The 1,153,433-nt window shown below is 40.7% G+C and overlaps 5 protein-coding genes, 9 long non-coding RNA genes, 2 other non-coding genes and 7 pseudogenes across 37 annotated transcripts, besides 64 other annotated features; 9 read left to right on the forward strand and 14 right to left on the reverse strand.

Annotated features, from left to right (window-relative positions):
- Positions 555-624: an enhancer, noted in NCBI's record as "active region_10778". NCBI's record gives its function as "activates an Ori minimal core promoter by ATAC-STARR-seq in GM12878 lymphoblastoid cells {active_cell/tissue: GM12878}" and the evidence as "EXISTENCE:reporter gene assay evidence [ECO:0000049][PMID:35858748]".
- Positions 9,420-9,714: an enhancer, noted in NCBI's record as "tiled region #14543; K562 Activating DNase unmatched - State 9:DNaseU". NCBI's record gives its function as "activates a minimal TATA promoter and a strong SV40 promoter by Sharpr-MPRA in K562 cells {active_cell/tissue: K562}" and the evidence as "EXISTENCE:reporter gene assay evidence [ECO:0000049][PMID:27701403]".
- Positions 14,070-14,199: an enhancer, noted in NCBI's record as "active region_10779". NCBI's record gives its function as "activates an Ori minimal core promoter by ATAC-STARR-seq in GM12878 lymphoblastoid cells {active_cell/tissue: GM12878}" and the evidence as "EXISTENCE:reporter gene assay evidence [ECO:0000049][PMID:35858748]".
- Positions 18,829-19,435: an enhancer, noted in NCBI's record as "H3K27ac hESC enhancer chr16:46903238-46903844 (GRCh37/hg19 assembly coordinates)". NCBI's record gives its function as "activates a minimal SCP1, AML or CMV promoter by ChIP-STARR-seq in naive H9 embryonic stem cells {active_cell/tissue: H9 hESC(naive)}" and the evidence as "EXISTENCE:reporter gene assay evidence [ECO:0000049][PMID:30033119]".
- Positions 19,436-20,041: an enhancer, noted in NCBI's record as "H3K27ac hESC enhancer chr16:46903845-46904450 (GRCh37/hg19 assembly coordinates)". NCBI's record gives its function as "activates a minimal SCP1, AML or CMV promoter by ChIP-STARR-seq in naive H9 embryonic stem cells {active_cell/tissue: H9 hESC(naive)}" and the evidence as "EXISTENCE:reporter gene assay evidence [ECO:0000049][PMID:30033119]".
- Positions 33,262-33,854: an enhancer, noted in NCBI's record as "H3K27ac hESC enhancer chr16:46917671-46918263 (GRCh37/hg19 assembly coordinates)". NCBI's record gives its function as "activates a minimal SCP1, AML or CMV promoter by ChIP-STARR-seq in primed H9 embryonic stem cells {active_cell/tissue: H9 hESC(primed)}" and the evidence as "EXISTENCE:reporter gene assay evidence [ECO:0000049][PMID:30033119]".
- Positions 33,262-34,103: a biological region, named in NCBI's record as "H3K27ac hESC enhancer GRCh37_chr16:46917671-46918263".
- Positions 33,414-33,483: an enhancer, noted in NCBI's record as "active region_10780". NCBI's record gives its function as "activates an Ori minimal core promoter by ATAC-STARR-seq in GM12878 lymphoblastoid cells {active_cell/tissue: GM12878}" and the evidence as "EXISTENCE:reporter gene assay evidence [ECO:0000049][PMID:35858748]".
- Positions 33,534-34,103: a silencer, noted in NCBI's record as "silent region_7436". NCBI's record gives its function as "represses an Ori minimal core promoter by ATAC-STARR-seq in GM12878 lymphoblastoid cells {active_cell/tissue: GM12878}" and the evidence as "EXISTENCE:reporter gene assay evidence [ECO:0000049][PMID:35858748]".
- Positions 33,865-80,792, forward strand: GPT2 (glutamic--pyruvic transaminase 2). Of its 8 annotated transcripts, none has more exons than XM_047434812.1 (12): positions 33,865-33,970; positions 34,197-34,461; positions 47,151-47,240; positions 50,185-50,386; positions 56,345-56,478; positions 59,187-59,430; positions 66,131-66,210; positions 68,124-68,260; positions 71,745-71,919; positions 73,892-74,047; positions 76,428-76,540; positions 78,410-80,792. In XM_047434812.1, exons 2-12 carry the CDS (start codon positions 34,219-34,221, stop codon positions 78,498-78,500), a joined length of 1,665 nt encoding a protein of 554 aa, XP_047290768.1. In that variant the 5' UTR covers positions 33,865-33,970; positions 34,197-34,218; the 3' UTR covers positions 78,501-80,792. The 8 variants fall into 8 exon arrangements, with proteins under 8 accessions (XP_047290768.1, NP_597700.1, NP_001135938.1 ...); NM_133443.4 differs by having other exon boundaries at positions 50,185-50,293; NM_001142466.3 differs by lacking the exon at positions 33,865-33,970 and adding an exon at positions 34,970-35,080 and having other exon boundaries at positions 34,182-34,834; positions 50,185-50,293.
- Positions 35,924-35,977, reverse strand: SNORD148 (small nucleolar RNA, C/D box 148). Its single transcript, NR_145840.1, has one exon. It is a non-coding gene; the product is annotated as a small nucleolar RNA, C/D box 148 (small nucleolar RNA).
- Positions 45,520-45,814: an enhancer, noted in NCBI's record as "tiled region #10353; HepG2 Activating DNase matched - State 5:Enh, and K562 Activating non-DNase unmatched - State 7:EnhWF". NCBI's record gives its function as "activates a minimal TATA promoter and a strong SV40 promoter by Sharpr-MPRA in HepG2 and K562 cells {active_cell/tissue: HepG2 | K562}" and the evidence as "EXISTENCE:reporter gene assay evidence [ECO:0000049][PMID:27701403]".
- Positions 46,802-47,474: an enhancer, noted in NCBI's record as "H3K27ac-H3K4me1 hESC enhancer chr16:46931211-46931883 (GRCh37/hg19 assembly coordinates)". NCBI's record gives its function as "activates a minimal SCP1, AML or CMV promoter by ChIP-STARR-seq in primed H9 embryonic stem cells {active_cell/tissue: H9 hESC(primed)}" and the evidence as "EXISTENCE:reporter gene assay evidence [ECO:0000049][PMID:30033119]".
- Positions 48,999-49,938: an enhancer, noted in NCBI's record as "H3K4me1 hESC enhancer chr16:46933408-46934347 (GRCh37/hg19 assembly coordinates)". NCBI's record gives its function as "activates a minimal SCP1, AML or CMV promoter by ChIP-STARR-seq in primed H9 embryonic stem cells {active_cell/tissue: H9 hESC(primed)}" and the evidence as "EXISTENCE:reporter gene assay evidence [ECO:0000049][PMID:30033119]".
- Positions 59,851-59,900: a silencer, noted in NCBI's record as "silent region_7437". NCBI's record gives its function as "represses an Ori minimal core promoter by ATAC-STARR-seq in GM12878 lymphoblastoid cells {active_cell/tissue: GM12878}" and the evidence as "EXISTENCE:reporter gene assay evidence [ECO:0000049][PMID:35858748]".
- Positions 68,097-68,196: an enhancer, noted in NCBI's record as "active region_10781". NCBI's record gives its function as "activates an Ori minimal core promoter by ATAC-STARR-seq in GM12878 lymphoblastoid cells {active_cell/tissue: GM12878}" and the evidence as "EXISTENCE:reporter gene assay evidence [ECO:0000049][PMID:35858748]".
- Positions 69,100-69,394: an enhancer, noted in NCBI's record as "tiled region #12922; K562 Activating DNase matched - State 8:EnhW". NCBI's record gives its function as "activates a minimal TATA promoter and a strong SV40 promoter by Sharpr-MPRA in K562 cells {active_cell/tissue: K562}" and the evidence as "EXISTENCE:reporter gene assay evidence [ECO:0000049][PMID:27701403]".
- Positions 79,086-79,625: an enhancer, noted in NCBI's record as "H3K27ac-H3K4me1 hESC enhancer chr16:46963495-46964034 (GRCh37/hg19 assembly coordinates)". NCBI's record gives its function as "activates a minimal SCP1, AML or CMV promoter by ChIP-STARR-seq in primed H9 embryonic stem cells {active_cell/tissue: H9 hESC(primed)}" and the evidence as "EXISTENCE:reporter gene assay evidence [ECO:0000049][PMID:30033119]".
- Positions 79,284-79,483: a silencer, noted in NCBI's record as "silent region_7438". NCBI's record gives its function as "represses an Ori minimal core promoter by ATAC-STARR-seq in GM12878 lymphoblastoid cells {active_cell/tissue: GM12878}" and the evidence as "EXISTENCE:reporter gene assay evidence [ECO:0000049][PMID:35858748]".
- Positions 79,626-80,163: an enhancer, noted in NCBI's record as "H3K4me1 hESC enhancer chr16:46964035-46964572 (GRCh37/hg19 assembly coordinates)". NCBI's record gives its function as "activates a minimal SCP1, AML or CMV promoter by ChIP-STARR-seq in naive and primed H9 embryonic stem cells {active_cell/tissue: H9 hESC(naive and primed)}" and the evidence as "EXISTENCE:reporter gene assay evidence [ECO:0000049][PMID:30033119]".
- Positions 104,865-123,177, reverse strand: DNAJA2 (DnaJ heat shock protein family (Hsp40) member A2). Its single transcript, NM_005880.4, has 9 exons — positions 122,998-123,177; positions 121,399-121,458; positions 120,852-121,075; positions 117,587-117,667; positions 117,016-117,149; positions 114,114-114,310; positions 108,778-108,922; positions 108,506-108,633; positions 104,865-106,723 (listed from the first exon to the last, which is right to left on the reverse strand). The coding sequence occupies exons 1-9, from the start codon at positions 123,073-123,075 to the stop codon at positions 106,532-106,534; spliced, it is 1,239 nt and encodes a 412-aa protein (NP_005871.1). The 5' UTR covers positions 123,076-123,177; the 3' UTR covers positions 104,865-106,531.
- Positions 109,453-110,119: an enhancer, noted in NCBI's record as "NANOG-H3K27ac-H3K4me1 hESC enhancer chr16:46993862-46994528 (GRCh37/hg19 assembly coordinates)". NCBI's record gives its function as "activates a minimal SCP1, AML or CMV promoter by ChIP-STARR-seq in primed H9 embryonic stem cells {active_cell/tissue: H9 hESC(primed)}" and the evidence as "EXISTENCE:reporter gene assay evidence [ECO:0000049][PMID:30033119]".
- Positions 114,679-115,404: an enhancer, noted in NCBI's record as "H3K4me1 hESC enhancer chr16:46999088-46999813 (GRCh37/hg19 assembly coordinates)". NCBI's record gives its function as "activates a minimal SCP1, AML or CMV promoter by ChIP-STARR-seq in primed H9 embryonic stem cells {active_cell/tissue: H9 hESC(primed)}" and the evidence as "EXISTENCE:reporter gene assay evidence [ECO:0000049][PMID:30033119]".
- Positions 122,049-122,128: a silencer, noted in NCBI's record as "silent region_7439". NCBI's record gives its function as "represses an Ori minimal core promoter by ATAC-STARR-seq in GM12878 lymphoblastoid cells {active_cell/tissue: GM12878}" and the evidence as "EXISTENCE:reporter gene assay evidence [ECO:0000049][PMID:35858748]".
- Positions 122,479-122,548: a silencer, noted in NCBI's record as "silent region_7440". NCBI's record gives its function as "represses an Ori minimal core promoter by ATAC-STARR-seq in GM12878 lymphoblastoid cells {active_cell/tissue: GM12878}" and the evidence as "EXISTENCE:reporter gene assay evidence [ECO:0000049][PMID:35858748]".
- Positions 122,579-122,628: a silencer, noted in NCBI's record as "silent region_7441". NCBI's record gives its function as "represses an Ori minimal core promoter by ATAC-STARR-seq in GM12878 lymphoblastoid cells {active_cell/tissue: GM12878}" and the evidence as "EXISTENCE:reporter gene assay evidence [ECO:0000049][PMID:35858748]".
- Positions 122,779-122,858: a silencer, noted in NCBI's record as "silent region_7442". NCBI's record gives its function as "represses an Ori minimal core promoter by ATAC-STARR-seq in GM12878 lymphoblastoid cells {active_cell/tissue: GM12878}" and the evidence as "EXISTENCE:reporter gene assay evidence [ECO:0000049][PMID:35858748]".
- Positions 122,889-122,938: a silencer, noted in NCBI's record as "silent region_7443". NCBI's record gives its function as "represses an Ori minimal core promoter by ATAC-STARR-seq in GM12878 lymphoblastoid cells {active_cell/tissue: GM12878}" and the evidence as "EXISTENCE:reporter gene assay evidence [ECO:0000049][PMID:35858748]".
- DNAJA2-DT (DNAJA2 divergent transcript) lies at positions 123,275-128,486 on the forward strand. Its single transcript, NR_186372.1, has 2 exons — positions 123,275-123,628; positions 128,108-128,486. It is a non-coding gene; the product is annotated as a DNAJA2 divergent transcript (long non-coding RNA).
- Positions 123,369-123,438: an enhancer, noted in NCBI's record as "active region_10782". NCBI's record gives its function as "activates an Ori minimal core promoter by ATAC-STARR-seq in GM12878 lymphoblastoid cells {active_cell/tissue: GM12878}" and the evidence as "EXISTENCE:reporter gene assay evidence [ECO:0000049][PMID:35858748]".
- Positions 123,499-123,588: an enhancer, noted in NCBI's record as "active region_10783". NCBI's record gives its function as "activates an Ori minimal core promoter by ATAC-STARR-seq in GM12878 lymphoblastoid cells {active_cell/tissue: GM12878}" and the evidence as "EXISTENCE:reporter gene assay evidence [ECO:0000049][PMID:35858748]".
- Positions 141,580-142,080: an enhancer, noted in NCBI's record as "H3K4me1 hESC enhancer chr16:47025988-47026488 (GRCh37/hg19 assembly coordinates)". NCBI's record gives its function as "activates a minimal SCP1, AML or CMV promoter by ChIP-STARR-seq in naive H9 embryonic stem cells {active_cell/tissue: H9 hESC(naive)}" and the evidence as "EXISTENCE:reporter gene assay evidence [ECO:0000049][PMID:30033119]".
- Positions 187,163-187,352: a silencer, noted in NCBI's record as "silent region_7444". NCBI's record gives its function as "represses an Ori minimal core promoter by ATAC-STARR-seq in GM12878 lymphoblastoid cells {active_cell/tissue: GM12878}" and the evidence as "EXISTENCE:reporter gene assay evidence [ECO:0000049][PMID:35858748]".
- Positions 187,363-187,592: a silencer, noted in NCBI's record as "silent region_7445". NCBI's record gives its function as "represses an Ori minimal core promoter by ATAC-STARR-seq in GM12878 lymphoblastoid cells {active_cell/tissue: GM12878}" and the evidence as "EXISTENCE:reporter gene assay evidence [ECO:0000049][PMID:35858748]".
- Positions 196,438-196,517: an enhancer, noted in NCBI's record as "active region_10784". NCBI's record gives its function as "activates an Ori minimal core promoter by ATAC-STARR-seq in GM12878 lymphoblastoid cells {active_cell/tissue: GM12878}" and the evidence as "EXISTENCE:reporter gene assay evidence [ECO:0000049][PMID:35858748]".
- Positions 196,528-196,577: an enhancer, noted in NCBI's record as "active region_10785". NCBI's record gives its function as "activates an Ori minimal core promoter by ATAC-STARR-seq in GM12878 lymphoblastoid cells {active_cell/tissue: GM12878}" and the evidence as "EXISTENCE:reporter gene assay evidence [ECO:0000049][PMID:35858748]".
- Positions 202,287-202,487: a silencer, noted in NCBI's record as "peak2576 fragment used in MPRA reporter construct". NCBI's record gives its function as "represses an SCP1 promoter by STARR-seq MPRAs in K562 erythroleukemia cells {active_cell/tissue: K562}" and the evidence as "EXISTENCE:reporter gene assay evidence [ECO:0000049][PMID:32103011]".
- On the reverse strand, positions 227,206-293,448 carry NETO2 (neuropilin and tolloid like 2). 7 transcript variants are annotated; one of them, NM_001201477.2, is made up of 9 exons: positions 293,082-293,448; positions 281,472-281,528; positions 278,727-278,867; positions 277,828-278,076; positions 272,392-272,415; positions 272,160-272,287; positions 258,986-259,214; positions 235,729-235,842; positions 227,206-233,304 (listed from the first exon to the last, which is right to left on the reverse strand). In NM_001201477.2, the coding sequence occupies exons 1-9, from the start codon at positions 293,113-293,115 to the stop codon at positions 232,724-232,726; spliced, it is 1,557 nt and encodes a 518-aa protein (NP_001188406.1). In that variant the 5' UTR covers positions 293,116-293,448; the 3' UTR covers positions 227,206-232,723. The 7 variants fall into 7 exon arrangements, with proteins under 7 accessions (NP_001188406.1, NP_060562.3, XP_016879229.1 ...); NM_018092.5 differs by having other exon boundaries at positions 272,371-272,415; XM_017023740.2 differs by lacking the exon at positions 293,082-293,448 and adding an exon at positions 283,573-283,738 and having other exon boundaries at positions 272,371-272,415.
- Positions 228,349-229,113: an enhancer, noted in NCBI's record as "H3K4me1 hESC enhancer chr16:47112757-47113521 (GRCh37/hg19 assembly coordinates)". NCBI's record gives its function as "activates a minimal SCP1, AML or CMV promoter by ChIP-STARR-seq in primed H9 embryonic stem cells {active_cell/tissue: H9 hESC(primed)}" and the evidence as "EXISTENCE:reporter gene assay evidence [ECO:0000049][PMID:30033119]".
- LOC124903806 (small nucleolar RNA U13) lies at positions 270,422-270,524 on the reverse strand. Its single transcript, XR_007065250.1, has one exon. It is a non-coding gene; the product is annotated as a small nucleolar RNA U13 (small nucleolar RNA).
- Positions 291,452-291,541: a silencer, noted in NCBI's record as "silent region_7446". NCBI's record gives its function as "represses an Ori minimal core promoter by ATAC-STARR-seq in GM12878 lymphoblastoid cells {active_cell/tissue: GM12878}" and the evidence as "EXISTENCE:reporter gene assay evidence [ECO:0000049][PMID:35858748]".
- Positions 291,552-291,601: a silencer, noted in NCBI's record as "silent region_7447". NCBI's record gives its function as "represses an Ori minimal core promoter by ATAC-STARR-seq in GM12878 lymphoblastoid cells {active_cell/tissue: GM12878}" and the evidence as "EXISTENCE:reporter gene assay evidence [ECO:0000049][PMID:35858748]".
- Positions 292,429-292,578: a silencer, noted in NCBI's record as "silent region_7448". NCBI's record gives its function as "represses an Ori minimal core promoter by ATAC-STARR-seq in GM12878 lymphoblastoid cells {active_cell/tissue: GM12878}" and the evidence as "EXISTENCE:reporter gene assay evidence [ECO:0000049][PMID:35858748]".
- Positions 292,749-293,588: a silencer, noted in NCBI's record as "silent region_7449". NCBI's record gives its function as "represses an Ori minimal core promoter by ATAC-STARR-seq in GM12878 lymphoblastoid cells {active_cell/tissue: GM12878}" and the evidence as "EXISTENCE:reporter gene assay evidence [ECO:0000049][PMID:35858748]".
- On the forward strand, positions 293,571-312,250 carry ITFG1-AS1 (ITFG1 antisense RNA 1). 2 transcript variants are annotated; one of them, NR_110903.1, is made up of 5 exons: positions 293,571-293,997; positions 303,135-303,299; positions 307,058-307,107; positions 311,052-311,093; positions 312,054-312,250. It is a non-coding gene; the product is annotated as an ITFG1 antisense RNA 1 (long non-coding RNA). The 2 variants fall into 2 exon arrangements; NR_110904.1 differs by lacking the exon at positions 303,135-303,299.
- Positions 293,649-293,978: a silencer, noted in NCBI's record as "silent region_7450". NCBI's record gives its function as "represses an Ori minimal core promoter by ATAC-STARR-seq in GM12878 lymphoblastoid cells {active_cell/tissue: GM12878}" and the evidence as "EXISTENCE:reporter gene assay evidence [ECO:0000049][PMID:35858748]".
- RPL23AP72 (ribosomal protein L23a pseudogene 72) lies at positions 299,592-300,083 on the reverse strand (annotated as a pseudogene).
- ITFG1 (integrin alpha FG-GAP repeat containing 1) lies at positions 303,894-610,749 on the reverse strand. Of its 2 annotated transcripts, none has more exons than NM_001305002.2 (18): positions 610,618-610,749; positions 608,606-608,678; positions 603,516-603,661; positions 602,236-602,293; positions 600,899-600,973; positions 578,307-578,401; positions 525,379-525,443; positions 515,291-515,372; positions 463,232-463,326; positions 460,743-460,915; positions 410,048-410,198; positions 408,135-408,243; positions 387,468-387,511; positions 368,371-368,449; positions 312,043-312,167; positions 311,253-311,335; positions 308,376-308,437; positions 303,894-305,281 (listed from the first exon to the last, which is right to left on the reverse strand). In NM_001305002.2, the coding sequence occupies exons 3-18, from the start codon at positions 603,601-603,603 to the stop codon at positions 305,271-305,273; spliced, it is 1,395 nt and encodes a 464-aa protein (NP_001291931.1). In that variant the 5' UTR covers positions 603,604-603,661; positions 608,606-608,678; positions 610,618-610,749; the 3' UTR covers positions 303,894-305,270. The 2 variants fall into 2 exon arrangements, with proteins under 2 accessions (NP_001291931.1, NP_110417.2); NM_030790.5 differs by lacking the exon at positions 610,618-610,749 and adding an exon at positions 610,341-610,566 and having other exon boundaries at positions 308,376-308,493.
- Positions 316,419-317,348: an enhancer, noted in NCBI's record as "OCT4-NANOG hESC enhancer chr16:47200827-47201756 (GRCh37/hg19 assembly coordinates)". NCBI's record gives its function as "activates a minimal SCP1, AML or CMV promoter by ChIP-STARR-seq in naive and primed H9 embryonic stem cells {active_cell/tissue: H9 hESC(naive and primed)}" and the evidence as "EXISTENCE:reporter gene assay evidence [ECO:0000049][PMID:30033119]".
- Positions 329,545-330,096: an enhancer, noted in NCBI's record as "H3K4me1 hESC enhancer chr16:47213953-47214504 (GRCh37/hg19 assembly coordinates)". NCBI's record gives its function as "activates a minimal SCP1, AML or CMV promoter by ChIP-STARR-seq in naive H9 embryonic stem cells {active_cell/tissue: H9 hESC(naive)}" and the evidence as "EXISTENCE:reporter gene assay evidence [ECO:0000049][PMID:30033119]".
- Positions 330,097-330,648: an enhancer, noted in NCBI's record as "H3K27ac-H3K4me1 hESC enhancer chr16:47214505-47215056 (GRCh37/hg19 assembly coordinates)". NCBI's record gives its function as "activates a minimal SCP1, AML or CMV promoter by ChIP-STARR-seq in primed H9 embryonic stem cells {active_cell/tissue: H9 hESC(primed)}" and the evidence as "EXISTENCE:reporter gene assay evidence [ECO:0000049][PMID:30033119]".
- Positions 330,649-331,200: an enhancer, noted in NCBI's record as "H3K27ac hESC enhancer chr16:47215057-47215608 (GRCh37/hg19 assembly coordinates)". NCBI's record gives its function as "activates a minimal SCP1, AML or CMV promoter by ChIP-STARR-seq in primed H9 embryonic stem cells {active_cell/tissue: H9 hESC(primed)}" and the evidence as "EXISTENCE:reporter gene assay evidence [ECO:0000049][PMID:30033119]".
- Positions 379,928-380,128: a silencer, noted in NCBI's record as "peak2577 fragment used in MPRA reporter construct". NCBI's record gives its function as "represses an SCP1 promoter by STARR-seq MPRAs in K562 erythroleukemia cells {active_cell/tissue: K562}" and the evidence as "EXISTENCE:reporter gene assay evidence [ECO:0000049][PMID:32103011]".
- LOC100422275 (proteasome 20S subunit beta 5 pseudogene) lies at positions 412,201-413,223 on the forward strand (annotated as a pseudogene).
- ITFG1-AS2 (ITFG1 antisense RNA 2) lies at positions 422,475-482,821 on the forward strand. Of its 2 annotated transcripts, none has more exons than XR_007065056.1 (3): positions 422,475-449,451; positions 462,142-462,243; positions 482,751-482,821. It is a non-coding gene; the product is annotated as an ITFG1 antisense RNA 2 (long non-coding RNA). The 2 variants fall into 2 exon arrangements; XR_007065057.1 differs by lacking the exon at positions 482,751-482,821 and adding an exon at positions 463,155-463,237.
- Positions 515,629-516,372: an enhancer, noted in NCBI's record as "OCT4-NANOG-H3K27ac hESC enhancer chr16:47400037-47400780 (GRCh37/hg19 assembly coordinates)". NCBI's record gives its function as "activates a minimal SCP1, AML or CMV promoter by ChIP-STARR-seq in naive and primed H9 embryonic stem cells {active_cell/tissue: H9 hESC(naive and primed)}" and the evidence as "EXISTENCE:reporter gene assay evidence [ECO:0000049][PMID:30033119]".
- Positions 536,081-536,581: an enhancer, noted in NCBI's record as "H3K27ac hESC enhancer chr16:47420489-47420989 (GRCh37/hg19 assembly coordinates)". NCBI's record gives its function as "activates a minimal SCP1, AML or CMV promoter by ChIP-STARR-seq in naive H9 embryonic stem cells {active_cell/tissue: H9 hESC(naive)}" and the evidence as "EXISTENCE:reporter gene assay evidence [ECO:0000049][PMID:30033119]".
- Positions 574,156-574,656: an enhancer, noted in NCBI's record as "H3K4me1 hESC enhancer chr16:47458564-47459064 (GRCh37/hg19 assembly coordinates)". NCBI's record gives its function as "activates a minimal SCP1, AML or CMV promoter by ChIP-STARR-seq in primed H9 embryonic stem cells {active_cell/tissue: H9 hESC(primed)}" and the evidence as "EXISTENCE:reporter gene assay evidence [ECO:0000049][PMID:30033119]".
- Positions 599,850-599,964, reverse strand: RNA5SP424 (RNA, 5S ribosomal pseudogene 424; annotated as a pseudogene).
- Positions 610,475-610,944: a silencer, noted in NCBI's record as "silent region_7451". NCBI's record gives its function as "represses an Ori minimal core promoter by ATAC-STARR-seq in GM12878 lymphoblastoid cells {active_cell/tissue: GM12878}" and the evidence as "EXISTENCE:reporter gene assay evidence [ECO:0000049][PMID:35858748]".
- PHKB (phosphorylase kinase regulatory subunit beta) lies at positions 610,802-851,026 on the forward strand. Of its 3 annotated transcripts, NM_001031835.3 has the most exons (32): positions 610,834-610,929; positions 613,385-613,496; positions 646,902-646,991; positions 649,259-649,397; positions 652,494-652,593; positions 661,168-661,275; positions 665,024-665,104; positions 696,936-697,051; positions 729,798-729,861; positions 737,171-737,266; positions 738,408-738,605; positions 743,003-743,060; positions 743,640-743,717; positions 745,876-746,034; positions 760,329-760,423; positions 790,538-790,593; positions 791,102-791,195; positions 798,036-798,119; positions 798,603-798,707; positions 800,047-800,129; positions 800,334-800,424; positions 810,009-810,070; positions 810,160-810,322; positions 811,222-811,303; positions 813,180-813,237; positions 815,445-815,535; positions 818,718-818,920; positions 838,544-838,678; positions 842,881-843,010; positions 845,884-845,991; positions 847,951-848,091; positions 848,732-851,026. In NM_001031835.3, the coding sequence occupies exons 2-32, from the start codon at positions 613,442-613,444 to the stop codon at positions 848,867-848,869; spliced, it is 3,261 nt and encodes a 1,086-aa protein (NP_001027005.1). In that variant the 5' UTR covers positions 610,834-610,929; positions 613,385-613,441; the 3' UTR covers positions 848,870-851,026. The 3 variants fall into 3 exon arrangements, with proteins under 3 accessions (NP_001350766.1, NP_001027005.1, NP_000284.1); NM_001363837.1 differs by lacking the exon at positions 613,385-613,496 and having other exon boundaries at positions 610,802-610,929; NM_000293.3 differs by lacking the exons at positions 613,385-613,496; positions 815,445-815,535 and adding an exon at positions 814,388-814,478.
- Positions 641,606-642,128: an enhancer, noted in NCBI's record as "H3K4me1 hESC enhancer chr16:47526014-47526536 (GRCh37/hg19 assembly coordinates)". NCBI's record gives its function as "activates a minimal SCP1, AML or CMV promoter by ChIP-STARR-seq in naive H9 embryonic stem cells {active_cell/tissue: H9 hESC(naive)}" and the evidence as "EXISTENCE:reporter gene assay evidence [ECO:0000049][PMID:30033119]".
- Positions 642,420-642,489: an enhancer, noted in NCBI's record as "active region_10786". NCBI's record gives its function as "activates an Ori minimal core promoter by ATAC-STARR-seq in GM12878 lymphoblastoid cells {active_cell/tissue: GM12878}" and the evidence as "EXISTENCE:reporter gene assay evidence [ECO:0000049][PMID:35858748]".
- Positions 649,161-649,455: an enhancer, noted in NCBI's record as "tiled region #10524; HepG2 Activating DNase matched - State 5:Enh". NCBI's record gives its function as "activates a minimal TATA promoter and a strong SV40 promoter by Sharpr-MPRA in HepG2 cells {active_cell/tissue: HepG2}" and the evidence as "EXISTENCE:reporter gene assay evidence [ECO:0000049][PMID:27701403]".
- Positions 649,580-649,747: a silencer, noted in NCBI's record as "fragment chr16:47533988-47534155 (GRCh37/hg19 assembly coordinates)". NCBI's record gives its function as "represses an EF-1alpha promoter that drives an FKBP-Casp9 reporter gene in an ReSE screen in K562 erythroleukemia cells {active_cell/tissue: K562}" and the evidence as "EXISTENCE:reporter gene assay evidence [ECO:0000049][PMID:32094911]".
- On the forward strand, positions 654,935-655,046 carry RNA5SP425 (RNA, 5S ribosomal pseudogene 425; annotated as a pseudogene).
- LOC100420642 (Rho GTPase activating protein 20 pseudogene) lies at positions 710,894-712,069 on the reverse strand (annotated as a pseudogene).
- EIF4BP5 (eukaryotic translation initiation factor 4B pseudogene 5) lies at positions 714,479-716,457 on the reverse strand (annotated as a pseudogene).
- NDUFA5P11 (NADH:ubiquinone oxidoreductase subunit A5 pseudogene 11) lies at positions 747,196-748,524 on the reverse strand (annotated as a pseudogene).
- Positions 775,643-776,144: an enhancer, noted in NCBI's record as "NANOG hESC enhancer chr16:47660051-47660552 (GRCh37/hg19 assembly coordinates)". NCBI's record gives its function as "activates a minimal SCP1, AML or CMV promoter by ChIP-STARR-seq in naive H9 embryonic stem cells {active_cell/tissue: H9 hESC(naive)}" and the evidence as "EXISTENCE:reporter gene assay evidence [ECO:0000049][PMID:30033119]".
- Positions 867,937-868,437: an enhancer, noted in NCBI's record as "H3K4me1 hESC enhancer chr16:47752345-47752845 (GRCh37/hg19 assembly coordinates)". NCBI's record gives its function as "activates a minimal SCP1, AML or CMV promoter by ChIP-STARR-seq in naive H9 embryonic stem cells {active_cell/tissue: H9 hESC(naive)}" and the evidence as "EXISTENCE:reporter gene assay evidence [ECO:0000049][PMID:30033119]".
- Positions 883,217-884,416: an enhancer, noted in NCBI's record as "CDK7 strongly-dependent group 2 enhancer chr16:47767625-47768824 (GRCh37/hg19 assembly coordinates)". NCBI's record gives its function as "activates an origin of replication core promoter dependent on BRD2, BRD4, P300/CBP, MED14 and CDK7 cofactors, with strong dependence on CDK7, by STARR-seq in HCT116 cells {active_cell/tissue: HCT116}" and the evidence as "EXISTENCE:reporter gene assay evidence [ECO:0000049][PMID:35650434]".
- Positions 893,673-903,305, reverse strand: LOC105371236 (uncharacterized). 4 transcript variants are annotated; one of them, XR_007065060.1, is made up of 6 exons: positions 903,190-903,305; positions 901,051-901,165; positions 897,918-898,081; positions 897,126-897,444; positions 896,358-896,692; positions 893,673-893,759 (listed from the first exon to the last, which is right to left on the reverse strand). It is a non-coding gene; the product is annotated as an uncharacterized LOC105371236 (long non-coding RNA). The 4 variants fall into 4 exon arrangements; XR_007065058.1 differs by having other exon boundaries at positions 897,918-898,105; XR_007065059.1 differs by lacking the exon at positions 903,190-903,305 and adding an exon at positions 902,332-902,415 and having other exon boundaries at positions 897,918-898,105.
- Positions 929,000-929,089: an enhancer, noted in NCBI's record as "active region_10787". NCBI's record gives its function as "activates an Ori minimal core promoter by ATAC-STARR-seq in GM12878 lymphoblastoid cells {active_cell/tissue: GM12878}" and the evidence as "EXISTENCE:reporter gene assay evidence [ECO:0000049][PMID:35858748]".
- Positions 929,150-929,499: an enhancer, noted in NCBI's record as "active region_10788". NCBI's record gives its function as "activates an Ori minimal core promoter by ATAC-STARR-seq in GM12878 lymphoblastoid cells {active_cell/tissue: GM12878}" and the evidence as "EXISTENCE:reporter gene assay evidence [ECO:0000049][PMID:35858748]".
- Positions 998,006-998,698: an enhancer, noted in NCBI's record as "NANOG hESC enhancer chr16:47882414-47883106 (GRCh37/hg19 assembly coordinates)". NCBI's record gives its function as "activates a minimal SCP1, AML or CMV promoter by ChIP-STARR-seq in primed H9 embryonic stem cells {active_cell/tissue: H9 hESC(primed)}" and the evidence as "EXISTENCE:reporter gene assay evidence [ECO:0000049][PMID:30033119]".
- LINC02192 (long intergenic non-protein coding RNA 2192) lies at positions 998,817-1,036,633 on the reverse strand. The gene is made up of 2 exons (NR_110649.1): positions 1,035,944-1,036,633; positions 998,817-999,451 (listed from the first exon to the last, which is right to left on the reverse strand). It is a non-coding gene; the product is annotated as a long intergenic non-protein coding RNA 2192 (long non-coding RNA).
- On the forward strand, positions 1,008,084-1,057,934 carry LINC02133 (long intergenic non-protein coding RNA 2133). Its single transcript, NR_110650.1, has 6 exons — positions 1,008,084-1,009,432; positions 1,012,949-1,013,102; positions 1,028,702-1,028,938; positions 1,029,567-1,029,654; positions 1,056,642-1,056,794; positions 1,057,292-1,057,934. It is a non-coding gene; the product is annotated as a long intergenic non-protein coding RNA 2133 (long non-coding RNA).
- Positions 1,014,011-1,014,971: an enhancer, noted in NCBI's record as "OCT4-NANOG-H3K27ac hESC enhancer chr16:47898419-47899379 (GRCh37/hg19 assembly coordinates)". NCBI's record gives its function as "activates a minimal SCP1, AML or CMV promoter by ChIP-STARR-seq in primed H9 embryonic stem cells {active_cell/tissue: H9 hESC(primed)}" and the evidence as "EXISTENCE:reporter gene assay evidence [ECO:0000049][PMID:30033119]".
- Positions 1,036,377-1,037,576: an enhancer, noted in NCBI's record as "BRD4-independent group 4 enhancer chr16:47920785-47921984 (GRCh37/hg19 assembly coordinates)". NCBI's record gives its function as "activates an origin of replication core promoter dependent on BRD2, P300/CBP, MED14 and CDK7 cofactors, and independent of BRD4, by STARR-seq in HCT116 cells {active_cell/tissue: HCT116}" and the evidence as "EXISTENCE:reporter gene assay evidence [ECO:0000049][PMID:35650434]".
- Positions 1,036,377-1,037,931: a biological region, named in NCBI's record as "BRD4-independent group 4 enhancer GRCh37_chr16:47920785-47921984".
- Positions 1,037,117-1,037,931: an enhancer, noted in NCBI's record as "NANOG-H3K27ac hESC enhancer chr16:47921525-47922339 (GRCh37/hg19 assembly coordinates)". NCBI's record gives its function as "activates a minimal SCP1, AML or CMV promoter by ChIP-STARR-seq in naive H9 embryonic stem cells {active_cell/tissue: H9 hESC(naive)}" and the evidence as "EXISTENCE:reporter gene assay evidence [ECO:0000049][PMID:30033119]".
- Positions 1,037,932-1,038,745: an enhancer, noted in NCBI's record as "NANOG-H3K27ac hESC enhancer chr16:47922340-47923153 (GRCh37/hg19 assembly coordinates)". NCBI's record gives its function as "activates a minimal SCP1, AML or CMV promoter by ChIP-STARR-seq in naive and primed H9 embryonic stem cells {active_cell/tissue: H9 hESC(naive and primed)}" and the evidence as "EXISTENCE:reporter gene assay evidence [ECO:0000049][PMID:30033119]".
- Positions 1,053,429-1,053,930: an enhancer, noted in NCBI's record as "H3K4me1 hESC enhancer chr16:47937837-47938338 (GRCh37/hg19 assembly coordinates)". NCBI's record gives its function as "activates a minimal SCP1, AML or CMV promoter by ChIP-STARR-seq in primed H9 embryonic stem cells {active_cell/tissue: H9 hESC(primed)}" and the evidence as "EXISTENCE:reporter gene assay evidence [ECO:0000049][PMID:30033119]".
- LOC124903685 (uncharacterized) lies at positions 1,056,993-1,069,628 on the reverse strand. Its single transcript, XR_007065061.1, has 2 exons — positions 1,069,510-1,069,628; positions 1,056,993-1,057,417 (listed from the first exon to the last, which is right to left on the reverse strand). It is a non-coding gene; the product is annotated as an uncharacterized LOC124903685 (long non-coding RNA).
- Positions 1,069,629-1,102,541: 32,913 nt separating this feature from the next.
- Positions 1,102,542-1,114,939, reverse strand: LOC105371237 (uncharacterized). The gene is made up of 4 exons (XR_933513.2): positions 1,114,783-1,114,939; positions 1,111,337-1,111,387; positions 1,108,773-1,108,928; positions 1,102,542-1,102,606 (listed from the first exon to the last, which is right to left on the reverse strand). It is a non-coding gene; the product is annotated as an uncharacterized LOC105371237 (long non-coding RNA).
- A 252-nt stretch (positions 1,114,940-1,115,191) lies between these two features.
- LINC02134 (long intergenic non-protein coding RNA 2134) lies at positions 1,115,192-1,121,190 on the forward strand. Its single transcript, NR_146502.1, has 2 exons — positions 1,115,192-1,115,513; positions 1,120,866-1,121,190. It is a non-coding gene; the product is annotated as a long intergenic non-protein coding RNA 2134 (long non-coding RNA).
- Positions 1,121,191-1,153,433: the final 32,243 nt, after the last annotated feature.

Below are 1,153,433 nucleotides of genomic sequence, written 5' to 3' on the forward strand. Positions count from 1 at the left end.
GCCTGGGAGTTTGAGGCTGCAGTGAGCTGTTTGTGCCACTGCACCTGAGCCTATGCAACAGAGAAAGACCCTGTCTCAAAAAACAAAACAAAACCAAAAACACAAACACTTGCCATTCAGCTGCAAGGAGCGTAGTTAGTTACCAGCCTCCAGCTGTACCACCTTTAGGATTCATGCCTGGCTCAGTCAGCCACCAGCCAATGACCAGACATAGCAAAGTGTACCAGGGCCTGGTCATTTTTGCCTAATGCATGACTGTTGTAATAGGTAATCTTTGCTCCAGAGCTCGGCAGATAATGTAAGATCTGATTGTGTTCTGAGCCTCTCCCTGCCCAACCCTACTTCCTCCTCCTTTATCCTTCACAGCTCTTGCCCTTTCCCCCAAACACACCTCTGATACTTCAAACTCCATCTCTGCATCTTCCTTCCAGACACACTACACCTCACTGGTCCCCCATCCCCACTCACAGCAGCTTTCCTGGCTTTACCCATATTCCTTTGGATCTCTGTATGCTTTTCAGTTGCTCTGTAGAGTATAGCAGGCTAGTCAACCTTGTGGGCTGGTCAGAGGCATCTGCAACAGTTGTGACAGCTGCGGAAAAAAATGGATGCAAATTCTACAGCCTCAGAAGAAATGAGTGAAATTTTCCATGCTTGGTTTATTAGAGCTATTTCTGAAGTAAGACTTTTAGGACTTATAAAACCTACCAAATAGAAGACTGACCATTTGGCAAGGCTAACATGGGGCGGCTGCTAGAAAGCAAATGAGTGAAGCCAGAATATCATGTTGAGTTTAAGAGAAAAAGGAGGCCCGTCATATTTACATACCACTTACAGGAGCAGTTTTGGTGAGAAGAGAAATGTGTAATCCCTTGTGATGTTTAACCAGAAAGTATGTTGCTAACCCCAAACAGGTGTCTATCAAAACACCTGTGGAGTACTTTAGAATTCAACAAATAACATACATTATAATTAAAACCTCTCACACATTATTGCTGTACTTCTCACAAAGTCATTATTAAATTATGAGTAAAAATTTTTTTTTTCTTTGAGATGGAGTCTTGCTCTGTCATCCAGGCCAGAGTGCAGTGGCATGATCGCAACTCACTGCAACCTCTGCCTCCCAGGTTCAAGTGATTCTCCTGCCTCAGCTTCCCCAGTAGCTGGGATTACAGGTGCCCACCACCACACCCTGCTAATTTGTGTATTTTTAGTAGAGTTGGGGTTTCACCATGTTGGGCAGGCTGGTCTCGAACTCCTAGCCTCAACTGATCCGCCCATCTCAGCCTCCCAAAGTGCTGGGGTTACAGGCATGAGCCACCACGCCCAGCCTATAAGTAAATCATTCTTGAAGATACTTGGTTCAACCCAACATGCAAAAAGTCAAAGTGCCTGGGATGACTCCCCCACTTCTCCTCCTGCCCTCCCATTTGATCAATGACTGATAGGTCAGGAGTTCGATGCCAAGCTCTTGGCCTGCAGTCAGACCTCCTGAAACAACTTCCCCTTCAGAGTTGCCCTGCAGGTCAAGCTGGAGCTACCTCCACAGGTATGCCTGCGGTCACACCTGCTGGCTTCCTCTCCTCTGCCCTGCTCCCTGCTACTCCATTTTCCCTCTCCCCTGGGAGCACTCCTTAACGAGTCAGTCTCACCTGAATCCACATCTTAGGGAGTACTTCTCCAAACCCAACCAAGAACCAGCCCCTGGGGTTGGTGCCTGTGCAGGAGCTCTGGCCTACGGAGCCATCCTGCTGAGCTCCTGCCCTCTTCCTGTCCCATCAGTTCTGGAGGGTGGAAGCAGCTTCCTCCAATCACTGACCCTGGCCTGCTTCCCTGGACTTTGATTGTTTCCTTTGGTCCCTTCTCACACCTTTGTTAGTAGCCTATCATTAAACTCTCCCCAGGCATCCCTTTGTAGTGTACTACTGAAACCGCCTTTGCAAAATTTATAACTGAGGAAATTATGACAGTGAAAGAGATCAGACTTAATCCACTCTATCTTGCTTCTAACCTTTAAGCTCTCCTTTTTTTTTTTTTTTTTGAGATGGAGTCTCACTCTGTTGCCCAGGCTAGAGTGCAGTGGCACAATCTCAGCTCACTGCAACCTCTGCCTCCCAGGTTCAAGCAATTCTCCTGCCTCAGCCTCCCGAGAAGCTGGGATCACAGGTGCCCACCACCATGCCCGGTTAATTTTTGTATTTTTAGTAGAGACTGGGTTTCACCATGTTGCCCAGGCTGGTCTCGAACTCCTGACCTCAGGTGATCTGCCCATCTTGGCCTCCCAAAGTGCTAGGATTACAGGCGTGAGCCACCTCGCCCAGCCTAAGCTGTTCTTACTCATTCCTGGGTGTAGGCCGAACTAACCTTGGGAAGGAATTCAGTTTCATGGTTTGACTCTGAAACAAAATTGATAATAGCCCTTTCCTGAAAAGACCCCTTTTTGCCTGGGGCCCAGTCTGCCTTTGCCAGACTAACAAATTAGCTACAATATTAGAAATTGTGGTTTAGGGGTCATGCAGACTCTGGCTCCAAAGAGTCTGAACCTCTCCAAATTGCTCCTGGGGATAACATCACCATGTAAAACCTAAGATCAGTGCTTGAGATATTTTGCAGACCCTGCACTTGATGGATCAGCTGACACCACCAAGACCCGTAATCTGGCTCAACCAGTTCTGCCATCCCACCCAGGAACAGAAGACAGAAAGAAAACCTCACTTCGACCCCCTGCGATTCTATCTCCAACCTCAACCATCAGCACTCCCCACTTCCCAAGCCCCTATCTCCCAAATTATCTTCAAAAACTTCGATCCCTGAATGCTCTGATTTGAGTAATCATAAAACTTCAGTCCCCTGCACAGCCGGTTCTGCATGAATTACTCTTTCTCCATTGCAATTCCCCTGTCTAGGCAGGTCTAGGCAGTGGGAAAGGTGAACCCACTGGGCAGTTACACTACCTGCCTATTTTCTGCCAGAAACCTGAATCATAAATAGGACCATTACAGGATTTATTTTTAAAATATCCATCTATCCATCTTTTAAAAAAATCCATCTTTTTTTTTTTTTAAAGAGACAGGTCTCACTCTGTGGCCCAGGCTGGAGTGTGCAGTGGTGCTATCATAGCTCACTGCAGCCTCAAACTCCAGGGTTCAAGCAACTCAGCCTCACGAGTAGCTGGGACCACAGGGATGCACCACCATCTTTTGTAGAGACGAGCTTGCTATATTGCCCAGGCTGGCCTCAAACTCCTGGACTCAAGTGATCTCCGGGTCTCAGCCCCCAAGGTGCTGGGATTACAGACATGAGCCACCATGCCTGCCCTTAAATGTCTGTCTGTCTATCTATCTATCTAATCAATCTATCATAACACTCTAGAGATTTGGAATGAAACAGAAATTAATGTTGTGCAATGATTGCCCATTTTTGTCATCTAGTCAATTTGGCTCTGGGACTATATGTATAATAATCTGATTTAGAGATAATACTGAAAGTCTGATTTGAAGGTTCTTCCTGAATATGAAGGTAGAGGTACTGACCTACCCATTTCCCCCCAGATTGGCCCTCAGAAAGGCCTTTCAGCTGGAAACAGCCAGTAAACAATTTGCAAAAGCCGGCATCCGGCGCTAGATGGCAGCTGTGACCCACTGGTGTTGTTGCTCACTGAGGCCCATTAACAATTCCAGCTTGCCTGGCCCAGCAGGTTCACCATTTGCAGTCCAGCAAAAGCCAGCTCTCCTGCTGGCTCTCCACTCTCAAATCAGGGTTAGTCCACATTCCTCCAATGCAGAGGCAGTTCGTGATTTTCCAGCACTTTGGGTACCTGGAACTCCCTGCCCTGTCAGGGCCTGGGAAGGTTCCTATTGGTATCTCTCTCCAACCACCCTCCCTCAGTGCACCTGTTGCTAGACACTCAAACAAATGGAAACCCAAGGGTCAGGGTCTCTGAGGAGAAGACCAGAATACAGACACTTAGGGGGAACTCTCCTGGTGCAGGAAAGATTGCTGTGTTTGGGCTCTCCCTGGCTGGATGACCTCCATAATCGCTTTAGCTGGCCTCCCTTACCCTCTTTGGACTTAGCAAATGAGTGCCATTGGTCTTGCAAGTACCTGAAGCCCTGTGCAAACTAGCCTAAGCCATATAAAAAGATGGGATAGTTATTTAGTTAATAGCTTTTTTTTTTTTTTTGAGACATCCAGGCTAGAGTGCAGTGGTACTATCATGGCTCACTGCAGCCTCAACTTCCTAGGCTCAAGTAATCCTCCCACATCAGCCTCCTGAGTAGCTGGGACTACAGGTGCTCACCATGTTTTTGTTTTGTTTTGTTTTGTTTTGTTTTTGTTTTTGTTTTTTGTTTTTTGTTTTTGGTAGAGACGAGGTCTTCCTATGTTGCCTAGGCTGGAAACTCCTGGGCTCAAGCAATCCTCTGACCTCAGCCTCACAAAGTGCTGGGATTACAGGCATGAGCTACTTCACCCAGCCTAGTTAATAGCTTTAAAAGTCATAGGTGTGTTAATTTAGACACAACTGTAGCCACACGAGTTTCAGGTATGGCTGGATCCAGGTGCTCAAAAAAAATCAGAAATCAATTTGTCTTCATCTATCTCTACCCTTCTCTTTCAAGCACAATATCCAAAGTGCTGAAAGAAATGCAGGTCTTTCTTCCTAGTTATGCCAAGAATCCCAGACTTGACTTAAATTCAAACTCATTCCTAAATTAATCACATGGGAGGAGCCCTGGTAGATGACATACTCAATTTGGCTAGGTCAAGTGCCCATTATTAGAAAGAGGGGTAGGTCAGGATGAGAATGAGGGAGGCTTGGATCCTCCAAAAATCAGGGTCCTGCCACCTGGAGAAGACACAAGACAAACCAATTCATCGATGCCCACGATGACCAGAGAGCGAGTTTCCATCCCCCTCCCACTCACTTTCATCAGTTTACTCATTCGGTACACTTCAGGACGTCCTGAAAGCACTTCCAGCCCTCCCTCTCCCTTCTTCCCAGATAAAAGTCCTGCTTATCCAATCTCTGGGCGCTCCTATCAGACAGTCTCCTAACATTCTGTTTTTTTCCTTCAAAGCATTCTGTTTTTTCCCTTTATCAGTTCAAGATAATATTGTGATATGTGTGATTATTAACCTAGTGTGTAACTTTCCACTAGACCATAAACTTCAAAGGGACAAGGTCTTGGTGTCCCCAGACCCTCATACAGTAACTGGCACATAGAGGGTATTCAGGAAATGTACATTTGTTCATTCATTTGATAATTGTCTATTAGAAACTGAGGAAAATAAGTTCAATCTGACATAGTCCCTTTCTGGCCTCTACCTTAATGATGGAGGCAGACTAGTAAATCAATGATCACTGTCCAGTTGCAATGCTTTCTCCAAGAATGGTGAACTCAAGGGAGCCTGGGGAAGGAATATCAAAATCAGAGGGCTCCAACAGTGTTTCCCAGCAGAGTCATGACATTGGCCTAACTTTAGAAAAATGAGAAGGCATTAGAGAGATGAAGGAGAGGAAGAAGATTCCCTCTGAAGCGTATTCGAAAACATGGACATGTAACATAGCCTGATGTATTCTGGTGGGACTTGATGACCTTAGTCTCATTGTATTAACTCTCTAGAACAGGAAGTAACTATCTAGGAACTAGGTCCTTTAGATAAGCCAATGCCTTTTTTAAAACAGTAGAAAATAAAGGGGCAGACTGGGCTTGGTGGCTCACACCTGTAATCCCAGCACTTTGGGAGGCTGAGGTGTGAGCATTCCTTGAGGCCAGGAGATTGAGACCAGCCTGGGCAACACAGCAAGACCCCATCTCTTTAAATTTTTTTTTTAATTAGCTGGACATGTTGGCATGTGCCTGTAGTCCCAGCTACTTCAAAGGCTGAAGCAGGAGGACTACTTGAGCCTAAGAGTTTGAGGCTGCAGTGAGCTATGATCACATGGCTGCACTTCAGCCTGGTGACAGAGTGAGGCCCTGCCTAAAAAAACAACAGTAACAACAACAGAAAGGAGATTTATCAAAAGTAGTTTTTTTTTTCTTCTTTTCTTTTCTTTTTTTTTTTTTTTTAAGATAGAGTCTCACTCTGTCACCCAGGCTGGAGCACAATGGCACGATCTCGGCTCACTGCAACCTCCACCTCCCAGGTTCAAGTGATTCTCCTGCCTCAGCCTCCTGAGTAGCTGGGACTACAGGCGCACGACACCACACCTGGCTAATTTTTGTATTTTTAGTAGAGACAGGGTTTCACTATGTTGGCCAGGCTGGTCTCGAACTCCTGACCTTGTGATCCGCCCACCTCGGCCTCCCAAAGTGCTGGGATTACAGACGTGAGCCACTGCGCCCGGCCAAAAGTAGAATGTTTGTGGAAAAAGACTGGATACATAGCTGGGCGCGGTGGCTCACGCCTGTAATCCCAGCACTTTGGGAGGCTGAAGCGGGTGGATAACCTGAAGTCGGGAGTTCGAGACCAGCCTGACCAATATGGTGAAACCCCGTCTCTATTAAAAATACAAAAATTAGCCGTGCATGGTGGCCGGCGCCTGTAGTCCCAGCTACTCTCAGGAGGCTGAGGCAGGAGAATTGCTTGAACCTGGGAGGCGGAGGTTGCAGTGAGCCGAGATCGTGCCACTGCGCTCCAGCCTGGGAGACAGAGCGAGACTCCGTCTCAAAAAAAAAAAAAAAGACTGGATACAAAGAATATGGAGACAGTCTCTGATGATATCAGTGCCTGGTAGTAGGACCTTAGTAAACATGCAAATGCCTGGATAAAAGTAATTGGCATCGATATGGTTTGCTTTAAGCAGAGAACAAGCCAGCCAGGGATCTAGCCCATTAAGAATTCAAGCAGACTCCTAAAGGCACACAAAAGAAATAAAGGGTAAAAGAAATCACTTTAAAACAGGAAGATTTATATAACCCTGTCTGTGTAGAAGAAAAATGTTCCCAGTTTCGCATGCCATTCGCTGCCAGGATCTGAGATTGTTACTAAGAAAGAGATGGGAGGAGGGTGTTGAGGGAAATAAGATGCCAGGCCAGGACACAGGCACAGAGAATTTGACATTTAGGGTTTGAAAAGACCTGGAACAGAAGCCTCTTTTGCTTTTAAGGCTTCTCTTAATTGCCACATTTGAGGCCTGGGATTTATGAAGAAAGCACTTTTCAAAAGGACAATTTACACTTCATTATAGAGAAAGTTCAAGTGCAGTCCCCAATTTCCCCTCTAGTTGCAATCCTGAGCCATTTGTGGAGCAGCTGTGTCAAGTGGGGAGGAGAGCTATAAATGGTTTATAAATCAGTGCACGACGTCACAGATGGAAGCAGTTGCTGCTGCACCGGCTGGCAGCGAAATTGTGAATCAGTCTAAAGTTCTAGAACAATGTGAATCAAACCTCACAGTGAAATGCCCTTAATGGTATTCAACAGCTATGCCCTCACCCCCAGACCAGCCTCAAGGCAAACCACAACAGCCATGCCCTCACCCCCAGACCAGCCTCAAAGCAAACTACACCCCAGTGTGTGTGGGGGCCAAGGAGACTTTTACTTCACCCTTGGAAGGTTCACTGAAAAATCAGCTCACAAAAGGTAGGTTAATTGGAGAAGAAGCATGACATGTATACACAGGAGACTTCCAAATGAAGACCCAAAGATGCAGGGGAAGTTGTCCATTTTTGCGCTTAGATTCGACAAAGTCTGGACAGCCATGTAGAAATAGGATTGGGCAAAAAGGGTCTGCGCTAACGCTCGCTAATAGACAGAGTGGGGAAACCCAGCAAGATCTGTCGGTCTGGATTCTTCTTGGCCTCTCCAAGCAGCATTCCTTCCCTCTAGGTATGGGGCAGGATCCTCTTTCCAATAGGGATCTTATGACCTACAGTCAAACAGGGTAGGCCAGTTTTTTCACAGAATATTTTTAGGTTTTATGGCTGGCTTGGGGGAAAAAGGGTTTTGGTGTCTATGATCTGCCTTGAGGAAGAGGGATTCTAGTTTCTATAACTAGTTCCTGGGGAGAATGGGCCTAAAAGACAGGAGGGCAGAAGGTCAGTGAAAACCTTTAGCCTCTGAGGCTGCTTCTGCAGCCTTCGTCTTGGGGTATCATTTTCTGAGCTCCAACACATGCAAAGGGGTGATATCTGGAAGTTGCTCATTGCAGACTAAGATGGGTAAACTGATGAAAGGAGTCACTTCAAGCCACAGCATCACTGTCCTAGGCCAAAGGAACACTGCCCTTTGTTGAAAACTTGCTGCATTAGGAATTTCCCCTATTCTCTCCTAAGGATCATGAAATCTCAATAATGGCAAAGATATCTAGATCTTGTTGCATGCCAGTCAGAGTTCTAAGTATTTTATATATATTAAATCAATTTTATGTCAATAATTTTATGAAGGTGAGGCCATTATCTCCCATTGTACAGGTGAGGAAACTGAGGCACAGAGATTGGTAACTTACCCAAGGTCACATACCCTAAATGGTAAAGCCATTGTTAGAACCAAGGTGGTTTGGCACCACAGTACACACCCTCAACCACTGTGACATGCTGCCTCTTGGCACCGCAGTACACACTTTCAACCACTGTGACATGCTGCCTCTTTTTGTTATTGTCGTTAATTCAATTTTTTAAAAAATTGAGGCGGGGGCTAGAAGCGGTGGCTTATGCCTGTAATCCCAGCACTTCGGGAGGCCAAGGTGGGCATATCACTTGAGGTCAGGAGTTCAAGACCAGCCTGGCCAACATGGCAAAACCCCATCTCTACTAAAAAATACAAAAATTAGCTGGGTGCGGTGGTGGGTGCCTGTAATCCCAGCTACTCAGGAGGCTGAGGCAGGAGAATCGCTTGAACTGGGAGATGGAGGTTGCAGTGAGCTGAGATCGCGCCACTGCACTCCAGCCTGGGCGAAAGAACGACACTCTCCCTTAAAAAAAAAAAAAATGAGATGGGGTCTTGCTACATTGCCTAGGCTGGTCTCAACTCCTGGGCTCAAGAAATCCTCCCACTTCTACCTTCCAAAGTGCTGGGATTACAGGTGTGAACCACCATGCCTGGCCCTGTGTGTGTGTGTGAGACAGGGTCTCACTGTCGCCCAGGCTGGAGTACAGTGGTGCAATCTCGGCTCACTGAAACCTCTCCCTCCTGGGTTCAAGTAATTCTTGTGCCTCAGCCTCCCGAGTAGCTGGGATTACAGGTTCCTGCCACCACGCCCAGCTGATTTTTGTATTTTTAGTACAGACGGGGTTTCACCTTGTTGGCCAGGCTGGTCTTGAACTCCTGACCTCAGATGATCCGCAAGCCTTGGCCTCCCAAAGTGCTGGGATTATAGGTGTGAGTCACTGTGCCCTGCCCTTTTTTTTTTTTTTCAAATTGAGGCTGCTGCCTTTCAGAGGGGGTGCCATCTGAGCTATGCTGAGCTATCCCTTGTCACATCCCCCCTCCCTTCCTCTTCATTCAAGGAATTCTGATGAGGCTGCCATCTTCATTGGTAACCAGCAGTGGAGACTTTGACTAGGTATGAGCCAGTCGGACATCAGCCTTGCCCTGACCTCAGTGATGTGGGCGGGACCCAGGCTGGGGCTGTGATGCAGTGAGAACCAGTGAGTCACGATGAGACTTTTCCTGAGGCCTCTGAAGTTCTCTGTTCTCTGCTGATTTTGGATGGCAGGGAGTTCAGCAAGGATCTACTGGAGCCCTTTCACTACATGAGGGGAAGCTGCCTGAAGGGAAGTCGACAAAAACAGAGAAAATAGCAAAAAGGGGACCTGGGCTGCAGACCAGGACCCACAGCAGTGACTGGGGCATCACCAAGAGCACATAGTGTTGGACTCATGTCACATAATATAAATGGGCCCTGAGACTGGGAAGGGCAATATTGCCATCACCTCATTTGAATCCTGAATCCAGCCACTCCTGAAGTGTCAAATACCTCCACACTCCATGAGCCAATGTATATGTTTTTAAAAGGCAATATGAGTGGGGTTTTCTGCCACTTGAATAATAATGCATCCTAATCAAAACAATCTCAATGAGCCTAGCAAAAACCGAGCCAGAAAGCCCATTAGTTACCAATGCTGGGATGGAACAGTAAGTCTGTCAGTCAAAAATGAAACTGTGAATCAAGGTCCTCACCATGCTAAACAACAGAGAAAGAGCCAGGAACATGTTTCTAAAATCCTCAACCATTCTCAAGCTTTACATTTTTGTACAAATGGAGAATGGCAACAGCACAGATAATCCCTCACAACTGCATTAAAGGATTCACTTTCATGATTGCATTTCACTCTGGTTAATGTTAAAATGACTATGTCCCATCCTCAGCAGACTCCGGTGCATGGTCCTCAGCCCTGCTGAGATGGCATTTAAGTCAGCCAGGCATCCAAAGGGAACCCAGAGACAAGGGGACTTTAGCCTCATCTATGTGTTCATCTCTTATGAAGGAAGGTCATATAATTGAAAGTTATCTTTAAAAAGTTGAAGTCAGGGGCTGGGCATGGTGGCTCACGCTTGTAAATCCCAGCACTTTTGGGAGACCGAGATGGGAAGATCACTTGAGCTCCGGAGTTCAAGACCAGAGGCTTGGCAAAATAATGAGACCACATCTCTACAAACATGAAAAATAAAAAAATTATCCAGGTGTGGTGGCGTGTGCCTGTAATCCCAGCTACTCAGGAGGCTGAGGCAGGAGGATCACTTGAACCCAGAGGTCAAGGCTGCAGTGAGTTGTGATCACACCACTGCACTCTAGCCTGGACAACACAATGAGACCCTGTCTCAAAATTAAAAATAAAAATAGGCCAAGCATGCTGGCTCACACCTGTAATCCCAGCACTTTGGGAGGCCGAGACAGGCGGATCATCCGAGGTCAGCAGTTCAAGACCAGCCTGACCAACACAGAGAAACCCCGTCTCTACTAAAAACAAAAAAAATTAGCCAGGCATGATGACATATGCCTATAATCCCAGCTACTCAAGAGGCTGAGGTAGGGGAATCACTTGAACCCAGGAGGCAGAGGTTGCGGTGAGCCAAGATCACACCATTGCGCTCCAGCCTGGGCAACAAGAGCTAAACTCCATCTCAAAAATAAATAAATAAATAAATAATAAAAATAAAAATAAAAAGTTTGAGTTAAAGAACAAGTCATATAATTACACTATCTTAGATGAATGTTTTTATACTTTTTTTTAAAGTAGTGGAACCCTCAAATAAAACCTGATATGAAACACTGTAATAAACATGTGTTATGTTTTGCCTTCTTTGGGTGTAGAATCTAATATAAGGTAGCTTGCTTCCTGGGAACCACATCCTATTCACATCTGAGTGTGGTTCCAGCACATGGTCCTGGCCTGGCCATGGGGGCAAATATAATAATTTGCTTCCTGAGCTCTCATGGTTCTTTTTCCCTTCATAATTCTGGAAAGACACAGCAGTGGTATAGTTTTTTGATCTCCTAGAATCCACCTTGCAGGAAAAAAAAAAAAAAAAAAAAAGGCAGAGCAACTAGATGGTAAAACCAAAAACCTATGAAGAGCATTTTCAACAAAGCCAGATTATAAGGTATCCCCATGAACTGTAAAAGGTAAGAGCATGACGACAACAATTCCCACCACTATAAGATCTATATGATATTCGCATTTATATAGAATAATGCAGAGGGAAGAGATAGGGCACCTCAGGGGCCAGCAAACAGGTCTTCGCAGGAGGGCAGAGTGAGCCAAACTGAGAAAAGCAGCTAAAGTGGGAGGTGTTCTGCATGCTTCAATATGGGTGAGTACAAGGAGTCTCTGATAAGACTGGAGGGGTTGGAGCAATTGAGGCAACATCAACTTTTTTTTTTTTTTTTTTTTTGAGACGGAGTATTACTCTGTCACCCAGGCTGGAGTGCAGTGGCGCAGTCTCGGCTCACTGCAAGCTCCGCCTCCCTGGTTCACCATTCTCCTGCCTCAGCCTCCCGAGTAGCTGGGACTACAGGTGCCCGCCAACATGCCCGGCTAATTTTTTTAATTATTATTATTTTTAGTAGAGATGGGGTTTCACCGTGTTAGCCAGGATGGTCTCAATCTCCTGACCTTGTGATCCACCCGCCTCAGCCTCCCAAAGTACTGGGATTACAGGCATGAGCCACCGCGCCCGGCCGCAACATCAACTTTTAAAGCAATTGTCTTAGTCCTTTTGTGTTGCTATGAAGAAAGACCTGAGGCTGAGTAATTTATTAAGAAAAGAGGTTTATTTGGCTCACAGCTCTGCAGACTGTATAAGAAGCATGACGCCAGCATCTGCTTCTGGTGAGGCCTTAGGAAGCTTCCACTCATGGCTGAAGGGGAAGGGCAGCCAGCATGGGCAGAGATCACATGATGAGAGAGAGCAGCAAGAAGAGAGAGGAGGAGGCACCAGGCTCTTTATAACAACCTACTTTCTTGGGAACTAGTAGAGTAAGAACTTACTCATTACCACAAAGAGGTCACCAAGACATTCATGAGGGATCCACCCCCATAACCCAAACACCTCCTGTTAGGCCTTGCTGCCAACGCTGGGGATCAGATATCTTTTTTTTTTTTTTGAGACGGAGTCTCGCTCTTTTGCCCAGGCAGGAGTACACGGCACAATCTCGGCTCAAGTGATTCTCCTCCCTCGGCTTACTGAGTAGGTGGGATTACAAGTGTGAGCCACCACGCCCAGCTAACTTTTGTATTTTTAGTAGAGACAGGGTTTCACCATGTTGGCCAGGCTGGTCTCAAACTCCTGGCCTCAAGTGGCCTCCTAAAGTGTTAAGATTACAGGCGTGAGCCACTGCCCGGCTGGGGATCAAATTTCAACATGAAGTTTGGAGGTTTAAATATTCAAGCTACAGCACTAATCAACCAAGCTCCCTTCCACAAAACAGATAAACAGTATAAACTAGTATTTTGAAACTAGCTAAAAGACATTTTGAAAGATACAAAGAACAACATACATACGTAAATCAGAACTAGAAAAATATAGCAATTAGGTGATAAAACTCAAGGAAAAAATAGTAATAAATAAAAAATTTATTTCAGAAATGAAACTAAACCAGAAGGAAAACAAAAGTAAATAAATAAGCTGGGCACAGTGGCTCACACCTGTAATCCCAGCACTTTGGGAGGCTGAGGCAGGAAGATTGCTTGAGCTCAGGAGTTTGAGCAACATAGTGAAACCCCATCTCTACCAAACATTAAAAAAAATTAGCCCGGCATGATGGTGTGTGCCAATAATCCCAGCTATTCCGGTGGCTTAGGTGGGAGGATCACTTAAGCACAGACTTCAGTGAGCTGTGATTGTGCCACTGTACTACAGACATAGTGAGGCCCTGTCTCAACAACAACAACAAAAAAGTAGATAAATGCTACAAGTATTGCCTGATAAGAAATAGAAGGTGAAAAAAATTAAAATTGAAAATAAGGAAAAAAGAAAACAAAAAGTATGTGCAAAAAAGTGACAAATATTGAAGCCATGCAAATAAGATCTCTGAAAATAATTAAAAATCTAAGCTATTGGAACTCTAAATTATTTTGAGCCTTAGAGGAATGTTACCTGACAGGCAACTGTAACTTAGGCAGCTGTAACCCTTTGCTTCTGATTATAGATTAGTCTTATTACTTACCTACATTGTTTTGTAAAATGTTTCAAATGACTAAAGGGCATCAGGAAAGACTCTTCACTGTTGATCTTCATTATAGATTGACTTCCCTCTTACCTTTCTCACATAGACTTTTTGGCCATCACATTGTCATAAAATGGAATGCTAAATACCTTAAATTGGAAAGGAGGGCCAGGAGGTGGCTCACACCTGTAATTTCAGCACCTTGGGAAGCCTAGGTGAGAGGATTTTTTGAGGCCAGGAGTTTGAGACCAGCCTGCTCAACAGTGAGATCCTATTTCTTCTTATTATTTTTTTAAAAATTAACCAGACATGGCGGCAAGCACCTGTAGTCCCAGCTACTCAGGAAGCTCAGGTGGGAGGATCCCTTGAACCTGGGAGGTCAAGGCTGCAATGAGTCATGTTTGCACCATTGTACTCCACCCTGGACGAAAGAGGAACATCCTGTCTCAAAAATAAATAACTATGTAGGAAAGGAAATGAAAACCAGTTGTAAAGAAAAGAAACCAAGCCATATAGAAAAGGAAAGAAGCTGTAACTAAATGGTTGTTAACTCATGAACCAGCCTCATATAGAAAATGATCCTACTTCTTTGTTTTCTGCCTACTTAAGCAAGAACTTAACTCTCAACTTCAGAACACTGACCCCATTTCCCTACACGCTGTGTCTCCCAGATAGTCATTCCCAACATTTTGCTTTAATAAACTCTTTAAAACTGGATTCTGGGCGGGGCACGGTGGCTCACGCCTGTAATCCCAGCACTTTGGGAGGCCGAGGCAGGCGGATCACGAGGTCAGGAGATTGAGACCATCCTGGCTAACATGGTGAAACCCCATCTCTACTAAAAATACAAAAAAATTAGCTGGGCGTGGTGGTGGGCGCCTGTAGTTCCTGCTACTCGGGAGGCTAAGGCAGGAGAATGGCGTGATCCTGGGAGGCGGAGTTTGCAGTGAGCTGAGATAGTGCCACTGCACTCCAGCCTGGGTGATAGAGTGAGACCCGTCTCAAAAAAAAAAAAAAAAAAAAACTGGATTCTGATCCTTTTGATTATTTCAGATTGGCAGTTCCAACATATTATAAATAGAAGTAACTGCAAAAGAAAACCAGATTAAAGGAACAATGTGGCAAATACCAAAAACTATAATTGGTTTTGTTTGTTTGTTTGTTTTTTGAGACACAGTCTCACTGTATTGCCCAGGCTGGAGTGCAGTGGTGTGATCTTGGCTCACTGCAACCTCCACCTCCCAGGTTCAAGCGATTTTCCTGCCTCAGCCTCCCAAGTAGCTGAGATTACAGGTGTGTCCCACCACACCCAGCTAATTTTTATATTTTTAGTAGAGACAGGGTTTCACTATGTTGGCCAGGCTGGTCTTGAACTCCTGATTTAAGTGATGCCCCAGCCTCAGCCTCCCAAAGTGCCAAGATTACAGGCATGAGCCACCATACCCAGCTCAAAACCTATAATTCAAGACAACTTTCTTAAAGATTACATATTGGCTGGGCATGGTGGCTCATGCCTGTAATCCCAGCACTTTGGGAAGCCAAGGCAGGTGGATCACTTGAGCTCAGGAGTTGGAGACCAGCCTGGGCAACATGGTGAAAACCCATCTCTACAAAAAATACAAAAAGTAGGTGGGTGTTGGGGCACACACCTGTAGTCCCAGCTACTCAGGAGGCTGAGGCAGGAGGATTGCTTGATCCTGGGAGGTTGAGGCTGCAGTGAGCTTATTGCACCATTCCCTCCAGCCTAGGTGACAGAGTAAGACCCTGTCTCCAAAGAAAGGAAAGTGTGAGCCAAGATTTTGTATCTGAGTATAAGGGACACAAACACTAACAACCTCTCAACGTGCAAAAACTCAGGCATCTTGCTTATAATCATGGTCACTTTGAGGGAGGGATGGTTATGATTGGGATGTGGTATGTGGATAGTTTCAGAGGTAGCTGGAAGTTCTATCTCTAGTCCTGAGTTGTAGCTGTAAGGGTGTTCATTTTTAATAATTTACCATATGTATGTTTGGTGTTTTTTAAATATCTGTGTTATGTTATATAATAAAAAGTTTAAAAAATAATGATGAAATAAAATATATAATAATTACATTAGGGAAACTTGAATATGGACTGGGGTAGTATTATGAAACTATTGTTAAATGTGTACATATAATATAATGGTATTGTAGTTATGGAGTAGAATGTTCTTATTTTTGGAGATACATATTGAAGAATTTACTATAATTTATTTTAAAGGCTGGGCATGGTGACACATGCCTATAATCCCAACTACTCAGGATGCTGAGGCTAGAGGATGGCTGGAGCTCAGAAGGTTGAGGCTGCAGTGACCCCTGATTGCATCACTGCACTCCAGTCTGGGCAACAGAGCGAGACTCTGCCTCAAACAAACAAACAAAGAAACAAGCTTGGAGTGTCACCAGCAAGATGGTGGACTAGAAAGCTTCAGGTCCTTGTTTCCACTATGGAAACATTAAATGAACAACTAGAAACTGGCTAAAATAACTTAATAGGGACTGTGGAAATCAATAAAAAGACCAGCAACTGAGTGAATGCACATCTAAGAAAAAGCCACATTAAAAATGGAAGGAGCCTGGCATGATGGCTCAGGTCTGTAATCCCAGCACTTTGGGAAGCCGAGGTGGGCGGCTGACTTGAGCCTATGAGTTTGAGACCAGCCTGGCCAATATAGTGAAACTCCATCTCTACTAAAAATACAAAAACTAGCCAGGCATGGTGGCACATGCCTGTAGTCCCAGTTACTCAGGAGGCTGAGGCAGGAGAATGCTCAAGCCTGGGAGGTAAGAGGTTGCAGTGAGCTGAGATCACACCACTGTGCTCCAGCCTGGGCAACACAGCTAGACTCTGTCTCAAAAAAAAAAAAAAAAAAAAAGGAAGGAAGTTTCATGTTTTGTTTACTGTATTAGTTTGTTTACACATTGCTAATAGAGACATACCCAAGACTAGGTAATTTATAAAGAAAGGAGGTTTAATAGACTCATAGTTCAGCATGGCTGGGGAAGCCTCAGGAAATTTACAATCATGGCAGAAGGGGAAACAAACACATCCTTCTTCACATAGCAGCAGCAAGGAGAAGTGTAGAGCAAAGGGGGCGGAAAGCCCCCTGTAACACCATCAGATCTCGGCCGGGCACAGTGGCTCACACCTGTAATCCCAGCACTTTGGGAGGCCAAGGTGGGTGAATCATGAGGTCAGGAGCTCAAGACCAGCCTGGCCAACATGGTGAAACCCCATCTCTCCTAAAAATACAAAAAATTAGCTGGGCGTAGTGGCGGGCGCCTGTAATCCCAGCTACTCAGGAGGCTGAGGCAGGAGAATCACTTGAACCTGGGAGGTGGAGGTTGCAGTGAGCCAAGATTGCGCCACTGCACTCCAGTCCAGGCAACAGGGTGAGACTCCATCTCAAAATAAATAGACAAGTAAATAAATAAATAAATAAATCCATTAGATCTTGTGATAACTCACTCACTATCATGAGAACAGCATGGAGGTAACCACCCCCATGATTTAATTACCTCCCACTGAGTTCCTCCTACGACACATGGGGATTATGGGAACTACAGTTCAAGATGAGATGTGGGTGGGGACAAAGTCAAACCATATCATTCTGCCCCTGGCCCCTCCCAAATTTCATGTCCTCACTTTCAAAATGCAATCATGCCTTCCCAACAGTCCCTCAAAGTCTTGACCCATTCCAGCATTAACTCAAAAGTCCAAGTCCAAAGCCTCATCTGAGACAAGGCAAGTCCTTTCTGCCTATGAGCCTGTAAAACCAAAAGCAAGTTAGTTACTTCCTAGATACAATGGAGGTAGAGGCATTGGGTAAATACACCCATTCCAAATGGGAGAAATTAGCCAAAACAAAGGGACTACAGGCCCCATGCAAGTCCAAAATCCAACAGGGCAGTCACTAAACCTTAAAGTTCCAAAAGATCTCCTTTAGCTCCATGTCTCACATCCAGGTTATGCTGATGCAAGGGGTGAGTTCCTACCACCTTGGGCAGCTCCACTTTTTTGGCTTTGCAGGGCACAGCCCCCTCCCGGCTACTTTCATGGGCTGGTGTTGAGTGTCTGCAGCTTTTCCAGGTGCATGGTGTAAGCTGTCGGTGGATCTACCATTCTGGGGTCTGGAGGATGGTGGCCCTATTCTCACAGCTCCATTAGGCAGTGCCCCAGTGGAGACTCTGTGTGGGGGCTCCAACCCCACATTTCCCTTCCACACTGCCCTAGCCGAGGGTCTCCATGAGGGCTCTACCCCTGCAGCAAAATTCTGCCTGGACATTCAGGTGTTTCCATACATTCTCTGAAATCTAGGCAGAGGTTCCCAAACCTCAATTCTTGACTTCTGTGCACCCACAGACTCAACACCATGCAGAAGCTGCCAAGGCTTTGGCTTGCACCCTCTGAAGCCATGGCCCAAGCTGTACCTTAACCCCTTTTAGCCATAGCTAGAGTGACTGGGATGCTGGGCACCAAGTCTTGAGGCTGCACGCAGTAGGGGGGCTCTGGACCCAGCCTAGGAAACCATTTTTTTCTCCTAGGCCTCCTTCCAGGCCTGTGATGGAAGGAGCTGCCATGAAGGTCTCCGACATGCCCTGGAGACATTTTCCCCATTGTCTTGGTCATTAACATTTGGCTCCTTGTTACTTATGCAAATTTCTGCAGCAGGCTTGAATTTCTCCTCAGAAAATGGGTTTTTCTTTTCTACTGCATCCTCAGGCTGGAAAATTTTCAAACTTTTATGCTCTGCTTCCTCTTGAACACTTTGCTGCTTAGAAATTTCTTCCACCAGATACACTAAATCATCTCTCAAGTTCAAAGTTCCACAGATCTCTAGGGCAGAGGCAAAATGCTGCCGGTCTCTTTGCATAGTAACAGTGACCTTTGCTCCAGTTCCCAACAAGTTCCTCATCTCCATCTGATCACACCTCAGCCTGGACTTCATGGTCCATATCACTATCAGCATGTTGATCAAAGCCACTCAACAAGTCTCTAGGAAGTTCCAAACTTTCCTACATCTTCCTGTCTTCTGAGCCTTCCAAGTCTCTATGAAGTTCCAAACTTTCCCACATTTTTCTGTCTTCTTCTGAGCCCTCCAAACTGTTCCAACTTCTGCCTGTTACCCAGTTCCAAAGTCGCTTCCACATTTTTGGGTATCTTTACAGCAGCGCCCCACTCTCTGTGGTACCAATTTATTGTATTAGTCTGCTCTCATGCTGCTAATAAAGACATACCTAAGACTGAGTAATTTATAAAGAAAAGAGGTTTAGAGGCTAGGTGCAGTGGCTTCATGCCTGTAATCCCAACACTTTGGGAGGCTGAGGCGGGTGTATCATGAGGTCAGGAGTTCAAGACCAACCTGACCAACATGGCAAAACCTTGTCTCTACTAAAAATACAAAATTAGCCAGGCTTAGTGGTGGACACCTGTAATCCCAGCTACTCAGGAGACTGAGGCAGGACAATCGCTTGAACCCAGGAGGTGGAGGTTGCAGTGAGCGGAGATCATGCCATTGCACTCCACCCTGGGCAACAAGAGCAAGACTCCATCGGCAAGGCAAAGCGTTTAGGTCAGGCACGGTGGCTCACGACTGTAATCTTAGCACTTTGGGAGGCTGAGGCAGGCAGATCACAAGGTCAGGAGATCGAGATCACACTGGCCAACATGGTGAAACCCCCGTCTCTACTAAAAATACAAAAAAAATTAGCTGGGTGTGGTGGTACATGGCTGTAGTCCCAGCTACTCAGGAGGCTGAGGCAGGAGAATTGCTTGAACCCGGGAGGCAGGAGAATTGCTTGAACCCGGGAGGCAGAAGTTGCAGTGAGCCTAGATCGTGCCATTGCACTCCAGCATGGCGATGGAGCAAGACTCCATCTCAAAAAAAAAAAAAAAAAAAAAGAGGTTTAATTGACTCACTGTTCAGCATGTCTGGAGAAGCCCCTCAGGAAACATACAAGCATGGTGGAAGGGGAAGCAAACACGTCCTTCTTCACATGGTGGCAGCAAGGAGAACTACAGAGCAGAGCAGGGGAAAAGCCCCTTATAAAACCATCAAATCTCGTGAGAACTCACTTACTATCATTAGAACGGCATGGAGATAACCACCCCCATGATTCAATTACCTCCCACTGGGTCCCTCCCATAACATGTGGGGATTATGGGAGCTACAGTTCAAGATAAGATTTGGGTGGGGACACAGCCAAACCATATCACTTGCCCTACCTGTGTTTATGCCACCGAACTCCAGCTTGGGTGACAGAGTGAGACCCTGTCTCAAAAAAAAAAAAAAAAAAAACCAAGAGCAACAACAACAAACCCTCAAACAATGGAATTGGCTGGAGCATTTCTTCATCTCTGAGAGGCTCTGACCATAATAGGGTTCTGGATACTCTAGACTAGTACAAGATTGTCAGGTCTTTGTAAAATTTGTATTTTTCTCATATTTTTTGGTATACTCTGTTTCCCCAAACTGTTCAAAAGCTGAGATCCTCTGCTCTCTGTGTCCCGAGGCAACAAGAAAGGAGAGCTCTGCATTGGTGGCCAAACTGTCTAACCAAGTATCTAATCCAGCAAGCTGAGTACCTGAGTCTAAGGCAAAAAAGAAAAGCTAAGGCTGGGTGTGGTGGCTCACACCTGTAATCCCAACACTTTGGGAGGGTGAGGCAGACAGATCACGTGAGGTCAGGAGTTTGCAACCAGCCTAGTCAACATGATGAAGCCTCATCTCTACTAAAACTACAAAAAATTAGCTGGGCATGGTGGCACGTACCTGTAGTCCCAGCTACTCGGGAGGCTGAGGTGGGAGAATGGCGTGAACCAGGGAGGCGGAGCTTGCAGTGAGCCGAGATCATGCCACTGCATTCCAGCCTGGGTGACACAGGGAGACTCCATCAAAAAAGAAAGAAAGAAAGAAAGAAAGAAAGAAAGAAAGGAAGGAAGGAAGGAAGGAAGGAAGGAAGGAAGGAAGGAAGGAAGGAAGGAAGGAAGGAAGGGAAAGAAAGAAAAGCTGGGAGCTGGAACCAGAGCCTTGCAGCTAGATGAACACATCCAGCTCATCCCCAGCTTATGAGCTGGCACTTTTCTTTGCACTTGTAGGGAAGGAGCCTGTGGCCAGCAGCCCCTGGCCTCATCTGTCTGGGGCTTGCTTGCATCACTGCCGTATCATCTATCACAAACAGTCCTCAAAAGCCTATCCTTGGCTGGGTGTGGTGGCTCATGCCTGTAACCCCAGCACTTTGGGAGGGTGAGGCAGGCCAATTACCTAAGGTCGGGAGATCAAGACCAGTCTGACCAACATGGAGAAACCCCGTCTCTACTAAAAATACAAAATTAGCCAGGTGTGGTGGCTCATGCCTGTAATCCCGGTTACTCAGGAGGCTGAGGCAGGAGAATTGCTTGGACCAGGGAGGTAGAGGTTGCAATGAGCCGAGAAAACACCATTGCACTCCAGCCTGGGCAACAAGAGCGAAACTCTGTCTCAAAAAAAAAAAAGCCTATCCTCCTCTCCTGTCCTGGAATCTGGCTCTATGTTGGCCCCTTTCAGCCACGCTGGGACGCAGGGCACCAAGTCCCTAGTCTGCACACAGCACGGGGACCCTGGGCCTGGCCCACCAAACCATTTTCTCCTAGCCCTCCGGGCCTGTGATGGGAGGGGCTTCCATGAAGGCCTCTGACATGCCCTGGAGACATGTTCCGCATTGTCTTGGGGGTTAACGTTTGGCTCCTACTTACTTATGCAAATTTCTGCAGCCGGCTTGAATTTCTCCTTGGAAAATGGGTTTTTCTTTTCTATTACATGGTCACTGCAAATTTTCCAAACTTGAATGCTCTGCTTCCACTATAAAACTGAATGCCTTTAACAGAACCCATCTCACTTCTTGAATGCTTTGCTGCTTAGAAAATTCTTCTGCCAGATACCCTAAATCATCTCTCTTTGGAGTTCAAAGTTCCACAAATCTCTAGGGCAGGGGCAAAATGCCGCCAGTCTCTTTGCTAAAACATAACGAGAGTCACCTTTGCTCCAGTTCCCAACAAGTTTCTCATCTCCATCTGAGACCACCTCAGCCTGGACCTTATTGTCCATATTGCTATCAGGCTTTTGGTCAAAGCCATTCAACAAGTTTCTAGGAAGCTCCAAACTTTCCCACATTTTCCTTTCTTCTTCTGAGCCCTCCAAACTGTTCCAACCTCTGCCTGTTACCCAGTTCCGAAGTTGCTTTCACATTTTCGGGTATCTTTTCAGCAACGCCCCACTCTACTGGTACCAATTTACTGTATTAGTCCATTTTCATGCTGCTGATAAAGACATACCTGAGACTGGGAAGAAAAGTAAGTTGTTTTTTTTTTTTGAGACGGAGTGTTTCTCTTTTGCAAAGTAAAAATATGGTATTATAATCTTATGAGATCACCATTGTATACATGCTCTGTCATTGAAACGTTGTTATATGGCACACAATTGTATGTAAGGTGCTGAAAGAGAAAACCTGTCACTGATAATTCTACACCCAGCAAAACTGTTCTTCAAAAACAAAGAAGAGACTGGGCACAGTAACTCACACGTGTAATCCCAGCATTTTGGGAGACTGAGGCAGGTGGATTACTTGAGCCCAGGAGTTCAAGACCAGCTTGGACAACATGGTGAGACACCGTCTCTAAAAAATAATAATAATAATTGGCCGGATACAGTGGCTCACGCCTGTAATCCCAGCACTTTGGGAGGCCAAGGTGGGCGGATCACCTGAGGTCAGGACGAGACCAGCCTGGACAACATGATGAAACCCTGTCTCTGCTGAAAATACAAAAAATTAGCCAGGCGTGGTAGCAGATGCCTGTAATCCCAGCTAATCGGGAGGCTGAAGCAGGAGAATCGCTTGAATTTGGGAGAGCCGAGATCGCACCACTGGGCGACAGAGTGAGACTTTGTCTCAAAAATAAATAAATAAATAAATAAATAATAATATTAAAAATGAAACACAAAGGAGAAAATAGACATTTCTAAATAAACAAAAGCTGAGGAAATTTGTTATCACTAGACTCACCCTACAAGAAATGCTAAAGGGAATCCTTCAAGTTGAAATGCGATGACACCAGACAGTAACTCAAAGCCACATGAAAATATAAATTTCCATAGCAAAGGTAAATAGACAAATATGAAAACCAGTATTACTGTAATTTCTGTTTGTAACTATACTTAGGGGATGCTGAACACATCAATGTAGTGGGAGGGTGGCATGCTCAAGAGAGGGCATGGAAGCTCTGTGCCCCTCCCAGCCTCCCACGCCTTGTTCTTTGGCTGTTCTTGTTTTATTCTTTAAAACAAAACTGTAATAATGATTATAGCACTTTCCTGAGTTGTGTGAGTAATTCTAGTGAATTATTGAATACAGGGGGTAAGTCATGGGAACTCCCGAATTTTTAACCAGCTGGGCAGAAGTGTGGGTGCCCTGGGGACCCCACTTGTGGCTGGTGTCTGAAGTGGGGGCAGTCTTGTGAGACTGAGCACTGAACCCATGGAGTCCTAAGTTCAAGTCTTAGCTTTGCCACCCTAGCTATGTGATTTTTTTTTTTTTTTTTTTTTTTTTTTGCTCTGTTGCCCAGGCTGAAGTACAGTGGCATGATCACAGCTCACTGCAGCTTCGGCCTCCCAGGCTCAAGGGTATCCTCCCACCTCAGGCCCCTAAGAAGCTGGGACCACAAGTGTATGCCATCATGTCGGCTAATTTTTTTATGTTTTGGTAGAGATGAGGTCTTGCTATGTTGCCCATGCTGGTCTCGAACTCCTGGGCTCAAGCCTCCCAAAGTGCTGGGATTACAGACATGAGCCACTGTGCCCAGTCTAGCTATGTAATCTTGATAAGTAGCCCAACCTCTCTGAACATCAGTTTTCCTATCTGTATAATGGCGATAACGGTGGTATGTCATAGGGTTCTTCTAAGGCATCTATGAGATGATGCATTAAAGCACTTGGGGCAGTATCCAGCACATTAAAAATATCCAATAAGGCTGGGTGTGGTGGCTCAATGCCTGTATATAATCCCAGCACTTTGGGAGGCCGAGGAGGGTGGACCACTTGAGGTCAGGAGTTTGAGACCAGCCTGGCCAACATGGCGAGACTCCATCTCTGCTAAAAATACCAAAATTAGCCAGGCATGGTGTCAGGGCACCTGTAATCCCAGCTACTTGGGAGGCTGAGACACAAGAATCGCTTCAGGCCGGGCGCGGTGGCTCACGCCTGTAATCCCAGCACTTTGGGAGGCCGAGACGGGCGGATCACGAGGTCAGGAGATGGAGACCATCCTGGCAAACAAGGTGAAACCCCATCTCTACTAAAAATACAAAAAAATTAGCCAGGCGTCGTGGCAGGCGCCTGTAGTCCTAGCTACTCGGGAGGCTGAGGCAGGAGAATGGCGTGAACCCGGGAGGCGGAGCCTTCAGTGAGCCCAGATTGCGTCACTGCACTCCATCCTGGGCGACAGAGCCAGACTCCATCTCAAACACAAACAAACAAACAAAAGAATCGCTTCAACTGGGGAGGTGGAGGCTGCAGTGAACCAAGATCATGCCATTGCACTCCAGCCTGGGCAACAGAGCACGACTGTCTCAAAAAAAAAAAAAAAAAAGTCCAAAAGTCCAGGTGCAGTGGCTCAATGCCTGTATGTAATCCCAGCACTTTGGGAGGCCAAGGCAGGAGGATGGCTTAAAGCTCAGGAGTTTGAGACCAGCCTGGGCAACATGGCAAAACCCCATTTCTATTAAGAAAATATATTTTAAAAGTCTAATAAATATTACCTATAAATGTTATATAATATTATTATTAATAAAGCTGGGGGTGGGATGGAAAGAGAGCATAAGGAGGAATAGCTAATGGATGCTGGGCTTAACACCTAGGTGATGGGTTGATCTGTGCAGCAAACAACCATGGCACATGTTTACCTATATAACAAACCTGCACGTCCTGCACATGTACCCCAGAACTTAAAATAAAAGTTGAAGGAAAAAAAAAAAAAAGAAAGCTTTGTGCCAGGCCTACCTGGTGCTAAACCCAAATCATAGATAATACTCTAGGTAAATAGTTCTGCCCGTTTCTTCTGAAGAATGAATAAGAACTAGAATTCACACTTTAGGAGACTGAGGCGGGAGTATCACTTGAGCCTAGGAGTTTGAAACCAACCTGGGCAACATGGCAAGACCCTGTCTCTAAAAATTAAACATAAAAAATCAGCCAGGTATGGTGGCAAACTCCTATAGTGCCAGCTACTCAGGAGGCTGAGATAGGAGAATTGCTTGGGCCCAGGAGTTCGAGGCTGCAGGGAGCCAGGATCATGTCACTGCTCCAGCCTGGGCAACAGAGCAAGACCCTACCTCTAAAAAAAAACAAAAAATAGAGGCCGGGTGCAGTGGTTCACGCCTGTAATCCCAGCACTTCGGGCAGCCGAGGCGGGTGGATCACGAGGTCAGGAATTCAAGACCAGCCTGGCCAACATGGTGAAACCCTGTCTCTACTAAAAATACAAAAATTAGCTGGATGTGGTGGTGCGTGCCTATAATCCCAGCTACTCAAGAGGCTGAGGCAGGAGAATTGCTTGACCCGGGAGGCGGAGGTTGCAGTGAGCCGAGATCATGCCACTGCACTCCAGCCTAGGCAACAGAGCAAGACTCCATCTAAAACAAAAAGAAAAAGAAAAAAAGAAAGCAAAGAAAAGAAAAGATACCAAAAAAACTAGAATTCAAAAAAATAAAAGTATAGGCCGGGCGCAGTGGCTCACGCCTATAATCCCAGCACTTTGGGAGGCCGAGGTGGGTGGATCACTTAAGGTCAGGAGTTCGAGACCAGCCTGGCCAACATGGTGAAACCCCGTCTCTATTGAAAGAACACAAAAATTAGCTGGGCATGGTGGTGGGCACCTGTAATCCCAACTACTCAGGAGGCTGAGGCAGGAGAATCACCTGACTCCAGGAGGCAGAGGTTGCAATGAGCCGAGATCGCACCATCGCATTCCAACCTGAGCGACACAGTGAGACTGTGTCTCAAAAATAACAAAAACAAAAAGAATAAATGAGAACTACAAAGCATAGGGCTTATGGTATTGTATGATTATTTTTTTCTCCTGTTTCTAGGTCCCAAAACTATTTTGTGAGCTTCTCTAGTTGAAAAATTCTGTGGCTTTATGAAAATATCTAGGAAAACTAGATAAGTAAACCTTTTGGAAATACTGATTTGAGCCATTGCTTAATATTTTGTCTGTGTTTTAGCACATTCAACAGCTGAAATCACTTGAGTTTGCAGATAAGGATTCTATTAGTCCCTTGGGGTGTTTCTGAAATTGTTTCCATATGTCTTCCATGGCGCAAATAAGAGTCCTCAGATCCCTAAAGATCAGGAAGCAAGAAATCAAGGAATATGGAACAACAAACACCCTCTGAATGAAAGGTTTTATTTGCTCATGAAGCTTATACAATTGTTCATTCGCTACAGCTCTTCCAGCCTCTCCTCATTCTCCGAAACCACCTGGATTTGGTTGAGTGCACTGCCAAGACCGAAACGTGCCTGCCAGTGCTTTGAAATGTTATCAATGCAGTACTGAATTGTAAACACCACTTTTGTAAAATGTCTTTACTCAGTTTTAACCTCTGTAAGTTACATAAGAATGTGTCCCTTGTTTGTGTATAGCTTAGCTTAGTATCATAAGTTTATCTTTAATCCACTTTGAACGTCATGGTGAGAGCATTGGGATACATGTGTCCCGGCTATTAGCTCACCTAAACTAATATTTGCTTGTTAGAGGCAATGATTTGCTTCAAGGAGACTCAGAGCAAGTAGGATCTCAACGAAATTTCCCTGACCATCCCCTAAAAACTTGAGCCTGACTTAAATTAAAAAAAAAAAAAAAGAAGGCCGGGCACAGTGGCTCACACCTGTAATCCCAGCACTTTGGGAGGCAAAGGCGGGCGGATCCCTTGAGTCCAGGAGTTCAAGACCAGCCTGGGCAACATGGCAAAAACTTGTCTCTATGTAAAAACAAACAAACAAAAAAAAATGAGGCCTTCATTTAGAAAGAAAAACATGGGCCAGGCGTGGTGGCTCATGCCTGTCATCCCAGCACTTTGGGAGGCTGAGGCGGGCAGATCATGAGGTCAGGAGATCAAGACCATCCTGGCTAACACGATGAAACCCCATCTCTACTAAAAATACAAAAAATTAGCTGGGTGTGTTGGCGGCACCTGTAGTCCCAGCTACTTGGGAGGCTAAGGCAGGAGAATGGCGTGAACCGGGGAGGCGGAGCTTGCAGTAAGCCAAGATTGGGCCACTGCACTCCAGCCTGGGCGACAGAGCGAGACTCCATCTCAAAAAAAAGAAAAACACGAAGGACAAGGATTAAAGCTAACTAAAATGTAGGAGTTGGAGGGAGATTCCAAGCAAATACCCAAATACCTTCTAACACCCCCAGAAACTGCTCAGTCGCCATCTCTGAAAAAGGCCACAAACACTCTAAGATTTACACTCTTTCTCTTTTTAAATTATCTTCCATCACACAGGAAATCCTTATTCATATTATAATATGGTAAGATGTACATAAAATTTTCTATTTTAACTATTTGGGGGTGTACAGTTCAGTGACATTATATACATCCACATTATGCAACCATAACCACTGTTCATCTCCAGAACGTTTTCATGTTGCAAACTGAAACTATGTACTCATTAAACAGTAACTCCCAGCAGGGTGCGGTGGCTCATGCCTGTGATACCAGCACTTTGGGAGGCTGAGGCAGGCGGATCACAAGTTCAGGAGATGGAGACCATCCTGGCTAACATGGTGAAACCCCGTCTCCACTAAAAATACAAAAAATTACCCAGGCATGGTGGCATGCACCTGTAGTCCCATTTACTTCGGACGGAGGAGAATCACTTGAACCCAGGAGGCGGAGGTTGCAGTGAGCCCAGATTGTGCCACTGCACTCCAGCCTGGGCGACAGAGCGAGACTCTGTCTCAAAAAAAAAAACAAAAAAACAAAAAAAAAACACAAGAAACAGTAACTCCCCATTCCGCCTCCCCCCAGCCCTTGGTAACCTCTATTTTAATTTATTATTTATTTACTTTATTTTTGGTAGAGATAGGTTCTTACTATTTTGCCCAGGCTGATATCAAACTCCTGGGCTCAAGGGATCTGTCTGCTGTGGCCTCCCTAAGTGCTGGGATTACAGGTGTGAGTCACCACACCTGGCTGGTAACCTATATTTAAATTTCTGTCTCTATGTATTTGCCTATTCTGGGTACCTCAAATAAGTGGAATCATACATACTTATCCTTTTATATCTGGTGTATTTCACTTTACATAATGTCTTTAAGTTTCATCTGTGTTGTGGTATGTGTCACAATTTCCTTCCTTTTTAAGGCTGATTAATATTTCTTTTTTTTTTTTTTTTTTGAGACAGAGTCTTGCTCTGTCGCCCAGGCTGGAGTGCAGTGGCACAATCTTGGCTCACTGCAACCTCCACCTCCCGAGTTCAAGCAATTCTCCTGCCTCAGCCTCCCGAGTAGCTGGGATTACAGGCATGCGCTACCATGCCTGGCTAATTTTTGTATTTTTAGTAGAGACGAGGTTTCACCATGTTGGCCAGGCTGGTCTTGAACTTCTGACCTCGTGATCCGCCTGCCTCAGCCTCCCAAAGTACTGGTATTACAGGTGTGAGCCACCACATCAGGCCTGACTAATATTTCTTGTGTATATATACCACATTTTGTTCACCCATTCATCTGTCAATGGACATTTGGGTTGTTTCCACCTTTTAGCAGTTGCCATAATGCCATAATGAGCATTAGTTTATAATTATCTGTTCAAGTCTCAGCTTTCAATTCTTTCGTGATATACCCAGAAATGGAATTGCTAGATCATATGACCATTCTAGGTTTCTTTTTTAAAATTTATTTATTATTTTAAAAATTTCTTAAAACGTTGAAAGTACATTAAACAAAAAGAAAAATTAGTTACCAATAATCCCACCACTCAAAGATAACCACCATTAACAACAGTCAGGCATGGTGTCATGCAGCTGTAGACCCAGCTACTTGGGAGGCTGAGGAGGGTTAATGGCTTGAGTCCAGGAGTTTGAGGATCTAGTAAGATGATCATGCCACTGCACTTTAGCCTGGATGATAGAGGGAGACCCCATCTCAAAACACACACACAAACACACACACACAACAATAGAGTGTTGATGCTTTCAGACTTCCTAATCTACCCAAACATCCATAAGAAAAATAAAAAGTTAAAATATCATCTCTAATTTTCTCAGCAACACTTTGAGGCAGGTACTGTGGTCACTCTCACTGGCAGGTGAGGAAACAGAGGCTCAATGAATACAGGCAGGGGCTGTGACTCGAGGAGTCAGTTGAGTTGGAAGGGGAGGCTGTAACATCTTCAAGCTTCCTCAGAAGAGCAAGTGACTAGAAGTCGGGCAGAAGTGTAGGCAGTGCTGCAGAAGAAGCAAAGGCTACAAGGTGAGGATAGAACTGGCTCCAGGTCATACCGGAGATTATTAACAAATTTGGAATCAGAATTCAGACCTCCCTGATCTGGATTTTTCCCAAAGAAACACACCCTGCACCTGGTCCTGCACCTGGATTTCTCAAACTTTAGTGCATATCAGAATCCTAATTACAGGAAAATTCCTGGGCCAACCCACCCCTGGAATTTCAGAATCAGCAAGTCTGGGGCAAGACTCTGGAATCCACATTTTAAGCAAATACTCAGGTGATCCTTGGACACTTTAGAATCACTACCCTGGACCATAAGCCAAGGCATTTGATTAATTACACACTAATTTTTTTTTTTTTTTTGGAGACAAGTTCTTGCTCTGTTACTCAGGCTAAAGTGCAGTGGCACAATCATGCCCACTGCAGCCTAGAACTTCTGGGTAGAAGCGATTCCCCTGCCTCAGCCTCCTGTATAGCTAGAACTATAGGTGCACACCACCACGCCCAGCTAATTTTTTAATTTGTAGAGATGGGTCTCGTTATGTTGCCCAGGCTGATCTCCAACTCCAGGCTTCAGTGATCCTCCTGCCTGGGCATCCCAAAGCACTGGGATTACAGGTGTGAGCCACCACAACTGGCTGAGAGCACTAACTTCCATCAGGCTCCCTCGAGAGCAAGAGACTAAGAGTTACCTTTGAAAGAGTTCCCCAAGCCTCCAGACCAGGCATGATCTGGCATTCTGGGAGATTAGCTGTCCCTCCTTGCAGCCCCACAGTGCCCACCTGATCTTCTCCAAAGATTCTCTCACTTTCTGTTCTGCTCTGTGGTTATTTATGAACAGCCCTCACTGCCTCCAAGGATGGGGTAGCCTGCATTCTTGGGGGCTGCCCTTAGCATACTTACCTACGCCACTCAGCTCCTGCTGGACTGCAGATATCTGGAGAGCATGGACCGTACAGAATCTACTTCAACATCCATTCAACATTTTACTGAAGACCTGTGTGTCAGGTAATATGCTGGGTGTTGGGGATACAGAAGAACCTAGCCACTTCCCATCCCCCACACCCTGGTCCAGGCCAACGTTGGACCTTGTTGGAGCCACAATTAATCCTCCTGCAACCTCCCTTGCACACCTCCAATCCATCCTCCATGCAACAGAATTTAAAATAGAAATCTGATCATGTCACTCCCCTGCTTTAAGCCTTCCAGAGGCTTCCATTTTTTCTTAGGATGAAGACCAAAATTCTTACATTCAGGACCTGGCCTGCCTGTCTTGACACAGCTCACCTCACTGATTCCCATTTTGCTTAATTGTTTGCCCTGCAGTCACTATGGCCTTCTTAGAGTTCCTCAGGGTCTTCAGTGGTCCCAGACCGGGAAGCTGTCCATCTCACCACTGACACTGAGATGGGGTGTAAGGAGCAAGATGGGTATTAGGGATCAACTCTTGCAAGAGGAAGTGGGAGAAAGTAGGAATGGGCAGGGAATGAAAAATAGGCCTGACAAAGCCTCAGGTAACCTGCTGGGGAAGCCCTGGAGCTATGGAAACGGCTGGATTCTTATATGCTGAGTACCTGCCTCTTCACTTAGGGTGCCACAGCAATCCCAGGCTAGGCGCATCTCCACACTGGCCAGGAGTAATGTCTCTTATCAACCTTCCAGGGCTGGGGTGGGAGCAGCTCATGGGACACCTCATTTGGGAAATCTTTGTGCAGACCTCTGAACTCTCAGAAAACTCCATCCTTTTTATCCCGAGGAGTTATCACAGTTTGTAATCACGTGTGATGACCTCCGCCTTCCCTAAGAAACTGTATGTTCTACACAGGTAGGAACAGTCAGCTTGACTCTTTGTAGTCCCAGAACTCAGCCTCATGCCTGGCACAGGGTAAGTGCCCAAGAAGAATTTGTTAAATTATGGAATAAAGACGGGTATTATGTCTTGCAAACATATGACTCTCCAGCTATGTGGGTTGATAGGAGGTTGCTGTGTATTTGAAGCTCTCATTTAGCTTATAGGGAGGGCTTTAATGATCATTTCAATCAGGTTTTAGCTTTAATATTTAGGAGCCAGATCCTATCCATCCCCACCTGGTCTAGAGGGCAAAATAAAAGCAAATCACTAGTCCGGGTGAGGTGACTCACCCCTGTAATCCCAGCATTTTGGGAGGCTAAGGTGTGTGGATCACTTGAGGTCAGGAGTTTGAGACCAGCCTGGCCAATATCGGGACACCTTCTCTCTACTAAAAATACACCCCCCTCTACCCTCAAAAAAAATTAGCTAGGCATGGTGATGCATGCCTGTAGTCTCAGCTACTCAGGAGGCTGAGGCAGAAGAATCGCTTGAACCCAGGAGGCAGAGGTTGCAATGAGATGAGATCATGCCACTGCATTCCAGCCTTGGTGACAGAAACAAGACTCTGTCTCAAAAAATAAAAATAAAAATAAAATAAAAAAATCAGATGAGAACAACAAAACAAAATGAACACACACACACGCAAGCTTTTGGACTGGGTTAGCTGTGTACAAAAATAAAAAATAAAAGCAAAGTTCATGCTATTGCCACCATCGTCATCACAACCACCACCCAGAAATTTTTCAAAGGCTCTGTGCATTGTAACAGCAAGCTTGAATTTCCAAACCCAGCGAGCTACACATGAATGGTCCCTGCATGCGTGGGCTGTAGCACTGGGTTAGAAATCACAATTCCTGCTCTCCTTTTAGCTGTACCACCTGAACAAGTCACCTAACCTCTCTGAGCCTCATCTATAAAGTGGGAATAATACTGCCTGTGCTTTTGGGTAAGAAAGTGCTTTGCAAATTGTACAGTGGTTCACAAGAAATCAATGAAGCTTTTTTCCTCATGCAATCTCAGAGAGACGGGTTGGCAGAGGGCATATTAGGCACTCGACTTGTTTTTCACAGTGATGACGTGGGAGCACACATAAGAAGGCTGTGTGCTTGTTGTTCTCAGTTGTGGAAATAGATTTGTGATCACCTCTCTAAGCCCCTCCTCCCCTGTCCCTACTGATCAGAGACAGAGATAACAGAAGAGCATAGTACACTGACACGTGGGTGGACAGCAAGGGACTGCATGGACATTACATGCAAGTCAAGGTCAAGCGTGTTTTGGAGGTGGAGGGTTATGTTTGTGTCTCAACTGGGCAGTTGATAACGACGACACTGAAGGAGGAGCTAAGCTCACTGGGGAAGACTTTTACCTAGAGACTGAATACCTGGCCATCAAGACCTAGTGTAGACAAAGGTGCGGGGGTGGAACCAGTACATGAGAGCCCAAATAACTTTCCAGCGCCTTTGGTGGACCAAGCCAGTTTGCAGACATAGGAATACTCAAAGATATCTTCGGTTTCTGTTGTTCTCCCCACCTACTTTCCTCTTTTATTGGCAACCAATGTATTTAATCACAGTATGAGGTAGGTGTTACCCTGACTTTACGCATGGGGAAACTAGGCTTTACGAAGACGAGGTAGTACAAACTCAGTTAAGCAGTGCACGGCTGTATGCAACTGTGGATATTCCGACTCAGGTCTACCTTCTCCCCTACACTGCTGCCCCAACTTTCATAAACCTAATGTGAGTGTGTGTGTGTTGGGATGTGGGAGCTCTGGGCTGTTTTTCTGGTTGAAAACACCCAGACTCACAGAATTTCCAAGGGGAAGGACCTTAGAGGGTATTTAACTCATTTTGCACATGGAGAATCTGGGACCTAGACGGGATTTTGTAGATTCTGTATTTGTATTTTTGATTTTGTAGATTTTGGTGTCTCCATTAGACCCCGAGTCTTCCAGAACTCCCTTTGCGCCACCCTACGCCACCTCCTAGTCTTGCCCTGCTCTTGCTCTGGGCAAGCCAGGGAGCCTTTCGCCAGCAGACACCGTTACCAAACATAATAGCCCCCTTGTGCTGGGCATTCATTCTTCAACAAATATTTACTGAGTGGCTCCTCTGTGGCGGGAACTGTTAGAGGTGCTGCGAATGCCATGAACAAGAAAGACACTGCCTCTGCCCCTCTGGAGCTCGCACGGTTAGTCGGGGGAGGTAAACCATAAGCCAGTAAAAAGTAACCGAAGATAATTTCAGATGGTAGGCAGAAAATAAAACGGAAGTGATGGAGGTCTGAGGTCAGATGGAGTGGTCGGGAAAACCTGACCACTTGGCAGATGGTCCTTGAAGTCTCACAACAACCCTCAGAGGCCGTGGGCAGATCCCCGTTTTGCTGAGAAGGAAGCTGGCGTTCGGTAGTCAGGGCGGCGTGGCCAAGTCCCAGACTCCTCACCCGCCTTCCTGCCAGCTCTGGTGGGCAGCCGCAGGCACCGTGTGGCCTTGGATGATGAAACTCGGGGCGATGACTGCACCATCCAGCAGCCTGCGTCCTCGCAGGTGCGGGCAGTGAGGGCGGTAGGGGGGCGGACGCGCCACTGGGGACAGGCTGCCAACAGCTCTAGCTTCGCAGACGCGACAGAGAGCACGGCCCCTGCCCCGCCCCTCCAGGCTCTCCAGCCCCTCAACTGGGACAAAGAGCCCGCCCAGCCCCGGCCACGTTCGGACGAACGCTCCCGCCTACTGTCCGGTCCCGGTCCGGCCCGGCGCGGGGCGCTGTGGGACTTGTAGTTCGCGTCACTCTCCGCAGCCGCTCCGGAGCAGCCAGGGGAACTACAGGGCCCAGGAGGCAGCGCACAGGCCCGGGGCGGCCCCGACGGTGGTGGGTGTGCGAGCGCAGGGGCCGGGCGGCGCGGGCGCCGGGCGCGGGGATGCGGCTGTGGGCGCCGGGGCCGGGTAGCTGCTCCAGGCGCGCGAGCTAACCGAGTGCGGCGAGGGCCTACCAGGGGCGACAGGCACGTTGCATGCATGCCTTGGGCGCAGCCTTTGCGAAAGCCGGTTGGGTGTGCGTTGGTGCTTCAGCGGCGCCGTGGAGGGTCCGGGTCGCCGGGGGATGGGCACCAGCGCCGAAGCCAGGCTGGCACCGCTCGCTGAAAGAGCCCTTGGCTGGGCTTGTGTGGGGGAGTGCTGCACGCCTGGGCAGTGCGCGACGTGTTTGTTCTTTTTCTCTTTTTGTGCCAGGGTTTCTCTCCGCAAGCGCGCGATGCAGCGGGCGGCGGCGCTGGTCCGGCGGGGCTGTGGTCCCCGGACCCCCAGCTCCTGGGGCCGCAGCCAGAGCAGCGCGGCCGCCGAGGCCTCGGCGGTGCTCAAGGTGCGGCCCGAGCGCAGCCGGCGCGAGCGCATCCTCACGCTGGAGTCCATGAACCCGCAGGTGAAGGCGGTGGAGTACGCCGTGCGGGGACCCATCGTGCTCAAGGCCGGCGAGATCGAGCTCGAGCTGCAGCGGGTGAGCGCGCGCTGGGCCCCGGGGAGGCTGGGGCCGCTGAGCAAGGGAAAAACCGCAGCAGCCCCAGCTGGGGTCCTTCCCACGACGTCCACCCCCATGGCCAGCTCCTCAGTCAGCCAAGCCTGGCTAAAACGAGAGAATGCCCCCTCCCGCCCGTTCACTTACTGGTGCCCAGCACCGGGCACTCAGTGAGGCCTTGCAATACGGTTCACTTGTTGAATTGAATTCGTCAATTGTTGAGCGGGCCGTGCTGCCAGGCACCGCACGTTGTGTGTCTGCCCTACTCTCGTGGAACCAAGGTCCAGTGGAGAGAGGAACATAAGCGAATGAAGAAAGAAGCAATAGAGTCTCAGTGATAAGTTCTTGGAAAAAAGTAAAACGGAAGAGGGTTGGGATGGGGGCGGTGGGAGGGAAACCATTTTAGGTAGGAGGGGAGACGGGGTGGGGGGGGCTCTGCGGAAAGTTGGTTCTGTTCCCCAGTCTCTTTCTCCGTGTCTTTGGCCTTTAGGGTCTTTGCCAATCCTGATTCCCGGAAGAGAGTCGGCAGAATTCCTTCCTTTAGGCCCCTCTGGAGCCTTGGCCGACCAGCCACTTCTGTGGTCTGGGGACAGTCACCGAGGTGGGGAACCAGAGAGTTGGGCCTGTCGGGCTTTGGTAAGGGGGCCCTGGGACTTTCTTCATCTTGGTGGTCGGCCGGCTGGCTAGGATCTTGGCTTGAGTTTATAGCTTCATGTAAGGTGAGCCCACAGCCAGGAAGGATTTCTGCCTCCCCACAACCAGGATGTCTGGGGTGGGTGATAGAGGGGTCCCTAGGACCTAGGAGAGAGTTATAGCCTGGGTGGAATTCAGGAGGCAGAGCCAGGAGGGGTTATCTTAAAAAGTAAATACTCCTAAGATTTGTAAGAAGCTAATAATCACCTAGCTGCTTGCTAGAGAGAGTCTGACTGAGAATAGAAGTGGGAAGGAGGGTTCCTTGATCTTGCCCTCACCCGGGTCACTAGTGTCCCATGAATGCATGGCAGTAAGCTTCAGGGGGATCATGACACTTGGTCCCATTCCAGTGGGGACTTGGGGGTTTTAATGAGCTCCTGGGCCTCCTGAGACCTTGTTGAGACACTCAGTTCTGCTGACTCAAAACAGTGAGCTGGACAAGTCAGAGTCCAGTCTCCTGCGGACTCCTTGCAGGGCTAAGTTTAAAGCTGGCCGGGAGGAGGCTGGCTTTGTTTCTGTGCCTCCCTGGCCCAGAGGTGGGCCGGGCAGAGAACACAGGCTGTTGATGTCTGGCAGGCTGGAGCTGGCCCTCCTTGACGCAACAGCCTCCCTGCTAAAACACAGCTGGGATTAACGCGTTCCTGGTTTATCACGTTACAGCTGATTTCTCTGGTTCCTGAGCTGGCAGGGGTTCCAGGAATTACCTCTGCCTTTTGCTAAATAGCAACTCCTGTGCTGGCTCCATGAGGCTTGAGGATGATGAGGACAGAAGGGCACTGTCTTTGCCTTGAGGAATCTGACTGCCACGTTGTTCTCTGAGCCTGAGTCCCCTTCCCCGGATTCTTTAAGAATGTGTTGGGATTTTTTAGCAGGCAGAATACGTGAGAGCCTTCCAAGTGGGAGCAGTGCTGTGAGCAACCGCAGGAAGTTGGGGAGTTCTGGGCATTTGGGGAAGGGGGCTGGTGCTGTAGTGGAACACTAACAGAGGGATGTGGGAGGTGAATGAGACAGAAAAGGTGGACTGGAGTCTTGTGTGCTGGGATTAGGATGTCATGGTGCGTTTTGGCTGGAGTTGGGAACCAGGAAGGGTTTCCAGCAGGGGTGTGTATTGATGATTGCAGGTGGGCAAATTTCTTGGTCACTGGGCCAGGGACATCTCTGATTTCTGAGACAGAAGCTCCACACCCCCATATCCTACTCCTGAGTTAGTTGAGTTTTTTTGGCCACCTACATTCTGTGGTAGTTTCATTCAAGCGCATCCCTTCTCATTCTCTTCTCACTGTGAGTCTCAGTTCCCCGGCTGTGGGTGCTGGCCAGACCAGCTTAGATAGCCTCATTGAAACCCTTCCTTCTTGGGAGACAGCCTTGCTTCCCCTTGCCAGCTTAAACAGTGCCCTTCTTGCGAGAGCCACATTTCCCCAGTCCTTTCTTTTTATTTCTGGCTTGCCTTCTCCTTGTGCAGCTTTGGTTTTTCTGCTTCTGTTTTGAACTGTCGTGATCAAAACTGGTTGGTTAGAGGCCGGCCACGGTGGCTCACGCCTGTAATCTCAGCACTTTGGGAAGCCAAAGTGGGTGGATCACCTGAGGCAGGAGTTCGAGACCAGCCTGGCCAACATGGGGAAACCCTGTCTCTACTAAAAGCACAAAAATTAGCCGGGCATGGTGGTACACGCTTGTAACTCCAGCTACTCGGCAGGCTAAGGCAGGAGAATCGCTTGAACCCGGAAGGTGGAGGTGGCAGTGAGCCGAGATGCACTCCAGCCTCGGCAACAGAGCTCAGAGCGAGACTCCATCTCAAAAAACAAACAAAAACTGATTGGTTAGAGATGGGATGGGCTAGGATTTGTAGGGAGTAGGGTGACTTGGGGTGAATCCTGGGCCTCAGGTTCCCTAGAGTATAAACAGATGTGGCCTGGCTGGGCCTGGCTGGGCCAGGGTTTCCCCTGCCCTCAGTTTTATACCTCCTTGTCCATTCAAAACTGTCCTTGGGGACTCAGGGTGACTCGTGACTCTTGGTGGTACCAAGGCCTTCATGCTGTCTATGGAATTCTTTCACCAGGTGTTCTGCAAACAATGTGGGCCGTTTGGCTGGACATGTGGCTCTGGTGTTTGACTTTGGGTGGCTGGCCAAGCTGAGTCCCTATCCTTTTTGCTTCTCTGGTAGTGGAGCCTGAAGGAGGTGGGGAGGTCGGCTAAGGGCTGTGAAAGGGGCCATTCTCCTGCAGCCCCAGCTCTGTGCTCTTAGAGGGGCCTTGCTTCTCCCTGACAGCAGCTCCAAAGGGGAGAACCTATCTTAGCTTTTCAGATCCTGGTGTTCACTGCGAGCAGCACTTAAAAATAAGCTGCAATTAAAAGGAGTTTTGAAAAGATCTGACAGTTCTTCCTCAACCTACTTTTTCCCTTGCTTTATTGGGGGATGGGGGTTGGGGATTGGTACAAGTGGAGACAGGAATGGCTTTGCTTCTGGTTGTAAGGCAACAGTCAGGGCAGACATTCAGAACTGAGGGGAAGACTGACAATTACTGGTTACATCAGTGTGTGTTGCATCCAAACAAAGGTAAAAGCAGAGGGTGCTAAGGCACATGGCTATAGTTAGCTAAGAACTAAGATTGGAAACCCTGTGTGTGCCAAGCACATGTGTTGAATCTCAGTCATTGTTTTCTGTGGCATTTAGATGCTACTTTATTTATTTATTGAGACTGCGTCTAATTCTGTCACCCAGGCTGGAGTGCAGTGATGCGATCTCATCTCACTGCAACCTCCGCCTCCCGGGTTGAAGTGATCCTCCTTCCTCAGCCTCCCGAGTAGCTGGGATTACAGGTGCCCGCCGCCACACCCAGCTAAATTTTTTGTATTTTTAGTAGAGATTGGGTTTCACTGTGTTGGCCAGGCTGGTCTTGAACTCCTGACTTTGTGATCTGTCTGCCTCAGCCTCCCAAAGTGCTGGGATTACAAGCGTGAGCCACCGCACCCGGCCAGATGCTACTTTATTTTTTTAAAGACAGGGTCTCGCTCTATTGCCTAGGCTGGAATGCAGTGGCACAATCATGACTCACTGCAGCCTTGAACTCCTGGGCTCAAGCCATCCTCCTACCTCAGTCTCCTGAGCAGCTTGGACTACAGGTGTGCACCACCATGCCCGGCTAATTTTTAAATTTTTTATAGAGACTAGGTCTTCTTATGTTGCCCAGGGTGGTCTCAAACTTCTGGCTTCAAGTAATCCTCCCACCTTGGCCTCCCAAAGTGCTGGGTGGGTAGGTATGAGCCACCACACCCAGCTACTTTTTCCTTTGTAATTATTATTAAATAATAATACTAATTGTTAATTATAGCTGTTCAGCCAAACAGCCCATACTGTTTGCAGAGCACCTGGCGAAAGGATTCCATAGCTCTGTCACCCAGGCAGGAGTGCAGTGGCGCAATCTCAGCTCACTGCAGCCTCAACTTCCTGGGCTCAAGCGATCCTTACACTTCAGCCTCTTGAGTAGCTGGGACCACAAGGCGTATGCCACCACGTCTGGCTAATTTTTGCATTTTTTTGTAGAGACAGGGTTTGCCATGTTGCCCAGGCTGTTAATTTTTTTTTTTTTTTTTTTTTTTTTTAAAGAGACAGAGCCTTGTTCTTTCTCCTAGGCTGGAGTGCAGTGGTGCAGTTATAGCTCACTGTGGCCTCAAATTCCTGGGCTCAAGTGATCCTCCTGCCTCAGCCTCTTCAGAAGCTAGGACTACAGGTGTGTGCCACCATGCTGGCTAATTTCCTTTTTTGTAGAGATGGGATCTCGCTTATGTTGTCCAGGCTGGTCTCAGACTGCTAGCCTTGGGTGATCCTCCCACCTCAGCCTCCCAAAGCGCCAGGATTACCTGTGTGAGCCACTGTGCTTGGCCTAGATGCTACTTTAAAACTTGTAGTGCAGGCTTCCAATAGGATGAACCCTCCGCCTACCCAGCCTGCCCAAGTCAGTCACCACACATACGCTGGGCTCTGCCTTTGTGTGCTATGGGCCTTAGACAAGTCATTCAGCCTTGGTTTACTCTTCTGCAAAATGTGACCAGTTTATTTCTCTGAAAGACTAGTTTGAGATGTTAATGATAATGCTTTGAACAGCTGTGAAGCTAATTAGACCTGCCAAGTCTTCCTTCTGAAGCTAATGAGAGTGGTCTGGGGATAAGAAGTGCTGAAGGTCGCTTGTCTTTCCCACTTCCTGAGGCTCTGGGTCTGGGAAGTGTTCTGTGGGGCTTGCTCTTTCCTCCTGGGCCTCTGCCTTGCTGTCTTGAGCAACTCGCACTATCCTGTTTGGAGTTTATTCAGCTTTCACCCCTGCTTCTGCCTTGGAATCTGGGCTTCTATAGTTGACCACCCCACGGATGCCCAGAGTTCAGGGGCCTACACCCTGTCTTCCCTGCCTCAGTGATCTGGCAGCTCAGCCCTGGAGGCTCTTGCCTGCACTCTCAGTCACAGACGTGTGTAGCTGCAGCTCCGGTTTCTTCTGGTTTCACTTGTCTTTCTGTTTTGGGACCAGATCTTGTGCTGAGCCTCAGCTGTGAAATGGACCTGTTTTCTGGGACTGTGGGGTCTAGTTGGTGTTTGTCTTTGGGGCCTCTTGCTGGAGCTTTCTGCCCGCCCTAGCCCCAGTCAGTGCCCTTTTTGGGATCAGGAGCCCGGGAGCATTTTCACATTGTGCTCCTAGGCCTGGGACCTGCGGGTCCTCTCTCCCACACCCTGCCATTCTCCTTCCCTGCACCCCCTTCTTATTCTTCACCAGCCTGGGCTCAGGAGGGTGGCGGTCTCATCTGTGCTACTCATGGCTGTCACTGGGGCATGGGTGACCAGTATTTGTTGAATTGGAGGAAAGTTCTCTGCCATCCTTTCTGCCCACAGGCCATGTGAAGTGACCAGAGCCATCCCTTGCATAAGGAAACAGCCTTGTGCCTGTTTTTTTCTCCCCATTTTTATTGAGGGGGAGACAAATATAATTGACAAAGAAAAATTGTATATATTCAAGGGACACAGTGTGGTGGTTTAACATTTATATACATTCTATATGTAATATGATATGGAAATGATTATCACAGTCAATTATTAATACTCCATCCTTTACCACACATAGTCACCATCTGTGAGTGTGCGCCTGAGACACTTAAGTCCTGTTCTCAGCAAATTTCAAGTAAAAAATACAGGTTTTTTGTTTTGGCTTTTTTTGTTGTTGTTTGTTTTGTTTTTGAGATGGAGTTTCGCTCTTGTTGCCCAGGCTGGAGTGCAATGGTGTGATCTCGGCTCACCCCAACCTCTGCTTCCCGGGTTCAAGCAATTCTCCTGCCTCAGCCTCCCGCGTAGCTGGGATTACAGGCATGCGCCACCACACCCAGCTAATTTTGTATTTTTAGTAGAGATGGGGTTTCTCCATGTTAGTCAGGCGGGTCTCGACCTCCCAACCTCAGGTGATCCACCCGCCATGGCCTCCTAAAGTGCTGGGATTACAGGCATGAGCCACTGTGCATGGCCGAAAAATACAGTATTATTAATTATAGTCACCATGCTGTACATTAGATCCCCATAACTTATTCATATTTTTTTAAATTACTATTTTTTTGAGACGGAGTCTCGCTCTGTTGCCCAGGCTAGAGTGCAATGGTGCAATCTTAGCTCACTGCAACCTCCGTCTCCCGGGTTCAGGTGATTCTCTTGCCTCAGCTTCCTGAGTAGCTGGGATTACAGGCACCTGCCACCACACCAGGCTAATTTTTTTTTTTGAGATGGAGTTTCGCTCTTGTTGCCCAGGCTTGAGTGTAGTGGCGCAATCTCAGCTCACTGCAATCTCCACCTCCTGACTTCAAGGGATTACCCTGCCTCAGCCTCCCGAGTAGCTGGGATGACAGGCACACACCACCATGCCTAGCTAATATTTCCTGACCTTGTGATCCGCCTGTCTCGGCCTCCCAAAGTGCTGGGATTACAGGTGTGAGCCACCGCGCCCGGGCAGTAGATGTATTATTTATGAGGTACATGAGATATTTTGGTACAGGCATGTAGTGTGTAATAATCACATCAGGGTAAATGAGGTATCCATCCCCTCCAGCATTTGTCCTTGTCTTACAAACAATCCAATTATATATACTCTTTTAGCTTTTTTTTTTTCAATGTACAATTATTATTGACTATAGTCACCCTGTTGTGGTGTCAAATACTAGATAATTCCTTCTACTTTTTGGTACCCATTAACCATCCCCACTTCTCCCCACCCACCCCTACTGCCCTTCCCAGACTCTGGGAACCATCCTTCTATGCTCCATCTTCACGAGTTCAGTTTTTAAAATTTTTTAGCTCCCACAAATAAGTTACAACTTGCAAAATGTGTCATCTTACAACTGAAAGTTTGTACCCTTTGACCAACATTGCCACATATGCACTCCCCCAACCCCACTGCTGGCAGCTATCACCTCTGCTTTTATTAGTTCAACTTTTTTAGACTAGTTTAACTTTTTTAGATTCCACATATGAGTGAGATCATACAGTGTTTGTCTTTCTGTGTCTGGCTTTTTTCACTTCACATAGTGTCCTCCAGGTTCATCCATAATTTTGCAAATGGCTGGATTTTCTTATTTTTTAAATGGCTGAATAATAGTCCATTGTGTATATGTACCATATCTTTATCCATTCATCTACTGATGGACACTTAGGTTGGTTCCATATCTTGGCTCTTAGGAATAGTGCTGCAGTGAACAAGGGAGTGCGGACATCTCTTCAAGACAATGATTTCATTTCCTTCAGATCTCTACCCAGCAGTGGGACTGCTGGATCCTAGGGTAGTTCTATTTTTAATTTTTCGAGGAACCTCCATACTGTTTTCCATAATGGCTATACCAATTTACATTCCCACCAGTGGCGTGCAGGGTTCCCTTTCCCCACACCCTCACCAACACTGATCTTTGAACTTTTTATAATAACCATGCTAACAAGTATGAGATGATATCTCATTGTGGCTTTGAATTGTGTTTGATTAGATGTTTTGCATCTTTTTCATGTATCTGTTGACGATTTGTGTGTCTTTTGTGGAAAGACTCTTCACATCCTTTGTTCATTTTTACATCAGGTTTAATCAGTTTTTTTTCTTGAGTTGTATGAATTCCTTATTTGCATATATTTGATATTTGGATATAAGGATCCCATTATCAGATATTTTGTTTACAAATACAGTTGTCTCTCAGTATCCAAGGAGGCCTTCCCTCGGATACCTAAATCCAAGGATGCTCATATAAATGGCGTAGTATTTGCATATGACCTATGCACATCCTCCCGTATAATTAAATCATCTTTACAGCCTCTATAGATTACATATAATACGTAGTACATATTGTGTAAATAATGGTTCAACTCTATTGTTTAGGGAACAATGACAAGAAAAGTCTGTATGTTTGTGTTTAGTACAGGTGCAGGGTTTTTCCTGAATTTTTTGTTTGTTTGTTTGTTTTTTGTTTTTTGAGTCGGAGTCTTGCTCTGTCACCCAGGCTGGAGTGCAGTGGCGCAATCTCGGCTCACTGCAGGCTCCGCCTCCCGGGTTCACACCATTCTCCTACCTCAGCCTCCCAAATAGCTGGGACTACAGGCGCGTGCCACCACGCCTGGCAAATTTTTTTGTATTTTTAGTAGAGACGGGGTTTCACCGTGTTAGCCAGGATGGTCTCGATCTGCTGACCTCGTGATCTACCCGCCTCAGCCTCCCAAAGTGCTGGGAATACAGGCTTGAATCACCGTGCCTGACCCTTTCCTGAATATTTTTGATCCACGGTTGGTTGAGTCCGCAGATGCTGGAGCCACGGATGCGGAGGCTGACGGTGTTCCCTTCCGTGGGCCGCCTTTTTGTTGATTGTTTCCTTTGCTGTGCCTTGTTAGAATATCCATCCGCCCCTGACCCTCATGCTGGTGCGAGGCCTGTGGGTTGGGGAGGACAGTTATTCTCCCTGCTAACACCCTATGAAATATGCCGTCCCTAGAGCTGGGGGGTTGGTGCCCTCCCCTGATCCCTGCTTGAGCCAAAGCGGCGGGAGGGGAGCCCTCCCTGGGAAGGACCTTCCGTGCATCTGTGCCGCACAGGGGAGGTGGCTCTGGGAGGGATATGTGCAGGTGGATTCGAAGGTGGCTCTAGAATGCCGTGAGAGGAATCAGGATGCTGCGGCTCCTTAGTCCCTCTGAGCTGGCAGGGCCCTGAGGGCAGGGCAGGGGCGAGGTTCCCATGGGTGCTGTGCCTGTGGGCTCTGGACCAGTCACTCTGGGAGTCTACCCCAGGGCTCTTGGTATTTCCCATCCCATGTAGACCTTGAGTTCCCGGATGCAGGAGTGTGCTCAGAACAGTTTCTTCTGCATGGTGGCCCTTGGCTGGGTGGGCTGGTTTCTTCACCCATTCAGGGTAGCCAGTGTCCTGACCCCCAGCTCATCCATCATAGCAAAGTGTCCAGGATCTGCAGGCACCAAGACCCAAGAATGGAGGTGCTGTGTTCCCAGGCTTCGCGGCAGCGGCCCTGCATTGGTCGAGCAGTGCGGGGGGAGGGCACGGGAAAGGAACATTCAGGGCTCTGTTCCAGGCGTTATTCTCTCCCTGTGTTGGGCTGGCCCAGGGCCCACAGCTGTGTGTTGGTTCCTGGGCCTCACAACTGTGACAGATTTACTCCCTGTGAAGAATGGGCTGTATCCACATCCCAGAAATCACCCAGGTTCAGCGAGCTAGACCTGGGGTCTGCAACAATTCAGTCAGGCTGAGCAAGGACCCCATGCCAGGAGCCCAGGCCAGTGCCAAGCAGTGGATCGGGCCCGTCCCTTTGCACACAGAGGCTTGGGTAACTGCCCACACCCTCAACCTTTTGGGATCCTGGCTGTGGGATGAGTGTGGGGGCTGCACACCCCTGCAGCCAGAGCCTCTCCAGAGTGCCTGTACCCCCATGCAGTGGGCAGTGCTGCCCTGGCTCTCCAGACACAGTGGCTGCGTCTGGATGCCACTGGGAATCTTTTTTTTTTTTTTGAGACGGAGTCTCGCTCTGTCGCCCAGGCTGGAGTGCAGTGGCGAAATCTCGGCTCACTGCAAGCTCCGCCTCCCAGCTTCATGCCATTCTCCTGCCTCAGCGTCCCGAGTAGCTGGGACTACAGGCGCCCGCCCCCACGCCTGGCTAAGTTTTTGTATTTTTAGTAGAGACGGGGTTTCACTGTGTTAGCCAGGATGGTCTCGATCTGCTGACCTCGTGATCCGCTCGCCTCAGCCTCCCAAAGTGCTGGGATTACAGGCGTGAGCCACCGCACCTGGCCGCCACTGAGAATCCTTATCCATGTTGGCCAGACACTGAAGAACTCAGCAGATGGGCCACAAGGGGCTTAGAGGACCCCCTTCCCCGAGAAACATAGCTTGTAGGACTTACGCCCTGTTTATGATGGTCCAGAGCCACTTCCGGGGCATCTTCAGTCCCCCATGCCTCCTTGCTTAGGGCTTAGGGGTGGCACACTAGGGCCAGAAAAACATGTTTAGCTGCTGCTTTTGTCTCTCAAGCCTGCTGGTTTGTTGTTGTTGTTTTTAGGAGACAGGGTCAGGCCAGGCGAGGTGGCTCACACTTGTAATCACAGCACTTTGGGAGGCTGAGGTGGGCCAATCATTTGTGCTCAGGAGTTCAAGACCAGCTTGGGAAACATGATGAAATCCCATCTCCATTAAAAATACAAAAATTAGCCGGGTGTGGTGATGCTTATCTGTAGTCCCAGCCACTTGGGAGGCTGAGGCATGAGAAATGCTTGAACCCGGGAGGTGGAGGTTGCAGTGAACCGAGATCACACCATTGCACTCCAGTCTGGGTGACAGAGGGAAACCCTGTCTCAAAAAAAAAACAACAAAAAAAAGGGTCTCACTCTGATGCCCAGGCTGGAGAGTAGTGACGTAATCATAGCTCACTGCAACCTTGAACTCCTGGGCTCAAGTGTGATACTCCCACTTCAGCCTCCCCAGTAGCTGGGGCTATAGGCATGTGCCACCATGCCTGGCTAATTTTAATTTTTTGTAGAGACAAGGTCTTGGGCAACTTGAAAGTGTTGCCCAGGCTGTTGTTGAACTCCTGGCCTCAAGGGATCCTCCTGCCTTGGCCTCCCAAAGTGCTGGAATTACAGGTGTGAGCCACCACGTCCAGCCACTGGTTTTTACTTAAGGTGTACATTACTGATTTTGAAAAGGCCATGTCTTCTAAAGTTGCTTTTATTCACACATTGCATGAAAAGGAGAAAAGACAAGTGTCACAAGCACAGAGTTATATCTGTAAAATTTGTATTTGGGGTACCTTTGGGGAAGGGGCAGCTGGAGACAGGACAAAGGCCAGGCCCTCCCACCCGGGCTGTGGCCACCACCTTGCTGAGCCCGTTTTTCCTCCCACTGTGACCCTGGTGACCTTGTTCCTGGGCCGGCTTTTGTAAGATGATATTTGTACTCTGCTAAGGGCTTTCACACTGTTTGTTTCAGGTAATCCTTTCAGCTGCCCTGGGAAGTCCTTGAACCTGTTGTTGACTGCATTTCTCCCAGTGGCTGATTGGGTTTATCAGGGAAATGTGCAGGATTCCCACGTTTCCAGGTCCCTGTAATTCTCTATGTCAAGCTCTGCTTTCGCCTTTGCAGCAGCCATGGTGTCCTTCTGTCACCTCCCCAGTGATGTCACAAGGGTCTTGGACTTCTCTCTGTGATCTCTCTTCTGTGCTACACACATTGCTCAGGCAGTGGCCTCAATTTGCTCTTCAGTCAGTCTTTTTAATCCCTGATGCTTTTTTTTTTTTAATGTGAAAATCAGCCCAGATTTTTCATTCTGCAAAGAATGGGTTGCAAGAAAATGACCCTGAGGATTCCCTGCTGATCCATGTCTTCCGATGGGGAGGGTGTCCTCAGTGTCCCTGGCTAGTCATTTAGACCATTGCGGTAGAGCTGCGCCTGGGGCAGGATGCAGAGGAGTCTGGGACCCTGTGTGCCTGACATTTGGCATGTTCTGCTGCTGACCCCTGCCTCCCTCCCACACATCTGGCCCGGAGCTGCCTTTTAGACTTCCCTGTGTGGTGGCAGTCAGGCAGCGGAGCAGCAGCTGTTCGGGATGCTTGGGCAGCCAGAAAAGCTCTTCCAGCCCTTCTGGAAAGTGGGAGGCAGAGGAGGAGCATAGTGGTTAAGAAGAGTGACCTTGGAATCCGTCTTCCTGTACTTATATTCATTCCCAGCACTTACATTAATCAGTTATGTGGCTGGGCACAGTGGTTCACCCCTGTAACCCCAACACTTTGGGAGGCCAAGGCGGAGGATCGCCTGAGCCCAGAAGGTCGGGGATGCAGTGAACCATGATCACACCACTGCACTTCAGCCTGAGTGACAGAGTGAGACCCTGTCTCTACAAAATAGTAACAATAAGTAATAAATAAAATTATGTTGGTCAGGCGCAATGGCTCACGCCTGTAATCCTAGCACTTTGGGAGGCTGCGGTGGGTGGATCACATGAGTTGGAGACCAGCCTGGCCAACACGTTGAAATCCTGTCTCTACTAAATACAAAAATTAGCCGGGTGTGGTGGTGCACGTCTGTAATCCCAGCTACTCGGGAGGCTGAGGCACGAGAATTGCTTGAACCCAGGAGGTAGAGGTTGCAGTGAGCTGAGATGGCACTACTGTACTCCATCTTGGGCAAGAGAGCAAGCCTCTGTCTCAAAAAAATAAAATTATGTGACCTTGAGGAAGTTTCTACCCTTTAAGAGCCTTGATTTCCTCATCTGTCAAATGGGATTAATACTAGTTCTTCCTCATGGGGTGGCTGTGAAGGTTAAATGAGACCAGGCATGTCAAAGGCCTGGCACCAAGTCAGATACTTGGTAAGCCTCAAAATAGGGCTGTTTATTAATATCCTGCGGGAACCTTGCCTGGCCTCTGGAATCCAGGGTTTAAGAGTTTCTAAGTAACCACCTGTTGCTTTCTCTCTGCCCAGGGTATCAAAAAGCCATTCACAGAGGTCATCCGAGCCAACATCGGGGACGCCCAGGCTATGGGGCAGCAGCCAATCACCTTCCTCCGGCAGGTGAGCCGCCCCCAGGAGCAGAGGCTGCAGGAGGGCAGGGCCCTGGGCTGGGCGGGCCGTCATAGGGGCCGTCCTCTGCCCCCTCGATGTCCAGGCCCTCCCAGCCTGATACCCTCTGGCTGTCTCCCTTAGCCTCCTTCCTGCCTTTCTGAGGTTGTTGAAAATTCCCAGACCTGTTTTGGGGTTGCTCTGGTGTAGGAGCCTCCCAGGGAGACTCTTCCACAAGGCGGGGTCCTGGGAGCTGAGTTAGGAACTTGGTGGGCAAAGGCAGTGGTGGGGTAGGCGGCAGCCCAGAGGACAGGGAAAGGCTGGCTGGGCTGGGAGGAGGCGTCGGGGGGCAGCAGGAGGTGTCATGGTGGGGGCAGGATGTGGCTTCCCACTTGAGACCCTCCTGGGTGTGAGTGTGGGCTCTGCTGCGTACCAGTTGGGTGGCTTTGGGCAGGTGGAAGTTGGCAGAGCGCCGCCTCGGGAGATTGCCGGGCCTTGGTGAGGCGATGAGTGCAGAGGCCTCCTGGGGCCCAGCACAGGAGCTCCAGATTGGGGACGGCCACTGTGAGCCGCTGCACCCCTGGCTGCCTCTGCAGTGACCCAGCTCCCTCCTCAGGCTCCAGGAGAAGGCGGCTTCCATGTTTCAGTCTGAGCACTAACCTCGAGAGTGCTGCCTGGGCCGGGATTGTGGGATTATGGGATTGGTGGGCTGGAGGCGGTGGGGTGGGAGATGCCCCAGGGCAGGACAGAGGCGGGAGACCCAGTGTGTGACAGCTTTTTCTAGAAGGACTGAGGCCTGTTTTGTTTTATTTAGGTTTTGTTTTTGTTTTTGTTTTGTCGCCCAGGTTTGTTTTTGTTTTGTTGCCCAGGTTGCAGTACAGTGGTATGCTCTCGGCTCACAGCAACCTCCACCTCCTGGGTTCAAGCAACTTTCCTGCCTCAGCCTCCTGAGTAGCTGGGATTACAGGCATGCACCACCACGCCTGGCTGATTTTTGTATTTTTGGTAGAGATGGGGTTTCTCCATGTTGGCCAGGCTGGTTTCAAACTCCTAACTTCAAATGATCCGCCTGCCTCGGCCTCCCAAAGTGCTGCGATTACAGGCGTGAGCCACCATACCTGGCCTGTTTTATTTATATTTATATACATATATATATATATATACGTATATATATACACATATATATACACACACATATATATGTGTATATATATACACACACATATATGTGTATATATATACACACACACATATATATATATATATAACACACATATATATATATATATATATATATATATATATATATATTTTTTTTTTTTTAGAGACAGAGTCTTGCTCTGTTGCCCAGGCTGGAGTGCGATTGTCATGATCACTGCTCTCTGTAACCTCAAACTCCTGGGCTGAAGCAATCCTCCTGCCTCAGCCTCCTGAGTATCTGGGACTACAGGTGTATGCCACCACACCCAGCTAATTTTTAAAATTTTTGGTAGAGACAGGGTCTTGCTGTGTTGCCCAGGCTGGTCTCGAATTCCTGGACCCAAGTAATCCTTTCCTGCCTCAACCTCCTGAGCCACACTGGGATTGAGGCCCATTTTGGATCAAAATGCAGTGCTGTGTGTGGTTAAGGTTCATGGGCTAGGGCCATCAGGGAGGTTGAGCCCCAAGAACACCAGTTCCCTGTTCCCTGCCTTGTTCTCTGGGGCAGAGGGCTGGGGAGGGGCTGGGAGGGCTCAGCCCACAGCCCCTGAGGGAGTTGTCACAGGGCAGTGAGGGAGAGGAGCTGAGGCTGGCCCTGGTCTGAGGGGCGCTCACTGGGCCTCCCTCCCACAGCCACTGCTGCTGACCCTTGGAGCAGGCCAGCAGCCCTGGATGTTAGAGTCCCCATGCTGGGCCCAGGAAGGGGAAATGAATCAGACCACACAGAGTGGCTCTGCCAGGGAAATGAGGTGGGAGGAGGCCAGAGGGCCCTGACTTCCCTGGAGCGTGAGCTTTGAAGGGGAGGGCCAAGTGAGAGTGGCCTCTCAGGAGAGGTCCCCTCATGGGCCTGGGTTTAAGTTGTGGCAGGCTTCAGAACAGGCCTTACTCAGCCTTATTTGCTGGAGACGTGTTCCCAGGTCCAGCCCTGCCACTGTGCATGGCAGGCCCAGCCTCTCCAGCCTGGTGCCAGCTGCCTCTAGCCTTCACACATCTCCTCTGACCTGCGCAGGTGCACCTGGGAGGCGGGCAGGCCAGCTCAGTGCCCATTGTGCAGATGAAGAGAAGCTGGGCTCCATGAAGCCAGGCGCTCGCTGAAGTCACCCCACTGGTGTCAGAGCCACAAGTCCTGACCCCCTCAGTGCACCTGGCTTGGCTCCTCAGTGCCAGCCTCAACTTGCCGGGCGAGCTGGGGTTACCAGCACTTTTGTACACATTTGCTTGCTTAATCCTCTTAATTTGTGGGGTTGGGGTGATGTTCTCTGTTACAGAGAAGAGAAAGCTGGTCCAGTTTTCATCTAGGGAGGAAAGGGGGTGATGAGGAATGCAGGGGGAGGGGGCCTAGGGCGTTGAGGGAGCTCAGGCTGGGAGTAGGGGGTTCTGCAGCCATGCTCCACCCAGCTGGGCATCGCCTGCCCCCTGCTCTGCAAACCCCTGATTGTGCCTTGGGTGTGTGAGCCCACTGTCCCTAGCGGAAGAGCTTGGGCCAGGGGCGAAGTAGCAGCCTCATTCTGATCATTGGCTTCTCTTCCAGCAGCCCAGGTCATAGTGCATCCCAACTCTCAACTTCTCCCCTTCTGCTGCAGAGAGCCCAGCGTCTTCCCCTCCCACTCCCAAGCTCCCACAGGCTGAGTCCTCGCAGAGAGGCTTGCGTCAGCCCCATCCCTGGGAGCTGTCATCCTCCCAGTGGCCTCTGTGCTCCTCCTGGAGCTCTAGGAGTGGGGGTGCTGGGAGCTCAGCCTGTGTCTTGTTCCCCCAGGTGATGGCACTATGCACCTACCCAAACCTGCTGGACAGCCCCAGCTTCCCAGAAGATGCTAAGAAACGTGCCCGGCGGATCCTGCAGGCTTGTGGCGGGAACAGCCTGGGTGAGGCCCCAACTTGCCAGGCCCCTAGGCGTGAAATGAATGAGTGTTCCCAGGCGGCCCCAGCCTCAAGCGGAGGGTCCTGCATGCGAATGGGTGTGTGAACGTGTGTGGGTGGCTGACAGCACACAGAGTAAACAAAAAATAGCGTCCTCTTCCCACTCACACCTTGCTGGCCTCGTTTATTAAGCAGGCGGTGCCGGTGCCACCTTTAGGTGCAAGTGCCTGCATCATGCCGGGTGTGGGTGCTCCTCCTGGGAGCCAGCCTCATTGGACAGCAGCTGAGCCTGCCTTCGTCACAGCAGGTTTCACCCAGCAGCTGGAGGCCAGGTAGAAACGCAGTGCTCAGTTTTGTTCAGCATCCTTGCCTCTCTGTGGCCTCCAGCTCTGAACATGTCTCTGCACTGTCTTGGAGATGGCAGCCAATTGCTAGGGAAGGGAAGCACCTTGGGACCCCTCCAGCCCCTTTCTCTGGCTTTCTTCAGTCTGATGGTGCCAGTACCCCCTGGTACTTCATGGTGTTCCCCTCAAGCCGGCCCTCACTCATCCTTTCAGGGACCCATGCCCCAATGTCTGCATCCTGACGTGGCACCAGGCTCCACAGAGTGGACCTGGAACTTGGCCCCTGTAGATGTGAAGATGATTCTCTCCCTCCCCTGCGGTGATGGAGTTCCAGCCTCTGGGCCTCCAGGTTTTTGTTCTGTCATTTTCTTTCCTCTGTTTATTTCTGCTGGTTCCTTCATGCAGCACCCACGCTGGGAATCCAGCTTCCTTCGCCCTGAGGAAAACTGCTGTTGTTCTTAGAGTCTTCCTAGGATATGAGCCCTGATGTTCCCGAAAGTGGAGCTGAGGGTGGGGACAGATTCCCGTGGCTTGCTCAGCAGGGGAGTGGCCCCCCTTGTTGTCTCCATCTCCCGCCACCCCCGCCAACTTTTTCTGCTCCGTCCCTTATTGACGGCCCTGTGCTTACCCTCCTGGCTGTGGCCCCCCTGCCCTCCCTTTGAGTCTGGACACTGTCTCTCTCAGGAGGGGGCCAGCTGCCCCTTGCTTTCCCACCTGCCAGCCTGGATGGGGTGTGGGCTGGGGCCTTGTGTGCCAAGACCTAAACCACAGGCTGGCAGAAAGCAGCCCTGCAGCCCAGAGGCCCGGCTTCCGGGCTCCTTTCCCCCCTGCACCCTCTGCCTGGCCCCAAGGGCAAAGGTGTTTCCCAAAGACCCCGTGGCCATGGGCCTAAAACTCCTGGAAGCCCCCAACTGAGAGGCAGGGGGAGGGGAATGTGCCTTTTGTGTGTCTGATGCGAGTGTCTGGGGACCAGGTACGGATTTTTGTTCCACGTGCTAAGCCTCATCAACAGGTTTTTGCAACTTCGTGTGAGCCAGAGCTGGGGTAGTGGGGCTGAGAGACTGTGTCCCTGTGAGTTCCCTCGTGGGGTATTACAGCAAAAGACCAGTTGGCCCTCATGGTTTTTGGGACCCACCCTAAGCCCTGTTCCAGGACCTCATAAACAGGTGAGGTAGGAGTCCTTGGAGTCTCTCTCATCCTTCAGCCAGGAAGTACTTTGTACCCACCTCCTCGGCTTGCAAGGAAGGTTCATGTGTGCTAAAGCCCCTTGTTAGCTGTAGACAAGCCCTGCCCATTCCAGGGGGCAGGACAGTGTGGTCCTTCGCGTGACAGGGACATAGTGGTGTCGCTCTCTGTCACCTACGCTCTGGGCAGCCTGAGCACTTTTCTGCCCACAGGAGTAAAAAGAAATGGAGCATGTCACTATGCTCCATGGCCACCCTGACCCACAGGGAGATTATTAAATATGTATACAAAGTCTTGAAGCTCATCCAGAGATTTTATTTATTTTTTTGAAACAGAGTGTCACTCTGTTGCCCAGGCTGGAAGTGCGGTGGCACGATCTTGGTTCACTGCAACCTCTGCCTCCCGGGTTCAAGCGATTCTTCTGCCTCAGCCTCCTGAGTAGCTGGTACTACAGGCACGCGCCACCACGCCTGGGTAATTTTTGTATTTTTAGTAGAGATGAGATTTCACCATATTGGCCAGGCTGGTCTTGAACTCCTAACCTCCTGATCTGCCCACCTTAGCCTCCCAAAGTGCTGGGATTATAGGCGTGAGCCACCGCGCCTGGCCACTCAGGATGTGTTTTTATCATACCCTTTAAAATTATTTCTTGGGCCGGGCGTGGTGGCTCACACCTGTAATCCCAGTACTTTGGGAGGCCAAGGCAGGTTGATCACCTGAGGTCAGGAGTTAGAGATCAGCCTGGCCAACTTGGCGAAACCCTGTCTCTACTAAAAATACAAAAATTAGCCAGGCATTATGGCGGGTGCCTGTAATCCCAGCTACTTGGGAGACTGAGACAGGAGAATTGCTTGAACCCAGGAGGTGGAGGTTGCAGTGAGCTGAGATCATGCCATTGCACTCCAGCCTGGGTGATGAGAGTGAAACTCTGTCCCCTCCAAAAGAAAAAAATATATATTATTTCTTAGCAGGGCTTCATGTTTTTGTTTTTTTTTTCTTTTTTCCTTTTTAAGAGATAGGGTCTTTCCCCGTCACCCAGGCTGGAGTGCAGTGGTGCAATCATAGCTCACTGTAACCTTGACCTCCTGGGCTCAAGCAGTCTTCCTGTATCGGCCTCCCAAGTAGCTGGGACTACAGGCACACACCACCACACTCAGCCAACTTTTATATTTTTTGTAGACATAGGGTCTCACTGTTGTCCAGGCTACTCTTGAACTCCTGGGCTCAAGCAATCATCCTGCCTCAGCCTCCAGAGTAGTTGGGATTACAGGCATAAGCCACCACACCCAGCAACTTCATTTATGTTCTGTTTGACGAGCAATTTGGTTCTCAGGTTTGTCCTGGATCTCAATGGGGTTGAGGTAAAACCTAGCACCTGCCTGGGGTGGGGCAGGAGCTGTGTGCCCTTGTCAAGCCCCTCCCTGAGTACATACCAGGCTGTGTTCTAGACACCAAAGACACTGGTGAGCAAGGTGGGTGGAGCTTCTGTGCTCACAAAGCTATCAGATTTGGGAGAAACAAACATGAAAAAGAATATATACGAATGTGTAATCACTAGTTCTCATGAGATCTCGGAGAGAGCTGCAGGATTATAACGAGGGGCTCTAATGGAGAGGAAGAGCTTAAGGGGAAACGTGGCATTCACGCTCATGGGGAGGATGAGTAAGAACCTGCAAATGCATGCCGGACCAGCGAACAGTGTGTGCAAAGGCCCTAAAGTTGGGACCTCCATGTGACTGAATGAAGGGGCCCTAGGGCAGTGGTGTTCGATGAGGTGGGAGTTTGGCAGTGGGTCCTCAGCAGGGTGTAGTGGAGCACAGCCCGCAGTGGGCAAGGTGCTCCGAGAGAAATGCACAGAAGAAACGGGTAACAGCCCCTGCCCTGGAGGAACCAAGAGTCAAGAGTCAGCGTGGGGAGGGCAGGGCTGCTTCTGTACAAAATAACTGGAGGGGCCAGCACAGTGGCTTACACCTGTAATCCTAGCACTTTGGGAGGCTGAGGTGGGAGAATTGCTCGAGCCCAGGAGTTCAAGGCTGCAGTGAGCTATGATCGTGCCGCTGCACACCAGCCTGAGCAACAAAGTGAGACCTTGTCTCTTAAATAAACTAATACATAATAAAGTAACTGGAGAAATTATAGGCTGAGAGATTGGCTGGAGGTGGAGCAGAATCTTTAGGGCAGGCCTCCGGGAGACAGACTAGAAATGAGCCTAGAAGGATCAGTGTGGTTTGGAGCATAACGTGAGATCTGAAGAAAAAGAAACCCAGGAGCCTCCTTGGAAGGGTAGAAAGTCTGTGACCCGCAGAAGTAACATTCAGAGAAGCAGAGGGCTTGCTAATGGGTGAAGGCCTGGGTGTTCAGGGAAGTGGATGCTCTTAGAGGCAGGAAGAATGGGAGGCCTTGAGGAGGAGAAGGTGGGGCATTGAAAAGGGGTGAAGGGAAGCAAGGAGTCCTAGAAGGTCTCTCTTACAGAAGCTCAGAAATAGCAACTAAATCACCTATTGGGGGAGGGCTCTAACACCAGCATCTGCACCTACCCTTTTTTAAACTTACAAAATACTCCAAATGTATTAGAATACTCAAAATAACATGACAGAAGCCCATGCCCACCACCCAGAGTGACACAAGTTAACGTTTGCCAGTTGGCACCTTAGAGTGTTGGTTTGGCTGTTCCTTTTACAGCTGTGCAGAGCCCAATGCTGCGCAGAGAGGCTGAGGCAGAGCTAGGGGATTCCAGTTCAGGGCTTTTTTTTTTTTTTTTAAAGACCGTCTCAATCTGTCGCCCAGGCTGGAGTACAGTGGCGCAATCTTGGCTCACTGCAACCTCCACCTCCCGGGTTCAAGTGATTCTCCTTTCTCAGTCTCCTGAGTAGCTGGGATTACAGGCACCTGCCACCATACCTGGCTGATTTTTTTTAGAGATGGGGTTTCACCATGTTGGCCAGGCTGGTCTCGAACTCCTGACCTCAGGTGATCTGCCTGCCTCAACCTCCCAAAGTGCTGGGAGTAGAGGCGTGAACCACTGCGCCCGACCCCAGTTCAGAGCATTTGACTGTGTTCCTCCTCGATGCCAGGCCTGGACTGATGCATGCTGAGGCCCCAGAGGAGAATCTGCTACTTCCAGTCGCCATCCTGCCTCCTGGGGGTGGTTTTTGCAGTAACCACAGAAGGAATAGTCTGGTTTTCTTTAAATGCAGTGTAAAATTCAAAAGATCTAAAAGAATATACAATGAAACATCTGCCTTCCACATCTGACCCCCAGCCCCCATGCACTTCCACAGGGAATTCACCTCACCAGTTTGAGTCTTCTTCCAGAGAGATCTTGCACCTGTACAAATACATCTTTCCATTTTATTTTCAAAAACCTAAATAGCGGCCTGACATTTAAAAAAATCTTTTTTATGGAGGTAAAAATGTTAACGTACAGCTGGAATACCTTTCACACATGCACACATCGATGTCTCCCCACCAGGCTCTGGATACGGAGCTGCCAACCCCCTGTACACTCTCTCATGGGTCTTTCTAGTCAATACCCCCACCCCAGAGCAGTTAACCACTGCTCAGCTTCCAGGACCATTCGTTAGTTTTACCTGTTTTTGAACTTAGTATAAATGGCTTTCAACCCTAAATGGCAGCGGGAGGGTATGTTCACATGGGACTGGAGGCTGGAGGATGCCTTGCAGTCCCAGGGTTCTGTGGTTGATGCTGGTCAGAGCCCTGGGTGCCTGGGGCTGGCCAGTGGTGCTAATGTGGGGTTTTTGTTTTTATTTTTATTTATTTTTTTGAGACAGGGTTTCACTCCAGGCTGGAGTGCAGTGGTGTCATCATAGCTCACCGCAGCCTCTACCTCCTGAGCTCAAGCAATCCTCCCAGCTCAGCCTCCAAGTAGCTGGGACTATAGGCGCATGCCACCACACCTGGCTGATTTTGTATTTTTTGTAGAGCTGAGGTTTCACCACATTGACCAGGCTTGTCTCAAACTCCTGGGCTCAAGTCATCCTCCTGCCTGGCCTCCCAAAATGCTGGGATTACTGCGCCCAGCCCAGGGGGTGCTATTTTGGAGCCTAAGTGTTGGCCCACTCTCTCAAGTCCTATGGAACCATGTGTAGGCAACCATGGTAAAGGCATGGGAATCCCAGCTCTAGTGACTGACATTGTCACAGATCACATATAAATCCGAGGAGGGTGGGTGGAACAGTTGTGGACACCATTTGACTGAGTAGAAGCCAGGGCCTAGAATAATGTGTAACGCATAGTAGGTACTCAGTCAGTACTGGGTGAGTGAGTGGATGAGTGGATGGATGTGTGGGTGGATGAGTAGATGGGTGGATGGATAGAGGGGTGGGTGGATGAAGCCAAGACAGGTGGTTAAGCAGTTTCCCACAGTTCCAAAGCAATGGGAGTTGGGCCCCACCCCGAGACCCTCACCCCAAACAGGCATCCCTCTAATTATATGGATGTTAATTATATTGACCCTGTGGAGCCAGACATCCTGCCTCTGTTACTGTCTTGCCTGCTGTCTTACAGGGTCCTACAGTGCTAGCCAGGGTGTCAACTGCATCCGTGAAGATGTGGCTGCCTACATCACCAGGAGGGATGGCGGTGTGCCTGCGGACCCCGACAACATCTACCTGACCACGGGAGCTAGTGACGGCATTTCTGTACGTGTGAGGGTGGCTCGTTGTTATCCGGTGTTTACCCACATGAAGAGCAGCCTTGCCTGTTAGGGCCCAGCATTGGAATTGGCTAGCAGGGAGGGTGGCAGCACGGGTGGCCACCCTCTGGTCCCCCAGCCCTGGCAGCCTGCAGTCTTTGCCTCTTTTAGTCTTCATGAGCCTAGACACTACTGCAGCCTCGATTTCTGTCCGGAGTGCACACCAGCAGGTCCAGCTGCAGAGAAGCCGGGGGACACCCGAGGGTAGCCACTGGCCTTTCTGTGGTTCTGCACGTACTGGTGTTCCTCCTGTGCCAGGTGCTGGGGAGACAATGGGAAACCAAACACATCATTTGGCCTCTGCCTACACAGGCAGAGCAGACCAGCTGATATCACAAAAATAAATGCACATCACAAGCTTTTAGTTTCTCTTCTGCAGTAGAGAAGGACAGGGTGTTATGGGAAGGAGCAGTGGGAACTCCGACCTGGTGGAGCGGGGGCAGGAAGTCTCCAAGGAAGGCCGAGTAGACACCGACCTGAGGGACACACAGGAGTGAACTGGGAGAGGGGGTGTGCTCTGAGCTGAAGGTCACTGTGTGCAGAGGCCTAGAGCTGGCAGGAGTCTGAGTGCTGGGAACTGGAGATGCTGGGGGATGAGTGCACAGCAAGGGTCGGAGTTACCAGGCGTGGGCTGGCAAGGCAGCTGGCACCAGTACAGGGCCTTAGAGGCCATGCTGAGGATTTGGGTCATTGTGCTAAGAACAACAGGGAGCCACTGAAGGGTTTGAAGGAGAAGGAGGTGGAGCAGTTAGATTTCTGTTCCTAAGTTTTAATTTTGGCTGGGAGGGGCACAGGAGGCAAAAGGAGGTATCTCGGGCTGGGGTCAGCTACCGATGGGGTCGGGGAGGGCTGGGGCCAGTGGTTACTTGCAGTCTGGAGTGCAGTGGAGTTACTTGCAGTGGAGTCTACAGTCCTGGGCTTGGGGGACTGGTGGAGCCTGCAGTCCTGGGCTTGGGGGACTGGTAGAGCCTGCAGTCCTGGGTTTGGGGGACCGGTGGAGGTTTCAGTCCTGGGCTTGGGGGACTGGTAGAGCCTGCAGTCCTGGGTTTGGGGGACTGGTAGAGGTTTCAGTCCTGGGTTTGGGAGACCGGTGGAGCCTGCAGTCCTGGGCTTGGGAGACCGGTGGAGCCTGCAGTCCTGTGTTTGGGGGACTGGTGGAGCCTGCAGTCCTGGGCTTGGGGAAGTGGTGGACTACAGTCCTTGCGGGGGACTGGTGGAGCCTGCAGTCCCGGTGGGGGACTGGTGGAGCCTGCAGTCCTGTGTTTGGGGGACTGGTGGGGCCTGCAGTCCTGAGCTTGGGAGACTGATGGAGCCTGCAGTCCTGGGCTTGGGGGACTGGTGGAGTCTGCAGTCCTGGGGTGGGGGGACTGGTTGCCTGCCTATCCCTTTCTGCACACGCCTCCCAGGGCCTGGAATGGTGCTGGGTGCTGTCAACTCATCTGTTCTCAGGGAGCCATGTGCTGTCTGAACGCTTCCTTTAATGGGGCTTTGTTTCCTGACCTGTAAGGCTCTTGTTTGTTGAGTGCTTTTTTCCTTTCCCAAAGCCTTTCTTACACGTTAAGCTCTTATTGGAGCCCATGGGAAATGGAGGCCCAGAGACATTAAGTGGTCTACCTGCCTAGAGTCAGTTCTTGTGACATTTGGGACTCTAACATTGGAGCTCCAGCTACCAATCACATCATCTTCCATTGCCTTCTGCTGTCAAGGCCTCTCTTGAATCCCAGAAATGCCCAGTGTGGGAAGAGGTCCTGGAGGAGGGAAGGGGGCGTGTCCACAAGATTCAGTGGAAAGAATCAAGTCATTGTACTTTAAAATCTCGTGGCATTTTTGTAGCAAGGAACTGAGTCTGAAAAAGGACCTATGCCCGTGTTTAAGGTGGAGACTCTCCCTGCAGAGGGTTTTGTCTAATTAATTCAATGAATTACTGGCACATCCACCAATACCCCAAAGGAATCCCATGGCCTGGTTTCTCAGAAATCTTCAACAAGCATCCTGCTCAGCTTGGAAAACAGGTCAAAGCGCCACCTGGTGGCAGTAGATGGGTATTTTATCCCATTTTAAGAGTCCCCTGTTGGGGTGGGTGTGGGGTGGGGTCTTTCCAACCTTGGGCACTAATACTGATAACACACATTCCTGGGCCCCACCCCTGACATAGGGAATCAGGATTACAGGAGCAGGGTCAGAATAATTCTGAGACAGGGCTAGTGTGGGAACTATTTTAGAAGTATTAAAAATACAAGTATTGAGTCTGTTTAAAAATATATATTTTTAAAAGAAAAATAATATTTTTAAATTTTTAAGTAGGGAGGTGGAGGTCTCACTGTGTTGCCCAGGCTGGTCTCGAACTCTTGGCCTCAAGCGATTTGGCTGCCTCAGTCTCCCAAAGTGCTAGGATTTTAGACGTGAGCCACCGTGCCCAGCCTAAGTACTGAGTCATTAACTACACGTTCTGCACTGTGCTGAGAACTTTAGAATGTTGTATTTTGCTTACTCCTCGCAGCTGCCCTCATTTTACAGATGAGGAAACTGAGACTCGGGGAAGTAAAGCGACTTGCACAGAGTTGGACTGGAGGCATGCAGTGGGGCCACGGGTGAAAGGCTAGGTCAGGGATGGGAAGTAGTGCTGGCTTTCTAGATGTGAATTCTCTGTTGCAGACGATCCTGAAGATCCTCGTCTCCGGGGGCGGCAAGTCACGGACAGGTGTGATGATCCCCATCCCACAATATCCCCTCTATTCAGCTGTCATCTCTGAGCTCGACGCCATCCAGGTGAATTACTACCTGGACGAGGAGAACTGCTGGGCGCTGAATGTGAATGAGCTCCGGCGGGCGGTGCAGGAGGCCAAAGACCACTGTGATCCTAAGGTGCTCTGCATAATCAACCCTGGGAACCCCACAGGTCTGCACTTTACTTCCTCACCAGTTTCGTAGAGGGTGGGGGTGGCTGATACACTGGCTGTCTAGAAACCAGAGTTAAATAATTGGAGGGTCTCTCTGCCCCTAGTTTCCCTTCCAGATTTGCTAACCTAAAGCCATGAAATTTGCCACAGGCCACCTCAAGAGGTGAGTAGGCCAGGTGCGGTGGCCCATGCCTGTAATCCCAGCACTTTGGGAGGCCGAGGCAGATGGATCACATGAGGTCAGAAATTGGAGACCAGCCTGGCCAACATGGCGAAACCCTGTCTCTACTAAAAACACAAAAATTAGCAGGGCATGGTGGTGTGCGCCTGTAGTCCCAGCTGCTCAGGAGGCTGAAGCATGAGATTTGCTTGAACTCCAGAGGCAGAGGTTGCAGTGAGCTGAGATCACGCCACTGCACTCAAGCCTGGGTGACAGAGCGAGACTCTGTCTCAAAAAAAAAAAAAAAAAAAAAAAAAAAACTTAGCCAGGTGTGGTGGTACATGCGGTCCCAGCTACTAGGGAAGCTGAGGTGGAAGGATCGCTTGAACCCAGGAGGCAGAGGTTGCAGTGAGCCAAGATTATGCCACTGCACTCCAGCCTGGGCAATAGAATGAGACCTTGTCTAAAAAGTGAGTAAATGCAGACATTTTCTGGGGCAGTTTGAATAATAATTATTATTTTATAGAGATTGGGTCTTACTCTGTGGCTCCAGGCCTGGCTGAAGTGCAAGTGGTATGATCATAACTCACTGCAGCCTTGAACTCCTGGAGATCTTCCTGTCTCAGCCTCCTGAGTAGCTCAGACTACAGGCAGCACCACCACGCCCAGCTAATATTTTAATTTTTTATTTTTGTAGAGACAGGGTCTTGCTGTGTGTCCCAGGCTGGTCTTAACTCCTGGCCTCAAGTGATCCTCCCAAAGCACTGGGATTATAGGCATGAGCCACTGCACCCAGCCAGGGTTGTATTGTTATTTTTAAGACTGGTTTTTTGGGTGTTTTTTTCCCCTGTTCTTCATTTGCAAAGACTTGCCTCCTTGAGATTATTTACTCACAAACTTACCGTTAATCATAGGCCTCATTTTACCGTCACTCTTCCTTATTTTTCTGAACTGGATTTGAGAATGCTGGTGTGTGTGTTGGTTTTTCTTTGATACAGCACTGCTGTGTACCTTTAAGGCCTGAGAGGAAAATGTCATATTCAAAACAAAAGCAACTAAACCAAAAAAACCACTAATTTCCAGAAGTTGAAAAGCACCCCCAATTTTGCATATTTTTCTTTAAAAAAAAGTCTGCAGTCCTGCCTGTTTTGATCTTTCTGGGCCGCTGCCTTCATATGCCCCCAGTGCTATTTGGACACAGGGAACAAGGGCTCCTCTCTCCTCCTTTGTTGAGATAAATTGGGTCAGGGCCAAAATGCATTGGAGTTGGTTGTGGAATCTGTTTCTCGGGAACATCAAATGATGCTTCAGTCAGCTGAAAACACCCCTTGAATTCCCGAGTGCAGAAAATGGGTGCAGCTGGCGATACCACTGGCTTGTTTACCCCAGCTCCTGGGAGTGTGGGGGATAAAGATTCAGTAGGAAAATAACATAGAGCTGGCTTCTCAATCCTGGTTGTACGTTAGAATCACAAAGGGAACTTTGAAAAATGTCAAAATTGAGGCCACACCCTAGGATCTCTGAGATATCGGTAGCCTGTGCTGCCGAGGCTGAGACCCACTGCCTCAGAAGCATGGTGCCCAAGCTGCGGGGCCCCACTTCAGACACTTGGATGTAATTGGGCCGGGGTATGGTTTGAGAGTTTGCATCTCTAACAAATTCCCAGGTGATACTGATGCCGGGCCCAGGACCACACTTGGGGTAGCAAGTTCTGCAACATCTTGGGAAAGACACTGTACCTAGTCCACATCACAGAGTCAACACATTCTTGGCCAGGTGTTTACATAAATCTTTTCACCTGACTGAGAAGAAGTCATTGTACCAGAGAAGTCTCCTGCTCTGAGTAAAGAGGTCATTTTCTATTAATCTGATATATTGACATAAGTAATTTTTATAAAGAATAACTTTATGAGTGGGCAGGACCTGGCCTTGCTCCCGGGGTCTTCACTGTGTGAGAGTCAGTCAGCTGTGAGAAGAGGGTCTCTGGAAAATAGAAACCCACCTGTGATGACCATATGTCTTGTCTGGACCACACACTGTGACCAGGGTGGCTTAAAGGTGTCAGAGTGGACTGGGTTCTTAAACCAGGACCCTTTTGGTTTCAAGACAGAAACCCAACTTGAGACTGAAGGGATTGGAGGGTGGAACTGTGGAGTGCAGGGTTGAAGCAGTGCGCCTGAGTCAGAGTCCGTGTCACAGGAGCCTCGGTACCCTCCTCAGCTGTACCTTCCTCTGGGTTGCAGTCCTCAGGAAGAATCCATCCTTGGAGTGGCTTCAGCACTTTCAGCCATTGCCATCAGCTGAGCTGCCTTACAGCCGAGCCTCTTCCAGAGTTTCACCATTCCCAAGTTGGGTCACCTGCCCATTCCTGAACCAGTCAAATCCCTGGGACTCTGATTGGCAGCTCTGTGTCCCAGGCCTCCCGCTGGAGTTCCCCATAGGACAGTGGTATTAGGCCATTCTTGCATTGCTATAAAGAAATACCTGAGACTGGGTAATTTTTAAGAAAAGAGGCTTGATTGGTTCACAGTTCTGCAGACTGTACAGGAAGCATGGTGGTATCAGCTTCTGGGGATGCCTCAGGAAGCTTCCAGTCAAAGCGGAAGGTGAAGGGGGAGCACGCACATCGCATGGCAAGAGCAGGAACAAGAGAGAGAATCAGGGCGGGGCAGGGGATGCCGCAGACTTTCAGGGTCTGCTCCCTTGACCCAAACACCTCCCACTAGACCCACCTCCAACATGGGGATTACATTTCAATGTGAGATTTGGGTGGGGACAAACATCCAAACTACGTGAACAGTCGTGATCTGTCACTCAAAGGAGGATGCTCAGTCACCAGCTACAGATGTTCCCATCAGCTTTTGGGGAATTAATTTGGCCCAGCCTCGAAAGGTACTTGGGAGACCCCTCTCCAGCCTTTGGGGCCTGTATCAAAGCCATGTCTCATGTCTCCCCCAGCTGTGCCCTGGCTTCTCTAATGCCATTTATGACATTCCCTTCTCCTGCGCCACTGTTCATGCACTTATCTGTTCACTGGCTCAGCGGGCATGCTCTGAGGCGCTGGAGAGAACTAAGTTCTGCCCTTATCCTCACGCTGTGTGTAACAGCAGTATTATTTGCACACACTGGGTCTCATTTCCTTTACTGGGCTGAAGTCTTTTTAAGGCTCTGGTTCTTGCTTAGTCACTTGTGTTTCCTTTAGCATTTAGTGAACACAGCTTTTCTGGTGCTCAAATCCTGGTTTGCATTCCAACAGGATAAAGTTTGTGGCATCACAAGCATGGAAGGGCAAGACCAGGAGGAATTACAGGCAGGTTCTGCTGTCCTCAGAAACCAGCCCTTCTCTGTCTGTGAGAATAGTGGCTGGTTTCTTATAGAAGCTGGGGCCTGCCACCCTCCTGGCATCCCAGAACCCTGAGCTTTTTAAATAGGAAGCCTAGTTGGTGCTTTCTTGGCAGAAGAAAAGTTGGTCCGTTAGTAAAGGAATTGGTTCATTGCTTAGCTAGTTCAAGATAGAAATTCTAATGGAATCATGCCACAGTCTTACAAGGTACGTGTGTATGTTTTTTCCAGGCATATTTTTTATATTTTTCCATAGACCAGAATATAGGTATTATTAACAAAAAGGTAAGATACTCTATATACTGTTTTGCATATATATATATGTATGTATATATATATGTACACACACACACAGTAATAGGCTGGGTACAGAGGCTCATGCCTGTAATCCCAGCACTTTGGGAAGCTGAGGTTGGTGGATGGCCTGAGCCCAGGAGTTTGAGGCTGCAGTGAGCTAGGATCATGTAACTGCACTCCAGCAAGAGTGACAGAGCAAGACACTGTAAAGAATATACATACATGCATGTATAGAAACATATGTACACACACTTAGATATATATGTAATATACACAGGCATATAGTAAACAAACATAGCCCTTGTTAAGAAGTTAGCAAGCCTGATTATAGTGGTGGTTTTCCAGAGGATATTGTGAGCACATCAGATATTCCCGGTGCCACACTCAAAGCAGGTCTCAGGAAATACCGAGGGAAGGTCCCATTTCTACCTCGTTGCGTTTACTCCTTCCCTCACCTGTACCCATGGCATTTCGTGTGAACGGATGGATCACTATCTTGCTGTTTGCACTCATTTCTCTAAAATGGGGGCTGGGTGCGGTGGCTCACGCCTGTAATCTCAGCACTTTGGGAGGCCGAGGCGGGTGGATCACTTGGGGTCAGGAGTTCAAGACCAGCCTGGGTACATGGTAAAACCTCTTCTCTACAAAAAATAAAAAAGTTAGCTGGGCATGGTGGCTTACGCCTGTAGTTTCAGCTATTCGGGAAGGCTGAGGCAAGAGAATCACTTGAACCCAGGAGGCAGAGGTTGCAGTGAGCTGAGATTGTGCCACTGCACTCCAGCCTGGGTGACAGAGTGAGACTCCATCTCAAAAATTAAAGAGAAATAATAAAATGTGTTGTAAGTGTTCTCTGTTAGCGTTGAGTCCTGCAGCGTGCTCATCTTTAGTGATGCATGGTAGCAGCTGACAGGAGACACCAAAGCTGGTGCCCAGGCCCATTCACTTAGCATTTATTCTGCAGTTATTTTTTGAGCATCTGTTGAGTGCTGTCTTCCAGGGCAGACGATGAGCGGGGAGAGGCCTTGTCCCTGCCTTGTGGAGCTCATGGGTGCCTCTCTGGGGAGAAAGAAGCTAACTCTTCACCCGGTGGCCACAGCCAATGCGAGTCTCTTCACCATCTGCTGCTGGTGTGCAGTAATGGGGGGGAGGGCACAAGCTGATAGATTTAACTCCTGCAGTTGTATTTTCCTGCTCTTTGTTTTATTTTTGAGACAGGGTCTTGCTCTGTCACCCAGGCTGGAGTGCAGTGGCACAGTCATAGCTCACTGCAGCCTCAAACTCCTGAGCTCAAGCAATCCTCCAGTCTCAGCCTCCCAAGTAGCTGGGACTACAGCCATAAGCCACCACACCTGGATAATTTTTATTGTAGAGTTGAGGTGTTGCTGTGTTGCCCATGCGGTCTGGAACTCCTGGGCTCAAGCGGTCCTCCCACCCTGGCCTCCCGAAGCCGCTGGGATTACAGGCGTGAGCCATTGTAGCAGGCCTTTTCTCCCTGCTCCTTATGATGCTTCCATGCCTTTCTGTTCTGCAGCACAGACATACCACACACACACCACATACACACACACCACAGAGACGTACACCACACATAGACACATACTACAAACACTGCACACAGACACCCACACATGCACATGTGTGTGCACACACACACACCACCACACCTACACAAATACCACATAGACACACACCCCACCACACCTACACACACACCAAATACAGACACACACACCCCACCACACCTGCACACACATTACACACCATACACAGACACCCCAACACACCTACACACACACCACACAGACACAAACACACTCTTACACCCCACCACACCTACACACGCAACATATACAGACACACACCCCACCACACCTACACACACACCAAATACAGACACACATACCCCACCACACCTGCACACATTACACACCACACACAGACACACCTCAACACACCTATACACACACCACACACAGATACACACACACTCATACCCCCACCACACCCACACACACACTACAGACTCACACACACACCACATACACACACCCCACACACAGGCTCATATACCCACCACACCTACACACACACCCCCATCACACCTACACACACACCTACACACATACACAGACACATACACCCCACACCACACTACAACTACACACACACCACACAGACACACACACACCCACCACACCTACACACACACACATCCCACCATGCCAACACACCACACACAGACACATGCACATGTGAGTGTATGCGTGCACACACCCCACCACACCTACAAATACCACACCACACCTACACACAAAGCCTTCATAAAAATAAGAGCCGGGCCGGGCGTGGTGGCTCACACCTGTAATTCCAGCACTTTGGGAGGCCGAGGCGGGCGGATCACCTGAGGTTGGCAGTTCAAGACCAGCCTGATCAACATGGAGAAACCCCGTCTCTACTAAAAATACAAAATTGGCCAGGCATGGTGGCGCATGCCTGTAATCCCAGCTACTCGGGAGGCTGAGGCAGGAGAATGGCATGAACTCGGGAGGCGGAGCTTGCAGTGAGCCGAGATTGTGCCACTGCACTCCAGCCTGGGTGACAGAGCGAGACTCCGTCTCAAAAAAATTAAAAAAAAAAAAATAAGAGAGCCAGGTGAGAACCCCTTCTCCCTCGCATAACTGGCTGAGGAGAGTCAGACACACAGGCTGCTCTTCTGGGCGTCCCTGGAGGCCGACTACACCATCATGCATGGCAGCTGGGGAGGGGGGCCTCTGCGGGGAGGGTGTTCTATGGGTCTCAAGGGAACACAGGGCACTGAGTGATTCTGGATGGGCTTCTGACCTGGGGACAATTTAAACAGCATTACAACCGACATTTTGGTTTTCTTGGGGATTTTATAGGCCAGGTACAAAGCAGAAAGTGCATAGAAGATGTGATCCACTTTGCCTGGGAAGAGAAGCTCTTTCTCCTGGCTGATGAGGTAAGAATGTCCCCACTCAGAGGGAGTGGGCACTAGCTTTCTCTTCTAGAGGGAGGGACCCAGCCCCCATTGTTCTGCAGCCAGAGAGAACTGTCTTGGTGTTGGAGGAATGATTCTGGCCTAGGGTGAGGATATTTAGTTTTACAACTTGTGGGACTGTGACTTAATTTACCCCTTTATTGGTTTGTACTCTTGGTTGTAAATTTCAGAAATTCAGCCCAAATCACTTAAGCTCCAAAAGAAAAAGGAAAAAGAAAAAATGCCAGTGGGGTCACAGGTACGCAGCTGGATCCAGGGGCTTGGACCTTATCTTTCAGGTCCTCTTTCCCTTTTCTACCCCTCTGTGTTGGCCTCATACACAGGCCTGTTATCTTTTCAGCCTAGAGATTCCCAGCCTAGAAAGAGGGCTTTTTGCCCTGGTGGTTGCAGCAAGTCTCAGAATTGAGCTTCATTGGTTCAGCCTGAGTCACACGCCCATTGCTGAACCAATCACTGTGATGTAGGGGTTCCAGTATGCAGATTGGCCAGGCCCAGAGCATAGGGTGGGCCCTCTGCTTTCTTCTCCCAAACCTCCAGATAGAGAACCAAGGAGGGTTATTCCTTGAGGGCCAATTGAGGGGGCTCCTACCCAACAAAGGAGGGTGGGTTCCCAGTGGCAGAAATGACTGACGCCCACTCCTCATAAAGCTGCAGTTCTGTGCCTCCCAGCGCTTCTGTATCTACTGTCTCATTTAATTCGCTTACATCTCAGGAAGGGATCTTAACCCGGTACCTGTTGCTTCTTGAACTCCAGTTCTGGAACCAGGGTCTGCTCATTCTTTTTCTGTTTTGTAAGAAAGAAACTGAGGTTCCAGCAAATCCTCTTTTTATTTCCTCTTCATTTCTGCATGGTTTCCGGCGAGCTGCAGCTTCTAGCCCGCTGCCTTCATTTCTTTGCTCCTTGTCACCCCCCCACACATGCCACACACATAAATGCAGACACACACACACGCATACACACACAGACATACACACATATACATATGTACATACAGACACACACAGACACACGTACATAGACACACACACATACATACACACACAGCTTACCCATCAAATTGTTGCCTTAATAGTAGATGGGCCTGATATCTTCATTTCTAAAGGAGAGAAAGGGCAGCAGAGAGACCCATGGGTTTCCTCACAACCTGGTATACAGAACTTCCTTCTGGGTCTGGGAAGAGGAGGACGAGGAGGACAGGGCCTGGCTTGGCAATGGAGCCAGCTTGACCCTCCGACTGATCCCCAGGGCCCCAGAAAGGCTCAGTTTCTCTGATCTCCAAAATAGATGGGGAATTAACCTCAAAGGCCAGGGTGGGTGTCTGCCAGCTGTGAGTGCTGGACTCGGGACTGGAAAGAACCAAACGGGTATAAATGCTGCTCTGGCAGGGAAAAGTGGGTGGAAGAACACAATGATTCCACTCGAGTGGGGGGTTAAGTGTTGCAAAGGAAACCCAACAGGGTTAGCTCTTCAAATAGGAGGTCAGAGGAAAGGGCCACTAATGCCGTCGTCACCAGTGTTGGTAAAGCAAGGAAGCACCGTGCTTTAGGAGGAGAGTCTGCTTGGGAGGATGGGGGTCTCAGCACCATCACTGGTCAGATGGGGTGGAAGGGAAGTCTGGGGATTGGGTGGGGACGAGTGTGAGAGAAATCAAGTGAGCTCCTGAGCTGTCTCAGCATCCAGCCTGAGGCCTTGCCTCCTTGCTTATTCCAGAAAGTTCCTTCAGGCACACTTGGCTCATCCCTGGAATGGCACAGGAGGCTGGGCCGGCTGGGCCTCATGGCCCACAGCACCTGTGCCCTCCCTTGCCTTGGCCACACTGGGCAGCAGCCTCTTTGAGGACCCTTTGGTGACCGTCCCTGCCGTGCCCCCGCAGGTGTACCAGGACAACGTGTACTCTCCAGATTGCAGATTCCACTCCTTCAAGAAGGTGCTGTACGAGATGGGGCCCGAGTACTCCAGCAACGTGGAGCTCGCCTCCTTCCACTCCACCTCCAAGGGCTACATGGGCGAGTACGTGGGCCTCCCTTCCCTCTGCCACTGCTGGGCCTGCCAGATCCTCACGCTGCCGGCTCCTCTGCCCTGCCCCGTGGTCCACCCACTTGGATGGAGAGAAGGCTGCCCTTATCTGTTGCTTCTGCTGCATCTCCCCAGTGGGAGAGCCGTGGTGTGAGAACAGCCCTGGTACAGGGGCTCAAATAAGGGCGTGCTCAGAGAAGCCTGACAACGGACAAATGGAGTGGAAACAGGACTACATGGCAGCTTGCGACACCTGGTGTTTTCTCTGTCACTTGTTCCGAGGTTGACTGATGTCTGAGAGGTCAGGGAGGGCAGATAGAGCAGACAAACAGATGCTGTTAGGCTGACTGGCTGTGCTCTGGGTGCAGGGCTGCCTTAGGCACTGTGTGACCTCAGAGGCTAAAGGGTCAGCTGTAATCCTGTGTCTGTTCATTCAGCTAATGTTTACTGAGCACTTACGATGAGTCCGGCACTGATCTCAGCACCGCGGATGCCGCAGCGAACACCCTCCTGCCGGCACAAAGCGTGGGTTCTAGTGAGGGGGGAGAGCTGTAGGCAAATGAGTAAATCGTGCGTCCCACGGAGAACAGTCATTAGGAGAGAGGTAGGGGTGGGGTCGAAGGCTGAAGTGGTGCAGCCTCACTGAGGAGTTGGCTTCTGAGTTAAACCCCGAAGGAGTGTGGTGGGGAACTGTGCAGATATCTGGGGGAAGAGCATTGCAGGCAGCGGGAGCAGCCTGGGCAAAGACCCTGTGGTAGCAGCACACCTGCTGTGCTGGCAGAACACACCTGCCATGTTGGCGGAACAGCCAGGAGCTGGAAAGGAGGGGGCACGGGGGCAGTGGCAGGAGTGGAGACCTGAGAATTATAGGAGGCCAGGTCACCTGGTCCACTTTGCTGATTGTATTTTTCACTTGTGTTCAGCATGAGATAGGAGCTGTTGGAGGGGGTGTGGCCTTGCTTAGCTGGTGTGTTGCTCCTTCTGGCTGCTGTGTGATGGGGGATGGGGACAGAGGCCAGGAGGCTGTTACAGTCTCCCAGGTGAGATATCGTGCACCAGACAGAGATGGGGAGAGGATCCTGGATGTATTTGAAGGTGGAGTTGATAGGAATTGTGAGTGGAAAAGACAGGTGTGGGAGAGAAGAGTCAAAGATGAATCCTGGCCAGGTGCAGTGGCTCACGCCTGTGATCCAAGAACTTTGGGAGGCCGAGGTGGGAGGATCACTCGAGGCCAGGAGTTTGAGATCAGCCTGGATAATATAGCAAGACCCCTTCTCTACAAAAAAATGTTTTAAAACTCAGCCAGGTTTGGTGGTGCGCGCTTCCAGCTACTCAGGAGGCTGAGATGGGAGGATCGCTTAAGCCCAGGAGTTCCAGGCTGCGGTGAGCTGATGACGCCACTGCATGATGAATCTTTAGTTGTTCAAACAACAGGAAGGATGGTGTTGCAGTCAACAGATGAGGAAGGCTGAGGGTGAAGCAGGTTTAAGGGGAAAGAGCAGGAGTTTGGTTTTGGACCTGTTAAACTGAAACATGCCAGCTTGGCGTCCAGGTGGAGAGAGATGTGTAAGTCTCCAGGCAGGCTGACCTCTGGTGGGTGGTTTAAGTTTGGGAGATGTCCGGGTGTGAATTGTAAGATTGTTGGAGCTCTAAGCCTGGACACATCTCATACGTACATGGAGTGAGGCCTGGGCCTGGGCCCCCACTGCTAGGAGGTTAGGGGAAAGAGGAGGAAGCCACAGAGACTGAGGAGAGACCAGTGGGTTTGCAGCAAAGGGCATGTGTTCCCAACGTGGTGGGGTCCTATTCTGTGCCAGGTGTCGGCATGGGGAGGGCTCTTGGTTGTTAGGCTGGAACAGTGTAAGCGTGAAGCTCAAAGGAATACTTCCGCCAGGTCAAGGGAGCAGTCCCCTTGGGATGGCTGCCAAACTGTTCTTGGGCTTCTTTGATCTGGGCGCAGGCTAACAGGCTGGTCTTTCTGGTCTACCCTGTAGCAGTTCTGGCTCCTTGCTTGACTTCCTTTTGCTCTGTAGCTCTTTTCCTAAACAAATCTGTTCTCGGTGAACTCAGTTTTCAAACTCAAGCATGTTTACCACACACTTATCCATTGCCCCATCTCAGTTATTGATTACACTACCAGTCAGTGCCCTGATGTTGGGATCCTGAGTCGTGCCCGGTGTTCTCAGATCTGGATGAATTAGGGTCTGACTGCTTTACTCATTTTGATTCTCTGCTCATCAGCAAAGGATTAAGCAGAAAGTTCTTTCTTTCCATTTTTGTTACCAGACACTTTTCTGAGATGTTAGAATTTATCTTCCCACCTTGAAACGTCCAGTCCAGGGATCAGATGGGAATCTTTGCCAGTTCCGTTCAGCAGTGTGATCCCAAAAGCATGGTTTTTTTGATTTTTGTTTTGTTGTTTTGAGATGTAATCTCGCTCTGGAGCCCAGGCTGGAGTGCAGAGGCGCGATCTTAGTTCACTGCAACCTCTGCCTCCCGGTCTTGGTTCAAGCAATTCTCCTGCCTCAGCCTCCCAAGTAGCTAGGATTACAGGCATGCACCACCATGCCAAGCTAATTTTTGTGTTTTTAGTAGAGACGGGTTTCACCATGTTGGCCAGGCTAGTCTTGAACTCCTGACCTCAAGTGATCCGTCCACCTCGGCCTCCCAAAGTGCTGTGATTACAGGACTGAGCCACTTCACCCGGCTCCCCCAAAAGCATGTTACTAAGCATCTCATTGTGTCAGGTGCTCTGAGGCTGGGGGTGGGGGATGCATGGAGGAAGGTGACCAGGTTCCTGCCTCCAGGCACCTGCGTTCCTGTGGTCGTTAGTGTGAACGTTTGCAGCCACACACCAGAGAAGGAGATGTATGTTGCTGATTTGGTCTGGAAAGATTTTTTTTTAAAACTCATCATGTGTCCTCAGCTTATTTTCATATGATTTGATTTATAATTTGGCTATAAATTACAGAACTTGGCACGGTGACTCACGCCTGTAATCCCAGCACTTTGGGAAGCTGAGGTGGGAGGATCGCTTGAGGCCAGGAGTTCAAGACCAGACTGGGCAACATAGCAAAACCCTATCTCTACATACATAAAAAGTGAAAAAAATTAGCCAGGCGTGGTGGCACACACCTAAAGGTCCACCTACACACAGGTGTGGCACACACCTACAGTCCCAGCTATTTGTGAGGCTGAAGTGGGACTATTGCTTGAGCCTAGGTGGTTGAGGCTGCAGTGAGCTATGATCATGCCACTGCACTCCAGCCTGGGTGACAGAAAAAGATCCTGTCTCTTAGAAAAAAATAGGAGTTTGTACACAATCATCACTGTTGTTCACCTTCCATTGGCAAGAACTCAGCCACACCTGGCCATTTGGTGTTGGGTGTGGGAATGCTTTCGATTCTGGCTGTCCAAATGGCACTTTGTTGAGGTCTTTCTATAACTGGTGGTCCTCTCCCTCTCTTTGGCCCTCCAGGTGTGGTTACAGAGGAGGCTACATGGAGGTGATCAACCTGCACCCTGAGATCAAGGGCCAGCTGGTGAAGCTGCTGTCGGTGCGCCTGTGCCCCCCAGTGTCTGGGCAGGCCGCCATGGACATTGTCGTGAACCCCCCGGTGGCAGGAGAGGAGTCCTTTGAGCAATTCAGCCGAGTGAGTCCACTGTGATGCGTCTGCACCCCTGTGGCCGGGGTCACGAGAGTTCCTGCTGGGCCAGTGGCCAGCCTGTCTCCAGGTGGCCAGACAGCAGCCTCCTGAGGGTGTGGCCTGCAGGTGCACTCATGGCTCTTCAGAGCCTGAACCACCCCTATGAGTTGAAGTCTGGAAGCGCAGCTGGGCATTGTTTGGAAGTAGGAGGACTGTGAGTGTGTGTGGGCAGGTGAACCCTTCCTCTTCCTCATGGCGAGTGTCGAAGAGGGAAGGGAGCTGTGTCCTGATAACACACTGGGGGGACTCATGAAACTGAAAAGAAGACGAGGAGGTAGAGGGGCGCAGCATCGATCCCAGGCCCCCACCCGCCTCTGCCAACCTGTGTCCTCACAGCTTGACAGGGTCCTCCAGCTCTGACAGCTTTGACCAGTTCAAACAAAGGAATTTATGGGTCAAGTAATCTAGAAGTCAGCTCCCAACTGGTCCAGGCTCACTTCTTTTTTAAAAAATTGTGGTAAAATACACATAAAGTCGACCTTTTTAACCTTTATAAAGTGCTCGGTTTTCTGGCATTCAGGACATTCACAATGTTGTGCGGCCATCACTGCCATCCATCTCCAGAGCCGTTCCATGATCCCACACTGAGCTCTACCTGTTACCCACTAACACCCTACCCTGCCCTCCCCTTAGCCCCAGCAGCCACCCTTCTACCCCCTTCTCTCTGCACTCACCTCCTCGAGATTCCTCATATAAATGGAGTCATGTTGGCCGGGCGTAGCGGCTCATGCCTGTAATCCAAGCACTTTGGGAGGTTGTGGCAGGCGGATCACCTGAGGTCAGGAGTTTGAGACCAGCCCGGCCAACATGGTCAAACCTCATCTCTACTAAAAATACAAAAATCAGCCGGGATGGTACATGCCTGTTATCCCAACTACTCGGGAGGCTGAGGCAGGAGAATCACTTGAACCCAGGAGGCGGAGGTTGCAGTGGGCTGAGATTGCGCCATGGCACTCCAGCCTGGATGACAGAGCAAGACTCCGTTTAAAAACAAAAAAAGTAGAGTCATGTCTTATTTGTCTTTTTGTGACTGGCTTATTTTCCTTATCATGATGTCCTCCAGGTCCATCTGTGTTGTGGCCCGTGTCGTGATTCCAGGCTGAACCATGCTCCCCACGTGGACAGGCCACATAGTGCTTATGCCTCCATCTGCAGCCCACACCTTCCACGCCACTTGGCCGGCGGCACCTGTGGAAGCCCTGGACGGTGACTGTGCTCCAGCCGTGGACATACGCCCAGCTCAGGCCCAGTCACTGACCTTGACTTGCTCTGCCTGGGTCCTGTGCTGCATGCACACCACACAGACAGAGGGTGGGGCGCGCTGGTCCCCCCCAGATGCATTGGTGGGGCCCATCTGCAGAAGAATGGGCATGTGTCCTAGAAGCATGTTCTGAGGAATTCCGTCCAGAGCCAAGTCCATACAGACTGACAGGCAACAACTGGTTTTTCTCATTTTCTGGAAAGACATCCTGGTACGAGAATAGAACCCATGACACAGGCTGCTGGGCTCTACCCTTTGGCCTAGAACTCCCTGGTGTCTGTGTGCCCCACACCCCAGGGCACGTGGCAGCCTCCCAGGGTGAGCGCTGTGGAAGAATTTGTGCCGGGAGATGTGTTCCACCCACCTCCCTGTTTTGCTGTGCTCAGGCTCACACAAGCTCTTCTTTGGTCAGTCTGTCTGATACCCCAGTGTCGAAGGAACAGACCACCCCACCCACTCCGTCTGTGTGGTGTGCATGGGGCATGTGACCCAGGCAGAGCAAATCTGAGTCAACGCATGGGTCAGAGGGGACATGTGTTCAAAGCTGGAGCAAAGTCATCATCTGGGATTTCCGCAAGTGCTGCAGGAAAGATCAGTGGCTGGAGTGAATCTTTATCCAGAGATACTGACTGCTGTGCTGTTTCCATCTCTCATCAGGAGAAGGAGTCGGTCCTGGGTAATCTGGCCAAAAAAGCAAAGCTGACGGAAGACCTGTTTAACCAAGTCCCAGGAATTCACTGCAACCCCTTGCAGGGGGCCATGTACGCCTTCCCTCGGATCTTCATTCCTGCCAAAGCTGTGGAGGCTGCTCAGGTCTGGGGCATGGGCTGGGCTGGCTCTCTCTTACCAGGTTCACCTGAGATGCTGGGTTGGGGGCCCCTGCTTATCTTGGGGAGCAGAAGTGCTGGCCCTGGAGGCTCGGAACTGTATGCACCTCTCGGCCAGAGGGTGTTGACCGTGTAAAGATGACAGGTTCTTGGAGGCCCAGCTGTGTGCTGTGTTGATGGGCAAACATGAGGTGGGCCCCAGGGGAAAGGAGCTGATCTGGACTCTGTGAATGCTGCTGCTCCCAAGGGCGGTGCCCAGGTGAGATGCCTGCGGGGGAAGCAGCAGGAGCTACCACCTCCACCCAGCCACTGCATTCTGGAGCAGCGCTTCCCAAACTTCAGTGTGTGCACCGATCACCTAGGGCCTTTTTTTTTTTCCTTTTTGTGGAGAACGGGTCTCGCTAGATTGCCCAGGCAGGTCTCAAACTCCTGGGCTCAAGCCATCCTCCTGCCTCTGCCTCCCTAAGAGTTGGGATTACCGGCTTGAGCCACTGTGCCTGGCTTGTTTGTTTTGTTTTAATTACATTTTTATAGAGAGAGATGGGGTCTTACTTTGTTGCCCGGGCTGGTTGCAAACTCCTGGGCCTCAAGGGAACCTCCCATTTCAGCCTCCCAAAGTGCTGGAATTGCAGGCGTGAGCCACTGCCTGGCTTGTTTTTTTGTTTTTTGTTTTTTTTTTCTGAGACGGAGTCTTGCTCTGTCGCCCAGGCTGGAGTGCAGTGGTGCGATCGTGGCTCACTGCAAGCTCGGCCTCCCGGGTTCGCTCCATTCTCCTGCCTCAGCCTCCCAAGTAGCTGGGACTATAGGCACCTGCCATAACACCCGGATAATTTTTTGTATTTTTAGTAGAGACGGGGTTTCACCGTGTTAGCCAGGATGGTGTCGATCTCCTGACCTTGTGATCTGCCCACCTCGGCCTCCTGAGTACCTTGTTAAACACCCAAGTCTAGGCCCCATCCTAGACCTACAGAATCAGAATTCCTAGTGTTAGGCTGGGTGCAGTGGCTCACACCTGTGGTCTCAGCACTTTGGGAGGCTGAAGTGGGAGGATCATTTGAGCCCAGGAGTTCGAGACCAGCCTGGGCAACATAGTGAAACCCTCTCTACAAAAAATTTAAAACTTAGCTGGGTGGTGCATGCCTGTGGTCCCAGCTCCTTGGGATGCTGAGGTGGGAGGATCGCCTGAGCCTGGGAGGTTGCGGCTACAGTGAGCTGTGATCATGCTACTGCACTCCAGCCTGGGCGAGAGCAAGATCTCTTCTCTTAAATAAATTTAAAAAAAAAGAATCCCTGGGCCAGGTGTGGTGGCTCATGCCTGTAATCACTTTTGGGAGCCCAAGGTAGGTGGATCACCTGAGATCAGGAGTTCAAGACCAGCTTGGCCAACACGGTGAAACCCCCATCTCTAAAAATATAAAAAAAATTAGCTGGACATGGTGGCCTGCAGTGTAATCCCAGCTACTCTGGAGGCTGAGGCAGGGAGAATCGCTTAAACCCGGGAGCTGGAGGTTGTAGTGAGCCGAGATCACGCCATTGCACTCCATCCTGGGCGACAGAGTGAGACTCTGTCTCAAAAAAAAAAAAAAAAAAAAAGGAATCCGTGGTGTAGTCCGAGCGCGGTGGCTCACGCCTGTAATCCCAGCATTTTGGGAAGCTGAGGCAGGCAGATCCCTTGAGGTCAGGAGTTCGAGACCAGCCTGGCCAACATGGCGAAACCCCATCTCTACTAAAAATACAAAAATTAGCCAGGTGTGGTGGCACATGCCTGTAATTCCAGTTACTCAGGAGGCTGAGGCAGGAGAATTGCTTGAACCCAGGAGGCGGAAGTAGTGGTGAGCTGAGATCATACCACTGCACTCCAGCCTGGGTGACAGAGGGAGACTCTGTTGCAAAAAAAAAAAAAGAATCCCTGATGATAGAACCTGAGAATCTGTAGTTAAGAGGCTCCCCGGGTGGTCATGCAAACCAGTGTGTGGGAAGCAGTGTTGAGAGTGCCTCAGAGAAGCTCGTTCCATGAAAATTGTGTGCAGACCCCAGGGCCCCATTTTCAGAGGATTATGCAGCTTGACCTGCAGGAAGCCACTGCTGATGCCTGTTGAGTGGCTGCCTGGGGATGGGCACTGCCCGATGACGGGCAGGAGGACCACTACCTACACCTGGCTGTCCTGCAGTAGTTTTCAGGTGTCTGTGCCTGGCACCAGCCACCAGCAGTATCCCAGCGTCTGGCCCTGGTCCTCTAGGAGCGGAAGGGGAGAAGGGCACTGCCGTGGGAGAGAGACCTGCCATTTAGATTACATTTGGCTTTGAGGGTTGAATGGTGTGTTTGCAAAGCCAGGAATGATCATGAGCTCTGTCTGCTCCCATAGGCCCATCAAATGGCTCCAGACATGTTCTACTGCATGAAGCTCCTGGAGGAGACTGGCATCTGTGTCGTGCCCGGCAGTGGCTTTGGGCAGAGGGAAGGCACTTACCACTTCAGGTATGACTTCCTCTCCGCACTAGGGGCTGGTCCGGGTCTTGTCCAGGGAAATGTGGACTTCTTGACATGGAGCAGAGGACTACTTCAAAGAGAGAGGTGCGGAGACCCTGTCCTCTCTCGAGTCACCCCTACTCTGTCCTGCTGCAGACCCAAGCTCAGACCCTGCCCAGGGATTAAGAAAATCTGGGTGGTTGTCTGCTCAGGGTTATATTCCCTGAAAGGTCTTCCTTGACTATTCTGTCTCTCCCCTCTGCCATCGGTCCCATCGCTGTCTGAAATGTTCCTAGTAGGGTGTTTTCTTATTTTGCTGTCCGTTTTCAACTCTGCGATGGCAGCACACAGCTGCCAGTGCCTGGAGTGGTGCTGGCATGTGCTTAGTAGCTCCTGGCAGCACCCTGGGCCATGGCACTGCCTGTGATCCCAGAGCCTGCCGAGGAACTGCAGGGGAATTTGCTCCACTCATGCCCAGGGCATACCCCGTTCTGGCCCTGCATGGATGGGAATGCCGGTGCCCAGAGCTGAGCTGGCTGGAGCAGAGGTTTTCCACTGAGGCCAGTTCTCTTCAGAACAACATCTTCCCCATACATGTTGCTCTCAGAGGTCTCCTGCGGCAGATGCTAAAAAAAAGAAATGGCATGAGCTGTTAGCACCCGGAGCCAAGTCTTGACTTAGGCAAGGTTGTGGGTTGTGTCCCCTGATGGACAAACCTTGTCCGGTTGGCCTTCCCACCCCTGGTCAGGCTCATCTCGGTGGTTGATGGCTTGATGAGAAAGTGATTTAAGCAAGAGGGCTGCCAGGAAGGCCAGGGAGCATTTTGGTGCACCAGAGGGAGGTGTTAGTTACTGTGGCAACTTGGAAATTCCTTTGGAGCAGAGTTGTGACTGGAGGGTGTCTCACTGTCAGACTGACTAGAGATAAAAAAGGCCCCTCAGGTAGGAGTGAAATCTCTCTCTCAAACTCTAGGAAAGCCCGAGTCATACTCTAGAGAAAGTTCTGATCAGTGGTCAAAATGTTCCAGAGGGCTGAGTGCAGTGGCTCACACGCTTTGGGAGGCCAAATTCAGGATGGCTTGAGTCCAGGAGTTCAAGACCAGCCTGGGCAACATAGCAAGACCCTGTCTCTACAAAAAATTGTTTAAAAACTAGCCAGGGATGTTGGCGCATGCCCGTAATCCTAGCTACTCGGGAGGCTGAGATGGGAGGATCACCTGAGCCCAAGAGTTTGAGGCTGCAGTGAGCTATGATCACTCTACTGCATTCAAGCTGGGGCAGCAGAGTGAGACCCTATCTCCAAAAAAAAAAATATGGCCAGGTGCAGTGGCTCATGCCTGTAATCCCAGCACTTTGGGAGGCCAAGGTGAGCAGATCATGAGGTCAGGAGTTCGAGACCAGCCTGGTCAACATGGTGAAACCCCGTCTCTTCTAAAAATACAAAAATTAGCTGGGCGTGGTGGCAGGCATCTGTAATCCCAGCTACTCGGGAGGCTGAGGCAGGACAATTGTTTGAACCTGGGAGGTGGAGGTTGCAGTGATCGCGCAATTGCACTCCAGCCTGGGCAACAAGAGCAAAATTCCATCTCAAAAAAAAAAAAAAAAGTGATGCAGGCCTTCTGCAGTAATGGGTGGATATGTCTTAGCCTAAATGCTGCTCCAGTTTATTGCTTTTGTTCACGTGTATTACTTGGGTGAAAAAACCAACATGTGAATGAAGGGGAAAGTGGTCCAAGTGCTGGGTGCTGTCCGGGCTGGAGCTGTCGAAGCAGACCAGGCAGACCTCCCTCTTCCATTCCTAGAGGCAGTTTAGCTGCTGGATTCGTTCCTCTCCCATCTTGCAGAGCAGCCAGGCTGACACTGTTGTCTCTCCTGCCAGGATGACTATCCTCCCTCCAGTGGAGAAGCTGAAAACGGTGCTGCAGAAGGTGAAAGACTTCCACATCAACTTCCTGGAGAAGTACGCGTGAGGACGCCTGAGCCCCAGCGGGAGACCTGTCCTTGGCTCTTCCTCCCAATGCCCGTCAGGCTGAACTCGCCTCCCCCGTGACTCTGCCTCGGGCCTCGCAGAGGCCGCTGGTCACTTCGTCATCATTTTGCCCCTGGAGACGTCTTTCTTTGTGCCTTGATGTTGAGAGCGCCTCTCTTTTGAGCAAACAAGCATTCTATATGCAACCAGAGTAGAGGGGACCTGCTCAGCAGGTGTGACCAGGGTTCTCTGAATCTGTTATTGTTTTTGCTTCTGGAAAGTTCATTTGGGGTTTACAACAACTAGGATGTGTTGGGTGAGATGTTTCAGATCTGGAGAAATGAGCAGGTGTCGGGAAATGTGTGACTTAACCGTGGTGAGGGCTGGAAATCCAAACTCACCACCATGATCTGTGAAATAAAGCCCTTAGCGGTGTGAAGCATCCGGTCCTTTGAACAGAAGGGCCTGGAAGGCCCCTGGGGCTGAGAAAGGGTCCGCCCGGTGGCCTGGAGGCAGGCGCCGGGAGCGCAGTAGCACGTGGACTGGGCAGGATGTTGCACTAGCTTGGGGTAGATGCTGGGGGCTGCGGCCACGGTCAGAGGGCCCCACTGTGAGGCGTGGGTGTGAGCCAGGCTGCAGGAGGAACTGGGCCTCCGCTTCCCAGCAACGCAGCCAGGCCTGAGAATTCTGTGCGCCCGGCGGGCTTTGGGAATGAGGGGTTCCCTTGAACATGCGTAGGCTGGAACCCCGTCTGAGAGGTCTCCCTGAATTTCAGTGACACATAGTGCAGCCCGGCAGTGTCCCACTTCCGTGGAGAGAGCCGCTGGAATGGTGTGGACCCATCCCGCGGGTGACCGGTGCCTGTTCTCCCCTGACCGAGCCTGTGAGCACATCGCCCCCTGCTGGCGACAGCGGGGAAATGAGGGCTGAAAATATCCTCCCCACAAGGGCAATCCCCGGGACCTGCCGAGCAGCCAAGGCCCTGTCCTTTCTTGAATGGTGGCGAGCTGAATCTGGTCGGTTTCCTAGCTTTTAGGTGGTAAAAGTGCCTGGCAGCTTGGCTGCCGTGGAGGAGTCAGTCGTGGTTGGAGGTTCATTGCCGTGCTTTCATGCAGAGTGTTTTGCCTTCATGTTAGCTTCCGGCTCCCCTCCCAGGCTGCAGACTCTGACCTGTGGCATCAGGCTTCTCCCAGTACAGGAGGGTGCCATCCCCCAGCATGCGGCTTCTCTGCCATTAGCAGCCCTGGGCGGGCCGACCACACTCGAGGCTGCGGTGCTACGGGCTTAGCCCTCGCCTCCCTCACTGGGAGCTTCCCCATCCTCCCTGCCTTCCCCAGTGGGAAGTTAGGGAAGCTCAGGAGCCTGGGACCCCGCATGTCCCAAAATGGGATTGGAGAAGCTGGAGAGAAAGCAGAAGAGGCCGAGGAGTGAGGCAGCAGCCTCTATGCTGTGATTTCCACACCGGGTCCGTGCAGAGGAAACAGAAACTCCCAACTGTCCTTACCCACCGACATCACAGCCCCTATGAAGAAAGTAGCCACAATCTCAAATAACAAAAGGGAATGTTCTAAAACTTTTTCTTCCTTAAAAAATGGAGAAAATTGCACTTGTGCTTGCTGTGTGGTATATAAACCAGGATTAGTCCCAGGGTCGTGAGGTTTCTGGTGAAAAGGTTAAATCGTAGAAGCTAGTATATTTTTTATATTTTTGTAACAATTGCTTTTTTCATGGGGGAGGCGGGGTTAGTATTTATAGTCCTAACAAGTCCAGTAATTTTTTATAAATCTTCAGATTATAAACAGCCCCTAAAAACTTTACAACGTTTACACAGTTTTTTAAAAAGAGACTGTATACACTTGATTTGCTTTCAAAATAAATAAGGTCAGCTAGTCTAGGAGGTTAACGTCGGGTAGGAATGCTGATCATGATAGGTTTGGTTTTCTACAGATTCTGTTCCGGTGCCTTTCCTATCCAGGCACCACCTGAGAAAGTTGTCATTTGAGGTCGCACTTGGAAGTTACATCTGTGAAGTTTCTGTCATTCGTCCAGATCTGTGTGTGTAGCATGTGCTGAGGAAGCACGTGCTGGGCTGTGCCTCAGACAGTGCATCACCGGGCACCCAGAGGCTTGCCTGGCTATTCCTGTTCTGGTGTGTGTGGAGTGTTGGGGAGGAACAGATGCAGATCAACCTGTGGCTGTTTTCCCGTCTAGGTTCTCACAGGTATCTCCTGACAGAGGTACTTAACAATGGCTCTGCTGGAAATTTCTATAAATAAAATGTCCAAAATGGTGACTGCGTTTAACTTTCATTGTAGTTTGAATGTAAACATTGAGGACATTACTAACTTTACACCTTCACTCTTTGTAATTTATGTTCCCAGCACAATAATGGACATTTCCCCCAAACATGACAGAACTCCACTCCAGGCACAGCTTCTCAGCTTCCATGTTCTTTTTTTTTTTTTTTTTTTGGAGACCGAGTCTTACCCTGTCACCCAGGGCTCAGGCTGGAGTGCAGTGGCGCGATCCCGGCTCACTGCAACCTCTGCCTCCCAGGTTCAGGCGATTCTCCTGCCTCAGCCTCCCAAGTAGCTGGGATTACAGGCGCGTGCCACCACACCCAGCTAATTTTATATATTTAGTAGAGACATGGTTTCACCATGTTAGCCAGGCTGATCTCGAACTCTCAACCTCCGGTGATCCGCCTGCTTCAGCCTCCCAAAGTGCTGGGATTACAGGCGTGAGCCACGTTGCCCGGCCTCCATGTCATCTTAGGGCTTGATCCTAAGACCCCTGTGCTGCTTTTTTGTTCACTTATGGTGGAGAAACTTCATGGATTCTTTGAAATACAATGTGCTTAAAATGAACACAGACCGTGGCTCCCTGGTGGAAGAGAAATAAGAACAAACAGCCTCTTCCCTGGGGCTGGGGAGGGTGGGCGAGGGAGCACTGGAGGCCCGTGGGCAAAGGGGGAATTGTCTATAAGAGGGAGTTCGTTCATTTCCCATATCGACGTTTGATTTTGATGTGTGATTTTGGAATTCAGGACTTTTTCTCAAAACTCAAATTTCTGTGTCTTCACTAAAGAAAATTTGGTGGCCAGGCGCAGTGGCTCATGCCTATAATCCCAGCACTTTAGGAGGCCAAAGTGGGAGGATTGCTGGAGCCCAGGAGTTCGAGACCAGCCTGGGCAACCAAAAAAGATGCTATCTCTATAAAAATTCAAAAAACTAGCTGAGCATGGTGGTGTGCACCTGTGGCCCTGTCTGCATAGGAGGCTGAGGCAGAAGGATCACGGGCCCAGTAGTTCGAGACCAGCCTGGGCAACATAGACCCTGTCTCTACAAAAAAAAATTGAAAAAATGAGCCAGGTGTTGGGGCACACACCTATAGTCCCAGCTACTTGAGAGGCTGAGGTGGGAGGATCACTTGAGCCCAGGAGGTTGAGGCTATAGTGAGCCTTGATCATGCCACTGCATGCTAGCCTGAGTGACACAGCAAGACCCAGTCTCTTCTTTATTTTTTTTGAGATGGAGTCTTGTTGCCCAGGCTGGAGTGCAGTGGTGTGTTATCAGCTCACCGCAACCTCTGCCTCCTGGGTTCAAGTGATTCTCCTGCCTCAGCCTCCCAAGTAGCTGGGATTACAGGCATGCTCCACCATGCCCAGCTAGTTTTGTATTTTTAGTAGAGACAGGGTTTCTCCATGTTGGTCAGGCTGGTCTCGAACTCCTGACCTCAGGCGATCTGCCCACCTCGGCCTCCCATAGTGTTGGGATTACAGGCGTGAGCCACCGTGCCCGGCCGACTCAGTCTCTTAAAATTTGGAAAATATAGAAAGAAAAAATTACTTCAGTTGGAAGTGATAGAAATCCACTCAGAGTAGCGTCAGCAGAAAGAGGAAGTATGGCCTCGCGCACCTGGGAGGGAAGCCTGCTTCGGTTTTTAAGTTCACTCTGTTAAATGCAGTCTGTCTCGTCCAACTCCACTTGAAAAAATCCCAAGGGAGGATCCTGATTGGCTGCCTGGGCCCATGTGCCTTTCTCTGAGCTCGCCTCTGATCCATGAGAATAAGGAGCTTGGGTGGCCCTGTTCACACAGCAGGAGGAGGTGGAGCCCACTGGGGCCATAACATTGAAGAGGAGACGCTGCTCCCCATAGGAAAGGGAGTTGGATGTGGTGCTGCCCCAGCAAAACCCATTTACCACAGGGCCTTTTCAGAGAGGGATAGAGGAGGGAGGGGTGAGTTCAGGGTGGGTTGAGGGGCTGAGCGTGCTGGCTCACACCTGTAATCCCAGCACTTTGGGAGGCAGAGGCAGGAGGTTTGTTTGAGGCTGGGAGTTCAAAACCATCCTGGGCAACAGTGAGAACCCACCTCTACAAAAACTATTTTTAAAAATTACCCAGGCATGGTTACACATGTCCATGGTCCCAGCTACTCAGGAGGCCAAGGCCAGAGGATCGCTTGATGCCCAGGAGTTCAAGGCTGCAGGGAATCGTGACAGCACCACTGCACGTCAACCTGAGCCACAGAGCAGGACCCAGTCTCTTAAAAAAAAAGTGGGGTGTTGGCGGAGGTGAAAGTGAGCCAAGATTATGTCACTGCACTCCAACCTGGGTGACTGAGCCAAACCTTGTCTCAAAAAAAAAAAAAAAAAAGTGGGTGATGCGTAGAAGGGAGGGGATGATGCTGTTTTCCACTGGTGGGCACCTGACCACTTCTCAGTGCTGTCTGCTGATATCCTGTCACTCTGCCCCCCAAGTGGGGAGAACTCCAAGAAGAAGGAAGATGAACCTTACTGCCAGCCATCCATCAGCTCTCTTCCTTAGGAAGCACAGGTCGGCTGGAGAGTCAGAGAGAGATTTTATTTTCCACTTTAAAAAAAGACATACTGACCTTTTGGCTCTCTCCAATTTCATCTGCCTTTGCTCTGAATGCAAATATTGGGGGCATCCCTCAAAGTCCTTTTGAAGATACTAAATTTTAAAACTTTTTTTTTTTTTGGAGACGGAGTCTCACTCTGTCTCCCAGGCTGGAGTGCAGTGGCGCGATCTCAGCTCACTGCAAGCTCCGCCTCCCAGGCTCACGCTATTCTTCTGCCTCAGCCTCCCCAGTAGCTGGGACTACAGGCGCCCGCCACCACGCCGGCTAATTATTTGGTATTTTTAGTAGAGACAGGGTTTCACCGTGTTAGCCAGGATGGTCTCGATCTCCTGACCTTGTGAACCACCCGCCTCGGACTCCCAAAGTGCTGGGATTACAGGCATGAGCCACCACGCCCAGCCAAAACTTTAAAAATGGATTCATACGCAGCTTAACAAAAACATCAACTATCTCTCTTTAAAAAACTCAGGAGTTTGAGACCAGCCTGGCTAACATAGTGAAAACCCGGCTCTACTAAAAATACAAAAAATCAGCTGGGCGTGGTGGCAGGCACCTGTAATCCCAGCTACTCGGGAGGCTGAGGCAGGAGAATCGCTTGAACCTGGGAGGCAGAGGTTGTAGTGAGCCGAGATTGCACCATTGCACTACAGCCTGGGCGACAAGAACAAAATTTCGTCTCAACAACAACAAAAATAAAACCCAATCCATTTATGCCTGTAATCCCAGAACTTCAGGATGCTGAGGCAGGTGGATTGCTTGAGCCCAGAGTTCAAGACCAGTCTGGGCAATATGGAAAAACCCTGTCTCTACAAAAACACAAAAATTAGGTGTGGTGGCACATGTCTGTAGTCCCAGCTACTCTGAGACTCAGGTGGGAGTATCACTTGAGCCCGGGAGGTTGAGGCTGCAGTGAGTCGAGATCATGCTACTGCTTTTAAGAGAGACCCTATCTCTTAAAAGCAAAAACAAAAAGCAACCCAGAATCCCAGTAATGTTTAGAACAAAGACAGACCATAAAAGTGTATATTACATAAAAGTGTGAAATTCTCAAAAAATATTTTATCAAAGTAAACATGCTTATATGGAAAAACCAGAAAATAAAGAAAATGTGAAACCCACTGTGATCCTCTAACCAGAGTTAATCAAGTCTAACATTCTGGGAATATTTCTTTACTGTTCTTTTCCTGAGAATATTTTTATGTGGTTGACGGGGGTGCATAGTTCTGGGTCCTGTTTCCCCTTGAATGTTACAACATGTTAATAAAAATGCCTGATGAAAAACAAAAATTAGCTGGGTGTGGTGGCAGCCGCCTGTAATCCCAGCTAGTTGGGAGGCTGAGGAAGAAGAATTGCTTTAACCGGGAGGCAGAGGCTGCAATGAGCCGAGATCACGCCATTGCACTCCAGCCTGGGTGACAGAACAAAACTCCATCAAAAAAAAAAAAAAAAAAAAAAAGCCTGGTGGGCAGTTTCTATGGCTGCCTCAGCCATTCCATGGATGGATGACTGTCATTCATGGCACCTCCAGCATTTAGGTTGCGTACAGTTCTTGGTTTCTAAAATAATACCGGCCGGGTGCGGTGGCTCATGTGTGTAATCCCAGCACTTTGGAAGGCTGAGGTGGGCGGATCACGAGGTCAGGAGATCGAGACCATCCTGACTAACACAGTGAAACCCCATCTCTACTATTAACACAAAAAATCAGCCGGCTGTGGTGGCACGCGCCTGTAGTCCCAGCTACTCGGGACGCTGAGGCAGGAGAATTGCTTGAACCCAGGAGGCAGAGGTTGCAGTGAGCCGAGATTGCACCATTGCACTCCAGCCTGGGTAACAGAGTGAGACTCCGTCTCAAAAAATAATAATAAAATAAAATAATGCCGTATAAGGAACGTACTTACATAAAGAGGGTACTTCTCTCTCCCACCCTTGTATTTAGGATCATTGCAGGCCATTCTTAGCAGTTCCATTGTTAGTGGTGGAAGGTGCCAGCACGCCCAGCTAATTTTTGTATTTTTAGTAGAGATGGGGTTTTACTATGTTGGCCAGGATGGTCTCGATCTTTTGACCTCGTGATCCGTCTGCCTTGGCCTCCCAAAGTGCTGGGATTACAGACGTGAGCCACTGTGCCCCGCCCGCCATTTAATGCGGTGCATCTTAATGCACGTGCCCGGGAAGTTGCCTCTCCCTGGTGCCTGCATTCAATTAACACTTTAGGGCAACAGGTGTGGATCATCAGGAAATGGACTCTCCCTGGCATGGGCTCCCAGTTTATCCCTTTTAGAGAGGCAATGTTATCACTCGACATTCCTAACGGGTGGGAGAGAGCACTCTGCTGCGCCACTCAGCCCTAACTACCTGTAACACCATGAACTCTTCCAGGCCAGTGTTCCCTACCAGGGCATGACACCTCTTCTTCACTATGGTCTGGGAGGCAGAACACCAAAGGGACTGTCCCGAGAGCAGCGTCCAGGGTAGGTGGACCATGGCATGCACCTTGGCTCTACCCCTTACCAGCTGTAGGATTACTCAGTGTTAACACTGTAAAACGGGGCTAATACCCACTCATTGGGTAATAGAATAAGTGTGAGTGGCTGGGCACGTGGCTCATGCCTGTACTCCCAGCACTTTAGGAAGCTAAGGCGGGAAGACTGTTTGAGTCCAGGAGTTTGAGACCAACCTGGGCAACATAGTGAGACCCTGTCTCTCCAAAAAATACAAAAATTATCCAGGCATGGTGGCACATGCCTATAGTCCCAGCTACTTGGGAGGCTGAGGTGGGAGGATCCTTTAAGCCGGGGAAGCAGAGGTTGCAGTGAGACAAGATGGCGCCACTGCATGCACTCCAGTCTGGGGGACAGAGCAAGACTCTGTCTCAACATAAAGAAACACAAATAGAATAAATATGAGAATTAAATGGGAGAAAAAAATGCATGTGTGTGTGTGTATGTAACTTAGCATAGTTCCTAGCAAGCAAATATGTTTGTTGAGCACTTTAGCTGATTATCTTTGGTTTAGAGCAGTGCTGATATAAGTGTTCAATATATGTTCCAATTGAAGGAAAAAATATGCCCTTAGTATGCCAAATACATTGTGAAAATGCCATTTCCCAACATTTCCAACACATGAACGTATTCTGCTAGCCAGAGTGTCAGAGGCATTTGAAGCAGAGTGACTCTATCTTGAATAGGGACTGGGTAGAAGAAGGCTGAGACCTACTGGGCTGAGTTCCCAGGAGGTGAGGCATTCTAAGTCACAGGATGAGATAGGAGGTCAGCACAAGGTACAGGACACAAAGACCCCGCTGATAAAACAGGATGCAATAAAGAAGTGGCTAAGGGCCGAGTGCGGTGACTTACACCTGTAATCCTAGCAGTTTGGGAGGCCAAGGCGGGCAGATCACTTGAGATCAGGAGTTCAAAACCAGCCTGGGCAACATGGTGAAACCCCATCTCTACTAAAAATACAAAAAAAAAAAAATTAGCCGGGTGTGGTGGCGGGCACCTGTAATCCCAGCTACTCAGGAGGCTGAGGCAGGAAAATCGCTTGAACCCAGGAGGCGGAGGATGCAATGAGCAGAGATCACGCCACTTCACTCTAGTCTGGGTGATGGAGCAAGACTCTGTCTGAAAAAAAAAGAAAAAAAAGGCTAAAACCCACCAAAACCAACATGGCCATGAAAGTGACTTCTGGTGGTCCTTGCTGCTCATTATATGCTAATTATGATGTATTAACATGCTAACACTCCCACCAGTGCCATGACAGTTACAAATGCCATGGCAACATCAAGAAGTGACCCTATACAGTCTAAAATGGGGAACAACCCTCAGTTCTGGGAATTGTCATCCTTTTCCCAGAAAACTCTTGAATAATCCACCCCTTGTCTAGCATGTAATCAAGAAATATTCATAAAAATAGCCAACCAGCAGCCCTGGGGCTGCTCTGACTATGGAGTAGCCATTCTCTTATTTTTTACTTTCCTAATAAACTTGCTTTCACATTACTCTGTGGATTCACCTTTAATTCTTTCTTGCAGGAGATTCAAGAACCCTCTCTTGAGGCCTGGATCGGGAGGGACCCCTTTCCGGTAAGACAAGTACACAGGTTAGTTATTTTTTTTATTTAGTTATTTAGTTATTTTTTATTTTTTTTGGAGACAGGATCTTGCTGTGTCCCCCAGGCTGCAATCATAGCTCACTGCAGCCTTGACTTCCTGGGCTTAAGTAACTAACCCACCTCAGCCTTCCGAGTATCTGGATCTACAGGCTCATGTCACCACGCTTGGCTAATTTTTAAATTTTCTGTAGAGACAGAGTGTCACCATGTTGCCCAGGCTAGTCTTGAACTCCTGGGCTCAAGCAATCCTCCCGCCTGTGTCTTCCAAAGTGCTAGGATTCAAGCATGAGCCATCTTGCCCGGTCTGCCTTTTTTTTTTTTGGACACAGTTCCTGAAATGAAAAGTGCATTGGATCCAGTTACACTATAATAGCAAAAATCGTGTTCTTAAATTGAACCTACTGGCCATACGCAGTGGCTCATGCCTGTAATCTCAATGCTTTGGGTGACTGAGGTGGGAGGATCACTCGAGGCCAGGAGTTTGAGACAAGACTGGGCAACATAGTGAGACCAAGTCTCTACAAAAATAAAATAATTAGCCGGGCATGGTGGTGCATACTTGTAGTCCTAGCTACCCGAGACTACTTCCTGAGGCAGGAAGATGGTTTGAGCCCAAGAGTTGAAGTCTGCAGTAAGCTATGATCACACCACTGTACTCTAGCCTGGGTAACAGAGCAAGACCACATCTTTAAACCAAATGAAAAAAGAAACCCAAAAATAAATTAATTGGGCCTACCTAATGAAGACTGGTGCCATGGACATTTGTTTTTGGTGCAGATCTATATTGACATGTTGGCTCCAGTTAGGAACTAGGACCATTTGGACTCCTTGGCATTTACACAAGGTAAAGTCCTCCCCCAAAAGACCTTTGTGGGGCTTTGTCCTTTTATGGTTAAGTTAAGCTGCTGTTTGCCATTTCTAAACTAAAGCTTTAAAGCAAAATGCCCCCAGTCTTTCGGGCCAGCATCATGAAATACATTGGGTGTCAAAACCCCACTCATTCAAGGAAATATGGTATATAAGTGTGAGCGGCTGGGCACGTGAACCACTGCACCTGGCTGCCTGGAGTTTAATTTAATGGCCTTATCTTTGTTACCTACCAGGGCATCTGAATGAGTGTTGGCATATTTATAGATATGCTAAAGCCTCATGTTATTCATTCATCAAACACTGGCTTAGCAGCTGTGCACCAGGCACAGGGTTAAGTGATGGGGACACAGCAGTGACTAAGACCTGATCCCATGATTTATAAGGTTGATAATACCCCATGCTGGTAAGAGAGGGGAAGCCAACACTGATACACTGTTAGCAGTGGTGTGACTTTATACAACTTTTTTTTTTTTTTTTTGAGACAGTTTCACTCTTGTTGGCCAGGCTGGAGTGTGATGGCTCAGTCTTGGCTCACTGCAACCTCCACCTCCCAGGTACTGCAGCCTCCACCTCCCAGGTTCAAGCGGTTCTCCTGCCTCATCCTCCCAAGTAGCTGGGATTACAGGTGCCCACCACCACACCTGGCTAATTTACGGGGTTTCATCATGTTGGCAAGGCTGGTCACGAACTCCTGACCTCAGGTGATCCACACACCTTGGCCTCCCAAAGTGCTGGGATTACAGATGTGAGCCACCATGCCCGGCCAAATTTATACAACTTTTTGAGAGAGCATTTTGGTATCATCAGCATTCAATATACATATGCCTGTTCTAGGCCAGGTGCGGTGGCTCATTGCTGTAATTCCAGCACTTTGGGAGGCCAAGGTGAGTTGATCACCTGAGGTCAGAAGTTTGAGACCAGTCTGGACAACATGGCAAAAGTCTGTCTCTACTAAAAGTACGAAAATTAGCCAGGCGTGGTGGTGGGTGCTTGTAATCTCAGCTACTTGGGAGGCTGAGGCGCGAGAATCACTTGAACCTAGGGGCGGAGGTTGCAGTGAGCTGAGATCATGCCACTGCACTCCAGCCTGGGTGACACAGCAAGACTGTGTCTCAAAAACAAAAACAAACAAACAAACAAAAAAACATATGCCTGTTCTAAAACTATAGTAATCATCAGCCAGGCTTGGTGGGTCATGCCTGTAACCCCAGCACTTTGGAACGCCAAGGCTGGTGAATCCTTTGAGCCCAGGAGTTTGAGACCAGCCTGGGCAACATAGCGAAACCCCCGTCTCTACAAAAGACAGAAAAATTAGCCAGGTGTGGTAGCATGCGCCTGTAGCCCCAGCTACTTGGGAGACTGAGGTGAGAGGATCACTTTAGTCTGGGAGGCAGAGGCTGCAATGAGCTGAGATTGTGCTACAGCACTCCAGCCTGGGCGACAGAGTGAGACCCTGTCTCAAAAATAAAATAAATAAAACCATAGTAATCAAGACAGTCTGGTACTGCTGAAAGGGCAGACAAATAATGGAACAGAATAGAGTCCAGAAATAGACTCCCATGCATTTATCACTTTGGCATAAAATAGACCACATACATGTGTTGCATGCAATCACACACACGCATATATCTTTCACACACTTATGTTGACGAGTATGCCAAAGTAAACACAATGGAGAAGGAAAGTCTCTTCAATAAATGGCGCTAAAACACTTGGATGCTAAAGCATCCATATGGGGAAAAAATAAGCCTCAATGCCTACCTCTATATATGCTATATTTTAGATGGATTGCAGACCTAAAATTTAAGAGCTAAAATTGTAAAGCTTCTAGAGGAAAACCTAAGAGAATATCTTTGCAACTTTGAGATCCACAAATATTTCTTTCTTTTTTTTTTTTTTGAGACAGAATCACTCTGTCGCCCAGGCTGGAATGCAGTGGCACCATCTCAGCTCACTGCAACTTCTGCTGCCTGGGTTCAAGTGATTCTTCTGTTTCAGCCTCCCAAGTAGCTGGGATTACAGGTGTGAGCCACCATGTCTGGTTAATTTTTATATTTTTAGTAGAGATGGGGTTTCACCATGTTGGCCAGGCTGGTCTTGAACTCCTGACCTCGAGAGACCCACCTGCCTTGGCCTCCCAAAGTGCTGGGATTATAGGCGTGAGCCACCATGCCCAGCCAGAGACATGGAAATATTTTTTAGGATAAAAAGGCACAAATTGGCTGGGCTCGGTGGCTCACGCCTGTCATACTAGCACTTTGGGAGGCCAAGGCGGGTGGATCGCGAGGTCAGGAGTTTGAGACCAGCCTGGCCGATATGATGAAACCCTGTTTCTACTAAAAATGCAAAAATTAGCCAGGCGTGGTAGCGCGCACCTGTAATCTCAGCTACTTGGAAGGCTGAGGAAGGAGAATTGCTTGAACCTGGGAGGTGGAGGTTGCAGTGTGCTGAGATTCTGCCACTGCACTCCAGCCTGGGTGACAGAGTGAGACTCTGTCTCAAAAAAAAAAAAAAGGCACAAATCATAAATGAAAACATCAATAAATTGGACTTAACCAAAACGACAAACAGAGAGAGGCTCTCTGAAAGAAAAGATACTGGTCTGGGAATAGAGCATTGCCATAGGAATACACAGACCACAGTAAACTATGTACATATGCAGGAAGGTAAAGAAAGTCAAAAGCTTTTAAAGGAAAAAATGTGGAGGATTACTTGTTTTGAAATAATTATCCCTGGCTACAAATATCAATAACAAGGGTGATGCCAGTCTGAGGTTGGACAGGCAGCTGCTAGGTAGACATCCTTGCAGAAGTATTTTTTGTGTAAAACGTGATGGCTTTTGTGCAAGGTTGTGGTTTTTGCTGTCTTCTGTGATAGTTTTTGTTATCAGGCATACCAACATAAAACCCTCTCTTTGTGACTTTCCCTAGCTCCATTTGTCAGGGTTTTTCTTTTTTACTTAAAAATATTTTTTAATTTTTTTTTCAGAAACAAGGGTCTTGCTATCCTGCCCAGGCTGCTCTTGAATTACTAGCCTCAAATAATCCTCTACCTCAGCCTCCTGAGTAGCTGGGATAATAGGCAGGAGGCACCATGCCCTGTTTCTCAGGGATTTTTTTTTCCAAACATTAGTGACTCCATTTTGATTCTGACAGCATTCACAAGTTTATCAAAATTAAGAATTTCTGGCCAGGCACAGTGGCTCACGCCTGTAATCCCAGCACTTTGGGAGGTCAAGGAGGGCAGATCACTTGAGATCAGCAGTTCAAGAGACTAGCCTAGCCAATGTGGTGAAACCCCATCTCTACTAAAAATATAAAAATTAGCTGGGTGTGGTGGCAGATGCCTGTAATCCCAGCCACTCGGGAGGCTGAGGCAGGAGAATCACTTGAGCCTGGGAGGCAGAGGTTGCAGTGAGGCGAGATCAGGCCATCGCACTCCAGCCTGGGTGACGAGAGCGAAACTCCATCTTAAAAAAAAAAGGAATTTCTGATCTTTAAAAGACATCAAGAAAATGAAAAGACAAGCCACGGACTGGGAGAAAACATATTTAGAACATCAATTTGATAAAGAACTTGTATACAGAATACATAAAGAACTTCAACAACTCTGTAACAATAAGAAAAACAACTGTAGAGCCAGGCGCAGTGTTGCAAACCTGTAATCCCAGCACTTTCAGAGGTCAAGGCAGGAGGATTGCTTGAACCCAGGAGTTCAAGACCAGCCTGAGCAATATAGCAAGACCTCATCTCTAGAGAAAACTTTAAAGATTAACCAGGTGTGGTGGTGATGTTACCAAATGGGTTCCAATGCAGACCCCGAGAGAGGGTTCTTAGATCTCATGCAAGAAAGAATTCAGGGCAAGTCCACAAAGTGAAAGCAAGGTTATTAGAGAAGTAAGGAAACAAATGAATGGCTAATCCACAGGTAATGCAGCCCAGAGAGCTGCAGGTTGGCTATTTTTATGGTTATTTCTTGATTTTTTTTTTTTTTGAGTCGGTGTCTCGCTCCGTCTCCTAGGCGCTCGGGCAGTGGTGCAATATCAGCTCACTGGCAGCCTCCACCTCTCAGGTTAAAATGATTCTTGTGCCTCAGCCTCCTGAGTAGCTGGGATTACAGGTGCACACCACCATGCCAGGCTAATTTTTGTATTTTTAGTAGAGACGGGGTTCCACCATGTTGCCCAGTCTGGTCTTGAACTTCTGTCCTGAAGTGATCCACCTGCCTTGACCTCCCAAACTGCTGGGATTACAGGCATGAGCCACCGCGCCTGGCCTATTTCTTGATTACATGCTAGACAAGGGGTCGATTATTCATGAGTTTTCCAGGAAAGGAGTGGGGATTTCCCAGAGCTGGGGGTTCCTCCCCTTTTTATAGGGTAACTTCCTGTTGTTGCTATGGCTTTTGTAAACTGTCACAGCACTGGTGGAAGCGCCTCTTACATGCTAATGTATTATAATTAGGGTATAATGAGCAGTGAGGATGACCAGAGGCCACTTCTGTCACCATCTTGGTTTTGGTGGGTTTTGGCCAGCTTCTTCCCCGCATCCTGTCTTATCAGTAGAGCCCTTATGACCTATGTCTTGTGATACCAGTCTTGCCGACCTCCTGTCTCGTCCTGCAACTAAGAATGCCTAACCTCTTGGGAATGCAGCCAGCAAGTCTCAGCCTCCTGTTACCCAGCCCTCATTCAAGATGGAGTCACTCTAGTTTGAACTCCCCTGACAGTGTTGTGCACCTACAGTCCCAGCTACTCGGGAGGCTGAGGCGGGAGAATCACTTGAGTCCAAGAGTTCGAGGCTGCAGTGAGCTGTGATCGTGCCACTAAACTCCAGCCTCGGCAACAGAGTGAAACCTTATCACTTAAAAAAACAAAACAAAACAGTTTAAAAAAAATAGGGGAAAGGTTTGAACAGACACTTTATAAGAGAAGATGTACACAAGGCCAGTAAGACCGTGGAAATATCTGAGCTTCAAGTCAGGGACATGTAAAAAAATTAAATAGAAGCATGGAAAGATGCTCAACATCAGCAGTCCTGAAAAGGAATGCAAATTCAGAGCACTAGGGAACAGCCAAAATGACCAAAATGAGAAAGCTTGACAATGTTTTTTTGTCCACAAGAATGTGGAGCAATTGAAATACTGGTGGTGGGAATGAAAAAATGATAAATTGGCCAGGTGCAGTGGCCCACACCTGTAATCCCAGCACTTTAGGAGGCCGAGACAGGTGGATCTCTTGAGGTCAGGAGCTTGAGACAAGCCTGGCCAACATGGTGAAACCCCATCTCTACAAAAAAATACAAAAATTAGCTGGGCATGGTGGCACATGCCTGTAGTCCCAGCTACTTGGGAGGCTGAGGCAGGAGAATCACTTGAACCCAGGAGGCAGAGTTTGCAGTGAGCCAAGATTGTGCCACTGCACTCCAGCCTGGGCGACAGAGTGAAATCCTGTCTCAAAAAAAAAAAAAAAAGGAGGAGGAAGAGGAGGAGGAAGAAGAGGAAGAAGAAGAGGCAGAGGAGGAGGAGGAAGAAGAGGAGGAAGAGGAGGAGGAGTAAGAAGAAGGAGGAGGAGGAGAGAGAGAGAGAAGGAAGGAAGGAGGGAGGGAGCGAGGGAAGGAAGGAAGGAAGGTTGTTAAATAGCTGGGCACGGTGGCTCACACCTGTAATCCCAGCACTTTGGGAGGCCAAGGTGGGTGGATCACTTGAGGTCAGGAGTTCAAGACCAACTTGACCAACATGGTGAAACCCTGTCTCTACTAAAAAAATACAAAATTAGCCAGACATGGTGGTGCACACCTGTAATCCCAGCTACTTGGGAGGCTGAGGCAGGAGAATCGCTTGAACCCAGGAGGCAGAGGTTGCAGTGAGCTGAGATCATGCCATTGCACTCCAGCCTGGGCAACGAGAGCGAAACTCCATCTCAAATGGCTAAAAAGTTGCAAGCCTTTATTTGTGTTTAGATCATTGCTAGATTAATCAGATTTGGTATTTAATTGCTTAATGTAACCTGTGTTACCAAGTATGTACATCAGGCCAGGCACGGTGGCTCACCCCTGTAATCCCAGCACTTTGGAAGGCTGAGGTAGGCGGATCACTTGAGGTCAGGAGTTCATGACCAGCCTGGCCAACATGGTGAAACGCCATCTGTACTAAACACAGGAAAATTAGCCTGGTGTGGTGGCATGTGCCTGTACTCCCAGCTACTCGGGAGGCTGAGACAGGAGAATCGCTTGAAGTGGGGACGGGGAGGTTGCTGTGAGCCGAGGTTGTGCCACTGTACTCCAGCCTGGGCGACAGAGTGAGACCCTGTCTCAAAAAAAAAAAAAAAGAAAAGTACATCAAAGAATTTTAATGTCTTAATTGTTGCTTTTATTTTATTTATTTATATATTTATTTATTTGAGACAGGCTCTTGCTCTGTCACCCAGGTTGCAGTACAGTGGCACAATCTCAACTCACTGCAGCCTTGAACTCCCAGGCTCAAGGGATCTTCCCACCTCAGCCTCCTTAATAACTGTAACTACAGGTGCACACTACCAGGTCGGGCTAATTTTTGTATAGATGTTGTTTTTAAATAATATATGTTATGTTTATTGTAAAAAATTAGGAAATGCAGATAAGAAAAAGAAAGGAGAATCATGAAAATGTGAAATAATCCAAGTAGTGCGGAATACGAAGGGTTGTTTATTTTGTTGTATTATAATGACATCAGAAACACATAAGAAATGTCCTTCAAAAAGATGCATGTTGACGTTATGTAGGAATAAAAATCAGTGAGGTGTAGCATTTGTTTTAAAATACTTCCAAGCCAGGGGCCAGTGGCTCACTCCTGTAATCCCAGTGCTTTGGGAGGCCGACACAGGAGGATTGCTTGGACACAGGAGGATTGCTTGGACACAGGAGGATTGCTTGGACACAGGAGGATTGCTTGGACACAGGAGGATTGCTTGAACCCAGGAGTTTGAGACCATCCTGGGCAACATGGCGAAACCCCATCTCTACAAAAAAAATACAAAAATTAGCCAGTGTGGTGGCCCACACCTGTAATGTCAACTACGTGGGAGGCTGAGGTGGGAGAATCCCTTGAGCCCAGGAGTTTGAGGCTGCAGTGAGCCAAGATTGTGCCACTGTACTGTAGCCTGGGCGACAGGTGAGACCTTGTCTCTAAATAAATAACATACTTCAGGAGAGAGGGATCAGTTTGCAAATAATAATAATAATAATAATAAGTAAAACAAGTGTGGCAAAATAAAAAATAATTAATGAATCAGTTGGGGCAATGGCCATATAGAGGTTCATTATATTATTCTCTCTACTTTTGTGTATAATTTTTTTTTTTATGTTTGAGACTGAGTCTCACTCTGTAACCTGAGCTGGAGTACAGTGGCATGATCTCAGCTCACTGCAACCTCCACCTCCCGGTTCAAGCGATTCTCCTGCCTCAGCCTCTCGAGTAGCTGGGACCACAGGCACACTCCACCACACCCAGTTAATTTTTCTATTTTTAGTAGAGACAGGGTTTCACCATGTTGGCCAGGCTGGTCTCAAACTCCTGACTTCAAGTGATCTACCTGCCTTGGCCTCCCAGGATGCTGGGATTGCAGGCGTGAGCCACCGTGCCCAGGCTGTGTATAATTTTATAATAAATTTTTATAATAAAAATGTTTTTAAACACCCATAATCCTCAAACCCAGAGAAAATCATTACTTTCGACTTTGTGCGTATTCCATCAGAACAGTTGTGAACGCATTTTTTTTTTTTTTGAGACGGCGTCTCGCTCTGTCGCCCAGGCTGGAGTGCAGTGGTGCGATCTCTGCTCACTGCAAGCTCCGCCTCCTGGGTTCACGCCATTCTCCTGCCTCAGCCTCCAGAGTATCCGGGACTACAGGTGTGCACCACAACACCCAGCTAAGATTTTTTATTTTTTATAGAGACAGGATCTTGCCATGTTGCCCAGGCTGGTCTCAAACTCCTGGCCTCAAGTGATCCTCCTGCCTCAGCCTCACAAAGTGCTGGGATTACAGTCATGAGCCACCATTCTAGGCCACTGGTCTTTTCTTTCCACTAGAAAAGTTTGAATTAATAGGCTGGATGTGATGGCTCATGCCTGTAATTCCGGCACTTTAGGAGGCCAAGGCAGATGGATTATGAGGTCAGAAGTTCGAGACTAGCCTGGCCAACATGGCAAAACCCCATCTCTACTAAAAATACAAAAAGTACCTGGGCGTGGTGGCAGGCGCCTGTAATCCCAGCTACTCGGGAGTCTGAGGCAGGAGAATCACTTGAACCTGGGAGGTGGATGTTGCAGTGAGCCGAGATCGTGCCATTGCTCTCCAGCTTGGACGACAAGAGCAAGACTCTGTCTCAAAAAAAAAAAAAAGAAAAGTTTGAATTTTGAATTATTTTCTTTTAGCTGTCTTCAAATATATCTCCCGGGTTCAAGTGATTCTCCTGCCTCAGCCTCCTGAGTAGCTGGGATTACAGGCATGTGCCACCATGCCTGGCTAAATTTTTGTATCTTTAGTAGAGACAGGGTTTCACCGTGTTGGCCAGGCTGGTCTTGAACTCTTGACCTCAAGTGATCCCCCTGCCTCGGCCTCCCAAAGTGCTGGGATTACAGGCGTGAGCCACCGCGCCCGGCCCTCCTTGTGGTTTTGATTTGCATTTCCTTGATGACTAGTAATTAGCATTTTTTCATACACCTGTAGGCCATTTGTAGGTTTCTTTTGAGAAATGTCTATTCAGATCTTCCCCCTTCTTAAATAATTTTTTTTTTTTGCAGTTGAGTTATTTGTGTTCCTTATACACTCTGGTTATTAATTCTTTGTCAGATGGACAGTCTGCAATATTTTCTTCCATTCTGAGTTGTCTGTTCACTTACATCTTTATCCATTCAGGCACTCTATGCCTTTTTGTGTTTTTTTTTCACACAGGGTCTCAACCTTGCTTTTTAATAACTACACATTATGCATTGAATGGACATAACAAAATTTAACGGGAGATGTTCAGGTTATTTCCAACTTCTCACCATTATTGACAATGTTTCAATAACCATTCTTGTGTTCAATCTTGTTGCACAGCCATACTTCCCCATGATAAAAGTCTAAAAAGGAAACTTCTGGATGAAAAACTGTTTAAGCACCAGGGGGAGCTGGTCACCTATGTGATCCCCATCTGCAGTGCTGTGGGGTTTAAAAAAAATTTTTTTTGAGACAGGGTTCTCACTCTGCCCAGGCTGGAGTGCACTGGCATGATCTCTGCTCACTGCAACCTCTGCCTCCTGGGTTCAAGCGAACCTCCCGCCTCAGCCTCTCAAGTAGCTGAAACTATAGGTGTGTGCCACCACATCTGGCTAATATTTGTGTTTTTAATAGAGACAGAGTTTCACCATGTTGGCCAGGCTGATCTGGAACTCCTGGCCTCAAGTGATCTGCCTGCCTCGGCCTCCCAAAATGCTGAGATTATAGGCATGAGCCACTGCGCCCAGCTTGTTTTGTTTTTAAGCAAACCCTAGTCCTCCACCTTAGCAGTTTCCGCTTCCTAAGATGAAAGTGCAAAATGTCTGGGGCACACAGCTCGTAAACAGTACCTGGCATCTAGGAATGCTCAACAGAGGCTTTCGTCTTTGAAACCCTACCCCTCCTTGCTGTATTCTTTAATGTGGACAATAGATGTTTCTCCAATGCATAAATTGCTGTGTCCTTCAAGTCCCAAGCCCCTTTTACATGGAAAGGCTGGCACTGCCACTGTCAGATCATTTAGAAGAGAATAGGCCCACCTCAGCCTCATGGTTGGGCATGTGACCCAGGCCCTGCTGTTCAATGCACGATGTGCACCTTAACCACAGTGATTGGTGCAAGGATGGCACAAAACCCACACCAGACCAATAAGACCCTACCCAGGACCTTTGCTGAAGTGTAGAGAAAAGAGTTGCTACTTCTTCAGGGTTTGTTGACTTGGTTGTAAAGCATCGTGTTGAAGCACATGAGCTTTGGAGTTTGGACTTGAATTGGAATCCCCTCTTGATCACTTCCTGGCCATGTGACCTTTCTGAAATTCCTCAATATCTCAGATATTTGGTGTTTGTTTGTTTTGAGACAGAGTCTCACTCTGTCTTGCCCAGGCTGGAGTACAGTGGCACGATCTCAATGCAGCCTCTGCCTCCCTGGCTCAGCCTCCCAAGTAGCTGGGACTACAGACAGGCATGTGCCACCACACCCGGCTAATTTTCTATTTTTAGTAGAGATGGGGTTTCACCATGTTGGCCAGGCTGGTCTCAAACTCCTGACCTCAAGTGATCCACCCACCTCAGCCTCCCAAAGTGCTGGGATTACAGGCGTGAGCCACCGCCCGGCCAATATATCAGATATTTGGCTTCCTCATCTGTAAACTGGGGCAGTAATAATTTCTACCTTACAGAGTGGTCGTGGGTTTTGTGTGACATAACACGTGTAAAACACTAAGTGCTGAGCCTGCTACAGACAAATTATTCCATGATGCTGGTTGGCTGTTGCGACACAGTCCACACCCCGAGATGTGGAGGCAGCCAGTATCCATCTCTTGCTCTACCTGTTAGTCAATAGTGCTACTGCTCCCTCACCAGACACACACACTTGTCATTTTCCGCTGTCAGTACATAAATGAGGCACCACCGGATGGTGACCATAACCTGGCATTTTCTGGGAAACTCCCTATTTCAAATATTTGATTGCATTAGCAGAAAACAAGTTGCAGCTTCTGGGGAAAGGAACATAATTCCTGCCTATCTATGATGCCATTTCTCTGGGCGGGTGTTTTTTTAAGCCAGGCCAGTAGAAAGAGTGATTTCTGCTCAGCCAACCTTGTATCAGGTAGGACTCAACTGGTTGCCAAGTGACAGAAAACCCTACTCAAACAGAAGAGGAAATTTATTAGTGGATAAATTACAGGTTAGTTCTGATTCACAAGGATTGAGAGTCAGTAAGGTTGTGGTCCCTGAGAGCAGAAGTGTTACACCTTTCCTTATAAAGAGCCAGGTAGTAAATATTTTAGGCTTTGCAGAATATATGGTCTTTGTTGCAGCCGCTTGACCCTGCCATCGTAGTATGCAAGCATCATAGTAAATATGTAAAAGAATAAGCATGGCTGTATTCCAATACAATTTATTTACAGAAGCAGGGGGTAGGCTGCATTTGGCCCCTGGACTGTGGTTTGCTGACCCCTGACTTTAGAGGAAAATCAGAATGCAATTACCCAAAGAAAGGGAATTGAATACAGCTGGCAAAAATACAAAAATAACGCCCATGTTAAGCTCCAAATTCTCCTGGCATAGTCTTTTCTGTCCTCTTAAAGCAAACAAAGGGAAATGAGGTGACCAGCCTGGTCTGGGGATCCAGTTTATTTGGGTGGAACAAAGTTCTTTCTCTCTGTGGATCTATTTAGTATATCAGGGGTTTAAGCCCAGGACCTTAAAGATAAGTATGGTACATACTGGGGAGCTCATGTGCTGAGGTTTTACTTCTTCTGTGCCTACTCTAATTTCTTAGGCCAACCTCTGGATTTTTTTTTTTTTTTTTTTTTTGAGATGGAATCTCGCTCTTATCACCCAGGCTGGAGTATGATGGTTTGATCTCGGCTCACTGCAACCTCTGCCTCCCGAGTTCAAGTGATTTTCTTGCCTCAGCCTCCTGTGTTGGGCAAATGTAGTCAGTGGTCCTCTGTGAGTCAATATAAGGAAGATAAGGAAACTCTGTGGACAAAGTCTTTGAGATCTAAGCCACCCTAAAGGTGAGGAGTCAGAGGGTTTCATTTTATCCGGAGGCTGCAGTGAGCCCAGGAGGTCGAGCCTCTGCACTTGGCCTGGGCAACAGAGCAAGAGTGGTAGTTCAAGCCTGTAATCCCAACATTTTGGGAGGCCAAGGCGGGCAGATCCCCTGAGGTCAAGAGTTTGAGACCAGCCTGGCAACATGGTGAAACCTCGTCTCTACTAAAAATACAAAAATTAGCTGGGCATGGTGGCGGGTGCCTGTAATCCCAGCTACTTGGGAGGCTGAGGCTGGAGAATCACTTGAACACAGGAGGCAGAGGTTGCAGTGACCGGAGATCGCGCCATTGCACTCCAGCTTGGGTTACAAGAGCAGAACTCCATCTCAATCAATCAATCAATCATTAATAAAAATTTTTTAAAATGTTGAATCTCCTTTCTTTGATAGCCAGTAATGAAGCATTCAAAGCCTAAACTTCTGTAGTGAAGCCATTGTCATGAACATCTCTAAACTGTCAGGATACACATGGAAGATCCAACACTCTCTCTCTGTTATTCCTGGGAGGATGATTCTGGGTGTCCAGCTACTGACTGATGTCCAGGATCATGCTAGACCTCTCTAGCTCAGAGGTCTCTGGTCCTAAGGTCAGATCTTAGGACCTAGAAGCTAGCGACTTTCAGCCATAAGACATGTCCCTGAGCCAATGAGGTGAGAAAAGATTTGGATGGAGTTTCACCATGTTGTTCTGTCATGCCACTGCTACCCACATTAACAGGCTTGTTTGGAAAGCCTGGGAATCAGGAGGGCTTGGGGCTAGGGACAGGCTATACCTTCAGAGGGAACAGCTCAACTCTCCCAGTGAGCTCTCTGGAATCGAGCTTTAGATGCCTGGGCAAGGCCAGAACATTGTAAATGAGTCCAGCTGGAATCAGTTGCCAACAGGGGAACCCAGCTTCCCAATGACATCAGGATTAGCACATAAAGCTTGGTACTGGGCTGTCTTCGGGTGGATGTTTCCCTACAAGAATACCTGTATTTTTTCAGGAGGTGTCTATACAGGCATTCTCCTTCACTAAATCTTGCGTTCTCTAAAATTAAGTAGATCCCCTTTTAAACATAGATCCCCATTTTATAGGCTTGATTTTGCTGTGAGTCACATCATAGCTTTCAGGACTTAAAATTGTGCCTAAATAGGTAAAAACATTAGCCAGGCATGGCGGCACGTACCTGTGGTCCCAGTGACACAGGAGGCTGAGGCAGGGGGATCACTGGAGCCCAGGAGGTCGAGGCTACAGTAAGCTTTGTTTGTGTCACTGCACTCCAGTCCGGTGAGCATGAGACCCTGTCTCCATTAAAAGAAAAAAAAAAAAAGTAAAAATGTAAGTAATCATTACTTGTTTGCCAAGCAAAATATTCCTGCATGAGGTCCTTGTGGTGAAGAAGTTAAGAAATCAGTGCCCAACCGTGTTGCACTATATTCTTGTAAAATATATTTTGGTTCTGTCCCCTAATCCTCATGTGCTAACAGGGATGTATTGTTTTTTCTAGAGCTCCTTTGCAGGGATTTAGATCATTATTTCAGATCTTCCAGATCTTAGATTTGGTTTAAGAGGTCAAGAAGCACTTCCTTCATTCATAAATATTTATTTAGGTTCTACTATATGCCAGCGTTCTATGCACTAGAAGCTTAACTTTGTAATCTGGTTTGAAGCATTGTGTACAAATGCACAACGACATATGTATGAAGCTGTTACCCACAGCATTGTTTGTAATAACTGGAAACAATTCGAACATCTATCAATAGGTAGGAAATGGTTCATTCAAACAACAGAACTTTAAAATCATTAAAAATAGATCTTTATGTATTACTATGCAAATATGCCAAAGGAATAATAAGACCAAAAGTTGTAAAAATAAGTTATTTTATCCCATTTTTGCATACACACATGTGAGAAATTGGTAAAAATGATTGCATCTGGGAACAGGTTGGAAAATTTAGTTCTATATGTATTAAAAACAAAAAAAAAGACCAAGGCCGGGCGTGGTGGCTCACACCTGTAATCCAGCACTTTGGGAGGCCAAGGCGGGAAGATCACTTGAGGTCAGGAATTAAAGACCAGCCTGGCCAACATAGTGAAAACCCGTCTCTACAAAAACACAAAAATCTAGCCAGCCGTGGTGGCGCATGCCTGTAATCCCAGCGACTCAGGAGGCTGGGCAGGAGAATCGCTGGGACCCAGAAGGCAGAGGTTGCAGTGAGCCAAGACTGCACCACTGCACTCCAGCCTGGGTGACAGAGGGAGACTCCGTCTCAAGAAAAAAACAAAATGAAACAAAACAAAAACAAAAACAAAAAACCAACTTTGTGTTGATAGTCTCATGAGCACATGATTTGGATTGGGGGAGATTAATTTTTTAAAGTCGATAGTTCTATGTTTTTTTAACGATCATGTATTGCTTTCCTAACAGAAAAAAATAATTTGTATACTATTTGTAGATTATGAAAGGGGATACCTATTCACACATAGAATGGTAAGCTTCATCACTGAAGATTCTCAACCCACCACTGGTATAAGCTTTCTCAGGTTCTTTTCTTCCTATAGCTGGGAAGTCAGGTTTTCTTTCTTTTTTTGGGACAAAGTCTCGCTCTGTTGCCCAGGCTGGAGTTCAGGGGTGCAATCTTGGCTCACTGCACCCTCTGCCTCGTGGGTTCAAGCTTCTCCTGCCTCAGCCTCCCAAGTAGCTGGGACCACAGGTGTGTGCCACCATGCCCGGCTAATTTTTTTGTATTTTTAGTAGAGACGGGGTTTCACCGTGTTAGCCAGGATGGTCTCGATCTCCTGTCCTCATGATCCGCCTGCCTGGTCCTCCCAAAGTGCTGGGATTACAGGCGTGAGCCACTGCGCTCAGCAGAAGTCAGGTTTTCTAACGTGTTTAGCTTGACTCACAGTGGCACTGGCTAATGGTTCACTTTGACCAGAGATTTAACTGAACTTCTTTTGGAAATTAAAAATAACCAACCATACTTAAAATGTTCCCTAGAAGTCTGTGCCAGGTGATGTGGGCTTCCTAATTTTACGAAATCTTTTGCAACTGAAGATTATTTACAAGACTTTTGATGGCCGAGCACAGTGGCTCATACCTGTAATCCCAGCATTTTGAGAGGCCAAGGTGGGCAGATAACCTGAGGTCAGTAGATCGAGACCATGCTAGCTAACATGGTGAAACCCCGTCTCTACTAAAAAATACAAAAATTAGCCAGGCGTAGTGGCACGCGCCTGTAGTCCCAGCTACTTGGGAGGCTGAGGCAGGAGAATTGCTTGAACCCGGGAGGTGGAGGTTGCAGTGAGCTGAGATTGCGCCACTGCACTTCAGTCTGGGCAACAGAGCAAGACTCCGTCTCAAAAAAAAAAAAAAAAAATTATGAGATGGGATCTCTATGTTTCCCAGGCTGGTCTTGAACTCTTGGGCTCAAGCTGTCCTTCTGCCTGGGCCTCCCAAAGTACTAGGATTACAGGCACGAGCCACCATGCCCAGCCTCAATTATGATTTTAGAAAAAGGTTTTACAAATGTAGTGTATCCTAAGTGTACAGTGCTTACAATCTCTACAGTAATGGCCTAGGCCTTCACATCCACTCACTGACTCGCCCGAATCAGGACTTCCAGTCCTGCCAACTCTATTCATGGTAAGAGCCCTATCCAAGTGTACCATTTTTTCTTTTTTTTTTTCTTTTGAGACGGAGTCTCACTCTGTTGCCCAGGCTGGAGTGCAGTGGCGTGATCTCGGCTCACTGCAACCTCTGCCTCCAGGGTTCAAGTGATTCTCTGGCCTCAGCCTCCGAGTAGCTGGGATTACAGGCACATGCCACCACACCCGGCAAATTTTCGTGTTTTTAGTAGAGATAGGGCTTCGCCATGTTGGCCAGGCTGGTCTTGAACTCCTGACCTCAGGTGATCCACCCACCTCGGCTTCCCAAAGTGTTGGGATTATAGGCGTGAGCCACCATGCCAGGCCTTTTTCTCATATAAGGTACTTATACTGTACCAAATGGTAAACAGAAAACTGTTTACTTACCATTGTGTTACAACTGCCTATGCTAACAAGCTGTACAGGTTTGTAGTCTAGGAACAATACACTACACCATATAGGTGTATAGTCGGCTACACCACCTAGGTTTGTGGAAGTACACTCTGTTTGCATGATGAAACCGCCTAACCATGCACTTCTCAGAATAGGTCCCTGCTGTTACTGTGCTGATCCATGCTGCCGACAAGGATAAACCCTGAAAACATTAAGCTAAATGAATGCATCACTAAAGGCCACATATTTTGATCTCATTTATACAACATGTCCAAAATAGGCAAATATTTAGAAGCAGAATTAGCCATTAGTGATTACACCAGGAGTTGAGGAGAGAATGGAACAGAAAGTGACTTAATGGATAGAGGGTTTCTTCTTTGATGAAAATGTTCTGAAATTAGTGGAGATGGCTGAATATACTGAAATCAACTGAATTGTGGCAAATTTTTTAAAGTGGTAAATTTTATGGTATGTAAATCATATCTGGAATAAAGCTGTTACAAAAAATTATCTGTGCTGGTGACACTGTATGGTTGGTTCTCTCGACAGGTGCTCTACAAACTAGAGCAAGGAGACCAAGTGAAATAACACACCTTAACAGAAACTCTCTTCCAGTAGTTTTCTTGCCTACAGTCAAAACACCTGGGTAGAAATGAAAGACAGACTACACTGAACAACTGTTTTATAAACCTTTATTGGAAAGGCTACAAACTTTATATTGCCACCACATTTCTTATGTTTAAAGTGGTTGTGGGGAAGTAACCTTGGATACAAAACTACTATGCTGTTGAATCTTACCCAGGCTTGTTGTAAAATATTTTTTGTACAATGGAGGTAGAGTGGATAGGTCAATAATTTAAACCTCACAGGACTTGATTAGTGTCAGCACACCTTTTTTCATTCAGGTTTTCAGGTTCTAGCAGACCTAGAAATAAACTACAAATACTAGATTTAGGCTCAGGGATGGCATTTAATACATTTAAAATTTTTAGTTTTCAGTTTTCCCCATTTGTTCCTTTATAAATGTAAAATTGTGCATCTGATGTCTCTTTCCTCAAATAAGTGTGTTCTAAAAATACCTACTGAGTGAAATGGTAAAAACCAGATGATGGAAAGAGAAACACAACATCCGTTTCATCAATTTTACCTGATTTTTCTCAAACCAGCCTTTTTTTTTTGCTTATTTTTAGTTTGAAATATAAATAACTACAACAATGCATATTTCAGTTGCCTTCATTCTTAAATTCTGAATAAGCATCTTACTTTTCTATAAAACATTACAGAAACTCAAAATAATAATCAATGGCTTCTCCAATTCCAAATATTCAACTTAATGGAGACAGCATCTTTTACATTTAATGAAAACAGAGGATTTGAACACGTTCTATGCAGACATGGTTTTACTATAGATTTGCTGTTACCTTATTTTTTTAAGGGGGTGGTGGTAGGGAGATACAGAAGTCAGGCTAGCCCAGTGCTTGGGAGTTACAGCACTCAAGACACCCTGGCCTCTACAGAGCATCACTGAAGCCACTGAAGACTGTCTCTACCAGCCTTTTGTCTTCCAAGACTATAAGATGGGCATAGGCCTGAGATATAAGCTTCAGGCCAATGGGTTTTTATGGGCTGTTTAAGAACCAGTACTAAGGATACATTCTTTTATGTTTTTCCTTCTAAAAATGTGACACAAAAGAATAATTTACACCAACCGCTTTTTATTATCGAGTTTCAGAAACCTTTCACAAGATGGTAAAAAAAAAAAAAAAGAAAAAAGAAAAAAAAAACAAAACCAAAAACAAAAAAACTTTACAACCACAGCTAATGTAATTTTTTCCATTGTTCCCAGTCAGCTCCAAACCCATTGTGTGCAAAGCCCATTTTTTTCCATGCATCTAAATGATAGATACAGGCTATGAAATTCTTTATTCTATTTGTAGCAGCTTATGCAGGTGCAGCCAAACACAAAGCTTCAGGACAAATTGTACAAACTTTACAATGTGGGATTTAAATTTAAAATATGAAACATAAAAATCTACACAAAACTGATAAAAATCAAGCACAGATACCAGGATTGAAACTTATAATAATCCATGTGTGAAAGGGAGTCTTGTTTCCTTTCAAGTGCTTTATTCTGCTATGGAACAGTCAAAATGAAGATGTAAAGCTTTGTGGTTAGTTTAAATTATACACTCTGTAGATACTATACCAATTTTAAAAGTTATACATAGACCAACAGATGTCCCTCAGTTCATCTGGATTGATAAGACACTCCAGCTGGATTGCTGAGAACAAATCAGGCAAATGTGGAAAGAAAATCCACCTGTGCAATTTGTTTGCAGAGTTTACTGATGGGCACACTGCACTCCAGGTCCATGATGGCTGCTGCTTTCTTCATCAGAGCTATCATTATAGGCTTCACGCCTCTGACCACCTCCTGAGCCTCGAGTGCTATCAAATTCCTGAAGCTCTACCTCCTCTGTTTCTCCAATTATGTTAGGAACTTCCGGTCTAGATGGCAGAAGATCTTCTAGTTCCTTTATTAAAACAAACAAAAACCAGGTTGGTTGTAATATTTTCATCAACTTTCCTTTTGATACATAGAATCCAGTGTCTGTTTAAGAGTTTAAAAAGGGGCTGGGTGTGGTGGTTCATGCTTATAATCCCACCCAGCACTTTGGAAGGCTGAGGCGGGCGGATAATGAGGTCAGGAGATGAGACCAGCCTGGACAACATGGTGAAGCCTTGTCTCTACTAAAAATACAAAAAATTAGCCAGGCATGGTGGTGGGTACCTGTAATCCTAGCTAGTCAGAAGGCTGAGGCAGGAGAATCGCTTGAACCTGGGAGGTGGAAGTTGCAGTAAGCTGAGATTGTGCCACTGCACTCCAGCCTGGGTGACAGAGCAAGACTCCATCTCAAAAAAAAAAAAGTTAAAAAAAGGAATGTGGACTGGACTTTGAACTCTAAGTAAAAGATCACAAACTCATCACTCACAGGCCAAATTCTGCAGACATCTTTTGTGCAACCCATCTATTGCTTTAAGAACCAAAAAAAAGGTCATTATCTGCCAATACTTAAACATTAGAAAGTTTCTACAGGAGACACACCTTCCTGCATCCGGCATGGACACCAGCTTACGATAAAGGGGTAGTGGTCCTGCCCTCTGCAAATGAGGAACCTGTTCTCTCCAGGGAGTGCTACTCCTCATCACCACCCACACCGGGTCTACTTTACTCCTCTACAATTCCCTGCTTGGCCCCATCAACATTTACACCAGCAATACCCCATTTCCTAACAACTAGGAAAGCCTACCAATCACACAAATATACTTTAAAATTGAAAGTAACATGACTATTAAGAAACTTGAAGTCGGCTGGGTGCAGTGGCTCACGACTGCAATCCCAGAACTTCGGGAGGCAGGAGGATTGCTTGAGACCAGTCTGGACAACATAGCAACATCTCTATAAAAAGTTTTAAAAAGCATTAGCCAGGTGTGGTGGTACACACCCGTAGCAAGCCATGATCATGCCACTGCACGCCAGCCTGGGCAACAGAGCGAGACTCTCTTAAAAAGAAAGAAACTTGGCTGGGTGCAGTGGCTCACGCCTGTAATCCCAGCACTTTGGGAGGCCGAGGCAGGTGGATCATGAGGTCAGGAGATCGAGACCATCGATCTAACATGGCTAACATGGTGAAACCCTGTCTCTAACTAAAAATACAAAAACAAAATTAGCGGGGCGTGGTGGCGGGTGCCTGCAGTCCCAGCTACTTGGGAGGCTGAGGCAGGAGAATGGCATGAACCCAGGAGGTGGAGCTTGCAGTGAGCTGAGATCGTGCCACTGCACTCAAGCCTGGGTGACAGAGCAAGACTCCATCTCAAAAAAAAAAACAAAAACAAACAAACAAAAAAACCCCATAAACAAACAAACAACAACAACAACAAACTTACCAGGCATCGTGGCTCATGCCTGTAATCCCAGCTACTTGGGTGGCTAAGGCATGAGAATCACTTGAACCTGGGAGGCGGGGGGTACAGTGAGCCGAGACTACACCACTGCACTCCAGCTTGGGTGACACAGTGAGACTGTGTCTCAAAAAATTTTTTTTAAATTAGCCAGGCATGGCAACACACACCTGTAGTCCCAGCTCCTTGGGGGCTGAGGTGAGAGGATCGCTTCAGCCCAGGAGGTCGAGGCTGCAGTGAGCCACGATCACACCACTACACCCCAGCCTGGGTGACAGAGACCCTGTCTAAAAAACCAAAAACCGAACTCCAAACTTGGAAGTCAACTGTTGTTTAATTTAAAGAACACTTACAGAAAGCTTGTCTGGGTTGATCCAGTTGTTTTCAGGAAACTGCACATCAAACTTTATGTAAAGATCACCTTTTTCAAAGGGATTACGATACTGCGGCATCCCTTCACCTCGAACTACACGAACACACCCTATTATTTAAGAGGAAATGATTAATAATTTTACCCAAAAGAGGTGTTCAATTTTTTTTAGAGTTATGCAGTATAAAAAAATTACAAATTGTAATTTTTTTCAAAAATACTTGAAAACCAGAATCGGACAAAATCAAGATTTACCTGGTTCAATTACTTTGCCAGGGGGGTATTTCACCACAATCTGACGTCCATCAAGGTGCTTAAATGTGAACTGAAATCCACATAGAGCTTCAACAAGTCCTATTTTATATGTCATGTGCAAATCATTCCCATCTCTCTGAAATACCTATAAATAAAGCACAAAAGAAATACATTTTCTTAAAAATTATGGAGGTACACCCTGCAGCATTATGTTCCTTGACTTAATTTCAAAACCTTATTTCTACCACTCACTGCAAATCCAAAGTGCCACTGTCCCTAGTGCCCTAAACCGCATTAGGAAAGCTAGCTATTCCCAAGTAGTATGTGAGAAACTTCCATGAGGAAGGTGTACTGGAACTGGTAAACAATGGCATATATAAGAGCAACAGAACTGAGGCCCTCAAAACAGTGCCAGGTATATTCTGCAACTATTGCCCACTTTCAGACTCTGCCTCTGGTGAAAAAGGTACAGAATGCCCAGAGGGCTCCTACAGAACAGGCTCACCCTGGAGTGCTCCCCAGACATGATCGTAACAGGGAAGGGGGGAGGGTCCAAGATCAACATAAAACCCAACATCAACCAGTTAACACCCAGCCAGCAAAGTCAAGTGGCTCAATTCCGTGCTTCACACACATACCAACAAGTCTCACATCTCACTAAAATGCAAAACTGGCTCATTCAATATTACACTATAAGCCTATGGACTAGGTAATGCAAAAGGTATTGAGAATAAGCACAAAGAATGTTTCTGAGCCTTCAATGTGTAGGAAAAATACATCCAACTTCACACGCCCAACCTGCAATTTTTGCTTAGATTTTACAATGGTCACTCTTCTTGTAAAGAACAATCCTGGCCGGTTCACTTATAGAAAATCTGGTAGACAGGTTCTTTTCCTATGTTACTCTCCTAAATTTACTCATTAAACAAAGTTAAACCATTACCTTAACCAATGATTCTCTAAGTGTGGTTCTGGACCAGCAGCTTCAGGAAACTTGTTAGGAACACATATTCTTGGGCCCCACTTCCATTCCTGCCAGAAACAAGGCAGGCAAGATCCAGCATCTGTAGTCCTAACAAGCCCTCCAGGCAATTCTTGTGTGTGTGCTAAAGTTTGAGATCCAAGAAGGTATGTTATGTATGCACATATATTCAAGTGTTCCTCACAATGGGACCAATAGTTTTTTTAATGCAGGATTTTTCAACGCATTAAAAATGCTAAGTAGGCCAGGTGCAGTGGCTCACACCTGTAATCCCAGCACTTTGGGAGGCCAAGGCAGGCGGATCACAAGGTCAGGAGTTCAAGACCAGCCTGGCCAATATGGTGAAACCCCATCTCTACTAAAAATACAAAAATTAGCCAGGTGTGGTGGCACGCGCCTGTAGTCCCAGCTACTTAGGAGGCTGCGGCAGGAGAATCACTTGAACCTGGGAGGCGGAGGCTGCAGTGAACCAAGATCACACCACTGCACTCCAGCCTGGGCGACACAGCGAGACTCCATCTCAATAAGAAAAAAATAAAAAAATTTAAAAAAGCTAAATATAGGGTCAGAGCTTTGGGAGGCCAGTTCAAAACAGCAACATAGGGAGACAAAAAATTAAAACATAAACTAGGCTAGTTGAGGCAGGACGATCCCTTGAGCCCAGGATTTGGAGCCTGCAGGGGCAGTCCCTCCTCATTAATGATCCAGCCACTGCACTCCAGCCTGGGAGACAGAAGGACATCCTGTCTCTTAAACATAATAATAATAAATTTAAAATAAATGCTAAGTATACTGTAAAATGCCAGTGTTCTAAGAACCATCTTACCAAATATCCTTTGTTAAAGTCATACTATTTTAGGATGCATGCAGTGGCTCATGCCTATAATCCCAGCACTTTGGGAGGCTGAGGCAGGTGGATCACCTGAGGTCCTGGTCATCATGGCGAAATTCTGTCTCTACTAAAAATACAAAAACTAGCTGGGTGTGGTGGCATGAGCCTGTAGTCCCAGCTACTTGGGAGGCTGAGGCAGGAGAATCACTTGAACCCGGGAGGTGGAGGTTGCAGTGAACAGAGATCGCGCCACTGCACTCCAGCCTGGGTGACAGAGTGAGACCCCATTTCAAAAATAAAAACAAAAATAAAAAGTGGGGCAGGGCACGGTGGCTCACACCTATAATCCTAGCACTTTGGGAGGCCGAGGTAGGCAGATCACTTGAGGTCAGGAGTTTGAGACCAGCCTGGGCAACATGATGAAACCCCATCTCTACTAAAAATACAATTGCGCCACTACACTCCAGTCTGGGTGACAGGGCAAGACTGTCTCAAAAAAAAAAAAAAGAAAAGGGAACAGGAAGAGATACACATCACGTTCTTGTACAGGAGAGTTCAACTGAAAGTGATTTCAATAAAAAATGATTATGATTATCAGGATGGTTGTTGCAGCAGAGCGGGGAAGCTAAACAATTTGATGTTAAAAGTTTAAACAGAATAAACAAGCAAGGATGCCAGAGAGTTTCTGAAAAACAAGATTAATGAGGAGGGACCACCAAGCACTAGACCAGAAAACACTTAGAAGTCATATTTCTGAATAACAAAAGTACAGGTTATAGAGGCGTGACTAACATCACCAGGTTCTGTGGTTTGATGCTGTACAAGTGCACTATGGTAACCAGACCACCGAGACACACAAACAGGCACACTGACAAGTGACATGGCAGGATGATGACTATAGATGATACAGCACTCCCAAGAAGGAACGAGACAAACTTCCATTCTAACCTTTACCATCTTCTATTTTCTACTTTAGACAACTAGCTACATCTGCCTTCTGTTGAAAATTCCATGCCAATTCCACTGCTGCCAACAATTTTCAGAGATGAGTTACTTCCCAACACCTCCCCACAGGCCCCAAGAAAGAAGCTTATTCATAATCTCATTTGACTCTTTAATATCCAAAAAGTCCAGGGAAGCCAAAGCTAGTAAACGGGGCCCAGACCTTAAGTCCTTTGCCTCCAAATCCAATGATCTACTTTTAAAAACCCAATTTAATTATGCAGCAACATTAAAAACTAAACTTAGGGATAAAAAAGGTTTTACCATCAGTTTGACATGCCTCAAACCAAAAAAAAGTCATCCTTCCTCTGCAAATAAGCATTCCTTCTTCACTTCCTATCATGCTGCTGCACTGCCAGACATCATTTGACAACGAACCCCAAACGACTCCAAGGATTCTATCAATGAAAATGCCCAGGCACTGTCTGTACCATTTTACAACACAGTCTAACCTCCAAGCAGAATTTCCAATTATTTAGCTGTCTTGCTAGCTTTCTCCCTCATATTCCTGGTATGGTGGTGTGCACAGCAGCAAGACTGAAGGAACAAGGAAGTAGCTAAAATGTTAACAAATAGCAAATCTTGTAAATATTTCATTCTACAAGACCCAAAGGCAGAATTCTAAAAACTACTCTTACTTTTTGACAACCGAGGAGACGTTTGCTATCTGTAGGGTTGGCAATTTCCACAAAAAGCCAAAATACATAATTTGTAGCTTTGCTGAGTCATGAAAGCTGACTAGCATGCCCTGATTGTCCAGGAGATCAAGTCTGACCTTGTGAGGGATTACTACCAAATTCCTAAAACCTGCATCTCAATATGGCTTTGTTGTTCTCTATTGGATTCTTAAAGTGATTTTTAAAATTTACTCTATTTGAAGAAATGATCACCACAGAAGGACGATCTCCTTCTTTATCAAATATAACCTTTAAATTATAAATGATAATCAGCTTGCCCACCTTTTTAGAATTAAAAAGAATAACCTTTCACTGAACATAATACAAATTTACCATTTCTCCGTGTTCATTGGGCTTATGCATAGGAGAAAATTTTAGGGCAAACTAAAAAGGTGGTTAACCTGTGATGTAATGATTTTCAGAGGAACACATGAGTAAATGTGATCAAGTACAAAGCTAGAGTCCTATCAAGTGCTTCTAACATTCAAGAATTTAGGTGATTACTGGAGGGGTTTTTCATGAATAGTTCCAGATTTATTCTTTGAGTAGGGTCTACAGTATACAATATGGACATTAAAAATATACAAGTGCAATGTTAAAATCAAAATAACATACACTAGGCTGGGCACTGTGGCTCACACCTGTAATCCCAGCACTTTGGGAAGTTGAGACAGGAGGATCGCTTGAGCTCAGAAGTTCAAAACCAGCCTGGGCAATATGGCAAGACCCTGTCTCTACTAAAAATACAAAAAAAAAAAAAACCCCAAAAAACAAACAAACAAAAAAATAGATGGGCATGATGGTGCACCAGTTGTCCCAGCTACTTGGGAGGCTGAGATGGGAGGATTGCTTGGGCCCAGGGGCGAAGGTTGCAGTGATCCCAGATCACACCACTGTACTCCAGCCAGGGCGACAGAGCAAGACCATCTCAAAAACAAAAACCCCCCAAAACATACACTAGTGACCACATTCTTCAGAAGCTTCTAAAAAAATATTTTTTTTAAAAAAAATCCCAGAACCCTTTCAAGGATAGCTCACTTGGGTACCCAATAAGTAAAAACCAAATCGACAGAGCAGCAGAGTTTCACAGTGAAAATACAGGCTGCCTTAGATCAACTGGTCCAACACCCAGTGCCCTTATTTTCATAAACAAAGAAACTGAGACAGTAAGATTACCTATGGTTAAAGTGTTAGTCAATGACCAGGCCAGAGGAGAATCGCTTGAACCTGGGAGGTGGAGGCTGCAGTGAGCCAAGATCGTGCCACTGCATTCCAGCCTGGGTAACAAAGCAAGACTCCGTCACACACACACAAAAAAGACCAAGGCCAGGCGCGGTGGCTCCCGCTTTTAATCCCAGCACTTTGGGAGGCTGAGGCAGGCAGATCACCTGAGGTTGGGAGCTTGAGACCAGCCTGACCAACATGGAGAAAGCCTGTCTCTACTAAAAATAAAAATTAGCCAGGAGTGAAGAAGCATGCCTGTAGTCCCAACTACTCGGGAGGCTGAGGCAGGAGAATCACTTGAACCCGGGAGGCAGAGGTTGTAGTGAGCCGAGATCGCACCATTGCACTCCAGCCTGGGCAACAAGAGTGAAACTCCAACTGAGGGGCAGGGGGAAGAAACCAAGCCAGGACTAAAACTGACTCTTACAGTGCTTCTAACTGCACCTGCCTTGTTAGTCTTTCTTACACAAGCCCGTCTTAGGAACTCACCATGATGCCCTTAACTTCACCAGTGTTCAGTGTTGCTCCAGGGACTCCAAACAGATCTAACCTATTTCTCACAAGCAAGAAGTACTTCTGAATAAAACAAAATACAAAAAACTAAAAAAAGGAAAATCACCTCATGTTCTTTCTCCTGTAGCAAAAGAACAATGTCTCCGGGTTCCACTCCTGGGGCCTGGTCTGCTTCCCCAGTGAATGTAATTCTCTGTCCATGTTTCATGCCTTTGTCTACGTGGACTTCAAGAATCTTGACTTCTTTAATCACCTTCTTCCCTTCACATTTTTTACAGCGGTCTTTTTCATTAATTACCTCTCCTGGAAAGAGAAGTCATTGAAACTTTCAGCAAGAGTACTATACTGTACTCTTAATACCCTTATTCTTTAAATATGCTTTCTGGACTTCTTTTAATCACTACCTAAATTTTTATTCAAAGCAGCATTCTGAGGCCAAGCACAGTGGCTCAAGCCTGCAATCCCAGCATTTTGCGAGGTCAGGGTGGTAGGATCACTTGAGCTCAGGATCTGAGACCAGCCTAGCAACACAGTGAGACCTTGCCTCTACTACAAATAAAAAAAGTTAGCCGGCGTGGTAGTGCACACCTGTAATCCTGGCTACTGGGGAGGCTGAGGAGGGAGGACTGCTGGAGTTCGAGGCTGCAGTTAGTTATAATCATGCCACTGCACCCCAGTCTGGGTGACAGTGTGAGGCCATGTCTCAAAACAAAACAAAAAAAAGCACTATTCTGAATAACAAAAACTTACATCTTACTACTGCAGACTGCCTGAAGGACTCAGCTTCCCACTATTTCAGAATGTAATGTATCCATACCATGTTTAGGGCAACACAGCTTTTCTCTTATAATTATGGTATTAAAAAGCAAAACCGTGATTATACATATTATAGTGTGAAAAAACTGCGTCACTTTCTAATGGCTAATTACCAGCACATTTGAAGGCTTAGAAAGAAGTGTATAACTGATTATTTAGGGACTGTTTCTGTAACAGTACTTGTGCAAAGTATGTTCTGCAAAACACGTTCTTCAAAATGGTAATAGTGGCCGGGCATGGTGGCTCACACCTGTAATCCCAGCCCTTTGGGAGGCGAAGGCGGGAGGATCACCTGAGGTCAGGAGTTTGAGACCAGCCTGGCCAACACGGCAAAACCCCGTCTCCACTGAAAATACAAAAATCAGCCGGGCGTGGTGGCAGGCGCCTGTAATCCCAGCTACTCAGGAGGCCGAGGCAGCAGAATCACTTGAACCAGGGAGGCAGAGGCTTCGGTGAGCTGAGATCACGCAACTGCACTCTAGCCTGGGCAACAGAGCAAGACTCCGTCTCACAAAAAAAAAAAAAAAAGAAAAAAGAAAAATGTAATGGTACATGAGAAAGATTTCAGTTAACTTTGGTTTCTTGATAGTGGGAGTTAGCAATTATAATAAAATAAAAGCAGGCCAAGAGTGGTGGCTAACACCTGTAATCCCAGCCCTTTGGGAGGCTGGGGCAGGAGAATTACTTGAACCCAGGAGTTCGAGACCAGCCTGGGCAACGTGGCAAAACCCCATCTCTACAAGAAATACAAAAATTAGCTGGGCGTGGTGGCAAGCACCTATGGTCTCAGCTAATTGTGGGGCGAGGGGCTGAGGTGGAAGGATTGCTTCAGCGTGGGCGGTGGAGGCTGCGGTGAGCCGAGAGTGTGCCACTGCACTCCAGCCCAGGCGACAGCAAGACCCTATCTCCAAAAATAATAATAATTTAAAAAAATAAAGTAAAATGCCAAGACTCTCCAGGAAGGAAATATCATATGTAACTTCTCATAATTATCTCATCACTTCCAATAGCAATTTGGAAAAGGATGCTATTGAACTATACTGTCAAATATGGTAGCCACTATCAACCTGTAGCTACTTGTTTATGTTTAAATTAATTCAAATTTAAAATAGTTCTCCAGTCACACTAGCCACATGTGAAATATGCAGTAGTCACAGGTGATTAATGGCTACTGTACTGGACACTGCAGATACAGAACATTTCCATCATCACAGAAAAAAATTCTATTGGATAGCACTGCTCTAGAATGGCAGGGGTGGGAGGAGCTATGTGTTTTTATAATTAAAATTTTAATCAGAACACAGCCATATCCATGTGTCTGTGGCCATAAAAGCACTAAAAGGTCAGAGATGAGTAGTTGTGACAAAAACTATTTGGCCCACAAAGACTAAATTATTTACTTCTGTAAGGACAGCTTCAATCTCAAGATCAATTCTGAAAAGCTAACTAAAGGTTACAGTGAAATCTTCCACTTATCAGAATAACTAAACAACTACTTGTTTAGTTATTTATTATTTGATTATTTGTCCCTTTGTAGTTTAAAAGGTTCTATGTGATAAAGGAGATAGTCCTCCTATGGTGGTCATTCCTACAGAGAGAGTAAATAAAAGGTTATATTTGATAAAGAAGGAAATAGCAAAGGGACAAATAATCACCTTGCTCCTCTTTTCTGAATTAAAAAGAGTCACCTTTCACTAACACAATACAAATCTACTGTTTCTCTATGTTCACTGGGCTTAGGCATAATGGAGTAATTACTTTCACACTTTTATCTTTTATTTTTTGCAACAGGGTCTTGTTCTGTCACCCTGGCTGAAGTGCACTGGTATGATCACAGATCACTGCTCCCTCGAACTCCTGGGCTCAAGCAATCCTCCCGCCTCAGCCTCCCACGCAGCTGGGACCACAGACATGCCCTGAGCCCCTCATTACATATTTTTCCACACTTTTTTTTCCTATAGTAATGAGGTCTCCCTATATTGCCCAAGCTGGCCTCAAACTCCTGGGCTCGAGCAATCCACCTCTGTCTCCCAAAGTGCTGGAATTATAGGAATGAGCTAACGCACCCGGCCTCCTTTTTCTTTAATAAGATGTATACAAATACCCTTTGAAATAAAAAATTGTAAACCTCTCCAATATCTGCATTCCCAATCCATTCCAACATAAAAGCAGAGAAGTACTGGCACACATACCTTCTCCATTACAATCAGAGCACACAGACTGCATCTGTTGTACCATCCCTGGAGCCAGCTGTCTGATCATGATGCGCACACCTCGACCTCGACAAGCACTACACTTTTGGACAGCTCCAGACTTTCCGCCTTGGCTAAAGCAAGCACAAGTTATGCATTAGGTTTTTGTCCACAAACCACTCCAATAAGCTATGACACACAGAAATTGTGCTTTTACCTTCATCTTCAACCCCAATAACTTGTATTTAAATTGACTTCCAGAAGTATCAGAAAACATTCTGCTAAGATTTTTTTACTTATTTATTGAGATGGAGTCTCACTCTGTCACCCAGGCTGGAGTGCAGTGGCGCAATCTTGGTTCACTGCAACCTTCACCTCTCGGGTTCAAGCGATTCTCCTACCTCAGGTGATCCACCCGACTCGGCCTCCCAAAGTGCTGGGATTTCAGGTGTGAGCCACCGCACCCAGCCGTAAGTTTTAACTTATAACAATTTTTACGTGGTACAGACATTCAGTGTGATACTTAAAAGAACAGACAAAATGTACCCAATAAACCAGAAGACACACTTACCCACTGCATGCACTACAGAGCACATTCTTGCTAAGTTGTAGTTTGGTTGTCTTGCCATTATACAGATCTTCTAAAGATACTCTGGAAAGAAAAGAATCGGCTTCAATCAAATTTTGCCACATTTTGTCAAATACAAGATATAAGTAACAGCTGATACAGCAAATTCGTTATCAACTTTTAAAACAGAATTCAAAAACACCTCATAATCTCACATTAAATCAATTAAACTGAGGCTTATATTATGGCTCAAATTAACAGAAATATTTTATGACTACAGACAGTACATATATGATACCCAAAGCCAGAGCCTATAGCATCAGGCCAACAATTTGCTGTGGTGGAATTTCTGATAAAGCTGATGACTTCGCAAACTCAAATATCACAACCTTCTGTTCTGAGGCATAAGCCCTCCACCTAACTCCTAATAAAAACCCTTCAGAAGAGGTACAATTATTATTCCCATTTTATGTGATAAAACTGAGGCACAGAACAGTCAAGTAACTTGCCCAAGATCACATAGGTATCTGGCTCCAGAGTCCCTGTTTCCTCCATGGACAATTTAGAAAGGCTACAAAGTTATATTTCGGCTTAAGGGAGTCACTTAGATGGCATATGTCTTAAAAAAAATAAAAGTGGCCCTACCTATAGTATGACAGAAAGGAGGGATAGAATAGTTTTTCATGCCAGGTGCAGTGGCTCATGCCTATAATCCCAGCACTTCGGGAGACTGAGGAGGGAGGATTGCTTGAGCCCAGAGTTCAAGACCAGCCTGAGCAACTTAGAGAGACCTCATCTTTACCAAAAAATAAAAAATAATTAGCCAGGTGTAGTGGCATGTCTGAAGTCCCAGCTACCCAGGAGGCTGAGGCAGGGGAATTGCTTAAGCCCTGGAGATTGAGGCTGCAGTGAGCTGAGATCGTACCACTGCACTCCAGCCTGGGGGACAGAGTGAGACAAGTACTTATGTGTGGAGTTTTCTACTTGTGGCATCATGATGGTGCTCAAAAAGTTTCATATTTTGGAGCATTTCAGATTTCAGATTAGTAATGGTCATCCCGTAATGATCTGCTTTAAAATCCTGGGAGTTAGAGGAACAAAAAAATAGTTTAAAGTATTTTACAAAGCACCTATACTATTTTGTGATATTCAAACTTTCTTAAAATTGTTATTCTCAGAAACTTAAAACTGTTGTAGGCAGGATAAGAATACCACACGTATGGACAAAACATTACCAACAACACTGTCAAATAATGACCTATCAACAGCTGAGCTTTAGACCAAAACGCTTGTTGCATCTTGTATACTCTGCATAACAAATCATTTAAAGAAAATCGGCTTTCTTCCCCTACATATTAAATTACAATTGGTATGCACAACCAGTATCCTAAGCCAGAGAAAAATACACATCTCAACAAAGAAGGCCAAGGAAGGAAAAATGCAGGTAATGGTTTGGCAAGGCTGGCACTCTCCACTAGTGGGGCCTAAACTGGCACAATCCCTCTGCAAGGCAATTTAGTTGTATTTATCAGCCTCAAAACACTCATGCCTGCCTGGGAATCTCTGCCAAGGAGAAACAAAGCTCTACATAAAGATACTCATAGCAGCAGTATCTATTACAGAGAAAAAACCTGGGAATACCCTATATAAAAGGTAAATAAATCATAGAATGCAGTATTATAAACATAGTATTTGTAATAACAGGAAAATCTGAAATGTTAAAACAGCAGAAAACTTTCACTATATAGCATAACTTTTTTTTAAACATGAAGAACTATAAAGTACAGACAGCACTCTTTTGACCCTATTTTCTTTTTAGACCATTTCTATATTAAAGAAAAATATAAACGAATTAACCTGCACTGCACAAATATTACCATTGGAATGGTATCCAAATGTTAATTTCTGAGGGTAAATTCTTTTAAAAAACAAATTTAAGGATTCAATGAGACTCAAAGTTAACAGATAACATGACTTCCTCTAATTTACTCAAGTGTATAAACTAGGATATTATGAAATATTTTAAATAAGTACCTGAACTTCGGCCACTGACATTTGCTAATAAAATCATTTATTGGTCCATGAAAAAAAGAATGGGAAAAAAGACCTCCCAGATTTTGCAAAGTGAAACAGCTATTTTCATACTGGAGAGGGCTTGTGGATTCACAGTCTAAGACCAAGGTCAGGCACCATTCATGTGTTGGCAGGTTAAGGTCAGGCTGGAAGCCAGCAAGCTCCATGGAAACCAACTCAGAAGAGTTCACACTGAGGATCAAGTAATGAGTGACTCTAACATGTACACAAAGTAGGCAGACAGTCACTCATTTTTAGTTTTTAAATAAAAGGTAACTTGGAAGATTCATATACTTCAAAGAAAATAGGCTGGGCGCAGTGGCTTATGCCTGTAATCCCAGCACTTTGGGAGGATGAGGCAGGAAGATCACTTGAGTTCAAGACCAGCTTGGCCAACATGGCGAAACCCTGTCTCTACTAAAAAATACAAAAATTAGCCGGGCATGGTGCGGGTGCCTGTAATCCCAGCTACTTGGGGGGCTGAGGCAGGAGAACTTCTTGAACCTGAGAGGAGGGGGATGCAGTGAGCCTAGATGGTGCCACTGCACTCCAACCCGGGCGACAGGGACTCCATTTCAAAAAAAAAAAAAAAAAAAAAAAAAAGGTCGGGCACAGTGGCTCACGCCTGTAATCCCAGCACTTTGGGAGGCCGAGGCAGGCAGATCACCTGAGGTTGGGAGTTCGAGACCAGCATGACCAACATGGAGAAACCCCATCTCTTCTAAAAATACAAAATTAGCCGGGTGTGTTGGCATATGCCTGTAATCCCAGCTACTTGGGAGGCTGAGGCAGGAGAATCGCTTGAACCCAGGAGGCAGAGGTTGCAGTGAGCTGAGATTGTGCCACTGCACTCCATCCTGGACAAGAGCGAAACTCGGTCTCAAAAAAAAAAAAAGAGAGAGAGAGAAAATGATCTTCACAGTTGAAATTTTAAGTCCTATAATAACAAGCAGCCTCAGAACCATATAAAACCACCTTCCTCTCATTAAAAAATATCGACTGTCCTTTTAAGAGCTACAGCGAAATAGAAACATTCAGATAATCAAATTCAATTTAGTCACCAAAAGAAGACAAGGCAAATGGAAGTTTTTCTAATGAAGGACAGAACACTCTATGAGATTTTTCATCTACTGAGTCATTATCCCACTTGACAAAAAGTACTTAATTTTTTAAAACAACAAAACAAGATATTCACTTGAGTGGATGCATCATGTCCTCTCCTCTTCTTCTGCCATTTCGACTTCTACTCTGATTGCCCATGAAGCCGAACAATCCCCCACCAAAAATGTGAGAGAAAATATCATCCATGCCACCACCTCCGCCGCTGCCTTCCCGAAGACCTTGCTCTCCGTATCTGTCATATAACTCACGCTTCTCAGGATTTGATAGTACTTCATATGCAAAACTTATTTCTTTAAACTATAAAGAAAAGGTAAAAATAAAAATAATTGCATTTTCAAGTAGAAGAGTGGGGAGAAGCTACAGGAATCCAGAATCCATTTAATTCTAAAAAAAAAAAAAAAGGGACAAGTTACCTTTGACTTGATTCTGGTTCTATTTACCACCCACCGCTCCTCAGAATGGTAGTACTCTTATTCTAAAACTAAAATACTCTTGACATTATGAAAATGTGGCTGTGTGGGCATAGTTGGATTTTTTTCCTGCAACATTCCTCTTTTTCAAGGAGGGCAATTTAAGTTAAAGCTAAAACCCCCGGAATAAAAAAGGTGCAAATAACTTACTTTGTCTCCTGCATTTGGATTCTTATCAGGATGATATTCCTTGGCTAACTTTCTGTATGCCTTTGAAAATGGATAAAAACAAAAAAGGTTATAACTAAACACCAGTTAAAAGTTTTGTAATAACTTAATATCCACTTTTCTGAGAAGTAATGTTCTAGAGTTATAACCTTTCAAAAATATTTTCTATTCGTAGGGATTCTTCGGCACTTTCTCGCGATACTGTTTACTAATGTAATATAACCAAGTAGACAGCAGCTATACTTGAAAACAGGTTACAGTGACGTGAAAACCAGATAAAACAATGAAGCAATGCCACAGGGAAAAACAAAACGTTCAAACATTATCCATATTTTCCCTATTGTCAAGTGTCTTTGATGGCCAAGTAACCAGACCAAGACGACCCTAATAAATTCGAGATAAATGACTGTTAAGCTTTGCGGACTGCAAAACATTACTATAAATCAAGCTAAAGTCACAATTCCTGCTCCCGATGGCTCACGCCTTCCTTCTAACTGTAACATCATGAAAAAGTAAAGGTGGTCCTAGTTAGCGTCTTTTGGTGTTTTATTTGCACGTGGTGGTTAACTGGGGTCGTGGTGGCAACTTCGGTGGTAGAGAAGTTGCACACACTCTCAACGAGGTGTTTGGGTCCTAAAGCACTTAAATCTTCATTCACGGAGGCTCGTGAATTATATAATACAGACTAGCATTTCCGGTAAGGTAACAGGAAGTCCACTGTACTCTTCTCACTGCCTAAGGAGCATTCTCATTTTTCTCGGCTTACAAATCTGGATGCTCTTAGCCTGGTGAGGATGCTGTGGGGCTTAAATGCCTCGTGTGCTTTGAAATCCTGAGATGAAAGATATCGCAGCATTGCAAATAGCAATAATAAGGCCTTCTATTTATGTTTACTGTACACTCAGGCGTTTGGCTGGGACCACGGCTTATTCCTAAGCAGGTACAGGACATTAGCATTACCTGCCCAAAGAACAATGCATCCAAACACAGACCCAGCTACCTCCGGGTCAATGGGCGAGGGACGCAGAGAGGGAGGAGCTCCCGCAGCCGGCGGCCGCGGAACCCAGGAAACAACCCCATCCGCCCGAGGCGCTCTGTGGGGGCGGCCTCGACCTCCCCGCCGTTCCTCCCCGCGGAGCACCAGACCCGGGGCCGACGGCCGCGGGGCGGACAGCTTCTCTCTCGGGGCCGGGATGCGCTGAGCACCTCGGTCCAACCTGTTTTTCCGGGGTGGTGACCTCGACGCGAAGGACCGGGCGAGCTGCTGCCTCCCGGGGGATACCAGCCCCCGGCGCTCGTTCAAGGAGGGAGGAAGGAAGGGCTCCCATCGTGTTTGCGCAGGAGTGAGTTTTATTTGCTGCATCTGCGGGCGGGCGGGGCCGGCGGCCCCAAGGTCAGCCGAGGCCGGAGTGCGCGGCTCGCGGCGAGGCCGGTCCCGCCGCCGCCGCCGACTCCCAGCCCGGGCCAGTCACGGCCGGCGCCGGCTCGCGGGCAGCCCAGTAGCGCGGCCTGGCTGAAGAAGACATCCCTGGCCGCGCAGGCCCCGCGCCCCTCACACCCGCCCGGCCCGCTCCCAGATACCTTCTTCAGCTCGTTCTCGCTGGCGCCGGGCGGGACGCCCAGGATGTCGTACAGCTTCGTGTCAGCCACGTTAGCCATGGCGGCCGGCCGGGCAGTGCTCGGGGAGAAGGTGGCGAAGCAGACAGAGCGGAGTCGGGCCCACAAGCGGCGTCGGCGGCGGCACAGGCCGAGGGAGACAGCGAGGGGGAAGCGGGGGCGGGGCTGAACTTTGACCCAGCGCACGGTGCGCCGTGACGTCGCTGTGCAGAGCCCGCCCCCGAGCGCCCGAGGCGCGGCCACTGGGGTCGAAGTATTGAAGAGTGGGCCAGGTTCTCTGTTTTCCTCCAGGTCCAGGCGGCTGGGCAGGGCCAACGTAGGAAATGAAGAACTGTGCACGGCGCACCCCAGGAATTCAGCTTCCTCTCAAAAGCCATGGTTGCGAGGTCGCGTGTTTAACCTCGCACTGGCTGCTGAGGGAATTAACAGGCCTGCGCAGCAGCTTCGTTAGCTTCGAAAGAAAATGGGCCCCGGCTCCCGCAGGAGGCCCGCCTGGCGCGCAGATGTCGTTATTAGAATCCGGGACGTCGGTGGACCCTCTGGGTCTGGCTCCCTCGGGGCTTACGATGAAAAAAACTGGGGGGCGCGTGTGTGTGTATGTTGTGTTTTATATTATGAGAATTCTGAAACATTTAGCAGAAGCAGTATATTACTCCCCATAGTGCAGTTAGCTACCTTTTACCTGTTTCATTGGCTCCACCATACATTTCTAGTGTTTTAAGGGAAACCGTTTCATTCATAAATACCCTAAGTGTATATATTTAATATCTAAGAGACAACTTTTAAAGGCATAACGATGTAATCTCATCTAATGAAATTAACAATTCCTTAATCTAATTCCCAGTCCATATTTAGGTTTTTCAGATGATCTCATGTCCTTTTACAATTGGTTTGTGGCATCCGGGTCCAAACCAAGGTCCACATGTTGCATCTGGACCACGTGTTTAAGCCTCTTACTTGATAGCTTTAAAATTAGCTAACACCAGAGGTTTAGATGGTGTAAGGCAAGTCTGGCCACCAGGTGACTTGATTTACATTCGTTTTAGTTTCGCTCAGAAAGTATGCTGTGCATCTACCAAGTGCTATGATGTACAGAGGCCTGGTCCGGGGAGAGGAGTGTTACAAAAGTGCCTGCCTTCAACCCATTTACGGTTTATGGAGACAGAAAAGTAAGGTTTTCTGATCCCTTGGAACCTGAACTGATAGCAAAGACTTCAGCATAAGCATCTCACTCAGGATAATGTTTCTTCCTTGGCGTTCCCTTTGACCTAGTTGTGGAGGGCCTGAATTCCATGACAAGGACTCTGAAATTTAGCTTGAAAACCCTAAGAGTAATCAGTGATAAGTCATTAATAGTCCTTAAACCCTTTTCCTCAAATCCCATCTGAAATCCTGCTCCCTCTGTGAAGTCTTCCTTTACTGGGCACTGGTGAACACTGCTATCTCATTCGAGTTCCCACCACCCTTCGTTTGTACCTTTTGTGGTAGGATCTCGAACTCTTTTGTTTTTTTTTTTTTTTTTTTTTTTTTACTTGAAACAGCGTCTCGTTATGTCGCTCAGGCTGGAGTGCAGTGGCGCCATCTCAGCTCGCTGCAACCTCCACCTCCCGGCTTCAAGTGATTCTCCCACCTCAGCCTCTCGAGTAGCTGGGATTACAGGCGCCCACCACCATGCCCGGCTAATTTTTGTATTTTTAGTAGAGGTGGAGCTTCACCATGTTGACCAGGCTGGTCTCGAACTCCTGATCTCAAATCATCCACCCACCTTGGCCTCCCAAAGTGCTGGGATTGCAGGCCTGAGCCACTGCCTCTGCCAACCGCCATTGCCGTGTAAATGCTGACGTCATCCTCATGCACGGCTGTAAAATCCAATTCTCTACTTTTCACATTTTGAGATGTTCGTAAGAGACGGTGTAAAGTTATGGCGAGGTTAGACTGTGTAGGTTGGTAGTCTGACTCTGCCATTTAGGAACAATGTGACCTTCAGCAAGTTACTTAACTTTTCTGAGGTTTCCTCAGGTGTAAGATGGGGCTTGTTATTTTTTATATCATTGGTTTAAAAGAGTTATACATTTCTATTACTTAGGGCTGGGCGCAGTGGCCTGTAATCCCAGAACTTTGGGAGGCTGAGGCGGGATCACTCCTGCCTCAAGTCCTGATCACTTGAGGTCAGGAGTTCGAGACCAGCCTGGTCAACATGGCAAGACCCCGTCTCTATTAAAAACACAAAAATTAGCTGGGGGTGGTTGCGCACGCCTGTAGTCCCAGCTACTCGGGAGGCTGAGGTGGGAGAATCCCTTGAGCCCAGGAGGTGGGGGTTGCAGTGAGCCAAGATCACACCACTGCACTCCAGCCTGGGTGACAGAGTGAGACCCTGTCTCAAAATAATAATAAATAATTAAAATTTAAAAAATTACTAAGAAGCTAAAAGAAATTAAGTATAAACTATTGTTCTTGGCCCATATGCTTACGTTGTCTTTGCTCATTTAAATTTCTGGCTTTTCTACTGGGATTCCCTGACTTCTTCCATTACCTATGGGGAATGCCCCTCCGTCCCTTTTCATGACCTCATCTTCCCAAATCTCCTTGCTTGTCAGTTATCATTTTCTCTCGTCTCATTTCTCTGTTAGTTCCTGCTCCACGTAAGAATATGAACTGAAAATCTGTCTTTGTTGCAACCTTCATATTAATTTATCTTATTTGTTTCATATTGTTTTATCTTATTTTCCTTCTGCCCATGAACAGTTTAAAAGGGCTGGAGTTTCCTATTTGTTTCAGTTTTACTCAGTTTTTTTTTTTGCAAGAGGAAAAAATTCTCTCTTGATGCCATTTTAGCTTCTGATATTGTAATGAAGAGTAGCTGGGTAAATTCCCTCTTTTGTTCTTGTTATTTTATTTTAGTTTTTTACCTGACTAGACCAGTAACCACAGTAACTATTTTTGAATTTCATTTTCATTTCTTTGCAATATTTTCTCCATTTCTGGGTATTAATTGTAGTCAGCATAATTTGCTAATTTTATAGCTCGAGTTATTTCAGAAGAACTTTGTGTGCTTAAACTGACACAGGGTCTCCTCCCAAGGATCACAGACTGAGATAAACCTGTGTCAGTGTGAGCACTGTAATGTTCCAGCCACTAACTGTTTTGAGGTAGCATATTTATTTTGGCTTCATGTTTAGCCAATGCTGTGAAGGGAAAAGGACCTTTATCTCATTTCATGTCTCAGGCACTGTAAAATGCTGAGTCACAGTACACCTGAGCGCTGCAGTGATCTAAAGTTTGAGGCGGCAGTGATTTCAGATTTCTGCCAGGCTTATATTGGTGTTCAATTCCTTTGCTTTGATTTAGTATGCTTGTGTAACTGTGAAGGGTTGGGATGGAGAGGAGGTGGATATGGACTGGGACGGGGGGTATAGGAACTGTAGTATTTTTGAAGACCATTGATACTGTTCACAAGTAATTGGGAACTGTGTAATCCATTACTTAGACAACTCCAGATATATCATTGAGGCAGTCAGAAAATAGTTTTGCTTTCTGCTTTAACTAGGTTTGAATGTATAGAGTAAGTGATGCAGGTTAAAATATTTTGGGGGGATACAGAAGAAGGTACTGATGGTTCTTGTTATGAGGGTGTCAGGACCACATAATTTGATGATTGTTGGTACTCTGGAAAGAAAAAATTGTGGGACTTGGATCACTGAATAATCTCTGAATTTCTTTCAGTGCTTAAAGTAGATTATTCAGTGATGGGGCAGCACAGTTGTATGTGGTAGGTATTTCTAGCCCCACTGCTGGCCTTTCAAACCCAGTCGTGTCAAACCCTGCCTTATTAATTAGCATTTTCCAAAGGTTCAGTTTGCTTATATAATTGCAGTGGTATAGTAAGCAGAGAAATTGACCCAATAAATTTAGCCATCTAACAATTAGTGTGGGAAAAATAGTGGAGAAGATATGTCTATTGTGATAATATGAGATATGAATATGAATATATATGTTTTCCACATATATGTGTATATATATACACACACCTCATTACCACTGTAATATATATATAATATATACATAATATACATAAAGGCCAGGCGTGGTGGCTTATGCGCGTAATCCCAGCACTTTGGGAGGCCAAGGTGGGTGGATCACGAGGTCAGGAGATCGAGACCATCCTGGCTAACACGGTGAAACCCCGTCTCTACTAGAAATACAAAAAATTAGCCGGGCGTGGTGGTGGGCACCTGTAGTCCCAGCTACTTGGGAGGCTGGGGCAGGAGAATGGCGTGAACCCGGGAGGCCAAGCTTGCAGTGAGCGGAGATCGCACCACTGCACTCCAGCTTGGGCAACAGAGCGAGACTCCATCTCAAAAAAAAAATTCGATTAGCCTGGACAACATAGCAAGACCCGTCTCTACAAAAATTTTTTAAAATTAGCTGGGGCTGGGGAGTGGTGGCTCATACCTGTAATCCCAGCACTTCAAGAGGCCGAGGTGGTAGGATAATTTGAGACCAGCCTGGGCAACATAGCGAGTTGTTTTTTTTTTTTTTTTTTGAGACGGAATCTCACTCTGTCACCCAGGCTGGAGTGCAGTGGCACGATCTTGGCTCACTGCAATCTCTGCCTCCCAGGTTCAAGTGATTATCCTGCCTCAGCCTCCCGAGTAGCTGGAACTACAGGTGTTTGCCACCATGCTGGGCAAATTTTTTGTATTTCTAGTAGAGATGGGGTTTCACCATGTTGGCCAGGCTGGTCTCGAACTCCTGACCTCAAGTGATCTGCCTGCCTCGGCCTCCCAAAGTGCTAAGATTACAGGTGTGAGCCACTATGCCCGGCCCGCAAGATCTTATCTCTAAAAAAAAGAAGAAAGAAAAAATTAGCTGGGTGTTGTGCACCTGTCATCCTAGCTATTTGAGAGGCTCAGGTGGGAGAATCACTTGAGCCCGAGAGTTGAAAGTTACAGTGAACTATGATTGTGCCACTGCCCTCCATCCTGGGTGACAGAGTGAGACCCTATCTTTAAAAAAATATATTTTTAATTATGAGAAGAGAAGGAATTATCTGACCTATCTTGTCTGATTGTAGGTCATGAGACTTCCATTTCTGAAGGGGTCCTGTTCCATATCCTCAAGAAGGGAGTGCTGCACAGAGAGGCCATGAGGAATCTAAGCAGACAGGCCTTGCTGGGTTTCCCCACTCAGTCTGTTAATATTAGATCATACCTTTTTGTCCAGTCACATTTTTACATGGTTGTCAATTATGCCTGTCCAGTAAAGTCTCCATAAAAGGCCCAAGAAGACAGAGTTGGAGTTCCTGGATAGCTGAACATGTGGAGGTTCCTGGAGGGTGGGGCACCTGGGCATAAAAGCTCTGAGCCCCTTCCCTCATACCTTGCTCTGTGCATCCCTCCATCTGTATCCTTTGTAACATTCCTTATAATAAATTGGTAAATGTGTTTCCCAGAGTCCTGTGAGCCACTGTAGCAAAATTAATCAAACCCAAGGAAGGGTTCATGGGAACCCTAATTTCTATTCAGCTGGTCAGAGACACAGGTGAAACAACCTGGGGCTTGCTATTGGTATCAGAAGTGAGGCGACTGAGCCCTCAACCTGTGGGATCTGATGCTACCAAGTAGATAGTGTCAGAATTGAGTTGGAGGTCACCTACCTGGTGTCTACTGTATAATTGATTGCTTGCTTGTTGGTGGGGAGAAATCCCCACATATTTGGTCACAGAAGTCTTCTGTGTTAATTGAGTGCGAGAATCTGAATCTGAGTTTTTTTCACTTATCTATAGATTCATTCATTCAACAAATATGTGTTGTGGACCCTCCTATGTGGCAGGCACTGTTTGGTAGGATAGGGGACAGCCATAAACGAAACAAAATCGCTGCCTTTACAGAATGTACATCTAGTGGGGAAGGCAGGCAGTAAATAAGTAAATACATAGCATATCAGATGGTATTATGTGCTGTAGAGAAAACGAGAGTATTGGGGTTGGGAACAATTTTTATTTAAGGTGTTTGAGGAAGGTGACATTTGAACAGTGATCTAGAGGAAGCAGGGCCTTGAGGATATGTGAGAAAACAATTGCTGAGGCAGTGGGCCTGCAAAGGCCCTAAGGCAGAGCATGCCTGGTTTGTTAGAGGAAGGAGGCCAGTATGACTGGGTAGCAGCAAGGTAGGGAGATCTTGGAAAGAGCTCACATCAGAGAGGTTGTCGGGGACTCAATCAGGTCCACTATAAAGACTTTGATGTTTACTCTGAGTGAGCTGGGAAGCTGTTAAAGGGTTTTGGTTTTTTTGTTTTTTGTTTTTTTTTTTTTGAGATAGAGTCTTGCTCTGTCACCCAGACTGAAGTGCAATGGCGCCATCTCCACTCATTGCACCCTCCACTTCCTGGGCTCAAGTGATTCTCCAGCCTCAGCCTCTTGAGTAGCTGGGACTATAGGCATGTACCACCAATGCCTGGCTAATTTTTATATTTTTTGTAGAGACAGGGTTTTGCCGTGTTGCCCAGGCTGGTCTCGAAACTCCTAAGCTCAAAGTGATCCGCCTGCTTCAGCCCCACAAAATGCTGGGATTACATGTGTTAGCCACCACTCCTGGCTATGCTATTAAAGGATTTTGATTAGAGGAGAGACATAAGTGCATTTTAAACACATCATTCTGTTAGCTGTGTTGAGAACCTATTGTAATAAAACCTAGGTGAGAGGTGACTTGGGCCAAGATAGAAGATGTTGAGTTGGTGAGGAATCGGCTTCTGGATATATTTTCACCTTTGAACTGATAGAATTAGATGTTGGGCAGAAATGAGGGCAGGGTGAAAATAAAAGTTCATGTTAATTTATTAACATTCAAGGAAATATTTTTTAAATTAAATTTATTTTTGAGACAAGGTCTCACTGTATCACTCAGGCTGGAGTACAGTGGCAAGATCAAAGCTCACTGCAGCCTCAAACTCCTTAGCTCAAGCAGTCCTCCCACCTCAACCTCCTGAGTTGTGTGCCAACTCACACTTGGCTAATATTTTTATTTTTTGTAGAGACAGGGTCTTGCTCTGTTGCCCAGGCTGGTCTCAAACTCGTACGGTTTTTTGTTTTGTTTTTTTTTTTTTTATGAGACAGAGTTTCGCTCTTGTCGCCCATGCTGGAGTGGAATGGTGTGGTCTCGGCTCACTGCAACCTCCACCTCCCGGGCTCAAGCGATTCTCCTGCCTCAGCCTCCCAAGTAGTGGGGATTACAGGCACCTGCCACCATGCCTGGCTGATTTTTGTAATTTTTTAGTAGAGATGGGGTTTCACCATGTTGGCCAGGCTGGTCTTGAACTCCAGACCTCAGGTGATTTGCCCACTTCGGCCTCCCAAAGTGCTGGGATACAGGTGTGAGCCACTGTGCCCGGTCCAATGTTTTAATGTATGTATAATATACATTGTGGAATGATTATACCAAACTGACATATCCATCACCTTACATACTTATTTTTTTTGTAGTGAGAACATTTAAAATCTGTTCTTTTAGCAATTTTAAAATATACAATACATTATTGTTGACTACGGTTACCATGTTGTGCAACAGATCTTAAAACATTATCTTCCTGTCAAACTGAAAGTGTACACTTTGGTCAACATCTCCTCATTCCTCCTCTCCTCACAGCCTCTGATAACCACAACTATACTTCCATAAGATTTTTAGATCCCATATGTAAGCAAGATCATGTGGTATTTGTCTTTCTGTGCCTGGCTTATTTCACTTAGCATAATGTTCTCCAGGTTCAATTCTTTTGTTACAAATGACCAAATTTCCCTCTTTTTTGTCCGGGTGTGGTGGCTCACGCCTGTAATCCCAGCACTTTGGGAGGCCAAGGAGGCTGATCACCTGAGGTCAGGAGTTCAAGACCAGCCTGGCCAACACAGTGAAACCCCATCTCTACTAAAAATAAAAAAATTAGGCCGGGTGTAGTGGCTCAGGCTTCTAAACCCAGCACTTTGGGAGGCCGAGGCATGTGGATCACCTGAAGTCAGGAGTTTGTGTCCAGCCTGGCCAACACGGTGAAACCTTGTCTCTACTAAAAATACAAAAATTAGCTGGGCATGGTGGCACACTTCTGTAATCCCAGCTACTCGGGGGGCTGAGGCAGGAGAATCGCTTGAACCTGGCAGAGGTTGCAGTGAGCCGAGATTGCGCCACTGCACTCCAGTCTGGGTGACAGAGCAAGACTCCATCTCAGGAAAAACAAAACAAAACAAAAAAATTATCCGGTTGTGGTGGCATGTGCCTGTAAACCCAGCTACTTGGTAGGCTGAGGCAGGAGAATCGCTTGACCCTGGGAGACAGAGGTTGCAGTGAGCTGTGATTGCATCACTGCGCTCCAGCCTGGGCAACAGAGCAAGACTCCATCTCAAAAACAAGGCAGAATTTCCCTCTTATTAATAACTGAATAGTATTCCAGTGTGTGTGTGTGTGTGTGTGTGTGTGTGTGTGTGTGTGTATCACATTTTCTTTTCCATTCATCCATTGATGGACACTTAGGTTGGTTCCATGTCTTGGCTATTCTGAATAATGCTTCAGTGAACATAGGAGTGCAGACATCTCATTGACATACTGATTTCAGTTCTTTTGGATATACACCCAGAAGTGGGATTACTGGGTCTTATGGTAGTTCTGTTTTTAGTTTTTTGAGGAACATCCATGCTGTTCTCCATAGTGGCTGTACTAATTTACATTCCTACCAACAGTGTGCAAGGGTTTGCTTTTGTCCACATCCTTGCCAACTCGTTATTGGATAAATATTAAGCAGTTTGATTTTTTTTTTCCATTGCCCTGGCTGGAGTACAATGGTGCAATCATAGCTCACCGCAGCCTCAAACTCCTGGGCTCAAGCAGTCCTCCTACCTCGGCCTCCCAAAGTGTTGGGATTACAGCCACTGCACTCAGCCAAGCAGCTGGGCTTGTAAGAATAGAGTTGAAAGGGGCAGGTGTTCAAACTGGAGATGTAAATTTGGGAATCCCCTCAACATATTGCCAGTGTATAAAGAAGTAAGACCTAGGACAGTTCACTGACTGCTCATCAGAACCCCTAGGGGAACTTTTAAAAATGCTATTTTCTGGGTCTGTCCTCCCAGAAATCGTGACCGAATTGATCTGAGGTAAGGTGAGGGCATTGTATTTTTTTAAATAGTCTAAGGTTATCCTATATTTGAACATTTTTGAAAAAAAATTTTGCACATGAAGAACACATGATGTTGTTCTGACATACAGTCTTTAAAATATTTATTTTTTTTTTGAGACGGAGTTTCGCTCTTGCTCAGGCTGGAGTGCAATGGTACGATCTCGGCTCACTGCAACCTCTGCCTCCCAGGTTCAAGCAGTTCTCCTGCCTCAGTCTCCCGAGTAGCTGGGATTACAGGCATGTGCCACCACGCCCTACTAATTTTGTGTTTTTAGTAGAGATGGGGTTTCTCCATGTTGGTCATGCTGGTCTCAAACTCCTGACCTCAGGTGATCCACCCGCCTCGGCCTCCCAAAGTGCTGGGATTACAGGTGTGAGCCACCGTGCCCTGCCTAAAATATTTGTTTTAAAGTCAGAATAGGCTGGGCATGGTGACTCACGCCTGTAATCCCAGCACTTTGGGAGGCTGAGGCAGGCAGATCACTTGAGGCCAGGAGTTCAAGACCAATGTAGTCAACATGGAGAAACCCTGTCTCTACTAAAAATACAAAAATTAGCTGGGTGTGGTGGTGTGCACCTGTAATCCCAGCTACTCAGGAGACTGAGGTATAAGAATCACTTGAACCTGAGAGGTGAAGGTTACATTGAGCCGAGATCGTGCCACTGTACTCCAGCCTGGGTGACAGAGCGAGACCGTGTCTCAAAAAAAAAAAAAAAAAAAAAAAAAAGTCAGAATAAACTTGCTTAATAAAATTTCCATGCCTTAAGCATTAGAACAATCATCTAAATCTGCAGTGACATTTTAAGTGCCAAATCTTTCTCCTAGCTATAACACTAAGAGGTCTCAATATCGCTTAATCAGAAAAAAAGGAAAGATATCATAGCTAAGAAAGAGAAAAAAATGAATGGAATACAGGAAGCTCCTTCACTTCTGAATTAGTCGTGAAGGTAGTCACAATCTGGAGTTCAGTTTTTTTGTATCAGGCACTTTTTCCTTAGTGAATTTTATTGGGTTAAAACAAATCACAGTATCAAAGAGACACAAAATAAAATGTGGGTAAATCAACCATCAAGGAAACAATTAGGAAGCTCAATTGCAGGGGTCCAGATGAAGACAAGAGAGACAGATGAAGATAGACAGCTTAGACTAGGATAGCAAACGTGAAAATGAGGAGGAATAGATGGATTTGGACTATATTTTGGAAGTCTACTAAAGCCTGGAGATGAAATACCTGATCCTTATTGCTGTTTCCAGATATTTCACCCTCTCACATTCCTAAAAACCTATAGCTTTTACTCTCAGGTCACTAGAATATACCACCTACTATCTCTTGTTGCATTGTCAATTTATCAGCTCCCCCAAAGTCACTCCTGCTTTCTCAAAAATACTGGTTTCTGGCTCACTGTCTGTCCAACTCCATTCCTGTCTTAATTCTTGGCTTTTTCAGTGTATATGTAAATGGTCCTTCCAACACCCTCACCTCTCTGTTCCTTCAACTCATATCCAGTGATCGTGTCCTATACTCCTCAGCTATTCACTTCCATGATCATATAACTTTGCCATTGTGAAACCCTCCTTAATCTCATTCTTTGACCTCTACCTCTTATCTTTCCACTCCCTCTAATACTGTGACTCCAGCAATCCTTCAACTACATCAGGATTGGATTTAGTGAAGTGGAGGCCATTGGTGAGAATGAGAACAAGTACTTTTTTTTTTTTTTTTTTTTTTTTTTGAGACGGAGTCTCGCTCTGTCGCCCAGGCCGGATTGCGGACTGCAGTGGCGCAATCTCGGCTCACTGCAAGCTCCGCTTCCCGGGTTCACGCCATTCTCCTGCCTCAGCCTCCCGAGTAGCTGGGACTACAGGCGCCCGCCACCGCGCCCGGCTAATTTTTTGTATTTTTAGTAGAGACGGGGTTTCACCTTGTTAGCCAGGATGGTCTCGATCTCCTGACCTCATGATCCACCCGCCTCGGCCTCCCAAAGGAGAGCAAGTACTTTTGAGAGTGTGAAGGGAACAGATGATAATGTTTGACAGTGGGATTTTAGTGAGAATGTGGTACTATCAATAGATATGGGTCTTGATCCTATAGGACTTGCTGATGGATTTGATGTAGGTGTTGGAAAGGAGAAAAATCAAGATGACTTCCAGATTTTTCACTTGAGGCACCAAGCCAGTGGTAGAGTCATTTATAGAGTTGAAAAAGATTGGAGGAGGAGCAGATTTGGTGGTTGTGTGAATCAAGAATTCTATTTTGGGGCCAGGTGTGGTGGTTGGTGCCTGTAATACCAACACTTTGGGAGGCCGAGGTGGGAGGATCACTTGAGACCAGGAGTTTGAGACCAGCCTGGCCAACATAGGGAGACCCCATATCAACAAAAAATAAAAAATTAGTGGGTGTAGTGGTACACGCCTATAGTCCCAGCTACTGGGGAGGCTGAGGTGGGAGGATTGCTTGAGTCCAGGAGGTTGAGGCTGCAGTGAGCCATGATGGCACCACTGCACTCCAGCCTGGGTAATAGCAAGACCCTGTCTCAAAAAAAAAAAAAAATTCTATGTTGGCAGAGTTAAATTTGAAATTTAGATATCTAAGTAGAGATGTAGATTAAGGAATTGGACCTAATCACTTGGAGCTCAGGGAAGAGGTCAGGGCTGGAAGATAGGTTTTGCAGCACTTACTCTAGGGTGGCATTCAAGGTCTGGGGACTGGCTGAAATCACCCTAATTCTCTGAAGGGTGAATTAAGGTTACAATTTGAGAAGGCTGTAGGTTTCCACTTGAACAGAGAAATTAAGGCTATCAGGATTTTGATAGACAGTGAATTCCAGAGAGCATGGAGCAAGATTTTCAGGCTTGTGATAATTTTGGACGCAGTCTGTAAGGACTATAACTTGTGCTAGTACCAGCCAATGTTGCTTTGAAACAGTTTCAAATCTAGTGTGATCTGGCTGCACAAACCCCAAGGATGACTTATCATAAAACTTTAATTATATTAAAATATATCAGATATTTTTCCAGTTCTAATCTAGTCTTGTCCCAGTGTTTTCTCTCTAAATTTCTGGATCTGAAGGATTTATCAGTTAAATGGAAAAGGAAAGCAAACAAAATACCTTGATTTAATCTACATTAGAAAAATGCCATTAAATGACTTTCAAGATCAACTTATTTTTCATAGTTTTATCTCACCTTGAATATTTCCTAGATCTATGAGCATATGAATCGAGACATCTTGCTTTCAAAGGAAATTAAGATTTTTAAAATTATTTAATTCATTTATGTGATTCAAAAGTCTAAACTATATAAAAATTATACAAAGAGAAATCTTGATCCCACCTCTGTCTTCTCCACCCCTGTTGACCTCACCCTAACTCTTATAGTTCTTGCATAGTTCTTACTTATCCTTCCATTGTTTCTTTTTTGGGGGAATGGGGCGGGGATGGAGTCTCGCTCTGTTGCCTAGGCTGGAGTGCAGTGGCACGATCTCAGCTCACTGTAACCTTCGCCTCCCGGGTTCAAGTGATTTTCCTGCCTCGGACTCCTGAGTAGCTGGGATTACAGGTGCCTGCTACCACGACCAGCTAATTTTTGTATTTTTAGTAGAGACGGGGTTTCACCATGTTGGCCAGGCTAGTTTCGAACTCCCGACCTCAGGTGATCTGCCTGCCTCGGCCTCCCAAAGTGCTGGGATTACCAGTGTGAGCCACAGTGCTCAGCCTTAACATTTATATTCTTATCCCTAATACAAAAGTAGCGTATATACTGTTCTGTTCTGGATTCGTTCACTTAATGAATCTTGAAAATCTTTTCATATCAGTACATATAAATTTTCCTCATTCTTTTTTTTTTGTTGTTATTCACTTAAAAAAAATAGCAACATGCGTTGTGAAGATGTACCATGGTTTATTTAATCTGTTCTTTATTGCTAGGCACTTAGCTTGCTATCTGGTAATTAAGATATGTATCTATGCCAGAGATGAAAATCCCTTAGAAGTTAGTCTTTATCTCCCAGCTTTTAGAAACCAGGATCTAATGCATTGGGGCCTTCTACAAAGCTGAATCAAATTCTGAATTTATTTTTAATAATTTAACTTTTAAAGAAAGTTGCTTTAATAAAAAAATTTTGAATTTTATTCAGAAAAAGAAGGAATTAATTTCAAATTATTGCAGAACTAAAGAGCTCCTAGTGGACTATCTAGTCAGCAGCCATCAGCATCAGTACTTGCCATTTGAGCTCGAAGTCATTAGCTTTCTTCTATGATTCAGGGAAAGATACCTTGAAATCGTAAGAATAGTAGCATTGAATTACAGTTTCTAGGTCAAAGTAATGGAGACATTACTTTAGCTGTGGTTAGCTGTGAACTTGGCTGGCAGATTTTCCCTACTAAAGAAACAAGCTACTCAGGTCCAACTGGAAAAATACACAGAAATCCAGACTGTTGACCTTGGCAATGGAAGCCCTATTTTCTTCTGAAAGAAAGCACAGTAAAATCGTCTTTAGACAGATCTCAGCTGGGCATGGTGACCCATACCTGTCATCCCAGCACTTTGGGATGCTAAAGTGTGCAGATCACTTGAGTCCAGGAGTTCAAGACCAGCCTGGGCAACACAGTGAAACCCTGTCTCTTCAAAAAATACAAAAAATTAGCCAGGCATGATGGTGCACGCCTGTAGTCCCAGCTATTCAGGAGGCTGAGGTGGGAGGATCACATGAGCCCGGGAGGTCAAGGCTGCAGTGAGATGTAATGATGCCACTGCACTCCAGCCTAGTTGACAAAGTGAGACCCTGTCTAAAAAGAAAAAAAAAAAGAAAGATCTCCATGAGGGATGAAGCACAGTGAAATGATTGTAGTGTAAATCTGTCTCTCCTTGGGAAAAAGATCGCATTCTGAAATTTTCTTTCAGCAAACTAAAGCTAAGCCATTTACGTACTCTTTTCCTGCCAGATTAGTGGACTGACTAAGAGGAATGAATAGCGCTCCTTATCTAGAAAACCATTATTTAATGGTGGCCTTAAGTGAAGCAGCATGCCTCAACTTCTGCAAGAATTCCTTATGAGTTTTTGTATCTCTCTTCTCAGCAGGACTAATGAAGTTCTAAATATTAGTTGTGACTACTCTTTTAAATGCCACTCTGGGGAAGGCCACATGTTGTGGCTCTTCTTCTTTGCTGAGCGAGTCAACAACTCACATTTATTATACAATAATAAATTCCCTTTTTGCCAGGTACTGCAGAATAGGCATGGTCTCTTTCCTCCAAGCCCCATGCACAGTGAAGGTAGCTTTCAACACTGCCAATGTTTTACAGCAATTGGATTCCAGATTTGGATAGACATTATGAAGTGAGTGTGGTTTACCACTAATAAGATTTCATTGCTCTTTAGAGATGTGTGATAAACAATACTATAATTGTTAGGTTTTAAGACGGTCTGTAAGGGTATATAGATTTGTGCAGAATTTAGGTTTTTTTTTTTTTTTTTTTTTTTTTTTTTAAGAGACAGTCTTGGCCGGGCGCAGTGGCTCATGCCTGTAATCCCAGCACTTTGGGAGGCCGAGGCGGGTGGATCATGAGGTCAGGAGATCGAGACCATCCTGGCTAACACAGTGAAACCCTGTCTCTACTAAAAATACAAAAATTAGCCGGGCGTGGTGGCGGGCGCCTGTAGTCCCAGCTACTCGGGAGGCTGAGGCAGGAGAATGGCTTGAACCCGGGAGGCGGAGCTTGCAGTGAGCTGAGATTGTGCCACTGCACTCCAGCCTGGGCGACAGAGCGAGACTCTGTCTCAAAAAAAAAAAAAAAAAAAAGGCAGTCTTAGCTCCATCACCCAGGCTGGCATGCAGTGGCACAGTCATAACTCACTGCAACCTCGAACACCTGGACTCAAGTGATCCTCCTACCTCAGCCCCCGAGTAGCTAGGACTACAGGCATGTACCACCATGCCTGGCTAAAGAACTTAGGTTTTTATGTCCTGTTGTGCAGTAAATTTTTTGAGCGTGAAAATGGTTTAAAGATTCATTCTCACTTTTCTGTAAGTTTCATGGAAGTGCAAACTATTTCTCTCTTATTTCCTCTCCTTTAAAAAGTGCTTTGTACATAATAAGCAGTCAGTAAATATCTATGGATTGAATAAATGAATTCCTTGTATAAAGTATTTTTTTGTCCATTTGTTCATTCCACAAATTTATTTATTTATTTATTTTTAGACAGAGTCTCACTCTGTCGCCCAAGCTGGAGTGCAGTGGCACAATCTCAGCTCACTGCAACCTCCGTCTCCTGGGTTCAAGTGATTCTCCTGCCTCAGCCTCCCGAATAGCTGGGATTACAGGCACCTGCCACCATGCCCGGCTAATTTCTTGTATTTTAGTAGAGACAGGGTTTCACCATGTTGCCCGGGGTGGTCTTGAACTCCTGAGCTCAGGCAGTCTGCCTGCCTCGGCTTCCCAGAGTGCTGGGATTACAAGTGTGAGCCACCTCGCCCAGCCCAGGAAATTTATTAAGTTAAATATTTATATAGTTTTAGGCACTTGGTGGAAACATCAGTGAAACACATCTACATTTGATCTCTGCCCTCATGGAGTTTACCAGTAAACAATAAGTATATAATAAGTGAGATAGTGATCAATGCTAAGGGGAAAAATATCAGGAAAGAAGAATAGGAAATGTTGGGGGAGGGATATACAAGTTTATGCATGCTATTGAAATTTTAGATATGGTGGCCAGAGATCTCTCTAAGATGGGACGTTTGAGTAAAGTCCTGGAGGAAGTGAAGGAGGGAGCTTTAAAATATGTGGGGAAAGAGCATGCCAGTCTGAGTGGAAGGAACAACAGGTGAACAGACACTGAGGCAGAAGCAGCCTTCTTGTAAGTAGAGCAGGAGGCGAGGACAGAAAGGTAAGTTAAGGCAGGTCATGTAGAGCTTTCTTTTTATTTTACTTGAGACAGAGTCTCACTCTGTTACTCTGGCTGGAGTTCAGTGGCATGATCTGGGCTCCCTGCAACCTCCACCTCCATGGCTTAAGTGATTCTCCTGCCTCAGCCTCCCCAGTAGCTAGGACTCCAGGTGCGTGCCACCACACCCAACTAATTTTTTGTATTTTTAGTGGAAATGACTTTTTATTATGTTGGCCAGGCTGGTCTTGAACTCCTGACCTCAAGTGATCTGCCCACCTCGGCCTCCCAAAGTGCTAGGAAGTGTGAGCCATCGCGCCCGGACATGTAGAGCTTTCTGTGCATTGTACAGACTTTGTCTTTTACCCAGGGTGAGATGGGAAGACATTGGAGGATTTTGAGCAGTGAAGTAATGTGATGGGATAGACATTTTCAAAGGATTCTCTGACTGCTGCATTGAGAATAGATGGAAGAGCAGTAAGTGCAGAAGTTAGCAAGCTGCTACAATCATCCAGGCAAGAGATGTCCAGGGTGGTAGTGGTACAACATATTTAGCAGTGGCTGGATTCTGAATGTATTCTGAATGCAACACAGAACATAATAGCTTATAGATCTGTTGTGAAAGAAAGACAGGAGTTGAAGGGTGAGGACCAGTGTGGGCAAATGCATGTACGGTTGATATTGAGTTGTATCTGCAAACATACTCAGTATGTTGTATTGAAACACTGTTCGTATATGTAAAGCAAAAATGTAAGACTCCCTGGGAAAAGGTAGTGCAAAGTAGCATGCCCTGTTCAATGTCTTGACTTTTGTACTTGTGCAGCTTAGCACTTCCCACACTGGAATATGTGCAACTTCAGGCTCCTTATGAGTAGGGTTGTGGCTTTAGTCTTTATTTCTCTATTTCCTAGCAAAGTACCTGACACAGAGTAGACACTGAATATATGTTTGCTGAATAAATGAAGTTTTCTGAATATATTATGTTCCCAAGCATTTTCCATATATCAGTTTATTTAAAAATCCTTGTTTGCAAAACAGAAAGGTTTTTAATGTTTAAACACACACACACACACACACACACTGCAAGTGATAATAGGGTTCTGCTCAGAAACGTATGCTTCTGTGCTTTTTATTTTTTCTTTTCTTATGCTTTTAAAATACATATTATAATTCAATAATGATTTCTATTTATTTATTTATTTGAGACAGTCTCTCTCTGTCGCCCAGGCTGGAGTATGGTGGCGCAGTCTCGGCTCACTGCAACCTCTGCCTCCTAGGTTCAACAATTCTCCTGTCTCAGCCTCCTGAGTAGCTGGGATTACAGGCGCACACCACGCCCAGTTAATTCTGTATTTTTGGTAAAGATGGGGTTTCACCATGTTGGCCAGGCTAGTTTTGAACTCCTGACCTTAGGTAATCCGCCCACCTCGGCCTCCCAAAGTGCTGGGATTACAGGCCTGAGACACTGCACCTGGCCTATATTTTCTTTTTAAAAAATGTGGTCTTTTATTTGAAAATCTTCAAGCATATATGTCAAAATAGAATGCACATTTGATCACTTAAGTTATAGTAAAAAGGTCATAATGGATCTTTCTATGCTCAGTATAGATTATACTGTAACGTACTGTATACAGTAGATAGTGTGTACTGGTAATTATACTGTAATCTACTGTATATGGTAATCTATACTGTATACGGTAATGCTGGAAGCTTACAGTTCAGATTTAATCATTGCTTTCTAATACCTGCGTTATAACAGGTTCTTTTGATCTATGATTATGGAGTCATAATTTTTTTAAGCCTCATCAGAATAATGCAGATTTATTTCGAACTACCATCCCTTTCCCAAAGCTCTTGACTTTAGATTTCTTCCCATTTCAAAAGGCAAAATCTCTGGAGAACTTGCATCGAAATATATAAAAACCTCTAATTAACAAACAAGAACACAAATAACCCAATTAAAAATGGGTAAAAAATTTGAACAGATCCTTAACCAGAGAGAGTATACGGATGTCCAAATAAGTGCATAAAAAGATGCTTACATCCTTTGTCATTAGAGAGATACAAGACTGGGCTTGATGGCTCATGCCTCATATCCAGTGTTTCAGGATCTTTGGGGTGTCAGTTTAGGGTGTTGATTTTGGCTTTGGTGGTCAGGTTTCCAGAAAGAATGAGGTACACAGACAAGTGAAGAGTGAACAAGATGAACTTTATTAAGTATTATAACAGCTCAGAGGAGACCCGCAGTGTATACAGCTCCTCTCTGTAGGTAGATCATCTGTGGAGTGTTCAGTTCTCAGCAGGGAGGAGGCCCTGGAGAGGGTAGCTCCTCTCTGCAAGTGGTTGTCTCAGTGCAGTTCTCAGCAGAGAGAGGACCCTGGAAAGAGTGGCTCCTCTCTGCTGGCAGGTCATCTCTGCAGCTCTCAGCAGAGAAAGTAGCTCCTCTCTGCAGCAGGCCCTAGAGAGAGCGGCTACTCTCTGACGGCAGGTCTGCTCTACAGCTCTCAGCAGATAGGGTACTCCTCTCCTTTCTCTTCCTCTGCTGGCCCTTCTCTGCCCTGCTCTTGGCTGAGCCCAGGGCTTTTATGGACCTCAGAGGGTAGGAAGTGCATGCTGATTGGTCCATGGTTGGCCATGGGCGGGCCCAGAAGAGGCACGCAGAGTCCCCACTCTGGTCAGCTGGACTGGCAGCCCAGCCCCCAACCTTCAGGCCCTCCCTAGTCTGAAGATGGGGCCTTACCTGGGATCCACCCCCTTCCACCCAGGCCTGCCGCTGCTATTCAGGGCTCCAACCCAACCCAACCCAACTCCCTGATCAGAGCAGGTGCCGAAAAGGAAAGGGACCAGGCAGTGGAAGCAGACAGCCCAAACCTGCAGAGAAGCGGATAGGGGGCCTTCCCAGCCCGAGGGTGCAGGCTGCAGAGACTCCCCGGTCCTGCAGCTGGGACGGTGGCCGCAGCTACACCCTGGGAGCTCCCGCCCACCAACGTGGAAGTGGGGGGGATTCCTGCTTTTCCCCGGCTCCTGCCTGCTCTGTGGAGTGGGAGGCACAGGTCTGCAGCCGAGGGTCAGGCATTGCAGCTGCACAGAGGAGGGTAGACCCTGCATGCTCCTGGCCCCCTCCAAGAGCACAGGGAGGCTCGGATCCACAGCCATAGTTTGGGTGGCTGTAGCCCCACCCAGGAGTGTGGGATTCCTGCCTGCTCAGTAGAGCAGGAGGCCTGGGTCTGCAGCCTCCCTATGGGTGCCTGCAGCCGCACCCAGCGAGCTCCCACTACACCTTAGAAGGGGTGGGGCTCCCACAGGCTCCATGGAGTGTGCAGCCCCAGCTATGCCTTCCTGCTGCAGCCAGCGTGATGGCAGCAGCTACTGCCATCACTAGCACTTTGGGAGGCCAAAGCAAGTGAATCACTTGAGCCCAAGAGTTGGAGACCAGCCTGGGCAAAATGGCGAAACCCTGTCTGTACAAAAAAAAAAAAAAGCCAAGTGTGGTGGTGTACCCCTGTAATCCCAGCTACTTGAGAGACTGAGGTGGGAGGATCACCTGAGGCTGAAGTCAAGGCTGCAATATGCCTTGATTACACCACTGCACTCCAGCCTGGGCAACAGAGTGATATCCTGTCTCAAAAAAAAAAAAAAAAGAAGAAAGAAAAAAATAGAAAAATACAAGTTAAAACCACGAGATACCAGTACACACCAAAACCAAAACCGTCTCCCAAGAAATCCCCCAAAACAAAAAAGGTAAAAGAGTGACAACACCTTGGCCAGACATGGTGGCTCACGCCTGTAATCCTAGCACTTTAAGAGGCTGAGGCAGGAGGATTGCTTGAGTCCAGGAGTTTGAGACCAGGCTGGGCAACACAGCAAGACCCTGTCTCTACTAAAAATACAAAAATTAGCCAGGCCTGGTGGATGTACCTGTAGTCCCAGCTGCTCGGGGAGCTGAGGTGGGAGGATCACTTGAGCCTAGGAGGTTGAGGCCGCAGTGAGCTGTGGTCATGCCACTGCACTCCGGCCTGGGTGACAGAGTAAGACCCAGTCTCAAAAATAAAATGAAATAAAATAAAATAAAAAGAGTGACAACACCAAGTGCTGGCAAGGATATGGTCCAACTAGAACTCTCATACATTGCTGGTGAAAGTGCAAAATGGTACAAACCCTTTGGATAATGGCTTCCTCTTCATTTAAATCCTCTTCATTTAAATAGGGCGGGCACAGAGTAAATGACTTTGTAACTTCATCTTCTTCATTTACATAGTAACCAATGGAAACCTGTAGAGGGTATTTAAACCTCAGAAAACTCTGTAACTGGGCCCTTGAGCCGCTTGCTCGGGCCGCTCCCACCCTGTGGAGTGTGCTTTTATTTTCAATAAGTCTCTGCTTTTGTTGCTTTATTATTTCCTTGCTTTGTTTATATGTTTTGTCCAATTCTTTCTTCAAAACGCCAAGAACCTGGACACCCTCAACTGGTAACACAGGTGCTTATAGAAGTTGATATCTTATGGCTGGGTGCTGTGGCTCACATCTGGAATCCCAAAGCACTTCGGGAGGTCAAGGCAAGAGGATTGCTCAAGGTTAGGAGTTTGAGATTAGCTTGGGCAACATAGTGAGACTCCGATCTCTTTAAAAAAAGTTTATTGTTTAAACAGCAAATACAAGTGTTTCTAACATAACTGCTTGAAACTGGAAATAATCCACATGTCCTTTAACAGATGAATGAATAAGCGAACTGTGGCACAACCATAAAATAGAATACTGCTCAACAATAAAAACAACCTGCTGACACACACAGCGTGAGTGAATCGGAAATGCATTATGAAAGTAAAAACGTGCTGTTTTTCTTTACTGAAAGCCAGTCTCAAAGGGTTAAATACTGCATAATTCCATTTATATGTTATTCTGGAAAGGCAACAGTATAGGGATGAAGGGCGGATCAGTGTTTGGCAGTGGTTAGGTGGCGGGGAGGGTTTGGCTACAAAGGGGCAGCCTGAGGGAATTTGGGGGGTGATGGACCTTTCCACATCTCGATTGCTATTGTGCTGACATGAATCTGTGCCTGCTTTGGAATGTATAGAACTGTATACCAAAGGAGTCAATTTTTTTTTTTTTTGAGACAGAGTCTCACTCTGTCACCCAGGCTGGAGTGCAACGGTGCGATCTCGGCTCACTGCAACCTCTGCCTCTGGGTTCAAGTGATTCTCCTGCCTCAGCCTCCTGAGTAGCTGGGATTACAGGCACCTGCTAACATGCCCAGCTAATTTTTGTAATTTTTTAGTAGAGACGGGGTTTCACCATGTTGGTCTTGAACTCCTGGTCTGGTCTTGAACTCCTGACCTCAGGTATCTTCCCGCCTTGGCCTCCCAAAGTGCTGGGATTACAGACATGAGCCACCGCACCTGGCCTATATGTCTTTTTTAAAAAAACCAGCAATTGGTGTGTGACATAATTAATAAGGAACAAATATTTGGTCTCTGCCCACCTTTCCTGGCACACTGCTCCTGAAACCCTTGGAATCTCTAAAGTGAGAAGGGCCTTTGTATGCTAATGAGATGACTGGTGGCCTGAAGTTCCTGGAGAGCCTCAACATTGGGGCTGGTGTTCAGGGAACCAACCATGTGATTAGGGTGTGGGAACTTTCAGCATCCCCATCTCTGTAGAGGGGAGGGGGATGAAAGTTGACCACCAATGGCCAGTGATTTAATCAATCATGCCTATGCAATGAAGCCTCCATAAATACCCCAAAGGACTTTAACAGATGAATGGTTAAACTGACTATGGCACAACCATACTATAGAATACTGCTCAACAATAAAACAACAACAACTACTGACACAGCATGAGTGAATCCAAAGTGCATTATGAAAGTAAAAACATACTGTTTTTATGTATGGACAGAAGCCAGTCTCAAAGGGTAAAACAGGGTTTAGAGAGTTCCTTGTCAGTGAACACATCCAAGTTCTGGGAAGGTGGTGCATAGCAACTCCACCGGGACAGAAGCTCCTGCGCCCCGGACCCTTCTGGACCTCGTCCCCTGTACCTCTTCAGCTGGCTGGTCCTCTGTGTCCTTTGTCATATCCTTTATAATAAACCAGTAAACATTACATACGTGTGTCAACTGGGGTTACTGGCTCACACCTGTAATCCCAGCACTTTGGGAGGCACAGGTGGGTGCATCACTTGAGGCCAGGAGTTCGAGACCAGCCTGGGCAACAAAGTGAGATGCCATGTCTACAAAAAAATTAGCTGGGTATGGTAACAGGCACCTGTAGTCCCAGCTACTCGGGAGGCTGAGTTGGGAAGATCGCTTGAGCCCAGGAGGCTGCAGTGAGCTATGATCATGTCATCATAGCAAATGATAAAACTCGAGGAGGGGTTGTTGCGAATCTCTGATTTGTAGCCAAATTGGACAGAAGTGTGGGTAACTGGGAACTGATGTTGTAAGTGAGGGCAGTCTTGTGGGACTGAGCCCTTACCCCATGGGATCTGCTAAGTGCAGGTAGTTGGGGTCATAATTGTATCCTCGGTCACCTGTGTCCAGAGAGTTGGGCAACTGGTTGGGATGGGAAAACCAGCACACAACTGGTATTGGAATTGAAATTCTGGAAGTGTTGGGAATGGTAGTAGAATAGAGAGGAAACACGAGTTTGTTTTTTCTTTTAGATGTATAGGAAATTGGCCTTAAAACATGTGGCAATTTCAAAAAGGCAGAACAGACCCCTACCCTAAATTTGTTTTGGATATCATGACTGATGACATCACGCGCGCACACACACACACACACACACACACTCACACACACCCCAAGAGGGTATGAACATTTTATTGCTCACATAGTAAGTGTTTCTGGAGAGAGCAGGGCAGGCTTCCCAAGATGGTCTGCAAATGACCTGAGAGATCAGAGGCAGGAGGCGGGGCTTGGGGTTTTTCTAATGGTTATGGAGTGGGGCCAGGGTGTCTCCCTGTGGTGTTTGAACCAAGGGAGGGAGGACCTGCTTTCTTAGCTTGCTCAGATGTGGGGTAAGAGGGGAAAACCTTAAAAGATAGCAGCAGCCAAACACAGAAAGTGAAGTCAGACTCTTTCTTACAAAACAAAACAAGCAACATAAAAATATCACAAATCTGCATGACCCTGGCTTCAATTCAGGACCTATGTGGAAGAAAGGAATGCATTTCCAGACTAGAAAGTTAGAGTAGACATTAGAAGACTGTTTTGATTCAAAGGATTGTAAACAATGAACATTATTCATACTTTTTGCCTTTTAACAAATAATACACAAATATTATAAATTATAGTATTGTTGTAAATAATTCAAATAGTACAAAATTTTTAGAGCTCTGGCTGGGTGCAGTGGCTCACACCTGTAATCCCAGCACTTTGGGAGGCTGAGGGAGGAGGATCACTTGAGTCCAGGAGTTCGAGACCAGCCTGGGCAACATGGTGAGATCTCGTCTCTATAAGAAATACAAAAAATTAGCTAGGTGTGGTGGTGCATGCCTGTAGTCCCAGCTACTTGGGAGGGGAGAATCACCTGAGTCTGGGAAGTCAAGGATGTGGTGAGCTGAGATTGCACAACTATACTCCAACCTCAATGACAGAACAAGACCTTGTCTCAAATAAATAAATAAATAATCCTAAAAGTGGAAGTTCCCTCTTCCCCACTCCCTGGCCTCTGCCTCCAGCTTCTTATCATATTGTGACTAATTCCTGAGATAACTACTTTCAGCAGTTTGGTGTGTATCCTTCTGACCTTTCTCCATGTACACAAGAATGCTTGTGCACACAAATATAATTTAGTCTGTTAAAGGCATTATATTCTTTATATTATACCTATATTGTCTTAGTCTGTTTGGGTTGCTATAACAAGATACTTTAGACTGGGTAATTTATTTTTTATTTTTATTTTTCTTGAGACGGAGTCTTGCTCTGCCACCCAGGCTGGAGTGCAGTGGCCCGATCTCGGCTCACTGCAACCTCACCTCCCGGGTTCAAGAGATTCTCCTGCCTCAGCCTCCCGAGTAGCTGGGACTACAGGTGTGCACTACCATGCCTGGCTAATTTTGTGTGTGTGTGTTTTTAGTAGAGATGGGGTTTCGCCACGTTGGCCAGGCTGGTCTTGAACTCCTGACCTCAGATGATCCACCTGCCTCGGTCTCCCAAAAAGCTGGGATTGCAGGCATGAGCCACCATGCCCAGTCATAGACTGGATAATTTATAAACAATAGAAATGTAATCTCAGCCCTAGAGGCTCGGAAGTCCAAGGTCAAGGTGCTGGCAGATTTGGTGTCTGGTGAGGGCTAGTTTCTCCTAGATGGTGGCTTTTATGTGCTCTCACATAATGGAAGCAACAAACAGTTCTCAAACCTCTTTTATAAAAGGGCATGAATCCCATTAATGAGAGCAGAGCCTTTATGACCTCATCACCTCCCAAAGGCCCCACCTCCTAATACTATTGCATTGGTGATTAGGTTTCAACATATGAGTTTGGGTGGGACACAGACATTCAGGCGATTGCGTGTGTTTTGCCATATGCACCTCCACTATTAAAGTATTTTGAAAGGCTTTTAAAAGTTCACTAGCTGGGTTTGATGCATGTTGTTTGCATGAAACATCCTCTGGATTCCATAAGCTCCAGAATGTGACCCGCATGAGTCTGGTGATTCTGGATGTTGGTTGCAAGTCTGAAGTTGAATTATTGTGGCAATATAGCCAACTCGATACACTAAAGAGATTATTTAAAAATAGGCTTAGCATGTAATCCTAGCACTTTGGGAGGCTGAGGCAGGCAGATCACTTGAGGTCAGCAGTTCAAAACCAGCCTGGCCAACATGGTGAAAATCGGTCTCTACTAAAATCTTAGCCGGCTGTAGTGGCGGGTGCCTGTAATCCCAGCTACTCAGGAGGCTGAGGCACAAGAATCACTTGAACCCAGGAGATGGAGGTTGCAGTGAGCCAAGATCGTGCTACTGCACTCCAGCCTTGGGGGGCAGAGCAAGATTCTGTTTCAAAAACAAAAAATTTGGTTTAGCAATGTTTGTCAAAATGAAAGTCGGTCTATAAGAATGTATCAGTTAAAGTGTGGTGGCTCATGCCTGTAATCCTATGTACTTGAGAGGCTGAGGTGGGAGGATCACTTGAGCCCAGGAAACTGAAGTGAGCTATGATCATTGTACTGCACTCCAGCCTGGACGACAGAACAAGACTCTGTCTCAAAAAAAAGAAAAAAAAAAAAAATATATATATATATATATACATACATATATATACACACACACACATATATAAACTATGGCCTGGGTACAGTGGCTCATGCCTGTAATCCTAGCATTTTGGTAGGCCGAGCTTGAGCTCAGGAGTTCAAGGCCAGCCTGACAACATAGTGAGACCTCATCTTTACTAAAAATCAGAAAAATTAGCAGGTGTGGTGGCACACACCCGTAGTCCCAGCTACTTGGGAGGCTGAAGAAGGATGATCACTTGAGCCCAGGAGGTCTAGCCTGGATGACAGAGTCAGATCTTGTCTGAACCAACAACAAAAAACTGTATAAAAAATTATAAAAGTAGGCCAGGCGCAGTGACTCACACCTGTAATCCCAGCACTTTAGGAGGCCAAGGCAGGGGGAGCACTTGAGGACAGGAGTTCAAGACCAGACTGGTCAACATGGTGAAACCCCATCTCTACTAAAAATACAAATATTAGCTGCTGGGCATGGTGGTGTGAGCCTATAGACCCAGCTAGCTATGCAGGAAGCTGAGGCCGGAGAATGGCTTGAACCCGGGAAGCAGAGGTTGCAACGAGCCGAGATCATGCCACTGCACTCCAGACTGGGTGACAGAGTAAGACTCTGTCTCAGAAAAATAAAAAATAAATGGCCCTCTCCTTCTCCCTCTCCCCATGGTCTCCCTCTCCCCATGGTCTCCCTCTCATGCCGAGCCGAAGCTGGACTATACTGCTGCCATCTCGGCTCACTGCAACCTCCCTGCCTGATTCTCCTGCCTCAGCCTGTGGAGTGCCTGCAATTGCAGGCGCGCGCCGCCACGCCTGACTGGTTTTCGTATTTTTTTGGTGGAGACGGGGTTTCGCTGTGTTGGCCGGGCTGGTCTCCAGCTCCTAACTGCGAGTGATCCGCCAGCCTCGGCCTCCCAAGGTGCCGGGATTGCAGACGGAGTCTGGTTCACTCAGTGCTCAATGGCGCCCAGGCTGGAGTGCAGTGGCGTGATCTCGGCTCGCTACAACCTCCACCTCCCAGCCGCCTGCCTTGGCCTCCCAAAGTGCCGAGATTGCAGCCTCTGCCCGGCCGCCACCCCGTCTGGGAAGTGAGGAGCGTCTCTGCCTGGCCGCCCATCGTCTGGGATGTGAGGAGCCCCTCTGCCTGGCTGCCCAGTCTGGAAAGTGAGGAGCGTCTCTGCCCGGCCGCCATCCCATCTGGGAAGTGAGGAGCGCCTCTTCCCGGCCGCCATCACATCTAGGAAGTGAGGAGCGTCTCTGCCCGGCCACCCATCGTCTGGGATGTGGGGAGCGCCTCTGCCCCGCCGCCCCGTCTGGGATGTGAGGAGCGCCTCTGCCCAGCCGCCACCCCGTCTGGGAGGTGAGGAGCGTCTCTGCCCGGCTGCCCCGTCTGAGAAGTGAGGAGACCCTCGCCCGGCAGCCGCCCCGTCTGAGAAGTGAGGAGCCTCTCTGCCCGGCAGCCACCCCGTCTGGGAAGTGAGGAGCATCTCTGCCCGGCAGCCACCCCGTCCGGGAGGGAGGTGGGGGGGGTCAGCCCCCCGCCTGGCCAGCCGCCCTGTCCGGGAGGTGAGGGGCGCCTCTGCCCGGCTGCCCCTACTGGGAAGTGAGGAGCCCCTCTGCCCAGCCAGCCGCCCCGTCCGGGAGGGAGGTGGGGGGGTCAGCCCCCCGCCTGGCCAGCCGCCCAGTCCGGGAGGGAGGTGGGGGGGTCAGCCCCCCGCCCCGCCAGCCGCCCCATCCGGGAGGTGAGGGGCGCCTCTGCCCGGCCGCCCATACTGGGAAGTGAGGAGCCCCTCTGCCCGGCCAGCTGCCCCGTCCGGGAGGGAGGTGGGGGGGTCGGCCAGCCGCCCCGTCCGGGAGGGAGGTGGGGGGGTCAGCCCCCCACCCGGCCAGCCACCCCGTCCGGGAGGTGAGGGGTGCCTCTGCCCGGCCGCCCCTACTGGGAAGTGAGGAGCCCCTCTGCCCGGCCACCACCCCGTCTGGGAGGTGTGCCCAACAGCTCATTGAGAATGGGCCAGGATGACAATGGCGGCTTTGTGGAATAGAAAGGGGGGAAAGGTGGGGAAAAGATTGAGAAATCGGATGGTTGCCGTGTCTGTGTAGAAAGAAGTAGACATGGGAGACTTTTCATTTTGTTCTGTACTAAGAAAAATTTTTCTGCCTTGGGAGCCTGTTGATCTTGTGACCTTACCCCCAACCCTGTGCTCTCTGAAACATGTGCTGTGTCCACTCAGAGTTAAATGGATTAAGGGCGGTGCAAGATGTGCTTTGTTAAACAGATGCTTGAAGGCAGCATGCTCATTAAGAGTCATCACCACTCCCTAATCTCAAGTACCCAGGGACACAAACTGGGAAGGCCACAGGGTCCTCTGCCTAGGAAAACCAGAGACCTTTGTTCACTTGTTTATCTGCTGACTTTCCCTCCACTATTGTCCTATGACCCTGCCAAATCCCCCTCTGTGAGAAACACCCAAGAATGATCAATAAAAAATAATAATAATAATAAATGCTTTGTTTTTTTTCTTTAAAAAACTTTGCCCTGTCTTATGGTGCTGAAAACATAATGTTTTTAAGCAAGAACACCAGAACATAGACCCTGGATGAGTGCTGGCTTCCAGACTGGTCATCTGGGTGGTGTGGGAGTGTGGGGGGTGGGGGAATGTGCATTTGTTTCAGTGGTGCTGATGCTGTTTTTACTTAAAAAGGTATTTGTGTACTGTTTCAAAATGTCCTCAAGAGGCAGTTATCCATGAAAATCAGACTTCAGACTCAGGTTTTTAAAAAAATCCAAAATAGTATTGATTGGCTCAATTATACTTATTTCAGACTGTAAACATAACCAAAATTCTCCATCCCTTCCTATCTTCATCCCTCTTTGCAATGTGACTTTGCAATTCCTCCCATCAAAATGTGGGTTCTGTTTTTTTATCCCTTGAATCTGGGCTGGTCTTCTGTGTTGCTTTGGCCAATAAGATATGGCAGAGTGATGTTCCAGTTCCATGTGTAGCCCTTAAGAAGCCCTGGCATGCTTCTACTTTCGTTTTCTTTCTTTTCTTTTTTTTTTTTTTAAATTTTGAGATGGAGTCTCACTTTGTTGCCCAGGCTGGAGTACAGTGGCATGATCTTGGCTCACTGCAACCTTCGCCTCCCAGGTTTAAGCAATTCTCCTGCCTCAGCCTCCCCAGTAGCTAGGATTCGAGGCACGTGCCAGCATGCCCAACTAATTTTTATATTTTTAGTAAAGACAAGGTTTCACCATATTGGCCAGGCTGGTCTTGAACTCCTCACCTCAGGTGATCTGTCCCCCTCGGCCTCCCAAAGTGCTGGGATTAAAGGCATGAGCCACTGCACCCAGCCTACTTTCTTATTTGGAACCTGCTGAGCTGCCATATGAACAGGTCCAGGCTAGCCTACTAAATAATAAGAGACATATGGCCTTGTCACCCATGTCATCTCAATCAAAAGTTGAGTCAATTCTTAGGCATGTCAATCAGACCTGCCCTCAGACTAACTGCTAGGATTATTAGCTGCAGATTTATGCGCGACCCTGGACAAGACCAGAAGGACCACTCAGCTCAGCCCAGCCTGAATTGCCAATCCACAGAATCATGCACTAGCTATGGCTGTTGTTTGGGGTAGCCACAGTAGATAACTGGTATACCACTGTATACCCCAGTCTTGTCCTGGAATACATTTCGTTTTCTTCAAAAAAATTAACTCTTGGCTGAGCATGGTGGCTCATGCCTGTAATCTCAGCACTTTGGGAGGCCAAGTTAGTGGGATCTCTTGAACCTAGGAGTTCAAGACCAGCTTGGGCAACATAGCAAGACCCCATCTTGAAAGAAAGAAGGAAAGAAGAAAGAAAAAAAAGAAAGAAGAGAAAGAAAGAAAGAAGGAGAGAGAGAGAGAGGGAGGGAGGGAGGGAGGGAGGGAGGAAGAACCCTTTCAATTAACTCTCTCATCCAAGGATAAAGATTTATCAGCTGGAGGCTGGGTGCGATGGCTCACACCTGTAATCCCAGCACTTTGGGAGGCCAAGGTGGGCGGATCACGAGGTCAGGAGATCGAGATCATCCTGGCTAACACGGTGAAACCCCATCCCTACTTAAAAAAACACACACAAAAAATTAGCCGGGCGTGGTGGCGGGCGCCTGTAGTCCTAGCTACTCAGGAGGCTGAGGCAGAAGAATGGCGTGAACCCGGGATGTGGAGCTTGCAGTGAGCTGAGATTGTGCCACTGCATTCCAGCCTGGGAGACAGAACAAGACTGCACCTCAAAAAAAAAAAAAAAGATTTATCAGCTGGATGAGATGGCTAATGCCTGTCATCTCAGCACCTTGGGAGGCCAAGTTGGGAAAATGGCTTGTGTCCAGGAGTTCAAGACTAGCCTGGGCAACACAGTGAGAACCCATCTCTACCAAAAAAAAAAAAAAAAAAAAATTAGCCAGGCCTGGGCACGGTGGCTCATGCCTGTAATCCCAGAACTTTGGGAGGCCAAGGAAGGTAGATCGCTTGAGCCTAGGAGTTTGAGACCAGCCTGGACAATATGGGGAAATCTTGTCTCTACAAAAAACTACAAAAAAAAAAAAAAATTAGCCAGATGTGGTGGCATGTACCTGTAGTCCCAGATCTTTGGGAGGCTGAGGTGGGAGGATCACTTGAGCCCAGGAGGTCAAGGCTTCAGTGAGCTGAGATTGCACCACTGCACTCCAGCCTGGGCAACAGAATGTGACTCTGTCTCAAAAAAAAAAAAAAAAAATCGGCTGGGCACGGTGGCACACGCCTGTAATCCCAGCACTTTGGGAGGCTAAGGCAGGCGGATCACTTGAGGTCAGGAGTTCAAGACCAGCCTGGCCCACAAGGTGAAACTCCGTCTTTACTAAAAACACAAAACTTAGTCAGGCTTGGTTGTGCCTGCCTGTAGTCCCAGCTACTTGGGAGGCTGAGGCATGAGAAGCGCTTGACCTGGGAGGTGGAGGTTGCAGTGAGCCGAGATTGCATCACTGCACTCCAGCCTGGGCAACAGAGTAAGACTCTGCCTCAAAAAAAAAAAAGTAGTCCTAGCTACTTGGGAGGCTAAGGCAGGAAAATCACTTGAGCCTACAAGGTTGAGGCTGCAGTGAACCATGATTGTGCCACTGTACTTCAGCCTGGGTGACAGAGAGAGACCCTGTCTCAAAAAAAGAGAGATTTGGCCAGGTAGGGTGGCTCAAGCCTGTAACCCAGGACTTTGGGAGGCCGAGGTAGGTGGGATCATCTGAGGTCAGGAGTTCAAGACCAGCTTGTCCAACATGGTGAAAAACTATCTCTATAAAAATACAAAAATTAGCCAGGCGTGGTGGTGGGCGCCTGTAACCTTAGCTACTGGGGAGGCTAAGGTGGGAGAATCACTTGAACCTGGGAGACAGAGGTTGTAGTAAGCTGAAATCGCACCATTGCACTCTATCCTTGGCAACAGAATGAGACTCTGTCTCAAAAAAAAAAAAAGACTTATCACCACTAAAGATATTTAAAATAAAATTTAAATAAAGTGATAGGCTCTCAAGAATCTAAAATTGGCACTTTCAGATTGTTTTATAAAAGAACGTTGTTAGCATTAAGTGATTGTCCTAAAATGATTGCTGTGGTTAAGTAAGAGAAGAAGATAATTAGTAATTGGTATGTTTAAGTTCTTGTTTGTTGATGTGCATTTGTGTTGCATTGCTTTGTAGGCACACCTTGTGCTTCCATAGAATTGTCGGCCTCTGCAACAGGAAAGAGCAGCTCTGGGGAAGTCGCTGGTGCTGACAACCTTTGCTCACACCCCTACTGGGTCCCCGTCTGCATCCTCCAACACCCTCATCCTGCTTCCTTTACATAGAGTTCATTCTCAAGGAATCTTTTGGCCTGATAGTGAGGCCTCCTGCAAGGAGAAGGAAAGTCAGTGTCTGAATCTGTTTGGGCGGCTATAACAAACACCACAGACCAGGTAATGTATAAAGAACAGAAGTTTATTTCTTACAGTTCTGGAGGCTGGGAAGTCCAAAGCACTGGCATGTGGTGTCTGTTGAAGGCCTTCTTGCTGCATCCTCCCTCATGTGGTAAAAGAGATTGGAAGGCAAAGAAAACGGCACAGATGCTATGCTCTTACATAGTTTCAGGGCAGAAGAGAGTGAACACCTGCTCTCACCCTTTTATAGGAACCCTAATCCATCCCTGAGGGCTTCATCCTCATGACTTAGTCACCTCCTGAGGCCCCACCTCTCAATACCATCACATTGGCCAGTAAGTCTCAACACATGAATTCTGGCGGACAAAAGTAATTGGCAAAAATCACAATTACTTTTGTACCAAACTAATATCTATCTATATTTAGCTATATATACATATACACACACGTATTTTTAAAGTTATTGTTTTATTATTTATTTTATTTTATTTTTTGAGACAGGGTCTCACTCTGTTGCCCCAGCTGGAGTGTAGTGATACAATCATGGCTCACTGCAGCCTCAAACTCCTGGGCTCAAGTGATCATCCCACCTCAGCTCCCAAAGTAGCTGGGACTACAGGCAGAAAGTTATTGTTTTATATAAGCCATACTGATTCATTATAGAAAAATTGGAAAGTACAGATAGGTTTTTTTTTTTTTTTTTGAGACAAAATCTCGCTCTTGTCCCCAGGCTGGAGTGCAATGGCATGATCTCGGCTCACTGCAACCTCCGCCTCCTAGGTTCGAGCGATTTTGCTGCCTCAACCTCCCGAGTAGCTGGGATTACAGTCACCTGCCACCACCATGCCCGGCTAATTTTTGTATTTTTAGTAGAGACAGGGTTTCACCATGTTGGCCCGGCTGGTCTCAAACTCGTGACCTCAGGTGATCTGCCCACCTCGGCCTCCCAAAGTGCTGTGATTACAGGCGTGAGCCACCACACCCGGCCCAGATAGGTTTTTTAAAAACAAAAATAAATTACGTTGTCATAGTCTTGCATTTGTACTTTATAACCTGAATTTTTACTTTATATATAATGAATTTTTTGGTGTTAATGTAATTCTATTATTTTGAATAATTAATACATTTACATTCTTCAGAATGTAAAATATTTGTAAAGGTACACAGTGAGACATCACTTTCTCACTCTAGCTCCCTGCTCCACCCCACTTCCAATACACTGCATTCCTTCTGAGTTTCTTTATGGATATACCAGAAAATATAAACATACGTATTCTGATTTTTTTCTTTTTTTGCATGAAAGGTAAACACCACGTCTTGTTCTGCACTTAACAATATATTTTGAAGTGCTCCTTGTATCAGAACGTAATGTGTTTCTTCTTCTTCTTCTTCTTTTTTTTTTTTTTTTTTTTTTGAGACAGGTTCTCGCTCTGTTACCCAGGCTGGAGTGCAGATCACAACTCACTGCAACCTCCACCTCCCGGGCTCAAGTGATCCTCCCACCTCAGCCACCTGAGTAGCTGGAAACACAGGCGTGCGCCACCTTTTTTTTTTTTTTTTGTATTTTTGTATTTTTGTAGAGACAGGGTCTCGCCAAGTTGCCCAGGCTGATCTCAAAATCCTGGGCTCATGTGATCCGCCTGCCTCAGCTTCCCAAAGTGCTGGGATTACAGGCGTGAGCCACTGTGTCTGGCCAACACCTATTTTTTTTAAGTTAAAACATACCCCTAGGAAACCCCATCTCTACTAAAAATACCAAAATTAGCTGGGCATACTGGTATGCACCTGTAGTCCCAGCTACTTGGGAGGCTGAGGCAGGAGAATTGCTTGAACCTGGGAGGCGGAGGTTGCAGTGAGCAGAGATCATGCCATGGAACTCCCGTCTGGGTGACAGAGTGAGACCCTGTCTCATAAATAAATAAATAAATAAATAAAATTAAATAAAAAACATAACCTGTCAGGCGAGGTGGCTCACGCCTGTAATCCTAGTACTTTGGGAGGCCATGACAGGCAGATCACTTGAGGTCAGGAGTTCAAAACCAGCCTGGCCAACATGGTGAAACCCCATCTCTACTAAAAATACAAAAAATTAGCAGGATGTAGTGGTGCACGCCTGTAATCCCAGCTACTCAGGAGGCTGAGGCAGGAGAATCGCTTGATCCCAGGAGGTGGAGGTTGCAGTGAGCCAAGATCCAGCCACCGCACTCCAGCCTGGGCGACAGAGTGAGACTCTGTCTCAAAAAAACAAAAAACAAAAAACATATCCCAGCACTTAGAGACATGACTAGAAATATATCCTGAGAAAATAACCATGTATGTGCACAAATATTTAAGTAAAATCATGTATACAGCAGCACTAATTATACTAGCAAAATAGACACAGATGCAATAGGGATTTGTTAAATAAGTAATGGGGTATCCATACAATGAAACATACCCCACTATTTTTTAAAAATGAGGAAACAGGTGAGGCATGGTGGCTCACACCTGTAATCCCAGAACTTTGGGAGGCTGAGCAGGCAGGTCGCTTGAGCCCAGGAGTTCGAGACCAGCCTGGACAACATAGTGAGACCCTGTCTCTACAAAAAGTAAGAAAAAATTAGACAGACATGGTGGCGCATGTTTGTAGTCCCAGCTACTCATGAGGTTGAGGCAGGAAGATCTCTTGAGCCCAGGGGTTTGAGGCTGCAGTGAGCTGTGATCAAGCCACTGTACTCTAGCCTGGGTGACAGAGTGAGACCCTCTCTTAAAAAAAAAAAAGTTTATCAAGTCTATTAGCTATTTTTAAATTGCTTATCCATGTCTTTTGCCCACTTTTCTATTTGGTTGTTTATGTTTTCATACAGATTTATGAGTGTTTATATACAATTAAATATATTAACGCTTTGTCTTATATATCCAATTCTTTTCTCAGTTTATTGCTGGCCTTTTAGTTTTTTTTTTTCATGTTCAGAAATTTTTTGCAGTCAGATCTTTTTATCTTTCCCTTTAATGGTTTTTCACTTTGGTGTCTTGCTTACACAATTGTGAATTTCAGGGATGCTGGTAGAGTGAACCTGAGATCCCATGGTGCATTACAAGCCAATGAAAGTTGATTTAACTGGCCAAAGTAGAGAAGCTAGGCTGGGTGCAGTGACTCGCACCTGTAATCCCAGCACTTTGGGAGGCCGAAGTAGGAGAATTGCTTGAGCCCAGGGGTTCCAGACCAGCCTGGGCAACAGAGTGAGAACCCCTCTCACAAAAAAAAAAAAAAAAAAAAAAAAGGTAGAGAAGCTGTCAAGACATGAGTTTTGCTTTCATTTGTGCTACCTTGGTGTATGTTTTAATTTGGAGGACTCTTAGGAAAATCCCAGCACTTTGGGAAGCTGAGGTGGGCAGATCACTTGAGGTCAAGAGTTCAAGACCAGCATGGCCAACATGGTGAGATCCTGTATCTACTAAAAATACAAAAAAATTAGCCAGGCATGGTGGCACGCACCTGTAATATTCCCAGCTACTGGGGAGGCTGAGGCAAGACAATCGCTTGAACCCAGGAGGCAGAGGTTGCAGTAAGCCGAGATTGCACCACTGTACTCCAGCCTGGTGACAGAGCGAGACCCTGTCTCAAAAATAAAAATAAAAATAAAAGAAAAGAAAAATAAAATATAAAAAGTAATAAAATAATAAAAATAAAAATAAAAGAATGTCTGGAAATGTAAAGTGATAAGGCAGTCAGGGCAGGGAACTCCTGTCTGACTTAACACAAAGGCATTTCCTTGAAGCATTTTTTAATGTTTCTGGTTCAGTTTCACTTTCTTGTAATTAATTGATAAATATCTACTGTGTGTTTGATGGATAAAACAGAGTAAAGGAAAAAAAGCAGGGAGGCAACAGGGACAGTTCTAAGGGATCAAGTGATACCAAACTGATGCAGAGAAGAACCCAGTTGTATGCTGAGGGAGTGAATTCAGCAGGATTTTCTGGACCTACAATGGGTGCTCAACTGTGAAATCAGTCAGTGACATCTCTGTGTAGAAAGGTGTGTGTGGATTTCTCCAAGTTCAGCTGGGCATGTCTAGTCCCTTTTAAGGACTCACCTGATTAGATTAGGCCCACCCAGGATAATTTCAAGCATGCGGTGAGCCCATAAAACCCATTCATGTTGTTTTGCAACTGTTGATCCTGGAACTAATAACTCTGCACCTCTGCATTTCTTAGCTATCCTCTTCTCCTTCTCCGTTTTTTTGTTTTGTTTTGTTTTTGTTTTTGTTTTTGTTTTTGAGACACAGCCTTGCTCTGTCACCTAGGCTGGAGTGCAGTGGCATGATCTCGGCTCACTGCAGCCTCCACTTCCTGGGTTCAAGCAATTCTCCTGCCTCAGCCTCCCGAGTAGCTGGGACTACAGGCACCCACCACCACACCTGGCTAATTTTTGTATGTTTTGTAGAGACAGAGTTTCCTCATGTTGGCCAGGCTGGTCTTGAACTCCTAACCTCAAGTGATCCGCCCACCTTGGCCTCTTGAAGTGCTTGGATTACAAGAGTGAGCCACGGCGCCTGTCCCCCTTTTCTTTCCTGCTTCCTCCACTTCACAGGCGTTACTACCCACTAAGACCTTCAACTAACATATGGCTTTCTATGCCCATCCCCTAGTGACTTTCTAAAAAAAAAAGTATGCATATTTCAGGATATCCCTTTTAAAAATTTTTTATTTAATATTTATTTATTTTTATTTTATTTTATTTATTTATTTATTTTTGAGATGGAGTTTTGCTCTTGTCACCCAGGGTGGAGTGCAATGGCATGATCGCGGCTCACTGCAACTTCCACCTCCCGGGTTCAAGTGATTCTCCTGCCTCAGCCTCCCAAGCAGCTGGGATTACAGGCGCCCACCACCATGCCTGGCTAATTTTTGTATTTTTAGTAGAGACAGGGTTTCACCATGTTGGTCAGGCTGGTTTCGAACTCCTAACCTCATGTGATCCGTCTGTCTTGGCCTCCCAAAGTGCTGGGATTACAGGTGTGAGCCACCACACCTGGCCTACTTTTATTTTTTTGAGACTGAGTCTCACTCTGTCACTCAGACTGGAGTGCAGTGGTGCAATCTTTGCTCACTGCAATATTCACCTCCCCAGTTCAAGCAATTCTCCTGCCTCAGCCTACCGAGTAGCTGGGATTACAGGCACCCATCACCACGCCCAGCTAATTTTTGGTCAGGCTGTCTCAAACTCTTGATCTCAGGTGATCCACCCACCTTGGCTCCCGAAGTGCTGGGATTACAGGCATGAGCCACCGTGCCTGGCCATCAGCTAATTCATATAGGTCTGAGGTTTGGGCACAGTGTAGCTGGGGTGTTTGCTCAGGGTCTCACCTTGCCATCAAGGTGTCAGCCAGCAGCCTTCATCTGGAGGCTCCACTAGGGGAAGATCCACTCCTGGTTTCCCTCAGGTTGTCAGAACTAATATCCTTGCAACTGTAGGACTAAGGCCCCAGTGGTTTTGATAGCTGTTGACTAGGGACCACTCCCAGCTCCTAGAGATCATTCTGTTATATTTGCAATGTGGCCTCTTCTCACACTTTAAATCTCTGACTTCCAAAAGGACTCAGGCCTTTTAAGGGCTCAACTGATTAGGTCAGATCCACCTAAGATAGTTTTTTAAAATTAACTCAAAGTCAACTGATCAGGGACCTTAATCATATCTGCAAAATCCCTCTTTTTGTATAAAGAAACATAATCATTATTGTGATATCTCATTATATTTGTAAGCCCACTCACACTCAGGCTGTGTACAACAGTGGGTGGGAATTTGGGGGCCATCTTAGCATCTGCCTTCTGCAATATAGCATGGCACAGTGGAGTGGCTAATAGAAAGGGCCCTGGGGGAGGCTGCAGGAGTTCAGGGCTGAGCATGATTTACGAGCCATGTGACCTAACCTCTTCATGTCTTGGTTCCTCCATTTGTGAAATGAGGGAGTGATAGGTACCTACCTTGTAGAATTACTAAGTCAATGCAGGTAAATCCCTTGAAAAAATTTCTGATGCTTAATAAGTGTTGACTCTTATTAATACAGTTTACCTAAGCATTTGTAAGAGTTATATATTCTGAGATGTTATTACTTTATCAAAGACTTAAAAGCAAGAAGTACAAACATAGTAGAATAAAGCTGGACACATTGGCTCACACCTGTAATCCCAGCATTCTGGGAAGCCGAGGCAAGAGGATAGCTTGAGCCCAGGATTTCAAGACCAGCCTGGGCAATACAGTGAGACCTCATCTCTTTTATTTTTTTATTTTTTTATTTTATTTTATTTTATTTTTATTTTTTTACTTTTATTTTTTATTATTATTATACTTTAAGTTTTAGGGTACATGTGCACAATGTGCAGGTTAGTGACATGTGTATACATGTGCCATGCTGGTGTGCTGCACCCATTAACTCGTCATTTAGCATTAGGTATATCTCCTAAAGCTATCTCTCCCCCCTCCCCCCACCCCACAACAGTCCCCAGAGTGTGATGTTCCCCTTCCTGTGTCCATGTGTTCTCATTGTTCAATTCCCACCTATGAGTGAGAATATGCAGTGTTTGGTTTTTTGTTCTTGCGATAGTTTACTGAGAATGATGATTTCCAATTTCATCCATGTCCCCACAAAGGACATGAACTCATCATTTTTTATGGCTGCATAGTATTCCATGGTGTATATGTGCCACATTTTCTTAATCCAGTCTATCATTGTTGGACATTTGGGTTGGTTCCAAGTCTTTGCTATTGTGAATAGTGCCACAGTAAACATATGTGTGCATGTGTCTTTATAGCAGCATGATTTACAGTCCTTTGGGTATATACCCAGTAATGGGATGGCTGGGTCAAATGGTATTTCTAGTTCTAGATCCCTGAGGAATTGCCACACTGACTTCCACAATGGTTGAACTAGTTTACAGTCCCACCAACAATGTAAAAGTGTTCCTATTTCTCCACATCCTCTCCAGCACCTGTTGTTTCCTGACTTTTTAATGATTGCCATTCTAACTGGTGTGAGATGGTATCTCATCGTGGTTTTGATTTGCATTTCTCTGATAGTCAGTGATGGTGAGCATTTATTCATGTTTTTTGGCTGCATAAATGTCTTCTTTTGAGAAGTGTCTGTTCATGTCCTTCGCCCACTTTTTGATGGGTTTTTTTTTTTCTTGTAAGTGTGTTTGAGTTCATTGTAGATTCTGGATATTAGCCCTTTGTCAGATGAGTAGGTTGCGAAAATTTTCTCCCATTTTGTAGGTTGCCTGTTCACTCTGATGGTAGTTTCTTTTGCTGTGCAGAAGCTCTTTAGTTACAAAAATTAATTCAAGACAGATTAAAGACTTAAACGTTAGACCTAAAACCATAAAAACCCTAGAAGACCTCATCGCTTTAAAACAAATTATTATTTAAAAAAATAGCAGAATGACATGTAACAACTCTGAGAAGCCATGGAAGAAATGCTAATTAGAGGAAATATCAAATAGTCTGTGAGACTCAAGTGGAACACCAAAATGACATAGAGTGAGAACATTGAAGGAGAAGAATGACTAGAAAAGGAGAGAGTAAAATGTTCTAGGACTAATCAGATGCAAATAATCCACCCACCATTGCTGACCTAGAAACAAGATACATACATCCCAAATTGTCTGTATAAATACGTTCTTCTTGTTCAAAAAAGAAATCTTTCTATATATTTAAGTGTTTCAATGATCATCTTAGTCTATTTTCTATTTTAGAATACCCAAAACTGGGAAATCTAGGAAGAAAAGGAATATTTTTCTTATAGTTATGGAGGCTGAGAAGTCCAAGGCCAAGGGGCTCCATCTGGTGAGGGCCTTCTTGCTAGTGAGGACTCTCTGCAGAGTCCCAAGGTGGCGCAGGGCATCACAGGGTGTGGGGCTGAGTGTGCTTGCTCAGTTCTGTCTTCCTCTTCTTATAACGACACCAGTTCCCATGATAACCCATTCATCCATTAATCCAGTAATGGGTTAATCCACTCACACAAGCAGGGCCCTCATGACCCAATCACCTCTTAAAGGCCTCCCCTCTCAGTACTGCCAAATTATTGGAGATTATATTTCAACATGAGTTTTGGAGGGAACAAATATTCAAACCATAGCAATGACTGGGAGAGTTTTCTTATTTCTTATTTATTTATTTATTGTTATTGTTGAGACAGGGTCTCACTCTATTGCCCAGGCTGGAGTGCAGTGGCACAATCACGGTTCATGGCAACCTCTATATTCCAGGCTCATGTGATCCTCCCACCTCAGCCTCCTGAGCAGCTGGGACTACAGGCAAATGCCACCATGCTGGTCTAACTCTTATGTGTTTTTTGTAGACATGGGGTTTCCCTATGTTTCCCAGGCTGGTCTCAAACTCCTGGGCTAAAGTGATCCTCCTGCCTTTGCCTCCCAAAGTGCTGGGGTTACAGATGTGAGCCATCATGCCCAGCTGGGACATAGGTTTGAGAAAACTTAATCTTCCAAAGCCTACATTTAGCCATTGACAATATACACTGTCCTCTTGGGAATTCGATTCTTGCTCTCCCTGTGGGTGCTTTTTATTTTGTTTACAATAAAATATATCAGAGATCAGCAAACTACAGTCTGTGGGCCAAATCCAGCTTTCTGCCTGTTTTTGTAAATAAAGTTTTATTGGAACACGGCCGTGCCTATTCATTTAGTATTGTCTGTGGTTGCTTACACAGCGCAACAGCAGAGTTGAGTAGTTGTGACAGAGCCCAAAGGCTTGCAAAGCCTAAAATATTTACTAGCTGGCCCTTTACAGAAAACAAATTACCAGACCCTGAAATATATTAATAAGTAAAATGCACCATCATATTAGCAACTATACAGATCTGCCAGAACAGAGCGTATAAGCCACATGATACAGAATTCAGCCCGTCTGTTAGAATTGTGGCCAAGGGAAGGCAGGCAAGAGGCAGCTTTGCAGCCCAGCCACAAAGGGCGAAAAACACAGAGTAAAAAATGAATCCAATTCTTCCTATTGCTAATACGGAAAGCTGGAAGTGCGGGTTGAGACGTCTCGTTTTCAAATCAGACTTCCTTCTCAAAAGATCGAAGACTTTAGTTAGGGCTCTTTGGATGGTAAGGAGCAGAGATCCCCTTGAGCCTACTCGTGTAAAGGTTTTGTTGGACCGCGGCTCACGGCGGTGAGCGGCGTGGAGAAGAAGCGTGGCCCTCTGGCTACCTCCCTTTCTCCAGGCCCCAGGACATCCTCCTTGGTTGGCACCCGCGGCCCCAGGCCTGGGTCCCGCCCGCGCGTCCCGCAGACCCCTGCTCTCAGCGCCTGGATCCTTCCAGGGTCTGTCTATGCTCAGGGCAGCCTGCGTGCAGCGACGCCGCCTCCAGAGCGCACCCCCTGGGCGGGAGCCAGGAGAATAAGGAGAAAACCTGAACAGGGCCTCTGTGGCTAAAGGAGGCCAGAAGGCCCCAGAGAAACCCGCGCCAGAGGAGGGCCCCCCAAGCGCTGAGGCCCACGCGCCGCCGCTGGCCCAGGAACTGGCCGAGTGCATGGAGCAGATGGTGCAGAAGCGCATCCTGAAACAGGGAGAGCAGGCTATTGCGGCAACCGAACCCTGGCAGCGAAGGAACTTCCTGCCCCGGAAGAGACAGGGTCTCCCAGGCTGTAGTGCATTGGTGCCATCTGGGCTCACTGCAGCCTTCACCTCCCGGGTTCAAGCGATTCCCCCACCTAGCCCCCTGAGTAGCTGGGATTACGGGGGTCTGCCACCACGCCGGGCTAATTTTTGTATTTTTAATAGAGATGGGGTTTCACCATGTGAAACCCAAGCTGGTCTTGAACTCCAGGGCTCAAGTGATCTGCCCACCTTGGCCTCCTAGAGTGCTGGGCTTACAGGTGTGAACCACCGACCCCAGCCATGTTCAATTTCTTTTTGTTTTTCCCTTATCCTGGAACGATCCCCCTCCCTCGGGGTGGCCTAGGGGCTTGTCTTGAGCACAGAGCCTTTCCAGGACTTCCCTTGGCAGAGAACCCTGGAGTTGGCCTGTCCCTGGCCAGACCCAGGGTCTGGGATTGTTGGGCAGGTGTGAGACTGTCAGAAGGGCACAAGACTCCATTTATTTGCTAATGAAATGTCCCTGCTGCCAGAAGGAAGAGAGGTATATTTAGAAAAAATACAATAAATTGAAGTGAGTATTCAGTGTGTTGCAGAAAGAATATTGTACTCCATCTTCAGGATTAGATTAAGTAGCTGTTGGTAACAAGGATTAGTGGGGAAGCTATATAATCAAACACTGCTTTTCACTTTTGAAAGGATGCCCTGTCAAATGGTTTAGTGCTTTATGCCATTATGTCACATTGACATAATAAATCTCTATTTTTGATAAAAATGGGATAGGATTTACAAGGTTTGAACTCTGGGATCCAAGACTAGAAAACACCATACTATGGTTGGAAACTTTGTGTCCTCCCCAAATTCACAGGTTGAATCTCTAACCCCCAAGATGATGTTGGGAGATGGGCCCTCTTGAGAGGTGATCAGTACTCTCATACAATTGGCCTGAGGGAGCTCATTCAAACACAGCAAAAAGTCATCATCAATGAATCAGAAACAGGCCCTTGCCAAACACCAGATCTGCTCATGCCTTATCTTGGACTTCCCAGCCTCCAGAAATATGAACAATACATTTCTGTCATTTAGAAGACATCAGTTGATGGTATTTTGTTGTAGCAGCCAAAATGGACTAAGACACATCACCAGGAATCTGGAACCAAAACTGTAGGAGCTGCGTGCCCGCAGTTCTGGCATCCTCCTTTATCCTACTCTTTGCTCATTTGCTTCCTCAGCCTACTTTCCTGATAGTTTTGACCTACAGATGACCTTGGCTTTTTCTTTGGCTAATTGCTGATGTTGCTTTTAAAATTAAAGTAATACATGCATAAGTAGAAAATGATTTCTTCCCCACTCTGGATCCCTAGTCCCCTCCACCAGGAAGCAATTTCTGTTAATAATTGTGTCTTAGACATCATCGCAGGTATTTTCTATGCATATATATCCCCATTCTGTATACAAATAAGGGCATGCAACATACATCTTTCCATTTTCACCAAAGTTTGATAAAAACTGTACCCCAAAACAGACGGGTTTATTATTTTACCTTCTTTGGCCAATGCAGAGTTCATATTAGAAAAAATCCAATAGAACCGTTTATATTTTTTCTGTAGTCTTATTCATTCTTTAGATTTTCTTTTTCTTTTTCCAAATCAGATGATCCCTTGGGAGGCATATTAAAGGGTTTAAAATTTAGATCATAAAATAAACCACTCATTTCCAATAAGTAATACAATACCACGCATTATTCAGACACACTGACCATGGTGTGTGTGGCAGGGAATGTTTTATGACTTAAAATTCACAGTGCTGTCATTCTTGCCCAAAACGAGACCAATTTCTACTTTGTGGTGGATATACAGCTGAGGTGTTCAAGAAATAGAGCATTTTCTATTGTTCTGTAGCCTATTTATTTATTTATTTTTTGAGACAGAGTCTTGCTCTGTTGCCCAGGCTGGAGTGCAGTGGCGCAATCTCGGCTCACTGCAGCCTCCGCCTCCTGGGTTCCAGCAGTTCTGCAGCCTCCGCCTCCCGGGTCGCTAGGATTACAGGGACGGACCACCACACCCAGCTAAGTTTTGTATTTTTTTAGTAGAGATGAGGTTTCACCATGTTTGCGAAGTTGGTCTCAAACTCCTGACCTCAGGTGATTGGCCAGCCTCTGCCTCCCAAAGTGCTAGGATTACAGGCGTGAGCCACCACACCTGGCCTATAACCCAATTTAACTTCTACCCAGGACCCCCAGTTGACTAAGGTTGTGGAAATGTGGCATTCTTCCCTGCCCTGGGGTATTGTCTAAGCCCCAGGGCTTCTGTAATACCAGGAAGTTGGGGTTTGTCCTCTATGTTGCCTACCAGGTGTCCACACAGCCATCCATCCACGTCTGCCTGGTCAGGTCCGGTGGACTGGTCCATGCTGTCGTGAATAGGGTCAGGGCTATTCTTCTGTGGCCTCCATTGCTGTGCACAGGCTTAGGAAGTAACTGTCACCCTCTGTGACCACATTCCCCTAGACGCCTATGTGTTCATTTCCTTTCTGGGGTTTTGCAACTTTCCCACACAGGGGAACACAGGCCTCCTATGCTCTCAGATCCTTTGCTTGCAACGTGTTTTCTTCCACAATGTCTATGGGAAAGCACTGGTTCCCATTATCCACATTCATCACTTTCCCTCTCTTCTCTTTTCTTGCCCCACCCAGTCTGCCAGCCCCTCAATCAAGGCCTCTTTTGCTTTTGTGTGGGATAAATGCAGGCAGGGGGTAGGGAAGGGCAAAGGTGAACCTTCTTCTACTACAGCGTTATTATTCTCTTCGCATTTCTTTTGGTCTTAGTTCTTTTGGTCTTAGTTCTTTTGGTCTTAGTTCTGCCCGGCTGGTCTTCTCCTTCACCTGTATCTGGTCCCATAGCAATTAGCCCTTCCTGTGACATCATGTAAAGAATAATCTAGGCTGGGAGTAGTGGCTCACAGCTGTTATCCCAGCACTTTGGGAGGCTGAGGCAGGTGGATCACCTGAGGTTCAGGAGTTGGAGACCAGCCTGGCCAACATGGTGAAATCCCATCTCTACTAAAAATACAAAAAAATTTGCCGGGTGTGGTGGCATGACCCGTAGTTCCAGCTACTCAGGAGGCTGAGGCACAAGAATCACTTGAAACCAGGAGGCAGAGGTTGCAGTGAGCCGAGATCACGCCACTGCACTCCAGCCTGGGAAACAGAGTGAGTCTCCGTTTTCAAAAACAAACAAACAAAACAAAACAAAAACAGTAAAGAATAATCTAGTAGAAATGCGCTACCTGGTGTGCATTTAATTTTCCTGAGGGCTCTATGTCCTAAAGTTTGATCTTCTTTCTGTCCCATGTCATAAGGTTAGAACGCGCAGGGTTTTGGCAAGCCTGAAGCAGAGGGCATAGATTCTGTTCTTTGTCTGTCCTGAGAAGAGAAGCCCTAAGGAGGGCAGCTCAGATGGCCCAGGTGGGAGGCGGAGCCACCGGGTCCAGAAGGTGGCCTGGATCAAGCCTTTAGTCTCAGGAGATAGAGTAGTTTCAGGTGGGGCATGGGAGGTGCCTGTGTCTCGCAGGCTCACACTGGTCCTCTCTCCCTGCTGGACAACTGGCCTTTGTGATTTCCTGCCTCTGACCCCACTTTCCAGATACTTCTGTACCAACTCCCACTGACCATAGACAGATGGATATAAAAGATCATGAGTCCAAGACATAATGTGTATGGCTCTTGATTTAGGGCTGTAAGATGTCGGGGATAGGGGATAATTTAGAAATACTTAAAACAAAAACAATTTTATTATAATAAATACGGACTAAAGTGGGATATACATTCTATTAGGCTGAAAAAAAATCAGGTCCTTTTTTTGCTGTCTAGTGTTATTACAGATGAAGTTTTTAGGAAAGAAGTGAAAACGTACAGTTTTGCTTAAGGCACAGACGTTAGAAAGTCAGTGTCCAACATAGCCTGAACAGTTGGGATGTGGACGACTACGACACGCTCAGGTGCCACCTGTGGTCAGAATGCAGGAGTGCACTCTCAGTTGTGTTTGTGCCGCTCTGCCTGGAGCAGGCTCTGTCATTTTCGCAGCAAAGTTTCACATCTCTCTAGCTGTGCTGTTACTATGGTGAAGGAGGCAGTAAAGGCACTCATCTGTTTCCCTCTTTCAACACCATTGATCATGCTTCATCATCTGAGAACTGATGTTTTCTAGCCACCATTACACCTCAAATTTAGGAAAACACCAAGCATGTAATTCAAAGTTGCTAAGAGGCTGTGTGGGTGGATCACTTGAGGCCAGGAGTTCGAGACCAGCCTGATCGACATGGCCAGACCCCGTCTCTACTTAAAATACAAAAATTAGCTGGGCGTCTTGGCACACGCCTGTAGTCCCAGCTACTCAGGAGGCTGAGACAGAAGAATTGCTTGAGCATGGGAGGCGGAGGTTGCAGTGAGCCAAGATTGCATCACCGCACTCCAGGCTGGGTGACAGAGCAAGATTGTTAAAAAAAAAAAAAGTTGCTAAGACTTCATAAGACTGGGACCACAGGGACTGGTTGGAAAGTGACTTTGTTTCTTGCCCTGAGTAGTGTTGTATCAAGAACCCCAAATTTTGGCTGACAGCTTCGAGAGTATCATTTTAAAAGTAGAACACTTACAATAAGATGGTGTTGGGCCAGGCGTGGTGGCTCACACCTGTAATCCCAGCAGTTTGGGAGGCCGAGGGAGGTGGATTGCTTAAGGCCAGAAGTTCCAGAGCAGCCTGGGCAACATCGTGAGACTCCCATCTCTACAAAAAAATTTAAAAAATTATTATTTCATTGTAGAAATGTGTAAAGTAATGGCTTTAAGCTTGTTTTATATAAGGTTTGTACAAGGTTCATTTTGCTTCATGTCATTAGTGATTTTCTTTTTCTCTTTATGACATTTTGAAGGAAATCATTTAGACCAAGAAGGTATTTGATATTCTAGATCAGGACTGGGAAATTCGATGCACTGCAGAGAGACACGTGTGGGGCAAGCTGGATGTTGTACAATTTGGATGGAAGAGGACTGTGGTGTTCTGGAGGGCCCATAAGTCAGCTCGATGAGGAACGCTCTTTTCAGGTCCAGCTAGTTGTAGCCATATGGAAATGTGAGCCCCAGGTTGCCAGAACTGCTGTTTCAAGAGAATATAGAAATCCAGATTTTCATGTAAAATTGTTTGATTTTTTTTAAGTTATATGGGACTTACTAAAATAAACCTGTGTGCCCAATTTGGCCTGTGGGTTGCCAGGTTGTGACTTTTATTTTAGACTTTCTGGTTTATACTTCTTTTGTTATAAAAGTGAAAGCATGAGACTCCATAGGTAAGTTTTGGCAGCTTATATCAAATAAATACAGACAGTAGAGAGATTATTTTTAATCCAGTGAGCAATTAAAACTCCTTCCAAATGGTGGCACTGTTGGTATCTTTCTTCAGAGAATAAGCATAGAGCAAACATTTGCGCTGAAAGAAATTTGCACATGGAGAAAATGCCTTTTAGAAAAGGACATGAATGACAAGAGCTGCGGAAGGAGCCTTGGAAAATCAGAATGCATTCCAGGCACTAAATGCAGAGGAAATGCCTCCAAGGGTATTGGTGGGATATGATATTTTTTCTTTTTATTCTTTTTTTTTTTTTTTTTGACATAGAGTCTCACTCTGTTGCCCAGGCTGGAGTGCAGTGGTGCGATCTTGGCTCACTGCAAGCTCCACCTCCCAGGTTCACGCCATTCTCTTACCTCAGCCTCCTGAGTAGCTGGGACTACAGGCACCTGCTACCACACCCTGCTAATTTTGTTTTTGTATTTTTAGTAGAGATGGGGTTTCACCGGGTTAGCCAGGATGGTCTCGATCTCCTGACCTTGTGATCTGCCCGCCTTGGCCTCCCAAAGTGCTGGGATTATAGGCATGCGCCATTGCACTCGGCCAGGATATTTTTTCTTTATAATTTACACTTAATTTAAAACAAGCCTTGGCAAATTAGCAAATGTTCTATTGATTTATTATTAGTCATTTGTTTGTTTGTTTTTGAGACAAAATCTTGCTCTGTAGCCCAGGCTGGAGTGCAGTGGCACAATCTCAGCTCACTGTAACCTCTGCCTCCCAGGTTCAAGCGATTCTCCTGCCTCAGTCTCCGAGTAGCTGGGATTACAAGCATGCACCACCACACCTGGCTAATTTTGTATTTTCAGTAGAGATGGGGTTTCACCATGTTGGTCAGGCTAGTCTTGAACTCCTGACCTCAAGCAATCCATCCTCCTCAGCCTCCCAAAGTGCTGGGATTACAAGTGTGAGCCACCATGCCCGGCCTTTATTATTAGTCTTTTTTTTTTTTTTTTTTTTTTGAGATGGGAGTCTTCTGTTGCACAGGCTAGAGTGCAGTGGCGCGATCTTGGCTTACTGCAACCTCTGCCTCCTGGGTTCAAGCAATTCTCCTGCCTAAGCCTCCTGAGTAGCCGGGATTACAGGCACCTGCCACTGCGCCTGGCTAATTTTTGTATTTTTAGTAGAGATGTGGTTTCACTATGTTGGCCAGGCTGGTCTTGAACTCCTGACCTCATGATCCATCGCCTTGGCTTCCCAAAGTGCTGGGATTATTATTAGTCTTTTTTAGCATACCTTAAACTTGCAGTTGCTTCACAATCATTTTTGTTGTTCTTCAAGAAATGATAAAAATAAGGGATCCTAGATTCCACGTTCTGCTTTTTAAAAATAAAATAATGAATAAAGCGCCAAAGCCTAGAAGACAATGGGATTGTAAATAGCAAACATTAGGACCATGTGACCTTGAACCATTTGAGAGGAATAACATGGCTCTTCTCATTAAAATTACAAAATAGGCTGGGTGCAGTCGCTCACGCCTGTAATCCTGGCTCTTTAGGAGGCCAAGGCAGGAGAATCACTTGAGACCAGGAGTTTGAGATCAGCCTGGGCAACATAGCAAGACCTCCTCTTTACAAAAATTAACAATAATAAAATTTAGAAGGCTGGACATGATGGCTCATGCCTGTAATCCCACACTTTGGGAGGCCAAGGTGGGTGGATCACTTGAGCCCAGGAATTCAAGACCAGCCTGGGCAAAATGGTTAAACCCCATCTCTATTTATTTATTTGAGACGCAGTTTTGCTGTTGTCACCCAGGCTGGAGTGCAATGGCATGATCTCGGCTTGCTGCAACCTCCGCCTCCCGGGTTCAAGTGATTCTCCTGCCTCAGCCTCCCGAGTAGCTTGGAGTACAGGCGCCTGTCACCACACTTGGCTAATTTCTGTATTTTTAGTAGAGACAGGATTTTACCATGTTGGCCAGGCTGGTCCTGAACTCCTGACTTCAGGAGATCCACTCGCCTTGGCCTCCCAAAGTGCTGGGATTACAGGCGTGAACCACCCTGCCCGGCTCTCTATTTATGTAAAAAAAAAAAAATTCTTGTTTTACAATTTTTTTTTTGAGACAGCATCTTGCTCTGTCTCCCAAGCTAGAATGCAATGGTGCTGTCTCAGCTTACTGCAACCTCTGCCTCCTGGGTTCAGGAGATTCTCCTGCCTCAGCCTCCTGAGTAGCTGGTACTAAAGGTGCGTGCCACCACACCCAGCTAATTTTTGTACTTTTTTGGTACAGACGGGGTTTCACTATGTTGGCCAGGCTGGTCTTGAACTCCTGACCTTGTGATCCGCCCACCTCAGCCTCCCAAAGTGCTGGGATTACAGGCGTGAGCCACCGTGTCCGGCCAATTTTTTTTTTTTTTTTTGAGACAAGGTCTCAGTTTGTTGTCCAGGCTAGAGTACAGTGGTGTGATCATGGCTCACTGTAACCTCCACCTCCTGGTTCAAGCGATTCTCATGCCTCAGCCTCCTAAGTAGCTGGGATTACAGGCGCCCACCACCACACCTGACTAATTTTTGTATTTTTGTAGAGATGAGGTTTCACCATGTTGGCCAGGCTGGTCTTGAACTCCTGACCTCAAGTGATCTACCTGCCTTGTCCTCCCAAAGTGCTGGGATTACAGGTATGAGCTACTGTACCTGGCCTATTTTAAAATTATTTTTTTAAAAAAGAAGGAAAATACTAGGTGTGGCCCATATAGGGTGAGATGGAGGTTAAGCTCCACTTCCTGGCGGGGAGCATCAACATGCATTCTTCTTCGAGGAAGATTTGTCTCTTCTATTTATTAATCTTTTCCGTCATAAATAAATTATGATCTTCTGGGACGCAGTGTATGGACGCAAGTGTATTTATGTTATATTTTAGGTTATAGTCCAGTACTATCATTATTTTGTTGCTCAGATTATTCCAGCTTCGGCTGTTGGAGTTCTTTCCGGTTGGCCCTGGGGTCCCTGTGACCTGCCCACACGCCCCGATCTTTTTTGTTTTTTAAGCTCTTTTAAACTTTCTGGCATTGCAAGATGCTCCAGGCTTATCTTGTATTTGCCTTGCTCTACTTCTAGCATCAACCATTTCTCCAAGGAGCCCTGGTTCCTTTCATTGGAGAACACTGTTTAGCAAACAAGACTTGATATTGGCTGTGGTCATCACTACTGAGGCCCGCTCAGTGGGCAGAGCTGGGAAAAATGTACATGCATACCAACCCATGCATGCACACAAATCTATGATTATTTCTGTATCTAGGTGTTTGTGTCTATATTAAGCTAAAAATGAGCTCAGACTCATGTTAACCATCCTGTCTACTGTGTTCCTGTACAACAAGGACGTGAGCTTCCTATTTTCCAACATGGTCAAGGAAAGCAGTGTCCTGGTTCATCAACTCTTCTAGACAAATGAGTTACCAGATGTGACTTTTGTGTATGATCAATTTGCCAATAATTAAACTATAACGTTAAAATAATTTCTTTTATTTATTTATTTTTTTGAGACAGAGTCTCACTCTGTCGCCCAGGCTAGAGTGTGGTGGCTCGATCTTGGCCCACTGCAACCTCCGCCTCCCAGATTCAAGGGATTCTCCTGCCTCAGCCTCCCAAGTAGCTGAGATTACAGGCGCACGCCACCATGCCCGGCCAATTTTTGTATTTTTAGTAGAGACGAGGTTTCACCATGTTGGCCAGGCTGGTCTCAAACTCCTGACCTCAGGTGATCCGCCAGCCTTGGCCTCCCAAAGTGCTGGGATTACAGGCGTGAACCGCCACACCTGGCCTAAAATGATTTCTATGAAAATAGCAAACCTTTATATAGCACCTATTATGTGCCCAGAATGTATATTTATTCACTCATATAATCTTTGCAATCTTTCAAGTAGGTACTGTTATTATTCCAGTTTTACAGCTGAGGAAACTGAGATACAGAGAGGTTAATGTGCCTGCTATAGTTATGCAGCAAGTGGCAGAGCAGCCTGATGTCAGAGTCCACTCACTCCGCCTCCTTGGCAAGCTTCGTCTTTCTTTGAGGATTCAGGAGACACCTCAGAGTCATGATTCTGCGTATCAATTCTAAGTATTCTGCAGATGCATGACCAAGGTTATGGTTTATTGAACATCAAGTAACCAAGAGTTTTACTTTCTTTTTTGTTATATGGAGTTGTCATATTTTCCACAACGGGCACCTATTAATTTTATATTAAGAAAAAATGTAAACATTATACACACATTTAGAATAACAGGAGCTGTCTACTCCTCCCCACCTAGAGGTTCTCCCTCTATTTCCAATACTGGAAGATCAGGGTTTAATTTTATGAAGGTAGGGCAGGGCATGGGAGGTTCACTCGTGTAACTCCAGCACTTTGGGAGGTTGAGACAGGAGGATTGCATGAGCCCAGCAGTTCAGGACCAGCCCGAACAACATAGGGAGATCCTATCTCTACAAAAAAATGTGAAAAATTAGCTGGGTATGGTAGCAGGCGCCTGTGGTCCCAGCTACTTGGGATGCTGAGGCAGGAGGATTGTTGGAGCCAGGAGGTCAAGGCTGCACTGAGCTGTGCTCGTACCACTGCACTTCTGGGCAACAGAGTGAGACCCTGTCTCAAAAAAAAAAAATTGTGCTAAGGTAAAAAGTAAGTTTTTCTTATACTTGACAATATTTTCTTCTTTTGTGTGTGTGTGTGTGTGTGTGTGTGTGTGTGTGTGAAAAAGAACCTTGTATATATCTCATTTCCCTTTGGCTGTCAGGAAGCTCCATGTAACAATTACACGGTTTTTTTTTGGACAGAGTCTTGCTCTGTTGCCCAGGCTGGAGTGCAGTGGTGCAATCTCAGCTCACTGCAACCTCCACTTCCCAGGTTCAAGCAATTCTCCTGCCTCAGCCTCCTGAGTAGCTGGGATTACAGGCGTGTGCCACCACACTCAGCCAATTTTTGTATGTTTAGTAGAGATGGGGTTTCACCATGTTGGCCAGGCTGATCTCGAACTCCTGACCTCTTGATCCACCCACCTTGGCCTCCCAAAGTGCTGAGATTACAGGTGTGAGCCACTGTGCCCAGCCAATTACACAGGTTTTTATGGCCTACTCTAAATTTTTTTTGGTCTTAATTTATACTACTTAAAAAAAATAATGACTCTATGGGTTTCAGAAGATGATACAATGAACTAATGTGGATCCCCCTCTTCCTGCCAATAATAAATTTAAAAATATATTTTTTAGGCCAGGCACGGTGGCTCACGCCTGTAATCCCAGCACTTTGGGTGGCTGAGGTAGGCGGATCACTTGAGGTCAGAAATTAAGACTAGCCTGGCTAATATGGTGAAACCCTGTCTCTACTGAAAATACAAAAATTAGCCAGGTGTGGTGGCATGCACCTGTAATCCCAGCTACTTGGGAGGCTGAGGCAGAGGTTGCAGTGAGCCGAGATTAGGCTACTTGGGAGACAAAGCAATCTAGCCTGGGAGACAAAGCAAGACCCTGTCTTAAAAAAATTATATATATTTAAAAGTTCAAATCCATGGCCAAGCCATAAAGAAGAGAATTTCCCAGGTACCAGCCATGAAGGGCAGCTTGCACCAGAGTGGTACCCATGCGAGCTGGTGCCATGATGGCTTAGGGAGATAGTGGCCTAGATATCGGCCCAGATGGCTTATTAGCCATGGTGGGATAGGAGACCCAGCCTCCAGCGTGCAAATGGTGGGGAGCTGTAACTGGCCTCTGCTAAAATCTGAGGCCTGGAATGGCGGGACCACTGTGTCCAGGGGACTGAAAAACATTGCCTTCCTACCCAAGCATAGGAGTTAATTTTGCCATGGCTCTGGGTGAGAAAAGAAAAAAAGCTTCCTTGAGACTTTGAACCCCCAAACCTGTACCACACAAGGATGTGGAATCCAAATGGACTCTTCCTGCTTGCTGTGGCCATAAGGAGCCAATAAATAAACATGAAAACGAATCATAGTGTGGTGAAATACTGGGGTCCTGAGCAGAAGCAAACCTAGAGCTGCTCTATGGGGCCGTTTCCACATGCCAGAGCTCACGGGACACATGCTTGTGCACACACATGCACACACACGCGCGCATGCACAGGCACGCATGCACCCGCACACGCGCACACGTGCATACACACACGCGCACACACACGCACACATGCACACACACACGTGCTCACGAACACACACGTGCTCGCGAACACACACGCACACACATACACACACACATGCATATACACACTCACACATGAGAAAGATGCACTGGTATGAGAAATGGACCCACCATCAGAGGGGATCAGCAGACACAGCATCAAAAGGATGAGTGCCCTTGAGAATTTGAGATAATTGAACACTGTGAAGAATGACCGTATGGAAAAAGAATAGTCAGGTTTGCTGCAACACAGGAATCTCCGATTGAAGAAGCACTGTGAATGCTGAGTAGAAGGCATAAAACTTGGTGCACCCTTGAGGTATTTGTTTTGTCAATTCAGATTTTAATAAATTGAGTGTTCAAGTGGGGCCCACAGTACACAAATGGTGCTATCTGGAAGGCTTTGAGAACACCTTCGACCAGCCTTGACAAAACAGGTCACTGCTCTCCACAGGCCTGGATGAGGACTCAGGCTGCTGAAACTCCTTCTATCTTGGAGCATTCCCCACAGTCCCTGTTCCCAAGGGCTTGGTGGTCCACTGCATGTGTTCTCCTCCTGGTCTACACAGGACGCTGGATTGAAAGGTGGTGGGTTCACATGGGAGGAAGGAGTAAAGGAGCTGAAAATGAGTACTTGGTGGAGTGACATATCCAAGCTCACATGACAGCTTCCTGCAAGGAGCTGTGGCTGACAATAGGTGGATCATCCTAATGAGGCGGGAGAGAGGCACTCCCAGTCACCACTGCCACCAACAGGCTTCACGGACTGGTCCACCGGGTTAACGAAAGCAAACACTGAAACTGAGAATCGGAAAGTCGAGGGTGTGTGCTGGAGAACTCTTCTGCCAGAAACACTTTCCTCAAGAGGAGATGACTTTTGCAAGCAGACAGAACACCACACCACACAGGCCACACAGCATGTAGTGAAGGGCTGTGCAGCAATTAGCTGGTTGACTCAATACCTGGAGACAGTATGACCTGCCACTTGTTCTCCTGTTCATCCTACAACACACGGCTGCAAAGTCTCCTCCTGTGAAACCTTTCTGCCTGTCCCCGCCTCCAACTCAGTTGTGCCTCTTCCTCAGTGTGTGATTGGTTTATATCCACATAGTATCTGTATGGACTAAAAGGCCACAGTGGCTAAATGCTCCGACAGTGACCCTGAGCATCTTTGGCCCCTGGGGCCAGCAGAGGCCTGGGCCTGGAATAGGGGCTCAGTAAAAGGTGTGGAGATGAGCAAGGCATCAATTCCACATCCCACATGTTACTCAACCAGGGCCAGATGAGCAAGGATTAAGTCAATTGCACTAACCAAACTTGATACACGCATCATCTTGATGCCATTCAGGCAAACCACAATTCAGTGGAAAAGGGTCGAACAGCCTGCCTGCCTGCCTGCCTGCCTGCCTGCCTGCCTGCCTGCCTTCCTTCCTTCCTTCCTTCCTTCCTTCCTTCCTTCCTTCCTTCCTTCCCTCCCTTCCTTTCCTTTCTTTTCTCTCTTTCTTTCTCTCTCTCTTTCTTCTCTCTCTGTTGACCAGCCTGGAGTGCAGTGGTGCCATCTGGGCTCAAGGCAACCTCTGCCTCCCATGTTCAAGCGATTTCTCCTGACTCAGCCTCCCGAGTAGCTGGGATTACAGGCACCTGCCACCACCCCTGGCTAATTTTTGTATTTTTAGTAGAGAAGGGGTTTCACCATGTTGGCCAGGCGGGTCTTGAACTCCTGATCTCAAGTGATCTGCCCGCCTTGGCCTCCCAAAGTCCTGGGATTACAGGCATGAGCCACCGTGGTCAGCCTCTTTCTTTAAAAAAAAAAATTTTTTTTTTGAGATGGCATCTCGCTTTGTTGCCCAGGCTGGAGGACAGTGGCACAATCTTGGCTCACTGCAACCTCTACCTCCTGGGTTCAAGTGATTCTCCTGCCTCGGCCTCCCAAGTAGCTGGGACTACAAGCATGCCACCACACACAGCTAATTTTTTTTTTTTTGGTATTTTTAGTAGAGACGGGGTTTCATCATGTTTACCAGGCTGGTCTCGAACTCCTGACCTCAAGTGATCCACCTGCCTTGGCCTCCCAAAGTGCTGGGATTACAGGTGTGAGCCACTGCACCCAGCCAGCCTTTTTCTTTTTTTAAGTTAAGGTCTTGCTCTCGTCACCCAGGCTGGGGTGCCGTGGTACGATCATAGCTCGCTGCAGCCTGGAACTCCTGGGCTCAAGGGATCCTCCCACCTCAGCCATGCCTGGCTGTTTTCAAATTTTTGTAGGGGAAGTCTTGCTATGTTGCCTGGGGTGGTCTTGAACTCCTGGTCTCAAGCGATTCTCCCAGCTCAGCCTCCTAAAGTGCTGGGACTATAGGAATGAGCTATCATGCCCAACCCAGACAGGTTTCTTAACATGGTGTAGAAGAGTTAATTCATGGAAAGTTCTACTCTTTATTCAATTGTTTTGGCATCATTTATACTGCTGATATTTTATCTGCCTTTTCCAGATTTAAAAATAAATTCTGGCCAGGCATAGTGGCTCACATCTGTAATCCCAGCACTTTGGGAGGCCAAGGCGGGTGGATTACCTGAGATCAGGAGTTCGAGACCAGCCTGGCCAACAGGGTGAAACCCCATCTCTACTAAAAATACAAAAATTACCCAGGCGTGGTGGCAGGTGCCAGTAATTCCAGCTACTTGGGAGGCTGAGGCACGAGAATCGCTTGAATCCAGGAGGCAGAGATTGCAATGAGCCGAGATCATGCCACTGCATGCCAGCCCGGGTGACAGAGTGTCACTCTGCCTAAAAAAAAAAAAAAAACCTTCAAGTCTTAAAAAAAATATCTTTTCTGGCCAACTCAGCAGGAAAGAGGCTCAACAGGAGAGCCAGCCATTTATTTTTAAATGTTTAAGTATGGCTATATAACTATATATATATTTTTATAGAGCATTTAAACATTTACTTTTGCCACTAAGTTATTGCTCCTTAAGGCTTTCTGTGAGCGATAGTTGAACACAATAGGGTTATAGTGTTTTAATAGAGAGAAATACAGTCTTTATGAAATAAGCTACTGTTTAGATAGACTCTTTGGCTTAGTAAAAGTGGTTCTTATCTAAAGCTCAGTTTCTGAATCGGGAAAGGCATTTGTTAGAAGCGTCATCTAGCACGCTTCAGTGCTGGAAACAGAAGCTGGGCAAGAACATAAAAAATCCATTTATAAACTCAATGAGTCTTCTTTTCATAAGTAGCAACTTGTCTCCTGAATTGGTTGAGACTCAGTTCTGACTGTAGACATAGTTCTGCTCTAGAAAGCTCTGACATGATTCCAGTCTATTAGTGCCTTGGAGGGCACAGAACTGTACCTTTAATGCAGCTCTTGGTCTAATCTTCCTGCCAGAAAGGAACCTGCAGAACTCCAGGAACCAAAATTGCTGCTGTAAAATTGGAGGTTGACTAGGAAAATGCCTTTTCCTATCAAGTCACGTGTGCTGGGGTAAGAAACGTATGAAATGTCTTTCTGTGCAGGGTGAGATGATAGGGGCTCAATTTCTGCCTCTAGAAGGTTATAGTGTGAGAAGCGCACAGGGCTGAAGGGGTCTGCAGTGTTCGTAGTCATGGAATAAGTGCTCTTTTAGAATAGAGAGATTTCGTCAGTAAATAAAGGACGTTATATATTGAGGTGCCAAAAGGCTTGATTTGAAATAACATCAGGCATAATTTATGAGTTAGCCACTGACTTGTTAGCCTATTGTATAAAGCCAGAGGTTAAACTGGGCCAAGGCCACAAACAGCCTCATAGGGCCATTTTGTTTGGATTTAGGGAAACAATGGCTTCCTATAAATGGTTCTTAAATGTAGCTGATCTTCAGAGTTGCCCAGGAAACTTTTAAAACACAAATTCTCAGGCCCGTTCCCAGATGTACTGAATGAGGAGTGGGAGGATGAGGTCCAGGAACCCTGAGTTTGGGATTCAGGTCACTGGATGGGACCTTGGAGAAAGAATTTAGGCCAGGCAGATCTGGTTTTCAATCTTGCCTGTGTGACCTTGAGCAACTGTCTTGACTGTTCTGAGCTTCAGAACCTTTAAGAAGAGTAACTTTGGAGTGAGTTGATGAGACAGCACATGTCAAGTGTCTCAGAGGATTGGCATCAAGGATGCTTTGCTCCAGCAAATGATGCCACTGACGCCACCGCCCTTTGGGATTTCTGTGGACATGATGCCCAAGTAAACCATAATCAGATTGCCACATAGCAGGTCAGGCCACTGGCTGAATCTCAGAGAGGAAGTGTTTGACATCCTGGTTCTTTCTGATAACCTCCAATTGAACCTAATTAAATGTGTGTCCACCCACTCAAAAGCCAACAGCAGGCCAGGCATGGTGGCTCAGGCCTGTAATCCCAGCACTTGGGGGGGCCGAGGCAGGCAGATCACTTCAGGTCAGCAGTTCAAGACCAGCCTGGCCAGCAAGGTGAAACCCTGTCTCTACTAAAAATATAAAAACTAGCTGGGTGAAGTGGTGGGCGCCTGTAATCCCAGCTACTCAGGAGGCTGAGGCAGGAGAATTGCTTGAACCCAGGAGGCAGAGGTTGCAGTAAGCCGAGATCGTGTCACTGCACTCCAGCCTGGGTGACAGAGCAAGACTTTGTCTCAAAAAAAAAAAAAAAAAAAAAAAAAAAAAGGCCAAGAGCAGGTGGATGGAACCAGTTGAGCAGCCTGGTGTAGGCCTTGGGGCTTCCAATTCACTTGAGGGACATCTCTTGCCCTGGGTCCCCTAAACATGCGATAATCATGCTTTGTGCTTGTAAGCCTCAATATCTCCAAGGCTCACTGGCTTCTCACTATAATTGGGTGAGGGGATTGCCTGTAGGCGATGTCCCCCAGACAGCTCCTGGCTGGCCTGGATCTTCTTCAGCGATCAGAAACTAAGGGAAATCAGGGGCATTTGGAGGCACAGGTTAAAATGGCTGAGCTTCCTGGATTGACAATTGTACTGGACGCTTGGAAGGAACAGCATTATTCCCTCCATAATAGCTTTTATTTATTTAGTGTTTGCTTTGTGCCAGGCATTTTTTTTTTTTTTTTTTGAGACAGTCACCTTGCTCTGTCACCTAGGCTGGAGTGCAGTGGTGCAATCTCAGCTCACTGCAACCTTCACCTCCCGGGCTCAGGTGATCCTCCCACCTCAGCCTCCTGAGTAGCTGGGACCAAGGCATGTGCCACCAGGCCCAGCTGATTTCTGTATGTTTTTGTAGAGACGGGGTTTCACTATGTGACCCAGGCTGATCTCAAACTCCTGGGCTCAAGCAATCCTCCCATCTCAGCCTCCCAAGTAGCTGGGACTACAGGCGTGTGCCACCAGGCCCAGTTAATTTTTGTATTTTTAGTAGAGATGGGGTTTCACCATGTTGGCCAGGATGGTCTCGATCTCTTGACCTCATGATCTGCCCACCTCAGCCTCCCAAAGTGCTGGGATTACAGGTGTGAGCCACAGCGCCCAGCCCCATTTTTAATTTAACTTTTTATTTATTTATTTTTAATTTTCTTTTGAGACAGAGTCTCACTCTGTCACCCAGGCTGGAGTGCAGTCGTGCTGTCTCGGCTCCCTGCCACCTCTGCCTCCCGGGTTCAAGGGATTCTCCTGCCTCAGCCTCCCAAGTAGCTGGGATTACAGGTGCGCGCCACCATGCCCAGCTATTTTCTTGTATTTTTAGTAGAGATAGGGTTTCACCATTTTGGCTAGGCTGGTGTCGAACTCCTAAACTCAAGTGATCCACCTGCCTTGGCCTTCCAAAGTGCTAGGATTACAAGCATGAGCCACTGCACCCAGCCTAGTTTAAGTTTTTAAATGGAATTTTAAAAATATACACACAGGGAAATTCAGTGAAAGGAATGATACATACACTTCAGAGGGATGAGGGAGCCATCAGTCACTGGCCAAAGGCTGTTGCTGGAGAGTTCTAACTTCCTGGCATCTCCAGTCTGCCTTGCCTAGGAAGAATGGCTTTCCCTGTCTTCCTTGTACAGATCCTGGTGGTTAGGCGTGTGCCAATGCCATGGACAAGGTCAGTCCTGTGGCATGTGGGTCAGGCACCAGCAGCATCTGCTATAGAGGCTGAGGGTGAGGGAAGTGTCTCAAAACAGACACAGGTAGGTGATTGTAGGTTTCTGGGTTTTGCACTGGAAGGTTGGGGAATCCTTCCTTGAGACAGAGAGCACCGGAGGGGTAATCGGGAGGGGCAGGTGGGGGAAGCGCCTGAGTTTGGTTTGAACGTGTTGAGTTGGGCTCATCCACATGGAGATGTCAAGATGGCAGATGGAGTTTTGGGTCTCAGGCTCAGGGAAAAGGTCAGCAGTTTGAGATCAGCCTGGCCAACATAGCAAAACCCTGTCTCTACTAAAAATACAAAAATTAGCCGGGCGTGATGTCGTGCACCTGTAGTCCCAGCTACCTGGGAGGCTGAGGCAGGAGAATCACTTGAACCAGGGAGTCAAAGGTTGCAGTGAGCCAAGATCATGCCACCATACTCCAGCCTGGGCAATAGAGTGAGACTACATAAAAAAAAAAAAAAAAGAAAAAGAAAAAGAAAAAGAAAAAAAGAAACCCTCTGACTCCTCACCTTTAGGGTGGCTTAGATCTCAAAGACTGTCCACAGAGTTTCCTTATCTTCCTTATATTGGCTCACAGAGGACCACTGACTACATTTGCTCAACACAAGATCCCTCAAACTATTTAATATTTGGTCAGCATAAAATCTTTAGAATTCCTTTGCCAATGCTATATTGGCAAAGTTTTTATCTGACCAAGACATTCTAAAGCATGAGTATATAATGGCTCATTAACATTCTGCTAACACTGATCAGTACCTACTTACATCTAAGACATCTTGTGAATCCAGTGAATAAAAGCACGCCCATCATAACAGCAGCGAGGCACATCTGGAAGATGAGGAATCCGTAATGCATTATCTTGTATCATTGAAAGTCCAAGGATCTTGATCCATGGACAATCATAAATCCAGAGGCTGGGCCTGGCACGGTGGCTCACGCCTGTAATCTCAGCACTTTGGGAGGCCGAGGCAGGCAGATCACCTGAGGTCGGGAGTTTGAGACCAGCCTGACCAACATGGAGAAACCCTGTCTCTACTAAAAATACAAAAATTAGCCAGGCGTGGTGGCGCATGCCTGTAATCCCAGCTACTCAGGAGGCCGAGGCAGGAGAATGGCTTGAACCTGGGAGGCAGAGGTTGCAGTGGGCCGAGATCACGCCATTGCACTCCAGCCTGGGCAACAAGGGCGAAACTCTGTCTCAAAAACAAACAAACAAACAAACAAACAAACAAACAAAGCAGAAAGAGGCTACCAGCAGCCTGACAGGTGAGGTGGACACTTCACCCCTTCAGGCCTCTGGGTTTGAACCATCAGGTAGAAGGGAGGCTGGAGCCATCCATTCCCCAGGCTTCTCCTATAAATGAACTCTGGTTCAGCGCTGCCCCCAGTCCTGTCCTGGCCTTGGTAGGAGCAGAGAACAGATGGTCTAAAACCCATCACGGTCAGGCTGACCTCCCACCGCCTCCCTCCACACACATGGCCCCCAGCTGGGGTAGAGGCAGAAGGAGTGGGAGAGAGAGGTTCTAAAATATGTGTACAAACATTGAAATTGTTTTTCCATCCTTATCTCCAGTTTCTGTTTCATGGGTCTTTCTGTGGAAATAAAACTCTAAGTTTACTGGTGGTTATTAAAACAATGAATTTCCTCCTCCAATGGAGACAAGTGCAATGGCTGGACTTTTAGTGTCTAATTACCAGGAGCAGTTAAAGTAGCTTAGTAAGTGGGTGTCCAGATGACTTAGGTGTTCTTGCATATTTCAATATCTATTTAAAGAAAGGGTGCCCAGCCTCCATTAACATCCAGAGATTCTCCTAGAAGCCACCCTATTTCCCATCATTAAGGTCAATCTGAGTTTCCAAACAAAGAGCAGGATAAATGAATTGGACCTGCCAGGCCCAGGAAGCCCTGGGCTCCTCAGCCTAGCAACAGCTCCCAGTGTTGTTCTTTTTCAGTAAAATGAAGGTCAAAGGAATCATGTGGCCTCTGGCTTTGAGAGAAAGAAATCTTCCCAGGGGACTCCTAAGACAGTGAAGGGAACTGTGAGCCCACCACAGGGGAAGCAGGACAGACTCAGGCTGTGAGTCCATCTTGCACTTTCTTTTTCTTCTTTTCTTTTCTTTCTTTTTTTTTTTTTTAGACAAAGTCTTGCTCTGTCCCCCAGGCTGGAGTGCAGTGGCATGATCTCAGCTCACTGCAGCCTTGACTTCCTGGGTTCAAGCGATCCTCCTCCCTTAGCCTCTTGAGTAGCTGGGACTATAGGTACTCACCACCAGGCCCCGGTAAGTTTTTTGTACTTTTTGTAGAGATGGGGTTTTGCCATGTTGTCCAGGCTGGTCTCGAACTCCTGAGCTTAAGCTATCTGCCCGCCTCAGCCTCCCAAAGTGCTGGGATTTCGGGCATGAGCTAACATGCCTGGCCTCTTGCACTTCATGGTTGTACTTCAGATCTTATTGGGCAGAATCTTTCCACTTTCTTTTCTTTCTCTCTCTCTCGTTCTTTTTCTTCTCCTTCTCCTTCTTCTTCTTTTCTTTTTTGAAACAGTCTCTTGCTTTGCTGCCCAGGCTGCAGTACAGTGGTGTGATCATGGCTCCCTGTGGCCTCCAATGCCTAGGCTCAAGCAGTCCTCCTCTCTCTGCCTCCCGAGTAGCTGGGACTACAGCCACATGCCACCAGGCCCGACTTTTTAAAAGTTTTGTAGAGATGGGGTCTTGCTATGTTGCCCAGGCTGGTCTTGAATTCCTGGCCTCAAGGAATCCTCCCACCTCAGCCTCCCAAAATGTTGAGATTACAGACATGAACCATGGCACACAGTCTTTCTACTTTCTTTTGTGCTTAAAAAGAATGCACACATATCAATTATCTCCTAAGCTTTGGTGTGGGCAGGTTGAAGTAATCTGAAAAAAAAAATGGATTGTGTATCGATATTACTCTAAAGCATTTATATGGAAAGTGGAAAAAATGCAGATGAACATGTTCCCTTTGTCATTGTGGAAAATAACACACCTGGCTTGCTAAAAGCTTTTTTCTTTTTTCTTTTTCTTTTATTACAGGCATGAGCCACTGCACCCAGCCTTTTAAAAAACTTTTTGGCCAGGTTGTTTTATAGGCTCATGCCTATAATCCCTGTTCTTTAGGAGGCTGATGCAGGTAGATCCTTTGAGCCCAGGAGTTTGAGACCAGCCTGTGCAACATAGTGAAACCCCGTCTCTACAAAAATATACAAAAATTAGTCAAGCATGGTGGCATGCACCTGTGATCCCAGCTACTGAGGAGGCTGAAGTGGGAGGAGTTCTTGAACCCGGGAGGTCGAAGCTGCAGCATGCTGAGATCACGCCACTGCACTCCAGCCTGGGCAACAGAGCAAGACTCTATCTTGAAAACAAAAACAAAAACAACTTTCAAATCCAGCTCTTTTGGCATGGCAAGGCACAGACTGAGAGATTATTATTTATTATAATTTCATGGCTGTTTTGCTCAGGGGTGATTTTCAATTTGAACATCAAATTTGGCATGAACACCAACCAAAAGCAGCCAATACTATCTATGGTGTTTGGGTGCGCTGGCTGATGGCAGCCCCAGGACTTTCAGCGGGAATTTCCTTTTGTGCTAATGCCTTGCTGTCAACAGCAGGTGAAACGATGCTGGTGAAGAAGCCAAGTGTCAGGTGTGCCTGGCATGTCCTGAGAATCTGATTCCTGGGGGTGGTGCCTCCCTGGCTGCGAGGGCCCAGGGCAGGCCTGCTGCTGTTCTCTCCCTCCTGGTGCAGGAGAACGCAGATGCCGAGAAGTTGGAATCTGAAGATGGATCATCCATAATATAAAAAATGACACTCCAAATCGGTTTCAAATAAAAGGATATTTCATGATGGTGCTGGCACTGATTGTTTCACGTGGCTTCATGCTTCAAATGTTTTTCGGTCAAATTAAGAGGCCTAGTAGCCATCAAACTCTTGTCCAGTGCAATGACCAGAAATCATTATAAATGAGTTCGAATATTGCTAGGGACATAGATGCACAGCAGTGGTCACAGGGAAGTGAGACCAAGAGATTGTTTCACCGAGGAAATGCCATTATCACATCACTCTCAGAGCCCGCGTCTTTGCTCAAGGAAGGGAAAGAAATCCCCCCAGGATGTCTTATAATTGTTACAGGTGCCACCAAATGTGGGAAATAACTAGAATGCAGGAATTCCAGGAGAAAAATTAGTGGAGATACCTATTGCAGTAAGCGCTGTTTAAGCAATAATAATAAAGGTAAGGGCTCACATTTATGCAGCATTTACTATGAGCCAGCCATTGTTTCAGATACATCTATTAACCACCTTATAAGGTACGCTCAGTTATTATTCCCACTTTAGTGATGAGGAAACCGAAGCATGGAGAGGTGCAGCACAAGCAGGCTCCACCTGGGTCACAGCTTTTTCTCTCGAATCAATTCATTTCACACCAAGTATTGATGCCCTCTAGGTGTCATGGGGGAAAGTGTCCCAATTTCTGTGCTTAAGGGTGGGGTTGGGTGATTAATTTGGAGGAAATCTTCCACATGCCCGGTGTGTCCTGCAGATACAATTGTTGGAGAGGCTGGAGAAACCAATATTTTAGCAGAAGCTTGAGGAACAGGCAGTTTTCCTTGTTTTCACCATCCCTAGATGACGTGGCTGTGAGTTCCATGTAAAAACGTGCAGTTTGCATTACTGTTCTCTTCTCCCTGGCCTAAATTGGATTTAGACTCAGCCCTCCTGCCCTGTCCCGGTCTCTCTGAGGACTTCTACCTATTCCCTCATTCCCCTAGCCCCATTTTGCTCAGATGGGTTTTTTATGGCCATGACTCCACCCAGCTAGAGTTGTCAGATTTAGCAAATAAAAATAGAGGTCCGCCAGCGGTGGCTCATCCCTGTAATCCCAGCACTGTGGGAGGCCGAGGTGGGAGGATCACCCGAGCCCAGGAGTTTGAAGCCAGCCTGGGCAACATAACAAGACCTTGTTTCTACAAGAAATAAAAATATTAGCCAGTTTCGTGGTGGTGCATGCCTGTAGTCCCAGCTACTCAGGAGGCTGAGGAGGGAGGATCGTTTGAGCTCAGGAATTTGAGTCTGCAGTGAGCCAAGATAGTGCCACTGCACCACAGCCTGGTGACAGAGTGAGACCCTGTATGAAAAAAAAAAAGGAGGCTGTCAGTTAAAGTTAAATTCAAATTTCAGATAAACAATGGAAAAATTTTAGTGTAAGTATGTACCATGCAGTATTTGAGACATACTTCATTACTATTTAGAAATATATACATATGTAAAATTAAATTTCTATAGAGATGAGGTCTCACCATGTTGCCCAGGCTGGTCCTGAGACTCCTGGGCTCAAGCAATCCTCCCGCCTTGGCCTCCAAAGTGCTGGGACCACAGGCGTGCACCACCGCGCCCGGCCGGGACATACTTACACTAAAAAAAGTACTTGCTGTCTATCTGAAATTCAGATTTGGGTGGGTCGCCCTGTATTTCTCGAGGCAACCCCTCAGCAGCCCTCAGGGGGGACTCCCTCCGCACTCCAGGCCCTCGGGTGGCGCCTTCGCTGGTTTATCTGCGGTTCACTTGCACCTTCTTCAGAAGTGGCCGACAGCCCACAGCGAAGGCGGCCCCGTGCCAGACTCTTCTCTGGGGATGAGGCTCCGGGGAGGAGACTCCGGGGATGCGCCTCTGGCGGGATCTCCCCTGGAAGAATCTGAGTCCAGTGGGGAGAGGAACACGTCCCGCAGCTGCCCCGTTCCACGGTGGGAGGCGTCACGCGGCCGGGAACACAGGGAGGCGGGGGGCTCCGGAGGCGGCGGCTGGGAGGACCCCGCGGGAGGGCGCCGGGGAGGCCGCGAGGACCGCGCCGGGGGGCTGCGCCCAGGCAAGCTGTGTCCCTCCGAGGCGAAGATAGGAAGCTGCCCCGCGGCGCGCGGTCCCCAGGCAGGGTGCTCGCGGGCGGAGTCAACACAGCCTGGCTTCTGCACCGGCTCAGGCCGCCAGAGGGCGCGCGGGTTCGGGAAATGGCTTCCCCCCCCGCAGGAGGAGGGCCGAGCTCCCCGCGGGGCGGGAGGAGGAGGGAAAACCGAGGACAAGCCCCCGCCTTGGCGTCGAGGGTCTCCACCAAAGCCCCACGCGAGAACGGGCCGCGTGTTTCTGGTGAGAGGGGTCTCGATAGTGCCATCCACCGCGAGGCCCGACTCCCAGCGGCGTCCAGGAAGCAAGGGAGGGAGGGCGGGAGCGGGGACGCGGCCGTTCCCACCCGGCTCCTCTCACGAGACCCGTGACAAATCGCTGGTCGGAGAGAGAGTGCACGGCCCCAAGGAAGGGAGGCACTCAGAGCCCTGTCCTTCCAGACATTCAGACTATTAACTGATGGTTGGTCTAGAGGGGACAGGACGGCAGAGAGACAGAGAAAGCTGGCGAAGGACGCGCAGGATTTCAGATGTAATGCGTGACTCAGAGAGATTGCATAACTTCTTCCAGGCCTCAGTTTCGACGTCTGTCAAATGGGAGTACATTTTCCCTCAGCGGGAGGATCGTTTTGAGTCCAGGAGTTTGAGGCTGCTGTGAGCCCAGATCGTGCTACTGCACGACAGCTTGAGGACAGAGTGAGACTGTCCCCCCCGCCAAAAAAGAGGATGTCAAAGTGAAATTCAAATTTCAAATAGACAATAAATTTTTTTATTTATTTTATTTTATTTTTGAAACGGAGTCTTGCTCTGCCCCCCAGGCTGGAGTGCAGTGGCGCAGTCTTGGCTCACTGCAAACTCCACCTCCCGGGTTCAAGTCCTGCCTCAGCCTCCCGAGTAGCTGGGATTACAGGCGTGCACCACCACATCCAGTTAATTTTTGTATTTTTAGTAGAGACAGGGTTTCGCCATGTTGGCCAGGCGGGTCTTGAACTCCTGACATCAAGTGATCCATCTGCCTCAGCCTCCCAAAGTGCAGGGATTACAGGCGTGAGCCACTGTGCCCGGCCAAAAAAACTTTTGGTGTAAGTATGTACCATGAAGTATTTGGGACATACTTCATTACTATTTAAAAATATATACATACATAAAATTACATTTATATAGGGACGAGGTCTCACTATGTTGCCCAGGCTGGTCCTGAACTCCTGGGCTAAAGCCATCCTCCCGCTTCAGCCTCCAAAGTGCTGGAACTACAGGCGAGTGTACCTCAGTGGTCCAATGAGAAAATCCACTCATCATGTGACTGTGTTTGTAAACCGTGAGGTGTGCAAAATGAGGAGCTGTTGCCCTCTCTTTCCTCCCCTTTCACCACTCTCTTTCCTCCCCTTAAAAAACAGGGGAGGTGGCTCACTCCTGTAATCCCAGCACTTCGGGAGGCCAAGATGGAGGGATTACTTGAGCTCAGGAGTTTGAGAACAGCCTGGGCAACATAGTGAGCACCCCCCTTCTCCACTAAAAATCAAAACAATTACCTGGGTGTGGTGGTGCCTGCTCATGGTCCCAACTACTCTTGAGGCTGAGGAGGGAGGATCGCATGACGCAGATCCAGAAGGCAGAGGTTGCACTAAGCCGAGATGGCTCCACTGCACTCCAGCCTGGGCAACAGAGTGAGACCCTGTCTCAAACAAAACAAAACAAAACAAAACAAAAAACCAGGGGAGAGAATATGTGTTGAATAAAAGAAAGGAAGGAAGGAAGAAGGGTGGGAGGAGAAAAGACAAGAGGAACACAGTCAGGGTGGGCTCTGCCTTTCCTCCTTCTCCTCTTCCCTTGTTAAACGTTCCAGAGACACCGGGCCTTTGATTTCCTTATTTTTCAGATGAGAAGATTCATTCATTATTCGGCAAGTATTACCGAGTCCCCAGTGTCTGCCCTCCCAAGAGGATAGAATCTAGCAGGGCCATAGTCCTGTCCACATAACATTCCCTCATGTGTCTACACTGCTTCAGATTTTGCAAAGCATTTTTACAGCCACTTTCTAATTTGTCCTCCAGGAAACCTTGGCCAGGTGCAGAGACAGGATTAATTGAATTTTCCTCCATTTTACAGACAGGAAGCAAGGTTCAGAGACACCAAGCGCTGCCCAAGGTGGCTTAGTAGCATGGGGGTCAATATGGCTTCTTTCCCAACAAATGCTTCACATGTAGTGAGTTGAAAAACATAGCAGGAGGAAGTGACCTTGTTTGTTGAATAAAAGAGCAAACGGTTAAAACTGGAAACAAGCTCCGTGTTCTTCAGCAGGGTGAAAAGGCGGCGGCCCATGGAAGGCTATGCAGCTATGCTTGTGGCTGGCTCATTTTGGAGGTAACAGTCACAGTTTCCATCATTTAGGGCCCTCTCTGAGCTGGATGCTCTGCCAAGCCTCCCATACAGATTATTACTTCACCTTCACAATAGCACCCAAGGTAGGTACTCAGGCAGGAGGGTGACCTCCTCAAGATCACATGGCTGTGGAGCGTGGAGGTGGGCTCTGAGCCCAGGTCTCTCTGCCTCCAGAGCCTGCCCAGCATTGCAGGTGTTTGCAAATGTTTGTGGAAAGGCCAAAACGTCTTAGGCTGACTTGGTTCTCCTCTCAGAGCAAACCTTCATATTGATGAGGCCGCTCTCTACGCACTGGCTTGGAAAAGGCCCATGAAGGCTTGTTGAGTGAGTGAGAAAAAGAAGTATCTGTGTGTGATTAAAAAAAACACAATTTCATATGGGCTCATATTTTTGTCTATGTCCAAGAATAACTCTAAGAGGATGCTAACCTATTTTCAGTGGTCACTTTTCTGTGGAGAGTGGAACTGAAGTCGGGGTGGGTTCAGGGAGAATTTCTGATGTAATTCTATGAACTTGGTTATTGTCTGAATTTCTTGTAACAAGTATGGTGCTTTAAACATCTTGGAGGCTGGGCACAGTGGCTCATGCCTGTAATCCCAGCACTTTGGGAGGCTGAGGCAGAAGGATCACTTGAGTCCAGAAGTTTGAGACCGGCCTGGGCAACACAGTTAGACCCCCGTCTCTACAATAAATTTAAAAAAATATTAGCCCGGCATGGTGGTGTGCACCTATAGTCCTAGCTGTTCAAGAGGCTGAGGTGGGAGGTTGGCTTAAGCCCAATAGTTCAAGGCTGCAGTGAGCTATGATTGCACCACTGCACTCCAGCCTGGGTGACAGAGCAAGACCCTGTCTCTAAAAATAAAGTAAAGTAAAATAAAATAAAACAATGAAAACCTTGGAAGCGCATTATTTGTAATAGTGAAAATTTATAAACCACCTAAATGTTTCCCACCAAACCCATGAATCCTTCCCAGCCCCTCCAGCCTCAGGCTGCCCTCTCAGCTCAACCTGGGGTGGGATTGAGGATTAAGGCACATCCAAGAATGGGAGTTGGGGTAGGTTTGAGTCCAAGGAAAGGGGGCTGGGCATGTGGGCTCACACCTGTAATCCCAGCACTTTGAGAGGCTGAGGCGGGCAGATCACTTGAGGACAGGAGTTCGAGACCAGCTTGGCCAACATGATGAAACCCCATCTCTACTAAAAATACAAAAATTAAGGCTGGGTGCGGTGGCACACACCTGTAATCCCAGCACTTTGGGAGGCCGAGGTGAGTGGATCACTTGAGGTCAGGAGTTTGAGACTAGCCTGGCCAACATAGTGAAACCCCATCTCTATCAAAAAATACAAAAATTAGCTGGTGTGGTACATACCTGTAGTCCTAGCTACTCGGGAGGCTGAGGCATAAGAATTGCTTGAACTCGGGAGGGCGAGGTTGCAGTGAGCTGAGACTGTGCCACTGCACTCTAGCTTGGGCGACAGAGCAAGACTCTGTCTCAAAAAAAAAAAAAAAAAGAAAAGTGGCTGTGCGGCTGTGGCAGGACCGCTCCCTCCCTCAGTGGTTGCTGGACTGAAGATGGAGGTCTGTGTGAGTGTGTGGTCACACTCATACAGACATGTATCCCTCCACCCCGCCCACACACTCCCGTCAGTCTTCTGCTCCACAATCCATGGAGACCCTGCCATGTGCACGGAGGTCTCACCTCCTCCTGGAAGCCTGCTCAAGGCTGAGGGGAGCAGATGTGGTCCTGCCTCCGTCGCTATCCCGAGGACCCTCACAGCTAAACCTTCTCCCTGACCCTGCTGGCAGGGATGAGCTGGGAGAGGGGACACAGGCTGGTTTGGTGTCCTGGAAGATCAAGGCTCCATGCAGCTAGCAGTGGTCCCAAGTTCTCTCTCATTTTCTTTCTCAAGGGGAAGAAAGTCTTCCCCGGCCCTGTGGCCTCCACAGGCCTCCTCTTCTCCGGAGTAGCTCAGGAAGCGTGAGCTCTGTCTACATGGGATCCCAGTTTTGTGGTGAGTATGTTGATATGTGTGGATATGTGACATATGTGGCTATGTCTATAGAGAAACCTTTGGGCTGGGCGCAGTGGCTCACGCCTGTAATCCCAGCACTTTGGCAGGCTGACGTGGGCGGATCACGAGGTCAGGAGATCGAGACCATCCTGACCAACACGATGAAACCCTGTCTCTACTAAAAATACAAAAAATTAGCCGGGCATGGTGGTGGGTGCCTGTAGTCCCAGCTACTCAGGAAGCTGAGGCAGGAGAATGGCGTGAACCTAGGAGGTGGAGCTTGCAGCGAGCCGAGATCGCGCCACAGCATTCCAGCCCTGGCAACAGCGAGACTCTGTCTCAAAAAAAAAAAAAAAAAAAAAAAAAAAGAGAAACCTTTGGGGAGATGCTGACCAAAATGTTCACTGTGGTTATTTCTGGGTGGGGGGATTGTGGGTGATCCTCGCTTTCTTCTTTTCTCATATGCGTGGTGTGCATGTGTTTAGTTTGTTTTCTAAAGTTTGCATACAGCCCCAGAGATAAAATCATCAAGAGAGGAAGAGAGAGAGAGAGATCTGCAAAAAGCCAGCAGGAAAGGCAAAGCAATGAAGAGAGAATAAAGCGAGAAAGAGAAGGTCCAGAAGAGGCAGAGGATACCTCAGGGGGAGGCAGAGGGCAGAGGGGACAATGGCTATTTCCTGGAGGCCTGGGTGTGGCCCTGGATGGGAGCAGCTGGTGCCCTCAGAACCCACAGTCTTGTTTTTTTTTTTTTTTTTCTGAAACAGAGTCTCGCTCTGTTGCCCAGGCTGGAGTGCAGTGGCGCGATCTCTGTTCACTGCAACCTCCACCTGCTAGGTTCAAGCAATTCTTCTGCCTCAGCCTCCCAAGTAGCTGGGATTACAGGCATGTGCCACCACACCCAGCTAATTTTTGTATTTTTAGTAGAGATGGGGTTTCACCATGCTGGCGAAGCTGGTCTTGAACTTTTGACCTCAGGTGATCTGCCCTTGGCCTCTTAAAGTGCTGGGATTACAGGCATGAGCCACCGCGCCCTGCCAAAGCCCATAGTCTTTCCAGGGCCCACAGGCCTGGTGGCGACTGGCCCCATAGCTGCTCATGGGCTGCCTCCAGATGGCACGACAGTCTCCCTTCCCTCTGGCTCTGTAGGCAGCCGCGGCATCTCTGCTGGTGATGGAGGCAGCAGATGTTAGATGTGGCTGCAGCCCAAAGTCCAGGCTGGGGCAGCTGTTAGGAGACAATCCTCCATGGGCCTCACATGTCTGCACATCTCGTGAGCAGAGGGTGCCTTGGTTCTAGGTGATCTTTCTAGGATGTTTGTACAACAAACAACCTTAGAGGTGAGTGTTAATGTTTCCTCCTGGAGCGAAAAGCAGATGTGCCCACTGCCCATTATAAAATATTCTGCTCCCCGGCTGGGCACGGCAGCTCAGGCCTGTAATCCCAGCACTTTGGGAGGCCAAGGCAGATAGATTGCTCCAGGAGTTGAGACCAGCCTGGGCAACATGGCAAAACCCTGTCTCTACTAAAAATACTAAAATTAGCTGGGTGTGGTGGTACATGCCTGTTAATCCCAGCTACTCAGGAGGCTGAGGCACGAGAATCACTTGAACCTGGGAGGCAGAGGTTGCAGTGAGCCCAGATGGCGCCACTGCACTTCAGCCCGCGTGACAGAGCGAGACACTCTCAAAAATAAATAAATAAATAAATAAAAATAAAATATTCCACACAACCCCTAAGGAGCCCTAAGCTCAGGGCTCCTTTTCAGGAGGTTTTCACTGCACACAACTTTATATGGTACATTAGACTCTTCTCAGAAACAGGGAGGCAGTGTAGCCTGGCAATTAATAGTACAGACTCTGAGAGGGAGCCTGCATAAGCTCAAATCTCAGCTCTACCACTGCTGGGCATGTGGCCTGGAACAAGCCACTTAACATCGCTTCCCTGCAGAAGGTGATCTGAGAGTAAACACTCTAAAGAAAGGGTAAAGCCGGGCCGGGCACGGTGGCTCACACCTATAATCCCAGCACTTTGGGAGGCTGAGGCCAGGAAGGATTGAGGCCAGGAGTTCGAGACTAGTCTGGACAACATAGTGAAACCCTGTTTCTACAAAAAAAAAATACAAAAATTAGCCAGGCATGCTGATGTGCACTTGTAATCTCAGCTACTCGGGAGGCTGAGATGGGAGGATCAGTTGATCCTAGGAGGCCGAGGCTGCAGTGAGTCATGATTGCACCACTGCACTTCAGGCTGGGCAACAGAACAAGACCCTGTCTCAAAAATAAATAAATAAAACATGAAAGAAAGAAAAGATGGGATGAAAACCATTTGGCACTTGTTCTATTAAAGATTAACACAGCCAGGCTTAGTGGCTCACATCTGTAATCCTAGCACTTTGCGAGGCCAACACAGAAGGATTGCTTTAGCTCAGGAGTTTGAGACCAGCCTGGGCAACATAGTGAGACCTCATCTCTACAAAAAAATAAAAATAAAAATAAAAAATTAGCCAGGCATGTTAGCACATGCCTGTGGTTCCAGCTACTTAGGAGGCTAAGAGGAGAGGATCACTGACACCCATGATTTCAAGGCCCATGATTTCAAGGCTGCGGTGAGCCTGGGTGACAGAGCAAGATTCTGTCTCAAAAAAAAAAAAAAAAAAAGAATACATGACTACCCTACGAACCAAAAATTGTACTCCTAGGCAGATACCCAACAGAAACACAGCCCTATGTGTGCCAAAGAAACATGGACTAGAATGTCCAAGGCAGTGCTAGTCACGATAGCCAGACTGGAAACTACCCAAATGCTCATCAACAGTAGATGAAAAACAATTATTTCCACAGGAGAGACGTTGATGAAACAATGAGAATGATTATCTAAACTACATACGACCACGTGATTGAATCCTGCAAATGTCTTGTGGGGTGGGAGAAGCTGAGTGCAAAGCATCTATGGTAGGACTCCATTCACAGATACAGAAGCAGGCATGCATGTCGGCCGTTAGAGGTCAGCTTTGGAGACAGCGAGTGACTGGAAGGGAAGTTTCTGGGAGCTGAGTGTGCTCTGTGTCTTGAACCGGGTGTGAATGTTAATGATGTACTTTTCTGTATGTAAATTATTTTCCAACAAAAATTTAAAAAGTGGAAGGCAATGGTTGGAATGGATTTAATTCAAGATAATGGGAGTGGGTTCTTTGGAGCCTGAAAGGATTGTTTCAGAAAATTCCACAGGCTCCTGTTCTCTTACAAGGCCAACAGTGCTGGAGCAGAGAGCATTTAGATGCCTTCCAGGAAGTGCTGTCCGTAATGGGACTAAGAGGAACGGGTTTAATAACCTTCCTATGCTGGCCGTACTTTGTGGTTTTCAAAGCACTTATCTGATCTGCATTTACTGAGTGTGAAAAAATTGTTATTTTAGTGGTTGGCACTTCTAAAGAAGGGTGCCCATTTAGGAAGTAAATTTCCCTTTCCTCTCCCCTCCCCTCCCCTCCCCTCCTCTCCTCTCCTCTCCTTCTTCTCTTATTTCTCTCTCTCTCTCCCCCCCCCACCTCTTTTATCTCTCTCTCTCTCTCTTTCTCCCTACCTCTTTCTTTCTCTCTTTCTCTTTCTTTTTTTTCCTTCAGGGCTTCACTCTGTCACCCACTCTGTCTGCTGGAGTGCAGTGGCATGATCACAGCTCACTGCAGCCTCAACCTCCCCAGGTTCTGGTGATCCTCCTACCTCAGCCTCCCTAGTACCTGTGACTGCAGGTGCATGCCACCATGCCTAGCTAAGTTTTGTACTTTTTGTAGAGAAGGTGTTTCACCATGTTGCTCAGGCTGGTCTTGAACTCCTAGGCTCAAATGATTCACCTGCCTTGGCATCCCAAAGTGCTGGGATTACAGGCATGAACCACTGTGGTTGGCCTGGATCATCTAGTTGCTCAACAGAAATGCAAAAAAAAATTTGAGTGAGGCTGGATGTAATCTCCAAGGATTCGCAGAAATCTTGGGGCACAGGGATATCAGTTTTCCATTGACAAGGGATCTGAGGTCCCTGCCAGTTTCATTTAAATTTCAAGAATAGGCCGGGAGCGGTGGCTCACGCATGTAATCCCAGGACTTTGGGAGGCCAAGGCAGGTGGATCGTGGATCACTTGAGGTTAGGTGTTAGAGACCAGCCTGGCCAGCATGGTGAAACCCCGTCTCTAATAAAAATACAAAAATTAGCGGGGCATGGTGGCACATGCCTGTGATCCCAGCTAGTCGGGAGGTTGAGGCATGAGTCTCACTTGAACCTGGGAGGCAGAGGTTGCAGTGAGCTGAGAGCACGCCACTGCACTCTAGCCTGGGTGACAGAGTGAGACTCTGTCTCAAAAAATTTTTTTTTTTTTCAAAGAACAGCATGACTGCAGCAGGCTTACACCTGGGTATGGGGAGATGGGGAGGAAGGCTTTGTGATCCCGATTACACAGGATAAATCAATCCCAGAGAGGTTAAGAAACGTGTCCGAGATTACATAGTGAGTGTGGCCCCGTGGGATTTGAACCACTGGGCATAGAACACCTGGAGAGGATTTGGACCCTGAAAGTCCTGCTCCTGCCGCCAGGTTTCCAGGCTGGCCTGACTCCTGCCCTCCTCCAGGCTGGGAAAGTCCACACAGCCCACTTTTTCATCTGTGAGCTGCCTGGAGCCTTCTGATGAATCAACTTCTCTGGCCTTGATAAGTCAGGGCAGGTTTCTGAGCTTGTCCTTGAAGCACCCATCTCACAGATGTGATGAGGCCTACCCTGTGTCCAGCCTTAGCCTGGTCCTGGACATGCGGACCCAGCCCCTCTCCTAGAGGAGCTCACAGTCAGGAGTGGAAGCAGGGGGCAGCTGTCTTCAGAAGGGGATGTGCACAGGCTGCCCGTTGCACAGTGCTGATGCTGGGCTTGCCCAGTGACCACCGCCCTCAAGGAGCTGGGGCTGGAGTAGTAGAGGATGGGGGAGGAAGAAAATGTCCCTAATTTGCAATGACAGGCTTCTAATCTATAAATAGCTTTCGGAAATAGAGCAGAGAGAGAGAAAGAGAAGTCATTTGCAGGCTTACATTCAATTCAACAGCAGCCTTTTTCTTCCTTCTGAGACAAGCTATTTGAGTCTATTCAAACTGAAAAAAACAAAAACCACTTTGAATGACCAAATAATCTATTCAGCCATCTTGATGCCTCTCCCAGCTGGGAATTCACATTTTAGGCAGCCTTTGTCCCAGGGGTGGGTGAAGGCAGGTGAGTTCTGAGTGTGGAGGTGGAACAGTGAATACCCAGGCCCCTTTCCACCCCTCTCTCCAAGAAGTGTACCTGCAAACTCCTCAGCACCAGCCGCCACCATGGGAGAAATTCATTAGCAGATCTGGTTTTGCATAATTTAGTAGCTAGCATTCACAAATTAAGTCTGCTGGCTCCCCTCGTGGTAATGGCCTTTAGAGAGATGTGAGAAAACACAGGCTTGTAATCCCAGCAGTTTTCTGGAGCTGATAATTAATAACAACAATAAACTGCTAATAAGACACATCAGTTTTTCCTTCCACTCATGTCTTCTTGCTTGTTCCTCACCACTGCAGAAGAGGAAAGCAGATCTGATGTCCTCCATCTGATAGGCAAGGGAACTGAGATCTGGGGAGGTGTTCCCAGCTGGGGAGGAGGCTGTTCTGGAATCTGCCTCTTCAGCCGGCCTGGGGAGGGTCCTGGTGCCCTCTGAGCTCAGGGCCATGGCCCACTCAGGAGGCCACTGGGGGACCATGGGAGAAGCAGGGCTCGGGAGCACTAAGCCTCTACCCACAGTCTGCATAGCAGGAACCTCAGTCCTTGCTGGAGTCCTTGGCAGAGCAAGTCCTTCGATTAGCAACACCATCAACAGCTGCAATAATCCAAAGCTAATCTTTGTCAAGTCCTTTCAGCCACCAAACACTCTTTCTGCATGCACCATCTCATCAATAACACACAGTTGCCCATGAAGAAGGTACCTATCACCTTTTTGCTTTGTTTTGTTTTGTTTTGAGACAGTGTCTTGCTCTGTCACCCAGGCTGGAGCGCAGTGCTGCAATCAAGGCTCACTGCAGCCTCAAACTCCTGGGTTCAAGCGATTCTTGCACCGCAACCTCCTGAGTAGCTGGGACTACAAGCGGCACCACATGCCCAACTAATTATTTTTTGTATTTTTGTGGAGATGGAATCTCACTATGTTGCCAGGCTTGTCTCAAACTCTTGGCCTCAAGCAATCCTCCTTCCTCTGCTCCCCAGAGCACTGGGATTATAGTCGTGAGCCACTGAGCTGGCCAAATATCACTTCAATTCACTGGTGAGGAAATGAAGGCTCAGAGAGGCTCCAACAGACCCCAGTTGGAGTGGCTTCCTGGTCCCCAGAGCGTCTCCTTCTCTGGGATCGATCTGGATGCAGGTAAGCCTGGCGGGTCTGCTTCTGACATATGGCCTTGTCCCCTTGCCAAAGCTGATTGGGCCAGGAATGGGCTACTGGTCTCTGTTTGGCCAACCACAGCCTCTGTCTGGGATGCGTTAGGCTGGTGCTAAGGCAAGGGAGGCAATATCCCTCTGGCGATGGCTGGAGCCATGGCAGCCCTGCTCTTCCCCTGCACAGGAGGCCAGGCAGCAGCAGGAAGGCAGCTTCAGAGATGGGGAGCGCAGGGACAGGCAGCATCCTGTGGTGTTTGAGTCCTTTATTCCAGTTGTCCCTGAGGCACCCCAGTGGTGACCAGCCCCGGTATCCTCTGAATAAGCCCCCTTTACTTGAGTTGGTTGGATTCAGGTCTCTGTCTCTTGAAACCATGAGTTGTAACCTAGGACCTTGGCTGGGGTCCCTGGGAAGCATGACGTGGCAGGGACTGGAGTCTTGTCCCCTCTCCACCAAGGCTTCCAGGGCCTCCCGGGACTCTCCTCCTTGTGGGTCTCTGCAGGGATTGCGGCAGCCAGGGAAGGCCCCTGGTTCTCAATGCCCGCTGCAGAGGAGCCCCAGTGAAGGGCAAATAGTACTGAGACTACACCCTCTCTGAACCCCCAAATCACAGCACCAGTGTGGCACAGGGCTTATTCATGCCACCCCTGTGTTCTGGGCAGGACTGCCCGAGCCAGCCATGTGGGGCCTTGATTTTTTGAGGGAGAGGAGTCCATGGTCACCTTGTGGTTGGCGGGGTTCGAGAGGCAAAGGTGTCCATGAAGTGGCCCCTGGCCTTTGCCCTGGGCAGGACTTGGAATCCCTGGAGGCTCTCACTCCAGGAATCAGGGTGGAGACATCCCCTGCCTTCTCCCCACTCACCCTGAGGGCCTCCCTAAGTGATCAGGAATCCAAAGTGTGCTTTCCATGATTTGTGTCTCCTCTCCATCCCCCAAATCCCTTGCAGAAAGGTTACAGGCTCCCACTGCGCCAAAGAATCCCCCAGCCCAGTGCATGGGCAGCTGCGCATGCAGGGCTATGGTTGGAGACCACGGCTCTGCCCACTGCTAGCCTTAGGACCTTTAGGCGCGTTCTTCAACCTCTGCATGTTTGAGGCTTCTAAATCCATCACAAAAAAAGACGACAGTAATAGCGAGTAACTGCCTTATGGAATGATTGTTAGGACTCAAAGACATATTACAAGTCAATTGCAGCACTCAGTGAGCTCAGTAAATGCTGGTTAGAGGCAGCAGGCCAACAGAGGGAAAGGGATTCGCCCAAGGTCCCACTGTAAGTCAGGACTCAGCTGGGACCAGAAGCCAGACCTCCTGGCCACTGGTTGATCTCCTCTAAAGACCCAGAAAGCACCGCACTCTCTCCCCCACGCCCACCCCAGCACCCACTCGAGCTGCCAAAGACTCGCAGAGGCATGTGGGATGCCCAGAACCAGGGCTTTATGTTTGGCAGCTGCCTTAGGAAGGGAATGCGCTGGGGAAGGGGCAATGGGTTTCTGTGGATTGGAATTTATAAAGTGACAGTTGGTTCTGGTGATTCAGGCAGTGATTTGTGATTTATTGACACATCAGAAAAAGCTGTCAACCCACCCCAGTCAGCTCCTTCTCTGGAAGGCACCACCAGCTGGGAGCCCCCACCCTCACTCCACCCCTAAACCAGCCCTTTGGAAGTGGGATGTGGGTGGCAGCCTCCCTCCCTCCCCCAGCAGGTGGGGGTATTGACCTTGCTGCCCACAGATGACCAAGGGACAGGGTGGATGTTATTTGGTGAGGGGTGTGCACCGTGAACTCTTTCCTTCCCTATGAACATTTCAGTGAGGTTGACGTTACTTGCTTAAGGGTGTACGTGCAAGCTCATTTCCGTGAGTGGGGTGGCGGGGCACTTGGGCAGGTCTGTGTGTCGAGTCCTGGGCTGTTCGGGAGAACAAGGAGCTGGCTTCTAGGATGCGGGGCTGAAGATGTAGGATGGAGAGGCCCCAGCTGCCATCTGGAGGATGTGGCTGATGGGAAGGGAAACCTCTCCTTTTCCTCTTCTGCCTCCAAGACCTCTTCAATTTTTGTTCAAATCAAGACCATTGGTTATCTTTACAATAATGGTTTTAAAAATCAATAAAGAAAATGTATCAGCAACTGAGAAGAGGTCTTGAAGGCAAAATAACTGGATGAAGGAGGAGCAGATGACAAAGGGGGAAAGAGTCCTAGAGGACGGCCAGGTCCCAGGAGAAGGCCAGGAGCGGGCTCTGACATGTGGAGAGCTTAGGCCGCAACTACGAGGACAGCCTGGGAGTTGTGCCTTCTGTCCACAGGCCAAGGTCTCTGTGGTTCACAAAGTCTTACATGTGGCTGAACCACATACACACCTGCAAGGAGGGTGGAACAAATATCACCATACTCCTAGGTCACAGGCGAGAAAACCAAGGCGTGAAGATGCCATGACTTTCCCAAACTCACATAGGCGAGTCACGGCAGGGCCTTGATGGACCCCCAGTAGCCCATCTGGCACCTTCGGGGAAACCCAGCCCTGCAGGTAGGTGCACAGCTGGCAGGTGAACCCTGCGAGACAGACGTGGGGCACAAGGCACACAACTGCACCCAACAGCCCTGGCTTGGGCTCGAACCGAGGTCTCTGAACTTCAAAGGCCCAGCTCCTTCTGCCCTGCTAGAGCAGTCCCATGAACGATGAAGGAGGATGAGGAAGGGCCTGGAACTCCATGATGGGCAGGCCCCTGGAGCATGCACTGCACTATTTGATTTTCTCCTGTCTGGTCCTGGGCCAGGCTTTTCTCTGGGTGGAGGTCATCGAGGCACATGCTGAGAACTGCCATGGGTAGGAGTGGCCCGCACTGTGTGCCTCTCCTCGACATGTGACCAGCTGATGCCCAGAGCTTGGTAGAGACTTCACACTGTTTCTAAAAAAAAAAACAAATCATCTTCTACAAAACGTCTATCTCCTGGTGTCACGAAGCCACGGACGACACCAGAAAAGGGTGGCCTGTGGAATGTGGCCTTCAGTTGGACACTGCCCTCGGAAATTTGTCCCCGACTCTATCCTTTTTTTTTTTTTTGAGATGGAGTCTCACTCTGTTGTCCGGGCTGGAGTGCAGTGGCGTGATCTCGGCTCACTGCAACCTCTGCCTCCTGGGTTCACGCCATTCTCCTGCCTCAGCCTCCTGAGTAGCTGGGACTACACGCACCTGCCACCACACCGGGCTAATTTTTTGTATTTTTAGTAGAGACGGGGTTTCACCGCAGTAGCCAGGATGGTCTCGATCTCCTGACCTCGTGATCTGCCTGCCTCGGCCTCCCAAAGTGCTGGGATTATATGTGTGAGCCACCACTCCCCACCTTCTATCCCATTCTAAGTGGTAAGTACTACAGCTGGAAAGGGGTAAGGCCAGGACCCTCCCCAGTGAGGACAGGGACTCTTTCCCCACTGTATGAAGCTTACTGCATCTGTCCCTGCTGCTGGACTCCAGCTTAAATGGTTAGCAAGAGGCCGGGCATGGTGGCTTACACCTGTAATCCCAACATTTTGGGAGGCTGAGGTGGGAGAATCGCTTGAACCCAGGAGTCCAAGACCAGTCTGGGCAATGTAGCAAGAACCCATCTCCACAAAAAAATAAAAATGTTGGCCAGGCACGGTGGCTCACGCCTGTAACCTCAATACTTTGGGAGGCCTAGGCCGGCAGATCATGAGGTCAGGAGATCGAGACCATCCTGGCTAATGTGGTGAAACCCCCGTCTCTATTAAAAATACAAAAAATTAGCCGGGTGTGGTGGTGGGTGCCTTTAGTTCCAGCTACTTGGGAGGCTGAGGCAGTAGAATGGCATGAACCTGGGAGGTGGAGCTTGCAGTGAGCGGAGATCGCGCCACTGCACTCCAGCCTGGTCAACAGAGTGAGACTCCGTCTCAAAAAAAAAAAAAAATGTTAGCCAGTTGTGGGACAGCACATGCCTGTCATCCCAGCTACTCTGGAGGGTGAGGTGGGAAGATCGCTTGAGCCCAGGAGTTGGAGGCTATAGTGAGCTGTGATTGTGCCATTGCACTCTGGGCAACATAGCAAGACACTGTCTCTAGAAAAAACAAAACAAAACAAAACAAAACAAAACAAAACAAAACAAAAAAAACAGCCAGCAAGAACTTTGTGAGCAGCCCCAGGTCCTGGCCTTGAGCCAGTCCTAGCAGGGAGAGAGGAAAAGGCTGAAGAGATGGCACACATGGTGGAAAAAGCTCAGCTTTAGGGGCCAGACAGGAGGCTTCAACTTGCAGTAACACTTCTGTTTGCCTGTGTGTCTGTCTGTCCACTTATCCATCCAATACCCAGCACCCGCTTTGTGTAGAAGTTTCTGGTGGAAAGTACTCGCAGACACTGAGGGGAGAGGCTGAATCCAGATAGCAGTTTTTCCCCTGGTGGGTTCACCACAGTCCCTGGTCCAACCCTCAGCCCCAGGCTCACAGTCTCTACCTGGTCAGCATCTCAGACTCAGGAAGGCCAATGCACACCTCCAGAACCCTCAGAGACAGAGGCAGAATATCTACTCACCGAGAGATCACCCGTGAAAATGAATACTGCCGGGTAGACCAGAGATCTGTATGGCCTGACCAGCCCTCTTTCCTTGCTGGCCAATGACATGGCAGGCCTGGGTTCATGGTGGGCACACGTGACGGAGGTCGGTTAGGGATTCCAGTGACTTGTGCCCTGGGAAGTGGTGGTCTTCTCCCAGTGTGGTCCTGCCTTCCTCCGGAACCCGTTAGGTCAAGCATTTCTTCTTTTAATGAACTGAGACAGGGCCACTTGCTCTGCTGGACACTGTTCTGGTCTGTCTCTGGCACTGGTTGCCCTCTCCTCTGCTTGCAGAGCTGGCCACCCCCTTCTCACAGACACATGCTGCCTTTATTTTTATTTATTTATTTTTTTGAGACAGAGTCTCGCTGCATTGCCCAGGCTGGAGTGCAGTGGCCACGATCTTGGCTCACTGCAACCTCCACCTCCTGGGTTCAAGCAATTTTCCTGCTTCAGCCTCCCGAGTAGCTTGGATCCCACCACGCACCACTAACTTTTTGGTATTTTTAGCAGTGACAGGGTTTCACCATGTTGGCCAGGCTGGTCTCAAACTCTTGACCTCAGGTGATCCACCTGCCTTGGCTTCCCAAAGTACTGGGATTACAGGCACGAGCCACCATACCTGGCTGGAACACATGCCGTCTTTAGACACGTTTTTGGTGCTCATAATAGGTCATGGTTGGCCTTGCTGTTTCTCTAGTGTGACAGCGCATGGTTCTGCTTTGCCCTGAGCTGATTTTATAGTTTAACTCTTGGAAAGAGACCTTTCTCTCTGTTTTCTTTTTCTTTTCTTTAATTTTCTTGAGGCGGGGTTTTGCTCTGTCGCCCAGGCTAAAGTGCAATGGCATGATCATAGCCACATGGCCTTGACCTCTTGGGCTCAAGCAATCATCCCGCCTCAGCTTCCTAGGTAGCTGGGACTACAGGAATGAGCCTCCATGCCTAGCTAATTTATATATATTTTTTTGTAGGCACGGGGTTTTACCATGCTGCCCAGGCAGGTCTCAAACTTCTGGGCTCAAGCAATCCTCCTGCCTTGGCCTCCCAAAACCTTAAGATTACAGGTGTGAGCCACTATGCCCATCCCTCCCTGTTTTCTAGTCTTCGAGGGCACCTTAATTCACTTCAAAACACACTCTCTTGGCACAAGGAACATGGAGGTGAACAGTACAGGTCTCTCCTGGCCTTCCTTACCGGTTGGGAGGGAAGGAAAGCCATGCCCTCGCTCATCCGGGCTTCCTTTCTGTGCACTGCAGGCAGATCATTTGCTTGCAAGGATGCAGGCTACCAAGGAAGCCATGGCCAGGCCTGGTGGGGAGCAGACGCCAGTAATGCTGCTGGGGCCACCGCTGTGGTATTCTGGGGTGCGAGGGCTTTGGCTCTCCTTCCCTTTGGGTGTCTTTCATTCTTGGGCTGTCCCTTCTGGGGAAAGGGAGTCCTAAGATTACTGATATTGTTAAGGGATCTTTGAGGAGGATGTTGATATTCTTCCTGGAAACTTCTGTGGCTCATGGGCCTTCACCTGAGTTCTAAATGAGGTACTCAGACAAGTGAAGGATGAAGAAGACAAAGAGAAGCTTTATTTAGTGTTAAAACAGCTCGGGAGATCCGCAGTGGGTAGCTCATCTCTGTAGGCAGGTTGCCCATCCAGTTCAGCTCTCAGCAGAGAGGAGGCCCTGGAAAGGGTAGCTCCTCTCCAGGAGGCTGGTTATTCCCACGTCTCTGCAGGTCTCTGAAGCTCTGAGCAGAAAGGATAGCCTCTCTCTGTAGCTGGTCTTCCTGTCCTCTCTCTGTCCTTCACCTTCTCTGCCCTGCTCTGGCCATCCTCTCTCTTGCTCTGGCTGAGCCCAGGGCTTTTATGTCGCTCAGAGGGGAGGAAGTGCATGCCCACTGGTCCATGGGTGGCCATGGGTGGGCCTGGAAGAGGCACCATGAGTCCGCACTCAGGTCCGCAGGACTGGCAGCCCAGCCCCCAGCCTTCAGGCCCTCTCTGGCCTGAAGGTGGGGCCTTACTGGGGTCCCCCGCTTCCACCCAGGAATCTGTCTGCCTCCTGCTGCCATTCATGACCCCTGGGGCTCGGCCCTAAGCCCTGCTCCAGTATCGGAGTGGGCGCCAGGACGGGAGAGAAACCAGGCAGCAGGAGCAGGGACAGGAGGCTGGGCGGTCTTCCCCAGCCGCCTTGAGGACGCAGGCTGCAGAGATGCACTGGGCCTGTGCCTGGGAGGGTGGCCGCAGCTGCATCCAGGAGCTCCTGTCCCACCAACCTGGAAGGGGCAGGACTCCCGCTTGTCCCCGGCTCCGGCCTGCTCTGTGAAGCGGGAGGCCCAGGTCTGCAGCCACAGTTTGGGGGACTGCAGCTGCACCCGCAAGGGCAGATCCTGCCTGCTCCCGGGCCCCCTTCAAGAGCACAGCGAGTCTTGGATCCACAGCCGCAGTTTGGGTGGCTGTAACCCTGCCCAGGAGGGCGGGGCGTTTGCCTGCTTCGTAGAGCAGGAGGTCTGGGTCTGCAGCCACGGTTTGGGCAGCTGCAGCGGCACCCAGGGAGCTACTGCCCCAGCTCAGAAGGGATGGGGCTCCCACCGGCTCCATGGAGTGTGCAGCCCACCGCTCTGCCTTCCTGCTGCCATCAGTATCTCCAGGTAAGGCAGGTTGCACTGGCTTTTGTGCCCTTCGTCCATCCTATCCTCAGCCTAGAGGTCTTAAGGGCTGAAAATGGAGTCAATAATTTGCCTTTTAGTGGAATTTTTGGCTAAGTTCCTAATGGTGCACTTCCAGCGAAGTGGGCATGCTTAAGTCTTTGTTAGAGCTTCCAAAATTCAGTACAGTAGAAGTTTCTCTCTCACTGGGGGACCTAGGGCAAGTAATTGAGCCCCATCTGAGCCTCAGTTCCTTTGTCTGTACAATGGGGATGGAAAATGCCAGAACCTATCCTACAGGGTCATTGTACGGGGCTTAGAACAGGCGCTGGTGTTGGCAGCCAGGAGCGGTGGCTCACGCCTGTAATTCCAGCACTTTGGGAGGCAGAGGCGGGCGGATCACAAGGTCAGGAGATCGGGACCATCCTGGCCAACATGGTGAAAGCCCGTCTCTACTAAAATACAAAAAATTAGCCAGGCGTGGTGGCACGCGTCTGTAATCCCAGCTCTTCAGGAGGCTGAGGCAGGGGAATTGCTTGAAGCCGGGAGGCGGAGGTTGCAGTGAGCTGAGATCACGCCACTCCACTCCAGCCTGGCAACAGAGCAAGACTCCGTCTCAAAAAAAAAAAAAAAAAAAAAAAAAAAAGAACAGGGGCTGGGGCTTGGGGGCAATTGCCCCCTAAATGTCAGCTCTTCTTATTACTTGGCCTGTCCTGGAAGCTGACTTTTTAAGGAGCAACTTTCTCTGCCTCTTTCTTTTTATTGGTTTTTATTTTCACTCATTCTAGTTGGAGGAGTAACTGTCTTTCTTTCATTCTTCTCCCTCCTTAGCCTCTGCCACACTCCTTGGGAGCCCAGCTCACTTTCTTCAGGAAAGGAAGCATCTGCAGTGGGGTTTGGAAATCTCATTGCTTGGGGGCCACTGGGGGTGCTTTGGCAGTGATGCCCCAGCCCAGAGAAGACCTCGCTTTCTTCTTTGAATTAACTGAAATCTCTGCCTCCCATGAGTTCTTGTCAGGAAAATTGCTCTCAATCACTTACAGCTATTTCCCTTTCCAAGGATCTAATTTTCCTAATTCCCAGAATGCTGCCCTAATTGTATTGTAGTTTCTGAGAAGGTGACGATGGTAGGGGCTGGGTGTATATGTGTGTATCTGTGTGTGTCTGTGTGTGTATCTGTTTGTGTCTGTATGTGTGAGGGTGTGTCTGTGTGTGTGTCTGTGTGTGTCTCTGTGTCTATGTGTAAGGGTGTGTTGTGTGTGTTTGTGTGAGAGGGTGTGTGTGTCTATGTGTCTGTGTGTGTCTGTGTGAGGGTGTGTGTCTGTGTGAGAGGGGGTGTGTGTGTCTGTGTGTATCCATGTGTGTGTGTCTGTGTGTGTCTCTATGTGTGAGGGTGTGTGTGTGTCTGAGAGGGTGTGTGTGTGTCTGTGTCTGTGTGTGTATCTGTGTGTGTGTGTCTGTGTGTGTCTCTGTGAGGGTGTGTGTGTGTCTGAGAGGGTGTGTGTGTGTCTGTTTGTGTCTGTGTGTGTATCCGTGTGTGTGTGTCTGTGTGTGTCTCTGTGTGAGTGTCTGTGTGTGTCTCTATGTGTGTCTGTGTGTGTCTGTGTGCGTCTCTGTGTGTGTCTGTGTGCATGTGTGTGTCTGTGTGTATTTGCCAAATGGGGTTCCCAGCACAGGGAATGGGGATCTCTTGGTGACTTCCTTTTAAAGCCTGCATTTTCCTGGACACTGAAGGTGTCCCAAAGACCCTGGCCTCCTTCCCGAGTCTCATCCACTGACCTGAGACAGTGGCTGGGAAACAGTCCTGGGGGTGAGGATGAGGCCACCTGATTTGACCAGGAATGAGTCAGAAACGTTGTGGACTTGAAGAAGGCCAGCTGGAGGTCTTGTTTTCAGCAGCCCTGCGGAGGGCAGGAAGGTTGGCAGAGGAGATGGCGTGAGCTCATGCCCAGTAGGACTACTGTGGCCCAGTAGGTCCCACAGAGCAATGTCCTCTCCTGTCTCCTGGCGTTTACTCAGGCCTGGTATGGCCAACTATTGTGGCCTCATCTGAAGCAATGTCTGTGTGCAGGGAAAATTCCAATTCTCTTCCACAGCTCAAACAGAACTTCTGGCACCAAATATGTGGGTTTTTCCACACTAAGCAATTCTCCAATTCTCTGCAGATACCAACTGGGCATCCAGTAACTCAACCCAATTCCCACAGGTGGAGGGCTGCTGCATTATTCCATAAGACCATTTCCCATGTCAGACACCAACTGCAGGTCGTGGGTCCCCAGGTTACCCACGCTTCTGTCCCACTTGGCTATAGATAAGAGGTTCCCAAAACCCCCTCCTTAGATTCAATCATTTGTCAGAATGGTTCACAGAACTCAGAGAAGCATGATTACTAGCTTATTATAAAGGATATTACAATTGGCTGGGCATGGTGGCTCACGCCTGTAATCCCAGCGCTTTGGGAGGCTGAGGCGGGTGGATTGCTTGAGTCCAAGAGTTGGAGACCAGCCTGGGCAACATGGCGAAACCCCGTCTCTACAAAAAATACAAAAATTAGCCAGACGTGTTGGCATGCGCCTGTAGTCTCAGCTACTTGGGAGGCTTAGGTGGGAGGATCATCTGAGCCTGGGGAGGCTGAGGCTGCAGTGAGCCGTGATCATGCCACTGCACTGCAGCCTGGGTGAAAGAATGAGACCTTGTCTCAAGAAAAAAAAAAAAGATATTACAACAGATACAGATGAACATCCAGATGAAGAGGCACATAGGGTGAGGTCTGGAAAGGTCCTGCGCTCGGGAATGTCTGTCCCCGTGGAGCTGGGGGGTGCCGTCCTCCCAGCATGTGGATGTGTTCACCACCCGGGAAGCTCTCCAAACCCTGCAGCTCAGGGGTTTTTATGGAGGCTTCATCACGTAGGCATGATTGATTTTTAACTCACTCTCCAGCCTCTCCCCTACTCAGAGGATGAGGGTGAGGTTCAAGGTTCCAAGCCTCTAATCATGGCTCTGGTGATCAGCCCCATCCTGGCACCAATCCAGAGTCATCTTGTTAGAACAAAAGATGTTCCTACCAACCAGGAAGTTCCAAGAGATTAGAAGCTCTGTGTCAGGAACCAGAGTCAAAGACAAATACAGTTGTCCTTCTGTGTTCATGGGGAATTGGTTCCAGATGATCCCCCTCCACTATAACCAAAATCTATGGATGCTAAATTCCCTGATATAAAATGGTGTAGAATTTGCATATAACCTATGTACATTCTCCCATATACTTTAAACAATCTTTAGATCAGTTATACCTAATACAAGCAAATAGTTGTTATACTGTGTTGTTTAGGGAATAATAACAAAGATCTACACAGTGTTCAGTACAGATGCAACCATCCTTTTTTTGTTGTTTGTTTGTTTTTGAGGCAGGGTCTTGCTCTGTCACCCAGGCTGGAGTGCCGTGGTATGATCTCAGCTCAGTACAGCCTTGACCTCCTGGGCTCAATGGATCCTCCCACCTCATCCTCCCAAGTAGCTGGGACTACAGGCATGTGCCAACACGCCTAGCCAATTTCTTTAGTTCTTATAGAGATGAGGACTCCCTTTGTTGCCCAGGCTGGTCTCAAACTCCTGGGCTTAAGGAATCCTCCCACCTTGGCCTCCCAAAGTGCTGGCATTACAGGTGTGGGCCACCACACCCACACCTAGCCCATTTTTTATTCTGAATATTTTCAATCAGAGATTGGTTGAATCCATGGATGCGGGACCCATGGATATGGAGGGCTAACTTTATAAGACCAAAAGATATATCTAGCATCCCTACCACTCAGGAAATTACACGGGTTTTAGGAGTTCTGGCTAGGTGCTGGAGACAAAACCCAAAATATATACTTTTTATTATATCACAATTATCACAGTCTGTGAAATCATGTATTTGATGAACTCACTGTATTTTTTTTTGAGACGGAGTTTTGCTCTTGTCGCCCAGGATGGAGTGCAATGGTGTGATCTTGGCTCACTGCAACCTCTGACTCCCTGTTTCAAGCAATCCTCCTGCCTCAGCCTCCCGAGTAGCTGGGATTACACCAGCTAATTACGCCAGCTATTACGCCAGGCACACGCAACCACGCTCAGCTAATTTCTGTATTTTAGTAAAGACAGGGTTTCACCATGTTGGCCAGGATGGTCTCGATCTCCTGACCTCGTGGTCTGCCTGCCTCGGCCTCCCAATTTTATATTAAATATATAACTATTGAAACAAAGTAATTCATGTTGCATTTCACCTAAAACCTCCCATCCCCCTAGTGGCAGCTGCCATTCTTTGGAAACTTGGCTTGAGCTTTGGGAGAGGGATGAGGGCGGAGTGCACATACGAAGTCCTTTTTGCCAGACTGGGAGCTGGGCAAGGACAGACTGTGCCCAGTCCTGTGCCTGGCACACAGAAGGTGCTTATGGCGACACAGTGTGGATAGAGGAAAAAGCACAGTCTCACATTCAGATCCGGGTTCAAAAACTGGCTGTGCTCTACTGTCTGTGCAATTTAAGGGAAGCTAACCTTGGTTTTCCAATATGTACAATGGGGATACCACCTGTCTTACAGTGGTGCTGGGAGGCTAAGTGGGATGGTATATCCAGGACTTAGCACGGAGTGAACTCTTAATAGATGCCAATTTCCTCTCTTTCTCTCTCCTGGTATTTTATTAACCAATTGGTGCTAAGCTGTTAGTGAGGTAATACGGCCATCTCCTTTCACAAAGGAATCTACATTTGGCCTCAAGGATCAATCTGAAGTCCTGGGATGGCAGGGATCAGCACTATGGTGGAGAGGCACTTAGGCTTGGAAGGTGGCCCCTATTGGGACCACAGTCTCGGTTTTCACAATGGCTGATCATGGCTGCTTCTGGCCAAAGAGGCAGGAGTTGCAATGGGGACCGCCTGCTTGTGAGCTCGCAACCTCAATTCTTCCAGGGGCAGGGTGGGTCCTACAATCTGGCAGCAATAAAACTGATCACAGGACTGAACTGAGACAGTAGGGAGTGGTGGTGCTTGTGGCAAACTGGAGAGTGCCTAACACATTCAAGCCCATCTGAAAGCAACACCACCATTACACTGGCTGAATGAGGAAGTCTGACCAGGCCAGGTGCCTCTAGTTGGAAACCCTAGAAGGGTTATTCCAGGCAGGAGTAATATTCACAATATTTACCCCCCAGAAGGCCTGGTTAAGAGACGCCAGTAACTCCCCATTTCAAGCCTCTCCACCACCTAAAACTCTGGGTAGAAGCAGGAACGAACTTTTCCCTGGGCCCCGAGGCCTGAAGCTGCCATGTTCTGCAGCCATTTAACACCCAGTCCATAAACAGTCGCCGCCTGCTGTACCCTCCCTGGGCTACTCTCTGGGCCTCCTTCCCTGAGGTCCAGCAGCTGGGAAGTGACAGCTTCCAGGCTGTGTGGGATCCTTGGCACGTGTGAGCTGCTCCCTCTACCCCTGGGAAGCCACATCCAACCCAAGCTGGCCTGGGCTGACCTCAAATCCCGGCCACCCTGCCAGAGGCGGCTTCCAGTCCTCGTTCCTGGAGCTCAATCAAGGGATCTGAATCCTTTTACTTCCGCCTCTCGAGCTCATGCCCGTTCCTGAGGGGAGGTTGGGCTTAGCAGTTGTGGCAGTAGCAGGCTGGGTGCGACCTTCTCTGAGAGTTGGCCTCCTACACCCGGGGTCACTGGTAGGACTGAAGGAGATGCGGATCTGCTTGGCACAATGAAAGTCCCGAACGTCAGGAAGGGAATCGTGCGGCTTGTAAAGCCACACGATCCACCGAGCTCTAATCATGCCACGAGGATGATCTGGCCCCTGCCCTGATCTCCTGGTGGGAAGCGTCCCTTACCCCTGATGTGCTCTGGTTTGGAAAGTGCTTCCACGTCTACACTCTATGGGATCCTGTTCACTGCCTCCAATGTAGGCAGGGCAAGAAACGTTCTATTTGTGTTGTAGGGACAAGCGGTCAAGGGGCTTACTTAAAGTCACATAGAAAGGTGAGGACAGAGTTAGGATGAGAACGCAAATCTCCTGGCTCCCTGGCTTTCCTCACTGCCTTCCACCCCTCATCCCACCTAAGCCTCCATCTCACCTCTCACAGCCCCCTGCTGGGGAATGCGGCGATAGGAATAGGCGCACTCCTCCCTATGAAACTGGTAAATGGTGGAGCTAGGAGAGGGAGCAGTGAGCATTTGAAACCCAGTAAAAGACTCGTATTTCAAGGCTCACAGAGCACTTCGTGTGTGATTCTCAAAGTACACCACCTGTGATGCAGCCCAGCCAAAAATGTGTAACTTGAATTCATTAAGTAGGGGATCCAACTAAATGACACCACATGGAAGCAACCAGAACATGGGGTGCCCTGCAAGACAAGCGGCCCAGCCTCTCCATGTTTCATCTCATAAAAGGAACACCGTGCTGGACTAAAAGACAGAGAAGGAAGGTAGCCACCAGGTGCAGTCTGTGGTACTGGATTGGACAGTGGTGTGGATGAAGTGGCTGTAATCAGGAAAGTCTGACTGTCATCTAGGTATTACATGGCAGGAACGTGTATTAAAATGGAAGGGAGACTGTGGACTGAACAAAGTGAGTTAGGAAGCTCCATGTTATCAGACAAATCCAAAAGGAGGATGTTCTGCAAAACAACTGCCTGGGCCATTCAAACATGTTAATCTCCTAAAGGATAAAAAGGCAGGGGAAATTGCCATAGACAGAGTGTTGCTGTACCCCAAATTAATATGTTGAAACCTAATCCCCACTGTAGGGTATTTGGAGGTGGGGACTTTGGTAGGTAATTAGGTCACAAGAGTGATGTCTTTATGAATGGGATTAGTGTCTGTATTAGTCTGTTTCCACACTGCTCTAAAGATAATACCTGAGACTGGGTAATTTATAAAGAAAAGAGGTTTGACTTACAGTTCCACATGGCTGGAGAGGCCTCAGGAAACTTACAATCATGGGGGAAAGCAAAGGGGAAGCAGGGCATGTCTTACATGGCAGCAGAGGAGAGAGAGCAAGCAATGGGGAAGTGCCACACTTTAAAACCATCGGCCCTCATGAGAACTCACCTGCACAGCATGGAGGAAACCACCCTCATAATCCAATCACCTCCAACCAGGTCTCTCCCTTGACACATGGGATTACAATTTGAGATGAGATTTGGGTGGGGACACAGAGCCAAACCATATCAGTGCCCTTAAACAAGAGGCCCCAGAGAGATCCTCCACCCCTTACACCATGTGAAGACATAGTGAAAAGACAGCCATCTATGAACCAGGAAGAGGGCCTCACCAGGTACTGAATCTGCTGGTGCCTTGATCTTGGACTTCCCAGCCTCTAGAACTGGGAGACATACAGTTCTGTTGTTTATGAGCCACTCAATTTATGGTATTTTTGTTATAGCAATCCAAATGGACTAAGACAGAAATGTTATAATTTAAAGGAGACTGAAGAGACGTGATGACTTAATGTAACATGTGACCCTCAATCGGATCCAGAAGATATGGAGGTGTGCCACCCAGATACCCCTGCAACGGGCTGCCTCCTACCGAGAATGTGGCCAGCAGACGGCCCCTGCTATTTGCTCTTCGGGATCTGCTTTGGCTGGAGAGCTGCCTTGCCCAAGGTCAGCCCCATGCATACTGATTCAGGAGGGGCCATCAAGGCCCTTCTGGCTCCATATAAGACAATGTGATGGGCAATTCTCACTCCAGAGCTTCCCCATCGGGTGGACTGAGGCTGTGTCAGGCCCATGTGGCAGTTCTTCCTCTGCTCAGTCCTGCTTCCTTTCCCAGGCACAGATGCCTCATGAGGCAGAGCTTGCAGTGAGCTGAGATGGCGCCACTGCACTCCAGCCTGGGCAATAAAGCCAGACTCCGTCTCAAAAACAAACAAACAAACAAACATTTTGTACCCCCAATCCATCTTGGTGTGAACTCCTGAATAACCCAACCTTTAGTGCCAACTGTAAGGGACAGGATTAGGAGGTAAGGATTAGGCAATTAAGGGACATTGAATATTAACTGTGTATTAGTTAATAATATTGTATCACTGTGAAATATGTTTTTTTTTTTGTTTTTTGTTTTGAGACTGAGTCTCGCTCTGTCACCTAGGCTGGAGTGCAGTGGTGTGATCATAGCTCACTGTTGCCTCAACATCCTGGGCTCAAGGGATTCTCCTGCCTCAGCCTCCCAATTAGCTGGGACTGCAGGTGTGCACCACCACGCCCAGCTAATTAAAAAACTTTTTCATAGAGATGAAGTCTCATTATGTTGCCGAATTTGGTCTCAAACTCCTGGGATCAAGCAATCATCCTGCCTTGGCTTCCTGAAGTGCTGGGATTACAGGTGTGGGCCACATGCCCAGCCTAAATTTCTTGGATGTGATAATTGTGTGTGGTGTAGATGGACATCCTTGTTCTCAGGAGATACATGCTGAGGTATTTAGGGGGAAGGGTCATGATATATGCAACTTAGTCTCAAATGGTTAATCTCTCTCTCTCTATATATGTATTACTCTATATGGGTCTCGCTATGTCTGGACATAGATATAGAGAAATCTATATAGACATTGGGGAGACAGACAAGACGAACGTGGCAAAATGGCACCAATTCATGAATGGGAGCCATTTTTTCAATTTATTGTAGGTTTGACATTTTCACAATGAAAGTTGAAAGGAAAAAAATCAATATGTATGGTGTGGCCTCATTTTAGTAAAAACAATACACATATATATTAATACACAGAAAAATCTGGAAGGATATAGACGAGCTATAGTGGTAGTCTCTGAGTGGTTGGAAATGTGTTATTTTTATTTGGGGATCATCAGTATTTTCCTGTTTTCTAAAATTCACATATATTGCTTTGGTAGTGAAAGATTATTAAAATAATTAATAAAGGCCTATGGTGCAGGAAAAGGTGGCCTCCTTTTGATCCAGGAGGGCAGTCTCCTGGAGCAGGGGCCGACGTCTCTGCTTCTCCCAACGAGTGAGGTGAAAATCCCAATAAAGTCACTTTCTCCATTGGCTGTTCCAGCCTCAGACCAAATTGGCACTGGCTTGATGGGTAAATCCACAGTAGGGAACAGCTGAGGTTGGCCTCCTGGTGGAAGGTGCTGGGTTAGTCCAAGGCTCAGGGCGCCCAGAGCTTGTCTATGGCCACAGTCACATGCAATTTTCAATTTCCAGTTCTGCTGGTGTGGGGAAAGTGTATGGGTATTGCTTTGAGTTATAACTATAGTTGAATTTTTTGTTTTTCCTTTTTGAGACAGAGTCTTGCTCTGTTGCCCAGGCTGGAGTGCAGTGGCGTGATCTTGGCTCACTGCCACCTCCGCCTCCTGGGTTCAAGCAATTCTCTTGCCTCAGTCTCCTGAGTGGCTGGGATTACAGGCGTGTGCCACCATGCCTGGCTAATTTTTGTATTTTTAGTAGGGATGGGGTTTCACCATGCTGTCTAGGCTAGTCTTGAACTCCTGACCTCAAGCAATCCACCCACCTTGGCCTCCCAAATTGCTGGGATTACAGGTGTGAGACACTATGCCCAGCCTATAGTTGAAATTTTTTTAACCCTTTTTTAATGCCTCTAGAAGGAAGATTTTAAAAAAATTTTTTTTTTTTTTTAATCGTTATGGTTTATGTTGCCTAGGCTGGCTTTGACCTCCTGGCTCAAGCGATCCTCCTGCCTCAGCCTCCCGAGTAGCTGGGATACAGGCATGCACCCCCCACGCCTGGCTTTTTCCATTCCTCTTGTGTGTTATTAGCCATAATCGGTTCTGATCTTTTTGTAAACTTGAAAAAAATCATTTCCCTCTTATCACATGTATTTCAGTCTGAGAAAGCTTTCTCTGCAATCCTTGGTTTACAGGGGATATTACATTCAAATACTGGTAGTGTGAACTCCAGAACTGTGGGAAACTTCAGCACTTTCTCAGTCCCCCACCCATGGCTGAGGCCCACCCTGAGGGCTCTGGTGAGCCTGGGGGTGGCACCACCCTTAAGGGAAGGGCTTAGGGAGGCCCAGAGCTGGGTCTGGGAGGGGCTCTGCCAGGGAGCCCGGAGAATCAGAACTGTCATTAAGAGCCGCAAAGGCTGGAGGAGGAGAGGGAGAAAGGAGGAGGAGTGAGACTGGTGGCAAGGAGGGGTAAAAGCCAGCCAGGGGAGGGGACAGAGGTGGGAACCTCGCTACGCTGAGCTCATGTGCCAGGCCCCCCCCACCAGTGCCGCCCCCCTCGTCTCTGCTTCTCACCCCTTTCTTTGACCCCACGCTGCTTGTTATGCCTGCCTCAGTTAGAACTCTTGTTTTTGTGGCCCATCCCTGGGAACCATCATCAATCAATCAGCAAATATTTGCTGCCCCTTTCTTAATTGCTTGGTGTTTAGAAGAAAGCTTTTTTGACAACTCAGCATGATAAGCACAGCGTGTAATTATTGGCTTCCCGGGAGCAGCTCTTGTTTCACACAGAGCATCTTTTTAGCCCTTTCATCTCTTTTGCTGGCCTAGGACATTCTGATGACAAACCTGGATGTGTCAGCATCATGTTTAAGGTGAACTTGGAGAGCATGGGGTCTTTCAGGCCTGTGTTGGCTGGGTCCCTGGGCACTGGGTCGGGTCTGGGTGGGAGAGTGCTTGCCCAGAGCAGCAGCAGGCCACACAATCCAAAGCGTGAGACACTCACCCGGATGTCTCCAGGTCCTGCACATACAACACAGCCCACTTTGAACTCATCATTTGTTCTTCAAACTATCTGGTGTTCACAGAGCCCTTCTCTGAGCACTAGACTGGTTTAGGGTCTTGCCACGTGTTCTTGCAGGCCCTTCTAATTCCTATCACTCATCAGATTTTTATTTTATTTTATTTTATTTATTATTATTTATTTACTTATTTTTAGAGATGGAGTCTCACTCTGTTGCCCAGGTTGGAGTGCAGTGCTGCAATCATGGCTCACAGCAACCTCAAACTCCTGGGCTTAAGTGATCCTTCTACCTCAGCTTCCTGAGTAGCTGGGACTACAGGCATGCACCACTGTGCCCCGCTAAATTTTTAAATTTTTAGCAGTGATAGAGGTCTCCCTATGTTGCCTAGGCTGGTCTCAAACACCTGGGCTCAAGCAATTTTCCCACCTCAGCCTCCCAAAGTGCTGGGATTACAGGCATGAGCCACCGCACCTGGTCTCTTAGTATTCTAATTGCTTAACAACCTTCTCTAAGGGCACCTAAGTTCACATGAACAGGGACCAGATCTACCTTGTTCAACACGGACCCTTTATACTTGGCAGTTGGTAATGCCCTGGCAATATTTGTGGAATGAATAACAGAATAAAAGTTCAAGCCACAGTTGAAGAAGGAAGCCAGAAATCTGTTCAGAAGGGAAGCAGCCTCACGTACAGGCCCATGGCCATAGCCAGAGAGAAAATGAGGGACAGCGAGCCACGGTCAGGTGCAGGCTGGGAGGTGACACCAGGCAACCATGGTTTGGGCCATAAACTATGGGCAGGGGAGAGCGCTGGGATGTGGTCACACAGAGAACAAACCTCATGGTGAGCTGGGCAGCCTAGAGACACACTCCCACCGATCACCAGCCAGGTGTGGCTGAGTCCAAGAGACTGAGGCTGTAGTGAGCTATAATCATGCCATGGCACTCCAGCCTGGATGACAGAGTGAGATCCACCTTTAAAAAATAAAAATAAGAAATAGAAATAAAACCCCAAAAAACTGAGTTGTGTTAGGTTGTTATTTTTATTATTTTCAGGTCAAAGAGTCTTGACTAACACAAAGGCTTTGTTCTAAAGGAGGGAAGGTGATTGTAGTTTTGTCCATTCTGTCTTGAATGAGAAGGAACATTATCCCCAAGGGCATACTGACCAAGATCAAGGGAGCCCCAATATTGTATGGCTCGGGCTCATTGATTTCTTTTCAGGGCTCTCTGCGCTGCATTCCCACTGCTGACATGAGCTGTGGCATTTTTTCCATCAAGTGGAATCTGAGTCTCTCAAGTCTTTGGAGTTATTTGAAGAAACTGAGGTCCTTTCATCTCTTCTGGTTTCCTTGGAGCTTGTTCTATTCCCTTTCATCTCCAACTCATTAAGATGGAAAGGTGTAATGGCGTCAGATCCAGGAGTCTGGATGTGCATGAAAGTACACAGGCGATTCTGAGCAACCTCAATAGTCATCTATGTTCTACTTCCTTTAGCATCACAGGCTGCTTCTCTTTTTTTAAAAAAAAAATATACCTGGGTGAGTGGGACACCAGGTATGTGCTAGAGGTACAGGAAAGGGGCTGTTTACATTTAGTCAGAGGCACAATGGGTTCCTTCTTCCTTTCTTTCAGCAAAACCTTCATTTTAGCCCACAGTTCCCAATTTGTTGTGCACCTGAGGAATGCCCCCTGCAATCTGAGTCTTACGGTTGTTAGGAAGTCTGCTCACCTCCTCCTCAGCTGGTCCCTCTCCTCCTTCAGAAAAGCGCTGGAAGCGCTGCAGGGCCTCCCTGCTTGAGTCCTTCCTGGTCAGTCAATCCAGCATTTGTTGTTTCTCATGTGCTCTTTTATTTCTTTGAGTCCCCAGTGGACGATACATTAGTTGGGGGCAAGAACAGTGTATCCCTAGATTTCCTTTAGGAACATCACAGAAGGCCAGGCAGTGATTCAGGGTTTTAATCCCAGTTACTCGGGAGGCTGAGGTGGCGGGATCTCAGAAGGCCAGGCAGTGATTCAGGGTTTTAATCCCAGCTACTCGGGAGGCTGAGGTGGCGGGATCTCTGAAGCCCAGGAGTTGGAGGTTGCAGCGAGCTATGACCGCAACACTGCACTCCAGCCTGGGCGACAGAGTGGGACCCTGTCTCTTAAAAAAAAAAGTATAGAAAAATAGGGAATGAGGGGCTCAGGGCAGTTTAATGGATGCTGGGGCATGTCAAGAGTTTTATCATCAATGTAAGGAAACTGAACTGGAAGAAACTTACGCTGCAGTATGTACTTCTAGGTTACAAAGACTGAGAGCTGTGACCCACTTTGGGTTTTCTCTTCATACAATGCATAAGAAGAAATAAAAGATGATGTTTCTCTAGTCTCTACTTAGTTTATCTTTGCTCTAATTTTTATTATTTATAATATTATTTGATAATATTTATATTTCCTTCCTTCTGCTAACTTTGGGGTTAGCTTGTTCTTCTCTTCCCAGTTTGTTTAAGTGTGAAGGTGAAGTTAGGTAGCTGGTTCAAGATCTTTTTTTTTTTTTTTAATCTTTTTAATTTTTGGAGAGGGTCTCGCTTTGTTGTCCAGGCTGGAGTACGGTGGTGTGATCTTGGCCCACTGCAACCTCTGCCTTCTGGGTTCAAGCAATTCATGTGCCTCAGCCTCCTGAGTAGCTGGGATTACAGGCATGCACCACCACGCCTGGCTAATTTTTCTATTTTTAGTAGAGACAGGGTTTCACCATGTTGGCCAGACTGGTCTTGAACTCCTGGTCTCAAGTGATCCAACTGCCTTGGCCTCCCAAAGTGGTGGGATTACAGGTGTGAGACACTGCACCCGGCCTAGAGAGCTTTATTTTTAAAATGTGTTTACTACTATAAACCTCCCTCTGAGCACTGCTTTTACTACTTCACATAAGTTTTGGGATGTTGTGTTTTCATTTTCAGTTTCTGTTTCAAGATACTTTCCAATGTCCCTTGTGATTTCTTCTTTGACCCACTGGTTAAGAGTGTTAATTTCCACATATCTGTGCATTTTCAGGTTTTCCTTCTGCTATTGATTTCTAGTTTCATTCCATTGTGGTTTAGAAAAGATATTTTGTATGATTTTAAACTTCTTAAATTTGTGAATACCTGTTCTGGGTCCTAATGTGTGTTCCAGCCTGGAGCACATCCTGTGTGCCCTTGAGAGGAACGCGTATCCTGCTGTTGGTGGTGACAAAGACTCCTTAACTAAACGTCAGATTCCTCCGGCCTTCTAGGCCTCAACCTTGGAGTCTGTCCTTGTTCAGGCCTCCGTCACCCAGCTGTAGCAGAAATCTTCATAAGTCAATGTGGAGGACCCCCATCCCCAACCTCAGTATCTAATCACCCTCGATATTGGCTCGAATTCTTCTCCCACCCCTCACCCCCAGGTAATGCCTGCCCACTCTAACCTGCCTTTGGGGAGAATCCTGTTACATCTGATGAACCAGAATCCCTCTGCACCCCTCGCATACTCTCCGTAATTTTCCACCTGCTGCCCCCACCCTGCTCCTGGCCACCGTCCCTACTTGTTCATGCTGTATTCGGAAGTGAGCCCAGTTCCACACTGAGGGCTCTTTCCCCAACAGCAACAGTTCCTGAATAAAATCTGTCTTTACTGCTTTAACTACTGTCAGGCGTGGTTTTTTTAAAATTGGGAAGAGGATGGTTTTGAATATTCACATAAATGTGCCAGTGCCCACACAGGCTCTTTTTGGGCTTATCTCTTAGCATTTGCAGATAAAAATTGTGCTACGTAACTTCACCACAAACTAGTCAACCCATCACATCTGAACAAAAAGTCAATGGCGACGTGCAGCCAATGCTCTTGGGGGTCTGTCTAGAGCTCCAGGGGGTTGGCAGGAGTTGTGGGCCCCAGGAGGATGTGAGATCAAACTGAAGCTCTTGATGGTATCTCTCTCACACTGTTGAAATGACCTTCTGGAAGAACAAGAGGCCCCTTGATTGCTTCTTGATTTGACAAAAATAAACCATATAAAAAAGATTTCAGGACAAATAATTTAAACAGACATCCCTCAAAAGAAGACATACAAATGCAACAGGCATATGAAAAACTGCCCCAAATAACGAATCATCAGATAAATGCAAATTAAAAGCACAATGAGATATAACTTCACACCTGTTAGAACGGCCATTAAAGGAAAACCCTGCACACTGTAGGTGGGCATGTAAATTAGTACAGCAATTATGGAAAACAGCACGGAGGTTTCTCCAAAAATTAAAAAAGTGGATCTACTATATGATCCAGCAGTCCCACTCTGGGTATTTTCCAGAGGAAATGAAATCAATATGTTGAAGAGATATCTGCATTCCCATGTTTACTGCATAGCACTATTCACAATAGCCAAGATACAGAATTTACCTACGTGACCATCCGTGGAGGGAAGGATAAAGAAAATGTGGTGTGTGTGTGTATATATGCATACCCACATGGGATAATAGTATCCCGTTACATATAATAGGATACTACCGAGCATTAAAAAAGAAGGAAATCGGGCTGGGTGCAGTGGCTCACACCTGTAATCCCAGCACTTGGGGAGGCTGAGGTGGGCGGATCATGAGGTCAAGAGATTGAGACCATCTTGGCCAACATGGTGAAAACCCATCTCTACTGAAAATACAAAAATTAGCTGGGCGTGGTGGCATGTGCCTGTAGTCCCAGCTACTCAGGAGGCTGAGGCAGGAGAATCGCTTGAACCTGGGAGGCAGAGGTTGCAGTGGGCTGAGATCGCACCACTACACTCCAGCCTGGTGACAGAGCGAGACTCTGTCTCAAAAAAAAAAAAAAAAGGAAATCGGCCGGGCACCCCAGTGGCTCATGCCTGTAATCCCAGCACTTTGGGAGGCTGGGGTGGGCAAGTCACCTAAGGTCAGGAGTTCGAGACTAGCCTGGGCAACATGATGAAACTTAGTCTCTACAAAAACTGCAAAAAATAGCTGGGCATGGTGGCATGTGCCTGTAATCCCAGCTACTTGGGAGGCTACGGTGGGAGGATCACTTGAGCCCGGGAGATCAAGGCTGTAGTGAGCTGTGATGGTGCCACTGCACTCCAGCCTGGGAAACACAGCAAGATCCTGTCTCAAAAAACAAACAAACAAACAAACAAACAAAATGGTTAAATTCGTTAAAAGAGAAAAAAAAAGAGAAAGAAAAACGCAGGAAAAGAAACCATAGAAAAAGAGCAGGCAAATTTTTAAAAGAACTAGGCCAGGTGCAGTGGCTCACACCTGTAATCCTAGTTTGGGAGGCCAAGGTGGGTGGATCGTTTGAGCTCAGGAGTTCGAGACCAGCCTGGGCAACATGGCAAAACTCCGTCTCTTAAAAAAAAAAAAAAAATTAAAGGGACTAAATAGGATTTCTGGAAATAAACAATATAATCATTCACATTAAGTACTCATTAAGTACTCATTGGGCAGTTACACAGAAGATGAGACGTGGCTAAGAGAAAATGTGTATCACAATGAAAATATGAAGACATGGAAATACTGAAAGTTAAGAAACATGAAAGAATTTTCCAGAATGATACTTATCTTTAGACTGAAGAAGCATATGGAATCACAAGAAAAATATAAAAATAAATACACATGTAGACATATTGTAGTGAAATGGCTAAACAATATTGTGGAATCAGTTAAGTGGGAAAAGACAGATTAAAGATATGGGAACTTAGGTTTATAAAAGAAGTCATGATCATGATCATGAAATAAGCACTGTGGGAAAGGAACAGTCAATGCAGTCTTTCATACCCAGATAAAGTATCATACAAGAAGGAGGAAACAGGGATTTTCCGAAAAGCAAAAACTGAACAGATCACCCAGCAGTGTCAATAAATAATTTTTAAAGGAAGGCAGAAGGAAAGTGATCCCAGATGTAAGGTCGGAATGCAATAAAGTATGGAGAGAAAATGAGCAGATAAACATAGAGAAAAATCTAAGTATTTACCATAAAAACAAAAACATTGGGGTGGGATAATGGACTCAGCTCTGTCTGCTTAATGCCATTGTGCAGAGAAGTACCCTAATGCATAAGCTTTTTAATGCTGTAAAATATAATAGCTGAAATTAAATGCCACTTTTTTCAGAGGTGAATTAACGGACAGTCTGGTGAAATTCACAAGCTTTTTGATGTATAAAACTTGATAAATGGAATGGGTCCATCAATAGGCAAAAGTGTAGCAATGTATCTAGATGAATAGTATGTAATTTCTGCACAGGTCTCTGTTTAGTAAATACATCACTGTATACCAATCAGGAATCTTGCTCCAATAAAGGAACATAAAGATTTAAAAAACTGGCCATTTTGGGGAAATATAAAAAACAAGTAACTAAAATACTAAATGAAAATAACATAAGATGGAAGAGGGGTGAATACGGCTCAGGCGTTGTATGGTTCTTGTTTTGTTCAGAAAGAGGGTAGAAATAGCAACTGTAGATTTGATATAGGCATGAGAAACTCTGAAGATCAGCCACAAGTGTTAGAGAAACAGCAGTTAACTTCTAACTAATACCCGCAGGGGAACGATCACCACCATGGTCAGGATCTCTGGGGGAAAGTAAAGCCAGGAGAGGACCGCAGTGGGGTGTAATTGTGTTTACAGACATAACTTCTTTAGCAGGGTCCAGGTATGTTGGTACTCATTGTTCTCCAAACCCTTTCATAAGTTTGAAATATTTCTTTAAAGTAGAATTCAACAGTTTTTAGTGTAATTTTGTTTTCTATAGCAGTGGTTCTCAACTGGGCTTGACTTTGCCCCTCTCCTTCCCTGTATCACCTTCTCAGAGGAGACTCTGGCCATGTCTGGGGACAGTTTTGCTCATCACTGCTGGGGGTGGTCTGCTGCCCCTTGCAGTGCACAGGCTGGCCCTCCCACCGCGAGGAGTTACCCAGTCCAAAACATCAGCAGTGCTGAGCTTGAGAAACCCTATCCTTTAGGATCAGAATATGTGTTTTTTCAAAAGTTAGATTTTCTCCTTTGCTATTTAAAAATAAATGGAAAAGCAGAAATAACACATGGTGACTTTGTAGCACTTTTCATGTACATAATCAGTTTCAGAAAGTAAAAATGCTTGATGAAGTCATCAGGAAAATCCCCAACTTCATAAATGGGCAGCATAATATTTTAAAGTGTTAAAAATTAATCTTTGGTTGATTGCTAAAGTAGCATGAACATAGCCACAACTATGGTGGGATGCTCTTGATTGGAGTTTCTTTATAAGATGAAGTTTCCAAGAAACAGTTAATTGCTTTCAGTTTCTCCATCTTCAAGAAAGGGACAAAAAGGTAACTGATGAAGCTGTTTCTGTTTTCTTGCTAGTGGAACATTAGTATTCGACAGTAGTACTGTACTAAATTCTGGGGCTGCTACTGAAATGTCATTAAATCCCAACTTTACACATCTGGCACGCTGCCTAAATGCAGCTCAGTGTGTTAAAGCGTAGATTACAGTCCAACAAATCAATGCTCTCGAATTGTGGGTTTATGTAAACCTGCAATTAAAAACAGTGTGCAATCACTTTCTTTGCCTACCTGATGAGGGGAAGAGAAGCAAGCTGTTTTTTTTCAGGGCAAAGAGGTGAGAATGCCAGCTTAAAACAGAAGCATTCCCCGGCGCATGCTTTAAGACATGGCTTTGGATAAAGGCAGTTTCTGGCTGGGCATAGTGGCTCGCGCCTGTAATCCCAGCACTTTGGGAGGCTGAGGCGGGTAGTTCACCTGAGGTGGGTAGTTCACCTGAGGTCAGGAGTTTGAGACCAGCCTGGGCAACATGGCAAAACCCTGTCTCTACTAAAAATGCAAAAATTAGCTGGGTGTGGTGGCACACGCCTGTAATCCCAGCTACTTGGAAGGCTGAAGCACAAGAATAGCTTGAACCCGGAAGGTGGAAGTTATAGTGAGCTGAGATTGCACCATTGCACTCCAGCCTGGGTGACAAAAGGAGACTCCATAAAAAAAAAATCTGTGAGTTATTTGTGGGTAATGGGGAAAAGCCAAGAAATGAGGCAGTGGCCAGGTGCGATGGCTCACTCCTGTGATCCCAGCACTTTGGGAGGTTGAGGCGGGTGGATTGCCTGAGGTCAGGAGTTCGAGACCAGCCTGGCCAACATGGCAAAACCCCGTCTCTAATAAAAATGAGCCGTGTGTAATGGCAGGCACCTAAATATTCCAGCTACTTAGAGGCTGAGGCAGGAGAATTGCTTGAACCAGGAGGCGGAGGTTGCAGTGAACGAGATCACGTCACTGCACTCCAGGCCGGGTGATAGAGACTCTGCCTCAAAAAAAAAAAAAAAAAAAAAAAAAATGGAGGCAGTAACAGCAGGACAGGAACAGTGTATGGCATGTGGGGAGTGCTTATTTTTAAATGATGGAGAGAACACCCACAGGGCTCCTGCGGAAAGGCAGGCCCTTCTCCCACCCCTGCAGAAGAGCAGCTCAGTGAGGTCCTTCCAGAAGCAGAGACTGCCATCTAGCAATTAAAAATGGCAGGATGGGGAACAACAGAGGCTCATTTGGTGCCTCTCTTGCAGAGTTTGGAGTACAAGGAGGTGCTTCCAAAGTAACAGGCACCATACTATTTCTAGTGGCAAAGAGCTGACTGATTCATATTAGAAAAGGACTTAGGCTAGGCCGGGCATGGTGGCTCATGCCTGTAATCCCAGCACTTTGGGAGGCCGAGGCGGGCGGATCACGAGGTCAGGAGATTGAGACCATACTGGCTAACACGGTGAAACCCCGTCTCTACTAAAAAAATACAAAAAAAATATAGCCGGGCGTGGTGGCAGGCACCTGTAGTCCCAGCTACTCGGGAGGCTGAGGCAGGAGAATGGTGTGAACCCGGGAGGCGGAGCTTGCAGTGAGCCGAGATCACACCACTGCACTCCAGCCTGGGCAACAGAGAGAATACTCCTTCTCAAAAACAAAAAACAAAAAACAGAAAAGGACTTAGGCCATAAGTATACCCACAGGGCAAAACAATGTCAGCAATAGCAGCTTCCTTCAAATTCAAAGGAAAAATTTATGCACTGATACAGTTAAAGACATAATTTTATCTTTTATAGCAGGTAGCTGTGGCTGTCAGTCAGCTATCAAAAACAATTCAGAAAGAAAAACTTTCCTGACTTGGTCTTTTAATCATTTTGGTCAAAGCAAAGCAAAAAAGAGCATTCTCTTCCAGGAAATCTTATTTATGTATATATTTTTTATCATAATAGAAAAATCTCTGTATAGAACTGCTTTGGCTACACTTCTCATCTTGAGGGTAGAATGTGTTCTGGACACAAAAGGCTTTTCTTTCTCAGTGACACACCTGCCTTTTTGTTGTGTTTTTTTGTAAATCAGTTGTCCCAAGAATCTTCTCAATGATAGAGTTGCAAATCAGCCATGCCTTCTAGGAAACCCAATGTTAATATTACATAATTGGAAATATGAAAGAATATAGAATCAGAATAAAAATTTTATCCTTTATTCATTTTTAGATAATTTCATCTTACTCAAAGGAGATTTGGTGACTTAAAAGGGACAGTATTCAAGAGTTAGAGTTTAATTGTAATCTGATTTACATTTCAAATACAGAATCATCAAATTTCAATATCTTTTGCTGTCCTTGAGAGAGATAATGTATTTGGTTAAGTGTTTTTATTTAAGGTAAGACTAAGATAGCTGACAGGTGCTCATGCGGGAGGAAGACCAGTTCGCCTTATTTCAGTTCTTCAGATGCTGGCAGACTCATTAAGATGCTGAAATTTGTATTATGCCTTTTTCTTTTTCTAGCTTTGTATTAGTTATCTGTAACTGCATAAAAATTATCCCCACGTTTAGCACTTAAACAAACATCTTGGTTTGTCTCTCACAAGGCTGCAATCATCTCAGGAGTTCCACTGGGGTGGATCCCCTTCCAAACTCATGTCTTGTTGGCAGGATTCAGTTGGAGGCCGTTGGAATGAGGGCCTCAGTTCCATGTTAGCTGTCGGCTGGAAAGTTCTGCTTCTTGTCACATGGGCCTTTCCAAAGAACACCTCACCTTCTGAGCAGGAAAGCATGAAAGTTAAGAGTGGGCGAGGAGACAGAAGCCAGAGCCTTTCTGCCACCAAACCTCAGGTGTGCTCTCTCCCTTCCCCCATGTTCTACTCCTTAGAAGCAGGTTACTAAGTGCAGCTCACACCCAAGGACAGGAGGTTAAACAAGAGTGCACACCAGCGGGCAGGCTTCACTGGGAACCATCTCAGAAGCTGCCTACCACTAGCTTTGTTGTTTCAGATGAAAAGCTAATGACTGAGGAAGTGACTGCCTGCACACATGGATTTGAAGGGCGCAGGGCTACACATCAGCACCAGCTGCACATTTCCTATCTGTTCCTTGTGCTCATTCTCAGAGTGGAATTTTCTTATAAGGTGTAAACACAACAGTGATAAAATAACTCAAGGGTACAGAAAGAATTCCCCTACTATTCACATAATTTTTTGGTTTGAAATTTGTGAATACTTCTCTACACCACCACTTAATAGGACCAATATTATCAATGGAAAAATAAAGCAAGATTTGGAAAGCATGGCTGAATACCTAGATTTCTGATGAAAATTCCTTTAGCAATCAACAACTACTCAAAATGTTTCAACATGCTTGTAATCCCAGCTCTCTGGGAGGCCAAGGCAGGATTGCTTGAGCCCAGGAGTTCGACACCAGCCTGGGTAACACAGTGAGACTTCATTTCTTAAAAAAAAAAAAAAAAAAATTCAGCTGGGCCAGGAGCAGTGGCTCACTCCTGTAATCCCAACATTTTGGGAGGCCTAGGCGGGCAGACTGCTTGAGCTCAGGAGTTCCAGACCAGCCTGGCAACATGGCCAAACCCTGTCTCTACAAAAATAATTTTAAAAAATTAGCCAGGTGTGGTGGTGCGTGCCTGTAGTCTCAGCTACTAGGCAGGCTAAAGCGGGAAGATCTCCTGAGCCCAAGAGGTCGAGGCTGCAGTGAGCTGAGATTGTGCCACTGCACTCCAACCTGGGTTACAAAGCAAGACTGCCTCAAAAGAAAAAAAGTTTCAATAAAATGTGTACTGGCTCAGAGGCCTAAATGGCATCAGATATTGTGGAGTATGACAAAGGTTGGAGGGTAAGAGAACTTTTAAATAACACTTGTTTCTTGATCCTAAATAACACAAAGTAAAATTGCTCTGTAACAATTTACAGAGACAGACCAGTGGTAAACCTTCTTTCTTCTTCCTCTGTGCCCTGATCTGTGCCTGATGCTTGTGAAACTCAGAGGAGTTTCTGCCTTCTTTTGCTCCCCACTCCGTGTTCACCTGTCTTGAGGTATACTCATCCATGTTTCTAAGCTGTGTTATGGCTGGTGCACTGTGCACCCCGAAAGAACAGCTTGGCTCTCCAGCCCACTCTGTGACAGTCCTCACTGCCTCTTCAGTGACCGGATGCAGCAGACTGCAACCTGCAGGCAACCTGGGACAAAACGCATTTTTTTCTTTAGTTCATCTTCACTTGAAGATTAATGAATTTGAAAACATAAAATGGTTCTAAGTGTAATAAAATAAAGTTGCCCTTATCATAACTAGGATTATTGTATTTTGGAAGCTAGTGGATAGGAAATGCCAACTTTGCCCCGGAAGGAAATACAGATTCTGTTGGTATAAGTGATCTAAATTATTTGCCACTTCTAGACTTTAGAAATTGAGGCAAGCAAGGAAATCAGAACAAGTTTTTAATTCTAGTTCAAGAGTCAAAATTCTTTTCTATAAAATGCCAAATCTAGGATTAAGCATATTCTCATATGGCCTGGAAGTTCATCTCTAATAAAAATCTACTGCTTTTAAAAAGCTTACACTAGACAGTGCATACTAAACATGCACCCTAGTCATTAGCTTTTTAGGCTTTGGTAGTCATTAAACCAATTGCAAAAATACATTTTTAAAAAGTTAAAGTAAAGCAAATTCAGAGTTTTGAATTATTAGCAGAGGTATATAAAACATAAGTGATTTTGCAGAAAACTAAAATATCCAAGATAATCTTGTTATTTACAGTAACTCAAACTCCAATCATTCTCCAAAACTCAAGAGATATGGCACACAAATATTTAATTTCTAGAATACACGTCTCCTTTAGATTTAAAAAAGATCAAAAAAGCAAGAACACAGGAGCTCTTCCTGCCTAGTATCGAGCCTGTATACTGTTAACAAACATTGCTTAGTAAGAATTCACGGTGCCAAGGAATCATGGCAGCAAAACTGTAGAACACAATGTTACATACATTTAAAGAAAAGGGGAAATATAATGCATTGAAGAAATTACAGAATAAATTACATTTCAATTCAGAATGATTGACAAGCTTACATGGGCTGCTAAACAGAAGTGCTTGACTTTTAAAACGTACAGCTGGGCTGGGCGCCTTGGCTCACTCCTGTAATCCCAGCACTTTGGGAGGCCGAGGCGGGCGGATCACGAGGTCAGGAGATCGAGACCATCCTGGCTAACATGGTGAAACCCCGTCTCTACTAAAAATACAAAAAATTAGCCGGGCATGGTGGCGGGCGCCTGTAGTCCCAGCTACTCGAGAGGCTGAGACAGGAGAATGGCATGAACCCGGGAGGCGGAGCTTGCAGTGAGCCGAGATCACGCCACTGCACTCTAGCCTGGGTGACAGAGCGAGACTCTGTCTCAAAAAACAAAAAAACAGAAAAACAAAAACAGAAGGCCAGGCGCGGTGGCTCACGCCTGTAATCCCAGCACTTTGGGAGGCCGAGGCGGGTGGATCACGAGGTCAGGAGATTGAGACTATCCTGGCTAACACGGTGAAACCCCGTCTCTACTAAAAATACAAGAAATTAGCCGGGCATGGTGTCGGGCGCCTGTAGTCCCAGCTACTTGGGAGACTGAGGCAGGAGAATAGCGTGAACCCGGGAGGCGGAGCTTGCAGTGAGCCGAGATCGCGCCACTGCACTCCAGCCTGGGCGACAGAGCGAGACTCCGTCTCAAAAAAGAAAAAAACCAGAGTACTGGGGTTCTTGAGACACTGGTGCTGAGTTCACTTCTGTGGGCTTCAGTCTTCTCATTCATACACTTGGGCTAGATAGGTCTTTCTTGGATCTTTAAAACCACCAAAAACTCAATGATCCTTCTGGGTCTAATCAGTGTGATTCAAGGCATATTATTTTTAATGTCATATAATTCATGTCACTTGCAATAAAGTGACATGAACAATATATAGCAGACCCCATTTTGCAATAAGAGTATAATCTCCTTTGAGAATTATTCCTGAAATCACAACCAGGCTTCTCCCGTCCCCTCTCATCAGTGAACACACTCCTCAAACAGGGAAGCATTCTTCTCATCAGACATTGGCAGAACCATACAAATGTTCAGAGGCAGACTTTCAGGAGGTTCTTTTAAAGTCTAACAATTCTATGAAACATGACAAAGACACTGACATAAGCGCTGTCGGGTTAAAGGAGTCTTTGAAATCTCTTTTGTGATGTGAAATGTGAACATTCTTTGCCTTTTGTTAAACGTTTAGATTGACACTCTCCCCACACACAAAAGGAATATCACATCTTATTCCTACATGCTTTAGATGTTGGGATTAGTAGGTTTCCTGCAATAGATCTGTGGGCATTTGGGGGATGATGCGGTGAATTGCAGATGGAAGATAATGGTGACAGTATTATACAGGTATACTTAATGCTGTTTCTGAATTGAAGATATTTATCCCTTCCAGATTTGCATTTTGTGTTCAACACTGGGACACTGTGTGGGGTACCCTGCGTGACAGTTAATACTGTGTAATGAATTCCACAAGATTGCTAAATTTCATGTCTTCTGTTATTAAATTTTATGGCTTTCATTTTAGTAAGCAATTTATAAAGTTTTCTCACTGATCTCAAAGATTAAAGGCTGTATATACAGCAATTAGCATTATTCTGGCAATAATGCCTAAGATTTATTAGTTCCATTCTTACCTCTTCCAAAAGCATAGAGAAGTTTAATAAATAAATGAGATCTAATGCCCATCTATGATTCAATGAAGGTGTATAACATGTGACAGGCTAAGGCTGGCTTAGCTATTGATCATCTGGTTCTTTAGTTCTATCCCTGAAAATACAGACTGACCCTAAACCAATGTTCCTAGACGACATTAAGTTGTGCCTTCACTGGGTTAAGAAGCACCATTATAACCTCTGTCTCCATTTTGCATCTTTTTTACATTCTGAAGAAATGTTCCTATATACAGACCCTCATGCTGTAGTTCAAGAGGAAATTAGCCTCTGCACATAAGTTTTTTTACTGTGAAAAGCAAAAAGTGTTTTAGCAGCCAGAAAATTCAGAACCAAACTTACTGTCTAAATGTTACTTGCTACATTGACTCGTATAAAACTGTGTACTTCTATTTTACTGTTATGTCTTCTTTAAAGGCTCTGTATTTTGTAGGCCTCTTCAAGACCTTATAAATAGAAATCAAATTTCAAAAACAAAAATGTAGTTACAAGTGACTATAGTTTAGCATACTGTATTATTTGCTATTATAATCTAAAGATTAAATATAGGTTTAACAGCTATTTTAAAAAATGAATAATTTTACATAGAAAATATGCTAACTTCCCTTTTATCATCATAAGATCATAGTTGTTGTTATATTAAGTATTTATTATGCTGTTCAAATGTTAGCTGGTGTAAGTTACCTACTAAAATGCTTATTCAGCATAACTACTGAAAAAACTTAGCTGTCTCTGGTATTAGTTCATTGAATATTATATGCATCAAGTCTTTTCATGTTTCCACGTTATATTTTTAAAACAAGAAACTAGGCTGACTTAAAAAAATTTAAATCATGAATACATTATGTATAGGTTTTTCTGTCTCCTAAATATTATCTACTTTTTTAAAAAACAAAAATTTTGATACAAGAAAGCACTCTGAGGCAGTATATGTGTATTAAATTTAAGGTCACAATTTTCACTAATCTGAGAAAACACATATATGTAATATTTAAAAGTTAATGAAATCCAGTGAAACTTCAACTTATTTCATTGAGAATTTACTAACAAAATATAGAAAACAAGAATTTACCTCTTTTAAATGGCATGTCTGTATTACTTACAATTTGATAAATGAGTTCCTTTCCATACATACCTTAAGATCCACAACCTTGGTGGCATAAATAACATGATTAAAGGGTCAGGTACAATGTATATTTTAATATGGGATTTGTGTAGTGATTTAGAGCATAAATATCACACAGTGAAAAATTTATCACAAACTAAATACAGTAACAAAAGGAAAGAAAGAGCTTATGTCCACATTTCCAAGGTCTTTACAATAAGTTATAGCGTCCAGGTCCAACACAGCATATTTGCATACAAAGCCACTGATGTGAACACTGAAAGGAATCTGTCCTGTAGGTCTTTCATCTTGATTTAATAAAGTTTGTACAGTATCAAATAATATCAAAAGTCTAAAAAACACAATGAGCTTTTATGTTTATAAATTATTGTTTTTATACCATAAAAAAAGTCAAAAGTGCAGTTTAAAAAAAAGTGGAAGTTGTTATTCTTGATAAGAGCTAGAAAAATGTCATGTCCCAGTTAAGAAGCAATCTCAAGGCTCATCCAATTTCTAAGGAATTTTAACTGGCATCTAACCTTGGTTACCATATGCTGTAAGCAAAACCAACAGAATGGGAGCTATGTAACAATCTAGCGAAGAGAAACATTGCAAATAAATGTAATTATAGGCCTCTCCCAAAGTGAATGAAATGATTCTTTACTGGAATGAATGGGCTGTCACTGAATGTGACTATACTTGGTAAACTTCAAAGGCTTGCTAGAAATTTTTATCTTTTTCAAATTTTTAGTCATAGCTGACAATGGTACATATATCCCAGGATTATGAAATTTTCTAGTATAACTGAGAAAAATATAATTGAAAGGTAATAAATCATATCATCTATTATTTCTCACAGAAAATAAGGAATAAGGGCCCAGTAATTAAAAGGCAGAAGTACAGAGATTAGCCAAGAAGAAACAGATGGGTGAAATACAACTGGGTCTTAATTGGCACAGTAACTAGCTGTATTTTGACACACTCAAGAACAAATGCCTATACTGAAGTATGTGGTACATTAACCACTTGTACTTATGTAAGAAAATGAAATGGTAAAACGATAGGCTTATAAAACAAATTAAATTTAGAGAAAGGAAAAATAAAAGGAATGTAAAGAAAAATCAAGTTTATTGTGGCATCAAAATATTGACAGAGCTGTTATCAGTCAAGAGCAGTCTTCTTGTTGCTAAAACGAAGAGGCAGCCTGAGCCTGGCTCCATCCAACCACCTCTTCTAATGCTCTTTAACTGGCAGTGCTTCCTATAAATGACACCAAGCAATAGAGATGATTATTGTTTCCACTGAATAGAGTAAGTTCCTTGATTGGTTTAACATATATAGACTGCCTGAGAGAATAAAAACATCACCATACAATAGGTTAACGGTAAATCAAGGTCTTCGTAGTTGTGATGGGAGAAAAGGGTTGGCTGCTGGAAACAGTATGGTGCCCTGGAGGCTGCGTACGTACACACCCTAAGAATTCACATCACCATTAGCAGAAGATTAGAAGTCAATGGATATGGATGCTTGTGCAGAATCTTCTCGCCCCCTGACATAAATTTCACAGGGAATCTCCTCCATTACTCGGTCTTCCAGGGCCTGCTCAGGGCACTCATGTCCCTGTTTGAAAGTGTAACTACTTTTCTTGAAGGTGCTATTAAATGTTTTCATTGGCTGTGGTTGTGCAAAGTCATTTCGGAAAGGAAGTTCCATGGAACTGAGGTTGGTCCTGCTTTGTTTGACGCTGGAGGCCTGCGACCCACAGTGGTGGTCGTGGATGCAGCGGGAGGCGGTGGAGGAGCGCCGCATCTTCTGGTAGTTGTCCAATTCTTCCGACAAGTCTGCCAGGTCTGCAGAAATCTCTTTGTCCCTTAGTGAAAACAGTTCATAATGAGGAGGATCAAACACTTCTTGGAACCCGGTTTTATTAAAAGCGGTTTTGCAAGCCATGACCTTTTTTCGAGGCTGTTTCACTTGTACTAAAATAGAAATAATGAGAAGGACCAAGACAATCCCTGAAGTAATGCCAATAATTGTTCCATGAGTCTTAGTGATTTGTTCAAATACTCCTGCTTTTTTCTTTTCTGCAGAAAGAAAATGAGAAACGTTAAGTTTTCAAAATACATTAATATGAATCCTGGTACAAATTAGTAAGGTATTTTTAGGTAAAACAGAATACTTGGGCCAAATATACTACAGACAATGCAATTTACAATTAGGTTTTTAAACAAATAAAACAACCCTATTATAATTTCTGGTTAAAGTTACCAATCGCAGTACTGATAGATTACAGAAGATAAAGTTCTTGGTCCGTTTCTTCAGAAGACACATAAATGCATACATTCTGCAAATCAAATCAAATATACAAATATAGACTATGCCAAATAAATACTCTTGTTCTATCAAGTTTAGCTTTCTGCTTTATGGTAGGTTTGACCAACTGCTGTGTTCAGGTATACCCGCATCTACTGATGACCCCAGGGAGAGCAAACTAACATCATCAGACTAACCCATCCAGTATATTATCATGACCTACTGTTTTTGAATGATTAACTGAAAACACTTCATGTCGAGTATTTACGACAGCCATATCAGATTAGATCACCTTTCCACAGTAAGATATTTATTGAACTCTTACAGCAGGGGTCCTCAACCCCTGGGCCACAGACAGGAACTGGGTATCACTGCAGGAGGTGAGCTGCGAGTGAGCGAGTGAAGCTGCATCTGTATCTGCTGCTGCTCCCCATCACTCGCATTACCCGCAGCACTGCCTCCTGTCAGATCAGCAGTGGCATTAGATTCTCACAGCAGCAGGAGCCCTATTATGGATAACAATAATGGATTATTATTAGTGTGCTTACTTCTGTTAGGAAATAAACTCCTGGCTTGGAGGCAGAAGTCCAATAGAGTAGTATTAAGTATTTCAGTGTAAAGAAACAAACAAAACATATGAAAGTCAAGAAGTGAGGCAGCTTATTATTTTCCCATTCAGTATGACAGAAGCCCAAGTGCATGTGAGGGATATAGGCTGTGAGCTCCTTAGGAGAATCTAATGCCTGATGATCTGTCACTGTCTCTCATCACCCCCAGATGGGACTGTCTAGTTGAAGGAAAACAAGCTCAGGGCTCCCACTGATTCTGCATTATGGTGAGTTGTATGATTATTTTATTATATATTACAATGTAATAATAATAAAGTGCCCAATAAATGTAACGCGCTTAAATCATCCTGAAACCAACCCCCCTGCCCCACCCCTGTTCTGTGAAAAAATTGTCTTCCACGAAACCAGTCCTTGGTACCAAAAAGGTTGGGGACTGCTGTCTTAGAGGATAAAAGGAAGATTACCTTTAGTTCTTACACAGTGATCTGACAACCAGCTTGCAGACATTCAACCATTACCACAAGCTGCATTTATCTTTCAGTGAGTACACACTGGGAATACAGCATAGGAAATGTTACGAAATAAAAAAAGCAGTTCATAGAATGTTTCTGCTTTTATGTTTTAAGACAGAATCTGCAAGTTGACTTTTATTAAATAGTGTTTCCACATACTTCAGGCTAACCTCTAAATTATTTTGACAATTAAATAAGGTATGTTTACAATACAAATGACAAACTTCAACAACAGTAACAAAATAAGGGCAAGGCATACCACGATATACTTTTTTTTTTTTTGGATGAGACGGAGTTTTCACTTTTGTTGCCCAAGCTGGAGTGCAATGGCGCAATCTCGGCTCACTGCAACCTCTGCCTGCCGAGTTCAAGCAATTCTCCTGCCTCAGCCTCCCGAGTAGCTGGGATTACAGGCGCGTGCCACCACGCCTAGCTGATTTTTTTGTGTTTTTAGTAGAAATGGGGTTTCACCATGTTAGCCAGGTTGGTCTTGAACTCCTGACCTCAGGTGATCCGCCTGCCTCAGCCTCCCAAAGTGCTGGGATTACAGGCGTAAGCCACCGCGCCTGGCCACAATACACTTTAGAACAACTTAACAGTTTGTAGACAAAAAATGCTTTTGTTTAGAGTATGCTTTTCACCACATCCCAGGTCTATGATCCATTTAAAAGAACATTTACATGTTTCCATTTTTGTCAAAGCAGCTATGCTAGGCTGGGCGCGGTGGCTCATGCCTGTAATCCCAGCACTTTGGGAGGCCGAGGTGGGCAGATCATGAGGTCAGGAGATCGAGACCATCCTGGCTAACACAGTGAAACCCTGTCTCTACTAAAAATACCAAAAAATTAGCCGGGCGTGGTGGCAGGCACCTGTAGTCCCAGCTACTTGGGAAGCTAAGGCAGGAGAATGGTGTGAACCCGGGAGGCGGAGCTTGCAGTGAGCCGAGATTGTGCCACTGCACTCCAGCCTGGGCGACAGAGCAGGACTCCGTCTCAAACAAACAAACAAAAAGCAGCTATGCTAAGCACTGTTGTAGAAAATAACATTTTAAGTTCTTAATGAAGGGCAATAGCCACTCTTTTCTCAAAAATGTTGGCCTTTACATCAAACTCACCTTTACAATGATTTTCATCCCAAGGGTATGCACAATTTTGGACACCATTACAGACTAAAGAATTATTGATGCACATGTTGCTATGGCAAAAGAAAGTGCTGCTTGTGCAGGGAGCTGCAGGAAGAGAAAACAGTGTTGCAAAGAGCAGGCAGACCACCTGATTTTATTTCATACATAACAAATCTGACTTTATAAGAGTACTTTCTTACCGCAAAGGCCTTTCCTTGAATAAACTCTGTACTATTCAAACAATAAGACAAACGTCAATATTCTCTGATGCTGGCTCATTCAAACTTTTTCTTATGCTAGGCCCCAAAAGGTCACTTTTAATGTAATGATAATGAATGTATTTTCAATGGTTCTTATGGAACCAGTATACAGTCTGGTAGATTTTTTTTTCCAAAACTTTGAAAGACAATGTTGGCAAGGATGTGGAGACACTGGAACCCTTCTGTACTGAGGGTGAGAATGTAAGATGGTGCAGTCATTGTGGAAAATTATCTGGAGGCTCCTCAAAAAGTTAAAGATAGAATTACCGTATGATCCAGCAATTTTACTTTTAGCTACCTACTCCAAAGAACTGAAACCAGAAACTCAGTTACTTGCATACCAATGTTCACAGCAGCATTATGCACAACAGCCAGAAAGTGGGAACAAACAAAATGCCCATTGATGGGTGGATGGATAAACAATGTAGCATCCACAAGACAATGGAATGTGATTTGGTCATAAAAAGAAATGAAATTATGATACATACAACATGGACAAAGCCACATATTTCACTTAGCATAATTATTTATAATTAAATTTTTTTTTTTTTTTGAGATGGAGTCTCACTCTGTTGCCAGGCTGGAGTGCAGTGGCATGATCTTGGCTCACTGCAACCTCCACCTCCTGGGTTCAAGTGATTCTCCTGTGTCAGCCTCCAGAGTAGCTGGGACTACAGGCACGAGCCATGCCTGGCTAATTTTTGTATTTTTAGCAGAGACGGGTTTTCACTATGTTGGCCAGGCTGGTCTTGAACTCCTGACCTCGTGATCCACCTGCTTTGGCCTCCCAAAGCGCTGGGATTACAGGTGTGAGCCACCGTGCCCAGCCCTATAATTACATATTAATTATTGTATGAGAAATATTGTATGATTCCACTTATTGAGGTGCCTAGAAGAGGCAAACTCATAGAAACAGAAAGTAGAATAGAGATTACCAGGGTCCAAAAAGAGGAAGGAATGGGGAGGTGATGTTTAATGGGTACAGAGTTTCAGTTTGGGAAGACAAAAACTTTCTGAATATGGATAGTGGTAATGGTTGCACAATAATGTGAATGTACTTAATGCTACTGAACTGTATACTTAAAATGGCTAAAATAATAAATTTTGTTATGTATATTTTACCCATAATAAAAAAAATCCACTCTTCTGGATTCAAAAAAATTGTTTTAAGGACACTAAAGGTATATGGAATATATACCATGTAATTTCCTACTTGTATAAATTGTTCTTTCAGCCTGGAATGGCTCCTTCTTTCTCTTTGTGGCGGCCACCTACTCATCTTTCAGTATCATCTCAAATGTTACCATCTGTGAAAATCCCCTTGCTTCTCTGGGGTAGCCAGTCGCTCCTGTGTGTTCCTATCACACTCCACATACTCCTCTATTTGGCACCTATCCTTGTGTATGTAAACCTTTGTTAGAATGGATTATTATTAGTCAGTGTGCTTACTTCTGTTAGGAAATAAACTCCTGGCTTGGAGGCAGAAGTCCAATAGAGTAGTATTAAGTATTTCAGTGTAAAGAAACAAACAAAACATATGAAAGTCAAGAAGTGAGGCAGCTTATTATTTTCCCATTCAGTACGACAGAAGCCCAAAAACCTTAGCAATTTTTTTTTCTTTTTTTTTGGAGATGGAGTCTCGCTCTGTTGCCCAGGCTGGAGTGCAGTGGCATGATCGCAGCTCACTGCAACCTTTGCCTCCCAGGTTCAAGCAATTCTCCTGCCTCAGCCTCCCCGAGTAGCTGGGACTACAGGCACGTGTCACCATGCCCAGCTAATTTGTGTATTTTTAGTGGAGGTGGGGTTTAACCATGTTGGCCAGGCTGGTCTTGAACTCCTGACCTTAAGTGATCTGCCTGCCTCAGCCTCCCAAAGTGTTGGGATTACAGGCGTGAGCCACTGTGCCTGGTCCAAAAACCTTAACAATTTTGACTTCTAAAATTATAATTGGACAAAATGTATTTCCTGCCTAAAAGATTCTGTACTTTTGATTTTCAGAAAATATTTGCTGCACCAAGGAGGGAGAATCGAATATTGCTCTATGTTATACTGACATATCTCAAATATTTTTTATACTGTTTTCAGAAGGTTTTTCAAGATAGAGTATCTAAAATTTTACTTGACTAATGAGATTTTTTTCTAAATATTATCTTTCTTTTAATAAATATATAATAAACATAATTTTAAAAACAGCCACGAGCATTATTTTTCTCCCCTCCAAAGAGAAGACTCTTCAGTGTGCAGTCATAGGAAGTTTGGAATATCTGACCACATTCTCCAATTGCAGTACATTATCAGTAATAAAACTGACATGTTTTCATTCATCTGCCTTACCCACTTTGTCTATTTCTCAATGGGCTGTGAACATGGGCTGTAAAAACAGGCATTTATTAGGTACCTAGATAACTCCAAAACATAATCTGACAAATGTAGGTCCACGGTGAATATCCAAAATTGCTTTGCTATTAAGAGTGTGACCATAATCTCTCTTTAAGCAGAATGCCCTAAACGGTAGTATTCACCCAAGTTTCAGTACAACAGGTTAAAAATCTATAGTCATTATGAACTAGGGTTCATTTATCCCTTCCCCCTCCTCACTGTAAGCCAACCTGCAGTTGAGTTTAGACTTCTTTCTCTATATACAGTTCAACAGTCTTCACACTAAACTGTTAAGCTTGTTCACCTGCGGAGTACTCAGCGGCTGCAGTTCAAGTATGAGAACCCCTTGGTGGCTGACATGACTGAAGAGTCCACAATAGCTACGAACTGTGAAGGAACTTGGGAAATAGCACCATGCAGCAGAAAGCAGAAAAAAACAATGGGCTAGTAATCAATAAAAATGGTTTCTATTATCAGTTAATCCACATTTTAAGGTATTTAACCTCCTTGGGCCTCGGCTTCCTCTTTTAAAATGAAGGGGATGGAATACAGTGTATCTCAGACTTCTGGTTCCAAAATTTGATGAGACTATGCAATCAGTGGTCTCAATCATGATACTTCTGTTTTAGACTTAAGTTCAAATGATGTATATATCTAATAAGTAATTTATCCAGAGACTGCTAACCTGTCAAAATGGTATCACTAAAACCACTGAAATAATTACTTCATGGTTCTTAGATAACATTGATGGTTCCAAGGCTCATCGGAAAGACAACAGGTATCAGTTACACAAACATGCCATCATATTGAGGGCTGGGGAGTGTATGGTGGTGTTTTATTCACTTTACAAAATTAGCTACAAAATTAGCTAGTGCACCTACTTGGGTTTGTCATAGATATCATAAAACTGTATCATACAAATGGGGGCACCGAAAAATACTAAAAAACGGCCAAGAGAAACATATAGCATTTTTGATTTCCTCATTTCTACAAACTGGAGTTTCTTTTTTTATTTATATATCACACTGTAATTCTATTACATACAATATAATTGTATATTATGTTCTAATTCTACTACCTATTTTATCTAGTTCACAAAAACGGGATGCAGGAAAGATAAGCCATTTTCAAGACAGGCTGAATGAGGTAATAAACAGCACTGTGGGTCCTTGACATTCGGATTTCATGAATAAAACTACCATTGGTTTTTAAGGTTTATCTACAGAACATCATGTGACCCCCCCCTTTGATGGCTCTTTATAACTTCAAAGGTGGCCTTAAAGACAGGTTTACCACTCCGTGTTCATCACTGATTGAGCAGTGAGAGGAAAATGTCTTCAGTTTTTATTATAAATTCTTTACAACTGCTCTCCATATTATTTAAAGTGATTAGAAAACAGCACTGATATTGTCAGCTTTTGTTTCATAGAAATGTGAGTTATATTAATAATTACACCTACATTAACCTTTATGGCTTTTCACTGGTTAAGCATGGCTGGTGGAAATGACAATCAAGCATCAGTTATTGATATGGGATTTTAATGGTATGCTTCAATTCAAATAATAAAATGATTGAACTATAAGTCTTTATATAAAAAAAGACAGCAAAAATAGTGCCAGTTATGAACTCCACTTATAGCCTGAGAACTCTCTACCTATTGCTGTTCCTCACTGCTGGGTCATGGTGTGGAAAGGAAGGGGAGGGCTGGAATTTTGTGTCCCCCCCAATTTCAATGAGATGTGGCAATGATGCTGAAGGATGGCTGTCCTTCAGCAAAGCCTGCAGGGGGCCTGCAGGCAGTATGTCACCGAAAATCACATTACGGGTTTATTCTAACAAAAATATCTGCTGCTGCTTTCACAGTTCTAGTCCTAGAAATTATTTTCCTAAAACTGTTTCTTTCTTAAAGAGTGAGGTATATATTAGTATTCAGTGCCTGGGAAGAAGCCAAATATATCCTGATTGCTATTCTGTATCATTCATTTTAGCAAAATTATTCTATTTCAGTTATATCTGCAATCTACAATGGGTAGGCATGAACTGAATCTCTCATGCAGAATTAGCCCATTTATATAAACCTCTTCTGAAATACTAATTGTTTCCATGGGTGAAATTGTAACAATTACAAATCACAGCTTAGAGGAGAACAAAAGAAATAGTTCAATAATTTGAATTAATGATAAGCATGAAAAAATTTACTAATTGGAGCTCTGAAATTTGCTTTCCAAATGGAGGTTTTTCAAGCTGGCTCTTGTTTTTAAAAAACTCTGTTAAATCCCTTATTTTAATCACACACACTTTTTCTGAAGGGGCGGCTTTCTTCTTTTTCTTGGGTAATAAAGCTAAATTTGGGATATGAAGTTAAATCTATTGCAGCCTTACAATTTAAACTTATTCTTACATTTGGTGATTAGTTAATATAAAGATATCACTCGAGGGAGGCTTTTCACCTGTTTAATTATCAGATTTGTATTAACAAAAAAAATTAGTGTATATAGAGAAAATACCTTAACTAAAACACATTAGAGAAGAATTTCTCATCATGGATATAGACCAGTGCTGCCCAAAATAAATATGTGAGTAAAAAATGTGAGCAAGTAGCCACATTAAAAAGTAAAAAAGAAATTGGTGGAATTAATTTGACTTATATAGTTTATTTAACCCAACATATCAGTGCAGAAAGAGTTAACATTATAGCAGGCCTGAGGGTGCTACCTTTGAAAGGTTCTGATTGCAAGACTGGCCCTTGGGTGCCATCCATTCCCTAACAGATAAGGGTACTTCATTGTACCTAGACTTTGCATAAAAGATGTCATTTATGCCAAATACTTGCTTTCCTGCTAAGAGTCTGAAATTTTGATATATGCAAAGCAGAGGGTGCCTATGTGACCAGACTCTGATAAGAACCTTGGGTGCTGAGTCTCTAATGGGCTTCTCTGGGCAGAAACACTGCGTATGTGCTACTGCATTTTTATTTTTTTTTTGGAGACAGAGTCTCACTCTGTTGCCCAGGCTGGAATGCAGTGGCATGATTCACAGCTCACTGCAGCCTCAACCTCCTGGGCTCAAGTGATCCTCCTGTCTCAGCCTCCAGAGTAGCTGGAACCACAGGTTTGCACCACCATGCCCAACTCATTTAAAACTGTTTTGGTTTTTTTTTTTTTTTTTGTAGAGATGTTGTCCCATTATGTTGCCCAGGCTGGTCTCAGGCAATCTTCCCACCTTGGCCTCCCAAAGAGCTGGGATTACAGGCGTGAGCCACTGTGTCCAGTCCATGCCCATTTGCTGTTGTTGGAGAAACAGGCATACTCAGAATGCCCCTCATGGAAAGGACGCGATATGTGGACCTGCGCAAGGATCGGTCCAGACCCTGGCAGCCTCTCCCTGGCGGCTCCCTTTTGTTGTCCTCCATCCCAGCTGTGAGTGCAGTACAAATAAATGCTGGGTTCTAGAGTCCTTCCAGCAAGGCACCTAACATGGGGATGCTGTTGGAAGCCCCGAAACAATTTCCAAAACATTCTCATTTTAACATATAGCATAAAATACTGTTAGTGGGATACTTTACATTCTTTATTTCATACCAAGCCTCTGACATCTGGGAGGCGTTTTTATAATGATAGCACACGTCGGTTTAGACGGGCCATGTTATAAGTGCTCAGAGGCTGCAGGTGGCTGGCGGACACTGGACTGGACAGCACAGGTGCACAGAAACCGAGGGAAAAATAAGAAGGCTAAAAGCCTTTCTTGTTAGCTACGTCTTTGTATAAAGCACTGATTTGTAGTTATTTGACACAGTGAAACAGCCTCTGCATAGTTTTTTAAGTTTGAAAAGTTCTCAAATTTAAAAGGTTTTAGAAACATGCTCAGGTTCTCTCCCTGGTGAAGGAAGCAGCAGCAGCAAAGTTCACTCTCAGCAAATGCCACCGTGAGCTCCCGACATTTCCAGCTGCCCAAGGAGCTCACCATGTCCAAAACATGACACTTTCCCCATCTTGTCTGTTCAGTTTTCATCTTTCAGTCAGACTCAAAATTGTAGGTGACTGACTCACTCTTTTAGCCTTCATTGAATGGGTCATTGAATCCTGTGGATTCCGTTTCCCCACTCTTCTTTGTCCTCACTGCCCCTGCTTAGGTTCAGACCTCCATGGCTTCCCGCTGTGACTATGGAAGTAAACTCTTAACTCATATCCATGCCCCAGCTAAGGCACAGCGCTAAAGATGTTACTTTATAGTGTCAACTCCCTGATGCCTGTAAGATGAGTCTACATTTTCCCTTTGATTTTTTTCAAAGGGCTTCATCCAGTTTTAATCTACCTTTCCTGCCTCCTTTCTCTGCCACTCCCTCTACCACACTTCTTGTGGCCCACCTTAGCTCTGCTTCAATGCTTTGCTCATTATTGCTTCTGTCTAAAATAACAGCCTCAATGAACATTTCTACCTTCAAAATATATCTACTCTCAAGGACACACCCAAAGGACCTGCACTCAAAGACCACCTCCTCCGTAATTGATGCTGCCTGTTTGAAGGAACTTGGATATTTAACAGGAGAACCCTTTATGTCTCAAAGGGTCTTCGTCACGGTCAATCCTACACTGTCACTATTTGCCTAGGTCACCTTACCTAACTGACTGGAAAACCCTTTAGGGCAGGTACTGTTCCATGCATGTTTGTATCTTCCTAGCATCAAACACAGTACCTCACATGACAAATGCCAAAGAAATGCATGGAAAGCAGGTAGGAAGGCTGGTTGACCAAATTGGCTTCATAACCCAATTGACCATTTGGCATCTCATGAAGACCTTTAAAATTCTAGATAGAAGAGTTCAGCTATAAGAAAGCCTGTATATGGTCATAAACAGTCATGATTTTAATACAGAATCCATGGAATAATACAATGCCTTGAAATTATAAGATTGAGAAAAACTATTAATTTTCAAATTTGTCAAAAATATCTGATATCTTACTGTCACACTTTTGTATTTACAAACTCTGTATTTGCACAAATCATACAGCTTACCATTACACCATACTCATCAGTCAGGATATAAAGGCTAAAATATTTGTTTCTTTTCATGACAATAGATAAGATATACCACTTATAATTTTAAAATATATGTGATGTGAACATACAAACTCAACTATATCTGGGCAGTTCAGATGTGTCTTAAAATGGTATTATTCTTCATACAGGAGATGAATCTGAGGAAACAGTTGGAAGAGGCTAACCAGCCCTGCCCAAATGTAGATTAAAGTTAAGGGCCATTCAAATTCAAGTAAAAAAATGATGGTATTTTGGAAAGCAGATTTTGCCAAAGCTACTGGTAATATGATCTGCACTTATGATAAGCAAAATAAAAAAAAATTAGGAAGTACTGATATATCACTTGGATTTTTTTTTTTTTTTTTTAATCCTTAGCTAATTGGCTGAGGAGTTTAAGGAGATAGAAAAGCAAAGAAATATAACAGAAACAGTTTTTCCTGGTGGGAATGTATTCACTTGATTTTTCAGGAACCTAAAGGAAGGTTTGTTTTATTTATTTACTTATTTATTTATTTATTTATTTATTTAGAGACGGAGTCTTACTCTGTCACCCAGGCTGGAGTGCAGTGGTGCAATGTTGGCTCACTGCAAGCTCCGCCTCCCGGGTTCACGCCATTCTCCTGCCCCAGCCTATCGAGTAGCTGGGACTACAGGCGCCCGCCACCATGCCCGGCTAATTTTTTGTATCTTTAGTAGAGACAGGGTTTCACCGTGTTAGCCAGGATGGTCTCAATCTTGTTGACCTCATGATCTGCCCGCCTTGGCCTCCCAAAGTGCTGGGATTACAGGCATGAGCCACCGCGCCTGGCCATTTATTTTTTGAGACGGGGTCTTGCTCTGTCACCCAGGCTGGAGTGCAGTGGTGCAATCTTAGCTCACTCCAACCTCTGCCTCCTGGGTTCAAGTGATCCTCCCATCTCAGTCTCCTGAGTGGTGCATACCACCACGCCCAGCTAATTTTTGTATTGTTAGTAGAGATGGGGTTTCACCATGTTGGCTAGGCAGGCTGGTCTCAAACTCCTGAGCTCAAGCGATCCACCCGCCTCGGCCTCACAAAAGCTGGAATTACATGTATGAGCCGCTGTGCCTGGCCTAGGAACCCAAAGAAGAATCCTAAAATCTGTCTTCAAAATTTCTCCACTTTTAAGTTGTGGTGGTTGTCTGTGTATGAGCTACAACCTTTAATAAGAAAAACTTCCCACATGCTTACCAAATAGTGAAGATAACTTTTAAAAACTTAAGCAGTTCATAAAAACACAATCTCCATAGTAACCATAAGAACATATCTATAAAATATACACAAAAGGAAATGCGAAGGGAATCAAAACTTGTCACTACAAAAAAAAATCAATTAAAGAAAAGAAGGCAGTAATGGAGGAAATGAGAGACAACAAAGCTATAGACACACAGAAAACAAGTAGCAAAGTGACAGAACCTTCCTCATCAGCAATTAAACATAAATAAACTCTCCAATCAAAAGAAGAGATTGCAGAATTGATGGGAAAAAACAAGATCCAATTATATGCTGCCTGTAGGACACTCACTTTAAAGATATAAAAAAGTTGAAAGTAAAAGGATGGACAAAGATATTCCATGCAAATAGTTGCTAAAAGACAGCTAGGGGGTGGCAAGACTAGTCTTGGATAAAAAAGGACACGGTATATTGATAAAAGGGTCAATTCACCCAGAAGATATAACGATTATAAACATATATGGACTAAAAACAAAGGAGCCCTAAAATATATGAAACAAACATTGATAGAACTGATGGGAGAAGTAGACACTTGTACAATAGTAATTGGAGACTTCAACATTGCACTTTCAATAAAGGATAGAATGACCAGGCAGAACATCAATAAGAAAATAAAGGACCTGAACACCACTATAGACCAAATGGACCTAACATATACAGAAAATTCCACCCAATAACAGAAAAATGTAATTTTTCTCAATTACACATCAGACAGTCTCTAGAATAGACTACGTATGTTCAGCCACAAAACAAGTCTTAATATATTTTAAATGACTGAAATATAAAATTTATTTTCAAATCAAAATGGAATGAAACTAGATATCAACAACTGAAGGAAAATGAAAAAATTCACAAGTCTGTGTAAATTAAACTACACACTCTTACACAACTTTTAAAGCTGTGATTTCAAAAAAGAAATCCACGGGAAATTATAAGATACCTTGAGACAAATGAAACCCAAAACATGCCAAAACTTATGCAGAGTACTAAAAGCAGTAGTAAAAGGGAAATTTACACCTGTAAATGCCTACATTAAAAAAGAAGAAACAACTTAGATCAATAGTTTAACTTTATACCTTAAGGAACTAGAGAAAGAAGACAAACTAAATCCAAAGCTAGCAGAAGTAACAAAATAATAAAGATTTGAGTGACAATAAATAAAATAGAAAACAGAAAAAGAGCAAAAACCCAAAACTTGATTCTTTGGACAGATCAACAAGACTGACAAACCTGTGGCTAGAATTATTAAGAACAAAAAGACTCAAATTATTAAAATCAGAAATGCAACTGGAGACATTACTACAGATCTGACGTATATAAAAAGAATCATAAGTGAATACTAAGAACAACTGTATGCCAACAAACTGACAACCTAGAGGAAATGGATGAATTCCTAGAAACACACAATCAAAACTGCATAATGAAGCCAAAGAAAATCTGAATAGGCCTAAAACTAGCAAGGAGATTAAAAAAAGAATCCAGAACTTCTCAACAAAGAAAGGCTCTGGATCACATGGCTTCACTGGTGAATTCTACTAAACATGTAAAGAATTAACACCAATCAGTTGATTCCTGGGCAAGATGGCCGAATAGGAACAGTTCCAGTCTGCAGCTCCCCATGAGATCAAGGCAGAAGGCAGGTGATTTCTGCATTTCTAACTGAGGTACCCAGCTCATTTCACTGGGACTGGTTAGACAGTGGGTACAGCCCACGGAGGACGAGTAGGAGCAGGGTGGAGGGTCACCTCACTTGGGAAGCTCAAGGGGTCGGGGAACTCCCTCCCCTAGCCAAGGGAAGCCATGAGGGAACGGCGCATTCTGGCCCAGATACTACACTTTTCCCATGGTCTTCACAACCCGCAGACCAGGAGATTCCCTCGGGTGCCTACACCACCAGGGACCTGGGTTTCAAGCATAAAACTGGCGGCCATTTGGGCAGACACCGAGCTACCTGCAGAAGTTTTTTTTCATACCCTAGTGGTGCCTGGAACGCCAGCGAGACAGAACTGTTCATTCCCCTGGAAAGGGGGCTGAAACCAGGGAGCCAAGTGGTGTAGTTCAGCAGATCCCACCCCCACGGGGCCCTTCAGACGAAGATGCACTGGCTAGAAATTCTCACTGCCAGCACAGCAGTCTGAAGTTGACCTGGGACGCTTGAGCTTGGTAGGGGGAGGGGCATCTGCCATGACTGAGGCTTGAGTAGGTGGTTTTCCCCTCACAGTGTAAACAAAGCCACAGGGAAGTCTGAACTGGGCAGAGCCCACCGCAGCTCAGCAAAGCTGCTGTAGCCAGACTGCCTCTCTAGATTCCTCCTCTCTGGGCAGGGCATCTCTGAAAGAAAGGCAGCAGTCCCAGTCAGGGGCTTATAGATAAAACTCCCATCTCCGTGGGACAGAGCACCTGGGGGAAGGGGCCGCTGTGGGTGCAGCTTCAGCAGACTTAAACGTTCCTGCCTGCCGGCTCTGAAGAGAGCAGCAGACCTCCCAGCACAGCACTCGAGCTCTCCTAAGGGACATACTGCCTCCTCAAGTGGGTCCCTGATCCCCATGCCTCCTGACTGGGAGATACCTCACAGAAGGGGTCGACAGACACCTCACACAGGAGAGCTCCAGCTGGCATCTGGTGGGTGCCCTTCTGGGACGAAGCTTCCAGAGAAAGGAAAAGGTAGCAATCTTTGCTATTCTGTAGCCTCCACTAGTGATACACAGGCAAACAGGGTCTGGAGTGGACCTCCAGCAAACTCCAGCAGATCTGCCGCAGAGGGGCCTGACTGTTAGAAGGAAAACTAACAAACAGAAAGGAATAGCATCAACATCAATAAAATGGGCGTCCACACATAAACCACATCCAAAGGTCACCAACATCAAAGACCAAAGGTAGATAAATCCATGAAGATAAGGAAAAAACACTGCAAAAAGCCTGAAAATTCCAAAAACCAGAACTCCTCTTCTCCTCCAAAGGATCACAACCCCTTGCCAGCAAGGGAACAAAACTGGATGGAGAATGAATTTGATGAATTGACAGAAGTAGGCTTCAGAATGTGGGTAATAACAAACTTCTCCGAGCTAAAGGAGCATGTTCTAACCCAATGCAAGGAAGCTAAGAACCTTGAAAAAAGGTTAGAGGAATTGCTAACTAGAACAACCAGTTTAGAGAAGAACATAAATGACCTGATGGAGCTGAAAAACACAGCATGAGAACTTCGTGAAGCATATGTAAGTATCAACAGCTGAATGGATCAAGTGGAAGAAAGGATATCAGAGATTGAAGATCAGTTTAATGAAATAAAGCGGGAAGACAAAATTAGAGAAAAAAGAATTAAAAGGAACGAACAAAGTCTCTAAGAAATATGGGACTACGTGAAAAGACCAAACCTACGTTTGACTGGTGTACCTGAAAGTGACAGGGAGAATGGAACCAAGGTGGAAAACACTCTTCAGGATATTATCCAAGAGAACTTCCCCAACCTAGCAAGACAGGCCAACATTCAAATTCAGGAAATACAGAGACCACCACAAAGATACTCCTTGAGAAGAGCAACCCCAAGACACATAATCGTCAGATTCACCAAGGTTGAAATGAAGGAAAAAATGTTAAGGGCAGCCAGAGAGAAAGGTCGGGTTACCCACAAAGGGAAGCCCATCAGACTAACAGCGATCTCTCTGCAGAAACCCTACAAGCCACAAGAGAGTGGGGGCCAATATGCAACATTCTTTTTTTTTGTGTATGTGACGGAGTCTCGCTCTGTCACAATCTAGGCTCACTGCAACCTCTGCCTCCTGGGTTCAATGGGTTCAAGCAATTCTCTCAGCCTCACGAGTAGCTGGGATTACAGGCGCCCACCACCACACCTGGGTAATTTTTGTATTTTTAGTAGAGATGGGATTTCAACATCTTGGCCAGGCTGGTCTTGAACTCCTGACCTCGTGATCCACCTGCCTTGGCCTCCCAAAGTGCTGGGATTACAGGTGTGTGAGCCACTGCGCCCAGCCTCAACATTCTTAAAAGAATTTTCAACCCAGAATTTCATATCCAGCCAAACTAAGCTTCGTAAGTGAAGGAGAAATAAAATCCTTTACAGACAAGCAAATGCTAAGAGACTCTGTCACCACCAGGCCTGCCTTACAAGAGCTCCTGAAGGAAGCACTAAATATGGAAAGGAAAAACTGGTACCAGCCACTGCAAAAACATACCAAATTTTAAAGACCATTGACACTATGAAGAAACTGCAACAACTAATGGGCAAAATAACCAGCTACCATCATAATGACAGGATCAAATTCGCACATAACAATATTAACCTTAGATGTAAATGGGCTAAATGCCCCCAATTAAAAGACGCAGACTGGCAAATTGGATAGAGTCAAGACCCATCAGTGTGCTGTATTTAGGAGATCCATCTCATGTGCAAAGACATACATAGGCTCAAAATAAACAGATGGAGGAATATTTACCAAGCAAATGGCAAGAAAAAAAAAAGCAGAGGTTGCACTCTAGTCTCTGATAAAACAGACTTTAAACTAACAATGATCAAAAAAGACAAAGAAGGGCATTACATAATGGTAAAGGGATCAACGCAACAAGAGCTAACTATCCTAAATATATATATGCACCCAATACAGGAGCACCCAGATTCATAAAGCAAGTTCTTAGAGACCTACAAAGAGACTTAAGACTCCCACACAATAATAGTGAAAGACTTTAACAACTCATTGTCAATATTAGACAGATAACGAGACGGAAAATTAACAAGGATATTCAGGACTTGAACTCAGCTCTGTACCAAGCAGACCTAATAGACATCTATAGAACTCTTCAACCCAAATCAACAGAATGTACATTCTTCTCAGCACCACATAACACTTATTCTAAAATTGACCACATAATTGGAGGTAAAACACTCCTTAGCAAATGCAAAAGAACAGAAATCATAACAAACAGTCTCTCAGACAACAGTGCAATCAAATTAGAACTCAGGATTAAGAAACTCACTCAAAACCACACAACTACATGGAAACTGAACAACCTGCTCCTGAATGACTATGGGGTAAATAACAAAATTAAGGCAGAAATAAATAAGTTCTTTGAAACCAATGAGAACAGATACAACGTACCAGAATCTCTGGGACACAGCTAAAGCAGTGTTTAGAGGGAAATTTACAGCACTAAATGCCCACAGGAGAAGGTGGGAAAGATCTAAAATCGACACCCTAACATCACAATTAAAAGAACTAGAGAAGCAAGAGCAAACAAATTCAAAAGTTAGCAGAAGACAAAATAACTAAGATCAGAGCAGAACTGAAGGAGACAGAGACACAAAAAAAAACAAAAGCAATGAGTCCAGGAGCTGGTTTTTTGAAAAGATTAACAAAATAGATAGACCGCTAGTCAGACTAATAAAGAAGAAAAGAGAGAAGAATCAAATAGACACAATAAAAAATGATAAAGGAGATATAATCACTGATCCCACAGAAATAGAAATTACCATCAGAGAATACTATAAACACCTCTACGCAAATAAACTAGAAAATATAGAAGAAATGGATAAATTCCTGGACACATACACCCTCCCAAGACTAAACCAGGAAGAAGTTGAATCCCTGAGTAGACCGATAACAAGTTCTGAAATTGAGGCAGTAATTAATAGCCTACCAACCAAAAAAAGCCCAGGACCAGATGGATTCACACCCAAATTCTACCAGAGGTACAAAGTGGAGCTGGTACCATTCGTTCTGAAAGTATTCCAAACAACAGAAAAGAGGGACTTCTCCATAACTCACTTTATGTGGCCAGCATCATCCTGGTAACAAAACCTGGCAGAGACACAACAAAAAAGAAAATTTCAGGCCAATATCCCTGATGAACATCGATGTGAAGATCCTCAATAAAATACTGGCAAACTAAATCCAGCAGCACATCAAAAAGCATATTTACCACAATCAAGTCAGCTTCATCCCTCGGATGCAAGGCTGGCTCAACATAAGCAAATCACATAAACAGACCCAATGAGAAAAACCACATTATTATCTCAATAGACGCAGAAAAGGCCTTCTATAAAATTCAACACCCCTTCATGCTAAAAACTCTCAATAAACCAGGTATTGATGGAACGTATCTCCAAATAATTAGAGGGATTTATGACAAACCCACAGCCAATATCATACTGAATGGGCAAAAGCTGGAAGCATTCCCTTTGAAAACTGGCACAAGACAAGGATGCCCTCTCTTACCACTCCTATTCAACATAGTATTGGAGGTTCTGGCCAGGGCAATTAGGCAAGATAAAGAAATAAAGTGTATTCAAACAGGAAGACCGGAAGTTAAATTGTCTCTGTTTGCAGATGACATGATTGTATATTTAGAAAACCCCATCGTCTCAGCCCAAAATCTCCTTAAAGCTGATAAGCAACTTCAGCAAAGTCTCAGGATACAAAATCAATGTGCAAAAATCACAAGGATTCCTATACACCAATAATAGACAGAGAGCCAAATCATGAGTGAACTCCCATTCACAACTGCTACAAAGAGAATAAAATACCTAGGAATACTACTTACAAGGGATGTGAAGGACCACTTCAAGGAGAACTACAAACCACTGCTCAAGGAAATAAGAGAGGACACAAACAAATGTAAAAACATTCCATGCTCATGGATAGGAAGAATCAATATCGTGAAAATGGCCATACTGCCCAAAGTAATTTATAGATTCAATGCTATCCCCATCAAGCTACCATTTGACTTTCTTCACAGAATTAGAAAAAACTAGTTTAAATTTCGTAGGAACCAAAAAGGAGCCTGTATAGCCAAGACAATCCTAAGCAAAAAGAACAAAGCTGGAGGCATCATGCTTCCTTACTTTCAAACTATACTACAAGGCCACAGTAACCAAAACAGCAAGGTACTGGTATCAAAACAGATACATGGACCAATGGAACAGAACAGAGGCCTCAGAAACAACGTCACATATCTACAACCATCTGATCTTTGACAAATCTGACGAAAACAAGCAATGGGGAAAGGATTTCCTATTTAATAAATGGTATTGGGAAATCTGGCTAGCCATATGCAGAAAACTGAAACTGGACCCCTTCCAGAAACTGGACCTTATATAAAAAGTAACTCAAGATAGACTAAAGCCTTAAACATAAGACCTAAAACCATAAAAACCCTAGAAGAAAACCTAGGCAATACCATTCAGGAGATAGGCATGGGCAAAGACTTCATGACTAAAACACCAAAAGCAATGGCAACAAAAGCCAAAATTGACAAATGGATCTAACTAAACTAAAGAGCTTCTGCACAGCAAAAGAAACTATTATCACAGTGAACAGGCAACCTACAGAATCGGAGAAAATTTTTGCAATCTATCCATCTGACAAAGGGCTAATATCCAGAATCTATAAGGAACTTAAACAAATTTACAAGAAAAAAAAAAAAAAACAACCCCATCAAAAAGTGGGTGAAGGATATGAACATATGCTTCTCAAAAGAAGACATCTATGCAGCCAAGAAAGACATGAAAAAAAGCTCATCATCACGGTCATTAGAGAAATGCAAATCAAAACCACAATGAGCTACCATCTCACACCAGTTAGAATGGCTATCACTAAAAAGTCAGAAAACAACAGATGCTGGAGAGGATGTGGATAAACAGGAGCTCTTTTATACTGTTGGTGGGAGTGTAAATTAGTTCAACCATCGTAGAAGAGTATGGAGACTCCTCAAGGATCTAGAACCAGAAATACCATTTGACCCAGCAATCTCATTACTGGATATATATCCAAAGGATTACAAATCATGCTGCTATAAAGGCACATGCACACACATGTTTATTGTAGCACTATTCATAATAGCAAAGACTTGGAACCAACCCAAATGCTCATCAATGATAGACTGGATAAAGAAAATGTGGCACATATATACCATGGAATACTATGCAGCCATAAAAAAGGATGAGTTCATGTCCTTTGCACGGACATGGATGAAGCTGGAAATCATCATTCTCAGCAAACTAACATAGGAAAAGAAAACCAAACACTGCATGTTCTCACTCATAAGTGGGAGCTGAAATATAAGAACACGTGGGCACAGGGAGGGGAAGGAACGTCACACACCGGGGCCTGTTGGGGGATGAGGGCCTAGGGTAGTGATAATATTAGGAGAAATGTGGATGATGGGTTGATGGATGCAGCAAACCAGCATGGCAGGTGTATACCTATGTAACAAACCTGCATGTTCTGCACATGTATCCCAGAACTTCAAGTATTGTAATAATAAAAAAAAATTAACACTAATCCTCAAACTCTTTGAAAAAGTTGAAGAACAAACACTACTTACTCATTCTATGAGGCCAGAACTAGTTACTCATTCTATGAGGCCAGAATTACTCTGATACCAAAGCTAGAAAAAGATACACAAAAAAACCTAAAGACCAATATCCCTTATGAATATTAATATAAAAATCCTCAAGAAAATTATTACTTCAGAATTCAGCAACATATAAAATGATTATACACCAAGAACAAGTGGGAATTATTCCCAGAATGCATGAGTGGTTCAATATACAAAAGTCCACCAATTTAATACATCACATTTACAGTAAGGGAAAAAAACTACATGATGAACTCAATGAATTTTTAAAAAAGCATTTGACAAAATTCAACAGGCTTTCATAAGAACATTCAATTAACTATGAATAGAAAAAAAATTTCCTTCACATGACAAAGGCCATATATGAAAAACCCAAAGCTAACATCATAATCAGTAGTGAAGGACAGAGCTCCACTAAGATCAAGAATAAGACAGATACCCAATTTCACTTCTATTGAATATATACTGGAAGTTCTGGTTAGAGCAATTAGGCAAGAAAAGGAAATAAAAGGTATCCAAATTGGAAAGGAAGATAAAAGGTTTTCTCTGTTCACAGACAACACAATCTTATATGCAGAAAACCCTAAAGATCACACCCACCCCCACACCCACACCCCCGTTAGAGCTAATAAACTAAGTCAACAAAGTTGCAGGATGCAAAACCCGCATACACAAATCCGTTGCATTTCTAAACACTGCCAATTAACAATTAGAAAAGGAAATTAAGAAAATAATTCCAGTATAATAGCATTAAAAAGAATAAAATATTAGGAATAAATTTAACTAAGGGGGCAAAACATTTGTATGCTGAAAACTACAAAACATTGCTGAATGAATTACAGATGAAAAATCAATGGGAATATACATCCTGTGTTCATGAATGGGAAGACTTCATACAGTTAAGATGACAATATTACTCAAAGTGACCCACAGATTTAAAATGATCCCTATCAAAATCCCAACAGTGTTTCTGCAGAAATAGAAAAAGTCATCCTAAAGTTCATGAAATCTCAATGAACCATGAATAGCCAATCCAGTTTTGAAAAACAAGAAAAAAGTTGGAGGACTCATACTTCCTGATTTCAAAACTTACTACAAATCTACAGTTATCAAAACAGTTGCTACTGGCATAACAACAGACATATAGACCAATGGAATTAAGAGGCCAGAAATAAATCTTCACATAATTTCTTTTTTTTTTGGACAGAGTCTAGCTCTGTTGCCCAGGCTGGAGTGCAGTGGCACGATCTCGGCTCGCTGTGACCTCTGCCTCCCAGGTTCAAGTGACTGTCCTGCCTCAGCCTCCTGAGAAGCTAGGATTACAGGCGTGTGCCACCACGCCTGGCTAAATTTTGTACTTTTAGTAGAGATGGGGTTTTGTCATGTTGGCCAGGCTGGTCTCAAACTCCTGACCTCAGGTGTTCCACCCACCTTGGCCTCCCAAAGTGCTCGGATAACAGGCATGAGCCACTGTGCCTGGCCTTTTTTTTTTTCTTTTTTTTACTTTTTTAAAGAAAAATAGAGATGGGGTTTTGCTATGTTGACCAGGCTGGTCTTGAACTCCTGCCTAGGCTGGTCTCAAACTCCTGGACTCAAGCAATCCTCCTGCCTCAGCCTCCTGTATAGCTGGGACTACAGGTGTATGCCACTGTGCCCAGATCTAATTGATTTTTGACAGGGGTGCCAAGACCATTCAATAGGAAAGGACAGTGTTTTCAAAAAATGATCCTGGGAAAGCTGGATATCCACATGAAAAAGAATGAAGTTGGAGCCTTAACTTACACTATATACAAAAATTAACTCCAAATACATCAAAGACTTAAATGTATTACAAGAGCTAAAACTATAAAACTCTCAGAAGCAAACATATGAGAAAAGCTTCATGACATTGGTTTTGACAATGATTTCTTGGATATCACACCAAAAACAACAACAAAAAAAACCCACATTAATTTGGGCTTCATCAAAATTCAAAACTTTTGTACCCAAAAGGACACTATATCAAGGGAGTGAAAAGACAACAAACAGAGTGCAAAAAAGTCTGCTAATCACATACACAATAAGGGATTAATATCCAGAATACACAGAGAACGTCTACAACTTAAAAAAAAATTCAAAAGCGGGCAAAGGATGTGAAGAGACCTTTCTGCAAAGAAGATGTATGAATAGCCAAGAAGCCCATGGAAGAATGCTCAACATTACTAATCATTAGGCAAATCAAAACCACAATGAGATGTTACTTTACACATATTAGGATGGCTATTATCCAAAAATATGAAAAATAACAGGTATTGGTGAACATGTGGAGAAACTGGAACCCTCTGTGCACTGCTGGTCGGTGTGTAAAATGGTGCAGCCACTGTGGAAAAGTTTGCCGGTTCCTCAAAAACTTAAACACAGATTTCCCATATGATCCAGCAATTCTACACAGCAGCAGTACTCATCATAGCTCAAAGGTAGAAACAATCAAACATCCATCAACAGATGAATGAATGTATAAAGAAAATGTGGCATTTACTTATGGAATATTATTTAGCCTTAAAAAAGAATACAATTCTGATACATATGACCACATGGATGAACCATGGAAAGATTTCATGGATGAACCATGGAAAGATTTCATGGATGAACCTTGAAATCATTATGCTAAGTGAAATAAGCCAGACATAAAAGGACAAATATTATATGATTCTACTATGAGTTACCCAGAATATGGAAATTCACAGAGACAGAAAGAAGAATAGAGGTTACCAGGGTAGGGAGAGAGAAAAATGGGAAGGAACTGTTTCATGGGTATAGAGTTTCAGTTTGGGATGATAAAAATGCTCTAAAGACAGTGGTGATGGTTGCACAACAATGTGCATGTACTTAATGCCACTGATTTGTACATTTAAAAGTGACTGAGGGTAAATTTTATGCCATGTATATTTTGCCACAGTTGAAAAAAAAAGCTACAACCCTTCCGGAAGGGTTTTTGGCAATATCTAACGAAATTACACAACTTTTTAAACCAAACAATCCCACTTCTAGGAATTTATCCTGAAGATATGTCTCTAACAATACAAAATGACATACGCATAACATTATTCACTGTAGCTTCTTTATAACTGCAAATATTGGGAATAACCTATATGCCCACCATAAGTAGAAGATAAAATAAAGTTGGTGTATACAATGCTGTACTATGCAGCTATAAAATAAAAATGTGCTCTATGAATTGATATGGAATGGTTTCCAGGATATAATTTTTTTTTTTTTTTGAGACAGGGTCTCACTCTGTCACACAGGCTGGAGAGTGCAGTGGCCTGATCTCAGATCACTGCAACCTCCACCTCCCAGTTTCAAGCAATTTTCATGCCTCACCCTGCCCAGTAGATGGAATTATAGGCGCGTGCTACCATGCCCCACTAATTTTTGTATCTTTAGTAGAGATGGGGTTTTGCCACATTGCCCAGGCTGGTCTCAAACTCCTGACCTCAAGTGATCCGCCGACCTTGGCCTCCCAAAGTGCTGGGATTACAGGTGTGAGCCACTGCACCTGACCAGGATATACTTTTAAGTTAAAAACATAAAGTGTAAAAGAATAATGCTGTCCTTCACATAAGAAAAAATGGCACATAAGAAAATACAGATGTATCTGCTCATTTGTGCAAAAAGAAATCCAGATAGAGGTAAGAAATGGAAGGCAGAGAATGAAGGAGGCAAGGACACCTCCAAGTGTCCCTCTTGGGATGTGGGCTCCTAGGAACAACAATTATGTTTCCACAACTCCCACATAAAAACAATGTACAGACACCATGATGTTGGGGGGGTGCACAAAATGAAATATAAACCACTAGCCTGAGTAACTGGAAAACAGTATCTTGACAGTAAAGTTAAACATAGAAAGAACTGTACGTAAGGTATTTTGTTAGGAAATTTCTCAAAGGGATATGGATTAGCAATTGTGAAGTTACTTTTTGTGTATATTAGGATTAAACAAATTAATCCATTTCAGATAATTAGTCAGGTTTCTCGCTGTTTAAGATGAAGAAAGGGCTCCTTGGAAATGCGGCTGGTCCAGCGTTGGGTCAGGGAAAACACTAGTTGAGCCTGGTTCATCCAGCATTGCCGTAAAGTAAGAAAATAATTTAAAAACTATTAATTCGGTATGTTGAGAGGACAGAGGAGGCAAACTGAAGGAGCTTCCAATGGCTGAAGCTCGGGCTTTGAGCAACAAAATAGTGTTAGTATCATAGAAAACAATAATTTTTTTTTGAGACAGTCTCACTCTGGTCACCCAGGCTGGAGTGCAGTGGTGTGATCTTAGCTCACTGCAGCCTTGACCTCCTGGGCTCAGGTGATTTTCCCACCTCAGCCTCCTGAGTAGCTGGGACTATAGGCACCTGCCACCATGCCCAGCTAATTTTTGTATTTTTAGTAGAGATGGGGGTTTCCCCATGTTGCCCAGGCTGGTCTCGAACTCCTGACCTCAAGTGATCTGCCGCCTCGGCCTCCCAAAGTGCTGGGATTACAGGCATGAGCCACGATGCCCGGTCACAATAATAATATTATTAATATTATAACAATAGAATAAAATAAAATATCCATGAGCCCATACTGATGTAATTATTAATAACTGAATAAGTGAGGAAAAAGGGATAGTTTTTCTCACAGCAGAATGTTAATTAATGTATACAGAAGGTATGATGGAAATGGAAAATCATGATTAGGTAAACGCTACAGTAGTAACTGTTACAGGCAGAAGCCAACAATGGATGCTAAAATTAGTGGGTTAGAAGATATTGGCATAGTCTCAAAGAGACTTATTAATTAGAAAGGAAAAAAATAGCAACTTTTTAGTGAAGAAAACTGGCAGACAGCACCTTAATGAAGTGATCAAAGTTAACATCACCAGCAATAAGACAAAATGGTACCATGTACCCCTGCTTCACTGACATGATGTAATTAGAAGGGCACAACATAGTTTCTGTGGTATTCCTGACAGAAATACACAGCCTCAATGGAATCCCTAAGAAACATTAGACAAACCCAAACTGATGGACATTCTACTAAACTGGCTAGCTAGTACTCTTGACAATGTGCCAAGGAAAGATGCAGACAGAGTAACTGTCACAGATGGAGAAGGCTAAGGATACTTGACAACTAAAAGCAATGTGGGAAACTGGATCATAAAAGGACCTTCATAGCAAAACTAGAGATACCGGACCGGTCTATAGCTTAGTTAATAATATCGTATCTGTGTTAATTTTCAGTTTTACTCTGGCTTTGAGAGATGTTGGCATTAGTGGAATCTGAGTGAACGGCACATAGGGAATCTATCATTTTTACAATGTTCTGTAAGTTTAAAGTTATTTAAAAAGAAAAAGATCTATGGCATATCTAAATCTTTGATGACCATAGTTTCATGGATTCATAACTATTCACCAAGCTAAATTAATACTACTACTAAGTTAGAAAATCTTGAGAGAAAGTATAAGTCTTCCCTGTCTGCAATCTCTACCATTTGTTTACACCTTTATAATGAGTGTTCCAATTGATATGTTAACATGGTTTTTTCACCCATACCAGTCCATTCCAAGAGAACAGGGACCAAGATATAGTTGCTCCTACCTTGTGACTTGCACATTTTTGTCAAAAGTAAATGCTGCCTGGTATAGTGCCGTGTGCCTGCAGTCTCAGCTACTTGGGAGGCTGAAGCAGAGGATCGCTTGAGCCCAGGAGTTTAAGGCCAGCCTGTGCAACAAATCAACACCCCACCTCTAAAAATTAAATAAAATTTAAAATATTTTAAATTTAAATAATATTCTTGCATTAAAAAGAGCTGTAGTAAAACAAAAAAAAACATCCTAAAATAAATATTTTAAAAAAGTAAATGCTGAGTGTACTGTGAATGAGTGAAAAATATGTAAAAGATCTCAATACTATAGGAATTATTTACTTACGCTCCACAAAGGAAGTAAAGAGCATTCGAAACCTGCTAAGCCGACTACCTTCATCTGCCCACATTCGAATCACTCCAATTCCTGTTTTAAGCATTACATCATTGGCCACAGTGCTGCAAAACTTGGCCTTCAGGTTTTCAATAGAACTGCTTCCATCATAGACTGCAACGAAGTTTCTCTTGCATTCATTTGAGTGCTCCATTTGATAATCTAGGAACCTCAAATAAATCTGTAATATTAACACAAAAACACTGCTTTTAAAAAGATATATTAATTTGAATTTTTCTATTTCTATTTTCCACAGACAACATGGGACACCGAATGACAGCTGACAGAAAACCATAATCGATAAATGGCTGATGCCTAAATAGTGAGAGGAACTAAGATTAATGATCTGTTTCTTTGGTTGTCTTTATAATGGAACCAAGCATTAAGGAACTTACTTTGTGTTTTGTCTATAAAGAGTAGAAACTTTTTGCTCACAAGGCATAACTATCTCACATTTTTCTCATTATAAAAGCAATCTCATGGTACTGGACAGGGGAGAAAATAAAATAATCACTCATATTTCTATTATTCCAACAATGCATGTGATTAATTGGTGAGTTTCTTTTCACTCTTTCTGCACATTAAAAAAACCTGTGTTTAATTGTAAGATATACACATCCTACTTTAGCTGTAACATATAAAAATGTTTTTATCTATACTCTTAGCCATACCTATTCCCGGATGTCCTATTATTTATTTACACAATATCCTACTGTTCTACATGGTTGCTTTATTTCACCTCTTAACAATACCTGCATTTTCAGACAGGCAGACGTCAACTGTACTATCAAAGGAAGCTCTATTAGCATCCCCCATTCAAATTTTATAGCTAAATGGTTCTAAGTTATTTCCTAAACACTCTTGACCCATTCTTGTTTGGCGATTTCTCTTACATTGTGAATTTAGATTTTAAGCATTAATCTCCAGAAGAGCCTAATGAAGTAGGTATCATGTTTTTTTGTGGGCAGAGATGAATCTGTTATTCGGTGGCAAGGATTAAACCCAGGTTGGTCTGACTCTAAATGTGCGTCCTTCTCATTCCATGAAGCGCTTTACATACTCACACAGTGTTCCCTGTTTGGGCTCTAGTTTCTCATATGTGACTCTATCATTAAAATAAAATTTGAGTGAGTGAATAAAGATTACCTTTGAATTGCCATTCAAGACATCTAATGAGTATTCACTTCCTAGCTATTATTTCTGAGGGAGCAGTATGCCACATCTACCCTTTAATTCGAAGAGATTAATAAAACAAAAATGTCATGTCATATATTCCCCCCCCACCCCACCAAATACCTTGATGGCATAAAACTAAGAGAGAACAACTTACAAAATATAGCTTAAAGAATTACATTTTGACTAAATAATTTTGGTTTATTTGAAATGACTGGTTCACCACTTCCGTGAGAATGGTGGAAAATTGGTAATGAAATAGGATTTCCAGTTCAAAACTTTACAAAGTCTTCATGCGTGTATTTTAACAAAGAAGCAATATGTTTTCTTAAATATATCAACAGTTCTCATTAGTTTTCCATCACTTATATAACCCAAACCCTCCGCTCACACTCTGGTAGCGAGCTCTAATGCTGTAATGACTTCCCTCTTCCACTAGACTGTGATGTCTTCCAATGGAAGGTCACTGGCTCAGTTTCATCCAGTATAATTCTTGCTCATGGCAGACAATGAGAAAGTGACTAGGCTTGTAAAACTATGACTTGGTAGAAGTATCAGTAGAATAATCAAGCTGTCTGAAGTATTTATATTTACTCTCTGCTTTTCTTTTAATCCAAATAAATATGGTATTATATAAGGCTATAGTAAATGCTCTTCAAAGACATATTTTTAAAAAAACATCGAGTTAAAGATAAATAATAACAAGATCACAGCACTTTTCTACTGTAAATACAGCTAAATATTGAATTGTTTAGTTCAACAAATTTTTGGGAAATATTCATAACGTGAATCTGACAAATTGCAATGTTGGGAGAAGGGCATAAACTACTTTTCTTTTACTCCAGATTGCATGAGAAGGGATCTTTTACTTACAACTTTCATCAAGTAAGTGACCTCTTACCCTATCCCTATATCCTACCCAGGGAGGCAGGGCAAGTTACCTGGATGGTGGGAGTTTGGTTTCTTTTTCCCTCCCCTCATAGGAAGTGGGACTGGGTAGGCCGGTCTGCTCTGCAGATGCGAACTTTCCCTGGAGTGGAATGGGCTGTTCTAGACTTAGGTGAGACGTAGAACTGGTGGGCAAGGAGTTGCCAACACTAATTAGATCATCTCTCTGCGTTGCTCTCTCTATCCTAGCCTTCACTGTGGTAAAGAGGCTTTTCCAACTCCCTACACACTGACACTTTTATTTCTCAATTGGTTCAGCACTCCACCAGGGAAAAGGGATGCTATTTATTGGAGCCCCTGAAGACCCCAACAGAAATGAAATCCCCAGAAAGCTACTATCATGAAAAGGCCACTGATAAAAGTGGACTAAAACACTATTTGTATACTCTTAAACATCGATGCCTTCTTTTGTATATTTATTTTTAAAATATATTTTTAATTTTAAAAATAGAGACAGGGTCTTGCCATGTTGTCTAGGCTGGTCTTGAACTGCCAGGCTCAAGTGATCCTTCCGCCTCAGCCTCCCAAAGTGCTGGGACTGCAGGCATGGGCCACCGTGACTGGCTTCTTTTTATATTTATAAATGGATATTTTTCTTAAACATCACCCATGAACTAGTTTCTCACATTTAGTATTCAAGGGTAATGGTGACTTTTAACATTTAATTTAGATTTCTTAAATAAAACCATCTATTTACACTTTTTTGTTTGTTTGTTTTCTTTTTTTAGACAGAATCTCACTCTGTCTCCTAGGTTGGAGTTCAGTCGCGTGATCGCGGCTCTCACTGCAGCCTCCACCCCCAATTCAAGAGATTCTTGTGCCTCAGCCTCCTGAGTAGTTGGGACTACCGGTGTGCACCACCACACCTGGCTAATTTTTTGTATTTTTAGTAGAGATGGGGTTTCACTATGTTGCCCAGGCTGGTCTCGAACTCTTGACCTCAAGTGATCCGCCTGCCTCAGACTCCCAAAGTGCTGGGTTTACAAGCGTGAGCCACTGCGCCTGGCCTATTTACACATTTAAACATTCAAATTTTAAAATTTGATCCAATTCCCATGTCAACTGTAATAATTTTTTTAAGTTTAACTGATTTACTTTTATTAAAAGCAATACAACATTCTTCTATAGTCAATATTCCAGGTAACGCTCCTAAAAATTTGTGAATATGGAATTATCTTTTCAAGGAATATTTCAATGAAGAATGAGATCTAATAAATATTGTTTAATTTCACTTAAAGCACACTTAATATTTTCATACTTACATATCTATAAAAATATGTTGTATTGTTCCATATATTTTAAAACCTCATACCAATTATAGAAATAAATCACTATGTATCCATTCTCCTATTGGGCATTTAGCTTGCTTCTACTTTTATAATTAGCTAATACTGCTGTAAACATTGTTGTCTTCTCTTTATGCACAGGTATGACGATTTCATTTGGGTATACATCTAGAAGTATACTTGTGTAGTAGCATGTGACCATTTTCAGCTTTACCAGAGCACATCCGAAATAGCTCTCCAAAGTGGTTGTACCAATTTATATACATTTTTCTCTTTACAGTTGAATTCTAACGAGACAATTTATACTTCTAAAGCAAATTCTTTGAGTCTGCTTGCTCTACTCAATCCACTACTCAGTCCTTGCTGACACTTCAAGAACAGTTCCACAACCCACTCAACTTCTCTTGTGCTGTCACTGTGCAGTCAAAATCCATCTCCAGTCTTCATCCCTGGTAAGCAATGATCTGTTCTTTGTCCTACAGTTCACTTTTTCCAGAATTTCATATAAATGAAATCACACAGCATGTATCCTTTGAGTCTAGCTCATTTTATTTAGCATGATGCATTTGGGGTTACTGCATGTAGCTGTAGTTTATCCCTTTTTATTGTTGAATAGATGTTACTATATGGATGTACCACAGTTTATTCTTTTTTTTTTTTTTTTTTTTTTGAGATGGAGTTTTTGCTCTTGTCGCCCAGGCTGGAGTGCAGTAGTGCAATCTTGGCTCACTGCAACCTCCGCCTCAAGGATTCAAGCAATTCTCCTGCCTCAGCCTCCCAAGTAGCTGGGATTACAGGCACCTGCCACCAGGCCCGGCTAATTTTTTGTATTTTCAGTAGAGACAGGGTTTCACCATGTTGGTCAAGCTACTCTTGAACTCCTGACCTCAAGTGATCCCCCCACCTCAGCCTCCCAAAGTGCTGGGATTATAGGCGTGAACCATCGCACCTGGCCTATTCTTTTAAAAGCTAAAGAACACTTGAAACATTTCTAGTTTTTGGTTATTACAGATAAAGTTGTTATGAACATTTACTTATAGGTTTTTTTCCATAAACATAAGCTTTCATTTCTCCCGGGTACCCATCCAGAAGAGACGGCTGAGTCACACAGTTACTTTATAGGAAACCACCAACCTGTTTCCCAGAGCGGCTCTATCATTTTGCACTCCTACCAGGACTGTATCAGAGTTTCAGCTGCTCTACATAGTTCCCAGCACTTAGTGATTTTTCTAAATTACAGTTATTCTAATGGAGAATAGTGCCATCTCATTGTGGTTTTAATTTGCATTTTTGTAATGATTAAATCTTCTGTGGTGAAGTATCTGTTGAAATCTGTTTCATAATTGGGTTTTGTTCTTATTGTTGAGTTTTGAGTTCTGGATGAAAGAAATCTTTTCATAGGTGATTTTTTTTCTCCCAGTCAGTGGCTTTTTTTTTTTTTTCTCACTCAACAGTGTCTTTCACAGAGAAAAGCTTTTTCATTAGTCCAATTTATAAATTTCTTTTTTTTTTTTTTTTTTTTTTTTTTTTTGAGATGGAGTCTCGCTCTGTTGCCCAGGCTGGAGTGCAGTGGCATGATCTCGGCTCACTGCAAGCTCCGCCTCCCGGGTTCATGCCAGTCTCCTGCCTCAGCCTCCTGAGTAGCTGGGACTACAGGCCCCCGCCACCATGCCCAACTAATTTTTTGTATTTTTAGTAGAGACGGGGTTTTACCGTGTTAGCCAGGATGGCCTCGATTTCCCGACCTCGAGATCCGCCCGCCTCAGCCTCCCAAAGTGCTGGGATTACAGATGTGAGCCACCGCGCCCAGCCTGAATTTTTCTTTTATGGATACTCTTTCGGTGTTGCATCTAAGAACTCTTTGTCTAACCCAGTAAGATTCTTTTCATATATTCTCCTCTAAATGTTTTATAATTTTACATCTATGTCCATGATTTATTTTGAGTTAATTTTTAAATACAGTGTTGGATGTAGGTGAGGCAACACCTACACTCAACAGGTGAGGGTTCATTTTTTTTTTCTTTGAATATGGAGGTTCAATTGTTCCAGCACCATCTGTTAGACTATCCTTTCTCCACTCAATTTCCTTTGAATGTCAAAAAAATTAACAAATCATATTTGCAGAAATCTAATCTCTGGACTATCTTGTTCCATTGATCTGTGTGTCTGTCCTTTGTCAGTACCACAGTCTTGGTTACTGAAGCTTCACATTAAGTCTTGAAATCAGGTCATGAGTCTTCCATGTTTGTTCTTTTTCAGAATAATTTTGGCTTCTGTAATCCCTTGCTTTTCCATTACATTCTAGAATCAGTTTGTCAATCTTTACAAAAAATATAGCTGTGATTTTGATTGAAATTGTATTCATCTGTGTAGATCATTTTCATAAGAACTGACATTTTAGCACTACTGGGCCTATCAATACATTGACACAGTATATTTACTTAGGTCATCTCTGAATATTTTCATTATGGTCTTTTAAGTTTTCAGTTAACAGATACTACACAGTTTTTTTTGGTGGAGTAATATTTTAAATGGTACTGTTTTCTTAATTTTGAACTACAGTTTTCATTGCTAGTATATAAAAATTCAACTGATTTTTTTTTTTCTTGAGACAGGGTCTCAGTTTGTTGTCCAGGCTGGAGTGCAGTGGTGCGCTCTTGGCTCACTGCAGCCTCCGCCTCCTTGGCTTAAGTGATCCTCCTGCCTCAGCCTCCCGGGTAGCTGGGACTACAGCTGCAGCCACCATGCCCGGCTAATTTTTATATATATATATATACATATATATATATATATACATGTATATATATATATTTTGTAGGGGCTGGGTTTCGTCAGGTTGCCCAGGCTGGTCTTGAACTCCTGAGTTCAAGCAATCCACCTGCCTTGGTCTCCCAAAATGTTGGGATTACAGGCGGGAGCCACAGTGCCTGACCTGCAATTGATTTTTGTATACTGGTCTTCCATCCTGCAACCTTGTTAACCTGATATATTTGTTCCAGGAGCTTTTCAGATGCTATGGAAATTTTTATATAGACAACGATATCTTCAAAAAGATTGATTTCTTCTTTTTCCAATCTGTATGCTTTTTTGTACTGGCTACAACTTCTAGTATAACATTGAATAGGACTTAGCTTGCTACAGATTTTGAAGGGGAAAGAATTCAGGTTTTCACCACTAAGTATGGTGTCAGCTGTAGGGTTTTCTGTTTTTTTTTTTTTTTTCTAAGAGACAGGCTCTTACTATGATGTCCAGGCTGGCCTTGAACTCCTGAGCTCAAGTGATTCTCAATCCTCTTGTATCAGCCTCCTTAACAGCTGGAACTATGGATGCATGCCATTGTGCCTGGTTTAGCTGGTAGGTTTTTGTAGATACCCTTCTTCAGGTTATGGAAGTCTCATCTGTTCCTATGTTTCTGAGATTTTTATCATGAATGGGTGATGAATTTTAACAAATGGAGACAATCATAGTTTTCTTTAGTCTTTATGGTGAATTACATTGATTTTTCAAATGTTGAACCAGACTTGCATTCCTGAGATAAACCACGCTTTACTATTATGTATTTTTTTATATTGCTGAATTAGATTTGCTAATATTTTATTGAAATTTTTGCATCTATTTTCTTGACGAATACTGATCAATAGTTTCCTTATAATGTCTCTTTGTCTGTTGGTATCAGGGTAATGCTTATCTTACAAAGTAAGTTTAGAAATGTTCCCTGCTCTTTCATTTCCTGGATGATACTAAAGAATTGGCATTATATCTTCCTTGAATGTTTGGTACAATTTGCCAGCGAACCCATCTAGGCCTAGAGTTTTCTTTGTTAGAAGGTGTTTACGAATTCATTTTTTGAATAAGCACAGGATGATTTGGGTTGTGTATGTCTACTGGGACATGTTTGGGCAGCTGTGTAGCTTTTAAGAGATTTACCCATTTCATCGAAGTCATCTGATTTTCTGGCATAGAGCTGTTCCCTGTATTTTCTTACTCCTTTTAATATTGGTAGGGTCGGTAGTGATAGAATTCTCTCTTTCATTCCTGATACTGGTAAAATGGTTGAAATTTACCCAGATATTTACCATTCGTTTCCCTTTAGTCATGAAGTTTCATGATTTTTTCTAGTATCATTTATCTTATCTAAATAACTTCCTTTATAGCAAGTGCATAGGTGATAAATTCTCTTAGTTTTATCATTCTTGAAAGAAGTCTTGCATCACAGTTCCCCTTACTGCCTATCCCAGCTTGTGAAGATTCTGATCCACTACCTTTGGCTTCCATCATTTCTAAAGAGAAAAAATAGTCATTCAAATCACTGCTCCCTTATACAAGATGCATCATTTTTCTCTGGTAGACCTCAAGATCTCAATCTTTGATTTCAAGTAATTTGATTTTGATGTGTGCAGGTATTGCTTTTTGTTTTTGTTTATCCTATTTGGTGTTCACTGAGCTCCTTAAATCTGCAGATATATGTCCTTCAAGTTTGGGACTTTTTAGCAATTTTTTCTTCAAATATTTATTCTGTGCCAATCTCTTCTCCCGCTAGGACTTAAATAACACAAACGTTAGGCCCTTTGAAACTGTCCCATAGACAGTTTTCAATTACTTTGTTTTCAATCTTTTCCCCTCTGTACTTCTGATTGGATAATTTCTACTGATTCAAGTTCAGTGACTTTCTATTTTCTCCATTTTCCTATTGAGCTCATACAGTGATTATTTGTTAAAAATTCAGATTTTTCTTTTAGTTCTAAATTTTTCACTTAAAAAATTAGTTTATTTCTCTGCTGAGTCCTATTTTCCTACTCTTTGAGAGTGTTTACTGCTATCTCATGAAGCATGGTTCTATCACTGCTTTAGAATTTTTGATAATTCTGGCTGGGCAGGGTGGCTAATACCTGTAATCCTAGCAGTTTGGAAGGCTGAGGCAGGAGGATCACTTGAGCTCAGGAGTTTGAGAACAGCCTAGGCAACATTGTGAGATCCTATTTCTATTAAAAACATTTTTTTAAATTAAAAAAAGATTTTTGGATAGTTCTTAATATTTGGGTTAGGGTTGGGATCTATTGGTTGTCTTTCATTAAAAATTAACCAGATTTTCCTAGTTCTCTGTATGTGATTTTTCATTGTATCTTGGACATTTTAAATATTATGCTGTGTGACTTGGATCCTGTTAAAAAATCCCTGGAGAATGTCGTTTTTTGTTATTTGTTTTGGTTCTGCAGACAATCAACTAAGTTGTGTTCGCACTGCAAATTCTGTCTCTCTTTGTTTGGGTGGTGGTCCCAATGTTCAAAGACTTTGCTGTGCTGGGTAGGCTTGCCCAGTGTGTGACACACTCAGGGACTCAGAGGTGGTTTATACTGTAACATGGTTCCCAACACTGCTGCCACGTTTCCCTGGATCTGTTCCACACACAGGCACCTCAGAAAGAAAGCCTGCATTAGTGCTTCCCTGCTCTAGTTCTCTCCTCTCCAAGACTTCTTCATATTCTCCAGATGACAACATGGTCTCCTCTATCTAGTTCCTCTGGCCAGAAAGACAAGTTTTCCTTAGAATTTTAGTCTCCCAACCTGTTGTGAGTTCTGATTAAGAGAGAAAAAAGCCGGGATTCCCTCCATACTCTCCAAACATCACCATTTATATATACCCTTTACAAATCTACTGACAAATCATTATTTATAATATTCTCTTATGATAGTCTAAAACATTTGTTAAAATTTCAAATATGCAAAAACAGACAAAAATATCTGTGTACCCAGCTTCCAACTTCAACAATTATAACCTAGCCAATCTTATTTTATTTGTCTCTCCTAACTTCTACCTCTTACATACTAGAGACAAATCTCAGACATTAAATCATTGCATCTGTAAACATTTCTGTATCACTAAAGCCACTTAAAAAATAACCTTTATCCTATTATCAAACCAAACAAATAAATAACTTAATATTAAATACCAGTGTTCAAACTTCTGTCATCAGTTCCCTCCATTTATAGTTTGTTTCAATCAGTAAGTTCACTTGACTTTTATATCTCTTTTAATCTATAGGTTCTTGTTTTTTCTTTTTCCCCCATTGTCATTTATTTATGAAAGAAACAGTTTCTTTCCTTTTTTGTTTGGCAGATCTACTTTCTACTTGGTTTGTTTCATAATAGTTTTAAATCCTTGCTGTAGTTGATTTATAACTTTTCCATTTCTAATATTATTTATGTTTTTTTCTTTTTCTTTTTTTTTTTTTGAGATGGAGTCTTGCACTGTTGCCCAGGCTGGAGTGCAGTGGCGTGATCTCAGCTCACTGCAAGCTCCGCCTCCTGGGTTCACGCCATTCTCCTGCCTCAGCCTCCTGAGTAGCTGGGACTACAGGCGCCCGCCACCACGCCCGGCTAATTTTTTGTACTTTTAGTAGAGATGGGGTTTCACCATGTTAGCCAGGATGGTCTTGATTTCCTGACCTCGTGATCTGCCTGCCTCGGCCTCCCAAAGTGCTGGGATTACAGGCGTGAACCACTGCACCCGGCCTATTTATGTCTTTTTTTTTCTAGATCAATCTTGGCATAAGTCTGCCTGTTGTTACCTTTTACAAAGAGCCGATGTCAGGCCTCACTGATTTATTCTTTTTGTATCTTCGTTTTTTTTTTTAATTTCTGTTTTATGATTGCCCTTTCTTTGGATTTGTTTTTCTTTTAACTTCTTGAGTCTTAACTTATTAAATTTCAGTCTTTTTTCTCAAAGTACTGTTTTAGCTGTACCGCAGTTTTTTTAAATGTAGTATTTTCATTAATGCATTTTAAATGTATTCAAATTTCCATACTGATTTCTTCTGTGACTTACAAATTACTAAGTAGTATATTATTATATTTCCAAACATATGGAGTTTTAAAGTAATCTTTGGTTGCTGATTTCTGGTTTAATTGCATTTCTGTCACATGATGCTCTGCATATATGTTCAGACTTCCTTTGTTAGCTGAGCACGTGTATCTGTTTTGATGAATGTTTTATGAATGCTAGTAGAGAATGCCTATTTTCTGGATGTTGGGAGCAAGATACTGTGTCCATTAAGCACATACTGTGTAATTTAAATCTTTTGAGCCATATTAACTTTTTGTATGCTTGAACTGTTAATTACTAAGAAGTAAAAAAAAATTACCAACTATGTTATGGATCTGTCAATTTTCCTTGACAATCAACAACCTGTTTTGTGCATTTTAAGGCTATATTAATACCTGAGATTTATCTAGTGAGATAGAGACATTCTTGATTTGTTTTAATAGTTACATCAGCTCTTTTTTGACATTTGTCTGTTATTTCTTTCCTAGTTTTGTATTTTCAAATTTTCCTGTAATTATCCCATAAACAAGATATATTTGGATTTTAACTGTAGCATTTAATTCATTTATTACTTTGCAGAGAAACATCTTAATTTTGTCCTCATTCTTTTATTTTTTACTTTTATGGGTATATAATAGCTATATGTATTTATAGGGTACATGAGCTATCATGATATAGGTATACAGTGCATAATAATTACATTAGGATAAATGGGGGATCCATCATCTCAAGCATTTATCATGTGTTACAAATAACCCAATTATGCTTATTTTAAACTGTACAATAAATTGTTGACTGTAGTCACTGTGTTGTGCTATCAAATACCAGATATTAATTCTATCTAATTATACTTTTGTACCCATTAATCATCCCCACATCCTGGCCACTGCCTTCATTCTTAAATGACAATGAACACTCTTAACACTATGAAGACATTATTCTATTGTCTTCAGGCTTCTATTTTGCTATTGATAATTCTGGTGTCAATCTTAATAGCATCCTTTTGTAGACTATTTTCTCTATTGTTTAATAACTTTTCTCCTTGTCTGTGGGGTACAATGTCAGTGTCACTTAAATTTTTTTTTCCTGCTTGGGAGTCACCCTGTGTCATGCTTTTCATTAGTTCTTGAAATTTTTTTTTTCTTTTTTTTCCTTTTCATGTCAGATAGGCAATGTGCCGACATGGTAACAAGGCTGGAGGGAGGCGCACGTCACATGTGTGCGTCAACATCCGGGCATCAGACTTACACACTACAGAGTATCAGTTATGGAAAATCCCAATAAACTGCCACCTCTTCCAGCGATACACTCTGGGTAATTTCCTCAGACACATCTTTTAATAGCCATACTTTTAACTTATAGACCTCCTATTTGGTTATTTTAAAAATGGACGTGGTCATTTTTCTTTCTCATCTCTGTTTCCTTCTTGTAGGATACGTGAAACACTCAAATTCTTGGGGATCTAAGGAACTCCTTCCTGTGTGTTATGTCGGTGAACTCGTACCCATGGTGGGCTGTGAGCATAGGGGTTTTAGAATCTGCGGGCTGTGAGCTGACCTGCAGCAGTGTTTTATCCATGCCAACCCTGCAGCTTTCTTGGTGACTTTTAGATTTATTTTTGCCAGGTGACTCAAAGGTTTAATGCACCCAGGACCATTCTGTCAGTCTTTGGACTTCATGACTCCTGGGTTGAGCAGGGAATGTAAATTCATTTCTCAAACCCTAATAAAGGCAGGGTTTCTAAGTATAAAGCTAGGGGGGACCCCAGCCTCACCTCCAACCCCACCCTGAGACTAAACCCAGAAAAACAAGCTTCTTTGTCATCAGCATGTGGTAGTGAAACATTTTTTCTAATCTATGCTTTCATGTGAGTTGCCTCCCTTTGAGGGCTCCAGCTTCATGTGAGTCTCACAAAGGCCATGTGAACCCCAGGACTCTTCTTTTCTCAGTATGGGAATTAAAAGGAAGCTCCCAGTATGTCTACCCCTGTGCAGTAACAGGTTATAAAAGTCAGCCAGGGGCATCTGTAACATCAATTTCAGTTTATTAATCTACAGTTCTCTCTCTTCATTTCTCATCCATAAGCATTACCCTCTTTTTCTCCTTCCTGGAGCTTACACATATGCTTTTAAAATAATTATTTGTCATATTTTACCCAATGTTTCCATGTGTCTTCTAGCAGATGGGTTTTCAGGTTACCTTATCTATCATATTACCCAATCTTTAAATCTGATTTTCATGATTCTTGAGAGGTATGTTTTCCCACCCTCACTCTCTCCTCTTTTCCCTCTTTTTACATAATACGCATTAAATATAATTTTAACTCTGTTGATATTCCTAGAAGTATACATTAAATGCAAAAGTATCCAATCTCAATCTGTCAGAGTTATTTAAAAACATCCTTCCCTGCAGTTCTTTCCAATAAAAGCACCCCATGAGTAGCAGAGGATGGCAGGGTAAGAACAGACTCGACACATTTGGGTTTTCGCTTTTAGATTGCTACGACCAACTCTGTAACTTTTGAGAACACATTTTCACCTCTTGTAGCCTATTTTCTTCCTCATAAAGCTGTTAATGAATCTATAATCATACTGATCAGTATGCACACTCACCAATTGGGAACTGACAGGTCTTAAGAATCTTAATCTTTTATAATTGAGAATCTTAATATATATGTAATATTCCTGAAGAATTTCAGAAATTTCAGTTTATTTAACTATAATAATGCTGGGATCTTAGTAGATGCCAATAAAGTAAGTGAAATAAAATACATTTTAAAAAGTTGCAGTATCAGTTTATGTAGTCAATAAATATTTACACAAACCAAAATTACACATTTTGCAAATCATGCCTTATCATGATGTTCTTCTCTGAAGCGACTCAATACATAATAATACCTTAGCTTTTGGAGTGGCTTTAATGGTCCAGATGCAATCAACGGCTTGGCCTGGTTTTGTTTTCTCCTCTTGTTCTACCTGACTAGAGCGCACTATTCCATCAGCTCCCGAGAGCTCGAACTGACAATCTGGAAGGAATACATGAAAGGTGTTCAAAGGAACATAAGACTAATCAAAAATGCCAAGAGGAACAAGTGGTAATATACTAAACCTGGAATGGGATTTAAAATACCTCCTAGGTAAGTAAAGTCTGGATCTGTAACAGAAAAAAGAAGAAAGTCATTGGTACTGAGATAGTTACTTTAATCCTCGATGTCTTACATTACATCTAACGTTCCATTTCATAGCAAGGTAAGAGAAGCTTTCATTGGTGAAAACTACATATCATTGGTCATTTAGGAGCTCGCTTACAGGATTGACATTTATTTAATCACGTTTATATTTTTGATTCCATAGTGAATAATTTATTTATGCTACTTGCAAACTCACATCAACTGTCAGAGTTGAACAGGTAAACGGAACATCACATATACAATATACCAGAATATTATTTGGCCTTAAAAAGGAATGAAGTTCCTTTCTGCTGAATCATATTACAATTTGTCTTCTAAACTTCGGCTTAAATGGATGGTGGTAATAGTTGCATAATACTGTGAATGTACTTAACGCCACTGAATTACACACTTAAAAATGGTTAAAGAGAGCTAGGCATGGTGGCTCATGCCTGTAGTGCCAGCTACTTGGGAAGCTGACCTGGGAGGATCTTTTGAGCCCAGGAGGTTGAGGCTGCAGACAGCAGAGACAGCACTATTGCCCTTCAGCCTAGGTGACAAAATGAGTCTTAAAAAAAAAAAGGTTAAAGGGTAAATTTTGTTATGTATATTTTTTACCACAATAAAAATAAAGTTTTAGAAATTATAAACACAGGTATCTTTAAAAAATTATTTTAAAGTTCAGATAGAACCTGTGTATATACCTAACAGCCAGAATAAAAAAAATTGCTGGGTTGTCTAAAATGTCTCAGATTTCTGGAAAATCTATTTATTTTTGTTTATTTTTGAGATGGAGTTTCACACTGTTGCCCAGGCAGGAGTACAGTGGCACAATCTCGGCTCACTGCAACCTCTGCTTCCCGGGTTCAAGCAATTCTCCTGCCTCAGCCTCCCGAGTAGCTGGGATTACAGGTGTCTGCCACCACGCTCAGCTAATTTTTTATATTTTTAGTAGAGGCAGAATTTCACTATGTTGGTCAGGCTGGTCTCAAACTCCCAACCTTGTGATCTGCCTGCCTCGGCCTTCCAAAGTGCTGGAATTACAGGCATGAGCCACTGCACCCGGACTGGAAAATCTATTTCAATACGCAATTTAATTGTGTACAACTAGAGACTCAATTCCTGTTAAAACTGTTGTTTTTAATTCCAGATACTTTAGGAAGTTATCAAATTACATATTTTAAAAAGTGGAAAAAAATTATTAGCTTATGTAGAATATATCTCAGCAACTTTTTTTTTTAACTTTATAAACAAAACTCATCCTTGCTGAAAGAGGACAATAGACACTTCTGCTCTTTTGCAGAGAAATGTCAAAGTGAAATTTAAATCTTAAACGGCATGGCGGAGGGGAATCACAGGAACTGTCTGGCAGATTAATCAGAACTATTTCATATGTATTCCAGAAATCTAGGATATTGTCATTATTGCATTAAAATGTCCATAATTATCTCAGTTATGTCCAGGAACTAACAACCCATTAAGAGCCTCTCCCTCAGTAGAGAATTTCATTAAAAAAAATGAACTTCTCACCATTGTTAATAGGTTTCTTCCAGATTTACCACCTCCTAGACAAAATTTATTTTATTAACATGACTTGAAATAACATCAGACAGACATATTTAGCTAATTATGCATTGCCTATTTATTTTGACATGTGTTGGTTTTCTCTTTTAGTGATAAAATTGTGGACTCCTCATCCACATTTTAATAAGGCTTTTCTCCAATGTGACCTCATCCACATTATAAAGGCAACATGATAGAGTAGGAAGTATTGCCTAGTGAAATGCAATCTAGTCCTGGATTTGCCATTCTATGAACCAAGAAAATCACTTAATCTGACTCAGTTTCCTCATCTGTAAAATAAAATATTACATAATCCTCCTGACATTAGTCATTAGCACAAAATTAAACATAATGTCTATCAAAACTGTGAAGCACTATAAAATGCAAATGAAAGGTGATAAACTCTAGAAATCCTAAGCATTTTATTATACTTTGTCTATATTTTAACTATAGGCCATTTAAAGTTGCTCTCATGATCTATAACATGAATAGAGGAAAAAGAGCTACTTGACTCCAAAGTAAGTATCTTTACATATGAAGTTGGCTGACTTTGTCTTTAAATATTTAAAAACATTATTCAAATAAGAGTATTCTTTGGATGTCTTTTTCTGTCAAGTAGTCTAAACTTATGTGCAGCCACCATCTATTCTAACAGTATCTTCATGACACTAATGTTTCAATTACTTCAGTTAGTTGATTTAGTTAATAAAAATAAAATAGCTGACCAATTTAATCCAATCAGTCATTTTGATATAAACTATTGGTTCTCAAACTCCTGTGGACTATTTCACAAGGCAGGATATCCTGTCTTTCTTTCTTTTCCCTGCCACTGTGAAAAAACAGCTTACTAGCTACTAGTTTTTTTTTTTTTTCTGACAGATTCTTGCTCTGTTGCCCAGGCTGGAGTACAGTGGTGTAATATTGGCTCTCTGCAACCTCCACCTCCCAGGTTCAAGCGATTCTCCTGCCTCAGCCTCCTGAGTGGGTGGGATTACAGACGTGCACCACCACGCCCAGCTAACTGTCGTATTTTTAGTAGAGACGGGGTTTTGCCATGTTGGCCAGGCTGATCTCAAACTCCTGACCTCATGTGATCCACCCACCTCAGCCTCCCAAAGTGCTGGGATTACAGGTGTAAGCCACCACATCTGGCTGCTACTATTTTTTAATTGTGGTAAATTATACATAACATAAAATTCATAATGTTGATCTTTTTTAAGACAGGGTGTTGCTCTGTCATCCAGGCTGGAGTGCAGTGGTGTGATCATAGCTCACTATAACTTTGAACTTCTGGGCTCATGCAATCCTCCAGCCTCAGCCTCCCGAGTAGCTGGAATGACACGTGTGCACCACACGCCTGGCTCCACCATTTTTAAGTTTACAATTCAGTGGCATTAAGCACATTTACAATGTTGTACAACCATCACCATTTTTTTATTTTCAGAATTTTTAATCATCCCAAGCTGAAAGTCTACACCCATTAAACATTAACTCCCCTTCCCCCTTCCCCCACATACCCTGATAACCATTCCACTTTCTGTTTCTATGAATGTTACTACTTTAAATACCTTATATAAATGGAGTCATATTTGTGCTTTTGCGTCTGGCTTATCTCACTTAGCATAATGTTTCAAGGTTCATCCATGTTGTGGCATGTATTAGAATTTACTCAAATGAATTAACTCACGTCCACACAAAAACCTGCACATGAATAGCAGCTTTATTCATAATTGCCACAATGTGGAAGCAATCAAGATGTCCTTCAGTAGAATGAATACACAAACCATGGTACATCTAGACAATGAAGTATTATTTGGTGTAAAAAATGAGCTATTAAGCCACAAAAAGACATGGAGGAAACTTATATGCATATTGCTAACTGGAAAAGGCTCCATACTGTATAATTCCAGTTACATGACATTCTGGAAATAGCAAGACTAGGGAGATACTGAAGAGATCAGCGATTGCCAGTGGTTTGGGGAAAGGGAGGGACCAACAGGCAGAGCACGGGGCACTGTTAGAGCAGTGGGACTGTTCTGTATGGTTCTGTAAGGGCGGATACATGTCATCATGCATTTGTCAAAACTCACAGAGCACACCCTACTGCGAGTGAACCCTAATGTCAACTACAGGCTTTGGGTGATAATGATGCATGGATGTTGGCTCATCATTAGTAACAAATGCACCACTCTCGTGCAAGATGCTGATGGAAAGGGAGGCAGGAGGCTTATGGTAACTCTACTTCCTGTGTAATTTTGCTGTGAACCTAAAACTGTTCTAAAAAATAAAGTCTATTAGACAATGTTTACTTTTTGGAAATATCCTTTTGGTATTGTGCAAATAAATACTTGGTTGGCTATGGAGAATATAGAAAAAAATTTTTAAAAAGAGCAGATAAACACTGAAGCCAAGCTTAAAATTTCCTACATAAGTACTAACAGGCAAACATCTGTTTTTCAGGCAAAAAAGCAGATAATAAAGTTATATGTGTACCATAATCCCAATCTTGTGTAACAAACAAAAGAAACAGATATAGAAAAACACTGGAAGGGATATACACCAAATTGTTCACACTGATTTTATATACAGGGTGGAAGGATTATGGATATTTTCTTTTCATTTCAATGTTTTAATTTTTTCCAATTAAATTTCTTGCACGAAAAATAAAAGCAAAAAGATCATGCAGTTGTCTTACTGTTATTTTTTCATCTTGTTAGTGTGTAAGCTTGGTGAAGACAGGAACAATAACTTGCACATCTGTTTCTGCATTAGGGATATGTACACGCCATACTGGACAGGGCTTTACAGTTCTCAGAGTGTTCTCACCTACTGTGGGGCAGGTAACACGGTGGAGCAGGCTGATGGTACAGTAGCCCCCCAATATACACACATTGGATTCCCCATAACCTGTGAGTAGTAGGGTGCACTTATATATGTATCTATACACACACACACACACATATAGTTTTTTAAAAGAGTAAATATTACAAGACAAAAGATGCCATTAGGTTAAGGATCTTGAAAAGAGTAGAAAGAGCTGTGAAGAGGGAGGCTGAGACTGAGGTGATGCAGCCACAGCCCAGCAATGCTGGGGCATGCACTGGAGGCTGGAAGGAGCAAAGACCGGATTCTCCCCCAGGTTCCTAGAGGGAGTGAGGCCCTGCTCAATTTTGGACTTCTGGTCTCCCCAACGGCAAGAAAATCAGTTTCTGCTGTCTGAAGTGGCCAAATTTGAGGTAATTAGTTATGGCAGCATCAATAAACTAACACAGCAGGCATTCCCATTTTACTAATGGCCAATCTCAAACATAATTCTGTGCTTAATCGTCTTACAGCTATTAGGAGGCAGAGAAAGAATTCAAACCCAGATCTTTGACATCCAAGTGCAGAGCAGTATTCTTTCTATTGCTCAATATATTCTAGAGTATTCATTCAGTTGAGTGGTTAATTCTAACAGCTAAATGAGAAAAATCATACAAAACAATTTTTGTGGGAATTCTGAAAACAAGACAATTTGTTGAATTATTTTTAAAATTATTTATTTTTAAATGTATTTTAAATGTTAGCCTGAGCATGTGCTATAAGACAGAAAAAAATCTAAGAAAATGTGGCACCATCTCTGATATGCTTCAAAATTCAAGTGATACGTTTCTATGTCCAATTTCTATTAACTTCTTATTTGTTCATGGACTAATTTCCCTTTGACTTTGCTAATTTGTTTAAAATCTTGATTTGATTAACTTGACCAAATTAATCTCTTTTCTAACCTTAAGATTCTAAAATCAGAGTTAGAGTGAGATGCCCAACCACTTAAAAGATAACTTATTCTTTACCTGGAATAAATGAATATTTTGCTCGAAATCCCAGTCCTTCAAGCTCTTCATCAGAACTAAACTTAATCCACATGAATCTCCCTGTTGATCTAATTAATGGAGGGCTTTTCACGCCACAGTAACGATCTATAAGAGGAGAGAAACCAAATGGCCCATCTCGAACTTCCAAGTGATCAAACCGACACTCAAATGATGGTTCTATATAATAATGTTCATCAAAGGTCAACTCTATTCTTTGACGTGGAGCAGCTAGAAAATAAGAGTAAGCAAATCAGGACAACACAAACAAGAAAGAATATAAATGTATTGACACAAATGAGAAAAGCAGAATAACTGTTCTGCTAACTGCTTCATAGACAAAGGTCTTAGTGAGAATTGCTATACAAGTCATGATAAATGTATCTTACATTAAAAATAATGCTACTCTGTAGAACTATAGTAATCTTTTCCATTGGCATATGCTATCTACTAAATTAAATATTTTTGAGTGATTCAAACTGAAGAGTCAAGAAGCTAATACTTAGTTCAAGATACAACGTACCACAATACACAGAAAAATAAACAGAAGAAATGAAAAGAACTCACTTATGTGGACATAAATTTGAATTAAGCCTTATAAGGGATGCCAGTAAGTTTAAGTTTCTTATCAGAGAAAGAAGTTTTTCATACATACTAATGTACGTAGTTGAATTATACTTTGGGAGATTCAAACTTCCCCTAACATTTCTGCTAGTATCTTGTTAATGTATTCAATATGCAGAAATACTTATCATTACTACAGTTTAATTCAAATACATGTTTAAATTTCATTCAAACTGGTTTACATAGGTCATTTTACCAACATATTTAGTTTTACAATAAAGTAAAAATTCATCCAATAAAAGAAATCGTTCAAATACCTTCCAAAATGTAGATACACTCCTTGTTTGGTGGATATGAGTCAGGATAATTTGGCGAAGCAAAATGACCTCCATTGCTGGTTCGAACCCAAATGCCACACTGGGTTGCAGGAATATGCTTGATTCCAATATTTTGTCCATCTTAGGGAAAAACGGCATTTAAAACACTCATTACAGCAAAAGAGAATCATTCTTCTCTTTCCCCCACCACTTTCCAAACGATTGCTCACTCTATGCTACATATATAAAATTTTCTAAGAACCACTGTCAAATTTAGCACAATAAATTGAGTACAGAAGTGAAAGAGAGGGAGGGAAAACTTGCTGGGAGAGGACAAGTTTGCCGTGTAAGAGAACAGGGAAATAAAGGGCTTATAGGCACTTAACAAAGGGCAAAACCATATGGGGGAATCTGCTAAGTCAGTAAGATGCAATACAATTCAGTTCTAACCTAAAAATAAAGGCATCCCAGGAGCTGATCTCTGATATGGGGCCCTCAAACTTAGTTTAACACAACAGTAAAAGATGATTCAAAGGTTAGAGGGATTTTAGTTGAAGACTGTAGACTAAATACATGCACGTAGCTGAGCTCCTTCCTCAAACTCCACTTAAACAGCAATAAAAGGATTTTTAAAAGGGTATAAACTCTTAAACAGAGAGGGGTAGATATAGCAGTAACAACTGGCAGTACCAGGAAGTGGGGTTGGGGGTGGTGAGTGAAATTGGGCTTTTTAAAAACACGAGGCTAGTTAAAAGTCTGTTTAGAATGAGTTGGATTTTCAGTACCCTTTCCTCCTCCACAAATCTAGCAGCTCTACAACCACATCAGAACACTAAAGGTGATTTCTTTGGAGAAGGTAAAACAACAGGGTTACTGGACTAGGGGACACCAGGAACAGTTGAGAACGAAAACAGGGAGACGAGTGAATGTTAGCACATGTCCCAGCCTTCGTTTCCTGCTTAACTCCCACAAAGGCCTCCTGGTCAGATATTGAGCCTTTAAGCAGGAAAAGAAAAGATTCTTCTCTGGGAGTCGAAACAGCCCCTAGGAAAGGCTTGATGCAGATGCAGGAGTTCCCCAGTGTCAGATCTGTCAACAGTGAGAGCCAGTAACTGATCCTTGCCCACACCTGCAGACAGTTAACGATCAGTTTTTAGTGCCCCTCTTAAAATATGAGCCCTCAAGGATCACCAGACATTGGAGGAAAATCTCTAATATAAATAAATAAATAAATAATAATAATAATAAAACTGGAGAAAAGCAACTCTGAGGAGATAAAGACTATGCAAGAAAAATATTTAAAAACCACCACCACCACAAAACAATCATTTAATATCCTGAGAAAGAAAAGCAAGTAAATCTATAAGACAAAAACAAAGATACTGTACAAACAATATTATATTCAGAAAACAGAACCAAAAAAGCTTCCAAAAACAGAAGAGATGAAAAAATCAGCAGAACATTTAGAGCAGAGTTCAGCAAACTATGACCCTGGGCCAAACATGACCTGGAGCCTGCTGTAAATAAAGTTTTACTGGAATATACCCATCCCCATCATTTGTGTGCTTTTGTTCCAGGACAGAAGAGTTGAGGAATTTGAAGAGTTGCTTCAGAGACTGTAGGACCTACAGCGCCTTAAACACTTACGATCTGACCCTTTACAGAAAAAGTGTTCTAACTCCTGGTTTAGAGGTAAAGTTGAGGAAGTCTCAGCGAATGTGGAGCAAAAAGATGGAAAACAGAAGAGCCAGAAACAAAAACCAAGAGGGCCATAACCAAGTAAAATAATAGAATTCCTGAAAAGGCAAAAGAGAGAAAATGGAGGAAAGGGAATTTTAAAAATTAAAACAGAAAAAAAAAAAAAAGATTTCCTAAAGATAAAATTCAGCTGAATGAGTGACTTAATGTAAATCCTGAATACTGAGTTAACCAGAATTATGACAGAACTGTGTTGAGAAGGGTGCTACAAATGCAAGGTACGAGAACACTCAAATATGGATGGGGTGGACGGTAGGTGCGTGAAAGAGCTAAATTCTCATCTTCCACGGTGAAAAATCATTATCTAATTTATAAAACTGAAATAACCAAGAAGTAGCAATACAGCATGTTATTTAGAGAAAGGAAGGGAAATACCAAAAGAATCAGCTAAGAGTGATTATTTCCATGGAGCAGGAAGTTAAGTAGGGCAAGATGGGGAACTCATTTTTCCTAATTAACTTTTTAGGAATGCTTTGATTTTTATCATGTGTATGTATTACTTAGATGAAAATAAAAAACAAACAACATTACACTGGAAATGTACTAAATTCAGACATAAAAATCTGGCTAAAAAAAATCACACTAGCTAATCATCAAACATAAATCAAGACAAAAGAACAGAACCAAAGGACTTTGAATAAGATATTAATTGAAGTGTTTCATTTGTTTAAATTAGAAAAAGGGACTTTTATTTTTGCTTAGTGATAAAATATAAATCTCCTTTAATTTTTGGACATAATCCACAGTATGCTAGGAGCTACTAGTGATGTCAATTTTAAAAATTTATCAGGGCAAGACTTTATGCTGACAATTTAGTTAACTGCAGCTAAACTCAGTTAAATTGAGGCTGATGGGTTGACAGAAAGCCTTAGGTCACTGGAACACCCCAAAGGGATTATGAAAATAGTACCCAAAAGTTGCAATCCTTTCAAATAAGCCAGTCCATTGTCTTAAACATGCAGTAAGTCACCAATGTAAGTACTTTACCTTGGGTTTTTTGGGCCACGGCAATCCCTTCCACTACCAGTACTGTTATTAACAACACTAGAGAAATAACAGAGAAGAAAAGTTATGAAATTGAATCTATACTACATTTTACTAAGTCAATAAATAAAATTGGATGACAAAAAAAGATTAACTAAAATCACTATTTATTACTCAAAATTCACTCTCAAGATCTTTAAGCATTAAATGTTATGTTCTGATTTGCTACCTAACCCTTAAGATAACCCAAGAAAAGACAAGTGGTTTTGTACTCATTTATAAGCATTTAATAATACATGGCATTGAAAGCATTTTTCAACTTAATAGTTTTGTTTAAAAAAAAAAAAACACTTGTTTTTTGCAACAGACCTTGCTCATCCTAACTATTCCTCTATTTACTGTAGTCCATCTCAAAGTTTACATGCAGTATAGCTGGCTCTGCAGTGTGCTATGGCAGTGAAAGTTCAATTAGATTATATCTGTTTTCTGAGAACATTCTTAATCAAGACAGAAGTAAGGGGGCAGCAGTCTCCTAGAAATCAATTCAAACTGTCTTATCATTGTGCAGTACTATGCTGTGCTCTGTGCTACAAAGGCTAGCCATATTTAACACTGAAGCTTTTTTCCATGTTGAACATTTCTGAGACCCAATCAACAACATATTGAATTGTTTTGTGTATGTGGTTTGAAGATTTAAAGAAACATTTTCATGGATGCTGCACTCTCCCTTTCAAAGGAAACCACACTGCCAGCCTGTCCCGAACTACTGCGTGAACTGGAGTTATTCATTCAGTGAATAGGCACTTACAGAGTATCCACTGAAGAGCGGGCACCAAGGATGCACAGGTGTGGAGAGAGAAATCGAGCAAAATGGTTAAGAGTATGGACTTAAGGAGTTTCATGAATCTAGGCTAGGGTTCAAGTTTTGCCTTCTACCAGCTGTGAGGCCTTTTCAGCTCAGTTTACTTATTTGTAAAATGGAGATGACGTATAAATAGGTCAACCTCATTGGTGGTTGTGAAGATTAAATGAGATAATGTATATAGTATTTTTATGTGCCAGACATTCTGCTAAATAAATGATGGATATTAGGACAAACCAGCATCCACAAGGAATCAATGTATTGTTGAATCTACAATACAAGGTGAAACGGAGTTTAACAGGAGATATGCAGAAGGCATAATGGAAGCAGAAGGTCCATTCTGCTGGGGGTTAAGGGAAATAGAATGAGGAAAACTCCCAAAAAAGAAGGCATACTCTGGTTGGACCTTACAGTCCTTGAGCCCAGGAAAAGGAGAAAGAAACAGCTTAAATAAGAACATGGAGGGCAGGGCGCTGGTGGCTCATGCCTGCAAATCCCAACACCTTGGGAGGCTGAGGCGAGAGGATTGCTTGAGCCCAGGAGTTCCAGAGGCCCTGTCTCTACGGAAAAAAAAAAAAAAATTAGCCAGGCATGGTGGCATGTGCCTATAGTCCTAGCCACTTGGGAGGCTGAGGCAGGAGGATCACTAGTGCCCAGGAGTTAAGAGGCTGCAGTGAGCCATGATCGTGCCACTGCACTACTGCCTGGGCGAAAGAGTGAGACCATGCCTCAATAACATAAAGTAACATAAAATAACATAACATAAAATGACATAACATAAAATAAAATAAAATAAAATAAAATAAAATAAAATAAAATAAAATAAAATAAAATAAAAACATGGAGGCATGAGCTCTAACCTACAGCAGGTTTTAGGGAACTCTGAGTAATACAGTGTGGTTGGCAAGTGGAAGGCTACAGCAGTATAGTAGGTTAGAGAAAAGTTGGGTGAGATCTGATTGTAACAAGTTTTGAATGGCATGCTAAAAAGTGTGGACTTCTAACTATAATGAGAAGCCCTTGTAGGTTTTTAAACAAGTGTATGACATTATCACTTCTGTGTTTTAGACCAATAATCCTAATGGTTGTGTGGGGTCTATACTTTTAATGAGAAGAGAGAAGATTAGGAAGGAAAGGTGATCATGTTTGCATTACCATCTTTGAAGCAGAGTGGTAGCAGTGGAAAGGGAAAGGAGGAGAAACTAATGACATGGTTCAGGTGTAGAGTCAAGTGCAACTTACAGGACGTGAGGGGTGAGGGAGGTGGAGGCACTGGAGTCTGCTAGTGCAAGTGGTTGGTAGACAGTTACCACTGTTCACTCAATAGCACGTACTGGGTGTCTACTACCAAAGTCACCAACGTAGAAATGGTTAAGAGGTAGCTCTTGTTATTCAGTTCGTATCTTAAAATCTAATTCTTTGACCTCTTCATCCTTGGTTTCTTGCATCCTTGCTGACCTCTGTGTCTCCTCTGTCTTTTCTCAATAACGTTAATTTCCCCCTTCCCTTTTTTTGGTTGATGGTAGTGTTGAAGATCTCACGTTATGCTGAGATCTTGAACTCTTCACATCTTTACACTGGATCTGATTAGAAGAATGGAGTTTTGAAACATTTTTTAATACAGAAGATTTATGATCAAAAAGAAAAGTCAGGTAATAGTAGGTATTTGATAATTCAGCAAATAACCCAACCATTTGTGTCAATTTATCTCATTAGTAGACACTATCTCCCCAGGCATATCATTCAGATCATATGCCACTGGTCAATATTTCGTGCGCAGTATACCATTCCTCCTTAATCACAGGTGTAACTATTTACCAGTTTGACATTTACAAATCCATCTATAAGCAAATAACCACACAAAGCCAGCAGACAGGGCATGTAAGAGGCCAATAAACTGAAGGCAAGACAGCAACGGCAACTATGGCAAAGGGATGAACTGTGCCAGCACAATTACGGTATACAATGACCAATAAAAATGTGCTTGTATAAAATAACTGCTTTATGAAATTTGCACAGAATACACAAGTAAGGCAGAACAATCATACTGAAAATAAAGTTGCAAGGCCAAATAGCCTATTATATTCTTTTCAACTTTATTTAGAGGGCTGCACAGTTTTCTTTTTTTCTCAAGTAATTACTAGCTATTCACAACTCAATCGACCAAATGAGCTGTGCCACTAAATATAAAAACGACGTATAAAGAATAGGGCGAATCTGCACAGCAATTAGGGATAGAAAGATGTACTGATACAGTTTTTGGTAATACAGTTGTGACTATTAATCCATTCTAAATTCTGTATCATTATAAACACAGTTTCCTGAGTTGTATAACAAGGTCTTTGTACACTGCTTGAGTTATAATCAGGCTGAGATATTAAAACAAATTCCATTAATGCTAAACCCTGCAATTATTTAGCACATGAAGCAGTTCTGTGGTTCTTTGTTCTGTCTTTATTCCCAATCTAGGTGCCACTGTTTCCTCTTACCAAAAGGATCAATTATATCTCAAATACAGGAAGACCTCACACTTTGAATTCAATGATAATGTATATAGGAAGGCGCTAATTCTATAAGGCAGAAATCTACACAAAAATAATTCTAAACTCTTTAACCATGCAATTTGATTGTACAGAGAACTGCTTGTGATTTGATGCTTGAAAAAGGTAATGTCCACCATTTATGATGTTACTCCTGGTTCTAGAGTTGAATTTAGTCTTATTTAGTCAGACCTGTGTACAGATCTGACCTAAAATGAAGTCACTCAGATGATAAAAGACAGGTGCTATTCAGGCTGTTAAACAATCCTCAAAGCCACTCCCTTTATTCCTCCTCTTTTTACCCTGAATCACTGTCATTTTAGCTCTAAGCAGACAATTCTGTTCCTAGGCCTTCCAATTTTAAGGCCTACTTTCCACTGTAAAAAATAAAAAAAAAAAGGTCAAATTTATTCTTTTCACTATTACTTAATAGTGGCAATTCTAGTGAATGCAATAAATACTGGAAAGAAGACAAAATTATTATTTATAGATTTCAATGTTATTGAAAACCTAAAAACCTCAAGAGAATTATTTGAAAAATTATTACACCTATTAAGGGAAGAAAGTAAAACTAAAATAAATAAACAATAAATATACTGAATAAAACAGAGCAGTAACATGTTTCTGAGCAGTAAAATAATGCTGCAAAGATAATGAGTCTTTCCAATAGGCCATACATTTAATATTTTAATCAAACTCTTAGTGGGTCCTGTTTTTGGACTTAACAAAACGTTTCTGATGCTCATCTTGAAGACTTTGTTATACTGGCCAAAGAAAATTTAGAAATCACATAGAATAAATAAAAACAATATATGATATATTTATTGTAAAGCTACAGTAATTAAAAAATGTAGCAATGACATAGGAAGAAACAGATGATCTGTTAAATACATGCAGGAACCCATTGTCTAACAGGTAGTGAGTCACTTCCTGGTGGCAATGAACCAAACAGACAAGGTCCTTATTCTCCAGCACCTTACAGATAACAAAATGGAAAAAAATTAAAAGCTCAGAAATAGATATATATATCCAAGAATTAATTTTTATTTATTGACTGATTGAGACAGTCTCACTCTGTCGCCTATGCTGGAGTGCAGTGGCGTGATTTTGGCTCACTTAACCTCTGCTTCTGGGTTCAAGCAATTCTCGTACCTCAGTTTCCTGAGTAGCTGGGACTACAGGCATGCGCCACCACGGCCAGCTCATTTTTTCTATTTTAGTAGAGACGGGGTTTCACTGTGTTGGCCAGGCTGGTCTCAAACTCCTGGCCTCAAATGATCTGCCCGCCTCAGCCTCCCAAAGTGCTGAGATTACAGGCATGAGTCACCACACCCAGCCCCAAGAATTTATTATGATATACATGGTATTTGAAATCCTTGGTGAAAGGATGGATTTAATAAATGGTTCTGGGATAACATATTAATTCTTTGAAATAAAAATAGATCTCGCCTTCAAGCTAAAAACAAAAAATAAATACTAGATTGGGAAAAAAAAGGTGAATTATGTATATATTTTGAGGTGAAGAGCACCTTCATTTACTAACGACAGACACATAAATAAAAACTAATAATAAATGGGGGAAAAAAGATTAGACCATCATAAAAATGTGCCAAAACCCAAAAATTCAGCCTTACAAACATACAAACATACATACATATATACATGTACAGATTCTAGTGTTGGTCAGGCTATAGGAAACTGACATACTCATATAATGCCACTGGATTACAAACTGGCACAACTTTTTGGAGGTTAATCTGGTAGAATATATTAAGGCTCAAAAATGTGCAAATCCCACCAGCATTTCTACTTCCAGGTGTGGGAACTGAATCACTGTGACCGTGGTCCTCAAACTTTAATGTGCATCATAATCACCTTGGGTTTATTAACTCACAGATGGGAGTACTTTCAGAGACTCTGATCCACTGGGTCTGAGGCAGGGCTTGAGAATCTGCCTTTTAACAAATTCTCTAGGGATGCAGAAGCTGCTGGAGCTGGGACCACACTGTGAGTACCACTGCAACAGGAGCATGGCAGATTACTGAAAGCAACAGTGAGAGGTGGCCTTTTCCCTCCTTTGGTAGTGGCAGGAGACATGTTTGGACCAATATGGATTGGGCAGGGCAGGGGTGGGCGAAAAGGAGTTGAGTCGATTTTGGAAACGTTGAACTTGAGGTGAAGGCTCTACTATCTATTCTTATAAGGGCTCCAACAAATACTTCTTGTTTCTGAACATCTGCACTTGCCAGGGACCTTGGACCTCTTTGCTTCCATGAAAGTACATTTTCTAAAACCTGCTTTCTCCAGGAACCCTTTCCAGATTAATTTTACTTGACTGCATTCAGACTTTTCACTTCTGATCATTCAACAGCTCTCCATCTGTTTTTTAATTTTTTTGTTCTTATACTGATTTTGCACACTTCTATGTTAGCATTAGGTTTGGCATGAGTAACAGAAATACCTAAACTAACAGTTTAAAACAAGATAGAAATACATTGCTCTGTCATGCGAACAAGCTGGACATAGGGAGTCAAGCATCAGAGTGAAGGCTCTATAAATACCAGGACCTGGGTTCCTTCTGTCTCACTACCCAGCTGTGAGAGGCTCATTTCCAAGGTCACCCTATGGTCCAGTATGAGGCTGGAGTGCCAGCTATTCTATCTTCATTATAGCTCCCATGTCTGCATTCTAGTTATCAAGAATGATGACTTGATAAAGGGCATTCTCTCTTTCTTTAAAAACACTTGCCCAGGGCCAGGCGCGGTGACTCACGCCTGTAATCCCAGCACTTTGCGAGGCTGAGGTGGGCGGGTCATGAGGTCAGAAGTTCAAGACCAGCCTGAACAATATGGTGAAACCCCGTCTCTAATAAAAATACAAAAATTAGCCGGGCATGGTGGCACACGCCTGTAGTCCCAGCTACTGGGGAGGCTGAGGCAGGAGAATCGCTTGAACCTGGGAGGCAGAGGTTGTGGTGCGCCAAGATCGTGCCACTGCACTCCAGCCTGGGTGACAGAGCAAGACTCCATCTCAAACAAAACAAAACAAAAACACTTGCCCATAATCTACAATGATTTCAAAATAAAAGTTTAAACAACAAAAACAACAATTCCCCTAAGTTGCACACATCATTTTCTACTTATATCTAACTGGCTAGACTTAGTCACATGGTCACCTAAACCAACAGGAAACTGGTAAATAGTCTTCATTTTGGGGAACTGTGCGCTCAGTTAAATTCAGAGAATTACTGACAAATAGTTAAATGGACATTTCTAGACAACTGGAAGTTTCTGCCACAGTCCCTATAGTGTATTATGTACACAGCAGCCAGTGACCTTTTCAAAATACAAATCAGATCACATCACAGCCTTGCTTAAAATCTTCCAGTAGAGTCCCATTATAGTTAGAACAACTCTGTGCCCCTTACTCTGACTTCGGAGGTACTATGTGACCTGGAGCCTGCGTGTCTCTCTGGCCTTCCGAGCGCTCTCTACTAGAACACAGGCCGCCTTCCCATCACTCAAAACACATCAAGCTAATTCTTGCCTCAGGAACCAGCTGTGCCTTCGGCCTAGAATCTCTTTGGCTGATTCCTTCCTGTTGTTCAGGTCTTGTGAGGCTTTCCCAATTTCTAAATAAGCGCTACATTTTCTCCTTCATTTTGCTTTACTTCATTATTATATTACCTGGTATTTTGAGTCTTGTTGGTTGTCTGTCTCTTCTCACTAGAAAGAAGGGCCTTGTCTGTCTGATTCACTGATGCATCTCCACAGCCTAAAAGACTGTCTGGCCTCAACAGTATTCAATACAGACACGATGAACACATGGGGGTGACTGAGCGCGACTCCAGTGCATCTTCTTTGTAACCGCAAACACATAGCACAGTAACTGACAGGCACACATCTTGGATGAACAAACAGTAGCCACACATGTGACCTTGCTTTTTTAAATGCGAGCACAAATCAGGGGATGGGAAAAGAACTGAGATTCCCCCCCACCCTCCTGAGATACCCTGCCACCACTGTTATTTTCCTCAAGCTGGCTCAATTTACCTTTGTTAGTAATTAAGTGTGTCTCTTTCTACATCTTCCTGTGTTAAGCAACTCAGTGGTAAACATAAAGCTTTTAAAATCCAACACAGAGAACCACCTACCTGGTCTCTCTGCTCATTACCATTTCCTATAATGACAGCAGAACAGAGTTCAATTAGAGTCCACATACTATTTGACATGGCAGTCACTTGTTTTTGATAAACTATGTTCCAAAGAACAAAAAAAGTACCCAAATTTAATCAAACTCAATCATACTTTACTAGTTAAGAACAAAGATGGATGGTGAACTTTGGGATCACTCCAGCCTACATATGCTAATGACATGCCAATCACTTTAGTAAGAAAGAGTAACTCTATAGCAGAAGTGCTTTCTCTTTCCTGCAGAATGTGACAAACTCCTCCTTAGTCGAGCTGATCTGAGATGGCGCTTTTGTAAGCTGTATTTTAATTACACATCAGTCCTCCTGACTGTACAGTGACTACCATCACCTTCTAACATGATCAGGTCATATTTGAAAGACTACTTGGTATCTTCTAGTGCTGTAATTTCCAATGTTACTCCAGGCATATTTAAACCAACATGTCTTAATGTCATTTTGATTAGAAAGGACTGAACTTTCAGATTAGTATACCCTGTAATTTTGGAAGCAATATAACAAACCCGTTGAAGTGTCAGTTCTTGGAGCCACCCTGGTGTTTGAGGTGACTGAGAGGGCAAGGCCTCCCACCAATCACAGCAACTCTGTTCTGTTGTCCTTTTTCCTTTTTTTTTCAAGTGCTTCCTCACAAAAGTTCCTCTGAAGTTTGGAAACCATTGGATTAGACCACCTCTTAAGATGCTCCTTTCCAACTCAAAGATCATAATAATTTCAATCTCCAGTGCCTCAGGGAGACGTATTTCTAAGTATAAATAATTATTCTACAGGAGCGTAAGTTGAAAAATGATAGGAGATTGTGCTGGATGGGTGGTACCCCAAGAGAAGGAGGTAGTCTATTGTTTTAAAATTTCAGATATGAACTTTATTTCTAGTCTATCATTTTTCTATCTTTTCTAAAAAGGACTGAAAATGGCTTTGATTTCAACTTGTTTTGTCATGCAGGGTTTTTCCTAAATAGTGATTTTAATTTCAAAATGAAAGATAAACCAGATTGCAGTTGAGGATTTACTACAAAAAAACCATTATTTAATAAGACTTTTCAATTGACAGTGTTAAAACAGTTTTTCCCAACCCCTGGAAGGAAAAGCCAAAAAGTTGATTTTTAATAAGGCTTTAGTATTAAAGGACAAGTTTTTCAGTACCACACTTATTTCTGTATAACTAGTTTATAGTCCTGGGTGAAATGTAAGAATGAAAAACGAGTTAATACTTGCACCGTCTCAGACAAGATTTTTAAATACAGTGCCAAGGAATATTTTTGCTGTTACATTACAAATTTAACCAGTTTCTACAGCTTGAAATATTGCTGAGTCGAACAGATTCTCCTGAAGCAAGTGTGCAGAATAAGAACAAAAAATGGATTTATAATCCTCATGTAATATTTTCATGAGACTATAATGCTTAGTTAACCTTGACAGAAGATTAACTCGAATTCTGTGAGGCCTAGAGTGATCACAGCTAAAAGTGAATTTTTTAGTTTCAACAACATAGGAAAGGTTTAAAAGCCTAGTAAGGTTATTCTTTTGTCTTAATGGCTGAAAGTAAAACAAGAATAATCAGTGGCATCTTAAAGAACTAAAATTACTTTCTACTTAAAATCTCACACACTCATTATGGCTGATTTATTTTAGTAGAAACTGACCATAATATTTCAAACAAGGCTTCTGTGGGTAATATCCACAATTATGTAAATGTTAAATAGCTGCTTCAGATAAGAACCTCTTTGATGTTAAAGCAATTCACTTTATAGGATAAAAGGAAAACTTCTTCATGCCTTGGGGCACACAATGAGTAGTTTGTAATGGGAAAGGCCAGTATCTTTTTAAAGGCAACTTTTTAAAATTAAAATATTGATTTTTAAATAAATTATACATGCGTTTGGTAAAAAAAAAAAACAAAAACAAAATCAAGTGATACAAATGGGTGTGCAGTGAAACCAGTCTTCCCTTCATTCCTGTCTTTTAATCCCCTAGATTTCCGTATTAGAATCAACTACTGTTAACAATTTATTGAATCTTTCCAGACCAGTTATTGGCATTTACAAGTTGATACCACAGACGACTTTAAAAATAACTTGCTTTCTCTCTAGGAAGCCGCCACCAATAGCAGCAACAACAATAATAATTCAGCTTGAGCTTTAAAAATACTCCAGCATGTAAAAATAGTGTAGGCTAACACTGAAAAAAGAAAAGCCAGACACTATATTGTTTTCACCGTAGCTCTGCCATCACCAGAATCCTTTCCTGAAAGGTACAACACTCAACGCTTCACCACGATGGCCAGAGAGGGCAGTGTGCACCCACGGGAAAGGCAAAGGCAGAAACGCTGCAAATCCCTTCACCATTGGAGGAGGCGCTACCAGCCCCTACCCTATCCAGCTCGATTTTATCAAGTTCTGCAGGTAAAGCGGTGTGACAGATCTACGCGATTTCATCCGGGGGTGCTCTCGGATGCACGGTCAGTAGCATGCTGACAACCTTACCGTAGTGAGGGCGCAATCCGACAACGGCAGAAAATTCAGATAAGCAACACGATCAGAAATCCTAGTGTGCATACGGTTTATCACGAAAGAGTAAAAACATTCCTTTCCCAGGAATGACTGTAAAAATTAGGAGTTAGAGATATGAAAGCCACAGGATGAATTTCAGAGTTGTTTTCAATTGTAATAAAGAAATCACTACGGATTTACGGTTTGTGAAATATTCATCAGCTAGAAAGTCCTAGGTTACCTTAGTACAAGCTGTAGATACGTTTACAGTGGGGTAGTTAAACGTTTCGAATTACTGAAATCTCAATTACGAATTTAGGAATATGTGGAGAGTAGACAATGTGTCCAATTAAAATCAAAAGCAAAATTACACTGAACTTTCTAATAAAACAAATTTGAAAAAAGTGCTGTTAGGGAGCAGGAAAAAAGTCACTCTACAAATATTAAGATACAGTGCTGAGTTATACATAACACCGTTAATAATGCCTCAGCCGTACCCTCGAAATTTTTAAAAAAAGAACATGTTACGACATTACAAACACGTCAGCTTTCAATTTAAATCAGCAGGGGGAAAAAGGGAAGTCCTTTACTGAGTGGTGGTGCTGTTTTCCCTCTGGAAATTGAAAAGACGATTTATTCAGTCCGAGTTTCAGGAGCAACTTTGTATCCCAATCCTAATTATCTATGTATATAAATTTTCATCTAAATTACCACCTCCTGGGAAATGCAAAGCCGGTGGAGTAGGTTTTAGAGCTCTGTGCTCTGGACAAGCCAACTGTTTTAATTCCCAGTACAACAAATTAGTAAGAACCGAACACCAGCGGCGGGGAATTCTGAGACCTCTGGCGGAGCGCGAGGAGCGCCGCGTCCCGGGAAGCACCCGAGCAGCAGCGCTCCCCGGGGGCCGGGACAAGCCGGGTCCGCGGCGCCCGCGCGCCGCCCCCGGAGCCCGCAGTGGTGCCGCAGCCTCCGTGGCCGCAGCAGGTGGGACCCGGCTGGCCCAGCAGGCCCCGTTCCCCGCCGCGAGGTGCAGGCGCCGCGGGGCTATTCGAAAACCACTGCACGACGTCACGGCCGCGGCTTTTATTGTTCTCGTGGAATTACTTTTTGCCATCACATCTGGAGAAAGAGCGGCCTCCGCTCCACGACAGGAATCTCACAACTTTGCAAAGGGATGCGCGGAATTCTACGGAAGCGGCGCGAGGGCGCAGCCCGGAGGGCCCTGCTGGGCCCAGGGGCCTCCTGGCCGCCTTCCCGACCCGATCCCTCTTCCCACACGCGCCCCGCGAACGTCGGCCGGACTCGCAGGGGTCGGAAGCGGCGCGCCCGGAGAGCCGGCGGAGCCGGGCAGGGCTCGCGCCCCGCGGTCCGCTCCGAGTAGCCGCGAGCCCCGCCAGACAAAGAGGCGCGTCGGGTCCCGGGCGCGGGTAAGGGACGCAGAGGCGCGGGCAGGGCGGCGCGCCAGCCTCGGCCCGCAGGGGGCGCCGTCCGTGGCCCCAGCCCCGGTCCTTACCTTTGAGGACCGAGCAGAGCCGCTCCAGGGCCATGTTCCCGAGCTGCCCGGCGCTTCGCGAAGGGCTGAGGTAGCGGCGGCGGTGGCTCGGCGCTCACGGCTCGGCGCGGCGGCGACGGCCCCACTCCGTCCCCATCGCCGGCCAGCAGCTGCCTCCCCGCTCCCCTGAGGAGAGCTCAGGTCCTGCGGCCCGCCATGCCCGAGCCCCACAGTGGGCTCCCGCGCGGCCCGAGCACCCCGACGGGCGCCGCCTCCTGCTCCGCGGCGCCCCGTCCCATCGACCGCCCGAGGGCCGAGGAGTGCGGACGCGCGGCGCGGGACCGGCAGGCAGCTCCGCCCGCGGCCCCGGCGCGGGATCCACTGAAGTGGCGGGCGCGGGGCGCCCAGGCTCATTTAAGGAGGGAGCGCGAGCGCCGCGTGCCGGCTGCGCCGCCTGTGCGCATGTGCCCGCCCCGCCCCGCCCCGCGCCGCGCCTCGCGCGCCCGCCGCGGCCTCGCGCCGTGGGACGGCGTCGCTCCCCGCCGGCTGCCGTTAGGGCTGGGAGCCGGCTGGGCGCGGGGGTAGTGAGGGTGCCTCTCGCCGTGGCTGCGCGGCGGCCTCGTCCGAGAGGCCGGCGCCGGGGCAGTGACCGGCCCGTGCCCAGCCGCCGCGCAGGGCGCCCGGGGCAGCTGGCCGAGCCCTCGATGCCTCCCGTCTGACGGAGGCGCCCGGGAAGCGCCGCCCACCTCGGCCCCGCACCCTCGCCGGCCTGCCGGGTCTCCGCCAGCCCTAGCAGACAGAGAGGGGCGCCGGTCCCTAGTCCCCCAGACCTCCATTCAAGGTCAAAACTTTGCCCAGCTCAGCCTTGCTCGACCCTGGGCAGGGAAGCGCGGACATCGGCAGAGGGAGCCCGAGGCTCTCCGTGCCCTTCGCGCCGGTGAGTTCCCGACCCGCGGCGCTGCCGGCGTTTCCCTAGCGCCCGCCAGGTTGACAGGCACTTTAGTACCAACTCCTCAGACTCCCCCTCATGAAGTAGGTTTTAGGGGATTGGAAAGTCGAGGCCAGAGAGGTGAAGCCCTTCGTCCAGAGCCGCGTAGCGAATGAGCGGCAGGGCTGTGCACCTCCCCCGGGGCTGCCCTCCTAGCAGCTAACCACTACGCTGGGCAGCTTCGCCAGCTGATGGGAGTCTCCAGGTCTGCCAACAACTGCCTGGCTGTTGGTGGTATTCATGATCCTGCTTTATTTTCTCCACAGCGGTTATCACACTGATATGACCTTCCTCATTTATTTATTTGTTCATCCTTTATATCTCCCTCACCCTCACACCATTAAAATATCAGCTGCTTGCAGGCAGGCCGACTGCATTCATTTTTTTCACTCCACACATACGTATTGGGTGTTAATTATGTGCAGAAGACAATGATTGGTGCTGGAGATAACAACCGTGATCAAGGCCTTACCATAATAGAATATTTATGCCTGTCTCTGCGTGTAGTAGGAACTCTGTAAACGTTTGTCTAACCAATTGTAGCTAAAGACAATGTCAGGCAACTGAAACATTTTTCAGGTGTTAAGCTCTTCTCTCTCACTTTGTATTCCTTCAAGAAAGGTACAAAAGCATAAATAATTCATGAGATTTACAAAGGAAAAACATACTTAACACCAATTAATATCGAGGTGTTTCACCCTTTGCCATGTGCTGTGAATGGGGGCATAAAAGATGGGTAAGTTTGGGTTCCTAAAGGTAACCACCTACTACAGTTAAGATCGCACACGAGAACCAATTAGGAAATAAAACATTTAAGAACTTTTTCCCACGGATATGAAAAGGTGGCTCACGCATGTAATCCCAGAACTTTGGGAGGCTGAGGCAGGCGGGTCACCCGAGGTCAGAGGTTTAAGACCAGCCTGGCCGACATGGTGAAACCCCATCTCTACTAAAAATACAAAAATTAGCTGGGCGTGGTGGCACGCGCCTGTAGTCCCAGCTACTAGGGAGGCTGAGGCAGGAGAATCGCTTGAACTGCACTCCAGCTTGGGCAACAGCGAGACTCCGTCTCAAATAATAATAATGATGTAGCATATTAGTAGAATAGGAGAGTAAGAAGACAATATTAAGTATAGGTTACAGACAACAGTGAACCAAAAAAATTTGAGAGGAAGGGGCTCTCAAATTAACATAATAGTTTCTTAATGTGAAGTTGTTGACTGAAGGAAAAATCTGCGTGTCATGTCATCAGAGAAGACTTCCTGAAGGAGGTGACACACAAACCATGGAAATGCTTGGGGTGGCGAGAGGAGAGGAGGCAGAAGAAGAGCTCAGCAGGCAGGGAGCAGGATGAGCCTGGAACGTGGGGCAAGTGTTGTGTTTGGTATAAAGAGGTTGGACATGGTGGGCTTTGATTATGGAGATAGGTGCTCAAATGCTAGTTAGGTAAATGATTACTTTTAATAGTGCAGTAATGGAGTTCTGGGAAGATTTCATCTGGCAGTTGAGGTTGTAATAAAAGGGGAGAGATTAGAGCAACCACAAGAATTCCAAAAGTAGATCTGTAATACTTCTACGTTTACTTTAGAAGCTCTTACTTGTATTATTTTGATTAAACCTAAAAAATCTTTTTTCCTCTAGAATGTTGGCTTGGGAGTAGATTCCAATTGGGAATGTTCATTTTGTGGCTCCCTTTTAAGACACCTATCTTTTTTAGATGTGCTGGTGGAATCGTCTGCAGTCGATTTTTCGAGGAATGTAGGAAAGCACAGATCATAGCTGAGACTACTGTGTGGCCATATGTTAGCCAAATCAAAAGGGAAGCGTTTTCATATCTCTCACTTGGGTTCTGTATTTGAATTATTATTTTCCTGGAAGATCACCCAGTAGCACCCAGTCTGTTCCCAGATTACCTGGCAGTTTCCAGGTGACTGAGGGCTCGGCTTTCCTTGCATCCTGCCAGTCTCCCAGGCATCCATTCAGGCTCTCCAACTCCTCACAATCATTCCTATAGTTTGAACTGGGTTTTCTCTGACCAAGTCCCATGTAGTACTTGAATGGTATTGCATGGCATTTACTTGTTACTAGAATGAACCTTGTTTTTTTTTTTGAGACGGAGTCTCACTCTGTCACCCAGGCTGGAGTGCAATGGCTCACTGCAACCTCCGCCTCCCAGGTTCAAGCGATTCTCCTGCCTCAGCCTCCCTTGTAGCTGGGATTACAGGCGCCTGCCATTATGCCCGGCTAATTTTTTTTTTTTGTATTTTTAGTAGAAACGGGGTTTCACCATGTTGGTCAGGCTGATCTCGAACTCCCGACCTCAGGTAATCTGCCTGCCTCGGCCTCCCAAAGTGCTGGGATTACAGGTGTGAGCCACCACGCCCGGCTGAATGAACCATTTTTTAAAAGGAAGCATTTTATTGTCAATATTTATACACTTAACAGATTTTTGTTGTGTCTCTGTTTTGCTATTGTTTGGGAGTGTTAACATTTTATTACATGACAGCCGAGGAAAGCAGGTTGTTGCGTTTGGAGATTGTTACTTACTGTCTGTGTCCCCTCCTAGTTCATATGTTGAAGCCCTAACGTACAGTGTGGCTGTATTTGAAGAGGAGGGCCTTGAGGGAAGTAATTAAGGTTAAATGAGGCCGTATGGGTGGGTCCCTGATCTGAAAGAAATAGTGTCCTGATGGGAAGAGATATCAGAGAGCCTGCTGTCTCTTCATGCACAGGCACCAGGAAAGGCCATGTGAGGACACAGCAAGAAGGCAGTCATCTGCAAGCCAGGAAGAGCATCCTCATCAGAAACTGAATTGGCTCCTGCCTTGATCTGAGACTTTAGCCTCCAGAACTGTGAGGAAGTATGTCTGTTGTTTCAGCTACCCAGTCTATGGTATTTTGTTGTGGCAGGCTGAACCAGCTAATACAGAGATTATAACTAAGGAAGGTAGAGGAATTTAAAAAGAACCAAACTTTTATGTGCAGAAACTATTTGTAGTAAAATATAATATGGATCTTTACAGGGTGCAAATATGGCTACAGCAATGGTGACATTTAGTGAAAAACAATCAGGTGGGTTCTCAGTATATGAAGATTTCAGTGTTTATTACACAACTGTAGGGTTTTTTTTAGGGAAGGAAGAGAGGAAAATTGTAATTTTTAAAAAGTGCATTCTGTTAGTCTGCTCAGGCTGCCATGGCAGAATTACAGTGTAGCTATAGACTGGGTGGCTTATAGTGTAGAAATGTATTTTCTCACAGTTCTGGAGGCTGGTTTCTGCTGAGGCCTCTCTCCTGGCTTGCGGACCGTTACCTTCTCACTGTGTCTTCAGCGGCCTTTTACTCTTTCTGTGTGCACCCCTGGTCTCTTCCTCTTCTAATAAGGACACCAGTCCTATTGGATTAGGGTCCAACCCTTCTGACCTCATTTAACCTTAACTATTTCCTTAAAGGCCCTGTCTCCAAAAAGTTATATAGAGGGATAGGGCTTCGACATGTGAATTTGCGGGAAACACAATTCAGCCCATAAAATGCAAGAGCCACAATCATTCCTGTGTTATTGATATTGAAGAAGAGCTGTCAGGGGGTCAAAGAATTCTTTCAGTAACACTGTCCCCTAAACTTCTAAATTTCTGGTTAGCATAATTTTAAAGAACGCTTTTAAGAAATATTGCTTCCTATTAATATAAAATATTTCATCTTTACCAGGAAAATTTCAAATTGTCAAGAAAATTTCTGGTCATTAGTTACTTTCCTTTGATTGTGAAAAACTAAGAAATGCCCTAATTTTAGTCATGTGCTGCATAATGACCTTTTGGTGGATGATGGACCACATACACAACTGTATAAGCTTATAATACCATATTTTTACTGTGCCTTTTCTATGTTTAGATATCATTAGATATACAAATACTTACCATTGTGTGTAGGAAGTAATTGCCTACACTATTCAGTACAGTCACTTGCTGTACAGGTTTGTAGCATAGGAATAATACGATAAACTGTAGAGCCTAGGTGTGTAATAGGCTACACCATCTAGGTTTGTGTAAGGACACTCTATGAAGTTTGCACAATGATGCATTTCTTAGAATGTATGTCTGTCATTAAGTGACATATGACTGTGTATTTCTTAGAATAAAGTTACTAACATATATGGTATCTTTTTTTTTTCTTTAAAACCAAAATCCCATGTTGAAAAGAGATATGTTTGCTTAAACCTATTTACTTTCTAACCTGGTGTTCTTTCATTGAAATCAACACCCCCTCCTCCAAAAAAAAAAACCTATTTACTAAAAGCTGAAACAAATGCTAGTTTATTGGTGTAGTATGAAACCATAAGTGTAAATTCTTGATGCAGTTATTTGGTAATGTTTGTTAAATAATAAAAATTGTTAAAAGGCCTTTCATATTCCTCTGCTCTGTGGTGTTACCTCCTTCCTGAATCAGACTTCCATGTGTATGAGTCTTTCTCTGCACTCTCTAATATGTTCCATTGGTCTGTCTATCTCTTCACCAATACCGCACTCTGTTAATCACCCTAACTTTTTCTTTCTTGAGACAGAGTTTCGCTCTTGTTGTCCAGGCTGGAGTGCAATGGCATGATTGGGTCACTGCAACCTCTGCCTCTTGGGTTCAAGCAATTCTCCTGCCTCAAGCCTCCCGAGTAGCTGGGATTACAGGCTTGTGCCATGACGCCCGGCTAATTTTTGTATTGTTAGTGGAGACAGGGTTTCACCATGTTGGCCAGGCTGGTCTCGAACTCAGATGATCCACCCGCCTCGGCCTCCCAAAGTGCTGGGATTACAGGCGTGAGCCACCATGCCTGGCCTAATCACCCTAACTTTATTATTTTGTTACCTGGTAGAGCAGGTCCTTATTCTTTTTCAAGATTGTCTTGGCTGTTCTTGGTCTCTTATATTTCCGTGTACATTTTAGAAACCTCTTAGCAAGCTCGGCAACACAACACCCCGTTGGGATGAGTGGAATTGGGAGGGCTTTGACATCTTTACAATTTTGAGTCTTCCTGTCCATTAACATGGTTACAGATGTGCATTTATTGAAAATTTCCTTAGCGTTTCTCAGAGAAGTTTTATAATTTACCAGACAGAGATGTATGCTACATCTTGTGTTATACTAATTCCCAGGTACTTGACTTTTTCGATGCTGTTATAAATGTTACCTGTTTTTAAATCCCATTTTCTAATTGTTCATGCTGGCGTATAAAAATGCAATTGATTTTAGAAAGTGCCAAACTGTTCTCTAGAGTGGCTTTCCTATTTTGCATCCCCACCAGCAATATATGAAAATTCTAGTTTTTCCTCATCCACATTAGCACTTTGAATTGTCAGTATTCTTTGTTTTATCCATGAAAGCACTTTTTATTCATGATAGATGTGTATTGGTATCTCTTCATAGTTTTAGTATTCATTTCCCTAATGGCATATCCGGTTGAACATCTTTTCATATGCTTGTTTGCTACCTATATATCCTCTTCAGTGAAGTATCCTCAAATTATTGCCCACTCAAATTGTTTTTTATTTTTACTGGTGAAAAGATGTCCATTTAGAATTAGCCAGCTGGACTCAGTTTAGATGATTCCAATTTTGTTGGCAACATCCAAAGCATCATAAGCAGGAGCCAGTCAAACACACGCCTTCTCTCCATTGGGCCTGATTGATCAGGCTACATCAGTGTTGCAGAGCTTCCCCACATCCTGTTTGCTCTGGTGCTTGTTGGCTTTGCCATCCACGGTGACCTCAAGTGTGTTGTTATCTTCTGTCTTCTTCATGGCACACTCAATGCTCAGGGAATCGGGCAGAGTGATGAAGCTTGTTTCTCCTGGGGGCACTCTTCTGAGGATATCTGGGTTGTCTCTAGAGCTGTAGTGTTTTGGGGTGCTGGAAGGTGGGTGAAGTGCAGATACTCCTTTTTGTGTGTGGCTGTGGATGCTTTCCAGCACTGCCTTCTTGGCCTTCAAAGCTTTTGCTTTGGTTTCAGCTTTGGGAGAGGCAGGAGCTTCCTTAGGTGTCATCTTGTCTGAGTTTTTGTATTGTTGAGTTTTGAGAGTTCTTTATAGATTCAGGATACAAGTCTGTTGTTGGATATGTGATTTGAAAATATTTTCTTGGCCGGGCATGGTGGCTTATGCCTATAATCCCAGCACTTTAGGAGGCTGAAGCGGGTGGATCACTTGAGGTCAGCAGTTCGAGACCAACCTGACCAACATGGTGAAACCCCATCTTTACTAAAAACACAAAAATTAGCCAGGCATGGTGTCACACACCTGTAGTCCCAGCTACTTGGGAGGCTGAGGCAGGACAATTGCTTGAACCTGGGAGGCAGAGGCTGCAGTGAGCCGAGATCACACCACTGCACTCCAGCCTGGGTGACAGAGCAAGACTCCATCTCAAAAAAAAAATTTTTTTTTCTTTGCATATATAGCTTGTCCATTCTCTTGGAAGTGTCTTTGTCAAAGCAAACATTTTTAATTTAGATGAAGTCACATTTATCAGTTTTTAAAAAGAATCATAACTTTGGTGTCATTTCTAAGAACTCTGCTTACCCCTAGCCTATGAAGACATTCTATGTGTTCTTTTAAAGTTTTATAGTTTTACATTTTATATTTGAATTTATGACCCACTTTGAGTTAATTTTTGTGTAAGGTGTGAGGTTTAGATCAAGGTTCTTTTTTTCTCCTTTGCCCTTTGTATTTATGGCAAATACAGATGATCAATTGTTCTGACACTATTTGTTGAAAAGACTGTCTTCCACTTAGTAACTTTTACATCTTTGTCAAACATCAAATGTCTATATTTGTGTGAGTTTATTCCTGGACTCAATTTTATTCCATTGGTCTATGTGTCTCTCTTTGCCAATACCACACTATCTTTATTACTCAAGCTTTATAATAAGTTTTAAAGTCACATAGTTTGATTTCTTCAACTTTGTCTTCTTTTTCAACATTGTTTTAAACTAGTCTAGTTTATTTTCTCTTTCATATAAGTTGCACAAAATCCTGTCCATGTCCACAAAAAGATACTGCTGGGATTTTGATAGGGATGGTGTGAAATGTACAGATCACTTTGGGGAGTACTGGCATCTCCTAATCCATGAACACACTGTCTTTCCATTGAAGTCTTCCTTGGTTTCTTTCATCACCTTTCTTCTTTGTTAATATGTGCATTTAGTGTTATAAATACCACCCCCCAGCACTGCCTCCTACAAATTTTGTTACATTGTATTTTTCATTTGGCTCAAAATATTTTAAAATTTCCTTTTGAGACTTCCTCTTTGACCCTATGGTTATTTAAAATATCTGGGTATTTTCCATGGATCTCCCTAGTTCAATTCTATTATAGTCTGATAATCTACTTTGTATGATTTCTATTCTTTTAGATTTGGTAGGACTTGTTTTATGGCCCAGAATATGGTCTATCTTGGTAAGTGTTCCATGTGCTCTGAAAAAGACTATTTTGCTGCTGTTGGTTAGAGTGTTATATAAATAGCCACTAGGTTAGATTGACTGAGTGCTTTTCAGGTCAGCTCTAAGCTTTCTGATTTCCTGCCTACTTTTTCCTTCAGTTACTGTAGAAAAGTGTTGATGTCTCCCACTTAAATCGTGAGTTTGTCTGTTTCTCCTTACAGGTCTGGCGGTTTTTACTTTTTAGTTTATGAACACTTAGGATTTTTATGTTAAGAAGAGGGGCCTGATCTTGGGTGAGTCTGCTCTCCAGATGAGGCTGGCAGATGAACAGTGATGACACTCCCAGAAATTAGGATAATAAGTCCTTTATTCTTGATGCCGGATCTGGACACTACACCACAGCATCCACTAGAAGGAATATTTAGGGTTTTGTTTCTTTTTGAGTATGTTTTGGTGATATTTTCCTAGGAATTGGTCCATTTTGTATAAACTTTCAGATACACTGGTGTTGGGAACAGGCCCTCCAAAATCTGGCCATCTACTGGCCCCAAAACTGGCCATAAACAAAATCTCTGCAGCACTGTGACGTGTTCATGATGGCCATAACGCCCACACTGGAAGGTTGCGGGTTTACCAGAATGTGGGCAAGAAACAACTGGCCCACTCAGGGCGGAAAACCGCTTAAAGGCCTTCTTAAACCACAAACAATAGCATGAGCGATCGGTGCCTTAAGGACATGTTCCTGCTGCAGATAACTAGCCAAACCATCCCTTTGTTTCCCATAAGTGATACTTTTAGTTAATCCCGTTTCCCATAAGGGATACTTTTAGTTAATCCAGTATCTATAGAAACAATGCTAATGACTGGCTTGCTGTTAATAAATACGTGGGTAAATCTCTGTTGGGGCTCTCAGCTCTGAAGGCTGTGAGACCCGATTTCCCACTTCACACCTCTATACTTCTGTGTGTCTTTAATTCCTCTAGTGCCGCTGGGTTAGGATCTCCCCGACTGAGCTGGTCTCGGCACATTGGTATAAAGTTATTCTCAAAATCTTCCTAGTTTTAATAAATAGATTATCTGTAGTTATACCCTTTTCATTTTTGATACTGGTTATTTGTACCAGTTTTCCTTTTCTTGTTAGAGGCCTTTGGGGCAGCCTGTGCCCTATAACTGATGAATGTGGGAATGTAAAGGCCCAGCCTTCATATTCTAACTTGGGACAGGTTAGGAGATAGGAAAGGTCATCCTATCTCAGAACTCGATGTAGGGTTGTATGAGGCATTTCATTGAGAATGCATCACAGTTCAATTTTTCTGCCTAATTTTGTTTCCTTCCTTTCCCTTGTACGGTTGTGGATCAAAAGCACTGCCTAATCTACTGTCTATTTAATTAGCCTTTTAAAATAACTGGTCAGGTGCAGGTAATCACAAGGGCTGGTTTTAATTCACCTTTATCCTGAGGAGTAAGCCCTTAAGTATCCTAGATCAATCCCAGGTATACCATTGAGGTCTGCGGGACATGATTTAAGTTTTTGTTTCTTTTTATGAGGTATTCTAGCTACTTGCAAGGATGGGGAAATGTAAAGGGCTAGTTCAAATAAATGGTGTATTAACATATTTACAGTATCTTCAAAATGATTATGAATTCTTAATTACTCTTCCTAGCTCCCCAAGGATGGATAACACTAACATATAGTCAGTGGGAAAGAAATCTCAGAAAATAACTGTTAGTTTGTCACTGTCATGGGAAATGGGAAGGAAGAAAAACAGCACTTATCAAGCATCTTCTGTGTACAAACTGCCATTTCAGACTCAGAGCAGTCCTTGAAGGTAGGTATCACTCATTACCTTTGTTTTACAGATGAAGAAACCAAAGTTCAAAGAAGTGACTGATTCAGAGTCATGAAATCGGGGAGCTGGGCCCTGAATCCAGACTGGTCTGACTTCAAAGCCTTGCTCTCTTTCCACTGCAATATTCAAAATCAAAACAAAGGTTTTTGTTAGTGATTCTCAATGTTGTGATACATTTTTTACCTGCTGTCCCTTAATAAATGATATTAAAGTTGCATTTGGAAATACAGAAGCAGTATTAATGTCACTGATTGTAGTTTTAATTGTCATTAACATTTTATTTGTCTTGTAAACTCTGATTCACATGAGTTTGAAGACTCAGGCTATATCAATAATGATCCCAATTATCTTTGAGAAAGTGTCACGTAGTGCCTGGGACAGTGCTGTGGGCTGATAACTAGTGAATTTAACTGAGTATTACAGTCAGGAGAATCCTATCTTGCCCGTGACCCACAGAGAGGCAGTGGGCAAGTCACCTTACCCTGGTCTCCCAGTCCAGATAAATGCTTTCATAAGCTCTAAGGTCTCTTCATGCTCTAAAATAATTATTTAAAAACTCACTGAAATACTTTGTTTCAATAAGGAATATTTATTAAGAAGACATGTTAACATGCTTAGATACAAAGTAAAAACACATGCCAATCTCAGTGAACTATAAAGAAAAAAATAAGAACAAAATTGTTTTCAGAGAAATTTTTGTGTTTTATAGGCATCACATGTCCATTTGCATACTAGAAAATTATTAGCATTGATAAACTTTTTTTTTTCAGTCTTAAAGTCTTTTTAAAGTAACTTTTTGGAAATGTGAAGTTCACAATACAAAATTTGCATTGAAGTCTGAATGTAAATTATAGACTTCTCCAAGTGTTTGAGAATAGAAATGTGATTGAAGATTTGCATTCCCAGATGCTGCCTACAGCAGTTTCCTTTCAAGAAATCAAATGTTCTTCATTATCACATGATAAGGATAAGTTTTTGGAGGAAAATTTTTAGGGCACATTAATTCTTGGAGAGTACTATAATTTTTAGTTAATATGAGCAAGTAAATCTTTATGTCAATCACCAAAAATTTAGCTTTTCCAAAGAATATTTCTTCATGCCTGAAAATAAAATTCTATCAAGTCTATGTATTTCTATAATTAGATGTATAAGTCTAATAAGATCATCTAAAATATTAATAATGACAACTACCACATATTGACCACTTACTCTGTGCTAGGCACCAAGCTAAGCACTTCACATACATCATCCCATTTAATGTTTACAGTAACTCAAGTATTAGCCCCACTGAATAAACAAGAAAACTGAGGTTTACAGAGGTTAAACAAGAGCCAAGTTCAAACAATGACTTTGTAAGTGGTTGAATTAGGAGTTTAAGGCAAGTCTGTCTTACTGTGCTACCAAGTCAGAGTACCCGATCACTATATTGTATGCCATCAGTGAGACCCCTGACCTGCTGTGATGAAGCTGAATGCCTAATGACTCCGTGATATATTCACAAAAGTATAATTTGCATCATTAGAATAAGAAGCAAGACCAAGTCAAGTGGACACAAAAATTCCTGCTCATTTAATTATTTTTATTTACACAACTTTTTCCATCATCATGATGCAAATAAGATTATAAATACACAAACACTGGAGTACATGCAACACATTCCACAAAGGAACAAAAATGTACAGCACTACAGAATAGAGAACCCAAATTTTTATATACAAAGTGCTTTAAAAAAAAAGACCTTGTGACATATTCAAACCATATTTATTTGAATACTTTCCAATAATTACCATGGGATACATCATTTATAAATAATATTTAATCTCCCCTATTTTTTCAAGCCAGAATTTGTGTTTCAACTAATCAAGTGAACAGCCATTCCATTATGTAATATTAAAGGCAAGTCACATAGCATCAAAATGAAACCGGTGGGCTTCTTGTCGTTTTTCTCTATCATCTGCTTTCTGAAAAAGAATTTTAGACTCGTTTATAAATGGTAGAAAGATGTTATGAAAAGACTCATTTCTGAAATACACAGTGATTCATTTTTAAAAGTCTCCAGCAATTAGCAGATAATAGATATGATTTCCTAATTCAACAGTCCTAGTATTTTTGTAGTTTATAGTAGCTATTTTATAATTAATGATCTAATTGATTAAAAAACAATAAATACTTGAATACTTAAGGCACATTAAATACTTAGGGTCCTTAAATACTTAGCTTCTTATCATTTATTATCTACTTGAAAATAGGAATAAGTATTAGATTCTATAAGGATGAATCAATGATTGCATTTTTCTGTCATTTTTAACAATGATGTTAATAAACAAATCTAATGGCTGGGTGTGGTGGTGGCTCATGCCTGTAATCCCAGCATTTTGGGAGGCCAAGGAGGGCAGATAACTTGAGGTGAGGAATTCGAGACCAGCCTGGCCAACATGGTGAAACCCCGTCTCTACCAAAAAAATACAAAAATTAGCTGAGTGTGGTGGTGGGCACCTGTAATCACAGCTTCTTGGGAGGCTAAGGCAGGAGAATCGCTTGAACCCAGGAGCGGAAGTTGCGGTGAGTCAAGATTGCACCACTGCACTCCAGCCTGGGTGACAGAGTACTAATGTACTAATTATTTTTTCATTAACTTGTCAATTTAGCAGATATTCATTGGCCCTTTGCTTCTAATACTCCCAATACCAATACTGTGTTTGCTATTTTAATATTAAAAAAACCTCCGTTTTGTATCTTGTTCTCCAAAAAGACAAATGCAAAACATATTGTATAACTGTAGTTCAAGATAAAAAGTGAAAAATGTTACCAAGTCTAAGAGACTACTTCTAGATCCGGGTGAGGAAAGGGAAAGCTTTGAAAAGACAGGGAAAGCATTTGAAAGTATGGAAATGGGGAGAGTGGTATTCACTCCAAGCTGGGGTTACAACATGATCAATCATGAGAAGGCTGGAAGGAGCACGGATATGTGAAAGCAACTGGTAAAAAATACGACTGTGGAGTCACATGGAAGTCATATGCAGGCCAGGCCAAGGATTTTATACATAAAAGGCAATGGATATTCACTAGAGCTTTTTCAGCAGGGGAGTGACATGATGAAGGCTAAACAGAATGAATCACTGGCAGCAGTGTGCTAAATGGAATGGAAAGGGGAGAGAATGGAAAGGGGAGAGAACGGAAAGAAAGAGACCAAGTAGGATGTAAGAAGGGGCAGTGCAGTAGGAATGTAGAAGTGGAGTCAGCTGTAGAACTTCTTACAGAGGCAGAGTCCATAGGCAAGTGATGAAATCTTGTAGGTTAAGTAAGAGAGATGAAGCTTTAGAATGCTGGTTTTGAGGTGCTGTAAGTCATCTAGGTTGAGCTATCATGGTGACAGTTGGAAATGGGGAAGGACCTTTAGAGATGAGAGCTGGGGATATCTGAAGCCATGATTTTAGATGAAATTGGCAGGGAAAGTGTTGAAAGAAGAGGGCCAGGGGCAGACACTGGGGAAAGCCTGCATTGAGAAAATGGTAGAAGGAGCCAGCCTGCTTAAGTAAAAAAGTGGTTAAAGAGGTTCTACCTCTTTGAGATACCACAGTGCCACAGGAGATACAGTATATATATAGTCAAATATATACTTGTACTTAAAACTTTCATTTTTGGCCACTGCATAATTATTGTTATAAGCACGCAATGTTTATGCTGTAATCAGATCTACTGAGGAATTAATGAAATTCATTTCCTTTGCTTCACAGGTCAAGAACTGTGGAATCTTTCAGATGATATTCTGATACTTCTGGACCAAGTATGTATGGTTGTCCTTGATCTTACTCTTAAGTTGCAATCTTAAGGTTAATTGAATATGTAACTTCATGTTACTGTTTTTGATATGTAAAGGAGTGATTTTTTAAAAGTGACAAGCCTATGAGCATTTATAGAACAACTAATATGTTCTTTTTCATATGTTAAAAGAACAAACACGGTAATTCTAGCAAAAAATGATTATGATGGCATGTCAATCCAGAGTGTAGGTGCAAAAAAAGAAAAACACCTTTCTTTGGGGCCACAAAGCAGCCCTTTTTTGAGGGCATTGATTGGAACCCATATATAAATAGAAACTAGCTTTTTCACATATATCTAAACTGCTAATTTACAGTGATAGCCTCTTTTTTCTTTGCATAAAAATCTTTTACATATTTGGGAGTTTTGTTTTCAATTATTATTTAGAGTATTATACTAAAGAACAGAAATCAGTTTAATGCAAAGAATACTTGATAGATGAAAAAGATGTTTATGGCTTTTTTCTTTTTTTGAGACAGGGTCTCACTCCTTTTGCCCAGGCTGGAGTGAAGTGGTACAATCGCAGCTCACTGTACCCTCAACTTTCTGGGCTCAGGTGATTCTCCGACCTCAGCCTCCTGAGTAGCTGAGATTACAGGCTTGCATCATGGTGCCTGGCTAATTTTTGTGTATTCTGTAGAGACGGGGTTTCATCATGTTGCCCAGGATGGTCTCAAACTCCTGAGCTCCAGCAATCTGTCCACCTTGGCCTCCCAAAGTGCTGGGATTACAGGCATGAGCCACCATGCCTGGCTGTTTATTGCTTCAGTTGTTACCTTCCACCTAAACCTCAAGAAAATAATTTAACCTCTTTTCACTCTAATTCTTTTCAAAGAGATAGCTGATAATCCTAGCCAAAGAATGTCCATGGCTTTATCAGTACATACTGAACACACGTTCATTTTTTAAAATCATTATTATTTTTCAGGTCATTATGAAATTGTTTCTAAATGCCTTTTGATTTCCGGTTGATCACTTTATTACTACCGTACTGCATCAAACTTTTAAAGTAGACATCTCTTGTGATTTGTATGAATTGATAGGAGACATTAGTAACTTCCAGGGATAAAAGAAATTATCATCAATAAAATGATGCTTTGAACAGAACTTGAAAAATGATGAAATTCTAGTCATATGAAAAAAGTTTAAAATAAATATAGTGTTTTTAAAGAGCAATGTATGTATTACTAGAATAAATTAACCAAAATTAATGCTTCCTTTAAATGAACAAACCTTTTCCTGCCAATGTAAAATGCCAATTATTGCCAAGATGAAAACACAGACACCGATGAGAGCTATAGCAGTAAGCAGAACAATATTACTTGGTGTAAGATACAGTTTGGCACTCCAACTGTAGATAAAAACAGAACAAATTAAAATTACAAATTTTATTTAAAAATAACAAAGTTATATTGAGACCCCAAAGCAAAATAGCTTATTAATTAAACAGTCAATGTATTCATTAAACCATTCATTCATCAGTCCATTCATTATAAATAAAACAAAAACAATTAAAAATCAGATAGTGCTGAGAATATTGATGATTCTGCAGTTTATATTTTACCTAGACAACTGAAATAGAATTTTTGATGAGATATTTCAATATTTTTCATTTTCCAAGTTTGATCCTATGAGAATTATTTTTAGGTAAACATATCCAAGGGTACTTTGGATAATCATAGACATCTTTTTTACATCTTGATTTACCTGCTTAATTTGAAAACCTGAACTCTAAAGCAAGGTAGTCACATGATCCTAGAAGCCTTCTGTATCATCTTATTTTTGACCTGTGTCACATATATAATGTGACCAAGTAAAACATAAATGTTGATGGCTTGTGCAAAACTTCTATAATTTTTATATCATGTTGGAGTGTTTACATTACTACAATGACTTTTAGGTTCAGATCACTTACAAAATCATCTTTAGTCCCTCACTGTTAATGGCAATATACAGACTAGAGGTCTTTAGTAAACAGAACTAGTTCTTTCCTTCTAAAACAGTCCATGTAATATAGCATTTGCACACCCTGAAAGCCTAAAACTAAGGACTGTATCACCAAGTGTGAAGGTTGTTATATACACATAACTTTTTGTTCTTCCTAGAAATAGGTAATGGCTATATTTTTATTTTAAAAGTTTAATAAAGGTAAGACTGTTCTGGTAAATAGCAAGTAGCTATTGATTTATTCTGGGATAATTAAAATTTATTGATCCATAAGTTAGCTTCTAGTCAATAACCTCAAAATACACCTCAAAAACTAAAATCAATTTGGTTTTTATTATGTACATAAATTTGAAAAGAACATTTCTTTGGAAAGAGTAAGAGAAACATGAAAAATGTTGAGATTACGGAAAAAAGCTATGGTATAATTTTCTGGAAATTCAGAAGAGTAAGTAAACCTTAAGAAAACAAATACTGTTAATTAGTTGAAAGCTACTCTTAGTGTTATACTCATACTTAAGAAAACAGTTCTTTTATGAGATGTTTTTGGTAGTTCTACTTTTAAAATAGATTTTTAACAAATCAGGAATGTAAGTGTTTTGGTAAAAAAAAAAAAAAAAAAAGACAAAAGTCAATCCTCAGTTTTCTCCTCAGAGGCAGTCACTCTTACCAGTTTCCTGCATATCCTTTCAGAGATATTTTATACATGTATGAACATGTATGTATAGATGGCTTCTTTTTAAATCACAATGGCTGCTTATTATACATACTCTTCTACATTTTGCTGTTGCTTCTTTTGTTTGTTGTTGTTGTTATTGTTTTTTGCTTACCACTCCATCTTAAGAGACTGTTCTATGTCCGTGGCAGTGAAAAAAAATCATGCTACTGAGCTGTATAGAAGTACCGTACTTTATATAGTTTCCTACTCATGGTCCAGATTTTCTAGTTTTACTGTAAATTTCATCTATAGAAAACTAACACAAACATACAATACAGGCTCATTAAAAAAAATCTGAACCAGGACTATAACTGTTTCAATGATGTCATCTTATTCCAAGCATAAGGCTGTGATAAAGTTTATTTTCTTAAGCAGTTTGGTTCTGAAGCCCATTAATTTACCATAAAATGCATCTGCTGGTATGCTGGTAAACTGGCTCTGAGGTAGAGAGGGGTTCGGGAAGCCTTGTTTATGGTACTTGCCAATTTTCATGGAGTAGATTCTCCTACCATAACTGATTTCAGTGTGACTTCACTGAATAGAGATGCACAGAGTCAGGTCATGAAGTGGCATAAGCTGGTTTTGGCAATCAATACATTCGATCGAGATGTTTAATAAAGAATGATGAAGCTGGTATTTTCAGAGGGAATGTAACAAGCAGGGGACCCCACTGGTTACATATTCATAGATAAATTCACCATTTCTCTTTGGTTATTTTCTCATATTGATATTTGTCTAGCATATTTTTCCCTATGAAATTTAAATGTTAGTGAATACTTTTATCGCCTAATTTAAAAGGAATAGAATCAATCTAGGAATTTAAATAAAAATGAATAAAATTTAAGGATTTAAAGTTAAATGCTGTATTATGAAATGAATGTATTCTGTTAATAAGGATAAAAATACCTACCATTCGCTTACCACATGCTTGGCACTGTGTTAAGTATATTTCACCCTCAGATGCAGAAAGTGAGTCTTGGAGAGGACAAAGGACTGGCTCCTACTCTTGCAGTCAGCCAGCAATGGAGCTGAATCATTTTAGCCTACATCTATTTAACTCCAAAATTTGTGCCCAACCACTGTGGGATATATACTACTTCTCAAATAATTTATTTAAAAGATTAGTGCTTTATACAAAGATTTAGTATCCTGAAAGTTTGAATTTATAACTAGTAAACTGAAGAGCAGTTTATTTAAGCAGAATACATATAAATCCCTAATTAGTTAACCTCCTGTTTTTCTAATAGGATTGAATTTGTTCTTCATGAAAAATGTCTGGGACCTTTTATGTAAGTATGTTTAGTCATTTAAAGTTTGCCGTAAGCAAATTAAGGGATGGGCACTCATGGGAACACAGCAGGAATATGAGAGAGCTTAAAAGACATCACTGTATGTATAATTCAGAGTTAGCAGTGTCTTTACCAAATCGGTTCAAGCAAGTACATTACCTTCGAGGGACATTGTGAGGGTATGGAATGACAATTAGCTGGGAATTTGGAATGATTGCAGTCCACTCTTGTTTTCGTATAGACTGGAAGAAGAATTTAAGAACATTTAACATTCAGCACATTTAAAAAACACAATTATTATTCTAAATAAATAATGAAAAATCTAGCTACTTTGAGAAATTCAAATTCTAGGTATGGATTAAGCTATGTTTACCAATATTAAGCCAAAAATAAGGCTTTTGTGCCATCTGTTGGAAAATTTTCTCATCTTTTTGGGAAAGATTATATTTGTGTTTTATGAATTCATTCATTCAACAAATATTTATTAGACACTTACGTAGCAGGCACTGTTCAAAGGGCTATGTACAAATGCTGCTTGGAGCTAAAATTCAAATTGAGACTGACAATAAACAAAGCAAGTAAAATAATATGATTTTACATATTATATAAATAATACACATATGTATAATAATATTATTTATGTTACTAAAATATTTATGTACACGTTAGGTGGTGAAAAATGTTAGGATGAAAAAGCAGGATAGAGGGATAGGTGACGTTTATGGGAGAGGAGAGGGAAAAACTACACGGTATCTTAAAATCATGATGTGCTCTAAGTAAGATAAGCTTAGGTCACTACCAATAAATTTTTCTTTATTCTTTAAAGGGAATAAAAATATTTGGTTTATTTGAATTCAAATTCAATTAGGTTCAAATTATTTAATTTAAATACTTAAATAGTGAATATTAAAACATAGATTAATTGTAAACAAAATGAATTTTTACTCACTTTTTCTCCAGATGGACGGGGAATACCAACGTAGAGATGGTCAAGAAAATTTGCGCTCCGACCTAAACCAAGCACGTTGTATGGTAGTTGGAGAGCTAAATGTGCGGATTGGCTGAGTTGGCCAGCTAGAGTTATTCAATTAAAAAAAAATTAAAAACATCTCTGGAAACATTGCTCCCATCAAATATTAAAATGATAAAATGTTAAAAATTTAGGTACTGGAATGTATCACGTTTCAAAATGTGAAATGAAAGATACAGGTCATTAATATTAATGATTCACTTTTTTCTTTTTTTGAGACATGGTCTCACTCTGCCACCTAGGCTGCAGTGCAGTAGCACTGCACTGAGCCTTGACCTCTCAGGCTCAAGCTATCCTCCTTCCGAGCCTCCCAAGTAGCTGAGACCACAGGCATGTGCCACCAGGCTCGGCTAATTTTTAAATATTTGTGGAGACGGGGTCTTACTATGTTGCCCGGCCTTGAACTCCTGGGCTCAAGTGATCCCCCTGCCTCGGGCTCTCAAAATGCTGGGATTACAGGCGTGACCCACCGTGCTCAGCCAATGATTCACTTTTTAAAGAAAACAGCGTTACTGAGATATAATTCACATACCATACACATCACCCGTTTAAAGTGTACAGTTAAGTGGTTTTGAGTATATTCAAAGAATTGTTCAGCCATCACCACAATCTAATCTTAGAACATTTTTATCACTTGAGAAAGAAACTCCATACACATGAGAAGCCATGTCTGTTTCCAACCTGCACACTTCCAGCTGTATGTAATCACTAATCTGCTTTCTGACTCAATAGATTTGCCTATTCTGAAGATTTCATATAAATGCAATCATACAATGTGGTCTTTTGTGACTGGCTTCTTTCACTTAGCATGTTTTCAAGGTTCATCTATATGGTAGCATGTTTCCATACTTTATTACTGTTACTTGCCAAATAATACTCCACTTTGTTATATATACATTTTGTTTCATTAATTAATTTCATTAATTGATGGACATTTCAGTCATTTCCATTTTTGGTTACTATGAAAATACTGCTGTGAACATTCATATACAGGTTTATTTTTGTATTCACTCTTGTTTTCCTTTCTTTTGATTATGTAGCTAAGTGTTTAACATCATTAGGAACTATCGAACTGTTTCCAAAGTACCTGCACCATTTTATGTTCCCACCAGCAATGGATAATGGTTCAAATTTTTCCACATCCTCAATAACACTTTTTGTTGTGTCTTTTGTATTATAGCCATGCTCATGGTTGTGAAGTGGTATCTCATTATGGTTTTTACTTGCATTTCCCAAATGACTAATAGTTATTAGCCATGAAAATGGTCAATAAACACGTGAAAGAAGCTCAACTACACACACACACACACACACACACACACACACACACACATACACACACACACACACCAATTAAGTAAAGCATCTGGCCCTGTAGGCACATTTTCTGTTGTCTTTTTATTTTTTTAAAGAGATGTGTATTAGCCTACTTTCCTGTTTCTTTGTATGTCTTATAATTTTTGTTGAAAACTGGACTTTTAAGATAATATTGATAACTCTGGTATCGCTTAACCCCACCCAAGGGTTTGTTGTTTTGTTACTGTTTATTTGTTTAGTGACTTTTTTTTTTTTTTCATGTAGTGAATTCTGTGGATTCTGTATTCCCTGCAGCAGTTGCCCCAGGGTCTTTTTAATTTTTATTTTTAAAGTTTTTATTCTACATCTGGCTTCCTACTTGGCATACCTGGGTCAGTATTATTTAGTGGTCAGCCAGTGATTTGTTGTAAGATTTCCCTAAATCTCTTGCCTGTACATCTCCCACCCTTTGTCAAAGTGATTTGTGTGTGAAGGCATGCCTTCAAAGTTCAGAAAATGACAGCCTTAGTTTTCATTTCCTGCTTACGCAGGGCTTCATGGTGAAGCAGAAGGGAGCTGATTATTTGAATGAGGTGTTTTCCTTTCTAGGAATTTGCAAAGTCTTCTAGATCCCCAAAAATATGTTGTAGCTTTTCAAAGCTGCGTATGTTTTCCAGTTTTCTAAGAATTCCTCTTATATTTTGATCAGGATCTTGTTTCCTCCACCTTTAATCACATGCTTAGGTAGCTGAGATGTTGCCAGCAGATTACTGTTGTTTTTGGTAATGCCCTAGTCAAATGAAATAGCCAAGATGCTGAGAATGAAGATTTTCCAGGGAGCTGCTAGTTCAGACAAAATGTTGATAGTAATAGGGATGGAGATTTTCATGCAGCTCCAAGGAGGTCAGTCATATCCATTGGCTGTGAAGCCGCTGGCTTTCCATGGCTACTGCACTACTCAGTTGAGAAGGGGGGCAGGATGGGAATTGCTCCAAGATAAAAATGCCATAGATTCGGTGTCTTATCAAGGATCAGTAGTTTTCCTTAGAATAGACAATACTCAGTCCATTCTGTGGCTTTGGTTAATTTCCAGAGTTCTGAAATGGTGGATATTATATGGTTGGCCAGTATTTTTGTTGTTGTTCTTTTTGGGGGCTCTGGGAGAGCAAGTTCATGTGGTCCTCACACTGCCATTCCAATAGTCAATCTTTCCCTATTGTAATTCACTTTTATACAATATATGTATTTTCTAGGTATTTTTCTACATGCTTAAACTTAACATTTAAATGACAAAGTTAATTAATATATAAATATTTTAATATTCAAGGGGACTCTGCTAAACATCACTAATGTTATCCAAAAATATGCAATCACTGGAAAGTATATTTACCTGATTATTTATATAGTTCTTAAGTTGGAAACAGTAAGGTATAATGAAAAGGAACATGAATTTAAGGATAGGCATTAACAATGTGTATGAAACTGGAAAACAGTATAGTGAACAGCATGGGCTGCAGAATTAGTCCACCTTGTGGAATTGAGCTGATTGAAAGATAATGTTTAAAAGTAGAGTATCTCACATAGTAAATAATAATGTTAGCTATCTTTATTAAGATAAAATTTATTCTTACAGAGTTGAATTAAAAATTAAAAGCAGGCCATTTATGCCTGTCATCCCAGCACTCTGGGAGGCCAAGGCAGGTGGATTGCTTGAGCTCAGGACTTTTCAGACCAGCCTGGGCAATGTGGTGAAGCCCCACCTCTACAAAAAATACAAAAATTAGCCAGGCATGGTGGCATGTGCCTGTAGTCCCAGTTACCTGGGAGTTGACCTGGGAGAATCACCTGAGCCCAGGGAGGTTGAGGCTGTAGTGAGCTGTGATTGTACCACTGCACTCCAGCCTGGGAGATAGAGTAAGACCCTGTCTCAAAAACAAACAAACAAACAAACCCAAAATTAAACACAAGCTGATTTCATGACACTACTAGCAAAGACTGACTTAACAGAAGTAAACCAAAAATAAAACTCTAACTGATGGACCCTCCCCTCAGGCATTCAAAAGTTAACCTGAAAAAGTAGTTCAGGCCATGACCGGAAGTGAGGGTCAGATATGCCTCATTATATGCTCCTTTCTTTTGGAATTCAGGCACAGCTGACCAGCATTAACATCAATACAAAGCCCTTAAGACTGATAGAACAGACTCTTTAAGTCTGAGAAGAAGCATTTATAATCTACTGTCACTGAAGCCTGCTACCTGGAGACTTCATCTTCATGATAAAACCTTGGTCTCCACAACCCCTTATGTTAAAAGACTTATTTTGTCTACATGACATCAAACTAGGCTTCTGTTTTCCTGTTTATACTATTAAAATTGCCTATGCAATAAGCAAGCTTAAAAGTATAAGGAGAATAATCTAAGTAAAATTATCCAACAACTTAAAATGAAGAGATAATCATTATTACATTTTAGCATACTTTTAGTCACATACTTTTTTTCTCCAAGGCAAGTGCATGCATAAATAAACACATTTTAGCATAGTTTAGTATTATTTTCACTCAGTATTATTTATGAGTATTTAGTCATCATGAAAATTCTTGAAAAATAAATAAGCAGAGAGAAAAATGATGGAAACACCAAAATCCCATTAAGAGAAAGCCAAAGGAAACAGCGTAAAAGACATGTATTATTATGTATACTTCTAAAATTATTTTTCTAAAGTGGTATCTACACAGACATTACAAAAATATAATTTTCCTGCCTATATCTTATTTAAAAATTAATTCCATATTGTTGGAGGTAAAGGAATTTTCCTAATCCTTCACTATTAAAAAAAGAATGCTTTAGTTTGCACCCAAATTAGTTTGCACCCAAATTAGTTTCTTTCATTCCTAGATACAGAATACTGGATCAAAGAGTAGTAAGTTTAGAACTTATTCTTGAATATAGAAACCTTGTTTCCTAAGGAGAGGGTTGCATCACTTTACATTTCCATTAGCTTTCAATGAAAGCATCCATTTCAGTCCATTCTTATTTTCTAATTGAGCTGAAATTCACATAGCATACAATTAACTACTTTAGAGTGTAGAATCAAATGGCCTTTAGTGTATTTGCAATGTTGTGCAACTATCAATTCTCTCTTGTTTGCAAACTTTTTCATCACCCTATAACAACACCCTGTACTCCCCCAGTAACCTCTAATCTGCTTTCATTCTCTATGGATTTGTCTACTCTAGATACCTCATATAGAAGGTACCATACATGTGACCAACTGTGTCTGGCTTCTTTCACTTAGCATAATGTTTTCAAGGGTCATATAAGTTATAGTAAGTATCAGTACTGTCAGGCCTCTGAGCCCAAGCCAAGCCACTGCATCCCCTGTAACTTGCACATATACGCCCAGATGGCCTGAAGTAACGGAAGAATCACAAAAGTAGTGAATATGCCCTGCCCTGCCTTAACTGATGACATTCCACCACAAAAGAAGTGTAAATGGCCGGTCCTTGCCTTAACTGGTGATATTCCACCACAAAAGAAGTAAAAATGGCCGGTCCTTGCCTTAAGTGATGACATTACCTTGTGAAAGTCCTTTTCCTGGCTCAAAAACCTCCCCCACTGAGCACCTTGCGACCCCCACTCCTGCCCGCCAGAGAACAAACCCCCTTGACTGTAATTTTCCTTTACCTACCCAAAGCTTATAAAACGGCCCCACCCTTATCTCCCTTTGCTGACTCTCTTTTCAGACTCAGCCTGCCTGCACCCAGGTGATTAAAAGCTTTATTGCTCACACAAAGCGTGTTTGGTGGTCTCTTTACACGGACGCGCATGAAAAGTACTTCATCTCTTTTTATGGAAAAATAATATTCCATTTTATGTATACACTTTGATTTGTTTATCCATCCAGCTGTTGATGGCCATTTGGGTTGTTTAGTACCTTTTGGCTATTATGAACTATTTGGCTATTATTGCTGCTATGAATATGGATGTACAAATACCTCTTTGAGACCCTGCTTTCCGTTCTTTTGAGTATATATTAGAAATTCTGGATCATATGGTGATTCTAGGTTTAATTTTTTGAGGAACTGCCATATTGTTTTTCACAGCAGCTGCACCATTTTACATTCCCACCAGCAATGTATGAGGGTTCCTATTTTTCACAGCCTTGCTGACATGTCATTTTCAGTCTTTTAAATTAAAACCATCTTAGTGGTTCTGAAGTGGTAACTCAGTCTGGTTTTGACTTGCATTTCCTTCATGACCAATTATGTAGGACATCTTTTTCTGTGCTTATTGGCTACTTTGGAATTCTTTGGAGAAATGTCTAGTCCTTTGTCAATTTTATAATTGGGCTTTTTTTTGTTGTTGAATTGTAAACATTCTTTTTATAGTCTGGATACTAGAACTTTATCAGAGATAAGATTTGCAAATATTTTCTCCCTTTTCAGTTTGTTGAAAAGAAAAAAGACTTTTCTTTTGAGACAGGCTCTTGCTCTGTCACCCAGGCTGGAGTGCAGCGGCACAATCATGGCTCATTGCAGCCTCGATCTCCTGGGCTCCAGTGATCCCAGCTCAGCTTCCCAAGTAGCTTGGGAGCACAGGCCTGTGCCACTGCCTCTGGCTAATTAAAAGTTTTTTTTTTTTTTTTTTTTTTTCTAGAGACAAGGTCTCACTATATTGCCCATGCTGGTCTCAAATTCCTGGGCTCAAGCAAGCCTTATGCTGTGGCCTCCCAAAGTTCTGGGATTACAGGCATGAGCCACTGCACCTGGCTGAAAATGTTTTTTAATGCAAAAAAGCTTTACATTTTTGCAGAATCTAATCTATTTTTAAATTTTGTTACTAGTGCTTTTGGTGTCAAATCTAACAATCCATTGTCAAATCTGAGGAAATGCAGATCTACTTCTATGTTTGCTTCTAAGAATTTTGCAATCTTACCCCTTACATTGAGGTCCTTGATCCATGAGTTAATTATTATATATGAGTTAATTATTTTATATGGAGTCCCACTTCATTTTTTTTTACATGTCATTATACAAATGTTCTAGTATGATTTGTTGAAGGTACTCTTCTTTCTCCATTGAATGGTTGTGGTACTCCTGTCAAAAATTAATTTGCCATAGATATTTGGATTTATTTATGGGCTCTCAATTCTATTCCATTGGTTTATATGTCTGTCTTTTTGCCAGCACTATGCTTGTTGATTACTGTAGCTTTGTAGTAACTTTTGAATTTGGAAAGTGTAAGTCCTCTCAGCTTTGCTTTTGTTTTTCAATATTGTTTTGGCTTTTTGAGGCCCCTTACAGTTCCGTATCAATTTGAAGGTTGGCTTTTTATTTCTGCAAACAGACCACTTGAATCTGTAGATTGTTTTGGGGAATATTGCTATCTTAAAGTTTTCCAATCCATGAATATGGGATGTCTTTCCATTTATTAGATTTTCTTTAATTTCTCTCAGCAATGTTTTTTAGTTTTCAGTGGATAAATCTTTCAATTTTTTGGTTAAATATATTCCTAGGTGTTTTACTCTTCTAAATGTTGCAAACTGAACTATTTTTTTTTTCTTTTTTAAAAATTTCTTTGCTGGTATATGGAAACAACTGATTTTTGGGTGTTGATCTTGTTCCCTATAACTTTGCTGAATTTGTTAATTAGCTGCAGTATTTTTTTCTGTGAGTTATATGATATTTTCTGTATACAGAATCATGTCACCTGCAAATAGAAATCATTTTGCATGTTCCTAATTTAGAAGATTTTTATTTCTTTTTCTGGCCGAATTGCTAAGTGTAGGAATTCCAGTAAAAAGGTGAATAGCAGGAGTGAAAGTGGGCATCCTCATCTTCTTCCTGATCTTAGAAGAAATGCTTTCAGCTTTTCATCATACAGGATGATATTAGCTGTGATTTTTCTTATAAATGCCCTTTGTGATGTTAAGGAAGTTCCCTTCTATTCCTAGTTTGCTGAGTGTTTTAATTATAAAAGGATGTTGAGTTTTGTCAAATTTTTTTTAGTATCTATTGAAATGACCATATATTATTTTTCCCTTAGATCTATTAATGCCATGTATTACATTGATTGACTGTCTTAAGTTGAACAATCCTTGCATTCCTGGGACAAGTCCCATTTGGTCATAAAGTATAAATACTTTTAATGTGCTGCTGGATTTGCTTGGTAGTATTTTGTTGAAGATTTTTGTATCAATATTCATATGGGATACTGGTCTGTAGCTTTCTTGTAGTATCTTTGTCTGGGTTTGGTATGAGAGTAATGCTGGTCTCACAGAATGTGTTAGGGAGTATTTGCTTTTCTAGTTTTTGTAAGAGTTTCAGTAAAAGTGATGAAATTCTCCTTTCATGAAATTGTTGGTAGAATTTCATCAGTGCAGCCATCTGGTCCCTGAGTTTTCTTTTTCAGGAGGTTTTCAATTACTGATTCAATCTCTTTACTTGTTACAGGTAGGTTGACATTGTCTATTTCCTCTTGGGTCAGTTTTGTATTGTGTGTGTTTCTAGGGAACACTTTTTTTTTTTTTTGAGACAAGAGTCTTGCTCTGTTGTCCAGGCTGGAGTGCAATGGTGTGATCTTGGCTCACTGCAACCTTTACCTCCTGTGTTCAAGTGATTCTCCTGTCTCAGTCTCCCAAGTAGCTGGGATTACAGGCATGCATCACCACACCCAGCTAATTTTTGTATTTTTAGTAGAGACAGGGTTTCACCATGTTGGCCAGGCCGATCTCAAACTCCTGACCTTAGGTGATCTGCGCCTGCCTCAGCCTCCCAAAGTGCTGGGATTACAGGCACATCTTTGATTCATCTAGATTATCTTTTTTTTTTTTTTTTTGAGATGGAGACTCACTCTGTCACCCAGGCTGGAATGCAGTGGTATGATGTCAGCTCACTGCAACCTCTGCCTCCTGGGTTCAAGTGGTTCTCCTCCTCAGCCTCCCAAGTAGCTGGGATTATAGGCATACACCACCACACCCAGCTAATTTTTGTATTTTTAGTAGAGGTGGTGCTTCGTCATGTTGGCCAGGCTAGTCTCAAACTCCTGACCTCAGGTGATCTGCCTACCTCAGCCTCCCAAAGTGCTGGGATTACAAGCATGAGCCACTGTGCCTTTTTTTTTTTTTTTTTTTTGAGACAGGGTCTTGCTCTACCACACAGGCTGGAGTGCAGTGGCACAATCATGGCTCACTGCAGCCTTGAACTCCTGGGCTTAAGCCTCCTGAGTAGCTAGGACTACGGGTGCATGCCACCACACATGGCTAATTTTTTTGTAGAGACAAGGACTCACTGTGTTGCCTAGGCTGATCTCAAACTCCTGGCCTCAAGCATTCTTCATGCTTTGGCCTCTCAAAGTGTTGGGATTACAGGTGTGAGCCACTGTGCCTGGCCTAGATTGTCTAATTTGTTGATATGCAGTTGTTTATAGTATTATCAATCCTTTTAACTTCTATAAGGTCAGCAGCAAAGTCCCATTGTTCATTTCTGATTTTAGTTATTTGCCTTTTCCCTTTTTTTTTAAACACTCAGTCTAGCTAATAGATTGTCAATTTTGTTGATCTTTTCAAAGAACCAACTTTTGATTTCTATGATGATTATTTTTCTCTATTTCATTTATCTCTGCTGAAATCTTTATTATTTCCATCCTCCTGCTGGCTTTGAGTTTAGTCTGGTCTTCTTTTCAAGTTCCTTATGGTATAAAATTAGGTTGCTGATTTGAGATCGTTGTTTTTTTTTAACATTGCATTTACAGCCATAAAGTCCCTCTGAGTACTGCTTTTGCTTCATCCAATATGTTTGGTTTTGTTTGTGTTTTGTTTTTAGTTATCTCAAGATATTGTTTAGTTTTGTGATATATGTCTTATCTTCCTTAAGTTAACCATTCATGCAAAGTAGTGGCTGGATTACCTAAATACTCAGAGAGTATATAAAATATATGAATAGTTTTGTATCTGCTTGCTAATGAATGTTTATTTCATTAATGTCTTTATTTGCACAGAATTTGGTTAGAGATTTTCTTTTATGTTTACTGGCAGTAAGGAAAGTAGTTACCAATGTTTGGTAACTGTTACATTCTTTAATGGCTACAGTTATTGCCAAAAGAACCTAAGACTTATATATAATTAACTTGACTTAGGTTAGTCCCCAACACTCCCAAATGTATAATTCCAGCATAGACTGCCAGTCTCTGAACTCTAGGCTCTCATATCAAACTAAATGCTAAACATCAATATTTTCATGTCTAACACATATTACCAAGTTAATATATTCAAAACATAATCCCCAGGCCTGGGTGTGGTGGCTCACACCTGTAATCCCAGCATTTTGGGAGGCTGAGGCGGGTGGATCACCTGAGGTCAGGAGTTTGAGACCAGCCAGGCCAACACGGCAAAACCCTGTCTCTACTAAAAGGTACAAAAAAATTAGCCAGGCGTGGTGGCGCATGCCTGTAGTCCCAACTACTCGGGAGGCTGTGGCAGGAAAATCGCTTGAACCTGGGAGGCGCAGGTTGCAGTGAGCCATGATCGTGCCACTGCACTCTAGCCTGGCCAACAGAGTGAGACACCATTTCAAAACAAAACAACAACCAAAAAACCCCCCATAATCCCTGATTTTATTCCCCCTACCTGCTCTCCATCTCAGTTATGGCCATTCCAACTTTCCACTTAGTCATGCCAGTAACCCTATAGTTATAGTTACAGGCCTCTCTTTTTCTTATACCCTATATTCAATCTGCCAAGAAATTGAATAAATATCCACAATTTAAAATATATACAAACTCTAGACACTAATTTCTATTTCCACTGCTACCACCTTGGTCCAAGCCACCACCAACTTTTGCCTGAATTATTCTTATTATTTACCCCAAATAGGTATGTTCCTAAACTGAAGTATTTTAATAGCTTCTAGTTGGTCTCATTGCTTTAACTGTTGTTCCTTCTAGTCTGCAGTTTCACTCAGATTACAGTCTTGTCCTATGTCCTACTTAGTGTACACTCTCCACTTCCCATTTAACTGTGTCTTCATTTTCTACTCTGTAACCTCCCTCTTTCATTCTGCTGCAACTTACTGGCCTCTTCACTGTTCCTTGGAAAATCTAGGAGTGCTTATATATTAGGGCCTTTGCACTGGCTTTCTTCTTTGCCTGGAATAGCCTTCCAAAGATAACTACATGTCTAACTCCCTTACCTCCTTCAAATCCTTGTTCAAATGATATGTTCTCAGAGAGGCTTGCTCTGATAATCCTACATACAATCAAAGACCCTCTTGCCCAGCAATCCCAATCCCTTTTACTCTGCTTTATTCCCTCTTCCTCCCACCCACAGTACGTTAACACTGCCTAACACTAGATAGTATTAAATAACTTACTTAGTATGCCTATTGTCTGTCTTCCCCCACTAGAATGCAATCTCTATGAGGGCTGAGATTTGAGTCTGTTTTATTCACTTCTGTATTCTAAGACCCTAGAACAGGCCTAGCATATATTAGCCACTCAATATATTTTTGTTAAATTAATAAATAATTGAAAGAAAATTTAATCCTCCAAATGTGTCAGACCTAACACTTGTAACATATTTCAGTTGAAATATGGTATTAGACAACAAAAAATACTATATCAATTTATACCACATAAATGTTAGCACATCACGATTGTCTACCAAAAGTATCTGTGATAAGTTTTTAATATTTTATAATAAATACATTAAAGGCATTTGTGATATCAGACACTCCAACCACCAGATTCAAATGCCTGTGTGCTTTTGTCCAGGCTTGCATTATAGTCTGATTTTCCAATATACTTCAAGTACATGTTATTTATGTAATTTTTAAAAAATAAGTTTTCGCTGGGCGCAGTGGCTCACGCCTATAATCCCAGCACTTTGGGAGGCTGAGGTGGGTGGATCACTTGAGGTCAGGAGTTCGAGACCAGCCTGACCAACATGGTGGAACGCCACCTCTACTAAAAATACAAAATTAGCTGGGCATGGTGGCACGTGCCTGTAGTCCCAGCTACTTGGGAGGCTGAGGCAGGAGAATCACTTGAACCAGGGAGGTGGAGGTTGTAGTGAGCTGAGATTGTGCCACTGCATTCCAGCCTGGACAACAAGAGCAAAACTGTCTCAAAAAACAAAACAAAACAAAAAACAAAAACAAACAAAAAAAGTTTTCAAGGTTGCTTTGTTCTTATTCTCCATGAGAATACTACACTGACATGCAACTTTGATTAATGTCATTCAGGTTATGTTGTAATTTAGGATCCTGAATTAATTAACAATGCAGTATAGGAGATATATTACATTGTAATAATTCCCATGCATTCTATTTTTAGGCAAGATATTGAAGCCAACTTTGCTGTCTACAAATACTAGATATGAAGTATTAGATTCTAGCGCTAGAATACTCTAGCTCTGACATCTATTTGTCAAAAATAGAACTTAAATAATACATACACGCTGATATAACAGGTAGGAAGAGGAAGACCCACTAGCTGAAGAAAAAAGTCACTGAAAACTTACCTTTCTTGGTATGTGAACATGAGTGTGTGTGCGCGTGTATGTGTTTTTCTCTGAGTCAACATAACACTGAATTCTATTTCTCTGAAAGGTTTTTATGTTTTTTTTAGATAGAGTCTTGCTCTGTCTTGCCCAGGCTGGAGTGCAGTGGTACGATCTCGGCTCAGTGCAGCCTCCGCCTCCCACGTTCAAGCAATTCTCCTGCCTCAGCCTCCTGAGTAGCAGGAATTAGAGGCGTACACCACCATGTCCGGCTAATTTTGTATTTTTAGTAGAGACAGGGTTTCACCATGTTGGCCAGGCTGGTCTCGAATTCCTGACCTCAGGTGATCCACCCGCCTCTGCCTCCCAAAGTGCTGGGATTACAGGCATGAGCCACCGCGCCCGGCCTCTCTGAAAGGTTTTAAACCACAAGGAATTTTCATCTAACGGTAATACCTACAACTCTACTGGCACTGCCCTGAGTCAAGGAAAAATGATATCTCGATGAAAAGAAGATATAAGATAAAAGGACACATTCAGATAATCAATATTTTGTGTAACTCGAAGAGAAAATTGTTCCAAGAAGTTGTTAATCTCAAACTGACAGTAACAATATCTGAAACAGTCTGTCATCTTATCTGATAATCATGGTATCTGAAGCAATACTATACTGACATTAATTAAAATGGAGACAAAGAACACCAAAAGAGAATAAAGGATAAAAATTAGAATATTTTCTGTAAGAAATAATAAAAGATTTGACAGGTTTTGAATGATTATAATGTGCCAGAATCTGTGGCAAGTACTTCTTGTGTACTATTTCAACTATTCTTAACAATAATTGTATGAGGGTAGATAATATTATTATCTTTATCATGAGGAAATTTAAGAAAATTTAAAACTTTAATTTTAATTAAATTAATTATATTAATACATAAATTATTTAATAATTTAAATTTAAATTATTTTAATTTTAATTAAATAAACAAGAAAAGTGAAGCTAAGACTCTGAAAGAAAAATATATTCACAGATAGCTTTAATATTATTTCATTACATAGGGCTGGGATTTAATTTCAGCAGCCTAATTCCAAATCCCATGCCCTTTAGCCTTTATCATCATCCAAGATTTTGTCTTCAGAAGAAAAAGAAGTGCAGTATTTGTCTTACTGCTCTATGAAAAGGACTTCTAATGACAAGGAGCAACCTCTCCAATGCCAGTTGCTCCTATTACTCCTTGCCTCTCTATCCTATTTGTGGGGTCTTATGATACATGTTCTGGGAATCGGGAACATTGTATACCCAGTCAAAGGTTCCAGCTACCATGGCATGTTTTGACTTTTGTGGCAATTTTTTGTGATGCAGTCTTGCTATGTGGCTCAGGTAGGAGTGCAGTGGTTAGTCACAGATGTGACTGTAGATCACCACAGCCTAGAACTCAAGGGATTCTTCTGCCTCAGCCTCCTGAGTAGCTGGGAGTACAGGTGTGTACCACTGTGCCCGGCTAATGTTTACAAGTCCAGGGTGTGCTTCATTGGTGTGTCTAAGCTCACTGAGCACACCTTGAGCTTTGGGAGGTTCCTATTGTAGACCTAAAGTTGGGCTGTTGATGCAGTTCTCTGGGGAATGAGCCTGGTTACTCTTGTTGATCTTTAATGAGGGACGCCAATTTGCTCAGGAAGAGTTTAATCCAGTTATATCCCTGCAGGGTAAGAATATGAAAAAGACACTGTGGCTATGGACTAGCCTGTGACCTACACTACTAAGCTGAAGTTCTCTGGCTCATTCCAGATAGTTCAAAGGGTTACACTTGGCAGAGTGAAAATTTCAGGACTGTTCTCATTACTCACAGGGGAATTCTAAGAGAAACACCATGTTTTTGTTCCACCTGGTGTGACTGTTAAATTACATTTTTAAATAAGAAAATATGAGTAAGAGAATCAGATAAAAGACAATTTTTTTTTTGTGAGGAAGATATGTAATTTGGAGAACGGCAAGCTGGATAATAACAGGAATGGCAGAAGTTAAGAAGAGTGAAGCGAAGACTCTGAAAGAAAAATATATTCACAGATAGCTTTAATATTAAACATATGTCATTACATAGGGACTCTAACCTACAAATGATTTGGCCAGTGGCATTTCCTCTTACTAACTAGCATGTACATTTTAATGGCCTGTTTCTAATTTTCTAGCTGCCTAAGAGAATCATACATTTGTTATATTGTCACATCTGCCTTGAGTCTTTCAACTATAAGTGACAGCTATTTCCTAATCAATGTGTTCTTTGCCCATTAGGTGACTGATAGGTTATTCTTCTTTCTGGTAGCAGGATGGGATGGAGAAAGAGACTGTGTTCCAAGTATTGATATGTTTGTTTTCTCATCCCAAAATTATCAGAGTAATCAGTATTCTATTAAAGTCAATGGTTCAAGCCTTTTTTGATAAGTGATAAAATTAACAATTAAAAAATACACTATCACTTGCTTTCCTTTGCTGCTAGTCTAATTGCATTGCTAAGAGGGTTTCTCATACATCTTCTTCTTCTTTTTTTTTTTTTTTTTTAAACAGAGATGGGGCCTTGCTCTGTGACCCAGGCTGGAGTGCCTATGATCACACCATAGCTTACTGCAGCCTTGAACTCCTAGGCTCAAGTGATCCTCTGGCCTCATCCTCCAGAGTAGCTGGGAGTATAGGCACATGACATCATATCTGGCTAATTTATTTTTATTTTTTAAAATTTTTAAGGGAAGGGGTCTCACTGTCTTGCCCAAGCTGGTTTCGAGCTCTGAGCTACAAGTGATCCTCCCACCTCAGCCTCCTGAGTAGCTGGGATTACAGGTGTGAGCCACATCACCAGGCTGATATATCTATTAAAATCTTCCCGGCTATACAATTATCATACTCCCTTGTTTCTAAATGCCAACTTGGGGTAATAATTTGTGTTATTTAATGTGATGAGACTCATTATAAAGTGTATAGTATTTGATATAAAGTATATCAAATCAGATGGTCTAGCCAGAAAAAAGGCTAGCAATTAAATTGGAGTTTATGGTCTACTCTGATAATGTGACTATTTCCTTGATATGTTTAAATATGTACAAAAAAGGTGTTCCATGTATCAAACAACTGACATGTAAACTTTTAGAAAAGAATATGTATGTTAAATGCCGCATATACATATTGTAATTCTATAAGATATCAATTAAAAAATATAAAGTGATTTTAATGACTTCTTATTTAAATATTTGTTTTGATCTGAGAACCCAATGCCCTGAATATTCTGGATAACAGAAGATCATGGTTGTTATACTAATTTCCAGTAAAATCCCAGGGACCACCTTTTAAATAAAAATTATCAACTAGGCTAGAATATTGGCCAAAGAAAGCAAGTGATGAAATGTATTACTGCAGTGATGATTTTTAACATTTAAATTAATTGCTGAAGTATTTAGCTAGCTAATTCCTATATATAGAGTACAGTAATTGCTAAGGGACTATTTATTGTTAACAGGATAAACTTAATTGTACAATATCATAATTTGACACCCAGAATTCAGAAGTGAAAACAAAAAAGGACAAAATAGATTTTGAATGTAAAAAGACGCCAAAAGATATTATGACTGAGAATAAAGATATTAACATTTAATTTTAAAATTTGGAGATGTTTTAGGCTATAGTCACCTGACATTTAAGACACTTGTTAAATCATACAGCTTATCCTCTTATTTTTCTGTTTTAAAATTCACTGACTTTAATTAAATGGATGGTTACCCACATAGAAAAAAGAACATAGCAGCTGGGCTCTGCCTGATGGTAAAATCTTCTCCTGGCCTGTTCAACTAAGGCACACCATTTTACTTGGACTTTGGGAAAATCTAGTTTCCAATGTGAGTGGATTTTGTGACAAAATTATAAATCCAAGACCTGTGTTATTTTAGTGTCACTGTATAAATGCTCCTGGTTTTTAAACAGTCCTACTTAGTGCTCAGCATAAAGACAAGAAATAATACCACACATCTACAACTATCTGATCTTTGACAAACCTGACAAAAACAAGAAATGGGGAAAGGATTCCCTATTTAATAAATGGTGCTGGGAAAACTGGCTAGACATATGTAGAAAGCTGAAACTGCATCCCTTCCTTACACCTTATACAAAAATTAATTCAAGATGGATTAAAGACTTAAATGTTAGACCTAAAACCATAAAAACCCTAGAAGAAAACCTAGGCAATACCATTCAGGACATAGCTATGGGCAAGGACTTCATGTCTAAAACACCAAAAGCAATGGCAACAAAAGCCAAAATTGACAAATGGGATCTAATTAAACTAAAGAGCTTCTTCACAGCAAAAGAAACTACCATCAGAGTGAACAGGCAACCTACAGAATGGGAGAAAATTTTTACAATCTACCCATCTGACAAAGGGCTAATATCCAGAATCTACAATGAACTTAAACAAATTTACAAGAAAAAATCAAACAACCCCATCAAAAAGTGGGCAAAGGATATGAACAGACACTTCTCAAAAGAAGACATTTATACAGCCAACAGACACATGAAAAAATGCTCATCATCACTGGCCATCAGAGAAATGCAAATCAAAACCACAATGAGATACCATCTCACACCAGTTAGAATGGCGATCATTAAAAAGTCAGGAAACAACAGGTGCTGGAGAGGATGTGGAGAAATAGGAACACTTTTACACTGTTGGTGGGACTGTAAACTAGTTCAACCATTGTGGAAGACAGTGTGGCAATTCCTCAAGGATCTAGAACTAGAAATACCATTTGACCCAGCCATCCCATTACTGGGTATATACCCAAAGAATTATAAATCATGCTGCTATAAAGACACATGCGCACATATGTTTATTGCGGCATTATTCACAATAGCAAAGACTTGGAACCAACCCAAATGTCCATCAATGATAGATTGGATTAAGAAAATGTGGCACATATACACCATGGAATACTATGCAGCACACCAACATGGCACATGTATACATATGTAACAAACCTGCATGTTGTGCACATGTACCCTAGAACTTAAAGTATATAAAAAAATTGATCAAGAGGGATTTTATTGTGAGGGGATTGAAATGTTCTAGAGCTGATTTACAGTAATGGTTGTACTGAGTAAAGTCACTAAAAATCATTGAATTGTACACTTAAGATGAATAATTTTTTGATATGTAAAATATACCTTCATAAAGTTGTTTTTATTTAAAAAAAAAGAAATAAGCTGTCTTCACGGAAAGCCATAATCCATGAGAGAAGTGGTTAATACCTTTTAAAAGTATGTGGTGGTACTAGGATCTCTAGAATGTGGCTCCAGAAAGAAAGATCTTAAATTACCCTAAGTGAATAGTATATGGGGAATTTGTGAGGCTCCATGCTCAAATGCTGAGTTCTTAGATTTTTGGAAGTTAGGATCATCACTGTTTATAGAAAACTTCTTAAAACGACGGTTGTCCTCTTTTCCTGAAAGTTGAGTTATGATTGTGAATAAAGGAATCCACTGACTGACTGTTACTCCTTTGGCATATTTTGAATTATATCTGAACTCAGTTTATAGATAGCTGATAGGATGAAGTGATGAAATATGTGGTAGACAGAAAGAAGTTTCATTAAAAGAGGTGCTTAGATACTTCCAGTCTAGGTAATTATTCATTTTCACGCTCTATTCCCGGGGAATACAGCATAGTGGCTGGCACACAGTAGGCACTTAGTAGATGTCTGCTATAATAAACTGAAGGTTTGGGAGTAAATAAATTTGTGCAGTTGTTTTAGTTTTCCTTGAAGTCTTATGATATGCCATGTCAGTGATTACGTGGAAGACATCTATTTGGGCTTTGAATAACAACATGATATCAGCTTACCTAATGGGCTTGAACAAACGTGTAGGGAACACAGGAGACTTGAAAATATGGTATTATTGCCCTCTCCCTCTCCCTCCCCCTCCCCCTCTCCCCACGGTCTCCCTCTCCCTCTCTTTCCACGGTCTCCCTCTGATGCCGAGCCAAAGCTGGACTGTACTGCTGCCATCTCGGCTCACTGCAATCTCCCTGCCTGATTCTCCTGCCTCAGCCTGCTGAGTGCCTGCAATTGCAGGCACGCGCCGCCACGCCTGACTGTTTTTCGTATTTTTTTGGTGGAGATGGGGTTTCGCTGTGTTGGCCAGGCTGGTCTCCAGCTCCTAACCGTGAGTGATCCGCCAGCCTCGGCCTCCCGAGGTGCCGGGATTGCAGACGGAGTCTCGTTCACTCAGTGCTCAATGGTGCCCAGGCTGGGGTGCAGTGGCATGATCTCAGCTCGCTACAACCTCCACCTCCCAGCCGCCTGCCTTGGCGTCCCAAAGTGCCGAGATTGCAGCCTCTGCCCGGCCGCCACCCCGTCTGGGAAGTGAGGAGCGTCTCTGCCTGGCCGCCCATCGTCTGGGATGTGAGGAGCCCCTCTGCCTGGCTGCCCAGTCTGGAAAGTGAGGAGCGTCTCTGCCCGGCTGCCATCCTGTCTAGGAAGTGAGGAGCGTCTCTGCCCGGCCGCCCATCATCTGGGATGTGAGAAGCCCCTCTGCCTGGCTGCCCAGTCTGGAAAGTGAGGAGCGTCTCTGCCCGGCCGCCATACCATCTAGGAAGTCACGAGCGCCTCTTCCAGGCTGCCATCCCATCTAGGAAGTGAGGAGCGTCTCTGCCCGGCCGCCCATCGTCTGAGATGTGGGGAGCGCCGCTGCCCCACCGCCCCATCTGGGATGTGAGGAGCGCCTCTGCCCGGCCGCCCCATCTGAGAAGTGAGGAGACCCTCTGCCCGGCAGCCGCCCCGTCTGAGAAGTGAGGAGCCCCTCCGCCCGGCAGCCACCCCGTCTGGGAAGTGAGGAGCGTCTCTGTCTGGGAAGTGAGGAGCGTCTCCGCCTGGCAGCCGCCCCGTCCGGGAGGGAGGTGGGGGGGTCAGCCCCCCGCCCGGCCAGCCACCCCGTCCGGCAGGGAGATGGGGGGGTCAGCCCCCCCGCCCGGCCAGCCGCCCCGTCCGGGAGGGAGGTGGGGGGGGTCAGCCCCCCCGCCCGGCCAGCCGCCCCGTCCGGGAGGGAGGTGGGGGGGTCAGCCCCCCCACCCGGCCAGCCTCCCCGTCTGGCAGGGAGGTGGGGGGGGGTCAGCCCCCCCGCCCGGCCAGCCGCCCCGTCCAGGAGGGAGGTGAGGGGCGCCTCTGCCCGGCCGCCCCTACTGGGAAGTGAGGAGCCCCTCTGCCCGGCCACCACCCCATCTGGGAGGTGTACCCAACAGCTCATTGAGAATGGGCCATGATGACAATGGCGGTTTTGTGGAATAGTAAAGGGGGAAAGGTGGGGAAAAGATTGAGAAATCGGATGTTTGCTGTGTCTGTGTAGAAAGAGGTAGACATGGGAGACTTTTCATTTTGTTCTGTACTAAGAAAAATTATTCTGCCTTGGGATCCTGTTGATCTATGACCTTACCCCCAACCCTGTGCTCTCTGAAACATGTGCTGTGTCCACTCAGGTTAAATGGATTAAGGGCGGTGCAAGATGTGCTTTGTTAAACAGATGCTTGAAGGCAGCAGGCTCCTTAAGAGTCATCACCACTCCCTAATCTCAAGTACCCAGGGACACAAACACTGCGGAAGGCCACAGGGTCCTCTGCCTAGGAAAACCAGATACCTTTGTTCACTTGTTTATCTGCTGACCTTCCCTCCACTATTGTCCTATGACCCTGTCAAATCCCCCTCTGCGAGAAACATCCAAGAATGATCAATTAAAAAAAAAAAAAACAAAAAAACAGGGAAATTCAGAAGAATTTTAAGTAGGGGAATAAAATGGGCAAATATGTATTAAGGGATGCTCATTCTGGCAGCAATGGGAGCATACATTAGAGATTTGCCATTTTGGATAAAATATGAGATGTCTAGTAGACGATGGGAATCAAAAATTAAAGAGACAACTGTTATTACTTAGGTGGCTCTCAAAAAAAAAAAAAGAAAATATGGTATTATGGGAAACACATGGGATTTGAATGCCAAAAGTATGTACTTTAACACTGATTTATTTGATCTTTAGTAATCCCTTGACCCCCTTGAGCCTTAGTTTGTGTATTCATTCATCTAAACATTTAGTGAATGTACACTGTATGCCTTTTACACAGATGAAAGAGAGACAAACCTTGACCTGGAGATGCTTAAAGGTACAAAAACGAAAATATAATGGAATGTTTCCTCATTTGTAGAATTAGAATAACTATAGCAAACAGTATCATCTACTGCATGGATTCGGTGAGGAAATTACCAGATAATTAATAGTACTTAACTTCTAATGTTTTATAAAACTGCTTTGTAGGTGGGAGGAGCCAAGATGGCCGAATAGGAAAAGCTCCGGTCTACAGCTCCCAGCGTGAGCAACGCAGAAGACGGGTGATTTCTGCATTTCCATCTGAGGTACCGGGTTCATCTCACTAGGGAGTGCCAGACGGTGGGTGCAGGTCAGTGGGTGCGCACACCGTGCGCGAGCGGAAGCAGGGCGAGCCATTGCCTCACTCGGGAAGCGCAAGGGGTCAGGGAGTTCCCTTTCCTAGTCAAAGAAAGGGGTGACAGACGGCACCTGGAAAATCGGGTCACTCCCACCCGAATACCGCGCTTTTCCGACGGGCTTAAAAAACGGCGCACAAGAGATTATATCCCGCATCTGGCTCGCACCTGGCTTGGAGGGTCCTACGCCCACGGAGTCTCGCTGATTGCCAGCACAGCAGTCTGAGATCAAACTGCAAGGCGGCAGCGAGGCTGGGGGAGGGGTGCCCACCATTGCCCAGGCTTGCTTAGGTAAACAAAGCAGCCTGGAAGCTCGAACTGGGTGGAGCCCACCACAGCTCCAGGAGGCCTGCCTGCCTCTGTAGGCTCCACCTCTGGGGGCAGGGCACAGACAAACAAAAAGACAGCAGTAACCTCTGCAGACTTAAATGTCCCTGTCTGACAGCTTTGAAGAGAGCAGTGGTTCTCCCAGCACGCAGCTGGAGATCTGAGAACGGGCAGACTGCCTCCTCAAGTGGGTCCCTGACCCCTGACCCCTGACCCCCAGGCAGCCTAACTGGGAGGCACCGCCCAGCAGGGGCAGACTGACACCTCGCACGGCCGGGTACTCCAACAGACCTGCAGCTGAGGGTCCTGTCTGTTAGAAGGAAAACTAACAAACAGAAAGGACATCCACACCAAAAACCCATCTGTACATCACCATCATCAAAGACCAAAAGAAGATAAAACCACAAAGATGGGGAAAAAACAGAGCAGAAAAACTGGAAACTCTAAAAAGCAGAGCGCCTCTCCTCCTCCAAAGGAACGCAGTTCCTCACTAGCAACGGAACAAAGCTGGACGGAGAATGACTTTGACGAGCTGAGAGAAGAAGGCTTCAGACGATCAAATTACTCTGAGCTACAGGAGGACATTCAAACCAAAGGCAAAGAAGTTGAAAACTTTGAAAAAAATTTAGAAGAATGTATAACTACAATAACCAATACAGAGAAGTGCTTAAAGGAGCTGATGGAGCTGAAAACCAAGGCTCGAGAACTAGGTGAAGAATGCAGAAGCCTCAGGAGCCGATGCGATCAACTGGAAGAAAGGGTATCAGCAATGAAAGATGAAATGAAGCGAGAAGGGAAGTTTAGAGAAAAAAGAATAAAAAGAAATGAGCAAAGCCTCCAAGAAATATGGGAATATGTGAAAAGACCAAATCTACGTGTGACTGGTGTACCTGAAAGTGACGGGGAGAATGGAACCAAGTTGGAAAACATTCTGCAGGATATTATCCAGGAGAACTTCCCCAGTCTAGCAAGGAAGGCCAACATTCAGGTTCAGGAAATACAGAGAACGCCACAAAGATACTCCTCGAGAAGAGCAACTCCAGGACACATAATTGTCAGATTCACCAAAGTGGAAATGAAGGAAAAAATGTTAAGGGCAGCCAGAGAGAAAGGTCGGGTTACCCACAAAGGGAAGCCCATCAGACTAACAGCAGATCTCTCGGCAGAAACGCTACAAGCCAGAAGAGAGTGGGGGCCAATATTCAACATTCTTAAAGAAAAGAATTTTCAACCCAGAATTTCATATCCAGCCAAACTAAGCTTCATAAGTGAAGGAGAAATAAAATACTTTCCAGACAAGCAAATGCTGAGAGATTTTGTCACCACCAGGCCTGCCCTAAAAGAGCTCCTGAAGGAAGCGCTAAACATGGAAAGGAACAACTGGTACCAGCCGCTGCAAAATCATGCCAAAATGTAAAGACCATCGAGACTAGGAAGAAACTGCGTCAACTAATGAGCAAAATAACCAGCTAACATCATAATGACAGGACCAAATTCACACATAACAATATTAACTTTAAATGTAAATGGACTAAATGCTCCAATTAAAAGACACAGACTGGCAAATTGGATAAAGAGTCAAGACCCATCAGTGTGCTATATTCAGAAAACCCATCTCACGTGCAGAGACACACATAGGCTCAAAATAAAAGGATGGAGGAAGATCTACCAAGCAAATGGAAAACAAAAAAAGGCAGGGGTTGCAATCCTAGTCTCTGATAAAACAGACTTTAAACCAACAAAGATCAAAAGAGACAAAGAAGGCCATTACATAATGGTAAAGGGATCAATTCAACAAGAAGAGCTAACTATCCTAAATATATATGCACCCAATACAGGAGCACCCAGATTCATAAAGCAAGTCCTGAGTGACCTACAAAGAGACTTAGACTCCCACACATTAGTAATGGGAGACTTTAACACCCCACTGTCAACATTAGACAGATCAGCGAGACAGAAAGTCAAAAGGATACCCAGGAATTGAACTCAGCTCTGCACCAAGCGGACCTAATAGACAGCTACAGAACTCTCCACCCCAAATCAACAGAATATACATTTTTTCAGCACCACACCACACCTATTCCAAAATTGACTACATACTTGGAAGTAAATGTAAAAGAACAGAAATTATAACAAACTGTCTCTCAGACAAAGTGCAATCAAACTAGAACTCAGGATTAAGAATCTCACTCAAAACCGCTCAACTACATGGAAACTGAACAACCTGCTCCTGAATGACTACTGGGTACATAATGAAATGAAGGCAGAAATAAAGATGTTCTTTGAAACCAATGAGAACAAAGACACAACATACCAGAATCTCTGGGACACATTCAAAGCAGTGTGTAGAGGGAAATTTATAGCACTAAATGCCCACAAGAGAGCAGGAAAGATCCAAAATTGACACCCTAACATCACAATTAAAAGAACTAGAAAAGCAAGAGCAAACACATTCAAAAGCTAGCAGAAGGTAAGAAATAACTAAAATCAGAGCAGAACTGAAGGAAATAGGGACACAAAAAACCCTTCAAAAAATTAATGAATCCAGAAGCTGGTTTTCTGAAAAGATCAACAAAACTGATAGACCGCTAGCAAGACTAATAAAGAAGAAAAGAGAGAAGAATCAAATAGATGCAATAAAAAATGATAAAGGGGATATCACCACCGATCCCACAGAAATACAAACTACCATCAGAGAATACTACAAACATCTCTATGCAAATAAACTAGAAAATCTAGAAGAAATGGATAAATTCCTCGACACATACACCCTCCCAAGACTAAACCAGGAAGAAGTTGAATCTCTGAATAGACCAATAACAGGAGCTGAAATTGTGGCAATAATCAATAGCTTACCAACCAAAAAGAGTCCAGGACCAGATGGATTCACAGCCGAATTCTACCAGAGGTACAAGGAGGAACTGGTACCATTCCTTCTGAAAGTATTCCAATCAACAGAAAAAGAGGGAATCCTCCCTAACTCATTTTATGAGGCCAGCATCATCCTGACGCCAAAGCCGGGCAGAGACACAAGCAAAAAAGAGAATTTTAGACCAATATCCTTGATGAACATTGATGCAAAAATCCTCAATAAAATACTGGCAAACCGAATCCAGCAACACATCAAAAAGCTTATCCACCATGATCAAGTGGGCTTCATCCCTGGGATGCAAGGCTGGTTCAATATACGCAAATCAATAAATGTAATCCAGCATAGAAACAGAACCAAAGACAAAAACCACACGATTATCTCAATAGATGCAGAAAAGGCCTTTGACAAAATTCAACAGCCCTTCATGCTAAAAACTCTCAACAAATTAGGTATTGATGGGACATATTTCAAAATAATAAGAGCTATCTATGACAAACCCACAGCCAATATCATACTGAATGGGCAAAAACTGGAAGCATTCCCTTTGAAAACAGGCACAAGACAGGGATGCCCTCTCTCACCACTCCTTTTCAACCTAGTGTTGGAAATTCTGGCCAGAGCAATTAGGCAGGAGAAGGAAATAAAGGGTATTCAATTAGGAAAAGAGGAAGTCAAATTGTCCCTGTTTGCAGACGACATGACTGTATATCTAGAAAATCCCATTGTCTCAGCCCAAAATCTCCTTAAGCTGATAAGCAACTTCAGCAAAGTCTCAGGATACAAAATCAATGTACAAAAATCACAAGCATTCTTATACACCAGTAACAGACAAACAGAGAGCCAAATCATGAGTGAACTCCCATTCACAATTGCTTCAAAGAGAATCAAATACCTAGGAATCCAACTTACAAGGGATGTGAAGGACCTCTTCAAGGAGAACTACAAACCACTGCTCAAGGAAATAAAAGAGGATACAAACAAATGGAAGAACATTCCATGCTCATGGGTAGGAAGAATAAATATTGTGAAAATGGCCATACTGCCCAAGGTAATTTACAGATTCAATGCCATCCCCATCAAGCTACCAATGACTTTCTTCACAGAATTGGAAAAAACTACTTTAACGTTCATATGGAAACAAAAAAGAGCCCGCATCGCCAAGTCAATCCTAAGCCAAAAGAACAAAGCTGGAGGCATCATGCTACCTGACTTCAAACTATACTACAAGGCTACAGTAACCAAAACAGCATGGTACTGGTACCAAAACAGAGATATAGATCAATGGAACAGAACAGAGCCCTCAGAAATAATGCCGCATATCTACAACTATCTCATCTTTGACAAACCTGAGAAAAACAAGCAATGGGGAAAGGATTCCCTATTTAATAAATGGTGCTGGGAAAACTGGCTAGCCATATTTAGAAAGCTGAAACTGGATCCCTTCCTTACACCTTATACAAAAATCAATTCAAGATGGATTAAAGACTTAAACATTAGACCTAAAACCATAAAAACCCTAGAAGAAAACCTAGGCATTACCATTCAGGACATAGGCATGGGCAAGCACTTCCTGTCTAAAACACCAAAAGCAATGGCAACAAAAGCCAAAATTGACAAATGGGATCTAATTAAACCAAAGAGCTTCTGCACAGCAAAAGAAACTACCATCAGAGTGAACAGGCAACCTACAAAATGGGAGAAAATCTTCGCAACCTACTCATCTGACAAAGGGCTAATATCCAGAATCTACAATGAACTCAAACAAATTTACAAGAAAAAAACAAACAACCACATCAAAAAGTGGGCGAAGGACATGAACAGACACTTCTCAAAAGAAGACATTTATGCAGCCAAAAAACACATGAAAAAATGCTCATCATCACTGGCTATCAGAGAAATGCAAATCAAAACCACAGTGAGATACCATCTCACACCAGTTAGAATGGCAATCATTAAAAAGTCAGGAAACAACAGGTGCTGGAGAGGATGTGGAGAAATAGGAACACTTTTACACTGTTGGTGGGACTGTAAACTAGTTCAACCATTGTGGAAGTCAGTGTGGCGATTCCTCAGGGATCTAGAACTAGAAATACCATTTGACCCAGCCGTCCCATTACTGGGTATATACCCAAAGGACTATAAATCATGCTACTATAAAGACACATGTGCACGTATGTTTATTGCGGCATTATTCACTATAGCAAAGACTTGGAACCAACCCAAATGTCCAACAATGATAGACTGGATTAAGAAAATGTGGCACATATACACCATGGAATACTATGCAGTCATAAAAAATGATGAGTTCATGTCCTTTGTAGGGACATGGATGAAATTGGAAATCATCATTCTCAGTAAACTATTGCAAGAACAAAAAACCAAACACCGCATATTCTCACTCATAGGTGGGAATTGAACAATGAGAACACATGGACAGAGGAAGGGAAACATCATACTCTGGGGACTGTTGTGGGGTGGGGGGAGGGGGGAGGGGGGAGGGATAGCATTGGGAGATATACCTAATGCTAGATGACGAGTTAGTGGGTGCAGCGCATCAGCATGTCACATGTATACATACGTAACTAACCTGCACATTGTGCACATGTACCCTAAAACTTAAAGTATAATAAGAAAAAAAAAATACAAAAAAAGTGCTTTGTAAACTACAAAGCAGTGCAGTGGCGCTATCTTGGCTCACTGCAACCTCCACTTCCTGGGTTTAAGCGATGCTCCTGCCTTAGCCTCCCAAGTAGCTGGGATTAGAAGTGTGTGCCACCATGCCCAGCTAATTTTTGTATTTTTAGTAGAGGCAGGGTTTTGCCATGTTGGCCAAGCTGGTCTTGAACTCCCAACCTCAGTGATCCACCTGCCTCAGCCTTCTAAAGTGCTGGGATTACAGGCTTTAGCCACCACACCCAGCCCCATAAACAGTTTTTAATGAAGGTTCTTCTAATTTCTTTTTTGGAATAAATGAAGAAATTGGAACCCTGGTTCAAGCTCTTGTCAGCCTACTTCCCAGTTATACATTTAGAATGTGAGTAGTTTTTATGTTTCTTCTTTTGTGTTAAATTGGTATATAATTCACATACCACAAAACCCACCAGTTTACAGTGTACAATTCAGTGGTTTTTAGTACACTGACAAGGCTGTGCAACTGACACCAATTCCAGAATATTTTCATTACCACAAAAAAAACCCCACACCCAAGAGCACTTAGTTCCCATTTCTTCCTCCCTCCAGCCCCTGGTAACCACTACTGTCCTTTCTACCTCTATGAAGTTGCCTATTCTGGACCTTTCATATAAATGAAGTTGGACAATATGTGGCCTTTTGTGTCTGGCTGTATTCGCTTAGAATAGTTTAGTATGGTTCATCATATTGTTGCACGTTTCATGTTTTTGTGACTGAATAATATTCCACTGTATGAATATACCATATCTGTGGTTTACCCATTCATCAGTTCATGGGCATTTCGTCTGTTTCCACTTTCTGGGGGATTATGAATAATGCTGCTATGGACATTCATGTACAAGTTTTATGTGGACATGTTTTCTGTTCTCTTGGGAATATACCTAGGAGTGGAATTTTGAGTCATATGCTAACTCTGTGTTTAATTTTTTGAAGAACTGAGTAGTTTGATTTTGTTAACTGCTTTTCTAACCTTAATTCACAAAAGCCTCTAATGAAGGAATGGTAAAAAGCCATTGCAAATGCATGTGAAAAATAATGCAAAGGGATACAATAAAGGAAATCCACACAGCTCCCATAAAACCAAACTGCATTAGGTGTTATTGCTTGTGGAGTTCCAATTTAATGGTAGGTGTTCCTTTTGAGTTGTATTAGGGTGGTAAACTTTTCTGAGGTTATGTGCAATTATGTTTTAGCTGTCATCCTCTGGATTAAAAAAAAAATCCCTCAGGTTCCAAAGTGAACAATGTTGTAAAAATGAGCTAAATGGGAAAGCTTGACTTATGACTTAGTGCACTTAATTTTCCTTGTTGGAGATCTGTACCTCTCTGAGAGGGAAAACAATGGTCATTTCACTTATAAGGGGCCTTTTTTTAGTAGGAAGAAAAAAAAAAGACAAGGGAGCAAAACTGTTTAGTTCTGGTACATGGATAAAAGATGCTTACCTACTTTAAAACAAAAGGTGAGAAGAGTTTTTTTAGTCCCAAGTTGCAAGATAGGTTATTTTTACTGAAACATGTGATTTTAAACGAAATGTTTATTAGACTAGGTAGCTATTATTACATACATGTTACTCAACTTGGAGAGACCTAGAGGCAGTTACTAGCTGTCAATAGACATAAAACACAAAAACACCTTTAAATTTTTCCTTTAGCAAAGTCAGTTCTTTCATGTGTACCTTCTTCCTAGAGGACATTATTAAAGTTGTGAGTGTCAGTATGCATATTCTTTTAAACTCTTAAATTGTCACCTTCTGCTTCTCTATGTTTCTATCCCTTTCCTATCCACTCATGCCTGAGCTTCCCGAACATATGTCTTTATCCGTGTCAATACTTCCATCTTTGTAAATTTGCTTATATTTGGCTCATGAAGCAAAGCAGAATACTACATTCTTTCTTGCAATTATTGTTGTGTAACAAATTAACCTAAAATTTACTGGCTTAGAACTAGAATCATTTTATTTCTCATGATTCAGTGGGTTGACTGGGCAGTTTCTGCTGGTTTTGACTAAGTTATTCATGCAGCTACACTCAGCTGGTGTTACCTGGGGTTGGGGTTTGGTGGGATGACTGCACTGGCCTGCCTCTTCATGGTCTTTCATCCTGAAGGAGAATAGCCTGGCTTTTTTCACATGCTATCTCAGGGCCACACTCCAAGAGGGCAAGTCCCACAGTATAAGGGCTATCAGGGTTCTGCTTGGGTCATGTTCGCTGATGTCTCCTTGGCCAAAGTCAGTGTGGGTTGGGGCTAATAATGGTATGAATACTGGGGAGGCATGAATTATTGGGGGCCATTAGTGTAGCATTTTATACCTGAATGTTCATTAAGGTAAACTGTATTTTTCTTTTTTCTCCTCACTTTTCAGTTTGGGGAGTTTCAGTTGACATATCTTCAAGGTCACTAATTCTTTCCTTGGCCAGGTCTAAGCCCATCAAAGGCATTCTTCATTCCTATTTACAGCAAGCCACTTGTCCAACCCACTGCCCGCAGGCCACATGTGGCCCAGGGTGGCTTTGAATGTGGCCCAACACAAATTCATAAACTTTCTTAAAACATCATGAGTTTTTTTTTTTTTTAATTTTTAGTTCATCAGCTGTCATTAGTGTTAGTGTATTTTATGTGTGGCCCAAGACAATTCTTCTTCTTCCAGTTTGGCCCAGGGAAGCCAAAAGATTGGACATGCCTGTATTACAGTGTTTTTTATTTCTAGCATTTTTTCCATCAGAGCTCTTAGCATATTAATCACAGGCTCACTGCAACCTCCAACTCCTGGGTTCAAATGATTCTCCTGCCTCAGCCTCCCAAGTAGCTGGGATTACAGGCACATACCACCATACCCAGCTAATTTTTTTGTGTTTTTAGTAGAGACAAGGTTTCACCATGCTGGCCAGGATGGTCTCAAACTTCTTACCTCAGGTGAGGCCAGAGGTCACTTTGGCCTGCCCAAGTGCTGGGATTACAGGCGTGAGCCACCGCGCCTGCCCTTTATTTATTTATTTAACACAGGGTCTTGGTCTGTCATCCAGGCTGAAGTGCAGTGATGCGATCTTGGCTCACTACAGCCTCGATATCCTGGGCTTTAGGCCCACCTCAGCCTCCTGTGTAGCTGAGAATACAGGCAAGTGCCATCACGTCTGGCTAATTTTTGTTATTTCTCGAGCCCAGTCTCGAACCCCTGGGCTCAAGCAATCTGCCTGCCTTGGCATCCCAAAGTGCTGGATTACAGGTGTGAGCCACCACACCTAGCCCACAGTTATTTTAAATTCCCTGTCTCTATAATTTGACAGTCTTTGCCATAACTGAGTCTAGTTCTTCTACTTGCTTTATCCATTCAGAGTGTGTGGCTTTTGTTTGTTTTGCCTTTTAGTGTGGCTTGTAATTTGTTGTTGAAAGCTGTACATGATGTATTGCATAAAAGGAACATGGTAAGTAGTCATTTAGTGTGAGGTTATCTAGCTATGAGTTAGGCTGCCTTTGCTGGTAGTTGCAGCTGTAGATGTCAGAGACGAAAACATCATCTAATGCTTATTTTTGTTTCCTCTGTAGTATTTGGGTTTCCCTAGAGACTCCTTATTATTTATTGTTATTGACTTCTTCATCCTCTCATTATGAAACACTAGAGATTCCTTCTGAAATAGGGCCTGAGCTTTGCTCAACTATAATCCCTATTATTATATAGCAGACTGATTAATGTGATGGCAAGGCGTCAGGGGAGGGTAAGTGTTTAATGGTCCTTTAACTGTTAGTCTTGTCCCCCCAACCACCCACCTGCCCCTTAGGTGAGATAGGCTAAAGGGGGCTGGAGTTGGGTATTTCACTTCTCTCATGTCAGTTAGACTCTGGTAAAACCCAGCTTGGTTAGGTGTTGGTAAAATAGTTTCCCTTGAGGACAGGCCTTTGTTAAGGAGAGCAGTAACTCTGGAAGTTTGTTTGTTTGTTTTTTAAAATGTTTACTCTCTTCCCTCTACACACACAGAAACACAAGGGCATTTTCCCCTCAGCTTTTGACCCTGAGAACTTGATAGGTACTCTAAGGCTGGGCCTCCAGGAGTTCTTAATGTTTTAAACGAGTCTCATTCTCAGTCTCTAGCAATTAGTCAATCGCCCTTGAAGTGTTCCTACCAGTTGCTGGCTCTAGCTGCGGCTTCTACTCAGTAATCTGTGATTCTCTGTATTTGTCTGTTCTGGTTTTGGGGGCAGTGGTCTGTCCCGTGTCTTCATTCTTTGATGGATCTAAGAAGAGCTGTTGATTTTCAGTTTGTTCTTTTTTTTTGGTGAGGATAAGAGTACAACTTCCAACCTCTTTACATGTTGGATGGGAAACCACAAGATCTCAAAACTATAGTGGTTAAAATATTTTGTAAAATTTTATTTTAATTTTATTAAAAAAATTTTTTTTTTTTTCAGATCTAGGCCTGCAGAGGTTAAAAGATTTTTCACTCATTATTCATTCTTTTGTTCTTTCTTATCTATCCTTTACATTTAAGTATATTTAAAAAAATGGGCAACCAGGCCTATTTTATTTTATTAAATAATTTTCGTTTCTTCTGTTTCAACAAAACCTACATTCAAAAGGCCTATTTTAGATTTTTTATTGACATCTTTAAAACGTAAAATATAGCACTTTGGGAGGCCAAGGCTATATTTTGAGCCCAAGAGTTCAAGGCCAGCCTGGGCAACATGGTGAAACCTCACCTCTACAAAAAATAAAAAATAAGCTGGGTGTGTTGGTGCACACCTGTAGTCCCAGCTACTAGGGAGGCTGCAGTGGGAGGATCTCTTGAGCCCAGGAGGTTGAGGCTGCAGTCAGTTATAATCACAGCACTGCACTCTAGCCTTGGTGACAGAGTGAGACCTTGTCTCAAATAAATAAATACAAATAAAGTAAAATCTTGAAATAAAGGAGGATTAATCTTCTCAATTACTACTTTTGGTGAATATACATAATTAAGTTAAATGTATTATTATTATGGTTAGTAAACTGTTCACTAAACTGTAATGAAAAATAAATGTTTTGTGTAAAGAACAATTAAAAAATAAAATTCCAGGCTATTTACCAAGTTATTCAGAAATTCTAGAGCAACTAAGTGAAACCAATGGGAATATCTGTCTAGAATATGAGTTTTTCCTCAATGAAGTTAAGAAATAAAGAGAAAACATTTAAAGATATTATAGTTTTTGTGTCTACTATAGCGTTAAAAAACCAGAACAAGATTTTTCTTTTTTGATTGTTAAATTATTTTTGTGTGTATTCTCCTAATAAAGTTACATTTCCCATTATGTTGACTTTGCTAATGCTACATCTGCATTTCTTCTTACTCACTTCTTCTGGTCCATGCATACCAATCCTTCAAATGACGACTTCCTTGACAAAGTGTTACCTGATCAATTCAGTCAATAATGGTCTTTCTTTGAACTCTATTGCACTTATTGCTTTGTAATGACTATTTATGAGGGTATTTTCAAATGTATATGTCTGGCTCCTAATATATAAAGTTCTTGATAATGGTAACCTCATCTAAGTATATTTTCATATTCACAGCACCTGGCAAAGTATCATGCACAGTTATCCAGCAAACAAGGTCAAGGGTATCAGATTTCTAGGACGTCTTGTAGAATATGGAATCCTAGTTCTTTCATAAGACTCCATTCTGGACACCTAAGTTTATAGAAGAAAGGGCTAATGAATAGTGAAGTCAGTCACTTATAAACACCCTTCTGAGAAATCTTTCATTAGCAGCTCATCTTGTTCTCTAGCGCTGCAAATAAATTATAGACTCTTTAGGACAATGAATATATTTCACACTTCTCCTCAATGTGCCTGGGATTACAGCTTGTATTTGGTAGATGTTCAAAAATACTTTTTCTACTTAATATATATATATATTTAAAACTTTATTTTAAGTTCCGGGATATATGTGCAGAATGTGCAGGTTTGTTACATAGGTACACATGTGCCATGGTGGTTTGCTGCACCTATCAACCCATCATCTAGGTTTCAAGCCCCACATATATTAGGTATTTGTTCTAATGCTCTCCCTCCCCTTGCCCCCGACTCCCCTCAATAAATTTTTGAATAATAATAAAAAAATCTTCAGAGCAACCCACTGTGGAGTTTGCTGTATATGTGCACCATCCCCCACACCTCCACAGCTAACACACACTTTACAAATGATTCTGATGCTCTTGAACTTTTCAATTGTCCATTCTCTAAGACTCTCTTAACAATTTCTATTTATTCTCTTGCTTTCATCTTTTTTTCACTTGCTCCTACTTATTTTATAGATTTGTCCTTATAAGTTTCTTTTTATTTTATTTTTCCTACCCCTTACCCTTATTTAACCTCATCTCTTCTTTAGTTCTTTGTAAATGTGTGGTTGTGTTTGTATGTTGAGGGCAGGGTGGTGGTGCTACAAAATCACTCAATTTTGAAGACATAGGTTATTAAAGTTTTATAGCCCATTATTGTTTCACTGGAAGAATCATCACACAAAACTGGTAGAAAGGAGACCCTTGATTGTCATTTCCAGGAAAGAACCAGTTGAAGTAAATAACAGTACTCCCAATTTTCTCTTCTCATCTCTATGGCATTCCTGTCTCTCATGTCATTTATCCATATGCCACAATCACCTAGTACACTGCTACTATTATTACTTTAAACAAAGTTTTTTTTAGCTCAATTAAGAATAAGAAAAATAAAAGACCTTATTTTACATCCAGGTATTCCTTCTCTAATGTTCTTCCTTCCTTATGTAGATACAAGTTTCTGACTTATCATATTCCTTCTCCTTGAATAACTTATTTTAACATTTCTTGATCAATGTCCTCATTTCTTAATCAATTTCCTCAGTTTTTGTTTGTCTGATAGCCTTTATTTCTCCCTCACTTTCTTTTTGTTGTTGTTGTTGTTTTAATTTCTTCTAAAAAACAAAACAAAATGGGATACATGTGCAGAATGTGCAGGTTTGTTACATAGGTATACGTGTGCCATGGTGGTCTGCTGGACCTATTGACCTGTCTTCTAAGTTCCCTCCCCTCACCCTGCACCCCCCAACAGGCCCTAGTGTGTGCTGTTCCCCTCTCTGTGTCCATGTGTTCTCAATGTTCAACTCCCACTTATGAGTGTATTTCTCCCTCACTTTAAAAAGATAATTTTGCTGGATACAGAATTGTAGGTTGGTGTTTTTTTCTTTTGGCATTACAACACTTTAAATATTTCACTGCATTTTCTTTTTACTTGCATGCTTTCTGAGAAGAAGGTAGCTGTAATTCTAATCTTGTTCTGCTATAGGTATTTTTTCCTCTAGCTTATTTCAAGATTTTTCTTTGTCTTTGCTCTTCTGCAGTCTGACAATGATATGCATAAGTGTAGTTTTTTTTTTTTTTTGGTATTTATCCTGCATGGTGTGGTCTGAGCAACCCGAACCTGTGGTTTGGTGTGTCATTACTTTTAGAAGATTCTTGGCTATTAATTACTTCACCTATTTCTTTTGCTCTGTTCTCTCTTCTCCTTCTGATACTCTAATTTTCCTTATCGTCTGCTCTTGCAGTTTGTTTGCTTACAATGCTCCACTATTATATTGAGCCCTGGGGTGTGGTGGTAAAGTGCTGAGGTGGGGGGAAGCATTCTAAAATTTTATGATTTTAGAATAATCAGTCTTGAAAACCAAAAATAAAATCCCAAGCCCCGCAACCAACTGAACTGAGCCCTCCTGGGCCACAGGAAACCTGAAAACTGAATTCCCATTCAAGATTGGAAGGGAGGTTGCCCACGCTTTGCTGTACTCCCTCCCTTTTGGAGTTTAGGCACAACTGATCAGCATTAACATTAAAATAGGGATCCTGGCCAGGTGCCATGGCTCACGCCTGTAATACCAGCACTTTGGGAGGCTGAGGCAGGTGGATCACTTGAGGTCAGGAGTTCAAGAGCAGCCTGGCCAACTGGTGAAACCCCATCTCTACTGAAAAAACAAAAATTAATCCCAGCTACTCGGGAAGCTGAGGTAGGAGAATCGCTTTAACCCAGGAGGCAGAGGTTGCAGTGAGCCGAGATTGTGCCACTGTACTCCAGCCTAGGTGACAGAGCGAGACCCTGTCTCAAAAAAACAAAACAAAACAAAACAACAACAACAAAATTTAGAGATCCTAAGGCTGACAAAACACTCTCTGGCAAAAAGTTACCAGATTCCAGCCTGACTCTGGTATAGCATCACATGACAGATAGCAGGCCCTGAAGGAAATAAAAGTACTTAACTCCAAAATATTGATATATTTCTTTAACATATTTTGAAATGGCCATGCAAAGCTGTCTTTTGTGGAGGAAATGTTACATTTGCAGACAATCTCCAATTATGCAGCTAGGCTTTTCTCAGATCTAGGAGAGATTAAGAGTCTGACATATTTTAAGGTCTGAAAACAGTTAGTTACCTTCTAGTTTCGGAAACCTGCTACCTAGAGGTTTATCCACATAACAAGAACCTTGGCCTCCACAATCCCCCTTCTCTTAACTCAAGCCTTTCTTTCTACTAAGTTTTTAGCTTAACTCTTTCAACCAACTGCCAATCACAAAGTCTTTGAATCCACCTGTGACCTGTAAGCCCCTACCCTTCGAGATGTCTTGCCTTTCCAGGCCAAATCAATGTATATCTTACATGTATTGCTTTATGTATTTACCTATAACTTCTGTCTCCCTAAAATGTATAAAATCTAACTGTAACCTGACCGCCTTGCCACACTTGCTCAGGACATCCTGAGAATGTTCCCCGGGCCATGGTCACTCAAATTGGCTCACAATAAACCTCTTTAAATAGTTGACAGAGTTTGGCTTTTTCATCAACAGTCTTTTGGTAGCTCTACATCCCTGGTCTGAGTTGCACAACACCCACTTGGGTGAGACAGGAAGGCTGAGGGCTTGGAGCCAGGCAAGTGCCTTGGCCTGAGTAAAGTCTGTTCCCTAGAGATGGAGAGAGCCTTGGCCACATTTCAAAATGGTTACTGTTTCTCACCCCTGCCAGAAACGTGAGGGGATCTTTTTTGTTTCTTCATCATGAGAACTACATGACAAAATAATTTTCTCTGACTTTACTTCAGTATGTTTGCCCCATTGATTTTGTATTTCAAATTAGGGAATGCTGAGATATGATAAGCTCTGTAGTATAATTTCTTTTTATAGGGCTCAGAGATTACATTGTGGTAGGTAGTGGAATCAGACTGTTATTACGGATTGAAGTTTAAGAAAACAAAATATTGGTTCTGTTGCAATCAAATCTTATAAAGAAAACAGCAAAATTATTCGGCCATCAACCACAAAACTGTCTAATCTTTTCTATACGTTTACTTGAAACAATTATAGGATGAGTAACTTGAGCTCAAATATTAGTTCCCAGCTTTGCCAGCGTATTAGAATGCCACATCAAATTACCATCATGCACTGTATAACGACATTTCAGTCAACAATGGACCACATAAAAGATGGTGGTCCCATAAAATTATAATGGAACTGAAAAATTCCTATGGCCTAGTGCCATCTTAGCTGTCATGATGTCATAGTGTAAGGCATTACTCATATGTTTGTGGTGATGCAGGGGTAAACAAAACTACTGTGTTGCCAGGTGTATACAAGTATAGCACATACAATTATGTACAGTACATAATAGTTGATAGTGATAAATGATATTACTGATTTATGTATTTAGTATACTGTACTTTTAATCATTCTTTTAGGGTGTACTCCATCTACTTTTAAAAACAAAAAGTTCACTGTAAAACAGCCTCAGGTAGGCCGTTCAGTAGGTATTCCAGAAGAAGGTATTGTCATCATAGGAGATGGACAGCTCCAAGGGTGTTTATTGCCCCTGAAGACTTTCTAGTGGAACAAGATGTGGAGGTGGAAGACACTGATGTTGGTGATCCTGACTCAGTGCAGGCCTAAGCTAATGTGGGTGTTTGTGTCTTAGTTTTTAACTAAAGGTTTAAAAAGTAAAAATAAAACATTAAAAAAAATTTTTGTACACCTGAACAATGTCTTTGTGTTTTAAGCTAAGTTATTACAAAAGGGTCAAAAAACTAAAAAAATTAAAAGTTAACAAGGTAAAGAAGTTACAGTAAGCTAAGGCTAATTTATTATTGAAGAAAAATATTTTTTAAAACAAATTTAGTGTAGGCTGGACACAATGGCTCACACCTGTAATCTCAGCACTTTGGGAGGCTGAGACAGGTGGATCACTTGAGGCCAGGAGTTCAAGACCAGCCTAGGCAACATGGTGAAACCCTATCTCTATTAAAAATACAAAAATTACCCGGGCATCATGGCCCATAATCCCAGTTACTTGGAAGCTGAGGCAGGAGAATTGCTTGAACCTGGGAGGCAGAGGTTGCAGTGAGCCGAGATCACGCCACTGCACTCCAGCCTGGGCAACAAAGCGAGACTCCAAAAAAACCCAAACCAAACCAAACCAAACCAAAACAAAAAAACCAAATTTAGTGTAGGTTAAGCATGCAGTGTGTATAAAATATACAATAGTGCATAGTAATGTCCTAGGACTTCATATTCACTCAAGACTCACCCCAGAGTTAACTTCTAGTTGTACAAGCTACATTCATGGTAAGTGTGGTAACATTTAAAAATCTTTTATACTCTGTTTTCACTGTACCTTTTCTATGTTTAGGTATCTTTACATACACAAATACTTACCACTGTGTTATAACTGCCTACAGGATTTAGTACAGTAACATGCTGTACAGGTTTGTAGCCTAGGCGTAATAATAGGCTATAGCAGCAGTCCCCAACCTGTTTGGCACCAGGAACTGGTTTTGTGGAAGACAATTTTTCCATGGACCCCATGGACCGGGGGTGGGGGATGGTTTTGGGATGATTCAAGCACATTATATTTATTTTGCATTTTATTTCTATTGTTATTACACTGTAATATATAATGAAATAATTATACAACTCACCATAATGTAGAATCGTGGGAGCCCTGAGCTTGTTTTCCTACAACTAGGTGGTCCCATCTGGGGGAGACAGTGACAGATCATCAGGCATTAGATTCTCATAAGGAGTGCACAACCTAGATCCCTGGCAGTGCTGCACAGTTCACAATAGGGTTTGCACTCCTATCAGAATCTTATGCCGCCACTGATCTGACAGGAGGTGGAGCTCAGGCCATAATGTGAGTGATGGGGTGCGGCTGTAAATACAGATGAAGCTTTGCTTGTTTGCCTGCTGTTCACCTCCTGCTGTGTGGCCCCTTTCCTACCAGGCCAGGGACCCATACGGTCCAGGGGGTTGGGGACCCCTGGGCTATACCATCTAGTCTAGGTGTGAAGTAGGCTATACCATCTGGGTTTGTGTAAGTACAATCTATGATGTTTGCAAATGAAATAGCTTAACAATGCATTTTGCAAAACTTACTCTCCCTATTAAGCTATGCATGACTATACTTGATAGTTTCACAAAATTTACCACACAAAAAGTTAAAATGGCATTTCAAATTCAGAGGGGCCACTGCTAATTATTCATTTGTACATTTCTACATAGTAGGGATTAAAAATTAGAAATAATTTGATAGCTCTCTTTACCCCAGGAAAATGATATACCTTGAACAGATATTAACAAAAGTGATGATGACAATGATTAGTAACAACAACAGAAGTTTATTTCCTACATTATATTTTTAGATATCATTACACTTGACGAAAACTTTCAATTATGGGGATATGGAGAAGCTGAATTACTTATAGGTCATTTAGGTCAGTGGCTCCTAAATACCTATTAAGCTTTAAACCAGAGAAAAAAGAGAAAATATAATATGTATACTTCAAACTTTGTGTATAATTATAGTTGTAAAACATCCTTATCTAAGATTTCTCAGGCTCTTTGGACTCCTGAAGGAGCCCCTGGGACGTTATTAGAAATGAAAATTCTGTGGCCCCATAGCAGACCTACTCAGCTGAAACTTTGGTGGTGGGGCCTGGAAAGGTGTGTTTTAATTAACTCTCTAGGTGATTTGATGTATGCTGATGTCTGAGAATCATTATTCTAATCGAAGCTAAAAATGTACTAAACAAACGATATATGCATCAAAGGGAAAGCTGTAATACATCACCAATTTACTAAATTCCTGGCTCATTTTCCCAATAATATGTTTTAAAAGTCCTACTGGATAATAACAATGGACATCAGGATTTTTAAAAACAACAGAGTTTGATAACCACTGCCAATAAGGAGAATATTTGTTCTCTACAGATTTAATCACAGCTGTACTATATACCTGATAATGGGACTCAAACACTTATTTTCAGAATAATTATACCATCTTTTCTAAAATTAATGAAACTTCATGAGAAGAAAGAATCTGAATTTATATTTAGGAGAATTTTTTTTTTTTTTTTTTTGAGACGGAGTCTCGCTCTGTTGCCCAGGCTGGAGTGCAGTGGTGAGATCTTGGCTCACTGCAAGCTCCACCTCCCGGGCTCACGCATTTCTCCTGCCTCAGCCTCCCAAGTAGCTGGGACTACAGGTGCCCGCCAACATGCCCGGCTAATTTTTTGTATTTTTATTACAGACAGGTTTCACCGTGTTAGCCAGGATGGTCTAGATCTCCTGACCTCGTGATCCTCCTGCCTCAGCCTCCCAGAGTGCTGGGATTACAGGTGTGAGCCACCGTGCCCGGCTAGGAGAAAATTTTTATTTTGCCCTTATTTAGAACTAAAAATATCTTACTGAATTTATATTTGTATCAAATCCTTATTCTCACAGTTTCTTGATTTTAAGACAACATTATTAAGGAGCTAGCCAGTGTGACGGGATGAATTGAGGACCCATGAATTCCTACTTCAATCAAGTTCTCAGCAAAAAAAGAAATTTATTTCACATGGGCACTCTATATATGTTATCTTACAATTAATCATGTTATAATCTTTTCTGACAGTGGTCTAAAGTTTTATACAAATCTTAGCAGTAATCTCACTAGCCCTTTAGCAAAAGGGCTGACCTTGTATTGTTTATCTTTGTATCCTCATCAAGGGGTCTGGCACAATACCATATATAAATAGATTTTCCTATTAAATTTATCATCTTGACTGTGTATCTGACATTTAGTATGTTTAAACCTTTTCCATGTAAGCAGAACTACTTTTAAAAGGTTTTCAGTAATACACAGTACTAACAGTTTTACCATACAAAGGAGACATAACAGTGTTACTTATAGTCCCAGATCAGAACATGCAGGGCTAACTCATAGGCTGAACGCTAAGAAGTAAATAGTACTCCCTGTCACATGTTTATATGAGGCTATTGTTATTCTTTTATGTTGAACTAGATAATAGTAGACATTCATTCTTTAATAAATACTTTATAATTTCTTTTAGTGATATCCGAATAAAAGTTGAGATGAGATGGCTACTTATTATTAAGGGGTAAATTATCTCTTTCACCTAGCAAGGTACCATTTAATACACTCAAGTAGTTTAGGAAAGGAGAAACTAGTGGTCTGAAGAATTTAACGTCGAAAGAAAATTATGCCACAACCTTGATAAACTCAGGATTGGTTTTCAGATTAGAAAACTAAATATTAGAAACAAAGATGGCATAGACAAAACATTAAAACCCCTTCTCATAATTTTAAAAATGTCTGCTGTTCCTTCACTGATACACACTAATCAGTATTCTTTAATGTTGTCCTAGCGTTAATTCTTTCCATATTCTACCTTGTGAATGTGTAATTATTTGAAAGGCTGCTGTGCAGGTGTAACTTAAAAAAAAAAAGAAACATAATGAGAAAACACTTAGATAACAGGTATTGCTTCAAGCAGAAATCTGAAAACATCTAGGGGTGCTCAACAACAACAAAACAGAAAAAAATGGGCCTAGGTCTTGAATAGATATTTTTCCAAACAGATATACAAATAAATGGCCAATAAGCAAATACAATACGTGCAATATTGGGAAAATGCAAATCAAAACTACAATGGGATCCCACCTCACACCCAACAGAATGGCTGCCAAAAAGTAAAAATAACTAAATGTTGGCAAGAATGTAGAAAACTGCACCCTGTGTACTGTGGTGGAATATAAAATGGTGTGTAGACCCACCATGGAAAATGGTATAGTGGTTCCTTCAAAAATTACACAGAAGTATCATATGATGCAGCAAGTCTGCTTTTGGGTATATACCCAAAAGAACTGAAAGCAGGGTGTCCAAGTGATATTTGTACACCCATGTTTATAGCAGGATTACGATAGCCAAAAGGAGGAAGCAACCCAAGTGTCCATGAACTGGGGGAGTGAATAGAAAAAATGTGGAATATACCTAAAATGAAATATTATTCAGCCTTAAAGCAAGAAAATTCTGAAACATGCTACGCTGATGCACCTCAAGGACTTTATGCTAAGTGAAATAAACCAGTCACAAAAAGACAAATACCGTGTGATTCCAATTACATTTGGTACCTAGAGCAGCAGTCCTCAAACTTTTTGGCACCAGGAACTGGTTTTGTGGAAGACAATTTTTCCACGGACCAGGGGATGGCTGGGATGGTTTTGGGATGATTCAAGCACATTACATTTATTATGCACTTTATTTCTATTATTATTACATTGTAACATGTAATGAATTATACAACTCACCATAATGTAGAATCAGTGGGAGCCCTGAGCTTGTCTTCCTGCAACTAGACAGTCCCATCTGGGGGTGATGGGAGACAGTGACAGATCATCAGGCATAGATTCTCATAAGGAGCGTGCAGCCCAGATCCCTTACACGAACAGTTCACAATAGGGTTCATGGTCCTGTGAGAATCTAATGCAGCGGCTGATCTGACAGGAGGCAGAGCTCAGGCTATAATGTGATTGATGGGGAGCAGCTGTAAATACAGATGAAGCTTTGCTTGCTCACCTGCTGCTCACCTCCTGCTATGTGGCCCGGTTCCTAACAGGCCATGGATTGGTACTGGTCTGTGGCCTGGGGGATGGGCACCCCTGACCTAGAGTACTCAGATTCATAGAGACTGAAGGTAGAATGGTACATGCCATGGGCTGGAGCAGGAGGGAAATGGGGAGTTAGCGTTTAATGGGTACAGAGTTTCAAGTCTGCAAGGTGAAGTGCTCTGGAGAGTAATGATGGTGATGGTTGCACACAGTGTGAATACACTTAGTACTACTGAACTGTATACTTAAAAATGGTTAAGATGATATATTTTATGTTTATATGTATTTCACCACAATTTAAAACAAAAATGAAAAGTCCCCACCCCTGCCAAATATGGTGGTGATGCTAAGAAAAACTGTCCATGGTCCCATATAAAAATGTAATTTTGTCCAATACATATATTATTAGCATTTTTATCCCCAGTAAAATCTTTCCATGGCATCTGACAGCCCACTTGTTATAGCTAAATTTTGTCAACCACACCTATACCAACCCTGCCGAAGATTCACCCTTGGTAACAAGCTTCCATAACAAAAATTTCAAAACAACTACTTTATGATTTCAAAGTTTGAATTTCTGTGAGTCATTCCTTCCCTCAGTGACTCCAACAGGTACCTTAAAACTAGCTGACTTTATAAGCTTAGAGTATTTCTAAGATACACATCATATTCCCTTTTCTTCCTAAACTGCTTCTAAAGATAATAAATTCAGCATTTTAGCTAATAGAAATGCTTTCGTATTTTGTTAGCTTTTGGTTTTTAAAACATTTGTTTTTATTTCTATTATAGCTCTTTTAACTATTTCTTGTCTGACTGTTATGCTAAGGAGGTATGCATACACACATCATTTGTACCAGGTGGTATTAAAAGTAAAATAAGGTTTAATGAACCACTGACAGGCAGAGCAGTAGCTGAATGCCTGGGTCCCTTTCCCCCTACCATCCTGTATTATTAAGGTGCATGCATCAACTGCAGCAGGATGCACCATGGAAAATACTCAAGTGCCCCAGTCTTTGTGGCATTTTAAATTTTATATGGACATTGGAAGAAGACTGGGAATATCTAGAAGACATGAGAGCTTCCTGGCTGAGAAAACTGTCTTTGTTAGAAAGGAGGAGTGTCAGGAACTAAGCTTCAATTATTAGGCTGTTGTATTCTCTAAACTCATATGCTGAGCCAGCACTTTGCTAAACTATCAAAAGACAGGTCCCAGGACCATCAGATGTACCTCTCCTGCCTCTCCAAATCTTTTCCTAATTCATCTGTCTGTTTACAATGCCACATGATGCCTGGCAAATAATACTACTATTTACATAGGAAGGTGGGAAGGATTTCCAAATATCCGTAGAAGTTTGGAATCATAGCTGAATATTCATAAGTTTATAAAGTTTTGTGATATTTGTGAGTTTTATAGTCTACATCAGGATTTCTCAAGTCAGCACTGTTGACATTTTGGGATGGATAATTTTTTGTTGAGGGAGCTGTTCTATCTGTTATAGTTTGCTTAGCAGCCTCCTGGCCTCTATCCACTAGATGCCAGTAGCACCCTCCCAGTTGTGACAATCAAAAATGCCTGCAGACATTGTCAAATGTCTCCCATGAGTCAAAATCACCCGATTGAGAACCACTGGTCCAAAGACAATTCGTACAAATTTTCAGACTCAGATTCTTAGTGCACTCAATGCAAGTCAGTGTATTTCTGAATCGGGATGAGAAAAAGTAAATTAGGGGGTAAAAACTCCTCATTTCCTGCATAATCAGCCTGGGAGAGGAGAAAAGGATCATTTTTATTGATCAAGGTTTTCTACGCTCTGTGATTATTCTAATAAAGTTATGAGCTTCTAGCCTTCTGAATAAATTTTCTGTGAAAGAAGTTATCTAACTACAGGAAGTAACCAGGCTTTCAGGATTGGAGCAACCAGTGAGAACTCCATACTTCAACAGACTTCATCCTAGGAACACACACAGAGATTGAACATCCACTCCGATCGTATCATCAACCAGTGTGCAATTCAGTTTAATTAATCAGAGTCATAGTTGTTTGTCAATTTCCCCAGCTGGAATTAAATTATCTATCTATCTATCTATCTATCTATCTATCTATCTATCTATCTATCTATCTATCTATCTGAGTCTAACTTTGTTGCCCAGGCTGGAGTGCAGTGGCATGATCTTGGCTCACTGCAACCTCTGCCTCCTGGGTTCATGCTACTCTCCTGCCTCAGCCCCCTGAGTAGCTGCGACTACAGGCGCCCGCCACCACGCCTGGCTAATTTTTATATTTTTAGTGGAGATGGGGTTTCACCACGTTGGTCTGGCTAGTCTCAAACTCCTGACCTCAAGTGATCCACCCACCTCGGCTTCCCAAAGTGCTGGGAACACAGGCGTGATCCACCACGCCTGGCCAGGCATTAAATATTTGATAATAATAGTTAATATTTACTATCTAAGCTATAATACCAACTTGATCTCTCCAGTTGGATCCAAAGAACACATGATTACCTCCCCCATCCCCATCTAAACTGCTCCTCACCAGTCATCTTTCTCAGTAAGAGACAGCTACCCTGCTACCTATGGCTCAAGCCCTCATATCCTGTGATTTATTCTTATTGAGATATAATTCACATGCCATAAAATGTACCTTTAATGTATACAATTCAGCAGTTTGTTAGTATGTTCTCAGAGTTGGGCAAACCTGACCACTATCGAATTCCAGAACATTCTCATCGACCTCAATATGAAACTCCATACCTATCAGCAGTCATCCCATTACTCTCACCTACCAGCCTCTGGGAACCAGAATCTACTTTCTGTCTCTATGGATCTGCTTATTCTAGGCACTTCCTATAAATGGAATAATACCACAAAAATGGCCTTTTGTTTGTGGCTTCTTTCATTTAGCAGGTATTCAAGGTTCTTCCTCAGATTTCACTCTTGATTTCCCTTTTTTCACCCATTCCATAGTAGTCCATGAAGAAGTGCAGTTAATGCCATCTCCTTAACACATCCCTAGCCTGCCCATTTCTCTCCATCACTGCTACCATGTTAGTGTGAGCTGCTGGCATCTTGTGCCTGAATGCTTCCTATACTTCACCTGACTGACATCCCAACAGCCACAACTCAACTCCTAAGTTTTCTACCCAAGAGAGGCCCTCCCTGATCAACCAACTTAAAGTAGCACTCAAACCACTCTCCATTACATGGACCTCTTTTTGCTTTTATTCGTTCACTCAATTATTCAACAAATATTTATTCAGTATTATGATAGTATTTCTCTAGGTGCTGGGAATACAGAAGTGAACAAGACAAAGATCCTTGCTCTCTTATTTTATTTTTTTTTTGAGACGGAGTCTCGCTCTGTCGCCCAGGCTGGAGTGCAGTGGCGCCATCTCGGCTCACTGCAAGCTCTGCCTCCCAGGTTCATGCCATTCTCCCGCCTCAGCCTCCCGAGTAGCTGGGGCTACAGGCGCCTGCCACCATGCCCATTTAATTTTTTTGTATTTTTTAGTAGAGATGGGGTTTCACCGTGTTAGCCAGGATGGTCTCGATCTCCTGACCTCGTGATCCGCCCATCTCGGCCTCCCAAAGTGCTGGGATTACAGGCGTGAGCCACCGCGCCCGGCCTGCTCTCTTATATTCTAATGGAGGTACCACACAATAAAATAATTAGAAGGTGGCAAGTGCTTTGGCACAAGATGAAGTACAGAAGGGGAATAGTGAGGAGTGGGGAGTGTTGTGGTTTTCAAAAAAGTGATTAGGGAAGTGCTCAGTGAGCTGACAGCTGAACAAAGACATGAAGCAGGTAAGCCATGAGGATATCCAAAGACAGGTGTCCCAGGGAGAGGGGATGAGCTTGGTGAATGCAGGGCAGCAAAGGGGCCCGTATAACAGATGCAGAGTTAAGAAGGCGGGAGAGTAGAAGTAGATGCCGTCAGAGAGAGAACAGAGATCCAGAACTTGCAGGGCCCTGGGGGCCACAGGACGTTAACTCACTACCTGGTATTTTCCCATTTTCTCTCTCCCCACCCTCCCGCCCCTTCCACAGAATGTAACTGCCTTGAGAGCAACAACATTATCTGGTTTGTTCAACAATATATACTTACTCAGCCAAGAACTGTACCAGACAGAGTGAAATCATTCAATAAATGCTTACGAGATGAATTTACTGAATAATTACTATGTACCAGGCATTGTATAAGCCCTTAGTATGCATTATCTCATAATTATTGTCACCATTTTACAGTAAGAAAACTGTAGTTTGGGGAGGTTAAATAATTTGCCCAAGGTAACACAGCAGGAGACTGGAAAAGCCAAGACTTGAAATCAGGAGTGCTGACTCCAGAAACTTTATTCCACTACCTTTAAAATAATTTATAAATATGAGGTCATATTATCATTTATTATAAAAGATGGCTAAGACTAGAGAACCTGGAGCCAGGCTGCCTGGGTTCAAATCCAGGCTCTGCCTCATACTAGCTGTGTGACTCTGGGGAAGTCCTTAACTTCTGTATGAATCAGATTCTTCAGCTCTAAAGTGAGGATGACAATAATGAACTACATTACTGGCCTTTGTGAGACTTAAAAAAACTAATCCATGTATAAGAACTTTAAGGTGTTTGGTACGCTAAAAGTACTCATTAAGTGTAAGCTATTATTTATTCCCAGAGTCTTTAAGCCTCATATATCTTTCCAGCTATGAGACTAGTATGAGGCACTGTATCTTCTACAACCTGGAGCTGTACTTCTAGAACAAACGAAAGGACCTGACATCAGGTGGTTAACATTGATGGGCACCAGTCCTTTACTTTAATTGTATCGCTTTTATCTTAGAAGTCAAATATTAATATTTTCTGTTGGCAACCATAAGAAGTTTTGGTGGTAATCAATAAAACTTCTAGTGTGACTCCATGTTTCTCCTGTTTGAAAAATACTGGAGAACGTAATTTCAGAAAAAGCTGATCATCTTATCTGGAATCACTTCTCATCCTACATAAGTGGGATACCGTTAGAGATAACCAACTTCTCTGTTTGTTATTAGGTTTAATCAGTGTTATCACATTTGTAAGAGTAAAACCTTTTGATTGAGGAAGTCAGATGGTCAACCCATCTTCCTTCCATGAGTACAATGCAGGGAGGGGAGAGGAGGGAAGTGAGGGTATCTGGGAATTGAGAGACAAGAGAGATTTAAAAAATATCCTTCCTCACAATTATTCAAATACTTTAAATGTTTATCATTGTCATCCAACTTAGAATAAGAAGGGGGAAAACATAAGGAAGATTGAAAAAATTGAGAATTAAAAATTGAGCCATGAGAAAAGTATTAAAAATCAAGATAGCCAAAGTTCAGTGAAATCTAACGAAGTGGTTCCCACCTACTTTATTACTAAAACTCTTTTATATATTTCTTTTATAGATTTGAAATTGGAATATATTTTGTCTACCAAACTATATTTACTAAAATGTTTCCTATTTTAATCCATCATTGTAACTGTAAAATAAATCATATCCCAAGTATTCATTTAATATTATCTATCTGATCAGAACTACTGATCATTATATAACCAATATTACCATAGTATTGATATAATTCCAATAAAAGCAAAGAAGCATAACATACTGTTACTCTATGGAACCTTATACAAATATACAATGGTATTTTAGGCTGCAAATAGTTACAGATACTATTTTTACCACCACAGATCTTACAGTGATTTTTAAACTAAACTTTTTATTTTGAGATAATTTTAGATTTCCATGCAGATATAGAAATAATGCAAAGATCCCATGTACCCTTTATTCAGTTTTCTCCCATGGTAACATCTTACAAAATGAGAACATATTATCAAAGCCAGTAAAATACTGATTCTGAGACAGTGAAGTCCTGAACGTTTCCATCACCACAAGGATCCCTCATACTGTCTTTTCATAGCCACAACCATTTCCCCGTCACCCACACCTACTCCTAAATCCCTGTCTAACTCTAATTTGTTCTTCATTTCTATAACTTTTTTTCACTTTAGAAATGTTATACAAATAGAATCATATAGTATATAAACTTCTGGGATAGGCTTTTTCTCAATGTAATCCTCTGGAGATTCATCTGGGTTGTTCTGTGAAAAATAGTTTGTTCCTTTTCATTGCTGAGTAGTGTTTCATGGCATGGATGTACCAAAGATTTTAATAAGCCACAGGAGGATGCCTGGGTTGCTTCTAGTTTAGGGCTATTATGAATACAGCTGGTATAAACACTCACGTGTAGATTTTTGAGTGAACATTTAACTTTTCATCTCTCTGGGATAAATGCCTGGGACTGCAATTGCTGGGTCATACAGTAGTTGCATGTCTAGTTTTTTAAGAACTACCAACATTTTCCAGAGTGACTAAAACATTTTACATTCACACAAGCAATATATAAGTGATCTACTGTCTCTGCATCCTCATTAGCATTTGATGTTGTCACTTTATTTTTTTAGCCATTCCGATAGGTGTGTAGTATATCCCATTGTGGTTTTCATGTGCATTTCCCTAATTAAATACTGTTAACGTCTTTTCATGTGCTAATTGCTACCTATGTATCTTCTTCAGTGAAATGTCTCTTCATGTCTCTTGTCCATGTTTTAATTTGACAGTGTGAAGAGTTCTTTATATATTATAGATATTGAACCTTTGTCAGATATGTGATTTGCAAATATCTTTCTTTCAGGCTGTAGATTGTCTTTTCATCCTCTTATCAGGGTCTTTCACAGAGCAAAACTATTTAAGTTTTGATGAAGTCTTGTAAATATTTCCTTTAATGGATCTTGCTTTTGGTGTAAAGTCTAAGGACTCTTTGCCAAGCCTTAAATCCAGAAAATATCCTCATGATTCTTGTTAGAAGATCTATGGTTTCATATTTTACATTTATGTCCATGATCCACTTTGAATTCCTTTTTGTAACTTTGTGAAAAACCTATCTTTCCTTTATTGCTTTTTGCACCTTTGTCAAAAATGAGGTAGGCATGTTTGTATGGGCTTATTTCTGGGTTCTGTCTTCCATTTCATAATCAATGTATCTGTACTTCTGCCAATACCATACAGTCTTGATTACTGCAGCTATAAAATAAGTCTTGAAATTACATAGACGAATTCCACCTATTTTATTCTTCTTTTTCCAATTGTTTCAGTTCTATTAGGTTGGTGCAAAAGTAATTGTGGTTTTGCCATTAAAAAATGACAAAAAGCACAATTACTTTTGCAGTAACTTAATAGCTCCTTGGCCTTTCCATATATATTTTCTAATGAAATTGTCTATATCTACAAAATATCCTTCCGGGGACGTGGAAAGGAATTGTGTTAAACCTGCAAGGCAATTTATGGAAAACTGATATCTCTCTCTGTTAAATCTCCCAATCTATGAACCTTGCGTATCTCTTCATTTATTTAGACGACTGATTTCTCTCACTGGCATTGCGTAGTTTTCAACATATAAGTCCTCTATATGTTTTGTTAAATTTATACTTAAGTATTTCACATTTTTTGAGTGATTGAGAATAGAAATGTATTTTTAATTTTGGTGTCTATGTATCCATTGATAATGTACAGACATACAACTGATTTTTGCGTTCTTGTATCCTGCAACCTTGCTGAATGTACTTCTTGGTTGCAGCAGTTTTTGCTGAGTGTGTGTTTTTTATTCCTGGAGGTCATCTATGTATACAATTATGTCATCTGGAAATAGTGATGGTTTTACTTCTTTGCTTTCAACTTGGTTGCCTTTTGTTTCCTTTTCTTGCCTTATTCCAGTGAATTTACAATTAGAGTGTTTAGAGGCGATATCCTTGCTTAGTTCCTAATCTTCGACGCAGACCATTCAGTCTTTTATCATTAAGCATAAATTCAGCTGAAGGTTTCTTGTAAACATTCTTTATCAAATTCAGGAAGTTATTCTCTATCCCTATTTTTATGACAGTTTTTATCATGAATAGTTTAAACTTCAGTGCTTTTTCGGCATCAGTTAATATGACCATGTGGTTTGTTTTCTTCTTTACTCTGTCAATGTGGTGTACTACACTAATAGATTTTTTAATCTTGAACTGGCATTGTGTCCCTGGCATAACCCCCACTTGATCATGGTGTATAATTATTTCTATATAATGCTGTATGTGTTCTACTCACTAATTTTTTTTCTTTCTTTTTTTTTTTGGTAGAGAAGGGGTCTTACTGTGTATCCCAGGCTGGTCTCAAATTCCTAGGCTCAAGTGATTCTCCCACATCGGCCTCCCAAAGTGCTGGGATTGCAGGCATGGGCTACCATGTTTGTCCCACTAATCATGATTTTTGTATTTATATTCATGAGGACTATCTGTCTACAGGGATTTTGTACTGTCTTTGTCTGGTTTTGGTATCAGGGTAAACCTACAAACCAGAAAATTTTCCTTTTTTTTTCTAAAGGAGATTGTACAGAATTTGAAGTTAACTCTATTTTATTTTTTTGAGACGGGGTCTTGCTGTGTCACCCAGGTTAGAGTGCAGTGGTGCAATTGTGGCTCACTGTAACCTTGACCTCCAGGGCTCAAGTGATCCTCCCACTTCAGCCTCCTGAATTGCTGGGACTATGGGCACATGCCACTACATCTGGCTTATTTAAAAAAATTTTTTTGTAGACACAGGATCTCACTATATTGCCTGGGTTGGTCTCAAACTCCTGAACTCAAGTGATCCTCTCGCCTTGGCCTCCCAAAGTGCTGGGATTACAGGCATGAGCCATCCATCGCACTCTACCAGTTAACTGTATTTTAAATGTGTGGTATAATTCTTACCACTTGGGTCTACCTATTTCTTTTTTGCAAGTTTTAAAATTATGAACCCAATTTCCTTAGTAATTTTAAGATTATTCAAATGATATATTTTATATTGGATAATTTGTGATAGTTTGTGTTTTTCAAGAAGTTTGTCCATTTCTTCTAAGATGTCCAATGCATGTGCATATTATTCCCTTATTATCCTTTTGATATCTTCAGGGTCCACAGTGAGTCATCTGATTCATTCCTGACACTGGCAATTTATGTCTCCTCTCTCTTTTTTTTTGGTCAGTCCTGGTACAGATTTGTCAATTTTGTTTATTTCCTGTTTAACTGATTTTATCTTTTGTTTTGCTGTTTTGAATTTCAATAACTTCTGCTCTTATTTATTTCCTTCCTCTTGTTTACTTTAGGTTTGCTTTTCTATTCATAGGTTGTTGAGGTGGGTGCTTACGTTATTAATCTGAGACTTACTCTTTTCTATTATACACATGCATTGTTATAATTTTCCTCTCAGCACTGCTTTGGCTGTGTCCCCAAGTTTTTGATATGTTGTATTTTTCTTTTCATTCAGCTCAATATATTTTAAGAATTTCCCTTGAAAATTTCTCTTTGACCTCTGGATTATTTAGAAATAAGATGTTTAAGTTTCAAGTGTTTAGAGATTTTACAACAGGAATTTCTGTTGTTGATTTCTATTTTAAGTTCATTGTGGTTGGAGAATACTCTCTATGGTTTCACTTGTTTAAATTTTTTGAGGTTTTTAAATTAAAATTTTTTAATTGCCCAGAACTCAGTCTATTTTAGTATATGCTCCATGGGCATTTGAAAAGAATGTATTGCTGTTGTTGGGCAGATTATTCTATAAATGTCTACTAGATCCTGTTGGTTGATGATATTGCTGAGTTCTGTATCCTTGCTGATTTTCCAACTGTTTGCCAAATCTTGAGAGAGAGATATTGAGGTCTCCAACTATAAATGTAGATTTGTCTATTCGCCTTTCAGTTCAATTTTGGCTTCATACATTTTGCAGCTCTGTTTTTTGATGCAATTAGAATTGCTATGTCACGGGAGGGGAGGGGGCTGAAGGTTGAGCTGATTACTAATGGCCAGTAATTTAATCAATAATGCCTCCACAATGACGCTTCTATAAATCCCAAAAGGATAGGATTTGGAGAGCTTCTGGGTTACTGAATACATCCATGGGCTGGGAGTGTGGTGCACCCCAGGTTCCACAAGACTTGTGCTCAGGACCCTTCTGAACCTTACCTTATGTATTTCTTCATGTGGCTGTTGATCTGTATCCTTCATAATATCTTTATAATAAGCCAGTACATGTAAGTAAGTGTTTCCCTGAGTTCTGTGAGCCATTCCAGCAAATGACTGAACTTGATGAAGGAGTGAGTCATGGGAAATGCCAATTTATAGACTCTCCATCAGAAATACTGGATGCCTGGACTTGTGATTGGCATCCAAAGTGGGGAAAATCTTGTGAGACTGAGCCCTTAACTGTGGGATATGAGTCTGCCTCCAGAAAGTGTCAGAATTGAATTAAATTATGAGATACCTAGCTTGTGTTGGAGAACAGGTTGATGTGGGGTAAAACCCTACATATCTGGTCACAGATGTGTTCTGTGTTGAATGAGTGTGTGTCGTAGAAGACATATTTTTTCCCCTACATCACAGCATGTGATTGCTTAACATCACTTCTTGCATACACTAAGGGTACACAGAAGGCAAAGGTTACTTATGTTTTTCTCAGATATATTAACAAATAGTAACCACAGAGGAAAAAGGAAAATGATTTTGCTCTGGATTTAAACAGTATGGCCAAATAAGTCGTTTATGGGGTAGAAAAGCAATTCTTGGTCTAATAATGTTGTTATTCATAAATGACCAACAACTCACTAGTCTACAAAATTTTGCCAATGTACTCCATTCTATTAAGTTCTTATCAAATATTGTTTAGGCAATTTGGATGCCCATTGCAGATCCCTGGCTAATTTACAAGAGTAGTAAACAAAATCCTAGATTCAAAACCAGAGGAGTTTAAGCTCCTAAAAAGTTCATAATAAATGTACTTTATTTTTATTTTTTAAATCTGTTACAGGAACTATTATTTAGAAAATTAATGACTCCTCTGTAATGTAACTCTCTAATAATGTTTGGCTATTCAGGCTTTGCTAGGAAATGGACTAAGACTGCAGAGTAATGGGTAAGAATGATAATCTATCTGTAAGCAATAGGATAATTGGGCCAGGCCTTTACTGAATAATATTAATTTATGTTGTTGTTGTTATTTCTCTCTGGCAGTGGTTTTCAAACTTTTCTGATCACAGCCCACAATAAAAACTACATCCTATGTTATTACCCAGTGTGAAAACACACACACACACACACACACACACACACACACACACACGCACGCACAACTAAATAAAAATTTCATGAAACAATACTTTACCATCTGGGATGTACTCTGATCAATAGATTGTTTTCTACTGTTCTCTTTTATTCTATTAAGTAAAATACTCTAAAAGCTACTACATTAATTTTATGACCCGACAATGGGTAGTGAGTGACTCTCAGCTGCTCTAGGAGAAAACCAAGGCTGTAGTTTCCGAAATACGTAAATGTAGTCATCCTCTTCCTACAGTGGAACATTCTCTGCTGATGGGGTAGGATGGGATGGAAGGTACGGTTTAGCCCAGTAATGTTTCTTTGGAGTTCAACATGCTTAACATTTAAACTGGGAATTTTCATCCTTTAAAATTTGGGGCAGGGTTTCATGATGGCACTCCCTCAGTCAATTAAATTAAGTGCTACTTCCTTGCTTAGAATACATTTTATGCATGAAATACAGCATATGTTTGAAATATTTTAAAAGCTTTTTCTTAAATTAAAAAGCAATATATATTTAGTAAACAAAAATGCAAAGAAATATATAAAATCCAAAAACCAAGAGATAATCATAGTAACATACGTTAGTTTGTTTATATATTTGTCCTACACACAGACACACTTAAAAATCACACACATACAATTTGCATTCCCATGACCAAGAGATAATTGTGGTAACATTTTATGCGTCATTTTGTTTATATATTTTTCCTACACACAGACACACTTAAAATAACGCACATACAATTTGGATTTTACATGCAGATATGTCTTCCTCCAACTATTATAAACATCAAAAATTATCTTAAAATATTTTGCAGTCTGGAGAATATTATAAAATGGGATAATTTATTATATCTCTATTTATAGACATTTAGATTTTTTTCAAGTTTGTGAGGGCTTTTTATTTTTGTTTTCAGTGTTCTGCCATGAAAATTTATGCATTCATTTGATTTATGCACTCAACTGCATTTATTTTTACCTTAGATATTTTTTCATTTCCTTTTATGCCTACAAATTCCCTCCCAATTTCTACTCCAATCTAGAAACAGGTAAATATTAGATATGATAAGAATAAATCTAATGTTCCATTACTGTTTTGGGGTAGATCTTTAAAAATCATGCTAAGTAAATATTGTTCCATTCGCTTAAAAAAATAGTAATGGGTAGTGAATATTACTGAATGGAGTTCAATACTAGTTGCCAATGTCTAGTTTGCAGTATAAGTTTGGTGAAAATTTTGTTGACTGAATCAAGAATCCCATTTTTTTTTTTTCTGAGACGGAGTTTTGTTCTTGTCACCTAGCTGGAGTGCAATGCCCTCAGCTCACTGCAACTGCTGCCTCCAGGTTCAATGAGTCTCCTGCCCCAGCCTCCCGAAGTAGCTGGGACTACAGGCATGTGCCACCACACCTGGCTAATTTCTTTTTTTTGCATTTTCAGTAGAGACAGCGTTTCACCATTTTGGCCAGGCTGGTCTCAAACTCCTGACCTCAGGTGATCCGCCCACCTTGGCCTCCGAAAGTGCTGGGATTACAGGCATGGGCCACTGCACCCAGCGCATCTTTTTTAAACAATGAAAAAGAACTGAAAACTAGTCAACAGTTATAGAAATGTACAAAGTGGAAAGTGAATCTCTTGAAATTGTATTCCTCAAGATAAATGTTAATTTTTTATTAACTTTTCTTCTATGAAGTGAGAATTATTTTATTATTTTATTATTTATTTATTTATTTTTTTTTGAGACAGTCTTACTCCTTCACCAAGGTTGGAGTGCAGTGGTGTGATCTCGGCTCACTGCAACATCTACCTCCCAGGTCCAAGTGATTCTCATGCCTCAGCCTCCTGAGTAGCTGGAATTACAGGCGACCGCCACCACGTGCAGCTTTTGTATTTTTAGTGGAAATGGGGCTTTGTCATGTTGGCCAGGCTGGTCTTGAACTCCTGACCTCAAGTGAACCACCCGCCTTGGTCTCCCAAAGTGGTGGGATTACAGGCATGAGCACCTGGCCTGAATTATTCATTTAACTGCATAAAAATATATGCAAATAGATGTTTACTGTTGTATTGTTGTATTATAGTAAAACAAAAAATAGAGGATTGGCTAGAGTAGCTATTGTATCTTTATACAAAATAGCCCCCAAAGAAATCAGGATTATCTGTATGAACAGATATGGAGAGATGTACACAATGTATCATTATATGAAAAAAAAAGAAAAAGAAAGTATTTTAAAAACTGATGCACTGCTATAACAATTAAGAGATTTTCCCATTTTAAGCCATCAGTGCATTCCTTAGATAATCATCTACTTGATTACGTTAAGTAAGCAATTCTTTAAAAATACAGACAAATTTAAGTTGTTAGGTTTTAGATAGGATTTTCATTGATATCCCACCAGTGAACTTAGTTTTTGGTTTTGAGTATGCTGGCTCTGCCCGAGTTATACTAGGTTCATGAAATGCAATAAATAACTTCATCTTGTCATCCTGTATTCTGGAACATCTTACCTAGCACTGAAATCATCTGCATCTTCAAAGTCTAAAAGAATTAACTGATAAAACCAGCTGGTCCCAGAGCCTTTTTTGTAAAGGTTTAATATGTACATGAATTAAAAACATAAAGAAGTAATTTGTTCAAATTATCTATATCCTTATTTATCTTGAACTGCTGTGACTGACAGTGGTATATTAAAGTATAATTGTGGCCAGGTGCAGTGGCTCACGCCTGTAATCCCAGCACTTTGGGAGGCTGAGGCAGACTGATCATGAGGTCAGGAGACGGAGATTATCCTGGCTAACACAGGTGAAACCCCATCTCTACTAAAAATATAAAAAATTAGCCGGGTGTAGTGGCGGGCACCTGTGGTCCCAGCTGCTCGGGAGGCTGAGGCAGGAGAATGGCGGGAACCCGGGAGGCGGAGCTTGCAGTGAGCTGAGATCGCGCCACTGCAGTCCAGCCTGGGCAACACAGTGAGACTCCGTCTCAAATAAATAAATAAATAAAGTATAATTGTGTTTGTCAATTTCTCCTTGAATTTTTAAAAAAATTTTGTTATATGGAATGTTTCTGTGCTGAAGCAAGCAGTACAACTGAGACTCTTAAATGTGTGCAATTAGCTAAAAAAGTAAACTCACTCTGGGGTATATTTGATTTAGTAAGGCCATTACATAACATGGCAATGTCCATATAATGAGTTCTTCCTTTTTCTTTTTTGGCCAAAAAAATAGAGGAGTGACAGCAACTCTGCTTATACTTCTTCATGGTTAAAACTCTAGGCATCTTAAAAGAAGCATATTCAGATTCCTTTTCTTCTTTAGATAACTGGAATTATCACAGTTATATTTACTGTAATTTGGATCTAACCTCAGTCAGTCAGCCATCTGTTAAAAGCAGACATCCTTTGCTCAATCTTATTTCTTTTATTGTCTTAATTACATTTTCCTTTATTATTTATTTAAATGTATAACCAGATTTTTTCTTTATAATAATATATCAAAAAACCCTCTCTATGTATTACAGCTTCTATTCTATATAATAAAAAAAACTAGGAGTAGTTTATATTATACTATTAATTGGATTCTTAATTTATACGTCTTCTAAGATGAACTTAATTAACTAATTTGCACTTCACTTTCTGACCAAGATAACACAAGTAATTTCACCCAATCTCTCTGCTACTTCAACTAAAAAATAAGGATAATGAGTTGGCTCCATCATAATAGGGATATATGAAGAATTGAAAGTGAACATTTTTTGTCATAAGAACCTTTTATAATCTACCAATGTAAGTCTATGGAAAGACTAAGTATAATAAAAGTGAAGATGTTATTAAGGAGTGTGAAAACATAATTTTTTCCACCAGTTTACCTTGCTAATATATTGACTGAAGAAGCTTTTATACATTATGGACAATGTATCTGGTCTTACCTGATCCATTTTTCAGATACCCATTTGCATCTACAGTTGTATACATGATATAAGGTCCAGGTTGATTCACTCCAAAGGGCTGCAATAGAAAAAAAAAATAGTTAAGGCTTGGAAAATAAGTGAATTATTGGAAGTTTCAGGCAAATCTCTTTCAAAGCAAAAAATTCTTACACAGATGACAGTTACTTAGAGACCCCTTCCATTAACAGCACATCAAAAGAAAACCTGTTGTTTCCTAGGATCTTAGTGTTAAAAAATAATAAACAAACAAAAAGAAAACCTGATTAGTAGAAAATTCTTAAGACTTTAAATGATTTAATAGTTGCAATTATTCAGTTCGTTATTTTAACTGGGTATTTCTAAGACCAAATATTCTGTTGAATATAGCATTGCTTTTTCCCTTCAGGGAGGGATTGGACATGGTTTACATTTTCCCACTAAAATATCAACATAAATAAAATCCATCCACAATAATTACGATAGAATAAAAAATACTGATGATTAGTTCCACCACATTTAAACTCCTGCACATTTAGAGAATACATTATTTTTCATTTAAGAAAATTCTGATGGATTGACAGTGCCTCAGTTACAATGGTGAGGTCTATCTCTAACTTGTTTCCTATTTCTGGAACATTCCTCAAACCTTGAATAAAATGATATACTCCTTCTCTTTAGAAACCAAGGCTAATTAAATAGAACATAAAGAAACCAAAGATTGCAATGGACATCCTAAGATGACAAAATGTTTAAGAAATGCTTTACATTCTTTTGAATATTTTTCTCAGCCTCAAAATTCTACTGATCTTCCCAGAAAAGTATAGAAAAGTTAATAATGACATTTAGATAGGCTACTGATGCTTTAAAAATGATTTTTCTCCAGGATGATAAGAAGTAATATGATTTCATCAACATCACAATTGCCTGACTGATATTTTAAGATTTTTAGAAGTCCATATGCTTCCAATGGCTATGAGAAAATAGGTTGCTATAAGGATGGAATTACTCATAAGACATTACTAATTGATTAAATGATTCATGAAGAAATCACACAAATATGCAAAATAAACTTAAGAAACATTTTTATGTGGAAAGATGAATATTACGCTTTGTACTACACACTACTTTCATGAGAGAATTAGCAAAATGTTGTCTCTACATTCTTATCTTGCAGATGGGCAAGGAAAAGCATTGTTTTCTTTCCTATCTGTATTCAGTTAAAAAAAATCAGGTCAGCATGTGTCTGATATGAGTTGTAAAGCTGAAGCTCACCTATCATCACAGGCCAGTCATTTTGATATTTGAAGACAAGGTCTAGAAATCCTGATCCAGTTCCTCTACACAGTGGTTCTCAAAGAGTGTTACAAGAAACCCCTGGGGGTCCCAAAATACCTTCAGAAGGTCACATTAGGTAAAAACTATTTTCATAATAATACTAAGACATCTCGCGTTTTACACTGAGTTAACATTTGTATTAATAGAGCAAAAACAAAGACGTGGGTAATTAGCAGTGGCACCAAACAACGGATATTCCGACTTGGGTATTTAGCTAACTAACGTTTTCTTGAAAATGGACAGAGTGAGTCAGCCACTTTCAGAAAAACAAATGACAGTATTTGTCGCTAATGATAAAATTTGAGCTTCTAAGTGAATATTTTAATTTTGAAAAACTTGCATCTGCCACTGTGAGCCTGATATCTTCCCAATACTTAAGAAACTGTTCTGAGGCAATCAGTGGTAATATTAACAAATGTTATTTAAAAATATCATACAATAAAATGTGTTAACATGAGGAAGATCTGCATAACTCAGTAAACCAAAATTTCCAAAATGACCAATGCATGATAGTACAAAACCATTCACGGGTAAAAGATCCATCTAAAGTGCAAGGTAGACCAATATATTTTAGTGTAACAGAGTAGTGTAGAATCACTTCTGGAATGGTAAGGACCTCAAAAAAATCTGCTCCTCAATAAAAGCAATGAGAATACTGGCAGAAAGTTGTTGAAATCAACTTTTTCAGAACTTTGCAAGAATCCAAGGAGCACTCATTTAAGAAAAATAGCTGAATTTTGGTAAGAATAATTACCTCTGTTGTGTTTTAAATTGCTCTATTTCCATGTCACTCTCCCCAGCTCTGAAGTAGCCTTGAAAACCAACAGCTTTGCAAGTAGGGTAGCTATGAAAATGAAGAGCCTACCAGGTACTGGAGGGGGCAGAACAGGTTTAGAGCTCCCCAAAGATCCATTCCCAGAGAAATGTCACTATATGACCTTTTCGGAAGCTCCCTGAAAAGCTCTCTTCTCAGGGTTTGTCTTTTTTTAATGGACTGAGAGCTTGCTCTGTGTGAACAAGCTCCATCACTGTAAAGTTTCTTGAAAATACGTCCCATCAATACCTAATTTATTGAGAGTTTTTAGCATGAAGGGTTGTTGAATTTTGTCAAAGGCCTTTTCTGCATCTATTGAGATAATCATGTGGTTTTTGTCTTTGGTTCTGTTTATATGCTGGATTACATTTACTGATTTGCATATATTGAACCAGCCTTGCATCCCAGGGATGAAGCCCACTTGATCATGGTGGATAAGCTTTTTGATGTGCTGCTGGATTCGGTTTGCCAGTATTTTTTGAGGATTTTTGCATCAATGTTCATCAAGGATATTGGTCTAAAATTCTCTTTTTTGCTTGTGTCTCTGCCCGGCTTTGGTATCAGGATGATGCTGGCCTCATAAAATGAGTTAGGGAGGATTCCCTCTTTTTCTATTGACTAGAATACTTTCAGAAGGAATGGTACCAGTTCCTCCTTGTACCTCTGGTAGAATTCGGCTGTGAATCCCATCAGGTCCTGGACTCTTTTTGGTTGGTAAGCTATTGACTATTGCCACAACTTCAGCTCCTGTTATTGGTCTATTCAGAGATTCAAGTTCTTCCTGGTTTAGTCTTGGGAGAGTGTATGTGTCGAGAAATTTATCCATTTCTTCTAGATTTTCTAGTTTATTTGCGTAGAGGTGTTTGTAGTAATCTCTGATGGTAGTTTGTATTTCTGTGGGATCGGTGGTTATATCCCCTTTATCATTTTTTATTGCATCTATTTGATTCTTCTCTCTTTTTTTCTTTATTAGTCTTGCTAGCGGTCTATCAATTTTGTTGATCCTTTCAAAAAAACCAGCTCCTGGATTCATTAATTTTTTTGAAGGGTTTTTTGTGTCTCTATTTCCTTCAGTTCTGCTCTGATTTTAGTTATTTCTTACCTTCTGCTAGCTTTTGAATGTGTTTGCTCTTGCTTTTCTAGTTCTTTTAATTGTGATGTTAGGGTGTCAATTTTGGATCTTTCCTGCTTTCTCTTGTGGGCATTTAGTGCTATAAATTTCCCTCTACACACTGCTTTGAATGTGTCCCAGAGATTCTGGTATGTTGTGTCTTTGTTCTCGTTGGTTTCAAAGAACATCTTTATTTCTGCCTTCATTTCATTATGTACCCAGTAGTCATTCAGGAGCAGGTTGTTCAGTTTCCATGCAGTTGAGTGGTTTTGAGTGAGTTTCTTTCTTTTTTTTTTTTTTTTTTGAGACGAAGTCTCGCTAGGTCGCCCAGGCCGGAGTGCAGTGGCGCGATCTCGGCTCACTGCAAGCTCCGCCTCCCAGGTTCACGCCATTCTCCTGCCTCAGCCTCCCGAGTAGCTGGGACTACAGGCACCCGCCACCAGGCCCGGCTAATTTTTTATATTTTTAGTAGAGACGGGGTTTCACCATGTTAGCCAGGATGGTCTCGATCTCCTGACCTCGTGATCCGCCTGCCTCGGCCTCCCAAAGTGCTGGGATTACAGGCGTGAGCCACTCTGCCCAGCCTTGAGTGAGTTTCTTAATCCTGAGTTCTAGTTTGATTGCACTGTGGTCTGAGAGATAAGTTTGTTATAATTTCTGTTCCTTTACATTTGCTGAAGAGAGCTTTACTTCCAACTATGTGGTCAATTTTGGAATAGGTGTGGTGTGGTGCTGAGAAAAATGTATATTCTGTTGATTTGGGGTGGAGAGTTCTGTAGATGTCTATTTAGGAAATAACGCCGTATATCTACAACTATCTGATCTTTGACAAACCTGAGAAAAACAAGCAATGGGGAAAGGATTCCCTATTTAATAAATGGTGCTGGGAAAACTGGCTAGCCATATGTAGAAAGCTGAAACTGGATCCCTTCCTTACACCTTATACAAAAATCAATTCAAGATGGATTAAAGACTTAAACATTAGACCTAAAACCATAAAAACCCTAGAAGAAAACCTAGGCATTACCATTCAGGACATAGGCATGGGCAAGGACTTCATGTCTAAAACACCAAAAGCAATGGCAACAAAAGCCAAAATTGACAAATGGGATCTAATTAAACCAAAGAGCTTCTGCACAGCAAAAGAAACTACCATCAGAGTGAACAGGCAACCTACAAAATGGGAGTAAATCTTCGCAACCTACTCATCTGACAAAGGGCTAATATCCAGAATCTACAATGAACTCAAACAAATTTACAAGAAAAAAACAAACAACCCCATGAACAGACACTTCTCAAAAGAAGACATTTATGCAGCCAAAAAACACATGGAAAAATGCTCACCATCACTGGCTATCAGAGAAATGCAAATCAAAACCACAATGAGATACCATCTCACACCAGTTAGAATGGCAATCATTAAAAAGTCAGGAAACAATAGGTGCTGGAGAGGATGTGGAGAAATAGGAACACTTTTACACTGTTGGTGGGACTGTAAACTAGTTCAACCATTGTGGAAGTCAGTGTGGCGATTCCTCAGGGATCTAGAACTAGAAATACCATTTGACCCAGCCGTCCCATTACTGGGTATATACCCAAAGGACTATAAATCATGCTGCTATAAAGACACGTGCACATGTATGTTTATTGCGGCACTATTTGTAATAGCAAAGACTTGGAACCAACCCAAATGTCCAACGATGATAGACTGGATTAAGAAAATGTGGCACATATACACCATGGAATACTATGCAGTCATAAAAAATGATGAGTTCATGTCCTTTGTAGGGACATGGATGAAATTGGAAATCATCATTCTCAGTAAACTATCACAAGAACAAAAAACCAAACACCGCATAGTCTCACTCATAGGTGGGAATTGAACAATGAGAACACATGGACACAGGAAGGGGAACATCACACTCTGGGGACTGTTGTGGGGTGGGGGGAGGGGAGGGATAGCATTGGGAGATACACCTAATGCTGGATGACGAGTTAGTGGGTGCAGCACACCAGCATGGCACATGTATACATATGTAACAAACCTGCACATTGTGCACATGTACACTAAAACTTAAAGTATAATAATAAATAAATAAATAAAAGAAAATAATCATCAGCAATTGTTTAACATTGCAGCTGCCTGAGGCAGTGATTATCAGCTGGGGTTAATGAGAGGTTGACCAAATCTTAAAAGGAAAAATGGAAATGAGATATTCACAGGGGACTCTGAAAATCTCTCACTTATTTCTGGGAATCTAGAAGTCCATGAACATATGCAGCACTATGTTCGTGCCCCAGAAAGACTGGAGAAGGGCCTAACCTCTCTTTTAAGGAAATCTCTGGCCATCACAGCTGGCCATTAAGCTGAGTGGCAACACACAACAAAAAATGAAGACTTTACAGTATTAGTCTGGGAAAGTTACTGAACAAACAGCAATAAGAGCAAAAACCACAAACCCAGGCAATGGGAGAAATCTGGGAAGATTTCTGGAGTTGACGTATAGTTAAAAATGTCCAGTTTTCAATAAAAAAAATTATGACATGCAAAGAAACAGTATGGCTCATACGTCGGGGAAAAAAAAACCAGTCAAAATAAACTGCCTTCAAGGAAGCACAGATGTTAGATTTACTAGGCAAAGACTTTAAATCTGCTATAATAAACATGTTCACCAGTCTTGGCAATATGGGGAGGCCCTGTCTCCATGAAAAGTTAAAAAAATTAGCTGTGCATGGTGGCAAGTGCCTGTGGTCCCAGCTACTCAGGAGGCTGAGGTGGGAGGATTGCCTCAGCCTGGGAGGTTGAGGCTGTAGTGAGCCATGATTGCACCACTGCACTCTAGCCTGGGCAACAGAGTGAGACCTTGTCAAAAAAGAAAAGATTCTTCAAAGAATTAAAGGAAAGGAAATCATGTCTAAATAACTGAAGAAAATTATGAGAACAGTGTCTCACCACAGTAACAATAAAGAGAAATCACAAAATAGAACAAAACTGAAATTCTACAATACAATAACTGAAATGAAAAATTAACTAGCAAAGCTCAATAGGAGATTTAACCTGGCAAGGAAATAATCAGCAAAATTGAAGATATGTCAATTCATATTATCTAGTCTGAAGGATAGAAAAAAAGGGAATAAAAAAAAAATGAACAGAGCCTCTGAGACATATGGAGCACCATTAAGAATACCAACAATAATGGGAGTCCCAGAAGAGAGGAAAGAGGTAGAAATATGTGAAGCAATAATGGCTAAAACTATCTAAATTTAATGCAACATTAACCTGTACACCCAAAAAGCTCAATGAACGCCAAGTAGGGTAAACTCAAAGAGATCCACACCAAGATACATCACAGTCAAACCCTGCCTATCATATCATAGTTAACATTTTGAAAGCCAAAGATTGAATGTTGAAAGCAGCAAGAGACAAGCAATTCATCACGGACAAGGTATCCTCAGAAAGATTAACAGCTCAATTCTCATCAGAAACCCAGGAGGCTAGAAGGCAATAGGATGATAAATTCAAAGTGTTAAAAGAAAAAGACTGTCAGCCAAGAAGTCTAAAATCCAGCAAAAATATCCTTCAAAAATGGGGGGAAATTAACATATTGCCAGATAAAACCAGAAAGAACTTGTTATTAGCACACCTGACTTGTAGGAAATATTAAAGGGAATTCTGGCTGATCTGAAAGGACACTAGACAGTAATTTGAATCCACACAAATAAATAAAGAGTACTGTTAAAGGTAACTCTAAGTATTCTGCGAAGACGAAGTTGGAAAAAAAAAAGGAACTGTAGGTAAATATGGTATAAATATATTTTTGTTTGTAGCTCTTTTCTCTTACCTGATATAAAAGACTATTGTTTGAAACAATAATTATAAAACCATCTTGTTGGTCTCATAATGCTTGAAGATGTAATTTGTATTGACAATAATAGTACAAATTGAGGAGGAGTAAATAAACTGAGATATGTTAGAGCAAAGTTTTTACAAGCTACTAAAATTAAGCTGGATTAATATGAACTAGATTGTTTCTAAGTTACGATGTTAGTTGTAATCCTGAGAGCAACTACTAACAAAATAACTTTTTTGTGTGTGTGTGAGACCCGAGTCTCGTTTTGTCACCCAGGCTGGAGTGCAGCGGTGCAATCTGGGCTCACTGCAACCTCCGCCTCCGGGGTTCAAGCAAGTCTTCTGCCTCAGCCTCCCAAGTAGCTGGGACTACAGGCATGCGCCACCACACCCGGTTAATTTTTGTATTTTTATATTAAGTTTTAGGGTACATGTGCACAACGTGCAGGTTTGTTACATATGTATACATGTGCCACGTTGGTGTGCTGCACCCATTAACTCGTCATTTAGCATTAGTTATATCACCTAATGCTATCCCTCCCCCCTCCCCCCACCCCACAACAGTCCCTGGTGTGTGATGTTCCCGTTCCTGTGTCCAAATGCTCTCATTGTTCAATTCCCACCTACGAGTGACAACATGCGGTGTTTGGTTTTTTCTCCTTGCGACAGTTCGCTGAGAATGATGGTTTCTATTAAAACACTCCCTTTTCTATTACATAGTTATGTGAGGCTGAATTTTTTTCATCTATTTCAACCAAGGCAACATACCACAAAAATCTGAATGTAAAAGGAGATAAGGGAATATGCTATCTTCTATTACACTAAGCATTAAAGAGATTTGTAATAACATAAAGCAATGCCTCTCTTTCCCTAATATTTTAATATGAAAAATATAGTTTTTAAAAAAATAAAATTGGTTATGTTAATATAATGGGTTATCTTTTAAAAACAATATCATTTAAAATTATTTCAGTTTTAATTTCAAACAAAGTAATGTCAGTAGATATATCTAATGTAAAGAAAAGTTTGGGGTCCATAGACCAAGAAGTTTGAGAATTGCTCTTCTACACCATCTGTATAATGAACAATTCAATTCCCAATTTCCTTTCTCAACTGAAATGATACAACTGATACCTGGGCCTATAGGTCTTTTGGTTTCTTATCCCATACGTCATAGCATTAAACTTCATTTTTTTCTTCACTTACCTCCATATGAATGTTTACTACAAAATATACTAAAAATAGTTATGCTCATAGAAAATGCCAAGAGATCTGGAATAATTTTTACTTTGTGTTTCTTCTATACAATAAAGGTACAAGGAGTATTGCTGTATCTTTCACACCTTTTACATACTTGGGTTATATTAGGGTGTCCTTTTAAATGTCACATCTGATGCTTGTTTGAAAGAATTCAGGGAAGTTAAATTTAGACATATTAGTGATGGTTCAATTTTTCATACTATCAGTAAAAAAAGACTATCATTGGCACCCTTTTTCTCATTCTAGGATGTGTCACACTGATGTAATGCAGTTTAGGTGTTGTATCATATAGATTCTTTCTAACTAACCTGATCTCTTGTGTGCCTATTGTCTTATAAAATTGGGGTTGGAATACCTCTGTTTTCTTTAGAGACTTTTTTAGTAAGCCAAATGGTGGTTTCTATATTAGTGTCAATTATTTGATTACCTAGGGTTTGTTTCAAGGTCTTGGGCTCCTATAGTGGAGCGCAAATAATACTTCAAATCATTGGCTCTGGATGATGAAATAAAAATGGAAAAACATATAAAAGATACTGTATTAGGTATAATCAATAGCTATTATATGATAGAAATTCATGATTCTAAAATATTAGAAAAATAGCTGACTTATAGAGTGGACTTAACTTTTCTCAAGGGTAATTTTTAAAAATCCTGTTTATTTTTTAAGTGAACACTCACTGGCATTTGTCTTTATCTTCATTAACGTTAGCTGTAATGCCCAATTTAGTTTAATATTGACATTTTTTATTGTTTCTTGCTCTTTAAGACATTAAATAAAACATTATTTCCTTTAATTTTGGTTATTTTCCAATGAAAACTGCAAGATATTTTCCCTCTGACTAAGGTAAGTAAAGGACTGTAAAAAGGTATATTAAATGCAGAAAATATCCATATCATCGTTTTTCTATCTTTGGTACACGAAGCATGATATCACCACTGTCAGGTGTGATAAAAGAAAGGCAAACAGAATTAAGGAGTGAGTAATATTTTAAGGAATGTCAAATAAATCAGTTATAATCAATAAATAGTGGTTGAAGTAATGCCTGCTATATTTTAAAGCATGGTAAAACAGTACCAAGTAAGATCATTCACTTCACCAAAATAAAGATAAGAAGGTTTTTTTTTTGTTTGTTTGTTTTTTAGACAAGGTCTCACCCTGTTGCCCAGGCTGGAGCCCAGTGGCGCGATCACAGCTCACTACGGCCTTGACTTGTGCTCAGGCGATCCTCCCACCTCAGCCTCCTGAGTACCCGGGATTACAGGCGTGTGCCACCACATGCAGCTAATGTAAAACATTTTTATTCTGTAGAGACAGGATCTCACTATGTTGCCCAGGCTAGTCAGACAAGTCTCGAACTCCTGGGCTCAGGCAGTCTTCTGCCTCAGCCTCCCAAAGTGCTGGGATTACAGGTGTAAGCCATGGCATCTGACCCGAAGATAAATGTACTTGTCCTGTACTTTGTCAGAATGTTCCTAAATAGAATAGGTAAAAGCCTGAGACCCCTTCTGATTGAAAAGATTAAAAAGTTAAGTCACCTTGTTCTGTTGCATATATTAAAAATTAATTGTTGTAACAATGGAAACAATTGTGTTTCATTAGGAGGTATTTCTGTGAGCATTAATAGGGAATGTTTTTCCTTTGCATCAGAGCTTTTCCAGAATGCATTTCTCTTGTAAATAGCTTGTAATTTATTTTTCAAGTTTTCATACTTAACAGTGAATATGCTATTGGGGTGAGAGATGTGATGGTAAACTTATCAATGACGGCCCATTAAAAAGCAAACCAAATTCTAGAGAAAGCTCATTTATTCATACCTCAAATATTTGTCATGTAACTATGTGTCAGGCACTGTGCTGGGGAGTAAAGACTGAATAATCAATAAGACACAATCCTGAAGGGACTTAACACAGATACTCACCCACTTTAAACTATAATAAGTGACAGTAGTAGGACTAGGCATAGGGTGCTAAGAAACAACAGAAGGTGCATCCAACTCTATGTCAAACGGAAGCCAGGGAATGCTTTCTCGGAGGAAATATTGTCTGAGTGCCAACCTGAAGGTCACACAGAGCAAACTAGGAGAAGGTGAAGAAGAGAAGGCTTTGTTACAGAGGCAGGTGCAGGAACAGGAGGTGACAGAGGTGACAGAACATAGTGGTTCAGAGATCTGATTATAGAGTTGTGGGAGGGCCTGAGGAAAAACTGCAAGAGATAAGGCTGAAGGGGTAAACCAGGGCTCTATCTCAGGAAGCTAGATTTAGATCATCTCTCAAGGGTAAAGGGTAGCCACTGAAGGTTTGTGTTTTAGAAAGATCACTGTTGTATGTTTTTGAAGGATAGCTTAGATAACTGCTGCAGTCAGGCAAAAAAAAAAAAAAGTCCTGAAATAAAGTAACAGGACAGAGAGAAGGGACAGTTGTGGGGAAAGAATGATAATCTAGTAGATTTGGGAGACAAGGGAAAGGAAAAAGTGAGCCAGGGAACGTGGGAAGAGGACTGGGTTTTGGGGGGTGGGGAACATTACATTTCAGGGTCCTTCCTTGTAAGGGACTTAGATACAAAGGTCTGATGTTCAGGAAAGTGGTTGAGATCACTTAAAGAGTTTAGAGTAGTCGCCGCTCATGTGCGGTTTCATGTCCTGTGGTTTCAGTTACTCATTGTACAATACCATAATGTATTTTGAGAGATAAATATTCACATAACTTTTATTACAGTATATTGTTATAACTGTTCTATTTTATTATCAGTTATTGTTGTTATTAATCTCTTACTGTGCCTAATTTCTGAACTAAGCTTTATCATAGGTACGTACGTGTAGGAAAAAGAAGGTGCATAGGGTTCAGTACTATCCGAGGTTGCAGGCATCCACTGGGGATCTTGGAATGCGTCTTTGTGGATAAGGGGGGACTATTGTATATATAGTGAGAAGAGAACCTAGGATGGAACCTGAAAATCACCAACATTTGAAAGATAGGCAGAAGAGAAGTTCATAAAGAAACCCGGAAGAATGGACAGAGAGGTAGGAGGAGAGCTGGGAAGAAAGAGCAGGAAGGCAGCCGAGAAAAGGGAGTGTTTCGGTAAGTGTTGGCAGTATCACATGCAGCTGCAGCGGCATAAGCTCAAAGGCTAGACGATAACAGTGGGTTAAGGATACTGAGGTGAGGAATTTGAGAGATCCAAATGCAGGCAACTCGAGTTTGGCTGAGAAAAGAAAAGAGAGATGGGTAGTAGCTGGAGGGGATGTGGGTTTCAGAAGGTACATATGTATACATGTACAGATAAGAGACTTAGGCATCCTTAACTGCTGAAGGAAAGACACCAGCAGACAAGTGGAGGCCAGATGCATAGGCCAAATAAACAGTGGAACAAGGCCCATAAGGTTCCTGGAGAGGAGGCAGGTGTGACCCACAGCACAGCTGGCACGCTGATTTTCAGTCAAGAGGAAAAGCAATGAGAATGGCTGTGGAGGAAGGGATTATGTTTAGTGCTGCAGAGGTCAACTGACAAATTGTTATTATTATTATTTTTGAGACGGAGTCTCGCTCTGTCGCCCAGGCTGGAGTGCAGTGGCGCGATCTCGGCTCACTGTAAGCTCCGCCTCCCGGGTTCACGCCATTCTCCTGCCTCAGCCTCCCGAGTAGCTGGGACTACAGGCGCCCGACACCATGTCCGGCTAATTTTTTGTATTTTTAGTAGAGATGGGGTTTCACCGTGTTAGCCAGGATGGTCTTAATCTCCTGACCTCGTGATCTGCCCGCCTCAGCCTCCCAAAGTGTTGGGATTACAGGCGTGAGCCACCGCGCCCAGCCCAAATGACAAATTATTAAGCACCAGCCCCTCTGTTAGGTTCCAGGACATACTGTCAAGAAAAAAAGATACTGTTTTCTGCCTCCATGGAGCTCTTTGAAAGGAATGTGCACAGAGTCTTTTTGTATATGGGGAAGTCAAAGACTACTTTTAAACCGTCTGTTCTCCAAGGGGAAAAGTACTTATCTGCCTGCTTCTAGATTCATAATCCACGAAGTGGAAAAAGTCACTAGACTTTGGTGAAAAGAATTACCAAGTCACAGAGAAAAACGCCATTATTTCCACTGACATAGTGAAAGGTCAGAATATGCCTTATACTGAGAATAAAAGATTTCAAAAATTAGTTGGATATTTGAAGGAAAAAAAAATCAGAAAACAGGAATATAAATACTCTTTTGATTCACAGATATTTATGATAGCACCACTAATAATACTGATATTTACCATATCCATATTTCATAAATTTGTGATGTTTAAAAAGATTTACACAGTAAGAAAAAGTCAAGAAGTCTAGTATACCTCTAGTCGTACCTGAAACACAAATGGAACACCAACATTTCTCAAAATATTTGGAACTTACTATCCCTACCAATATAGGGATGTTATAGAGGCAGGGGTATCAACAATAACATTGACAAATAATAGCAGCTAAACTTTTTGAGTGTTTATTGTGTATTAGGGCCTACTATGGTCTATCTACATTAATTCCTCTAATTTTAACAATAACCTTAAGGTAATGTGATAGGCAGAATAATGGTACTCCAAAGATGTCCATGTCCTACTTTCCAGAGCCTGCTGAATATACTGCCAAAAAGGACTTGGCAGATGTCATTAAAGATCTCAAGATGGGTAGAGTATCTTGCAATATCCAGGTGGGGCTAACGTAATCACAAAGCTCCCCATAGGAGAAAGAGGAAGGCAGTATGCATTAGTGCCAGTGATTTGAAGATGCAACACTACTGGCTTTGGGTATGGAGGAAAGGGCCATGAGCCAAGGAAGATATGCAGCCTCAAGAAGCTGGAAAAGGTAAGGGGATGGATTCTCCCCAAAGCCTCCAAAAAGGAAGGTAGGCTTGCTGACAACTTGATTTTAGTTCAGTGAAACACAGTTCAGGCTTCCAACCTCTAGAACTGTAAGAGAATAAATCTGTGTTGTGTTAAGCCACTAAGTTTATGTTAATTTGTCACAGCAGTGATAGGAAACTTACATAGGTTAGTTTTACAGACATGGAGAATGAGGCTTAACAGAAGTGAAATAACTTTTCCAAAATTACTGTAGATAGTTGAAGAGATTTGCATTTTATGGATTATTTTCTTTTTTGAAGTAGGAGGGAAGGTTAACTACTGAGAACTGGAAACTGGGAAAGTAGAAAGGGTATTAAATAGTTCTTATGAAGAAAGAGAACTTCTGGTATAGTAAGTAAAATGTGTATTTACAACACACTGAAGTATTTAGAGATGATGGATTAGCCTTAAAATACTCTAGGGGGAGGATGGGTAGTAGGTGGTGGTATGGGTGAAATAAAATTGGGCATATAATGATATTTTTGAAGTTGGGTATGGGCACAAGAATTTTATGTTATTTGTTCTTGTTTTTTTTTTTTCTTTTTTCTTTTTTGACAGTCTCATTCTGTTGCCTAGGCTGCAGTGCAGTGGTGTGATCATGGCTCACTGCAGCCTCTACCTCCCCAGGCTCAGGTGATTCTCCACCTCAGCCTCCCGGGTAGCTCGGGTACAGGTGCACACCACCACACCCAGGTAATTTTTGTATTTTTTGTAGAGATGGGGTTTCAGCACGTTGCCCAGGCTGGTCTCAAACTCCTGGGCTCAAGAGATCCTCCTGCCTCGACCTCCCAAAGTGCTGGGGTTACAAGCATAAACCACTGTGCCCATCCAAGGAGTTTTATTATACTGATTTATACTTTCATAGATTTTGCAAATTTTTAAAAAGTTAAAAAAATCAAGATAAAGAGCAATAAATGACACACCAGATACACTGATAAAAGCCATGAAGTAAAATGGACAAAAACAAACTTCAAATAAAGCAAAACCAATAAAAATGCAAGGAGAGCTTCCAGTTTCTGGTCTGAATGTAAAGTTCCTTAATGTTGTCACTCTAGTTCTCATAATAAGAAAAAAGCAAAGAAACAGAAAATCAACAACTTTTCTTAGATCTTTCAGAGAACTAAGGTCACAGGACAAACTGCTACTTTGCAAACTGGAGAGACAGACAGGTGGAAACAGAGTCACAGCTTACAAGAAGCAGAAGCCCAAGAGCAGAAGATCAAAGATGGAGCCAATACAGGTAGGAAGACTTAACTGAAAAACTGCTGGAGGCTCAGTGTAGACTAGCTTCAGTGTTCAAAACTCCAAGGGTTCAGGGCAGGGGGGAACCCTCACACTTACACTTTTGTTGAGTTTTACCTCCAGGAATTCCACCAGATTCTCACTGTGAAGACTGGAGAAAAATACCTTTATGTTTCCAGCAGAAGCATGAGAAGGTAACCATTCTGAAATATGCCCAGAGCTCTCTGTTCTCCCTAACAGCCTGCCTTCAAAGAAAACTTCTACTACAGCTTAACTGACTTGGGTTTAACAAAAGCCTAACTGACCTGGGGAAAGGGAAATACTCAACTTCAGCTCCCTCTCATCCTCCTATCTCACCTAAGAAGACAGGGAAGCTGAGAAGCACTTGTGAAGGTCACAGCCCAGGGACACAGGTTCACTAAAAGAGTGAGACCTAATGACAAGATGACAGAACACTTTTCCTATTCCAGTACTTCATCAACTGGGCTCCTGTATAACAGGGAATTACAGCCCAAAGCACTGTAATCATTATCTTTCATTTAAGAAGGAGTCTGTAGCGAAACCGACACACCAGAGGAGACAAAAACAAGGACACTAGAGGAAATAATTGCCTCCAACACAACAGCTACTGTGAACAGTATATACAGCCTAATTCCCAGTCAGATCAACCTTAAAACTTCCACAGTAAAGGTCTACCTTAGTTCCCTTTGCTTAATACATCATATCCAGCTTTCAATAAAAAATTACAGGGCATGCAGAAAGGCAAAAGACAAAACAAAACAAAATGTCCGAAGAGACAAAGGAAGTATCAAAACAAGACTTATATATAGCAGGCATTTTGGAATGATCAGACCAGGAATTTAAAATAACTATGATTAACATGCTAAGGGTGCTAATGGAAAAAAGCAGACAACATACAAGAAGAGATGGTTAATGTAAGCAGAGAGATAGAAACTAAGAATCAAAACGAAATAGAAATAAAAAAACTGTAATAAATGAAGAATGCCTTGATGGACTCATTGGTAGATTGGACATGACCTAAGAAAGAATCAGTTAAGCTTGAAGATGCCAAAGGTGTAAATACACGTAGTAGGAATACAAGAAGAAGAAAGAGAGAAAGGCAAAAGAATAAATATTTGAAGTAATAATGATTGAGCAATTTCCAAAATTCATGACAGACCTCAAGCCACAGAACCAGGAAGCTCAGAGAACACCAAGCAGGATAAATATTGAAAAAATCTATACCCAAGCATATCATATTCGAACCGCAAAAAATCAAAAACGAAGAGAAAATCTTGAAACAAGCCAGAAAAAAGAAATGGAAGAAAATATGACTTGGATTCCATATAAAACTGTGATATAATTTAAAAAAGCTCATTTGAGGTTGAAGACCATGAATTAGGGTGATATGGTTTGGCTGTGTCCACACCCAAATCTCACATTGAATTGTAATCCCCATAATCCCCACATGTCATGGGAGGGACCTGGTGGAAGGTAACTGAATCACAGGAGCGGTTTCCCCCATGGTGTTCTAGTGACAGTGAATTCTCAGGAGATCTGATGGTTTTATAAGCATCTGGCATTTCCCCTGCTGGCACTCATTCTCCTGCTGCCCTGTGAAGAGGTGCCTTCCACCATGATTGTAAGTTTCCTGAATCCTCCCCAGCCATGCAGAACTGTGAGCCAATTAAACCTCTTTTCTTTATAAATTACCCAGTCATGGGTATTTCTTCATAGCAGCATGAGAACGGACTAATACAGAGGGGTAGTGCCAATACGCAGAGCTACAGGTTTTTCTTCAGAAATGCCCAGTATACTAGGCATAGGAGGGAATAAGAGATAGCTGGACTAACCCAGGGTTGAAATTTTCCCAGGCAGGTACACTGGAAAGTCAGTGCTTTATAGGAGTTAAAGGTACTGGCAGAAGTAATGTTGGTGTGTGGTAACTAAATAAGGAGGTGGGCAAAGACAATACTGGGCTGATACAGGTCAAGAGACTAATGGTTTTAAAGTGGAACAGGTATAATTAGAGTAACAGAGTGGGAGGGCTGGAAAATAGGCTGTGGTCAGAGTTGGATAAATGAAATTAGGGTTTCAAAAGTGAAACCATTCTGGTAGATAAGGTCCAGGTTATGGCCATGGGAGTGAATAGCTAAAACTGAATATGAATAAAACACTCTGAAGTTTTCAAAATGGAGATGAAGGAATATGGGTGGGATCGGTTCATGAGCTCAGTAATTTTTTCCTCTTTCTATACACCTGATAGTCTGCCTATCAGGTGTGACAGAACACATAACCAGCAGAAGAGCTATTCAACTCATGAATTAACTCAAGTGGTAAAGAATACTATATGGGATGTATATTTTCTCTCTCAGTTTCACACTGGGTCACATCCAATATAACACTTTTTACTATGATCTGATGTCAAAGGAATATGAAGAAGAACTACTTTTTCAAGAAGTAAATAATTTCGCAAGTGGGCATACATTTGACATTTGTGATACTGGGTAAGTACACTGTGCATTTGTTTACATGCTGATAAAATTGTGATCTATGATATCAGTAAAATATCAGAGAGAAGGAAAATGATATGGTGAAGGGCAGCTTAACAGGATCTTAATTTCAAAGAAAGTCATGAATGAATGGGAGGCAGATACATTATCTGCAGAAAAGCCCAAAGGTGCTGGGCGGTAATGGTAATCATTATAAAGGCAGCTCTGCATGTTGGACTTTACTTATGTGACTTTCCAAATGATTCTGTTCACTGTAAGATAGAAGTGGCTTAATATTTTAAGATAAGGAGACAGGAAGCCTTATGGATCTTAGAAGTGTCACCTACCTGGCCAGGTGTGGTGGCTCATGCCTGTAATCCCAGCACTTTGGGAGGCTGAGGCAGGCGGATCACGAGGTCAGGAGATCGAGACCATCCTGGCTAACACGGTAAAACCCCGTCTCTACTAAAAATACAAAAAATTAGCCGGGCATGGTGGCAGGCACCTGTAGTCCCAGCTACTCGGGAGGCTGAGGCAGGAGAATGGCGTGAGCCCCGGAGGCGGAGCTTGCAGTGAGCCGAGATCGCGCCACTGCACTGCAGCCTGGGGGACAGAGTGAGACTCCATCTCAAAAAAAAAAAAAAAAAAAAAAAGTGTCACCTGCCTTGGCTATACAGCCCTTCCTATCAAACTTTCACCTAGAACTTGTAAGTAAAATCAGTGGTTTCAAATATAACTTTTTAAAGTTATTACATGGCCACCATGTAATAATCAAAGAGCCACAGAATGGAGATATGGTTAGTTAGAGGGAGAAATGTAGGTCTGAATGTTTCACAAAGTGGGTAGATAATACCTGAATAACCAAGTTAATCTTTAGGCTGATGAATCCCATCCACAGTTTTACAGTGATATAAAAGTATATGGGTTGGACCAAACATTCACATGCATGCTGCAGTGACTGTGGTGACGCCTCATCCAGATCTTCTCTTCAGGACCTACACACTTATTCCCTGAGCTGGCCTGTGTTGGCTGCTAACAGCTCACAGCAGGGTTCCTACCTGGAGATTGTTCTTAGCCAAAGAGAGCTGCCTCATATAAACGTTAACACTTTCCTGGCGGCCTGTCTGGATGTGATGTGTGATTGATGCAAGAGTTCAAAAGCCGCGCCCCTCTGGCTCAGTTCGGGCCACATTTGAAGGATCATCCTAGCTCCAGAGCTCCCCATGCATCTTCTCCTTCTGCCACTGCTGCTTTCTTCACTACTTCAGAGGTGTTGCCCCCAGTTTGAGTCTAGATTATATCCCTGTGTCAGGGTCTGTTTCTACACTTCTTAAATATGGGAAGTTTCCCAACTATACATAAAATATTGTCAATGTAATGTTTAATGACACTGTTAAGAAAATGAGACAATAATGAGAACACCTAGTTTGTATTGCAGTTCCACTATTTAACAGCTCCATGACTTTGGATAATTTAACTTCTCTGAGTCTCAGTTTCCTTGTCTTTAAATAGGGGCTAATTTCTTATGAAACAAGGATTACTACAAAGACCCCAAACAGTTCCCTGTACACACACACAAACACATGCATGCTTTTAAATACAATATTCTTATTACAGTTTACATGAATTGGTCTGTCAAAAACTAATTATTTTCACATTTGTTATTTCACTGAAACATTCTATTAGACAGCAAGTCAATATTAAGACTACACACAAAAAAGTCACTAATTGCCTACTATATGCTTGTCTCTGCGACCTATACCAGGTACACAAGATGACATGGTTCTTGACTTCAGGGGGTTACAGTCTCGTGTGGAGAGGCATCTAATCTAAACAAGTGTAATGAAATATTATAAATGCCAAAATGTCTTAAAATAATTGGAGGGGTGGTCATTCTGCTAAGGATATCAGAAAAGGCTTCATAAAGACGACCGTTCAGGTAAGACATTTTTTTAGGAAAGGTACTTTACTTTCAGCACAGTTTTCTTGAGTAATGAAGGATTCTTTAATCACTGCCAGATAATAATGATATTTGATAATCTATAACAACTATTTTGTGTGTGTCTACTTATACATAGAATTTTCATAGACATATTTATAACAGATATAAATTTACTTACTGTTATCTTACGAGGACAGTCATTAGAACACAGACCACTAAGAACTGTGGAAAAATAAACAGGCAATTATTACTATTATAAGTTTATATTTAAAGTGAGCTCTAATTTTCTCCCTAAGATCCATTAATATACTCTATTGATTCATAATCACAAGCAGAAACCAATTCAATTTCTTTAGATCTGAGCAAATTAAAGTTCTGTTGTTCACTTTATACCAATATTTCAAAAGCCTTTATTAAACTGTCAAGATGCTACTATTTTGTGAACTATATAGGTGAGATAAATTATGATTATATCATACCATACCTAAAATAGAACCTGTTGGTTCTATTTTCCAATTAGTTAGCTAAATTCCAAGGATGACTTAGATTCTGACAGAGGGGTGCCAAATGAGAACCAACTAAAATGTATACTAAGAAAAACATCTACATTCAGTACTTTATATCTCAAACTAGACTTTTTTCATTCATGTAATTCTGGGTCAAAGATTTTGGGTACCCTTGATAGCTAATATAGAGAGCATAACTATAAAATAATTGATGAGTCTACAACAAATATACAAAATAATGATAAATTTATTGTATAACCAGCAAAAAGAGGTTAAAATATCTGAACAATCTTTATCTAAATAATATGAGTTCTGAAATAAAACCATATTTCTACCACTTTTGGTGAAGTGATACCTTTGATAAGAAAGCAGACATTATATGCTATCATTTTAAAATGCTATATGTTATAAGATAAAGAAAGAGAGCTGATAGTTCTCAGTGGGCACAAATTATTTTCTTAGTTATGAATATTTGTCTGTAGATTAAAATATATCCAGAAGAAAATGGTTTCTTTTGTTTGTTTATATTACATGACTATGGAATGACAATCATTCTAATATAAATGTTTGACTTAGGCAGGGTGTAATGATTTGAATGTTGCTATCCCCCCAAATTCATGTCTTGGAACCTAATAACCAACGTGACAGTGTTAAGAGGTGGGGCCTTTGTGAAGACAGTAAGTCACGATGGCTCCATCCTCATGAATGGGATTAATGCCTTGACAAAAGAGGCTCCAGTAATTTCTTTTGACCCCTTCTGCCATGTGAGGACGTGGCAACAAGGTGCCATTTTTGAAGTAGAGGTGAGACCTTACCAGACACTGAATTTGCCAGTGCCTTGATCTTGGACTTCCCAGCCTCAAGAACTGCGAGCAATAAATTTCTGTTGTTTATAAATTACCCTAAGGTTTTTTTTTTTTTCTTTTTGAGACAGTCTCTTGCTCTGTCGCCAGGCTGGAGTGCAGTGGCACGATCTTGGCTCACTGCAACCTCCACCTCCTGGGTTCAAGCGATTCTCCTGCCTCAGCCTCCCTAGTAGCTGGGACTACAGGTGCACGCCACCACACCCAGCTAATTTTTGTATTTTTAGTAGAGACGGGGTTTCACCATGCTGGCCAGGATGGTCTCAATCTCTTGACCTTGTGATCCGCCTGCCTCGGCCTCCCAAAGTGCTGGGATTACAGGTGTGAGCCACTGGGTCTGGCCAGATATTTTTTTTATATTAATAGCAGCCTAAATGGACTAAGATACAGAGTATGTAAGGTAAAAGGCACCAAGAAATAAACATGATATATTTCATCACAAAAGAGAATACCTGTTCATTTACTATAGAATATTTACATTAAATACAACTTGAGGAAACAGTGAAATAAATATTTTACACTTGCAAGCAGTTTTCAATGTTTAAATTTCCTACCCCAGCAGAATGCCTGGTTCTCACTCTTTTATTATGAAAACCCTAACTTCTCACTCTCCTTTTATCTTCTTCCCTAAAGTTTAGGTAGATATTGGTACTTCTTTTCCAACTGTTCCAAAATGATTTGCATAAGCCTTCATTTAAACCATTATCTTGCTGACCCACAGTTACTGATGCACACATATGTCTTTGCACGCAGATGTTACCTCTGCATCATTCTGTCCTTATTTTCTCAGGGTCTCACCCAACATATTTGCTCAATAAATACTTGTTAAAGGAGGAAAAAAGATGGCTTATTCAGGCTAGGCACAGTGGCTCATGCCTGTAATCCCAGCACTTTGGGAAGCTGAGGTGGGTGGATCACTTGAGCTCAGGAGTTTGAGACCAGCCTGGACAACATGGAGAAACCCTGTCTACCAGAAAAAAAAAAAAAAAAAATTAGCCAGATGTGGTGACACACGTCTGTGGTCTCAGCTACTCAGGAGGCTGAGGGAGAAGGATCACTTGAGCCGGGAAGCAGAGGCTGCAGTGATCTGAGATCACGCTACTGCACTCCAGCCTTGGTGACAGATGGAGATCCTGTCTCAAAAAAAAAAAAAAAAAAAAAAAGATGGATTATTCAATAAGTGGTGCTGGATAATTGGTTACTTGGAAAAAAATAAAGTTAGAGTTTACCTCCCTACGTAAAATGTATATTTGACAAAGACATAATAATAAAAGAACTCTTAAACTTGAACAATAAAAAGACAACCCAGATGACAAATAGGAAAAGGATCTGAATAGGTATTTCTCCAAAGAAGATATACAGATGGCCACTGAGCTCATGAAAAGATGCGCAACATCATTAACCATCAGAAAAATATACAGCAGAATCATTATGAGATGCATGCCCATGTTCATGGCAGCGTTAGTCACAACAGCCAAGAGGCGGAAGCAAGCCAAATGTCCACTGACAGATGAATGAATAAAATATGGTAAATACATAAAATGGAGTATTATTCAGCCTTAAAAAGGAAGGAAATCTTGTCACATATTACAATATGGATGAACCCTGAAGGCATTATGTTAGGATAAATAAGCAGTCATTTATTGTATAATTTCATTTAATGAGTTATCTAAAGTAGTCAAATTCACAGAGACAAAGTAGAATGGTGCTTAGTGGGGAGTAGGGGAAAGGGAAAAAAGGGAGCTGTTTAATGGGTATAGAGTTTCAGCTTTGCAAGAAGAAAAAGTTCTGGAGATGTGTTTCACAACAATGCAAATATACATAACTCCACTGAACTATACCTTAAAAATGGTTAAGATGGCAAATTTTATGTGACACGTTTTTACCACAATTTAAATCATGGTTAAGATGGTAAAAAAAAAAAAAAACTCACAATGAGTTAACATTTTATACACACTAAGATGGTTATAATAAAACAGTCCAAGAATAACAAATATTGTTGAAGATGTGAAGAAATTGGAACTCTCATACATTTCTGATGGAAATGTGGAATGGTGCAGCTGCTTTGGAAAACAATCTGGCAATTCCTTAAAAGGCTGAACATAAAGTTCTCCTTTGACCCAGTAATTCATTTCCAGCTATATTCCAAGAAAAACAAAGAAACATATATCCAAACAGAAATGTGTACATCAGTGTTCATAGCAGTATTATTCATAATAGCCAAAAGGTGGAAACCATCCAAATGTCCATCAAATGATGACTGGATAAACAAAATCTGGAATATACATGCAACAGAATATTATTTGGCAATTAAAAGGAATAAAGTACTGACGCATATTATAACATGGATGAATCTTGAAAACATTATGCTAAGTGTAAGAAGCCAGTCACACATAACCATATATTATATGACCCCATTTATATGAAATGTCCAGAATAGGCAAATCGATGGATACATAAAGTAGATGAGTGGTTGCCTGGAGCTGGGGGATGATGGGGGACTAAGAGTGACAGACAAGGCCGGGCGCGGTGGCTCATGCCTGTAATCCCAGCACTTTGGGAGGCCAAGGCAGGCGGATCACGAGGTCAGGAAATCGAGACCATCCTGGCTAACACAGTGAAACCCCGTCTCTACTAAAAATACAAAAATTAGCTGGGCGTGGAGGCAGGTGCCTGTAGTCCCAGCTACTTGAGAGGCTGAGGCAGGAGAATGGCGTGAACCTGGGAGGCGGAGCTTGCAGTGAGCTGAGATCGCGCCACTGCTCTCCAGCCTGGGTGACAGAGCAAGACTCCGTCTCAAAAAAAAAAAAAAAGAAAAAGAAAAGAGTGACAGACAATAGGTACAGGGTTTCTTTCGGTGGTGATGACTATATTCTCAAATGATTGCAGTGATGGTTGCACAACGCTGAGAATATGCTAAAGCCATTAAATTGTATACTTCAAATGGGTCATGATGCGGTATGTGAATTACATCTCAATAAAGCTGTTACAAAATAAGAAAGATACCATAAAATTTTAAAAGACTAGTGACAAAGGGGGTGAACTTTTTGTAATATAACAGTATAAAGAGATACTATTGCTAATATAAAAAGAACTTCTAGATATCAGTTAGAAAATAATCCAACAGAAAACAAAGGATTTCAAGAAGCAATATCTGGAAGAGAAAATGCAAATAATCAAAAAAAAAAACACTGAGAAAGACACTCAACTGCACCAGTTAGGAAAAAACCAATTTTATTCCCAAGAGATAGGTGAAAAAGAAAAGCATGATAAAATTGTCTGTAAGGAAAATAATAAATATATTATCACAAAGGGCTCTTTAATACATACTACAGTACATTTTATAAATCAATTAGAAAATAAGAAAGGACAAGGACTATAGATAGAAATAAAGATACAAATGCCTCTTAAATATATGAAAAAATGCTGAACTTCATTCATTATAAGAACAATATGAAATAAAAACAGGACATATTTTTCACCTAACTGGCAAAGATCAAAAAGTTTAATAACCCCTTGGGTTGGTGAAGGTGTTAGGAAAAGAGCATTTTCATATATATACTGTAGGTCGAAGTAGAAAATTATACAATTTCTGTGAAGGGACATCTGTTAAAAAATACAATATAAAGTTCAAAACAAGGGAGAATTAATCTGTGGTATTGGAAATTACAATAGCAATTACTTCAGGTGAACTGGGTTAGTAACTAATAAGGGGGCTGGAGGGCACATTTTGGATGTTGGTAGCATGTTTCTGGATCTGCGTGTAATTGCATGGGTACGTTTACTGTGTTAAAATTTATAGAGCTGTGCACTTATGTATACTTTTCTATATGTTATATTTCAATAAAATGTTTATTTAAAAATATATATGTATTCTTTAACAATTCCATTTTTAATAATTTATCCTACAGGATATTCATTACAGCACTATTCATAATAAGAGATTGAAAACCACATGATATATGTGAATAAGGAACTCATTAAATTATGTTGTAACCATACTATATGATACTATTCAGTAGTTAAAGAAGTTTAAATTGCTTCTTTAACTACTGAATATATTCTAGATTATACATATATATACATATATGCATAAAATATCTTAGATACAAAGTGGTTGTCTCTGGGAAGAGAATTGTATCACTGGGAGATGAGTAAAAGGGAGACCTACTTTTATCATATACTCTTGTAGTTTTTAATAGACCATCTGCATTACTTATTTTAAAAACAAATTCACTAGTGAAATAAAAATTAAGAACTCTCAGATGAGTATGTGGTAAACTAGATAGTGTCATATGCTGGTGAAAATATAAATCCCTACAACTTTCAGGGAAGATAATTTGTTATTATTGATTAACATTAAAAACACAGTCTCTTCAACTCATGTCTATGAAATACTGGAAACCAGATAAATATCCACTGAGAGATAAAAAGTGAAATAAATTGTGGAACATATATAACATTATGGAATGATATGGAGGTATCAGAAGAATGAGGGAGGCCTGTAAGTGCTGACTTGAAAGGGGGCTTATACTTTGTTAAGGTAAAAAAACCAAGATGCATGCAAATATGTTTCATAAAGTTCCATTTAAAAGTATGTGTTGGGCTGGGCATAGTGGCTCACTCCTGTAATCCAGCACTATGGGAGGCCAAGGTGGGTGGATTAGGAATTCGAGACCAGCCTGGCCAACATGGTGAAACTCCGTTTGTACTAAAAATACAAAAATCAGCCGGGAGTGGTGGCAGGTGCCTGTAATCCTAGCTACTCGGGAGGCTGGGGCAGGAGGATCGCTTGAACCTGGGAGGCGGAAGTTGCAGTGAGCTGAGATTGCACCACTGGACTCCAGCCTGGGCGATAAAGGGAGACTCTGTCTCTAAATAAATAAATGTGTTGGATGAATCTCAGACATAGTGTTGAGCAAAAGAAGCCAGGTGCCAAGAGCACATCCTGTATGATTTCATTTACATCATGTTCAAAAACAGGGCCTTATGCATCTCTTCCATCTGGATGTTTGCCTGTATCCTTTGTAATACCTTTTATAATAAGCAGGTAAACGTAAGTAAAGTGTTTCCTTGAGTTCTGTGAGCTGCTCTAGCAAATCAAACCCGAGGAGGGGGTCATGGGAACCCTGATTCATGGCCAGTTAGTCAGAAGTACAGGTCCTGACCTGGGACTTGTGATTGGCATCTGCAATGTGGGGCAATCTTGAGGGGCTGAGCCCTCAACCTATGGGATCTGACAGATTATCTCTAGGTAGATAGTGTCAGAATTGATTGATTGGTTGGTGTACGGAGGGGGAAGGCAGAATCCCTACATATTTTGGTGACCAGAGATAAAATATTCTGTGTTGTAGTGACTGTGTGAGAGTAGACGAAACAAAGTTTGGTTTTGTCCTGTCTCTTATGTTATGCATAATTGCATGGTATTCCATCTTTTGTGTGTGTGTGTGTGTGTGTGTGTGTGTGTGTGTGTGTGTGTGTGTGTGTGTGTGTGTATTTACCCCTCTGTATGTTATGGACTGAATGAGTACCCCCTCCCTCAAAGTCATATGTTGAAGCCCTAACCCCCAATGTGGCTGTTCTTGGAGACAGGGCCTCTAAGGAAGCAATTAAGGTTAAATGAGGTCACAGGGAGAGGATCAGTGTCTCCTAATAAGTGAGCTTGCTGCTTCTCTCTACATGCACATGAAAAGAACATGTGAGAGCACACTGAGATGGCAGCCACCTAGAAACCAGGAGATGAGGCTGCTCAGAGTGCATCTACCTTCCCAGCACTTTGATCTTTAACTTCCTAGCTTCTAAAACTGTGAGAAATAAATTTCTGTTAAGACACTCAGCCTGCGGTATTTTGTTATGGAAGCCTGAGCAGACTAATACACATACATACTTCCTTTTAAAAAACATTTTTAGGCCGGGTGCGGTGGCTCATGCCTGTAATCCCAGCACTTTGGGAGGCTGAGGCGGGTGGACCACCTAAGGTCAGGAGTTCAAGACCAGCCTTGCCAACATGGTGAAACCCCGTCTCTACTAAAAATACAAAAAAATTAGCCAGGCATGGTGGTGTGTGCCTGTAATACCAGCTACTAGGGAGGCTGACACAGGGGAATCTCTTGAACCCAGGAGGTGGAGGTTGCAGTGAGCTGAGATCATGCCATTGCATTCCAGCATGGGCAACAAGAGCAAAACTCTGTCTCAAAAAAAAAAAAATTATGTAGATGAAATCATACTACATACTATTGTGTAATTCCCCCACACTTATTACTTCAACCCATAATTGCATGGTATTCCATTTACGTGTGTGTGTATTTACCCCTTCTTTTTATTAGGATGTTTAGGTTCTTCCCCTCCTCATACCCCAATTTTTTTTCCTCCTAAAAACACCATTGGCAAGATCAGCTTTATGGACCTGGTACATTTATACACAGATCTTTGGCACATCTCTGACAATTTCCTTGGAATAAATGTATAGAACAGAATTTCTGGGTTCAATCTGAAAGCTTTTGATATACACAATGAAACTATTCTCCAGAAAAGACTATCAAACATCTAAAAAGACCATTTATTTATCTTCTGGTAAGTGCCAAGCTGTGAACACATGAATTTTCTTTTACAAATAGTCTTCCTTAATCTTCATATCAAGACTGTGAAGTAATTCTAATTGTCCCCTGCCTCCTCCTTTTTTTTTTTTTAAATGAAGAGGAAACTGAAGAACTGAAGATTCGGACCATACTCACGGTCACAAGGTGAATGGAACTCTTTTGCAAGACTATGTGGCCACTGCTTTCAACAAGCAACAAGAAACTAACTCATTTAAGGAACACATTATCCTACGATGATAGGAGATGAGAAATCGATGAACTATTGGGTTATTTTCTGTATAAGATAAAATGTCTGTGTCTTGGTTAGCATAGTCTAGAGTATTTACTAATATATCACATAATCACATTAGTATTAATCACATAATACAATTCAAAAATCATGTAATAGTTTCTTCCATTTTGTGTACAATAAGCTAAAAACTTGGTTCTTGCATCTGTTTTTGTTTTTTCACAAGACCTCCTGTCAAATTTGAAGTTTCACATTATAACATTAGGATCACATGATAAGACTTAAATGTAACCTTAACTTTGCCACATCTTTTCTCCACTAAGAAATTTTATACAATAAAGTCAAACTAGGTATTAAACATGAAAAAATATGATACATATTTGCCATAGATATGTGTTATAAAAAGGGGTGTCTACATAATACAAATAGAGTATGCATTTCCTTGGTTTTTGCAACCACAGATTCAAGGAGAAACAATACTAACCCTTGATTAATTATCATGCTGGTTCATAATATTGTTTAATTAGGAATTCTGAACTCTCTACATAATATTATAAAGGTTTATCTGTGTCCACTCAGAAATTATTTTACCTACAGAACTTGACCTTTTCCCAGTGACATCTATACGGCTATGCAGCAGGTGAGGCTGACTCAGACTGCGTGGGTTCTGGGCTCTGCTAGCTATGTATGTTTGATGTAAGGTAGGAAAATATGTCTTTAGCTACATTCAGTAATGATACTGCTTTTGTTAAGGAGTGCTACAGAAGGATGAAATTTTACTTTTAGCTTTGGTTTTACCACTCAAATCCTCTGTGACCCACCCTTTAGTTTTCTTTTTTGAGACAGTCTCACTCTGTTGCCCACGCTGAAATGCAGTGGCACCATCTTGGCACACTGCAACCTCTACCTCCTGTGATTTTCGTGCCTCAGCCTCCCAAGTAGCTGGGATTACAGGCGCCTGCCACCACACCTGTATTTTTAGTAGTGATGGGGTTTCACCATGTTGACCAGGCTGGTCTCGAACTTGGGGCCTCAAGTGATTCGCCTGCCTTGACCTCCCAAACTGCTGGGATTCCAGGTGTGAGCCACCACGCATGGCCTAGTTTTCTTATAAGAAAAAAAGAGGACACCCACCCTCATACTTACTATCTTCTTCCCCTCTTGAGTTAATGAAATTTGAAAATGTCTGAAAAACATTAGGTTTCTTGAAATTTACAGACCATATAAAGAAAATTTTTATTCTCATTTTTTCCCCTCTTATTGCTCAATATATTAAAGGGACAGACTCATCAGGAATATGGTTTCAATCACAGTTTATTACAATTAGATGTAAATTCTTCATGAAAGGCAGAACTGATTTAAATATGGCTGGAAAACACAACAGAGTGTAAGTTTTATATGTATGTTAGTAGTTCATCTTCTGTTATTAATAATCTGCTACTACAGAAACTAAGTCTTTAGGTCATGAGTGTTGATAAGGGTAAACCTCAAGGCAAATATCTGACACCAATGCTGGCTCAAAGCTGTAAGTGCCACTCCTTTCAAGCTTCCTATTCATTTGGCACAGAAAATCTCAAGCAGGGCCACGTCTTGCTGTGTTAGCTAATGAAAGATGTGATCATGGGCAAATCACTTCACCTCTCTCTCTTTTATGGTTTTACAAAAACATTTAAAGTAAGAGAGTTGGATGAAATAATTTATAAGGTTTATAAAAACCTCTAAACTGGAGTTTTTATAAACCTTATAAATTATTTCATAATTCTTTGATTCCAAACCGGGATCTATATTGTTATCTAGTAGTTTCAGGTGCTTAATACTCACCCTAGCTCAGAGGGAAGTAGCCTGGGTTTAAAGGGCTCTTTGTGTAAGTTTGCTCACATGTGACAAAATTATCTAGAGAACAAAGCCTTGAATAGTCTGGGTCTGAATGAACGAGGCTGGATCATGGATGATGCATCCTCTCAATGTCAGAAATGCAGAGCAGAACCAGAAATGGAACTTGCTACTATGTAAGCTAATTTTCTGCATTCTCTTTTTCCTTACAGCATATGTAACATTACATACATACTCACGTATTTTCATCTAAAACTTAATATAGGATACTATTATAGGAAGCAATTGTGTAAAGCAGAAGGCACATGATAAACAATAAATGTTAGCTATTACTGTTTTGTTTATAAAACAAACTATAGATTCTATCATTCTGGATTTCAGGATTTAGAGGTATCAGCTTTCATTGCTGCAGCTTCTTTCAGTGTGCCTGAAACTTCAGAGACCAGCAGAAGCAGGCAGAGAATGCTCAGTGCTCATGGTGGTTATATCTACTAAGTGGCAAAGAGCACAGCTTTTCTAAAATACTTTTCCTGACTTTCCAAATGTTTTACAATAGGCTCTCTTATTTTTGTAATCAGAAAACAAAACTAAATAAATACTAAACCAAAACCTTACCAATAAAAAAAAGAAATAATGTGTTAAAGTTCTCTGGCATAATCAAAAAAGTAAAAGGATAGACTGATGGTGATTCTACTAATGTCACCCTGAAATTATAATTTAAAAACTCCACAATGTCAAGCTTATGAACAAGTAAAAATTATTTAAAGTAGTCTATTAAATGAGTGCAAATATGTAATTTCCCCAGTGATATCAGAATAAAAATTTCATCACCTGTGCTTCAGTTAGGTTAAAAACAAACACTATTAAATGTGCCAAGGCTGAATTTACTATGATTACAGCAAAAGCCCATTTTTTAAAAGTGAGACAGTTATATTACTGATATAAAAATATAGGTTTATGGGTGAAGTGAAACTTATTTTTTTAAGTAAGTATAATAAATGGGAAGGTATGCTAAAATACATAAAGGGCCCATTATGGAAAAGGGAAATTTAACAGGACAGACACCTGTATGCAATTCTAGCCTTCTACTATTTGTGTTCTTTGCCCCTGTGAGCTTCTTGAAGGCAATAACTGTTTTTGTTTGATTTTTAAGTGTCTCTCTGTATTGCTTAGTTCAAGTGTAACTCTCTCTGTGTTGCTTAGTTCAAGTGTAACTGAATGTTTTTTCACTAGCTAATTTTGGCTAACTCTAGAAGTTTAAGAATTTTTAATAATTTCATAAGCTTTTGTAATTACATATTATTTGTAATCATACTATGGGCTGGGCACAGTGGCTTATGCCTGTAATCCCACCACTTTGGGAGGCCAAAGTGGGCGGATCACTTGAAGTCAGGAGTTTGAGACCAGCCTAGCCAACATAGTGAAACCCCCATCTCTACTAAAAATACAAAAATTAGCTGAGTGTGGGGGTGTATTCCTGTAATCCCAGCTACTTGGGAGGCTGAGGCAGGAGAATTGCTTGAACACAGGAGGCAGAGGTTGTAGTGAGCCAAGATCATGCCACTGCACTCTAGCCTGGGTGACAAAGCGAGACTGTGTCTCAAAAAAGAAAAAGAAATTACAAAAATTCTACACAGGATTATTATAACATTGTGTAATACCCTTTTAAATGAGCTGTTCCAAAAAGTAATTTCTAATACTCCTAGGGACTTTTAAAACCAAATTTGTTTTTAAAGATTAAAAAAATATGAAAACAGCCTATTCACAAATAAAAAGCAGTAATTAAAACACTTGATGAGCTATGTGAAATACTGGTTATTAGGAGATTTAATTTGTAGTTTAAAACATGGACAATGGGATGTGCAATTTGTAAGTTTCTTTTAACATGATAATGCTTAGGATTTTATCATTTCATGTTAAACCATACTGTATGTTACAGTCCATGTATTCTTAAAGATATTTAAAGTATAAAAATTTGGCTTCTAGCATTGTGATTCAGTTTATATTAGCTATTTCACACAAATGTCAAAACCAAAACCCAAATATGGCAATAATCGTGCATAAATACTGTAACACTAAGCCAACGTGCAGGTTGGGAGAAGGATGAGTTAAATAGCCAAAGCTGTAAAGGTCAATACTGTATAATGGTTTTAGTTGTGTTTAAAGTAAAAAATTCCTGCCTGGATTCTGAGTGACTATTCATATTCCTTCTCTGAAAATGTCTTTAAGCTTTGTTTCTTTAAGACATATGAACACAAAAACATTATCACCTCTTTAAAAATTACTCAAGCTTTGAGCACATGTGTAAAATCAAGTACCTGCTTCCAGACATTCTTGTCATTTAGACGACATTATTTTAGATATTCTATGGAAGATTTTTTGGTCTGTTATTGATTACCTATCTTTCATTAATTATTTTATTAAATTGTAAAATCATATGCTCTTTGTAAAAAAATACAGAAACATATTTTTGAAGCAATTTTAATCTTGTTCTTTATGTGTACATATTAAGTATCAAATATGGTAGTTATATAATATATACCTATATAAATATATATACATATATTTCATACACATATAAATTTGTTAAAATTTTTGCTAAAGTCAGGAGCAGTTTGATCTTTAAGAACATATCGAATAAAAAAATGGTAAGTATGTGACATGATGGATATGTTAATTTGTCTGATTTAATAATTTCACAAGGTATACATATACTAAAATATCATATTGTACCCCTTAAATTAAAAAATATTAAACAAGGAATTAAAAAACAGAAAACATATTGGTTCCAGGTCAGTATGTTTGAAATAACTTCTAGGAGACAATTTCAAAAACAAAACATATTATTTACCTTCCTTAATTCCCTAAATGTCACTGCAATGTTCAAAAATAATAAATGACAGATATCTTGAGAAATTCTTAAAGGATACTGAATAGGTGAGTAGGATTGAGAAAGAGCTAATTAGTGTTGAGCAGGTCAGAGAGCTACTGGGGCAATGGGGGTGGACCCCCCAGCAGCTCATTGGGAAACCTTTCAGCTCAGAGCTGCGGCAGCTGAGAGGGGAAACATGCCAGGGCTGAGGAAAGAAGGGGAATGGAGGGTCTCTGGAAAACAGGTTCGAGGCTTGTGACAGGAAAAGCTGCATTTGTTACTTGGTAGTTCTTGGTAGCTAAGTAAAGTGGGGGATTTGCTGGTGCTTCTAGTCAGTGCCCTATATAACTGCACAGTGTTGCCCAAAACACAAACTTTTTAGCATAGAGGATGAAACAACACAAAAAAGCTCAGCAAAGCAGTGAGTTCCTCCCTGTAACATCCTCTCATTACTTCCCACTGGAATGCACAAATGTGTTCAGACTCAGAGAGCCTGTCGACACCCTCGGTTGAGGCCACAGGAGTAAGTCAGGGCTCTTGTGTCTCTTGCTAGTGACTTTCACAGAGAAGGCAGCTGGAGTTCAACTTTAAGGCATCACTTCAGCTCTCCTGTCTGAGAGCCCTCAAGCCACCACTTTGCTCAAATATAGCTTCTACCCCTGGTGGGCTCCCAGCTTGTGAGCCCCAAAGGGGAAAGGAAAAAGGAAGCAGTGGCAATTGTCTGATGGGCAGAAGTATATAGTGACCCACCCCGCCCGCACTACCCACCAACACTGATTCTTTTAAGAAATGTAAGCAGAGAAAACTCCTCATGCACAAGAAGAAAAGCAACAGCTTAAGAGAAGGAAGACTAACAGGAATAATCATATAAATGGCCCCCACCCTAAACAGAACATGCACAGGAACAGGAGGGAATTTCAAAGATGAGCATATTACAGTAGCCCCCACTTATCCAAAGGGACATGTTCCAAGAGCACCAGTGGGTGCCTGAAACTGTGCAGAGCACTGAATCCTAAATATGCTGTTTTTTCCTATATGTACATACCTATGATAAAGTTTAATTTACAAATTAGGCATAGTAAGAGACTAACAACAATAAACTAATAATAAAATAGAACAATTGTAACAATAAACTGTAATAAAAGTTATGTGAATGTAGTTTTTCACTCTGAAAATATTTTCTTGTACTGTACTCACATCTTTTCAGAATACAGTTGACTATGGGTAACTAAAACCACAGAAAGTGAAACTGTGGATAAGTGGGGACTACGCTATATGCAAGAAGAAAATAGAGCAATGTTTATAAAATTCTGTAATAGCGAACTTAGTGTTAACAGTAAGAGCAAGAGAAAGATATTTTAAGACATACTAGTACTCAGAAAATATATTAACCTAAGTACAATTTTTCTGAAAATAACTTGAGAAAATACTTCACCAAAAGAAATAGGGGAAAATGTGGTGTATAAGAAAAAAGGTGGCAATAAGGCTGGTAAAATTTGTTTATTACTGATAATATGGTTGTGAATTATTAAGAAAGGATTTATAAAATGGAAGGCACAAAAAGTAAAACAAAATTAATCATCCAGAAATTAAACTTCCATATTATTTCAACAAAACCCAGAGGCAGGCAAGGGGAATAAAAGCTTTCCCATTAAGTATCTGCTTTTGGAGAAAAAAGAAAAAAGAAAGCTTTCCCAAAGGAAAGGTCTCATCTTGTTTGGTAAACAAAGGTGAAGATACTGTTACAATTTTAAAAGTCCTAGGGGAAACAGGGTTCATCCAGGTTTGTTAGAAATGAGTTAAGTTCTAGACTAGAATTAAGATTCAGAACCTCCAAGTGTATCTGACAGGAATAACAATAAAAGATGAGAGCTAGTAACTAGTCTTGATTCAGGGGAGAGGGGACCCCACAATTCTGTAATACGCAAGGTCCCCGTCTTCATGTAAGTGCTGTGGATCTGCTGTGCTGTGCGTAAGAGAAGCAGAAGGGCAGTTTACATTGCCATGGCCACATATAAAAGCTTAAGTATCCCCAATTTCCTTAACTGAAAAACAGTGGCATTTAGTATAGGCTGGTTTGAGATTAGAGTAACAGAATAATTTAAGAGCAAAATCAGCTGTGGACATTGCCGATGGCTGTGAAGGGTAATTACGTGCTAGTAACTGACTTAAGGCAAACAACCGATAATCAAAGGAAAGAGTGGAAGGGCATCTCAAAACAACTAGAAGGTTATTTTTCTTCCAAATGATTGCTTTAAATTGGGATCTCATTTCCTGTGACCTTTCTGTAAATTACATTATTAATATTTATGTTAATATCTTTAATGCAAAGTTATCCTGTTTTCTAAAACTAAAACCTCCTGCACCAAATTGGCTATCTATGGGTCTCAGCTTGGAGATGTGTGGAGAATCCTCTCCTCAGGATAATGTTACTGAGACTGCAGGGTGACTTGTCCTGATTTAGGGTGGTAAGTTGAAGGCCAGGGATTCTTAAACTCCAGATTAGAGATTCTCAAGACTCTCTTCAGTTTTCTGTTTTAACTTTTTACTACAGAACATTTCAAACAAAAGTATAAACATATATAAAACTGAAAATAGCAGAATGAACCTCACACACATTTCTCACAATTTGAAAAACTGTCAACAACACATGGCCAACCTTGTTTCATGTATACCTAGCTTCCACATCCCTGGATTACTTTAAAGAAGGGCTCAGACATGTCATTTCACTGTCAGGTAGTTTGCTGTCTCACTATTTAATGATGTAAAGGCTACATTTTCCTGAGCAGGACCATGATGTGTTCTGAGTATTCTGTTATTATGATTATAAGTTAGGGCAGTGGTCCCCAACCTTTCTGGCACCACAGATGGGTTTTGCAGAAGAAGGGCAATTTTTTCACAGATGGGGGTTAGATGGGTGATGGTTTCAGGATTGTTCCACCTCAGATCATCAGGCATTAGTTAGATTCTCATAAGGAGCACACAACCTAGATCCCTCACATGTGCAGTTCACAATAGGCGTCGTGCTCCTATGAGAATCTAATGCTACTGCTGCTCTGACAGGAGACAGAGCTCAGGCGGTAATGCCAGTGATGGGGTGTGGCTATAAATACAGGGGAAGCTTTGCTCGCCCTCCGGCCGTTCACCTCCTGTCGTGCGGCCTGGTTCCTAATAGGTCTCAGACTAGTACTGGTCTGCAGCCTGGGGTTTGGGACCCCTGCGTTAGGGTGTGCTTTAACAATAAAAACTAGAGTAATTTTATTGGAACAATTTTTAAAAAATTCAACAGATACCTATAAAGGGCCTACTATACACCAGACATGAGTATCAATGGACAGAACTAACTAAATATGCACATTTTGACTTGAGTTTTCTAACAACTAAACTGATCATAAAAGAAGTCTGTGTTGCATTATGAGGAGGTGAGGTCTCCTTTAGTACAAAGCATTCAAGCAGAAGCTAAGATGTTGCATTAGGTTAGACTTGGGCAAGATGCCTTTTGAGATTTTCCCCATCTCTAATATCTTGTTTTTGTAATTAAAAAAAATGTAAATGAATAAATGCCAAGGAAGAACTTGGGACCCTAAATTATATGCATACATTTTCCCACGTGGATAATTTCTAAATGATCAATATAAAAAAAGTCAGACCTTCTTTTGCCTCACCCTGAGAACTGCCTACTCTCTTTAGCATATTATTATTATTATTATTATTATTACAACTGGGAATTGGAATATCTTATCAATGTTACAAAAACCCTATGCTCTGATTCCCATCCGTTCTACCTGGCTGGGGACCTCTGTGCGAGGGAAGAACTTGCAGACTTGAGCATGGAAAGCAGTGGAGTCGCAGGCCCTCATGCTAGTCAGCAAAACTCACAAGTATAGACAGTTCAATCACATTCTATTTTAAGAGTATAAAACAGAACTTTTAGTATAAAAGTAGTTTCAAGGCTTGAATAAAAGAACTTGCTGAGCACAGGGAGAACTTGATTTGTTTTAACAATATACAGATTAATATCTCTTGCACTTGAAATTTTCCTTAGTACTTAATGCGTAACATCTGTCCTAGAAAGAATTGATCTTTAATCTGTTCAGGTATGCACAGGCACATACCACATTCAGATGAACTAAGTAATAAATCTGTCTTTTTTTTAAGCTTCAGACTTGAGAAAATAGTTCCTTTAAAGTACACTGGCTCCAGCCTGGCCAACATGGCAAAAACTCGTCTCTACTAAAAATACAAAAGATTAGCGAGGCATGGCAGCACATGTCTGTAATCCCAGCTACTTTGGAAGCTGAGGCATGAGAATTGCTTCAACCTGGGAGGCGGAGGGTGCAGTCAGCCAAGATCGCGCCACTGCACTCCAGTCTGGGCAATAGACCGAGACTCTGTCTCAAAAAAGTTTATTGAAGTACACTGGCAAAATTCAAATGAAAGAAGGAAAAATCCCACAGTTATCTCATTAAACAGAAAGAAAACAATATTTTGAAAGAGAATTATTAATTTAAATTTAATGTATATTTTTGAAGCAAATCACACTTATGCTAGGTTGGAGCAAAACAGTTAGTTTTACAGGAGCCCATTAAAATAATGAGAGGAAAAACTCACTGTCACTCATCATGTGTTACTCTTTCTGTGCATTTTTGGTGTAAGCCTGAGAAATTACGTAAATTAGAGTTTCTAGTCACACAGAATCTGCAAAAGATGGGTAGACTTGAGAAGTTAAACCAGGAAAGGCATTTCAATCTTTTCAAGAAATGAATGACTGACTTAGTTGTGTCCCTAATATCAGCAAACAGGTCAAGGTGGAAATCTGACTTTGAATTGGAGTTTCACCTATTTTGGTAGAATGCTTCTTAGAGACACAGATGAGTCAGAGGCATCAAGTGTTGCTTAAGTACTAGAGAAGAAGGGAACACTGTTAATCAAGATAGCCAATCCATGCCTCAAAAGATAGCTGGACATTTATTTGACATAAATTTATTGAATGTCTCCTATGTACCAGGCCCTGTGTTAGGCACCCAGCAATCAAAGACAAATAAGACAGAGGCTGCTCTTAAGTTGCTTAGATCATTAAAGCATACTAGGAGTAAGAGAGATGTTAATGTGAATGACACAAATAAATAAGCCTAGATTTCAGAGTGCTTGCCAAGCATTCTGAAATGGATGGATGAAGGAGAGATTAAATGTGATATTAAAATAAATGAAGACTAAAAATACGCTGCTTTTCACCAAGAAGGATGATGCTCGTGAGCAAAGGTAAAATAACTGATTTTATTTTATTTTTTTATTTTTTTTTTTGAGACAGAGCCTTGCTCTATAGCCCAGGCTGGAGTGCAGTGATGTCACCTTGACTTACTGCAACCTCTGCCTCCCAGGCTCCAGCCTCAGCCTCCTGAGTAGCTAGGACTACAGTCACGCGTCACCACGCCCAACTAAATTTCGTATTTTTTATAGAGACAGGGATTTCACCATGTTGGCTGGTCTGGTCTTCAACTCCTGACTTCAAGTGCTCTCCCTGCCTCAGCCTCCCGAAGTGCTGGGAGGACTGATTTTTTTTTGAGATGTTTTCATCCTAGAAATTGTGTGACTTCTGTTTGGTTCCCCTGGGAACTCAAATCTGCAGCAGTTAAATGACTGTCCTGGATTTAGTAGTTTATCCCTAAGGAATCAAATCCCAAACTCTTACTCCAATACTCATTGTTTCAATTAACTGAACTTGGTTATTCTAATTACATACACAATTAGGTTAGCAAAAGTTTTAAGAATTTCTTGCCTTCTTATCTAGAGGTGTCCAGTTGAAGAAGGACAGAGATAAGGAATGTACTTCAACTCCAAAATTAACATCATACCAAATAAACAGTATATTTAAATTTTTTTAGCTTTAAAATAGCCAAATAATACTTTCTTGAAAATGGCAAAAGAGAGGACATGGATAATTAAAAGTATAGAAATGATTAGACTCATGTATCAGTATTTTGTGGCTGCAGTAATAATGAAGATAGGTGAAACTCTTAGCTCAAATAAGACTGAATTTGCTGTTTAGAAAGGAAGGATGCATGTTATATCAGTTTCATCTCTCAAAATAAATCTCAACACTAATACGTTCTGTTGCTTTTCTGGGTTCAGCTATTTATGCTTGTTTCAAAACTGTAATAAATATTTCTACAAAGTACATGTGCCTTTTTTGGTCACACAAATCAACATGGGTCTCTTGGTGTTGGCTATCACAATAGTAATGCAAAAACAGTCACCTCTAACACCAGTTCAGGATAGAACTCTCAGCAAAGTAGGAATAGGGAGAACCTCTTTAATATGATACAAAGCATCTACCAAAAAACTCTATAGCTAATATAACACTTAATGGCGAAAGCCAAAATGTTTTCCCCTTAACACTGGAAACAAGACAAGTGTGTCCACTCTCACCACTTATTCAATATAGTAAATGAAAATTCTAGCCAGCACAAGAAAAATAAAAGACATAGGGATTAGAAAGAAAATTATCTCTCTTTGCAGAAGACGAAGTTGTCTATGTAGAAAATCCCAAGGAATCTTCAAAAAACCCTCCTAGAACCAGTTAGTGAGTCAAGCAAGGTCACTGTATACAAGATCAATACACAAAAATAAATTTCATTTCCATACACTAAAATATGTGGAAGCAAAACTTAAAAACACAATATCCTCTACAGCCATCTTAAAGAAAATAAAATACTTAGGCATGCACTTAACAAAACATGTACAGGGTCTTTATGACAAACATGGGGGTCAGGTGGAGGATACTACTAGCATGGGTGGGAACTGGTTACAATGAAAAAATAAGTAACACAATGAGGAAAACAGAAGTCACGTTTCTCACTGCTGGAAGAGATATCTACAAAAACAGACGAAATTAGAAGGAACCCTGAAGTGCTCCATTTGGATGAAAAATGAAATTATTGCAACGAATTCATGGTTTTATAGTTAGCTCATACAAATGTAAATAGATGTAAAAATAGTTACAAATGTGTAGACTTGTATGTACATATGTGAATCCATACCTGTTTTCTCCTAGCTGTGTCCATTGAGAGAACCTGGAAGAAATGACAACCCAGTAGCAACGAGCACACTGGGCAACCATTTCAGGATGTGGTTTTGAAATACTGTTCTCTACTAAAAGAGAGAAATGTCTGATTCCTTGGAGAAATGTCTGATTCCAGGCTTGGGACAAGGGGGGTACAAGATGAACAGTAGAATGTCAATTGATGGAAATAGAGAATCATTATTTGACAAATGTAGAAGGTTGATTCAGGGAGTTGTCAATGTACTCTAAGGGTGCTAGGCAAAAGTTTCATAAAGAAAAGCCTATTAATGTAATATCAGAATATTGCCCCCCAAAACACTAATGAATTACAAAGGGGAAAACAGTGAGTTTAGGGTAGAGAAACTTGGTGATCATCAAGGTGACCAGGTGAACAAGGTTAACATCATGGTGGTAGGACAGGTGAACATCATGTGCTTCCTGATATGATGCACTGAGAAATGCACAGCATCAATTCTGCAACTCCTTGCAGTGGAATTTCTGCAAATAATTCATGACCTAAGTTGGGTAATGAGGAAACAGTGCTATCTCACAGAATGCAAAGCCTGGATTCTTTAAAACTGAAAAGGACATGAAAAATAAGAAAAGACTGAGGAACTGGTCCAGATTGAAGAAGTCTGAAAAGATGGGACAATTAAATGCAATAGATATTTCTGGACAGAATCCTGGGCCAGAAAGAAAAAACAATATTGTTGGGACAGCTGGTGAAATCTGAATGGGGTCTATGTATATAGACAGGATGGTGCTGTACTGGTTGATCTGATCTAGAGGGTTGTACATCGGAGCATGTCCTTGCTCTTTGGAATATGTGGAGAGAGGGGAAGAGAAAGAGAACAAAATTAAATGTTAGTACTTTACTCACCAATAACTTTAACAAAATAAGCATCTGCTTCAAAGTTATTTTTTAGTGTATGAATGGCAAAATCATTCTTTGTATATCCTTTACTTAGCACTACAATGTCCAAGATTCCCTGGAAAAAAACAAACAAAAATGGTAAGAACAAACTATTAGACCAACTAAAAAAAAAATGACCATTAAAATGCATGGCATATTGTTTATAAAGTAAATGTAGCCTTATTTATTCATCCTCATGTTTAAAATAAAATCGCTATTAAAAATAGGTAGTATATACACCCAAGTTTCAATAGTAAAATATAAATAAAATAAAAAACATCTGTAATTTTAGTCTCTGGAGATAATGATTAGCATTTTGCTATGTTTCTTTCCAGTCAAATTTGCATGAAGTTTCAAAGGCCCATGATGTGGACCTGCCAGACCCTTTCCAACCATCAGGGGGAGTACCTTTTCATCTGCCCTTGCCACCACAGCATTTTATCATTTGCTTTCAAAAAGGAGGGAGCTTTGCTAATTTTGTCGAAGGAAATAAATGTATGCTTATTTAAATTGATATTCCTTTGATTCTTTTCATGAAGTTGGTCATTTATCATATTTTTAAATATGTCAGCAACTTGGCTTTTTGTAGTAAACTATGTTCTAGTTTTGCAGAGTATTTTTGATGATATCAGTTTGTATAAGCCCTTTTATATTATGAATATTAACTATTTGACTTTCATAGAAAATTTATTTCCCAGTTTTAAAACAATTTTAAATTTCATTCATATTTTTGATGTACAGAAATTAAAAATGGATTTGTAGTCAATTCTCTTGCTTTGTCCCCTTGTGATATTTCTGTCAATTACTTTTATGGTTGGAATCTGCTAATGAAAAGTGAAATAACACAAGATTTGATTGCAGGAGAAACGGGAAAACAAGGACCTGAATAATTCATATAATTGAGAATAAGTCTCTTATAAAAAACAAAATAAAATCAAAAATGGGGTAAATGGGGACATAAATGTCCTATTGGGCACTTAACTTTTAAAAATAAATTATCTTACAAGGATATACTGTGATACATTAATTCTGGAATTTAACATTGCTTTTTTCAGAATTTATTATTTTTCAGAGCGGTAAACTGGCATTTCACCTTAGAAAGGGGAAAACTGGAACCTTAAAGCCTTTCATAAGGTCACCTGGCAATCAGTCAGAGTCACAAGAATCTGTGGAAATAGACGCTACTCTGCGTCACAAAGATAAAACTGAGCACTAAACTCATTCTTTTGTGATCTTGTGCAGATTCAAGGGTCTGTTATTTGTTGGCTGTAAATTTTTTTTTTTTTTTTTTTGAGACGGAGTCTTGCTCTGTCGCCCAGGCTGGAGTGCAGTGGCGCAATCTCGGCTCACTGCAAACTCTGCCTCCCGGGTTCACGCCATTCTCCTGCCTCAGCCTCCCCAGCAGCTGGGACTACAGGCACACGCCACCACGCCCGGCTAATTTTTGTATTTTTAGTAGAGACGGGGTTTCTCTGTGTTAGCCAGGATGGTATTGATCTCCTGACCTCATGATCCGCCTGCCTCGGCCTCCCAAAGTGCTGGGATTACAGGTGTGAGCCACCGCGCCCGGCCTGTTGGCTGTAATTTTGTCTACTGTTGAACATTCAGGTCTGCCAGTCTTAGAGCATGATGCTTTAGTGGTTTAATCCAAATATGCCCAAAATGAAGTAAGAGAGTTTTAATATTTGACTGTACTGATCAGCCAATGTTGTCAATAGATTTGTTTCATCTGTCATTTAACATTAAAAGGGGCTTTCCTTAATTAACTCATTTGCTTTTTGTTGTGTTGTCCACATTTTCTGGTCAAATGGAATGAAGCTAAAGTGTGACAAGGTGAAAGGCAATTAAACTTCAAACACACAGCCCAGCTCTGAACTCACATCTTCGTAAATGTCAAAGAAGGTGGCAACCATGGCATCCTTAATTTGATTTAGGTCTGTCAGCTCCCAGTAGACTTTAAACATTCGACGCGCCTCTTCACAGCTTGCATTATTACAAGGGACGTTCTCCAGTAAAAAGGCCTGCTGGTTGCTGTGCGCCAAAGGAAAGGCATTTCGTTAATATAAACATCAACACTGTGGCATCGGCTCTGTAGTATTTCCTAGATTAAAAGGAGACGGTAAACGGTACACAGTGAAATTACACGAAAAAATCTCCACATTTTTTGTTTATAGTACTGTCATTAAAAAATTGTTGGCTATCCCTTTTCAACCTTTGGCAAAAATCCTCTGATTTTGTAGGCTAGTTGGTTGCTGGCTTCTTTCCTTTTCTATGGAGTTTCCAAGTCCATCCCTTCTTCCTCATTTACTACTCTATAGTTATTGACCCTCAGTTCCTGCACACTGTCATTATCTGTTTAGATGTGTATTACTTTTCACTGAATATCTACATTTTAACTAGAATGTCTCATAAACTCAAAGCAATGAATCTATTACAACAGAATTTCAGCTGCTCTCATAGGTGGTAGGGCAGATATTGCCAAGCATCTCTCAGATAACAGAAGCATCATACGTTGCATAGCCATGAAGTCTTCCCTCTTGAATCCTACTCTAGAGGCAAAGTATTTATGAGCTTAGATTCTGGAGCTAGATTACCTAGATTCAAATCCTGGCTCTGTTATTTAGCAGCTCTGTGGCCTTGAGTGAGTTATTTAACCTCTAAGACTCAGATCCTCATTTGTAAGCTGTATAATAAGAGTACTTAGAGCATAGGTTGTTAACATGAAATCAAACACTGCAAGGAAAGTTACTTAGAACAACTCCTGGCATCCAGTTAGTACTCAATGAAAGTGTTTATATTATCTTCATTTTTACTATAGAATGCAATACAATGCCATGTAAAAATATTTTCTTTAGATACAGAAGTAACTTTGTAAAGTGTTATTTTATGTAATAGCTCCTAGGCATTTTCCCAAAATATGTATATTCTTTCACTTTTCTCTATGCATATAGAAAATAATAGATGATACGGCCTAAATTTTATTATTGTTTAATTTTTCTCTAATAATAATTACTTTTCATTTTTTCTTGAGACAGTCTCACTCTGTCACCCAGCTGGAGTGCAGTGGTGCAATCTCGCCTCACTGCAACCTCTCTGCCTCCTGGGCTCAAGTGACCCTGCCATCTTAGCCTCCGGAGTAGCTGGACTACAGGTGTGTGCCATCATGCCCAGTTAATTTTTGTATTTCTTGTAGAGACAGGGTTTTGCCATGTGGCCTAGGCTAGTCTCAAACTCCTGAGCTCAAGTGATCTTCCTGCCTTGGCTTCCCAAAGTGCTGGGATAATAGGTGTGAGACACCATGTCTGCCCTCTAATAATTACTTTAAATAAATCAGTACATAGAGATTTCTTTTGTTCATATAAAAATATTACTGTGGCTCTGGGTGAGTTTGATTATAAGAAAGCAAAATTTCTAAGCGTTTAACACAGAATAGAAACCAATGTACCAAATATTCAATTTGCATGATGTCTGGTAAATATATGATTGGATTCAAACTATTTTTCCAGATGAAAAATTCCAAAACAAATAGTTTACCAGAACAATTCTTTAACAAATGAAAAAAATCTTTCAGACCATAACATTTACTTGGAAAACTCTCAGGTGACTTTGTTCATGACCTATTATAGAACAGTATTTGTCCACTAGAAAGAATAAATGATTTCTTCTTTGTCTCCTGTCTAACAATGAATTTTAAAATTCTAATTTATAAAAATTTTTCCTGGTAACTTACCCATCCTACCCTTTTAGCTAAAGAGTTTTTCTAGATATTTCACAGAGATGTAGCACACTCTGTTATTAGAAGATTGTATTAAAACATGAGAACATGTGATAAAAGCGGACTTTCTACAGTATTCTATAATCTATGCATCATATGGTCAACATTTGAGTGAGCATGCATCCTTATTTTCCTTTGCAAAACTACTGCACATATTTCATTATTATAAGTCTGGTCACAATTTCAAATATACAACAACCTACAACAAAAACCCTTTTGCAGTCATGCAATTTAAAATGTTATTCCTTCTTTTGCCCACACTAGACATGGAACTGGTCAGCTATTTGGAGAGGCTGCTATGAACCAGTGCAGGTTTTCTGGACTCACAGTTTATGCAGATCTGCTGGATCTGGGTCCAGGGAGTCCCACTGATGGGCTGAGGCTGGCCATGCCCAGCTGGGGAGTCTCAGAGGAGCAGGGAATCAAAATGCTTCCTGGAATCACCACCCTGGTCTTCAAGTTCTGGCATGGAGTCATAGTTGCAGCAGACTATAGGGCTGCAGTGGGTGCTTACATTGCCTCCAGATGGTAAAGAAGGTGACAGAGATCAACCCCTACCCGAAGCCATCATGGCTAGGGGCACAGGGAACTGTAGCTTCTGAGAATGGCTGTTGGCTCGGCAAAGTCAAATGTATGAGCTTTGAAATAAGGAATGCATCCCTGTAACAGCTGCCTCCAAGCTGCCTGACAACATATTGTATCAGTACAAAGGCATGGGGCTGTCCATAGGCAACATGATCTGTGGCTGGGATAGGAGAGGCCCTGGCCTCTGCTACATGGACACTGAAGGGAATCAGATCTCAGGGGCCACCTTCTCTGTAGGTTCTTGCTCTGTGTATGCTTATGGGGTTATGAATCAGGGCTATTCCTATAACCTGGAAATGGAGCAGGCCTATGATCTGGCCCATGAGGTAAGCTACCAAGCCATCTACCAAGCCACCTGCATAGATGCCTACTCAGGAGGTGCTGCTAACCTCTACCATGTGCAGGAGGATGGCTGGATCCAAGTCTCCAGTGACAATGCAGTTGATCTTCATGACAAGTATGATGGATCTACCCCAGGAGGGAGGGTGATGTAGCTGTTTGCATTTCTTGGGTGACTGTCATTGGTAATATGGATACAGTGCTTCATCTTATCTCTAGTGGAGGGGTCTTCAACTGTATCAATACTTTTTTTTAAAGCTGTGGAACACTGACCTCTATGTGTTACCAGTCCTTAATGAGCTGCTGCAGAGGTGGCTATTTTACTTTCTTGGATGTTAAGGTACTCTACTCACTACTTTACCTGAATGAATGAATGAATGAATAAATAAATACATACATACATAAATAAATGAATAAAATGTCATTCTTAATTTTTGATATCAGTTGGTAAAGATTACAAATGTCTTAGAGCTCCCTAGCTACTTTGGTCCTGTATTGTGAAACATGAGGTTCGTAACAGTTCAGTTCTTTAAAATTCTACAGAGCTCTACAAGTAGAACCCAGCATCTTGCCTTTAAAAATAAAATTTGATTTAAGCCAAAGGAGGAAGAACCTTTACCCATTTGGTTTAGAAACTATTGGCGACAAACAGTCTTGCTTCTTTTTAGTCAGTTTCTCTATGTGTTCTTGGCAATTATAACTAATATATCTTAAACATTTTTTTATTAAAAATGATTACAAAAGCAATCATAACATTCAATAGAGAGATTTAAAAAGTCAAAATCCTTCCTTTCCAGGAATAATCAATGTTAATAATTTGGTATGCATCTTTCTAAGCTTTCTTCTAGGCACATATAAATATGTAAATACATATAACCTTAAAAAAAACCTAATTGGGTTCTGATACATATATTTTTCTATAATATTTTTCTTTCCACTACATTATATAGCACACACAAAAGGGAATGGGATATAGTCTGACTGAAGACTTTTGATCCCTATATTGAAAACATCCCCCATGAGAAGGTGTACCAATTTAAGTCTCCCATTAGTAGCCTATCAAATTGCCTGTTTCTACACAGTCTCATGTTTTTCCAATGGTTATTCCATTATATGGCCAAGCCATCATTCATTTTAACACTATGCTATTGATGGTCAGGTTATTGCCAACTGTTCTCTATTACACACACACACACACACACACACACACACACACACACACACACACAGAGATAGAGAGAAAATTTTTCTTTGGGAACTTGTACGAGAAATTCCAGATGACAGTCATCTGGTCAAAGGATATGGATATTTTAAATGACAACAGTTAAACCTAAATGGTCTCTGAAAAGCTATACCAACTTTTATTTCCAACAATGTATGAGCGTCTTTTCATATCTTGCCGGTATTAGTAACATTGCTTCTTACTCTTGACAGTTGAAGAGCTTAAAAACAACTTCATTCTTCTGATGATGACAGCAGCTGAGTATTACATTTATGTTTATAAGCCATTCACATTTTTCTGAAGAACTGCCAATTAAAATTATGTTCTCATTGATTTTTAGATCTTTTATTGTTAGAGACTTTAGCCACTTATCTGTTAGTCTCATATCCTTGTTTGTAAGATGGAAGTCATAATAGTACATTACCTTCAAACAGCTGTTCTAAGGATTGAATGAGAAAATACATTGTAAAGTGTTCAGTATAGTGCCTGGTATAGCACAGTACACATTTAATAACTGCTATTATTATTATTATTATTATTATGTACTGCTGTTATTATTACCTGATATGTTGTAAATACTTCCCAGCCTTTTATTTTTTTTTTTTAAATTTTGTTTACGGTACCCTTCACTAAAAGGTTTTTAATATTTATGTAGTCATTTATGTCTATATTTTTCTTTATAGCAGTATAAGAAATGTTAAAGGAAGTCTATCAGGCAGATGGAAAATGACACCAGATGACACTCTAGATCTACACAAAACAAGGAACACTGAAAATGGCAAACATGTAGGCAAACAGAAAAGTCTTTTTCTTATTATTTAAATTTATTTAAGGAGAATCAACTGTCTAAACAAACAAAAACCAACATAGTATGGTGTTAATAAGGTAGTAGATGTAAAATGTGTGATAAAAATAGCACTAAAACCAGAAGAGGAGAAATATAAATATACTATCATAAAGGTTCTGAAACTATACGTGAAGTGCTATAATACTGTTTGAAGATAGACTAGGATAAGTTAAAGATGTATAAACACTACAGTATTCACTAAAATAAGATTTCTAATGAATAAATCAACAAAAAGACAAAATAGAATCATAAAAATACTCACTTAATTTAAATGAAAACCTTTAGAAAGAGGACAAAAACCAGAAAGTAGATTTTGACAATATCAATACTGACATGAAATATAAAGGGTCTAAACACACAAACTACAAGCCATACGTTGTGAGATTGGATTAAAAAATGAAGACTCAACTATATATTGCCTCCAATATAAAGATACAAATAGGTAAGATGTAAAAGCAGTGATAAAAGATAGATCACCCCAAGGAAGGCAAAAAGACAACCCACAAAATGGGAGAACATGTTTGCAAATTATATCTGAAAAAGACTTGCATATGGAATATACAAGAAACTCTCACAATTTAATAACAAAAGACAACCTAATTTAAAAAATGAACTAAGTAGCTGAACAGACATTTTTTCAAGGAAAATATATACGAAAATATATACGAACAGCCAATATGCACATGAAAAGATGTTCAACAAAATTAGCCATCAGAGAACTCCAAATCAAAACCACAATGAGACAACACTTCACATCCAGTACAACAGGTAAAATTTTTTTGTTTGTTTGTTTTTGTTTTTTTGTGATGGAGTCTCGCTCTGTTGCCCAGCCTGGAGTACAGTGGCACAATCTCGGCTCACTGCAACCTCTGCCTCCCGGGTTCATGTCATTCTCCTACCTCAGCCTCTGGAGTAGCTGGAATTACAGGCGCCTGCAATCATGCCCGGCTAATTTTTGTACTTTTAGTAGAGATGGAGTTTCACCATGTTGGCCCGGCTGGTCTTGAACTCCTGACTTCAAGTGATCTGCCCACCTGGGCCTCCCAAAGAACTGGAATTACAGGCGTGAGCCACTGCACCCAGCCAGACAGCTATAATTTTTAGAAAAAGATAGATAATAACTAGTGTTCAAGAAAATGTGGAGTAATTGGAAGCTCATACACTGTTGGGAGACATGTAAAATGGTACAGCAGCTTTGAAAAACAGTCTAGCAGTTACTCAAAAGATTAAACATAGAGTTAAAATTTGACACAGGATTTTATTCCTAGATATATTCCAAGGAAAATGAAAACATGGCTACACAGAAACTTATATGGAAAAATGTTCATAGTCGTAGTATTTAAAGGGATCAAAAGGTAGAAACTATCCAAATATCTATCAATTGATGAATGGATAAACAAAATGTGGTATATCTATATAACAAAATTCTATTTGGCCAAAAAAGGAATCTATTATACAAAGACATGGCTGAACCTTAAAAACATGCTAAGTGAAAGAAGCCAGTCACAAAGGACAACATATATTCCACTTATATGGAATGTTCAGAATAGGAAAATCTATAGCGATGGAAAGTAGACTAGTAATTAGCTGGGGCTGAGGGAATTGGAGGAAAGGGGGAATGACTGCTTAAGGGGTAAGAGCTTCATTCGGGGTTAATGAAAATGTTCTAAACTTGAAGGTGATGGTTATATAACTCTATGCATATTCTAAAAACCATTGAACTGTATACTTTAAGTGGGTGAATTGTATGGCAAGTGATTATATCTCAACAAAACTATTTACATAGGTTAAAAACAGATATAGCAAGTTAAGGCAAATAAAAAGAAAGCTGGAGTGACAATATTAATAAGAGAGAAGGTAGACTTCAGAACAAAGAATATCACCAGAACAAAGAGAGTCATTTCATATAAAAGAGTCAGTTCTAGAGAACATAAGAATCCTAAATGTTTATAGGCCTGATGACATAACTTCAAATAACATGAAACAAAAATTGAAAGAACTGTGGAAGAAACAGACAAGTTCACAACTATAGTCACGGATTCCAATATGTCTCTTTTAATAATTGATAAACTAAAAGACATAAAATCAACGAAGATAAAGAAGACTCAAACAATAATAACCAATTTCACCTGACTGACGTTTATTGACCACAACCCAGCAACACCAGAATATATAATCTTTTGACGTAACATGAAATATTTATCAAGATAGAGCATATTCTGGATTCTGAAACAAGTCTCAATAAATATAAAATAATTTAAGTCATACAAAATATTTTCTCTGATCATAATGGAATTAAATGGGAAAGCAATAACAGTTATTTCAAAAATTTCCAAATTTTTTTAAAACTGAAAATAAAACACTACTAAATAAACCATGAGTACAAAGAAAAATTCGAAAGTACTTTGAGCTGCATAAAAATGAAGCCATCAAGATTTGTTGTATGTCACTATAGTAGTATTTAAAGGACTATTTATATCATTAAACACCTATAGTAGAAAAGAAGAAAAGTCTCAAACAAATGACCTCAGTTACCTTCTTAAAAGCCAAAAATAGAAGAGCAAATAAAATGTAAATTAAGGAGAAAAAAGTAAATAATAGTAGAGAAAATCAGTGACATAGAAAACAGGAAAAAAATAGAGAAAAATCAATGATAACAAAAGCTGGTTTCTTGCAAAAAACAATAAAATTGATAAGCCTTCACTCAGAATGGCCATTAAAAAAATAAAAAGGAGAAAAGGTAAAAAGTACCAATATCAGAAATGACAGAGTTAACATCACTACAAATTTTAGGGATTTTAAAAGGATGATAAGGGAATGTTATAAAAAACTTTGTGCCAATACAATTGATAAGTTAGATGAAATGGACGAATTCCCTGGAAGTCACAAAACACCAAAGCTTACTCAAGAAGAGATAAATTGAAATTGCAGTGTAACAGTCTCCAAAAAAGAAAACTCCAGACCGAAATGGCTTCACTGATGAATTCTACCAAATATTGAGAGAAGAAATAATACACGTACTACACAAACTCTTTAGAAAATAGATGAGAAAGACATACTTCCCAACTCATCCTGTGAAACCAGTGTTAAACACCCAAATGAAAGACATCATAAGAAAACTACAGACCAATATTCTTCATGAGGATAGATGCGGTGTTTTAAAACAAAATTCTAGCCAATCAAATTCAATAATACAGTCAGATCTTGATTTGCACAGTTCAGTGTTCATTGAAACGTGTGCATTTTTTGAACCATGTCTCTGCTCTGTGATTACCAGCCAATCACACAGAGAGGACATATTTCTGATAAGAGCATGTTTCAGTGAACACAGCATCTTGCAAAGTGAACACTGTAGGAATATTATAATTACTAAAATCATGACCAAGTTGAATTTATTGCAGGAATGCAAAGTTCCTTTAATATTCAAAAATAAATCAGTGTAATTCATTAGTTTAACAAACGAAAAAAAGGAAAATAATACAATCATCTAATAAAAGGCAGAAAAAGGATCTGACAAAATCCAAAACCCATTTCTGATCTAAACTCTCAGCAAACTAGGAATAGAAGAAAAATTCTCAACACTGTAAAGGGCATCTACAGAAGACCTACAGTGAACATCATACTAATGGTGGAAGACTGAATGCTGTCCTCCTAAGGTCCCTGTTCTTACAAGGCAAGAATGCGTGCTTTCACCACTTCCACTCAGCAATGAATATACAGGTTCTAGCCATTGTAAAAGGAAAGAAAAACAAAGGACATCCGGATTGGAAAGAAAGAGGTAAAACTGTCTTTATTTGCAAGTTATATGGCCATGTACTTAGAAAAATCATATGAGATCTAGGAAAAAATTACTAGAACCAGTAAGTTTGGCTAGGTGGCAGATATAAATACAATAGTCAAGAACAATGGAAACTGAAATTAAAAATACTGGCTGGGTGCAGTGGGTCACACCTACATGTAATCCTAGCACTTTGGGGAGGCCATGACAGGAGGATTGCTTGAGCCCAGGAGTCTGAGACCAGCCTGGGCAACATAGAAAGACCCTGTCTCTATTAAAAAAAAAAAAAAAAACTTGAAAAAAAAAAAGTACCAGGCATAATAGCATCAAAAATATAAACTACTTAGGTATAAATCTGACAAAAGATGCATAAGACCTGTACATTGAAAACTAGAAACACTGTTAAAAAATTAAACATCTAAAATAAAAAAGCTATATATGCACTACATTCATAGTCAGAGGATGCAATATTGTTAAGATGTCATTTATCCCCAAATTGACCTATAGTTTCATTGTAATCCCAATAAAATTCTCAGCAGACTTTTTATTTGTATTTCTTTTGCAGAAACTGACAAACTGACCCTAAAATTTATAGGAAATACAAAGAAACTAGAACAGCCAAAATAACTCTGGAAAAGAAGGAGGGCATATACTATCTGAATTGACTACTCATTTTAAACAATAGTAATCAAGTGTGGTACTGCCACAAAGATGGACAATAGATCATGGGAACAGAAAAGAGAATGAAGAAATATACCCAAACATATATTGTCAACTGATTTTCATCATGGATCAAAGGCAATTGAGTGGAAAAAGAAAATATTTTCAATAAATGGTGTTGGAACAATTTACAAAAAAGGAACTCGGATATAATGGATCACAGACCTAAATTGTAAAATCCAGACCTCTTCAATTTCTAGGGCAAAACATTGTGTTAGGTAATGATTTCTTAGTTACGACACTAAAACCATATCTATAAAAAAAATTGAAATATGGTACTTTCCCAAAACTAGATACTTCTCCCCTTTGAAAGACATTGTTCAGAAAATGAAAAGATAAGCTAGAGATCTGCAAGAAAATATTTGCAAATGACATATCCAATAACAAAGGACTTGTACCCAGAATATATAAAAATCTTTCAATATTCAATAATAAGAAAACAAATATCCTAATTTATTAAATAAACTAAAATTAAAACTACAAGAACATCTACTACAAACAGAACAGATAAAATTAAAAAGACCAACCATACCGATTTTGGAGAAAATGTGGAGAAACTGGCATGTCTGCCATTTTCTTAAAAAGTTAAACATGCATGTTTCAAAAGACATAGCTACCCCATTCCTTGGTATTTACAAAGGAAAGCACATGTTCAGACAATAACTTGTACATGAATGTTCACAGCTGACTATTTGTAGCAGTCAGACCTGATATAGATCTAATTGCTCATCAACGTGTAAATGGATATAAGCAAATTGTGATGCATCCATACAATGGAATATTCCTCAGGAATAATAAGCAAAGAGCTAAAGATACATGTAAAACCATGGATAAATCTCAATATTATTATGCAGCGTAAGAAAACCCAGACATAAAGGAACAGATATTGTGTGATTCCATTAATATAAAATATTAGAAAATGCAATCTAATCTACAGCGACAGAAAGCAGATCAGTGGTTTCCTGTGGGATGGGGAAAGTGCTGATTACACAGGGTTAAGAGGAAACTTTTGTGAGTGATGGATATGTTCATTATCTTGATTGTGGTGATATTTTATAGATGCATTTGTATACCAAAACATATCGACTTACAACCTTTAAAGATAAGTAATTTACTCTGCCAATTAAACCCCAATTAAGCTATTAAAAATACATGAAACTCTCATGATAAAAGCACAAATAAAAATAACAAAAATAAACTTGACATCATCAAGTTTGTGCTTCAAATACTATCAAGAAAGTAAGATGACAACCCACAGAAAGGGAGAAAATTTTTGAAATCTCATATTTAATAGGGGACTTGTATCTAGAATGTATTAAAGAAATTTTACAACTCAATAGCAAAAAGACAAATAACCCAATTATTAAAAAAGCAAAGAATCTGAATAGTTTTCCAAGGAAGAGATACAAATGGCCAACAAGTACGTGAAGAAAGCTCAACATCATTAGCCATTAGACAACTGCAAATCAAAACCACAATTAAATAACACTTCACACCCACCAGGATGGCTAAAATAAAAAAGACAGGTAACAGAGGTTGGTGAGGATATAGAAAAACGAGAATACTTGTATAATGTAGACGGGAATATAAAATGGCAAACCTGCTTTGAAATACAGTCTGGTGGTTCCTCAGTTAAAAACAGAGTTCTGGCCGGGGCACTGGCTCACGCCTGTGATCCCAGCACTTTGGGAGGCCGAGGCGGGTGGATCACGAGGTCAGGAGATTGAGACCATCTGGCTAACATGGTGAAACCCCGTCTCTACTAAAAATACAAAACAATTAGCTGGGCGTGGTGGTGGGCGCCTGTAGTCCCAGCTACTTGGGAGGCTGAGGCAGGAGAATGGTGTGAACCCGGGAGGCAGAGCTTGCAGTGAACTGAGATCACACCACTGCACTCCAGCCTGGGCGACAGAGCGAGATTCCATCTCAAAAACAAACAAACAACAAAAACCAGAGTTCCACCTCTAAAGAATATTCTACTCCTAGGTATATCTCAAGAGAAATGAAAACATGTCTACATAAAAACTTGCATATGAATGTTCACAGCAGTATTCATAATAGCCAAAAAGTGCAAAAAACCCATATGTCCATCAACTGAAGGATGAATAATGAAATGTAGTATAACCATATAATGGTCTGTTGACAACAGAAAGAAAGGAATACTGCTACACACTACGACATAGAAAAATCTTGAAAACATTATACCAAGTCAAATAAACCAGTCATAAAGTAACACATATTGTATAACTGCATATACAAGATGTTCAGAACAGGTCCAATTATAGAGACAGAAAGCTACAGAGACAGAAAGCTATAGAGACAGAAAGAAGATTAGTGGTTTCCTAGGTCTGGTGGCAGTGGACGAAGTCGTAGGGGAATTGGAGAGTAACAGCTAAGGTGAATGGGGCTTCTTTTTAGGGTAATAAAATGTCCTAAAATTGCTTGTGATGATGGATGCACAACAATATGAATACATTTTTTTTTAATTGAAGTCCAGCTCTGTTGCCCAGGCTGGAGTACAGTAGTGTGATCTCGGTTCACCGCAATCTCTGCCTCCCAGGTAGAAGTGATTCTCCTGCCTCAGCCTCCTGAGTAGCTGGGATTACAGGCACGCGCCACCACGCCCAGCTAATTTTTGCATTTTTAGTAGAGATGGGGTTTCACCATGTTGGCCAGGCTGGTCTCGAACTCCTGACTTCAAGTGATCTGCCTGCCTCGGCCTCCCAAAGTGCTGGGATTACGGGCGTGAGCCATTGCGCCCAGCCTGAATACACTTTTAAAAGCCACTAAATTGTATAGAATAAATGGGTGAATTGTATGGTGTGTGAATTATATCTCAACAAAGTGGTTAATACAAAAGTTAACTGCAGAACATTTCAACCTATTTAAAAAACCCATGGTAAATGTTTAAGTGACATAATGTGTAAAATGTACATATTAAATGTTGCTTCTCTGAATATGCCAATATTTGTATATCTAGTATGCAATTTTTTTGAGGCTGGTTTTAATTTATCTTCAAAGGCTATAAAATTGGTGGTGTTACTCAATACACTACCACTTGATGAGGTCTGGGTTATTCTAGGTGGTTAATGTGCTGTAAGCAACTGTCTTACTTCTCATTAAGAGAGGTAGCTTATGGATCATTTAACTTAAAGTCTGATTTTTCTCCTTGGCTGTCCTTAGAGCTCATGTCCATTTTAGTCATTTCTATATTCAGTGAGTTCTCCTCTTCCAGACTGTCTTTAACTCTCTTCCTTAATTCCCCAATTTCATTATCAGCCTAGACTCAAATGGAAAGAGCTTCAATGTGGGGATACGTCTGTCTTACTGTATAAACCTTAGGAAAGCCAGTTCTACATGGAGAAGAAAAACAAATTAAGAAGAAACACAAATAAGTCCATTAGGAATCCTCTAAAAATTAAACATTAAAAAAATGATGCTCTGAAACCCATGCTGCCTACTATCGGTAAGTGCAGAATGCTTAGCTAAGCTGATATAAAACTTTCACTTAGAAATACTAAATATTATTGAAGTGTTTTGCAACATATGCTACTGACAACAAGAAATAGTCAAAGGCAATTAATTGATATTCACAATAAAGTTCACTTTATCTCTGGGCAAATGCAATCCATTTATCCCCAGTCAGTGTCTAGGATATGTGACTCAGTGGGGGAGACAGCACATGTTACCTGAATGAAAAAAGGAAGCGAGCATCTTTTGTAGAGGGAGGCCAACTGAAAGGGAAACCTAATGGAATATAACACTGTGACTGCTGAAAAGTTTCTGTCAAATAGGTGAGTAGAAAATATTTTGTCATGTTTTAATTTACCTATATTCAAAAGAATCTATTAGTTTGTTTGTTTATTTATTTATTTATTTATTTATTTAGAGATGGAGTCTCACTCTGTTGCCCAGGCTGGAGTGCAGTGGTGTGATCTTGGCTCACTGCAAACTCCTCCTCCAGGGTTACTACAAAATATTCATTAGCTCATAAAAGGTAAGAAATCCATGTACTTTAATAACTATGAGATACAAGAATTAATCGGCTGGGCGTGGTGGCTCACGCCTGTATTCCCAGCACTTTGGGAGACCGAGGTAGGTGGACTGCTTGAGGTCAGGAGTTCAACACTAGCTTGACCAACATGGTGAAACCCCATCTCTACTAAAAATACAAAAATTAGCTGGGTGTGGTGGTGGGTGCCTGTAATCCCAACTACTCGGGAGGCTGAGGCAGGAGAATCGCTTGAACCTGGGAGGTGGAGGTTGTGGTCAGCCAAGATTACGCCATTGCACTCCAGCCTGGGGGACAGAGGGACTCCATCTCATAAAAAGAAAAAAAAAGAACTAACCAAATGTAAGATTCAATCTTATCATCTTGAGAAAAGTTTGACCATGCTGAGTTAACAGAATTGCCCACCTTAAGAAGGTGCATTTATCCTATCAATGAAAGTGTATTAAAGTAAGATTAAACCAGGAATGTATATAAAATCAGCTATTAAATCCTTTGCTAAGCAGAGAACAGAACACTTAGACAATTAACTAAAACTTGGGCTGAAAGAAAGAACAGATGTAACACAATTAGCCCTTCTAGTAAAAAAAACTGAAAACTTTTTTCCTTTTCAGGTTACTGTTGGCCTTAGGTGACCCCAAGTGACCCAATTGAAGATTTAAGCTTCACATGCTATGAGATGAAATTCTCTCTTCTTATTATAATGGTAGCTTTAAAACTGCCAAACAATAGAATACCTATGATAATGAAAATTTGTAGAAAATACCACTAATAAACTCTCACTTCTATATATCCTTATATAGACGTAACAGCTTGTTACGTCTGCTAACAAGCTGTTGAAGACGTAGAGAGATGAACTACAGTGGGAAAGGCCATTAGTCCAATAGATGTTTTGTGGAACAAAATCTGAGTAAGTCTGCTTAAATACCATAGCCATAATGAAAAAGCCTTTCAGAAAGTCCATGATTGTTCCTTCACTCTTTAGAATTCTATTTCAAACTCTGTAGTATGTAAAGAATTGAAATATAATTCAAACTCTGTTCACTATGGGAAGAAGGGGAGGGAAGGAATTTCTAAGACTTATGAACAATAGAATTTTGAAAGTGTGGCTAACACAACCAGGGATTTTATCTGGTGAATTTTACATATCACATGTCTGTTATTTTTAATAGTTTCCTCTGCTTGGGTTCATGTTCATAAATCTTTTGCTAAATTTCCACATGTACCTGACATGTATGAATCTGTTATTCTACTCTGTTTAGCTGACATTGAATGTCTACTTCCTGAAAGGACCTGGAATAATATATTTTCTTTGGATTTGAGAATCCCAGTCCTCTCCTTTGTTATTATATTTCTTCAACTGCTGTTTTTGGATTATACAGGGCACTGTTTGTGAAATGTCACTTATGGGGCTAAATAATAATGCTATCAAGTAAATACACAATAATAGGTATTTATAAAATATAGCTATATAAAATACAGTACATTTTATATGAGAGAGTTGCATCACACAAGCATAGCTTCTCAAGCTAGTAAGATAAAAATCACGTACATGCTGGAGTTAATCCACACAGATTTAACGTTCTGAATCCAACTGCATGCTTGACATGCTGTAGGAGATCAATATATAATCTGTTTTTCACCAACTGTAGAGGTATAGTAAAAAGGCTAGAGAATTGTGTTTTCATATGTAATCTTCTCCATTTTATCTTACAATATATATTACTGTATATGTATAGGGAAGATGACACAAATCCATATATGTATATTTTAACTTGTGAGTGATTTAATGGATTTTAAAGAGTAATTCTGCCATTTTTAGACTGACTTTAAAACCTAATTTGTGATTCTGCCACATATCAAAATGCAAACAGTGATCATCTCTGGGTGATTTTTAAGCTTTTAAAATTTGTACTTCCTAAATTGCTATAATCTGTGATTAGAAGAATAAATAAAATAAAAAGTACTGTACTATATTTACATTCTATTAAGTCATACATGGTTCTGTTACATATTACAAAATAAACTCTTCTGAATAAAAAGAATGTATGGTCATGAACAAGTCAATGATACCAAATAACACCATGACTACTCAACACTGTAATGAAGGTCCTGGCCAATGCAATAAGACTAAAAAAGAAAGAAGAGATACAATACTTACATAGCAAGAGATCATTTTTATTTTCAAATGAAATAATTATCTATATAGGAAATCCAAGAGAATATGCCAATTATTAGAATAAGAAAATAGTCAGATTGATGAATATAAGATCCACATACCAAAATCAATAGCCTCCTTAAATTTCAATAATAGTCATTAGAAAAGTAATAGGAAAAAAAAATCTCATTCAATAACAATGAAATCTCTAAGTTTTAAAAAATAATCTAGCAAAAGCTGTGTCGGAGTTTTATGAAGATAATGGCAAAACATTACCAGGGGAAATGTAAAGACAATGTGAATAAATGTTATGGAATGGAAGATTCAACATCACAAATAGTTCCTCAAAAATTAATCTTTAAATAAAATGTAATCAAATCAATCAAGAAGTCAACAGAATTTTTTTTGGTCAAATAAGAAAAATTAATTCTAAATTCATGTGAAGGGACAAAGGGACAAGAATAGTCAAGACAATTCTGAAGACAAAATTACATGGGAAGGTATTTCCCTATCAGATATCAAACATTATTTTAGAGCTAGAATGATTAATACTATGTGGAATCAGTGCACAGACTGATAATTAAGGTAAGGCACCAAAATAGAAGGCACAGAAATAGGACCACACACACAGAGAAACTGGATACACACAAACGTGGCATTACAAGTCAGTGGGGAAAAATACACTACTCATTAAGCATGGGGACAACTGGTTATCCAAGAGAAATGAATTAAACTAGGTTCTTTTGATGCAATACACAAAAATAAAGTTTAGGTACATTAAAAGCCTACATATGAAAAGTAAAATTCTAAAACTTTTATGATAAAATACAGGAAAATATCTTTATGACCACAAGATAGATCATTATTACCTAAATAAGATCGAGAAAAGCTGAGATTGCAAACAAAATAACCTGTATTCATTCTGTGCACATCTGTAACATTAAGCTAGCTATAATTATCCCTATTCTCTCCCATTTTGTTTTGTCACATGAGAAGAGCCTACTGAATACCACTGAGTTATCATTACTATTGTGGCAGCTTATACACAATTACATGTAAAAATGTACTAGATTATAATTTTAACTGAGCTATATAGCTCATCAAAAACATTATATTATCTTAAAATCAGTTTGCTTGTTTTATTGGAAATATAATCCATGCATTTTAATTTCCCAAATTGTAAAAATTAAATACAATTGTCCCTAGGTATACACATGAGATTGGTTCCAGGACCAGCCCCCAGTACCCATACCCAAATCCACACATACTGAAGTCCATAGTCAGCCCTTTGGGGTCCGATGCCATAGGAAATATGTACAAGGGTTTGCATCCCACGAATACTATATTTTCCATCTGTGTTTGGTAGTGGATGCAGAATCCACAGGTAAGGAGAGCTGACTGTATTTATTGAAAAAATTCCACATAAGTGCATCAGCAGAGTTCAAACTGGTACTTTTCAGTGGTCAACTGTATAAGAATATATTTACAATATGGCAGTGAACACAGTACCTTGAAACTTCAAAAGAAAATTAGATATGACCATTTCAACATGCAATATAGTAAGAACTATTCACGTTTGGCTACTAAGGAATTGAAATGTGGCTATTCTGAATTCAGATGTGCTTTAGTGTAAACTACAGAGTGGATTTTGAAGAAGTAGTATGTACGCACAAAAAATACATACTACAACAACACAACTGTGTTTTGAAGAATATGCTACTAAATTTCTTATTCTGTAAGGAGATGGCTGTGTGTGATATGCCAGCACATACACTTATTTCAGCTATTATATTTGGGAGAGACAAGCTTATGTCCCAGTTCAAGCTCAGAATTGCCCATAATCAGAACAAATATCTTGCGCAAACAGATAACCTTTAAAGTATATCACAAAATTATATATAAAATATAAGGCAGAATAAATTTGTTTCAGCATTAAACCAATTATTTATTCACATATCTACCTGTGTTCCCTCATACTCCTATTGTCTAAAGGGGAGATTAAGTTTATATCTGTTCATTGGTCTTGAGGTCTGCTTCCAGTCTTTATTTAAAGCAGTCTTACTTAACGGAGATTACAAATGGAGATTTTGTGTATAGAAGTGTCAGTGTTTAACATGTTTTCATGTAAATAGAACAGACATAAAGAATAGTGGTGGAGTCGAGGAGAACACAAGTCACAGGGGTCTCAGTTGTATCAGAATAATCTGAACAAATATGACCAAAAGTGAAGATTTCTCAGAATGGTGGTGATTTGAAAGGTGATTGGAAGACGCCATTTACAAATGGAGTTTCTTTCCAGGCACTGGGACTAGGGCTGAGTCAGTCTAGGGCAGGAACAGAAGGGGCGGCTGCTGCTACCTCGCTCCACATTTCAGATGGTAGAGCATTATGCACAAGTGTCCATGGTCCAGGCAGTATGCAAGAGAGATGAGAAAGCATGCGAGGCAGGCCGACTTGTTTCTGCTCTTTCTATTCCTGCCTGGACCAGCAATTTCACTGCTATTCTGTGACAGATCTGTCACACACAGGCTTAGATAAAAAATATTTCTGTATAGAAAAAAAAGTTGTGAAAGTGATATTTTTGAACTTCTAATGCTGTTACTCTAGGGAAAAGCCAGTAGTGGCAATGGGGAGGAAGGGAGAGACTTACCATATGTGAAGGGAAAATAACTCAGCAACTGGAGTGGAAATGATTATTATCAGCTAATAGGAATTATGTCAACCTAAATATTACTCACTGACAGCACAGCTATGTACAATTTATGATAAGGGAATAACTTAAGCAATGGTGAATACTTATGAAAGACTTGAAATTCTTACATTTCTTCTGCATTCAAAGTTTAACATTCATAAAAAATTAGGAACCAAGTTACATTCTGAATCTTCCTATTTTTTTTTATTTTTGAGTTTAGAGTTTTTTTATATATTGTGAATACAAATCCTTTGTGAATGAGATTTGCAATTATTATTTCTCCTAGTCTGTGGCTTGTTTTTTCATCCTCTTTGCAATGTCTTTTGTGAAGTAAAGGTCTGAATTTTGATAAAGGTCAACTTATCAGCCTTTCTCTTTCGTTGACTGTGTTTCTGGTGTCATGGCTAAGAGCTCTTCAACTAACTCAATCTAGGTCACAAAGACTTTCTATGTCTTCTAAAGGTTTCATCATTTTATGTTTTACATTTAAGCTTGTAATCTATTTTGAGTTAGTTTTTGTGTAAGATATGATGTTTAGTCAAGGTTTTTTTTTCCCTGCTAGGGATGCCCAGTTTTTCCAATACCATCTGTTATAAAGACTATCTTTTCTCCATTGAAAAAGAGACTACACTTCTCTTAAACACCGTTAGCTGTACTAGTAAGCTGTACTTGTTTGGCAGTCTAAGTTATTCCACTGATCTATGTGTCTACTGCCTTGCCAATACCACACTGTCTTGATTATTGTAGCTATATAGTAAAATCCTTAACTTAGGGAGTGTGATTTCTCCAATTTTATATTCTTTTTCAAAACTGATTTAGCTATTTTGGTTCCTTTGTCTTTTCATATAAATTATAGAATCAATTTGTCTGTATCTACAAAAAAACTCTACTGCGATTTTGATAGGAATGACAATAACTCTACATATTGAGAGAAATGATATTTTTGGATGTTGAGTCTTCCAGTGCCTGAATATGGTATGTCTCACCAATGGTCTTCTTTGATTTCTTTCATCAGCATTTTGGAGTTAATGACATATAGATACTTAATATGTTTCATTTATACTTAAGTATTTTGTTTCTTAATGCTGCTTTAAATTGGATTGTATTGATTTCTATTTCTAGTTGTTCATTGCTAATATATAGAAATAAGAGTGATTCTTGTGTATTGATCTTGTATCCTGCCACTATCTTAAATTCACTTAATAGTTACATGAGGTTTTTTTTCCCTAATTCTTTCAAATTTTCTACACCAACAATCATGTCACCTCAATAGGGGAAGTCTGACCTCTTTCTTTACAATTTGTATGTCTTTTATTTCTTATTCTTGCTTTACTGCACTGGGTAAGACTTCCAGTACTAGGTTCAATGGGAGTAGAGAGAGAACACAAACTTGCCTTATTCTCAGTATTAGAGAAAAGCATTACTTTTACTTTCACCATTAATTATAAGGTTGGCTGTAGATTTTTTTATAATTCTTTATCAAGTTGATGACGTTCCCTTGTATTCCCATATTTCTGAGAGGTTTTATCATGAATGCATTGAATTTTGTTAAATGATTTTTCTACATGAACTGATATGCTTATTCCTTTATTTAAAATAGTAAATGGAGGAATAAAATGATTTTTAAATATTAAATAACTGTACATCCCTGGAATAAAGCCCACTTGGTTGTGGTGTATTATTTTTGATATATTGCTGGGATTCTTTGGTATAATGGGAAATATATATTTGGTCTTGGTCCCCAGTTCCTGGCATGGAGCTCCTAAATGGAATTTCCTGAGCAATAGGAGCATCTTTTGTTACTCATAACAGGCCCTTCCAATTATCTGAGTTTATGCTAATGAGATGAGCTATCTCATCTATCTTGAGTTTATGCTAAGGCCCTTAGATAGCTTCAGGATGAGGCCTTTCACCAGAAACAACAATCTTTGATCAGAGGGTTGGAACTTTCAGTCTCACCCCCTAATCGTCCCAGAAAAGAGAGGAGGAGCAGCTTGAGTCCAACGACCAATGGCCAATGACTGAATCAATCATGCCTACGTAATGAAGCCTCCCTAAAAACCTCTAAACGACAGGATTTGGTGAATACATCCAGTTGTGAGGGTGGGACACTCTAACTCCATGGGGACAAAAAAGGCCATGCTTGTGACCCTTGTGACCTTACCCTAATGTACCTCTTCATTTTGCTGTTCACTTGCTTCTTTTAGAATAAACTACAATAGAATGTATAGCATTTTCCAGAGTTTGGTGAGTCTTACTAGCACATTATTGAACATGGGGAGGAATGAGGACTCCTGAATTTGTAGCCAAGTTGGAGAGAAATCTGGGTATCCTGGGGACTGGAGCTTGAGATCGGGATATGAAGTCAAGGCAGTCTTGTGGAACAGAATCCTTAACAAATGTAGAGTTGCACACTTACTCTGGGAATTTGGTGTCAGTGGCTTGGATCACTGGGCACACAAGTGGTACTGGAGAATCAGAGATTCAATGTGCTAATTTGTTGTTGGGTAATTTTTCATCTCTGTTCATGAAGTATTAGTCTGTAGTTTTCTTTTTTTGTACTGTTTTTGCCTGGTTTGGCATTAAGGTTAACATCAGCCTCCTAAATTTAGTTGAATTGAGAAGTGTCCCTTAGTCTTCTATTTTCTGGAAGAGCTTATGTAGAACTGGAATTATTTAAAGGTTTCGTAGAATTTGTTAGTGAAACTATCTGGGCCTGGAGATTTCTTTTTCAGAAGGTTGTGGTTAAAGTTTTAATCTCTTTAATAGTTATACAATGGTTCCTATGATCTATTTCACTTTGAATGAATTTTGATAGTGTGTGGTTTTCAAGGAATTGTTAAATTAAGTCAAAGTTGTCAATTTATGCATGGAGGGTTGTTCATTGCAACAACACTAATCCTTTAAGCATCTGAACATCTGTAGTAAAATCTTCTGTTTCATTTTTGTTATTGTTTAAAAACTAACAATCCTCTCTTTTTTTTTGTCAGTCTTGTTAGAGGTTTAACGATTTTGTTGATATTTTCCAAAAACCAGCTTTTGATTTGCCTTTGTTATTTTTCTGTTTTTACTATTTATTTATTTTTATAGATTTAAGGGCTACAAGTGCAGTTTTGTTACATGGACATATTATGTAGTGATGAAGTCTGGGCTTTTAGTATACAATAGTATATACTGTACTCATTAAATAATTTCTCATCCCTCACATCCCCTCAGCTTCATGGGTACAATATATACTATTTGTATACATAGTTAATAGTTATACAATGTAATAATTTCTCATCCCTCACATCCCCTCAGCCTCATGGGTACAATATATCCTATTGTACCCACGTACAGTACAGTAGTATATATTGTACCCATGAGGCTGAGCGGGTATGAGGGATGAGAAATTACTACATTGGTACAATATATACTACTGTACCCATGAGTTGTACCCATTAAGTAATTTCTCATCCCTTACACCCCCTCAGCCTTGCGAGTCTTCACTATTACTCCATCCTCTATGTCCATGTGTACATATTATTTAGCTTGTATTCACAAGTGAGAACATGCAGTATTTGACTTTGTTTCTGAGTTATTTCACTTAAGACAGTTCCAGCCATGTTGCTGCAAAAGACACGATTTCATTCTTTTTTATAGATGAGTCGTATTCCATGGTGTATATGTATATGATATATATATTTTTTTATCCAATCATCTGTTGATGGGGAACTTAGGTTGATTCCATAGCTTTGCTACTATGAATAGTGCTGCAAAAAACATATGAGTACAGGTATCCTTTTGGTATAATGATTTCTTTGCCTTTGGTTAAGTACCCAGTAGTAGGATTGCTACGTCAAATGGTAATTCTATTTTTAGTTCTTTGAGGAATCTCCATACTGTTTTCCACAGAGGTTGTATTAATTTTCATTCCCAATGACAGCAAATAAGTGGCCCCTTTTCTCCACATCCTCGCCAACATGTTGTTTTTTGACTTAACAGCTGTTCTGACTGGTGAAAGATGGTATATTTCATTGTGGTTTTAATTCTTATTTCTCTGATGACTAGTAATGTTGAATATTTTTTCATGCTTGTCAGTCACTTGTATGTCTTTGTCTGAAAAATGTTTGTTCATGTCCTTTGCCCAGTTTTTAATGGGGTTGCTTTTTTTTCTTGCTGAGTTGAATTCCTTGTAGATTCTGGATATTAACCCTTTGTCAGATGTTCAGTTTGCAAATATTTTCTCCCATTCTGTAGGCTGTCTGCTTACTCTGTTCATTATTTATTTTGCTATGTAGATAAGCCTTTTAGTTTAATTGAGTTCCATGTATCTATTTTTGTTTTTATTGTGTTTGCTTTTGAGGACTTATTCATAAAGTCTCCCTAGGCCAATGTCTAGAAGAGTTTTTCCTAGGTTTTCTTCCAGGATTTTTATAGTTTCAGGTCTTACATTTAAGATTTTAATCCACCTTGAGTTAATTTTTGTATATGGTGAGAGACAGGGGTCCAGTTTAATTTTTCTGCATATGGCTAGCCAATTTTCCCAGCATCATTCTTTGAAGAGACTGTCCTCTCCCCATTGTGTATTTTTGTCAACTTTGTTGAATATTAGTTGGTTGAAGGTATGTGGGTTTGCTTCTGGGTTCTCCATTCTGTCCCATTGATCTGTGTGTCTATTTTTATAGCAATACCATGCCAGCTCCTTATAATAAATCCTGTCTCTGTCCATTCTATTGGTTTTGTTTCTCTGCAGAACCCTGACTAAAACCAATATGCTACACTGTGAAATTTGAAGACAGAGGATGGGGCCATGAGCCAAGGAATGCTGGTATTCTTAAGAAGCTGGAAAAGGCAGGGAAACAAGTTCTCCCCTAAGCCTCCAGAAGAACAAGTGGTGCTAACACTTCGACTTTAGCCCAGTGAAACTTATTTCAGACTTCTGACTTCAGAATATAATAAATCTGTGTTTTCCTAAAAGACATTATATTTGTGGCAATTTGTTACTATGGCAATAGGAAACTAATACACAAACCAGGTTCACTCTTGGTACCTTTCTACAATATTGTGTCAGTCAACATTTGAAGCTCACAAATGGATAAATAAAATGTGGTATATCCATGCTGTGGAAAATTACTTGGCAATAAAAAGACATGCAGAACTGATATATCTGATATTAAGGGTAAATCTTGAAAACACTATGCTAAGTGAAAGAAGCCAATTATGAAGGATCATGAATTATAATGATTCAATTTTAGTCAAATGACTACAATAGGCAAATCTGTAGAGACAGAAAATGGATTTGTGGCTGTCTATGGCTTGGGAGGTGATGGCTTAGAAGTGTGAGGTTTTCTTTTTGGGGTAACAGAAATGTTTTAAAACTGACTGTGGCAATGGATGCACACCTCTGTGGATATACCAAAAGCCATTAGATTGTACACTTTCAACATGTGAATTTTATGATATGTGTATTTACCTCCACAAAGTTGTTAAACAATTATACATTTATAAAAACATTAATGAAGCAGAATAAAAGTACACAAAAATTCTAGGAAAAAAAGAGCACCAATAAGATATAACATATTTCTATAGTCAAGAATATATGCAACTTATTTAAATAGATATTGTGTTCATTATATAGTAGCCTTACAAAACGCGTTCCTCACACTCACAAGTGTTTTAATGTTCATAGATGAAACTCAGTTTAATTTATCCTGTTTTGCAGTTATAATATACAGTGTAGCCATCATCTAAACAGTGATAGATGTTTTAATACATCTATAAACACAATAAATACAATCCAAACAGCTATTTCATTACATTCTTTAGCTACCTGTCAGATTAATGCATAATGGGTCAAGTCAACTATGCTCACCTTCCCCACAACCACCCCCATTAAAATTGTTTTCTGTGCTCCTTAGAGAGTCAAGAGAAGAATGAATGTGCTATTTTTGAAATGTATCTTTAAAAAAATTCATGTGCTTGGAATAATTCATGGAAGAATAACTGTTTCTGAATCTTCAAAAAACAAAATGTCCTCAAATAAGTATTCTTAAGTTTGTACATGAAAACCCAAAGCTTGTATAATTTTCTTGAATCACACATATATTTAATTAGAATTTATGGTGTAATATTTATTCTGAAGGAATGAAAACATTTGAAAAACTGAAGCTATCATGTTATAGAAACTTACATAGAACAACATCAGAATTACTCTACACATGTCAAGTATTATTGTTATTATGGTGGTATTATACATATTAGTTTTCTTCCACCATTCCTGGCTCAAAACTCCCATAGCCCTCGTTACAGTCTTTTGTTGTAATGTTGGGTGTGTTAGGCCTCAGAGGCAGGCCTCTGACCTTCTCCTGCACTCCGTTCACGCTAATGTTCCTTTCTGATCCTGGGTCTTAAGACACTCCCATGAGAGAGTCCCACCCTATACCCTGGGGGAAGAATGCTGATGCAATGAAGCTTCCATAAAAACCCAAAAGGAAAGGGTTCAGTAAACATCCGAGCTGAACAAGTGGAGATTGCTGGAGGGGGTTGTGCCCAGGGAGGGCTTAGAAGCTCTGAGCCCCTGCCCCGTACCTCACCCTATGCCTCTCTTCATCTATATCTTTTATAATAAACCTGTCAATATAAGTAAGTGCTTCTCTGAGTTCTGTAAGCCACTCCAGCAAATTAACTCATACCAAAGGAGGGGGTCATGGGAACCCCAACCTGACGCTGGTTGGACAGAAATTTCAGAGGCCTGGGCTTGCAACTAGTGTGTATGTGGCAGTGGTCTTGGGGATTGAGCCCTTAACCTGTTGGATCTGACACTATCTCCAGGAGTGTTGGAACTGAATTAGAGGACACCCAGCTGGTGTCTGCTGCTTTGTGTGTGGGGACAAAAACTCCACACATATGGTCACCCAAGTCTTCTATGTTAGTAACTATTGTGGTGTGAGAGTAGAGGAAAAACATAGGCAGAGAGAGTTTTTCCTACACAATTATATTACATAAGAGCTGTAGAAAACAGTAGTAGTCAATTCAAAGAATTTTGTAAACACGCGTTATAATAATATTGCTTATAATTCTTTCATGTACCCTCTGCCTCTGATCATCTGTGCCTTGGCAAGTGTTGCTCTCCCTGAAACTCACCCCCACACTTACCCACTGCTAAATTATTTGTAATTCCTTTGACACTCAGTGTAAGTACCACTTTCTCCCAAAAGCCTTTCCTGACACTCCTCCACATGGCAGACTACAAAGGGAAGGAGCTCAGTATAGGGAGATGGAAGTAACATCACTGCTTGGGGCAAGTTGGGTTCCCTGGGAAGGAGATCTGAGATGGAAACAGGACAGCAGTAAATATATTACATTGAACTCTACATAGGTAGAGGGAGAATTTAGACTGTGATGCAGTCTTAACAAAGGCCTCAATCTATCCCACAGGAAGCTCTGAAGTTGGGATGGCCATTCCAAATTGTCCTCCATTATGGGTGCAGAGGCTGGGACTTTAACTGCCCCGTCAATTATATGATATGATAAAGGAGGCATATCACTAGAAAAAGTGGCCTTCTTTGTTAAAGATAATTGCCAGAGGCTGGGCGCGGTGGCTCACACCTGTAATCCCAACACTCTGGGAGGCCGAGGTGGGTGGATCACCTGAGTTCAGCAGTTCTAGACCAGCCTGGCCAACATGGTGAAACCCCATCTCTACTAAAAATACAAAAATTAGCTGGGCATGGTGGCGGGTGCCTGTAATCACACCTACTTGGGAGGCTGAGGCAGGAGAATCACTTGAACCCGGGAGGCAGAGGTTGTGGTGAGCCAAGATCATACCATTGCACTCCAGCCTGGGCGACAAGAGTGAAACCCTGCCTCAAAAAAAAAAAAAGATAATTGCCAGAGAGTGTTAATAGCAAATGGCTGTCAGATGGCAGCCTTCTCAGCAGCCCAGGAAATAGGTCCTTAAGTCCTAAAGAGAGATCTGGGTAGCACCACATTGCTTATATACTATGTGCTAGGTGCTGAGCTTTGATACATTATACAGTTTAATTCCTCCAGTCTTATGAGGTATGGATTACTATCCCTATTGTATTCATGAGATAGGCAAGGCTGAGAGAGGTTAAAAAACTCACTGAACATCTCACATTTAATATGTGGTAAACTTACAAAATCTATATTCTTTCACTTAATCACAACTTCCTCTCAGGTAGTTCACATTCAAGGAATGTTAAGATAATAAATTTGTTCAAAAGTTTGGCTTTTTGAGGCAAGCAAGACCTACATCAATTGCTAGCTGCATTTGTAAGATAAAGCTGAAGATCAGATGTATCAGAGCTAATGCAAGGACACTTGGTTAAGAAATGATGCTGCAACTAGACCCGAAGACCATTCTAACTCTGTACACCATACAGAGAAATGCTGTCCAGAATAACGTTGTGTTAACAGAAATGTTCTCTATTTAAATATATATATATTTACATATAATTTTTTCTTAAATTAGAGGTGGGGATCTTGCTCTATTGCCCGGACTGGTCTTGAACTCTTGGCTTTAAGTGATTCTCATGCCCTGGCCTCCCAAAGGGGGATTACAAGCGTGAGCCACCAAGCCCAGCTGCTGCAAGACCAACTGCTCTATTTTTTTTTCTTTCTTTCTGAGGCAGGGGCTTGTTCTGTCACCCAGGCAGGAGTGCAGTGGCACAAACACAGCTCACTGCAGCCTTGACCTCCTGGGCTCAAGCGATCCTCCTGCCTTAACCTCCTGAGTAGCTGGGACCACAGGCACCTGCCACTATGTCTGGCTATTATAAAATTTTTTTTTGTAGAGACAGGGCCTCACTATGTTATCCAGGCTGGTCTTGAACTCCTGGGCTCAAGCAATTCCCTCACCTCAGCCTCCCAAAGTGCTGTGACTACAGGTGTGTGCCACCATACCAGGGTTGTCTGTTTTTGATTCTGGCCATCCTAGTGAGTGTGAAGTGGTATCTAATTGTGGTTTTGTTTTGAATTTCACGAATGACTAATGATGTTAAGCAAATTTTTATGTGCCTTTTTATCCTATGCATATCTTCTTTGGAAAAATGTCTATTCACAGTTTAAGGTGAAAAGTGAGCATTAACCTCTTCTGTTAGAAAGCATGGCAAGAATAAATATCTCAATTTACTCAATTATCTTCTGCCTTATACAGTGTTATCCACATATAAGAACTTCAACTGCTGACATTACTTTCTCCAGGAAGTCTTCCTAGTTGCATCCTGTAGACTAGGAGAAATGGTCCTGCTGTACATTTTTATTTTTATTTTTTTGAGAAAGAGTCTATTAACCAACCCTTGGCGTTCACCTATTCCACAATAACCTCTATCTTAAGTAACAACTATTCTACTCTCTACTTCTGAGATAAACTATTTTAGCTTCCACATGAATGAGAATGTGGTTATTCACCTTTCTGTACTTGGATTATTTCACTTAATATAAAGTCCTCCAAGCTCATCATGCTGTTATGAATGACAACATTTCCACTCTTAATGGCTAAATATTTTCCACTGTGTTTATATACCACATTGCAAAAATCAATTCATCTCTTGATGAATAGTTAGGTTCATTTAATATCTTGGTTATTGTGAACAGAGCTGCAATAAACATGGGGGTACAGGTATCCTTTTGATTTCCTTTCCTTGGGATACTCAGTGGCAGGACTGCTGGAACGTATGGCAGGTATGATAGTTCTATTTTTTATATTTTTTGAGCAACCTCCACCCTGTTTTCCGTAATGGCTGTACTAATTTACTTTCCCACCATCAATGTATAAGAGTTTCCCATTCTCTGCATCCTCAACAGCATTTACTTTTGGTTTTCTTTTTTTTTTGAGACAAAGTCTCGCTCTGTCGCTTAGACCAAAGGCCAAGGTAGGAAGATTACTTGAGCTCAGGAGTTCGAGACTAGCCTGGTTAACATGGTGAAACCCCGTCTCCACCAGAAACACAAAAACTAGCCAGCGTGGTGGTGCACACCTGTAGTCCCAGCTACTTGGGGCTGAGGCACGAGAATCGCTTGAACCCAAGAAGTGGAGGTTGCAGCGAGTCGAGATTGCACCACTGCACTCCAGCCTGGGTAACAGTGCGAGACTCTTAAAAAAGGTGAAGTAAAATGGGTATCCTTGTCTCCTTCCAAATCTTACAGGAAAAGCTTCCAACTTTTCCTCGTGTAGTATAATGTTGGCAGTAGGTTTGTCATATATATCCTTTACTATGTTGAGGTATATTCCTTCTGTACCTAAATTATTGAGAGTTTTTACGATGAAGGATGCTGAATTTTATCACATCCTCTTTCGATATTTATTGAGATGACCAAAGAGTTTTTGTCTTTCATTTTGTTAATGTGGTGTATCACATTTATTGAATTGTATAGTTTAGCCATCCTTATATTCCTGGGATAAATTCACTTTGAACATGGTAAATGCTCTTTCTAATGTGCTGCTGAATTCAGTTTGTGAGTATTTAGCTCAGGACTTCTGCATCTCAACTAACCTGACATATTAAACTGTACTATTCTTTTTCTGTTGCATCCTTGTCTTGTTTTGGTATCAGGGTAATGGTGACCTTGTATAATGAGTATGCAAGAATTTCCACCTCCTAAATTTTCTGAAATACCTTAAGAATTGATATTAGTTCTTTATTTAATGTTTTATAGAATTCAGTACTGAAGCTACTGGGTCCTGGGCTTTTCTTTAATGGGGGACATTTTATTCAGGATTAAATCTCATTACTTCTAATTGGTCTGTTCAGGTATTCTGTTTCTTCTTGGTTCAATCTTGGTGGATTGTATGTGTACATGAATTCATCCATTTACACTAGATTTTCTAATTTGTTGGCATATAGTTGTTTGTAATAGTCTCTAATGGTCCTTGTATTTCTGTGATATCAATTTTAATGTCTCCCTTTCCTTTTTGATTTTATTTATTGGGGCCTTTCCTCTTTTTTTTATCTAGATGAGTCTAGCTATTGGTAAATTTATGTTAATCTTTTCAAAAATCAACTTTTGCTTCATTCATCCTGTTGTTTTGTAGTCTCAATTAGTAAAATTTCTGCTCTGATCTTTATTGTTTCATTCCTCCAACTAACTTGGGGTATAGTTTCTTCATGATTTTCTATTTTTGACATGCATTGTTAGGTGGTTTATTTAAAATCTTTCTAGTTTTTTAATGTTGGTGTTTATATCAGCTTTTGCTGTATCCCACAGGTTTCGGTATGCTGTTTTCCTATCTTCATTTGCTTCAAAACCCATTTAAGATACCTTCTTCATCTCTTCATTGACCCATTGGTCATTCAGAAGCATACTGTTTAATTTCCATATATTTGCACAATTTCAAAAGTTTCTTTGGTTACAGATTTCTAGTTTTGTTGCATTGTGGTGAGAAAAGATATTTAATATAATTTTAATTTAAAAAAATTTGTTGAGACTTGTTTTGTGGTCTGCCATGTGGTCTTACCCTGGAGAGTGCTGATGGAAAGAATGTGCCTTCTCTAGCTGTTGGATAAAATGTTCTGTAAATGTCTGTTAGGTCCATGTGGTCTAAAGGACAATCTGAAAGCAATGTTTTTGTTGGTTTTATGTCCAGATGATCTATCTAATGCTGAGAGTGGTTACTGACGTCTCCATCTATTATTGTATTGAAGTCTACCTTTCCCTTTAGATCTAAGAATATTTGCTTTATATATCGCAGTGCTCTGGTATTGAGTGTATTTACATTTAGAATTATTATATCCTGTTGCTGGATCAGTTCCTCAATCATTATATAATAATTACTTTGTCTGTTTTTAGAGTTTTTAAAAAGTCTGTTTTTTATAAATAAATGTAGCGATACCAGCTCAATTGGCTTCTGTTTGTGTGGAACATCTTTTACCGTCTCTTCACTTGCAGTCTATATGTGTATTTACAGGTAAAGTGAGTATCTTGTAGTAGGTATAGATGGGCCATATTTGTTTTTAAATCCATTCAGTCAGTCTGTATCTTTTAAGTGGGAAATTTAATGCAGGTACATTCAAGGTTATTACTGATAGGTGAAGACTTACTCCTGTCACTTGGCTGAATGTTTTCTGTTTTTTCTCTATATACTTTGTTTCTTTATTCCAATCTTGTTTATTAATGTGGTTTCACAGTTTTTTGCAGCGACAAGGTTTAATTCTTGTCTCTGTTTTCTTTTAATATCTGTTCTATTATCTTTCTCATGTTTTCATGATGGTGAATATTGTCCTGTGGCCTGCTAGATCTCGGACTACCTTGACTATTTCTTGTAAGGCTGATCTAGCAGTTATAAATTCTCTCAGATTTTTTTCTAGGAAAGACATTATTTCTCTCTCTCTCTGCTGAACTACAGCTTTGGTGGTTATAGTATTCTTTGGTTTTTACAGTTACAGTATTCTCGGTCGTATCATGTAAAACAATTATTTTTTCTTTCAGCACTTTGAATACATCATCCCACTCATTCATAGCCTGTAAGGTTTCTGCAAGAAATCTGTTATTCTAATTGGGATTCCTTTGTATGTGACTTGACTGTTTTGCTGTTCTTTTTTGCTTTTTCTCCTCATTCTCTTGCTGTTTTTAAATTTTTTTCCTGTCTCTGCCATTTGACCATTTAATTGCAATATGCCTTGGGGAGGACCATTTGCAGTTGATTCTCTTTGGAGACCTTTGAGATTCCTGAATTGAAACGTCCATCTCTCTCCACCGACATGGAAAGTGTTCATCTACTATTTCATTAACCAGATTTTCTATGTAATTTTCCTTCTCTTCACCTTCTGGAATTCCCATAAGATTACTATTTGTGTGCCTATTGATGTAACTTAAGTTTTGTAGGATTTCTCTCACTCTTTTGCATTCTTATTTCTTTTTATCTCTGTCTGGGTAATTTGAAATGACAGATCTACATATTTAAAGGTTCTTTCTTAAGTCTGATGAAGTCTGCTACTGCAGCTGTCTATTTTATTTTTTATTTCATTCATTGAGTAATTAAGCTGCAGGATTTCTGTGTGGTTTTTATTTTTTTATTATGATTTATACCCCTTTGTGAATTTCTTATCTAAGTCTCGTATTGTTTTTATGAGACTGTTGAATTGTCTACATGTATTTTCTTTTGTCACACTGAGTTTCCGTAATATCATTATTTTGAATTCCTTTTCTGGTAACTGTTGATTTCTTTTACACTGGGATACATTATTAGAGATATGATATGGCATTCATGATGCCATTTTTCCTTGCTTTTTTTTTTTTGAGATGGAGTTTCGCTCTTTCGTCTAGGCTGGAGTGCAGTGGTACAATCTCGGCTCACTGCAACCTCCACCTTCTGGTTTCAAGAGATTCTCCTGCCTCAGCCTCCCAAGTTGCTGGGATTACAGGCGCCCGCCACCACACCCAGCTAAGTTTTGTATTTTTAGTAGAGATCGGGTTTCACCATGTTGACCAGGCTGGTCTAGAACTCCTGACCTCGTGATCCACCTGCCTTGGCTTTCCAAAGTGCTGGGATTAGAGGCGTGAGCCACCGTGCCCAGCCTTTCCTTGCTTTTTAATGTGTTTTTCTGTGTCCCTATATTGATGTCTCTGTATTCGATGAAATAATCAGTGATTCCAAATTTCCTAGTGTGCCTGTTCTAGAAAAAGACTTTAGAGTTTCATTTTATTGTGCCAGTTGGGAATAGTGTGGTGATTTTGCTTATGGATGAGTGTAGTAATATAGGCTCTGTGCAGACTTTTCTCCCTTTTATTTACTCATGAATACTCAAGGCTACAAGTGCAGTTTTTTTTATGTTGCACAGTGGTAAAGTCTGGGACATTAGTGTAATGATCACTTGAATAGTGTACATTGAACCCATTAAGTAACTTCTTATCCCTCAACCCCCCTCACCCTCCTTCCCTTCCAAGTCTTCAGTGACTATTATTTTACAATCTATGTCCATTCTGCACACTAGAAACTTGACTTTGTTTCTGAATTGTTTAAATTAAGATAATGGCCTCCAATTCCATCCTTGCTGGTGAAAAAGACATGACTTCATTCTTTTTTATGGTTGAGTAGTATTCCATGCTCTCTCTCCCTTCCAAGTCTTCAGTGACTATTATTTTACAATCTATGTCCATTCTGCACATTAGAAACTTGACTTTGTTTCTGAATTGTTTAAATTAAGATAATGGCCTCCAATTCCATCCTTGTTGGTGAAAAAGACATGACTTCATTCTTTTTTATGGTTGAGTAGTATTCCATGCTCTCTCTCTATATATATATGATATATATATCATATATACAAATACACATATACATATATATGTATGTGTATATATGTATATACATATGATATATATCATATACAAGCATGATATATAATATATATCATATACAAGCATGATATATAATATATATCATATACAAATGATATATATTATATATCATATATAAATATGATATATAAATGTGATATATATATTTTCTGTATGCAGTCATCTGTTTATGAACTTAGGTTGATTACATATCTTTGCTAGTATGAATACCGCTGCAATAAATATACAAGTGCTGGTATCGTTTTGGTATAATGATTTATTTTCTATTGAGTAGATATCCAGTAGTGGGATTGCTGCATCGAATGGTAGTTCTATTTTTAGTTCTTTGTGAAGTCTCCAAACTGATTTCTATACAGGTGTACTAATAAACATTCATACCAACAGCATATAAGAGTTCCCTTAATTCTGTATCCTTGCCAAAATCTATTATTATAGAGTTTTTGGTAACAGCCATTCTGATTGGTGTAGGATGATGTCTCATTGTGGTTTAGATTTGCGTATCTCTGAGGGTTAGTAATGTACATTTTTTTATGTGCTTCTTGGCCATCTATATGTCTTCTTTTGAAAAATGTCTACTTGAGTCCTTTGCCCACTTTTAAATGGGGTTACTTGTATTTGTTTTTTTTGGTTGTTGTTGGATTGAGTTATTTATAAATTCTGAATATAAGTCCTTAATCATTAATCAGATCTGTAGTTTAAAAATATTTTCTCCCATTTTGCCAGCTGGTCTGTTCACCCTGTTGATTATTTCTTTTGCTGTGCAGAAGCTTTTTAGTTCAATTAAGTCCCATATGTCTATTTTTGTCATTGTTGATTATGCTTTTGAGGCCTTAGTCATGAATTAGCTGCCTGGTGGCCAGAAGAGTTTTCTTTCCAGGATTTCTTCCAGTATTTTTATTATTTCAGATCTTATATTTCAGTTCTTGATCCATGTTGAGGTAATTTTTAAATATGGTGAGATATAGGGGTCTAGTTTTCATTATTCTGTATATGGCTGTCCCATTTTCCCAGCAGCATTTACTGAAAAGATTGTCCTTAGTGATTGTTGTTTTTGTCTTAACAAAGATCAGTTAACTGTAGACTTTTGGCTTTATTTCTGGTTTCCACATTCTGTTTCATTGATCTATGTGTCTATTTTACTTAATACCAGTACTATGTTTTGGTTACTATAGCCTTGTATTATAATTTGAGATAAGATAATATGATGACTCCAGGTTTGCTTTTGCTCAGGAGTGCTTTGGTCATTTGGGCTCTTCTTTTGTTCTATATAAATTTTAGGATGTTTTTTCTAATTCTGTGAAAACTGACATTGGCATTTTCATAGGAATTGCACTGAATCTGTATATTGCTTTGGGCATTATGGTCATTTTAATGACATTGATTCTCCTGCTCCAGGACCATGGGATGTTTTTCCATCTTTTTGTGCCATCTACAATTTCTTTCATCAAAGTTTTGTAGTTTTCCTTGTAGAGATCTTTCAACTTATTAGTGAAATATATTCCTAAGTATTTTATTTTGTCTTTTGTAGTCAGTGTAAATGAAACTGCCTTCTTGATTTGTTTTTCAGCTTGATTTGTATTGGTGTATAGAAATGCTACAGAGTTTTGTATGTTGATTTTGCATCTTGTAACTATACTAGATTTGTTTATCAAAACTAAGAGTTTTCTGGAGAGGTCTTGAGGATTTTTCTAGGTGTTAGACCATATCTTTAGTGAATACAGATAGTTTGACTTTCTCTTTTCCAATTTGCATGGTTTTCATATCTTTCTATTGTCTGATTTCTCTGGTTAGGACGTCCGGTATTATTTAGAATAGGAGTGGTGAAAGTGGGTATACATGTGTTGTTCCAGTTCTTCGGGGAAGAGCTTTCAATGTTTCCACATTCAGTATGATGTTGATTGTGGGTTTGTTGTATATGGATTTTATTATTTTGTGGCATGCTCACTATGCCTAGGTTTTGATGATTTTTATCATGAAGAGATGAATTTCATCAAATGCTTTTTCTGCATTTACTGAGATGATCATACAGTTTTTAACACTGTTTATGTGGTGAATCACATTTATTAATTTGCATATGTTGAACCATCTTTGCATCGCTGGAATAAATCTTGCTGTGCTGTTGGATTCAATTTGCTAGTATTATGTTGAGGATTTTTGCATGTATGTTCACCAGATTTTCTCTTTTTGTTGTGTACTTGTCTAACTTTGGTATCAGGGTGATAACAATTTCATATAATGAGTTAGGGAAGATTCCCTTCTCCTTGATTTTTTGGAACAGTTTCAGTAGAACTGGTACCAGTACTTCTTTGTACATTTAGGAGAATTTGATTGTCAGTCCACACGGTCATGCAGCTCTTTTGTTGTTGTTTTGGGGAGATGTTTTTATACTGATTTAATCTCACCACTCATTATTGATCTGTTCAACATTTATATTTCTTCCTATCTTGAGAGGTTACGTTTCCAGGAATTTATCCATTTCCCCTAGGTTTTCTAGTTTGTGAGCATAGAGTTGTTCATAGTATTCTCTGATGATCTTTCATATTTATGTTCTATCAGTTGTAATGTCTTCTTTTTCATTTCTGATTGTATTTATCTGAATCTTCTGTTTCTTGGTTATTAGAGGGAGTGGTTTATCAATTTTGTTTACATTTTCAACAACCAACTTTTTGTTGTCTTGATTCTTTGTATTTCTTTGGTCTCAATTTTATTTAGTACTGCTTTAATTTTTATTATTTCTTTTCTTCTGCTAGCTTTGGGTTTGGTTTGTTCATATGTTTCTAGTTCCTTCAGGTTTGATGTTAGTTTGTTAATTACCTTTGTTTTGGGAGGCAGGGCCTCACTCTGTTGCCCAGGCTGAAGTGCAAGTGGCACAATCGTGACTTATTGCAGCCTGGACCTTCTGAGCTCAAGCGATCTTCCCACCTTAGCCTCCCAGGTAGCTGAGTCTACAGGCATGCATCACCATGTCCCGGCTAAGTTTTTATTTTATTTTATTTTATTTTATTTTATTTTATTTTTAAATTGTTCGTAGAGGTAGGTCTCGCTATGTTGGCCAGACTGGTCCTGAACTCCTTGGCTCAAGGGATCCTCCTGCCTCAGCTGCCCAAAGACGCTGAGACTACAGAGATGAACCACCAAGTACAGCCCTTTTTTTCTTTTTTTTTTAATGTAGGCATTTAACACTATAAACTTCCCTCTTAGCACTGCTTTTGCTATATCCCAGGGGTTTTAACATATTGTTTCCATTTTCATTCTGTTCAAAAAAATTTTAATTTCCTTTTTAATTTCATTGTTGATCCAAAGACTGTTCAGGAGTGTGTTGTCAACTCTGTCTATTTATACAGTTTCTTGTTTTGTTTCTTTGAGATGGAGTCTGGCTCTGTCGCCCAGGCTGGAGTGCAGTGGCACAATCTCGGCTCACTGAAACTTCCGCCTCCCGGATTCAAGCGATTCTCCTGCCTCAGCCTCCTGAGTAGCTGGGATTACAGGTACACGCCATCACGTCCAGTTAATTTTTGTATTTTTAGTAGAGATGGGGTTTCGCCATGTTGGTCAGGCTGGTCTCAAACTCCTGACCTCAGGTGATCCACTGGCCTCGGTCTCCCAAAGTGCTGGGATTACAGGCTTGGGCCACCGCGCCTGGCTATTTATATAGTTTTGAGAATTTCCGTTGGTATTGATTTCTAGTTTTATTCTGCTGTGATCTGAAAAGATACTTGACATGAGTTTGATTTTTAAAAATTTTTTGAGACTTGCTTTGTGGTAACATATGGTCTATTTTGGAGAATGTTCCATGTTCCGATGAGAAGAATTATATGGTTAGAATGTTCCACATGTGTCTATTAAATCCATTTGGTCTAGAGTCCAATTTAAGTCTAGTGTTTGTGGTTTTTCTGTCTCAGTGTTCTGTCAGTTGCTGTGAGTGGCATGTTGAAGTTCCCCACTATTATTGTATTATTGTCTATCTTTGTCTTTAGGTGTAGTAATATTTGTTTTATGAATCTGGGTGCTCTGGTGCTGGGTGTATATATATTAGGATTGTTATATTCTCTTGTTGACTTGATTCCTTTCTCATTATAAAATGACATTCTTTCTTTTTTACTGTTTTTGATTTAAAGTATGTTCTATCTGATATGAATATAGTTACTCCTGCTTGCTTTTGGTTTCCATTCATGTGAGGAAAATCTTTTTCCAACTCCTTTACCCACAGTCTGTAAGTGTCTTTACCAGCTGAGAGGATTTCTTATAAGCAGCATGTAGATGGCTGATTTTTAAAAACCCATTCCATCAATTTATATCTTTTAAGTGGAATATTTATGTCATTTACATTCAAGGTTAATATTTTATACTTTCCCGCACTTTTATGGTGGTAAGTACTAACCCTTTGTTTCCATGTTTAGAATTCCTTTGAGTATTCCTTGTAGGTCCAGTCTATTTGTGACCACTTCCCTTGATGTTTGCTTTTGTGGCAAAGACTTTATTTCTACTTCATTTATCAAGCTTACTCTACCAGGATATAAAATTCCTGATTGACAGTTTGCTTTTTTTTTTTTTTTTCTCTTTAAGAACTCAGAAAAAAGGCTCTCAATCCATTCTGGCTTGTTAAGTCTCACATTGAGAAGTCCACTGCTACTCTGATAAGGTTTCTCTTATAGGCAACTAGACATCAGATTTTTTCCTACATGTTGACTTTATACAGTTTGATGACTATATTTCTTGGTGAACTATGTCTTGCAATGCACTTTTCTGGTATTTGCTGGGCCTCTTATATTTGAATGTGTAAATCTTTTGCAAGACTAGGGAAATTTTAACGTAGTATTTCCTTAAATAGGTTTTCCAGTCTTGTTACTTTTTCTTCTCTTTTGGAAATACCAAGGATTCATAAGTGTAATCATTACTATGTAGTACATATTGAAGTCTTTGTTCATTTTTTTCTTTTTTTCTGACTCTATTAATTTAAAAGATTTGTTTCAAGCAGTGAGATTCTCTGCTTTGCTTGCTCTAGTCTCTTGTTGAAGCTTTCAACTGTCTTGTTTAATTCCTTCAATAATTTTTTATTTTCTAGCAGTTCTGGCTTTTTTAGAAATAATGATATCCATCTCGTTGGTACACTTGTCATTCATATTCAAAATTAATTTGTTGATTCATCAGTACTGGTTTTCAGATTTGTCTTTTTATTTCCATGAGATTCTTTACAATCAATAATTTAAATTGGTATTTTGATTATTTCTTTTTGGTTAGGATCTATTACCGGAGAATTACTGTTTCTTTGGGGATGCCATAACCCTTTGCTATTAAATACTTCAGCATTATTACACTGATTTCTTTACATATGAGAAAACAGTTGCTTCTTCTTGCTTTTGAATTTACTTTCTTTGGGGGGAAATTTTTTTTTTTCTCTTCAGGATGTGACTATGATGTTATGTAGGGCTGTTTCTCTTTGCTTCTGGGTATGTTCAGTAGCAAAGACTCTGTACAATATTAGTTAAAAATAGCTTTAATGTGGTGGCTTTATAAAATGGCAGTTGTAGTAGCTGTGTACTGGGTGGATGAAGAAGCCACTTCAGAATACTGAGAAGCCAGGGTGGCATGGGTGATGGTGGATGCAGAGGTCACATGAAGCCTGTCTCCTTCCTGAGTGCTGTGCATCTTTTTCAGCAGATTTGCCTTGTGTTTTGGAGGCTGACCTGGTCAGTAGGTGGTACATGCCAGTTAGAGCAGGCTGCCATGATAGCAGTAGGGTTTATATGTGATCTTTGTTAACATCTGTAGAAGCGCTTTCAGTGTCCCAGGTGGTGGGTTGGGCCCTGGAGTGCTCAAGGGCTTGAGTCACCTTCTCTCTAGGATGGGGTGGTAAAGCTGAGTAAAGCCAGATTGGGGAACCCTGCACTCAGGCCCCCCATGGCAGATGTACACACCAGCCCTGAGAGGGGTGGTGGGGGAGTCCTCAGGCCCCTGGTGAAATCTGCTGAGGTCTCCGCTTGGGGAGTGAAGGGCGGTACCAGCACCATGGCTTTGACAGGCAGGAATGAGATCTGCTACCTTTACTCGCCTTTGTCTGACATTCAGAATATTCGGTTAGGTTAGACAATGCTGTTTCCTTTTAGGCTGCAATGCTGTTTACTTATAGGATGAAACTGTATCAGACTTTGTAGTGGCTGTGCATGTTGATATCCTGGCCAGTAGGCAGTGCGTGCAGGTGAGAGCCAGCTGCAGTGGTGGTGTTACAGTTAAGGCTTGACCTTTGTTAACTTGGTGATGTACTTGGGTTTCCCAGGCAATGGGTTGGGCCACGGAATTCTCAGCGGTCTCAGTCCTGTACTTTGCTTCCAAGGTGGGAAATAGGGGGGAAAGCTGGTGGTGTTGGGTAGAGGAGAAAGCAGGGTGGGGCTGAGATGGGCAGGTCTATACCTGGTCCTCCTAATGGCCAGTACAAGTGCCAGCCCTGATGGGGGTTGGAGGACAGTTCTCAGGCCACTGGAGCAATAGTTCAGGGAGAAGTGGAGCAACTCTTTCTGTTCCAACTAACCAGCATGGGGAAAGTGGGGTGGCTCGGGTTCCATAGCCTAGCAGGTGGTAGTGAGACCTGCCTTGCTCTCATGCTCTCAACCTAGCGGGATACCATCCTACGGCCTGCCACTGGCATCGAGCTGAGGCAGCCAGCCAAATCACAAGCAGTTTGTCTTTGGACTGCAATATAACCCCAGGCCATAAAACTGTGGCTCCCAGGTGAAACCCCTCCCAGCCCAATTCCAGGATGGGGAGGTTCCCGAATCCCATAACCTTGGCTGGAGCCAATGCCACACTTGCTTATCAGTTCTGGCCTCGTTCCTGGGACTGTGCATAGTCTGCTAAAAGGTAGGATAAAGAGTGGTGTCTTATGGTTGCCACTTGTGTTTCAGAAAGGGCATGGGATGTTCTTTCCCTGGAGTAGTTCCTTCTCATAGTCTCCTGGCTACTCCCTAAGTTAGATTCAGGACTTGAGAGGGACATAGTACTCTCCTATGGTCTGGATTGTATGATTCCCCAGTGGGAAAGTGGACTGCAGAAAGAGTTTCATTCACCTTTTCCTGTAATGGGGAATCACTCCCAGTTCCTGGCCCACTCTGGTCAAATAGGCTTCCTGTTTTCCTTCTGCTTCCTATTTTTTTCTTGTTGCTTTTCTGTTGACTTCCTCATGTTCCTTCTTGGAAAATCTATTCTAACTGTAATTGTCTACATGCTATTTTGCTCTTTGAAGTATGAGGTGTGCTTGAAATGCTTCTAGTCAGCCATCCCTACCACTTGGTCACAACGGTGTGTTGGAGACCTCTGACATGAATGGCTGAGAGAAGGTCCAGTTCTTCACACCCCTGAGGGCAGCAGGTAAGGAAAGAAGGATAAGGTTCCTGGGCAAAGAAAGACCTGGAGGAACTGGAGACTATCCCACCTTTCCTAGAGTGACAGTTCTGAATTCCAGTGACTGTTACTTGGTGGTAAAATGATGTGTTTGGATAGCCATGGAGGCAAAAACTCACAGCTGAAGGGCTGCTGTCTATGCATCTCCAAGATTTTAACAATAAATTTGGCTTTAATGATTCTTATAATATACCTTAAAATAGAAGGCAGATGGCTTAAAGAGTTTAATATAAAAAAGACATCTTGAAACACTTGATGGAATTCTGAATACAGAATGTTAGTGCTGGTAGCGAGTACCGAATTTCAGTTACTTATTTTCAGATTCTAGCATAATGCTCCTTTGTAAGTATAGACAAATTATTGGATAAATACACAGCACAGTAAAAAAGATTATGCAATGAACTGGATCTACTTCTAATTGAGTGATCCACTCAATTCTACTACTAAGTGAGTGATCTTAGATAAATCACTTAAGTTCTCTGTGCCCTAATTAATTCATAAATAAGTAGACTATATGATTTTATATTTCCTTTCAGCCCTAAAAGCCCAGGAGTATAATTTTTAAAAAGTATTGAAACACAGAAATCTATGTGCCTTAATAAAAGTAAATAACATTCATGACTAGAGAGATTTACTAAAAGACAAATGAGAATAAAACACACAGATCAGTGAACAAAACAAGCACCATTAGGCAATCCTCCTTCCCATAGGAACAAAGAGTTCAAGATGATTCTTGGTGCAGATTTTCACTGAGAGACAATGGACTAAAAACTAGAGAAAATGTAAATTAATGTATTATAATATAAAAAGGTCAAACCTGCAAGTGCCTTACTGAGTCTGTGTTGATTTACAGTAAACATGAATTCTATTTCAAAACTGGCAGTATTTCCAATTTTTCTTTTTCTTTTCTTCTTCTTCTTCTTTTTTTTTTTTTGAGATGGCACTGTCGCCCAGGCTGGAGTGCAATGGCACGATTCAGCTCACTGTAACCTCCGTCTTCCAGGTTCCAGCAATTCTCCTGCCTCAGCCTCCCGAGTAGGTGGGACTACAGGCGCCTGCCACCATGCCAGCTAATTTTTGCATTTTTAGTAGAGACAAGGGTTCACTATGTTGGCCAGGCTGGTCTTGAACTCCTGACCTCAAGTGATCCGTCCACCTCAGCCTCCCAAAGTACTGGGATTACAGGCGTGAGCCATCGTGCCCAGCTATTTCCAATTTTTTCTAGCTAAATATTTCATGACTGACAAATGACAATAATATAGGGAATGCCTGATTTGACAGAGAATCAATTATAAAACGATTTCATCTATATCTGGTGCTTATTTCCAACAACCTATTCAAAAGTCCTACTTAAAATTTTGTTTAACAGGACTCATTTTATTGGTTGATCAAAATCAACCAGGTTTTTTGTTAGACTACAGCACTGGACAAACTCAAGACTTGGCCCACTAACTCACTTCATTAGGTATTTTCTCATGGATGCCAGATACTGAAGAGGCAGCCAACCATATAGATGTGACCTTGTCTAGTTTCCCCAATGAGTCTTCAAAAAAAAAAATCTTTATGTTTCTGAGGTTTCTGATTATAAAAGCAATGCTATGGTGTGGTAAATTTGAAAAGAAGCACAAGAAAAAATAAGTACCTGCTACTAAAACAGAGAGGGAATTATTCTGGTTCTTTAAGACTCCTGCTCTCAAGGAACTTGTATTTGCTTTTTTTCTATTAACGGAAGGGTTACCAGTCACTTTTAATAGTCAAAATTTGTATTCATATTTAAAAGACTAGAGAAATTTGTCTTTTAAAATAAGTCATAAGCACTGCTCCCAAATACTTCAGTTAAAAGAAGTCCTGCTGAGGAAAAGACCTCTTCTTTAGGTATGACATTTTTGGTATTTTTTTTTTTTTAGCAATGTTAATGACTAATACATAGTATATTTAAATGATTATACTATTGAGAGGTGACAGCGTGCTGGCAGTCCTCACAGCCCTCGCTTGCTCTCAGCACCTCCTCTGCCTGGGCTCCCACTTTGGCCGTACTTGAGGAGCCCTTCAGCCCTATGTCCAAGATCTTAATGCTGCAATCACTAGACACAGACAATTTAAACGTTGTAAAAACTTACTTTGTGGGATTAAAAAGCTGTTACCAAGAAATTAAAGATAAATAAAGCCTAATTTAATGGAACACCCCATACTTTCCTCTCTCATTTACACTCTTATTTTGACAACTTCTCCGTAATGCACCAGAAGTATATGCTTCATTTCACAGATGCAGAAATTATGACACTAAGCCAGGCCTTTAAAGCAAATCTTTTTATATCAAGTCTAATTCTCATGCCACTGTGCCACATCGCCTTGTTACCTGACTTACATTTGCTATGTTTGCACATTGGTATGAAGAAAACACTTAGATCAATCTGAACTAAGCTTCTTCTCTGCAAAAACAGAGACGGGGTCTTGATATTTAGATTTAGTGACAAATATGTGAAGAAAAATAGACGATAGGCTGGGGGCGGTAGCTCACGCCTGTAATCCCAGCACTTTGGGAGGCTGAGGCGGGTGGATCACGAGGTCAGGAGATGAAGACCATGCTGGCTAACAAGGTGAAACCCCGTCTCTACTAAAAATACAAAAAATTAGCCAGGAATGGTGGCGGGCGCCTGTAGTCCCAGGTACTCTGGAGGCTGAGGCAGGAGAATGGCGTGAACCCAGGGGGCGGAGCTTGCAGTGAGCCGAGATCGCACCACTGCACTCCAGCCTGGATGACAGAGCGAGACTCCATCTCAAAAAAAAAAGAGACAATAATGCTGATTTATATTTTCCTTTTATATTCTTTCCGTATAGTATATATTCTTTATTTCTGTCTTTGCTTATGAAGAAAGTGAGAAAAGGTGATGGGCTTATGTAGAGAGATGTATCTTGCTACCAAAGACTTATTATGAGCTTTAAAAACTCACATACACAACATTGAAAACAGTTACCCAATATAGCACTTAATCTATCAGCCTTAGGGGGGAAAAGGTTGCAAAGTGAGGATCCGGAAAGATTTGGACATTTTAAGTTACTTCCGGAAATCTACAGAAATACACTTCCTGCTGAAACCTTTTAATCCTCCCTTTTAGTGTTAGCCATTTTCTTTTTCCTTTTATTTCCTTAGAGACAAGGTCTGACTCTGTCACCCAGGCTGGAATGCAGTGGTGTAATTATAGCTCACTGCAGCCTTCAATTCCTAGGCTCAGGTGATCCTCCTACTCAGGCCTCCTGAGTCCCTAGGAACACAGGTGCCTGCCACCATGCCTGGCTAATTTATTTCATTTTATTTTTTGTAGAGATGGGGTCCCACTATGTTGCCCAGGCTGGTGTTGAACTTCTGGGCTCAAGTGATCCTCTCACCTTGGCCTCTGAAAGTGCTAGGATTACAGACTTGAGCCACCACACCTGGCCTGTTAATAATTTTCCGTTGCAAGTTTTCAACTGATTCTACCCTTACTTAAATTAGTCTGATCGGACTAAGTCACTGGGATTTGGAAAAAAAAAATTCTTAGATTGATACATTTTAACTTACATGTTTTAAATGTTCTGAAACATAAATAAACAACCCTTTGGGATTTATAGTTGTAGAAAAAGAATAGAAATGAAATAGCCATCAGTTCTTTCCGTATCAATAATCTGTGTAGTCTACAGTCGGTAGGAGGTTACCTAGCTGTCACAGATCTCTTGGAATTAAAGTCATCGCTCATGTTGTGCCAGTCTAGCTTAATTACAGGTTTCTTAGTTAAGCTTAAGAGGGAAAGGGAAAGGAATGGTATTTCAATCTTCAGAAGGAATTTTCAGGGTAGGTATAACCACCTTCATTTTATAAATTTACAGGTACATAGACAGGTCAAGTAAGTGACAAAAGGAAACAGAAGTATAAGTGGCAGCACTGGCATTTCAACTGAGATCCAAAGTACATGATCTTTATTTAATTCTCTTATCCAAAGGTGCATTTAACAATAAACTTTTCAGTTAACTGTATGTGAGAGATGACGTAGTGCATGTGTTTCACAATGCACGCTGACCTGAATTCCTTTGAGCATAAATGTTGTCTGTACATTTGTTTCTCCATTTGTGTTTTATTTCTCCTTTTATTAATATATGTGACTGAAAGTATATATATAACAAGACAGGCCTGAATCTAAGTCTTGTCCTATTCACAGACTATTAGGAGAAGGATTTTCCATCTTGTCATCTGGTGATTCCACACACGATAACCACTAGTCTGATTCATACAGATGGTTAAGATTTACCAAAAAAAAGTGCAAAATCTTCCATGTCACTCTTCTTTTGAAGAGGACTGCTACTATTCCTTAGGAGTCATAAAACTTTGTGGCCACTATTCTTGTAAAAAAGCTGATTGATATTAAATAAAATGGATTTAAGTATATTATCTCAGAATGGCACTCTCCTTTCCCAGCACTGCCTTAAGAAATACAAAAGTTAACTGTATATGTTGATGATTCAACAGCTAAAAAGCTTACTTTACTTTATCACAGTATAATTTTATGTAAAAACAAATTTAGAAGTGTACTCAGTGCACTTCATGGACATATGGAAAATGATGAAATTTATCTTGGTACCACTAGTGTATAAGTAATGAAATTTACCAACATAATTTGTCTGGAAAGACAAGTATATACACTCATATATCATTTACTACTCTCTCTCTGTAATTAATGATGTGCTGTCTTATACATATAAACTGCTTGGAAAATGATACTTATGACCCACTGTCAGTAAGAATATTTTCTGGGTTGCTTTCACAGTGGTGACTAGTACTTTGTAGTGAGTAAATTTCATTTCTGTCTTGTTCACTTCTGTAATCAGGGTAGTTATTGAGCTGAACAAAGACATTTTTCAAGAACACAGCACAAAAGATACAAGTTAAAAAATGTGAGGGTATGGGCAGAGAGACAAGGAGGGCAGACCTACAACTTCCCTCATGTGTTCTAATATGAGCTTTAGAAACAAATTAACTAAGAAAAAAAACCTAAGAGAATGAAACAGAAGACAAAAATAACAAATAGAAATTTACAGGAGTCACAATTCAACTCCACATGGTAACATTTCAAACTACTATGGATAAAGTACAAATCCAGTATCTTAGAAAGAACATAAGAGGTTACCTGCAATGAACAATCAGATTATCACCAGACTTGACTAGCAAAAGTGAATATCAGAATTTAACAGAGAAGTGTTTTTAAGGATATGAAGTAAAATAATTTTGAATCTAGAATTCTATACTCAGCCAAGTTAGCAATTCAGGCTGGGGGAAAATAAAGAAAATTTCAGACATGTAAAGTTTCAGAAAGAGGCTGCAGACTCTCCCAGATAGAATTACTTGATAATGTGTCCAGAAAAATGGAAACTGAAGAAAGAACAAAAGATATAATATTCAGTGGTGATCAGAGAAATCAGTAAACCCTGTAGCTAAGTGTAAATAACTGTAGCAACAAAACGTGAAAATCATTCCATCAATTGATAATACCACTGAACGAGAAGTAATCGGGGTCGGGAGAGAGAGAACTAGAAGTGTCCTAAAATACTTGCCTTACATATTGACTCCAGTAGTTCATTAAAGGTAAAATTTAAGTATAGGTATTAATATTTAATAACCACAATGACAAAAATAAAAATTTTAATATGTTAACCACCTTAGGAACTATAAAAGGAAGAAAATGTTGAATAATCCAAAAAAAGGCAGAAAAGAAAATAAAAATAAAGATTTAAATAACATAATTAACTGGAATGATATTTCAGATAACCATTGACTGAGCTATTAAACCACCAGAAACATTTCAACAAGTTTCTAAAAGTATTGCACAAGCCACATTTATATTTGCAATGCCATATTAAAAGCATAAAAAATGAAGAGATAGACTAAAATCCAAAAAACCACCATAAAAACAACTTTGGGCCCAAACATATTTATGTGAACCCTTTAAGATACCTTTCTAAATAATTCTGTGTATATGCAAGATTTTAAATAAAAAAGAACAATGAAACCACTTATTATCAAAATATATGACCTGAAGTCAAGCTCACAATATTTAGTCTTAAAAGCACTTAATAGAAAACAAGAGTAAACTTCTATTAGTTTAGTATTCAATGAAATAATGTAAAAAATTAAAAAAAAAACTTGAAGAAAGCAAAACAGGAAAAAATGTAAAAATAAACATAAAATATTCATAGAAGAAATTCATCTTACTGAAAATAAAGGTGATTCTTTGAACCTCTACAATACTAACAAAAACACAGACATGACTGAAATAATAAAACGGAGAAAGAGGCCGGGCGCGGTGGCTCACGCCTGTAATCCCAGCACTTTGGGAGGCCTAGGCGGGTGGATCACAAGGTCAGGAGATCGAGACCATCCTGGCTAACATGGTGAAATCCCATCTCTACTAAAAATACAAAAAATTAGCCGGGCATGGTGGCGGGCGCCTCTAGTCCCAGCTACTCAGGAGGCTGAGGCAGGAGAACGGCGTGAACCCGGGAGGCAGAGCTTGCAGTATGTGGAGATTGCGCCACTGCACTCCAGCCTGGGTGACAGAGCAAAACTCCGTCTCAAAAAAAAAAAAAAAAAAAAAAAAAAAAAACGGAGAAAGAAGCCTTTATCAAGTCTGATGAAAGAAATTAAAAAGGCAAATAATACTAAAAACATGAAGGAGTCGTATCTAAAGACTTAGAGAAAATTTAAAAATCATAAAGGAATGCAACTTTATACCTATAAATTTAGTGTGTAAGGGTATTTATTAAAACTTTAATTAAAAATTGATTGCTGATAATGTGTAATATATCTTTTAATATATCTCCATTGGAATTAATGGTAGAATTAACTCTCACTGTCTACAGAGGTTTCTTCCCTCAGAACTAATTAGTGGAGTTCTTTTTCCATTTTATTATGGGACTAAGAATTTTAGTATGGGATTCATTATAGCAGATGAATAGGCAATATTATTGAAAGAAAATTTTTTGATCTTTACAAATTCCAACTAATGAAGTTGGAGTTGGTTGAGTGAAGGCAAGCGAACGTAGCAATATGAGGTCTTCTTCAATAATGACACAGAATGAGTTTACATCCAGGACAATATTTCTTTCTTCTTTTAACATTTATAATTTCAACTTTTATTTTAGATTCACAGGGTATATGTGCAAATTTATTACATGGGTATACTGCATGGTACTGAGTTTTGGGGTGTGACTGATCCCATCACCCAGGTACTGAGCACAGTACCCCATTGTTAGTTTTTCAACTCTTGATCTCCTTCCTCTCTTCCCTCTCTAGTAGTTCCCAGTGTCTACTGTTGGAATTTTTATGTCCATGAGTATGCACTGTTTAGCTCCCACTTATTAGTGAGAACATGCAGTGTTTGATTTTCTGTGCCTGTGTTAATTCGCCTAGGAAAATGGCCTCTAGCTGCATCCATGTTGCTGTAAAGTACATGATTTTGTTATTTCTCATGGCTGCATGGTATTCCATAATGTATTTATACCATATTTTAAAAAATCCAATCCACTATTGATGGGCACCTACATTGATTCCATATCTCTGCTATTGTGAATAGTGCCGCAATGAACATACACGTGCATGTGTCTTTTCGGTAAAACAGTTTATTTTCCTTTGGGTATATACCCAGTAATGGGATTGCTGGGTCGAATGGCAGTTCTAAGTTCTTGGAAAAATCTCCAAACTGCTTTCCACAGTGGCTCGACTAATCTAGATTCCCACTAACAGTGTATAAGTGTTCCCTTTTATCTGCAGCCTCACCGGCATCTCTACTTCATAGAGAACGTGAAAAAGAATAGTGGCTAGAAATGTTCCCACAGATGTAGGCCTTTGTACTATCAACCTCCATGCCTTTTGAAAAAGTAGAACATCTGCAACATAATGTAACCTTTCATTGATGAGTCAGGGTCAATAATGTGAAGCTAAATTATTGTATAAAGCTGAGGATGCTGATGAAAATGCAGATTATAACTGAATTAGGATGCATGATATTGGATAAGCTGTCTGATTTATCTCAGACTATTTTCATATTTGTAAAATAAAGATAATAACCAACCCATGAAAAACGATGGTAAAGTAATACAAACTAAAATTACTTTATAAACAAAAGCCATTTTCTTCCCAGCATTAACTAACAGGCAATATATTACATTTGGCCATTTACAGATTTACTTGCCATTTAATAGGCTTGGGATGTTCTCATGGCTGATACTCAGACTTCTGAGTGTGCTTCTTTGCTGCCAAAAACTTTTTTTATTTTTAGCTACTTCTAGGCTTGGAACTCCGATAAGAGCCCAGTGGAAGCTCAGGTTTTGCTATCCAGTTTCATTCGTGACTTGCAATGTATTAATAACAATAAAACTCTTCTTAAATATGTCAACATTTTGACTGTATCATACAAAGGTGATAGGAATAGTCAGAATGAAGACTAGGAGTCACATTCTTAAACACAGTCACTAGATTAAATTCTCAAAAGAAGGAAGAAATATTCACTCTATGTGCTCAACATAATGATACATTATTAACATAACTTCTTTTTTTTTTTTTTTTTTGAGATGGCGTCTTGCTCTGTCGCCCAGGCTGGAGTGCAATGCTGTGATCTTGGCTCACTGCAACCTCTGCCTCCTGGGTTCAAGTGATTCTCCTGCTTCAGCCTCCCAAGTAGCTGGGACTACAGGCGCCCACCACCACGCCCAGCTAATTTTTATATTTTTAATAGAGATGGGGTTTCACCATGTTGGCCAGGATGGTCTCCTCGATCTCTTGACCTCATGATCCGCGTGCCTCGGCCTCCCAAAGTGCTGGGATTACAGGCGTGAGCCACCACGCCTGGCCTATTAACATAACTTCTATAGTACCAGTGTTAATCAAACATTTACTTATTACTAGGAAATCACAATCTGTCTTTGAATTTTAGAAAATGATCTAACAAGGTCTAGAACATTAATTTTCATATGATTTGTCAAATTTTCCTACAGAAATGTAACAGCAACTCTAAATAATATTTATATTTAATTTAAAGTTAGGGCTACTTCTCATCTGTGATGGAATGAACACTAAGATGAACTGAAATCTATCCTTCAATTCTCATCCATCTTAAAAGAACAGAAAAGAAATAACTGAGTTTTACACAACTGCTTTTATAATGGTATTAAGACTTTCATAAAAAAGTACAACTGCCTTTAGTACTTATTTTTCCTGCAGAGCTAAAATGTTCACTGCTGAGTTAGCAGTTGATACCATCTGTATTGCTGAATGGCAAAGGAATTGTTAACAAAAACACTGTTGATAAAGAACTTTTATAGTAAAATATAAATTATTTACATATTCTAAGGATGAGTAATCACAGGATTAAATGAATTTAAAATGTAATTTCTTATTCTTCTGAATAGAGCCAATGTCTAAAATAAAGTAATTTTACAGTTCTTTGTTTTTATGTGCCACTATGCTTTTAAAAAGAACAACACTCACGTTCCATTCAGAAGTTTGTTTTGGCTATATCAGATCTGTTTCACACACATAGGTTACAAGTAAACTCTGCATAACAGAGCACCCTGATCATGTCCTTGGAAAACTCTCCAAACAGGATGCAGAGACATTATAATTTCAAACCAACGTGCTTAGGAAAGTTAACGTACAGACTCTCCCATACTTTTCTATAAATAGTTTAGGGACACTCACTAATGATAAATATTTCTCTAAATATCAGATTTCAGGACAACACTGTTTGGAGTTAAAAGCAGTAATACGTCTGACTTCTTCTGGAGAAGTTGTTTTGTATCATGAGCCTGGTTCTGAATATGGAGCTGAATCATTAGTAATTCTAGCGTCAACAAATAAATTAATGCTCAGAAAAATAATGTAAAAGGAAAGAAAGAATAAGGGCTAAGGAATATAATTAATTGTGAGATGAATAAAACGATAAGGTATTAAAATTTAGGAATACTCATATTTATGGCATCTGTCAGGATTCAAGCTAATTATGAGTTTAACTACATTGGTTTATCTACTGATACTTCTATTTCAAAAATTAAAGTAATTGCAGCATTAAAAGTCACTGCTAATGCAATAAATGTACTCACAGTTGACATATACAAAAAGTATCAACAGTCATGGTGGAATTTCCAGTGTCATTACAAAACAAGCAACAATAATGTAACAACATTTACTAAATGTAAAATCAGTATGCCAAGAGTATCTTTCTAAGTGGTTCATTTACTTTTACCTTATTTAATCTTTACTATAACTCCATGACAGAGGTACAATTATTACACTTATTTCACACATGAAGAGTCTGAGTAATATGACCAAAGTCACACAGATGGTAAGTGGTTGGACTGAGATCAAAGCCTAGAGTCAGTTCTTAACCACCAGTGTCTTCGGTCTCAAAATATAATTGGGTCATTTGCCTATAACAACTTTTGAACTTTTAAAGATTAAGTTTTATTGAGTGAAATATAACTGTTTGCTTTAGACTAAATGTTCATTTTTGTTTTACAGATAATGAATCTGTGAAAAAAAAAAAAACAACTAAGCAGTTGTGAGAAGTGCAGGGACCAAATTTAAAAACAGGAACTGAGCTCACCATGTTCCTTATTTAAGAGATTATAACATATTTAGGTACTATTCAGTTGCAAAGTACCATGGTTTGCAAATATTTCTCACATAGTTTACAAATATTTCTCACTTGATTTAATTTCCTTACCTTCCAGATGTGTTCTTTAGTATGACCAGAGCGTCTGGATAGCCATCCATATTGTAGTCTCCAATATGAAGGGTAATTGGAATTGGTATTTCAGTTGGTTGCTGTTCATCCACAAATGGCACAAAGCCCCAGAGTGTGCCCTTATTGCTGAAATCTTGTAGGACTGGAACCCACTATGGATTAAGAGAAAAAGATCAGACTTTATAGTTATTTTATAAAAAAATTTATAATTTGCAAAACAAACGATCCATTAAGTTTTCAAGATAAGCATTATTTTACTTAACTTTTTTATCTCTACAATATGGTAGGGGATCATAATTTACTCTGATGAATAGGTGACACTCTGGGAAAAAAAAAAGTACTTTCCCTTAGAATTTATCCTAGTCATTTTTGTCTGAACTGGCACAGAAAGCCTTAGAAAGTTTTTCACAATACCACATGAATCTTAGGATTGAACTGATATTAATACACATCTAGTCAGATTACATAATTTAAAACTGTGTCACATAGAAACACTCGAACGTTTAAAAAAAACTAGAGCAAGCTGTAATATCATCTAATACTGATGTGCTTTCGGGAGGACCAACTTAGGAGGAAAGTTAGAACATGACAGAGACCCCGTTGTTCATTCTACTGCTGTGTCTCTTACACATGCAGATGACTTCAGTCATTGCCTTCCAGCCGAGCAGCTCCTGAGTCTTTCCAAACAACACCAGGCCTGACAGGCTTCATCAGTAACTGACAGGCACTTCTCAGCCAAGAAGACTGAGCTCTGTCACTAAAACGGCCGGAAGCTACATTTTTAGTAAATTCCTTTATTTCTATATTAATGGCCATGAAGAGAACAGAAAGAGAACAGAAAGCTCATTTGAAAATGAGCTTTGGGAATCCCTTTCTCTTCAGATTAACATAAATCTTCACTTTTTAATAACTAGAAATTTGAAGAGCGGAAATCATGCCATTAAAGTTATAGTTGTGCCCACAATTTGCTGCATATGAATGCTGCCACATAACCTGAAGATGTCTGAGCAGAAGCAGGCACAGCTGACTTGAGATGGCAGGAGGCCAAACATACCTAGAGATTCCCTTCCTTTCCTTCTAAGCAGGTGACTCATTTATATGGCTGCAAGTCAAATTATATTAAAGATGGTTTCTTGAAAAGGGGTTAATAAACAGGGTATCTCCAACAATTTATGTATTTTCCAAAGAAAGTATAATTTACCAGGGAAAAAGGAAACTTGGTAAAGACATGTTTACAGAAAATGAGTTTTTTTAAAAAAAAAGGTATGCATCTTTAATAATTTTTCAATCTTTAAGCAAAACAGTATTATTTTATATATCATTAAAATGTTTCAATGGTTTCACTTGGTTTTTAAAAAATTGTTGTGTTTTATTTCAGCAGATGAGAATTTCACAAAATGCCACGTTATCACAAATTTCTGAAGAGGCTGACAGGTTATTAATCAGGATAAACCACATTGAATAAAGTATTCCTGTTAAGGTAAATGTATTAAGGCCTAAAAAGTAAAAAGATTTTTCAGTATCAATATGACACTGATAATAGTCACCAAAGAACTGTGACATTTATCTTCCCAGAGAGAGATGACTGTATAATTTGAAAATATTCTTACAGTAGTCTGTCGATAGGCAATAATTACTAGGATTACTAATAATTATGAACCAATGATAGTTACTTGACCTAAAGTTTTAAGTGATTCAAAACCTTAAAAAAAGTTCAAGATAAAACTTACAGGTATAACAGTTAAATGTTTTCATTTATTTTATTTTTAAGGCTAATAAAGTGAAGCTTTGGGGGTAGAGAAGCAACAAGGAAATCTGTAACTGGCTGTGTTCACTTAACACCACTGTACTCACACTGGCCAGTTAAATGCTTTTAGAATGCTGACTGTGTGAAGATTTGTTTTCACATAAAATATGATGCTCCTTTTCCATAAGGGCTATAAAAGTCAATACGTTATTCTATCATTTATTACCCTCCAAAAGAAACATTAATTCTAATATGATTGTTATAACCTATCATTCCCATATTAATCCTCCACTGTGACTGTCAGATTCTAAATTGCTTACCTACAAGCTACAGGTAAAAGTCAGCATGAGATAATAAAATAGGTTTAAATAACACAAATAAAAACAAGATCAGTTTCGAAAATAGATACAACGTTCTTCTAAGTAACCTTTTATTATAGTGTGTTTTGCCATATTCCTGGCATATAAAAAGCTAAAAGATCATTTAATTATAGTATCCAGAATGGGTTTTCTTCACTAGAAATAATTATAACAATGATTTTCCCGCAACAAATTAAAAAATAATATATTTAAATGCATTTCATTAAGTTAAAATGAGGAAGTCGGTAACTTAATTTTGGGGTTCCCTCTGTTCTGATTCTACAGGTATCTTTTCTAACCTTAGAAGATTTTTTTCCAAGCACATAAAAAAAAATGTTTACATTAAAAACAACTTGATATACCTGCTTCATCCCAGATCTCACTAAGTAGATGGTACTCTTTTGGCAATTTTTATCTTCACAGCCTGGCAGTAAATGATCCATGTGTCCATCTCCATCTGCCAAAAGAAACTTCAAGAGTCCATTAATAGTCACAAAATAAAGTGTTCTTGTATGGTATATTAAATTTACTATTTGTTCAAAGTCTACATCAATCTGGATAAAACAGAAGAATTTGACACATGGCTTCAAAATGAATATGATTTTATTTAAAAAATTACTCTGGCCCTTGCAACTGATTATCTGGACTGTGTCTTGTTCTAAATTGCACACTTCTGTGTGGTTAAGCATTTCTATAGGAGGGAGGGGGGCAAGGGCTGAAAAACTACTGGGTCCTATGCTATCTGGGTGATGGGATCAGTCATACCCCAACCCATGTAACAAACCTACACATGGACTCCTTGAATTTAAAATAAAAGTTGAAATTATAAAAAGAAAAATGTATAGTGTTGGTAAGAGACCCCATTTCAGCCTGTAATGTTAAAACCATCAATTTTTAAAAATGTAGCTTTGACTTATTTACATAATTATCACTGCTGCCATAGAAGAGAAAAATAAGCATATCAACAGTAGTCCATTATTATACAGAGTATTTTAAACGTGAGACTCTTAACTTTATACATATGTAAGAGACTTTATTCTGGATGAACTTCGATCCAAGAGTTATAAAGCCCTCAACACTCTGGCTTCTTAAAAGTACCAATAAATTTTTATCAATGAAAAAGCAAATGAAAGGAATATAGATATCCTTTCCAAGTGACTGTTTTTTACAAAGCACAGTATTCTGCTAAGGCCTACAGAGGTGAGGTTATGGAGGAAGTTAGTAAGTTACTGACATTACTGAGGTGTCAGCTCTCTAGTGCTCTCTCCCATCTAATGTCCCTGCTACCTGATGGGGTTTACAGATTTTGATGTCGCAGAGTTAAGTCTCTTTATGTGGACATTCACAATGCACAGTCACTTAGTTTTTTAATTTGGGGATTGATTTTGTATTGCTTTAATCACTGATTTACTGCTGTTGTTTATTGTATTATTTAACTCGTGCCTGAGGTAGTATATACACTTGGAAGAAAATAAAAGGATTATTAATACAGAAATATGCTTCATTGTATATTTAGTGAAGCATACTTACGTACTGAGAGCTATGTAGTTATCAAAAGCCTATCAAGTCTCCAATAATGTATTCAAAAGGAAAAAAAAAGAATTTTAGGCTGAGTGGAATTAAAATCTAGCCAATGGAAACTGACTTCAGCATGGAAAATTAAAAATGCACAACAAAGTAAAAAATGAATTTCTTTCATTTAATTTCATGATTTGCTTACTTAGGATCCTCATGATTAATAACATTATGATAAACCCTGCCTTAGAGGAGTGCAACATTAAATACAATAGTTGAATTAATAATAAAATATGTAGAGAACATCTGTAATTTGCAACATATAGATTTGGACTACTGAGAATTAAATAGATTGAGAGACAAAGATGCAATTCTAGGCAGGAATACTTGAAAAGGAGAAGGTTTTCCAAGGAGATAAACATATATCACAGCTTAAAAAAAAAAAAAGTTTGAGAGCTAGCCAAGTAAGAAAGAACTAATACAAAAATGTGATTTACAAACTGGCTCAAGTGATAACATAGACTTCATTAAAACCAAACCATTCTACTGTAAATTAATGGGAGAACAATTTGAAGAGCATTACCACGGCTTTTCCCTTCATTTTTACCCCAATGACAAAATGCTCATATTAGAATCTTATTCATACTTTACTTCTCCCCTAGTTTCTCTTTCTTCCAAGTAGTTTCATATATCTCATGCCTCTTTTGACAATGAATTGGCTGGTATTTTTTCAAGTGCTCTAACAACTACCTAGTAAACATATATCTAACTCGTGGAAACAGCATAATCATGCACTTTAGTATAAATTATCAGTAATATTTTATAGATATGGTCACAGAAAAATAAACTCAATCACAAAATGTGTTTCTTGTGCTATTCTAAATGCCATATATATATACACATATATATAATTTATTATTTTTTTTTGAGGCAGAGTCTTGCTCTGCCGCTCAGGCTGGAGTGCAGTGGCACGATCTCAGCTCATTGCAACCTCCCACTCCTGGGTTCAAGCAATTCTCATGCCTCAGCCTACTGAGTAGCTGGGATTACGGGCATCTGCCACCATGCCAGGCTAACTTTTGTATATTCAGTAGAGTCCGAGTTTCGCCATGTTGTCCAGGCTGGTCTCAAAATCCTGGCCTCAAGAGATCCGCCTGCCCTGGCCTCCTAAAGTGCTGGGATTACAGGCATGAGCCACTGCCTCTGGCCTTATTTTTAAAAAATATTTAGGTGAAATGACAGAAATGCTTTTTGAGAGTACAATTTCAAGAGTATAATTTCAAAGGAAATTTGCTCTTTAAAAGGAGAGAAGCTTTTAAATTGACATATTTCAGTTTTTTGTACTTTTTTAAAAGCTTTTTTATTTGGTAGTAATTTATACTTAAAGTTGCAATAAGAGAAATAGTACAAGAAACATCTGTTAAGCCTTTAACCACATTTGCCTATTGTTAACATTTTACCCCTTTTACAAAATTATTTGTGTTCTTTCCCTCTTTGAAACAAATTTTTTTCGGAACCATGTATATAAGTACATACATTAAGGTCCTTTGTCCCTAAATGTATCACTGTGCATTCCCTAGGAGTAGGGATATTCTCTTACATAACTACAATACAGTTAACAATTCACAGTTTACACACAAACAATGCATTTATCCAATGTGCTATCTATATTTCAGTTTTGTCCACTGACCTCTTGTTCCGTACAGCATTTTTGTCCCTGCAGCACAGGATACAGTGTAGGACTAGAAATTGCATAAAGCTGTTACTTAATAGCCTCCTTTCATTTGGAATGTTTCCACAGCCTTTCTTTGCCTTTAATTTGCATATCTTTTAAATCTCACACTACAGGAATATTTTATGTTTTAATATATTATTATGCCTGGGGAAGAAAGTACTTTTAACATGGGAAAAATCAGAGGCACAAGGCTAGGAGCTAGAATTACTTTAAGCAAATTCTCAGAGAAATAATGTCTCTTTGTGAGTAGATTACAAAGAAGGGCATGCTGATGGAGATGCTAGCCTGTGAACTTGGCACAGTACTTAAAGAAGAACCAGGAATTTATAACTTTGGATTGTCTTTTCTTTGGGACTTCAGTAAATACGTATCTCAGGTTTTCTTGAAGGCCAAAATTCTTTCTCAAAAACTCAAGAGAAACTGCAACAGATGGAATAGCATTTTGATTTACTAATATTTACAAAAACCAGTGTAAAAATCAGCCTTTTTCAGGACTGATCATCCTGAACTAACAAACACATGCTAACTTCCCTTTGATGGTAACTCTAGCCAAATTACAAATGAAATTCTTCTCTAAAACATATAAATACTTTATTGAAATAGAATTAAGGGTTTAAAACTGATTTAGAGAAACTAAAACTGATTTAGAGAAAATTTTTAATTTTAAAAGCAAAACTAAAGTGTTATTGTTCTTGTCATAAAAATGGATTACAATGAATTTTTATATATAATTTTTGTTTTTAATTAAGCAGAGAACAATAAAAGATACACATAAAAAAGTTCACATATATCACTTATTCTCTTAAACATTCTTAATATTTTCATTCTAATTAAGTTAACTGACCTGTGGAATTGTTTAAGCAAATTAGAACTCATTGTTCTGGCCCCAGATTACCTTTCCAACTTTGTTAACCACAATTTCTCTAAAGCAGTGGTTCTGCAGCCTCTGAATCGGCTGGGAAGTTGTTGGACATGAGAATTCTTAGGCTCCTGCCCAGATCTAACAAATCACAACCTCAGGAGGTGGGGCCCAGCACCTTGTATGTTCGTAAGTTCTCCGGCTGACTGGATGCTGACACTTGCTCTCAGGAATCTACACTGGTCCCCCATTGATGCCAGGGGGTGCAATGGGCATCCTACTTCTAATGTCTTGATCATGTTTCTTCATTTAGAATAAACTTCTTTTCTTGCTAATCAAATTATATTACCCCTTTAGAACTCTCTGTATCCCTTCCTTTTGAACACTGCTCCAGCCTCTTGGGACTCCAGGACATCTTCTACATAATCTCATGTCTTTTAGACACGTCAGCTCACTACGGTAATAAAACACATACCACTACATTAAGAAACTTTTTTCTGTGAATGTCTTTACACTTGGTAACAGTATGTGGAGATTTTAACGTAATGGAAAGAAGATAAAATTAGGAACAGTTAGATTTGCATTTTTAACCTAGCTTAGCTGCTAATAATGAGTAATCAGGCACGCAATCTTAAGAAACCAAAAAAAAAAGTCATTTTACTCCATTCCCTGCTCCCCTCCAGTGGCAACCACCATAGCAGTTTCTTGTCTAACCTTCCAAGACAATCTATGCAAATACATATACTACATATAATTTTGCACAAATAGTAGTGTACTCCACACATTTTCTGGCATCCTAAATTTCTGACTTAATAATCTTTGAGATGGTTTCATAATGGTAAATCTGTATTTGTGTCATATAGAGAATATAGTATTACATTGTATGAAGGTATCTCAGTAACTGATTCTCTATTGATATGCAAATGCTGGGTTGTTTCCAATCTTTTGATAATCCAAACAATCCAACAATGAATAATTTTGTATAATCTCACCTTTGTGAGATTATATCTGTAGTATAAATTCCTAAAATGAAAATTATGGTTTCAATTGTTACATTAAATTAAAATTTATATTTTACGCTCCATAGAAGAATAGTTCTCAAACTTTTAAATACTCTGAAAAACTGAAGACCCCAAAGAGCTTTGTTTATGTGACTTATATCTATGCTTATTTACTGTATTAAAAATTAAGACAGAAATAGTTCAATATTTTTATTAAGTTAAAATAACCATAAATATATTACATGTAAACACAAATAACAATTTCATGAAAAATAACTTTTACAAAACAAAAAGTTTTTGAAAAAAGAGTAGAATTGCCTGGCTTTAAAATAAAATTATATTTTAACACTGATTTTATATGCAATCTGTTGTAATATGTTGTTTTGGTTGACAAATACAAAAAATGCAGTTGGTAGAAGTATTAAAATAGCCTTTTCAGACAACCTTGGGTATTATCCCATCTATCGTCAAACTCAACAAGTAATTTTTTTTAACGGTTATTTGCAATGAGGAATCTAAAGCCATATCAATGAATTTTCCCTACTCTGTTAATTAAAACCATTGGTCTATCTTGCACTTTGAATGAATGCTTCATATCCATCTATGCATTCATGTAAAATGCATGACTTTGTGAAATCACACATTGATCATTTGAAAAATATTGGTTATGTGGACCTTCTAAATGTTGATACACTTCATTATATCATATCAAAAATTCACATTTGTTGCTATCACTACAATCTCATCACAAAAGTCTTTAGATGTTGGGAAGCTGTCAGCTCATTGCAGATAAAAGTTTTCCAAAATTCAAATTTTTGCTTGAAAGCTCAAATTTTATCACTGCTACTGAATCCTGTCAGTTGTTTTCTTGATGTGACAAGCTCACTTCGTTCATTTTAGAGAAAATGTCCATCAACTACCGAAGCTGGAATAACAGTAGCTTGTCTGTCAAGTTGTTCTTTCAAGTAAGAAATGGTATTTTAAGAAGTAGCTAGTTTAGCTTGCAACTTAATCTCACCACTGCTTTTCGTCAACACAACCAACATACTTGGTACGCAGATGTGTTTTACGCATATTTTCCAACACAGACTATTATAAAGCTGTATACTCAAGGGTTGAGACTTACTAAAATTATTGTTTTTTTTGCAGAAAGAATTACTAAGTGAAACTGACCACGTTTCTTGTTCCCTTCCTCCCCCTCCTTCATTTTAAAATTGTGAATATATGGTGATGAAGACCACAATGAATACTAGTGAAGTTTGGTGCTACTACTTTGATTTGTGCTACACTGGAAGCAGCTTTATCCACCATTGCTTTGCTTTGTCCTTGTAAATGTCAACATGTGAAAAAGTCAAAAAATATCTTAGTATTAGTGTAAAAACAATTTTCACCTTGTGTAATCCTTGAAAGAGATTCAGGGAGCCACCCCTCCAGAGGCCCAAATATATATACATATCTTTTTTGAGACAGAGTCTCACTCTGTCACCCAGGCTGGAGTGCAGTGGCGCCATCTCCGCTCACTGCAACTTTCGCCTCCTGTGTTCAAGCCATTCTCCTGCCTTGGCTTCCCAAGTACCCAGGATTATGGGCGTGTGCCACCACGCCCAGCAGAGGCCCATATTTTGGATCACACATTCAGAGTCACTACAAGAGAGGTTACACCAATACCTCAATTATCAAATGTTTTAACTTTTTGCCAGTCTGATAAGTGAAAATGATATCTCACTGTGGTTTTAATTTTTGTTTTCTAATGAATAATGTTGTTGGTCTTTTACCTGCCAGTTTGTAGCAGCCCTTTCAAAATTAAGAAAATTATTCTTTTATCTGTGATTTACTAATATTTTGCTTTATGGCTTCCATGTTTTGCTTATATTTTATAAAGGCATTTCCAGTACACACATATAACTCTGTTTCCCCCACCCACACCCTGTTTTGTTCTAGTACTTTGGAGCATTAGTTTTACTTTTAAGTCTTAGATTAACCTGAAATTTATTTTGATATACAATTGTGAGTTGTACTGCACTTTTTACAGATGGATATCTGGTTAGCTGTTCCACACCAATTACTGAATGATATATACTTTTCAGAAAAGAAACTAAATCTCTTTCACTTTGTCTTTTATCTGTAAAATGATTAAAAGGAACATAACTTAGCTACCATATGTGATCACTGTAAGGATTAAATGTGGAAGAAAGAATTTGGAAAAAAACCCTTAAAGCAGTAAACAAACATAAAGGAGTCCATTATCCCTATCTAGCCCTATCACTGTGGTATTCTGTGTATTTAATACAGTGGTATGCTCTGCCTAGGACATAGGCAAAAGAGTAAAAAAAGGCATTAACTCCTGGAAGGACAGAAGTACTTTTTCTTCAGGGTTCTCACTTCAAAAACCCACTGCAAAGTTGTCAGTGGAAATACTAAAACACTTGGTCATGAAAAATGAAACTAACAATTTAGAATTTGACAAATGTTGCTCCATAGATGGTGAAAAAAAATTGTAAATGGAATGGCTAAATATTTCTATCTACAATCTGGAACTCTGAGTTCAAAAACAAAAATAAATCAGTGATTTCTGATTACAGAGTAGAACATGGCATGACAGCTAACACAGGGAATAAGTCAAAATGCCTCCTTCCACCATCTGGAAAATCTACTCATGGATGACTGTAGCATAGATGAGCTATAAATACCACAAATCACATGACTAATTAATGGTAGAAGGTTTTAAATAGAATTCAAGGCTTTTAATATGTGAGACCCAGGGCTGAAAGATTTCTATGCAGAATCTCTGAAACTGCACTTCTTGCTAAAATGGACTCTGAATATAGACAGAAATAATGGCTTTCTCATTATACTTGGCTAGAGATAAGGGATATATGACAGATAATGTAATTACATATAAAATGACATTTTCTTTTGTGATTCATTATTAATATAAAGCTAGAAATACAGGCTGAAATTTTTAAAAATCCATTTACTTTTTACTTTTGAAAACAGTGAAGAATATAACTTTATATTTTTCAGAACACATCATTAACATAAGAGAAATTATTCTCACAAAAGTACAGAATGGGGCATGGTGGTACATGTTAGTTCCAGCTACTTGAGAGGCCAAAGCAGGAGGACTACTTGACCCCAGGAGTTGGAGGCTGCAGAGTACTATGACTGTGCCTGTAGATGGGCACTGCACTCCAGCCTGGACAACACAGCAAGACTCTATCATTTACAAACATACACAATGCTACATTTTTGATATCATAGGAAACAACGATTATTATATAAACCAGGCTAGATACTTTTAGAAAATAAAATTAAGAATTTTAAAATAATTGAATAGTATAAAAATATATGGCATGCATGAACATATTTACAATTCTTTATTTTTAAAATGCTCATAAACCAAATTATGACAATGTGAAACAAGTGCTAATACAAATGGAAAACAAGAAAAAAGATAGTATCATCTACATTACTATGTGGAAGGGATAAACAATTTCTTCAAAATATTAATTTTTAAATGGCATAAATGAAAGAATTATGAATATGTACATGGATTTACTTATTCTGCTTCAGATGTTAAATAGCATACAGGTTGATTTTAAAGTTCTGCACATATACAGAATTAATGTACCTATGTTATTGAAGAGAAGTCTACAAAGTACTAGTGCCTTAGTGGAACTTTAAAAATAAGAAATATATACTATTAAAGAATCTGAACATGATCAGAAAAGAAAAGCTATACTTCTTTAAGATGCTGCCAGTCACTGTCAGACATAGTAACGCTGGAAAGTGTGACATGGTACCAAGGACACAGAAAGTTAACTAAATTAGCTTTAATATAAGTTTTTGTAAAAACAATTATTAATTTTTAATTGACAAAAACTTTATAAATTTATGATCTACAACGTGATGTTTTGAAATATGAATACAGGCCAAGCATGGTGGCTCAAACCTGTAATCCCAGCCCTTTGGGACACCGAGGTGGGTGGATCACCTGAGGTCAGGAGTTCGAGACCAGCCTGGCCAACATGGCAAAACCCCATCTCTACTAAAAATACAAAAAGTTAGCCAGGCATGGTGGCAGGAACCTGCAATCCCAGCTATTTGGGAGGCTGAGGCAGGAGAATTGCTTGAACCCAGGAGACGGAGGTTGCAGTGAGCTGAGATCATGCCACTGCACTCCAGCCTGGGCGATACAGTGAGACTCTGTCTCACACACACACAAAAGAAATACGAATACACTGTGGAATAGCTAAATCTAGCTAATTAGCACATGCATTTACTTACATATTTAACATTTTTTCTGTGTGTTCAGAGCACTTAAAATCTACTCTCTTATCAATTTCCAAGTATATATTGTTATTAACTATAGTCATCACATTGTATTTAATATAAACTTAAGCTTTGTGAATACTTGGCCATCAGAAAGGACATTCAGGATGATTATTTTTCTCTTGCCAAGGTCTGAGATAAACCATTCTATTTATTGTTCTGATTGATATAAATATTTTTGTTATTTAAATTCCCAAATAATTGCCAGGCTTCAATATTATCTCATGGATACTTATCTAGTGATGCTTTTCTGTTTTGCTGAGTATACCAATTCTTTCACTACTATTATGATTTGAATATTTGTCCCCTCCAAAACTCATGTTGAAATTTAATGCCTAATGAGGCACTATTGAGAAGTGTGGCCTTCAAGAGGTGACTGGGTCAGGAGGGTTCTCCCCACATGAATAGATTAACTCATTCATGAGTTAATTAGTTGATATGTTAATGAATTCATGGGTGATCATGGCAAAGAACATGGGTTATCATGGGAGGAGAATCATAGGATTTTATATTTGGGAAGAAGATGATAATCAAAGTGCCATAAGAAAAGGAAGAGAGGCCTGAGCTACCACATTAGCAGGCTCAGCCCCCTAGTAATTTGATTCTCTGTGCTGCCTTGGGATTCTGCAGAGTCCCCACCAGGAGGACTCTGGTATTATCAGATGTGGCTATTATCAGATGTGGCTGCTTGACTTTGGACTTCTCAGATTACATAACTGTAAGAAATAAATTTCTTTTCTTTCTAAATTACCCAGTTTCATAAATTCTTTTATAAGTAACAATGGAATAAGACAACTACTATACCTTGATGATTTTTTTTCCTAACTCAGAGTTTGATAAAGCAGTCATGACCTATTCTTTTTCCTGTTCTGAGATTCCCCTCTTCTCTCCAATATGTGAATCAAGGTAAAAGCTGACTATCTCAGTGAGTTGGGGTAGTAATGGGGTGGACTGAGATTGGGTCTCAGTATACCCAATTCCAGCCCAGTCACCATGATGATGGTGGAAATGTTTCCTAAACATTCTACATGGCAACAGCCTTGTTTATTTTACTTTCTGAAGTCTGGAAGAGAACAGGGAGAGGAAGACGGGACTAGATTATTCTTAAAATTCTTATGATTAAACCCTAAAACTCTATGGCTATTGTTTTATATGAAGTATTAAATGTGCTATGAAATTATAATCATTTTAGCTTTTCTTACCAAAAATAAATATGTGTATATTTAACTATGCACAGATAGAGTATAATTTTTCTATAATGTTCGTTCATATGTCATATAAAATGAAGAGAAATATTTCTATCAATACTACTTTAAAATTTTGGGATATATCTTTAAAAATCTACAAGCCAGAAGAGAGTGGGGGCCAATATTCAACATTCTTAAAGAAAAGAATTTTCAACCCAGAATTTCATATCCAGCCAAACTAAGCTTCATAAGTGAAGGAGAAATAAAATACTTTCCAGACAAGCAAATGCTGAGAGATTTTGTCACCACCAGGCCTGCCCTAAAAGAGCTCCTGAAGGAAGCACTAAACATGGAAAGGAACAACTGGTACCAGCCACTGCAAAAACATGCCAAATTGTAAAGACCATCAAGGCTAGGAAGAAACTGCATCAACTAACAAGCAAAATAGCCAGCTAACATCATAATGACAGGATCAAATTCACACATAACAATATTAACTTTAAATGTAAATGGGTTAAATGCTCCAATTAAAAGGCACGGACTGGCAAATTGGATAAAGAGTCAAGACCCATCAGTGGGCTGTATTCAGGAAACTCATCTCATGTGCAGAGACACACATAGGCTCAAAATAAAGGGATGGAGGAAGATCTACCAAGAAAATGGAAAACAAAAAGGCAGGGGTTGCAATCAAGTCTCGGATAAAACAGACTTTAAACCAACAAAGATCAAAAGAGACAAAGAAGGCCACTACATAATGGTAAAGGGATCAATTCAACAAGAAGAGCTAACTATCCTAAATATATATGCTCCCAATACAGGAGCACCCAGATTCATAAAACAAGTCCTTAGTGACCTACGAAGAGACTTAGACTCCCACACAATAATAATGGGAGACTTTAACACCCCACTGTCAACATTAGACAGATCAGCGAGACAGAAAGTCAAAAGGATACCCAGGAATTGAACTCAGCTCTGCACCAAGCGGACCTAATAGACATCTACAGAACTCTCTACCCCAAATCAACAGAATATACATTCTTTTCAGCACCACACCACACCTATTCCAAAACTGACCACATAGTTGGAAGTAAAGCACTCCTCAGCAAATGTAGAAGAACAGAAATTATAACAAACTGTCTCTCAGACCACAGTGCAATCAAACTAGAACTCAGGATTAAGAAACTCACTCAAAACCGCTCAACTACATGGAAACTGCTCCTGAGTGACCACTGGGTACATAACGAAATGAAGGCAGAAATAAAGATGTTCTTTGAAACCAATGAGAACAAAGACACAACATACCAGAATCTCTGGGACACATTCAAAGCAGTGTGTAGAGGGAAATTTATAGCACTAAATGCCCACATGAGAAAGCAGGAAAGATCTAAAATTGACACCCTAACATCACAATTAAAAGAACTAGAGAAGCAAAGCAAACACATTGAAAAGCTAGCAGAAGGCAAGAAATAACTAAGATCAGAGTAGAACTGAAGGAAATAGAGACACAAAAAACCCTTCAAAAAATCAATGAAGCCAGGAGCTGGTTTTTTGAAAAGATCAACAAAATTGATAGACTGCTAGCAAGACTAATAAAGAAGAAAAGAGAGAAGAATCAAATAGACACAATAAAAAATGATAAAGGGGATATCACCACCGATCCCACAGAAATACAAACTACCATCAGAGAATACTATAAACACCTCTACGCAAATAAACTAGAAAATTTAGAAGAAATGGATAAATTCCTCGACACATACACCCTCCCAAGACTAAACCAGGAAGAAGTTGATTCTCTGAATAGACCAATAACAGGCTCTGAAACTGAGGCAATAATAAATAGCTTACCAACCAAAAAAGGTCCAGGACCAAATGGATTCACAGCCAAATTCTACCTGAGGTACAAGGAGGAGCTGGTACCACTCCTTATGAAACTACTCCAATCAACACAAAAAGAGGGAATCCTCCCTAACTCATTTTATGAGGCCAGCATCATCCTGATAACAATGCCTGGCAGAGACACAACAAAAAAAGAGAATTTTAGACCAATATCCTTGATGAACATTGATGCACAAATCCTCAATAAAATACTGGCAAACCGAATCCAGCAACACATAAAAAGCTTATCCACCATGATCAAGTGGGCATCATCCCTGGGATGGAAGTCTGGTTCAACATACGAAAATCAATACACCTAATACAGCATATAAACAGAACCAAAGACAAAAACCACATGATTATCTCAATAGATGCAGAAATGGCCTTTGACAAAATTCAACAACACTTCATGCTAAAAACTCTCAATAAATTAGGTATTGATGGGACGTATCTCAAAATAATAAGAGCTATCTATGACAAACCCACAGCCAATATCATACTGAATGGACAAAAACTGGAAGCATTCCCTTTGAAAACTGGCACAAGACAGGGATGCCCTCTCTCACCACTAATATTCAAAATAGTGTTGGAAGTTCTGGCCAGGGCAATTAGGCAGGAGAAGGAAATAAAGGGCATTCAATTAGGAAAAGAGGAAGTCAAATTGTCCCTGTTTGCAGATGACATGATTGTATATCTAGAAAACCCCATCGTCTCAGCACAAAATCTCCTTAAGCTGATAAGCAACTTCAGCAAAGTCTCAGGATACAAAATCAATGTGCAAAAATCACAAGCATTCTTATACACCAAAAACAGACAAACAGAGAGTCAAATCATGAGTGAACTCCCATTCACAATGGCTTCAAAGAAAATAAAATACCTAGGAATCCAACTTACAAAGGATGTGAAGGACCTCTTCAAGGAGAACTACAAACCACTGCTCAAGGAAATAAAAGAGGATACAAACAAATGGAAGAACATTCCATGCTCATGGGTAGGAAGAATCAATATCGTGAAAATGGCCATAGTGCCCAAGGTAATTTATAGATTCAATGCCATCCCCATCAAGCTACCAATGACTTTCTTCACAGAATTGGAAAAAACTACTTTAAAGTGCATATGGAACCAAAAAAGAGCCCGCATCGCCAAGTCAATCCTAAGCCAAAAGAAGAAAGGTGGAGGCATCACGCTACCTGACTTCAAACTATACTACAAGGCTACAGTAACCAAAACAGCATGGCACTGGTACCAAAACAGAGATATAGATCAATGGAACAGAACAGAGCCCTCAGAAATAATGTCACATATCTACAACTATCTGATCTTTGACAAACCTGACAAAAACAAGCAAAGGGGAAAGCATTCCCTATTTAATAAATGGTGCTGGGAAAACTGGCTAGCCATATATAGAAAGCTGAAACTGGATCCCTTCCTTACACCTTATACAAAAATTAATTCAAGATGGATTAAAGACTTACATGTTAGACCTAAAACCATAAAAACCCTAGAAGAAAACCTAGGCAATACCATTCAGGACACAGGCATGGGCAAGGACTGCATGTCTAAAACACCAAAAGCAATGGCAACAAAAGCCAAAATTGACAAATGGGATCTAATTAAACTAAAGAGCTTCTGCACAGCAAAAGAAACCACCATCAGAGTGAACAGGCAACCTACAAAATGGGAGAAAATTTTTGCAACCTACTCATCTGACAAAGGGCTAATATCCAGAATCTACAATGAACTCAAACAAATTTACAAGAAAAAAACAAACAACCTCATCAAAAAGTGGGCAAAGGATATGAACAGACACTTCTCAAAAGAAGACATTTATGCAGCCAAAAAACACATGAAAAAATGCTCATCATCACTGGCCATCAGAGAAATGCAAATCAAAACACAATGAGATACCATCTCACACCAGTTAGAATGGCAATCATTAAAAAGTCAGGAAACAACAGGTGCTGGAGAGGATGTGGAGAAATAGGAACACTTACACTGTTGGTGGGACTGTAAACTAGTTCAACCATTGTGGAAGTCGGTGTGGCAATTCCTCCAGGATCTAGAACTAGAAATACCATTTGACCCAGCCATCCCATTACTGGCTATATACCCAAAGGATTATAAATAATGCTGCTATAGACACATGCACACGTATGTTTACTGCGGCACTATTCAGAATAGCAAAGACTTGGAACCAACCCAAATGTCCAACAATGATAGATTGGATTAAGAAAATGTGGCACATATACACCATGGAATACTATGCAGCCATAAAAAATGATGAGTTCATGTCCTTTGTAGGGACATGGATGAAGCTGCAAACCATTATTCTCAGGAAACTATCGCAAGGTCAAAAAACCAAAGACCACATGTTCTCACTCATAGGTGGGAACTGAACAATGAGAACACATGGACACAGGAAGGGGAACATCACACACCGGGGACAGTTGTGGGGTGGGGGAAGGCGGGAGCGATAGCATTAGGAGATATACCTAATGCTAAGTGACGAATTAATGGGTGCAGCACACCAACATGGCACATGTATACATATGTAACAAACCTGCACATTGTGCATATGTACCCTAAAACTTAAAGTATAATAATAATAATAAAAAAAATCAAACCATATATAACTTAAAATTTGGAGTAAATGTGATAGTTGAGAAGAAGGAAATTTAGACACATTTCTTACACACGGTGTTAAAACAGAAGAAAAATACTTAGTATATCCTTGTTATATAACTAATTAGCTTAAACATTCTTATTTTCTACCAAGCAGAGTGATACTTAAGGGCTATTAATTCTTTTGTCTATTTACTTCTGAGTGCTCTCAATATGACAGAAAATAAATTCCGTTGGGGAATCATTTTAAGATTAGCACATTTAAATGAAAGAGATCAAACTTTTTTCCGTCAACAGTCTCTCATTTTACTAATAAACTAACCTATTATGACAAACTACTAGCTAACTCAAACCCATAATCTGAATTCTAAAAATAAGCAAGAAACTGAAATACAATCCTATTTTTTGCTTTATACATTTATTCACACCCATGATACAAGGTAGGCAAAGGTGGCTGCTAGTCTCTTCGTCAGTACGATCCTGCATTCAAAATAAAGCCTAAGACCAAAAGAACAGAAACGTATTTAAATATAAAAATCCACGCTTAAGGCAGCAAGGACTGAAAAATGGTTCCTTCTTATTATGATTAGAATAAAGCACCATAAAATGATGGTAAAGTAATATCATTGTAAAATGAAATCTTTACACACAAAAGCTTTCATTTAATCCTAACAATCTAGGATTTTATATTTGGGCAGAAGACGAGAATCAAAATGCAAATGATTAAAGCTATTCTAAAGAATTCTTAAGAAAAGAAGTCATGCTTGGGGGCAGCAGAAAGGACAATGGGAAAGATACTGCTTTCAGGACTGTCTGTTACTAGGGTGCTTAGTCAATTCAGTTTTTCTATCCACAAAATGAGAAGGCTAGATTCCATGTATGACATTCTAAAATGCTACCAGCAGTCCACTTCCACTAAGGCCACAGTCTACTTTAGGAGCATGGGCTTAAGTTCATCACAAGGACTTGAGGTCAAATCTCAGCTATCACTTGCTAGCAGTGTTGCCTTGGGAAAGTTATTTATGATTTCTAAGCCTCAGTTTCTTTATCTGTAAAATGCATACTATCCCAATGTTTTCTTGTAAAGATTAAATGATGATGATGACAATGATCACACTAATAAGCAGTCACTGAGTGTTTACTATGTGCAAAACAGTTATGAGTTTTATACATGTATTATCTCCTTTAATCTTCATAACAACTCAAATTGTGTTATTATCCTATATTATGACCTCCATTTAACAGAAGGAGAAATGGAAGTATAAGAGGTTAAGTACCTTGCCCATGAACACAGATTTAGTAAGAGGCAGAATCAGAATACAAACTCAGGCAGCCTGCGTCGAGAGCCCATATTCTCGTCTACTTCCCTTTGCATAGTTCTTGGCACATAAGAGCTAAATATGTGGTAGTAATTGTTAGAATAAGACACTCAGAAGTGTCAAATGGTGACACTACAATATCAAAGACAGTTGCTTTTACATAAGCCAAATGTCAACATTTGGGCAGGGATAGGTTACAGATTCTTAGTTTCTTCTGGAGAACATAAATGAAAGAGTGACCTTTAAAGAGGGCTGAAAATGCCTGGTACTGGTAAAAAATAGACAGGCATGCCAATGGAACAGAATAGAGAGCCCAGAAATAAAGCTGCACACCCATAAAAAAATGATCTTTGACAAAGTTGAGAAAAATGAGCATGGGAAAAAGGACTCTCTATTCAATAAATGGTGCTGGGAAAACTGGCTAACCATATGCAGAAGAATGAAACTGGACCCCTACCTCTTACCATATATAAAAAAGAACTGAAGATGGATTAAAGACATAAATGTAAGACCTCAACCTAAAAAATCCTAGAACAAAACCTAGGAAATACTCTTTGGGACATGTCCCTAGGAAAAGAATTTATGACTAAGTCCTCAAAAGCAAGTGAAACAAAAATAAAAATTGACAAGTTGAATCTAATGAAATTAAAGAGCTTCTGCATAGCCAAGAAACAAATAAACAAACCCAAAAAACAAAAAACCTAAACTATCAACAGAGTAAAAAGACAACCTATAGAATGGGAGAAAATATTTGCAAACTATGCATTCTAAAAGGGACTAATATCCAGAATCGATAAGGAACTTAAGCAAATCAACAAAAACAAAAATAACACCATTAAAAACTGGGCAAAGAACATGAACAGATACTTCTCAAAAGAAGACATACGAGCAGCCGACAAACATGAAAAAATGCTCAATATCACTAATCATCAGAGAAATGCAAATCAAAACCACAATGAGATACCACCTCACACCAGTCAGAATGGCTATTAAGAAGTCAAAAAATAACAGATGCTGGCAAGGCTGCAGAGAAAAGGGAATGCTTAGCACACACTGTTGGTGGAAATGTAAATTAATTCAGCCACTGTGGAAAGTAGCTTGGAGATTTCTCAAAGAACTTAAAAGAGAACTACCATTCTACCCAGTAATCCCATTAATGTGTATACACTCAAAGGAAAATAAATTGTTCTACCAAAAAGACATCTGCACTTGTATGTTCATCACAGCACTGTTCACAATAGCAAAGACATGGAAACAATCTAGGTGCCCATCAACGGTGGACTGGATAAAGAAAATGTGGTACCAATGGAATACTATGTAGCCATAAAAATGAGCAAAATCATGTCCTCTGCAGCAGCGTAAATGCAGCTGGAGGCCATTATCCTAAGTGAATTAACACAGAAACAGAAAGCCAAATACTGCATGTTCTCATTTACAAGTGGGAGCTAAACCCTGGATACCCATGGACGTAAAGATAGAAACAGACACTGGGGACTCCAAAAGGAAGGAGGAAGGGAGGGACAGAGGGAAGAGGGCAAGGGCTGAAAAACTTCCTATGGGGTACTGTGTTCACTACTTGGGTAACAGGATCAATAGAAGCCCAGATCTCAGCATCATGCAAATATACCCATGCAACAAATCTGCACATGGACCCTCTGAATCTAAACTAAAATTAACAATTAAATAAAACAAAACAGAAACCCAAAGAAAAGGGCTCCATTACAGTGAACGTTGATAAAAACTGCGAATAAAGGTTATCCTAACTTCTGCTTATACTCTTCTTTCATTGAAATATCTATCTTTGTGAGATTTACCTTTCAGATCCTTTTATAACCCATAATATTCTAAATAAACATGGGTTAGTTTAAAAGTAAAAGAAGGGTCAAGTTTCAGAAATAAGTAGACTAACTTGAAATAGCCTTTTGAAAAATAAAAGAACAGTCTCGTCATGCTAATTTTGAAATTTTCATGAGAAAAGTAGTTTAGGTGTTGTTAGTAATTTTTGTTGTACGATCTATGAGCTAATTAGTACTTTTACTCAGACGATAAACATCTTTAATTCCCTTCAAAGCTGTAATTATAATTTCCACTTGCAGGTATTTTTGATCACCTATGAAACAGCTAAATACATAATCTCCTCAAATACCCCAAATATTATTAGGACATCAAATTCTTAGGTCAAAGCACCTTGTCTTTAAGAAGCTCATTTTGTTCTTTCAATAAAAGACTCTTATGTATGAAATGTCTGAACCAGTGTTGCGGTTTTCTCACTCTGACTAAATCCTTGTTTCACAAGTAGCTGTGAACTTTTTGCCAGAAGGGTAGAGGTGGTGTAACTAACCTGCACATTGTGCACAGGTACCCTAAAACTTAAAGTATAATAATAATAAAATAAAATAAAATAAAATAAAAAAAGAAGGGTAGAGGTAGATGAAATAAACAGCTGCTAACAATGATATTCCATGGATTTCACAGAATATTCATTTTCAAGATTAAAATCTTTGTTATCCATCCTTTCAAGGGAAAAATAGGGAATCAAATATGAAGCTGCTATGTTCAAAAGCAAGGTGCACAAGGAATTCTATAGCAGCTTTTACCTCTACAAGCACTTCACGGCCACTAAAAGTAAAATGTTCTAACTATTAACAAGCGTAAAGATCCCTGTAACTTGGTGTTTCATTTACATATTTTGTTCATATTTTCCTAATGATCAATCCTTTTAATTTAAATAATCAGTCAACAGAATATAACAATCAGCTTTGACTTATTTCTCACTGATTTCAAATTACATATGTTAGAACTATAAAAGGCCATAGAAATTATGTCCTTTATCTCCATCATTTTATAGATGAGAAAATGGAGGCCCAGAAAGGTTAAGCCATTTGTCTGGGATCAGACAGACAGGGAGAGGCAAGACTTGACTCCAGTCATGGGGTCCTTCAACCCATGCAAGCTCTATTTAGGAATGGCCCAGAACCAGGTAATTATTCAATTTGTTAGGCATAAGTCAGTGAACAACATCAGGATTTTCACGTCAGTCTTTCCAACTAACTTCTGCATTAAAGCAGCAGTTTATTCAAAGGTACTAGAGCAATTTACGAGGTTATTCATCTATGAAATAATTGAAACATCATTTACTATCATATTTATAAACATACTTTAATTGTGTTCATAAGCACTGAATTAATCACCGAAAGGGAGAAAAACACCTACACATGCAGTTGTCTCAATTTTAATAAATATACAATGCCCAAAGCTGTTCTTATTTTTTTTTTCTATTCCTATACACATGAAGGGTATGTCCTGGGATGGAAGAAGGAAATTGATAATTCCTGAATATCTACTAAGTCCTAGTAGAGGTTATTTTATATGTACTACATTAATATTTAATTCTGACAAAAACTATGAATAACAGAGTATTATCTTTAATTTACAGATGAGGACATTGATGCTTGGTAATATTAATCACCCAAGGAAAAAGCCAATACATGGCAGGCAAAAGTGGAATTTTAACTCAAGTCTGCCTAAGTTCATTATCCAAGGATGTCTCCTCTCTTCCTGAAACTGAAAAGTGTTTGTCAAAGGTTCATCCAGAATTAGAGACCTAGCAAGCAGCTGAAAAATATGGTTTTTCTCTGGATTGAAGGTAAATGGACAATACTGGAGAATATGCCCTTAAATATGACTTTTTACCTTATTTTGAGTTGATTAGTTTAGAAATAAGAAAAGCAAACATTCGTTATAAAATTTTTCTTTTAATGAAGTATATAAGCACTGTATTAACCATAATATAAAATGGCCACATAACTTTTATAAGTTCATGAAGTTGGTAAGCAGTAGAGCTGGGATTCATACCAAGAGCTGTTTGGCTTTAGGACTAGAGGTATGTTACCGTACTTCCCTATGGTCAGTTTTCTAATCCACAAAAGAAGCAGAGTGGACATAAGACCCGTTTCGTGCTTTAAGGAACTGCTCTTTTTACCTTGCTCTTCAAGCAGGAAAACAGTCTTCATCATGGACTAGGTCTTTACTAAGCAATATTAAATACTGAAAAATATAATGGTTTCAACTGAGATTTTAAAATTCAATGAACTGTGATACCACATTTACATGACTTCATTTTATATGAAATAGTACCTTTCAATTTAGATACCCACAATATCATCTGGCACACCATTTACCATATTGGTATTTTGGCCCACCAGTAAGAAAGTTGTGAAATAATAGTGTTAGTATGTGAAAAGGCTTTTAATCATGTTCTATTTTATTAATCATTGATTTTGCTAAATACAATGAAATCCATGAATGTTACTCTCATTCAAAGAACCTCTCAATACATGAATGAATATATTTTAGGCTGGGTGCAGCGGTTCATATCTGTAATCCCAGCACTTTGGGAGGCTGAAGCAGGTGGACTGCTTGAGCCCAGGAGTTCAAGACAAGCCTGGGCAACATGGCCAAAGGAAGTTAGCTGGGTGTGCTGGTGTGTGCCTGTAGTCCCAAATACTTAAGAGGCTGAGGTGAGAGGATTGCTTGACCTGGGGAGGTTGAGGCTGCAGTGAGCCATGATCTCACTACTGCACTCCAAACTGGGTGACAGAGTGAGCCCTGTCTTAAAAAAGAATAAAAAAGAAAATACATTTTATTCTATATTAAACAAACACTTAAATATAGGAGCAGTGAACGCCAAAAAATTCCTAGAGCAAGTGATTTCTCAGATTTTGTTTCATTGTGTTTTTGGTCAATGATTCACTGCTTGGTTGAAGTCATGCGTCAAGGCAAATTACACAGTTTTATATAGGTGGAGAACTGTTAGCTGGATTATAACGCTGACTTTTGGGTCTATATAATTTCAACTCTGACAAACAAGAAATTCCTGCAGCTCCTTCCCCACCCTGAGTTATAGCAAATAATCATCAGTCAACATTAGTCTAATTTTTCAGACAGGTCCCATTTTATGATATTACTCTCTATACATGCAAATATTATAATTAGAAAATATTCTTATAGTGTTCTGAGATGAGAAAAATTTTTTTGTTAACTACCAAGAATTTATTTAAAATTAATGCAAAATGACTCACAGACTTACAGAGCTAAAATTAGAAAGCTTATAGAAGAAAACAGGAAAAAATTTTTCTGTCCTTAGGTTATTAAGCAAAGAATTCTTAGATATGACATGAGAAACATGATACTAAAAGCAAAATTGGATAAACCTGACCTGATAAAAATTACACATACATGCTTTTATAAAACCCATTAAGATGACTGGGTGCAGTGGCTCATGCCAGTAAACCTAGCACTTTGGGAGGCCGAGGAGGGTGGATCACCTGAGGTCAGGAGTTCAAGACCAACCTGGCCAACATGGTGAAACCCTGTCTCTACTAAAAATACAAAAATCAGTCAGGCGTGGTGGTGGGCACCTGTAATCCCAGCTACTAGGGAGGCTGAGGCAGGAGAATCATTTGAACCTGGGAGGCGGAGGTTGCTGTGAGCCCAGATCATGCCCATTGCACTCCAGCCTGGGTTGCAAGAGCGAGACTCTAAGAAAAAACAAAACAAAACAAGACAAAAAAACAAACCCAAAAGTCCCCCAAAACAACAAAAAACCCTACTAAGACATAAAAAGACAAGCTGCAGAGTGGAGAATAAAAGAATTGCAAATCATGTATCTTATAAAGGATTTGTTTGAAGAATATACAAAGAAGTACTATAACTTAAGATGTCACACAATGGGTTTCTAAAACATGGACAAAGAATTGGAATAGACATTTCACAACAGAAAAACCTACAAATGGCAAATAAACTTATAAAAAAGATGTTCAGCATCATTAGTCATAAGGGAAATGCAAATAAATGGCAAAATAAGACACCACTACACACCAAATAAAATAGTTATAATAAAAAAGAATGACAATACTAACTGTTGACAAGAATGTAGAGAGAATAGAAATCTCATACATTCCTGGTAGTAACAATATGGATAGCCACTTTGGAAACATAAAATGTTAAGCATACACTTATCATATTGATCTGGTATTTCCACTCCTAGGTATTACTAAGAAAAAGGAAACCATGTATCTACACACAGTCTTTTAAACAAATGTTCACAGCAGTATTATTCCTAGTAACCCCAAACTGGAAATAATCTAAAGTCTCCCTCAACAGTTTACAGATAAATAAAATGTCATATACTCATACAATGGAATACCACTCAGCAATTAAAAGGAACAAATTACGAATACATATTACAATATGAGTGAACCTTAGATGCTAACAAGCCAGAAATACAGTATGATTCCATTTACATAAAATGTCTAGAATAGGCCAAAGTATAGAGACAAAAAGTAGATCAAATGATGTCAGCAAAATGGCAGAGTAGGCAGCTCCTGGATCTCTCACAGACACCCAGAGAAAACAAGCTGAAACTATCAGAAATAACTGTCAGAACTCTGGAAAACGGTCAAAGGTTGACAGCAACCAAGCAAATGCTGAATCAAGAAACAGGCAACTTGAAAATGGTAGGAAAATTTGACAGCATTTTTCCTTGCCCTTGTCCTGCTGCTCTCGGCTGTGGTAGCAGTGCTGAAGCAGTGACAACACTGGTCCCTGGATTTGAGGAAATACAGCAGATCTCACTTATAAATCATTGTGTATGTCTGTTCTAACGTGTCTAGGGACTATCTGGAAGATGGACAGAAGGTGCTTGATTCTCTTTTGGCTAACTTGAAACTAAGGACAGAAAAGCAGCAGACATTACTCAAAACACTCCAAAGCCCACAGATACCTGAGGCAAAAGATGATGGATCAAGTCATACAACGGCATATAAGGCACTGGAGAAAAAGCTAAGGGAAATTCGTTAAGAAATTAGGGGTCGGGCATGGTGGCTCATGCCTGTAATCCCAGCACTTTGGGAGGCCGAGGAGGCGGGTCACCTGAGGTCAGGAGTTCTAGACCTGCCTGGCCAACATGGCAAAATCCTGTCTCTACTAAAAATATAAAAATTAGCCGGGCATGGTGACACATGCCTGTAATCCCAGCTACTCGGGAGGCTGAGGGAGAAGAATTGTCTGAACCCAGGAGGCGGAGGTTGCAGTGAGCCAAGATCACACCACTGAACTTCAGCTTTTGGGACACAGCGAGACTCCATCTCAAAAAAAGAAAAAAAAAAAAAAAGAGGCTGGGTACAGTGGCTCATGCCTGTGGGCACATGTAATCCCAGCTACTTGGGAGGCTGAGGCAGGAGAATCACAGGGAGGCGGGGGTTGCAGTGAGCTGAGATGGTGCCATTGCACTCCAACCTGGGTGACAAGAGCGAACTCTGTCTCAAAAAAAAAAAAAAAAGAAAAAGAAAAAAAAAGAAAGAAATTAGGACAGCTGATGAATGCTGAAGATATAGGTACTTGATATCCTCTTGTGGAAATTTTGACTCCAAACTTTCAGCTGGAAGGTCAGTGGAATAACTTTAAAAAAGAATCACAGCCAGGCGCGGTGGCTCATGCCTGTAATCCCAGCACTTTGGGAGGCCGAGGCAGGCAGATCACGAGGTCAGGAGTTCAAGACCAGCCTGGCCAATGTGGCAAAACCCCATCTCTACTAAAAATACAAAACTTAGCTGGGCGTGGTGGTGGGAACCTATAATCCCAGCTACTGGGGAGGCTGAAGCAGGAGAATCACCTGAAACCGGGAGGTGGAGGTTGCAGTGAGCCAAGGTCGCGTCACTGCACTCCAGCCTGGGTGACAGAGTGAGACTCTGTCTCATAAAATAAAAATAAAAAAAGAATCACAATGCATGGCTTTTTAGATTTTTGGTACATACGTTAAGGATTGTGAACAAACTGAAATGTCTGTGTAGTGATCCTCAACACAACCAATAAAATCGCAATTGCGACAGAAGGTAAAAAAACACTCGTGTATGGTGAGATGCAGTGGGGGAGGGTTGCGGGGAGAGGTATGGTGGCGTTCAGAAAACCACATGCATTGCCAGGGCAAGATGTGTGCTCAGAAAGGGACCTGAGAAGACCCTGAGTTTTCACATGGGCTGTTCCCTAGACTCTGTGCGAGCCCCAGTGCAAGTGCTGTAGAAGTGCCCTAGCACAGAGCCAGTCTGCAAAGACTGGGAAATATGATTGCTGTTTGTTTTATTTCTTGGTTTCATGTTTGTTTGTTTGTTTTTAGTTCCTGCTATTCAAGGAAATCTCTGTCAAAACATTAGATGAACACGAACTGAAGGAACAGAAATTTCAGTGACACACATGACAAGGAATACAGTCTTTCAAAAAAATAGTTTGGAAAATTACTAAACAAATGGCACTATAGGCCAGGCGCAGTGGCCCACGCCTGTAATCCCAGCACTTTGGGAGTCTGAGGTGGGTGGATCACCTGAGGTCAGGAGTTCGAGAACTGCCTGGCCAACATGGTGAAACCCTGTCTCTAGTAAACATAAAAAACATTGGCCAGGAGCGGTGGCAGGCGCGCATAATCCCTACTCGGGAGGCTGAGGCAGGAAAATTGCTTGAACCCAGGAGGTGGAGGTTACAGTGAGCTGAGATCATGCCATTGCACTCCAGCCTGAGCATCAAGAGCAAAACTCCTTCTCAAAACCAAACAAACAAAAAAAAATGGCATTATAAACAAAGAAAAAAAACCCTAGCAAACGATGGGAGTGGGTGAGAACCTGATTTCCAGAGTTACATTATAATATCTAAATGTTCGGTTTAGAGCAAAAAAATCACAAGGCATACAAAGAACAAAAAATTTATAGCCTATTCAAAGAAACAAAATTAACCAACAGATAAAATCCTGGAAGAAGCCTAGGCATCAGACTTACCAGACAAAAACTTTACTTTTTTTTTTTTTTAAATTTTTAATTTTTGTGGGTACATAGAAGGTGTATACATTCATGGGTTACATGATGTATTTTGATACAGACATACAATGTGTAATAATCACATCAGGGTAAATGGGGTTTTTCCATTACCTCAAGCATTTGTCCTTTGTGCACAAACAATCCAATTCTACTCTTCTATTTTAAAATGTACAATTAATTATGGACTATAGTCACAATGCTGCATTAACAAATACTAGGTCTTATTCATTCTTTCTATTTGTTTTTGTACACATTAACCATCGCCACTTCCCTACTACTATTCTTCCCAGCCTCTGGTAACCATCCTTCCACGATTTCCATGAGTTCACAATTGTTTTAATTTTTAGATCCCATAAATAAGTGAGAACATGCCAAGTTTGTCTTTCTGTGCCTGGCTTCTTTCATTTAACAGAATGACCTTCACTTCCCTCCATGTTGTTGCAAATGATGTAATCTCATTCTTTCTTATGCCTGAATAGTACTCAGTTATATAGATGTACCACATTTTCTTTATCCATTCATCTGTTGATGGACTTCCATATCTTGGCTATTGTGAAGAGTGCTAAAATAAACATGGGAATGCAGATATCTCTGTGACATACTGATTTCCTTTCTTTTGGGCATATACCTAGCAGTGGGACTGCAGGATCCACATGGTAGCTCTATATTTAGTTTCCTGAGGAACCTCCGAACTGTTCTCTATAATGACTGTAATAATGTATATTCCTAGACAAATACTTTAAAACAACTATCTTAAATATGTTCAAAGGGCTAAAGAAAATATAGGCAAGTAGCTAATAGAAATCAGGAAAATGATTTATGAACAAAATGAGAATATCAATAAGGAGATTATAAATGAACCAAACAGATACTCTGGACCTGAAAAGTATAACTGAAATATAAAGTTCCCTAGAAATGGGGGGCCTCAACAGCAGATTTGAACAGGCACAAGAAACAGTGAACTTGAAAATAGGACAAATGACATCAAGTGTGAGGAGCACAAAGAAAAAACGATGAAGAAAAATAAATAAAGCACAAGGGACCCAAGGGACACTATCAAGTGGATCACCATATGCATTATAAAACTGCCAGAAAAGAAAAGAGAACAAAGAGAACACTTGAAGAAATCATGGCCAAAAACCTTTAGAAATTTGAGAAAAAACATGAATCTACAAATCCAAGAAGCTCAAAGAAGTCCACATACGATACTCTCAAAGAGACCCACACCAAGACACACAGCCAAACTATTAAAGCCAAAGAGAAAGAAAATTTTGAGAACAGAAAAAACAAACAAAAAACCAATTCATCATGAAAAAGGGATACTCAGATTAACAGTCCATCAGAAACGACAGAGGCCAGCAGGCAGTGGGATGATGTATTTAAAACACTCAAAGAAAAACAGTAAACCCAAAATTTTATATAATGTAAAACTTTCCTTCAAGAACAAAGAAGAAATGTAAGATATTCCCAGATAAAGGCGGAGGGAATTTTTTTTTCCACTATCAGACCTGCTATATGAGAAATGCTAAAAAGCCATATAAAGAAAAAAAATTATTGGTAAAAGCATATACCTGGGCAAGTATAAAAGCCAGTATTATTGTATTATTTATCTGTAACACAACTTTTTATTTGCTATATGATTTAAAAGACAAATGTATAAATATTATGTATTGAGCACAAATTATATAAAGATATATTCTGGGACATCAATAACATAAACAGGAATAAAAGAGCTATATAGTAGCAGAGTTTTTGTGTGGTATTACATTAAGCTGGTTTCAATTCAAATTAGAAGGCTACAACTTTAGTTGTTAAATGTAATACCCATGGTAACCACAAACACGAAAATATAGAATATGTGCAAAAAGAAATGAGAAAAGAATCAAAACCATTCACTACAAATCAACTAAACATAAAAGGAGGAAACGAAAGAGAAAAAAAGTGAAAAGACATATAGAAAACAAACAGGAAAATGGCAGAAGCAAAATCTTCCTTATCAGTTAATCATCTTAAGTGTACATAAACACTCAAATCAAAAAGGAGATTGGCAGAATGAATTTTAAAAAAACATGGTCCAACTATATGTTGTCTATAAGAGACTCTACATAGAAAAACACAAATAGGTTGAAAGTGAAAGAATGGGCAACAATGCCGGAGAGGTTATATTCATATAGACAAAAGTTTAAGTCAAAAATTGTTATGAGAGACAAATAAGAACATTGTATAATGACTAAAAGGACAATTCACCAAGAAGATATAACAACTGTAATCATACATACACCTAAAAACATAGGCTCAAAATGTAAGAAGCACATTCTCTAATCACAATGGAATGAAGCAAAAAAGCAATAGCAGAAGAGAAACAAGAAAATTCACGAATACATGAAAATTAACACACTCTAAACAACCAATGGGTCAAAGAAGAATCACTAGGGAAATGAGAAAGTACTTAAAAGCCAGGCATGGTAGCTTAGGCCTATAATCCCAGTACTTTGAGAGGCTGAGGCAAGAGGATTGCTTGGGGCCAGGAGTTTGAGACCAGACTGGGCAACAAACAAAGCAAGACCCCATCTGTAAAAAATAAATAAATAAATAAATAAATAAATAATAAAATTAGCCAGGTGTGGTGCGCACTTGTAATCCTAGCTACTCTGGAGGCTGAGGTGGGATGATCCCTTGAGCCCAGGAGTTGGAGATGCAGTGAGCTAGGACTGCGCCACTGAAAAAAAAAAAAAAAAGAAAAAAAAAAAGAAAATACTTGAGACAAATGAAAATAAAAATATAACATACCCATACCCAGATTTACAAGATCCACAAAGGCAGTACTTGGGGGCAATTCATAGCTTTAGAAGAAAAAAGATCTCAAATCAAGAACACCTTGAGAAACCAGAAAAAGAACAAAGTCCAAAGAGCAAAGATGAGGAAAGAAAACAATAAAACTAGAGAAAGATAAAGAAAACGGGATAGACAGACCATTAGAAAAGATTTAAAAAATGGATGAACTTTTATCTAGATTGACAAAAAGAGAGATGTACATAACTAAAGTAGCAAATGAAAGTGGGTACATTACTGTTGACTTTAGAGAAATAAAATGCATTATAAAAATATTAACAATTGTGTGACAACAAATCAGATAACTCAGATGAAATGAACAAGTTCCTAAAAATACTGAAATTACCTAAACTGACTCAAGAAGAAATTAACATTCTCACCAGACCTATAACAAGTAAAGAGATTGAACCATGAATCAAAAATTTCCCAACTAAGAAAAGTCCAACCAGATGGCTTCTCTGTTGAATACCACCAATCATTTAAAGAAGAATTAGCATCAAACCTTCTCAAATTCTTCCAGAAAAAGAAGAGGAAGAAACACTTCCCAACTCGTTTTATGAAGGCAGCATTACTCTGATATCAAAGTCAGATAATGACATCAAAGGAAAATTCCTGAGCAATAGATGCAAAAAAACCCTCAGCATATTAAAATGATTATACACCATAACCAAGTGGGATTTATCTCAGAAATGCAAGGGTGATTCAACATAAAATTGACCAATGTAATACATCACAGTAATGGAACGAAGGAAAAAGACCCACATGATCATCTCAAGTGACACATAAAAGGCACATGACAAATTCAACACACTTTCATAATATCTCTCAGAAAAATGGAAGTAGAGTGAAATTTTCTGAACATGAATTTATAAAGAACCCACAGCTAATATACTCAATGGTGAAAAACTAAAAACATTCCCCCTAAGTTCAGGAAGTTAAGGATGCCCACTTTAAGCACTGCTATTCAACATACTGGAAATTCTAGTCAGAGCAATTAGACAGGGAAAGAGATAAATGGTATAAAAATTGCAAAGAAAGAAAGAAAACTATCTCTATTTAGAGATGACATGATGCTATATTGAGAAAATCCCAAAGAATCCAGAAGAAAGCTAAGAGAATTAAAATAAATGTATTCAGCAAAGTTGCAGGTTGATCTTGTGATCAACACACAAGAAAAAATCAGTTGTGTTTCTATAAAACACCAATGAAAAATCCCCCAAAAATTTAGCAAGCAATTTCATTTACAATAATATGTACAAGAACAAAACACCCAGGAGTAAATTTAACCTAAGAGTTGAAATGCTTGTAAACTATATAACATTCCTGAAAATTCAAATTAAAGACCTAAATAAATGGAAAGTCTGTATTCAGAGGTTGGAACTAACTAAATATTGTTAATTTGTCAATACTACTCAAAGCCATCACTTTCAATGCAATCACACTCAAAATTTCAACAGCCTTTTTAGCAGAAATGGAAAAGAAGATTCTCAAATTCATGTGGAATTGCAGGAGCCATGAATAATGAAAACAATTCTGAAGTAGAAGAATACAGTTGGAAGACTCACACTTCTGAACTTTAAAACTTACTAAAAACTACAGTAATTAAAACAATATAGTATTGGCATAAGAACAGACATAGACCAATGGAATATAATTTACAGTCTAGAAATAAACACATAGACGTATGGCCACCTGACAAGGGTACCCAGTCCACTTACTGGAGAAAGAATAGTCTCCTCAACAGATGTTAGAACTGGATTTCCACATGAAAAAGGACCCAGCATCTTTTTGTACTCATACCATGTACAAAAACTACCTTAAACTAGATTCTAATAATCTCCATTTAAGTGCTAAAATCATAAAACCCTTAGTGAAAAGACAACTCACAGAATGGGAGAAAATATTTTCCCATCACATCTGTTTACATAGATATGTTTAAATATGCACATAAAGGATTTAATATGTAGAATATATAAATTACTTGAAAAATTCAATAATAAAAAGACAAACCACCCAGTTAAAAAATAGGTAAAGAACTTGAATTAACAATTATCCAAAGAAGATATAAAAATGGCCAATAAGAACATAAACAGAAGATCAACATCAGTCATTAGAGAAACACAAATGAAAGCCACAACGAAAAACCACTTCACATCTACTAGGAAGGCTCTAATAATTTTTTTAAAAAGAAAACACGTTAGTGATGATGTGGAGAAACTGGAACCCTTCCGCACTGCTGGTAGGAACGTAAAATGTTTACATTATAGAAATAGTTTTTAGTTCCTCAGAAAGGTAAACATATAATGACCTTATATCCCAGCAATTTCCCTCCTACTAAAAATAAGTGAAAGCAGGGATTCACATAGACTACAGCATTATTCACAATAGGTTAAAGGTAAAAACAACTCGTGAGTTCATCAACAGAAACAGATAATCAAAATGGAAATGAAGTTCTGATACCAGACAGAACACGGATGAACCGCAAAAACATTATGCTAGGTGAAATAAGTCAGACACAAAAGGGCAAATATTGTAGGATTCCACTTATATGAAATATCTAGAATAGGCAAATTCATTGAGACAGAAAATAGATTAGAGGTTATCAGAATGAGGAATTATTGCTTAACGGTTATTGAGTTTCTACTTAGAGGCATAGAAAAAGTTCTGAAAATACATAGTGGTTAATGATGCACAACAGTGTGAATGTAATTAATGCCACTGAATTAATACATTTAAAAATGGTTAAAATGGCAAATTTTATGTTGTACATATTTTAACCAAATTTTTAAAAAAGTAGATTAGTAGTCATCTGGGACTGTGGTAGGAGTGGAGACTGACTATATGTGGGCAGAAGGGAACTTTCTGGGTTAATGGAAGTATTCCAAAACTGAGATTGTTGTTATGCTTATACAACTGTCTCATAGTTTATTAAAACTCACTGAACTCTACACTTAAAATGGAAGACTTTTATGATATGTAAATTTTACTACAATAAAACTGTTAAAAACTTAAAATAATTTATTTAGCAAGAGTTTTTTCCAAAGGAATTATTTGGTCAACATTTATTAAGGGTTACTATGTGTCATCCACCAATCTATTTTTAGTTTATTTAAGTTTTAATGTTTGTGGGTACATAGTAGGCATATATATTAATGGGTTATCTGAGATATTTGGTACAGGCATTAACCATCCCCACCTTCCCCACACACCTCATTACCCTTCTCAGCCTCTGATAACCATCCTCCTACTGTCTATGTCCATTTCAATTGTTTTCAGTTTTAGATCCCACATGTAAGTGAGAACATGGGATGTTGTCTTTCTGTGCCTGGCTTATTTCACTTGACATAATGACTTCCAGTGCTATCCATGCTGTTGCAAATGACAGGATCTCATTCTTTTTTATGACTGAATAGTACTCTACTGTGTATAAGTACCACATTTTCTTATCCATTCATCTGTTGATGGACATTTAGCCAGCCACTATTCTAAACACTGGAAATAGAAATATGAAAAGTTATGGTCTCTGTCTTCAAGGAACTCCCAGGAAAGTGGGGGAAAAAAGAAGTAAACAAATAATTACTATAGTGTTTAGCAAGGGTTAAAACAGTAGGTAAGGCAGGACAAAAAAGGAACTGGCAAGTCATCTAACTCAGAGGTGTCCAATCTTTTGGCTTCCTGGGCCACAATGGAAGAAGAAAAATGGTCTTGAGCTACACATGAAATACACTAACACTAATGATAGCTGATGAGCTAAAAAAGAAAAAAAATTGCAAAAAAACTCTTTTTTTTTTTGTTTGTTTGTTTTTTTTAGACAGAGTCTCACTCTGTCGCCCAGGCTGGAGTGCAGTGGCACTATCTCGGCTCACTGCAACCTCTGCCTCCTGGGTTCAAGCAACTCTCCTGCCTCAGCCTCCTGAGTAGCTGGGATTACAGATGCGTGCCACCACGCCTGGCTATTTTGTATTTTTTGTAGAGATGGGGTTTCACCATGTTGGCCAGGCTGGTCTTGAACTCCTGACCTCAAGAGATCCGCCCACCTTGGCCTCCAAAAGTGCTGGAATTACAGGCATCAGCCACTGTGCCCAGCCAAAAAACTCATATTTTAAGAAAGTTTACAAATTTGTGCTGAGCTGTATTTAAAGCTGTCCTGGGCCACATGCAGCCCACGGGCTGCAGGTTGGACAAGGTTGCTGTAGGCAATTTGTAACATAATGATGAGTATTTGTGTGTCTAAAGATATGTAAACATAGAAAAGGTACAGCAAAGAAATGGTACTATAATTTCATGGGACTACCATTGTATATGCGGTCCGTGGTTGACCAAAATGGCACAATGTAGAAAATGACCATATATGCACCCAACATCGGAGCACCTAAATATATAGAGCAAATATTAATGGGCACGAATAGAGAAGTAAATAGTAATACAATACTACTAGGAGACTTCAGTATCCCACTTTCAACATTAATAAGGAACTACCAGAATTGAACTTCACTTAGAACAAAACAGACCTAACAGATATATACAGAACTTTCCATCCAATGGCAGCAAAATACACATACTTTGCTGGTACACATGGAACATTCTCCAAGATGTGTCCAGTTGGTTTCGATATCAGAGTAATTCTGGTCTTACAGAATGAGTTTGGAAGAATTCCCTCCTCCATATGGTAGGCTGCAAAACAAGTCTTAATAAATTTTAAAAAACTGAAATTGTATCAGGTATTGTTTCCAACCACAACTGTATAAAAATACTCATTGATACAGGAGGAACTTGGAAAACTATATAAATACATGGGAATTAAACAACATGCTCCTGAAGAACCAATGGTCAATGAAGTAGTTAAAACATTTCTAGAGACAAATGAAAATGAAATACAACATATCAAAACACATGGGTTACAGCAGAAGCAGTAGTCAGAGGGATGACTACAGCAATAAACACATATCTCAGAAAAGACAAAAGATCAATAAAGGGAAGAGTTAGCTTTCTGAAAAGATGAGCAAAATCTACAAACTGTTAGCTAGACTAAGAAACAAAGAGAATACTTAAAATCAGAGAAGAAGCAGGCATTATAACTGATAGTACTGAAATACAAAGGAACATAAGAGATTATTATGAACAACTATATGCCAACAAACTGGAAAATCTAGAAGACACTGATAAATTCCTGGATATACACAACCTACCAAGATTGAATCATGACGAAATATAGAAAATTTAAACAGGCCAATGAGCAATGAGATTGAATCAGTAATAAAGTCTCATATCAAAGAAAAGCCCAGGACTTGATGGCTTCACTGCTGAATTCTACCAAACCATGTAAAGAAGAACTAATACCAATTCTCAGAGTATTCCAGAAAACTGGAGAGGAGGGAATTCTTACAAACTTATTCTACAAGAACAAAATTACTCTGATATCAAAACCAGCCCAGGACACAACAACAACAAAACTACAGGCCAATGTCCCTGATAAACATAGATCAAAAATGCCTCAACAAAACACTGGCAAACCAAATTCAACAACACATTAAAGATTCACCACGATTGGGGCGGTTCCAAGATGGCCGAATAGGAACAGCTGCAGTCTACAGCTCCCAGCGTGAGCAACACAGAAGACGGGTGATTTCTGCATTTCCAACTCAGGTACCGGGTTCATCTCACTGGGGCTTGTCGGACAGTGGGTGCAAGACAGTGGGTGCAGCGCACTGAGCGTGAGCCGAAGCAGGGCGAGGCATCGCCCCACCCAGGAAGTGCAAGGGGTAAGGGAATTCCCTTTCATAGCCAAGCAAAGCTGTGACAGATGGCACCTGGAAAATCGGGTCACTCCCACCCTAATACCGCGCTTTTCCAATGGTCTTAGCAAATGGCACACCAGGAGATTATATCCTGTGCATGGCTGGGAGGGTCTCACGCGCATGGGGCCTTGCTCATTGCTAGCGCAGCAGTCTGAGATCGAACTGCAAGGCAGCAGCAGGGCTGCGGGAGGGGCGCCCACCATTGCTGAGGATTGAGTAGGTAAACAAAGCAGCTGGGAAGCCCGAAATGGGTGGAGCCCACCACAGCTCAAGGAGGCCTGCCTGCCTCTGTAGACTCCACCTCTGGGGGCAGGGCATAGCCGAACAAAGGGCAGCAGAAACCTCTGCAGACTTAACTGTTCCTGTCTGACAGCTTTGAAGAGAGTAGTGGTTCTCCCAGCACAGAGTCTGAGATCTGAGAACGGACAGACTGCCTCCTCAAGTGGGTCTCTGACCCCCAAGTAGCCTATCTGGGAGGCACCCCCAAGTAGGGGCAGACTGACACCTCACATGGCCGGGTACCCCTCTGAGACGGAACTTCCAGAGGAACGATCAGACAGCAACATTTGCTGATCAGCAATATTCGCTGTTCAGCAACATTCACTGTTCTGCAGCCTCCACTGCTGATACCCAGGCAAATAGGGTCTGGAGTGGACCTCCAACAAACTCCAACAGACCTGCAGCTGAGGGTCCAGAATGTTAAAGGGAAAACTAACAAACAGAAAGGACATCCACACCAAAACCCCATCCGTACGTCACCATCATCAAAGACAAAAGGTAGATAAAACCACAAAGATGGGGAAAAAACAGAACAGAAAAACTGAAAATTCTAAAAATCAGAGCACCTCTCCTCCTCCAAAGGAACGCAACTCCTCACCAGCAACGGAACAAAGCTGGACGGAGAATAACTTTGACGAGTTAAGAGAAGAAGGATTCAGATGATCAAACTTCTCCGAGCTAAAGGAGGAAGTTTGATCCCAACGCAAAGAAGTTAAAAACCTTGAAAAAAGATTAGACAAATGGCTAACTAGAATAACCAATGCAGAGAAGTCCTTAAAGGACCTGATGGAGCTGAAAACCATGCACAAGAACTACGTGACAAATGCATAAGCTTCAATAGCTGATTCCATTAACTGGAAGAAAGGGTATCAGTGATGGAAGATCAAATGAGCAAAATGAAGTGAGAAGAGACGTTTAGAGAAAAAAGAATAAAAAGAAATGAATAAAGCCTCCAAGAAATATGGGACTATGTGAAAAGACCAAATCTACGTCTGAATGGTGTACCTGAAAGTGATAGGGAGAATGGAACCAGGTTGGAAAACACTCTACAGGATATTATCCAGGAGAACTTCCCCAACCTAGCAAGGCAGGCCAACATTCAAATTCAGGAAATACAGAGAACACCACAAAGATACTCCTTGAGAACAGCAACTCCAAGACACATAATTGTTAGATTCACCAAAGTTGAAATGAAGGAAAAAATGTTCAGGACAGCCAGAGAGAAAGGTCGGGTTACCCACAAAGGGAAGCCCATCAGACTAACAGCGGATCTCTCAGCAGAAACTCTACAAGCCAGAAGAGAGTGGGGGCCAATATTCAACATTCTTAAAGAAAAGAATTTTTAACCCAGAATTTCATATCCAGCCAAACTAAGCTTCACAAGTGAAGGAGAAATAAAATACTTTACAGACAAGCAAATGCTGAGAGATTTTGTCACCACCAGGCCTGCCCTAAAAGAGCTCCTGAAGGAAGCACTAAACATGGAAAGGAACAACCGGTACCAGCCACTGCAAAAACATGCCAAATTGTAAAGACCACTGATGCTAGGAAGAAACTGCATCAACTAATGAGCAAAGTTACCAGCTAACATCATAATGACATGATCAAATTCACACATAACAATATTAACATTACATGTAAATGGGCTAAATGCTCCAATTAAAAGGCACGGACTGGCAAATTGGATAAAGAGTCAGACCCATCAGTGTGCTGTATTCAGGAAACCCATCTCATGTGCAGAGACACACATAGGCTCAAAATAAAGGGATGGAGGAAGATCTACCAAGCAAATGGAAAACAAAAAAAGGCAGGGGTTGCAATCCTAGTCTCTGATAAAACAGACTTTAAACCAACAAAGATCAAAAGAGACAAAGAACACCATTACATAATGGTAAAGGGATCACTTCAACAAGAAGAGCTAACTATCCTAAATATATATGCACCCAATACAGGAGCACCCAGATTCATACAGCAAGTCCTTAGAGACCTACACAGAGACTTAGACTCCCACACAATAATAATGGGAGACTTTAACACCCAACTGTCAATGTTAAACAGATCAATGAGAGAGAAAGTTAACAAGGATATCCAGGAATTGAATTCAGCTCTGGACCAAGCAGACCTAACAGACATCTACAGAACTCTCTACCCCAAATCAACAGAATATACATTCTTCTCAGCACCACACCACACCTATTCCAAAACTGACCACATAGTTGGAAGTAAAGCACTCCTCAGCAAATGTAGAAGAACAGAAATTATAACAAACTGTCTCTCAGACCACAGTGCAATCAAACTAGAACTCAGGATTAAGAAACTCACTCAAAACTGGTCAACTACATGGAAACTGAACAACCTGCTCCTGAATGACTACTAGGTAGGTAAATAACGAAATGAAGGCAGAAATAAAGATGTTCTTTGAAACCAATGAGAACAAAGACACAACATACCAGAATCTCTGGGACACATTCAAAGCAGTGTGTAGAGGGAAATTTATAGCACTAAATGCCCACAAGAGAAAGAAGGAAAGATCTAAAATTGACACCCTAATATCACAATTAAAAGAACTAGAGAAGCAAAGCAAACACATTCAAAAGCTAGCAGAAGGCAAGAAATAACTAAGATCAGACCAGAACTGAAGAAGATAGAGACAAAAAAACCCTTCAAAACAATCAATGAATCCAGGAGCTAGTTTTTTGAAAAGATCAACAAAATTGATAGACCACTAGCAAGACTAATAAAGAAGAAAAGAGAGAAGAATCAAATAGACGCAATAAAAAATGATAAAGGGGATATCACCACCGATCCCACAGAAATACAAACTACCATCAGAGAATACTATAAACACCTCTACACAAATAAACTAGAAACTCTAGTAGAAATGGATAAATTCCTTGACACATACGTCCTCCCAAGACTAAACCAGGAAGAAGTTGATTCTCTGAATAGACCAATAACAGGCTCTGAAATTGAGGCAATAATTAATAGCTTACCAACCAAAAACAGTCCAGGACCAGATGGATTCACAGCCGAATTCTACCTGAGGTACAAGGAGGAGCTGGTACCATTCCTTCTGAAACTATTCCAATCAATAGAAAAAGAGGGAATCCTCCCTAACTCATTTTATGAGGCCAGCATCATCCTGACACCAAAGCCGGGCAGAGCCACAACAAAAAAAGATAATTTTAGACCAATATCCCTGATGAGCATCGATGCAAAAATCCTCAATAAAATACTGACAAACCGAATCCAGCAGTACATCAAAAAGCTTATCCACCATGATCAAGTGGGCTTCATCCCTGGGATGGAAGGCTGGTTCAACATATGCAAATCAATAAACATAACCCAGCATATAAACAGAACCAAAGACAAAACCACGTCATTTCAATAGATGCAGAAAAGGCCTTTGACAAAATTCAACAGCGCTTCATGCTAAAAACTCTCAATAAACTAGGTATTGATGGGATGTATCTCAAAATAATAAGAGCTATTTATGACAAAACCACAGCCAATATCATACTGAATGGACAAAAACTGGAAGCATTCCCTTTGAAAACTGGCACAAGACAGGGATGCCCTCTCTCACCACTAATATTCAACATAGTGTTGGAAGTTCTGGCCAGGGCAATTAGGCAGGAGAAGGAAATAAAGGGTATTCAATTAGGAAAAGAGGAAGTCGAATTGTCCCTGTTTGCAGATGACATGATTGTACATCTAGAAAACCCCATCGTCTCAGCCTAAAATCTCCTTAAGCTGATAAGCAACTTCAGCAAAGTCTCAGGATAGAAAATCAATGTGCAAAAATCACAAGCATTCTTATACACCAAAAACAGACAAACAGAGAGTCAAATCATGAGTGAACTCCCATTCACAATGGCTTCAAAGAGAATAAAATACCTAGGAATCCAACTTACAAGGGATGTGAAGGACCTCTTCAAGGAGAACTACAAACCACTGCTCAATGAAATAAAAGAGGACACAAACAAATGGAAGAACATTCCATGCTCATGGATAGGAAGAATCAATATCGTGAACATTGCCATTCTGCCCCGGGCAATTTATAGATTCAGTGCCATCCGCATCAAGCTACCAGTGACTTTCTTCAGAGAATTGGAAAAAGCTACTTTAAAGTTCATACGGAACCAAAAAAGAGCCCGCATTGCCAAGTCAATCCTAAGCCAAAAGAAGAAAGGTGGAGGCATCACGCTACCTGACTTCAAACTATACTACAAGGCTACAGTAACCACAACAGCCATGTACTGGTACCAAACAGAGATAGAGACCAATGGAACAGAACAGACCCCTCAGAAATAATACCACACATCTACAACTATCTGATATTTGATAAACCTGACAAAAAAGAAATGGGGAAAGGATTCCGTATTTAACAAATGATGCTGGGAAAACTGGCTAGCCATATGTAGAAAGCTGAAACTGGATCCCTTCCTTACACCTTATACAAAAATTAATTCAAGATGGACTAAAGACTTAAATGTTAGACCTAAAATCATAAAAACCCTAGAAAAAACCTAGACAATACCATTCGGGACATTGGCATGGGGAAGGACTTCATGTCCCAAATACCAAAAGCAATGGCAACAAAAGCCAAAATTGACAAATGGGATGTAATTAAACTAAAGAGCTTCTGCACAGCAAAAGAAACCACCATCAGAGTGAACAGGCAACCTACAGAATGGGAGAAAAGTTTTGCAATCTACTCATCTGACAAAGGGGTAATATCCCAAATCTACAATGAACTCAAACAAATTTACAAGGAAAAAACAAACAACCCCATCAAAAAGTGGGCGAAGGATATGAACAGACACTTCTCAAAAGAAGACATTTATGCAGCCAAAAAACACATGAAAAAATGCTCATCATCACTGGCCATCAGAGAAATGCAAATCAAAACCACATTGAGATACCATCTATACCAGTTAGAATGGCGATCATTAAAAAGTCAGGAAACAACAGGTGCTGGAGAGGATGTGGAGAAAGAGGAACACTTTTATACTGTTGGTGGGACCGTAAACTAGTTCAACCATTGTGGGAGTCAGTGTGGCGATTCCTCAGGGATCTAGAACTAGAAATACCATTTGACCCAGCCGTCCCATTACTGGGTATATACCCAAAGGAATATAAATCATGCTGCTATAAAGACACATGCACACATATGTTTATTGCGACACTATTCACAATAGCAAAGACTTGGAACCAACCCAAATGTCCAACAATGACAGACTGGATTACGAAAATGTGGCACATATACACCATGGAATACTATGCAGCCATAAAAAATGATGAGTTCATCTCCTTTGTAGCGACATGGATGAAGCTGGAAACCATGATTCTCAGCAAACTATCGCCAAGGACAAAAAACCAAACACCACATGTTCTCACTCATAGGTGGGAATTGAACAATGAGAACAGTTGGACACAGGAAGGGGAATATCACACACCGGGGCCTGTTGTGGGGTAGGGTGAGGGGGGAGGGATAGCATTAGTAGATATACCTAATGCTAAATGATGAGTTAATGGGTGCAGCACACCAAGATGGCACATGTAGACATATGTAACAAACCTGCACATTGTGCACATGTACCCTAGAACTTAAAGTATAATTAAAAAAAATTAAAAAAAAGAATCACCACGATCAAGTGGGATTCATCCCAGAGGCATAAAAATGGTTCAATATACACAAATCAATAAATGAGATTGACAATAATAGATGAAGAAAAAGCATTTGACAGAATTCAGTATCCCTTTGTGATAAAAACCTCTCAACAGATTAGGTATAGCAGGTATGTACCTCAACACAATAAAAACCATATATGACAAACCTACAGCTAACATCAATTGAAAAGGAAAAAGTTGAAAGAAAGCTTTTCCCCTAAGATATGGAAGAAGACAAGGATGCCCAGTTTCACCACTTGTATTAAAAAAAAATTGGAAATCTTAGCCAGAGCAATTATGTGAAAGATATTAAAAGATATTCAAATTGGAAAGGAGGCAGTCAAACTGTTCTTGTTTGCAGATGACATTATCTTATATAACCCTAGACTCCATCAAAAAAAACCCTTTTAGAATTAATAAATGAATTCAGTAAAGGTGCAGGATACAAATCAACATGCAAAAATCAGTAGCATTTCTATACATAATAATAAACTATCTGAAAAAGAAATCAAGAAAAAAATCCCACTTACAATATTTACAAAAAAAATAAGATACTGAGATTAAGCCTAAGGAGATGAAAGATCTTTATAACAAAACTAGAAAATTGATGAAAGAAATTGAATCAGATACAAATAATGAAAAGATACCCTGTGTTCATGAATCGCAAGAATTCATAAATATAACCAAAGGAATATGGTTAAAATGACCACACTACCCAAAGCAATCTACAGATTCACTGCAATCCCTATCAAAATACCAATGACATTCTTGACAATAGTAGGGAAAAAAATCCTAACGTTTGTGTGGAACCACAACAGACTTTGAATAGCCAAAGTAATCTTAAGCAAAAAGAACAAAGCTGGGGGGCACCATAATACCTTACTTTAAAACATACTACAAAGCTATGGTAATCAATACAGCATGATACTGTCATAAAAACAGAAACATAGACCAATAGAACAGAATATGAATACAGATATAAATCCATGCATCTACAGCCAGCTGATCTTTGACAAAGGTACCAAGAACACACACTGGGGAAAGGACAGTCTCTTCAATAAATGGTGTTGGGAAAATTGGATTTCTACATGCAGAAGAATGAAAGTCAACCCCCATTTCTCATCATATTAAAAAAATCAATTCAAAATAGGTTAAAGCCTTAAAGGTAAGACTTAGAACTCTGAAACTACTAAAAAAATACATGGGGAAATACTTCATGACATTGGTCTTGTCAAGGATTTTTTTAGATAAGACCTCAAAAGCACAGGCAACAAAAGCAAAAGTAGGCAAATGAGATTACAGCTAACTAAAAAGCTTCTGCACATCAAAGGAAACAAGTAAGAGTGATGAGACAACCTAAAAAATGGAAAAGGTATTTGCAATCTATACATCTGACAGTGTTAATATAAGAATTAATAAGGAACCCAAAGAATTCAATACCAAAAAAAATTGTGATTAAAAATGGGCAAAAGACCTGAATGGACATTTCTCAAAAGACAACACAGAAATGGCCAATAAGTATATGAAAAAATGCTCAACATCATGAATCATCAGAAAATGCAAATCAAAATCACAACGAGATATCTATCACCTCACTCTAGTTAGAGTGGCTATTATGAAAAACGATAGCAAGTGTTGGTGAAGAAGTGGAGAACAGGGAACCCTGACATATTGTTGGTGGGAATGTAAATTAGTACAGCCATTATGTAAAACAGTATGGAGTTTCCTAAAAAAATATTACGAATAGAACTATCATATGATTCAGCAATCCTACTACTGGGTATATAGCTAAAGGAAATGAAATCAGTATTTCAAGAGATATCTATATCCCTATGTTTATTACAGCACTATTCACAATAGCCAAGATAAGGAAACAACCTGAGTCCATCAAATGTATGAATGGATAAAAAAAAATGTGGTATCTATATACAATGATATATTGTTCAGACACGAAAAGGAATGTAGTCCTGTCATTTACGACAACATGGATGAACCTGGAGGTCATTATGTCAAGTGAAATAAGCCAGACCCAGAAAATAAATACCATATGAATTCACTCATATGTGGAATCTAAAATAAGTAGATCTCATAGAAGTAGAGAGAATAGTGATTATCAGAGGCTGGGGAGAGGATATGGAGAGAGCTTGGTCAAAGGGCACAAAGTTACAGTTAAGACTGGCAGAATACTTTCTGGTGTTCTACTGCACAGTAGGGTGACTATAGGTAGCTGTGATGTATTGTGTATTTCATAATAGCTAAAAGAGATTATTTTTAATGTTCTCACCACAAAGAAACGATGCTTGAGGTGATAGATTTGCTAATTACTGATTTGAACGTTACACAATGTATACATGTATTGAAACATCACATTGTATCCCACAAATATGTATAAGTATTACATGTTAACTAAAAATTTACAAAAACCTACAAAAAATTTATATTCTGAAAGCTTGTTTTATTCCAACAGAAATCAATTTTTAATAAATTTTATATCAAAATCACTATTGCTTGGGTTTATTTTTTCTGGAATCCATAAACATATATTCTAGAATTATAGATATACATAATCATATTTTTGAGATGGATGACTTGGGAGAGTGGTCAAAGAGTATAAAAATTCTAAAAATAATATGTGAAAACCACAGGGAGCAGATGGAGAAGATTCACTATCAAAACACATGGTTCTAAAAGCAAACAGCATATATACTAGTAGGTCACTGTTGGTGACCATTACTGAAGATGATAACATATTTTAAAATTTAAACTAATGCAGATGAAGAAGGAGTGTATAGTGTTTAAGGTAAGGATACAGCTTGTGAGACAGAGCCAAAGATCATGTCCCAGCTCTGCCACTCCCTCCCTAGCTATGTGCCCTTGGTCAAGTTTCTTAACTTCTCTGAACCCCTATTACCACATTCTATAATGTGGCTAAACAATATTGTTCACCTCAGAAAGGTTTGGAAAGATTACTTGAGATAAATGTAAAATATTTTCTATGAAATAGTTTCTGCCAAAAATAACTATTTTTGAGCATTATGAAAAAGAAGCAAAGAGACATTTGCAATATACAAAACTTGTAAATCCTTTCAACGTCACTGATTAACAAAAATTTGAAAGCTTTCTCTTGATTAAATTCAACATATATTAGTTACAGAGGGTGATGTGATGATAGGCAGGGGCAAGTTAAATACAGAGAATGTCCACTTGTCTGTGTGTAACAAGGACTAAAAGGGAACTGTCTTGCTACTAGGGAACCGAACAGGAAAATAGGATTGCTTTGTGAGAGAGTCGGAGGGAATGGATTGCTGTGAATAAGTGATAAGTAGTAAAGGGCACTTTCATCCATTCAGTCACTATCCATCCATCACCCACCATTCATTCAACCCATCAATTCATTATTCAGCTCTTCATTGGGTTAAGGTTAAGCACAGAAAAGCTGTGTACATGCCTACATCCAAGAAGCACAACTATGACTTATCAATGAATGGGGCATTTACACAGAGTGAAAATGTGGAGTTACGGAGGGGAAAATATGGGGTTGAAATGGAAGTCAGACGTGTTTGAAAATAGGGCAGGATATTTTCTGCCTAGGAGTGGCATTAGGCTCTTCATAATGAGCTCCTATGCCACTCTGACTCATGGCAGGGAATTCCTCTCAGGTGTAATGTGCCATAGAGAAATAAATCTCACCATCTTTTGGTCCTTCCTAGCTATATGTATCTGTAAGGTCTAACAATAGCCAAGTTATCTGCAATAATCACTTTCATAGTACTGTTGCAATAAAAAAAAAAAAGAAAGAGCTATGCATAGTTAACAGAACAGTTTCATGGGGTGCTCCATTTATCATAGATCAATTATATTAACTAGGGTAGGCTTAGAGTGACAAATATTCCAATTAATTTGTGGGTTATATTAGAAAGTATTAAACATACCATCTATTAAATTACAAAATAGCAATATAATAATGTAAAATACAACATTATCCCATAGCATTTTTAAGTATGCTAAATTTAATATTGAAAAGGCTGAGTATACATTCATAATACCATTCATCATTAAAAAAATTAAATGCGGCTGGGCGCAGTGGCTCCCGCCTGTAATCCCACCACTTTGGGAGGCTGAGGTGGGCGGATCGTGAGGTCAGGAGATCGAGACCAACCTGGCTAACATGGTGAAACCCCGTCTCTACTAAAAATACAAAACAATTAGCCGGGCGTGGTGGTGGGCACCTGTAGTCCCAGCGACCCGGGAGGCTGAGGCAGAAGAATGGCGTGAACCTGGGAGGCGGAGCTTTCAGTGAGCTGAGATCATGCCACCGCACTCCAGCCTAGGTGACAGAGCAAGACTCCGTCTCAAAAAAAAAAAAAAAAAAAAATTAAATGCAATGCACAGTATAGTCTTGAGAATACAATATGTCAGAGGTATATTTAGGAAAAAAACACTCTTACCTAGAAAGGCATGAATTTATTATATGCAAACCTGTACAAAATGGCTCCAGGGATATAGAGTCCTAGTTTTTCCTCATATTTGTATACCTTAAAAGAAACTAATATAGCCTAGTCTGCTTTAGATGTTGAATATGTAAAAAGTCAAGACTATGAAGCAGCCATTTTATAATTTTTATATAAATTATGATTTCCAATCAAAAAGCATTCAAAATATTTATCAGAATCACATCTGGCATCCATGACTCACCAAGATAGATGCCTCAGAGAAGTCTTTGCTACAAGGTAGAAACTCAGGAACTAATCACTTTTGCTGTGGTAACTATTGCACTGCAATCATCACAGACATGGAATGAAAAGGAAATACTAATGACCTGGGTTTATTATTTGTTTGAAAGAGTATTGCAAATATTAGAAGAGGACTCTAAGAACACCTCACCACTTTGGGTGCTTTGTGGCAATGAGTGCACATAAAATATTTGTTTTACCAAAAATTTCTAATAGCATTGTCCTTTTTTGATGGGATAGGAGCAGAGTAGGCTAAGGGAGACAAAGGTCCCGCAGGTTAGAGGGAGAACTGTTTTAACTGATTATGATGACTTCGAATACATGGAAACAGAATTGGCACTATGAAAAAACAAAAGGATATTAAGAAGCTGTACAAATACAGTTGTCTATTTAAATGCTAAATAACAGTAAATACTGTAGATAATGTATGTTGTTATCTACTGGTCAGAATTCATGAATTAGAAAATGTAAATAGGAAGACTAAGAATTAACAATTTATAAGGATCCAGGATGTCTCCTACTGAAACCAGCACCCATGCATTTTAGATTCAGAACAATTTTTAATCACTTAACTTTAATCAAAATAAGCAAAAGTAATGATATGTTAATCTTTATCATATGAATGAATCTCAGAAGTTCTGGTTTAGGATTATAGTTGAAGGTCTTAATATTTCCTAAACTTAATTCTTAAAAACCATTTATAATATTTTGAAATTTTCAATGTTAATACTGAATAGTTAATATCCAATTGAATAGAGTATTTTTCATTTAATTAAATAATTCATTTAATATTATTCATTAGTATTTATAATGTGACTGGCACTGCTATAGGCTTGAGAGATATAATGGTGGACAAAATACACCAATGGAGTTCTGGTGAGGGCACATGAGTAGAATGAATACCATGTCAGCAATAGTCTGCAATGGAGAAAAATAAAGCAGGAAAGCAGGGCGGAAGTGCTGGGGGTAGGGTTTACAGTTTTAAATAGAGTGGTCAGGGAAGGCCTCCAGGAGAGGGTGATGTGGCAAAACCAGAAGGTGGTATGGGGGTGAGTCATGAGGAATATCATGCAGAGGGATAAGCAAGGGCAAAGGCCTCAGGAGGGACAATTTGCAGAACACCAAGGAGGCAATGTGACTGGAGCACAGGTGCATTTATAATGTTAGAAACAAAGGCAGGATGCTTTGGACATGCGCTCCTTCATTTATCCATTATCTGTCTTCTAAATGGCAGTTAAACAAGGACATGCTAATATCCAACTCTGTGTCTCTCCAGAGCTTTTATCTCCCATTTGTATTTCATTTTGTCTTCTAACAGACATCTCAAACTTAACATGTCCCAAACAGAACTATCAATTAACAGAACTCCAGAGTTCCTCTTCCTACTCCTTTCCTACCTCATCAAATGGCGCTGAGTTGTTCAAACCAAAAATCTAGAAATCAGTCTTCTTTTTCTCTTCCCCTCAACATCTAATCCATCAGCATTTCTTGTCAACTTTGTCTCCAATATGTCCTAAATAAGACTATTTCTATCCATTTCCTGGTGGTTTCCCTGGTCCAAGTCACCATAGCTTTTCCCTCTTAACTAGTCCCCTTGAAGTTTCCAGTTACATTTAGAATAAAATCCAAACTCCTTGTTACCTTTGTCCACAAAGCACTACAAGACCTGGCCAAGTGCCAGCCTTCTTTTTGTTCCTTGAACATCAAGCTTACTGTTGCCTTAGAATCTTCACTTATGTGTTCCGTCTGCATGGAGCATTTTCCCCAAAAACCTTCTACAACTTCACTCAAGTCTCAGATCAGATGTAACCTCCAACGAGCTACTTAAAATAGCCCTTCTCATTTCCTATTATAGCCCTTTGTTTAATTCCCTCAGAGCTCTTACAACTTTCTAATAATTCCTTATTAATTTAATTGTTTTTGTCTTTCTTCCCTCAATAGAATTTAAACTTCATGAGAACAGGGTTTTTGTATGCTTGAGGCTTGGCTATATGCCAAGCATATAATACACAGCCAGTCCAAATAGTAGGAACTCTAAAACGTTTTTTGAATTCATTAACCAATGCCTTGTACACAATAAAAATATTTCATTATAAAACAGAAAGGCAACTAAATGGAAGGAAAATGAATTGCTCCACAATTTTAAAGAATAAACATGCTATTTGACTGAGCTATTTGACTGAATCCTATGTATGTACCATACAATTTGAAGAATATCAAAGTATTATAATGCAGCACTTACATCTAATTTGCCCATATTATACATATTAATGTACTCTGTATTTACTTGATAATTTCTGACTGGCAATGACAGTGATATGGTACAGTAGTACATTTAAGAGAGAATATCTGCAACTTCAAACATTCCTCTGTTTTATTGATTTTTTGACTAGTGTTCAATGTCCCTTTTCAATGAAAAGGGCTACTTAACGAAACAGCAGCCAATTTTCAACTATAAGATACAAACAAACAAGAGTGCCATTAATGTAAGACTGTGGACCAAAAGCCAATCTTAAATGATTTACATAATAAGACCAAGTACAGAAAGCATAGCACCCAGAACTTTCTGCTTTCTAGCTTCTTTTATAATATAATCATCACCTGTTTATTTGAAGGCATTTGATTTTTAAAATTCTTTTGTGAGAGAGAATATGAACATTCAATTACCAATTAGCATTCAGACTAAATATAAAATTTACATTTCCACACACGGCGCATCTGATTTACTTTCCAGATCAAACATGAACAAGAAACAATTTTAATTTGTCAGATGGTTACTCAATACACCTAGCCATAAAACAAAGGAAGCATAATTGCTATAAATGCTTTGAAATCAGCTCCACGATGGTTAATTTAGAATTAACATCTGAATCTTTACCAAATATTATAAGGCTTCACAAAACAACTTTAATGTGGGGTGTCCCTACCTTTCTCCTTTACTTTACTAAATGTCATTGATTACTGTGCTAGGTACTGGGTGTACTCATTGAATCATATTTGGGGTTAACCATCAATGACACTATCTTTAAGTTGTTCAAGATTTTCTAGTATGTTTATAACTTTCACGAATGACAGTTTTCCATTTTCATTAGTTCCTTTATTTTTTATAGGATTATTTAGATCTGACTGAAAATTCCAAGGCCCAATTCATCATGCCCAGTATTCTCCCTTTACTTGAAGAAGAAAGTGTGATCTCCTTCTGAAGATGTGATACACAGCAGTTAGCATGAGATCTGTATAATTTATAAATAAATTTATATGACATTTACAATAATTCAATCTATAAAAAATGCTGACATTCTGTATAAGGTTTCTGTTTTCCCTTCAGTTTTATAGCTTTTATTGATTTCCACTACACCTAGTATTACATACAAAATTGATACCCATTTTCTCTAATTTCTATTGACTTTTTGTCCTATATAATTTAATAAGAGATAACACCTTATTTATAGGAATTCTAGAATTTGATATTCAGAGCCTACGTAGAAAGAGACTCAAGATTAAAATACAGTTTAAAAGGAAGATATAGTAGGGCAAGACAGAAAACATGTCTTCTAGAAGATACACCTTCCTTGATTATTTCTTAGGTATGAGAGACATTTATGGGTTGCAGATGTTCCAAATATGAGACCAGGGCCCAGAACCTCATCTGACACTTACCAGTAGCAGCAAGTATTTATTGGGTAATTTCTATGACTAAGGGACTGCTCTAAGAATTCTGCAAATGATAACTTTTGGGCCACTAATACCCTGCTAAAATGAAAATCTAAAGGTCTTTTCTTGGTCTTCTTTTGCATTATATTTTAGTATCTGCCGATGGTTTCTGACCACCTTTTAGCACCCATTTTTCTCCCTACTTAGCCCTCTGTCAATCTCCATTTTACACCTTCTTGTTTGGAGGGCTCATCTCAGTCTTGACCTCTTCCCTCTTAAAGGGCTCTCACACCTGCCCTGGCTTTTTCCCTCATCTTAGGTCTGCTAAATGTGATGGCTTTGTTGTCTTTACAGCACGATTAATGTGATAACTTTAAAGCGTCTCAGTACCCAATCCAGCTCCCTCTCCTGATTTACCTATCTTTGTGAATAGTATCACCCTTTTTTAGGTAATTCAGAGTCAATTTTTTACTTTTTACTCTCTCTAGTGTCAAACCAATCAGCAAATTTACTGATTCCCTCCACATACTGATGTAGTCCAGCTCCGGCTCTCACCACCTCATGCCCTGACCTGTCTCCTGAGTGGTTTCCACCTTTAGAAAATACTGCATTTTAAGACTGTTTAAATCTGCCTCTCTTTTAACATCAAAATCTCAGGCACCTCAGAGGTTCTAATAATCTTCCTCTGAACTCCTACTGCATGCTCAAGAAGCATTACATTATGCATATCCCACCAGACCAGAAATTTTGTTCAACTTTACTTTCTGAAGTTAATAAAAAAGGTATTAACAAAGAGATGTTCAAAATTGTTCTACTATTTCCCATCACTTCTACAGAATAAAATCAACATTTGTTCATCTGTTATTCATTTGGTAATCCAATGGATTCCCAGGCCATTTATTATGCTTCTATATTTTTACAGAAACTGTCGATTCAACCCAAAGTGGTTTATTCACTAGTCACTAACCAAACCATTTTTATGTCTCCACATATTTTTAGCCAAAGTCCAGTACAAAATCTCACCACTTCCATGAGGCTTTTGTACCCTTTCTCAGCTTAGGATAATCTATGTTTCCACAAGACTTATTAGCACTTTTTCCATGGCATTAATTTCATAATCAACAATGAAATGCAGTTTGGTTTCTCTTATATTGTGGCAGTTACTTGTTGCTTTACTCTTGTATTTTTTTTAACATATTCATATTCTGTCTTCCCAACTGGACTATAAATTTCTTTCTTTCTTATTTATTTATTTATTTATTTTTTGAGAGGGGGTCTCACTCTGTCCACCCAGGTTGGAGTGCAGTGGCACGATCACTGTTCACTGCAACGTCTGCCTCCCAGGCTCAAGTGATCCTCCCACATCAGTCTCCTGAGTAGCCTGGACCACAGGCTTGTGCCACCACGTCCAGCTAATTTTTTTGTATTTTTGGTAGAGATGGGGTTTCATCATGTTGCCCAGGCTGGTCTCAAACTCCTGAGCTCAAGTGATCCTCCCGCCTCAGCCTCCCAAAGTGTTGGCATTACAGGTGTGAACTATTGCACCAGGCCTGTAAAATTCCTAAAGACAAGGATGTTACCTTTAAAATCAGTTTTCTTACATAGTATTCAGCACAATATTTAAAGCATAATAGAAGTTTAATTTTTTTCAGAGGTCTAACTTTTACATTTTATTTGGTGTTAAAGACCCTGTGAAACTACACAACCTCTTCTTTCATTCTTTAAAAAAATTTTTTTTAGAGATGAGGTCTCACTTGTGTTGCCTAGGCTAGGGTGCAGTGGCTTGACCACAGCTCACTGCAGCCTTGACCCCCTGTGCTCAAGCAATTCTCCTGCCTCAGCCCCGAGAAGCTGAGACTACAGGTACAAACCACCACACCCAGCCATACACAACCTTTTCTAAATGAGTCGTTCATGCCACTCAGAAAATAGTATCAATTTTACATGAACTCAAAAGTTCTATGATAAAAATAACACTTTTTTTACTGGGCAGTAAGTATATACTTTGGTTTATTTCTTGCCATTGTTGACTACTACTTCTCTATAATTTACTTTTTTGCTATTAAATTAACATATTATTCTAGCCACATAACAAAATTTGGAAAATAGGGAATAAGATAATCTATTTTCCTACTTTAACAAAACCATTATTACCCTTTGGCTCTGTTCCTTTCTAGTCTTCTCTTTTTTTTTAGACAAGTGAGCTGGGAGCCATTTAAACACTTCTCTTTGGTACAGACTTCTTGTCACTTACATCACTTATTTAAGCATGTGCACTCTTTATCAACTGAATGGTAAATTTCTTGAATCATGCTGACTTCCTGGCGGTCAGTCACTTCCCTTGTTTTGGTTCAAAGGAAGTAGGTGGAAAGGAAGATGGAGGGCTGGATGCAATTCACAAATATATTCAAATGTACACTTTTCACAGGAAAAATGCATATTTTTGATATGTTAATATTCATATTTTTGGACCCAGCAGTCTTTTTTACCAATATTCAACTAAAAATACATGAACTTTTAAAAAGCCAATGTGTGATATTTATTAAAAGTGTACTATTAAAAAAGTTTACTGATGAACTACCCAAAGCTATTAAAAACATGGAGCAATAGATATGTTTCTTAATTTGACTGTGTCTTATAATCTGCATATCTTAAAAACACTAACATGCAAACGTTTATGTTTAGCAAAATTGTAAAAAATCCTCAAAGTAAAGCTACTAATAATTTTGTTAAAAGTAAGGCATTTTATGATATAAAACACACGATCATAAAAGATATAACTTTAATTTGGAGTTTTTAACCAGGGCTTAAGGGGGTCAGAGAGATCTCTGTACTCCCTGAAAATTATGTAGTACATATACACTTTTTTCCTAAAGAGAGACTTGCAGATAGAGCTGTTATTAATCTAGCTAATCAAATTAGCCAGAAAATTCCAAAAAATAACATCATGTGTTCTATCACTTGACTATTGGCATTAAAAACTGTAAAGGCAACAGAAATTTACTTAAAATTAACATAATATTCAATATAACTAAAATACAGGACAACATAGAGATTCATGTTAAAATTTCCATGATATGACATTATCAAACCTCCTGGTTTAGCTGTGTTGGGATACATCCATATGACACTGAACAGTGACTTGATTTAGTCAGCTGCATACAGAGCAGCAGAGGCAACAAGAACAAAAAACATGTAAGTCCAATGAATAGACTCAAACTACAATTTGAGATGAGGTTCCACTATGTTGCCCAGGATGGACTTGAATTCCTGAGCTCAAACAGTCCTACCAAGTAGCTCGGGCTATAGGCGAGAGCCACTGTACCCAGCTCAAACTCTAACTTCTTGTGCTCTTGCTATAAGCCTGTCACTGTGCTTCATTTACATTGTGCTATTCATAATAGCCTTTAGAGGTGGATATTACTGTCATTCCCATTTTATATATGAAGAAGCTGAGGTATCTGAACATGGTGATGTCTCATCTACATTTTGAGGAAAGCCTACGGTGGTTTATTGGCATAATGAAGGATCAGCAGGATGGGAACAAGCACTGAACAGCTTTTAGGTGGGGCAGACCACTTTCCCATCTCATACAATTACTCTGACAAATGATAAAAAGAGCCACATATGCTTTGGAAGTTCCTGACCAATGTGAACTTGATTGTGCAGAATCTTACGGAAAACAGAAATTCATATGTCCTCTTTTGGGTAATTCATAATAGACATTAATCTGCTTTAAAATTAAGTTGTAATAAAAATGGCTTTTAGTATTGGTTTTAAGAGGTCATATTAACTCCTTCACTTCTATTTGTTCCATATGTTGTATATACGTGAAGAATTTACGGTAATTAATACCTGGAATTCTCTAGAAAAAGTCTCAGTAGTTTTCTTGTTTTGCATATTACTTCTGCAAACAGTATCAAACTATTTTTTAAACACATCATAAATTTCTCCTTATTTCATTAAGGAATTGACATGTCACATACAATACTATTATGGAATAGGCATCTTTTGAAGCTATAATAGCTCTGAAGACCCTGGAGTTATTTCCTGCTATGGGGAATTAATATAAATAGAACAGAAAGAAGGAGAGAATTGGAAAGGCAAAAGCCTTTTTTTTTTTTTTTTACCAAATCTTACCAAAGTCTGCAAATGCTGACTGTCCAACCACCATCATATTTTGAGGTTTTTCCAATATAGTACTGACAGAGAAGTTTCCATCCTGTTAAATGAAGAAAACTTTGAATTAGACCATCTTAATCCACTCATTTGTTAAGTGTAAAACAAAGCATTCTAACTGAACTGGGGAAATAAATAACTTCAGTATTTTGTTGTATTGCACAAAAATTATTCCAATCTCCTGTTTCACTTTTATTTTGAAGCAAAGGAAACTCCTGTGAGTTGAGGAAGAAAATATGAATGTGGTATGCTTTCCTTGCTGTCAATTCTAGTATCTTTTACCAAATCATCACCATAATTTCAGAGAGTAATAATTTCAAGTACTGTGGAAGGCTTTGGAAATGTAAAGAATTATAAAACTAGTTCCTATCCTCAAAGAGCTTACAGTCCAGTTGGGAGATAGAATATAAGTCAGAAAAATAGGATTTCTGACGGTAACACATAATTAGTATAAGTACAAAGACATGTTTTGCAGATTTTAAGGGAAGAAGATTCTGTTGGGAACAATTAAGAAAAGATATTGAAATGAGAGGAGAATTTCATTGATCCTTAAAGGGCCAATCCATCAACTCAAGTTTACATATCAATGAGAAGAGAAGCAAAGGATTGCAACAGCAGCCATGTGCTGACTGAGAAGCAGAGGTGCCTAAGCTAAATAGAAAAGGAGAGCTTATCAGCGATCCTTTGTTTCACTCACTCTTTCCAAACAAAAACAGCACACATCTGATTACCAAAAATAATATGCATTTCTTTAAATTATTGCCTTTCCCTTCTTAATTTTAGATTATTACACAAGAAAAAGAAATCAAAACAATGAATTTGAAATTCTGAGCTCTCAGGTTTGTACAGAGTTCTTCTTATCACTGACCTCTCTATTTTCTGTTTGAGATACTGACTCTGATTCCTACATACTGTATACAGGATATCTGTATACTTTAAAATGAGTTTTTCCTTCTTTGCTCCTCTAAGGATACTGTAGATCTGTCTGAGTAAAAAAATGAGCACTGGTTTTCTCCCTTATGCTCTCTCACAAGAATCAACAGACATAAGACTTCTGTGACTAAATGTGGGGGACTTCTCCCCACCATAAACAAGCAATCATTTCTGCAGTGGATACTACCTGGCTGTCCTCTAATTCCACAGGTTGAGGGCTCAGTCCCTCAAATTACCCTAGACACCAGTCCAAAGTTTGGACCTCCAGTATTTCTGCCTGACCAGCTTCAAGTTGGGACTCACACCACCCCCTCTTTGGATTCACAGCTGGAGTGGCTCGCAGAACTCTGGGAAACATATTTACTTAGTTATTATAGAGGATATTACAAAGGATACAGATGAAGAGATGAGTAGGGCGAGGTACGGAAGGGTCACAGAGCTTCCATGCCCTCTCTGGGCACTCCAACCTCCAGGAACTTCCACCTGTTCAGCTATCAGGAAGCTCTCAGAACCTAGTTCTTTTAGGTTTTTATGATGGTTTCATTATGTAGGCATGATTGGTTAAACCGCTGGCCACTGGTGATTACTTTAACCTTCAGACTCTCCCCCATTCCTGGAGGCTGTGGGGAAGGGCTAAAAGTCCCAATCCTCTAATCATGTCTTGGTCATTCTGGTGACCAGTCACATTCTGAAGTTATTTTGGGGTTGCCATCCACCAATCAACTCATTAGCATACAAACAGACATCCCTTTGGAGATTCTAGGTCTTTCAGAAGTTCTATGTTAGGAAGTGGGGACTAACGCCAAATTTGTATTTCATATTATCACAATCTGCAAGTTGGTTTCTTAAGAAATCACTGCTGATCTTTACAGAGAAATGCTATAACAAAAGCACAAAACCCAAATGCTTGAGGACCATGAGTAAGGAAATAAGATTTTTCATGTGACAAGCAATGTTCCAACCACTTTAACACTCCATTGTCCCTGTGCAGAAACATGTTTCCCCTCCCATTATTAAAGCATCTGATGTATTTTTCAATGATTTTCTATAGACATCTTATTTAGTAAGTGTATTAAGCCTCAGGCTTTCCCTCCAGTCTTACCTAGAACCTGAAACTGCACTAGAGATGTGTCATAGTTGCCAAATCCCTAGCTGAAGTGTCAAGTGCTTTTTCATTTTAGAAAGATCACAGCATTGGCCCAGCGCAGTGGCTCATGCCTGTAATCCCAGCACTTTGGGAGGTCGAGGCGGGCGGATCAGGTCAGGAGATGAAGACCATCCTGGCTAACACGGTGAAACCCCGTCTCTACTAAAAATACAAAAAATTAGCCAGGCATGTTGGCGGGTGCCTGTAGTCCCAGATACTCAGGAGGCTGAGGCAGAAGAATGGTGTGAACCCAGGAGGCGGAGCTTGCAGTAAGCCGAGATTGCACCACTGCACTCCAGCCTGGGTGACAGAGCGAGACTCCGTCTCAATTAAAAAAAAAAAAAAAAAAAAGATCACAGCATTGGCCGGGCATGGTGGCTCACACTTGCAATCCCAGCACTTTGGAAGGCCGAGGCAGGCAGATCACTTGAGGTTAGGAGATCAAGACCAGCCTGGCCAACATGATGAAACCCCATCTCTACTAAAAATACAAGAAAAATTAGCTGGGTTTGGTAGTGCACACCTGTAATCCCAGCTACTAGGGAGGCTGAGGCAGGAGAATCACGTGAACCTGGGAGGTGGAGCAAGCAAGTGAGCCAAGACTGAGTCACTGTACTCCAGCCTGGGTGACAGAGCAAGACTCCATCTCAAAAAAAAAAAAAAAAAAAAAAAAAAAAAAGATCACAGCATTCAGCATTGTGTAGAGTGGATAGAATGTTTCATGAATGAATGGAAAAATCTCTCTTAAAATATATCAGCCTTCTATGAGATAAAGCTGAATATCAACTCAATATACTAACTGAAGTGAACAGATTACCCCACTGAAGGTCTATGAATTTTGGTAAATATATCTAGAAATATATAGATATAACCTCATGATTTATCTCTATCAAGAAATATTGAAGTAACAGCCTTCCATGTCTTCTAAGATGCCACTTTCACACTGAGCATCAATAGAAGAGCAATGCCCACTTCCAATTGCTGGAGGAAAAGAATACGTTCTGGCCATAGTGAGAGTAAGCAGAACACATTAGACATGTGACAGAGTTGGGGGAAAAGACAACACTTTATTAGACAACTTTTCCATTATTATCATCACTTGTTCTTTACTTTGCTTAGCAGTATAAACATATATAACTTCATTTCCATTCAGATTATTTACATATTTAATATGTAATGAAATGATTTAATAAACTGCATCATCAATATATTTTATCTCAATAGATAATACATTTTAAAGTGCAGCATAACTACGCTCATTTTCAAAGATGAAGCTGCTCGGTAGCTATTAATGAGGCAGGAGAAACATGATCAATACTGTTTTTCATTTTGAACATATTCTGGGAGAACAGTCTGGTGCAAAGAACACTAGAATTGGAGTAAGGTGAGGTGGGTTCCAGTCCTTTTTCACTGAAAAGTTATGTCACTTTGGGACAGCCATTCATCGTTCTAGGCTTCAGTTCTTCAGTTGTTAGAAGGGATTAAACATACTGTCTACTTGCAGGGTTCTGGAGAGGTCAAATGGAATGAAAGGCAACAGTGTTCTGCAAAATGCAACGTATCAGGCACCTATATGGTACTGTCATAATGGCAGTCCTGTGCTTATGATCTGCAAGTACTTTTTTCACAGGATGCCATTTGCTACTCATTTACTCCATGGTCTGACTCTCTCTTTTACTTTTGGATTGGAATCTCCACCTATTTGTATATTTATGTTCTTTAGTATGAGAGTAATTTTGTTATGAAACAAACAATACTACTTTTTTTTATACTGTACTATTTTTTAAAAACTGATAAATAATTATACATACTCATGGGGCACACAGTGATGTTGTGATACTTGTATAGTGATTGGATCAGGGTTTTTAGCATATCGATCATCTCAAACATTTATCATTTCTTCCTATTCAGAATATTCAATATCCTCTTTTTTTTTTTTTTTTTTTTTTTTGAGATGGAGTCTTGCTGTGTTGTGCAGGCTGGAGGGCAGTGGCGCGATCTTGGCTCACTCCAACTCCACTTCCCGGGTTCACGCCATTCTCCTGCTTCAGCCTCCCGAGTAGCTGGGACTACACACACCTGCCACCACTCCCGGCTAACTTTTTTTGTGTTTTTAGTACGGACGGGGTTTCACCGTGTTAACCAGGATGGTCTTAATCTCCTGACCTCGTGATCCACCCACCTTGGCCTTCCAAAGTGCTGGGATTACAGGCGTTAGCTACTGTGCCTGGCCTCAATATCCTCCTTCTAATAGCGGCAGGAGGCAGACAAATTCCTAGGCAAATAGGGATGGGTCCCCGGTGAAACCCGACCTTCAAACCAAAGAAAAACTAAAGCCTGAAACCAAGCAGCCAGTTCCGGGTAAAGTCCCCGACCAGAGTGAGAACTTCCTTGATGCCTCTTAGACAATAAAATGGTGCTTTTCCGAGGCCGCCATGGACCAATCCACATGCACTCCCCCATTCTGAGCCCATAAAAACCCCAGACCCAGCCACACGTGGGGATTCCCTGCTTTTGGGTAGGGGCTGCCCACTTCAGGTCCCCTGTCCACTGAGAGCTATTCTGTTGCTAAATAAAACTCTTCTCCACCTTGCTCAATCTCTGGTTGTCCACTGTAACACCCCCTTTAGGGCCCTGCAGTTGCTGGTGTCTCCAAGTTTTTAGATGCCACTATGCTCCCGTTGTCCAAACGCTGGCGCCTAAGTCAGAAGCTGCTTGTAGTATGCCCGGTTGAGCCTCAGCCTTGCATGGAGTTGGCGCCTGGGGCAGCTGCCCTGCACTTGCTTGCTTATACACCCCTCATCACGCAGTGCCTGGCTTGCCCACAGTGGGTGTGAGATTAGGACTGGTAGTGCGAGCCAAACACAGCCTGCCGGGTCGAGAGGGCAGTGCCAGCCCAGAGGTTGTAAGTGAAACTTGAGCAGAGGCCCCACCAGCGGTGGAGGTCTCTAGCTGGCGAAGTGGCACTGAAAAAATCCTGTGTCAATTCCAGGTATTTGAAACTATATATTATTGTTAATCGCAGTCATCCTGTCAACTGCAGTGCTATGGAACACTAGAAATTATTCCTAGTTAGCTGCAATTTTGGATCCTTTGACTGCAGCATTTCTTACTGTGATGTTCTTACCGATCTGCACTGTTTCCCTGCAATCCAAAATTCAACGAACTCACTAGGGGCTTCTGTTGCAGTCATCTCTTTACCTTTTCTTTTCTGAGTTGGTTTCTGGAATTATTGTGTACTAATTTCAATGACTTAAGGGTAGAAAGTTTAGAAACAGATTTCCTAGCTCAACTCGCAGCTCCACTGTTTGCTAGCCATGAGGCAGGAATAAGTTAGTCCTTCTTTAAGCATTCCTTGACTTATTAAAAAATGTATTTTTACAAGGATTTTGTGAGGATTAAGGAGATAATCCATATAAAATGCTCAGTATAGTGCCTAGCACACAGCATGCATTTAATGTTAGTAATAGTAGTAGGAACACTAGTAGTAATGCTGTTACTACTGCTACCACAACTACCAAAACCACTGAAGCAGTTAACCCACACCTGTTGACAGGAAGACTTTCTGCCATTTTCTACTTGAATTCCAACCAAATGTGTCATGTGGTAGCAAGTAGCCTTTCATAGATGACTATCAATGCTTTGGCTTTCATGTTTAATATTTAATGTTAAAACTGCCATATTTATAAAGGTAAAAACTGACCATGAAGCAGTATGTAATGATGACTGCATGCCCCTATCTTTATTTATGTAAAGCAGTGGTTCTCAACTGAGGGAATTTTAGTCCCCTGAGAACATCTGGCAATGTCTGCAGACATTTTTGATTGTCACAAGTGGGAGGTGGTTACTATGAACTAGTGAGAAGAGGTCAGGGACACTGCTAAACAATCGACAATGAACAAGACAGTTCTTCACAGAAAGAATTATCTGGCTCAAAATGGTGATGTGCCAACGCTGAAAAATTCTGACATAAAGGGTGCCCAAGGATCTGGTTTTGCCACTCTCTCTTTTTTTTTTTTTTTCCTGAGACAGAGTCTCGCTCTTTCACCCAGGCTGGAGTACAGTGGTGCGATCTCGGCTCACTGCAAGCTCCACCTCCCAGGTTCACGCCATTCTCCTACCTCAGCCCCCCAGTAGCTGGGACTACAGGCGCCCGCCACCGCACCCAGCTAATTTTCTGTATTTTTAGTAGAGAGGGGTTTCACCGTGTTAGCCAGGATGGTCTCTGGTTTTGCCATTCTTCACTCTTCCTCCACGACACTTACCTACTTTCTTCCTTGAGTTCTGTTCCTACATTTCTAACCAATTCCTTGACATGTCTCTGTTTTTTGCTTTTTTAAAAAAATTTTTAATATAGAGATGAGGTCTTGCTCTGTCGCTCAGGCTGGAGTGCAGTGGTGCAATCATAGCTCACTGCAGCCTCAAACTCTTGGGCTCAAGCAATCCTCCTGCCTCAGCCTCCTGAGTAGTTGGGAGACATATCTCTATTCTAAAATAATTTTTTTCCTGCCCAAAATTAGTTACTTCTTTCGTCTTTTCTATTTCTCTCTTTTTTTTTTTTTTATTTTTTGAGATGGAGTCTTGCTCTGTTTCCCAGGCTGGAATGCAGTGGCATGATCTCACTGCAACCTCTGCCTCCTGGGTTCAAGCGATTCTTCTGCCTCAGCCTCCCAAGTAGCTGGGACTACAGGCATGTGCCACCACACCTAGCTAATTTTTGTATTTTTAGTAGAGATGGGGTTTCACCAGCTGGCCAGCCTGGTCTTAAACTCCCAAACTCCAATGATCTGCCTGCCTCAGCCTCCCAAAGTACTGGGATTACAGGTGTGAGCTACTGTGCCTGGCCTCTATTTCTCTTATTGCTCACCAGAAGAAAACACAAGTAAGCACTGTGTTAATGGTCATCCCATATTCTCATATCTAACCCTTTTTGTCTATTTCCAACATTTCCTTCTTTAATCATTCATCTCTTTCCCAGGTTATTATAAATTCCTCCTAAATTTACTATAAACTTTAATCTCCCTACGTCCAGATGTTGCATGCTAACCTATCTGATATGCAGTGGCCAATTTAATTGCAATAATGAAGGCTCTGTTCATCTCACTCTCAGTCCTAAAACAATAGCTTCTCAGTAGATTTTTAAGAGATCATATTACTTAGTTTAGAGATCAAAGCTCTTGCTGATCTTGTATAAACCAATTTTTCTAGTCTTACATTTCAATATCTCTTTCATGTTCTGGCCTAAATCAGCCACTTTATACCATCTGGATGTGTCTTGTGTCTCCTGTGCAATTCCTTGCCTGCCTTTTCCTCTTTCTTTCTCACTTCCAAATCACTAAAATCCTTTAATTCATACTAGTCATGTTGAATACTACATCTTTTTTTTTCCTTTTGAGATGGAGTTTTGCTCTTGTCGCCCAGGCTGGAGTGCAGTGGTGCAATCTCGGCTCACTGCAACCTCCACCTCCCAGGATCAAGTGATTCTCTTGCCTCAGCCTCCGAATAGCTGGGACTACAGGTGTGCACCACTATACCAAGCTAATTTTCTATTTTTAGTAGAGACGGGGTTTCACCATGTTGGCAAGGCTGGTCTTGAACTCCTGACCTCAGATGATCTGGCCGCCTCAGCCTCCCAAAGTGATGGGATTACAGGTGTGAGCCACCACACCTGGCCTAAATACCACATCTTTCTTGAGGCCTTCACTGATAATTCTGGAATCAGATAGAAGCAACTGCTCTTTGAATTCCTGTAGCATAATGTATATCTCATCATACCAGCCAGGGTCATCCACACTCACATCCCAGCTCCTAGCCTACAAGCCCTATTCACTTCTGTAACTGCCAGAGCACTACCATGGGGCTGTACATGCAACTGATATGTAAGAAGATTTGTTGAGCTTTCATTCTTCTACTGGCTAATGTGGTTTTATAGGTTTTGAGGTTTTTTTGGCAAATTAGTATGTGACTGCAAAGTCTCTGTCCAATCTCTAATTGAAAATGATCATTCATTTTATGAAAACAAAACTTTATCTATCCTAGTTAATTCTGAATCTACTAATGATTAACTATTGTTACTGTGGAAACTGAGAAAGATTATCTCCTTGACCAAACTTTGGTTAGGCTCCTCTGAGAACTCTGCTTAACTTATCCCAACCACTACCCTGCCCAAGTAATTTCCCTTCCACTGACCCCCATCCTGCTCATTGGTTATAACATCCTGATTTTCCTTGTATTTGGAGGTGAGTCCAATCTCTTCCCCCTACTGCAAAACCCCACTGTAGGAGCACTCTTGAAGAAAATCTGCCTTACCATCTTTAACAAGAGTTTAAAAATACTTTTTTCTTTAAAAGTTACTTACTGATCCAGCCCTTTATAAGAAGAAAAACCCTTAGTCCCCATTTTCTAACAGTGAATTTATTAGTTTTCTTTAAAGAAAACAATAACAAAAGACCCAGTCAAAATCTATTTTATTCATCAAGAATCTTCTCCTATTGAGTTGCTTCATTCCATTAAGTTTAAATCAGCCTAGACTGAAAGAACCTCAGATACTTAAGGGTGTTTCATTATGTTCTATAGATATTCTACTTATTTATAATGAGGCTTCCCCCGACCCTCAGATACAAGTTAATCAAATACACCTCTCATTTTCTAATACTAGAAGATTCACTTGTGGTAGCAATGAAAGGCCACCTGCAAACAAACTTCTCCCAGCAGTGGGGACTTAATGTACGGCAGTCATAAAAATATAGCAACCATATTTCTATTATCAGAAAAACAAATATAACTGCATTTTTTTAAAAAGTAGTACATTAAATAAGTCTTTTTTGATTTAGATGTCTTACTTCCCCTTGCCCCATTTAAAAAAACAAAAAAAAAGAATCAAATTGCTGAGCTTAGAAGTAGTCGGAAGCTCTGATTTCATCTAAACAAAGCAACCCCCCATCGTAGTTTCCTTCCATGAAGAGATCTGAGTCATGACCAGCATCACTTACCATATTATGAGGGATGGCTGATAATGAGTCTGAGTCTCCTTCCATAAGTTTGTGCTTTACATTTCAAAAATCTGCTTATTTTTTATCAGCATTTTAATAAAATTTATAAAAGGTTATGGGTTTAATTTGGATTGAATAAAATACAATCAGGAGTTGCAGATGGGAAATCAACAGACCTAAAATTAAAATTCGATAAATGCCTACTGCATGTCAGGCATGTTACACAAACTGTTTCATTTGATCTTCATAAAGATCCTGTGAAGCAGAGGCTCTTACGCCCATTTTCTGTGTGTGGAAAGTGGGGTTCGATACTTGGCCAATACTTCACGAATGTCACTGTGATGGCCAGTTTGGTCTGGTCTCAGATCCTGTCTTCTACTATGTAGCCTGAAATTTAACTTTAAAATTTCAGGTTGTTTATTCTTCATTAATTAATCCATCATATAACTCACATCAAGCTAAAAGTAAAACAAAATCATGACATTGGTTTGGGAATCTTCTACTTACAATTAAAAAAAAAAAAACCCTATTGGGAAAGATTTCTTAATCCTAGTCAACGTGGCAGTAAGTTTGGTGTTTGTTGTCTTATTTCTTTATATAAGCCTAAAGGCAAAGGGGAAAAATTGGTCTTTTTAAAATAGTTTTTTTTCATAAACCATCATGCTGACAAATTAAATGACAGTAACTCTCTCAACAGCTGACAGCATAGCAGGGGTCCTGTTAACATGCACATTAGGGCAGCCTGATTGGTTTAATTGGCAGTCATGCCTAAAAACCTGCAGAGTAACTGATGCTGAATGAATCACTTCCTTCAGAAATATTCAGTAGTTTGAATGCAGCAATGCAACCAAAGGCTCTTAAAGTTTTCTATTTATTGTTGAAATCAACCAAGTGATTATTTTCATTTTATTTTCTAAAATTGTGTGCTTTTACTGAAAGCCATCATTTTAAAATGCTTCAAGGAAAAGATTTCTTACCAAATTTTCCCATATTTCAAACTGGAAGGTACTAGTGGTGGCATTCAATGTCGTCAGGAATAAATCTAGAAGGAAAAATAATAAAAACGTAAAGTTTTGTAGTCTTACTGATGTGTACATTTAAAAACAGAAAAAAAATGCAATACATTAAAAGAATTGACACAATTCTACTTAAACATATTTTAAATTATATTTTAACAAGTTTCATCCCATTAAAAAAAAAAGCAGATGACCCTGCATTAAAGAAAATGTATTTAACGAGGATATTTGGTATTAGTCCTTCAAGAATATTCCTTATTTCCAAGAATAGTTATGTGTCGCACTTTTTTTAAATCATGTGCCTTTTAATCTTTTTTATTCCAAAGTGTACTATATTTTTTAAAACAGATATTCTGATCGCAATCACATTTGCTTTCTCACCCTGAAAGCAAGCAACACTTACCTATATATCATAGTTTTCAGCATTATTTTAAATAACAGTATTTCACCACCCAAAAGTTTTTGCACTCATGTTAAATGAATAAATTATGTTTCAAATTTTCAGTAATAGAATTGTCTTCATAAATTCCAGCTAACGAATGGTTGTTTTATTGAAAAGTACAATAATTTTAATAAAATTTCTTTGAAAAAAAATAGGTTCACAGTCAAATGAAACATCCTATTATTGTAAAGGCCTATTACTGCAAACAAATCTATTCTAGTAGCAGCATTTATTATGTTTGTATCATGGCAATTTTACTTAGTGAATATATAAGGTATTAAAACGATGAGGTGGCTTATAGGAATATTAAAATAACATTACTGTTTTATGCTTTGAAAAACAAATTACTGGCAGGGCGCTGTGGCTCACGCCTATAATCGCAGCACTTTGGGAAGCCGAGGTGGCAGATCAAGACCATCCTGGCCAACATGGTGAAACCCCATCGCTACTAAAAATACAAAAATTAGCTGGGTGTGATGGTGCGCACCTGTAGTCCCAGCCACTTGGGAGGCTGAGGCAGAAGAATCACTTGAACCCAGGAGGCGGAGGTTGCAGTGAGCCAAGATTCTGATCTCCAGCCTGGAGACAGAGGGAGACTCTGTCTCCCCAAAAAAAAAAAAAAAAAAAAAAAAAAGATTCAGAGTGATGTGAAGGCCATGACTACTGAAAAAAAGAGTTTTTTTTTCCCTTCCTACATTAGATATGCTCAGAAAACTATCATTCACATTTTAATGTGTTTTCTGTAAGGGTGTCATATGAATTTGATGAAGCTAATTTATCTAATAATTGTAATAATAAAGATTTTCATGGAATCACCCAAAAGCTAAGGAATTTATTTTTATAATTAGTTGAACTCAAAACTCCTCATTCCAAGTGGAACCATTCTTTTGTCCATGTATCAAATAGCTCTGTATTTATTTCCACAACAAGGAAAATGCTTTGCCTGTGGATATGCAAATGTAGTCCTCTATGAACGTCATTTGTTTACTGTTACTCATGCACTCCCAATGACGTGTTACTTCCAAAGTCATTTGATCTCATTCCTTTTCTTCCAAGATGAAGGGCAAATACCTCAGCTGTTATGTGAAGGCTACCTTACCTACCTTTCCAGCCTCAATTCTGTGTTACTCCCTCACAAGAAGATTGTTTTCAGACAGAGCAAAGTAGTCGCCAGATTTTATCATGTTTTTTGACCTCTGTTTGCCTCTGTACATGTCATTCCTTGTCTCTGTAGTACCTTTCCACCTCACAGCCACCTGGTGAATGGATTCTTCAAAATTGGCTGAAATGTCCTCTTCCTTCTAGAGTTCCTTCCTCTCCCTAGACATAGCTTTCCCTCCGCTGTTATTCTCCTTTGCTACCTCTGTCACGGCAGTGATTACAACCTACCATGGTATTCTGGCTTCACATCTGCCTGTCCAAAGCTCCCTGAGGGCAGGAATCATGCCTAACGGATTTTTCTATCCCTGCTGTTTCTATGAGCTAGGAAATATAACATGTTCAAATGATTGCTGGATAATTATGGACAACATGCTATATGTATATTGTAGTTCTTGCAAATTTGCTTGGACGTCTAAAAATAATTGCTCTATTATGTCTTTAAATGGAAAGTCTTGGGGAAAGAAGGGTCTACGTTAAAGTGTTTCATTAAAAATAATCACAGTGACTACTGTACTAAGTATGTTTAAAAGGTGTTACATTTTTATAGCATCTGAAAATGGGAATAATCAGCATAAGAAAGTGATTAGGGATTAACAGCCACAGAGAATTCTAAGAATCACTAAGGGAGGCATGAGTGCAAGTTCTGACCTATTTGAAAGAACTAAAACTGAGAAAAGGGGCAAGCATGCTACTACATTACAGGTGAATTTGTTCAAACTGAAAATATCCAACTTTTGAAACTCTTAACCCATTTGAAAATAGAATAAATGTGGAGACATGTTTTCAACAAGAAATCAAAGGTCTGGTGTCTTGATAAGGCAGTTAGCGTCATGGGATTAGAAGAATGACTCTGTGACCACATATGGTTAAGATATGGTTAAGGGGGATAGTTAGAGGGAGTGGTGTAACTACCAGCAATTTATCGCCGCTCCTTGAAAACCAATTCAAAAATTTTTTTCCACTGGTGTTCTATTAGTCAGAATCTATATTTGCATAGAAGGTGAAAATTATGCCCTCTTCTTTCATGCATATTTAAAGAATTTAGGAACTATAACACACAATGCTGATTCTATTTCCATGGCTTTGCTAGCTATTTATTAAAACTTTGAAAAGTAGTAAAGCTAGTTGAGGGACTGGAAGTATCTTGTAAAATAGACTTTTTAAAAATATATCATCTTACTATTCAATTATGTAAAGGGGCATAGAAAAAATAAATGATTCATTACACAGAGAAACAAAAATAGAGAAAATTAATTATTAGTAATTAAATATAAAGAATCATGCCTCAGACTTTGAATGAAATGGGAATGAAGAAACTCCTAAAGAAAATTTTTAATCAATGAAGCAATAAAGTTCTCACCCTCTCACATGGCTAAGAGTAATTCACAAAATAAAATTAAGGAAATGTACTCCAGAAACTGTCATGGATGTGACATGCCACCCAGATGCCCTTTTGGGAATTAAGGATTTATTCTCTCAGCTTCTAGAAATATTGCTGGTAGACAATCCTAAGTGGTTAGCCCTCTTTGGAACAACTTCGGCTGAAAAGGAGCTACCTTGCAGAAGGTTGCATCCCTTTCTGGACTAGTCTGCATCCAATCAATGGTCAATTTGGAGGTATAAAGGCTGGACCCACTCACCACAACTCAGGACAACTCTACAGGGCCATTCCACATTCAGAGCTCCCCAGGGGTCCCCTTGAGGCTTTTACTGACACTGAATTGCAGCCCAACTCTGTTTCTGTCTCATGCCGTCCACTGGTTTTGACTCTAAAATGAAACTTCATGCCCATGAATCTCAGTCTCAAAGTCTGCTTCCCAGGAAACCCAACCAACAATAGTTGATACCAAAAGTGATCTGAGAAAACAGACACTAAGATGAGATTCTGGACTGGGCACGGTGGCTCACACCAGTAATGTCTGCACTTTGAGAGGCCGAGGCGGGCAGATCACCTGAGGTAAGGAGTTTAAGACCAGCTTGGCCAACATGGTGAAACTCCGTCTCTACTAAAAAGACAAAAATTAGCCAGGCGTGGTGGTGTGCATCTGTAATCCCAGCTACTCAGGAGGCTGATGCAGAATTGCTTGAACCTGGGAGGTGGAGGTTGCAGTGAGCCGAGATGGCGCCACTGTACTCCAGCTTGGGTGACAAGGGCGAGATTATTCCATCTCAAAAAAAAAAAAAAAAGAGATTCTGTAGTTGGATCACCTTTCATGGGGCAGGCAATATGGGTTCCTTCACTGGGGATAAGGCAGAGGCAGCCCCCAAATAAAACACCTTTTCCCCCACTTATCTTTTACTGCTGCTGTCTTGCAATAGTATTCTGGTGGGAGGAAATACACTAGTGGGGGTGTGATATTTTGTGTTTTCTTTTTTGAGAAATATGAGGCAAACACTAATGCTAAGGACAGGGTAATTAGACAGCTATTGCTAAGCTCAATTGAGGCAGTACAAGACAGATACAAAGGCTGAACATGATTGATCTGAAATTAAAAGCTAAATGTGAAAGGAAGAGGGTCTCTTGGGTAGCCAAAAAAAAAAAAAAAAAAAAAGAGGTTCTCACATCCCACACCAAAAGGGCAAGGAGGACTTTGACCAGTAAGAGCAGAAGAAGGGAACCCAAGAAGGTTAAATTCTCAACCATAGCAGCTCTGCTATGCTAAGGTTAGATCCCTAGGTTGGAAACAAAATACATGATTCATGGAAAGGGAACATCTAGGTTGATGAAGCAGAAACTCTGAGTCCTCAGATTCACGCAAAACTTCATAGTCTGCAGAAGTAGCCCACTCTTTGCTGTTAACAGCTAGTCTCCTTTCCTGTTTGATGATGATGACGGAGAAGTTCCTCCCCTCATTATGTGATTCACACACACCCCCATTCCTATGCTCTGCCCACCTTATCTCCTGGACACTACGCCAAAAAGTAAGGTTAAATTACAGTGTAAACTTAGCCAGGAATGTGATGGACAGGTAGGAGAAAGGGACTGCACTCTGAATTAAGTCAAGGACCTAGTGGACACGTACTGGCAGGAGCCAGAAGAGTGTGCATGAGACTAAGTTCTGCATGTATTTGATCAAGGCAGGGTGGGAGTTGGAAGAACAGGGTTGGTATAGGGAGAGTGGGGTGAGTTGTGGCTTGGAATAAAGATTTGGTGGCTTGGCGACTATATTGGACCCCTTTCACCCTGGAAGTGGCAGCAATTCATTTACAGGAACCATATATATTTTGGATATGGGTTTGTCTTTCCTGTTTTCAAAACTAAGTTTAAAAATGCTAATAGAAACAACATAATGATAGCTGATATCACTGGTATTCACTTGAACAAATACTCCATAACAAAAGATCACATCATGATTTCATGAAAAATTCAGGATTTAAACTCCAAACTCAATTAAGTTCTTTTTCATTAGATTCATTTAACAAGTAAAATAGTGAAAATATTCAATGCACATGCAGTTTCTTCCTCAGAAACTACAGAGACATAGACAAGTGTGTACAAAAACATTAAATGGTTTATGCTTCAATTATCTCCATTCATAGCTTGAAAGGAGTAAGCTACTGCATTTTAATCTTTGTCAACTGCAGCTTAGCCTTCCTTTCAAATGAAGAGCTCTCTGGTTAAAGTTGGCATTAAAAGGAAGCCTCAGGAGTTTTAGAAACTTAAATTGGAAGTCTAAATGAACTAAATCATATTAGAAAAACTCAAAACAAAGCTTAATGATTAATCATGAGCATGTAATATCCTTTTGATACACTATGGTATAAAAGAAGATGTTGAAAATTGTGATTTCAGGCACTATATCCTTCAGTGTGATGTCTCAAGTTTTAAGAAAAATATTCCGATGGAAATTAAAAGAAAACTATTCATAATATTATTTTGAGTTCCTGCATGAAGAAATTCTCCTTGGATAGTAATAGTTACTATTCACAGAGGAGTAATATTATGGGTTATTTTAGAAAAACATAGTTAATAAAACATTCGTAGTATTTTCTGTAAGCTGAAATGTCTGGAGACATTTCCACAAAGAATGGCTCAAAGCAGTATCATAACTTATACTGTTTCTATGCTCAAGCTAGGAGGCTATGCCAAGCTCATGTTTATATTTGTTCTATAGTAGTATCCAGTTTCTCTTAGGCCTAGTTATATTAGTGGAAGGGCAGCATAACAATGTAGAATAAAAATATCTTTAAAATAAAACACCTTTTCCTCCACTTATTCATTAAAAAGTATACTGAAGGCCATATGACTTCTGAAATCACTAAGACAAACCAGGTCATGCCAGCTCTCACTCTTTGCAGCAGCAGTTTAATTGCATTCTGTAGCTCAGAGGTCATCAATTGAAATGCTATAAGGCATAAGGCCTTAACTTAAATAAGTTAAGAAGGCCTGGTACAAACAAGATGATCAAATAGTAAAAAGGCAAGGGCATACAAACTGAAAAAGCATCTCAGGATAAGACAGACAGTAGTAAGTGAGGGAACTGGATGAAGCAAAAGAGATCATCACTGACCAGAGGGACAGAATTAATTAGCTCCAGACAATTGTTGTTGTTACAGAAATATGATTTTTAATATGAAAAATCAAACTTTTGAAATACTGAAACTTAATTCAAAATATATGAAACACAGCATGGGTCAAAAAAACTCAAAACATGTCTCCAGGCTGATTTTGCTCATGAGTATTGGTTTGAAACCTCTGATAGAGATGATTGCATTAGTTATATTTTTGTTTGCAGAAGATCAACCCTATTTCCTATATCAAATAATTCTGCCAGATCATATTTTATAAAGATGCACTAATTTAGTAAGATGATATCAGAAACGTGCTTGAATTGTTCCCCATTCACAAGTCTACATTTCCAAGAATCATTTTAAAATTTCAACTTTTAAGTTCATTATCTTCTATCTAGACTTTCTTTCTATTTCCTGAAACATGGGGTCCAAAATGAAGATTCACCATACTTAGCAGACAGCTCTGATGATCTCTAATTCAAGACGGTACACAACAAGTTACAGAGAGACGCAGACACCACACTCTGGAATCCAGGCACACAAGGCTGAAATCACTAATGGTAACAATGAACACATTCCTACCCTGTCTTCCGTCGTCAGTGAAATCATGATCAGAAGTCGGGGGGTGGGGGTGGGTGGTGGAAACCACTGGCTTTATTTATTTCAGATTGTATATAAACTAAAAATTTTAGGCAAAACCAATAAATTCCAAGTAACAGGCTGCTGGCAGCAAATAATGATAGGAACCTGTTAACTGCACTGAAATGGAATGTCTAAGGGGATTATAATTTTCCCTTGATGAGGGTTATTAACAAATGAGGAGTAAAAATTTTCCAATTACTACACTTTTATCATAGGAATTTATTTTTCATAACTTGTATGTTGAATTGTTAGGAGAAATGTAATCAAGACAATTGTGGTAAGTTAATGGTCCCCAAAGACTTAGCAATATTTTGAATTCTGGTGTTAAATATATGTATCAAGTGAAGTCACATATTTCCTCTACCCCTGTGAGGTCAGGACCTTAAGGAATTTCAGGGAGATTTTGTAGATTTAATATTTTCAATATTGGAATGTTTATATGGGTTAATAGACATTAATACAAACTTCAAACATAAGACTCTCCCCTTTCTCAAAAAGTCCTCTATGTTCCAGAAGGTAAAGAAGTCAACAGAGATAATACTTAATGATGGAAATAACTGGAGAACAGGACCCTGGCATCAATAATTGCTAAGATTTTCTGACTTCCCATCAACTTTCATTTATGTAAATTAACTTAAATGAAGGTTTTAAAATATAAATTTTAGAATTATATTTGCCCTGACGCGTTTTCTTAGGGCAATGAAATCAGTCTGCAATAATTTGGTTTATGCACTAAGGTTACTTAACTTTCATTCATCACTTTCATTCCAAAATCCTGATGCTTTCTTATCTTGTCCACCTGTGCCTCATTATAGATTTACAAAGATGTTACACTTTCTAGTTGCTCAATAGCTGCCTACACAAGCGCTACTATCCAAAAATGGTTTTTTTAGCAGCTGAAACATGGCATGCTGGATTTCTGAGTATTTATTTCCTCCAAATGAAAAGACTGGGCCGGGCATGGTGGCACACGCCTGTAATCCCAACACTTTGGGAGGCCAAGGTGGTTGGATCACCTGAAGTCAGGAGTTCGAGACCAGCTGACCAACATGGTGAAATCCCGTCTCTACTAAATACAAAAAATTAGCTGGGCATGGTGGCGCATGCCTGTAATCCCAGCTACTCAGGAGGCTGAGGCAGGAGAATTGCTTGAATCCAGGAGGCGGAGGTTGCAGTGAGCCAAGATCGTGCCATTGCACTCCAACCTGGGCAACGAGAGCAAAACTCCATCTCAAAAGAAAAGAAAAGACTGTATGTCAGTTTATACTGATGTTAAAGGACTTCCCAAAATTACATTTTTTAATGCATTTCTGTCTCCTGAGAGAAACATTTTTGACAGAACTCTAAATTTTCATGACATGATGGACTCCTAGTCATGGGGTATGTGTTAGAAAAAAACTCTTAATTTTATTCACAAAAATTGTGGCCAGACATTTAAAATCAAATTCAACTTCAAAGTGATTTATTTCTTAAGTGGCACAATTCAATCAAGGTGATAATGCTCCAAGAGTTATGAGAAGTTGCTGGTCTCTCTAATAACTGCTACCTCAGACTGAACTGCAAAACATGATACAGGTGGTCAGCTAAGGTTAGCAGTTTATTTCTCTTGTAAATCCAAGGGAAGGATGGTTAAAAATACAAAGTTAGTTATTTAAAAAGATTTAAACTCATTGTAACTGAAAATCAAACCTCTAACAGTAGGCACTTACGCTCCATCTAGTCTGGAAACCTGATTTGTGTACTGTCTTCTTTTTTTAACTATTCTTAGTTCACTTTCTACACACCAGAGAGGCATTTTCTGCTAGAATAACCCTGGTCTTAATGAAATAACCTGTCTCTAAGGTTTCCGCACATTATTTCTGGAACATACTGGAAGGGAATATTTTTCCTGAATCTAGAGCACTGTAGTGATAAAATGCCTGAAGTAATACAGTCTGATAACTTGGAAAAAGTAAAGCAAAATGTTACCTTTCTGGACTTCACTTACTTGCCTATAAAATGATGTGAAAGAATGATCATCAAATTTTTTTTCCACGTCATATCCACCAACTGATTCAAACATCTTTTAAATATCTCTGACTGCGTGGCAGTCAACTAGGTATTGGAGAGATAAACACAAATGATGGCGGGGCATGGTGGCTCACACCTGTAATCCCAGCACTTTGGGAGGTCAAGGTGGGGAGATCACCTGAGGTCAGGAGTTCGAGACCAGCCTGGCCAATGTGGTGAGGTTACTGTCTCTACTACTTCTCTCTACTCCTTCCTTGAGGAGGCAGATGTGGAAATTGACAAATACTATGTGGTAATGGCTCTGCTAGAATTATGAATACATACTATTGGAACAGAGCTGGCAGAGGTACTCTCTTGTTGGACGAATTTGAGGAGGGCTTCACTGAGGAAGTGACATTTGCACTGGTCAGAAACTGTGCAATTCGTTTTAAGAAGTTATTATATTCACATTAGTGAAATGCTAACATTACCAACACGTGACATTGTGTTTATAAAGGTCTGTATGTTTGAAATAAGTTAAAATCAAATAATCAGATTATTAAGAAACTTCAGGTTAAAGTAATTTATTAAAATAATGAGGCACACTCATGGCCTCTAATAAAATTAGTTCAAAAAAATTAAACAAAGTTTATTAATGTAAAATACACACTAAATACACTTAACAATTATAAAAATTGCTCTTATATGCATTCCAGTGGTACACAATCTGAAGTTGGTAATTCTGAGAAGTAAATAATTTCCCCAGCATATGGCATTTGATTAAAGTAGTCCCTAAACTTAATATGTGAAACTACAAAAAATTTCTCTTGAAGCAGAAACAAGTATAATAGTGATTAAACATGAAAATAAAATGTATATTAAAAATATTAAGGCTTCCTTTCAAAAGCTACATGAAATAATTTTAAAAACAATGTTAACTCTGAAAGCCTATCTTCAATCATTCTAATGCAGCAAAGAGTAAACCTTACAGTGACTAAGAACTTCTAATGAACCTTCTTTTTCCTCAGTTTTCTCTGCCTGCTGTAATAGCAGAATGCTAGTTATAGGTCATGCTGAGTGCTCACTTCAATGAGAAGACTTCAACCTTTCTTTTTTAATGTCAAAGGGCCTTACAAGAGAACCAAAACTTTGAGCTTTTAAAACTGAAGACTTAAAACACTGCACTAAAAACAAGGAAAGGCTGTTAAGCTAGACAGGACAGTTCTAATGCTGTTTTGTAAATTGATCATATTTAACTTACAGACTAATCTATAACATGGAAGAATATTCCTTTGGAGCATACATGATAAAACCTTCATCCTAAAAAAAGCCACAGCCAAAACAGTGGGCAAAATTCAAGGCCATTGACTTAAACAAAAAAACATCTGTTATCCGGCATTAGGACTGATGAGTTTTAGGTCAGCAAATGCCTACCAATTGTAAAAATTCCCTTCTGGAATGACAGTGTGATCCCTACAGACCTGCTCTCCAGTAAAACAAGCATAACTGGGGGAAATTATTAAAAAAAAATTTACAGTCTCTGGAAATTGTTCTGAGAGCATATAACAAACGAAGAAACATTTATTCAAGAAAATATACTGAAATCAGACAAGAAGAGCAAGAGCCTGTAACTTTTGAACTACTACCTGCTCTTTCTCTCCTCCTCCTAGCTCAGTGTGAAGGAAACTCTGCTTCAGGAAGCTGCAGCCAAAAACACAGGGCTCCCCCTCCACCCAGCTCCTAGTCAAGGACTGTGGTAACTTCTTGCGGGGCAGGCCACCATTTCTCATCTCCTCCTGCTATATGCTGTAGAGGCTAAATTCCAAGAGTGTGAGGTCAAGAGGCTGGGGACACCCCTTCTTCAATCCAGCCCCTACTCACAAAGGTGGAGGATCCATCTCTCGTGCAGCACACTAAGAATGGCAGGGGCCTAGCGACTCACACACCACCCCTTTTGTAGGCCTTTGGTTCAATGCCGGAAAGGGAAGCAAAGATCAGAAGCTACCACTCCAATGCAGTGTTCTGATCCTAAAGCAGGGATGCCTCTCAGGGGGAAAGTGTGTCACTGTCCTCACTCTCACCTCTGGAGCCATGCTCAGGGATTCTGCCCAGGAGAAGCGTCAGGCTGTAACAGGCAGCTACAAAGCTGTCCCCTAATATTTAAAACAGAGTGTGGGGAAGTTCAAGCCTAAGGGTATATTCAAAACAAATGGAGGTTTGATGGAAAGCAATAGAGAGAAGGCAGTCAGCCTCATGAAAGAATCAAACTAAATCACAGACCAGGGCTTAACAGAGAGAACTAGGGAATGAAGATCTACAGATAACCTTCCTGAAGTCTGGACAAACCTACAACACCAACCTACAGAACAAACCTGCAAAGGAATCCAAACTTAATTATATCAGACCATGGAGCAATTTATGACCCAAGGTATTGTCAAAAATAGAGCAATCAGCTGGCAATTACTGAAGCCTAACAGCTGAGTGTGATCCAGAAGGAGACAAAGAGAGCCCTGCTAAAACCACTGTCATACCAGGATGACAAGGTACGTCTCCAAAGCTGTAGCCTCTGAGGAGCAACATCAAAGGCTTCACACTACAGGGAAAATAATCTTTATTGAAATAGTCTAGCCAGTCACTAAACAAATAAGCAAGCAAACAACAATAACAAGCTTTGGGGAGTGGAGGGCAGTATCCAAAGTTGCTACAGTATATTATTGTGGAAAAGAATCTGGCTCCATTTTTTAATATTTGTCTGTTGACAGCTTTTAAATCTTACCCCTCCCTTTTCCTCTTGTGCCCTATATCTGGGCAAGCTGGTAAAAAAGCCAGCCTCCTTTGGTGCTGGTGGGAGGTTCATGCCCCTCAAGCCCTACTCATGCATAGGAACCTCACCCAGGCCCCACCTCCAAACAGCACACAAATAACCTTCCAAGGCAGTCTCCTGTCCTTGATCTCTCAAATCATTTTCAGACCAGTTTGGAAGGCCTGCCTTGCGGTTCCCACAAAGCCTCTTTATGTGATTGATAAACCTTCTCATACCTTCTTGGCTTTTGAGCCAAATTTCGGAGGGAAGACTGTGCATACTTTTTCTGTGGAATGACCATAACAATTACCTAAATGTCCAATAAAAAATTATGAGACCCATAAAGAAACAGGAAAGTATAATCCATATACAAGAAAACAGAAAACCAAAAACCTGGCAACAGACAGTGCTGTGAGAGGGACCAGATGTAAATTTCACAGACAAAAACTTTAAAGCAGCCACTACAAATATGTTAAAAAAAAAAAAGGAAATTATGCTTAAAGAAGTGAAGTGTGCCTTATCAAATATAAAATATCCATAGACAGAAATGATAAAAAACCAAATGGAAATTATGGAACTGAAAGTAAATATACTGAAATAAAAAATTCACTTGAGGGGCTCAACGTTAGCTTTGAACTGCCAGAAGAATTAGCAAACTTCATGACAGATTAAGCAGCCTGAAAAACAGAGAGAAAAAAAGGATAAGGAAAAAATGAAAAGAATCTCAAAGAAATGTGGGGCACAATTAAGTACACCAAGATATACGTAATGGAAGTTCTCTAGTAGAAGTGAGAGAGAGAGAAGACAAAGAAAAATTTGAAGAAATAATGGCTAAAACCTTCCCAAATTTGATGAAAAACATTAATATTCACATCTAAGAAGCTCAATAAATGTGATGCAGAATAAATGCAAAGAGATCGAGACCCAGATAGATAAATCATAGCAAAAATGCTGAAAACCAAAGAAAAAGAAAATTTTTGAAAGAAGCAAGGGAAAAACTATTCATCACATAGAAGAGAATCCCAATAAGTTTAATGGGTGACTTCTCATCAGAAACAATGAAGACCAGAAGGCAGTGGGATGACATACTCCAAATGACGGAAGAAAAAAGCTCCTGTCAACCAAAAGTCCTACATTCAGGAAAACTAATTTTAAAATTTAAGAGGAAATAAAGACATTTCTAGATAATGAAAAACGGAGATAATTCACTGCTAGCAGACTCACCTTGAAGAAGGAATTAATGAAATCAACTATAACCTAATAGTAGTAGTAACAGAAATTTTAAAATCCTCTTAAAGTTGCTGCAAAGTGTGACCCCGTCTTACACTCAAGTTAAAAGAGAATATTAACAGCCTGTCCTCTCTCTGTGGACAGTGTACCTTATCTGTACTCCCCAACTCCATATTCCTCAAAGTTTATTACAGGCCCAGGAAGTTCCTGCACGGCTGCAGGGTCACAAGACTGGTAAGTTTAGGTTGCAAGACATGTTTCCCTCAAGATATAAGGAATGTTGTAATGCTGCCTTTGTTCCTTGCTTCTGTAACTCGCTTCCCGCCTCATGTTAGCTCCCACCTTAAGATGTTTAAAAGTAGGAAAAGCCCTTTTTCAGGGCTCAGACTTTCTGGACATATGTCTGGCTGAGCCGGTGATCACCTTAATTTAATAAACTCTCCTGAACCTTTTTCGGTCTGACTGTCCCGCAACAACCTTATAAAAAATACTAAAGTTGCTCAGGATGAAAGCAAATGACCCCTGATAGTAATTCAAATCCATAGGAAAAAATGGTGCAATTAGTAAAGGAATTATGTAGTTAAAAAAGACAGTTTAAATGTATATTCCTTCTCCTTTCTTAACTGATTTAAAAATGCAACTGTAATAAAACAATATGTATATAATTGTATCACTAGGCCCATAATATATAGAAATGTAATATATTTGCCAGCAACACCAAGAAGGTGAGTGGGAGCAAAACTGCAATGGACCAAGAAAATGACACCAGATGGTAACTTGAATTCACAGGAATAAAGAAGAGAACCAGAAACAGTAACTAAGAAGGTTAATATAATAAACATTGTAAATAATATCTGTCTACTGTCTTCTCTAAGCTTAAGAGACATAAAATTATATAAAGTAATAATTATAACAAAGTATGATGGGTTTGTAACATATATAGATGTAATATGTATTACAATAAGGGGGAAAGAGAATAGAGCTATAAACAAGTGACATTTCCATGTCTCACTGCAATTAAGTTAGTACATATCTGAAGTAGATTCTGATAAGATATATGTAGTAAGCCCTATAGCAACCACTAATCAAAATAAAAAGTTAAAAAAGTTACTAAAGGAATTAAGATGTTACAATAGAAAATATTCACTGAAAGCAAAAGAAAGCAGTAACGTAGGAGTAGAGGACCAAAGGACTGAGGCATAGTAAACAGAAGGCAGATGTAAACTCAACTGTTGCAATAAGAACATTAATAACTTGTCAGTGAATTAAACAAGTTCACCAAAAGACAGAGCTTGTCAGACTGGACAAAAAATGCCTATCGAATGCAAAGATTTTAGTTTGGGTACAAAGCTTAAAATAAGCCATTTTCAGGTCCATGAACTTCCACGTGGAAAGAAAAGCAGCATGAGATGTGTATGGAGAAGCATTCCTTTTCAGTCTGTTAAGACTGGAGCTCATCCATTCAGTTCACCAGATGGACAGTTATACACACTTAGATAAAGGTGGTAATCACTGAGGATCAGGACTGAATCTGACATAGGCATGGCATGGGCTGACATCACCAGTCATTGTGACAGAGAATTCCTAAGGAAGCATCATTAGCTGAAAGTTTGTTGTGAGGTTTTTAAGTCTTTGCTCTTTATTTGGTAATGAGTTCTGTATGTGAAATCAAGGGGAAAAAACAGATGAATGCTGCAAATAACCTTACATAAACTGACATAACTTCGGAATGAAATAAAACCAGATATAATAATTCTTGTTTATTATTATTTATTTATTTATTGAGATAGAGTCTTACTCTGTCGCCCAGGCTGGAGTGCAGTGGTGCGATCTCGGTTCACTGCAACCTCCATCTCCCAGGTTCAAGCGATTCTCTTGCCTCAGCCTCCCAAGTAGCTGGGATTACAGGGCACCCGCCACCACGCCCGGCTAATTTTTTTATTTTTAGTAGAGATGGGGTTTCACCATGTTGGCCAGGCTGGTCTCAAACTCCTCACCTCAGGTGATCCGCCCACCTCGGCCTCTCAAAGTGCTGGGATTACAGGAGTGAGTGACCGTGCCCGGCCAATAATGCTTATTAACAGAAATATTTTGCCTGAACTGTATAAGGTATTACTTTAAAAATCCAATACTGAAATAGGCTCATTTGCTCTCTTAACAAATATTTAATGAATATAACTGCATATAATACATTATACTTAAAGAAAAATCTAGTTTGAGTGATTAGACAACTATTTCAAATACTTGTAATTCAATTTTATATAATTTTTATATGAAGTTGAAGTGAAAAATATCATTTAGGAAGAGACAAATAAAGTCCATGGGAATCCCGAGCCTGTAGAGAATCTTAGTAGCTGGGGGGCATTAAGAAAGTTTCATCAGGCTTTGAAGCACAGGGACTATCTGGACACATACAGGTGCACGGAGAACCCACAAGCAGAGGCACAAAGGTGGGAAAGGGACATGGCAGAGAACTTCAGATCAGGTTACTCAGGGAAATATGTTGACTTAGTTATAATTTAATATTATGCCCTCAACTACTATACAAGGCACTTATACACAGTGTACATTTGAGCAAAGTTTCTGAATGTTTTATAATCCTACAGTTGAAGAGAGTCTATATAAAGACACCTATATTTTCACAGAATTGAAGTTCCAAGTAAACGTATCTCTGTAGATGAATGTGGGTACTTTCTTCTATGAGACATTCAAATAACTTTCCTTTTTTGTCTTAGCTACCAATTTACTCAGAGTAAAATTTAGTGCACTAATTTTTAATGTTGCTTAAATGTTTAGGTCGTATTTAATGCCCTGGGCCTAACAACTCTTGGGATCTTTCAGATCATCTCTGAGACGTTTTAAATTTTTTGTCCATATTTTGCAGCATATATAGTGTTTAAAGTTCTTTCAAATTCTTTCAGAAACAGTAATAAAAACACTAAGTATAATTCTGTTATGCTTATGTGACCTATGTGAAAGGCTTCTGAAGATCCTTTTTGAAAGTCAGGATAAATATTAGAAATATATATGTGCATGCATCTTGTTAGATTACTGAAGGATTTGGTTATTAAATTATTTTCTGCCCACTCTGACACCCTCATATGGGAATCAGAATTCAGTTATATTACCTTTGATGCATTAATATCCTAGGAATTATTTCATTATTGGGACATATATGCATAGACATATACACCTATCCCTTCGTCCATTTTTCAAGGAATATTTATTGGGTGCTTAATATATGCCAAGTACTGTTCTAACTGGAAATACAAGAGTATTTCTTGGCGGAAACTTTTGCTCCTTTATTTTTACATATAAGTAAGTAAAATAGGTCACACTAAAGAGAAAAATAAAGATAAGAAGTGTCCATGTGGGAGGGGTGTTTGGAATTTAATGAAAGCAAACTTACAAAGTGATATTGAGTAAAGATCTGAAGGAGGCTGGGTGCGGTGGCTAATGCCTGTAATCCCAGCGCTTTGGGAAGCTGAGGAGGGAGGATCGTTTGAGCCCAGGAGTTTGAGATCAGCACCAGGCAACATAAAGAGACTCTGTCTCTACAAAAAACCCTCAAAACGACGAACGCCCACAAAAACCACAAAACAAATAGATGTGAAGGAGATGAGGAAGTGAGCCCTGTGGATATCTGGGGGAAGAGCGTCCTGCTGGGCCTCAGCCGTGTAAAGGCTGGAGGTGACAGTGTGTCTCAAGAACACAGGCCATGGAGGTCTGTGTGGCTGGGACAGGGAAATAGAGCAGGAGAGGAGGAGATCAGGTCTGAAATGTGAGGCATCAGGCTGTGCAGAACCCTGTGATCTATTGTAAGGACTTGAGTTTTACACATTATGGTATAGACTGCAAAGAACACAGGTTTGGGAATCAGAGTCAGCTGTGCCAGTCATTAGCTATGTGACTTATGGGCCTTTGTTTTCTCTACTTCTTAATTAATTTATCAATGAAGTGGGTGTAATATCACCATTTATAGTAAGTTGATTTCACGCATGAATCGGAAAAGGGTGAAATGAAATAATGTATGGAGACTGTCTAACACAATGCTCTGTTGTAAGGGGCTTAATAAATCTTAGCTTCTTTGAGGTGCTCTCATGTACAGTAAGGAACAATATCTGACACTGGTCTCACAAAATTTACAGAGCCCTCTGGGACAAAATATTTAACAACCTAAATGTAAGTAATAGAAAAATCACCCAGCCACAGGTTTTTGATCAGAAAAGTACTGACTAGCTCACAGGTGTCTTAATCCAAGGCCACCCCTCCACAACTGGCAGGTAACTAAAGAAGAGGCCAAGCATGAGAAGCTATGTCCAAAGATGGATAATAACTATTTGTTGGACCAGAATTCTAAATGGAGAAAGACAGATAAATTTGACCAGCTAGTAGAGGGAGGAGAAACAAATATTAAGAGATGCAGAGCTAGAAAAGAGGTAGCACTGCCATTTTAGGGCAACTAGAACTTAGATGCTTAGGAAGAGATAGGGAAGGTGACATGGTCCCCAGAGTTTCCTGGCCCTCTAACAAGAGCCAACAATACCCCTTAAGGTGTCTGCTCCTTTTCTGACTACACTGTACTCGAGGGTGCCTGAGCCTGTATTCCTTTAGCATAATTAGATAACTAGCAGTGCGATGCTATGAGGCAGTGCACCATACACTATCCAAGGGGCTATACTGGTATTGAACTCCTAGGTGTTAAGGAGAAGGTCCTTGGTAGATTGGAAAGATCCTTCAAGAATGAGCAGTGGCAGCCGAGTGTGGTGACTCATGCCTGTAATCCCAGCACTTTGGGAGGCCGAGGTGGGAGAATCACTTGAGGCCAGGAGTTTGAAACCAGACTGGCCAACTTGGCAAAACATCGTCTCTACTAAAAATATAAAAATTAGCTGGGCGTGGTGGCAAGAACTTGTAGTTCCAGCTACTAGGGAGGCTGAGGCATAAGAATCACTTGAACTCAGGAGGTGGAGGTTGCAGTGAGCCATGATCACCCCATTGCACTCCAGCCTGGGCAACAGAGCAAAACTCTGTCTAAAAAAAAAAAAGAAATTTTTTTTGGTTTTTCTACAGTGACAAAGTTAAGTCACTAAATACAAGACCATGTAATTATAATAGACTTCATCAAACATTTGGCTATTACATGTTTTGGAGATTAAGGGGTTGCCTATAGGTAAACATAACACACTAACATATCAGTGTCATTTAAAACATATGTTTTAAGTCTCTTTATGTGAATTAAAATTTGGTCAACAGAATAGGTTAGGACTCATCCTAAAGGATAACTCAACTTTTTAAAATACTTGGATCTGTATGCTGGAATTAGCATTAATTTCAGGATAATGCTAGAAATGCTTGTGAGCAATGGGAAAGATATACTGCAGAGCAGCAGGATTTAAGAACTTATTTAGTACAGATTCTACATGTTTTTGTAAGAGAACTCATTGCATTATATTTTTAATGTTCACAAAAGATTCACTGTGGCCCAAGAGGACAGAAGAATTTAAACCTAGATTTATCAAAGCCATCTGGAAGATACAGTCTGTGCTGCTTTTAAGAAAAAGTGTGTGTGTGTACATGTAGCATACTGATCAGAATTACTAAATCGATGAGAAAATATTATATACTTTTAAGTCAGCTGAGCAATTCTAAGATGTCAAAAAGTACCCTCAACCTTAGCTCACTTTGCCTTCCTGGTAGATTTGTTTGAGAATCGCTCATGACTCATCGACATACACTATTTTCACTTTTTAAAGCTTTTTCAGAAACAAAATTCTATTTATCTTTAGGTAAAGTCCACAAAAACACAAACACACACTGTCTTTGAGAATTCTGTCAAAAGTACTGTGTCATGTGGACTATGTTTTCCTAGAGCAGAAAGGCCAAGTTTTCATTACTCGCCAGAAGCACTATAATTAAGGTGCTTCCAAAAATCTAAATGGAAAAAAAAAAAGACACATCTCTCTATAAATCTCTCAATTTGTAAAAGGTCATCCTACATAATTTCAGTTCATTTTATCCCATATTTTATTAACTTGTATTTCTAAAAATGTATACCAAAAACATTCTCAAGTAATAAGCACCTGATTCCTATGAATGGTATCTGAGATCCTGAGTGCAAAGGGTGAAATGAGATCTCCAGTAATTAAAAACTAAAGTTTCATGTTACTCCATGACTTCAGCTAGTTTTCAAAAGACCATTTATGAAAAAAATTAGTTCTGTTGGTATTGGGAGATAGACAGGAGTGGTGCAGCTAAATAATACTTTTTAGATATTTTTTGTTTTTCATGCCAATATACAATATGAAGAGTCCATTATGATTATGGACAATTTCTACTAAGAGAAATGTGAACATCTTGGACAAAACATTTTTACATGGCTTATTGAAGTTGCATGCTAATTTTATTTCCTTCTTAACCACATCAGTGGTCTAGAACATTTAGTATTAATAGACTTTAGTTCACAGTAAACTAACTATATTGGATAGAAACAGACTTAGTTCATCTTCAACCTAACTAGATAAGAATTCAAACAATTTAAAGCTATTTACCATATATTCATTATATTGTATATTAAAATTATGATGACATTTTGCTCCACAATATATACAGCTCATTAAAGAGTCTAATTAGATAAAAATAAAAATAGAAAATGAAAATATCAATGAGACACCATGATCATTTATGTTCATTGGCATAATATATGCTGCTTAGGGATGCCGTAAATTGTCATTCTGATTAAAACATCTGGCAGGTCACACTGTTTAATCATGTTTCATGCCTAGGCAAAAAGCTTGATTCAAAAATCTGTATTACAGTCTAAACCCATGAAAAAAGTAACTAGTAAAAGTTAAAATGTCAGAACAAATCTGTCAATTATGATTGAAAGCAATCCCCTTAGGTGACTAAGGATCACTGTTGGGGATAAATTAATAGATGGGAAACACTGTATAATAAAAGCAAAACAGTAATTCTACTTTGTTATTTAAAAAATGTGCCCTCACTTTATAGTAAGAGCCGAGTATTTACCGGCACCATATACTGTTTTTAAATGGAGTTTCTCTTCTAGAGTTCTCTTAATAATGAAAATATACAATTTCAAAATGTCAAAGAAGTGAAGTTTCAAACACTTTCATGCATTTATGCAGAAAATACAATGTTATTGCCTCATGTCTATCGTCAGCAGTATGCAATCCTAGATATCAAATTAAGAACACATCTATATTCAGAAAGCAGGTGTGAAGAAATATCAAACCATGTAACACAATCTGCTGCTAAATGTCATATCAGTCTCTTGGTAAAAGCCTGCCTAATGTTTTAGATATCTGAAGACCCAATTTACATCTAATCTGTTATCCAAAGGATATTCCTTTACTTTAGTCTACGTGATAGTAGCAGAAAACACTCACCTATCCCTTTCCATTTTCTTAAGTATAGTGTGGTGGGTGGTCAGGAGAAGGAGAGATAAGTCTACATTTGCCTCTGAAGAAAAGTTAATCGGCTGCAACTCAGAGCAAATACATTGTTAAATGCCAAAATGGAGTAGGTACAGCTGTTAGCTGTTGCTAAAATGTATGCATTGCTTGCTTCTCCAATGGGAGCAAAAGGGAGGGAGGAAGTAGAGGGGGAGGGGAGGAGAAGAGCAGAAGAAAGGAGCAAGACAGAACACCGGCCATACATGAAGATGAGAAAGGGAACTTCAAATTCAAACTGTGATAGAAATGAAGAAATGAAGAAAAAGTTCAGGAACTATGAGAAAGAACACAATGAGGACTTGAATTTAGAATGTGAGACTGAGATCAAGGACAGTCTCCTAACCTAATAATTATTTTGTGTGTGTGTGTGTGTGTGAAAGAGAGAAAGAGAAAGAAGGAAGGTGGCTGGGTTTACCTAGAATTAGGGTGTCTGAATGTGAGAGAATGAGAGAAGCCAAGCATATTTGCAAGAGAGGGTTAGTAATAATTTACCATGGATAGGAGGGAAATGGAGGCTGGATGAGGGATGAGTGGATATAAAGTAGCAGGATCAGTGGACTGCAGGCCCCAGTGAGATCCAAAAAGCGTTGCAGGGAGGGCACTTAAGCATGTAACCTAGAGGGATAAGGGGTGGTAGTAGGAGAGTGGCTATGTGACTGGTGGTTTTGGAGATGGTATATTTTCTGGTACCTACAAGGTGCAGGGAACGAACTGAGCTGGCTGAGGTGGGGAGGTCCTGGTGCTGGGCTGACTCATCTCTGCAGACACTGAAATCACCTAAAATGATGACAAGAGTTAGACAACTGTCCAGAAGATGTTATGTCTCCAGTGAACTAGAAATTGATAGATGCTAGTAATAAAAAAAGGAAGATGACGTTTGGTGTAACGGGGTGGCAGAAACCTCATAGGAGGAGATTTGCAGATATTTCGGGGAGAAATAATTTGAAAGTGGTACTGGGGATTAAAGTTGCTGATCTCTAAACACCAAAATATGAGGCATGTGGCATATTCCATTAGAGGCAGCTACGGGGGATGCTTCCACAACTGTGAAAGGAACTCTGTGAAAAGAAGCAAGAATGCAGATGAGAGCTGATGGTGGAGCTGGTGTTCCAGAAGACAGAGTGGAAGTGTTGGGGAGGGAGCACAGGGGTCAGGGATGGGTAAGTTAGGAGACAGAGCTCAAGGGAATGGTCACTCTTACTGGGCATGGGAAACAGAGTGGCTAACAAGATAAGTAAGCAAAAAGAAAACAGTAACAAGTCTTAGAGGAAATAGCATTTGAGATAAAGCTTGAAAGAAAGACAAGTATGATGTAGACAGGTTGACAGCTTACTAGGTAGAACAATGATTCTCAACCAGGGACTATTTTGCCTTTTAGGAGACACTGGACAATGTCTAAAGACATTTTTGGTTGCTACAGGTATTCAGATAGTAGAAGCCAGGTATGGTGCTAAACTAAACATCCTACAATGCATATGGCAGCTCCCCACAACAAACAAGGATCCTGCTCAAAGTGTCAACAGTACCACGATTAAGAAACCCTGAGGTAGAGGAAGCAGCAAAGGCAAGGCAATGAGGAAAACTAGAGGAAACTGGGAAAAGGAGAGTTTGGCTTAAGTACAGGATGCCAGCAGGGGACCAGGAGAGAAAGCTAGAAAGGAAGAGAGGATCACACTGCAGGCAGCCACGGGAACTAGCCTCTACCTTAGAGGATGAAGAGGAGCCACTGAAGGTCTTTGAGCAAATCAATGTTACAATATCACTGAGTTGGGAGGCTTTATATACACTTGGAGCCTTATCAATAATTTATCTTTTCAGTTTACAAGCACTCTCAAGTATGTATTTAATCATTCTTTAATGCTTTATTAATGGCTCATCTCCTTATTAGAGCAGTCAAGCCCTGGATGAGACACATCATGTCCCACATTTGACCACACACACAGTAGGCTAGCTTGAAATTCAGACTTAAAGCTGCATGGCTTTTAACAGCCTGTCACACACCTCCTTCAACTACTAACAACAGAGAAAATATGAAAAACTTTAATTTCCTCTGTCTTCATCCCCAGTGTCTATTTACAGGCGCTGATGAAGAAAAGAAGTGGCAGGAAGCATGAGCCAGAAAAACAAAAAAAAAGGCCTGAATCAAGAAGTATCTGGATTCCTCCTGAAAAAGTGAGCATAAACCATACTGCTAGATTTTGGAAATATTCACTAAAGCTAAAACATGGCTCGCTATTCTTCAATTATTTTAACCCTCCTCTTCAAGAAGGAAATCATTACTAACAACTTAAGCTTCTAGATTTGTACCAGTTTTTAGCTGCTCTGTAAGTTTGTTTGGATCACTTCAGTCAGCATTACTTTCAGTGATGATGGTAATTTATAAAAAGCAAGGCAATCTGTTTCTAAAAAGAAAATATTAAACTTGATTTAAGTTTCCTTTCCTGTTCTTCTCTCTAAAAATAAATTAGACACCAAACAAGGTCAGCAAGGCAATAATGTCCTAAAATGAATCAGATCTTTTCTGTCAGGTAAAGAATTTAATCTGCTGGCAGGTTTTCTGTTCAGAATGATATCACAATACCAAAAAGTCACTTATTCCTTCTCTAGTGTACCAAATGAAGCCCTAGTGACGTTAAAGAGCTAATACTATTTCAATGGCACTTTGTTTATACTTTGGGAAGGCTTATTCACCAGACAATATTTCAGGGAACATTTATTAGAGAGAGAAGCCCAATTCTTCAAACCACATGCATGGATCAAGCTAGATAAATCCTACAATGGGAAGAATCTTCTATTATCAGGAAGGAGACAAGAGTACATCCCTCCCTTTACCCTTAATCAGCTCTGAGAAGTGCTTCCCTCTCTTTACAGACCAAAAAGAGGGCTAGAGGCACTCAGAGAGATTGCAGAGTATAAGAAATGTTACCAAAGTGTAAATAAATTAACTGGTATCATCTACTAATAGATAATAAATTCAGCAAAAATGAGATAAAGGCAAATGGAGGGATTCTACTAAGCGAATTTTTACTGAGAGCTACATTTTATTTTCCTTCTTTAAGAAAGAACACTTTAGGAGACACACCTTTGTAGACAGTGGTTTCCATCACAGAAAGTTAAGAAAGTGGCCGGGTGCAGTGGCTTACGCCTGTAATCCCAGCACTTTGGGAGGCCAAGGCGGGCAGATCATAAGGTCAGGAGATCGAGACCATCCTGGCTAACACGGTGAAACCCCATCTCTACTAAAAATACAAACAATTAGCCGGGCGTGTTGGCGGGCATCTGTAGTCCCAGCTACTCAGGAGGCTGAGGCAGGAGAATGGTGTGAACCCGGGAGGCAGAGCTTGCAGTGAGCTGAGATCACGCCGCTGCACTCCAGCCTGGGCAAGAGAGCGAGACTCCGTCTCAAAAAAAAAAAAAAAGTTCAGAGAGCTCACATTCTTTCCCATCTGTTATCAGCTACAATAAATTCTCCCTTCCATTTCGTGCAGAATACACTTATAAAGCATATTTTTAATTTAATGTAGTCTCATGGTCCCCTACAATGAGTGAAGATTTTGTCTCATAAGATAATTGTATTTTTATCCAACTGGGAAGTCAGTTACCTTTTTCTAATATTTTCAGGGGTTGAAGGCCATATATAATAACATGCCTCGTATCTTAGGCAATCTCTGTCAGTGGGGTCATTTATTTCTCTACATATGTATGCTTTTATTGTAAAAAATAATACAGTGATAACTGGAAGGCTTCTGGATTCTATTTGTTTATAGATCAGAATGGAAGGAAATCACAGCTAACCTTTATGATACACTGATTATGCTCCAGATACTGTACTGGATACTTTGCATGTGTTCTCTCATTTGATTCCTCACCTTGCAAGGCAGGAACTACTAACAGTCCCATTTCTACAGATGAGGCTAAATTTGCCCAGCTGGTCAGTGGTAGAATCAGGATTGGCATCCAGATCCACCTGACCCCAGAGCCTGCATTCTTAACCATGAGGCTCCACTGTCTTTCTTTGCAATTGGCTTGCTTGTACTTTCCTTCCTTCACTCATTCAAATATGTACTACTAGAGACCAGGTGCAGTGGCTCAGGCCTGTAATTCCAGTGCTTTGGGAGGCCAAGGTGGGGGAACTGCTTGAGTTCAGGAGTTTGAGGCTATAGTGAGCTATGAACATACCACTGTACTCCAGCCTGGGTGACAGACACACACACACACACACCACTAGACACCAGCATTGTGTCAGGACTTGGAGCAAAACCAGTTAATAGGGAAGACAGAGTCACTTTACACACACACACACACACACACACACACACACCACTAGACACCAGCATTGTGTCAGGAGTTGGAGCAAAACCAGTTAACAGGGAAGACAGAGTCACCTTCCCCAAGAGCTGACATTCTACTAGGGTACAAAGACAAGTAAATAACCAAGTACACAGAATAGTGGTCATTGTATTCTGGGGGCTTCCCAGAAAAAAGAGGTGTCAGTTGAGACCTGAAGGGTATGTAAAAGTCAGTTCAGCGAAAGGAGGTAGGGGAAGCAAAGAGGTAGGGGAAGCAAAGAGGTAGGGGAGGATCTGGGGCAGAGGAAACAGCATGTAAGCTCCATGTGGCGGGAGCACAAAGGAAGAGATGGGGGTTCAAGAGAGTTACGGCTAGAGCACTTGGCGGGGACCAGACCAGAAAAGGCCTTGTGCACCATGACAAAAAGCATGCGATTCTTTCTGTTGGTTATAAGGTGCCACAAAGAGATTTTAAGAAAGGGTGTGATAAGATCTCATCTTTAATTTAGATGTTAGGATGTTGGCCATCTGGAGATTTAACAGGAAGGGAAGAAGACTGGTGGCTATAAGACCAGTCTGGCAACTGTCATGATAAAGTAAGCAGGAGGTACTTGCAGCCGAATCCAGAGTAGCTGCAATGGAATGCACAGAAGTTGATGGTTTCAAAAAGTTTTTAGGAGGGGGTATCAGGAAGATTTGGGAACTGATTGGATGTGAGGTGTGAGAAAGAGAGGAGTCAAGAGTGACTCTTGGAAATGACTTGACAACTGTGAAGATGCTGTCACCCACTAGGATAGGAAACAGCAGAATGAAGAGGTTTTAAGGAAAGATAATGTGTTGAAATATCTGTGGGATATGGGGTGAAATCCGTGAGAGGTCTAGAATAAGATACATAAATTTGGGAGCTGGTAGCATAACTAATGTAACTGACAGAAGCTGTGGAAGTGGCCAAGTCAATGAAGTACTCAAGGAGAGTGTATTACATAAAAAAGGAAAAGGGCTGAGTACAAAATCCTGAGCTTTACCCACACTTATGGGACATTGAAAAGAAAAAGGGACACAAAAGTAGGAAGTGTCAGATGCTACCTAGAGGTTAATTAAGAGCCAGAAGGGCAGGAGGTTGTGAAAAGTTCTGGGAGGTAAGGACTAGGTGTGTCCATGGGACTGGGTGTCTGAAACAAGGTGGAGGTGATGGACAATGCAGTTAACTATTAAATGGAACAGATAAATATTAAAATCAATTTTGAAAATTATCTGTGCAAAGCACTCTTTATGTGTTTGATTATAACAGATTCATTAAAAAAAAATCAGAGACCTCTGGAGTCATGACTTAAAGCACAATTCTCAAGCTTGTCTGGTCACTAGCATCCCACTGAATCTCTCCCCTATTCTTGCTCTGGTTCCTTTGGTTTTTTTTCACTCTGGCATCAGCTGACTCCCACTACCCCCCATCCCATGTCCACTCTAAAGCCGATCCTCCTTGGTATTCTTTCACAGAGCCCCTTATGTGTTTTTTCACAACTCAGAATACTCTTCATGATGACATATTTTCTCGTTTATTTTCTCATCCCCAAGGGGCTGCAAACTCCACAGGGCAGAGACGTCTAGTTTTGTTCATATAGGCACATGACAACTGTGCATAAATATCCGGTGACTGAATAACCAAAATGGCAGCATCATTTTTGTAGCAGAATCTGAAACTCACCGAATCTTTATATAGTGTTTTCAAACTGAAGATGATTATCCTTTAGAAGGTCATGAAATAAATCTTATCAACATCTAAAAATTCACTTGTACCACAGTATAAATAAGCATTGTTATATAAAAATGTTTATATGTCTATAAGTATATATCTGTAAAAGTGCATGGTGTAACTATGTGTGTACAGGTTATGATATAAAATAAATTCTTATTATAGTTCTGTCAGAAACATTTTAAAGCCACCACATCAAGTTACATGATATTATCCCCACTTTTACAAATGAGACAGTCTCAAAAGGGACTTGCCCAAAATCAAGGCTGTGGGGAGAACCTAAACTGTGCCCTGTTTGGATGTCACAACCATTGCTCCCCACAGCATCCCGGCTCTGGCTGCCCGACCCAGTGCACATGGGGGTTCATGTTCACTTATCCCTCTGGGATGACAAATATCTGAGAACTATTTCCACTTGGTATCAAATGCCCAGTTGACTAAAATGATTCTGTCTATCTCAACAGCTTTTATAGACTCGATTTGCTGGTCAGTGATTTAAATGACCAAATTAATCACGCACATAAGGAGGCTATGTTTTTTAATTCTAAAATTATATAATATAAATGTGTGTCAAATATCTTTGCATAGGACCAAAGAATAAATGTACAACATTATTATCTTGTGTGCTGAAATATAATTCTTTTAAACACATGGGAAAAGAACCATACTTCATGCAACAACTACAAACTATCTGAACCGAAGCAAGAACCACAGAAATTCCAGTGTTATTCCTATGCAATAACTAATATACTGCACTATTATAATAAGAAAAATAACAATATAAATTTACTGCTTTTTAAAAGATCATAAAGAGGGTCTATAAATGCTTACGGTCAACAAAGTTCTGTCTGCAAAATTATAGTAATGTAATAAGAACTCATTGTACTTGACAAATTTTTTTAAAAAGATCATATTTGCAGTATTTATAGAATTTGCCCCCTCCCTTTCCTTATAACACACAAAATAATTGGTTCAGTCACTTAATTACACCAAGCCAACAATACCAAGGTTACCTACCTTTTTTTTTTTTTTTTAACTGTAAGTAAGGACTCAAAAGTTAAACACTGTGTGGAAGCAACCAGATAAAGCCAGAATGTGGGCTGTTCTAGGGTCCACTGTATTATATTATAATTGGCCCATATGGGCCAATTCTATAATACAAGTGTCCTGGACTCTTCAAAAAGTCATTTTCATTTTTTTTTAAAAAAAAGGAGGTTAGGGGGTGACGCTTTAGCTACATTAAAAGAGACTATGGAGAAATAACCACTAAATGCACATGTATGTTTTCACTGGCTCCTAAATAAGAGAAGAAAAGTTGTGAAAGATATTTTTAAGACAACTGGGAAAATATGAATATATGTTGGTTATTAGATGACATTATGCAATTACCATTAATTGTCTTAGATGTGCTAATGGCACTGTAGTTGTACAGGAGAACATCCTTACTCTTCAGAGATGCATGTGCAAGTATTTTATAGGTGAAGTGTTAAGATATTTAATACTCACTTTTAGACAGTTCAGGGAAAAAAGTTGATTTTGATCTCTCTTGGTACACACACACACACACACACACACACACACACACACACACACACACAGAGGGAGAGACAGAAACGCTTACTCTAGGTGGTTTCTCTAGGTCAGGGGTCCCTAACCCCCAGGCCATGGACCAGAACTGGTTAGGAACTGAGCCGCATGGCATCACCCTCAGAAGGGACCATCTAGTTGCAGGAAAACAAGCTCAGGGTTCCCACTGATTCTACATTATGGTAAGTTGTATAATTATTTCATCACATATTACAATGTAATAATAATAATAGAAATAAAGTGCACAATAAATGTAACGCCCTTGAATCATTCTGAAACCATCACCTAGGCCTCGTCTGTGGAAAAATAGTCTATCAAGAACCATTCTCTGGGGCCAAAAGGGTTGGGGGCTAGTGCTCTAGAGACAACATGAAAAATCCTCAAGAACACAGACAGTCCCTTCACAGACCAGATTATGGTAAGTGCACTTATTACTGGGAGCCTTTCCAATCTGCCTTTAATGGCAAGACTTGATAAGTTAAAAGAAATATACATAACACATAAGAGAGTATAATTCAGCTATGATATAAATAAGGTACATCTAAGTACTGGCATGGAATGACTTCTAAGAAATTTAGTGAAAAATGAAGTTACAAAATAGTATAGGGCCCCCTTTATTGGTAATCATTTAAAAAATGTGAAATAACTCATATAAGCTAAACAACATATTAGAGATATAAAGACTAATAAATACCCTATTCCCTTAACAAACAGGTAGCCCCTTTGCCACTCAATTCTAGCATGTCTCTGATAAATCTTTTTTCTTCCTCCTCTACAAAGGTTACTTTCTTTTTATTATTTCCCTTCTTCTCTATAGTTTATGACACATACACGTATGCATACACACATGCACATATACATAGTATTTAGTTTTGCATGAGTTTGAACTTTACCTAAATGTTATCACTTTTCTGAAATTTTTTTTTGCTCAGCATTGTTTCTGTGACTCATCCATGTTAATATGTTTAAGCTTTAGTTCTTTAATTTTGTTCACTTGTAATCAAAGCAGTCTTTCCAATTAATACTTTCTGCAAATGTCACAAATGTAAAATGTTATCTTGTGGTTTTAACTTAATTTCTCTGATTTCCATACATGTTAAACACATATGTTTATTGGCCTTTCTTATTTTTGATTTGCCCATTTATATTTTTTTCCCATTTTTTTCTAGTAGTTTATCTTATTTTCTTGATTTATAGGAGTTCTCCACTTTGGAACTCAATTCATGGCTGGTCATATAATATATGTCACAAATATCGTCTCCCAATTTGTGGCTTTCCTTTCATTATATTGTAATGACATCATCTGATGAAAAGTGGTTTTATATTTTGATATACTCCCTATATCATTTAAAAAAACTCCATAAAACAAAAACCTCGTATATTTTCTTGTATGTAGAGAATACACATAGAAGATCAATCTGGTATACACAGACCAAAGCAGTAGCTATATTAATATCTAGAGTTTCAGTTAATATGAAACTTTTGCTTTCTCCACCATATGTCTGTAATGTCTAAGTATTTAAAGTGAGCATGTACTAGTCCATTCTTAACCAGGTGACCACCTAGGGAGTTTAAAAATAGGTTTTAGGCTGTTTATGAATAGAACATTTTATTTTTGTGGGCAATATATATCCATATTTTCCCAGTTGTCTTAAAAATATCTTTCACAACTTCTTTCCTTCTTTGTTTAAGAGCCAATGAAAACGTACATGTGCATTTAATGGTTAAAAAATTTTATGTTAACATTTATTTTATATCAAATGAAAGTTTAGAGGCAGAAAGGCCCTTGGGCTCCATGGAGAAGCTGCTGAACCTCTGTATGTCAGTTTTACAATATGTGTACTGGGGTTAATAACAGAACTTACTCTGTAAGGTGATTGTGAGGATGAAAAAGCAAATACATATACAGTGCTTAGAACAGTGCTAGCCTCATCTAAATGCTCAACAAATGGTAGTTATTATTCTCATTATTTATTCATGACTGTATTTCAGATAAAGACTAAACGTTTGTTGCAGGTTTGATGCTCTGACTTTTTGGGGGGATGAATAAGGGGGGTACTTTCCTGGATTAAGTCCTGGTTCTAATAATAGATACTTATAATTATGAAATAAGCAAGATGTAATATAGCTACAACAGAATATTTCTGTGAAGTTTCTCTCAGAAGTGTTTAGTCCAGGAATATATGTGTGTACACATACAGAAGTTACGGCATACTTGAAATAAAACATTTTCCATTACTTTGTCTCTCTGGTGCCCCTTCCTTATCAGAGAACATAATGATAATATCAGAAACAACTGCAGTTTTTAGTAAACAGGTCTCTTCATCTTTGCTGATAAAGATCAACTATTTTTTAGAGCAGAATTTGAATCAGTTCAAATGATGCATTTAGAAGCGATTTATATGATAACCTTATGATATCTTAAGGTTGGAGTGATTTAATTTGTATTTTTAGAAAAGAAACAAAATTCTTGAAAAATGTGTCTGTTATTTTCTATGTCTGCTTAGATAAAATTCCCACAGCCAAAGTATCTAAGCATTGTATGTATTTCTGAAAATCTTCTGGGGTTTTTAAAAGGAAGCTCATTCAATAGTGTATGTTTGAACTTCTGCAAACTAACGCCAATTTCATCAAGAGCTCCTTTTGTTAGTTGTTAAATCTTTAGCTGAAAAAGGCCTACCAATTAGGGACAGTTTGAGTACTTAAAAATATGCTAGCTGTCCTTAAGGTTCTCTTTTCTCCCCCAAAATGTGGCTATTCAACAGGTATCTGTCAAGTCCCTATTTGGTGGCAGGCACTGTTCTGGGCACTGGAGAAATGACAGTGAACCGAAGAAACAATCTATGCCCTCATGGAGTTTGCATTCTAGTATGGGAAGAAGCAATAAAAACATTAAGTATATAGTATTTTAGCAGGTGAAAGGGCTTTGAAGAAAAACTAAAGAAGGGTAAGGGCAAAGGAGAGTGTTTGAAAGTTGTGATTTTGAATATAGCGACCCTCACTGAGAAGGAACATAACATTTAAATAAAGATGTGAAGAAGGTAAAGTATATTTTGAGAAATAACTTGAGGGAGGTGATCTGGATATCCGCAGGAATAATATTCTAGGCAGAGAAAATAGTTATTCAACCCAAGTCCTAAGGTTGGACCTTGTCTTGTATTTAAGAAACAATAAGGAGGCTGGCAGGCTAGCTCAAGGCATCAAGCGGGAAAATAGAATGGAAGGTCGAGGAGATAATGGTGGGCCGAGTAAGTGTGGCCTAGTAGGCTGTTTTAAGGACTTTGGCTATTTATCCAAATGTAATGAAGAAGCCACTGGAAGATTTTGGGAAGAGTCATTTACATTTATAACGGATAATGGGAGACAAGGGTGGAAGCAAGGAAACCAGTAACTGAAACAATCCAGGTGAGAAATGATGGCGACTTGAACCAGGAGGTTACAGTGGAGGTGGTAAGAAGTGAACAAGTTGTGGAAATATTTCAAAGGAAGAATGAGCAGGATTTCCTTGCAGACTTGATATTGGGTGTGACAGAAAGAGGCAGCAAGGATGACTCCAATGTTTTTTATGTTTTGAGACAGAGTCTTCCTCTGTCACTCAGGCTGGAGTGCAGTGGTGTGATCTCGGCTCACTGCAACCTCTGCCTCCTGGGTTCAAGTGATTCTCGTGCCTCAGCTCCCTAGTAACTGGGATTACAGACATGCCTGGCTAATTTTTCTTTTTGTATTTTTAGTAGAAATAGGGTTTTGCCATGTTGGCCAGGCTGGTCTAGAACTCCTGGTCTCATGTGATCCGCCTGCCTTGGCCTCCGAACGTGTTGGGATTACAGAAGTGAGCCACTGCGCCCAGCCAACTCAACATTTTGACAGAATTGGAAGGACGGGACTGCCATTTAGTGAGACGGGAAGCTTAAGGGTTGAGGTGGTTTAGGAGGAAAGATCAGGGATTCATTTTGGGAAAAATAGTCTGAACTGTCTATCAGACATGGACATAAAAGTGGACATGGCTAGTAGGCAGTTGCTATGTGGCTTTGGAGCATAGTGGGACGTCTAGCTTGGACATATACATACATATGTTATTAGTATGCAGGGTTATGACCCAGTAGATGGTGCTTATTAAAGCCATGAGATCACCAAGAGTGTGCAAAGAAAGAAAAATAAGACTCCTGTATAGCTCCACTAAATATACTACAAACAACTGACACTCAGGGTATTACTGTACATCTGGAGCTGAAATTCCACTGCATTTTAAAACGCAAATCAGTGTCTTTAAAAATCAAGTTTAAAATTTTCAATACAGAATGAATAGAGTGATGCCAGGCTATAACCACTTCCTTGAGGTTTATGCTTTAGTATTATTTGAGTCTGGTGATCTTGTTTTTTCGTCTTTGGTTCCTAGCACAATGCTTGGAAGAGTAAAGTCTCAGTAAATAATTTTGAATTTGATGAATGAATGAATGAAAAGTATGTGTGATATTAAAGAAATTTTCAGGTTATGTTTCCCTTGGCCGATGACATAACACTTGCCCTTTTAAATGTCCAACAGGTCCCATCCACTCTGCACAAAGAAGTTCCTAAGCAGGCATTCTGAGTGTGAGCTTACAAGTTCTAAAAGTAAAACATATGCTTGGCTTGACCAATAAAGGTGAGGCTAAAGGCCATGTAAAGTGATATCTTTCCAGTTTTACAAGAAGTAGAGAAATGATCTAATAAAGAAAAAGGTAAAGAGTCCCTGGGGTTGAGGACTATATATTTAATATCTCATCAATAGACCAGACTCTAATTCCTTTATCTCAGGGCCATAGTCAGAACCATGATAACTATTTTCCAAAAAAAAAGAAAGCAAAAACAGGCGTGGTGCTCAGAGAGACAGTTCTAATTTATGTGACTTGTCACAGCTGAGATCTTATCTTGACTGGATATATGTCTATATTGAAGATATTAGATTATTCTTTCTCATTATTTGGGACAGTGATCCCAGTCAGCCAAAGGTAACTGCGTAGGGCAGGAGTTTGCAAGCCTTTTAGTTTTAGGACCTCTTTATACGTTTAGAAATTATTGAGGACCTCAGAGAGGTTTTGTTTATGTGATCTATACCTGTTGATTTTTACCATATTAAAAATTAAAAGACATTTTTAAAACATATGAATACAAACACATATACGTAACGTGTCAGAGTAATGAAGTCATTAAATGTTATGAAGTCTCTCGAAAATGCTAATATATACTTGTGAAAGAAAAAGAGCAAAAAAAGCAAACAATTTTTTATGGGTTTTATGAAAAATTATTTTGACCTCCTGGATCCTTTCAAAGGGCTTGTGGCCTAGGGGAAAATTAGGGTTATCATAACAAGACTGCAAAAAGAGCCAAAATTCAGCTTTTGACTTCTGCAATGAAGTTTTTGAGTCTCTCGAGAGAAAAACTATGGAAAAATTAGATCTGTGCTGCTAAATAAGGAATCCTCAGGGTCATCAAAACAGAGAGATGAATATCTAAAGATATAACCGAAATACCAAAAAAAAAATCCAACTGGATCACAGATTTAAATGCAAATACATAACAAGACACATACACACACACTATATATATATATATATATATATATATATATTTTTTTTTTTTTTTTTTTTTTTTTTTTGGAGACAGAGTCTCACTCTGTCCCCCAGGCTGGCGTGCAGTGGCACGATCTCGGCTCACTGCAACCTCCACCTCCTGGGTTCAAGCAATTCACCCGCCTCAGCCTCCTGAGTAGCTGGGATTACAGGCGCACACCACCACACCCAGCTAATTTTTGTATTTTTTTTTGTAGAGATGGAGTTTCACCATGTTGGCCAGAATGGTCTCGATCTCCTGACCTTGTGATCCACCCGCCTCGGCCTCCCAAAGTTCTGGGATTACAGGCGTGAGCCACTGCACCTGACCCCACAAAAAAAATTTTAAAACTTGTTTTAAAAAATCTTACATACAAATGGCACTTTCCAAGCATGACACAAAACACATATCATGACAGAAAAGATGAATTTGATTAGTAAATATTTAACAATTCTATATAGCCAAAAAAAACCTGTTATGCAAAGTAAAAAGTTATACAACAAGCTGGAGATATGTAGAGCATACATCAAAAAGCAGGATTAATTTCCTTAAGACACAAAGAACTTTTAGAAATAAATATTATTAAAAGACAAGAAAAAAACTCAGGTTGGATGCAGTGGCTCATGCCTATAATCCCAGCACTCCGGGAGGCCAAGGCAAGAGGATCGTTTGAGCTTAGGAGTTCAAGACAAGCCTGGCCAACATAGTGAGGCCTCGTCTCTACCACAAAATAAAAAGAAAAATTAGCCAGGCATGGTGGCATGCACCTGTAGTCCCAGCTACTCAGAAGGCTGAGGTGGGAGGATTACTTGAGCCCAGGAGGTTGAGGCTCCTGTGAGCTGTGATGGTGCCCCTGCATTCCAGCCTGGGTGACAGAGACCCTGTCTCTAAAAAAAGAAAACCCTCTAATAGAAAAATGGGCAAAGTATGTAGTAAATAAGCAATTCCAAGAAAAATAATTGTAAATGGCCAGTTAGTATATGAAAAGCTATTTAATAATATTAATTATATAATTCAGGAAATGGTAATCAAAATAAGATATAGAGTGATTCAGCACAAGACGGCTGACTAGACACAGCCAGGAAGCGCCTCTCCCACTGAGAAAGACTAAAATATTGAGTAAATCAACATACTTTGAACAGGTCTTTTGAGAGAAAACACTGAGAGTTGGCAGAGAGGTGACGCAGACAACAGGTCTGAAGAGGGAGGAAGCTGGAACCCTTGCCTGGCCTTACTGAGCACCTTGACGAGTTCCTGGCCCTAAACAGCTCCTAAGGAAGGTGTGAGTGAAGGAACTGTGGCACAGCCCGCTCTCAACACGAACCTCTCGGATCTTGGCTACAAGACACCCCACAACCCCCATAGACGTTGGAATTGGCAGGCAATCTACCTGGAGAGTAGGCAGAGACAGAGATTGAGCCTGCGCAGAGGTTGAGGGGTTTTGCGTGCAGGGCATCTGTGGCAAAACATAGCAATGGGGACCCATTCCCCAAGGCTCTCCATCTTCTTCTGGGTAGCTCTAACCAGGGCCAGGGAAAGAGCAGGGTATGTTTGTTTGCCACCCCATCCGCCAGCCTCTCCCAAGGCCCCTGCCTGGCAGCTCCCACCAGAGCATGCCCACAGCACAACCTCCGCTGAGCAGTTCAAGTGCTTTGCTGCCAGCCCTACCTGCAGGCTTTCCAGTGACCCAGGGACAGTGGACAAAGCTGCAGGTTCAGGCCCCAGGTGAGAGCACACAGCTCAGGAGTGCCAAACTGAGATCTGTGGCTGGCACTTGAATGGAGGAGGAGCTCCACTCTCAGAACACTGAGAAAAATGAGACACAGATTTGTGGACTGGCATGGGAACTGGGCATGCCTCCTTCCACAGGTATGGGCCAGGAAGGGTGTCGCCCATATGCCAGCCACAGCCTGTGACTGAAGTAGTCCTACAACCACAACACAACCCCAGTGATTTGGGGGCAGGAGGCTTGGAAGACAAAACTAGCTGGTTGGGGCAGATACCGGGGAGGCCACCAGAAGGAGACTGGTGGAGGGAGGGTGTGCTGGGTGGTCCCAAAAACTGTCTTGCTGAGTGACAAAACCTTGGGCTGTGGGCGCCATACCGGCTGCACACTCAGGGAAATAACGCCCTGCCCAGAGGTCCCCTGCCCTTGACCTACTGCATGAACAGACCACTTGCAGACATACCCTATAACCTGCTCTGACTCTGCCAAGCAAAGATGGACGACCAGCAGGACTCTGAATGCTGGTCTCATAGTGACCCACCTTTGACTCGGACAACCACTAAGGAAAGGGGAGGTACAGCCCGCCAGGACCCCCACTGGAGCCAAGGAAAGATGGGTGCAGTCCTAATGATTGGAGGTGGCTCCCATACGGCCTGGGAACAGGTCTGGCAAGGAGGTCATCATTGCCACCCTAGTCTCCCCAATCACAGAGCGCTCTTGCAAATGTAGTCAAACACAAAAGAGGCGCACTGCTGAGTAAGTTTACCTGCTACACATTACTTTTAAGTGCCATCTACTGCATAGCAACCTATATTACACCACCAAAAAAAATTCTTCCAGCATACATTGACTGTGAAACCCAATGCAGAAATCTAGCCACAAATAAAGATCCTGTACAGAGCTTTGGACCTCAGAAATAACCCAGAAACAAAGCCAATATTCAACTTAAACCACAGTCAAACCCTCAAGGGAAATACAGAACATAAAAACAAAAAGCACCATCCAAACAACAGCAAATTCAAAAAGATAAAGGAATACCAGCCCTCTCAGATGAGTAAGAATCAGCACAGAACTCTGGTAATTCAGTCAGAGTGTCTCCTTACCTCCAAACAACTGCACTAGATCCCCAGCAACACTTCTTAACCAGATTGAAATGGCTGAAATGACAGTCATAGAATTCAGAATCTGGATGGCCAAAAAAAATGAGATCCAGGAGAAAACTGAAACCCAATCTAAGGAATCCAAGAAAATGATCCAAGAGTTGAAAGACGACATAGTCATTTTAAGAAAAAAACAAACTGAACTTCTCAAGTCAAAAAATTCACTACAAAGGCTGGGCACGGTGGCTCACTTGAGGTCAGGAGTTCAAGACCAGCCTGGCCAACATGGCAAAACCCAGTCTCTACTGAAGATTTAAAAAAAAAGAAAAAAAATAGCAGGATATGGTGGTGTGTGCCTGTGGTCCCAGCTACTTGGGTGGCTGAGGCATGAGAATCACTTGAACCCAAGGAGGTGGAGGTTGCAGTGAGCCAAGATTTGCGCCACTGCACTCCCTCCTGTGTGACAGAGCAAGACTCTGTCTCAAAAAAAAAAAAAAAAAATCATGAAACAGTTGGAAGAATTAAAAACAGAATAGAACAAACTGAGGAAAGACTCCCAGAGCATGAAGACTGGTCCTTCAAATCAACTCTGCCAGACAAAAATAAAGAAAAATGAATTTTGAAAAATGAACAAAACCTCTGAGAAACATGCGCTTTTATAAAGAAACAAAACCTACCACACATTGCCATTCCTGAGCCAGTAGGAGGCTGTAAGCAACTTGGAAAGCATATTTGAGGATGCAGTCCATAAGATTTCCCCCAATCTGGCTAGAGAGGTTGACAGGCAAATTTAAGATATTCAGATAATTCCTGTGAGATACTATACAAGATGACCATCCACAAGACACATAGTTATCAGAATCTCCAAGGCCAACATGAAAGAAAGAAGCAGCTAGAGAGAAGGGTCAGGTCACATACAAAGGAAACCCCATCAAGCTAGCAGTGGACCTCTCAGCAGAAACCTACGAGCAAGAAGAGACTGGGGGCCTATTTTCAGGATAATTAAAGAGCAGAACCAACCAAGAATTTGATATTCTGCCAAACAAAACTTCTTCTAAGCTAAGGAAAAACAAAATCCTTTTCAGACAAGCAAATGTTAAGGGAATTCATTCCCACTATGCCAGCCTTACAAGAGTTCTTTAAGGGAGTGCTAAATATAGAAATGAAAGAATAAGACCTGCTAACCACAAAAACACTTAAGGCCAGGTCAAATGGATCACACCTGTAATCCTAGCACTTTGGGAGGCCAAGGTGGACAGATCACTTGAGCCCAGGAGTTCAAGACTTGCCTGGGCAACACGGAGAAATCCTGTCTCTATAAAACGTTTAAAAATTAGCCTGGTGTTGATGGCACACATCTGTAATCCCATCTACTTGGGAGGCTGAAGTGGGAGGATCACTTGAACCCAGAAAGTTGAAGCTGCAGTGAGCTGAGTTGGCGCCACTGCACTCTAGCCTGGGCAACAGAGCAAGACTTTGTCTGAAAAAAATACTGTAGTACATAGCCCACAGATACAATAAAGCAACTCCAAAATCAAATAAAATATCATTTGATTTGCAAAAAAATAAAACCGTAAGGTGCAGGGACTGTCTAATACTCCTAGGATTGCACAAGAACATACAGATGTACTTATTCTCGCTCTTATCCCCCAGGCTAGAGTGTGATGGTGCGATCTTGGCTCACTGCAACCTCTGCCTCCCGGGTTCAAGTGATTCTCCTGCCTCAGCCTCCCGAGTAGCTGGGATTACAGGCGCCTGCCCCCATGCCCGGCTAATTTTTTAATTTTTAGTAGAGTCGGGGTTTCACCATGTTGGCCAGGCTGGTCTCGAACTCCTGACCTCAGTTGATCCACCCACCTTGGCCTCCCAAAGTCCTGGGATTACAGGCGTGAGCCACCACGCCCAGCCGAGATGTACTTATAAAAAGGTTTAACAGAGCAATGCTGCAAACAAACAAACAAAAGAAATACATAAATGCCCACCAAGAGATGAATGTTTAACTGAATTTTACAATCCATATGTAATGGAATAATACCAAGGATCTATTTTTTTTTTTTTATCCCAGTTCTGGGAGGCACAAGTGGGCAGATCACTTGAGGTCAGGAGTTCAAGACCAGCCTGGCCAACAGGGTGAAACCCTGTATCTACTAAAAATACAAAAAAATTAGCTGGGTGTGGTGATGCATGCCTGTAATTCCAGCTACTAGGGAGGCTGAGGCAAGAGAATTGCCTGAACCTGGGAGGCAGAGGTTTCGGTGAGCTGAGCTCCCGACACTGCACTCAAGCCTGGGTGACTGAGTGAGACTCTGTCGTAAAACAAAAAACAAAAAACAAAAAACAAACAACAACAACAACAACAACAAAATCCCCCAAAACAATAACAACAAAAACCCAGGTCAATCCATATGTGTCAATATACTAATAAATCTGAATTAAGAAAGAATCACAATTCTATACACAATTCCATTCGGATAAAAAAGGAAAATGTGCATGTATCTGCAAAGAACACTTCAGGAAGAAGAAAATGAAGATAGTAGTTGCCTCTCCTTTATATACTTTTGAACTGTTTTAATTTCTTACCTTAATTATACTACTTTTAAATAATTCAAAATAAAATAAAATAAAATAAATGTTGAGTTCATAGCCTTCTGTTTTTACCACTATAAGTTCACCTTATTGAAGCTTAGCCATTTTCATGGCTTCAACAATATGGAAGAACTCTACACTTTTTAGGCTCTGACCTTGATCTGTTTTTCAGGCTCTAGGGACAAATTGAAACTGGGTGCCTGCATGAATATCCCATCCATTGCCTCAAATACACTGTTGTCTAAAATCAAATTCTTCAAATCAAGAATATCAAGGGATATTAATGTTCCCATGTGTCTGCAGTTTCAACCATAAAAATCTTCATTCTCAGCCGTCCTCATGATACATATATTCCATTGTTGGACAAGAACCTGGATGCTGATATTTTGTCATTGTTTCCTCAATGCAGATGCTTATTCTTTAGTTATGAAATGAGGTGAAAAGATAAGGTTGAGTTTCCTTTGCAAGAATAAAGGAATATAACAGAGTCGACTTTAGGTAACAGATGGCCACTTCTGCTATGCATGGAAGAGTGGGGTTACTAAAAGACAGAATTTATTTTCTTAAAGTGGATTATCGAAGAAAGTGAGACAATCAGAATGACATGATCAGGTTACTATAAAGAATGTGGTATTAAAGAACTTCAGTCCTTGAAGACTATTTGGAAAACTGTAGCAGAGATGAATCGGAATTGCCTGTGGTTGTATATAAATGCCTTGGTTGTCAGAATAACAGAATTTGCAAAGCAGAGAATTTAGGAAAAGCTAAAAATCAGTAATAGAAAAAACAGAAATGGTTTTCACATATGAAAAAGGAATTCCATTTCAATAATGTAAGATATGCATATCAAAATCATAATGAAATACCATTTTTTCCAATCATAATGATTGGATCCAATCATCCAATGATAATTCAAAAAAGGTAATACCTAGTGCTGGCAAAAATGAGAGAAATAAGCACTCTCATGAGCCTTTCTTCAGGGCAAGATAAGTGTTTCACCTCTTTAAAAATCTTGCCGTGTGCAGTGGCTCATGCCTATAACCCCAGCACTTTGGGAGGCTGAGGTGGGCGGATCACCTGAGGTTGGGAGTTCGAGCCCAGCTTGGCCAACATGGTGAAACCCCGTCTCTACTAAAAATACAAAAATTAGCTGGGCATGGTGGTGGGCGCCTGTAATCCCAGCTACTCAGGGGGCTGAGGCAGGAGAATCCCTTGAACCCAGGAGGCAGAGGCTGCAATGAGCCAAGATTGCACCATTGCACTCCAGCCTGGGCAACAAGAGCGAAACTGTGTCTCAAAAACAAAACAAAACAAAACAAAAAACACCTTTATACTTGTTTAACCATTTATTTCATATGCAGAAACTCTTCATGAGATTATGAGCGATGTCCACAAAATCAGGCACCAGAGCAATAAAAATAAAATAAAAATTTAAAAAACCAGAAACAACATACATAACTTAAAAAAAAAGAGATGTTAAATAAATTGTTATAATCATATAGTGGATAAGTCATTAGAAGTCATATAGATTTGACTATTTAAAAAAATTAAGAACTAAAAATATTTAAAAAGAAAAAACTGAGAATTCATACATTACTTGTTTTTTCTTCAACAGGAAGTTCTCTTTATATTAAGAATTTCAGCTAAAGCTTATTGTTTGCAAAAGTTTTGTATGTCTGATATAGTTTAGATGTTTGTCCCCTCCAAATCTCATGTTAAAATCTGAGCCCCAATGTTGGAGGTAGGCCCTAGTGGGAAGTATCTATCTGGGTAATGGGAGTGGACCCCTCATGAATGGTTTGGTGCCCTCCCCATGGTTCTGAGTTCATTCAAGAGCTGATTGTTTAAAGGAGCCTGGCATTCCCCCCTCTCTCTCTGTTCCTGTCTCACAATATGATGTGCTTGCTCTCCCTCTGCCTTCCAACATTGGTGGAAGCCTCCTGAGGCTTCCCCAGAAGAAGCATGGAGAACCATGAGCCACAATAAACCCCTTCTTTGTAAATTATCCAGTCTCAGGTACTTCTTTATGTCAACACAAAAGGACTAACACAGTGTTCTAGGAATGAATATATTCTGGACAATGAGAAGTGTATACCATTTTATAAAAATTGGCCAAATTCTTAGCTAAATTTGTAGGACATGACAGTCCCAAGATAGCGGGACTACTGCTTACTATTACCTGTTATTGCTACATAGTAGTTCATAACTAATATGCACTTATTTCATTCTGCCACACATAATGGCTAGACTTGTCAGCTACTCCCAGTAAACTAAATTGTTTTTGATGGCTGATGGCACTTCTTGTCATCTTTGTATCTCATACAATGAATAGCAGAGAGGCCTTTGCATGAGGCAGGTACTCTGAAGGTTTGCTGAAATGATTTCAAAAGCAGAAACAGGGTTCTATATAACACAACTACAATAATTAACATTTTAAAACTTCCTCATATAATTTCTGAAAGATCACTCATCAAAGATAATTGCTATACATTTTATACAACAGATTAAGCAAATGCCTCTCATACATGTGTATAATATATAATGATCAAACTAGGATATTTAGGACATCTATCATCTTGAATATTTATTTCTGTGTGTCAGGAACACTTCAATTCTTCTCTTCTAGCTACTTTGAAATACAGAATATACTGTTGTTAACTACAGTCACCCTGATGTGCTATTGAATGTTAGAACTTATTTCTTCTAACTGTATATTTATACCCATTAACCACTCTTTTTTCATCTCCCACTCTACACTTTGCTTCTGGTAACTATTATTGACTATCTCTATGAGATAAACTCTTTTAGCTCCCATATATGAATGAGAACTTGTGATATTTGACTTTCTGTACATGGCTTAATTCACTTAACATAATGATCTCAATACACATGTTGATGCAAATAACAGGCTTTCATTCTTTTTTTATGGCAGAATATGATTCCATTGTGTATATATGCCATACTTTTTCCATTCATTAGCTGAAGGACACTCAGGTTGATTCCATATATTGCCTATTTTGAGTACTATTGCAATAATCATGGGGGTACAGATATCCCTTCAATATACTGATTTCCTTTCCCTGGGATAAATACCCATTGGTGGGATTGCTGGATGGTATGGTAGTTCCATTTTTAGTTTTTGTGTGAAACATCCATACTGTTTTCCATAATGGCTGTACTAATTTACATTTCAAACAATGTATAAGTGTTCTCATTTCTCTGCATCCTCAGCAGGATTTGTTTGAGATTTTTTTTTTGATCTTTTTGATGACAGCCATTTGAATAACAATGAGATATTTCACTGTAGTTTAAATTTCACTGATGATTAGAGATGTTGAGCATTTTTTCATAAACCTATTGGCCATTTGTATATCTTTTCTTGAGAAATGTCTACTCAGATCCTTTGCCCTCTTTTCAATAGGATTATTTGCTTTCTTACCGTTGAATTCTTTGAGTTCATTGTATATTATGGATATTTGTCCCTTGCCTAATGAACAGTTTCCAAATATTTTCTCTCATTATACAGGTTGCCTCTTACTCCGCTGACTGTTTCCTTTGAGGTGCAGAAGCTTTTTAGCACAACATAGTCCCATTTATCTTTTTTTTGTTTTTGAAATTTTTTTGTTTGTTTGTTTGTTTTTGAGCTTTTGAACTCCTAGCCATAAAATCATTGCCTAGACCAATATCCTGAAGTGTTTCCCTTATGTTTTCTTCTAGTAATTTTATAGTTTTGGGTCATTCATTTTGAGTTAATTTTTTGTATATCATGGTGGGGGGACTAATTTCATTCTTTTTCATACTGATGTACAGTTTTCCCAGCACTATTTATTAAAGAAAGTTTCTATTCCATGACGTATAATCTTGGTGCCTTTCTCAAAATTCAGTTGGCTGTGGAATTATTTCTGGGTTCTCTATTCTGTTCCACTGGTCTTTGTGTCTGTGTTTGTTTTTATACTAGTTCTATGTTGTTTTGGTTACTATAACTTTGTAGTATATGTCTGTAGCACATTTTAAACTCAGGCAGTGTGATGCTTCCAGAATTGTTCTTTTTGCTCAGTATTGTTATGACTACTCAGTATATTTTGTTGTTTCATAAAAATTTTAGGATTGTTTTTCCTATTTCTGTGAAGAATGCCATTGTTATTTTGATAGAGATTACACTGAATTTGTAGATTGCTTTTGGAAATATGGTCATATAATGATAATAATTCTTATGGTCCATGAGCATGAGATATCTATTTTTAATCTACTAACATGCATATGTTGAACCATCCTTGTATTTCTGAGATAAATCTCACTAGTTCACGTTGTTTTATCTTTTTGATGTGTTCTTGGATTTGGCTTGCTAAGTTTTTTTGATTGGTTTTAGAGACAGAGTCTGTCTATGTTGTCCAAGGTGGAGCGTAGTTGCTATTCACAGCTGCAATCATAGTGTATTGTGGCTTTGGCCACCTGGCCCCAAGGGACTTCCTTCTTAATTTTTTTTTTGAGACAGGGTCTCACTCTGTCACTCAGGCTAAAGTGCAGTGGCATAATCATTGCTCACTGCAGCCTCAACCTCCCAAGCTCAAGCAATCCCCCCATCTCAGCCTCCCAAGCAGCTGGGACTGCAAGAGCATGCCACCAAGTCCAGCTAATTTTTTAGTACTTTTTTGTAAAGACAGAGTTTTGCCATGTTGCCCAGGCTGGTCTTGAACTCCTGACTTCACGCGATCCACCCAACTTGGACTCTCAAACTGCTGGGATTATAGGCGTGAGCCACTGCACCTGTTCCCTTGCACTTTCACGGCCTTACTTCAGGTCTTTTTTTTTTTTTTTTTTTTTTTGAGATGGAGTCTCACTCTGTCACCCAGACTGGAGTGTGGTGGCACAAAGCTCACTGCAACCTCTGCCTCCCAGGTTCAAGCAATTCTCCTGCCTCAGCCTCCCAAGTACCTGAGATTACAAATGCCCACAGTCATGCCCGGCTAATTTTTACATTTTTAGTAGAGATGAGGTTTCACTATGTGGGCAAGGCTGGTCTTGAACTCCTGATCACAAGTGATCCGCCCACCCCGGCCTCCCAAAGTGCTGGGATTATAAGTGTGAGCCACGACGCCCGCCCTACTTCAGGTCTTATTGGGCAGACTCTTTCACCTTTTTTTCTTTATCTTCTCTTTTTTTTTTTTTTGGAGACCAGCTTTTGCTTTGCTGCCCAGGCTGCAGTACAATGGTGCAATCATGGTTCACTGCAGCTCAATCCCAAAGTGCTGAGATTACAGGCACGAGCCACCATGCCCTGCCTTAATTTATTGAGTAAATGGTTGACCAAGAGCATGTTGTTTTATTTCCATGTACTTGTACAGTTTCCAAAGATCCTCTTGTCATTGATTTCTAGTTGTATTCCATTGTGGCATGAGAAGATGCTTGATATGATGCCAATTTTTAAAAATTAGTTGATTTTTTTTATGTGGCCTAACATCTGGTCTGTCCTGGAAAAGTAATAATATTCTGATGAGAAAAATATGTATTCTGTAGCTGTGGGATAAAATGTTTTGTAAATGTCTGTTGGGCCTATTTGGTCTAATGTACAGTTTATATCCAATGTTTCTTTATTGACTGTCTAGATGATCTGTGCAACAGTGAGAGTGTGATGTTGAAGTGCTGAACTATTAATGTACTGGATGGAGTCTACTATAGTTTAGAAAGCACGTTGACATCTGATTCACAATGATGGAGGTGGGCCTAAGAGGAAGCGTGAGGATCATGGGGGCAGATCCCTTATGAATGTCTTGGTGCCATCCTCACGGTAATGATTGAGTTCTGTATTAATTTCCATAAAAATATCCTCGAGATCCTGCTGTTAAAAAGAGACTGGTACTTCCCTCTCTCTCGTGTCCTATTTTTTGCTACATGATCTCTGTGCATATCAGCTCCCTTTCACCTTCCACCACAAGTGGAAGCAGTCTGAGCCTTTTACCAGAAGCAAATGCTGGTACCGTGTTCCTTGTAAAGCATGAAGATTTGTGAGCCACCTAAACCCCTTTCCATTACAAATTACACAGCTTCAGGCACTCCTTTATAGCAACACAAATGGATTAAGACAGAGTCTATCTCTGCCTTTAGATATAATAATATTTTCTTTATGTATCTGGGTGCTCCACTGTTAGATGCGTATATATTAAGATTACATTATCTTGCTGAATTGTTCTCCTTATTATTATATAAAGACCTTATATGTCTCTTTTTTGTTCAATTACCTTTCATCGAATATAAGTATAAGAACTCTTGCTCATTTTTGGTTTCTGTTTTCACGGAATATCTCTTTTCACCCCTTAGCTTTCAGTCTATACATGTTGTTACAGGTGAAGTGAGTGTTGTGTAGGCAGCATAAAGTTAGGTAGGTCATTTAAAAGAATCCATTTAGCCAGTCTAAAAACGTATGTGTGTGTGTATATATATGTATATATACACACATATATACATACATATGCACACACACACACACACACACACACACACACACACATACATATTTTTTTTTTCTGAGATGGAGTCTCGTTCTGTCACCAGGCTGGAGAGCAGTGGCGCGATCCTGGCTCACTGAACCTCTGCCTCCCAGGTTCAAGCGATTCTCCTGCCTCAGGCTCCTGAGTAGCTGGGACTACAGGCGCGTACCAACATGCTCAGCTAACTTTCTGTATTTTAGTAGAGACAGAGTTTCAGAATGTTGGCAAGGATGGTCTTGATCTCCTGACCTCATGATCCGCCCGCCTTGGCCTCCCAAAGTGCTGGGATTACAGGGGTGAGCCACCATGCCCGGACTAGCCAGTCTATATTTTTAAGTGGAAAATTTAAGCCATTTACAATCAAGGTTATATTTGATAGGTGATTAATTATTCCTTTTTTTTAAAATTATACTTTAAGTTCTAGGGTACATGTGCACAACGTGCAGGTTTGTTACATAGGTATACATGTGCCATGTTGATTGGCTGCACCCATCAACTCGTCATTTACATTAGGTATTTCTCCTAATGCTATACCTCCCACAGTCCCCCACCCAGCAACAGGGTCTGGTGTGTGATGTTCCCCGCCCCCTGTCCATGTGTTCTCATTGTTCCACTGCCACCTGTGAGTGAGAACATGTGGTGTTTGGTTTTCTGTCCTTGTGACAGTTTGCTTAGAATGATGATTTCCAGCTTCATCCATGTCCCTGCGAAGGACATGAACTCATCCTTTTTTATGGATGCACAGTATTCCATGGTGTATATATGCCACATTTTCTTAACCCAGTCTATCATTGATGGACATCTGGGTTGGTTCCAAGTCTTTGCTATTGTGAACAGTGCCACAATAAACATACGTGTGCATGTGTCTTTATAGTAGCATGATTTATAATCTTTGGGTATATACCCAGTAATGGGATTGCTGGGTCAAATGGTATTTCTAGTTCTAGATCCTTGAGGAATCACCACACTGTCTTCCACAATGGTCGAACTAACTTACACTCACACCAACAGTGTAAAAGTGTTCCTATTTCTCCACATCCTCTCCAGCATCTGTTGTTTCCTGACTTTTCAATGATGGACATTCTAACTGGCATGAGATGGTTTGCCAGTATTTTATTGAGGATTTTCACATCGATGTTCATCAGGGATATTGGCCTAAAATTCCCTTTTTTTGTTATGTCTCTGCCAGGCTTTGGTATCAGGATGATGCTGGCCTTATAAAATGAGTTAGGGAGGATTCCCTCTTTTTCTATTGATTGAAATAGTTTCAGAAAAAATGGTACCAGTTCCTCTTTGTACCTCTGGTAGAATTCGGCTGTGAGTCCGTCTAGTCCTGGACTTTCTTTGGTTGGTAGGCTATTAATTATTGCCTCAATTTCCAAGCCTGTTATCGGTCTATTCAGAGATTCAACCTCTTCCTGGTTTAGTCTTGGGAGGGTGTATGTGTCCAGGAATTTATCCACTTTTTCTAGATTTTCCAGTTTTTTTTTCCCATAGATGTGTTTATAGTATTCTCTGATGGTAGTTTGTATTTCTGTGGGAGTGCTTTACTTCCAATTATGTGGTCAATTTTAGAATAAGTGCGATGTGGGGCTGAGAAGAATGTATATTCTGTTGATTTGGGGTGGACAGTTCTGTAGATGTCTATTAGGTCCGCTTGGTCCAGAGCTGAGTTCAGTTCCTGGATATCCTTGTCAACCTTCTGTCTTGTTGATCTGTCTGATATTGACAGTGGGGTGTTAAAGTCTCCCATTATTATTGTGTGGGAGTCTAAGTCTCTTTGTAGGTCACTAAGGACTTGCTTTATGAATCTGGGTGCCCCTGTATTGGTGCATATATATTTAGGATAGTTAGCTCTTCTTGTTGAATTGATCCCTTTACCATTATGTAGTGGCCTTCTTTGTCTCTTTTGATCTTTGTTGGTTTAAAGTCTGTTTTATCAGAGACCAGGACTGCAATCCCTGATTTTTTTTTTTTTTTTTTTGCTTTCCATTTGCTAGGTAGATTTTCCTCCATCCCTTTATTTTGAGCCTATGTGCATCTTTGCCCATGAGACAGGTCTCCTGAATACAGCACATCAATGGGTCTTGACTCTATTCAATTTGCCAGTCTGTGTCTTTAAACTGGGGCATTTAGCCCATTTACATTTAAGATTGATATTGTTATGTCTGAATTTGATCCTGTCATTATGATGCTCGCTGGTTATTTTGCCCGTTAATTGATGCAGTTTCTTCCTAGCATTGATGGTCTTTACCATTTGGCATGTTTTTGTAGTGGCTTGTACTGGTTGTTCCTTTCCATGTTTAGTGCTTCCTTTAGGAGCTCCTGTAAGGCAGGCCTGGTGGTGAAAAAATCTCTCAGCATTTGCTTGTCTGTAAAGGATTTTATTTCTCCTCCACTTATGAAGCTTAGTTTGGCTGGATATGGGATTCTGGGTTGAAAATTCTTTAAGAATGTTGAACACTGGCCCACACTCTCTTCTGGCTTGTAGGTTTTCTGCTGAGAGATCCGCTGTTAGTCTGATCGGCTTCCCTTTGTGGGTAACCCGACCTTTCTCTCTGGCTGCCCTTGACATTTTTTCCTTCATTTCAACCTTAGTGAATCTGACAATTATGTGTCTTGGGGTTGCTCTTCTCAAGGAGTATCTTTGTGGTATTCTCTGTATTTCTTGAATTTGAATGTTGGCCTGCCTTGCTAGGTTGGGGAAGTTCTCCTGGATAATATCCTGAAGAGTGTTTTCCAACTTGGTTCCATTCTCCCTATCACTTTCAGGTACACCAATCAAACGTAGGTTTGGTCTTTTCACATAGTCCCATATTTCTTGGAGGCTTTGTTCATTTCTTTTTACTCTTTTTTCTCTAACCTTGTCTTCTCACTTTATTTCATTAATTTGATCTTCAATCACTGATACTCTTTGTTCCACTTGATCGAATCAGCTATTGAAGCTTGTGCATGCATCACAAAGTTCTCATGCCATGGTTTTGCAGCTCCATCAAGTCATTTAAGGTCTTTTTTACACTGTTTATTCTAGTTAGCCATTCGCCTAACCTTTTTTCAAGGTTTTTAGCTTCCTTGCGATGGGTTAGAACACACTCCTTTAGCTTGGAGAAGTTTGCTATTAACGATCTTCTGAAGCCTACTTCTGTCAACTCATCAAACTCATTCTTCGTCCAATTTTGTTCTCTTGCTGGTGAGGAGCTGCAATCCTTTGGAGGAGAAGAGGTGCTCTGGTTTTTGGAATTTTCAGCTTTTCTGCTCTGGTTTCTCCCCATCTTTGTGGTTTTATCTACCTTTGGTCTTTGATGTTGGTGACCTACAGATTGGGTTTTGGTGTGGATGTCCTTTTTGTTCATGTTGATGCTATTCCTTTCTGTTTGTTAGTTTTCCTTCTAACAGTCAGGCCCCTCAGCTGCAGGTCTGTTGGAGTTTGCTGGAGGTCCACTCCAGACCCTGTTTGCCTGGGTATCAACAGCGAAGGCTGCAGAACAGCAAATATTGCTGCCTGATCCTTCCTCTGGAAGCTTTGTCCTAGAGGGGCACCTGCCTGTTTGAGGTGTCTGTCGGCTCCTGCTGGGAGGTGTCTCCTAGTCAGGCTACATTGGGGTCAGGGACCCACTTGAGGAGGCAGTGTGTCCGTTCTCGGAGTTGGAACGCCACGCTGAGAGAACCACTGCTCTCTTCAGAGCTGTCAGACAGGGATGTTTAAGTCTGCAGAAGCTGTCCGCCGCCTTTTGTTCTGCTATGCCCTGCCCCCAGTGGTGGAATCTAGTGGCAGTAGTCCTTGCTGAGCTGCAGTGAGCTCCTCCCAGTTCGAGCTTCCAGGCCGCTTTGTTTACACTGTAAGCTACTCAAGCCACAGCAATGGTGGATGCTCTTCTCCCTGTCAAGCTGCAGCATCGCAGGTTGATCTCAGACTGCTGCGCTAGCAGTGAGCAACACTCCGTGGGTGTGGGACCCGTGGAGCCAGGCACGGGAAGGTATCTTCTGGTCTGCTGGTTGCTAAGACCGTGGGAAAAGCACAGTATTTAGTCAGGAGTGTACTGTTTCTCCAGGTACAGTCTGTCACGGCTTCCCTTTGGCTAGGAAAGGAAATCCCCTGACCCCCTGCAGTTCCTGGGTAAGGCGACACCCCACCCTGCTTCAGCTTGCCCTCCTTGGGCTGCACCCACTGTCCAACCAGTCCCAATGCAATGAACCAGGTACCTCAGTTGGAAATGCACAAATCACCCGTCTTCTGCGTTGATCTCACTGGGAGCTGCAGACCAGAGGTGTTCCTATTTGGCCATCTTGGAAGTGACGCTCCTTTTTTTTTTTTTTTTTTCCAGACAAGGTCTGCACTCTTGTTACCCAGGCTGAAGTGCAGTGGCATGATCTCAGCTCACTGCAACCTCTGCCTCCCAGGATCAAGTGATTCTCCTACCTCAGCTTCTTGAGTAGCTGGGGTCACAGGCGTGTGCCACCATGCCTGGCTAATTTTTATTTTTGATAGCGACAAGGTTTCACCATGTTGCGTAGATTGGTCTCAAACTCCTAAGCTCAAGTAATCTGCTTGCCTCAATCTCCCAAAATGATGGGATTACAGGAGTGAGTCACTGCACCTGGCCTATTCCTTTCATTTTATGAATCGTTTTCTGGTTGTTTTGCATACGTATCCTTTGTCCTTTCTTTATCTCTTATTGTTTATCAATGAGATATGGTGGTTTTCTGTACTGGTAACATTTACTGGTAACATTTGAGTCCTTTCTCTTTTTTATTTGTGTGTCTGAGCTACCAGTGAGTTTTATACTTTGTGTGATCTCATGATGGTAGATACTGTCTTTATGCTTCCAAATGCAGGACTCGCTTAAGAATTTCATGTAGGGCCATTCCAGTGGTAATGAATTCCCTCAGCTTTTGCATGTCTAGGAAAGACTTATTTCTTCTTCATTCACTTTGCTTGTGCAGATGGGTAGCAGTAGCCCTGGTGGCGGCTTACTTAAATGCAAAGTCAGTATTGTTTAAGGAAGTCTCATACTATTGAACTAAAAGTACATTTCTAAAGCTTCATTAAGATAGATTTTTCCTAAAAAGGAATTGTAAGAAACAAAAGTTTGGATGTGTGTGTATAACAAAAATAAGATTAAAAAAATGAACCTATAAGTATAGAATGTTCTCATCTTGAAAAGCAAGTTTCTAAGACAACTTCCATTGCAATGTAGTCAACACCTTATTATTGAGGTTTTCATGTGATTTGGCATACCAGATAAACCACACTAAAAATAATATGTTTTCTTTTCTTAAATTCTCCCCTCTCCTCCCCACCAAAACATACCAAGCATATTGAAGTACCTAGAATCTTAGATTCATAAAAAATTTACTAGATAAAAGGTTAAATTTGTGGTTTTAAGTCAGTAAAATCCACAGTGTATTTGGGCACTAAATATTTTTAACTTTGAAAATCGTACGTCAATAATGAAAATGTTGTAGCAAAAGTCATAATCAATCCAGAATTAAGAGGTTTAAATTATGCAATATTATTTTCTACCTGTTTCTCAATGAAAATTAGGTTTTGCATCATGGAATACTTTTAAAGAAAATAAGTTTTATTACATCTCACAGCCACTAGGCCTGCTTTACTCATTTGCAATTAGTACATTATATAAAAATGTAACTGTAAAATCAGACTGTTAAGTGTTTGAATGCTCACAAAAACAGGTGGGAAGTGGGGGCGGAGGTGGGGAAATCAAGTATTTATCTTGCCTGTCTCAACTGTACTGCAAGTGACTAAAGAACTGAGGATGGGAGTTCTTTTTAACAGAAAATTTAGCTAATTATACCTGCAGTAGAGTGACAGATTTAGTGTGTCACAATTTTGCAACTCCTGTTGAAATAATGGGGCTGACAATAATCATTCATACCTCCTAACCATTAGAGAATACTGTAATGGATGATCTATGCTGAGGAAAACTGAACCTACTGATCAATTTTAATATCACAGAAGAGAGAGAACTTAAACTGTATCACCTAATGAACTGAAACATACAGCAACACCTAGGAAATATTCTTGATATTCCCACTCCCACCACCCACAAAAGAATTCTGATTCTGTGGCTGGGCGCAGTGGTTCATGTCTGTAATCCCAGCCCTTTGGGAGTCTGAGGTGGGTGAATTGCCTGAGCTCTGGAGTTCGAGACCAGCCTGGCCAACATGGTGAAACCCCGTCTCTACTAAAATACAAAAAAATTAGCTGGGCGTGGCAGCATGCGCTTGTAGTCCCAGCTACTTGGGAGGCGGAGGTTGCAGTGGGCAGAGATCGCACCACTGCACTACAGCCTGGGCGACAGAGCGAGACTCTGTCTCCAAAAAAAAGAATTCTGATTCTAGGAACATAGTAACATGTTAACTCCATTGGGATACAATCTGAAAAATCCACACAACTGTACAGCACAGATGTGTACAGCACAGATGGTTTCTCTACTTCGGCATGAACCTTGTTTAACTTCCTGATTTGATAAAAACATGTCGGAGAAAATCTGGGCATTTTGAATAATGACTAGATATTCAATGACATTAAGAAATTGTTGTTGATTGGGTGTGGTGGCTCATGCTGGTAATCCCACCATTTTGGGAAGCCAATGTGGGTGGATTGCTTGAGCCAAGGAGTTCAAGACCAGTCTAGGCAACATAGGGAAACTCTGTCTCTACAAAAAATACAAGAATTAGCCAGGCATAATGGCACATGCTTGTAGTCCTAGATGCTCTCGAGGCTGAGGTGGGAGGATAGCTTGAGCCTGGGAGGCAGAGGTTGCAGTGAGCTGTGATCGCATGTACTACTGTGCTCCAGCCTGCGGAACAGAGTGAGACCCTCTCAAAAAAAGAAATTATTGTGTAATTTTTTTAGATTTCAAAATGATCTGGCAGTTTTAAATAAAAAAGTCCTTGTAATCTGAGATACAGATGGAAATATTTAAAAGTGAAATTATATGTTTGGGATTTACTTTAAAATTATCTTTGATAGGAGGAACTTGTAGGTGCATTTACAGGGGAAACAAGATTGGGCCATATAATTGTTGAAGCTAGGTGACGGTTAAATGTGCATATATTATAATATTCTGTCCAATTTTCTGTTTAAAATTTTCCATGATAACAAGTTTTAAAAGCCTGTGAAATTATTCTTGTACATAAGCTAAAGATTTTTCTTATTGTTAAATTTGTAGCACATATTATTTTAAAAATTTTTAATAAAAAAGGTAAAAAAAACAGCAGGCAACATGTGCTGAAATTATCATGAATTCATAAAAAGTAGAGAATTCAAATTCTGAGGCAGTTATTAATGAACAACAAAAACAACAATAGCTAAAGACTTATTTATTACAGTCAGTACTTTTTCCATGTTTCCAAATCACTGACTTTCTAACATCCTTTAAACATTAATTTCAACATTTACTTCATTAGCAATTAAATACAAAGTGTACAGTAAATAAAATCCCATACTTCTTTGGTAACTCAAAACAATTCCAGATTTATGTGCAACTCACCTGCTGTAAAATCTTCAGTCAGATCAATAAATGCATGAGAATGTGGAATTCGCATTTTACTTGTAGTGGTCAATGCTGGATGCCATGATAAATTCCTAAAAAATAAAATAAAAATACTTTTCTTAAGGCAAACATCAAATGAGCATTATTTTAAAATAAAAATCTCTGCATGCAAAACACTTAAATTTATTTATTTTCATTGATATATTCAACATACAATTCATTCTCTTAAAGTGCAGTGAGTGGTTTTTAGTATGTTCACAGTGTACAATCGTCACTACTATATAACTCCAAAGCATTTTCATCACACCAAAAAAGAAATTGTGTACTCTATTTCCCCTTATTGGCAACCACAAATCTGCATTCTGTCTCTATTCAGGACATTTCACATAAATAAAATCATACACTATGTGGTCTTCTGTGTTTGGCTTCATTCAGTTAGAATAATGTTTTCAAGTTCATCCATGTTGAAACATGTATCAGTGCCTCAGTTCTTTCTATAGCGGAATAATATTCCATTGTATGGGTTTACATTTTGCTTATCCATTCATCTGAAGATCTGGCTTGTTTCCACTTTTTGGCTGCTACAAACATTCATGTACAAGTTTTTATGTGGACATATGTCTTTAATTCTTTTTGGTATATACCTAGGAGTGGAATTGTTGGGTCATAGAGGAATATATGTTTAACTTTTTGAGGAATTGTTGAACTGTTTTCCACTTCACCATCTTACATTTGTACCCAGCAATGTAGGAGAATTCCAGTATCTCCAAATCCTGTCTTATTCTTGTCCATTTATTTTATTACAGCTATCCTAGAGGGTGTGATACAGTATTTCACTGTGGTTTGATTTGTATTTTCCTGATAGCTAATGATGCTGAACATGTTTGCTGTGGTTACTGGCCATCCGTATACATTCTCTGGAGAAATGTCTACTCAAATTATTTTTCCATTCTTAAATTGTGTTATGTATGTTATGTATTGCTTTACTGCTATCCATCCATCGATCCATCCATTCATCCATCCATCCATTTATTTTTAGATACACGGGTCTTACCTTTTTGCCCAGGCTAGTCTTGAACTCCTGGCTTAAAGGGATCTTCCTTCCTTGGCCTCTCAAAGGGCTGGGATTATAAGACCATTACCCTCAGTCCCTGTTGGTGCGTTTTAAGAGTTCTTTATATAATCTGGGCATTAGGCCTTTATCTAGTATATGACTTGTCTCCTAGGCTGTGGGTTGTCTTTTTACTTTTCTTTTTTTTTTTTTTTTTTGAATCAGAGTCTCGCTCTGTCACCCAGGTTGTAGTGCAGTGGTGCGATTTCCGCTCACTGCAACTTCCGCCTCCAGGGTTCAAGCGATTCTCCTGCCTTAGCCACCCAAGTAGCTAGGATTATAGGCATGTACCACCATGTTTGGGTAATTTTTTGTATTTTTTTTTTTTAGTGGAGACAGGGTTTCACCATGTTGGCCAGACTGGTCTTGAACTCTGGAGCTCAGGCAGTTCACCCGCCTCGGCCTCCCAAAGTGTTGGGATTACAGGCGTGAGCCACCATGCCCGGACATCTTTTCACTTTCTTGATAGTACAAGTTTTTAATTTTGATTAAGTCCAATATATCAATTTTTCATTTCTTTTTTGTTCTTTTGGTACCATATCAAAGAATCCATTTCCTAATGCAAGGCCATGAAAATTTGCCTGTTTTCTTCTAAGAGTTTTATAGTTTTAGCAGTCATATTTATTATCTTTAATCTTTTTTAAATGAATCAGAAAATAAATGATTAATGTCATACAAGGTTTTCTAATATTGTGGAAAATAATAATGATTCTCTTTTACAAATATTAATTCTAAAGTTTTGGACCATGCAGAAGAATAAATTGAAGTCCCTACTTCACACTACATACAAAATTTAACTCAGAATGGATGAAAGAACTAAAAGGATCTCTGGAAAACAGTTTGGCAGTTCTTCAAAAAGTTAAACACAGAATTACCATATGATCCTGCATTTCTACGCTTAGCTATATATCCAAGATAATTAAAAATAAGTAAACAAACAAATACTTGAAAAATGAATGCTCCTAGTAGTGCTATTCACAATAGCCCACAAGTGGAAATAACACGAATTCCCATCAGTGGATAAATGGATAAACAAAATGTCATATATCTATACAATGGACTATTATTAAGCCATAAAAATGACTAAATTACTAATACAATACAGACTAGTACAAAATGGATGATCCTTAAAAACATACTATGTGAAAAAAGGCAGAAACAAAAGGTTACGTACTGGAGAATTCCATTTATGTGAAATATTCATAATAGTTAAATCTATAGAGACAGAAAGCAGATTTGTGGTTGTCAGGTGCTGAGAGACAAAAGGGAGTGATTGCTTAATGCAGGGTTCCCTAACCCTTGGGCTGTGGACCACTACAGGTCCATGGCTTTTTAGGAACTGGGCCACACAGCAGGAGGTGGGCGGCAGGCAAGTGAGCATCACCTCATGAGCTCCGTCGCCTGTCAGATCAGTGGTGGCATTGGATTCTCAAAGGACTGCGAACCCTATTGTGAAATGCACATTCAAGGGATCTAGGTTGTGTGCTCCTTATGAGAATCTAATGCCTGATGATCTGAGGTGGAACAATTTTATCCCGAAACCACCCCCACCACCTGGCCTCTGACCCTGTCCATGGAAAAACTGAGTTCCATGACACCGGTCCCTGTTGCCAAAAAGGTTGGGGACTGCTGGCTTAGTGGGTACAGGGTTCCCTTTGCAGTTATAAAATGGTGTGGGATCCAGATAGAGCTGATGGTTGTGCAAAATTGTAAATGTACTAAATGATACTAAATTGTACACTTTATCAATTATACACCTAGGGATTCTATGATAAATTTAAAGTTTTATGTTATGTGAATTTTATCTTACTAAGGAAAGCCCATAGCACAAAGTTTCCATTTATCTCTCATTCAGTTTCCATTAATATTAACATCTTATACAACCACAGTATAAATATCAAAACCAGAAGGTAACACTGGTAGTACTTCTATCAACTATAGAAGAAAGAGCAAGTTTAAATAAAGTCATTCCCCTATAATTTCTCACTAGGTGAGAATTCCCCCATTTACCAAGGCTCTACTCAAATCAGCTTTCTCCAAAAGATCTTCTCTCTTCTCTGTTTTCCTGCCACACTTTTCCTTCCTAACAGCATTTTGGTTTGCATTAAAGTTACTTTAGGAACTTTCTCTTTGATGCTGTAAAGCTTCCCCAGAAACCTTGACTCATCAATATCTGTAGCCACAATGCCTAACCAGGACCTGGCTCCCATGAAATGTCAGTGAATGCCGGCTAGACTGAACCTCAGTCTCAAGCAGCATTTCCTATTCTTCTCTACTGCAGTTAGAAGTCACTACCGTTTTCATAGTAATATGTTCCAGTCCAATATGAAACCACAGATATGTCATCTCCATAGAGCAATTTAAGGCTATTTAAGTCCAACTTAATTGTCAACGCAGTATTCAACTGACTGGATAGCAAACAAGGTTTATAATTGTGAATTTGGTATTGATGTCTTTGGAAATCAGCAAGACACAATGGACTAATTTGTTCTTGGCAGGTGGAATCTGGGAAAAAGAATAAGCATTCATCAGGAGAAAATTTTCTCTACACAAAATGTGTTCTACAAACAGCAACCTCTTTCCAATAGCCTTCTACACATATTTTAGCACAAGCAGGGCCTAAACACACTTTAACCTAAATAAGACAGTAAAATCAAAACCAAGCAGTATTCATACAGACTAATTTCATTATTTTAATCTGAACTCTATAATATAAAGTCATGGTAATAAGAAAATATTAAAATGAATTGAGAAATTGCATTTAGCATATGTTGTAAGGTAATTCACGCCAAGCAACTGATTTGATTATTCTTTCACCATATACAAGGTTAGAAATCTTTAAAATAGTTTCACTTATATCCAATTTAATAATGACTGATTAACTTATTTTTAAGATAGACCATTTATTCATCAGTTCAATAATTTCTAAGCATTAAAGTATTTTAAATTACTAACAAAATAATCAGACTTGGGTTAAAGATTCTCTGACAAGTTTAACCCAAAGTAATTTCAGAAAACTTTCCTAATTTTGCCATCAAATTCATGTTATAGGCCAAGAATGATTAAAAACACAGACTTTTATAGAGTAAAGCTCAATGAGGTTGATCACGTGGCTCTGTCTCTAACCTGAGCAGTTACTGATCTCATTCCCTACAAATTTTTTAGTAGGCTAACTCTGAAATAAATTATGGCTAGAATTTTGGAAAAACTCAACTACCTTGTGACATTTTTTCCTAGGAGCTATTAAACCAAATGTTTATTTCAAAGGAAGACTCTAGAAAAGTGATAAATCAGAAGTCATAAAGGGACAGACCATCAGCCAAATTGAGCATAAAGATGTGTTTTATTGGGCCCATATACTCCTTTAAGAATCTTGAATTCATTGCTATAACTTAAAAAGAAAATCTGATTTCATATACAAGTCTGGATTTTCAGCTTCTCTGGAAATATCAGAAATATCAGAAGGTCTGGCAACCAACTGGCTTTGTTCAGACAGAGCTAGCGTCTAAAGACAACCCAAGTGTTAATTTTCCCAAATTGCTTCACTCACTCTGGTTTCCTTCCTGGCGCCTAACAAATATGAATTTGCCACTCCTAACAATATATTAATTGCAATCTTGCCATTTTGAACATTTAAAATCAACACTTAAGTTCTTCACAGTATTTTAAGTTTTATACTTATTGCCTATGTTTTGCTATTTTACAGTTACACCTCTTAAAAGGCAGCAGCTGATCCTTAAGAGTTTATTTTATACGGTGTCTATTTACTGTTCTGATGTTTACCAAAGGTGTACAGAAAATGAAAGAACAGTTGTTTCTTTTTGTGGTGCATTTTAAGATGAATAAAAACTGAATATATATATATATATATATATACACACACACACATACACACACGTATAGTTGTCAATAAGAACTAAAGTGAATAAATAAAAACTGAATATATATATATATATATATATATATATATATATATATATATATATATAGTTGTCAATAAGAACTAAAGTGTTAATAGGTTTATAGTTGAAAGTAATATTCATTAATCCTTCTACCGTTGAAGTTGCTCTTTGGAACTGGCTAGCCATATTCAGAAAATGGAAAGTAGACCCCTTCCTTACACCACATACAAAAATTAACTCAAGATGGATTAAAGACTTAAAATATAAAACCTAAACTATAAAAATCCTAGAAGAAAATCTAGGCAATACCACTCAGGACACAGGCATAGGCAAATATTTCATGATGAAAATGCCAACAGCATTACAAGAAAAGTAAAAATTGACAAAGGGATCTAATTAAACTAAAGAGTTTCTGCACAGCGAAAGAAACTATCATCAGGGTGAACTGACAGCCTACAGAATGGGATAAAATGTTTGCAATCTATCCATCTGACAAAGTTCTAATATCCAGTCTATAGAACTTAAACAAATTTACAAGAAAAAAAAAAAACCATTCAAAAGTGGGCAAAGAATGTGAACAGATACTTCTCAAAAGATGACATTCCTGTGGCCAAAAAACACGAAAAAAAAGCTCAACATCACTGATCATTAGAGAAATGCAAATCAAAACCACAATGAGATACCATCTCATGCCTGTCAGAATGGTGATTAATAAAAAGTCAAAAAGCAACAGATTCTGGCAAGGTTGTGGAGAAAAAGGAACACTTTTACACTGTTGGTGGGAGTGTAAGTTAGTTCAATCATTGTAGAAGACAGTGTGGTGATTCCTCAAAGACCGAGAGGCAGAAATACCATTTGATCTACCAATCCCATTACTGGGTATACACACAAAGCACACATATGTTCCTTGCAGCACTATGCACGATAGCAACGACATGGAATCAACCTAAACCCTTGTCAATGATAGACAGGATAAAGAAAATGTGGTACATGTATACACCATGGAATATGGAATATGATGCAGCCATAAAAAGAATGAGATCATGTCCTCTGCAGGGACATGAATGTAGCTGGAAGCCATTATCCTCAGCAAACTGACACAGGAACAGAAAACCAAACATTACATGTTCTCACTTATAAGTCGGAGCTGAATGATGAGAACACATGGACACATAGGGTGCGGGGAACAGCACAAACTGGGGCTTTTGAGAGGCAGAGGCTTGGAGGGAGAGCATCAGGGAAGAATAGGTAAGGGATGCCGAGCTTAATACCTAGGTGATGAGATGATCCATGCAACAAACCACCATGGTACACATTTACCTGTGTAACAAACATGCACATCCTGCACATGTATCCCTGAACTTAAAAGCTAAAGAAAAAAAGTTGCTCTTTGTACAAATTATAGTTTTTCAGCAATAAAAAGCAGATACCATATTTTTCAAGCAACTGAACTCACATAAAGTATAATATTTTCATATATGTGCCCAACTCCATTTGAAGGCTAAGGTCACACATAAAAACTGCTCTGATTACAAAAAAAGAGAAACAGAGGAAAAAGTGGGTCATTCTAAGCCACACTGAGTGTATCATTGACATTTCTTGACCTCTGTAGAAAATTCCAATTACTAGCTTTTCCCGCACAAGAAACAAAATTATATCAAAGTTTTCTAATTTGTGGGCATCATCACCCTTAATCTCAAAGAATGAATTTGTCAAAGAATGAATTTAAATGTAATTAATGTCAGCTGTAGCTTTTGGTTGCCTGTGGTAACTGTTCTTCATATGACTGCTAATCCACCCACTTTTGAATGATCAGCTTATATTGAATTATCATTATTTAAGTTATCCAGGTAAAAGCAGTTACTAGGAGATGGTTCTGGCATGAAGAAGAATCTACTTCTCCAGGCTGCCTAGTTCTTTAGTCCTGCGGTCTTCAAACATCTTTGCCCAGATATGCTTCGAAAGAATTTTGAATGCTGAAAAACTATATACCAGCTAACACATTAAATAATTTCTAAGAAAACAATCTAAACGTTTTCATCAGCACAAATAGCTGCAAAATAGGTAATATTTGAATCTATTATAATTATTAAAATTTTAAAATAAAATGATTACTTTAAAAATGCATACAGTGGAATATAAATATAATTGAATTGTCATCCATCCCCCATCATCCACAAAAGAATTCCAAAACAAAACAAAAAAAACACATAAAGGTCTACTTGAATATTCAGAAATTGTACATCTTTCCCTTTTATCCTTGAACTTGTACTTCCATTCCATTTTTCTCAGAAAACTTTATCATGATGTAAAATGATTTTATATGTGGATTCTTTTTAGTGATGGTTCTGGGATAATTCTCCAAACAAAAAATTCATCTATGAACTATCATATAAAATAAAGTTTGTATACATATGTAACAAACCTGCACGTTGTGCACATGTACCCTAAAACTTAAAGTATAATAATAATAAAATTAAAAACAAATCAGCTAAAAAAAATAAAGTTTGCATTTAATTGGTTTTGCTCATGGATCTCAGCGTTTAAAAAAACTCCCTTTGAAGTTGAATTATTTAAACTGTCAGCAAACAATTGATGAAAATACATTTTATTAGTTTGATAATTAAGCCAAAGGTAAAATTTTATTGGAAACGCATTTTTAAGAGTGATGAACAAAGCTTTAAAATATATTAGTTTATTTATCCTTAAAATAATATGCATTCTTGCTAGAATGAGACAGTATCCAGGCATACAGTCTACTCTTACTTTTCATTTTCATAGATGTAAATGCTAAGAAATCTTGCTCATGTGAAAAGGCAGATTAGAATGAAAAAAGGTTTATTACAGCAAGGATTCTCAGTTTTTTGAACCCCTCTGTAGTCAAATATAAAAAAATCACAGTTACTTATCAACAAAAATAACTTTCAGTGCTCTATCCATTAGGTCTTCTTCCTTTAAGCTGTTCAAAGTAAGCAGCTGGAAAGCCCCTGAGTTGTAAAAGGATGCATAATCAATTCATTAGACCCATTTGCTTCTCAATTTTTGAGAAGTAAACCAAAGGCATTACAAACGTTTATCAAATAACTATAAGCACCACTAAAAAAATAACTATTAGCTATACCAATTACTCTTCATTTAGAGGCACCTCATTTAATCAAGTAAAAGTAGGCTAATAAAGGGTTTGAGAAATCTTTTTATTGTATCTTTGCCAATAATATACGGTTTAATAAAATATTTCTACTTTTTTTATGCTTTAATATATTTTGATCAAAATATTCCTGGAAATGTAATATTAAGAAACTATTCTTAGTTTTTTAGGTGTGATGAACATGTTGTGATTATGTATTTTTGAAAACAAATCTTTAGGTGGACACAGTGGCTGGCACCTGTAATTCCAGCTACTCAGGAGGCTGAGGTGGGAGGATTACTTGAGCCTAGGGGTTCAAGACCAGCCTGAGCAATATAGTGAGATCCTATCTCCAACAACAATTTTAAAAAGTTAGTCAGGCATGGTGGCATGCATCCATAGTCCCGGCTACTCAGGAGGCTGAGGCAGGAGGACTGCTTGCGGCCAGGAGCTCAAAGCTGCAGTGAGCTATGATCGTACCACTGCACTTCGGCCTGGGTGACAGAGTGAGAGTCCATCTCCTGAAAAAAAAAAAAAAAAGCCTTATCTCTTAAGGATATATGTTGAAATATTTATAGATTCAAAATGTCCAAGGTGTAAAAAAAGGAAAATGGAAGAAAAGTTGTGGATGAAAAAATAACTGGGTATGAGCTGGTAACTGCTGAAGCTGGGTGACAGGTACATTCTATTAGAAGCATACTCACTGTCTCATTCAGCTATCTTTCTACATGTTTGAAATGTTCCATAATAAAATGTAAGGAGTTGGGGTTGGAGCCAAGATGGCCAAATAGGAACGGCTCCAGCCTACAGCTCCCACTGTGAGTGACGTAGAAGACGGGTGATTTCTGCATTTCCAACTGAGGTACCGGGTACATCTCACTGGGGAATGCCGGACAGTGGGTGCAGCGCACCGTGTGTGAGCAAAAGCAGGGCGAGGCATCGCCTCACCTGGGAAGCGCAAGGGGTCAGGGAATTCCCTTTCCTAGTCAAAGAAAGGGGTGACAGATGGCACCTGGAAAAACGGGTCACTCCCACCCTAATACTGTGCTTTTCCAACGGGCTTAACAAACCGCACACCAGGAGATTACATCCTGCACCTGGCTCGGAGGGTCCTATGCCCACAAAGCCTCACTCACTGCTAGCACAGCAGTCTGAGATCAAACGGTAAGGCCACAGCGAGGCTGGGGTAGGGGCGCCTGCCATTGCTCAGGCTTGAGTAGGTAAACAAAGCGTCCTGGAAGCTCAAACTGGGTGGAGGCCACCACAGCTCAAGGAGGCCTGCCTGCCTGCCTCTGTAGGCTCCACCGCTGGGGGCAGGGCACAGACAAACAAAAGACAGCAATAACCTCTGCAGACTTAAATATCTCTGTCTGACAGCTTTGAAGAGAGTAGTGGTTCTCCAGGCATGCAGCTTGAGATCTGAGAACAGGCAGACTGCCTCCTCAAGTGGGTCCCTGACTCCTGAGTAGCCTAACTGGGAGGCACCCCCCAGTAGGGGTGGACTGATACCTCACATGGCCGGGTACTCCTCTGAGACAAAACTTCAGAGGAATGATCAGGCAGCAGCATTTGCGGCTCACCAATATTCGCTGTTCTGCAGCCACTGCTGCTGATACCCAGGCAAACAGGGTCTGGAGTGGACCTCTAGTAAATTCCAACAGACCTGCAGATGAGGGTCCTGACTGTTAGAAGGGAAACTAACAAACAGAATGGACATCCACACAAAAAACTCATCTATACGTCACCATCATCAAAGACCAAAGGTAGATAAAACCACAAAGATGTGGATAAAACAGAACAGAAAAACTAGAAACTCTAAAAATCAGAGCACCTCTCCTCCTCCAAAGGAATGCAGCTCCTCATCAGCAATGGAACAAAGCTGGATGGAGAATGACTTTGACGAGTTGAGAGAGGAAGGCTTCAGAAGATCAAACTACTCCGAGCTAAATGAGGAAGTTTGAACCAATGGCAAAGAAGCTCAAAACTTTGAAAAAAAATTAGACGAATGGATAACTAGAATAAACAATGCAGAGAAGCCCTTAAAGGACCTGACAGAGCTGAAAACCACGGCACGAGAACTACGTGACGAATGCACAAGCCTCAGTAACCGATGCGATGAACTGGAAGAAAGGGTATGAGCGATGGAAGACGAAATGAATGAAATGAAGCGTGAATAGAAGTTTAGAGAAAAAAGAATAGAAAGAAACGAGCAAAGCCTCCAAGAAATATGGGACTATGTGAAAAGATCAAATCTACGTCTAACTGGTGTACTTGAAAGTGATGGGGAGAATGGAACCAAGTTGGAAAACACCCTGCAGGATATTATCCAGGAGAACTTCCCCGATCTAGCAAGGCAGGCCAACACTGAAATTCAGGAAATACAGAGAACACCACAAAGATACTCCTCGAGAACAGCAACTCCAAGACACATAATTGTCAGATTCACCAAAGTTGAAATGAAAGAAAAAATGTTAAGGACAGCCAGAGAGAAAGGTCGGGTAACCCACAAAGGGAAGGCCATCAGACTAACAGCTGATCTCTCGGCAGAAACTCTACAAGCCAGAAGAGAGTGGGGGCCAATATTCAACATTCTTAAAGAAAAGAATTTTCAACCCAGATTTTCAAATCCAGCAAAACTAAGCTTCATAAGTGAAGGAGAAATAAAATACTTTACAGACAAGCAAATGCTGAGAGATTTTGTCACCACCAGGCCTGCCCTAAAAGAGCTCCTGAAGGAAGCACTAAACATGGAAAGGAACAACCGGTATCAGCCACTGCAAAAACAAGCCAAACTGTAAAGACCATGAAGGTTAGGAAGAAACTGCATCAACTAACGAGCAAAATAACCAGCTAACATCATAATGACAGGATAAAATTCACACATAACAATACTAACCTTAAATGTAAATGGGCTCAATGCTCCAATTAAAAGGCACGGACTGGCAAATTGGATAAAGATTCAAGACCCATCAGTTTGCTGTATTCAGGAAACTCATCTCACGTGCAGAGACACACATAGGCTCAAAATAAAGGGATGGAGGAAGATCTACAAAGCAAATGGAAAACAAAAAAAGGCAGGGGTTGCAATCCTAGTCTCTGATAAAACAGACTTTAAACCAACAAAGATCAAAAGAGACAAAGAAGGCCATTACATAATGGTAAAGGGATCAATTCAACAAGAAGAGCTAACTATCCTAAATATATATGCACCCAATACAGGAGCACCCAGATTCATAAAGCAAGTCCTTAGTGACCTACAAAGAGACTTAGACTCCCACACAATAATAATGGGAGACTTTAACACCTCACTGTAAACATTAGACAGATCAACGAAACAGAAAGTAAACAAGGATATCCAGGAACTGAACTCAGCTCTGCACCAAGCGGACCTAATAGACATCTACAGAACTCTCCACCCCAAATCAACAGAATATACATTCTTTTCAGCATCACACCACACATATTCCAAAATTGACCACATACGTGGAAGTAAAGCACTTCTCATCAAATGTAAAAGAACAGACATTATAACAAACTGTCTCTCAGACCACATTGCAATCAAACTAGAACTCAGGATTAAGAAACTCACTCAAAACCGCTCAACTACATAGAAAATGAACAACCTGCTCCTGAATGACTACTGGGTACATAACGAAATGAAAGCAGAAATAAAGATGTTCTTCGAAACCAACGAGAACAAAGACACAACATACCAGAATCTCTGGGACACATTCAAAGCCGTGTGTAGAGGGAAATTTATAGCACTAAATGCCCACAAGAGAAAGAAGGAAAGATCTAAAATTGACACCCTAATATCACAATTAAAAGAACTAGAGAAGCAAGAGCAAACACATTCAAAAGCTAGCAGAAGGCAAGAAATAACTAAGATCAGAGCAGAACTGAAGGAGACAGAGACACAAAAAACCCTTCAAAAAATCAATGAATCCAGGAGCTGGTTTTTCGAAAAGATCAACAAAACTGATAGACCGCTAGCAAGACTAATAAAGAAGAAAAGAGAGAAGAATCAAATAGACGCAATAAAAAATGACAAAGGGGATATCACCACCGATGGTACAAACTACCATCAGAGAATACTATAAACACCTCTACGCAAATAAACTAGAAAATCTAGAAGAAATGGATAAATTCCTCGACACATACACCCTCCCAAGACTAAACCAGGAAGAAGTTGAATCTCTGAGTAGACCAATAACAGGCTCTGAAATTGAGGCAATAATTAACAGCTTACCAACCAAAAAAAGTCCAGGACCAGATGGATTCACAGCCAAATTCTACCAGAGGTACAAGGAGGAGCTGGTAACATTCCTTCTGAAACTATTCCAATCAATAGAAAAAGAGGGAATCCTCCCTAACTCATTTTATGAGGCCAGCATCAACCTGATACCAAAGCCTGGCAGAGACACTACAAAAAAAGAGAATTTTAGACCAATATCCTTGATGAACATTGATGCACAAATCCTCAATAAAATACTGGCAAACCGAATCCAACAACACATCAAAAAGCTTATCCACCATGATCACGTGGGCTTCATCCCTGGGATGCAAGGCTGGTTCAACATACGAAAATAAATACACGCAATCCAGCATATAAACAGAACCAAAGACAAAAACCACATGGTTATCTCAATAGATGCAGAAAAGGCCTTTGATAAAATTCAACAACCCTTCATGCTAAAAACTCTCAATAAATTAGGTATTGATGGGACATATCTCAAAATAATAAGAGCTATCTATGACAAACCCACAGCCAATATCATACTGAATGGACAAAAACTGGAAGCATTCCCTTTGAAAACTGGCACAAGACAGGGATGCCCTCTCTCACCACTCCTATTCAACATAGTGTTGGAAGTTCTGGCCAGGGCAATCAGGCAGGAGAAGGAAATAAAGGGAATTCAATTAGGAAAAGAGGAAGTCAAATTGTCCCTGTTTGCAGATGACATGATTGTATATCTAGAAAACCCCATCGTCTCAGCACAAAATCTCCTTAAGCTGATAAGCAACTTCAGCAAAGTCTCAGGATACAAAATCAATGTGCAAAAATCACAAGCATTCTTATATACCAAAAACAGACAAACAGAGAGCCAAATCATGAGTGAACTCCCATTCACAATGGTTTCAAAGAGAATCAAATACCTAGGAATCCAACTTACAAGGGATGTGAAGGACCTCTTCAAGGAGAACTACAAACCACTGCTCAATGAAATAAAAGAGGATATAAACAAATGGAAGAACATTCCATGCGCATGGGTAGGAACAATCAATATCGTGAAAATGGCCATACTGTCCAATGTAATTTATAGATTCAATGCCATCCCCATCAAACTACCAATGACTTTTTTCAGAGAATTGGAAAAGACTACTTTAAAGTTCATATGGAACCAAAAAAGAGCCCACATTGCCAAGTCATATGGAACCAAAAAAGAGCCCGCCTTGCCAAGTCATACAGAACCAAAAAAGAGCCCGCATTGCCAAGTCAATCCTATGCCAAAAGAACAAAGCTGGAGGCATCACGCTACCTGACTTCAAACTATACTACAAGGCTACAGTAACCAAAACAGCATGGTACTGGTACCAAAACAGAAATATAGACCAATGGAACAGAACAGAGCCCTCAGAAATAATGTCGCATATCTACAACTATCTGATCTTTGACAAACCTGACAAAAACAAGCAAAGGGGAAAGGATTCCCCATTTAATAAATGGTGCTGGGAAAACTGGCTAGCCATATGGAGAAAGCTGAAACTGGATCCCTTCCTTACACCTTATACAAAAATTAATTCAAGATGGATTAAAGACTTACATGTTAGCCCTAAAACCATAAAAACCCTAGAAGAAAACCTAGGCATTACCATTCAGGATATAGGCATGGGCAAGGACTGCATATCTAAAACACCAAAAGCAATGGCAACAAAAGCCAAAATTGATAAATGGGATCTAATTAAACTAAAGAGCTTCTGCACAGCAAAAGAAACCACCATCAGAGTGAACAGGCAACCTACAGAATGGGAGAAAATTTTTGCAACCTACTCATGTGACAAAGGGCTAATATCAAGAATCTACAATGAACTCAAACAAATTTACAAGAAAAAAACAACCCCATCAAAAAGTGGGCAAAGGGCATGAACAGACACTTCTCAAAAGAAGACATTTATGCAGCCAAAAAACACATGAAAAAATGCTCATCATCACTGGCCATCAGAGAAATGCAAATCAAAACCACAATGAGATACCATTTCATACCAGGTAGAATGGTGATCATTAAAAAGTCAGGAAACAACAGGTGCTGGAGAGGATGTGGAGAAATAGGAACACTTTTACACTGTTGGTGGGAGTGTAAACTAGTTCAACCATTGTGGAAGTCAGTGTGGCGATTCCTCAGGGATCTAGAACTAGAAATACCATTTGACCCAGACGTCCCATTACTGGGTATATACCCAAAGGATTATAAATCATGCTGCTATAAAGATACATGCACACGTATGTTTATTGCGACACTATTCACAATAGCAAAGAGTTGGAAACAACCCAAATGGCCAAAAATGATAGACTGGATTAAGAAAATGTGGCACATATACACCATGGAATACTATGCAGACATAAAAAATGATGAGTTCATGTCCTTTGTGGGGACATGGATGAAGCTGGAAACCATCACTCTCAGCAAACTATCGCAAGGAGAAAAAACCAAACACCGCACGTTCTCACTCATAAGTGAGAACTGAACAAAGAGAACACATGGACAGAGGAAGGGGAACATCACATACCGGGGACTGCTTTGGGGTGGCGGGATGGGGGAGCGATAGCATTAGGAGATATACCTAATCTAAATGACGAGTTAATGGGTGCAGCACACCAACATGGCACATGTATACATATGTGACAAATCTGCACGTTGTGCACATGTACCCTAAAACTTAAAGTATAATAATAATAAAATAAATAAAATAAAATGTAAGGAAAAAACAAAAAGAAATTTAGAACTGCTGATCTAGTTCATTCAATTTACAGAAAATATCTGCCATATAACGTAATTCACAAAGCCAGTCCTTCCTATAAAAGCTGTTTCCAAATGAAAGTCATTTTCTGCGAGAATGAGTGTGACCTTGTTTTTTATTTTCAATTCAAATAAATGTGCTAATATGTGTTTCAAGGAATATTATAAAAACTGCTGAGAAATGACTCAATGTATATTGTAGGACACATTGTTAAAAGCAGTCAAGAGTACAATAATGTAAATCAGATAAAACTGATTTATCTACTTTTATAAAATAGGTTATAAAAATAAGATTGTAAAGCAACATGCTATTTCTCATTAATTAACTTACAGCAATGCAATATAATGCAGCTAAAATAATTTATGTTACAAGAAATATGATAAAAGATGTAATAGCTCTTCAGTAAATTTATGTGCATAGTCAACTCTGGGGTCTGGCTTTTGGAGTACTTAGTGTATTGAAAAAAGAATAACACTATGCCTTTCTCATTTTATTAAACATGACAAACTTTTCCTATGAATTTAATAAAAGAAAAAGGTATATACTGTAAAAAATTATTTGGCTCAGAAGCCAACATGTAAATTTATATATTAGGTGATAGTATTATTACATTAACAGGATACAGAAAATAGTAAAAATAAAATTTCATAAGATAAAATAAGATGCTTCACTTTAAATGGAATTTTCTTGATATGATTTTATAAAATATGCTACATTATAGAAAAAGATACCAAATATACAACAAATTATGCAAAAGCTTTATCTACGAATTTGATGGTCCTAGAGAATATTCCAGTCACATCTGCAACAATCATTTTACCTTCCAAAATCACTTTGGCATGAAAGTTACCTTCTTTCCAATTAATGATCTGTCCTGGGATACAGTGCTAAGAACAGTTATAAGATCTGCTTTTTGGAAATTGGTTTTTCTTACAGATGCTCTCTTTTCTTTGCTCTCCCAAGGGTCTCTCTCAACAATAATGGATTTTTTGACAATACTCACGTAATGAAATGGCAAAGTCATTAAAACAAAAACTGTCATGCTACCACAACCCCACTCCAGTGCATCCGAATTCAGAATACATCAACATGGACCATGATGTCTGCTTTTGTATGCAAGCTTCATGTTAAGAGAAATGTACATTAAAAAAAAAAAAAAAAGAAAAACTGGAAGTTCTATTAGTTTGAGATATCTTAGTTAATTATAAGAGATTCCCCAGGCCGGGCGCGGTGGCTCTTCCTGTAATCCCAGCACTTTGGGAGAGCGAGACTCCGTCTCAGAAAAAAAAAAAAAAAAAAAAAAAAAAGATTTCCCCCACGTTTGATATCTATGGGTTTTCACATCCCAGCAAATCACCATTAGTAAGATTTAGGAAATGTAAGGAAGACAGCATTCTCATGTGAAGGAGAAAGTTATAGTGAAAACAGGTACACTCTCAGGCACATGAATTTTAGCTAAGAACACCTATGAAGCCTGAGATTCTAGAAGTTGACATGCTTAAAATGATCTGTATTTCCATATTTCTTTGCAAGTCTTTACTTATGATAAAGTAAACAAACACAGGCTAGCACATTGTGTTTTCAAAGATGGTCACATTATTTCCCATCTCACATGCTCTTTTGCATTCAATTTTGCCGTGCCTATATCAGGAGGTAGAGTCTATCATCTACTAACTCCACTTAATCTTAGCTAGTCCCATGACCTATTTTGACCAAGAGAATATAAAAGAAATGACACTTGTTTAACTTCCAGGATTGGATCTTAAGAGACATGCAGTTTCTGCCTATGTTTCATGGAATGCTTTTGAAAAGCACCCATTATGCTACAATGAAGTCCAAGCTAGCCATGGAGAGAGAGGTGGAGGCCATATGAAGGAGCACCACCAAAGGCCCCCTGTGACTTGTACCCCTTGTACCCCTGTGATGGTACAAGAACGAAGGCAAAAGCACAGCCTTTAGAACTTGGAAGATCCAGATTCAATTCCCAGATTTAGCATTTATTTACGTATTTGTGAGCCTGTGGTAGTCACTTAATCTTTGAATTAGACTCTTAAGTCACTGTTAGCCACACAAGCTATCTGTTGTAAGAAAGAAAAAAAAAAGAGGCAACTGATGTTAAGTGCCAACCCCAGACTTACTTGATAAACATTTAATGAAACAACAACAAGCTTGCTTGAGATACTCTTTGTTCTCTTATTTCCCTATCCAACTCTGAGCCTCCAAAGGGACAGATAAGCTGTACAATTCCGTGGTGTGCCTCCCCAGCAAGATACACAGAAGACTGGGAAAAGCATCACTAGAGAACAAAGTCACCCTGGTAAATTCCTCATGAATCACTCACTCTGGGCTTCAATGAGAACTCAAAGGTGCAGTTCTGGATAAATCTTAAGGACCTCTCAGCAATAATGTCTCAGGTACATAAGAGAAAATACGAAGATTTCTTACATAAGAGAAAACATGAAGATTTCTTTCAGTCATGTTTTATTATACTTTGTCCCAATGTTTCTACCTTCCTAGGGGGTGCAACAGTAAGACTACACCTAAGAGACAGCACTGACTACTAATACAGGCAAATACAGTGGAAGAACAGGCAGTCTGAAAAGAAGCACGCGTCCCACAGTTGAACGCACACCTCCAGTCAGGACTACTGTGAAACTCACTCAGGAGCTAGAACTCAGAGCTTAGGCCTCCAGACTGATAAAAATCAAGTATTTGTAAGGCATTTTCAACAGTGTATACACTTTGAAAAAATGCAACTAGAATCTAATGAAAGAGGACTTAATCTATATTTTCAGAAATTATGATTCTGATTCATTTCACCCTAAATTGAAATGGTAATAGATACTAATCTTACTCAAAGCCTGCTATATACATGGATTTTTCAACTATACTGGTTTTTTCTTTTTTTTTTTTTGAGATAGCGTCTCACTCTGTTGCCCAGGCTACAGTGCAGTGGTGCAATCACGGCTCACTGCAGCCTGGACCTTCCTGGATCAACAATCTTCTCACCTTAGCCTCCCAAGCAGCTGGGACCAGAGGAGTGCACCATCATGCTCGATTAATTTTTTCTTTTTCTTTGTATGTAGAGATGGGGTCTCCCTGTGTTACCCAGGCTGGTCTTGAACTCCTGGGCTCAGGTGATCCTCTTGCCTCATCCTCCCAAAGTGTTGGGATTACTGGCATGAGTCACTGCCCCTAGCCTATACTAGTTTTAATACATACACAGGTATTAACAGTAATGAAATAAAGCAAAATGGTTTCTCCCCAAACAAGGAAACAAAGTTTTAATACATTCCAATAAAAGGAAATGTTACTATCAATTTTTTTTGCACAGAAACTGTAACACTATACTTTTCTCAAAAGAAGATGATCTTTCTGAATTACAAATATACATCTAAAAATTATTAAGATTTAACTAAAAGGTGAGTAAATTTTGATAACATCTTAAAACCATTTACTTAGAAACAAACAATTTCACTTAAATATAATACTACCAATCAGAACATAAAATAAAGCAGTATAAGTCACCAAGAAATCTGAGGTAATTAACTTTTAAATTTTTATTTATTTATTTATTTTGAGACAGAGTTTCACTCTGCTGTCGCCCAGGCTGAAGTGCAGTGGTGTGATCTTGGCTCACTGCAACCTCTGCCTCCCAGGTTCAAGCAAAAATCTGAGGTAATTTAATTGACCCCTCCATCACATCTGGTGGGACTATAGGAAATAAAATTATAGACCCTTAAGAAATGAACATGCCACTTGAAATAACCACCATATAAGTCATCTGCTAAAAGTTTTTCACTGTTTCTGCAGTTTAACTTTGAAAAGAAAAAGGTTAGGGTGAGAAACACTGGGAAAAGAAATTAATGTATCTCTAATAGCACAGTTCCTTTAGGAAAAGAGAAAAGTTAGAAAACTGATGTAACGTTTCCATGGAAATACTGATTAGAAAAAAATACCTGATCTCTCAGATTTTAATAGATTCCTTTTAACAATAGTATTAAAAATATGAATGTTGTATGGGATGAGAGGGAGGGTGCTGCCAGGGGAATCTGAAGAAAATATAAATGATCTCAAAGTTATCTTTTTTTGTTATGGGTATTAACGCTGATTACAAAGTCAAAAGCTGCCTTGAGTATTATTTGGTTTTATTTTGTGTTATAAACCTCATCATAATTTTCATATTCTTACTAAACAATAGATTTAAGTGATACAATGTCACACTTCATTAAAACAAATATTTATAATATTTTCTGTAATGTATCAGCAAACAAACAAAATCAACAGTAAAACTGAAGGGTGATTTAATAAATCAGTCATTGGTTATAATGTGAGAAAATATGAAAGGCTAAATGGAAAAATGCAGATTTATTTCTTCTGGATTGATAGTAGCTGACTACATTTAAATAGAGAATACAGTTTTTTTGATAATGGAGGGGCAAAATCTACCCACACAACAGTTAAAAATGATTGCTTTCAGTGCTACTTATACCACATTCAATATTTTCATGCGATCACTTGTGATGTAAACAGTGTACGGCAAAGTATATATCTGTCACATACCTACATTAATATCTCCAAGTATACAACTTGGGCCTGACCCAGAACGTATTTGAACTCAGTACGTGAGTCAGAAAATTTTTTTTTTTTTTTTTTTTTTTGAGTCAGAAAATTTTAACAGACCAACATTATATTTGGTTTTGACTAAAATTACAGGTACAAGTGTTTTCACTTCAACATTAAAAACAATATTCTGAATGAGTATGCAACATCAGTTTCCAATGTCCTCTTATAGAAAATGCTCATTATCAATAACGTCACATCACTGCAGAAGCTGCTGTGACACTTAACAGCTAGGTGTTATTTCTAAGTAATATGGCACATTATTACATTATTTCAAGTCATTATAAGTGAAGTTGAAGCTCAAACTGAAGTCTCACCTTTGACCATTTAACACACTTCAATTACCTCCTGAACCTCATTAGATGCAGTGAGTGCCCTTCCTGTCCCTGTTAGATAACCCCACTGTACCAATTATAAGGAATTCTTCTGCTTATCACCACTGCTGTTTAGACTGATCATCTGCACCTTTAGTCCAGCCAAACTGGTTGTGCTATCTCAGATTTGCATGTCTGCACTAAGCCAGGTTATAGCAAGGGCTTTCTGCTATAATTCTACAGAAGCATTTCACACTGAATTTAAAGATCATTGCATGCTTCCCAAACCAAAGCGCTGGTCAAATTCAATTAAAGATAATCTTGGGTTTGGCATATCCATAAAGCATAATATTTAAGTTGTAAAAGGTAGATTTCTTGATAAATAAAAGATTAGGCTGCCAATCAAGGTCACGTGAATAACCCAAAATGTCAATGCTGATGACTTTTTCACTTACTCACCTATGTACATATCTTATCTGTTGTTTATAAAACTGACATTGCTTAAACGTAGTTTTCATATTTTAGTAACATATTAATATTTGCTGCCACAGGGGCATATTCAGCTTTCTGTTGTCTGAACCATGATATTGTTAGACTACAGTCATTCTAAACAATGCAAATTTCTGTCAGCTTATATATCTTCAAACTGGCATCAGGACAAATCTTAGATGCAAACTTATCACTTAGATATGGTTAGCTACTATTGTTTAATTTGTAACTGAGGTTCAAATGACAGATATCCTAAAATACCAGAGTATTATTACTCTAGTATATTGGACCAGAATATAACATATAAAAAATAAAGTTGGACATGTCTTCAGGCATGATGTTTTAAAATCTGAACTTGTTCATGAAGCAGAGAAAAAAAAATCTAATATAGAATTAAGAACAAATAAAGAAGCTATGGCACAATTCCATAATATTCTAAATAGTTTTCTCGCAGATTAAGTAAAAAATCTGTACAGGTAATAGAAGTTTTATTAATACTTTGTGAATTATCAACAATAGCTGTTTCACTTTCAATTTCTAAAGGTCAAACTACATCAGATTAAAGATATTCCAATTATTTCCCTGACTAAAGTGAAGTTACCACAAAATAAAACAGGCCAGAAGTCACCATCACATCCTCAATCACATGCCTGCCTTTGAAGAGAGGAAAAGAAAGGACAGGGTTTTCTGAGCAGTCCCCATTTGCTGTGGAAGGAGCGGAGTGGTGGTGGGGAGTGGACTGTGTTTTCCCTGCACCCCACCTGCACTCAATTCCTCTTGGATACGGCCACAAAAGCAAATCAGGATCTCCTTCCAATTTGTCTCTAAAGCAAGACTCTCTTCAAGATATTTTTCAAATTTTGGAGAAAAAAACAGGTTTCTCATTCAGGATTCACAATAATTATTTCAAAGTTCACTATTACTAGCATCAAAGCACCCATATTCTTTATTAAAAACCTACAGAAAAAGTAATAGGTGATCTCCCATCCAAGCACTAACCAGGTCTGACCTTGGTTAGCTTCCGAGATCAGAAGAGATGGGGCGCGTTCAGGGTGGTATGGCTGTAAACCAGAAAAAGTAATAGGAAATGTTAAAGTGTCTCTTCAGAATACCTTAAAAATTTTCACAATTTACTCCTCTGCATACCTACAAATCACATTTCAAAAATGAATCATAAAAACAAACTATTTCTATAAAACACAAAGAGAAAAGTCACTAGAGTTCCAAGTAGCTGGGAAAGACAGATTGATAAGGGTGGTCCTTTGTACTTTCAGAAAGACAAAAAAGTAAATAAATGTGTTCTGTACTCTTGAACTAAACTTTACCTTATCAGATACAGAAAAAAAATTAACCGGGTTGAAGGTATCTTATGAAAAGTATCTTGCTATCAGGAATTCTTGTGCTACGAGACCAGTTCTATTTAAATCCAGAGTAATTACAATGGATATCTTGGAATTGCAAGATTCCAGGCACTTTTCCCTAAGAATTGCATACTTAGATAGTAAGAGAGGCCTAGCACACATACTGGTGAAGGACAATGTATTCACTGACAAGTTTCCAGAGCTTAGAGGAGTGCTTATATTACTAGACCGTTATTGACTGCTCACTGAACAAATGACAGAAAGAAACAAATCTTATCAATTAAAGTCTAGCAGCTAACATGACTAAGGTACTAAGATAGGGAGGATCCACTCAAGACTGCAGGTATCCTCCCTATTTACGTGAAATCTATCCATTTCAAAAACATTTAATGAACCAATATTTAAATGGGGACCCGTAAAGTTTCAATCTCTAATTTTTCAAAGAGATAAAAGGAGTAAGCTGGCCCTTGGAAAGCAGGTGCAGGCCAAATCCAAACTATTTGAGAAAGCTTATATATATTAACCAAATGCCCACTTAAAAATCTTTAAAAACAAGGATTCCAATGAGCTATTTTTTCTCCAATGGTTAAAGTAGAAGCAATATATACGATTAATTACATAGTTATAACCATATTTACTCACCCTCCTAATAGTATCTGTGGCTGGTTGGATTCATTTGTGATACCAAAAATATCAGGAATTAGATCACCATTGAAACTGAAAAAAAATTAAAACAATAAGCAGCTATTTCTTTAAATTCTTACTTCTAATTTAGCTTTAAAAGAAGCAGTAACTTTTGGGAAGTGTGGTAGACATTACAATGCTCGCCAGTATCTAGTGATAAGTATTAAGTCAAATGTCAGCACAAGTGACATGTGTCACTTTTAGGCCAAAGTGTATAATTTCTGTTACCAGCCCCTCCAGCCCTCTCCAGGCTTGCCATGGCAATGAGAAGGCATTGTGATTCAGATGGACTAGCTACAAAGACAGTGGGCTCTCTGATGGCCTGACTCTAAGCAACAGCACAGAGCAGAGCCTGTTGTTGACCCACACTGGACATATAGTAAGAGCAAGAAATAAATTCGTTTTGTGAGATTTTGGGTATCTCTGTAATCTTTGCATTATCTAGACTACCCTTGAATGATAAGGATACAGCACTAATTCCTAGAAACTTACTTCAGAATCCTAAGCCAACTTGTTTACTTAGATGGGCTTAGGAGAAATAACCTAGAAAAATAATCCTAGTTGGTATAAAACTTCATACTGGCCATTGAATATTTTAACAACAATGAAAAAATACACAACTATGAAAGAAATCTAGCGGGGCACCGTTAAGAAGATTAATCCATGGATTTACAGTTCAGACTTCTAATGGCCACTGACACACTGCTGTATGGGTATGATTTTAATAACTGTAAGAAAGACAGTACTGGAAACAAGAATGTGGCCAAACTTTGCTCTAGTCCCGGGAATGATCTCGACCTCTACCAAAATACGCTGTCAGAAATTTGCAAATCCAAATTTACATCAATTATTTAAATCAATTATGCTGGTACATGAGTCTACAGTGAGAATATAAATGATAACACAAAGCAGGAGTTATATTATAAAAAGAACAAAAATTTCTCCTTAATATAGGAATCTTTCTAAATTTCTAGAGGAAACTGTATCCTAAATATCAAATATAACAGTTTTACTCAAAAACAGGTATCTTAATTCTTTCAGTAATGACAGCATAGATCCATAATGGACACATTTGAAGCGACTGAAATAAAAACACAAATCTCTTCTACTTTCCAAAATAATAAATTTCATTTTTCTTTGTCCTATCTGATGGCAAATAAATACAATATAATCAAAGGTACAGGCCTCTGAGTGAATTTAGTATTTTTATTACTAAGCAAAGTAGTTTCCTATGTGAAGATTTTATTTTATGTTTAAGTTTAAAATCGTTTCAAAGGAAGCAAGCCCATACTTACTCCATAATTAGTGGCTCATCTTGAAAAGTCCTATTGAGTATGGTCATATTGTTAGGATCTGCAAAAAAGATATATATATATATGAATTAGCAGGCATTTTATATTACTTTTGATATCTATGCTTAGGAAAAAATATTCTTCTACTCTTTTCTAGATTTATCTCTGATTTATTCCAACTATTATCATTAATGAGATACTATAAATCTAGTTCAAATGAACATCAAGCTTGCAAAGACAAAATATTGGGAGAATACATTCTACAGTGAAGACTAGCATTACAATAACCTCCTTTTGAGGTATGCATCTAAATATTTGCTAGCTGAGTCTTTGTCTTTACACAATTTAGTGCTAGAGAGGTTGACAATTAACAAGGTTTTGGTGTAAAGAAGGCCACATATGCAAAACTTCCTGGTTCTAAAATGTACATGCTTATATACAAGCTTTGTGCATGGTACTCCCTCTGTAAATATTTATTGACTTAATGAATATAATGTATCGCGATTACTGTTTACATTCCCAAATGGTGCAGAAAACATGACTGAAATTTGGCTCCATGAACAAAGTTGCCTATTTAGGTATAACTAATTGGCTTTTCAGATAAGGCTTGATGATTTGTGACTAGGTATGGTAGACTGACTCTCGAACCATACTTCAACTTTTTTGTGCTTTCCTGTGCTAAGGAGACTAGAAACCAAAAATAGCATTTTCCAGATATTGTGGCATCTGAGATGCTGAATAAAAGTTAAGCCTTGCCAATCAGATACACTGTGAGTCTTAAAGGCATGAATGAGGTAAAGGCTGTTTCTCTGCTATTTCTATCTGTGTCTGCTCACTGAATTTGGGAGTATCAAGAGACCAGGTGCAGCATTCATTTTGCTAGTGAGAATCACTGCAGGCACAGCATCATTCTGGCAGCAGTTGTGTAACTAGCCACTTCTGATAGGGGAAAGAGGCAGTAGCTTTTTTGATGATATTGGGATTGCTCCTGAAAGCTCAACCTAGAGTTTATTCTTTAGCCATCTCAATGATTCTGTGAGCCACTAAAATCCTTTAATAAATCTCTGTCCTCTTTAAGCTAGTAAGAATGAAGTTTGTCAGTAGAAGTGATCCCTGCCCAGTTCAGGGTTGAAAAAGAAAAATCAGGAAATAAACTTTGAAAAAAGGTTTTACAATTATTGACACCCAAGAACAGTATTTTTGAACTGATTTCAGAACAATATTTTGTTACATTTACCTTCATATTCAATGATAAATATTAAAAATTTTTAAAACAAATTCACCTAATGTTTGATTTTGTCCCCAGAAGATAACAGCTCCTAATTCACTCTTGGCATAATTTTTGGGAAGATATGTCAGAAGGACATCCATTTGAGAATCTCCATCATAATCCCCAGGGACTACACTTGTTATCAATGCACTGTGATTCCTAAAAGAAACAAGCATTTACAAATATCAGACAAGTTGTAATGGAAAAGGACAATTCTGTATTTCTACCACACAAAAATATTTTCAATGAAAAACTTAAAACTTAACAGAACTGACTGATTGCCTTCTCTTTCCTATCTTTTCATCCATCATGTATTTAGACCTCTTTGGTCTAAAAAAGAGTTCAGAATGAATGCAGAATAGTCTCAAGAAACAAGACAAATCTGAAATATGTCGAGAGAAAACGTGTTTATTATGTTCAAGCAATGGCTAGTATAGCCCTTCTATATAGTTCCTTTGTCAAGGACACCAAGACATTCGGATGGTGTTTCTAACAAATGGAGGCTCATAATTGCCAAAGCAGTAAGCATTATCACTGGGATGTTTTCAATTAAAAGATATTATTTATAAAATATTTAGTTTGGATTTTAACATAAATTCAAAATTTACAGTAAAAATTAAAAGAATCATTTTATTTCTGAAAGCTAGTAAATTAAGAATGGAATTTTTTTTAACGAAACTTGGCAATCAATATAGCATCCAAACATATATATCTAACTTTATATGTATATTTTTATTTTTTCCTTTTCATAGGTATTGATATATTTTTATTAACAAAATAATTCTAAAATTATTTATATGAATCTTGAAAGCTTAACGTCCTGCAGTCTTATTATCTGAGCGACCCAAGCAAAAATTAGGCCTTTAATTCATTTTATACTTAATTCTACTCAGATGAAATAGCAAGACAGCAAATTTCCAATTAGACTATAGATAATTACTTTCTTAATGCATCAGTGGTAGTTCTTTCTCCCTCTCACTCAGCAAGGTAAGAACCAAGTGGTGTATTTCTGGAAAGTCTCAGGAATTAAGGATTTAAATTACAGTAATGGGTAAGGTTTTGGCCTTAAGCTAGACACAGGAGTTAACCAAAAGTCTACAAAAGGAACAATTTAACCCTTGCCCACAGCTCTACCCTATTTCTAGAATGTTAGTCTGTCAAGAACATACATGCAGGGCAAAAGATAGTAGACTAGTCCCACTAGGCAATACATTTCCAATTATTTCTTTTGCACCTTACTTGAAAATGTGAGTAGACACCTGCCTTCTGAAGAAAACTTTGACTATTAAAGAGAGCTAAAACAAATAGCAATAAGGAACCTGAAGAAAACAGAACTAATGCAACAAAAGAAAACTTCAAAATTACACTTAAGAGAAAAAAGTCTGTCTATAAAAAAAAAAACAAACCAACAACAGTATGCTAAAAGACAACATCAGTAAGAAAACAAAAGAAAAACCTCGGAAATTAAAAATGTGACACCTGGCTGGGCGCGGTGGTTCACGCCTGTAATCCCAGCACTTTGGGAGGTGGAGGTGGAGGTGGGTGGATCACTTGAGGTCAGGAATTTGAGACCAGCCTGGCCAACATTGCAAAACCCTGTCACTATTAAAAATACAAAAAGTAGCCAGGCGTGGTGGCGTGCATCTCTAATCCCAGCTACTTGGGAGGTTGAGGCAGGAGAATCGCTTGAACCCAGGAGGTGGAGATTGCAGTGAGCCAAGATTGGACCATTGCACTCTATCTAGCCTGGGCAACAGAGCAAGACTCCATCCCCCACCAAAAAAAAAAAAAAAAAAAAAAGGACTTAGAATTTAAAAGAGAAAGTTGAGAAAACCTCCTGCAAAGGAAAATAAAACAAAACTAAATGATAAAAATAAGAAACAGATAAGATAAAGGAATAAAGGATGAACCCAGGCAGACTAATCAACTGATAGAAACTCCTAAAAGAGACAAAAAAATTTTTCAAAGAAATATTTAATAATGTAAGAGTATTTCAAAAAGCTCCCAAGGATAGAGGCCTCTAGCTTGAAAGGGCCCACATAATGCCTAGCATAATAAGTAAAGAATAATCATTCCTGTAATTGCAGCACTTTGGGAGGCGAAGGTGGGAGGACAGCTTGAGCCCAGGATTAGGTGCCTACAGTGAGCTATGACTGTGTGACTGCACTCCTTTTTCACCTGGGTGATAGAGAAAGACCCTGTCTTTATCAAAAAAGAAAAACAAATCTATACCAAGGCACATCATCATGAAATCAGAACAAAATAGAAAAAGAAGAGACTCCAATAGCTTCCAAAATTAAAACAATTTACATTTAAAAGATTAGGAGAAAGAAGAGGGTTGAATTTTAAAACTGCAACCCATGAAGCTAGAACACAATAAGCTAACCAAACTTTTAAGAGTGGGTAGATGCCGGGCGCGGTGGCTCATGCCTACAATCCTAGCACTTTGGGAGGCCAAGGCAGGTGGATTGCCTGAGCTCAGGAGTTTTGACACCAGCCCGGGCAACACGGTGAAACCCTGTCTCTACTAAAATACTACAAAATTCGCTGGGCGTGGCGTTGTGCACCTGTAGTCCCAGCTACTCAGGAGGCTGAGGCAGGAGAATTGCTAGAACCAGGGAGGTGGAGGTTCCAGTGAGCTGAGCTTGTGCCACTGCACTCCAGCCTGGGAAACAGAGTGAGACTCTGTCTCTAAAAAAAAAAAAAAAAAAAAGTGGGTAGAAAAACTTTTTGGATGTGACAGGACTTATCAGGCATCCTTTCTCAGGAATTTCTGGAAAGACACACCCCCGTGAAGTAAATGAGGAAATTTCTTTTTTTACATGGGGAAATTCCCCACATAGTAAGTCTACAAAAGGCCTGGAGAATGAATCCAGACTGGATAGGAATGTAGAGGATCCAATGGGAAAAACAAAAATGCAGGATAGGTATATGGCAGATATGATGGAATATCTGCAAAGAAATTAAGGGTATGTACATAGAAAACTATGCAATCTATTTTTTAAAAAGCAATCATTTATTCCAGTAGGGCAAGCTGCACAAAAAATGAAATACTGTCCCAGCACTTTGGGAGGCCGAGGCAGGTGGATCACCTGAGGTCGGGAGCTCGAGACCAGCCTGGCCAACATGGTGAAATCCCATCTCTACTAAAAATACAAAAAATTAGCTAGGCATGGTGGCAGGCACCTGTAATCCCAGCTACTTGGGAGACTGAGGTGGGAGAATAGCTTGAACCCGGGAGGCAAAGGTTGCAGTGAGCTGAGATGATGCCAAGGCACTCCAGCCTGGGCAACAGAGTGAGACTCTGTCTCAAGAAAAAAAAAAAAAGAAAAAGAAAAGAAATACTGTACATTACTTGGTTCTGAAGTACATAGACACCACATGGTTAAAAGGTAAACAATGATTACTAATTTAACAAAAAATTATGATTTAATTACACTGGGACAATGTAGATAAATTATGTTAGTTAAAAAACAAGAATTGAATATTTAAAAATGATAATTCAAGAAAATTAGTGTAAAATTTTATTTTAAAATATGGTAATAAACACTAGAAGAATCAGCTACAGGTTTTAAAAGTGGTTGCATCTGAGAGAGAAACAGGGGTGTGGGGGAGAATAAGGGTGAAGAATAGTTATTTTTACTTTGAAAAATATTTTAAATTATAACACAAACAAGAGTTTCTAAATTTTGAAAGTGCATTGCATTAATAAAAAAATTAATTGGGATATTTGTTTTAACTTATCAGAACACATGCCATTTACATCTTTTAAATTTCCTTAATTTCTAATAAAAAAAAAATCACCTCTATGCAGTTAGTTCACTTCTCATATACACTCAACTTCAGTTTCTTCCCCACTCCAAGCATGCTGACATTCACTACCCAAAAACACTTCTCAAGGGAAATAAGTTCCTGTTTATCCATTTATAACTTTCCCCTCAAAGTTCTAGTTCAAGGCCATTTTTCTTTTTAACATGAGTTTGAGTTTACTCAAAATACTGTAGAGTCTGAGAACTAATCAGCCCACACAGGGACTTTTTAAATACAGCTTCCTAAGTAGTCTTTAATCTTCTACAAACCAATTCATTCTGCATATAGTTTACAAGTAAATCAATTTAAAATACTGTTTTCATCATCTCTCCTTTGCACAAGGACCTGATGATTCCCCTCTTCTAATGGGACAGCATTCAAACTCTTTTTTGTATCTGAAGGCTCCCAGTCTGCCCTTCTTATCTCATGTTCTTAGTCCTTAACTCCCCGAAGTGTACCTTCCACTTTTGTCAGGCAGATCTTTCTACCTCCTCTTCATAACATGCTGTTCTTACTTTTATCTCTTATAAATGCTCTGTCCCCAAAATTGAACTTCCAAGTTGAACGTCTTCACCTAACTTTTTATTTATACTAAGGTCAAGCTCAAGTTCCATGACTCTGGAAGCTGCCCCTTTGGCCTGCACTGACCCATCTCTTCTTGCTTGAATTCAGACAGCCACGAATGCTTGCTTCAAATGAATGTAGTTTCAAAACTGTGTTGGGTCACTATCATGGAGGTAGAGGTGTGGGAGTGGTCATTGTTTCATGCAATGCCAACCACAGAAAAGAAAAATAACTATTACTTGAACATTTTAAAAATTCAGATAATTAAACTTGAATTCCTTCCAAGTCAACCTTAAAAACTCACCATCAGTCAATTAAACAAAAAAATTAGAACACTGACTTTTTCCCCACTGCAAAATAGGCCCCTCTTCCACAAAACACAACACATGGCTAATACAATGAGACTACTGTGAGTGACTGCTGCCTCAAGATGAGGCACAGAACGAGACACATTCAAGAAGGGATACGAGGGATACGAGATTGCAAGGAAATAAAGGGTGTTTATATAGAAACAAACCTGGATCCACTCAAATTTATTTCTTTAAAGTCATTTTTAAACTTTGGTATTTTCACTATTTTTCCAAAAAATCACTTGCTACTCATACCTCACAAACAGTGGTTTTGCATCCCAACACTAAGGCTGACTTTAAAGACAACCAATCAGCTACTGCATATCCATTATTATATTAATGACTAAAGTTTTATCAAAATAATCATATTTGTACTTACTTGAAAGATACCTTTACTTTGGGTTTAAAATAGGGTGCATTCTGGTCTGCCAAAAAGACGATTAAGTCATTTCCTAAAGAAAACAAATATATGATATTAGAAAAATGTTTGTTGATAAGATATCTAATCAGTGGTTACAAGAAGGTTTCTGGGCACTGTTCTCAACAAGAAAACTTTTATTCTACTCCAGTTCATCTGCCCTCTCAAGCATAGTCCCACTAGTCCAATGGAGATGCCTAACATTATATCACAAGTTCAATGTTCAAAGTAGCAGAGAAATAGAAAGGATGAACATGGGAAAAAGCAGCTGATCAAGAGAAACTGAAGCCAGTGGATTCTGCGAGGAGTCAGATTGGTTGACTTAAAAGAACCATATAAAGATGCCTTATAACTATACTACATGTCAAGACTTGTCTTCCCCGAATCTAGCAATGCTGTCCCTTGTAAGGCTGTTTGGTTCATTACACAGATGCATCACACCAAGGATGCAGGGACTCCCATTGTAGATATCTGACAAAGACATAATTAAGCATGTGAGCACAAAATGCTGAATCCTCCAAGACCCTCCTCCTATGGGGCCATCCTCCAGAGGGTGACACATTCTTGGAGCTCAATTAGCACTCATTGAGACAGACTTTTGGAATTGTTTAATCAAACACAGGCCATCTTTAAAGTCAAGGCTACTCTCTGTATCCAGTTTGGACACAGCAGCAACAGGTTTGGCAGTACACTGCAAAATGAGGAGTCAAAAAGATTGGGAAAATATTCAGGGTTTGTAAGAGGTTCCTGCATCCCCGCAAGGGCTCCAAGAAGTCTGGTTCAGGATCCTGTCAGGCAAGCTCTGAGTAGCTCTTCCTTCCTTCCTTCACAGCATTGATCTTTAAGCAGCACCTGCTTCTGTAGGTACTCAAGAACCCTAAGACCCCCTAATGCCCACTGTCAGCATCAAGATTTACAAAAAAGTTAGTTTAACGATTGTCAAAGCAAAGAATTTCCAAGAACAAGTTAGCAAAGAAAGTAGACATTTGGAACACTAAGGTGATGACCAAGATGAGGAAGGAGTACACGAAAGAACAGGCAGCTCAAGAGAGAAATTTCTGTAGTTTGAGACTGCTTTCCCAAGGAGGCATTGGGTTTATCAGTGGTCCCTGCAAAATGCTTGTGTGAGCTGTTTAGTGTTTAGGCCCTTGGAAGGGTACATTCGCTTCATAGAAAGTTGTGGCCTTGACAAAGAAAGGGGTGGGCGAATTAGGTAGGTGGGGAGGCAAGAAGAAGCCCCCTATGAGAAGAGATTGTCAGGTTGCACCTTTTCATGTTCATCAACGGGGAAGGAAGACTGAAGCAAAATAGAAAGGAATGAGTGGGCCTTGGGAGCGAACGTTGAGGCAAGCTACAAAGATTCCTAGGAATCAGGAAGCACTTTGGAAAACAGGTGATTCCATGGGGAGGAGGGGGTAAGGTGACTGGGTGAGGGCCGCAGACTTCTTAGGAACAAAACTGAGGTGCTGTCAGGGCTTTTGAGGGTAGGTCAAACTGTAGGGTAGCTGGGTCAGAACCTGGGGTTGGAAAGGGTGGTGCAAAAGGACAAGCTGTTAAGAATGCTAAAGGGAAGGCCACAGGGCTGGGAGAGAAGGACCAGGAAATGCAGAAGGACCGGCCATTGGGCAATGGGTTTGGGGAACACCGGGAGAGGCACACGGACAGCGAACAGAGGGAGGGCCCGGCAAGCACTGACTTTCCCGCAGCACGAAGAGATCCGTCTGCTTGTCGGAGTTGAGGTCCCCGAAAGCCGCAAGGGTGCCCCAGGCCTCGGCCCCAAAGAGCTCGGCCGTGACGTTGTGCAGCGCCCGCGCTGGGACCGGCCCGACTCCCAGTAGTGCAAGCCCTGCGAGGAGCGGCGAGAAGAGGGCCCAGGAGCTCGGGAGCCGGCCCGCCGCCGCCATGGCAGCCCCTCAGCCCCCGCCCGCCGGCCCAACGCCGCGCTTGACGACAGCCGCAAAGCACCGCGTTACCGGCCGAGAGAGTGGCGCGCAGCCCCGGGACGCGTAAGAGCCGCTGCCGGCTCCTTTTTCTCTCTCCCACTAGGGCTGCCCTTCCGACGCTAAAAAAGCAGTGGAGCTAGGGTGAAAGCCGCCCTCACGCTCACTTCCGGCAGGCGCGCCTCCCGACAGTGTCGTGCGGGGGGCGTGGCCCGGCATTGCTGACAGGCGGCCCCGGGGGCGGTGGCCAAGGCGGCGACCGGAGCGCGATGGCGGGGGCGGCGGGACTCACGGCAGAAGTGAGCTGGAAGGTCTTGGAGCGAAGAGCTCGGACCAAGCGCTCAGGTTTGGCTGGCTGGGGCGCCGCCCCCCACCCGAGTACCTTGGGTGGTGCTTCGCCTCAAGCGCCTTGGCGGGAGGCAGGTGGGGGCCCTGGGAATGAACCTGTGCCCCGAGTTCCTCCTTAGAAAGCAGGTGGCGGCCCTGGCCTTGTTTCTAATATCTTCCTCCACCTCTAAAAATTAGGTGGCAGAGCCAGCTCCACTCTGCGTGTGCCCCCGACTCTATTCCGCTTGTGAGCCCCACTCGGAAAGTAGGCAGCGGTCCGGACTTCCCTTAGAGTCTTCTAACTTAAAAATCGGGCGGCGGCACATTCCTGGGAAAGGGAATGTGTCTTCCCTGTGAATGTGTCTTTCCTGTGAATGTTCTCTGCAAAAGTCAGATAGCTTAATCAGACCAAGTCAGATGTAACTACGATCTGGCTGCAGAAAGCCGGCGTCTGGGCTCCTTGCTTTATGTCTTATATCCCTTTTACATTCCCCACAGGTTCTAAGCAGTAGACCTGTCATCTATCTAGCAGAAACTGAAGGAGACTGGGCCTCAGATATTGAAGAGTATAGTTAGGGCCCAGAAAGAAAAGGGCTTCTTAAGTGGCCCCAGGTTGTGTGGTTTCCAAACCCGAAAGCATAGAGGTCAGAAGGTGCCTTGCAGGCAGTTTTAACAGTTCCAAGTGTCCCGAACTGACTTGTTCAAATTGCAACGTCATGACTTGTGGCGTTATTAAAACTTCCTGTATTCCTGGTTGGCTGGATATAATCTTGAACAAAAGGCATGCACTTAAACAGGAAAGGTGAAAGGCGGAATGCAGGTTTTCAGCTAAGGAGCTTCCCTTTTAAAGAATTGATGAAGTGTCATTATTGGGGGTGGGTGTGAAAGGTGTTAGCTAGGAAAATTAACTTTGCACTTGCATTGATATTAAGAAATTATTTTCGGACGGGCGCGGTGGCTCACGCCTGTAATCCCAGCACTTTGGGAGGCCGAGGCGGGCGGATCACCTGAGGTCAGGAGTTCGAGACCAGCCTGGCCAACCTGGTAAAACCCCATCTCTACTAAAAATACAAAAATTACCTGGGCGTGGTGGCGGGCGCCTGTAACCCCAGCTACTCGGGAGTCTGAGGCAGAAGAATTGCTTGAACCTGGGAGGCGGAGGCTGCAGTGAGTGGAGGTCGCACCACTGCACTCCAGCGTGGGCGACAGAGTGAGACTCCGTCTCAAAAAAAAAAAAAATTATTTTCTCACCTAATATGTTCTCCTTACGTTTTGGGCTTTTCCTATTTATGAAGTTCTTAGTTGTCTGTTGTGCACACTGACTTTTTTTTTTTTTTTTTTGGAGAAAGTAAATCTAATTTCTGAAAATCTAATTTCAGAAATCATACACCGAACACTCTGTTTTTTTATACCTTACAAAAAGTTCAGCTTTATATACTTAGGGTTATAGTAAAATTACCATCTATGAAGTATGAGATAATTTTTTCAAAAAGTAGTCCTTAGTACTACTAAGAATCAATAAAGTGACTTGGAATAGTCACATGTATTTGTTTCACACTTTTTCTTAAATTGTTTTTGTGTGATATAGAAATACTGAGTTGGCTACTAACGATGTGGCTATCTGGATATAAAAAGTGTTATTGGATTGGTTATGTCTGAACAAAGAGAATAACTGGAGTTTTCTTACAGGGACCTGAGTACTGCCCCCAACATATATTTTTGCAACATTTCTCTTTAACTTTCATAAGCTCATAGAGTTGATTTTCTTCGTCAGTCTTTGTTTCCTCTGAAATGCATGTCATAACAGTAAGCTTTGAAAACCTTAATTCTCTTTTCTTAGCTGAGAAAAAAAATTCTAGTGTTAACTGTTGTTGAGTGCAGTTATTTAAATCCACTTTTATGTGCAAAGTGCATAGTATCAATGTTGAATGTTCCTGTATGTTTACATCATAGTAGTAAAGAGATACCACTTGAAGTTATTCCTCCAAATTAATAGTTAAATTTGAGGTTTCAGATTCTTGTAAGTATATGAAGTACAGAGGATAAAGTTAATAACTCGAGTTAATAACTTCCTGTATCATTAAAAGCAATCAACTTGATTCTGTTTGTTACTTTTAGAAGAATATATAAATGGAGCTTTGTTAAACACTTGACTAACCTGACTCCAGTATAGAGTCCTCCCCACAGAGTTCTGAGCATTGTTACATAGTAGCATAATTACTTCACTGCACAACAGAGGATACTACTTTTATGTAATGTCTAATAAGTGGATATTATATAGTTTCTATCTCATCCATATGAGCAAGTGTAATTTATCAAAGCAAAGAAAATCACATTTTCAAGTCATAAAAGAGAAAATAAAATTATAATGATCCTCAGTTACTGCCTTTGTTGCATACTGCATCATGTTAATAACTGCTCACACTGCTTTCAATTAATTTAACACTGATTGCTTCTAACCTTTACTAAACAGTTTTAAAATTGCTATAGCTTAGCCTGCGACGCTTATGATTAGAGCCAACAATTTGAAATGGCCTGCTCACCTGATGCAGTCGTCTCTCCGTCTTCCGCTTTCTTAAGGTCTGGTAAGTGTTGTAGACCCCAAAAGGGTCACTTGGTAATTTTAAATACCTTTGTTTCTGAAGGTTGATTTCACTATAAGATATCATTATGTCTTTATTTCTTCTTTGGTGGGCCCAGGCCTGAGTACCCGGCTGGTGTTTTGTTTAACTTTGCATTGTGTTTTGAATGTGGCCTATTGTGTTCTTCTCATGTGGGATGTGAAAAGAACAGAGAGTGGAGTGCCTGCCCCGATATTTGCAAGCAGAGGCAGTTCCTTAGTGTCTGGGAGCTCCCATTGTCAAATGTGCACATAGCATATTTCTTAAATGATTTTTGTCTTCTTGCCACAATGGAAGTAACTTCTACAAATTAGGAAATTTTGGTCAACATCCCACTTATCTGTTCTTCATCAGCTTACTGTGAAGCAGGTTATTAATATACACGTTTTCACAGACAGGAAGCGACTTGCCCCAGGGAATATTTTGAGGCCATGTGCTTTGGCCTTTATCCTGTGGCATCCTGGTGTAAGGGCTGGAACAGATGTTGGCACAATGGCTCTTAGACCGTTGTGTTGATGCACCCCTTTGAGAGCTGGATGAAAGCTATGGAATTGCTCTTCAGACGTGTGCACAGGATTTTGGAAACAATTTCTGGGTGATTCATGGACCCAGACATGATTACCTATGCATTCCCATTAGCAACCAGGCCTTTGGATGTATTCAGTGTCACTTTACAGAACAAGCCACACATTTAGTTAGGTGGCCACATAGCTGAAATGAAAACTGAAGCATTTACAGCCCTTTTCTGTAGTTGTGGCCTAACTTGGGCCATTTAAAACCTATTATGTACTAGAAAACTCGGAGAAGCCTGCTGGTAAGAGATTACCTTTTCTATAATGCCTCTTAAGCAGAATATTTCAAGCCTCAGGACTCATGAACAGGCAAATGTGAGATGAGCACCCCCAAACACAGTGAAAACTCCTTGGCTTCACCATAGCCTTTCAGAAGTGTTTCTCCCTCTTCATTCATTTTCGTTTATATTTCAAGTCCTGTTCTGGCAAGATAGAGGAGGAAAATCTTAAAGAAAATAAATAAGAAATAACTTAAGGAAGAATCAAACAGGAGAAAACAAAAACTCTTTAAGGAACTAAAATGATTTCTATTTCTAGGTGTCATCTGCTAAATGACAAAATATTACATGTAACAATGCCAATTGATTTCTGATTTTATCTTTGAACTAAAAGAACAGGAGGACATATATCTCTAGACTCTGTTTTCTTTCCTTATAAGCACCAAGCTCTGTTTTCCATCTTGGCTTTTCTACTAAGAAGGAAAGTGGTTTTAAGCACTAGCACAGTCATTCAGTAGTAATGGGGAAATAGAATGTTTAAAGATAGCTTTTATGCATCAACAGTCCTGAAAATTTCTAAACCCAAGAACTGTGCTTTAACATTACATAGAGTGTTTGAAGGTATATACAAGACGCTTTTCCTGTACTGTATCATCAAATTGAAATAGAATGCACCAAGAAACAGACTAGAAAAATATCAAACTTTAGTGTTATAATCCGTTTTGAAGAATGATTCTTTATACATTACTTTCAATGTTGACACTTTTTTGGGAGTTCATCTAACCAAAACTTAGTAAAACTATAAAGACACACTTAAAATTTGTATCTGTTAAAATAATAAGTACCATACCTGCTGGTGTTAGGCTTAACTTTGCATTGTGTTTTGAATGTGGCCTGTCGTGTTTGCATTTAAGTACTCTGAGTGGTTTGCATTTATAATTTCTTACTTATTTAGAAATACTCCATTTATATTGGAAATGATTTGCTTTCCCCTATTGTAGTTCTTTGGACATTATCTTTATAGGCATATGTTTTATTGTGCGATTTCATTTGACAATTATTTTAAAGCACATCCTTGCTTCACAGCTGAGCTTTTCATTGGTACTTTGGCCAGAAACTATCCAGTATTGCCAAAAGTGAAAGCCAGTAGTATCTTGATTTTGAAAAATTTATTTTCAATGTACCTGCATTGTTTTATGTATTTTAACCCTTCATATTCCTTCTGGATATGTTTCTGCTTTTTGTTTTTTCTTTGTTTCTCCTCTTTATGGAATTTAGTGTGAATCCTGTATTTCTGTGTGTGCATACTTGAGTTGTGCTGTTACTACTAATGTACTAGTATTTGCTGTGGTTGAAAGAAATTTGTTTTGACTGCTTAAACTAAAAGAGGGATCTAGATATTCAGGTTTTTCTTTAAAGACCCTTGGAGTCAAATGTACAAAACCAAGAATTTATAAAGAAATTCAACAGCCAAAATAAATAATTATTAGAGAAGGAATGTAGCATTCAATACCTTAGATTGCTTCCGTTTCTCATGTGGCCACTACAGTTATATTAAGTTAGCATAGTTGGTCAGCTGTAGCAATCACCTTGGCAATACAGTTCAGTTACTTGGAATAATGGTTATAGCATATTGTGATGAGGTAGGAAACGGCTTGGCATTTTTGCTTTTATTCTTAAATGACAAAGATAATTTAAGAGGTTATTCCTTTTTATAATGGCTCATGAGCTTATCTACCTTGGCTCCCTAAGTTTATCAGCCAGCTGGTAAGTGAGCTTCAACATAGGACTTGAGTCTTTTCATTTACTTGTTTCTCTTTATGTTCTTTGATTAACTTTCTTTTGTTAATTTAATTTGATGGGCAAATCAGTACCTGTTAAAATTTTATTGTATATTCTGGGCAAAACAAAACTTTCAATTGTATATGCCTGATATTGTTTTTTTTAAGGAATTTATATAGCAGTCTTGTTTTCAGTTAACTAATCTAACCGTCAACTAATCAAAAAGATTCTTGTGATTGGAAGAGAACACAGGCCCGAGTCTCCTGAACTCTTGTGGGTTGTGGCCTCCTTTAAGAGCCTAATGAAAGGGTGTACATTTGGTGTTCACGTACACCTGGGTCTGATTCAGGCTCTGTTGTTTACTACCTATTTGATCCTGAGGAAGCTATATCTTTTTGAGATTCAGCTTCTTGCTTTGTAAAAATGATGTTAATAAAACCTACCAGGAGAGATTATTGTGAAGATCAAACAAGATGTTATATGCAAAACACCTGATATTTAGTAACTGCGCAATAAATTTTAGTTATCTTTCCTAAAAATATGTGTCTTTTACAATATTGCTGATGTGTATTAAAGACTAATGACTTATATACAACAAATATGATTTCTTATCTCTCTCATTTTGGTATCTACCCTCAAAATAGCCATTTTAAGTAAATCTGTCATGCTTAAATACAACTAGCTTGAATCAGATTACTCAGAATTTAATATTAATAGAGCTGTACTATTTAATATGGTCCACTCCATTTTGTAAATTTAGCTTTTATTTTACTCTACGTCCATCTTATTTTTGTCAGTAATCACTGTAACTCTAAAGAAATTGTTTCTGATAGTTTCCATGGAAACTCCTATTAGATTGCAGGTAGAGCAGTTGTTATTTTACGTATACTTAAAAGATATTTTTGTCTCAGATATGCACTGTGCTCGCTTCATGTAGCATGGAATTCTCAGAAGCACTCCTTAATTGTATCCTACTTGGACCTCTGACCTCTTACTAGGACCTGCCCTGTAATCTTATAAGATTTAGGAAATAGAGGCCATATCATATGACTTAACCCCCTTGGCATGAAGCTTATTGACCCTCAGGCTGTGTCATTATGCTCAGCAAAAATGATGCTTCACATTTCATAAGTGAAGTGGTTTCATGAAGAGCACAACAGCTTGTCTCACTGCTTTAGATTATCACCAGTACTCACATTGTGCATTCTAAAAGCGATTTTCCTTGTGCTGTTTTATCTTCAGTCTTTTGTGAAATGAGAGAGTAAGAGGAACTCCCTAGAATTTCTGATTCTGATCCAGGTATCTATGCACATTTCCAAATGGGTATATGGTGGGCATTTCAAATGTAACCGGAACAAAACAGAACTCTTATTTTCTACTCTTATTCTTATCCCAATCATGTTCTTCCTTAAATATACTTCATTTCATTAAACTAAACCATTATTCTTCCAGCTACTCAAGCTAAAAAGGTTATTCCTCTCTTTCCTTCAACCTTTTTATTCAGTTAATCTGTAAATCTTTCTACTCCACCTCTAAAACACATACCAAATTTGTTTTTCTTCAGCTGTACTCCTACCTCCCTAGTCCAAGCCACTTTTATCTCTGGTCCACACTACAGAAATAGCCTGAATTCCTGTTTCCTCATTCTTATCTCACTACAGTCTGTTCTCTGTCAAGCAGTGAGATGGGTCTTTAAGAAATGCAAGTCAGCTCATGTCACTTTCCTGCTTAAGGCCCTCCTATTGTATCTGTCATTACTTAGCATAAAATCTACAATCCCAGGCTCACGCCTATAATCCCAGCACTGTGGGAGGCCAAGGTGGGTGGGTTACCTGAGGTCAGAAGTTCGAGATCAGCCTGGCCAACATGGTGAAACCCTGTCTCTACTAATAATACAAAAAATTAGCCAGGTATGGTGGCATGCGCCTGTAATCTCAGCTACTCGGGAAGCTGAGACAGAAGAATCGCTTGAACCCAGGAGGTGGAGGTTGCAGTGAGCTGAGATCGTGCCATTGCACTCCAGCCTGGGCAACAAGATCGAAACTGTGTCTCACAAAATAAAATAAATAAATAAATAAAAATAAATTCTACATTCCCTTCCTTTGAATGACAAAGTCCCAGGTGACATGGCTTTTGCCTGCCCCTCTGACCTCCTCACAGAATTCTCCTCTTCTTCTCCACTGCTATCTTTGGGTCCATAAGATGCAATCTAATTTGCACTTTAGGCTCTGTAGTATAGCTTTTTAGGCTCTCTCTAATAGCTATTTTATCTGCCTGGAAAGCTCTCTATACTGCTGTTTGGGTAGCTTGTTCCTTCTGGTTGAGTTTTAGGTTCTTATCTTAAATGTAGCCTCTTTAGAAAGGCTTTTTCTGCCCACCCAATCTAAGTAGCCCCCAGACACATCACTCTTAATTTTAATTCTCTGTAGTGTCCTTATTATTAGGTAATTTTTCCCCCTTCTTAGTTTTCCTGTTCATCTTCATCCACTAGAATATAAGCTATATAAAAGCAGAGACTTACTTGTTTTGTGCATAGCTGTATCCCTAAAGTCCAGAAGAGTGCCTGGAACATAAAAAATGTTCAGTAAATCATATAATATCTATCACACTGGAGACTGTCCTGCTTCTTTTGAGAGACAGTGTCATAATATGGTTATTATATAGATGTTAGACTCGTACAACTAGGTTCAAATACTAGTATTGAATCTTACAAACTGTGAACTCAATAGCAAAGACATGGAATCAACCTAGGTGCCCAAAAACAGTGGGTTGGATAAAGAAAATGTGGTACATATACACCAGGGAATAATTCACAGCTGTGGAAAGAATGAAATCATGTCCTTTGCAGCAACATGAATACAGCTGGAGGCCATTATCCTAAGTGAATTAACACAAGAACAGAAAACCAAATACTACTGCATGTTCTCCTAAGTGGGAGCTAAACATTGGGTACTCATGGACATAAACATGGCAACAGTAGAAACTGGGGATTGCTAGAGGGGAGAGTGAGGGAGAGGGGCAGGGCAGGGGTTGAAAAACTAACTGTTGGGTTCTTTATTCACTGCCTGAATGATGGGATCATTCACACCCCAAACCTCAGCATCACGTAATATACCCAGGTAACAAACTTGCACGTGTACCCCTAAACCTAAAACAAAATTTGAAATTATTAGAAATAAATAAACAAAATGTTTTTCCCCCTAAAACCAAACAAATTGTGTCTAATGTTTTGCACTTAATTTTCCATACTATGGAGTGGAGATAATAGTATATCCCTCATAAGTTCTTTTGTGAAGATGAAGTAATGTCTGGAAGTACCTAGTGGTGGTAGTAGTAGTACTAATGATAATAATGATTTTTCATGCTATGATGACAGCAGTGACAACTTTTTAAGCAGCTAATCTTTATTGAGTACTTAATGTGTTACAAGTAGTGCTTTACATTTAAATCTCACAGAAATCCTCTTGCCTAGACCAGTTTGGTTGGGGAGACCCTAACCCAGCGGCGCTAGAGGAATTAAAGACACACACACAGAAATACAGAGGTGTGAAGTGGGAAATCAGGGGTCTCACAGCCTTCAGAGCTGAGAGCCTCTAACAGAGATTTACCCACGTATTTATTCACAGCAAGCCAGTCATTAGCATTGTTTCTGTAGATATTAAATTAACTATAAGTATCCTTTATGGGAAACAAGGGATGGGCCGAATTAAAGGAATGGGTTGGGCAAGTTAACTGCAGCAGGAGCATGTCTTTAAGGCACAGATCCCTCATGCTATTGTTGTATGGCTTAAGAATGCCTTTAAGCGGTTTTAGGCCCTGGGCGGGCCAGGTGTTCCTTGCCCTCATTCCTTAAACCCACAACTTTCCAGAGTGGGCGTTATGGCCATCATGAACGTATCGCAGTGCTGCAGAGATTTTGTTTATGGCCAGTTTTGGGGCTGGTTTATGGCCAGATTTTGGGGGCCTGTTCCCAACATCCTCTTTTGTAGGTGTTATTACTATTCCCTTTTGAAAAACTCACAGCACAGGGAAGTAAAGTAACTTACTTAAAGTCACCCAAACTCTGGCAGACCCTATTACCCAGCCACTGCTGCCTTCCTTCTCTTCATCTATAGTGCCTAGTACTCCATAAATAAACAACAGTGGTTACTACTGATGTCTTCTTGATGTTTATTGTTCTTCTTTCATTCATTTCTAATTAACTGATGTTTATTGGACCTCTCTGATGTAGGAAGTTTGTAATAAATAATAGTGGTTGAGAGAGCTAATAGCCTGATGGAATTTATGCAGAACTCAAGGCGACCAGTGCTTTTGTATACATTCACTCTGTCTCTCTCCTGGATTCCTCCAGTTGTTTCCTACTGAACTTTGCTACTAGAGCCATAACCTCTCCTTGTACAATCACCCTAGTCAATGCACACTATTGTTGCCTGGGTGATTTTTCTAAAATGAACTAACCCTTAAGTGGTTACTTAACACCACTCATCAGCTCTCTGTCTCCTGCAGGGTTGAAGTAGGGACTTCAAGGAAAGCCTCTCTGGAAGTGATATTTAACTCCTAGAAATAGGAATCAGTGGAGAAGTTGGGGTAAGGAGGACTCTAGGCTGAGGATCCTGGGGCTAGATAGAGCTGGGTATTTAAAGCGTACTGAAAAGGCCATTATGGGTAAAGCATTGTGAATGACAGGAATGGGTGAGAGGAAGGCCTGGGATGGGCAGGGTCTTGGGAGCCTTGAAGATGTTTGAATTTTATTATAAATGGAAGGGAAGGTGAAAATTTGAAGCAGTGGAGTTGTAAGGCTGGATTAGTATTTTATGATGATTCTCTGTCTGTTATGTAAAAATAGACTGGAAGGTGACAAAAAGGCGGGGAGCAACCTCATGGCCGAAGCTGTGTGTCATATAGCTCTATGTTTAACACCTGGCACCATGCTGGGTGCATAGGGCCACTCAATCTATGTTTGATAGTGAATGGCTGTGAAGGCACAGATATTGAGTATATCATCATTCTGGATTCAGAAGATGTGGCCACCTTGATTATGCATTAGAATCTACATATCTCTGACTCAGTAAACTCACTTTTGGAAGAATATTCCTGTGGCCCATTTCCTGTTAAACGGAGAATAAACTAACTTTAGAAAGTGAGTTTATTGAATCAGAGGTATAAATGGTAGGTAGGTTCTAATGCATAATTAATTAAGGTGCATATATACAAATATAAAATGTATATGTGTCACGAGGTCAGGAGATCGAGACCACCCTGGCTAACGTGGTGAAACCCCCTCTCTACTAAAAATACAAAGAAATTAGCCGGGTATGGTGGCGGGCGCCTGTAGTCCCAGCTACTCGCAAGGCTGAGGCAGGAGAATGGCGTGAACCCGGGAGGCGGGTCTTGCATTGAGCTGAGATTGCACCACTGCACTCCAGCCTGGGTGACAGAGAGAGACTCCGTCTCAAAAAATAAAAAGTATATGTGCGAAATACATGTGTGTGTATATATAGTAAAATCTTAGATACAGTTAGTTTTATATCATGATGCTATTCTGTTTTCACATTTTAAAATGGCATATTGACCCTTCTATTCTGAGGAATAGTCTGCAAAGCTACACAAGGTCCTTGATTCTTTGCTTGATTCAGGCAGAAGGATGCATTTAGACATTTAATTTACCTCTGAACAGATAATGGACTTTTAGAAAATATATGCAATTAAGACATATCTTTTATGGTTTTGGGACACATCTATTTTCAAATCCCTGATTAGAAAACAACTGCCCATTGCGGTGGCTCATGCCTGTAATCCTAGCACTTCAAAAGGCCAAGGCAGGCGGGCTGCTTGAGCCCAATTTGAGACTAGCCTGTGCAACATGACGAAACCATCTCTACAAAAAATACAAAAATTAGGCTGGGTGCGGTGGCTCACGCCTGTAATCGCAGCACTTTGGGAGGCCGAGACGGGCGGATCACGAGATCAGGAGATCGAGACCATTCTGGCTAACACAGTGAAACCTCGTCTCTACTAAAAATACAAAAAAGTTAGCGAGGCGTGGTGGTGGGCACCTGTAATCCCAACTACTCGGGAGGCCGGGCAGGAGAATGGCGTGAACCCAGGAGGCGGAGCTTGCAGTGAGCCGAGATCGTGCCACTGCACTCCAGCCTGGGCGACAGGGCGAGACTCCATCTCAAAAAAAAAACAAAAATTAGCCAGGTGTTGTGGTGCCTGGGATGGCTGGTTGGAGGTTGTGGCAGGAGGGACAGCTTGAGCCCGAAAGGTTGAGGCTACAGTGAGGTCGCACCACTGCACTCCAGCCTGGGTGACAGAGTGAGACCCTGTCTCAAAAATAAATAAAAAGAAAACAAGTAATAGAAAATTGTAACTGCATATATTACATATTTAGTCTTGAAGATGCTTTCTGATGGTTCATTGTAGCTTCTAGGATCTGTGTTTTTTTTTTTGTTTGTTTGTTTGTTTGTTTTTGTTTTTGAGACAGGGTCTTGCTCTCTCACCCAGGCTGGAGTGGAGTACAGTGGCACTGTCACAGTTCACTGCAGCCTCGGTCTCCTGTGCTCAAGCATTCCCTTCTGCTGGGCCTATAGGTGTGCACTACCATGCCTGGCTAATTTTTTTTTTTTTTTTTTTTTTTTTTTTTTTTTTATTGTAGAGACAAGTCCTCACTATTTTGCCCAGGCTGGTCTGGAACTCCCAGTCTCAAGCACTCCTCCCAACTCTGCCTCCCAAAGTGCTGAGATTATAGGCGTGAGCCACTGCACCTGGCCTCTGTGATGTATTTTGAATACATTCATACTTGTTCTCATTTTCTTTTTCACATTAGGCCTTCGTTGCCTTGATTAGAAATGGTTTTTAAAAGATGAAACAATTGTTGCTGTTTTTTATTTTATTATTTGTTACCTTTTTCTTATAGACTTTATTAGTTTATTTTACCAACAATCACATGATTATTAGTCCATTAAAAAAGAATTATTCTTTATGTTTAACTTACTGGTTTTATAGCTTTCTTCTCTTTCAGTTCATATTTCACAAATTTTCTTGAGGATGTTGGTTTGTGTAGATGAACAGTTGTGGTACCTAAACATTAAGTGATTTCCAACAGCCTTAATGAGAATTTTTTTAAAGTTATTTTTAATTGACAAATAGTAATTGTATATATTTACAGGGTACAATATAATGTTTTGGTATATGCTTACAGTGTTGGATAATTAAATCAGGCTAATTAACAAATCTGGCCCCTCACATACTTACTATTTTTTCGTAATGAAAACATTTAAAGTCTACTCTTCTAGCAATTTTGAAATATATAACGTTTTATGATTATAGCCACCATTCTGTACAGTAGGTCACTGAAGCTTTTGCCTCCTATCTAACTGAAACTTTGTACCCTTTGGTCAACATTCGAGAATCTTGTGTAATAATTGAAATTTGTCATTTTTATAGGTTCTGATATATGTCATATATGCTCTTTTTTCAAAATATATATCATTGATTTTTCATTTGTCATATAAAATCTTTTAAAGTTCTGATATATGTCATATATGCTCTTTTTTCAAAATATATATCATTGATTTTTCATTTGTCATATAAAATCTTTTAAAGTTTATTGTTTTACTCCCTTTGTTATTAATAGCCTCACAGTGTTTACATGGCCCTCCTTTTTGGCAATTTAAGATTCAAGTCTTGTAGCTCAGGACTGAAATAGGCACCAGCCATAGAGATGAACACTTATGCTGTTATTTGGATTATAGATCAAGTCTTATTGCTAAAGCTGTGGATGGAGACTAGGAAGGACAGACACAGAGTCTGGGATTGGGCTGTTGAGCTGTGGATAGTTCCTCTTCGTACATATTTTAGCTACCTGGTATGTTTTGAAAATATACTCATCAGGTGCTTAACTTGTATTCTTTATTATATTTCTGTCTTCCTCCAATAGTTGAACCAGTAAATAATTTTCTGTATACTAAAAAAAAATGTGGTACATTTACTTTGTATATTAACTTTGGTTGCATTAACTTTGTCGGCTCACTTGTAAATATCTGATGATTGATAAGTTATAAATCAACAATATGTCAAAAAGAATTAGCTTGTTGTGACTTCAGTCAGTGGACTATTTTCTTGTTTTTTTTTTTTTGAGATGGAGTTTTGCTCTTGTTGCTCAGGCTAGAGTGCAATGATGCAATCTCAGCTCACTGCAACCTCCATCTCCCAGGTTCAAGCGATTCTCCTGCCTCAGCCTCCCAAGTAGCTGGGATTACAGGCATGCGCCACCATGCCCAGCCAATTTTGTATTTTTAATACAGGCAGGGTTTCACCATTTTGGCCAGGCTGGTCTCGAACTCCTGATTTCAGGTGATCCTCCCGCCTCAGCCTCCCAGAGTGCTGGTATTACAGGTGTGTGCCACTGCGCCTGGACTATTTCTTTCATGGGGTTTTCTGCTTACAGGACAGCTTATTGTTAACTTTTTATAATTCGCATCTAAACTTTTAATGGCTTCTGATTTAGGATGATTTCAGTCTCATCTTTTTTTCACTGCCTGCTAAATAAGTTTTGTCATGAATTTCCATCTTTGTAGCTAAATGGGAGTCATGCAAGTCTAACTTCAAAAATTAAGGACAAGAGACTAAACCTTTAAATTTACTGTGATCTTTGATTTTAAATGTTTTGATATAAGTGTTTGCTGATATATTTTGAAGATGGAAGTTGGGACATCTCAAGTTCTAGCATGCTTTTTCTTTCTTTTTCTATCTCGGGAACTTGACCACAGATCTCGATGTCCTAATAGAGGCAGCCTTATTATTTCCTCTGTCCTTAAGCAAAAACAATACATTTAATAAGTTTTGAGTAACGGAACATTCTATGGCTAAATGACTCCAAAGTGGGCATCACTCTTAGGCTTTGGCCAACTTGATGCTATAGATTTGATTAGGGGACTTCATCTGGAAATTTGTAGTGAGAAACCCAGATGGAACTCTAGAGAAAATACACTGTGCATCATAAGGCTTTGCTAAATGTAGGAAATAGAACCATGCCCCATTTGGTGACATTTCTCTTAGCAAATTCCCATGCTTCCAAATAACATTTAAAAATATGTCGTATTTTTAAAATAATTATTTAAAAAATAATCTTAATTAAGCAGCTTTATTTGGTATTACGGTAAGCATTGATAGAGAGTGTTAATCATTTCTATTGATGTTCTTCCTGCTTTGACAGTTTTCCTGTTCAAATTGAGCCCCTTTTAACTGTGGCTTATATAAACATGTTTATTTTATTTTTAGAGTCAGGATCTTCCTTGATCTCCCAGGCTGGAATGCAGTCGTGCAGTCATAGCTCATTGCAGCCTTGAACTTCTGGGCTCAAGTGATCTTCTTGCCTCAGCCTCATGAGTAACTGGGACTACAGGCATGTGCCACCATGCCCAGCTAATTTTTTTTTTCTTGTTTTAGGGACAGGATCTTGCTATGTTGCCCAAGCTGGTCTCAAGCTCCTGTCCTCAAGCAATCCTTTCTTCTCAGCCTCTCAAAGTGCTGGGATTATATGAGTGAGCCTTGATTTTTAAAGTGTAAGGCCTTAACTTTCATTTGTGTTAAGCAGATTTTATGTAGTCCACTGGTAGTTTTCATGATAAATATCTTTAATATAGAGGTTTTTAAAATAAAAGCGTGTTTTCTTAACTTACGTATTTCTAACAGAAATTATTTTAGTTTTGTGGAATCTTTTTATATAAATTTCTTTCTGTGCCCATTCAGAGATCCTCTTGTTTGGTTATCTTTTTTTCATGGAAATACACAGTAAGGCTCAATTAGTTTGTTATACCCACTTTATCCCAATTCTTAATAGGCTTGTAGCTTTGATAATAATCATTTGCTCAATGACCTCAAGGATAAAAAGATCTATCAGGATGTAAGGTTTTAGTTATTATAATTTGAAGAAATAAACTATTTGAGAGTTAGAATTTATCAGTGCACTCTTTCTTCTGCTGTATCTCATTTTCATTATATTGATACTTATACCTAAGACCTATACCAAATTTAAGTCCTTCTTAGTTTTTTAAATTCTACTATTTAAATATTTCTTGAATATTTCCTCCCTTATGCATTACTGGTGTCACTGTCTTAATTCAAGGCCCTAGAATGATTGTTTTGACCCAAACTAGACTTTTATGCCTAGGGCTTACTCCCTGTCTAGCAGTCATTTGCTCTGCCAACAGATATATCTTCTAGAGTTTGGATCATATGATGCCCCAGTGGCTCTTCAGTTTCTAAAGAATAAAATGCAAACCTGGAATCTGCTGTTCAGCATCCTCCCTGTTAGACTTCTGGATACCTATCCAGCCTCCTGTCTTCCTCACATTCTCTGCTGCAATGTTATTAATGTACCTGGCAGTTCCCAGGAGGGTCACTCTCTTTCTGGCTTCTGCACCTTTATCATGAAGTTCCCTCTGTATTAAATAGCCTTTCTCTGTAAGCTTGGTGCACTCCATAATCTTTTATTCTGCTCTAGTGATCTCTTGTTTTTACATATTTTCTGACAACTCCCTTCTCTGCATTTCAGGTTTCAATTAATTGCTCTACTGGTTCCCATGACATTTTATACAGGCTTCTTTTGGCTCTGATGTCACTGCATTGCTATTAGATAATTATATATCTTTTTTCTTTACTAGGCTATGAAATCCTTCAGGTCATGGACAAGATTTGTTGCAGCTTTGTATAGCCCCTGATACAAGGCTTGGTGCTGGGGACTCAATGTTGAATAATAATACAAGTTGAATGAATTAATTAATCATGTTCGAAGATTAGTACAGTTTTGGTTCAGAATGAACTTTCCAGCACTATGTGTTGTCTAATAATTTAAACTTTTTACTTGGTGAATAAAATTCAGTTTATTTATTTTCCTGCAGGTTTTGAATAAGAACATATTTTCATAGTAAAAAAAAGTCTTCTACTGGTCAAGTCCGAAAAGTTTCAAAATTCAGACTCATAAAATAAATGTAATAAATATAACAAAATACTGACCTAGGTTTATAATAGCTTTATGACGTGGTGAGGGCACTTTTGATTTTTCTATTAAACTGTGGACAGCATCTCCAAGGCCAAACTACATGGCTCTGACTGCTTTTACCCCTTGTATACAAACTTTGAGCTATCTCTGTGTACTGATTTTTTCTTTCCCTGAAGAGAAAATGGAAGAAATCACATAGATTATTCATCTACATTGTAATCCAAATGTAAGTCACCAGTAGCATGTTTATTCCTTCATGCATAGGGTGAGTCAGTGCTATTTAATAGGCCTTGTGTGTCATAGTGTGAACTTTACCTAAGATACCGAGGAATTTGAACTTAACCATTTAAATTTCAGGAATATGGTAAAGAAAGAGAAAATTATATACTTTTAAATAAAATAGAGAAAAGCTTCCTAAATCTTGCCATCTAGAGTAAGTTTCAGAATAAGAAGTGATATAACATCTATTTCTGGAAAAGTCTTGAACATAGTGCTAAATAATGCACTAGAGAAAAAAATCTATGTTTTTACCTTAGACCTCTTTAAAGCAGAGTCTAGCAATTATCATGTATTTAATTTACAAGATGAGAGTTATTTTTATTCTTGTGAACTGCAGTTGTCTTCAACTAATATGGTATTGAAATGGAAATAGAAAGAAGTGAAATCTAGGTAAAGGACAGATGCGTCAAGTAACATGACAGCTGAAATGGTTCATTTACATGGCTGACATGGACAGAGTGCAGCGACCAATACCAGAATTGCTTAGAAACCCCTTCATATTTTGGGGAAAATTGTCATTAAAGCAGTATTTCTGATTTAAATGTTACCTTGGAAGCAGGTTATATATTGCTGTGAAATTTTTTTTTTTTTTTTTTTTTGCTTTACCTGAAAAAAAGAAACAAAGCATATTTCAGTGTTTAAATCCTAGGTCTTCCACTTGCTACCAGTGTGACCTTGGTTAAGTTACTAAACCCCATTTAAAAAAAAATCTTTAGAATGATAATGATAGTACCATTATTATTAGGAGAGTTATTGTGAGGATTAAATGAAATCATATGTAAATAGCTCTCAACAGTACTTTGCGTGTGGTAAATGCTCTGATATTGTTAGTTCTTATTAGGATGCTGATAATCATACTATAATGATATTATTCTTAACCTTTTTGAGCTCTTTGGTTAAAATTAAATTTATGTGTTTATATTCATTCTGGCATGTTGCATATTGACAGCACCCACTAAGCATGGTGTTCTGGGCACACTGGTGAATTACAGTAGCATAAAGAAATGACCTTGTCCAGAATAAACAGACCAAAATAATGAATGTATTTTAAAAATATCAGATCCCTGAATAGAGTCTGGAGATCTTGTTTTTGGTGTTGGTTTTATGCTTAACAAGCTCTGCATCCTTGAGCAAGTTGTGAATTCCTTCCACGAAATAAGGGACTTAGACCAGATACTTGTTAATATTTTTTTCTGCTTCAAAATATTATGGCACTCAATCATTGACTGTCGGGGGAGTTAGGGGAAAGTACTTATACGGTTTTAGGGCCGAGGCTGGATGATTTCAAGGTAGATCTTACAAGGTGGAGAACTGATTGTGATTGTGAGAGTTGAGCTGATGAGATAATAGCTTTGGATTTGTCAGTACGGTGATGCAAAGATCTTAAAGCAAGCTTTGATGAACAAGATGTTAGTTTTGATATTTAAGCTGTTTTAGTTGGTTCATGATCTTACTTTCTAGGGATTGTAGAGCTAGATTTTCCTAAGACAACAAAGCTGCTGTCTAATTTTGATCTCTGGCATCTTCAACATCTCACACCCTCTCTTCTTCCCTCCCCTCTTCTCTCTCATTTTTTTTTTTTTCGCAAGATAGTAGTACTATCACTGTAGAGCCTTGGATCTAATTAAATTCAGATCCAGTTAAGCGGGTTTGGGATAGGGCCTGAGAAACTGCTATTCTAACAAGCTCCCAGGTGAGGCCCTTGCTGCCTGTGGATGGCCTGCACTTTGAAGAGCAGAAGTCTATCTACAGCATCATATTTGTTGAGCAGCAGTCCTTTGTGCCATCTTCATCTCTTCTTTGTCTTCTAATTCAGATTGCAGATCTTGGGCTCTGAATTAAGCATCCTCATATTCCAAACTTGAACTTAGTCTTTGAATAAATATGTCATTATCTGCATCCCTGATTCCCACTGGGCATAACCCCACAGTTCCTGGGTGTGATCCATGGCTGTTTTTGCAGCTTCCTTTCACTGGTATGGCACTCTGCTTCTGTCAGTTTGCTGGTGTACTCCAGGTTCTGACTTCTGGCCTGGATTTACCTGGCCCAGATCCTTTTACTCATCTGAACCCACTTCAGGGTTCCATGTTGAGGCCATTGCTGTACATTGCTATAAACGTTAAAATTTCCAACTGTTGCTCTTGGAAATGAGTATATATATATACATCTCCTGTCTCATCTGTTTATCGTTCATGACTACAGTAATTAGTGATCCCTTCTGTGTCCTGAGGATCATGTAGTTCTCCTTTCAGTAGGGAGCTCTGCTTCAGGATGTAATGACTGCCTCCATTTTCAGAGAGTTGCCTAACCAATTGAATGGAAATCAGAGGTATAACTGGTTAGCACTAGAAGTTAAGCTGATTTCCGCCCGAGTCCAGTTTATTTTTCCACATGTGTATCTTTGAGAAACTGATGTGCTAATTGCTTAAAGGTCTTTGTGGAGGCTCTTTCTGATGCTGGTGGGATTGGGTTCCTTCCAGCCTCTTTCATATTTCATGCAGCTTATAATTTAAAAGAGAACAATAGTATTAAACACTGGCTTTAGAAGTTCTTTTTTTCCTAAGTATCCTTGTAAGATTCAACAATATTATGGAATGACCGTAAAAATAGTGGTAGGTGCTTCAAGAAATATAATTTTCTTTGAAAAGTAGAGGAAACAGCAAACAGTCTTCAAACTAACTACAAAAAACTGACAAGTTCAAGGCTGATTTCCATTGTAGTTTCATGTTACAGAAGTAGTTTAGTTTCATTTGCTGTAGTATAAGCTGAGTACCTTCAATATCCATTGTCATAACTCCAGTTTTCATTTCAATTTTTTGCTGCAATAAAATTCTTATAACTAAATTATAATGCAAATTAAAGTACTGCAAAATTTTAATAGACGTAATGTTCACCCATAGTCACATTCTTTCAGTTTCGTATTACATAAAAAACTAATAGTCCATAAAAATATGGTAAAGTTAAGCTACACTTAGAATAGACATGAAAAAAATTTTAAGCCAAACTAGATGGTCTGAATAGCATATTGAATGATGAATTAGAACTTAAAGAATGCCTATTATAGCTTTCCAGTTCTGTAATTTTAAATGTATTTATTAGAAAGTAGATTAATTTACATTTTGATGTCTTCATTATAATGTGGATGTGACAACTTCGTACTCATTTTATACTTCTCTATGAGATATTTGGTTCCTCTCCCAAGGGTCGTGAGTTTGCTTTGTCTCCCACAGAGACAGCATGGTTTTCTGGGATGTTTGACAACTAGCTTTAGTTAGGCATGACGGTTGTTAGTGACTTTTCGTGAAATTAAGGTTAGCTCTGAATAGTCATGCTTCAGAAATGATCATTCATTTTGGTTATGAAATTTTTCTTGAAGACTTATTAGCATCACTCCTGTGTAGCACAGGGTCATATTTTATTGGCGCTTTTATCCCTCATCTGACATAATTAATGCTCTTCCCTCTGGCATGGTTAGAAAAAGTGGTAATCTTGGTTTTCTGCAGCTCCTGCTCATAATCACTAAACTACCCATTGCAGCCCAAGGCTGCTTTAACTTCACATTATTTCACTTAGTTGTCTTTTTCTGTTTTTAAAAATTACTGATTATTTAATTTGCTGATTTAAAAATCATTATGTGGGTCATCCATTCTTGGATTGATCAAGAGGATTCTGACATTAACCTGACAAAGCCAATTAATCCAGAAACCATTGGTTTCCCACATTGTGCCCCAGTCCTGTCCTAAGTGCTGAAGTAGATGACAAAATTTAAGGCAAAGAAGAGAAGACAATTCGTATTTAATATGCACTGTGTGTTGCTTTATTTAAAATATTTCACTTAAGCCTCACAACATCCCTGTGAGGTTATATAATTTTCTCCACTTTTCAGATGAGAAGACCTAGCTCAGAGAGAGCCCAGGTCTTGAAAGTTACAAAGTGATACAGCTGTGATTGCAGCCCAGTTCTTCCTGTTTTCAAAACGCTTGTTGTTTCCATGACCTTTTAGCTATGAAGACCTTCCATGACCTTTTAGCTATGAAGACCTTCTGTGACCTTTTAGCTATGAAGACGTTCTCCCCTCCAGCAGTTTGTTGATACTCTGAGGGCTGGGGTAGGGGAAGGCAGTTTCTCTCTTTTACTTGATTTAACATTGGGTTTAACCTTATTCACTAAAGAATGAAAGCTGGCTTGTGAAAAATGTGGCTTGGATTCCGTATGAGAAAGTTTGGTCAGTTAACGATTATACTATAGGTAGGTCTTTGCAAGGCACTTCCTTAGACGGATTCTCAGGACAGCATTGGAGCAAATCACTGAAGTCTAGGGGTTGTACGTAAGTATAGTGTGGGAAAGGCTAATGCCATCTCTTCCTTGTTTCACTTAGCCAATAAACAAAACTTCAGTGTGTTTCTATTGGAAGAAAATTAACTAGCATTCATTACCTACAAACTCTGTACTGTCCTTCAGAAGTATATCTAGTTTTATTCTGGTTTTTATTTACAGTCAGCTTACTTTGCTAATTTATAGTTTATTGTGTTTTTTCCTGCTAACATTCAAGACTTCCCATATTCATTTTAATTATACAGATTATAATTTCTATACAATTTCTAATTGTAGTAGTAACATTCACATTAAATGTACTGCTGAATTTTGCCAAGACAAGAATATAGAACAGGCTTCATCAAAGTGTAAATGAGAAGTGGAAATGGTTTGGGTCTATTTTTCAAAATGCTGAATGACTTGAAAGTATTACTTCTGTACGACTTGCGTAGAATAATGTATGACACAATAAAATGCCTAATATAACATCTTTATCAGTATAATAACAAGACATAATACAATTAATTTTTTTTTTGAGATAGGTTCTGACTTTATCACCCAGGCTAGAGTGCAGTGGCAGTGATCTCCGCTCACTGCAACCTCTGCCTCCTGGGCTCAAGCGATTCTCCCACCTCAGCCTCCCATGTAACTGGGATTGCAGGCACACACCACCATGCCTGACTAAATTTTGTATTTTTAGGAGAGATGGGGTTTTGCCATGTTGTCCAGGCTGGTCTGGAGTTCCTGGGTTTAAATGACCCACCCACCTTGGCCTCCCAAAGTACTGAGATTATAGGTGTGAACCACCATGCCTGGCCTATTAAATAATTTCTTTTTTTTTTTTTTTTTTTTTGGAGACAGAGTCTCATTCTGTCACCCTGGCTGGAGTGCAGTGGCGTGATCTCAGCTCACTGCAACCTCCACCTCCTGGGTTCAAGCGATTCTCATGCCTCAGCCTCCCGAGTAGCTGGGATTACAGGCGCCCACCACCACACCCAGCTAAGCTTTGTATTTTTTGTATTTTTAGTAGAGACGCGGTTTCACTATGTTGGCCATGCTGGTCTCAAACTCCTGACCTCAGGTGATCCACCTGCCTCGGCCTCCCAAAGTACTGGTATTATGGGTGTGAGCCACCACACCTGGCTCTTTCTGTAAAGATTTAAAGTAGTATATAGTGAAGTTCTTTTCCCCTCCATATAATTCAGTTAATATGGTGAACTAAGACTCTGTCATTTAAGCCTTAGAAGTTTGGAATTTTAAATTTTTACTTGTAGTATAAGTATGAAATAATGACCCTGAGTTTCTCTTGAGAAATCTTATTATGTGTTCAGATTAGTATTATTCTCTATAAAGTGATCCACTTGTAAGGCTACATACGTTTATTCTAGTGGTGCTGCCATTGGTCAAATCGTTTTTTAATCATCTTTTTATATCATTCCCATCTCCGTTTATAAGCAATAGAATAACAGAACATAAGAGAATAGAATAGAACACACTCAATAGAAGAGAACAATGAATTACCTTATAGTTATAGTTAAGGTTATTGATGAGTGAGTCTTCACTTCATCTGCACTGATTCGTCACCTTATTCATTGTGGCTGAGTCACAGTAACTTTTGGTAAGGTTTAGACATCAGAGTATAGTAATTTCATTTTGTTAGTAAATACTTATTAAGCACTCACTATGTGCCAGGCACTGTTGGCACTGGGGTTACTTTGGTGAATAAAACAATTGCCATTTATAACATTAAATAACCACTTCTAAATGCATTTGTTTCCTAAAAAGGAGTTCCAAAACTTTATAGAAAGATTAGAATTGTCAGAATACAGCTCTGACCTCACAGAAATCATACAAAATCATAGTATATTATGGGAAGGTAGTATAAATAAGAAAGGAAAATGAAATAGCTAGTTGAGTGATTGCTATTCATAAGGTCAACACATGAAACATCAACCAGGTTTAATATCCTGAAATAGATTTTATAGGCCATGTTCTTTCTCTAAAGGTCACTGGAAGAACTTAATACCTTTTTATTAAAAATAAAATGGGAATGGTGGAATGGGCTTTTCACATATTATTTGGATAAGTTGAATAGGCAAATTTTGCTTCCTTTTTATGAAGTTATATTATTTCATATTTGCCATTTCTTATTTTACATGTGAAATATGTTTCTTACCCACCTTGCTATCCATCATGGAGAAACGTAGACTCTAAATCTTGAGGGTTCAAATGAAGTATAATAATAAATAGGAGTTGTTAAATAAAAGTATGTATATATGTATGTATGCATATACAAATAATTTTGGAGCAATCTCCTGTTTAAAGCAGAAAGTGAAAGCAAGGATTAAAGGCTCAATGCTTCTCAGTGAAGCATTTTTTTTGGTGAGGTTTCATAGTATAAGGAAAAGTGCACATGTACAGTTTGTCTTCACAGAGCCCTGTTTTCAAATTCAGACTGCCATTTAATAACTTCTCTGTGCCTCCATGTGGTATGACAAAGCCATTGTCATTTATTTATCTAGAGATACCAGTCTCACAGCTTTGTCAGGATGATGGGATGGAATAATGTATATAAACTATCTTGTGCAATGCATAAGTAGTTAGGCATTCAAATTTCCTTTTTCCATTTAAAAAATTGCACAAGTAGTAAATGCATATAATATTTTCATATAGCATTTTTACAATCAGAACTATAAAGAATAAAAATCACACTCCTTTCCCTAGTGGTAATCATTTTTAACAATGTGGTGTGTATCCTTCTAGGCATTTTAAAGTACTTAGTTATCTATATATGCATGTACATTTCAAATGTTATACATATATAGTTATTGTTGCTTAGCTTTTCAACACCTAGGATCATGCTAAACATCTTTTCTTCTGTAACATTACTTTTCCACACTGTATTTAGTCTTTCATAATCATATAGAACTACCTTATTCCTTAAACTGTCTTAACATACTTCATTGAATGAAGGTGTCATAATTTATTTATTTATTCCTCCATTGAGAGCACATTTATTCCATAATATTTTAAATTTCGGTGTATGGTGGAACTGTGCAGAAAATAAATCATGGTTTAAGTTTTGTTTCTTTTGTTCTCAAAGAGATATCAGTCATCTTGAAGATGCTCACAGTGCTGAATCTATGTATAGTATATTCAAATCTTTTTAACTATAGAGGTTAAGATGCATCCATTCTAAAGTGAGGAAGACAAATTTTCCAACTTGTCTAATCATGGAAATCTTGCTCAGGAGGTGGAACTACATTATTAAATCAGAGAATGTGGATGGGACAGTAGCAGGAGATAGGGTAGTCTGTGAGAATAAATTTGTAAACTGGTCATCAAAAGTTTCCTGAACACTGCTTCTTGGTCAGGACTTCATACATAGCAGAGCAACTTCACTGCTTTCTTTGGTTCGTTCGTATTTATTTATCTAGAGATAAGGTCTCACTCTGTCGCCAGGCTGGAGTCCAGGTGCGTGATCTTTGCTCACTGCAACCTCTGCCTCCTGGGCTCAAGCGATCCTCCCACCTCAGCCTCCTAAGTAGCTAGGACTACAGGCGTGTACCAGCACACCTGGCTGATTTTTAAATTTTTTTGTACAGATGGGGTTTCGCCATGTTGCCAAGGCCGATCTGGGACTCCTGGGCTCAAATGATCCTCCTGCCTTGGCCTCCCAAAGTGCTGGGATTATAGGCGTGAGCCACTGTGCCTGGTCCCTCACCGCTTTCTGTTGAAAGTCAGTGGTTGACAAAAGATTAAAAAAAAAAAAGTAGTAAAAAGAAAAAAAAAGTTTCCTGAAACATATTTTGTCAGCTTCTGTCCTTTTTCTTCCTTCCTACTAAACATTTATTGTCACCTACCATGTATTAGATATTGTTCCTGTAATTGATCGTCTTCCAATGTAGTATGGAAAATAACACATTAATCAAATGGTGAAAATAAAATGTATTGTGATCACTTTTGATAAACAAGCAGTGATTAAGGTTGCAGAAGATCGAACAATTAACTGCTGTGGGAATTAAAGAAGGCCTCCCCGATAATGTGGATCACTCAGTTCAGTTCATAAATATTTACCGAGAACCTCCTATGTGCCAGCATTAGAGATCCAAAGTTGAGAATGTATTGGATGACTTGTCCTTTCGCTAGTTTGTATCAGTGAAGGAGTAAATCGGAATTTTAAGAAGAAGAAATTATTGCCTGAAGATGATGTAATTTAAATTTCAAAACTGCTTGAAAATATATTGTATCTTGTATAGATGAGTCATAGGACAAACATATAGACTGTTGTTCTATGGGAATGCTTGCTGTCTCAGCAGCTCAAATATTAATGCCTTAATAATTTACTTAATAAGCCAAAGATGTAGTTTGCTGATAGACTGTATGTTCATATACAAGCCTCTTTCCTCTGCTCTCCCATGCCTACCCCGTCTGCAACCTTTGTGCCCTCGTCACCCTCCTGTGTGCATGTATGAGTACCCGGAATATACAAACCTCATGGAACTATGGGACTCTTTGACCTCTATGATAAAAGATCTTCGGATTATGCTTACTTCTTGATTATCTTTTTGGGGAACATCTTGGCCTAGGGATTTGGATTATTCACTGCTTCTTTGTACATACTTCTTAGTTTGTTAACTTCTGCAACACAGTCTTCAAAAATTGTACACCTCAGGCTTTCAGAGATTTATTCCTGATTCTGAAAAATTACTGTTCTTTACATGTCCCATAACTGGAAGATTATCTAATCACAATTAGCTAAGGCAGGAGAAGAATCTGAAGTTGGAAATTAGAACTGGTGAACCTCAAGTTGCTCAGTTCCCAAAATTAGAGAATCATTAATGAAACACAGGTGGTAAACACTGACTGATTCCTTCCCTGGGGTAAGATTCTATTTTCACAGATTTGGTGTATTTTTCTGCTAGAACCCAAAACCCAAAGAAATCTGAAAGTATGTTGTTTGTATAATATTTTTAACTTCCAGTATCAGTATCCAGTAGGGAGTGCTATGTAAAATGTTTTTTAAATCAATATATTGCTTCAGGCAATGAGGATTTTTGCAGACATTAATGCAACTATCCATAAAGCTCTATTATCTAAGCTATTTGTAAACATCATATGCCTGTGATAGGTTTGAAATTGTGCCTTAAAATATTATGTCTGTGAGAAAACATACCTAGACCAAATGTTATATTATTAGGTACAAGAGTTTATATATATATATATATTTTTTTTTTCTTTCCACCTTTTATTTTAGGTTGAGGGAGTACATGTGCAGATTTGTTACATGGGAAAATTGTGTGTTGCAGGGGTTTGGTGTACAGATTATTTCATCACTCAGGTAATGAGCATAGTACCCAATAGGTAGTTTTTCAGTCTTCACCCTCCTCCTACCCTTCCACCCTCAAAGAGGCCTCTGTGTCTATTGTTCCCTTCTTTGTGTCCACAGGTATTCAGTGTTTAACTTCCACTTATAAACAAGCATATGTGGTATTTAGTTATCTGTCTTTGCATTAATTTGCTTAGAATAACAGCCTCCAGCTCCATCCATGTTGCTACAAAGGACGTGATTCCATTTTTTTATGGCTGCATGGTATTTCATGGTATATAGGTACCACCTTTTGAATGAATCCAATGTTGATGGGCTCCTGCGTTGAGTCCATGACCCTGCTATTGTGAATAGTGCTGCAGTGAACATACACATGCATGTGTCTTTATGGTAAAATGATTTATATTCCTTTGAGTATATACTCAGTGATGGGGTTGCTGGATCGAGTGATAGTTCTAAGTTCTTTGAGACATCTCTGAACTGTTTTCGACAGTGACTGAAATAATTTATATATTCCCACCAGCAGTGTATAAGCGTTCCCTTTTTTTCCGCAGCTTTGCCAGCATCTGTTATTTTTTTGACTTTTTAATAATAGCCCCTCTCACTGGTGTGAGATGGTATCTCATTGTGGTTCTGAATTGCATTTCTCTAATAATTTGTAAGGTTCAGCATTTATTCATATGCTTGTTGGCTGCATGTATCTCTTCTTTGGAGAAGTGTCTGTTCATGTCCTTTGCCCATTTTTTAATAGGGTTGTTTAGTTTTTGCTTATTAATTTGTTTAAATTGCTTACAGATTCTGGATATTAGACCTTTGTTGGATGCAGAGTTTGCAAATTTTTTTCCCATTCTCTAGATTGTCTGTTTGCTCTATCGGTAGTTTCTTTTGCTGTGAAGAAGCTCTTTAGTTTAATTAGGTTCCAATTGTCAATTTTTGTTTTTGTTTTTGTTGCAATTGCATTTGGATTCTTTGTTATAAATCTTTGCCATGGCCTATGTCCAGAATGATATTTCCTAGCTTTTCTTCTAGGGTTTTTATGGTTTTAAGTTTTACATTTAAGTCTTTAATCCACTATGAGCTGATTTTTATACATGGTAAAAGAAAGGGATCCAGTTTCAATCTTCTGCATATGACTAGCCAATTATCCCAGTACCATTTATTGAATAGGGAGTCATTTCCCCAATGCTTGTTTTCTTCAATGTTGTCAAAGATCTGGTGGTTGTAGGTGTGCAGCTTTATTTCTGGTTTCTGTAGCCTGTTCCATTGGTCTATGTGTCTGTTTTTATACTAGTACCATGCTGTTTTGGTTACCGTAGCTGCCTTGTGGTGTGTTTGAAATCAGGTAGTGTGATGCCTCCAGCTTTGTTCTTTTCTTAGGATTGCTTTGGCTATTGCCTCTCTTTTGGTTCCATATGAATTAAAAAAATTTTTTTTTCTATTTCTGTGTAAAATGTCATTGGTAGTTTGATAGGAGTATCATTGAATTTGTAAATTGCTTTGAGTAGTATGGCTGTTTTTTTATTTGTATTTGTATTTTTTTGAGACAGAGTCTTGCTCTGCCGCCCAGGCTGGAGCGCAGTGGTGCAATCTTCACTCACTGTGACCACCTCCCAAGTTCAAGTGATTCTCCCTGCCTCAGCCTCCCGAGTATCTGGGACTACAGGTGCATGCCACCATGGCTGGCTAATTTTTTGTATTTTTAGTAGAGATGGGGTTTCACCATGTTAGCCAGGATGGTCTCGATCTCCTGACCTCGTGAGGAGAACTCCAGTGAGTTTAGAATTTAATGACAAATGTGTGATATGTTTTGAAACATAATTTCTCTTCCTCCAGTACTCATTTTTGCTAAAAAACAAAACGAAACAAATCATGATAGGACTGAGTTGTTTGCAACATAGACTTTAGTCTTATACTTATCCTGACTATTTGCATAAAGTACAGCAAGAATAACTATTTCTACATAGGCTTTTTAGATTGGTTTCGATGGAACTCTGTTCCACAAGGAATCTCAGATAAGACCTTTTAAAGCTGAGCCCAGCCATGGGTTTGTATCCTCAAATACCCTGTGAGTTGGGTAACCCTCTCTTAAGGTCCCAAGATAAACTTGGAGTTCGTAGGCCTGTTAGAAAGTGACATTCTTTACTGACCATGGGTTAGGAGCACTGTACAAGAACTGCGTAGGCAATGGTATGAGGCCAGTTTTTACCATGGGGCTTTTATTAGCTATGCAAGTTGAGCTTGACTCTTTAAAGGGAAGCATACCGTTCCAGTGAAATCTTGGTAAAACAACCAGTTTCTCCAATTGTGTCCTGCTGCAAAAGAAAAATGGATTCTTATTGCACTGATGCAAACATCTATATTGCCATAAGTTAAGAATACTCACAGATAGTTTCCAGGTTCATGAGGAATCAGGCAGAGAGAAACAAACATGCTCCAAATTTTGTTCACAGGAATATACCTTACTCAATTATTAAAGGCTATAAATAGTTTAAAATAAGTTTCCTTCACACTGAAAAACAAAACAAGGATCAGCAATATTTCAAGCAGAAGTCAAAAATAATTGCTTCAGCTTTCTGAGTTCAGTCCATTTAGTTCTTGATTTCTTGATATTCATGAACATTTCAGCTCTTCATGAGTCCTGTACATTTTTTCTTTATTCCAATATTACAATCTACAAAGTTATCAGAAACCTGTATTTGAGAGCACCTGTCAAAGTTCTATCACTTACTATAAACCATCTTTTGAAAAGAATTAGAAGAAGACAACAATTATCTGTGAATAGAAATGTCCAGGGTAGTTACAGTTAGAAACATAATTGACAAAGAAGTTTGGTGATCTCTGTGGTTTATAATAGCTTAACCTTATGTTTGCTAACATATACTTAGACATTAAATTTTAGAAATTCCATACAGTTTTGGAGCAAATATTAGTATTCACCAAAATATAACCTAAAGAAGATTGAACATCATTCTGGCAATCCCATGTAACTAAACATGTCAGATGATCCTGTTTACCTCTTTTCTGGAGGCTCCAGGGGCCCTCTAAAGCCTTCCAAAAGCCAGGTATCAGGAAAGGCAATTATGAGGCTCAAGTTTGATTTTGGGAAGCCTGTTAAATATGTTAGAGGATTAACACACTTGATGTTATGAAATTGATTTCCAGATTACCATAAATTATTTGACTGAGAAATTTTAATGAAGCAAAAACCTTTTATAACCCTTTCCAAATTTTGCCAAAGGGCAGATCAGTGCCCCAAGAGTACCCTGTTGTGCTTTCATTCCAATGCTCAACCCACAGAGAAACCACATAATAACCCCCAGAACCTAGTCAACATGTTCACACAGAAAGCCTCTTCTGCAAGAATCATTTCCACGATCCTTCTGCCACTTGTTTGAACCTTCAGCTTTACCTTATCTAATTCAAAACAATTCTTTAACCCTAGCCAATACTTTACATTTTCCTATCTTCTAATAATCTTTCATTAAAAACACATTTTACTGTTCTTATACACCTAGCATGTAAATCTATTTCCAGTAGTTTCAATTATGTGTTTTAATGGTACCTCCTAGCAATTTGAACTTTAATGTAAATCCTGGCAAGTTGTTTTAATTGTGTGCCAGATACAGCCAGCATAATTGACTCCTTCCAGCATAAGTAAGGGTGTGGTTAATTCTATATGTCTATAAGGGGACAGACATATAGTTCTATATGTTTGTAAGGAAGTATATGTCCCTTACAGACATATAGAACTATGTCTATATGTCAATTGCCTTACCAGTTGTGAAGCAAGCAAGTCAAATAGTTCTTAAAACCCAAAAGGCAGTTTGTAACCTTAAAACATTTAGTGAGCCTAGTATCTAACCTGCATAATTTAGTCCTCCTATTTACATATTGGTGACATCTGCATTTTACTAATAATCTTTAAGGCTGTTGTTATTTCCCAAAGATTAAAGTCACGTGAACTAAAAGGTACCATAGCTTTTATCTTCCCTTTAAAAAATATTTCATCCAAGCACTTTTCTTCCTTTAGGCCAATTACTTAGAGGTCTTTTTATAGACATCACACTCAACACATATATAGCTACACTGACAGGCAGACTAGAAGAAGATTCAGTAGTTGCAAGACCTTTCATTTGCCAGTCTTTATGTATCTCTCATAATGTGAAGTAATTTCTGATACTCCCAAAAGTAAAAAATGCCAGATAACACAATGCAAAACAGAACAGAACCCTAAATTCTGAGAGGGATTTATCCACTTCCAGTTCCTGGGGTTTCATGAGGAAAACAGAGGTTTTTTGCAAAATGGGGTATCTGGCGCCCCGTGTTTTTCCCAAGGAGTCCCAGGCTGTTGGAGCTTGAATATCTGCTTTTAATTAAACTGACTTTTAGCCATAGCACTCTTTAATAAGGTCCTTTTAAAATTTCTTAATACCTGACTTTAGCCAGGCCAAACAGCTGATATTTCTGGCTTTCAAACTTTACTAAAGGCTCAGAGAAAGAAAATCCAAGTCAGTTTGTGGAGGGGCAGGGAATCAAAAAATGGCAAAGGTCCTGCAGATATCAAACTAGAAAGAACTCATTTCCTAAGGCAGGATTGAACTCCTGGCTGCCATTGTAAAATGGTGAGGCTAGAACAAAACATTGCCACGTGGTTGCAGGCCTTGCTCCCAAGGATGTAAAACAGAATGGAGGCCTGCCACAAAGTTTGCTATGGAAAGATGGACAAAGTACACTAGATTGGCTACAGATTAAGACCAGCCTCACAAATCCTTTTTCACAATTAAAACTCTACTGAGAATATAAACAGTGATCCTTATCATTCCTAGCCTAGTTAAAATGTCTTCTAAAAGGAAAAAAAAGCTAATTTAAAAGTCAACTGCTGATCTGGTGGAGAAAAGGAAAGAAAAAACCAGTTTAAAATGCCTAAAGAGGAACCTCTTATTTTTATGCAAATGGATGCCTCCATCAGTGAGAAAGACTTCATTACTGTTCAAGGGAGTGGGACCTTCTGGCTGGGGGAGCGGAAGGCTCTATGGATGCATGGCAGGGAGAGCTGCCTGCTGTTGGGCACCCTTGGTTCACGCACCCCAGCCTTGGCAGGGAGGGGAGGGTGGCGGGAGCTGCTGCTCGCCCTTCCGTCACAAAAAAGAAAGGAAAATGCCATGGAGACTGAGGCTGACCTTCTCAACACCTGGGAGTGACAGGGGTTGGGGCATGGTTTCCCCTGCCCTCAGAAGTCTGAGGATGAAAAGGCTTAAAAATGAGATAAAAATAGATTTGGTTTGCATCTCACTCACCCTTTCTTAAGCCCCACGTTGGGTGCTAAACTGTTGTAGGACTTTCTCCTTAGTTCACCTAAAAATGGGGTCCTTGTCACACAACCATGAGAGATTAGGCTTGCAGGCACTTTAAAGGGCAAGAAAAATTTATCGGGCAAAAAGGAAAACAAAGGTAAACAGAGAGTCTCAGCAAAGCCAAAGTCTTGCTAGCTGGCTTCCGCCTCATAGATTGAATCCTAGGTACCACCCTGGAACAGGGGAGATCAGGCTCCTCCCTCTGGCAAACAGTGCGCACTTCCTGAGGCTCCACCCCGTTGCACACTCCTCCCAGTGTGCAGGCCAGTTGGAAGTTCTCTGGGGACCTCTTTATGCTTGCTGTCTCATTCCTGAAATGAGGCCAGTACACCAGGAGCAGGAGGGGGGAAGGGAAGAGCAGTTAGAATAAACAGAAAGAGGAAGAGGAACAATTTCAGCAGCACTTTTCATTTTAAAAGTCACTTTATAAAATTTTACATTTTCCTTTTGCAAAGAAATAACTTTGTCAGAACCTCTTTTAGAAACTTCTAAGTATCATTGAAAATAGCTCTCCTAGTTATTTTATTTTAGAGCTAGCTTTTTAAAATTGAGAGTACAGATAAACTAGTTGAGGTATTTTAAAAGTACACTATTTCGACCGTTGTAATTTGGGGTCGTCTTTAGTTACGTGTGACCAGTTTTCTAAATGTTAGCATGAAGAGGCACCATAAGCATTAAATATAAATCCAGCTGGTGTTTCTAAAGGTGGGTCACCCTTTAAGGACAAAGTCTAGGTTTTAGAGATAGTTGTCCATAATTTTCGTTTTCCTTCCTGAATGACCAGAAACCTAGTGGGACTCATGAGAGCCTTTTATTATTTTGGTCACTCAAGAACATTTTAGATTTATCAATTGAACCAAGCTTCAGAATTTAACTGGTTTTTAAAATTACATGTTTTTCACTTAAGCCTCAAAGATTCACTTCCTCTTTTCAAAGACCAAAGTTTAAACTATAGAAAAGGTTGAAAAACTCCAACTAGTAGTTCAAAATAAAACCTTAACTTCAGAGAAAAATGAAAGTCACAAATCCGAGGTCAACAGATCTCTAGAGAATAACAAATGAAACTCTTGCCTTTTATAGAGCTTCACTTCCAACCTCAACTAGTTAAGAATATGTACAAATTGAATAAAGTCTTAATCCTTAATCAAGCCAGGAGGATTCAGATCCCAACAGGGGCCTTAGCAGAGATTCCTGCTGACTTTGGCAAGGTTGGGTGAAGGAGGACTTATCGTATTGGTACCAAGGTGCTGATTGCTGGTAAAGTGGTGGGGCTCTCTAGAGGTCCACTTCCGATCTCATCTAGGGTACCAAAATGTTAACCTTAAATAACTAGATTCCGAAAATGTGATTCATTATAGAGTATTCAAGCCTAAATCTATGTGGAAGCATAGATAGAAGCTGCCCTGAATATATCTTCTGATTAGCATCAGTTACAGGTGGATTTTAAAGGAAAGAGGCAGCTTCTAAGTTGTGTTTCCAGTAACTTATATTAATATAATAAAAGTTATTGATTAGCTCTATATTGTTCTTTGTATCACAAATTCCAGGAACTGGAAGATAATGGGTAAGGCAGCTAGTCAGGAACAAAAATGCCTGTAAACATGGCCCTTGGGTGTGGGTGCATAGGAAGGAAAGTGTGATTGAAGTCCCTTACTCTTGTCTTCCTGAGCCTGGTAAGTTTTGCATACCTCACCTAGCTCAGTCTGCTCTGAGCTATTTTTCTCCTATCATTGATAAGTTTTATTTTACTTTGTGATGTTTGCGTATAGACATAATGCGAATGGGAAAAGCATGGAAAAGAAAAATTAACATTTTACAATTTCATTTCAATTGGAACATTTAGTAGAATTTTCTGTTATTTTGTAGCTCTTTAATTTGCTTTGGGAATTCATGCTCTATTAATTGCTGTCTCCATTTTTACTGGCATTGATGCTTTCCAGATGTCCTATTTTTGTTTAAAATGTTAACATTGATTACTTTTCCTTTGACTTAGATTTGTGGTATTGTTTACCATAAATTGTGTAGAACATCCTTGTTAATTGTGTAGAACATCCTTGTTTAATTTTATGTAGTTACTTTAGAAACAATACAATGATGATCACTAAAATAATAACATTTATCTAACCAAGCTGTTCTTGACTTATCATGGGCGTTCTTTGAATGTATAATTTAGATGATTTTACTTTTACCCTTTTCTGCTATGCTTTGAACATCTTCTATTTTTCCTCTTACTGAATAGATACTTATTTTCTTGAGAGGTCTGATTTTCCTTTTGTTTATTTATTGTTGCCTCTAACAGAACTCCTTTTTTTTTTTTTTTAAGAAAAATTAGATGACAGAATCACTATAGTCCCTTAGTTCTTAAATATCCTAGCACTTTTAAAAATAAATATTTTTAAATCTAAAATCTTGGTATAAATATCATCAAAACAATCTCTCAAAATCAATTCACCTACCATTGTAATGCAGGTTGATTTAAGTTTGCATATTCTATATCCATATGCTCATGTATCATTTAATTTTAATGGAATTATATACTCAGCTCTTGGTGATTTATGTTTTGTATGTAAAGCAAAATACTACCTCTACTAATAGAGATCTAAATAAAAACAGAAATGTTACCCGCAATTCTTCCACCTCAGCAAAGGTGTCCCCTTTAATTTTTATATATACATATGCACAATTTATAAATTATGATTATTTGTACCTAATTTATTTTCTTTCATAGTGAATGAGCTTCACTGGGAGTGTATAGACTCCTAGAGCTTATTACCTTATGCTCTAGCAGTGGCATATTACTCCTTTCTGATTGCCAGGCTACCCATATGCTTATACCTGCCTGGAGCTAGTTGAATACAGGAAGGCAAGGGCATGACTGGAGGGGGCTGGGTCCTTTCCTTTGAAGCAGGAAAGGAGTACTGATGTTCTGTATGTTGATAGGTCTCTCCGTTCCTCACTATGGACCCATTCCTGTTGGTGCCATTGTGAATACTCTTGTAAGAAAATCTTCTTTTCGCTCAGAGCAAGTCTTATCTACAAATTACCTATCTTTTCAGCAGAAGATAATGAGACTGTTGCCTGAATGTATAGGCCCTTTCTTTACGTTCTTCTTATTGTTACTATCTGCGTAAACATAAAGGCTTCCCAAAACCTTGGCTTTAAACTAGGATGTTGGACACAGCAATTTTATGAGCATAAAGGCTTTAATTTTCTTTAAAAACAGAATCTTAATCTGTGCCAATGTGATTTCTGCCACTAGGTAAATTATAGGTTCATTTTTGTGCTATGTTCTTAGACTATATGGTATACATTACCTGAATCCAGAGATGGATTAATTGTGACCTTGAGTTGTTTTTAATTTCTGAGTGCTTTTAACAAGAATGAGAGACAGTACTTAGTCTATCTTTTCAACAAAAGATAATGAGACTGTTGCCTGAATGTATACACTCTTTCTTTACTTTCTTCTTAATGTTACTATCTGCCTAAACATAAAGGCTTCCCAAAACCTTGGCTTTAAACTAGCGTGTTGGACATAGCAATTTTATGAGTATAAAGGCTTTAATTTTCTTTAAAAACAGAATCTTAATCTGTGCCAATGTGATTTCCCCAACTAGGTAAATTATAGGTTCATTTTTGTGCTATGTTCTTAGGCTATATGGTATACATTACCTGAATCCAGAGGTGGATTAATTGTGACCTTGAGATGTTTATAATTTCTGATTGCTTTTAACAAGAACGAGAGACAGTACATAGTCTGATGGCTGAAGGTTCAGATGTCTGTCTTTCAGTTAGCAGTTGAGAAAGTGCACTAGTCAAGTGAACAATTTTCTATATCCATTTTGTGGCAAATTATCATGATTATTGTGTATTTTGTAGCTTTTGAGCAGCTGACTCTGCTAACACCTTTGAGTAGTTTTCAAGGCTGAGAAGTAGAAATGATCTGCTTATAGTACAGATAATAAGGCAAGAATATCATCTCCCTGGGAGAAAGTAGAGGATTAGGAATTTCAGCATGAAACCTAGCTGAATATTCGTGGAGTGGATGGCTTTGGAGTATGTGAACATTATCTTCTTTCCTTGAGGGTTTGGGGGTATGATTATTTGAGAAAAATTTGTGTAATGAAACATTAGCATAAGGAATGAAGTTTGGATTTATGGTCCCATAATTAGACATATTTCTTAATAACTAGAATCTATTGACAAATGACTACCACATGAGTATTAGTGACACTTAGTTGTTTGGACCATGTACACATCAGTTAGTTGGATTGAGTGCTGGAGGTAAGGGTGGGAATATCCCATGACATTTCAAGTTCTTCTGTATTTATTTTCAAAGGTACTTTATTCCCCCTCTTGTTCCCCCAGCAAGAAGGTTTACAAGTAGTAAAGTATGGTACTTCACATAAAATAATGGAAGTTAGATTAAGCACTGCTTCTTCATTTGTTTAGAGTTTTTCTTTGTTTATCTTTGTGAAAATGACTGAATTTGATGGGTTTTTATTTTTTCTTTTAGGCTCAGTTTATGAACCTCTTAAAAGCATTAATCTTCCAAGACCTGATAATGAAACTCTCTGGGATAAGTTGGACCATTATTACAGAATTGGTGAGTAAAACCTGAGGAAAACGTGTCCTTAGGTATCTGCGATTAGTATTCCCCTTGCCCTAGTTAAATTATGTACATTATGTGGATGATATTGTTCTGTCATTGGGATTTGGGGTACTTTCAGTGCTTAAGTAGCTGTGTATTCCAATTGTATGTCGATATCAGGACTATAAAAGGAATCTGGCAGATCATATCTGGCCCTTGAAGAATTTGAAAACTGTCACCAATATCTTCTGTGTTTTTTTAATCTTCCTAAACATTACCAGATTTGAGACCTTGAGGATGTTTCTTGATTAATACACAGATATTTCATATAAGTATTAATTTGCTCATTTACCTAAACATGGTTCCCAGATAGTCCTAAACTTTTTATATCCGTTTCTAATTCATTGAGATACAAGAGATAATCACAAGTTAGTATTATTAATATCAGGGCGCTTGTGTTTTGTTTGTTTTATTTTGTTTTTCCAGGACCAGCCTTGCAAATTTTGTTTTTCAATGTGAGTAAGCAACTTTCAGATATGTGTATAAGGGCCTCCTCTTTGTTTGTCAGACCATCTATTAGAATGCATATTAATCTTTTTGTCAGTTTACCTTTTATGCCATTTACTTGTACTAGGATGGCAGAAAACATAAAATTTGATTTCTCTCCCCCTAAGATGATGGATTTTTTGGTCTATTTCAACTTCATATGAAACTTCAATCTTACTTCTTTTGGTCAAGATTCTTGCTTGCATTAAGTTGCCCATTTTATTATCTTTTTGGCAATAACTAGCTAAAGAGAACTAACTATATTTTTTTATGTCAATTGTGTATTTTGGACTCTTAGGACTAATTTTTTACACTGGGAAAAATAATAAATACCCTGGTTTTCTGAAAGAAATGATTATGATAAGATCAATTTAGAGGCTGGGCATGGTGGCTCACGCCTGTAATCCCAGCACTTTGGGAGGCTGAGGCGGGTGGATCACAAGGTCAGGAGTTTGAGACCAGCCTGACCAACATGGAGAAACCCCGTCTCTACTAAAAATACAAAAATCAGCCATGAGTGGTGGTGCACTCCTGTGATCCCAGCTCCAGAACAGAATGTTTTCTGCCTTTGGAAAACTATCCTAAAAAGTAGATAACATGGCTAGGTGTGATCTCTCATGCCTGTAATCCTAGCCCTTTGGGAGACCAGCATGTGAGGACTGCTTGAACCCAAGAGTTCGAGACCAGCCTGGGCAACATAACAAGCCCTCCATCTCTACAAAAAGTTTAAAAATTAGCCTGGCATGGTGGCGATTGCCTGTAGACCCAGCTACTTGGGAGTCTAAGTTGGGAGGATCACTGAAGCCCAGGGGTTAGAGGCTGCAGTGAGCTTATGATCATGCAACTGCATTCCAGCCTGGGTTATAGAGTGAGACCCTGTCTCAAAACAAAAGGGTAGTTGCCAATCTAGATAAGGTTAATGTAATGCATTTTAGGAAAAGCATTACCCATCCATTTATAGTTAGATAGCAATAAAATAGTTTTTAGTAAATGTAATTTTAGTGTTTGTGTTTTCCTATTTTAGAGCTCATTTATAAAAGATAATAAAATATTAATTTCAGACTTAAGTAAAATGTTCATAAAAAATTATTTACTTGCTGCTGTGTTCATGTTATATATGGATGGAATTCAGTTTTAAAATGTTAAACATTTTCCTAACCTGTACAATAAAGTAAAATGAATACTGTAGACTCCCTCTGAAGACCAGGCACAATTTAGTCATCAGTGAAACACAGGATTCCAGCCTGTTCTGTGATCTTCCCCTCGCCCTTCCTACATTGTTGATCATTTACTGTAGCAGTTGAGGTGGCTTTGTGATTTACTAAATGTATGCTACTCTTTCTTGTGCATTTGCTTTAAGTTTACCTATTGAACTGATTTTTAAAAAATATTATACTTAGTCTTTTGCTTCATCTCTTTTTCCCTCTGTACCTGATGTTGTCCTAATAAGATTTCTAACACACATTGACATTACTGGAGATGTGCTAAAGGCTTTTTAAGTCCTAATTAGCTGAGTCCTTTCCTAAAACTGGAAAGATTTCTTTATGTAGGGTGGATTCCCACTAAGGCTGGAGTGACATGAAGTTGTTTCCACATCTTCAGAAGTATTGTACTATAGCAAGTTTAGAAACAAAATCGTCAGAAGTGGGATGAGGAAACCAAAGAAGATTAAAACATTTAGCCCAAGGAAAGTCGCTGACTGTACAGTTCATTCTTTGTCTTGTCCTCAATTGCAGTCAAGTCAACATTGCTGCTGTATCAAAGTCCAACTACCGGTCTCTTTCCCACTAAAACATGCGGTGGTGACCAGAAGGCCAAGATCCAGGACAGCCTATACTGCGCTGCTGGGGCCTGGGCTTTGGCTCTTGCATACAGGTGAGCTGGTGTGTGTTCTCCTCGTAACTTTGAGAGTGGATAATAGGGTTTTGTAGGACCAAGACTAATTGAGCCGCTATCTTTTGGCTCTGCTGCTGACTCACTGTGCGACCTATGACTGCTCACATCCCTTTTTAGGCCTCTAAACCTTTTCATTTTCTTTTTTTTTTTGAGATGAGGTTACCCAGGCTGCAATGCAGTGGCATGACCTTGGCTCACTGCAACCTCTGCCCCCTGGGTTCAAGCAATTCTGCTGCCTCAGCCTCCCTACTAGCTGGGATTACAGGCATGCACTACCACGCCTGGCTAATTTTTGTATTTTTGATAGAGATGGGGTTTCTGTTGGCCAGGCTGGTCTCGAAATCTTGACCTCAAGTGATCTGCCAGCCTTGGCCTCCCAAAGTGCTGGGATTACAGGTGTGAACCACCATGCCCAGCCTAAACCGTTTCATTTTTCTAAGAGCTTATATCAGACCAGTTCTAAGATTTTATGACTTTGTGACCAAAACTTCTTGTCTCTAGGTTTGTAAATCACCATTTTTAGTCATTGGTAGAATGAACTACCTGCCCACTCTCATTGTGTTGATTGGTTTCAATAATGGAGAGAACTGATGATGACTAAATGTTGCAGATAATAAAATTAGAACCCCAAGTACTTAACAAATTTGTTCAAAATGATGCAACTCATTAATGATAGAGCCAGGGTCAGAATTCTTTTCCCCTACCCAATTTCTGGTTTTATCACTGCACTTCAGCATAGTATCTCTTATTAAGTTTGGTCATAAGTGAAATAATTGTATAAAGTTAAAAAAAAAAAAGAAATAGTTAGACAATACAAAATTTCTCCTTTATTTATTTCATTATATGTAGAAAGCACTGAATGTGGATGCTAACACATAATTGTAATACATTTTAACCATAATTAAGATCAGTAAGATTAACTTTCTGAATATTAATTTCCTGAAAGCGATCCATAGTTATGTTTCTGATTTAAAAATTGTATCTTCCACATGAACACGATTTATCTGTTTGAAATTACTGATGTGTTGGATTTTAAAAAGAAAATCAAACACTGAGATAAGATGCAGTAGTCTTCTTTAGCACACTTGAATGCTGACATCACTAAAAGCATTTCCTTACATATTCTAGGTAAGGACAATATGGCTTTATTAAATGTAAAACTGGTACTGATCTTAGGAGTACAGGGAGCATCAGTAGCACCTTCACCAAATGGTGAAGCCAATAATGAGACAGACTGATGTTAATTGCCATTCCTGATTTGACACAATGGGAAATACACCTTGTGCTAACATCTTACCAAGTTATCTAACATGAGTCTACATATGAACAAAGCTGAATTGTGGCTGTTTATAAGACAACTTGCCTGGACTCTTTAAAAATGTCAGTATTACAGATGACTAGGAAATAAGTATGAGGATGGCTAGACTAAAAGAGACTAAAGAAATACAACAGCCAAATGCAATACATGATCCTTAATTGGGTCATGCATTTAAAAATACTGTAAAGTATGAAAGTATGTTTTTGGGACACTTCAGTATTTGAGCCAAGACTATGTATTAGATCATATAGTATCAGTATTAAATTTCTTAGGTATAATAATGGTATTATGGTTATGTAGGCAAATCTCCTTGTTTTCTAGAGATACTTCTGAAGTGTGTAGGAGTGAAGGGTCATGATGTTCGTAGCTTACTTTCAAACAATGAAGAAAATATTATAGAGAATGCAAGCTAATGTTAAAATGGTGAATCTAAGTGACGACCAAAAGACTTATTCATTATAGCATCCTTTTAACTTTTTTGTAGATTTGAAATTTTTCTAAATAAAATGTTTACAGGAAAATTGCTTTAACAAATACAAGAGGATAGGCAGCATATGGACAAAAGTCAGATATTAACCTTTTCCCAGAATGCTTCTAACATCAGATAGAGACTTTAAAGTCCTCATTTTGCAGGCACACTATCTATGTAGAATATGCCTCTATTAAAACACTTGTGTCTGACCTCAAGGGGAAAAGTACTGTATAGAGCAAATTCATGCTAATTTTTGTGCAATGCCAGCATGAAAAAGAAGGTATGATGTGCTAATGATGAATAACTTACTTTTTACTGACATTCACCATACTATGTCAAAATAATAATCATTCTTCCCAATAGTGAATGGTATATGCAATCTATGATTTAACTGGGAGGTAATTATAATATACTTTTTAAGGAGAGAAGTGATACTTTTTAATCATGTGAGAATGATTGCCAGATATTTTTAGTTAAGATTAAGTGAAACAATGAATAAATCACTTTTATTTTTTAGTAGTGGGTGATTCTCATCCACCTTTGGAAAGTTACTGATTTATAATAAAAAGCAACTTGTGGACAGAAGGAACATCTTAACCAAACTAGGTTTGGTTAAGGTATTTAGGTTAATCTAACTATTAAACTAAATAGTTAGATTTTAGGTGTTCTTTATTTTTAAAAGCAAGAGATGTAAAATATGCTCAATTGATTTTAAATTAAAACCAAAGAATATAAAGCTCTATGCCAAAATACATCATGTATCATCCTGGATGTGTGTTTAGTTGAAGGCATCCTTGACTATGACTAAATGCCTGCTCTGATGGTATTGAACACACTGCAGAGCAAAGAAAGGCAGCACCTACCTTAACTTGTGGCTGCTACTTAAATCCAAGCGGCCATTGCATAACCTACAGGGATAGCTAATAAAAATCAGCTTTAGTTCATAACAGTGAATTTAAAACAATCTGTTGGTGGATTTTTTTCCAATAGAAATATTCTTTAAAGTTTCAGCCAAATCGCTGTAGAAATATTGTATACTATTTTTAAAAGAAGTTGGCTTGCTTCCTTGAAAGAAGGAAAAATCTGCCTAAGTTTCATCATAGGATTTTTTTTTCATTGCAGCATTTCTACTTTTGCTGGGAAAATGGAGTTTCACTGTGACAGAATTGGTAGACATCACCAGAACACAGGATTAGCCAGATAGTTAAATACTTAATTATCAAAAGCTCTGCTTCCTTTTCAAATGCATTTCCAATTAGTTTCATGAGTTATCTCTCTCACCCAGGCGAATTGATGATGACAAGGGAAGGACCCATGAGCTGGAGCACTCAGCTATAAAATGCATGAGAGGAATTCTCTACTGCTATATGCGTCAGGCCGATAAGGTAAAACATTGTGGTGTGGACGGGAATTCTCCCATCATTCTGAAGGATTAATTTAACTAGTATCGCAATGGTTTCTTCTGAAGAAGAATGTACTTTTCAAAGGGAAAGCCACATCCTAGGGCGGCCTAGATAGGTTAACAGCCTTTGCCATTCTAGCCCAGGGTTTGAAATCCTGAGATTGAAGGAACACCTTAAGCAAGAGGTGATTGAGAATTGTTATTTAGACTTGGATTTGTTTGTGTTTTGCATCTGGTGTTGCTTGATAAAGACCCAGTTTCTCAGGAACCTCACAATATCGATAATTCTAACCAATATTTTATTAAAGAATATCCTTGTCAGAATTACTTTTGGACATGTGAATTGCTCTGGCTTAAGTGAACTTTAGTTTAAAAATGTAACACTTCATTCATTTACATACAAAAAGGCTAGGAATTATAGGCTTAGAAAACAGCTTTACAGGCCAGGCGCAGTGGCTCACGCCTGTAATCCCAGCACTTTGGGAGGCCGAAGTGGGTGGATCACGAGGTCAAGAGATCGAGACCATCCTGGCCAACATGGTGAAACCCTGTCTCTACTAAAAATACAAAAATTAGCCGGGCATGGTGGTGTGCACCTGTAGTCTCAGCTACTCGGGAGGCTGAGGCAGGAGAATCGCTTGAACCTGGGAGGCGGAGGTTGCAGTGAGCCAAGATCATGCCAATGCACTCCAGCCTGGCGACAGAGCAAGTCTCTGTCTCAAAAAACAAAAAGAAAAAAAAGAAAACAGCTTTACAGCGTTATGTGGAAATTAAAGAAAATAATGTACATAACAACATTTAAAAAACTATAAAGCTCTATACAAATATAATGGCTATTCCCTTACTTACCTACATCTCTGTGATCCCAGGTCCTAATATAGTAAGTGCCCATACGTGTACATCAATGCATATGGGTCCCTAAGACCATCCACAGGTTTGATGCTTCATTAGGAGGACTCACATGACTCATCAGATAGTCATAGTTGTGGCTATGGTTTATTACATGAGAGGAGACAAAGCATAATCAGCAAAGGGTCAAGGTGCATGGAACACAGTCTGGAGGAAGCCAGATGCTAGCACCTAGGAGTCCTCCCCAGTGGGGTCACACAGATGCACTTCATTCCCCCAGCAACTGATTGTGACTAATTGTAACATATGTAAAATGTCTGTCAGGGAAGTTCAATAGAAGCTTGAGATTTTTATTGCTCAGGGTTTTTGTTAGTGGTTGGTCATGTGGGTATCCTCTGTCTAGCACTCACCAAAGTTCCAGACATCCAGAAGGAAACCAGGTGTGTAGTATCAACCATATTGTTAATGTAAACACTTTAGGTTTACATTTAGGTTTAGCCCCTCTTGTGAGAGAATAGTGGAAACCCTTTCATGATCTGAGTGTCCACATATCAGCCAAGGGGCAACCTTACAAACAATTCTTTCTGTGGTTAGCAGTCTCAGGCCTACTATATTAACTCTTTTCAGGACAATCTGCATAAATGAATGTACTGGTTTCCAGTCTGCTTCCAACTGTGTGATGTTGGACAAATTATTTAATTTCCATGTGCCCCGTTTTTTTCCTCTGTTAAATATGGATACCAGTAATACTGCCCTTATTAGGTTTTGTAAGGATTAAGAAATAACTCATGTGAGTGAGTCAGTGTTTTGCAAGAAAGCCGCCTTGGCGCAGTGAAGGTGAAGGCCAGCGCACTCCCTGGCTGAGGTGGGATCCCGAGGCCTCTCCAGTCCCCTGAGGGTGCACCACTGGCCCATCTCACCCAGGGCGGTGCCCCAGAGGTGGAGCACCAGGGCACGTGTTAGGACCTGAAAGATGATGAACTGTGCCTGGTCAGGGCAAAGCTGGAGGAAACTAGTGGAAGTCCCTAGCAGTCCTGATGTGTAAATCGATTGGTCATCCAACCTGGGTATAGGGGTGAAAGACTGATGGAACCATCTAGTGTCTGGTTCCCTCCAAGGTTTCTCTCAGGATGGCTGGCACTCTTCCAAAACCCACCCCACATGGTTTCATCTGTAAAGTGAATGATTGGAGGTTTTACGACCCAAAGGATCTCCACCTACTCTCACACTTTAGTTGGGTAAGAAGCCCGGCTTGCTGGCGTGTGGAGCCGGGTATGGAATGTGAGTGCCTAGTGGGCCGCTTCTGGTAAGCAGACCTGGCTCTGCGGGATGAACCGAATGCCGGATTAAGGTGCCCAATGCCCACACACTCATCAGACCCCAGAAAAGGTGTTGGTTGATACAGGAGGAGGGCGGCCACGGAAGTCAGAGTGGGTGGGGGTGGGGAAGGGCAGAGAATGTATAGAGAACATGGTGTCTGCCCCCATACCACCCTGAACGCCCTATCTCGTCTGATCCCAGAAGCTAAGTAGGGTCAGGCCTGGTCAGTACTTGGATGAGAGAGAGCACATAGCACAAGGGCTGGTACCGGGTGAACATACAGTAAATATTTGTGTCGTTATCATTAGTAGTATTCCCTTTCCCTTCTAGACCCCGTGTTTCAGATGCGTTTCCAACTTCTGTATTTTAGCAGAGATGCACACAAGTAACTTTGCAGGCAGTTTTGATCACTTAATATTTTGTTTATTTTTTATCATACAAACATATTGTTTTAATTTGCACTTGAAAATAATAGGCCAGGCATGGTGGCTCACGCCTAAAATCACAGCACTTTGAGAGGCAGAGACGGGTGGATCGCTTGAGGCCAGGAGTTCGAGAGCAGCCTGGCCAACATGGTGAAACTCCGTCTCTACCAAAAATACAAAAATTAGCCAGATTTGGTGGTGCGCACCCATAGTCCCACCTGCTCAGGAAGCTGAGGCACAAAATCACTTGAACCTGGGAGGGAGAGGTTGCAGTGAGCTGAGATCTCATTGCTTCCCAGCATGGGCAACAGAGGGGAAACTGTCTCAAAAAAAAAAAAAAAAAAGAAAAAAGAAAAAAGAGAAAATAATAAGCTGGGCATGATGGCTCACGCCTGTAATCCCAGCACTTTGGGAGGCTGAGGCAGGCAGGTAATGAGGTCAGGAGTTCGAGACCAGCCTGGGCAACAGAGTGAGACTCCGCCTCAAAAAAAAAAGAAAAGAAAGAAAAAAAATAATAAAAAGAGTGATAACAAGTCTTCTTCTTCAGGCCTGTAATTCAAGTCAAAATAAAAAAAAATCATTAATATTCTGCTACTAGAATATGGCAACAAGAAAATGTTATAGAGAAAAAGTATATTTATTCATAAGCTGATAATAGAGACATATGAAAAACCTTTAATTTGTCTATTGAGATTTGTACAAATCAATATTGCAAAGGTTTTTCAGATGCTTGAAATAAAGTAGTATGTCACAGATTGACATACTGGAATTAAACTAGTATGTCATATGTTATGTTGAAATAATTGTGATTAAAGTTAATTTTTTCCTAAGTGTGAGATGTTATTGTTTGTTTCATTTGTATCATTTCATGAATGCATAATGTCTTTATGAATTCAACTTTTCTCTCTAGGACACATTGTGAAAATCAAAATCATGACTTTCATGGGTTTGCCAAACAAGCTGACAAAGTAGAATTATCAGAAGGAAGTCTAATAATGTATTAGTTTAAGGCAGGGGTTTCCAATCTTTTGGCTTCCCTGGGCCATATGGGAAGGAGAAGAATTGTTTTGGGCCACACATAAAATACACTAACACCAACCATAGCTGATGAGCTAAAAAAAGAACAAAATTGCAAAACAAATCTCATAATGTTTTAAGAAAGTTTACGAATCTGTGCTTGACTGCATTCAAAGCTGTCATGCTCTGCTGGTTGACAAGCTTGGATTAAGGTTTTTTCCTTGTGGCACGGTTAGCCAGTTGGTTTTTTTATTGTTGTTTGGCTGGTTTTTTGAGACAAGGTCTCTCTGGGTCACCCAGGCTTGAATGCAGTGGTGTAATCACAGCTCACTGCAGCCTTGACCTCCCAGGCTCAATCAACCCTCCCACCTCAGCCTCCCAAGTAGCTGGGGCTACAGGCATGCACCAACACACCCAGCTAATTTTTGTATTTTTTGTAGAGACAGGGTTTCTCCATGTTTCCCCAAGCTGGTCTTGAACTCCTGGGCTCAAGCAATCCTTCCACCTAAGCCTCCCAAAGTGCAAGGGTTACAGGCGTGAGCCACCATGCCTGGCCAACTTAAGCTACTTTAAATTCCTTAAATTATAAAGGATTATCATTTTTTTTTTCCTATGTAGCTATGATGTAGACCATTAGCACCTGGCCATTAGCCAATTGTTAGTGGCCTTTTCTACTGAGATTTGACTTTACAAAGGTGTTTTGACTTTATAATGGCATTTCTTACTCAACCTTATTAACCAGTCATCACAATTGTAATATGTTTTCTTTTGATACAGTTTGAGTGTGACCTAAGGTTGTTTTTGTTTTTTAATTTTAAAAATAGAGACAGGGTCTCACTATATTGCCCAAGCTGGTCTCAAACTCCTGGGCTCAAGCAATCCTTCCACCTCAGCCTCCCAAAGTGCTAGGATTACAGGCATGAGCCACCATGTCTGGCCCAGTTAAGCTATCTTACATTCTTTAAATTACAAGGGATTATTATTTCTTTCCTATGTAGCTATGATATAGACCATTAATGTAAATATGAAATGTAAGGAGTATATTATTCTAGTGCATATGAGTGTGAGGGACTGACTCAGGGAGATTGAAGCATGCACCCAGCTCAAAGCCTCTCACCATACCTTCACATCTTGTTGCTGCTTGCCGTTCTTTTCCTCCTGTCTTGGCCATTTCCTTTACAATACTGTTGCAAGAGGAAATATAAACATATCTTGAAATGTGAAATATTTCTGTGTTGGTCTTCCCTTGAAACTGAAGCAAAGCACATTAGTAGTGTTCATTCACTGTTTGACCTCTAGCCTCATGTTGTCTTTTGAAGTAAAATCATGACCTAGAAAGTCTCCCTTCTCCACTTCTATTGATTTCTCATCATAAAACATGCTTCCTGATGTATTTTCTAAAAATACTAGCTAAAAGAGATATTTTAAATTGATTATGAATTTGAGTGAATACAAAGACTTATTCTTGATTTATTTAAAGAATTTAGAGCAGTCTGTTTTCTGGGTTTTATTGTCTTGACACTTATCTTAATGCCTGCTTATTAATGTCAGCTATGTTTTACCTCTCAGTGTGCAGATACCTATTCTCTTATTTACTGTCTTTTATAATTCTGCCTACAGAGAGGCATTCAGAGTTTTTCAGAGTTGATTCAATCTGCAATTAGTTTGGAGGGCAGACATTTGCTTTATAATAGGCTATAAATGTTGCTGTATCTATCTACTGAAAATTTTTTTTAAATGCTAGTTTCTAATTAATGAGAAATCATTAACTTTTATAAAATTTATTTTTCCAGGATTCCCTTATGAGAAGATTTTTTTCTCTAAATGAATGTTTTAAGGCTATAAGTTAAAAATGGATGACAAAATACTCAATTACCTCTTCCCAAATGATAAACTGTTTATTCACAATAATAAAAGTTTTCAGGAAAAATCTAAGCAAAATACGAGTGGAAGAGGCATTATTCTAGATTTATTTTAGTCTAGAAACTTTTGCTTTAATTATTATCTTTATTTTTATTTGCCAGATGCCAGAATCATACAAAATACTAATTAGCATCCTCTTGTTTTTGACTGCTTTCAAGAGAACTTTTTGTTTGTAATTGACATACAGCATGCCCCATTAATCTTCAAAGCTTATACTTTGGACCTTATTTTTTTCTGAAATTTTAAATTACTTGTCTTTTAATGGCTTTAAAACTCAAAATGTACTTATGTAATCCCCCATTTGAGCAACTTTAATCATTTAGTAGTTGCTTTTCCCCTGACATAGTGATTGAATATAAATTGTCCTGCTGGGTTCTTGCATGTCTTGAAGACAAATGACAAACACCACCTTGTCAACTGCAGGAGTCACTTTATTAAACTGATAAAACCTTATCCTTTTAGATCTGTATCAAGTGGTTAAAATGTGTTTTGCTTCAATTTTACCTATTTTTTATATAGGAGCTCAGAATAATATTCAGGACTTCAAGATAATAGTGCAAAAAGAGTGACCACATTGATTTCTATTTGTGTAGGTTCAGATTACTGCCAGCAGTTTCAGATATTGAGAAGGGATAGTCATCTTCTCTGAATTAACACCAGATGGCTTTGTCACTTTATCAGTAGAGAACTTACATCCCTAACTGTACCCATTCTCTAGGTCCTGATTACATACTGATAGGTTCAGACTTTTATTTTGCTGATTAGGTTCTTTAATCATAAGGAGGGCTGTATTTGTTTGTGTAGGGCACTTGGAGATGGTAAAGATGTAACCTCCCTCTAGAACAATATTGCCCAATAGAACTTTTTATGAGCATACAAATGTTCCATATTACTCTTGAGCAATACAGTACCCACTAGTGACATGTGGCTATTGATTTCATGAAATGTGGCCATTGTGACTGAAGAGCTTAATTTTTTATTTAATTTAATATAATTAATTGTAATTTAATTTAGTCAGTCACATGTAGCTAGTGCCTACCATGTTGGACAGCATAGCTTCTAGAAGCTTACAAGATATTGGGACTCTACAGCTATACTGTTTCTCTACTAACAACACTTCTGACACCAAATGTGTGGATTTTCCATACCAAGCAGTTCTTGAATTTGAGACACCAACTGGGTATATACAGTTTGTTGCAATTCTTCCAGTAATGACCTGGAGTTAAAACAGATCCTATAGGTTCAGACTCAGTCCCACAAGACTACCCCCGGCTTCCGACACCAATTGTAAGTAGTAGATCCCCAGGCTACCCACAATTCTCTCTGACTTGGCTATAATAATTCCTTGGTGTCAATACTTTGTTATAACAGCTCACAGAACTTGGGAGACACTTTACTTACTATTACCAGTTTGTTTTAAAGGATATAAGCAAACACCAGATGAAGTGGTAGAAGGTGCAGAAGGTCCTGAGCACAGGATCATCTGTCCCCGTGGTATCTGGGGTGCATTACCCTCTTGGCATGCAGATGTGTTCACAGACCCAGAAGCCCTCCAGACATCATCATCTAGGGTTTTATAGCAACCGTGTTATGTAGGCATGATTGATTAAATCACTGGCTATTGGTGATTGACTCAATCACCAGCTTTTCCTTTCTGCACGTCCCCTGAAGTAAGGAGTGGAGGTGAGGAGCTGAAAGTTCCAACCCTCTGATCCCTTGGTTGGTTCCTCTGTCAATCAGTCCCCCATCTTGAAGCTATCTAGGGACCTATCAAGAGTCACATTATTAGCAAAAACTCAGGTATGGTTGAAAGGGACTTATATGAACAAACGACATTCTTTTTGCCCCTGTTGCTCAGGAAATTCGAAGGGTTCTTGGAGCCGTGTGCCCAGAACTAGGAAGGTAGACCAAATGTGTATTATATGATTTCACAGGGAGATACACACAGCTAGTAAAAGTATAAAACAGGAAAAATAATTGAGTGACAACTACATTGATGTGGGAGTCCAGAGGAAGGAATTTTGGTGAGGGTTCAAAAAGTATAAAAGAAGATTTTTTTAAGATAGTATTTTAAGGAGAAGAAGAATTTTTAAAGATGGAGAGGAAAAGATGGTTCTATATAGTTTCATAGTGAATTGAAACAAAGCAAGAATGCAACCACTTAGGTATTATCATCACTTATTTCTCTTATTTCTCTTTAAAAGAGAAGTAAATTATTGCATTTACCTAGAGGTATATATCTTTGAATTCATTTTTTTGTTCTTATTTATCTCAGACTTCCAGGAATTAGCACAGTACTTGTCACATCACTGGCATCAGTAAATGTTTGCCATGTTGAATTGAACAGGCCGTAAAGAAATGGGTGGATTTTTTGGTCCCCAGAGTTTTTCTGTTGGATTATTTAGGTATTTACTTATTCTAAAATGGTAAAATTTTATGTCTAGCTAATAAATAATGGCGTGGCCTATATTCTCTTAGAGTTGGTGCCTTAGTAATGAGAGTACAATATATATGGAAGGGGAAATGAAAGCATGTTAACAGTAGCATACATTAAAATTTGCGACCCTTAGAGAAAGAAATTGTATTTGAAATTTGAACACTTACTGAACTAGAATTGGCCTGTGGTCCTTTTTCATTATGAGTGTCATGTAGGCATTTCCAAATAACAGCTCAGTGGAATACAATCACTGAAATCCTGTCTCACAACATAAAGCAGAATTTTACTCTAAAACAAAATAAGATGCAAAACATTGCAAAAGCCATTGCTACTACATTAACCTGCTCCATACTATACCTGAGTTGCTGTGCATGTGAAATATCAATTGAGAATCATGTTAACTCTATCAAGTTAGTAGTTATGAACTTTTTGTATTTTTTCTTGAGAAAAGGTAACGTTTCTGCTTTGTTCGGTCCTCTGCCTTAGCTTTGTTCATTAAAAAGTTTCATGAAAAATAGCTTTTAATCTATAGTCTTGGATAAGTTTATGAATTACTAATGTTGTTTAATTTTATATTTCATTCTAGGTCCAGCAGTTTAAGCAGGATCCACGCCCAACAACATGTCTTCACTCTGTTTTCAATGTGCATACAGGAGATGAGTTGCTTTCCTATGAGGAATATGGTCATCTTCAGGTAAAAAGAGATTATACATTTTATTCTCCTTATATTATATAGCATAGAACAGTGATCCCCAACCTTTTTGGCACCAGGGACTAGTTTTGTGGAAAACAAGTTTTCCACGGATGGGGTAGGGGCTAGATGGTTTTGGGATGAAACCGTTCCATCTCATATCATCAGGCATTAGATTCTCATAAGGAGAGCACAACCTGGATCCCTCGCATGTGCAGCTCACAATAGGGTTTGCACTCCTCTGAGAATCTAATGCCACTGCTGATCTGAGAGGAGGCAGAGCTCAGGCGGTAATGCTTGCTCACTGCTGCTCACCTCCTGCTGTGCGGCCCCATTCCAAACAGGATGTGGACCCATAGCAGTCTGTGGCCCAGGGGTGGGGGAGCCCTGTCATAGAAGATTTGAGGCTGTTTAAAAATAATTTTCAAATTACATTCTATAAATTGTTCAAAATAGAAGTATAGAATCAACTCTGAAACAGAGAAGAAAGTGAAATGGCAGCCACCAGGGCTGAGTTAGTTGTGGCAATTGAACATGAAATCCGAGTGAATTCTTGGTCTTCAAGCAAAAAGGGTAAATGGATAGATTATAAAATTATTTATGTGCAAAAGAAGGAAGACTACAGTTCTTTCCGTGACAAAAGTTTTTACATGTTATCAAATTTAGAAGAATTTCAACATTTAGGAACTAGGGGAAAAAAGACAGTTCACAGTGGTGTCATAGCAAATCAGTTTTGTTACACAGCAGTTCATTTCTTAATGTGTCATCCTTCAGTGAAGCTAAAAACATGCCACTGAAATGTAATTCCAAAAGGTATTTCTGAAGTCCATAAATTTTGTCTTATATAATATATTAAATTTTATACCTATGCTTAGAACACACTGGAGGTTTTAGATATATTTTTTTCATTTTATTCCCCTCTCACATCAGTGTATTGTTTTTTAGCTGGACAGTCTGTTGTTTCTGGGATACAAATATATTCTATTTATGTTTAATTGATTTTCTGCTCATCATTTGGTTCTCTGTCTTTGGGACAGAGTACTTAACTATTCATCTATTCCTTACTAAATAAAGAGTATCTCCTTTTTATAGTCCCTCTCACTTTAGATACCTGAAATTTCTTACTTTAGTATGTCTTCTCTAAACACAGAAAGTGTGGTGCTCTCATTTATATGCAGGAAAGACTCTTGTACTTATTTGTAAACAGCTCCTTGGAGAGTTAGTGTTACATGAATATGTAGTTTCTCAACCTTAACCTTTAATCAGATTTTATGTGTCTTTTCCTTTGATAAATATGTTTGCTATCAGAAGTAGGGTTTTCAGAAGATAATAGCTTATTTATCTTTGTATCCCAGATTCAGCTCAGTGCTTGGCACATAGTTGGCCTTAAATAAATTTTGGTCAACCTGTTATGTGGCAGTCCCTTTACAACTTGCCATGTACTGACATTTTCTTACAGAAGCATCCCACAAGTCAGAGCAGAGAGCTCTTAGAGGTCCCTGTAAAAGGCTGCCCATAGGAGTGAAATTTCTTTGAAGTCATTTTTGACAGGCTTGTGTCAATGCTGTAAGAGAACATATAGGGGAGCCTGGCAGTGGGATGAAACCCTTCTCACCATGCAACCATGTTTTAAGAAGAGTCACTAAAATGTTAGTGTAAGTCTAAAAAACCTAAAAGATGCAGACTACTGCATCTTCCTGTGTGGCCCACTTGGACCTTGACAAGACCCTGATATCCAATGGACTCTTGACTGCCAGGAAGTCAGGAGACACCCAGAATCAGCCTGGTTCCTCAGAGGGCCACCAGCAGTGCCAAGCCCTGGGCTCCTCTGCCCAAAGCCTCCAGGGCACCAATAATTTTCTGCCCCAATTTCCCATCTATTACTCAGTTGGGCTGGAGGAGAGTCATGGGAGACATAGCCACTGGAGCTGTCAGAGGGAAATAATCTATGTTAGAATTCTATGGAAACAAAATTACATCTTGCTTTCTCTTTGTTTTTAACTCAGGCTTACAGTTTCCTGGCTGAAAGTTTTTCACTGCCTTTTTAAAAATTTACTTATTTAATAACAGTTTTATTGAGATACAATTCACGTAACATGTAATTCACCTATTTAAAGTATATAGTTTGATGGTTTTTAGTATATTCAGAGTTTCTCAACCATTATCACTATAAATTTTAGAACATTGTCATCACCCCAGAAAGAAACATTGTACCCATTAGGTTGCAAAAAGAAACTTTGTATTCCCTATATTCTCCAAAGCCCCCCAGCTCTAGGCAGCAACCAGTCTTTCTGTCCCTGTGGATTTGCCTACTCTTGGCATTTCATATACAATAAATGATCTTTTTGTGACTGGCTTTTTAAATTTAGCGTTGTGTTTTCAAGATGTATTGGTCAGGATTCTCCAAAGGGACAGAACTAATAGGTGGAGGAGAGGAGAGAGGGACAGAGGGAGGGAGGGAGGGAAGGAGAGGTTGGAGGAATTGACCCACACAATTATGGAGGCTGAGAAGTCCCATGAGAGGCCATCTGCAAGCTGCAAAAGCAAGGATGCCACTAATGTGGCTTAGTCCACATCTGAAAGCCTCAGAACCATACAAGCCAGTGGTGTAACTCTCTGTTGGAGGATGAAGGCCCAAAAGCCCAGCGAGCCACTGATGGAAGCCCTGGAACCAAAAGCTGGATAACCTGGAGTTCTGATGTCCAAAGGCAGGAGAAGAAGAGTGTATGAGAGCAAGAATTCACCCTTCCTCTGCCTTTTTGTTCCATCTGGGTGGCCCCCAGTCAATTGGGTGGCACCTGCCGACCTTGAGAATAGGTCTTCCCCACTCAGACAGCCAACTCACGTGCCAGCTTCCTCCAGAAACATCCTCACAGATGTACCCAGAAATAATGCTTTGCCAGCTGTCTAGGTATCCCTTTATCCAGTCAAATTGACACCTAAAATGAACCACACAGGGTTGTGCCTGTTGTGGCACGTACCTTTCCTGCTTCTTTACCTGAGACAATTCACACATCCCATTCAGGATTCTGTGAGTATCCTTTTTTGTTAAAGTGATATTAGTATTTTTTTGTTTAGATCATAAAATATCTATTTTTAATACACTAAAATAATACCTCCTTTGTTCATAAAACTAATTTGTTCATAAACATGTTTTAAATTATATTATACCATTAACATTAATATGTTCCTGCAGTTGTTTACAGAAATTCTGTATTTGTTGAATATGAGACTGTTTTCAAGATGCACTGCCTATTGTTTATGGGGTACTGGCATCATCATAGTGTCTTGCTTACCAAATATCTTTTTTCATTTCCATGTATTTGAGATGGATTGGCATTTCATACTGCCTGTGGGGCCAGACTATTCCAAAGTAGAGTAGAAGTACTTTAGACCCAAAGCTTGAAAATAAATCTTAAAAAACAAATGATATGTTCCTATTTTTTTCAAAGTTCTTTTTGCCATGTAAAGAAACCAAATGATGTAGAAACAGTTGTTAACAGTTTTATTTGAAGCCGTTTCCCTAATCCAGTGTTATCCATTACAATGAATTTGAGAATTTAGAATTTTACATACAAAGCTGGGATTTTTATTATGAACTAAATTCACAACACCTTTATTCACAGTAGGAAAGGAAATAGTTTTATGACACTATTAGAGCAAATGACTTGTAATTTTAGCCTTAATTGATTAATTTTATAACTTGTTTTGGTTGTTTCCTTTAACCTTTTAATGTTTCTGTTTGTTGCAGATAAATGCAGTGTCACTTTATCTCCTTTACCTTGTGGAAATGATTTCCTCAGGACTCCAGATTATCTACAACACTGATGAGGTATGCTTTCCCCAAATTTTCTATTACTAAATTTCACCTCTGAAAATATCTATTTTTTTTTTTAGTTTTCACAACTTATTTTTAGTTTATGTAAAATGTATTCCTGTTACATTTATATAATCAGATAGTAGATGTTGGTTGTTGAATGAAAAAGTCTTTATATCTTCAATGCATTGCACTTTTAAAATGAACACAATGTGTAACAGGTTGTAAAACTTTACTCCCGTGAAGACTCTATTTCAGGTGATCTAAAATAAAACATGTAACTTTTAAAAAATTTTAGTAACAATGAAAGCAAAATAACATTTGCAGATTTTCTCAATTATTGTCTTTTTTTTTTTTTTTGAGATGGAGTCTTGCTCTGTCACGGGGCTGGAGTGCAGTGGTATGATCTCAGCTCACTGCAACCTCTGCCTCCCAGGTTCAAGCGATTCCCCTGCCTCAGCCTCCAAAGTATCTGGGATTATAGGCATGTGCCACTACGCCTGGCTAATTTTTTGTATTTTAGTAGAGACGGGGTTTCACCATGTTGGCCAAGGCAGTCTTGATCTCCTGACCTTGTGATCCGCCCACCTCGGCCTCCCAAAGTGCTGGGATTACAGGAGTGAGCCACCGTGCCCGGCCTCTTTCTTTTGTTTTACATCGTTGCATTTCATAACTCACCCTTTGAAAAGTAAAGAGAAACTTTTATCCTGTTATATTATTTTTATTTGTAGGATCTCAGTAGGATTCTTCATGTTTTTCAAAAGACAAATACCATGTTCTTATTCTTATTAGGAAAATTGTAAAGAATTCATATCCCAAAGATGAGAAGCATTTCTTTCACAGGCATTAATGCTTGAACAAACACACAAGCACATGCGCTGATGTACTTTGAAATGTGCCATAGTGGGAGCAAAAAAGCTTTTATTGTTTGGTACATGCAGTGAGAACTCTGTGAAAGGGTAGATGTACTATATATGTTTGTTACTATTCCTCTCCTGTGATCCATGCAAGGGAGAACAATTACATCAGACACTCAACACCAAAATTGTCATTGGACCGTACTGAGGGTACTACAAAATAGGTGCATGTAGCCCTGCCCTCTAGTAGTTTATATTCTCATACACACTTATAGTGTATGAGTTTATAGTCTCATACAATAAATAAATTCTATTTAGAAGTGAAGATAAATAATGAAGAAGAAATTATGGTCGTAAGAAATTAATAATACCCAGTATGGTTTCTTCTATTTGATTTGTCAAAGAATTCTATGGTTTCATTTCATCCAAATAATTGTTAGTGTTTATAATATTGTGAAGTGGGATTATTCAAGCATTTGGGATCAGGGAGGAGCTGGGAAACTCCTGTTTTAGTCCAATTTTAAGGAGCATGCTAAAATATAAAACAAATAAGGGAAAGGAGCTGGGAAACTCCTGTTTTAGATCAATCTTAAAGAGCATGCCAATATATAAAACAAATAAAAGAAGCATGACTCTGACTGAGGAGAGGAGGCCTTCCAGAACCAGCCCACTTAGCTTCTCAATTTTTCCACCCATAATATCTCCAAAGCACTGGGAGAAATATCCTAGATCCCTGTGGAACATCTTATGATAACCGTTTACAATTAGTGGCAACTAATATTGCTTACAAGTGGCTTTGTTTTGTTCAGTAATTTTTTTTTTTTTTTTTGAGACAGTGTATCACTCTGTCTGCCCAGGCTGGAGTGCAGTAACACCGTTTCAGCTCATTGCAGCCTCAACTTCCTGGGCTCAGGTGATTCTCCCACCTCAGCCTCCTCAGTAGCTGGGACTGCAGATGCACACCACCATGCCCGGCTAATTTCTTTTGTATTTTTTGTAGAGATGGGTTTACCATGTTGCCCAGGCTGTTCTCGATCTCCTGGGCTCAAGCAATCAGCCCACCTCAGTCTCCTAAAGTACTGGGATTACATCTGGGAGCCACTGCACCTGGCCTTGTTTAGTAATTTATTTTTAATTGTAAAAATTTTACTTTTTGCTTTCTCAATATATGTCATAATTCATTTTGTATTTTTATTTGTCAACTGCCATTTTTCATGAATATTATATCACTTTAGCCATTCCATTTGGTTTTATATGGCTTATGTAAGCTTTAAAATTTTTGGATAGTTCCTTACCTTCTTAAACTGCTTTTTTTAAAAAAATTTCTTATTTGTGGTTTTTCTTGGCCTTATGGTTTTTATTTACTATATGTGAAGTTTTTATGCAGCTAATTATCAATAGCCTTCAATATGTACACTTAAAAATCCTAGAGTAATAAAACATGTCATTTCCGCTCACCATCTTTTTCCTTGAGATTCTGTATAATGTGTTGGATCATATGGAGAGGCAGTAAATGGACCTGCATAGAATCAGTTAATGAAATTCTTTTTATCTAAAGATCTCAGAGGATTCAATTCTTTGAAAAGTGGTATGACTTGGAAGCCTTTTCTTTTTTAACTGTATCTTAGGCTCTGGTTTGGCTAGTTCATAACCCTACCACATCTTCAGTTCCTAGTTATACTCACATTTTAAGACAATCTAAGGACCCAGGATGTCAGTGGGATTACCGTTTATTTCCTTCTCTATTTACTATAAAATTTAAAATTTGCCCTAATGCTTCTTTTTCTTAGGATTGAAGAATTCAGAGTTTGGAGATATACATATGTGCACACACACACACATACACATACATATGTAATGAAATATAGGTACTGCATTGTCTGGACTTTGGGGTTTTTGATAAGCCTTTGTTTTGCAGCTCATCATACCTTTACTGGTTCTGTTGTTTTTATAAAATTTGTATCTATACTGTAGTTCCTTTGGGAGAGGGCCATGGTCTTAAGGGTCATGTGCACCTTTACAAAGGGGCAGTGAACCTACTGAGTGGCCATGTTTGTGGTGATGAACTTTGCTGCAGAATGTATTTTCTAAGGGCAGGCACAGTAATGTATGCTAATTTTCTAACATCTTTCGTTGCCTACACAGGCGTACCATGTTTCCTTGGTATCAGTATTTCCTAGTGTCTGTAATAGTCTTGCTGTGTATATTGGTCATACTCATTTTTTATTAAAAATAAAAACTTTGAAAAAGACAAAGTTCTGTAGTTCTGCCCTTGTACTGCTGTTTGCTTTCTTCATCTAGAGAGAAACTCATCATATATGTTAAACTTAGACCTAAATATAAATTTACCTAAGTCAATCCTTTTGATAGAGATAACTTATTTACATCTGTTGGAGGGGGGCAAAGTAATGAACTGCTACGTGGCGTTCCATGTCTCGTTTCATGACATTCTCCATTAATAAATATACTCTAAAAGTAGATTCATAGAAATAAGAAAGAAATCATTTAGAAGTGGGTCCAGAGAAACTTACTTCATTTAAAGTCAAAGTACCCCCTCAAATTTGTATAACAATGAAATTTTGTTTTGTGTTTGAGATACTTTTTTATGTCTCTTATGGAAGTTGTTAAGAGCACATTTAGGTTGCAAGCCTTATAATAAAAATTGTGCACAAAACTGTAGGTGCTTGTTCAACATAAGACCTGTGAAAGTCCCCTTTATGAACTCAAGTGTCATTTACTTTTTTTTGCAAAGATGTTTTCTACCATATGACCTAGCAGCTCTTTTCAAGTATGTCATGTTTCAGATTGGATGACACATGGAATTTCTCTCTTATTGTATTAGTCATCTTTGCTATGTAACAAACTACCTCAGAACTTAGTTTAAAAGATTAAACATTTATTATTTCACAGCCCATGGGTCAGGAAATATGGGAGCAGCTAAGTTGGGTGGTGCTGGCTTGGGGTCTCTCATGAAGCTGCACTTAAGATGTCAGCTGGCTCTGCACTCATCTGAAGGGTTTACTGAGACTGGAAGACCCACTTCTGAGATGGCTCAGTCATATGGCTGTTGGCAGGAAGCCTCAGTTTCTCCCCAGCTGTTATTAGCAAGAGACCTTTCCAACTGAGCTGCTTTGAGTGTCCTCATGACATAGCAGATGGTTTCCTCCAGAGCAAGTGATCCAAGAAAACGAGATAAAAAAATACAGTGCTTTTTATGACCTAGCCTCAGAAGTCACATTTATATACAGTATCCTATTTATTACACAAGTCATCCCTATTCAGTGTAGGCAGGATTTACACAAGGGCTTAGATACTAGGAGTTACGTATGATCAGGAGCCAGCCTGCTATTTTTAGCAGTAGTTTTTAGTTGAACTTCGTTAGAGAGATTTTTTAAGGTGGGATTTTTTTTCCTTGTACACTAAGACTTTTATTTTAAAGATAGGTATTTTATTCTATTATTTTCTATTACTATTTACTAAGTTGTTGTGTACATGTTTTTGTGTACATGTTTTGTGTACATGTTTTCTCTTTAAAATATTAAATTTTTTTTCTGGCTTTTATTTGTTGTATGGAAGCTTTGTGTCCTAGATTCTACCTTTTGCTATGAGATGGTTATCAGGCTGAACTTGAGGGGTTTCTATCTCAAAAGTTGGAACAAATCTTTTCTATAAGTAATCTTAGAGGCATTATAAGGTATTCTTAGCTCCTGCTTGTCATCAGTTTACACAGAGAAATAAGTAAGTTGTTCAAAACTATTTATGGATGGTTTTTCCTCTAAAAATAGAAAGATAACACTGTCCTTGTTTCTAAAATTATATGTAGCAATAGTAATAATGACTAACATTATATAGAACTTATGTGCTGTCACTGTTCAAAGTGCTTTGCATATAGAAAAACTTATTTAATCCTTACAGCAACTCTGTCAGGTAGGTACAGTTACTATCTTCATTTTACAAATGACCAAAATAATGCAGAGAGCCACTAAGTGGCTTATCAAGGTCGCACATGTAGTACGTGGCAGGGCTTGGATTTAAACCAAGTAGTCTGACTCAAGAGTTCATTTTCTATGCTGACAGTGAGTGTTAGATCTCTGTTTAACCTGTACAGATATGAGTGACATATATGTCATGTGGCAACATCATATTCAAGCTTCAAAGGCAGCCAAAGAGACCTAAGGCTTACAGGTTTATTCATGTATAGTTGTTTCTATTTGGTCATGCATCCTTGCATGGATTATACAACTATCTGATAAACATTTATTGAGTTTCCATAATGGGCCAAACAGTGAGAATATAAAAATGAAAAAAGAATTTAGTCTGTAACATCATGCAGTCCATATTATTGTGGGGAAAACAGAGAATGTGTTGTGTTTTCATTTTCTTGATAATATCATTTGAAGCTCAAAGCTTTTTATTAATTTTGATTAAGTCTCATTTATCTAATTTTTTGTTGTTGCTTGTGCTTTAGGTGTCATAGGTCTTTTAAAATTTCTTCTAATGTGGTTTTGTAGTTTTTAATACATTATTCTTTCATTCTTTTAAGTTCTTCCTGCATATTTTATTCTGTATACTAGGTTAAATGGAGCTTTTTAATTTTATTATCAGAATGTTCATTGCTATCATATAGAAATTCATTTGATTTTTATAAATTGATCTTGTGTTCTGCAATCTTGAACTCGTGTTTAAGCTTTAATCGTTTTTATGAGTTCTTTAGGTTTTCTATGTAGAATATTATGTCATTTGCATATAGTAATAGTTTACTTCTTCATATCCAATATGGATAGCTTTTAAATCTTTTTCTTACCTAATTTCCCTGGATAGATGCTCCAATACAATCTTGAAAATAAGGGCTGCGAGTGGACATCCTTGTCTTGTTCCTGATTTTAGGGCAAAACCTTTTAATCTTTCACCATTAAATGTTACCTGTGGGCTGGGTGCGGTGGCTCACCCCTGTAATCCCAGCACTTAGGGAAGCCGAGGCAGGTGGATCACATGAGGTCAGGAGTTCAAGACCAGCCTGACCAATGTGATGAAACCCTGTCTCTACTGAAAAATACAAAAATTAGCTTGGCTTGGTGGCGTACACCTGTAATCCCAGCTACTGGAGAGGCTGAAACAGGAGAATTGCTTGAACCCGGGAGGCGGAGGTTGTGGTAAGCTGAGATTGTGCCATTGCCCTCCAGCCTGGGAAACAAGAGCGAAACTACGTCTCAAAAAAAAAAAAGGAAAGAAAAGAAAAATGTTATCTGTGGGTTTTTTTGGAGATGCCCTTCATCAGATTGAGAAAGTTTCCTTCTATTCCTCGTTTCTTGAGTGCTTTCATCATGGAAAGTTGTTAGATTTTTAATATTTTTTCTATATCTGTTGAGATGATTATGTGATCTTTGTTTTTTATTTAATTAATATATACTACTTCATTGATTGATTTTCTTATTTTGAACCCATCTAAAATATCTGGGATAAATCTTACTTGGTCATGATGTATAATCCTTTTTAAATGTCACTGCATTCATTTGCTGATACTTTGTTGAGTATTTTTACATTAATAGTCATAATGGATATTGGTATATATCCATTCTGTGTTTTGTTGGTTTATATATGTGGATGAGATACCTTTGTCTGGTGTTGGTACCAGGGCCAATAATGGACTCCTAGGATGGGTTAGGAAATGTTTCCTCTTCTATTTTTTGAAGGATTGGTATTAATTCTTTAAATGTTTGATAGATTTTATCAGTAAAGCTTGCTGGGTCTGGGATTTTCTTTATGGAAATGTTTTTGATTACCATTTCTCTTCAGATTTTCTATTTCTTCTTCAGTCAGTTTTAGTAGTTTGTGTTTCTCCAGGAATTTGTCTATTTAATCTAGATTATCTAATTTGTTGGCACATATTAGTTCATAGTATCCTATTTAAGTCCTCTTTATTTCTCTAAGATTGATGTTAATGTCCCTTATTTCATCCTTCCTTTAATAGTTTGAGTCTTATCCCTTTTTTTCTTGGTCAGCCTAGCTAAAGGTTTATTGATTTTTGTTAGCCTTTTCAAAAAATCAATTTTTGGTTTTATTTTTAAAATTATTTTTCTCTTCTCCATTTTATTTATTTTTTTTTTAGTCTTTATTATTTTTTTCCTTCTGGTTGGTTTAGGTTCATTTTTCTCTTATTTTTTCTAGTTTCTTGTGCTAAAAGATTAAATTATTGACTTGAGATCATTCTTCTTTTTAAAATACAGGCATTTTCAATTATAAATTTCCCTCTACTTATCTGCATGCCATTAGTTTTGATATTCTGTGGTTTTTTTATTCATTCATCTCAATGTGTTTTTTGATTTCTCTCGTGAGTTTTTCTTTGACCCATTGTTTATTTAGTAGTACAGTTTTTAATTTTCACATATTTGTGAATTTTTAAATTTCTTTCTGTTACTGATTTATAATTTCATTCCATGATGGTGGGAAAACATCCTTGGTATGATCTCTGTACATTATTGAACATGGTTATTCACATTATTGCCTTTTCAAGTCAATTTTTTTTTTTTTTTTTTTTAGTAATTTCTGTCTCTATTGATTTTGTCTATTTGGTGTGACATCTTTCTCAGGAGTTCCTTTTGTTCTTTGTACATGATTTCCTTCAGCCCTTTGAGCATATTTAGAATATTTGATTTAAAGTCTTTGTCTAGTAAGTCCAGTGTTTGGACTTTATCAGGGACAGTGTCTATTAATTTCATTTTTCAGATATACAGACCACAATTTCTTGTTTCTTTGCATGTCTCATCTTTCTTTGTTAAAACTGGACATTTAGAATAATATATTAACTCCAGAAATCAGGTCTCCCTACTTCAAAGTGTGGTGGTGTTGATGTTTATATTTGTGGAGTTGCCTGTTTGTTTAGCATCTTTCCTGAAAATTTTCTGTGAATTATGTATTCTTTGTCATAGGTGGCCATTGAGGTCTTTGCTGAGTTAGCTTACTGGTCAGTTAATGATTGAACAGGAATTTACTTAAATGCTTTGAACGAATCAGTCTCCTAGCCTTTGCAGAGTTTCTCACTGTATGTGTTAGGCATAACTTGAAAGCTCTCATAGGAAGTGCCCAATTCTACTTGAGCTTTCACTTCCTGCTTTTGTAGAGCATCCAGTTCAGCCAGAGGTGTGGGAGTATTAGCTCAGGTCTTTACTTACTATAGGCCCACACCTATGTGTGTGCATAGCTTTCTGACTTTCCAGGAATATGTTGGAGATTTTCAGTGGCCCCCGTGGACACTTCATCCCCCAGGTTTAAGAAGATTTGTTTTAGGCAGCTGCAGTGTTAAATGGTTGCAACTGATTATTTCCTTTATATGCCTAGAAAAAAGGCCATTTGCATCTATGTGAGCTCTGAGGTCATTTAAAGAAAAGCTCTTAATGCCTGTGTTCAAGGAGCTGTCAGACATTCAAATAGTAACAGTTTACTAAGATGGTGATTTGGGGGAGTTCTAAAGCTGTTCTGTTCCTCCTTCATGTTGTTGCTAGTCTGCTGGTTTTTCATGTGTACTATGATTTTGTGGCTGTTGATATATAAACCTACTACAGAGTTGGGGAGAAGGGTTGAGAATAGGGCAATTTCACATACCCCAAAGCTCACTCTACTTAGTGAGGTTTCAGCCATTTTTCTTGATTTAATGCTCGGATCGTTGTATGCTCTTGTTGAATTTCCGGAGTTCTGAAAAAGTTTGATGAGTTTTGTCAATATTCTTACTGCTTGTGTGAACAATTGGATTTCCTGAGGCCTTTCCTCTGCTGTTCCGTGATTTGGATTCCGTTTGTTTTTCAGTAATTATTGTTTATGTAACTTTATATTTGTACCTTCCCCTACTGCCAAAGAAAACCTTTTTATCCTGCAGTTCAGTCATTTTATAAGATCCATTAACCCTGGAGTCCCAGTGTGTTTTTTAACTGCCTTAAAAAAAATACTTTAATATGCTGCATACATTTTGCTACATTTAAACATCTATATACAACACTTTTAATGGCTGTCTGACATTCTGTAACATGTGTCAGAAATATACAACCAGGCTGGGTGGGGTGGCTCACGCCTGTAATCCCAGCACTTTGAGAGGCTGAGGCTGGTGGATCACCTGAGGTCAGGAGTTCGAGACCAGCCTGGCCAACATAGTGAAACCCTGTATCTACTAAAAATACAAAAATTACCTGGGAGTGGTGGTGCGTGCCTTTTTCTTTGCAGTATCTGTGTATTTTGAATCAGTTACTATTGACCACATATTCTCAGCCACCATGGGAATGAAGCTACTAATGATAAGATTAGGGGCTAACGTTAGTATTCATTTGTGTTTGATCTGCTAATAACATTCTTTGAGGATATTTTTTCCAGTTCTGAAATTCCTTCATTCAGTATCCCCGTGTTGCCTGACTGGGAAGTCTTAAAAGGGAACACTTTAATATTTTTCTTTTTACTATATCATGAAAATTCTACTTGACTCACTTACGATTTTTAAAAATCTTTTAAAATTTTTTTAAAAATTCTTTTATGGGAATTTTTAAATCAAGTTATATTATTTGTTATCCAGTGGTATTGAAAAGTGGCTATTACTTTTTAGTTGGCTTTAGTATTCTGAGTCAGGCAAAGTTTGTGAATTTTCAGTAGAATTTTTATTATAATTACATAAATTATCCATTTTTTCCCTAAAATCTTGAAATCCTGGGATGAAAGTTCTTTAGTATTGCATACGGTTCACTTGTCACCTGCAGGAGAGGGAGAATTCCCCAAGGACAAACTATTTTAATATTTTGAGCAGGAGGCAGATACAGTTTAGTTGAGAAAAGATTTATTCTTTGATTTTAATATGTCTGGAGTTTTTACCCACAAATGATCACTATTTTAGGAAAGGGGTGGCTTTTTCTTCAATAAGGCAGAGCATTAAAAAGATAACTACTTTCTATCAGTGTTAAGAGATGTATAAATAGGAAAAAATATATGAAATAAGGTAAATCTATTTCAAAATGGAGAGAATTGGGGAAAAGCACTGTTTGAAGAGATGATGACTGTCAATCTGAATTGAACAAAACACATCTTGTACAAAATACATAAAAATAACTCTTTTCTCCCCTGCCTAAGAAAACTCCTAGGGAACAAGAGATGGAAGGAACTTGGGTCCCTAAATGACCTTATGGTGTTAATCCATTAATCTGCCCCACCGTGTGTTTTATGAGCTTTAAGGATTTTTTTTGCTAGCCGAAAACAACGCAATGATGAAAAGCACAAATCTTTGTTCATCTTAAGTGAAATGCCCAACTCTTCATTATTCATCTTTAGATGAAGTGCACTCTGTTTGTCATTTATAGCTGTGAATGAAAGCCCCCATGTAGGGCTACACAGGGAGTTGTACCAGAGGACAGGTGAACAGCAAGCTTCAACAGTAGGGAACAGTTTATAAAAGCATAATGAGGAAGGGAGGGTTAGCTAGGTTTCTTGGGCTCCCTATGGATTAGCTAATTTGAGTACTTTCTGTGGCTCCTGTATACGGGTTTTCTCACTTTGTAGGATAGCTGGCCCTGGGGCAGTTAGGGTAGATACATAATGGTCCAGTGTGAGAGCTAATCCGGGAAGTGGTTGGGGTATAGATCTGCTACTCAAGAAGAACTAACCAGCCTCTAACCAGGGCCTCAAAATTGGGTTAAAAAAAATGACTAGGCCATCTGGGTGCGGTGGCTCATGCCCGTAATCCCAGCACTTTGGGAGGCCAAGGCGGATGGATATCTGAGGTCAGGAGTTCGAGACCAGCCTGGCCAACATGGTGAAACCCTGTCTCTACTAAAAATGCAAAAATTATCTGGGCATGGTGGCGGGCACCTGTAATCCCAGCTGCTCGCGAGGCTGAGGCAGGGAGAATTGCTTGAATCCGAGAGGCAGAGTTTGCAGTGAGCCGAGATCGTGCCATTGCACTCCAGCCCGGGCGACAGAGTGAGATTCTTCTAAAAAAAAAAAAAAATTATTCACCGTTGCTGATAAGCTCAACCTTCAGTTCCTGGAGGTTGAGAGTTGGGACTGAAAGTTTCAATCCTGTAATCATATAGCTGGTTTCCTTCCCAACCAGGCCCCATCGTCAAGAGTTCAAGGCTGTAGTGAACGGTCAGGGCACCACTGAACTCTAGCCCGAGTGACAGAGCAAGATTCCATCTCTTAAACAAAAAAGCAAAAAGAAAAAAAAATAGCTTTTATTTTATGGTTTTTCAAGAAAAAATGAAAATGGAAATTGAGAAATACCATGGAACAAAAATGAAAACACATCATATCAATACTTGTAGCATATAGCGGAAGTGTTATTGGTGAGCAGTTTTTAGCCTTGAATGTTGTATTAGGCCGTTCTTGCATTGCTATAAAGAAATACCTGAGACTGGGTAATTTGTAAAGAAAAAAGGTTTAATTGGCTCACAGGTCTGCAGGCTCTATAAGCATAGCACTGGCATCAGCTCAGCTTCTGGAGAGGCCTCAGGGAACTTTTCCTCAAGGCAGAAGACAAAACAGGAGAAGGCAAGTCACATGGCCAGAGCAGGAGCAAGAGGGAGTGGGGAGGGAGGTGCCACAGTCTTAAACCACCAGATCTCATGAGAACTCACCCACTATCTCTAGGAAAGCACTAAGGGGATGGTGCTAAACCATTTATAAGAAATCTGCCTCCGTGAGTTACTCGCCTCTAACCAGGTCCCACCTCCAACACTGGGAATTACAATTCAACATGAGATTAGAGGGGACACACATCCAAACTATATCACATGCAGATAGTAGAAAAGAGTTATGATGGAAAATTGATAAGTTAAATATTAGATTTTAAATGTTAGGAAAAGTATGCCTTAGTAAACACAAAGCAAGTAGAAGGAAGAAAGTAATAAAGATAAATATAGGAATAATGGTATCAAATATAAAGGTAGGATAGAGACTCTCAAAACCAACAGCTTTATTTTTTAAAAAAGATTAACAATATAAACTGACCTCTTAAAAAATTTACCAAGCAGATAAGGAAGAGTTAAACAGAGAAACAATATTCACAATGAAAAGGAGAACATAACTGTAAATAAGTAGAGATTAAAAGAGAAAAAAGGAATCTTCTATAAGAAAGTGCACGGCAATAAATTTTAAAACTTTCCAAATGGAATGTGTTCTAGAAACACCATAATTTACTGTTTTGGGTTGAATTATGTCCCGTCAAAATTCATACATTGGAGCTGTAGCCCCTGCTACCTCAGAATGTGACTATTTGGAGATATAAACATAGTGTTTTAAAGGTAGGGTCTTTAAAGAGGTAAATTAAAATGAGGCCCTTGGGTGAAACCTAATCCAGTCTGACTGGTGTCCTCATAAGGGAAGTAAATTTTGATGTAGAAAGGAATACCAGGGGTGTGTGTGCACAAAGGAAAGGCCACATGAGGACAAAGCAGCAGGAGGATGGCCTTCTGCTAGCCAAAGAGCAAGGTCTCAGGAGAAACCAGACCTGCCAACACCTTGGTCTTAGACTTCCCACTGTCAGAACTGTGGAAAGAGAAATTTCTGTTACTTAAGCCACACGGACTATGGTATTTTATATGGCAGCCTTAGCAAAGAAGTAGTTACTGTAAGTGACTTAGAAAGAAATAGAATAATGAAATAGACTTATAACAGTTCTTAAGCTTTTTATTGTTGTTGTTATTTTTGTTGCCTCCAAGGAAGGGAAAACTATTTAATTTAAATTCTCCCTAATGTGAGAAATTAAATACTAAAGAGTAACATTTTGTTGGGTAGAATTGAGCTTTGAAGGGTCAGACCTTATTGTAATAGCTAAGATTTTTTTTGCCCCTTGCTCTCTTGAGAACCAATTTCACCTCCCTAGGAATGCATAATCAGTAGCCTTTGAAGAAAGTAAATCATTTTTCAGAAATCTTACTTTTTCTCTTCATCTTCTCCAAAAAGAGAATAGCTCTCTAGCTAGTTAGTTAATAGGCACATTTTATCAAAGCTTAAAGGAAGATATAACTCCTGCCTTATAAAATAGGAAAAGCTCCTCAATAAATTTTATGAGATTGGTATAATTTTATAAAAGTTGATGATGTTAGTATGAATAAATCAAATTTTAAACCAGGCTCAATTTTTTTTTTTCGTGTATTCTTTTGGAAACATGGAGAATGAGAATGTAAATGAGTCATGGATAAGGTATCATGTAAAGTTTCACTTGGCTACAAATAAAAGAAAACCCATCGAACAGTGGTTTCAATAAATAAAGGACTTTTTCTTTTTTTTTTTTTTTTTATTTTGACGGAGTCTCACTGTCTCCCAGGCTGGAGTGCAGTGGCATGATCTCAGTTCACTGCAACCTCTGCCACCCAGATTCAAGCGATTCTTCTGCCTCAGCCTCCCAAGTAACTGGGATTACAGGCACCTGCCACTGCACCGGGTAATTTTTGTGTTTTTAGTAGAGATGGGGTTTCACCATCTTGGCCAGGGTGATCTTGAACTCCTGACCTCATGATCCACCCACCTCAACCTCCCAAAGTGCTGGGATTACAGGCGTGAGGAACCATGCCTGGCCAGGATTTATTTTATACACAAAAAATGCTGGGGATTGGAAGTGTTTTCCTAGGCTTTAACAGTCATCAAGGATATGGATTCCTTTTCTATCCCTCTGCTGTATTTGGCATGAGACATTTATCCAAATAATCATAATATAGGTGGTATTCCTCTAGGTATCATGTCTACACTTGTATGTAAGAATCAAAAAAGAAGAGGCTTTAAAGAAGTTTCTTGGCCAGGTGCAGTGGCTCACATCTCTAATCCCAAGTCTTTGGGAGGCTGAGGTGGGAGGATCACTTGAAGCCAAAAATTTGAGACCAGCCTTGGCAATAAAGCAAGAACTCATCGCTACAAAAATCTTTAAAAAATAATTTTTTTTTTTTTTTTTTTTGGAGACAGAGTCTTGCTCTGTTGCCAGGCTAGGGTACAATGGTGTGATATTGGCTCACTGCAATATCCGCCTTCTGGGTTCAAGCAATTCCCCTGCCTCGGCCTCCCAAGTAGCTGGGACTACAGGCACGCACTACCACATCTGGCTAACTTTTTGTATTTTAGTGGAGACAGGGTTTCACCTTGTTGGCCAGGATGGTCTCGATCTCCTGACCTCGTGATCCGCCCACCTTGCCTCCCAAAGTGCTGGGATTACAGGCATGAGCCACCGCACCCAGCCTAAAAAACATACATATTTTTTAAGTTTCTAGAAGCTTGGTCCCATGACATCTGTATAATCTCATTGGCCAGAACTTGGTCACACAACCATTCCTGCTGCTGTGGAGCCTTATGAAGTTAAAAATCAGGGTTTTATTATCAAGAAAGGAAGAGAGACCAGATATTGGTGGTCAGTTAGCATCATGTGCCAGGACCAGGTAGTGTTTAATCTTAGAAATGCAAGGATGATTTAAAATGGGAACATCCGTTAGTGTAACTCATTACATTAGCAAATTAAGGAAGAAAGAAAAACCATATAACCATTTCAATAGGTGCATAAAACATATTTGGCAAAGAATTCATCACCTATTCATGAAAAGCATTCTAATAAAATGGAATTTTCTTAATCTAATAAAATATATCTACCAAAAATCTGCAGCAGATATCACATTAGAATCAGACCCTTTAGTTTGAGGGACAAGAAAAGGAGATACTGATTATATAAACTCCTTTTTTTTTTTTTTTTTTTTCCAGACAGAGTCTTGCTCTGTCACCCAAGCTAGATGGCAGTGGCATGATCTCGGCTTACTGCAACCTCTGCCTCCTGAGTTCAAGTAATTTTCATGTCTCAGCCACCTAAGTAGCTGGGATCACAGGCGTGTGCCACCATGCGCAACTAATGTTTGTATTTTTAGTAGAGATGTGGTTTCGCCCACCCAGTAGAGATGGGTTTTGCCCAGACTGTTTTTGAACTCCTGGCCTCAAGTGATCCGCCTGCCTCAGCCTCCCAAAGTGCTGGGATTACAGGGGAAAGCCACTGCGCCTGGCCACTAAACTCCTATTTAACATTGTACAGGTGACCTAGCCAAAGCAATAAGGCAAGAAGTAATAGGTGTGGATGGCAATGGCAGAAATGAAAAAGTTTGCATTTCTAGTGAATTAAAATGAATTTCTAGTAAATTGAAATGAATTCTTAGATAAACTACTAAAAGTCATTAAAAATATAGTTGTAAAGCTGGATACATGATCAACATATGGAGAGCAATAATTTTATCTATAGAGCAGCAATAACTAGTCAGAAAATTGGTCTAATGTAAAGTAAATATTATACTCTAAAGTACCTGGGAAAGAACCTAATAGCAGATGGACAAAATTATAAAACTTGGATCATAAAATGAAGATCTAAATAAATATTAGCATAAATAATGTCAATACACAAGAATGCTTAATAATGTAAAGATACTGATTCTTGCTATATTATTAATCTCTAAACTCAACAAAATTTCCGTAGACGTCTCAACAGATTTTTAATGGAATTTGAGAAACTCATCCTAAAATTTATTTAGAAGAATAAACTGTAAAATACACAAGGTGATTTTGGAGAAGGAAAAATATGAAGGGAGACTTCCTTTACCTGATATAAACCCCATACATCCATGGAAATTCAACAATGTGATATTAGTATGGTGCTAGACATATTGTCAGTGGAACAGAATTGAGGGCCCAGAAATGACTTATATACACCCCCTCCCGACACACACATACGTATATGGAGTTAGATTTATGAAAGTGTAGGCTTTCCAGAGCCATAGGGTGACCTCTTCAATAAATGGATTTTCATTATTTTTATAAAAGATATTGGAAGCCACTTTTTATGTGATAATCAGTTCCCAGGTGTGAATTGTGAAAGGCACAAAGGTTATACTTTTAGAGCAAGGGTGTTCAAACTTTTTGATCTCAAGGTCCTTTATATTCTTAAAATTTTGAGAACCCGGTAGAGTTTTTGTTTGACCTTATATGCTTACATTTGTTTTGTGTGTGTTTACATCCCTTGATAGTTACTATATTAGAAAGTAAAAGATACATTGAGTGTATTTATTTTATTAATTTTAAAATAATCCATTACAGGCTAACATAAATACTGTATTTTTAATAAAAATAACTTTTCCAAAATAAAAATAATTGAGTGAAAATAATAGCATTGCTTTACATTTTTGGAAATCTCTAAATTTTGGCTTAATAGAAGACACTTGGATTCTCTACCCACTTTTGCCATCAATGTATTGCAATATTACGTATATAATGTAGCCACTAGAAAACTCATGTTACGTTTGTGAGACAATGAGAGGCAAAATAGTTTTAACTTCATGGTCTCTTAATTTTCCTATATCACAATCTGAGAACTACTATTGGAGAGGAAATTTTAGGAGAGCATATGTTTCTGATTTCAGGGAAGGGAGGCTTTCTTCAGTAAGACATAAAAGTATAAAATGCATACACACATAAAATCAATTTGATCCATTAAAGTAACAATCTGCTCATCAAAAAACAACAATAAACAAGGTGAAAAGAAAAGCCAAGACTTGAGAGAAGACATTTGTAACACAGGTATCTGACACAAGATATGTATCTAGAATAAAGAACTATTACTTATCAATTTAAAAAACCCTCAATTTAAAAAACAGGAAATTAGGACCCCTAATTAGGGAAATTCAAATTTAAACCCCGATCATATGCCACTTCACATGCATCAGACTTGTGTAACAAGAGTTAGATAACCCTACTTATCAGTGAAGGATACAAAGCATTGATAATTCTCTGCCCTCTTGAGGTGGGCATAAGTTCTTGTAACTAATTTGGAGAGCAATTTGACAATATCTAGTAAAATTGAAGGTGCACTTGGTGTACAATTCACCAGTTCAGCGTTTAGATGATACCCTAGTGTTATGGTGTTATGGGATCCTTGGGGTGTTGCTTTTCTGGCCAGAAACCTCTGTGGCCAGTGGCACCTTTGCCCAAGTTTTGCTCCAGTCCACTGGGCTCATTCCACTTGGCTCATGCTACCAGGCTGGATCCCATGCCTGCCAAGGATGAGCCAGATGTGGAGTGGTGAGGGGTGTATGAGCAAGTGTAGGGTCTGGACACTGCACAGTCAAATATGCTAGCTGCTGCAACGGAGTGGGCAGCTCTAGGTGTTGGCATGGGTGCCAGCTCTCTGTGAGGCTGCAGCTGGACCAGGTGCACTGTAAGCAGCTTCCACAGCTGGCACTGGGGAATGCAGTGGCACCCAGAAGCTTGGAGATGTCAGGAACCACAGGACCCCAAAGAGGGAGTCAGCCCTGGCTCAGGGAGCTCCCACGTCTGGGCTCCCCAAAGGGCCACAATGTGGCAGGCAAGGGGCACGTTTCAGCCCTATTTGTGTTACAGCTCTTTTAGCCCCACCATTTTATGGGTCCCATGTTCTTGTCCTGTGATTGGGAAGAGTGAGGTATGCAGTCAAGTGGAGGGTGAGCAAAATGAAGAAGAGCTTTATTGAGCAGTGGAACAACTTAGAGGAGACCTGCAGTGGGTAGCTTCTTTCTGCAGCCAGGTTATCCTGATAAGTGTTCAACTCCTAGCAGGGAGGAGACCATGGAGTGGGAAGCTCCCCTCTGCAAGCAGGTCATCCCATCATCTCTGCAGCTCTCAGCAGAGAGGAGTTTCTGGAGTGGGTTGCTCCTCTCTGCACCTGGTTGTCCTGACATCTGCAGTTTTTAGCAGAGAGGAAGCCTTGGAGTAGGTAGCTCCTCTCTGCAGCTAGTCATCCCGATGCCTGCTCAGCTCTGGCTGAGCCTGGGGCTTTTATGGGCCTCAGGGGTGAGGAAGTGCATGCCCATTGGTCCATAGGCAGGCTCAAAAAAGGCACCACACGTTCTCACCCCAGTCCACAGGACTGGCAGTCCAGCCGCCAGCCTTCAGGCCCTCCCTGGCCTGAAAGTGGGGCCTCACCAGGAACCTGCCCCCTTCTGCCCAGGAACCTGTCTGCCTCCTGCCTGTTCATGGCACCTAGGCTGTAGGTGCCAAGAGGGCCTGCAGGCCAGTGCCAGGCCGCCCTCAACCCTGCCTTGGCTTCCCTTAGGTGTTCATCAATGCCCAGAGTCTGGAGGGGGCCGAGGCTGCAGGGGGCTGGCATGTTTGCACCGCCCTGAGCATGTGCACACTTGGCTGGGCTGTTATAGCATCTGGGCTCAACCCTGACTTTGCTCCAAGATCATAGTGGGTACTGACAGCAGGGAGAAGCCAAGCATCAGTAGCAGGTACTTCCAAGCCTGCGAGGGCAGGGAGGGGGTTTCTTGGGCCCCCAAGAGTATAGAGATGCCTGGGTCTGCAGCCACAGTTTGGGCAGCCACAGCTGTGCCAGAGGTTCAGGGCTCCTGCCTGCTCTTGGCACCCCCAAGAGCACAGAGAGACCTGGGTCCACAGCCACAACTTGGGCAGCTGCAGCTGCACCAGGGAGGGCGGGGCTCCTGCCTGCTCTGTGGAGCAGGAGGCCTGGGCCCACAGCCACAACTTGGGCGGCTGCAGCTGCACCCAGGATGGTGGGGCTCCCCCCTCCTCCCAGGCCCCAAGAGTACAGAGATACCCTGGTCTTCAGCTGTGGCTTGGGCGGCTGCAGTGGCATCTGGGGAGCTCCCACCCAAGCTCGGAAGGGGTGGGACTCCCTCCTGTTCCTGGCTCCCGCCAACCCCACAGAGCATGCAGCCCGGGTGTACCTACCTGCTGCAGCTGGCGTGATAACAGCAGCCACTCCAGATGGCCCACCGCTGCCATCACTAGCTTAGAGCTTTCTTACTAGGGTACCACAGACAGGTTACAGATTTGCCATGGTAATGAGTCTTCATCCTAAAGGTGTTGGTGGGGCCTGGACTTAGCCATACCTCACTGGCCGATAACCTCTGGCTGCCAGGAGTCTTGTCCAGTTACTTCAATGTATGTATAGAAATAATATTTCTATATGTACCATGATGTCAAAATGATTGGGAAGCTCTTTCCTAGAGACATACTAAAATTTCATTGCAGCACTGTTGCATTAAAAAACTGTTATGGTAGGATTTTAATTCATAAATGTAGAAATAAAGAGGGAAATAGAAAATAACCTTTAGGCAAGAACTGGTGATAATTAGTGTAAACAAGATCCACTGATAAATGCTGAAATTAGTACATAAAATTATGAGGAGAAACAGGATTTATACATAGTTCCAAAGCATTTCCCTCAAGATATTTATTAACTACCAAGGGAAAGGTGATAACATTACAAAGTAGGAGCTACTATAACTAAGTGATCATGGTTGTTACCACCAGCAAGAAGATACATTGACATCATGAATCCTGTGCTATGGTGCTTTAAGAAAGTCACAACATTATTTCTATGATATTCTTGCCAAAAATGCATTACTTTTGTCCATTCATGGGAAAGTATTAGACAAATCAAAATTGAGGGACATGTGGCAGAATAACATAAAATTTATTGAGGTCATAAGAAATGAGGAATGAGTGAGGAAGAAATAAGCTAAGGAGAAATGACAGTGAAATACAAGGAGGACTAAAATTACTTCACTTTGGGTATCAGGGAGAGAGTTTTTGAAGTAAATCAAGGTTACGCAAAGCTTTGTTGTTCCTGAGCAGTTACTCACTGCAGGTAGGGCTCGGTTACACTAAAGAGTGTGTGAAATCATAAAAACCTTAAGCATTTAGCTGTACAAGACACAGGGGAGAAGACCTTTTAATCAGCACTTACCTTCATTAAGACAAATTAACTGACAAATATCTTTTTGAAACTTGGGGAAGAGAAATCCTGAAATGTTTCTAGTGGTAAAGGAACAGTAAATGGAAATCATTTGTATAGTACCCAGTATTACTAATTTAACATGTATAACAAAAACTTCCTTTAAACTTAGCATTTGTGCTTGGTCTGAATTGTTTTACTTTAGTGAACATTCAGTGGTCATTTATAAACTCAGTATCTCCTTATCTAATTTCTCCATAATAAATTTCTTGTTAACAAATTATATTACCATAGATGTTTTTAGGAGCCTATCCCTCAGAATTGAGGAGTTACTATACAGTTTGGTTATACTGATTTATTATACTGATTGTTTTTAGTAACATATGGAGAGAGAGTTAAATAATTGTTTGCTTTTGGAGTTGCAGTGAACTAAAACTGTATTTTATACAATATAAGTCCCGCTCTATCTCTAACTTGTTTCTTAGCACACACACCTTAAATTTTATAAAGTCCATTAAGATTTTGATTTTTAGTGCAATACTTACTCTAATTCAATCTCAAACGTTATTGTTGTATTTCATTTAACTCTGTTTTGAAAGTATTTCAGATATTTGCATTATTGTCTTAATGATACTCTTAAAACATACTGAAAACACCACAGATGACATTTGGATCTGACTGTTCTAGCTCTTTCCAATTAGAAATATTTCTCTACATACTTTTTGCAGAAGTGGATATCAAAGGTACATGCTTTCAAAGCAAGGTAACAGAAATTAGAAATTGGTATGAAGATGCAACAATGGGCTAACAACATTGAGTACATAAACTAGAGTCAGGATTGAAAATAATACACAGAATACCCTGACCATGGAAATGGTTATGATATTTATTTATTTATTTGGAGATGGAGTTTCACTCTTGTTGCCCAGGCTGGAGTGCAGTGGCGCGATCTCGGCTCATAGCAACCTCCGGCTCCCGTGTTCAAGCGATTCTCCTGTCTCAGCCTCCCAAGTAGCTGGGATTACAGTCATGTGCCATCACACCCAGCTAATTTTGTATTTTTAGTAGAGACAGAGTTTCTCCATGTTGGTCAGGCTGGTCTCGAACTTCTGACCTCAGGTGATCCGCCCACCTCAGCCTCCCAAAGTGCTGGGATTACAGGCGTGAGCCACCGCACCCGGCCGATCTTTATTTTTATATTCTAGCTAGCAATGTTATACTTCCTCAAGAGGCCAGTTCTTACTAAATCATAGTATTATTTGTGTGAGAACTACAAGAAGTTTACATTTCTGAGCTCAGAGAAGTTATACAGGACCACAGTTTCTTATGTGAAAAAACATTTAGAACCAAATATGTTTTCGATTTCAAAACTTGCTGGATTTAAATAAAAGTAATACTGTTTTGATACCTTTTATTATATAGTAACCCCAGCATGGCTTAGGGCAGAATCTGCACATTAATATTTTTGCAGTAAGATGTATACATATTCACACAAAGTGAGGAACATAAGGCAGCTAATCTCATCTCAGTTCTGGGTTTTGCTGACAAATGAGTTAAGAAAAAACAATTGGATTTCAGAACTTGTGGCATTTTAGAATTGCAAATAAGAGATGGTAGACCTGTGTACTAGTTAGAGGTGAGAAAAAAAACACACTTGGAACAAAAATTAAGAGCCGTGGTCTTGGCTCTAAGTATAGTGAGAGTTAGGAGAAATTAGAGACTTCACTAAGAAAAGTTTTGAACGGGGGCTGAAGGAAGATTCATAGAAAAGTGTTTTCATTTGGAAATGAGCAAGACTAATGGCCATCCAGCCCAATTAGAACCCAGGTTCCTGTCGGAGGATTGTGGAATAAATAGAGTTCTGTGGGGACAGGGTGGGAAGATTATATAGAGGATTTGAATGTCAAATATGAGAATTGTAATACTCTGTCAGAATTCACGAAACTTTTTTGATTAAAGAAGCAATGTGAAAAATAGCAGCCTTCCTGTGGAATGAATATGGGGTTAAAAGGAAACATAGTAGTGTCAAAAGACAAAATTGCAACAATTCAAAAGATCTAATTGACTTATTAGTGACTCATGAATCAGTGGCGTTTCTTCCAAAGATCTAGCAAAGGCTCTCCAATGAATTATGCTTAAGAGGTTGGCTTCATAGGCAGAAAAGGGCTGAAGAAAGCAGAAACAGGGAACAAAAAGCTGATTGGTTGTTTCAAAGTTACTTTCCTTATAGGATTAAAGTAGAAAGGACTTCTTTATCATGCCAGCTCAGGGAAACTGGGCCCCTTCTGATTGGCTGCTGTGAATCTCCTGCTTTTGTTTGTTCGTTTTTCTTCAGAAAACTGGCCCTTTTCAATGTTCAGTTTGACTGTGTGTCACCTAGCATAAGTGACTCCATTCTGGTTTGGTCTGGTTTCTTGGGCCTACTGCAGGAGCTCAGTCCAAATCAATGTCCTCATATAAATTTTATTGAACAGTAGTCAAAGTTGATCTCAAGATTTCTAGACTGAGAGCCTGGAAAAGAGTGGTCTGATGGGGAAAAAAGCAGAATTGAAAAGTGCTTCTTGGTGGAAGGGTTTAGAACATACTGTTTAATGGGAAATTCAAGTGGAAATATTTCAAAGCAAAGGTACAGGTTATATGTATTCAGGATTAGAATGGAAAAATCACTGAATTGTAAGCAGGTATTGTAAACATACGTGGAAAATTCTCTCTCTCTCTCTCTCTCTCTCTCTCTCTTTTTAAGTTGAGGCAAGGTCTCTCTCTGTCATCCAGGCTGGAGTGCAGTGGCGTGATCACAGCTCACTGTCCTCAGCCTCCCAGGCTCAAGCAATCTTCCCACCTCAGCCTCCCGAGCAGCTGGGACCACAAGCATATGTTACCATGCCCAGCTAATTTTTTAATTTTTTTTGTACAGACAGTGTCTTGCTATGTTGCCTAGGCTGGTCTTGAACTTCTGGGCTCAAGTTAACTGGCTGCCTCAGCCTCCCGAAGTGCTAGGATTGTAGGCATGAGACACTGCACCTAGCCACAAAGCTTTAAACTTAGAGACCTGAAAAACTATCAAGTATTTTCTGTTGTGTTATAAAATCTAAATAACTTTGAAGACCATGAAATAGCTAACATCATGAAAGTGAGCAGGTTGTTTACACAGGAAGGTTTCCCTTAAGGTATATAGGCAAGGTAGCCCGAGTTGGGTAAGCTGAGGGGACCCTGATCAATATTCAAAATTTAAAAAAGTTTACTGTGGGATGTACTGTTCTACCCTTGGGTGAAGAGATTCTGGAATAGGTGCATGTTTTGGAGAAATCTAGAAATAACTCACACTCTCTTCTATTTCTGTGAGGCCTTAACACCCTGGTTGCTCTTTCCTTCACTGAAATGAGGGAGGTATGCTTGCCCCTGAGGGCAAATGTCTCTGTTGGGGAGGAGAATGTAAACATCATGGATTCAGGTGCCCCAGCCATTCGTCCTTCATGAGATAACCTGGGTAGACTTATCCCTGATCAACTCTTTATCTCTGTGTTTGTTGACTCTGAGCATAGAGATTTCCTGGAGGCCCTAGAAAACAAGGAAGCACCATTTTGAGAGGCTGTGGTTTCCTCTGCTTTGATTTCTCCACCAGTTCCCTCCCATGTGCTTTCTCCCTTCCTGTAGTTTCTGAAAGTTTCTGGTCTACTGATGGAATCTCACCTTGGCTTTCTGTGTTATTGTTTCCTTCTTAAAAGTATATACATTATATTAATTATGTGTGTGTAGGATGAAGGTGAGACATGTGTATTACCATTTCAGAAGGGTTTTGTGTTGAAGGGTAGGCAGATGCATGTATTCAGTTTGCCATATTGAACCTAACACGATGACTAAATTTCAAACCCTGTAATCAGAACCTGTAGCCCACATAAGAAATTGTCCTTATTAAAATAAAGGAACGTTATTAACTAAGAATTCACCATAATCTTGGTTTTCCATAGTTTCTTTTGAGAGTATAAATTTTGTCACATGTCTGAAATCTTTACATGGAAGCTCTGACTCCTGGCCCTTTGGTTGGAGCCCACTTCCACCTGTGAGCTTTGAGTTTATAACAATGTACCTGTAGCTATACAAAAGGCAGGAGGAAGATTGGATTTCAGGATAATGAATAAACTCAGAACTTAAGGTTGACCCAACATGGAACTGGCACTTTACAGAACAGATAAGTACTTTTTTTTTAATATCTAAAGTTTTAGACTTATTTAACATTTCATAGGGACATTTCAGATTACACATATTATATCTAGTATAAAAACAATGTTTTATACTTGTCTTAGTGCTTAAGATGTATAGTCCTTATAAACAATAATAGATACATTGTTGAAGAATGTATCTATTGGATACATTCCATTGGAGCATTGAGAAGATTTAAATTTTATTTCTATACTGTATATTAGACTCTAAGCTTAAGTGAGCTTAATATTAGAAAAAATATATAATAGTATTCATAGCAATATAATAATTGTTGCAGGAAGTCAGGGACCCCGAACGGAGGGACTGGCTGGAGCCACGGCAGAGGAACATAAATTGTGAAGATTTCATGGGCATTTATCACTTCCCAAATAATACTTCCATAATTTCTTACATCAGTCTTTATTTTAATCTCTTAATCCTGTTGTCTTTGTAAGCTGAGGACGTATGTCACGTCAGGACCACTGTGATGATTGTGTTAGCTGTACAAATTGATTGTAAAATGTGTGTTTGAACAATGTGAAATCAGTGCACCTTGAAAAAGAACAGAATAACAGCGATTTTTAGGGAACAAGGGAAGACACCCATAAGGTCTGACTGTCTGCAGGGTCGGGCAAAAAAAGCCATATTTTACTTCTTGCAGAGAGCCTATAAACGGACGTGCAAGTAGGAGAGATATCACTAAATTCTTTTCCTAGCAAATAATATTAATATTAAGACCCTAGGAAAAGAATTGCATTCCTTGGGGAAGGTCTATAAACGGCCACTGTGGGAGTGTCTGTCTTATGTGGTTGAGATAAGGACTGAAATATGCCCTGGTCTCCTGCAGTACCCTCAGGTTTATTAGGGTGTGGAAAAACCTCCCTCCCCCCTCCCCGGTAAATTTGAGGTCAGACCAGTTCTCTGCTCTCGAACTCTGTTTTCTGTTGTTTAAAATGTTTATCAAGACAATACGTGCACAGCTGAACATAGACCCTTATCAGTAGTTCTGTTTTGCCTTTTGTCCTGTTTCCTCAGAAGCATGTGATCTTTGTTCTCCTTTTTGCCCTTTGAAGCATGTGATCTTGTGACCTACTCCCTGTTCTTGCACCACCTCCCCTTTTGAAATCCTAAATAAAACTTGCTGGTTTTGCAGCTCAAGTGGGCATCATGGTCCTACCGATATGTGATGTCACCCCTGGCGGCCCAGCTGTAAAATTCCTCTCTTTGTACTCTTTCTCTTTATTTCTCAGACTGGCCAACACTTAGGGAAAATAAAAGAACCTACATTGAAATATTGGGGACGGGTTCCCCCAATAAAATACTGGGGACAGGTTCCCCCGAGAAATAATCACACGTATTTCAGTATATTAAAAATGTGTTGGGAGACAAGTATGTATTTGGATTTCAAATGTTATCTAATTATTCTCTTTAGTATCTAATCTAAATGTCCTGTTTTTTTTTTTTTTTTTTTTTTTGGAGATAGAGTTTCACTCCTGTTGCCCAGGCTGGAGTGGCAATGGGGCGATCTTGGCTCACCACAACCTCTGCCTCCTGTGTTCAAGCGATTCTCCTGCCTCAGCCTCCCAAGTAGCTGGGATTACAGGCATACATCACCACGCCTGGCTAATTTTTATTTTTTTTTATTATACTTTAAGTTCTAGGGTACATGTGCACAACATGCAAGTTTGTCACATGTGTATACATGTACCGTGTTGGTTTGCTATACCCATTAACTCGTCATTTACATTAGGTATTTCTCCTAATGCTACCCCTTCCCCATCACACCACCACATGACAGGCCCCGGTGTGTGATGTTCCCCACCCTGTGTCCAAGTGTTCTCATTGTTCAATTCGCACCTATGAGTGAGAACATGTGGTGTTTGGTTTTCTGTCCTTGCAATAGTTTGCTGAGAATGATGGTTTCCAGCTTCATCCATGTCCCCGCAAAGGACATGAGCTCATCCTTTTTTATGGCTGCATAGTATTCCATGGTGTATATGTGCCACATTTTCTTAATCCAGTCTATCATTGATGGACATTTGGGTTGGTTCCAAGTCTTTGCTATTGTGAATAGTGCTGCAATAAACATGTATCTGCATGTGTCTTTATAGTAGCATGATTTATAATCCTTTGGGAATATACCCAGTAATGGGATGGCTGGGTCAAATGGTATTTCTAGTTCTAGATCCTTGAGGAATCACCACACTGTCTTCCACAATGGTTGAACTAGTTTATACTCCCATCAACAGTGTAAAAGTGTTCCTATTTCTGCACATCTTCTCCTGCATCTATTGTTTCCTGACTTTTTAATGATTGCCATTCTAACTGGTGTGAGGTGATATCTCATTGTGGTTTTGATTTGCATTTCTCTGACGACCAGTGATGATGAGCATTTTTTTTCATGTGTCTGTTGGCTGCATAAATGTCTTCTTTTGAAAAGTGTCTGTTCATATCCTTTGCCCACTTTTTGATGGGGTTGTTTAATTTTTTTCTTGTAAATTTAAGTTCTTTGTAGATTCTGGATATTAGCCCTTTGTCAGATGGGTAGATTGCAAAATTTTTCTCCCATTCTGTAGGTTGCCTGCTTACTCTGATGGTAGTTTCTTTTGCTGTGCAGAAGCTCTTTAGTTTAATTAGATACCATTTGTCTATTTTGGCTTTTGTTACCATTGCTTTTGGTGTTTTAGTCATTAAGTCCTTGCCCATGCCTATGTCCTGAATGGTATTGCCTAGGTTTTCCTCTAGGGTTTTTATGGTTTTGGGTCTTATATTTAAGTCTTTAATTCATCTTGAATTAATTTTCCTATAAGGTATAAGGTATAAGGAAGGGATCTAGTTTCAGCTTTCTGCGTATGGCTAGCCAGTTTTCCTAGTACCATTAAATAGGGAATCCTTTCCCCATTTCTTCTTTTTGTAAGGTTTGTCAAAGATCAGATGGTTGTAGATGTGTGGTATTATTTCTGAGGCCTCTGTTCTGTTCCAGTGGTGTCTATCTCTGTTTTGGTACCAGTACCATGCTGTTTTGGTTATTGTAGCCTTGTAGTATAGTTTGAAGTCAGGTAGCGTGATGCCTCCAGCTTCATTTTTTTTGCTTAGGATTCTCTTGGCAATGCGGGATCTTTTTTGGTTCCATATGAACTTTAAAGTACTTTTTTCCAATTCTGTGAAGAAAGTCCTTGGCAGCTTGTTAGGGATGGCATTGAATCTATGAATTACCTTGGGCAGTATGGCCGTTTTCACAATATTGATTCTTCCTATCCATGAGCATGGAATGTTCCTCCATTTATTTGTGTCCTCTTTTATTTCATTTAGCAGTGGTTTGTAGTTTTCCTTAAAGAGGTCCTTCAGATCCCTTGTAAGTTGGATTCCTGGGTATTTTATTCTCTTTGTAGAAATTGTGAATGGGAGTTTGCTCATGATTTGGCTCTCTGTTTGTCTGTTATTGGTGTATAAGAATGCTTGTGATTTTTGCACATTGATTTTGTATCCTGAGACTTTGCTGAAGTTGCTTATCAGCTTAAGGAGATTTTGGGCTGAGACAGTGGGGTTTTCTAAATATACAATCATGTCATCTGCAAACAGAGAGAATTTGACTTCCTCTTTTCCTAATTGTATATCCTTTATTTCCTTCTCTTGCCTATTTGCCCTGGCCCGAACTTCCAACATTATGTTGAATAGGAGTGGTGAGAGAGGGCATCCCTGTCTTGTGCCAGTTTTCAAAGGGAATGCTTCCAGTTTTTGCCCATTCAGTGTGATATTGGCTGTGGGTTTGTCATAAATAGCTCTTATTATTTTGAGATACATTCCATCAATACCTAGTTTATTGAGAGTTTTTAGCATGAAGGGCTGTTGGAATATTGTCAAAGGCCTTTTCTGCATCTATTGAGATAATGGTGTGGTTTTTGTCTTTGGTTCTGTTTATGTGATGGATACGTTTAATGATTCACATGTATTGAACCAGCCTTGCATCCCAGGGATGATGCCAACTTGATCGTGTTGGATAAGCTTTTTGATGTGCTGCTGGATTCAATTTGGCAGTATTTTATTGAGGATTTTTGCATCGATGTTCTTCAGGGATATTGGTCTAAAATTCTCTTTTTTTTCTTGTGTCTGCCAGGCTTTAGTATCAGGATGATGCTGGCCTCATAAAATGAGTTAGAGAGGATTCCCTCTTTCTCTATTGATTGGAATAGTTTCAGAAGGCATGGTACCAGCTGCTCCTTGTACCTCTGGTACAATTCGGCTGTGAATCCATCTGGTCCTGGACTTTTTTTGGTTGGTAGGCTATTAATTATTGCCTCAATTTCAGAGCCTATTATTGATCTATTCAGCTATTCAGCTTCTTCCTGGTTTAGTCATGGGAGGCTGTAGGTCTCCAGGAATTTATCAATTTCTTCTAGATTTTCTACTTTATTTGAATAGAGGTGTTTGTAGTATTCTCTGATGGTAGTTTGTATTTCTGTGGGATCAGTGGTGATATCCCCTTTATCATTTTTATTACATCTATTCTTACATCTATTTTTTACATCTATGTAATTATTACATCCATGTAATACATTTATTACATCTATTTTTATTACAATCTATTCTATACATTGATTCTTCTCTCTTTTCTTCTTTATTAGTCTTGCTAGTCGTCTATCAATTTTGTTGATCTTTTCAAAAAACCAGCTCCTGGATTCATTGATTTTTTGAAGGATTTTTTGTTTCTCTATCTCCTTCATTTCTGCTCTGATCTTAGTTATTTATTGCCTTCTCCTAGCTTTTGAATGTGTTTGCTCTTGCTTTTCTAGTTCTTTTAATTGTGATGTTAGGGTGTCGATTTTGGATCTTTCCCAGTTTCTCCGATAGGCATTTAGTGCTATAAATTTCCCTCTACATACTGCTTTAAGTGTGTCCCAGAGATTCTGTTACGTTGTGTCTTTGTTTTCGTTGGTTTCAAAGAACATCTTTATTTCTGCCTTCATTTCGTTATGTACCCAGTAGTCATTCAGGAGCAGGTTCTTCAGTTTCCATGTAGTTGTGCGGTTTTGAGTGAGTTTGTTGATCCTGAGTCATAAGTTGATCACACTGTGGTCTCAGAGACAGTTTGTTGTGATTGTTGTTCTTTTACATTTGCTGAGGAGTGCTTTACTTCCACGTATGTGGTCAATTTTGTAATAAGTGCGATGTGTTGCTGAGAAGAATATATATTCTGTTGATTTGGGGTGTAGAGTTCTGTAGATGTCTATTACATGCAATTGTTCCAGAGCTGAGTTCACATCCTGGATATCCTTGTTACCCTTCTGTCTTGTTGATCTGTCTAATATTGACCGTGGGGTGTTAAAGTCTCCCATTATTATTGTGTGGGAGTCTAAGTCTCTTTGTAAGTCTCTAAGGACTTGCTTTATGAATCTAGGTGCTCCTGTATTGGGTGCACATATCATATATTTAGGATAGTTAGGTGTTCTTGTTGAACTGATCCCTTTACCATTATGTAATGGCCTTCTTTGTCTCTTTTGATCTTTGTTGGTTTAAAGTCTGTTTTATCAGAGACTAGGATTGCAACCCCTGCTTTTTTTTGTTTTCCATTTGCTTGGTAGATCTTCCTCCATCCTTTTATTTTGAGCCTATGTGCGTCTCTGCATGTGAGATGGGTCTCCTGAGTACAGCATACTGATGAGTCTTGACTCTTTATCCAGTTTGCCAGTCTGTGTATTTTAATTGGGGCATTTAGCCCATTTACATTTAAGGTTAATATTGTTATGTGTGAATTTGATCCTGTCATTATGATGCTTGCTGGTTATTTTGCCTGTTAATTGATGCAGTTTCTTCCTAGCATCGATGGTCTTTCCATCTGGCATGTTTTTGGAGTGGCTTGTACTGGTTGTTCCTTTCCATGTTTAGTGCTTCCTTCAGGAGCTCTTGTAAGGCAGGCCTGGTGGTGATAAAATCTCTCAGCATTTGCTTGTCAGTAAAGGATTTTATTTCTCCTTCACTTATGAAGCTTAGTTTGGCTGGATATGTAATTCTGGGTTGAAAATTCTTTTCTTTACGAATGGCGAATATTGGCCCCCACTCTCTTCTGGCTTGTATGGTTTCTGCCGTGAGGTCTGCTGTTAGTCTGATGGGCTTCCCTTTGTGGGTAACCCGACCTTTCTCTCTGGCTGCTGTTAATATTTTTTCCTTCATTTCAACCTTGGTGAATTTGACAATTATGTGTCTTGAGGTTGCTCTTTTCGAGGAGTATCTTTGTGGTGTTCTCTGTATTTCCTGAATTTGAATGTTGGCCTCCCTTGCTAGGTTGGGGAAGTTCTCCTGGATAATATCTTGAAGCGTGTTTTCCACTTGGTTCCATTCTCTATCCCTTTCAGGTACACGAATCAAACGTAGATTTGGTCTTTTCACATAGTCCCATATTTCTTGGAGGCCTTGTTCGTTTCTTTTTACTCTTTTTTCTCTAAATATCTCTTCTCACTTCATTTCATTCATTTGATCTTCAATCACTGATACCCTTTCTTCCACTTGATCGAATTGGCTACTGAAGCTTGTGCATGTGTCACGTAGTTCTTGTGCCATGGTTTTCAGCTCCATCAGATCAGTTGAGGTCTTCTCTACACTGTTTATTCTAGTTAGCCATTCATATAATCTTTTTTCAAAGTTTTTAGCTTCCTTGCAATGGGTTCTAACATCCTCCGTTAGCTCGGATAATTTTGTTATTACCAACTTTCTGAAGCCTACTTCTTTGAACTCGTCAAAGTCATTCTCCATCCAGCTTTTTTCCGTTGCTGGTGAGGAGCTACGGTTCTTTGGAGAAGGGTCACTCCTGTTTTTAGAACTTTCAGCTTTTCTGCTCTGGTTTCTCCCCGTCTTTGTGGCTTTACCTACCTTTGGTCTTTATGATGGTGACCTACAGATGGGGTTTTGGTGTGGATGTCCTTTTCGTTGATGTCGATGCTATTCCTTTCTGTTTGTTAGTTTTCCTTCTAACAGGCCCCTCAGCTGCAGCTCTGTTGGGGTTTGCTGGAGGTCCACTCCAGACCCTGTTTCCCTGGGTATCACCAGTGGAGGCTGCAGAACAGCAAATATTGCAGAACAACAAATACTGCTGCCTGAACCTTCCTCTGGAAGCTTTGACTCAGAGGGGCACCCAGCTGTATGAGGTGTTAGTCAGCCCCTACTCGGACGTGTCTCCAAGTTAGGCTACATGGGGGTCAGGGACCCACTTGAGGAGGCAGTTTGTCTGTTCTTAGAGGGCAAACACTGTGCTGGGAGAACCACTGCCCTCTTCAGAGCTGTTGGACTGGGACGTTTAACTCTGCAGAAGTTTCAGCTGCCTTTTTTTCACCTATGCCATGCCCCCACAAGTGGAGTCTACAGAAGCAGGGGTCCTCCTTGAGCTGTGGTGGGCTCCACCTATAGCTTCCTGGCTGCTTTGTTTACCTACTCAAGCCTCCACAATGGTGGACCCCCCTCCCCCAGCCAGGCTTGCTGCCGTGCAGTTCGATCTCGGACTGCCGTTCTAACAGTGAGCAAGGCTCCATGGCCATGGGACCCGCTGAGCAAGGTGCAGGATATAATCTCCTGGTGTGCCGTTTGCCAAGACCAGTGGAAAAGCACAGTATTTAGGTGACAGTGTCCCAATTTTTCTGGTACAGTCTGTCAAGGCTTCCCTTGGCTAGGAAAGGGAAATTCCCTGACCCCTTGCACTTCCTGGGTGAAGCGATGCCCCACCCTGCTTCAGCTCGCCTTCCGTGGGCTGCATCCACTGTCCGACTATTCCCAATGAGGTGAACCGGTTATCTCAGTTGGAAATGCAGAAATCACCCGTCTTCTGTGTTGATCATGCTGGGAGCTGAAGACCGGAGCTGTTCGTATTCGGCTGTCTTGGAATGGACCCCTAATTTTTGTATTTTTTAGTAGAGATGAGTTTCTGCATGTTGGTCATGCTGGTCTCAAACTCCCAACCTCATGTAATCCCTCCCCTCAGCCTCCCAAATTGCTGGGATTACAGGCATGAGCCACCACACCCGGCCTATGTCCTGTTATTGAGTATGTCCTTATGTTTCATTTCTTTTTCTTTTAGGTCTCTTTTATTCAAAACCTTGTATTTTGTGTGGAAAGAGTTTACCGTGTGCCTGACTTTGGTGTCTGGGAAAGAGGAAGCAAATATAATAATGGCAGCACAGAGCTACATTCGAGGTAATTTGCTGATTTCTGAGGTTTTTTTTTTAAATTAAATGTATGGAATTTGAATATGAAGAAATACTGAAGCATTAGATTGGAACTGTGATTCATATGTTAATTTGTAGCAATTTTTTTCTACCTATGATGCAGATGGAAGTCACTTAAAATTAACACAAAAGAGCCCATCCTCAGTACCCATAAACAGATGCAAGAAAGAAGTAGGTGTCTTTCCCAACCTCCCAAGGTGTCAGTACATGCATGTCAGCCCTCATCATTAATCCACAGCTTGGCCTTTCTGCTCAACCAAGTCATTTTCTTTTTCCTCTTTGAAATTACCTCATTTGAAATGTCAAGTACATTAAAATTTTCAAACACCAGTTGTATATGCACTGAATATAAAATTTCCTTCCATGTTATAGAGCTGATTTTTATCCTGACCACGGATGCTTACACTGTTCACATAAAACTTAACATTCATTGTTACCAGTAAGGTGTGTGATCAACATCTTGAGCTGTGGTTTACTGCGTTTGAATAAGCAACAATAGCTGATAACTGATGTTAGTAGTTTATGAATTTCTTTTAATCCTTAGGGTTAAGGAAGTAGCTTTAGTGACTGATTGTACCTTTCCTAAATCCTAGTTTTATGCCTAGGAGATCATATTTTAATAACAAAATAATATAGTTCAATAAGTCCTATCCATGTTGCACTAAAAGATGTAAGAATTTAAGCTAAAAGTTATCACTGTCAGTTTGGATTATTGGGACTTAAATTAAGTAAAGAAACAGTCTAGAGGCTGGGCACGGTGGCTCACGCCTGTAATCCGGGCACTTTGGGAGGCCGAGGTGGGCAGATCATGAGGCCAGGAGTTTAAGACCAGCGTGGCCAACATGGTGAAACCCTGTCTTTACCAAAAATACAAAAAGTAGCTGGGCATGGTGGTGCGTGCCTGTAATCCCAGCAACTGGGGAGGCTGAGGCAGGAGAATGGCTTGAATCCAGGAGGTGGAGGTTGCAGTGAACCAAGATTGTGCCACTGCACTCCAGCCTGGGTGACAGAGCAAGACTCCGTCTCAAAAAAAAAAAAAAAAGAAACACTGTAGAAAACACTGGTTGAGAGGAACCCAAAGTGTTCTCTATTTTATGATAGACTAATCACACACACAAAAATAAGATGACATAAGATATTTAGTAAATCAAAAACCAGCTCCAGATCACTAGCTGTGTAACCCTCAACAAGTTATGTGACCTTTTTATGATTCAGTTTTCTCATCTGTAAAATAAAGATAATAATTTCTACTTTATGTCATTGTTATAATAATTGTTGTCATTGTTGTAATAGTATATATAAAGCATTTGAATGTGTAGCATAAGAACTAGAATGCTAGTGTACTTACACATTTAGGAACATTTTAATAAAAAATAAAAAATATTTAAATTAAAAGGACTTTCAGATTAATCCTTAACTGACGTGGAAACCTTTTTCTTTAGGTTTTGTGATTCATGTGAGGAATTTTTACAGTATAGACCAGAATAGTATCAATCAATGAAAAAGTCAGTGAAGTAGAGGAATAATTTGTGGTAAAGCTCATTTCAGACATTAAACAGATTCTGGCAAATACTAAAATTAAATAGATGATGTTATAATTCAGCCCTCATCCAAATTAAGTTCTCAACATTCCAGATTATCACTCAAATTATAAGAAATTTGATCTGATAAGATGATTTTTAAAATTTACCTTTTCAGTACATATGATTATCAGATATCTTCCTTGTTTCTTAATAAGCATTTAATATATGTCAGTCTGACCCCATTGCCATATTTTCAGCGTGAAATATTTGGAATAGAAGTTTTTCTGTTTATAAAAACTGCAGTAGGCCAGATGCAGTGGCTCACACCTGTAATCCAACACTTTGGGAGGCCGAGGCGGGCAGATCACCTGACACCGGGGGTTTGAGATTGGTCTGACCAACATGGTGACAACCTGTCTCTACTTAAAAAAAAATACAAAAATTAGCCTGGCATGGTGGCATGCGCCTGTAATCCCAGCTACTTGGGAGGCTGGGGCAGGAGACTCTCTTGAACCTGGGAGGTGGAGGTTGCAGTGAGCCGAGATCGTGCCACTGCACTCCAGCCTGGGTGACAGAATGAGACTCCATCACAAAAAGAAAGAAAAAAAAATGCTAACCTGTAGTAAACTCAGAAAGAACCTTAAATAAAAGTTACTACTGACCCTAGAAAGTGAGGATGTCAGAAGGTCCCTGGTGACAAAACAGGCTCCAACTTGTATTCCTATAACTGAGGTGGCAGTCTTTAAATTGATTCATTAAGGTTTTTATTTGAAGGCTTGAAAAATCATTATGTGATTTTTTTTTGCCATCGTTTGCATGCAAAATTAATCTTTTTGTAGTAGGCCGATTTTGTTCAAATGGATGAGAGATGAAGTTTGTCGTTTAAGTTTGGATGATGGGTTTTATACTTTATTTGACATTGATGTTCTACTTGTCCATGGTATAACACTTTAAAATTCCCCAAAAGAACTTTAACCTTAATTTTTTATTTGAAAGTTTCCAAGGTCAGGTCTTCACAAGCCTGTTTTGAATCTATCACCTCTGATGTCCAAAGGATACATTTTGAAACTGCGAGAGAGTTGAACTCCATGTGCTCACGGAGGTAGTGATGGCTGTGGTAGTGGGCGGCCAGTATCCTTCTGTGCTTAGGCCTGTGTAGTGGAATGTAGAGCTGCTACTAGCCTGGGATCAAGTCACACCTCTTAGTCTGTCTCTGCTGTAGGATACCCCAGATCTATTTGGGATTAATTGGATCTATTCTTTACTGTTTAGTGCAGTATCCTTGTTATATCCTGAAACTGTTCTCATAATTTCAGACAGCTTGAATTAATACATAGTAATACTTGCCATAAGTACTTACACTTCCCTTTGTAGTCTGACACTTTCTCTGCCGCTCTCCTTTCTCTGTGCTATACAGTCATCTGTACCAGGAGTCAGAGAGAAAACAGAGCATAATCTGAGTGTTGCCTTGGTGCTCACTAGGGCCTCAGCTGAAGTGACTGGCTCTTCCTTTCCTTGCCACACTGAGTACATCCCTTCTAAGCTGTGAATCCATTTTGTCCTGGGCTTTTGTTGGTTGGTAGGCTTTTATTGGTTATTGGCTGTTACGAGGATGATCCTGGCCTCATAAAGTGAGTTAGGGAGGAGTCCCTCTTTTCTGTTGTTTGGAATACTTTCAGAAGGAGTGGTACCAGCTCCACTTTGTACCTCTGGTAGAATTCAGGTGTGAGTCCGTCTGGTCCTGGGGTTTTTTTGGTTGGTAGGCTATTAATTACTGCCTCAATTTCAGAACTTGTTATCAGTCTATTCAGGGATTCGACTTCTTCCTGGTTTAGTCTTGGGAGGGTGTATGTGTCCAGCAATTTATCCATTTCTTCTAGATTTTCTAGTTTATTTGCGTAGAGGTGTTTATAGTATTCTCTGATGGTAATTTCTATTTCTGTGGGATCAGTGATGATATCTCCTTTATCATTTTTTATTGTGTCTATTTGATTCTTCTCTCTTTTCTTCTTTATTAGTCTTGGTAGTGGTCTATTTCGTTAATCTTTTCAAAAAACCAGCTCTTGGATTCCTTGATTTTTTTGAAGGGTTTTTTGTGTCTCTATCTCCTTCAGTTCTGCTCTGATCTTAGTTATTTCTTGTCTTCTGCTAGCTTTTGAATTTGTTTGCTCTTGCTTCTCTAGTTCTTTTAATTGTGAAGTTAGGGCGTCGATTTTAGATCTTTCCCACTTTCTCCTGTGGGCATTTGGTGCTATAAATTTTCCTCTAAACACGGCTTTAGCTGTGTCCCAGAGATTCTGGTACATTGTGTCTTTGTTCTCATTGGTTTCAAAGAACTTATTTATTTCTGCCTTCATTTTGTAATTTACCCAGTAGTCATTCAGGAGCAAGTTCTTCAGTTTCCATGTAGTTTTGTGGTTTTGAGTGAGTTTCTTAATCCTGAGTTCTAATTTGATTGCACTGTGGTTTGAGAGACAGTTTGTTATGATTGCCATTCTTTTGCATTTGCTGAGGAGTATTTTACTTCCAATTATGTGGTCAATTTTAGAATAAGTGCGATGTGGTGCTGAGAAGAATGTATATTCTGTTGATTTGGTGGGGAGAGTTTTGTAGATGTCTGTTAGGTCCACTTGGTCCAGAGCTAAGTTCAAGTCCTGAATATCCTTGTTAATTTTCTGTCTCGTTATTTGTCTAATATTGACAGTCGGGTGTTAAAGTCTTCCACTATTATTGTGTGGGAGTGTAAGTCTCTTTGTAGGTCTCTAAGGGCTTGCTTTATGAATCTGGGTGCTCCTGTATTGGGTGCACATATATATAGGATAGTTAGCTCTTCTTGTTGCATTGATCACTTTACCATTATGTAATGGCCTTCTTTGTCTTTCTTGATCTTTGTTGATTTAAAGTCTGTTTTATCAGAGACTAGGATTGCCACCCTGCTTTCTTTTTTTTCTTTCCATTTGCTTGGTAAATACTCCTCCATCCGTTTATTTTGAGCCTATGTGTCTTTGCACATGAGATGGATCTCCTGAATACAGCACACTGATGGGTCTTTACTCTTTATCCAGTTTTCCAGTCTCTGTTTTTTAACTGGGGCATTTAGCCCATTTACATTTAAGGTTAATATTGGTATTTCAGAATTGGATCCTGTCATTATGATGTTAGCTGGTTGTTTTGCCCGTTACTTCATGCAGTTTCTTCATAGTGTCGATGGTCTTTACCATTTGGCATGTTTTTGCAGTGGCTGGTATTGGTTTTTCCTTTCCATATGTAGTGCTTCCTTCAGGAGCTCTTGTAAGGCAGGCCTGGTGGTGACAAAATCTCTCAGAATTTGCTCGTCTGTAAAGGATTTTATTTCTCCTTTGCTTATGAAGCTTAGTTTGGCTGGATATGAAATTCTGGGTTTAAAATTCTTTTCTTTAAGAATGTTGAGGCCGTGGTGGCTCACACCTGTAATCCCAGCACTTTGGGAAGTCAAGTCAGGTGGATCACAAGGTCAGGAGTTCGAGACCAGCCTGGCCAAGATGGTGATACCTTGTCTCTACTAAAAATACAAAAATTAGCCGAGTGTGGTGGCGGGTGCCTGTAATCCCAGCAATTCGGGAGGCTGAGGCAGAGAATTGCTTGAACCCATTGAAATCAAGAGGCAGAGTTTGTGGTGAGCCAAGATTGTGTCACTGTGACAAAGACCCCATCTCAAACACACACACACACACACACACACACACACACCAAAAAACAAAGAATGTTGAATATTGATCCCCACTCTCTCCTGGCATGTAGGGTTTCTGCAGAGAGATCTGCTGTTAGTCTGATGGGCTTCCCTTTGTGGGTAACCCAACCTTTCTCTCTGGCTGCCCTTAACATTTTTTCCTTCATTTCAACCTTGGTGAGTCTGACAATTATGTGTCTTGGGGTTGTTCTTCTCAAGGAGTATCTTTGTGGTGTTCTCTGTATTTCCTGAATTTGAATTTGTTCAGTCTTGCTAGGTTGGGGAAGTTCTCCTGGATAATATCTCGAAGAGTGTTTTCCAGCCTGGTTCCATTCTCCCCATTACTTTCAGGTACACCAACCAAACATAGGTTTGGTCTTTCCACATAGTCCCATATTTTTTGGAAGCTTTGTTCATTCCTTTTCATTATTTTTTCTCTAATCTTGTCTTCTCGCTTTATTTCATTAAGTTGATCTTCAATCTCTGATATCCTTTCTTCCGCTTGATCGATTCGGCTCTTGATAACGTGTGTATGTGTCATGAAGTTCTCGTACTGTGTTTTTCAGTTTCGTCAGGTCATTTATGTTCTTCTCTAAGCTGGTTATTCTAGTTAGCAATTCATCTAACCTGTTTTCAAAGTTGTTAGCTTCCTTGCATTTGGTTAGAACATAGTCCTTTAGCTCAGAGGAGCTTGTTATTACCCACCTTCTGAAGCCTACTTCTGTCAGTTCATCAAACATTCTCCATCCAGTTTTGTTCCCTTGCTGGCAAGGACTTGTGATCCTTTGGAGGAGAAGAGGCTAATGGTTTTTGGAAGTTTCAGCGTTTTTGCACTGGTTTCTCCCCCTGTTCGTCGATTTATCTACCTTTAGTCTTTTATGTTGGTGACCTTCAGATGGGGTCTCTGAGTGGACATCCTTTTTGTTAAGATATTGATGCTATTCCTTTCTGTTTATTAGTTTTGCTTCTAACAGTCAGGGCCCTCTGCCACAGGTCTGCTGGACTTTGCTGGAGGTCCACTCCAGACCCTGTTTGCCTGGGTATCACCAGCGGAGGCAGCAGAACGTCAAAGATTGCCACCTGTTTCTTCCTCTGGAAGGTTTGTCCCAGAGGGGCACCCGCCAGATGCCAGCTGGATCTCTCCTGTATGAGATATCTGTCGGCCCCTGCTGGGAAATGTCTCCCAGTCAGGAGACACAGGTGTCAGGAACCCACCTGAGGAGGCAGTCTGACCCTTAGCAGACTTGAGGTCCACTGCTCTCTTCACAGCTTGCAAGAAGGGACGTTTAAGTCTGCTGAAGCTGCGCCCACAGCTGCCCCTTCCCTCTGTCCCAGGGAGATGGAAGTTTTATGTATAAGCCCCTGACTGTGGCTGCTGCCTTTTTTTCAGAGATGCCCTACCCAGAGAGGAGGAATCTAGAGAGGCAGTCTGGCTACAGCAGCTTTGCTGAGCTGTGGTGGACTCTGCCCAGTTGGAACTTCCCCATGACTTTGTTTACACTGTGAGGGGAAAACTACCTACTCAAGCCTCAGTAATGGTGTACGCCCCTTTCCCCACCAAGCTGGAGTGTCCCAGGTCAACTTCAGACTGCTGTGCTGGCAACGAGAATTTCAAGCCAGTGGATCTTAGCTTGCTGGGCTCTATGGGGGTGGGATCTGCTGAGCTAGACCACTTGGTGCCCTGGCTTCAGCCCCCTTTCCAGGGGAGTGAACGGTTCTGTCTCCGCGGAGTTCCAGGTGCCACTGGTGTATGAAAAAAATCTCCTGCAGCTAGCTCGGTGTCTTCCCAAATGGCCACCCAGTTTTGTGCTTGAAACCCAGGGCCCTGGTGGTGTAGGCACCTAAGGGAATCTCCTGGTCTGTGTGTTGCAAAGACTATGGGAAAAGTGTAGTATCTGGGCCAGATTGTATCGTTCCTCGCAGCATAGTCCCTCACCGCTTCCTTTGGCTAGGGGAGGGAGTTCCCTGAAGCCTTGCATTTCCTGGGAGAGGCGACGCCCCACCCTGCTTCAGCTCGCTCTCTGTGGGCTGCACCCACTATCTAACCAGTCCCAGTGAGATGAGCTGGATACCTCAGTTGGAAATGCAGAAATCACCCGCCTTCTGCATTGGTCTTGCTGGGAGCTGCAGACCAGAGCTGTTCCTATTTGGCCATCTTGCCAGACTCCTGACTTTTAGCTTTTTAAAGTGGTTTTATGTTCTATTCTCTTCGCTTTTCTAATAAAGAAAGCCATCACTAAAATATCAGATAAATAACAATCATAGCACCACTTTACTCAGTTTAAGAGGCTTTCAGTGACCCTTTTATTCCATATGGTGCTTATTACTTAAGGTAACTACTTAGTCTTCTTAAGTCATTTTTGATATTTTCTTCATCGAACTATGATAGAAGCTACTGTCCAACCATTCTGCTTCATTTTATGTATCTTTGCCATACTGAACAATTCACTTGTATTTTTTGAAACCATAGTACTGTGAAGTCCTTGTTCTTCTAGGAAATGTGATTGGTAGCTCAGGGATTTAAAACAGTGTTAATGAACAGAAGATTGTGAATTTAGTTCTCATGCCTGCCAGTTACTTTTGTGAATTCCATGGTAGGTGTGAAATTAAATAGATAGACCTATCTTTTCCATAAAAGCTTTGATTTATGCAACAAATCACTATCTCCCAAACAAATGTTGCTTTATTTTAGCTCTCTTCAGTGAATATTAGAATAAAGATGTTAAGGTACCATCTTGCAATAATCAAATCAGTCAATGTTCTATTGATATTAGTCATCTGCTATTAATATGTTCAATAGCTTATAATAGAATAATTTAGTTTCTTGAGAGTGTCTTGTACCATTAAAATATTTTGAATTTCTTACAACAATATATATTGCCAACAATAGAAATTGCCATTAAAATGTAAGATCATGTTGGCTTAGGATTGACTTGGCGATGTGGGCTCGTTTTTGGTTCCATATGAACTTTAAAGTAGTTTTTTCCAATTCTGTGAAGAAAGTCGTTGGTAGCTTGATGGGGATGGCATTGAATCTATAAATTACCATGGGCAGTATGGCCATTTTCACGATATTGATTCTTCCTACCCATGAGCATGGAATGTTCTTCCATTTCTTTGTATCCTCTTTTATTTCATTGAGCAGTGGTTTGTAATTCTCCTTGAAGAGGTCCTTCATGTCCCTTGTAAGTTGGATTCCTAGGTATTTTATTCTCTTTGAAGCCATTGTGAATGGGAGTTCACTCATGATTTGGCTGTTTGTCTGTTATTGGTGTCTAAGAATGCTTGTGATTTTTGTACATTGATTTTGTATCCTGAGACTTTGCTGAAGTTGCTTATCAGCTTGAGATTTTGGGCTGAGACAATGGAGTTTTCTAGATATACAATCATGTCATCTGCAAACAGGGACAGTTTGATTTCCTCTTTTCCTAATTGAATGCCCTTTATTTCCTTCTCCTGCCTAATTGCCCTGGCCAGAACTTTTAACACTATGTTGAATAGGAGTGGTGAGAGAGGGCATCCCTGTCTTGTGCCCATATTCAAAGGGAATGCTTCCAGTTTTTGCCCATTCAGTATGATATTGGCTGTGGGTTTGTCATAGATAGCTCTTATTATTTTGAGATATGTCTCATCAATACCTAATTTATTGAGAGTTTTTAGCATGAAGCGTTGTTGAATTTTGTCCAAGGCCTTTTCTGCATCTATTGAGATAATCATGTGGTTTTTGTCGTTGGTTCTGTTTATATGCTGGATTACATTTATTGATTTTCATATATTGAACCAGCCTTGCATCCCAGGGATGAAGCCCACTTGATCATGGTGGATAAGCTTTTTGATGTGCTGCTGGATTCGGTTTGCCAGTATTTCATTGAGGATTTTTGCATCAATGTTCATCAAGGATATTGGTCTAAAATTCTCTTTTTTGGTTGTGTCTCTGCCAGGCTTTGGTATCAGGATGATGCTGGCCTCATAAAGTGAGTTAGGGAGGATTCCCTCTTTTTCTATTGATTGGAATAGCTTCAGAAGGAATGGTACCAGCTCCTCCTTGTACCTCAGGTAGAATTCGGCTGTGAATCCATCTGGTCCTGGACTCTTTTTGGTTGGCAAGCTATTGATTATTGCCACAATTTCAGATCCTGTTATTGGTCTATTCAGAGATGCAACTTCTTCGTGGTTTAGTCTTGGGAGGGTGTATGTGTCAAGGAATTTATCCATTTCAGAAATATAGATCAATGGAACAGAACAGAGCCCTCAGAAATAATGCCGCGTATCTACAACTACTTGATCTTTGACAAACCTGAGAAAAACAAGCAATGGGGAAAGGATTCCCTATTTAATAAATGGTGCTGGGAAAACTGGCTAGCCATATGTAGAAATCTGAAACTGGATCCCTTCCTTACACCTTATACAAAAATTAATTCAAGATGGATTAAAGACTTACACGTTAGACCTAAAGCCATAAAAACCCTAGAAGAAAACCTAGGCATTACCATTCAGGACATAGGCATGGGCAAGGACTTCATGTCTAAAACACCAAAAGCAATGGCAACAAAAGCCAAAATTGACAAATGGGACCTAATTAAACTAAAGAGCTTCTGCACAGCAAAAGAAACTACCACCAGAGTGAACAGGCAGCCTACAAAATGGGAGAAAATTTTCGCAACCTACTCATCTGACAAAGGGCTAATATCCAGAATCTACAATGAACTCAAACAAATTGACAAGAAAAAAACAAACAACCCCATCAAAAAGTGGGCAAAGGACATGAACAGACACTTCTCAAAAGAAGACATTTATGCAGCCAAAAAGCACATGAAAAAATGCTCACCATCACTGGCCATCAGAGAAATGCAAATCAAAACCACAGTGAGATACCATCTCACACCAGTTAGAATGGCGATCATTAAAAAGTCAGGAAACAACAGGTGCTGGAGAGGATGTGGAGAAATAGGAACACTTTTACACTGTTGGTGAGACTGTAAACTAGTTCAACCATTGTGGAAGTCAGTGTGGCGATTCCTCAGGGATCTAGAACTAGAAATACCATTTGACCCAGCCATCCCATTACTGGGTATATTCCCAAGGAATTATAAATCATGCTGCTATAAAGACACATGCACACATATGTTTATTGCGGTACTATTCACAATAGCAAAGACTTGGAACCAACCCAAATGTCCAACAATGATAGACTGGATTAAGAAAATGTGGCACATATACACCATGGAATACTATGCAGCCATAAAAAATGATGAGTTCATGTCCTTTGTAGGGACATGGATGAAATTGGAAATCATCATTCTCAGTAAACTATCGCAAGGACAAAAAACCAAACACTGCATGTTCTCACTCATAGGTGGGACTTGAACAATGAGAACACATGGACACAGGAAGGGGAACATCACTCTGGGGACTGTTGTGGGGTCGGGGGAGGGGGGAGGGATAGCATTAGGAGATATATCTAATGCTAAATGACGAGTTAATGGGTGCAGCACACCAGCATGGCACAGGTATACATATGTAACTAACCTGCACGTTGTGCACATGTACCCTAAAACTTAAAGTATAATAATAATAAAATAAAAATAAATTTAAAAAAATGTGAGGTCATGTTATGATTGTGTTTGGGTTTCTAAATAGCTTGCTGTTGCCAGAGATTTGAATAACTAGTGGATAATAAATTAACATATTTGTGAATTTTACTCTAGTTCAGATACAGTATTTGTTTCTGTCTTTTGTTTGTTTTTGTTGTTTTGAGACAGAGTCTCACTCTGTTGCTCTGGCTGGAGTGCAGTGGTGCGATCTTGGCTCACTGCAACCTCTGCTCTTGGGTTCAAGCAAGTCTCCTGCCTCAGCCTCTCTAGTAGCTGGGATTACAGGCATGTGCTACCAAGCCTGGAGAATATTTGTATTTGTAGTAGAGACAGGGTTTCGCCATGTTGGCCAGGCTGGTCTTGAGCCCCTGACCTCAAGTGGTCTTGCCCACCTTGGCCTCCCAAAGTGCTGGGATTACAGGCATGAGCCACTGTGCCCAGCCTTGTTTCTTTTAAAATGCCACATTTAGATGACAATTTCCAAATTCATCCCATAGCTGTTTTTTTATACCATTAAAGACAGAACCTTGGACTGGCTACATTGTGTTTCTAAGTACTGAATTTCATATGTGTTCGCCTTTTGAATAAGTTATTTTCTCTTTACATTTCAAAATACTGTAAATATTTAATAAAATATGTACCTCACACTGTAGGAGGAAGTTTTATGGTATTACTGGGTTAACTGAATGTAAGTTTTTATGCATTGGGGCCTAAGGGAGCTCCTGGGTCATCGGGAACACATTCTTAAGGAAGAAAGCAAGTTAACAATGAATGTTTTTACACAAACAGTCCAAATATACAACCCCAAGGGGCTTTTCTAACCCTTAGGGTCTAAGGCTCTAAAATTCTTGTTCCAGTACTACCGTAATTTGGTTACTATTTTACAGTATTCAAAATTGTAATTGGCCTAATTGTTCTGGGTACATGGTAGAGTTAGCAAACTGACTTAAGCTTTTTTCCAGTTACCTATTGTTGCAAATAAACCCAAACTTAGAGGCATAAAAACAACAACAATCTTTTATTATTATTGTCTTACATTATTATTTATTATTAAGATGGTAGACTGGGTTAAGCTAGGCAGTTTTTGCTCAGGGTCTCTAATGTGTTTGTCATCATTGTGACTGGGGCTGGGCTTATCTTGAAGGCTTTGTCACTCAGGTATCTGAGTGTTGACTAAGACCTTGGCAGGACCTGTCCACTGGAAGGCCTATGTGAAGTTTTTCCATATAGGCTTCCTAACAGCATGGTGGCTGGGCTCCAAGGCCCAGAATCCCAGGCAGAGAGTTAGGTGGGAGCTGTTTTCCTGTCTATGACCTAGACTCAGAAGTCATGCAGTGTAAACTCCACCACATCCTATTTGTTAGAGTCACTAAGGCCAGCCCATAGTCTAGCAGGGGATATTAGACTCCATCTCTTGATGGGGAGGAGTGTCAAAGAATTTCAGATGTGCTTTAAACCACCACGGGTCCTTCACTTGGATTTTACTCCTTTAGGTTCCAGCCCTTGTTATTTCTCTCCAAAAAAAACTTTGGACCTGCAAAGAGCCTGCTGCCATTAGTGTGCTAACAGTACCATATGAATTGTCATGAAATTTGTTTAACCTGTGGAAGCAAGTACTTCCTTCACTGGCAGGGAACCTTCACTAGCAGTGATATGCTAGGCTGCAGATTAGATTCATTAGGATAGTATCTTAAATCCAGATTATTGGCTCAATTATTCTTGAAAAATCAGGGTAAATTGGTCAGCATAGATTCTAGTAGGGTACAAAGTTTTCACCAAAGAGCAGAAGTAAGAGTGGATTTTAAAGCCGCTCTGGGCTTGTTCCCTCATCTTAAAAGTAGAGGAGATTAACAAAAGAAGTGTAAGACTTGTATAGGTTCTTGTACTTGTATATTGAAAACTGCAAAGAAATGTTGAGAGATATTAAAGGAGACCTAAATAAATGGAAAGACATCCTATGTTTATGTAATCTATGTAAAAAATCCAACTATCTTTGTTGCAGAAATTGACGAGCTGATTATAAAATGCACAGGAAAGGTTAGGGAACCAGGCTAGCCAAAACAACCTCGAAAAAGAACAGAACTGGACTCACACTTTTCAATTTCAAAACTTACTGCAAAGCTACAATAATTAAAATAGTGTGGTTCTGGCATAAGGACAAGGAGATCGGTGAAACAGAATTAAGAGTACAGAAATAAACCCACACATCTGTAATCAATCGATTTTCATGAATGTGCAAAGACAATTCAGGGGGAAAGGATAGTTTTCAACAAATAGTGCTGGGACAGCTGGATGTCCACATACAGAGGAATGAATCTGGACCCCTATTTCACACCATATACAAAAATTAATATGAAAGAGATCAAAGACCTATACCTATATGTAAGAGTTAAAAGTATAGAATTCTTTTTTACTCCAAAAATTTATATATTTATTTTATATCAATTGAAAAGTAATAATATGTTATGATAGGGATGGAAAGATAGAAGATATATTTTGTGGGAAGATTTTTGCAAATATGTATATATGGTATAAGGAAAAGGAAAATGGGATGACCTGGGATGTTGGAAGGTGCTCATTCGGTGTTCAACTAAAAACAAGTGATTTAAAAACATGATCCATGGTGGTTGTCTTAGTTTAAGGTGCCACATGTTCATTCTTTTGCCAAGAAATTTACTTATTTTTGGAAAGAACCTGAGGATTTAATCCAAATTCAGCAAAATTCTGCAAACATTTTGGGAAAATTGTTCTCAGTGGAATACTTTAGGAAATGAAAGAAAAGGAAGAGTCAAATGTGACTATGGAGATTTGAATCTTCAGTAACTTAAAAAACAGTGGGCAGGTAGCTGGGTGGACCCATTCCAGATGGGCCTGGGCATCATTGTACAGTTGTGATTTTCTTGTAAACCACCATGACTCTCACTGGCTTGGATTAAAGAGGTTGCTCTGTTTTCACTAAAGCCTTCTGGCTATTATCACAACTCTGAGTTCTTCCCAAAGAGGAAAGTGATGTCTTTTCCAAATATCATGAGGCGGTTTTCAATGAGAAATTGTACAAGAGAAACCTTTTTTGTGAATTCTCTTTTTTAAAGTCAGAGTCATCACACTGGACTTTTTGTGAATGCATTTTCTAGTTTTGAGCTGCAGGAAGTGGACAGCTGAAGAATGCTTGGGGCTATACATGTTGATAAATTATAAGCTTTTATCTGATTGGATGAGGAATATTCAGTGTGTACACTCCAAAAAGGTATCTCAAGAGAACAACATTGGCAGCTGGTCTAAAAGCCTCTGGATAGCAATTATTTTCTCCTCTTCATTCCCTTGATGAATACACCAAGCCATTCATCATAGAGACTGGATGAAAATATACTTCCTTGGATATTCTTTCATTTAAGAATGATGTTTCCAGAAGAATGGACTCAAATTGTCCAAGTTCACTTTATCTGCAGAATTTAGTTTCTCCTTTAGGGCTCGATATGATTTTATATTTGCCAATTTTCTGAAGATACCTTCTGTTGAGTGGCCCTTTTTGGTTGCTTTTTAAAAAGGCATATCCAGAGAGGGGTGGGTATGTTGTCATTCTCACAAACATCTGTGAGAGAAGCTCCAAAGAGCTGGCCTAGCTTTAAGGCTGGTAGAGTCATGCATAGGTTGTCCTGGCAAGTGTTAGACCCCTGCCAAAAGAAGGGCTCCTGAAAGATGGAAGGAGAGATGGAGTTCACTGTCCCTGTGGCAGGAGCATAATGGCTTGAGGATGGCTCATTTTAATTCTGTAAGAATGCTTGTGCCCAATGAGTGGACATGGGGCCTTTTTCATGCCAGAAGTGACCCACAGCTGGTAATCTTCAGAGCCCAAAATGTGGCCACGAAGTTCGCCATGGGCCAGCCCAAGAGAAGGGACCTCCCAGTAGAGATGTGGCCATTCCCCACTTTGTCCACATAGCTAGCTGTCCACAGGTTGTTCAGCACTATTTTATTTTTTATCTTAAAGGATTTCCTGCACTTGGTAGACAAAAGCAACAAATTGCTGAACAAAAAGAGATGCAGCTTCTGCCTCCTCCAGCCTCTGTTGAGTTGAGAATCAGCAGGGTAAGATCAGCACCCTCCAGTGATGTGGTTTTGTCATTGTGGGTGTCCATCTTGGAAAAAGGACTTTCCCTTAGTTAAAAATACATTATTGCTTAAACATGCTAACAGTCATCTGAACCTTCAGTGAGTTGTAAACTTCTTGCTGATGGAAGGTCTTGCCTCAGTCTTGATGGCTGCTGACTGATCAGGCTGATGGTTGCTGAAGATTGGAATGGCTGTGACACTTTCTCAAAATAAGACAACAATGAAGTTTGCCACATTGAAGGACTCTTCCTTTCACAATAGATTTCTCTGTAACACATGATGCTGTTTGATAGCATTATACCCACATTAGAACTTTTCTCAAAATCAGAGTCAGTCCTCCCAAACCCTGCCACTGCTTTATCAGCTAAGTATGTGAAGCATTCTAAATCCTTTGTTGTCAACTCAATAATATTCACAGCTGTTTACCAGGGGTAAATTTCATCTCAAGAACCACTTTCTTTGCTCATCCATAAGAATCAATTCCTCATCCATTCAAGTTTTATCTTGAGTTTACAGGAATTTAGTCTCATTTTATGGTCCACTTCTAATTCTAGTTCTTTTGCTATTTCCACCACATCTGCTCACTCTTCTTCCATTGAAGTCTTGAACTCCTCACGCTTATCCATGACATTTGGAATCAGCTTCTTCCAAACTCCTGTTAGTATTGACATTTTGACTTCCTCTCATGAATCTTGAATGTTCTTAGTGGCATCTAGAATGGCGAGTCCTTCCCTGATTTTCAGTTTACTTTGCTCAAATCCATCAGAGGAATCACTATCTATGGCAGCTGTTGCCTTGCAAGACATTTCTTAAATAATAAAACTTGAAAGTAAAATTAATCCTTGATCCATGGAACTGCAGAATGAATGTTGTGTTAGTAGAAATGAAAACATTAATCTCCTTGTGCATCTCCATTAGAGCTCTTGGATAACCAGGTATATTGTCAATAAGTAGTAATATTTTCAAGGGAATCATTTTTTTCTGAGCATCAGGTCTTACCAGTGGGCTTAAAATATTCAGGAAACCATGCTGTAAAAAGATGTGCTGTCATTCAGACTTTGTTGTTCCATTTCTAGAGCATAGAGTAGGTTTAACATTCTTTCTTAATATTTGAACCCTACTTTCTTTTTTTCTTTTTCCTTTTAAAATTGTATTTCTATTTAGGGATACAAATGGTTTTTGGTTACATGGATGAATTTTATACTGAGGAAGTCTGGGCGTTAAGGGTACCCATCACCCAAATAATGTACATTGTACTCAGTATGTAATTATTTATCCCTCAGCCCCCTCTCACCCTCCAGTCTTCTGAGCCTCCAGTGTCCCCTATACCATTCTGTATGCCTTTGTGTACCCTTCATTTAGCTCCCACTTGCAAGGGAGAAGATGTGGCATTTGGTTTTTCATTCCTGAGATACTTCACCTAGGATAAGGCCCCCAATTGCATCCAGATTGCTGCAAAAGACATTATTTCATTCTTTTTTTTTTTTTTTTTTTTGGCTGAGTAGCAATCCATGGTGTGTGTGTGTTTGTCACATTTTTTTTTAATCCACTTATGGGTTGATAGGCACTTAAGTTGATTCTATGTCTTTATAATTTTGAATTATGCTGTGATAAATATACACATGCAGGTATCTTTTTTATATAATGACTTTTTTTCCTTTGGTAGATACCCAGTAGTGGGATTGCTGGATTGAATGGTAGATCTACTTTTAGTTCTTGGAGAAATTTCCATACTGTCTTTCATAAATATCGTACTAACTTTCATTCCCATCAATAGTGTATAAGTGTTCCCGTTTCACTGCATCCACACCAACATCTGTTGTTTTTTGACTTTTTAATAATGGTAATTCTGGCTGGAGTAAGGAGGTATCTCACTGTGGTTTTAATATGCATTTCCCTGATGATTACTGACATTAGTGGCATTTTTTTCATGTTGGTTGGCCATTTGTGTATCTTTTGAGAAATGTCTGCTCTTGTCGTTTGCCCACTTTTTAATGGGATTTTTTCCTTTCTTGCTGATTTGCTTGAGTTCCTTATGGACTCTGTAGATACCCTGTAGTGGGATTGCTGGATCCATTGGTGGTTTAGTTACATGTCATTTACAGGTTTTTGTTACATTTGCTTTTGGGGTCTTAGTCATAAGTTCTTTGCCTAGGCCAATGTCCAGAAGAGTTTTTCCAGGTTTTCTTCTAGAATTTTTATGATTTCAGGTTTTAGACTTATGTCTTTAATCCATCTTGAGTTAATTTTTGTATATAGTGAAAGATAGGAATCCATTTTCATTCTTTGCATGTTGTTGTTCAATTTTCCCAGCACCATTTATTGAATGGAGTATTCTTTCCCCAGTGTGTGTTTTTATGTGCTTTGCTAAAGATGAGTTGGTTTTAGGTATTTGGCTTATTTCTGGGCTGTTTATTCTGTTCCATTGGTCTGTGTGTCTTTTTTTTTTTTTCCCCCAGGAGATGGTGAGTTTTATTTTGTCTTGTCTGGATAGAGGTTTGATTTGCTCTCTAATGTTCCAGGGTGCAGAGAAAGTAGGAGAAAGCACAGGATGTTGAGGTCTATTTGGTGTAATCTTCTCCCTCGTTTTCATTTTCACCATCAACGGAGACAGCAGCATACTTGCTTGCAGAACTGAACTTGGAAGCTAGATTTTCCTTGGGTTTATATGGCTCAGGTGCAGATCTGGACTCTTGATCCTTTTTGCCATCTTTCCTATCTGACTCCGTTCAGTGGTCTTTGTTCCCTCTGTCTCCTGGACCATGGCTAGAGTTCCCAGTTTGGTCTTTGGGGACATTCATCCCATCTACTTTATTTTCATCTTTTCTTGCTGTTCCTTCCTCAGATGGTTGAGCTGGAGCTACTTTTCCCCCACCACTTGTAGGGATTGCTGCTCTGTATCTGAGCTCTGTGATAGAGCAGGAGGGTTAGAACTTCACTTCACCCAAGCATTCTCCTTTGGTGGAGGGGCTGGCATTACCTTTAGGGGCTGATCAGGTTTGGGAGTTTTAGAAGTTGGAGAGTGACAGTCTTCCTCCTTATTGAGTGTTTCATTTTCTAAAGACTTCTCACTCTCCCTCGTGCATTTCTGCCGGATGTGGCAGAGGTCCCGGTCTGTGATGACTCACTTCCTGTCCTCGACCATCCCTGTTCCTGAGTTTCTTCACTTTGCCAGTTTGGGTGTCTCTCCCGAGGCCATCGTTCTAGTTTTGGCTCATCCAGCTGATGCTGCAACTTCTCTTGTTCCTTCTGTAGCTGTTCTACTTCTCTTTCTCTAGCAGCTGTGTCAATGGGCTTTGTCCCTCCAAAGACAGAAGCAGCTTGACTGGACTGGGAGGTACTAGCAGAGGAATTATCTTCCTTAGGAGTACTCTGAGGCTTTAGATTCAGTTTGGGTCTTTGTGGGGGACCTCTATCATCACGCCTATAATCATCCCAAGAGTAATCATCTCTGGAGCTCTATGACCGATCATCCCGTCTGTTGGATCAGTCTTCATCACAGTCCTCACCTCCTCTGTAGTCATCATCCCTGTGGTACCCACTGCCAAATGCTTTTTTGCCATTGCCTATCTGGGAATCATAGCCTCTATCATAATCTCTGCTGCCTTGGTCATCATAGCGATCCCAGTCGCCGTATCAATCCATATCCCTGCATGGGCCATCCCAATACTCATCACAATACCAATCTGAATCATAACGATCTCGATACTTGTCTCCAAAGCTATCATCACCTCTTCTAGGTGAGTAGTCATCAAAGCTGTCTGTGGCAGGACGAGCCCTTCAGTCTGTATCTGTTTTGTCATAATCCCCATTTCTATCACAGCCAGAAGAATGATCATTCCTGTCTTTATCCTGTGCTTGATCAGCAACGTCCACTCAAATTCTCCTGTTACCTAGAGACTCTTCATTGAGACTCAGGGCACTGAGCAGGGAATCCAGGTCCTCAAATTCAGCATAACCAAAACCTTTCAACTTCTCTGGATTGCTGGGTTCACGTGGTAAAAGCACTGCACTGATATTTAGTCCTCTAAAGAATTCTTTAATGTACTCTTCTGTCACATCATAGGGTAGGTTCCCTAGAAAAGCAATGTAGGGTGACAATTTGGGAAGATGGCTCCAGTCGATATTGGGTTCCCAAGCAGCCCCTGGAGCAGTGGGAAGGATGGAACGGTCAATTGGAGGTGCCCTATACACATCTTCATCATTACTGTTCCAAGTTGTTGAAATATCTCCTTCCAGGTCATCTGTTTCATGAGCCCAGCTGACTGGTTTGGAAACATAAGTGCTTCCTCCACCAGTCCCTCCATCCTCAGCCAGAGAGTCTGTTAGGGAGAGAGTCTTCCCCTTCTTATTCTTCTTTTTTGCTTAGTTCTTGAAGGTCAATAATGGGTCACACTGGAAACTGGTATTGTTGAGGCTGCCATGTTGGGAGAGGCTTTGTGTGTCTATTTTTGTACTGTTTTAGTTACTATAGCCTTGTAGTATAATTTTAAGTCAGGTAATGTGATATCTCCAGATTTCTTCTTTTTGCTTTGGATTACTTTGACTATTCAGGATGGTTTTTGGTTGCATATGAACCTTAGGATTGTTTTTTTCTAAATCTGTGAAAAAATGACCTTAGTATTTTGATAGGAGTTGCATTGAATCTATAGATTGCTTTGGGCAGTATTGTCAGTTTCACAATATTGATTCTTCCAATCCCTGAGCATGGCATGTTTTTCCATTTGTGTCATCTTTGATTTCTTTCGTCACTGTTTTGTAGTTCTTTTTTTTTTCTTCGCAACTATTGTAAATGGGATTGAGTTATTGATTTGATTCTCAGCTTGTTCGTTATTGATACATAGCAGTGCTATGGATTTGTGTACTTTGATTTTGTAACCTGAGACATTACTGAATTTATAAAATCTGGGAGTCTTTTAGAGGAGTCTTTAGAGTTTTCTAGGTGTAAAATCAGAGATATAAAAAGAGATAGTTTGACTTCCTCTTTTTCAATTTACATGCCCTTTATTTCTGTCTTTTGCCTGATTGCTCTGGCTAGGACTTCCAGTGCTATGTTGAATAGAAGTGATGAAAGCAGGCATTCTTGTCTTGTTCTAGTTCTTAGGCGGAAAGGCTTTCACCTTCTCCCTATTCAATATGATGTTGGCTGTGGATTTGTCTTATTTTGGCTTTTGTAATTTTAAGGTATATTTCTTCTATGCCTAGTTTGTTCAAGGTTTTTATCATGAAGGGATGCTGGATTTTATCGAATGCTTTTTCCGCATCTTTTAAAATAATCGTATGGTTTCTGTTTTTTATTCTGTTTATGTGATGAATCAATTTATTGACTTGCATTTGTTGAACCATCCTTGTATCCCTGGGATGAAGCCCAGTTGATCAGGTTGAATTATCTTTTCAACGCGCTGTTGGATTCAGTTTGCTAGTATTTTATTGAGGCTTTTTGCATCTGTATTTATTAGGAATTTTGGTCTGTATTTCTTTATTGTTGTTGTTATGTCCTTTCCTTGCTTTGGTATCAGGGTGATACCGACTTTGTAGAATGAGTGAGGGAATCCTGCTCTGTCTTTTGGAATAGTTTTACTAGGATTGGTACCAGTTATTTGAAATGTCTGGTAGAATTCAGCTGTGAATATGTCTGATCCTAGTCTTTATCTTGTTGGGAGATGTTTTGTTACTGATTGAATCTCACTCCTTGTTACTGATCAGCTCAAGATTTCTTTATCTTTTTGATTCAAGCTTAGGAGGTTGTGTGTTTCTAGGAATCTATCCATTTCCTGTAGATTTTCTAGCTTGTGCACATAGAAGTGTTCATAGTAGTCTTGCATGATCTTTTGTATTTCTGCAGTATCAGTTATAATGTCTGCATTTTCATTTCTGATTCAGTTTGTTTGAATCTTCTCTCTTCTTTTCTTGATTAGCTAGTGGTCTGTCATTTTTGTTTATGTTTTCAAAGAACCAACCTGTTGTTTCATTGATCTTTTGTATTGTCTTTTGGTTTCAATTTCATTTAGTTCTACTCTGATCTCTCTTGTTTTTCTTCTGCTAGCTTTGGGTTTGGTTTGTTGTTTCTCTGGTTTCTTGAGGTGTGACATTATGTTGCCAGTCTTTGATCTTTCTGTCTTTTTGATGTAGGCATTTAGCATTATAAACTTTTCTCATAGCGCTGCTTTTGCTGTATCCCAGGAATTTGGGTAACTTGTGTCACTGTTATTATTCATTTCAAAATTTTTTAAAATTTCATCTTGATTATATTGTTGACTCAAAAATCATTCAGGAGCATATGGTTTAATTTTCATGTATTTGTGTAGTTTTGAGAGTTCCCCTTAGAATTAATTTCTAGTTTTGTTCTGCTGTAGTCTAAGAAGATACTTGGTATGATTTTGATTTTTTAAATTTATTGCGATTTGTGTTGTGTCCTGTTATATGGTCTATCTTGGAAAATGTTCCATGTGCTGATGAGAATGTATACCCTGCAGTTTTCAGGTAGAATGTTCTGTGAATGTCTGTTAGGTCCATTTGTTTTAGAGTCCAGTTTATGTCCAGTGTTTCTTTGTTGACATTCTACCTCAGTGATCTATGTAGTGCTGTCAATGAAGTGTTGAAGTCTCCTACTATTATTGTCTTGCTGTCTACCTCTCTTCTTAGGTCTAGCAGAATTTGTTTGATGACTATGGGTGCTCCAGTGTTAGCTGCATATGTATTTAGAATTATTATATCTTCTTGTTGAATTGTTCTGTTATAATATAATGACTTTCTTTGTCTTTTTATTTAAAGTCTGTTTTTTCTCATATAAAATAGCTACTCCTGCTCTCTTTTGGTGTCCATTCATGTGTAATATATTTTTTTCCATATCTTTCCTTGACTCTACAAGAATCTTTCTATGGGTTAGGTGGGTCTCTTGAAGGCAGCAGATGTTTGGTCTGTGTTTTTTAAAATCCATTCTGCCAATCTGTATCTTTTAAGTGGGGCATTACACCATTTACATTCGAAAATAGTATTGATATGGAGCTACTCTTGCAGTCATCATATTGATTGTTACCTAGTTGCTTTGTTTTCTTTACTGTGTTATTGTTATAAGCCCTTTCATTTATGTATGTGTCTATATATGTATTTATTTGTTGGGATGGAGTCACTCTGTCACCCAGGCTGGAGTGCAGTGGCATGATCTTGGCTCACTACAAACTCTGCCCTCCCAGGCTTAAGCGATCCTCCTACCTCAGCCTCCCCAGTAGCTGGGACTTACAGGTGCACGCCACCACGCCTGGCTAATTTTTGTATTTTTAGTAAAGACGATGTTTCACCCATGTTGACCAGGCTGGTCTTGAACTTCTGACCTCAAGTGATCCACCTGCCTCGGCCTCCCAAAGTGCTGGTATTACAGGCATGAGCCACCATGCCTGGCCTAGCCCTTTCATTTAGATGTTTAGAACTCCATTGAGCATTTCTTATAGAGCTGGCCTACTGGTGACGGATTCCCTCAGCATTTGCTTTTCTTTGAAAGTCTTTATTTTGCCTTCATTTCTTAAACTTAGTTTTGCTCTGTGCAGAATTCTTGTCTGACAGCTCTTCTGTTTGAGGAGACTAAAGATAGGACCTGAATCCCTTCTGCCTTACAAGATTTCAGCTGAGAAGTTAGTCTGATAGTTTTTCCTTTATCATTTATTTGATGCTTTTATCTCACTGCCCTTAGAATTCTTGCCTTTGCATTGGCTTTAGATAGCCTGATGACCATATGCCTTGGTGATCTCCTTTTTTCAATGAATCTCCCAGGAGTTTTTTGAGCTTCTGGTATTTGGATGTCTAAATCTCTAGCAAGATTAGGAAAGTTTTTGTCAGTTATTCCTTGAAGTAGGTTTTCTAAACTTTTTGCTTTTTCTTCTCCCTGAGGAACAACTTTGATTCTTAGATTTGGATGTTTTACATGGTCCCGTATTTCTTGGAGATTTTATTTGTTTCTTTGTATTCTTTTTCCTTAATTTTTGTCTGACTGGTTTAATTTGAAAGCCTTGCCTTCAGACTCTGAAATTCTTTCTTCTACTTGATCCAGTCTGTTGTTAAAAATTTCCACTGCATTTTGTAACTCCCTAAATGAGTCCTTCATTTCCAGAAGTTCTGTTTTTTTTTTAATATCGACCTCTCTAGAAAATTTCATTCATATCCTGTATTTTTTTTTTATTTCTTTATATTGGTTTTCAACTTTCTCTTGGATCTCATTGAGTAACTTTATAATGAATATTTTGACTTCTTTATCTGGTATTTCAAAGATTTAATTTTGTTTTGGATCCATTGCTGGAGAGTTAGTATGTATTGGGGAGGGGGTAGTATTGTAAATAAAACTGTTTTTTCATATTGCCAGAATTATTTTTCTGGTTTCTTCCCATCTGGATAAACTATTTTTTATTATTATTATTGAATTTACTTTTGATTTGACTGGGTTCTTTTTTTTTCCCCCGTTAAGGATGTGACTTTAATGTGTATCATTTGTAATCACCTAGCTTCAGCTCTGGGTGCTTTCAGTGGCAAAGTCTCTGTTGAGTTTCTTGGTTATAGAGAATCTGTGTGTGATGGCTTTCTCAGGTGCTGGTTTTAGTAGTAGTGTACTTAGTGTGTGGGAAGGTTCACTGTCTCCTGTGGGGCCAGAGTGGCAGAGATCTCAGGAAGCTTATCTTGTTCCCCAGTAGTGTGTACTACTCTCCTCCCCAAGTCTTTTTTTCACTAGGGTAGAATACTTCAGCCTTTAGGCCAGTAGGAGGCACCCATGGGTGAAAACCAGCTGCAGCTGAAGCAGGTGGTGGGTATATGCAGTACCCCAGTGGTGGACAAAAGTCTCAACCTTGACAGAGGCAGCTGGGGGCAGGGAGCTCCCAGTGAAATGCACTGAGGTCTTCACTGTGGGAGGGGAGGGAGCCACCTCAGCTTCACTACCAGGCCAGCAGGAAAGCAACCTCCCTGTCGTTCCCCCTCATCCCTATATTCTGGACATTTAGATCAGACAAGCACCTCTGTCCATCTGCAGGAACACTGACATTCCATATCCAGAGACAGTGGGACTCTATCTCTCATGAAAGCCTGAGCCCAGAGGGCACTCCTCCCAAGGCGATGCAGTCACCCCAAAGTGCTTGAGAAAGGTCCTCCATAGGTCTACTCTCACTGAGCTCCTGTGGGAGAAGGCCCAGCTGTATCTGCGTTGTTGAACAAGAGGGAGAGAAGCCCCTTCACAAGTACCGGGGCTCCTCCACTGCTAGAGTAGAACCTTAGTCTTTCCCCACGGAGCCCAGTACTGCACCTGTTCCTCTGCTGAAAGAAACTTCCCATAGGCAGGAAGTTGTGGTACTCAAGGTTCATACTTTGGTTTCTTTTGTCCCAAGGGGTGTTCCCTTTGTGTGGTGCACTCCCCATTCCCATGGGAATGGTGATCTATGCGGGCCAGACTACTGTGAATCCAGCTGCTTATCTGGGTTTAGCCACCTCAGGGACTGCCACAATCCAGGCCTGTGCTGGAGAATCTTGGCAAGGGATATAGTCATGGGGAAGACACAAGGGCTGAAGGTCCTCAAGCAAAACAAATGATCCACAATGGGTGCACACCCAGTATGTTGCCTGCTACTACAGCTCAGGACCAGAGGGAAAGGGAGGGGACTTTGTGTGAGCAAGGACCCAAGAAGTCCCCAGATTGCAGCCCACTCCAGCATTTGGACTCATGAGGGCAGCGAAGCTCTCCTTGAGTTTGGATACCAGCAGTCAAAGGCTAGAGAATACCCTTTCCACAGAATACTTGAGTCTCTCAGGGTTTGATACTCTTCCAGCTTCTTGTTACTTTCTCTTATGTGCATGTTGTGGATTCTTCCAGTGAATTCTCCGATGGACTCCAGCCCTCTCCCTGTAACACTCTATTTGGGATGTGACTATTTATTTATGATTTTGTTTCTTTCTTCTGAGGTGAATTGGTTACTAGCATCTATAGTCAACCATCTGGAGAAGCTCTGGAGAAGCTCTTTAGTGCTTCAGGCTATGGACAGGTCTGCGGAATGTGTAATGGTTTGGTCCCTACTCTTAGCTCCAGAGATGGGTGATGTTGGGTGGAGCTGGGCAAGGCTGACCTGTCCTCTCATCTCATAAGGGCAGGTTCAAGCACCAACTCTGATGGTGGCAGTAGGGGAGTGGCATAGACTCTGTAAGATTTCCTTGGTTATAAGTAGCCTTAGTGCAGTGGCTTTCTCAATTGTCAGATGTAGTAGTAATGTACTGGGTACATGAACAGGCCCAAGGCCTCCTGAGCAGCCTGATTGGTGTGAGTAATAGTGTTAGCTGAGGTCATGCAAAAGTTTTCTCCTTCCTGAGCACCGTGTTATGATGTTAGCAGACATTGTAGAGGGCTGTGTCAGTTGACCTCCAACTACAATTTAGGGACTTGTTGAGGCCATTATCTTGCTCATACAAGGTCCTTTCCCTTTCTGCCTGGTCCTAAGCTGTAGGAGTGGGCACCATACTGGATGCGTACCCATTGCAGAAGTTTGTTCTGCTCAAGTACCTTCAACCCTTGTGTCTTCTCATCACTAGATCCCTTGTAAACAGCCCCCAATACCAGACTGGCTTGAGACAGCTGCACAGGATAGACAAATTCAGAGGAGCAGTAGGATTCACAGTGAAGTGGCACTAGCAGGAGAGAGCCAGCTACAGTGGTGGCCTTGGGGATTTATACTTGGCTTATGTTACCCTGGGGAAACACTCATATCCCAGGCAATGGGCAGGGTCATGGAACTCCCTAAAGTCCCTGTCTGTGGTGTTAGGCTAGGGGCATAGCCTGTGGGGCCTGGATCAGGCAAGTCCTCACTCTGGCTCACCAGGTGTGGACTCAGGCTGTGACCCCAGTGGCGATCCGAGGGCAGTTCCCTGGCCACTGGGGTAATGTTCCACGGAGGAGCGGAACTGCCTCTGTTGCATAAAAGAATCCTCAGGGAGGGGAGAGGGGTAACAGGCAGCAGTGAGACCCACCCAGCTCTCACTTTCTTAACACATTGGGTCTCACACTCACAGACTTCTGGCAACAGCTGGGTCCCAGGCAGTCTGCCCTCAGCATGCAAAACTGCCCCTGGTTGTAAGTCCTTCTGCCCAAGACAAAGACCAAGGCTTCCAGGCCACACCCCTCCCAGTTTGCCTGCAAAGCAGGGGCTCCCAGCACCTGCCTCTGTGGCAAAAGCCTGCTTCCTGCTCACCTCTCATTTCTGATCAATGGGGTTTATACCCACAGTAGATTAGATTGCTTATTTTAGTTGGCAGCTTCTTCCAACCTGTGACCACTGTCTGAGTTAGCTGGCAGAATTCTGTGAGGTCCCTTATGAAGTAGGATCAGCAATGGCTTCCCTCCATCCCTGCTAGGGTGTGGGAGTGCACGCAAAACAATTTTTTTTTCTTTTATATGTGAAGTCTTGCTCTGTTGCCCAAGCTGGATTGCAGTGGTGCGATCTTGGCTCACTGCAACCTCCACCTCCCGGGTCCAAGCGATTCTCCTGTCTCAGCCTCCTGAGTAGCTGAGATTACAGGCATGCACCGCCACACCCAGCTAATTTTTGTATTTTTAGTAGAGACAGGGTTTCGCCATGTTGACCAGGCTGGTCTTGAACTCTTGACCTCAGGTGACCCACCCGTTTCAGCCTCCCAAAGTTCTGGGATTACAGGCATGAGCCATCACTTCTCATATGCTCCTTGTGGCTCACCAAATCAGCACCAGTGCTTGGTAGGGTTGAGACATTCCCCTGTGGCCTGGATTGCCCAGTTCCCCAGTGTCAATGTGTAATCATGGAGGCAGTCTCCCCGCTTTCACACCCTGGAGACATATTTTCACCTGACTCACCATGTAGGTTGCCACCCACAGCTTTCAAAGTGTCTGAAGTTTCTTTCATTTTTTCTGTTGAGTTACTGTGTTTCTTCTTGGATAAAAGTTTACAGCATAAATCTCTGCACGTTATTTTGCTCTTTGCAAGTGGGTGAGGCATGCTAACAATGCCTCCAATCTGGAGCCTGGGTAGTTTATAAAGAAAAGAGGTTTATTTGGCTCACAGTTTTGCAGGCTGTATATACAAGAAGCTCAGGACAGAAGACTAAGTGGAACTGGAGTATAGAAATCACATGACAAGAGAGGGAATAATAGGTGCCAGGTTCTTTTCAACAACCAGTTCTCACGGGAACTCAGACTAAGAACTCACTCAATCCCATGGGAATGACACCAAGCCATTCATGAGGATCCTGACACCTCCCACCTTGCCACACCTCCAACATTGGGGATCAGATTTCAACATGAGACTTGGCAGGATCAAACAAACCACATTCAAATCATAGCATATGTCATCTGCAAAGAAACAGTTTCATTTCTACCTTTCTCAGCTATATTCTTTTTATTTCCTTTTCTTGCCCTATTTTACCACATAGAACTTCCAGTACTATGTTAGTCATGGTGAGAGCAGACATTTTTGTTTTGAGAGGGAGCATTCAGTTTTTCTTTCACCATCAAGTAGAGTTAGCTGTAGAAGTTTTGTAAATCAAATTGCAGAATTTATACAAATGGCCAACAAGCATGTGAAAAAATGCTCAACATCACTAATCATCAGAGAAATGCAAATTAAAACCACAGTGATATATTGTTACACCAGTCAGAATAGCTGTTATTAAAAAGTCAAAAACTAACATATTGGAAGGGTTTGGAGAAAAGGGAACACTGATACATTGTTGGTGGGAATGTAAATTAACACAACCTCTATGGAAAACAGTATGGAGGTTTCTCGAATAACTTAAAATAGCACTACCTTTCAATCCAGTAATCCCACTACTGGATATCTACCCAAAAGAAAGGAAATTATTATATCAAAAAGATAACCTGTACTCATATGTTTATCGCAGCATAATTCACAATTGCAAAGATATGAATCAACCTACGTATTCATCAACAGATGATTGGATAAAGAAAATGTGTATATGTACACAAAAAAATACTGTTCAGCCATAAAATGAATGAAATCACATCTTTTATAGCAACATGGATGACACTGGAGGCTATTATCTTTAGTAAAACTAAACTAACTCAGAAAGAGAAAGTCAAATACTATATATTCTCACTTAAAAGTGGGAGCTAAATAATGTGTACACATGGACATAGAGTGTGGAATGATAGACATTGGAGCCTGGAGAGGGTGGAAGGGTGGGAAGAGTTTGAAGGATAAGAAATTACTTAATAGATACAATGAACATTATTCAGGCAATGGTTACACTAAAAGCCCAGGCCTGATGTGGTGGCTAATGCCTGTAATCCCAGCACTTTGGGAGGCCGAGACAGGCGGATCACCTGAGGTTGGGAGTTCAAGACCAGCCTGATCAACATGAAGAAACCCTGTCTCTACTAAAAATACAAAATCAGCCGGGTGTGGTGGTGCATGCCTGTACTCCCAGCTACTCAGGAGGCTGAGGCAGGAGAATCACTTGAACCCGGGAGGCGGAGGTTGTGGTGAGCCGAGATCGCGCCATTGCACTCCAGCTTGGGCAACAAGAGCGAAACTCTGTCTCAAAAAACAAAACAAAACAAAACAACAACAGCAAAAAAAACCCAGACTTCATCACTATGCACTATTTCCATGTAACAAAACTGCACTTGTGCCCCTTAAATTTTTATAGATTAAAAGAAAGACACATCATTAAAGAAATTGTGGAATTTCCCTCTATTCCTAGTTTTCTGAGAGTTTTGTCATAAATAGATGTTGAATTTTGTTTGATGCATTTTCTGCATCAATTGATATGACCATGTTATTTTGTTTTGCTTTAGCCAGTTAACATGGTAATTATATTAATTGGGTTTTTATTATTGAACCGGCCTTGTTTCCCTGGAGTAAACCCTACTTAGTCATGGTGATAATTCAGCTTACATATTGCTGAATATTGTTTGCAAATGTGTTTTTAAGGATTTTGAATGTCAATGCTCATTTAGTTCCTCTGTATCCTTGCTGGTTTTCTGTCTAGTTGTTCTACCAATTGTTGAGAGAAAAGGAGAAAAGTGTGCAAGTATCCAACTATAACTGTGGTTTTGTCTATTCTTTCAGTTCTGTCAGTTTTATTTCACACATTTTGCAACTCTGGCGCATACACATTTAGGATTGCTATGTCTTCTTCGTGGATTGATCTTTTTCATTATGTATTATAATATCCTTCTCTGTCTCTGATAATTTTCTTTGCTCTAAAGTCTCCTTTATCTATTATTAATATAGTCACTCCTGCATTATTTTGATTGTGTGATATATCTTTTTCCATCCTTTAACTTTAAGCATGTCTATATTGTTATATTTGAGGGGACTTTTTTATAGACAATACATAGGTGAGCCATATTTTAACTCTGCAAATCTCTTTCTTTCAATTGGTGTATTTCATGCTTTTAAATTTAATTAATTTCTCATATGTTTGGGCTTCAGTCTGCCATTTTCTTTTTTATTTGTCTTTTTTAATGTTATTTTTAACTGTTTTCCACCTTTTCTTAACTTAGCTGATGCCATTTTATTGATTTTTTTGTTTGTTTATTCTATTTTTCATCTTTCTGTTTTATTTTTCCTACCTTCCTGTGGGTACTTAAAGATTTTTTTAAAATCTCTTTTTGATTTATCAATAGTGGTTTTGATTGTATCATTTTGTATAACTTTTTAGTGATTGCTGTAGGTAACACTTCAGTGTAGTGATGTCATCATTTTATTAGTTCAAATGAAGTATAGAAAACTTACTTTCATTTATGTCTTATTACCATTCTGAATTTATAATAGTTATCTTAAATATTTCCTCCATACACATTTAGAATCATATCAGACAGTGTTATAATTTTTGCTTCAACTGTCAAAATTCAAGAGGAGAAGAAACATGTATTGTATTTACCCATATTTATGCTTACCATGTTTTTTGTTTCTTTTTGGTGTTCTGATATATGTTTTTTCCTCTTTTTAAAAAATTACCTTTCTGTTTAGAGAATGGAGTTTATCCATTCTTTCAGGGTAGGTCTGCTGGTGATAGAATCTCTTATTTTCCTTCATCTGAGATTGTCTTGGTTTCTTCCTGATTGCTAAGTGATGTATTTACTGGTATAACTTTCTGAGTGGGTAGTTTTTTTCTTTCAATCACTGGAAACTCTTGTGCCACATCCTAGCCTTCATGGTTTCTAATAAACAATCCGTTGTCATTCTAATTATTTTTCCCCTATAGGTAATGTGTTATCTCTGGCTACTGTCAAGATTTTTTTCTTTGTCTTTAATTTTCAGAAGTTACGATGTGTCTTAGCATGGACATTTTAAAATTTATTCTGTTTGTGTTTCACTCAGCTTCTTGAATCTGTAGGTTTATGGCTCTTGCTAAGTGGGAATTTTCTGCTTTGCCCTCTGTCTCTCTCCTTTAGGAACTCAGGTGACATGAATGTTAGATACTTTGTTATGATCCCACAAATCCCTGAGGCGCTGATCATTTTTTTCCATTCTATTTTCTTTGTTTTGATCAAATTGGATAATTTCTGTTGTTCTGTCTTCCAGTTTGTTTATTCTTTCCTCTGTCCTCATCATTCTGCTGTTGAGCCTATCTACTGAACTTTTTATTTACACTATTATATTTCTCAATTTTAAAAACTTTGCTGATACTTTCTGTTTCTTACTTAAGGATTTCTGGTTTTTTGATTTGTTTCAAGCATGTTCGTAATTGCTTATTGAAGCACTTTTATCATGGCTGCTTTAAAATCTTTGTCAGATAATTCTAACAACTCTTTCTTCTCAACGTTAGCATCCATTGATTGTATTTTTTTCATTTGGTTTGAGATCTTTCAGTTTCCAGGTATGAGGAGTGTTTTTTGATTGACGTATAGGTATTTTGGGCATAATAGTATAAGACCCTAGATCTTATTTTAACTTTCTGTTTTAGCTGTATTTTCTTATACCACTCTGGTAGAAGAAGGGGTGAGGGCACATCACCTCATTACTGCCAGGTAGGAATATAAGGCCATTATTTTTGTTGACATCCAGGTCCCCAGTAGGCCTCCACTAATACCTCCTTGCTGGGAAATATAGGAGTGCTTCATTACTGGTTCTCATTTGGCCTCCATTTATAGGGCAGGAGAAAAGGTGTGACCTCTTGATTGGTGATGAAATGGTTTCTTATCACCTATTGGAAATGAAAGTGTTGACTTCTTCCTTGTAGTTTTCTGACACCACCATGACTAAGAGAGTTGGGAGTTGAGCATTGTGCCTCATGATAGACTCAGGAATGTAGAAGTCTCGGTTTCTACTCAGCCTTTGCTGGAATGGATGGGGGTAGGGTAAAGTTTTTTCTGAGTGGTTATTGTCTAAAAGTTTTATTTTTGCTAGGCTGCTCTTCTCCTGTCCTTTGGCTAGAGAGACAGGCTTTTGTTGGGGATTTTTTGTATGCATGTGCTGGCATTTCTCAGTGGTTGGCTCCTTTGACTTTAAGACTGGTATAAATAAGGCAAAAAGGAAACCCAGGGCAGTTACCATAGTGTCGTTCATAGAGTCCTGAAGTTCATAGCTAGACTGCCTTCTACCCATGTTTCTAAGTCTTTTTGTGTTTGTTTTATATGTAATGTCCAAGCTTCTTGGTTGTACTTAGTGAGAAGACTAGGGAAAATTATGTCTACTCCATCTTCCCATCCATGTATCTTTAAAATAAGTGTCTGACCTATTTATTGTCCTGCAATAAAAGTGATGATTTCTTAAAAACAGGTTATGAAACAACTTATAGGATGTAGATGATGATGACATGAATAGCTTAGAACAGTAGCTCTCAAACTTAAAGTGCATTCAAACACCTGGAAGGCTTTTTAACACTGATTATGGAGCCCTACTCCCAAGAAGAAATGGGAACTAGCATTTCTAACAAGTTCCCAGGTAATACTGAAGGTGCTGCTCTGGGGACCATAGTTTGATAATCTGTTTCAGAGAAATGCTGAATAGATGACAGATCATTAGCTTTAAATGATATTAATGGCAAATACACTTGCTTTGAGTAAAACAAATAAAAATTTGTAATAATTAAACTGAGTATTAGATATAAAATATTTAAAGGTAGATACTTAAAAGATGATATCATATTTTTAATGAAATGGGTCTTCCCATTTTCCAGCACTATAGTATATGGCATTTGAGAGGCCAAAAGAGTAGGACACTAAGGGAAATAGTATTCATTTTATTATAAAGGGAAGAATATAGCAAAAAATAAGAGATAAGGTGATCAGTTGTTCTGTGAGCATAAAATAATGCCTATTTTTTGGATGTTAGGCAAGAGTGTTTGAAGGATACTTTAAGCCACACTCTGATAGTTGTATGATATGCAAGATCTTTCTTAAGACTCAGATTTGATGTCAGAAAAGCTCCATTACATTGATCTGAACTAATGATTTCCTGCTAATTACTGCACTTATCATCATAATATACCTTCCTCTAAAGTTCGTCTTTTTTTCTTGAGTTAGTGAATAAAAATGATTCTGGAATTAAAACTACTCCCATCAATAGTATGACCATTAGTTTAGATCAAGGTGAACCTAGAAATATTTTTCCCAGGTGATCACTAACTATAAAAAAGAAAAATTAAAATAGTGAAATGTCAGAATGAGGTCTCTTAGACATTATTCTTCTTACAGAAGTTGTTATAAATGTTAATAAAGAAATTTGCTCGTGAATATTCATCAGATAATGGTTCTGATTTTGTAGCCACATACATTAGAGTAATAAAGCATTTCCTTTTCTCTTTTAGCTCGGTTGGTTTAGCAAAAGCAGCTCTAGAAGCAATTAATGGATTCAACCTTTTTGGCAACCAGGTAAAAAATAAGACCCCCAGAATCTTTGATTATTTGAATTGCACATTTAATTAATTTGGCTATTCATTAACAAAGTCATTTCCTTATAATCAGAGAATGTCCAAAATTTATGTAGAAGCTCATGCTTGAACTTTTCCTTTGAAAATGATTTGCCAGTTAAATTTTAGTTTTCTAACTAAAGACCATTGCTTAATTTCTTTAAAAAAAAAAAAAAAAAGAAAATTTTTTTTGATAAAGAATTCTGATTTCCTTGGTTCAGTGACTTTTCCCTCAAATCTATTACTCATTTTGTAGAAGGTTTCACATTTTTTAATGTATTTGGCATTGTATATATATATTTTTATGTCAGTTTTCATGTTGGTTTCAATGTAATGTATTTCAATGTATATCTCATGTAGAAGAGAATTTGTGTGATGTGTTTAGCCAGATAATTGGGAGTTTTGATCCTAGCTTCACCTTCAACTGGCTATAATCAAATGTCTAAAATCTCATTTTCTCTGGGGATGAAAAAAAAACCCTGAAGGTCGTCTTAAATTTTCATTAGATCTTTAACCAGTTTTTATACTGAAAGAATCTAATCAAGTGACCATGGATTGAGTTGTCAGTGGAAAGGAATAAAATGTAGGAATAGAGGTTACTACTCTGGATCAAGAAGTAGGCCAATTTTCTTTAGCAGTTTTTATAAAGATTCCTAAGATGGTGAAGTAAAGTGAAGTTTCTAACTGAGAATAAAATTAATCCTAAGCTACTGAAATGCTAAGTCAGTAAAGAAACATTTTAGGAGGTTACACAGTTGTGCAAAAAAAACGACATGGTTTTTGTTATGGCAATTATAATACTATCTACTCAAGTCTTGAATTTAAGAATGTTTTTAATTGTAGTATATTAATGCAGCCACCTCTCTTCTCCTTCTTACGTACACAAGCACTCTTCTCATCCCAACTCCCTCTAGAGGATGGATGGGCTCTGTCTATATGAAGGTCATGAGGAATTACCACACACTCTGGATCACCCATTTTCATATTCCTGGATGGATGGATGGATGGATGAATAGATAGACAGACAGGAGTAGGAGGATAAAATGACTTTAAAGAATGGCATTATATTAGGGGTCAGGAGACAGGATCACTGCATGCTCTGTACTCAATTCCACCAGTGAGTATGGCTATTTAACTAAGCCTCAGCTTCCTCGTCTAAAAAAATAAAGATAATGATAATAGGACCTAACTCAGGAGGTTTTCATGCAAATAAAAGTTAGTTAGCATAGTGCTTTGCAGAGATTAAACTTTTAATAAATGCCATCTCTTGTTGCTATTGTTTTTTTTATTTTTGTTTTTTGAGACAAAGTCTCGCTCTTGTCTCCCAGGCTGGAGTGCGATGGCGCGATCTCGGCTCACTGCGACCTCCGCCTCCCGGGTTCAAGCAGTTCTTCTGCCTCGGACCCCCGAGTAGCTGGGATTACAGGCGGCTGCCACCACGCCCGGCTAATTTTTGTATTTTTAGTTGAGACGGGGTTTCACCATGTTGGCCAGGCTGGTCTCGAACTCCTGACCTCAGGTGATCCACCCATCTCGGCCTCCCAAAGTGCTGGGATCACAGGCATGAGCCACTATGCGCGGCCGACTCTTGTTGCTATTATTTATGAAGTAATAGTAATACAAAGGAAGGGAAATGAGAAAGAACTGAAAGCTTTCTAGAGCATATATCAAGGAGACTGAGAGGAGGCATGGATTAAACCAGAGCTGATGTTAACAGCAGTCTGGAAAGGTACAGGTCTTGCTAACCTGGCTTCTGTGACATACCAAATACTGAGCTGAATGGAGCTGAGTGTCTCTTGGTTGGCTGTTACATGGTAGTAGCCAGCTCTTTTTTGCAATAGTGTCATCTCCTTTGAAGTACCTGAGTCTTAGTGTATGTTGCTTACATACCTGTATGCACCCCTTCCTATTGTGTGTATACTCACACACATACATACAAGCTACATTTCCTAACTCTACCCATCTTTCAGTGCTCTACTTTTCCCAGGAAGCTTTCATAAATTGCTCAGCTATAATTCTAAAATCGCTAAATTACTTTACTCTGCATTTGGATTCTGAGTTATAACTGTATTGCTGATATTGTTCCTCAGCCAGTTTCTCAATCTTGACTATGCATTGGAATCATTTGAGGAATTAAAAAAAATACTCATATATGAGCTCTACTTCCAGGGATTCTGATTTAATTGGTGTAGGGGGAGGCCTTGGCATTGAGATTTTTTGGAACTTCTCAGGAATTCTAATATACAATCAAGGGCGAGAACAACTGCTCTAAGCCGAGTTAATTTTTGGCCTTGTTCAGGTCACGTCTATTTCCAGTGGAGCTATGCACCAAATATTTGCTGAATTGACTACTACTTGATTGTTTCAGATAGAAATATGGACAGATAATGTCTTCTTTCTTTCTTTCTTTCTTTTTTGAGACAGCTTCTTGCTCTTGTCACCCAGGCTGGAGTGCAGTGGCACGATCTCGGCTCACTGCAATCTCCACCTCCTGGGTTCAAGCGATTCTCCTGCCTCAGCCTCCCGAGTAGCTGGGAGTACAGGCATGTGCCACCACACCCGACTAATTTTTGGATTTTTAATAGAGGTGGGGTTTCACCACGTTGGCCAGGCTGGTCTTGAACTCCTTACCTCAGGTGATCCACCCGCCTTGGCCTCCCAAAGTGCTGGGATTACAGCCATGAGCCACCACGCCGGGCCATGTCTTATTTCTTTAGCCACAAGAATATCACATGTTGCCAGTAAAGTCCCTTCATCTTCCATTTTTACAAGGTAGTGTCAGTGTCCTTGTTTTACAAATTCCCTTTCGTCTCTTTTTTCTGATGTGGAGAATTGCAGAAATATGACTTTGAAAATGTTACTATTACCACCTCTACAGCAGTTAAATTAATAATGTGCCTGCTAAACAGTGGCACATTTAAAAGTGCATGTGATCTTTTTAGTGTTTAATCATTTTATAATGTCATTGTATATACTTAAAAGAGCTGTGATCTAATTAAAAGTCAGTTGCTGGGAAAAGAATTGACATAAAGAAATGCTTTTATTCAAATGAAAATCCATAGAAACCACCTCAAGACTTGAGGGATTTCAGATCATATTGATATTCACTGTTATTTCTAAAGGCCATTGGTATAAGGTTTTGGAAGACCTGATCGTGTGTCTTTAACTAAATTAATTAGAACTTTCAAAAAGTACATTCCTTCTTGGTGGCAACTCAAGAGAGATGGTAGAGCCCCTCTCTCAAAATGAATGATCGGAAGATTGAGGTAGTGTTTCTCAGATCACACCACACAGGGGCAAAACCAGGAGTAAAACCAATGCCACTCCATAATGAATCTATTAATAGAAGATCAATTTGTTGGTATGGGAAATTTCAGCTGTTGGACACTTTCTACTTTTAGAATTGGGAGCTGTGCATTTTCTTTGAAAACTCTTAAGCTGTTTTTTGCTTAATAATTATTGAGCTTCTGAAAGAGGTATCCATTTCACAAATAGTGTGAAAGGCTTGCCTTTTGCCCCTGGCTTCAGCATATGAGATAAAACAAATGTTAATTTTATTTTTACGGGCAGTTGTTGGGTGGTAAAGTTTTTTGCTTTGGTTATGATTATTATGCGTTCCTATACTTCCTCCTTTTTTTCCAATAATAACTTATTATTCAAGGAAAAAAAAAACACTTTAAATCTTTTTCTGAAACTATTTTCCAAATTTATTTTTCTTTGGGACACTGAGAATAAGATGTGATAAAAAGGCCTAGTTTCCATAATGATTTGTTTACAATAAAAGCCAATTTGGGGCAGAGCTACATTTAGAAACATATATAATCCTCAATATGGGAATCACATATTTCATCATGATCTCAAATATATTCTGTATAAATTTCATGACAAATATATTTAAATATTATTTAAATAATGTTTGATAATATTTAAACAGTAATATTTTAGTCTATCAGAATTTATTTTCATCAAATGTCATAGTCATAGTAAGCAACAGTTTTGTGATTCCTGGGTTTGAGTCTCAGCTCTGCTCTTTTGAGACCCTGAAAATTCATGTTCAAATTTATCTTTCTCTGTAGTTTGAGAATTCCTTTCACAGTATGTGCATGAGGACGAAGAAGCTTGGGTTGTGAGAGGGGCTGCTGGAAAGAGCTGTTGGGTCAGTAAGCAAAAGTTGGCTATTTACACATCTATTGCCACCACAGCCTTGGTGCAGAAGGGAAATTCCTATCAGTAAATACCCTTTCCGGAAGAATACATTTCTCCAGGCTCTGCTACAGAGCTCAGTGACAGCCTCATAACTGAACTAGGGGAGAAAATCTCCTGACCATAGTTTTGCGGTGTGGTTTTGTTCCAGAATAAGAATGTGAAGATCATGTACGATAGGTAGATCCAATGACCAGTTGTACCTTGTTTTATTTTTTGAGTCTAGATGAGGGCAGCAAGTCCCTTAGCTCAGGCTCTGAGAAGTGATTAATGAAGAAAAGAAAGATCAGTCTTCAAATTGTTTTCTTTTTAATTGAGACCAGTGAGATCAGCAAAGTCTTATGTTTACAGTTGGTACCCTTGGCCTTAGGGACTGTCTCAAAAGTGGTTGTTCTGGTCATGGGATTAAGGGAAGTGCAGTGCAGCCCTTCCCCACCACTGGAACTCAAGTCCCCATGACAGTGGTCAGGTTTCAGAATCATCTTCCAGTCCCAGTGCATTTACTAGACTAAAACAATTATAGAAACTTGGCTAGGGAGTAAAGTTTGAGCTGTCAGTCTTAAAATAAGCTCTTTAGGTGGAGTCAGGATATTATGGCAGAATTATAATGTTTTCAGGAAATGGAAGATGAAAATAAAATATCCAAAGTTAATCTGATACTCTGAAGTGACATATACATATAAAACATCCTTTCATATTCCTATCCTTAATTGGGGAAATCAAGATACTGACAAATGAGCCGAGACCAGAATCTAAAAGGTAATGACTAGAGAGATTGCTCATGTTATGCAAAGTGTTCAAAGCAGTGCAGACATCTAGCTTCCTTTGAAATTTGCAGGCCTTAAATTAATGTGTCTGATTATTTAAAGTAGGTGATAATTAATTCCATTTGTGGGTTCTCCTTGATGACTCTTAAAAAGACTTGCTTCTGGATTGGGAATAGCTGCCCATGACCTGGGGAGATTTTACCCTCCTGGAAATCTGGACCGTAATGCCTAAAGCATGGGATATTTTTGTAAGAAGACAGCCAAACAATATAGTTAATCACCCTTTGGTCTTGGTGTTAAAATATGGTAACATTATAAGATTATTTTTCCCTTTGGGCATATTTCTTAGGTTGGCAGAGAAAAATTGAGAGCTGAATAAATACTTTGATGAATTTAGACAAATAAGCCATTTATTTACGGCCAGAAAATAGAAGTTGGCTGTTTACATTAATCAAGTAACATAGAGAATTGCCAAATTTGCCATTTCACTTCATTATTTATAAATTATCCTACTTAGATTGTATCTTTTGAAAATTTAATTCCAGGCAGATAGTTTGGTATGCAATTAACTTTATTAATTCTTGGCCTAAAGATAAATTATAGCTCCTATTTTTTGTGTATTCATAGGCTCCTAACATATTATATCCATTTATTTCTCTGCTGTTTTGTTCTAACTACCCTACTTGCTCCCATTTCACCAAAATTCAGAGCCTAGCTATGGTCCTCACCTTCTCTATGAAGTGCCCCAACTTCCCTGGGGACTTGTTTTATAATTTTCTTCTCCCCCTTAAACCACTAACTTTGGTGAAACTAAGTCATGTGTTGTGGTATGCTGCCTTTTTGTTTTCTTAATAATCTTGTTCAGGACTGTTGCCTGGGTCAGCTTCTTGAGAGCACAGGTCAAATTTGATCTTGTCTGTTTTCCTGAAAGCAGAGTGCACAGTACCTTGCCAGCGGCAGCTGCTGCTGAACCAGTAGAGATGGGAGGTTGGAACTCCGGAGTGACAGAAAGGACAGTTTACCATTCATCTGGTGGTTGAGAGACAGCCTCACCGAATCACTGTTCATTTATTAATTTACTTGTCAGATTTTAAAAAGATTTTAAAATGATATTCTGAATGAGAAATCATTCTATTTTATGAGCTAATTTTCATGTACAAACATGGGCTACTAGGAAAAAAATACCTCTAGTGAATCTGACATCTGGATATGGGGTCTGGTGCTGCTAGATTTTGAAGTTCAGTGTAGGTGATTGGTTGGAGATATTTTTGTTTCAGTTTGAATGCATCTGTGAAGTTGTTGAGAATTAGGATGAGATTCAGAAAATAGTATTAAAGTAACATGAAATTTATAATTCTCTTCTCCCTTTCCCCATGTATTTTTCTGAGTATTCTCCTTATTCCCATCCAGTTCTATGTGATTTCAAATATTTAGCTCCCCAGTAAAGCTGTTGAATATGGAATGCACTAGTTTTAACCTGGTTAGCAGATAGATTAAGATTTTCTGTTACACCTATTTGTTTCATTCAAGCTTTTTTTTTTCTTACTTGAAATATATATATGTGTGTGTGCATATATACGTATATGGGGGAATTGTATAAAAAATATATATATGGGGGAATTGTATAATCTAGTGTTTAAAGAATGGGCCTCTGTGTCAGAGACTTGATTTTGAAACTTTACTCTGTTAAAGTAAGTCTTAATGTCCTTTTCAGTAAAATGGGGAAAACAATATCTACATACGGATGTTAAATGAGACAATCCATGTGACACATAAAGCATAGTGCCTGATGTGGTGAATATTTGTTCAGATTAGTTGCTTTATTGTTATTTGAGATTCTCCTGTCTTCATATTTTAATCCAGTATTCTTTTACATTCATCTAGATTGTATCTAAATTTGTTTAGTTTGATCATATAGTCAATATTTATGAGGAATGTACAACTCGGATTTTATGAATCTGCATTCTCATTCTTTGTCATGTTAGCTAAACTAATTGTATTTTCATTAAAATAAATGTCACTAATATATTGGCTATCTTGTAATCAGTACATTTTGATTTATAAGAAAGTCAAGGAAAACTAGGGAAAACAAAAATAACATTTTTATGATTATAAAATTAATGTTTATTGCAGGATATTTGAGAAATATTGAAAGTACAAACAAAATTTAAATCTTCTGGAACTCCACACTCAAGATGCAGACAATGTCAGTATTTTTGTGAAGTTTTCACAGTCAAAATGCCAAAGTTCTACAAGTCTTTTTTCTTAATTTAGGAAATGTTTTTCTTTTTCTCTGTCCAGGGCTGTTCGTGGTCAGTTATATTTGTGGATCTCGATGCTCACAATCGCAACAGGCAAACTTTGTGCTCGCTGTTACCCAGAGAATCAAGATCACATGTGAGACATTTAATAATGATAAATTTAACATGAACTATTGTTTATGATTTCTATGTAGTTATATCTTAATTTCCAGTAAAGTACTCTAAAATGTTAGTGATCGTCCAGAAGGGATAAGAGGACATGATAGATATTGCCCCTTACTCCTCTGGCCTGGGGAGGTCTTAGCAAGTGGACAAGAGTTGTGGACACGGCTGCTTTGGCCTTTGAATCTTTTGCAGGAGAATAGAAAAACAGACTTTTCTTTTGGGGGAGTAGCAACATTAGGCCAAGGTGAATTATTTTTTTGCCATGGTATATTAGAAAAATATTTTTCATAGTGTATATATCTTTTGGATAAAATAACCTTCCATTCCTTATTTCTGTTCTCTCATTCAATTCACTTTTTCCCCTTGCCTGATCAACTTCTGTATGCTTATCCTACCTGATTGCAGAATTTTCTAGGGACTATTTGTGGTTCTGTTATTTAGAAAACACCCAAAGTGGAATAATTTAGTTATTCAAAACAACTCTTTTATGTAAGTAATGTAAGATTATCATTAAAAAAAAAAAAGCTCCCCAAATAAGCAAATAATATAATACCCACTCATGCCACTACTCTAATACAATCTTGACAACATTTGGGTATATATGTTTTCACTTATTTTTAGACATATATAATATTTTTATTTTACAAAGCTATAAGAGTACTTTTTATATTGATTGATAACCTAGCTCTGTGAATGGATATTGGATATTGTCCCATACCAGTAAACAGATTTCTACAATATAAATTTTAATAGTTGCTAATTTACTCAACTAATTGTTGGACATTTAGGTTGTTTCCTCTTTTTCATTATTATAAGCAAATTGTTGTGAAAAACTAAGTTGTGACAACTGTTAAATTTTTGCGCACCATTTTAATTAATATTTTGACATTTGAGCCCGTTGAATCTTGAAAATACTATCAACAAATAAAGTTTTATCTCCTCTGTAAGGTTTCCTGGAACATGCCATAGAAACATCTGTCTGATCCTGGGAGCAGAGCGTGCTCACTTTTGACTGCATAACCTCACTGGCTTTTCATCTCTATCATTCTCCTTGGGCTGTGTTGATCACATCGCTGTGGACACTCACAGTCTCTCTTTCTCATTGCCTCCAGAATACAGATGCTGCCCTGCTCCCCTGCATCAGTTATCCTGCATTTGCCCTGGATGATGAAGTTCTTTTTAGCCAGACACTTGATAAAGTGGTTAGAAAATTAAAAGGAAAATATGGATTTAAACGTTTCTTGAGAGATGGGTATAGAACATCATTGGAAGATCCCAACAGATGCTACTACAAGCCAGCTGAAATTAAGGTATTAAAAAATATTCCATGGTAATCGCATATCAGAGCAATCAAAAGCACAGATTCAGGAGACTGACCATTGGGTTTGAATTCTGGCTCTGCTACTTACTAGCTATGTGGCCCTGGGCCAGTTAATTAATCTCTGTCTGTGTTTAATTTTTTCATTTGTAAAATAATAATAGTACCTATATCATGAGGTTCTTATGACGATTAAATAACTTACATAAAAGTGCTTAGAATAGTGCTTGGCACATAGTGAATGCTCAGTAAGTGTTAGCTCTTATTACCAGTGAGGTATTTACTGATAATGGGCCATGTTCATTTATTGGGTGAATAATTTTTCTATTGCATTTTCAGTCCTATGTTTGCCTGATCCATACTATTTGTCTTATATAATATTAAATACCTGTTTGTAATATTCCTTTCATTCTATTAAGCAAATTCTTTTATTAAAACTGATAGGCCATTCCATCTTCCCTTATCTGTTTCATTTAGACACTTTCTTTTAAAATATAGTCCTCTAAATGTTTAGTTTTAAAATATTTTGTATTTCAAAACACATATACCACTATATGTAGTTTTATACTAGCTGCTTTTAAGCCATCTAGAAAATAGCACCCCAAAAAAGTAAGAAGTCATGCACATTGCTGAAGACTTTGCTTTAATGTAGTGTATTGAAAGGTATTTTGGTTTTTTGTTTCTTTCCTTTTGAGATGGAGTCTTGCTCTGTTGCCCAGGCTGGAGAGCAGTGGCATGATCTCAGCTCACTGTAACCTCCACCTCCTGGGTTCAAGCAATTCTCCTGCCTCAGCTTCCTGAGTAGCTGGGATTACAGGCACATGCCACAATGCCCAGCCCAGCTAATTTTTTTGTGTTTTTAGTAGAGATGGGGTTTCACCATGTTGGCCAGGCTGGTCTTCAACTCCTGACCAAGTGATCTGCCCTCCTAGGCCTCCTAAAGTGCTGGGATTACAAGCGTGAGCCACTGTGCCTGGCTGAAAGGTATTTTGTATGCATGGGCATAATTGGCTCACTCACTGAAGGTAGGTAAGGTCCCTAGGAATCTGTATGTAGAAAATATGTAGGCAACATTATACCTTTTAAGTTGTTTGGCAATTAACATACTATTTTAAAATTTAACATACACTTTTGCAGAAAAACTAGACAAGCTATTTATCATTTTATTTAACTTTTTTTTTTTTTTTTTAATAGAGACCAGATCTCCCTATGTTGCCCAGGCTGGACTGGAACTCCAGGGCTCAAGTGATTCTCCTGCCTCAGCCTCCCAAGTAGCTCGGACTACAGGCATACACCACCACATCCAGCTTTATTTAATTTCACGGTTGACTATCACTTGGAAACCATTTTATTGTGTGCACTTTTGAAATTTTAGCAGTGTTGGCAGTGTTACAGTCTGTTAGGTTGGGCCAAAAGATCCATTTATCTCTTAAACACCTTCAAATGTTTCTTTCCTATTTAATACATTTTCTGTGCCAATATTTACAGCACTTACATTTGAATTGGACCACCTGCAACTAACTACCACCTCGCACACTTCCAACTTTGGATCTGTCCAGCAAGCTTTCTTGCTTTGGATCTGTCCAGCAAGCTTTCTTCACCTTCTGCTGAGCACCACTAAGGAAAGCCACAGCACTGTGGGTAGGAGCTGCCCCACAGTCAGGAGATCTTTCTTGGTTCAGCCTCATCATTGCTGTCGGTTCTTGTCAGTCCTGCTATCTGACTCTGCCAGGAACTCCCCATGAAAGCTTTTCCAGCTTTTTCCTGTTTGTACTCAAGTTCGCAGACTTTCCTTTTTATTTTCTACTTGATAGCCTTTCATTTCTGCATGGTCTCCTCCACTGTGTCTTTCCTTCATCCATACTTACCTCCATCTCTCTTGCCTCACAGAAGGAGCTCTCTGTTCTAAGGCTAACCCATCCTGTGTATACCCCATCCTATTCTCTTTTCCTTTCTTGACACCCTCACTTGTTTTCTTCTGTGATAGAAGGATATCTATTTCTCTTTCTTTTTTCTCCTCATCTCCATTTCTACTTCTCTGTCTTGTTTCCCCAACTTAAATTAGCTTTTTTCGTCATTAAGCACATTGATGTTTATCATTAAGAAACCAAACGAAACCCTTCCTCAGCCCTTTCCCTGTCCACCTCCATCCTCTTTCTCTTGGTGCCACACATCTGAAAAGCATGGCCTCTACTTGGTGTCTCCTTGTTTACATCCCGCTTACTCTTTCCCCTTACAAACTGGCTTACTTCTGAGCACTCCCCAGTAGCTGTGCTGGCTTCAATCCATTTACATTACTGAGTCGGAGTGGATGCTTTTCTGATCTCGTTTCACAGAACTTGGCATTTGAGTGTCTTTGCTGAGTCTTGTTTGTTGGAACATTCTCCATTGGCTGTGACCCCTTTCTTTATTCTCCACTTCTCTCACTTACTTCTTAGTCTCCTTTGCAGGTTCCTCCTCTTCTGCCCCCTCTTAAACCTTGCTCTTCTCCTAGGGCCCATCCACAGCCCTAGCTCTCTTCATTCTGGCTGTGAACTCTTAGCTTCAGCTATAGCTATTAACCACAGATCTCCATCCCTAACTCATACCTCTCCTCAAGTGCCCACCCCCTGTATGCAGCTGCCTTGTGAACATCCTCGCTTAGATGTCTTACAGTTTGCCTGTATTCAGCTTCCACTCCTGTGCCCGAGCCCTATACCTGAGAGTCATTCTAGGCACTTCCTTCTCACCCATCTACCTTTGTCAATCACCAAGGCTGGCAGATTTAGCCTCCTAAAAATCCTAAAATTCTGTTTTTTCCTCTCTATTACTCCCTGGTTTAGGCTAGTGGATCTGGGGCGATTTTGCCCTCCAGGAGACATTTGACAATGTCTGCAGACATTTTGGGTTATCACAATATAGTAGGTACTACTGACATCTGGAAGGTAGATACTAGGAATGCTACTAAACATTCCTGCACCACACAGGACAGCCCAACAACAAAGAATTATTTGGCCACAATGTCAGTAGTGCTGAAGTTGAGAAAGCTCAGTTTAGGTTGTCATCTTTTCTCTTTGGATTTTGCTCCAGCAGAATTCCAGCTGGTCCTGTTTTTTGCCCTACAACTCTCTTCGGTATTACCAGCTGCTCAGTCTAGCAAGTAAATATAATGAGTAAATTTGATCCTGCTGAGTATTCACCTGTGGTTCTCTTTTATTTCCAGACCAAAGTCTTAGCTACTTAGCATGACCTGCAAGGCCCTTCCCGATCTGGCTGGCCTGGCCCATCTGTTGGGTTTCAGTTTTCACTACTTCGTCCTTGCTTATTGCAGAAATACTGAATTGCTGGTAGATTCTTTAACATACTTTGTGATTCTGTGCATCTGTGGTTTGTAACTGTTACTTCCTTTGCCTTGAGTTACCTTAGCTCATCTCCCCAGTGAATTCCATCCAGCGTTAGCTGAAACATCTCCTTTCCTGTAAACATTCCCTGATTCCAAGGCAGACTCAGGTGTTCCACTCCCTATGAGCCTGACATACCATGTGTAGATATTTCCTACTGCATAGTAGTTGTTTATTTACATGCTGGCCTCCCTATTAGGCTGTGAGCCTCTGAGGGAAGTTCTCTGTCTTTTGTCTTAGTAGCTCTCTGTCTAGTTGGTTCCAGGCATTAGTAAGTATTCAGTAAATATTTATTGAAGGACTGCAGTTTGATGGACTGAATGAGTGAGCTTTTGAATAATAAGATCTGAGGAAAAATTTTTTTAAAAAAAGGACAAGGAAACTGCTTACAAAATCAGTTCAACTTTATTGCTATAAACAAATCTTTGACATATCGCCTAACTATAGTTCTTCTAATGTAATTGTTAGTGGCTGGCCACAGTGGTTCATGCCTGTAATGTCTGTAATCCCAGCACTTTGGGAGGCCAAGATAAGAGGATCTCTTGAGGCCAGGGGTTTGAGCAGCTTGGGCAACAGAGGGAGGAGACCACATCTCTGAGAAGAAAGAAAGAAAGAAAAAGAGGGGGGGGAGGGAGAGAGAGAGAGAGAAAGGAAGGAAGGAGAAAGAAGAAAGGGAGAGGGAGAGAGAGAGAGAGGGAGGGAGAGAGAGAGAGAGGGAGAAAGAAAGAAAGAGGGAAGGAGGGAGGGAGGGAGGGAGGAAGGGAAAGAAAGAAAGAGAGAGAGAGACAGAGATAGCCAGATATAGTGGTTTGTGTCTATAGTCCCAGCCCTCCCACTTGGGAGGCTGAGGCAGGAAAAAGGATCCCTTGAGCCCAGGAGGGCAAGGCTGCAGAGAGCCGTGATTGTGCCACTGCACTCCAGCCTGGGCCACAGAGTGAGATCTTGTCTCAAAATAATAATAATAATTTAATTGTTAGTGTAAAATTTAATGTTTTATTTTCTGTTTTAGCTATTTGATGGCATTGAATGTGAATTTCCCATATTTTTCCTTTATATGATGATTGATGGTAAGTAAGCTTTTTCCTGAAATTTAAGCAAGCTTTTTCCTGAAATTTAAGCTGTAGGATTTAAGTGGTTTAAAGAAGAGCAGAAATAAATTATGACTCTTTTCAGCTAGAAAAATAGACTGCGCTTCAGTGATGTTAATTGCCCTGCATTTGTATATACTACTCTTTTGCTTTCTGAGTGAATGCTAAATCATTTAAAGAATTAAAAAAACACTTGGAAGCATTTAAAAAATGATAGCATATATATTTTCTTCATATTTACAAAGAAAAATTTTTATTAGTAGAAATCATTAATACTGTAATCCATGATAATGTGAATGTCTGTAACATTTATACTTAGGAATAGGGAAAATTCAATTAAAATTCAGTTTTCAATTCTAAATGCTAACATGACTTTCTAAAACCAATTTCTTGGAAAAATATCACACAGATTTGCATTTTTTTTCCACTTTAATTTTACCATTGGCATAGAAAATTACCAAAATAATTGTAACTGGGCTAATATATTTTTTCTAAGGTAAAATTTTTGAGATCCTTATTAAGCTCAGCTGCTATTGGATTTTATATTTTATATTTTAGGAGTTTTTAGAGGCAATCCTAAGCAAGTACAGGAATATCAGGATCTTTTGACTCCAGTACTTCATCATACCACAGAAGGTATAGTTGTTTTTTTAAGAAATTCTTCCTACCAACATTTCCTGAATGTTTATTTGAAATGTATAAGTGAGTCCTTTGTAAAAAACAATAATTTGTATTAAATTGAAAAAAATGAATGATCCCTGATATGAAATCAGAAAGAAGATTAAGCAAGACAAAGATGGAAATGAATCTAGGTGGACATGGCAATAGTCATTCCAAAATAGTTTGTCAGGTGGACTGAGTTCCTTCATCTGTTATTTACTATGTAACTCCATTACTCTGTATAGAAAGTGACTAGTTTTTATACAGGTCACCAAAAATGCTATAGTCAGGTGAGTGCCCCTCCTGCGGAGGGCTACCTGGAGAGGTTCTGCTCTTGTCTAAAGGCACTAGAATTGCCGAGAATATTCTGGCCCCCTCTTTGGAGTTTTTTCTGGGGTCCTTAGCATTGTATTTTGAACATCTGCCATGGTGCTAAAACATCGTCCTTTGAGGATGGATTTAATATTTGAGAAATGGTCAGAAGGCCCAGTCTTAGGAGTAAGGGTATATTGGTTTCAGTCAAACACCAGCAGGGACCCTCAAAAAACATAGCTGAATTTTCTGTATAACTGGAAAACCAATTTTCAAAGGAATTCCAAATGAGATGTTCTAGATGTCTTTGGGGCTTTAAAGTATTGACAATCACAGCAGTGAGCCCCATTCCTATCTCACATGAAATTTGTGATATTCTTTGGGGTTTTCCACAGATATCTCAGAGTAAATACTTAATATTATATGCTCACTAACATGCTTGTAATGTTAAAAGTTGTGAAATGTTTATGGATAAACATTGATTTCAAAGTGAATATTAATTTTTAAAAGTTATCTTTGTCTTTATGCTACAAATAATCACTTGTCCAATGTGAGAAATAATGTATTAAATTTTGTAATGCATGTAATATTTGAAATCCTTTGAAGCAGATCTTTTAATATTTAGTATTAGATCTTTGATGCATTGAGATGTAGTAGTTTAATGTACCTCACTTCAGGCTTCATCATGTTCAGAGAGTGATGTTCAAAGTATTATCTGTATATCATAGACCTTCTTACTGATTTTAGACACAAATATTGTTGATTGATATGTAAGGAAGCAAAATTTTAGGGAAATCTGTGCAATTTCATTAGAAAAATTAAGTTTACTGTGGGCTAATATTGCAAAAAGTCTCCTGTAGCATCCTACATAGATTGTTGATTATTTTCCCATTATATCATCCACAAAGATTCTACTATTAAATAATAATTTTAGTTCCTACCAACCCATTTTTAAATGGTCACGGGGGAGATGGCTTTTTCTCTTCGGTGATATTGAATGGTAGATAATGGGCTTAATGTTTAAATGGGGATTTCTTTGCTCTAGCAATGGCTCAGAGTTATAATTCTTCATTTAAGATTACACAGTATCTCATTTGTGAAGCTTCTACAGAATAATCCTATTAAAAATAGCTTCCTCTGTGGCTCTAAGTATTTGCATACTGTGTATTTGTTGATTCATTTAAAGGTATTAAAATTAAATGTTGTTGAGGGAGATTATGTACTCATTGTTAGCCAAAGCATAACAATCTGCTGTTGAATTAGTGTTTTAAGTCAATTTTTTTCTCCATGATTTTCACTGGCAATATCTGAAAGGAACCAGAATATCCAGCTTTCTATAGCTTATCAAATCTGTTGCCTCCTGTATAAGAATTCTCTCTCCCTGCTTTCTAATCATTACAGTGTCTTGAAGGGAAATTTTGGGAAAGACAGTAATTTTGATATGGTTCGGCTGTATCCCCACCCAAAGCTCAGCTTGAATTACAGTAATTCCCATGTGTCAAGGGTGGGGCCAGGTGGAGATAATTGAATCATGGGGGGCGGTTTCCCCCATACTGTTCTCATAGTAGTGAATAAGTCTCAGGAGATCTGATGGTTTTGTAAATGCATAAGCCCTCTTGCCTGCCACCATATAAAACGTACCTTTGCTCTTCCTTCGCCTTCCACCATGATTGTGAGGCCTCCCCAGCCATGTGGAACTGTGAGGCCATTAAAACTCCTTCCTTTATAAATTACCCAGTCTTGGGTATATCTTTATTAGTAGCATGAGAATGGACTAATACAGATTTGTTATATTTTAAATACTTATTTTTAAACTCCATAGGATATCCTGTTGTACCAAAGTACTATTATGTGCCAGCTGACTTTGTAGAATATGAAAAAAATAACCCTGGTAGTCAAAAACGATTTCCTAGCAACTGTGGCCGTGATGGAAAACTGTTTCTTTGGGGACAAGCACTTTATATCATCGCAAAACTCCTGGGTAAGTGGAGAAGATTGGGAATGGTATTTTTTTCCTTGTTATTAAGCTATTAGAAATAAATATGCCTTTGCTGGTGTTTATGTTGGATTTGGGTGGTGTTTCATGGTCTTGAGAGGTCTTTAGGGAGTTTCCTAGTATCTAGTGGTATATTAATATATCTATTTCACTGAATGATGATGGACAGTTTCTGGAAAGAAAGCGAAATAGGTATGGGTACCATTTGTGATCATTTAGGGGGCTGCATTTGGCTTACTATATAGGTTTCCTGCAGAAGATTATAGAAACTTTGAGTTACTTTTATATGATATATTAAAAATTCTGACTTAAGAAAACAGTAACAGTCATGCTTGGTCATACCTTTAGTAGACCACTTGCCAAAATGTATTGGTCATCTCAAAGTTCTTTTCTTTCCAATAAATATATATTGGCAATTTTAGTTGGAGGTTTAATAGGACCATTATTCATTATTCTTTGAAGAATTATTTTTCATCTTCTCCTACAACTTGAACTGAATCATAGCACTCTTGGACACTTTGAAATGAAGACAAATTTGATAAACACAGAAAAAGCATTATGCATTCTTCCTGCAAATTCCTTGTTCAAATTTTAAATGTTGTTAGCATTTACATCAAAAAGGCTATCACTTTAGAGTCAGAATTCCTTTATGGCAAAATATATTGAAATAGGCTAACTGTAAATACTGTACCTGCACTAAAATAACTGCCTACTGTATAAAATACTGTTATGATTTTTGTTGTTTCTAGCATTACTGCATAAATGCTAATAAATTTGTGCCGTAAGAGTAATCATCTTCGGTTTTTAAAAAAATATTCCATTAGGGAAGAATATTTCACAGGACAGATTTCCAATTTGAGCTTTACATAAAATGATATGTAAGAACAGGCAGAAGCTAACCAAATAAGTGAAAACTAAGTTAATGCTGTTTTCAGTTTGCTCCTTTCCTAACTATATTTTCTGGGTCTCCATATATACCTAATGCTAATTTAAGAACATGAAGAAACATTTTCTTCCTCCTTTAAAGGGACAGCTTTTTGACAAGGTGTTGATATTATTTATAGGCTTTCCTTTTAGAATTTCCAAAGCGGGGGGGAAAGACACATGAAATAGTTTTCTTTTTTCTTTTTTCTTTTTTTTTTTTTTTTTTTAGTGATTCCGCTTTTAATTTATAGTCGTATGACTAAGATGTTTTGAATATAAGCCTATCCGTATGCCAGATATAAATTTCAGGAACTCTTAATGTCTCTTTTACAGAAACTCTACCTCTATCCTGATGTAATTAGGTTAAGAAAATTAAAGGCCACGGTCCAGAAAACTAACTTCCACAAATGCAACAAAAGGAAAAATTTCTCCAGTAACCTCTGTGCAATGGGAAATCTTTCTTTTAAGTACCAAGTCAATTTCTTCAACTGTACAATGTATTCTAATTTGAAGGTTTTCAAATATAATATAGTAACAACAAAATATAATAAAATTAAAACTATCAGAAAACAGAGTAAATGGTATAATTCAAATAATGACTAAAATAAAATGACATTATGGATTTTGTAATCAACCTATAATTATATATTTAAATTTTGCTTTACATACATAAGATCACAGCTGAGGTTAACCATAATTTCAAATTTTATCACCAGCCACTTGTGCTATTTTATCACATTTGAAAATATTCACTCATATTATTTACCTCAAACAGTGATCTATAAATTTGTTTAGACTATAATAGTTAAGGACCTTTTCTTCTTCCAGATAACTTGAAAAATTAAATGATGTATTGAACATACTACTAAAGAAACTTTACTTTTTGATTATGGTCTCTGCATTGAAGATCTGTAGGAATTTTTCTTTAATAATTTTCAAATCTTCCCATGACCTCTCTGTTCATAGAAATATCATCTTTGAAATAACCTGTGTGAATACTTTATAAATCAAAAATGGATTCACATGACCATATTACCATAATCACCAATTTTAACACTCTCCTACATATTTTCTATATCACTTTTCTTGATTATAAAATGTCAGTAATATGAACACGCCCTCGATATAGCAGAATATTTAATTACATCAGTTTCCCATCAACACACCAAAGTCACTTAATAATTATATTGGCCATTTCCACTGATCGGCAGGAGGCTCTTCCACTAATGGCGCCCATGGTTTCCACTCCCTCATTTTTCTTGCCAGATTTAGTTCATGTTCAGCCTAAAGAATCACCTCTTCTAATTGACTGCCTTGAAGTTGGTCTTCTAATTTTTTAACATCTGGTTCCGCTTTAACCATAGCCAGCTTCTCATTTGTAATCTGTTCTGTATACTTTCTATATGCTGCATTTTTAGGGATTTCCTCAAGAACGTCAAGAATCTTTGTGTACAATATTCTTAGCCTCTCATGTGGAGTATTGCACACAGCCAATCCCACAAGGCCAGTGGTCTTCTTCAGCACACCCTCCCTGACAGCGCCAACGATTCGATCAACACATGAAATAGTTTTCTTAGAATCAACCCAAGTTGGGAAGGTTATCTCTGGTTAGAATGTTATTTCCGTCTCACTAGCATAATTACAAAGAAGCTTTGTTGTTACAGTTAAGTAAAACATATTTTAGTAGAGTACTAGTTAACTTATGTAAGGATAAGAATTTTAACATTAGAATTATAGGTTTTTATGTTCTATATTTGGAAATTACAAATGAGCATGAGGAATTTTTTTCTGTGATTCTGAGGCTAAAAACTGGCACCTGGGATCTGGGATATGAAATTAAAACCTTCTTTATCCTGCTTTTTGCCATATATCCAGCCTGGGTTTAGTACAACTAGAAAGAATGTTGTTTGAGCAAAGCCTCTAGATAAAATTGACAAGGCTAGTGAATTGAGAAGGTGGAATTGACTACACCCTACATAAGCAAATTGAGCTTTAAAAAAAGAAAAAGATTGACAATAGTATCAGTAAAAAAGCATTGAACTTTCCGTAATAAATGTGTTGAATGTAGACAGGTCTTGAGTGAAGATAGTATTTTCTCATATTAAGACCAGAGTGAACAGAAGTAGTACAGGTCATGCCTCCATTTCTGTTTCATGACCAAAAAGAAGAAGAAATACTGCAGAGCTGCCGTTAAAGAAAGTCAGTTTCTCTTTTCCCTGCTGATCTTCTGAAAAGGCAGTGAGAACATGAAGAAGGTATTTTGCATACTATGAAACCACATACATATCTCCAGCTGAAAAAAAGAAATATTGCATATTCATTAGTAGTCTAGCCTAGCTTTGTTATCTGGTTAACAACCCACTGGTTAAGACAAATAACATCTCAGAAAATTGAATCATTTAGTTGCTCTTAACTGTTGTATACTAGCCCTAAGAACCATCAGACTTCTATGGATTTTCATTAAGATTCCAGATACAAATTTACTTAAAAAGTCTTTATTCATTAAAGGAGCCTCAGCTGGATCTCTGCTTGACAACATTTTGTGGACAGCTAATTGTGGTTACTATTTTTACATGAAAATAATATAACAGTGAATCTTTAAAAATATAGTATATGACTTTCACTAATTCAGGCCAGTTTGTATCTCAGTGAAGTCTAATAATATTTTGCTTTATGTATGCCTAAGTAAATAATTATATAACAAAACTCTGTGACTTCTATTCAATTGTTAAAGAAAAGACACAGTATGCTATTTCCTGAACCAAGGCCTGAACTCCCCACTGTGCTCTTAAAAAATAAGTTAATTATTCACAGTATTTCCTTTTCTCTTATAAAATTTATACTTTTAGAAAATCAATATTTTCTATATAGCTGGTAAATATATTATAAACATGTACACTTTAAACCCCGTAAGACGTATCTTAAGATATATTTGACGTGTCTTAGAATAAAATGGTCATTAGTTATACTTTCAACTGTTATTCAAATTTGAAAGTTTAGAAACCATTCATGTAAGACCAGTCTAAAGAAAGCAGAGTACCTTTTTGAGCTATTTGCAAAAATAAATAACCTTAAAAGTACAGTCATTCATTGCTTAATGGTAGGGCTACATTCTGAGAATTGTGTCATTAGGTGATTTTTAGCCTACGACGTACCTAGCCTATATGATATAGCCTATTGCTCCTAGACTATAAACTTGTAGAACATGTTACTATACTGAGTACTGTGGACAATTGTAACACAATGGTAAGTATCTGTGTACCTAACATATTTAAACATAGAAAATGTTTATACGTGAAGATGTCTATACATGAAGATACAGTATTGTAATCTTATGGGACATCTTTATGCATCATCACATGATTGTATTTATTGCATTAAAAATCACTTGAGGCTGGGTGCAGTGGCTCACGCCTGTGTCCCAGCATTTGGGGAGGCTGAGGCAGGCAGATGGCTTGAGCCCAGGAGTTCGCGACTAGCCTCGCTAGTAGATGGGACTACAGGTGTGTGCCGCCACGCCTGGCTAATTTTTTGTATTCTTAGTAGAGATGGGGTTTCACCGTGTTACCCAGGCTAGTCTCGAACTCCTGAGCTCTGCCCGCCAGCCATGATGGTGCATGGCTGTAGTCCCAGCTACTCAGGAGGCTGAGGCCAGAGGATCACCTGAGCCCTGGAGGTCAAGGTTGTGGTGAGCCATGATTGCACCACTGCACTGTAGCCTGGGCAATAGAGTGAGACCCTGTCTCAAAAAATTGCTTGAAAATCTTGATGTTTGAATTGAAATTTTTTTTGAGATTCAGAAAACTAAAGAAATATAAAGTTAATGATAACATTACTCTAAAACCATTAGATAACCATTATAAAGGCCATTATATAACTTTAATATATGTTCTTATTCACTATGTCCTAAAAAGAGATACTAACATATCAGCTTTTAAAAATCTGACTTCTAGGGCCAGGTGTGGTGGCTCATGCCTGTAATCCCAGCACTTTGGAAGGCCGAGGCAGGCGGATCATGAGGTCAGGAGATCAAGACTATCCTGGCTAACACAGTGAAACCCCATCTCTACTAAAAATACAAAAAATTAGCCAGCCATGATGGCACGCACCTGTAGTCCCAATTACTCAGGAGGCTGAGGCAGGAGAATCGCTTGAACCTGGGAGGCGGAGGTTGCAGTGAGCCAAGATCATGCCACTGCACTCCAGCCTGGGTGACAGAGCAAGACTCCATCTCAAAAAAAAAAAAAACTGACTTCTAGACTTCAGCTTGTCTTTTCCATATATGCAACTAACTTTTCTTATCCTGTACATCAGACATTCATAGTGATGATCTTCATTCAGGTACTACTACATTATCCCAGCTCATTAAAGATTAGAACTTTACATATTGTATAATTTAAGGCAGGTGAATACAATAATTTTTTTAGGGTGGATATTTTGAAAACATTAATAAACATTAATGGTTAAAACAAGATATATTCTCTTGGTAAACTTAAATATTAAGCAATTTTAGTTAACTACAACTTTCTCTCCAATATACACAAACTCCCAGAATACTCAGGTTAATGAAAATTTGCTTGAATCTCACAACAGAATTTTTTTTAAGAGACAAGAGAGTTTCACTCTGTCACCTAGGCTGGAGTGCAGTGGTACCATCATAGCTCAATGGAGTCCCAAACTCCTGGGCTCAAGTGATCCTCCTACCTCAGCCTCCTGAGTAGCTGGGACTATGGCCACAGATCACCATGCCTGGCAGGATCTTTTTCTTTTGGGGATGGGTATTATTTAATTTCCTTGGAACACTAACAAGCTACTTTTAAAGTGATAAAATGGATATAGAAGTACTTTAAAATATCCAAAGTGTTATATATATACGAAGTTCCCAACTTAATTTCTTGGGTTCCCAAAGTTCTTTGGTAAGTGATTGTTTGGAAGCCAATTTATTTTTCCTGTAGAAATTATATTTTAAATGATTATTAACACCCAGCAAACTTGTAACCATGGGGTTACAGATTATTTCTCTGACATTATCATCTTTTTCTTCTACTTTCTCCCTCCCTAGCTTCTCTTCCTTTTTTTTTTTTTTTTTTTTCTTTTCTTACATTTTTCCTGTGCTGTAGTGAAAGGTGAAGAGTTTGTGGATTATGAGCTTAGGAATCAGACAGTCCAGGATTTGAATGTAAAATCTGCCACTTACTACCTGTGTGATCTGAGTTTTCTTAACTTCCATGAGCATTAATTTTTTATTTTTATGTTATAAGGATTAGCTGGTAAGGAAATACACATAAAGCATTTACTATGGGACAAATACATGTTTAAATGGTTCTTCCACTTTCTGTTCATACTTTACCATTCATCTACTTGTTGATCTCTGCTTCTATTTATAGAGGCCTACTCTTTGATAGTGACTATGGATATCCAGTAGCTCACTAACAAGAGTTATAGGAAATACTTCTCTCTGTCTCTCTCTCTCTCTCTAAGGGCAACCTAATTATTCTGACAAACCACTTCCTAATTCCAGTGTATGTAACAAAAATAAGTCCTTTTGCATTTGATTTTATTCATGACATTTCTTGCCCAATTGATCTCAAATATAAAAGCTACTGAGTAAACCTGGAAATCTAATGCTTTTTAAACTTAAAATCATTCATCAAGTGTCCCCTAGTGTATGTATATAAGGACATAAGAAACTGAGGTCTTGATTTTCTTTGATCTGTTGTCTTCAAATGCAGTTGACTCTTCAGGATAGCACGTGGTTTTCTTACTGCTCCGTTCAAGATAAAATGAATAGAAAAGAGTGTACAGGTATATTTTTACATGTTGGTTGCTAAGAGATTTCCCAGTTGTTGCACTTCAGGAAACTTCAAGAATATTTTCATTATCTTTCTCATGTTACCCATGTGATGGCTAGTGACCTAAAGTGGGATTTCTGTGCAGCAGGCATTATAAACATCGGGAAGCACATGTAGTATTACTTTAAAGGCTTCACCTGGGAAGACTTTCTTTAGCTTTATGTATAAATAACTGACTTTCTTTTTTTTTTTTTTTTTGGAGATGGAGTCTCGCTGTGTCGCCCAGGCTGGTGTGCAGTGGCACTATCTCGGCTCACTGCAACCTCTGCCTCCAGGGTTCAAGCAATCCTCCTGCCTCAGCCTCCCAAGTAGCTGGGGCTACAGGTGCTCACCACCACGCCCGGCTAATTTTTTGTATTTTTATTGGAGGCGGGGTTTCACCATGTTGCCCAGGCTGGTCTCGAACTCCTGAGCTCGGGCAATCTGCCCGCCTTGGCCTCCCAAAGTGCTGGGATTACAGGCATGAGCCACCACGCTTGGCCAATAACTGACTTTCTTATATGTCACATTCTGTGCTCTGCCTCTTACAAACATCATCCTAAGTAATCCTCCTAACATCTCTCTGAGATGGGTACTATGTGGCATAGGTGAGGAAACTAAGGCCCATAAGAGTTTAACAACTCACCCAAGGTTACAGAGCTCATGACTAGCAGAGTTTATTGATTTATCAGGAGTCTACAGGGTGCTTGTGTCACCTGTAACCTCTGTGGCATTAAATATTCCTATTAAAAGCAAAAACATTGCTAACCTAATAAGATAATAAATTGAGTCTTGTTTTCATTTATATTCTGACTATTAGAAACATATTTCTTAGTCACTCTTCTGTGAATTGTCTAGTAATTTTTTTTGCCCATTTAATCTTGGTTTTATGGTTTTTCTTATCAGCCTACATGAATGTTTTATATATTAAGTGTATAAAACCTCTCTGATATTTTCCTAGTTTGTTTGCCTTTAAATTTTGCTTTTGCTATATTTTCATGAGCAGAAGTTAAAATCTTTACACACTCAGATCTACCAGTGTTTTCCTATTTAGTTTTTGCTGTGGAATTTACCATTTAATTTTAGAAAGTCCATCCTTGTTAATCAGTTGACTAAAATGCATACACACACACACACACATGTATTTGGAATTTTCTGGTATAATATGAGGTTAAGGATCTGCATTTTCTTTTTCTCCAAATAGCTCATTTCATAATACATGTGTTACTAATATGTGTCACCACAGCTGAGAATCAGCTAGGCTTTGAAGTACATAATTTTACCCTGTAAGTATCTGCTGAGCCTATTTTAGTATGTCCTATGTAATTTTTGTGTTATGACAAAAAATACTTGCTCTGTTAAGTTTTCTTTAAATTATTATTTCATTAAAGAAACAGATTTTTCTTAATATTTTCTTTTTACGCTGGACAGTTTTTGCTTGGGGTGAGCCCAGGGTATATTTTATAAACCTTCTGTGAAAAAAAAATTAATTAACTTAATTCCTATTTTCTAAGGATTTAAAGACAGATATCTCCATTTTGTAGAAATTCTTGATTATCTTGGAGGTGTGGTGCTGTACTGTAAATGTAGAAAGCCATTATCTCTTACCCTCGTTCTTTTATTTTCATTTGAAATATTCTGTAGTTTGTTGGATATAAGTTCTTTCAGGATTGTCACTCTTCACCAGAAAATCAGTTTCATTGAATTGGCACAATAAAGAACTCTATTTTTGCCTCCTGAATGATAAAAATCAATGCAGTGGGGAAAAAATGTGCCCATAAACTTGACCTTTTAATGATATTTCTCACATTTACCATTATGGAAATTAAAGTAATGATTATGGCAATTAGTGTTTCTGTATTTGCTAACCGACTAATTTATTATTCTGCTTAGTAAGTGTATTGAGTGCCTACTAGGTGCTGGTGGCTCTGCTAGGTACTGGGCATCATGTATAAGAAGCATACAGTCTATGAGTTTATACATGAGCACGTGGTGTAAGTGGGAACATCAAGCTAGATGAAGTGTGGCACAAAGAGAAACACGAAGGAAATGCAAAGAAATAAGCTTTTGGAAGACTTGGTTAACCATTCAATTCTTACCAATTTTAATAGATTAGCATTTATGCTTTACAAGGATATAAGGTTTCTTAATTTATCTGTCACTATTTATAAATAACAAAATACTGTAATAAAGATAGAATTTAGTTTCTATAGCATGACAGTGAAAACTTGTTCGTTTTAGAAATTTTTTCACATCTCAGTGATCATACAATTGAGATACGGAAATAATTTACTGCCTATCTAGAATATCAGTGTACTAATCAACCCTGTATCATGAGCTAAACTGAAATTAGTACATTAAAGTTATATGTCGATATCTGCTTTCATTGGTTTGGTTTAAATTTTGAAAAAGTGTATTTTTTTTTTCAGAGAGAAAGGAGAACATTTGTAATATGCAACCTGATTTCGATAGGAAAAATGTAACATGTCTAAATAGTTTTTTTTATTTCATCCTCCTTCTGCTATTATTTTCACCTATGTTATGTAGAATGTCAGTGTTCTTAAAGGGCAGGATTAGTATGTGATTAAGAGCCCAGACTCTGGGAGTCGACTGACTGTGTCTCAGCTTTGCTCTATACCAACCACCAGGAAGTTGCCTAAACACTCAGGTGCCTCTGGTTCATCATCTATAAAGTGATAAGGTTGTTGTGAGGATTAATGAATGAATATATGTGAAATACTTAAAACAATGCCTGGAGCTTAATAACTGTGTAGGTATTGCTGCTGCTGCAGAGGCAGCGGTGGCTCTGGCAGACTCTGCTTCTACTCTTCCTCCTTCTTGTTATTCTACTGTTAATACTACTTTAATTATTATTGAAAAGATCTTCCAAGAGTTACTAAAATCCTTTGGTGATTTTGTCTCAAATAACAATGCAGATGTGCCTGGAAGATACCCCAGGATAGAAATCTAGTATAGAAATATTCCTAAAACTGCAAATAAATTTATAACCATTGGTTCCTTGCTCTGTCATATTCACTACCTAAAAGCAATTTATAAATAGCTATGGAAAATGAACTGTAATCTTTTTAGTAAATATTATACATGGGTACATTTATACAAAACTCAGCATAGTATTGTTTTTAAGTGATCAGTGTAGAGCCAAAGATCAAGAATGAAATAAACATGTTTTATAGCTTACATGCAGTAAAAATGAAGAAGTGTGCCGACTCACTTTAGAAGTTGGATTTTTGTTTTTGTTTTTGTTCAATTAATTTGCACATGTGTGAGCATAACTAAGATAACTTTACAGATGCGGACTTGCTGGGTTGGAAAATACGCTCACTGTAAATTTGTGTAGATAACTGACAACTTGCACTCCAAGGAGGTTTTGCAGAATTGCATTTCAGGGGCTTTTCCTACCACTACCACCCCTCCCCTGCATGTTCTCTTCCAGGCCCATGGAGAAATCCTGCTGTAGTGAGTGAGCCTCTGGTGCTGATGGTTATCCTTCAAGTGTGTTACAGCAGAAGACAGCAGAGAACCACAGACTTAGTGCCTTCCTCCCCACTGCCTCTCACTCTAAATTTCCATCCTCGTTATACCCTAGGATTTTATCAAAAGTTGCCATAAGGAACTACCATGTTAAAAGGGCTTCCATTTTTATAGTGCAACAGCAATTGAGGATGTTGCCTTCATGTTGGTCAGTGCCCCATAAAAAAACGCCCCTTCTCAGAAATCTCTTTTAGAATTTTGTATCAGGAAACATTATTTCTTAACAAACTGATTTCCTTCCTATTATTTTTCTGATTTTTCTGAAAGAAATCTGACTTCTTTCCTATTATTTTTAAAATAGCTTTATTGAGATGTGATTTACATACCATATATTTTACCTATTTAAAGTTTACAATTCAGTGATTTTTGGTATATTTATAGAGTTGTGCAACCATCACTGCCATCAGTTTTACAATGTTTTCATCATCTCCCTGCCAAAAAACCTCATGCCCAGTAGTAGTCACTCCTCATTTCCTTCTCATCACTTCACCCTCTTCCCCCAGCACTAGGCAATGGCTAGCCTACTCTCTAATTCTATAGATTTGCCTATTTGGGACCTTTCATGTAACTCGAAACTGATAATGGACCTTTGTGTCTGGCTTCTTTCACTTAACATAATATTTTCAAGGTTTATCCATGTTGTAGCATGTTTCAGCGATTCATTCCTTTTTTATGGCAGAACAATATTCCATTGTATATATACATTACATTTTATTTACCCATTCATCAGGAGATGAACATTTGGGTTGTTTGCACTTCTTAGCTATTATGAATAATGCTGCTATAAACTTTATATAAAATTATTGTTTAACATATTTTTCATTTCTCTTGGGTGTATACCTAGGCATGTAATTGCTGGGTCTATGCTAAGTCTTACGTTTAACATTTTGAGCAACTTCCAGACTGTTTTCCAAAGCTGCTGTATCATTTTGCTTTCCCATCAACACTATTTGAGGGTTTCTGTTTCTCCACATCTTTGCCAACACTTGTTCTTACCTATTTTCTTTTTTTAATTGTAGCCTTCCTAATGGATATGAAGTGATACCTCATTGTGGTTTTGATTAGCATTTCCCAAATGACTAATGTTGTGCATTTTTTCATGTGCTTATTGGTAATTTGTATATCTCCTTTGGAGAAAAGCCTATATAGACACTGTGGCTATTTTTTAATGGGTTTTTTTTTTCTTTTTATTATTATGTTGTTATGAATTCTTTATATCTTCTAGGTGTAAATCCCTTACAAGATATCTGATTTGTGAATGTTTTCTCACCATTCTTTGGGCTGTTATTTCACTTTCTTGATGGATCTTTTGAGGCACCAGAAAGTTATAATTTTGATGAAATCCAATTTATCTCTTTACTTCTTTTATCACTTTTGTTATGATGCCATAGTTTTGTCTAAATCAGTCACAAAGACTTACTTCTATATTGTCTTCTAACAGTTTTATAGTTTTAACTCTTACATTTAACTCTTTGATCTATTTTGAGTTGATTTTATATATGGTGTGAGGAAAAGGTCCAGCTTCATTCTTTTGCATTTGAATATCCAATTGTCTCAGCACTATTTGTCAATAAAAAAACTTTTTTTGGCTGGGCATGGTGGCTCACGCCTGTAATCCCAACACTTTTGGAGGCTGAGGTTTGAGGCCAAGAGTTTGAGACCAGCCTGGCCAACATGGCAAAACCTTGTCTCTACAAAAAACACAAAAATTAACCAGGCATGGTGGTAAATGCCTGTAATCCCAGCTACTCAGGAGACTGAGGCACCAGAATTGCTTGAACTTGGGAGGTGAAAGTTGCGATTGTGCCACTGCACTCCACCTGAGCAACAGAGCAAGACTCTGTCTCAAAACAAAACAAAGAAAAATCCTTTCTCTCCCTACTGAATTGTTTTGGCACCCTGTCAAAAATCAGTTGACTATACATGCAAGGGTTTATTTTTGGACTCTGTATTCTATTTCTGTCTCTATCCTTATGCTAATGCCACACTATTAATTACCATAGCCTTTGTCCTTTCCAATCTGATACTTTTTATTACTTTTTCTTTCCCAATTTCCCTGGCTGGAACCTCCAGTTCAATGTTGAATAGAAGTGGTGAGAGTGGATATCCTTGTCTTATTCCTGATCCTTGGGGGAAAGCATTCAGTCTTTTACCATTGAGTGTGAGTGTGATATTAGCTGTAGCTTTTTCATAGATTCCCTTTATTAGGTTGAATACATTTTCTTCTGTTCCTACTTTGTTGAATGCTTTTTATTCAAGGATGTTGAATTTTGTCAAATGCTTTTTCTCAGTCTGTTGAAGTGATCACATAGTGTTTTCCCCTTTATTTTGTTGATATGGTCTATTAGTAATTAACTTTGTGATGTTAAGCCATCCTTGCATTTGTGGGATAGATTCTACTTGGTTATGATGTGTAATCCCTTCTTTATGTTACTGGATTGGGTTTGCTAGTATTTTGTTGAGGATTTTTGTGTCTATATTCATACAGATTTTGCTTTGTAATTTTCTTGTGATACTTTGATTTTGGTATTAGAATAATACTGACCTCTTAGAATGAGTTGGGAGGTGTTCCCTCTTTTTTGTGGGTGGGGGGGGGGCACAGTTTGTGAAAGGTTGGTTTTAATTTTTCTTTAACTGCTTGGTAGAATTCACCAGTGACGCCATCTAGTCCTGAACTATGTGTGGATGTGTGTGTGTGTTTGTGTGTGTGTGTGTGTGTGTGTGTAAAGTTTCAATCACTTTATGTACTTTTTACCAAGCTGTTTAGATTTTCTATTCCTTCTTGAGTCAGTTTTGGTAGTTTGTGTCTTTCCGGGAATAATTCATCCATTTCATCTAGGTTATCTAATTTGATGGCATGTATTTGTTGATATTATTCTCTTATAATCCTTTAGTTCTGTAGTAATGTTTCTTTCTTGAATTCTTGATTTAGTAATTTGAGTCTTCTTTCTTCTTTTCTTGGTCAATCTAGCTAAAGGTTTGCAAGTTTTATTGAGCTTTTTAAGAAACTACTTTTGATTTTCTTGATTCTGTATTGTTTTTCTATACTGTTTCATTAATTTCCACTCTAATCTTTATTATTTCCTTCCTTCTGTTGCTTTTGATTTAGTTTGCTCTTTTTCATCCACTGTCTTTTTTTGTTTGTTTGTTTTGTTTTGAGATGGAGTCTCTCTCTGTTGCCCAGGCTGGAGTACAGTGGCACAATCTTGGCTCACTGCACCTTCCACCTCCCAGGTTCAAGCAATTCTCCTGCCTCAGCCTCCTGAGTAGCTGGGATTACAGGCACACACAACCATGCCCAGCTAATTTTTTTTTTTTTTTTTTTTTTTGTATTTTTAGTAGAGATGGAGTTTCACCATGTTGGCCAGGCTGGTCTCAAACTCCTGACCTTGTGATCCGCCCACCTCAGCCTCCCAAAGTGCTGGGATTACAGGCGTGACCCACTGTGCCCAGCCATCTCATCCACTGTCTTAAGGTGGAAAAATAGGTTATTGATTTGAGATTTTTCTTCTGTTTAATATAGGAATTTATAGCTATAATTTTTTCTCTGAGCATTGTTTTACCCACATCCCATTGATTTTGGTGTTTGTCTTTATTTTCATTCATCTCATCAGAAAGTATATTAGAATATATTTTCTCATTTCCCTTTTGATTTATTATTTGACCCATTAGTTATTTAGTAGTATGTTTTCATTTCCACATATGTGTGAATTTATAAGATTTCTTTCTGTTATTGATGCCTAATTCCATTCCCTTGTGGTCAGACAATATACTTTTTATGATTCAGTCCTTTTCTATATATTGAGGCTTATTTTATGGCCTAGTATGTGGTATATCCTGGTGGAGGATGTTTCATGTACACTGAGAAAAATGTATATTCTTCTCTTGTTGGAGTATTTTCTAAAAGTCTAGTTGGTTTATAGTGTTATGCAAATGCATTTTCGATAATGTCATTCCCCTTCTTTTTTTCAGCTGATGAACTTATTAGTCCTAAAGACATTGATCCTGTCCAGCGCTATGTCCCACTAAAGGATCAACGTAACGTGAGCATGAGGTTTTCCAATCAGGTAAAGAATTATTCTATTTCTTGATTTAGACTCGTCCAGAGACATTTAAGCTTAATTGAAGAGGAAATTTTTGTTCTGAATAGGTTTTTGTTGTTCCTTCTGACGGAAAGGTTTCTCCCTCTTCTGGTTAGTTAAGATTTACTTGTGGTGAAGGGCTATTTGTTAATGAGGAAGTAGATTTCAGATGGGTCCAACAAAGTGCCTTGCAGGTAAACATTTCCATCTTCAGAATGTTGAGTTTAAGGTGTCAAGTGTCTTTGAGAAGAAGCAGTGCATCTGGGTGGCAGGAGGACCAATGACTGAAGGGAGTGGGATTCCCCAAAAGGCCTGTGCTTGATGTCTCTCCTGTGCTGTGGCTCTTGACAGGGCTGCGTGACTGACAGTTGTTACAGCAACAGTGACTTGGTGACGTGTTGGGCAAGGAATAGTTTTAAAATTTTTACATTTAGTAGCTATGGATTCAGACTGTGTTGTGTCAACAAAATAAGTGTTTGTAGGATCAGCAAGATTGATACTGACTTGAGCAAACCCTCAAGTATTAAATGATACCAGTAATGAGGACTGTTAAAATGAGAATGTTGTGGATTGTGGAAACTGCCTGAAGAGAAAGGGAATGAACCTGCATGTGTGCCTGGGATTCTAAGCAGTTAACATGCATTTAATAAGATTGGTATCAACGCTTACAGAAGATAGGCTTACAAATGGAAATGTTCCTTATATTTAAAAAAAAATGTGTATTATACACACAAACACACACACACACACACAGAGCAATAAGTGCTTGTTTTAATAAGAGAAAGGGAGAGCCAACAGCCCCGTTAGATTCTATTGCACTGTTTCTCTGACTCTTTTGCTGGTCTTCAACAAAACATGTAATGACTCTGAGTTGTTTATGGATGAGAAGCTATCTGAGAGACTTGTAAATAAATGCTATGGTTTTCTCAAGAACATAAAATTCCTGTGTTAATATGTGATGAAAATTTCTCACTGGCCTGTTAGCTCTTTATGTAAGGGGGTATTTGGCCTTTATCTTAGTTACCGCTCATGTTGGTACAATTGGCAGAGTTGTTCTCAGCACTTGGCGACGTGTTGGGGAAGGAATAGTTTTTAAATTTTTGCATTTAGTAGCTATGGATTCAGAATGTGTCGTGTCAACAAAACAAGTGTTTGTAGGTACAGTGCAAGTGTACAGTCTGTACTGATTTGAAATACACCATTTTACTTGAAGACATGGCAAAATAGAGAATTCATCCAACTTCATATTACCAGTGCTATGACTGAGCCATTTTAAGACTAATGTGTATCACTTAAATAGTATTTCACATGTGTGACCCACTTCTCTAGAGTGATGAAACCTCAAAGCCTTTTCTTAGAAAATAAATTAATAGGTCACAGATTTGAGGTGTGCAGACAGGAGCCAGAGAACATCAAAGCATTTCATAGGCATATGGCTAACAAAATCATCAGTTTAAACAGTTGTTTCATGCTTGACACATATAATGATGGCTGTGGGTTATGTGTAAATTTTGGTGTACAATATACTACTTGCAACTCTTTCTCTCCTGCTCAAGAAAGCTTATCAGGAGATGAGTGACTGAGAGTGAATTTTAAAGAGAATTCACTCTACAGGTATGTTTTATCTCAAAATTACTTTGTACTGCTGCTACTGAATTATCTGTGTCATGCCTCCCAAGTGGAGCCACATCCTAGCTAAGAGAAATGCTCCTCTCCTGTAGCCACGTGGCAGATTACCTCTGTGCAGTGTTGTATACAGTTTCCGAGAGGGAGGTGATGGGGAGATTTGCAGCAAAAAACTACTGGGAGTGGATATGTCCCCATGTGGTTGGCAGCTTGGTTGTGGTGGTATATAAAATACTGAAGCTGCCTTGCCACTTTCTCAGCCATTTTAAGCAGTAGGCAAGACCTGGCATGCCCATGTCTGTTCCCGGGGCTGGGTGAAGTGGACTGATGAAATAGAGTGGTCAGACATATCCCCAGATGTGCAGCCCTCTGTTTGAAATGTTGGTGTCAGTAGCCACTTAGTCATGATTGACCAGGTCAGATTTTGTAACTAACTGATCTTTGGGAATTCACTAGGTGCTTTAAACCCTACCACAAATTAGGAAAGTAAATAGGGAATAGTAAAGTCCAAGCAGTTTCTGAAAATGGTAGAAGTGCTTGTTCCCGAAAGAAGGTATGTCAGGGATCCCATGACTGCCCTCAGCCACTGTAATTCACTAGAGGACTCACAGAACTCAGAAGCTGTTACACTTAGACTTAGGGTTGATTACTGTGAAAGGATACAGAATAAAATCAGCAAAAGGAAAAGGCATGGGGCAAGTCCTGAGGAACCTCAGCACAGGCTTCCAAGTGTCTTCTTCCAGTGGAGTCAAATGAGATGCTCTTACTTACTGTAGTGAGGATATGTCAACACATGCATAGTGTTGCCAACCAGGGAAGCTTGCTCAAGCTTCATTGTGTATAGTTTTTACTAAAGGTCGGTTATGTAGGCATGCAGCATCTCAATTGTTTAAGCACCAGCCAGCCCCACAGGGAAAAACCAGATGTTCACCATAAACCACATTGTTAGTGCCAACTCTCTGGACAAACTGGTACACTGTGGCCCAAGGCCTCAGGCATGCAAAACACTCTTATCATCTTGTGAGTCTTTTACTTTTTCTCAAATGTTTTCTGTTTCTTTATTTTTGGCTATATTTTACATTAATTACATTTTATTAAAATTTTGTGTAATTTTGTGTAACCACCGTCACGGTCAAAATACTTAATTGTACCATCCCATATCACCATAAGGCTTCCTTGTGTTATTCCTTTATAATCATACCCACTTCCTTCACCCCAGTTCTTAACCCGTTGCAACTACTAATCCGTTCTTTATTTTATAATTTTGTCATTTTAGGAATGTTATAAAAATTGAACTGTACCTAACCTTTTGGGATTGGCTTTTTTTCACTCAACATAATTTCCATGAGATTCATCCAAGTTGTTGCATGTATCAACAGTGTATTAGTCCATTCTCAACTGCTATAAAGAAATACCTGAGACTGGGTAATTTGTAAAGAAAAGAGGTTTAATTGGCTCATGGTAATTTGTAAAGAAAAGAGGTTTAATTGTAAAAGAAAAGAGGTTCCACAGGCTGTACAGGAAGCATAGCAGCTTCCAGGCTTCTGGGGAGGCCTCAGGGAGGTTTTCCTCATGGAGGAAGGCAAAGCAGGAGCAGGAGAGTGAGGGGGAGGGCCTACACATTTTTAAACAACCAGATCTTATGAGAACTCACTGTGCAGTACCAAAAGGGGATGGTGCTAAACCATTCATGAGAACTCCACCTCCATGATCCAATCACATCCCACCAGTCCCTACCTTCAACACTGGAGATTACAACTAGACATGAAATTTGGGTGGGGACATAGATCCAAACCATATCACATAGTTTGTTTCTTTTTATTGCTGAGTTGTACGCCATGGTATGGTGGTACCTTTGTTTAACCATTCACACATTGAAGAATATCCTACAGGTTATTCGAACATTTCTTAGAATTCCACTTTAATTATTCATAATGTTCATTTATAATGTTTTTTCATATATCACTTTTTAAGTTTTCATTAGTTGGTTGTTCTAGGAATTACTGTATACATACATAAGTTATCAAAAGTGCAGTGGTATCATTTTGCCACTTTAAGTGAATTATAGAAACCTTACTTCTTCCATTAGTTTCCCTTACCTTCTTCATTTCTTAAACATAATTTTTAAAAATATTTCCTCTGTCTTCATTGAGCAGCACATCAAATTGTGTGAAAATTTTTGCTTCAACCATAAACTTTGATTAAAGAAGTTCATGGGATGATGGATAGTCTATTGTACTGACCTCAGTTTTTACCATTTATGTTCTTTCCTTTCTGAATGTCCCAGCCTTCTTCTGTTATCATTTTCTTTCTGTTTGGAGACCTTCCTTTAGACATTATTTATGGGTAGGTCTGCTAGCAACAAATTTCTTAGTTTTCCTTTGTCTGAGAATATCTTTATTTCACCTTCATTACTGAAGGGTAGTTACGTTGGATATAGGATTCCTAGTTAACAATTGTTTTACTTCAGCACTAAGAAATATTGTGCCACTTCCTCTGGCTTCCGTAGTTTCAAATGAGAAATTCCCTGTCAGTTCAAATTTGTTTCCTCTACAGATAATGCCCCATTTCTTCTTGTCCTAAGTCTCCTTATGCCACTGGGTAGAGGGCCAGAAGCTACCAGGCTCAGGTGACATGGGAGGATCAACCTAATTGCTGTTGCCCCTGCTGTGGAGCAGGGGTCGAGTAGACCTGTCATTGCTTTGAACCCTCTGCAGGTGAATTGGACTGCCCAAGGGTACCTGAGTAGTAGAACACTGTGGAGTCAGGAAAGCCGTCTGGGGCTTCTTTGTTGATGCTGCAAATATGTTGGCCCATCAGCGCTGTGGTTGTGAAGCAGAGGTTGGGTTGGCTCACCAGGACTTTGAAGTTGCTGCTAAAGACAGATTGATTGGCCAACTGGTACCTCAGTTGAAGAGCTGAGATTAGAGCTCCCCACTTGGTCTCTGTTGTGCTTTGCATTTCCCTATCCTCTGGTGAGAGAAAACAGATTTTTCTTTTTTTCTATGCCTATTGGTTATTTCAGGCTGCAGACTCCTGCACTGCCCAGCCTAGCATATGTGTAGTCTCAAGAGTCTCACTGCATTGCCATTCTTCAAGTGCTGAGGCCTCTGGCCAGTCCAGTCTGCTTTCTTTCCAGCTTTCAGAATCCTTTAATAGTTATCTGTCTAGGCCATCTTGTTCCTACTTCCAATTTTTATAGTGGATAATGTATGTTCGTAAGTCTTTCTACAAGTAAAAAAGATTTATTCTGTTCCTTTACTCATCTTTTTTCTTCAGAGTAATTTTTTAAACAATAATGGCTATCATTTATTGAGCATTTATTTTTTAATAGCAGCTTTATTGAAGTATAATTTGCATCCCATACAATTCACTAATTTAAAGCATGCAATGAAATGGTTTTTAGTATATTTACCAGAACCAATTTTAGAACATTTGGAACTATTCAGATACTGCGGCCATTTTTTAATTGTTTCTTTTTATTATTGTATTGTAACAGTTCTTTATGTATTCTGAGACCTTTATATGATTGCAAATATTTTCTCCCATTCTGTGGATTATCATTCCAGTTTCTTCTTGGTGTCATTTGAAGCACGGAAGTTTCTAATTTTGAAGAAGCCTCATTTATCTATTTTTTTCCTTTAGTTGCTTGTGCTTATGGTGTCATGTCTAAGAAAGTATTGCCTAATCCAAGGTCATGAAGATTTGTGTCTGTGTTTTCTTCTAAGAATTTTATAGTTTTAGCTCGTATACTTAGACCTGTGATCCATTCTGAGTTAATTTTATATACGGTGTGAGGCATAGAGCCAGCTTCATTCTTTGTATGTGGTTATCCAGTTGTCACCATTTGTTGATTCTCCACAGTAAATTTTTTCTTTTTTTAAATAAAGTAAAATATATATGATATATAATATATCAATTAATATATATTTTATATATTTATATGTAAATATAAATATATATTTATAATATATAAATATAAATATAAAACATATGTTAATATATATTTTACATATAAATATCATATATTAATATATAATATTTTACATATAAATATCATATATTAATATATGATATTTTACATATAAATATCATATATTAATATATAATATTTTACATATAAATATTATATATTGCCCAGACCAGCTCGGCTGTGTAGAACCTAACCCAGCGGTGCTAGAGGAATTAAAGACACACGCACAGAAATATAGAGTGTGGAGTGGGAAATCAGGGATCTCACTGCCTTCAGAGCTGAGAGCCTTGAACAGAGATTTACCCACATATTTATTGACAGCAAGCCAGTCATAAGATTTAAAGGGATGGGCTGAAATAAAGGGATGGGTCTGGCTAGTTATCTGCAGCATGAACATGTCCTTAAGGCACAGATCACTTGTGCTATTGTTTGTGGTTTAAGAACACCTTAAGTAGTTTTCTGCCCTGGGTGGGCCAGGTGTTCCTTGCCCTCATTCTGGTAAACCAACAACCTTCCAGTGTGGGCGTCAAGGCCATCATGAGCATGTCACAGTCCTGCAGAGATTTTGTTTATGTCCAGTTTTGGGGCCAGTTTATGGCCAGATTTGGGGGCCTATTCCCAAGAATATATAATGTATAAATATACATTATATATAAGTATATACTAAGTAATATAAATATATTTATATAATATAATGTATATAAAATATATAATATTTATATATAATATAAATTTTTTTATATATTTACATATAAAACGATATATATCATTTCAGTCATTCATAAGTGTACAAGTCAGTGGCAATAAGTACATTTACAATGTATCATTGTAGCTATTGCCTCTATGTATATGAAAACCTTTTTTATCATCCTCAACAAAACTTCTGTACCCATTAAGCAGTGACCCTCTTTCTTTCCTCCCTCCAGCCCCTGGTAATCTCTATTCTACTTTTTGTGTGTATGAATTTGCCTATTCTAGTTACCTCATATAAGTGGAATCATGCCATATTTGTCTTTCTGCGTGTGGCTTATTTCATTAAGCATAATTTCCATACTAATGTTTGTGTGTTTCATTAATATGGTGTTTTTCTTTCCTCCCACTGGTTATTTTGTCACATACCTGGTATTTCTCATCATTCAATCATATATTAGTGTGATAAGTGGGCTGATTATTCTCAGTGTATTAAGTAGTAGTCTGCTACTCCCACCATCCCATCCAGAGGTGACGGAAATGTGATGGGAGTTTTGTCTCCTGGCTAACCTTATTGATGAGTCAGGGATCTGGTTGGGAACAAAGAAGACTCTTATCACCCTTGCCAAATGCCAGAACATGAAAGGCTTTAAGAATCTGTTGTTTGCAGTGGAAGCCTTAACTCATCCCAGCCAGCTTGTTCTATATATTTGGAGAAAAGCCCTGCTTTATTGCTGACCGTGATTCCCTGTGTGGTACATGGGGCTGGCCACTGTGGCCTTTAATCAGTCCTTCTATTCACTTCCGCTTCTCCCACCTTTACTCCATTGTGCTTGCAAATCCAGTGCCCCTCTGGGGCCCTTCTAGTTGGTGAGTCAGCTCCCATACCTGCTGCAGCACTTTGGTGATACTCTAAGTGGTATCGTTTGTTTTATGCAAGTTTTCTCTGCTCTGCTTTATTCGTTAATGCATTTTTATTTGCCATCTTTTACACTAGAAATGTATTTAAATACCTTGTTGTCTCATGACCTTCTTTCTTTTTTTCATTGCTCTGGCTTAGTCTTTTTTGTTTATTTTAAATCTGTAACTGGTCTTTTCTCTGGGGTCTGAAGAGAGATGAGAACTGAGAGCATATGTGCACTCTGCTCTCTGGAACTAGGAGCCCAGGCCTCACCTGCTGTGCTTGAGTCTTTCCTCGTTATTTCTGTTGAGTGTCTTTTTCTCCTTCTATACTCAATGTTTCTTCAGATCTTAGGGAATAAACTGAACACTGTGATATATATGAATAGAGTAGATATTTACTAAATAATTATGATGTCCCCAAATAGATACAAACCAAGTAAATTAAACACCAGACTTATTTATGTTGTCTGAGAAAGTCATATTTGAAAGAAAATTTACCCCAAACTGTTCGTTGGACCATCCTTTATTCTTATAAACAGGTGTTTATTCTTATAAACTTTATTCTTAGAAAAACAGTGTCTGCTTTTCTACCCCCACTTTTCTATGTCACATTTGATTTGGGGAAAATAAATTATACAAAATACCATATTATCCCATCCTATAAATTACTCCCGGAAAACAAGTCATGTGTTTAGAAGCTGTGCCATTAAGACTGATTTCTTTTGCATACTTTGTGTTACAACACTTGTCACTATTGCAGTTGTTGGTTTACATGCCTGACTTCCTCAAAGAGGTCCTGAGAGTAGAGAATGTGTCTTACTCTTGCCTTCTCTTAGCCTAGTTTGGTATTTGACAGGACCAGAGAATAGAAGTGATAGATACAATGATAACTACTATTGATTGTGTTTCTTTTGTTTATAGGCACTGTACATGCCACTTCTACCCACATTATATCTGATTTTAACATTTTTTTCTGAGACAAATATTATATCCATTTTACAGGTAGACAACGTGAGTCTCAGAGAGGTTTAGTAATCTCTCCAAGGTCCCACAGTTGTCAAGTGACAGAACCAATATGAAGGCGTTAACTGAAGAATGAAAGGAAGGAGGGAATGTCAAGCATTTGGAAGCAGTGATTTTTGTAATGGTGTGAAGGAGTTAACAGGAGAAATAGCTTGTTCTTGAACAGCCTGGCTGAATATCACATCATAGGAACACAGTTGCACCGGTGCCTTAGGATGCTGAGAGTTCTGTGAAAGTGATCTGAAAAATTAAACACAAAGATGCCCCATCAGTACAAAATGTATGCTGGGATTCATTATATCATCATGTTAATTATTTCCTTCTTTCTTCTTCCCTGTTATGCTAGGATGAAACCAAGTCCACAAATCTATAACAGTAATTTTAGTAGGGATTTTCTTCTTCCTTATCCAAAGGAAAACGCTTTCAGGAGGTGTTTACTCCCTCTCCCCATTCACCCTAACTTGTTCCTGTTAAAGGGCCCATCATCTTCTGTTGCCTAGGTAATTCTAGTGCCCACTGATTATCTACGAATGATACCTTCGTTGTTCATACTGCAGCGCCTCTGCCATGCTAATGTGAGATAATGGTTTCTTGAAGAGTGTTTGTTTCCAGCCTTTGCAGCTCATTCAAACTTGGGAGAGCTCTGGTTGCAGCAGAAACTGCAAGCAGCTGGCCATATGCATTTTATTGATTTATTGTATTTTGCGTTACAGTTGTCCACTAGGTATAAGGTGACCCTTAGAGAACATCTATTTATAGTAACTAGGGGTTGGGTTTCTGGAGTTCTATAGCAAATGGACTTATTTTTACATGTGTATTATACTAATTAGAATACAGAAGATTCCTGGTTAAATAGGAAAATACACCTAATACCTTTTTAAATGTTTTTGGAATATTGTCTGAAACTATTATATTTAACAGGCAATAGCCAGCCAGGAATTGCTTTTTTCTCCCTTCATTTTGTTTTTAAACCAATTTAAGAAAAATTGATGTTTTTTCTCAAAATAGATGTTGTTGGATGCAGCAGAATTTTTACATAAATAAGCCATTCTAGTGTCAAAGGAAGAATTATAGAAAAAAATATTCTGATATGAAAATGCTATTTCAATATTCAAGAGTACAAATAGGAAAGGTTTCATATTGTTGGATGTTCTGCCTAGCAAAATGGTTAAGAACACAGGAGGCACACTGCATGCTTCTGAATCCAACCTTGGGCTTAGCAGTTGTTGTTACTTGTATTTTGATAGTTCCAATGCAGACATGACAATTAATTGAGGTGCCCAGTAGTTAATATAAATAAAAGATGCAAGATTGTATTCTATTGAACATGGTTCATGGTGGAAATTAACCTATGGGAGCAGACAATTCTTGGAAGGCCAGGCTCCAGGCTTCATTCTTTCCCACAGTATAGGTAATGCAGATGCTGGAGTAAAGAGATGTTCTGGCCGGGCATGGTGGCTCACGCCTGTAATCCCAGCACTTGGGGAGGCCGAGGCAAGTGGATCACGAGGTCAGGAGTTCAAGACCAGCCTGGCCAACATGGTGAAACCCCGTCTCTACTAAAAATACAAAAATTAGCCAGGTGTGGTGGCGTGTACTTGTAGTCCCAGCTACTCGGGAGGCTGAAGCAGGAGAATTGCTTGAACCTAGGAGGCAGAGGTTGCAGTGAGCCAAGATTGTGCCACTGCAGTTCAGCCTGGGCAACAGAGTGAGACTCTGTCTCAAAAAAATAAAAAATATAAAAAAAAAGAGATGTTCTAGGAAGGGCAGGACAGTATAATCTAGCAAGAAGTTTAAAATGGTATAAAGTGTAAAGAATTTTGATTTCTTGGTTCAGGAAGGCTGACTACCTCATTGGCTGGGAGGAGCAGCAAAGCACTGGCAGAAATTCAGGTACTAGTTCTTTAGACCTTGTGTGATTCACTGCAGTATAATCTGGGGAAGGACTCCTAGCATCTCTGGAGTGTAGTTCTCTAATCTGTAAAATTATTTGGCTGGGTTTAATTCGTAAATCCCCTTCCAGCGCTTCTGTTGCTGGCTTCCATAATCTAGGTTATTGGTAACCTTTAAGTGACTTTAGTGGAGTAGTGTGCCCAGTCGCCAGACTGTAGGGAGTTAAAAAGGAATTATATGGTGGAAGACCATCTGCTCAGGAAGTTGAGTTTACTGCAATCCAAGAAAGGTTATAAACCCCTCCTAATTTGGTAGATACATTATATAGCACTCCTACAATATGGACTTGTAGCGATTTCCCTTTTTAAAGTTTTGTTCTAAATCTATTCAGTTTTTAAAGATTTATTAGTCTTTAAAAAGATTTAAGGATATTTAAGGTGATTTAAGGAAATCATGCATGTGGCTCAGTTTTATCTGGCTCAGTGTGTTCTAATGCTCTCAAATAGTTTAACCAGTTTGAGACATAATTTCTACTTAAAAGATTAAAAAATAACAACAACAACTTCACTAGCTTGGCAAAGAAATAAAGCGTTTGTGTGGGACCAAAAACCCAAGCATGGGAGTGAATTTGAGTACTGAATAGAAGTTCTTATGATTATCTTAGTAAAACAGAATAAAATAGTCAAGGCATCAAAGATGCTTCTGAGAGAGCCTAGCCTGAATATGCCACAGCCGCACAGAGTTTCTCCTCAGGTAATTCTGTCTGCTGTCTTGAAGGGTAATGAAGAGTCTCTTATCAATTGGTATTTATACCTGAGCCAATTAAAATTCAATGCCTTGATAAAAAAAATCCAGAACTGAGAAAAGTTGAATTGGAAGTCAAAAAAATGAGCTTAAACACATTTAATAACATCATTCTAATTAACCCATTTAACCTATTAAAATTAAAAGTTTCAATAATAGGCATGATGTATAATGAAATATTTCATCTACAGGATGGAAACTTCTTATACTCATGGCTAAAATGTAAAAGAAGGAAAAATAGAAGTAAGAAAGCAAGATTTATGGTCCAGAATAAAGATATACAAGGATTATTATGATCTAGTATTGTTTTAATGAATCTATATTTCTGACATTTTTCTCTAAGGAAAGAAATCTCAGTTATTCATAAATATGAATAAATTTGTGAACTTAACCTGAAATTTACCTACTTCACGTTTTTTCCTGTTTTGAATCTATTCACATTTTTAAAGGTCTAGTGATCTTTGAAGAAAACCTATCAATTAACGCCTTCTAGCTCCACCTTGTTTAATAATCTATATCCTGACAAGTTGCCCCCTTCTAAAACAAAGGATTGGGCTTTGGGAGTGTCTACTTTCTTGAGGAATGATTTTTCTCTCATGAGGTCCTTGGAGAGTTCCATGTATTTTTGCTGTCATGCAGGTGAATAAAATACAAGTATTTTTGGTCAGCTACTTGAGGCAATATTTTACTTTAATGGCAGAATTATTATGATAGAGCAGATCATGTGTATTGACACACCCTTGAGAGAATTCAGTTTCGCATTCAGTGACACCCAAGCTTTGAATCTGTGAAGTAGACTAGCCCATTTAATATGCCAATTAAAATGGATTGATCTACTTTGACAGTCTTTGGAGAAAAGGCCAATATGAAAGGAATGCTTTTTAGTCATAAGAGCTTATTTTCTGTGCTGCAAGTTTCCAAATTGAGGATGAAAGTCAGTACTTGTTTGCTAAATCATGTACATATTTATATAGATCTCAGCTAAAAACATATAGTACACTTGGTCTCTCATTTTTCAAATTAATGAGGAAGTGGGAGTTTCATGCTTTCTCCTCTAAATATACAAATGCATAGAATTTTGCATGAATTACTTTCTTAAAGATCAATGAACACTGCATATATGTGTAATAAATTTTTGTTTTTAAGGAAGTAATATAGTATAGTGGCTTTGCATCTCATACAGGCCTAGCTATAAAACCTGTCTCTTCCACTTATTAAATGTGTGACCTTGGACAATTGAATTAATCTCTCTAAGCCCCACTTTTGTCATATTTTAAATGGGAATAATGATCCCTAACTCAGGGTTGTGTTTATGATTAAATGATAGTTTATGTAAACCTCTTAACCAAATGTCTGACACATTATGCAAGCTAAATAAATATTATTGCTGTTTTTTATTTCAATAATTTATTATATAAGTAATATTTCTTTCTCATTAAAGAGATGAGAAAAAATCCTAAAAAGTCTAGAGGAAAACATTATATTTTCAACATTTCGGATATATTTTTTAGTCTGTATTCAACTTAGAAAGAAATTGAATGTTTAGCATTTAACCTGTTAGATTTCTTTTATCCCTTTGTGTGATTAAGACTATCACTGTATAGACAGAAGCCATTGTTTTAATGGCTTTTGAACTTGGTTTTTTTTTTTTTGGTTCCATTTTTTAATGGAGCTAATTTTTTAATTAGCTCCATATATTGACAGTTTTGATTTTTTTTTTTTTTTTTTTTTCTTGAGACGGAGTCTTGCTCTTGTTGCCCAGGCTGGAGTGCAATGGCTCACTGGAATCTCTGCCTCCCGGGTTCATGTGATTCTCCTGCCTCAGCTTCCTGAGTAGCTGGGATTACAGGGACCTGCCATCATGCCTGGTTAATTTGTTTTTGTATTTTTAATAGAGATGGAGTTTCACCAGGTTGACCAGGTTGGTCTCGAACTCCTGATCTCAAGTGATCCACCCGCCTCAGCCTTCCAAAGTACTGGGATTACAGGCGTGAGCCACCTCGCCCAGCCTGACAGTTTTGATTTGTTATAGATAAACCTTAATTGCTTATTTCTTCTTCTCAGATTACATTATTCTGTTGTGTCCTATACTTCTTAAGAATGGTATTGAATTAGAAATATCAGAATATAATGCCTAAGAAACCTGCCTTTTGAAAATGTTTTGTAGAAGCTCAATGAAGGCTACATATTCATATAATTCCTATAATTTTTGTATATTTTCATGAATAATTTTCATAAACTTTACGAATCTCCATGAGTTTTGAGCAAATATTTATATTTTAATGTTCTCCTCATTTATTTCTGTGAGCATCTTTATTGTTTCCCCAACCTTATTTAAAAACATCTTTTATGGGATCCTGTGGTTTATAGAACCAACTGGTTTATGAAGATGAATTGAAAGGGACACTGTAACATGGTCAGGTATCTGGACACTAATTATGGCTCCTAATCATATCATTAATCAGAAGAAACTATAAATTCAGCCCAAGAAGATGAATTTAATATGGCAAAGAAGAATGAATAACCCTATGTAGCAGAACATGAGCCCTTCCTTGTACTTAAGTCAAAATTGTGCAAAGTGGGAGATGGAGCTTTAATTTCTCAGAAGGGTTTATAAAAGTAAAATTAAAACTAGACTAATGGGTTCTAGTACATGCCAAGATCATTGCTTCTAATTACAATTGGAACTCTTCCTCTGAATCCCAGAAGACTAAGAAAAACCTCTATCCCCAGGCATTAACTCACCCAGCTTTTTTCCCTCTACCTTTGGCTGTTCCAATTGATATTCAGTCTTTCCTCTATATTTTGTACCTTTCTCTCTACTTACTTCTTTCCCTGACTGTATTTAAGTGCTCCGCAGCTATTCACCTCTCTCAAGGGCCTGTCTTACTTCCCTTCTTTCCTTCCCTTTCAGACAGCTTAGAAAAATGCTTGCACCATCTTCATGTCCTCAGTTCTCAGTCACTCCTTGTAATGCACAGTCTGGCTTCTTACACTGTCACTCTACAAAAACCACATGCAACAAGTTATTAATCTCCTCCTAATTTGATAACTCCAATGATCTCTTTTCAGATGCCAGTCTATTTGACTTCAAAGACATTCAACACAATTGAACACTCCTTCCTCCTTTAAACCCTGTAAAAGCATAGAATTAATCTTTGATTCCTGTCTGCCTGCCTCACCTCTTCTCTTCTAAATCCAGTCCTATCAGAATTCTGTTTTCTAAATAGTCCCCAAATATTTTCACTAGTTCCCTCTTCCCGCCTCTTCACTTCACTATAGTCCAGGTCACCATTATCTCTCAACTGCAGGCTCCAACTAATCTCCATATGTCTACTCTGCCCCGTGCAAGTCATCTCTATATGGCAGCAAGAGAGCCACCATCATGTGAGTTAATATGTATGTAAAGTGTTTAGGCAGGGCCTGGCCCATATAAGTACCATATATGTGTTTATTACTATTGTTGTAGAAATGTAGATTATATTGAGTCTTTTCCTTGTTTGAAACCCTTTTAAGTAGCTTTTCATTCCACTTAGATGAAAGCCAAATGCCTTGTTGCCTGTAGGGCCCTGTGGGGCCTTAGCTGTCTCCACCCTTATCTCTTGTCACTCTTTTGCTTGCCTGTTATGCTCCAGACACACTGGTCTCCTCTTAGTTTCTCCAGCACTTCAGGGTCTCTCCTCCTCAGGGCCTTTGCACACTCTTCCTTCTGCCTGAAGTGCCTGTTACCAGACCTTAGCACACTCCTTTTAGTCTCTAAGTCTCAGATTTAATGACACCCTCTAAGAGTTACTTTCTGACCATCAATCTAAAGTAGCCTCTGTCTTCAGTTACTCTAATATATTACCCTTTACTTTTATTATGTTTATTTATATAAATTTAATCATCTTTCTCACTGAAATGTAAGTTTAATTAGAGGACTTTATTGTCTTAATGACACATAGTAAAATCACTATTAATTGAATCAATTCATTAATGGCAAGTTTTTATCTTCGAGAACAGCTCAGATACCTTTTCTATAAAGTCCTTGTCAATTCCCTGAGGCTAAGTTGGATGCTCCCTGTCTTGCCCTCAAAGTACCCATTAAGAGCATCGTATTTAATATCCTACTGAAGTCCTTACGTAGTTGTCTTCTCTCTTATATGGTGAGTTCATAAAGAATAGAGAAAATGTTTCATTCATCTTTCTGCCATCCTAGTGCTTACTAAGTCTGGATGCATGAAAAACTCAGCAAACTCTCAAGGGTTCCTCACTAGCAGAAACCTTTCTAGTGTATAAAACTGTTAAATTCTCTCATTGATATAGAAAACCCTTAGGTTTACTTGCAAAGAGTGATGGTGGAGTATCTCCTCTGCAGTTGGGTCCCCTGTGTGAATCCGCACTAGAAACAGTTTGGCCTCAACTCAGTGAAGATGGCTCTGTGGTGCTAAAGGCTTGTTGGATTCTAGAGCCTGCTGGGTGCCTCTGTAGTTGTTGGGTTTGACCCAGTGATGATAAATCTTGCCTCAAGTTGGCCCTTGCATTATCTTTCCAGCCCAGTCTTTTTGTCATTTAGATGAGCATCAAGTGCCAAAGAAGAAAGTAGAGCAGGTTTTCATGCCCTTCCCCTCCAAGGCCTCTCTTCTTAGGTGGCTTTCACACTGTAATAACTGCACATATGGCCTTTGCATTCATTTCCACTCCTAAGTGGAATGCTGCACTTGGCAATTCTCTAGTGAACTGAAAAGTTTATGGTACAGCCAGTAAGATGCAGCAGTCTGACTTAGCGAAGAGAACTCTAGAACAAGTCAGTCCAGAAACAGAGATTCTGCTTCTGGGACTGCCACTAACTTGTAAAGGGACCTGGGCTATTTCCCCTCTCTGGGCCTCAGTCTTCTCATCCATCAAGTGGATTATGATTTTATCAAGGAAAGCCAATTTTCAGACAAAATCTTAAGTAGAATTTCAGCATATAAAATAGTTGTGCTGCTCTGGCTGAAATGGAGTCCTGCCACTAGTCTCTCTCGTAGACCCCTCCTACAGCCAAATGATAGAAATGGCCCCCTCCCATCTCTGACATTTTCAACTCAAATCCCAGGGAACAGATCCCGTTGGTACAAGCATCCGAAGGAGAAAAATTAAAAACACATCGGTTTACTGGACTTGCTTCTTTTTCTCCCATGATTCTAAAACCTGGTTTCTTATGGTTTACCACTAGGGACCTTTCTTTGCTTGTAACCCACCACCTGAGGTGTTTCTAAATGACCAAAAAACCTGAGAGTTAAATGACTGGATTCTTGGAATCTGTTCTCCCCTTTCTGCCTCTTCCTGCTCTGTTTCACCCTCATCTTACTTATCTTTCCTGATGTTGATCTTTCCTGTTGTGTTTCTATGGCGTTCTCGTCATTTGTTCTTCCCCTTTGTCATGATTAAAGCTATGAGAACACCGTAGGTCAGAGTTTCTCCACCTGGGTTCATGTGGCCATTTTGGCATTGTTTCTATGCAGTATGCAAGACTGTTAGCACTGTCATTTCCTTAAGATAAAAATATAGAAACACCAGTTACAGCAAGTACTTAGAAAGGGGTGAAACAGTTTTACAAATTACAAATCAATTCATTGTGACAAAGCGTTCGGTATTCTCTTCCACTATAATCGCAGTCATTGAAAGAACTGCTGTCAAAAAGCATTGCCTGATTTATTCATTTGGGCATTTGAAACAATGTGTTTGAGGTCTGGGAATACTTTTAAAAATTCATTTGTTTTCCTCTTAAATAGAAAGCTTATATAATCACTAATCCAATATATAAATACACAGAGCCTAAAGGACCATTTTCTCCCAGGCCAAGTTGACTCTTGAGCCAAGTTTAGCTTTTTAACCATGCTTGATATTGTTATTCCTCTGATATTTCTACTTAACTTTCCTCTGCTTTCCTATTAATTTTCACATGTTGCTGCTTTGGCTTGGTTGGAAATGTCAGAACAAGATGCCAGTGTGTCTCAGTCAGGACATGGCTGTGTTCAAACTACTGTAGCCTGTTACTTGGCTTCTATGGGAAAAATACTGGGGGTGCAGTGTTTCCAGTTGGAATTGAGATGTATAAAGCATCTGCCTGATTTCTTCAGCTAATGAGGTTTTGCTGAAAAATGAGTGTAATGAAAAAATGCTGGATGTTGGCAGGACCTACTGATGAAGTCTAATGAGCATAAATGAGTGTTCTGTAAGGCCCCCAAAGCAGAGGCATAGAATGTTTCAAATACACTGCCCTTGAGCAAGACCAGCCTGGAGGATGCATTTATTTGTTGGCTCCTTTTTCTTTCCTTCTCTCCCTCCTCCCTTGCCTTTCTTTCAATAAAAGACCTATGTAAGCCAGACACAGTAGATTATTTTATGCAATATAGGGCATATTAAAAATAAAACTACTGGCCGGGCGCGGTGGCTCATGCCTGTAATCCCAGCACTTTGGGAGGCCGAGGCGGGTGGATCATGAGGTCAGGAGATCGAGACCATCCTGGCTAACACGGCAAAACCCCGTCTCTACTAAAAATACAAAAAATTAGCCAGGCGTGGTGGCAGGCACCTGCAGTCCCAGCTACTTGGGAGGCTGAGGCAGGAGAGTGGCGTGAACCCGGCAGGCAGAGCTTGCAATGAGCCTAGATCGCTCCACTGCGCTCCAGCCTGGGCGACAGGGCAAAACTCTGTCTCAAAAAAATAAATAAATAAAAATAAAACTACTTAGACTAGGGCTCAATACAATTGCAAAAATTAGAATTATGAGCTTTACATGCTATATGATTTAACAGAAAAGGCAGTCGTTTTTATATTTGCTTATCAAGAACTAAAGAATTTAAAGTTCACATGGAACCAAAAAAGAGCCCGCATCGCCAAGTCTATCCTAAGCCAAAAGAACAAAGCTGGAGGCATCACGCTACCTGACTTCAAACTATACTGCAAGGCTGCAGTAACCAAAACAGCATGGTACTGGTACCAAAACAGAGATATAGATCAATGGAACAGAACAGAGCCCTCAGAAATAATGCCGCATATCTACAACTATCTGATCTTTGACAAACCTGAGAAAAACAAGCAATGGGGAAAGGATTCCCTATTTAATAAATGGTGCTGGGAAAACTGGCTAGCCATATGTAGAAAGCTGAAACTGGATCCCTACCTTACACCTTATACAAAAATCAATTCAAGATGGATTAAAGACTTAAATGTTAGACCTAAAACCATAAAAACCCTAGAAGAAAACCTGGGCATTACCATTCAGGACATAGGCATGGGCAAGGACTGCATGTCTAAAACACCAAAAGCAATGGCAACAAAAGCCAAAATTGACAAATGGGATCTAATTAAACTAAAGAGCTTCTGCACAGCAAAAGAAACCACCATCAGAGTGAACAGGCAACCTACAAAATGGGAGAAAATTTTCACAACCTACTCATCTGACAAAGGGCTAATATCCAGAATCTACAATGAACTCAAACAAATTGACAAGAAAAAAACAAACAACCCCATCAAAAAGTGGGCGAAGGACATGAACAGACACTTCTCAAAAGAAGACATTTATGCAGCCAAAAAACACATGAAAAAATGGTCATCATCACTGGCCATCAGAGAAATGCAAATCAAAACCACAATGAGATACCATCTCACACCAGTTAGAATGGTGATCATTAAAAAGTCAGGAAACAACAGGTGCTGGAGAGGATGTGGAGAAATAGGAACACTTTTACACTGTTGGTGGGACTGTAAACTAGTTCAACCATTGTGGAAGTCAGTGTGGCGATTCCTCAGGGATCTAGAACTAGAAATACCATTTGACCCAGCCATCCCATTACTGGGTATATACCCAAAGGATTATAAATCATGCTGCTATAAAGTCATATGCACACGTATGTTTATTGCGGCATTATTCACAATAGCAAAGACTTGGAACCAACCCAGATGTCCAACAGTGACAGACTGGATTAAGAAAATGTGGCACATATACACCATGGAATACTATGCAGCCATAAAAAATGATGAGTTCATGTCCTTTGTAGGGACATGGATGAAATTGGAAATCATCATTCTCAGTAAACTATCGCAATAACAAAAAACCAAACACCGCATATTCTCACTCATAGATGGGAACTGAACAATGAGAACACATGGACACAGGAAGGGGAACATCACACTCTGGGGACTGTTGTGGGGTCGGGGGAGGAGGGGGGGATGGCAATGGGAGATATACCTAATGCTAGATGATGAGTTAGTGGGTGTAGCGCACCAGCAAGGCACATGTATACATATGTAACTAACCTGCACATTGTGCACATGTACCCTAAAACTTAAAGTATATAAAAAAAAAGAACTAAAGAATTATATTCTATCAAAAAGCAGATAAGGCCTGTAATCGTAGCACTTTGGGAGGCCGAGGTGGGCAGATCACCTGAGGTCAGGAGTTCAAGACCTGCCTGGCCAACATGGTGAAACCTTGTCTCTACTAAAAATACAAAAATTAGCCGGGCATGGTGGCACATGCCTGTAATCCCAGCTACTCGGGAGGCTGAGGCATGAGAATCACTTGAACCTGGGAGGCAGAGGTTGCAGTGAGCTGAGATTTCGCTGCTGCACTCCAGCCTGGGTGACAGAAGGGAAACTGTCGCAAAAAAAAAAAAGAAAAAGCAGATAAGAAAATAGGTTTGTAAACAATGCTTGGAATTGAGTTTTCTTAAAACCTGATCTCAGGTGTCTGAAGAAGAGACTGTTGGTGAGATTTGGCAGACTCTACTCCCCATGAATGTAGCATGTTCCTGCACCCATGTGATTGTTAATTTTACATGTCAACTTGTCTGGACCACAGGCTGCCCAGCTATTTGGTCAAACACTATTCTGAGTGTTTCTGTGACAGTGTTTCTGGATGAAATTAAAATTTAAATCAGTAGACTGAGTAAAGCTTATTTTCCTCCTTAATGGGAATGGGCCTCATCCAATCAGCTAAAAGTCTGAAAAGAACAAGGCTGACCCCCGCTGAGGAAGAGGAGGATTCTGCCTGTGAGACTGCCTTCCAGCTGGGACATGGGCTTTTTTCCTGTCTTTGGAGTTGAACTGAAACATCAGCTACTCCTGGGTCTGAGCCTGCCAGTCTTCAGACTGGAATGACACTGTCTGCCTTCCTGGGTTTAGGCCTTCGGACTCAGACTGAAACTAAACTGTCAGCTCTCCTGGGTCTCCAGCTTGCCAGCTCACCTGCATATCCTGAGACTTGCCTGCCTCCGTAATTGTGTGAGCCAATCCATATGATAAATCTCTTTCTTCTTCTTCCTTCCTCTCTCTCTTTCCTGTTTCTCTAGAGATCTCTGCCTGCTATAGCAAGCAGCACATAATCTGTGAAATACGTACTGTGACATGTGCCATATTGATTTCAGACCTGGACATACGTGCAGTCAGGTTAAACTCTATCACTGACTAGATGTGTAACCTTTGACAAATTATTAAACCGCTCGTCACCTCAGTTTCCTCATCTTTAAAATGGGAGTTCTTGTGAGAATACTCAAAAAAGCTCTTGAATAACACGTGGCACATAGCAAGCTGTCAAGATGTATTAATTCCTTAACATTCCAAACCAGACTACAAAACAAATGTAAGCAAGAACATAATGAGATAACTCTTTTTTTATTGTACTTTAAGTTCTGGGGTACATGTGCAGAATATGCAGGTTTGTTACATTGGTATGCATGTGCCATGGTGGTTTGCTGCACCTATCAACCCGTCATCTACATTAGGTATTTCTCCCAATGCTGTCCCCCCGCTAGCCTCCCACCCTCCGACAGGCCCCAGTGTGTGATGTTCCCCTCTCTGTGTCCATTTGTTCTCATTGTTCAACTCCCGCTTATGAATGAAAACATGCAGTGTTTGGTTTTCTGTTCTTCTGTTAGTTTGCTGAGAATGATGGTTTCCAGCTTTATCCATGTCCCTGCAAGGGACATGAACTCATCCTTTTTTGTGGCTGTATGGTATTCCGTGGTGTATATGTGCCACATTTTCTTTATCCAGTCCATCATTGATGGGCATTTGGGTTGGTTGCTATTGTGAACAGTGCCACAATTAGTTCAACCATTGAGGAAGTCAGTGTGGCTATTCCTCAAGGATCTAGAGTCAGCAACACCATTTGACCCAGCAATCCCATGAGATAACTCTTATCAACAAGCTGTCGTGTATTTCCATATGTTGTAAATGGATGTCTATGCTTCTTTCTGTGTCACCCTCCTAGAAAAGACTCAGACACTTCTCACTGCCCCCTCCCCAAACCCAAACCTACTGATCTTTTCTTATAATAGTCCTCCAGTTACCCACATAATCCAGTGGTAGCAATGCCTCTGAATGATTTAGTTTGAGTGCTTAGTCTACTTTTATAAGCAGAATTAAAACCTGATGTTTAATGGTGCCACTGTGTAACCATAACCATTTCCAGAGATTTCAGTGTAAAAGGTTGACTAGCCTTAATTGATTATCAAAAGGTGTAAAGATGACATTAGTACATATGGTACATCTACAAAATGGAATACCAAGCAGTTAGAGTGAAAATGAGGACGTGTTCTATGTGTTAATATATGAAAAGAGTTCCATGATATACAATTATTAACTAGAAAAAGGTGCTGAGAGTAACTTTTGTGTAGAAATGTAAGAAAATAATATATATTTGCATTTGCTGTTGTAGGCATGAGGAAATGCTAGAGCAAGGCATAAATAATCATAGCAGTGATTGGTTGTTAGATGGAGGGGAACTGTGGGGATGAAGGCCCCAAATGGGAATGACATGTCACCAAAAACTTTTTCATAATTGTTAAATTTTTGAGCCTTATGAATGAATTATCTGTTGAAAAAATTAAATTAGAAAAAAAGAGCAAGGAAAAGAAACACTATTAGGGCACATTCACATTAAGTTTTCTCTGTGTGCCCTTTGAAAGTTGTATTACACTGTTTTATTTATAGCCCCCAGCTGCAAATATCCTGGCTTTACTACTTTGACCTGATTTGAGTAATTTAAAAACTAGAATCTAGACAGATAGACATGCAGTGTCTTAATTACCGTAGTTTTAAATTTTTAGCATGATGAGTTGCAATATTAATATAGTTAGTGCCCAGCTTATAGAGAAGTTATGCTATAAAAGTTCCTCTTCCACCGTACACTTAAAAATGGTTAAGATGTTAAATTTAGGTTATGTGGGGTTTTCTTTACAATGAAAAAATCTTAGAAAAATACAATCTGACTTTATAGAAATGAAAATTTTGAATGAGAATATTTCTAACTACAGGGTTTTGGTCCTAAACCATATTGTTACTCTGACATGTACACTCTTTTATAGTGTATATAAATGTGTACATTTTACTGATTATTTTCTTTTGTTAAAAGTATCCTTGTTTATATTTGCAAACATTTGTTGGGTATGCTCAAGGGAAGATTTGTGTATTGCTAATAAATGTAACCAGCAATACTAAAAAAAAAAGTTCCTCCTCCAAACCGTCAAATGAATAACAATTGCTTTTCTTTTAGTGCAAGGTGGTTCCTACATCCTAAGTGAGAAAAGTAAGCATGAGGGGCCCCTGTAGTTTCACAGACCACTCATACACATTCTAAAAGCTAAATAACCCTTCCAAAGGCATGGCATGAGGTGATCCAAGACTCGTGCCAAGTGTCTCATACAGGCAGTGCCAGCTATTCCTAGTAGGGACAAAAGATATTTGGATACCCTGGTGTTTGGGGGAGTTTGGGAGGAGACTAGGTTAAAAGAGCGAGTCAGGATCTGGATAGATAAAGGAATGGAGAGAGCAGTCCAAACGTAAAGGGACAGTGGACAGAAACATAAGATGGACATGAGTGAACTGTTTTTTAGTGGAGTACTCTAAAACAGATGGGAGACCAACAGGGAACAGCAGGTAGTCCCTGAGCTGTAAAAGTCCTCGAGAAGTTTGGGCTTTATTTGGGAAACATTAGTTTTGGGGTAGAGGTAATATCCTAAATATTGCATAACTATATCTGTTTACTAACTCTTCTCTGTCTCTTTTCTTCATGCATTCAAGAAATATTTTTTGACCACCTCCTTTGTGCAAATCATTGATACAAGAAAATGAACCTGACCATAAATCGCAGACAATGGGCAAAGGCAAGTGTGGAGCAGAAAGCTGAAGAAGCCTATTGCAGTGACCCAGGGTTGTGGTTGTGTTGCTGGCATTGATAGATGGCTAATTTTTTTTGGACACTTACTATAGGCCAGTGTTAAATGCTTATATATTATGTATTATTCTCATAACCCTAGGAAATAGTTATTTTTATTATTCTCAATTTATAGATGAGGAAACTGCAGCTTATTGAGGTTAAGTGACATAGTGAGTCACACAGCAAATAATAGTATAAATATCATTGTGTAACAGATCAAAGTTTGCAAATATTTTACATGCCCTCTTTTGTTTGATCCTCTCCTTTTGTGGTAGGCACTGTAAATATTTTTCCCATTTTACAGACAAGCAAAGAATTGAGAAACTTGCATGGGCAGTCATTCATCAAATAGTAAGGATGCCTACTATGTTCCATGTGTGGGGAGGTGGCAGTAGACCAGCTAGATCAAGTTCCCTGCCCTCAGGGAGGTACTTTCTGAAGGGAATGAATAACAATAAATGATATAATTTCTGTATCGGACAGGTACTATGAGGCAGACAAAATAAGGTAAAGTGGTAGACTGGGGTTGGAGATGCCTGAGGAGAACAACTTTGGCCATGGTGGAGAGAGGAGGCCTATGTGGCAGGGATGATGGTTGAGACCTGTATGACCAGAGAGCATTCATTCTGCAACCTGGAGGAGAAAACACACCAGACAGCTGTAACCAGTGCACTTGATGGGAATATAGTTGGTATGTTCAAGGGACAGAGAGGACCCAGGGTGGCTAAAACATGGTGAAGAAGAGAAGGGAGAATAAGAAAGCAGAGGCAAGCATGCCAGAGCTAGATCATGGAGGGCCTCTTGGGCCTGATAAGCAGTTTTGTTATCATTTTACAGGAAGTTACTGGAGAGTTTTAGGCAGGGTGTTCATAAGCATGTGCATGTGTGGGTGGGGTGGAGTAGTAGTGAGATGATCTGATTTACACTTTTTAATTACTGTTTTCAGGATGGACTGCTGTGAATGGGTGGGATGGGGTTTAAGACTGAGGTAAGTAGACCAGTTACTTAACCAAGTAAAAGATCATGGTTACTTTAAGTAGAGTAGTATTAGCAGTGGAGAAGGAGAGAAGTGGTGTGTTTGAGACATATTTTGGAGGTAGAGCCAATACGAGTTCTTCGTGAATTAGCAGCACGTCACAGAGGCATACAGTATACTATAATGGATAAGTAGATTGGATTGCGCATGTTTGAATCTCCATGTTGCCACTTAATAGCTTTATGTATTAGCTGTATGATGTTGGATAAGTTTTTTAACCACTCTTTGCCTCAGTTTTCTCATCAGTAGATGAGAATAATTATAGTAACCTACCTAATAGGGGTGTTTAAGAGTATATAATTTAATATAGCCACCTGATTCTCAATAAGTGTTCTCAGTTTTTGTCACTGTTTTGTTTTGGTTTTTTAGCTGTTTTTGGTTATGGGGTTTGAAGGAAAAAGGAATTTAGGATGACTTACACATTTTTTGGCCAGAGCAAATGAGCTCATAATATGGGGTCTTATAGAGATAAGGAATGCTTTGGGAGTCAGTAGATTTAAGGATGGAGATCAGGTCAGTTTTGTCCACAGTAATCTAAGGCACCTATCAGATGAGCAGGATCATTGCTGGAGGAAGTGACAAGATAGGACTTGTAGGTAGATCTTTCAATCTAAAGTCTGCCTGCTTTCTGCTCTTTGAGAGGCAGGATAAGTGAGTGACTATGAGCACAGAATCTGCAGTCAGACTGCCTGGGTCTGAATTCTAGCTCCGCTAGGTCTGTGTCCTTGGATAAATTGCTTAAACTTTCTGTGCCTCATTTTTAAACCTGTAAAATGGGATAATAGTTTGATAAAGCACTTAAGCAGTTCCTGGCATGTGGAGTATAGTTATATAAAGTGTTCGCTGTTGTTGCTACTTTTAAATCCTGAATATTGCTATAGAAATGCAAAGAAAACAACATTCAAGATACTGTGTGAAGGAAGGACTAACAGGATTCTGGTGACTAATTGCATATGGAGGTTATGTAAAAGGCATCAAAGATGATTCTGAGGTTCTGAGCTAGAGTGACCCATTAATTGAGGGTTAAAGGATAAGAACCTGTTTGGGATGGAGGTGGGGTTGATGATGAGGAGTTGAGTTTTCAATCTATTAACTTTGGAAATAGCCAAGAGAAAATGTCCAGAAAACAGTTTAAAATGTGGGAACTAGAACTTAAGAGAAAGGTCAAGACCAGAAATATAAACATGGAAGCATCTGCTTATAATAGCAGTGGCAACCTGTCTAGGGCAGCCACTGTGGGGACACCAGCTGCAGCAGGGGAAGTGTGGCCAGGGCTGCACACTTCATGGAGCCAGAGGGGGCCAGGAGGAGGCAGGAGCCCCACTCCCTACTGAGTTGGTGGGGCAGGGGCCCCATGCTCTCAGGTGCAGCTGCAGCTGCCCAGCCGCAGCTCCAGACCCAGGCATCACTGCACTCTTGGGGGCCTGGGAAGCCCCCGGTCCCCACAGGTTCAGAAGTGCCTGCTCCCATTCCCCACTCCCAGCACCTGCAGCAGTACGGAACAAAGTTGTGACTGAGCCTGGGTGCTGATGCAACACAGCTGGGTGTGCGCACGCTCAGGGCAGTGTTGACATGCCATCCCCCTGCTGCCTCAGCCCCCTCTGGGCTTTGAGCGCCGATGAGCACAGGAGGGAGGCCGGTGGGGCTAAGGGCAGCTTGTTGTGGGCCTGCAGGTATCCCTTGGCACAAACAGCCTGGGCACCATGGACAGCATGTTGATGATGGCAGGAGGAAAACAGGCTCCTGGGCGGGTCCCTGGTGAAACCCTGCCTTCAAACCAGGGATGACCTGAAGCCTGGGGGCCGGGCTGCCACCCCTGGGTGGAGTCTGCAGCCCAGAGTGAGAAACTGTGCTTTTTCCGGGCCCACCCATGGCCGCCCATGGACCGATCAGCATGCGCTTCCTCCCTTCTGAGCCCATAAAAACCACCAGACTCAGCCAGACTTGGACAGATGTAGGGACTACCAGCTGCAGGAAAGAGTTACCCACTTCAGGTCTTCAGGTCTCCTTGACTCATTGGGATGAGCTGCCTGCAGAAAGGAGCTCCCACTGCGGGTCTCCTCTCAGCTGAGAGCTGGACACTCATCGGAATGGCCTGCCTGCAAAAAGTAGCTACCCACTTTGGGTCTCCTGGGAGCTATTATGTCACTCAATAAAGCTCCTCTCCGCCTTGCTCACCCTCCAGTTGTCTGTGTACCTCACTCTTCTGGACATGGGACAAGAACTTGGGACTCACCAAATGGCAGGACTGAAAGAGCTGTAACACAAACAAGGCTGAAACACGCACCCCCCACCCAACACCTGGCTCACCCTCGGCAAGTGTGGGATCCAGGCTGGTAGTGCAAGCTGAGCACAGCCTACAGGCCAAGTGGGTGGAACGAGCCCAGTAGGTGTGGGCAATATTCAGGTAAAAGGCTCCACCAGCCACAGAGGTTTCTGGCTGGCAAAGCAACACCCCAAGGATCCCATGACACTTAGAGATAATAGCTTAAAGCTACTAGAGTGGATGAGATTTGAGAAAGAGAGAATGAATAGAATGAATATGTGACCATAGACTTGTGTTAGGATTATGTATCTCCAAAGACAGGGCAGGATAGATTGTAGAGGGCAGAAGTACAGAGGCAAGAAAGGTAAGGACATAGTTATAGTCTTATATTTGAGAAATGAAAGGAAAAAAATGGGTAGTAGCTAAGTGTCTTAGTTTGTTCAGGTTGCTATAACAAAATACCATAAACTGGGTGGCATATCAACATCAGAAATTTATTTCTCGCAGTTCTAAAAGCTGGGTGATCCAAGATCAAGGTGCTGGTAGATTGAGTGTCTGGTGTGGGCCTTCTCTCTGGTTCATAAATGGTGCCTTCTCCCTGTGTCCTCACATGATGGAAAGGGTGCAGGGCCTCTTTTATAAGGATACCAATCCTGCTCATGAGGGTTCCGCCCTCATGACCTAATTACCTCCCAAAGCACCCCTCCCCATTCCCCAGCCCCTTATCCCCTGCCAATACCATCACCTTGGGGGCTAAAATTTCAACCTGAATTTCAGGAGGAACATGCACATTCAGACCATAGCATTAAAGAAGGTGTTAAGTCACCTGAGGATGTCTTTAAAAAGATGTTCAGAATCATTTGGGGAAGAACTAGCCATATAAAAAAATAGGATGACAGATAATCCAAATGTCTTAGAATGGTGGAAGCCAATGGGATCTAGGGCAACATAGGCATTATAGCAAATCTAGACAAGGAAGAGGGGAGCCGCTGTCCAAGGATTGGTGTGAAGATAGCAATAAGCAAATGTGCAACTACAGCAAAAATTAACATCCTTTATTGAGTGTTTTTGTGTGAAATACTGTGCTTAGCACTTTGTTCTCTCCCTAAGTCTTCAGTAGTTCTCTGAGATAGGGACAATTATTATATTCTCTGCAGAAATGAAAAATTGGAAACCACTTAAATATCCATCAACATAAACATTTTAAAAATAAAGTATGGTATATCCACAGTATATCATGTCCTTCAGTCACTTTTTTTAAATGAGGTAGATCTGCCAAAGAAAGATACCAGTAAAATACTTTTACGTGATAATAAACACACATGTGAAAACTTATCTGTTATCCATCTCTCCTAGTAGACTGAACTCCTCAAGGAGGGACATTGTGTCATATTCGTATTCTAACATGGAGTCTTGTGGATTAGTGTCCACTTGATCAGATGAATGAGCAACAAATGCCTGTAAAATGGAGATTACTGGTACCACACAGGGCTTGAGTATGTGTATATACGTGTGTGTGTGTGTTTGTCTGTAACCTATAAGCAGAAATTATTACAATATTGTTAGGAAAAATGCCATTCAGAAAAGAAGGTATTAGTTACTATTAGGAAATTAACAGAGAGACTTAATGGGTTTTGGACAACAATGGTGGTGGTTTGCTGGATGCAGTGGCTCACACCTGTAATCTCAACACTTTGGGAGGCCAGTGTGGGCAGATCGCTTGAGCCCAGGAGTTCAAGACCAGTCTTGGCAACATGGTGAAACCTGTCTTTACAAAAAATATAAAAATTAGCCAGGTGTGGTGGTGTGCACCTGTAGTCCCAGCTACTTGGGAGGCTGAGGTGGGAGGATCACCTGAGCCCAGGATGTCTAGGCTGCAGTGAGCCGTGATCACTCCACCACTCCACTACACTCCAGCCTGGGCAATAGAGTGAAAACCTGTCTGAAACAAACAAACAAACAAACAAATCAATGGTGGTGGTTTGAAGAAAATGGTAAAAACAGAACAGATAGTTTCAACTTTGGCAGTGAAAGGAAGAGAGTTTTACGAGTGGGGCTGCCCGTGCTGAATTCTTTCTCTCAATGGTGAATGGGGCAAAAGGTCCCACTTGGGCTGGAGTTGTAAGTCCAAGCTCGTTGTGGTAGATGGTTTGTGAACCAGACTATTTGAAATGCTTAGTTTTTACAACAAAAGAGCTCTTCAGCCATCTGATAGTCCCCTAACTAGATGCTCAGTATGATTCAACATGTATAGAGGCCATTTTAGATCTGAGTACTCTGTCATACAAGTGGAAACAATATCCTAAACAGGCCTATGATTCAAAAAGAAGATTCCAGTTTGCCAATTACAATCTATAAACTGCCTTATTTATTGTTATTGAAATATCATCTGTATTCTGTATGTTTTCATTTGCTTTTTATTTAAGAATCCCACAACTGTCCTGAAGATTGTACATAATGGCCTATTCTAAGGTTACTCATCCTTTTAAAGCAGTAAATACTAGATCTCATCCAAGAGAAATAGGGCTTAATTTTTTCATTTGTTAGAAATCTTGATGAGGCTTTGAAAACAAGTTTTTTCTCACCCTTTTGGAAAACATTTAATTGTGAGGTCTTTATCAAGTAAAAACAGAATTTATAACATTTTAAATGGGTATTTGTTTTTGTTGGATTGTTAAATCACATTTTCTCTTACACATTCATTTAAATCACATGAAAGTCTGCGTGAAATGGCACTTTGACGATGATTCTGGGAACCATCCCTTTGATTGTATGGTATTTACTGCTGATATATGTATGCTGGTGTTTCTTGCCTTCCATCATACATAAATTTCAGTGTTATATTGAATACCATAGAGAGGAACTGATTGATGATAAATCAAATATTTTACAGCATATTATTGGGACTGTTGGATCCATTACTATAAAAGAGTTATGTTTGATCAGTATTTTCAGAGCTCCCTAATACTGTAATTTATTGGTGCTTCTTAATGTTCTCTGTTAATTATATACAGGTTTCAAAATTGGGTTCAATTTAACAATGTATAATACATGTTATAGCGAATCTTTATCACACAAAAAATGAGTAGCAAATATCCAACACTGTCTTTGATTAGAACTATTAAGTCCAACAGCTTGCATTTAATGAATATAATGTAATTACATAGTCAACTGGGTAGTTCATGCTCTATTATAAGAATTATATATTAGAATAAAGTTATTTTGATGTATAAGGTGCCAAAGGAAAACTGGTTAACAAGAAAGGGAATAACCTTATATGTGGTTAAGATGTCAAATGAACAATTTTAACTATCATTTTTTTTTTACAGAGAACACATAAATTGGGTTTTTATTTTTAGTTCCTCCTCTTCCCTTTAGAGTTAAATGATGGAAAATGACTCTCGGTCCCCAAACTGCTCTTATGCATCATTCAAAATAGCCCTGACAGGCTAGCCCCTGTGGTAGTGATGAGGTTTATGGCTTTCCATTCCTTTGTGTTCCATTACTCTGTCTATATCATCAAATTGATTAGTAGGCAGTGGCGAGCAAGGAAAGAAAGGTGGCCGCTGAGAGCCAGCTGGTGTCCATCATTTTAATGAACTGCTTAGAGATGGTTAATATTGTCCTTGTTTCTCATTGTAGCTGATGATGACCAGATCTTTTAAAATGTTTTCCCCCTCCCTTATTCTGCATTACAGGGCCCACTGGAAAATGACTTGGTAGTTCATGTGGCACTTATAGCAGAAAGCCAAAGGTATGAAATCCAAGTGGGTGGTGTGTTTTTTTGTGGGGAGGGGAGGGGAGGGGAAATGATTGCTTTATGTTTACAATATTGATTATGGTAGAAGAGATTAACTTCAGAAACTCCTTTACAGGCTTTCAAGGATATCATTAATATCACTTTAAATGACCAGCATATTCTTTTCGTGTTTAAAAATAATTTTGTTTTAGTTGAGGTGAATATTAAAGACTGACCAGTGCCAGTGTTGCCTGGGTTGTAGTTTCGAGAAATTCATGCAAACACATGGGGATTACCAAAATCAGTGCTTTCCCTCCCTGTCAGCCCCTAATGTTTCCATGTGATGCTTCATGGAGGATCCATATGGGCCTCTGAAATCTAGTGCAGATGGCAAATTGCTAATACTAACAAATTAATAATGCCCTCCAAGTTAACATGTTCCCTTTTATCCTCCTCCTTCACTGCTTCCTAAACTGTAAATGCATTGTCTTAAAACGTCTCTTTTTATCCCTATGATCTTTAGACTTCAAGTTTTTCTGAACACATATGGTATTCAAACTCAAACTCCTCAACAAGTAGAACCCATTCAGATATGGCCTCAGCAGGAGCTTGTGAAAGTAAGTGATTCTGCCTTTTACTTTCCTTACTTTGTAGAGGTACTAGAGCTTGATGGTTGGACTTAGTTTACAGACAAGTCACACAGTTAAAATCTGATTCTGATATAGGACCAGTAATCCAAAAGCTTCTAATTAAATTGAGAAGTCCACTTTAATGGACATTGTTACTAAAAAAAAAACTTTGCACTGTGTATATGTGTGTGTGCATGTGTGTGTACGTTATGTTTATAGGTCTTGTTGATTCCTACTTCTTTCTAAACTCTATTACTAACCTAGGCTGAGCAGTTAAATAACAAGTTAGTCTTAATTTTAATAGGAATAAAATTATTCTTATATTTTGATTTGATTTTTTTCCTCTTATCAAAATGTATTCTTACATTTTGATTTGGTTTTTTCATCCTTTTATCTTTGATTTTTTCGCCTTTGATTATCAAAAAATATTTAGGTGTGAGAAGGTTTGTTTAAAAAAAACGTACTCATACCTAAATATTTTTGATATTCACTACTTTCCTTTTTTTCTCTTGCCTTACTGTTTGGTGTCTGAAGTAATTTCAACCTCTTTGGTTTGCTGGGTCTCAAAGCAATTATAAAGTAAAAGTAACATCTGTATTTATCATTGATGTAGTTCAATACCTATTTGGGATGGAATTAAAAGGTGACATTTGAGGCCTTTTGCACGCACTGCTCTGCAGATGGATCCATTATTGCCTATGCTTGTGAATGTTCTTGCTCGTTAGAGACACGACATTGTTGACTCCTACCCACTACTTATTTATACACTGCCATTTTTATTTAGTAATTGTTAAAAACAACATAAGAACAAACTGCTCAGTGTTTAGTAGAAGTCTTTGTAACAGTGTATCTCAAGTGGACATGATTAAGTTTATTAGGTTAAATATAAATGGTTGTAGTCAAAGTCTTGTTGCTATAACAGAAAAATGAAGGCTTAGAGAAGAGAGGTACATGTTACATGGGAAAATGCAGGACTCCAGTATCAGGCCTGGATCTTGACATTAGGCAACACAAACCAGAACCTGGGTGTCAGGTCACCAAGAGCACCAGCTCTTGGAGAGTCCTTATACCTTCTCCAATAAATTTAACCACCACTACCCTGCCAAGAGATAAAGCTGAAAATACAAGGATCCCTAGAGTAGGTAACAATTTAAACTCACGCCCAGATGTACATAATGGTACAAGGCAAGGAGCGGAGGCAACGTGGAGGGAGAGAGAAGGATGCCAAAATCTAAGGCTCTTATGCTGTGCTCTTAGTATTCAGCTGCAGGCTGTCGGCTGCTAATACACTTTTATGCTCTCCTGCTGAAAGCTCTAGAGAACGCCAACAAAGCTTATTCTTTGATAAACATACTCTTAAAACAAATTAACCCAAATCTGTTTTTTCTAGTCTAATTAATATTAGCAACTTATTTTAATAGTAGGTGAGTTTATATCCTACCAGACAACATGCAGTCAAGATTTAAAAGGCTAACATGGTGAGCAAATGACTTGAATGTGGTATTCATTCATTCAGCAACAAACACATGCTATATGCAGAGCACTGTGTAGGACACTCATATGAAATGACTTTGTCCCTGTTCTCAGTGACCTCTGGGTTTATTGGTTTGACAGGAAAAAAACAGTGAATTACAGTTCACTTTGATAACTGTTATAATAGATGTTCATACAAAGTGCTTGTGAATCAGAGGCAGTAGAAGGCATTCTGTTACAGAGCAAGTAAAGACTTACAACAGTTCCTGGCTTATTTTACATCTTGTTTTAAAAATGGTGTTAACAAATGACTTGCAATTTTGGTGTAGTGTGGCTGAAAAGACAGACTTGTGAGCAAGAGCCAACCTTCCTGTGCATGTGTTGAGATGGAAGATTGTTTTTTGGTTGTAGCTGTAGCCTCTGTGTTCCTAAGTAGCTGCTCTTTGGATATATACTAAGATATATTGCCTAGTATTCTGCTCCTTATAAGTCTGCCTTTTAAAAGTAAAGGTGTTCCCTCAAATCTTAGCTGATGCACATATTCTTATGCCAGCGGTTGCTCCCTTTCTTCTGAGAAGCCACTCCCTCCTTCAGCCCACTGAAGAGGATGTGAGGGCAGACAGCTGAGAGCAGGGCTTTTACACAGCATGTGGTTAATATTCATGATGTGATGACTGTAGTGTGATTTGCTTCATGGGGATCTGAATACAGAATTCTGCTCTATGTATTTCCGGGTAGTTTCTGCTCTATGTATTTCCGGGTAGTTTGGTCACTACTGTGTCTTTCGGTGCACTAAATGGTATGAATGTGTACAACATGGGGGCAGTGTTATATGCACCCTGGAATGTGGGGAGCACTAAATAAATTGTCACAGACCTGCCATACCATGGTTCAGAAAGTTGAGAATCCTTTTACTGTAATAAAGAGTAGTATTTAAAGGACGCCCACCTAGATCAACACATTTTACCATACATTTATTTCTGAAAATTTGAAACTATTAATATATGAGGGAAAGGGGGCTGCATCTAGTGTTATGTGCTATGGTTTCAGTGCAGCTATGCAAAATAATGCTTACAAAGCACTGTTTCTGGCCAGTTGACTTTGTCTAAAACCACTGCTATTCCAGAATCAATATTCACAGCATGTGTGGCTCAGGAGAACATTCAGTTGCTCCCTCATTCATCTATCAAGTATTTCCTGAGCACCAGCTACATACTAGGCACAGTGCCAACTTGGGCTGCTGTTCTACAGGAATGTACAATTCGAAAGGAGAAAGAGATACAAACCCAACTCTCACATAGATGTGTGCACTATGTCAGTGAACAGAGAGCTCTGGCAACACCACTAATTTTGTATACAATGAAGTTGTTATTTGAAATCGGTCCAAATCACAATCAGTAGATTGTGTAGAGATAGTTGGTTTGATTTTCCATTTAGGAAAATATAGGTTAGATGTATTTCTGTCATTAAATGTAAAAATAAATTGCAGACAGATCAAAAATTGAAAACTTTTAAAATTATTTAAATATAAAAGCACTAGAATAAAAAAATAAGAGAATATGTTTTAGCTGTTGGGAAGGGAAGTCCATTTTTAGAATGATACCAGTGCCAAAAAGCCATTGAGGAAATGATTGACAAATACTGTATAACTAAATATAGCAAACAGCCTGGCATATCAAAGGTGCTTGTGAAATTTTCTAGTAGAAAAATGTTTATATTGAAATACCACATGTTGAAATGAGATTCCACCTACTGTGCAGTCATTCTCACATTTCATAACAACACTGAAGAGGAGCAAACTGGGCAAAGTATTTGATTTAAGGGGCAATACTCTTAATATACCAAGATTTCTTGAAATAAAAAAGAATGCCAAATTCCCCATAGAAAAGGGAACAAATGAAAAAAGTTTGAGTTCATTGTAGATTCTGGATATTAACCCTTTGTCAGATGAGTAGGTTGCGAAAATTTTCTCCCATGTTGTAGGTTGCCTGTTCACTCTGATGGTAGTTTCTTTTGCTGTGCAGAAGCTCTTTAGTTTAATTAGATCCCATTTGTCAATTTTGGCTTTTGTTGCCATTGCTTTTGGTGTTTTGGACATGAAGTCCTTGCCCACGCCTATGTCCTGAATGGTAATGCCTAGGTTTTCTTCTAGGGTTTTTATGGTTTTAGGTCTAACGTTTAAATCTTTAATCCATCTTGAATTGATTTTTGTATAAGGTGTAAGGAAGGGATCCAGTTTCAGCTTTCTACATATGGCTAGCCAGTTTTCCCAGCACCATTTATTAAATAGGGAATCCTTTCCCCATTGCTTGTTTTTCTCAGGTTTGTCAAAGATCAGATAGTTGTAGATATGCGGCATTATTTCTGAGGGCTCTGTTCTGTTCCATTGATCTATATCTCTGTTTTGGTACCAGTACCGTGCTGTTTTGGTTACTGTAGCCTTGTAGTATAGTTTGAAGTCAGGTAGTGTGATGCCTCCAGCTTTGTTCTTTTGGCTTAGGATTGACTTGGCGATGCGGGCTCTTTCAAAAAGTGGGCGAAGGACATGAACAGACACTTCTCAAAAGAAGACATTTATGCAGCCAAAAAACACATGAAGAAATGCTCATCATCACTGGCCATCAGAGAAATGCAAATCAAAACCACTATGAGATATCATCTCACACCAGTTAGAATGGCAATCATTAAAAAGTCAGGAAACAACAGGTGCTGGAGAGGATGTGGAGAAATAGGAACACTTTTACACTGTTGGTGGGACTGTAAACTAGTTCAACCATTGTGGAAGTCAGTGTGGCGATTCCTCAGGGATCTAGAACTAGAAATACCATTTGACCCAGCCATCCCATTACTGGGTATATACCCAAAGGACTATAAATCATGCTGCTATAAAGACACATGCACACGTATGTTTATTGCGGCACTATTCACAATAGCAAAGACTTGGAACCAACCCAAATGTCCAACAATGATAGACTGGATTAAGAAAATGTGGCACATATACACCATGGAATACTATGCAGCCATAAAAAATGATGAGTTCATGTCCTTTGTAGGGACATGGATGAAATTGGAAACCATCATTCTCAGTAAACTATCGCAAGAACAGAAAACCAAACACCGCATATTCTCACTCATAGGTGGGAATTGAACAATGAGATCACATGGACACAGGAAGGGGAATATCACACTCTGGGGACTGTGGTGGGGTCGGGGGAGGGGGGAGGGATAGCATTGGGAGATATACCTAATGCTAGATGACACGTTAGTGGGTGCAGCGCACCAGCATGGCACATGTATACATATGTAACTAACCTGCACAATGTGCATATGTACCCTAAAACTTAGAGTATAATAAAAAAAAAAAAAACATTAAAAATAAAAAATAAAAAAATAATAAAAAAAAAAAAGGAAAAAGTTACAGAACATACAAAGAGTCATTAAATATATTAGAAAATGCTGAACCACAAAATATTTTAATGTAGTAGTTTAAAAATAAAATGAAATATTATTTTGACCCAAGAAGGTGGCAAGGCCTGTACACAGTTAATACCAATGTAAATTGGTACATTATTTCTAGAGGGTGACCAACCTCACATTACATTTCAAAGAGAATGTATTCTCTTTGATCCAGCAAGTCCAGGAAATTATCCTGCAGATATAATAACACACTGTCCAAAGATGTTTATTGAATTATTTTTAAAATAACAAAAAATTGGGAGCTATCTTTATCAGGAGATAGGAGTTTAAAAAGGTAAAGGGGCTTCTTGATTAGATTAAGTGCTCAGCTCTGACATTGATTAACTCCTAATTCATTCCAAGACTATCTGTTTTTAACCTTATAGACATTCTAGAAGTTTCTGCTCCACTGTGGCACCCTTCCCTATTTTGTAATACTTCTGCAGACTTTCCCCCTCAGTTTTTATTTATTTATTTATGTATTTATTTATTTATTTATTTATTTTTGAAATGTAGTTTCTCTCTTGTCGCCCAGACTGGAGTGCAATGGCACCATCGTGGTTCACTGCAACCTCTGCTTCCTGGGTTCAAGCAATTCTTCTGCCTCAGCCTCCCAAGTAGCTAGGATTACAGCCATGTGTCACCACGCCCGGCTAATTTTTGTATTATTAGTAGAGACCGGGTTTCACCATGTCGGCCAGGCTGGTCTTGAACTCCTGATCTCAGGTGATCCACCCACCTCAGCCTCCCAAAGTTTTGGGATTACAGGCGTGAGCCACTGCGCCCAGCTTTCCCCTTCAGTTTTAATATTTCTTCAATCATTTCAACATTGAAATGTACAGAAAATGCATAGACTCATTTTAACATCTTTTTTTTTTTTTTGAGACGGAGTCTCGCTCTGTTGCCCAGGCTGGAGTGCAGTGGCTCGATCATGGCTCACTGCAAGTTCTGCCTCCTGGGTTCATGCCATTTTCCTTTCTCAGCCTCCCTAGTAGCTGGGACTACAGGCACCCGCCACCACGCCTGGCTAATTTTTTGTATTTTTGGTAGAGACGGGGTTTCACCATGTTAGCCAGGGTGGTCTCGATCTCCTGACCTCGTGATCTGCCCGCCTCGGCTTCCCAAAGTGCTGGGATTACAGGCGTGAGCCACCATGCCCAGCCCATTTTAACATCTTGAAACTGGAATACCACAATATTAAGTTTAAAAAATGGGACACAGAATATATATGAACCCATTTATGTAAATATACACACATATTGACCTGTGTATAATATGAGTATATATTTATTGATGTACTTTTAAGAGTCTTTAACCCTATCTTGGTGCCCCTTAGGGATCATACAATGAACTATATATACCCCTTTCAGCGTATACCAGAGAAATAGTTGTTGCAAAAGGGATTGTGAAAATAAACAGGAACATTCACTTTGAGTACGTGGTTTGAATATTTCATAAAATGTATATAATCAGAAAAAATCAATGAAGCCATTTTCATTTTGGTGGGAAATACTTAAAGGTGGAAATTTAGTAGGAGATTATGGCCCTCGTTTTTAAAATGTTAAACAACTGGATTTTTTTAATGATACAGGAAGCATTAGCCTCTGTGTTCTTTTACGATCAGAGCCATGCAAGTTGTACATTTATAGCAGTATAGGAACAATATCAAATTTAAGAATGTTGCTAAGTAGATCTGCAGAAGTTTTGCTCTCAAATCTCTCAGTAATCCAAAATCTAAGTTGACATCTTTGGTTAGCTTGTCTTCCTACAAGTTTTTGGATTAGGGTTCCCTAGCTTCTTTCTCTCTGGAAAGATCAAAAATTAACAGGACAATACTCAGGGGTGAGAAAGTGACATGGATTCTTACCTGACTCTAATTTACAAACTTGTGTCTTACAGGCTTATTTGCAGCTGGGTATCAATGAAAAGTTAGGACTCTCTGGAAGGCCAGACAGGCCCATTGGCTGCCTCGGGACATCAAAGGTACTCATGAAATGTCCTCAAAAAGTAGTTTTTGGATTCTAATACCGCATACTGAAATGGTGCTTGACCTGCTATGCATCCTTTTTCATTTTCATTATGTACTCAGACTACTTATCTGAAGTATTATTTTCTGCTAGTAAACATTACTTATTTAGCATCATATCATGGAAGTCTTATAAATATGAAGGAGCACCTCACTGCTAAATATATTTTTTCTAAGCTTTGTAAAATATCTAATTATAACAATATTTACTCACAGACTTTTCCATCATATTAGAGGTAGACTGCTTTAAGTTTATTGGTATACTGATTCCATCAAGAAACTTAAAAATTTTTAAATATTATCTGGATGTCGCAAGCTATTAATTTATGTGCTTATTCAGAATTAGACATCAGTTTTTATTTTTATTGAGACTTACAGCACTGCACCTTTGCCTTTGGTATGTTCTTTAGTTATTTGTTTTAAAACTTTTTCCCTTACAGATTTATCGCATTCTAGGAAAGACTGTGGTTTGTTACCCGATTATTTTCGACCTAAGTGATTTCTACATGTCTCAGGATGTTTTCCTGCTGATAGATGACATAAAGGTAGCTTCGGAACACCTTTCTTAAAAATGGAATGAGTTTGTTTCCACTGATTTTATCATATGTTACTATATTGAGTACTCCCAGGTATCTGTGACACTGGGTTAACACAGTGTAAAGCATGACAGTAAAACCACCTGCATAGCTTTGGAGAGTGTAAATTACTTGCAGCATTGGCATAATAGATGACCTCGTCTTATATACAGTTGTATGACTGCCCCTTGTGCCTTTATACAAATGAAAAGATACAATTCAGAAAAACAGGGGGACCTATTTTGAAAAATATGTTCATATGACAGTTTATGTCTTTTTGAACAAAAGGTAAATTAGCAAAATAATTTTATTTATGAAAAATATCCAGTAAAACCTCAACTAACTCATAACTCCATGAGTTAAAATCTTCACTCCCTTTTCTACTGACAGAGCAGAGAAGGTTAGAATCATGATTTAGAGCATGAAATCTGGAGCCAGACTGCATTCGTTAAAATCTTGGCTCTGCCACTTGCCAGCTGTGTGTTCTTGGGCAAGTTACTTAACTCCTCTGTGCCTTGTTTTCCCATCTGTAAAACTGAATAATAATTAAGGGGTGTTCTGAAGATTAAAAGAATTAATATATGTAAAGTACTAAGAATAGTGCCTGGCATATGGTGAAGTATTATGTAAGTTTTTGATGTGATGATGATGATTTTATGTAAGTCTTTCAGATGACTGATTGATTGACAGATAGATAGATAGATAGATAATTTAATCAAATAAAGAGCTCCCTCTACATTGCTAATGGTCTGTATAAATTCAGTCCAGTCTCCTCCACCTGCTGTAAAATAAATCCCTAGTAATATGAAGTGAGTTAATCTTCTGGACGGCTGGCATGATTGTTCCCCCTGAGGCCATTCTTGAACTGTATTTTGTAGGCTTTTTTAAAAAAGGAGGCCAAGTGCATTGGCTCATACCTGTAATCCCAGCACTTTGGGAGGCTGAGGCAGGTGGATCACTTGAGCCCAGGAGTTCTAGACCAGTCTTGGCAGTCTCTAAATAAATAAACAAATAAATAGATTAACATTTAAAAAAAAGAGGGGGAAAACACATTAAAACAAATGTAGCGTGATTACTTTTAAGAATAAAGTTTGAAATCGTTGAACTCAAAGTGGTGTTCAGCATAACTTGCGTGTACCCAGAGAACCTGCTAGAGTACTTCTACCCCTAAGTAGTCTAAGTTATTCAGGGTTGGATTGTGAACTGTCTTGCTACATAAGAATTTTGTTGGCTCTTTGGCACTCATGGTTGAGCATCCTGTTCATCTTAGATACTGTGCCATTACATCCTACCTCATTCTGTTTGACAGAATGCGCTGCAGTTCATTAAACAATATTGGAAAATGCATGGACGTCCACTTTTCCTTGTTCTCATCCGGGAAGACAATATAAGGTAGGTTGATAAAAGAAGTAAGGTACGTGTGTCTCACTGACATGAACACAGTGAGCCCTTGGGAAGAAAGGCCTCCTTGGATGTTTTTGTATCCTTCTTAGTATGTGGTGGAATACTTTGTATATATAAGGGGCACTTAGTATTAGATTATTAATTTACCATTCTGTTGTTAATCTGTACATTTTGTTTATTTATATTTTTTAGAGGTAGCCGGTTCAACCCCATATTAGATATGCTGGCAGCCCTTAAAAAAGGAATAATTGGAGGAGTCAAAGTTCATGTGGATCGTCTACAGGTAGCCTTCTGATTTTCAGTATGCATCTATTTTCAGGACAGTTAATCTACAATACAGCTATGTTTCTTAATGTATGGTCTATTTAAGGTTTTTGACTTAAGGTTTTATTCTCCACCTATCTTCCTATTCCTATTGTCACTTTTCCAGTTTATCTGATCCCACCAAGTCAGATGCTTGAACACTTGCAGCAATTTCCTGTGCAGAATTTTAGACTTCAGTAGCTCATCTCTAAAAGCTAGGTCCATAGTGGTGTAGTGACCTGCTTTATAACCTTGGGCTTTTAGGGGCAAGTTGGCTGACTGTTGGTCCAGTACTCTTTTCTGTGCTCTATACTAACATCCAACCTGGGAATAAACCTTTTTCCATTCAGAACTTCACAGCATTATCTTCACAGCTCCTAAATTACAGAAACATTCTTTGGTTCACTGTTGGTCATAACAGCCTCTCTGTCCACAGTTCTCTCCTACTAAACACTCTTTGTGCTTCAGCCAATACAATAATTACTGTGTCTTGAATTTTGTGGGGTTCTGTCCCTCTGCTCACACCATTTTCTCTGCCTGGACTATCCTTCCTTCTTTCAAGGTCACTGGGCTTTGAGGTCTTACCAGACTTTAAGGGCAGCTCTACAAAATCATGCAGACCACAAATATACTTCTATTCTTCACCATGCTTTCGTGACCTTTAACTTAAACTACTAAGACTGCGGTCTATTATATAGGCTTATATACTTTATTTCTGTAAAATAATAATGATTATTCCATGGGGTCTTTCACATAGTAGGTGCTCAGTATTAAATAAGAAAGAGGAAAGTTTATAAAGAAAGACCTACGTAGTAGTATAAATGGCATGTTTATATACTCATTCCCTGGTGATTGTATTTTGCATACTTGATTTTTACCTAAGCATTTATCTTTTTTCCTTTATTTTCTGTTGCTTTGTCTTTTTGTAATGCCTCCTGGGGCAATTTCTTTGATTTTTATCTTGCAGTTCTTCTATTGAGTTTTGCATGTTGGCTATCATGTTTTAAATTTTCATTTTTCATAGTATTCTGTCCTATGGATGTTTCATGGCTGTCATATTTTATCTTTTCTGAGGATATCAACTAGAGGTTTTCTTTTTTTTCTTCAATTTTCCTTTCCTCTGTATTATCTCTTTCGGGGTTTTTTCCCTCAGTCTTTCATGTTGGAGGCATTTGTCAGATGTCCGGTATTCTTTAGCTATTTATTCATTTTTAAAAGTAAAGGAGTAAAAAGTTCATAGGAAGCTGTGTGCTTGGGTACAAAGATTCTTTTTTTCTTTTCTTACTATTTCAGCTTTTATTTTTGATTCAGGGGGATACATATACCTGGGTATATGCATGATGCTGAGATTTGGGGTGTGAGCGGTCCCATCATCTAGGTTCTAAGCACAGTTCCCAATAGTTTTTCAATCCTTGCCCTCCTTCCTGCTCTAGTGGTCTTTTTTTTTTTTTTTTTTAATACATACACAGTAATAGGATTGCTGGGTTGAATGGTAGTTCTGTTTTAAGTTCTCTGAGAAATCTCCAAACTGTTTTCCACAGTGGCTAAACTAATTGACATTCCCACCAAACAGTGTATAACATTCCCTTTTCTCTACAGCTTCACCAGCATCTATTGTTTTTTGACTTTTAATACTAGCCATTCTGACTGGTGTGGGATGGTATCTCGTTGTGGGTTGTTTTTTTTGTTGTTGTTGTTGTTTATTTCTTTTGTTTGTTTGAGAGACAGGGTCTCGCTCTGTCCTCCAGGCTGGAGTGCAGTAGAGTACACAGCTCACTGCTCCCTCGACCACCTAAGCTCAAGGGATCCTCCCACCTCAGCCTCCCAAGTAGCTGGGACTACAGGTACATGCCGCCATGCCCAACTAATTTTTTAGTTTTTTGTAGAGACAGCATCTTGCTATGTTGCCCAGGCTGGTCTCAAACTCCTGGGCTCAAGTGATCCTCCTGTCTCGGCCTCCCGAAGTGCTAGGATTACAGGCATAAGCCACTGCAACCAACCTCATTGTGGCTTTGATTCGCATTTCTTTGATGCTTAGTGATATTGAGCTTTTTTTTTTTTTTAATGTTTCTTCCTGTGTGTAGGAGAAAGATTCTTGATGAATTCACTTATAAGGTGATCTGATGGCAAAAGCTCCTTTTTGTTGTAGAAAGCCTCAGATGCCAATATTTGGAATTCTTTTCTCTAAGGCTTTTCAGTCTGCCCAGAAAGTACATCTCTAACCTCATGACCAAAGGACATAAACTTTGTTTCCATGTCCTGAAAGCAGGGTGGAGGAAGGGAACCAGGGATCCCACTGTGAAGTATGCAGTCTCCAGCCAAATCCACTGTTTAATCCTTGTATCTCCTGCTCTCCACTGTGCCTTATACTCTTGAGTGCAGTGTCTTTAACCAGAGAAAAAGCCTTTTGTCTCTCAAAAATCAGGGAGCTGGAAGCAGATAGTAACTCCCTAAGTGTTTAGGGAATGGAAAGGAACTTTTGGACCCAGTCTTCCTATGTGGAGCGTCTGTGAATCCCAGCAGTGTCTGGATCTTAGGGTCCTGAGGCTCTTTCCTGTTCTCTTTGTCCTAATGGATTTATACCTTAGTGGGTTTATACCTTAAACATTTTTTTCCACTATCATTTTTGGGATTTTAGGAAAAACAGGAGTTAAAGATATGTCTTGGTCATATTAACCAGAAATCTACTTTTGATTTTATGCTTAAGTGTCCCTCCCATTCCAGGATGTACCTAGGCATTTTTCTATTCCTTTTAAGAAATATGTGGGCCTATATGGAAAAAAAAGACCTAGATAATTTTGAAGAGAAATATAAGATTTGAATAAATAATGGGCTATACCATATTCTTGGATGAAAAGACTATTACAAAAATGTGAGTACCTCCTAAATTAGTCTACTAGTTTATTATAATCATGGTAATTTCAGTGGAGTAGAGCTTTTGGCAATTTCATATGGTTAAGGACAAAAATCAGAGTTCAGGGCCCACCAGGGAAGAGGGATTTCAATAAATACTTCAGACTTCCAGATGACCCTCTTGAAAAGCTATACCTTTGACTAAAAGGGAATCAGAAATAGTTCACTCCTCACAAAGAGTAGTAGATAACATTATCCAGAACCTCAAAGTATTTCTACAAATATGTGCAGTGTCTGTCTTTCATTCAAAATTATCAGGCATGCCACGAGTGATCAAACAACAGAGAGCCACCTACATTGGTTCAGATATTAGAGTTATCAGACATAGACGTCAGAATAACTACGATCAATATGCTTAACTGGCCATCAGAGAAATGCACATCAAAACCACAAAGAGATACCATCTCACACCAGTTAAAATGGCGATCATTAAAAAGTCAGGAAACAACAGGTGCTGGAGAGGATGTGGAGAAATAGGAACACTTTTACACTGTTGGTGGGACTGTAAACTAGTTCAACCATTGTGGATGTCGGTGTGGCGATTCCTCAAGGATCTAGAACTGGAAATACCATTTGACCCAGCCATCCCATTACTGGGTATATACCCAAAGGATTATAAATCATGCTACTATAAAGACACATGCACACATATGTTTATTGCGACACTATTCACAATAGCAAAGACTTGGAACCAACCCAAATGTCCAACAATGATAGACTGGATTAAGAAAATGTGGCACATATACACCATGGAATACTATGCAGCCATAAAAAAGGATGAGTTCATGTCCTTTGTAGGGACATGGATGAAGCTGGAAACCATCATTCTCAGCAAACTATCGCAAGGACGGAAAACCGAACACCACATGTTCTCACTCATAGGTGCGAATTGAACAATGAGAACACTTGGACACAGGATGGGGAACATCACACACCAGGGCCTGTTGTGTGGTGGGGGGAGGGGGGAGGGATAGCATTAGGAGATATACCTAATGCTAAATGACGAGTTAATGGGTGCAGCACACCAACATGGCACATGTATACATATGTAACAAACCTGCATGTTGTGCACATGTACCCCAAAAACTTAAAATATAATAAAAAAATAAATAAAGAAAAGAAAAAAATTAGATAACAAGTTGGAGAATTTTATTAGAAACTTTGATAGTACATTTAAAAAGAATCAAATAGAAATTCTAAATGAAAAATTCAGTCACCAAAATTGAGAAGTCAGTGAAACAATGTAGTACTTATTCACTATAATTGATGGCAGAGGATAGGTAAACTCAGAAAAACACCCCAGTATACACACAGGAACTTAAAATAATATGTAATCAAGGAAACAATAAATTAATGGTGGATGTATAGATTATTTAATATATACTTTGGGAAAAATTAAGGCAGTTAGAGTATCACCTCACATCGTACACCAAAATACATTTCAGGTGGATTAAATGACTTAATTTTAAAAGATGTTTATTTTAAGAAGAAATCAAAATACTTTCAAGCTTTTACTTTGGGCATATCATAAGCTATCAGTTTTAGCCTCTGATGTTGACAAATTCTTAGTTTTGTGATGACTTTGAGTTGAAAATAATTTTACTTTAAAGTTTAATATTCTGCCATGTTGTGGAGAGTTTTCATTTCATTTGAAGAGTCATAGACAAATTACAAAGACAGTGCAAAGTGTGGTGATTTTCTCTCAAGTCAAATTGAAGGTTTCTCCTTTTCTTTTTGTTTTATTTTAATGTCAAGCACAGCATAGAGTTTTAAAGTCAGAATGATATCCTTTTTAATCCTGTGTCATCTGAAATTGGGAAACTTTTTGCTTATATATCCTTATACACAAAGCTCAAGTTGGTCAAGACCTTAAGATATTTCATCTAATCTTCTCATTTTACAAACAGAACTAGAGCTCTTTGTAGGACAGTAACTGTCTGTAGTCCTAAGACTAGTTACTGCAGAAGGGAATAGAATTCATGGTTTCCCATTCCTAGTTCACTACTTTTTATACTCAAGCACCTGAACTTTCATCACTTTCTTTTCAGCAGCAGAGTTTAATGTCTACTTCACTACCTATCTCATTTTCCCATTTTTAGTTGTGTTTCAGAAATTATAGGAGAAAGAGGTCAGTAGTTTTGTCATGATTCAAAGAGTTTTACTTTTTTTTTTTTTTAATTGAGACTGAGTCTCACTCTGTTGCCCAGGCTGGAGTGCAGTGGCGCGATCTTGGCTCACTGCAACCTCCACCTCCCAGGTTCAAGCGATTCTCCTGCCTCAGCCTACCGAGGCAGCTGGGACTACAGGCATGTGCCACCATGCCAGGGTAATTTTTTGTATTTTTAGTAGAGATGGGGTTTCACCGTGTTAGCCAGCATGGTCTCGATCTCCTGACCTCATGATCCACCCGCCTCAGCCTCCGCAAGTGCGGGGATTACAGGCGTGAGCCACCGCGCCTGGCCAAGTTTTACATTTTTTAAAAAATGTAAATGGAAGTTCACCATTTGTGTTTTTACTTTTTCCTTCTTTTATTTAAATTAAAAATATTTATCAAAAGCAAAATGTAAGTACATAACTGTTCTAGACTTACAGTCATCAGTAACCCAAAATGTCAACAATATTTTTGAAGATCTTCTGAATTTAAATATGTACTTTGCCATCTCTAAAAATTGTGGTAAAACATGCATAACATAAAATTTGCCATGTTAATCATTTTTAAGTGTCCAGTTTAATGGTGTTAACTACATTCACTTTGTTGTGCAAACAATCTCTAGAACTGTTTTCATCTTGCAAAACTCAAACTCTATGCTCATAAACAACAGTTCCTCATTCCCCCCACACTCCAGCCTCCATTTTTTTTTTACTAATATAATAAATGAAAATGGCATCTATATGCTCCTCTTGGGTTTTATTTCAGATCCTTTCAAATTTCCTTATCCCCTGATCCACAGTTTCATTCATTACTAGGATCCCAGCCTTCTCTCCCAGCCCCATTACCCAGGACATCTCTCCTTGCAGTTCGTTGCTAGCCATGCTTTCCATGCCCCAAATATACTTGGTTTCCAAATCTCTAAATGTAATTGGAGATTTTTCCCCTCATGCTATGATGGTATTTTAGAGTTGCCTTTTTCTTTTTTTGTTTCTATGTCATACTTTAATTTTACAGCTTAGGTGACTGTTTCCTCTTTAGTGAAGCCTCGGGGACTGGAATTAATTTCTCCTTTCATTGTCCTTCTATGACATTTTGCTTGAATGTTTGCTATGGCTCTTCTTTCATTTTATGTTTAGCTAGTTTCTTCTGCCTGCCTCGCTCTGTGGTTTGTAATCTTTTTCAGCTCAAGGTTCACTCATCTCTGCATCCCCAGAGTACTCTCCTCACTACTGTTATCTGTGGGAAATATTTAAATATTGGCTCATTGATTCAACAAATATTTATTGTGCTCCGACTGTAGGCACTAGGGATGTAGTGTTGAATATGATACACAAGGTTTTTGACCATATGGGACTTAAATTCTAAAGGGAGAGCCCAACAGAAAACAAAGGTAGGTTGGGAGAGTGATGGGAAGGAATGCAATCTTAGGTAGGATGGTCTGTTGGAAAGGACCCGGTGGGATATAATTGAGTGTTTTAAATATTATATTGCGTTTGACACATACAGTATTATTTAATTACCATCAGAAATAGAATACTAATGCCTAGCAAATTTGTTGTTAAGTATGCTTTTTCCAATACTAATATAGGAGCTTCTACAACCAACTGAATTTTTTTTTTAATCAAAAGCCCTATAGATTATTAATGGAATTTAGCATTTGTCTATTAACTCAGAATAAACATTTATTTTATGGGCTGAATTAGAATATAAGGGTGAGTAGGCTAATAAAATGGAAATTATTAAATAGAATTTTTTTCTGTTTCAGCATTAGCTATCAGCTTTAAGAATTAAGTAATTCTTGACTCTCTCTTTCTCTCATACCCTGTGTTACAATTTATTATTAAATCCTATTGTCTCTATCCTCAGATTGTATCCAGAATCTAACCACTTCCCATCACCTTCAGTGCTATTATCATGGTCCAAGCTACCATTGTCCCTCACCTAGGTTTCCAGTCATCTCCTAAATTCCAACTAATAAAACAGTCTGTTCATGCTCTACCTGGTCATAAGCAGATTAGGTCATATATCATAAGCCTCCAATGACTTCCTCTCTCACACAAAGTGGAAACCAGAGTTCTTCAAATGGTCTATGTGCTCTCCATGATCTGGACCTGCATCTCTGATTTCATCTCCTACCAGCTGCCCCATCTACTCTGTTTCAACCACACTTTCCTCCTCGCTGCTCTCAAAGACACTAAGCATGCTCCTGCCTCAGGACCTTTGCACTTGCCACTCCCAGCCCTGTACACTCTTCCTTCAGATCCATATCATTGACTATAGTCCTTTCTTCAGTTTCTGATTGCATGTTACTTTATTAGAGAAATCCTTTCTGATCAGCTATATGAAATGGCTAACAACCCTCATCCTACTCCCCTGCCCTGGTACTCCCCATCCCCTACCTTTCTTATTTCTACTTTGCACTTATCACCATCTGACATAATAAATACATATATGTAGTATTAATATATATTATAATAATTATTGTATACACAGAGAGGGTCATATGTGTTTTAGTCAATGATGGACCACGTATACAATGGAGGTCTCATAAGATTTTAATACTGTATTTTTACTGTACCTTTTCTATCTTTAGATACACAAATATCATCGTATTACAGTTGCCTACAGTATTCAGTACATGTTTGTAGCCTAAGAGCAATAGGCTGTGCCATATAGCTTAGTGCTTAGTAGGCTATGCCACCTACGTTTGTGTAAGTACACTCTATGGGTGTTCACACAACAACGAGATTGCCTAATGATGCATTTCTCAGAATGTATCTTGGTCATTAAGCAATGCATGACAGTGTGTGTGTGTGTGTGTGTGTGTGTGTGTGTGTGTGTGTGTAGCTTTTTTATTGTCTATCCCCTACACATACCTATAAGAACAGTTTCAAGAAGGCAAGAATGTTATGTATTTTGTTCATGCTGTATCCTCAATACCTAACATAGTACCTAGTAGGCCTTCAATAAATATTTGTCTAACAAATCATTTAACTAAAGAGCAAGATGTATACATGCTAGCCTACATATTAGGAAATATCATTCAATGAACCTGCCTAGGCACAGACCCTGCTCTTAGGGAACTTACTGTTCAAGAGTGACCTGACTATAGCCAGGCTAGTAAAAATGTGTAGATCAACTGCATATTCGGCCTTTCTCACTCAAACTCAAGGAAGCTTTATTATGATTGCTATTAATACGTCCATCCTACCATCTGTAAATGGGCATTTGTTGATCTACTTTGTTTATGAGTTTCCGCTAGAGGAGAAGGCACTACTATTCTGGGTAGTTAGCCAACAAAAGCAACATTCCCTGTGTCCTGTTTCTTCACATTTGAGATGAACAGTGAGAAAATAGAGAAAATAATATATGTTATAAATATTTTATAAATATGTAATAAATATTGCCTTATTTTTAATTAATAATTTATGGCCTGCTTTTTATGAGTACATTTCTCAATTTTCTCTGACAATTCATCAGATAATTAGAAGTGACACATAATGCTAAAAACCATTGTAGGTTTATCATTCATTTATACTGTTCATACTGTTCACCATGAACCACTGACAAACACAAACAGTGTTTAAGGTCATTTAGTTTGTTCAACCTATAATCAGAAACTTATGGAAAATAAAATGGCCAAATATGGGTAGCCATATGCCAGAATGCAGAGAAGCATTAGCCTGGATAACCAATACCTTCATGTTCCTGAAAAAAATGGAGACTTGTCGGTATCCTATCATTGGATGGCCCAGAAATACATTACAGTAGCAGAATCCACAGTGCAATTTCACATCTTTTCCCAAAGCAATTTTAGTATTTTATGTTTTTCCTAATTTGGATATTTTATTTTATTTATTTATTTATTTATTTTTTGAGACGGAGTCTCACTCTATTGCCAGGCCAGAGTACAGTGGTGCAATCTTGGCTCACTGCAGCCTCCACCTTCTAGGTTCAAGTGATTCTTCTGCCTCAGCCTCCCGAGTAGCTGGGACTACAGGCACATGCCACCACGCCCAGCTAATTTTTGTATTTTTAGTAGAGATGGGGTTTCACCAGGACAGCCAAGATAGTCTTGATCTCTTGACCTCATGATCCACCCGCCTTGACACCCCAAAGTGCTGGGATTACGGGCATGAGCCACTGCACCCTGTCAGAAATGTTATTTTTTTTAACATTTTAATGGTTACTGAATTATTTTAATTCCAGATTAAAAGTAAATGCCTGCAATTCTAAGAACAGAGAGTCCATCTCATGTTGACCTATTTATAATGACTCATAAACTTGTAACGATGTGTATATTCTATTTTAGGGTTTTTTTTGTGTGTGTAGAAACCTGTGTGATTTTAGAATGTTCATTTAAGAATTGCTTCAGAATTGTATATATTTTTAAGCAATTTTTTGAAGTATTACTTAATTACAGAAAGGTATGCACACAGGCCATTAGAGTATGGCTTGATGTATCTAAGAGTTTCTAATCTTTTTCGATCACGTTTCAGACACTAATATCTGGAGCTGTGGTAGAACAACTTGATTTCCTACGAATCAGTGACACAGAAGAGTAAGTCCCTTTGGGTTATTTCATTTTTGGGTTTTTTGAAATTACATTAGAAAAGCAGAAAATATGAAACCTTTTCTTTTAATTTTTAGGCTTCCAGAATTTAAGAGTTTTGAGGAACTAGAACCTCCCAAACATTCAAAAGTCAAACGGCAAAGCAGCACCCCTAGTGCTCCTGAACTGGGACAGCAGCCGGATGTCAACATTAGTGAATGGAAGGACAAACCCACCCACGAAATTCTTCAAAAACTGAATGTGAGACAGATGCACTTCCCACATGGCCCTAAGTGAGGTTGCTGGAGCAGAAGCTCCCAGAATCAGACCATATGTCTTTTTGTCCTGTCAGTGAAGGTAGCAATTAATCTGGAGGTGGATGACTTGTCTACTCCCAGGGCAATCATGAGAAGTTGTTCTCTTGGTCTAACATCTGCATGGATATCTTTAAAAATGCTTAAGAAGTGCAGGTGAATATGTTTGTCTTGGATATACAAGTATGGTATGAGCCATTAAAGAAGTCAATGATAGTTGCCTTTGGGTTCTCCAGATTTCCCTTTCAGTGCCCTCTTTCTCCCTTTCTGCCCCCATCTTGTCCCCTGCCCCAGTGTTTAGGTCTAATGCTTGCTTTAGGTCAGTCCTGTCACTGAGTAAAGCAATCCTTTCACTGTGCTTATAGCACAGTGCCCTAATATGTAATAAACACTCTAAACAAGTCCCCTCCTATCATCCATCTCTTCACAACAGTTTGCTAGCAACATGGTCTCCCATTTACCAATAAGAAGAATCAAGAAGGGAGTGGTTAAATGACCTGGCCAAGTCTCTCAGAGAGTGGCAAAATCAATGTTAATGCTTGTAGATAAAATATTTTCTGTTCATTACTTATCTTGTTTTCTGGCAAATTTAATTATTAAATTCTACCACCCCAGGAAGCCAGCTTGTCACTTGTCTACCCTCTATCTCTAAGATATCTAAGATAAATATGAATCGTTGTATAATGTCATCTTATGCTTGATATTATATCAATGACATTTTATCTTCCCTCAGTTACATAGTAAAGTGTTTCTTCTCTGCATCATGTGGTTTTGTGATTAGTTACCCTCTGTGGTAACTGCTGTACCCATTTCATTCCAGTTCCTCACCGTGATTTATATTTTCAGGATTGCAGTTGTCTGGCTAGCCAAGCCATCCTGCTGGGTATACTGCTCAAAAGAGAAGGCCCCAACTTCATCACAAAGGAAGGTAAGCATGCATGTCTAGGAGAACATTTTAAGAGGACCTCTCTAGCCTTGAACATATATCAAATATGCATAAGCTATCCACTAAAATGTTACAAGTTATTTCCCCTTTCATTAAACCTTCTTTTTCACTTTTGAATGGAAAATGTTCATTCATACCCCCTAGAGTGGAGGAGACTGATGTATGAACCCCTAACTGGCTTTCATGCAGTGATGCTTGATTGTTTCTCTGATTGTCTGAAAAGTATTGGAGCTTGGATTGTGCCTGTGACTGTTAACGTCTGATGAATTCCATAGTTGTTTATTGACAGTTTCTGTTTCCAGTTTTATCTTCTCTAATTTTTCAAGAATAACATTGAATTGTTATGTCTATAAAAATTAGCTCTCTCATGGTCTGCAGCAGCCATTTGAAATGGAACATGGCATTTAATAGAATTGTGCTCTGAAGATGGTTAATAAAAATAAATCATTTGTAATCATGTCTATGTCCACTCTGCATTAAGGATGAAAACCAGTTATCCCCCAGATTCACACTTGCATGTGGAGTCACCACTGTAAGGAATCTTTAAGTTCTCCACCATGGTCCGCTTCTGACATTTTATAATACAGAATAATACAGAATACAGTTCAAGTACTTAATGTCTAGCTATTCAAAAATGTTTGGCTTATTTGAAAATACTCTGTTAAGAGGTGTGTGTTGATATGGTTAGAACTGAAAAACAGCAGTGGAATTAATAATACGTATAGTTCTGGTAATTAACTGAGCATAGTTATTTATTCAAATGAGATCTACTTAGTTTTTGCCTTATTATAGCTAAGAGATAACCTTCTTCAGTATTATAGATGTGAATTGAATAGTTTTCAATTTCTTAGCTTGTTAAAGGCAGAGGAACTTTTAGCAAATTTCAAACAGAATCTTGCATGTTTCTAATTAGTCTTAAAACTATAAGTATAAGCAGAATCTCAGTTATATTTAGGACATTCATTGAAATTTGCACTTTATCTAAAACAGTAGGATTTTTAAAAATCAAACATTTCATTAGAAACCTAGAATTCAGAATGGCTGTTTTTTTAATTTAAAAGTTTTAGTGCTTTTAAATAAAAGAAAATTTATATAAAATAGTTTATAATGAAAATGCTAAGGGAATGATGTTGTAAACCATTTTTATAAATTTGAGAATAATATTCATTAAATGTTTTAAATCTATAAAACCTTATGTGAAACTTTGAAAATCATATGCATCTACAGAATCTGAATATAATTTTATCCAATTTGTTAAAAGGCTGTAAAAAGTTTAGAGTAAAATGTTAAAGATCTTGTTTTTTATCATTGTTTTCTTTTTGGCGCTCTTTCCTGTCACATTGTGATTTTACGGGCAAAATCAGTGGCCAAATAATGAAACCCACTGGTGTCTTTTGAGCAGTAGCATATGTTGGAATGATCATAGCCCCATGTACATAACAAGGCCTCAGTAAAGTTTTATTGAACAAATAAATGAAAACTCATATATATTAGAGTCTACAGTATTTGTTCAATTGCTAATTATTTTACTATATTCTCTTTTCTTCTTTTCTGCAGTAAATTAGAATAGCATTTGTATTTGTTAAAAGTTTAGATTGCATATTAATTAGGAAAACAGTTGAATTTCGAGAAATAAAATACCTATATTACATACTCAGACTAAATAGTATCAAGTGCTGGGGATAGTCACACTCTATATATTTGAGTTACATATTTAAATATGTTAGTTCAGAACATTAATGGATCGATGTATCAACTCTAGTGAAGCACAGTGAAAATGAGTACTTTTAAGAGGAATAAATGTTGTGCATTTAATTAAAAGCTTTGTTCAACAAAGACTCTATTATCCAATGTCTAGGTACCGTTTCTGATCACATTGAGAGAGTCTATAGAAGAGCTGGCAGCCAAAAACTTTGGTTTGTATTAGTGTCCTTGTTGTTATGTTTTATTTTTGTGTTGTTATATTCGATAGCCTAAAGAAAATGGACCAATATTAAAGATAGTTATTCATCCTAATTTTTACTTTTAACCTCCAAGGTTACAGCACTTTCTAAGAATGTGCCTATGTAGCATGTCTGTCCCCCCACTGCCTCCACCAAAATTCTGAGAACAAAGACACTGTAGGGATTGAACCTGAAGAGTATTCGCTGGAATGGTATGCTAAGGTTTCTTTCCTGCTGTACACCTCCTCTGCCCCAACAAGGTGCTTTAAGTTCTGTTTTTTAATTTAGGAAACCTGTTCTGCTATTATAGAAGGCCATGAAAAGAGACCAGTGATTTATCTAATCATAAGCAAAAATAGTAGAAGGCTATTGTCTTGTCACTTAAGTTGAATGAATCCCAGTGATTGTAGTTGCTTCACGAAAAATAACCAATTTGTTCTACAGAGGTAGTCTGTTCCCAGAGATTGAAAAAAAAAAAGATGTAGGAAAGTTTAAATAAATAAAATTGTTTAAATTCACAATGGAGGGCCAATTCACATGGCCCTCTGCATTTTGATGTAATTCTAACAGTTTTACTAGCAGAATCTAACAAATTTTGAAAGTCAGAGCGTATGTATAGATATATATACACATGCACACATTTTTTTAATGATACGTTATCCACTTAAAAAAAAAAGTCTCAAGAATGTCATAAGAAACTCCCTTAACCTCAATGAGCCTCAGGTTTCTAATCCCTAAAATAAGGGGATTAAACAAAACAATCCCTTAGAATATTTCAATTCTATTTTTATAATAAATATGCCGTTCCTCCTCAGAAGAAATAATGTAATAATCCTATAGTTAAATCTTTCAAATTTTCACTGTAAATTTTCAGTACAGTAAGACATCAAGCCAATAAGTGATAGTTCTGGTAAACTTTCTTAGCCAGTAAGTTTCAAGTGTGGTCTGTAGTCTTATTTTTGATTAAGCACATCTGTTCTTGCTTTATGTATTACACTTTATGCATTTCAGATAAATCATTAACTAGCAAACATTTAGAATGCTGACTGTTATGTTTGGAAGAACTCCTGGAAGTTTTATTTACTCTATTTTCCCTTTTATGGCTTTCCACTGACACACCCAGGTTGGCGGTGCGCTACGGGGCTGCATTTACCCAGAAATTTTCTTCCTCTATAGCCCCACACATTACTACTTTTCTGGTACATGGGAAACAGGTAACATGCACAGAATTTGAAAACCCAAGCTGCTTGAAATGTGTGGGCTTATTTGCACTCTGAAGGTTAAATATGTCTTTTGGTCTTATAGTGTGTGGGTGAAAGCTTCTCTAGAAGTAGGAAGTGTTTGTTTCACTAACTTTATTAGTTATTGACTTAATTTTCTTTTAGTCATCTATGTTGAAATTAAGGAATATAAATGCTTTTTATAAGTCAGCTTCTGTGGATATCCTGAAATACATGAAGATTGCAGCCAGTTTCAAACCTACATTTTTATTTCTCTATCTAAAAGTTCCACGAGAATTTTTACTTTTGAGGGAAAAAAATTGTCTTATGTATTGCATGTGCTGTACTTTAAAAAAAAAAAATCTGTTCTCCCTAGGTTCTAAGACTTTTTCAGTAATATAAAAATAGCAGTGTGAATTCCTTCCCCCAACATTATGGCTTTATCAGTAAAAAGAAATACTGGTATTTCATTGTAGCACTTTCTAAAATTCAGTACTAAGTGAATCCTCTAATCCAGAGATTTGGTTATCTAGGCACCAAAAGAAACATGATTTAAAGTGGTTATAGAAATAGGTCACATGTACTAGTGACAGATTTAGTAATGAACTTGTTAATGCAAAATCAGAATACCCTCTTAATCCCTCCTATACACCCTCCCTCCCTAATCAAAATAATAATTAGGTTTTCTTTTTTTGCTTTTTATATCAATAGTGTCATCAATAATATTTTTGTCACAGCTTGGTGGCAGGGATGAGGTGGAGGGATCCCTCCCTAATTCTGAATGGTCCTGCAGTCTGGGAAATTTCAGCTGTTAGGTTCAATGTCCTGGGCAGTGTTTCCTCCAAATGATGATGTGAGGATTCCACTGTGTATATTTTAAAGACTACCCAATCAGGGCCCCATGCATTCCTCATCTTTTAGATTTGTGAACATCTGGCCTGCTCTCTTCTTTGCCCCCAGGTCGGTTGTACGCCGTGCAGCAAGTCTTTTAAGTAAAGTAGTGGACAGCCTGGCCCCATCCATTACTAATGTTTTAGTGCAGGGCAAACAGGTAAGTATTTGCTTTTCAGACACTTATTTGGTCCCGGTTGCAAAGATTTCTGGCTAGGACCCTTAATTTTAAGTCTGGCAAACCTCAATGTCATAGGCCTCTTACAATCAGATTTATAAGGGCTCAGGCACTTTCTATCAAAGTCTCCTTCCCCAAGCAAAATCTAGTCAGAAAGTTATTAAATGGGCCTTCCCCTTTCCTGCTGCACCTTAAAGCTATAATCTTCAACTCCTGTGTTGAGATCAATGCAGATGCTAATGTAGAAAATGGACCAATAACTACTGAAGTACTCCAGACAGGTTTCGGATAGGCAGAACAGAGGTAGGTGAACAGCAAAGGGCGCATCTTCCCTTCTGCTCCACATGAGATCTCCCCACTTAGAAAGCATGGTGTTCATGCCCAGCCAGGGTCTTTGCGTGCCAGTGCTGCTCCCCAGATCCCCTGCCCCAGGCCATCTCTAACCCCAGCTCCTCCCCATTCACCAGGGCCAACTCTGTCACCTCCTCCTCACGGAGCCATCTCCAGTTAGCAGTGGTCTCTCTCTCTGGATTCTCACAATAGGTCTGTGACAATTCCCACAATCTGTCCTGGGTCCCAGTTCATTTGAATGTGTGTCTCTCACCTCATGGTAGGCTGTGAACCCCCAGGGGTCAGAGTCTGGGTCTTGTCCAGTACACGTCCCAATGTGCCCAGCATGGGGCCTTGTTTGGAAAAAGCACTTGGTGAATGTTGGTTGAATTGAGCCTTGCATGTGGGGTGTGGCTACTCATTTTCTGTTTTGTTTTCTATAAGCTCTAATTTACCTGGCTGAATCATCCTTTGATTAGAATGAAAACCTGTCCACTTACTCTCTGTCTCTTCTCTGGGAATATATGTGCTTTATTGTGTTTTCCTGAGAGTTAATCTGGGGATATAATAATCTTTAGTAATATGAAGTATTTTAACTCTCTTCAATGGAATCAACCCATTGGTCATATTTCAGGGCTCTTAATTCATTAAGATTAAAATTATTCATCCTTACATTTAGCTTTTGAAATGTTAGAATAATAAGCTATTTATTGTTTCCTGTAATATTTAATAATTAAAAATAATTGTACTAATAAAAGATAAAAGATTCCTGCTGGGCATGGTGGCTCACACCTGTAATCCAAACACTTTGGGGGCCAAGGCGGGAGGATCACTTGAGGCCAGGAATTCGAGACCAGCCTGAGCACATAGCAAGACCCTATCTCTGCAAAAAAAAGAAAAAAAAAATAGTTGGGCCTGGTGGCACATGCCTTTGGTTTCAGTGCCTTGGGAAGCTGAGGTAGGAGGATTGCTTGAGCCCAAGAGTTTGAGGCTGTAGTGAGCTGTGATCATACACTCCAGCCTGGGCAACACAGCAATACCCTGTCGTTTAAAGAAATTAAAAAGAAAAAATACAAAAACTCCTAAGAAAAAGTTAAATCACTTCATATATGTTATTTTCTCCAAATTATTGAGAGGTAGAATTTTTATCCCTGTTTGTTGGCTAAAACAGACCAAAATACAGGAAGTAACTTATCTAGTGCCTTTTCTCACCAGAATTCTCACCTCCAGCCAGAGTCTTGTGTTTTTACCCTGAACCAAGCCACCTCTGAAAGAAAGTTAAACAGGCTTTGAGAAGATATTTTTCCTTGGATTTTAGATCCTTGTAGCATTTCTGAAAAGAGAGTTAACTCTGCATATGAACATTCAGAAGCTTTTGGAGACCTTCAAGGTCATCAGCACCTGACACTGGGAGAAAGGGTGGGTTAGGGTTGGTTCTGTCCAATCTACACAATATCTAAAGGGGGCTTGCAGCCTGTGGTCCTGAGATCCTGCTCCTACATCCTGGAAGCCTCAGAGCCTGCCCTAAGGTTGTGCCTGGACCATTGCTCATCACACTAGCGTGTCTCCCAGGGTAACAGTCACTTACAGAGCTGGGCAAGACTCGGAGGCCAGTAGCTCAGCTTCATTACCAGAGGCATGGAGTCCATTCTCTGACCGCATCTTACCTCTTTACAAAAAAGAAATGAGAATGGAGCATTCAGAATTTTTACTCGTGCGTTATTCAAATGCCACCCTAAGCACTGAAGTAATATTGTTTCTACCAAGCACATTCGGATCACCTCAAGCTCTGTGGAATGAAATCATGGCTTAGTCATCATTGCTTCTAGAGGCAATGATGTGCCTTCTGTTTGTTTTCTTCTTTACACACTGACATTTTAATAAAAGTATTCACACGCAGACTAACTGGTTCATGCCACTTGTGATATAATAAACCAGCAGTTCACAGTTTTCACTCCATTACAAAATTGAGGCAATAGACTCCATGTTCTGCTCTCTCCCCTCATCTCTGTGGCCTTTGATATGCTATTCTTTTTTCCTGCCTTTTATAATTGTACACTGTACATGAAAAAGAGATGGAAAGGGGTATTCAGGGAGAAGGGCGGCCTGCAGAGTCCCCTGGGAGAAGAATGCCAAGTATAGAGGAGAGAGAGAGACCAGCTTATTCCCCTTGCCAGCTTCAGCAGCATTCTGCCCAGAGTTTTTTTGGCCATTTCACTCTATGCTGTCTCCTGTCCCAGGCTGTGGGCAGCCTGTTCCTTCCCCTCCACAGGTGAGAGATCTGTCACCACATATTTTAACCCTCACCAGGCACCTTGCATTATGCCCAGAAAAATGAGGGCTACACAGGAACTGGGTGGCCTCACACCTGCCTTTGAAAGGTTATAGTGTTGCTGAGGCAAAAGGATCTGCCTGAGAAACTATAAAAGAATCAAAAAGTTTATCTCTCAAATACCAAATTGTGTAGACTGCAGTAAAGTGAAACTCTTCAACCTATTCTGGTTTCTCTGGGGAGTTTCTAGTACTAAAGTCATTCAGAATAATTTTAACTTAATTTATATTCCTTCCCTGCTTTTATCCACTCACCTCCACTCCCCTAACTGGAACCCTCACCTGCCCTTATATTTTAGACTAGACTGTGAACCATCATGAATTCCAGTGGGAGTCATGCTTTGAAAGCCATTTTAATAAATACCAGGAACAGTTATTCTACCTAATTCCCTAGCTTATATAGAGTAATTTCAGCCTGCCAGTCATTCTGAGCCTTGATTTTTTTTTAATTTTTATCTTTTAGTAGCTAGGAGAATTTTACAATAAAATTCTGCCACTTGTAGGTAACTCTGGGTGCCTTTGGGCATGAAGAAGAAGTTATCTCTAATCCTTTGTCTCCAAGAGTGATTCAAAACATCATCTATTATAAGTGTAACACCCATGATGAGAGGGAAGCGGTCATTCAGCAAGAACTGGTCATCCATATTGGCTGGATCATCTCCAATAACCCTGAGTTATTCAGTGGCATGCTGAAAATACGAATCGGGTGAGTGAAGTCCTTTGCATTTGCATAAAGAGAATTGTTCAAGTTGTCCTCTAACAGACCCGGCCTCTCCAAGTGAAGCAATGTTCCTGGTGTCTGGTGAGTATTCAGCAAAGAGCACCTGTCCTCTAAGCCATGCAGGCAATATCTGGGGGTATGAAAAATAAATGCCACTAGCCTGAAAGAATCCTTAACGTTTATTTCACACCCGAGTTAGACATAGTGAAGTAACTCCTTTGTCTGGTAAAATCAAACCCCAGAAATTTCAACAGCTGTGTCGTGTAAAACGCTAAGCACAGTACTTGCAAAAATTCCTAGAAATAAAATGGATAGGCCTTAAGAGAAGAATGATTTTCAGTAAAACTGTCAGGAGGACACATCCAGATAAAAATTTGGTCCTTTTAAGAATATTCTATACCCATTTTCTACTGAAATCTATTAATTGATTTTTAATATTGTTGTTCTTGGAGAAGAAATCAAAATAAGGCTCTGATGATCTTGAATATTTGTAATCAAGGATTTTATGAGGCAGCATGGTGTAGGAAAAATTAACCAGGCTCTGGAATTCAGCAGAACTGAGTTCAAGTTCCAACTGCCATTGTTGTCTCAGTAACCTTGGGTAAATGACTGAACCTCTCTAGCCTCACTTTAATACCAGTTTGTTTGTTTTATATGAAAATGAAATGAGATATGTTTTAAAAGTCTATGACAAGCTAAGGAAGTATAAATGTTTCTTTTTTAAATACATTTTTTATTGTACAAGTATCGTGAGTATGTCCTATTGTAAAAGAGCCCAATGATATCTGAGCTTATAGTGTAATCTAACAAGTGGCCAACTTTGAGGGTGTTTCTCAAGTGTTTGAAAAGAATATACATTCTCTGTTGGGTGCAAACATACATGTATGTGTATGAGTGTGAAATAAGTATATGTAGCTTGCTAACTGTAAAACTGGAATTTTAACATCTTTACTATCTCTATTTGGTCATTGCTGATAAAACTCTTAATTTCTCATTATAATTGTGGTTGTATCAATTTCTCCTTGCATTTTTATTTGTATCAGTTTTGCTTTATGTAGTTGTTTTTTGTTTTTTGAGATGGAGTCTCATTCCTATCACACAGGCTAGAGTGCAGTGGTGCGATCTCAGCTCACTGCAACTGCCGCCTCCCAGGTTCAAGCAATCTTTCCACCTCAGACTCCCAAGTGGCTGGGATTACAAGCGTGCGCCACCACACCCAGCTAATTTTTGTATTTTTAGTAGAGACACGGTTTCACCATGTTGGCCAAGCTGGTCTTGAACTCTTTACCTTTAGTGATCTGCCTGCCTCAGCCTCCCAAAGTACTGGGATTACAGGTGTGAGCCACCTCACCTGGCTGCTTTATGTAGTTTAAAACTTTGATTTTGTCCATGTCTCTTCATAACTTTTACCAATATATCTTCATGTCATTGATTACTTTTCAACTTTTTTTTTAAACTTCAAACATTTACAAAAATACGGAGACTAGTATAATACAGACTTATGTGCCCATACTATCAGCCAGCCTCAACAATATTATCATCTGGTCCGTCTTACTTCACCCATACCCCCATCTACTACCCACCTGCTCCCACAGTACCCTGTCAGTTTTGAAAGGCAAATCCATATCTTCTAATCTGTAAATACTTAAATTTGTATCTCAAAAACATAAGAACTTTTTCAAAGCATAAACACAGTACTGTTACCATGCATAAAAAACAATTGAATTATGTTTGTCAAATATTATTGCCATACCTTTCTCCATCTGTCATTATTAGCTTGCTATATTGTCTTCCATCCTTTTTGCATTCAATGTTCTTTTATAATTTTGTATGTATTATGTATGTTTTTATATTCAGCACTATGCTGTATTTATTAATATACTCTGAGAGCATCTTATAAGAAGCATGTAACATAAAATTTACCATCTTAACCATTTTTAAATATACAGTACAGTAGTATTAACTATATACATAATGTTGTCTTTTAATAGAAATATATATTTCATAATTGTTTTCTTTCTTTTACATTTTGACCTATTTCTATATTTTATACTTTATATTTACCATGCTTTCTTATAACTTTTTTCCTTTTCTGTTTATTGTTGGGTTGAGCTCCTTTTCATTCCACTAGTTTTACACATAAATGTGATGTACTTTTTTAAACATTATTACCCATTTTTTCCTTCAAAATCACATGTGAAAAATGCATTGCCTATTTGGCAATATCTGCATACATCGTAATTCATCAGTTCTCATCCAAGGAGTTCACAGTATTCACACAAGTACCATAAAGATATATTTTGCAGCAGTCTTCCTTTCAGCATTATCCGAAATAGTGAAACATTGCGAACAACCTAGATGTTCATTAGTAGGAAATAGTTTGAATAAATTGGTTTTTAGCCATATAAAAAATGCTGTGCTACCTACAGTGAACAAGATAAAGTCCTATATACCGACATTTATGAATGTCCTAGATAAATGTAAAAAAAGATGCAGTGTATTGTTCCACTTTTTATAAAAGAACAATAATAATACCATACATATATCTGTGTAATGTATGTGTGCAAAAGTATCTGAAAAATATATATCAAATTGGTGTCAGTTACTTTCTCTAGGAGATTTCTACTTTCTAAGTTACATTTTTCAGTATTATTTTAAAAATTACTTTAGCTTATTATTTTTAAGTGATTTGCCTGATTTCAACTACAGTATATTTCAGTCAAATTTCCTTATCTTTGTCTCTTCTTTCTTTTGATTGAAAGTAAATTACCTGCATAGAATTTGACCTTCACTCTTATCCCTTAAAATAGTTTCTTTCAAAGATTCAGAGCTATTTTGAATCAGTTATAAGAACTTTGAGTTATATCCTGATTTGTTCAGTCTGTTTGCCCTGATATTTTCAACTCCAACCTCTTGACTCCACATGAGGATAGAGAAATGGTTCTTTCATGTGAGCTAACTCCAAATGAAAAGAAATGTGATTCTCCATCTCTGTACATGGTATAAAAGTACTCTATTGTCACAGACTCAGGCATTGATCTGAGACAGACTGAGAAGTATAGGTTATAAGTCTTCCAAAGCACATTCTTTGAAATAAGTGTAATAAGTGTTCAGGGAGCCTTTTCAAGTGACAGCCATCCTTGCAGAGGTTTCAACAAAGCCTTAGAGTGAAGGTAAACAGTTTCCCAAGATTTTACACTGCTGTGTTTTTCAGTCTATAGTAGTTTTTCCTTTACTGCTTATTCAGCATTTTAAGCTAATTTAGGTCCTCTACAAATCTCATGTAATTCCCTTTCTTGAATTCAACTCTAACCTGATGCTTCTTTCTATTCATGGGAATGGATATTTATTCTAAAAATAGCATTCTTTCTGTTTTTATATCTGTTACTCTGTATGTTTGGTGCTTTCCATGAGAAATGACATACCATTTTTCCTTATACTGTGTTACCCAAAGTAAAAATGTCAGGTGGCAACATGTGACTTAGTATTTAACAGTCAACTGACTCATAAAGAAATTTGCTATGAAACCTTAATTATTCACCGTCCTGAAACTCATTCTGGAATTGTGGCATTATATTCTCATTGCGAGTATTAATAGTGTCCCTGCCTGACTTATGATGTACATTTCACTCTTATGTGGGTCTCACGAGATCAGTTCTAACCACTGGGACTATTTCAGTTGGGGAGCAATCTGGTATTTTTTTTTTTTTTATTAAGGAGTTATTTATTTAAGAAATTTCCTTCTGCTAAGGATAGGAACTAAATCTTGTATTACTTCCCATCTGTCTTACAGTCTCTTTCATCAGAGATACTCAATAAATATTGGATTGTTTAACATACGGTATATAAGCAGAGTCAGGTGGTTTGCTTTGAGCTAGTAATGTGGAATTTAGGAAAAGCAAAAAGAGAGCATGTCTCTGTACTCTTAGAGAAGTAAATGGCTCTTAATTTTGATAAACATACTTGGTTTTGTGCCACATGATATTGGAATTAAGTATAAAAGAAGATTTAATTAAATCATGTCCTTCAGGAAATGACCAAGTTAAACAGGGCCTTGTTTTTATGAAAGTCCATTCATATATACAGAAGATATCAGGATGTAGCACTTTTCTCCACGGAGTTATTAATGGAATGGTGTAATTAATCATATCAGAGTACAGGACAGGTTGCCTTACAATCGTACATCTCTTAGCAGTGTTTCCAGTAACGATCTAAGAGGAGACAAGTTTAAATAACGTGATCATTGCACTCAAAAGATCACTCTAGTAAACCATCCTTCTCTTCCTCCATCACTATAGCCACAAATATTATTCATTGAATATCTGTTATATGCTAAGCAATGAATAATAGAAGAAGAATAAAAATTCTTCACATATATTATCTGTTTTAATCCCTACAACAACTTTGAAGTAGGCACTAGAACCACCATTTTACAACAAAGAAATTGAGATTTGGAGAGTATACATGGGCTGTCTTTGTCAGTAAGTGGAAGAACTGGGATTTACACCCAGGTCTGCCTGACTCCAGTGTTCTTATTCTTCAGTCTTGAGTACTTTCTGCATGTTTTTGCTTCTGTATACTATTGCCATTATCTCACAGAAACAGGCTTTAGTGTTTATTTCTAAAACTTTATGGCCTTTATGATCTCTCATACATGATTTCAATTTATGATCCATATTGTATTCAAGTTCATGTAGTAACTATGATGTGCCAGATGCCAGATTTTTTTTTTTTTTCGTCTTTTGTCTGCCAGGCCTCCAATCTAGGATCAGTACTGTTGAGCATTTTACAGTGTAAGGAACTTGAGTAGGTACAAGTTAACAGACCGAATAAATGAGATTTTGCACCTTTATTCATCACAAGGCAGAGAAAATGGGATGATTCTAAGTTGGCCGCTTGTATACTACAGTAGATATATTGTGTTGGTGCAAAAGTAATCGTGGTTTTTGCCATTGAAAGTAGTGGCTGAAACCACAATTGCTTTGCACTAACCTAATATTAAGACGCTATGAAAAGTTCAGAGAAGTCTAGAGCAGACTTTTCACTTCCTTGTAATATTCTAGGATACCTCTGGCAAATACAGAGCCTCATTATGTTAACCACACAAAAAAAGCTTTCTGAAATGTAAACCTGCCTGCCTGTTGCTGCATCAACATTGGTTTAGGAGGCAAAGCATAAGAATAATTTGAAATTATATTTTGTCATACTTTCAAGGTCAGTATTTGCAGAGGAAATAATATTTTCCTGAAGACTAACCCGTCTTTGTAGGTCCAGGGTAGATGTCATTGTTCGAAGTTAACAGCCAGTCCAAAATGTGTGAGCCAGTGAATATGCACTGAACCCTTGGTACTGTTTACTGGAACCAGCAAAGATAGAGACACTGGGATAAGGACAAATGGTAGACAGTTGCCGTGTAACTCCTCTACGGAAAATCTTCCACCTCCCCTAAGGCAAAACCAGCCCTGCCACTGAATTCAGCTCTCTGGATAACACCAATTTGAGAGTTACAAGTGGAAAGCCTTGAATTTTATTCCCATTTCTGCCAGTAACTTAAGTGACTATCTCAGGCAAATGAGTTCCCCTTTCTTATGTTCAGAGGAAGAGATCTAATGTTTGCTGAGGGCCCATTTTCTAGGTGCTTGCCCTTTGGGTTATCCCAGAAAATCCTCAACAAAAACTCTGTAAGTTTACACACAAGCTGCTTGAAATTCTGCAAAATTAGATAACTTTCCCAAGGTCACAGGCCAAGAACCAGGATTTGGAACTAGTGTGAGTGACGCAGAGTTCATGCTCCCCAACCCCTCTTCCACCCCTGTTACCCTGGTCAGTAACAGCGGGGCTATGCCTGCTTTGGTGTCCTCGTTGGATGTGGTGATTCTGGGTAAAAAATGTGAAGATGTTTTGCAAGGGCAGAGCTTCAACATTATCACTGTGGTATTTGATAATTTGAGGTCTTCTCCCCATGACATTTGGAGAACAGCTCCATCTGAGGAGTGCTTTTTACACACCACAAATCTCAAGGTGCCGTAGGAGGAACCTCCCTCTTCTCCCAACACACACACACACGTACACACACACACACACACACTCTCTCTCTCTCTCTCTCTCTCTCTCTCTGTCTCCATCTCACTCATTCTTGTCTTCTGGTCCTAGGTTTGCAAAGGCCGTGTGCTCTCACAAGAGAAGTTCACCTTGGAGGAGGGGGCCCTTTCAGCCATGGTTGAGTCCCCTGTAGGCCCAGTGGAATGATCCCAAAGCATCTCATATGGAAACTCCATCTCAGAATCCCATTGGGATGATCTCTTGCCATCTAACATGATGTCACCTCTCCGTCACCTGGTAGACACTCACGACACCTGTGGCAAACACCCTAAAATCCCTTCAGACCTACGCCCACAGCACTCTTCCACCACAGTAATAAAGGCTTGGGAATGCTGTTTCTGCCCTAGGGATATCAGACAACTTCAGATAACTGTCATCCTGTCTGTGGGGCTTGTGATAGTGCCCCTCTGAAGAGTAAAAAGATACTTTTGTGTCTTCTATGTTTTTATTAGACTTCATCCTCAATAAATTATACTAAGGCCTCAACCCCTTTAAGTGAATGGGCCCCTTGCATATTTGTTTATTAGCAGCAGCAAATACATACTCAGTATGTTTCTTTACAAATTTTACCTTGAATTAGTCCCTGGAAGGTTTTTAGTTTGCTTAAAATTGGTGAGCAAATTATTCATTTATAAAGTCTTTGAATGTCAAATTTCCTATAAATTGTTGAACATGTAACTGTTTCTGAGTTAGTCCTTTGTGTATTGTAGTGGTTGTAGCACAATTTTAAAAGAAAGGGAGGGGATTTATAGAATGTATTCTTTTTTTACTGCCTTATGGTACAATAAGCACATCAGACTCATTCTTACTTGGCTTTTTGCTATTGTTTCTCTCTTTTAAATGTTAATTATGATTAAAGAGATTGATTGATTGGTCATGTTTTGATACCATATTCTTCTTGGATGCCAGCATTCACTAGACTGAATGGCCATAAGAAATAAGAACATTTGCCTTAATCATGGTACATCTTAACCAGAATTCCCTTGCATTGAGTATACTTTTATCTCAGGTTTAACTACTCTCTCTTAGTGTTTTTTTAAATTTTATTTATTTGCATTACCCACTACTTCAATTGCTTTTAAGCCAATAGCACCATGTTTCTTTTCTCTTTTTTCCAAGGTTAATCTTGCCAATGCAATTTCTTCAACTTTACTGCTATCAGGCACTCCAGTGAACAAAATTAACCTGCTCACAGGAATGGTATTCTGGTCTGATAATGATTTGATTTGCTGTCTCATTATTGATTTGTGCTTCAGCTTTCCTGTTGAAATAGATCAAGTTCCTGACAGGCCCATTACTGTAAAGACCTCCAATCAACTACTTTCTGCTGCAGGTCTGTCAGTCAAGCTTTACTTACAGATAACCCCAGAGGATATGTGTTATCAAGTATTTTTCATCTCTGCTTTTCATACTGCCAGGGCATCCTCTGTAAGCAATTATGATCCAGACGTACCTTGTCCTCTGATGCCCAAAACCGTATCTGTGGATCACACATCCGAAGCTTAGAGAGAGCCATTGTTGTCATAGATAGCAGACTATAACATTGCTTATGCACTAAAGGAAAGAGAAAATAATTACAGCACCAAGTTCATTAGCACGGTTCTGATACTCATTCTGAGGTCTTTGCTTTTGACATCTGATATGAGGTAAGGAGGTGAGATGATGAAGCTCCCCAACCTCTATTCTATTGTGATTGGATCAGTGATAGAGGGAATCCACATCCTTCAGTCACCAAACAGATAGCTCAGTTTGCCTCATCAAATTGTATTCCTCTCCATATTAATATGAATCAAGCAAAAAAAGTCCCTTCTTGCAGCTTTCCATCGTCTGTCATTTGGTGTATCAGCTCTGGCTTCCATAACAAAACGCCATACATGGAATGGCTTAAACACAGAAATTTATTTTCTCACAATCTGCAGGCTGGAAAGGCCAAGGTCAGGGTCCCTGCCAATTTGGTTTCTGGTGAGGGCTCTCCTCCTGGCTTGCAGATGGCTGCCTTCTGTGTCCTGTGTCCTCTGATGGAGAGAGAGAGCTCTCTGGTATGTCTTCTTATAAGGTTACTAATCCCAGCATAAGGGCCCCAACCTCATGACCTCATCTAAACCTGATTACCTCCCAAAGACCCCATCTCCAGATACCATCACACTGGAGTTAGGGCTTCAACATTTGAATTTGGAGGGGGAGAAAGAATTCAGTCCATAGAATATGGCTTAGTTAAATGCACAAAATCATCTAATTTTTTTTTTTTTTATACTTTAAGTTTTAGGTTACATGTGCACAATGTGCAGGTTTGTTACATATGTATAGATCTGCCATGTTGGTGTGCTGCACCCATTAACTCGTCATTTAGCATTAGGTATATCTCCTAATGCTATCCCTCCCCCCTCCCCCGACCCCACAACAGTCCCCGGAGTGTGATATTCCCCTTCCTGTGTCCATGTGTTCTCATTGTTTAGTTCCCACCTATGAGTGAGAACATGCGGTGTTTCCTTTTTTGTCCTCGCAATAGTTTGCTGAGAATGATGGTTTCCAGTTTCATCCATGTCCCTACAAAGGACCTGAACTCATCATTTTTTATGGCTGCATAGTATTCCATGGTGTATATGTGCCACATTTTCTTAATCCAGTCTATCATTGTTGGACATTTGGGTTGGTTCCAAGTCTTTGCTATTGTGAATAGTGCCACAATAAACATATGTATGCATGTGTCTTTATAGCAGCATGATTTATAATCCTTTGGGTATATACCCAGTAATGGGACGGCTGGGTCAAATGGTATTTCTAGTTCTAGATCCCTGAGGAATCGCCACACTGACTTCCACAATGGTTGAACTAGTTCAGAGTCCCACCAACAGTGTAAAAGTGTTCCTCTTTCTCCACATCCTCTCCAGCACCTGTTGTTTCCTGACTTTTTAATGATCGCCATTCTAACTGGTGTGAGATGGTATCTCATTGTGGTTTTGATTTGCATTTCTCTGATGGCCAGTGATCATGAGCATTTTTTCATGTGTTTTTTGGCTGCATAAATGTCTTCTTTTGAGAAGTGTCTGTTCATGTCCTTCGCCCACTTTTTGATGGGGTTGTTTGTTTTTTTCTTGTAAATTTGTTTGAGTTCATTGTAGATTCTGGATATTAGCCCTTTGTCAGATGAGTAGGTTGCAAAAATTTTCTCCCATTCTGTAGGTTGCCTGTTCACTCTGATGGTGGTTTCTTTTGCTGTGCAGAAGCTCTTTAGTTTAATTAGATCCCATTTGTCAATTTTGGCTTTTGTTGCCATTGCTTTTGGTGTTTTAGACATGCAGTCCTTGCCCATGCCTGTGTCCTGAATGGTATTGCCTAGGTTTTCTTCTAGGGTTTTTATGGTTTTAGGTCTAACATGTAAGTCTTTAATCCATCTTGAATTGATTTTTGTATAAGGTGTAAGGAAGGCATCAAGTTTCAGCTTTCTACATATGGCTAGCCAGTTTTCCCAGCACCATTTATTAAATAGGGAATCCTTTCCCCATTGCTTGTTTTTGTCAGGTTTGTCAAAGATCAGATGGTTGTAGATATGTGGCATTATTTCTGAGGGCTCTGTTCTGTTCCATTGGTCTATATCTCTGTTTTGGTACCAGTACCATGCTGTTTTGGTTACTGTGGCCTTGTAGTATAGTTTGAAGCAGGTAGTGTGATGCCTCCAGCTTTGTTCTTTTGGCTTAGGATTGACTTGGCGATGCGGGCTCTTTTTTGGTTCTATATGTACTTTAAAGTAGTTTTTTCCAATTCTGTGAAAAAAGTGATTGGTAGCTTGATGGGGATGACATTGAATCTATAAATTACCTTGGGCACTATGGCCATTTTCACGATATTGATTCTTCCTACTCATGAGCATGGAATGTTCTTCCATTTGTTTGTGTCCTCTTTTATTTCATTGAGCAGTGGTTTGTAGTTCTCCTTGAAGAGGTCCTTCACATCCCTTGTAAGTTGAATTCCTAGGTATTTTATTCTCTTTGAAGCAATTGTGAATGGGAGTTCACTCATTATTTGGCTCTCTGTTTGTCTGTTATTGGTGTCTAAGAATGCTTGTGATTTTGCACATTGATTTTGTATCCTCAGACTTTGCTGAAGTTGCTTATCAGCTTAAGGAGATTTTGGGCTAAGACAATGGGGTTTTCTAGATATACAGTCATGTCATCTGCAAACAGGGACAATTTGACTTCCTCTTTTCCTAATTGAATACCCTTTATTTCCTTCTCCTGCCTAATTGCCCTGGCCAGAACTTCCAACACTATGTTGAATATTAGTGGTGAGAGAGGGGATCCCTGTCTTGTGCCCATTTTCAAAGGGAATGCTTCCAGTTTTTGCCCATTCAGTATGATATTGGCTGTGGGTTTGCATAGATAGCTCTTATTATTTTGAGATACGTCTCATCAATACCTAATTTATTGAGAGTTTTTAGCATGAAGTGTTGTTGAATTTTGTCAAAGGCGTTTTCTGCATCTATTCAGATAATCATGTGGTTTTTGTCTTTGGTTCTGTTTATATGCTGGATTACATTTATTGATTTTCATATGTTGAACCAGCCTTACATCTCAGGGATGAAGCCCACTTGATCATGGTTGATAGGCTTTTTGATGTGTTGCTGGATTCAGTTTGCCAGTATTTTATTGAGGGTTTGTGCATCAATGTTCATCAAGGATATTGGTCTAAAATTCTCTTTTTTGGTTGTGTCTCTGCCAGGCTTTGGTATCAGGATTATGCTGGCCTCATAAAATGAGTTAGGGAGGATTCCCTCTTTTTCTATTGATTGGAATAGTTTCAGAAGGAATGGTACCAGCTCCTCCTTGTACCTCTGGTAGAATTTGGCTGTGAATCCATCTGGTCCTGGACTATTTTTGGTTGGTAAGCTATTAATTATTGCCACAATTTCAGAGCCTGTTATTAGTCTATTCAGAGATTCAGGTTCTTCTGGTTTAGTCTTGGGAGGGTGTATGTGTCGAGGAATTTATCCATTTCTTCTAGATTTTCTAGTTTATTTGCGTAGAGGTGTTTATAGTATTCTCTGATGGTAGTTTGTATTTCTGTGGGATCGGTGGTGATATCCCCTTTGTCCTTTTTTATTGCGTCTATTTGATTCTTCTCTCTTTTCTTCTTTATTAGTCTTGCTAGCGGTCTATCAGTTTTGTTGATCTTTTCAAAAAACCAGCTCCTGGATTCATTAATTTTTTTGAAGGGTTTTTTGTGTCTCTATTTCCTTCAGTTCTGCACTGATTTTAGTCATTTCTTGCCTTCTGCTAGCTTTTGAATGTGTTTGCTCTTGCTTTTCTAGTTCTTTTAATTGTGATTTTAGGATGTCAATTTTGGGTCTTTCCTGCTTCCTCTTGTGGGCATTTAATGCTATAAATTTCCCTGTGCACCCTGCTTTGAATGTGTCCCAGAGATTCTGGTATGTTGTGTCTTTGTTCTCATTGGTTTTAAAGAACATCTGTGTTTCTGCCTTCATTTTGTTATTTACCCAGTAGTCATTCAGGAGCAGGTTGTTCAGTTTCCATGTAGTTGAGCGGGTTTGAGTGAGTTTCTTAATCCTGAGTTCTAATTTGATTACACTGTGGTCTGAGAAACAGTTTGTTACAATTTCTGTTCTTTTACATTTGCTGAGGAGTGCTTTACTTCCAACTATGTAGTCAGTTTTGGAATAGGTGTGGTGTGGTGTTGAAAAAAATGTATATTCTGTTGATTTGGGGTGGAGAGTTCTGTAGATGTCTATTAGGTCCACTTGGTGCAGAGCTGAGTTCAATTCCTGGGTATCCTTGTTAACTTTCTGTCTCGTTGATCTGTCAAATGTTGACAGTGGGGTGTTAAAGTCTCCCATTTTTACTGTGTGGGAGTCTAAGTCTCTTTGTAGGTCACTAAGGACTTGCTTTATGAAACTGGGTGCTTCTATGTTGGGTGCATATATATTTAGGATAGTTAGCTCTTCTTGTTGAATTGATCCCTTTACCATTATGTAATGGCGTTCTTTGTCTCTTTTGATCTTTGTTGGTTTAAAGTCTGTTTTATCAGAGACTAGGATTGCAACCCCTGCCTTTTTTTGTTTTCCATTTGCTTGGTAGATCTTCCTCCATCCCTTTATTTTGAGCCTATGTGTGTCTCTGCACGTGAGATGGGTTTCCTGAATACAGCACACTGATGGGTCTTGACCCTTTATCCAATTTGCCAGTCTGTGTCTTTTAGTTGGAGCATTTAGCCCATTTACATTTAAAGTTAATATTGTTATTTGTGTATTTGGTTCCGTCATTATGATGTTAGCTGGTTATTTTGCTCGTTAGTTGATGCAGTTTCTTCCTTGCCTTGATGGTCTTTACATTTTGGCATGTTTTTGCAGTGTCTGGTACCAGTTGTTCCTTTCCATGTTTAGTGCTTCCTTCAGGAGCTCTTTTAGGGCAGGCCTGGTGGTGACAAAATCTCTCAGCTTGTCTGTAAAGTATTTTATTTCTCCTTCACTTATGAAGCTTAGTTTGGCTGGATATTAAATTCTGGGTTGAAAATTCTTTCCTTTAAGAATGTTGAATATTGGCCCCCACTCTCTTTTGGCTTGTATTCTGCCAAGAGATCCGCTGTTAGTCTGATGGCCTTCCCTTTGTGGGTTACCCGACCTTTCTCTCTGGCTGCCCTTAACATTTTTTCTTTCATTTCAACTTTGGTGAATCTGACAATTATGTGTCTTGGAGTTGCTCTTCTCGAGGAGTATCTTTGTGGCGTTCTCTGTATTTCCTGGATCTGAATATTGGTCTGCGTTGCTAGATTGGGGAAGTATTGTCCTGGATCATATCCCTCAGAGTGTTTTCCAACTTGGTTCCATTCTCCCCGTCACTTTCAGGTACACCAATCAGACGTAGATTTGCTCTTTTCACATAGTCCCATATTTCTTGGAGGCTTTGTTCGTTTCTTTTTATTCTCTTTTCTCTAAACTTCTCTTCTCGCTTCATTTCATTCATTTCGTCTTCCATCACTGATACCCTTTCTTCCAGTTGATCGCATCGGCTCCTGAGGCTTCTGCATTCTTCACATAGTTCTCGAGCCTTGGCTTTCAGCTCCATCAGGTCCTTTAAGGACTTCTCTGCGTTGGTTATTCTAGTTATCCATTCGTCTAATCTTTTTTCACAGTTTTTAACTTCTTTGCCATTGGTTTGAATTTCCTCCTGTAGCTCGGAGTAGTTTGATCGTCTGAAGCCTTCTTCTCTCACCTCATCAAAGTCATTCTCTGTCCAGCTTTGTTCCGTTGCTGGTGAGGAGCTGCATTCCTTTGGAGGAGGAGAGGTGCTCTGCTTTTTAGAGTTTCCAGTTTTTCTGCTCCATTTTTTTCCCCATCTTTGTGGTTTTATCTACTTTTGGTCTTTGATGATGGTGATGTACAGAAGGGTTTTTGGTGTGGATGTCCTTTCTGTTTGTTAGTTTTCCTTCTAACAGACAGGACCCTCAGCTGCAGGTCTGTTGGAGTTTGCTAGAGGTCCACTCCAGACCCTCTTTGCCTGGGTATCAGCAGCAGTGGCTGTAGAACAGCGGATCTTGGTGAACCGCAAATGCTGCTGCCTGATCGTTCCTCTGGAAGTTTTGTCTCAGAGGAGTACCCGGCCATGTAAGGTGTCAGTCTGCCCCTACTGGGGGGTGCCTCCCAGTTAGGCTGCTCGGGGGTCAAGGACCTACTTGAGGAGGCAGTCTGCCTGTTCTCACATCTCCAGCTGTGTGCTGGGAGAACCACTACTCTCTTCAAAGCTGTCAGACGGGACATTTAAGTCTGCAGAGGTTACTGCCGTCTTTTTGTTTGTCTGTGCCTTGCCCCCAGAGGTGGAGCCTACAGAGGCAGGCAGGCCTCCTTGAGCTGTGGTGGGCTCCACCCATTTGGAGCTTCCTGGCTGCTTTGTTTACCTAATCAAGCCTTGGCAATGGCAGGCACCCCTCTCCCACCCTCGCTGCCGCCTTGCAGTTTGATCTCAGACTGCTGTGCTAGCAATCAGCGAGACTCCGTGGCCATAGGACCCTCCGAGCCAGGTGTGGGATATAATCTCCTGGTGTGCCGTTTTTTAAGCCCATTGGAAAAGCGCAGTATTAGGGTGGGAGTGACCCGATTTTCCAGGTGCTGTCTGTCACCCCTTTCTTTGACTAGGAAAGGGAACTCCCTGACCCCTTGTGCTTCTCAAGTGAGGCAATGCCTCGCCCTGCTTCGGCTCGTGCACGGTGCACTTCACCCACTGTCCTGCACCCACTGTTTGGCACTCCCTAGGGAGATGAACCCAGTACCTCAGATGGAAATGCAGAAATCACCCATCTTCTGCATCGCTCACGCTGGGAACTGTAGACCGGAGCTGTTCCTATTCGGCCATCTTGGCTCCACCTCCAATCATTTGTTTAACAGCAAACTTAGCAGATCCTTGTCTTATCTTGAAATCTTAAAATGATTATTTAAAAAAAATTATTTTTTCCAAGGATCAGTTCTATTCTGTATGGCTTTTTTTTTTTTTCCAGAAAATTTCAGCTGGTCAGGTGCAGTGGCTTATACTTGTAATCCCAGCACTTTGAGGGGCCAAGGTGGATGAATCACTTGAGCCCAGGAGTTTGAGACCAGTTGGGCAACATGGCAAAACCCCTTCTCTACAAAAAAATTAAAAATTAGCTGGGTGTAGCGGTGCCTGCCTGTAGTCCCAGTTACTCGGGAGGCTGAGGTGGGAGGATTGCTTGAGGTGGACATTGCAGTAAGCCAAGATCACAACAGCTGCACTCCACCCTGGGTGACAAGTAAGACCGTGTCTCAAAAAAAATAAAATAAAATTTCAGGTGTTCTGGTTTACCACTGCTGTCAGATTTCCATGTACTTTATTTCATATTGTACTCCTTAATTGGGGTATATCGGAAAGAAACATGCCAATACACACACTGTATCCTTACTAGCCTCCAAACAAGAGTGTTTTTAAGCCGGGCGCGGTGGCTCACCCCTGTAATCCCAGCACTCTGGGAGGCCAAGGTAGGCGGATCACGAGGTCAGGAAATCAAGCCCATCCTGGCTAACACAGTGAAACCCCGTCTCTACTAAAAAATACAAAAAATTAGCTGGGCGTAGTAGCGGGCGCCTGTAGTCCCAGCTACTCGGGAAGCTGAGGCAGGAGAATGGCGTGAGCCCGGGAGGCAGAGCTTGCAGTGAGCCGAGATCATGCCACTACACTCCAGCGCTCCAGCCTGGGCGACTGAGCAAGACTCCGTCTCAAAAAAAAAAAAAAGAGTGTTTTTAAAAGGATAAGCTTATTCCCAGAACTGTCTGAAGAATACTAACATTCCCTTTTGTGCTTTTCCAGCAGTCCCAAAGAATTCATTGTCCTTAAGTCAAACCTGGATATATATGAAGGTTGATTTGGTCAGTCGTGTGTATCTACCTTCTCATTTGCTTGTTGGCGAGTAGAGCATCTCTGGCTCTTACACAGACTGAATGTATAAGACTCTGGGCCATCCATAACCTTCATTATTTTGACCTTCCACATTTTCTTTCTTCTGCCCTTTGTTCCTTCCTTCCTTCCTTCCTTCCATCCATCCATCCATCTTTTCCTTTCCCTATTTTGTATTTAAATGCTTTTGTACTGGCCAGGCACAGTGGCTTACGCCTGTAATCCCAGCACTTTGGGAGGCCGAGGTGGGCGGATCACGAGGTTAGGAGTTCAAGACCAGCCTGTCCAACATGGCGAAACTTCATCTGTACTAAAAATACAAAAATTAGCTGGGTGTGGTGGCGCACGCCTGTAATCCCAGCTACTCAGGAGACTTAGGCAGGAGAATCACTTTAACCTGGGAGCCGGAGGTTGCGGTGAGCCAAGATCACGCCATTGCACTCCAGCCTGGGTGACAGGGCGAGACTCCTCCTCAAAAAGAAAAAAAAAGAAAGCTTTTGTGCTAAAATTATCAAATCAGATTTTATGGCCTTGTCATTGGGAATGAGGGATAATTAGCCTGATTTTCCTATGTCCTTCTTTATTAGTAGTCCTACAAATGGATAAAATGTCTTTGATATTCTTAACTGTGTTACTCCTTGGTAATTTACTTTCTGTAGATTTCTGACTGCTATTAATAGTTTTATAGTTTATGTCTAAGGCTGTTTTGCTGTTTTTATTTGAAGAATTCCAAGGTATAAAAAGATTAGTTTGACCAACAATTTTAATGAATAAATGTGGTTTTTTTTCTTTTTCTTTTTTTTTTTTTTGAGACAGAGTCTCACTCTGTTGCCCAGGCTGGAGTGCAGTGGTGTGATCTCGGCTCACTGCAAGCTCCGCCTCCTGGGTTCACACCATTCTCCTGCCTCAGCCTCCTGAGTAGCTGGGACTACAGGCGCCTGCCACCACACCTGGCTGATTTTTTGTATTTTTAGTGGAGACAGGGTTTCACCGTGTTAGCCAGGATGGTCTCAATCTCCTGACCTCATGATCCGCTGCCTCAGCCTCCCACAGTGCTGGGATTACCGGCATGAGCCACCGTACCCAGCCAATAAATGTATTTTAATAATATGACAGATTGTATTTATTTGTGCTTGAATGAGTGAAAAACCTGCTTCCTTTCATGATTTTTGAGAACAGTGTTGTCAATAATTTGCCCACAAAACTGCTGAGATTTTGTAAATGGAAGTCTAAGGGAAAACATTAAGGTCTCCAGCTATCTTTGTGCGTGATACTAGGGATTTTAAAAGATAAATGTGATAAACTATGTTTAGTTTTAATAACTCAAGTTAGTGGCAGAGTTTAAAAAGTAAGCCTTTTAAAAATAAAAATGTTATTTATTTTAGAAGATACCTCCTGAAGTTAATTGACTGTGACACTTGCTTAAGTAACTCCAAGACTTGAATTAAAAATTTGCATTACCTTCCTCTAAACTGAGTTTAAGAAATCACATAACAATAATTTACTAACATTTTTATGACTCTTTAACATTTCAGAGCCTTTTTATAGACATTATTTGTTCCTCAAAATAATTTCATAAAGTAAGTTCGATGAGCAATAGTAGTATTCCCATTTGAAAAATAATCTGCCAGTGGGGCACAGTTGGTAAGTGACAGAATTGGTATTTAAGTCTGTCTTTGCTTTTCATTATGAAGAATTTTAAGTATATAATGACTTATTTGGTACATTCCCATGTACTCATTATTTAGTGGGTATAAGCAGTGCTTAGCTATTTGTATTTGCTATATTTGCTTTATCTTTTATTTTGCTATAGTATACTATGAAGCAAATCCCAGACATTTAACTTTTACCTGTGAGTATTTTAGTGAGTATATAGCTCTAAAAAAGGACATTATCTCAATAATCCCAATACCATTATCATACCCACCAAAATTAGCAGTAATTTTTTTAAATATCACCAGATACTCAGTTCTTATTTAAATTTCTCTGGGTTATCCCCGAAATGACTTTTTACAGTTGGTCTGTTTTTGAATCATGACATAAAACAAGACTCATGGTATTAGTGGTTATGTCTCTTAAATCACTTCATCTACAACAGGAAATCCCACTTTCCTTTTCATTCCATTGACTTATTGAGGAGACCAACAGGCAGGTCTTCCGATGTTTAATTCAGTATTCCTTCTGTTATTCTAAGCTGCCTCAAATGTAAGTTTTAAATCTAAGTAAAGAAATGAATAAAATAAATAAATAAAATAAGTAGAAGACAATTCTATGCCTGGTCTATAAAATAAAAATATAACTTTTCGTTTTAAAGAAGAGGCCCACTGAGTAGTTTATTGTAACTAAAATGTTGCTGTAATAGCTAATTTCATAAGCAGCTTTAACGTCAAAGCATCCAAAAGAACTATGTTCTTGTTACTTTTATGCTTGTGTAACGTTTTTGCTAAATACAGTCAATAAGAATGAGGACGATGTAAAGAAAGCCTAGTCTTTGCCAGTAACATAGGTGTAGTCCAGTTTTTCTTTTTGACTGACAGGAGAAATATAAATGGTAAATCTTAATTCTGTTACATGTTCTGTTGTTGTATATAACAGGAAGCTTTCAGGCATTTGTTGTTTGTAAATACTTCATCTTTATTGCTCTTACCAATGAGCAGCTATTAAATATTCATTCCATAGTATCAACAATAATAGTATTGATTTCTAAAAATTAGTATGTTTCATCCTTGTGTAACTCTCATGCCCTTATAATCCATCTCAGTGTTACCCTAGACTAAACTCCCAACTTCCAGAAATGGCAACAACAAACAATAGGGGAGAAGGTAGGAAGAGCTGAGAGTTGTCTGAGCTCAGGGCAGTGGAGGTTAGAACTGTCATAGAGCTTGATACATGTTACCCTGTGGCTTATGGCCTGGCCCATCAGGCCTGGTTGACACCCGGTAAGGCTTAGCATTTTTTCTTACGGTTCTCTACATTGAGAGACATTAGTCATCCCATGAGGATGCATCACTGTTGTTTTGCAAACCAGCATTGGCAGAAAGAAGGACTTCAATCTTTTGAATACATCTACCCTAACATTTTCATCTCTGTACCTGCAATATCCTTGTAGGCTGCCTTTCAAGGAAGTGTATGAAGAGAAAGAGAAGGCGTGGGGGAGAAAGGCAGCATGGGTGAATAAAGATGCATTCTTTCCAGATGCTCAGTTGCACTGCCTCTCTTTGTGCAGTGTTCACTGAAGGATTTAAGGATGAAGCATAGGAATCTGCTGTGTGAACTAATTCCCTGGCTTTTCCTAATGGTGTGTAAATTTCTCATTCCCTAAGGCACAGTATTATTTCCAGAGTTTTCTTTGGTTTTCATAACTAGTTTTTCTGAGTTCTGTCCTCAGAATATAGTAAATGGAAGAAATGAGATGAATCTACAAAAATGCTTTTTAAAACCTCCTCAAAAAATTATTTACACATAAAATAATTAAATATTTTGGCTCTTCTGCAACCTATTGGTTAAAGTACATCTTTAATGTACAACTATAACTAAGTTATAACTAATTGTGTCCTTATATTTCAAAGACAGGTACTTGTCTGTCTTCTCTCACCCCAAAGGAATGACTACAAAGTAAAGGAAATTGGTTTAAAACAAAAAGCTTGAGATTTCAGAGAAAGGAACATTTACATAATAGCATATCTCAGCCTATTTCTTGAAATGCATTGTTTCTCTGTAGCTCTCTTTCCTTTTTTTTTTTTTTTTTGGCATGTATCTAGTGTTAAGAAAATACAGTGTAGCAGCTGTTTATGTACAGAATAATACCACAGTGGATGGGTAAAATCTCACTTGCTAAGAACCTAAGTACTTACCTATTTTAATGTTGTACAACCTCACCACCTGTGCAAGGGCAGGCCTCATTTTTAAGAGTCTGATCATGTCACATAATCTTGATGGAAGTAATTGTATCAACGGTTCAGGAAACTCAAACGGCCTCTTCTTCATTCTCCTTTGAATGGGTCAGTGCTATTAAGGGCATTGCTGAGAGAAGCAGAAGGTGATTTTATTTCAAGAGTTATTGATTCATGCTTCCCCTGTTTTGTTTCAGGTGGATCATCCATGCCATGGAGTATGAACTTCAGATCCGTGGCGGAGACAAGCCAGCCTTGGACTTGTATCAGCTGTCACCTAGTGAAGTTAAACAGCTTCTGCTGGATATTCTGCAGCCTCAACAGAATGGAAGGTAATAAGGGCCCCTTGTTACCTACATGATACTCTGGATTTACAATAACATCATAATTTTTAGCTTGATATATCTATGAAATTGATAAGATATTAATAAGTAAAATTCAACAGAGTGTCAGAGGCCACCCCACTAGATGGAAAGTGTAAACAGAAAGACCAATCAAAATGTCTGTCTTCAATTATTATTTTGCATTGATTTGAATTTTATGCTTTTTTTCCAGTATAGTTTATAAGCATTTCTTCATTTTTATTATTCTGTGCAAAATGTAACACCTCATACCACTTTCTGAAGTCAGTTTCCTTTCTGAACCTTTGTGGCACTCACCATCTCCTCCCAGCATTTTGGCAGATAGGATTGGGTTTGGTAACATTATTTAAATATGTTGCCTGTGACTTTGTCTCCCTAAATAGACTTCAATGCTAAACCCTTTCCTAGACTTGTGCTAAGCTTACACTAAGAACAAAACAAATACTTGTGGATTGTGTTGACTTGAAGAACTTTTTTATTACAGAAATAGCTTTAATGTAAGTATTTAGGAAAGTATTTATTGAGTACATTTGTGCCTGGCATTTACCAAAGTGGTATAGTTATATGCCTAGAAAAATCTGCCTAGGCCTTTTACAAAAGCTGTCTTCCACAAAAGGAAATTTGAATAAATGGAAAGGCATCCTCGTTCTTAAATAGGAACATTCATGTTATAAAGATGTCAGTTGTAAATATAATTCAATTCCAATAACATTCAACTAGCTGTTTTTATGAGGTTAAGACAAGTTAATACAAAACTTCATATGGAAAAACAAACATAAGAATAATCAGAAAAACATAAAAGAAGGACTTGCCCTGCTAGACATTAAAACATACTATAAAGCCTCTGTAATTAAAACAGTGTGATATTGGTGCACAACAGACAAATAGAAGAGTTGAACAGTATAGAAAGTCCAGAAATAGACCCCCAAGTATATGTGGAAATTTAATGTGTGACAAAGGCCAAGGATGGACTTTTTAAATAGTGATGAGACAACTGGATAGCCATTTGCAAAAAGATATAATCACACCTGTAGTTTATACCACACATAAGAATACACTCCAAATAGATTAGAAATCTAAATGTAAAAATGAAATAATAGAAAACAAGAAGACATGGTTAAATTCCTTTTTACTCTTAGTATGGGAAAGACCTTCTAATAATGACTCAACCCAAGGACAACAAAAGAAAAAGTTAATAAGACTATATGAAAATTAAAAACAACACTTTGTATGGCAAAAAGTAGACAACCAATGTCAGAAGATAACTGAGAAACTGGAACAAAACATATGCCACAAAGAGCTTATAACCAAGAATTCTTAAAAATTGAAGGACAGACAACCAAAATCCCAAAGGAAAATGGGAAGAAACATTCTTACATACCCATGAGTCTATGCTAATATAAATAGACAAATGGGAGTGAAGAGACCTTTCTTATAATAGAATTCCAATTATAAGTGTAGATAGGATGACAAAAATAGACAAATACAATAGTTACCATTGTTGCCGGCAAAAACCATCATTGCATGGAAGTATGATGAAAAATGGAGAGTTTCATCATTCCAATGTGTTTCCACTCAAGATGCTTAAATTGTAAAGGAAAAAATAGTGATTTTACAGTGGAGAAACCCAGCTGACTCTACCTTAACCAAAAGATTAAGGTGAACATCGCCAGTAATAAGACACATCAAAATCATATATCCCCTGATATGATGCATTGAAAAGGGCATGATGGGCCGGGCATGGTGGCTCAAGCTTGTGATCCTAGCACTTTGGGAGGCTGGAGCAGGAGCGTCCTTTGAGTCCACGAGTTTGAGACTAGCCTGGGCAACATTCTGAGACCCCATCTCTATAAAAATAATAAATAAGAAAAGTGCACAACATCACTTCTAGATACTCTTGCCAAAAATGCATAATCTCAGTCTATTCATCAGGAAACATCAGACCAACCCAAATTGAGGTACATCTTACAAAATAACTGACATTTCTAAAGTGTGAAGGTTATGAAAGATAAAGGACAACCAAGAAACTGCTAGAGGAGCCTCAGGAGACACGGAAACTAAACACCAATTCTGGATTGGATTCTGGATCAAAACAAGAATATTAGTGGTAAAATTGACAAAATTTGAATTAGATCCATAGATTAATTAATAGTATTGTATCATTGTTTACTCCCTGGTTTTATACTATAGTTATGTAAGATAACAAGAGTAGAGGAAGGCCAGGCACGATGGCTCACACCTGTGATCCCAACAATTTGGGAGGCTGAAGCAGGCAGATTGCTTGAGCCCAGGAGTTTGAGACCAGGCTGGGCAACATGGCAAGACCCCATCTCTACAAAAAACACAAAAATTAGCTGGATGTGGCGGCACATGCCTGTAGTTCCAGCTACTCAGGAGGCCGACATGGGAGGATCACCTGAACCCAGTAAGCTGAGGCTGCAGAGTCGAGATTGCACCACTGCACTCCAGCCTCAGTGATAGAGTCAGATCCTGTCTCAAAAAAAAAAAAAAATGGAAAAGGGAAGTTAAGTAAAGAGTATACAGGAACTTTATGGTTTATATTCATGACTTTTCTGTAAGTCTGAAATTTTTCAAAATGAAAAGACAAAAAATAAAGGATCTTTCAAAATAATTTTCTACCTCCATTATGAGTATTCTCATGTTTCTACTTTTTCTGTTGTCCTACGAAGTATCTCCTTTTTAAAGTATTAATCATAACTTCATATAACTCCAAAAACATATTTTTTAATTGCCAAACAAAGGGAATGAGGGGAAAATAAAATGCAGGCAGTGGGGTATCCAGTTATCTAAAGTAAAACATCACCAAGGAACCCTTAGACGTTTGAGCTTTGTCACTTTGGTGAAACACTAAAGCCAGCAATGCAAGCCCGTGCCTATTAAAAGAAATTTTATGTATCCAAAAATAGATGCCCCTCTTACCTATGTAGTGATAAATTTTCATTGGTCCTCTTTCTCCAGCGCAAACGTGTCTTTTTCTGTTTACTGTATCCTGCATAGCTATTGTCATACCTAGAAATAGTGTTGGTCATGACATATTTCCCTTGTAATTGAGTATACATTTCACTCTGCTGTCTTTTAAAATACTAAGTGTAAAAAACGTGTATCTGGGCTGTGTGCCGTGGTTCATGCCTATAATCCCAGCACTTTGGGAGGCCAAGGCAGGAGGATTACTTGAGGCCAGGAGCTCAAGACCAGCCTGGACAACATAGCCAGACCCCATCTCAACAAAAAATTTAAAAATTAACCAGACATGGTAGTGCATGTCTGTAATCTTAGCCACTGGAAAGGCTGAGGTGGGAGGATCGCTTGAGCCCAGGAGTTAGAGGTTGCAGTGAGCTATGATCGAGCCATTGCACTCCAGCCTGGGTGACACAGCAAGACCCTGTCAAATAAATAAATAAATAAATAAATAAATAAATAAATGTATCTGTCCTTTCTTCAACTTTTGCAAGAATATTTTTAGCAGTTTGTGAATGATGTATTGTATCTTTAAAATTTAATACTTAAGTGCTTAATGCATGAAAATAAAAGATCTAAAATTTTGGTGTATCACTACATTCTGTTATTATAATGTAAGATTTTATATCTTTTTTCAGCAAGAGAACTTTAGCTATGTCTAAATAGCAAACTTCTATAAGGTTTAAAATAAGGTAATTTTATTCTATATAAAATGCTTTTTTGAACATCATTTATTCATTCACTTTTTAAGTGTTTACTAAGCACCTTTCTGGGAGAGGTGTATAGGACTGATCAAATTATATGATTTCCATGCCTTCATGGAGCTTACATTTTATTATATGTGAAAACAACATCAAGTTATTATGAAATTCACAGCTGCTGCGTTTTTAAAGGGAGCTGCTCTGTATACTTGAAAATCATTTGAGCATGTAGTAAGCAATTCATAGCTTACTTACAGGATAACATTTTGTCTGTTAAATTTTTTAGAATCTTGGAGACTTCCTCCTGTCCTGCCAGCCCTGTTTTCATTATGAAATATTTACTAGCCTCTGTAACACACGGAGATATGCATCATTGATGGGCTTTGGCTTTTATTTCTTACCCTATCAGAACAATTAGTTCATATTGAAAGCCCTGCTGTCTACCAGAACAAGCTTGTTCTTCAACTCTGAGACATTTGCCTTTTGTTACAGATGTTGGCTGAACAGGCGTCAGATCGATGGGTCTTTGAATAGAACTCCCACCGGGTTCTATGACCGAGTGTGGCAGATTCTGGAGCGCACGCCCAATGGGATCATTGTTGCTGGGAAGCATTTGCCTCAGGTAAAGCCCCACCATGTTCACATAAAGAAAGGAGACTTCGCAAAGGGTAGTGAATCCTTTCCTCTTGCACTGCAAATAACTTTTCTCCTTTTCAGCGTTCTAAGAGTATTTTCAAAGAAGGAATGAAATACTAGAAAATAAGACATCTAATCAATTGGATTGAAAATTTTTTTCCCCAATCTGAGTTACTTTTATTTTTCAAATTTAGTGTCCCTGTAGGCAGAAAAGGCTCACTTTACCAAATGGCTATATTGCTGGAAGTCATATTTAATAAAAAAAATTGTTGGTATTGTCATATTTTAGATATTTTGAGGATATTCCCTTTTTAAAAACCACATAGCCAAACCTCTTGTTGAGCAAGCTGTCCTTCCTTTGTTTACTTACCAGCTTAGAGTTTCCTATATTGGCTTTACTTTAAGTGTGGGTACCCCTTCACTACCCCCAAGTGGTGGTGGGTCAGTGCTGGGGGGCCTCACAAACAGTAAAGCATGCATTGGAAAGACAGAACCAGAGCAGACCTAAGAAACAATGGGGCCTAGTAGTGCTGTGGATGAGGAAATCACCACTTAGGAATTGTGTTGAATGTGGAAAATGCAGTAACTTTTTAGGTCATTGGACAGACAATCACTTACTTCACTCCAGGTGTACCTTACCTGTGGTCCAAGTGAGTTAGTGCCCTCTCCTTCTGATGGTTTCCCATGTGATATACACTGGCCTGCTTCTTTGATGTGATTATTTAATCCTGGCATCTAAGTCATTCTACTTATACACAAAAGAGAAGGATTAGCCTTTTGGAAATAGAGTACTGTAATTGTTTTTAGTGTTGAAATCTCAACCAAATAAATTTTGATGTAGTTCTTTATACAAATAAAGTATTCTCAAAGGCACAGACCCACACTCATTTTGCTTGTATCTACCTAAGAGTGTCTCTGTAAGGACCCATAGGAAATTGGTAGTATTCTTTTCTTAGTCTTTGGTAAAAGGAACTGTGTGAGTGGGAGGATGGTGTGGGCTCTTCCCTGGAACCCTTTTAAACCTTTCAAAGTCTGAATGCTGTGAATATATTACTTATTAAAAAAAATGCATAAAAACTTTTAAAAAGTATTTATACTGTTCACAGACTGCAAGTAGTTTCATTTGACTGTCAGTGCAGGGCCCAGCCCTCTCCTGGGTGCCCTATGATTACTGTTGAAGAGCAGCACCATCTCTTGAGAGCAGAGAGCAGCGCCTCGTTGCTGGAGTTCAAACCCTCTGGCAAGGCCTCCTGTCTGCCTACCTGGGCAGTGCACGCTCACAACCACTTGTTAGCTTCTTTCTCAGCCCCCACTAATACTTACCAGATTTTCATTTAATTGTCTGGCAGTCTGGGCCACTTAACATGTAGTATCCTTGCTTTGCTAATATCCTCTCTTTGCTAAAAATAACAATAAGACAATAAATACATGTTAAGTATTTTTATGCACCAAGCACTTTTCTAAGTGCTCATTTAATCCGTTAGACAATTTTTTGAGGCAGATGCTTTGTTATTAGTATTCCAGTTTGACAGAAGAGGACACAAACACAGATAAATGATTTCCTCAAGGTCACACATCTAGTAAGTAGCTGCCCCAGGATGTGACCCCTGGCAGTGTAGCTGCTGAGCCTTTTCTCTTAACTTCTCTGCTACACTACTTACCCTAAGTCCTTTCAGAAGAGTAGGAAATAAGGCAAGCTTGGTATCTCTTCTGTAGTTGCACAGTAGCTAGGTTGACTTTTTTAATGAGATATATTAAGAAAAAATTAATGTGAAACCAAGAAAGGGTCTTCCTTTCCTTCTGTAACCCCGTTAAGCCCATTGCTAGAGATCTAGCCAATTATAACTGTGTTTAGCAATGGGGCTTTATTTTCCCCAAATTAGGTACTATCTGTAAACATTAATAATATGTTGGATTATATTGACTATGAAATACAATAGTTAGTTGTATTGAATATCTATTGAATATAGACTAAGGCATTATTATACCAGGCTGAACAACTTTGCTGTCACTTGATTGAAAGAGGACATTGGGTCCCATTTTGAGTGGTAAGTAGATAGACATGGTTCTGAACCTGATTGAGTTCACTGTAAACTATCACTGAGGTGAAAACAAGTATGTCTCATCATTTCTGCCTCTCTGGTAATGATCTAGTCACCCCATCTGCCTTCCACCATACAAGCCTAATGTTCAGAGCCTTCCCTTCCATCCTCTGAGGAATATTCCCCATGCCCAGATTTGGATTTTAATTTTAGTTTATTTTCTGCTTTCATTTGGATTGTGAAGAAATGAATGGAAAACTACACAGTATTCTTGTTTTAAATGAAAGATAAAGGGCAGAGTAGAGGAAATTCTTTTAGCGTCGCTTTTTTCCTGTTTCCTTCCCAGTTCTGCACATAATATTGTTTTTGCTTGTTTGTATGCATTTTTATGCTGCCAGCTCAGAAAGGAGCTGCCACAGAAATGATGTAAATTCATTAGCAGGTGACTTCTGTGCGGGAGCCTGACAGCAAGCATAACTTCTCGTGTAAATTCTGAAAGCAATATGTACACTATTTGTTGTCTCAGTGTTTGGCTATTCCTTTTGTGTATTAAAGTGGCCTTCTAACATAGTCCTTTTTCTCAAAAAATTAATATAGTGAAGGTAACTACTAAAAATGGGAGGTTTAATTTATCACAATAGTCAGCTGGTTGGCTTTAGTAGTTTGACATATATAAAATCCAGTTGTGTAGCTGAAAATGTTCTCCAAGGTTTTATAAAAACTGAAAACTATTAATGATTAGAAAATGAAATTCTTCTATTAAATGAGAACCAGAGCATAACGGTTCAGCATGTTAATGTGGAGTTATTTTTTTCAGCAACCAACCCTGTCAGATATGACCATGTATGAGATGAATTTCTCTCTCCTTGTTGAAGACACGTTGGGAAATATTGACCAGCCACAGTACAGACAGATCGTTGTAGAGGTGAGTAGTAAGAAATGAAGATTGCTGAATAAATGCCTTCTCTCTGCTCCGTGAAAACTAGTATAAGGGAAACTGCCTATGAGACCCAGAATCCTATTCTTTCCAGTACCCCGATCTCTCCTGTGAGACCCAGAACCCTATTCTTTCCGGAACCTTGATCTCTCCCAGCCGAGTCCTCAAGAAGATGGCCACCCCTGACCCAAGGCAAGGCACACGAGCAATTCAGACACCTCAGGCTCCTCCAGGAAGGGAGAACCGACCCCTGCTTTTCAGCCACACAATCACCCCTTAGCATCAAGTGTATCAGCCACATCATAAAAGTACAGGAAGTGACCTTTTTCTATTCACTTTCTTTTCTATTCACAGAAATAAGCACAACTATTGTAGAAAGTTTCAGCAGTTTAGAAAATTATAGAAAAGAATATAAGTTTCCCCCACACTCACTAGCAAGAGATCATTGCTGTTAATATTTTGAGGGACATCTTTCTAGACATCTCTATGTGCAGAGAAGACATGTCATTGCATGGTGTATCACTGCCCTGTATAAAGTTACATGTAAAATTAACAGAACACATGTGTCCTTTTGTCATGTTAAACATCACCCCAAATACATAGAGAAGCCACCAATTGATGAGTTTAATATTTAGCTTATCCGCACTTTGTCTCTTTCCCTGGGCATGTATCCATCCGACTTTTGTGTTTCTCAAGGGTAGATAATATGTCTTATTGCTACGGAAGCTCTGTGTGACTGCCAACCTGGACATGGCACCTCCTAAAATCTAGCATGTCTGGAGCTGCAGTCAGAGCTGAGTAGATTTAGCCTCCTCTTTGATGTCCCAGGATGTGGAATAGTATCAGCCAATCATTTTCACAGCATGAGGCAGACTGGGTCGTGAAAAGACGGGGTTATTAGGCAGGTGAATGCCTTCCATGTCTAGTACCCAGCATCTGGGACATATAGTAGACATAGAGATCCTTCTTGTTGACCACAGTGAAGTCATTCCCTTTGCAGAAGACACTTTCCTTTAGACCTACAGCAAAACTTCATATTCTCATGGCTAAAGGCCTGCCCTAAGGTTTCCCACATTGTGACCCCTGGATTTTACTGTGTTTCCTTTGGTTCTTTCAGGTTCTGTTTTTGAAGCATCGAGATAAAATACAGTCAATAAGAATCCAAAATTGGGAACTATGAGGCGTGTTTCCTGTTCAGTGTACAAATTAGGAGCCATAAACATCATCAGAGAGCCTTTACCAATTATTGCATATGCAGATATTATTTTTGCTTATAGGAATTTAGCATCTAAAATGAACATTACCACTTAGGATAGGTGTATGTGATGGCCAAGCAATAGGGTGATTCATTAAACTAAGATAGTTTATACAGACCAAATAGGACTTTTGTCACAGGGGTCAGAGTTAAACATATTTTTTTAAAACATGGCCATCCCTTGAGAAACTACTGTGGCATCACAGACTTATACTCATTTGGGTCCTGGGCTCCAGGTCGTTTGATCCTGAACCTGGGTCCAGAGTCTCCATTGAACCTGCCTGGCTTCTCTGGCTTTGGTCCCTGACCCGTCTCTCCACAGACAGTGTTTTGGTGTCTTGCCAACAAGGATTGACACCCAAAGGCCTAGAAAGAGTTCAGACACTTTGGGTGAATAGGGTATCATGTATTATGTACATGATGGGTTAGGAAAGTCATTTTTCTAAGTTAACGGTTTTATTTAACTGATGAAAAAACATTTCTAGGGATACACACAATGAAAAAAAAGGTGCACTTTCCAAACAGAATTTATGCAAATAACTTGCAAAATTAGGAAGATTCCTTCCATAGGTGATCCTTGAGCCCCTCATCATATAGAATATCCTTTGGATCACCCATCCATCTGATCAAAGGGTGAAAACATGTCACTATTATGGTTCATATAGTTGGCTTTCAATGTCTGTCTCTTCTAGTTACTTATGGTTGTATCCATTGTACTGGAAAGAAACCCCGAGCTAGAATTTCAAGACAAAGTAGATCTAGACAGACTGGTCAAAGAAGCATTTAATGAATTTCAAAAAGATCAGAGTCGGCTAAAGGAAATTGAAAAACAAGTAAGTACACAGCTTTTTTTTTTTTTTTTTTTTTGAGAATTTTTTCATTGTCTCAATTCTTTAAAATATCCCTAATCTCTTTTCATTTACTTTATAAAACAGATTCACAGGTGCAAAATAGGATACTTGAGGGGCAGTCTGCCTTTTTCGAGGAATTAATGTTACTTTTCAGTTAATTACTAGTCAGTTCAGCTGTGAAGTTCTGACAAAAAAGAGATCTAGAAAGAGATAAATTTCCTTTATATGGTTAGCATAAAAATGTTTTATCAGAGAGGAGGCATAGACTCCAGAAGGCTATAAAATTAAATTCTGGGGACAATAGAATGCAGTGACAGGCTACGTTGGTGCTGCGTACTGCCTAATATAGGCCCTTCCAGGTTCTCTGTTTAATATTTTATGTTCAACTGTAAAGAGGTTCTCTAAGTAAATAAAAATTATCAACAAAGGAGAGAATACTAAAAATATCTGTCTTTGTTTTATATACACCTCAGGAAAATGAAAGAAAAGCTCAGGAATCTCATATTTTCCATAAGGAAATCTTTATGTGAATTTATTTTTCCCCCTAAGCTGACACAGATTTTACCTGTCAACTCTTTACAAACAGAAGATCGAATGCCTTGCCTACTGTTTTCCTTTGTAGGATGACATGACTTCCTTTTACAACACTCCTCCCCTGGGAAAAAGAGGAACATGCAGCTATTTGACAAAGGCGGTGATGAATCTGCTGCTGGAAGGAGAAGTCAAGCCAAACAATGATGACCCGTGTCTGATTAGCTAGTGGGGAAGGTGTAGGAAGCTCTGTTGAGACACATGTTCTGAAGTGTGTTGTGTTTCATGTTCAAGCTTAATCAAGGCAGCCATTAATATACGAACTGAGCATGCTGGGGAGGTGAATGCCACATCCTTGGCGGGGTTATGGACCTCTTGCATGTCATAGCCAATCTAACGGTAATGGTAAATGCTTTTAATCAAGCAGGAAAAAGTTCTCATGATTATGCCAACTATAATAGTAATCCTCACTGAGTGATAAAAATAGTTTATGAATTGAAAATTTGCCGCTGCATGTTGTATGATCAAATAGTTCATCAAAATGAATCTTTGCTCTTTGGACTGAATTCTTACCATACTGCCATTAAAATAAATTTGCCAACTAGTAATGCATACTGGAAATCAAAAGATACTGAAAGAATGGTGAACTTCTCTTAGTGGTATTGTCATGCTAAAAGATGTTAATATACATCATAAAAGCAAAGTCAGCCAGCTGATATTTTGGTTCTCAAAAACTGCATTATTAATAATATTTTAGTATACAGAGCTATTCTACAGTTTTTACATTGTAAACATGACTGTGGTTTTGTATTTGCTAAATATAGGGGTTGGACTAAAATATAATAAATCTGTACCTTATCAAACATTTTCTTTGAGCTCCTGCTAAAAATAGGACATGTCTATGATTGTTCAAAAATATGTTAAATTTAGGCTCAGCACAGTAGCTCACACCTGAAATCTTAGCACTTCGGGAGGCTGAGGCAGGTGGATCACTTGAGGTTAGGAGTTCAAGACCAGCCCAGCCAACATGGTGAAAACCCTGTCTCTACTAAAAATACAAAAATTAGCCAGGCATGATGGTGCATGCCTTTAAACCCAGCTACTGAGGAGGCTGAGGCATGAGAATTGCTTGAACCAGGAGACGGAGGTTGCAGTGAGCTGAAATCCTGCCACTGCACACCAGCCTGGGTGACAGAGCGAGACTCCATCTCAAAAAAAAAAAAAAAAAAGAAAAAGAAAAAAATATGTTAAATTTAAGGACTGTTAACCTACGTTCTACTAGTAAAAACAACATTAAGGGTCATTAAATTTTATTTCTGAATTAATGAACATATCTGGACATTTTTTGTTCCTAGGTTCACAAGATTGAGCTTCAAACTCCCGAGTGTTTTCATTTAATTGATTTAGAGGTAGAATGGAAGAGAATCTGTGGTACCTACCATTATACACATTTAGTTGCCCAGTTTACTTAAACTTTAATGAAAGTAGAAAGTAGATTAAACATTTAAATTTTATTTCTTTCCTAAATAGAAAAAAAAAAGGCCCATGAGTTTGAGCCCTTGCCCCAAAGAGAGTTGTTTTTCTGATCAATCTTACTGGAGTTTCACCTGAGAAGATAGATTTGTCACATAAAAAATGCAGCTTATTTGTAGTGTTTTGAAAGGATGTAAGAAAGGATGAGTGGCTTCAGTATTGAGTCAATCGATATCAAATGAATGGATGTGTGAGCACATGGAAAAATCTGCTGTCAGTCACATTTCTCATAACATTGAGGTACAGTGCCGAGATCTTGCATAAGAAATTGTATGGATATTAGTTGGCAAAATTGAAATGAATGAGACACAGTTGGGCCCTAAAGAACTAAGGAGGGGGATTGACAAAGAATAGAATTAAACTACTTGACTCAATATGTTAAGAGAGTTTATGAAAAGATAGTCGTGAAGGGTGAAGCTAATTTGTAAAACTAATGCCTGAAAAAAACGTAAGCATGAAGTCCATGGAGAGGGAATTGAGAGCTGACACTTCATAACTGGAGAAACTGGAAATTAAAGAAAGGGAAACAAAAGACTTAAAATTTTTGTTTGCCGAAATTTTTACGAAAGTAAACTGTGTTGTAGTTTTAAGAATTTTTTTAAAAAATCTGATTAGCTGAGCAAAGTTACCAGAAAACTGCTATCCTAGTTGAAATCAAACATTACTTGCAAATGTGTTTTCTGAGTGTTAGCTTCCTGCTTAAATGTTACATATGCAAAATTCTGAAGTTTTCCTGTGCTACTCCTGAAAGCATTCAGAATCTGTGACACGTATTGACTTCATGCTTTGAGATTCAAAATTTATTGTTCTGAAAGTTATATTTAGAATCAGTAAATCTTGATATTCACCTTTACAAAAGCCAATGCCTGTTTTCTTATTAGAAAAGCAAAAAATAATAAGAATTAGAACACAGAACTCATATGAAATTTAGAAGTCTCATTTGGTCTACAGAGCCCAAATGTTTTAACAGCTGCACTAGAGACCGACTGGAAATATTAGCACATTTATTTAGGCATGACAAGATTTAAATCTGATTTAAAGCCTCCTCTATCACAATGGCAGATTCACTGCGTAAATTTATTGTACAAGCAACGTCTGTTGGAAACTCCTGACTGAATATCAAGTTCAACTACATTTTCAGAGCATCATTTTAAGAAACAGGATGTTTTCCAGATTTTCTGCTGTTATTTAAGCCTGAAAACATCATATTTCAATTTTTAAAAATTAAAATGGGGAAACAATCAATGATGAAAACCACATGATTATCTCAATAGATGCAAAAAAGGCCTTCGATAAAATTCAACACCCCTTCATGCTAAAAACTCTTGATAAACTAGGTATTGATGGAATATATTCAAAAAAATAAGAGCCATTTATGACAAACCCACAGCCAATATCATACTGAATGGGCAAAAGCTGGAAGCATTCCCATTGAAAACTGGCACTAGACAAGGATGCCGTCTCTCACCACTCCTATTCAACATAATACTGGAAGTTCTGGCCAGGGAAATCAGGCAAGAGAAAGAAATAAAGGGTATTCATATAGGAAGAGAGGAAGTCAGACTGTGTCTGTTTGCAGGTGACATGAGCCTATATCTAGAAAACCTCATCGTCATCTCAGCCCAAAAGCTTCTTAAGCTGATAAGCAACTTCAACAAAGTCTCAGGATACAAAATCAATGTGCAGAAATCACAGGCATTCCTATACACCAACAATAGACAAGCAGAGGGCCAAATCATGAATGAACTCCCATTCACAATTGCTACAAAGAGAATAAAATACCTAGGAATACAGCTAACAAGGGGAGTGAAGGACCTCTTCAAGGAGAACTACAAACCACTGCTCAAGGAAATAAGAGAGGACAGAAACAAATGGAAAAACATTCCATGCTCAGGATAGGAAGAATCAATATTGTGAAAATGGCCATACTGCCCAAAGTGATTAATAGATTCAATGCTATTCCCATTAAACTATCATTGACATTCTTCATAGAATCAGAAAAAAACCTACTTTAAAATTCATATGGAACCAAAAAAGAGCACATATAGCCAAGACAATCCTAAGCAAAAAGAACAAAACTGGAGGCATCACACTACTTGACTTCAAACTATACTACAAGTCTACAGTAACCAAAACAGTATGATCCTGGTACAAAAACAGACACATAGACCAATGGAACAGAATAGAGATCTCAGAAATAAGACTGCACATCTACAACCATCTGATCTTCAACAAACCTGATAAAAACAAGCAATGGGGAAAGGATTCCCTATTTAATAAATGGTGCTGGGGAAACTGGCTAGCCATATACAGAAAACTGAAATTGGTCCTCTTCCTTGTATCTTACACAAAAATTAAATCAAGATGGATTAAATACTTAAATGTAAAACCCAAAACTATAACAACTCTAGAAGAAAATCTAGGCAATGCCATACAGGACATAAGCATGGGCAAAGATTTCATGATGAAAACATCAGAAGGAATTGCAGCAAAAGCAGAAATTGACAAATGGGATATAATTAAACTAAAGAGCTGCTGCACAGCAAAAGAAACTATCATCATAATGGACAGCCAGAATAGGAGAAAACTTTTGCAATCTATCCATCTGACAAAGGTCTAATATCCAGAAGCTACAAGGAATTTAAACAAATTTACAAGAAAAAACAACCCCATTAAAATGGGGGCAAAGGGGCCGGGTGCGGTGGCTCACGCCTGTAATCCCAGCACTTTGGGAAGCTGAGGCGGGTGGATCACGAGGTCAGGAGATCAAGACCATCCTGGCTAACACAGTGAAACCCCGTCTCTACTAAAAAATACAAAAAATTAGCCAGGCGTGGTGGCGGGCGCCTGTAGTCCCAGCTACTCGGGAGGCTGAGGCAGGAGAATGGCATGAACCCAGGAGGCAGAGCTTGCAGTGAGCCGAGATTGTGCCACTGCATTCCAGCCTGGACGACAGAGCGAGACTCTGTCTCAAAAAAAAAAAAAGGTGGGGGGGGTGCGAAGGACATAAACAGATACTTCTCAAAAGAAGACATTTGTGCGGCCAATAAACATATAAAAAAAAGCTCAACATCACTGATCATTAGAGAAATGCAAATCAAAACCACAATGAGATAACCATCTCACACCAGTCAGAATGACGATTATTAAAAAGAAAAAACAGATGCTGGCGAGATTATCAAGAAAAGGGAACCCTTATGCACTGTTGGTGGGGGTGTAAATTAGTTCAGCCATTGTGGAAGACAATGTGATTCCTCAAAGACCTAGAACCAGAAATACCATTTGACCCAGCAATCCCATTACTGGGTATATACCCAAAGAAATATAAATCATTCTATTATAAAGATACCGGCACACCTATATTCATTGCAGTACTATTTGCAATAGCAAAGACATGGAATCAACCAAATGCCCATCAATGATAGACTGGATAAAGAAAATGTGGTACATATACACTGCAGAATACTGTGCAGCCATAAAAAGGAACAAGATCATGTCCTTTGCAGGGACATGGATGGAGCTGGAAGCCATTATCCTCAGCAAACTAACGCAGGAACAGAAAACCAAATACCGCATGTTCTCACTTATAAGTGGGAGCTGAACAATGAGAACACATGGACACAGGGAGGGGAACAACACATACTGGGGCCTGTCAGAGGGGTGGGGAGGAGGGAGAGCATCAGGATAAATAGCTAATGCATGTGGTGCTTAATACCTAGGTGATGGGTTGATAAGTGCAGCAAATCACCATGGCACATGTTTACCTATGTGACAAGCCTGCACATCCTGCACTTGTATCCCAGAATTTAAATTATTTAAAAAATCAGAATGTGGGATCAACTTGATGTCATCTTCAATATGTTATAAGCCTGTGGTGCCTTATTCACACCAAATAACATTTATTGGACACCTGAATACATTTAGCTTTTCACCAAAACTCTTAAACAGTAAATTCAGGGCCAGGTGTGGTGGCTCACTCCTGTAGTTCCAGCCACTCAGAAGGCTGAGGCAGGAGGATTGCTTGAGTCCAGGAGTTGGAGGCTGTAGTGAGCTAGGGTCACACTATTGCACTCTAACCTCGGTGAAAGAGCAAGACTCTTGCCTCTTAAAAAAAAAAAACAGTAGATGCAGATGCTTTAAGCCTTTATGAGCATGTATATTAAATAGATGGCATATGAAAGTGCATATTCACACTTCACAATGTGGCAACAGTTATAGCAGCACAGAAAGACCACATTTAAATCCAGGACAGGTTGGAAGTAGCATATAGCAGTATGCAGCCATATAATAAAAGTCCTCCGTCTCAGAAACTAAAAACATGAATGAAAACTGAGGCAGAATGGACCAGCAAAACCATACCGGCAGCATTCAAACAAAGGAAGCGGGTAGTACAGCCTCACACCATAAACTCTGAAAAGCAGCAGCGGACAAAAGACCTACTAGAATTAGAATTTGGCTCCTATACTCTGGCTTCCTAGAAGCTGTGCATGGGCGAGGACAAGGTTAGTTAATTTGTGAAAAATCAAATGCATTTGGAGGGAATCAGATGCCTGTTGAGTCGGCACTTAGGGGAAAATTCAGAAAGTGTTTCTCCAAGGTGGAAGCTCCTCCCCCACCACACATAACATCATCCGGCATCATATAGCAGGGCTACTGCCAGCCCACGCTCAGTCCTGTGTGTGAGTGAGTGGCACCTTTGTACAGAGAAAGGTCCTTTCTCTGAGCAGATGCAACCCCACACCAGGACACATGGCTCAGAGTAAACTGGATTTCAGCCCCCAGCTGCATTCTCATTGGCTCCCTTGTGCAGTGCACTGACCTCATGACTGTCTCAGTCCTGCTCCCCAAGGAACGGAAAGCTGTTGGGAGTGGCATTCTGACTCTGTCTGGGAGGGAGGCAGATGAGGAGCAAGGTTCCCCAGAACTCACTGTCTCCAATGGCAGGTGGTCTGGGAGCTGGTCCTGACCTGGTTCTTGTTACCTGAGAGGGCGAGGCTTATGAGGAGTGGTAATTGGAGTTGACTGTCCCCTCTTCTTATTATTTCTGTAATGTTGTTTTAAACTGGACAAAATTCACTCTGTCTAGTCCAGGGCATATCCTGTTTCCAAGGACAGCATCTTCCAATGTGGGTGGTTCTGCCAAACAGGGTAAACTTTTTCACTTGTGACAGAAATGCTTAGCCTCAGGGATAAATCCCACCTCCTTCACTCCCATCTCTCCAGAAGTTGCTCCTCCTCTCCTCCTAGACAGGGAGGAAAAGTGGGGGAAACAGGTGGCTTTGGGGCTTTCCTCCTCACGGGAGTGGGGAACTTAGGGCAGGGCTGTCCGTCAGTCCCTTTCCCCTCTGCTCGGTTGGTTCTTGTGCTGGTACTTTTTGAGTTCTCTGTCCTCTGAGGACTGCATATTCCTGACTTGTGTCTTATTGTCTAAGAGGAAGGGACTCGGCTGGAAGCAGCTTGGAGAAGACCAAAGAGTTCAGGTTGGGTGGGAGAGTTTCAAAGACCACCCACACTGTAACTGGGGACCCACAAGGCTGCTGTGCAACCATGAGAAAGATGCAGAGAAACTGCCCATCAACTATTTTTTGTAGAGACAGGGTCTCACTATGTTGCCCAGGCTGGTCTCTTACTCCTGGCCTCAGACGGTCTGCCCACCTTGGCTTCCCAAAGTGCTGGGATTAGGTGTGAACCACCATACCCAGCCTTATGCCTGTAAACAATGTAAATAATGCTACAGGAAAAAAAGAGATAGATATAGAACCCATTCTGAAAGAAAATTTACTCTAGGAAATAGAACATCCTCCACATCAAATGCCCTATAGTCTAAAAGAAATTAAAGAGAAAAAGGATCAATGAAAAAACAAGTCAAAGACAAAATGAGACACTACAATAAAATAGAAAGGAAACTTAGAGCTAAGGACATGAGTTTCATAAATTAGAAACAGCAAAGAACAAAATACGCACAGCTAAAAATTGAGTTGCCAACACACAGAACCCTTGAGATAATTCAGTCAAGTGCTTATTGAGCATCATCTATATGCACCTGACGCTGTTCTGGCACAGGGTTAAAAACAAACAAACAAAAAGACAATCCCCCGTCCTTGTGGAGCTATGTTCTAATTGGGGTGAGGACATAGGTGGTATGTACTGATGATAAATGCTATGGAAGAAAATAAGGCAGGATGAGGAGGAAAGAGTGACAAAGGTTATTAGATTTCCTGGGGTTGTGGGAAGGCCTCTGATCAGGGAATATTTGATCAGATGGACAAAAAATAGAGATGGGGGTAAACAAGGTTGATCCAACATAAAGAAAACTGGTAGGTAGAGAAGGATACGAGACTGGCACAGAAAAAATTCAAGTAAATGATGTTTTCCCTAAATAAATAAATCTGCAGATCAGGAGAACACATCATGTTTCAGAAAAATTTAATACAGAATGAGCAACATTGAAACATACATTGGGAGAATTTACTTGGAGAAGTTTATGCCAAAAAAAGTCATCTATCACTCAATTTCTCCACATCAGTTCAATGTTGTACAATGTGACCTGAGATTTTTTTTCCCCAAATACTTATAAAGGCAAATGAAGAATTCTTAAAATATGCAAGGACTCAAGAATCATAACACCTGCAAGCCTCTCTTGAAAATAATATTTGACGAAATCCAGTCAACCAAGAGAATTGATGTGAAGAGTATAGTAACCAAGAAGACACAAAACATAAGAAGTAATTATGGGCTGGGCGCAGTGGCTCATACCTGTAATCTCAGCGCTTTGGGAGTGCGAGGCAGACAGACCACTTGAGTCCACGAGTTCAAGACCAGCCTGGGCAACATGGCGAAACTCTGTCTCTACAAAATAAACATTTAAAAATTAGCTAGGTGTTGTGGTAGGTGCCTGTACTCCCAGCTACCAGGGAGGCTGAGGCAGGAGGATTGCCTGAGCCCAGGAGTTCAAGGCTGCAGGGGGCTGTGACAGCACCACTACACTCCAGCCTGGGCCACAGAGTGAGACCCTGTCTCAAAAACAAAACAAAACTATGAACTATGACTCCATTAAAATTTAAAATTAATAATGAGATTTACAGTTACAGCAAAGAATGTAAAAATGAAAAACAAGCTTCACAATTTAAAATAATATAACTAATGGGCTGGGACAAAAATCCTAGAGCTTGTTGACAACTCAGTAGGGGCTGAGCGGCCAGTGTAAGTGAGCTAATTTCCTTGTCTTTCACAGCAAGAAGTCAATATTCACTTTGTTTTTTAAAGTTAATCAAAATATTAAAAGTTTTTAAAGTTTATCCTTTAAAATACAAAAGTGGCCAGGTGGAGTGGTATGTGCCTGTAGTCCTAACTACTTGGGAGGCAGAGGTGGGAGGATCACTTGAGCCCAGGAGGAGTTCAAGGCCAGCCTGGGCAACATAGCAAGACTCTGCCTCTAAAAAAAAAAAAAAATTAAATTTTTAAGTAATTTTAAATTACCAGAAGGGGTGAGAATGCATCACAAAATTGACCATATAGCTCAAGATAAAAAAATAGAGAAATGACAGTCTCCAGATCCAATATAACTGGGATTCTCCACTTTAATATCAGACGGCATTGAATTAAAGGTAAAAAAAAAAGTGTGCATCTGTAACAAGAATGTAAATGGCCTACATCTCTATACAACACAAAACAGCATTCTGGCAGAAACTGCTAGCTGTCCACCAAAACCTATTCTCCCCTTGCATGACCCAAAATTATAGGTAAGTATATAGCCGTTCAGATACACCCTGCATTTGCTTGGGATTTCAATGGAATGTGAGCAGAGGTGAGTGCCACCCCAGGCCTGGCCCATAAACCTTCCTGCCTGCCCTCTGTGCTTGTCCCTTTCCCCGTAGGTTGGAATGACAATGACCAAGGTGATGGCATTGAAGATGGCCACACGGCTTCAGCCCAGCCTCCTGTGAGGCTGTCTCTCTTTTCTCCACACCCACTCTCCCTACAAGATCAGCTCTCATTGACAATTGAGCCAGGGTTCTAGCAGAAGGCAGAAACTGTATCCCACTTATCTGGATGGAAAGAATTCAAAGATTTGTTTAATTCGATCTAAAATAGGAAACGGAAAGCGTAAACTATTATATTTATTTGGGTCAGGGAGGCAAGGGTCTACTTGTTCTAGCAGTTTACACAGTATAAGTATCAAAATATATAAAGTGGGCAGGTGCAGTGGCTTGAGCTTGTAGTCTCAGCAACTAGGGAAGTTAAGGCAAGAGGATCACCTGAGCCTAGGAGTTTGAGGCTGCAGTGAGCCATGATCGCACTGCTGCACTCTAGCTTGAGTGGCAGAGAGAGACCCTGTCTCTCAAATAAATAAATACATTAATTAAATATATACACACACACACATACAAGTACCTGCAAATCCAAAGAGAAACAAAAACATAATCAGAGGGAATATAACACCTATGACAAATAAAATCCATGAATATAAATAGTGATATAGAGGAAGGGAATAATATGTAATTATTGTTACATATTAATATATAAATATTTAATTCCATATCCAAACAAAGATTCCATTTAATTCCATATTCAAACAGATTGTATCTTCTATTGCCCCTGAGACATTTCTTGAAACTGATCATATTTTGGGTGCCAAAGAAAGCCTCCATGCATTGCAAAATTAGAAATAGTACAGATTGCATTCTCTTATGTCAAACAAAAGAAAAAAAATCTACAGTTTAATATCCAAAATAGAAAAAAACAAAACCCAACCTTTTGGAAATTTTGAAATTCCTTTCTAAATTGAAACCAAAACTAAAATTTCAGAATATCTGGACTATGATCGAATTTCTATATATAAGATGGCTAAAACCATATTCAGAGAAGAAATCCACAGCTTTAAATGTCGTACTAAATAAGACAGAATGGAAATAAATTGACTAAATGTTAATTTCAAAAAAAAAAACTTAAAATTATGACAAAGTAAACATAAGCACAAGAATGAAAATGATAAAGTGAAACAAATTTAATAACAGGAAAACAGAATAAATCCAAGATCTGGGTTCCCCCCAGTTTTATTAAGGTGTAATTAACAAAAGTTATATCCATTTATGATGTACAATGTGAAATGAATCGAGCTAATTAACATATCTATCACCTCACATTTTTTAATGGTGAGAACATTTAAGGTCTATTCCTTTAGCAATTTTCAAGTAGACATTAACTATTTAGTCCCCAAAACCTGTTTTTTGAAGAAACTGTTAGATAGCTATACCCCCAGTCAGCCTAATTGAGTAATGATGGAGACTAATAATAGCTTTGAACACCTAGTATACTACGTGCTGGGCTTAGTGCCCTATGTATATCAGCTCTACTTTATAAGGTAAGAACTATTATTCTCATTTTGCATATGAGGAAACTGAGGCACGGGGTTTAAGCATTTTGCCCAAGGTCTCACAAGTAGTAAATGACTCAACAGTCAGATTCCAAGTCACCAAATTAGAGCTCAAAAGAGGAAGTCATCACAGATGTAGAAGACATTTTAAATTTTAAATTTAAATGATACATAGTAACATTAGAAAATTCTCAAACTTGTGACATGACTGCCTCAAAGGTGCTTCATGAAGAAACAGGCTCATCTGTTTTCCAAGAGCTGAGAATCCCGGGGTAGGGCTGGAGCGACCCGCTGTCACCCGGCCTGTGACCCCGTTTACAGTAGCCTTGGCTCCTCTGTGACAGGTACGGTATCTTGTGGAAAACAGAATGGGGGCAACGGGGAGCAGCTTCCCTAAATGAGGAAGCTGGCAACCTTGCGGCTCTGAGAGAAGTGTATTTATTCTGAAACCTGGCTTAATCCTTTCTTGCTAAAAGATTACCTGAGGCATATCTGACAGAAAAAGCAGACCCCAGTTCCATCTTGTGGAAAGCACTAAGAGCTACTAAATAAGCCCGGACATTCCCAGCATGAGTGTATTTCATTCCCTTTGAGATCCCACCATAAAATGAAAGTGAAGAAACTCGGTAACATCAGTCGCCCACTGTCAAGTGCCCACCCTACCATGGTGGAGGAGAAACAGAATGTGAGGTAGATAATTAACGGTCCCATCTTATGCAATCAGTACAGTGAACTAAATGGGGCAGGTTTAAGTGGCAATTTTGGCTCAAATGCCAGCTCAGCCACCAGTAAAGATGATGGGTTCAGAAGGGTTGGGATCATTTAGAGAAGTGTTTGTTTTCTGAGGCTGAAAGTGGGAGCTGTAATCTGGAACCTTTCATGCAACATGTGTTTCTGGTTCTTCAGATTCAATTGTTTTTTGATAGAGACATTGCAAATTATGAAAGCACAGCTCATGACCTAGAAGTTTTGCAGCACGATCGTTTCCCTTCTGGACAACTTCCTACAAGACTCTGGGTTGAAAACAGCAGGATGAATCCAGGCAGAAAGGAGATGCTTTGAATCTGATTTTTTCCTGCAACTTCCTTTTCCAAAATAAATAAATAAATAAATAAATAAATAAAAATAGCGGAATGATTCTCCAGCCATTGAAATCATTAATCTGCCCTCAATTAACAAGATTCTGTTTAGTTTTAAGATTTCTGGCCGGGCGCCGTGGCTCACGCCTGTAATCCCAGCACTTTGGGAGGCCAAGGCTGGTGGATCACGAGGTCAGGAGATTGAGACCATCCTGGCTAACATGGTGAAACCCCGTCTCTACTAAAAATACAAAAATTAGACAGGCATGGTGGTGGGCGCCTGTAGTCCCAGCTACTCGGGAGGCTGAGGCAGGAGAATGGCATGAACCTGGGAGGCGGAGCTTGCAGTGAGCCGAGATTGCGCCACTGAACTCCAGCCTGGGCGACAGACCGAGTCTAAAAAAAAAAAAAAATTCTTTCTTGTGTTGCTTTTATGTGTGTGTGTTTGTTTATTGACCTATGTGAAAGGAAAAGGTGTATTCACATTTTTACTATTCACAATTTCTTGACCCATAAGTTTATTTTATGCCAATTTAGACCTTCATGATCACCAATTTCATCCTGGTGATCAACATTAATTAACTTTCACTTGCAAGTAGCCATGTCCAGGTCTCCAGTGGGAAAGGACAGAGTCTGAGAATTCTCTGAGAGTCTGAGAATATGGGTTCAGGCCCCATATCTCCCTTTTTCTGGACATGGTCGACTGTTCGGCAAATCACTGATGCTCTTTGAACCGCAGTCTCCTTATCCTTTAAGTGAGTGAATTGGGCTGGATTTTTGCAATGCTCCCCTCCACCTCTACCTTTTTATCAGTTCATCTTCCATTTCTGTAACTGCATCCCCTTTCCTTTAAGTGTTTCACTCCCTTGTGTCTGTCTTTCGAAGAGCTTCTCATTCCCTTGTCTTAAATTTCACTTCTATGCTAACTCCTACACACACACATCTTGATGTATAGACACATGTACATAGATAAGAATAGATATGGATCCTGTATTGCTATTTAACCACCAGAAACTTGCACTTATCTGTCCTACTATCTTTCATCAAACCCCTTATCCAAATTTTGTAGAACTTGCTATTTCCTCCCAATACAGATATTCTCCATTCTGGACTTAAGGTCTCTTCTCTATGGCCTCCCCATTATCCCAGAACCTGCACTAATACTTAATATCCTTCTTTATCAATTGCCAAGTCCTATTGTTGTCTTCTGTCTTCGGAATCTGACATCTCCTTTCTGCTCCCACTCCCAGGACCCAGTGGCTTCGTTTCTCAGTAACCACCCACTTGATATCTGGCTCAAACCAGGAGAAAGTTCCCCAACAGGGAGTGGGGACTGCTCACTTGCCTGTCTCACTGTCTGTCATCGAAACCCACAAATGAGACAAAGAGATAATGTGGTTTAGGACTCAGCTTTCAGTTCAGAGGAATGGATGGCTGCAGCCCCAGGAAGAAATTGAAAAGCCAGGGAGCCAGATGCATCCCATGGGACCCTGCCCAGAGCTCGGCCACCGATTGCCCGGGACACCCACCCCAGTGTCCGTCAGACCCTGCCCTGAGCCCAGCCGCCAACTGCCTGGACACCCACCCCAGTGTCCGTCAGACCCTGCCCATAGCCTGGCCACCCACTGCCTGGGACACCAGCCCCAGAGTACATGAGACCCTGCCCGGAGCCTGGCCACCCACTGCTCAGGACACTAACCCCAGTGTCTGTCAGACCCTGCCCGGGGCCCGGCCACCCACTCCCTGGGACACCTGGCCCAGTGTCCGTCAGGAGTTTTGGCTCCATCTTTGCTAAACGCTTTTTGTGATTGATTTCATTTAGCCCTGACACCGTTTCTGTGAGGAAGAGACTGTTGCTGCTTCTGTTTGAGAAATGACAAAGCTGAGTAGCTAAGAAGTTAAACAGGCCCGTGCCAGGCCAGTGGCAGGGCGGGGGTTAGAGCCAAGGTCTGCAGGATTCCAGATCTGGGCTCTGAACTCCCTGCACTAATCTGCCTTACCTTTTAGACCAGCTCCTTTTGGTTTATTTTTTAACTTCTGTATTCTTTTTTTAAATGACAATTGTGAGACAAGATAGCAAACATAAAAAGCCATGTTTGCTCATTTCTGCTTGAACCCCTCACTGTGATGAAATGCAGTCCTCTGGAACAATGCCTTGAGGACAAGGCAGGACAGAGCCCGCGGCCACCCACATCCTCCCTGAGTCACTACATCCTTGAAAAGATAAATAACCTGAACCTTTGCCTTTGCCTGCACATAAGATAACGTCTGAAAGGGTAGTCATCTAGAACCAGATGTACTCTCACATCCAAACTTTGACGTGATTTTGCACATACTCAACCGCCGCCACTTGCATATAAGCTGTGGCTGAAACTGGTTTGGAGCAATCTGACCCATCTGCTCTGGGCCCTAGGTCTCAGCCTATTGTCCTCATTAAGACTTCTGAATAAAACTAACTTTAATTCTTTAAAAGCTTAATTTTTGTCTTTAGTCGACAACAACAATGGCTAAGAAAAAGCAAGTCTAAAGTGGTGTCCTCAGTGGAGGGAGAGTCAGTCTGCCCGTTCTTCATTTTTTTTTTTCTTTTTTTCGAGACAGAGTCTTGCTCTGTCTCCCAGGCTGGAGTGCAGTGGTGTGATCTCAGCTCACTGCCACCTCTGCCTCCTGGGTTCAAGTGATTCTCGTGCCTCAGCCTCCCAAGTAGCTGGGACTACAGGCGTGCGCCACCATGCCAGGGTAATTTTTGTATTTTTAGTAGAGACGGGGTCACCATGTTGGTCAGGCTGGTCCCAAACACCTGAGCTCAGGTGATCCGCCCACCTCAGCCTCCCAAAGTGCTGGGATTACAGGCGTGAGCCACCGTGCCCTGCCTGACAGCCCCCCTGTTCTAAGAATGGAAACTTTCTTCTATTTCTGTTGCCTCTGCCTCTGCTCCATTGCATCTTCCCTCCGCATCCTTAATGGAGCTCCTGAGCCCAGTTCAGGATGGCTGTCCTTAGAATTCCAGAGATTTGGTTGGGGGAGTCGTCTCTCGGGTCATTGCTTCCCATGGGCATGGCACCTTTGATTGACAAACACAGAAGGGCTTGTAAACATCTCTTCCTGTCCAGGACTCAACACCTTTTAAGATCCATGGTTTCTAAAGAAAAACCTGGATTTGGTTGAAACCATGCATTTTGTATGCCATGATTAGGAGGAGAGACAGGGGCTTCTTCCCAAGCTGTGCCCTGCCCTGATCCTGGTGAGGACCCACATGGAGTGAAACCCCTGAGGGGCACCACAGAGGGGTCGGGGAGGTGTGCGGCAGAGACTGCATGCAGGCCCTGGCATTTCCAGGGTTGTACTCATGCGGGATGGTTCTTTTGAATCCAGAGGTTTAGTCCCTAACAACTCAGACCTGCACCTGGAGGAGCACATCTTCTATAGGGGATGGCACCTTTTACTTTCACCTTAGAGTCCACCTCCCAGTCCCCATCCTCCCCGGGCCCCACTAAAAAGAACAGTGACCTAGACTGGGTTGTCCTGATATTTTTCTTGCTGCATTAGAAAAGAATGATGCTATCCTGGCGAGTTTAGAATCCTTTAAGGAACGCGTGATCAAACGGTGGGACTGCTCACATCGATACTGTCGGGAATGAATGTGCCCCTTCCCTTTTTCTCCCATACCCCAAATATCCTTGCGGGTTCCTTTGTTCCTGGGTTCTTCCACTGACAGGATGAGCAGGTGACTTCCTGTTGCTAAGGGGATCTATCCCACCAGTAAGTACTACGACCTCTGCCCATCCATTTGTAGGACTCGAGTCTCACTATCTGTTCCCTACATGAGGGAGCTGCCTACTAGAACAGCTCTCATTGACAACTGAGTCAGGGTTCTGTCAGGAAAACCTTCTATCCACTGCAGCAGAATTGAATATCTATAATCACCTCACTCATAAACCTTCACTGGCTCCCTATTTTCTGCCTCTATGAGTCAGTCCCAGCTATTCACAGCCTTCAAAACAAACACACTTTGGGGGGTCCCCTTGTCTGAAATGCACTTCTCCTTCTGTCTTATTCAGTCCTTCCTTTCTTGTTTCCTCTTGTCTTCCAGAACTCTAGAGTTTCTACTGGGTTTTATGTTTGAATTCAGGGATTCCATGTAACTCCATACAATTATAGACCACAGATGATTCCCTGGCGAATTAATGATTCAGAAGGTCAGCACTTTCTTTAGCTGAAGTAGAAGCTTCAGCTTCTACTTTATTGGATTCAGCTCAGTATCCAATAAAGGCTAAATAAGTTGGGTGTCTTCACCCGGTGCCCACTACAGAGCTGAACATGTCGTAGAGGCTAAATAAATGCTTGCTAATTGATTTAAAAAAAAAGAGAGAGAGACTGGACAATAAATATCTATTATGAATGGGATTTGCCTAAAGGGAGATAGAATTATCTGATTGACTGAAAATAGGAAAGGGACTAAAGGCTGTTTTGGTAGTTTTATATGAGTGTGCAATCAGAATTAGAGCAATTCAGTAAACCTGTGCATGTTGATCTTATCTGAAAAATGGAAGGTTAAAAAAAATTCTAAGCCTGGCGTTTATGTGAACAGCTGATGAATGACTTTAGTAATTTGTAAGCAAAAAGCTTAGAATTCCAACTTTGCTTTGTAAAAATAGCTTGAGTCACATTCTGAAGCTGGAAGGTTTTAGGCAAATTAATAATACAGGTGATTTTTCAACTTCTGTTGAGTGGGTAAGTAAATAACCTGAACTAGCAGAATCAGCAGTTAGCTAAGTGGTTCTCTCAAATGCATCAGGGACTGTGCCATTAATTTTCTCTGCTGTGGAGGTGGAGGATGATCCCAACACAATTCCTTCTTCCTTTGGCTTGGCCCCTTATATCCTTGATAGAGCTTAGTCACAGCTCTTTGATTAAATACATTGTACTGTGAAAGCTTCCTGGGATTTGTCAACTAAAACTAAAATCCTAAGCCCCTTAATGATGGAACAAACCCTCCCTAGGCCAAGAGAACCCCAGAAAAAAACTTAAAAATGGAGTTCCTGGGCCGGCCGTGGTGGTTCATGCCTGTAATCCCAGTGCTTTGGGAGGCCAAGGCAGGCAGATCACCTGAGGTCAGGAGTTCGAGACCAGCCGGGCCAACATGGTGAAACCCCCATCTCTACTAAAAATACAAAAATTAGCTGGGCGTGGTGGCGCACATCTGTAATCCCAGCTACTCGGGAGGCTGAGGCAGGAGAATCACTTGAACCAGGGAGGCCAAGGTTGCAGTGAGCCGAGATTGCACCACTGCACTCCAGCCTGGGCGACAGAGCAAGACTCCGTTGCAAAAAAAAAAAGAAAAAGAAAAAGAAGTTCCCGGCAATGATGGGGAGGGAGGCTGGACATACCTCATTATCCCCTCTCCCTTTTAATACCCAGCTGACCAGCATTAGTGTTAAAATAGAGATCATAAGACTAGCAAAATGGACTCTTTGTGACAATAAGATACCAAATTATAGACAAGATCTAAGGCCATGCAAGGCAAGGGTTAAGTCATACCTGCAGGCCCTCAATATTGCTACATAGCATCCTTATCTTAATTTAAAACATTCCTTTCTGCTGACTCCAAGTTTTAGAAAGAGCCTTACGCTTTTAATCAAGTAATCTCTGAATCCACTTATAACCGCTAAGCCCCTGCTTCAAGATATTCCACCTTTTTGGGCCAAACCAATGTATTGGTTCCCAGTGCTGAAGTATGTCTCTGCCTGTAACTCCTGCCTCCCTCATTATAAAACCGAACTGTAATCCAATCGCATGGGGTTCACTTCCTCAGGACTCCTTGAGACTGTATTTCCTTGAGCCGTGGTCACTCCTATTGGTCAGAATCAACCTCTTTAAAACATCGTATAGAGTTTGGTTTTTCTGTTAACTGAGAAGAGGCCCAGAGCAGGAGTGCGGAGTGTGAGGTGAAGCAAACGGCCAGCTTCCCTCTCCGCGCTTTCCCATTAACTGGAGGACAGGTGCTCTTCCTTAGATCTCTCAGCTCCCTCTCCTCATCAGAAGCAGAGGAACCAGGAGTGACCCTAATCAGAGTCTAAAATTAGGATCATAAATGAGAAAGGACCCTGAAAAGTATTATAACACTTTAATATATGGTATATAATTATCGAAGTTTACTTGCCATAAGACAGCAGGTCTGCAGGGTGGTTATCCTATCACACGCTGCAGAAGAATGAAGCTTGATCATTTTTGAATCTTTTAACAGACATTGCATTGTTGTACATGTGGGAGCCTGACTTTAATATGTCCATGTTGGCATGAAGGAGAGTGATCGCATGGGCCTTGGGCTGACCTCAGCCCTCCCACACAGGAATCTCTGCCAAATCCTCCCAATGTTAATACTTCACTTGATGGGTACAAAAATATAGTTAGAGAGAATGAATAAGACCTATTGTTGTTGTTGTTGTTATTATTAATATTATTATTATTATTATTTTGAGACTGAGTTTCGCTCTTGTCACCCAGGCTGGAGTACAAGGATGCAATCTCGGGTCACTGCAACCTCTGCCTCCTGGGTTCAAGAAATTCTCCTGCCTCAGCCTCCCAAGTAGCTGGGATTACAGGTGCCCACCACCACGCCTGGCTAATTTTTGTATTTTTAGTAGAGATGGGGTTTCACCATGTTGGCCAGGCTGGTTTTGAATTCCTGAGTTCAGGTGATCCGCCTGCCTTGGCCTCCCAAAGTGCTGGGATTACAGGTGTGAGTCATGGCACCCAGCCTATTATTATTGTTATTATTATTATTTTGAGACAAGGTCTCACTCTGTCACCCAGGCTGGAGTGCAGTGGCATTATCATGCAGCCTTGACTTCCTGGGCTTACTGCAGCCTTGACTTCGGCTCACTGCAGCCTTGACTTCCTGGGCTCAAGCCATTCTCCTGCCTCAGCCACCCAAGTAGCTTGGTCTACAGGCACACACCACTATCTCATGTACCCCATAAATATATATATGCCTACTCTGTACCCACAATAACTTTTTTAAAAAAGGAGAATGCAGAAAAAATTCCAAAATAACAATTACAATAATTCACCACATTAGTTCCCCGTTCAAGGACCCTTCCCGGGCATCATTCCCTATGTCCTCACAACTACTGGGTTCCTGCTCTGGGGCCCAGGTGGTTCCCTTCCTCCTAAACCTGTGGCCCAATGTCCAGCTCAGTTCTTGCCCCTGCCTGACCATGGTGCAGCTGCATGGAAGGCCAATGCACTTGACCTCTGTGGCCAGGGCCGGGCCAAAGTGTGCCCAGTGGTGGGTGCAGGTGGAAATGATGGGGAGTGGCCCCCCGCACAGCTCAGGCTTGAGGCTTCATGAACCCCATGAACCAGAAGTGGGGTACGGAGTCAGGCAGCAGCCACTTTCTTCTGTTGCCACAATCCCTTTCAAGGCCAGTCTTGCTGTGTTTGGGGAAATGATGTTTTGGGGTGACATTGCCTCTCTGGAGGGATATGATACTTCTGACACACCATGTGGTGTCGCCATTTATTTCTATCCCGAGGAGGTGAAGGATAGAAGATCTGAACTCTGAGGAGCAGGGGGCATCGAGAAAGGGTATTTTGATATGTGAGGCATAAATTGAAGTCTCAGCTGTGCAAGAAGGCAGGAGGTAGATATAGGTTCTCCATCCATGAGGTTCCTGGATACCTCTGATGTCCTGTTGTCAAAACATGTGTTTAATGCAAGAGAGAAAGAGGGAGTTGTGTTTGGTGAGGGGCAAAGAGAAGACCTTTCATCCCACCCCCAGTGGCATGGCGAGTAGGTGAGTAGCAGATGATGTCCAGTGAGGCTTCTGGAGAACATCTCTGTCTCCAGTGTGGCCCGGGTTCAGTGCTGGCTGTAGTGAAACCAAGGTTTGTTGCTCTAGGACCCACCAGGCAAAAGCAAGTTTCCCTTCCAACTAACGCCAGTTCCTGTGGATGTGCTGGGGTCTCAGCCCCACTCCCCCATCTCAAGCACCTTATCCAGCAGTCATCTCTCTTACCCGCTTTTTCACTGGATCCTTTCTATTAGCATTACAGTTTGCTTATATCACCCCCATCTTAAAATAACCCTTCCTCCCTCACTCCACATGGCCCTCCATCCAGGCCATTTTCCTCCTCCCATGTGCAGCCACAGTTCTCAGAAGAGTTGTCTGCACATATTCCCTCCATTCTTCCACCAACTGCTCTGTCACTGAAATGACTCTTGCTAAGGGCACCAATAATTTTCATGTCGTCAAGTTCAAAGGACATTCTCTTAGCCTTCATCTCTCAGCAGCTTTTAAACAAATATCCTCTCACCGTTTAAAATACCATCTTCCCTTGGCTCCAGGTCATCACATGCTCCTGGTTGACCTCCTCCTTCTCGGCAGCTCTCCCTCAGCCTCTTTACCAGCACATCCTCTTCCATTTACCATTGACATGTTGGAGCTTCCCTTGACCTGGCCTGAGGCCCCTTCTCTGCTTTGTCATCTCTCCCTGGGTGGCCTCATTTACTTGCAGGACATCAATGGCCAATGTGCAACAATGACTCTTACATTTATTTCTTCAGCCCAGATCTCACCTCTGATATCAGAGTCATATTCAACTACCTACCTGACAGCTCAGTCAACATATCCAATGTTGAGCCTGTAACCACACCAGACCAATCTGGCTTGGCTTTTTGTGACAAAGCTGTGAGTTGTTTTTCATTTGCCATGGATCTCCGGGTTGAGGTCATATAACCTGAGCATGCCCAGATGAACCAAATGTGCAGCCAAAGGGGGAACCTAAGTGCTTGGGTGAAGGAGTGGGGACGGAATTAAGTGGACACCACATGGCAGGATCTAGGATCCAATCAGATCGAGCTCTAGAGTCACCCCATGGCAGAATCCAGTCAGATCATTCTTCCCAACATCACCTCATTGTGAGATCTAATCAGATCACACCTCATTAACCTACACTTATAAAACCCAACCAAAACCCCAGGCCGGGGAGACAGATTTGAGCATTTCCTCCTGTCTCCTTGCTGGTTGACTCACAATAAAACTTTTCTTTTCTCAAAAGCCAGTGCCATGGTATTGGCCTCTGTGCATTGGACAGTGAACCCATTAATTGCTTGGTCACAAACCCTAGTGATCTTTCTACCAACTTCAAAAATCTTACTTTTCTTCCAGTTTTCCTTCTGTAACCCATATACCCAGCAGTGGAGGCATCAAATTTGGAAGTCATCACTCCTCCCAGTGAATCAATTGCCAAGGTCTTTCAGTTCTGTTCCTAATAAATCTTGAATGAACTCACTGCCCCCATTTCCACTGTCCTGATCCAGGCCACTCTCATCTCCTTGCTGGACTTCTGTGATGGGCTCCTGACTGATCTTCCTGCCTTCATGCTTGCCTCCCTCCAATCCGTTCTCTCACCATCAGCAGGAGATACTTTTTCGAAATGAAAATCTGGACATGGAGGATGAGAGTAGCCAGGAAAACTTAAAACTCTTTAAACAATAGAAAACCCATTGCTCTAAAATAAAATTCAATGTCCTTTTCTCAGTTCCATAGATCCACCACAAAGCCTAATTTATACCTGTGTTTTTGCTACCTCCTCCTGTTCACTTCACTCCTTTTGCCTGGCTTTCTCCTACTCCGCCATCGGCTCTCAGTGCAAATGTCACTTTGCTGAGAGCCTTATCGAAACCCCAAGACCAGAGGCCTCCTCATGATACATGCTTTATTCTTTCAGGGAAGTAGAAGGAATAATCATGATTACAACTCAATAATTAAGTGATTAGTTTCTTAAAACCTTGTGTTACCTTTTAAGATAATGAAAATATTCTAGAACTGATTATGGTGATGGTTGAACAACTCTGTGAAAATACTGAAAGCCTTGAATTGTATACTTTCAGTGGGTGAGTTGTGTGATATGTGAATTATATCTCCATAAAACTGTCTTAAAAAGAAAAAAAAGACAGGCCTACATTTGAACGAAAGCTCTAGAAGAGGCAGGGAACTTGTCTATTTTGCTTAGCATTGATTACCTAGCATACAACGTGGTGACTCATATGAAGTATGTGCTTAAATATTGGTTGAGTGGCGGTGAAGGTGAGTAAATGACAAGGCTGCCCTTCTGAGTGGGTGTGGCTTTGTCAATGTTTTGTGTTTCTTAGATTTGAGAAAGATTGGCTTTAAATATGTTACACCCTATTTTAATGCTTTTTATGGAAATGCCCTGAGACCTCTGTCATGCTGAAAGCAGTGACCTGAATCTAGAGGCCCCAAGCCTATCAGAGCCCTGGAGCTGTTGCCTGGTTTCCCCTCCCAAAGCCTTCCTCTTCCAGCACATGGCCAGCTCCAAACCTGCAGATACAGCCAAATGCTTCCACGTGTCACAGTACTCATACTGAGGGAACATTCAAAGCTCTGTGCACAACTCACTCCACAGAGTTATTACCTACAATTTCTAGGGAAAGTAAATGCTATAGGGGAGAGTTCAGCCTGTCCGTATCTTCTTTCTACAAAGCACTCACCTTTATTTATTTTAGAATGGCTCTAAAGGGAACCAAACTCGATCAATGTGTTTGGCCCCATTTAGTTTCATCTCATTCTACTTTCCTTTCCAGATTGATGACTCAAGATGAAGCAAAATATGCTCTAGTGAGCATGGTAACTGGAAAAATTGCCTTATTTTTGTGTTCCCTGGGTGTGCGTGTGGACAACATTTAAATAGATGTGTAAGAAGCTTTGGACAACATTTAACTAGATGTGTAAGAAGAAAGGGTAGGTAAGTGGACTTCAGAAGGAGGGTTCAATTCCAGCCTCTTTTTTATGGCAGGCCCCTCTTCCCAAGTAGAGGCATCACTCTGGCTTTAAGATTACCGCCTGTGCACAGACTGCTTGAGACATTATTTTAAAGACTTTCAACTGATGCTCCTTGCTGCTTATTTATGTAAGATATTAATGGGCCAGCTGCGGGATGCATCTCTGGGTAAAAATACCCATAAGTGCATGTCAATGGCTCTGGGGAGCAAAAACTAGAACTCCTGATTTTGGCTATAAAGCGAGTTCCTACAAATTACTTCTGTCAAGTGCCAGCCAGGAGCACAGGGCTGGCTGGAGCTTCAGTGGTGGCTCCCATCCAAACGCATGCGGAATTCTCTCTACAGTATAACCAGACTGGCATCACATGGACTTGCTTGATTGCTGCAAGATTTTTAAAGACTTGCTTCTGAATTTTCAATTATTTGTGGCAGTGATTCTCCTAACAGATTGAGTGATTCATTCATTCATTCATTCAAAAATATTGATTGAGCACTTGTTAGGGATTTAGTAGTGGCCAAGACATGCAAGGTCTCTGTTCTCAAGGAGCTTATATTCTAGTGTGGAGAAACAGAATAATAAACAGTAAAGATACATAGTAATGTTGGAGATGGATGACAAAGAAAAATAGCAGAGTAGTGGTTAGAAAGTTACAGAAGGAGCGAGGGATATTGATACAGGGTGGGTCAGAAAAGCTTCATGAACAGGTAACATCTGAGCTGAATTACAGCAAGGAATCAGCCATGCTGTGAGCGAAGAGCCATCCAGGAAGAGAAAGCTATAATTGCATGGGTCCCAGGCAGGAGCAAGTCCATTGTGTTCACAGAAAGAAGTCCAGAGTTGCTGAACTGGAGTGAACAGAAGCGACTGGGTATATGTGAGTTTCGAGGGTGGGGCAGGAGCTAGCTAGGAACCCTGCAGAACTTGGCTAGAAGTTTGGGTTTTGATCTAAGTGCAGTGGGAAAACACTGGAGGTTTTTAAGTGTGCAAGGGGTGGAAGGGTTGACATGAATGCCTTGGTATGGGGAATAAGAGTTTAAGGGACTCTGAAGGGTTGGGAACAAAGAGGGACAGCTCCTGGTAAAAAGCTCATGGGGGTTTGTGCAGTATCTAAGCCAAGTCCCAGAGTCACTAGTTCTCAGCAGACCACCACCCCTGGCCCCAGTTAGCCACTTGGCCTTTGATCTAAGACTAGCTTTAAGAAAAGGCAACTAGGCTGGATGTGGTGGCTCATGCCTGTAATCCCAGCACTTTGTGAGGCTGAGGCAGGCGGATCACTTGAGGTCAGGAGTTCAAGACCAGCTTGGCCAACATGGCAAAACCTAGTCTCTACTAAAAATACAAAAAATAGCCAGGTGTGGGGGTGTAGCCTGTAATCCTAGCTGCTTGGGAGTCTGAAGCAGGAGAATCGCTTGAGCCCAGGAGTACAGTCAGCTGAGATCGCACCACTGCACTCCAGCCTAGGCAACAGAATGAGACTCTATCTCAAAAATGGAAAAAAAAAAAAAAGCAACTGAAAATCCCACGTGCCTTTTGCTGCATCATCAGCCAGTGCCCTCCATCCTTTTCAATTCGTGGTGGCAACTTAGATTGGATTTCCGAACTCAAACGCCATTTCTTTTTAATAAAGTGATTCTGGCTTTAATTAAGATGACTTGGCCACATTAGTAGAGTTAGCTCTCTACCTTTAAAATTGCTGTCATCCAATCGCTAGGTGCCTGAAGCCAGCAGCCTACTCCAAAAGCTGTTTTCCCCATCTCCCAATCAGGGCGCAGGCAGGCACCTGAGGGCTTCCAAAGGACTTCTTGCTGAAGCGTTGGCCAAGCCCTTCTGCAATATTTGTCATGGTCCTCAGTGGCAGAGAATTGCCAATTACCCACGTCATCTGCTCTTGGAATCCAGTCCAAACATCGTCTGCTGAAAGTTAGCTAAATTATACATTTTTTTCCCCTGCTGATTGTGGATAAGAGATCAGAGCATTTCTAAAATATATGGCTCTTTTCCAGGGCAGGAGTGAGAATCCTGACACTTAAGAAAAATAACAGGGGCTAACCATCACAATGTTCTTCCTAAGATACACAGGAGCAAATCTTTATGCTCCTCACAAACAAGGGTTATTGTCTTGGTTAGAGTGGAGAGTGGGAGGTGAAAATGGCTTCATGATGAATTTTGATTCTACTTTATTCTCTGCCTGCTTGTGATTTCAACTCCCACCAGTGTTTTCTGGTAAGCTAATGCTGAATTATAGCATTCTTTTCTGTAGCAAGGTCTCTTGACAGCTAGAATGAAGGTTATAATAATGGGGGGTGCAGGAGGAGGTAATGGATCTTTAAAGAGTTTTTATGTTTGTGATAGATGAAGAAAGCAGGGCACGGGGTCAGCTCTGCAGGAAGCCCAGGGATAGGGCTGGGTAATAGAACTGACGATTTAAAAATCTGTTCTGCACATTAACAAAAGGTAATCATCAAAGTGCTTTTCTAATAGTCTCTCAGGAGCAAGACAGGATTTTGCCTGCTTTTCAGGGAACCAGCAAGGTGGCTTTGGTGGAACAACACTTCTGGGTTAGAACATGGGCACAAGGGGAAGAGACAAGGACACCAATGATGGAACAGAACAAAAAAAAATCCCTGTCTTTTCATTTCTTATCTGGTTGATGTGGTTGAGAAAGGTGCTCTCTGGTGATGGGAAGCTAAGGAAAGCAGGAGTCGCTTTGCCAGGATTTGAGAGGCTCCAGTGTCTTCCCTCCCAGAAAGACGCCCTTCCCCAACTACCTACTGGGATACACTTCCCACCATAATAGCCCTTTGGATTGAAGCCGTCATCTCTAGAAGAGTCTTGCTAAATGCATGCATTGGCCTAATGGTACCGTACCACATGATCACATCTACGTGGATTCACCCTGCAGGCTGTTTAAAGGTAGGGCCCTGTTTCTCTTTCCACTTTCAGCACCTCTCTTTGCTACCTCTCGTCTTGACTGCTCCACATCTTCCCACCAGCTTTTCAAACCTGAGTTTTGTCTTCCCAGTCCAGCTCCCCTATAAGCATCATATCCAATCAGATTCTTCTTCTGTTCAGAAACCTTTTGTGACTTCTCCACTGTTTACAGAAGAATGTCCACCTGTCTTAACCTGTGCCTCAGGGAAGCCTCACAGTGGTGCTCTGCCTCGCTCCCTGAGGTGGAGAGGGTCAGGCAGCCTCTGGTTCAGCTGCAGAGCAAGGGCGCTTTCGAGGAGACGCATCCTTGTGCGTGAGGAGATGGTGAGGCTACAGACACCAGAGAGCTTCTTTCATTTTCCCATGTTACTGTCTTTAGATTTGTTGAAACATCAGTTTTCATGAACACATCCTAGTTTCTCTACGTATTTACCTATTTCTGCCTAAATTCTTACATAGAGAGACAGGAAGATAATGCGCAAATACATCACACTGACTCTTTTTCTGTCACGGTTTGATGTTTCTTTCTGTAAAATAGAGAAAACAATACTTAGCTCAGGGGCTCACTGTGAGGAAATGTACATGACAGTGACTCTGTCAGATCTGTGTCTGACACTGCGGCATTATTCCTCTCCCTGCCCTCTGGCGGGTGCTTCTTCATCTCTGTGTGCTCAGCAGCAACCAGAAGGGCGCCTTATATATTGGAAGCTCTCATTTCTCTGCTTGAGGCCAAACTGTGGTAAAATTTCAGCCCAGTGGTCTTCCTCGATGATCTGCCTGCCTTGCGTCCTCCAGTATCTCCTGCCCACGTGCCACCCAACTCCTGGCTTTTCCTCTTCGTTGTTGTTGTTTTCGTGGTTTATAGCCTCTTAGGCCTGGGAAGGATTTTGAAAGATTCTTGTGAGCTGTCACAATGGTAAGAAAATCAATCCTGTTTTTCATTTCCCATCCATTCAGTCACACTCCTGGGTTTAACTTCCTAACGATGAAGAGTTTTGTTCTTCTCAATCTCTGTAGATTCTAGTCCTAGTTCTATTTCTGACCTTCGCTGCGAAACCTTACAGAAATTGGTTAACTCTCCCAAGCCATGGTGGTCTCACTCATAAAGGGATGGAGAAAGAGGGTGAGACCATAACCAACCCCCACTTTGCAAGCCTGGGTTTATTTATTCTTCTGTCTGTGCCTCGGTGGAGATGAACAGCACTCTGACAACATTCTTCCTGTAAAATGTCTCTACTCTGCAACATTTTGTAGAGGTGGAATTGGCAGCAGCCCCACTACCGGGTGATGAAATACATCGCTGAGTTGCAAGCATAATTACGACAGAGGTCCCTGGCCCACTGTTTGGGGAATGGGCTGCAGCAAGCACAGGTCACCTCCGGGCTGTTTCTCTGCATTTCTTGTGAAAAGAATGCTGTATCTTGTCATCTTGCTTTCACACTCAGGCTCTTTGATGTCTTTCACCTATGTCAACATAGAACATAGAATGCGGAACAATGACAAGAAACACTGGGGAAGCATCACCTTGGGAGAAAGAGCATCCTCAGCCTCTTCTCCCTCCCCTCCCCGTGGTGCCTCTGGATGGGACTGGAGGCTTCCTTTGCTTCTGGTCCACCTAGGTCTTTCATGACGGCTCTCAGATCCAATCCAATCCCTTTCATCTCCATGCTGTGGGTGAACTGTGCTGCTTTGAAGTTTGGGCAGTGGGCTCATACATAATTCTTTTATCTTATGTTTGGTTACTCTTCTAACTCTTTGAAAAGTTTTTCATGCCCCTTCTGGTTTGGGAAACTTTGAACAGATAGAGATGTCACTGTACTAACAAGATACTGATTCCTTTCATGCACTTTGCTGTAGGATATTGTCTTTCCCCGAGGTCCCTCTACAAGAATGCAGAAAAGATGCATCTTTCCTGGCTTTGCAGTCTGGCTGGTTTCTGCCTCATTAACACAGAATGGTCTGCTTTCTAAATGGCCATAGCCAGCCAGTCTGCCATCCTTCACTGGTTTCTCAGGAGTGGGGGAGAGATGCTGCAGCAATTTAATTTCATCTCTGCTTCCCAATTGGATAAGGCAGATGGCTGGCCCTGGGAGCCAGTGGATTGAAATGGAGTCTCTTGCAGCACTCTGTGTTCAAGATTCATCTTGGTCAAGGGTGTAGTGCAAAGAATGTAGTCTTAGGCCAGACGCGGTGGCTCACGCCTGTAATCCTACCACTTTGGGAGGCTGAGGCGGGTGGATCACTTGAGGTCAGGAGTTTGAGACCAGCCTGGCCAACACAGCAAAACCCCGTCTCTACTAAAAATACCAAAAAAATTAGCCGGGCAATGGGGCACATGCCCACAGGTAGTCTCAGGAGAGGCTGAGGCAAGAGAATCGCTTGAATCTGGCAGGTGTTGGTTGCAGTGAGCCTAGATTGCGCCACTGCACTCTAGCCTGGACAACAAGAGTGAAACTCCATCTCAAAAAAAAAAGAACGCAGTCTTAACCAAAGTGAAAGCCATAGGTGATAAGGGCTCCCCACCTCCACTCGACTCCACATCCCTCTGCCACCAGCTCTAGTCTTACCATAAGCAGAGCTCTTCTTCTGCTGAGAAACCAATAGACTGGATTTCCTCCAGGATCTCTCCTGCCTGGTTGAGTTTGGGTGGTAATTCCAACTTAATTAATGCTTCATCACCATCATGGCAAATGATCTCCAGTTGCTTCTTAGATCCATCTGTTGGAAGTTGTTTTACCTAAAGCTCTCAAGCTACTTCAGTAAGAGACTGAAAGGAGATGAAACCAAGGACAATTTTTCCATAAATAATAATAGCCAGCATCAACTGAATATGCTCATCACGTCAGATACTGCACATGCATTCTTACTGCATCTCATCCTCATTGCAATCTTTTAAGATAGAGGGGAGTTTTTCCATCTTAGAGATGAAGAAGCTGAGGCTCAGGGGAGGTTTAATAGCTTTGTCAAGGCCATGGAGCTAGAAAGCAATAAACACAGAATTCAAACCCAAGTTGATCTGCTTCTGGAGTCCATACTCCCAACCATGTCTCACAGTCCTCTGAGAAGAAGTGGATGGAATCTGGCCTTGTTTTCTCAAATTGTCCAACAACATTGTCTTATTCTGCCACTTACCTCCTGTCTGTCTGTAAGCACATTATTTACTCACTCTGAATGTCAAGGTCCCCATGTAGGACGATTGAGATTAAATGAGATCATGGGTACTGAGTAATTTGTGTTGTGTCAGAAAGTCTTGGTTACGTTTATCAAGAGAAGTCTATGCATGGACGCTTGGCTTTTATTTGTAAAGAGACATTTTGTTGCACTCATTCTGCAAAAGATCCCTTTTGTAGGTCACTTTATCAAATGTAAAGAATGACCTTGCTAGTAGATGATATAGTCAGTTAAGTGAACTGTTTCCTTGCAAAGATTTATGTGTTAGCAGTCAAGGTGAGGCCATCCAGCTTGGTCAGCCTAGAGGGAGAGAAATAACTGGAGAGGCCAGACGTAGCGTAGCACGAAGCTGGGTGAGCAGCTTTGTTTACCTCCTTCAGCTGAGCTGTGTTTCCTTCCTGTTGAAGGCCATGCAGGAGATTAAGACTCTTGTTTCATTTCTGCTTATTATACACCTAGGAACAAATTGAAGACTTTGTGGTTAGAACCTATTCAAATCCTGGGGCTTCCTTCTTCATTTGGATTTTTCCTCCTGGCTTTCATGGGGCTTGTTTTAAAGAGGCTTGAGAAATCACACAGTGTAATTGGATGATTGGTGTACTTTAATTAAGGCAGCAAGATGCAACGTGTGCAGCACATTTCAGGTTGATTGTAGCACGGCTAGGCAGTGTCTGCTGGATAAAGCTAGAAGGAGAGGCTCGTTTTAATGACCCACAAGGTAAAATTGCCATCTATAGGTTGGTCTGCGCTGCTAGGACTATGGGGTCAAATTTGTATGGAAAAACTAGTGAGGTCCCCAAATGATCATCCCTTAATCTAACTGCATGTGGGTTGTGTCTTAATGAATAATGATGACCAGTTCCCTCACAGTGCAGGAAATGCTCATTGTGTGGAATTAAATCATCTCTTGATAAATTTTAAATCAGGCTGGTTTCCTTCCAGCTCTCACAGCTATCCTCTCTAATCATGCAGTTTGTGCCTAGTTGAATACTTAACTAATTTTACTACTAGACTCATCAGAGCACAATTTAGGAAGTAGGAAGAGAAATATCCTGAAAACCTGACATATTCCTAGCTCAGATGTAAATTACTTTGAGATCACTTGGCATTTTGGAAAATGTGCTACGATTGTATTGAAAACCAACTGTGTAAAGATAAAGTTTTTCTTAATTTTTAAAAATAAAGGCTCGGCTGGGTATGGTGGCTCACGTCTGTAATCCCAGCACTTTGGGAGGCTGAGGCGGGCAGATCATGAGGTCAGAAGATTGAGACTATCCTAGCCAACATGGTGAAACCCTGTCTCTACTAAAATACAAAAAAATTAGCCGGGTGTGGTGGCGGGCACCTGTAGTCCCAGCCACTCAGGAGGCTGAGGCAGGGGAATTGCTTGAACATGGGAGGTGGAGATTGCAGTGAGCTGAGATCGCGCCACTGCACTCCAGCCTGGCAACAGAGTGAGACTCCGTCTAAAAAAAAAATAAATGAAATAAATAAAGGCTCATAAAACTCCCAAGTTTTATGAGCCAACGATATAAGATATAAGCATGGCTGGAGTGGAAGCAAGTGCTATTTTGTCATAATGGTAGTTATGCATCCAGATGGTGCCCGATGGAAAAGCTTTCTAAGAATTGCTATTCACAAGGACGTATCAAAAGATGCTGTGTTGTGTGCTCCTGATTCACATGCCTGGGTTGCTCTCGTCTCACTGGTAACACCTGGGACCATTTCCTTCTCTAGGAGCTTACCTGTCCTAGGTGGTGTCTAGCTCAAGATAATGTGAAGAAATGACAATAGCGACCTACTACACAGCTGTCTCTCCTGAGACTCTCAGTAGATGGGACAAATACAGCATTATCACCGCGCGCGCGCGCGCGCGTGTGTGTGTGTGTATGAACGAGTCAGCCAGCCAGGACATACTTCTAGAGGAGTAGTTAATAAACAGCATGCTCAATCTTGCCATTGATTTCTTGATTTTTTTCCCATGGCCTTCCATGACTTATCCAGCTCACAGCATAGTCTTGTGTCCTCTAACTCTGGTCACTCAGGTACCATTTACCATCTGAATTATACCTCTTGGAAGTATTGATCTACATGCCTCATTCTTGGATACGAGCATCATGTCTCCTTAACCAGATTGTGAGCTCCTTGAGAGCAGTCACTGCGTGGGAGATGGCTTCTTTATTCTTCATAATGCCCGGGACAGAGATCCATAAATACGCCATGTGCTTGGCTTGCCAACCTCACTATTAAGAGAAAAATGCAATTTCCTTCATTAGTCTTGTATTTACCTGGAAGTGAGTCTTCTATTTACCTCCTGAAAGTAGATCTGGCTTTTCAATACAAATATTGTTCATCTTTGGGCTATCCCATGATCTGGGGCAGCCACCAGCCTTCTTCAGAAACTATGAATGGCCTTAGAATAGGATTATGTGGTTGATTCTGTTCACTTCTTGGCAAATCAAGTCAGCTATGAAGGCAAGGAGAAGTTTGCAGAAATCCAGCCTTAATCCTGTGTCATAGGGAGCTACAAGCAGAATAATTCTCTTGTCTACAAAGCTGCCTACTGCCCAAGGATTGAACACTACTTCTAATTTGTTAGAGGAGAGAGAAGACTGAGTCTGTGATGCATGTGGTATCTTATAAATGCTGACTTTTTTTTCTTTTGCCATTTGAGCTAAATTTTAAACTGATTTTCTAACAAGAATATTGAAAGCAGTTTCTTATGAAACAGTTCCGTTTTCTTAGGAAGCTTGCAGAAAGCCCTAGGACATGTGATGTTTTTATCTTTTTGGAAATCGTACTCAGTCATAAGAATTATCTAAGGAATCCATAAACGTGACGTTATTCAGAACATGAACATTGTTCATATTTAAATTTGGTCTTCAAATTACAATGCTCAATAATGTAGATGAAAATATAAAAGGAGCAGTAGTGGAGGTGGAATTAGGAAGTGGATAGGAAGTCATTGTCAGATGCTGGTGCCCAGGGACATCCTCTCAATATGCACCACCTCCAACCAGCTGGCCTCAATTTTGCTCAGCTCCTTGACTTAGCAAAGTAACACAGCAGTCCCTAAATGACTCAATGGAGGAACAAAATTGACAAAAGAAGCTTATTCTTTCCTTAGTGTTCCCAAGTTTTGCTTAACTATTTTCCAGTTATTTCTTTGAACTCCATTTCTTTAGAACATTAATGTTTAAATTGAAATTCTCTAAGCTGGGTATGTCCGTTAGCTATTGCTGTGTAACCAATGAAGTATTTACTTAACTCACTATGCTGTAGGCCAGCTGGGTGATTCCTCTGGCCTTGACTGGGCTTGCTCATGCATTTTTGGTCAGCTGTGGGTTAGGCAGGTGACTGCTGATATTGGCAGGGCTTTCTCAGCTGCTGGGGTTTGGCTGGCTGTTGAGAGGTCTAGGAGGGCCTTGGGTCTTCTCCAAATCCAGCGAATCCAGCTTGCTCACTTTGCAGTACTGGTGCTCCAGGAGAGAGAGCAGCAGCATGCAAGCCCTCTTAAAGCTTAGGCTCAGGACTGGGAGCACAGTTTCCACACATTCTATTGGCTACAGGAAGCCCAGATTCAAAGGATGGGGTGAAAGACTCTACCTCATGAGGGGAGGAGCCACAGATCACATTGCACAAGGCATTGATACAGGGGGGATAAAAAACTGGGGGTTTGGTTTTTGTTTGCAGTTTATCACACTGGAAGAATTTTATACAGACACTCAGATACAAACAAAAAGCTTGTTTTAGCTGCTGGAATGTATTATAGAAGCAATGATCAGAGTGGTGAGACGAGGGGTCAGAATGTAAAAGAAGATGTTTTTCCTGCACTCTAATTTTAAGCATCCTTTCTCCCAGGGTTCAACCTTGGTTATTTTGCTGTTGTTATTCTCTCCCTTCTTATTTGGCCACATTTTCAAAGAACTGGGATTTTCAGAAGCCTAAGATCATTTAAGATACAGGTTTAAATCCTGTGTGTTTGGAGTCTTTGTACTGTGCAGTTGAGTACTTTTGACTATAATAGTTATTTTTCTAAGATGTTCATACTCACTATTTCTTTGTGGCATTTGAGAAAGTCCTGTCTTCTAATTTAGGATCATCAAATTAAAAAAAATTGAAACGCTCTTCCCCACTCCTCTCCCAAAATTATCTTCTGGCAATATTTGTGGAGCTACAATTTGCACCTCCTGTGAAAGTCTTGAGACTCCAGACCTGGAGCTGCCAATTCAGGAGCCAAGGCGGATGAGGTCTGAGTGAGCTGTTGGACAGTACCTAGGAGGCCGTAGGAAGTGGTGTTGGGTCCTGTGGTAGACCAGCAGTTCTTTACATTTACATTTGCTACCTGTTAACATCACCCAGGGAGTTTTTTATTTTTTTATTTTTTTATGCCCAAGCTGCATTCCAGACTAATTAAAACAAAATCCTTGGGAGTGGAATTCAGGTATTACTATTTTTTTTTAAGTTCCTTGGGCAGTTTTAATATGCAGCCAAATTTAGGAACTAGTGAACTAAGCCAGGATTTCTCAATCTTTAATGTGCAGACAAATGACCTGGGGACCTTGTTAAAATACAGATTCTGACTCATCCTGTCTGGGGTAGGCCTGAGATTCTGCATTTTTGGTAAGTTCCTGAGTGCTGCTGATGCTGTGGGTCCTCAGACCACAGTATGACTAACAGGATGTAAAGTAGAGAGCTCAAGCAGCCTGAAAACTTTTTTTGCAGGGGGCAGGGGACTGGTCTCCTGTATGAACATAATTTGTGCCGACAATTCAAAATTAAGAGATTTCTCATAAAAATGGTTATTTCTGGTTTCTCTTAAAAAAAAAAAATGAAAGTGCCTACAATCCCCAGCTCTGCCTTTCCACACAGACTTGTGCTAAAGAGTGACTGCCCCACAGGAGGGGGTGCAGGTGACTCACCAGGGCAGGCTCTGAAATGCCTTTCCCTGCATTTGTTTATGAATAGGATGAATCTGTCTTTCATTTTTTCCATATAGACTGGCAAGTCGTCTTAGAACGCACAAGCGTACATGTGCGTCCACAGCAAAACCACGAAGTCAAAACACCAGATGATAAAGTGGAAAAGGCAAAAGGAAAAGGGAAAGAATAACAATTCTTTAAAAGTTACATGTGTTTATCAGTAAGGAAGGTTTTGGTTATATCAGAAACTTACTTGAGCTGTTTTAAGGGAAAAAATAAATGAGGGAGAGGCTGGGTGCAGTGGCTCACACCTTAATCCCAGCACTTTGGGAGGCCAAGGCAGGCAGATCACTTGAGGTCAGGAGTTTGAGACCAGCCTGACCAACAGGGTGAAGCCCTGTCTCTACTAAAACTACAAAAAATTAGCTGGGTGTGGTGGCGCACGCCTGTAGTCCCAGCTACTCTGGATGCTGAGGCAGGAGAATCGCTTGAATCTGGCAGGTGGAGATTGCCGTGAGCTGAGATCGCACCATTGCACTCCAGCCTGGATGACAGAGTGAGACCCTGCCTCAAAAAACAAAAACAAAATAAGTGAGGGAGAATTGTAAGCATAGAACGGTGCTCATGGACCCGTGATGCAGCAAGGCTTTCAGGGAAGAATAGAACCAGGGAGGGGCCTGGCTGTCAGCAAGGGGGACCCTTTCCTTGCTTTCATCTCACTCCTCTCTGGACATTCTCCTCCTCCTGTGTCTTTGCTTTCTCGTTCTCCAGTCCACACAGTAGAAAACACAGCCACCAGCAGTACCTGCGTTTACATACCAGGGGCCTTGCTATACATTCCCAATCCATATTCCTGAGGAAGAAATTATAATGGCTCAGCCTGGTAGAGGAGGAGGGACATCGCTGTTAACTGGGAGAACTGGAGGATGTCCAGCGAAGCTTCTGTTATGCTAAGGAAACTTATTGCAATTAAGCATAAACATTGAGCCATCCTATGTGGAGAGAATGAATGCGCTGAAATTCTAGAATGGCCCCAGCCCATCCCAGAGGCAGGGGATAGACAACGAGGTGTCTCGACTCCTTTGCTCCTATGGCATCTTTGCCTTTTGAAGGAGAATCTGTCCAGTTGCAGAGTCAACTATTTCTCAATAATGATAATAATAATAATAATCCTGAAGATGCAGCAAGACCAGCAGTGCTTCACTGATTTTTTTTCCTTTCCAAAAGGCATGCAGAGCATGATAATCACCTGAAGGCAGCAGCTCCTGACAGCCGGCTACAGGCTGGCTTTCATGTTGTGGGTGGCATTAGGTAGATAACCCACAGGAATCGTCTCTGGATCTGAGGTCAGGAGAACACAGCCAAGGCTACACAAGACAGAGAAGATTCTGCTGAATTTCAAAAGGTAGGAAACTGGGTTAAATGTGAAAATGGGAAGAGAGCAGAGGAAGATATTCATAAGCCAGGTTATTGAGAAAGAATGGTTTATAAGAGTGTGCACTTACTCCCCTATAATGAGGTCTGGGATTATCTGTAAAAACATTTAGCTCTGATTGTTTTAAAAGAAAAGATAAAATGCTTAATATGTGGCACCCTGGAGTGTGCCTTTGTGTGTGTGTATTTTAAATGATCATCCTAACGAAACACCTTTAATGTACAATGGATCGAATTATACAGCTTCCCATCAGAGAGTGCGAGGGAGAACAAAGCCTCAGATGTTGTACATTCAGACAATGAGGTGAGAGCAGATTTGAGGATAAGAGGAACTGAAGTGCCTCGTATAAGCCTGTATGAATGCTCCCATCTGGTCCTAGGACTCAACTATCTGACATTGGCAAAGATGTTTCATAATACATAGGGCCAAATGCTAAGTCTACCTTATAATTAAAAATATCCCCTAGGGCTCTTCCTTGAGGTCTGAGAAAATGTGATTATACTAAAAATTATATCACATATGGGAGGAAATAGCAAAGTAACTCACCCCACTTGTCCTGGGGTGGAATCTTCAGTTAACCTTGTCAGAGATCCTAAATGTTATGTTTACTCTTTCTCTGGATCTATTAAAGCTATAGGTGCTGGCCATTCTCTCTGGAAAATGAAAAATGGCCCATTCTTCCAGATACTCTCAAGTTAAGTGTGATTGTTACAAAGGCCTGGCGGATTCACATAGAGACAGACAAGGAAACTTCTGGGCTCCTTTCTCTCACCCCGCCCTTCCTCTCTTTTACTGTGGAATCAGTCTGTTGGAACAATGCTTTAAAATACATCTGAGTGGTATCAGAGCAAGAATTCATTTGTACTGAGGCATGGCTTTTATCTGTAAGGAAGGCTATTTGAAAAACCAGGCCTTGCGTGGTGAGGGCTCTGAGGTGAGAGCAAAAAAGGACCGTCTACCTCTTATCACCTGGGCTGGCTTGGCTGGCTCCTTTCCCAGAGCCTCTGCTCTATTTACCTTCAACTCCCTTTCCAATGGGCTGAGCTGGCCTCTACTTAGGCTGACTGTATTGACATTTGCATTAAATACTTTCTGGCTGCTCCTTCAGTTTCTGTCTTCACTCCTGGAGATTTCTTTCTCTTTTATTTTTGAGACTGAGTCTCACTCTGTTGCCCAGGCTGGAGTGCAGTGGTGCAATCTCTGGTCACTGCAACCTCTGCCTCCCAGGTTCAAGCAATTCTCCTACCTCAGCCTCCCAAGTAGCTGGGATGACAGGTGTGTGCCATCACACCCAGCTAATTTTTGTATTTTTAGTAGAGACAGGGTTTTGTCATGTTAGCCAGGCTGGTCTCAAACTCCTGACCTCAGGTGATCCGCCCACCTCAGCCTCCCAAAGTGCTGGAATTACAGGTGTGAGCCACTGCACTCAGACCACTCCTGGAGATTTCTGAGTCTCTCAAGGAAGAGAAAAACCTCCACCTTTCCCAGACTGGAAACAGATCTTCCCACCCTTCTGCAGAAATCAAGGGATAGAGAGACAGTTTGAATTGCGATCTCTCTTCATTAACGCCTTCTTCAGTTGTTCATAAACTTCAGGATTCCTTTGATTTCTGAAGTAGTGAAGGGTTTAAAAATGGATATAAAATGTTAAAAAAGGATCTAAAAATATTCTCTTTATGCAAACGTTGGTGTATATCACCCACATGCTCCATCTGAAGAAAATAGTTAAGAAATCACTAACTGCCCCCCGCAACTCAAGTTGCAGGAAACCAGAAAAATGAGGCAAATAACAAAGCACTATGGATGGATGTGGAGAGGTTGCTGTCATGAAACACGAGTGAGCAAAGGCAAAAATCCTTGAAATAGAAGGGATGTGGGGGATTCTAATAAGTATTCAGCAAATTTATGAACTGGGAGGTGGGGACATAGGTGAAGCAAAAAAGTTCCCGAAGTCTTAAAGTGGTGGAGACTCCGAAGTAGTCTATGATGAGGACAGAAGGTGAGTAAGAGTACCAAAGATGCCACTTCACTGTGGCCACGCAGAAACCATGTGTGCCATGGGGCTGCTAAAATAGCCTTATTAAAATTAACATGGGATTTAGGGGAAAGAGCACTGAACAACATAAAAAGCTACTGATAAAAGCTATGATGTGTGAATAAGTCAAATCTGTGTGCAACAAAAACAATAGCAACTAAATATGTAAAGCAAGGGAGAATTGATACAAATGTAATTAAATGGACTTCTCAAGCACCTCTTTCAAAATTGCAAAGATGTCTTTTTAAAAGTAAACTTGGCCGGGTGTGGTGGCTCACACCTGTAATCCCAGCACTTTGGGAGGCCAAGGCAGGTGGATCACTTGATGTCAGGAGTTCAAGACCAGCCTGGCCCTGTCTCTACTAAAAGTACAAAAATTAGCTGAGTGTGGTGGCGCACACCTGGAGTCCCAGCAATTCGGGAAGCTGAGGCAGGAGAATCACTTGAACCTGGGAGGCAGAGGTTGCAATGAGCCGAGATTGTGCCACTACTATACAGCCTGGGCGACAGACAGAGTGAGACTCTGTCTCTAAAGAAATAAACAAACTCTAATTTTAGCATAGTTTTAGATGAAAGAAAAATTGCAAAGATAGTACATAGACCCCATAGGCAGTTTCTGCTATTGTTAACATCTTAACAATAGGATGGTACATTTATTGTGATTAATGAGCCAATGTTGATAGATTATTATTAAGTAAATATGTACTTTATTCGCATTTCCTTAATTTTTCTATTTCATGATCCCATCAGGATCCCACATTATAGTAAGTCATCAAGTGTCCTCAGTCTCCTCTTAGCTGTGACAGTTTCTCAGACTTTCCTTGTTTTTGATGACCGTGACAGTTGTTTATTTTTTGGTAACATCTTTATTGAGATATAATTCACATGCCATACAATTCATCCATTTGAAGTGTACAGTTCAATGTTTTTTAGTATTCACAGAGTTGTGAAATAATCATCACAATCAATTTAAAAACATTTAAATCACCCTAGAAAGAAACCCTGTACCCTTTATCACCCTCCAGTCACCTCATCCCCTCAGCCTTAGGCGACAACTAATTTACTTTCCATCTCTATAGAGTTGCCTAATCTGGATATTTTAAATACATAAGAATAATATGATACGTGGCCTTTTGTAACTGCATTTTTTCACTTAGCATAATGGTTTCAAGACGCATTCATAGTATAGCAGGTATCATACTTCAATCCTTTTTATGGCTGAATAACATTCTAATGTGTATATGTATATATACTATATTTTGTTTATCCATTCATCAGTTGATAGACATTTGAGTGATTTTCACTTTTTGATTATTAGGAATAATTAGGCTAATTTCTTTCATCATGTTTTATAGTTTTCAGTGTGCAAATCTTGCATTTCTTTTGTTTGATTTATTTCTAAGTATTTTATTCTTTTTCATGCTATTGTAAATGGAATTGCTTTTCTTAATTTCACTTTTGAATTTCTCATTGGAAGAGTATAGGCCAGGCATGGTATTTCACGCCTGTAATCCCAACAGTTTGGGAGGCTGATGTGTGTGGATCACCTGAGGTCAGGAGTTCGAGACCAGCCTGGCCAACATGGCGAAACCCCATCTCTACTATAAAAAAAAAAAAAATTAGCCGGGTGTGGTAGTGCACACCTGTAATCTCAGCTGCTTGGGAGGCTGAGGCAGGGCAATCGCTTGAAGCCAGAAGGTGGTGGTTGCAGTGAGCTAAGATTGCACCACTGCACTCTGGCCTGGGCAATAGAGTGAGACTCTCTGTCAAAAAAAAAAAAAAAAAAAAAAGAAAGAAAGAAAAGAAAAGAAAATTAAAGAAAAAGAAAGAAAGAAAGAGTAGAGAAACACAATTATTTTTGCATTTTGATCTTGTATCCTGCACCCCTGCTGAACTCGTTTATTAGTGCTAATAGTTTTTTGTGGATGCTTTAGAGTTTTCTCTAAGATCATATCATCCATGAATAGAAATCATTTTACTTCTTCCTTTCCAGTCTTGATGTCCTTCGTTTCTTTGTCTTGACCAATCACCTGGTTTGAACCTCCACTATGATATTGAATAGAAGTGGTGAGAGTGGGCATCCATGTCTTATTTCTGATTTGGGGAAAGGACTCAGTCTTTTGCCTTTAAGTATTATGTAAGCCGTGGGTTTCCAGATGCCCTTCATCAGGTTAAATAAGAGCCCTTGTATTCCTTGTCTAGGGGCAAAAAGATTATCCCTTTCCCCTGACATCATAAAGGTCACAGCCAACACTCCTATAACAAAAGACAAGTTAAAAAGAGAAAAGCATAACAGACTTATTTAATTATAGTTTTATATAACACTGGAGGGTTTAGAATAAAGACCCAAAGATACAGGGAAAACTATCCATTTTTATGCTTAGATTTGGTAAAGAAAGAACAGCAGTATAGAAATATGATTGAACATCAAGGCTCTGATTTAATGCTAGTAGATTGAGGTGGGGAAACCCAGCCTGACTATTCACATTCTTCTTGGACTCTCTCTATACAGCATTAATTCTTCTCAGGTATGAGGCATCCCTTTCTGGAATGGGGGTCTTATGATTTACTATCAAACAAGGTAGGTTATATAATTTCTTTATGGCCAGCTTTTACACAGAAAGGTGGGGGGAAGATTAGAGTAATGTTTTCATGTTTTATAACTAGCTTCTGGGAAAAAGCATTCTATGATCCACCTTGGGAAAGAGGAATTCTAATTTCTATGGCTTGCTGGAGAGAAAGAGGGGTGAGAGACAGGAGGGCAGAAGGTCAGAGAGAAACCTTACTTCTGAGGCTTGCTCTGAGGCCTTCACTTTGGGGTATCATTTTCTGAGCCCTAAAACTAGTTTGTTGTGAAAGGGTGCTGGATTTTGTCAAATGGTTTTCAGCATTTATTGAGGTAATCATTTGGTTTTTGTTTATTATTCTATTGATGAAATGTATTACGTTGATTAATTTTCAGATATTGAGCCGACCTTGGATTCCTGGGATAAATTCTAGTTGGTCAGGATTTATAATCCTTTTTATATGCTGCTGGATTTGGTTTCCTAGTACTTTTTTGAGGACCTCTGCACCCATTTCCATGTAATTTCCTTTTCTTGTGATGTCTTTGTCTTGTTTTGGTATTAGGATAATGAATCTTCCTTTTTTTTTTTCTTTTTTTCTTTCTTTTTCTTTTTTTTTTTTTTAGAGAGACAGGGTCTTGCCCTGTCATGCAGACTGTAGTGCAGTGGCACAATCATAGCTCACTGCAGGCTCAAACTCTTGGGCTCCAGTGGTCTTCCTGCCTCAGCCAACTGAGTAGCTGGGACTACAGGTGCTTGCTACCACATCTGGCTAATTTTTAAATTTTTTATAGAGACAGGGTCTCATGATGTTGTCCAGGCTGGTCTTGAACTCCTGACCTCAAGCAGTTCTCCTTCCTTGGCTTCCCAAAGCACTGGATTACAGGTGTGAGCCACTGTGCCTGGCCTTCCTCTTCTATTTTTTTGAAAGACTTTGTGAAGAATTGGTGTGAATTCATGTATTTAAATGTTTTGTAGAATTCATCAAGGAAGCCACCTGGTTTCTACAAAGAGACAAGCTTCCCCTAAGTTATATAGTTTGTTGATATACATTTGTTGATAGTATCCCCTTATAATTATTTTGGTTTCGTAAGGTTGATAGTAATGTCCTCTCTTTCATTCCTGATTTAGTAATTTTACTCTGTTTTTCTTTGTCAGTCTAGATCAAAGTTTTCAATTTTGTTGATTTTTCCATATAACTAGCTTCTGGTTTCATTGATTTTTCCATATAACTAGCTTTTGGTTTCATTGATTTTTATTTTTTCCACTCTTAATTTAGTTTCACTTTAATGTTTATTATTTCCTTCCTTCTGCTATTTCTCCCATCAGTGGCAGAATTGTTGGAGATTTCAATACTCCATTTTCAATAATGGATAGAACAACTAAGTAAAAGATAAAAAAGGAAATATAAAACTTGAACACCATTATAGACCAACCAGACCTAACATACATACATACATACATATTTATACAGCCCTCCACTCAATGACAGCAGAATACATATACTTTGCAAGTGCGTATAGAGCATTTATCAGGATAGAATACACGTTAGGCCATAAAATAAGTCTCAGCGGACTTAAAAGAATTGAGATCATACAAAGTATGTTTTCTGACCACAATGGAGTGAAATTAGAGATCAATAACAGAAGGAAATTTGAAAAATTCACACATATTTGGAAAGTAAACAATACACTCCTAAATAAGTTGTTACAATTTGTCTATAGTAATAATATTGTCTTAAAGAATATTTTGTCTCATATTAGTATAGCAACTCCAGCTCTCTTTTCGTTACTGTTTTCATGGTCTAGCTTTCTTTATATTTTACTTTCAACCTATTCGTCTTTGAATGTAAAATGAGTCTCTTGTAGGTAGCATATAGTTGAATCATAGTTTAAAAATCCATTCAGCCAATCCGTATCTTTAATTGGATCATTTAATCCATGTACAGTTAATGTAGTTACTGATAAGGTAGGATTTATGTCTGCCATTTTACTACTTGTATTCTATATTCCATGTATTTTTTGGTTCTCATTTCCTTCATTACCTCCTTCTTTTGTGCTAGACATTTTCAGTGAATCATTTAAATTCCATGATCACTTCTTTTACTATAGATTTTTGAGTTTTGTCTTGGTGGTTGCCCTGAAAATTACCATTAAAATCTTAATTTATAACAAGAGAATTCAGCTTAATACCAACTTATTTTCAATAACGTATACAGACCTTGCTCCTATATATCTCTTTTCCCCTTTTCTTTATGTTTTTGTCCAAAATTACATCTTTATACACTGTGTGCCCATCAACTCAGGTTTATAATTATTGCCTTATGCAGTTGTCTTTTAAATCAGACAGGAAAAAAATGGAGTTACAAACAAAAAATACATTTAAAATGTCATTTATATTTAACTGTGTGGTTAACTTTACTGATATGCTTTATTTCTTCATGTGGATTTGAGTTACTGTCCTATATCCTTTCATTCCAGCCTGAAGGACTTTCTTCAGTATTTCTTGTAGAGTGGATCTACTAGTAATGAACTCTCTCAGTTTTTGTTTAACTGGAAATGTCTAGAATTCCCCTTCATTTTTCTAAAGAGTTTTTCTGGATATAGAATTTTTGATTAACAGTTTTTGTCTTTAGCATTTTCAATATGTCATAGCATTGCCTGCTAATATCCAAGGTTTCTGATGAGAAATCAGCTGTTAATCTTATTGAGGATTCCTCATTTGTTAAGAGTCACTTTCCTCTTGCTGCTTTCAATATTCCCTCTTTGTCTTTTGACCATTTAAGGTGTGTCTAGATGTGTATCTCTGAGTTTATACTATGTAGAGTTCATTGAGCTTCTTAGATGTGTAGATTCAATGTCTTTCATTAAATTTGGGAAGTTTTCACTCATTATTTATTCAAATATTTTTCTGCCCTTGCCCGTCCTCTCTTCTCTTTCTTCCTCTCCCCCTCTCTCTGTCTGAGACTCTCATTATGCTTGTGTTGGTGTGCTTGACAGGGTTCCATAGGTCTTTGAGGCTCTGTTCATTTTTCTACATTCTTTTTTCTTTCTATTCCTCAGAAAGAATAATATTAATTGAGCTATTTTTCACATTTACTGATTCTTTCTTCTGCCTGCTTACATCTGCATTACATCCTATATTGAGCCCATCTAATGACTTTTTCATTTCAGTTACGCTTTTAACTCCAGCTTTTTTACTTGGTTCCTTTTTATAATTACTATCCCTTTATTGATATTTTCTCTTTGGGGACACATTGCTCTTCTGATTCCTTTTGGTCTTTAGACATGGTGTTTTGTTTGTTTGTTTTACTTTTTGAACATATTTAAAATAGCTGGTGTAGTAAGTCCAAAGTCTGGATTTCCTCAGAGACAATTTTCATTTGATTCCTATGTATGGATCATAGCTTCTTTTGTGCATATCATAATTTTTTGTTGAAAATTGGACATTTCAAATAATAAATATGGTAACTCTGGAAATCAGATTCTCTCCATTACCCAGGGTTTGCTGGTGCTGCTTGTTGTAGTTTATATTATCTATTTAGTGACTTCTGAACGAATCCTCTAAAGTCTATCTTTTTCATACGTGAACACTGAAGTCTCTACTTGATTAGCTTAGTGGTCAGCTGATTAGACAGACATTACCTTAAATGCCTGGAGCCAATAAGTCTCTGTGTATTTGCCAGTGGGTTCTGAGTGCACGTTGAAGCACAGCTTCAAAACTCAGCAAAGCAATTTACAACTCTGCCTCAGCTTTCACTTTCTGCTTTCACAAAGCCTCAAAATCATTCTGCTTTGAGAGCTTAGAGCCTCAAGTCTCAGGTCTTTCCTGAGCATGTGCACAGCTCCATGTCTAGTCCGTGGTCTTTTGGCATCTATGGAAATCTCATTCCTCAGCCTTTCCTTTTAAGCTGTGGATTAGTCTATTGTTTGCCCCAACTGTTATCCATTGCCTGAAGTAGCCAAGATTTTAAAACATTTGACAAATGTCTTCCAGAGAGAAACTTCTAGCACTGGGATAATTCTAGTGAAGTCAAATAAAGACAAACCTTTGAGTGAGGTCTTCCAAGAAACAACTAGAATGGTCAAATAATGACTTCTTTTTGGTACTGAGGCTTTGAGAAAGAGTTCCAGCCCCATTCTTCTCCTTCTTTCTTTTTCTCTTCAACTTTTATTTTAAGTTCAGGGTTACATGTGTAGGATATGCAGGTTGTTACATAGGTAAATATGTGCCATTGTGGTTTGCTGCACAGATCATCCCATCACTCAGGTATTAAGCACAGCATCCATTAGCTATTCTTCCTGATGCTCTCCCTACCCCCATCCCCTCCCCTCAGACAGGCCCTAGTGTGTGTTGTGCCCCTAATGTATCCATGTGTCCTTATCACTCAGCTCCCACTTATAAGTGCATTCTGCCCCTTCTTATACCAGGAGTGCAGGCTGTTATTTTTCAAGGCTTCCCCAGTGCTGTAGAATGTGGAATGGAAATAAGAAGCTAAAATGCCACAAGGCTTGCTGTTCTTACTGAGATTCAGAGTTTTTGTTTGTTTGAAAGCATTTTTGGCTAAATGCTTTCAAAGTTGCTGCAAGCCTGATATTAATTTCCAGGGTTTTGAAAGAGTTGACTGATGATGATTTTTGCCAGTTTTAAACATTGCATTTATGGAGAGAGAGCTTTGGCAGGTCCTTATTCTGACATTTTTGCTGATGTGTCAACCTTGAGAGATTTGAGTACTAGTCAGATAGTTTGCAGGGCCCCTCCAGTGATATTTGTCTGATATTTTTCTCACGATTAGACTGGAGTTTTTGGGAGAGTACTGCAGAGGTAAAGTGCCACTCCCAGTACATTATATCAAGGGGACATACTATTGGCATGAGCTATCATGCAGATGCTAACCCTGATCACATGGATGAAGTAGCGCCTGTCATGTTTCTCCACTGTAAGGTTGCTCTCCATCCTTCCCCTGTCTGTTCTATACTTTGTGGAAGGAAGTCACTAGGCACAGCCCACACTGAAGAGGTGGGTAGTTAGTTTCCATATATACTCAAGGCTAGAGTTGCTATGTAGATTATTTGGAATTCTCCAGGGAGATTTATCTATTTTCCCCCAATCATTTATTTATTCAATCATTTATTTATATCAGAATGAATTCATGGTTATTTAGTTTACACATTAGGCTATCACTCTATACTACTTTATTTATTTTGTTGCTCAAAATGTTCCAGCTTTGACAATTTAGTGCTCTTCCAGTTGGTTCCAGTGTACCTTTGAGCAAAATTAAGAAAAAAATCATTTGAAAAGGAATTTGGCCACACTCAAACTTGATATGATAATTGTATATAGAACTTTGCATCATTTGAATACAAAAGAAGTTTTTTTCTATGTCTGAATACATGTTTAAAAAATGGTCTTGACCATGAAGAAAACCTTAAAATTTTCTGACCATTCTCTGATTATAATGTTGTAGAAAAAACTGGGTTCTTGTCACACAACCAGGAAAGATTAGGCTCATGGACACACAGAAGGGTGAGGAGTGGAATTTATTGGGTGAAAAAGAACAAGGAAAAACAACTTAGCAAACTGAGATGGAGTCCTCCTAACAGGCTCTCCACCTCAGCAAATGAATCTCAGGTCACCACCCAGGAACAGGAGAAGCCAGGATCCTCCCTCCTGCAAAGCACAAACTTCCCGAGGCTCCACCCCAACCTCTTAGTGCTCAGGCGGGTGGGAGATTCTCCAGGGACCCCTTTTTACTTGGCAGTTCCAATAATGCAATAAAATTAGCAGTAAATAATAAAACAATAATAAGGAAAAATTTTATCTGGAAAGTAAAAGCATATTTTTAGAAAACCCTTGAATTAGAGAAGAATTTTTTAAAAAATCACAGACAAAATAATAGAACCCATCAAAAGCTGAACTCCAAAATCTAGAGCTTTAAATGCCTTCATTTTTAAAAAAAGAAAGACAAAAATATGAAAGGAGCAAAATATTCATTACATAAAGTTAGAAGAAGGAATGGAATAAACTAAGTAAGAAGAGGGAATTAATAGAGATAAAAGTTGAAATAATGAAACAGAAGAAGGAAAAGATAAATCCAAAAAATAGTTTCTTTGAAAAAAACCAATAAAGCAGAAACATTTGCAAGCTTAATTAAGGCAAGAAAAAGAGGACAAAAATAGGCAAGATTTGGAAGGCACAAGGGACTATAACCATTTTAAAAATTACAAAATAATACTGTGTGCAACTCTATGTTATCCAGATTTAACACCCAAAGGAAATAGCTCCTAGCAAAATAAAAATCACTAAATTTTACTCAGAAATTAGAAAACTTGAATAAACTAATGGCCATAGGAAAGCCTCAAAGTTGATTCAAGTTCTATGATTGGTACCATTCTCAAGATGAATTTATTCTTTAAAGAATAGATCATTCCCATGTTATTTAGGTATTTCAGGCCATGGAAAATGCAAACCTCATGCATTCACCTTATGAAACCAGCATAATTTGAACACCAATTCCTGATAATTCTTGTATAAAATTTATTTAAACCAATGTTCCTTATGAATATAGAAGCATTGCTAAACTCTATTTGCCAATACTTTCAGAATTTATGTATAAAAATAATAACTAAATATGATTTATTCAAGGAATGCAAGGTCAATATTGTAATCTATCAGTGTAATCCATTATAATAATGCAGTAAGGGAGAAAGTCATATTATATTAACAGATACAGAAATATTTAATAAAATTCAGTAGCTATGCAATAAAAAGAAACTACTTGAATTATGAAAATAAATCATAATCTAAAAATTCCAACAGCAAAAATGAACAGCAAATAAACTCATTTTGATTAATCTGACAATTGATAAGGGATGCATAGTGTGGTCAGTATTTAGTACTAAGTCTGTAAAAATGCAACAATGCAAAGCATGAAATAAGTGGTATAAATATTGGAAAAACAAAGAGTTATAGCTATGTTTTGCTAATGGTTATCTATAAACTCAGAAAATTCAAAGGTTGGGTTATGAGGATTTTTTAATTGTTTTTAAAAAAGCTATGAAATTTTAGAAAGATAGCTGGATATGAATAATATAAAAAATGAAATACATTGCCTTAAAAATCAGTACATAAAAATGTGAAAGCATTATTTATAAAAGACAGGTTCTATAGTGTTTAGAATAAAATTTACATTATTTTAAAGGCACAGGACCATTTGAAGATAATTAGAAAATCATATTGACAATAGGAAGGTCTCCCCAAGAAACTTGTTCTTGAAGGGGATGATTTATTTTAAGTATTAGTTTTTTCTAAGTAAATATGTAAACCTTATGTAATTCCAATTACTACTAGAAATATTTTAAAAATCTGGATGAATAATCCTAGAATATGTATTTAAAAAGTACCTAGGAATAAGCCAGAAAGCTATGAAGAATAACCATGATGGAAAATTCACCTTTTAAGATTATACCAGGAAGTCACTGTTTTAAAATCAATGTTATAGCTGTGTTGGAATAAACAGATCAGGAAAATAGAAGAATTCAAAATAAGAACCAGTACTTGAGAATTTAACATATGACAAAACTGGTTAACTCCATGGGGAAAAAAGAAGTTATGTAATAAATGTGTTAGAACATTTTGCCATCCAGCTTACTGACTCTCATCTAATACTCTTTCCAAAAATACATTTCTCCCTGGTCCAGGTTCCAGTTATGATGGACCAAGGCCATACTGAGTAACCCACCCAACCTCCCTCTTATGAGGAAGCAGATATTAAACCTGGACATAATACAAAAGTAATTGCCTTAAAGTGTGGGAGAGGAAGAGAAGCAGACAGACAGACACCAATGTGAAGTGTCCACCTACTTGGACAGGGGAGATGAGAAGTTGCCCAGGAAAGGTCCCATCTCTGTGGCTCCATATAGTGCACACAGCAGCTGTTGGGGTGCATGTGGACAAACAAGCATCCCTTCTTTCTGGCCTGGGGAACCAGAAAATTGAAGCTGGACTACTATGAACACTGAAGAGAATTGCGGTGGTGGGGGCCATTCTGTGTACCCAGTCTGACCGACTCTCAAACCACACCTATGCAGAAGACTCAAAGCAGCTCAGTTAAAGATGAAAGATCTGAACTGAGATTACAGCCACTGACACTGTTCAAGAAGCAGAGTCTGAAGGGTAAGCCCAGGCAACAAAATTATCTGCCAAAACAAAGGAAAAAACACTTATAAGAGAACAAATAATAGAATCAAAAATTTTCACTTAACATTCATAATATCTAGGATATAATCCAATATTAACATACATAGAACTAAGAAAATAGAACATATTCTCAAGAGACTGTGACTCTTCTAAGTATTCTCAGTGAAGTAAAACAAAACATATTGTCAATGAAAATCTCAGCATAGAAAAAGAACTCTCAGCAGATAAACAGAAATAAAAATTCTAGAATTTTAAAATTCTAGAAAAATACAATCTCTGAAATAAAAATAAATTCACTGAATGAAATGAAAATCCAAATGGCTATGACAGAGGAAGGATAAATGGATTTGAAGACAGAATGAGAAATAAAATGACAACAAAGATGAACAAAAGAAGATGGGAAAAAATAGTTCAATTTGAGTGTTTTCTTACCTTCCATGTCTCTACTTATCACGTTCAAGTTTCTCAAACATATGGAACGCAGTTATAATGACTGTTTTAATGGCCTTGTCTACTAACTCCATCATCAGTGTCATTACTGGGTCTGTTTGATTGGCTTTTCTCTGTATTATGGTTGCATTTGTCCTACTTCTTTGCATGCCTCGTTATTCTTGAATGTGTGCCAAGCTTCGTGAAATTTCTCTTGTTGAGGGCTGTACATTATTGTATTCCTATAAATATACTTGAGTTCATTCTAGGATGCAGTTAAGTGACTTGAAAACAATTTTATCCTATTGGGTCTTCCTTTAAGCTTTGTAAGGAGAGAGCAGAGCAACATTTAGTCTAGGGTAAAATTTTCTCCACTGTGAGGCAAGACTCTTGAATAGTCTACCAATCCCTGTAATTATGAAGATTTTCCACTCCAGATGGTATGAACAGGCACTATTCCCACCCCGTGTAGGGATTTTTCCCTCTAATCCTTTTGATAGTTTTCTCACATGCACACGCTGAAGAGTATTGAAACTTTTGTAGATCTCTGGAGTTCTATTTCTTTGCAGATCTCTTCTCTTCAGTATCTTGCCTTGTGAATTCTAGCAGCCTCAGCCCCAGGGTCCCCCATGCCCCATCCTAGTTCAGCTTAGGGAGACTCTTGTGCTCCTCCTGGGTTGCCTGTCCGTGTGCTGTGTCTGGAAATGCTCTCCAGGCCATAGCTAGGAGAGCACCTCAAAGGTAGGGCTCGTCTAATTTGTATCCCATCTCTCAGGGATCCCTATTCATCTTTACCTGATGTCCAGTGTCTTGAGACACTTTCTTTAATATACTTTGTCAGATTCGTTAGATGCTTCAAGCAGGAAGGCAAATCCCTTCCTTGTTATTCCATCCGCTCTGGGCTCCCTCAGTACCACATCCTCCCAGTTCTGGACTCTGCATCTGGGATGCTCCTGGCTCTGAGAAGCGTAAAAACCAATAGGCTTTTGGAAGAAATTGACAAGTAGATTTAAAAATTTACATAAAAAGAACTTAGATAGCTAATATAATCTGAAAAAGAAGAATTAATTTAGAAGACCTAAACTATCTGATTTTATGACTTACTATAAATCTATAGCAATCAAGATTGGCATAAAGATATTCATAGGCCAGGCACCGTGGCTCATGCCTGTAATCCCAGCACTTTGGGAGGCCGAAGCGGGTGGATCACCTGAGGTCAGGAGTTTGAGACTGGCCTGGCCAACATGGTGAAACCCTGTCTCTACTAAAAATACAAAAATTAGCCAGGTGTGGTGGTGCACGCCTGTAATCCCAGCTACTCAGGAGGCTGAGGCACAAGAATCGCTTGAACCCAGAAGACAGAAGTTGCAGTGAGCTGAGATTATGCCACTGCACTCCAGCCTGGGTGATAGAGTAAGACTTTGTCCCCACCCCCCAAGAAAAAGGAGGGAGAAGAAGGCTTTGTAAAACAAGGACCAAATTTGTGAACAGACATTTTACAAATGAAGATATGTGCATGGCCGATAAGCATATGAAAAGATTCAACATCACTAGTCATCAGAGCTTATTAAAAACTACCATGACTTGCCTACTAGAATGGCTCAACTGAAAAATACTGACAATACCAAGTGTTGATGAGGATGTAGAACAATTGTAAGTCTCACTCATTGCTGGTTAAAATGCAAAATAGTGCAGTCACTTTGGAAAACAAGATATGGTAGTATCTTGAACTTCATGACACACCCTTACCGTATGACCCAGAAGTTCCATTCCTAGGTAGTTGCCCAAGAGAAATAAATACATGTTCACAGAGACATGTACATAAATATTTATAGCTGATAATTTATAGTAGACAAAAACTGGTGAATAAACAAATTGTGATTTCTCTATACTATGTTTAGTTGGTATGTAATAAGAAGTAACAAAAGATTAATGTACTCAAAATCATGGATGAATTTCAAAAACATCATTATGCTAAGTGAAAAAAATCAAACATAAGTCTATACTGAGTGATTCCATTTATACAAAATTCTAGAAAAAGACAAAGCTGTCATAATGGAAAGCAGGCCAGTGATTTCCTGGAAGGGGGTGGAGGTGCAGGGGGCAGAGGAAAACATGGTGGGGGAACTGTTTTAACTCTTGACTGTGATTACTCGATCTCATACAGTTACCACAGTCATCAAACTGTACACTTAAAATAGGTGCATTTTATTTTATATAAATAATATCTTAATTTTAAAATAGGTTTCTTAGGATTGAAATGCTCAAGTGTAAAAAACAAAACTGACCAAACAAACAAAAACTCTTTTAAGAAAATCTTGTAAATCTTGTAACATAGGCATTGTGAGTTTCTTAAAAAGGGGAAGAAACTTAGATGCTATAAGAGAAATGATAATGGCTGGTGTGATGGCATGTGCCTGTGATCCCAGTTACTTGGGAGGACTGTTTGAGCCCAAAAGTTTGAGGCTGCAGTGAGCTATGATTGTGCCACCGCACTCCAGCCTGGGCAACAGAGCGAGGTTCCTATCTCTTAAAAAAAAAAAAAAAGAAAAAAGAAAAAGAAAAAAAGTAGATAATGACCTTTGTGTGGCTAAGGAAACAATTAAAATCAATAGACACATAGATCAAGAAAAAATAGTGTAATGCAAATGTCAGATAGGAGTAAGTTGTCTATATTATTCAAACTGCTTCTCCAAACTGACAAGAAAAGCAGAATATTGTTAAAAAAACAGGCTAACAAAAAGTCACAGAAGAGCAAGTTTAAATGGCCACGGATGTAGAAAAAGATGCTTAAATTCACTGGTAGCCAAGAGAATGGAAATTTAAAGAGCAGTGAGATTTCAGTTTAAATTCATTGGAAAGAGCTACAAAACTTAATGCTCTTAGGGATATAAGATTATAATACTCTCATATTCCTAGTGGAAATGTGCAGTGTCATAGCCTTTGGCTAAAGTAATTTTGTGGCATGTATGAAAAACAAAAACACATGTATCCTTTAACCTTACCAGGCCTCTCCTGAGAGTGCCAATAGAAATAAAAGCAGATGGCCGGGCATGGTGGCTCATGCCTATAATCCCACCACTTTGGGAGGTTGAGGAGGGCAGATCACTTGAGCCTAGGCGTTCAAGACCAGCCTGGGCAACAGAGGGAGACTCCATCTCTACAAAAAATACAAAAACTAGCCAGGCATGGTGGCATGTGCCCAGAGTCCCAGCTACTTGGGAGGCTGAGATGGGAGGTGGAGGTTGCAGAGGGCCATGATCATGCCACTGCACTCCAGCTTGGCTGACAGTGCCAGACTCTGCCAAAAATACAAAACAAAACAAAACAAAACCAAAAACACAGTGACGTAAAAGTAGATGTATTAATGCACTAAAATGTTTATTGCAGCATTGTTTTTAATGCCACAAAGCTAGATCAAAGTGGATGTCCATAGTGGGGGAATACTGGTTGAATAAAGTCTACTGCATCATGCATACTGCATTCTGCTTGGCAATCAGTAAAATGAGTGAATTAGAGCTGTAAGACGGCTACCACTTACTGAGTAAGAAATACAGAGAGATACAGAGACAGGTGTAAAATAGTCTACTGTCTTTTCATAAAACGAAGACTAGGATCTCATTTTACATGCACACATTCCTATGAATATTTGTATAGTATTATGAGTATAAAGGAAAAATATAGAAAGATACATATCAGATTTTGAAACCCTTCTACTAAGATGACCTATGTCATGTGTGTTGATACATGTGTAGATAAGGGTAGGGTCAAGCAACTTATAAACCAACCAACCAACCAAGTCTGCATTTGAAAGGTGTATCTAGGATCATATGTGTATATATCAGTCAGGGTAGGTTAGATTATTCTTATTCTTAAACAATCCAATATCACAATGCATTAATGTAACAAGCATTTATTTCTTGCTTACGTGAAGTCTCAGCCTCTGGAAGACTCTCCAGGTAATTTTCTCAATGGTTTGACTTCACCTTCCAGGACATTTAGGTCTTATGGACTCTTTCTGTCCACACATGGTTTTAGGATGACTGCAGCCAGGGAAGAGAGAACATAAAGAATTATGTGCCAGCAATTAAAGATTTTCATCTGGAATTGATGCATATTAACTTGTTCTCCCCACCCCCCAACCCCCAAATCAAAGCATGTGGTCATAGATAAGCTCAAGGAGTCAGGGAAATCTGTTCCTCTTGTGCTCCTCTAGAGGGGAAGAAGGAATGGAAATACTGGTGGGTAGCAATAATATATACAATATATACTATATACTATCTATATGCTGCACATACATTTATAAAATTATTTATTTATATAAGAAACTAAGCTTTAAAATGATTTTAAAATGGTTTATACTTGACAAGTAAGCAACTTACCAAATATAAGAAGTGAACAATAAAAATGAAACTATGTATATGTCAGCAGATTGGCTAAAATTATAAAGATTGATAAAATCCAGTGATGATGAAAGTGTGGGAGAGAGAAACTCTTACATGCTCCTGGTGTGAGAATAAATTTGTACATTTCTGAAATATAATCAGGCTGAAGATATCAAAATGTAATATTTGAATTCCCATATGGCCCAGTAATATGACTTAGAAGAATTTATTTTTGAAAACAATCAGATAGATACAGATAAATGTAAACAAATATTTGCTACAGCATAATAAAAATGGAAAATAGTCTAAAAGTACATCTATTGAAGCTGAGTTAACATAGGGTAAATGCCTATGATAGAATACTATGAGAGCTACTAAAATAGGTGAGATGGATTTAATTTGTTTTAAAATAAAAAATGCTCCAACCATGTGTTTTGGTTATTTAAATGTTAATGGTACAAACAATGCCAGAACTTAAGGGCTTAAAGTAACTCTTTTTTTCTGCTTCTGGTTTAATAGATCAGCACTCAAGAAGGGCTTGGTTGGGTGGTTTGTGTTATAGTCAGCCAGGTCGGCTGGGAGAGAAGGATCTACTTCCAAGATGGCTTCTTCACTTACAAGTCTTACATGTTGTGTGTGTTGATATGTATGTAGGTAAGAGTAGAGTCAAGCAACAAACCAACCAAACAACAAACAAATCTGCGTTTGAAAAGCATGTCTAGTGCCTTGGTGCGCTTTGATTTCTTTACTTCTCAACAAGGTATCTCATCTTCCAGTTCTTAGCATGGTGGTCTCAGGGTAGTCCTACTTCTTAACATGTCTACCTTCCGAAAAGCAGGAAGTGGAAGTTGCCAGGCCAGTTAAAGGCTATACACAGAATTAGTATAACGTTGTATCAGCTCTATTCTATTGATTGAAGCAATCCAAAGTCCTGCTGAGATTCAGGGAGGTGGCGAAATAACATTTCTTGATGGGAGAGTGGCAAGGAACTTGCAGAAAAGCATGCAGGATGAGGGATATTGTTGTGACCATCTTTGGAAAATTGTCTGCCACAGAATCATATGATTCAATTTGTGTAAATAGTCATGATTTTAATATTTCAACATTTAGAAAAATATAGAGATAAAACAATGTTTCTGTGGGTTATAGCAATTTTGGATAGAATTTTGGGTAGCTACTTTCTACTTCAAATTCTTCAGTGTTTGATTTTCTTTTTCACAGTAAATATGAATTACTTTTGTAATCAGCAAAATTTTTTAAAATCTCAATTTTGACATTAAATAGAAATAGGTTGTTTAAAATCGCCTTCTTACAGAATGTGCAGTGCCTGAAGCATGCATTTAAATGGATGACATGTTTTTTTCCTGTGGAAAATTTGAAGAGGGACCTTTACATTTAAGTTTTCATATTTGCAGATGGAATAGGAGTGATAGCTTCTTAGAAAAATGGAATTTGAATAATGGATTTAAATAATAGAGGCCATTATTCAGGATGAGCTTAATGCAGTCCCCATACAGATGAAAGATTTAGGCAATGAGCAGATAAAAGCCTTACAGATGCCTAATGCAAATTATGTCATATTAAAAACTAAAACAAAACATTTAAAATAAAGCAGACCAAAGATTTCAAGAAGGAAGGACTTAGGGGTTAAACATCCTTTTTAGCCATCAGAAAAAAATGACCTCAGGCTTTAGTGGACATCTGTCTGATTCCTAGTCTCTATTTTCAGCAGTATCATTCCTGTGAGTTATCAGGATCACAATAGATGTGTACACTTGAAAATTTTTCGTTGCTTTCACCCATCTTCTCAAATGTACCCAGAAGTCATAATGCTGGAATTACATTGATACAATCATCCCCATGGAAACAGAGGCTGGTGTCATAAACATGGCATTATGACTTCTCAGCAGGAGGAGGCAGATGGAAGTTTGGCACTGAATGTGCAAGATTTATTCAAAAACACAAATGTCTTGGAGAATAACACCAAGCAAAATAAATAAATAAATAAATAAATAAATAAATAAAAGGGCATGGAGTTGCCCTGACTACATGCATTTCAAAAGATGTTTTCTGAGGATTTATTCGCCTTTGGCAGGACTTGCTTGTGCCTATAGTGTGCCTATACTTTCTTTTTCATTGTTATGTTTGGCATGGCATGTTCTCATCTTAGTCTTGGCTGTTCAGGCTGTCAGGGGCTGCATTTACCAATGGGGGAGTTGAGATCCAGAGAATGGAATGGACTTGCCCAACTCACCTAGCAAGTAAGCGGCCCTGGGGAAGCCAGAGCCCTTCTCCTGACATCTAATCCGCACATTTGAGTGTTCCTTTCAACATCTCCGTTTTATGCTGAGAACACATGTGTATCAATTAGGACATTGGTTCTAATGAGACCACCCCACTGCCACCCCAAAAAGTGTTTTAAATAAGATAGAAGTTTTTCTCGCTCATAGCAGTCCATGGTGTCAGGCTGTGTGTGTATATGTGTATATAATATATATATACATATTTTTTGCTGTATCTGCTGTGCCACCCTGATACACTAGTACAGCACATCACATACTGTATTTATTTTCCAGACAGAGTAAGGAGAGGGTGTTCTCCTGTCTTTTAAGAGCACAATTGGAAAGCTGCACAAATCACTTCTGCTTATATTCCATTGGCCAGGACTTAGTCGTATACCTTGTTTCAAGGAATGCTGAACAGCCATGTATTCCGCAAATGTGGGGGATCTATTATTGCAAGAGAAGGAAAAAACAGATTTGGCAACAACCAGTAATCTCTGCCACACTTGCATCCCCTATGACAGAGCATTGTTTTCAGAGGACTGTCAACTAATTTCCTTTCAGCTAATGCAATGGCTGAAGAGTGATTGTGGTATTCATTTACTCAAGGGTAATTACAATGATAATTACCATATTTGTTATAGAAATCACTGAATTGGCACAAAGATTGGACACCAGGTCTAAGATCAAGATAGAAGTTAATTGACCATTAGAGTATGTATTAGGATTGTGAGAGAAACCCTCCAAGTTAGTGGCTGTAAGAACAAATAAGTCTATTTCTTTTTCTCCTAATTATCTGAGCTGCATTGTCCAGTGTTGATGAAGGTTTGCTTACTATGGGAGATGGGAGCATGGATATTAGTGGGCAGCTAGTGGTTTTCTCTGCAGCGTAGCCAGCTAGAATGTCTGAGCTCCAACCATTTCTTTCATCCTATCACCTTTAACTAAAAGATGAGAGAGACAGAGAAAGAGAGAAACAAAAAGAAGAAAGAAAAAGAAGAGAGAGAGAAAGAAAGAAAGAGAAAGAAAGAAAGAGAGAGAAGGAAAGAAAGAGAGAGAGAAAGAAAGAAAGAAAGAAAAAGAAAGAAGAGATTTTCCAATCAGTTAGGCTTAGGCCATGTACTCACTCCTTAATAGCTTTTGGGGAAGTAGGAAAAGGATCATGAAACCTCTTTTTACATTTGGATTTACATTCCCACTAAGACTGTTCCCAGTGCAATATTGGCCAGGAGTTTCTCTCAAGGACCTTCTGGTTCCAGAAATATTCCTTCTTGTTCTTGTTATTGTAACAACACCCCTATTTCCTCTTGAACGTTAGAATCAATTACCTCAACCAACGCAATAACTTTTTGGTTGTTTTCCAGCAGCATGAAGAGGTCAAAATGATCAGCTGGAATTTTCTATTTTCAGCTTAATGGAAGTGTTGCTGCAACCCCCTGTTAGAAGTATTTTCCTCTTGAATTCTAAAACCTCTAAATTAACGAAGTCCGAAGTTACAGAGATGGGAAGGAAATTTTCTAAGTGCACACTTTGACAAATGGATCATAGTGCACTCTAGAATTTCCCAGGAACTAGTGCTTACTCACAGCCAGAGTCTAATTATTTCTGAATGGTTCTGGTATTTTCATTTTCTTAATCATCATTTACTCTGGTCTCTAGTCCTCTTGGCCATGGCAAGGAAGAAGATTCTCGGTATACATTTGTGTTATCTTACTATTCTTACTCAGTGTTTACCTGGTTTTCCCTTTGTTCCAGGGGCTCTGGGTCTATGAGTTGGCTCAGGCCTTGGAATTGAGTAAGGGACTGTGATTTTTTTAAAATAATGACTCAAATGAGTCCTATTTGCTAGACCCACAGCATGATCAATCACACAGAGCAGGTAGGACCATAGAGTTACTCATTGTTTTGATCTTAGAGACCCCAATGATTAAATAACTTCCATCAAATGTTATTTCACATATTTCTAATTACCACTTGTGCTCTGCTGCCAATTACAGAAACTGTGCCCAACTTGCTTCAGGTCTTTAAATGCTGCCACTTCTCTTCTGTGACTCCTGGATGGCATCATTCTAATTGAAAAAGGAAGGTCTCATTTTATGAGTGGCCTTTATCTTAATCCTCTGCCCACAAAGGATAACTTCTAAGTCTCTTTTCAAAAATAAATGTATTCTGAAATAACATCTTTTGAAGCAACAAAGATGGAACTGGAGGCCATTATCTTTTTCTTTTTTTTGAGATGGAGTCTCATTCTGTCACCCAGGCTGGAGTGTAGTGGTGCAATCTTGGCTCACTGCAACCTCCGCCTCCCAGGTTCAAGTGATTCTCCTGCCTCAGCCTCCCAAGTAGCTGGGATTACAGGTGCCCACCACCACACCCGGCTAATTTTTGTACTTTTAGTAGAGACGGGGTTTTGCCATGTTGGTCAGGATGGTCTCGAACTCCCAACCTCAGGTGATTTGCCTGCCTTGGCCTGGAGACTATTATCTTAAGTGAAACAACTCGGACACACAAATACCGCGTGTTCTCACTCCTAAGTGGGGGCTAAGTAACATGTACACATGGAAGTTGAGTGTGGAATGATGAGCAGTGGGGACTTGGAGGGATGGGAGTGAGTGGGAGGCAGGCAATGATGGAGTTGCTTGGTGGGCACAATGTGCATTGCTCCAGTGATGGATGCCCTGAAGGCGCTGACCTCACCACAATGCAATATATGAATGTAACAAAATGGCACTAGTACCCCATGAATATATACAAATTTAAAAAAGAAAATCAATGCAATTCACTATATTAAAAAATTAGAAGTGAAAAAAATCTCAATAGATACAGAAAAAAATTCTTAGAAATGAAAAGCTCATTAAATATTTGAAAATCAAACTGTAATTCACCTTATTAACATCTTATTAACAGAAAAAAGAAAACATATGACATGATCATTTCAGCAAATGTATAAAAAGCATTTGACAAAATCTGATATCTAGTTATAATAAAAATAATAACCTCTCAGCAAACTTGCAAAGGACAACTACAAAAAAAACCCCACATACAACTAATAACATATTTAATGGTGAAAAACTGAATACTTTCTCCATGCAATACAGAACAAAGCAAGAATGTCTATCCTCACCACTTCAGTTGAACATTTTGTTGGAGGTCTAAGCCAGCACAAGAAGAAAGAAAAAGAAATAAAAGATTGAAAAGGAATAAGTAAACTGTCTTTATTGGCATATGATATAATAATCTATGCAGATAATCCTAAAAATCTACAAAAACCTATTAGAACAAATAAATGAGTTTAGCAAAGTTGCAGAGTACAAGATCAATATGGAAAAAATAAACTTTGTTTTTATATGCTTACAATAAACTATCACAATTTAAATTTAAAAACAAATACTGGCTGGGCGTGGTGGTTCACGCAGCTAATCCTAGCATTTTGGGAGGCTGAGGCGGGCAGATCACTTAAGTTCAGGAGTTCGAGGCCAGCCTGGTCAACAGGGATTTCCTTGAGGCAGGAGAATCGCTTGAACCCGGGAGGTGGAGGTTGCAGTGAACCAAGATCGTGCCACTGCACTCCAGCCTGGGTGACAGAGCAAGACTCCATCTCAAAAAAAAAAAAAAAAAAAAAAAAAAAAAAGATACCACTTACCATAACCTCAAAATATATGAAAACACTTAGGGACAAAATTGACAAAGGATATGAAGACCTGTGCTCTGAAAACTACAAAACATTGCCAACAGAAAGAAATGGGGTCCACACCCATGCACTGGAAGACTCAGTATTATTAGGACATTATTTCTTCCCAAATTGGTGTATATAGTCAATGCAATCAAAATCTACAGGCATTTTTTGTTGAAATTGACAAACTGATTTTAAATTTATGTTAAAATACAAAGGACCTAAAATAACCAAAATTATTTTGAAGAGAAAGAACAAAGTGAGAAGACTTTCCTACCTATTTCCAGACTTATTATAAAGCTGCAAGAATCAAATAATGTGACACTTGTCTAAAGACAGATGTATAGAATAGTGGAACAGAATAGAGTCCAGAAATAGATCCACAGACATATGGCCATTTAATATTTGACAAATTGTGCTTGAAGAATGGAATATCTTCATGGGTGGGGGAGACCCTTGACCCTCACTTCATGGCATATACAAATACACAGCAATGGTTTATAATACAAGAAAGATGATAGATCTACATGTAAAACCTACAATGTTAAAACCTTGAAAACCTTGACACAAATTTTAGTTACCTTGGATTTGGGGAGATTTCTTAAATATGACACAAAAAGCACACCAAATTATAAATTGTACTTCATCACAATTGAACCCATTCATTTACTTTTCAAATGACACTCTTTAGGTCTAACATTTAAGTCTTTAATCCATCTTGAATTAATTTTTGTACAAGGTATAAGGAAGGGATCCAGTTTCAGCTTTCTACATATGGCTAGCCAGTTTTCCCAGCACCACTTATTAAATAGGGAATCCTTTCCCCATTTCTTGTTTTTGGTCAGGTTTGTGAAAGATCAGATGGTTGTAGATGTGTGGTATTATTTCTGAGGGCTCTGTTCTGTTCCATTGGTTTATATCTCTGTTTTGGTACCAGTACCATGCTGTTTTGGTTACTGTAGCCTTGTAGTATAGTTTGAAGTCAGGTAGTGTGATGCCTCCAGCTTTGTTCTTTTGGCTTAGGATTATCTTGGCAATGTGGGCTCTTTTTTGGTTCCATATGAACTTTAAAGTAGTTTTTTCCAATTCTGTGAAGAAAGTCATTGGTAGCTTTCTGGGGATGGCATTGAATCTATAAATTACCTTGGGCAGTATGGTCATTTTCACAATAGTGATTCTTCCTATCCATGAGCATGGAATGTTCTTCCATTTGTTTGTATCCTCTTTTATTTCCTTGAGCAGTGGTTTGTAGTTCTCCTTGAAGAGGTCCTTCACATCCCTTGTAAATTGGATTCCTAGGTATTTTATTCTCTTTGAAGCAATTGTGAATGGGAGTTCACTCATGATTTGGCTCTCTGTTTGTCTGTTATTGGTGTATAAGAATGCTTGTGATTTTTGCAGATTGATTTTGTATCCTGAGACTTTGCTGAAGTTGCTTATCAGCTTAAGGGTACTTTGGGCTGAGACAATGGGGTTTTCTAAATATACAATCATGTCATCTGCAAAAAGGGACAATTTGACTTCCTGTTTTCACTAATTGAATACCCTTTATTTCTTTCTCCTGCCTGATTGCCCTGGCCAGAACTTCCTAAAACCATAAAAACCCTAGAAGAAAACCTAGGCAATACCATTCAGGACATAGTCATGGGCAAGGACTTCATGTCTAAAACACCAAAAGCAATGGCAACAAAAGCCAAAATTGACAAGTGGGATCTAATTAAACTAAAGAGCTTCTGCACAGCAAAATAAACTACCACCAGAGTGAACAGGCAACCTACAGAATGGGAGAAAATTTTTGCAATCTACTTATCTGACAAAGGGCTAATATCCAGAATCTACAATGAACTCAAACAAATTTACAAGAAAAAAACAAACAACCCCATCAAAAAGTGGGCAAAGGATATGAACAGACACTTCTCAAAAGAAGACATTTATGCAGCCAACAGACACATGAAAAAATACTCATCATCACTGGCCATCAGAGAAATGCAAATCAAAACCACAATGAGATGCCATCTCACACCAGTTAGAATGGCGATCATTAAAAAGTCAGGAAACAACAGGTGCTGGAGAGGATGTGGAGAAATAGGAACACTTTTACACTGTTGGTGGGACTGTAAACTAGTTCAACCATTGTGGAAGACAGTGTGGTGATTCCTCAAGGATCTAGAACTAGAAATACCATTTGACCCAGCCATCCCATTCCTGGGTATATACCCAAAGGATTATAAATCATGCTGCTATAAAGGCACATGCACAGGTATGTTTACTGCGGCACTATTCACAATAGCAAAGACTTGGAACCAACCCAAAAGTCCATCAGTAATTGACTGGATTAAGAAAATGTGGCACATATACACCATGGAATACTATGCAGCCACAAAAAAGGATGAGTTCATTTTCTTTGTAGGGACATGGATGAAGCTGGAAACCATCATTCTCAGCAAACTATCGCAAGAACAAAAAACCAAACACTGCATGTTCTCACTCATAGGCGGTAATTGAACAATGAGAACACTTGGACACAGGAAGGGGAACATCGCACACTGGCATCTGTTGAGGGGTGGGGGGAGGGGGAGGGAAAGCATTAGGAGATATGCCCAATGTAAATGACGAGTTAATGGGTGCAGGACACCAACATGTATACATGTATACATATGTAACAAACCTGTACGTTGTGCATATGTACCCTAGAACATAAAGTATAATAATGAAAAAAATAAAAACTGAAAAAAAAAACTCACCATCATTCTTATCACCACTGTTATTGTTAATAACAGCATTCCCAAATCATTCTGTCATCTTTACATTTTGTTACCTGGAAATTTGTTTGTCCTTTCCAAAGGCAAAATATATACAAGTTTTTCTTGACTTTGTGCTGTCAATTTGGCATCAGAGATGTGCTGCTTAACCAGTGATGTTATACTCTCTGGATCACACCTTTCATTCAGATGCAAACTAACATTTAAAAAGAATAAAAGTTATTTTTATCAAAAAAATACATTCTCAAAAAAAGACCACAGACTGAAAGAAAAAAACTGTAAAAAATATATTAAAAAAGGACTTGTAGTCATAAAAGTCATAAAACAGCTAGTTAAATATAACTAGATGTTAGATTCGGTCAAAAGCTTTTTATACATACAACTCAATAAGGCAAATGCAAAAATGGTTCTTCCATATCTGGGAAGATGGAGTAAGTGTACTTTTCTGTATTCCTCTTTCTTTCTTTCTTTCTTTTTTTTTTTTTTTGAGACAGAGTTTCACTCTTTCTGCCCAGGCTGGAGTACAATGGCATGATCTTGTCTCACTGCAACCTCTGCCTCCCAGGTTCAAGCGATTCTCCTGCCTCAGCCTCCTGAGTAGCTGGGGTTACAGGCATGTGCCACCATGGCTGGCTAATTTTGTAATTTTTTTTTAGTAGAGATGGGATTTCTCCGTGTTGGTCAGGCTGGTCTCCAACTCCTGATCTCAGGTGATCCACCTGCCTCAGCCTCCCAAAGTGCTGGGATTACAGGCATGAGCCACTGCTCCTGGCCCTCTATTCCTCTTTCTAAGTACAATTAAAATCCCTGGACATTAATATAAAATAAGTACAAGAAGACAAAGAAACATGAAGAGAATCAGGGAGGCCTGCTAAGGAACTCTGGGCCTGATGAACATTATGATGATGAGCACTCTGGGCATTCTTTTGGCCAGATACATCCTAGACTTGGAGCTGAAGAAGCTGGCAACCTATAAATAATAACAAGTGCAAACAAACAAACAAACCAACAAAAGCCTCAATAAAGGTCTAAGAAAGGGGTAGCCTATGAAGATAGAAAATATGTAGACAACCAAGCAAAGAATTTATAACTCAGTCCTCAAAAGCAAATGCAACAAAAACAAATATTGACAGTTGGGACCTAATTAAACTAAAGAGCTTCTGTATAGCATGGTGCCATGCGCCTGTAGTCCCCAGCTACTTGGGAGGCTGAGGCAGGAGAATCGCTTGAACCTGGGAGGCGGAGGTTGCAGTGAGCTGAGATTGTGCCACTGCTCTCCAGCCTGGTGACAGAGCAAGACTCTGTCTCAAAAAAAAAAAAAAAAAAGAAAGAAAAAGAAAAGAAAAGAAAAGAAAAAACAGACAACTTACAAAATGGGAGAAAATATTTGCACACTATGCATCTGACAAGGGAAAAATCCAGAATCTATAAGGAATTTAAACAAATTGATAAGAAAAAACAAACAACCCCATTAAAAAGAGGGCAAAGGACATGAATAGACACTTCTCAAAAGAAGATGTACAAGTGACCAACAAACGTATAAAAAACTGCTCAATATCACAAATCATCAGAGAAATGCAAATCAAAACCACATTGAGATACCATCTCACACCAGTCAGAATGGCTATTATTAAAAAGTCAAAAAAGAACAGATGTTGGCAAAGTTGTGGAGAAAAGGGAACACTCAGACATTTTTGGTAGGACTGTAAATTAGTTCAGCTCCTGTGGAAAGCAATTTGGAGATTTCTCAAAGAACTAAAAATAGAATTACTATTAGACTCAGCAATCTCATTACTGGGTGTATATCCTAAAGAAAATACATTGTTCTATCAAAAAGACACCTGAACTTGTATGTTCATCGCAGCACTATTCACAATAGTAAAGACATAGAATCAACTTAGATGCCCCAAAACAAGTGGTATTTGGTTTTTTGTTTATGTGTTAATTCACTTAAGATAACGGCCTCCAGCTGCATCCATGTTGCTGCAAAGGGCATGATTTCATTCCTTTTTATGGCTGCATAGTATTCCATGGTTTGCGTGTACCACATTTTCTTTATCCAAGATTGGATAAAGAAACAAAAAACAAAACACAGAAACAAAAAACCAGGTATCACGTGTTTTCACTTATAAGTAGGAGGTAAACATTGGGTATACACAGACACAAAGATGGGAACAATAGACACTGGGGACTCCAAAAGAGGGAGGAAATAGGGCAAGGGGTGAAAAACTACCTATTTGGTACTGTGGCCACTATATGCGTAATGGGTTCGATTGAAGCCCAAACCTTAGCATTATGCAGAGTATCTATGTAACAAACCCACCCTTGAATATGAAAAGAAAAACAAATTTAAAACATTTAATTGGTTTATTAAATTATCAGAACAAACAAGTCTTTCGAAAGAAAAAAAATATTCAGGCAATGATCTCTTCACTTCAGCCAAACACCATGAAAAACATCTGTGGTCTCTGTCCTTCCCTGCACTACCCCTGCCCTGCCCCGCCATGCCATCATGGGGCAAATGGAATCTTAGACTTTCACCCTTGTGTGGCTGTAGAAAGAAACCCAATACCACCCCAAAAAGGTGGTGTCAGAGGAAGACAAGCAGGGAGCTGGGACAGTATGCTTTGTGTATCAGCAAAGATTATGTGGAGTACCTGAGCTTACATCACATTCAGCAGTTATGAGTTAGTCATCCTCTCCCCATTGGTTAGGTGTTAAATCAAAACCAGAGGAGTCAAGACCTTTACTATAGCTTAGTGATAATGAGGCCACCCCCACTAGTGTCAGTGGAGACCATGTGGGGAGCTGAAAATCACAGTCCTGCTGAGCAATAACAAAGAGCCCTCAACACGCAGGTGTCAGTCAAGGCTGAGTGAGAAACCTGAACTTCTACTCCCATCCAGTAGTAATCCAGGATGGCAGCCCCCCTACTTCCCCTTCCAGAGTAGTGTCAGAAAAATACAGCTTAAAGAAATTTAAAATGATATCTTGAGTTTCATTACACAATATGAAAATGTCAAATTTTCAATTGAAAATTACTAATCAAAATAAAAAGAACCAGAAAGAGCTCAAACTGAATAAAAAAGATAATTAATACATATTAATACCAGATAACAGACATTTTAGAATTATCTGACAAAGATTTTAAAGCAGCCATAATAAAAATACTTCCATGGGCAATTATGAATATGCTTGTGATAAGTGAAAAAAATAAAAAGTCTCAGCAAATAAATAGAAAACACAAAAACCAACCAAATGCAATTTTAGAACTGAAAAACACAATGACTAGAAAAACCCCCAGTGGATGAGATCAACATCAGATGAAGAGAACAGAGGAGAGAATAAGTGAAAAGAGTACAATAGAAATTAATCTAAACAACAGAGAGAAAACAGAATTAAAAAACTGAACAGGATTTCAGGACTTATAAGACTATCACAAAAGATCTAATATTTGTGGCATTGGAGTCTCAGAAGGAGGAAAAAAAAGAGTATAGCTGAAAAAATACTTGAAGAATAATGACTGAAAATGTCCCCAAATTTGTCAAGAGATATAAACCTACAGATCCCAAATAAGATAGACCTTCACAATTCATTCCAAGATGCACCATGATTAAACTTCCGAGAACTAAAGAAAAAAAATCTTGAAATCCAAAGGAAAAATGACACTTTCACTATTAGGAAAAAATTAGAACAACAGCATTTTTCTGAAAGAAATAATGAATGTCAGAAGGAAGTGGCACAATATTTTTCAGGTGTTGAGAGAAAAGAAAACTGTCAACCAATAATCCTATACCCAGGGAAAATATTTTTCAAAAATTAAGGGGAAATCATGATATTCTCAGACAAGGTAAACCTAAGTAAATTTGTTGCCTGTAGACCTATCCTCAAAGAATGGCTAAAGGATATTCTCTAAACAGAAAGGAAATGATAAAAGTAGAAACCTAGAAACATCAGGAAAGAAGGGACATGATAAGGAAAAATATGGCTAAGACAATACACTTTGCTATCCTCTTGAATTCTAAATATATATACAGAAAATATTTAAGACAATTATAAATAGGGGAGGGTGAAAGAAAGTAAAGGAAGGTAAGATTTCTGTATGCCACACAAGCTAGAAAACAATGACTATATATACACACATACATATATATATGTGTGCATGTGTACACACACACACACACACACACAACATAATACCTAGAATAACCATTAAAGAAGCTATAGTAAGAGATACACTGAAGATCGCCATAGATTAATCAAAATGGAATTCTAAAAACAATTCCTGTAACCCATAGGAAAGAATGCAAAAGAAAACACAATGGAGAGAACAAACAAAAAAGCAAATGAAAGGTAAATACACAGACTTAAGCCCTAACATATAAACAATTATGTAGAATGTAAATAGTGTATATCTACTCCAAGTAAAAGATAAATCTGCAGAGTGAATAAAAAACATGACCTAAGTATACAAAATCTATTAGAAACTCATTTCAAATGTAACAACATAGGCAAATTAAAAGTAAAATGATGGAAAATATATACCATGTAAGCATTAATCAAAAGAAAGCCAATGTGGCTGTATTTTTTTTTTTTTTTGAGACAGCATCTAGCTCTGTCACCCAGGCTGGAGTGCAGTGGCACAATCTCGGCTCACTGCAAGCTCTGCCTCCCAGGTTCAGGCCATTCTCCTGCCTCAGCCTCCCAAGTAGCTGGGACTACAGGCTCCCGCTACCACGCCCGGCTAATTTTTTGTATTTTTAGTAGAGATGGAGTTTCACCGTGTTAGCCAGGATGGTCTTGATCTCCTGACCTCGTGATCCGCCTGCTTCGGCCTCCCAAAGTGCTGGGATTACAGTCGTGAGCCACCGCGCCCAGCCTGATGTGGCTGTATTAATATCATACAAAGTAGAATTCAGAGCAGATAAAATTATCAGTGACAGAGAGAGGCATTATATAATGATAAAAGGGCCAATCCACCAACAAAACATAGCAATTCTAAAGCCATATGCATAAAACAACATAGCTGAAAAAGATGTGTAGCAGAAACTGATAAAACTGAAAGGAGAAATACACACATCCACAATAGGACAACTAGACAGAAAAGCAGCAAGTTATAAAAGAACTGAACAAAACCATCAACCCACAGGATCTAATTTATAGCAGATTCTACCCATAACAGCAGAATACACATTCTTTTCAAGTGCCTGTGGAGCATATTCCAAGATAGTCCACGTCCTAAGCCATAGAACAAATGCCAACAAAAATCATAAAATTAAAATCATACAGAACGTGTATTTTTTAATTTTTATTTTAGGTTTTGGGGTACCTGTGAAGGCTTGTTACATAGATAAACGTGTTACAGGGGTATGGTGTACATACTATTACATCACCCAGGTATTAAGCTCAGTACCTAATAGTTATCTTTTCTGTTTTTCTCCCTCCTTCCATCCCCACTCAAGTAGACCCCAGTGTCTATTGTTGCCTTCTTTGTGTTTATAAGTTTTTATCATTTAGCTCCCACATATTAGTGAGAATATGTGGTACTTGGTTTGTTTGTTTGCTTAGGATGATGGCCTGTAGCTCCATCCATTTTCCTGCAAAAAACATGATCTTATCGTTTTATGGCTGCATAATTATGGTGTATATGTACCACATTTTCTTTATCCAGTCTGTCATTGATAGGCATTTAGGTTGATTCCATGTCTTTGCTATTGTGAACAGTGCTGCAGTGAACATTTCTGTGCATGTGTCTTATGGTGGAATGCTTTCTATTCCTCTGGATATATACCCAGTAATAGGATTGCTGGGTTGAATGGCAGTTCTGCTTTTAGGTCTTCAAGGAATTGCCGTACTTCTTTCCACAGTGGTTGAACTAACTTACACTCCCACCAACAGTGTATAAGGGTTCCCTTTTCTCCACAACTTTTCCAGCATCTGTTATTTTTTATTTTTATATAATAGCCAAAGAACATATTTTCTAACCACAATATCTAGAAACATCAAGAAAGAAGAAGGGACATGATAAGGAAAAATATGGCTAAGACAATACACTTTGCTATCCTCTTGAATTCTAAATATATATACAGAAAATATTTAAGACAATTATAAATAGGGGAGGGTGAAAGAAAGTAAAGGAAGGTAAGATTTCTGTATGCCACACAAGCTAGAAAACAATGACTCTATATATATACACACACACATATATATATATGTGTGCATGTGTACACACACACACACACACACAACATAATACCTAGAATAACCATTAAAGAAGCTATAGTAAGAGATACACTGAAGATCGCCATAGATAAATCAAATCAATAAGATAAATATAACAGAAAAATTGCCAGGCATTTGACAACTAAACAATATATTTCTAAATAACTCACACATCAAAGATGAAGTTCTTAGATAAATAAAAACTACACCAAACTAAATGGAAATGAAAATATAACATATAAAACTTTGTCTAACAAAGCTAAAAAAGTGCTGAAAGTTAAATTTATAGTACAAAATGCCATTAGAAAAGAGGAAAAGTCTAAAACAAATAATCTAAGCTCTCACTTCAGAAGCCTAAATTTAAAAAAGAGCAAAAAAAATCCAAAACAAGCAGAAGTAAGGGAAAAAAGATACATCACTAGAGAACTCCTCAAACTGAAATACAAAGAAAATAAAGAATAAAAAAATGAAGCAGAATATCCAAGAACCATGGGGCAATAACAAAAGGCATAACATATATGTAATGTGAATTCCAGAATGAGGAGAAAACAACAGAACTATTTGAAGCAATAATGGTTGAGAATTTTCAAAAATTAATGACAGATATGCCAAACCACAGGTCCAGGAAGCTTAGGTAGGGCCTATATCAAAAGTGTCTACATGTAGGGATATCATATTTAAACTGGAAAAACAACCAGGTTACATTCCAAGATGGCCGAATATGAACAGCTCCGGTCTGCAGCTCCCAGCGTGATTGATGCAGAAGATTAGTGATTTCTGCATTTCCAACTGAGCCTCTGCTGGTGATACCCAGGCAAACAGGGTCTGGAGTAGACCTCCAGCAAACTCCAACAAACCTGCAGCTGAGGGACCTGATTGTTAGAAGGAAAACTAACAAACAGAAAGGAATAGTATAAACATCAACAATAAGGACATCCATACCAAAACCCCATCTATAGGTCACCCCAATACCAAAGAGCAAAGGTGGATAAAACCACAAAGATAAGGAGAAACCAGAGCAGAAAAGCTGAAAATTCTGAAAACCAGAGTGCCTCTTCTCCTCCAAAGGATCAGAGCTCTTCATCAGCAATGGAACAAAGCTTGACGGAGAATGATTTTCATGAGTTGACAGAAGTAGGCTTCAGAAGGTCGGTAATAACAAACTTCTCCGAGTTAAAGGAGGATATCTGAACCCATCGCAATGAAGCTAAAAACCTTGAAATAAGGTTAGACGAATGGCTAACTAGAATAAACAGTGTAGAGAAGACCTTAAATGACATCATGGAGCTGAAAACCATGGCATGAGAACTTCGTGACGCATGCACAACCTTCAATAGCTGATTCGATCAAGTGGAACAAAGGGTATCAGTAATTGAAGATCAAATTATGAAATAAAGGGAGAAGACTAGGTTAGAGATAAAAGAATAAAAAGAAACCAACAAAGCCTCCAAGAAATATGGGACTATGTGAAAAGACCAAATCTACGTATGATTGGTGTGCCTGAAAGTGACTGGGAGAATGGAACCAAGTTGGAAAACACTCTTCAGGATATTATCCAGGAGAACTTCCCCAACCTACAAAGGCAGGCCAACATTCAAAGTCATGAAATACAGAGAACACCACAAAGATACTCCTCAAGTAGAGCAACCCCAAGACACATAATTGTCAGATTCACCAAGGCTGAAATGAAGGAAAAAATGTTAAGGGCAGCCAGAGAGAAAGGTTGAGTTACCCACAAAGGGAAGCCCATCAGACTAACAGCAGATCTCTTGGCAGAAACCATACAAGCCAGAAGAGAGCGGGGGCTAATATTCAACATTCTTAAAGAAAAGAATTTGCAACTCAGAATTTCATATCCAGCTAAACTAAGCTTCATGAGTGAAGGAGGAATAAAATCCTTTACAGACAAGCAAATGCTGAGAGATTTTGTCACTACCAGACCAGCCTTACAAGAGCTCCTGAAGTAAGCACTAAACATGGAAAGGAACAACTGGTACCAGCCACTGCAAAAACATGCCAAATGGTAAAGAACATCGATGCTATGAAGAAACTGCATCAACTAATGGGCAAAATAACCAGCTAACATCATAATGATGAGATCAAATTCACACATAATAATATTAACCTTAAATGTAAATGGGCTAAATGCCCCAATTAAAAGACACAGACTGGCAAATTGGATAAAGAGTCAAGACCCATCAGTGTGCTATATTCAGGAGAACCATCTCATGTACAGAGACACACATAGGCTCAAAATAAAGGGATGGAGGAAGATTTACCAAGCAAATGGAGAGAAAAAAAAAAAAAAGCAGGGGTTGCAATCCTAGTCTCCAAAAAAACAGACTTCAAACCAACAAAGATCAAAAGAGACAAAGAAAGCCATTACATAATGGTAAAGGGATCAGTTCAACAAGAAGAGCTAACTATACTAAATATGTATACACCCAATACAGGAGGACCCAGATTCATAAAGCAAGTCCTTAGAGACCTAAAAAGAGACTTAGACTCCCACACAATAATCATGGGAGATTTTAACAACCCACTGTCAATATTAGACAGATCAATGAGACAGAAAGTTAACAAGGATTTCCAGGACTTGAACTCAGCTCTGCACCAAGCAGGCCTAATAGACATCTACAGAACTCTCCACCCCAAATCAACAGAATATATATTCTTCTCAGCACCACATCACACTTATTCCAAAATTGACCACATAGTTGAAAGTAAAGCACTCCTCAGCAAATGTAAAAGAACAGAAGTCACAACAAACTGTCTCTCAGACCACAGCACAATCAAATTAGAACTCAGGATTAAGAAACTCAATAGAAACCGCACAACAACATGGAAACTGAAGAACCTGCTCCTGAATGACTACTGGGTGCATAACGAAATGAAGGCAGAAATAAAGATGTTCTTTGAAACCAATGAGAACAAAGACACATGTACAAGAATCTCTGGGACACATTTAAAGCAGTGTGTAGAGGAAAATTTATAGCACTAAATGCCCACAAGAAAAAGTGGGAAAGATCTAAAATTGACACCCTAACATCACAATTAAAAGAACTAGAGAAGCAAGAGCAAACACATTCAAAAGCTAGCAGAAGGGAAGAAATAACTAAGATCAGAGCAGAACTGAAGGAGATAGAGACACAAAAAACCCTTCAAAAAAATCAAAGAATCCAGGAGGCTGGTTTTTTGAAATGATCAACATAATCCTTTGGGTATACACCCAGTAATGGAATCGCTGGGTCAAATGGTATTTCTAGTTCTAGATCCTTGAGGAATCACCACACTGTCTTCCACAATGGTTGAACTAGTTTACTCTCCCACCAACAGTGTAAAAGTGTTCCTATTTCTCCACATCCTCTCCAACATCTGTTGTTTCCTGACTTTTTAATGATCGCCATTCTCACTGGCGTGGGATGGTATCTCATTGTGGTTTCGATTTGCATTTCTCTGATGACCAGTGATTATGAGAATTTTTTCACATTTCTGTTGGCTGCATAAATGTCTTCTTTTGAGAAGTGTCTATTCATACCCTTTGCCCACTTTTTGATGGTTTTTTTAAATTGTAAATTTGTTTAAGTTATTTGTAGATTCTGGATATTAGCCCTCTGTCAGATGGGTAGATTGCAAAAATTTTCTCCCATTCTGTAAGTTGCCTGTTCACTTGGACGACAGTTTATTTGCTGTGGAGAAGCTCTTTAGTTTAATTAGATTCCATTTGTCTATTTTGGTTTTTGCTGCCATTGCTTTTGATGTTTTAGTCATGAAGTCTTTGCCCATGCCTATGTCATGAATGGTATTGCCTAGGTTTTTTTCTAGGGTTTTTATGGTGTTAGGACTTACTTTTAAGTCTTTAATCCATCTTGAGTTAATTTTTGTATACGGTGTAAGGAAGCGATCCAGTTTCAGCTTTCTACATATGGCTAGCCAGTTTTCCCAGCACCATTTATTAAATAGGGAATACTTTCCCCATTTCTTGTTTTTGTCAGTTTTGTCCACTCATGATTTGGCTCTCTGTGTGTCTATTATTGGTGTATAGGAATGCTTGTGATTTTTGCATATTGATTTTGTATCCTGAGACTTTGCTTGAATTGCTTATCCGCTTAAGGAGATTTTGGGCTGAGACGATGGGGTTTTCTAAATATACAATCATGTCATCTGCAAACAGGGACAATTTGACTTCCTCTTTCCCTAATTGAATATGCTTTATTTCTTTCTCTTGCCTGATTGCCCTGGCCAGAACTTGCAACACTATGTTGAATAGGAGTGGTGACAGAGGGCATCCTTGTCTTGTGCTGGTTTTCAAAGGGAATGCTTCCAGTTTTTGTCCATTCATTATGATATTGGCTGTGGGTTTGTCATAAATAGCTCTTATTATTTTGGGATACGTTCCATCAATACCTAGTTTATTGAGAGTTTTTAGCATGAAGAGCTGTTGAATTTTGTCAAAGGCCTTTTCTGCGTCTATTGAGATAATCATGTGTTTTTTTTCATTGGTTCTGTTTATGTGATGGATTACTTTTATTGATTTGCATATATTGAACCAGTCTTGCATCCCAAGGATGAAAGTGACTTGATCGTGGTGGATAAGGTTTTTGATGTGCTGCTGGATTCAGTTTGCCAGTATTTTATTGAGGATTTTCGCATTGATATTCGTCAGGGATATTGGTCTAAAATTCCCTTTTTTTGTTGTGTCTCCTCCAGGCTTTGGTGTCAGGATGATGCTAGCCTCATAAAAAGAGTTAGGGAGGATTCCCTCTTTTTCTACTGATTGAAATAGTTTCAGAAGGAATGGTACCAGCTCCTCTTTGTACCTCTGGTAGAATTTGGCTGTGAATCCATCTGATCCTGGACTTTTTTTGGTTGGTAGGCTATTAATTATTGCCTCAATTTCAGAGCCTGTTGTTGGTCTATTCAGAGATTCAACTTCTTCCTGTTTTAGTCTTGGGAGGGTGTATGTGTCCAGGAATTTATCCATTTCTTCTAGATTTTCTAGTTTATTTGTGCAGAGGTGTTTATAGTATTCTCTGATGGTAGTTTGTGTTTCTGTGGGATCGATGGTGATATCCCCTTTATCATTTTTTATTGCATCTATTTGATTCTTCTCTCTTTTCTTCTTTATTAGTCTTGCTAGCAGTCTATCAATTTTGTTGATCTTTTCAAAAAACCGGCTCCTGGATTCAATGATTTTTTTGAAGGGTTTTTTGTGTCTCTGTCTCCTTCAGTTCTGCTCTGATCTTAGTTATTTCTTGCCTTCTGCTAGCTTTTGAATGTGTTTGCCCTGCTTCTCTAGTTCTTTTAATTGTGATGTTAGGATGTCAATTTTAGATCTTTCCTGCTTTCTCTTGTGGGCATTTAGTGCTATAAATTTCCCTCTACCCTCTGCCTTAAATGTGTCCCAGAGATTCTTGTACACTGTGTCTTTGTTCTCATTGGTTTTAAAGAACATCTTTATTTCTGCCTTCATTTCATTATTTACCCAGTAGTCATTCAGGAGCAGGTTCTTCAGTTTCCATGCAGTTGGGTGGTTTTGAGTGAATTTCTTAATCCTGAGTTCTAATTTGATTGTGCTGTGGTCTGAGAGACAGTTTGTTGTGACTTCTGTTCTTTTACATTTGCTGAGGAGTGCTTTACTTCCAACTATGTGGTCAATTTTAGAATAAGTGTGATGTGGTGCTGAGAATGTATCTTCTGTTGATTTGGGGTGTAGAGTTCTGTAGATATCTATTAGGCCTTCTTGGTCCAGAGCTGAGTTCAAGTCCTAGATATCCTTGTTAATCTTCTGTCTCATTGATCTGTCTAATATTGACAGTGGGGTGTTAAAATCTCTCATTATTACTGTCTGGGAGTCTAAGTCTCTTTTTAGGTCTCTAAGGACTTGCTTTATGAATCTGGGTCCTCCTGTATTGGGTGCATATATATGTAGGATAGTTAACTCTTCTTGTTGAATTGATCCTTTTACCATTATGTAGTGGTCTTCCTTGTCTCTTTTGATCTTCGTTGGTTTAAAGTCTGTTTTATCAGAGACTAGAATCACAACCCCTGGTTTGTTGTTGTTGTTGTTGTTGTTGTTGTTGCTTTCTATTTGCTTGGTAGATCTTCCTGCATTCCTTTATTTTGAGCCTATGCGTGTGTTTGCATGTGAGATGGGTCTCCTGAATATAGCATACTGATGAGTCTTGACTCTTTATCCAATTTGCCAGTCTGTGTCTTTTAATTGGGGCATTTAGCCCATTTACATTTAAGGTTAATATTGTTATGTGTGAATTTGATCCTGTCGTTATGATGTTAGCTGGTTATTTTGCCCATTAGTTTATGCAGTTTCTTCATAGCTTGGATATTCTTTACCATTTGGCATGTTTTTGCAGTGGCTGGTACCGGTTGTTCCTTTCCATGTTTAGCACTTCCTTCAGGAGTTCTTGTAAGGCCGGTCTGGTAGTGACAAAATCTCTCAGCATTTGCTTGTCTGTAAAGGATTTTATTTCTCCTTCATTTATGAAGCTTAGTTTGACTGGATATGAAATTCTGAGTTGCAAATTCTTTTCTTTAAGAATGTTGAATATTAGCCCCCACTCTCTTCTGGCTTGTATGGTTTCTGCCAAGAGATCTGCTGTTAGTCTGATGGGCTTCCCTTTGTGGGTAACCTGACCTTTCTCTCTGGCTGCCCTTAACGTTTTTTCCTTCATTTCAACTTTAGTGAATCTGACAATTGTGTGTCTTGGGGTTGCTCTACTCGAGGAATATCTTTGTGGTGTTCTCTGTATTTCCTGAATTTGAATGTTGGCTTGCCTTGGTAGGTTGGGGAAATTCTCCTGGATAGTGTCCTGAATAGCATTTTCTACACTGTGTTCCATTCTCCCTGTCACTGTCCAGTATACCAATCAAACGTAGATTTGGTCTTTTCACATAGTCCCATATTTCTTGGAGGCTTTGTTCGTTTCTTTTCACTCTTTTTTCTCTAATCTTGTCTACTTGCTTTATTTCATTAATATGATCTTCAATCACTGATATCCTTTCTTCCACTTGATTGAATCAGCTATTGAAGCTTGTGCTTGCATCAAGAAGTTCTCATGCCATGGTTTTCAGCTCCATCATGTCGTTTAAAGTCTTCTCTACAGTGTTTATTCTAGTTAGCCATTCGTCTAACCTTTTTTCGAAGTTTTTCTCTTCGTTGCAATGGGTTCAAACATCCTCCTTTAGTTTGGAGAAGTTTGTTATTACCGACCTTCTGAAGCCTACTTCTCTCAACTCATCAAAGTCATTCTCCATCCCGTCTTGTTCTCTTGTTGGCGAGGAGATGCAATCCTTTGAAGGAGAAGTGACGCTCTGGTTTTTGGAATTTTCAGCTTTTCTGCTCTGGTTTCTTCCCATCTTTGTGGTTTTTTATCTACTTTTGTTCTTTGATGTTGCTGACCTACAGATGGGGTTTTGGTGTGGGTGTCCTTTTTGTTGATGTTGATGCTATTCCTTTCTGTTTGTTAGTTTTCCTTCTAACAGTCAGGTCCCTCAGCTGCAGGTCTGTTGGAGTTTGCTGGAGGTCCACTCCAGACCCTGTTTGCCTAAGTATCACCAGCGAAGGCTGCAGAACAGCTAGTATTGCTGTCTGATCCTTCCTCTGGAAGCTTCATCCTGGAGGGGCACCCACCTGTTTCAGTTGTCTGTCGGCCCATACTGGGAGGTGTTTCCCAGTCAGGCTACACAGGGGTCAGGGGCCCACTTGAGGAGGCAGTCTGTCCATTCTTGGAGCTGGAATGCTGTGCTGAGAGAACCACTGCTCTCTTTAGTGCTGTCAGACAGGGAAGTTTAAGTCTGCAGAAGCTGTCTGTTGCCTTTTGTTCTACTATGCCCTGCCCCCAGAGGTGGAATCTATAGTGGCAGTAGGCCTTGCTGAGCTGGGATGGGCTCCACCCAGTTCTTGCTTCCAGGCCTCTTTGTTTACACTGTGAGCTACTCAAGCCTCAGCAATGGAGGACGCCCTTCCCCCTATTTCAATAGATATTTAAAAAGCATTCAAGAAAATTGAACATCACTTAATGAAAAAAACTCTCAAAAAATTGGTGAAGAAACATACTTCAACTTGATAAGGACCATGTATGACAAATCCACAGTTAATATCATACTGAATGGGGAAAAATTGAAAGCCTTTCCACTAAGATCTGGAACAAGACAAGAATGCCTACTTTCATCACTTTTATTCAACATTGTACTGAAAGTCCTAGCTAGAGTAATTAGACAAGATTAAAAAAAGTAAAGGGCATCCAAACTGGAATGAAGTCAAATTGTACTTGTTTACAGATGAAACAAACTTATATTTAGAAAAACCTAAACACTCGACTCAGAAACTACTAGAACTGATTAAGGAATTCTACAAGCTATAGGATACAAAATAAAGCTGGAGATATCACACTATCTGACTTAAAATTATACTATAAATCTATAGTAACCAAAACAGCATGTACTGGTACAAAAACAGACCCATAGACCATTGGAACAGAATAGAGAACCCAGAAATAAATCCACACACTTAGGGCAACTTATTTTTGACAAAGACATCAAGAACATACATTGGGAGAAAGGATAATCTCTAATAAATAGTGCTGAGAAAACTGGATATCTGTATGTAGAAGAATGAAACTGGATCTCCATCTTTTACCACAAAGAAGAATCAACTCAAAATGGATTAAAGACTTAAATGTAAGACGTGAAACTATGAAACCACTAAAAGAAAACACTGGGGAAACACTACAGGACATTGATCTGGGCAAAGAGATTTTGAGTAAGACCTCAAAAGCACAGGCAACAAAGGCAAAAATATACAAATGGGATTACATCAAGCCAAAAAGCTTCTGCACAGCAAAGGAAATGGTAAAAGAAGTAAAGGGATAACCTGAAGAATGGGAGAAAATATTTGCAAACTCTCCATCCAACAAGGGATTAATATCTAGAATATAAAGGAAACTCAAATGACTCGATACCAAAAAACAAACAATCTGGTTTTAAAAATGGATTAAATACCTGAATCGACATTTCTCAAAACAAGAAATACAAATGGCCAGTAGATATATGAAAAATGGCCAACATCACTAATCATCAGGGAAAGCAAATCAAAACCACAATGAGATACCATCTCACTCAGTTAGAATGACTGTTATCAAAAAGACAAAAAATAACAAATGCTGGCGGGGATGTGGAGAAAAGGGAACATGCATACACTGTTGGGGAGGAAAGTAGTACACAGTTATGGGAAAAGTATGGAGGTTCCTAAAAAAACTAAAAATAAAACTACTATATGATCCAGCAATTCCACTGCTAAGTATATAACCAAAAGAAAGGCAATCAGTATCTGAAAGCAATATCTTCACTCCCATATTTATTGCCTCATTATTCACAATACCCAAGATAAGGAACCAATCTAAGTGTCCCTTAATGAATAAATTCATAAAGAAAATGTACCTATACAGAATGGAATATTATTTGACCATAAAAAATGAAACCTTATCATTTAAAGCAACATAGATGGAACTGGAGGTCATTATGGTAAGAGAAACAAGCCAGGCACAGAAAGACAAACATCATGTGTTTTACTCATATGGGAGAGCTTAGAAGGTGGATGTCATGGAAGGAAAGGATAGAATGGTGGTCACCAAAGGCTGGGAAGGGAAAAGGAAAGGGAGGTACGAAGATAAATGGATTAAGGGGTAAAAATATACAGTTAGATAAAAGAAATAAGTTCTCGTATTCACTAGTATAGTAGGGAAATTATAGTTAACAATAATTCATTGAGAAGAATTCTAACATTTCCAACACAAAGAAAAGGTAAATGTTTGAGGTGATGTATATCCCAATGATACTAATTTGATTATTACACATTGTATAAAGGTATCAAAATATCACACATACCCCTAAAATATGTACTACTATAATATAGCAACAAAACATTAAAAAAAAAGAATACAAGAAGAAGAAGACCCATTTTCGTGGAGGGAATCAGATAATAAAACAGGACACATAGTAGGCAAGTTGGTGATATGTGATTTGGAGGAAAATAAAACAATGGAGTCTTAGAAGAGAGTCACAATTTAAATAGGGAGGTCAGATAAGGCCTTACAACTCAGTTGATCTCTGAGAAAAGGAGAGAGGGAAGGAGCCATCTTGGTTTCTGGGGGCAGAGTACCTGGTTGGAGGAAATAGCAACTGTGCAGAGCCTGTAGTGGGAACCTGCCTAGATTATTTGAGGTCTTTGTGGCTGGAAGGGAGTTAGTTAGGGGAAGGGCAGGGGGACTAGAATGTATTGTTTTATGGGCCATTGTGGGAACCTTGGCTTTTACTCTTAAGGAAATGAGGATTTTGAACAGAGTTGTGACATACTATGGCTTGTGGTTTAGCAGAAGGTGATATAAAAAATACATGTGGTCTTCATCTCCAGTTTCTGGCACAGAATTCCTAAAACCTTTGGAATTTGCTGAGTGATGGGAGTGTTTTTTGTATGTAAACAAGATGATTCAAGGGGTGGGAAAGCCCTAGAGAGTTTCAGGGTGGGGCTGGTCACCAGAATAACAAACCCTTGCTTAGAGGGTTAGAACTTCCAGACTTACCTCCTAGCTCTAGGGAGAGGAATGGGACTGCAGATGGAGTTCATTCTCCAGTGGCCAATGATTTAATCAAAACTGCCTATGGAATAAAAGCTCCATTAAAACTCTGAAACTACTAGAGTAGGTGAGCTTCCAGGTGGATGAACATATTGATGTGCTGGGAAGTTCAACTGCCTGGAGAAGGCACAGAAATTCTGCACACCCCACCCTCAATCTTCCAATGCCTTCACCTGTGCATCTCTTCCCTTTGGCTGTTCCTGAGTTGTAGCCTTTGTAACAAAACTGTAATGGTAAGAATAGCACTTTCCTTAGTTCTGTGAATCACCCTAGTGAATTATCAAACTGAAGGAGAGAGAGCAGTCGTGGGAACTCTTGAATTAGTAGTTGGCCAGGAAGAAGTGCAGGTAGCCTGGGGACCCCATTTGTGGCTGGGCCCTGAAGTACAGGCAGTCTTGTGGGACTTGTAGAACCCTTAACTTGTGGAGGTCTGTGCTAACTCTGGGTAGTTAGTGTCAGAAATGAATTGAATTATAGGAAACTCAGTTGGTATCAGAGAACTAGAGAATTGGTTATTGGAAAAGAGACAAAACACCGAATGACTCTGACTCTTGTGTGGAGGGTAGTAGGAAGGGGACCAACAGCAGAAGAGTCAGGGAGACAAACCAGCCACCTAATGTAAGTAACTGGGAGAGACAGCAGCAGTCATGATAAGACATACTTGTGATGCAGTGTGGGCAAGCCCCAAATTTGGGGCTTAGCCAGGGAGAGTTCTTGGCTTCACCCAGGAAATAATTCAAGGGTGAGGTGGTGGTGGTAGCAGCTGTTATTGAAGTGGCAGTGTATGGCCGCAGCAGAGGTCCTGCTCCTTGCAGAGCAGGGCTACCCCATAAGGCAGTGCGCCCAGAGCAGCGGCTCAGGGGCAGTTCTGCAGTCACATTTATAACCACTTTTAATTATATGCAAATTAAGGGATGGAGTATTCAGAAATTTCTAGTAAGGGGCAGTAACTTCTCGTGTTGCCATGGAAAGGGGTGGTAAATCTTAGGCGTTGCCATGGCAATGGTAAACTGACATGGAACACTGGTGGGGTGTCTTATGGAAAGCTGCTTTCCATAAGACCCTGTCTTAACTAGTCCTCAATTTGGTCCAGTGTCTGAGCCTTCCTCCTACCTCACTTGGATTATGGATGTATTTTGAAGAGAAAATCACTGTGATTTGCTTATGGGTTCCATCTGGGATGGGAGAGAAAGAGGAATTGAGACTGATTCAAGGAATTGGGCATGTGGAAATACAATGTAACTCTCAATGCCCCAGTGAAGGAAGTGTCTCTGGAGCCCTCTGGAAACATATTGTTAAGGGCTGGGTTAGCAGGTCACACAAGATTGTCAAAAGACAAAATTACAACAAATTCAGTTTGAAGATCTTAATTGGTTTTTATCTGCAATTCTAGAATAAGGCAACAACTCATAAAACAAAATGAGTGTTCCGTTGAGCCAAGCAAAGGAGGTTGGTTTTATAGACAGTAAAGGGCTGAGGAAAGCAGAAACAGAACAAAAAATGGGTTGGTTGTTTCAAAGTTACTTTTCTTCTAAAGCAGAAAGAACTTTTTAAAATTATGCTGGCTTAAACTGGCCTGTTTGGAGATTTGGTTATTCTCTCTCTCTCCTGATTTCTTGGAAAGTTAGATTAACAGCTTAATTTCAGCTTGGTGGTATGGAACTTCAGCAAGAGTGACTTCAGTTTGATTTGGTTTGTTGGGCCTGGTGCAAAAGTTCAGTTCAAACAAATAAATAGCCTCCTCTAAATCTTATTTAGCATAATAAATCCCTTCCAACACTCCCATCCTCCTATGCCTGTGAATTTCTTCTCCTATATTGTACCAAGGAATTTCTGGCATTTACACTACATTCAGTGTAAGTCACCATTTAGTCCACTCTCACTCAACCAAATAAGCCACAGTTAGAACCATAGCTGTCTCCAGCACACTGAATCCAGAGAGTCTAGTAAGTGCATTCACATTGATGGATGCAGATGGAACTACAACTGCTTCTGCCTCCTGTGCACATTCTTCTGGCAAGTTATCTGGTGGCTTCTTGCTCCTGCAACCCACCTCCTCCAGGAAATGTTCCCTGAGTCATTGCCAGCACAGTGACAAGCTCCCCAGAGAGGCAGCCCACTCGTGAGCCCAGCTCACTTATCTCATCTTCCTGCGTTGGGGAGGAAACTGCCTCCAGAGACCGGAATTCCTGGGGCCTGCAGGGATACCCCCGATGCTGCAGGGGGAGGGACGGAGCTCCCAGGCCCCTTCCTACCAGAACGTTCTACAACCCCCATATAAATTCTTAGAACCCAGAGTTCCACGGAGCATGAAACAGTCATCTGCTTTCACTTTCATGTTATTGAAATCATGTGACATCACAAGGTCACAGGGCTGGACCAAGAAGGGAACAAGACTTGGATCTCCTTCCAAGGTGTGCAAGAGGGCCATGTTGTAACATATTAACAGTATCTTTCATAAAAGAGGGGAGACAGCCAGTGGTGATGAAGAGAGATTTTTTTTTTAAGTTTTCAATTAAGGAACTTGAAATTCTGAACATTTACATGTGAAATTCAGCTGCAGCATATCTGGATATAAATAATACATTGAAATTTATGTAGTTAAGCTTTACAGGAGTCGGACAAGCTCTGAAAGGATTTGCATTTCATTCCGTTTTTTAAAAAATGTGTTAACTAAAAATAAAATAATTTCAGGCATATAAAGTAACTAAGTCAGTAAGGAGAATTTGCAATAGAAAATGAGTCACATTTAATTCAGTGCCTGTGTCTTAAACCATTCATGGGATTAATTTACAGGATAAAGTCACCCTGGGGGTGGGAGAGGGAGGAGGCTGCTCTGAATTATAAGCCAGGACATTGGTTCTGGCCTCCGGATTGGTTCCATCTTATTCTTCCCTGCTCTTCTTAGAACTAGCTCTCCTTTTTGTTTAAACAATGCCTGGTAAATATTTCTGCAGCTGGAGAGGTCGCAGGTGTGGCAAAGAAGGACAGGAGGTGAGAGGAGAGGAATAGATGGGGAGACCCATAGGCTGGGCTCTCTCCACATTCATCTTTTCCTTGATCCATCGCTTAGGGCTGCTTTTCTCCTGAGTGTTCAATTCCGAGCAGGCATTCAACAGCCTTTTGGTGATTATATGAGTCTCCTGAGAGGCTATAACAAAGCATGACAAACTGGGGGCTTCAACGAAGGAAAATTTATTTGTTACAGTTCTGGAGGCCGAATTCCAAGAGCAAGGTGCAAGCTGATTCAGTGCCTGGTGAGGGTCTGTTTCCTGGTTCATAGATGGCCCCTTCTTACTGTGTCTTCCCATGACAGAAGGGGCTAGGTAGGCTCTCTAGGGTCTCTTTTTAAAGAGCACTAATCCCAGTCATGACCTGATCACTTCCCAAAGGCCGCTAATACAATCACTTTGGGGGTTAACTTTCAACATATGAATTTTGAGTTGGGGGCACAGACGTTCAGACCATGGCAGTAGGTTTTCAGTTCTCCTGAGACTGTGCTGAAGAGTGGAATTTCTGGGTTGTATGGTAACTCTGTGGTTCATGTTTTGAGGAACCACTCCTTTTTTTTTTTCTCATTTAACATGTAAGGAAATGGAGGCTTGGATAGTTTAGGTCAACTGGCAAATGCAGCTAGTAAGCCAAACTGCTGGGAGTCCAGGCCAGCAGTTTTCACCCGGACCCCGTGCACGGAACTCCTCCATCACACTGACTTGCCGTGCATCCGGAAGGACTGGAAGTTATTTTGGTGAATGGGGGCAGGAAGGACTCCTGGGAAGATGTGTTACATCCTAGAAGTATGGGAGGACTTTTTGCATTTATGTGGGAGGAGAACAACTAGACCATGCATTTTGTGGGATGAACTGACAGAACAGAGGTTGAAGGAGCTGTTCCTTGAAGGGCCTTGCATACCATGCTCAGGAATTGAATGCAGAAAGATTTTAAGCAGAAGCGTAAGTATGAAAAATATATGCATGTAAAAGAAAAATGAAACCCAACCTCATATGAAAAGGCAAACACAGAGGAAAAAATATTTGCAGCCACATGACATTGGGTTAATAGCTTTGTTATATAAAGGACTCTTAAAACTGATGATGAAAACATTTAAACCTAACTAGATAAATGGGCAAAGGACATGAACAGATGATTCACAAAATAAGAAATGCAAAGCAGTAAACAAACATATGGAAACATGTTCAACTTCTAGTATAATCAAAGACATGCAAATTTAAACAACAGTAAGGGAAGCAATTCTTTGCCTATCAGATTAGCAAATGTTTGTCAAAATGATAATAGTCGATTCTGGCAAGAGGGAGCTATAAGAGAGGAATTCCCGCGCATCCTTGGTATGTTCAAATCCCGGATGCCAAATGCTCCCTTCCTCGTAGCTCTGTAATTCTGATCTGGCAATTAGTTCCCTCAGAAGCTCCATCTACATACTGTTTACAATAAAGACAAAAATTAGAAACAAGAAGGCAGAGGGTGTAGGAGACCAAAGTTCAGCGCATCATCTACATGTGAACGTCAGGGGGGTCACTCTAGCCCTGACATCTCAAGGAGCTCCAGAACTATGCAAGTAAAACTTTATTGTTTTATCCAAACTTGCTTTGCCACACTGATTTTTTCTTTCTTTCCAACTTTTAGTTTAGGTTCAAGGGGTACAAGTGCAGGTTTGTTATGTGGATAAATTGCATGGAGTGGGGATTTGGTATACAGATCATTTTATTACCCCGATACTCAGCATAATACCCGATAGGTAGTTTTTCTATCCTCACCCTCCTCCCACCCTCCACCCCCAAATAGGCCCTGGAGTCTGTTTCTCCTTCTTTATGTCCATGGATACTCAGTGTTTAGCTCCACTTATAAGTGAGAGCATGTGGTATTTGGATTTCTCTTCCTGCATTAATTCACTTAAGATAATGGCCTCCAGCTCCATCCATGTTGCTGCAAAGGACGTGATTTTATTCTTTTTTTTTTGTGGCTGTGTAGTATTCCGAAGACCACTCCCATTCTTAAGTTTCCTTAACAGTATCACTGGCTGAATTGTAATCCATTTCTCTCCTCCTCTTTTCCTTCATTTAATCTATTCCCCTCAAATTTTATAGTTATACCCCAGAAAGCCCCTTGAATCTGTTCTCTCACCTTCTTTCTAATTGCCATTGCTTTAAACCATCCCTTATTTTCTCACTCCTCAATTATTTCCAGAGCCTCCTCTCACAGGCTGTATCTCCTGTCTCCTGTCCCAGGGGGTATGGAGTGAGAAGGAAGGGGAAGTATCAAGGAAGAGACACAATAAGGCCTTCAACAGTATCTGTATGCTTTTATTTCTTATTTTTAGAATATCTGAAGCAAATATCCCAAAAGGGTAGGATTTATTGAATCTATTATATTAACCAGATATTCAGTACATTCTCTAAATTTGGAGTATTTAATAACAAAATGTTTCGCATCTCTTGTCTGATCTCCTATTTGGAAATTCCCCTTTATTCTCTTTCTTCTTTCACAATTCCTTTAAATATTTTAATAATAAGTAAATCTGATTATGTCACCCTTGACTTGAAAATTTCCATTAGCTTAGCTTTCTGTTTCTTACAGAATAAAATCCAAACTCATTAGCTTGACACAACGGGCTCTTCATACCCTATACCCAAGCCATGCTACACTTTATAGTTCCCCAAACCCTAACCTAAATGACTCTAGCCCCTACCCCGCACCTCTGCACATACCCTGCCTAGCACATCCACTCTCCAGCTCCCCATCTGGCAGCTCTCAACCCACTTTTCAAAGTCAAGGTCAAGCATCTCTTCCAGAAGAAAGCTTTCTCTGATGTTCTCAAAGCAGAGTTTGGTCATTCCTTTCTTTAGCTTCTCAAAAATATTTTGTTCATGACATTTATCATTGCTTTTACCACACTGCTTTGAAATTTGTCTTCATTGTTTCCTGTAATAACAGATTGTGAGTTCTGCAAGGACAGGGCTGGTGTCCTATTCATCTTGCAAATCCCAGGCTGAGTGCAGTGCCAAGAACATTGGGAGCCCTGTGAGTGCCATTAGAATGGAGGAAAGAGGAGAAGCAGAGAGTCCGTGTGCACCAGAACAGGTTTTTCCCTCCTCAATGGAAATAAGAGTGCAGACCAAAGTTTGTGTAGACTCAGTTTGGATGGCAGGTAGAGCCAAGCCAGTGAACAGAGAGTACTGTTGGAAGAGAACCTATTCCAATGGCAGAAGGCAGGATGGAAATGTTGAAAGTTTGAGGGCATTCTGTGAGGGCAGACGTGCATCCTGGACCAATCAGGCATACCCCTGGCCTTCAGTGATACAGAAAATGTGGTGGCTTGATGCTCAGATCTGCTTTAGATTTGAGGCATCTGTTCCCTTAGCTGCAGGGAGTGTGGCAACCAACCACTCTTGGTTGAGTAGCTTTGTAGGACTTGCCCTCAGCCCAAGAAAGCCACCTCATCTAAGTTCATGCCCCTTCCTGAGGTCAATGACTGGGCTGGCCAATGAGGGATGCAAAGGTCCAGCCTGCTTGCCTCCAGGCTGGGCAACTAAGGGTAACTCTAGCACCAGAGCTCCACATGGGATCATTTGAGGCTTTTTTGTTTCTGCAACAAAGTTCACCTTTTCCCCTTACCCATTTCTGCTTTCTTCACTGTCAAACAGGTGCTAATTCCTAAGTCACTCTTTAATAAACTTCTGGCATGAAAATCTCCATCTCAGTCTGTTTCCCAGAGAACTGACCTAAGACAAGTGATGTTGCAAGCGTTTATGTTTCTATTCCAATCTTTTTACTACGTTGGAAAATGCTTCCTTATACACAGCTACCAACATTCGCTCCCCAAATTTTTGAAGTTTTTTTTTTAATCATTTTGTTATTGGTCCGAAGGTTACTGACCAATGATCCCACCTCCTCTTCTTAAGACCTGAGTAAATGTTTTCTTGTTTTTGTTTTTGTAAAGATTGCTAAAGTGTCACTTATTTACTTACTTGAGTTGCATTATATTTCATCATATAGAGGTTTGAAATTAAAACAAATTGGCATTGAACTAGGAAGGTATAGACAACTTCGATATTTGGTTCCCCTCTCTATTAGCTAAATTGTTAGGGAAAAAACCTTTTAAAACTTCTTAGAATACTCCAATTTTAAAGGAAAAATAACTTTGACCAGACATATTTTTATTCCCAGTGAGTTGACTTTGAGGGATGAAGGCCTGTCTATATGAGCTGAGTGATAGGCTGTGGTTTGAGGGAGCTGGCTATAAAGTATGTTTGAGATTTTTAATTCGTGGGTTGGAATGCCAATTGTTTATTTGGAACAGCAAAGGCTGAGATGGTCAAACATCCAAACATGGTGGTATGTGCCCTTGAATGGCCCGTTTCAACAACGGGCTTTGCTTTGAGGATGTGTGTGGCTATGGTGTTGCATTGGAAAGAAGATAGAATTTGTGGGAGGAAACTTTGGAAAGCTGTCAGAAAATGAGACCCTCCTTCCTCCCTTTTCTCTTTAGAATGAACTTTAGTCCATTTTTCTCAATCCTGCCTGGGACTTTGTCCTCATTTTTGAGCCCCAATCCAACAGGGTCCCTTCTCTCCAGCAGTCTCTACAGTTCTGCTCCTTCACCCATATCCTATTCATGTCATGGCAGATTTTCTATGTGTTCTGCAACAGATTGTTTCATAGAATTGTTTTTTAGTATTTGTGAATTCATTTGGAATGCAGACATTGCAATCATGGGTAAGATTGACTATTAGGAGAAATACTCTCTCCTCCCCTCCCTTGGAGCAATTGAATAGCATGCCACACATCAGATCAAACGAACAGGCTTTAGCTTCATTGGTAAACAGTTTACACTGCAGAGCTACTGCCATCTTGCCAAATCGCCTAAGAATTAGATATGGATTCCAGCTCACCTTGCTAATTAATTCAGAATGAGAAGATATTCCAAAAAGCAACATTCTTTTATACCGGTGGAGAGTCACACAGACATTTAAAAATGCTTGAAAACTGGGGTGGGTGGAATATCTATCCTGCCTGTTATTTTTAGCTTAAGAAGATTTCTTTGCCAAAGTCTGTTTCCAAAATTTTATCACTTTCTGAGAAAAATAGTGTGCATAAAAGCATTTGGGTATTATGGCTGACTGATTCATCTTTGAAACACCAGCACCTAGCATAGTTCTGGGCATATTGTAAACATTTGGTTGTTATGGTATTGAATTAAATCCTAATGTGCTTCAATAGTGTGGTAGCCAATTCAGGAATTCACGGGGATAACTGAGATGAATTTCAGTACATTTCCAAGTAATGCTTATTCCATGTGCTTTTGTAACCAACTCTCTAGGAATGGAACTTACCTAAGGCCCCATTGTTAGTAGGCAGGGGACCTAGGGGACCAGATTTTGAATTTAGTACTGGTTGATTCCACAGTTTGCAATGTCTCCTTCTCGTCCTGCTGGAGAATCTGTTTTCAAGATCTCTTGTCAGTTTTGTTTGGTCTTAGGTATACGTATGTTCTTGCTGTTTGAAACACTTATGCCTGTATTCAGAGCCCCTAGTCAGACATCCAGTGATTTCACCCTTCCTGGACTGTAATGAGAATGGGAAAAGAGGGTATGATCAATAGACTTTTATTAAAATGCTACCTTCATGAGGGTGTTTGCATTTTAAATGGGAACCTGGAAAAGTAGAGTTTTAAGTTACTAAAAAATGTACACTCAACAGCCTGAGGGATCTTTTAGAAATATACATAAAGTCATGTCATTTCCTGTCTTAAAATCTCCCAGTTGGCCTCTTACTGTACACAGAAGCATGTACCAAGTTCTGTACCATGGCCTGCAAGGCCCCACATGATCTGGCCTCTGCCCACCTCCCTGGTCCTATATCATCCCACTTGCACCTTGATTCTAAACTTTCTGGTTCCCTGAAAACACTGAGCTCATTCACAACTCAAACCCTCTACAACTCACTGATCTCTCTGCCTGGAATACTCCTCCCTCAGATATTTTTCATGTCTGCTTTCTAATTTTTCAGGTCTCCTTAGATAAGCTTTCCTTTTTTGCCCAATCCAAAGGTGCCTGCCTCCACCCAATACCCAGTCACTGTTTCTCCTTATGGTCCTCTTCTAATTTCTTTATGGTACTTATTGCTGTCTCATTTGTTTGTGTGTTGTCTGTCTCTTCCATCAGGATGTAAATTCCCTGATTGCAGGGACCTCATCTGCCTTGTTCACTGCCTGTATCCTCCATGCCCAGAATAGTGCCAGGCACTATTTTCCTTATTATATTTCTGAAAAATGAACGAATGTCTTCAAAGGTGAAATTCAGGCTTTGTAGGAGTAGAATGGAGGAGAAAGGGGCTTTAGAGGTCAGAAAACATCTCTGGAGGCATCCAGTTCCCTCGCCCCATCTCTAGATGGGCTTGCCTCTGGTTCTGAACCTTATTGCTGACCTGGAGCTGTGATTGGAGTCTGGGAGCTGATCTATGTGGGTGGCTGTTGCCTGCAAAGTGCTTGGCAGGGAGCAGAGGGAGAGGTTCAGTGGGTGGGAGGTTGTACAATGCCAGTGGCTGCATTGTGCTTTAGAGCCCTTTATTATGTCAGGTACATGTGAAGCAAGGAACTACATTTTGGTGAGGATTTAGAGTTTGAGGATGCAGGAAGGGTAGTTCTGCTTCTGTTGAGAGGTTAAAGTTCCTTTCATGTGTCCTCTCCTCTCTGATTATGAAGCTTCCAGTGAACCATGTGCGTGGAGAGCACTGGGCAATAGCAGAAAAGTACCGGCTGTCCCCTATTTTCTCCAGAGGTAAAAGAAGCAGATATTTATGGAGGGAAGAAAGGAGAATTTTAGTAATTAATTGGATTGACTAATCACTCTGCAGCTATTTTAACGAAATAAGTTCTTGAGCTAACTGACACACTTAAAAGCTGGTTTAAAACGTTGTTTGCCTTTCTTCCTTTAAAATTTTTTTAAATTTCTGTGGATCATAGTAGGTGTATATATTTATGGGGTACATGAGCTATTCTGATACAGGCATACAATGCATAATAATTATGTCAGGGTAAGTGGGGTATCTATCTTAAACATTTATCCTTTGTGTTATAGACAATCCAATTATACTATTTTAGTTATTTTAAACTATGTAATTACTAATGACTATAGTCACATTGTTGTACTATCAAATAATAGGTCTTATTCATTCTTTCTATTTTTTGTACCCATTAACCATTCCTCACTCCCATGACAACCCACCTCCCACCCCCACTACCTTTCCCAGCCCCTGGTCATAGCAACGGGGCTGTCTTGCTGTCCGTGGTGCTGAAACAAATTTTCTTTCCACGAGTGCCTGAATGGAAATAACATTTCTGTGGTTTTCCACTTCTTTCACACTACAGGGAAATTTATGGGTTTCAAACTCTTTTCACACATATCTTATGCCTTTTTCCTGAGAGTTCTCTAGACTATGTAGGGAAGGCAGTTCCCTTTCCCCTCACATTATGGATTAAAAATCTTTGGCTTGAATCTAAAAATCTCTAGTCTTATCGGAATTTCTCTCATTTCCATGGATGTCTTGTAAAACAAATATTTTTAATATATGCAAGCAAAGTTAATTGTGGGAATTTTTCAGAAATGCAGATAAACAAAAAATAAAATGAAAATATGGCCCCACACCCATAGAGAACTACTAACATTTTGGTAAACATCCCTTGATATAGATAGATAGATAGATTAATAGAAGATATATGATATAATCCTGCATATATTGTCTTTACAGTTGTTATATCAGCCTTTTATTTTTTCTAAATACAGTACAATTTTATAAACCATAGTCTTCATGTTGTACATTAACTCTCTAGACGTGTTCATCCTACATGTCTGCTACTTTGTATCCTTCAACTTACATTTTCCCATTTCCTCCCTGCTACCAGCTCTCGGAAACCACAGTTTTATCTCAATCTTTATATATTTGACTTTTAAAAAGATTCCTCACATAAGTGAGATCATGCAATATTTTTCTTCTGTGCCTGGTTTATTTTACTTAGCATGATATCTTCCAGGTCCATTCATGTTGTGGCAAATGGCAGGATCTCTTTTTATGAGGCTGAATAATATTGTATTGTTTGTCTATATGCACTGTGTGTGTATATGTGTGAGTGTTTATTTTTACTTATATCTCACATTTTCTTTATCCATTCATTCATTGATGAACATTTAGGTTTTTTCATATCGTGGCTACTGTGAATAACACTTTAATGAACATGAGACTGCAGATATCTTAATGAGGTGGCGATTTCATCTCATTTGGGTATATGGCCAGAAGATAAATTGCTGAGCCATATGGTAGTTCTAATTTTAATTTCCTTAGGAACTTCCATACTTTTTTCCATAATGGCTGTGCAAATCTGCATTTCTATCAACAGTGTACTAGGGTCCCCTTTTACTCCACTGTCACCAATATTTGTTGTTTCTTGCCTTTTTGAGAATAACCATCCCAATGGGTGTGAGGTAATATCTCATGGTGTTTTTAATTTGCATTTACCTGATGATTAGTGATGCTGAGCACCTTTTCATATACCTGTTGGTCATTTTTATGTCTTCTTTGGAGAAATGTCTGTTTAGGTCCTTTGCTTATTTTTTAATTTGGTTATTTCTTTTACTGCTATTGAGTTGTAAGAATTCTTACTAAATTTTGGATATTAACCCCTGATCAGATATGTGGGTGGCAAATTTTTTTTCCAGTTCATAGGTTGCATTTTCATTTTGTTGATTGCTTCCTTCACGGTGGAGAATCTTTTTCGTTTGATATAGTCTCATTTATTTATTTTTCCTTTTGTAGCCTGAGCTTTGGTGTGATACCCCAAAAATCATTTCCAAGAACAACATCAATGAGCTTTCCCCTTATGCTCTCTTTTAGGAGTTTTATAGATTCAGGTGTTGCATTTAGGTCTTTTATTCACTTTTTGTTAATTTTTGTTAGTGGTATATGATAAGGGTCCAATTTTGTTATTTTGCATGTGGAAGTCAAGTTTTCCCAGCACCATTTATTGAAGAGACTATCCTTTCCCCATTGTGTCCTTTTGGTGCCCTTGTCAAAAATTAGTGGACCATATATGTTCGGATTTATTTCTGGGTTCTCTATTCTGTTCCATTAGTCTATGTTTCTGTTTTTGTGCCGGTACCGTACTGTTTAAGTTGCTATAGCTTTGTAATATAATTTTAAGTCAGGAAGTGTGTTGTCTCCAAGTTTGTTTTTCTTTCTCAGAATTGCTTTGGCTATTCATGGTTTTCTGTTATTCTCTTTGAATTTTAGAATGTTTTTGTCTCTTTCTATAAAGAATGCCATTGGAATTTTAATAAGGTTTGCATTAAATCTGTATATTGCTTTGGGTAGTATGGACACTTTAACAACATTAATTCTTTCAATCCATGAGCGTGGGATACCCTTCATTTTAATCAAGGTTTTAAAGTTTTCAGTGTACATATCTTTCACCTCCTTGATTAAATTTATTCTTATCTTTTTTGATGCTATCATAAATGGGATTATTTTCTTGATTTCTTTTTAGCTAGGTTATTATTTGTGTATAGAAATGTTACTGATGTATGCAGTTTGATTTTTATATCCTGCAACTTTACTGAATTAACTTATTAGTTCTAACAGTTGTTTTGTAAAATATCTGGGGCTTTCTACATATAAGACCATGTCATCTGCAAATAGAGATAATTTCACTTCTTTTGTTCTGATTTGGGTGTCTTTTTTTTTTTTCTTTTCTGATTGCTCTTGCTAGTACTTCCAGTTCTATGTTGAATAGAAATGGTGAGAGTGGGCATCTCTGCCTTGTACTGAATCTCAGTGAGAACGCTTTCAGTTGTTCCCTGTTGATTATGATGTTAGCTGTAGGTTTTTAATAAAACACCTCTATTCCGTTGAAGGACTTTTCTTCTATACCTAAACTGTTAAGAGTTTTTATCAAGAAAGGATGCTGGACTTTGTCAATGCTTTTCCTGCATCAGTTGAGATGATCAAAATTTTTATTTTTCATTCTGTTAATGTGATGTATTACATTGATTGATTTGAATATGTTAAACCAGCCTTGCATGCTAGAGATTTATCCCACTTGGTTGTGATGTAAAATCTTATTGACATGTTGTTGAATTCAGTTTGCTAATATTTTACTGAGGATTTTGGCATCAATATTCATCAGAGATATTGGCCTGTAGTTATCTCAGAGATATTGACCTGTAGTTTTATTTTCTTGTAATACCTTTGTCCAGCTTAGGTATCAAGATGACACTTGCCTTGTAAAATGTGTTTGGAAGTATTCTCCAGCTCTATTTCTTTTTTGCAAGACTTTAATTAGTATTGATAATAATTCTTCTTTAGATGTTTGGTAGATTCAGCTGTGAAGCTGTATTAGTTCATTCTCACACTGCTATAAAGAACTACCTAAAACTGTGTAATTTTTTTTTAAAAAAGGGAGGTTTAATCAGCTCATGGTTATGTGGGCTATACAGGCTTCTGCTACTGGTGAGGCCTCAGGAAACATACAATCATGGTGGAAGGTGAAGGGGAAGCAAGCACATCTTCATATGGCAGCAGGAGAGAGAAGGGGAGGTGCGACACACTTTTAAACAAAGAGATTTCAAGAGAATTCTATCACAAGAGCAGCAAGGGGAAAGTCTCTCCCCATGATTCAGTCACCTCCCACCAAGCCCCTCCTCTAACATTGAGGATTACAATTAGACATGAGATTTGGATGGGGACACAGAGGCAAACCATATCATTCTGCCCCTGGCTTTTCCCAAATCTCATGTCCTTCTCACATGTCAAAACACAATCATGCCTTCCAAACAGTTTCCCAAAGTCTTCACTTATTCCAACATTAACTCAAAAGTTGAAGGTCCAAAGTCTCATCTGAGACAAGGCAAGTTCCTTCCTCCTATAAGCCTGTAAAATAAAAAACAAGTTAGTTACTTCCAAGATACAATGGGGCTACAGACATTGGGTAAATGCTCCCATTCCAAAAGGGAGAAATTGGCCAAAACACAGGGGCTACAGGCTCCATGCAAGTCCAAAACCCAGCAGTCATTACATCTTAAAGCCATAAAATATTCTTCTTTTGACTCCATGTCTTACATCCAGGCCACACTGACACAAGAGGTGGGCTCCCAAGGCCTTGGGAAGCTCTGCCTCCATGGCTCTACAGGGTATAGCCCCTATGGCTGATTTTACAGGTTGGTGATGAGTGCCTGTGGCTTTTCCAGGAAGATGGTACAAGCTGTCAGTGGATCTACCATTCTGGGGTCTGGAGGCCGGTGGCCCTCTTCTCACAGCTCCACTAGGCAGTGCTCCAATGGGATCTCTGAGTGGGGGCTCCAACCCCACATTTCCCCTCTGCACTGCCCTAGTAGAGGTTTTCCAGGAGGGCTCTGCCCCTACAGCAGACTTCTGCCTGGACATCCAAGCATTTCTGTACATCCTCTGAAATGTAGGTGGAGGCTCCCAAGCCTCAACTCCTGCCCTCTATGCACCCACAGGCTTAACACCACGTGGAAGTCACCAAGGCTTGCTGATTGCACCTTTTGGAGCAGTGGCCTGAGGTGTATCTGGGCCCTCTTAGCCATGGCTGCAGCTGGAGTGGCTGGGATTCAGGATGTCATGTCCTGAGGCTTCACAGAGCAGCAGGACCCTGGGCCTTACCCACAAAACCATTTCTGCCTCCCAGGTCTTCAGGCCTGTGGTGGGAGGGGCTACAGCTAAGGTCTCTGAAGGCACTTTCCCCATTGTCTTGTCTATTAACTTTCAGCTCCTGTTATGCAAATTTCTGCAACCTTCTGGATTTCCTCCTTGGAAAATGAGTTTTTCTTTTCTACCACATGATCATGCTGCAAATTTTTCAAACTTTTATGCTCTTCTTCCCTTTTAAATATAAATTCCAATTTCAGGTCATTTCTTTGTTTATGCAGATGCGTGTAGGCTTTTAGAAGCAGCCAGGTCACATCTTGAATTATTTTCTGCTTAGAGATTTCTTCTGCCAGATACCCTAAATCATCACTTTCATGTTCAAAGTTCCAGATCTCTAGAGCAGGGGCCTAAAGCTGCTTGTCTTTTCACTGAGGCATAGCAAGAGTGACCTTTACCCCAGTTCCCAAAAAGCTTCTCATCTCCATCTGAGACCACAATGTGTCCATATCATTATCAGCATTTTGGACACAACTATTTAGCAAGTCTCTAGGAAGTTCCAAACTTTCCCTCATCTTCCTGTCTTCTTTTGAGCCCTCCAAACTGTTACAACCTCTGCCCATTACCCAGTTCCAAAGTTGTTTCCACATTTTTAGGTATCTTTATAGCAATACCCCACTCTTGGTACCAGCTTTTTTGTGTGAGTTTATTCTCACACTGCTATAAAGAACTACCTGAAACTGGGTAATTTTTTTTTTTTAAAGAAGAGTTTTAATTGGCTCATGGTTCTGTGGGCTGTATAGGTTTCCACTTCTGGGAAAGCCTCAGGAAACATAAAGTCATGGCAGAAGGTGAAAGGAAAGCAAACACATCTTCACATGATGACAGGAGGGCAGGGGTGGTGCTACACACTTTTAAACAAGCAGATCTGGGGAGAACTCTATCAGAAGAACACCAAGGGGGAAGTTCTCTCCCATGATTAAATCACCTCCCACCAGGTTTCTCCTCCAACATTGAGGATTACAATTCAACATGAGATTTGGGTGGGGACACAGAGCCAAACAATATCAGAAGCCATCTGGTCCTGGGCTTTTCTTTATTGTTACTAGTCTGTTCTGGTTTTCTGTTTCTTCCTAACTCAATCTCAGTAAGTTATAATTTCCCAGGAATTTATCCATTTCTCAAGTTTATCCAATTTATTGGCATATAATTGTTCATAATAGTCATTTATGATCCATTTTATTTATTAAGTGAGTGTTGTAATGTCTCCACTTTCATTTCTTGAGTCTTATCTCTCTCTCTTTTAGTTAGTCTAGCTTCTAGAAGTTTTCCATTTATTTATTTAGAGACAGAGTCTCACTCTGTCACCCAGGCTGGAGTGCAGTGGTGCAATCTTGGCTCACTGCAACCTCCGCCTCCCAGGTTCAAGTGATTCTCCTTCCTCAGCCTCCTGAGTAGCTAGTATTACAGGTGCATGCCACCACACCTGGCTAATTTTTTGTATTTAAAGTAGAGATGGGGTTTCACTGTGTTAGCCAGTCTGGTCTCGATCTCCTGATGCCATGGTCCACCCACCTCGGCCTCCCAAAATGCTGGGATTACAGGCAAGAGCCACCATACCTGGTTGAATTTTGTTTATTTTTTCAAAAAACCAACTTGTGGTTTCATTATTCTTTCCTATAGGTTTTCTGTTCTCTATTTGATTTATTCTCTTCTGATCTTTATTATTTCCTTCCTTCTACTAGCTAGTTTATTTTGTCTTTTTTTTTTTATTTCCTTGAGATACAGTGTTAGGCTATTCATTTGGAATCTTTCTTTTTAGTGGAGGCATTTATTTTTCTAAACTTCCCACTTAGAATGCTTTTACTGGCCAGGCGCAGTGGCTCATGCCTGTAAACCCAACACTTTGGGAGCCTAAGGTAGGAGGCTCACTTAAGGTCAAGAGTGTGAGACTAGCCTGGACAACATTGCAAGATCCCCTCTCTAAAAAAATTGAAAAATTAGCTGGGTGTGGTGGCACATGCCTTTAGTCCTAGTTACTCAGGGGGCTGAGGCAGGAGGATCACTTGAACCCAGGAAGTTGTGGCTGCAGTGATCCATCAGTGAATCATGATCACATCACCGCACTCCAGCCCAGGTTACAAAGTAAGACCCCCTCTAAAGAAAAAAAAAATTGATTTTGCTGAGTCTTATAGGTTTTTGGTGTATTGTGTTTCTATTTTCATTTGTCTCAAGTTTTTTTTTCATTTTGATTTATTCTTTGACCCATTGGTTGTTCAGAAAGATATTGTTTAATTTTTACATATTTGCAAAATTTCCAAGATTTCTCCTGTTATTAATTTCTAGTTTCATACTATTGTGATCAGAAACAATAGTAGATATAATGTTAATCTTCGTGAACATGTTTAGACTTGTTATGTGTCCTATATATGGTCTATCCTGGAAAACATTCCATGTGCACTACAGAATATGTATTTTTCTGGTATTAGGTGGAAAATGATATATATGTCTGTTAGGTCCATTTGGTCTAAAGTGCAGTTCAAGTCCAGTATTTTCTCATTAATTTTCTGTTTGTTGATCTATTCATTGTTGAAAGTGGGATATTAAATTTTCCTACTATTATTGCATTCTATTTATTCCTTCATGTCATTAATTTTGCTTTATTTATTTGGGTACTTTCATATTGGATGCATACATATTTCTAATTTTTCTGTGCTCCTGAATAATTGACTCCGCTATCATTAAATAATGACCTTCTTTATTTCTAGTAGTAGTTTTGACTTGCAATCCATTTTACTTGATATTAAGTATAACTACCTTTGCTCTCTTTTGGTTATTATTTGCATGGAATATCTGCATCCCTTCATTTTTAGCCTATGTTTGTCCTTGAAGCTAAAATAGGTCTCTTGTATGCAGCATATGATTGGATCTTTAAAAAAATCTGTGCAGCCACTTTATGTCTTAAGAGTTTAAACAATTTACATTTAAGGTTATTATTGATAGGTAAGGACTTATACCTGCTATTTTGTTGTCTTATGGTTGTTTTGTAGCTCCTTTGTTCCTTTCTTCCTCTCTTGTTGTCTACCTTTGTGATTTGGTGATTTTCTTATAGTGCTAAGTTTTAATTCCTTTCTCTTTCTTGTTTGTGTATCTGCTGTAGTTTATGCTTTGTGGTGACCATGGGGCTTACATAAAACTTTTTACAGTTGTAATAGACTATTTAAGCTGAAAACAACTTAACTTCAGTCACATAAAAATACTCTAGACTTTTACGTCTGCCCCAAAATTTATATTTTTATTGTTACAGTTTACATCTTTTTATATCGTGTATTCCTTAGCAACTTATTGTAGCCGTATTTATTCTTTTGCCATTTTGATTTTTAACTTTTATACTACAGATTTGAAAGATTTACACACCACCATTGAAGTAATGAAGTATTCTGAATTTGACAATGAATTTACCTCTACCAATGAGTTTTATAGTTTTATATATTTTCATGATAGTATTGTCCTTTCATTTCTAGTTGAAGAATTCCTTCCCTTAAGAATTTCTTATAGGGCAGGTTTAGTGGTAATAAATTTTCTCTCTTTTTGCTTGTCTGGTAAAGACTTTAGTTCTCTTTCATTTCTGAAGAACAGCTTTGCTGGGTAGAGTATTCTCGGCTGACAGTCTTTTTTATTTTCAGGATTTCACTACGCCATCCCATTCTCTCCTGGCCTACAAGGTTTCTGCTAAGAAAGCCATTGATAGTCTAACTGGGATTATCTTGTGTCACTTGACACTTTACTCTTCTTGCTTTTAAAATTCTCTTTGTCTTTGGCTTTTGACATTTTGATTATAATGTACCTCAGTGAGGACCTCTTTGGGTTGAATCTGTTCCCAACCTTTGAGTTTTATGCATATGAATGTCCATATCTCTCCCAAGACTTTGTAGTTTTCAGTAACTATTTCATTAAATAAGCTTTCTGTGCCTTTCTCTATCTCTTCTCTCTTCCATAATATCACTATTTGTTTGCTTTATGCTGTTGCATAGATCCTGTAAGTTTTCTTCACTCTTTTTCATTCTTTTTTTTTTTTCCTCTGACTGGGTTATTTCAAAAGACGTGTCTTCAAGTTCAGAGATTGTTTCTTGTTCTTAACCTATCTGTTGTTGAAGCTGCCAATTGTATTTTTATTTCATTCATTGAATTCTTCTGCTCCAAGATTTATATTTGGTTCTTTTTATGATGTCAATCTCTTTGTTGAATTTCTTGCTTAGGTCATGAATTGTTTTTCTGATTTTATTGAATTGCCTACTGTATTCTTTTGTATCTCAGTGTATTTCCTTAAGATCATTATGATGAGTTCCTTTTCAAGCAATTTGTAAATTTTCGTTTTTTGGAGGGTGGGTCAATTATTGGATAATTATTGTGTTCCTTTTGTGGTATCATATGTCCTTGCTTTTTCATGTTTTCTATGTCCCTGCATTAATGTCTGCACATCTGGTGGAGCTGTTACATCTTCTAGACTTTACAGAGAAAACTCTCATGAGGAAATAATTTCACCTGCCAATGGGTCTAGGGTGACAGTTGGGAAGGATGTAGTGGATCTGTTTCTAAGCGAATGCAGTGGCTTAGCTTCTGTACAGGTTCTTCATCTGAGATCAATTTTGGTGATGACTGTGGGTATCTCAGTGGCCTAGATTGCAGGAGTTTATGGCTGAAGGGATCCCCTATGGTGTCAGTTCAGTTATGGCTCATAGGCAGCCACAGTGGTTCTGGGGTCCAGGGTGCAGGTTCCCAGAGCAGCTATAGAGTGGAGGTTCTAGACTCAGGATCTCACCACTCTACTATGGTGTCTGGTACTTCAGGTGCAAGGTCACTGTCTCAGGCATGAGTAGATGCAGGCTGATCACAGAACTAGAGTCTGTGACTCTGAGGCACACTCCAGCCACTTGGACTTAAGGAGCTAGGTTGTAGCCGTGACTCTAACCCAGCTCTGGGGAAGAAGAGGTGCTCTACAGTTTCAGGCTCCAGGGAGCAAGGCACAGCAGCAATTCAGGAATCAGAGTCAGTAGGGCACAGTGGAAACTCAGGCCTTGCGGGATGAGGCACCACATAGTGGTGGCTCTGGACCCTGGGATGGTGGGACGGGACACAGCAGTATCTCAGGCTCTGTAAGGCTAAGTGCAGTGGCAGTAAGAATCCAGGAATGCTGTGGCACAGCTGTAGCCTGGGTCCTGAGGGGCAGGGAACAGTACAGCAATGATTCCACCACCCAGGGAGGTGGGATGCCTCAACAGCTCAGACCCTGGGGGCTAGTCCAGTTCCAGGGAATCAGGGTACTATCGTTGCTTGGCCTGGAGGGTGAGGTGTCCCAGCTCAGTTGGTGCTCTGTTTCCCTGGGACACAGAGTGCCACATTGGCCCAGCTCTGAGAGGTGCAGCTACTCACCTCAGCCAAGACACTGATAAACTCATGAAGCAGGGCACTATTTCAGCTCTGATGCCAAGGGGTGTGACTGCTGTGGGAGGCAAAGGCACTGTTTCCCTAGGGGGTGGGTGCTGTTTCAGCACAGGTGTCAAAAGGGCAGGGTGCAGCAGTGACTGGGATGGGAAGGGCACAGCTGTCTGGCTTGACTTGTATATGGTGAGCCACCAGGCAGGGATGTTCAGTGGTGACAAACCCTCCGAAATGGAAGGGTGTAATAGCTACTTGCCCCTGGAGCAGAGCACACTCCAGCAATGGTTCTGGTTCCAGAATGGTGCAGAGCAGTAGCCACGTGGGCCAGGAGGGGAGGAGAACACCATTAGTTACTTCTCTGGGAGAAGCACAGCTATGTGGACTCCAGACAGCTCCTTTAGCTGGGCACCTGTGAGGACTACAGGAGTCATCAATGGTGAAGACTGTGACCAGGGTGGTGATGGGGGATGCTGGGTTCCTTTTGCTTACCTTTTCCCCTCAGGTTCCAACTGGTCCTGACTGGGGAATAGGATGGCAGAGGTAAGTGTTTGCTTCACTTTGCTATACTGCCTTCCTGGGTGTGCATCTGCTACAAGACTTCTGCTATTCCTTTGCTGTACTTTGGTACTCTTCTTTAGTTATTTTCATCAAAATACAGTTGTTTATTCATTGCTTTGGATGTCTTGTAGGGGGGATGAGTGCAAAGGGCTATCTTGCTGACATCACTCTTCATTTATATTATTTACAACAAGTTTTTCACTGAGAAATTTATTAGGTACTTTTCCCTGTGTTAATAAACATAGTTCTTCAACACTTCAACATAGGAAGAGTATATAATTGTGGGTTTATACCATGATTTATGGCCATTATTTTTTGTTGGACATTTAGATCATTTCTGTTGTCTTTGCAATAAGCGATACTGTAATGAAAACTCTTGTAGCTAAATGTTTATGCATGTTCTTATTTATTTCTTCAAGATAACTCTTAGAATTAGAACTGCTGGGTCACACAATTTAAGGCCTTTAATCCAAGTTGCTAAATAGCCCAATTTGCACTCCCACCAGCAGCCCATTTTTCTCTACACTCATACACACTGAGTATTATTATTTAAAAACATACTTTTCTTCATTTTGTGGGTGAAAAGGCATCTTGCTGATTTAATTTGCCTTTCTTATATTACTAGTGAGATTGGATTTTTTCAAGCATTTTTTTGTCATTTAAATATTTTGTAACTTCCTTCTCATAATCTCCTATTTTCCTGTTTGAGAGTTTTAAAATCCAGATCTTCTAACTCTAAAGTCAATGCTGTTTCCTTGAACTCCCAAGGGACATCTGATATGAAAATAAATAGGTGTCCAAGACTGGTCCTTAGGGTGTAACATGGTTCTCACCTTTCAGGATCCTTCTCCTTCAGATGCCGCCATAATGTCTGTGTTTCTTTGTTACCAACATATCACCTCATTCAATTCTTACAAGTGTTTTGAGAGGCAGATGGGGTAAACCATGGTGTCTGTACAACAGGGAACGGAGGCACATTGAGGCTAATGGATTTGGCCAAGATCACAAACTATTGCATAAGCCAAGGTGAGCCTTGAAAAAGGTTCTCTCAGGGGTCTAGTGGGAAAATTATCTGATAAGCTAATCACACTTCTGTTTAATGACTCTCATAATGTATTATCTTTTCCAGAGTTATTTGCATTTAAATAGAGGAACCTGAGGCGATCTCTATTTAATGTGCTCCATCAAGCCGGGGAGGAGCTATATTAGGATCTGGAGCCCGCCCACCCCTTAAATCACAGTGTGGGTGCCCACCTACTTCATCTATGCGTGGTCCTCACACTTCTCAACATGAGTTGCTTGAAACACCGACTTTGATGATCTGAATATACACAATGTGAGGCCAAAAACTGAAAGAAAATAGAGGCAGCTCTCTCTCTCTCATTTTTTTCTCTCTCTCTCCTTATCTCTATCTCTCCATTTTTAAACAGTCTTCTATGCTCTGAAAACTGTTTATCCATGTTCTTCACAAATTATTCAGAACCACTCTTCTCTTTTCTCTGAGGTTAGCAAGTTAGTAAGTAGCTCTCAGAAATGATCTCTATGCACCTGGAACAATAAGCAGCTGGCTTAAAAGTCATAGGACTCTGAGCAGAGATAGCTCCTCTCACCGACTCACTGTCTGATGAATTCAGGCTTCTGTTTGTCACAGCTCCCCAGTGACCTTTTGTGGCAGATCTACTATAGACTCACAGTGGACACCAGGCCTCCTCATCATAGCAGGTGAGGATGACCTGATCACCACTTCTCTGGTGCTCTTTCTGCATGGTGACGTTTCACATAGTACAAAATCACAAAGATGCATGAAGACATTATCAGGGCATGTTTCTCCCTCACCTTAGATGCTGGCCTTCCACTGACACCACTGCCTTAGGTTTCTCCTTGGTAAGATTCACCTGCAATGACTTCAAATGTTTTATGAAAGAGGCATCTTTGCAATTTTTTGGTGATATTTTTATAGAATTTTTTTGTAATATTTTACTCATGTTCTTTTAATAATGATTGAAGAAAATTGCTTATTTCAATGACCATCTAGTGCCCTGCCCATATTCCCTCTATCTCTGTACCACTTTTTTGAGGGATTTTCTAAAGGTCTTTGTTGGTACTTTAATTTTTTGTCAATTGACACACTCATGTTAAGAATCCTGAGGCTTGGATACAAAATCAATATGCAAAAATCACTAGCATTCCTATACATCAACAACAGGCAAGCCAAAAGCCAAATCACAAATGAACTCCCATTCGCAATTGCCACAAAAAGAATAAAATACCTAGGAATACAGCTAACAAGGGAAGTGAAGGACCTCTTCAAGGAGAACTACAAACCACTGCTCAAGGAAATGAGAGAGGACACAAACAAATGGAAAAACATTCCATGCTCATGGATAGGAAGAATCAATATCATGAAAATGGCCATACTGCCCAATGCATTTTATAGATTCCATGCTATTCCCATTAAACTACCATTGACGTTCTTCACAGAATTAGAAAAACTATTTAAAAATTCATATGGAACAAAAAAACCCGAATGGCCAAAGGCAATTCTTTATTTTTATTTATTTATTTATTTTTGAGATAGAGTCTCCCTCTATCACCCCAGCTGGAGTGGAGAGGCCTGATCTTGGCTCACTGCAACGTCTGCCTCCTGGGTTCAAGTGATTCTCCTGCCTCAGCCTCCCCAGGTAGCTGGGGCTACAAGCATGCACCACCACATGCCTGCCCAGACAAAGGCAATTCTAAGAGAAAACACACACACACACACACACACACACACACACACACACACACACACAACCAAAGCAAAGCTGGAAGCATCATGCTACCCAACTTCAAATTATATTACAGGGCTACAGTAACCAAAACAACATGGTACTGGTACAAGAACAGGCATAAAGACCCATGGAACAAAATAGAGAATGCAGAAATAAGATTTCACACCTACAGCCATCTGATCTTTGACAAACCTTACAAAAACAAGCAATGTGGGAAAGGATTCCCTATTTAATAAATGGTGCTGGGAAAACTGCCTAGCCATATGCAGAAAATTGAAACTGGACCCCTTCCTTACACCTTGTACAAAAATCGACTCAAGATGACTTAAAGACTTAAATGTAAAACCCAAAACTATAAAAACCCTAGAAGAAAACCTAAGCAATACCATTCAGGACATAGGCACAGGAAAAGATTTTGTGACAAAGATGCCAAAAGCAATTGCAACAAGAGCAAAAATAGACAAATAGGATCTAATTAAGCTAAAGAGCTTCTGGACAGCAAAAGAAACTATCAACAGAATAAACAGACGACCTACAGAATGGGAGAAAATTTCTGCAATCTATGCATCTGACAAAGGTCTAATATCCAGCATCTATAAGAAACTTAAACAAATTTACAAGAAACAAACAACCCCATTACAAAGTGGGCAAAGGACATGAACAGACACTTCTCAAAAGAAGACATTCATGTGGCCAAGAAACATATGAAAAAAGGTTCAACATTACTGATCATTAGAAAAATGCAAATCCAAACTACAGTGAGATACCATCTCACACAAGTCAGAATGGCTGTTATTAAAAAGTCAAAAAAACAACAGATGCTGGCGAGGTTGTGGAGAAAAAGGAATGCTTTTACGCTGTTGGTGGGAAAGTAAATTAGTTCAACCACTGTAAAAGACAGTGTGGCAATTCCTCAAAGACCTAGAGGCAGAAATGCCATTAGACCCAGCAATCCTATCACTGTGTATATACCCAAAGGAATATAAAGCTTTCTATTATAAAGACATATGCATGTGTATGTTTATTGCAGCACTATTCACAATAGCAAAGATATGGAATCAACCTAAATGCCCATCAATGATAGGCTGGATAAAGAAAATGTGGTACATATACACTGTGGAATGCTATGCAGCCATGGAAAGGAATGAGATCATGTCCTTTTCAGGGACATGGATGGAGCTGGAGGTCATTATCCTCAGCAAACTAAAGCAAGAATAGAAAACTATATACTGCATGTTCTCACTTCTAAGTGGAGGCTAAATGATGAGAACACATGGACAAATTGTGGGGGTGGGTGTGGAACAACACACAATGGGGCCTGTCGGAGGCTGGGGGAAGGTAAGAGGAGGGAGAGGATCAGGAAGAATAATTAGTGGACACTAGGCTTAATACCTAGGTGATGGGATGATCTGTGCAGCAAACCACCATAGCACACATTTACTTATGTAACAAACCTGCACATCCTGCACATGTACCCCTGAACTTAAAATAAAAGTTAGAAATAAATTAAAACAAAAAGAATCCTGAGCCTTGAGGTAGACTGATAACATTATGAGTTTTTTCTTCTTGTGAAGTTGTGAGGATTGACACACAGTTACTCAAAATTGGCTGATGATTGCAGGAAGGAAGGGGGTCACTGATCCATACTTTGATTATTAATGCAGTTAACTTTTTTAATCCAGTGATGGAGTAACCATGGTCAAGGTAAGGAAGGGCTAGGAGTGGTCTCACATCTCCAGGGTAAATAATCAGGTGGCAGATAATCACTACTAATTGACACCTCTCGTGTGTGTGTGTGTGTGTGTGTGTGTGTAACAGGAGGTCATACTATCTGTATAAGTTTGCTGACTCATCTTGCAGCTTTTCATGATCTACAGTTTTTTTCTTCTCCATCAAATGGTGATGATAATCTCTGCCACATAAACCTAATAGGTGAAAGTCAAGTTTAACATGGAAGGACTTTGAGAAGCAGATAATGCTACACAAATGCAAAGAGATTTTATTTCCTGCTGTTTATTGGAGTGGATGGGCTCCTACAGGGATCCAGAGCACATGGCTAGCAGGTCTGCTGGAGCTGGATAACTGACACATCAGGTGTAGAGCTGTGAGGCCCCATCCTGAAGCATCTACACCTTTGAAGAAGACATTTCAAAAGCTAGAATGACAGGTGCCTGAGAATTGATTTTTAAAACACAGCTCTTTTCAAGCAAGAAAGGGGCCCACATAATTTGTTTCAGAGAAAGACATGTCCTAGCTACAAGAGTCAACTCCTCTGGGTATCTTGGGATATTTCACATTCATGGGCATGGGGGTTAGATCTGCCCAGGTGAGTGGGCAGGGCATGGTAGGCAGATGTTCCTGCTGGAGCCAGAACCATACTTTCTTCTTATTTTGTCAGAAACAATGTGTTATTTTGGTAACTCTTTATTTTCCACACTGTAGCTTCCCATGTAATTATTGATTGCAATTAGGTATTCCATACTGCATAATTAACTATCTGTGCCTCTGACATATATTAAAATAAATGATCACAAAAGTCCATGCTGAAAAGCCTCCATCCAAAGAATAAACCCAGGCTTTCTACCTACCTGACAGTGTGTCTGAATCAGGCAAAAAACAAATTTAAACATCTTGGTTCCTTCTCCATCTGCTATACACATGAATGAAATTTAACATTAGCAAGCAGAGCAAACTGGCTTTGTTGACTTTTCTTTGTCATTTTAAGCTACGGTTTTTTTATTCTGGTTTACGCAGATATCTAAATAAAACCTCTCTATAGCATGAAAAAAGAAGTGATGGATGGATCAGTGTCCAAGGATGATCCATAAATCCAACTTAACTAACCAGTGCACAAGGTAGCTGCAAGGTCTTGCTTTCTCTCTACATCAAATTTATTCTTGTGCCCAGAGGGAAAAAACTAGCAAGGCATACTCGAGTGAGAGCTTTGCATTTTATACACATCTATATTAACCAGGATACTTTTGATTGCAAGTGACAGAAACCCAATTCCAAGCAGCTTAAGCAAAGATGGGAATTTATTGGTAAGTTACTGGGGTATCTCAGAGAACAAAAATGAGCTGCAGGATTGTGTGAAGCTCAGAGACCAGAACTGGCAACTTGATGACACCAAGGATCTATATGTCTCTATTCATCTCTCGTCCTTGGTTTTCTCCCTGTCTTGGCTTCATTCTCTTGTACAGCAGACACGTCTTCTCTATGTGGCTGTGATCACTGCTGCCGGAAACTCTGGGATCTCATTTCTGTAGCTTTTGTCAAAGGAAAAGGAGTGTCTTTCATGTTAGTTCTGTTAAGAAAAACAACAGTGAAATTCTGTGAGTGACCTAGATCGGGTCAAGTACCCCTATCACCCCAGAACTGTTGCTGGCTTGAGGAGTAGGGAAAGGTACTTGATTGGTCCAGCCTGGGTCATATACTCTGCCCTGTGCAGGGAAAAAGGTTTGTGACCAGAAGAAGGTGACAGTGGGACAGGGGAAGCATGCTGCGTAGGTGGCAGCGGTAGCTCTGGAGAAACCATACATGATAGGATGCACATTTGAGGAGCATCTCCAGGGCCTGAGAGAATAACCCAAAGTATAGAGAAGCGAGACTATTCTGTATAAAACCTTAGAATTTTGTTTTCCATTCTTGGAACTTGTGTTTTCTCTCATGACCAGGACTCTTTATTCTCCAGTGAGGCTATGTAGAAATGCATAAAAATTTCTTGTCAAATTATTTTCTGAAGAAACCCAGTATCAAAATCCCAGATATGGTGGCAAGGAGTGGTGATAGTGAGGATAGTCAAAGCCTTTGGGAGATGGGGGTGAGTGCTGATGCCTTCTTGGCTTCAAGTCAAGCAAGGCAGCCATGGAAGAAAGAACGTTGGTTATCTTAGATATCTCAGTCATAGGAAGGTCCATGTCTTATCTTCCTCTTGTTTCACTTAAAGATTGAAGATTGTTTGTTTTGTTTTGTTTTGTTTTGTTTTGTTTTGTTTTTAGAGACAGAGTCTTGCCCTGTCATCCAGAGTGGAGTGCAGTGGCAGGATGAAAGCTCACTGCAGCCTTGAACTCCTGGGCTCAAGTGATCCTCCCACCTCAGTGTCCTGAGTAGTTAGGATTACAGGTGCACACAAATGTACTCATCTAATTTATTTAAAAAAATTGCAGAGACAGGGGTTTTGCTGTGTTGCCCAGGCTAGTCTTGAACTCCTGGCTTCAAGTGATCCTACCCCCTTGGCCTCCCAAAGGATTGGGATTACAGGTGTGACTCACTGTGCCTGGCCACTAAGATCATTTTTGAAAAGGAATTTTATCTCTTTCTGTAGATAGATAGATAGATAGATAGATAGATAGATAGATAGACAGACAGACAGACAGACAGACAAAAGTGAATGCTCAATGATAATGCCCCAAATAAATGCCCAACAGTCATCACAAACCCAACATAGCAACATAGGACTCTGGGTGTTTCTATTGGACTATAAATTAATTGTCACATTGTCTGATCTGATTCATGGGTCTTCCCAATGTCTTAGCTTAGTATCCACAGAAAGCAAGGCCTGAGGCGAAGCTCATGTGTTACCTCTTTATTAGGGAGTAAAATCGCAGGGACAAGGGGAGTGAGCCAGAGAAGGAGGGAGAGCTGTGATAAGTTGGCAACTACTTGGTAAGGGTAACTGGTTGCTCTATTGCATGGGGCCATCTTCTTCAAGACCAAATAAAAAGATAATCCTTAGCGTAGTCCATCTGATTGAGTAAGGGAAGAGAGTTTCTGCCAGATACCCATCTCTCATTGGCCTAACCTTTGACCTACAGGGCATGAATGGCCTAGTACTTTGTAGCCTGGGTGTTCATGCCTCAGTGTCAAATGAGGGTGTCCCAGGATAAGAAGCTAGTGGTGGGTGCTGCAGGCCCAAGGCAAACCAGTGTCGGGTCATGTGCCTGTGAGGCTGGGGTTGAGTTGGGCTGAGCTGCTCATCACAGTGCTGGCTGGGGCTGAACAAGTGACTCAAGGCCCCGAGACAGGTGAGAGCAAGAGGACAGAAGGGACGTGTGGAAAACACCTGTTTCCTTCAGAATCAGAATTTCAAACCTAAGAGAGACCTTTGAGATACTTTTCAGATAAGCAAATTAAAACCCAGAGAGTGTAAGAAACTTGCTAAGAAACTCACAGCCAACCACTGCAGTTAGTGATAGAGCTTAGAAAGTGCCCCACTCCCAACTCTTTCATTTCGTTGCTTCTTCATGGCTCCTCCAACATCAGACCCCCCACTTGTGAACATTTACGGCAAAATTTCCCAAATGCCTGATGAGATGAGAAGCAAGTCAATACCTCCTAAATATGCATGAGCTGTTCAACGGTTCAATCTCGGTGGGTAGCAATATGTCTATCAGGATCTATTTATTCTCATGACTTCAGTGCTGCTCTGGAGCGATGCATTATGAACAATTTATGGTGTGTTGACAGGACAGATGAATGCTAGGAGAATAGGCTGACGGGGAGAAAATCTCACTCTGGCAAACGGAATGCAGAGGTGTGACTCTGAGCAGGCGGAAGGAAGAGAATGTGATGGTTCACGTGTTTAGCCGATTGTGTGCCAGCCTGCAGCCCTGTAGTTTTGTGCCACAGCCTCTGCTTGCACTGCCTGTCTTCACAACAGGACCTGCAGAATCTCCCCTTCCCCAAAGGGCAGCCCTACGGCTGGGGAGGTGCAGTTGTCAGCAGCCTGTAAGCATGAACACCCTTGTATTCCTGATGCCTTGGTGACTTTTGGATGGAGAAGTCACTTTGTTCACTAAGCCCTAAAATCATCTCACTCAAGTTTTTGGTGAAGATTAAGTTTCTGAACATCAAGACTAAAAGCTGTGGCTACTTTGTTTGATCATTTAGAGCTGCTGCTTTGGAAAGTGTGTCTGAGGTGAGAGCCAGTAAATGGCGGGCATTCTCTCCAGCAATGGGCATCTATCCTTCTCTGCCATTTGGAATGATCATCTACGTTTAATACTTACCCAGAGTCAGGGCAGGACACTGCTTCTCTTAACCCTACATACCTCGCTTATAAAAGCCCCAAACAAGTTTTTTGTTTGTTTGTTTTTCAATGTACCTGTATTTTCTTTTTTTGTAAATTGACATCTTGAGTTTTTCAATTCGTGAACATGGTGTATTTCCCCATTTATGTTGGTTTTCTGGAGTATCTTTAAGTAGTTATATAGTTTTCTTCTTCTATGCCTTGCACATATTTTCTTTTTTAAAAAATTTTATTATTATTTTACTTTAAGTTTTAGGGTACATGTGCACAATGTGCAGGTTTGTTACATATGTATACATGTGCCATGTTGGTGTGCTGCACCCATTAACTCGTCATTTAGCATTAGGTATATCTCCTAATGCTATCCCTCCCCTCTTCCCCCACCCCACAACAGTCCCCAGAGTGTGATGTTCCCCTTCCTGTGTCCATGTGTTCTCATTGTTCAATTCCCATGTATGAGTGAGAACATGTGGTGTTTGGTTTTTTGTCCTTGCGACAGTTTGCTGAGAATGATGGTTTCCAGCTTCATCCATGTCCCTACAAAGGACATGAACTCATCATTTTTTTATGGCTGCATAGTATTCCATGGTGTATATGTGCCACATTTTCTTAATCCAGTCTATCATTGTTGGACATTTGGGTTGGTTCCAAGTCTTTGCTATTGTGAATAGTGCCACAATAAACATATGTATGCATGTGTCTTTATAGCAGCATGATTTATAATCCTTTGGGTATATACCCAGTAATGGGATGGCTGGGTCAAATGGTATTTCTAGTTCTAGATCCTTGAGGAATCACCACACTGTCTTCCACAATGGTTGAACTAGTTTACAGTCCCACCAACAGTGTAAAAGTGTTCCTATTTCTCCACATCCTCTCCAGCACCTGTTGTTTCCTGACTTTTTTTTTTTATTATTATACTTTAAGTTTTAGGGTACATGCGCACATTGTGCAGGTTAGTTACATATGTATACATGTGCCATGCTGGTGCACTGCACCCACTAACTCGTCATCTAGCATTAGGTATATCTCCCAATGCTATCCCTCCCCCCTCCCCCCACCCCACCACAGTCCCCAGAGTGTGATATTCCCCTTCCTGTGTCCATGTGATCTCATTGTTCAATTCCCACCTATGAGTGAGAATATGCGGTGTTTGGTTTTTTGTTCTTGCAATAGTTTACTGAGAATGATGATTTCCAATTTCATCCATGTCCCTACAAAGGACATGAACTCATCATTTTTTATGGCTGCATAGTATTCCGTGGTGTATATGTGCCACATTTTCTTAATCCAGTCTATCATTGGTGGACATTTGGGTTGGTTCCAAGTCTTTGCTATTGTGAATAATGCTGCAATAAACATACGTGTGCATGTGTCTTTATAGCAGCATGATTTATAATCCTTTGGGTATATACCCAGTAATGGGATGGCTGGGTCAAATGGTATTTCTAGTTCTAGATCCTTGAGGAATCACCACACTGTCTTCCACAATGGTTGAACTAGTTTACAGTACCACCAACAGTGTAAAAGTGTTCCTATTTCTCCACATCCTCTCCAGCACCTGTTGTTCCCTGACTTTTTAATGATTGCCATTCTAACTGGTGTGAGATGGTATCTCATTGTGTTTTGATTTGCATTTCTCTGATGGCCAGTGATGATGAGCATTTTTTCACGTGTTTTTTGTCTGCATAAATGTCTTCTTTTGAGAAGTGTCTGTTTATATCCTTTGCCCACTTTTTGATGGGGTTGTTTTTTTCTTGTAAATTTGTTTGAGTTCATTGTAGATTCTGGATATTAGCCCTTTGTCAGATGAGTAGGTTGCAAAATTTTTCTCCCATTCTGTATGTTGCCTATTCACTCTGATGGTGGTTTCTTTTGCTGTGCAGAAGCTCTTTAGTTTAATTAGATCCCATTTGTCAATTTTGTCTTTTGTTGCCATTGCTTTTGGTGTTCTAGACATGAAGTCCTTGCCCATGCCTATGTCCTGAATGGTATTGCCTAGGTTTTGTTCTAGGGTTTTTATGGTGTTAGGTCTAACATGTAAGTCTTTAATCCATCTTGAATTAATTTTTGTATAAGGTGTAAGGAAGGGATCCAGTTTCAGCTTTCTACATATGGCGAGCCAGTTTTCCCAGCACCATTTATTAAACATGGAATGCTTTCCCCATTGCTTGTTTTTGTAAGGTTTGTCAAAGATCAGATAGTTGTAGATATGCGGCATTGTTTCTGAGGGCTCTGTTCCGTTCCATTGGTCTATATCTCTGTTTTGGTACCAGTACCATGCTGTTTTGGTTACTGTAGCCTTGTAGTATAGTTTGAAGTCAGGTAGTGTGATGCCTCCAGCTTTGTTCTTTTGGCTTAGGATTGACTTGGCGATGTGGGCTCTTTTTTGGTTCCATATGAACCTTAAAGTGTTTTTTTCCAATTCTGTGAAGAAAGTCATTGGTAGTTTGATGGGGATGGCACTGAATCTATAAATTACCTTGGGCAGTATGGCCATTTTCACGATATTGATTCTTCCTACCCATGAGCATGGAATGTTCTTCCATTTGTTTGTATCCTCTTTTATTTCATTGAGCAGTGGTTTGTAGTTCTCCTTGAAGAGGTCCTTCACATCCCTTGTAAGTTGGATTCCTAGGTATTTGATTCTCTTTGAAACAATTGTGAATGGGAGTTCACTCATGATTTGGCTCTCTGTTTGTCTGTTATTGGTGTATAAGAATGCTTGTGATTTTTGTACATTGATTTTGTATCCTGAGACGTTGCTGAAGTTGCTTATCAGCTTAAGGAGATTTTGGGCTGAGACAATGGGGTTTTCCAGATATACAATCATGTCATCTGCAAACAGGGACAATTTGACTTCCTCTTTTCCTAATTGAATGCCCTTTATTTCCTTCTCCTGCCTAAATGCCCTGGCCAGAACTTCCAACACTATGTTGAATAGGAGTGGTGAGAGAGGGCATCCCTGTCTTGTGCCCGTTTTCAAAGGGAATGCTTCCAGTTTTTGTCCATTCAGTATGATATTGGCTGTGGGTTTGTCATAGATAGCTCTTATTATTTTGAGATATGTCCCATCAATACCTAATTTATTGAGAGTTTTTAGCATGAAGGATTGTTGGATTTTGTCCAAGGCCTTTTCTGCAACTATGGAGATAACCATGTGGTTTTTGTCTTTGGTTCTGTTTATATGCTGGATTACGTGTATTGATTTTCGTATGGTGAACCAGCCTTGCATCCCAGGGATGAAGCCCACTTGATCATGGTGGATAGGCTTTTTGATGTGTTGCTGGATTCGGTTTGCCAGTATTTTATTGAGGATTTGTGTATCAATGTTCATCAAAGATATTGGTCTAAAATTCTCTTTTTTTGCTGTGTCTCTACCAGGCTTTGGTATCAGGATTATGCTGGCCTCATAAAATGAGTTAGGGAGGATTCTCTCTTTTTCTATTGATTGGAATAGTTTCAGAAGGAATGGTACTAGCTCCTCCTTGTACCTCTGGTAGAATTCAGCTGTGAATCCATCTGGTCCTGGACTTTTTTGTTGTTGGTAGGCTATTAATTATTGCCTCAATTTCAGATCCTGTTATTGGTCTATTCAGAGATTCAATTTCTTCCTGGTTTAGTCTTGGGAGGGTGTATGTGTCAAGGAATTTATCCATTTCTTCTAGATTTTCTAGTGTATTTGTGTAGAGGTGTTTATAGTATTCTCTGATGGTAGTTTGTATTTCTGTGGGATCGGTGGTGATATCCCCTTTATCATGTTTTATTGCATGTATTTGATTCTTCTCTCTTTTCTTCTTTATTAGTCTTGCTAGCGGTCTATCAGTTTTGTTGATCTTTTCAAAAAACCAGCTCCTGGATTCACTGATTTTTTTTGAAGGGTTTTTTGTGTCTCTATTTCCTTCAGTTCTGCTCTGATCTTAGTTATTTCTTGCCGTCTGCTAGCTTTTGAATGTGTTTGCTCTTGCTTCTCTAGTTCTTTTAATTGTGATGTTAGGGTGTCAATTTTAGATCTTTCCTGCTTTCTCTTGTGGGCATTTAGTGCTATAAATTTCCCTCTACACACTGCTTTAAATGTGTCCCAGAGATTCTGGTATGTTGTGTCTTTGTTCTCATTGGTTTCAAAGAACATCTTTATTTCTGCCTTCATTTCGTTATGTACCCAGCAGTCATTCAGGAGCAGGTTGTTCAGTTTCCATGTAGTTGAGTGGTTTTGAGTGAGTTTCTTAATCCTGAGTTCTAGTTTGATTGCACTGTGGTCTGAGAGATAGCTTGTTATAATTTCTTTTATTTTACATTTGCTGAGGAGTGCTTTACTTCCAACTATGTGGTCAATTTTGGAATAGGTATGGTGTGGTGCTGAAAAGTATGTATATTCTGTTGATTTGGGGTGGAGAGTTCTGTAGATGTCTATTAGGTCTGCTTGGTGCAGAGCTGAGTTCAATTCCTGGATATCCTTGTTAACTCTCTGTCTCGTTGATCTGTCTAATGTTGACAGTGGGGTGTTAAAGTCTCCCTTTATTATTGTGTGGGAGTCTAAGTCTCTTTGTAGGTCACTAAGGACTTGCTTTATGAATCTGGGTGCTCCTGTATTGGGTGCATATATATTTAGGATAGTTAGCTCTTCTTGTTGAATTGATCCCTTTACCATTATGTAATGGCCTTCTTTGTCTCTTTTGATCTTTTTTGGTTTAAAGTCTGTCTTATCAGAGACTAGGATTGCAACCCCTGCCTTTTTTTGTTTTCCATTTGCTTGGTAGATCTTCCTCCATCCCTTTATTTTGAGCCTATGTGTGTCTCTCTGCACATGAGATGGGTTTCCTGAATACAGCACACTGATGGGTCTTGACTCTTTATCCAATTTGCTAGTCTGTGTCTTTTAATTGGAGCATTTAGCCCATTTACATTTAATGTTAATATTGTTACGTGTGAATTTGATCCTGTCATTATGATGTTAGCTGGTTATTTTGCTCGTTAGTTGATGCAGTTTCTTCCTAGCCTTGATGGTCTTTACAATTTGGCATGTTTTTGCAGTGGCTGATACCGGTTGTTCCTTTCCATGTTTAGTGCTTCCTTCATGAGCTCTTTTAGGGCAGGCCTCGTGGTGACAAAATCTCTCAGCATTTGCTTGTCTGTAAAGTATCTTATTTCTCCTTCACTTATGAAGTTTAGTTTGGCTGGATATGAAATTCTCGGTTGAAAATTCTTTTCTTTAAGAATGTTGAATATTGGCCCCCACTCTCTTCTGGCTTGTAGAGTTTCTGCCAAGAGATCCACTCTTAGTCTGATGGGCTTCCCTTTGTGGGTAACCCGACCTTTCTCCCTGGCTGCCCTTAACATTTTTTCCTTCATTTCCACTTTGGTGAATCTGACAATTATGTGTCTTGGAGTTGCTCTTCTCCAGAAGTATCTCTGTGGTGTTCTCTTTATTTCCTGAATTTGAATGTTGGCCTGCCTTGCTAGATTGGGGAAATTCTCCTGGATAATATCCTGCAGAATGTTTTCTAACTTGGTTCCATTCTCCCCGTCACTTTCAGGTACACCAATCAGACGTAGATTTGGTCTTTTCACACAGTCCCATATTTTTTGGAGGCTTTGTTCATTTATTTTTATTCTTTTTTCTCTAAACTTATCTTCTCACTTCATTTCATTCATTTTATCTTCCATTGCTGATACCCTTTCTTCCAGTTGATTGCATCGGCTACTGAGGCTTGTGCATTCGTCACGTAGTTCTCATGCCATGGCTTTCAGCTCCATCAGGTCCTTTAAGGACTTCTCTTCATTGGTTATTCTAGTTAGCCATTAGTCTAATTTTTTTTCAAGATTTTTAACTTCTTTGCCATTGGTTCGAACTTCCTCCTTTAGCTTGGAGTAGTTTGATCTTCTGAAGCCTTCTTCTCTCAACTTGTCAAAGTCATTCTCCATCCAGCTTTGTTCCATTGCTGGTGAGGAGCTGTGTTCCTTTGGAGAAGGAGAGGCACTCTGATTTTTAGAGTTTCTGGTTTTTCTGTTCTGTTTTTTCCCCATCTTTGTGGTTTTATCTACCTTTGGTCTTTGATGATGGTGATGTACAGATGGGTTTTTGGTGTGGATGTCCTTTCTGTTTGTTCGTTTTCCTTCTAACAGTCAGGACCCTCAGCTGCAGGTCTGTTGGAGTTTGCTGGAGGTCCACTCCAACAAACTCCTGGGTATCAGCAGCAGTGGCTGCAGAACAGCAGATATTGGTGAACCGCAAATGCTGCTGCCTGATTGTTCCTCTGGAAGTTTTGTCTCAGAGGAGTACCCGGCTGTGTGAGGTGTCAGTCCACCCCTACTGGGGGGTGCCTCCCAGTTAGGCTACTCGGGGTTCAGGGACCCACTTGAGGAGGCAGTCCGCCTGTTCTCAGATCTCAAGCTGCATGCTGGGAGAAACACTACTCTCTTCAAAGCTGTCAGACAGGGATATTTAAGTCTGCAGAGGTTACTGCTGCCTTTTGTTTGTCTGTGCCCTGCCCCCAGAGGTGGAGCCTACAGAGGCAGGCAGGCCTCCTTGAGCTGTGGTGGGCTCCACCCAGTTTGAGCTTCCCAGCCACTTTGTTTACTACTCAAGCCTCAGCAATGGTGGGCGCCCCTCCCCTAGCCTCACTGCTGCCTTGCAGTTTGATTTCAGACTGCTGTGCTAGCAATGAGTGAGGCTCTGTGGGTGTAGGGTCCTCCGAGCCATGTGCGGGATATAATCTCCTGGTGTGCCTTTTGTTAAGCCCATTGGAAAAGCGCAGTATTAGTGTGGGAGTGACCCAATTTTCCAGGTGCTGTCTGTCACCCCTTTCTTTGACTAGGAAAGGGAATTCCCTGACCCCTTGCACTTCCCAGGTGAGGCGATGCCTCTCCCTGCTCACTGCTCACGCACAGTGCGCTGCACCCACTGTCCTGCACTCCCCAGTGAGATGAACCTGGTACCTCAGTTGGAAATGCAGAAATCACCCATCTTCTGTGTCGCTCACGCTGGGAGCTGTAGACTGGAGCTGTTCCTATTTGGCCATCTTGGCTCCACCCCACAGGGCACTCCAGACAAGTTTTAAAAAATCATGTTGAGCTTCTTTTTTTCTCTCTAGGATACTACATTATGGAAAAAATTTGTTAAATACCTGTTAGGTGTTATCCACTTTTTACAAAGGAGAAAAAAGACATAAAATGGGGTTAAGAAATTTGCTTAAGGAGACAGAGGTGGCATGCATTAGAATCTGAAGTCAAAGTCAGATTGCTTGGATTCCCCATCTGGCTTTCAGGACTATCCTGCCCCTACATGACCTTTAGAAATGGTGTTTCTCTCTCGGTGCTTTGAACTCCTCATCTATAAAAGGCAGATTCAGGTAAATTGCCTACATACCTCAAAGGCAGGTTCTGAGGATAAAATAAATAGGTAAATCTGAAAGCACATTGAAAAATGTTACAAGACATGGGGAAGACAAAGGAAGAACTTCTCCCCTTTGTTGTTATTGATGTTGATTTGTTTTTCTCCAAATTCATTTTTTTCAATGTCATTTATTTAATTATTATTATTATTTCTTTTTGGACAGAACCTCTCTTGCCCAGCCTGGAGTGCAATGGCATGATCTCGGTTCACTGCAACCTCCGCCTCACTGGTTCAAGCAATTCTCCTGCTTCAGCCTCCCGAGTAGCTGGTGCTATAGGTAAGTGCCACTACGCCTGGCTAATTTTTTGTATTTTTAGAAGAGACAGGGTTTCACCATGTTGGTCAGGTTGATCTTGAACTCCGGACCTCAAGTGATCTGCCCGCCTCAGCCTCCCATAGTGCTGGGATTACAAGCATGGGCCACTGTGCCCGGCTAATTTTTGTGTGTGTGTTTTTGTTTTGTTTTGTTTTTTGTTTTTTGTTTTTTTTTAGCATAGACGGGGTTTTGCCATGTTGGCCAGGCTGGTCTTGAACTCCTGACTTCAAATGATCCACCCACCTCAGCTTCTCAAAGTGCTGGGATTACAGACATAAGCCACTGTGCCTGGAGTATTTTTAATTTTAGATCCAGAGGGTCCGTGTGCAGATGTGTTGCACAGGTGTATGGTATAATGCTGGGGTTTGGGCTTCTATTGAACCCACCACTCAGACTGTGAATATAGTACCCAATAGGTAGTTTTTCAAACCTTGACTCCTTCCCTCTGTCCCTCATTTCAGAGTCCTCAGTGTCTATTGTTTCCATCTTTACATCCATGTGTACCCATTGTTGAGCTCCCACTTATGAGTGAGAACATGTGATACTTGATTTTCTGTTTCCACATTAATTCACTCAGGATAATGACCTCCAGCTGCATCCATGTTGCTGTAGAGGACATGATTTTGTTCTTTTTTATGGCTGCATACTATTCCATGGTGTAGCTGGACCACATTTTCTTTATCCAATACACTGTTGTTGGGTACTTAGGTTGATTCCATGACTTTTCTATTGTCAACAGTGTGATGATAAACACGAATGTGGATGTCTTTTTGATAGAGTGATTTCCTTTCCTTTAGGTAGATACCAAGTAGTTTGATTGCTGAGTTTAATGATAGTTCCATTTTTTGTTCTTTGAGAAATCCTCCATACTGTTTTCCATGGGGTTGAATTAATTTACATTCTCACCAAAAGTGTATAAACATTCCTTTTTTTCCATGGCCTTGCCAACATTTGTTATTTTTCACTTTTTAATAATAGCCACCCTGACTGGTGTGAGATGGCATCTCATTGTGGTTTTAACTTGCATTTTTGTGATGATAGTGATGTCATCACTCCAAATTCTTGAGTGTTAATTGGATGGTCCCACCACATGATTTCTCAGATCTACCACACTATGAACTACAGTGTGAACTACAAATCTACTATGAGTGTGAACTACAGTGTTCTGAAGAAACACATGTATGCATATATGCATTTGATCTGAAGAATCCTGTGGTAAGACAAGGATCATGCCCTTGTATTTCAGGGCAAACTTGAGTCTTCTGTGGACTTATTGGCCAGAGCTGGTGAATGAGCTGCTCTATACAGCAGAGCAAGCGAGGGGCCGAGCTTAAGAAAATCTTGGAATCAGTGCTGGGGGTGTATGCTGGGCAGGTTCCTGGGGCTTGGGGTATAAGGGGAGAGGATTCTGTAGATTTCCTTGTCGGCTCTTCCTTCACTCCTACACTGCCACCCACCTCTCTGAAGCACCTTTTCACTTTCTCAGCCTTGGATTTTGTGCTACTCTCTTTTTCTACAGTACCCAACTCCAGAGTGACATACATCAAGAGAGGGAAGAAGAAATCACAGCAATCCCATGTTGTTATCTAAACATTTTCTTGATTTGGTTATTGTACATGTACTTGCAACAATTTTTAACTGTTGATATTTATGTTGCATAAATAATTGAATGGCTTATAAGGGGCACTAAGAAAGACTTCGAACAGTCAAGTTCACCTGCAAATGCATGCTTCTAATGAGCTGAAGCTGACTGATGGGTCTATAGGTGTTCATTAGATCAGTGGTCAGTATACTATTTTTTAAAGGGCCAGATAGTAAATATTTTAGGCTTTGCAGGCCATATGGTCTCCATCACAACTATTCAGCTCTGCCATTGCAGCATGAAAGCAGCCATAGACAATATGTAAATGGATAAATGTGGCTGCATTCCACTAAAACTTTATTTACAAAAACAGGTGGCAGGCCAGATTTAGCTCATGGGACAAAATTTTCCAACTCTGCCTTATTCTATCTAGTTTAGTAGATGTTTCAAAATTTCCATGATAAACTTTAAACTATTTGTGCTTGAAGTTATATGTGACAATTTCTTAAGGAGTGAGATTGTAATTATAAAATTATTACCCTATATTGCTATGCACAGAGTGAATAGTCACTCAATGACAGTAATTACTTTTTGGTAAAAACAAGCTTTTTCCTTGTGAATGAGATAGAATATTTGGCAATTATCTAAAAAATGTTGGAGATAACTAGACAGAGTTTCTGCAAACTCTGGGTTAAAAAAAAGTACCCTAATTTTGCCTGAATTATTTAGACTGACTAGTGAGACTTAGCTGAGGAGTTAAGCATCAAATTTGGCATAACTCTCTTTTTTAATTTCCAAAGCCAATAATCTACAAACTCCAGCCATGTCCCTTATGTCTCAGGCTGGGCAGGTGTGATTTAGGAAGCGACAGTCCTGCTTTCGGGCAGCAATTGTTTCTGACGCTCACCAAAGCCAATTTTCACTCCTCTGCTGCTACATCTGTTTCCATAGAAATGGACACCAGCTCAGCTAAAACAAGGTAACTGAAGTTTTAAAACAGAGATTATTTGGACTCTCAGTTTCTATGAAAATCTCAGTTAGCAATCAAGGATCACTGTTTAGATCGTGATTTCTTTTTTCATCCCCGAGATAAGATACCAGACTTCGTGCAACAGTTTCGTCTGTCAAATGGGGATGATAATAGAACCTGCCTTATAAGAACATTACGTGGGTTAAATGAGGTTAGCACAGGGCCTGACATTTGATAACTCTCCAGGCGACTAAAGACAAGTGGTAAATTTTGGTTTATTCCACAGCTATTAAAAATAGTATTATGGAGGGTGATGAATAGCAGGTAAACTTCTTACATTAAAGAGTTAAGTGAAAAATCAGGCCAGGCATAGAGGCTCACGCCTGTCATCCTAGTCCTTTGGGAGACTGAGGCAGAAAGATTGCTTGAGGCCAGGAGTTAGAAACCAGCCTGGGCCTCGAACCCAAGACCACATCTCTACAAAAAAGATAAAAATTAGCCAAGTGTGGACCAGGTGTGGTGGCTCATGCCTGTAATCCCAGCACTTTGTGAGGCCGAGGCAGGCAGATCACATGAAGTCAGGAGTTCGAGACCAACCCGACCAACATGGAGAAACCCCGTATCTACTAAAAATACAAAATTAGCTGGGCGTGGTGGTGCATGCCTGTAATGCCAGCTACTTGGGAGGCTGATGCAGGAGAATCGCTTGAACCTGGAAGGCGGAGGTTGCGGTGAGCCGAGCTTGTGCCATTGCACTCCTGCCTGGGCAACAAGAGCTCTGTTGTCTCAAAAAAAAAAAAAAAAAAATTAGCCAAGTGTAGTATGCACCTGTAGTTCCAGTTACTCTGGAGGCTGAAGTGGGAGGGATGCTGAGCCCAGGAGTTTGAGGCTGCAGTGAAGTATAATCATGCCACTGCACTACAGCCTGGGTGACAGAGCAAGATCCTATCTCTTAAAAAAGTTAAGTAAAAAAAAAATGATAAAAATAATCCTATGCTCTTTTCTCAATAACAAAATATGCATAGAGAAAAATTAGAAATAATGCTGTAGTAAACTCAAATTATTTTCATCTTTGCAAAGTAAGTCTATGTTCAATGTTTAATACTAGCTTCTAGCATTATGAATTGGTTTATGTGACTACATTTTGTGTGCGTTTGATTTTTGTATGATTTGAATGTTGCAAAGCGAACCTGTAAGTGTGTTTACTGTGGGCAAAAAGCTGTTTTTTGTATATACGGTATAAAATGCTGTTTTGAATTCAATCACTTAATAGCATTTCCCATGGGATCTAAAATGCGTCAAAGTAAAATGAAATGAGCATTCTGTGTTGTTTTGGGCAGGGATGAATTCTGCTGGGCAAGACTGGGGTTCCCAGTTTCCTCCACCTGCAGGATGGAGCAAGTGGACTAAGTCCCAGTGGAATTACCAGTGGAATTTTTTGTCTTACCTACTTGTGGCTGGGCTTAGAAGGTGGTCCTAAAAGTAAGAGAAGTGACATGACTGCTGCTACAAAAAATAGTTGGAAAACAGAGTTTTCTGTTAAGGAGGAAATTAATTTTGTTCTCTTTGTCTTTCCTGAAATCTGATTCACTCAGTGATTGCCCACCGTGATATTTTAGTTGGGAGTACAATGCGTTCTCTTTTTCTTCCCCTCCCCCCTACCGTACTCTCTCTCTCTCTCTCTCTGTAGTGTGCTATATTTTAGACAAATTAAATGACATTTTTTAGAGTTCCTCTCTGAGCAATGTGAAATAGAAATTAGAGAATTGTTAAAATACGAAACTTTCAAATACTGACAAAGTGCTCTTATGTATTATTGGTTGAAATGACCTAATACCTCTTCTTTTTTTTTTTTAAATATACATTCAACTTTTAGATTCAGGGGGTACATGTGCAGGTTTTTTACATGGGTAAATTGCTTAATATTGAGGTTAGAAGTACGATTGATCCCATCACCCAGGTATTGAGCCTAGTAGCCAATAGATGGTTATTCAACCCTTGCCCCCACTCTCTCCTCCCTTTACCAGTCTCCAGTGTCTGTTTTTGCCATTTTTATGTCCATGAGTATCAAATGTTTAGCTTCCACTGATAAGTGAGAACATGTGGTATTTGATTTTCTGTTGCTGCATTAAATCGCTTGGGATAATGGCCTCCAGCTCCATCTGTGTTGCTGCAAAGGACATGATTTCTTTCTTTTTATGGCTGTGTAGTATTCCATGGGGTATATGTACCACATTTTCTTTATCCAGTCCACCACTGATGGGCACCTAGGTCGATTCCGTGACTTTGCTATTGTGAATAGTGTTGTGGTGAACACATGAGCGCATGTGTCTTTTTTGGTCGAACGATTTTTTTTTCTTTTGAATATATACTCAATAATGGAATTGCTAGAAATGACCCAATATTTCTGAAGAACAATAAGGTAGAACATATCAAGAGTCTTAACAATATTTGTATCCTTCAATTCGCTGATTACTCTTCCAGGAATTTATCCTGAAAAAACAATCCAGAATGTTGGCACGGATGTTCCTTGAAGTGTTATTTTTCCAACCAAAGAGGAAAAACTGAAACTAACTCCAATGCCCATAAGGGGCGAACAATTTAGTGAATTATAGTAGATGAGACTTTGTGCAATCGTTAAAGATGCTTACAAATTTTTCTTCTATAAAGAAATCTTTATGTCATAATTAATTTAAAAATAAAGATTTTAAGTTGCAAATATAGTCTACTCATATCTATGTAATAATATAACATATAAATATACAATGTATACAATGGAAAGACATAGCCCAACAAGAGGCTCATTTATTTTAAAGTTAATGTTTAATTATATAAAATGTATGAATACATTTTTATATAAAAAAATTAAAATATTACACTAACACTCAATCCCCTTCAACAGCCATGCCCAGTTCTAACTACCTGTCTTCCTATTCTAAGATAATACCTGGAGTTTTTTTTGTTATTGGATTTTTAAAACAATCTTCTTTATACTTTTCTATTTTCCCCAATTTTTCTGTATTTCTGTAATAGCGTATGTTACTTTTAGAGTGTATATGTATTTATGAGGTCAGAAGATAATTTCAAAGAGAAGTGAAAAATAAAACAATCATACGATGCCATTTCACACCCATCAAAGTGAAACATTTGTTTTTAAAAATCTGATAACACTATTTGCTTGCAAGGATGTAGGAAAGGAGTGAGGAATGCTAAACCATTTCCAGAAGAAGTGTTAATTGATACAACTACTTTAGAAAGCAATTTGGTAAAACACAGGATATATCTTTCTACTCAACAATCACACCTCTAGGTATATGTCCTGGAGAAACTCTCACACGTGGACAAGGAAACACGTACAAGGATGTTCTTTACAACATTGCTTGCAACAGTAAAAATCTGGAAGCAAACTAAATATTTATCAATAGGGGACCAGATACAGCAGTTTCTATGTTTGTATTATTCAGATCTATGTGATAATACAGAATTAGGTGAAATATTATGTTGCGAATAAGACAGTCTGATACAATTTCTATAAAATTTAGAAATACACAAACCACTTTCAATTCCAATTAAGGTGGACTAAGCACATTCTATTCTGTTTTTCCCACTGAATGCAACTAAAAGTCTGGAACAGAATATGTGCGGCAACTATCTGAGGACTGAAAAGTAAATTGGGGATCAGGCAGACTGGGGAGAAAATCTGAACTTGAAATATGGCTGATGTGGCAGTGAAGTCCCTGCCATTTCCTCCTCTATATATTCTGGTGTTAGCTCAAAGGCAAGAGAATCCTGGAACAGCTCACTAAATGTGAAAAAAAATAAAAAGCCTTAGGCTGGGTGCAGTAGCTCATGTCTGTAATCCCAGCAATTTGAAAGGCCGAGGTGGGCAGATCACTTTAGTTCAGGAGTTCAAGACCCGCCCGGGTAACATAGTGGGACCCCCGTCTCTACCAAATAAAATTTTAAAAACAGCCAGGCATGGTGGTACACACCTGTAGTCCCAGCTACTCGAGAGGCTGAGGTAGGAGGATTGCTTGAGCCCAGAAGGTGGAGGTTGCAGTGAGCCAAGCTCATGCTACTGCACTCCAGCCTGGGTGGACAGAGCAGGATCCTATCCCCAAAGCAAGCAGGCAAGCTAGCTAGCTTCAAGGGAACCCCTTTCTAGTCAGAAAAGTAGGCAGAGGAGCTCTTAGCAGACAGAGAGAGCAGAGAAGGTGTGGGAAATTTGTTTGTATTTTTTATTTCTCTCATCATTCCTGAAAGTTCCCTGTGGCAATGATGGCGGCAGTGGCCAGGCCAGCACCTAAAATTCTAAGGAACATAAATCCTTCTCTCTGGCTATAACTGCTGTCTGAAGAAGTGGGGAGATCCTTATTGTTTTTTTCTCTCTGTAGACTCAAACCACTTGGCCTCTGAGGTGGCCCCAATGATGGGAAGTGCACAGCACTTTAGGGAGACTAAAGCCCAGGGTTTCTAGCCAGAGGACAGGAAAGGAGCCCCCAAGGAGAGAGTGTAGAGATCAGACTGTGGAGAGGGGAAAGCTTGAGAAAAGGATTCCATGAGGTTATGGATGAACCCATGGGTTCAATCCCTAAGCAGCACATGCTGATTGTAAACAGCATGCTAATGATTTTGAGAACTGAACTATAGGGGTAGACCACCAGCCTAGTCTCCAGCGGGCCTAGGTGTGGGTGACACACACAGCATATGTCTGAATAGTATTGCAAATAATTTAAAAACAGAACTGACATTGAAACTACAGTTGATCAAAACTTGTGGCTGATCCTAACTGAGTCTATTGCCTACTAAACATAAATAAACAAACAAATAAGTATTCTCCATAGGATTTAAATAGGACTGGGAGTCTCAACACAATATTCAAAATGTTCGGTATACAACCTGAAATTATTCAACATACAAAATACCAGAAAAAATAAAACACCATGCAAGAAGAAAGACAACAGATGCCCTCTCCAAGATGATTCCAATGTCAGAATTATTAGACATCATAGTCTGTAAAGTGGCCATTAAAATCATGCTCCAAGAAGTAAGCTTGAATGATCTTGAAACAAATAAAAAGTTTCAGCAAAGATACACAGATATAAAACAAAAAAGAGCCAAATGGAAGTTTTAGAACTATTTAGAATATAAATGTACATACTGAAATAAAACATTAACTTAATATCCTCGGTAGCAGAATGGAGATTACAAAGGAAAGAGTAAGTGAACTTGAAGATAGATAAATAGAGAACACCCAAGCTGAAAGACAGAGGAGAAAAAGATTAAAAAATAAAATTACCCATGAGATAATATCAAAAGGTCTAACACTTACATGACTGAAGTTTCTAAAAAACAGAAGAAGAAATGTGAATAAAATATGTTTGAAGAAACATATTTTATGTTGACAACTTCCCAAATTTGGTAAAAGATATAAAGTTACAGATTCAAGAACCTCAGCAAACCTCAGACAGGTCAAACTCAAAGAAATATACACACAAACACATCATAATTAGACTGCTAAAATCCAAAGATGAAAAAATTGTGAAAGCAGCCAGAGAAAGACAGACATAAGTAAGCTGAATAACTTCAGATTTCTCATTGGAAACCATGGAGGCCATGAAGCAGTGGAACAATATTTTTTAAGTGCTCAAAGATCCAGAATTCTGTATCCAGTGAAAACATCTTTCTTGAATAAAGATTTAAAAAGGACACCCTTGGGTGAAGGAAAATTAAGATAATTCACTGCCAGCATACCTGCTCTAAAAGATATGTAAAAATAAGTTTATGTTTGTCACATGGAAGAAAAATAATACTAGAAAGAAATTCAAGGTAAAGGAAGAACAGCAGAAATGCTTTGTTGGCAAATGTAATAGACTGTTTTCTCCCTTCAAGTTTTTAAGTCAAGATATGAATGATGGTTGAAAGTAAAAACTGCAAGGCCAGGCACGGTGGCTCATGCCTATAATCCCAGCACTTTGAGAGGCCAAGGCGGGCAGATCATCTGAGGTCAGGAGTTTGAGACCAGCCTGGCCAATATGGTGAAACCTCGTCTCTACTAAAAATACAAAAATTAGCCAGATGTGGTGGTGGGTGCCTGTAATCTCAGCCACTTGGGAGGCTGAGACAGGAGAATCACTTGAACTCAGGAGGTGGAGGCTGCAGTGAGCTGAGACCGGCCCATTGCACTCCAGCCTGGGCAACAAGAGTGAAACTCTGTCTCAAAAAACAAACAAACAAACAAAAAAATTAACATTGTCCAGTAGAATTTTCAATATACATTTATATACTACATATGATAATTGCAGGATAAAGAGGGAAGGGTAAAGGGATCTGTATGGTGATAAAGTTTTGACGTTCCAAATGAAGTGATAAACACTAATTCTAAGTAGACTGTGAAAATTTAAGTTCAGTTGATTCTTGTTACTTATAGTAGTTTTGTTCTATAAAATCTCCATGAGCATTGAATTAGCAAATATTAAACTATTGCTTCCAGGGTTATGTTCCTGTAAGCCTTTGGTCACACAATTTTTAGCAACTGATCAATACATAAACTTGCTTTATGTATGTTTCTGTTTAAAGGTGCCTTATTTAATATATTTTGTTGATTCATTGACATTGAACTCACAGCCAACAGCACTTCAACTTGTTCTTGAGCAAAGCTGATCTAACACACATCTTTTCTTTGTAAGGCACAGCACAATATTCTTGTGCTTAAGGACACAAGACAACACTTCAGGATTGGAGGCCATTTTAAACATTGAATTTACAAAAAAGAAAGCATAAAAGTGTAAAAAATGTGGCACTAAGTAGACCATGAAAAGGACAGTTGGCTACATTATGAAAGCTGAATCAAGGAAGTGACTATCACCTGGTTCAACTTCAGCTGAGAATGTGCACATTGAGTGACTCAAACTTGTCACCATTCTGTGCATGTCTGCAAAGGACTGCAAAAGTGCCTGCCACAAATATTGACTCTGTGGTTAACAAATTTTAGTTAGCAGGGGAATTCACAAATACAAAATTCATAAATAATGAGGATCAGATGTATGTTTATTATAATCCCTAGAGCAGACACTTAAAAAAAAGTATACAATAAGACATAGTAAAAGCAGTAGAGTTATATCTCAAAATAATAATATTTTCAAATCACCAGAAAAATACTACAGTTCCAAATTTGTATGCTCCTAAAAACATAGCCTCAAAATGTATAAAGGAAATTATGACAAAGATAGAATAATAAAGGAAAATCTGTAATCATAACGGGGATTTAAAAGTATCTTTCCTTCTGCAACTGCTTGAAAAGGCAGGCAAAAAATCAGTAAGAATATATAATATTTGAATAACCTGTGTTTTATAAAGATTAAAAGACTACAAAAACTGCAAAATATTTATTCTTTTCAATCATACAGAAATCATTTGTAATAATTTACCATTTTCAGTTATTCACTTGCATTAATGACCCTTTAAAAAGTGTGGTGGCTCATGCCTGTTATTTCAGCACTCTGGGAGGCCAAGGTGGGCAGATCATCTGAGGCCAGGAGTTTGAGACCAGCCTGGTGAACATGGCAAAACCCTGTCTCTACTAAAAATAGAAAATTAGCCAGGCATAGTGGCACATGCCTGTAACCCCAGCTACTGAGGCACAAGAATTGCTTGAACCTGGGACATGGAGGCTGCTGTGAACAGAGATTGTACCACTGCACTCCAGCCTGGGTGACAGAGTGAGACTGTCTCAGAAAAAAAAAAAAAAATTATACATTCAAAACTTTCTTGTGGAATGTAACTAAAGCTATGCCTAGAGGAAAAATTATAATTTTAAATGCATATTTAAAAAGAAGGGCTGTTATCAATGAACTAAGCATCTATTTTACGAAGCTGGAACAAGAATGTGAAGTCAAACGTGAAGAAATTAGAAGAAAGGAAATACTAACTCCAAGAGAAGAATTGATGAAATATTAAATTATTAAGCAGATTAATAATATTTGATATCTCTCTTGAGGCTGATTAAAAAAAAGAGGGAATACTGAAATAACCAATGTCAGATATGAACAAAGCAGGCATCACTTCAAATCCTACAGACATAAAACATTAATAGATAAAATAGGAAATTTTCTTTAAAATGCAACTTACTAAAAATGACACAAGAAGAATTAGAAAATCTGAATAGTGTACTGTTCTGTATATGTGATATATGTCACACTAAAAAAGTTTACAAGTTTGAAAATAAAGTTAAGAATCACAGGGCTGGAGGGTCATCTAGTAAGTCAGTTGCTTTATTAACTGCTTTTAAGCAGATGAATATGTGGATTCAAATTTTATGAAACCCTAAATACGCAACATAATTTAAAAGGATAGGGGTTACTTACCTTTAATTTCAATTTAGATAAATGAAAAGTCAATTTATAGTCTTTCATATGATAGTGCTTGAAAAACTGGATAACATGATGTTAGAACTTGATAAAACCCCTGAAAGGTTAATAATCAAAAGAAAGGTAGACCCATCTATGGTCTTCTTGACACAGCTTTCATTCGGCTTTCATTCCTCTTAATTTCCTTGACACTCAAACAATTCTTCCTATTTTGATGTCAGTACATTTCATTCTTATGTGAATTAAGAAAAAAAACTGGTCTGTATCTGCCTTGTAACACCTTCTGATGGAAGAAACCAGCTCACCCATTTTTCCTGTTTTCCCTAAATGAATATTATACTTTTCACTTGTCCTGGGATGACATGCTGGTACACGATGAATGTATTTTTGGGGGGCCTACACTGAGTTTTAAAAAGAGTTTCGATTCCTTATAAATCCAGCTGGATTTAGGCTTCATCACAATGCAAGCACTTACTGCCTGTTGTACTTACGTTAGCTGCTCCTTTTAGAACAATGACTCTATTATTTCACCAAACCCTGTCTCTACAGAGTTCCAGCCATACAGCTGGGGTTTTGGGATTGATTCTGACCTCTAAGAGGGGAAAGCCAGTTTGCTCAGCACTCAGGCTACTGAGATGCTGCTGGTGTGACTCTGCCTCTTTTCTACTTTGATTCTGTGATTCTGTGACTGGTTCCTCCCTCTACTCCGTTTATGGTATTATGTTTTCATATGTGAATCTCAGTCATTATAGCTTTGCCATATGCTTCAGTTTCTCACAAAAACCTTCCCCTCTCCACCCCTGTCCTCTCCCCTCTCCTACCACTGAAAGACTGCTCCCTAGTCTTGGCTGAGTGACTGTGTTCCCATCTCTTGTTCAGAGGCTTCCCATCATGACCAGGGTGCTGAGACATTGCCAGTCCCCCTTACAGGGAAGGACAGCATGAAATGTTGCAAGGGGCTTAAAATCAAATAGATGTGGGTTAAGAATCTTGACTCTGACATGTACAGGCTTTTTCCTATTACTCAACCTCTTTGGGTTTCATTTTTCTCATCTGTAAAGAGAAAGTGATGATGACTATCATAAATTTGTAGGAGAATTAAATGAAAACTTATAACAAGCACTCCTTTTGGCCCGTATTCCCACCCTTTCCTAAATTTCCAACACCAGACCTACTTTTGCTGCCTGTGGAGTAAAGAACTTACATGCTCCCCAGTGTCCTCCACTGGCCCAGTTTCTTCCCATCTGGTTCCTTATGTTACCTCCTAAGACTTACGTTCTTAGTCTGTAACCCCGGTTTCCCCTCATCCTTGTCAATATTTTGTGGTCGAAACTTTCGTAGAAGGGAAAGCCAAGACATAACCTATCCAGTGTAGTAACTTTCTGTTATGGCATCCATTCTATTTCAACCACAACTTGGTATCCTACAATTTACTTCTGACTCTAGCCACCCAGAATTAATGTTCAACTCTAGAGATTTAAGGGCTCAGTCCTCCACAAGACTGTGCTGACTTCAGATACCAAACACACCCTGGGGGTTTTCGGGCTGCACTTCTGATGAACTGGCTATAAGTTTAGGGGTCCCCATGACCCTCTCAGTTTTGATAGTTCACTAGAATGACTCACAGAACTTAGGAAAGCAATACACTTATGAATACAACTTTATTTTAAAGGATGCATATAGGGAAGGGAAGGTCTTGAACATAGAGCTTCCATGCCCTATTTCCAGGGAGTAAGGCTTGTGACTTTCCTGGCACATCAGTGTGTTTAGCAACCAAGAAGCTACACTGAGCTTTGTTATCCAGAGTGTTTATTGGAGTCTCATTACACAGGCACACTTGATTAAATCACTGGCCATGTGATTGAACTCAATTTCCAGCCCCTGTTCTCTTCCTGGAGGTTGATCTGGCCAAAATCCCAACACTTTAATCACCTTGTTGGTCTTTCTGGTGATCAGTCCCCATCCTCAAGCTATTTAAGGGCCCACTATGAGTAATCTTATTAGCATAACAATGACACCTATGGCTCAAGAAATTCCAAGGGTGTTAGAATCTCCCATGACAAAAACTAAATTCTGTATTATACTTATGACATCTAATAAGTACTCTTTGATTAGGATGAGAGATTTTATTCTTCCCAGAAGATAAAGGACATAATTCAATGCCAGAAAGTGTAACAGATTAAAACCTAGAAGGCAGATATATTTTGATACATTTTGTTCCTGAACTCAACTCAATTCAAGGTGCACATAGCTAAGCAATTCAGTGAATGCCTTTTTAAAATAATAGCTTACCAAGTAGAGCTTTCTTTGACTTCTCAAGTATGAGTTTTGTAGGGGTTGGTAGCATGTGTACTAGAAATTCTTTTCCACTATTCAAAAAACATAGTTTCAGGATCTTTGCTTTGCAAATGCCATGCTCCACAAAGCAGACTTCCAGCTGTAGTAGCTGTTTTGGCTAATTTTTGATGTTATCAAATTATTTTTCTGTAAGGAAAGGCTAGGAATAAAAAAAGAAAAGATAACTATAGTATTGAATTCTATGGTTGGTCAAGTCCTCAAGTTCTTCTAGTTCAATCCCTGGATATGATATCTGGGTTATTTCACAATATTTCCAACAAGGCTTTGTCCAGTTTTTACCTAGATATCTCCTATGCTTGGGTATTCACTACCTCCAGGGCAGCCTATTCCATGATTGGACAGCCCTGTCTGTGAGAAAGTTCTGTTACATTGAGTTGACACCAGTATCCTCATATTTTCCAGCTGGTGGTTCTAGCTCTTATTCTTGCAGATTGAGAAAAGGATGAGGTACATTCTATCAAAGATGCATGAAAACAGCTATTTCTGCAGGTAGAAGAGGGGTCTTGATATCTTGAGAGTTTTAGCTCCAGGAAAGAGGGTGGTCAAGAGTCTGTTTTATGGCTCCCTTTAGATGTTAACCTGGGAATTTTGTCACTAGAAATTCTGCTAATAATGATATTGAAGTCAATAAAATATTAGCTAGCATTTTTAGTGCTATTATATGCCAGGAGCTTTCTTTGCATGGTAACTTAATTTTCAAAACAATCCTATTGATAGACACGATTGCTTTCATTGCTTTGCAGATAAATTGATGGAGACTCAGAGAGGTCAAATGACTTGCTCAAGATCTCTCAATGAAAGGAGCCGGTTCCAAACCTTGTATCTTAACTCCAGAACCCGTATTCTTAGTGGAAGATTCACTGTCACCTTGCACAGGGGTAGGGCAGTTTGGGTAGCTGGAGTCCCAGCATAAGATGGTAGTGGCAGCACAGTGGGAAAAAAAATCCAAAATAAAAATAAAATGGTCGTTGGTACCAGAATCTAATTCTGTGACTGGTGGCCTAAGAGTCTATTTTTGTAATCTAGACAACTTTCCTGGAAACATCCCACCCCAGGGCATGTTACTAGCTGGATGTCACCTCACAAATGGTTTTACAGATAATTGGTACCATCAAGAATATTGGTCTGAAATTGCTTCATGGGTTAGTAACTGCCCAGGGTCATGGTAACTCAATGAGTGAAGGTTTCTCTGGGCTGAGGATGACAAGTAGCTCCACAGTGAAAGACTTAGGACTGAGGCAATGAAAGGAAGGTTTCAGGGAGTCTCATCAGAGAATGAACCCAGGGGCTCTCCCCATTTCCTTGCCCTCAAAACCTCCATAAGATATCTGACCACACTTGCTCAAGATGCCACCATTGTCAAAATACACACAGTTCCTGCCCTATGCATTTTCTTTGATAAATCCAGCTAAGCTAGGACTGAAGACATAAATCACCTGTGGCATCTGCCTTGGAAATCCAGAGATCCATGTGAAAGATAAGATGAATGCACAAATCTTGGCAATACAAGGCATGCAATGAATGGTCTAAGGGGGAAATAAGCAAAATGATGTGGTGTCTAAAGGAGAGAGCAGTCATTTTTTTCTTGTTGAGAATAAAAGAAGGGTTAACCAAGAAGGCGGTATTTTAATCTGGCAGTCAAAACTGGAGGCCACCATCTGAGTCTAGCCCATAGATGTGTGGTAAAGCAAAGGATGCTACTTGTGTAAGGTAACACATCAAACAAGCATGGGGGTTATATGGGAAAACTCTTTGCTAGATGTTTGTTGTGATGGAAACTGTAGAGGGCACATGAGAGGTTGAATTTGGAAGATAGGCCAGGACTAGATTATGGAGCAAGTTGCCAAGAAATGTGAATTTTCTTTCTTATTAAATATGTGCCACAATGGGATCCTTGTGGGATAGAACTGTCCTGTGTCTCTCTAGCCCTTCTCTCCAGGAGAACACTGAAGAAGGATGGAGGTGAAATCATCAAAATACTCATGAGTCATTCCTGCTTATTTGGTGACAGTATTATGTGCCAAGGGGTGGTTATCGTTACAGGACTAGGAGGACTCTAAGAGGATTAGCAGATGATATATTTTTATGTGGTTAAACTAAGAAACAAGCACATCTTAAATGATACATTATTGGGAATAGAGTGTATTGTGTGTGAGCTTCATTTTATACACAACACACAGATAAGAATTCCTGAAAAAGGCAGCTCTAAACTGTGGCTGCCTCAGAATCACTAACAGCGGCCAGCCTTCTTCCTGCTGTACTCCAACCAGCCAGACTCTGTTTGCCTTGCTCTGAGTACTGTAGGTTGGAAGGATTCCATCTTTAGTCTTCACTTTATTTTCATCTAATATGCCAATTATGGGTCTTGCTGATCTGTTCATGGGCAGTTTTCCAGAAGGCCTGTCTCACTTTGTATAGATTAAATCAATTATGCTGATTCTATTCCATTGACAACACATGGAGGACAATTATTATTCAGGTTCTCCACTTCTAATTCCTGATTTGGATCTACAGCTTGTTCCAGGAATCATCCCTCTTCTTCTTGTACCGTCTCTATCTGGACACAGATCCTGGAGTTATTTCTCTCTCCCTGCCTGAGGAAAGATGAATTTAGCATTACCACTTTGGAGTCATCACAGAATTGTTTGAATGCAAAGCTCTATTGGCTACATCTTGCTATGACAGAGCCTTAGCTGTCACTGAACTTTTCCAAGAATGTGATGAAACCATTGACCTAGAGCCTAGAGACCTGACCTTCAGCCCTGACTTTGCCAGTAACTTTCTCGGGTGGACTTCTGTGGATTGTATCCTTAGCACTGATTCTCTTCTCCCTTTCACAATGGCATCCAACATTTCTCAGCCATTAGATTTTGGTGAACTGATCCTACCTCCTGTTCTAAGGCAGAGTCCTGTTTTGCTTAAGCCAATCTGCACATCCCATTCCAATGGCTACAGTGTTGGGTTCAGAGATGTACTATGTCCCAGGGCAGGTGAATCAGGCCAATGAAGCTAACTTCTGGAGCTTCAATTGAGTTGCTGAGGAAAATGGAGTCCTAGCAAGGAAGCATGTAAGATGCCTTAATGCCCATTTTGGTTCTACAGTGGGAGATCCAGAGGGAGAGAAAGAGAGACAGAGGGAGAAAGAGAGACAGACAGACAGAGAGAGAGAGAGAGGAAGAAGAAAGAGGAGGAAGTGAGGAGAAGAGAAGAGGTTGGCGGGAGAGAGAGACTGACTTAATCCAAATCTTAGTATTGGGGTCCCAGATCAAGTCTGATCTAAAGCTAGATATACCTCTAGACTGTTCAATTATATGAACTAACAGATTCCTTTTGGTGTAAGCCTGTTTGGATTGAGATTTTAATTCTTGCAACCCAAAGCATATGAACTGTGTGGTGTTTGGTGAGCTACTTTCCCTGTCTGAACCTCAGTTTCCTCATCTGCTGCACAAGAGGCTGGGCTGGCTAAGGTCATTTCCAGGTCTGAGATTCTGAAACTCTTTGGTTTTTGCCCCCATTTCTTTATAGTGCACCTGGTGTTTTACCTGATAAGAACAAAAAAAGGAAGTATGAGTTTAGACTTTCTCACCATATTGTAGACTGTGGTAGGAATGCATCAGGAAAGGCCACTCTGAGGAAAAGATTTTTTATTTAGGCCTGAAGAATGAGAGACAATGAGCATGGCAAAACATGATGGGTACATTCCAGGAAGTGGGAGAAGCCATTTGTAAATGGATGATTTGGGGACAGGTTGGCTTCGCTGCAAGTCATAATTGGAAAAGCAAGCATCTATCCAATCTAGAGGTGCACACACCCATTCCTCTCTCGCGTCTAACTTCATAAAGATTTTCATTTCCCTCATGTAAGCACCTTCTATTTCTATTGTGAATGCAAGTTCCTTGAGCATGGAAGTTGTGTCTTAATCAGCTCAGTGCCTCCACAGTGCCTAGCATGATGCTCTGCCAGCACACAGTGGGGATTCCAAGTGGCAGAACAGGGTGAGTAAGGTCTCAAAAGTGGTAGACAGCAAGACAAGCTTTGACAATGAAAAGGAGACCGAGCTGGCTGGAGTGAGGACTTAGTTGGGAGACAAGAGGAAAGGGGTCTACAAAATTATGTTTGGAGAGCACCTCAAATGCCAAGATAAGGTATTTAGGCCATAAGATACTTTTATAGAGGGCATTAAATAATAAGATAATCAGAGGACACATCTGTGCAACCAAAATGCATTCAGTCTCTTTAACAATCCAGGCCATTGACAGACCATTTGGCAATGGAGATTTGTGTGCGCTGAAAATACATTATGCTCTGGAAACAGCTTGGGAGGTTTCTGGCTTCTGTTTTTGGCAATCTTCCAAGAATAATCAATTATATATTTAGGCCCATTCCCCTCACTGGTGTGGACAACCACGGTACTGGTAAGAGGGCTAATTCATGGTAGGGATGTGGCACATTCAGACAGTTACTGGGGTGGACCCAGAGCAAGCCAAGCCAAACATTGCTTGGCTCCCCCGACCAAAGACACACATATACATGCATACATGTACACACATACACAAACACACATATACACACAAACACACACTGCATCTAGCATCTCTTATTATCCAAATGCTCATGGGGACCTGGAATCTGAACATACTGTGAACTACTCTATCAACTCAATGTTTCCACAATAACAAACTCATTCTTTTTCTTCCTCAACCCTAATCTTCTTCCTGACTTATGCATTTCTATTTCCCTTCTTTTTCTAATAAGACACCAACATCTTCTCAATCTTCCAGGCCTCAAAATTTAGTGTCATCTTAGACGCCACCTGCTGTCACTGCTCCCTCATCCAAACAGTCTCCAAGTCTTGCCAATTTCATGCTCATCATCTTGTGTTTACTCTGATAAGGGCTCTGATAATTTCACATTTGTAATTTCATTGAGACTTACCTGAATAAGTATTAAAATTGTTAGAGTAGCCTTCATTTTTGAAACAACCTGAAACTTACGCAAAGCTGTAAAAACAATACAAAGACTTATTTCCTCTTGAACCATTTAAGAGTAAGTTGCTAATATTATGCTCCATTACCTTCAAATAATTTAGTAACCACAGTAACCACAATACAACAATAAATTCAGGAAATTAAAATTGATACATTACTCCAGTCTAATCTATACTCTCCCAGTCCATGTCTTGACTTTTTTTGTTTCCCCAATTTTTCTTTAGAGTTAAAATACATACAACATAAAATTTACCATCTTAGATGTCTTTTCCTTTTAATAGAATTATTTAAAGAGCAGAAGTTTTAAATTTGATAAAGCCCAGTGTATCGAAACAATTTTTATGGATCATGCTTTTGGTATCACATGTAAAAAAATCTTTGTATAACCAAGGTCACAAAAATTTTCTTCTAGAATTTCTTGTAAAAGTTTCATAATTTTAGGTTTTACAATTTGGCCTATAATTCAATCAAAGACCTATGATTTATTCATTGAATTACCTTTTTACCTCTGTCAAAAATCAACTGATAGGGGTGAGATCAGCAAGATGGTGGACTAAGAAGCTCAACATCCTTATTCCCTTACAGAGATCCTGAAATAATAGCAATATTGGATGAAAATACATTTCTGAGTATTCTGGAAACCATTTGGGAAGCTACAGGACCCAGGGAAATGCACAACCAAGAAAAAAAAAAAAGCTGAAAAGTGAAGGAAAGTTGAAGGCATTTTGCTCACTCTAGCTTCTCTTCCCACTCGGTGCAGTGTAGCACCACTGGGAGGAAACCTCCCAATTACTGGCTCCTCCCTTGGGACAGGAAGAAAAGAGTGGAACTTGAATTCAACATTCTGGCTTATTGGGGGCCCCTTGAGGGACTGGTTCTGTTTCTCCTAACTTGGAGTGCTAATGGCAGCAGTTTAGATACCAAGGATAGATTAGATAACAGGTTGGAGGCCACAGTGAAAATAGAGGCAAACACTGCAGCATGTTAGCAGCAGGGAGTCTGCAGTTCCACTGACAGGCATTAGGGAAGCAAGAAATTATGGTCACAGGAATATAATAGAAATGGAAACCAAAAGCTCCTGAGAAGAAGCAGGGGCAAGCTTGTAAGGGAAAATAAGACAGCTAAAAGCAGCCATATATACTGGAATAAAAAACACACTCACAAGTACAAAGAAGACATATGACCAGAAAATGTTTGAGAGATCTCAGAGCCTCTAGCCAGACTCATTGGCGAACGTCTTTTTCTGCACAAAGCCAGCCTATAAAGACTGGGAGAGGTAGGTGTTTATTCAAATCCCCAAATATCAACAAAAGATCACAAGACTTACAAAGAAACAGGGAAACATGACTCAATCAAAGGAATGAAATAAATCTTTGGAAACAAACACTAAAGACATTCAGATATCTGAATTATCTGACAAAGCATTTAAAATAACTGTCAGTGGTTTTAGAGGTGTTCAGCCATATAAAAGAGAACATAGACAACGAGAAGAAATCAGGAAAAGGATGTATGATAGACTAGGAATATCAACAAAGAGGTAGAAACTATGAAGAAGAACTAAAGAGAAATTCTGAAGTGGAAAAATACAATAACTGAGTTGAAAAGTTCAATAGAAGAGCTCAATAGCAGACTTAGTCAAGCAGAAGAAAGAATCAGTGAACTTGAGGACAGGTCATTCGACATATTCTAGTCATAAGACCAAAAAAAAAAAAAAATCACAAAAACCACAAAAGAATGGAGAAAAGTGAAGAGAACCTAAGGGAGTTAAGGGATGCCACCAAGTGGACCAATACAGGCATTATGAGAGTTCCAGAAGGAGAAGAGAGAAAAAGGGGAGAAACTTATTTGAAAAAAAGATGGCTGAAAACTTCCCAAATTTGAGGAAATAAATGGATATGCAATTCCTTGTTATCCCAGCACTTTGGCAGGCTGAGGTTGGTGGATTGCTTGAGCCCAGGAGTTCAAGACCAGCCTGGGGAGGATTGTGAGACTCCATCTCTACAAAAAAACACAAAAATTAGCCAGGCATAGTGGTGTATGCCTGTGGTCCCAGCTACTTAGGAGGCTGAGTTGGGAAGATCACTTGAGCCCAGGGAGTTGAAGCTGCAGTGAGCTATGATTTCTCCCCTGCACTCCACCTAGGTAACAGAGTGAGACCCTACCTCAAAAAAGAAAAAAAAAAGAACAAATTCAGGAAGCTCAACAAATTCCAACTAGGATAAGTTGAGAGAGACCCACACTGAGACACATTCTAATCAAATTGCCACAGGTGAATCACAAAGAGAGAATCTTGAAAGCAGTAGCAAGAGAAAAGTGGCTTACAATGTACAAGGGAGCCTCTATAGGATTATCAAGTTATTTCTCAGCAGAAACCTTACAGACCAGAAGGCAGTGGGATTCAAACTGCTGGGAGAAATAACTTGTTGACTAAGAATAATTGATATGGCAAAACTGTCCTTCAAAAATGAAGGAGAAATTAAGGTTTCCCCCAATAAACAAAAGCTGAGGAAGTGTATTACCACTAAACCTGCCCTACAAGAAATGCTAATGAGTCTTCTAAGGTGAAATGAAAGGACACTAGACAGCAAGGTGAAGACATGTGAAAATATAAAGTTATCTAGTAGAGGTAAATATATGGACAAATATAGAAAACTGTATCATTGTAATTTTGGTGCATAAATCTACCTTAAATTCTTGCAGAGAAGGTAAATTATTGTATAGAATTTTAAAAACAAAAGCATAAAATAGCTATAAAATACATGAAATAAACTAAGATTAGAAGAAAACTACCTCAACATAATAAAAGCCATTTATGAAAAATTCACAGTGAACATGATACTCAATGGTAAAAGAGTGAAAGCTTTTCCTCTATGTTCAGGAACAAGGCCAGGATACCCACTTTTGCCACTTCTGTTCAATGTAGTTCTGGAAGTTCTATCCAGAGCAATGGGCAAGAAAAAGAAACAAAAGTCATCCAAACTGGAAAAGAAGAAGTAAAATTATCTCTGTTGACAGATGATATCTTATATGTAGAAAACTTTAAAGATTCCACAAAAAACCTGTTAGAACTAATAAACAAATTCAGTAAAGTAGTAGGATACAAAGTCAATACACAAAAATCGTTGCATTTCTATGTGTGAACAATGAACAATATGAAAAGGAAATTACAAGAATAATTCTATTTACAATAGCATAAAAACAATTGGGAATTAACCAGGGAGGTGAAAGATTTGCACATTATAAACTATAAAACAAGGTTGAAAGAAATGGAAGAAGACATAAAGGGAAATATATCATATGTTCAAGGATTGGACAACAATATTTTTAAGATGTTACTCTACTTCAGATAATCTACAGATTGAATGAAATCCCTATCAAAATCTCAATGACTTTTTTTTCAGAAATAGAAAAGTATATTCCAAAATTTTCATGAAACTTCAAGGGATTCTGGACAGCCATAACAATCCTAAGAAAAAAAATACAGCTAGAGGATTCATATTTCCTAGCTTCCAAACTTACTAAAAAATTATAGTAATTGGCCAGGTGTGGTGCCTCATACCTATAATCCCAGCAGGGAGGCTGAGGTGTGAAGATCACTTGAGCTCAAGAGTTCCAGATTAGCCTGAGCAACATGGCAAAACCCTGTCTCTACAAAAAAAAAAAAAGAAAGAAAAAAGAAAAAAATACAAGAATTAGCTGGGCATGGTGGTGTGTGCCTGTGTCCCTGCTACTCAGGAGGCTGAGGTAGGAGTATCACCTGAGCCCAGGGAGGTAGAGGATGCAGTGAGCCATGATTGTACCACCTCACTCCAGCCTAGGTGACAAAGTGAGACTCTGTTTCAAAAAAACAATAATAATCAAAACAGTGTGGTACTGGCATAATGACAGACATATAAGCCAATATAATAAAACAGAAAGCCCAGAAATAAACTGGCCAGATGATGATCAGGGTGCTGAGACCATTCAATGGGGAATAGTCTTTTCAACAAATTGTGCTGAGAAAACTGGTTATCTACACACAAAAGGATCAAGTTGGACCTTTACCTAACACCATACACAAACATTAACTCAAAATGGATGAAAGATCTAAATGTAAGACCTACAACTATAAGACTCTTAGGAGAAAACATAGGGCAAAATCTTTACATTTGATCTGGTCATGATTTCTTGGAAATGACCTCAAAGACACAGGTAATGAAAGAAAAAAATAGACAAATTAGGCTTCATGAAAGTTTTTAAAAATTGTGCATCAACAATGGTTGAACTAGTTTACAGTCCCACCAACAGTGTAAAAGTGTTCCTATTTCTCCACGTCCTCTCCAGCACCTGTTGTTTCCTGACTTTTTAATGATTGCCATTCTAACTGGTGTGAGATGGTATCTCATTGTGGTTTTGATTTGCATTTCTCTGATGGCCAGTGCTGGTGTGCATTTTTTCATGTGTTTTTTGTCTGCATAAATGTCTTCTTTTCAGAAGTGTCTGTTCATGTCCTTCGCCCACTTTTTGATGGGGTTGTTTGTTTTTTTCTTGTCAATTTGTTTGAGTTCATTGTAGATTCTGGATATTAGCCCTTTGTCAGATGAGTAGGTTGTGAAAATTTTCTCCCATTTTGTAGGTTACCTGTTCACTCTGATGGTAGTTTCTTTTGCTGTGCAGAAGCTCTTTAGTTTAATTAGATCCCATTGGTCAATTTTGGCTTTTGTTGCCATTGCTTTTGGTGTTTTAGACATGAAGTCCTTGCCCATGCCTATGTCCTGAATGGTAATGCCTAAATTTTCTTCTAGGGTTTTTATGGTGTTAGGTCTAACGTTTAAGTCTTTAATCCATCTTGAATTGATTTTTGTATAAGGTGTAAGGAAGGGATCCAGTTTCAGCTTTCTCCATACGGCTAGCCAGTTTTCCCAGCACCATTTACTAAATAGGGAATCCTTTCCCCATTGCTTGTTTTTCTCAGGTTTGTCAAAGATCAGATAGTTGTAGATATGCAGCGTTATTTCTGAGGGTTCTGTTCTGTTCCATTTATCTATAAGAAGTCAGTGTGGTGATTCCTCAGGGATCTAGAACTAGAAATACCATTTGACCCAGCCATCCCATTACTGGGTATATACCCAAAGGACTATAAATCGTGCTGCTATAAAGACACATGCACACGTATGTTTATTGTGGCACTATTCACAGTAGCAAAGACTTGGAACCAACCCAAATGTCCACCAATGATAGACTGGATTAAGAAAATGTGGCACATATACACCATGGAATACTATGCAGCCATAAAAAATGATGAGTTCATGTCCTTTGTAGGGACATGGATGAAATTGAAAATCATTATTCTCAGTAAACTATCGCAAGGAGAAAAAACCAAACACCGCATATTCTCACTCATAGGTGGGAATTGAACAATGAGAACACATGGACACAGGAAGGGGAACATCACACTCTGGGTACTGTTGTGGGGTGGGGAGAGGGGGGAAGGATAGCATTAGGAGATATATCTAATGCTAAATGATGAATTAATGGGTGCAGCACACCAGCATGGCACATGTATACATATGTAACTAACCTGCACATTGTGCATATGTACCCTAAAACTTAAAGTATAATAAAAAAAATTGTGCATCAAAATACAATATAAACAGAGTAAAAAATCAACCAATAGAATGGGAGAAAATGTTTGCAAATCATATATCTGATTGTCAGGCCTCGGAGCCCAAGCTAAGCCATCATATCCCCTGTGACCTGCACCTACACATCCAGATGGCCAGTTCCTGCCTTAACTGATGACATCCCATGACAAAAGAAGTGAAAATAGCCCGTCCCTGCCTTAACTGATGACATTATCTTGTGAAATTCCTTCTCCTGGCTCATCCTAGCTCAAAAGCTCCCCTACTGAACACCTTGTGACCCCCATCCCTGCCAGGCAGAGAACAACCCCCTTTGACTGTAATTTTCCTTTACCTACCCAAATCTTATAAAACGACCCCACCCCAACTCCCTTCACTGACTCTCTTTTCAGACTCAGCCCGCCTGCACCCAGGTGAAATAAACAGCCTTGTTGCTCACATAAAGCCTGTTTGGTGGTCTCTTCACATGGACGTGAGTGAAATGAAGTGAAATTTGGGCCGTGACTCAGATCGGGGGACCTCCCTTGGGAGATCAACCCCCTGTCCTCCTGCTCTTTACTCCATGAGAAAGATCCACCTACGACCTCGGGTCCTCAGAACAACCAGCCCAAGGAACATCTCACCAATTTTAAATCTGGTAAGCGGCCTCTCTTTACTCTCTTCTCCAACCTCTCTCACTATCCCTCAACCTCTTTCTCTTTTCAATCTTGGTGCCATACTTCAATCTTTCCTTTTTCTTAATTTCAGTTCCTTTCCTTTTCTGGTAGAGACAAAGGAGATACATTTTATCCGCGGACCCAAAACTCTGGTGCTGGTCACGGACTCAGAAAGACAGTTTCCTTTGGTGTTTAATGCCTGCCTGATTATTCACCCACGTTTCAGAGGTGTCTGACCATGCGAGGACACCTGCCTTGGTCCTTCACCCTTAGCAGCAAGTAGCACTTTTCTGGGGGGCAAGCACCCCATGACCCCTTCTCTCCGTGTCTCTACCCCTTCTCCACTTTTCTGGGGGCAAGCACCCCCCGACCCCTTCTCTCCATGTCTCTACTCTCTCTTTTCTCTGGGCTTGCCTTCTTCACTATGGGCAACCTTCCACCCTCCATTCCTCCTTCTTCTCCCTTAGCTTGTGTTCTCAAGAACTTAAAACCTCTTCAACTCTTGTGTGACCTAAAATCTAAGCATCTTATTTTTTTCTGCAACACTGCTTGACCCCAATACAAACTTGACAGTGGTTCCAAATAGCCAGAAAATGGCACTTTGGATTTTTCCATCCTACAAGATCTAAATAATTCTTGTCTTAAAATGGGCAAATTGTCTGAGGTGCCTGATGTCCAGGCATTCTTTTACACATCAGTCCCTCCCTAGTCTCTGTTCCCATGCAACTCATCCCAAATCTTCCTTCTTTCTCTCCTGTCTGTCCCCTCAGTCCCAAGCCCAAGCATCGCTGAGTCTTTCCTCTTTTGAATCTTCCTTTTCTATGGAACCATCCGACCTCTCCCCTCCTCCCCAGGCTGCTTATCACCAGGCCGAGCTAGGTCCCAATTTTTCCTCAGCCTCTGCTCCCCCACCCTATAATTCTTTTATCACCCCTTCTCCTCACACCCAGTCTGGGTCACAGTTTAATTCCACGACTAACCCTCCCCCACCTGCCCAGCAATTTCCTCTTAAAAAGGTGACTGGAGCTAAAGGCATAGTCAAGGTTAACACTCCTTTTTCTTTATCTGACCTCTCCCAAATCAGTTAGTGTTTAGGCTCTTTTTCATCAAATATAAAATCCCAGCCCAGTTCCTGGCTCATTGGGCAGCAACCCTGAGATGCTTTACAGCCCTAGACCCTAAAAGATCAAAAGGCCGTCTTATTCTCAATATATGTTTTATTACCCAATCTGCTCCTGACATTAAATAAAACTCCAAAAATTAAATTCCAGCCCTCAAACCCCACAACAGGACTTAAGTAACCTTGCCTTCATGGTGTATAGTAATAGACAAAAGGTAGCCAAGTAGCAATGTATTTCTGAGTTGCAATTCCTTGCCTCCACTGTGATACAAACCCCAGCCACATCTCCAGCACACAAGAACTTCGAAACACCTGAACAACAGTGGCCAGGTGTTCCTCCAGGAGCTTGCCACAAGTGCCAGAAATATGGCCACTGGGCCAAGGAATGCCCACAGCCCGGGATTCCTCCTAAGCTGTGTCCCATCTGTGTGGGACCCCACTGGAAATTAGACTGTCCAACTCACCCAGCAGCCACTCCTAGAGCCCTTGGAACTCTGGCCCAAGGCTCTCCGACTGACTCCTTTCCAGATCTTCTCAGCTTAGCTGCTGAAGACTGACACTGCCTGATCGCCTCGGAAGCCTACAGGACCATTAAAGACACCGAGCTTTAGGTAACTCTTACAGTGGAGGGTAAGTCCTTCCCCTTCTTAATCAATATGGAGGCTACCCACTCCACATTACCTTCTTTTCAAGGGCCTGTTTCCCTTGCTTCCATAACTGTTGTGGGTATTGATGGCCAGGCTTCTAAACCCCTTAAAACTCCCCAACTCTAGTGCCAACTTGGACAATATTCTTTTATGCACTCCTTTTCAGTTATCCCAACCTGTCCAGTTCCCTTATTAGGTCTAGGCATTTTAACTAAATTAGCTGCTTCCCTGACTATTCCAAGGCTACAGCCACACCTCATTGCCGCCCTTTTCCCCAGTTCAAAGCCTCCTTCACATCCTTCCCTTGTATCTCCCCACCTTAATCCACAAGTATAGTACAACTCTACTCTCTCCTTGGTGACTGATCATACACCCCTTACCATCCCATTAAAACCAAATCACCCTTACCCCACTCAATGCCAATATTCCATCCCACAGCATGCTTTAAAAGGATTAAAGCCTGTTATCCATCACCTGTTACAGTATGGCCTTTTAAAGCCTATAAACTCTCCTTACAATTCCCCCATTTTACCTGTTCAAAAACCAGACAAGCCTTACAGCTTAGTTCAGGATCTGTGCCTTATCAACCAAATTGTTTTGCCTATCTACCCTGTAGTGTCAAACCCATATACTCTCCTATCCTCAATACCTCCCTCCACAACCCATTATTCTGTTCTGGATCTCAAACATGCTTTCTTTACTATTCCTTTGCACCCTTTATCCCAGCCTTTCTTCACTTTCACTTGGACTGACCCTGACACCCATCAGGCTCAGCAAATTACCTGGGCTGTACTGCCTCAAGGCTTCACAGACAGCCCCCATTACTTCAGTCAAGCCCAGATTTCTTCCTCATCTGTTACCTATCTCGGCATAATTCTCATGAAAACACAAGTGCTCTCCTGCTGATCATGTCCAGCTAATCTCCCAAACCCAAATCCCTTCTACAAAACAACTCCTTTCCTCCCTAGGCATGGTTAGGTACTTCTGCCTAGGTACCTAGGTACCTAGGATACCTAGTTTTACCATCCTGACTAAACCATTATATAAACTCACAAAAGCAAACCTAGCTGACCCCACAGAGCCTAAATCCTAGCTGACCCCACAGAGCCTAAATCCTTTCCCCACTCCCCTTTCTGTTCCTTAAAAACAGCCCTAAAAGCTGCTCCCACACTAGATCTCCCTAACTCATCCCAACCTTTTTCATTACACACAGCCGAAGTGCAGGGCTGTGTGGTTGCAATTCTTACACAAGGACCAGGACCACGCCCTATAGCCTTTCTGTCCAAACAACTTGACCTTACTCTTTTAGCCTAGCCCTCATGTCTGCGTGCAGTGGCTGCCACTGTTTTAATACTTTTAGAGACCCTCAAAATCACAAACTATGCTCAACTCACTCTGTACATTTCTCATAACTTCCAAAATCTATTTTCTTCCTCCCACCTGATGCATATACTTTCTGCTCCCCGGCTCCTTCAGCTATACTCACTCTTTGTTAAGTCTCCCACAATTACCATTGTTCCGGACTTCAATCCAGCCTCCCACATTATTCCTGATACCACACCTGACCCCCACGACTGTATCTTTCTGATCCACCTGACATTCACTCCATTTCCCCATATTTCCTTCTTTCCTGTTCCTCACCCTGAACACACTTGGTTTATTGATGGCAGTTCCACTAGGCCTAATCGCCACTCACCAGCAAAGGCAGGCTATGCTATAGTATCTTCCACACCTATCATTGAGGCTACCACTCTGCCCCCTCCACTACCTCTCAGCAAGCTGAACTATTGCCTTAACTCAGGCCCTCACTCTTGCAAAGGGACTACACATCAATATTTATACTGACTCTAAATATGTCTTCCATGTCCTGCACCACCATGCTCTTATATGGGCTGAAAGAGGTTTCCTGTCTATGCAAGGGTCCTCCATCATTAATGCCTCTTTAATAAAAATGCTTCTCAAAACTGCTTTACTTCCAAAGGAAGCTGGAGTCATTTGTTGCAAAGGCCATCAAAAGGCATCAGATTCCATGGCTCAGGACAATGCTTATGCTGATAAGTTAGCTAAAAAAGCAGCTAGCATTCCAACTTCTATCACTCACGGCAGTTTTCCTCCTTCTCATCTGGCCACTCCCACCTACTCCCCGACTAAAACTTCCACCTATCAATCTCTTCCCACACAAGGCAAATAGTTCTTAGACCATGGAAAATATCTCCTTCCAGCCTCACAGGCCCATTCTATCCTGTCATCATTTCATAACCTCTTCCATGTAGGTTACAAGCTGCTAGCCCACCTCTTAGAAGCTCTCATTTCCTTTCCATCGTGGAAATCTATCCTTAAGGAAATCACTTCTCAGTGTTCCATCTGCTATTCTACTACTCCTCAGGGATTGTTCAGGCACCCCCCCCACCCTTCCCTACACATCAAACTCAGGGATTTGCCCCTGCTCAGGACTGGCAAATTGACTTTACTCACATGCCTCGAGTCAGGAAACTAAAATACCTCTTGGTCTGGGTAGACACTTTCACTGGATGGGTAGAGGCCTTTCCCACAGGGTCTGAGAAGGCCACTGCAGTCATTTCTTCCCATCTGTCAGATATAATTCCTCGGTTTGGCCTTCCTACCTCTATACAGTCTGATAACGGACCAGCCTTTATTAGTCAACTCACCCAAGCAGTTTCTCAGGCTCTTGGTACTCAGTGAACTAATGGTCTTTTAAAAACACACCTCACCAAGCTCAGCCACCAACTTAAAAAGGACTGGACAATACTCTTAACACTTTCCCTTCTGAGAATTTGGGCCTGTCCTTGGAATGCTACAGGGTACAGCCCATTTGAGCTCCTGTGTAGACCCTCCTTTTTCTTAGGGCCCAGTCTCATTCCAGACACCAGGTCAATTTGGACTGTGCCCCAAAAAACTTGTCATCTCTACTATCTTCTGTCTAGTCATACTCCTATTCACCATTCTCAACTACTCATAAATGCCCTGCCCTTGTTTACACTGCCAGTTTACACTGTTTCTCCAAGCCATCACAGCTGATATCTCCTGGTGCTATCCCCAAACCACCACTCTCAACTCTTAAATAAATAATCTTTGCTGGCAGGGCTATGCTGAACTTCCTTAGGCACTCTCTAATTGGATGTCCTAGGTCCTCCCAATTCTTAGTCCTTTAATACCTGTTTTTCTCCTTCTCTTATTCCGTTTAGTTTTTCAATTCATACAAAACCATATCCAGGCCATCACCAATAATTCTATATGACAAATGCTCCTTCCAACAACCCCACAATATCACCCCTTACCACAAAATCTTCCTTCAGCTTAATCTCTCCCACTCTAGGTTCCCATCCCACCCCTAATCCCACTCAAAGCAGCTCTGAGAAACATCGCCCGTTATCTCTCCATACCATCCCCCCAAATTTTTGCTGCCCCAACACTTTACCACTGTTTCATTTTATTTTTCTTATTAATATAAGAAGACACTGATAATGGATTAATATCCATAATATATAGTAAACTCCTAAAACTCAACACCAAAAAAGGAAACAACATAATTCAGCAATGTTCAAAGGACTTGAATATACATTGAATCTCCAAAGATTTACAGATGGCCAATAAGCACATGAAACGATGCCCAATATCACTGAATTACTGATCATTAGGGAACCGCAAAGAAAAACTACCATGTGATACCACCTCCCACCGATTAGAATGGCTGCTATTAAAAAAAAAAAAAAAAGAAACCACAGAAAACAAGTGTTAGTGAGGATATGGAGAAATAGGAACCCTTGTGCACTGCTGCTGGGAATGTAAAATGGCACAGCTGCTATGGAAAACAGTATGAAACTTCCTCAAGAAAATTAAAAATAGAATTACCATATGATTCAGCAATTCCACTTCTGGATATATATCCACAAGAATTGAAAGCAAGGTCTTGAAGAGATCTTTGCACACCCATGTTCATAGCAGCATGATTCCCAATAGCCCAAAGGTGGAAGCAATCCCAATGTCCATTGACAGATGAATGGATACACACATATATACATATTTATTAATTTGTTAGTGCCACCATAACCAAATATCACAAACTGGGTGGCTTAAACAACAGAAATTTATTCTCTTACAGCTGCGGATGCTACAAGTCCAAGATCAAGGTGTGGCAGGGTTGGGTTATCTGAGGCCTTTCTCCGTGGCTGGCAGGGGACTGCCTTCCTGCCATGTCCTTCCATTCATCCCTTCTCTGTGTAAGTGCCTCCCTGGTGTCTCTTCCTCTTCCTATAGAGACAGTAGTCCTATTAGGTTAGGGCTCTACACTTACGACTTCATGTAACCCTAATTACCTCTTTAAAGGCCCTATTTCCAAATATAGTTATATTGGGGGTTAACTAAGGCTTCTACACTTGGGTAAGGGCACAATTCAATCTATAACAACTTGTAATAGAATATCATTCAGCCTTAAGAGGAAGGAAGTCTGTTACCTGCAAAAATATGGATTAACCTTGAGGACATTATCACCAAGTCTACACCAAAGACTCCCATCATGTGATTTTTAAAAACTGTTGTTCCCTCTCCTGCCAGCCAGAGCACCCACCCCTTCTGCCTGCATCTTCCTGTCACATACCTCTGAGCCTTTGTACACTGCTATTTTCTCTCCTGGAATGTCTTCTCTTCGCTCCCCTCATCAGAGCAAATCTTGTTCACCCTTCTAAGCCCAGCCAAAGTGCTGTCTTTGAAGTTCCTATTCCTGAAGTAGAGCTCATGTCTCTTCTGTGTTCCTCCAGTTCTTTGTACAACATGCTAGATCACAACTCTCTCTCTTTCAGCCTCCTCCACCAAACCGTAAGCTCTCAAAGGCACAGAGTCTCTCCTCTCTCCTCATTCATGCCTTGTACAATGACCATACATGGTAGATACCAATGTTTGTTGAGTGAATGCAGGCGCAGGTAGGCAAACAATGGTAAGGGAATTAAGACTAGCATGGCTCAATCATATTTGGTTACCTTGTCCATTCAAAGTGTGGTGGCAAAGTGTGGTACGTGTATCAATAGTGGCCCACAGGATGACTTTAGGTAGCACCTGGATGAACCCATTTTTACATAGTTATGTAACCGCCCAATGTGTTAATTTTGCCTGCTGGTCAGGCAGAGCTGACTTATCAAGATGGGGGAATTGCATTAGAGTAAGAGTTTAATTCAAGAAGAGCCAGCTGAATGGGAGACTGGAATTTTATTACTCAAATCAGTCTCCCTGAACATGTGGAGACTAGGGTTTTTCAAGGATAGTTTGGCAGGCCAGAGAATGGGTGCTGTTGATTGGTTGAGGATGCCATCATAGGGGTGTGGAAAGTGATCCTCCTGCATGCTCAGTCTGCTTCTGAGTGGGACCACCGGACCCCTTGGTAGGTCCAGGTGGAGCCATCTGTCATCAGAAATGAAAAAACCTGAAAAGACATCTTAAGAGGCTAATCTTATGTTCTACAAGAGTGATTTATCTGCAGGAATAATTGGGAAAGTTGCAAATCTTGTGAACCCCAGCATAATGACTGGTAATCCTTTACATGTTAGCAGAATTCAGGCTCATGTCATCCTCCTGACCTGGTGGTCTTTCATTAGCCTTACAAAAGTGGTAGAGTTTCGGGGAAGGGATATTACCATTTGAAGTATAAACTAAATGTCTCCCAGAGTTAACTTGGACTAGGCCCAGGAATAATTAGGGCAGTTTGGAGGTTAAAGGCAAGATGGAAGTGAGTTAGATCAGATCTCATTCATTGTCATAATTTTCTCACTGTTATAATTTTTCCAAAGGTGGTTTCAGTTATAAGCTCACATTAACGTGTTCTAGAAAAGATATAACTACATCTGAAACCTGCAATTTCATGGATCTCATTGCTTCTTGAAGGAAATAAAGATATTTTACTCCAAAATCTATTTATTTGACATATTTTGAAATGGCTGCCACAGAGCCAACAGACAGAAGTGGCTTGCAAAGCTGTCTTTTGTGGGGGAAATTTGCATCTGTAGAGAATCTCCATGGATGCAGCCAGGCCTTCCGTTTCTAGGCCTTTCCTGGATCTATGGGAGATTGAGAGTCTGACCCTTTAAATGTCAGAAAAGGGACATTTACCATATGTTCTCTTTAGGGCTGCCACCCAAGAGGCTTACTCTACATAATGAGACCCCCTTTGGTAGCCAGGCCCCTTCCTCTCCCCTTCTCATAACCTGCCTTGGCACTAAACTTGATCTACCAACCTAACCTGTTTTGGGCCATGCTCTGAGCATGCATTATTTCTATAACCTCGAGATGCTATGCAAGCTTTGGAACCTAACCAGGGAATTACATCATCATTCTCAAGGTTCCTGTGTATACATATTACACACATTTGTCTGCCTTTTGTGAGTTGATTTTTCAGCAGAACTTCAGAGGGTCAAGGGGAAAGCTCTTCCTTGGCCCTCAGTTCTCATGAGGCTAAGTAAGAAGAAGTCAATTTAACTAAAACCGAGTAAGTAATGCTACAGGTGGCTCACAGGCATGGCAAAAATCTGAAATGTTGGAAGAAGGAGAAACATGGGGCTAGTCTTTAGTCTCATTTTTAGGCAGAAGTATAGACTGATGTTCCCAATGACATTTGGAGAATGGTATTTTCCATGATTCATTCTTCTTTTCAATCTTCACTAGCAGGAAGCAGTGGCGTGAGCTGGGGAGGGGAAGTAAAGGCGTCCTTAATCGTGTCTCCACCTGCCTTCCAAGATGCTGCCTTCGATTTTGTTTTGAGTAAGGGATGATAAGCCATCCTCTTAGAGAGCATCAGCTCATTCCTTTCATAGCCAAGCTCATCAGCATTTCTGGTGATTGTGTATTGTGGTATCTGCAAACAAGTGATGTATATTCTGCAGGCTTTTCAACCAGGATATTTGTAAGATACATGTTAAAAAGATGGGTCTTGGTTTGCTTCCAAGTCACAAAAATGTGAATCCTCTTTAAAAATGGTATTTGCACCTAAAGCTGACCTATGGAATGGAGTGGAGGTGGGCAGGTGGTAACCAGGAGGTGGCAAGGGGAGGAAGAGCCAGATGGGGGGAGGTGGTAGTAGTATTTTTTATATTACAGGAAGATGTTTTGCCTTACAAAAGGATTAATCACAGGGTTCCTTTTAAGCAGAAAGTTTCATGCATTTTAAAAGATGATTTGATTTACAAGAAACTTTTCAGGAACACAGCTGCTGGGCAAAGCAAGCTATTTACACTGACTTGAAATCCATTTTATGAGCCAGGAGTCTGGGGTGTCAGGGGGAGTGATAAAACTCCTTTAGGTTTTAATTGACAAGTGATATTGACTAGCACAGTTAGGAGCCCAGGTATTGGGCCTGGTCCAGCGTGTTCCCATAGTAAATATGCGTGAATGTGCTGAGTGCTTGAGTATTGATTCATTTATTTACCTGTTTGGCTGTTGCTGTGAAAGGCTTTGTATTTTGCAGCTTTGGAGCCAAGCTGCCTTTCACAGAAGGCTGTGTTAGAATGTACTAGATTGTTCAGCATGAATCATCTGGCTCGATGGCCTATGGGGAGGGAGCTTGGCCTCGTACATCACTGCAAGACAGAGACTCAAAGACATCTGTGGAGGGGAGGCACACAGGGGGTTAGGGAGCCACAGGAATGAGGAGATGAGATCTTTTTCTCAAAAACAAGCCTTAGGGTTGCTTTAAAGCCCCCTTTTCCCTTTTATTCAGACTGCTAATAGCTACCTCCCTCCCAATTGTCCCACCCCATTGAGTCTTTATTATCTCCTCTCTCTTGCAGAAATTCCACCGGAGCCCCAGGGTCCTTAAGTGATTCCCCATTTCCCTGCTCCCTGCTGCAGAGACACAATAACAAAGCATCAGGTTGAGAGCCTCCAGAAAGAGAGACCCTCCTACTGCTGAGCCTCAAATCTCTACCAGGCAAAGAAAACAACAACAGGCTTTTGTGCCACAGGTTCTAAGACCCACCCTGAACACCATCCTTGAGCCAGCAAAGTAAGGGTATCATACATAGAAAAGAGCTGCTTTTCCTCATAGGGTAAAGATGTTAGAAGCTCAATCATTGCCAATGGCAGATGTTTACTGAGTGTCAGAAAGAGAGGTGGGCATTTTTTGGGCATTGTAGTAGTGGAGTAGTACCCCCACTGAGTCCAAGCCCAGGGAGGGCACCGTGTCTGAGAGGCTGAAGAAAAGACCCAGAGACAGCGAGCAAGACATAAGTTTTATTGGGCAACTTAAACGTACAGGGAGTCCAGGAGTGGCTGGATGAATGGGGTAACCACTATGGTTTCTAAAAAGCACCCAGTTAATATAGCAATCTTTGCTTAGCAACCTCCACCTGGCCACCTCTTCCTGGCGACCTCTACCTGGCCACCTCCACCTAGCTCAAAACAAAGGGCCTTGGTTCCCCGCACATGCTGTTCCAAGAAATGGGCCAGGGGTTCACCTATGCTCCATAGATAAGGAGTAAACCTCTGGGTTGGCAGCTCCCAGATTCCTTAGTTCAGAGCTCAGAACCAACATTCTTGGACTACAGGATCATTCTCAGCTATACCTGAGTTATTGTCAGGCACACCTGTCATATGGTAGTTTGCACATAAGGAAAAAAACCCATGGAGATGGACTTTGGGTAGCTTACAATCTAAAAGGAGAGAAGGACAGAAAGCATGCCTGTTACTGTGCCTAGAGGGCTGTGGAACTGCTCTGATGACACCTGCTTCCCCTCCTTGGCCCATGTGACTCCCTTTCACCCAATGACACATGAAAAGCCTGATACGTTGTGTGCTTTGCTGGGCTTTCTCCTTTCCTTCCGGCAATGTCCAGGGGCTCTGTTCACTGGGCCCTGGAAGAGAACAACAAAGAGGACAGTGTCAATGGCGATGCAGGCACAAAGCCCCCAGCTCATCTGTGGTTCCTATATCGTGTAAGCAAGAGATAAACCTCTGTAGTTTTAAGCCCCAAGATTTTAGTGATGTTTGCTACCACAGCATACACTAGCCCCTGACTGATAAATTTCGGATCAGTTCTGAGTTGCTGCAGAGATTAACCTTAAATTGATCTTAGCTGACCAATGTTAACTTATCTTCATTTTAGAGTATCTGAAAAATACTTAGAAAATCAATATAAAAACATAGAATTTGGGGGAATGAAAGAACCTTTGAAATTTGTCCAACCTAGGCATTCTACTATTGACATTCTGCTGTATTTTCTTGTTCACATACATCTCCACCTGTCATCCCTCTGTTCTTCCATTAATCTACCTTGGATTGTGCATTTCAAATATGTTCCCATTGTAGCATTTAAAAATGATTATAATTCATATTACTGATTTTGGCCTGGGTTAGACAGTTGTTACTTACTGTTGATTTCATTAGTTGTAAAGCTCAAATGAGATGAGTATTTGAAAAGTTAAAAACAGCTCTCAAATATGATTATCTGATGAGTGTTTATTGAGAATGTTAGTGACTGGCAGTTTTTTGTAAGAGCTTGAGTCTGGACACAAAGATCAGTCACTGTCCTTGGATTGGACTTATATGGGCACTTCACTTTAGTGGCAAAGTTTAGGTTTCATTTTACCGATAACAGTAATTTTAATATAGCTGTCAAGATCACCAGTGACAATCATTATAATAGACATATTCACAGACACAAGGGTTCATGGACCTCAGCACAGTTGCTTGTGCCTGTGGGAAAATCACTTGAGCTCAGGAGTTGGAGGCTGCAGGGAGCTATGATCACGCCACTGCACTCCAGCCGGGGCGACAGAGTGAGACCCTGTTCCCCTGCACCCCCGCCCCCTGCCAAAAAAAAACCCACAAAACTCTTTAATTTGCCTCTTAGTTCTCTCCAGACCTCCAAGGCATTTAATCTTAAGTCGTAGAGTAGATACATACTTTCTAGAACAGCTGTTCTCACACACACAATCTCCCATTAGCATGAATACAGCTAACATGACGTGCAACAGAGACGGAAAAATGTAGTTTTGAAAAAGATGACATGGGATGGAGTGAGCTCTCCCCTGCTCTGAGTCCTCAAATGCCTTTTGTGCTTTTAGAACCAGTTTTGGGGAAGTGAGGAGAAAAACTCTGTCTGCCAGGGCTGAAGAGCACAGGCAGCCTCAGAACCAAGGGGCAGAAGAGATGTCATGCTGGTCGGTAGTATCCATGGCAACTCGAGTGTCTGGTGGAGTTAATCACCCCGTTTTTCAGATCTCTGCTGCTCTCCTTTGATAGGGGAAAAGGGCCGGGCTTGGCTCCTTTTTCATTTTCATGAATGCCCCAGTTGATGCATCGTGTCAGAGGCACCAGACCCTTCTGACTCAATGGGACGAGTCAGGCCTGAATGGGACCGGGCATCTGTGAGGGCTTTGGGCAGCCTGTGGGGTTTCCCACGAGACACAGAGCAGTGTTTGCTGCAGACAGCCTCCTCCTAACAGAAAGAAAACTATCTCCTCTTGCTACACCTCACATCAAGTTTGCCTTGGTGTTGCCGCATCTCCTCACCCCATCTTCCTTTCTTGGCATCTAAGTTGATGGCCATGAAATGCTCTGAGAGGTTTAGGCTCTGGGGTTGGACGATCTATACTGAAATTCCAGCTTGGCTGCTCAAAACTTATTTATTCTTCTTGTGCTCAGTTTCCTCACCTCTGAAAATACATTTTTTTCATTAAACACTTTTTTTTGGAGAGGTAGGGTCTTGCTGTGTTGCCCAGGCTGGTCTCAAACTCCTGGCCTGAAGTGATCCTCCTTCCTGGACCTCCCCAAATGCTAGGATTATAGTTGTGAACCACCATGCCCTGCCCAGTTTCCTCATCTCTAAAAATCACAGGAGTGCCAACCGGTTAAGACAAGCTGTGTTTAGAACGGCACCTGGGGTGTGTTTTAATGGTGCTGCACGTGCTGCTGCTAAGGGGTTCACTGAGGGCTGAGGCATGCCTGTGGTGGGGGGTGGCGAGGGCAGGGCTATGATCAATGCTGGGTGGTAGGTGAGGTTGACATAGGAAGATGAACCGATGATTCTGTGACTGGAAATAGCTCAAGCTTATCAATTCCTCCCTAATTCTGCCCCAGCCTGCAAACCCCGCTCATTTTCCAGGCTTCCCCATCTCAGCAAATGACAAAAATTGGGCTTCTGCTGTGATTATAGTTCTAGGCACTTGGATCAGTTAACGGAACAGTCAAAACATCCTCACCTCCATGAACCTAGAAGGGGAAGACAAGAAGAAAAACATAGCAAACAAGTAACGTACATAGGATTGTCAATGTTCTCCAGGCAAGGGCCACCAGGAGCACAGGTGCCGCTGCACGCTGCAATGACTGCAATGAGGGAGGCAGCCTCAGGTCCCCTGGTATGTGATCTCCTTCACTGCAACAGTGAGACCCTGTCCTCTCCACCCCCCCAACCCCCCCCCCCAAAAAAAACAACCCAGCTGCGTATGTGTTCCTGGTGGGTTTTGGCTAGAGGGCATGGACAATATGTTAGGAGATAAGGGTTATAGAAAAAGCAAAGCAAGATACAAAAAAGGGGGAGATTAGGAGTACCGTGGGGAGCAATTTTGAGTAAAAAGTAGGTGGTCATCGTAAGTCTCCCTGGGAAGGTAAAATCTGAGCAAAGATGTAAAGGTGATGAGGGAAGAAGAGAGAGCATTCCTTCTAGAGGCTCAGCCAGGGTGGAGCTGAATGGAGTCTTCCTACCTGGTGCAGTAAAGCCAAACGTCCACACTCAGGGTTTGCAGTGAGAGAAAGAGGGGCATTCATTTGCAAGACGCCAAGCAAGGATAATCAGGCAGCTCACACTTAAGACCTGACCTCCCTGATGGCTTGCATGCAAGGGTTTTTTCAGGCAGGGAAAAATTTCAGGAAAGCAGAAGTTACAGGTAAAATCATAAATCAGCACATGGGGGTTACACATTGGTGTGGCCTAAAAAGGTGGGATATCTGAAGTCATGGGGCTAAAAGGTCATAGGTGGGTTCAGACTCTGATTTGTGATTGGTTAAGGAAGCGAAGTTTTTTCTAAAATCTTGGGGTCGGCAGAAAGGAATGGTAAGATCTGACCCGTGGGCGTGACTTCCTCCAGGCCCCTCAGGAAGAAATTGAGAACAAAGATCAGGTGGTCAGAGCTTTGTCTTGGTTTCCCCTGGTCTGAGGTCTGTGTGCCAGCGGATCCATTTGGTGGGGATCTATCTGCATTTCTCCTCACTTCTCAGGTGGCTCCTTTACTCCTCAAGGCTAGCTGGGTGCCTGGACTCTCCCGTGAAAGAACTAAATATTTTTCCTTTATTTTCATACTTGGGCAGTGAGGGTGGGGGTGAGGGGTGCAGCAGGCCCTAAGAGGGGTCCCTGTTCCATCTCAGCCCTAAGCGGGAAGCCTGTCATTCCAGGAACAGCCAGGCCACTGTGGCTGGGGTCATCTCATTTAGTGGGGTGGTGAGTGGGGTTGCCTAAAATGAGCAGGGAGGTAATGGCCGGGTCACTCAGGGCCTTGTGAAAACTTCGGCTTTTATGCAGAGGTAAACAGGGAGCCATTGAAGGGTGCTGAGCAGAGGCGCGGTGTGATCCGATGGACGTTTTAACAGGATTGCTTTGCCTACAGAGTTGAGAGAAACTGTGGCGGGCCAAAGGACCAGCTGGGAGGTTACTGCATGGAACCTCCTGTCTCTCTTCATTTCCTCCCCCTCACAGCTGCCCAGGGCCCTCGGAATGAAAAACAAACCCCTTCACGCGGTGGGTGAGGTCCCGCCTGACCTGGCCCCATCTAAGCCCACGCTATTCTTTGTCCTCCTTTCTCTCCTGTCCCCAAGGCACGTTGTTCGTGCAGCCACACTGAATTTGTTTTGTAAACACATGGAGATGGCACATCCTCCCGGAACTCCCAAATCCAGTATTATCCCTGGGACATGCTGCCATCCTTCCGAAAACACCGCGGCCACCTTTCCATTGTGTGGTATATGGTCACTTATTCTCTTCACTTCCCCAACCCCAGCACACAAACGCACACACACACACAACCCCAGCACACACACCTCCAAGACACACACACAACCCCAACACACACACAACCCAACACACACCTCCAACACACACACACACCTCCAACGCACATACACAAACACAACACACACAACCCCAACACACACCTCCAACGTGCACACACACAACCCCAACACACGCACCTCCAACGCACACACACCTCCAACCCGCATAAACAACTCCAACACACACACCTCCAACGCGCACAAACACAACCCTGACACACACCTCCAACGCACACACACAACCCCAACACACACACACCTCCAATGCACACACACACAACTCCAACGCACACACCTCCAACGCACACACACAACCCCAACACACACACACCTCCAATGCGCACACACACAACCCCAACACACGCACCTCCAGTGCACACATGCACAACCCCAACACACACACACAACCCCAACACATGCACCTCCAACGCACACAATCCCAACACACACACCTCCAACGCACACACACCACCCCAACGCACACACCCCTCCAATGCACACACACACAACCCCAATACACATGCACCCCCCAACACACACACACAGAATCCCAACACACACACACTCAGCACACACACACCACCTTAACGTACACATGCCTCCAGTGCACACACACGCACAGCCCCAACACATACACACAACTCCAACACACACACACCTCCAGCACACACATACATCCAGCACACACACAACCCCAACACACGCAATCTTGACACACACATCCCAAAACACACACAACCTCAACACAAACCCAACATACACACACCACACACATACCCAACACACACACACACAACCATAACACACATACACATCCCAACACACACCACATACACCACACAGAATCCCAACATACACACAAACAAGCCCAGCACAATCTCAACACACACATACCCAGCACACACACACAACACACATGCACACCTCCAACAGAATTCCAACACACACACACCCAGCACACACATACCCAGCACACACACATCCAACACACACACACAACCCCAACATACACACACACAGAATTTCAACACAGACACACACACACACCCCTGACTGTAACTCTCTACAGTCTGCCTTGTTGAGTGTTGTAACTTAGTGCCAAGCACTATGCCTGGGGTATAATAGATGCTCACTAATTATTTTTAACTAATGAATGCATACAAGGCACCAGGCCAGCACTTTACACACTATTTCTAAATTTCACAAAAAACTTGGGAGACTTGTACATGATCCTTATGCTACAAAGGATGAGATGGATGCTGAGAGGCCTTGTCTGCAGTCAGTCATCAACCTCTGTGAGCTTCAGGCTCTTCCTTGGAGAGTCAGGATAGGGATGTCAACCTTCAAAGTGGGGCTGGAGGAAGCACCAGATGTGCTGGGCACATGGTTGTTTCTTCCCTGCCCTCCCTTCGTGTACCTTACTGGCCCCAGCCCAAGGAGGGCAACACAGAACTCTGGGACCCAGAATCAGCTGGGGACAATCCCCTGTTCTGAGAGGAGGCTGGCTCAGGAGCAGCCAGGGTGGCAGGTGTTAAAGATGGTGGGAGGAGCAGCGAGAGGCCCTGACCCCTGCAGGATGGGTCAAGATGCCCACCAGGGTGGTGGAGGATACAATCACATTCATGGGGAGCACGAGGTATGCCTGAGTCTGGAGCACAGCTTCCCAGCCCCAGGCCCACTTGGAGGTCCCTAGGGCCCAGTGGGCACTAGTGCACCTCTGGACCCATGAGCTTCTGTGTGTGTTGGGGTTGTGTGTGTGTGTGCGCGTGTTCAGAGGCCCCAGTGGGCTGGTGAGGCCGCTGCAGAATCCAGTCCAGCTGGTCTTTTATCTTGCCTGTTCTCCATTATGTGACCTCCTGACATACTGCCTCTGCGGGCAGGGCTACCCAAACACTAGGTGGACATTCTGCCTGTAGCTTTTCCCATGCTTATCGCTCACCTTGGCAAATCCCTTCCCCACAGTGCTCCACTCTACCAATAATAATCCACCCTACATGTGAAGAAACTTTGATATTTAAAACCCTACTCCTCCTTTAAGGCTGGGGCCTCTTTCTCATTTCCCCTTCTCCACCCAGGGGAGCTCATTGCTCCTCTCTCTGCATGCTCATCGCCTCTTTTTTGTGCTGTTTCACACTGCATTTGTGCTGCTCACTCAGCAGGTAAAGTCAATGAGTAAGGCAGCCTTGGTGTAAGGCAATAAGGAATGAAAGGGACTAGGGCAAACCGGAGAGCACACGCCCCACCCCAAAGCAGCAGCCAGTCATCTTGTCAGTTCCTACTGACCTTTGCCATGTAAGAATCTGGCCTCAATGCTGCCACATTTGATATATTTAGAAGAAACCGGAAACATGGCTTTGAATGTGAAATACTAGTCCTATCTTTTCAGTATTGGTAACAAATCCAATTCAGAAAAAAATATAGGGACCAAGCAAACTTGGTCTGTGACCCCCTTTTTATTTTTATCTTACCTAGATGGTAGACTTTTTGAGAGTGAGTCAAACAGGTAGGGCAGAAGTTGCAAATGATGACTTATTCCTCTTTGGAAAGGTTCTACTACCCAGAATTACCAGATGAGCCATGTGTCTCTCAAGAGACCAGGGTCCTACTATTTATTACCAGGTGGGTTTCCAGAAGGGGTCCATATGGGGCTTGAGGAAGCTAGTGCCTGGAGTGCTGAAATGTCCCAGGAATCTTCCAGTCATAACCTGTGACTGCACAGAGCAGTGCCTAATTAATGTCTATGGAATGAATGCACATTTTATGAGACAGCTCACTTATTCTGCAGCTGCAGGGAGATGGGCCATTTTGGCACTCTGATAGGGAGTCCTGGAGAACTGAGCCAAAATTTTAGTTTCTCCATTTGGGGGATGTGAACTTGGGCAAGTTATTTAACGTCTCTAATCCTGTTCCGTCACTTGAAAAATGGGGATAGTAAATAGATATCTTTCATTTTGTTGTGAGATGAGCGATAATATAGTTAAAGACTTGGCACATAGTAGTCAATAACAGCTATTAACATGGGGATCATGTAAGGATATACCCCTAGCCACAGAGGTTGGGTCCTGGATAGGCATGAGACACGGGTAGGGCCACTCAGAGACATGGCCATCCTTTGCTAAGATTTTTGCTGGAAATATTAGTAAAGCAAACCTCACTCTCCTGGGGAGGCTAAACTGGTAAGATGTAGGTAAGATGTTAAGATGTAGGTAATAAAATCGTTATATATACACACATATATATATATGTCCAGCTATACATATATATATATATGTCCAGCTATATATATATATGTCAGCTATATATATATATGTCAGCTATATATATATATGTCAGCTATATATATATATATCAGCTATTATATATATATATGTCAGCTATATATATATATATATGTCAGCTATATATATATATATATAGCTGGACAATGCGAGCTCAACAGAGTGAGATGGGGTCTCCCTTTGTTGCCCAGACTGGAGTACAGTGGTGCGATCATAGCTCACTGCAACCTGGAATGCCTGGGCTCAAGGCATTCTCCCATCTGCACCTCCTGAGTAGCTGGCACTACAGGCACACATCACCCATGACTGGCTAATTTATTTTTGTAGAGACAGGGTCTGGCCATCTTGCCCAGGCTGGTCTCAAACTCATGGCTCAAGCCATCCTTCCACCTTGGTCTCCCAAAGTGCTAGAATTATAGGCATGAACCCCCGCAGCTGGCTGGAAATATTTTTTTGACATTTGGATCCTGCTGTGCCCGAAGCTGAACTACCCCCAAGTGTCTCTATCATGGGAATAGTATGTCTTCTTTCATGCTTAGGTCAATTTCAGGTGGGTTTCTATCATCTGTACCCAAGAGTCTTGACCACTATAAACCTCTCTAAAGGGAAACAGGGGACCAGTGAAGTACAATGAGTTGTTTCTAAATGCCTATACATGGTGGGGATTTGGAGGAGTGATTTCTGTGTCAGCCAGAGGTCTGCATCTGTACAGCTGATAATTTATGGATGGAATACAGTGGCTTTCAAAAGATTCCTATTTATCTCATGTGGAGGGTTAACTGTATGATAGTACCGCCTTCCTGGTCACAACAGGGAAGCAGAGGCAGGGGAAACAGTGTGTTTGTGGAAGCTTGAAGTGAAATTGTTTTTTACAAATTCCTGACTCCAAGACCTTAGGAAGCAGGAGCGTCTCTGTTTTACAAGATTGATATCAAAACCAGAAACAACAAAGGAGCTATGACAATTTGGCAATAAGGTTTGGCAGCCACCTGCTGCCCTTGGCATCTCAGATCACTCTGAAGGACCTGACTCAAGGTAGATGGGTGTCCTTGTCTGTCCTTAGTTGCTCTGATTCCTGATCAGCATGCAGAGTTTCACAAGCCATGACTCAAAGTCAGCCACGAGGGCACAGCAGCCATAACCCTAGCGTCTAGCACCTGGTACAAACCGATGGCATCTCCCAGGCATTTCTGAACCATTTTCACGTGCCTCTACTCTCCGGCCGTCTCCACACCACCCTGTGTTCTGCCAAAGGGAGCTAAAATGAGCCCTGTTTTACCAAACCACTCAAGCACGGCTGACACAGTGTGTTGCTGCAGAAGGATCGGGGTGGGTGGGAGTAGGGACAGTGCAGAGAGAAAGAAAGGAGTGCATGCTACATCTCTCCCTCTCCAAGAGGACTTGGCAGAAAGCCCATGCATGTTTCAAGCTTGTTTTGACAGTTCCATGACAGGAGTCATAGGGCTGTAGCTGTAGAAAGCCCAAGAAACACATTTTTGTTATCCCATCAAAATCTTCCCGGGGAGCTACATTGTTGGGGCAAGTTATGTGTCATCACTGGCATCAAAAGAGAAAAAGAAATGAATGATCTGGCTCAGGTGCCAAGGCTCTCGTCCTGAGGAGGGAAATGACATTTATTGAGCCCCTGCAATAGCAACAACAAATTATTATTATTGGGCACTTTGCATGTGCCAGGCACTGGGATAAAACACAGGCATGGACTCAGCAATCCCGATGACTGTCCTTGGATACAGGCTGTGCTAATTATCCCCCTTTTAAAGACCAGGCAATGGAGGCGCAGAGGGGCCAGGTGATGTGCCCGAGGCTGCATGGCAGTAAGTGGCGAAGGTGGGATTTGAACTGGTTTGCCTCTCCCAGAGTCCAAATCCTTCCTTGCAACGCAGAGCTGCTCTGACTGTAAGGAGTGTGGGGTCTCTCCTCAGAGTCCCAGATACTCAGGATCTCATTTAATCTTCGCAACAACCCTGAGGCATAGGGGTTTTTAGATCTGCTTTACAGATGAAGAAACTGAGGTCCAGGGAGGCTTAGTGATGCCCAAAGCCACACCTCCAGAAGCAGCAGGATCTGCAGGCACAGCTGGGTGTCCTGGCCCTGGGTCAAGCGACTTTCCTACTGACTTCCACCCACAAGGGCTGCATGATGGTTAATACTGAGTAACAACTTGATCAGATTGAAGGATGCAAAGTATTGTTTCTGGGTGTGTCTTCGAGGGTGTTGCCAAAGGAGATTAATATTTGAGTCAGTGGGCTAGGGAAGGCAGACCCACCCTTAATCTGGTGGGCACAATCTAATCAGCTGCCAACGAATATAAAGCAGGCAGAAAAATGTGAAAAGGCGAGACTGGCTTAGCCTCCAGCCCATATCTTTCTCCCGTGCTGGATGCTTCCTGCCCTCGAACATCAGACTCCAAGTTCTTCAGTTTTGGGACTCTGCCTGGCTCTCCTTGCTCTTCAAGCCTGCAGATGGCCTATTGTGGGACCTTGTGATCATGTAAGTTAATACTTGATAAACTCCCTTATATATATGGATATATACATATATGGATATATATATGGATATATACATATATGGATATATATATGGATATATACATATATGGATATATATATATGGATATATACATATATGGATATATATGGATATATATGGATATATATGGATATATATGCATATATATATACACACATATATGTGTGTGGATATATATGATTATATATGTGTATATATACATACATATACATATGGATGTATATGTATATATGGATATGTATATATGTGTCATCACTGGCATATGTATATACATATACACATATGTATATACATATATGTATATATGTATATATGGATGTATACATATATATGGATATATCCTATTAGTTCTGTCCCTCTAGGGAACCCTGACTAACACAGGCAGCCAAAAGGACCAGCCGAATTTATATATAGACAATCAGGAAGTCTGTATTTTTTCTTTTTCTGTCTGATTTTGATCCTTTTCTTAGTGCAGAAAGGTATAGCAGGCTCTTTTGTAGTCATGGTGTGCTGAGAAGGGCACTCTCTCAGTTGGGGGCTTTGCTTTCAAGCAATGGTAGCACATTTGAGCTCAACTGAGTAAGAGGGATTCATTGGAAGGATATGGGCTTTATTATTTTTTCATTTAACAGCCATTTACTGAGCACCTAATATGTGCCAGGCACAATTCCAGGTGCTGAGATACTTCAGAGAACAAAACAAAGATCCTTGTGCATGTAGAACTTGGTTTCTTGTTCAGCAAGGGGGAGGGGAAGGGGAAGTGTGGGTGGACAGACAGTAAACAATAAAGAAAAAGCAAGTACAGCAGGTCCTCAGATAATGTAGTTTCATTATAACATTGATAAGAAAAAGAAATCAATTCCAGGCCGGGGCCCCTATCTTTGTGGAGTCTTCCACATTCTTTCCATTTCTGCATGGGTTTTCTCTGGGCACTCTGTTTCCTACCACATTCATAAGCTGTGCACATGGGATTCACTGGCGTGTCTAAATGGCCCCAGTCGAAATGAGTGTGTGTGGGGGTGAGTGTGCCCTGCGATGGGATGGTGTCCTGTCCACAGTGGGTGCCTGCCTTGTGCCCTGAGCTGCTGGGATGAGCTCTGGCCACCTGCGACTCTGAACTGGAATAAGTGAGTTGGGAAATGAATAAATGAATGAATGAATGAATGCAAATTATTGTAAAATAAAAATTGTGTAAGGTCAATGATAATCCCACAAATGCATGACACTAAATGATGTGGCATGAATGTGTTCCGTGAGCCTGCCATATTTGTGATTATTTGTGAACTTTGTGGTGGCTGGAGGTGCTCCTGAGGCATTTGCTTTGCAAACGTTTATTCCCTGGTTTAACCCACTATGACTATGACCACTGGGACTCACTGATTCACCACAAATTGGGTAAATAGAATGAATAGGATCTAGTATTTGGTAGTACAAAAGGGCAACTATAGTTAATAATTATTTATGGTATATTTAAAAATAACTAAAAGAGTGGGCTTGGGATATTCCTAACACCAAGAAATGGTAAATATCTGAGGTAATGGATACTCCAGTTACTCAGATCTGATCAGTAGGCATTGCATGCCTGCATCAAAACATCATGTGTCCCATAAATATGTACAACTCATATGCAGCCGTAATCCAAAAATTAAAAATTGGGTAAATAATGATCGTATTTGTTTTTGTTAATCATTCTTAAATGGATGTATAGATCACATTTATTTCAATGTTTAATATCAGAAGTGTTTTGGGTCCTTATTTAGGAGACTGGTGATGTTTCTGTGACCAGAAATATGCTGTAGGAACATCACTCTTGTTTATCTCAATTAGCCTATGGTAAAAATGGTTTCATTATATGTCATTTCGCCTAAAAGTTGCAGTTTCCAAGAACCTATGGATAGTGTTAAGTGGGGAATTACTGTAAGCTATGGGATATGTGAGAAAAACAAAAGCTGAGCAAGGGCAAAGGTATTAGGAGTGCCCGAGTGGTTGGACAGCCATCCAGGGAAGGGGAGACCTGAGTTGGTGAGGGGTTAGCCATGGGGTCTCTGGGTGAAGAGCTGTCAGCCAGAGCTCCCGAAGGCAGACACATGCTGGTGTGTTCTAGAAGCAGTAAGAAGGCCAATGTGCTGGTGCAGATTGAACTGGGAGAGTGGCAACAGGCCAGGTCAGAGAGGCAGAAAGGGGCCTGATATCACGTGGGCCCCTGAGGGCTGTGGCAGGCACTTTCAGTCTTACTCTGAATCAAATGAGGTGCCTGCAGGGTCTGAATGGAGGACTGACATGCTCTCATTTTCTTTTTTGAGACCGAGTCTCACTCCGTCACCCAGGCTGGAGTGCAGTGGCGCGATCTTGGCTCGCTGGAGTGCAGTGGCGCAATGTCAGCTCACTGCAGCTTCTGCCTCCCAGGCTCAAGTTATTCTCCTGCCTCAGCCTCCCGAGTAGCTGGCATTACAGGTGCACACCACCACACCTGCCTAATTTTTGTATTTTTAGTAGAGACGGGCTTTCACCATATTGCCCATGCTGGTCCCCAACTCCTGACCTCAAGTGATCTGCCTGCCCTGGCCTCCCAAAGTGCTGGGATTACAGGTGTGAGCCACCATGTCCAGCAGGCATGCTCTGATTTTTGTTTTGGAAGACGCACTCTTGTTTCTGGGGGGAGCAGACAGTAGGAAGTGATGGAAGAACCAGGAGGTAAATCCTGCAGGAGGTGATGGTGGCTGGGAGGTGAGAAAAGTTGGGTCCTGAATCAATTTTGAAGGAAGAGTCCACAGAATTTCCTGGCAGGTTGCATGTAGAACGTGAAAGCCCGAGTCAGGTGATTCCAAGGTTTCTGTCCGAGTAACTGCAAGAACAGAGTTGCCATCTGCTGATGGGGATGGCTGTGGCTAGAACAAGTTTGCAAGAGAGACCAAGGGTTAGATTAGGAGTTCGGGTGCCTGCTAAATATTTAAGTGGAGATGTCAAACAGGTCTTTGGAATGAGTCAAGGTGGAGACAGAAGCCTGGGTGGGAGCTATATTAGTTCACAGAATCAAAGGTAATTAGGAGGAAATAAATAACCCTACTGATTTTGGAAAGGACAGGAACCACAGCAATTTCTCAGTAGGAAGAACATCAGGGATTTTCCCCAAAGGAAAATCAGAATGTTCTGAGCAAAATAAGGGGAAAATGAGACAGGGCACAAGAAATAACCAGAGGCGTCCACTGCAGGGTCCTGTCCCGGGCGCTTCTGACACTTCTTTCCAGGTCTTCCTGCTGTTGCCAAAATGAGGGTAAGTGATGTTCCTGACAGCCTGCGTTCCCATCTGCCTAGAAAAATCTCTATGGCTAGGTGAAGAGTGATGGCACGTTTAGCCTATCTTATTAAACACTGCTTATCTACTAAAGGCAGTCAGCAGCATGTTTAATCAAAGTCAGGGCAGATGTGGTTTGCAGCATCCAAAAGTCATTTTTCATCCTGTTCTCTCTCCCTTAGAGAAGAACAACCTCCTGCCCTTGCCCTGAATCCTGAGGAAGGTGATGCACTCACAACAAGGGCATCCCAGTCCTGGGGAAGGGCAGGAAGGACCCACCCTCATCAGTCCCTGACAACTCCCACCCTTGTCCTTGGTCACCTTGGAAATGAAAAGGTAGGTGGGGAAACTAGAATAGAAGTCCAAGAAAGTCTGTAGTGATCTCATTTCTACACAGATGGGGAGTGGGGTCATTTAAGCCAAAGAAGAATCAAATCACTGCTTTTCCCATCTTGGCACTTCCCACTAGAGATCATCCAGTGTTGAATGGACAGGTTTCATTTTTCTTGGGTTTTCAAGAGATGATAGCTTTTTACTCTGGAAAAAAAGTTGTCCATGAGTCTGTGATCCTGTGTCTTCCATTCCTTCCCAGAAATGTCTGAGGAAATAAACTGTATCCTGCTGTTATGGGCTGTCCCCCCAAATTCATCTGTTGAAGTCCTAACCCCAGGTATCTCAGAATGTGACTGTATTTAAAGATAGGGTCTTTAAAGAGGTAGTTAAGTTAAAATAAAGTCATTAGAGTGGCTCCTAATCCAACACGACTGGTTCCTCACAAGAGAAGGAAATTTGGACACAGACATGTATGAGACAGGACTATGTGAAGACCCAGGGAGAAGGTGGCTATCTACAGAGCCAAGGACAGAGGTGTCAGAAGCCAACACTGTCCACACCTTGATCTCAGGCTTCCAGCCTCCAGAACTGTGAAAAAATAAATTTCTGTTGTTAAGCCACTCAGTCTATGGTAGTTTATTATGGCAGCCCCTGACTTGAGTGAAAGATTCTTTTAACCAAACTCTAAAGTTTAACTATTTTATTTTGCCTTTCCTTATCAGAGGTGAAAAGGAAGGGCAAAGATTTCAAATGGAGTCGTGAAATGAAGGGCACCCTTCATATCCGATTGTATTGGAAAGGAGAGGAAGGAAGGGCTTCCTTCCTCGAATTATTAGCAAACACTTGTGACTTAATGTTTAGATGTGGGGAAAAGCAAGAGAGATCAGATTGTTACTGTGTCTGTGTAGAAAGAAGTAGACATAGGAGACTCCATTTTGTTATGTACTAAGAAAAATTCTTCTGCCTTGAGATTCTGTTAATCTATAACCTTACCCCCAACCCCGTGCTCTCTGAAACGTGTGCTGTGTCAACTCAGAGTTGAATGGATTAAGGGCGGTGCAAGATGTGCTTTGTTAAACAGATGCTTGAAGGCAGCATGCTCCTTAAGAGTCATCACCACTCCCTAATCTCAAGTACCCAGGGACACAAAAACTGCGGAAGGCCGCAGGGACCTCTGCCTAGGAAAGCCAGGTATTGTCCAAGGTTTCTCCCCATGTGATAGTCTGAAATATGGCCTCGTGGGAAGGGAAAGACCTGACCGTCCCCCAGCCCAACACCCGTAAAGGGTCTGTGCTGAGGAGGATTAGTAAAAGAGGAAGGAATGCCTCTTGCAGTTGAGACAAGAGGAAGGCATCTGTCTCCTGCCTGTCCCTGGGCAATGGAATGTCTCGGTATAAAACCCGATTGTATGCTCCATCTACTGAGATAGGGAAAAACCGCCTTAGGGCTGGAGGTGGGACCTGTGGGCAGCAATACTGCTTTGTAAAGCATTGAGATGTTTATGTGTATGCATATCTAAAAGCACAGCACTTAATCCTTTACATTGTCTGTGATGCAAAGACCTTTGTTCACGTGTTTGTCTGCTGACCCTCTCCCCACAATTGTCTTGTGACCCTGACACATCCCCCTCTTTGAGAAACACCCACGGATGATCAATAAATACTAAGGGAACTCAGAGGCTGGCGGGATCCTCCATATGCTGAACGCTGGTTCCCCGGGTCCCCTTATTTCTTTCTCTATACTTTGTCTCTGTGTCTTTTTCTTTTCCAAATCTCTCGTCCCACCTTACGAGAAACACCCACAGGTGTGTAGGGGCAACCCACCCCTACATTTAGAAAGTGTTTTCAAGATAATTTTATCTTAATAGGCTAACTGCAGAAAATATTTATAGATATTCCCTGAGTGGGCAAGCCTGTGGGACATCTTTGGCAGTATTTAGACACCTCTGCAGCTTCACAGCAATGCTTCATTTTCTTCTGACAGTTGCCTCATCCACTTTTCTTTAGGAAATGTTTGCCAAGGGAAAAAAATTATTCCTCCTGAAACTAAATGATTTAGTGTCCGGGAAGCCAGCCAATTAAATGTGGCTCCAAGAATATATTTAACCTTGAAAATGTTTTCATTTCAAACAGAAATGCAGCCCTAGGGCAAGAGGGTAACTTAATGCCCCTGGGAATGCTGTGCTGGTCTATATACCTTGCTCATTCATTCATTCAATGAATATTTATTGAGTTCTTACCATGTATTATACCAGGCACTGTGTCAGGTGAGCAGTATTCAATGCCAGCTGACATGAAGTCTACTGGGAAAAGATAGACCACTGAACAGACAATTAGAATCTGCTGTGATAGGTGCTGTGCTAGAGACAGACACAGGGGCTGGGAGATTAGGGTCCTTGGAGGAAGTGGCATCTCAGCTGACTGTGAAGACTCGCAGAAGTTAGCAAGTTAATGGGGAACGGGAGATCATGGCAAACAAGGATGTGCAAACAAGGAGCACAGCTCAGGGGACTCAATATGGAGCAGTAGGGCCAAGCATGGCATTGCTTGGTAAGTCCAGTCCCATTCAGGAAGCCTATTGGTGAGTATTTCAAGTCCAAGGCCAAGTCTGAATTTCCAGTAAGCAGCCTCATGTACCTAAGGGAATAGCTGAGGCACTTATTTCCCTTTCTTCTAATTTTGTGAAGTCTTCCTTCCCTCTAGTCATTTTCTGTTTAGACCCGAGGTTCTTTGTTGTTTTCACTGTGCTGCTTTAGGTACAAACAGCTGCAAGTCACCATACACGCAGGATCAGTAATTGAGTCTATCTCAGAAAGATATACTTTCTCAAGATGGATGTGAGTTTCACTTCATTGTCTTCTGTTCATCCTTCACTTTGCAAGATTCATAAAAAAGGATGTTCCTTGCCAAGGAACTGCCTATTGTTAAGAATTCTCATCCTTTTCCTTCTTCCTTTCTCTGCCCGAGGCAGCTTCCTCTGAAAGTGTGAGCACAAAGGAAAATGGGCATTTTTCTGCCTGACTCAGAGGCTGTGGGTTTTATTCCTAACATTCAAAAGAACCGTGCACTGCTGGGCTCCCGAGAGTCAGCCATGGCTTTCCAAAAGCATCCAAGGGTAGAGGTACTGTGTGTTAATATTAATAGGCTATTGTTGGCTCTCTAGAGGAATTTTCAAAGGGCTCATTTTCCTGCCTCCTTTCTTCTCCCTAGACCGCATTGCTTTTTTTAAGTTTGGATTGCTTAAAGCAAATATAGAAAAAGCAAATTTGTTTCTGGGAGGATAGTTTGCCTTTCTCGAATCTTTCAAGTCCTCCTGCATAGGTGTTGCCACCAAGGCAAGCTTCAGCATTTCTTTTCTCTTCTCATTCTCTGTAGGAAGAGTCTGAGTGTGCAAGGGCTGGTAGAGCCAAGAAGTCAGTCTGTGCTTTTAAAGAGGAAGACAGGGCATTTTCCCTCAATGTCCTTTTGCAAAGTGGAAGGAGAGTGCCACTCCCACTCTTGAAGTGTAGATTTGATGTGGAAGACCTTTCAGAAATATGCAAGTATCTGCTGTTGGGGCCCTAATATTTGTGAGAATGCTGTGTGTGAATTGTTTATATTTTGATTCTTCTAAATTACTTAAGGCTAGAATATAGCTAATATGATGTGGTAAAACAAATCACAAAGGTACAAAGATTTCTTTGAAAAAATTTAGAGTGTTAAGAGATTTCTGTAGGGCAAGGCTCTTAGAGGACATCTAAATTGTACAAGATTGTCTCCACTTCCTGGAAGATAAGCATAGACATTCAACAAGTATTTATTGAACACCTATTTTGTGTAATAGTTTGCAGGTGATTTGATTGCCTACCTAGAAAATCCAAGAGAATAAACCAAATAACTATTAATTCTGATGAGTTTAATAATGTAGTAAAATACGAAAGTCACAAGTACAAATTGTTAGTTATCCTATATATCATTAATAACCAATTAGAAGACATAAAGGGGAAAGGCTCCATTCACAATAGCAAGAACAAACTTAATAAGATGCAAAAGACCTATGTAAAAGCAATACTAAAATTTGCTGATGGACATAAAAGATCTAAACAAGTAGAGATATATACTATATTCTTAGGTAATCTCATTAATTCTTTCCAATTAAACTATAAATTCTCAATTTTAAAATCTCAATTAAAACCACAGTAGGAAACTTAAACTATTCTGTCTATTGTAGAAGTTGAGCATCCCTAATCAAAAAATCTGAAATCCAAAATGCCCCAAAATCTAAAAATTTTTTAGCACTGACATGATAACAGAAGTGGAAAATCCCACACCTGACCTCATGTGATGAGTCACAGTCAAAACTTTGTTTCATGCACAAAATTATTAAAAATATTATATAAAATTACCTTCAGGCTATGTGTGTAAGGTGTATGGAACATAAATGAATTTTATGTTGAGACTTGGGTCCCATGCCCAAGATATCCCATTATGTATATGCAAATATTCCAAAATCTGAAAAAAAAAATTCGCAACACTCTGGTCCCAAGCATTTTGGATAAGGGATACTCAACCTGTATATGTGGAAGACATAAATGTCCAAATGGAGCCAAAAAACAATTTGAAGTGGCTTGCCATATAAGATAGCTAAATTGATGTTACAAGCCATTTTAAATAAATGCCATAGAGGCACCACAAATCAAAACCAATGGGAGGTGGCCAAAGTGGTACTCAGAGGAAAATATATAGCTTTAAGTGCATACAATGGAAAGCAGAGACATATTGAAAATTAATGAGCTCATCTTCAACACAGAAAACTAGAAAAGGTAACAAAACAAACCAAAGAAAGTAAAAAGGCTAAATAAAGTTAATAAAAATATATGTTAATAAAGTAGAAAATAAACTCATTAAATTTGATTGATAAAATCAAATTGACTAGAGTTTACGAAAATACTTGAGAAGACCAATAATCATGCAAGCAATTGAAGAGGCAATCAAAGATATAACCCTAGAAATTATTCATTCCTTAATGGTTTTATAGAACTCACTTATTAAATTAACCCTAGATCCAGTAATTTAATAAGTGAGTTCTATAAAGCCATTAAGGAATGGATAATTTCCATATTGTAAACATTATCTACCTACCTACTTACACATACACATACAATTTCTGGATTGTAGAAAACGATTAAAAGGCTCTAACCTATTGTATGAGTTTTTAATAATATTACTAAAATATGTCATGTAATATTACATAATATTACAAAGAAAGAGATATGTCAATATCCCTCATGAACATAAATGCAGAAAGTCTGAGTTGGAGATGTTGACTGGGAGAAATCAACACGAGAATGGTAACAGAACCCATCCCTCTACAAAATTAAGGATTGAATTAAAGGAATGTTACATCATCACCAAGTATGGTTTATGATGGCTCAGGATATCTCATTAACTCATTAAAAAATAAACACAATGTGATTATTTAAATCAATTCAGGAAAATAATGATTTACAAAATTAACACCTATTCCTTATTTTTAAAATGTCTTAGCTATGAATAGAAGGGAAATTCTCAGCTTGATAAATGTATACATTAGAAGTCACTAACATGCATCCTACTATTGGTGATATCAGAGGATTTCCAATAAAATTAGGAACAAGGTCAAGATGTCCAGTAACACTGTGGCTATTCACAGTGGAAGGAGGGGTGGAAAGTCAGGAGCAGGTGTGGGAGGTAAGAAGGTAAACTAGACAGAACCTATTGGATGTAGAGCTAAGCGGGGAACTAAGTAACTCCAGGAGGAGGCCAAGCTTCCTGGCCTTGGCACTGGCAAGGGTGGGGGCAGAAGTTGTTACTGAGATCAGGAGCACAGTAAGAACATGTGTAAGGGGTCTAAGAAGGTCAATATTGGACATGCTGACATGTTGACTTTGAGAGCCCCATTGAGATGGCATCCTGGAGCTTGAGAGAAGTCTGAGTTGGAGCTGTAAAATCAGGAGGTCAGCACAAAGATGATAAAGACAGCCATAGGAGGTGCTGAGATGGCCCAGAGAAGCAGAGGAACAAGGTACTGCACTCCACGCTCCAGCTAGAGTGAACAGTGAGTCTGTTCCAAGCCTATTGGCTCCTCTCTCATCTCAGTGCATTTACTTCTTCCATTGGAACTCCCCACAATCCTCTGCCCCCCATCCCACTCTCTCGGCCAACTCTTACTCATCCTTCATGACTCGGCTTAGTTATCAACACCGCCTTCTCACATCAACCCCTGTAAGGCTAGATCCCACTCTCTGTGCTCTCAGAGGGTCAGCAGTCCGACACAAAAAGTCAGGGTTCTGCTATAATGCTAATATAACAGAAAACTGACAATCTCAGTGTCTCACAACAACAAATATTTTATTTTTTTGCCCATCATGGGGCACGAGCTGGGGCAGCTCTGCTGCAGGCTGCAGCTGATGAGGTCTGTTCCTCATGTCTCTCATTCTAGGATGTGCTTCCATTCTAGGACATGCTCTTATTTTTGCAGGTGGTGGAAGTGCAAGAGGCCAAGCCTAGCTGTAAGCACATAGAAAGCCTCTGCTTTGTCACATCTGCTCACATTCTGTTGATCAAAGCAAGGAACCTGGCCAAGCTCAAAGTCAGAGGGGCAGGAAAGCAGACTCCGTAGTACAGATTCACAAGGCAGAGGTCATGGGCATGCAATTTCATCATAGGAAGGAAGTGAAGAATTGGGGACAACAATCCAACCCACTCCACTGCTGAGTACCACCTCTGAGTGTCAGGCTTTATGGCCTTGGCCTAGTTGCTTGTCTTCCCACTAGGTTCTCAGTGCCTTCAGGACAGGACCCTGGCCAACTTACTTATTACGGTATCTCCAGTTATGACCACAGTGCCTGCTCTAGTGAGTCATGGTGATCCATATACATCTACTGAATGAAAAATTGGATGTGAGGGGTCTCAGAGCCAAGATGGAAGAGTGTTTCAGAAAAAACAGGGAGTGATCAACACCCGAAGGACCTCAAGACTGGAGAGTACTGTTCAGATTGAATAACTTTATGTTCATTGTTAACCCTGGAAAATACAGCTTCAGGGAAGTGCCAGGGCTGGGGAGTCAGAAGTCAGACTGCAGTGGGATGGGCAGTGAATGAGTGGTGAGGAAGTACAGGTGGTGAGTGAAGACCACTTTTCCAACTCTTAGGGAATAGGTTATAAGTAATGTATGGTAAAGGAGGGATTTTAAAGATAAGAGAGGTTCAAACGAGTTTACAGGCTCAAGGGAACAGGCAAGTAAAGAGGGTACATTAGTCTGTTTTGTGTTGCTATGAAGGAATACCTGAGACTGGGTAATTTATAAAGAGGTTTATGTGCCTCACAGCTCTGTAGCCTGTGCAAGCATAAAACCATCATCTGCTCAGCTTCTGGTGATACTTCGGGAAGCTTTTACTCATGGCGGAAGGCTCCGGGGAGTAGGCGTGTCACATGGCGAGAGAGGGAGCAAGAGAGAGGCCAGGCTCTTTTAAACAAACAACTTTCACACGAACTAATAGAGCAAGAACTCACTCATTACTACCAGGGTAGCACCAAATCATTCATAAGGGATCCACCCCTATGACCCCAACACCTCCTGCCAGGCCCCACCTCCAACATTGGAAGTCATATTTCAACATGAAATTTGGAGAGGACAAACATTCAAACTGTATCAGAGGGAGACATTGAATATACCTGCGAGAGAGAGGATAACTGAGAGGGAGGTACGTTAGGTAGTGCAGCAGGGATGAAATGCAGCATAGGCAGGTGTGTGTGCGTGTGTGTGTTTGTGAACATTTGTCATGTTTGGGCTGTTAAGCATCCACCCAGCCCTCCTCGTTAGAGGAAATCCCCACTGAGTGTGGTCTTGCGAGGAGGCAGTGCCTGGCTACTAGCTGTGGGAGCTGAGGGGCTGTGCTTTCCTCTTCTGTCCCCTGGTAGCAACATACCAGCTTGTGACTTGAGCTCAGTCAGTCAAACACTCTCAACAGACTTTGAACACACCAATGGATAGTCAGTCAGGGCTCTTTCACGGTAGTGGTGGGTGCGCCCCACAGAAAACTCCTATGCTCCCTCTTTTTGGTCTTCAGAGGTCACTGTGTTGCCCTAGTTTCACACTTCCTCTTGGTTCTATGAGTCTTCAGTCCCCTTCCAGTGTGTTTTGTTTCTCTGTTTTGTTGTTGTTGTTGCTGCTATTTGGTGTTTTTGCTTATTGCTTGTTTTTTGTTATTCTATGGATGACAGAGTCTAGCTGATGGAGGATGGGGTCAACAAGCCAGGACAGGATGATGCCAGGCTCTCACTCCTGGCATCCCAGTCAATCTGTGCCATGTGGAGATGAACAGATTAACTGTACCCACAGAAAAGCTGCCATGTTTTCTGAATGTTGGTCATTGCTATAGCACCTTCCCAATGTTTTTCATGTCCACACAACAGCACCTTACATGGAGCTGCATTATGTGCTACTGCCTAATATTTTATTCCAGTTGACTAGATTTTTATTTAAAGACATTGATTTAAAAATCACCATTTCAAATGAAAACCCAGAATAATTTGCTTTAGTTAAAAAATATATACATATATAGAAAACAAAATAATGTTAAGTTCTGGACGAATACTATTACATGATGAGGGTTCTCATCCAAAGCTCTTTGTTAAAAGGGGAGATTAGCAAATGTTGTGGTTGTTAAAGACATGTTACTCCCAAGCTGAGACTTCCTTCTTGATTTAATCGGACACACTGAAGCAGAAGCAGAAGCAGAAGGGAGTGACTTTCTCACTTTGTGATTTAATGTTATTTAAGACTGAGTCAGCTCACCCTTAAATCATCTCAAATGTCAATGGGGTGCATTTCCTGCCATCTCTAGGCAGGGTGCAGCGATATGGGGCAGAGCATGGAAATTGCCAAAGGGAGGCACCAAAACATTTATGCTATTGGAGTTTCAGGGAAGGTTTTACGGAAGTGGGACTTGAATTCTGAAATACACACAGGAGAGCAGAGGCCATTTCAGTCATGGGAAACATAAAAATAAGGAGGTGAAAGTAAACAGCGGGGATATAGGATGGTATAGACCAGCTAGGCTAGAGGGCAGAGGTTGGACACAAGCTCAGAAAGGGTCCTATCCCTTCCCCCCGACCATGGGTCTTCCCCAACTTTACCCTTTGTGGGCAGTGCCTTTGCTTTGCCATCACCTGTTATATCTTGTGTCTTTAGCCTGTCCTTGCCCCTGGGATGGGAGCCATGCATGGCCAGTTGTGAATTATTGTGCAGTAGCCATTGTTTCCTATTGACTTGCTATGAGACGGGGTGGGTCTGGGTGTCCTGCTGGGTACTCCACTGGCTTCTATGCCAGTGCTTAGCCGACTCCACCAATTGGGTTGGCACAGCAGGTACCAAACTCTTGTGAATCAGATGCCATGCTTTTTGCCATTGCCATGTTAGACATATACTACTCCTTAATAACTACTCAATAATGAAAGCAACTCATTGTTTAAAGGTGTAAATAAATCGACTTTAAAAAGACATTTCATATTACTATCATAAATGCAAATCCAGCATCAGTTGCTGTAAACATGAGACAATAATTTAAAATAAATGCATAACTATCAAAATAATGCTTTTCAAGTACCATATAAAATACCTGCTGATATTTTACCTCACTGCAAGAAAATACTAGGCTAGAGAAATGAAGCAGGTCCATTTTTGGTAGAAAGGGGAAAATCTTAGAGCCTCAGAGCTGGATGGAGCCCCAGTAAATGTCTAGGTCATGGATTGCAAGCTGTTTTCCCCCACCAATAATGGTCATCCTTCCTCTTTCTTTCTCTCTGTCTCTTTTTTTTTTTTCCCTGGGAACGATGCATAAAGTAGCAAAACGTAGGGCTGAACCCTTTAATGGGCTATCTGTTTCTCTGGAGAAACCCAAAGAAACCCATTCTGCAAACCTCAACCTTCATCCCTTCCTCCCTCTTGTGCCATGCTTGCCCCCATACACAGAGAAGTAGCATCAGTGCCCTCCACCACCCACATCAGCAGCTAGGGGGAGACAGAAGCAAGTCAATGGCCAAGGAGTGGAGGGTGGGCTGGGAGAGTTCACTTAGCTTTGTGACACCAGTGCACCCCCACATTGGATAGCACCCAAGGCCCTCATCAAACATTGAGTGCCATGCTTGTTGAAGCCTGCAAATAATACCCCACGAGCCGCCAACTTCCTTTCCGAGGCACATCTGCCTGGACCTCTGTTCTGTTTGGTGCCAAGGCACTAGGGAGGCTTTAAGGAGCAGGCCGTTGCCTTTCTCTACATGTGCTTCAGGCCTGTCTTACCCTCCCCATGGTCTCCGTCATACTCCTTTCCTGAATATCATTTCTTTCCCTTTCTCCTGCACACAAAAGCTCAACACGGAGTTCATTCTGTGAGCCTAACCTTTTGCTTCCCGCACTTGGGCTGGCTCAAACGCCACTTGCAAAAATGGTAATCTCAGCAGGGCTGAGCTCAGTTCCTGCTGCCCCTTTCCAAGTTTTTGTTTCGTTGCAGAGCTCTAAACCAGTGTCTCCCTCTGTGCTTGGGAGTAAGAGCAGCATCAGACCATTGCAAACCTACTGGATTGGCTGATACTCATTGACTGGATGGAGATTTCAGAGGCAAACCTAGGCTTCTCCAGAGGAAAGTAAGACTTCAATCCCAGTCCTGCCATTTCCTATGAAACCACTTGTAATCTTGGGTTTCTCTTCGTTGTAAAGATAAGAAACGATCTGAATTTCCAAGCTTGGAGTATTGTGGTGAGGACCAATCAGGGAACGCGCATGAGAGTGCCTTGTAAACCTGCCCTGCTGCAGCAATGAGGGCATGGCTTCTGCCAGGCACCTGTAAGCCCTTCCTAAGGGAGTTGAGCAGTTCCCTTAGGGAAAATGTCTTAAATGTTGACTGAATTCTCCCCTCTTCCCAGATCTCCAAATGCCAGTAACTGATTTTGTGGAGGTGGTAGGTAAAGAAATGTTTATGCAAATTGGGCCCTGATTAGATGCAAAAAAAAAAAAAATGTTGACTGCTTTTCGAGGGTGTTCATTGTTATCTGAGAGTTTTGTTTGCACATGAGATGCATACAATGTGATTCACATCATTGGCCTCACCCTGTCTTATTTGCCTTAATGTAATTGTCTGTTCAGATCCACTGATGGTGAAAATTACATTTGTCCTTATCAGTGGAGATACTCTAAAAATGAGAAGTTCAAAGAAGGCAGAGGCTTTAATACAGAGAAAATGTGTTTATTTTCTTAGCTCCTTTGAAACAGTTTTATCCCCTGGAATGGGGTAATTTCTTTGCAGAACAACAAAATGGATGGCTCATGGTAACCCCTCATCAGGGAAAGTGCTAAAAAAAAAGTGGCCTGATTCAGAACATCATCAGTTCAGCAGTGTGTGCTTGAGTAACCTTGGAAGATTTGGAGATTTTCTGAGAAATCCACAATGTGTGCTTGAATGCAAAGGTCATTCCAAGCTCTTCCTATACTGAAATGCTCATGCTAGGAATTGTCCCTCAGCTGGGGAGAATATATAGGAAGACAGAGTTTAGATGTGGAGGAAAAGAGTGAAGTTTTCACCTAGTGGAACAGATTCTTTTTTTTGGTCAAAGTTTATTATTGAAACTCCCTATCTATAGGATTTTTTCAGGTCGGAGTGCAGGGGCACGATCATGGCTCACTGTAGCCTCAATCTCCTGGGCTTAAGTGATCTTCCCACCTCAGCCTCCCACGTAGCTGGACTACAGGGATGTGCCACCATACCCAGCTCATTAAACAATTTTTTTTGTAGATACAGGATCTCACTATGTTGACCAGGCTTGTCTTGAACTCCTGGGCTCAAGTGATCCTCCTGCCTTAGCCTCCCAATGTGCTGGGATGACAGGCATGAGCCACCATACCCAGCCTCGGATTTATAAGGTTTTTGTATTTTTTTTTCTGTCCAGTACAAAACGTTTGGTTACATGCTCCCTTTCAACCTTATTTACCTTCATGAGGCTGTAGCTTTATGTGGAGTCTTCGGCTATCAGATAAGTATAGGTTTCCCAGACTACATAAAATAAAAATAATAGCTAGCATTCTTTGGATGTCCATACGCCAGACACTGTGTTAAAGGCCCAACACATATCATGCCATTTAATCCTCAAAACATCCCTCTGAGCTGGGCTCTATTGCTATTATCCCCTGTGTTTTGAAGAGGGTAAATAACTTTACCCCAGGTGACACAGCTGGTGACTGGGGAGCTGGGACTTGAGCCCAGGTGTGTCCCCGCCTCTATGGCAGTGATCTAATTAACAACGAGGCCAGAACTTCCTGAGCATATGGTGTGGATCAGGCTCACCCAGGAAAGGTTTTGGAAATACAGCAGGTCCTTAAATAATGTCATTTTGTTCAATGCCATTTTGTTATAATATTGATAAGGAAAAGAAATTGATTCCCGTCAGGGGCCACTGTTTGTGTGGAGTCTGCAAGTTCTTCCAATACCTGTGTGATTTTTTCTGGATACTCTGGTTTCCTTCCACATCCCAGTCGTGCACGGGAGGCTCACTAGTGCGTCTCCTTGTCCCATTTGGAGTGAGTGCGGGTGTGTGTGCTTTGCCATGGGACGGCCTCTTAGCCAGGTCAGTTCCTTCCTTGTGCTCTGAGCTGCTGGGATGGGCTCCTGAAATCCTTAACTGGAATAATTGGGTAAATAATTATCTTACTTGTTTTTAATTAATCTTTCTTAATGTATGGATAGTTCAATTTATTTCAGTGTTTAATATCAGAAGTGTTTTGGGTTTTTTTCTAGAGGTTTGGTGATGTTTCTGTGACCAGAAACATAGGAGCTTAACTCTTACTTCTATCAATTAGCCTATGGTAAAATCGGTTTCGTTATATATTGTTTTGCTTAAAGTTGCAGCATCCAAGAACATATTGGCGACGTGAAGTGAGGATTTGCTGTACAGTGAAATAATGATGAAGTGTCGCTGGAGGCGAAGCCTGGGAGTGTGTGCTCTGAGATGGTCCTGCCCAGCTTTGGTTAAGACCATGCCCCGGGCCATGCAGGCTGGCATTCCATAAACTTGCCTGGCTCCTAGAATAACCCAGAGGCATTTGCTGTAATACATAATACGTAGGTTCCTAGGCTCCACTTCAGAGCTCCTGAGTCAGAAAAACCCCAAAAGCACCCGGGACATTTATTTGAATAAAGCACTTGTCTAAGGCACTTACCCAAGGACCATTCATCCAAAGGTGCTCAGCACAAATATATTGAATAAACTAGACCATTCATATGGAAGGTCACTTTTGAATTTGTTGTGGAAAGTGCTTTGGACTAAGACCTGGCTTCCCCTTCTGTTCTGCCCTAATCTGCTGAGCAGCCTCTGGCAAGTCACTTCCTCTCTTTGGACCTCAGTTTTCCCACTGGTAAAATGAGAATGGCTGAGGTGACCCTTTCTGGCTCTCACGCCTTTGAATAGCATGAATATTTATTGAGTGCACCTTTATAAGAAACATCCAAACACAGGGCTGCAGGCTTTGATTTGGATCTCCCAGCACTAATGTTTGAGGCAAAACACCTTAATTTGCTGTGAAACAGTGAATCTTTGTGGACAGGAGTCCTTTTTATCTAACGATTGATAAAGCAGGCATCTCCTCCTTCTGGGTAAACACTGAAGACATTACCTAACCACTTCATCCTGTGTGATCCCAAGATGCAATTGTTCCCCTCCACATGGGAAAGGCCAAAGGGACAGACAAGGCAAGTAATAAACATGCCTTAACTTGAAGAGTCCTTCAGTTTCCCAACTCCTTCCACACCTGTGGCCTCATCTGACTTCAACACACAACTGTAAGGTGGGCAAGTCAGGAGCGTTACCCTCATCTGGTCAAGGAGGCGCCCCAGCTCTTTCAAGTCAAGCTGGAGCTGCATTCTCAACTTCTCCAATGTGGGTGTGTGTTCCCCTGAAGAAGTTGTTTGTGAATGAGAGAAGGGAGCTTGTTGGTTCACCCTCAGCACCTAGAACCATGCCTGGCATTCAGCACTAGTAATTACCTGCTGAATGAATGAATGAGTCTGGTCCTCATTCCCTGATTATGACCTCTCAGGAAGTTTAAAGAGGTGCAAGGTGGTCTGTGGGTGTTTAGAGAATCACTTTTATTGCCACAGTCATTTTTATTGTTCTCATGTCTACCGTTAAACTCTACATTTTAGGATGCTGTTGAAAGGCTGTTGAGAACAGAATTTCCTAGTGTGAAAGTTATTAGAGAAATAAGATCAAATGGCTGCTATTCACCCTTGAGAAATTTCTATCTCTGTATGGTAGGTGGGAAAAGAGGGGGAAAACATTGTCTCTCTAGAGGCCCTGATCTAAGGCAGCCACTTCTGATAAGGCTCACCTGAAAGAGGTGGCATCATCATAAAACTATCAGGTGGATCGTCAGAAAAGATGACAGCTGGGAGACCCTAGTATCACAAACTAGCTGTGATGCCTTCAGCAAAGTCCTTCACCTTGAATTCTACCTCTCGGGTGGGACAACTCTGAGATGTGTTCTCTGCAGTAATCTCACTCAGAAAATGAGTTCTTCCCTGGGATGTGATGAAGGGCTTGTGAGGTGGCAGCTGGAAGGCCCTTTCAAGAAAGGAACAACTGCATTACCAACACTGAGCAATGGCATCAGGATCTCTTATATCAGAAGCTACAAACTGGGACCAGCACATGAGCTTGTGTAGCCTGCAGTGTTTTAAAATTTTTCAATTTGCTACCAAGACATTTGAAAATCTAGGGATTTCTAATACAATTTAGATTTATAGTTTCTCTCGAATAATGGGTCCACATTCTTGCATGGCCAACAATTGGTTGAAGCCAAGTAGCTTCTTCAGCTTCTCACTGACACAGAGGCTATCACCTTTCTCCCAGTAGAGAAACAGTTTTCTGCACCCATGGCAGGCACTGTTGGTGCCTAGCCCTCCTCCCCTGGCACCTCCAATCTCCATGCACACCAGCCAGGTGGCTTCTGACTGCAATTCCCTCTACTTCTTTCCCTGGGAGGTTTCTTTGGACAGCTGAGTATTCTCAGCCTAACCGCAGGATGGACCAGAAACGTCAAGGAGCTGCCCCTGGGAGCAAGCCTCAAGATGTGATGGATGGGAGGTGGTGAAGAAGTACCTGGACTCTGAGGCACACTCTACATTGTCCCCTGGAGGTCCTGAGCAGGGTTGAACCCTGAATGCCTCCAGCAAGAGCCTACTCATGAACATGCTGTGTTGGCTTCCCTTTCCTCCTGGTTTCCTGGAATCGCCTACCAAATAAGCAACTTGCACTTAAATAGTTGCCTCAGGGTTTGCTTCTAGGGACCCCAACCTAAGACAGTAAGCTGGACTCCTTTCAAAAAGGAAAATGAAAAAAAGACCTTGCAGCTGACCTTGCCCTGCCTAGCATTTTCTATTCTAGTGCCCTATGAGATGACATTTCAGCTGATACTTGAGACGACAGGTGACAAACCACTCTTTCCAGTGCAGAGGTGGCCTTGGGCATCACTGAATTGCATGTGGCTTGTCTTCAGGGTTCTTGTACCTTGAAATTATCTCTCTTAATTCCCAGGTTCTCAGAAGGCAGTCACATCTGGACAGCATTCCTTGACTACGCATCAATATTCCATCATGTCATTGCCGGCTGTGAGGAGGAAAGTGACCTCCTAAACAAATCCGTGCACGTGTAAATGACAGCTGCTGGTTTGAATCTGTTTCTTCTCCCACCACTTCCTCTTCTGATCAAAGAGCCCACCTTTTCATTTGGAGGAACCATTTCTCAACTGGTCTCATTCTGTGAGGTTTAGAGGTAGGAATTGAACTTAGCTCTGTCTAGAGCCAAATCTACTCCAAAAGTGTTCTTAACCACTACTGTGGGGTGGCTGACAGTACAGGCTCTGGAGTGACATCTGCCACAGTTCAAATCTCAGCCATACCTCATACTAGCTAGGAGGCTGGGGTAAATGCCGCTCACCTTTCTAGCCTTAATTCCTTTATCTCTCTCATGAGCTTATTGTGAGAATTTAAAAGATATAATAACCAGAAAGCACTTAGTATAGTTCTTGGCTCATTAAAGTGCTCAACAAATAATAACTATTAATGTTTAAATTATTAAGACTCTAGTTGGCTGAAGAAAAGTGATAGGAAAGCTAGAGGCTCTGGTCTTTACTCTGGGAGCTTCTAGAGAACTCAGACTTTGGTTATTTCTCTCCTGTCCCTGAGTCCTACCCACATTGTAAGAGTGAGTGAGTGAGTGATGATGGTGTGTTTGTAGAATTCACAAACCCATTGAATATTCTTCCTGAAGCTTAGCTAAGTGAGCTCCCTGCCAGGAACTTATGTGTGGACAGCCACGAATCGTGGCATCAAATAATATTTAATTTCACTTCTTCCTAAATATTACTGAATTCCATTCCCAGTAACTTTCCCTTTTGAAGTTCTCTTTTTGAGGCAGTTCAAGTGGAAAAAGAAATAACCTAGAAGCAAGTAAAACAACCTTATTCAAAAACAACAAAAATCCTTCAGGTAAGTGCAAGGAACTGGGCCCTTTTGTGTTTTTTTGTGTAAATTATTTAGTATACTGATTATCCAACATGTCCTTTATTATTTTAGAGACTGCTTCTTCCATCCCCTAGGGAGAGTGTTTTTAGCTCCATGGAGCATGAATTTTTTCACTTATCTAGTGATGATTAGGTATAAAAATCCTTTTTGGTAAGAGATTCCACTTTTAATGGTCTCTTCAATGAACAGTTTTCTGTAAATATTGTATAAGTCTATTCAGGGAAAAAGAATGCCCTTGCCTCTGGATTCTTTATAACTCCACTCTGATGAGGGCATCTGCTGAGTCCCAGCTTGTGGATCTGCGAGGTTGATGTGGACTCTAGTTCTGGAATCCTCTTCTGTTTGGACTTCCTTTTTCCTTGTTATTTTTTTTGCTTTGATGGCATTTGCATTTCTACATGGCCCTGGAGCCAGACTGTGACACTTGGTAGCTGTGTGACCTTAAACAAGCTATTTAACTTATCTCATGCTCATTTTCCTTACTATAGTCTGAAGATAATATCAGCATCTACTTTTTAAGGCTTCAGTACAGATTAAATAAATATCACAGCACTTACCGTGTGCTGGGCACTGCACTGTACTGCCCAGCACATGGTTAGTACTTCATATATCAGCTCATCATCATCACTGTCATCATCATCGTCGTCATCATCGTTGTCGTCATCATCAATGTCATCACCACCATTGTCATCATCATCATTGTTGTTGTCATAATCATCAAGGTCATCATCATCATCAAGGTCATCATCATCATGCAAGTGGTTTCTTTACTTTCAACATACACAGGCTGCCAAGGGGATAGCCCTAAATATAATTGCCCTCATACAGAATCTCTCTCTGACAACCCAAGGCCCAGCAGGCTGACTTCATTAGTCTGCTCACCTATAAAAGGGGTAATAATAGTATCTACTTCACAGTGTCATGAGGATTAGATGAGTTAATAAATGTAAGGTGATTAACATAGTGCCTCACACATAATGGGTATTCAATAAACAATAAGTCTTGTTGGAGTTCTTGCAGCTTAGCTCTTTGAGGGCTAAATATGCAAAGCAAAAACCCAATAAATTTATTTTCTCATTCTTAAAGAAATATTGAGTGCCTTCTGTGTGCCTGGCACTGTTCTAGCCTCAGGCAAAGATAAAGTAGTCATAGTGAGTACGACTAGCAAGTGACAAGGTTCTCACCCCATTTACTCTCATGGGAGATGACTGACAACTACTATATAGCTATGTTGTATAATAATACATGCTAATGGAAAAAAATAAAGCATAAACATAGCAAGGGAATAGGGAATAAAGAGAGTCAGAATAGGAGATGGGGTTGTTAAAATAGATAGAATGGGCATGGTGGCTCATGCTTATAATCCCAACACTTTGGGAGGCCGAGATGGGAGGATTGCTTGAGTCTAGGAGTTTGAGACCAGCCTGGGCAACATAGTGAGACCCCCCCCATCTCTATAAAATTTTTTAAAAAAATAGCCAGGGATGGTGACATGTGCCTGTGTAGTCCCAACTACTCAGGAGATAGAGGTAGGAGAATTTCTTGAGCCCAGGAAGTGGAGGTTGCAAGTGAGCCATGATTGCGTCATTGCACTCCACCCTGGGAAACATAGCAAGACCTGTCTCAAAAAAAAAAAGAAAACTCATTAGCAAACTCCCCGAGCCACCTGTTGGCCAGGACATTCACCTTTAGAGGACATAACACTTCCCAATCGAGCTTCCCATGTAGTTCAGAGAGTAGACAACTGCAGTCTCTAAACTACTGATACGGCACATCAGCTAATTAAATTACTGCACACTGCTGATTGCAAGGCTAAAGCCAGTGGAGTGATTTGTTATTATCCTCTTGAAGAACAATCGATGGGCAAAATATTATTAGATTTGATTTTTCTAAAAAGCTGGGAGTAAAGGTATTTAATTAAGATTGTGTCAAAGCTTGGCTCTGGTTTTCCCCTTTGGCCCTTTTCTTTTCATTTCAACTATGAAAGTGTTCCTCTTAGAAAAATGTGAAGAAACTAGTTTATCTCCATTATTGCCAAAGTACAAGTTGTATTTTGTCAACTTACTCCCAATCCATATTTTAAGTTGCTATCAGGGCTCTTTGTGCAGGAAAAATCTAATCCAATACAACCCATGCTAGAGTGTGGTTGAGCTTCATTTCATGCCGAGAATCCCAAGGAGGGACTATAGTCTGGGTAGAGACTTTGGCTATAGCTCTCCATTTATTCATTCAACTCACTCATTCACTATGAATTAATTCAGCTCCTCATTTGTGCAAGATACTGTGTTAGCAGCAGAGCATACAATTGAAGAAAAGACAAAATTTTGATGTTTCTTCCTCAAAACCCTTGAACAAACAATGGGAGACTACCTGTAAAAGAGAAATGACTTGATGCCACCAAATTTTATTTGTTTCTCCCTAGGAATGGCCCCTCTTTCCCACTTGTTCAAAAGTAATCTGTCCTTTAAACTCTTGCTTGGTTGAGGACTCTTCCATGAGGCCTTCCCTGAATACTCCATTTCTTACTTGGAATTCCCCACCCCCATATTTTTCCAACTGAGTTTCCTTTGAACAATCTGTGCCATATAATTTTTAATCAAATGTGTATTGTTATTTCTATTTTGTCTTATTTCCAAATTAGATTGCAACTTTTTTGAGGGCATGGACAACATCTTCTCCTTCTTTGCCTCAAAACATCTACCTCGTTTAAAATAATCCATTATATGAAAAAGATACTTGCACATGCATGTCTATAGCAGCAAAATTTGCAATTGCAAAAACGTGGAACCAACCCAAATGCCCATCAATCAATGAGAAAGAAACTGTGATATATATATATATATATGAATGAATGATGGAATACTACTCAGCCATAAAAAGAAATGAATTAATGGCATTCACAGTGACCTGAATGAGACTGGAGACTATTATTCTAAGTGAAGTAACTCAGGAATGGAAAACCAAACATCATATGTTCTCACTAATAAGTGGGAGATAAGCCATGAGGATGCAAAGGCATAAGAGTGACACAATGGACTTTGGGCACTCAGGGAGAAAGGGTGGGAAGGGGATGAGGGATAAAAGACTACAAATAAGGTGCAGTATATACTGCTCGGGGGATAGGTGCACCAAAATCTCACAAATCCCCACTAAACAACTTACTCATGTAACCAAACACCACCTGTTCCCCAATAACCTATGGAAATAAAAAAATTTAAAAAAACAAAAAACAGAAACAAAAATCCATCTACTTCCTTGATCTCTTGCATAGAACAGGCACCCGTTTAATTGGAAATGAGCAAACTTGTTGCTGATGTTCCTCAGATGATTTGGTTTGACTCCAAGAGACTATTCACATCCACCATCCATTCATCCATCTATCCACCATTCATCTTATCCATTTCTTCATTCACCCACCATTCATCCCTCTGTTCACCATCCAGCCAGCCATCTATCACCCATTCATCTATCCCTCTACCATCCATTCCTTCCTTCATTCACCCAGTAAAAGTTCAATTGTGGGAAAACCTATAGTTTTTAAATCCTTTTATTTTATGACTGATATTAATTGCTATATCCAAAATGTCAAGAGAGAATCAGCACAGAAAGTGAATGTTAGAAATGGAATCAGATGCAGATGACTGGTCTTGGTATCTGCCATTTCCTCCCACCCAGATGCCCTTTTGTTCTTAGAAGCCAAAGACAGTCATCTTAGAAACTTTCGGGCAACAAAATTCGTGCAGCCTTTGGAACTAAGAATTACTAGTCTCTACTTTCTAATGGTTTAGTAGTCAATGGATATATATAATTTAAGCCATTTAATTTGCTTTCACATGTGATGTTTTAGAAGCAAACAATTTGTGCTAATACAATTGTTATATTAAAAATCTTACTAATTTAAGCTTTCTAAGAATACAAATGTACAGCTTATAACTGTTCTGTTACCATTAGTCACACACAAGAGAACATGACACAAGGTAGGTATTGTGTCTCTTGGAAAGAAAAACAGCTTGAAAGAACAAAAGCTTGCATATCAATTCCCTGCCAGCCAAAGGGAGTGAGTCCTGTAAAGCATCCAAGATAAAAGGAAGATGGGAGAGAAGGAGACAGAGACAGAGGAGGTGGGAAGGTGAGAGAAAGGGGAAGGAGTGAAGGAGAAGACTTTCTTAATGGTAAAGGAAACAGAAGGGAAGAGAAAGAGAAAGAAACCTCTGAGGAGGAGGGAGTGTGCTGTGATCTCATGAGGGAGACCTGATCTGCTGGCTGGGAGGAAGAATCCCACTGAGCTGAGCCAGCTCCTTTTGGCTGCCTTGCCTTCTCTGCATCATCATTCAATTCACACCTGGGCCTCTTGGCCGGTGGGCTCTCTTTCACTGCTTTCCCCATAAAACCATCTAATCCTCTTTCTCCCTCTCTGAGACTCTTTCCTCAGAATCAAGCTTGCAATCCTCTGCTGCTTCACAAAACACAAGTCCTGCAGCATCCAAACACAATTAATTGACTTAATGCCTTCATCCACGGCCAAGCAGGTCTGGATAATAAAAGAGCCATAAATAAGCAACGTGGCTATCAAACGCACAGAAAATAGGACCATTGGCATTTACTGGTAGAAGCTGTTGGCTTGAATTGCATCAACAATGACTCCAGATCTTCCTTCTAAAATAAAATAAGAAAATGATCCATTTGTTGTTTGGGAAGAGAATTCTATTCATATATTTATTTGGGAGGAAAAAGAAGATGTTGGTGGTTTAAGACCAGAAGCCAAAAAGAAAAAAAAAGCCCGGTTTTATTCTTGAAAGATCTGATTACCAGCCTTTGCAATGTTTCAGGAAAATATTTCAGGACACACTGATAATTTGCATGAGTTTGAGAGGTGTTTTTGCAGCTTTTCCAAAACAGAAAAGAAATAAAAAGAGAGGATGGTTTGTTATTCCAAGAGGTAGAAATGCAAAAGGAGTCAGAATATCTTGAAAAAGAAGAAAATGTTTTGGCTTTCTGGCTTGTTGCTGTGTAATTATTTTAAAATATTTCAAATGACTACTTTGCTAAATTTTCTTTTCCTATAGCAACTTGAGATAAACATGTGAAAGTGATTGTTCTGACTCTTGTTCCCCAATTCATGTTTATTTATTTATTTTGCTAAATATAACTGTATTTAGAGAAAACCCAGGATTCTCTTTGAAGTTCCAGCCAGAACCTTAAAGCCTCTGAAAAGGCATCAAGGGAAAAACAAAAACAAAAACAAAAACAAAACTCAGCCTTGGTGATGGCCACACCCAAAATGATGCCTACCTTCTCTCTTCCCAGAAAAAAAAGTTTATTTGGATAAAGCTCTTAAGCTATTTCTTTCTTGTTCTAGTGAGAACCTGTAGCTAGTCCTCCTTAAACTCCCTTTCTCCTAAGCCAAATGGATAGACACCTGTAAAAAGTAGAGTCAAATAGCAACAACTCTGGAACTGAGACAGGAATCCTAGATCTGATTTGCTGTGTGATCTTGGATAAGATAGTTAACCTCTCTGTGCCATAATTTCCTCATCTACAAAATAAGGGTTATAAATGTACATACTCCGTAGAGCTCACTGAGTGTTCACAAAAATCCCACCTACTTACAAAAAGTCACTTATTAGTTATGTACCTGGCATATAACTAATACTTGATAAATGCTAACAATTATTGGTTTCCTATATGCAGCCTCCTACCTCTAAATGCAATACCTCTTCTAGGATACAGATTTTGTAGTAAACTCTGTAAATTTCCTATTTCCAAAGTTGTTTATATTTTTAAATTATTCACATTAGGAATATTTTGTTTATTTTCACATCACAATTTTTTTGCAGGCATTGCTTGAGAACCAATTTATTCTTGATCATCTTTTTTGATGTGATGCTTATCAGTAATCCCTGAAGAAATCTAATTTAAAAAAAAGCTTCAACATCTATAGCTGTCTATGTTGGATTTATTTGCATTAGCTATTTAGATGAGTCTCTCTAGCTTGGCATTTGTCACCTTTTTTTAACTTTTTTCTTCCCAGGAGATCAACATCTTTGCATCCTTCTATCAGTACTTTGAATCTTGTATTTCACTTGAATGCCCAGCCCCGCGTCAGCGATGAGATATTGATTTCTTCTTGTTGTCATTTAACATTCTCATGGAGACCCTGGCGGACCAATTTACAAATGATTGCTAAAGTGCTTTGGCAAATCGTGGTGTTTTTGACAGAGAAAGAAAAATACAGACTATGAAAATTTTGTACCTTTCAATGGGGTTCACTTAATGCCATGCAGCCTTTCTCCTCATGAGCATTTTCGGTCACCACTAAAGATCCTGTTTGGCTTCTTTGATCCTGCGATGCACAGGGCTCCCTCCTCCAGGCAGGATGTCTCATCTCCGGACTTTGTGGACTGGGGTTGATTCTTTCACGCCCAGGGGGCCTCACCTCCGGGCCTGCTCCTTTCTTAGAGGTTAGTCTTTGCGTGAGCAGGCACACTTGTTCTGAAACCACCACCATGGGGTTAATTTGCAGATCCTCAACCCACCAGGCAGACTCCACTTTCTGACCCCATCTGTCAGACGCTGAAATTCATGGTCCTTCCCAGGGCAGAAGCCACGAGCCACAGAGCAAAGCTGCCATCACTTTGTATATTTCAGGGTTATTTATTAGGCCTTGGCTTGGAAGTCTAGCCAGGAGGTTTTCACTCAGGGTCTGTTTGCCTTACGCAGTCTGTCTCTGAAGTGCAATTTGGAGATACAGAGACGTCAGGGTAATTTTCCATCCTCTGGTGACAGTGTTATTATTGAGAAGGAAGGATGAGGGCCGCTTGCTGTGCTAATGACTGCTTCTCATTTCATAGGCTCCAGGAGACCCAGGCTGTAAACGACTGCACATAGTCAGGTTCCCCCAGAGCCTCACATGGAGTTCCTCGCCCTGGGGAAGTGATGTTAATGGTTTTCTTTGCAAATCCCTCTCCCACCCACTTTCCTGACAGGATTATAGAATCCCTGTGTCTAGACACCCTGGGAGCTCTGAGGATTTCCTGAGCCTGTTTTCACTCACTCATTGTGATATCTCCTATGGAGGCTGAGTCAACACCCAGTATTGTGAGTATTGGGGGCGTAAAGGAGATGTTAGGATCATAACCTAAAAGTCCCTGCCTCCCACCCGCAGCCCCCTCCCTGACCCTGTGACCCATCACGCTAGCCTTCTGCACCCTTTGATTCTGTGCTTTTCAGAGCCCCGAGAAAGCTCCGAGCCTAGAATGCTGCTCCTTTCCCCTCTTCATCTCCTCAATGTCCACCCATCCTGTGTCACCAGTCATCAGAGAAGCCTCTGTGCCTCCACCCCAGAAGAGGTCAGGCTGGAAAGCTCTTAGAACCTCTAGTTTGCTTCCTTCAGTGCCTTTCTTCTATTTCATATTTGCGTGAGAATGTGCCTGGCCTCTTCCACCCGAGGAACCTGAGAGGCTCCTGTGAGCTAGGGCAGGCTTGAGGCTCTGCTCACCAGCGCATTCAGCAGGGAGGAGAGGCTGGCACATGCAAATTCCTTTCTTTAGTCATCTTTATTGTATGAATGGCTGCGAGGGAGTAGCCTCGGGGTATTCAGTGGGGAACTGTGAGTCAGTAGAGGGGTATATAATAGGTACTCACCTGAAAATGGTCTTTTGTCTTTCAGTTTACCCCTGGGAAAGGGTGAAAAAAAGGAGCTGCTACATGGTGGGTTACTTGAGTGTAGGAAGGAGAACAGGCATAGGATCCATTCACGTTTACTCTTCTTGACGTGATATATGCATGTGAATAGCCTTTAGGAGCAAACTCAACACTCAGCTAAATTGTAGTGCATGTCATTTCCAACAGACCCTTAGACTATTAGAAAGGGCAAGATGATTGTCTGTTTCAGCGTTGACATGTGTGTGCACACAGAACTCTTTATGTAGAAGAGATAATGTATCAAGTGGGGTAAAAAATGGAATCACTGAAAAAAAATTATGTTTTTCCATGGAAGGGTAATTATTGCCCAAAATAGAGCACAGATCAAAACATCTTAATTCTTTGCCATTCTCTTTTGGATTGTAAAAATCCCTGTACTCTCTATATTTGCCATGTCAATGACCCAAACGCCCAGGCATTGCAGGAATGTGGCAGAGTTTGAGTTGAGTCTTACGTATTCATTTAGAAAATACTTACCAGGCAGTGGCCACGTGCTGGGTACTCTGATCATGTTTCAGGGTCATGCAAGACACAGTTCCTGTCCTCAGATGGCATGGGGTGATGTGAAGAGCCTGGGGTTTGGAATCACACCACTTTAAATTGGAATTACAAATCTACCATTTACCAGCAGCATAAACTGGGACAAGATGTTTAATCTCCCTCATTCCCACTTCCTACATCTGTAAAGTGAGGTTAATGCTGCTTATCTCATAAGATAGTTTTGAAGACTAAATAAGACACAACCATGTATAAAGAAAGTCAGATCGCCGCATGCCCTCAGTCAAAACCCTTCAAAGGGTTGTTAGGAAATTGGGAATAGAGTTTGAAATTCTTTGTGCTGCTACACGATCTGACCTTTGTCTGCCTCTCTGTCCATCTGTCTGGTTTTTGCTGCCTTGCTCTGTGTGCTCCCAGTGTGCTGGCCTCCTCCCTGCATCTCCAGCCTCCCAAGCATCTTCCTGCCTCAGGACCTTTGTGCTGGCTGCTTCCTCTGGCTGGAACAGTTTTGCTTCCAATAATCACAAGCCTTTTGCTCACATTAATCAAGTCTCTCCTCCAGAGGCATCTCCGCAAGAGTTCTTTCCTGCCCTCCAGCCTGAAATATCTCCCATCACTCCGAATTCTTTAACCTACTTTCTTTCTCTTTATAGCCATAATTCCTATCTGACGTTACGTGATATGTCTATTTGCTTCCTGTCTGTCTGAAAACTCTGATGAAGGCGGGGCACAGTGGCTTGTACCTGTAATCCCAGCACTTTGAGAGGTCAAGGAGGGAGAATCATTTGAAGACAGGTGTTTTGAGACCAGTCTGGACACCATAAAGAAACCTCATCTCTATGAAAAAAAAAAAAAGGCGAGACATGCGATTGTGCCTGTAGTCCCAGCTACTCGGGAGGCTGAGATGGGAGGATCATTTGAGTCTAAGAGTTTGAGGCTGCAGTGATCCATGATTGCTCTACTGCACTCCAGTCTGGGTGACCCTGTCTTAAAAACAAACAAGCAACAACAACAAAACTCCATGATAACAGGAGTTATTATTTTTCCATTGCTGTCTCCCCAGTTCCTGGAACAGTGCCTGGTACCCAAGTATTTCCTGAATGAATAAATGATGAAGATTTCTTTGCCGAGTGCTTGGAGTATAGTAGGAACTCAATTAATGTCAGTTATCTTGCTTCACGTTTCTCAGCAAGGAGCTTAAACTTTAGAGCTGAAGATAAGACAGTGTGAGATGGATTTTTTTTTTTTGGATTTAGTTAAGCCACATGGATCTTTTTATATCCCAATAACGACACAGTGCAGAGCCTAAGAGAAAGTGAATTTTCACTTTATGTTTTAACCAATTTGTTCCACATAAAGTATGTCTGGGGTGATAAGAGCAAGAGTTAGGAAAAAAATAAAGCACTAGAACAATTCATGGAATTTGCTTATTAGTTCTTGTCCTCTCTAGCAGGGCTTGCCTTGAAAGAAGGAGCTGACTAGAGAGAAAGAGCTACATTGACTCTGCAGGAGTAAACACCACAATTAAAAGTTTCCTTTAATGAATCCTGTGTGAATCTCCCTATTGAAAGATGCATGAATGGAAGCTATTTCTGTCCCTTGCTTTATGAATGAATTGTATGGAGATGTTTCTTTGCTATAGTGAAAGGCATCCCACATAGAGCACATGCTTCGTGTCTGCACCTCACTAATTGACTCATGAGTTTATGGGGTGCCGATTATGTGCCCGGGGTGGTGGGTGGAGAATGGGGAACTGGGGAAGAAACACCTTGGCAGGTGCTCTGAGAGTGCATTAGGGGAACCTGGATCAGATACGAAGGGGATAGGTTAGGGAAGACTTGTCAGAAAGTATGTTTGAGCTGAGATTTCAAAATTAATAGACATTAACTCGGCAGAGGGTGGTATTGGGACAGTGGTTCAGAATGAAAGGCATTCTAGGCAGAGGAAAATTTGAGAAAGTGGATCCTGGGTTCATAACCTGTCTCTTCCACTATGGAGACCCATCTCTCTCTGTGCCTCAGTGTCTCCAAACGTAATAAGAAGGGTTGGATTAAATGGTTTTTGAAAAGTTCTATACAGATGGGAATTCTGTTTGATCATACAGGGCACTATTTTCCTTTTCCTCTACCTTCCTGTGCCCTTCCTTTCCTACTATGTGCATTTTCCCTTTCCTTCCTTCTTTGACCCTTCTCTGCCCCCTCCCTTTTATTTTTAGTTATGTGGCCAATCACCAAGGGCAACAGGGAATATTATTTAATGTCTTTGAGAACACTTTGGGCAGAAGGAGTGGCAGATTGCTTCATTAACATTTATTCTCAAATTTGAATAGGGAGAATAAAAATTTTAGAGACAGAATAGTAAGTGGGCACACTAAATCTTAGGGTGGTAGAAAGGAAAATTGAGTTCCATAGTAGCAACATTTGGGTAAAGAGGAGATTCTTTTATTGGGTGAATAATCACTCTGTAATTAATCACTCTGTTAGTATAATCATTAACACTGCAAAGGGGTTCAGAGTATGCAACCCCCAAATATGCCACTTGAGCATGAAGATTATTTTGAGCTGAAGGCAATTCAAAAACAGCAGATGCAAACAAAGCTCTCTATCCTCCTCCTTTCTGCCTACATGCAGGGCATAAATTTCCATTTGTGAAGGTGTCCCCCACATTTCTCCCATACCAAAAATAGAAGACTCTTATCATGGGAGATGGCACTGACTTGAATCTGCACAAACAAACCTTACTGAAATAATCCTTTTCTTCCTTTAGTTTTCCCTGTATAATGACCTTTCCAGAATTTACCACCCCTAAAAACCCAAACTCTTTTCCTTTGTCCAGTCACTTCTCCACACATTTATCACTCTTTGTTAAAATGGTATGTAAGCTCTCAGGCCTAACTACATCTTTGGATTATCACTTCCTTTTCTATGAGAGGTACCTATAAACATAAAAATATTAATATCAATATAATCCACCTACTTTTTCTCTTGCTAATCTGTCTTTTGTTAGTTTAATGTGCGTGGTCTCAGTTATTGAGCCTAACTATAACTAGTTGAACTATTCCTATATTACCCATAGAATTATCACAACAAGTATCAATTAATAACCCCAATTTGTAGGTGGGAAAACTGAGGCTCTAAGAGGATACTCAGCTAGCAAGTAGTAGAACCAGGCTGGGATTCCTGGTAGCCAGCCCTCAGAGTTCATGTATCTCCACCTCACATTGGCTGACCCTAGATCTGCTGCATGCTGACTATGTGACCTTGGCTTAGCTGCCTTTTCTCTGGGCCTCGGTTTCCCCAACTGATCTCTGCATTGCTTTCATTAGTGCTTTCTGATTTGGTCACAAACCCCTGTTCTTTCCCTGCATCTGAAGTCACCATTAGACAAAGGAGGAGAAAACAGCAGGAGACTTGTGAGCTCTGTGGCAAATACTTTGAACTCATTCATTCAAGGACTGGAAATATATTTAACCCAAGGGCAAAGTAAAGGACAGGATGAGTTTTGGTATACTAGAATAGATAGAGAAGAGAGTAAATTTGGAGTGCATGACAATTTCTTGAGTGGCAAAGAGAATAATAAAAATCAGATGTTGCAGTGGGGAAAAGAAACCTCCCATTCCATCTGGGCCGGATTTACACTTGGGGAGTAATTTTGGCAGGGGTAGAGCCTTGGTTTGTTAAATATTAAACAAAAAATATTAATAATCTGGCTCCTTCTTCATGTCTGTCTCTGATGGTACAACAACTCCTAATTCGCTTTACCTCTTCATTCTCTCTTAGTTAGGCTGATATTTCATTCTAGCAGAATTTATTTTGTAGCCAGTGGTAAGCCTCCAAAAGGTTTGCCAAAAGCTAGACTTGTAAGAACTCTTCCTCCTTTCCCTGAGAATTCACGAGAAGGGGATGGGACAGAGAACAAGAGACTCTGAAATATTTCTTGGCCATAACAGCAGAAATACCATGTAGCCCTTCTCTCCCCTTTGCCTTGGTCTTCCCCCATGAAAAAGAACATGCTATCAAAAAGAGAAGACAGGCAGGTGGACCAGATTCGAGGGTATAATTGTGCATATAAAATCCAAATATTCTGGGGCTGGCTTCTCAGAGGAAGGAGAAATACGCTGCATTACCCTGAAGTCCTACAAGATCAAAGTGAGGGAGTGAAGGAGGTAATGCGAAGTGTCTGAATTGCTTGAAGAAATAAAGGCATAAGAAAGATGGCTAGGAGAACAGATATGAAAGATAATGAAGTTTAGCTTGAATTATGGTGTAAGAGTGTGGCTAAAAGTTTCTGAAAGCGTGAGATTAGGGCAGCATAAATAATCTATAAAGACATTAGTGCCTGTCTTACTTATTTCTCATCCATATTTAAAATACACCAACCTCCTCCATTGTTTCATCGAGCACCATTTATAAAATGGGGACAGCACACCCAGAGTGTTCACTGTCCCTCCGGATGTAATTTTACTGAATTCGCAGTCACATTTTGTTTTCCATTTCTTATAGAAATGCTTGAAAAAAATCCCTAAACAAAGAAATACTTAGCTGACATTTTAAAACACAAACTGTATGCCAAATAAAAGGGCAGGTTGCTAGAAGCTCTTTAGTAAATGATTACGCTTTAAAGGTCTAAATGTACACACTCATTTTCAAGTACATTTTATAAAATAATTTACTCCCAGTCTGTTCTGAATAATCGTACAAAAATGGTTCGTAAGCATAATAAATCTTTCACATACCATCTTTTTGCATGCTGTTCTTGAAAGTCTCAATTTGAAGATTATACTTAATGGAATTGTCTGTCGATTTCAATCATTATCATCTGGGGCAGATGGTTCTTTGATTGTGCATTTAATATGCAGGAAAATACTGCGCTGCTTCTGCTTTGGAGTTAGCCTTCCGACAATTCACATTGTGAAGGGTACCTTTTTGCTTAGAGAATTGTTTCTTTTAAACACCAGACTTTATGTATCATTACAAATAAATATATTCAGAGATGAATTTTCATCATTAATTTGTTCACCTCATGTATTCACATTTGAAATGGAGCTCATTTGGGATTTATTACATAAATGATGAATTTGAGAGGAATACGTGCCAAGCTGCCATGGAAGCTGGAAGCACCAAGGCAGCTGATGGCTCATGAGGACAAGTTTGTCTAAAGCAGGGCCAAATGCACAGGGCCTGAGTTCAAGAAGCCATATCATTCCTCGGGCCTTGCTCTTGGAATAATGGATTTTCTCTGAGAAGGTAGTGTCCCCAATGGTTAACTTTTTGGCATAACCCCCCAGCTCTTGCGGAATGAGTTTTTCTCTCGAAATTCTGCCTATATCATTATTTCCATCTTAATCTACCATGTCTCCAGGATGAGTGGAAGAAAAGGAGCATAGAGAACATAGGTCATAAATCTCACTTGTGATGGGCACTAGGTCAGATAGAAGAATTCAGTGAAGAAATTTTTCTAACATTTTAATATGCCCTGAGCATCAACTAACACAGCCACTACTGTACACATCAGTGCCCCCTTCTCCCTGGGGGATTCGTTCCAAGACCCTCAGTAGTGGATGCCTGAAACCACAGCTAGAACTACCAAGGTAGCTGATGAATAATTGCACAGGCCGGGCGTGGTGTCTGAGGCCTGTAATCCCAGACCTCTGGGAGGCCAATGTGGGGTGGGTGGATCACCTGGGGTCAGGAGTTTGAGACCAGCCTGGCCAACATGATGAAACCCCGTCTCTACTAAAAAATACGAAAATTAGTGGGGCGTGGTGGCACTTGCCTGTAATCCTAGCTACTCGGGAGGCTGAGGCTGGAGAATAGCTTGAACCTTGGAGGTGGAGGTTGCAGTGAGCTGAGATTGCGCCACTGCATTCCAGCCTGGGTGACAGAGTGAGACTCTATCTCAAATAATAAGAATAATAATTGTACAAAAATAGTTCATAAGCACAATAAATCTTTAACATACTGTCTTCTTGCATGCTATTCCTGAAAACCTCAATTTGAAGATTACACTTAATGGAATAATCTGTCAATTTCAATCATTATCATCTGGGGCACGGGATAGTACTGAACCCTACATAGCTTGTGTTTTTCCCATACAATCACATTGTATAAGGTGGGTAGCTTACATGGTGTGGATATCCTGGACAAAGGGATGGTACTTATCCCAGGTGGGGCTGAGTGGCATGGTGCTAGATTTTATCACGCTACCCAGAACACTGAGCAATTTGAAACTGATGAATTGTTTATATCTGAAATTTGCCATTTAATATTTTCAGACTGTGGCTGAGCATGGGTTACTGTGGAAAGCGAAATCACAGATAAAGGGGCACTACTGTCTATCCGTATAAGCAGATAAAAGTGTATAATATCATTTGTGAAGCTTGTGTAACTCTATGACATAGCAGCAAAAACATAGGTTTTGGAATCATAGGACTCAGGTTTGGATTTTAATTCCTCCTCCTGGAAAGGAGTGTAGAGTTAAGGCAAAGTGGGTGGCTGTGGTAGTTGTGTGACCCCAGGCAATTCACTTAGCCTCTCAGCCTTAGGTTTCCCAGTTATGAAAATGAAAATAATAGTATGCCTACCTCATAGGACAGTTGTGATGACATACTACCAGCAGAGCAGGTAGCCTATTTGTGATTATTAATACATTTAGCAATTACTTACACACTACTAACAACTTGTGCTTTCCCAGAGCTTGTGCTGCATGGCTCCAGCACAAGGAGCCCTCCCTTGTCCACCTATTTACCTATGGGCCATCGGCCACCTGGCAGTGGGGAGGGAAGTACAGGGGAACTGTCTGCCGAGGCCCTGACCAACAGAAACTGTGATTCTCTAACTATCGTGTGAGTCCAGAAGAAAGCAGCATTTGATTCACAAAAATTAAATTTGCATGCGATGTTTTCCTATTGCATGAAACCATCTGCACAGTGTTCATCTGAGTAGCAACGCCCTGTGTGTGAACCACACATTATGTCGCAGATGCATCTTCATTAGCGACCAGAGTGGTATTCAAAATGGGTAAATTGGATCATTTAATATCGCTGCTCTTACCGCCGGAAAAAATGAAATTGAGGTTTTTTTTCCCCATTAGAGTTAATAAGACTTCAAAGGCTAGATTTTCATTAGGAAGGCAAAAGCATTCTTATAAATCCTGTCTCTCTGAAGAAGAGCTGAGGATGAAGAAGCCAGAAACCTGGGGCCACTGTCACTATCTTCCCACAGTGAGACTGTGACACTGTGGACTCAGCTTTTTTGCTCTTTAGGAATCACAGCCCAGAAGGACTTTTCTCATACCTCTCCTCTGAAATGCAATTGAGAGCTCACTTCCTCCAGGAAGCCTCTTGGTTTATCCACCCGGGTCACAGCTCTGTGACCCCACTTCCTCAGGCCACTTTGGAACTCAGCATCCAGTTTTTCCCCAGAAGCAGAGCCTAAGGCAAGACTTGGTGGAGGAAGGGCTTTATCTGGGAATTGATCCCAGGGAGCAGATGTGAGAGGCTGGGGAGAGGGAGACAGGGATGAGAAGAAACCTCTGTAAGGATGCAAAACTGAGGCTACTGCTGTGGGCCCTAGGGCCTGGATCCCACTGCTCTGGGGAAGCCTGCAGAAGGCCTCGAAGGGCAGTCTGCCTGAAGCACAGAGGGAAGAAGCAATGGCTTTCGCAACACCTCCATTGGTTGTAGGTTTCCTGTGGGAACATTAACCTCACATTCAAGGGTGACACATGGGTTCAGAGGTAGTGGAATCCTAGGACATTAGAGAAGACCCTGGGGCAGAAAGAAAAGTCTATGAGTGCTTGAGGTGAGATCCAGCCAGCAAGAGGCAAATAACTGGGGCTGGGCAATAGGAAGAGGGGCACCTGAGCCACCTGCCACATAGTAATTGTCAACTCAAAAGAGGTAAAAGACCAGACTGCAATCCAATATAAGAAGGTGTTTATTGGAGTCTTAAGAACTGCAATTTGGAAGACACAGATATGGCTAGAAGCCAACTTGTGTTCTGAAGAGAGGGAAGGGAGTATGGTTTTTTGTTTTGTTTTGTTTTTTGACAAAGTCTCACTGTGTTGCCCAGTTAGCACTTCTGCCTAACTGTATGTTTGTAACCATTGGCCAGTCTCTCTTCATACCCTCTGCCCCCGACATTTTTCCCAGCCTCTGGTATCTATTATTCTACTTTTCACCTCCACGATATCAACATTTTTAGCTCCCACATGTGAGTTAGAACATGAAAATTTGTCATTCTGTGTCTGGCTTATGTTACTTAATATAATGACCCCCAGTTCTATTCATGTTGCTGCAAATGACATGATTTTCTTCTATTTTATGGATGAATTGTATTTAATTGTGTAGGTATACCAGGTTTTCTTTATTCATTTCTTTGCTGATGGATATTTAAATTGATTCCACAGCTTTACTATTGTGAGTAGTGCTGTAATAAATACTTGAGTGCAGACACTAAAATGGAAGATGGCTGAATAGGAACAGCTCCAGTCTGCAGCTCCCAGCATGATCAATGCAGAAGACGGGTGATTTCTGCATTTCCAACTGAGGTACCTGGTTCATCTCACTGGGACTTGTTGGACAGTGGGTGCAGCCCATGGAGGGCTGGCGGAAGCAGGGTGGGGCGTCGCCTCACTGGGGAAGCACAACAGGTCAGGGAATTCCCTTTCCTAGCCAAGGGAAGCCATGACAGACTGCCTGGAAAAATGGGGCACTCCTGCCCAAATACTGCACTTTTCCCAAGGTCTTAGCAACCAGCAGACAAGGTGATTCTCTCCTGTGCCTGACTCTGCTGGTCCCAAGCCCATGGAGTCCTGCTCACTGCTAGTGCAGCAGTCTGAGATTGATCTGTGAGGCAGCAGCCTGGCTGGGGGAGGGGCGTCCGCCATTGCTGAGGCTTGAGTAGGTAAATAAAGTGTCTGGGAAGCTCGAACTGGGTGCAGCCCACTGCAGCTCCACAAGGCCTACTGCCTCTAGACTCCACCTCTGTGGGCGGGGCATAGCTGAACAAAAGGCAGCAGAAAACTTCTGCAGACTTAAACGTCTCTGTCTGACAGCTCTGAAGAGAGCAGTGGTTCTCCCAGCACAGTGTTTGCACACTGAGAACAGACAGACTGCCTCCTCAAGTGGGTCCCTGACTCCTGTGTAGCCTAACTGGGAGACACCTCCCAGTAGGGGCCAACAGACAACTCATATAGGTGGTCACCCCACTGGGACGAAGCTTCCAGAGGAAGGATCAGGCAGCAATATTTGCTGTTCTGAGATATTTGTTGTTCTGCAGCCTCTGCTGGTGATAACCAGGCAAACAGGGCCTGGAGTGCAACTCCAGCAAACTCCAACAGACCTGCAGCTGAGGGACCTGACTGTTAGAAGGAAAACTAACAAAGAGAAAGGAATAGCATCAACATCAACAAAAAGGTCATCTACACCAAAACACCATTGGTAGGTCACCAACATCAAAGACCAAAGGTAGATAAAAACACAAAGATGAGGAGAAACCAGAGCAGAAAAGCTGAAAATTCTAAAAATAAGAATGCCTCTTATCATCCAAAGGAATGCAGCTCCTTACCAGCAACGGAACAAAGCTGGAAAGAGAATGACTTTGACAAGTTGACAGAAGTAGGCTTCAGAAGGTTGGTAATAACAAACTTCCCCAAGCTAAAGGAGCACGTTCGAACCCACTGCAAGGAAGCTAAAAACCTTGAAAAAAGGTCAGACGAATGGCTAACTAGAATAAACAGTGTAGAGAAGACCTTAAATGATCTGATGCAGCTGAAAACCGTGGCATGAGAACTACGTGATGCATGCACAAGTTTCAATAGCCGATTCAATAAAGTGGAACAAAGGGTATCAGCGATTGAAGATCAAATTAATAAAATAAAGTGAGAAGACAAGGTTGGAGAAAAAAGAGTAAAAAGAAAAGAACAAAGCCTCCAAGAAATATGGGACTATGTGAAAAGACCAAATCTACATTTGATTGGTGTACCTGAAAGTGATGGGGAGAATGGAACCAAGTTGGAAAACACTCTGCAGGATGTTATCCAAGAGAGCTTCCCCAACCTAGCAAGGCAAGTCAACATTCAAATTCAGGAAATACAGAGAACACTACAAAGATACTCCTCGAGAAGAGCAACCCCAAGACATGTAATTGTCAGATTCACTAAGGTTGAAATGAAGGAAAAAGTGTTAAGGGCAGCCAGAGAGAAAGGTTGGGTTACCCACAAAGGAAAGCCCATCTGACTAACAGCGGATCTCTCAGCAGAAATCCTACAAACCAGAAGAGAGTGGGGGCCAATATTCAACATTCTTGAAGGAAAGAATTTTCAACCCAGAATTTCATATCCAGCCAAACTAAGCTTCATAAGTGAAGGAGAAATAAAATCCTTTACAGACAAGTAAATGCTGAGAGATTTTGTCACCACCAGGCCTGCCCTAAAAGAGCCCCTGAAGGAAGCACTAAACATGGAAAGAAACAACTGGTACCAGCCACTGCAAAAACATGCCAAATTGTAAAGACCATCAATGCTAGGAAGAAACTGCATCAATTAACAGGCAAAATAACCAGCAAACATCATAATGACAGAATCAAATTCACACAAAACAGTATTAACCTTAAGTGTAAATGGGCTAAATGCTCCAATTAAAAGACACACTGGCAAATAGGATAAAGAGTCAAGACCCATCAGTGTGCTGTATTCAAGAGACCCATCTCACATGCAGAGACACACATAGGCTCAAAATAAAGGGATGGAGGAAGATCTACCAAGGAAATGGAAAGCAGAGAAAAGCAGGGGTTGCAATCCTAGTCTCTGAAAAAATAGACTTTAAACCAACAAAGATCAAAAGAGACAAAGAAGGCCATTACATAATGGTAAAGGGATCAATTCTACAAGAAGAGGTAACTATCCTAAATATATATGCACCCAATACAGGAGCACCCAGATTCATAAAGCAAGTCCTTAGAGACCTACAAAGAGACTTAGACACCCACACAATAATAATGGGAGACTTTAACACCCCACATCAGTATTAGACAGATCAATGAGACAAAAGGTTAGCAAGGATATCCAGGACCTGAACTCACCTCTGCAACAAGCAGACCTAATAGACATCTACAGAACTATACACCCCAGATCAACAGAATATACACGTTTCTCAGCACCACATCGCACTTATTCTAAAATTGACCACATAATTGGAAGTAAAACACTCCTCAGCAAATGTAAAAGAACAGAAATCACAACAAACTCTCAGTCCACAGTGCAATCAAATTAGAACTCTGTATTAAGAAACTCACTCAAAACCACACAACTACATGGAAACTGAACAACCTGCTTCTGAATAACTACTGGGTACATAACGAAATGAAGGCAGAAATAAAGATGTTCTTTGAAACCAATGAGAACAAAGACACAATATACCAGAATCTCTGGGACACATTTAAAGCAGTGTGTAGAGAGAAATTTGTAGCACTAAATGTCCACAAGAGAAAGCAGGAAAGATCTAAAATCAACACCTTAACATCACAATTAAAAGAACTAGAGAAGCAAGAGCAAACACATTCAAAAGCTAGCAGAAGGCAAAAAATAACTAAGATCAGAGCAGAACAGAAAGAGACAGAGACATAAAAAACCCATCAAAAAAATCCATGAATCCAGGAGCTGGTTTTTTGAAAAGATCAACAAAACTGATAGACCACTAACAATACTAATAAAGGAAAAAGAGAAAAGAATCAAATAGATGCAATAAAAAATGGTAGGGCCAGGCACGGTGGCTCACACCTGTAATCCCAGCACTTTGGGAGGCTGAAGTGGGCGGATCATGAGGTCAGGAGATCGAGACCATCCTGGCTAACATGGTGAAACCCTGTCTCTACTAAAAATACAAAATATTAGCTGTAGTCCCAGCTACTCGGGAGGCTGAGGCAGGAGAATTGCGTGAACCCAGGAGGCGCAGCTTGCAGTGAGCCGAGATCATGCCACTGCACTCCAGCCCGGGCAACAGAGTGAGACTCCATCTCAAAAAAAAAAAATGATAAAGGGGATATAATCACCAATCCCACAGAAATACAAACTACCATCAGAGAATACTATAAACACCTCTATGCAAATAAACTAGAAAATCTAGAAGAAATGGATAAATTCGTGGATATATACACCCTCCCAAGACTAAACCAGGAAGAAGTTGAATCTCTGAATAGACCAATAACAGGCTCTGAAATTGAGGCAATAATTAATAGCCTACCAACCAAAAAAAGTCCAGGACCAGATGGATTCACAGCTGAATTCTACCAGGGGTACAAAGAGGAGCTGGTACCATTCCTTCTGAAACTACTTCAATCAATAGAAAAAGAGAAATCCTCCCTAACTCATTTTATGAGGCCAGCATCATCCTGATACCAAAGCCTGGCAGAGACACAACAAAAGGACAATTTTAGACCAATATCCCTGATGAATATCTATGCAAAAATCCTCAATAAAATACTGGCAAACTGAATCCAGCAGCATATCAAAAAGCTTGTCCACCACGATCAAGTTGGCTTCATCCCTGGGATGGAAGGCTGGTTCAACATACGCAAATCAATAAACGCAATCCATCACATAAACAGAACCAAAGACAAAAACCACATGATTATCTCAACAGATGCAGTAAAGTCCTTTGACAAAATTCAACAGCCCTTCATGCTAAAAACTGTCAATAAAATAGGTATTGATGGAACATATCTCAAAATAATAAGAGCTATTTATGACAAACCCACAGCCAACATAATACTGAGTGGGCAAAAACTGAAAGCATTCCCTTTGAAAACCAGCACAAGACAAGGATGCTCTCTGTCACCACTCCTTTTCAACATAGTGTTGGAAGTTCTGGCCAGGGCAATCAGGTAAGAGAAAGAAATAAAGGGTATTCAGTTAGGAAAAGAGGAAGTCAAATTGTCACTGTTTGCAGATAACATGATTGTATATTTAGAAAACCCTATTGTCTCAGCCCAATATCTCCCTAAGCTGATAAGCAACTTCAGCAAAGTCTCAGGATACAAAATCAATGTGCAAAAATCACAAGCATTCCTATACACCATTAACAGACAAACACAGAGCCAAATCATGAGTGAACTTCCATTCACAATTGCTACAAAGAGAATAAAGTACCTAGGAATCCAACTTACAAGGGATGTGAAGGACCTCTTCAAGGAGAACTACAAACCACTGCTCAATGAAATAAAAGAGGACACAAACAAATGGAAGAACATTCCATGTTCATGGATAGGTAAGAATCAATATCATGAAAATGGCCATACTGCCCAAAGTAATTTATAGTTTCAATGCCATCCTATTCAAGCTACTAGTGACTTTTTTCAAAGAATTGGAAAAAGCTACTTTAAAGTTCATATGGAACCAAAAAAGAGCCTGCATAGCCAAGACAATCCTAAGCAAAAAGAACAAACCATCGCATTACCTGACTTCAAACTATACCAAAAGGCTACAGTAACCAAAACAGCATGGTACTGGTACCAAAACAGATATAAAGTCCAATAGAACAGAACAGAGGCCTCAGAAATAACACCATACATCTAAAACAATCTGATCTTTGACAAACCTGACAAAAAAAAGAAATGGGGTTAGGATTTCCTATTTAATAAATGGTGCTGGGAAAACTGGCTAGCCATAGGAAGAAAGCTGAAACTGGATCCCTTCCCTACACCTTATACAAAAATTAATTCAAGATGGATTAAAGACTTACCTGTTAGACCTAAAACCATAAAAACCCAGAAGAAAACCTAGGCAATACCATTCAGGACATAGGCATGGGCAAGGACTTCATGACTAAAACACCAAGAGCAATGGCAACAAAAGCCAAAATAGATAAATGGAATCTAATTAAACTAAAGAGCTTCTGCACAGCAAAAGAAACTACCGTCAGCATGAACAGGCAACCTACAGAATGGGAGAAAATTTTTGCAATCTACCCATCTGACAAAGGGCTAATATCCAGAATCTACAAAGAACTCAAACAAATTTACAAGAAAAAAAACAACCCCATCAAAAAGTGGACAAAGGATATGAACAGACACTTCTCAAAAGAAGACATCTATGCAGCCAACATACACATGAAAAAATGCTCATCATCACTGGTCATCAGAGAAATGCAAATCAAAACCACAATGATATGCCATCTCATTGTGGCAGTTAGAATGGCAATCATTAAGTCAGGAAACAACAGATGCTGGAGAGGATGCGGAGAAATAGGAACACTTTTACACTGTTGGTGGGACTGTAAACTAGTTCAACCATTGTGGAAGTTGGTGTGGCGATTCCTCAGGGATCTAGAACTAGAAATACCATTTGACCCAGCCATCCCATTACTGGGTATATACCCAAAGAATTACAAATCATGTTACTATAAAGACACATGCATATGTATGTTTATTGCGGCACTATTCACAATAGCAAAGACTTGGAAACAACCCAAATGTCCAATAATGATAGACTGGATTAAGAAAATGTGGCACATATACACCATGGAATACTATGCAGCCATAAAAACAGATGAGTTCATGTTCTTTGTAGGGACATGGATGAAGCTGGAAACCATCATTCTGAGCAAACTATCGCAAGGACAGAAAACCGAACACTGCATGTTCTTACTCATAGGTGGGAACTGAACAATGAGATCACTTAGACACAGGACGGGGAACATCACACACTGGTGCCTGCTAGGGGGTGGGTGTTGGGGGAGGGATGGCATTAGAAGAAATACCTAATGTAAATTATGAGTTGATGGGTGCAGCAAACCAACATGGCACATGTATACCTATGTATCAAACCTGCACGTTGTGCACATGTACCCTAGAACTTAAAGTATAATTAAATCAATAAAAAGTAAAAAGTAAATAAATAAGTGAGTGCAGGTATCCCTTTAATACGCTGAATTCTTTTTCCTTTGGATAGATACACAGTGGTAGGACTGTAGGATTGTATGGTAGTTCTGTTTTTAGCTTTTTTTTTTTTTAGAAATCTCCACACTGTTTCCTGTAGTGGCTATATTGATTTACATTCCCACCAACAGTGGACAAGGGTTTCCCTTTCTCCACGTCCAAACCAGCAAGCAAGGTACATTCTTATTCTAGAAAAAGTGGTCACGGAAAAGACGGCATTGAATAGAGTTAGGGAATAAGCCGAGAGAAGAGCGGTAGTGGTGAGGGGCTTGGGGAGGCGATGAGAGCACTCAGGATGGAGATGCCGACAGAGTGGTGGTGCTGCCGTGGGAGGAAGGCCTGTGTGTTTGAGCAGAAGAAGTCCAGCGTGACTGAGGCTGAGTGAGCAAGGGTGAGAGTTGGGGAACTAAGACCACAGAGGTGGCAGGGGGAGGTTGTGCAGTCCTATGAAGGGAGGTTGGGTCTTCTTCCTTCTGGGAGCGAAAGCTGTTGGCAGGCAGTAATGTGAGATGGTTGAGTTTTTCAATAAGAGTTTTAAAAATCAAGACTGTACTGAATACTTTTCATATTCAGAATTTTCCTTATAACTACCCTATGAGGTTTTAGGGACAGGGAAGGAATGCAGTTTCTCTAAGCTCATACAATTATGCAGACAGGATTTGAACTCAGGGACTCTGGCTCCAGAGCCCTAGATTTTATGTTATTTGCCTTTAGTGCCCTAAAGTTGTTTCTCTAGGACTATACCCTGGATCCCTCCAAGACAGCACAGTCTTCCAGGTCAGAGGTATTCTTTCACTGTCTTTCTACCTCCCACAGCAACCAGCGATGCTCACATTTGCTGTTACCTAAGTGATGCGGCTGGCCTGGGTGGGTGCACAGCCTAGGGACAGAGAGGCATAGGTGCTGGTGGAACACTGCGGTGACATTTTGTCCTGCCTTAATCACTGCACTGGGGGCAGACTTTTATGAAGGGGCATGCCTTTCTGCTTCAGTGTGTCCAGATCATGCCTGCTTAGTGGGGAGGGCAGTCTGCCTGGAAGATTCTGAGGCCCCAGAGCACATCCATGTAATGGCTGAGTGAGAGACATAGGCAGAAGGAGGAAGTAGGAGGGACTGACGTTTTCCAGTTTTTCTATCTATAAAAGTAAATTCAAACGGCTCCCACAATTTGATTTAAGCCAATATTCTGACCTATTTGTGCCCTCTTTCATCCTGTGTCTGAAAAGGAAAGTGTTAAGTATTTTTCTGCATTTGCAAAAAATTTCTTTGACCAGCAAGGACATTGGGTCAGCTTACCCTTTAAAGGTGGCAACTCCAATTTAGAAGATTTAAGTTTGGGAAAATGTGTGCTTACTAAGAGCCCAGGAGCAGAGTCGTAAAGAACTCGCCCATCCGTTCTGCAAGCAGTAGTTTATGTGGGTTCATTCCAGAACCTTTCAAAGGCTGTGAAAAAGGCAGGAGTGACTCTGCCATTCATTGAGAGTGCAGTATCAGCCTCAGGGGCTGACCTGAGCAGCTTGCTCCACCCCTGCTTTGAGGAAGGACAGCACCTGGTCAGAGAGGTGTCTTGCTCAAGGTACAAAACAGGTAACAGGTAAAGCGCTCCAGAAAAGCTCGTTAATCAGGGCTTCAGTGTCCGAGTTGCCATAGCTTGGTGATTTCAGAGGTCAGCCATGGGGAAGCCCACAGTCAATTAGAGTGAAAGGCCAGAGGCCAGGTCAGCTTCCCTGTGATCTGGGTCCTAGCATTGTGGAGGGCAGTGGATGGATTTTACTTGCTGATTTTCGAAACACCAATAGCAGACTTCCTTGACCCATGCTTAACACCAGTCTCACCTGGCGTTATTAGCAATGCAATGCCACAGGAAAGAAATTCTAACTGAAAACATGAATAAACTCCAGGAGGGTTGAAGTAAGGTAGTCAAGAGTAACTTCCTTTGTGGTTTGTTTGGTGTCCAGGAGAAGAATCATGATAATACTCAAATTTACCTGAAAACCTCCATCAGCATGACGGTTCCTCAGTTGAGTGGACTATGGAACTGACCCGAGAGACATTTCGATCTCCTTAATATCTGGTGTAAGCTACTGTGGCTTGAGTTGTATGTGGCTTTCCTAGATCTTAGGGTGCAGAAGTAAGTATGCCGTCATGAGCTGGGGTCAAATCAGGACACCTGAAGTTTTCCCTGAATCGTATCAGAGTCTCAACAGTTGCCATTAGTAACGACAGTCAATATTTTCTGCACACTCATGTGCCAGGCCCTGTGCTGAGTGCTTGTCAGACTTTCTCACATCAATCTTTGCAGTAATTCCATGAAGTAGGTTTGGATCTTTAGCCCTGTTTTACAGGTGAGGAAACAGAGGCACAAATTCACTGGATCAAGTCTGCCCTGGTAGGTGGAGGCAGAGCTGGGATTTGACTGCAAGAGTCAAGATTCCAGAGCACACTCTTTCGAACCCCAGGAAGAATTCCCTCTCCCAGGCAGGCACATACATGACCTAAAGGAATGTTGGCCTGAGGGACAGTGGCATTGAGTCATGCCTGCCTGGGGTCTGGAAAATGACCAGAGTGCCAAGGGGTCTGGAAAATGCCTGGGGTAGAGATTGCAGTAGCTACACTCAGACTCCTCAGGCCAGAGAAGTTGACAACAATGCCACATGCACAATCTGCTTTCCCAGCTGCCGTGGTTATGAACAGAAATGCTACAAATTCCAACCTGTTTGAACGTGGACTGGAGTTTAGGGAGGGCTGGTGACTTGTCTTTGACTCACTGAATCCATCTCAGCACTTTTTTGACAATCATATTTTCTGTCTTTACTGTCTCTGAGGCTTGGGCTTTTCATTTGTTTCTTTTATTTATTTATTTATTTCTAGAGATGGGGGTCTCACTATATTGCCCAGGCTGGCCTTGAACTCCTAGGCTCAAGCGATCTTCCTGCCTCAGCCTCGCACCTGGGATTACAGGTGTGAGCCACCACCACCCTTGGCATTTTTTTTTTTTGAGTGGGTTTTTCTTTTTTCTTTTTTTTTTTTTCTTTTTTGGCAGAGTCTAGCTCTGTTGCCCAGGCTGGAGTGCAGTGGTGCGATTTCGGCTCACTGCAACCACCACCTCCCAGGTTCAAGTGATTTTCCTGCTTCAGCTTCCTGAGTAGCTGGGATTAAAGGCGCTCACCACCATGCCCAGCTAATTTTAGAGTGGGTTTTTCTCGAGACACTTTCTGTACCCATTCATTACATTTGTTTTGGGAAAGGAAATAAACAAACCAGTGGTGGATGGAGGGCAGTGGGAAAGTGAATAATCCGGCTAATAGTGAACTAACCAAGGTCAAGCTGCTTGGAATCAGAGGAAGATGACTCCTGCCTCCTCCTCCCAAAAATTCAAGTCAAGAGTTGATTCTAATCCTCTGCAGAATCTGTCCTTCAAGTCAGACCTGCTTTGGAGGAACAGAAGGGCCTAGATAATTTCTTAACATTTGAGAAAAATTATAATTTGATAAAGACATTTTATATTCCTGGTGGCAGCAGTTCATCTGTAGAAATGATTTGAGGTCTGGGGGAAAATAGCTATGTTGAAAAAAGAGTTGCTGAGACACTGAAAAGGACAACGTGAGCAAAACTTAATTAGGAGTAAAGGCTAATGGAATGGAAAGGGAGGCAGGATAAGTTCATTTTATTAATAATAAACCTGAACTTAGGGAAGGGAGAGCAGATGGAAAGAAAGGAACGCGTAATGCGTTGTTTCATTTCCTCTGAATAAAGTGTGGTGTGCTGAAATGTAACAAGATTATCCATCTGCTTTTGTCTAAATAAATTCAGGGTTTTCACAAACGTAGTGAATTTTCAGCTTGTAATTTGCTGTCTCCGGTGAGCGCGGTGCTGAGAAGACCCGTGATGCTCTCTTTGAAGCCCATTTGCGGCATGCCCCAGGCCTGGGACCTCCATTAAGCACCAGGGCCTCGCCAAGCACCGGTGAGAACGCTGGAGTCGTGGGGCTCTCAGCCTGGGTGGGATGCTCCATCACGGCAGCTGCCCGGGGGCTGCATGGCACAGGGTAGTGGAGAAGGAGAGTGGTCTGGATTTAAGGGATGGGGCTAGAGCTGCAGGATGGCTCTCTTTATTTGCATACTTTGGAGTAAGATGAAAAGCTCTTCGCACCTCATTCACCACTCATTTACTTCTATGCCTTTATTCACAAAGTTTTCTCTACCAGAAATTCCATCTCTCCTCTACTTCTCCCCCCTAAATTCTATAGTTTTTAAAAGTCACTTATTTCCAAGTGCCTTCTTCAATGGCGTTGGAACACACAGATTTATTTCTCATATCCTGGAACTGTTGCTCTGTTACTTGGTGAATTCAACCGTTCAAGCAGTTATTTAATTCCCTGCTTTGCTTCTTCACCTTCTATGTGTGTATGTTTTTAGTTTTGAATATGACTGTAACTTCCTCCTCTTTCCTTCCTTTGACAGATATTTGTTGAGTACCTTCCATTTGCTAAATACTGTGCTTTGAAGGCACTGGGAATTCAATGATGAGCAAAGTAGATATGGTCCTTGACCTCATGGAGCTTGAGGGAAAATGAAGAAGACATTCACCTAAATAAATAGATAATTGCAAAATTTAATACATCAAATTTAAGTCAATATTATTGAGATATAATTACATACAATAAAATTCACACATATGAAGTCTATAGGTCAATGACTTTTGACAAATGCCACCATTTATGTAACCAACATCCTAATTAAGATATAGAACATTTCCATCATTTCCATCTCTCCAAAAGCTTCCTCACATGCCTTCCCAGTCAATCTCCCCGTATCTAAATCCTACTATCTGCTTACCACCTCTGATTATTTTTGCCTACTTTAGAATTTCATATAAATGGAATAATACAGCATACATTGTTTTGTGTATGTTTTCTTTCCCTCAGCCTAATGTCTCTGAGATTCCCCCATGTTGCTGTGTGTAGCATGACCTGTTCCTTTATATGGCTGAGTATGTACATAAGGGTGTACCACAATTTGTTTATCAATTCACCTGTTGATGGACATTTGGGTTGTTTACAGCTTTTGTCAATTTTTAATAAAGCTTCTGTATACATTTGTGTTCAAGTCTTTTTGTGCCATATATTTTTCTTGAAAAAATACTTAGGAGAGGAATGGCCAGGTTATATAGAAAGTACATGTTTAAGTTTATAAGAAACTGTTGGGGTTTCTCAAGGTTTCCAGCATTTTTATACTCCTACCAGCATCACATGAAAATTCCAGTTGCTCTATGTCCTTGCCAACATTTGATGTTTTTATTCTTCGTTAGTCATTCCAATGGAAGTGAAATAATTATTTCATTGTGGCTTAAATTTGCATTTCCCTGATAACTAATGATATTGCATATATTTTCATGTAGTTATTGGCTTTTCAATATTATCTTTCATGGGGTATCTGTTCAATCCAGCAATATATTTTTTTTTGAGATACAGTCTCACTCTGTTGCCCGGGCTGGAGTACAGTGGTGCAATCTTGGCTCACTGCAAGCTCCTGGGACTACAGGCGCCCGCCACTATGCCTGGCTAATTTTTTGTATTTTTAGTAGAGACGGGGTTTCACTGTGTTAGCCAGGATGGTCTCGATCTCCTGACCTCATGATCTGCCTGCCTCAGCCTCCCAAAGTGCTGGGATTACAGGCGTGAGCCACCACGCCCAGCCCAATCCAGCAATATGTTTAAAACATAATGCCTCATAACAAGGTGTGGCTATCCCAGGAATGCAAGGCTGGTTTTATATTCTACAATCAAGCACTGTAATTCACTATGTTAATTAAACCAAGGAAGGCAACTACAAGATTATTTTAATAGATGCATAAAAAGCATTTGATAAAACTCAACATCAATTTATGATAAAAAAACTCTCATCAATCTTGGGGATAACTTATATTTTTAAAATATTGAGTCTTCCAATCTTATTAGCATTATATATCTCTTCATTTTTAGATCTTAGATTTCTTTAAGAAACGTTTTATAGTTTTTATTGTACAAGTCTTGTACATATTTTGTCAAATTTATCCCTAAGTGTTTCACATTTGCTATGCTACTGTTAGTTGTGTTATTAATCTAAATTTTCAATTTCGTTCTTTAAATAACAAAGTTGGAAGACTCAACTATGTGACTTGAATACTTACTATAAAATTGCAATGATTAAGACAATGTGACATTAGTATAAAGACAGTGTCAGTGAAACAGAATAGAGTCTAGGAAAAAACCCTACACATCTATGGTCAATTGAGTTTTGACAAAGAAGTCAAGGAAATTCAATGAGAAAAGTATAGTCTTTTCAACAAATTGTGCTGAAATTTGGGACAACTGGAAAAAACAATATTTTACACTATAACCAAAAATGAATTACAAATGTATCATAGACTTCAACACAAGAGATAAAGTTGTAAAGATTTTTCATGAAAACATAAGAGAAAGCTTCATGACATTGAGGTAGACAAAGGTTTTTTGGAGATGCTCTGCTTTTACATAAAGTAAGTTTTTAAAAACTTGACAAATTGGATTTCATCACAATTAAAAGGCGATTCCAAGAAGGCTGAATAGGAACAGCTCCAGTCTACAGCTCCCAGCGTGAGTGAGGCAGAAGATGGGTGATTTCTGCATTTCCAACTGAGGTACTGGGTTCATCTCACTGGGGCTTGTTGGACAGTGGGTGTAGTGCACCGAGCATGAGATGAAGCAACGCGAGGCATTGCCTCACTCAGGAAGTGCAAGGGGTCAGGGAATTCCCTTTCCCAGCCAAGTGAAGCTGTGACAGATGGCACCTGGAAAATCGGGTCACTCCCACCCAATACTGCACTTTTCCAATGGTCTTAGCAAACAGCACACCAGGAAATTATATCCCACGCCTGGCTCAGAGGGTCCCATGCCCATGGACCCTAGCTTAGTGCTGGCACAGCAGTCTGAGATTGAACTGCAAGGCGGCAGCGAGGCTTGGGGAGGGGCACCCACCATTGCTGAGGCTTGAGTAGGTAAAGCGGCCAGGAAGCTCAAACTGGGTGGAGCCCACCACAGCTCAAGGAGGCCTCCCTGCCTCTGTAGACACCACCTCCAGGGGCAGGGCATAGCCAAACAATAGGCAGCAGAAACCTCTGCAGACTTAAATGTCCCTGTCTGACAGCTTTGAAGAGAGTAGTGGTTCTCCCAGCACACAGTTGGAGACCTGAGAACGGACAGACTGCCTCCTCAAGTGGGTCCCTGACCCCCAAGTAGCCCAACTGGGAGGCACCCCCAAGTAGGGGCGGACTGACACCTCACACGGCCAGGTACCCCTCTGAGATGAAACTTCCAGAGGAACAATCAGGCAGCAACATTTGCTGTTCAGCAATATTGGCTGTTCTGCAGCCTCCACTGCTGATACCCAGGCAAACAGGGTCTGGAGTGGACCTCCAACAAACTCCAACAGACCTGCAGCTGAGGGACCTGACTGTTAGAAGGAAAACTAACAAACAGAAAGGACATCCACACCAAAAACCCATCTGTACATCACCATCATCAAAGACCAAAGGTAGATAAAACCACAAAGATGGGGAAAAAACAGAGCAGAAAAGCTAAAAATTGTAAAAATCAGAGTGCCTCTTCCCCTCCAAAGGAATGCAGCTCCTCACCAGCAACGGAACAAAGCTGGACAGAGAATGACTTTGACGAGTTGAGAGAAGAAGGCTTCAGACAATCAAACTTCTCCGAGCTAAAGGAGGAAGTTTGAACCCATCACAAAGAAGCTAAAAACCTTGAAAAAAGTTTAGACGAATGGCTAACTAGAATAACCAGTGTAGAGAAGTCCTTAAATGACCTGATGGAGCTGAAAACCATGGCATGAGAACTATGTGATGAATGCACAAGCTTAAGCAGCTGATTTGATTAACTGGAAGAAAGGGTATCAGTGATTGAAGATCAAATGAATGAAATGAAGCAAGAAGAGAAATTCAGAGAAAAAAGAGTAAAAAGAAATGAACAAAGCCTCCAAGAAATATGGGACTATGTGAAAAGACCAAATCTACGTCTGATTGGTGTACCTGAAAGTGACAGGGAGAATGGAACCAAGTTGGAAAACACTCTTCAGGATATTATCCAGGAGAACTTCCCCAACCTAGCAGGGCAGGCCAACATTGAAATTCAGGAAATATAGAGAATGCCACAAAGATACTCCTCGAGAAGAGCAACTCCAAGACACATAATTGTCAGATTCACCAAAGTTGAAATGAAGGAAAAAATGTTAAGGGCAGCCAGAGAGAAAGGTCGGGTTACCCACAAAGGGAAGCCCATCAGACTAACAGCAGATCTCTTGGCAGAAACTCTACAAGCCAGAAGAGAGTGGGGGCCAATATTCAACATTCTTAAAGAAAATAATTTTCAACTCAGAATTTCATATCCAGCCAAACTAAGCTTCATAAGTGAAGGAGAAAAAAAATACTTTACAGACAAGCAAATGCTGAGAGATTTTGTCACCACGAGGTCTGCCCTAAAAGAGCTCCTGAAGGAAGCACTAAACATGGAAAGGAACAACTGACACCAGCCACGCAAAAACATGCCAAATTGTAAAGACCATCAATGCTAGGAAGAAACTGCATCAACTAATGAGCAAAATAACCAGCTAACATCATAATGACAGGATCAAAGTCACACATAACAATATTAACCTTAAATGTAAATGGGCTAAATGCTCCAATTAAAAGACACAGACTAGCAAATTGGATAAAGAGTCAAGACCCATCAGTGTGCTGTATTCAGGAGACCCATCTCACATGCAGAGACACACATAGGCTCAAAATAAAGGGATGGAGGAAGATCTACCAAGCAAATGGAAAACAAAAAAAGGCAGGGGTTGCAATCCTAGTCTCTGATAAAACAGGCTTTAAACCAAAAAAGATCAAAAGAGACAAAGCCATTACATAACAGTAAAGGAATCAATGCAACAAGAAGAGCTAACTATCCTACATATATATGCACCCAATACAGGAGCACCCAGATTCATAAAGCAAGTCCTTAGAGACCTACACAGAGACTTAGACTCCCACACAATAATGGGAGACTTTAACACCCCTCTGTCAACATTAGACAGATCAATGAGACAGAAGGTTAACAAGGATATCCAGGAATTTAACTCAGCTTTACACCAAGCAGACTTAATAGACATCTACAGAACTCTCCACTCCAAATCAACAGAATGTACATTCTTCTCAGCACCACATCGCACTTATTCCAAAATTGACCACATAGTTGTAAGTAAAGCACTCCTTAGCAAAAGTAAAAGAAAAGAAATTATAACAAACTGTCTCTCAGACTACAGTGCAATCAAACTAGAACTTAGGATTAAGAAACTCACGCAAAACCACTCAACTACATGGAAACTGAAGAACTTGCTCCTGAATGACTGCTGGGTAAATAATGAAATGAAGGCAGAAATAAAGATGTTTTTTGAAACCAATGAGAACAAAGACACAATACACCAGAATCTCTGGGACACATTTAAAGCAGTGTGTAGAGGGAAATTTATAGCACTAAATGCCCACAAGAGAAAGCAGGAAAGATCTAAAATTGACACCCTAACATCACAATTAAAAGAACTAGGGAAGCAAGAGCAAACACATTCAAAAGCTAGCAGAAGGCAAAAAATAACTAAGATCAGAGCAGAACTGAAGGAGACAGAGACACAAAAAACCCTTCAAAAAATCAATGAATCCAGGAGCTGGTTTTTTGAAAAGATCAACAAAATTGATAGACCACTAGCAAGACTAATAAAGAAGAAAAGAGAGAAGAATCAAATAGACTCAATAAAAAATGATAAAGAGGATATCACCACCCATCCCACAGAAATACAAACTACCATCAGAGAATACTATAAACATCTCTACACAAATAAACTAGAAAATCTAGAAGAAATGGATAAATTCCTGGACACATACACCCTCCCAAGACTAAACCAGGAAGAAGTTGAATCTCTGAATAGACCAATAACAGGCTCTGAAATTGAGGCAATAATTAATTGCTTACCAACCAAAAAAAGTCCAGGACCAGACGGACTCACACCCGAATTCTACCAGAGGTACAAGGAGGAGCTGGTACCATTCCTTCTGAAACTATTCCAATCAATAGAGAAAGAGGGAATCCTCCCTAACTCACTTTATGAGGCCAGCATAATCCTGATACCAAAGCCTGGCAGAGACACAACAAAAAAAGAGAATTTTAGACCAATATCCTTGATGAACATTGATGCAAAAACCCTCAATAAAATACTGGCAAACTGAATCCAGCAGCACATCAAAAAGCTTATCCACCATGATCCAGTGGGCTTCATCCCTGGGATGCAAGGCTGGTTCAACATATGCAAATCAATAAACGTAATCCAGCATATAAACAGAACCAAAGACAAAAACCACCTGATTATCTCAATAGATGCAGAAAAGGCCTTTGACAAAATTCAACAACATTTCATGCTAAAAACTCTCAATAAATTAGGTATTGATGGAACATATCTTGAAATAATAAGAGCTATCTATGACAAACCCACAGCCAATATCATACTGAATGGGCAAAAACTGGAAGGATTCCCTTTGAAAACTGGCAGAAGACAGGGATGCCCTCTCACAGCACTCCTATTCAACATAGTGTTGGAAGTTCTGGCCAGGGCAATCAGGCAGGAGAAAGAAATAAAGGGCATTCAATTAGCAAAAGAGGAAGTCAAATTGTCCCTGTTTGCAGATGACATGACTGTATATCTAGAAAACCCCATCATCTCAGCCCAAAATCTCCTTAAGGCAATAAGCAACTTCAGCAAAGTCTCAGGATACAAAATCAATGTGCAAAAATCACAAGCATTCTTATACACCAATAACAAACAAAGAGCCAAATCAAGAGTGAACTCCCATTCGCAATGGCTTCAAAGAGAATAAAATACCTAGGAATCCAACTTACAAGGGATGTGAAGGACCTCTTCAAGGAGAACTACAAACCACTGCTGAACAAAATGAAAGAGGACACAAACAAATGGAAGAACATGCCACGCTCATGGATAGGAAGAATCAGTATTGTGAAAATGGCTATACTGCCCAAGGTAATTTATAGATTCAATGCCATCCCCATCAAGCTACCAATGAATTTCTTCACAGAATTGGAAAAAACCACTTTAAAGTTCATATGGAACCAAAAAAGAGCCCTCATTGCCAAGTCAATCCTAAGCCAAAAGAACAAAGCTGGAGGCATCACACTACCTGACTTCAAACTATACTACAAGGCTACAGGAACCAAAACAGCATGGTACTGGTTCCAAAACAGAGATATAGACCAATAGAACAGAACAGAGGCCTCAGAAATAATACCACACGTCTACAACCATCTGATATTTGACAAACCTGACAAAAACAAGCAATGGGGAAAGGATTCTCTATTTAATAAATGGTGCTGGGAAAACTGGCTAGCCATATGTAGAAATCTGAAACTGGATCCCGTCCTTACACTTTATACAAAAATTAATTCAAGGTGGATTAAAGACTTAAATATTAGACCTGAAACCATAAAAACCCTAGAAGAAAACCTAGGCAATACCATTCAGGACATAGGCATGGGCAAGGACTTCATGTCTAAAACACCAAAAGCAATGGCAACAAAAGCTAAAATTGACAAATGGGATCTAATTAAACTAAAGAGCTTCTGCACTGCAAAAGAAACGACCATCAGCATCAACAGGCAACCTACAGAATGGGAGAAAGTTTTCGTAATCTACTCATCTGACAAAGGACTAATATTCAGAATCTACAAAGAACTCAAACAAATTTACAAGATAAAAAACAACCCCATGAAAGAGTGGGCAAAGGATATGAACAGATACTTCTCAAAAGAAGACATTTATGCAGCCAACAGACACATGAAAAAATGCTCATCATCACTGGCCATCAGAGAAATGCAAATCAAAACCACAATGAGATACCATCTCACACCAGTTAGAATGGCGATCATTAAAAAGTCAGGAAACAACAGGTGCTGGAGAGGATGTGGAGAAATAGGAACACTTTTACACTGTTGGTGGGACTGTAAACTAGTTCAACCATTGTGGAAGACAGTGTGGTGATTCCTCAAGGATCTAGAACTAGAAATACCATTTGACCCAGCCATCCCATTACTGGGTATATACCCAAAGGATTATAAATCATGCTGCTATAAAGTCACATGCACACATATGTTTATTGTGGCACTATTCACAATAGCAAAGACTTGGAACCAACCCAAATGTCCACCAATGATAGACTGGATTAAGAAAATGTGGCACATATACACTATGGAATACTATGCAGCCATAAAAAAGGATGAGTTAATGTCATTTGTAGGGACACGGATGAAGCTGGAAACCATCATTCTCAGCAAACTATCGCAAGGACAAAAAAACCAAACACCGCATGTTCTCACCCATAGGTGGGAATTGAACAATGAGAACACTTGGACACAGGAAGGGGAACATCACACACCAGGGCCTGTTTGGGATGCGGGGAGGGGGGAGGGATAGCATTAGGATATATACCTAATGTAAAAGACGGGTTAATGGGTGCAGCACACCAACATGGCACATGTATACATATGTAACAAACCTGCAGGTTGTGCACATGTACCCTAGAACTTAAAGTATAATTTAAAAAAAAATCTGCCCCCTCAACAACAACAGCAGCAATAACGATATAACAAAAAAACACCGTTAAGAATTTAAAAGGGCACGTCACAGACTGGGAGAAAACATATGGAAAATATATATAAAGCATACTTGGCAAAGGAGTTGCATCCAGAATATATAAGAAATATATATACACACACACTCAATAAGAAGGAGATACAGCTCAATAAAAAGTGTAAAAACGGCAAATTATTTGAACAAACACTATATAGGAATGACCAAAAATCACATGAAAAGATGCTCAATATCATTAGTCTTCAGGGAAATGCGAAATAAAACTCCAGTGAGACACCTCTTACATCCACCAGAATGTGCTACAAATAAAAAAAATCCCAGGGGTTGGTGAACTGTAGAACAACAAAGTAGTGCAACCACATTGGCAAATGGACAAATTTTGTAAAGTTAAACATGCACTTACAATATGACCCAGAAATTCCAGTCTCAGACTATTACCCAAGAGAAAGGAAAACATACTTCCTCATGAACAGTTGTATACAAATGTTCATAGCAGCTTTATTTATAATAGACCAAACTGGAAACAATCCAAATATCTCTCACCCAACGAATGGATAAACAAAGTGTAATTCATCCATGTTATGGAACATACAAAGCCATAAAAAGGGACAAAAACTGATGCACACAAATGGATGAACTTCACAGACATTTGCTTAGTGAAAAATGCAGACATGAAAGACTATATGTGACATGGTTTCATTTATATGAAACTATAAAAAAGGAAACTCTAACATACAGTGACAGAAACAGATCAGTGATTTTCCAGGGCTGTGGGTTGGGGAGGAGTTAACTGCAAAAAGTCAAAAGGAAAATTTCTGGGGTGACCTTAATGTCCTATATTTTGATTGTGTTGGTTATGTGGGTGTATACCTTTGTCAAAGTTATTGATCTGAGCACTTAAAATGTATGCAATCTTTTGAAAGTGCATTATGCCTCAATAAAGTTGAACAAAACACCCACAAACAGGCATGGACCCACCAGAGATGATTGTCTATGCACAACTCCTCTCTTTCCCGCTACTGTTTTCCCAGTGAGAAAATGGAATCAGCACAGGCGTGTGTCCTTTTGGAGATTCTATTCATCCTGTGGGAGCATGTTAGAAACTTGCTGGGGTGCTAGTGATTTAGTTCTGCATTATGCTGCAGAAAATTAAATAAGAAGTGGATTCCATGTGACACCTGCATTTATTAGCAGAGAAAGAATGGATCTGCTAAGAGTGACACCCCATTGTGTAGATGTCACTTCTGATTGTCAAGTTGCAGAAAACATTCAGGTAAGTCCTCAGCTTGTTAAACCTGAAAGAGCTGTTTACAGGTTTTGTATTTTCCTCATGTGAACTAAAGCATTCCATTTAATTTGCAAAGGCAGAACAGGTTTTCTTGATGGCTTTGTTCCTTTGGGATGATTGCTGAGAACCAAGTTTAACAGTGCCTATGGATCTGGTCCTTTCTATTAAAGACAGTTTGAGTCTTAAATTGGGGGCATCCAGAGTGCCAAGAGTTGCAGCACATCCAAATTATAATGCTATGTCCACTCAAAGATATCCAGTCATAACTCCTCCAAGAGAGGTCAGAAGAGAGCTCAACATGGCTACCCTTCTTTGTAGCAGATATTCCACTGTGAACAAAACTCTACTTCCCTGACTACACATGCCTTTTTGCCATGGTCAGGGTTAGCACAGCTCTTTGGGCATGCCAGGAAAAGGGAGACAAATCTCACAGAGGAGTGCAGCCACACTGTCAGTGACTGGAGGTTGTATAATATTGCTTCAGTAGAGAAATGGACAGCAGAATAACTCACTAGGAGTACCGGGTCTCTTGGAGTCTAACATTTTCACCCAAAGCAAATTTTAATGAGCAAAATATTTGATGTTGACTACTGAGGGGTCAACTCTTTGATTTTAGGAGGAGTGCAAGACCTGGAAACAGAGATAACTCAAGGGGATCTGCACTGTAGCTGGGGTTAGGATGCATTGAATGATGTCAGATGAGCCTCTTAGCTCTTCTTATGCAGTTTCCTTCCTTATGAATTAGGTTAAAATCTGATACTGTGAACCAGTTGGCAGCCATTTCTTCATCCTTCAGTTCCCCCAGCTTGAGATTTCTGCCTTTGCTTACCGCCAAGGTGGAAATAAAACCTAAGTACCCCCAAAGAACTCACTCACATAAAGAGTGTAATGAGTGTTGATGAAAAAAAAACCAAACTCTGTCAAATATTTAAAGGGTTTGTTCTGAGCCAGTATGAGTGACCATGGCCTGGGGAACAATCTGATGAGGTTTTGAGAAAGTGTGCCTGAGGCAGTCAGGTTACAGTTTGGTTTTACACATTTTAGGGACACAGAACATACAGGCAAAACAATAAAACAATACTTGTAAGGTATAGATTGGTTTGGCTGGCAAAGGCAGATCATTTTGAAGTGGGAGTGGGGGTGGGGGTAAAGTAGGGGAGTGGGAGGGGTGGGGGGGTGTCATGACTTATAGGTCATAGGTGAAGTCAAAGGTTTTCTGATCAGCAATTGGTTGAAACAGTTAAGCTTTGTCTAAAGATGAAGTCAATGGAAATAAATGCTTGAATTAAGACAAAGGAGGTTGTGGAAGTCAAGGTTCTTACTATGTAGATGAAGCTTCCAGGTAATAGGCTTCAGAGAGAATAGATGGTAAATGTCTCTTTTTGGACCTTAGAAGGTGTCAGACTCCTAGTTAATCTCTCCCCCACAAACGATGGCTTTGCACAGCCTTTTAAAAATATATCAAATAAATATATTTTTGTATAAAATATTTTGATTTCCTTCAGGGTCTGCTATCCATCATGTGATGCTATACCAAAGCCAGGTTGGAATTTGGTACCTAACTGCCATGAAGAGTGTTTTGTAAGCCTTATGATCTCTATTTTAATGTTGATGCTGGTCAGTTGTGCCTAAACTCCAAAAAAGGCAGGAGTATAATGAAGTGTGTCTGACCTCCCTTCCTGTCTTGGGCTGGAATTTAGTTTTTCACGTTTCTCTGGGAGCCCTTTGGCCAGGAGGGGTGTCCTTTCAGTCAGTTGGGGAGCTTACGATTTTATTTTTGGTTTACATGAGCAATGGCAACCTTACTGAAAATCCGGTAAAGAAAAGGAGAAAGGGGTTTCATTGCACTTCCCACATTTAAGGAATATTCCACAGGGACCGTGTTTGAGCAAGGTGAATGTGTGTGTGAGTGTGCACATTCATGAAGAGTGCATGTGTTTAAGGTTCTTGCTCTTCTTTCCTCTAGTACTCAGAATCCTCACTTCTCTTTCACCTCCTGATATTCCACCCAGGACTTCATAATTCTCTATCCTCTATCAAGCACAGCAATTCTGCCTACCTTTCACCCTATTTTGTTTACCCAAACTCATCTGGGAGCTCAGCAAACCAAATGACCTCCAGGCAGCAAGACTCCCTCATTTAGAAGATGGCTTGGTGATCATCCTTTTGTAGTTGGACATGATTTGGTGTTTTCCCCTTGCATGTTGAATAACTTATAAAAAATTTCTGTATTTCATCAATTTGAAGACAGACTTTCTCACATTTTAACTTCTCTGAAATTAGAATGCAACTTAACAATAAAAGACATCTTACAATTGTAAGTGACAGCATTTTTATTTCTTAGCATTTTAGGTTTGATTACATATGGCATTTCCTCCAGCTGAATACGGGACTATTTCTTTCCAAGAGCAATTATGATTGTTATAAACTTATTATGTAAAATTTTCTCTGCCTCAAAGCAAAAAATAACTCATAGCCCATGGAGTTCAAAGGGCTGGTTAACAAATTATATACATAGCTATGTCCATCCCTGCTCCTCTCCCGTTCACTCTAACTCTTACACTGCAAAGGACAGAGACAGTTCGAAATAAGGGGAGGACGTGGTCTGTTTGTCTGCATTAAGTAGGATTCCATTCAGGAGGAAGGAGTCATCAGTGGATTTGAGACTTACCTAGTAAAGAGGTGATTCTCAAAGAATCTTCTGGCAAACTTGTTAAAAAGTGTGACACTCAGGGCCGTATTTCTGATCATCCCAGTCACATCTCTGAGGATGGTGCTTTAGAATCTGTGCTGCAAACAGGGGATTTTAATTCGTACGAATGTTTGAACATTAGATTATTACTTTTGGGAAAACCCATCATAGACCAGGCACTTCCATTTAAACTCACTATCATTAAAAACTCTCCAGACTCTTTAAGCACATGCATTAGTCCTATGTTTGCAGTGGGGAAATTGAGGCATAAATAGCTTGAATAACTTCCCACGTCATCACTTAGGAAGTGGTGGAGGCTGAATATGAACTCTATCTGTCTGACTCCAGGGCTTTCCAAACCCCATCTGGTCTGCATTGAACACAAAACATGATTTGTGCAGCCTTTTCGAAACACAATTGGACAAAGCCTATTGAAACTTAGCATGCCTATTTCCCTAACTAAGCAATTCTATTTCTAGGAGTTATACTATAGAAATAAGCATTAGCACAATCTCACACACACACACACACATACACACACACAGACACACATGAATATTCACTGTAATACTAGTTGTAATAAAAAAATCAGAAATAATCCATAGGCCCACCAACAGAGGGGAGTCAAATTATGATACTTTTATACTACGAAATACCATGTAGCATTTAAAAAGATGTGCATCTATATGTGACAATATGGAAAGATCTCTGAGACATATGATTCAATGTAAAAAGTGAATTTAAGTGCAAAAATGTAGAAAAGAATGCCACTTATGTAAAGTTTAAAAAGCCTTTGTATGCTGTGTCATAAATGAAGACATCTTGAGAGGTAAGTGGCACTGGAGGTGGCTGGGGGTGGAAATATGGAGGTGGACATTACTCACAAGTTTGTTTATATTGTGTTAATCTTTAACCACGAGAATTCAAGTGCCAGGTAAAATTTAAATGTAAAGAAAAGGCAAACATGTTTAATAAACTGCTTACACACTCCTTTTCAGCCCTGAGGTTAGGTACAGACAGTGGCTGAGGACTGTAGTCTCTGCAGAATAGCACATATAAAGGATCCTTGTTGTTTCTTGTTATGAATTATGTACTCTGCCTAATGGGTAGCTTGTTTTTTTTTCCTTATCCCAAATCAGAACTGTGAAGTATAAAAATATAACTCAGCAAAATCTACAAGTGCAACCTGCATTGGTGAAATGTTCCTATTAATGGTAATGCCAGGCTTGGAAACTAGTCATATTTCATTTTATGCTTAGTTGCTCCCAAGTTTTAATAAAAAGCCCATAATATTTGTGATTTACCAAGAGAATTTAAGAAAGCTCATCAAAATGTATATGAAAGAACAGTGATGAATTGCATGCAATGAACTGCTACATTCTTCTTGGTATATTAACTAAAAATGACAACTTTACTAAAAATTTCTGTCCCTTGTGTCCTTTTCCTGTTTTGAAAAACCCAAATTGGCTCATAGCAGAATATTTCAATACCTGTGCCATTTGTCTTGAAAAGATCTTTAAAAGATGCCTGTAATTACGGGCTTTGTGCTATAAATCATTTAATTCTCAATAAAGAATAGATTCACTGAGGGAATATTGCAGTAATGTGGCTTGAAGTGTGGGCTGGGCAATTTTTCATGACTTACCCTGGGCAAGGGGATGAAACAAATTTTCATTATTCTCAGCACAAATGACTCATCTTGCACTCCTTGATGGGTAGTTTCACTAGTTTCATTACTTTACCATATGGTCTGGTTGGGTCAGCTCACTAGATGGAAGCAGGTATATCCACTAACAAGCTGTGTGATCTTGAATGAGTTAAGCATTCACTCTGAATCTCATTTCCTCACTTATAAAATGAAGGAATTGCACAAGATAATCATGCATGTCAATTCTAAAATTAAGAATTTACATATTCTTTCATGAAAAGGTCAGTGGGTAATATCTTTTCCCCTTCCTTAAGTCTGGGCTGGCCTTGGGACTTGATTTAACCAACAGAATGTGGTAGAAGTGACACTGTGCCAATTCTAAGCCTAAGCCTCAGGAGACCTTGCAGACTTTCATGCTGTCTTTGGAACCCTGCTAACTTCCATGAGAATGAGCCCAGGCTAGTCTGCTGGAGGATAAGAGACAATATGGAGCAGAGATGAACCAACCCAGCATGACCTGCATGAGTGACCTTCAAGACAGAAGACCCATCCTGCTGAGCCCACCTTAAATGGTCAGCCTGCAGAACTGTGTGTTAAATAAGTGTTGGTTGTTTTCAGCCACTGAGATGTTAATTTTGTGTCAATTTAACTGGACTAAGGGATGCCCAAAGAGATGGTAAAATGTTATTTCTGGGTGTGTGTGTGTGTGAGGCTGTTTCTGGAAGAGATTAGCACTTATATCAGTCGACTGGGTAAAGAATATTGCTCTCACTAATGTGGGTGGGCACCACTCAATCTGTTGAGGGCCCTGGAATTTCCTTTAATATCTAAGTCTAATTCACCATCTGGTGCAGACATTCCCATTATGACTTTCTGTCATTCACCCTGGGCTTACGGAACATCTTATAGATAGCTCATTACTTGTGCACATAGTGTCTCTCAAAAGACCTTATATTGTGACCAATATATATATAATATATATTTTATTATATGTTATATATATTTTACATATACATATATGTATATAAATATTAATGTACATGTATTGCATACATATATTATCTATGGTATACATATTTTACATATATAATATATATAATACATATTTTACATGTATATATCTCTTCATCCCTGATTCCTGGCACAGAGTTCCTAAAACCTTACAATTTCCTAAGCAGAGAGGGGTGCTAGGTGCATCTTCTGTTCTAGTATTTGGTCTTTCATTCTGGTTCCTGACATAGAGCTCCCAGTCCCTTGGAATTTCCTGAGTGATGGGAACATATTTTGTTATACCAAGGTGACTGCTGGTGGGTTTCTGGTTGAGGGCTGGTCACCAGAAAGACCAAGCCATGATAGAATCTTGGAACTTTCAGCTCCATCCTCCATCCTCTGGAAAGGAAGAGGGGCTGGAGATTGAGATAATGATCAATCATGCTAATGTGATGCAACCTCCATAAAAGTCCCTGAATGGTGGGGTCCGGTGAGCTTCCACATTGCTGAACATGTAGAAGGCACCTGGAGAAGGCATGGAAGCTCCTCACCCTTCTTATATACCTTACCCTATATATATATATATATATCTTCATCTGGCTGCTCATCTGTATCCTCTGTAATATTCTTTATAATAAACTGGCAAACATAAGGAAATGTTTTTCTGAATTCTATGAGCTATTCTAGCAAATGATCATTGAACCCAAGGAGGAAGTCACGGGAACCCCAATTTATAACCAGGAGGCCCAGGCTGGTATTTGGCATCCAAAGTGAGGGCCAGTCTTGTGGGACTGGGTCCTCAATCCGTAGAATCTGACTGTAACTCCAGGTAGACAGCATCAGAATTGAACTGAATTCTAGGTCATCCAGCTGGTGTTGGATAATTGGTTAGTGTCAGGGAAAAGCCCCACACATCTGGTCACAGAAGAGTTGTGTTGAGAGTATACAGTAGTAGGAAAAAATGTTTTTCTTACTCTGTAATTGATTTGATTTTCTATCACATAACCTGCATGTGAACTGAGAGAGGATCCCCACCTTTGGAGAAGATCTGAGGCAGGGAAGCTGATAGGTTAAGATTCAGCTGGCCTTTGAGGGAAACGCTCATGTGTATGGAACTTTTCTCCGTAACTGCAGCTGAAATCACAGGTGGGCTGAGTGGAAATGATGCCAGGCCACAGAAACGTGCTAGAGTGACCTGCCCAACTCCAGATCTCATACTCTTTGCGCTCTGTTGTGTTATTTTTCTGGGTTTGGGCATAAGCAGTGTCAGGACAGCCTGGACTTTCTAGGCAACCATCCTGTAGCCCATTCCCACAGGTTCTTGCCTTGGGGAAGATGTCAAGCCTTAGTGGAGACAATTCAACATTTTCCCCATGCCAGAAATTCTTAAGGTTTAAGAGAGAATTCTGGAAGCTCTGTGTCAGGAATCATGGAAGAAGACCAATATATGTATACATCTCTTATTGTAAATTACAGTATCACACGGGTGCAGCCCAGAAATGCAGGGGATTGATGCCTGGCTTCTCATCCTTTGAAGGGGCAATTCTGAAGCATATTCTACACTGTTTCCTAGAGAGTATCCAGTGGGATTGAGCCTAGCTGCCCACAGCAATGGTCAGCTCAATGATGTGGTTTGTGTTGACTCTTCCTTCTTTTGTATCACTCTTCCCACCCCCTCTCTCTCACTTATTGGGGTCACCTCCACATAAACTACCTGTGCTCAAGTCTTTGTCTCAAGTTGTTTTGGGAACAAACCAATACACTTATTCAACGTTTCTGAGCTTTGATTTTCTCATCAGTAAAGGAAAGATATCTATCTATCTATATCTATCTATCTATATATATCTTTAAGATACATATGCATATACAAGCATATGTGCCTATACACACATATCTATACACATTATATGTGAAACTAAATATCTATCATCTATCATCTATATCTTTCTACTATCTCTATCATTTATCTATCATCTATCACTATCTATCATCTAGCTATCCCTCTCTATTATCTATCATCTATCTATATCTAGCTAGCTATATTTAGCTGTCTATACGTATCTTCTATCTATCTCTGTCTCTATATTTATCCACCTATCTACCTTTCCATCTATCTATACCTGGCACATTGTAGATGTTCAACCAATAGTAACTAGTCCCCAGCCAGTGACCATTTTTCCCTCAATCTTGACCGCAACCTGCATCTCTCTCTGAGTCTGTGCATCTTTGCTCTTTACCCCCAGAGCTTTGCCTTGTATAAGCAGAGGCACAGTGGGACATGGAAGTTGAGTTAGTAAAGCATGTTTTAGCACTCAGAATTTATCATTTGACCTTCAGCCTTCTGTCTACTATGCCTTGCAAGTTTCATTTATGCGAAGAAGAGCAAGCTTTCCAAAAGGATGCTAGGGGAGCTGCGGCAATGTGCCCAGTTTCACCATGTTGTCCTGACTTTTAGGAAAAAACCTGCTCAACTATCCAATTAGCAGCCCTGCTGGCAGCCCAGGCAATGGTTCTCAGAAGCCAACAGCAGGAAATCTGGAGAGAAGCCACTGTTTATGTAGCAGAATAAAGGATGCAACTTGTCTGTTTATAACTCATGACCTTGGCAGGTAGAACAGAATTTGTGTTGGCCACATTAATTTAATCTTCTTACTTCTTCTGAATAACTCATGAATCCCAATGTATTTCTTTTGAGAAAATGCTCAGAATTCTTCATTGGAGCAGCCATTTTCTAGGTTTTTAGCGTACTGTGAAAGTAACTTCAGGTGTATGAGAGAGAGACGGGTGTGGGGAGACAGAGGAGAATGGTTCATCAGTGACTTTTCACCTCTGGAAACTCTGATCTGTGGTCCTCCTTTCATGATTTCCAAACCATATTTTGGGTACTCTGGAACTTTAATAATTTTCTGTGCTGTATCAGTATTGTTTGCAGTCTGAATGAGACCTCAGTAGGGAAGTTATTCCAATTTTTATTTCCCCATACTCCAGCTATTCCTTTCCCCAGCCCCAATGCCTAACTTGATTCACCCAGGAGAGGCAGAAAAAGAATGACATGTCTTTTTGTCAGCTATTCTTTCTGCAAGTGGGAGACCGGCTGAATTGCAATTGTCCAGTTCCTGTTGGATGGATATGGTGATATAAGAGAGCCACTTTCCTGCCCTGGGACCTGGATCAAGACAGAGTCTTGAAGGCATAGAGGAAAGGACTTGGTCTCTGCATTAAATATGCCAAGATGGAGGAAATTTATGATGGAATGGTAATCCTGTGCCCTCACTCATTTGGAATGAAAGAATCAGTCCTAGAGTATGAGAGGTCTTACTGACTCATGGCCTGATGTAGGCACGTGGTTTAAGAATGGAGCACCTCTGACTCTCTGATTTGATCTAAAGCAAGACTCAAATGTCAGGCCCTCAGGGTGAATGTAGATGGAAGCTTCCTTCTGACACCTGTATGACAGCATCGTGATCGCATACACCTAGCCTGTCACTCTTGATGGGGCAACCTTGGGTCTGGGAGGCAATAAAGAAACACAATATGAACTCAGCTCTCACCACCTGTTACCTGGTGCTGTGGCAATGCTCTGAGCTGCAAGTGTGGAGACCCGGGATGGTGTCCTGAGAGCCTGGCTCGCTTCTGCAAATGCGAACATTCATGCTTGGACATGAGAACTGCTAATGTCCCCTCCAGCTCTACTGTTTTATGAATCTAAGTAGGAGACCGATGAGTCTTCTCTCTCCTGTGGAGAGGGATTCGTGGCAAGAGAGATGGTTAATTTTACCCATCAGGTTGTGTGGCAATGACTCCAATTCACGCCTGCTCTCTGGTGAGCAACATCAACTATCCCTTTTTGATAGCACATGATCCAGATTACGGGTGTTTCAGGTATTCGGTTTCTTCTTGTTCTCTTTTCTTTCTTGATACTATTAGGCCATTTTCAAGCTAAGTGTTAATGGCAGCCTAGTAGCAGAAACATGAGAAGGGAGGAAGTTGATGATCTGGGAATTACATTTCCTGTGCAATTAGCCTCTGTAGTAGGCTACTTAAGTTTCAAATTTGCCAGTGGGGGGAACCAGCCTCCCCTAGACAGGGTCATACTATTATATATTGGAACAGGAATGGCTCTCAGGAGATCTGCTAGTACAGCTCCAGTCATGAGGCAGTGAGAACGTATTCCCATTTCACAGATGAGGAACTGATACTGGATTATGAAGTCAAAAGACTAGAGAAAATGCCTTTTCTTGGACTGCCTCAATAGAAAATATTTCCTTGAAGACAGGGACTCAGAGTTAAGAAGCGGTAAAGTAGAAAGATGCGTTGAAAACCGTTTTTCCTGATTTCTGCTACTCACATCACACACAGCCGAATTCCTGCAAAAGCCTGTAGATTACAGTATTAGATAGCTATAAAATCACTCTTTTTTTCATTCATTAAATAATCTTTGAGTGGTTTTTTGTGCCAGGTGCTATGCTAGGCACTAGAGATGAGATGGAACAGGGACCCCTCTTATGGGCCTGTCGGGCTCCTCTCTGATCCCCTCAACACAAATTCTAAGCACCTAGATAGCCGGCCAACTAGCAATTTAAAAAGCAAATAAAGAACCCACTAAACAAAAAGAATAATAATGTAAACAATAGCCACCCAAGGAAGCCAGATTCACAAGATGTTTGGTTCCCTATAAAAGCTAAAGATAACATCTGGATATATGTCCCTGAGTTGTTTTTCAGAAACCAGGACCCCCACACCTCCACCAGATGAAAAATTCTGACCACTGACACAAAGACCAGAGATAAGCAAAAACTGAGGACTTAGATTCTGACTACTGTCCTCTGTTGCAATTTCTTTTTGAGAGGCCTGGAGAGTCATGCCCACAGGCCAAACCTTAACATTCCTTTCTGCTTGCCTCAAGGTTTTATACAAAGTCTTACTTCCTTAACCAATTGCAAATAAAAAAAATCTCTAAATCTACCTCTTGTGTCCGGAATTGGTTCCTTCCGTGGGTTCTTGGTCTCGCTGACTTCAAGAATGAAGCCGCGGACCCTCGTGGTGAGTGTTACAGTTCTTAAAGATGGTGTGTCGGGAGTTTGTTCCTTCAGATGTTCAGATGTGTCCCAAGTTTTTTTCTTCTGATGGGTCCTTGGTCTTGCTGACTTCAGGAGTGAAGCTGCAGACCTTCTCAGTGAATGTTACAGCTCTCAAAGATGGCACGTGCAGAGTTGTTCCTTCCTCCTGGTGGGTTCATGGTCTTGCTGACTTCAGGAATGAAGCCGCAGACTTTCGCAGTGAGTGTTACAGCTCTTAAACGTGGCACACTTCTGGCACGCTTTGCTCCTCCCGGTGGGTTGCTGGTCTCGCTGACTGCAGGAGTGAAGCTGCAGACCTTCGCGGTGAGTGTTACAGTCATAAAGGTAGTGCAGACCCAAAGAATAAGCAGCAGCAAGATTTATTGCTAAGAACAAAGCTTCCACATCGTGGAAAGGCACCTAAGCTGCTTGCCGCTGCTCCCCCAGGTGGCCAGCTTTTATTCCCTTATTTGGCCCCGCCCACGTCCTGCTGACTGGTCCATTTTACAGTGTTGATTGGTCCATCTTGCAGAGTGCTGACCAGTCCGTTTTTACAGAGTGCTGATTGGTGAGTTTACAATCCTTTAGCTAGACAGAAAAGTTCTCCAAGTCCCCACCCGACCCAGAAGCCCAGCCAGCTTTACCTCTCACTCTGAACTGTAAGCCCCTGCTTCAAGATATCCTGCCTTTCTAGGCCAAAGCAATATATAATCTCCCTGTATTGATTCATGATTTTGCCTGTAACTTCTATTTTCCTAAAACGTAACTCTGCCTTTAAAAACCCTCCCTTATAATCCATTGAGGAGTTCAGATGGTGTTAGCTGCCCACTTCTCCTTGCTTAGTACCCTGCAATAAACATCTCAATTTCTCTCACTGCAAATCCTAGTATTGTTGTTTGCCTTTTTCTGCGTGCTGAGTGAGTGGATCCAAGTTTGGTTCGGTAACAGAGATACAATGGTGAACAAAAAATTAGGGTCTCTCTCCTAACCGTGTTAGAGAGATATATATTAAATATCACCAAATAAATATATCACCATTGTGGGTACGATAAATAACACAAAAGAAGAAAAAGAGGATGCAAAAACAGGTTATAATAATAGTCTAATTATTTGGTTTGGGGAGGTAAGAAAGGCCTTTTGGGGGAAGTGATGTTTAAGTTGAAGTCTGAAAGGTGAGTGGGAGTTAGTGAGACAGGGAATGGGGGAAATGTTCAAGGCAGATGGAGCACCTTAAGTCAGGCCCTGAGAGAGCAAAGACCTTGGTTTGTGTGAGGAAATGAGAAGAAGCCCAGTGTGCCTGGAGTTGGTGATGGTGGAGGAAGAGACAGGCAAGAAGTTTGGAAAAGGAGCTCAGATTTAATCAGGTTGGCCATGTAGACCTCGCAAAGAATTTTGGCTTTATCCAAATGCAATGGGAAGCTTTTGAGGCAGCATTATCCTATGAAAAGTTTCTGTGTTCTGTCATCTGGGCTGTCCTATATTAGCTGCATGACTATTGAACATTTGAAATGTGGCTAGTGCAATGGAGGAACTGAATGTTTAATTTTATTTCATTTTAATTAATTTAAATCTAAATAGTCACACGTGGCTAATGACTACTGCATTAAGCAGCGCAGCTTTGAAAGGTTTTATGGAAGAGAGCTACAAAATTGTATTTTCTTTAAAAAAAAATAATTCTGGCTGCAGCTTGGAGAGTGAATTGGAGGGGGTCAGGGGCAGGGGTGGGAGTGGAGTGGCCAGTTAGGAGCTTGGCCTGGAATGGGGGTAGTGGATGTGGGGAAATGTGTATGCACCACAGGCCTCAGTTATGGAGAGAATCTAGAGGGAAGGAGATGACAAGGGAGATCAGGTGGGGTCTGGAATGATGCCCAGGATCTTGGCTTGAGAAACTGGTAGATGAGGGTGCCACCACTCACCATGGCAGGATGGGCAGGAAAGGAGCATATTTGAGAGCTGGGATGGAGGAGAGGAAACATTTAGCTTTGTTGCTGGTGTGGTATACATACTGAGGTGCCACTAGGCAGCTAAATATTGGAGTCTGGAGCTTAGAACACATTCCATGGACACTCTAGGCCTCAAAGACTGAGTATCAAGAGAAGGAGGCTGAACATTACATTGGTCAAGTGTGAAAGAATTTGAGATAAATGGGATGAAGCATGGAGATAAGTTGAGGTTTTCAATTAACAATGTTCTCATTGCCTGCATTCTTCTATTACAAGCAATTAATGGGATATTAGAGAAACAGTTTATCCTGATGTATCTACTCACACATAACCATTTATTAAATATATAGTTGGGTAATTGCTTTCCAGTGTTTCCTAAAGCGTGGGCCAAACACTATGAGTGGTAGAGGAAATGATTTTAGGTAAACACAAACAAGAAGACATATCATAAGAAAGTTATTCTTTTTAAAAAATTTGTTTCCCCCTTCCAATGACAGAAGAAATTCTGTTTGTTGTAGGAATGTCCTGAACACTGAACACTTGCTAATCTCTATTTCAAACAAGGGGAAAATAGATCTCAAGCCCCCAGCCCTTCTCTTGGTAGGCAACAGAACTAGCTAGTTAAATAAAGTTATTATTTTAAATTTTTTATTTTTTGAGACAGAATCTCGCTCTGTTGCCCAAGCTGGAGTGCAGTGGCGTGATCTCGGCTCACTGCAACCTCCACCTCCCAGGTTCAAGCAATTCTTCTGCCTCAGCCTCCCGAGTAGCTGGGATTACAGACACCCACCACCACACCCGGCTAATTTTTGTATTTTTAGTAGAGACGGGGTTTCACCATGTTTACCAGGCTGGTCTTGAACTCCTGATCTCAGGTGATCTGCCAGCCTCGGCCTCTCAAAGTGCTGGGATTACAGGCGTGAGCCACCCCACCCAGCCATAACATTATTTTTTATTGTATTTATTTTACAGTGAATTTCTTTTTACATACTAAATATAATTATTTTTTATTTTGAAACAACTTCAAGTTTACAGAAAAGTTTAAGCAATTTACAAAATATTTTTCATTGACCATTAGCGGGTAAGTGATATGATGCCCATAACCCCTGAATGGTTGAGTGTGTAATTTCTGCAAACACGAACATTCTCTTCATAACCACAATCAATCATCAAAATATGAGTTACCATTCAAGCCCCAGACCCCATTCAAGTTTCACCAGTTATACCACATGTCCTTTATAGCAAAATAATCCAACCCAGCACCACTAGATTTAGTTAGATCTCTTTCGTCTTCTTCAATTTGGAAGAGTTTCTCTTTCTTTGACTTTTATGACCTTGACACTTGTCAAGATCACAGGACAGTTATTTTTAGAATGTACTACAATTTGCATTTGTCTGATATTTCTTCATGATTACACCAAGATAATGCATCTTTGGCAAAATGTCACAGAAGTTACGCTGTGTTCCTCCCATTGCATCATATGGAATGGCGTACGACATTGGTGTGTCCCATTACTTTAATGTTAACTTTGATTACTTGATTAAGGTGGTGTCTGTCAAGTCTCTACACCATAAAAAAGCTACTCTTTTATTCTTTGTAATTTATAAGCATTTTATAGGGAGATACTTTGATACTATGTAAATATCCTGTTCCTCCTCAAATTTTAAGGACTACTTTTGGCATCCATTGATGTTTTTTGGATGAATTAATCATTACTCTTGATAGTTGCCAAACAGTGAATTTCTAATTCTATCATTCCTTCTGCTGGGAGAAAAAGCTTTCTCTTTCTTCCATTTATTTATTTATATCTATATGGACTCATAGATTCTTATTTTATTCAACTAGTTATAATCTAATACTGTCATTATTTATTTTGATGTTCAAACTGTCCCAGATTTGACCAGTGAGAGCCTTTCCAGTCTGTCTTTTCTCCTTCTCTCAGGTTTCCATCATTCTCTGAGCACTCCTTGCTTTCTGGCACAAGATTCTCCAGGCTCTTCAGCTCCAGCCTTGACACCTGCCACTTCTCCAAAGAATCCTGGTTACTTTTGGTGGAGAATGGTATTTAGAAATTGTAAGAGCTGGGTGTTAAATGTGCTCATGGCTTTTGGCTCTTTCTCTCTCTCTCTCTCTTTCTCTCTCTCTCTCTCCACACACACACACAGACACACACACACTCTTATAAATACGTATACATATAAACATCTATATTTATTTTTAATTCTAGTTATCTCTCTGCCTATCATGAGTTCATACTGATTCCAACCTAATGCCACAGGTTTCATTCTCATTTCTCTCTTTCCATATTCTTAACTCCTTCTCCAACCACGAGAAACCTGGCTTCCATTAGCATTGTTTTGGAAAAACTCTCCTACTGTGTTTCTCCTCTGCTCTCACACCAGCACAACAACAATCAACAAAGAAAACTTTCATGACTCCCGAATATGTGGGGATTTCTCCCCACCAGCAAGCAAGCAGTTAATTCTGCAGTAGACACCAACTGGGTGTCTTCCAATTCAATTCTGACCCTATCTACCTGGCGATAGTGTCAGATACCACAGGCTGTGGGCTCAGTCCCCAAGACTGCCCCCCTTCCTTCAGACACCAATCGCAAGTCTGGGCCTACAGAACTTCCGACCAATCAGCTTCAAGTTGAAGTTCCCATGAACCCCTCTGTGGGTTCAATTAATTTGCTGGAGTGGCTCACAGAACTCTGGGGAACACTTACGTTGACTGGTGTATTAAAAGGATTTAATGAAGAGGTGTATAGGGTGGGGTATGAGAGAAGGGGTGTGGAGATTCCATGTCCTCCTGGGTTCACCACCCTCCAGAAACCTCCCCATGTTCAGTTCTCTGGAAGCTCTCCAACCCTGTCCTCTTGGGTTTCTATGGAGGCTTCATGATGTAGGCATGATTGATTAAACCATTGGCCATTGGTGATCAACTTGACCTTCAGCCCCCCTCCCCTCTTCCCTCCTCAGAAATTGGCAGTTGGGGCTGAAAGTCCCAACCCTCTAATCCTGCCTTGGTCATTCCAGTGACCAGCCCCACTTGAAGCTATCAGTTAACATCAACATACAAAAAAACAGCACTTTGGAGAGTTTAGGAGTTGTATGACAGGAAGTGGGGATGAAGACCAAATATATATTTCACAATATCACAAGCTTCAATACATTTACTTTGGGAGCATTTTCCACTATACATGGCCAGTCCCCATAGCGGCCTCAATCACAGATGCCCTTCTTACTGTGCTTGGGCTCTGACACCTGACACTGGGCCATCGCTCCTCTATTCCCATGTGTTTTTGCTTCTCACCCTGCTCAGGCTCCAACACTTCTTGTCAGCTGCTGCTACCCTCACCCCTCAACACACACAGCTGCCCTCCCATCTTGGACCTGACACCCTGTGCTGACTGCTGCCATCCCTCCCCATGGTTGTTCTCTTTACCAAGCTAGGACTCCAACACTCCACACTAGATTACATGGTTGCCCTCTTAGGGTACCCCATGGTCCCTGCTGTTAACTGCCCCTCCCCGACACATGGCTGTGTTTCATTCTTCTCAAGCTTCAACACCTTGCACTGGGGCATTACCACCACTGCCTACCACCCTCATGCACTGACTCTGACATCCCATCCCATGCTGCAGGGATGCCCTTCTTCTTTCACTTGTGACACCTCACATAGGGCTGCCTCAAAACCCACACAGACCTACCTTGCTTGGGCCCACGTGACGGCTTTTGGACTGAATTTTTCGGAAAGAAAGGAAAGAGAGAGGAAGAAAAGAGGGCAGGAAGGGATGGAGGGAGGAAGGGAGGAAGAAAGCTATAGTTACTTTCTGTTCTAAAAATGAATAGCTAACATTCATTTTTCACTTACAGAATATATGCTGTTCTTTTTTAAAAATATACTTTATTTTTTAAGAGCAGTTTTAGATACACAGCAAAATTGAGAGGAAGGCATGGAGATATTCAGTATACCCACTGCCTCTGCACATGTAGAGTCTCCCCATTAACAATATCCTGCACCAGAGTCATACATTTGTTACAATTGATGAACCGTCATTAATACATCATTATCACCCAAAATCCATGGTTTACATTAGGGTTCACTCCTTATCATGTACAGTCCATGGGTTTGAACAAATGTATAATAACATTTATTCACCGTTATAGTTCTTATGGAGTCATTTCATTGCTCTCAAAATTCCCTGTCTCTGTCTATTTATCCCTCTCTACCCTCAACCCCGGCAACTGATCCTTTTGTATTTCTGTAATTTTGCCTTTTCCAGCATATCATATATTTGGAATCATACAGTATGTAGCATTATAAGATTGGCTTCTTTCACTTAGTAATATGCATTTAAATCTCCTTCATGTCTTTTCATGGCTTGATAGTTCATTTCTTTTTAGACCTTAATAATATTCCATTGTCTGAATGTATCACAGTTTATTTATCCATTCACCTACTGAAAGACATCTTTATTGCTTCTAAGTTTTGGCAACAGATTGTAGAGAATTGGTATAATTTCTTTCTTAAATGTTTGGTAGAGCTCACCAGTGAGCTCACGTGGGCCTGGTGCTTTCAGAGTTGGAAGGTTATTAATTAATAGTTTAATTTCTTCAGTAGATATAGGCCTATTCGGAATGTCTATTTCTTCTTTTGTAAGTTTTTGAAGATTATATATTTCAAGGAATTTGTCCATTCATGTAAGATATAAAATTTGTGGGCATAGAGTAATTCATAAAGTTTTTTTATTATCCATGTAATGGCCACAGGATCTGTACTGATGTCTCCTCTTTCACTTCTGATAGTAGTGATTTACGTAATCTCCATTTTTCTTAGCCTAGCTAGAGGCTTATGGACTTAATTAATGTTTTCAAAGAAACAACTTTTGTTTTTTCTTAATTTTCTCTATTGATTTCCTGTTTTCAATTTCATTGATTTCTGCTTTAATTTTTTATATCCTTATTTTGAATATAAGTTTTATTGTTATTGAGTTGTAAAACATCCTAAACTCCAGTATCTTTTTTGTTAACAGAGAATATATGAAACTGTTGGACTAATGTTGAAAAATATACTATGCATATTTGAAAGAAAATAACCATTAATTTTTTGTTTTTACAGTAGAGACATCTTGGCCAGAAGCAATGCAACAACAAACAAACTTTAAAAGATAAAAAACACTTGAATCTTCATTCAATATTATTGTTAATATTATTTGTCAATTCATATTTATATTATTTGTCAAATTGTATTGCCGATATACAAACATGGCTTAAAACTTGGAAAGAATATATCGCTTGTTTATTTAATCATTGGAAAATTCCTCAGATTATTTTTCTGTGACATAGAAAAGACCGAATATTTGAAACAACAGTTCTTTGCACCCACAAGATTATTGGCACAAAAATGAAGTTGAGGTTTAGGTTGAGGGAGTTGACCATGAGTACCGTGAATTATTTGAACATTGTTTATTTACATGTGATGAAAACTACTAAATAGGCAATAAAGTAATGAATAGTAAAGGCCATCCAAAAAAGTGGGGACAGGAAAGAAGAAAGGAATTTGGAAGAATGGATCAGAGACACTTTCACTATATACCACATATAATTGGATGTTGCAGCAAGAAGTCACACTGATCAACACAGGTTGCATCAGGAGTTTGCAAACCTAACCACATCCCACAAACCTCTTTGGTGGCAGAATTCTAGATACTGCTCCTCAGTGACTGTGCTGACATAGCTTAAAGCAGAAATCTATTTGTGTGCATTTATTTTGTGTAAATCTGAATTTTGAAATATTGTGACACAAAAAAGTGGATTTCTTCCATTCTGATGCTAATGTGAGGTATCAATGCTCTAATTCAGTCCATTTTCCAGAGTGTGAGTCTCAATGCAATAGCACTTTATCAGTTATCTGAGACTGTTACAGAACTACTTTTTCATTATAAATTATATTTTACATTATTAAATTGAAACAAACATATCGTGGAGGTGAGTGAACATATCCATTACTTTTTTTAGATATGACAATATTTTTTAATTTTTTTAGAAGAAAAGAAGAGGTATTTGTATATTGTAACATGGAGACTGAATAGAATTTGAGTAAGGAAAATCCCGTTTATGAGCAAGATCTTTAAAAATGTAACTTTCAAGTAGAAATTCAACAGCAGTTTATTATGGCATGTATTAGAAGTTGATGGAATTAATGGTAGATTATATATTTTTTTAAATGCGTTATTGATTAAAAAATATTTAGATTAAGGGGAGACACGTGCATGTGCGTTACATGGGTATATTGCACAATGATGGGGATTGGACCTCCAGTGTACCCATTACCCAAATGTTGAACACAGTCTTCAATAAGCAGTTTCTCAGTCCTCACTCTCCCTCACCTTATCCCCTCCTGTAGTCCCCAGTGTCTATTATTTTCATTCTTATATCCATGTGTACCCATTGTTTAGCTCCTATTTATAGGTGAGATCATGTGCTATTTGATTTTCTGCTTCTGAGTTAGTTCACTTAGGATAATGGACTCCAGTTCTACCCATGTTGCTGCAAAAGACAATTTTTATTAATTCTTTTATTCTGCTTACTTGAATTTAATTTGCTCTTCTTTTTCTAATTTTCTCACATGGAAGCTTAGATTATTAATTTTGGATCTTTCTTCTTTTCTAATATATGCATTTAGTGCTATAAATTTCCCTTGAAGCACTGCTTTTGCTGCATCCTACACATTTTGATAAGTTGTATTTTTATTTTTATCTTATTCAAAACTTTTAAAAATATCTCTTGAGATTTCTTCTTTTACAAATGTGTTAGAAATGCATTTTTAAATCTCCAAATATTTTGGGATTTTCCAGCTATCTTTCTGTTGATTACTAGTTTAACTCCATTGTGGTCTAAGAGTAGACACTGCATGATTTCTATTCTTTTAAATGTGCACAGGTGTGTTTTATGGTTCAAAATGTGGTCTAACTTGGTAAATTTTCCATGGGAGCTTTAGAAGAATGTGTATTCTGCTGTTGTTGGATTAAGTAGTCTATAGATGTCTATTATATCCAGTTGATTAATTACTTTTTCATTCTTTCCTAGGATTTCCATCTCTCTGCTTACATTGCCCATCTGTTCTTACATGCTGTCTACTTTGTCCATTAGAGCCTTTAGCATATTAATCATAGTTGTTTTAAATTCCCAATCTGCTCATTCTAACATTCCTGCCATATGTGAATCTGGTTCTGATGCTTGCTCTGTCTCTTTAAACTGTGTTTTTTGCCTTTTTGTATGCTTTGTAATTTGTTTTTAGAAATAGGCTCTTGCTCTGTTGCCCAGGCTGGAATGCAGTGGTATGATCACTGCTGACTGCAGCCTCGATCTCCTGGGTTCAAGCAATCTTCCTACTTTAGCCTCTGAGTACCTGTGACTATAGGTATGTGCCAAAATGACTGGCTAATTTTTTAATTTTTTTGTAGAGACAGGGTCTCACTGTGTTGCCTAGGCTAGTATTGAACTCCTGAGCTCAAGTAACACTCCTGCCTCAACCTCCCAAAGTGCTGGGATTACAGGCATGAGCCACTGCACCCAGACTGTAATTTTTTTTTTTTTTTGAGAGCCAGGCATGATGTACTGGGTAAAAGGAACTGTAGTAATAAAGCCTTTAGTAATGTAATGGTTAAGGTGTAGGGGATAGGAAGCATGCTCTAGTCTTATGATTAGGACTGTTGAGTCCTATGATCAGTCTGTTGGTGAGCTCGTACCCCTGGGTGGTAGGCTTCACAAATGCTTCTCAGGCCCCCTTAACTCCACCCTTAGGTAGGACACACTGGCCAGAGTAGGCTGGAGTTGGGTATTTTTGTTTCCCCAGGTCAGTTAGGTTCGGATAAAATTCCAGAAGTATAAATTCTGGTAAACTAGCTTCTCCTAAGGACAGGTCTTGTTAAGAAGAATGCTCTGGCATATTTCAGAGTGATTCATTTTCTCCTTCCTCTGTTGGAAGCACAAGAGGATTTTTCTCCAATATTCACTGTGAGAAACTGATATTGCTGCTGGAGGTGTAAAACATACAAGTGTGGGGGCCCCGCACGACTAGGTCCCCCTGGAGGTTTAACTTTCAGACTTGTCTGCAAGGAGCCTCTAGCAATTTTTCATTTACAGTTCAGGTTTTTCTATCCAAGTACTGGATTCTGCTGAGGTTTCGGGTCATGGGTTTCTGCTCCGGGAAGTTTTGGTTGTTTGTATTTACCTGTCTGTCTCTCCAAATATGGAGGGCAACAGTCTGCCCTCTGGCCTTACTTCTCTTATGGATCTGAGAAGAGTTGTTGATTTTTCAGCTTGCTCAGATTTTGACTTGTTGGGGCAGAGTGTCAATTTCCAAGTTCCTTACATGCCACATCAGTAGTGGAAAGTCTAAAATATTTTTAAAAATATATTTATTTGTATGGTTCAACATATGCAAATCAATAAATGGGATTCCCCACATAAACAGAATTAAAAAAAAAAACAGTATGATCATCTCATGGATGCAGAAAAAGTATTCAATAGAATTCAACATCCATTCATTATAAAAATTCTCAATAAACTAGGCAGCAAAGGAACATACTTCAAAATAATAAGAGTCATATATGACAAACCCACAGCCAGCATCATACTGAACAAGCAAAAGCTGAAGCTATTCTCCTTCAGAACCAGAGCAAAATAAGGATGCCCACTCTCCCCACTCATATTCCACATAGCCCTGGAAGTCCTCGCCAGAGCAATCAAGCAAGAGAAAGGAATAAAGAGCATCCAAATAGGAAAAGAGGAAGTCAAATTATCTGTTTGCTGATGATATGACTTTTTACCTAGAAACTCCAAAGATTCCTCCAAAAGACTCCTAGACCTGAAAAACAACTTCAGCAACATTTCAGGATACAAAATCAATGCATAAAAATCAGTAGTATCTCTATACATTAATAACATTCAAGCTGAGAGCCAAGTCAAGAATGTGATCCCATTTACAGTAGCCACATACAAAAAGTACCTAAGAATTCATCTAATCAAAGAGATGAATGACCTCTACAAGGAGAACTACAAAACACTGATGAAAGAAATCACAGACAACAGAAATTCCATGCTCATGTATTGAATCAGTATCATTAAAATGTACATACTGTCAAAAGCAATCTACAGATTCAAAGCAATGAGAAACCATCTCAAACCAATCAGAATGACCATTATTAAAAAGTCAAAAAACAGCAGATGCTGGTGAGGATGCTGAGAAAAAGGAACTCTTACATATTGTTGGAATGTAAATTAATTTAGCCCTTGTGGAAAGCAGTTTGGAGATTCCTCAAAGAGCTAAAAATAGAACTACCATTAAATCCTGCAATCCCATTACTGGCTATGTACCCAAATGAAAAGAAATATTTCTACCCAAAAGACATCTGCAGTCATGTGTTTATTGCAGCACTATTCGCAGTAGCAAAGTCATGGATTCAACCCAGGAACCCATCAATGGTGGATTGGATGAAGGAAATATGGTACATATATACCATAGAATAGTATGCAATTGTTAAAAAAAGAACAAAATCACGTTCTTTGCAGCAACACAGATGCATCTGGAGGCCATTATCCTAAGTGAATTAATGTGGAAACAGAAAATCAAATAATGGATGTTCTCACTAATAAGTGGGAGCTAAACATTGAATACATTTGGACATAAAGATGACAATAGACATTGGGAATTCCAAAAGGTGGGAGAGAGGAAGTGGGACAAGGGCTGAAACACTATCCATTGGGTACTGTGTTCTCTATTTGGGGGATGGGTTCAATAAATGCCCAAGCCTTAGCATTATACCATACACCCATGAAACACATCTGCACATGGACTCCTGAATCTAAAATTTAAAAAATATATATTTATTTGGATTAAAAAGTGAATCTGAATAAAAGGACAATTTTATGAAATAATAATACAATTTGTATTGTAATAGTTTAAGTTTGGGAAACTGTGCTGTTGCCCAAAGGGGTTGGGGCAGAAATGATCTCTTCCTTTGTTAACTTCAGCTCTCTGGCCCAGTAACTACTCCACTGTGCGTATGTAGTTTCTTAACCACACAAAGTCCACATGCATATTCCAGTGACCATTTGCACCTGAAACAAAAGGTGTACACAGCGGAGAGCCCCTGCTTTGTCAGCTGTGATTTATGAGCTCCTGTGTTTGGAGGAGCTGCTGCTGCAGGCTGCACTGACTCAGCACCTGAGGGCAGCCTGTCCAAACGTTCTAGCCCCTGAACGCATGTCTATGTACTCCCTGTCCAGACCTGGAACCCCAGGAGTGCTTTGCTTCTCACTACATGCCCATTTCACCCCCAGCATTTCTCTCCTTTCTCCTCCTCAGTTTGGAGAAGATGCCCTCTGCTCCCATCCCAGATAGCCTCCCTATCTCCTCTCAGCCGTGCCAATTTGACCAGCCTCAGGTCTCCCTCTGCACAACTGTGAGGCTTACCTGGGCACCCTATTCACTTCCCTTTTGGCACCTCTTTTCACCACAGCTCCCCTCACTTTGCATGAGTTTGTCCTAGAAGGGTGGGAAAAAAGATGATCAGAAATCAAGACTTCAAGTTGTCCTTGACTGTTACAAATGTGTATGGGTGTGTGTGAATCGGAGCTGTTGTTAAATGAGCAAGTCACTAAACATTCCCAAGTTTAATTCCTTCGAGTGATCCTCTAGACTTCTAGGCTGTCTTGAATCAAATGCCCTTTATCCTATTATCACTCTGATATCTATTCAGGAAACACCTCACTGTACACTTTGAAGAAGGACAGTGCTTATGTCCATCTCTTACCATGGAAGCAGAGGCTCTCAAATCCTTCCTCCACTTTCCCTCCATCCTCCATCCTCCATCCCAGCCAGGAGACAGAAATGTGCTGTAAGTTCAGTCCATCAGCTTCTGTCTTGTATGACCTTGATGACTGGGAAAAGGTGGGAGACCATCTGGCAGTTGGCTCCCTGCCGGTGGAGGAAGGAAGCATAGGCCAGAGAGGTCCTGTGGCCTGACCCACCCAAGCCTGTTTCTCTGACCTCCTGGTGATTCTTTGAACCTCCAATATCCTTTCATTACATTCCCTTTTTTCCTAAGAGACCAAATATTTCTGCCTTTTTTTTTTTTTTGCAACCAAGAGTCTGATTGACATAGCCTTTGCCTGTAAGAATAATAATATCTACCTCACAGGGATTTTGTGATTATTAAATGAGAAAGCATGAGAGCATGCCAACACTCCTAGCTTGGTGCCTGGAATATGCAAACTGGTTTACAGAAAGCTTAGGATGTGTCAGACCCTGAGATAAGCAATACACAACCTTAGCTCATGGAGTCCCCCAATGAATCTATAGAGAAAGTATTACCATTTTGCCAAGCTGGAAACTAACGCAGGGGGAAGTTAGGTAACTGACAAAGGCCATTCTTTTGTAAGACAGGATTGGGCTTTGTTTCCAGGCCTACCCAATATTAAAAATCTTGATCACCTCTCCTCCTTCTTCATTTCTGTGTCTTCCTGCTCAACTCAGCTTTGAGAACTATCAATGTGGGTTTGGAAGTGAAATCAAAAGCAGTCGTAGGGGCTAGAAACCTAGAATGCAGCCTCTCAGGTAAGGTCCTCAGGCACTACCTCTACTAACTCTGATGGTAACACCTCTGATATGTAGAGTAGAATCGTGTTTGCCTCATTCTTACCCTGAGATGTCTCCTGAACATGAGGCCATGAGCTGGGACAAAAGTCAGCCAAGGAGAGCAGCTAGTGTTGCTTTGGGCCTCACAGGCTATGAGCTTCCTGAAAATGTGACTTGGCGTGGAGGCTAGGCACAAATGGAAACAGAGAGTGTGGGTTAACTGGAGAAAGATCCCTGCAATGGTTTTGAAGGTTGTTGGGAAATTTCCGTGGGACAGAGTTGCAGAAGAGGAAGGAGTAGGGGGAGGGGGAGTGAGGAGGAGGGTGGGCTGTGTGAGTTTGCATCCTCTGCTTAGTTCCCGCTGACCAGAACAGAAAACTGGCCACGAGAGGCCTCAGCTCCGTTCTGCAACATCCCTGGAGTCTGCGGAAGCCCCTCCAGCAGCTCCAGGGCCTTGAAAATTCTGGTACTTGTGGCATCTACCTTGGTATCAGCCAGAACTGCAATGAGCTGGCTTACAACCAGCTTTCAAAGGGAGAATTCATAAGCCTAGCCAGCAGGCAACTGAGGGGTGGACCACCTTCAGGCACAATTGGATCCAGGTGCTCAGATAGTGTCTTCAGAACTCTCTTTTTCCCCAGGCTTGGTCTGGCTTTCCTTTGTCGGCTTCTTTCTCAGCAGGATCCGTCATGATGGAAAACACCCCCACCAGCTCCAGGCCAACCCCCTCCAGCTGAACAATCAGAGGGAAAAGAGAGCACCTCTTTTCCAGTAGTTCCCAGAGCAAGTCCTAGGCCTGATTCTTATTGGTCCAACCTGATTGTGTGCACATCCCTGAGCCAGTTGCCATGGTCAGAGGTATAAACTACCCTTTTGGCCATGCCTGTGAAATGGAGAGGGTGGGATGAGGTCAACTCACACCATGAGGACTGAGCCTGGAGCAGAATCCATTACAGTCTTCTGGATTTCTGCACCACTGAAGGAAGAGAAGACTAGCCTTCCCACTCTGCTTCTGCGATCAGCTACCTTGCCCATGCCCAGCTGAACTCTGCTGCAATTTGGAGACAGGGAGAAGGGGCTTTGTTCTGAGGGCAGAAGACCAACATTAGATTTTTGCACGGTGGCCCTTTTGTTTGTTTGTTTCTTCTTCTTCTTCTTCTTCTTCTTCTTCTTCTTCTTCTTCTTCTTCTTCTTCTTCTTCTTCTTCTTCTTCTTCTTCTTCTTCTCTTCTTCTTCTTCCTCTTCTTCTTCTTCTTCCTCTTCTTCTTCTTCTTCTTTCTTCTTCTTCTTCTTCCTCTTCTCCTCCTCCTCCTCTTCTTCTTCTTCCTTTCTTCTTCTTCTTTTTCTTCAGAAACAGGGTGTCACTCTGTCACCCAGGTTGGAGTACAGTGGCACTATCCTAGCTCACTGCAAGCTCTGACTCCTGGGCTCAGGAGATCCTCCTGCCTCAGTCTCCGAAGTAGCTGGGACTACAGGCACATGTCACCACACTGGCTAATTTATTTTATTTTTTGTAGAGGTAGGGGTCTTGTTGTGTTACTCAGGGTGGCCTCAAACTCCTGGTCTTGAGTGATCCTCCTGCCTTGGCCTCCCAGAGTGTTGAGATTACAGACATGAGCCACCACACACGGCCTCATCTGTGCTCTTGAAGCCTCCCGGTGTTTCCTGAGAGCTGTCTTTTTTTCTCTTTGTATCTCTTTCCCTCTTCCCTGGTGACGTGCACATAGTAGATGCTCAGCAAGAGCTGTTGAATTTGATGATAGAATATTGAGGGAAGAAAGGAAAAGAAGACAGTGTCTGCCAACTGACTTTCAGCCCCTTTTATTCAAAGCAGAGTGGACACTCCTCTTTCAGTCCTGGAACACTGCATTTTCTTGGACAAGACCATTGTCATGGCCCCTTCCCCACCTGACCCACGTTGCTGGGTGCTGTGGAGTGGAGAGAAGCAGAGGACGGGGGAGGCTGGGTGCTGCTCTGTTCCGTGGAACGCAGAGCAGAGATGATGTGCCCCTCAGGGACGGAGTCAGGTCCCAGGCCCTTCCGCTCCATCTTCCTCAGCAGAGCTCTGGGCTATAGAGCTGGCTGCAAATGTTAATTGGGCACAACTTAACTTCATTTGACTGCATTAGCTCTGCTGTAATAATCCATAAAGCACAGAATGTGCATCAGATGCAAGTTGATTGTGTAAAAGCTATATCTTAATCATATTAATTGAAGTTTCAGATTAGATGGGTTTCCTTTTCAAGCCACATTTTATTACATTTCATTAGCATCATGTTAATAGCAGCACAATAGCAGAAACTCTGGACATTAGAACAATTTTCTGATGGTTCAACTAAATTTTCTGTGCCGTTAACTCGAATGCTAGCCTGGTTAGGCGGGATTTCTCTGCTGGTAGAAATATGCCTTCTTCCTTTGTGTCTGCAAATTCCTGCAGCATCAGACAAACCCAGCCTACAATATTTAGACTGATTTTTACCAACTTAATAGTTTGGCCTCCAGTGAATCTTGGTCTAGAGATGTAGCTGGTCCTGAGCCCAAAACTGTGCCTTCCCCCTGTCTTTCTTCCTCTTTTCCTCACCTACTCCAAAGTGGATTTGAAGTGGCTTATTAAAATATAGATAGCAAGATAAAAGTAAATATGATCAGTGTGTGCAGGGATGCTTGGATTCAAATCCTGACTCCATCACCTCCTCATTGTGTGGCTTCATACAAGTGACTTCTCCAAGCCATGTTTCCTGCCTGTGAGATGAGGAGTCCCCTCCCCGTAGGGCTGCTGAGGGCTGAATGTGAAGTTCTTGGGTGGCCTGTGTGGCTGGGATGAGTGGGCATGGGGTGGGAGCCGGGGGTCAGGGGTCAGCATGGGCAGGTCCTTCAGGTCCATGGTAGGACTTGGCTGTTACCCCCAGGGAGATGGAGGCCACTGGGGGCTTGTGGAGTGAGAGGGTGCCCCGGGCTGACATAGGCTGTGAAAAATAACTCTGGTTGTTTTGTGGAGGGTGAACTGCAGCGGGGCAAGGGGAAAGCAGGGCCAGGGAGGAGGCTGTTGTGATCATGGTGGTAGCTTGGACTAGTGAGGGGGAGGATGGTCAAGGCAGGGTCCATTTTGAAGGGGAAGCCAACAGTGTCTATGAGAGACGGGGTGGGGACGTTGGTGAAAGAGAGGGGCTGAGGGTGGGTGAAGGGATAGGGGAGTGAAAGTGCTCACTCTGTCAGCCTGTGTCATGCTAGAGCCAGTGCTCCCACCCCTCAGTGCCCTGTCTGCTTCCTTACTGAGCAGGCTTGTAGGGCTTCATTGCTTCCCCTTCTGAGGAGCATGGCCCAAGTCACACCGGCTCCCAGGCACTCTCGAATGCGCCGGGCGAGCCAAGCAGACTGATATCTTGGGTTTTCGTATTGGTTTTCCTGTTCTTCAAGGGGCTCCCACATAGGTTACCACTCTCTTCTCTCTACACCAGCCCCATGCATTAGACAGAGCATAAGTTATCTCCTTCCCAGGTAAGCAAAACCACGAGATAAACCACACGTTCAAGGGCAGATGCTCAGTCGTTAGTCTTTGCTACATGAAGTGAGTGAAATAACAACACGGACACTTTGGGACCTAGTGAGGACAGGTGTTAGAGAAATCCAAGATTTTCTGATGGTAGGAAAAGGTTTTTGTAAAATCTGGTAATAAAGTTTAAAATGTTTAAATCAATATAATTCTTATCTCCCCAATGATCTCTTGATTTGGGGCTAAAATTTTCTAGATAAGAAACAGGGCTGGCCGTGGTGGCTCACATCTGTAATCCCAGCACTTTGGAAGGCCTAGGCAGGAGGGTCACCTGAGGTTAGGAGTTCGAGACCAGCCTCTGGTCAACATGGTAAAACCCCATCTCTACTAAAAAATACAAAAATTAGCCAGGCGTGGTGGCACACAACTGTAATCCCAGCTACTCGGGAGACTAAGGCAGGATAATCGCTTGACCCTGGGAGGTGGAGGTTGCAATGAGCTGAGATTGTGCCACTGCACTCAAGCCTGGGTAACAGAGTGAGACTCTATCTCAAAAAACAAAAACAAAAACAAACAAACAACAACAACGAAAAGCCAGAATGAAACCAGTGTTTGATCTCCTCCTGTAAAACTACATGTGATACGCACCTTTTCTCAGTTAATCCCAGTAAGGACCCAAGAATACATACTATTATCCCCATTTTACAGCTAAGTTACTGAGGCAATTTTGGCCCCGAAATAGTTTATATTCTATAACAAGCCAGGTGCGGTGTCTCATGTCTCTAATCCCAGCTACTTGGGAGACTCAAGTGGGAGGATTGTTTGAGGTCAAGAGTTCGAGACCAGCCTAAGCAACATAGTGAGACTTGCATCTCTAAAATGAAAATGATAAGAATAATTTATATTCTATAAGATGCCTGAGTTTCCACTCAGTCATAAAAGGTGAGCTGAAATCTCAGTTAGATAGGAGGAATAAGTGCAGGAGATCGTTCATACAACATGGTGATCACAGTTAATGGTAATGTGTTACATACTTCAGAATTACCAAGAGAGTAGATTTAAGTGTTCTCACCACAGAAAGAAGTATGTGAGGTAATACATATGTTATTAGCTTTATTTAGCCTTTCCACAGTATGTGTATGTGTGTGTATATATATAAACATCGTGTTGTAGACCATAAATATATACAATTTTTATCAATTAAAAAAATAGCTGAGCCAGCCAGCAGTTTGTGTACCATGTGTCATCTACTCAGAAGGGATTTTCATATCAAGGCTTGTGTCTCCAGAAGCCTTCTAATGCGAGCCCTAAATACAAACATCAAAACACATCACCCTCCGGGGAGGCTGCCGCCATCTCAGGATTGCATGTGTAAATGACTCAAGAAAAAAAACACAGCTCTTGGATTTACAATCGAAAGCTGAAGGTTTCGTCTTGGGGAGAGCTGTGCGTCAGGCAACCAGCCAGGGGTGGGAGAGGCGGCCAGTGCTCCCCACGCGGGATCCCAGGAGGACCCTTCTAGGAGCAGTGGGCTGAGCCTGCGGTGGGAATCTGTCCCAATTGTCAAGTCCCTGTGTCATCGTTTGTCAACCAAACAGGCTATGTCACAGCAGATTATGCTGGTGTCGAAGAGAACATTCTGGCTGAAAACACGTCTGAGGCTGAAAAATGTTCCTCCTCAAAAAATTGAGTGGTTTTAAGGGAAAAAATGTTCCAGAGGGTTGGTAGGCAGGTGTGGATGTAAATTTTCCCTCCTTTAACGACACAGGGGCAGGTGTCCTTCAGTATTTTGTGTGTCGGCCCCAAGACAGGGACATGCGCTGTGACTCCGTACCAGCAGGACAGCCTGGACATCTCAGTGAGGGGACAGTGGGCCAAAGACAGAAAGGTTAAAGCAGAGATGGAAACTGGTTTGCTGGATCAAATGGGGCCCACAGGTGTATGGGTGGTTGTTTGGTTGTTTGGCTGGCTTAGTGTTCAAAAATTATTTACAGCCAGGCACAGTGGCTCACACCTATAATCCCAGCACTTTGGGGGGCCGATCACGAAGTCAGGAGTTTGAGACCGGCCTGGCCAATATGGTGAAACCCCGCCTCTACTAAAAATACAAAAATTAGCCAGGTGTGGTAACGCGTGCCTGTAGTCCCAGATACTTGGGAGGCTGAGGCAGAAGAATCATTTGATCCCAGGAGGCGGAGGTTGCAGTGAGCCGAGATCACGCCACTGCACTCCAGCCTGGGCCTCAGAGTGAGGGTCCATCTCCAAAAAAAAAAAAATTATTATTATTATCCAGGTATGGTGGCACATGTCTGTAGTCCCAGCTACTCACGAGGCTGACATAGGAGGATCACTTGAGCCCAGGAGGTTGAGGCTGCAGTGAGCTATGATTGTACCACTGCACTCCAGCCTGGGTGATATACCAAGACCCTGTCTAAAAAAGAAAAAAAAATATTTAAATTGTGCACTCAAAAGAAACTGAAAAGAAAAATCCAGATGTTTGCCTTTTCTGGAAAGACTGGAGGATCTGGCAATTTGGGGCTGGTGTTCTAACATGAGGCATTGTCTGCACTGAGCAGTAGCTGCCCACTTTTGGGCAGAGCATGAACTCGCCAGTTTGTTACGCTCTTCACTCATTTAAATTACCTGCCTAGCCCATTTGGCGCTTAAATTTGCAGTCCTGATTCAATGCAGGGTCCCAATCACAAGTTCGTTAAAGGGGCCCCCATCCAGCTCCCCATCCGCTCCCCAGTGACTCCTTCCCCCTCCTCTTTTCCTTCCTGTCTGCTCCTGAGTGAGATAGGACTTAGGGTCAACATTTAAAGAGAAGCCGTTTCCTATTTGTTTTGAAGCTGCAGAATCCCCATTCTCCTCCCCCAGTTCCTTCTACCTATTTTGTTCTTCTAATAGCGGGAAAGGGCAGAATTTTAATAATATCTCTCTAGAATGACTTTCTTCATGCATGAATTATTTCTCATTTACAAAGGTTTGGGAGATACTTTTTCCCCCTCCCTTCTTGCTGTGGAAAATGATGACTGTTTTCATTGCTAGACACATTACTGTCAGAGCTCATGAAGCTGACGGCCGAGCCCATTTTCCCATGGAGTCCCTCTCCAGCAGCTGGCTCAGCTCATCACATCCCTGAAATAGCTCTTGTCAAGGTATGAACAAGTATCACAGTCACGGTGACTAATGGCAGGTGACTGCTGTCATGACTCTGCTGGCCTAGAACAAAGGCAGATGAAAGGCCATGGACAGCCAGCTCCCCTCCATTCATCCTTACAACAACCTCTTGGAAGTAGGCATTATTGTCATTATTCTTACAGATGAAGGAGCAGAAGCACAGAGAAGTTGAGCCACTTTCCCAAGGTCACCCAGCGAGTAAATGGAAGAACTAGTACTTAAACTTGGCTCTGCCAACTCCCAACACTTTAACCACCACACTGGGCTGCCATACCTGGGCTTTTTTTTGAGGGGGGTGGGGTGGGATTTCACCCAGAAGCCTGGTTCACATTGAAGAATACAAGATGATTTCTGAGATGTGTGGGTAGCAATGGCGATCCTTCAAAGACTCTACATACCCTTGAAAGCATTCATGGTTTCGAGTCACTGCAACCTTTATACTGTGCTCAGCAGTTTGCAAACTCCATTCCATTTAATCCTCATAACACTCCTTTGAAGTAAGCGTTGTTCATTCCCACTTTACAGATGCAAAAACTGAGGCTTACAGAGTTTTGTGACTTGCCAAAGATTGAATAGCCCAGAAAGGAAATTGTAACTGAGTCCTGTCTGGCTCCAAGGACCACTGTCCTTTGATATCCTCTTTACTGAGGCCTCCTGGGGGCAATGGTCCCAAAGTGCAGAACTCACATCACTGGGGGATGTGAAATCATTTTAGGAAATCATGGACAAACTCTTTTCGTTTAATGTCATGCCCTTATTATAATCTTGGCTAGAAAAAAATACTTTATGACTATTATTGCTTAGGCCAAGGCCAAATTTTACTTAAATAAAACATGTGTGTTGATTTTTTAAAGTTATGTAGATAACTGGAGAGGATACTCATAGATGGCAAGAATTGTCACGATGGTTTGTGGGGCTGGGCATGGTGGCTCACATCTGTAATCCCAGCACTTTGGGAGGCCAAGGCGGGTGGATCATTTGAGGTCAGGAGTTTGAGACCAGCCTGGCTAGCATGGTGAAACTCCATCTCTACTAAAAACACAAAAAAAGTAGCCAGGCGTGGTGGCACGCACCTGTAATCCCAGCTACTCGGGAGGCTGAGGCAGGAGAATTGCTTGAACCCAGGAGGCGGAGGTTGCAGTGAGCCGAGATCGCGCCACTGCACTCCAGCCTGGGCAACGGAGTGAGACTCCATTTCAACAAATAAATAAATAAATAAGACAGTTTGTGATGACTAACTTTGGGGAGCACAGAGCACGAAGGAGTCACCGATGACATTAGAGAGTAGGATTTCATGTACTCAGTACCCACACCAGGGAGGCGTGCAGGACAGCCTGGTGGTTGTCTCCCAGTCACTGCACAATTACCTCTTCTCTGAGAACTGCCGCTCCCCGCCCCCAACTTCTTCTGTGCAGTGAGAAGGGCCATGTTCGTGTGGTGCGGCCATGCCCCACAGGCCAGTTGGTTGCCAGTCCATGGTGGCCAATGCCAGCTGGGTTGATTAGTCACTTCCTGTTAGAGACAGACGGAGCTAAGAGATGGAAGAGAGGCCACGTGAACCGGGAACTGGTGGTCCGTCCTGCTACCTTGTAGATAGGAAAGTAGGGCTGGCTGCTCTGTTGGGTGGAAAAAGAATGAAGTAGGCGTGCTGAAGACTCAGAGATGAAGTGCAAACTGGGCCCTGAGCTCCCTACAGCCCTTCACTCGTTGGCTTCTTGCCAGAGCCAACTCCAGAGAGGATCTGTTTGGAGCATAACCTACACAAAGGCAATCTGATTGAGCTTCACTGCTGAACACTCGCCCTTGCCAGCTCACCCCGGCACCTTCCTGCCCTCTCCTGGGTGCTGTTGTAATGCTTGATCACCAGGAGAGACAGCTGGGGCACACGCAGACGCTCCCGCTTCCAGCATGGGCCCTTCCAGATGAGACAGGTCTGCTCCGCTTCTCAAAATGGCAATTAGGGCCGGTTGGTGCAGCCCCATCTGGAGGCCCGGAAATCTCAACGTGCACCTGCCAATGCTGTCAGGAGATGTGAAGGCCTCTGCACCTCTGGGGTGTGAGGAAGGGTAGTCTCTGTAATGAGAGGAGGCAGGCTATTACAGTGCTTATAACTGCATTTCTGTGCATGGAGTGCCATTCTGCAGCTGAGCCCTGGATTGCTTTGTGCTTGCTCTCTGTGGTCCTCATGCTTGGAAAGGCATTTCTAAGAGGGGTACAGGATACCCTCCCCCCCGAGGAACGTGGAGCCCAGTATTAAAGTATTTCTAGAGCATAGGCTCTTTCTTGCCTAAAAGATACTGTGCATGACCCTGCGGGGCTTTCAGTTGGTCCAATTCTTTTTTTTTTTTGTAATCAAATTAATTTTATTTTTAGTTTTTATTTAATTTCATTTTTTTTGCAAACTCTTCTTTTAGGTTCGGGGGTACACATGCAGGTTTGTTACATGGGTAAATTGTGTGTCCTGGGGGGGTTTGGGGTGTAGATTATTTCATCATCCAAGTAATGAGCATAGTACCTGAAAAGTCGTTTTTCGACCCTCACCCTCCTCCACCCTCCACCCTCAAGTCGGTCCCAGTGTCTATTGTTCCCCTCTTTGCTCATTGTTTAGTCCCCACTTACAAGTGAGAACATGCAGTGTTTGGTTTTCTGTTCCTGCATGAATTTGCTTAGTATAATGACCTCTAACTCCATCCATGTTGCTGCAAAGGACATAATTTTGAGAGGTGAAGCCAGCTGGGCTTCCGGGTCAGGTGGGGACTTGGAGAACTTTTCTGTCTAGCTAAAGGATTGTAAACACACCAATCAGTGCTCTGTGTCTAGCTAAAGGTTTGTAAATGCACCAATCAGCACTCTGTAAAAACGCACCAATCAGCGCTCTGTGTCTAGCTAAAGGTTTGTAAATGCACCAATCAGCACTCTGTAAAAACGCACCAATCAATGCTCTGCATCTAGCTAAAGGTTTGTAAACGCACCAATCAGCACTCTGTAAAAACGGACTAATCACTGCTCTGTAAAATGGACCAATCACCAGGATGTGGGTGGGGCCGAATCATGCAATAAAAGCTGGCCACCTGAGCCAAAGCGGCAACCCACTTTGGTCCACTTCCAAGGTGTGGAATGTTTGTACTTTTGCTCTTCACAATGAATCTTTCTGCTGCTCACTCTTTGGGTCTGCACTGCTTTTATGAGCTGTAATACTCACTGCGAAGGTCTGCAGCTTCACTCCTGAAGCCAGCGACACCACCAACCCACAGGGAGGAACAAACAACTCTGGACCCGCCACCTTTAAGAGCTTTAACACTCACTGCAAAGGTCTGCAGCTTCACTCCTGAAGTAAGCGAGACCACGAACCCACCGGAAGGAAGAAACTCTGGACACATCTGAACATTTGAAGGAACAAACTCCAGACATACAATCTTTAACTGTAACACTCACCGCAAGGGTCTGTGGCATCATTCTTGAAGTCAGCGAGACCAAGAACCCACTGGAAGGAACCAATTCTGGACACAATTTTCCTCTTATTTTTAAATTCTTTTTATGCAAACCCTCTATTCTGGTCCAGGTGCTCCCCTTTGGGGCAGAGGATGAACTTGCCAGTTTGTTATGCTCTTCACTAATTTAAATTACCTGTCTAGCCCAGTTGGCACTCAAATTTGCAGTCCTGATTCAATACAGGGTCCCAATCACAAGTTCCACAGCATGCCCTGTTGTTGACGCATCCATGGATGTGTCAGCCTAGGCCTCCTTCTCTCCACCACCATGGAAGTAGATCCTCACAGCCTCTTAGGCATCCCCCTTCCCATAACATAGCTGATGGGACCATAATACCTTCCAGCCTAACTCTGCTACTAACTAGTGTCTCTGTGAGATGCTGCAGATCCACTGTGCAGTTAGGCTGGAAGGTATTATGAACTGCAGGGCTGTGGGGGTGAGTTGGGGATATCCAGGCTGGACTATGTGTGTGTGTGGAACAAATGCAGCTGGTCTGAGAGAAGTTGAGCTTGGAGAGAGCAAGAGGTAAGAGGCCATCCGCCCAGGATCTTGCTAACATTCCAGGTCCTTGGTCCTGTCTGTCTTGACAACCTGCCAAGTTTCCTATGTCTTGCATTGCAGGAGATAAATTTATAAGAAGCCTAATTTTTAATTGAGTTATAATTTATATACAATAATTGCTCCAATCTTGAGTTGCTTCTGGACGCTGGATGATGCCTGATGAACCACTTCCCCACGTGATGACTGTGCCACAGTCCTCCATTTGTTTACTATGCTGCTCCCAAGCCAGTGGTGCTCTCCTTCCTGTTCTTTGCTTTGTTGAGCCCTTCCCATCCACCATGAAGCCCTCACTGACTTCCCCAGCCCAGAAAGGTCTGCCTGCACTTTGAGCACAGGACTTGACTCTACAGGGAGGCAGTGCAGTTAAACAGGCTGAAGTGAGCTTCTCCTCATGCGAGGTCCGGACTGGGTGCTGGAGACACAAAGACAGACACAAAGACAGACACAGTCCGGCCTCCAGGGGTTCGCCACAGAGGAGACAGCCATGTAAAAACCCCAACCACAATGCAGTGAGACAGGTGCTAAATGAGAGCCTTTCCTGCTGTTAGGGGAGGCCAGGGTCCTCAAGGAAAGATGGAAAACAAGGTAACGTTGGAACTTAAGGATGGATGAAACTTTGCCAGGTACAAAGAGACAAAGAGACCCTGCATGTTTGCTTGCTAAAGAAAAATATATTCAGAAGCTTGTTAAAATGGTAAGGAAGACTTTATTTAAGATTGTTGCAATAGAAGTATCGTAATAGGAGAGAGAGATTGAGCTCAGCTCCAAATACAGCAAGGATAAGTGGGGATTTACAGCCAAGCAGTAGGGTGAGGGGGTCAGGGGATAGAAAATTACTGAGGAGGGACATCAAAGGCAAGGAACTTCTTGCTAAACTGACTGTCTTAGCTTGGACTGCCATAACAAATGCCATAGACTGGATGGCTGAAACAACAGACATTGATTTTCTCACAGTTCCAGAGGCTGGAAGTCTGACATCAGGAAGCCAGCAAGGGCAGGTTCTGGTAAGGGCTTCTCTCCTGGCTTGTGGCTGTCTTGCTGTGTCCTCATATGGCCTTTCTTGTCCATATGAAGAGAGAGAGAGTGAGAGAGAGAGAGAGAGAGAGTGAGAGAGAGAGAGAGAGAGAGAGAGAGAGATCTCTTGTCAGTTCTTTTTCTTTTTTAAGGCCGTTAATTACATCACGAGGGCTATATCCTCACGACCTAATCTAACCTTAATTACCTCCCAAAAGGCCCTTCTCCAAATATCATCACACTGGGGGTGAGGGCTGACACATGTAACTTGGGGCAAGAGGACACAAGCATTTGATCTCTAACACTGGCCTGATAGGATTCTTGCTAAAGACAGGCCAAGGATTTAGACACCAAGGGTGAGGGATGAAGAACTTGATCAGATGTCAAGCGTGATCAGTAGGGGGACGACTTAGCAGGACTCTTTGCTAAGAATGGGTGGGGCAGGTACAAGACAAGACCTTGGGGTTGAGGGCTGGTTGAAAAGAGAGCTCAGAGGAGCCTGATCAGTGTTTGTTCAAGGAGAGAATCTTTGTTGTAGTCCAGATTCTTACTATTATGTGCAAAAAGGACTTCTCTCCTTCACTGTCCCTGGCCTGGAGTGAAAGAACTGTCCACTCTCTGATACAGGAGGCATCTCTCTTTTACTCACTCACCTTCTTCTCTCCCTGACTTCGCCCTCTTTCTTTTCCCAACTACTTTAATTTCCGGAGATCTAGAAGTCTCAGCATCTGGAAATCTCACACACACACACATACACACACACACACACACACAAACACACACACACACAAAATGATAATGAGACCATACTGGAAGTCTCTTCAGATGTAAAGAAGGAAGGGGTAAAAACCCCACTTCCCAGTTGGGCGCAGTGGCTCACATCTGTAATCACAGCGCTTTGAAGGTTGAGGTGGGAGGCTTGCTTGAAGCCAGGAGTTCGAGACCAGCTTGTTAAAATGGTAAGGAACATAGTGTGATCCCATTTCTAAAAAAAAAAAAAAAAAAAAAAAAAAAAAAAAACTAGCCAGGTGTGATGGTATATACCTGTAGTCCCAACTACTCAGGAGGTTGAGGTGGGGGGATCGCTTGAGTCCAGGAATTCAAGGCTGAAGTGAGCCGTGATTGTGCCATTGCACTCCAGCCTGGGTGACAGAGTAAGACCTTGTCCCTAAAAAAGCAAAACCAAAACAAATAATGCGAAAATACCTACTTTATGTAAAGTCATGTTATTAGGGAGCTAGGAACCAAAGCGAGCAGGACTGGAGGCAGTCAGTCCTCTCAGACAGACAAAGGCTGGTGAATAAAGAAACCCACATGCAGTAAGAGCAAGGATCAAGGTGCTGGCCCAGCATCAGGATCAAGGTGCGGAGGCAATGCTGGCTGCTCCCATTTTGCAGAAAAGAGGGAGCAGGCTTGACTTATTTATGACACACTGTAAACTCTGCTCCATTCGTGCCACAGTCTTCTCCATGGTCCCTCCGTGCTTTGCATAGAGTTGTGTCTCAGAAAATATTTGTTGTACAAATGAAATTTAATTAGAAGCCACTGCTTAGTTACCTTTATCACAAATGTTAGCATGATTTATCACCAGGTTGCCCAGTAAATTGAGTGACAGGCCAAAGATATATTGTAAGGTGTTAAAAAGAATTCTGAATAGCCTGCCCTTCTTTTCAAATACCTTTTTTTCTATTCTTTTTCTTTGACAAGAGTTTTGAAATCATGAGTGCAAGTAGGTGATATATGAGTGCCCTTGATTTCTTATAGCTATGAAAAATATAAGGAGCTTGGCTTTAAAAAATCCCATCTTTACTGATCATCTACCCTTGGTGGATATGTGAATTGGTATAGCCTTCAAGGAGGAGAATTTGACAATATCTATGAAATTGTAAGCGCACCTTTCCTTCTATCCAGCAGTCCTCATTCGAGGCCGTCTGTTCTGGTTATCTATGACTGTGTAACAAACCACTTCAAAACTTAGTATCTTAAAATAACAATTTATTATTATGGCTCACACTTCTGCATGTAGACCTGGAGATTCTTGCTTAGGGACTCACATGGTCACAGCCAGATGAAGGCTCGGCTGGTCCGGCCATCTAAGGTGGCTCACTTCCAAGTCTGGCAGTGGGTGCTGGCTGGCAGCTGGGCTCAGTGGGGGCTACTGGCTGGGCCACCCTTCCATGGCCTCTTCAGTTTTCATAGCTTGGTGGTTGGGTTCCTAAGTGCGGTATCTCCTCAAAAAGTGTTCCAAAAAGGAAAAACTGGAAGATTCCAGGTCAGCTAAGGGCAATTCCCAGAACCAGTCGATTGTCCCGTCTGCCCTGTTCTGTTGGTCACAGCCATCAGTGGATTCCACCAAGGCCTCTAGGCCCCTACTCCCATTATATGGTCTTTGAAATGTTTTCCCAATTTCCTTCTCCTTGTTTTATTAAGTATCAGAACTCTTTTATATACTGGGTTATTTTAGTTAGGGTTCAACAACTGTAAGCAAGAGAAACTGGTCACAAGCAGTAGAGAATTCACTGGATGGGGAGTGGTTGAGGAATGGAGCCTGGAAAAGGCAGAAGTGCTCAGCACTCTCTTGTGGGTTCTGCTGTGGGAATGAATGAACTCAATGATTTATTTTGTCCTTGTTTCTCTGCTCAGGGGTCAGTATCCCAGGAAAGAGACCCTGGCTGGCTGAGCTTAGGTCAGGAGCCAAACTCCTGTCTGCGGGGAGCAGAGGAAAGATCTGGCAGAAGGAGCTTCTGGGGACTCTGATAGCTTCCCCAGCGGGAGAGCAGGTGCCCAGATTTCCATCCCAGCATGATTTAACCCCGTGGGGGAGGGGCAGTCTCCTGAAAGGGACAATGGACGCTGCATGTCCCCTCCACTGAGTTTTTTTGTTTTTGTTTTTGTTTTTGGTTTTTTTTTGGAGACAGAGTCTCGCTCTGTCACCAAGCTGGAGTGCAGTGGCATGATCTCGGCTCACTACAACCTCCGCCTTCCGGGTTCCAACGATTCTCCTGCCTCAGCCTCCTGAGTAGCTGGGATTACAGGCACGTGCCACCACACCCAGCTAATTTTTGTATTTTTAGTAGAGACAGTGTTTCGCCATGTTGGCCAGGATGGTCTTGAACTCCTGACCCCAGATGATCCACTCACCTTGGCCTCCCAAAGTGCTGGAATTAACAGGCATGAGCCACCACGTCCGGCCTAATTTTTGTATTTTTAGTAGAGATGGGGCTTTACCATGTTGGCCAGGATGGTCTCGATCTCTTGACCTCGTGATCCACCCACCTCAGCCTCCCAAAGTGCTGGGATTTCAGGTGTGAGCCACCATGTCGGGCCTCTTCCACTGAGTTTCTAACACCTCCTCCCTATCTCACACTCTGCATCCACAACCAAGTATGAACCCCAGGTAAGGTCCAAGAAGGATGGACTTCGGGGCCAGACACACCTGGCTGGGTTAGCTATCGGTTGGGTGACTGTGGGCACTCACAATCTCTCCCAGACTCAGTTTCCTTATCTGTAAAATGAAGGTAATAATTCCTAATTTTCAGAGTTCTTGTGAGGATTTGAGATTACCTATATAAAGAGTTTTGTACAGTCTATGGCCCACAGTAGACCTTTAGTAAGTGGCAGCCATTGCATCATTCTTCATGATGGAGAAACAACAGACCTGTCCCTCCCTATCCCTCCCTACCACCACCATAGAACCTCTGTCTTCTTCCTCTCCAATGGGTGTTGAACCTACTAGCTATCCAAAGGTGAGAGGCATGCTTAGGTCCAATCATTGTGTGAATTTGGTGTGAATTACAGATCCCCAGCACATACCAGAGAGGAAACGTGGCTGACAGAGAGGCCCCTGCCCACCCCAGCATGGTGGTAATTGCCTGCACCCAGAGTTTTGGAAGAAAGGGCTCAAGCCTCACATCCATGTGACAATGTGTTTGAGCACAGATGCTCTCATAGCTATTGCTACTTCACAGGATGTCAGGCACACTGTGTGCTATTTTAAGCTGAGATTCCACATGCAGTAACAATCCTCCTCTTTCATTCCGGGGCTTTTCTGTTCTTGAAACAGACCTTTGTTCTTCTTTTTTTTTAAATGTTTTCTGTCTCACTAAGAGTAATAGGATGAGTTCATGACTCCTGCCATCCTCAGAATTGCCTGGCTTTGAGTGTGTATTCAAAATCCTTTAATGGTGCTTTAATGTCAGGGGCAAAACGAAGCCTTTCCCAAGTCTTTATAACATGCTTGAAAGGACAAAGTGGTCTTGTCATAGGCTGCTGTGATGCTCTCAGAGCTTTGCCACAATTCTTGTAACAGATGGACTCTTCATTAGGTGCACATTGCACCCACCTGGGGATTCACTACCTTTGGATGAGAGAGAGATTTGATTTTAGCTGCAGATAATTTCTCTTTCTTATCTTGACCCATAGATCAAAGATTATCAACAAATTCAGATTCCTTTGTCTTTTTTCTTCTGCCGAATTGGAATGCTAGAATAGGTTGGATGAGTGACCAGCTTTTTTTTTTCAAACAGCTTGACTTGAACTCACATAACAAGACCAAGGTTTTGAGTGTTTGGTGGGGGCTGCAATGTGAGGTTTTTGGCATTTATGTCCATGAAATTCACTGATGACAACAGATTATGTTTCTATTGCTTTATTAGCATTACTATCTTGCAAAGCTCAGCTTAGGGCCCAGATGACCCCCATGTTGTAAATCCTGCTTAAAGCACTCCCTGTCCTGTCCTGACTTTCCTCTTACCTCTCTGACCATGATGTCTGTCTTTTTACAGGTTCATCTTTGCCATTAAATATTGAGGAAGCTCTGGCCGGGCACAGTGGCTCATGCCTGTAATCCCAGCACTTTGGGAGGATGAGGCGGGCGTATCACCTGAGGGTGGGAATTCGAGGCCACCCTGACCAACATGGAGAAACCCCGTCTCTACTAAAAATACAGAATTAGCCAGGTGTGGTGGCACATGCCTGTAATCCCAGCTATTAGGGAGGCTGAGGCAGGAGAATCGCTTGAACCCGGGAGACGGAGGTTGCGGTGAGCCAGAGATTGTGCCATTGCACTCTGGCCTGAGTAACAAGAGCGAAACTCCATCTCAAAAAAAAAAAAAAAAAATTAAGGAAGCTCAAGTCTTAGTCCTAGTTCCTATTAGCATTCCTTTAATTACCCCCTAAAGGCAGATGCCTCATAAGCCTCAAGTTAGAAAAGCCTAAGCCTGTCTTTTGAATCCCAAACCCATACACCTAGCTGCCTTCCTGACATTCTTTAAGGATATATCAAAGTTTCCTCAAACTCAGCCTGATAAAAGCTGAACTTAAGAGTTTCCCTCAGAAGCCATCATCTTTCAGGATATTCCCATCTCTGTGAATGGAAGCCTCATCCACCAAGCTGCAAATGACACACTGAGGTATCTCCCCTGACATGTCTTTCTCCCATCCTCTTCCATCCAGTCCATCACAAATCGCGGCAACTGTATCTCTTGAGTGTGTCTCATTGGCCCACTTGTTTGAGCCTTCCCATCAGCACCCTGGCCCACATCACCTTTCTGGCTGAGTCTCCTGGTCTACTTTGTTCATGGCTCCCATCTGTTTCCCATGATGTAAGCTTTCTGAAACTTACATCTTATGATGTTACCCTCTGCCTAAAATCCTTGAGGGTTTTCCAATTGATTTTAAAATAAGAACCCAAATCTTTCACATGTCCACAAGGCCATTCACAGTGTGACCCCTCCTGCCTCTCTGGCTGCACCTCCCATCACTTTCCCTTCGCCTGTGTCTGTTTCTGTGGCCTCATGAAAAGGCTTTTGCTCTGCTCTCTCCACAACTTCCTTTTTTTTTTTTTAGACAGGACCTCACTCTGTCACCCAGGCTAGAGTGCAATGGCTCAATCACAGCTCACCGCAGCCTCCACCTCCTGAGCCCATGCAACCCTCCTACTTCAGCCTCTCAAGTAGCCGGAACCACAGGCGTGTGCCATCGTGCCTGGTTAATTATTCTTACTTTTTGTAGAGACAGAGCCTCCCCATGTTGCCCAAGCTAGTCTCAAGCCCCTAGGCTCAAACAAGCCTCCCACCTCAGCCTCCTGAAGTGTTGAGATTACAGGTGTGAGCTGTGGTGTGCAGCCCACCATTTCCTTTTCTAAGATAGTGTTTACTTTCATTCAGGTCTCTGCTCAATGATCACTTCCTCAAGGCAGGCTTTCTCTTACCTCCTGGACAGGCCACATCCTCTCGTAAATGCTCTCGGCATTATGTATCTCTCGATCACAGTACTTCTCGTGGTAGAATTGTGGGATTCTTTGATTATATGGCTGTATTTCATGACAGTGGGGACTGCATCTCTTTTTTTCCTCACGTTGCAGCACCTAGCACAGTGACCATATACATAGTAGGTGCTCAATAGGTATTTTTAAATGCATAAATAATAGATGAAAGTCTAGAAGTCCAGAAGTCATGCCATTCAAGTATTGAACAAGATAAACCTCCACAAGACCTCGGATTTTGCATAGAAACAAATGAAAAGGGGACAAGTTACTCAGAAAGTCTGATTTGAAGAGGGGCACTGAGGTCTACTGAGGTCTGTGCTCTTTATCATGAATGTCTTTGCAACACCTACTGTGTCAGTCTACTGCCCAATGGGGTTCCTTCAATTGCACAATCTGGGTCTGTGATAGGAAGGAAAGTTCTACCAGGGCATAGAGTTCTGTCTGAGGATTGCTCTGTTAGTTGTTAAATGCTTAGTTCTATACACAGTCCCATTCCTGTGCTCACCGAATTCAAGGAACTTGTAGTCTAGTGGGAGGGCCAAGTTTACCAGGCATGAACAGCATGGATTGCAGCATGAGGCTAGAGAACTAGGTTTATAGTCAGCTCTTCCAGTTTCTATAAAAGATGAGGGACCTCTAATACATTTCTTAACCCCTTTGAGCCTAAGTTTCTTCAGCTGTAAAGTAAGGATGCTAAAACCACAATTATCAAGGTGGTTTTGAGGATTCAATAGATAATACCAGTGGGTGCTGTGCACAGTGAGCAAAGGCTGGTTCTTGTTCCAAGCACTGAGCATGGCTGCATGGGCTCTGAGAAGGCAGAAAGGAGAAAGCAGGGAGGAGATGGAGCCACAGGAGAGCTTGGGTTGGGCCTTGGAATGTGGGAGGGTATGGGATGGGGAAGAGGAGGAATGGAAGGAAGAGGAGAGAGGCAGGTAGGTTTCAGTGAGAAAAAGGCACAAAGGCAGGAAGAGAGCTTGCCTTGAGCCAGAGGAGAAAAACATCAAAGGCCCAGTGAAGAGACCTGCAGAGGCTTAGATTTCATGCCATGTGTGAGCCTTGGGTAGGGTTGTTAGCCTGGGAGGAACTTATTTCTTACAACATATCTCTTTATTAAACATCAAGAGACAAATCAAACTGACCTTGTGGAGCTCAACCTTGGGTTTGTAAAGTGTTTGTATAATGCAAAAAAAATAGTGAATCACTTGGGACCTCTGCTGAATATTTTGGCACTTGATTTTAGAAACAAAGAAGAGAAGGCACACAGGTTTTGGAGTGTAGCTGTTCTGTGAAAGCATAACATTCTCTTTCAACCTCAGTTTTCTCATCTTTAAAGTGGAATTAAAATGCCATCTGACAATGATGAATAGCCTGTATGTGCCAGGCACCAAAGCATGTTAAGTAATTGAGACAAACTGAACACTGTGCTATGTGCTTTACGTGAACTTGCGACTCAGGGCTGCTCGTTGAGATAGGAAGTTATTATCCTCATTTTACTCTTGAGACACAGAGAGGTTAAGTAAATTGCCCAGGCACAATCCAAAGCTCTCAGGCTCTGGCCGGTGAAGCTGGCTTGCCCTAATTACCACCTTATAGGGTCGTACCTAAAACATGAGGGACCATGTATGGAAAACATCTAGCCCACTGCCTGATTTGTAGTAAGCACTCTATAGACCTCAGTTTCCTGTCACAGTTGATAGTATTTAGCTCAGTAATTTATCATATACTGTTCTTTGTTTGTTTCAGGTGTTTCTCTCTTATCTACCAACAATGGTAAATAAATTGCTTAAAGAAAGGAAAGGCATTATAGCTTGATTTCTTTTGTAGCTTTCCCAGTGCACCTAGAAGTTCTCAATAGAAATGTCTTAAAATGAACTGAATAAATGCTTACTGATTGAATAAATGAAGGATTCTGTAAAAAAAGCAAATGTAGAATATGACTGATTGGCTTTTATAGCTTCTTATTTATTTTACCCCACTGAATTCTAAAACAGGATTTGAGGAGGATTATACAAATATGTAAGATTCAACAGGATAAAAGCAAACAAGTGAGAAAATTGGAGTGAAGGGAAAATAAAACCAGGGGTGTTTATTTCTTTGTCATTTCTTGATAGAAATTTGTCGGCAAATCTCCAAGATGAAAGCACAAAATTTGCCAAGAACTAAAACTTACTCCTGTAGGGTATTCCTTAAACTCTTTGATGGGACACAGCTCAAATCTCAAAGGGAGAGGGAGTCATGAGCAGAAAATGGAGGGAATTGGGGATTGTCTCTGGTCTGGCTGCTGAGAAAATACCATGTTTTCCTTGGGGCCAATGCACCCAGAGCTTTGCACCCAGACCAATGCACCAAGACCTTTTTTGAGAAAAAAGTAGTTTTCTCAAATGTAGAGAGAACCGTGTTCTACAGGCTCATATTACCACATCAGACCTCCCTCATTTTTATGTCTACTTGATCTTTAAGATCTATCAACACATGTCTGGGAGGCTTGGAAGAGCCTTACTTACCCTTCTTCTCTTCTGGACTTGGTATCAATTAAGAATAGGAACAAGAGAGTCCTGCAGAAGCCAAGGATGGTGGAACAGGGTTAAAAGGTTGTGTGTAAGGCTGTCTGCCCCTCCCATCTGACTTGGCCTCTCTGTATAGCGATCTCTCTCTATATCAATGGTTCTCAGTTTTGGCTGTGCATTAGAATCACCTGGTAGCTTTTTAAAATTACCAATGCCTGGGCCTGGCATGGTGGCTCACACTTGTAATCCCAGTACTTTGGGAGGCTAAGGTGGTGGATCACTTGAGCCCAGGGGTTTGAGACCAGCCTGGGCACCATGGTGAAACCCTGTCTCTGCAAAAAAATATGAAAATTAGCAGATATAGTGGAACATATCTACAGTCCCAGCTACTCAGGAGGCTGAGGTGGGAGGATCCCTTGTGCTCAGGAGGTCGAGGCCACAGTGAGCTGAGATTGCATCACTGCACTGCAGCCTGGGTGACAGAGCAAGACCCCCATCTCAAGAAAAATAAAATAAAATAAAAATAAAATAAAATAAAATAAAATAAAATAAAATAAAAACAAAAACCAATTCCTGAGCCCTATGCATGATGAGTCTGATTTAATTGATCTGAGTGGGGCCAGGCATTATTATTTTTTAAGCTCCTAAAATGATTCCAAAGTGCAGCCCAGGCTAAACAGAATTCCCTGGAGGGCATGTTAAAATACAGATTGCTGGATCCCACCCCAGAGTCTCTGATCCAGAGGTTTGGGTAGGGCCTGAGAATCTGCATTTCTAACAACTTTGAAGGTGACACTGTTGCTGCTGGTCCTGGGGCTCCATGTTGAGAGCCATTGCTCTAAACCAACAAGTGAGCCAGGGAATGTAAATGCTTGCAAACATGCCATTATAATATATATGTTTCTTTATTATTATGGAGGTTTTTTGTGTGTGTCTTGATTTTTATTTACTGAACAAGTAATACTAGAACAAGAAAAATGAGACTGGAACACACATAAGCCCACAACCTTTACAGACGTACCATTGCACTGTGTAATCGCAGTAGTAATAGTAGCTAGCATTTATTGTACGTTTACTGTGTGTCAGGCACAAGCTGAAAACTTTAGGGGCATTCTTTCCTTTAATTCTCATGATAACTCTATAAGGTAATTAATTTACTATCCCATTTTACAGATGGAGAATTTGCAACACAAAGATTAAATGGCTGTTTTACACACTTGTAACCAGAGCATAAAGTCCACTTTGCATTCAGCTTCTTTCACTTAGTACAATGGCATATTTTCCATGTTGAATAGACCATTCCATTGTATTCACGTATCAGTTTTCTTCTCATTAGATATTTAGATCATTTCCATTTTCACAATCATATTTAACAGAGCAATGATCAATTTCATTTAGTGCTTGTCTTGAATTATTTTTCTTAGAATAGAGTCTCAAAAGTGATCTTCCTCAGTCAAAAGGTGAAATTGCCTAGCTTTGATTTATAACATACTAGAACAAAAAGGTTTTTTTTTAAAAAAAAAACCCACATTTCATCCACTTTTTTCAAAACCAAATCATTCTCTGGACAGGTTTATATAGTCACACATTTAAAGTAAGTTACTGTAATTTAAAAATTATGGAGGTATTTTTATATAATTTAGTTCCATTGCAAAACTCACTCCAGTGGAAATTACCTTCCAGGCAGCCAACTTCTTCAAGAAAACTTCCCTGGTTTATGAAGACAAAGAAGTTTCTGCCATCTTCTATGGAAGTCACCCCCAACAACAAGAGCATGAGAACCAGAACCACAAGTCCATTTTGGACAACACCAGAAGATATCTGTAACTCAGAACCCGCTTGTACAAGAGGGCAGTGGCAGGAAAGGTCAAACCAACTGCCCAATTAAAGGCTCAGGAACCCACGGCCCCAGCAATGGCTGAGGGTGAGCCAGAAATGCAGGCTGCAAGCAAGGGAGGGATGTGGGTCTGGGTAAGGGCCAGAGTCTTCCGATCTAATTGTCAAGAAGCTGGAGGGAATTATTCAGAGAAACTGAACAGAGAGCCTCCGGATATGCGGACGCCAAGTGCAGAGGAGGGCCATGTACCAAACCAGACCCAGAGGACTGGGTGCAGGTCTGTATCTTGAATGGGGAAGCCTCTAGCCCCAGCCTGTGTAAAATCATGTTACTGAGTTTCCCTAATTAGTTCAGCAGTGAGCCAATATTTCCATGTCCTTAATGATGAAAACATCATAATCCATAAATAGGATTTATTCAAAAGTTGCGATACACAGTCATGTGTCACATAATGACATCTTGCTCAACAATGGGCCACATGCATACATGACAGTGGTCCCGTAAGGTTATATTGGAGCTGAAAAATTCCTATAGCCTAGTGACGTCTTGATGATTCTGACCCTGTGAAGGCCTAGGCTAGCATGTGTGTCTGTGTCTTAGTTTTTAACAAAAAGTTAAAAAATATTTAAATAGGAAAAACGTTATAGAATAAGGATATAAAGAAAAAAATTTTTTGTACAGCTGTATGATGTGTTTATGTCTTGAGCTAAGTGTTATTGCAAGACTCAAAAAGTTTTAAATGGTTTAAACGTTTATAAAGTATAAAAGTTATAGTCAAGTCAAGGTTAATTTGTTGTTGAAGAAAGAGAAATAGTTTTTATAAATTTAGTGTAGCCCAAGTGTACAGTGTTTATGAAGTCTACAGTATTGTACAGTAATGTTCTAGACCTTCCCATTCACTCACTACTAGCTCCCGGACTCATCCAGAGCAACTTCCAGTCCTGTAAGCTCCATTCATACTACATACTCTACCAAGCTGTACCATTTTTAATCTTTTATACAATATTTTTACTGTAGCTTTTCTATGGTTAGTTATGTTTAGATACACAAACACCATTGTGTTACAATTGCCTATACACAGTATTCAGTATAGTCACATACTATACATGTTTGTAGCCTCAGAGCCATAGGCCACACCATACAGCCTAGGTGTGTGGTAGGTTCTACTATTTGGGTTTATGTAAGTGCCCTCTGTGATGTTTGCACAGGGACAAAATCACCTAACAACTCATTTCTCAGAAAGTATCCCTGTCATTTAGTGGTGCATGACTAAATGGTGCATAATCATATTAGGAGGTTGAGTTTAAGAGAGGCAAGTTGTGAAGAGCTTTATCTACCCACTTTAATAGGAAATTTTAGGCAATGTGGAGATATTTGAAAATATGGAGGTAAATAGAAGATATAAAATGAAAGTTCCTGAAAGTGGTTGCCTCTAGGAACCAGGGAGAGGGAGGGGTGTTATATGTGTGGGGATTGATGTTTCTTGTTATAAGCTTTTAAGCACTAATTGACTTTTTAATGATGCAAGTGTGTTTCTTTGATAAAATTAAAATTGAGGGAAAAGAGAAAATTGCGTAAGCACTTCTCTACTACTTAATTTATGTACCTTATGAATTGGATTTCCATAAATGGGTTTTGTCCAAGCAGGCTACTCGTGGAGATTGCAGATCATAAATAAGAATTGCTGATATTAAGGAGGTAATTAATTGGCCAGTAGCCAAGGAGAGACCCTTCATTCCTAATAAAGGAGTCCAGGCTCCAGCTTGAAGAGTCAGGATCTCTATTGTGGGCTTCGTTCTTGCCAGGATTTGAAGAGAAACCCTTTACTAATCCACACTTTGCAACACAATCCACCTGATGAGTCACTGATACTGTTGGTGAGAGCCTAAATAATCATCATTCCAACTAGAAGAATGCTCGTGCTTGCTCTCTGTTGCCATAGAAACAGTGCAGCTCCAGTCTCCCTGTTGCTTTGGTAACCCACCCCCCTTTCCTCACATCACTACTGCTGGGGTATTTTGCTGCCAAGATAATGGTCTCTATTATGGATTGAATGTTAATGGGCAGTCCTTTACCCCAGACTACACCCAGCCCCTTCTGCAGCTCCACATTTGAAGGCCTTGTCTAAGTGGCATCTCAATGAGATGGTAATAGATACTTGAATCAGATGGAGAGGAGCTGTAGTGATGGGGGTGGGAGGGGATAGAAGAAGCGTTCAGCTTCTAATCTTGAAAAGGGAGGACTCGGAACTTGGAGAGGCAAAAATGAGGAAATCATCCATTAGAGTGCCTCAGCTGTGTATGAAGTCCTAAAGCCATTTCTTCCAGTCAATAAAAGGTAATGCTAAGTAAGGTTTATTGAGGAATGAATATATGCTGGATACTGGGTTAAGTACTTTTTGCCTATTTAATCCTATTTTACAGAAGAAATGGATAAGGAATCTGTTCAATGTCACAGAGGTTCAGAATTCAAACTCAAATCATAGTCACTGCACTAAGCTACTGCTCACTTGAGAATGGAACAAGCAAGGGTGGCATCAGAGAGTGCCCTTACACTAAAAGAGCTTACTTTTCAACTGGAAAAAGACATTTAACACAAAAGGGGAAAAATTAGAAGATGACATCTTATAGACCGTGTGAAGTGCAAAGTTCTGGTGCCATGTTCACAAAGAGGCGAAAGTGGGCGAGACATTACAACGGCCTTTCCATAGGAAAAAAAGAAAGAGGGCTCCTGCAGACACTGAGAGGAATCTAGGAGACAGGAGTTGCCTGATTTAGTCTCAAACCTGATACAGCAAGAATCAGGGGCAAGTTCAGGCATCAGCCCCAGAGCAGGTGTTTAACCTGAGTCACCCTGGACTGATGATGGGTTTTCAGTTGTCAGCAAAGTAGAAATTTGGCTCCTCTCCTCTTCGTTTGAAATTCAAATTTTCTTGATACTGCCTCTTTTACTTTGAAATTCAAAAAAAAGTTGAAGTTTCATATGAAATTGTTTTAAATTTTATGGCTCTCAATTTCACAATCCAATAACCCTGTTTAGTTTACAAGATTTTTTTTAGCCACCTAAAGTCCTCATGGCATTAAGTGGAGTATAAATCTTCAGAAATAGAATTTCTATGGTGTCCTGATTTTTTAAAATCAGAATTACGATGCTTCGACTTGTCCTTCTGTATCTTCTAATTCTTCCCCCATTCTCCTCCTTTAACACTCCAGGGCATGGAAGTCATCCAACAGCTGCTGGAGGGACTGTGCAGAGTTACGACGGAGACAGTGACTCCTCCAAAGGGGTCTCGAGGGTAAAGCATCTTGATGTCTTTATCTGCAGGGTCTTTTCAAGCCCAAAGCAGTGGTTCTCAATCCTGAGCTCGTTCTAGTCATCTCCGAGAATAAACATGTGCAATTGTCAATGCCAAATCAATATATATTGGTTTAAAATGTTTATAATACAGATGTATGTTGTCAGGAAATCTTGGAGGGAGGTGAATGCCACAGAACACCTGACAGTAATATCAATTGTTGGCTAAATGATAGCTTGCACGTGAGACTGTCTAGATTCAAATCCAGCCCAACTTCTCTCTGTCTCTGTTTCTTCTCTTTCCCAGTAGCTGTGTAACCTGGGGTAAGTCATTTCATTCTCTTAAGTCTCAGCTTCCTCTTCTGCAAAATGGAAGAAAAGGAAAGTCATATTTTTGTGCAGATTAAATGAGACAATGCATGAAATAGATTATAGTGGTACCTGGAATGTAATGCTTAATAGATATTAACGTTTTTATTCTTAGAAAAACAAATCCACTAGATGTTTAAGGTCCTCAAAAAGATTCATCTCTCCTAGCGACTGGCCTTCTGTGCATTTTTTCCTGTTTCAGTTTGTGAACTTTGGAATACAGGATTTCCTAACACTTCCTGCTACTGCTCTCTTAAGCTCCTACCTGGATTTGGTCATTGAGGCCCTGATGTTTCCAGTTTTTTACCTTGCTTCATCCTTGCATCTACCTACTCAGCATCCTACATCTTGATTTCTATGGCTCTGCTTCTAGACCTAGGATAAACCCTGATCTTAGTTACTCCCTTGCTCAGGAATAGATTTCTTATATTCTTGATGGTGGACTTGGGTGAGATGGTGGATCCAGGATTATAATTAAAAAGAGTAGGGAAGGAACCTAGGGCCTTTGTAAAAAGAAATCAGATGTCTTAGCATCTGGCGAATTGGAAACTGCTGCCCCAGAATGCAGAGGATGATTTGCTCATGAACTATACTGTGTCTGGTGTAGGGGTTATATTTTAGAAAGTTCTAGCAGGAGGGTAAGTTTGTTTTGAATAGTTTTGTTGAATAACAATCCCCTCATGTATAAGAAAGCCTTTTTCTGTAACAGAGCATGCAGCCTGGAGCAATTAGGAAAAGGAGAACCCACCTAGTCACTAGAGTAACTGAATCAATTTTGGAGATTCCCTGGGGTGATAGGTGGCAGTACCTCAACATGCCCACTATGTTTGCAACACTATGGGTTGCAAAAAGAAAGAGAAAAAGCTTAAATATCACCCTCAATGAACAAATGAAATTGTTGAGGCTGGGCATATAGAATTAGAAAATTTTATAGAGAATAGGTATGCTAAATATATATATATACATATATATGTATATATGTGTGTATTTCTGTATGTGTGTGTGCATGTGTAACAAACTATACAGACAACAGAGTTTGAAAGATAATTGCCAAAATATGATAGAGCTGAAGCAGAGTGGTTTGGGAGGTGAGGTGAGGTAGTACTAAAGGTAATCATTTATGTTTGGTGCTTGAAAGGCATCAAAATATCCTGGAAAGAGTACACCAACTTGGAGCGTTCCAGCTGCAGCTCAATCCTCACCTTGCTGTGTGAACTTGGAGTAGACACTTTCCCTCCTGCATGATGAATGAATGTCGTATAGTTGGAGAAAAACAGATAATGAATGTGAAGGTGATTTGTAAACATGCAGTTGCTATAGAGTTGGCAGTTCAATAACCATTATGAGCCTATGTCTTGAGTTTCAATATATCTAGCCACTCTTTCTACTTGAAAATTCATGATCTTATTAAATAAAAATGTACTGATCCCATTATTTTACATGGAATGGTGCCACTATAATGGTGGGCTATGGGCCTGATCTCAGACCTTCTGGAGTCTGTAAAATGGAAGCTTCCATCTAGGAAACTGAAACAGCCTCCTAACTAGTCTCACTGATTCCACTCATGCATTCTCCACATAGTAGGCAGAATGAGTAATTTTTTCTTAAATATAATAATTGATACATAGAACTGTTGTATATTTCTTGTTTTTTTAAATTTCTGGCATCTATACCCAGTGTGATCTTTTAGAAATAACCAGATCATATTGGTCTTCAAGTGAAATACTTCAGTTGCCTCCTAATGAATTTATATAATAAATGCTCCAAAACCCATCATCCAACTTAAGGACTAGAACATGCACCTAGTAACTACCTTAAGTATCTCTGTGTCCCCTACCCCACCCTCTTTTCTTTTCCCAGAGGTAATCACTATCCTGAATGTCATCTTTATAGTTCCCTTTTACAAATACTCTTTCATCCCATCTATCGGATGAAATACATTATTATCTCAAATAATGTATTGCTTAGTTTTCTTGGTTTTGAGCTGTATAAAGATGGTATCTCACAGTACGTAGACTTGTGGGGTTGCTTTTCAAATTCATCATCTTTCTGAGATGCTCCATGTTGTGTGGTTTTGTCCTTTCATTTCTACCATGTATATCCAGTGTGATGTTTAAAAAATAATCAGATCATATTGCCCTCCAACTGAAATACTTTGGTGGCCTTCTGTTGCATGTGGGGTAAATTCCAAACTCTTTACCTCCACTTACAATGCTCTCCATGATTTATTCAGGTACTTACAGCCCTCAAGCAGCCTCCTTTATTCGAGGGATCTGGTTCTCTGTGCCAGACTTGGCCTGTGAATTTCAGAGCATGCTCCCTCCCACCCTCTTCCTCTGCCTCTCTCCTGTTCCTACCTGGCCTTGGTAATTCAGAGGCTTCTGCCTGCCACTCCAGGCTCTGCACTCCTTACTCCTTACACTGGCTTTCTGTTCCGACCACACTGCCCTCACTTTCTTGTTCCTCTTATATTCCCACCTCAGAGCTTTGCACAAAATGTACCTTCCACCTGGAATGCTGCTATCCCTTTGTCTTAGTCCTTTTACTGCCCCTCTACTAGGAGATCCTGCCTTCTTATCTATGTCCTCTCTCTTGACTAAGTCAAGTAGTCTGTTCAAATCTCTCATTCTCCCCTATTCATTCTCTTTAGTGTATTCAATAAAGTGTGGAACTTAATTATATTTTCTTATTTGAATGATTATTTAGTTACTGTTTGTTTTCCTTTTGGAAATCTGATGAGGTCAAACACTACCCAAGTCATTCACCACTGAACCCCTAGAACTTAGAATAGTAGTTGGCAAAAAGTAGATACTCAGAAAACATTTGTTGACTAAATACATGCTCAAATGCATAAATTAAATAATGAATAAATCTGTTAATAGAAATCCGTCTAGAACTAGCATTTGTTTTAATGAGATCCAGTGCTATCGGCAGCCAAGTGTCTCAGCCTCTTCCTATCCCAAAGGGCTCAGATGTTCCCATGTCCCCACTTCTGAATTTCAGAGAGCTGCATTTGTGTCTGTTGCATGAGTCCTGTCCCCACAAAAGGCCATAATTATGTCATGTAGCTTAAGTTGTGCTGGAGGACGCCCTTATACCAGCCCTTAGCTCCTGGAGCTCAGTGGCCTCTCTCATCTTCCCATGTGTATACCTTGAGTCGGTTTCCTCTCTCCAAGGTGCTGAATCTTCCTTTCTATTTGTGCTTCCTCTCTTTGGAAAAAGGGTGTGTGGGTATGCTGAAGGTTAATTTGGCAGAGTCTCTTACTGGAGGCTGAGATGACATTTCAGCTTTGACCTGTCAAGTCCTTGTGACTTTCCAGAAATTGATTTGGGTAATGACTTGTCATTATGAGTAATTAGCATTTGTGGAAGTCTGAGAAAACCTGCTTTTTTTTCTTTAGAAACTTTGCTACCCTTTTGACACTTCTACTGAGGTTTCACATTTGGTAAGGGGTCAGGTAAAATCATAGAAATGAAAGGTTATCCCTGAAAGAAGTGGAAGTGTTTCTATTTCTAGATCTATCTAGGTATAATTTCCAGACTAAATCAGATTGCCATTACACAGTTCAAGTTAAAGTTAGCATTTGTAAGTTAATATTTGAAGCAAATAAGAGAGATACAGTTTTCATTCCTTACTCAATATGCTTGACCATGCACCAAAGGGACCATGACTAATTACTGCTCCTAGGTATTCTTGCTGACTTATGAGATGTTGAAACTGGAATAAACCTTGTTCAGTCCTCTCATTTTACAGATGAAGAAACTGAGGCCTCTCAAAAGATAATGTGACTTTGTTTTTCAATATTTAATTTATAGTTTGGAGATTGAGCCAGGTGACCTTTAAAGTTTTTTCAAAATATGTGAAGTACAGAGCAATGTGTTATAAACAGTTCAGCACTTGTAGAGATTTTCTGGGTTCACAATAGTATTTTCCTTATTTAATTCTATTACAGCAAATTCTGGCATATTCACAAATGGGCTGTCTCCATTTAAACATAGTAACTACCTTATCTGTTTTATTATCAGGGATGCATTGTGCTGGAGTCTCAATCAAGTGCCTGGAAGCTGAACGTGAAAAACAGTGCTGCCTGGATTACAGAGATACTGGCCATAAATGCATTCGTGGGCTCTCAAGAAGCATTAGGGATGCCATGAAGGAGGGGCATTTTTACTTTGTGTCCTACCAAATTCACTTAATTATACATAGCAATGAGGAAAGTGTGGGAAACAGCAAATCTGACCTTAGTGTGCCTTTGACTAATCCAAGCTTATTGTTTGTGAGTTAATATTGTGAAATGATCCCCTGTGCATATAATGCAGTCATCTTCAAATAAAAATCTGTGGCTTCAGACCTCTCTTCCTTCTTTGCTTCTTTTCTTCTCCCTTTCTTCCTTTCTTTTCTTCTTGCTCCTTCTTTCCCTTCTTCCACTCTCTCCCTCCCTTCCTTCTTGCTTTTCTCCCTCATCTCTCTCTGTCTTTTAAATCTTTCCATTTTTATTTCTGCATATGATGCTGGGCTTCCTTCCCTGTGGCTCCCAAACTAGAAGAGCATTTATGAACCCCTGATATAATGTAGGGCTTCCCAAAGTGGAGTGATTGCAAGATGATCCATTGCTGTCAAGAATTAGATATTCTAGTTATATTTATTGTATCTACAATATGAAAAATAAGATTTTACAAATATATAATTATATTTTTACTAATGCCACAAGTGCTATAAGATAGTGGCATGAGATCACAGATGTTTGGGTTTGGATTTCTTAGATTTGATCAGAGCAATAAGAACTTCATAGAAAGTAAAAAAAAAAAAAATGTGTAGTTCTATCCCTAGATCTGAACAACTTGCTCTGTGATCTTCACCAAAACACTCAATTTTATTATTGTAGGTTTCATGCTAGATGGAAATGGGAATAAATCAAGAGTTTAACTCTCTTCTTGCAATATGCCTTTGTACTTTTCTCCAGCTGCCAAGTCAACTATGGCTTTATGAAGCCTTCCTTCTTAGCATGTTGCAAAAGCAGGTATTCATGCCAGGCACCACGTAGTGGGGCAGAGCTAGGACCAGCTTTTTCCATGTGAATACAGTAGATGACAATGATGACGACGACGATGATGATGGTGATGATGACAATGATGTGTGTGTGTGTGACTAATGTGGAGTTGTGCACATCTTTATACATCTGATAAATGTTTACCTCATGTCTCTGGTATGGCACTATGTGCCAGAGACATGAGCTACAAAGATGAATAGGAATGGGTTCCACTGTCTGGTGGTAGACACAGACAGACAGCTGCAATCGAGTGTGATAAGTTCCTCAACAGAAGTATCATGGGTGTGGCCATCACAGTGGGATTCCTAGAGGGGGTGCACAATACAATCTCCCCCAGTACACCAATGCTTTTCAAAAAATGTTGTACGTGGACCCTGGGAAACTTGCTGAATGTGCAGATTCCTGCCCCCCACCCCAGAACTATAGAGTATAGAATATCTGAGGAGGGAGACTGGGAATATGCATTTTTGGCAAGCTCCTGGATAATGAACAAATGGTCTAATGGAATATCTTTTAAAGTACCTGAAAAATCTACCATTTGAGCTGCATTTTTAGATCTTAGAGCCTTTTTTGGGTTGAAAAATCCCAATTTAAAGTGCAAATACAGGCCCCTGGAGGGAGACAGCCTGTGTCTTATTCTTTCTGAATGTGCCTCCCCACACTTGCCACCATGCCCAGCATCCTCTAGGTATTCAGTGATCAACGAGTGCATAGAAAGAGTGTGCCAAGTAGTATTTTGGGGAGTAGGAGAAGAGGGAGCAGGACAGACAGCTGTGTTTAAGCAATTGGGAGCAAGTTGAGGATCCTGGGTGACAAAATAGGGCAATTTGAATGGAGAGAAGGGCCCGAAAAGAAAAATGTGAGAGAGGTGAGGAAAAACATAGCCTGTTTCAGGATGTCCAACAGCCTTCATCAGGTGAGGCTAGAGACAATGAAGGATGGAACTTATCTTTAACTTTATATTCTATCACTTCCACCATTTTTATTAAGGTATAACATGATTTTAAAATAAGCGCATATTTTAAACTTAAGGATGAGTCTTATCAGGTTTGATATTCTGACTCCATAACCCAATAGCTGCATAACTTGGGTAAATCTTTAACTTCTCTAAAGTTTAGGTGGATGGTCTAATAAGTAGGGGTACTGATACCTGCCTGCCTCAGAGAATTATAATGATCAAATATCAGCTCCAGAAGAGCACGATTGTTGTCTGATGTTCACAGATGTGTTCCCAGCTCTTGGGACCCTGCCAGCACACTGCAGGTCCTCAAATAATGACAGATGAATGACTTCCAGTGACTTGTCTGATGAGGAAGCAGAATGTAGGAAGGCAAGTGTGCACTTCAGACACAAGCAGAGCTGGGTTTAGATCACAAGCCCTACCTCGGATTGCTGTGTGACCTCGGGCAAGTGACTGAGAATTCGTGACCCTTATTTCTGCGTAACATGGGAATGATCATATCTACCTTATAAGGTTGCTTGAGGACCCAAAGACAATACATGTAAAGTTCCTGGTACAGTGCGAGGCACTGAGATGATAGTCAAGAGCCGCTGTATTATTGGCTAGAAGCCTAAAAACCAAAGGTATAAGGAATGTAGAGGCCGAGCGCAGTGGCTCATGCCTGTAATCCCAGCACTTCGGGAGGCTGAGGTGGGCAGATCACGAGATCAGGAGATCGAGACCATCCTGGCTGACACAGTGAAACCCCGTCTCTGCTAAAAATACAAAATAAAATTAGCCGGGCGTGGTGGCACATGCCTGTAGTTCCAGCTACTTGGGAAGCTGAGGCAGGAGAATCGCTTGAACCCGGGAGGCAGAGGTTACAGTGAGCCAAGATCATGCCATTGCACTCCAGCCTGGGTGCCAGAGCAAAACTGCATCTCAAAAAAAAAAAAAAAAAAGAAGGAAAGAAATGTAGAAGACAGAGAACTACACTCAGGAGTCATGAACGGTTTTAATAACTTGATGAAAATATGACACATTTTCCAGAAAAAAATGTGCACATATGAATATATAAAATATTGCACATCATTTTAGAGTTTATCTTGAAGCTATCCATGGACCCCTAGTCATGGACTTGTTTTGAGTCATGGTTTCATTTTTTTATATAAATACAGTACATGCTCATGGTAAAAATGCAAACAAGGCAGAAAAACACAAATTTTGAAACAACGAGTTAAACTTCCACTGTCTAGTATTAACAGTTTGTAAACATGTTTCCAGACATCTGGAATGAATGTATACATGGAGCAAAAGACAGAAATACTCTTTTAAGAATTGAATTAGGACAGGCGCGGGTGGCTCACACCTGTAATCCCAGCACTTTGGGAGGCCGAGGCAGGAGGATTGCTTGAGTCCAGGAGTTTGAGACCAGCCTGGACAACATAGCAAGGCCCCATCTCTACAAAAAATATAAAAATAGTAGCCAGGTGTGGTGGTGCATGACTGTAGTCCCATCTACTTGGGAGCCTGAGGTGTGAGGATTGCCTGAGCCAGAGCGGTCAAGGCTGCAGTGAGCTGTGATTGTGCCACTGCACTCCGGTCTGGGTGACAGAATGAGAACCTGTCTCAAAAAAACAAAACAAACAAACAAACAAACAAAAGATTTGCCCTATATATACTTTAAAAAAAATAAAAATATTTAAATTTAACTGTATGAATTCAACAGATGGGAAAGAGCTGATGAGAAACTGAAGAAATTTCCTATCAAACACTTCTTATTACAAGTATTATTAGATTCTGGCCCGGCGCTGTGGCTCACGCCTGTAATCCCAGCACTTTGTGAGGCAAAGGCAGGCGGATCACCTGAGGTCAGGAGTTCAAGCCCAGCCTGGCCAACATGGTAAAACCCCATCTCTACTAAAAATGCAAAAATTAGCTGGGTGTGGTGGCACAGCCTGTAGTCCCAGATACTTGGGAGGCTGAGTCAGGAGAATTGCTCAAACCTGGGAGATGGAGGGTGCAAGTGAGCCAAGATCGCACCACTGCACTCTAGCCTGGGTGACAGAGTGAGACTCCATCTCAGAAAAAAAAAAAAAAAAAAACACGAGTATTATTAAATCCCGAAAGGATTTCTCTATGGTCAAGAAAATATATTGGGAAAGCTTTTGAATTGTTAACTCTAAAGCTGTTGTTAACTCTATTTTCTGTTTCTGTTGTTAACTCTATTTCAATTTCTGAAGTGGATTTTGACTCTAACTATGGTGGATGAGTCCCTCATCCTGCTTACGTTTTTGTGTCCCTCCTCTTGCCTCCTGATTTTTTGTTGGTTATATTATTTTCAGTTTGTCAAGGTGTTATGTCTTTATATTCCATAGTGGAACCACAAACCTCTCAATAATTTAGTGTTTATTCTATGTTGGTGAACTCTTGTCAGATATTTTGGGTATAGCACTTGTTCTGTTTTCTAGAAAGTTGGTTTTTTGCAGGAAGAGGGTAGGTATAGTAGGTGAGAGTATCATGATATAGACACCAATTATGTTCTTTTCAAAAGGTCCAGGGAATTAAAAATTAATGTAGAATTCTTGGCCGGGCACCATGGCTCATGCCTGTAATCCCAGCACTTTGGGAAGCTAAGGCAGGAGGGTTGCTTGAGGCCAGGAGTTCGAGACCAGCCTGGCAACGTAGTGAGAATGCATCTCTACAAAAAATAAAATTATAATTAGCCAGGCATGGTGGCACATGCCTGCAGTCCCAGCTACTTGGGATGCTGAGGCAGGAGGATCACTTGAGCCCAGGAGTTTGAGGCTGCAGTGAGTTGTGATTGTGTCACTGCACTCCAGCCAGGGTGACAGAGTGAGACCGTGTCTTTAAAAGAAAAGAAAAAAGAAAAAAAGGAAAAAAAGTCTAGGGCCAAGACATCCTAACCGAGATGTTAAGATGGGGTCCAATCAAATTACTTGAGGGATATGGTAAAGGGCTGGAGCATGGGCCTACTGCTCAACCATGCAAGTTGGGCCCCAGGTCCTAGGATAAGCCATTGCCACCACATTGCCTGGAGAGGACTGCCTTGTAGACTCCGTCCTCAACCTGCTCCACTGAGTCCCTTGGCCATCCTTCAAGGACAGTCACAGGGGCCCCTGCAGCACTGGATCAAGTTTACGTCTAAACCTCTTCCTTGCATGATGCTGCTATTCTTTTCAGGGTCGTGGTCAGTGGGGAAGGGAGATCGTCCGTCTGTTTCACAAATGCAGTAAAATATTTAAAAATGAGGCAGCAAGCCTAATCCAGCCTCTGCCACATAGGTGCTGAATTATGTATACTTGAAATAAAGGCAGAAGTAGCCATTTGGTGTTTTAGTAACATTTCGCCAGCCAGCCCTTTAGGTTTAGCTCAAGCTGTATCAGCTTCTCGTCAGCATGTCCGTGGGGAAGACCTGGCGTATGAAGTGAGGTAAGAGTGCCCGTGTGGGGAGAGGAGGCAGCCGGAGAGGTGGGCTGAGGTCACCGACGATGGAGCTCATGCTCTGCGTTTGAGGCTGCTGCTTCTCATCAAGAAGGGAAAATACATGCTGTACACTGAGGCATTTTTGCCGTGCAGCTGCATAAGCAGACAGCTCATTTTGCATGATTTATAGGACCTTTCTGCTTTGCTCTTTTTAACCTAGCTGACTCTGTGGGAAAGAGCCCCATGCCCATGGGAATCATAACCCAGGTGTCCCTCACAATAAGGATGTCTCTGTGGACGCAGGCATCTGGAGAGGTGTCTGAGAGATCATTGCATCCGGTGGTCTCAGTGCTGGCTGCACTTGACAATTTCTTAAGGTGTTTTTAACAATACTGATGCCTGGGCTCCACCCCTAGGAAATTACATGTTATTTCTCTGTAGAAGAGACCAGGCATGTGTATGTTTAAAAGCTCCCCCTAGGCTGGGCACAGTGTCTCATGCCTGTAATCCCAGCACTTTGGGAGGCTGAGAAGGGAGGATCGCTTGAGTCCAGGAGATCGAGATCAGCCTGGGGAACATGGCAAGACTCTGTCTCTACTAAAAATATATGAATTATCCAGGCAAGGTGGCGTGTGCCTGTAGCTCTAGCTACTTGGGAGACTGAAGCAGAAGGATGGCTTGAGGCCAGGAGGCTGAGGCTGCAGTGAGCTGTGATTTCATCACTGTACTCCAGCCTAGGTGACCTGTCTTCAAAAAAAAGATAAAACCTCCCCCAACTGATTCTAAAATGCTGCCAGAGTTGAGAACCACTGAACTATTTCAACCCTGTCATGATACAAATAGGAAAGTGCAGCTCAGAGAGAAGGGACTTGCCCAATATCATACAGTTATGTTAGCTGTTCAGTTGGAACAAGAACCCAGTGATTCTGGCTCCCAGCTCAATGCTCTCTGGAATACCATTGTGTCCCACTGTAACCAGTCCTTTGGAAACAGTAATTAATCTCTTCATGGGGCTCAGAAGAAGAGAACTTCAGCTTTTGCTACCAGAAAACTGTTTGTCTGCTCCTGCAGGGGGCATTTTGATGAAATGAACTTCCATTCAGAGTCCTACTGTGAGTTTGTCAAGAAATGAACAAATACTCTATCTTCCCCCATAAGAGAAATGATCAAAGAATGTCATTGTTTGAGAAAGAATTTGTGATTCCCTTGAGCTTTGAAGAGTTTACTTAACAAATCCCGGAAGGTCTCATTTTGTCTGACCTTTGCATGGGGTATAGTGTGCAGCTGTGGAACAGAGTGAAAAGCAAAGTAGTCCCTACATCCTGATAAATTTGGTAAGTTTTTAAAATCAGATGTTGAAAGCAGGTACTTTGTCATGGTTCCTTTTTGCCTTGCATGTCAGGAAGCTCAAAGTAAAATTATTACTTATTGTAGTACAGGTTTCTGCAATAATATTTTCAGTTTTGCTTTTTTTCAATGCCTATTTCTTTTCATTTGAATCTTGTTTATATAGGCTTAGTGTAGGCTTGGTTTTTGGTGTAAGCCACCTCAAGTCTTTTGGAAATCAGTCAGAAGTATAAATAATAAATGGTTCATAATGAGTTTGACTCAGCCATGGTCTGGATCTCAGAGATAGCAAGCCCCAACCCACAGCATCACAGCACAGGCATGAGTGTCAGCACCTTCCCTCTGAGCTCCATCCTTGCTTGCTGTAATGTTGCTATTTGAATTATTTGTTCTCTATTTGCTTCTTGGATAACATAGGAAACTGGGAGAAACTATTCTCTCCACCGAAGAGCTCAAATTCTAGTCCCTGCAGTCAAGCTTTTCAAAGGGGATTTCCCTTAACTCATCTGCACAAATGCCTTCCATGCCAGTGGAGGACAAAAATGAGGGTGTGGGACAGCCCGGGAGAGGAAAAGAGCTGCAGATAGAAGACAGGTGTTGGAGAGAGCTCTGTTCTTACAGCTCCAGATGCCGAGGCTGAGCCCTGTCAGGTCATAGTTACCCATTTATAAGGAGGACACTGCCTTCTAGAATAATGACTGTTTTTCTCATTTGGAAAGTTTTTGTGCTGATTAAGCCAAAGTAAACTTCCTCTACCTTTCTTCACTGCACTTCTTCCTTGTGAATTTAGAAGCAAGGGCATAGACCTTCTTATATTTATGGTAAAGTTTTGTGAGCAAACCCAGTCTAAGAGAGGCTCCTGGCCAGAATTTTTTCTTTTTCCTTTTTTTTTTTTTTTTTTTTTTTTTGCAGTGTCATCATGGCCGGTAATAAAAGTCAAGAAGTGTTGGGGCAAGAGCAAACTCCACACTTCAAATCCCCATTCAAAGCAGTTACTGGCTGGTCTTTACCCTCTTGGTTCCATTAATCTGGAATGACCATTAATAGCAGGCGACAGGAGCATCTGTCTTCTGGGAGGTGGAGCTGTCAGCCTAGGTAGCAAGCAGGAGAGAAAGTAAAGCCTGCGGTAGGTGTTCTTTTGTCGGTTGACTTGGTTCTCTAGTGAGGCACTCTCTCCATATTTGTCTCAAAACCATTAAAGTGACCAATATCCTCTTTAATGAGGTGGGATCTTTGCCAAGAACAGCGAATGTGATGCTTCTGCCTTCTCTTGCAATACTGGGAACATGAAGCTGCTTACTGTCACGTCAATTTCTCTCCCAATCTGGTTGACAGCAGCTTCTTTGGTGAGAAAACAAGAGCACCCCTCCCTCCTCCTGCCTCTTTTACAAAGTCCTGAAAAGCAATTAAGAGTTCGTTCCTATGGATGGATGTGTTAGTGGATGTATGACAAGGATTGTGCTCTGTTAACTAAAGGTATATCATTCCTGGGACCTCATTAAAAGTGATTTTCATGTTAACTTAGATGTTTTCTTCTTGGAGTAATGAGAATGAGAGTTCTTATTACTCAGTACATAAACTGTTTACTAAGGGTGCAGCCTAGAATAAATGACATGTACTCTGTGAGCCAACTTGCTCTCCTATACAATGGGAATAATCACAGCATCTGGCTCACAGGGATGCTGCATGGAGATGGATTAAATAAAGCAGGCATGTAAAAGGCTTGGCAAAGTGCCTGGCACATAGTAAGTGCTCAGTAAAGGGTAGTGGTTATTACCTAACATGGATGGAAACGATGCCCAAGGCACTAATCTGGGAAAGCTCCTAAGAATAGAAGCAGTCAATTTTGGCAAACCAATTCCCACAGGACTTTACAAGCTTGGTTCTCAGCCTTCCACATTCTGCAGAACAGCAGCTCTGAAAACTGATATCTGATTTGCTGTGTCCACACAGCTTAGCTGAAGACACAACATGCAGCCTTAAATAGACCTAAAGAAAACTGAGGAGTGTATTAAAATTGGCCACAGAAACAAGCAGAAATCAAGCTCTATAATTAATGTTCAGCCTTCTATAGACTGGGAAGTTTAACAGGATCATCTAAAGGTCAGGAGGGGACTCAGCTAAACCCAGAGAGAGAAAAAGAAAGAGAGAGAGAGAGAAGAAAACATCTTACTGCATGTCTACTTCCACATTAACACGAGACCTCGTGTTGGGGAATTAGAGGAATTCCAATTAAGCCCTTTCATTTTGATTTCTCATTAGATTCGTAGAATATCTGCAGAAAATTAAATCGAACGAGAGACCTCCAGCCGGGAGATTTATCCGATTTAATGTTTTGAAAGAGACTTATTATCTTGTCAGGAATAATTTGAAAATCCAAATAAGAGCAATTGAATCAGCAGAATTTAGGCCTCGAGATAACAATCACTTTGTAAGACCAACCATAGCATTTAAACAGCTCAGCCCTTCCTAACTCTGCTCCTCTCTTTCTCTGTCTTGCCTACCACCACCCACAATCTTTTGAAGACCACAACCAGAAACCACAGCAATCACGTTGAAACGAAGCCTATAACTGGGGTCTTCACCCTGTCTTTCTTTGTCTTCACTCAATGCCACTTCTAATTTGTGTGCAGACAGGCTGTAGCCTGATGACCTTGTGAAATACTTCTTCTCCCAGCCCACTGGGTGTCTTTGGCGGGCTTTATTCTCCATGAAAATAGCAGCTGACTCCTTCCTCCTCATGATCCCCTCGGATGGGTGGCTCACTGCTAGAAATAATCATATGGATTTCAAAATAGAGTTGGGATTTTTCTTTTTAATAGCCTTCTAGCTACAGGGAGCCACAATCTTGGGAGATCTGAAGGGGCATGACATTTCATTAACAACCAGATCATTCAGGTCAAGGTAGGAGCTGTGCTCCATCATGGCCTCCCTTGGAATCCTGGTTGAGGCTATGTAGATACTGGGATTTAGACCCATGACTTGTGCCTTGCTCCTGAAGGGCTGGATCTCTCTGAGCATCTCCAGTTGCTCCAGGGCTGCCAGACCCTCACAGACCTTCAGCCATCTCTGCTGAGCAAGAGATGGGGGCAGGCAATGCACATTAAACTTGCCAAATCATGGTTTCACCACCTCTAGCATTTAAACAGCAAGTCTCTATGGAGAAAATATTTGGTCAGTTCAAAGCCATTGATTCTTTCCTCCTCCTTCTGCCTTACTTCTGGATATGGGGAAAGCTTTGAGTCCTCCTGGCATGGGGCTCATAACACCTGGTCTGTATGCTCTCCTCCTCCTCCCATCTTTGCTGTTGGCTGGCTCAGCTGGTCCGACGGCTGAACTGCCATTTGCTTGGGTACCACTGCCATGGCCTCTGGTCATCAAGGTCCTACCTTTTATTTTGAGATGGAGTTTCGCTCCTGTTGCCCAGCTGAGTGCACTCCAGCCTGGGCAACACTGCAACCTCGGCTCACTGCAACCTCTGCCTCCCGGGTTCAAGCGATTCTCTTGCCTCAGCCTCCTGAGTAGCTGGGGTTACAGGCAAAATCACCACCACGCCCAGATAATTTTTGTATTTTTAGTAGAGATGGGGTTTCACCATGTTGGCCAGGCTGGTCTCGAACTCCTGACCTCAGGTGATTCACCCACTTCAGCCTCCCAAAGTTTTGGGATTATAGGCATAAGCCACCACACCCAGCCAAGGTCCCACCCCTGATGGCCCCTCCTCCTGACCCAGGCCTCCACTGCACCAGTGGTCCTCTCTGTACTTGTGATCTTCACAGGAGCATGTAGGAACTTCTGGGCCCCCAGGAGTCCACATACAGGACTGAAGGAGTTGGAAACGCTGCCACAGAGCCTCCTATCTGTCTGACTTTTCACTCTGAGATGCCACATCATTGCCCTGGGCCACCTTGCATATGGCCAGGTAAATGTAGTTTTTACCCAGGCTATGCCCACTGAAGCATGCTACTGCCCAACCCCCAGCTCCACAATGATCTTGACTCTCCTTTACCTGTCAGGATATTTCTGCCAATCCCAGGAAAGTGTCTACCGGATGAGGGAGAACGTGGCGATGCATGTCTGACATTGTCACCTGACTTCTTTCCACCCTTCACTATGGTGGAAAGGCTGTTTCATCTCATACTTTTTCTCTGGAAGCCTCTTAGTCTATTTCCCAGGGCACTGAGATTTATAGCTCAGCATTAAGAGCAGAAGGGGGCATATTATGTCTACATCCTAGAGGAAACTGTGATCTGAGCCTGTCAGGCATGGTTCTTGATGTGGGAGTCTACAATGGTTGGGAACAAAATATTATTAAAACTGAAACTTACACAGATTTAATATGCCCCAAATATCTCTACTATATTTACAGTGCACCCTACCTCCTTGGATGTGATCTGAGAGACCAACATAGACACCCCTTTGTCTACTAAGATAGGCCCTAAGGTTAAGGAAGCAAAGGTACCTACGGGTTGAGAGTTCAGGGCCCAGCTGCCATGGTACATTTTTAAATTCCTACTGTAAGAACTACTACACCCTTACAAAACTCACTAAAATAGGAGCTATCAGGCCACTACAACTCTGGACAGAGGACCAGCCTTCCAAACATTCTCTTCTGAGAAGCTACTGCAGATTTTAGACCAGTTTTGGCAGCTTATAGAGACTGCACACAAACTGTCTTTGCATCCTATAGTTCCCCTATTGATGTAAAGAGCCAAATTCCATCTCCTTTTGATGCTCTCCAAAGTGAGCATGAGATGTATGTTACACACATGTTTACCCAATCCACATGCGCTCAGCTCCCCTCATAAATATGCATAACTTTTCCTTTAAACTTGCTGAGTATATATGATACCAGCCCTGTGAGGCATAAAACCTAATCCAACATTCCCCTCTTCAAAGAGAGAGCACCTTTGGTCCACACTGGAGACTTTGTCTTCTGTGCTTGCAAATCGATATTGCCAATAAAGCACTCCTTTCTGTTCAGCCATCTTGTTGGTCTTTTGGATGACAAGGGGACGTGGTTCCCAAAGAGGAGCCTTTGTTATGGAGCAGGGACTGAGTGTGAAGATGTGCCCTGGAGAAGGTAAGAGTGAAACATACTCCTTATCCAAAGAGAGAAAGATGGACACACAGACATGGGCAGCCTCTGTGGGAGGGAGGCTGAGTCTGTCTTGGTTGCGGAGTGGAAGGGCTACTCCGAAGGAGAAAGAGGAGATCCGTTGGCTGGCATCAAGAGAGGACTTTGGGGACAGAGCAGTGATGTTTAAAGATATATTTAGCACAATTTGGTTACACAGTGTGAAACACAAACTTCCAACCTCCTGGAAATATAGCACTGCATATTTGGATCTAACAACACACCATTGTGGATTTCGGACTAATTCTTGAGTATGGAACATCTGAGTCCTGCTTCAAGGTGGGCATGGGGTGAGAACAAAGTTACGCACAGGGAGCTGGTCACACTGAAGTCCCACTTCTGTCTTCCGCTGCATTCTGCACCTAATGAACTCAGGAGGTTGAAGTCTTGCGGGCCTTCCTTCCTTCCCTTAATCACTCCTCTTTCTTTCTTCAAAGGGAGTTTGCCCACACTTTTTGTTGAGATGTTTTTATTTTTATTATCCTTCTTTTAGATACTAAGTTATTTAAATTTCTTTCCCCTTACCAGTGAGTTGCTTGACAAATATTTATTGGATGCCCATTTTGTAGCAGGCAGAATTCTGGGTCCCCAGGAGAGAGATGGACCCAGCAGGCACAGTGGCTGCCACCATGCAGCTTTATTGGGAGGGCACACATTAAAGAATTACTAGATGATTTAGGGGATAATTCCAAGTGTGTGAAGTGCTGCAGGAGAGTAGATGTGGGGGTAATTACCCCTAGATGGGGTAATTGGGAGACTCTACCACTTCCAAGGGGTCAGGAGAGAGGCTTCCTGGAGGAGGGGGAATTTGATTGAGTTGTCCTGAAGGATAAGCAGACATGAGCTGGTGAAAAAAGAGGAGGAAGAATGTTCCAGAGAAGAAGAAGAAGAAGAAGCCAAGTGCAAAAGCTTGGAGGCAAGACAGAGCACATCTATGACTGAGGGTGGCCGGCATTGGCAGAGAATAGGGAGTGAAGGAGGCAGCGATGAGAAGCGAGGCTGGAGACATTCTCAGGGTCTGTCTTGATGGAGACAGGGGGACAGAAGTGTGCTAAGTGTGCATGGGCTATGAGTCAGGAAGTCTGATGGCCTTGCCTCCTGGGTGGGTGGCCTTGGGAATGTTACTTAACCTTCCTAGATCATAGTTGACTCATCTCTAAAAACCAGGATAATTTATCTGCCTCATAGGTTTATTCAGAGGATCAAATGAGTTAATCCACAAAAATCACTTAGCACAGTGCCACGTACATCGTAAGCACATGATAAACACTACCTATAGGCCATGATGAGGAATTTGGATTATATTTGAAATGTAATGGGAAGGTTGGGCAGTGGCTCACTCTTGTAATCTCAGTGCTTTGGGAGGCCAAGATCAGAGGATTGCTTGAGGTCAGGAGTTTGAGGCTACAGTGAGTTATAATCAAGCCACTGCACACCAGCCTGGGCAACAGAGCAAGATGTTATCTCAAACAAAAAACAAACAAACAAAGGAAACAAAGAAAGGAAAAAAGAAAAGAAAAAACAAGCAATGGGAAACCACCAATGATTTTTCAGGAGGATTTCATAATCTGTCTTGTGCTTTAAAAAGCCTTGTTCTGCTAGGGTAGCAGTTCCCCTGCTGTGCCTTTTCTGTGATGCTGTTCTGGATGTTATTCCAGGAAGCTTAGCCCAGAACCTTCCAGTCCTTCCAGGATTGTGCAAGCAAGCTCCTTATTTCCCATATTAAATCCCTTTAGACTTAAAAGGTAAAGTGATTTCCATTTCCTACAAGTAACCCCCAATAGATACAGAAATTTTTAAAATACTTGAGACAAGAAATAATGATGGCTTAAACTAGCATACTGTCATTGGGGAATGAATGGAAGGAGATATATTTGAGAGATATTTAAGACATTGAATTATTAGGACTCAGTGATTGATTGAATACAAGGTTGGAGAGAAATAACAACTGACTCATAAATTATTGACTTGAGAAATTATGTGGGTGGTGATGAAAACTTCTTAAGGCTATCAAGATTGAAGCTGAAGCAGTTTTGGTAGAAAAAAATATGCACTTAATTCTAGACATATTCTGTTTAAGGCATATTTGAAGTATCCCCATGGAAATGTGACAAAGACTGTTGAATACATGAGTCTGGAGTTCAGAAGAAAGACTTGGGCTGTATATTTAGGGATCCATTTCATCGACATGGTGATTAAGGCCTTAGAAATGCATAAGGTTGCTTAGGGCAGGCGCAGAGTGAAAAAAAAATCTGCTTCCAGACAGAACTATGAGAGATAGCAACATTGAATGGGTGGTTAAAGGTAGAGCAACTGAAAGGGGAGCCAAAAAGGGGCAGCGAGGCAGGCACGAGGGATGCAAAGACAGAGAAGCCAAAAAGAGCGAACACAGCAAAGAGTGGAGGAGAAAAATCAAGTGGGGCATGCACTGAAAGATGTCCAGTGGATTTAGCAACACGGAGGTCAGAGGTGAAGTGGCAGAAGAGGAGACCAGATCAGAGTGGGTTGAGGAAAGAGCAGGAGGTGAGGAAATGGGGGAGGTGCATGTAAACAGCTCCATGTAGGGCAACATTCACCAGCACAGGTGCCAGAAATGCTCAAAATAACAGTAAGAATGGCAGGCACGTCCTCAAAGGGCTCCTTTCTCACCACATCTTGAGGTCTTCCAAAATCTCTAATCCTTCCACAGTGTGGACTCCTTATGTTCTGCATATGAAGTGGAAAGGTAAGCATAAAAGAAATTATTTTAAAGCTTCAACAACCTCATGCTGAAGTTAGGCTGTGGAAGAGAAGAGAGAGAGGGCAGTAGCTGGAAAGGAGAGAGGATTAAGGGAAGATTTGTTTTTTTAAGATGGGAGAAGCTTGAGCTTATTTTAATCCTGATGGGATGGAGCCAAGGGGGGAAACACATAAGGATTATTGATTGTGCAAGGTTCCTGGGAAGACAGAACAGCATGGGGCCCAAAGCACAGGAGGAGGCATTGGCCTTGAATAAGATCACTCAGCTTCAACACAGGAGGAAAGGAGGAGCAAAGAAGAAGGTGGTTATCTGAGGTTAAGTTCCCTAAGCAGAGCCTGATATGGGGATTTTTGTGCAAGTGATTTGTTGAGAAGGGTTCTCAAGAAAAATGTGTAAGAAAGGGTGGGGAAGCAGGATGTAGTAGGGTAAAAGTTAGACCTAGGTGTAGCTTCAGAAACCAAGCTTCAGCCTGATCCCTCAGGGGTTCTGGAGTGTGAATTGCTTCCACAGAGTTTGTCCTTGCAGCAAGCGGGCTTGATTTCTATATTCCTGTATCAGTCTGTAACTGGCCATTGACTGCCCTTCTGGAAGTGGAGTGGGGTGCATAGCCTCCCTGCAATCTCTGGGTAAGGCAGCTTATATAACCCAAGGACAATCCTCCAGAGAAGGGTGGCAACTCCTGCAGCAGCTGGGGAAAGAGTGACCATACCTGAAAAGAAGATCTGGGTGGGGCCCAAGCAGCAGATGCTATAATGTTAGTTCAGGAACATTTGCATATTTAGGCTCGAGGATAAATAATAAATGAGAAGGTAAGGGAATCTAAGATTATGGAGATGAGAAAAATTGGAAAATAATAAAAATGTGGATTGACCGGGAAAACATGGTAGGCTTCCTGGACATTCAAGGCTGGTGATCATGAATTTCTAGTGGCACCAATGAGTCCACTTGTGTAATTTTCTCCGGTGGTGCTTAGCAATCCACATACAGCCATGGAGGCGGCAAGTAATCAGAGTCATTCAGGGTTGAAGTCAGGGTAGGTGCTTGAAAGGGAAGAAGAGAAGGGACACGTAGGCACGAGTTGTGGTCCTTTGGGTCTAGCTAAAATAGGGAGAAAAATGAGAAGGGGGTAGAATGTTGGAGACAGAGGGAAAAAAAGGGGTCAATGGCCAGAGGTCTCCAAGAGGTTGGAGAGTAGTGTGCTGAGGGGTTGTTGAGTAAAACTAGCTTAAAAGATAGAATTTCATGGGCAGATAGAGAGTGCTTTGAGCCATTGATCTGACAGGATTGGCCCTGGGAAAGGACGGCTGACCTGAGCCAAATACCTGAGTCATTGATGAATGAGGCTGGAAATGACTAAGAAATAGGGAAAGAGATGTATAGGGCATTGCAGACACAGGACACATGCCTCCAAAGTTGCAAGACTGTAGGAGACTACTTTTCAAGGCATTGGGGGATCCCCTAAATCTTATAGCAGGATTTGGTCAGCAGGGCAACTTTCCCATCCAGCTCAATCATTTATCCGCACAACCTTCCTTATTCCAGACTGAATAGGTCTCTTATATATCAGGCTTCTTCAGTAAGCTTTAATAATTTGCATTTCCATTACTAATGTTCTCTAGAACTTCTCAAACTCCATCATGTTTTCTGTTTTTCCCTTGACATATGGTGAACTCAGCTGTGTGTTGTATACAAAAGAAAGTCACAGGGCTGTGGTCCAAAGTGGGCATTTCAGCCTTGTGTTTTCAGGGTCAGAGAAGCTGGAACCTTGTGTTCTCAAGGCTTGTGTTGAGCCTTGGATTCTCCGACTGAAGCATTCTGTTCTCAACATCAGTGCCAAAGCAGCATTGCTTTAGGAAGCTGTCAGAGAGAGAGCAAACCCGGTTTTCTTTGGGGAATAATTTGATGTAAAACTCTATGCGTTCTGGCGCTTTGGAGAGTAGGTAACACTACCTCCTTTCTCTTCACCTTGGGAGGGAGGCAGCATGGCTCAGTGGCTCAGTGATTGAACTTTAGGAGCTGATGCACCTCATTTCGTCCTCAGCTCTGAGATTCTAGCTCTCCAAGTGTGTCTTCTCCCTCTGTAAAATAATACTACTTTTCTAACAAGTTTTTGGTAAGGAATAGATGCATTATGATTCAGCATAGCTTCTGGCACACAGAAACTCCTTAATAAAAGCCATTACAAGAGAAAGAAGCAAAAGGAATACGCATAGGAAAGAAGGAACTTATCTATATTTGCTGATGACATGATCTTATACATAGAAAACCCTAAAGACTCCACCAAAAAAGCTATTCAAACTGATCAATCTAGCAGAGTTGCAGGATACAAAATCAACATATAAAAATCAGTAGTGTTCCTATTATATATACTAATGAACTATCAGAAAAGAAAATTAAGAACACAATTCCCTTTACAATAACAACAAAAATATTTAAATACTTAGGTGTAAATACAACCAAAGAGGTAAAATATCTGCATACTGAATCTATAAAACACTGCTTAAAAAAATGGAAGAAGACACAAATAAACGAAAAGATATCTGTGTTCATGGATTAGAAGAAGTAACATTGTGAAAATGTCCAAACTACCCAAAGTGATCTATAGATTCAATGCAATTCCTATCAAAATACTAACGTAGTTTTTCACAGAAATGAAAAAAACTCATCTGAAAAAAACTCAGATGAAAAAAACTCACCATTTTTCACAGAGATGGAAAAAAGCCACACATCTGACAAGGGATTAATATGCAAAATATGTAAGGAACTCAAATAACTCAATAGCAAGAAAACAAACATTAAAAAATAGGCAAAGGACTTGAACAGATATTTTTCAAAAGAAGGCATACAAATGACCAATAGGTACCTGAAAAAAAATGCTCACCAACACTAATCATCAGAAAAATGCAAAGTATAACCACAATGAGATATAATCTGATACCTATTAGAATGACTTTTATAAAAAAGATGAAAGATAAGTGTTGGAGAAGATGTAGAGAAAAGGGAATTCTTACATGTTGTTTGTAGGAATGTCAAGCGTTATAGAAAATGGTATGGACGTTCCTCAAAGCCCAAAGGCAAAACTACCATATAATTCACTAATCCCACTACTAAGTATATATCCAAATGAAAAGAGTCAGTATGTCAATGAGTTATCTGCACTTCTATATTTATTGCAGCATTATACACAATAACCAAGATATGGAAACAATATAAGTGCCTATAAATGGATAAATAGATAAAGAAAATGTGGTATATATATAAAATAGATAAAGAAAATGTGGTATAAATAAAATGTGGTATAAATAAAATGTGGTATATAGAATACCATTCAGCCTTTAAAAATGGGGAAATCTTGTCATTTGCAACAACATGGATGAATCTGGAGGACATTATGCTAAGTGAAATAAGCAAGGCACTGAAAGACAATACTGCGTGATCTCACTTGTATAAGGAAGCTGATAAAGTTGAACTCATAGAAGTGGAGAGTAGAATGATGGTTACCAGAGGCTGAAGGGAGGGCATTGGGAGGGAAGGATTAGGGATTTGCTGATCAAAAGAATACAACGTTTCAGATAGACAAGAGGAATAGCTTTTGAGATTTATTGCACACCAGGGTAACTATAGTCAATAATAATGTATTATGTATTTCAAAATAACTAAGACAGTACATCTCGAATGTCTCACCATAAAAAAGATAGGTAAGTAAAGTGATGGATATGTTAATTTACTTGATGTAATCATACCACATTATGTGCATATATCAAAACATCACATTATATCCCGTAAATGTATACAACTATGATTTGTCAATAAAAAAATTAGCCATTAGTGTTTTTACAACAGTCCACCTCCCTTTATAAGTAGTAAGGTATTATCGGAATACTGGGCTTTGGAGTCCAATATAGATTCAAACTCTGGCTTCTCCACTTGTTGGTTGTATGATCTTAGACAAATTACATACATTTTAGAACATAGGTTTCTTTATTAAATGAGGGCAAAGGGGGTTTGATAAGGATCAAATGAGATATGAGAAAGTGGGTGGTCAGCTACTTTTGATGCTGTTTTTGTTATTTGTTTAGAAATGTAACAATGTTAACATTGCTGAAAAGAACTAGTTAACTGTACATTTGGTACAAAATCTAAGGCTTTTCGACCAAAGCAGCTCAAGCTTTTTCAACATTGAGAGTAGATAGAGGAAAAAGAGCTTATTAATCATATGTTCAGAGTTCAGGAGGAAATGGATTTATACAATGTGAAGTCTCTATTTTTGTTGGGTATAAAAGCTACAAGAACTTTCAGTCCATCCAGCTTGTCCATCCTTGACACATAGGGAGCTGTAGCCCTGGAAGATGATGGGGCTGCCTTAGCGCTGGAGTCATACATGCACTGTGATAGTTCACAATTTAAAGGTGTGTCGCGACCACATAAGCCTTGCCAATAAGTGACTGCTAACCCAGCTCTGCAAGAAAAAGAGGCAATTTACATCTGCTAAGGAGGAAATGACATGGATATCACTAAGTCAAAGAAATCTTCTCACCTAAGGCATTGGACATTGAACAAGTTGTTGGCCAGTGAATTTGTAATTGCCTGGTGGGTTCATCTTGCCTGCTGCCCAGAAAAGCCAATACACAGAGAACAGCAGGTTTCTGCAATAGAGAAAGAGTTTAATAAACACAGAGCCAGCTAAGTGGAAGGACAGGAGTTTATTGTGATTCAAATTAGCCTCCTTGAAAATTCAGGTGCTAGGGTTTTTTAAGATAGTTTGGTGGGCAGGGAGCTAGGGAATGGAGAGTGATTGAGTCGGGCATGAAGTCACAGGGAGTCAAAGCTTATCTTCTTGTGCTGAGTCAGTTCCTGGATGAGGAGACCACAGGGCCAGATAAGCCAGTTTACTAGCCTGGGTGGCACCAATTGGTCCATCAATATGCAATGAGTGAAAAACACCTCAAACACCAATCTCGGGTTTTACAATAGTGATGTTTTCTATAGGAGCAAATGGGGAGGTTAGTAGTCTTGTGATCTCTGGCTGACTCCTGAGTCATAATTTCTAATCTTGTGGCTAATTTGTTGGTTTTAGAAAGGTGGTCTGAACCCCAAGCAAGGAGAGGGTTTGTTTTGGGAAGAGGTTGTTATTACCTTTGTTTCAAAGTTATACTATAAACTAAGTTCCTCCCATAGTTAGCTCAATCTACACTCAGGAATGAACAAAGGCAGCCTAGAGGTTAGAAGCAAGATGGAGTTGGTTAGATCAGATTTCTTTCACTGTCACAATTTTCCTATGTCAGATTTTTCTGTCTCAATTTTTGCAAAGGTAGGTTTAAATTTCAGTGCATGTTTGTCTATTAGTTCCTTGGGACCGTTCTCCCTACCTGATAGGTGTGCTACAGGCATGCTAGGCTTTCAGCATGGAGACCCATAGAGATTTCTGATCCAAGGGGAGAGTCTAATTGAATTTCATCCCAGAATGTAAGGATGGAAGAGATATCTTCACAGTCAGTTCAATTCTCACCTTGAATCTTTTGTTGGCCTGAGTTGCATCTCAATGGAAGAATCACCACAAAACAAATCATATTTATAGATTCCCTGGCAGGAAATCTCCCCTTTGAAGGCTCTAATTGTTTTATTTTTCTTCACCCACAATAGGCTGTGTCACTCAAATTAGTCCACACACACTGCATGTCCAAATCATCTCCACGCCTCATTGTACTCTACCACCACAATGTTTATTCATTAGCACCTGCTTCTCTGAGTGTCAACGACACTTGTTTTGCTCAAAGTAGTTCCCTGTCAGCCTTTTATCAAATAATCTCCAACCCTCCATTAATAATTCATTGGGAAAAGGTGGGAGATGGTATTCTCTGTGGCATGACAAATGTGCCAGTGATTTCATTTGAATTACAGCAATCGAGCGTCTACCTTTGCAATCAATGATTTTTCTTCCTTCCTTAGATGATAATAATTTTTTATTATAAGTAGTGTTCAACAAACTTGATAACAGTCCCTGGTGATTTTCTATAACAGCAGCCATATGGAACTGTAGTTTCAAAGTCCCTCTGATCTCATTCAGTTTTATGCTGTTGGATTAAATGTCAAAGTTGTCTTTGTACCATCTGCAAGATTTCTTCTATTCTGAATACTCTTACTTTGCACTCAGTGATCTAGTGAATCATTCTGTACATTTATCACTAGTATTAAATTTCTAACTTAAAGGAGGCTGTTCAACATAATTTATTTTGTTGCCTCCAGTTTTGACAGTATGGTAGTAAAATCAATTCCCAAGTGTCAAGAGCTATAAAGGTGGGTCAACAAGGGAGAAAGTTTAACGTAAAAAAGCATCACCCATATTCTTTAGGGTCGTGACTAATAAAAACATCTCATAGTGTCCCAAAACACATTGGTTCATGTTTTCTCTTTTTTTTTTCATCAACACAACAGAGTTGAGAGTAATATGCCTAAAGAGGTTCAGGATAAAGAGCATTGTTGAAGATAGCAGAAATTAAAAACAATTCAAATATCTACCTATAGAGGAAAGGTTAAACATATATAAGGGTATAATAAGAAATATATGTGGTCTTTGTCCCCAGTTCCTGGCATGGAATTCCTAAAACTCTTAGAATTTCCTGAGTGATATCAGTGCTTTTTGTTATTCATAAGGAACATCTTTTTTTTTTTTTTTTTTTTTTTTTTGAGATGGAGTCTCACTCTTTGGCCCATGCTGGAGTGCAGTGGCACAATCGCAGCTCACTGCAACCTCCTCCTCCTGGGTTCAAGGTATTCTCCTGCCTCCGCCTCCCAAGTAACTGGGATTACAGGCGCATGCCACCACGTCCAGCTAATTTTTTATATTTTTAGTAGAGGCAGAGTTTCACCATGTTGGCCAGGCTGGTCTCAAACTCCTGACCTCAGGTTATCCACCTGCCTTGACTTCCCAAAGTGCTGGGATTACAGGCATGAGCCACTATGCCTGGCAGGAACCTCTTTTGATTACCATAGAATTTATGCTAATGAGATGACTTAGGATGGGGCCCCTTTATAGCCTCAAGATGGGCACCCCCACCTCCAGGAAGGGGACAGAGGTGCAGGAGAGTAAACTCTAAAAAAGTTATTGAACAATTAAATTGGATGAGCTTCCATGTTAGCGAACACATGGAGATGCTAGAAGGTGTCCACGTTCTCCTCTCCCAACACCTTGCCCATGCATTTCTTCCATTTGGCTGTTCCTGAGTTGTATCCTTTATAATAAACTGGAAAACATAAGCAAAGTGACTTCCTGAGTTCTGGGGGCCATTCTAGCAAATGATCAAACCTGAGGAGTGGTTGTGGGCCCTCCTGATTTATAACTGGTTGGTCAGAAGTACAGGAGGCCCAGACTTGCGATTGGTATCTGAATGAGGGCAGTTTGGTGGGACTGAGCCCTTAACCTTTGGGGTCTACACTAATTCCAGGTGGTTATTGTTGGAATTGAATTAAACTGTAGGACATCCACTTGGTGTCTGCAGAGAGTTAAAGAGTTGCTTGGTGTGGAGAAAACCCACCCCTTTGTGTTAGAAGTGTTGTGGGTGCCTACTTTGGTGTCAGAAGTGTTGTGACTAGAAGAATAATTTTCTTTCAGAAACAGAAGAATTTTTGTTAGCAAAAAATATAATATGCAGAGAAGAAAATAATAGATATGAATCTTTATGCAACAAACAACTAATCAAGAAGATATGTGCAGAAGAAATGTTTAGTAATATCTGAAGAATTTGACAGAACCATATTAGTATTGGAAGACTTTGATACATCTCCTTTGAAATTTGACAGCTCAATTAAACGAAACATTAAAAAGATATAAATGAGAAGAGTAACACAATTAACAACCTTGAAATATATCTGATACCCTATAAATAGGGAATACTCATTCTTGCTTTTCTTTTCTGTTTATACCCACAAACCATTTACAAAAATTGGCCCTTTACTCAATTACAAACAAATAAAAATTAAACAAAAGCCTTAATTATTCAAACCATAAACTTTTTAGGCCACATTTTCAGACCACAATGCAGTAAAAACGTAAATTAATGAACTTACAACCTTCCCCTGCTGCTCCCCCAAAAAAATTCCCACTTGGAATTTTTTTTTAAATACTATCTTTAAAATAACTTTTTTTGCTCAAAGAGAAAATTGTAACTGAAATCAAGTTTTGGTTTTCAGACCAGAAAGCAGTAAAAACATAAATTAATGAAATTATAACCTTCCCCTGCTGTCCCCTCAAAAAATTCCCACTTGGAAATTTTTTAAAAATACTATCTTTAAAATAACTTTTTTTGTTCAAAGAGAAAATTGTAACTGAAATCAAAACTTGTTTGGGATTAATAACACATAAGCTCTTAGTTTCAACACCTTCAGAATGATCTTTTGGAGGTAGAATCAGAATCGTTGCCTCCCTGTGTAAAACACCTCGGTGGATTTCCACAGCAATCAGCATAAAGAGCCACAGTGATCAAGGACTGCTATGGCCTGTTCCCACCTAGCTCTAGCTCTCCAACCTCCTTGCTTTCTCTCCCCTCTATCATTCCCCTTCAGCCACACCGCCTTTTTTTCATCCAGCAGAGTGCCAAGGTAGTTCCTGTCTTAACCTTTCCTCTGCTTCAGACCAGTGCTGTCCAACAGATCTTCCTATGGGGATGGAAATATTCCATGCCAGGCACATCCCATACAGCAGCCCCTCACCACATGAGGCTGCAGAGCACCTGAAATGTGACTATGACAACTGAGGAATTGAGTTTTAAATTTAATTTTAATTTGAATGTATAAAATTTAATCAATTCAATTTGGTTATCTAGTTGCTACCACTTTGGATAGTGCAGCTATAAACCATTGCCTGGCTGTTTCCTTTCATTTATAATTCAACATAAATGTTGTCTACTTTAAAAAGCTTTGTTGAATCACCTGCCTAAAGCAGTTTCCCAAGTCACTCTCAATCCCATTACCTATTTCGTTTTCTTCATTGCACTTATTATACCTGTTTATTGTCTTCCTCTCATTTCCTCTGGAATGGAAGCTCTTTCAGGGTAAGAATCTTGTCCTTCTCATAATTGTATTTTAAAGATAAATAATAGATGCTCAATAATTAAGCATTGGCTGACTAAATAAAGTTAATTCATAGAAAAATTCAAACTTTAAATGTTTTTATAATTAGAAAACTTTAAGAACAAACTACTCAGTATTCAACTTAAGAAACCAGAGGAAGAAGAACAAAGTAAGTCCCTCCCTCCACCAAAGAAAAAAATGTTTGAGGAGAGAATCAATAAGACCAGTAGTCAATTAATACACAGGTGTTATAGTAGTCAATTAATGTACATGTGGTATAGTAATATACAGTTGAATAGTAGAAATTCATGACATTCTTGATCTTGAGTGGAGGCTGAGGCTGAAAATATTGTTTTAATTTGGGTCAATCTATGGATGGATCACTTCTGGTTTGTTTACATGGGCTTCTAGGGTTATTGTGAGACTCCCCCTACCGTCATGGCACAGGCCATGCTTCTCCAGCCTATCCATAGATGCCCCGTCAGAAGGGATCCAGATCTCTGGGCTGGGGGACTGTGGTTCCCATCTGTGTGACATGGCTATGTCCTTTAGCCCTTCACCTGTCCACACTACCCAGCAGGAGCTGAGCCTGTACTCTAAATGTGAATTCTGCCTGGTTATTGGGAAACATCAAAGAACTTCCATAAAGGATGGCTTTGGGGATTCCAGGATAAACTATTTGAAACTTAATGGGGTCTGAGCATCTTTCAATTTTCTTCTAGTTCATGGGTCATCTTTAGAACAGGAAAGCTTATCTAAACACAGGCCAAAAGTCACTCACTCATTCATTCAGCAAATACTTTTTAAGTTCCTGCATTGTACTGGGTGTTGTGCTAGTTGCTGGCATGGAAAGAATAGTGGTAATTTTTTTTCACAGTATTATTTGTAATCATATATTTTTCATATCACATATTTTACAGTATCATATCATCTCTTTACTTCCAGGATGAATAGTGGTAATTTATAAAGTATTTCACCATTTACAAAACACTGTTGTGGGTAAGTAGTATCTTAGGACAAGTATTCTATTCAATTAACAGATTCTAATTGAGTATTTGTCACTTTATTCATTTACCAAACAGTATAAGACATTGTCCCTATTTTGAGAAGCTGAAGAAGCTAATAGCCTTATTGAAAATAGAAGATTAACATTCTAACTGTAATTCAATAGATTATGTAGTGTGGTGGAAAGATCATAACCTCAGGGGATAAACTTCTGTGACAGATTCCAGCTCCTCCACCTCCCAGTTGTGAGGCCTTGAACAAATTTCTGGAGTTTGGCCTTTCTGAGCCTCTATTTTCTTCCTCTACAAAACAAGGAAAATATCTTCCTTGTAGGATTATTGAAGTTGGAGGAAAAGCATCTCTTAGCACAGGCTCTGACACACTATCTACTATTGTGGTTATACTAATAAGAGCTACAAGTTAACTTGTATAACCACAATAGTAGATAGTGAAAATGCATATTAAAATAAGCATAAAGCTTTGGAAGACTGAGCAGATAACGCCAGTTGAGTGGTTGGAGATGAGGTAGACTTTTTCACCTACCAGATAGGCAAATATTAAAACCTTTTGATAATACCCATTTTTGTAAAGGTTGTAGGTAAACGGTGCTTACAAATAATCTTGGTGGAATGTAAAAAGTACAACTTATTTTAAAGACAATTTGGCCATGTCTGGCAAAAAAAAGGTACATATCTTTTTTCTTAGCAATTCTTCTAGAAATTTACTGAACTTGTTGGTGTATACAAAATCATGTACAGGGATGGTTTATAATGACATGCATAGAGTACTGGTTAAACAAACTATGGTACCCAATACAAGGAGATTCCAAGTGGCCATTAAAAAGGCTGAAGTAGGTCTATATCTACAGTTAAGAAATGCTCCACAAAATATATTATTAAATGAAACTAGAAAGTTGCAGAACTATGTGTATGGTATGCTTCCATTGTTAAAAACATGTACCAATGGACATGCATATAAAAATCACTGGAAGGACATACAAGATATTATTAACTCTAGTTTAGTCTAAACAGGGCTGGGTATTTAGAATGAGAAGAAAACTGTTTCCATTGTTCATTATTTTATATTATTTGAAGTAGTAGAAACTGTACCTCTTTTTAAAAGTAAATAAATATTATTGAAACAAGTGAATCTATACAACATCTATTATGGGAGGTCAGAGAAAAGAGTGATTAGAGAGGTGATCCGAAGTTTCAAACAGAGTCCATCCAGGGAAAATGAAGCCATACCAGGTAGCCAAATAAAGAGAATTTATTTTGGGGGACTCATTACAAAGATATGGCCATGTTGGAAGGCCTGGGAAACCAAACAGGGTTAGTGAGGCATCCTAGAGATCAGTGACAGCAAAGGCTATTACCAGAGCACAGAAGGTAGAGTTGGCCGCAAAGGAGGGAAGTCACTCCTCAGAGATGCCACTCTTCGGAGATGTCTTCTGGATCTCACGTCTTAATGGATGAACCTGTCTGGAAGCCAGTTAACAAGAATGCCTGGGAATGGAGTTTGCAGGGACGAGCTCCCTGCATATGGAGCAGAACAGAAGAAAGGTGGCAATGAATCAAGAGCAAAAGGTAAATGACTGGCATGTTCTGTGATGCTTGGTAGTCCTCTACAAAGGTGAAAATGGAATGGAGCTTTCAACAGTGGAGGATGTTTAGAGTAAGTTAAAAGGAGATGAGGGTGCCGGAAATGAAGACGAGCATGAAGCTTTAAGAGTTGAGGAAGCAATCCCAGATGGAATAGTTGGAGATGAGATTGGTTTAGGAAGGTGGATCCGCATCGAGTGTGGTTTTGTAAACCACGAATTTATGGAGAATCATAATGAAGTAGTAGTGTTTTAGGCTAACTAGCCAGGCATCTACGCAGAGGACAGGTTGAAAGGGGCTAAAATTGGAGTTGGGGATGTCTTTAGAAAGGCACTTCCTAACAATTGAGCACTTCCGAACAATTGTACCCAATTAATATTGGATATAGAAAGCCTGAATAAAATCAATCTGATCTAATGTGTTTTATTTCTCTTTTAAAATTTGGAAGCAGAAGAAACTTCATGCTAACAGAGCATTATATTTCCCAAAAATAAATCCATATCTTCTTTTTATTTTCTAAAGTAATTTTTCTTTGATAAGTCACAGGAATATGGGCTGTGCTAAACTAATTCATAGCAAAGAAAAAAAAAGTTTGGAGGCTACATTCTGGATAATCGTGGTCAAAACATTTCCCTTGAACTATTCTAATAATTTAGTGTGAGGTCAGTGTCTTTCTGAATTAGTCATATAATATCTTCAGTTTTTCACTTTATTTTGTAAGAAACAGTTCTAGCTTCCAGACCCGGGGTCCTACCTGGGTTTCTTTATTGAGATCATCTTTGTTTTGTCTGCCTCACACCCTGTCTTCTTTTGAGGATCCCACCTTCTGTCTTGGGTGATAACTGTTTGTGGTCTCAGTTCTCTGCTCCTATGGCCACATGTGTGAGCCCACACTCACACCAATTACAGTCCCTTCCTCAGATATTTTTGAGCTGGAGCTGGGGTGAAGATGTGGTTTTTCAGTGTGCAATGAGACTCAATTTCACCCATGTTGTTTACCATGGATCAGAGAGAATGAAACTCACATGTTAAAAGAGGCAGCGGAAAAAAGCAAAAACAAAAGGCCTTGTCCCTGGTTCCAGTTGTTGGTAGGACCTGGCTGCATCTCTGCTCTTACCACAGTTATGTGAACCAATACTTTCCCCTTTTTGAGCAAGATGATTTGAATTGGGTTTCTGTCACTTGAAATCATAAGAACCTTGTCATGTATAACCTTGCAAGTATATACAAACTTTTGGGGATAGTGGGTCCATAGCTTTCTTCAAGTTCTTACAGGGGCCAGGAACCCAAGGCAGGTTAAGATTTTTTCTTCTAGACATTCTGGTGGGCTGTTAGCTTTTTTTGTGGTCCTTAAGCTCTGTAGACCTAAAATAAAATCCTAAGTCCCCATTGATTGAACGAATCCCTCTTTTTGCCAAGAAGACACCAAAAGAACCTTAAAAATTGACTTTCTAGCCATAATGGGACTGGAGGTCAGATGTGTCTTGTTATACCCCCTCTCTTTTGCAGACAGAACAACTGACCAGCATTATTATTAACGCAGAGATCATAAGACTGACAGAACAGACTTTTTGTGGTAATGTAGCAAATTACAAATGTGACCTAAGGCCCCAGCAGGCAAGGGTTAAGTCCTGCACCCCTACACTTAAAGAATAAACTATGTTCTAACTGATACAAGGTTTTTCTTTTTCTCTAAAAGCTAAATAAGTGCTGGCCCTGAGATAAGCCATATTAAAACAATTCGCAGCTCCATCAGATGCTGATTGACTCCCAGGCCCTGTTCAACCAGCCATAACTGTAGCTTTCATTGGACAAGAGGCTGATTTCCATCACTTTCTGCAGATGAGAAGACCACTGACCATGGACTGGTTCTGGTCGGTTTACAGATTGCGCACTTGCGTGCCTTCATGTCCTGAAAAGACCTTTTGACATACAAGGCCTAATTGTAATACATTTAAATGTTAAGTCTCCGCTCTAGAGCAAACATGGGCCGTATGTTACATGCATGCTTGTTCAATATGCAAGTGTCAGGACTATGAATATTCATGATACTCATAGCTCCTCCCATAATCTGTTGAATATGTATGTTTAACCAACCTCTTCAGCACAAAGATCCCATCCCAACCCCTCCTCCTTTGAAGTGCCAGACTGTGGGCTCTTTGCCAAAGACTCGCTTCCCAGCCTATGGGATGGCCACCTTGCAGGCTGTAACCCTTTATAAGAAATAAAGTCTATTTCTCTCCTTTTCTACTGGAGTTTCATTCTTGTTGCCCAGGCTGGAGTGCAATGGTGCTATCTCGGCTCACTGCAACCTCCACCTTCCGGGTTCAAGTTATTCTTCTGCCTCAGCCTCCCGAGTAGCAGGGATTATGGGCGCCTGCCACCACGCCTGGCTAATTTTTTGTATTTTTAGGAGAGACAGGGTTTCGCCATATTGGCCAGTCTGGTCTCCAACTCCTGACCTCAGGTGATCCACTCGCCTCAGCCTCCCAAAGTGCTGGGATTACAGGCTTGTTTTTTCTTTTTTTCTTTCTTTCTTTTAATTAACACTACTAACCTATGATATGCACCAAATCCAGAGATCATCATTTCTGGTGGATCTTAGAGACTGTTCTGGAAGGGGCCTTTTCCTGGAAGAAAGAGCTTTAAGAAGTGTGAAGAGGTCTCTGTTGGCAGGCAATGATGGTGGATGGATTGTATGAAAGGTTCTCATTACCACAAATAGTCTGTTTTGCTAGTATTATGATCTCTATGTTAACATTAGTGCTGGTTAGTTGTTCCATCTGCAGAAGAAAGGGGGTATAACAAGACACATCTGACCTCCAGTCCCATGATGGCTGGAAAGTCAATTTTTAAGGTTCTTCTGGGAACACTGGGAATCCACTAAAGCATGGATTCTGGAATTAGCCTGTTTGGATTTGAATCCCAGCTCTTCCTCCAGCTGACTTTGTAACCTTAGATGAGTTACTTAACTTCTCTGTGCTTTAGTTCTCCCATCTGCAAAACAGAGAAGCATATAACCATCAGCTATACCAGATTGCCCTCTTGCCAGCTAAAAAACAGAAAGACCAAGGCTCTTTCCCAATAGTTCCAGTGAAAGACCCAGAAATTAGTTTGATTGGCCAGCCATGGATCATGTGCCCATTCATGAGCCAATCAGAAGGATGGGACACTCTGATTGGTTAGCTCTGAGTCGTGTGACCATCTGTGGAATTCGGAGAGGGGCTCATTATAAGCTGCATAATTTGAAAATGGAGAAGGTACTGTTCTCCGAAGGACATCAGGCATCTGTGAGCAGCATCAAAGAAAATGGACATTGGGCAGACACAAACAGTGGTTATTTACTAATGGCTCCACTGTGGTGACTGTAAGCCTCCTGAGGTTGGGGACCACAATCTTCAGCTTTTCTGAGCAGTCTTAGGCTCTGTGAGCCTGCAGTAAACACTCAGTAAATGACTTTTGCTTCATCCTGGCTAGTCCCAAGCCTAGTTCACATTGAAAACTTCTTGACTGTAAATGCTATGATTCTATCTTACTTTTTAGGCAGAAAAGGCTGGAGCAATACTTATGGCCAGAAATATAACATACACACTTTAAACATCCCTTTTCTGACTTAGCTCAAAGTTGCAAATGGCATTTCAATAGCCTCAGACGGAGCAGCACACCTCGAAAATGTCTTTGGAAACTCTCAGTTGGGGATAAGGGTCTTTAAAACATACGAGGGATCACCATGCCCAGTGGTATTACTTTAAATGTGCTCTCACGTGGACACCATGGAGACCTCTGACCTGCCTCTGGAGTCTGGTGAGTGCTAAGTGTCTCTGGGGATGTTTGTGGGGACCCTGCTGCAGCAGATTTATGGCCTTGACCGGCCTTGGATGGAGGCCTCCCAGGATGCAATTGGTGGTTCTCCTCAGCTAATATGCTGTGGGGATGAAGTGTTTGCCTGCCTGTAAATCTGCTCAGCCCAAATGCCGAGACAGTTCTTTAAAGGCAAGGATAATCTGACCAATATAAAAACGCAGATGGTGCCCGCCTTGTTAAATGTCACAAAACAAGGGAATTATGATAATAACAAGAACGAGGAGAAAATCTCCCTTTGTCTTCTTGCCAGCAGCTCAGAGGCCGTTCCAACGGGGAAGTGCTGCTGGGCAGGCTCAGGAAGGGGGATTAGAGACCAGATGCCTCCGATCCCACCGTGAGTGGTGAATTTGGGGTAACCACCCTTTAGAAGGTTTTGGTCTCCTTTGGAAAGTACAAGAATACCATTGGGGAAAAAAAGCACATTTTAAGATCCTAGCAGGTCATCTTTTGTTGGAATAAAGAGAGACAGAGAGAGAGGAAGGAAAGGAAAAGGAAAAGGAGAGAGAGAGAGAGAGATTGAGAGAGAGAGAGAGAGAAAATGTGTGTACTGTGCCTGGCACTATGCAGATGACGACCTCATCATCTCCTGTTGCTAGTAAGGAAGATGTGGAGAAGGCGGTACCTCCTGGAGAAGGCTTGTCACCATGAAGGAGTGGGAGCTAATCAGTGCATAAATGGCTTTGAAATACAGGGACAGCTGGTGGAGGAAGAGGAAGTGAAGGAGACTGTTGGGGCCAAGGAAAAACTTCATCCTCTAAAGTTTTGCTGAAAAATCACTGATAAGAAGCAGGTTAATAGGAGAAAAGGCATACGAATGTACTTGATCATACTTTTATGTGACACAGGAGCCTTCAGAATGATGACCCAAAGATACAGGGGAAATTGTTCATTTTTATGATTAGGTTCTACAAAGTACTAACAACCATGTGAAAATACAATTGGACAAAGATGGCCTGATCTAACACCAGTAGACTGAGCAGGGAAGCCCAGCAAGGCTTGTCTGTTTGTATTCTTCTTGCCTTTCTGAGCAGCATTCCATCCTTCTGGGTACGGACCTACTTTGTTTGACTGTAGGTCAAATCATTTCATTATGGCCAGCTTTTCTTTTTTTCCTTTGAGACAGAGTCTTGCTCTGTTGCCCAGGCTGGAGTGCAGGGGCGCAATCTCGGCTCACTGCAACCTCTGCCTCCCAGGTTCAAGTGATTCTCCTGCCTCAGCCTCCTAAGTAGTTGGGATTACAGACGTGCACCACCACACCCAGCTACTTTTTGTATTTTGTAGAGATGGGGTTTCTCCATGTTGGCCAGGCTGGTCTCGAACTCCTGACCTCAGGTTATCTGCCCACCTCGGCCTCCCAAAGTGCTGGGATTACAGGCGTGAGCCACTGTGCCAGCCAGCCTTTTTTTTTTTTTTTCCCACAGAAAAGGCCAAAGGAAAGTTAGAGTAATAGTTTAATATTATTTTAATATTTTTTGGCTGGCTTCGGGGAAAAGGGGTTCTGGTTTCTATGACTTGCCTTGGGGAAGAGGAATTCTAGTTTCTATGGGTAGCCTTGGGAGAAAATGGGACTGAGAGACAGGAAGGTAGGAGAATGAGAAAAACTTTTGCTTCTGAGGCTTTCATTTTGGGATATTGTTTTCTGAGTCCCAGCAGCATGATAATGAATGCCTTCTGTTACATCCTCCCAGCACCATTGATGTTTCTGCTGGAAACTTCTTCAGCTCCTCCCTTTACCCAGATTGTTCCCATGGGATCGGTCATTATCTTCTATGCCCCTCCCCTAGCCATAGTTGTTTGGCCAGAGGTGGGCACCTGACTTAAGCTGGGCCAATGATAGCATCCCTACCATCCTGGTCATGGCTGATTGATCCAGGCATGCATTTCTGATCCACTTGACTCAGTAAGCCCCTTCCCTAGGAATTTATATTGGAACCAAAGAATCTGGCAATCCAGTGTCTCTCTGGTGGATGAAGTTAATATGAAACTGCTGGCAGGCACATTCTCTGCCTTGTAGAGAAAGCCTGTCTGCAGAGGGAAGGAGGTGGAGCTGATGTGTGGAAAGAAGCAGGGGCACAGGATGAGGCAGGAGTTTGATGGCATTTAAGGCCTGGGCTCCATTAGTTCCTGAGGCCTGTCACTGCCTGTCTTGTGGCTGACCGCTCAACCAATCCTTGGATTCTCTTAAACCTTTATTGCTTTCGCAGTTTCCAGTGCTTGTTACTTATGACTCAAGGAGCCCTAACAGCACAGGCACTTAACATGATGATCCTAAGACAGAAAGTAGAGGGTGGATGCCAGGGGTTAGAGAAGGGGGAATGGGGAATTGCTGTTTAATGGGGACGGAATTTCAGTTTTGCAAGAAGAGCTCTGGAGATTGGTTGCACAGCAGTGTG

The sequence above is a fragment of the Homo sapiens genome, chromosome 16 (genome assembly GCF_000001405.40).
Source record: "Homo sapiens chromosome 16, GRCh38.p14 Primary Assembly".
NCBI classification, from domain to species: domain Eukaryota; kingdom Metazoa; phylum Chordata; class Mammalia; order Primates; family Hominidae; genus Homo; species Homo sapiens.

What these genes read in the sequence shown, in the direction of transcription:
- GPT2 (XM_047434812.1), top strand. Translation starts at nt 34,219, where the DNA reads ATGCAGCGGGCGGCGGCGCTGGTCCGGCGGGGCTGTGGTCCCCGGACC. An exon ending in TCTTTCTCCTGGCTGATGAG is followed by an intron (nt 66,211 to 68,123) that starts GTAAGAATGTCC and finishes GTGCCCCCGCAG; the next exon opens with GTGTACCAGGACAACGTGTA. An exon ending in GAAGGCACTTACCACTTCAG is followed by an intron (nt 76,541 to 78,409) that starts GTATGACTTCCT and finishes CTCTCCTGCCAG; the next exon opens with GATGACTATCCTCCCTCCAG.
- DNAJA2 (NM_005880.4), bottom strand. Translation starts at nt 123,075, where the DNA reads ATGGCTAACGTGGCTGACACGAAGCTGTACGACATCCTGGGCGTCCCG. An exon ending in CTCTGTAGTGCATGCAGTGG is followed by an intron (nt 117,150 to 117,586) that starts GTAAGTGTGTCT and finishes TGCTTGCTTTAG; the next exon opens with CCAAGGCGGAAAGTCTGGAG. An exon ending in TGGCAAAGTAATTGAACCAG is followed by an intron (nt 108,634 to 108,777) that starts GTAAATCTTGAT and finishes CTTAAATAATAG; the next exon opens with GGTGTGTTCGTGTAGTTCGA.
- NETO2 (NM_018092.5), bottom strand. Translation starts at nt 293,115, where the DNA reads ATGGCCCTGGAGCGGCTCTGCTCGGTCCTCAAAG. An exon ending in GTGTATCTACATTTTGGAAG is followed by an intron (nt 278,077 to 278,726) that starts GTATTTGAACGA and finishes CTTATTTTCTAG; the next exon opens with CTGCTCCACGTCAAAGAATA. An exon ending in GGATGAAAATCATTGTAAAG is followed by an intron (nt 233,305 to 235,728) that starts GTGAGTTTGATG and finishes TTCTTTCTGCAG; the next exon opens with AAAAGAAAAAAGCAGGAGTA.
- ITFG1 (NM_030790.5), bottom strand. Translation starts at nt 610,548, where the DNA reads ATGGCGGCGGCGGGCCGGCTCCCGAGCTCCTGGGCCCTCTTCTCGCCG. An exon ending in AAAGTAAAGGTATCTTTCAA is followed by an intron (nt 603,662 to 608,605) that starts GTAAGTACAAAT and finishes TGTTTCTTTTAG; the next exon opens with GAATCACAGTGCATTGATAA. An exon ending in TTATTTTGTTAAAGTTATTG is followed by an intron (nt 387,512 to 408,134) that starts GTGAGTAAAGTA and finishes ATTTTTCCACAG; the next exon opens with TTCTTAGTGGTCTGTGTTCT.
- PHKB (NM_001363837.1), top strand. Translation starts at nt 610,854, where the DNA reads ATGGCGGGGGCGGCGGGACTCACGGCAGAAGTGAGCTGGAAGGTCTTG. An exon ending in CGAATCAGTGACACAGAAGA is followed by an intron (nt 810,071 to 810,159) that starts GTAAGTCCCTTT and finishes TTTAATTTTTAG; the next exon opens with GCTTCCAGAATTTAAGAGTT. An exon ending in TTTTAGTGCAGGGCAAACAG is followed by an intron (nt 815,536 to 818,717) that starts GTAAGTATTTGC and finishes TGCCACTTGTAG; the next exon opens with GTAACTCTGGGTGCCTTTGG.